The sequence below is a fragment of the Talpa europaea genome, assembly GCF_964194135.1.
Source record: "Talpa europaea genome assembly, chromosome: 2".
NCBI lineage: Eukaryota > Metazoa > Chordata > Mammalia > Eulipotyphla > Talpidae > Talpa > Talpa europaea.
This window is the reverse complement of record NC_140068.1, coordinates 132,238,652-133,390,897: the sequence shown is the minus strand read 5'-3', so window position 1 is coordinate 133,390,897 and position 1,152,246 is coordinate 132,238,652. Positions and strand designations below refer to the sequence as shown.

Sequence of the window (1,152,246 nt, the reverse complement as noted above, 5' to 3'; positions counted from 1 at the left end):
GGCCTCCCGAATTTCCTGCCTCTGGTAGCCCAGGCGCTCCATACCTTTGATTATGGCCGGGTCCTGGGGGCTGAGGGACGGCTCGCTGAAGGGCAGGAGTCCCTCAGTGTTTTCTGCTAGCCAGGCGTGCTGCCGGATGCTCTCCAGGGTGCTGCGCCTCCAGGGGTCTGGTGCCAGCATTTTGGCCAGTAGGTCCTGGCATTGCTCCGTGAGATAGTCGGGCAGCTGGACCCGCCTGCCCACGACGCGCACCCTGATCGCCCAGAGGTTTGGGCCCCTGAAGGGCAGTGTGCCGGTCACCATTTTATAGAACACGACGCCCAGGCTCCACACGTCCACCTTGGGGCCACTGTAGCGCTGGCCAAGGTAGACCTCGGGGGCCCTGTATTCTGGGCGACAGCAGCACGTGCTCAGCGCCGGTTGAAGGCCTGGACGCTGAGCCCAAAGTCCACCAGCTTGACTTTCCCCTCTCGGGTCAGCAGAATGTTCTCAGGCCTCACATCCCTGTGCGCGATGCCTTTGGCATGGCAGTAGCTGAGGGCCGCGAGGATCTGCCGAAAGAGCGGGCGAGCCTCGCGCTCGCCCAGGCGCCCACGCCTGTCCAGGAAGTCCTGCAGGTCCTCCCCCTGCACGTACTCCATGACGAGCTGCAGCTCCGGCCCAGTGTCCACCACCTGGAAGAGCTCCACGATGTTCGGGTGGTGAAGGGCCTTCATGCACCCCATCTCGCGGGCCAGGAGGCGGAGGTCGGGCACCTCAGACTTGCGGACGCCCCTGATGAGCACCTTCGTGCCCGTGAGCGCATGCAGCGCCAGCGTCACCTTGGCGTGGGAGCCCCGCCCCAGCTCCCCCAGCACCAGGTAGCTTTGCCCTTGCCGTCCCTGGGACATAGCGCCTGTGCGCTTGACTACGCTGACCACCCTCACCAGCCCTGACTATAAGCAAATACAAAAAAAAAACAAAAACAAGGAAAATAAGGTAAAAAACAAAGAAAGAAAAATAAAATAACTAAAATAAATAGCCTAAACAAATAATTAAATAAATAAACCAATAAATAAAACAAAAGAGAACCAAAACAGGCTCTCACTGTCTCTCTCGTCGTCCGGAGTGCACAGGTCACTGTCCAGAGCTTCCCGGCTCCTGAGGACACAGGCGCAGTCCGGGCGGGCCTGATGCAGGCGGTGCCGGTGCCGTCACAAGGGCTCTTTGTGGCGTCAGAGCCACAGGCCACAGCCATTGGCAGAGGGAACCGCCAGCGGTTTCTCAGCCTTAACGAAAAAGCTGCCGCTTAACGACAACCCTTGGAATGCCCGAGAGGCCCTTTCATCGGTCCTGAGCAATCCCGTCCTGGGATTTGGCTTTTCCAGGCGTCCCCATCCTGGCTCTGCCTTGTGCAGATGCTTTACTGTCGCGCTCACACTGTGGGGAGAACAGCAAACAGGGGGCGCAGGCGGTTGGGCGCGCGCTGGGGAGCTGTCCACAGCCTCTGCCAAGCCCGCGAGGGTCCACGTGGCGCGCAGACCCCTCCTGCAGCGCCCGCTGCTCCCCTCAGCAGTGGATTTCAGTCAGTCTGTCTGTTCTGTTCCAGGCTGTCTTTGGGGAATCCTCTCACCCTCCCGCGCATCTGGCCTGCACCCCGGTGCTTGCATAAATAAAATACATCTTTAAGAAAATTAAAAAAAAAATAAAGGCACAGTTACTGCTGTTGCAATGAACTAGTAAGGTTTAAATTCTAAAATTTTCAAGAGGTAATTTCAGGATTCTTTTTCAGCCTGTCTTTCTTTTGGGGGGGGGCTGTAATTGTGTCATGCAGTCAGTTTAGTAGAAAAATAACATTAAATAATAATACTATATGCACAAAAGTTCCTTTGAGAAGGAATATACTAACAAATCCAATAGGTCATAACAGTACCAGTGTGCTTCAAACTAAACAAAAATGTTAGGAAATTCAGAATACTTTGTTTTTTAGGTTGCTTTTAACACTTCAACCAAAATAAAGTGATTTAATAGTGATAAATATCAGGAAGTATAAGTATCATTGGTTTAATTCTATGTATATTACATATATCAATATGTGCACTTACATATATATTAATATCTGAGGAAGGAGATTTAGAGAGGCTAATTCCTTTTTCCAAGGTTACCTATATATGATATTCACTCAAAAGAAACAATGACTAATTATTGAGAAACTACACTGTACTTTTGTAGAATTGATAGTGTTCTAGTGATCAAGATATAGAGAGATTGTTGTGATAAAACTGACTTTTCAGTGGCAGGGAATAAAAGCAATATAAATAAGTTTTAAAATATCCAACAGAGAAATAACAAATGGTGATAGGAACTGTACAAAGGATCGAAACAAACCAATTGAATTTTCAATGCCATTTAGGATAACATCAAAATATGAAACCCATCAGGATATTTTTAATAAAATGTATGTATCTGTAAAGCTATGAAAACATTATTCTTTCATGGAAATGATAAGACTTCAATAAATGACAATATGAACTCTATTTGCAGACCAGGATGCATACAGCAAAGTTTGGGAGAAAGCACAATTGCAGAGGGGAGCACAGAGAGGCAGAAAGGACTGAATCACCCTGCAGTAAGAAAAAGGAGGTCAGTGTTTCATGTGGACAAAGGAGAAGGAATTGTGAGACAAGCTCAAAGATATTCACAGAAACTAGTCACTCAGAACTTCCTAATTCAGGGGGATGGCCTGAACTTCAACTAATTGTGAAAATGGAGAGAGGTGTTGGCGAGTGGAGTGAATTGAATAATTTGTGTTTGAGGAAAATCTCTTTGCATTGGGGAAACTAGATTGTAGGAGAACAAGATGCAACAGGGAAAAAAACGGAGAAACTTGCAGTAGACAAAGAGAGAGGAGTAGGTCAGAGTGGTACTTTGCTTAGGATGTTAGCTAATAGGGCTGATTTGGATGGATATAGAAAGTGAGGGAAAGACAGAAATTAAAGATGCTGCCAAACTTTCTATCTTGAGCAACTTGGTAGATGTAATTGCTATTTGCTTTTTTTTTTTTTAAGATTTATGTATTTATTTATACAAGCCCTGGGTACAGTCAGAAGTGCGGGAGGGTAAGAGAATTCACCAGAACCAGAGCAGAGAACAGAATAGGCAGAGTGACGAAATACACTGCTGAGGGGAGCAGCGGGCACAACAGGAGAGTTCTGTGGTGCCATGTGAGACCCTCGCTGGTGGCCAGGTATTGAACCGGCACTGCAGATTCTGTGGGCAGCTTCGCAACCTAGTACTCAACCCCTGCGCCACTAGGGGAGGCCCATGCTTTTTTTTTTTTTTTTTAAGTTTTATTTTTATTTGCTGAATTCAGAGAACAAAGAGTAGAGGTTTGGGTAGATGGAAGATTGGTGTAGTTGAAGAGGTTAGGTTCCATCTTCTTTTATAAGAAATCACACCACTCTATCTAACAAAGATTATTGATATAGAATGTTGTGGGGAAGAATCAAGGTGGAGGCCCTGTTGCAGGGGTGAAAGAGTTCACCAGAGACAGATGGGAAATACCAGGCGAATTTATTGAAATACACTGCTAAAAGAAGCAGAGGGCGAAACAGGAAGGGTGGACTGCTCAGAGTTTGGGTCCCAAGTCTCTACGCTTTAGAACCATTGACTGGTTAGGTTGACTAGTCTTGGGTGTGTCCTGACTGATGATCTGAATCAGCATAGAGGATCATCAGTTCTGGGCCTCACCAGCTTAAGGTCCATGTTTCCATGGCAGATCCATCCACTCCCTTTATCATTCCAGCCTCCCAAACTTGCCTCTGGCCAAGGAGTGGGGGCTTGGTTTTCAAATTCTTAATGATACCTTGACAGACCAGATGTGCAGGGGTGAAAAATTTCACCAGAGGCAGACTGGAGAACAGAAAAGGCACATTTGTTCGAATACACTGCTAAGAGAAGCAGCTATGGAGACAGGAAAGATCTACAAGTGAAGAAAGATTTTGGGCTCCCTTTTATAAATAGTTTTGTCAGTTTTGCTTTGGGGAGTTAGTTTTGGGCTGGTTAGTACAGGGGTGTCTGATCCTGGGGGCTTGATCATTGACCCAGAATGTGTCCTGGCCTTGCCTCCACATTCCTGGTCAAAGGGATCCATCTTACAGATTGGGACCCAGAGCAGCCTCATCAGTTCTCTCTGTGTTCAAGCCTCCCAAACCTTCCTGCTGGGCAAGGGGTAGGGGCTTAATTTTAACCTTATTTAACACTACCCCACCATTTGGTTTCTGTTTTTCTGCCACAGTGGATAATTTCCTATATGCGATTTACATTCCCTCTTCTTGGTCTTCACCTGTCTGCATCCATTAAATTTGGAAGTCTCTACTGACAGAAACAATTCAAAGCATGCACTTTATGACTTAACACTCTTATATCAATAAGTGTCAAGTAAATTACCAGAAAGGGAACCCCAAATCCCCAAAGGCTAAACACAGAAGCAATTCTACATTTTCTTAAGAGAGAATTTCTGACAATTAAGTTGTAAGTTATGGTACAATCAAAAGAGCAAAAGGGGGTTGAATTGGGTTGCTTTATTTTTTTATTACTCATTCCCTGTCAAAACCATGTTTAATTACCAAATATTAAAACATGAGCCCATCAAATCAGCAAAAATAGTATAAATTCTGGAAAAAGGAAAGAAAATACTGTGATTTCCAGAGAAAGGATTATGTTGTCACTCCTGTAGTATACATCTGGCCCAACACGGGTGTCAGGGTTTCATTTTATAAGGTTAAAAACTAAGCTCTCACTCTTACCCCACAGTCATGTTTGAGAGACTTGAGCAGAGAAGGGCATCAATAAGGCCGCCATGGTAACTGGGCCGCTAGACTGACCACCATGGCAGATAAACCAGCCCAACTCCAGGAATGCAGAGGCAGGGCCTGCACATGTGTCTGTGTCAAGGGTCTGCACCCAAGAGCAGACACCCCAGCCGATAACCTGTGCAAACTGGCTCCCCAAGTAAGAAACCCTATGGAACCCTAGTGTAAAAGTCTCACATCCTTCACACACAGCTGTATAGCTCCCTCTTGCCCCCTGTTCCCTTGCAGGGTATTTCAATAAATCCTCCTTTTCTGTTCTCTACTCCATCTCTGCCGCACTCTTACACCCCCATACCTCACGCCTCCCCCAGCTATGGTTCCACCACAAAGACTGCTTAATAATGTTTGTTCCACTTAATGAACTATCCAATCATCGCTTATATCACTGACCCTGAATTATCATTATTTCTGATATAAATGTTATTAACAGCATTACCAAGCTAATATTGATGCGGCAATTAAAGATAAATTCACTGATTTTCAAACTCTAAAAAGTTCCCTTATTTTCTGTAGATTCAGAGACCTGATAAGGGAAGAAGGACACAGATCTCTTTCTTCACCCTCCCTATGCCATTCAAGCTGTGCTTGAATGTTTACAAATCATGACTGTAGAACAAGGATTGACAAATTTCTCTCTCCTCAAAGAATAAATATTTCAAACTTTATTTACCATATATTGTAGTTCCTTTTGCAACTACTAAAATCTGCACTACAGCAAGGAGATAGCCAAGGACAATTAACAAATGAATGTGGCTGGTTTTTCATTGTATTTACAAGGTTGAATTTAGCCTGAGGTGTCATTTTCTTGTTCTAAGGAAATCATTTCCCTTTTCTCCACAATTTTACATCTTTGGGTTTGCTCCATGAATTTTGAAGTGGCTGGAATTTAGGATGACTTAGGAAATTTGCATCAAAATGTGGGTCTTTGAGCAACCCTCATCCATCTTGGAGATTCTGACTCCCATGTATTATAGCAAAAACTGTAAAGAACACACAGCAATCAGAATAAATGTCCTCTGAAATTAAGACCTTGAAATGTCCCTTCATAGGCCATCAGTTGATTCCATTGTTTTTAAAAATTAACTGCTGAGGGAGAAAAATTTTAAAAAAGGAAAAGTATGAGGATTGCATATAAGAGAGCAAGTCAAAATATCTCAGAATAGCTTTTACTTTTTTACATATATATACAAATGGAGCTTCGGAATTATCACAAATTTCATGAGCTCTAATAAACATCTTTGTGTTTCACTTCATTTTATGTTAATTTTTACTGAAGTTCCACTGGTTTGTACCATTATATAGCGATAGGTTTTGGTGTACATTAAAAATTAACATTTGAAAAAAAAAAAAAATTAACATTTGAATAAACAGTTTCTATTCTTCACCATACAAGAACTCCTTCACCCAAATTCCTCAGCCCCTTTTCCTGTTTCCCTCTGGCAGCAAATATTTTGTTCTTACAGACTAAGATGTTGTTTTTGGTTTGTTTTGTTTGTTCATTTGTTTTGTTTCTCTATCATCCATATAGGAGTGAAATTGTAACAGGGTGGTCCCCAGGAAAGGGGGAGGTTCCAGGTTCCCACCCCACCCAAGGGAGGGTGGAGCTGAGCAGGGAGAGAAGAAGCTGCAGAGGAAACTGAGGAAGGAAGGAAGCAGGATGGAGCCAGAAGGAGACCCAGAGGAGGCACGTAGAGCAGAGAGACGCGTGAAGAAACCACACTTGCCTTTTGGTCGTGGACTGGGTGACACAGATGTGGGCGAGAGACCCGTGGGGAGGTGGCAATGGCGGTTTTTGTCTTGCTTTTGATAATTTACTCTTTTCCTTCCAGACTTGTCTGGTGGTTTCTGATCCTTTTCTATGGCTCCCCACTGGAAGATGCCTTAGACCTGTGGCAGGCTTTGGGACCTTATTCTGGGCCAATCCCTTTTGGATGGACTTTTACCAACAAGGGGACTGGTAACATTGGATAATTTATTTAGAAACTATAGAGACACACTGCAGGGGGAGGGGGTGCGGGGTGGGGGGAGGGAGGGAGGGCAGGGAGAGGAAGACTAGAGTCAAAATAAGGGGGAGGTGCAATTGTATTGGGAATATAACCAAAATGAAAATGCATACATTGTGCCAAGATGAAAAATGATATAAGAATTATATTAAATAAAATATTTAAAAAAAAGAAACTGTAGTCTCTGCCTTTCCTATATTGTTTCCTAATTGTATTGAAGTTCCTTCCCAGTAAAGTCTCATATGTTTGTGGTGATGCGGTGGACGGCAGAACCCATTTAGAGCAGGTAGGTTTGTGGTGTCTGGGCTACCCCTCTCCTTGCCCTGTAACAAAATCATATGGTGCTTTTATTATCCCTCTGACTTATTTTAGATAGCAAAATATAGATACTCTAGGTCAATCCATGTTGTTGCAAACAGCAGGATTTCATCTTCTTTATAGCTGAGTAGTCTCCCACTGTATATATATATGATATATATATCATATATATCACTTTTTTTTTATTTTATCATCTATCAGTGGGCTCTGAGTTTGTTTCTCTGTCTTGAGTGTTGTGAATAATGTTATGATGAACATGGTGTTCCATATATCTCTTTGAATTTAAGTTTGTATATTTTTGTGGTAAAGCTTGACAACAAAAGAGAAGTCAGCTAGCTGGGTCATGTGATATTTCTTTTCTTAATTTTGTTGAGGGATTGCCACACTATTTCCATGATTAGAACAGTTTAAATTTGTAACAACATCTACAAAGAATTTTTTCTCTCCACAACTTTACCATCACTTGTTTCTTGTCTATTTTGATAATAACCCTCTTAACAGATAGGAGATGATCGCTCATTTTGCTTCTGATTTGCTTTCTGAATAGGAGAGGAAGAACACACGTTCATGGGCCTGCTGCCATCTCTGTCTCCTGTGGACAAGGCGCTCTTCAACATCTCTGTCCACTTTTCAATGGGGACATTTGTTCTTTTGGTGATGAGTTTAATGAGTTCTTTATAACATTTCTATATTAAGCCCTTGTCTGACATATATAAGTATTTTCTCCAAATCATTAGCTTTTTTAATGGTGGTTTCTTTCACTCTATAGAAACCTTTTAGTTTAATATTGTCCCATTTGTTTATATTTGCTTTTGTTTCCTTTGCCAATGTAATCCGATTGACAAAAGTCATCTCTAAGGCTGATTAAGGAACTGTGTCATTTTTGTTTTTTGTGATTTCAGAACTTATATCCATGTCTTTACTCCACTGTTGGTGGAAATGAAGACTGTTTCCTTTCCTAGAAAAGTAGGATAGGTATTTCTGAAAACACTAAAAATAGTTCTACCTGATGATCCAGCAATCCCATTCTTAGATATCTCTCTGAAGTATACAAAACCACTAATATGAAGGGATATGTGCACTCCTATGTTCATTGTAATAGTATTTTCAATACCAAAGTGTTAGAAGCAACCTAAGGGTCCAACAATAGATGAGTTGGTTACAAAAATATGGCGCACAACACACAAATACTACTCAGCTACTAAAAAAACCCCACCGGATTAAATCTTCCTCTTTGCAATAATATCGATGGTACCAGAAGAGACTATGACTCACAGAATTAGCTAGAAGAAACATAATACCAGGGAGAGTAAATGGTTTGTCCACAGATCCAAAACTATAGCCTAACTTGAAAATAAAACAAAAATCTCTTACTTAGAGAGACCAATTTTCCATCAACTACTTAAAAATTTATGGGCACAGAATGAACTACATCTATTTCAAACATAATGTTTTTTATTAGACTGTTATTTCATTGCAATCTGGTTCAGTATGCAAACTTGTAACATAAAAAGGTAATGAAGGGCTATTTATTAAAAGAGATGGATAAAAGGGATCTGAAAAGCATTATCCTTCAGGGCTACCATGTGAAACCCTGTCATTTGTTATTTTCCATTTTGTTATAATAAGAACGAAAGGTTAAATATTTTCATATTAGTTTTTACTTTGACATTTACCAAAAAGAGTCTTTTCAATTTCAGAAAAAACTATTCATAGTAACCATGTAGTATGTAGTCCTTACACATGCATACCAATTAATTTAAATCTAAAACTTGCCTGTGACATGATTCATTGATCAGTAAAGACACATTCATTTTATATTAAATTCTATATGGCCAATGGGGCAGTGAGAAATTATTGGGAAAGGGGCCACGCTGTTGGCTTTGAGAGTAAGTCTCAGCTCTATCACTGCTGTGGCCTGAGTTCAATTCCCCACGAGGGAGCTAAGCCACATAGGGTACAGCAGCCTTCTCCTGTCATGCCTGCTGCTCCCTGGAGCAGTGTATTTCAGTACATCTGCCTGTTCTGCTCCCCACTCTCTCTGGTGAATCCTTTCAACCACTGCACCTCTGGTCTACACCCCAGTTCTGTGATGCTTGAAAAACATACATTGGAAAAAGGTGGCAGTCTTTGTTTGGAAAGTCTGCAAAGCAGATCAAGGAGAAAAGACTTTAATGAGAAACTATTTGAGAATAGTACAGAGCAATATGATGAAGGGATTAACATGGTAATTCCAACTAAAGCATAAACTAACTGAAGTATAAACATTTTGAGAATAAAGCAGTCAGCTAATTCTGTTACATTACATTCATTTATCAACTCTTAATCAACTTGCTTCAGCGTACTTCTGCTACATTGTCTGGTCCACAAATCACTATACAACAGAATACAGCTTAAATACATGAAGGGAAACTCCATTATGGAAGTTTGTAGATGGCTCACAGCTATTCCATGCAAACACAGTTCGGGGAACCTCCCCTCAGGAAACCACAGGAAACAAAGTCTGTACAAGGGTGTTGCCACAATATGCCCCCCGTGGGGCAGAGGAGTGTGCATGCATGAGCCACAAATTCATGGTCCTCCTTGGAACCCGGGTCCAGGTTAGTTATTTAGGCTTATGAAACAGGACTTGGGCACTATTCCAAAATGTGCTATGGATCAAACCATGGCAATACAACCCTGCATTTCCATTACATTGTGAGTGCTCCTGCATCAGGAAATAATCTCCTCTTTTCACCACCATAGAGAACACTTGATTTTCATAGGGCTACAAGAATTAAGGAGTGATGTATTACTATCTCATCTATTTCTTTCTCTACCACTGTTCCCTATTGGAATGGCATTAAAATTAGCCAAATCAGACTGGAAAGGAAAGGAAAACAATGAAATAACTGCAGGGGACATAATTTGAGGAACGTTTTCCAGGACATAATTTGAGGAAATTCAAGGATTTTCTATATTACTGATGCAGATGTTGGCTACATAGATCAACTGAGGAGCAAACATTTTCTTACCCATGACCTAGATGTGGTATAAATGGAATTAGAAATTTCCTCCATATCTGAGGATTGGAAAGCTGATAGTATACCAGAGACTATGATTCAACTAAGAGGCCCACATAGTAAGACCTCCGTAATGGATCATGGCTTTTAGCAGTAATGTAAGCAAAACACCCAAAAGCAATAATTAATATATATATGCGTGTGTTACACTAGTTCATAACACTGTATAAATTTTTGGAGTACAGCTTCACACCTATTAAAATGTGTAATTCCACACCACACATACCAACAGAGTTCTAATGAGCCTCCACTAACAGGCTTCCCCAACACCCCCCCCCCTCCAGGATCAGGTCCTCCTGCCAATTTGTGTCTGTGCAAGCATGGACTTCTTTCTTTTCATATGTGTGCGTGTGTGTGTGTGCCCTCACCCCACTGAAAGGAGGACTCTGGTGAAGTTTTTCTTAGAGGTGACCCAAGAACCCCCATCAGTGACCCCAACACCTCTCCCAAGGAAACAAGGAAAGTCTGAGAAACTGTCATCCAGGCAAACTGGATGGGATTATTGGGCATAAAATGGACATTAGCAAAAACGAATTAAAGTATGGCGTTTAGTTATTATGTCAACATTGCTGCATTAGTGGTAAAAAAAAAAAAATCTGTACTCATGTAGGATGTTAACAAAAGGGAAATGGTGTGGGATAAACAAGACGTGTACTGCCTTTGCAACTTTTCTGTAAATCGAACAGTATTCTTTAAATGTTATTTTTTAAAATACTCTCAATATTTAATAGGTTATATAAAGAAAATTTTTTTTTCTTTTCCAGTTTTCCCAGGCATCACCGTCCAGGGACTGGAGAGAGGGGTTCCGGGAGAAAAGATGGAAACCTCACACACAGGGCAGGCTCCGGAGTCTCCTCTCCTCTGAGCCCTGCTGCTCTGACTCCTCACAGAGCATCTCACCCCCAGGTCGCCACCCTCCAGCATCCCCAGCTGTGCCCACCTCAGCCCCCGCCCCGTCCTGGCAGCGCCACCAAATCCAGAGCAGCGCGGCAGCGCCCCCGTGTGGCCACAGGGCTGAGCACAGGAGCCCAGAGCCGCCCTTTCTCCTGCTCAGCCAGGCCCTCCCCAGGCTCCCTGGGCCCCCAGCGGCAGGACAGGGATCTGCTCACAAGGGGGCGCCCAAGTCCAGTGTCAGGTCAGAAGTCCCCAAATTTTCTTAGTCCTATGGACAAAGGACAAAAGCAGGTTTCCAGGTCATTACAGCTGACTCCCAGACTATGGGCTGATCCCCAAATATAGAGGTTCCTTCAGTCTCAGATGGATCCTTGGACTCCAGAGTCTCTGTACTTTGTTTCTGCTTCTGCTTCCAGGTGTGAAATCACCTCCACCTGGGAATTAACATTCAATTCTACCCAGGAGCCCAGGGCCTCGCCCAAGAAAAGGACAAGCTTCCAGGAAAACACCAAGACCCGGGGCCAACCACCATCCACGTCTTGCAGCAGGGGGGAGCAGGAGTGATCAGAGCCGGGGATAGACCCGGGGAGCTGGTGGTGGTGTGTGGTGGATCATTGGTGGAAGGGCCGCACCTAAGAGGAACAATAACTATAGAAAGATGACCCATGCTGTAAGGAAATAAATAAACAAATATACATCTTTTAAAAATTTTCCATCCCTGAATGAGGGGAGGTTGAGGAGAGCCCCCAGGGCATCACTAGGAAGACAGGGAGGCTCCTGGAAATGGAGCAGAGGATGAAAATGGGGACTAGGGCATGGGGCCCAAAAGGAGTGGTGGGGGCACCAGGAAGGGTGGGGCCAGGAAGGGGCAGCATCGGGGACACTGTGAGGGGAAGGTCTGTGTGGGAGATGCGACTCTGGCTGGGGCTGGGAGAGTCTCTGTCTCCCCTGGTGGGACTGCAGAGGGACTGGAGCTGTAACTGATTAGGGAATCACTTAGGTTCTGGGCCTTTCCTGTCCGTGCAGGGCTGGTGTGACTCAAACACGCACACTCAGGCTGATGAAGGAGAGAGAGGAGGAGAGGACAGATGGTTAGGAGGAGGCCCCCATTTCCTGAGCCTCAACATCCTCCCCAACTCCCCAATGCTGGGGTGGCAGGGAGATTCCTGCAATGAAGAGGAGGTGATTCAGGGAATCAAGAGGAGAAAGGCCTGTGCTGCCCTGGAGGGCCATCTGTGGGGAATGATTCTGGGGCTCCAGGGCCCCACTCCCTGCTAGCAGGATAGAGTCAGCCCTGCTCACAGCTCCAGGCTGCTGACAGCCCCTCTGTGCCGTGACCCTGAAGACACCGCTCTGGGGATAGTATAAAGAAAACAAAACAGCAAAATTAAATGGGAATCTGAAAACGGTAGAACTGATTTTTAAAAATCACATATTTTGAAGGACAATTCAGAGGACGTGGAATCCTTGTCTGACAGCTCATTGCAATCAGGACCTTGACTGTCACGTGAGCTACTCTGGCCTCCACTGTTTCTTGTGAGAAAACAGCCACTGATCACTTTATCGCCTGAATATTTTACTGGTTTGTACCAAATCTCTTCCTCCTTTGCACCTAAAACAAAGATCTGGCATCTCCACAGTCTCTGAGGGGGAGGCGGCAGGTGGGGCCTCACTCAGAGGCTCCAGCTCTGGGTTCCACGAGGCTGTGATGGGAACGAGATGTTGGCGACTCTGAATGGCCGTGATCAGCGTGGAAGGACCTGCCTCAGAGCTCCTGCATGTGGCTCCTGGAGAAAACCCTCAGGTCCTTGTCCTGTGGGCGTCCCCTTAGCTGAGGGTCCACCGTGTGCAGGGAGTCACCCCAGAGAGGGGGAGCCCGGGCGGGAAGTCTCAGCCCCTGTGAGCCTGACTCTGTGACGTGGCGCGTCCCTTCTGCTTCATTCTCCTCACGAGGAAGAGCCAGGGAGTCAGACACACTCACGGGGGGAGCTGTCTCCCCTCCTGTGTATCCCAGAACTGGTGGAGAATTGAAAACCAACACAGTAGACCTTCTGGACACTCATTATTTCCATTCTGCCCACATGAAAAATAAGCTTCCTCCCACCCAAGGCCCCTAAAGTCTCTCCCATCACAGAAGCAGCGTGATGTCAGCATCTCATCGCGTGACTCAGGACCACGCAGAGGAGGCGCCTTGACAGCTTCTGTCCAGTGAAACCGTCTGTGCTCAGCTCCTCATGGGCTCAGGCAGTTCCCTGCCCCACAAGCCCTTGATGAGGATACTGTGGAGGACAGACACAGGGCAACATGTAGACCCTATTTGTTATGTTTTTAAAGCAAATTTATTGAGATATAACTTTTTTTAAAAATTATTTATTTATTTATTTATACAAGCACTGGGTACAGTGAGAAGTGCAGGAGGGTGAGAGAATTCACCAGAGCCAGATCAGGTTGCAGAACAGGCAGACTGACGAAGTACACTGCTGAGGGGAGCAGCGGGCAGCAGGAGAGGTCTGCGCGCCATGTGGGACCATCCTCAGGTGGCCGGGGAGCAGCCAGAGATCGAACCGATGCTGCAGAGGCTGCGGGTAGCCTTGCAACCCAGCGCTCAACCGCTGCGCCACCGGGGAGGCCCTACCACACATTTCTTGCCTGGATTTGACTAAAGACAAAAGCACAGTAGAAAGTCATCATGTCATCACCCTTCATGGAAATGAATTGAACTCACCAAAGAGAAAGACACAGAGTGACTGGTTGTACCAAAAAACAAAACCCAATTTTATGCTGTCTCCAGGAGACAGGATCAAAACAGCCCCACTCCGGGAGACAGGTATAGGCCAGGATGCTTGAGGAACTGCCCAGTGTGGACAGTTCACACCCCCACTGCTGCAGAAACCAGGACCAGGATGAGGATCCTGCAGGCGTGATTGTATTTTTTTTTATATTCTTCTTTTTTTTATTTTTTAACTTCACTTTTCACTTGTAAAGACTATTTGTTTTCCACCTACCCCCTCAGGTGTAGTCTCCATAGAGTTTCCTTCTCCAAGGCACCCGTGCACCATCACCTCAGTCCCCTGTGCTCCTCCCTCCCTCCCTCTGGTCCTCTGCACACTGGGGATCAGAGAGAGACTGAGACAGGGACACAGAGGAATGGGGCAGGGACAGAAAGGCCAAGAGGGACAGGGACACACACAGAGAGTGAGATGAGGACAGACCAGGAGGGGGAGAGAGAACATCAGAGGGACATACAGAAAGAGAAAGGGAGAGTCAGCCAGTGAGGACAGGGAAGGAGACAGAAGAGGCCTCGCTGGCATCAGTCACTGTTGGAGTGGACACCCCCTGCCTTGGGTGGCCTCGTCCCCGTCAGAACCCAGTCCCAAGTCAATACAACCTCCAGGCAGGTGGGCAGGTGTGTGAGCAGGTTGGGGGCCCTGAGAAGTCTGTGGCCGGCACGTGTGCACTGTCTGTGGCCCTGGCACCTTGACTGGGCCCGCAAAGCCCTGTAGGGCACGGCCAGAGAGGAGCAGGGCTGACAGGTACACTGGGTGGGAGGACAGGCACCCCGGGTGGGAGATGTCTCTGCCCCCAGCAGGGCTGGCCAGGCCTGGGTGAGGCGTGTGCAGGTGCCCTTCCCCGGGTGGGACCCTCCAAGTGCTGTGAGCCTGACACCAGCCTCCCCTCCAAGGGCAGCAGAGAGGAGTGGCCCACTCCCCAGGGAGAGGCTCCACACTCTGGAGCTCCTCTGGGCCCATGGGAGACAGGAGCCTGGAGTTGCCGATGCTGCAGGGCCTGCTCCCTGGCAGGGAGGATGAGCCAGGTCAGCAGCCAGAGACCTGGGTCCCCAGGTTGTCCCTGGCTGCATGGCTCCATCCAAGGTCTCTGGGAGGCTGTGCTGCTGTCAGTGTTGTGAGATGAGCCTGGTATGGAGGGCCAACAGGAAGTGGCCCAGGTAGCCATGTGGCGGGCTGGGGGGGAGCGGGGGGGGCATCTGTCTGAACAGGAAGTCCAGGGAAGGGGACCCAGGAAGTGACATCACCTCCGCGAGATGACAGGGCACACATGACCTCGGAACCCTGGTCCCCAGGCAGTTGGTTCTGAACCAAACCTGACCCAGCTCACTTGCCTGGTGGGCCTGGACCCGGCCCCACGTTTTCTTGCTGTTTGCCCAGGTCTCCCCGCAGTGGACCCAAAAAAGGTCCCCGAAACTCGTGTCACACTCTGCCGAAAGGCATGAGGAGCCTGTGCGTACCCCTCGGGCCAGCACCAGCACTGCCCCTCAGGTAACTAGGGGGGCCCTGGGGACAGGTCAGACAACGCCAGGACTCTGATGCCCCCACCCCTCCCTTCCCCCTGTGAGTGCGGGTGTGCGTGCAGTGAGAGTGAGTGTGTGCGTGCTCCAGGAAGGAGGGTCTGGCCCACCCAGGAGTCTGCTCATGTCTACACCAGAACCAGCCTGGCTGGTGGTGGGACCCAAACCGTCATGGCTGCTCCCTCTTGCCCCAGCTGGTTGCTACCCAGCAGGTGCGTCTGTTTACTCCCAGGAGGTCTTTTGTGTCCAGGAAGGTGAAGAGATCCAGAGAGTGCAATTCCCCGACTGTCCTCCCACAGCCCAGTGTGGGATCTGTCCCAGCACAGAGCCCAGGTTGAAGTGCACCTGCAACTTTGAGATTGGGGCACATGTCCAAAGGAACTGGCTGCAGTACCCGAAATCCCTGGAGGAGCCGTCCGAGGGTGAGTGGCCCAGGCTGGTGCATGGGCCCGGCTGGGCGGGGTAGGGTCAGGTGGCTCTTGGAGGAGACCACACGGGCTAGATTTGGACCACGAGCAGTCTGACCTGGCATCTGCAACTGCCTCATTTGAGGAACAGAATCCCAAGGGCCCCCTATTTTAGGGTGGTCCCTGCTCAGGGCTCTAGCATGTGGTCTGTTTGAAAAGGCAAGAGGCAATCTGGCGTGTGGCTGATGGCCTGTCCTCTTGCATCTGTAGCCGCTTCTCAAGGAGCACAGTCGGGCTCCCCTGCAGCCCATGGGACAGGCCAGAGCCCAGCCAAGTTGCTGATTGGAGAGAAGCAGACACCGGGGTTGTCTCTGCTTGTGCTGCAGGATCCCTGCAGGGGCTGGTTCCCCAGACAGGGCTGCTGCTGCCTTCGCACCCTCACTTGAACCTGCAGGATGTTGGCCAGAGGTGGCTTCCTCCCACAGGTGTGGTTCGAGCTCAGGACACTCTTGCGTAGGCTGCATTCTCCTGGCCAGGGCCTGGCTGTTCCAGCAGGGGTGGAGTGAGCTCAGCACTGTCCCCATGGGGTGCAGCATCCTGGTCATTGTCTGGTTCCTCCTGCAGCACTCCTCTTATCTCAAAATCCTCAAAGAAGTCTTTGGGATCCTGCGCCAGTCTTGGCTTCCCCAGAAGGGGTGGGGTGTGAACTGCCCACACTGGGCAGCTCCTGAAGCATCCTGGCCTCTACCTGTCTCCCACGGTGGGGCTGGTGTAAACACACCACTGCCAACATGGCCTGCTATGGCCTGGCTAGGGCCTGGCTCCCCACAAACAGTTGGTGTGTGCTTATGTCCAGCAGGTTGTCCCACAGGTTGCAGGTCCTGGACTGGTTTCCCCAGCAGGGCTGGTATTAGCTCAGCAGCCTGGGGACATCCTGCTGGAATCTGGGGAGTTTCAGGCTATGTAGGGGTTTAGTGAGCTCAGAGTGCCCAGGAACAGCTACAGTACCCTGGGCATTGTCTGTCTGACCCAGCAGGCCTGCTGGGCTCTCCTGTTCGTCTGGAACAACATATGCAGAGGGTGCTCACCTGATGCCGTTCCTCCAGGGTCCCATCCCCTGACCCCTGTCCTGCCTGCCCACCTCTGGTGCTGACTAAGCACCGCTGACCCCAAACCTCTCCTCACCCACCTCTCTAGCCACATATCCTTGTTTAACTTCTACTATCCCTCCAACCACTGACACCTGGCCCTCCTCTTGTAATTCAAAAATCTTTCTTTCCTAATTGATTTCAAATTGTTTTCATTTTATTTCCTCCAGGGTTTCTTGTTCATTATAGAAATACTAATAAAGTTTGTTTTGTATCACCCAAATTTTTTCACTCCTTTTGCGTCCAGTTCTGTCATAGTGCTGGCCTCCTTCTTGCTATGGCCTATGCAGAAGATCTACAACTAGTGTAAACCCTTTAGCCAAACCACTCACTGCCCAGGCCCCTCAGGCAGTGATTCCTTCATATGTCTGCTGTCTCTGTTCTGAATTATACCTGGGCGTTTTACAGAGCAGGAACCAAATAAGTGGTGACCTGGGATCTTCCCAAGTACACAATAGAGGTAGTACACATGGTAGGTGTAATGCAAATTTGGTTTGCTGGGCCTCCCTGGTGTCCTAGGGGTGAAGTCTCAGCGCTGTCACCACTGAGGCCTGAATCTAGGCCAGCTCAGGGAGCTGACCCTGCTAGGGCTCAGCAGACTTCTCCTATCTCACCAGATGCTCCCTTAACAGTGTATTTCAGTAAATCTACCTGTTCTGCTTCCCACTCTGTCTCTGCTGAATCCTCTTATCCCTATGCCGAAAGAAAAAAAAAATTGGGGATATTGAATTTTAGTTAAACAGTAGGGTTTTGTAAATGAGCAATATCTATCAAATCAGCCATAGGTCATTACATAAGTATAATCAAGAAATCATTATTAATGTCTATATCAGTCCATTTTAGGGCATCCATTTATAAGAACATATGTTTTAGGAGGAAGATATTAAGATTAGAGATGTAATGGGACATCCAGGGCTACAATTTCATTAAATAGCCTCACCCAGGAGCACCCAATGAGACAGTGAGGATTGGCAAGAGCTGCAGGCAGTGCCCTGATGACTTAATTTGAATGGTGGCAATGTTGACCTCCCTCCGTTACGGCTATAAAATAGACTCCTGGCAGTGGCTTGTGACTTTCTGAATGATTCAGTGCTGAGAAGGAGCAAGATGAGAAGATGAACGTCAAAGGAAATTAGGAAATGAGGCATTTTTGTCCATGGGAGTGGACACAGGGTGTAAGACCTTTGTGTCTCATGTGAGTTCTCACCTCAGAGAGCACCTACCACAGATAATATCCCCTTTGTGTGGATAACACTCAGCCTCTCTCGTTGGTCACCCCAGGGCTTATTCAACAGTCCCTGAAAGTCATAGAAATCGAGATCAAGGGTGATTTGATCATACCTGAGTCCAGTAGCATGAGTTTTTTCTCATCATGGGAGATTCATAAGTCACTGTCACTCACGAATGCCCAGATTTCCAGTCAAAGAAATCACAGTCAAGCTCTTGCTGTGATAACATCACTTAAGTAGACCAGACAGCTACATGGAAACAGGTGGATTTCTTCACTCAGTTTACCCTGTTATGGAGAGTGATGTGTTCTCAAGAATTGACATCCATTCTGGATGTAAGATTCCCTTCCCTGACTGCCAGCATCTCCATTCAAGAGCCAACAGATTGCCTGATTCACCAGCATAGAGCCTATATAACATTGCCTCTGATAAGGGGCACGTTTTATGGTGAAATAAGTATGACATTGGCAGCATGTCTGCAGGAATCACTGATTCTACCACACAGCATGTCACTTGGAAGTTGACAGCATAATTGAAGGAGGAGAGACATTAAAAACTTTTAACATTTTATCTTGGGCAAAACACTCTGAGATGGTGGTAGGCAGCTTTCAACATGTGTTATACACATTGAGTAATGGCCAATATATAATCTGTGTTCCAATATCGAGAAAGCATGGATCCTGCAACTAAGAGGTGAAGAAGGATCAGCCACTCTCACCATTACTCCTAATGATCCACTGGAGGAATTTATCCTTCTCACCCCACGCATTCACCCTATTAGTTTAGAGGCTCTCCAGGGATGTGAGGTGGGAAGTTGGGAGGCATATTTGTACCAGCAAGGTTCTGCTAGATTTGATGTTATATCTACTGCCTAAGCATTTATATTCCTTGAGCCAGTGAGCCATAATGAACTCTATTGTTATTGTTTTCAGAATAATTGACCCTGATTACTATGAGGAGCTAGGGTTGCTGCTGCACAATGTAATAATAAATGTTGATGTGTTGGATAACGTTGATTGATTTTCGGATGTTAAACCATCCTTGTGCCCCTGGAATGAATCCAACTTGGTCGTGGTGAATTATCTTATGGATACATTGTTGGATTCTGATAGCTAAAATTTTATTGAGGATTTTTGCATCAGTGTTCATTAGGGAGATTGGCCTGTAGTTTTCCTTTTTTGTGTTGTCCTTGTTCGGTTTTGGTATTAGTGTAATGTTGGCTTCATAGAACGTGTTTGGTATTGTCCCTTCCTTCTCAATTTTTTGGAAGAGTTTGTGAAGGATAGGCACTAATTCGTCTCTGAATGTTTGGTAGAATTCATTTGTAAATCCATCAGGTCCTGGGCTTTTGTTTTTGGGGAGGTTTTTGATTACCATTTCAATTTCGCTAATTGTAATTGGTCTGTTTAGGTGTTCTATTTCTTCTTTATCTAGTTTTGGGTGATTGTAGAGTTGTAGGAATTTGTCCATCTCCTCTAGATTGTTAAACTTGTTTCCATATAACTGTTCATAGTAGTTACTGATTATTCTTTTGATTTCTGCTGTGTCCGTTGTGATTTCTCCTCTTTCATTGATGATCCTGTTTATTTGTGTTTTCTCCCTTTTTTCCTTTGTGAGCCTGGCTAGGGGTTTGTCTATTTTATTGATTTTTTCAAAGAACCAGCTCTTGGTTTCATTGATCTTTTGGATTGTTTTTTTAGTTTCAATTTCATTTATTTCTGCTTTGGTTTTTATTATTTCTTTTCTTCTACTGGTTTTGGGGTTTTTTTGTTGTTCTTTTTCTAGATCTTTGAGCTTCGAGATTAGGTTGTTTCTTTGCGTTCTTTATTTTATTTGTTTGTTTGTTTTGTTTATACATGCACTGGGTACAGTCAGAAGTGCGGGAGGGTGAGAGAATTCACCAGAGCCAGAGCGGGGAGCAGAGCAGGCAGAAGGATCGAAGTACACTGCTGAGGGGAGCAGCGGGCGGCAGGAGAGGTCTGCGCGCCATGTGGGACCCTCCTCCGGAGCCGGGGAGCAGCCGGGGATCGAACCGGCATCGCAGAGGCTGCGGGCAGCTTCGCAACCCAGTGCTCAACCGCTGCGCCACCGGGGAGGCCCTCTTTCTTGTTTCTTGATGTGAGCTTCTATTGCTATATATTTTCCTCTTATTACTGCTTTTGCTGCATCCCATACATTTAGGATATTGGTATAAAAACCATATGATAATATCAATAGATGCTGAGAAAGCCTTCGACAAAGTGCAACACCCATTCATGATAAAAGCCCTTGAAATTCTTGGGATACAAGGAACATACCTCAACATCATAAAGGCCATCTATGACAAGCCAACAGCCAGTATCATTCTCAATGGTGAAAAGCTGAAAGCAATTCCATTAAGATCTGGAACAAGACAAGGATGTCCACTCTCACCATTGCTTTTCAATATAATACTGGAAGTCCTAGCCAGGGCAATAAGACAAGAGAAAGACATCCAAGGAATCAAAATAGGAAAAGAAGAAGTCAAACTATCACTATTTGCAGACGATATGATATTATACATAGAGAACCCCAAAAACTCCACAGAAAAGCTAATTCAACTCATCAATCAGTTCAGTAAAGTGGCAGGATACAAAATCAACACGCAAAAGTCAGTAGCCTTCCTATACACAAACAATAAATCTGAAGAAGAAGAAATCAAAAAGACCATCCCTTTTGTTATTGAAACAAAAAAAAATCAAATATTTGGGAATAAATCTAACAAAAGAGGTAAAGGACCTATACAAAGAAAACTATAAAACACTGTTAAAAGAAATAGAAGAAGACACAAAGAAATGGAGAGACATCCCCTGCTCATGGATTGGAAGAATAAACATTATTAAAATGGCCATCCTTCCAAAAGCAATATACAGATTCAATGCTATTCCAATCAAAATTTCAATGTCATTCTTCAAAGAAATAGAACAATTATTGATGAAATTCATATGGAATCACAAAAAACCCCGAATAGCCAAAGCTCTCCTGAAAAAAAAAGAAGGGAATGGAGGCATCAGACTCCCAGACTTCAAACTATACTACAAAGCCATAATCATCAAAACTGCATGGTATTGGAACAAGAACAGACATACAGACCAATGGAATCGAATAGAAAATCCAGAAATAAACCCACAGATTTATGGTCAACTAATCTTTGACAAAGGAGCAAAGAATATGCATTGGAGCAAAGAAAGTTTGTTCAATAAATGGTGCTGGGAAAACTGGGTCGCTACATGCAAAAGAATGAAGCTTGACCACCACCTCACACCATACACAAAAATCAACTCAAAATGGATTAAAGAACTAGACATAAGACCTGAAACCATAAAATATATAGAAGGAAATATAGGCAAAACACTACGTGATTTGCACATCAAAGACATCTTTACAGACACATCACCCAAAGCAGTGATAGTGAAGGCAAAGATAAACAGCTGGGACTATATCAAATTAAAGAGCTTTTGCACAGCAAATGAGACAATAACAAAAACAAAGAGAAACCCCACCAACTGGGAGAACATTTTTGCACCCAACACTAATGATAAAGGACTGATCACAAAAATCTGCAAAGAGCTGATGAGACTCAACAACAACAAAGAAAATAATCCAGTCAAAAAATGGGCAGAAGAGCTTAAAAGAAACTTCTCTGAAGAGGAAATGCAAATGGCCAACAGGCATATGAAAAAATGTTCAACATCACTTGTCATCAGGGAAATGCAAATCAAAACTACCATGAGATACCATCTTACACCAGTGAGAATGGCACATATTAAAAAAACTAGCAACAACAAATGTTGGCGAGGGTGTGGAGAAAAAGGAACTCTTCTGCACTGTTGGTGGGAGTGCAAACTGGTCCAACCACTGTGGAAAGCTGTGTGGAGATTTCTGGACCTACTAAACATAGAGCTTCCATATGACCCAGCAATTCCACTCCTAGGTATTTACCCAAAGGACACAGAAACATCAATTCCAAAGAACACCTGCACCCCTATGTTTATAGCAGCACTGTTTACAATAGCTAAGCTTTGGAAACAACCCAAATGCCCAAAAATAGATGACTGGATCAAGAAGATGTGGTACATATATACCATGGAATATTACTCAGCATTCAAAAAAGATAAACACATGCAATTTGCTGCAACATGGATGGCGCTGGAAGGGATCATGCTCAGCGAAATAAGCCAAAAAGAAAAAGAAAAATACCGGATGGTCTCACTCATAGCAGGAATCTAGAAAACTTAAATAAGGGACCAGGAAAATGAATAACTATAAGAAAGTGAAAATCAAAATCAACAAAAAACTATGAACCAGAGACACTTTTAGGGGGGCGGGGGCGGGGGCGGGAGGGGAGGGATTGGGGTCAGAATGGGGGGCTGCAATTGTATGGGGAATATAACAATAAAATTTATAAAAAAAAATAAAATAAAGTTTGAGAAGCACCGATTTAAAAAAAAAAAAAAAAAGAAAGAAATGAGCACGTGCAGAAACTCTGGAGAACTGGGGCTTCTTGCCAAGTAGAAATACAAAGAGGCCATGCAGCAACCATGTCCTGATGGGGGTGAGGGACTCAGCCTCCCACTCTGCAGGGATGAAGAATGTAGGTTTGCTCCAGGGGGAGGGGAATCTGGAATGGCTGTGTGGGAAAGAGACAAAGCACATTAATAATGGTGTTGTGACCACATGCATCTGTGGAGGCTTGGCCCATTAACTGATCTTTTGTAGAGCTTGTCACTGGCCACCACATCAAAGACCCTGTGACTGACTGGACTCCACAGAGCCCATGAAAAGATCTGAGTGGTGTAAGGAGTAGACTGTATTGGACATTTCTCAGACCTCATGTCTTCTATCCCTTCAGTTCACCTTTTTACTGCTATAGTTGATTGTATCATAGTAAGCAGTTTCATGCAGGTATCAACTTCCACCACCTTAGTCCAGTTGCACCTTATTTGTCAGGGAGATTGAACCCCAGTTGCCCATGGCAGTACCCAGGTCAGTAAAGCTCCCTGGTATCAACTTTTCTTCCACTCCCTGCTTTATGTTTCCTGTTCCCATGGTAATGAACCCAAATAAAGTATCCACATGCAAAATCTCAAGTTTTTGTTCTAGCTAAGTTTTTGTTACTTGGGGAAAATGGAGATGGGGATTAAGCTGCTGAGATGGGTGTGGAAAGGTATCCACAGGAAAATTATCATTTATGCTAAATGCTGTTTATTAAAAACACATAGATATGTAAAGAGATGCATGCAAAAATGTCACCAAAATATTAATGTTTATTATTATGGTAAGATGACAAGATATTTTTAATTACATTTTTATATTTCAGAAGTTTCATATTTTATAAATGGTTTGAGTTGTTCACAATGAATGTGTGATATTTACATAATATAATTAGAGAAACACAGTAAAAATGGGAGTACAAATAATGAGACAAGGTGGGATTTCTCACTTTAGACATCTACACATGAAAGCAGACCCAGAAAGCAAACCCTTCCCTATGGAAGTAAATAGAAGTTTTACCTTGTCAAAAGAAGTGTCAAGGCATGAGCAGAGCCCACTAGTTGCATAGCAAGGGCTGGACTTCAATCTGAGCTCCATTGGAACCTCTTGCTCTCCTCACACACCATCCTCCAACCTTGCTGAAATCAGATAACTCCAACTCCCACTTGGAGAAAAAGAAAGAAAAAATGTCCTAAACTCTCAGGCATTTGGTATTGCCACAAAATTCTCACTTATGAGAGATAACAAGAGGAATTAAATTGGCTTATGTGTTCCAAAGGTTGATTTGGGCCCTATGAGGAATGATGCCGTTTATTCAGAATTTTCTTTCCGTCACTATCCCTCCCTCTGATCCACTGTTTCAAGTCTTTCATTTATAATTGTCCTTAATATAGTTTGGTTCGGTTCCTAACCAGACCGTGCAGTGGGAAGGAATTGAGACAGTGTTTTTGAGAGGTGGGGGAAGTGATTGAAGCCCTTTTATGAATTATGATTTGAATTTTGGAAAATATAGGCAACTTTCTATTTCTTTTTAAATATTTATTTATTTATATAAGAACTGGAGTACAGTCAGAGGCTTGGGAGGGTGAAAGAAATCACCAGAGACAGAGTGGGGAGCAGAACAGGCAGACAGACAGAAGACACTCCTGAGGGGAGGAGCGGGAGAGGCAGGAGAGGTCTGCCGTGCCATGTGGGTTTCTCCCTGGGCGGCCGGGAATCGAACGCACACTGTAGAGGCTGCGGACAGCTTCACAGCGCAGTGCTCCACCCGCTGCACCACCAGGGAGGCCCGCAACTTTCTATTTCAAAGAGTCGGTTATCACAGCCCTCACAGAGGAAATCTTCAGGGTGAAGATTCTAAGTATGAAGGATTTTGAAATGTGTACTGGAATGAAGAAGGTTGGGGAAATCCGTTCCAAAATCATCAGGTGACAGCAGCTTCAAATATTAGTAAATTCTGACTTGAGAATTGAAGAAAATTTCCCACTGGGAAAAAAATTGAATAAAAGTTGATACCTGGCACTTGATTCTACAATCCAGAAGTGCCGCGGACCAGCACAGCGATGGACGATGAGGCCGTCTCAGGGTTGAGAGACTGCGCAGGGTGGTCAGGGATTCGATGAATAAATGACACACAGACACACTTCAAGAGAGTGAAAATCTGAGTGCGTCTTTATTAAGCTAGTGGTCAGTATATATATGTTTTTCTAAAAGCATAGGAACAGTGAACATCAAAGAGATCAGTTTGCTCATAGGCTTAGCTTAATTGACAGGGCAGTGATTTATGTCCGAAGTTACATCTGGACCTAGCCTCATTCCTAATTGGACAGGCTATAAATTCTTTCTACTGTTTTATATAATTATTTTCTAGTTGCACTAACTATCATTTTTACTCATAATTAATTGTCATGGGTGAATTTATTTTATAATGCAGTTAATATCAAAGGTACTAAAGTTAAGCACATAATAGAAAGATTATTAAACTAACAATTCTATTATAACACAGTGTTTAGTAATGTTTCATTTGCATTAGCCTAATTATTAAATTATGTATGTTTTTTAATTAGCAATCAATGACCAGAAAAAGGAAAGATTTTAGAAAGACAGTTGTAGCAGAATAAAGTTTGTGGGCCTTGAGAAAGCGAGATAAGGTTCCAGGTGGTCAGCATTTCTTTTAATCATCTTTGTGGCAGCTTCTGGTGGTCATTATTTATTGGCAGGCATTCGGCTTCTCTGCATCTTAGGGAGTTTGCTGTTCTCCCCCTGCGCGCATGGTTCCTTGCCCACGCCGGACCTCAGGGACCATGGCAACAGCCATTAGCCCTGAGGGTCACTGCAGGGGGGGGGTGCAGCACAGAAGAAAGAAAAGGCAAACTTCCTGCAAACATCAGTTTAGGGACTGAAACACACCAGAGGCATCGTTTTCCAACATCACGATGGATGTTTTTACCACCCAGTGGCGATTAAACAAACTTATGAACACTCTTTTAAGTTCAATTATTCTCTATTGAAAACCATAACTTATAAGTCAAACTGTCAGGTCATCCCCAAACGCCGGGTTTTCCTTAAACCTCAGGTTCTCACCATGCCCCATTCCACATGGCTCCTTAGAGGGAGCAAAGAATTAAGTTTTGCCTTACCCTAGGCCTTAGCCTTCCTTTACCTTGTCGGTAAGATGTTCTCAAGGCATGATGCTGTTTTGAGAAGGCAATGGGTGGGGCGTTCTGAGCTCGGGTGCCTGAATGTCTTAGGATGCCTGTCTTTCGGATAAATGCCAGGTTTGGGATGAGCTAGACGCCCAGATGGTGGAGGCTTCGATTTTCGTAATATTTTAATGTTATTTAGATATCCAAGCACTCCAGGAAGCTTCTAGGGAGCAGGCAATGTCCTCTTGGGGAGACAATTAAGACACAGAACCTTACTCTGGATGCGGCTCCCCTTGTGTGCACAGCCCTGTCCCTCTGGGAGCTCCAGGAGAAGCTGGGGAGACCTAATTATATTTCAAGTTCCTTCCCACAAAGGCCCAGGAGCCCTCAGGATCAAGCACTCCCTGTGCTGGGTCCCGAGCTGTCTGCACACGTGCTCAGGGGCTCACTCCCCACAGGATCCCCAGGAGGGAAGACATGGCAGGGCAGGTGTCCCTCCCCCGTGATGTGAGTCCTCTGCTCACTAGAGGAGGCAGCAGAGGCCCCTGAGGAGACACTCGGGGACTCTCCTTGGGCCGGGCTGTGAGGGAAGGGCCTGCATGGACACCACCACCTTTCCCTGACACTTTCCCTCCAGGGAGGAATTTTTTAAATTCGACTTATCAATAGTAGGACTTCCTGGGCTGGTAGTGAGGCAGCTGTCACTAAGATGACCCAACCTCACTCTGGATGTTTCCAGTGGACGTGACCACACTGAGTTCCCAGACTCCTCAGCTCAGAGACCCTTCCTCACTGCAGCTGCCACAGCAGGGGGGCCCTGGGCTGGTCAGAGCCCTGCATCCCGCACTGTGTTTCCTGGGCCGGGGTGTTGAGTCTCACTCCCCACAGACATTAATTGCTCTGGGATCATGATATCTGGCAACTTCCAGGGTGTCATGGGTTAAACTGAATAATCCATGTTTGTCTTATTTTCATTTTTGGCTTTTTTTCCTTTTTTTTTTTTTTTTTTGTTTGCATCATGAAAACTCAAGTCCACACTTTCTCCCTCTCCCAGGTTTTTTTCTGATTGCACAGCACTGTTACAGCAACAACAAAAATAAAAGAGCATTTATAGTAAAAAAATCTTACTTCTAATCACTTGCGAATACAATAATAATACTTAACTTTCTGTGCTCTCCTCCAGTGTGGCCATGAATACAAGGGGATTCATCCTGAACACGATAGTGGGGAGGGAGGTGCGGGATCCAGCCTGGGTTTATCTGAGATCCTCTCCCTGCTACACATGGAGGGGTATATCTGGGGAGATGGAGGAGCCCAGAATGAGAAAGAAACCTAAGTTCACCCACCTAACATTACACCTTCCTCCAGGAGCTGAGGCAGACCCTGCTCCATCTCTCCCTCCCTTCCTGGACTGTGGACAAAGGCTCAGCTCAGTAACTGGGGTGACCTGGGCTAATCCTGCCCCTGGACCAGGCCAGCAGGGCACACACTCCCCCCTCCCCCTGTGCGGCTCCCTCCAGCTCTGGTCTAGAGAGAAAGTAGCTGCAGCCCATGGTTCTCCCTAACTCTGAGGCCAGTGGGTTTTCTATGGTGACTCCAAAGGAGAGAAAAATTGGGGTTTGGGGGAGGGAGCTGTCAGGGTGAAGGTGCCACCATATTGTGGGCGGGGCCTGGAGGGGTTCCTGCCCAGCTCCTTCCACCTCAAGCCAAACATTAGGTATTTCTAAACCTCCTCCTCCTCTTCAGGCCCAATGCTTTTTCAGTCCTGCTCAAAAACTGCTTCTCCGTGGAACTGTATTTACTGAGTTGTTGTTCTGACACTCTCTACTCTGTGTGTGATTTGAATTAATTTATTCTGGAGCTTGATGTTAATTGACTTCCCATCATCTTATGTTGTGTATCCTGTCTCTGCTGTTACACACACACACACACACACACACACACACACACACACACACACACACTCCCCTCTCCTTGGGAACCAGATCCTCGCTCAGCACTGGGGTTACTCTGACCCTCTGTCTCTGGTCCCCTCAGAGCCGCCCTCTCTGCAGTGTCTCTACCCAGCGGTGTCTGAGCAGCCCCAGGAGTCCCTGTACCTCCTGCCTCTGCCCTTGTGGAAAACCAGCCCCTCAGCCTGCATGACAGTGAGGAGGCAAAGGCAAAGTCCTGAGGCCGGTGATTGATGGAGAAGACCAGTTAATTTTTTTCTTTTGCTTAAGAACTTTTCTTTTTTCCCCTCATTGTATTATTCAGTTGAGGTAACACTGGTTTACACACTGCATGTGTGCGAGGCACAGGGTCACCCTCTTCAGATGTTCATTATCACTTCCCACCCACCTAAGGGCCCCCATAGTCCTCCACCACAGTCCATGGGACCCTCTTCCTACCTTGTTTCTTGCTCTCACCCACCCCATAGCTTCAGTTTTGCAGTTACAGTTCTAGAGTTTGTTTTGGTTTAGTTTTACCAGTCCCTGCTTTGTTTCTTTATATTTCACATATGAATAAAATCATCCAGTATTTAACTTTCGCCTCCAAACTTTTTCACTTAGCTGCCGCGGACCAGCACAGCAGTGAACGATGAGGCCGTCTCAGGGTTGAGAGACTGCGCAAAAGGTCACTGCAGGGGGAGGTGCAGCACTTAGCGTCATCCCATCCACATTTATCCATGTTGTTGCAAATTCAATATTTCATCTTTTTCACAGCTGGGTAGTATTCCACTGGGTATAAAGCTTGTGTTCTTTATCCCCTCCTCTGCCGTTGGGCACTTAGGTTGTGTCCATAGCTTGGTTATGGTGGACAGCGCTGCAGTGACCATAGGAGGCGCATATTCCTCGGAATTAGTGTTTTACCTTCTTTGGATAAATACCAAGGAATGGAGTCCCTGACCGGGTGACAGGTCTATTTTGAATATTTTGAGGAACCCTCGTTTGTTCTCCACAGGGGCAGGACTGTACCATGTGCTCTCCATAGAAAAGGGAGGTTCCAGGTGTCCTGCCCCGCCCCAGGAAAGGTGGGGCTGAGCAGGGAGGAGAAGCCAAGGAAGAGGAGGAAGACGTGGAGCACGATGGGGAGAGGAGACTGGAGGAGGCGCATGGAGCAGAGAGACATTCCAAGAAGAAGCCACTCTGGCTCCTCAGGCTTGGACTTGTGCCAAGGAGTTGGGGACATGGAAAGAGACACGTGAAAGAGACAAAGACGTGCATGAGAGACTCAAGGGGAGGCTGACAATGGCTGCTCTTATGTTTTTGTGGATTTTGACTTTTCTCTTTTCCTTCCAGACTTGTCTGGCATTTCCTACCCCTGTCCCATGGGTCTCTACCACTAGATGCCTTCACCTTGTGGCAGGCCTTTGGGCCTCAGCTGGCCTGCTTTGGGCAAGCCTGTTTGGCTGGGCATTTACCCATGAGGGGACGGGTAACTTTGGGTGCTTCACTTGGGAACTATTCTACCTATATTCCTTTTCTTCTCTTTTGCTATTGCACATTAATTCTCTATTGCACACTGATTTGTATTAATTTTCTTTTCTAACGAAGGTGTTATGCATTAGAGTATGTTTTGTCTTTATGCAGCTGATGACATAACTCATGTGGAGTGCACAGGTTTAAGAACCCCTTATTCTGCTGGCTAACAGGACTAGTCTCCATTCTGACCCACCACCAGAATTCCTTTTTCTCCACACACTTCAATGGGTCATTCTCACAGGTGTAAGGTGGTATCTGGGTAACACTGCCTTAATCTGGCATTGAAGGTTAACACCATCAGTGATGAGTCAGGTGGACATGATGAGCACTGACGTGTTGAGTGGACAATGGCCCTGCACCCCTGGGGTCTGCTTCCCTAAACCCAGAGTCCCAGTCCAAAAAAAAAAAAAAACAAAACCCTAAGTTGAAGAACAATAGCCCTGAGCAGTGCTCCTTGATGGAGGCTAAGAGTAGAAAATTTAGGGTGCAGGGGTCACATGACCAGAAACTAGAGGTGGAGGGCCTCCCCAGTGGTGCAGCAGTTGAGCGCTGGGTTATGAAGCTGCCCGCAGCCTCTGTAGCGCTGGTTCGATCCCCGGCTGCTCCCCGGCCACTGGAGGAGGGTCCCACATGGCACACAGACCTCTCCTGCCGCCCGCTGCTCCCCCTCAGCAGTGTACTTCGGTCCTTCTGCCTGTCTGCTCTCTGCTCTGGCTCTGGTGAATTCTCTCACCCTCCCGCACTTCTGACTGTACCCAGTGCTTGCATAAATAAATAAAATAAATCTTTAAAAAAAAAAAAAACTAGAGGTGGAGGTAGAAGTGATTAGCACAGTTATTAAACCAACTATAGAAATAAAAATTGTTTTGGGCCAACTGATATAGCAAGTATCAGATGCTGCAGGAAGTATAAGGAGGCGCAGAGTAGAGGTGGGATACAGGGATGGAGCCTTTGCAGAGACTCGCTGCTCCTGACAAATCAGCCTAGTCACACCATAGAAGTAATTAATTTAATGACAGATGACAATCCCACAAAGGAATGAGCCCTCCCAACCAGAACACTACCTCAGGGCCCTTTCTGCCCTGGGAAGACACAGCTCTGCTCCCAAGGCTCCGCCTGGGGCCTGCAGGCTTCTCCTCACACACCCGCCCACTCCAGGGGCAGTTCCTCCTGCCTGCCGGCATCTGCAGCTGCTTCTTCTTTCCTTTTGTGTGTGTGTGTGTGTGTGTGTGTGTGTGTGTGTGTGTGTGCCCACAAGCCACTGAAAGGAGGACTCTGGTGAAGCTTTTCTTAGAGGTGACCCAAGACTTGTGATCCCAACACCTCTCCCAAACATCACTCTTCACCAGTGTCAATGTTTTAAAAACAAGGAAAGTCTGAGAAACTGTCATCCAGGCAAACTGGATGAGATTATGGAGAATAAAATGGACATTAGCAAAAACTAATGAAAGTATGGCATTTAGTAATTATGTCAACATTGCTGCATTAGTTGTAAAAAAATAAAAGTATTCATGTAGGATGTTAACAAAATGGAAATGGTGTGGGATAAACAATACCTGTACTACCTTTGCAACTTTTCTATAAATCTAACAGTATTCTTTAAATGTTTTTTTTTTAAAGATCAATTTATTTTTTTATGAAGATTTATTTATGCATACAAGAACTGGGGTGCAGGCCAGAAATGTGGAGGTGAGAGGATTAACCAGAGACAGAGTGGGGAGCAGAACAGGCAGACCGACTGAAATACACTGCTGAGGGGAGAAGGGAGCGAGTCAGGAGAGGTCTGCTGCGCCATGTGGGCAGCTTCCTGGCTGGGGAATCAAACTTATGCCGCAGTGGCTGCGGATAGCTGCATAGTGCTGCGTCTTAACCCCTTGAACCGCCAGGGAGGCCCTAAATGTTATTTTTTTGTAATGCCCTCAATATTGAATAGGTTGTAGAAGTGAAAAATTTTCTCTTTTCCAGTTTTCCCAGGCATCATCATCCGGGGCCTGGAGAGAGGGGTTCTGGGAGAAAAGACGGAAACCTCACACACAGGGCAGGCTCCGGAGTCTCCTTTCCTCTGAGCCCTGCTGCTCTGACTCCTCACAGAGCATCTCACCCCCAGGACGCCGCCCTCCAGGACCCCCAACTCTGGCCACCTCAGCCCCCGCCCCGTCCTGGAGGCTCCACCAGAATCCGGAGCAGCGCGGCAGCGCCCCCGTGTGGCCACAGGGCTGAGCACAGGAGCCCAGAGCCGCCCTTTGTCCTGCTCAGCCAGGCCCTCCCCAGGCTCCCTGGGCCCCCAGCGGCAGGACAGGGATCTGCTCACAAGGGGGTGTCCAAGTGCTGTGTCAGATTAAGTGTCCTTTTTAGTCTCCAGTGGTCTTCAGGACATGACAACTGGTTCCTAGGTTCTGGGCAAATCCCCAAATATATAGGTCGCCTCAGTCTCTTGGGATGGAAACTTAGATTCCTGGGTCCCTGAATTTGTTTCTTCCTCTGCTTCCAAGGATGAAAGCCCCTCCTCCTGGGAATCACCTGACATTCTCCATCCTTGGATGAGGGGAGGGGCCTAGGAGAGCCCCCAGGGCACTGGCTAGGAGGATGGGGAGACTCCTGGAAAAGCAGAGGATGGAAATGGGGACTTTAGGGGACAGAGGCGGAAAGGGGTGCAGGGAGAGCCAGAGAGGACCGGGCAGGGAAGGGGCGGCACAGGGGACACTGAGGGGGAAGGTCTGTGTGGGTGACAAGGGCTCTCACTGGGGAGCTGGAGCGTCTCTCTCCCCTAGGGAGATGCAGCAGTGCTGGCCTGTAACTGCCCAGGGAACTGTGCACATCCGGGGCCTTGCCCGTCCTTGCAGGGCTTGTGTCAACCACACACATGTACATGCTGGTGACGGAGAGGACTGTAATGGGGGGGTACCCAGGGGAGGGTCCAGGTTCCTGCCCCATCTAAGGAGGGTGAAGCTGAACAGAAAGAAGCATCTGGAGAGGAGGCTGAGGAGGATGGAAGCAGGATGGAGCCAGAAGGAGACCTGGGGGAGGCACATGGGGCAGAGACACGTGAAGAAGCTGCGCTTGCTTCTTGGCCTTGGACTGGGTTACACAGGTGTGGGTGAGAAATCCATGGGAGGTGACAATGGCAGCTTCTACCTTGATTTTGCTCTTTTCCTTCCAGACTTGTCAGCCCTGTCCCCCCTTTTCTATGGGTCCCCGCCAGGAGGTGCTTTAGACAGTAACAGGCTTTCAGGCCCTGCTTGGGCCAACCCTGTTTGGCTGAACATTTACCCACAAGGGGATGGTGACTTTGGGTGCTTGATTTGGAAACTTTATTCTTTCCTTTGTCTTTGTTGCACACTAACTGTATTAAAGTTCCTTTCCATTAAAGGTCCTACAGGTCTTGTCTTGATGCTGCGGATGGCAGAGAGTTGGGGGAGATTGTTAAGTGGAGGCCAGGCTACATATCCAGAATATCCCCCCTCAGTTCCCGAATGCTGGGGTATCAGAGAGATTCAGGGAGCCAAGAGGAGGGAAGAGCAAGGTCACGGAAGACATTAAAAAATTCTAACAGGAGGGGCGGAGCAACATGGCGGCGAGAAGACGCTGTGAGTAAGATCTCCCATTCAAAAAAGTTAATAGGGAGGAAAAGCGGCAGGTCCCAGTGAGAACTGGGACACGGAAGATAAACGGACGACTCCAGCAAACTACCCGAAGAAGAAAGTGGCCATAAAAGAGGACCAGAAGGGAGGAAAGCACATATGATTGCAGGCTAATTCCCCACTTATACAATCTGACCACTGACCATGCTCTATCAAGAGGGTTTAATTTCCTTTGTAAACGTTCATTCCCGCTCATTTTACTTGAGAGCAAGTAAAATGGTAGTTTAATAAGGAAAGAAATCATTTTTAAAGAGAATATATAAAAGCAAATGCTGTGGATTTTTGTCACAATAATTATACATTTCCCTTTACCATCATCATATTAACATAACTTCATATACCCTTAGTTTTAGTTGTTGCTCTTTTTACCTCTTAGGTGCCATGTGATATTCCGTGTATACTGGAGTAACTGAACTTTCAGCCACTCTTTGCTGTTCTCCATTTCTGTAGCTCCCGGCCAAGAGAGAAGATGGCTGGGTTTCATCTCAGTTGTCAGCAGTTGTCAGCAGCAGTTTCATCTGTTGTCATCTTAGTTGTCCCTGGGGCAGCATCTCCAGTCTCTAAGGCGGCTTCCCCTCTAATGTCACTGACCCTCACGGTCACATGTGGGATCAGGGGTCATGGTAGGACAGAGGCCCCTGTACTTAGTGAGTGAGGCCTTCACAGCATAAACAAGGTCTTAGGGTCCAAGTTAGAATCTGAGCAGTTGCGATCCACTGTAGAGAAGGACCCACACACGTGATGTGGTGGAGACCCTCTGGAAGCTCTGGTATGGGTGTCACCACATTTACCATAAACACACTCAGCGCTTGGTGGACAGCAGAAATAAGAAAGTTAAGTTCCTGTGCAGTATAATTACTAAAATATTACAAAAATCATTGGGTGGGAATTTTTGAGAAACAATCTGCTCAAAACAAAACGGTAGCTAGTAGTCTACCTCGTATCTAATATTCCTAGAAATGTGTTAGGGATGCCATCCATGACTCACACCACACTTCACAGGAGTGTTGTCCCCATTTATTTCATCACCTAGAGTGGGCGGGTGGGAATGGCAGGACAATGCCCTGGCTGGGCAGGTCATCAACAGGAATCTCACACAGAGTGTCTGCATTTTTATGAACTCGTTGAAGTGAAAAAAGCCATCGGATTTATGCGCAAAAAGTAACACTATCATTTGGTGTGTTCATAGACATGCAAAGGATTTGAAGAAGATCTCATTTGGGAAGTGAAGTGCCCCGTGGGTGTGGCTGCTGTCTGGCCTCAACTCCTCTCCGCTGACTGCATCATCCTTTACTTTCCCATCTGTGATGTTCCATACTTGAAAATTTCACACCAAATATTTCATGATGAAATGCAGTTCCAATTGGATATCAGACATTCAGTCACTCTCACTCACCTGGGAGGGGCTGAGTCAGGCTAACCTTGCGTCCAGCCCGGGGGAGTTCCAGGTGGAACCAGGCAAATCTGGAGACCAGCCAGGGGCGGTAGAAGAGGTGGCAGAATCCTGACCTTTGAGCTTCTGGGCTGACAACGGCCTACTGCTCTTTTAAGTGATTGGCCTTTTTATTTTTAGTGCTGATAAGTGACTCTTAACATTAATTCATGATGCTGTTACACTGGTCAATAAACGTTATGGAATATAATGAGAATCCAGTGTGTGTATTGAACAAGAAACTGGATCAGACCATTCTAAACACATACTCTTCACTGCCAACATTTTTGCCAACCTTGTACAACGTAATTAGATATATAAGTTAATAAAACATTAACTGCTTTGAGTTGTATGAATTCAAACATTTAATCACAATTAAAACCATTGATTTCTGATTTTTTTTTCTTACTTGGCGTTACTAAATGATTTATCTCACTATTTCTTTTTATCATGTTAACTTGCTGCTAGCACAGTTGTGGGTATTAAATAACATTTTTATAAATTCTCAATGTGCCAGAAGTCGTACATTCCAACTGTTGATATAGAAGGTCAAGAAATACATTACGAACTTAAATTCACTAGAAAGTATCAAAAGCTAAAAAGGAAGGAAGATAATTATTGACCACAAGAAGCTGGACCGCGGGAAGCAGAACTCGCCTCCTGTTTTCTCGCGCGCGCAGGGGCGTGGGTCACTGTGGAGACCGAAGCTGAAATCGAGCTGGAGCGCCAGGCCACCCCCTCCCCCCACCATGGCTCTGCTGCCCTGGCAGCGCCTGCCACCCACCCACCAGCTCTGCCCCGCCGGCCCCACAGCTGCCGGAAAGGGGGGTTCCCGGCCCCGCCCTTCGAGGGCCGCCCCCGAGCCGGAGCCGAGCAGCTTCCAGGGCTCCCGGCCCTTCCTGGCCCGCGGCAGGGGCAGCTCCGCCGCGGGCAGCGTCCTGGGCTGACCCTGCTGCACCGCGGTTTAGGAAAGGCCCGCACCCCGCGCCGCTCTGCGCGCGCCCCACTTCCCGGACCTTGCTCGTCTGCCCAGGGGCTCAGGCCCCAGAGCCGCCCAGCCGTGCGTCCAGCAGGTGTGGCGCCCCGGCCGGCGTGGACCGGCCATCCCTGGGCGCTGGGCCTGCCCGCGCTCTCGGCCCCTCCAGGGCCCCCCTGGGCCCCCATCCCGCCCTCTCGGGGAGCCGACAGCCGGGCAGGAGCCCAGAGGAGGGAGGATGCGCAGCAGGGAGCCGACACCCCCGCCATCTGGAGTCCGTGTGGTGCAGGAGCCCGGGGCCACACTCGAGGCAGGGGAGGAGCCTCAGGCCGCCGCCCCCGCCAGGCCGGGTACCCCGCGGGAGACCGGTCCGCGTAGACGCCGCCTCCCCTGGTCAGGGCCCGCCCTGGGTTGGGGGGGCAGCGACCCCTGTTCCGTCAGTGAGGGGCGCGGTGGACGCGAGGGATTCCCCGGGGCGGGGAGGTGACTACGGTCTTGGGGGGACGGGGTGACCGCGGCCGGGGAGCTCGGCGCTGACCGCAAGGCTCCCCGCCCCGCTCCCCTCGCCCGGTAAGGCGGCCTTGCCCGTCCCCTGCGCGGGTGTGGGCCGGGGGCTGGGGGGGCGCTTCCGCCCACCGGGCCCGGGTCCGGGCTGGGGACTCCGCGCCCTGCTGGAGTCCCCATGGGACCCGGGACAGCAGCTCGAGCCGGGGACGGCGCAGGTCGGTCTTTCAGGCGAGTCCGGAGCCCTCCTGGTGTCTGTGGTCGCCCCTGGGGTCCCCGGGGTCTCCTCCCATCCTGGGGCACAGCTATCCCGGCCGCGCGGAGGGAGCGCAGGGGAGGCGCGCTGGGGACAGCGGAGCGCGGAGCCCCCCCTTTCCAAACCGCCCCTGTGAGGCCCAGGGCTCATTAGGCGAACTGGGCGCCTCCTCAGCGCCCGCGGCGCGCCCGGGGTCTTCCTGGGCTCCTTGGGGCGCCTGGGGGCACCCGTGACGGAGGGGGGGGCCTGGGGGACTGAGACCCATCGTGGGGCCACGCTCAACTGCGAAACTATGGCCGCGCCCCGCAGGGGAGCCCCAGAGCAGGGCGCGCTGGGGAGGGGGTGATGGGGCGGACCGGGGTGCGCACTCGTTGCTCACCCTGCCAGGGCGCCCGGGTGAGGAGCCGCGGAGGAGGCGCTGGCGCGCGCTGCAGACACCAAAGGGGCCCCTCGGCTCCCTGGCAGCCTCTGTCTGTCCCCTGTGGGGAAGGTCCCGCCAGGAGCTGATGGGGAGGGGGGCGGTGAGGGGAACCAGCTAGCAGAAGGGGGTGTGTCCGGTGAGGACCCAACGTGAGGGGTGAACGGGACGCCCCTGAGACGAGTGTTCTCCGCCCACCGCTTCAGTTCCCAGGCCCAGGCCCCCGCTCCGAGGGGCTCTGGCGCTCCCCGCGCACCACCCCCCTCGCGGGTCACGCGCCCGGAGGACTGGACGCAGGCGGGGTGGGCGCAGCGGGGTCCCCTCCACGCAAGGGGTGGGGGGCTGCAGGGAAAATCAGGAGAAGCAGCGCCAAGGCGGGCGTTAAGGGACGCGCCCCAGAGTCCCCAAGTCCAGCTCCGAGGCGGGAAGCGCCGAGGGCGCGCGGGCCGAGGCTCAGGCGGGCGCCGAGTGGGTCGGCCAGGCGCAGACCCCAGGGGCAGCCGACGCTCCGGCCCCGCCGTCCCGCAGCGGCGCCTCAGCCCATCCGCCCGCTCCGCCCCTCGCTGTCCTGGGGAGTCTCCCCACCGCCACCCCCACCCCTGCCGCTGGCTGCACCCCGGCTCTTGTGCGCATGAATAAATAAATAAATGTCTTTTTTCAAAAACCGCGGGTGCTTCCCGAGGCGCCCCCGCCCCGCAGGTTCAGCTCCTCGGGCCCCTGGGTCCGTCTGCCGCCTGTCCGGCCCGGCCGGCGAGGACCCTCCTCCAGGGCCGCAGAGAAGCCCGAGGGGCGGGCGGGCGCGCGTCCGAGCCTCCGAGAACATCCCGGGCCCGCGGCTCGGCCGGGCTGGCTGCAGAGGACAGGGCAGCGCCCAGGGCGCGTCCGCCCGCCCGGGGGTCAGGCCCGGCTCGCCCCGCGGCCCCCGCCGGCGGAGGAGCGTTCCCGGCGGCTCCGGGGTCGGCGCGCCCAGGGGGAAGCAGCGCCCCTGGCCACCTGGGCTGCGCCCCCCGCCCCGGCCGCGCGGAGCCGGACCTCGCGGGGGACGGGCTCGGGCGACGGGGCTGGTGTCACAGAACTCCGTGCCCCAAAGAGCGGGGGCGGGGGGCTGCGCCCCGGGCGCCCAGGACACGGACCGCGGCGCCAGGGCGGACGCAGGCAACTCGCCAGGCGGAACCGGGCACCGCGCCCGCGCGTCCTCAGGCCTCGGTGCGGGCTCGGCGGGGGCGCCGGGCGCAGGGACGCCCCTCCGCCGAGGACTCGGGCACCCCGGGCGCCCCCGCCGCGCCCCTCGCCCGACCCGCAGCCCGCGCGGGCGCCTTCGCCTTCGCAGCGTTCCTCGCGACCCACGCGTCTCCCGGCCCCGCAGGGCCCCGTGCGTCCCGGCTGCCGCGGGATGGCGCCCCCGGAGCCCCCACGCCCGCCCCTCACCCCCCGCCCAGCAGGTCCACGCAGCCGCCCGCCCCGGCCCCGCGCTCAGTCAAGCCCGAGAAGCCCCGGCCCGGCCCCAGGTTAGCTCAGGGGCGCGTCCTGTTCCCGGGAACCCCGAGGATTTCCGAGCCCCAGCGCCACCCCGACCTGACCCGGGGAAGCCCCGCCTCAGCCCGCAGGTCTCTCTTCGGTCCGCAGGGAGCCCCGCCTGCTCCCCGTACAGCGGGCGCCAGGGCAGGGGGTCAGGGACAGGCCCACAGCGCTGGCCTGGCAGGCCGCTGACCACCGCTGGGCATCGCCGGGCGCGGCGGGTCACCCCTCCCGCTACTCCCCGCAGAGCCTGGCCAAGCCCCGCCCCACGCCCGGCCCCGGCATCCGGGCAGCGGGGCCAGAGCCGACCGGCGCCTCAGCGCCTTTTTATGCAACCTGTGCTTCCCGGCTTGTGGGCTGGCCCAATCAGGTGTGAGCTACCAGCTGACTGGTGCTAAACGGTCCAATCAGCCGCAGGATTGAAAAACAGTCCAATCAGCTGTGTGGGCGGGGCAGCCTGAGAGCAGCTATAAGCAGGGCTGGCGGCGCTCGGATACGGGCGGGGGCGCGGGCTGCAGGCCCCGCCTCTTCTCTGGCGGCCCCCGAAGGCTCCCCGGGGTCTCAGGGCGTTGCTTGCTGCAGGTGTCGCCCCACCACTCACGCAGCTGCGGGCGCCGGTGTCTCTCGCCGAGCGGCCCGCGGCGGCCCCCGTGGCTGGCCGGCGCCCGCGGTGAGCGGCGGGCGGGAAGCGGCGGCCGGGGGGCCCTGGCCGGTCCTGGGCGTCCGCCGCCCCGTGCGCCCTCGCGCTGCCCCTTGGCGGGCCCCGGCCTCGGCCTCTCGGGCCTCTGGGCGGCGGGTCCGCGCCCGCCCGTCCCCCGCCTCCCTCGCGCGCTGCCCTGGTCCACGCTCACCCGGCCCGAAGGCCTCGCCCGGGCCCGACGACGTCCTGGGGGGCGGGCCCGGGGAGGCGGGAGCAGCTCGGCGGCCCGCGCTGGGGCCGGGGCGAGCTGGAGGGCGGCGGGGGCGCCGCGGGCACTGCCGGCCTCCGCTGCAGGCCGGAGACAGACGCCACCGAGGCAGAGACGCCCCAGGCCGCCCCGGCCCCCACGCCGGCGGGGACAGGCACCCGGGGAGGGGCAGGGGCAGCCGGTCAGCAGCAGCGCGTCGACGGCGGGTCCAGAGTCGGCGGGGACGGCAGCTGCACGGGGCGGCCACGCGGGCCACGGCGGCCTGTCCCTCCCCCGCCCCCCCCGCCCCTCCCGCCCTCCCCCTCGGTTCCCTCCTCCCCCCTCCCCCCCCGCCCGTCCATCTCTCGCCTCTGCCCCCTTCACCCGCCCCGCCCTCTCCTCCCGCCGTGACTGCTTTTCCTAAGATTCCATTCAACACACACCCGGGATCTGAGTCTCTGCAGACCAGCCTGGCGTTTGGAAGCGCCCCTGCGCCGCCTGCCGCGGGCCGGGGCGACGCCGGGACACCCCGCGCGGGCCCCCGGGCGGCTTCTGTCCGCGGCCCCACGAGCTCGGGCCGGCCGTGCACGGGGACGGAACGTGCGGAGCCCGCGGCCACACGGCGGGACCCCGGAGGGCAGAGCGAGGACAGCAGGGCCGGCAGGGGCCGCAGCGAGCGGCCGGCGGGCTGGGGGGGGGGCGGGGAGCAGCCCCCACCTGCTGCAGCCCGGGCAGCGCCCGCCGAGGGCCCCACCGCACTGGGCCGCGCCTGGCCCCGCCCACTGGCCGCACCTGAGCGAGAAGCTGCCCTGTGCTCTGAGGCCCCAGACGCGGCCCCTCCTCATCATCACTTTCCTGATGGCCTCTTGGAAGTCTTTGTTCCTCAAATGGTAGATGATGGGTTCAGCAGTGGGGTGACCACGGTGTAGAAGACGGAAATGATCTTGTTGATTTCAGGGGACAGGTGGGCTTTGGGGCGCACGTACATGGAGATCGTGGTCCTGGAGTAGGTGGTGACCACGGCCAGGTGGGAGTCGCCGTGGAGTAGGTCTTCGCGGGCCGGAGGCGGAGGGGATCCTTACGATGGCGGCCACGATGAAGACGTGGGACACGAGGGTGGGGAGGAGGCACACGCGCAGCCGGCGATGGACAGGGCGAAGATGACCATCTCGGTGAGGTAGACGCGGGAGCAGGAGAGCCGCATGGAGGGGCAGGTCGCAGAAGTGGTTGATCCGGTTGGGGCCACAGAAGTCCAGCCTGAAGATCATCAGGCAGGGCAGGACCCCGTGCCCACCCTGGTCACCCAGGAGACGGCCACCAGCTTGGCGCAGGTCTGGGGCGCATCAGGAGGGGGTAGTGCAGGGGGCTGCGGACGGCCAGGTAGCGGTCATAGGCCATCGTGGCCAGGAGGAAGCACTCGGTGGCCCCGAAAAACACAAAGAAGTAGAGCTGGGCCATGCAGGCGGGGAAGGAGATGGCACGGCCCGGGGACAGCAGGCCGGCGAGCAGCGGCGGCACGACGGTGGAGGTGTCCCAGACCTCCAGGAAGGACAGGTGCTTGAGGAACGTGTACATGGGCGTGTGCAGCCGCCGGTCATGGCTCGCCACGGCAATGATGACGACATTCCCCACCACCGTCAGCACGTAGATGAACAGAAAGATGGCAAACAGCAGGGACTGCCACTCGAGAAGGTTCTGGAACCCCAGCAGCTGAAACTCAGTGACAGCAGACACATTTGGGGGCTCCATCGCCTGCGGAGGGGAAGAGACCTTGGAAAGCACTGCGGACAAGGCATGAAAATCCTCGGTGCTATCTGGAACATGAGAGACTGTCTTCGAGCACTCCCGTCTCCACGACAGCTTTCTGGAAGAACGTGCGCGGCTCCACCTGGCTTTTAGACCACTGTGATTTCAACCCATTAGGCGAAAGGGGCGCAAGAGTTGGGGGAGGGCCTCAGCAAGCTCCACTCACCAGGCTCTCTGAGATCTAGAAGTTTCAGGTTCAACACCCCAGGTAAGAAGGGGCTCACTGAGCCAAACACAGGAAATACAATTAATAGCCAGGCCTCCCTGGTGGCGCGAGGGTTAAGTCTCAGCACTGTGAAGCTGTCCCCAGCCACTAAGGCATGAGTTCAATCCCCGGCCAGGGAGTGACCCACAGGGCGAGGCAGACCTCTTCTGTCTCCCCGCTGCTCCCCTCAGCAGCGTGTTTCAGTAGATGCACCTGTTCTGCTCCCCACTCTGTCTCTGGTCTCTGGTAAATCCTCCACCCACCCACCCCCAACCTTTGGCCTGTACCCCAGTTCTTTATGCATAAATAAATAAACCTTTAAAAAATTAATAGCTATGTTTTCCTGGAAAGGGCCTGGGCCCTTTCCTCCCACAGGTGACTCTCATCTGGAAACAGGTCACACCTGGCCCGTCTCCCAGCCCCGGGAGACTGTGTTCTGCCCTCAGTGTTTATGGACACCTCCTCCGGGCACTTGAGCATCTGAGTGTGTCTGTGTGTGTCTGTGTGGCCAGGGCTGAGCCAGCCTGCATCTCCACTGGTACCTTCTCACCCAGGTGGACGCCAGCTTAGTGATCGGACTTTGTGTCCAGTCAATAAGTCACCCCTCCTTTTTTTCAAGGTCTAGCCTAGTTCTGAATGAAGCCAGCATCCACCCGCCATCAGGGGCTTCCCTCATCAAGGACTGAGCGTGATGTCACCTCTGTAATGCCCAGGCCCAGGACTCCAGCCACAGGCCCTTCCACCTCCCTCCCTCTCCCCTAGTGACTATTTCAGGCGCTTCTCCAAAACCTTTCAAGACTTTTTGTGTAGGAAAGTGATGAAGCTGAAGTACCCTGAGGCCCTCCTTCACCGCCCCCCTCTGTCTCCCCGGGAGCCCGATGGGTGGTGCATCACCCCCTTCTCCCCCCCTCTCCGGCAGAGGTTGCACCTGAGCCGGCTGTGGCTTTATTTGGTCTCTTGCCCAAATTAACCGACAAGCCCCCCCCCTCGGAAATGCAGCATCCCCCCAAGGAGCACCGCCCCTCCCACCCTACTGCTCTAGTCTCCCTGCGCCCCAGGCACACCCGTCCTTCCTCCTGGGAAAGTGGACAGAGCAGCTGCCACAGCAGAGGCCTCTGCTAGGCTGGAAACCAGAGCGCAAAGCAGACGATTTGGCCAGGGGCTTGGGCGTGAGGCTGCAGAGAGTGGCCAGTTCAGGGCTCCAGAGCCATGGTCCCTGGAGCTCTGCAGTGAAAAAGGCCCCTGGCTCCACCTGCTGGCTGCGCCCAGGAGCTGGCCCTGCTGCATGGTGTCTGCTCTCTGTGCCTAGGGCCGGCCTGCCCTGCTCCCTCCCAGCTGCTCCCCTTCCTCCTCAGAGGCACCAGACCTCTGGGTCTCTGTTCTGACCCCATCTCAGCTCCTGCGCACAGCACAGACCACAGTCTCTGGCCTTCTCTGCTCACTGCTGTTCCTGGGCCCTGCCCCAGGGCAGGCTGACCCCAGGCCAGTCCAGGAGCCCAGGCTGAGGGGAAGCGTGACCCCACAGGGCAGCGAGTGATGCAATTCACTTTGGAACATGGTCCATTCCTGACATTGCTTCCACTTCCGTGACATGAGCAGTGACTGGACAAAGGCAGAATTTAAATGCCGAGACCACCAGGGCCTGGTTGACGGGGTCAGCATGGGCAACGTGGTTGGGTCACAGGGCATTTGGCCCCATTTCTGAGTCACCTAAAGTCCCCCTCAAACGCAGTCAAAGACGCAAGGGAAAAAGGACCTGCTGGGCCTAGCCCTTTGGGGCAGGACGGGGTGCCGGGGTGACAGGGTGGGGGGTTGGCGGGGGTGGGGGGTGGCAGGGGTGGGGGTGCGAGCAGGTGGTGGGGTGATGGGGGTGGGGGTGCAGACCTGCTTGGGGCTGACATCAAGTCCTGGCTATTCTAGGGACTGGATCACCTGATTTACAATGAGCTCAGCCAACAAGACCCGCCCCGAGACAGAACCTCCCAGGCGCTAGCCCCACATCTCATTTCACAGCTTCCCTGGAGCCTTTATGGAAATAAACAGGCCCCAGTACCACAGACCTCCCGCCATCCAGGGCCACCAGGCGCCTCTGGGCTAGGGCCTCCCTGCTGCTCTCCAGGCACCACAGGGCAGCGATCCCACCTGGACAGAGCATCCGCAGGGCCTGCAGCCTCAGGCTTGCAGCCCCTCACCCACAGGCATGGCCTCTGGCTCCAAACACACCTCTCCTGGTGGCCTTCTGAGCCCTGGGCCTACCTGTCCATCTCCCTGGCACACGGCGCCCACGGTCCTCCCTGCTGCCGGCTCGGTCCTGCTGCCCTCCGCCCTGCACGCTGGCCCTGGCTCCCTTCTGCGAGCTGCGACTGGCCATCTTCTGCGGGTGACGCGGCTGCAACACGCTCCACCTTTCAATAACCCAGGTCTCCTGGGGCCTGGCCTTCGGGGAATCCTCCTCCCAGGTATTCTTCCACGGTTTGCCTACCGAGTTAATAATCAACAAAAGCAAACTTTTGAGACTCCCTGCTGCCCAGGGGGCTCAGGCACGGGGGCACCACTGGGACCTAAGCAGTTCCTTGGAAAACTTTTTTAAAATGTAGCTTAGGATGGCCCCGGAGATGCTGAACTGGACTGACTCAAACAAATGGGTGTTTCTTGAAAATCTAGGGAGCAGGTACCCAGGGGCCCATCCTGAGACAGGTGCCAGCGGCCTTCCGCTTCACACTGCAGTTTCAGTGTGCCCACGAGAGTACATCCACGCACCCACACGGTGAGACCCCCACCCAGGCCAACTTCCAGAGACCAGAGCACCTGCGCCGAGGGCGTCTCCCAACTCCACAAGGAAAACGCAGCATCTCAGCCTGGAAAGGCCTGAGCAGAGCCCTCCACGTAGCCCCGCCCCCCTCTTACCAGCAGGACCAGAGGCTGCTGCATGGGGGGGCACTGTCCCGCGACGCACTTGTGCTTGACTTAATAACTTATTTTCCAAAATAATGTTATCCGTGTGTATATTTTTCAGAAAATTTGCAGACAGAAGACGGCCAGGGCACGGCGCGTGCATGAGTGCCCGCTGTGAACACGCTCAGGGGCACGGGTGGCTGCACACGCACAGGTACATTTTGGGGCACTGGGTGAGGAGCCGCTGCAAGCTCTAGCTGGCACCACCGGGTCTTGGGGTGCCCGCGGCGCCAGGAAACCTGAGTTCATGGGGGTGAGGCTGCGGGGAAGAGTGTCCAGGCTCTTGGATGGGGTCCCAGGCAGGGTCCTGGGCAGGTTGGGGTCCACTACGCTCCACCCGAGTTGGCCCCCTGATGGCCCACCCCCCAGCTCTCCTGTTCCTCGCGGGCAGCACGCGCCCTGCGGCTGAGGCCTTGGCTGGCCTTAGCCCCTCTCCATCACCATCTTTCTCACTGCTAGAGGTGGGGAAGAAAACAAGCTGCACCCCGGCCTGTGGGCAGGCTTCTTCCGTGAGGTCTTCACCCTGGGCCCCCACTCTTCGCCTGGCACGCCGCGGCCAGGGGAGGAGAGCAGTGCAGGCACCCAGGGAACAGGCGAGCAGGCAGGTGGGCAGGTTCCAGTAGGTGAGAGCACAGGGTACAGTGGGACCTGGGGACGCCCAGGCCACCCACCCCATCAGCGCTGCCACGTGAGGGTGGCCGGCAAAGGGCACTGGCATGCAAGCCCCACAAGGTCACCCCAGCACTCACATGCCAGCAGGCGACCAGCCTGAGGCTTGGCCTGAGGAGCCTGGGGGGGCGCCCGGCTCAGGTGTGCTGACATCCGAGGGGCCCCTCGCCCCGGCAGACGTGCGACGGAGGAGAGGCCAGAAAACGTCACCTCCAAGAGGCAGCAGGGCCATGGCAGACACGCGCCCCAGCTGCGTCCCGAGCCGGCCGGCCAGAGCAGGCTTCCCCAGGCTTCCAGGCCCGGCCCTGGGAGCACATGCAGGCCCAGGACTGGCCTCAAGACCTCTCTGCGCCCCAGGCTGTCCTCCCCACTCCCCAGGCCCCAGCCTCCACTGCCTGACCAGCCCCAGGCGCCCGTGCCATCCCCGCAGCACCACTCTGGCACGCGTCCTCACCCTGGCACGCGCCCTCGTCCCCAGCACAACGGCCTGCTCTCACTCAGGCGGGCGCCCCTGGGTGCGGGTGCACCATCGGCTACAAGTCGGCATCTGTGTATCCGTCTCCACCAAGACAAGCTCACAGATACTTTGAGATGTTCAAATCCTCACCCGGAAGTACCTTCCAGAATCCCTCCTTCCTCTTTCCCGCGCAGTCGCTGGGACACTTCCTCACGCCCACGCGGTCAGCCCCTCCATCCCGCACAGGGGTCGGGCAGGGGTGCCGGAAACTGCCATCGGTGGTCACTCTCATGCTGACCAGATGTGCTGAAGTCACCTCAGTCTAGGCAAAGTGACCTGCCCCCTTGGCGCGACGGTGCGTGGTCCCGGCCGGCCATTTCCTGGGGCGGCTGAGTTGGGGCTTTGCTCATCCCATGGCAGGCCCCAGAGCAACGTAGCCGGAGCCCAGGGATTGGGGCATGTGGGGTGCACCAGGCCCAGGGGTGGGAGGGCTGCCCAGGCAGGGGCAGGTCTGTGAGGCAGGGAAGGGGAAGCAGGAGTCCAGGGGGAGCCCTGGCGAGCTGTGGGGGCAGCCACCCCGCGGGCCCAGGCCGGGGTCTGGGGGCCAGGGTGTGTTGTGCTCGCTGGGGACGGGGCAGTCAGCAGAGGAAGCCCGGCCAGGAGCTTTCTCGTGGGGGTACTCCAGGGACTCGGCCGTTACAGGAGGGGTGGAATCTCTACCCGTAAGGGTAGAGGCGCCTCTCCAGACGGGCCTTCAGGAGGAGGTCTTCCGGGTCCATGGAAGGAAATTCTAAGACTCACACTTGAAGCCCCGCACGGAGCATCACTGGGTTCGGTATGAAAAAGGGAATGATTATAAAACTCCTGCGTTTCTTCGGAAGTTTCATAGATGACAGTTATTCATCAGAGCACAGTGTGGACAAAGTCTGGATCCAGCTCCAGCAGTGCAAACCCCGCCTCTGAACAGGGTGAGGGGGTGCCCCAATGATCTGTCTAGACCTGCTCTCAGAACCACTCCCAGACCCACAGGCCCTGGGCGTGGGCTCTGTGCGGGGGAGGGTCCAGTACCCCAGGCCTGCTGGTTACCTCAGATGTGCCTTCCCCAGAGTGCTGAGGGCCCTGGGGGTGAGCCTCAGGGGAGCCAGAGGCCTCTCTGCTCCCTCTCCCTGGGGGATTCTGCAGTTTGGACCCTTCCAGGCCCTTTGAGAGAGACTTCTTTTGTCATTTAAACCCCCTCTGGAATCAATCAAGTGAAGCATGGGCAGATCTTCCAAGGCCACCACATGGAGGTAGCATCATCACCAGCCCCCCGCCAAGTTATTAAGAGGAGAACCTCCTCCTCCCCAGGCTGGGGCCACCCTCCTCCGCAGGCTGGGGCCTCCCTCCTCCCCAGGCTGAGCACCCAGCAGGAGGAGACAGCTCAGAACAATTAGCCCGGGCAGGCAAGTCCCAGGGTACCGCCTTCCTTCCTTCCTTCCTCTGGGGCACAGTGTGTGCGGGGGCGATGGGTTTGCGGGTGATGGGTTTGCGTTTATTCAATGCAGGTCAGATGCCAGACCCCACCATACCACCCAGGCCAGCCCAAGGCCCAGGGCCCACCAGCTGTAGGCGGAGAGAGTGGAGGCTCCCGGGGAAGAGGGGGCGCCAGGGCGAGGAGGGGGTTCGCCAGGGCACAGAGGGGGGTGTGCCAGGACACAGAGGGGGTACCAGGGCACAGAGGGGGTGTGCCTGGGCGAAGAGGGGGTGCCAGGGCGCAGAGGGAGTGCTAGGGCACAGAGGGGGTGCCAGGGAGCAGAGGGGGCGTTAGACCAGGGTCAGAAGGGAGGTCTTGCCTCCAGGTCCTTCACCATCATGCAGGCTTTCGGGGCAACCGCAGGGTGATAGTAGGGTCCCGCTCATAGGGCCACCAAGGAATCGCGCACATAAACGTCGCTGCACATGGGTAGGGCAGGTCGGAGCCTGTCAGCTGAGTTGCGGGCCTAGCAGCCTGCTCACGGGTGGGGTGCACCCTGTGCCGGCCCCACGTCCACCTGGGGGAGCTGCTTTCCATTCATCAGGGTCTCCCCAGGAAAAGTGTGAAACTACCAGGACGTTTGATTCCCATGGCAGGGAAGCTGGGAACCCTACCCAGCAGCCCAATGAGCCACATCCCCAGCCCCCAGAGAGGGCCTGCGAGCCTGGGGCTGCCCAGTGACCGCCCGTGGGTGCCTCCCCCCCAACAGCCCCTGGCAGCGGCCACAGGCCCTGGCCTCGCCTGGAAAGAAAGTCAGAGCAGGGCCGTGCGCCCCGCGCCTGTAATGGTTAGGATTTCACCTTCAATTTCCAAAACAGTATTTTTTGATTTTGCTTTTTAAGGGTCCAGCTCTGATCACATTACTTCTTACAAACTTTGAAAATGGGCTTATTTCTAAGCAAAATAACTGAAGATAAACTTGTACTTTTTTTGAGTGCTTTGCCTCATGCTGATTTCCCTCTTGGAAAACCCTCTTCATAGGCCGCAGCCTCCGCACCAGCTGGCCGGTCGCTCTCCCTTTGTGTCCTGCAGCGGGGAGGGCTTCTCTCTGCACCCCCATGCTCGCCTGCTGGGTCCGGGAGGACCTGGGGTTCCCATTCTCGGTGCTCACTGAGGTGAGCAGGGGCTGTGCCCCGAGGGCCAGGCCGTGGTCCCCACAGGGAGAAGGTGGGGTGCAGGGCAGGGCCTGCGGGCAGGCAGGGTTTGGTGTCTGGGCAGCGCTGGCTGGTGTCCAATACCCAGGTGGGGCTGGCCCCACAGTCCGCGGGGACACGGGCTGTCCCTTAGGACAAGACCTGCAGTGCTGTCCTCTGAAGCCCTGCCGACCCTGGCAGCACGCCGGCCAGAGAGGCCTCTGAATAAAATGTGCACAGGAGACATTCTCGAATCATCGAATCACTTAAAAGAGCAAGGGAGCTGCTCTTGAGGTAAGACAGGTGTCGCCTCACTGCTGGGGTGAGGGACAGGCACCTGACAGCAGAGTGGGGGTGGCCAGAGGGGCGGGCGGGCGGTGCATGGCTCCAGGCGGGAGTGACACGCAGTGCACACCAGGCACCCACTATAGAGTGAACACACCTGACAGGTGTGCGTACCTGGGGCTCCTGGGTGCCCCTGTGGGCAGTGGGCAGGGGCAGGCTGAGGACCAGCTCAGGGTCGCCGGGGTCAGGGTCCCCTCCCACTCCCCAGGAGTGGCTTGCTTCCCTCTGAATCCTGCAGAGGTCAGCAGGGAGGTGCCCTATGTATAGCGCCTATGCACTTGGACTACGCTGACTACACTCACCAGCCCTGACTGTGCTCCCAGCCCTTGCGCTACCTCTGCTGACAACTGACTCTCCTACGATATTAACAAATGTACTATTAATCTAGTATTAATAGTACTCAAAAAGTATTCACTAACCTCACTAAATACTAGCAATGCTAACTTAACTCTACCAACAATACTAACAGAGCAATATGATGAAGGGATAAACATGGTAACTCAAACTAGAGCATAAACTAACTGAAGTATAAACATTTGGAGAATAAATCAATCAGCTAATTCTGTTACACTTTATTCATTTATCCACTCTTAATCAACTTGCTTCAGTGTACTTCTGCTACACTGTCTAGTCCACAAATCACTACACAATAGAATGAAACTTAAATACATGAAGGGAAACTCCATTGTGGAAGTTTGTGGATGGCTCACAGCTATTCCATGCAAACACAGTTTGGGGAACCTCACCTCAGGAAACAGGTCTTGGGCCCAAATCTCTACAAGGGTGGTGCCACAAAATGCCCCCAGTGGGGCAGAGAAGTGTGCATGCATGAGTCACAAGTCCATTGTCCTCCTTGGAACCCAGGTCCCAGGTCAGGTATATAGGCTTATGACACAGGACTCGGGCCCTGTTCCAAAATGTGCTAGGGATCAAACCCAAGGCAATCCAACCCTGCATTTCCATTACACTGTGAGTGCTCCTGCATCGGGAAATCATCTCTTTTCGCCACCACAGAGGACACTTGATTTTCCTAGGGCTACAAGACTCAAGGAGTGATTTATTACTATCTCATCTATTTCTTTCTCTCCCAAAGTTCCCTTTTGGAATGGCATTAAAATTAGCCAAATCAGACTGGAAAGGAAAGGAAAACAATGACATAACTGCAGGGAACATAATTTGAGGAACATTTTCCAGGACATAATTTGAGGAAATTCAAGGATTTTCTATATTATTGATGCAGATATTGGCTACATAGATCAACGGAGGAGTAAACATTTTCTTACCCATGACCTAGCTGTGGTATAAACAGAATTAGAAATTTCCTCCATATCTGAGGATTGGAAAGCTGATAGTATACCAGAGACTATGATTCAACTAAGAGCCCCACATAGTAAGACCTCCGTAATGGATCATGGCTTTTAGCAGTTATGTAAGCAAAATACCCAAAAGCAATAATTAATATATATGTGTGTGTGTGTGTGTGTGTTACACTACTTTATAATACTGTATAAATCTTTGGAGTACAGCTTCACATCTTTTAAAATGTGTAATTCCACACCACACACACTAACAGAGTTCTAATGAGCCTCTACTAACAGGCTTCTCCTCACACACCCACCCTCTCCAGGGGCAGCTCCTCCTGCCTGCTGGTGTCTGCGCAAGCATCATCTTCTTTCCTTGTGTGTGTGTGTGTGTGCCCACACGCTACTGAAAGGAGGACTCTGGTGACGCTTTTCTTAGAGGTAACCCAAGAACCCTCATCTGTGACCCCAACACCTCTCCCAAACATCACTCCTCACCAGTGTCAATGTTATAAAAACAAGGAAAATCTGAGAAACTGTCATCCAGGCGAACTGGATGGGATTATGGAGCATAAAATGGACAGTAGCAAAGATGGCATTTAGTAATTATGTCAACATAGCTGCATTAGTTGTAAAAAAATAAAAGTATTCATGTAGGATGTTAACAACATGGAAATGGTGTGGGATAAACAAGACCTGTACTGCCTTTGCAACTTTTCTATAAATCTGATAGTATTCTTTAAATGTTATTTTTAAGATCAATTTATTTTTTTATAAAGATTTATTTATGCATACAAGAACTGGGGTGCAGGCCAGAAATGTGGAGGTGAGAGGATTCACCAGAGATAGGGTGGGGAGCTGAACAGGCAGATGTACTGAAATGCACTGCTGAGGGGAGGAGCGGGCGAGACAGGAGAGGTCTGACGTGCCATATGGGCAGCTCCCTGGCTGGGGATCAAACTCACGCCGTAGTGGCTGCGGAGAGCTTCATAGTGCTATGTCTTAGCTCCTTGAGCCACCAGGGAGGCCCTAAATATCATTTTTTTTAAATGCCCTCAATATTGAATAGGTTGTAGAAGAAAAAAATTTTCTCTTTTCCGATTCTCCCAGGTATCACTGTCCAGGGACTGGAGAGAGGGGTTCTGGGGAGAAAAGACGGAAACCTCACACCCAGGGCAGGCTCCGGAGTCTCCTCTCCTCTGAGCCCTGCTGCTCTGACTCCTCACAGAGCATCTCACCCCAGGACGCCGCCCTCCAGCACCCCCAACTCTGCCCACCTCAGCCCCCCGCCCCGACCTGGCTGCTCCACCAGAATCCGGAGCAGCGCGGCAGCGCCCCCGTGTGGCCACAGGGCTGAGCACAGGAGCCCAGAGCCGCCCTTTCTCCTGCTCAGCCAGGCCCTCCCCAGGCTCCCTGGGCCCCCAGCGGCAGGACAGGGATCTGCACACAAGGGGGCGCCCAGTCTGTGTCAGTTTCAGTGTCCTTATTTTTAGTCTGCAGTGGTCTCCAGGACATAATTGGTTCCTAGGTTCTGGGCAAATCCCCAAATATATAGATTGCCTCAGTCTCTTTATATGAAAACTTAGATTCCAGGGTCCCTGTAATTTGTTTCTGCCTCTGCTTCCAAGGACGAAAGCCCCTCTTCCTGGGAATCACCTGACATTCTCCATCCTTTGGAGGAGGGGAGGGGCCTAGGAGAGCCCCCAGGGCACTGGCTAGGAAGATGGGGAAGCTCCTGGAAAATAGAGCAGAGGATGGAAATGGGGACTTTAGGGGACAGAGGTGGAAAGGGGTGCAAGGGGAGCCAGAGAGGACCGGGCAGGGAAGGGGCCACACGGGGGACACTGAGGGGGAAGGTCTGTGTGGGTGACATAGGCTCTCACTGGGGAGCTGGAGCGTCTGTCTCCCCTGGGGGATGCAGCAGTGCTGGCCTGTAACTGCCCAGGGAACTGCGCTCATCTGGGGCCTTGCCTGTCCTTGCAGGGCAGGTGTCACCCACACATATGCACATGCTGGTGACAGAGAGGACTGTAACAGGGGGGCCCCCAAGGGAGGATCTGGGTTCGTGCCCCACCCAAGAAGGGTGGAGCTGAGCAGGGAGAGGAAGCTTGAGAGGAGGCTGAGGAGGGAGGAAGCAGGATGGAACCAGAAGGAGACCTGGGGGAGGCGCATGGGGCAGAGACACGTGAAGAAGCTGCACTTGCTTCTTGGCCTTGGACTGGGTGACACAGACATGGGTGAGAAATCCATGGGAGGTGACAATGGCAGCTTCTATCTTGATTTTGCTCTTTTCCTTCCAGACTTGACAGCCCTGTCCCCCCTTTTCTATGGGTCCCGCCAGGAGGTGCTTTAGACTGTGACAGGCTTTCAGGCCCTGCTTGGGCCAACCCTGTTTGGCTGAACATTTACCCACAAGGGATGGTGACTTTGGTGCTTGATTTGGAAACTTTATTCTTTCATTTGTCTTTGTTGCACACTAACTGTATTAAAAATCCTTTCCATGAAAGGTCTTCCATGTTTTGTCTTGATGCTGGAGATGGCAGGGAGATGGGGGAGATAATAGTTAAGGGGAGTCCCCTTCCTCATCCAGAACATCCCCGTTCAGTTCCCCAATGCTGGGGTGTCTGGGAGATTCAGGGAGCCAAGAGGAGGGCAGAGCAAGGCCTGTGCCTCCCTGGAGGACCAGCCCTTGGGACTGATTCTGGGGCTCCAGGGCCCCACTCCCTACAGGTGGGTCAGAGTCAACCCTGCTCACAGCCCCAGGCTGCTGACAGTCCCTCTGTGCCGTGATCCTGCAGACACCGCTCTGAGGATAATGTGAAAAAAAAATGAACAGCAACATTAAATGGAATCTTAAAACACTAGGAATAATTTTTTTAAATCAGGTTTATTTTGAAGGACACTTCAGGGGATGTGGAATCCTTGTCTGACAGCTCATTGCTATCAGGACCTTGACTGTCACGTGACTTATTCAGTCTCCACTATTTCTTGTAAGAAAACAGACACTGATCACTTTATTGCCTTAAATTTTTTAATAGTTTGTACCAATTACTTCATCCTTTGCACATTAAACAAAGATCTGGCAATTCGCACAGTCTCTGAGGGGGAGGCAGCAGGAGGGTCCGTGCTCAGGGGCTCCTGCTCTGGGTCTCAGGAGGCTGCGATGGGGATGAGATGTTGGTGGATCTGAAGGGCTGTGATCAGTGTGGAAGGATCTTCCCTTCCCCAGCCCTGGGCAGCCAGAGCCCACTCTCTGCCTCTGGGGACAGGCCTGGGAACTTCTCTCTAAATACACCCGAGGTGACTCTGATGGCGCAGACTTGCAGTCAGGCATTTGGGGTCCCCAAGCCCAATGCATGCTGTTGCCCAGGAACATACTCCACAGGGTGCTGGGGTCACAGAGAACCACGTGACCCCGCCCTGGAGGTCCTGCAGCCTGGGGTGTGTGAGGAGACAAGGGCTGCAGTAGTTGCCTCGGAGGGGGCCAACACAGAGCCAGGGAGGTTCCTTCCTCAGCAGGAAGGGGACATGGGAGTTGGGTCTCAAAAGCCAGAGGTGGGCACAGGAACAGAAGTGGCTCAGGGTGCTGACTGAAGGCCGGCTACATACCTCAGCAGTTACTTTCTCTGTGTCACCTCGGGGATTCTTCTCCAGCACTCTGTGAATTGGGAATTGATACTATCCTGACACCCCTCCCCCACATTCCCCTTCAGAAACAAGGACATGGAGCCTGAGGGGTTATGGCAGTGTCCAGGTCTGAACCCCAGCTGCCTGGTTAATGTCTGGGCCTCTCGCCTGACACCATCCTGCAATCTGACCGGGGAACCTATGAGGCAGGTTCCCTGGAGCCCTCACCACCCTCTCCAGATACCACACATTTCTGGGCTGGATTTGACTAAAGACAAAAGGGCAGTAGTAAGTCATCATGTCATCATCCTTTATGCAAATGAATTGAACTCACCAAAGAGAAAGACACAGAGTGACTGGTTGTACCAAAAAATAAAACCCAACTTTATGCTGTCTCCAGGAGACTGGATCAAAACAGTTCTTGGGAAAAACACAAGAAAATGGGGCACCCCCAAATTTGCAGGGGCTGCCATATAAGATAAAATAAGCTTCCAGAAAAAAAGGTAACAAGAGACAGAGATGAACATCATACGATTAAGGAATCCTACATCAGGAAGACATAACACTCATCAATACACATGCACCAAGCAAAGGAGCAGCAAAATACATAAGGCAACTATTAACACATCTGAAAACAGATATTGGCAGCAACACAACAGTGGTAAAGAAATTCAACACTCCACTTTCATCAAGGACACATCACCCTACAGAACTCCGGGAAACTATAACTTTAAGTGAGAAATTAGACCATCTGGGCTGAATATTTATACTCCAAAAAGCTAAATAATATTCTTGTCAGGTGCACCTGGAATAGCCTCCAGAATACATCACTTGTTGGGTCATCTAACAAGTGTCATAAATTCATGATGACTGAAATCATACAAGTATCTCTCTGATCACAATGGTATCAAACTCAAATCAACCATAAAAAGAAACCAGGGGGAAAAATAACATGTGAAGATTGAACGACACTCTACCAAATCACTCTTGGGTTAAGAAGGAAAGCAACCAAGAAATTTTAAAATACCTTGAGACAAATGACACAGCACAAGCAGCACTAAGAGGGCAATACAGAGCAATACAGGCCACACCTAGAGTCAAGACAGAGCTCAGGTAAAGAATCTAAACAGCTAGAAAGAACAAATGAAACCAAGAGACAGTAGAAGGAAAAAAATATTAAAGCAGAAATAAATAACAAAGAAATCAAAGAGAGACAAAAAAATCAATGAAACCAAAATATGGTTCTTTGAAAAAAATAAACAAAACAGACAAATATTTTACTACACTTTCAAGGAGGAAAAAAGGAAAAAAAAAACTAATAGAATAAGAAACAAAAGGGGAGAAGTTACAACAGACACATTAGGATACAAAAGATCATAATACCAAATATCTATATGTCATAATTCCAAATACCTATATGTCAATAAATTGAATGACCTCAAATAACCTGGAAGAAAGTGACAAATTCTTAGAAGTATACAAACCTTCTGAGACTGAGTCAGGAAGATTCAGAACAAAGCAACTACAAGCAAAGACACTAAAACATGAATCAAAAGTTTCCTGAAAAACAAAGTCCAGGACCAGACATTTTCAGTGACTTCTACAAACTCTTTAAAGATGAACTAACACCTGACTTCTCAACTCTTCAAAAACACAGAGGAAGAGGGAATGCTGCCATCACATCTCATGAGCCCAACATTCCCTTGATACCAAAAGCAGAGAAGGACATCACACAAAAAGAAAGCTACAGACTAATCCCTGATGAACATAGATGCAAACATCCTCAACAAGACCTTAGCAAACCAAATTCAATCACACATGAAAAAGGATCACACACCATGACAGAGTGAGTTTTATCTCAGCAACACAAGGATGGGTCAACATTTGAAAAAATCAATTAGATTTCTGCTCACACCAGTAAAAATGTCTATTATCAAAAGTCAAGAAATAAATTCTGTGAGGAACAAGGGTTAAAGGACCCTTTGCACTAATGGTTGGATGTAATTGGTACAGCCATTTGGAAAAACAATACGGTGGTTCTCAAGAAAATAAAAAAGAATTGCAATATGATGCAGGATTTCCACCTCTGGATATTGACCTGATGAATAAGAAAACACTTATTCAAAACGAGACAGGGCCCCTATTTTCATTGCAGTGCTATTTACAATAGCCAAAATAGGGAACAACCCAAGTTCTAAAGAACAGATGAAAGGATTAACAAAATGTGATTTACATACATCATACACACACATAATGGAATAGTACTCAGATACTGCAAAAAGATGAAATCTCGCCATTTTCAACAATGTGGATAGAATTTCAGGGAATTATGCTATGTCAAATTGAGAAAGACAGAAAACATAGGATTGTACTTATTTGTGGACTATGAAGGGAAAAAAGCAATCAACAACCACAACAAAATGGCAGTGACCAGAGGAGACGGAGGGTAGAGGGAATATCTTGGTGAAGGATTGTGATTGGACTTTTGCTAATGGGTATGTGTGAAATATACAGTTGCCTGATGAGAAGCTCTACACCTCACATCTATGCAGTGTGTAAATTAATGTTACCTCAATTAAAAAAAGAAGAGGAGGGCCTCCCCGGTGGCGCAGCAGTTGAGCGCTGGGTTGCCAAGCTGCCCACAGCCTCTGCAGCACTGATTTGATCCCCGGCTGCTCCCCGGCCACCGGAGGAGGGTCCCACATGGCATGCAGACCTCTCCTGCTGCCCCCTGCTCCCCTCAGCTGTGTACTTCGTCAGTCTGCCTGCTCTGCTCCCCGCTCTGGCTCTCACCCTCCCGTGCTTTTGACTGTACCCAGTGCTTGTATAAATAAATAAATAAATCTTTAAAAAAAAAAAAGAGAGAGAGAGAAGAAGAAGAAGAAGAAAAAGCTTCACCCAGCCTGCTCCCCAGTCAGGGCCCTTCACCTGATGATGAGGCCTAGGAAGACAGGACAGGACTGTGCTGTCCTTGGGAGCCCCCTGCACCTCCAAAGAGCCACTTCTCACCCAGCTTGACCTGAGCCCCTCCTCTCTCACTTGGAGACACACAGACTAGTCTCTCCTGCCACCTGGGAGCTGAACCAGGCCCTGGTCTGTTCACAGCCTGGCAGGGGCGCCCCAACCCCACAGTCACCCCCATCCTCACAAGGTGGCCCCTTCCCAGGCCTATGACAACCACTCCTGTGTCCCTCCCTTTCCCTCTGCTCTAGCTGATCCTCATCCCCTCTGCCCTTGCACCCCGGGCACCAGCCAGCCCCCCACAGGATGTTCCTTCCATGGGAACCTCACTCCCGAACATCCCCTTCCCAGGGCTTTGCTTCCATCCCACCTTCTGCACTGACCCCCTTGATGGACACAGCTGCCCCCATACCCCCCTTTCTTGCTGCCCCACCTGCTCCCTGCCTGTCCCTCCCCTCAGCCCCTCTACAGGATGGGGTGGGTTTCTTGTCTTTATTATTCACTGTCTCCTGCATGAAAGCAGCTCTCTGAAGTTAGGGAATGTCTCTGTTTTGTACACAGCACCAAGCACATAACATACAAATATTGGTGGAGTTAAATGAATTAGTAACTGACAAGTGTTTCTTTTCTTTTTAATTTTTAATTTTTTTTTATTTTTTACAACATTGTTCATTTTTTAAAAAAAATATTTGCTCCCCCACCCTCAGGTGTAGTCCCCATAGAATTTCCTTCACCGATGTATCCGTGCACCATCACCACAGTCCCCTGTGCTCCTCCCTCCCTCCCTCTGATCCCTCTCCCTCCTCCTCCCCTGTAGGATGTCTCTCATTTATAATTGTCTGTTTTTGCTTTATTGTTTCGTACTGTTATTATTGTTATTGTTTCTTCAGAGAAGTCTGAAGTTAACCTGATTGGTTTTCCCTTATAAGGTGTCTGTTTCTTCCCCCTAAGTTAACTGACAAGTGTTTGATACAAATAAATCAAAAGTAAAAAATGAGGGGATAGGTATGTTCACATTTTTGATAGTTCACTTTTTGAAACATCATAACCCCTGACTGAGCAATGGTCATCCCTCCCCCTCTTGTTGCAGCTCAGAGACTGCTCTTAACTGTGTCATCACAATAGTTTTTGGAGAGCACCCCCATCTTTTATATCTATCTATCTATCTATCTATCTATCTATCTATCTACCACATCATTCTACATTTTTGTGGAATGTATGCTTTCTCCTCTTGTAACGGGGTAGTGCCCACGAAAAGGGGAAGTTCCAGGTTCCCTGCCCCACCCAAGGTAGGGTGGAGCTGAGCAGGGAGGAGCAGAAGCTGGAGGAGGAAACTGGAGAAGGAAGGAAGCAGGACAGAGAGCCAGAAGGAGACCTGGAAGAGGCACATGGAGCAGAGAGAACTGTGAAAAAACTGTGCTTGCCTTTTGGTCGTGGACTGGTTGAAACAGATGTGGGTGAGACTCATGGGGAGGTGACAGTGGTATTTTTTGTCTTGATTTTGATTTTGCTCTTTTCCTTCCAGACTTGTTTGGTTGTTTCTGATCCTTTTCTGTGGGTCCCCACCAGAAGGTGCCTTAGACTTGGGGCAGGCTTTCAGGCCTTGCTCGAGGCCAATCCTGTTTGGATGAACTTTTACCCACGAGGGGACGGGTAGCTTTAGGTGCTTGATTGAGAAATTATAGTCTTTGTCTTTTCTGTATTGTTTACTAATTGTATTAAAGCTCCTTTCCATTAAAGTCTTATATGTTTTGTGTTGATGAGGCAGATGGCAGAACCTATTTAGAGCAGGCAGGTTTGGGGGTTCTGGGGTGCCCCTCTCCCTGCCCTGTAACACTCTCAGGTGTAGTCCCCTTAAAATTCCCACCACCAGTTCACCCACGCACCATCAGCATTGTCCTTTGTGTTCTTCCCTCTTCTGTTTCGATCCCTCTCCCTCCCCTGGGAAGTACCCCAATTTTTCTAGAGCCAGGGTCCCCCCACACAGCCATCATTCCTGAAGGAAGAGCTCCAGACCCCAGGGCCCTACCTACTCGAAAACTATTTTGCCAGGCTAGAAAGGAACAAAGGGCACTCCAAGGACAGGTGGGTACAGGTTTCATTATTATCACACTAGTGGACACCAGACAGGAGAGTCTCCCCCTAAGATCTGGGCCACCAACATACACAAAGATTTCCATTTATACTCAGGAATTTCAGCATTCATTACGCTGATAAATTTGACAGATTTCATTTTTTTTGTAGTGCACAGGCCATTTGGTAGAGCACAGGGCTGTTTAGACAAAGGGGGGGGGGCGGTGGTTAGACAAGGATCTGTGCTATGGGAGGGGGAAGGAGCCAGCCACTTGACTCCTTTCTTTTGGAATGAGGCCCAGTTAAGATAGAGACCAGGGCCTCCCTGGTGGCTCAGGCGGTTGAGCGCAGCGCTGTGAAGTTGTCCGCAGACACTACAGTGCCGCTTTGATCCCCGCCAGCCTTGGAGCAACCCACCTGGCGAGCAGACCTCTCCTGTCTCGCCCCCTGCTCCCCTCAGCAGAGTATTTCGTCAGTCTGCCTGTTCTGTTCCGCGCTCTGTCTCTGGTGAATCCTCTCACCCTCCCGCGCATCTGGCCTGTACCCCAGTTCTTGTATAAATAAAATAAAAATCTTTAAAAAAAAAGAGTCAAGTCATAAATTGCTCAGAGGGGAACTTGCAAATGCTAAGATGGTAAACGTGCTAATTGTGCCAGGCGGGTGTGATGGGCCCTTTTACTGCATCAGTTGTTTCATTGCTTTCCCCTTCACCATCAGTTTCAACATTACTTTGGACAGTTTCCACTTCCACAGAACACGGAGGGACACTGTAGGGTAAATGATTGTCAGGCTTTTCTGCTCTTCCACCATTAGGATTGATGATGGATCCCTGCGGTCCTGAATGCATGTCTGATGGCGGGCACCTGAGAAGGGTGTGGGCATGCGCAGGTGGGTGCACCTGTGCTGAGACGGGGCTTGTAAGGGCGGTGTCGCAGAATGGAAAACGACCAGAAGTGAGAGAACAAGACCATGAGAGAATGCTGGAGCACCCAGAAAGAGTGAAGATTCTTTTTCTTTTTTTTTTTTAAAGATTTATTTATTTATGCATACAAGAGCTGGGGTAAGGCCTGCGATGAGGAAAGGGGTGGGGGGTGAGAGGATCCACCAGAGATCCACCAGAGTGGCAGATTGACTGAAATACACTGCTGTGGGGAGCAAAAAAAAAAAAGTGAAGATTCACCGGGAGCTATGAGGCCTGCCAGCCTCCTGGCCCCCAGGCACATGGCAGGCAGGGGTGTGCCCAGTAAGAGCCTGAAAATCCCAATAAAAGCCTGAAAAAGCCACTGAGGGCTCAAGGACTCCTTCACACTTCTGCATGGGTTCATAGAGATCCTACTCTGAGCCATCATGCCCTTCGGTCATCACACTCACGTTTGGACCCCGGGGAGCAGCTGGAGGAGGAGCAGCAGGGAGGGGAGGAGGCAGAGCTGGGACAAGCCTAATGCTATTGTCCCCAAGGAGCACAGAGCTGGGACAAGAGCAGGCGCCATCTCCTCAGGGCTGGGGAGAAACAGGGCAAGAGGCAGCCAGGGCCACACAGAGGAGCAGGGCAGCCAGGAGCTCTGGGCTCAGGGGGGAGAAGGGCCCAGGGACCCCCACCAGCAGGAGCAGGGCCCTTCTGGTGACTCCTTAGGCCCTGAGACCAAGGACACACCTGGCTACTCTCAGGGCTGCTGAGCCTCTGTGCTGCTAGAGACCAAGAGGTTTATTGGGAAAAAACATCCTCCCTTCCCTTCCCACCCCGTGGAACCCACACCCCAGACCCACTCTGCTCAAAACACTGGACCCCTTCATTCCCAGCACCTGGTCCCGGCTGCAAACTGCTCTTCCCTCCTCCTCATCACCCAGTGACTTCCCAGGTCAGAGGCCCAGACCCAGGCCCCCCATGAAGGACAGGCCAGCACCTGCTTGTGGTCCTATGCCCCTCAGTGTGAGCAGGTGTCATGGAGAAGCATCAGGACACACAATATTGTCCCCAAGGAGTTGGGGTACCCCCCACAGGCCTCTATTCTATTCTGCTCTGTCTGCTCCTTTAGTTTACCTGAAGGTCAGTCCCTCCCCAGCCCTGACCTGCCAGGGCTGAAGACAAGGTCCTGCCTCAAACAGCAGGAACCTGCTCAGATCCCCACTGAGGGCTTATTCCTCCTGGGGGATTCCTGCCTCTGGGTGAGGATCCAGTGGAGGCAGAGCAGCAGAGAAGTGAAATGAGTCCTGATCAGAGAAAACAACCTCAATCAGTTAGGCAGAATGAGGGGCACCCTGGGACACCCAAATCTGTATGCTCCAAATGGCTTTTGCCATCTGCCTCATAAAGGCAGAGCACACTCTGAGTGTGAAAGAACACACCAGAGGAGCGCCAGAGGGGAAGGGAAGATGATGTTACAGGGCAGGGAGACAGGCACCCTGACCCCGCAAACCTGCCTGCTCTATATAGGTTCTGCCATGCGCCCATCAACACAAAACATATGAGATTTTAATGAAATGTAAATTTAATACAATTAGGGAACAGTACAAAAAAGACAAAGAATATAGTTTCTAAATCAAGCAACCAAAGTTATCCATCCCCTCGTGGGTAAAAGTCTACCCAAACGGGATTGGCCCCGAGCAAGGCCCCAAAGCCTGCCCCAAGTCTAAAGCATCCTCCAGTGGGGACCCACAGAAAAGGATCAGAAACAACCAGACAAGTATGGGAGGAAAAGAGCAAAATCAAAATCAAAGATAAAAGCTGCCATTGTCACCTCCCCACGGGTCTCACCCACATCTGTGTCACCCAGTCCACGACCAATAGGCAAGCGCAGTTTCTTCACGTTTCTCTCCGCTCCATGTGCCTCCTCCAGGTCTCCTCTGGCTCCATCCTCTTTCCTCAGTCTCCTCTGCAGCTTTTTCTCTCCCCGCTCAGCTCCACCCTCCTTTTGGGTGGGGCAGGAAACCTGGAACCTCCCCATTTCCTGGAGACCATCCTATTACAGTGGGATAACAGTTTCCCAACAAAACACTGAAAGTTACCCACCCTGTGGGGTAAATGATTGTTAGGCTTCTGCCCTCCCGCCATTAGCATCGCATGCCTGATGGACGCCTGCATTTTGTTACACTGTTATATTCAGTTGTATTGTTTACTTCTGTGGGCTGGGGCTGCAGTATTTATATTGGCAAGAGAAGCAAAGAACACAGGAGAGGGAAAACTGCCAGAGAGCCCAGTAAAGAGTGCCAGCTCCTGGCACCCCAGCACCCCTGTCTGCCGTGTACCTGGTTTCTGCACTACATGTAAAAGATCAATAAAAGCCTGAGAAAGCCACTGAGGGCTCCAGGGCAAACTTTTCTTTACACGTTTGCTCAGATCATAGAGAATCAGCTCTGTGCCTTTCTGGCACTACCATGCCCCCTCTCCCCAGGGTAGATGACCAGCCAGACTTCTTGGGGGGCAGGGCTGCAGCTGCAGGATATAAACCACCCCCACCCCAGCTCTCAGCACAGTACAGCCCCTAAATCCACCCACCTCATGGGGAGGGGAGCAGGAAGTGACTTGGAATCAAAACTGCCCCAGGAGGACACATGTCTCCCCATTAGTGCTTCCTTTTGTTCCAAGTGGAGAGGGAAAAGAGGGGGGTACAGAGCACAGGGCAGGTGTCCCTGGACAACACTAGGGGATCCTGGACACCCTGCAGGAAGGACACTCATCCCCTCACTGCATCTCCCAGCCCTTCAGGGCCTGTTCCTGCTGTTCTGTCAGCCCACACTGTTCCTTGTTCTGTCTTGTCAGATATTAATGGTCCTGATCCAGATGGGTTCATCATTTACTTTCCTCTTTAATGGACATATGCCGCTAATCTTTCAATTGTTTCAAGTGCTTTTGAAATAGTTCCAGGTAAATACCTAAGGTTGCTGAAAGACAATGGAGAACGTAAAATGAATTGTAATTTTAAAATACAACTATGGATGGGAAGAAGTAAACCCCTTTCTCCAACGTGCCATCCAGTGAAGTTTATGTAGACAAGGTTAAGATGAGGGGGTCACAAGGAAAGGCTCTTCGATAAACAGTGCTGGGGACACTGGACAGCCACGTGCAAAAGAATGAAACTAGACCACTGTCTCCCACCTCACACAAAAATCAACTCAAAATGGATAACAGGATGGGACTTAAGACAAGAAACCATAAAATCCATGGAAGACAACAAGGACAGAACACGCCATGACATACCAAAAAAAAAAATAATGTGCTCAGTCTTTGAAAAGTCAGCGTTGAGTCATTTCTCTCTCTCTTTTCTTTTTAAAGATTTATTTATACAAGAAGTAGGGTGCAGGCCAGATGTGGGGGAGGGTGAGAGGATTCAGCAGGGACAGAGTGGGGAACAGAACAGGCAGACTGACTGAAATCCACTGCTGAGGGGAGCAGCGGGCAAGACAGGACAGGTCTGCCGTGCCACTGCAGAGGGTGCGGACTGCTTCACAGCACTGCACTCAACTGCCTGCACCACCAGCGATGCCCTAATTTCTCATTTTTACAACCATTCCCTGCTTGCTGCTGTGCTTTCCTTCGTCACCTTCTTCACATAACTGTGGTCTCTTTCCTTCCAAGGAAGAATGCCCCTCCAATTCTACCCCACAATGTAAATTATTGTCCACAGTTGAAGTCAAAGAGGTGAACGTCTGCATGGTGAGGTGAGCCATTAATAAGTGGCCTTAAGATTTGAAGACATGAATATCACCATCATGAATGGAAACTGAATGGCTTCATCAATACTATCCACAGGGCCTCAGGGATCAAACCCCTGATCCACACTTACCTGCAACCTGAGTGTAGCTTCCTCCTTGTCTTCCTGTGGGAAGAATCATCATGTGAGACAAGGGAGGAGTCAGCCCTTGCAGTCTTTAAGGAATCTTCTAATCCTGGAATACTGTGACTAAAGACCCAGGTCAGGACTGGGAAAAATGAAGAAAGGAGGTGAGGGGGGACTGGACAAAATGCCCTCTGGGCAACACACATGCGTGGATGGTACTTCCCATTAACCAGGCAGGGCAAGTTCTCCCTGGGACATGAAAGCCCCCAGTGGACAAGATTCCCCCACTCCCTTCCCCACCTGAGCGCTTCTTCCTCCACATCACAGCTGCAGCCACTGCAGCTCCAGTGAGCAGAGCTCCAAGGAGAACCAGGCCAGCAGTGATGCCCACAGTGGGGATGGAAGGCTGAGGAGGGGGCACTGGAAGGGAAGGGAAGGGGAGACCCCAGTCCTTAGTCTGACCCTTAGAAGTTCTCAAAGGGCTCCTAATACTCCTGAGAATGGGCTCCGTGCCCAAGTCCCCCTAGTTACCCTATCTCAAGATAAGGGGCTCCAGCAGCCCCTCATGCTGAAGATACACATGTATCTCTGCTCCTCTCCAGAAGGCACCACCACAGCCGCCCACTTCCGGAAGTTTCCATCCGCCAAGCCTGGTCTCCACCAGCTCCATGTACGGGGCCAGGTCAGGGTAGAAGCCCAGGACCCAGAACCTCAGGGTGATGTCATGCTCAGAGATGGGGTACTGGGTCACACATGCCCTTTGGGGGTCTGAGCAGGAAGAATCGGACATTTTATGGTTGCTATTTCCTCTATGGTCACTGAAGCAGCCTCATGGCCATCCTCAGAATGGACAGGAAAACATGCTTGGAGGGAGGTAGCACAAACCCCAGAAACCAGCCTGGTCTGGGAGTCTGGGATAGTAGGTGAGAGCCCAGGGTGGGATGCAGGTCTCTAAACATTTTGTTGCTGACTTGGGTGGAGGGTGAGGACACAGGTAGGAGTGAGATCTCCAAAAATGCTCTCTGACCAAAAAACAAGATCTCAAGAGAGAAACTCATTGTTCCTACGATGGCTGCTGGTGAAAAGGGTCCTGTGCAGGGTGATTTCAGGGGTGGTCTCCCCTCTTTCTCAGGAGAAACTGGATTCCTTAAGTGTCCTTCAGAAACAATAGGACCCTCTGGGCCAGTCTCCATCCCAGAGCTTGAAAACTTGAGAGACAGTTCTCTTTCTGACCAGAAGGGGGCGCTTTTCTGACCATTCAGTTTTCCCTGTAGGGTGTGAGCCTCAGGGAGATCAAAAGCCCTGTAGCCCCTCTTACCACTGAGCTGCAGCGCCTCCTTCCCCATCTCCAGGAGACTTGGGATCCACTCCAAATACCTGCCCTCCGGGTTGTTCATTTCGTGCTTTACCCAAACTCCCTCCTCCACTATGGCAGGTGCCATAGCCTCTGGGAATCACTGCGACCCTGACTAGGGGCAAAGGTCTGGCGAATGGGAGCTGTGACCTGGCCCTGGGCAAGCATTGTTCACTGTCCTAGCTCTGGTTGTAGCAGCCATGCAGGTCCTCCAGGAGCCATTAGGGCAGCTTTGAACCTCTGTGCCTATTGTCTTTGGTTCTGTCTCCTAGTCCAGGTCCTCCTGCCCCACCTGCTCTGCCCTGGGCTGCAGCATCTCCACACTGTGACCTGGAGAGTTGCTGTCAAACCGCCTGAACTGTGCGTGGTCCATGTAGCCCACTGTGATGTACCGGGGCTCCTGGAGGCTGGGCTGGGAGGTCTTTATTTCTAAAAGCCTTAAAGAGTGGGAGCCTGGGGGCAGGAAGGGGTGAAAGTTGGGCTGAACCTCCTCCCTGCACTGGTCCTGAGTCCCAGGGAGATGGGGCATGAGGGGAGAACGTGTTCAGGAAGGGAGGAGGCTCGAGAGCTTGAAAAGGGGCATCAGGTGGAGAAGGAGAGGGACTCAGGGGGACAGAAGAGGGCGCTAGGGTGGGGGGACAGAAAGGGACTAGGATTGAGAGGAACTGTGGGGGGACAGAGGAGCCTAAGCCAACAGCCTCCACCAGAGAAGGCTTTTCCCTCCTCCCTGCTCTCACCAGCCCAGGTTTGGGCCACAGCCCTGGAGAGAAGCAGCAGGAGGAGGGTTGGGGAACCCATGACCAGCACTACTGGGGTCTGGGGAGCTCCTGACTCTAGGCTGGTGGGTGGAGACTTACCCGGGGGCCATGCTGATTGGCTTCCCTGGGAACCATCTAGGCACTGGGGACTGAGAACTGAGGAGGAGTCACAAGTGTCCAGGGCCCAGCACAGGTGGTGGAGACAGAAGGGAGGCTAAGGGGGCAGTGGGGTATCCCCAACAGTAACCTTCCTGCCCTAGACACAGTCCTGGGGCCTGGAACTATGAGAACCAGACTAGGGACCTGGGGCTTTGCTCTGGCCCCTCCTGTCCTCACCCAAAGCTTCCTCACCCTGTCTCCATGACCCAAGCACTGGGTCTGCGATTCTCAGTATTTTCCTTCCGGATCCGTGTCCAGTCTTACAAATTAGGGAGGACGCCAAGCATAATCTTGTTTAGGAGGTATCACTCCCCATACTTACCACACTGGGAATAAAGCGAGTTTGATCATGTAGTTGTTTCATTTAGAATAATAATAATAATCCAATGCCTGTTAATAGATAATCAATAACCAATGCCTGTTAAATAACTTCTTTTAATCAGGGCAATGGGAAGAGTGGATCTTTCACGTGTTTTATGTTTGCAGTTGTCTTTCTTGTCTGTCTCATCGTTTTTTCTTGTCTGTCTCATTAGAAGAGAGTAGGATTTTCATGTTTCCTTCTGCATTTAGCTGTGGTTCTGGTTGAAGTCTATGAAAAAATGTCTACAGCTCAGAATGGAGGTGTTGAAATTGTATGGGGAATATAAAAATAAAATTTATTATTAAAAAAAATGTCTACAGCCTCACACAAATATGTTGAAGTAGTGTTTTCACATTATCGTGAATATTCCACTTGGATACTAAATTAAATCTATACAGCTGGGGCCTCCCCTGTGGCACAGCGGTTGAGCGCTGGGTTGCGAATCTGCTCACGGCCTCTGCGGCGGCAGTTTGATCCCCGGCTGCTCCCCGCCACCGGAGGAGGGTCCCACATGGCACGCAGACCTCTCCTGCCACCCGCTGCTCCCCTCAGCAGTGTACTTCGATCCTTCTGCCTGCTCTGCTCCCCGCTCTGGCTCTGGTGAATTCTCTCACCCTCCCGCGCTTCTGACTGTACCCAGTGCATGTATAAACAAAACAAACAAACAAACAAATAAAAAAAAATCTATACAGCTGGCATTTTCTCCCAGGTTATTTGCAAAGTCAAACCTGAAACAATATCATTAAATATTTCTTATTCAGTTACATTTCCATAGTTCTCTCTTGCATAAAACTAACTGCAGTTAGTTTTAATGTGTGATTTTTTTAAAGTAATATATTGTTCCACAAATTATAAAGCTCTTCAATGTTCATTACACTGGAATCAAATTATTTTAAAAAATTTATTTTATTTTTCACCACAAATCCAAAAAGTAAAAGTAGTACTGGAAGTTGTCAAGTTAGTGATAGGACACAATTTTCCATGATTCTGTTTTTTTTCTGAGCACTTGCATTTGGTCAAGTTGAAGTTAGTCTCAGTTAGCAATTGTCAGTTGATTTTCTCAAAGGAGCACACACTCATTTTCAGGACAATGTCTGCTAATTAACCAGATCAAATAGCCACAGATTTTATCAATCATTCCTTCATGTGAAGATGGTATTGCCTACAAAAAAAGAAAAACAGTCTAATTCATCTCATGCAAATATTTTCCTTGGCACATGGTAGTTGGGGACGCAACAGGAGTGTTGTGTGTGCACTTGCGTGTCATCGCATCAGGTGCTGTAAAATGTGGATTTGAGGATGACAGAATAATGAAGATAATTTTTAATACTTCAACCAAGACACTTTGAAAGACACTGCCTTTGAGTTGTGTTTCTGAGGTAAGAAGTTGTGAAGAATAACTGCAGTTAGTAATATAAGCTCCATTTTTTAAGTTTTACCTCAGCAGATGTCAAAATAGTGAAAAAGCCAATGGTGTCTAAGTGACATTTAGAAAATAGTTTTGACCTCGTGGCTCCTATGACAGGCTCTGGGTGACTTCAAGGATTCCACAACCACACTTTGAGAAATGCTTTTCTCAGTGAACCAGGGAACATCTCCCAAGTGTTCTCTGCCTTTGCCTCCTCTTCACTTCCCAGCATCCCTCTCCCTGGCTGGCTCCTGCCTCCCCAAGCTGCCTCCCCTGCAGACACAATGGCAGCAGAGAGAGGACCCTGGAGACATGGAGCTTGCACTGTCATGAGAGATGGACACTGAGTAAAGGTGACAAAGACACGTGTAAACCTGACCTGAGCCAAGGGCTGGAGCGTGTTTATTATGAAATTAGAGCAGAAGGAGTGCTTCTATTATTTTAAATAATATCAAAAGATGTAAAAAAAAAAAAAAACAGAGCCTCCGTGGGGGCATAAGGTTTAAGTCTGAGTGCTATCACTTCTTACACCTGAGTTTGATTCCTGACCAGGGAGCAACCCACAGGGGCAGCAGACCTCTCCTGTCTCACCCACCACTCCCCTCAGCAGTGGATTTCAGTGGATCGGCCTATTCTGCTCCCTACTCTGTGTCTGGTGAATCCTCTCACCCTCTGTACCTCTGGCCTGTACCCCAGTTCTCGTATGCATAAATAAATTAAAAATGAATCTAAAAACAAAGAAACAAAAAATTACATGCAGCATCAAGTACAAGATCCATCTCAGACCCAGTAAATAGCAGAGGCTGGGGACCCAGTGGTGGTGTAGGTGAAACAAGACAATGGGGCACTCAGTCAGCAGGAGTCAGGCTTTGTCGTCAAATAAGTTTGATGTCAAACTAGAGAGGGTCAGTCCACCATCCAGTGCTGCCAGGCCAGGAAGTCTAGGCTCGTCTGCAGCCCCAGCCAGTAGTCAGGCACCACCTGGGAGACTCAAGGTATAGCTTAATCTAGTCCTTTGTTTAATTTCTCTAAATCCATATCTAAGTGATGTTTTTGTCTTTCTCCTTTGGGCTTATTTCCATTAGCTCCATCCATGTTGCCCCAGATGGCATGAGTTTATATTTCTTGATGAGTAATATTCTATTATCAATGTACGACCCCTTCCACAGCCTGGCTACTGTAAATAGTGCTGCAGTGATCAGGGGGTGCCAATTTCCTTTGAAGTAGTGTAAGGTCCTCTGCTGGTGTGCTGGCACCTGCCACCCTAAAGGGAGCTGGAGTCTCTGAGAGCACCTGCTTACTCTGCACAGGGGATTCCAGGAGGTTAGAAGTTCTGCAAATAGAACTTTTTTCTATTTATATAAGCACTGGGTAAAGTCAGAAGCGGGGGAGGGTGAGAGAATTCACCAGAGCCAGAGCAGGGAGCAGAACAGGTAGAAGGACTGAAGTATATTGCTGAGGGGAGCAGCGGGTGGCAGAAGAGGTCCTTCGCACCATGTGGGACCCTCATCAGCGGCCAGGGATCGAGCCGGTGAACCGGCACTGCAGAGGCTGCGGGCAGCAGAGGCAGCAGCTTCACAGCCCAGCACTCAACTGCTGCACCACCAGCAGAGGCCCTCAAGGTGGTTGTTTCCAGACTGAAGTCTCTTGCAATTGTGCACACGGTTGAGAACCACGGTGATGAGTCCCCTACTGGGCACTATCCTTCCATCGGCTCTAGCCTGTAGGCCCCTATCGTATGGGTACTGTAATGCTCCAGCCCTTGGTTTTAGCTTTGGGGCTTTTGGTGGCTCTCTTGTCTTAGAGCCCGGGCAGGTGGGTGCCACTGCAGCCTATCCTGGCATCCCATCCTCATGCCCCGTGAATACCCATTTCAGTTGGGATCCCAGCCGGTGTCAGAGACACCAAGTGTTAAAAGCTCTTTATGAGTTGCTGGACAACACCAACAACGAACAGCTCTTTCAGACATGAGGCCCGGAGCCTTTGCTCCTTTCCGGTGATGTCAGACTGAGGACTGGAGGCCCAGTCTCTGACAGAGGTCTTCATCCTCTCTTCCTCCCACAGAGGTTGGCTACTGGATGCTGCTTGTCTTCTTTCAGCTTCTGGCCCTCCTTTCTTGAGAGGCCAGGAACAGAGTCTTCCCCTTCTTTCTTTGGAGGTTGGAACAGAGCCCCTCAGCTCCCTCTAACCCTGGCTTATATCACTCTTCAGGGTGTCCCAACATCAAGTCTGGTTGGACTATTTTTCTTTTTTTGTGCAGAAGAACTGGGGTATTGGCCAAAGGTGTAGAGTGAGCAGAACAGGCAGACTGACTGAAACACACTGCTGAGGGGAGCAGCCGGCAAGGCAGGAGAGGTCTGCTGCGCCCTGTGGGTCAGCTCCCGGCCAGGGATCAAACTCAGGCAGTAGTGGTGATGGTGCCGAGACTTAACCTCTAGGCCACCAGGGAGGCCCTGGACCATCTTCATCCTTGGCTGACTGGACCACCTGATTGGTCCTGCCCATAACCCAGGAAGCATGCAGAAAAGGGCAGTTCTGAAGAGCAACTGCTACAACGGACTTGTGGTGGAACAGCAGAGTGGAGACCACCGCTGCTGCTGGCTCCCGCCACCAAGTCATCTCCCAGATCTGCGCCCACAGATGCGGGGGACAGGCACGGACCCCTCTTCCTGAGGCAGGCACTGTGGGACTTTGCCACCTGCCCAGACCCCTTCCCTCACCGAAGCAGAACTGCTTTCTAGTGCACTCTGAAGTGAAGGATGCTGAGGCTCAGCCCTGTTCAGTGAAGCGCAACCCAGAGCCAATTCTGGAACCAGGATGTCTCCACGTCTCCTCGTCTCTCCCCTACTGGCTCATGCCTCCAGCAGGGAGGTGACCTGCAGTCCCGAGGAACCCACCACTCCATGTCAGAGCCTAGGGCACAGGTGGTCACGGACCTGGCAGGATTGCAGGGTCCTCAGTGCCCCCCAGCCCTGAGTTGGAGCCATCTCTGTCCCGGCCTAAGGACCTCCCTCCCGGAGGCCTCCGAGCCCTTCCCAGCTAGCGCAGGCCTTACCAGCTCCTTCAGCTCTGCCAGCTTCTCCCATACCTGGCCGAGTTTCATGGCCAGCTCGCTCTTGGTGTGTTGCTCTGTTTGGAGGGAGCCGGTCACCTCCATACTCTGATGGGCCTGGATAGACAGAAGTAACAATGAGACGCCACCCAATACAGCTGGAGACCCAGAGCTCGGTGTCCCCTCCCACATCAGGAAGAGGTCATCCCCCAGGACAGGGCACCCCAGGCACCTTACCTTCTTGCCAACCACTCTCTGGGCTCCGAATCTGATCATCTCCTGCACCCACCCTCTGCCCGGGACTCCCAGGTCACCCGCTCTCCACGGGGATGAACACTGCCCACCTCTACACATCAGTCTCAAAAGCCACCCCTCCAGCCTCCAGACCCTTCAGAGCCAACTGCTCCCTCAGTTGCCACATCCCACCTTGCCGCCTAGCAAAGTGTCTGCTGCCAAGGGCCCATGGGAGATGGGTAAGTGTCCAGTTGATTTTTAAAAGACAGTGGGGGAGGATGTCCCAGCCACTCATCTCTGGTGAACCTCACGCACATGCAGTTCTGCTACAAAACTCACCTTAGTCCTTGCACCTATAACAAAAGCCCCCTTTCTCCTAAGCCTGCATTTCCCATTCCTAAGCTAAAATGAATTCATCACTTTGGAAAATCAACTGCAGTGTGGACTGTTGGTTGTTGCGGGACATGACCAGAGGGCAAGCCCCGTGTTTGGGGCGGGGGTTTGAGGCTCTCCTAGTAGGACGGGCCCCTGAGCATTCACCCTGGAGGCTTGGAAGGCCCAAATCTCACACTCCTGCTCTGGAAGCTCTTCACAAATGACCTCTCACCCTTCACGGTGTATTGTATCTTCTCCAAGATGATAAAGATGTGCGGGAAGGAAAACAACGATCAACCAAGCAGGTGAAACAGCAGACATGGACACACGGAGGGTTAATGATGGCAACATAAAATCAGCCAGAGGCCAAGTACCTCAACCAGACAAGCCTCGGGCATGCACGCTGGGAGAGGCCAAGCCAGAGAGGGGGTCTCGGCACGGCCTCACCTTCCTCCTGTCCAATGGGGGGAGCGCTACCCCATTGGAGCGGTTAAGGTCGGACACAGCACCGGCAGAATGTCCTGAATCTACAGGAGGTGAAAAGAGAAAAACAAGGGCAAGGGGCGGAAGAGAAAAGCGACTTAGAGAAGACAAGAAGGTCAGAGAAGGAAAGAGAGAGCAGCTCTGGACGATGGATGATGGAGACATGGGTGACGGATCATAACATGGCCTGTGCCTTCTTTCCAAACGGCCACTCACCACCTCGCCCGAGGCAGAAAGCAACATGAACCAAGAGATGATCAAAGCTACCAAATCAGTCTGAAAGACACTGATCTGGCCCAACAACTTCATCTTCCAGTTGAGGAAACTGAGGCCTGAGAAGGACGTGTCTTTCCCTGGGATCACCCAGCAAGCCGGTGGCAAAGATGGACTCCCACCTCAGAGGTCACCTAATCCCAAGCACCTGGGGCTCATCTTTGCCGCCCTAAAGGGAGAGGGTGTCCTCACTGACTGGCTTCCCCTTGAGGCTGGGGATGAGGGAAATTGCCAGAGCAAGAAGTCCATAGCGACGCCCTGTACTGAAGGCTCACTGCGCACCAGGCCCCACGCGAAGGGATGAAAGCACAATCCTCTCACGGATGCTGCCTAGATTTAAGTAGAGCTGTAGCAGCCTGACTCACAGGTGGACAAAGAGCTTAAACAGTGTTGCCCCAAATCAGATCCCCAGCAGTGCTATGGAAAGGCCGCACTCAGACCCAGGGTTCTTACCCACTTCTTTCATGCTCTTCACCTCTCACTGAGCTGCCCCTGGAGCACCCCTCTCCCAGCCTGGCTGAGCAAGACTTACATCTTCAGATGACTTACAACCACTTCCAGTGGTCTCTTGCAGGAGACCCCAAGATGTTTTTCCTTTGGTAGTCTCTCCACTGTGGAGAGGAAAAAGAGAGTTGAGGCTCACGAGAACGGCAAGCCCCTGTACTCACACCCCACTTTACAAGTTAGATTTGCCATCTGACGTCATGCCACCAACATCTCCACCAGGTGCTGTGAGTAGTCCCCCCGTCCCATCCTCCCAATGACAGAAGAAATGGACTGATAACTTGGTTTAAAGAAAAAATGTTTAGGAATTTTCACTCAGTCTTCAGACTCGAACTTCTGGGATGCCATGACTCAGTAGCTGCCAGCAGGCAGCGCTGCTCAAGCTCCTGCACCAGTGGATGCTGATGGCAGGAGGCAGGGAGGGGACAGCCAGGGGCACAGCCAGGCCCATTTCAGAGCAATCTGTTACAATCTCACATATGTCTGCATACGTGCATTAACACAGAAGGCTTTTTTTTCTCAGGAGACTCAAGCAGAATTGATGCTTCAGTCGCCTGTTTATCCTGTGGCGAGCTGAGCAACCCATGTTGAGACGACTGGGGGAAGATTCCCAACTGTGAAGGTCAGTTTGCTGGGATCTGATCCACAGAGGGTAAACAGATCACTCCAAAGAGCACTGATTGGGGGGCACTCTGGCCCCAGGGTCATAAGGAATTAGAATGTGAGATGGAGGAGTCAGACAAAAATTGGAAAGTCTCCGTGGAGAAGTAGAAACCCCGCAGAAAACCAAACTAAACAATTCCTCCCAGTGTCTCCCAGAGCAGTTGCCAGCGTTTCAAGTTTACTAGGGAAGTGTAGGCTTTGTAGGCGCTCAGTGTTTAAAGGTGGGGTACAGTACAGAGCAAGCGAGCCTGAACCCTCTCCCAGGGTCAGGTCTTGGGTCCCCTTCAAGTTGGTAATCTGCAGCCACAAGAGAAACCTGAAAGGGGGTTAGTCCTGGGGGCTGGGGCAACAAATCAAGCACCCAGCTCTTGATGTGACATAAGGATGGTTCCCAGGGATTGTGACGTAGCTACTTTCCACCCCTTGCCCCTCCACGCACATTCGCCGCTCCTCTTTGTCCTGGGCCAGCCCGTTTATGAGAACCCCTTCTCTAGGTGCTGCTCCCTCATTACTGCTCTCTGGTCTGGCAGAGAGCCAAGGGGGTGGCTCAGGCCTGGTTATGAGGGTCTTCTGCAGGGATGCGATAACGTGGGTGGAGAAGGAGTTGGTCAAAGGTGGTAGGAGACATTTCCTGAATGTGAGCCTGTGTGAATTTCAGGAGGCAAGGAGCAAAAAGAAAAAAAAAAAGTAAAGTCATCATTAGTATTGGCCCCAAGAGTGGGAGGAGCCATGACACTATAGGATTTTGAAACCATGTCAGCGGGGAATTGGAGCCCCCAATTTCCCTTTCCATGTCTTTGCGTAGTTTCATGAAGGCTTCCACATTTTGTTCTACAATCTTTGATTCATTGATACAATAACAATATTCTTCCCTGAGGAACAGGCAGGTGCCCCCCTTGTTAGTCGTCAACAGGTCCAGAGCCCGCCGGTTTTGGAGCATGGCCTGTGCCAGGGAGGGGAGCTGTCTTTGTGATGATGCTAAAGACACAGAGGTTTTTTCTAAGGAGGGGTAGATACCTTTAACCGAAATGTTAGAAGTGCAGGAAAGAAAGCCGACAAGGGCATCAGTTGGATAGCAGGGGTAGCTGTGATTGGAGTCCCATAGGGGGACTGAGAGTTGGGGAGTCTGGCAAGCAGCGTCTGTAATCTTGATCATAGTGGTATTGAGATGAATTGGAGCTGCTGCCAGTAGAGGCCTCTGAAGGGAAGCACAGAGGAAACAAGAAAGGTATTAGATCCAAAAGAGTTATGTAGGAATAGTATAGCGTTTTGTATTTTACGAATCCAGGTTGGGGGTGTCTCAGTCTTCTCTGATGATGTTAGCTGATTTTGTAGGACTTGCTCTGAATGGAGGATGTCCTGGGAGGCTTGGACTGTGGCATTTTGTGTCGGGACATAGTCCCTTGAGATGGGAAAATGTTGCCACTGTGTAGGAATGCCAGCCCGTGTACCCTGTGGCTTGGACTCCCTGTACCCAGCGTAGGTCCCAAGGACCTGAAATAGTATAGTTAACTTGATTCGTATTGAAACCCGTATTATGACAGATGGAGAGAACATTCGGCCTTTGTCTGGAAGGTGCACTGCACATGACGGGCAAGGGCACCCCCCATATTCTTTGTAGGTATTCTTGCAATGATCTAAGGTTTGATGGTAAAAGAAAGAAAACATGGTGTTCATAGTGTTGTTCATTGATGAAAGAGTTAGGGTGAGAGTGATGGGTGCTGTGCATCCGGCCTGTGGGCATCCGCAGTACCCACCAAGTGGGTACTCTCCGTGGATCCTGAGACAAAGGTCTCCCTAACTTTGAATTTCCACACATAGGACACTGAGCTAGGGGAGATTTTGACAAGAAATGCGCATCCTAGTAGGACCCAGGTTACAACATACATACTGTTTGTCTTCGGGCGCACGTTTGACCCAAGAGAGATGGTGCCAGCAGGGGTCTCCCAGAGGTGTTACCGCTATAGGCGTGATGAGAATGACTGTGTGCGGACCAGTCCATGGAGGCTGCAGTGGCTTTGGCTGAAGCGGTTTGAGCAGAACTTTGTCTCCTGGATGCAGTGGTGGGGAAGGTCAGTTGAGGAGGTCGAGATTCGGGCAGGACTGGGTAAGTACCGGTCTGCATGTTCCTGGAGCAGTTGCAGAGCTCTCAGGAGAGTTTAGTCAGGTGACCCTTGATTAGCCCATTGGCGCGCTCCACTTTCCCTGAGGATTGCTGGTGGTGGGGAATGTGAAGCTTCCAGGTGATACCCAGAGCTGCGGAGACCTGCTGAGTAATCTTTGAGATAAAAGCTGGACCATTGTCAGATAGGACAGATGTGGGGAGGCCAACGCATGGGATAATGTGGTTAAGAAGGGCCTCGGTTACCCCCTGAGCCGTTTCTCTAGCTGCGGGGAAGGGCTTGACCCAACCTGTTATTGTATCAACCCTTGTGAGCAGATATTTAACTTTTTTGTGAGTAGGGAGGTGAGTAAAATCAACCTGCCAATCCTGTCCGGGTAAGTGTCCACGCAGCTGGTGAGCTGCAGAAGAAGGAGGTTGGCGAATTCCCCCTTGAGGTGATCCACGAGCACCGGTTTGACGATGGGAACACAGCTGCCAGACTTTTGCATTCAAGGAGGGGTGGAAGAGCAGACTCAGGATTTGGCGTTCATTAGGTTCTAAGTCGGAGAGATGGAGGGGACAGATAGAGAGAGAATAGGACCAGGATCTGCAGCAGAGTGAGTGGTGGGAGCCCTTGTTGCTGCATCAGCCTTGTTATTCCCTGTGGTCACGTAAGAATTGTCCGTGTGGTGTCCTTCACAGTGGATAATGGCGACTTCAGTTGGAAGCTGCAAGGCCGCTAGAAGCTTAAGGGCAAGTTTAACGTTCATGATGGGGGACCCCTGGGTGGAGAGGAACCCCCTTTCCTGCCAAATCGCAGCAGGACTGTGAGCCATAAGGAAGGCATATGTTGAATCCGTATAGATGGTGACTTTCTTATGGTTGCTGAGGGTCAGGGCCCCGGTAAGTGCTCTGAATTCTGCCTTTCAGGAGGTGGTTCCCCCGGGCAGCTTTCCTGCCTCGATGACCTGATCGAGGGTAACCATGGCCTAGGCAGCCCTCCGCTGACCTCGCGCACCTTCGCAAGAGCTGCAGTCTACAGACAGAGCCCAGTAGGCAGCTGACAAAGGGGAGTTGGCCAAACCCAGTCTGGAGGTTTGCATTTCGCCCAGGATTTCAGGGCATGAATGAGCGGCAGAAGGGGGGCCAGAGACAGAAGAGGGGCTGGGTTGAGAGAAGTTGACTGAGTGAGACTCGCCAGAGGGTTTTCGATAAAGAGCACGTGGAAGTCCTGTGAGTGGGCAGGAGGGAGAGTGGAGAGCGGGCGGGGAGACAGGAGGGCCTGAAGGCTGTGCGAGGAATGTGCTTGGACAGGTCCTCCCAGAGTAAGTTTGAGGGGTTCCCGGATGAGTAGAGCTGCCGCCGCCAGGGCTCTAAGGCAAGGTTGCCAGCCCCTGACGGTGGGATCCATCTGCTTGGAGAGATAAGCGACAGGACACAGGGCTGGGCCCAGAGGCTGGGAAAGGCCACCTGCCGCCATACCCCTATGTGCGTCTGTGCACAGGAGGAAAGGCTTTTCTGGGTCAGGAAGGCCAAGGACAGGTGCCCTAAGGAGGATATGTGTGAGTAAAAGGAAGGCCCTGCAGACCTCCCCGGGAGATTGGAGACGTCCTTCGAGGGAGGCTTTTGCTGTGTCGTACAGTGGCTTGGCTAGGAAAGCAAAATTAGGGATCCAGTGACGGAAGAATCCGACCAAACCTAGGAAGGAAAGGATTTGTTCTGCCGATTCAGGGGAGGGAAGGTCCCGGATGGCCTGTTTGTGGTCCACCGTCAGCTGTTTGGAGGAAGGAGTTAGTGGAAGACCCAGATAGACGGCTGTGGGAACTGAAAGTTGGGATTTGGACGGGGAGACACGGTATCCTTTTGAGCCCAGGAAGGTGAGGAGTTGTGCAGTGAGTTGCTGAGATTGTGGCAGAGAAGGTCTGCAGAGGAGGAGGCCAGCAACATATTAAAGGAGAGCCCAGAAAGGAGTTGGACTTACCTGCTACCTTGACTGTTACCCTGGGCTCCTTGAAGTTTATCGGGGTCGATGAGTCCGGGCCTCTTCAGTCCTCAGCTGCCAAACCGAAGACCGCCGGTGGCAAGAGTTGCAGGGGCTGGAAGGACTGGTCCACCGCAGCCAGGCATGGAGGGACAGTCACTTTTCCAGTGACCCTGGACGTTGCAGATGGGGCATGGTCCTGGCAGGTGTTGAGGCATTGTCTGGTCCAGTGGCCTTCTCGACCACATTTGAAGCAGGCTCCCAGCGGTGGTCGGTTGGGGGCCATGGGGCCCGTTGTCGTCCTCTGTCGGCCGGCAGGCACTGCGGTGGTTGAAGGAACATGGCCTGGGAGTCTCAAGGCCCTACCAGGGCCTGAGCTTGAAGCCCAGCCTTCTGGAGACTACGGGGTTCCCTCTCTGCCCTGTCCTGTTCCTTCCGGTTTTTAAAAACTGTCAAGGCCATATTCAGCAGATCCTGGATAGGGGTTTGAGGACAGTCCTCAGCCTTCTTTAAAAAAAAAAAAAAGGTTTATTTATTCATTTACACTAGAACAGGGGTCCAGGCCAGATATTTGGGAGGGTGAGAGGATTCACCAGAGACAGAGTGGGGAACAGATCAGGCCGACTGACGAAATACACTGCTGAAGGGAGTAGCGGGCGAGGCAGGAGAGGTCTGCTGTGCCATGTGGGACCCTTGCTGGCAGGCCGGCATGGAACCGGCACTGCAGAGGCCTCGGAGAGACTCACAGCGCGGTGCTTTGCCATCTGCGCCATCAGGGGAGTCCTCTCAAACTTCTTAAGCTTCTATTAATGTCAGGAGCTGACTGAGATATAAAATGGGTAGCCAGAACTGTTGAGCCTCCATTTGAGTCAGGGTCAAGCCTGGTATGGCGCTGGAACGCCTCCGTCAGGCGACTAAGGAAGGCAGCAGGGTTTTCTGAGGCAGACTGGGTGATCTCCCTGAGCTTAGCAAAATTTACACTTTTGTGCACAGCCTCTTGGAGACCAGCTAGGAGACAGGTAATAAAATGGTCTTGGTGAGCCCTGCCCTGGGGGCCCTGCCTGTGTCAGTCTGGAAGCCCCACCCCAGCTCTGGGCTGGGAACTGCTGCAGAGCCTGGGGCCATGGTTGTGTCAGTCACAGGGACCTGATCTGCTTGGTCTTGGGCAGACCTAAAAACCTGCTCCCTTTTGTCAGAGGTCAGGGTGGAAGAGAGGATCACATGTAGTCATGACAAGTAAGGTCACAGGCTTGGGTAAGACAAGGAAACTCTTTGGTGTAGGTGGTGGGATTGTTAGTGAAAGAGCCAAGAAGCTTTTCAGTCTGGGAGAGACCAGACAGAGAGGAAGGACCATGGACCCTAATTCCTCCTTCATTCCCCGCCACTTCCCTGAGAGGACCCAGAAGAGGACCACCCAGAACGGGTGTGGTGGATAGGAGGTGAAAAAAAGAGGGGAGGCCGGATTGGGGAGCTGGAGGAGGTGAAGACTGAGAATTTAGAGGATCAGAAAACGTTGAAGAGGGTCCAGAGAGGGGAAGAGTGAGAGGAGTCTCAAGACTTGGAGAGTGTGGCAGGTTTTCAGGAGGGAGGGGCTGGAGGGGGGCACGGGAGCACAAGAGAAAGCAAGCCTGGCCCTAAGGGATCTCTGACCATTTTCCATTGCGGTGACAGAACTCTTTAGGTCTGTAAGGATGGAAAAGTCAAAAGCGCCATGCTCGGCCCGTGGGAGCCATTGTCCAATTGGTATTGAGGCCACGCAGCGCTGCGGTAAAAGATGAGACGCTTAGGGCACATATCTGGCCTAAGCTCCAAGGGACCGAGGTTTGAGAGAAGGCATCTGCCGCGAGGGTGATAGATAAGCTTCAGTCAGAAGTTGGCTCTCAGAGAGAATTTGATTCCTATATTGGTCACACACACACTTAAGTTCATACAGGCAAGCCAACCCCAGGTTCCCAAAGTACCTCCGACTGAACACAGCCACTGAGACTTGTCTTACCCGGGCCTTCCACCTAGGTGGATGTTCTCTGGCTGTGGAAGTCTCTAGGCTCGAGGACCCGCAGTGCAGATGGTCACGCAGGGTGTTGAGCTGATAGGCCGATTGTGCCGCTGTCAGGGAGCAGGCCATCAGGGAGCCTTCGAAATTCATGCTGGGGGTGCAGCCCCCATCCCCCTATGTGAGTGTGCTGCTGGGGCAGGGCAGCCGCCTTGGGAGCTTTGGAACCGGATCCACCACAGGGCAGAGGAGGTCTAACCCCTCCTCCTTATTGTGGCAACTGAGTCCCTTCAGGAAGGCTCAGGTTGTCTGATGGCTTTGGAAAGCCTGAGGGTCCAAGCCACACCCTCGGCCCGCAGCCACCTTGCAACCAGGCAGGCCACAGAGCGCCTTGCCCTCCGTGCCTGCTGTTGCTGTTCCCGCCAGCACAGGGCCACGGCCGTCCCTGTGCCCCAGGTGAAGCACCGAAGCCCGCCTGCAGGCCCGTGGACCTGGGCCTGTTGTTCCATAGTGTCACCTCTCCTTTTTCAGCCAGGGGACCTCAGTGTCGGCTGACCTGAGCAAGTCGGCTTCTCTGAGTTCTACCCAAGCTGGTCAGTAAAACTCACCCCACAGACCTGCCTGCCCCCGCACCCCTACACTGATGCTTGCTCTTCTGCTTTTCCACACCAGGAAGGGCCCAGCCTCACCACACGACCTGTGGTCCCCCAGCCAGCTGAGGCTCCCCTCTTAGACTTATAAGCCTGTGGCCACTAGCATCTGGCCTCCTGCCCTCCCTGCCTCCCCAGGGTCCATATGGGGAACTACTGTGCTTTCTGCCCACCCCAGGGGGCCCCCGGTGCTCCCTCCAGCCATCCTCTCAGCTCTGCCCTCCCGGGGCCAACAGTGGTATTCCCCTGTCTTTCTCCATCAGAAATGGTGGAGTCTCATGGGGCCCGAGGCCCCCTACTCCTGACACTAAGGGTGACCCTGGGCTGGCGGGTTGAAAGACAGGGGAACAGAGAGGAGGGAGCCGGAGGGGGCCGGTCACATGTCTGGCCCACGGGTGCACTGTCTCGTGTGTGTGAGAGGCCGGCGAGTGAGCAGGGAGAGGCTCCAGCTCCTGCTCCTGCATCCCCCCTCCCTGTCCCCCCTCTCCTCTCATCGAGAACCCCTGCCCACACCCTCCCCTGCTTCGTCTTCCCTCCCCACCTCCCCCCCAGCGCTGCAGCCCAGGCTGCACCTGCCTTCCCAGCTCTCCCCCTTCTCTGCCCTCCCCCGTTTTCTCTCTGCTTCTCTCCAGCTGCCAGCTGATCGGGTCAGGCAAGTCCATCCAACCTGAGAGACCCAGGGCCCCCTTCGGCCTCTAACCAGACCCCTCCTCTTCCTGGGACACCTCTCTTCCCAGGCCTGCCTGGGTGACTGTTCTGTGACTTGGCCCCCATCCCCCAAGCCTCCCCCTTCATCTGTGACTTTAGTCTGTTGTGGTGGTGAGCTGACACCCCAGGCGTGACCTCGGTGACTCTTGTGCCTCCTCGGTGGTATTGCTCCTGCCCTGCTCTATACATGTCTATAAATACACGGGCACACACACACGTGCAAGCGCGCATCTCTGGTGCTGGGAACCGCTGGCTGTGCTGTCCTTCTGAGTCTTGTGGCCCAACTACAAGCAAACACTGTCACCCCAGCCACCCCCGCCAACACGTGCCGCCTCCGACGAGCCTCCCTGCCATTCCCTGCCTGTGCACAGTCAGCCCCCCCAGCCACCTTCCTGCCCCTTCCCCAAGCATGGGGGTGCTGCTCCGGCAGCTTTGTGCTTCTGGCCGCGACCAGTCCTGCTGTCTCTTGGCTGAGAATGAAACCCATTTCTGAACAATGGGGAGCAACGTGTTGTGTGCTGGTTGTGTTCTGTGGCATTCAGGGGGAAGGGAAGGTTTAAGCATGGGGGCGCAGGGGTGCCTGGGAGGCACCAGTTTTTCCCAGGCTGCTCGGGAAAGCACCTGCACTTAGCTGGTCTTCATCTGAACCCTGCTGTGGCCATCAGGGGTAGAGTGCCAGCCTGGAGGACTCATGGGGCCTGGGTGGGAGCCCCAGAAGAACAGGGTGAGAGGAGAAATGCCTAGGCTGGAAGCCAGTACTCTGGCCCTCCCGGGGCGGCACGCAGCCCACAGGCCCTACAGGTCAGAGAGCTGAGGGGGATTAGATGCCCTGACAGGCAGCGCCAATGTGCACCTTGCACCCCGAAGCCTGCCCTCTGCTGGCAGGACCCACACCCAGCGCAGCGCCTGAGCCCAGAACCCAGGGCCCCACCACGTGGTGAGTTCGGTTTATTCAGAAACAAAAGTGAAACACCAGGAACCACTCCCTGGCCTTGCCTCCTTCCTCTGTCCTGGGCGATCTATAAATAAGTTTCCTCGATGTCAACTGATTCATAGAAACCTCCTCTCCCAGGGGCCACCCCAGCCTCCGCTGTGATACAGGGGCCATCTCAGTCCCATGTACACACGTCCCAGCACAGTATGTACACCGCGGGGCGCCCGCGCGCCTTCCGCCTGGCCTCCACCAGCCACCCCGGCCCGGCTTCTGGTCAAGCCCAGTTTTCCACAGGGTTGGGGGAGTGTGTACCCCCAAATTGCCTCAGTAAGCCATGCATCCCCTCTATGGGTACTTTCTGTAAAAGAAGCAGTGAAGGCCACCTCTCTGCAAATCCGGGGTGGTCCCAAGATAATCAGGCACAGAGGCCCACGGGACTTTTGCAAAGACAGCAAGTGGAGGCCACCCCCTTGTGGACTGCGGTGGCCTCATACCTGTGGGGCATTCGAGAGGAGCGACGGGGGAGGCCACCCCTTTGCGGATTGGGGTGGCCTCATGCCTGCAGGACTTATGTGAGGAGGGGGATGGGGGAGTTCTCCCCTTTGTGGATTGGGGTGGCCTCATACTTTTGTGAGGGGGCAAGGGGGAGACCACCCCTTTGTGCACTGGGGTGGCTTCAGGCCTGTGGATCTTTTGTGAGGGGCGGGACGGGAGAGGCCACTCCTCTGCAGATTGGGTGGCCTCATGCCCATGGGACTTTTGTGAGGCGGGAAGGAGTAGGCCACCCCTTTGCACATTGGGGTGGCCTCATGCCCGTGGGACTTTTGTGAGGAGGACAGCAGAAGCCACCCCTTTGTGGATTGGGGTAGCCTCATGCCCGCAGGACTTGAGGGGTGATGGGGGAGGCCACCCCTTTGCAGATTGGGGTGGCCTCATGCCCGCGGGCCTTTTGTGATTGGGACAGGGTAACCTCAAGCTGCAAGACATGTGTAGTGAGCAGAGCCCCCCCTTAACAGGTGGGTTCCCACAAAATAATCGGGCACACAGTCCCATGGGGACTTTTGCTAGGTAGTAGGAGAGGCCTCCCCTTTGCAGATAGGGATCACCTCCAGAATAATTGGGTGCAACAAAAAGTAAAAATAAAAAAAATAAAGAAAAATCAAAACAATTATTGGGTCCAACAAAAAATTAAAAACAAAACAAAACAAAGAAAAACAAAAACAAAATTGGGTGCAAAGGCCCATGGGGAAATTTCAAAAGGGAGCAGGGGAGGCCACCCCTTTGTGGATCTGGGTGGTCTCAAATAAACCACTGCTATCTCTGTGGCTACACTCTAGACAGGTGTTGGTGCCCACCTGCCCCAGCTGGTATCTCTGTCTGTACTTAGCCCCCGTGCTGGGCTTTCAAAGTGCTGCCCCGCTCGACATGGTTGGGGTGAGGTGGGGGGCACGTGGCCCAAAATTGCCTAATATAAACTAGGCCCTCTGCAAGAAGGCCTGGTAAGGATTCAATTGGTCATTCAAGGAGCCCCTATATTGTAGAACGGAGCCCCCTAAATAACTAGCTGGATATTTCTAGCTCCTTGCCTCTGGAAGTATGATTAGTCCAGAGTTAAATGAAGACACAGCCCTAACCTCAGAGGCTAGGGTCTGCACCTATTTCACCCTATTAGATAGGGGAGTTGTTGGACCCCTTTTTTAAGCCGAGGGATGAAAGGACGACTGGGAAGGAGAGCCAAAGGATGGGGGGGGGAAAGCCTGGGGAACAGGGATGGGTTGGTGAGGGCCAGGTGGGGGCAGAGCCTCCGGCCCCATGCCGGTGGCCTAGACCACTATTATCTTCACCTCGTTGTCGTCAGCCTGGTAGAAGAAGGGAAGGCATGGGCTGTTTCCAATGGTGACGCCTTCCTGGGAGTTCTGCATTTCTTGAAGCAGCTGAACAACCTGCTGCGCAGAGGCCTTCTCGAGGGGAGTCAGGCCCAGCTGGGCCTCACCCGGGGTCGGCTGCACATCGTGGACAAGGCTCACCTTACTTGGTTCTTTAGAGAGAGTAAGGGCATGAGCAGGGCACAGCGCAGGTTTTCTGATCCCATGCAGACCGGGTAAAGGAGGAGTCAGAGTCCTCAGTGGTTTTGCAGGTTTGTTATTGGGGTTCACCAGGCATATGGCAGGCAGGGGTGCTGGCTGGGGGGTTGGGAGGCTGGCAGGCCTCCGGCCCCCAGCAAATCTTCACTTTATCTGGGCTCTCTGGTGATCTTGGCTTCTCTACCGGCTTCAGCTTCGGCTTCTACTGCTGCTGCTGGCGTCCCCATCACACCGCCCTTAAAAGCACAGTCTTAGCTCAGCTGAATCCCATCTACCTATGCCCACACCCTACTCCAGGTGCCCGCCATCAGGCATGCATTCAGGACAAGGATCCATCATCTATCCTGATGGCGGAAGGGCAGAAAAGCCTGATATTTTCTTTACCCTACAGAGAGACAGAGACAGGATGCTGTGTGCCTGGCGGAGTGTGCTCTTCCTGACCAGCTGCCCGTTAGGGGCTTTCCTCACCTTGGACGTTGGCGGTGCCAAGCTTCTTGGGGACTAGGCATGCGCTAGTGGGCTCAGCAGCAGGGTTCTGGGTGGGTGCTCAGGGCTTTGCCCGCCATTCGTTGCGTGCCTCCACCAGCCGCAAAACCAACTCTTGCAGCTCTAACAGCTTCACCTGGAAGCAGAGATGCTCAGAAGCCCGCCCCGCCCCCAGCCGCACCACCATGGAGCCAGAGCTCTGACTACCTTCATCTCCTCTTTGTCCTGGGCCAGCTGCCTTATGGACTCCTCCTTCTCTTGGTGCTCCTCCCTCATCACTGCTCTCTGGTTCTGGTAGAGAGCGATGTATTCTCCTAGGGGGAGGGCGCGCAGACAGCTCAGCTGCTGGGGTCTCCCCAGCCTCTGCATAGCACCCCAGCTGCAGGGCACAAGCCTCCCTGCTCACCGATGGTGTCAGTCTCTCCAGACATCTGGATACATCGATGCTCCAGCTCCTCCATCCAGACCTGTAAGCCCACTTTTTCCTGCATGAGCTCGGTAAATCGGCCCTCGGCCAGACAGCGGGCTCAGGGGCTCAGCAGTGCTGGCCTGCCCAGCACCCAGCCCGCCTAGCCCTCTGGAAAACCACACTGTAGGGAAAGATAAAACTATCAGGCTTTTCTGCCCTCCCGCCTTTAGGATAGATGAGGGAACCCTGTGGTCTGAATGCAAGCCTGATGCAGGCACCTGGAGTAGGGTGTGGGCATATGTAGATGGCATTCACCTGGGCTAAGACCGGGCTTTTAAGGGTGGCATTCACAGCAAAAGCAGAGAAACATAAGCAGAACCGAGAGAGCAGAGCAGCAGAGACCACCAGAGAACGCCAGAGAGCCCAGAAAGAGTGAAGACTTGCTGGGGGCTGGGAGGCCTGCCAGCCTCCTGACCCCCTAGCACCCCTACCTGCCATGTATCCAGTAAATCCCAATAAAAGCCTACAAAAGCCACTGAGGCTTCCAGGACACTCTTCTCCTGGACCGAGTCTGCTGGATCAGAAAATCTGCCCCGTGTCCATTCCTTCCTCTCTTACAATTGGTGTAAGTCAGCAAGATGATCCATGTAGACCGGTATGGAGCCCTCCGAAGACCGGGAGGGACTGAGGAGCAGCAGACAGTGTTTGCCTGTGACAGCGCTGGACGTGTCATGGCGGGACAGGGGAAGGGCAAAGTCTGGGAGCTGCGGGATGAGACCTCGCCTGGAGGAGGAGATGCCCGAGAGGACCAGCCAACAATCCCCGCCTAGGCAGCAAGAATCGTCGGGGGAGAAAGGACCACGACTCAGAGCTCCCCAGTGTGGACAAAGGGAAAAGCCGATGAACTTGGACTAATGGACTAACAATCCCGCCAGAAGGGGGAGGACCTTGGCAAGTTTGATATGTTTTGGGGACCCTGAGGAAGGATGGGACTGTACACCCCCAGAGATGGGAGTCTGGTGGTGTCAGTGGGCCTTGGTGGCCAAAGGCAGCCGGTGTACTGCCCAGCGGCTAAGCAGAGGAGAAAAGCCAACTGAGAAGGCAAAAGCTTGTGCTAAGTTCGGGAAGCCCTGAGCGGCTGTTAAGCACTACGTAAGCTAAAGGCCATTGAGTCTTTTAAAATCACCTGTGGGTGATGCCCTGCTCATAGTTGAGTGAGGGTGAGGAGCTGAGGAGCCCATCTTTGGGGGATGGGTAGGGAACGTGGCTTGTGGTGGAGCCCACAGCCAAAGAGGGGACCCAAGAGAGGCCGCATGTGGACTTGTATCCACGGATCCCCGACCCATGTGCTTGTGCAGTGGGTTGGCCTGAGTGCAGGGGCCTGAATGTTGGAGCGTTGGAGCGACCACAGATAGAAAACCCTGAGGGATGGGCGATTACCCCCAAAGAGTACAGAATCGCCAACCCAAGAGTGAGTGCATCCTGGGGGTGGATGCGGTGTGTGGCTTGTGGCCGAGACTGCAGCCGGAGGGGGCCGGGAGGCCTGATGGCTCCCGGCGTGTGACAGCTGATGCCTGAGTGGTTCCCTCCCTCGCATGAGCAGTGCCTTCGGCAGCGGAAGTGGTGGATCATCTACTGGTGCCAATAATTGTCTTTTGCACTAGGTTGATGCCCTGCCTGGACTTATTTGTGTTCTGTTATATTTCATTGTGATATATTTCATTTGCTTTTGTGGGCCATAGCTGCAGTGTTCCTATTCGTCAAGAGAAACGTGTGTATCACTTGTATAGACTGTCTGGCAGAAAACCCTGAGGGGGTGGATTGTAGGGTAAGGTAAAAGTATCAGGCTTTTCTGCTCTCCCGCCCATAGGATGGATGATGGAACCCTGTGGTCCCGAATGCATGCCTGATGCGGGCACCTGGAGTAGGGTGTGGGCATAGGTAGATGGGATTCCCCTGGGCTAAGATGGGCTTTTAAGGGTGGCCTCACGGGGACGCCAGCAGCAGCAGAGAAGCAGAAGCAGAACCGAGAGAGCAGAGCAGCAGAGACCACCAGAGAACGCCAGAGAGCCCAGAAAGAGTGAAGACTTGCTGTGGGCTGGGAGGCCTGTCAGCCTCCTGGCCCCCTAGCACCCCTACCTGCCATGTATCTGGTAAATCCCAATAAAGTCTGCAAAATTCACTGAGGCTTCCAGGACTCACTTCTCCTGTACCTGGTCTGCTGGATCAGAAAACCTGCCCTGTGGCCATTCCTTCCTGCCTTACACACACTCACCTGCAGTTTCTCCATGGCTCCCTGAAGGGCCTGGTGTGTCTCCCCAGGCACACTTTCCCCCCGGGGGCTGGGGCCTCCATCTTCTCAGTCTCCTGGTCCCATGGGGCTACCTGCTGAGCCAGGAGCCACCAGAGCAGCTTTTGCTCATTTAGCTGTCTGTGCAGCCGCGCCTGTTCTTCCTCAGCACTGGCCAAGGCCAAGTTACAAAATGCCACCTGTGGGCCAGAGGTGCAGGGTGCCCCTGTGGGCCCGGCAGGAGGTTGGGAGGCACACCTCTCAGGGCCTCCGTGGGCACACCTGAGATTCGAGGATGGTGTTGGTGTCTACCCACTGGCTCCCAGCAGAGGTGGGTGAAAGCTTAATCAAAGGGAGGGGAACCAAGAAGAAGGGTGTGCTGGTGGGAGGGGGAAGGTGGGGCAGGGAGGGGGCCCCAGGGCCGAGCTCACCATGGCCTCGCAGCTGTCTAGATCGTCCGGGATGCTTAGTTTTGTCAGGGGACCCTTGTCCTCCTCTTCCTCCTCCTCTTCACCGTTCAGTCCATTTACTGTTGGGGGGGCAGCCAGAGGGGCTCAGAGAACCCCTGGGTTCTGAAGCAGCCCTGAAAGCCAGCAAGATCTGCCCCCTCCTCTCTGTGCAACCCCGCGCCAGCAAGTCCCCAAAGGAGAAGGATCCAAGTTGTCCTAAGGGTGGCTTCCATCTCTTTGGAGTGCTCCTTCAGGGGTGTCGGAAACTCTTCAGCAGACTGAGACTAGCACTGGAGACAACACTCCACCAGAGTGTTGATGCTGTGTTGCTGGGCACTGTCCCTTACAGTTCCCTCCCTCTGTATTTACTTAGTTCCAACAGGGAATCAGTTAGTTGGTGATTTTGTTCTGGTCATGAGGTGGCAGAGAGACCTGTCCTTGCTGACCTTTGCTTTTTCCCAGTGGTTCTCGGCTGGCCTTAGGCTATTTGTAGGTCACCGTGGAATCCTTGTCTTCCTCTGATGGCGCCCGGAGCCGCTCGATCACCTCTGTGGTGATTTCTTCACCGTTCTCCACAGTTCCCATTTGTGGGGTGCGGTGCCTGAAATAGTTCCTCTCTACTCAGTGTCCCACTTGATCTGTAGTTCGTTCTTGCAGTTTTTTTTTTTTTCCCCTCCTTTCCGTTGGTCGGAGAGAGCCTACTCAGTGGGTGGGGGAGGGTGGTGAAACTTTTCTCAGACGTGACCCAAGAACCCCAACTGTGAACCCAACACCTCTCCAAAATATCACTCCTCACCAATGTCAACGTTATAAAAACAAGCAAAGTCAGAAACAGTCAGCAAGAGGCACATCGAGGAGAACTGGCTGTAACTGAGTGAGGCAATTTGGATTATGGAACATAAAATGTGCATTAGGAAAAACTGATGAAATTAAGCACGGAGTTTGGTAACTGTGTCAACATTGCTTCATTAGCTGTGAAAAAAAAAGACAACTGTATTCATGTAAGATGTTAACAAAGTGGAAATGGTGTGGGATTAATAAGAACTGTACTATCTTTGCAACTTTTCTGTAAATTTAACAGTATTCATTAAATGTTATGTTTTTTTTTTTTTAAGTCCTCAATACTAAATAGGTTGTAAAAGGAAAAAATGATCTACTTTCCTGTTTCCCAAGGTTTTGTTATCCAGAGGCTGGAGAGAGGGGTCCTGGGGAGAAAAGCTGGAAACCTCACACCCAGGGCATTCCCCCGAGTCTCCTGTCCTCTGAGCCCTGCTTCTCTGACTCCTCACAGAGCATCTCACCACCAGGATGCCGCCCTCCAGGACCCCCAACTCTGCCCATCTCAAATCCGGCCCTGTCCGGGCAGCTCCACCAGAATCCGAAACACTCCACCAGAATCGGGAAACAGTCAGACAACCCTTTTTATACCAGGGCTGCCCTGTAACAGTTTGGCGCAGTAAAGAAAAGGGGAGCCAAGCTAAACTTCCTCAAAGGAAGGGATAATTCATTGCGCCCCCAGGCAAGCGTCATACCCAAGATGGGTGTCCCTGAAATCGTGCCCGTTGTGGGGGGAGATGTCATTTCATAGGGTGAGGAGAGGTTAGGCAGGAAAACTGGGTTGGTAGCGGGGGGGAAACAGGCTTAGGGGGAACTAAGTTGTTTTTTCGTGGAGCCGAGTTGTTTTCTCCTGCTTATGGCTTCAGTTTCGGTTTGATGGAATCAGGGGTACTGGTGTAAGGGCCATCTTGTTGTTTGTATGTGGGCTTCCCCATTCCTGGCCCCTGCATCGACCTTTCATACCAGCCTTTTGTTGAAAAGGGGAAATGGTTCTCTCTTTGGCTACTTCCTGCTGGACAGGGGCAAAGACCAGGGTGGGCGCTCAGGCCTGGTTATGAGACAGTCTTTGCAGCGCGAGGATATGGGTGGAGAAGGAGTTGGTTAAAGGTGGTATGGGACAATTCTTGGATCCGGTGTTGGATGAAATGGACTAAGCATGGGGCAAAAAGAAAAAATGAGGAGATTAGGATAAGAAGCCCCGTGAGTGGTAATACCTGGTCCGAGGCTGTGCTGATCTGGAATTGCTGGGCATAGACAGAAGAACTGGAAGTGGCTTGAAGAGATGGGATTAGAAACAGAGGAAGGAGAGGGGCCTCCCCGGTGGTGCAGCGGTTGACGGTTGAGCGCTGGGTTGTGAAGCTGCCCACAGCCTCTACAGCACTGGTTCAATCCCTGGCCTCAAGGCGAGGGTCCCACATGGCGGGCAGACCTCTCCTGCCGCCCACTGCTCCCCTCAGCAGTGTGCTTCGTCAAGTCTGCCTGTTCTGCTCTTCGCTTTGTCTCTGGTGAGTTCTCTCACCCTCTTGTGTTTCTGACTGTACCCAGTGCTTGCATAAATAAATCTTTAAAGAAAAAAAAAAAAAGAAACAGAGGAAGGAGAATCAGAGGGCCTCTACTCTATAGGCTGAGTGGGATGTGGACCAGGGATGCATTGATGCAAACCCGAGTTGGGCCCATGTGCTTGTATACATACTGCTTGTCCACAGGGACCACTTTGACCCTGGACAGCTGATGCCTTGACAGCCATTGGTGTAGTCAGGATGATCGTGTGTGGACCCATCCACTTTGGCGGAAGTGGTTTTGGAGAGATGGCTTTCAGAAGAACCTGGTCTCCAGGGCACAGCAGGTTGACAGGTGCATCAGGGGACGGAGGCACAGGTTGTGGCAGACAAAGGTCTGCGTGTTCTTGGAGCAGCTGTCTGAGCAAAGAGAAGTATGGAAAATATCCAGCCAACAGTGTAGGTTGGACGCGGAGCTCATGGTTAGTAAGAAGAGGTCTGCCATACATCCGTTCAAGGGGGCTCAGGAACAAGGGGCCATGGGGAGTGGTTCGGAGGTGCACTAAAGCCAGTGGGAGCAGCTCCACCCAGGATTTGTGGGCTCTGTGGAGAGTTTGGCTAGGTGGTCTCTGGTCAGAACCATTTACCCGTTCTACCTTACCAGAGGATTGCAGTCGGCAGGGAATGTGTAGTTCCCAGGTGATGCCCAGGGAGGAGACCTGTGGAGTAATCTTTGAGATAAAGGCAGGTCCACTGTCCGAATGGTGATGGTGTCCCCCGTAGTAAGAAGAGGGTGTTACCTGCGTTAGGGAGTGGAACACCCGTGAAGCCTGGCAGGATGGAGAGTCGAGGATTGGAAGAGGGAGATGAGAGGGTCTTTGACAAAGAGAGTAGAAATCTAACAGACAAGAGGGTGATGGAGGGGAGAGAGCCTGATGAGTGAGCAGGTCCTGGAGCCAATGTGGAGAACTAACATTTACAGGTTGGCCCAGTGTGGGTTTTAAGGCCTTAGGTCTAGTGAGACGAGAAGCTGTCGCAAGTGCACGCAGGCAGGGCTGCCATCCTCTTACAGTGGGATCCATTTGTTTAGAGAAATAAGCAACTGCTCGCTGGACTGGTGTAGGTTGGCCCAGAACCCCTAGAGCAACGCCCTGTTCCTCATCTGTCAATAACAGGAATGGCTTTCCCGGGTCTGGGAGTGCGAAGGCTCATCTCAGAGAGCTTTTCCTGGATAAAGCAGAGAAAATGGGGTGTAGAAACAAATAAAAGCATGATCATGATCACCAGGCCTACTATGGGAAGGATCCATGGCAGTAAGGGAGAGTTGGTCCAAGTTTGGATGTCCTGGCCCCAGCTTCAGCTGACAAAAGGTCAGTCAGAGGGGGCTTTGCTTGTCAGATGAGCAAGCCCAGGAATGTGTTGGAGGAGGGGGAGACACCTGAGTACACACGATTTCTCACCAAAACCTCCCTCTCAGACCTTCAACACTTTCTTTTGCTTGCTTTCATTCTAATGCCATTTCATTTTACCCATCTGGCTTTACATAATCTTAAGGCCCTTCAGAATATCCCTCTTCCATACATTTCTTTTTTCAAACACACATACCTCACCTCACTTGCATTTACCAGACTTAGCAAAACCTTAGTTTTAGAAGGGAATTGAACACCATCTAACCAATGATGAAAAAACACCAATTTAAGGTAGACAGCCCCTGTAGCTTTTCATTCCTGTACCCAGTGATTTAATTGGCAGGGAATGGTGTCCAAAGCCTGCATCTGTTGGGCATATTAATGTTTCCAATTTGGCTAAGGTCACCCTGCAGGGTTTGAATCCAGGGAGGAGGAAGGGTGGGTAGCCCTCTGGAGAGGATTTTTAAAAGGAGAAATTCCAACTGGACTGACACTGTGTAAGAATCCCAAGTTGCAAAATCCCTTCTGCACGTACTCCATGACGAGCTGTAGCTTCAGCCCAGGGGACACTGGACACCTAGGTGTGCTCACTGCGGGACTGAGACTGATCATAGCCTAGGCTTCATGGAGCAGGAAGATGTGCGGATTTTCCAGCTGAGCAGGTCATGGTGGATTAGGGCTGCTCTGTGAATAACCTCTGCCCACCTTGGAGAGTCCCGTTTGGATTCTAATATACTGGTCCCAGAGTCTTTCTTAAGGGGAGCTAGAGAGCCTATCTTTGTGCTCCTTGCAATCTGCACGATTTACCACCCAGGCCCAAGCCTTTGCAAGAGCTCCTGCATCCTCTGCACCATCTGTGTGCCCAGGGGTGAGCAGCAGGTCTCTCCCACCAAGGGGGCAGTACCTAAGATGGGGGAGAGAGGCCTAGGGTTCTTCGCCTGTGGCCCTGGGACCTCTGGAGGCTCTGCCCACACAGCCCCACACCCCTCTCCTGGTCCTGTACCTGCTCAACTCTCCCCAACCCCTTCACACGCCAACCCTCACCCGCTCTGCTCCTCTCCAGATGCTTCACCAGTTTCGTTGCCTGCCTGGTCCTTCACCTGCTCTGCCCCAGGGACATCAGTGCTGCCCAGACTTCTGTGCTGCAGTCCTGTGAGTCTCATGCTGCTCTTGGCCCCTCTGACTGGGCCCAGCCCCGGAGCCTCTCCAGAGCCTCAACCTTCCCTGGTGTACTCCTGTTCACCATGGCCACTGAGTGCTTGTTCTTTGGGGTGGGGGGTCTTCTGCCGGGTATGGTGCTATTTTTAATCTTTGTTGCTCTCCAGTTCCAATGCTGCACAGCAGCAACAAAATTCTAGGATAATTTCTAATACTCTATCTCTGGCCCTGATGATTGCTGAAGGGGCCACTGCACTGGAAGGCCAGTCACATATTGGGGGACGTCTTAGGGTGGTGCTGGAGGGCTGGGGAGCTGGACTGATCCTGTTGGCCCTGCTTTCCTGGTCCCTCTCCAGCTGGGGGCCTGTCTCAGTGGTGCTGCCGTGCTCCCCAGTGTTCTCCAGCTGGAGGACTGACACCGCGGTGCTCCTGTGCTCCCCAGGGTCCTCCTGCTGGGGTCTAGCCACAGAGGTGCTGGTGTCCCCCCAGGCATCCTCCAGCTCTGGGCCTAGCGCAGAGGGACTGCCCTTTGGGGTGTCCTCTAGCAGGGGGCTTGGACCTGCAGCAGTGGTGTGCTGCTGCGCATCCTCCAGCTCAGGGACCTGGTGGAGTTGACCCTGTTGTCCGGGGTGGCATCCTTTCCCCTCTTTTGGATTTCCTGCTTTCGCAGGATTCCTGGCCTTGGGGCATTCCCCAAAACCTCAGGCTGAGGGAGTGGGGTGGGTATCCTTTCCAATCTTCTGCACTGGGTGCTTTCCCAGGATACCCGGCCTTGGGGTATTCCCCGAAACCTCAGGTGCCGGCGGGGTGGGTGTGGGTGGGGAGTCCTTATAATCAGGGTAACCGGGATCCCGGAAGGTGACGCGCTTCGGCACCTGGAAGGTAACGCGCCTGGGCCGCTCCTCGCCCTCCTCCTCATAGTCCTCCTCCCCCGCCTGCTTCCTGGAGCGGAGGATCAGGTAGGTGGCCATGACCTCGCGGTACTTGGTAGTGTCAATGGCCTCCCGAATTTCCTGCCTCTGGTAGCCCAGGCGCTCCATACCTTTGGTTATGGCCAGGTCCTGGGGCAGAGCGACGGCTCGCTGAAGGGCAGGAGTCCCCTGCTCGTTTCTGCTACCCAGGCGTGCTGCTGGATGCTCTCCAGGGTGCTGCGCTTCCAGGGGTCCCGTGCCAGCATTTTGGCCAGCAGGTCCCCGCCCTGGACCATGAAGTAGGTGGTCTGGTGGACGTTCCCACCCAGGACGCACTCCCTGATTGCCCTGAGGCTGGGCCCCCTGAAGGGCAGTGTGCCGGTCACCATTTCGTAGGGCATGATGCCCAGGCTCCACACGTCCACCTTGGGGCCGTTGTACTGCTGGCCAAGGTAGACCTTGGGGGCCCTGTATTCTGGGCGACAGCAGCACGTGCTCAGCGCCTGGGGGAAGCCTTGGACACTGAGCCCGAAGAGGTAAAGGACCTATAGAAAGAAAACTATAACACACTATTAAAAGAAATAGAAGAAGACACAAATAAATGGAAAGACATCCCCTGCTCATGGATTGGTAGAATAAACATTATTAAATGGCCATCCTACCAAAAGCAATATACAGATTCAATGCTATTCCAATCAAAATCTCAATGTCATTCTTCAAAGAACTAGAACAATTATTGATGAAATTCATATGGAATTACAAAAAACTCCGAATAGCCAAGCTCTCCTGAAAAAAAAAAGAAGGGAATGGAGGCATCACACTCCCAGACTTCAAACTCTACTACAAAGCCATAATCATCAAAACTGCATGGTATTGGAAGAAGAACAGACATACAGACCAATGGAATCGAATAGAAAATCCAGAAATAAACCCACAGATTTATGTCAACTAATCTTTGACAAAGGAGCAAAGACTATGCATTGGAGCAAAGAAAGTTTGTTCAATAAATGGTGCTGGGAAAACTGGGTTGCTACATGCAAAAGAATGAAGCTTGACCACTACCTCACACCATACACAAAAATCAACTCAAAATGGATTAAAGAACTAGACATAAGACCTGAAACCATAAAATACATAGAAGGAAATATAGGCGAAACACTACATGATTTGCACATCAAAGACATCTTTACAAACACATCACCCAAAGCAGTGATAGTGAAGGCAAAGATAAACAGCTGGGACTACATCAAATTAAAGAGCTTCTGCACAGCAAAAGAGACAATAACAAAAACAAAGAGAAACCCCACCAACTGGGAGAACATTTTTTTTATTTTTATTTTTTTTTAATTTTGTTTTTTATTTATTTTTTTAATAATAAATTTTATTGTTATATTCCCCATACAATTGCAGTCCCCCCATTCTGACCCCAATCCCTCCCCTCCTGTCCCGCCCCCCTAAAAGTGTCTCTGGTTCATAGTTTTTTGTTGATTTTGATTTTCACTTTCTTATAGTTATTCATTTTCCTGGTCCCTTATTTAAGTTTTCTAGATTCCTGCTATGAGTGAGACCATCCGGTATTTTTCTTTTTCTTTTTGGCTTATTTCGCTGAGCATGATCCCTTCCAGCGCCATCCATGTTGCGGGAGAACATTTTTTTACACAACACTAATGATAAAGAACTGATCACAAAAATCTGCAAAGAGCTGATGAGACTCAACAACAACAAAGAAAATAATCCAGTCAAAAATTGGGCAGAAGAGCTAAAAAGAAACTTCTCTGAAGAGGAAATGCAAATGGCCAACAGACATATGAAAAAATGTTCAACATCACTTGTCATCAGGGAAATGCAAATCAAAACTACCATGAGATACCATCTTACACCAGTGAGAATGGCACATATTAAAACAACTAGCAACAACAAATATTGGCGAGGGTGTGGAGAAAAAGGAACTCTCGGCACTGCTGGTGGGAGTGCAAACTGGTCTAACCACTATGGAGAGCTGTGTGGAGATTTCTGGACCTACTAAACATAGAGCTTCCATATGATCCAGCAATTCCACTCCTAGGTATTTACCCAAAGGACACAGAAACATCAATTCCAAAGAACACCTGCACCCCTACGTTTATAGCAGCACTACTTACAATAGCTAAGCTTTGGAAACAGCCCAAATGCCCAAAAATAGATGACTGGATCAAGAAGATGTGGTACATATATACCATGGAATATTACTCAGCATTCAAAAAAGATAAACACATGCAGTTTGCAGCAACATGGATGGCGCTGGAAGGGATCATGCTCAGCGAAATAAGCCAGAAAGAAAAGCAAAACTACCGGATGGACTCACTCATAGCAGGAATCTAGAAAACTTAAATAAGGGACCAGGAAAATGAGTAACTATATGAAAGTAAAAATCAAAATCAACAAAAAACTTTGAACCAGAGACACTTTTTTGGGGGTGGGTGGCGGGAGGGGAGGGATTGGGGTCAGAATGGGGGGGGGTTTGCAATTGTTGGGGAATATAAAAATAAAATTTATTATTAAAAAAAAAGAATAACTACTTTTTAAAACTAATGCACATGACCAAAGTTTTAAAAAAAAATCAAAAAATCTGTTTGTATCACTATCTAATACCTTAGGAGTATTAGTTATAAATGACAACTATATAAAGTCTAATAAAAAATTCCCAATTTTGAGATCAGGATTTAAGATTTTGGTAATCAAAAACTAGATCAAAACTTAATGGTTGAATTTGTAGCATGCAAGCCTTACAGTTTTCATGTTGAGTATCAATATTTTATGTTGAAATGTCTCTATTTTCAAAAGGAAGCACACAGTATTCAGGAAAAAAAAAAAGAGTAATTGACCTAGTCTACATCAAAAAAGATAAGTTTGCATTTTGATGGTTAGTCCTAAATCTCTTGATAAAATTCTTTTCCAGAAAAATCCCAGATTGACTTCTTTCTTTCCCCTTGTCCTAGCAAAATCTAGCCTCATGGGCAAGTTCCTTAGCAACACTGTGTTCCTCACAGGTATGTAGGAAATGTATATGATATTAAGTCTCTCTTATTTTTCTTGGTTTTCATCAATCTATCTAGTACTTGCCTAAGAAAGAAATTTGGTTTTTGGGATGTTAGAATTTGCAACTCTGAAATTAATTTAAAATTCCTGTCCTAAGAAAAACTAACAGCTACAATTGGTATCTCTCCCTTAAATTTTTTCTTTTATCACTATTTAAATGGTGGCCAAATTTCATATAAAACTAAGGTCTTATTAAGTTTAAGAATGAGAATGTTAAACAATATCACTTTCTCTAAATATTGTTGAGCTTGCAGGTTTATTTTTTTGCTTCTTATTATAAGAAAACTAAAATTTAATGACATCTCACCTAAACAAATTAAGACAGTTAAAATATGTGTTTCTGTATGAGATATCCAAGATAATAGGGTGGTCCCCAGGTAAAGGGGAAGTTCCAGGTTCCCTGCCCAACCCAAAGGAAGAGAGGGAAGGGAGCTGAGAAGGGAGAGAAGAAGCTGCAGTGGAGACTGAGAAGGAAAGAAGCAGGATGGAGCCAGAAGGAGACCTGGAGGAGGCACATGGAGCCGAGAGACACGTGCAGAAACTGCACTTGCCTTTTGGTCGTGGACTGGGTGACAACAGCATGGGCAAGAGACCGGTGGGGAGGTGACAATGGTGGTTTTTGTCTTGATTTTGATTTTGCTGTTTTCCTCCCACACTTGTCTGGTTGTTTCTGATCCTTTTCTGTGGGTCCCCACTGGAAGGCGCTTTAGACTTTGGAGAGGCTTTCAGGCCTTGCTCTAGGCCAATCCTGTTTGGGTGGACTTTTCCCCACAAGGGGATGGGTAACTTTGGATGCTTATTTTAGAAACTATATTCTTTACCTTTCCTGCATTGTTTACTAATTGTATTAACGTTCCTTTTCATTTAAGTCTCATATGTTTTCTGTTGATGCGCGGATGGCAGAACCTATTTAGAGCAGGCAAGTTTGTGGTGTCTGGGCTGCCCTTCTCCCTGACCTCTAACAGATTCTTTGTCTTTTCTGTATTGTTTACTAATTGTGTTAAAGTTCCTTTCCATTAAAGTCTTAAATGTTTTGTGTCCATGCGGCAGATGGCAGAAACTATTTAGAGCAAGCAGCTTTGGGGGTTCTGGGGTGCCCCTCTCCCTGCCCTGTAGTAGACTGACTACTGACACCTCCTGGATGACAAGTGATAGGGCCCAAGGACGTCACCAGGTCCCCAATGTCATGGTCTCTGTGGTTAAGCCTAGAGTAACCCTGGATGTCACAGGTAAGATATTAATTCTCTGATTGCTATAGGAGCCACTTACTCCATACTCACCCAGCATTCGGGACCCAGCTTCCCCTCCTCACAAAATAGGAATACCTTAATAGCAGACAGAATAGAAAGATTGGAAAGGAGGTACCCTGACACCAGAACCTGACTCACAAGGAGGTAGGGATAGAGGCAAATAGCATGACCATTAACTCAGCTGTAGAGGTCATGACCCTTAGGCACCAGGGCCTTATCACAAGGCATGAGACCCAAGCAGGATCAGATGCTCTAGGGAGTGGAGCACAGGCCCGAGGGGAAAGATTTGGAGATTGGGCCCATCCTGGAATCTCCACTCCCCATCCTGGTATCTCCAGTGCCTCTTGGATTCTGCGTGGTTATCCAAAATCAGCAACCAACTGACGGCTCACAAGGAGTGACCCCCCCAAACAGAAGAGGACTGTGTCTGTAAATTCTCTGCACTGGCTCGGGGCAGCACTCCCTCTGCCCACCTGGGACTGTGTAGGTTCCTCTTCTTACCAACTCTCTCCCTCTGCAGGGCAGCAGCTTCCTGCCCGCCTATGACCTGTCAAGGCTGCCAGCCTTCAACCATGCAGGCCTCTCTCAGCAAAACCTGCCCCTTTCCCTTTCCCCAATAAACCTGTTTTTTAAATGTAACTACCGTCTCTGTCTCGTGGAGAAACTCGCCTGGGAAACTCGCCGCGTGCCACTGACAGGGGAGCTCTGCAGATACCTATCCCAGAGTGAAGCCCAGGACCCCGCTGTAACGCAACCAACCCATTCCAGGTGTGTTTATGAACGGTTCTAGCAGCCACATGCTCCTCGCTCTTGTTTGTAGTCGCCGCTCTCCTCCACACACTCCACTGTCCTCCTCCACCCTCGACACCGCACCCCCACCCTACTCCAGGTGCCGCCATCAGGCCTGCGTTCAGGCCCGCAGGGATGCGACATCTCTCCTAATGGCGGGAGAGCAGAAAAGCCTGATACTTTTTACCTTACCCTACAATCCACCCCCTCAGGGTTTTCTGCCAGACCATCTACATATAGACAATTTTGTTTCTTAGCAAACATAAACAACGCAGCCATCGCCCATAAAAGTAAATAGTACACATCACACTATAACAACAAAATACAACAGAACACAAGTTAGTCCAGGCGAGGTACCAACCTAGCGGCAAAAGACATTCATTGGCACCAGCAGATGATCCACCAAATCTGCTGCCGAAGGCACTGCAGCATGCAACGCGGGAACTAGCTTATTGAACTCATGATAATCTACCGTCATGCGCCAAGAGCCATCGGCTTCTTCACTGGCCACACCGGTGAATTGTCGGGGCTGTGGGCAGTACGCACAATGCCCGCTTTCTCCAGTTCTGATATTGTGCCCAATTTCCTTGTAGACTCCGGGCAACTGATATTGGTTGGTATTAGTCACTCGCCTAGGGACTGGCAGTTGTGTGGGCAGATGCTTAGCGTGTCCTCTCACCACTGCCTTTACCACACGCACTCTAAGGTGAAACTCTCCGGCTGTGGTCTCTCGCCATAAGCCACTTAGTACATCCACCCCCAGGATGTACTCCAGGACGGGCGACACATATACTTTATACTCTTTTGGGGGGTAATGGCCCAATCCCCAGAGATAGTCTCACTGATGTCACCTTGACACTCTGGCCTCCATAGCCATCAATACAAGTAGACCTGTGAAATCTTTCTGGATTTCCATAGAGCAGAGTACATTCTGCTCCTGTGTCTGCCAGAGCTAAAACCCTTTGCATGTTAGTTGGGGACCAGTGGATGGCAAGCTCCACATGTGGCCTCCGGTCCCCGCCCGTCCCCTGTGGACGGGTTCCTTGGCCCTCACCCTATTTGAAAGCGATCAGGCCTCACCCGAGGATAGGGTTGGCAGCAAGTGTCTTCTAGGCGCAGGACATGTGCCTGAGGCCTGGAGCTTCCAGGCTCCCTCTGAGCAGCAGTCCTTCTCATGGGCGTGAACCTCTGGTCTTCTTGCAGCTGCTGCCATAATTCCAACAAATATAGATTGGGCTGTGCGTGTATTTTACTGCTATCTACACCTGCTCTCACTAAATCTGTCCACATTTGGTTATGGGTGACTTTAATAAATTCTGTAGTGCCAAGAAGATTCCTTTCCCTCCTTGGCATTCCTTTTGACTTTTCAACAACTACCCATATTCCCTCCTGAGTTTGAGAGCGCCAGTTCTCAACTTCGCCCAAGCTGGCTATCACTGTTGTGACGTCGTGTAGCTGACGACTCACATGGGGTGCTACAACTGCCATTAGGGATCCAAATGAGGATGAGGGGACATTTTAATACCAAGTATCTCATCCCTGCTGTGAAACACTCATCATCAGGACCACGGGAATTCACATTAAACATGGCCTGCCGCATCCCCAATTCCCGAAGGACCTGTACCAGCTCGGCGTACGTCTGCCATCCACTTACTGTGTCCGGCACGTCTCCTGCATCAGCCAGACTGTCCGTATGGCAGCTATTATCCATTCCCGGTATGGTCGCCCTGGCCATACCGCTGGCTGTTCTGTAGCCTCTGTCGCAAGGATGGGTGTAAACCATGGAGGCCAGTCTCTCCATCACTTGTGCCGTGCAAATGATCCCATCCAGCCCCAGGCCCCACAAATGTAGCAGCCAGGCTGCCAAGGGTTCCCCTGGTTTCTGGTGGAAACTGTTTGTCCAAGTCCACCAGTTCCGCCTGGGTGTATGGTTGATAGGAAGTAAATTCTGTCATTTGTGGTGGTCCAGCAGCCTGACCCCCCCCACCCCCCACGCTGGGACCATGGGTGGCTGCTGCTTTATTTCTGAGTCACCACTCGGCGGGCCCGGAGCATGGGACCAGCCTCCACCTCCTCTCCAGAGGAGTCCGGCATCTCAGGGGTCGCAGGTTGGTTTGCCATTGCTGGTTGTGACTCGGGCAAGGGCCAGCCTCCCTCTCCTCCTGTCCTGAGGAGGGGTCTGGCATCTCTGGAGTCATGGGTTGGTTTCCCACCACCAGCTGCGATTCGGGCAAAGGGCCAGCCTCCCTCTCCTTCCTTTCTGAGCTGGAGTCTGGCATCTCCAGAATGGTGGGTTGGTTTCTCTGAACTTCTTCCTCCAGAATCCTCAAACATTGTAGTTTTCGCATCTTTTCCCGCATCTCATCCCATACTCGCTGGACTCTAGATTGCTCTTTCTGCCTGGACTCAAGCAGAGCTGTGAGAAACACCCATCCCACTGCTCCTGCCACCTCGCGGGCACTGCATCTGTAACAGGGTGGTCCCCAGGAAAGGGGGAGGTTCCCTGCCCCACCCAAGGGAGGGTGGAGCTGAGCAGGAAGAGGAGAAGCTGAAGAAGAGACTGAGGAAGGAAGCAGGATGGAGCAAGGAGACCTGGAGGAGGCGCATGGAGCCTAGAGACACGTGAAGAAACTGTGCTTGTCTTTTGGTCGTGGACTGGGTGACACAGATGTGGGTGAGACCCGTGGGGAGGTGACAATGGCAGCTTTTTTCTTAATGTTGATTTTGCTCTTTTCCTTCCGGACTTGTTCAGTTGTTTGTGACCCTTTTCTGTGGGTCCCCACTGGAAGATGCTTTAGACTTGTAGCAGGCTTTGGGGCCTTGTTCTGGGCCAATCCCATTTGGATGGACTTTTACCCACGAGGGGACGGGTAACTCTGGATGCTTCATTTAGAAACTAGACTCTTTGCCTTCCCTGTATTGTTTCCTAGTTTTATTAAAGTTCCTTCCCATTAAAGTCTCCTATGTTTTGTGTTGATGCGGCGGATGGCAGAACCCATGTAGAATAGGCAGGTTTGCGGGGTTTGGGCTGCCCCTCTCCCTGTCCTATAACACATCCACTCAGGGTTTCTTCTATTTCATACAGGGCCTGTTCCAACTGCCCTGGGGATCCATCTACCTCTGGCCATTCCTGGAGAGGTGCCCACAGGGCGAGGAGGTTGGCCACCGAGTACCATGTGCTCGTGGCTGGCCACCTGGCAACCCCTCCCCAGGTTCCAAAGGGTTTCGTCTGCGTAGAGCCGTCCTGCTTTGAACCATCCTGCCGTCTACGCTAGTTGTAGTGCAACCAACCCATCCCGGGTAGGTTTATGAACAGATCTAGCACCCACATGCTCTTCATCGCTGTTTGTAGTCACCGTCCTCCTCGTATGGGGTGGAACTGGGTGATCTCCCGTGCTTGTCAAAATTAACTGCCTTGGAGACAGGCTGCTGCTTGGAGCCTGGCTAAGAGGCAGCGAGCCCTGCCCCTGCGACCCGCATCAGTGTCAGTCTGGGATTCCCAGCCAGGCTCCTGGCGGGGACCTGCTTCAGGGCCTGGGGCATGGTTGTGTCAGTGAAGTGGCCTGATCTGGGTGGCCTTGAGCAGACTGAAAAACAAGTTCTCTTTGATTAGAGGTCAGGGTGGAAGAGAGGATAACGTGTAGTCATGACACCGAAGGTTATAGGTGTAACCTTAGGTGTAACCTTGGGTAAGAGAACGAAATTCTTTGGTGTAGGTAGTGGGGTCCTTAGTGAAACAGCCGAGATGCTTTTCAATCTGGGAGAGATCAGACAGAGGGAAAGGATCGTGGACTCCACCTGCTCCTTTAGTCCCCGCAACCTCCCTAAGGGGACAAAGAGGACGACTGTGAGAGCAGGTGTGGTAGCTGGGAGGTGGAAGCGGGGGCAGGCCTGGGGAGCTGAAGGAGGTGAAGACTGAACATCTAGAGGACAAGAGAACGCAGAAGAGGAGAGGGCGAAGAGGGAGAGGAGAATGGAGACTTGGAAAGTACAACTGGTTTGCAGGAGGGAGAGATGGGAGGGCATGAGAAAGGGACACCTGGACTGGATGGGCTTCCCCAAATCAGAACCAGGAGCAATGGGGGTCGGCTGGTGTAGGCCCGCGGTTTATGGAACAGTCGACCAGGATGGGGGTGAGGAGAGGAGCCAGGTAACCAGGGGTGAGGGCCTCCTAGGAAGGAGGGTCAGGCAGGTGACTCACCCCGAGGATCAAGGCCGGTGGTGGATGTGAGGCGTCTGCCATGGAGAGGAGAGGTCCCAGGGACGGGAAGGCGGCCCCAGCGCCAGGGGACACAGCCTTCCAGGTTTCGGGCACCAAGATGAAAGGTTTGGCGCGGTAAAGAAAAGGGGAGCCAGGCTAAACTTTCTCAAAGGAAGGGACATTCATTGTGCCCCCAGGCGAGCTTTGCTGATTCAAGGTGGGGTGTCCCTGAAGTCACGCCCATCGTGGGGGGAGATGTCATTTCATAGGGTGAGGAGAGGTTAGGCAGGAAAACTGGGTTGGCAGGGGGGAACAGGTTTAGGTGGAACAAAGTTGTTTTTTCGTGGAGCCGAGTTGTTTTCTCCTGCTTATGGCTTCAGTTTCAGTTTGATGGAATCAGGGGTACTGGTGTCAGGGCCATCTTGTTGTTTGTATGTGGGCTTCCCCATTCCTGGCCCCTGCATCGACCTTTCATACCAGCCTTTTGTTGATAGGAAAAGGGGCGACGGTTCTTTCTTTGGCTACTTCCTGCTGGACGGGGGCGAAGACCGGGGTGGGGGCTCAGGCCTGGTTATGAGAAGGTCTTTGCAGGGACAGGAGGACATGGGTGGAGGAGTTGGTTAAAGGTGCTACGGGGCGGATCTTGGATCCCGTGTTGGATGAAATGCAGTAAGCATGGGGCAAAAAGAAAAAAATAAGGTTAGGTTCAGAGGCCCTGTGAGTGTTAATACTTTGCCTGAGGCTGCGCTGATCTGGAATTTCCAGGTATAGACAGAAGAACGGGAAGTGGCTTGAAGTGATGGGATTAGAAACAGTGGGTCTCTGCTCTGTAGGCTGAGTGGAACCTGGACCAGGGGAGCAGTGATGCGTGCCCGAGTTGGGCCCAGCACTTGCATACATACTGCTTGAGTAGGTCCTGGAGCCGATGTGGAGAATTAACATCTACAGATTGGCCCAGTGTGGGTTTTAAGGCCTGTCTAGCGAGACGAGCAGCTGCCGCAAGTGCGTGCAGGCAGGGCTGCCATCCTCTTACAGTGGGATCCCTTTGTTTAGGGAAATAAGTAACTGGTCGCTGGACAGCCCAGGTTGGCCCAGAACCCCTAGAGCAATGCCCTGTTGCTCATCTGTCAATAACAGGAATGGCTTTCCCGGGTCTGGGAGAGCGAAGGCTCATCTCAGAGAGCTTTGCGTGGATAAAGCAGAGAAAACAGGGTGTAGAAACAAAGAAAAGCATCATCATAATCACTGGGCCTACTAGGGGCAGGATCCATGGCAGTAAGGGAGAGCTGGTCCACATTTGGATGTCCTGCCCCAGCTTCGGCTGATGAAGTATCGATCAGAGGGGACTTTGCTGGTCAGATGAGCAAGTCCATGAATGTGTTGGAGGAGGGGGAGACACCTGAGTACACATGATTTCTCACCAAAATCTCTCTCAGACCTTCAACACTTTCTTTTGCTTTCTTTCTTTCTTATGCCATTTCATTTTACCCATCTTGAACACCATATAAACAATGATAAAAAACACAAATTTAAGGTAGACAGCCCCTGTAGCTTTTCGTTCCTGGACCCAGTGATTTACTTGACAGAGACTGGTGTCCAAAGCCCGCATCTGTTGGGCGATATTAACGTTTCCAATTTGGCTAAGGTCACCCTGCAGGGTTTGAATCCAGGGAGGAGGAGGGGTGGGTGGCCTTCTGGAGAGGATTTTTAAAAGGGGAAATACCAGTTGGGCTGACACTGTGTAAGAATCCCAAGCTGCAAAAATTTGAGGTGACAATGCTCACTGTGGGACTGAGTTTGATCACAGCCTAGGGCTTCCTGGTGTAGGAAGATGTGCAGATTTTCCAGCTGAGCAGGTCGTGTGGAGTAAGGTTGGTCTGTGCATAAACTCTGTCCACCTTGAAGAGTCCTGTTTGGATTCTAATATACTGGTCCCCGAGTCTTTCTTAAGGGGAGCTAGAGACCTTCTCTATCTGCTCCTTGCAATCTGCACGTTTTACCATCTGGACCCAAGCCTTTGCAAGAGCTCCTGCATCCTCTATGCCATCCCTGTGCCCAGGATAGAGCAGCAGGTCTCTCCCAGCAAGGGGGCAGTATGGTCCTCAGGGAACTGAGCCTATGATGGGGGAGAGAGGCACAGGGTTTCCTGCCTCTGGACCTGGGGCCACCCACACAGCCTCATACCCCTCCTGGGCCCTGTACCTGCTCAGCTCTCCTCAGCCCCTCCACACCCCACCACTCACCCACTCTGCTCCCCTCCAGGTGTTTCACCAGTTCCGTGGCCCTCCTGGCCCTTCCCCTGCTCTGCTCAGGGACATCAGTTTTGCCCAGATTTCTGTGCTGCAGTCCCATGGGTCTCATGCTGCTCCTGGCTCCTGTGACTGGGCCCAGCCCCTGAGCCTCTCCAGAGCCTCAACCTTCCCTGGTGTACTCCTGTTCACCATGGCCACTTTGTGCTTTGGGGTGGGGAGGCTTTTGTCTGGTGTGGTGCTATTTTTAGTCTTTGTTGCTCTGCAACTCGAATGCTGCACAGCAGCAACAAAATTCTAGGATAATATCTAATACCCTGTCTCTGGCCCTGATGATTGCTGAAGGGGCCACTGCACTGGAAGGCCAGCCACGTCTTGGGGGAGGTGTTAGGGTGGTGCTGGAGGCCTGTGGAGCTGGACAGATCGTGCTGGCCCTGCTTTCCTGGTCCCTCTCCAGCTGGGGGCCTGTCTCAGTGGTGCTGCCGTGCTCCCCAGTGTCCTCCAGCTGGAGGACTGACACCAAGGTGCTACTGTGCTCCCTGGTGTCCTCCTGCTGGGGTCTGGCCACAGAGGTGCTGGTGTCCCCCCAGGCGTCCTCCAGCACCGGGCCTAGCGCAGAGGGTCTGCCCTTCGGGGCATCATCTAACAGGCGGCCTGGCCCTGCGGCGGTGGTGTGCTTCTGGGCGTCCACCAGCTCAGGGACTCCTGCGGAGATGACCCTGGTGCCCGGGGTGGCATCCTTTGCCCTCTTTTGGACTTCCTGCTTTCGCAGGATACCCGGCCTTGGGGTATTCCCCGAAACCTCAGGCTGCGGGAGGCTGTCCTTGGAATAGGGGTCACCGGGCTCCCGGAAGGTGACGAGCTTTGGCACCTGGAAAGTGACGCGCCTGGGCCGCTCCTGGCCCTCCTCCTCATAGTCCTCCTCCCCCGCCTGCTTCCTGGAGCGGAGGATCAGGTAGGTGGCCATGACCTTGTCGTACTTGTTAGCGTCAATGGCCTCCCGAATTTCCTGCCTCTGGTAGCCCAGGCGCTCCATACCTTTGATTATGGCCGGGTCCTGGGGGCTGAGGGACGGCTCGCTGAAGGGCAGGAGTCCCTCAGTCTTTTCTGCTACCCAGGCGTGCTGCCGGATGCTCTCCAGGGTGCTGCGCCTCCAGGGGTCTGGTGCCAGCATTTTGGCCAGTAGGTCCTAGCATTGCTCCGTGAGATAGTCGGGCAGCTGGACCCGCCTGCCCAGGACGCGCACCCTGATCTCCCAGAGGTTTGGGCCCCTGAAGGGCAGTGTGCCGGTCACCATTTTATAGAACACGACGCCCAGGCTCCACACGTCCACCTTGGGGCCATTGTAGCGCTGGCCAAGGTAGACCTCGGGGGCCCTGTATTCTGGGCGACAGCAGCACCTGCTCAGCGCCCGGTTGAAGGCCTGGACGCTGAGCCCAAAGTCCACCAGCTTGACTTTCCCCTCTCGGGTCAGCAGAATGTTCTCAGGCCTCACATCCCTGTGCGCGATGCCTTTGGCATGGCAGTAGCTGAGGGCCGCGAGGATCTGCCGAAAGAGCGGGCGAGCCTCGCGCTCGCCCAGGCGCCCACGCCTGTCCAGGAAGTCCTGCAGGTCCTCCCCCTGCACGTACTCCATGACGAGCTGCAGCTCCGGCCCGGTGTCCACCACCTGGAAGAGCTCCACGATGTTCGGGTGGTGAAGGGCCTTCATGCACCCCATCTCGCGGGCCAGGAGGCGGAGGTCGGGCACCTCGGACTTGTGGACGCCCCTGATGAGCACCTTCGTGCCCGTGAGCGCGTGCAGCGCCAGCGTCACCTTGGCGTGGGAGCCCCGCCCCAGCTCCCGCAGCACCAGGTAGCTTTGCCCTTGCCGTCCCTGGGACATAGCGCCTGTGCGCTTGACTACGCTGACCACCCTCACCAGCCCTGATTATAAGCAAATACAAAAAAAAAAAAAAACCAAAAACAAGGAAAATAAGGTAAAAAACAAAGAAAGAAAAATAAAATAACTAAAATAAATAGCCTAAACAAATAATTAAATAAATAAACCAATAAATAAAACAAAAGAGAACCAAAACAGGCTCTCACTGTCTCTCACGTCGTCCGGAGTGCACAGGTCACTGTCCAGAGCTTCCCGGCTCCTGAGGACACAGGCGCAGTCCGGGCGGGCCTGATGCAGGCGGTGCGGTGCTGTCACAAGGGCTCTTTGTGGCGTCAGAGCCACAGGCCACAGCCATTGGCAGAGGGAACCGCCAGCGGTTTCTCAGCCTTAACGAAAAAGCTGCCGCTTAACGACAACCCTTGGAATGCCCGAGAGGCCCTTTCATCGGTCCTGAGCAATCCCGTCCTGGGTTTTGGCTTTTCCAGGCGTCCCCATCCTGGCCCTGCCTTGTGCAGATGCTTTTCGGTCGCGCTCACACTGTGGGGAGAACAGCAAACAGGGGGCGCAGGCGGTTGGGCGCGCGCTGGGGAGCTGTCCACAGCCTCTGCCGCGCCCGCGAGGGTCCACGTGCCTCGCAGACCCCTCCTGCCCCGCCCGCTGCTCCCCTCAGCAGTGGATTTCAGTCAGTCTGTCTGTTCTGTTCCAGGCTGTCTTTGGGGAATCCTCTCACCCTCCCGCGCATCTGGCCTGCACCCCGGTGCTTGCATAAATAAAATACATCTTTAAGAAAATTAAAAAAAAAAATAAAGGCACAGTTACTGCTGTTGCAATGAACTAGTAAGGTTTAAATTCTAAAATTTTCAAGAGGTAATTTCAGGATTCTTTTTCAGCCTGTCTTTCTTTTTGGGGGGCTGTAATTGTGTCATGCAGTCAGTTTAGTAGAAAAATAACATTAAATAATAATACTATATGCACAAAAGTTCCTTTGAGAAGGAATATACTAACAAATCCAATAGGTCATAACAGTACCAGTGTGCTTAAAACTAAACAAAAATGTTAGGAAATTCAGAATACTTTGTTTTTTAGGTTGCTTTTAACACTTCAACCAAAATAAAGTGATTTAATAGTGATAAATATCAGGAAGTATAAGTATCATTGGTTTCATTCTATGTATATTACATATATCAATATGTGCACTTACATATATATTAATATCTGAGGAAGGAGATTTAGAGAGGCTAATTACTTTTTCCAAGGTTACCTATATATGATATTCACTCAAAAGAAACAATGACTAATTATTGAGAAACTACACTGTACTTTTGTAGAATTGATAGTGTTCTAGTGATCAAGATATAGAGAGATTGTTGTGATAAAACTGACTTTTCAGTGGCAGGGAATAAAAGCAATATAAATAAGTTTTAAAATATCCAACAGAGAAATAACAAATGGTGATAGGAACTGTACAAAGGATCGAAACAAACCAATTGAATTTTCAATGCCATTTAGGATAACATCAAAATATGAAACCCATCAGGATATTTTTAATAAAATGTATGTATCTGTAAAGCTATGAAAACATTATTCTTTCATGGAAATTATAAGACTTCAATAAATGACAATATGAACTCTATTGACAGACCAGGATGCATACAGCAAAGTTTGGGAGAAAGCACAATTGCAGAGGGGAGCACAGAGAGGCAGAAAGGACTGAATCACCCTGCAGTAAGAAAAAGGAGGTCAGTGTTTCATGTGGACAAAGGAGAAGGAATTGTGAGACAAGGTCAAAGATATTCACAGAAACTAGTCACTCAGAACTTCCTAATTCAGGGGGATGGCCTGAACTTCAACTAATTGTGAAAATGGAGAGAGGTGTTGGCGAGTGGAGTGAATTGAATAATTTGTGTTTGAGGAAAATCTCTTTGCATTGGGGAAACTAGATTGTAGGAGAACAAGATGCAACAGGGAAAAAAACGGAGAAACTTGCAGTAGACAAAGAGAGAGGAGTGGGTCAGAGTGGTACTTTGCTTAGGATGTTAGCTAATAGGGCTGATTTGGATAGATATAGAAAGTGAGGGAAAGACAGAAATTAAAGATGCTGCCAAACTTTCTATCTTGAGCAACTTGGTAGATGTAATTGCTATTTGCTTTTTTTTTTTTTTTAAGATTTATGTATTTATTTATACAAGCCCTGGGTACAGTCAGAAGTGCGGGAGGGTAAGAGAATTCACCAGAGCCAGAGCAGAGAACAGAATAGGCAGAGTGACGAAATACACTGCTGAGGGGAGCAGCGGGCACAACAGGAGAGTTCTGTGGTGCCATGTGAGACCCTCGCTGGTGGCCAGGTATTGAACCGGCACTGCAGATTCTGTGGGCAGCTTCGCAACCTAGCACTCAACCCCTGCGCCACTAGGGGAGGCCCATGCTTTTTTTTTTTTTTTAAGTTTTATTTTTATTTGCTGAATTCAGAGAACAAAGAGTAGAGGTTTGGGTAGATGGAAGATTGGTGTAGTTGAAGAGGTTAGGTTCCATCTTCTTTTATAAGAAATCACACCACTCTATCTAACAAAGATTATTGATATAGAATGTTGTGGGGAAGAATCAAGTTGGAGGCCCTGTTGCAGGGGTGAAAGAGTTCACCAGAGACAGATGGGAAATACCAGGTGAATTTATTGAAATACACTGCTAAAAGAAGCAGAGGGCGAAACAGGAAGGGTGGACTGCTCAGAGTTTGGGTCCCAAGTCTCTACGCTTTAGAACCATTGACTGGTTAGGTTGACTAGTCTTGGGTGTGTCCTGACTGATGATCTGAATCAGCATAGAGGATCATCAGTTCTGGGCCTCACCAGCTTAAGGTCCATGTTTCCATGGCAGTTCCATCCACTCCCTTTATCATCCCAGCCTCCCAAACTTGCCTCTGGCCAAGGAGTGGGGGCTTGGTTTTCAAATTCTTAATGATACCTTGACAGACCAGATGTGCAGGGGTGAAAAATTTCACCAGAGGCAGACTGGAGAACAGAAAAGGCACATTTGTTCAAATACACTGCTAAGAGAAGCAGCTAGGGAGACAGGAAAGATCTGCAAGTGAAGAAAGATTTTGGGCTCCCTTTTATAAATAGTTTTGTCAGTTTTGCTTTGGGGAGTTAGTTTTGGGCTGGTTAGTACAGGGGTGTCTGATCCTGGGGGCTTGATCTTTGACCCAGAATGTGTCCTGGCCTTGCCTCCACATTCCTGGTCAAAGGGATCCATCTTACGGATTGGGACCCAGAGCAGCCTCATCAGTTCTCTCTGTGTTCAAGCCTCCCAAACCTTCCTGCTGGGCAAGGGGTAGGGGCTTAATTTTAACCTTATTTAACACTACCCCACCATTTGGTTTCTGTTTTTCTGCCACAGTGGATAATTCCCTATATGCGATTTACATTCCCTCTTCTTGGTCTTCACCTGTCTGCATCCATTAAATTTGGAAGTCTCTACTGACAGAAACAATTCAAAGCATGCACTTTATGACTTAACACTCTTATATCAATAAGTGTCAAGTAAATTACCAAAAAGGGAACACCAAATCCCCAAAGGCTAAACACGGAAGCAATTCTACATTTTCTTAAGAGAGCATTTCTGACAATTAAGTTGTAAGTTATGGTACAATCAAAAGAGCAAAAGGGGGTTGAATTGGGTTGCTTTATTTTTTTATTACTCATTCCCTGTCAAAACCATGTTTAATTACCAAATATTAAAACATGAGCCCATCAAATCAGCAAAAATAGTATAAATTCTGGAAAAAGGAAAGAAAATACTGTGATTTCCAGAGAAAGGATTATGTTGTCACTCCTGCCGTATACATCTGGCCCAACAGGGGTGTCAGGGTTTCATTTCATAAGGTTAAAAACTAAGCTCTCACTCTTACCCCACAGTCATGTTTGAGAGACTTGAGCAGAGAAGGGCATCAATAAGGCTGCCATGGCAACTGGGCCGCTAGACTGACCACCATGGCAGATAAACCAGCCCAACTCCAGGAATGCAGAGGCAGGGCCTGCACATGTGTCTGTGTCAAGGGTCTGCACCCAAGAGCAGACACCCCAGCCGATAACCTGTGCAAACTGGCTCCCCAAGTAAGAAACCCTATGGAACCCTAGTGTAAAAGTCTCAAATCCTTCACACACAGCTGTATAACTCCGTCTTGCCCCCTGTTCCCTTGCAGGGTATTTCAATAAATCCTCCTTTTCTGTTCTCTACTCCATCTCTGCCGCACTCTTACACCCCCATACCTCACGCCTCCCCCAGCTATGGTTCCACCACAAAGACTGCTTAATAATGTTTGTTCCACTTAATGAACTATCCAATCATCGCTTATCTCACTGACCCTGAATTACTATTATTTCTGATATAAATGTTATTAACAGCATTAGCAAGCTAATATTGATGCGGCAATTAAAGATAAATTCACTGATTTTCAAACTCTAAAAAGTTCCCTTATTTTCTGTAGATTCAGAGACCTGATAAGGGAAGAAGGACACAGGCTCAGATCTCTTTCTTCACCCTCCCTATGCCAGAGAAGCTGCGCTTGAATGTTTACAAATCATGACTGTAGAACAAGGATTGACAAATTTCTCTCTCCTCAAAGAATAAATATTTAAAACTTTATTTACCATATATTGTAGTTCCTTTTGCAACTACTAAAATCTGCACTACAGCAAGGAGATAGCCAAGGACAATTAACAAATGAATATGGCTGGTTTTTCATTGTATTTACAAGGTTGAATTTAGCCTGAGGTGTCATTTTCTTGTTCTAAGGAAATCATTTCCCTTTTCTCCACAATTTTACATCTTTGGGTTTGCTCCATGAATTTTGAAGTGGCTGGAATTTAGGATGACTTAGGAAATTTGCATCAAAATGTGGGTCTTTGAGCAACCCTCATCCATCTTGGAGATTCTGACTCCCATGTATTAGAGCAAAAACTGTAAAGAACACACAGCAATCAGAATAAATGTCCTCTGAAATTAAGACCTTTAAATGTCCCTTCATAGGCCATCAGTTGATTCCATTGTTTTTAAAAATTAACTGCTGAGGGAGAAAAAATTTAAAAAAGGAAAAGTATGAGGATTGCATATAAGAGAGCAAGTCAAAATATCTCAGAATAGCTTTTACTTTTTTACATATATATACAAACGGAGCTTCGGAATTATCACAAATTTCATAAGCTCTAATAAACATCTTTGTGTTTCACTTCATTTTCTTTTAATTTTTACTGAAGTTCCACTGGTTTGTACCATTATATAGCGATAGGTTTTGGTGTACATTAAAAATTAACATTTGAATAAACAGTTTCTATTCTTCACCATACAAGAACTCCTTCACCCAAATTCCTCAGCCCCTTTTCCTGTTTCCCTCTGGCAGCAAATATTTTGTTCTTACAGACTAAGATGTTGTTTTTGGTTTGTTTTGTTTGTTCATTTGTTTTGTTTCTCTATCATCCATATAGGAGTGAAATTGTAACAGGGTGGTCCCCAGGAAAGGGGGAGGTTCCAGGTTCCCACCCCACCCAAGGGAGGGTGGAGCTGAGCAGGGAGAGAAGAAGCTGCAGAGGAAACTGAGGAAGGAAGGAAGCAGGATGGAGCCAGAAGGAGACCCAGAGGAGGCACGTAGAGCAGAGAGACGCGTGAAGAAACCACGCTTGCCTTTTGGTCGTGGACTGGGTGACACAGATGTGGGCGAGAGACCCGTGGGGAGGTGGCAATGGCGGTTTTTGTCTTGCTTTTGATAATTTACTCTTTTCCTTCTAGACTTGTCTGGTGGTTTCTGATCCTTTTCTATGGCTCCCCACTGGAAGATGCCTTAGACCTGCGGCAGGCTTTGGGACCTTATTCTGGGCCAATCCCTTTTGGATGGACTTTTACCAACAAGGGGACTGGTAACATTGGATACTTTATTTAGAAACTATAGAGACACACTGCAGGGGGAGGGGGTGCGGGGTGGGGGGAGGGAGGGAGGGCAGGGAGAGGAAGGACTAGAGTCAAAATAAGGGGGAGGTGCAATTGTATTGGGAATATAACCAAACTGAAAATGCATACATTGTGCCAAGATGAAAAATGATGTAAGAATTATATAAAATAAAATATTTAAAAAAAAAGAAACTGTAGTCTCTGCCTTTCCTATATTGTTTTTTTTTTTTATAGAGGCATGCTTTTATTTATTTACTTATTATATTTGTCTGTTCTGTTTACACATGCACTGGGTACAGTCAGAAGCGTGGGAGGGTGGGGTGAGAGAATTCACCAGAGCCAGAGCGGGGAGCAGAGCAGGCAGAAGGACCGAAGCACACTGCTGAGGGGAGCAGCGGGTGGCAGGAGAGGTCTGCGCACCATGCGGGATCCTCCTCCGGTGGCCGGGGAGCAGCCGGGGATCGAACCGGCGCCGCAGAGGCCGCGGGCAGCCTCGCAACCCAGCGCTCAACCGCTGCGCCACCGGGGAGGCCCCCTTTCCTATATTGTTTCCTAATTGTATTGAAGTTCCTTCCCAGTAAAGTCTCATATGTTTGTGGTGATGCGGAGGATGGCAGAACCCATTTAGAGCAGGTAGGTTTGTGGTGTCTGGGCTACCCCTCTCCTTGCCCTGTAACAAAATCATATGGTGCTTTTATTATCCCTCTGACTTATTTTAGATAGCAAAATATAGATACTCTAGGTCAATCCATGTTGTTGCAAACAGCAGGATTTCATCTTCTTTATAGCTGAGTAGTCTCCCACTGTATATATATATATGATATATATATATATCATATATATCACTTTTTTTTTTATTTTATCATCTATCAGTGGGCTCTGAGTTTGTTTCTCTGTCTTGAGTGTTGTGAATAATGTTATGATGAACATGGTGTTCCATATATCTCTTTGAATTTAAGTTTGTATATTTTTGTGGTAAAGCTTGACAACTAAAGAGAAGTCAGCTAGCTGGGTCATGTGATATTTCTTTTCTTAATTTTGTTGAGGGATTGCCACACTATTTCCATGATTAGAAGAGTTTAAATTTGTAACAACATCTACAAAGAATTTTTTCTCTCCACAACTTTACCATCACTTGTTTCTTGTCTATTTTGATAATAACCCTCTTAACAGATAGGAGATGATCGCTCATTTTGCTTCTGATTTGCTTTCTGAATAGGAGAGGAAGAACACACGTTCATGGGCCTGCTGCCATTTCTGTCTCCTGTGGACAAGGCGCTCTTCAACATCTCTGTCCACTTTTCAATGGGGGCATTTGTTCTTTTGGTGATGAGTTTAATGAGTTCTTTATAAAATTTCTATATTAAGCCCTTGTCTGACATATGTAAGTATTTTCTCCAAATCATTAGCTTTTTTAATGGTGGTTTCTTTCACTCTATAGAAACCTTTTAGTTTAATATTGTCCCATTTGTTTATATTTGCTTTTGTTTCCTTTGCCAATGTAATCCGATTGACAAAAGTCATCTCTAAGGCTGATTAAGGAACTGTGTCATTTTTGTTTTTCTGTGTATTTTGTGATTTCAGAACTTATAGCCATGTCTTTACTCCACTGTTGGTGGAAATGAAGACTGTTTCCTTTCCTAGAAAAGTAGTATAGGTATTTCTGAAAACACTAAAAATAGTTCTACCTGATGATCCAGCAATCCCATTCTTAGATATCTCTCTGAAGTATACAAAACCACTAATATGAAGGGATATGTGCACTCCTATGTTCATTGTCATAGTATTTTCAATACCAAAGTGATAGAAGCAACCTAAGGGTCCAACAATAGATGAGTTGGTTACAAAAATATGGCGCACAACACACAAATGCTACTCAGCTACTAAAAAAACCCCACCGGATTAAATCTTCCTCTTTGCAATAATATCGATGGTACCAGAAGAGACTCTGACTCACAGAATTAGCTAGAAGAAAGATAATACCGGGGAGAGTAAATGGTTTGTCCACAGATCCAAAACTATAGCCTAACTTGAAAATAAAACAAAAATCTCTTACTTAGAGAGACCAATTTTCCATCAACTACTTAAAAATTTATGGGCACAGAATGAACTACATCTATTTCAAACATAATGTTTTTTATTAGACTGTTATTTCATTGCAATCTGGTTCAGTATGCAAACTTGTAACATAAAAAGGTAATGAAGGGCTATTTATTAAAAGAGATGGATAAAAGGGATCTGAAAAGCATTATCCTTCAGGGCTACCATGTGAAACCCTGTCATTTGTTATTTTCCATTTTGTTATAATAAGAACGAAAGGTTAAATATTTTCATATTAGTTTTTACTTTGACATTTACCAAAAAGACTCTTTTCAATTTCAGAAAAAACTATTCATAGTAACCATGTAGTATATAGTCCTTACACATGCATACCAATTAATTTAAATCTAAAACTTGCCTGTGACATGATTCATTGATCAGTAAAGACACATTCATTTTATATTAAATTCTATATGTCCAATGGGGCAGTGAGAAATTATTGGGAAAGGGGCCACGCTGTTGGCTTTGAGAGTAAGTCTCAGCTCTATCACTGCTGTGGCCTGAGTTCAATTCCCCACGAGGGAGCTAAGCCACATAAGGTACAGCAGCCTTCTCCTGTCATGCCTGCTGCTCCCTGGAGCAGTGTATTTCAGTACATCTGCCTGTTCTGCTCCCCACTCTCTCTGGTGAATCCTTTCAACCACTGCACCTCTGGTCTACACCCCAGTTCTGTGATGCTTGAGAAACATACATTGGAAAAAGGTGGCAGTCTTTGTTTGGAAAGTCTGCAAAGCAGATCAAGGAGAAAAGACTTTAATGAGAAACTATTTGCGAATAGTACAGAGCAATATGATGAAGGGATTAACATGGTAATTCCAACTAAAGCATAAACTAACTGAAGTATAAACATTTTGAGAATAAAGCAGTCAGCTAATTCTGTTACATTACATTCATTTATCAACTCTTAATCAACTTGCTTCAGTGTACTTCTGCTACATTGTCTGGTCCACAAATCACTATACAACAGAATACAGCTTAAATACATGAAGGGAAACTCCATTATGGAAGTTTGTAGATGGCTCACAGCTATTCCATGCAAACACAGTTCGGGGAACCTCCCCTCAGGAAACCACAGGAAACAAAGTCTCTACAAGGGTGTTGCCACAATATGCCCCCCGTGGGGCAGAGGAGTGTGCACGCATGAGCCACAAATTCATGGTCCTCCTTGGAACCCGGGTCTAGGTTAGTTATTTAGGCTTATGAAACAGGACTTGGGCACTATTCCAAAATGTGCTATGGATCAAACCATGGCAATACAACCCTGCATTTCCATTACATTGTGAGTGCTCCTGCATCAGGAAATAATCTCCTCTTTTCACCACCATAGAGAACACTTGATTTTCATAGGGCTACAAGAATTAAGGAGTGATGTATTACTATCTCATCTATTTCTTTCTCTACCACTGTTCCCTATTGGAATGGCATTAAAATTAGCCAAATCAGACTGGAAAGGAAAGGAAAACAATGAAATAACTGCAGGGGACATAATTTGAGGAACATTTTGCAGGACATAATTTGAGGAAATTCAAGGATTTTCTATATTACTGATGCAGATGTTGGCTACATAGATCAACTGAGGAGCAAACATTTTCTTACCCATGACCTAGATGTGGTATAAATGGAATTAGAAATTTCCTCCATATCTGAGGATTGGAAAGCTGATAGTATACCAGAGACTATGATTCAACTAAGAGGCCCTCATAGTAAGACCTCCGTAATGGATCATGGCTTTTAGCAGTAATGTAAGCAAAACACCCAAAAGCAATAATTAATATATATATGCGTGTGTTACACTAGTTTATAACACTGTATAAATTTTTGGAGTACAGCTTCACACCTATTAAAATGTGTAATTCCACACCACACACCCCAACAGAGTTCTAATGAGCCTCCACTAACAGGCTTCCCCAACACCCCTCCCCCCCCAGGATCAGGTCCTCCTGCCAATTTGTGTCTGTGCAAGCATGGACTTCTTTCTTTTCATATGTGTGCGTGTGTGTGTGTGTGTGTGTGTGCCCTCACCCCACTGAAAGGAGGACTCTGGTGAAGTTTTTCTTAGAGGTGACCCAAGAACCCCCATCTGTGACCCCAACACCTCTCCCAAGGAAACAAGGAAAGTCTGAGAAACTGTCATCCAGGCAAACTGGATGGGATTATTGGGCATAAAATGGACATTAGCAAAAACAAATTAAAGTATGGTGTTTAGTTATTATGTCAACATTGCTGCATTAGTGGTAAAAGAAAAATCTGTACTCATGCAGGATGTTAACAAAATGGAAATGGTGTGGGATAAACAAGACGTGTACTGCCTTTGCAACTTTTCTGTAAATCGAACAGTATTCTTTAAATGTTATTTTTTAAAATACTCTCAATATTTAATAGGTTATATAAAGAAAAATTTTTTTCTTTTCCAGTTTTCCCAGGTATCACCCTCCAGGGACTGGAGAGAGGGGTTCTGGGAGAAAAGCTGGAAACCACACACCCAGGTCAGGCTCCGGAGTCTCCTCTCCTCCGAGCCCTGCTGCTCTGACTCCTCACAGAGCATCTCACCCCCAGGTCGCCACCCTCCAGCATCCCCAGCTGTGCCCACCTCAGCCCCCGCCCGGTCCTGGCGGCGCCACCAGAATCCGGAGCAGCGCGGCAGCGCCCCCGTGTGGCCACAGGGCTGAGCACAGGAGCCCAGAGCCGCCCTTTCTCCTGCTCAGCCAGGCCCTCCCCAGGCTCCCTGGGCCCCCAGCGGCAGGACAGGGATCTGCACACAAGGGGGCGCCCAAGTCCAGTGTCAGGTCAGAAGTCCCCAAATTTTCTTAGTCCTGTGGACAAAGGACAAAAGCAGGTTTCCAGGTCATTACAGCTGATTCCCAGACTATGGGCTGATCTCCAAATATAGAGGTTCCTTCAGTCTCGGATGGATCCTTGGACTCCAGAGTCTCTGTACTTTGTTTCTACTTCTGCTTCCAGGGAATTAACATTCAATTCTACCCAGGAGCCCAGGGCCTCGCCCAAGAAAAGGACAAGGTTCCAGGAAAACACCAAGACCCGGGGCCAACCACCATCCACGTCTTGCAGCAGGGGGGAGCAGGAGTGATCAGAGCCGGGGAGAGACCCGGGGAGCTGGTGGTGGTGTGTGGTGGATCATTGGTGGAAGGGCCACACCTAAGTGGACCAATAACTATAGAAAGATGACCCACGCTGTAAGGAAATAAATAAACAAATATACATCTTTTAAAAATTTTCCATCCCTGAATGAGGGGAGGTTGAGGAGAGCCCCCAGGGCATGACTAGGAAGACAGGGAAGCTCCTGGAAATGGAGCAGAGGATGAAAATGGGGACTAGGGGATGGGGCCCCAAAGGAGTGGTGGGGGCACCAGGAAGGGTGGGGCCAGGAAGGGGCAGCATCAGGGACACTGTGAGAGGAAGGTCTGTGTGGGAGACGCGGCTCTGGCTGGGGATGGGAGAGTCTCTGTCTCCCCTGGTGGGACTGCAGAGGGGCTGGAGGTATAACTGATTAGGGAATCACTTAGGTTCTGGGCCTTTCCTGTCCGTGCAGGGCTGGTGTGACTCAAACACGCACACTCAGGCTGATGAAGGAGAGAGAGGAGGAGAGGACAGATGGTTAGGAGGAGGTCCCCATTTCCTGAGCCTCAACATCCTCCCCAACTCCCCAATGCTGGGGTGGCAGGGAGATTCCTGCAATGAAGAGGAGGTGATTCAGGGAATCAAGAGGGGAAAGGCCTGTGCTGCCCTGGAGCGCCATCTGTGGGGAATGATTCTGGGGCTCCAGGGCCCCACTCCCTGCTAGCAGGTTAGAGTCAGCCCTGCTCACAGCTCCAGGCTGCTGACAGCCCCTCTGTGCCGTGACCCTGAAGACACCGCTGTGGGGATAGTATAAAGAAAACAACACAGCAAAATTAAATGGGAATCTGAAAACGGTAGAACTGATTTTTAAAAATCACATATTTTGAAGGACACTTCAGAGGACGTGGACTCCTTGTCTGACAGCTCATTGCAATCAGGACCTTGACCGTCACGTGAGCTACTCTGGCCTCCACTGTTTCTTGTGAGAAAACAGCCACTGATCACTTTATCGCCTGAATATCTTACTGGTTTGTACCAAATCTCTTCCTCCTTTGCACCTAAAACAAAGATCTGGCGTCTCCACAGTCTCTGAGGGGGAGGCGGCAGGAGGGGCCTCACTCAGATGCTCCAGCTCTGGGTCCCACGAGGCTGCGATGGGGACGAGATGTTGGCGACTCTGAATGGCCGTGATCAGCGTGGAAGGACCTGCCTCAGAGCTCATGCATGTGGCTCCTGGAGAAAACCCTCAGGTCCTTGTCCTGTGGGCGTCCCCTTAGCTGAGGGTCCACCGTGTGCAGGGAGTCACCCCAGAGAGGGACCAGGAGGGGAGCCCGGGCGGGAAGTCTCAGCCCCTGTGAGCCTGACTCTGTGACGTGGCGCGTCCCTTCTGCTTCATTCTCCTCACGAGGAAGAGCCAGGGAGTCAGACACACTCACGGGGGGAGCTGTCTCCGCTCCAGTGTATCCCAGAACTGGTGGAGAATTGAAAAACAACACAGTAGACCTTCTGGACACTCATTATTTCCATTCTGCCCACATGAAAAATAAGCTGCCTCCCACCCAAGGCCCCTAAAGTCTCTCCCATCTCAGAAGCAGCGTGATGTCAGCATCTCATCGCGTGACTCAGGACCACGCAGAGGAGGCGCCTTGACAGCATCTGTCCAGTGAAACCATCTGTGCTCAGCTCCTCATGGGCTCAGGCAGTTCCCTGCCCCACAAGCCCTTGATGAGGATACTGTGGAGGACAGAAACAGGGCAACTTGTAGACCCTATTTGTTATGTTTTTAAAGCAAATTTATTGAGATATAACTTTTTTTAAAAAAATTATTTATTTATTTATTTATTTATACAAGCACTGGGTACATTGAGAAGTGCAGGAGGGTGAGAGAATTCACCAGAGCCAGATCAGGTTGCAGAACAGGCAGACTGACGAAGCACACTGCTGAGGGGAGCAGCGGGCAGCTGGAGAGGTCTGCGCGCCATGTGGGACCCTCCTCCGGTGGCCGGGGAGCAGCCAGAGATCGAATTGATGCTGCAGAGGCTGCGGGCAGCCTTGCAACCCAGCGCTCAACCGCTGCGCCACCGGGGAGGCCCTACCACACATTTCTTGCCTGGATTTGACTAAAGACAAAAGCACAGTAGAAAGTCATCATGTCATCACCCTTCATGGAAATGAATTGAACTCACCAAAGAGAAAGACACAGAGTGACTGGTTGTACCAAAAAACAAAACCCAATTTTATGCTGTCTCCAGGAGACAGGATCAAAACAGCCCCACTGCGGGAGACAGGTATAGGCCAGGATGCTTGAGGAACTGCCCAGTGTGGACAGTTCACACCCCCACTGCTGCAGAAACCAAGACAGGATGAGGATCCTGCAGGCGTGATTGTATTTTTTTTTTATATTCTTCTTTTTTTTATTTTTTAACTTCACTTTTCACTTGTAAAGACTATTTGTTTTCCACCTACCCCCTCAGGTGTAGTCTCCATAGAGTTTCCTTCTCCAAGGCACCCGTGCACCATCACCTCAGTCCCCTGTGCTCCTCCCTCCCTCCCTCTGGTCCTCTGCACACTGGGGATCAGAGAGAGACTGAGACAGGGTCACAGAGGAATGGGGCAGGGACAGAGAGGCCAAGAGGGACAGGGACACACACAGAGAGTGAGATGAGGACAGACCAGGAGGGGGAGAGAGAACATCAGAGGGACATACAGAAAGAGAAAGGGAGAGTCAGCCAGTGAGGACAGGGAAGGAGACAGAAGAGGCCTCGCTGGCATCAGTCACTGTTGGAGTGGACACCCCCTGCCTTGGGTGGCCTCGTCCCAATCAGAACACAGCCCCAAGTCAATACAACCTCCAGGCAGGTGGGCAGGTGTGTGAGTAGGGAGGGGGCCCTGAGAAATCTGTGGCCAGCAGGTGTGCACTGTCTGTGGCCCTGGCACCTTGACTGGGCCCGCAAGGCCCTGTAGGGCACGGTCAGAGAGGAGCAGGGCTGACAGGTACACTGGGTGGGAGGACAGGCACCCCGGGTGGGAGATTTCTCTGCCCCCAGCAGGGCTGGCCAGGCCTGGGTGAGGCGTGTGCAGGTGCCCTTCCCCGGGTGGGACCCTCCAAGTGCTGTGAGCCTGACACCAGCCTCCCCTCCAAGGGCAGCAGAGAGGAGTGGCCCACTCCCCAGGGAGAGGCTCCACACTCTGGAGCTCCTCTGGGCCCATGGGAGACAGGAGCCTGGAGTTGCCGATGCTGCAGGGCCTGCTCCCTGGCAGGGAGGATGAGCCAGGTCAGCAGCCAGAGACCTGGGTCCCCAGGTTGTCCCTGGCTGCATGGCTCCATCCAAGGTCTCTGGGAGGCTGTGCTGCTGTCAGTGTTGTGAGATGAGCCTGGTATGGAGGGCCAACAGGAAGTGGCCCAGGTAGCCATGTGGTAGGCCGGGGAGGGGGGAGCGGGGGGGGCATCTGTCTGAGCAGGAAGTCCAGGGAAGGGGACCCAGGAAGTGACATCACCTCCGCGAGATGACAGGGCACACATGACCTCGGAACCCTGGTCCCCAGGCAGTTGGTTCTGAACCAAACCTGACCCAGCTCACTTGCCTGGTGGGCCTGGACCCGGCCCCACGTTTTCTTGCTGTTTGCCCAGGTCTCCCCACAGTGGACCCAAAAAAGGTCCCCGAAACTCGTGTCACACTCTGCCGAAAGGCATGAGGAGCCTGTGCGTACGCCTCAGGCCAGCACCAGCACTGCCCCTGAGGTAACTAGGGGGGACCTGGGGACAGGTCAGACCACGCCAGGGCTCTGATGCCCCCACTCCTCCCTTCCCCCTGTGAGTGCGGGTGTGCGTGCGGTGACAGTGAGTGTGTGCGTGCTCAAGGAAGGAGGGTCTGGCCCACCCAGGAGTCTGCTCATGTCTACACCAGAACCAGCCTGGCTGGTGGTGGGATCCAAATCGTCTTGGCTGCTCCCTCTTGCCCCAGCTGGTTGCTACCCATCAGGTGTGTCTGTTTATTCCCAGGAGGTCTTTTGTGTCCAGGAAGGTGAAGAGATCCAGAGAGTGCAATTCCCCGACAGTCCTCCCACAGCCCAGTGTGGGATCTGTCCCAGCACAGAGCCCAGGTTGAAGTGCACCTGCAACTTTGAGATTGGGGCACATGTCCAAAGGAACTGGCTGCAGTACCCGAAATCCCTGGAGGAGCCGTCCGAGGGTGAGTGGCCCAGGCTGGTGCATGGGCCCGGCTGGGCGGGGTAGGGTCAGTTGGCCCTTGGAGGAGACCTCACGGGCTAGATTTGGACCACGAGCAGTCTGACCTGGCATCTGCAACTGCCTCATTTGAGGAACAGAATCCCAAGGGCCCCCTATTTTAGGGTGGTCTCTGCTCAGGGCTCTAGCATGTGGTCTGTTTGAAAAGGCAAGTGGCCATCTGGCGTGTGGCTGATGGCCTGTCCTCTCGCATCTCTAGCCGCTTCTCAAGGAGTACATTTGGGCTCCCCTGCAGCCCATGGGAAGGCCAGAGCCCAGCCAAGTCGCTGATTGGAGAGAAGCAGACACCGGGGTTGTCTCTGCTTGTGCTGCAGGATCCCTGCAGGGGCTGGTTCCCCAGGCAGGGCTGCTGCTGCCTTCGCACCCTCACTGGAACCTGCAGAAAGTTGGCCAGAGGTGGCTTCCTCCCACAGGTGTGGTTTGAGCTCAGGAAGCTCTTGCATAGGCTGCATTCTCCTGGCCAGGGCCTGGCTGTCCCATCAGGGGTGGAGTGAGCTCAGCACTGTCCCCATGGGGTGCAGCATCCTGGTCATTGTCTGGTTCCTCCTGCAGCACTCCTCTTATCTCAGAATCCTCAAAGAAGTCTTTGGGATCCTGCGCCAGTCTTGGCTTCCCCAGAAGGGGTGGGGTGTGAACTGCCCACACTGGGCAGCTCCTGAAGCATCCTGGCCTCTACCTGTCTCCCGCGGTGGGGCTGGTGTAAACACACCACTGCCAGCATGCCCTGCTGGGGCCTGGCTAGGGCCTGGCTCCCCACAAACAGGTGGTGTGTGCTTATGCCCAGCAGGTTGTCCCACAGGTTTTAGGTCCTGGACTGGTTTCCCTAGCAGGGCTGGTATTAGCTCAGCAGCCTGGGGACAACCTGCTGGAATCTGGAGAGTTTCAGGCTATGTAGGGGTTTAGTGAGCTCAGAGTGCCCAGGAACAGCTACAGTACCCTGGGCATTGTCTGTCTGACCCAGCAGGCCTGCTGGGCTCTCCTGTTGCTCTGGAACAACATATGCAGAGGGTGCTCACCTGATGCCATTCCTCCAGGGTCCCATCCCCTGACCCCTGTCCTGCCTGCCCACCTCTGGTGCTGACTAAGCACCGCTGACCCCAAACCTCTCCTCACCCACCTCTCTAGCCACATATCCTCGTTTAACTTCTACTATCCCTCCACCCACTGACACCTGGCCCTTCTCTTGTAGTTCAAAAATCTTTGATTCCTAATTGATTTCAGATTGTTTTCATTTTATTTCCTCCAGGGTTTCTTGTTCATTATAGAAATACTAATAAAGTTTGTTTTGTATCACCCAAATTTTTTCACTCCTTTTGCGTCCAGTTCTGTCATAGTGCTGGCCTCCTTCTTGCTATGGCCTATGCAGAAGATCTACAACTAGTGTAAACCCTGTAGCCAAACCACTCACTGCCCAGGCCCCTCAGGCCCTGATTCCTTCACATGTCTGCTGCCTCTGTTCTGAATTCTACCTGGGCGTTTTACAGAGAAGGAACCAAATAAGTGGTGACCTGGGATCTTCCCAAGTACACAATAGAGGTAGTACACATGGTAGGTGTAATGCAAATTTGGTTTGTTGGGCCTCCCTGGTGTCCTAGGGGTGAAGTCTCAGTGCTGCACCACTGAGGCCTGAATCTAGGCCAGCTCAGGGAGCTGACCCTGCTAGGGCTCAGCAGACTTCTCCTATCTCACCAGATGCTCCCCTTAACAGTGTATTTCAGCAAATCTACCTGTTCTGCTTCCCACTCTGTCTCTGCTGAATCCTCTTATCCCTATGCCGAAAGAAAAAAAAAAATTGGGGATATTGAATTTTAGTTAAACAGTAGGGTTTTGTAAATGAGCAATATCTATCAAATCAGCCATATGTCATTACATAAGTATAATCAAGAAATCATTATTAATGTCTATATCAGTCCATGTTAGGACATCCATTTATAAGAACATATGTTTTAGGAGGAAGATATTAAGATTAGAGATGTAATGGGATATCCAGGGCTACAATTTCATTAAATAGCTTCACCCAGGAGCGCCCAATGAGACAGTGAGGAGTGGCAAGAGCTGCAGGCAGTGCCCTGATGACTTAATTTGAATGGTGGCAATGTTGACCTCCCTCCGTTATGGCTATAAAATAGACTCCTGGCAGTGGTTTGTGACTTTCTGAATGATTCAGTGCTGAGAAGGAGCAAGATGAGAAGATGAACGTCAAAGGAAATTAGGAAATGAGGCATTTTTGTCCATGGGAGTGGACACAGGGTTTAAGACCTTTGTGTCTCATGTTAGTTCTCACCTCAGAGAGCACCTACCACAGATCATGTCCCCTTTGTGTGGATAACACTCAGCCTCTCTCGTTGGTCACCCCAGGGCTTATTCAACAGTCCCTGAAAGTCATAGAAATCGAGATCAAGGGTGATTTTGATCATACCTGAGTCCAGTAACATGAGTTTTTTCTCACCATGGGAGATTCACAGGTCACTGTCACTCACGAATGCCCAGATTTCCAGTCAAAGAAATCACAGTCAAGCTCTTGCTGTGATAACATCACTTAAGTAGACCAGACAGCTACATGGTAACAGGTGGATTTCTTCACCCTGTTTACCCTGTTATGGAGAGTGATTTGTTCTCAAGAATTGACATCCATTCTGGATGTAAGATTCCCTTCCCTGACTGCCAGCATCTCCATTTAAGAGCCAACAGATTGCCTGATTCACCAGCATAGAGCCTATATAACATTGCCTTTGATAAGGGGCACATTTTATGGTGAAATAAGTATGACATTGGCAGCATGTCTGCAGGAATCACTGATTCAACCACACAGCATGTCACTTGGAAGTTGACAGCATAATTGAAGGAGGAGAGACATTAAAACTTTTAACATTTTATCTTGGGCAAAACACTCTGTGATGGTGGAAGGCAGCTTTCAACATGTGTTATACACATTGAGTAATGGCCAATATATAATCTGTGTTCCAATATCGAGAAAGCATGGATCCTGCAACTAAGAGGTGAAGAAGGATCAGCCACTCTCACCATTACTCCTAATGATGCACTGGAGGAATTTATACTTCTCACCCCACACCTTCACCCTATTAGATTAGAGGCTCTCCAGGGACATGAGGTGGGAGGTTGGGAGGCCTATTTGTACCAGCAAGGTTCTGCTGGATTTGATGTTATATCTACTGCCTAAGCATTTATATTCCTTGAGCCAGTGAGCCATAATGAACTTTATTGTGATCGTTTTCAGAATAATTCACCCTGATTACTATGAGGAGCAAGTTGCTGCTGCACAATGGAGTAAGAAAGGAGCACGTGTAGAGACTCTGGAGAACTGGGGCTTCTTGCCAAGTAGAAATACAAACAGGCCATGCAGCAACCATGTCCTGATGGGGGTGAGGGACTCAGCCTCCCACTCTGCAGGGATGAAGAATGTAGGTTTGCTCCAGGGAGAGGGGAATCTGGAATGGGTGTGGGGGAAAGAGACAAAGCACATTGATAATGGTGTTGTGACCACATGCATCTGTGGAGGTTTGGTCCATTAACTGAGTCTTTTGTAGAGCTTGTCACTGGCCACCACATCAAAGACCCTGTGACTGACTGGACTCCACAGAGCGCATGAAAAGATCTGAGTGGTGTAAGGAGTAGACTGTATTGGACATTTCTCAGTCCTCATGTCTTCTATCCCGTCAGTTAACCTTTTTACTGCTATAGTTTATTGTTTCATAGTAAGCAGTTTCATGCAGGTATAACCTTCCACCACCTTAGTTCAGTTGCACCTTATTTGTCAGGGAGATTGAACCCCAGTTGCCCATGGCAGTACCCAGGTCAGTAAAGCTCCCTGGTATCAACTTTTTTTCCACTCCCTGCTTTATGCTTCCTGTTCCCAGAGTAATGAACCCAAATAAACTATTCGCATGCAAAATATCAAGGTTTTTTTTTTTTTTTTGGCTAAGATATGTGTGTTACTTGGGGAAAATGGAGATGGGGATAAAGCTGCTGATATGGGTGTAGAAAGGTATCCCAGGAAAATTATCATTTATGCTAAATGCTGTTTATGTAAAAACACATAGATATGTAAAGAGATGCATGCAAAAATGTCACCAAAATATTAATGTTTATTATTATGGTAAGATGACAAGATAATTTTTATTACATTTTTATATTTCAGAAGTTTCATATTTTATAAATGGTTTGAGTTGTTCACAATGAATGTGTGATATTTACATTATATAATTAGAGAAACACAGTAAAAATGGGAGTGCAAATAATGAGACAAGGTAGGATTTCTCACTTTAGACATCTACACATAAAAATCTTTTTTCCTGAAGCCAGAAAGCAAACCCTTCCCTATGGAAGTAAATAGAAGTTTTACCTTGTCAAAAGAAGTGTCAAGGCATGAGCAGAGCCCACTAGTTGCATAGAAAGGGCTGGACTTCAATCTGAGCTCCACTGGAACCTCTTGCTCTCCTCACACACCATCCTCCAACCTTGCTGAAATCACATAACTCCAACTCCCACTTGGAGAAAAAGAAAAAAAAAATATCCTAAACTCTCAGGCATTTGGTATTGCCTCAAAATTCTCACTTAGAGAGATAACAAGAGGAATTAAATTGGCTGATGTGTTCCAAAGGCTGATTTGGGCCCTATGAGGAATGAAGCCGTTTATTCAGAATTTTCTTTCCTCCACTATCCCTCCCTCTGATCCACAGTTTCAAGTCTTTCATTTATAATTGTTCTCAATATAGTTTGGTTCAGTTCCTAACCAGAATGTGCAGTGGGAAGGAATTGGAACAGTGTTTTTGAGAGGTGGGGGAAGTGATTGAAGCATTTTTATGAATTGGGGTTTGAATTTTGGAAAATATAGGCAACTTTCTATTTCTTTTTAAAGATTTATTTATTTATATAAGAACTGGAGTATAGTCAGAGGCTTGGGAGGGTGAAAGAATTTACCAGAGACAGAGTGGGGAGCAGAACAGGCAGACAGACAGAAGACACTGCTGAGGGGAGCAGCGGGAGAGGCAGGAGAGGTCTGCCGTGCCATGTGGGTTTCTCCCTGGGCGGCCGGGAATCGAACCCACACTGCAGAGGCTGCGGACAGCTTCACAGCGCAGAGCTCCACCCGCTGCACCACCAGGGAGGCCCACAACTTTCTATTTCAAAGAGTCGGTTATCACACCCCTAACAGAAGAAATCTTCAGGGTGAAGATTCTAAGTATGAAGGATTTTGAAATGTGTCCTGGAATGAAGAAGGTTGGGGAAATCCGTTCCAAAATCATCAGGTGACAGCAGCTTCAAATATTAGTAAATCCTGACTTGAGAATTGAAGAAAATTTCCCACTGGAAAAAAAAAATGGAATGAAAGTTGATACCTGGCACTTCATTCTACAATCCAGAAGAAAGAAAAGGAAACTTCCTGCAAACATCAGTTTAGGGACTGAAACACAACAGAGGCGTCGTTTTTCAACCTCAGGATGGATGTTTTTACCACCCAGTGGCGATTTCACAATCTTATGAACACCCTTTTAAGTTCAATATTCTTTCCTGAAAACCATAACTTATAAGTCAAACTGTCAGGTCATCCCCAAACGCCGGGTTTTCCTTAAACCTCAGGTTCTCACCATCCCCCATTCCACATGGCTCCTTAGAGGGAGCAAAGAATAAAGTTTCGCCTTACCCTAGGCCTTAGCCTTCCTTTACCTTGTCAGTAAGATGTTCTCAAGGCATGGTGCTGTTTTGAGAAGGCAGTGGGTGGGGCGTTCTGAGCTCGGGTGCCTGAATGTCTTAGGAGGCCTGTCTTCAGGATAATGCCAGGTTTGGGATGAGCTAGCCACCCGGATGGTGGAGGTTTCCATTTTCGTAATATTTTAATGTTATTTAGATATCCAAGCACTCCAGGAAGCTTCTAGGGAGCAGGCAATGTCCTCTTGGGGAGACAATTAAGACACAGAACCTCACTCTGGATGCGGCTCCCCCTTGTGTGCACAGTCCTGTCCCTCTGGGAGCTCCAGGAGAAGCTGGGGAGACCTAATTATGTTTCAAGTTCCTTCAAAGTTCCACAAAGGCCCTAGGAGCCCTCAGGATCAAGCACTCCCTGTGCTGGGTCCCGAGCTGTCTGCACACGTGCTCGGGGGCTCATTCCCCACATGATCCCCAGGAGGGAAGACATGGCAGGGCAGGTCTCCCTCCCCCGTGACATGAGTCCTCTGCTCACTAGAGGAGGCAGCCGAAGCCCCTGAGGAGACACTCGGGGACTCTCCTTGGGCCGGGCTGTGAGGGAAGGGCCTGCATGGACACCACCACCTTTCCCTGACACTTTCCCTCCAGGGAGGAATTTTTTAAATTCGACTTATCAATAGTAGGACTGCCTGGGCTGGTAGTGAGGCAACTGTCACTAGGATGACCCAACCTCACTCACTCTGGATGTTTCCCGTGGATGTGACCACACTGAGTTCCCAGACTCCTCAGCTCAGAGACCCTTCCCCACTGCAGGTGCCACAGCAGGGGGGCCCTGGGCTGGTCAGAGCCCTGCATCCCCTGCTGTGTTTCCTGGGCTCGGCTTTTGAGTCTCACTCCCCACAGTCATGAATTGCTCTGGGATCATGATATCTGGCAACTTCCAGGGTGTCATGGGTTAAACTGAATAATCCATGTTCGTCTTATATTTATTTTTGGCTTTTTTTTCCCTTTTTTTTTTTTTGTTTGCATCATGAAAACTCAATTCCACATTTTCTCCCTCTCCCAGGTTTTTTTTTTTTTTTTCTGATTGTGCAGCACTGTTACAGCAACAACAAAAATAAGGGCATTTATAGTAAAAAATCTTACTTCTAATCACTTGCGAATACAATAATAATACTTACCTTTCTGTGCTCTCCTCCAGTGTAGCCATGAATACAAGGGGATTCATCCTGAACACTATAGTGGGGAGGGAGGTGCGGGATCCAGCCTGGGTTTATCTGAGATCCTCTCCCTGCTGCACATGGAGGGGTACCTGGGGAGATGGGGGAGCCCAGAATGAGAAAGAAACCTAAGTTCACCCACCTAACGTTACACCTTCCCCCAGGAGCTGAGGGAGACCCTGCTCCATCTCTCCCTCCCTTCCTGGACTGTGGACAAAGGCTCAGCTCAGGAACTGGGGTGACCTGGGCTAACCCTGACCCTGGACCAGGCCAGCAGGGCACACACTCCTCCTCCCCCTGTGTGGCTCCCTCCAGCTCTGGTCTAGAGAGAAAGTAGCTGCAGCCCATGGTTCTCCCTGACTCTGAGGCCAGTGGGTTTTCTATGGTGACTCCAAAGGAGAGAAAAATTGGGGTTTGGGGGAGGGAGCTGTCAGGGTGAAGGTGCCACCATATTGTGGGCGGGGCCTGGAGGGGTTCCTGTCCAGCTCCTTCCACCTCAAGCCAAACATTAGGTATTTCTAAACCTCCTCCTCCTCTTCAGGTCCAATGCTTTTTCAGTCCTGCTCAAAAACTGCTTCTCCGTGGAACTGTATTTACTGAGTTGTTGTTCTGACACTCTCTACTCTGTGTGTGATTTGAATTAATTTATTCTGGAGCTTGATGTTAATTGACTTCCCATCATCTTATGTTGTGTATCCTGTCTCTGCTGTTACACACACACACACACACACACACACACACACACACACACACACACACTCCCCTCTCCTTGGGAACCAGATCCTCGCTCAGCACTGGGGTTACTCTGACCCTCTGTCTCTGGTCCCCTCAGAGCCGCCCTCTCTGCAGTGTCTCTACCCAGCAGTGTCTGAGCAGCCCCAGGAGTCCCTGCACCTCCTGCCTCTGACCTTGTGGGAAACCAGCCCCTCAGCCTGCATGACAGTGAGGAGGCGAAGGCAAAGTCCTGAGGCCGGTGATTGATGGAGAAGACAAGTTACTTTTTTTCTTTTGCTTAAGAACTTTTCTTTTTTCCCCTCATTGTATTATGGAGTTGAGGTAACATTGGTTTACACACTGCATGTGTGCAGAGGCCCAGGATCACCCTCTTCAGATGTTCATTATCACTTCCCACCCACCTAAGGGCCCCCATAGTCCCCCACCACAGTCCATTGGGCCCTCTTCCTACCTTGTTTCCTGCTCTCACCCCACCCCATAGCTTCAGTTTTGCAGTTATAGTTCTAGAGTTTGTTTTGGTTTAGTTTTACCAGTCCCTGCTTTGTTTCTTTATATTTTACATATGAATGAAATCATCCAGCATTTAACTTTTGCCTTCAAACCTTTTCACTTAGCTGCCTCGGACCAGCACAGCAGTGAACGATGAGGCCGTCTCAGGGTTGAGAGACTGCACAAAAGGTCACTGCAGGGGGAGGTGCAGCACTTAGCGTCATCCCATCCACATCTGTCCATGTTGTTGCAAATTCAATATTCCATCTTTTTCACAGCTGGGTAGTATTCCACTGGGTATAAAGCTTGTGTTCTTTATCCCCTCCTCTGCCGTTGGGCACTTAGGTTGTGTCCATAGCTTGGTTATGGTGGACAGCGCTGCAGTGACCATAGGAGGCGCGTATTCCTCAGAATTAGTGTTTTACCTTCTTTGGATAAATACCAAGAAATGGAATCCCTGACCAGGGGACAGGTCTATTTTGAATATTTTGAGGAACCTTCGTTTGTTCTCCACAGGGCAGGACTGTACCATGTGCTCTCCATAGAAAAGGGAGGTTCCAGGTGTCCTGCCCCACCCGAGGAAAGGTGGGGCTGAGCAGGGATGAGAAGCTAAGGAAGAGGAGGAAGACGTGGAGCAAGATGGGGAGAGGAGACTGGAGGAGGCACATGGAGCAGAGAGACATTCAAAGAAGAAGCCACTCTTGCTCCTCAGGCTTGGACTTGTGCCAGGGAGTTGGGGACATGGAAAGAGACACGTGAAAGAGACAAAGACGTGCATGAGAGACTCAAGGGGAGGCTGACAATGGCCGCTGTTATCTTGTTGTGGATTTTGACTTTGCTCTTTTCCTTCCAGACTTGCCTGGCCCCTCCTGCGCCTTTCCCATGGGTCTCTACAGTAGGTGCCTTAGCCTTGTGGCAGGCCTCCGGGCCTCAGCGGGCCTGCTTTGGGCAAGCCTGTTTGGCTGGGCCTCACCCATGAGGGGACGGGTTACTTTGGGTGCTTCACTTGGGAACTATTCTAACTATATTCTTTCTCTTCTCTTTTGCTATTGCACACTCATTCTCCATTGCACACTAATTTGTATTCATTTTCTTTTCTAATGAAGGTGTTATGCATTAGAGTATGTTTTGTCTTTATGCAGCTGATCACACAACTCATGTCAAGTGCGCAGGTTTGAGGGGCCAGGGAACCCCTCATTCTGCTGGCTAACAGGACCAGTCTCCATTCTGACCCACCATGTACCAGAGTTCCTTTTCCTCCACACCCTTCAGTGGGTCATTCTCACAAGTGTAAGGTGGTACCTGGGTAACACTGCCTTAGGCTGGCATTGAAGGTTAACACCATCAGTGATGAGTCAGGTGGACATGATGAGCACTGACGTGTTGAGTGGACAATGGCCTGCACCCCTGGGGTCTGCTTCCCTAAACCCAGAGTCCCAATGAAAAAAAAAAAAAAAAAACTAAGTTGAGGGACAATAGTTCTGAGCAGTTTTCCTTGATGGAGGCTAAGAGTAGAAAATTTAGGGTGGAGGGGTCACATGACCAGAAAGTAGAGGTGGGGGTAGAAGTGATTATTAGCACAGTTATTAAACCAACTATAGAAATGAAAATCACTTCGGGTCAACTGCTATAGCAAGTATCAGATGCTACAGGAAGTACAAGGAGGCGCAGACCAGAGCTGGGATGTGGGGATGGAGCCATTGCAGAGACTCGCTGCTCCTGACAAATCAGCGTAGTCACACCATAGAAGTAATTAATTTAAGGACAGATGACAATCCCATAAAGGAATGAGCCCTCCCAACTAGAACACTACCTCAGGGCCCTTTCTGCCCGTGAAGACGCAGCTCTGCTCCCAAGGCTCCGCCTGGGGCCTGCAGGCTTCTCCTCACACACCCGCCCTCTCCAGGGGCAGCTCCTCCTGCCTGCTGGTGTCTGCACAAGCATCTTCTTCTTTCTCTCTGTGTGTGTGTATGTGTGTGTGCCCACATGCCACTGAAAGGAGGACTCTGGTGACGCTTTTCTTAGAGGTGACCCAAGAACCCTCATCTGTGACCCCAACACCTCTCCCAAACATCACTCCTCACCGGTGTCAATGTTACAAAAACAAGGAAAATCTGAGAAACTGTCATCCAGGCAAACTGGATGGGATTATGGAGCATAAGCAAAAATTAATGAAAGTATGGCGTTTAGTAATTATGTCAACATTGCTGCATTAGTTGTAAAAAAATAAAAGTATTCATGTAGGATGTTAACAAAATGGAAATGGTGTGGGATAAACAAGACCTGTACTGCCTTTGCAACTTTTCTATAAATCTAACAGTATTCTTTAAATGTTATTTTTTAAGATCAATTTATTTTTTAATAAAGATTTATTTATGCATACAAGAACTGGGGTGCAGGGCAGAAATGTGGAGGTGAGAGGATTCACCAGAGATAGGGTGGGGAGCAGAACAGGCAGATGTACTGAAATGCACTGCTGAGGGGAGGAGCGGGCAGGACAGGAGAGGTCTGACGTGCCATGTGGGCAGCTCCCTGGCTGGGGATCAAACTCATGCCCTAGTGGCTGCGGAGAGCTTCATACTGCTGTGTCTTAGCTCCTTGAGCCGCCAGGGAGGCCCTAAATATTATTATTTTTTAAATGCCCTCAATATTGAATAGGTTGTAGAAGAAAAAAATTTTCTCTTTTCCTGTTCTCCCAGGTATCACTGTCCAGGGACTGGAGAGAGGAGTTCTGGGGAGAAAAGACGGAAACTTCACACCCAGGGCAGGCTCCGGAGTCTCCTCTCCTCTGAGCCCTGCTGCTCTGACTCCTCACAGAGCATCTCACCCCCAGGACGCCGCCCTCCAGCACCCCCAACTCTGCCCACCTCAGCCCCCGCCCCGTCCTGGCGGCGCCACCAGAATCCGGAGCAGCGCGGCAGCGCCCCCGTGTGGCCACAGGGCTGAGCACAGGAGCCCAGAGCTGCCCTTTCTCCTGCTCAGCCAGGCCCTCCCCAGGCTCCCTGGGCCCCCAGCGGCAGGACAGGGATCTGCACACAAGGGGGCGCCCAAGTCTGTCAGTTTCAGTGTCCTTATTTTTTTTGTCTGCAGTGGTTTCCAGGACATAATTGTTTCCTAGGTTCTGGGCAAATCCCCAAATATATAGATTGCCTCAGTCTCTTGGTATGAAAACTTAGATTCCAGGGTCCTTGTAATTTGTTTCTGCCTCTGCTTCCAAGGACGAAAGCCCCTCCTCCTGGGAATCACCTGACATTCTCCATCCTTTGGAGGAGGGGAGGGCCTAGGAGAGCCCCCAGGGCACTAGTTAGGAGGATGGGGAGGCCCCTGGAAAAGAGAGCAGAGGATGGAAATGGGGACTTTAGGGGACAGAGGTGGAAAGGGGTGCAGGGGGAGCCAGAGAGGACCGGTCAGGGAAGGGGCAACACGGGGGACACTGAGGGGGAAGGTCTGTGTGGGTGACATAGGCTCTCACTGGGGAGCAAGAGCGTCTGTCTCCCTTGGGGGATGCAGCAGTGCTGGCCTGTAACTGCCCAGGGAACTGTGCACATCTGGGCCCTTGCCTGTCCTTGCAGGGCTGGTGTCACCCACACATATGCACATGCTGGTGACTGAGAGGACTGTAACAGGGGTGCCCCCAAGGGAGGATCTGGGTTCGTGCCCCACCCAAGAAGGGTGGAGCTGAGTAGGGAGAGGAAGCTTGAGAGGATGCTGAGGAGGGAGGAAGCAGGATGGAACCAGAAGGAGACCTGGGGGAGGCACATGGGACAGAGACACGTGAAGAAGCTGCTCTTGCTTCTGGGCCTTGGACTGGGTGACACAGACATGGGTGAGAAATCCATGGGGAGGTGACAATGGCAGCTTCTATCTTGATTTTGCTCTTTTCCTTCCAGACTTGTCAGCCCTGTCCCCCCTTTTCTATGGGTCCCGCCAGGAGGTGCTTTAGACTGTGACAGGCTTTCAGGCCCTGCTTGGGCCAACCCTGTTTGGCTGAACATTTACCCATAAGAGGATGGTGACTTTGGTGCTTGATTTGGAAACTTTATTCTTTCATTTGTCTTTGTTGCACACTAACTGTATTAAAAATCCTTTCCATGAAAGGTCTTACATGTTTTGTCTTGATGCTGCGGATGGCAGGGAGATGGGGGAGATAAATAGTTAAGGGGAGTCCCCTTCCTCATCCGGAACATCCCCGTTCAGTTCCCCAATGCTGGGGTGTCTGGGAGATTCAGGGAGCCAAGAGGAGGGCAGAGCAAGGCCTGTGCCTCCCTGGAGGACCAGCCCTTGGGACTGATTCTGGGGCTCCAGGGCCCACTCCCTGCAGGTGGGTCAGAGGCAACCCTGCTCACAGCAGACACCACTCTGTGGATAGTGTGAAAAATAAATGAACAGCAACATTAAATGGAATCTTAAAACACTAGGAATAATTTTTTAAAAGCAGGTTTATTTTGAAGGACACTTCAGGGGACGTGGAATCCTTGTCTGACAGCTCATTGCTATCAGGACCTTGACTGTCACGTGACTTACTCAGTCTCCACTATTTCTTGTAAGAAAACAGACACTGATCACTTTATTGCCTTAATTTTTTTAATAGTTTGTACCAATCACTTCATCCTTTGCACCTTAAACAAAGATCTGGCAACTCGCACAGTCTCTGAGGGGGAGGCAGCAGGAGGGGCCTCGCTCAGGGGCTGCTGCTCTGGGTCTCAGGAGGCTGTGATGGGGATGAGATGTTGGTGGATCTGAAGGGCTGTGATCAGTGTGGAAGGATCTTCCCCTTCCCAGCCCTGGCAGCCAGAGCCCACTCTCTGCCTCTGGGGACAGGCCTGGGAACTTCTCTCTAAATACACCCTAGGTGACTCTGATGGCACAGACTTGCAGTCAGGCATTTGGGATCCCCAAGCCCAATGCATGCTGTTGCCCAGGAACATACTCCACAGGGTGCTGGGGTCACAGAGAACCAAGTGACCCCGCCCTGGAGGTCCTGCAGCCTGGGGTGTGTGAGGAGAGAAGGGCTGCAGTAGCTGCCTCAGAGTGGGCCAAGGCAGAGCCAGAGAGTTTCCTTCCTCAGCAGGAAGGGGACATGGGAGTTGGGTCTCGAAAGTCAGATGTGGGCACAGGAACAGAAGTGGCTCAGGGAGCTGACTGAAGGCAGGCTACATACCTCAGCAGTGACTTTCTCTGTGTCACCTGGGGGATTCCTCCCCAGCACTCTGTGAATTGGGAATTGATACTATCCTGACACCCCTCCCCCACATTCCCCTTCAGAAACAAGGACATGGAGCCTGAGGGGTTATGGCAGTGTCCAGGTCTGAACCCCAGCTGCCTGGCTAATGTTTGGGCCTCTCGCCTGACACCATCCTGCAAACTGACCAGGGGATCTATGAGGCAGGGACCCTGGAGCCCTCACCACCCTCTCCAGATACCACACATTTCTGGGCTGGATTTGACTAAAGACAAAAGGGCAGTAGTAAGTAATCATGTCATCACCCTTTATGTAAATGGATTGAACTCACCAAAGAAAAAGACACAGAGTGACTGGTTGTACCAAAAAATAAAACCCAACTTTATGCTGCCTCCAGGAGACAGGATCAAAACAGTTCTTGGGAAAAACACAAGAAAATGGGGCACCCGAAAAATTGCAAGGGCTGCCATATAAGATAAAATAAGCTTCCAGAGAAAAAGGTAACAAGAGACAGAGATGAACATCATACGATTAAGGAATCCTGCATCAGGAAGACATGACACTCATCAATACACATGCACCAAACAAAGGGGCAGCAAAATACATAAGGCAACTATTAACACATCTGAAAACAGATATTGGCAACAACACAACAGTGGTAAAGAAATTCAACACTCCACTTTCATCAAGGACACATCACCCTACAGAACTCTGGGAAACTATAACTTTAAGTGAGAAATTAGACCATCCAGGCTGAATAGATATTTATAGGGTGCTATACTCCAAAAAGCTAAATAATATTCTTGTCAGGTGCACCTGGAATAGCCTCCAGAATACATCACTTGTTGGGTCATCTAACAGGTGTCATAAATTCATGATGACTGAAATCATACAAGTATCTCTCTGATCACAATAGTATCAAACTCAAATCAACCATAAAAAGAAACCAGGGGGAAAATCAACATGTGAAGATTGAACGACACACTACCAAATCACTCTTGGGTTAAGAAGGAAAGCAACCAAGAAATTTAAAAATACCTTGAGACAAATGACAACCTAGCAGTGGGCACAGCACAAGCAGCAATAAAAGGGGAATATAGAGCAATACAGGCCACACCTAGAGTCAAGACAGAGCTCAGGTAAAGAATCTAAACAGCTAGAATGAACAAATGAAACCAAGAGACAGTAGAAGGAAAAAAATATTAAAGCAGAAATAAATGATGGAGAAATCAAAGACAGACCAAAAAAATCAAAGAAACCAAAATATGGTTCTTTGAAAAAAATAAACAAAACAGCAAATATTTTACTACACTTTCAAGGAGGAATAAAGGAAAAAAAACTAATAGAATAAAAAACAAAGGGGGAGAAGTTACAACAGACACATTAGGATACAAAAGATCATAATACCAAATATCTATATGTCAATAAATTGAATGACCTCAAATGACCTAGAAGAAAGTGACAAATTCCTACAAGTATACAACCTTCTGAGATTGAGTCAGGAAGATTCAGAACAAAGCAACTACAAGCAAAGACACTAAAACATGAATCAAAAGTTTCCTGAAAATAAAAGTCCAGGAGCAGACATTTTCAGTCACTTCTACAAACTCTTTAAAGATGAACTAACACCTGACTTCTCAACTCTTCAAAAACACAGAGGAAGAGGGAATGCTGCCATCACATCTCATGAGCCCAACATTCCCCTGATACCAAAAGCAGAGAAGGACATCACACAAAAAGAAAGCTACAGACCAATCCCTGATGAACATAGATGCAAACATCCTCAACAAGACCTTAGCAAACCAAATTCAATCACACATGAAAAAGGATCACACATCATGACAGAGTGGGGTTTATCTCAGCAACACAAGGATGGGTCAACATTTGAAAAAATCAATTAGATTTCTGCTCACACCAGTAAAAATGTCTATTATCAAAAGTCAAGAAATAAATTCTGTGAGGAACAAGGGTTAAAGGACCCTTGTGCACTATTGGTTGGATGTAACTGGTGCAGCCATTTGGGAGAACAATACGGTGGTTCTCAAAAAAATAAAAAAGAATTGCAATATGACCCAGTATTTCCACCTCTGGATATTGACCTGATGAATAAGAAAACACTTATTCAAAACGAGACAGGGCCCCTATTTTCATTGCAGTGCTATTTACAATTGCCAAAATAGGGAACAACCCAAGTTCTAAAGAACAGATGAATGGATTAACAAAATGTGATTTACATACATCATACACACACATAATGGAATAGTACTCAGATACCGCAAAAAGAAGAAATATCTCCATTTTCAACAATGTGGATAGAATTTCAGGGAATTATGCTATGTCAAATTGAGAAAGACAGATACCATAGGATTGGACTCATTTGTGGACTATAAAGGGAAAAAAGCAATCAACAACCACAACAAAATGGCAGTCACCAGAGGGGACGGAGGGGGGAGGGAATATCTTGGTGAAAGATTGTGATTGGACTTTTGCTAGAGGGTATGTGTGAAATATACAGTTGCCTGCTGAGAAGCTCTACACCTCACATCTATGCAGTGTGTAAATTAATGTTACCTCAATTAAAAAAAGAAGAAAAAGCTTCACCCAGCCTGCTCTCCAGTCAGAGCCCTCCACCTAATGAGGCCTGGGAAGATAGGACAGGACTGTGCTGTCCTCGGGAGCCCCCTGCACCTCCAAGGAGCCACTTCTCACCTGTGCTGCCCCAGCTTGGCCTGAGCCCCTCCTGTCTCACCTGGAGACACAGACTAGAGTCTTCGGCCACCTGGGAGCTGAACCAGGCCCTGGTCTGCTTACAGCATTGAATAATTTCTCTCTCTCTCTCTCTCTTTTTTTTTTTTAAGATTTATTTATACAAGAACCGGGGTGCAGGCCAGATGTGCAGGAGGGTGAGAGGATTCACCAGGGACAGAGTGGGGAACAGAACAGGCAGACTGACTGAAATACACTGCTGAGGGGAGCAGCGGGCAAGACAGGAGAGGTCTGTCGTGCCACTGCAGAGGCTGCGGACAGTTTCACAGCACTGCACTCAACTGCCTGCACCACCAGCGATGCCCTAATTTCTCATTTTTACAACCATTTCCTGCTCGCTGCTGTGCTTTTCTTCTGTCACCTTCTTCACATAACTGTGGTCTCTTTCCTTCAAAGGAAGAATGCCCCTCCAACTCTACCCCACAATGTAAATTATTGTCCACAGTTGAAATCAAAGAAGAGGTGAATGTCTGCTTGGTGAGCTGAGCCATTAATAAGTGGCCTTAAGATTTGAAGACATGAAAATCACCATCATGAATGGAAACTGAATGGCTTCATCAACACTATCCCCAGAGCCTCAGGGATCAACCCTTGATCCACACTTACCTGCAACCTGAGTGTAGCTTCCTCCTTGTCTTCCTGTGGGAAGAGTCATCATGTGAGACAAGGGAGGAGTCAGCCCACGCAGTCTTTAAGGAATCTTCTAATCCTGGAATACTGTGACTAAAGACCCAGGTCAGGACTGGGAAAAATGAAGAAAGGAGGTGAGGGGGGACTGAACCAAATGCCCTCTGGGCAACACACATGCGTGGATGGTACTTCCCATTAACCAGGCAGGGCAAGTTCTCCCTGGGACATGAAAGCCCCCAGTGGACAAGATCCCCCCACTGCCTTCCCTACCTGAGCGCTTCTTCCTCCACATCACAGCTGCAGCCACTGCAGCTCCAGTGAGCACAGCTCCAAGGAGAACCAGGCCAGCAGTGATGCCCGCAGTGGGGATGGAGGGCTGAGGAGGGGGCACTGGAAGGGAAGGGAAGGGGAGACCCCAGTCCTTAGTCTGACCCTTAGAAGTTCTCAGAGGGCTCCTGATTCTCCTGAGAATAGGCTCTGTGGCCAAGTCCCCCTAGTTACCCTATCTCAAGATAAGGGGCTCCAGCAGCCCCTCATGCTGCACATGACACATGTATCTCTGCTCCTCTGCAGAAGGCACCACCACAGCCACCCACTTCCAGTAGGTTCCATCCCTCAAGCATGGTCTCCACCAGCTTCATGTCCTGGGCCAGGTCAGGGTAGTGTTCAAAGGGTAGAAGCCCAGGGCCCAGCACCTCAGGGTGATGTCATGCTCAGAGATGGGGTGCTGGGTCACACGTGCCCTTTGTGTGCCTGAGTGGGAAGAATCAGACATTTTATGGTTTCTATTTCCTCTATGGTCACTGAAGCAGCCTCATGACCATCCTCAGAATGGACAGGAAAACATGCTTGGAGGGAGGAAGCACAAACCCCAGAAACCAGCCTGGTCTGGGAGTCCGGGATAGCAGGTGAGAGCCCAGGGTGGGATGCAGGTCTCTAAGCATTTTGTTGCTGACTTGGGTGGAGGGTGATGACACAGACAGGCGGGAGTGAGATCTCCAAAAATGCTCTCTGACCAAAAAACAAGATCTCAAGAGAGAAACTCATTGTTCCTACGATGGCTGCTGGTGAAAAGGGTCCTGTGCAGGGTGATTTCAGGGATGGCCTTCCCTCTTTCTCAGGAGAAACTGGATTCCTTAACTGTCCTTCAGAAACAATAGGACCCTCAGGGCCAGTCTCTACACAGAGCTTGAAAACTTGAGAGACAGTTCTCTCTCTGACCAGAAGGGGGCGCTTTTCTGACCATTCAGTGTTCCCTGTGGGGTGTGAGCCTCAGGGAGATCAAAGGCCCCACAGCCTCTCTTACCACTGAGCTGCAGCACTTCCTTCCCCATCTCCAGGAGACTTGGGATCCACTCCAAATACCTGCCCTCGGGGTTGTTCATTTCCTGCTTTACCCAAACTTCCTCCTCCACTATGGCAGGTGCCATAGCCTCTGGGAATCACTGAGACCCTCCCTAGGGGCAAAGGTCTCTGGGGAATGGGAGCTGTGACCTGGCCCTGGGCAAGCATTGTTCACTGTCCTAGCTCTGGTTGAAGCAGCCATGCAGGTCCTCTAGGAGCCATTAGGGCAGCTTGAACCTCTGTGTCTATTGTCTTTGGTTCTGTCTCCTTGTCCAGGTCCTCCTGCCCCACCTGCTTCGCCCTGGGCTCCAGCACCTCCACACAGTGACCTGGAGAGTTGCTGTCAAACCGCCTGAACGGTGCGTGGTCCATGCAGCCCACTGCGATGTACAGGGGCTCCTTGAGGCTGGGCTGGGAGGTCTTGATTTCTGAAAGCCTTAAAGAGTGGGAGCCTGGGGGCAGGAAGGGGTGAAAGTCGGCCTGAACCTCCTCCCTGCACTGTTCCTGAGTCCCAGGGAGATGGGGCTTGAGGGGAGAAAGTGTTCAGGAAGGGAGGAGGCTCGAGAGCTTGAAAAGGGGCATCAGGTGGAGAAGGAGTGGGGCTCAGGGGACAGAAGAGGGAGCTAGGGTCGGGGGGACTGAAAGGGACTAGGAGTGAGAGGAACCGTGGGGGGACAGAGGGGCCTAAGGCAACAGCCTCTAACACAGAAGCCTTTTCCCTCCTCCCTGCACTCACCAGCCCAGGTTTGGGCCACAGCCCTGGAGAGGAGAGGCAGAACGTGGGTTGGGGGCCCCATGACCAGAACTACTGGGGTCAGGGGAGTTCCTGACTCTAGGCTGGTGGGTGGAAACTTACCTGGGGGCCATGCTGATTGGCTTCCCTGGGAACCATCCAGGCACTGGGGACTGAGAACGGGGATGAGCATTCACAAGGGTCCAGGGCCCAGCACAGGTGGTGGAGACAGAAGGGAGGCTAAGGGGGCAGTGGGGTGTCCCCAACAGTAACCTTCCTGCCCTAGACACAGCCCTGGGGCCTGGAACTATGAGAACCAGACTAGGGCCCTGGGGCTTTGCTCTGGCCCCTCCTCTCCTCCCCCAAAGCTTCCTCACCCTGTCTCTGTGACCCAAGTGCTGGGTCTGCGATTCTCAGTCATTTTCCTTCCAGTAAATAAGTGAGGACACCAAGTATACTTTTGTGTATGAGATATCGCTCCCCATATTACCACACTGGGAATAAAGCTGTGTTTAATCATGTAACAATTTCATTTGGAATAATATGAATAACCCAATGCATTTTGACAGAAAGTAATCTTTTTTTTTAATAAATTACTTTATTTTATATACTTCTTACATCATTTTTCACTTTTGCATAATGTATGCATTTTCATTTTGGTTATATTCCCCATACAATTCCCAGCCCTTTTTCTGACCATAATCCCTCTTCTTCTCTCCCCGCCCCCCACTGTAGTGTGTCTCTGGTCTATAGTTGCTTTTTGATTTTGATTTTTTACTTTATTGCAGTTAGTCTTTTTCCTGGTCTCTTATTTAGGTTTTCTAAATTCCTGCTGTGAGTGAGACCATCCGGTATTTTTCTTTTTCTTTCTGGCTTATTTCACTGAGCATGATCCCTTCCAGCTCCATCCATGTTGCTGCAAATTGCATGAGTTTATCGTTTTTGAATGCTGAGTAATATTCCACTGTGTATATATTCCACATCTTTTTGATCCAGTCATTTATTTTGGGCATTTGGGTTGTTTCCAAAGCTTAGCTATTGTAAATAGTATTGCTATAAACATAGGGGTGCAGGTGTTCTTTGGAATTGATGTTTCTGTGTCCTTTGGGTAAATACCTAGGAGTGGAATTGCTGGATCATATGGAAGCTCTATGTTTAGTAGGTCCAGAAATCTCCACACAGCTCTCCATAGTGGTTGGACCAGTTTGCACTCCCACCAACAGTGCAGGAGAGTTCCTTTTTCTCCACATCCTCGCCAACATTTGTTGTTGCTAGTTTTTTTCATATGTGCCATTCTCACTGGTGTAAGATGGTATCTCATGGTAGTTTTGATTTGCATTTCCCTGATGACAAGTGATGTTGAACATTTTTTCATATGCCTGTTGGCCATTTGCATTTCCTCTTCAGAGAAGTTTCTTTTTAGCTCTTCTGCCCATTTTTTGACTGGATTATTTTCTTTGTTGTTGTTGAGTCTCATCAGCTCTTTGCAGATTTTTGTGATCAGTCCTTTATCACTAGTGTTGTGTGCAAAAATGTTCTCCCAGTCAGTGGGGTTTCTCTTTGTTTTGGTTATTGTCTCCTTTGCTGTGCAGAAGCTCTTTAATTTGATGTAGTCCCAGCTGTTTATCTTTGCCTTCACTATCACTGCTTTGGGTGATGTGTCTGTAAAGATGTCTTTGAGGTGCATGTCATGTAACATTTCGCCTATATTTCCTTCTATATATTTTATGGTTTCAGGTTTTATGTCTAGTTCTTTAATCCATTTTGAATTGGTTTTTGTGCATGGTGTGAGGTAGTAGTCAGTCTTCATTCTTTTGCATGTAGCGACCCAGTTTTCCCAGCACCATTTATTCAGCAAACTTTCTTTAAATGAGAAAGTATTCTCTTTTTTTTAAAAAAAAAAAAGATTTATTTATTTACTTATACAAGCACTGGGTCCATTCAGAAGCATGGGAGGGTGAGAGAATTCACCGAGCCAGAGCAGGGAACAGAACAGGCAGAGGAACCAAAGTACACTGCTGGGGGGAGCAGCGGGCAGCAGGAGAGGTCTGCGCACCATGTGGGACCCTTGCCCGGCGGCCGGGGATTGAACCGGCACTACAGAGGCTGCAGGCAGCTTCGCAACCCAGTGCTCAATCGCTGTGCCACCAGGGAGGCCCGAGAAAGTATTCTTAACAAAAATTACACATCTGAAAATAATCAGGCCAATGAGAAGTGGACCTTTTGCATTTTTTATTTTTGCAATTGTCTTTCTTGTCTGTCTCATTAGAAGACCTTTGGATTTTCTTCATATTTTCTTCTCCGTTTAGTTTGTTGTTCTGGTTGAAGTCTATGAAAAAATATACACTGCCTTACTATAACTATGCAGACACTGCCTTACACAAATATGTTGAAGTAGTGTTTTTTTAGACAATTTGGAATATTCCACTTTGATACTACATTAAAACTATACAGTTTTAACCTTGGTATTTTCTCCAAGGTTAATTGGAGTAAAACCTGAAACAGTATCATTGAATATTTCTTATTCTGTTATATTTCCATAGTCCTCTTGTTGTAGAAATAAATTCTGGCCTTTTACCCAGGCAGAGGAAGAACAAGGGGTACTTCATAATGGTGAGGTCAGAAGCTTTATTATTCATGCATGAGGTCCCAGACCTGGGTAGCCCTGTAAGTCAGAGCACCAGTTTAAAGACCAAGGTTTCCTTTTATACACAACTGTGTCCATATCTGTTACATTGATAGTGACGTGGTTTTTGTGGAGTCTGTGGGTTTGGAGTACGGGGTCTTTGGGGTCACTCTGGGAAAGGTTTCACCAGAGCTCCCCTTTCAGTGACACGTGGTGGGGTCCCCAGCGAGTTTCTCCAGGAGACAAAGACACTAGTTATATTTAAAAGATAGGTTTATTAGGGAAAGGGACAGAAGAGTAGAAGACACTTGCATAGACATAAGCGGGCAGGAAGAGCTGCCCCGAAAGGGACGGGTTTGCTGAGAGAGGCCTGCGTGGTTGCAGGCGGGCAGTCTTGAGGACAGCGGCCTTTGCTGAAGGAGGTCAGTGCAGAGAAGTCCAGGCATGGTGCAGGTCACGGGCAGGCAGGCAGGCAGGAAGCTGCTGTCCTGCGGAGGGAGAGGGTTGGTAAAAAGAGGCATCTGCATAGACACAGGTGGGCAGTGGGCTTGCTGCCCTGAGCCTGTGCAGAGACTGCACTGATATAGTCCTCTGCTGTTTGGGAGGGGCCGCTCCTTGTGAGCTTTAGGGTTAGTGGCTGATTTTGGATAACTAAGCAGAATCTGAAAGGGACAGCAGATTCCACCATGGGCTCAATCTCCACATCTTTACCTGTGGATGTGAGCTCTGATACCTGCTTGGATGTTGTGTAATCCAGGCATTGGTGCCTGAAGATCTTAGTTTTCACAACTGTGTAGTCTGTGCCTAAGGATCCTAGTTTCCATAACTGTGTTGACGGTTATGCTAATCTCTTCTACCTCCATCTTCTTGTGAGAGCCACTGTTTCTGGTCTTGTGGTGCTTCCTTTTGCAGTTTATTTATTTATTTTTTTCACTCCTGTCCTCCATCAATAGCATCGTTTTTCAGCAGGCACAACCATTTGCTGCAAAGTCCCCCGACAAGGGGGACCAGGCAAGGGGGTGAAGATGCAGGCATTTGGGGATGCCCTTTAAGAGACAGGCCAGCTGGCTAAGTGCCCAACCTTGTAGATAAGAGTGCTGAGGCCCTGGCCATGCATCTTAAAAGGGAAAGAGCTGTGAGGAAGCCAACTTGTTAATTATGCCTGCATGGGAGTGTTCATTGTGTTACAGGACAAGGAGAGGAGCACCCCAGGCCCCACAAACCTGTCTGCTCTAAATAGGCTCTGCCATCCACTGCATCAACACAAAACATGTAAGACTGTAATGGGAAGGAACTTGAATACAATTAGTAAACAATACAGAAAAGACAAAGAATATAGTTTCTAAATCAAGCACCCATGTTACGCATCCCCTTGTGGGTAAAAGACCACACGAATGGTCTTTTGGGCCAGAGCAAGGCCCGAAAGCCTGCCACAAATCTAAAGCATCTTTTAGTGGGAACCCACAGAAAAGGATCAGAAATAACCAGACAAGCTTGGGAGAAAAAGATCAAATTCAAAATCAAGATAAAAGCTGCCATTGTCACCTTCCCACAGGTCTCTCACCAACATCAGTTTCAGCACCAAAAGGTAAGCGCAGTTTCTTCACGTGTCTCTCTGTTCCATGTGCCCCCTCCAGGTCTCCTTATGGCTCCATCCTGCTTCCTTCCTTCCTCAGTCTCCTCTGCAGCTTCTTGTCTTCTCTTTAGCTCCCCCCTCTTTGAGTGGGATAAGGGAACCTGGAACTTCCCCTTTCCCTGGGCAGCAGCCTGTTACAATTGCACCAAGACTGGAAATTCTGCTGGAATCTTTATTATATTCACTTGCTCAATAATATATGTTCTCATCACTCTCTTGCATATTGGTTGGGTCTTGTGCTTATGTGTGATTTTTTTTAAAGTAATATATTGTTCTACTAAGTTATAAAGATCTTCAGTATTCATTACACTGGAATCAAATTATTTAAAAAATTTTTTTTTCACTTAATTTTTCACCACAAATCCCAAAAGTAAAAGTAGTACTGGAAGTTGTGAAGTTAGTGAAAGATGGAGGAGAGCAATGGAAAAAGACTGGAAAGGAGATGGCCCAAGAGCAGAAACCTGGCTCACACAAGGAGCAGGGGGTAGAAGGGATTAACACAGCCATTGACACAGATAGAGAAACCAAGATCCTTAGGCTCCAAAGCCTGGATTACAAAGCAGAAAATCCAAGCAGGTATCAGACTGCTGTCTAGAGCACTGGCCCAAGGGTAAAGATATGGAGATTGAGCCCTTTGTAGACTCTCCTGTCCCTTTCAGATTCTGCATAGTTGTCCAACATCAACAACTAACCAGAAGGCTCAGGAGGAGTGACCCCTCCCAAACAGAAAAAGACTATGTCAGTGCAGTCTCTGCACAGGCTGGGGGCAGCAATCCCTCTGCCCACCTGTGACTATGCAGGTGGATCTTTTCGCCAACTCTCTTCTCTGCAGGGTAGCAGCCTCCTGCCTGCCTGTGACCTGCATCATGCCTGCACTTCTCTTCATTGACCTCCCTCAGTGGAGGCAGCTCTTCTCAAGGCCACCTGCCTGCAACCATGCAGGCCTCTCTCAGCAAACCTGCCCCTTTCGGGAGGCAGATCTTCCTGCCCGCTTGTGTCTATGCAAGTGTCCTTTACTCTTCTGTCCCTTGTCTAATAAATCTGCTCTTTAAATATAACTAATGTCTTGTGGAGAAACTCACCTGGGGAATTCTTCGTGTGTTGCTGAAACAGGAACTCTGGTGAAACCTTTCCCAGAGTGAACCCCAGGACCCCGCACTCCAAACCCACTGACTCCAAAAACTCCATCATTAGCATACCATAGGTTATTAATATTCTTTTTTAAAAAAATTATTTATGCACACAAGAACTGGGGTACAGGCCAGAGGTGTGGCGGGTGAGAGGATTCATCAAAGACAGAGTGGGGAGCAGAACAGGAAGAACTACAGAAATACATTGCTGAGGGGAGCAGCAGGTGAGACAGGGGAGGTCTGCTGTGCCATGTGGGTTGCTCCCTGGCCATGGATTGAACTGGTGCTTCTGCAGCTACAGGTCACTTCATTGTGCTGATGCTTAACCCCTTGCGCCACCAGGGAGGCCCCAGGTTATTTATATTCTAAAGTAAAGAAGCAATAACATCTTTTAAAAAGGTTTTATTCTAGTAAAGAAATTTTTAAAGCTATAACCCACCTAAAAAAAAAATTATACATGGGATCCGTAATAATTTGTGAGACTGAACAGAGTTTCTGAAAGAAAAATGTCTGAGAATTGCGGACCCAGTCCCTGGGCCTGGACTCAGGGACACGGTGTGGCAAAGGTCTCGGAGCAGGAGAGGAGGGGGCGGCAAAGTCCCAGGTCTCGGGGTGTGGCTGTCTGGGTCTCAGTCCCCAGCGCGGGGTGCAGGGCTGGAAGGTGACTGCTGGGGATTCGCCCTCTCCCCTCGGTTCCGCTTCTGGGCTCACAGCCTGGGCGGGTCCTCCTGCCTGGATACTGGTGACTCACCCCAGGGCTCACTCCCCATTGCCTGGAGGGCTCCGGAGCAGCCAATCAGCAGCCCCGCGGCTCCCGTTCCAAAGCCCTCGCCCGCCCGCCTGGACTCCGTCTCCCCAGCCCGGGTGGAGGCGCGTCCTGGGGGATGGGGGGCGCAGCCCTCCTGCTCCTGCTCGCGGGGGCCGCGGCCCCGAGGGAAACCCGGGCGGGTGAGTGCGGGTCGGGAGGGGACAGGGCGCTCCCAGAGGCGGGAGCGAGGGCGCGGGCGGGCGTGGGAAAGGCGCGACCTCGCCGCCGCCCTAGTTGTCCCCCCACCTCGGCCCCGCCCCGTCCTGGCCCCTTTCCGTCCCCCCGATACCCCAGCCTCCTCTGGCCCCCGAGTCCCGGCCATTTTCGTCCCGCAGCCGCTTATCAATCTCACTTTCTGTCTCGTGGGCGCCCCCTGGGACTCGAGCCCCCGAAGGGGAAAAGAATAGGCTGGATCTCCCCTCCCGCCCCCAGGCCCCCACTCCCTGAGGCTTTTCTACACCACGTTGGCCCGGCCCGGCCTCGGGGAGCCCCGCTACATCGCCGTGGGCTACGTGGAAGACACGCAGTTCGGGCGGTTCGACAGCGACTCTCTGGGCCAGAGCGCGGAGCCGCGGGCGCCCTGGGCGGGGCAGGCGGTGCAGGAGGAGCCAGAGGACTGGGACAAGGAGACGAGGCACCAAAGGGACAACACACGGTGGTCCCGAGCGCACCTGGACTCCCTGTGCGGCCTCTACAACCAGAGCGAGACCGGTGAGCTGGCGCGGGTCCGGGCCGGGTCAGCACCCCCATCCCCACGGACAGGGGGTCGCTCAGGGTCTCCCCCTCCAGGCTTCTCTGCATCCTGCCCGGGAACAGCCCGCGGGACTTTCACTCCTTTTCATTCTGTTTAGTTTATTCCCGGCGGGCAGGGGTGCAGGCGGGGTGACGAGGGGTTACACGGGGCAGGGACAGGGTCTCACACCCTCCAGGAGATGTTTGGCTGCGACGTGGGGCCCGACGGGCGCCTCCTCAGTGGGTATGTGCAGTTCGCCTACGAAGGCGCGGATTACCTGGCCCTGAATGAGGACCTGCGCTCCTGGACCGCGGCAGACATGGCCGCTCAGATCACCCGGCGCCAGTGGGAGGCCCGGGGTGAGGCTGAGAAGATCAGGAACTATGCGGAGGGCAGGTGCCTGAGGTGGCTGCTCAGATTCCTGGCGCACAGGAAGGAGATTCTGCAGCGCACGGGTAAGAGGGGCCTGGAGGCCTCCCGGTCCCCCCCTGCCTGGAGTCACTGCGGGAAATGAGTCCTCTCTCTAGTCCCGAGAGGGGGGCTCCCCTGGGTTTCATGTTCTGCACGAGAGAGACTCCCAGAGACTCCGGCTTCTCCTGAAGGACAGTGAAGGGATCCCGTCTCTCCTGAGAAAGACAGACAGTCCCTGACATCACACGTCACCGGGTCCTTTTGACCAGGGGCCTGTTTGGGAACCACGAGTTTCTCTCTCAGTCTTGTATCTGGTCTGAGAACATTTCCAGTTATGTGATTCCTGCTTTTCTGTGTCATTCACCTTCCACCCAGGTCAGGAATAAAAAGTCTGTGTTCCACTCCCTCTGCTTCATCCTACCCTGGGCTTTCCTCCTCATTCTAGAACTTTCTAAGGAATAGGAGAATCTCATAGATTCCCCCAGATTAGCCTGTTTTTTACATTTTATGCTTCTTGCTGCCACACCAGTTGTCTTGTCCATTGTGAGGATGGTCTTATGAGGATTCTTCAGTGTCCATGGAGGAAACACAAGGTGAGTTTTCTGATTTACCACCTCAGATCCCCCAAAGACACACATGACCCACCACCCCTCCAGTGACCATGAGGTCATCCTGAGGTGCTGGGCCCTGGACTTCTACCCTGCGGACATCACCCTGACCTGGCAGCGAGATGGGGAGGACCTGACCCAGGAGATGGAGCTGGTGGATACCAGGCCTGGGGGAGATGGAACCTTCCAGAAGTGGGCAGCGGTGGTGGTGCCTTCTGGAGAGGAGCAGAGATACACGTGTCACGTGCAGCATGAAGGCCTGCTGGAGCCCCAAGTCCTTAGATGGGGTAAGGAGGAGGATGTGGGCACAGAGGCTATTCTCAGGGCCATCGGGGCACTTCTGGAGCCCTTCAGAGGGCCAGGATAAGGTCTGGGGCTCAGGGTATAATCTTCCCTTCCCTTCCAGTGCCTCCTCAGTTCTCCATCCCTACCACAGGCATCTTTGCTGTCCTGGTTCTCCTTGGAGCTGTGCTCACTGGAACTGCGGTGGCTGCAGCTGTAATATGGAGGAAGAAACGCTCAGGTAGGGAAGGGACTGGGGGCTTTCAAGTTCCAGGGAGAACTTGCCCTACCTGGTTAATGGGAAGTACAGTCCACACATATGTGTGGTACCGAGAGGGTATTTGGTCCCCCTCACCTCCTTTCTTCATTTTTCCCAGTCCTGACCTGGGTCTTTACTCACAGTTCTGGAAACTTCCCTGTTCTGCAGGATTAAAAGATTCCTTTAGGTCTCCTGACCTGACCGCACCCTAGTCTCACATGATGTTTCTTCACACAGGAGGTAAACCAGGAAGCTACACTCAGGCTGCAGGTAAGTGTGGTTTGATCCCTGAGCACCTGGGGACAGTGTAAATGGACTCCATGGGAATGTCACCATCATCACTCCCTCCTATGGTCTCATTTCTGACCAGGTTCTGTTTTGTTCTCAACCAGGCAGCAGCAGTGCCCAGGGCTCTGATGTATCTCTCAGCCCCTAAGGATCTTTTACAATGAACCTGTTGAGTCTCCTGTTGTGCACACCCTGGACAGAAGGATGATGGTGTCACTGTTGTTCTAAACTGTGATATTGAGCATTTGATCATATTTTTACTTTTCTATGACTAAAGTTGCTGTTTGTAAGGAAATTTTGTACATTTTTACAGATGAGGTGCCATTCATTTATTACACTATTTTGTCCTTATTAAAATTGGGTTATTTCTTTCTGATCATTGAGTTTTAGGCATTATTTGTAGATACCATTCTTTATCAGATTCGTGATTTGCAAATGTTTCTCCCCACTCTGTGACCTGAACTCCTTTCTGTTGGGAAAACAAACAGTATTGCCCAGACAGGAGCATGGAGATATATATATATATATATATATATATATATATATATATATATATATATATATGAAAAGATAAATTGCTAACTGTTTTTGAGCAGACACTGGCTGCCTGGGGTCTTGGGGGTGGAGCGGAATGACTTATGCGTATCCTTGAGTGTTATTTAAATGTCCTTGTATGAGCATGAAATATGCTTTCTAAAGTAAATTACATTCTATTCCTCGATTTATAAAACTGTTCACACATCATGTCCAAATCATGTGTTAAGAACCAGACTGACACGTGGATTACATGTGATGGACCTGCATGTCACAGTCACAAAGTCATGGTTTCTCTCAGGGTTCCCTCTGGTGTTGTCCATTCTCGGGGTGTTGGACAAATGTATAATGACCTGTGTCCACCATGAGAATATCATGCAGAGTATTTTCACTGTCCATAGTGTCTTCTGTGCTCCAAGGAAGCAAAAGAAAAAAAAACCAATGGAATCACATCAGACTAAAACGCTTCTACATAATGAAGGAAACTATCGTTAAAATGATAAGACAGTATCAAATCGGAGAAACTATTTGCACATCATCAATCCAACAAGGAGTTAATCTCCAAAATCTACAAAGAACTCCAAAAACAAGAAAACAACTCAAAACAGGGGCAGAGGAGCTAAATAGGTACTTTTTCTAAAGAAGACACACATGTGGCCAATAGGTAGATGGATAAATGTTTGCCATGTGCTGTCAGGAAAATGCCAATTGAAATCATAATGAGTTACCACCTCACACTGTGAGAATGACCCATTGAAGGGTGTGGAGGAAAAGGAACTCTGGCACATGGTGGGAATGATGTCTGGTCCTGTTAGTGGGCAGAATGAGGGGTTCCCTGGACCCTCAAAACTGTACACTCTACAAGGGATCTGCCATCAGCTGCATAAAAACAAAACGTACTCTAAAGTGTAAGACCTTCAATAGAAAAGAACTTTAATACAATTAGTATAAAATAGAGAATCAGTGTGCAATAGAGCAAGAGAAGAGAAAGAATATAATTAGAATAGTTCCCAAGTGAAGCACCCAATGTTACCCGTCCCCTCATGGGTAAATGTCCAGCGAAACAGGCTTGGCCCAAAGTAGGCGCACTGGGGCCCAAAAGCCTGCCACAAGGCTAAGGCACCCACTGATAGTGACCCATGGACAGGGGCAGGAGGGGCCAGGCAAGTCTGGAAGGACAAGAGCAAAATCAAAATTCGCATCAAGATAACAGCTGCCATTGTCAGCCGCCCCATGGGTCTCTCATTCACGTTTTTGTCTCTTTCACTTGTCTCTTTCCATGTCCCCAACTCCCTGGAACAAGTCCAAGTGAGAAGCAAGTGTGGTTTCTTCTTCACATGTCTCTCTTCTCCATGTACCTCCTCCAGCCACCTTTCCTCGTCTTACTCCACATCTTCCTCCTCTTCCTTAGCTTCTCATCCCTGATCAGCTCCACCTTTCCTTGGGCGGGGCAGTAACCTGGAACCTCTGTTTTCTATGGATAGCACATTGGTCCTGCCCCTATAGAAAAAAAAAATTAAAATGAAGGTTCCTCAAAATAGACCTGTCACATGGTCAAGCATCCCATTCCTTGGTATTTATACAAAGAAGGTAAAAACACTAATTCCAAGGAATATGCGCCTCCTCTGGTCACTGCAACGCTGTCTACTATAACCAAGTGATGAAGACAACCTAATTGCCCAATGGCAGATGAGGGGATAAAGAACACAAGCTATATACACAATGGAATACTACTCGCCTGTGAAAAAGATGAAATATTGGATTTGCAACAACGTGGATAGTTGTGTATGGGATTGTGCTAAGTGAAATAAGTTTGAAGGGGAAAGTTAAATACTGGATGATTTCATATTTGGAATATAAAGAAACAAAGCAGGGACAGATGAAACTAAACCAAAACATACTCTCTCTATATATGACTGCAGAATGGAAGGCATGGGCTGGGGGTAAGAGTAGGAAACAAAGTCAGAAGAGGGCCCAATGGACTATGGTATGGTTAAGACTGTGGGTGCCCTTAGGGTGGGTGTGATGTGGTAACAAACATCTGAAGAGGTGTGACCCTTGCCTCTGAACACATGCAGTGTTGTAAACCAATGCTAACCTCAGTTGAATAATACAATGAAGGTAAAAAGAAAAAAAAGTAAACTGTCTCCTCCATCAGTCACTGACCTCAGGACTTTGCCTTCACCTCCTCACTGTCATGCAGGCTGAGGGGCTGGTTTCCCACAAGGTCAGAGGCAGGAGGTGCAGGGACTCCTGGGGCTGCTCAGACCCCGCTGAGTAGAGACACTGCAGAGAGGGTGGCTCTGAGGGGACCAGAGACAGAGGGTCAGAGTAACGCCAGTGCTAAATGAGGGTCTGGTTCCCAAGGAGAGGGGAGTGTGTGTGTGTGTGTGTGTGTGTGTTTGCGCATGTGTGTAACAGGAATGACAGGATACACAGCATAAGATGATGGGAAGTCAATTAACATCAAGCCCCAGAATAAATTAATTCAAATCACACACAGAGTAAAGAGTGTCAGAACACCTCAATAAATACAGTTCCATGCAGAAGCAGCTTCTGAGCAGGACTGAAAAAGCATTGGACCTGAAGAAGAGGAGGAGGTTTAGAAATATCTCATGGTTGGCTTGAGGTGTAAAGAGCTGGGCAGGACCCCTCCCCCCACCCTGGCCCCTGCTGGATGTGGTGGCATCTTCACCCCTGACAGCTCCCTCCCCCAAACCCCAACGTTCATCTCCTTTGGAGTCACCTGTATATGTACATATATGTATACGTGTAATCCCAGTTGCTTCTTAATTTCCCACTGTCTGGGGCATTTAGGTTGTTTCCATAGCTTGGTTACTGTAAGTAGTGCTTCAGTAATGACAGGAGTGCAGGTCCCTTTACAGGAGAGTATTTATCCTCTGTGAGGAGATCCTCAGTGTAGAATTTCTGGGTCCAATGGCAGAACCACATTTACTCTTTAAGAAACCTCAGTACTGTTTCCAGAAGGGCTGGCTCAGTCTTTATCCAAACACAATGCAGGACTGTCCCCTTTTTCCACATCCTTGCCAGCACTTGAGTTTCTGGTCTTTTGGATATGGGCCATTCTCACAGGTGTGAAGGTTTAAACCAGGGGATCATAAAGCCACACAATGTGGGCAAAAAGAAACCCTGTAACACTCAGGCCCACACAAGGCTGTCTAATACCCTGAAAGAAAATAATGATGAAGAAATTCAGGTGAATTCCCTCAGTGTTAATAATATCAATGGTCCACTGCATTCTCAAGATGTCCTCCTGAAAGCATCCCCATCACCTAGTCCCAGTCTCTCTGCCACAAACCCCAGCCCCCCAGCAGTCTTCGAGGGTCTCACCTTTAGGGGCTGAGATACATTTCAGAGCACTGGGACTGTGGCTGCCTGGGGGAGAACACAACAAAACTTGGTCAGAGATGAGACCACGGGAGGAACAGATGACAGTGACTCCCCCATGGGCTCCATCTACACTGTCCCCAGGGGCTCAGGGATCCAACCCTTGAACACACTTACTTGCAGCCTGAGTGTAGCTTCCTCCTTGTCCTCCTATGGGAAGAAGCATCATGTCAGGCGAGGGAGGAGTCAGGTCAGAAGCCTAAGGGAATCTTCTAATCCTGGACCACAGGGAAGTTTCCAGAACTGTGAGTGAAAACCCAGGTTTGGACTGGGAAAAATGAAGAAAGGAGGTGAGGGGGGACTGGACCAAATGCCCTCTGGGCACCACACATGTGTGGATGGTACTTCCCATTAACCAGGTAGGGCAACTTCTCCCTGAGACATGAAAGCCCCCAGTGGACAAGATCCCCTCACTCCCTTCCCTACCTGAGCATGTCTTCTAGCCCCACACATGAAGCCATCTTGTGTCCAGTGAGCACACCTCCAAAGAGAACCAAGCCGGAAATGAGGATGACAGCAAGGATGGAGAACTGAGGAGAGGGAACTGGAAGGGAGGAGAAGGCCAGACCCTGAACCTGAGGCCCCAATCTGACCCGCTGAAGGTCTCCAGAAGGGCTTCTGATGACCCTGAGTCAGCCGTGTGCCCACATCCCCCTCCTTACCCCATCTCAGGACTCGGTGTGCTATCAACCCCTCATGCTGCACATGGCACATGTATTTCTTCTCCTCTCCAGAAGGCACCTCCACAGCTGCCCATTTCTGGTAGTTTCCACCCCCCCACCCCCAGCCTGGTGTTCACCATCTCCATTTCCTGGGGTCATGTCCTCCCCATCTAGCCCTTTGTCTAATTTCTCTATATCCATATCTAAGTGATACATTTGTTTTTCTCCATTAGGCTTATTTCAATTAGCTCCATCCGTGTTGTCCCAGATGGCATTAGTTTATGTTCCTTGATGAGCAGTATTCTATTATCTGTGTACCACCCCTTCCAGAGCTTGGCAATTGTAAACAGTGCTGCAGTGATCATGGGAGTGCAGGTTTCCTTTGAAGTAGTGTAACATCCTCTGCAGGTGTGCTGGCACCTGCTGCCCTAAGGGAAGCTGGAGTCTCTGAGAGCACCTGCTTACTCTGCACAGGAGGTTCCAGGAGGTTAGAAGTTCTGCAAGCAGAACTTCTTCCCCAAATGAACTCCTGTTCCCTGAGGACATGCTGACTTGTAGCATGATCCCTACTAATTAGAAAAACTTGTTCCAGCAGTAACTTATTCATGTGTATAAGCATAAACACAATTGCACGCTGTTTCCTTGTCCCTTTGTCCATATCTTTAATAAGAGCCCAGGCTGGGGGAGAGGCAGAGCCACCCTAGAGGACTCTCCCCAGCCTCCCCCTGCTGCTAATTCATTTAGACTTTGAATCCAGTTCATAGCTGAGAACTTCTCATGGGCCGTCTGAGGCAGGGTAGATACCTTGGAATGGGACTGCTGGGTCATATGGCAGATGCTCAGTTAATTTTCTAAGAAACCTGGACACTGTTTCCCATCAGGGATGAGCCAGTCTATATTCCCAAAATCAGTGCAGGACCGTCCCTTGTCTCCATGTCCTACAAGCTCTTGTTAGGTCTGGTCTTTTAGATATGGGCCTTCTCACAGGTGTGAAGTAGTTTCTCATTGTATTTTAAATCAGGGATCTTGAATGGATCAAGAAGATGGGGTACACATCAGTCCCATGAGAATGCCCACATTAAAAATGAAAAAAAAAAAAAAAAAAAACAGAAACAACAAATGCTGGAGAGGATGTGGAGAAAAAGGAACTCTCCTGCACTGCTGGTGGAAATGCACACTGGTCCTACCATTATTCAGAGCTGTGAGGAGGACCCTCAAATTACTATAAATGGATCTATCTAATGATCCAGCAATTCCATTCCTAGGAATCTACCCAAAGGACACAAAAACAGTAATTCAAAAGGAAAACTGCACTGCTATGTTTATTTCAGCAATATTTACAGTAGCCAAGATATGGAAACAAACCCAATGCCCCCAAATCAACAAATGAGTCAAAAGGTTTTGGTATATTTAGGCAATAGAATATTACTAAGTGATGAAAAAAGACAAACGCATCCCATTTGCAGCAACGTGGAAGGAGCTAGAGGAATTAAGCTCAGTGAATTAAGTCAGAAGGAAAAAGAAAAATAACAGGTGGCTTCACATATAGGCGGAATATAGGGGAAATAAATAAGATGTAGGGGAAAAATAATAACGGTACAAAGCACAACAGAGCAAAACAAAACAAAACAAAAAAACCCAGACAATTATAAACCAGAGACATCCTGCAGGGGATCCTGAGGGAGAGGGTTGGTAAGGAGGGAGGGAGGCGCACAGGGGGCTGTGGGGATGGTGCACGGCTGCATTGGTGGAGGACCTTCTATGGGGACTACACCTGAGGAGGAAAAAACAAACATTGTTTAAAAAGGAACAATGATGTAAAATATATATATAAATAAATTAATTTTAAAAATAAAAAAACTTTTACAGTTAAAAAAAAAGTCTGACCTCCAATCCTGGTAACAAACACAGTAACAATGCTTGTCTGTCTGTGCTCCCCTCCAGTGTGGCCATGAATACAAGGAGATTCATCCTGACACTATAGTGGGGAGGGAGGTGGGGAACCAGCCTGGGTTTATCTGAGATCCTCTCCCTGCTGCACACGGAGGGTTATCCTGGGGTAACATTACATCTTCCAAGAGCTGATGGACCCTGCCCCATCTCTCCCTCCCTTCCTGCACCTTCCATGAAGGCTCAGCTCAGTTACTGGTGTGACCTGGGCTAATCCTGTCCCTGGGCCAGGCCAGCAGGGCACACACACTGTGTGACTCCCTCCAGCTCTGGTCTAGAGAGAAAGTAGCTGTAGCCCACGGAGGCAGTGACCCCTGGGAAACAGGGGGTGCCAGGGTAGACCTCCCTGACTCTGAGGCCTGTGTATTTTCTACAGTGACCCCAAAGAAGAAGAGCTTGAAGTGAACATTGGGGGTTGGGGGGGGAGCTGTCAGGTGCAACCACATCCTGGTAGGGTCCTCAAGGGGGTCCTACCCAGCTCCTTCAGCTCAGTCCAACCACAATATATTTCTAAACTTCCTTCTATTCTGAGACCCAGTGCTTCTTCACGTCCTGCTCAAAGACAGCTTCTTCATGGAACTGTACTGATTGAGGTGTTGGGCTGACATTCTCCCTCTCTGTGAGATTTGAATTTATTTATACTGGGACTTGATGTATAATTCTCCCCTATTTTCTTATGTTGTGTGCCCTGTCTCTCCTGTTACACACACACACACACACACACACACACACACACACACACACACACATACACACTCGCCTCCCCTAGAGAACCAGACTCTCACTCAGCACTGGGGTTACTCTGACCCTCTTTCTCTGGTCTCCTGGGAGCCGCCCTCTCTGCAGTGTCTCTACTCAGCCGGATCTGAGCAGCCCCAGGAGTCCCTGCATCTCCTGCCTCTGCCCTTGTGGGAAACCAGGCCCTCACCCTGCATGACAGTGAGGAGGCGAAGGCAATGTCCTGAGGTCAGTGATGGATGGAAAAGACAATTTTTCTTTTGCTCAAGATAGTTTCTCCTCCCAGCCATGAGTGTATTATTTCTACTGAGGTAACATGGGTTTACACACTGTATGTGTGCAGAGGCACAGGGTCACAGGTGTTTGTTAATACATCACACCCACCTAAGGGCCCCCACAGTCTTCACCACCATCACCGGGCCCTCTTGCCATTTTTTTTCCTACATCACACCCACTCCCTCCCCTCCCACATAGCCTCATATTTCTAGAGTGTGCTTTGGTTTAGTCTCGTCTGTCCCTGTTTGGTTTCTTTATATTCCACTAATGAGTGACATCACTCAGTATTTGACTTTCTCATTCTAACTTATTTCACTTAACATAATCCCCTCCTCATCTGTCAATGTTGCTACAAATTCAACTTTTTCACGGCTGAGTAATATTCCATTGCTTCTGTCTACCACCTCTTCTTAACCCACTCATCTGTTGTTGGGCACTGAGGTGTTTCCGTAGTTTGTTATTGTGCACAGGCTGCAGTGAGCACAGGAGGTGCATATCCTTTGGAATTAGTGTTTTTACCTTCTTTGGATATATACCAAGGAATGGAATACTTGACCATATGGAAGGTGTATTTTGGATATTTTGAGAAACCTTCCTTTTTTTTTTATCTTAGTGGCAGGACTATAACAGTGTGATATCCACAGTAAAGGGAGTTTCTGTTACCAGGCAGGGTGAGGGAAACCAGGACTCCCAAACCTGCCCAGGCTAAATGGGTTCTGCCGTCTGCCTCATGAAAACAAAACATACTCTAGTGCATAAGACATTTAATGGGAAGGACTTTAATACAATCACTGTGTAAGAAAGAGAATGAAGGGACAGAATAGAGAATATGTTTCCCAATCAAGCACCCCAATTTACCCATCCCCTTGTGGTTCACCTCAGCCAAACAGTTTGATCCAAAACAGGGACACTGAGGCCCCAAAACCTGTCAAAAGTCTAAGGTACCTTCTTGTGGGGACCTATAGGAAAGGGGCAGAAAGAGCCAGACAAATCTGGACGGAAAAGCACAAAATCAAAATCAAGATAAATGTTGCCACTGTAATCTCCCCACAGGTCTCTCACCCACATCTATTCCCAGTGTCTCCTCCCATGTCCCCCAAGTCTCTGGCACAAGTCCAAGGCTGAGAAGCAATCACAGCTTCTTCACCTGTTCCCAGCTTTGCTGCTGTTAGAGCCTGGGGGAAGGTGAAGACCTGGAACTGGGATTTATTTAATTAATTCATTAATTAATTAATTTACTCTAATGCATAAGGTCTTCAATAGAAGAGGACTTCAATACACTTAGTGTTTAATAAAGAGAACGAAAGACTATAGTTAAAGTAGTTTCTAAATGAAACACCCAAAGTTACCATTCCATTGCATGTAAATGTCCAGCCAAACAGGGTTGGCCCAGAGCAGGACCTCTGAGGCCTGAGAGCTTACAACAAGACTAAGGCACCTTCTGGTGGAGACCCATAGGAGAGGGGCAGAGGCGGCCAGGCAAGTCTGAAAGGAAAAGAGCAAAATAAAAATGATACAGGGCAAAAGAGACACTAAAGCTGGCCAAGGACACTGCCCAGATAGTTTACCAATCTGAGTTCCTCCCCCGTGCACACAATTACAAAACCACTCAGCCTCAGAGGACAACAATAATGGGGTTTATTTAAAAACCAGGGAAAAACAAAGAGTTCCTGAGACCACAAATGGCCGTTTACCTCACCTGAAGCAGTGTCCAGTGTTTTAAAGTCCTAAACACAAATGTTCCCAAGTAGCATCTTCCTGCCACTGAGGGCCTGGAGCACGTGGCCGCCAGACTATAGGCCGGGATCCAACTCACGAAGACAGCAGAAGACACAACAGGAGGTGCTCAACGGAGCTGCCGAGATGCCCCAGCACAGCACCTGACAAGCGACACTCAAAACAGCAGCTGCAGCGGCCGAAAGACCTGACAACTGGCCCAATCAAAGCTTAGAGAGGCGCCTGGCTCCGGGTCTCGCCTTCCCTGCCAGGCTGTGACAGCAGCAAAACTGGGAACAGTTTCAGTCACTCAGCTACTTGCAAAGCCTCCTAACATTTCCTCTCTGAGGTTGGCTGCAGAAAACACAAATAAATGGACATATATACCTTTTCCTTTTAAAAAAGAAAAAAATTGCAAAATTTACAGTACCTCAGTTCAAAATTTACTAAAGCTGCATTAATCGGGACAGTGTGATCCTGGCCTAAGTCCTGACAGGGATCAACAGAACAGATTAGAGTGTCCGGAAATAGATACACTTGGGCAATCACTTAATTTTTAACAAACAGCAAAGTAATGCATTGGGTCAAGGAAAACCTTTTCAATGAAAGGTACGGGAACAATCAGATATTCAACTGGAAAGTTTATTTAAAAGGAACCTGAATATTCTTCAGCATTGCTCTTATCCAGCACCACACTCTGCTCTTACCCTTTTCTAGTGACACATTAGTAATGTATCACTACTGATTCGTGTCAGCAATCAAGAAAGTGTTTCCACTATTCCAGTGCTATTCCTTCTACAGGGATAGCACCTTCTCTTTATTAAAAAAAACTTTTTAAATTATTAAAATAGCAGTAGTCATTAATAACAGTTCCAGTATTAAAGAAAAAGTGCACTGTCCATTATCATACAACTCAGGAATCACTGAAATTGAGATGATGTTTTTAAGCTTCTACAAATGATATCATAAAATTTGTATAATGCCTTTTTTACCTTATACTATTTTGCATGTGCTTCTCTTTTTTGTGATTTCTTGAAATTTTATTATTTTTGTTTGAATGTAATGTGACCATTCCATTTCAACTTATGACATTTGTATGTCATTTTTACGACATTTTGTTTCCCAAAGAAATAAATTTTAACTGCAAGCTATATCCAAATTGCATATCTAATAAACATCTATTTCTAGAGTATCAAACAAACTCATGACTCTTCTATGGAAATTGCCCATTTCACAATCCTCTATCAAAAACGTAATTTGACTGTTGAGCAAGCAAGGAAGCAAGGGTGGAAAAAATTTATTTTTTTGTTATGTTAGACATATTTTGTGTACTTTGTATACTTTGTTATAACACTGACCACTAGGAAATTTAGGGTAGGTTTCAAAACTGAGCATTTCAAAATTATATTCAAGCATCCTGTTACAAGAAAAACCACAGAAGCAGTCTCCAGGCAGTAAAATGGATGACAGGTACGATGGTCCAAGGCCACTGCTGACTGTTGAAGTTCAGGCAATATGAACTAACTGACCAGCTATGGTCTCATCCAGGAATTTCAACATTATGTACAGGAATAAAGTGGGCCACTTCATGTGCCTTCCACTATAGCCCACTTTGTGAAGTGAAGACCAGAAAGAGGCAAACATCAGGGAGAAAGAAGACAGGAGGAAATGCAAAAAGGAGAAGCAGATTTGGACCAAGAGCACTTCCTTCCTAGAATCTATCAGCTTAGTTGGGTTTCACTACCTTCCAGAACTCCAGCGCATTCCTGCCTTTAAACTCTGTGAAACTTCTCAATCATTGCAATACCCAGCTCCCAACCTACTTTATGTCAAATCAAGTTTCTGTTAAAGGGGCCCATATAATACAAAAAGAATATGACTTGTGGGAGATTTTCTCTCATCAGCTACCAACCCTCCTCATGTTTAGCATATTCTTTGACTTTGCCCTTGGAGAGATTTTGTCCTTCAACCTAAGGGTCCCTGTGAGCTATAAACTTAGTGTTTCCAGCTCACATACTGAGATGCTGATAGAATTACCCAGGTCATCTCTGCTTTCCTGAAGTCTCAGTGTCAAATTCGTATGCATATTTTCCTGGCTTGAGAAAATAGCTTATCAGAATGCATAAGATTCAATAATCAGTGACTCCTTCAAGTAGCTTAATTCTAGTCCCTTTCTAATCTTGGAAATGAAATCAAATTTAATTTGCTCTATTATTGTTCCCAATGTAGCCAATAATTGTAATACTCTGAGAAGGAAGCATTTGTTGATTTTTGAATGTCAATCTGTTTTCAAAATTTTTGTTGGGTGAAACATAAATTTACATGGCATATTTTCAGTGACTACATGAAGAATCATATTCACTAACAATGTTAAAATATTTTAGTATTACCAGTGCAATTTTTATTGGTCCATATAGCTGAACGGTATGTCCAGAAAGACAATAAAATCATAAAGATATGTCTAAAATTAACACAACTCTAAAATATCCTGATATGAATTTTTCTCTCATATGACCAAGAAAATTATCTTTTCAATTCATTTGGCAATTCTGTCTACTTTGTATGAGATATTTTTAACTTTAAACAAGTTTATTGATATATTAGATTTTAGACAATTGATTTCTCTATACTTCTGTAAAACACCCACTCTTAAACTATTGTGAACATTTATTAAAAGAAGTAACCCGGGCCTCTCTGATGGTGCAAGGGGTTAAGCACCGCGCTATGAAGCAGTTTGCAGCCTCTGCAGCATGAGTTTATCCCCGCCAGCCAGAGAGCAACCCACATGGCACAGCAGACCTCTCCTGACTTGCCTGCTGCTCCCCTCGGCAGTGTACTTTGGTCAATCTGCCTGTTCTGTTCCCCACTCTGTCTCTGGTTAATCCTCTCACCACCACCGCCCCCGCCCCCCCCCCCTGCGTCTCTGGCCTGTACCCCAGCTCTTATATGCCTAAATAAATGAATCTTTTAAAAAAGAACAAGTAACTCAAGCAAATACTGTTCGTTAAATATTTAGCACTCTTCCAGATGCTGTGAATGATTTAGGGAAAAAAAAAGATAAGATGTGTTCTTTGCCCTCCTTTACCTGGTAAAGTAGCTGGGGAATCTATAAAGCAATAGTGATAAAACAGGACAATATAGAGTGATGTGTGTGCTGATTTTCTTTTTTAAGTTATGAGATGAGGAGACAGAAACAAACTGAAAAAGAAAACAGAAGCGAAGAATAATACATGAAGAAAAGTACACCTTTCACTTCTGGCAACTTTTCTCTTCTTCCCTTTTTGGGGCGCCACTGGAATGAATCCAAGCTGAAGTGGTTAGAGAGAAGGGGTGGGATTTGATTTGGGGACTGAAGGTATACTTAGAACTTGAAGGGAAAAATGACTAAAGGCAAACTAAGTCAACATAATTATGTTGGCCGGTTCCTTATAATACTTGAAAGAAATCATTTACACACACACACACACACACAATCTATAGGACTATTTGTATGGACAACTCTAACACATCTACCCTTTCATTTTTCGCTAAACTGCTATGTACAGTTGGGCATCAGAGCCGCCCTCTTTTCCTCCACTATTTCTGTATCTATCCCATGCTGGGGACAGGGCGGGGCTCTGTGTTTAATGGTCGTTTTCATTAACCTCATGGTTCTCCTGTTCTCAGTCTCCTCTCAGTTCTCTTTTCTGAAACTACATTTCTTCGCTCCTGTTTTAAACTCTTCCTCTGTGCCCAGCATTCTCCCTACACTGTCATCTAAAGAAACATAAGGTGCTGATGGTGCAAGAAAAGCAGCAACTCTCTGGGAACGCGGGTTTTAGGGCATCGTCATCCATCTTCCCGTCACAGGGACCTTCTCATTGGCCATTTCTCTTCTCAGGTCCTGTCTGTCCCCATCATGCTTAACTTCCCTCTATTTTTAAATCTTGCTCCCAATTTCTTCACTCTTACAGGAGCCCCACTTTGCCGACCTGTCTCCCCAAAAGGGTTGGGTGGGCTTCTCTCCACACGCCCAGGGAGGGTCTCCTCCAGGGATGTCACCAGCGTGGAGACCCTGTGCCTAAGGAAGCTGTTACTGTCACTTCAATAGTGCAGAATATTTTAAATTAAGAGTCCTGAGGACTTAGGAGCTTTTTGTCCTTTTCCCTTTTCCTGAGAAAAGACGTAATCATGGTCCCACCTTTTAGATCCCACAAGAATGTTTCAGTAGTTTGGAGGGAACCAAACTGGTCACGTGTACAGTGACCATGTCTGCTCCCCCGAGAATCTCACCTTTACTCTCAGAGAGAAGCTGAGTCACCCCCTTCTTATCTGCCCATCCTGGAACATCTCTCCCCCTCTCTCCAGATGCCTCAGGGCCCTAAACACAAAGTAAACATCACAGGTTCACACCATTATTCTTTAGAATTCATAAGCATGTAATTCCCCACACACATGCTTTTAAATTTCGGTCTGTTCGCCCACGAATCTGTCTGTTGTGGATTTGCTCATCCATTGAGTCTTAGAAGAACCCTGATGGGGTGGGGGGAATTCTCCTTTGCCCCAACACAACTCCATCATCTGGAGAAAGCCTCATTTCTCTTACCTTAGTGGGTAAAAATTTATCTCCTTTGACTAAACCTCTATCATCAAAAGTTATAACTTTAGGGCCTCCCCGGTGGCGCAGCGGCTGAGCGCAGGGTTGTGAAGTTGCCCGCGGCCTCTGCGGCGCAGGTTCGATCCCCGGCTGCTCCCCGGCCAACTGAGGAGGGTCCCGCATGGCGCGCAGACCTCTCCTGCCGCCCGCTGCTCCCCTCAGCAGTGTACTTCGGTCCTTCTGCCTGCTCTGCTCCCCGCTCTGGCTCTGGTGAATTCTCTCACCCTCCCACGCTTCTGACTGTACCCAGTGCATGTATAAACAACAACAAAAAAAAAAACAACCAAAAAAATAAATAAATAAAACATGCCTCTATAAAAAATATATTAAAAAAAAGTTATCACTTTAATTAATAATAAAAAGATGTGAAATTTAATGAGATCGTTTAAATAGGGGTTTTGGCTATTATTTTATAGAGGACCAGTGAGATGACAGTAATTTATTCTAGAGTTTTTAAGATACTCTGTGCCAGGTATGGCCATAGGTGCTAGCGAGAAACCAATGAACAATCAGGCAGTGCCTGCTCCCATGGAGGACAGTGGGAGACCCTAATGTTTGCCTATTGTAAAAACCATTCACCGTTCTCTTTTTTTTATGAAAAGATTTTAATTTTCTTTGGAGTCAATATGCCCATGTTTTTCCAAAGTCACATTTCCCAGTTCCCTCTGTACCTATAACAGACCACATGACATTATTTTTTTTTTAAAGATTTATTTATTTATTTATACAAGCACTGGGTACAGTCAGAAGCGCGGGAGGGTGAGAGAATTCACCAGAGCCAGAGCGGGGAGCAGAGCAGGCAGAAGGAGCGAAGTACACTGCTGAGGGGAGCAGCGGGCGGCAGGAGAGGTCTGCGCGCCATGCGGGACCCTCCTCCATTGGCTGGGGAGAAGCCGGGGATCGAACCGGCGCTGCAGAGGCCACGGGCAGCTTCGCAGCCCAGCGCTCAACCGCTGCGCCACCGGGGAGGCTCACACATGACATTATTTTGACTAATGAAATATAGGTGAAAAATAATATTTTGAGTTAGCATACGTCAATTTTTTTTTTAAGGGGAATTAGTGAGGGGGCAATGAGTGTGGACCTCGGGGCGTGGAGTGTTCCAGACAGAAGATGAGTGATTGCAAGCGTCCTGGGAGGGACCATGTCTGGAGGGCCCCAGGGAGAGCCAGAATGGCGGTGCTGCTGGAATGCAGGTGTCGGGAAAGAAAATAATCTTTGTCCATCCTGGTAAAGATTTATGGGCGCACCATACAATAAAATTATAGAGCAATCAAACAATTCCCTTCTGTTAAATCTTTTGTCACACGCTCCTTCACTGCAAAGTTTAAGAACTGAGCAATTTTCAGTTGCTACCCTTTTGTCTGGAAGAAGGTCATACACATGGAATGATGCAATAGGCAACCTTTTGAGATAGACTTTGTTTCCCCTCTGCATATCACCTTAAGCTCTGTCTGGGTTGTTGAGTGCATCAGTAGGTTTTTATCTATTTACTATTGAGTAGTATTGGATGGTTTGTACATATTTTTCATCCATTTACACATCGAAGGATATTGGGTTGTTTCCAGTTTTTGGTGTTTGTGAATAAATCTACCATAAGCTTTCTATTATCAAGCCCATTCCATGATATTTTAATTTAAGTTATTGCATTTTTTGATGTACATTTAAATATCCTATGTTTTTTAATAGCGGTTTTAGGTTCATACCATCCTATCCCAGCCGCTCATGTACGTGAAGGTGCTCATCCAGGTGGGATATGAGCCTCTGCCTCCAACAATAGGCCGAAATATTTTTGGGCGGCAAGTATGTCAGCTTCCTGGGCTCTTTTGTTATGCTCAGCACATTGCGAGCATCGATGGGAAGCATGGGTTGTTCACAGGCTTAACACCAAGACTGTGTTCAGGAGTCCTTGGAACTGTGGTCCATGGTAAAGTTTTACAGCATTACCAGGAGTGTGATAAGAATGAGGAGTTAGGACCTGGAAATGCACAGAAAGAAGTTTCATTTTGCTTTGACGGAGTTATCAAGGAGACAACTCGAGAGATGATGGCCCGTTCTGCTGCTGCCCTCATCACACACCCTTCCATGTGATCACTCTGAGATCTATGGTACAATTTATTGGCAGAGAATCCAAGTACTGTGGACTTTGTGACTCCATTGCAACCATCTATCGGGAAGAGGGCATCCTAGGATTTTTTGTAGGTCTTATTTCTCGCCTTCTAGGTGACATCATTTCTTTGTGACTCTGTAACTCACTGGCTTACCCCGTCAATACCTATGCACTGGACAATGGGGTTTCCACCCTGAATGAAATGAAAAGTTATTCCCAAGCTGTCACAGGATTTTTTGCCAGTATGTTGACCTATCCCTTTGTGCTTGTCTCTAATCTTATGGCTCTCAACAACTGTGGGCTTGCTGTTCAGTGCCCTCCTTACTCCCCAATATATAATTCTTGGATAGGTTGCTGGTGTATGCTACAAAAAGAGGGAAATATGAGCCGAGGAAATAGCTTGTTTTTCCGGAAAGTCCCCTTTGGGAAGACATTGTTGTGACCTGAGAATGTTAATTTGAAGATGTGGGACAGGACAGTGATGTTACTATAGTCCCAGATGCACAGAATTATGGGAGAGAATGTTGATTTATATACAGTGTGGCGTGCTTTTTTAATAATCATTTAATCTTGGGAAAATGGAGGTGTTTGGTGTCTGCCTTTTGTGTTCTTTATCCCAATGTAGCATAATTTACCACTGGTACTTTCCCTTGGGTCATTCTGAAATGGACATTTTTGCTCCAGACTCTATTTAACTTAAGCGAAAAAAAAAAGTTACGTTTTCCTAAAGGGACAGGCAAATTGTCATATGATTTGAGTCTCATTTTAAAGCTTTGTAAAATGAAGAATACAATCCCAAGAAGAGAAATAATTCTGTAAAATTTAAGAAAATGAATAAAGCAAACTGTGTCGCAGGAAAAAAAAACAAAAAAACAAAAAAACAAAAGTGAACAGAAAGCACAGTGTCTCCACATACTCTGCCCACCAACATGGCAGCCCTCCCTACTCTCAACATCCTGCCCTGGAGTGGAACACTGTCATACAGCCAACCAATGTTACTGTATTTCCAGTTCTAAAATTTTCATTTATAACTTTTTTATATCTTCTATTCTCTCATTAAAATCGTTTGCAGTTACTGGCTTGAGCATTTTCATAAGGGCTGCTTTAAAGTTTTCAGATGATTCCAAATTCCACGTGTAGGGTAAATGAAGTAATCAGGCCATTTTATATCCTCTGGCCTCTGTGGATGCCCAGGGCTGATGGGTGAGGAAGGGGCACGCAAGCCTTTGATTATGGACACCTGGGCCCAGGAGCACAGGACTTGCATGTGTGACCGCAGGCACCTGTGCTGACGGGGCTGTAAGGGCAGCGACACTACAAGCACCACATGGACTGGGGGACCACTTTGAGGTGAGACCACGAGATTACAGGAGACTGAGAATGCCAGAGAACACCAGAGAGAGATCAGAGAAAGAGAGCAAAGATTTGCAAGGAGCTGGAAAGCTTGTCAGCCTCTAGGCAACCCGGGACACCCTGCCTGGCCCATGCCTGCCTCCTTGCATGCCAGCTTCCCTGCCTGGTGTGCCTGTGTACCTGGTTCCCTGAGAGAGCATTAAAACCTGTAAAATCCACTAGGACTTCTGGACTCTTGTGACTCGTCTGCCTGAATCCACAGTGAACCGGCCCTGTACATGTTTGCACTAGACCATCATGCCCTCCTGAGCTGATGCCTGTTGATTGTCTCTCCCATGAGAACTGAAATTATCCTGCCAATTCACATATCCAGTAATTTGGGATGACTATTTAGATTACTTGGCTATTTTGATTAGACTCTGTACCTTGTTTACATTTTATTGAGAATATTGACTTTTTTTTTTTTTAAGTCAGCCGTCGGTGTGGTTAAGTCATAAACACAAGTTCAGACCAGTATTCTGTGGATTATGCTGTCAAAGTCTTTGCAGCACTAGTTGAAGCTATCCCCCATTATTTGCCACTGCTAGTGTCCTGTCTGGTGCTTAGGTGGTGATTTCTTTTAGTCAGCCCGTGCTGCTATAACAAAATTCCATAGACTGGGTGCTTAAACAACAAGTATTTATTTATGACTATTTTGGAGGCCAGGACATCCAAGATCAATTCACATTGGTGAGAGGCATTTTAGCTAGCTACCCTCTCACTATATCCTCACCTGTCAGAGGGCGATCATCTGTGAAAAGTTTCTTCTCATAAGGGCACTAATCCAATTTTTTAAAGACTTAATTATATATGCATACAAAAACTAGGGTATAGGCCAGAGGTGTGAGGGGTAAGAGGATTCACCAGAAACAGAGTGGGGAGCAGAACAGGCAGATTGACTGAAATACACTGCTGAGAAGAGCAGCAGGTCATACAGGAGAGTTCTGCTGCACCATATGTGGGTCAGCTCCCTGGCAGGGTTCCAATTCAGGCCACAGCAGTGATAGTGCTGAGACATAACCCCTAGGGCACCAGAGAAGCCCCCATATGTGTACTTTCATCTCATCATATCAGATATTATTAAAATTTGGCTCTCAGAATGATAAAATAAGGAAGGCAATTTTTATTGCTTCAACCAGGACATTTTGAACTGAAGTCCTCGGGTATTTTTATTCCATAAATAAGTGGTGGTGAAGAATAACTACTACAACAGTACTAACAACAGTAGCAAAACAGTGCCAAGGAGGGGACAGGTCACTAATAATGGGTTGTCATCTGTGTGCACAATTGTATAAGCACTGAGGCTTGGGTCCAACAGCAAGAAGAAGTTTATTTAATTAATCATCACCATGAGTGAAACTGAGCTCAAACTCGATTGGTCCGTTGCCTGATTAGTCCATTTATGACATTGGTGCCAAATTTAAAAGGGAAAAGCCTGGAACCTGCACAGAGGTCAGGGCAGGCTTTTGGGCTGGAGTGGGCACGGTGGGGATGGAGGCGCACCATACCCAGGGACCTTGGATGGGCCAGTTTAACTGCAGCAGGAAGGAATGGGGGTTGGGGGGGTGTAGGGAGGAGGAAATGGCTGCAAAGTGGGCTCTGCTGGGAGCCTGCTATGTTGACCTGGCACTCTGTGGGTCCCTCTGCCTGCAGCTCCAAGGATCAGCAGCACCAGAACTTCCCTAGAGGGGCCCAATGCTCCTCCAAGTCCCCCTGGGCCAGAGGCCATAGGGCTCAGGGCTGCCTCTGGTACCAGAGACCCAGGGCTGTGCCCTCTGGGACAGCAGGACATGGGAACCATGGCCACTGCTGCCTCTGCTGTGAGTGGCTGGGCCCCTGGCCCACAGGCAGCACACGTGGGCAGTGGGCAGGGAAACTCCCTTCTCTGCTGCTGCTTTCAGAGCTGCCTGTGCTGGCTGACCACAAGCTACACAAAAGGGTGGTCCCCAGGAAAGGGGAGGTTCCAGTTTCCCTGCCCAACCCAAGGAAGAGTGAAGCTGAGCAGGGAGGAAGAGAAACTGGAGAGAGACTGGGAGAAAGAAGGAAGATGGAGAGCCAGAAGGAGGCCTGGAGGAGGCACATGGAGCAGAGACATGCGAAGAAGCTGCACTTGCCTTGCTTCTTGGTCTTGTTCTGGTTAAAACACTAGATGTGGGTGAGAGGACCATGGGGAGGTTAACAATGGCAGCTTTTATCTTGATTTTGATTTTGCAGCTTCTGTCCCAGACATGCAGGGCTTCTTCTGCCCTTTCCTATGGGTCCCCCCCAGAAGGTACCTTAGACTTGTGGCAAGTTTCAGGCTTCACTGCACTGGCCTTGTTTTGGCCCAACGTGCTTGACTGGGCATTTACCCATGAAGGGGTGGGTAACTTTGGGTGCTTGATTTGGAAACTGTATTATCTATTCTTTCCCTCCTCTTCTTTTTATTGCTCACTAATGATATCAAAGTTCCTTTCTATTAGAGGTCTTTTGCACTAGAGTATGTGTTGTGTTGATGCGGTGGATGGCAGAAACTATTTAGAGCAGGCAGGTTTGGGGGTTCTAGGCTGTCCCTCACCTTGTTGTGTAACAGGTGTACACTGCAGGGACACTGGCTCTAGCACAGGCAACACACCTGCTTCTTAGGCTGTGGGGGGAGCCTGTTTTGTCCTGTGGCTTGTGCCGTGTGGACCCGTTTCACTACTACTCAGTCGTTACTATAATCTGCATTCTTACTAGCCTCACCTCAGTGTTCGACAGCCAAGATAAAAGAAATTGTGGGCAGTAGGATGAGTTGTCCCAGTCCTATTTGAACAGGTGGACTAAATCACGGACTGGCCAGTCCTGACCAAGCAATTGGGCCCGCTACACTGACGTGAAGCACACTGGGAGATAAAAATTACATCCTGGCACCTTCATGGTGTGGTCCTTCTAGGCTTCTCATTGCTCTGCACATGGACTCTCAGTAATTTTTTTTCTCCTGCACCACACAGTCTAAGGACACAACTAATGATTATCTCCTCATTTCCTGGAGGGAGGAAACTGAGCAACCACACACAGCAGGAACATCATCATGTGCACAGGCACAGGCAGAGCCCAACCCAGAAGCAGCTCCCTCCTCTCTACCTCTGGAACTTACCTTTTTTTTTTTTTGAAAGGTTTATTTATTCATGCATACAGAAACCAGGGTACAGGCCAGATGCGCGAGAGGGTAAGAGGATTCACCAGAGACAGAGCAGGGAACAGAACAGGCAGACTGACGAAATACACTGCTGAGGGGAGCAGCGGGTGAGACAGGAGAGGTCTGCTGCACCATGTGGGAATCTTGCCCGCCACTGGGATCGAACTTATGCCGGCCGGGATCAAACTCGTGCTGCAAAGGGGGTCCTCCACCATAGCCCATTGGGCCCTCTTCCTACCTTGTTTCCTGCTCTTACCCCCACCCCATAGCTTCAGTTCTGCAGTCATATTTCTAGTTTGTTTGTTGATCAAATTCGTGCTGCAAAGGGGGCCCAAACTTACCCTTTAAATAGCTCCTCCTAACTCCCTTAGGAGAACTGGGTCATATTCTGCTTTCCCAAACTGGCTCCCTCATACATGAGTCTAATAAATCCTTACCCGGTTCAACTACCATTAGCACTCTCTGGTGAATTCTTTCCCTAGAGTGCAAAGAACCCACTCTTTTGGGTTGTGGTCCTCTAACAACTGCAAATGGCAAAATAATGAAGAAACAAATGATGTCTGAATAATATTTTGAAAATAGTTTTGACCCATGGATTCCCCGCAAAGTTCCTGGGGACTTCAAGGGTTCCACAGACCACACTTTGAGAAATGCTTTTCTGGTCAACTAGGAGAGTTTTCCAAGTGTTCTTCTATGTCTTTGCCTCCTCTTCATTTCCTAAAATCCCTCTCTTTGGGTTGGATTCCCTGACTTCCAAAGCTTGTTTTAGATCTTTGCCCTGAACTCTTCTACAACTCACCCCTCAGAAACGGGATGCCAGAGAGTGTCCACTGCCTGAGACAGGAGATGGAGGGACGGTGCTTCCCTTTGGGACTGGGAAGTTTGTGCCTGTTTGGGTTTTGTTTTATACCAGCTTAATATGGCATCTCAGCTCAGAGAGAGATCTGACATATTCTTTAAGAGGAATACTACTGGCCCTTTTATTTTTCATGTGTCTAATGCATTTGACTTGATGGCCACAGAGCATGAAGAGCTGTGCTGTCCCACAAGATACTCTGAGACAAGGGATAATTCTATGTGTGCACGGAACACTGTGATGCCTCTAGCTCATTGGTTATTGAGCACTTGAAATGTGAGTTTTTTAGCTGAGAAGTTGAATTTTTTTATTTTTTAAAAGATTTGTTTTTATTTATACAAGAGCTGGGGTACAGGCCAGATGCGTGGGAGGGTGAGAAGATTCACCAAACAGAGCAGGGAGCAGAACAGGCAGATGCCCGAAAACACTGCTGCGGGGAGCAGAGGTTGAGATAGGAGAGGTCTGCTGCACCATGTGGGTAGCTCCCTAGACGGCCGGGAATCGAACCCACACTCTAGAGACTGCAGACAGCTTCACAGCACTGCACTCAACCTGCTGCATCACTGGGAAGGCCCTGAATTTTTTATTTTATTTTATTTTATTTAAACCAAAAATTCCCTATATATGACTACTAGGTACCGTATTGGAAATGCATACCTATGATGTCCTTAGTTTTCAGCATCTGTCTCCTCGAAATACTGTGTGACTCAAAGGAAAATGTGTATTGAAATTATCTTCATATGGCTGTCATGGGTTAGTCTGTGTGGGTCTGAGACACATTGTTAAAATATAACATGCCCAAGGAAATTTAATTAACACTTATTTCAACAACTGGATTGTAGAGATATTGTCCCTGTACCTCCTGCCTCTGACCTTGTGGGAAACCAGCCCCTCAGCCTGCATGACAGTGAGGAGGCGAAGGCAAAGTCCTGAGGTCAGTGGCTGATGGAGGAGATAATTTACTTTTTTTTTTTGCTTAAGAACTTTCCTTTTTGCCCTCATTGTGTTATTCAGTTGAGGCAACACTGGTTTACACACTGTATGTGTTAGAGGCACAGGGTCACACCTCTTCAGTTGTTTGTTACCACTTAACACCCAACATAAGGACCCCACAGTCCTCCACCATAGCCTATTGGGCCCTCTTCCTACCTTGTTTCCTGCTCTTACCCCCACCCCATAGCTTCAATTCTGCAGTCATATTTCTAGTTTGTTTTGGTTTAGTTTCATCAATCCCTGCTTTGTTTCTTTATATTCCACATATGAATGAAATCTAATATTTAACTTCCCCCTTCAAATTTATTTCACTTAGTATAATCCCATCTGTATCTATCCATGTTGCTGCAAATTCAGTATTTCATCTTTTTCACAGCTGAGTAGTATTCCATTGTGTGTATAGCTTGTGTTCTTTATCCCCTCATGTGTCGTTGGGCACTTAAGTTGTCTCCATTGCTTGGTTATGGTAGACAGCACTGCAGTGACCATAAGAGGCACATATTCCTCAGAATTAGTGTTTTACTTCCTTTGGATAAATACCAAGGAATGGACAGGTACCATGGGACAGGTCTATTTTGAATATTTTAAGGAATCTTCATTTGTTCTCCACAGGGCAGGGCTGTACCCATGTGATATCCATAGAAAAGGGAGGTTCCAGGAGTCCTGCCCACCCCCAATCCCCCCCACCCCGCCCCAGGAAAGGTGGAGCTGAGCAGGGATGAGAAGCTAACGAATAGGAGGAAGATATGGAGTAAGATGGGGAAAGAAGACTGGAGGAGGCGCATGGAGCAGAGAGACATGTGAAGAAGAATTCAGGCTTGCTCCTCAGGCTTGGACTTGTGTCAGGGAGTTGGGGACATGGAGACCCTTGAAAGAGACAAAGACGTGGGTGAGGGATCCATGGGGAGGCTGACAATGGCAGCTGTTATCTTGATGCGAATTTTGATTTTGCTCTTGTCCTTCCAGACTTGCCTGGCCCCTCCTGTCCCTGTCCCATGGGTCTCTACCAGTAGGTGCCTTAGCCTTGTGGCAGGCTTTTGGGCCTCAGTGGGCCTGCTTTGGGCCAAGCCTGCTTTGCTGGGCCTTACCCCTGAGGGGACGGGTAACTTTAATTAATTCATGTGGGAACTATTTTAACTATGTTCTTTCTCTTCTCTTTCGCTATTGCACACTTATTCTCTATTGCACACAAATTAAAATTCTTTTCTATTGAAGGCCTTATGCATTAGAGTACGTTTTATCTTTAAGCAGCTGATGACAGAAACCATGTAGAGTGTACAGGTTTGGGAGTCCAGGGAACCTCTCCTGCCTGCTAACAGGACCAGTCTCCATTCCCACCTACCGTGTACCAGAGTTCCTTTTCCTCCACACCCTTCAATGGGTCATTCTCACAGGTGTAAGATGGTAACTCACTGTGGTTTTAATTGGCATTTTCCTGACAGCACATGACAATAAACTTTTATCCATGTACCTTTTGGCCACATGCGTGTCTTCTATAGAAAAGTACCTATTTAGCTCCTCTGCCCCCTGTTTTGATTTGCTTGTTTTATTGTTGTGGAGTTTTTTGTAGATAGTAACTCCTTGCTGGATATATGATGTGCAAATATTTTCTCCAAATTGATATTGTCTTTTCATTTTAATGATTTTTCCTTCACAATGTAGAAGCTTTTTAGTTTGATGTTATCCATTGGTTTCTTTTTGCTTTTGTTTCCTTGGAGCACAGAAGACATTATGGGCAGTGAAAATACTCTGCATGATAATCTAATGATGGACATAGGTCATTGTACATTTGTCCAACACCCACAGAACAGACAACACCAGAGTGAACCTAAAGGAAACCATGACTTTGGCGTCTATGACGTGTGGGTCCATCACTGGTAACACACATACTGGTCTGGTCTTATATGATTTGGATGTGACATATGAAGAGTGTTATAAGTTGAGCAGTGTAGTGTAATTGACTTTTGAAAGCATATTTCATGCACATATCAGAACATTTAAATCACACTCAAGGATACACATAAGTTAAGTATGCGTATTGCCTCCACCCCCAACACCCCAGGCAGCCAGTATCTGCTCAAAACCAGTTAGTGATTTATCATTTCACTTTTCCAATAAAAAGTATATCTATGCTTCTGTATGGACACTAGTGTTTGTTTTCCTGTCAGTAAAGGAGTTCAGGACAGAGTGGGGGAAGCATTTGCATATCATGAATCTGATTAAGGATTGTATCTAGAATTTACAAAATAACACTTAAAACTCAATGAGCAAAAAGAACAAACCAAGTTTAAAAAGGACAAAACAGTGTTGTAAATGAGTGGTGCCTCGTTTGAAAAATGGACAAAAGACTTTAACAGACACGTCACCAAGAAGAGACACAGACGACAAGGAAGAACATGAACAGATGCTCAGCATCACAGGGCACTAGGGAAAGACAAAAAGAACAACAGTGACGCCATCACACCTGGTAGGGGCTGAAAAATGCAAACCCTGCACAGGTGCTGCCCAGGATGTGGACAATGGGAGCCTCATCGTTGCCAGCAAGAGTGCAAAATGGCACGGTCACTGTGGAAGATCTCTGACAGTTTCTTTGAAAACCAGAAAACCTGACATACAGCCCAGTGATCACTGCCCCAGCTGGTTACCAACTAACTTATATTTGCACAGAACCCTGCATGCATGCAAATGTTTATAGCAGAATACCCGTAAGTGTGAGCTGCACATAGTGCTTCCTTCCAAAGACAACAGCATTTAAATAAATGGAACAAAAAGTAGTTTGGCAGGAAGAAATCTAGGAAACACTGCTTTAGCCTGGTGTTGAAGGTTAACACCATCAGTGATCAGTCAGGTGGACATGATGAGCACTGACATGTTGAATGGACAATGACCTGTACCCCTGTGGTCTGCGTCCCCAAACCCACAGTCCCACTGAAAAAAAACAAAAACAAAAAAATACCTAAATTGAGGTACTATGTTCCTGAGCAGTCCTCCTTGATGGAGGCTAAGAATAAAAAATTAGGTTCCTTGGTGGCTCCAGGGGTTAAGACTCCACCTATGAAGCTATACTTAACCTCTGTAGCACAAGTTCGATCCCTGGCCAGGGAGATACCCACATGGCACAGCAGACCTCTCCTGACTCCCCGCTGCTCCCCTCAGCAATGCATTTCAGTCAATCTGTGTGTTCTGCACCCCACACTGTCTCTGGTGAATCATCTCTCCCCCCATACCTCTAGCCTGTGCCCCAATTCTTATATGCATAAATAAATAAATATTTTTAAAAAAAGAGTAGAAAAATTAGGGTGGAGGGGTCACATGACCAGAAACTGTGGGTGGGGGTAGAAGTGATTAACATAGTTACTAAACCAACTATAGAAATGAAAAATGCTTAGGGGCAACTGCTATAGCAAGTATCAGATGCAATAGGACGTATACAGACCAGAGCTGGGATACGCACATGGAGCCACTGCAGAGAATTACTGGTCCTGACAAATCAGCCTAGTCACACCATAGAAGTAATTCATGTAAAGACAGATGACAATTGCGCAAAGGAATGAGCCCTCCCATCTAGAACACCACCTCTGTGCCCTTTCTGCCCTGGGAAGACACAGCTCTGCTCCCAAGGCTGCCACCTGGGGCCTGCAGGCTTCTCCTAACACACCCGCCCTCTCCAGGGGCAGCTCTTCCTACCTGTTGGGGTCTGCACAAGCATCTTCTTCCTTCCTTTTGTGTGTGGGGGTTGGGGGCAGAGTGTGGGGTGTGGACACGCACACCACTGAAGGAGGACTTTGTTTTTGATGAAACTTTTCTTCTCAGAGGTGACCCAAGAACCTCCATCTATGAACCCATGACCTCCCCAAAACATCACTCCTCACCAAAGTCAATGTTTCAAAAATGACGAAAGTCTGAGAAACTGTCATCCAGGCACACTGGATGGGATTATGGAGCATAAAATGGACATTAGCAAAAACTAATGAAAGTATGGCGTTTAGGAATTATGTCAATGTTGCTTCATTAGTTGTAAAAAAAAAAAAAACTTTACTCATGTAGGATGTTAACAAAATAGAAATGCTGTGGTATAAACAAGAACTGTGCTACCTTTGCAACTTTTCTGTAAGTCTCACAGTGTTCTTTAAATGTTATTTTTTAAAAGATTTATTTATTTATGCATACAATAACTGGGGTACAGACCAGAGGTGTCGGGGTGACAGGATTCACCAGAGACAGAGTGGGGAGCAGAACAGGCAAACTGACTGAAACACACTGCTGAGGGGAGCAGCTGGGAGGTCAGGAGAGGTCTGCTGCGCCATGTTGGTAGCTTCCTGGCTGGGGATCGAACTTGTGCTGCAGTGGCTGCAGATAGCTTCATAGGCTGCATCTTAACCCCTTGCACCACCAGGGAGGCCCTAAATGTAATTTTTTTTTTTAATGCCCTCCAAATTTTATAGGTTGTAGAAGGAAAAATCTAATTTCCAATTTTCCTAGGCCTTCTGAGGAGAAAAGATGGAAACCTCACACACAGGGCAGGGCTCTGGAGTCTCCTCTCCTCTGAGCCCTGGTTTTCTTGCTGCACACAGAGCATCTCAGCCCCCAAGACGCCGCCCTCCAGGAGACCCAACTCTGAGAATTCTTTAGAATTCTTTGTGTGCATTAGGTCTTTTCCAGACTCCAGATCAGCGCGGCAGCGCCCCCGTGTGGCCACGTGGCTGAGCACAGGAGACCAGAGCTGCCCTTTCTCCTGCTCAGCCAGGCCCTCCCCAGGCTCCCTGGGCTCCCAGCAGCAGAACAGGGCTCTGCACACAAGGGGGCGCCCAAGTCTGTGTCAGTTTATCCTTATTTTTAGTCTCCAGTTGTCTCCGGGACATAACAACTGGTTCCTAGGTTCTAGGCAAATCCCCAAATAGACAGGCTGCCTCAGTCTCTTGGGATGGAAACTTAGATTCCAGGGTCCCTGTAATTTGTTTCTGCTTCTGCTTCCAAGGATGAAAGCCCCTCCTCCTGGGAATCACCTGACATTCTCCATCCTTGGATGAGGGGCGGGGCCTAGGAGAGCCCCCAGGGCACTTACTAGGAAGATGGGGAGGCTCCTGGAAAAGAGAGCAGAGGATGGAAATGGGGATTTTAGGGGACAAAGGTGGAAAGGGGTGTAGGGGAGCCAGAGAGGACCGGGCAGGGAAGGGGCAGCATAGGGGACCCTGTGAGGGGAAGTACTGTGTGAGTGACATGGGGCTCTCACTGCGGGGCTGGAGTGTCTGTCTCCCCTGGGGGGATGCAGCAGTGCTGGCCTGTAACTGCCCAGGGAACTGCGCACATCCGGGGCCTTGCCCGTCCTTGCAGGGCTGGTGTCACCCACACACACGCACATGCTGGTGAGGGAGAGACTGTAACAGGGGGGCCCCAGGGGAATATCCAAGCTCCCTGACCTACCTAAGCAGGGTTGAGCTGAGCAGGGAGAAGAAGCAGCTGGAGAAGAGACTGGAGAAGGAAGGAAGCAGGATGGAGCCAGAAGGAGACCTGGAGGAGGCACACGGAGCAGAGAGACACGTGAAGAACTTGCACTTCCTTCTTGACCTTGGACTGCGTGACACAGATGTGGGGAGAGACCCGTGGGGAGGTTACAATGTTAGATTCTATCTTGATTTTGCTCTTTTCCTTCCAGACTTGTCAGCTCCATCCACCCCTTTACAATGGGTCCCCGCCAGGAGGTGCTTTAGGTGGCAGGCATTCAAGCCCTGTTTGGGCCAACCCTGTTTGGTTGAACATTTACCCACAAGGGGATGGTGACTTTGAATGTTTGATTTGGAAACTTTATTCTTTCCTTTTTCTTTGTTGCACACTAATTGTATTAAAGTTCCTTTCCATTAAAGGTCTTACATGTTTTGTCTTGATGCAGCAGATGGCAGAGTATGGGGGAGATAGATGGTTAAGGGGTGTCCTTAACCCCTCCTTACCCAGGACATCCCCCTCAGTTCCCCAATGCTGGGGTGTCAAGGAGATTCAGGGGGGCCAAGAGGAGGAGAGCAAGGCCTGAGCCACCCTGGAGGAGTAGCCCTGGGGGCTGATTCTGGGGCTCCAGGACCGCAATCCCTGCAGGCGGGTCAGAGTCAGCCCCACTCACAGCTCCAGGCCACTGACAACTCCTCTGTGCTTTGACCCTGCAGACACCACTTGGGATAGTGTGAAGAAAAAGAAATGAACAGCAAAATTAAATGGAATCTTAAAAACGTAGAAATAATTTTTTAAAATCTGTTTATTTTGAAAGACACTTCATGGGACATGGAATCCTTGTCTGACAGCTCATTGCTATCAGGACCTTGACTGTCACGGAGTTACTCTGGCGCACGTGTATATTGTGAGAAAACAGCCACTTATTTATTGCCTTAATTTATTAATGGTTTGTACAAAATCACTTCCTACTTTGCACCTAAAACAAAGATCTGGCATCTGGCTATGCATTCCACCCACCCGACAACTCTACCTGGTCCCACGAGGGGGTGTGAGAGGTGACCATGCTCTCCTTCAGTCCCTTGGGACGCACTGAACTAGAACCAGGGAACCAAAAATGTTCTGGCAGTTTCCCAGAGAAATCAGAGGGCACTCAGAGAGGTAGAGAGAGAGAGATTTAATTGTCACACCGGTGGGCTCAGTGGGATGGCTCCCCAAAGAGCTGAGCACCCAGGAACAAGAATGGCAAGGTTTTATATAGTTTGTATGAGATACTTGCTATCCCATCTTTCATGGTATAAGTGTTCTTTATTGTTTGGGAAGGAGGTTCAAGGGTGTCATGGCTACCACCTCAGGCAAGCAGTGAGTACACCAGCAACTTCTCCACTCCAGCAAGCAGCAGAACCAAAGCAGCAGATTTGGGAAGGCAACAGAAACTAAGCATCAGACTCCCCCAAGCAGCAGGCTTGGGATATGTCCTGCTTCAGTTATCACTGTGTTTTAAATCAGGGGATCGTGAATATATCAAGAAGGTGTGGTCCATATATATGGTGGAATACTACTCAGTGATCAAAAACAGAAACTCATGCCATTTGGGAAATATGGTTGGGATCGGAAGGGATACTAAGCTTGATAAGTCAGAAGGAAAAAATAAATATCATGGTTTCCCTTATATGTGGGATATACAGAAATCAAACAAAGGGTCAGATTAAAGACAAAACTTGCAGCCTTATCCTAGATCTGAGGCCTACAGCAGGGGAAAGGAGAGAGATGGTTCCAAATAGGGGAGGGAAGAGCACAAGGGACTGTAGTGATGGATCATGGGTGCTATGGTGGTAAGAGAACCATAAGGACTGTAGTCCTGAGAGAGAAATCAAATATTATACAAAAATTAACAGTGATGTAAGGGAACAAATAAATAGATTGAATAAAAACTTTTATATCAATCATGACAGCTAGAAAACAAATAAAATTAAATAAAGCAGAGGATTCTGAAGTTACAAAATGGGGGGGGGAGAAATCCTATAACATTCAGTCCCACATAAGGCAGAGCTCTCATTCTCTGAGGGAAAATAATATTGAAGAAATTCAGATGAATTACATTAAGTGATAACATTTTCAGTAGTCCAGTGCATCCTAAGACTGTCCCACTCACAGCTCCCCACAACCTGGCCCCATCCTCTGGTGTGTCCCAGGGGGTGAGAGTTCCCTCTAAGCTGTCCTCTGGGGCTCAGGACCCAACCCTTAATCCACACATACCTGTAGCCTGACTGTAGTTGACTGCGTGTCCCCCTGTGGGAAGAAACATCATGTGAGACAAGGGAGGAGTCAGCCCATGGAGTCCTAAAGGAATCCCCAAGTCTGGGTCACAGGGAATTTTCTAGAACTGTGACTGAAGACCCAGGTCAGGACTGGGATATATGAAGAATGGATATGAAAGGGAATTGGAGTCTTTCCTTAGCAGGATCCTTCCCTTATGACATTTACTGGGAAACAGATCCCCATCACCACAGTTATAAGGTGAACAATTGGTGATGCATTTTCATAAGTGCTTTACAAAGAGTGAGTGTTCGCAATCAGCTCCAGACTGGGCAACACATGTGTGCGGATCATACTCCCTACTAACCAGGAAGGGCAAGTTCTCCCCGGACATGAAATCCCCCAGTGGACAAGATCCCCCACTCCCTTCCCTACCTGAGCGCTTCTTCCTCCACATCACAGCTACAGCCACCGCAGCTCCAGTGAGCACAGCTCCAAGGAGAACCAGGCCAACAATGTGGCCCATGGTGGAGTCGGTGGAGTCAGTAGGGACAGTGGACTGAGGAAGGGGCACTGGAAGGGACGGGAAGGGGAGACCCTGAGCCCCAGGCCTCAACCTGACCCTCTGAAGGTCTCCAGAAGGGCTCCTGATGCCCCTGAGAAGCTCTGTGCTCACGTTCCCTCCTTAACCCAAGTCAGGACTCGGGACTCCAGCAGCCCCTCATGCTGCACACGGCACATGTATCTCTGGCTCCTCTCCAGAAGCCACCACTACAGCCGCCCACTTTTGGAAGTTTCCATCCCCACCAGGCCTGGTCTCCACCAGCTCTGTGTCCTGGGTCAGGTCCTCCCCATCTTGCTGCCAGGTCAGGGTAATGTTCGAAGGGTAGAAGCCCAGGGCCCAGCACCTCAGGGTGACCTCATGCTCAGAGGTGGGGTGGCGAGTCACATGTGTCTTTGGGGGATCTGAGGAGAACGGACAAAAAGTTCACACTTCAGGTTTTTCCTTCCTGGACACTGAAGCAGCCTCACTGACCATCCTCAGAATGAACATGACAATTGGTTTGGAGGGAGGAAGCACAAAGCCCATAAACCAGCCTAGTCTGAAGAATCTGGGGTAATCTGGTAGGAGCCCAGGGTAGGAGGATTCAGGTCTCTAAGGAGAACACAGACTTTTGCTCCTGACCTGGGTGGAGGGTGAATGACACAGAAAGGCAGGAGTCAGATCCAGAAATGTCCTCAGACCAAAAACAAGGCCTTGAAAGAGAAACTCTTGGTTCCCAGGATGGCTGCTGGGTCAAACGGATCCAGGAAGAGTTATTTCAGGATGGCCTCCTGTGGCAGCTCCTGCCTCCATGGTTGGCAATGCCACTGTTGCCACCATTGCTCGCCAGTAATTGGATGAAATAAAGAGTGGCTGTACTGTGGATGCTCACAAATAGAGTACGTAAGACCCTCTTCCCCTGTGCGCTGGACTGGACAGTCAATGACGGGTAAGATTGGGGGCAGACTAAAGAAGGCACTGGCCAGCCTCATGTCTGTGACTCCTGACGACCTAAGACAGACGCAGTCCCCGAGGGGCTTCATCATAATAAACTTTGGCGTTCAGATCAAACAAGGCCTACAAGCCTATAAGCCCAATCTAGGCAATAAGCCTGCAGTAAAAAACCCCTTCTTTGCTTGAAAACAAGGCTGCTGAGAGCGTTGCCTACAAACAAGCCTGATGGAATTACCTACAAAGCAGTTTAACCATTAACCAGTTAATCATTGTTTCTGAATAAGTAGTAACTTAGCAACTTGTCCATAATTAATTTTCTTACCTGACTTTTTCTATATATGTAAAAATCAGTTTCAGGAAATGTAACCACATATGCTTAGCAACTTGTAAACTATTAGCTAGAAAATTGTATTCTATGCCTAGGTAACAAGAAACATTGTTATGCTGGGAAAATAGATTTTGTGTGACCTAATGCCTTTTGAAAATGTATAAATATGCGTAATGATTAGAGCAAATTACACTCAGATTTTCACTCTCCCTTGAGTGTGTCTGTGTGTCATTCTTTCTTGTCCCCCGCCCTAATTCCTTCGACCACCTTTTGCTCGTTCTCACTCAACCCTGAGACTGTCTCGATCTCCCGCCACCGCTGAGCTGGTCTGTGGCAGCCTCCCCTCCCTCAGGAGAGACTGGATTCCTTAACCGTCCAGAAAAGCGGTGTCTTCTGGGCGAGTCTCTCTAGCACAGAACATGCAACCCAGGGGGACTCTCCCTCTCTGCCCAGAAAGCAGCTGCTGTTCTGCCCATGATTCCATGTTCCCTGTGGGGCGCCAGGAGAGGGGAGATCCGAGGCCTCGTGGCCCCTCTTACCTGCGCGCTGCAGCACCTCCTTCCCCGTCTCCAGGAGTCTGCGGAGCCGCGGGAAGCACCTGCTCTGCACACTGTGCCTGACGCGCTCGGCCCCGCCCGCCGCCTCCCGCGCGCGCTGGGTGATCTGAGCCCCCGAGTCCGTGGGGTCCAGGAGCGCAGGTCCTCGCTCAGGGAGATGGAATCCGCGCCGTCCTAGGCGAACCTTTCATACCCGCCGAGGAGGTTTCCGTGGGGCCCCACTTCACAGCCACACATTTTCTGAGAGTGTGAGACCCTGAGCCCCGCCCAGCGGTCAGCCCCGAGGTCACTCCCTAATCACTCACCCCCTACCCTGAATAAACCTAAACTGAAAACGAATGGGCAGGCAGGAAAGTCCCGCGGGCTCTTCCCGGGGGAGGGTCCTGGCAGATCCACCAGCCTCGAGGGGTCAGTGGACCCTGAGACTCGGGACACCCCGGCCTGATGGTGGGAATGGGGGTGACCTGACCCTGGCCCCGCTCCGCGAAGCTCACCGTCCTCGCTCTGGTTGTAGCGGCCGCGCAGGTCCCTCAGGAGCGCTTTGAACCACTGCGCGTTGTCCCTTTGGTTCTGAGTCTCCTCGTCCAGGTCCTCCTGCCCCACCTGCCCCGCCCAGGGCGCCCGCGGCTCCGCACTCTGGCCCGGAGAGTCGCTGTCGAACCCCCCGAACTGTGTGTCCTCCACGGTGATGTAGCGGGGCTCCCCGAGGCCGGGCCGGGACATCATGGTATAGAAAAGCCTCAGGGAGTGGGAGCCTGGGGGCGGGAGGGGAGACCCGGGCTGACCCTCCTCTCAGCGCAGGCCCAGGGCCCAGGGAGCTGGGCCTGGAGGGGAGAAAGGGGCGGGGCCGTGAGAGTGAAAAGGGGCGGTGGGCCAAGAAGGGCCCAGACTCAGGGGCCCAGAGCACTCAGGGGAGGCGGGAGGGACAGAAGGGGCCAGAACACAAGGGCCTGAAGGGGTACAAGAGGGTGGGGAGATGAGCCTTTCCTGGGGTCCTGCGCCCGCAGGGGGCTCCTTGCTCCTCCCTCCTGGGGCAACAGTGTCCAGCTGGACACGCACTCACCCGCCCGGGTCTCCATCAGGGCCAGGGGCCCCCAGAGCAGCAGCAGGAGGGGGAGGGGCATCACACCCCATCCAGGGGCCTGGGGAGAAGGAGTCCAGGAGGGTCCTTGGAGACTTTGTAACTGGAGCAGGATGATGCTGATTGTCTTCCCTGGACACCCCCCAGGAAATGGGGAGAGAGAATGGGGTGAGTGTGGGGTCATCAAGGCTGCACCACCCCACAGGGCCTGTGAGAGGGAGACATGGTGCTGTGACAGTGTGACATCCACAGACAGGGGAGGCTCCAAATTCCCTTCCCCACCTTCAGAAGGAGTGGATTTGGGCTGGGAGAGGCAGCAGCCTGGAGGAATGAAGAAAGCAATAGTGTTTTCAGATAATTGTGAATATTCCACTTTGACACTGAATTTAAACTACACAGGTGGTACTTTCTAGAAGGGTATCTGCAAAGTGAAACCTGAAATAATATCAGGGAATATTTCCTATTCTGTTACATTTCCATAGGCCTCTGCATATTGGTTGGAACTTGTGCTAATGTATGATTGTTTTAAGGTGATACATTGTTTCACTAAGTTACATGGATATTTAGTGTTAATTACACTAGAATCAAATGATCAAAAAATTGTTTTAGCCAGCTGAGCATTGCTGTGAAGCTGTCCTCAGCCTCTGCAGTGTAGGTTCAATTCCCAGCCCGCCAGGGAAAAACCCACATGGTGCAGCAGACCTCTCCTGCCTCGCCCACTGCCCCCCTCAGCAGTGTCTTTTGTCCTTCTGCCTGTTCTGCTCCTGGCTCTGTCTCTGGTGAATCCTCTCACCCTTCTGCACCTCTGGCCTGTCCCCCAGCTCTTGTACAAAAATAAAGAAATCTTTAAAAAAAGTTTTATTTTTAATCACTAATCGCAAAAGAAAGTTGTCAAGTAGTGATGCACTCAATTTTTCATAATTCTGGTTTTCTCTGAAAGCTTATATTTCATCAGGCAAAATTACTGTCATTTGCCATCATTGATTTTCTTTAAGAAACAGACATTCATTTTGAGGAAAGTGTCTGCTAATTAACCAAATTTAGATAAACTTAGTTTCTGTCATTCATCCCATCAGATAAGAATGGTGTTGCCCACAAATAAAAAGAGTCTAATTCATCTCATACAATATTTTCCTCAGGACACAGGGCTTGGGGATGCCGCAAAAGTGCTCTGAGTGTCCTTCCAGGTCAGCACAAAAGATATTTTAAAATGTGGAGTTGAGGAAGACACAATAATGAAGATAACTTTTAATGCTTTTTCCAGGACAATTTCAAGTGAAATGGGCTTTAATGTTTGTCTCTGCAGGTAAGTGCTGGTGAAGAATCACTGCTTCTGCAGTGGTGCTATAAGCTCCACTCTTACTAAATTTTACCTCAGCAAATGCCAAAATAGTGAAAAGCCAATTGGTGTCTAAGTGATGTTTTGAAAATAGTTTTATCTCATGAATCCCATGAAAGGTTCTGGGTGACTTCAAAAGCTCCACAGACCACACTTTGAGAAATGCTTTTCTCAGTGAACCAGGGAGCATCTCCCAAGTGCTCTCTGTCTTTGCCTCCTCTTCACTTCCCAGCATCCCTCTCCCTGGCTGGCTCCTGCCTCCCCAAGCTGCCTCCCCTGCAGATACAATGGGGAGCAGAGAGAGGACCCTGGAGACGTGGAGCTTGCACTGTCAGGAGAGATGGTCACTGAGTAAAGGTGACAAAGACACGTGTAAACCCAATCTGAGATACATGCTGGGAAGAAGTTTGTGTTTTTTTGTGACAGCAGAGAAGCAGGAGTCCTAACACTATTATCAATAGTATCAAGAGATGTAATAAAAAAATATTAAAAACATATTAAGCACAAGGAAAACAGATTTTATCTCTTCCCACAGCTGTCATTTCCACTCTTGACATGTCGTGCTCTGGCCCCACAGACCAGCCTGTCCCCTCTTCCCTCAGCCCCCATCCACGTCCTGCCCCAAAACTCAGCCACACTGAGGAGGCCTGTAGCCTAATCTACTGCCTGGTCCTGGCCTCATCCTCACCCTCACCTGCTCTTCCCCTCATTTATTATGCGCTGAAGGACAGGCCTCCCCAAGATGTTCAGGAAGGTGTCCCCAAGACAGGCCACTTTGGCATGTGAGTTATTTCCATCTGAGGTTCATCAGGGGTTCATCTTAAGAAACGTTTATCACTTCTGTAACTACCTATATGAAAATCGGTGGTCTTACCCAAAATTAGGGTTATTACCAGAAACAAGGTTTCTATCTGAGAAATTTATCAATATGTCATCACAAACATAATTACGAATATCTGTTTTTTTTCATGTGAGCCACCCTGTCCTTGCCATGTGATCCCTCCTCTCCCCTGGAGGTCCCAGGCCCCATCTCACTCCTTAGCTCAGGAGACACACCCTCGTTTCCCACATGGATTTCAGACACTCATTTACATGTAGATTCCTGTAGGGTAAGGTAAAAAGTATCAGGATTTTCTGCCCTCCCGCCATTAGGATAGATGACAGAACCCTGTGGTCCTGAATGCATGCCCGATGGTGGGCACCTGGAGTAGGGTGTGGGCATATGTAGATGGGATTCACCTGGGCTAAGACTGGGCTTTTAAGGGCGGCATCATGGGGACGCCAGCATAAGTTGAGAGAAGAAGAAGCAGAGAAGCATGAAGAACCACAAGAGCAGCAGAGATCACAGGAGAGCCCAAAAAGAGTGAAGACTTGCTCCCAGCCTTCCAGCACCCCTGCCTACCTTGTACCTGGTAAATCCCAATAAAAGCCTGAAAAACCCACCGAAGTCTCCAAGACTCACTCCTCCTTTACCCGGTCTACTTGGGTCATAGAAATCCTGCTCTGTGTCCCATTCCTGCCTTTACAATTGGCGTTAGTTGGCAAGATGATCCATGCAGACAGGTATGGAGCCCTCCGAAGACCTGAAGGGACTGAGTAGCAGACTGTGTTTGCCTGTGACAATGCTGGAGGCGACATGGTAGCACAGGAGATGTACAAGGATGAAACCTCAGCTGGAGGAGGAGATGCCCGAGAGGACCAGCCAACGACCCCCAAGGCAGAAAGAATCGTCGGGGAAGATTCAGAGGCCCACAGCGTGGACAAAGGGAAAAGTGAATGAACTTGGACTAATGGACTAACAATCCCGCCAGAAGGCAGAGGAACTTTGGCAAATTAATGTTGTTTTGGGGACCCTGGGGAGGATCATTTGTACACCTCAGGAGATGGGAGTCTGGGGGTGGCCAGCGGGCCTTGATGGCCAAGAGCAGCCTGTGTACTGCCCAGCAGCCAGGCAGAGAAAAAGTCAACAGAGAAAACAAAAGCTGGTGCTAAGATTGAGAAGCCCTTAGTGGCTGTTAGTCTTATAAAATCACTTGTGGGTGATGCCCTGGTCATTGTCGAGTGAGGGTGAGAAGCTGAGGAACATGTCCTTGGGGGATGGGTGGGGAACGTGGCTTGGGGTGGAGCCCAAGCCGAAGAGGGGACCCAAGAGAGGCCACATGTGGAGTTTGGATCCCCGACCCATGTGCTTGTGCAGTGGGTTGGCCTGAGTGCAGGGGCCTGCGTGTGACATTGGTGGCTATGAAAGCCAATTGTTGGAGCGACTGCAGACAGAACCCTGAGGGTTGGACAATTACCCCCAACAGTATAGAATTGCCAATCCAGGAGTGAGTGCATCCTGGGGGTGGATGCGGTGTATAGCTTGTGGCTGAGACTACAGCCAGAGAAAGCCAGGAAGCCTGACGGCTCCTGGTGTGTGTCGGCAGATGCTGTGAGTGGTTCCCCTCTCTTGCATGAGCAGTGCCTTCGGCAGCGGAAGTGGTGGATCATCTGCTGGTGCCAATAATTGCCTTTTGCCACTAGGTTGGTGTCCTGCCTGGACTTATTTTGCTCTGCTGTATTTTGTTATATTGTTTTGGTTTTTTTAAAAAGATTTATTTATACAAGCACTGGGGACAGTCAGAAGCGCAGGAGGGTGAGAGAATTCACCAGAGCCAGAGTGGGGAACAGAACAGGCAGACCGACAAAATACACTGCTGAGGGAAGCAGTGGGCATGGCAGGAGAGGTCTGCGCACCATGTGGGACCCTCGCCAGCGGGTGGGGATTGAACCAGCGCTGCAGAGGCTGTGGGCAACTTCTCAGCCCAGCACTCAACCACTGTGCCATATTGTGATGTATACTGCTTTACTTTGGTGGGCCATGGCTGCAGTGTTCATGCCAAGAGAAACGTGTGTATAACTTGTATAGACTGTCTGGCAGAAAACCCTAAGGGGGTGGATTGTAGGGTAAGGTAAAAAGTATCAGGCTTTTCAGTGATAGTGAAGGCAAAGATAAACAGCTGGGACTACATCAAATTAAAGAGCTTCTGCACAGCAAAAGAGACAATAACAAAAACAAAGAGAAACCCCACCAACTGGGAGAACATTTTTGCACCCAACACTAATGATAAAGGACTGATCACAAAAATCTGCAAAGAGCTGATGAGACTCAACAACAACAAAGAAAATAATCCAGTCAAAAAATGGGCAGAAGAGCTAAAAAGAAACTTCTCTGAAGAGGAAATGCAAATGGCCAACAGGCATATGAAAAAATGTTCAACATCACTTGCCATCAGGGAAATGCAAATCAAAACTACCATGAGATACCATCTCACACCAGTGAGAATGGCACATATTAAAAAAACTAGCAACAACAAATGCTGGCGAGGGTGTGGAGAAAAAGGAACTCTTCTACACTGTTGGTGGGAGTGCAAACTGGTCCAACCACTGTGGAAAGCTGTGTGGAGATTTCTGGACCTACTAAACATAGAGCTTCCATATGACCCAGCAATTCCACTCCTAGGTATTTACCCAAAGGACACAGAAACATCAATTCCAAAGAACACCTGCACCCCTATGTTTGTAGCAGCACTGTTTACAATAGCTAAGCTTTGGAAACAACCCAAATGCCCAAAAATAGATGACTGGATCAAGAAGATGTGGTACATATATACCATGGAATATTACTCAGCATTCAAAAAAGATAAACACATGCAATTTGCAGCAACATGGATGGCGCTGGAAGGGATCATGCTCAGCGAAATAAGCCAAAAAGAAAAAGAAAAATACCGGATGGTCTCACTCATAGCAGGAATCTAGAAAACTTAAATAAGGGACCAGGAAAATGAATAACTATAAGAAAGTGAAAATCAAAATGAACAAAAAACTGTGAACCAGAGACACTTTTAGGGGGGCGGGGGCGGGAGGGGAGGGATTGGAGTCAGAATGGGGGGGCTGCAATTGTATGGGGAATATAACAATAAAATTAAAAAAAAATTGACTGCTATTACACAATGGCAGTAAGAAAGAGTAAGTCTGGAAAAAAAAAATATATTTTTACTAAAAAAAAAAAAAAAAAAAGTATCAGGCTTTTCTGCCCTCCTGCCATTAGGAGAGATGACAGAACCCTGTAGTCCTGAATGCATGTCTGATGCGGGCACCTGGAGTAGGGTGTGGGCATGTGTAGATGGGATTCACCCTGTCCTTGCCATGTGATCCCTGGGCTTTTAAGGGCGGCATCACAGGGACGCCAGCAGAAGCCAAGAGAAGAAGCAGAGAAGCATGGAGAACCACAAGAGCAGCAGAGATCACAGGAGAGCCCAGAAAGAGTGAAGACTTGTTGGGGGCTGGCAGGCCTGCCAGCCTCCCAGCCCCTCAGCACCCCTGCCTGCCTTGTACCCGGTAAATCCCAATAAAAGCCTGAAAAACCCACCGAGGTCTCCAGGACTCACTCCTCCTTTACCGGGTCTGCTGGATCAGAAAACCTGCTCCGTGTCATTCCATTCTCTACAGTCATCCTGCCCCTACACAGGACCAAACTGGCTGAAGCCGGTCACATCACTGACCTGGGAGAGGGGGCGCTTCTGTCTATCCCCGGCAGGCACAGGCTGTGCGCCCTGACCAGGAGCTGGCATCCAACGGGGTAAACCCTGTTCCGGAGACTCACCTCAGAGACGCCTGCCGCGAGTCTCCCCACAATCCTAGGTTGTGGGTACGGGGACCTGGGCAGCCGGATCCGCCTGTGCTTTTCGTTCCCGCTTTTCCGAGCCAGCTCTACAGCTGCCCTTTGGCCATTTGCAAGTCACTTCTACTTTAATCTGGTGGCACCCAGTTTGCAATTTCCGGTCCGTTAGCTCACATCCCTGGTGGTTTCCTCAGGGTTGCCACATTTCCTGGCCACGGGGCATGGAGCCTGCAGTAATTCCTTTCTGTCCACCATCCTGCTGGGTCCCTAGTTCTTGTTTTTTTCTCCTTTCTATAGGTCAGATTGAATTGGTTTTATGGGAGGGGGAGGGCCGCAGGGTTTTGCTACTTTCCTCTCTTCTCTTCTGTTATTGCACATTTCCTCTTCGGGCAGTTTTTCAGCATCACCAGTTTCTTTTTTTTTTTTTAAGATTTATTTATTTATTTATACAAGCACTGGGTACAGTCAGAAGCACGGGAGGGTGAGAGAATTCACCACAGCCAGAGCGGGGAGCAGAGCAGGCAGAAGGACTGAGGTACACTGCTGAGGGGAGCAGCGGGCGGCAGGAGAGGTCTGCGCGCCATGCGGGACCCTCCTCCAGTGGCCGGGGAGCACCCGGGGATTGAACCGGCCCCTCAGAGGCTGAGGGCAGCTTCGCAACCCGGCGCTCAACCGCTGCGCCACTGGGGAGGCCCAGCATCACCAGTTTCTTTTGTGTGTCCTGGTTCTCGCAGGAATCTGCCGCTTTTTCTCTTTATTAATTGTTTTTATGGGAGTGCTCACTCGTAGTGTTTCTTTCCCACCGTGTTAATCAGCTGACTGTTCCCAAGATTCAAATGTTTGCTGTACACCCGGCTCTTAGGCGGGGGCAGAAAAGCAAGCAGGTGGATCTTGTGGGCTCAATGGAGCATCCACTCCATGGACCTGGGGAGATCTAAAAAATTAGCAAGTGATGCAGAAAAACACTTTAAAAGTCACAGGGATGCCTGAGACCCCAGAAAATTTGTTCTTCTCAATGTTAGTTCATATCACCATAAATTCTAAAGGCCTTACGGTAATACAGAAATTGCAGGTTTTCAGGCCTGGTCTCCCAGGCAGGAATGGACCGGAAATTGCTGGGACAGCGCTGAGTCCCAGCCACTAGACCCCCATGGGCTTGTGTCTCACGAAGCTGCAGCAGGAACTTCCCTGATGCAACCACAAAAAGAGGCAGATTTGTTTAGAGAAAGAAAAAAGTTTATTAAGTAGAAAAGGAACAAAAATAAAGTGGGACTCTCAGGCTGGTTGAAGCTGGCCAGGGAGGGAGAGCAAGGAAGCCCAAGTGGAGTCAGGCCTCAGGGAATAGAGACCTTCTTTCCTTGATTACGATAAAGCTCCACCTGTCTCTTTGTGATTGGTTAGTTCTCTTTGGTCTCACTGCCTGAATGTCTCTGCCCAGAACTGAGTGTCTGTGTCCCAGCCTTTATCTTTTTCTTTATTGTCCTGGTCCAGGAATGTCCTGTTGCCCCTAGTCCTAGGATGTGTGATTATCCCCTTTGGAATTTGTTGCCCTTATCTCTGGAGGCTTCCTTAACTCTCCTGAAGTCCCTGCATTGCCTTAAGGTTGCCTAATTATCCCTAACTTGCCCTAGGACTCATTCCCCCTCTATGGATGGAGCCCCAAACTGCTGTTGGGACAAAGGATGTCCATCTGATCAATGACTGCTTCCTGCTGAATGTGGGTGAGGTGGGGAGGCAGTCAGGGCTCCACCACAGGGCAATGATCCAAGGGACAGAAGGACAGTGGAGCCTTCATAGTGCCCATATGGCATTTGATGGCCTCCAGGCGAGATGATCCCAAAGAGGGCATGGAGGATGCAGGGCCCAAGCAAGAGAAAAATGGGGGGGGAAGGGGAATGAAAAGGGGAACAGCCAGGACAGGAGGTTTTTTTTTTTTTTTTTTTTAAAGGATTTAAGAGTAAGGAGGGCACAGACTCGTGAGTGAGCCCAGAACTCCATGGTGTTACATAACCACTGAGACTTGGGAATTCAAGGGCCATTGTTGGACTTTGGCTTGAGGGGTGTTGTGGTTCCATCAGGAAGAGAGGAGATTCCTTTAATTGTACCCTAAGAGCGGTGGCAAAGACATTTCATCCTGGCACTGTAGTGTCCCAAACACCTGGAGGGGTTGTAGCCAAAGTGGCAGCATCAGTGAGAATTAGGCTTCCGTGTTATTCCTGTGTTGTGTAGCAGCAGCTGGGAGAGCCAATCGTGGCTGTGGAGGCCGTGAGTTTGGAATTTAGTCCCTAAGTCCTGTCCTAATAGAGGAAACTAGGAAATTGTAGGGTAAAGAAAATGTCAGGCTTTTCTGCCCTCCTGCCATCAGGATAGATGATGGATCCTTGTCCTGAATGCATACCTGATGGCGGGCACCTGGAGTAGGGTGTGGGCATAGGTAGATGGGATTCAGCTGAGCTAAGACTGTGCTTTTTTTTTAAGGGCGGCGTCACGGGGACGCCAGGAGAAGCTGAGAAAGAAGCCGAAAGAGAAGCCGAGAAGCAGCAGAACGAACGCCAGAGAGCCCAGATAGAGTGAAGACTTGCAGGCCTCCCAGCCCCCCAGCCAGCACCCCTGCCTGCCATATGCCTGGTGAACCCCAATAAAAGACCTGCAAAAAACTGCTGAGGACTCTGACTCCTCCTTTACCCAGTCTGCATGGGATCAGAAAACCTGCAATGGTCCAGTCCTGCCCCTTTACAGAAATCAAGATGAAAACATAAACATGTGGCCTGGTAGTGAGCAAGGAAGCAGTGCTGTGCAGGGTCCTGGCTCAGGCTGGCCATCAGTACTAGTGAGGGGGACAATCGACCAGTAGGTCAGTCCAAAGAACTGGAGTAAGGCAGAGTAAGTGGCCCCTTATTTACCAAAAAGGTGTTATTTTTGTCTGCCGCTTCTAGAGTCACCCGAGGCCTATCCATAGAAACAGTAAACAGGGGTGCCTGTCTAACCTCTGGGCTTCTTCAGAGAAGGTCTCCTGTACCAGGTTCTTCAGAGTCAGTGACAGCTGGCAGTCAAGCCTGTCCTCCCATCCTGGCCTGTGGGTTGGGCTGGTCCCTCCCTCTTCGGAGAGTGGGGCAGTCCCTCTTTCAATGCCCTGTGTGATGAGACTGAGGGCATAAACCTTCGGGCAGCTTCCTTGCCCCTGAGGTGTCCAGATTGCTGGCAGTGGAACAAGCTGGCAGCCCATTAAGAGGTTGGGATCTAGATTGCCCTGGAGCGCATGGGTCTGGGGTGAGTCTGAGGTGGCAGGACACTGACAATGGCAACTGCCATATACTGGGCCCTTCTCTCGTCTTTCTCCCTTTCTTTTTTAGTCTAGTGAGTCCCCTCCATGTCAGTGTAGGCCTTGAAGGCCATGTCCAAAAGGGTTAAAAGGATCTTAGGCCTTGATTTAGTCTCTGGAGCCTGCACCTGATATCAGAGCAAGACAGGCTAAGGAAGGAGACCGCTAAAATGCTTATCCTTTTCTGGGTCTAGATTAGCATACCTTTTTATAGCCTCAGCAAATTTAGCCTGAAATGATGTGGAACTTTTGGGTTTTTGAGTAACTTTTCTCAGCCCTTTTACAATTGACTGGCTTATTAGGTTTAAAGAAGTCTTATGTATTTTAGAACAATCTCATTAGTTTACATTTATGTTGAACAGGTGTAACAATCCTATGAGAATCCTTCCTATGAGGTATCAATATACCCAAATTGACTTGTTTGTTTTTCACAATGAAAATCAATTTTATCAGGTGTCTTAGTCCTCTTAAGACAAAAACTTTACAATTTCAGAATGAAATTGTCATAGAACAAACTTACAGATTGTTATAAAACCATTACTCAGAGTGACAAGGATTTTTAAAAGTAAATCTATTTTGGGCCTCCCTGGTGGTGCAAAGGGTTAAGATGCAACCTATGAAGCTATCCATAGCCACTACAGCATGTGCTCGATCCCTGGCTGGTCAGGGATCTACCCGCATGGCACAGCAGACCTCTCCTGACTGTCACTGCTCCCCTCAGCAGTAAATTTCAGTCCATCTTCCTATTATGCTCCCCACTCTGTCTCTGGTGAATTATCTCACCCCCCACACCTCTGGCCTGTACCCCTGTTCTTGTATGCATAAATAAATAAATCTTTTAAAAAAAAGAGAGAGGATCTATTTCTTTGACAAGGTTCAGCAATGCTGACATGAAAAAGTTCTGTTTTTTTTTTTTTTCAGGTAACTTGAGGGCAAAAGAGCACCAGGATTTTTAGATTGCCTGAATAGTCTTTAATTTATTTCAAGAAACTAGTGAAAGCAGTTTTAGAATACCTCAATTTATATATATAAAAAGGACTAAAGCTTGATGCACTACTGATATTTAAGTTAACTAACATATTTTATTGTAAGTTATTTGAGCACACAAAATTTTTTTCTCTAAAATCCCTCTCTCAGACATTCAACACTCCTTTTGCTTTCTTACTGTAAGGTCGAGGCCAGGGCAGAGATGGGATGGTGGTGAGGGGTGGGGACTTGAAATGGCCGCCACCTGTATCCAGGGAGCTGGCTCTGCCCGGTTTGCATGGGCCCTGATAAGCAGTGTTGAAGGAACAACCAGTTCCAAGAGAAAAAAAGTCTTTGAAAAGCAACTTCAACTCTGCATTCTCCACCTCCCTCCAAGGCCAGATGGATAAGTTTGCCCTTATCCCCCAATGGGTGCAACTTGTCCAGCCCCGGTGGGGGTCGGCGAACCTCACCCGTCAGCGCAATAAATTTCTTGCCTGTGAGATACTTAGCTTGTCTCTCCTTTTCTTTACCATGCCAACCATTTCATCTTGGTGCTGAAGTCTGGGAGGGCTGTGTCCCCTGGCGCCGGGGCCGCCTTCCCATCCCCGGGACCTCTCCTCTCATTGCAGACGCCTCACATCCACCACCGGCCTTGATCCTTGTGGTGAGTCACCTGCCTGACCCTCCTTCCTGGGAGGCCCTCGCCTCTGGTTACCAGGCTCCTCTCCTAACTCCCTGTTTTGGTCGGCTGTCCTGTAAACCTTGGGCCCATGTCAGCCGACCCCTTGTTACACCTAGACCTGGATTTGGGCACGCCTGTTCAAACTAGGTGCCCGGTTTAAGGCAACAGGCGAGCAGTGGAGACGTCCCCCTCATCTATCTGTCTCCTGTCCTGTAGGCAACAACCGAGCGGTGGAGACATCCCCCTCACTTGTTTGCCCTCTGCCTGTTCGCCAGAACCTAATCATGGGACACCGCAATCCTGAGCCTGTGCCCCCTGCAGGCCAGGCCAGGCTCCTGGGACACTGTGTCCTGACACTGTGCCCCCTGTTGTTTGGGAAAAGGAGCTGGGTTACCCATGGGGTCTGCAAATTCTAAGCCTGATTTGGCTACTCCATGGGGATGCCATCTTTCAAACGTCAGTCTGCTGGGACTAAGGCCAGATATACACTCTAAGCAACACATTTTTCTCTGCAACACTGCCTGGACTCAATACCAATTGGATAATGGCTCTCAATGGCCGGAATATGATACTTTCAATTTCACGGTCCTTATAGACCTAAAAAATTTCTGTCACCCCTATGTCTAGGCTTGCTTTCTCATGCGCTCCCGCCCCTCCCTCTCATCCCTTCCTCCAAAAAACCTGCCACACTTTCCAAGTACTCCTTGCTTGAGACTCCTCTCACTCCCGACCCTCCCAGAGCTCTGCCTCTGACACTAAAAAAACTGCCTCACAACTGGTCATCAACTTTCTCAGATCCTCTAGATTCTCTTTCTTCACCTCCCTCAGCTCCCCAGGGAGCTCCACCTTACCCAGGACCTGCCTCTAACCACCCTCCATCCATGGCCCTCACACAATCCAGTCCCCTCTTTTACCTTCTAGCTGCCACATCCCCTCTCACTGAGACCGTTTTATTACCTAGCTCGTGGCTGGTCTCCAAGCAACAGCACACAAGGCTGTAAACTTTGATAAGCTTAGGAAAATCTCCCAGTCCCCCTTGGAAAACCCAGCAGCCTTTCGTAGCTGCCTCACTGAGGCTCTCCAGCAATATACCAGGCTTGACCCTCATTCACCTGGAGGAGCCACAGTCCTGGCTACCTATTTTATATCTCAGTCAGCTCCCGATATCCAAGAACTGTTGAACATGGCCTTTAAGATTTTTAACAACTGAGAGGAACAGGACAGGATGGATAGAGAGACCCATAGTTGCCAAAAGGCTGAGCTTCAAGCTCAGGCCCTAGTAGCTGCCTTGAGGCCCTCATGCCCTGCTCCTCCAACGACCGCAGCACCTGCCACCCGACAGAGGACAACAATGGGCCCCACAGCCACTGGGAACTTCCTTCAAGTTCCTTCCTTCAAGTCCAAACATTGCCCCAAACCCCACCTTCTGCCAGGACCATGCCTCATCTGCAGCATCCAGGGTCACTGGAAAAATGACTGTCCCTCCACGCCTGGCCATGGTGGGCCAGTCCTTCCAGCCCCTGAAACTCTTGCCACTGGCGGTCTTGGGTTTGGCGGCAGAGGACTGAAGAGGCCTGGACTCATCGACCCCAATAATCTTTGAGGAGCCCAGGATATCAGTCAAGGTAACACGTAAGTCCATCTCCTTTTTGGTCAACATGGGGCTGCCTTCTCTGTCCTCCCCTCCTACCTGGGTCAGACTTATCCTTCCCAGATCTCGGTTATGGAGTTGACAGCCAACCCTTTCAGCCTCGTGCTACTGGCCCTATCCCTTGCCAAAGGGATTCACTCTTTCTCAGTCATGCCTTCTTGCCTCACACAACCTTCTGACCAAACTCGGGGCTACTCTCTCATGGTTCCAAGACCCTAGCGCTGCTCTCACCCTCCCACTACTCCAAACATCTCCTAATCCTCCTCAGGACTACCCGCTGTCTCCTTCCACTGTCAACTGCATGGTCTGGAATATTTCTACCCTGATTGTGGCCATTCAGCCGCCAAAAACAAAAATATATGTGATATTAAGTCTTCTGCTTTTTCTTGGTTTTTAATCAGTCTATCTAATGCTTAAAAAAATTGTTCATCGGGCCTCCTCTGGTGGTGCAGGCAATTGAGTGCCGCACTGTGAAGCCGTCTGCAGCCTCTGCTTCGCTGGTTCTATCCCAGCCGTTGGCAAGGGTCCCACCCGCTGGCAAGGAGAGGCACTGAGTCCTCTCCTGTCGTGCCCACTGCTCCTCTCAGCAGTGTATTTCATCAGTCTGCCTGTTCTGTTCCCTGCTCTGTCTCTGGTGAATCCTCTCACCCTCCCGTGCACGCGCATCTGGCCTGTACCCTGGTTCTTGTATAAATAAATAAATTTAAAAAAATTGTTCATCATTTACTGAACTTTCATGTATACATTTTGCTCCTTATTGTAAAGGATGTGTTTGTGTAATTGTCTAGTCTAAAAATAATAGTATAACAGCTATTACAATGTCTTACAAATGTAAAAATAAAACTGAAAACTAGAGTGCAGTAACTCCAAATACAAATAAAGTGAGGTTTGTGTGTTTAAAAAAGAAATAAAGAAATGTATTAAAAATGGATATTCTGAAAGTCCTTCAAATGACTAAATGATATGGTAAATGGCTAAAATGATATGATAAAAAGTGAGAACGCAAAAGAAAGTGTTGAAGGTCTGAGAGAGGGATTTTTGGTATGTAGAGTTACTACATCGTAAGTTTTTTTCTTTAAATATAGTTTTTTAAAGATTTATTTATTTATTTATATAAGCACTGAGAACAGTCAGAAGCGCGGGAGGGTGAGAGAATTCACCAGAGCCAGAGCAGGGAGCAGAACAGGCAGAAGGACCAAAGTACAGTGCTGAGGGGAGCATCGGGTGGCAGGGGAGGTCTGTGCGCCATGTGGGACCCTTGCCCGGGGGCCGGGGATTGAACCGGCACTTAGAGTCTGCGGGGAGCTTCACAACCCAGTGCTCAACCACTGCACCACAGGGGAGGCCCTACATCGTAGGTTTTAATCTCCACATTGTAAGTCATTGTAGTAGCTATTATACTACCACCTCTTTAGACAACACAACCTACACAAACACATCCTTCATTTTTTTTTTTCTGAGATTGTTGCAGGGCAACCCCGAAATAAAATGGGTTGCCCTGATTGTGCTTCCTCACCGGAGCCCTTTAAAGGGACTTATTAATACTCAACTGCAGGCACACACAAAAGGTTAATAAAAGATTTATTTCAAGGGAAGGGAAAATGAGGAAATGTACAACTCAGAGAGGAAAGAGGGAGATAAAGTCTTAAATGCGTTCTATCCTTTCCGAGGACCTGGAATCCCAATGGCATGCTGAGGCTGGCAAAGAGACAAGAGGCATGAAGCCAAGAAAAAAGCCCCAAGACCCACGTGTCTGGTTTTATACCCAATCTTGCTGCTTAACTCCACCCTCAGGTCCCAGCAACCCTCCCTTTGGTGGTGATGGGATTTGTCACTCCCAGTGTCTTCATGGCTTTGGTCTGGAGTGGGGGTGGAGTCCACAAAGCCTGCATGGAATTAGCTCAGGACTTCCTTTCCCCTTAACAATATGACATTAAATTTTAGTTTCCTTACAATAAGGAGCAAAATGTAAACCTGAAAATTCAGTAAATGATTAACAAACTTCTATTTCTAAACTTAGAAAAATCTTAGTTTTATAAGAAATTTAGCCACTATCTAAATAACAATGAAAAGAAAAAATTAAGATAGATACCAATTGTAACTTTAGTTTTTCTTAGAACTACAATTTCAAGTAAGTTGCAGAGTTGCCACTAAAACAATTTCATATAGGAAGTTTTTTCTTAGGCAAGCACTAGATTGACAAAAGCAAGAAAAAATCAGAGACCTAATACCATATACCTTTTCTGTGAGAGTCTCAGTAACTTGTACATATGGCTTTAGATGTCACCCTGAATTTGTTTTTAAAGAAGTCAAGACATTTACTGGAAGAAAAGTATTTTTCTCCAAAGGGAGAAGATAAGTGCATCAGTCTTCCTGGAAAGAGACCTTATTAGGAGAACTTTAGATAAAAGCCTAGAAGTAAGTTTGTTAGCTTAGGCCAGGTTAATTATCATTTTCTTTGTATAGCATGAATAAACACATTTAAACAGAGTAAAGTATAAATATCCAACACTAAAACCTTAAGGCATGTATGTTTTAAACCTTTAAATTTTTAGTTAGTTTTTGTTTAGCACAATTTTAGATTGTGATCTCAATAATTATGATTTTTTTTATAAAATATTTCTTAAATTTATGTTTTACATCATTGTTCATTTTTTTAAAATATTTTATTTTATATAATTCTTATGTCATTTTTCATTTTTGCACAATGTGTGCATTTCATTTTGGTTATATTCCCCATACAATTGCACCCCCCTTATTTTGACCCTGGTCTTTCCTCTCCCCACCCCCCAACCCCGGTAGTGTGTCTCTGGTTTATAGTTGCTTGTTGATTTTGATTTTTTCTTTATTATAGTCTTATTCCTGGTCCCATATTTAGGTTTTCTAAATTCCTGCTATGAGTGAGACCATCCAGTATTTTTCTTTTTCTTTCTGGCTTATTTCACTGAGCATGATCTCTTCTAGCTCCATCCATGTTGCTGCAAATTGCATGAGTTTATCTTTTTAGGTTGCTGAGTAATATTCCATTGCATAGATATAACACATCTTCTTGATCCAGTCATCTATTTTTGGGCATTTGGGTTGTTTCCATTGCTTAGCTATTGTAAATAGTGCTGCTGTAAACATAGGGGTTCAGGTGTCCTTTTGAATAAATGTTTCTCTGTCCTTTGGCTAAATACCTAGGAGTGGAATGGCTGAATCATATGGAAGCTCTATCTTTAGTAGGTTGAGGAATCTCCACACAGCTCTCCATAGTCGTTGGAGCATTTTGCACTCTCACCAGCAGTGCAGGAGAGTTCCTTTTTTTCCACATCCTTGCCAACATATGTTGTTGCTAGTTTTTTTAATATGTGCCATTCTCACTGGTGTTAGATGGTATCTCATGGTAGTTTTGATTTGCATTTCCCTGATTACAAGTGATGTTGATCATTTTTTCATATGTCTGTTGGCCATTTGCATTTCCTCTTTGGAGAAGTTTCTTTTTCACTCTTCTGCCCATTTTTTTTTAAGATTTATTTATTTATTTATACAAGCACTGGGTACAGTCAGAAGCATGGGAGGGTGAGAGAATTCACCAGAGCCAGAGGGGAGAGCAGAGCAGGCAGACTGATGAAGTACACTGTTAAGGGGAGCAGCGGGCAGCAGGAGAGGTCTGCGCGCCATGTGGGACCCTCACCAAAGGCCGGGGATCAAACCGGTGCTGCAGAGGCTGAGGGCAGCTTCGCAACCCAGTGTTCAACCCCTGCCTCACCGGGGAGGCCCTCTTCTGCCCATTTTTTGACTGGATTATTTTCTTTGTTTTTGTTGAGTCTCATCAGCTCATTGTAGATTTTTGTGATCAGTCCTTTATCATTAATGTTGTGTGCAAAAATTTTCTTCCAATCTGTGGGGTGTCTCTGTTTTGATTACTGTCTCTTTTGCTGTACAGCATCTCTTTAATTTGATGTAGTCCCAGCTGTGTATCTTTGCCATCACTATCACTTCTTCGGGTAATGTGTCTGTAAAGATGTCTTTGAGGTGCATGTCATGTAGTGTTTCGCCTATATTTCATTATATATATTTTATGGTTTCAGGTATTATGTCTAGTTCTTTAATCCATTTTGAATTGGTTTTTGTGCATGGTGTGAGGTAGTAGTCAAGTTTCATTCTTTTCCATGTAGCCACCCAGTTTTCCCAGCACCATTTATTGAACAAGCTTTCTTTGTTGCGTTGCATATTCTTTGATCCTTTGTCAAAGATCGTTAACCCTAAATCTGTGGGTTTATTTCTAGATTTTCTATCTGTTTCCATTAGCCTGGGTGTCTGTCCTTGTTCCAATACCATGCATTTTTGATTATTATGGCTTTGTAGTGTAGTTTGAAATCTGGGCGTGTGATGCCTCCATTCCCTTTTTTTTTTCAGGAGGGCTTTGGCTGTTTGGGGTTTTTGGTGGCTCCATATGGATTTCATCAATATTTATTCTATTTCTTTGAAGAATGTCATTGAAGTTTTTATTGGAATAACATTGATCTGTAAATTGCTTTTGGTAGGATGGCCATTTTGATAATGTTAATTCTTTCAATCCATGAGCAGGAGATATCTTTGCATTTCTTTCTGTCTTCTTCTATTTCTTTTAACAGTGTTTTATAGTTTTCTTTGTATAGGTCCTTTACCTCTTTTATTAGGTTTATTCTCAAGTATTTGATTTTTTTTTGTTTCAATTATAAAAGGGAGGGTTTTCTTGATTTCTTCTTCTTCAGATTTATTGTTTGTGTATAGGAAGGCTACTGATTTTTGTGTGTTGATTTTGTATCTGGCCACTTTACTGAACTGATTGATTAGTTGAATTAGTTTTTCTGTGGAGTTTTTGGGGTTCTCTATGTATTATTGTCATATCATCTGCAAATAGTGATAGTTTGACTTCTTCCTTGCTTATTTGGATTCCTTGTATGTCTTTCTCTTGTTTTATTGCTTTCGCTAGGACTTCCAGTATTATATTGAAAAGCAGTGGTGAGAGTGGACATCCTTGTCTTATTCCTGATCTTAATGGAAATGCTTTCAGCTTTTCACCATTGAGAATGATATTGGCTGTTGGCTTGTCATATATGGCCTTTATGATATTGAGGTATGTTCCTTGTATCCTGAGAAAAATTTCGGATTTTTTATAGGCACCATTTATAATCAGTCCTCCAGAGGCAAAATTCATGGACAGTCACAGAGAGTTTTTGATTTTCATTAAAAATTTTTGGCCATGTTTATAATTAAGAGATAATTATTTTACCAATATTTGTGAAGACACTGAGTGTGGACTTCTAGTGAGTCCGAACCTGGGACATGACGGGGAGGGAAATCAGACATGGGGGACTGTCATGTCCAGCATGCAGTAAATCTTTATTGTCTTAGTGCTCATTATATACTATTTTAATTGCAGCAGGTGTAACATCAAAGCATACCATATAATGATAACATGTATGAATGATTAGTCTATTTTCTTACTATTATCTATTTACTTCAGGCAGCAGGGTACCAGGTGGTTAGTTCTCACACACATAAACTTATCGCTCCCTAGCCAGAGCCTGGGAAGTTCGCTCATTATTTTTGTTATTCTCAAACTGTGGAGATCTACGCCGGTCACTTCCAGGCTCTCAACACCAAGTCCTGTAACCCAGAGCTTTTCCTCCAAGATGCATGTTTTTTCACATGCCTTAAAGACTTGGGTCAAGGCCCTTCTGCTCACTGCGCAGGGTCTCTCCATTTTGTTATTCTCAGACTGTGGAGATGTAGAAGCCTGACTCCATGCAGGTCACTTTCCAGGCTCTCAACACCAAGTCCTGTCACTCAGAGGTTTTCCTCCGAGACACATGTGTTTTCACATGCCTTAGGGACTCGGGTCAAGGCCCTTCTGCTCACTACGCGGGGTGGCCACCTCCAACAACTGAGAAACTACAATTTAGTAAATTTAAGTCAATTTCACTTCTTCAGTAACAGTTCCTTTAGGTTAAACATGTCTTGATTTTTTTTAGGTGAAATGACATTAAATTTTAGTTTCCTTACAATATGGAGCAAAATGTAAACTTGTAAGTTCAGTTTAAGAGTGGCTCTTCAGAGCCTCCCTGGTGGTGCAGGCGGTTGAACGCCGCACTGTGAAGCTGTCCTCAGCCTCTGCAGCATGGGTTTGATCCCGGCTGGCCAGACGGCCAGCGAGAATCCCACATGGCAAAGCAGAACTCTCCTGTCTCGCCCACTGCTCCCCTCAGCAGTGTACTTTGTCAGCCTGCCTGTTCTGTTCCCCACTCTGTCTCTGGTGAATCCTCTCACCCTCCCACACATCTGGCCTGTACCCTGGTTCTTGTATAAATAAATAAATAAAAATCTTAAAAAAAAAGAGTGACTCTTTGGGGCCTCCCTGGTGGCACAAGGGGTTAAGTAAGGACAGTGCGATAAAGCAATCCATGGCAAAAAATGCCACCTTAAGCCATCTTAATGATCTAGCCCACTGACTAAATCCAACAAATTGGTTTTCTGGTCTCAGTGTCAGAATATGGGTTATGACTGGATTGGGTATATTATGTATTTTGTGTTTTCTTTCAGTGCTAAAGGCCAACTGTCCCTTGTTCCAGCAGGCTGTACAAGCTGAGGCCAGGCTGAGCCTTCTACAACCATCACCATATCAATCCTTTCCTGTGCCTCCTGCTGACTCCTCTCCTGATTCTCAACCATCATAAAACAAAAGGGGAGGAAATGTAGGAGCTTGGATTATTTTTTGCCTTGACTATTTTGTGCTTCTCAGAATATGAGCAGGGAAATTTTGAGATAAGGAACCTCTCAGGGCAAAAGTCCTGAGAGTCCTTTTTCAGCATGTGCTGGTAACAGCAATACATGTTGTGCTTAGAGAAGCAAACCACTGACTCTCCCTCATTTCCCAGCCATGGCTGGGCCACCTGGCTACAAGACTCCCATACACTTGTGCATTTCCCATTTGCCTGCTGCTTCTTTGGTCTTTTTTATTTTCTGTTTGGTTCTAAATAAAAATGAGACTGCCCTGTGAGCTGGGCTAAGCTTTCATGGTGTGGTCCCTCTAGGCTTCTCATTGTTCTGCTCATAGACTCTGAGTCATCCTTTTTCATGCCACCGCCACGTTGTAACAAGACATGCATTCACTGCTCAGTCTGTGGTATTTTATGAATATTTTCAAGCACACAAAAAAAATTGAAATAACAGTGCAGAGCACACTACCTGGACCCCAGTAATAGCATTTGCCACATTTGCTTTATCACTTATCTTTATCCATGGATCCATCTCTCTGTTCATCTTATTTTTCTGATGCATTTCAAAGTTAGTTGCACATGTCAGTACTTCTCATTTCTCAACAATCGAGCATTCCAATTAACAAGTAGAGTGCAAATTGGGTTAAGATTTTTCTTTGAGATAAAACTTTATTTGGAGAAATGCACAAATTTTAAGTATACTATTAGAGGAGTTTTGACCCTTTTCAAGAACATTATGATACATTATTCTTTTCTTCTCTCGGAAACAATGAACATTTAAATAATTTAATGATGTGTCTCACTTAATACAATTTATTGTCCCTCCCTCCTTTTGAGTAACTACCAAAGTCCAATCTGAAGCCTCCCTGGCCCCTCCATTCTCAGCACATTCCTGTGACCACACTCTCCTTGGAACAGAGTATGTGTCTGATTCATCTTCATAGTTAGTTGTTTTTATTATATTTATTCTGATAACTTTGATTTTTCAACCATATATACATTTTTTAGGGGTTATAGATACAAAATTCCAAGATATATGTTATCAACCCATATAAATTTGATTTATCAGTATATGATGTGTTATTCATCTTTGATGTTTCAACAAATAAGTTACTTCTCCTTTTTCCTTTCATCCACAAGACGATTAGTCAATCATAACAGCAGCTTAGCTGTTTTCATGCCTTCACAGCCAATATTACCATATATAGCTACAGTAAACCATATATAGCTGTAATAAATATTTTATTATCAGTTTTATTAGACAAAATTGTATTTACACGCAATGCCTGAAGCATCATTTCATTAGAGCAAGAGATGGTTATTTCTTCTAGAAAAATGAATGTCCAAAGTTAGATGAAAGACATGGAAATAGGGCCTCCCTGGTGGCCATGGGGTTAAAGTCTCAGTGCTATCAAGCTATCACCAGCCACTGAGGCATGAATTGGATCCCGGTCAGGGAACTGACACACATGGTACAGCAGACCGTTCTTGTCTCACCCGCTGCTCCCCTCAGCAGTGTATATTAATAAATGTATCTCTTCTGCTCCCAACTCTATCTCTGGTGAGTCTTGTCACTCCCTACACCTCTGGCCTACAACCCAGTTCTTATATGCATAAATAAATAAAAAATAAATCTTTTTAAAAAGAGAGAAGGAAATAATGATTTCACCTTATTATTATTTTTGTGTTTTTTATTTTAACATATTATTTAAAAAAATTTAAACAGTATTTTCTTACCCCCACCCCTTCAGATTGAGTCCCCATAGAATTTCTTTCCCCAAGGCACCCATGCACCATCACCACAGTCCCCTGTGCTCCTCCCTTCCTCCCTCTAATCCCTCTCCCTCCTACTCCCCTGTAGGATGTCTCTGATTTATAATTGTCTGTTTCTGGTTTGTTGTGTTTTGTACTGTTATTATTTTTTTTTACGCTGATGTCTTATTTGGTTCCCCGATATTCCTGTTGTAAGTGAAACCATCTAATATTTTTCTTTTTCCTTCTGGCTTATTTCACTGAGCATAATCCTTCTAGCTCCAGCCACGTTGCTGCAAATGGCATGAGTTTATCTTTTTTGATTGCTGAATAATATTCCATTGTGAATATATCCCACATCTTCCTGATCCAGTCATCTGTTTTTGGGCATTTGGGTTGTTTCCAGGTTCTACCTATAGTAAATAGTGCTGCAATAAACATAGGTGTACAGGTGTTCTTTTGAATCACTGTTTTTGTGTATTTTGGGTAGATCCTTAGTAGTGGAATTGCGGATCATATGGTAGCTCCATTTTTAATAGACTGAGAAACCAGACAGCTTTCCACAGAGGTTGGAACAGTTTACACTCTCACCAGCAATGTAGGAGAGTTCCTTTTTCACCTGCTTGTTTTTTTTGATATGTGCCATTCTTACTGGTATAAGGTGGTATCTCAGTGTGGTTTTGATTTGCATTTTCCTGATTATAAGGTATGTTAAACATTTTTTCATATGCCTGTTGGCCATCTGCATTTCCTCTTGGAGAAATGTCTTCTAAGTTTTTCTGCCCATTTCTTGACCGGATTATTTATTTTGTTTTTTTTTTTTTTTTGAGCAGTGTGAGTTCTTTGTGTATCTTTGTGATCAGTGCCTTATCAGTTGAATGGAGTGCAAAGATTTTTTCCCAATCATTGGGGTGTCTCTCTGCTTTAGTTAATGTCTCTTTTGCTGTGCAGAAGCTTTTCAGTTTGATGTAATCCCAGGGTTTATCCTTGCCTTCACTGTCACTGCTTTGGGTGATGAGTCTTTAAAGATGTTTCTGAGATGTATGTCTTATAGTGTTTTACCTATATTTTCTTCTATATATTTTATGGTCTCAGGTCTTATGTTCAGTTCTTTTATCCATTTTTAGTTGATTTTTGTGCACTGTGAGAGGTAGTGGTCTAGTTTCATTTTTTTGCATGTGGAGGTCCAATTCTCCCAGCACCATTTATTGAACGAACTGTCCATGTTCCATTGCACATTCTTTGTTCCATTGTCAAAGATTACTTGTTCATATAAGTGTGGCTTTATTTCTGGGCTCTCTATTTGATTCCATTGGTCCGTGTGTCTGTTTTTGTTCCAATACCAAACTGTTTTAATTATTATGACTTTGTAGTATAGCTTGAAGTTTGGAAGGGTGATACTTCCTTTCTCCTTTGTTTTCAGCAGTAGGGCTTTGCCTATTTGTGGTTTGTTGTGGTTCCATGTGAATTTCATCAGTATTTATTCTATTTCTTTGAAGAATGTCATTGGGATTTTTATTGGAATAGCATTGTATCTGTATATTGCTTTTGGGAGGATGGCCATTTTAATAATGTTCATTCTTCGAATCCATGAGCAGGGGATGTCTTTCCATTTCTTTCTTTCTTCTTCAATTTCTTTTAACAGTGTTTTATAATTTTCTTTGTATAGGTTTTTCATCTCTTTTGTTAGGTTTATTACCAAGTATTTGATTTTTTTTTGTTTTATTATGAAAGGGATGGTTTTCTTGATTTCTTCTTCTTCAGATTGATTGTTTGTGTATAGGAAGGCTACTGATTTTTGTGTGTTGATTTTGTATCCTGCTACTTTAATGAACTGGTTGATCATTCTGAGTAGTTTTTCTGTGGAGTTTTTAGGGTTCTCTGTGTATATTATCATATCATCTGTGAATAGTGATAATTTTACTTCTTTCCCTATTTGGATTCCTTGTATGTCTTTCTCTTGACTTATTGCCCAGGCTAGGATCTCCAGTATTATATTGAAGAGCAATGGTGAGAGAGGACATCCTTGTCTTGTTTCTGATCATAAACAAAAGGTCTTCAGCTTTTCGCCATTGAGAATAATATTGGCGGTGGGTTTGTCATATATAGCTTTCATCATGTTAAGGTATGTTCCTTCTATCCCAAGAATTTCAAGGACCTTCACCATAAATGGATGTTGGACTTTGTCAGATGCTTTTTCAACATCTATTGATATGATCATATGTTTTTTTTTTTTCTCTAAACCTTTTTTATTTTATTTATTTATTTATTTTTTTTATAAATTTTATTGTTATATTCCCCATACAATTGCAGCCCCCCATTCTGACCCCAATCCCTCCCCTCCCGCCCCCGCCCCCCTAAAAGTGTCTCTGGTTCATAGTTTTTTGTTGATTTTGATTTTCACTTTCTTATAGTTATTCATTTTCCTGGTCCCTTATTTAAGTTTTCTAGATTCCTGCTATGAGTGAGACCATCCGGTATTTTTCTTTTTCTTTTTGGCTTATTTCGCTGAGCATGATCCCTTCCAGCGCCATCCATGTTGCAGCAAATTGCATGTGTTTATCTTTTTTGAATGCTGAGTAATATTCCATGGTATATATATACCACATCTTCTTGATCCAGTCATCTATTTTTGGGCATTTGGGTTGTTTCCAAAGCTTAGCTATTGTAAACAGTGCTGCTATAAACATAGGGGTGCAGGTGTTCTTTGGAATTGATGTTTCTGTGTCCTTTGGGTAAATACCTAGGAGTGGAATTGCTGGGTCATATGGAAGCTCTATGTTTAGTAGGTCCAGAAATCTCCACACAGCTTTCCACAGTGGTTGGACCAGTTTGCACTCCCACCAACAGTGCAGAAGAGTTCCTTTTTCTCCACACCCTCGCCAACATTTGTTGTTGCTAGTTTTTTTAATATGTGCCATTCTCACTGGTGTAAGATGGTATCTCATGGTAGTTTTGATTTGCATTTCCCTGATGACAAGTGATGTTGAACATTTTTTCATATGCCTGTTGGCCATTTGCATTTCCTCTTCAGAGAAGTTTCTTTTAAGCTCTTCTGCCCATTTTTTGACTGGATTATTTTCTTTGTTGTTGTTGAGTCTCATCAGCTCTTTGCAGATTTTTGTGATCAGTCCTTTATCATTAGTGTTGGGTGCAAAAATGTTCTCCCAGTTGGTGGGGTTTCTCTTTGTTTTTGTTATTGTCTCTTTTGCTGTGCAAAAGCTCTTTAATTTGATATAGTCCCAGCTGTTTATCTTTGCCTTCACTATCACTGCTTTGGGTGATGTGTCTGTAAAGATGTCTTTGATGTGCAAATCACGTAGTGTTTCGCCTATATTTCCTTCTATATATTTTATGGTTTCAGGTCTTATGTCTAGTTCTTTAATCCATTTTGAGTTGATTTTTGTGTATGGTGTGAGGTGGTGGTCAAGCTTCATTCTTTTGCATGTAGCGACCCAGTTTTCCCAGCACCATTTATTGAACAAACTTTCTTTGCTCCAATGCATAGTCTTTGCTCCTTTGTCAAAGATTAGTTGACCATAAATCTGTGGGTTTATTTCTGGATTTTCTATTCGATTCCATTGGTCTGTATGTCTGTTCTTGTTCCAATACCATGCAGTTTTGATGATTATGGCTTTGTAGTATAGTTTGAAGTCTGGGAGTCTGATGCCTCCATTCCCTTCTTTTTTTTTCAGGAGAGCTTTGGCTATTCGGGGTTTTTTGTGATTCCATATGAATTTCATCAATAATTGTTCTATTTCTTTGAAGAATGACATTGAAATTTTGATTGGAATAGCATTGAATCTGTATATTGCTTTTGGAAGGATGGCCATTTTAATAATGTTTATTCTTCCAATCCATGAGCAGGGGATGTCTCTCCATTTCTTTGTGTCTTCTTCTATTTCTTTTAACAGTGTTTTATAGTTTTCTTTGTATAGGTCCTTTACCTCTTTTGTTAGATTTATTCCCAAATATTTGATTTTTTTTGTTTCAATAACAAAAGGGATGGTCTTTTTGCTTTCTTCTTCTTCAGATTTATTGTTTGTGTATAGGAAGGCTACTGACTTTTGCGTGTTGATTTTGTATCCTGCCACTTTACTGAACTGATTGATGAGTTGAATTAGCTTTTCTGTGGAGTTTTTGGGGTTCTCTATGTATAATATCATATCGTCTGCAAATAGTGATAGTTTGACTTCTTCTTTTCCTATTTGGATTCCTTGTATGTCTTTCTCTTGTCTTATTGCCCTGGCTAGGACTTCCAGTATTATATTGAAAAGCAATGGTGAGAGTTCACATCCTTGTCTTGTTCCAGATCTTAATGGAATTGCTTTCAGCTTTTCACCATTGAGAATGATACTGGCTGTTGGCTTGTCATAGATGGCCTTTATGATGTTGAGGTATGTTCCTTGTATCCCAAGAATTTCAAGGGCTTTTATCATGAATGGGTGTTGCACTTTGTCGAAAGCTTTCTCAGCATCTATTGATATTATCATATGGTTTTTATATTTCTTTTTGTTGATGTGTTGGATAACGTTGATTGATTTTCGGATGTTAAACCATCCTTGTGCCCCTGGAATGAATCCAACTTGGTCGTGGTGAATTATCTTATGGATACATTGTTGGATTCTGATAGCTAAAATTTTATTGAGGATTTTTGCATCAGTGTTCATTAGGGAGATTGGCCTGTAGTTTTCCTTTTTTGTGTTGTCCTTGTTCGGTTTTGGTATTAGTGTAATGTTGGCTTCATAGAACGTGTTTGGTATTGTCCCTTCCTTCTCAATTTTTTGGAAGAGTTTGTGAAGGATAGGCACTAATTCGTCTCTGAATGTTTGGTAGAATTCATTTGTAAATCCATCAGGTCCTGGGCTTTTGTTTTTGGGGAGGTTTTTGATTACCATTTCAATTTCGCTAATTGTAATTGGTCTGTTTAGGTGTTCTATTTCTTCTTTATCTAGCTTTGGGTGATTGTAGAGTTGTAGGAATTTGTCCATCTCCTCTAGATTGTTAAACTTGTTTCCATATAACTGTTCATAGTAGTTACTGATTATTCTTTTGATTTCTGCTGTGTCCGTTGTGATTTCTCCTCTTTCATTGATGATCCTGTTTATTTGTGCTTTCTCCCTTTTTTCCTTTGTGAGCCTGGCTAGGGGTTTGTCTATTTTATTGATTTTTTCAAAGAACCAGCTCTTGGTTTCATTGATCTTTTGGATTGTTTTTTTAGTTTCAATTTCATTTATTTCTGCTTTGGTTTTTATTATTTCTTTTCTTCTACTGGTTTTGGGGTTTTTTTGTTGTTCTTTTTCTAGATCTTTGAGCTTCGAGATTAGGTTGTTTCTTTGTGTTCTTTATTGTTTCTTGATGTGAGCTTCTATTGCTATATATTTTCCTCTTATTACTGCTTTTGCTGCATCCCATACATTTAGGATATTGGTGTCCTCCTTGTCGTTCAATTCAAAAAATTTTTTAATTTCTTCTTTGATCTCCTCATTAGTCCAATGGTCTTCCAGTAGTGTGGTTTTTAATCTCCATGAGGTAGGAAAGTTCCTTGCCTTCTTTTTATGGTTTATTTCTAGTTTGATGCCTTCATGGTCAGAAAAGATGGTTGATATGATTTCAATCTTGGTGTATCTGTTGATGTTTGTCTTGTGCCCCAGTATGTGATCGATCCTGGAGAATGATCCGTGTGCGCTTGAGAAAAATGTGTACTCCGTTTTTTTGGGGTTTAGTGTTCTATAGATGTCTGTTAAGCCCAATTGCTCTAGGTCTTTATTTAGAGCTTTGGTTTCTTTACTTATTTTTTGTCTTGTTGATCTATCCATTGTTGATAGTGGTGTGTTGAAGTCTCCCACTACGTATGTGTTTTCTCTGATGTCTGTTTTCAGAGAGGACAACAGTTGTCTGATATATTTTGGTGCTCCTTCGTTTGGTGAGTATATGTTAATGAGTGTTATTTCTTCTTGAAGTATTGTCCCCTTGATCATAATGTAGTGACCATTGGGGTCTCTTTTTATCTTTTTGAGTTTGAAATCTGTTTTATCTGATATAAGTATAGCTGTTCCTGCTTTCTTTTTTGGTCCATTTGCTTGTAGGATTGTTTTCCATCCTTTAACTTTGAGCCTATTTTTATCTTTTGTAGCTAAATGTGTTTCCTGGAGACAGCAAAAGGTTGGGTTTTGTTTCTTAATCCAGGCTGCAACTCTGTGTCTTTTTATTGAAGAGTTTAGTCCATTTACATTTAGAGTTAATATTGATATGTTAACATCTGTATTTGCCATTGTGTTGGTCTTTCCTTTGATTTTATTTATTTATTCTTTTAATAACTTTTTTTTTTTTTGGCCTTCTTTCATTGTTATTCGTCGCTCTGAGGTTCTGGCTTTAGGACTCCTTGTAGTATTTTTTGGAGTGGGGGTTTAGTTGCAATGAAATTCCGGAGTTTCTGTTTGTCTGGGAAGGTCCATATTCTTTCTTCAAAGAGGAAGGAGAGCTTTGCGGGATAGAGTATTCTTGGTTGGCATCTGTTTTCTTGGAGTCTGTTGACTATGTCCCTCCACTCTCTCCTTGCCCGTAGTGTTTCTTCGGAGAAGTCTGATGTCAGCCTGATTGGTTTTCCTTTGAATGTTATCTGTTTCTTCCCTCTTGCCAGCTTCATTATTTTTTCCTTGTCCTGGATTCTTGGGAGCTTTACTATTATGTGTCTTGCTGTATTTTTCCTTTCGTCGTGGAAGTTTGGTGTTCTTCTTGCTTCTTGTATATCAATTTTCAGCTCCTTCTTCACATTTGGGAAGTTCTCTTCAATTACCTCTTTGAATATTTTCTCTGTTCCTACATCTCTCTCCTCTCCTTCTGGTATTCCTATAACTCTTATATTTCCTTTCCTCATGGAGTCAGATAGTTCCCGAAGTCTTTCTTCGTTCTTTTTCCTTCGTACTTCTCTTTCCTTTTCTGTTTTGGTTCTTTTTATTTCTGTGTCTTCAAGATTACTTATTCGTTCTTCCATTTCATCTATTCTGCTTTCATTGCTTTTCCCAGAATTCTTTAGTTCTTCCATTAATTCTTTGATCTCCTGCATTTCTTTTACTTCCCTCTTTAGGGACTCAATTTCTTTCTTCTGACCATTGTTTTCCCTCTCTAGGGACTCAATTGCATTCTTCTGATCGTTGATTATTTTTCCCTTATCATTGTTTTCCTTTATGACTTCTGTCAGTTTTTTAATCACGGCAATTTTAAATTCTCTTTCTGGAAGGCTCAGAAATTCTTCCAAGTTATTGTCGTTGCAATCTGGGGGCTGGCTTTCTTTTTGTGGTGTGCTTTTTCTCTGGAGAGTTGCTAGGTTGCGTGTGGTTCTTCTCCTCCCTGCTGTCTGTTTTCTAATTTGCTGTATGCGTTGGGACACTGTGTTGTTGGGACTTGCCGGCATCTTGGGTGGGCTTCTCTGTTCCCCTCTGGTTCTTCCAGGAGTCATCTGTCAGTTTCAAGCAGCCTTTACTGGAGAAAGGTCCCTGTTCTAAAATGCCCATGTGGGGACACACTCCCCTGTGCGCCTGGTCTGCCCCGGCGGTGGGTTCCTGCTCCCCTCTGGGCTTGGACTGCAGGCCAGAGGGGGTCTGGCGTGGGCGAACTTCCCCCGCTCACCTCTGGCTCCTGAGGAAGCCTTCTGCAGGTAGTCTTTACTGAAGAAATGTCCCTGTTCTAAAATGGTGATGTGGGACACACTCCCTGCGCGTTAGGTCTCAGGCACACTCTTCTGCACGCCTGGTCTGCCCCGGCTGTTGGTGCTCGCTCTCCCTGTGGGCTCAGACTACTTGTTCAGAAGGGGCCCGGTGTGGGCTAACTCCCCAGCTGGCCTCTAGCTCCTTCAGTAGCCTGTGCTGGGGTCAAGTCGCTAGGTGGCACCAGAGATCTCTCCTAGAGCCCTTGGGGAGCTGATTTTCCACCCCGTGGGACAGGGAGCAGAGCGGGGATGGTAGGGTACACCTCATCGGCTTTGGGGTGCTGTGTCTGCCTTGTGCCCCACCGTCGTGGGGAACCCACGCCCCTAATTTCGTGCCCCGGGTCTCAGTTCCAAAGCCCTCAGTTCCAGGACGCGGGCTGTAGCCCAGATCAGTGGCGCGGGAATGGCGCCTTTTGAATCCCGCTCCCCTGCCTGGGCGCCTTGTTCCTGCTCACTCAGGGAGGGCCTCCGCCGTCTCCCCGCAAGCCTAGGTCGCAGGCGCAGGGCCCTGGGCAGCTGCAATCCGAGCGCCGCTTTCGCGCAAGCTTACCTGGCGGCCGGGGCTGTGTGCTGGTGCTGGTCTCCTCCTGGTGGGCGGGGCTCTCTTTAATGGCGCCTGGAGCTCACCTCCGCGGCGGATCCTGCAGGGTTCGCCTCAGCTCCCGTTCACGGGGTGTGGTGGCTGAAATAGTTCCTTTCCACTCACAGTCCCGCTTGTTGCATCCGTTTTTATTGTTGGGCGTTTTGGTTTGTTGTTTCCCTCGTCTCTGCCGGTCGGAGAGTGCCGCCTCTGTGGGCGGGGGAGGGGAGCAGGGTTCTGCGCTTCCCTCCCTTCTCGTCCTCTTTTATGGCAACTTTCTTCTTCGGGCAGTTTGCTGGAGTCGTCCGTTTATCTTCCGTGTCCCAGTTCTCACTGGGACCTGCTGCTTTTCCTCCCTATTAACTTTTTTTAATGGGAGATCTTACTCGCAGCGTCTCCTCGCCGCCATGTTGCTCCGCCCCTCTCTGATCATATGGTTTTTATTTTTCTTTTTCTTGATGTGTTGGATTACACTTATCAATTTTTGTATGTTGAACCATCCTTATGCTCCTGGGATGAATCCCACTTAATTGTAGTGTACTATTCCTTTGATGCATTGTTGGATTCTGTTGGCAAGGATTTTGTTGAGGATTTTTGCAGCAGTGTTCGTTAGGGAGATTGGCCTGTAATTTTCTTTTTTTTGTGCTGTCTTTGTTTGGTTTTGATATTAGTGTAATGTTGGCTTCGTAGAATGTATTTGGTAGTATTCCTTCTTTTTCAATTTTTTGAAAGAGTTTGTGTAGAATAGGCACTAATTCACTGCTGAATGTTTGGTGGAATTCATTTGTGAAGCTGCTTGGGCCTGGGCTTTTGTTTTGGGGGAGTACTTTGATTACTGCCTCAATTTCACTGCTGTAATTGGTCTGTTTAATTGTTCTGTTCCTTCTTTGTCCATCTTTGGATGGTTATATCTTCTAGGAATTTGTCCATCTCTTCTAGGTTGTTGAATTTTTTGCATATAAGTGTTCGTAGTAATCTCTGATTATTCTTTTGATTTCTATTGAGTCTGTTGTGATTTCTCCTCTTTCATTTATAATCCTATTTATATGTGTTTTCTCCCGTTTTTTCTTTGTGAGCCTGCCTAGAGGTTTGTCTATTTTGTTTATTTTTTCAAAGCACCAACTTTTGGTTTCATTGAATTTTTGGATTATTATTTTAATTTCCAATTTGTTTATTTCTGCTTTGATTTTTATTATTTCCTTTCTTCTTTTGGCTTTAGGGTTTTGTTTTGTATGTTCTTTTTCTAGCTCTTTGAGATGTGAGATTAGGTTGTTTCTTTGATTTCTTTCTTGTTTCTTGATGTGAGCCTGGATTGCTATATATTTTCCTCTTATTACTGCTTTTGCTGCATCCCATACATTCTGGAAAGTGGTGTCCTCCTTGTTGTTCAACTCAAAGTATTTTTTAATTTCTTCTTTGATCTTCTCATTAGTCTCACTATGGTGATGGTGCAAGAGAGAATTGGTGGTGGGAATTCTAAGGGGACTACACCTGAGAAAAGAAAGCAAACATTGTACAAAAATGAACAATGATGTAAAAATATATATAAATAAGTAACTTATTAAAAAACAAACATCTTCTCAGTGGTCTTCCAGCATTGCGGATTTCAATGTCCATGTAGTGGTAGGGTTCCTTGGTTCCTTTTCATGATTTATTTCTGGCTTGATGCCTTTATGTTCAGAGAAGATAGATGGAATGATTTTGCTCTTCATGTATCTGTTGATATTTGTCTTGTGGCCCAGTATGTGATTGATTCTGGAGAAAGATCCATGCGCATTTGAGAAAAATGTGCACTCAGATTTTTTTGGGTACAGTGTCCTATAGATGTCTGTTAAACCCATAAGGTCTAGGTCTTTATTTAGGGCTCTAGTATCCTTGTTTATTTTTTGTCTCGCTGATCTGTCCATTGGTGAGAGTGGGGTGTTGAAGTCTCCTACTATATATGCATTTTCTCTAATGCCTGTTTTAGAGTTGATAATAATTGTCTTATGTATGTTGGTGCTCCTTCATTGAGTGAGAATACCTGCACCTTTATGTTTATTGCAGCATTATTTACAATAGGTAAGATTTGGAAAGAATCCAAATGCCCAAATATAGATGACTAGATACAGAAGATGTGGTATATATACACAATAGAACCCTAGTCAGCAATCCAAAAAGATAAACTCATGCCGTTCGCAGCAAAATGGATGAAACCAGAAGGGATTATGCTCAGTGAAATAAATCAGAAGGAAAAAAGAAAATTATTGCATGGTTTTACTTATACAAGGAATATAGGAGAGCCAAATAAGGGATAGGGAAAGAAATAACAAAAAAAATAAAGTAAAATAAATAGGCAACTATAAATCAGAGACATTCTGCAGGGGGAGGAGGAGGGAGTGGGATCAAAACAAGGGTGGAAAGAACACAAGGAACTATGGTGATGGTGCAAGAGAGAATTGGTGGTGGGAATTCTAAGGGGACTAGACCTGAGAAAAGAAAGCAAACATTGTACAAAAATGAACAATGATGTAAAAATATATATATAAATAAGTAACTTATTAAAAAACAAACATTAAGCTTGAGCCTACCTGGTGGTGCAAGGGTTAAATCTCAGCACTATCAAGCTATGGCCAGCCACTGTAGCATGAGTTAGATACCTAGCCAGGGAGCTGACCCCCACACGGTGCAGCAGACTTCTCCTGTCTCGCCCACTGCTCCCCTCAGCAGTGTATATTAGTAGATGTATCTGTTCGGCTCCTCACAGACCTCACCTGTCTCGCCCACTGCTCCCTTTAGGAGTATCTTCGGTCTGTCTGCCTATTCTGCTCCCCACTCTGTCTCTGGTGAATTCTCTCACCCTTCTGCCCCTCTGACCTGTACCCCAGTTCTTTTATAAATAAATAAATATTTTAAAAAATTAAAAGAATTTAAAAGGAAAACAGCCCCAATCTTTGGTTTCTGAGGACACAGGCACAGCTGACCTCGTCTCCAGGAGAGACACAGCTTTCCCACGGTCGCTTATTAGAACCGGCTTGGAACCGGGCATCGTGGTCCTATCATATTAGTCCAATGTTGGCATCAGTAAAGTGACAGGTGTGTCAGCCTCCCCACATCATGAGGATGGAAGGTCTATGTTCCTTGCTTGTCCCGGATCTGCCTACTGATGCCAGGAGGAGCTGTGGCAGGTGCTTCAGGTCCTAATCACCGTCCACTTCTAGCCACAGCCCCCATGCCCAGATCCTGACTGTGCAGGGTTCTTCAAATAAGGAGCCTGGGGCCCCGAGAAGGGCCTATGAGCACCCTGAACCCCCAACAAAATCTGAGTGCATAATGCTGTGCTGGGGAAAGGGACTTCCCTTCTCACAGACCCAAAAACAGATGAAAAACCCTGAGCTCAGGAAAAGGACTAGGCCAGGTCCTGGCTAGGCTAAGGAAGCCACCAGATGCATGTGAGCCAGACTGTCTGAGTCTCAGCTGTCACCAGAGAGCTAGAATTTGGGCTCTCAGCAGAGGCAGCTCAGTGCTGTTTTATGATCTTCTTTCCAATTATATTTCAAGTTCCTTCCTACAAAGGCCCTAGGAGACCTCAGGGTCAAGCACGCCCTGTGCTGGGTCCCCTGCTGTCTGCACATGTGCTCGGGGCCTCACTCCCCACATCATCCCCAGGAGGGAAGACGTGAAGAGCAGGTCTCCCTCCCCCATGACCTGAGTCCTCTGCTCACTAGAGGAGGCAGCAGAGGCCCCTGAGGAGACATTTGGGGACTCTTCTTGGACTGGGCTATGAGGGAAAGTCCTGTATGGACACCACCACCTTTCTCTGACACTTTCCCTCCAGTTCCTGAAGATACAGCAGAAAATAATCCAAATCTAAGCTCCAGATTTTCTCTCTTTTTTTTTTTTTTCCTTAGGGGAGAGTGCAAACGCAGTCCCCCACTACCACAAATTATGCAGTCGAGTTTCCCCACATTGGGGGAAATCTCAGAGGTCAGCACATCTGGAGTGCAATGGATAAGCCTCGCCCTGGGAAAACCACCTTCATGATCATGGTATCTCCCCTGCCAAGTAAGTATTCCAGATTTTCCAAAAACAAAAACACACACTGACAAAGCTTTGTGCTTTCTGGGGCTCTGGGCTGAGCTGAGCTGCTGGAGGCGCAGATGGATCTCCCCTTGGCAGCCAGAGAGCATCTCCCTGAGAAGCCCGTCAAGTCTTAGCAGTCGGGGGTGCACAGAGACCCCCTGGGAATGCTTCACAGGAAGGCAAATTCCTGGACCAGATCTTCCAAACAAGGGACCCCAAGTTCCCCAGGTGCCTCAATCACTGTGTTGTCTGTGGAGACACAGTCTCATTCCTGCCCTTGGCTCCTCACCTTTGAGCACAATCCCCAGACAGACCTCAGTGTTAGGAAGCCCCAGTGACATAAGAGCCCGTGGTGTGAGGATATGAAGCATTTTCATGGGTTGTGGGGTCACTCTGGCAAAGACACACGGGATGTGTTTCAAAGGGGCCCTGCAGGGGTGTCCACACAGTAACTCACCTCAGTGAGCCAACACTCATGAGCCAAGCAGCGTGTATCCAAGTCCTGGAGTTTCACTTCTATTGTCTGAGGCTTAGGGATGCTGTTGCCCCAAGAAATCATGCAGAAATCATTCTTGTCCTTTAAGCTCGTGGTTTCAATAAGATGAAGGGAGCAAAGGTGAGTTTACCGAAGAATAAGACTGAGGACTGGGGCCCGGTGCAGCCTTCAGATGCTCTGGCAAAGCTGTTCAAATTCCAAGCCTCACGATGAGAATTTTATAGAGTCTACAGGGAAAATGTCTTACACTGTCAAGCAGTTTTACAGAGAACAGTCCATAACAGGTGTGTAGTTAATGCACCTATCTGACCTGTCTGTGCACTGGGGAGAACAAGGAGCCTTATCTCTGGGAGTTGGGGTGTGAGCAGGGCCATCTGCTTGGGCTCTGTCTTTACTGGAAGTTACTGATCTGCGGGGAGACAGCTTTTTTGTGTTGCTGATGCGGCTTCTCAGCAAGGTCAGGCCTAATGTGTCTGGGCTCTTGGGCTCATGCTCTTGGATGAGACTAGGCAGATGGACCCTTTCATTGTTGATATTACCTTATAGTCTAAGTTCTTTCCCGCCCCCTGCTCCTTCTTTTTCAAAAGTGCCTTCTTTGTCTGGGTGGCATTGATGACATGATAAACCTCCCTCTCTTTCAGGGGGTTTTCTGGAACCTTGTCTTGCTTGTCTTGTTTGTCTTGCTCTGCCTCTCCCAGTGCTGCAGGGACTGCTCATGTGCGGCCTCCTCTGCTTGTAATTGGCGTGACCGTGAGGATGATGGCAGAGGCTGATGTGATAGATCTTCCCTCCACCATGGTAGTTCTGCTTGGGGCCTCTGTGCCTCCTCTCCCATCTGATGACTCTCAGCAGAAAGCACAGGCCACGAAGGTCTATGGGTAAGGACTGTGGGTGCTTGGGTGAAGGGTGTGGTGTGGGCACCTGCATCTGGGAAGTGTAAGCCTGATCCCTAAGTCATGTACAGGGTCTTAAACCAATGATACCTTAATAATTGGGGCACAGGCAGAGCAAAGAAAGTAAAACACCTCTCCCAAAAGAAACAAAATGTTTACTCATAATTCTCTATCGACCAAAAATGTCCTTCAAGATTGAAGACAAAATAGATTTCAGACAAACAAAAACACAGATTGTGTCCCCAACGGTCCACCCTGTGTGAAATGGTAAAGGACATTCTCCAGGCTGCAGGCAAATTACACAGAATGGACACTCAGAATCTCAGGGAAGAGAAAGGATCAGAAATGCAAATATCTATCACCATTTTTTTGTGTTGTTGTTTCCTTTCTCATTACAGTGGTTTAAAACGGGAATTAAGCAGATCGGGCACACTGGAGAAGGCTTCTGTCTCGGACTTGCCATTTTAGATCAGGGACCTTTCTTCTATAAAGACTGCCTGAAACTGGCAGAAGTCTCCCGGTGGAGCCAGAGGTGAGCTGCTAAGGTTGCCCAAGCCATACCCCTTCTGGCCAGCAGTCCGAGCCCAGAGTGGGAGCAGGCACCCACTGTGGAGGCAGACCAGGCGCACAGGAGAGTGCCATTTTAGAACAGGGACCTTTTTCAATAAAGACTGCTAGAAACCGGCAGAAGGCTTCTGGAGGAGCCAGAAGGAGAAGGTTCCCTGCGCAGTCAGAGGTGAGCCAAGAGCCCCCACAAGCCTGGTCCCACCTGGCAGGAAGTCGGAGCCCAGAGGGGGATCCAGAGATTTGGAACCCAGAGTGCAATCCAGCTGCCCACCTCCAGGGAAGTCTGTGGGACTTCCTTTGTAATTAAACACAGAAGGAGGAGATATTCTGTGACAGTGATCATTAACATTCTCAAAGTACCACTGCCTCACTAGACTTCTAGCATAACATTATTTGACTTGTTTGCACTGCCAGTTTCTGAAATCCCCGAAAGAGCACACCAAAAATGTGCTGACCAGTACCAGCAACACAGTGTACCAACACATAAGGCAAATTAGAAGACAGGCAGCAGAGAAAAGAAAAACTACATGCAACGTAGCAACTCCTCAGGAAAAAGACACACCACAAAAAGAAAACCACCCACCAGCTTGCAACAACAGTGACTTGGAAGAACTTCTGAGCCTTCCAGAAAAAGAATTTATAATTGCCATGATGAAAAAACTGACAGAAGTCATTAAGGAAAACAACGCTCAGAAGAATGAAATTGAGTCCCTAGAGAGGGAAATGAAAGAAATGCAGGAGATCAAAGGATTAACAGAAGTGCTAAAGAATGCTGGGAAAAGCAGTGATAACAGAATAGAGGAAATGGAAGAAAAAATAAGCACTCTCGAAGACACAGAAATAAAAAGAACCAAAACAGAAAAGGAAAGAGAAGTACGAATGAAAAAGACTGAAGAAAGACTTCGGGAACTATCTGACTCCATGAGGAAAGGAAATATAAGAGTTATAGGAATCCCAGAAGGAGAGGAGAGAGACCTAGGAACAGAGAAAATACTCAAGGAAGTAATTGAAGAGAACTTCCCAAACGTGAAGAAGGAGCTGAAGACTGACATACAAGAAGCAAGAAGAACACCAAACTTCCATGATGAAAAGAAAAATACAGCAAGACACATAATAGTAAACCTCCCAAGAATCCAAGACATGGAAAAAATAATGAAGCTAACAAGAGGAAAGAAACAGATAACATACAAAGGAAAACCAATCAGACTGACATCAAACTTCTCCGAAAAAATACTACGGACAAGGAGAGAGTGAAGGACATAGTCAACAGACTCCAAGACAACAGATGCCAACCATGAATACTCTATCCTGCAAAGCTTTCCTTCCTCTATGAAGAAAGAATAAGGACCTTCCCAGACAAACAGAAACTCTGGAATTTCATTATGAATAAACCCCCACTCCAAAAAATACTACAAGGAGTCCTAAATCCAGAACCTCAGAGGGACAAATAAGAATGAAAGAAGGCCAAAAAAAAAGTTATTAAAAGAATACATAAATAAAATCAAAGAAAAGACAAACACAATGGCAAATACAGATGCTAACATATCAATTTTGACTCCAAATGTAAATGGACTAAACTCTTCAATAAAAAGACAGAGTCACAGGATGGATTAAGAAACAAAGCCCAACCTTTTGCTGTCTCCAGGAAACACATTTAGCTACAAAACATAAAAATATACTCAAAGTCAAAGGATGGAAAACAATCCTACAAGCAAATGGACCAAAAAAGAAAGCAGGAACAGCTATACTTATATCAGATAAAACAAATTTCAAACTCAAAAAGGTAAAAAGAGACCCCAATGCTCACTACATTATGATCAAGGGGATAATACTTCAAGAAGAAATAACACTCATTAACATATATTCACCAAACGAAGGAGCACCAAAATATATCAGACAACTATTATCAACTTTGAAAACAGGCATCAGAGAAAACAAATATGTAGTAGGAGGCGTTAGCACACCACTATCAACAATGGATAGATCAACGAGAAAAAAAATAAGTAAAGACACTAAAGCTCTACATAAGGATGTAGAGCGCTTGGGCTTAACAGACATCTATAGAACACTAACCCCCAAAAAATCTGAGTACACATTCTTCTCAAGTGCACACGATCATTCTCCAGGATCGATCACATACTGGGACACAAGACAAACATCAACAGATCCACCAAGATTGAAATCATTCCAACCATCTTTTTTGACCATGAAGGCATCAAACTAGAAATAAACCATAAAAAGAAGGCAAGGAACTCTCCTACCTCATGGAGATTGAAACCCCTACTACTGGAAGACCACTGGACTAATGAGGAGATCAAAGAAGAAATTAAAAAATTCTTTGAATTGAATGACAAGGAGGACACCAATTTCCTAAATATATGGGAAGCAGCAAAAGAAGTAATAAGAGGAATATATATAGCAATAGAGGCTCACATCAAGAAACAAGAAAGAACTCAAAGAAACAACCTAATCTCAAAGCTCAAAGAACTAGAAAAAGAACAACAAAAAAACCCCAAAACCAGTAGAAGAAAAGAAATAATAAAAACCAAAGCAGAAATAAATGAAATCGAAATTAAAAAGACAATCCAAAAGATCAATGAAACCAAAAGCTGGTTCTTTGAAAAAATCAATAAAATAGACAAACCCCTAGCCAGGCTCACAAAGAAAAATGGGAGAAAGCACAAATAAATAGGATCACAAATGAAAGAGGAGAAATCACAACGGACACAGCAGAAATCAAAAGAATAATCAGAAACTACTATGAACAGTTATATGGAAACAAGTTCAATAATCTAGAGGAGATGGACAAATTCCAACAACTCTACAATCACCCAAAGCTAGATAAAAAAGAAATAGAACACCTAAACAGACCAATTACAAGAAGCAAAATTGAAATGGTAATCAAAAAACCTCCGAAAAACAAAAGTCCAGGACCTGATGGATTTACAAATGAATTGACCAAACATTCAGAAACAAATTAGTGCCTATCCTTCACAAACTCTTCCAAAATATTGAGAAGGAAGGGATAATACCAAACACATTCTATGAAGCCAACATTACACTAATAACAAAACCGAACAAGGACAACACAAAAAAAAGAAAACTACAGGCCAATCTCCCTAATGAACACTGATGCAAAAATCCTCAATAAAATTTTAGCTATCAGAATCCAACAATGTATCCATAAGATAATTCACTACGACCAAGTAGGATTCTTTCCAGGGACACGAGGATGGTTCAACATCCAAAAATCAATCAACGTTATCCAACACATGAACAAAAAGAAATATAAAAACTATATGATAATATCAATAGATGCTGAGAAAGCTTTCAACAAAGTGCAACACCCATTCATGATAAAAGCCCTTGAAATTCTTGGTATAAAAGGAACATACCTCAGCATCATAATGGCCATCTATGACAAGCCAACAGCCAGTATCATTCTCAATGATGAAAAGCTGAAAGCATTTCCATTAAGATCTGGAACAAGACAAGGATGCCCACTCTCACCACTGCTTTTCAATACAATACTGGAAGTCCTAGCAAAAGCAATAAGACAAGAGAAAGACATACAAGGAATCCAAATAGGCAAGGAAGAAGTCAAACTATAACTATTTGCAGATGATATGATAATATGCATAGAGAACCCCAAAAACTCCACAGAAAAACTAATTCAACTCATCAATCTGTTCAGTAAAGTGGCAGGATACAAAATCAACACACAAAAATCAGTAGCCTTCCTATACATAAACAATAAATCTGAAGAAGAAGAAATAAAAAAAAATCCCTTTGATTATCAAAACAAAAAAAATCAAATACTTGGGAATAAATCTTAACAGAAGAGTTAAAGGACCTATACAAAGAAAACTATAAAATACTGTTAAAAGAAATAGAAGAAGACACAAAGAAATGGAAAGACATTCCCTGCTCATGGATTGGAAGAATTAACATCATCAAAATGGCCATCCTACCAAAAGCAATTTACAGATTCAATGCTATTCCAATCAAAATTTCAATGACATTCTTCAAAAAAAATAGAACAATTATTGATGAAATTCATATGGAATCACCAAAAACCCCAAATGTCCAAAGCTCTCTTGAAAACAAAAGAAGAGAATGGAGGCATCACACTCCCAGACTTCAAACTATACTACAAAGCCATAATCATCAAAACTGTATAGTATTGGAATAAGAACAGACACACAGGCTAATGGAATCGAATAGAAAATCCACAAATAAACCCACAGATTTATGGTCAACAATCTTTCACAAAGGATCAAAGAAAATGCACTGGAGCAGAGAAAGTTTGCTCAATAAATGGTGCTGGGAAAACTGGGTGGCTACATGCAAAGAATGAAGCTTGACTACTACCTCACACCATGCACAAAAACCAACTCAAAATGGATTAAAGAACTAGACATAAGACCTGAAACCATAAAATACATAGAAGGAAATATAGGCAAAACACTACATGACATGCACCTCAAAGACATCTTTACAGACACATCACCCAAAGCAGTGATAGTGAAGGCAAAGATCAACAGCTGGGACTACATCAAATTAAAGAGCTTTTGCACAGCAAAAGAGACAATAACCAAAACAAAGAGACACCCCACCGACTGGGAGAATATTTTTGCACACAACACTAATGATAAAGGACCGATCACAAAAATCTGCAAAGAGGTGATGAGACTCAACAAAAACAAAGAAAATAATCCAGTCAAAAAATGGGCAGAAGAGCTAAAAAGAAACTTCTCTGAAGAGGAAATGCAAATGGCCAACAGGCATATGAAAAAATGTTCAACATCACTTGTAATCAGGGAAATGCAAATCAAAACTACCATGAGATACCATCTTACACCAGTGAGAATGGCACGTATTAGAAAAAAACTAGCAACAACAAATGTTGGCGAGGTTGTGGAGAAAAAGGAACTCTTCTGCACTGTTGGTGGGAGTGCAAACTGGTCCAACCACTATGGAGAGCTGTGTGGAGATTTCTTGACCTACTAAACATAGAGCTTCCATATGATCCAGCAATTCCACTCCTCGGTATTTACCCAAAGGACACAGAAACAGTAATTCCAAAGGGCACCTGCACCCCTATGTTTATAGCAGCACTGTTTACATTAGCTAAGCTATGGAAACAACCCAAATGTCCAAAAATAGATGACTGGATCAAGAAGATGTGGTACATATACACCATGGAATATTACTCAGCATTCAAAAAAGATAAACACATGCAATTTGCAGCAACATGGATGGCGCTGGAAGGGATCATGCTCAGCGAAATAAGTCAGAAAGAAAAAGAAAAATACTGGATGGTCTCACTCATTGCAGGAATTTAAAAAACCTAAATAAGAGACTAGGAAAAAGATTAATCAATACAAAGTAATAATAAAAATCAACAATCAACTATAAACCAGAGACACACTGGGGAGGAGAGAGGGGAAAGGTGAGGAAGAACTAGAGTTGATTTAAGGGGGGTGTGCAATTGTATGGGGAATATAATCAAAATGAAATGCGTACATTGTGCAAAGATGAAAAATGATGTAAGAATTACATAAAATAAAATATTTTAAAAAACGGGAATTAAAACATTCCTTGGGCTTTGTCACCTATGGAAATATATATCATGTAACACCAACATCATTAAAGATACAGAGTACTGGTGTCTAAGTAGTTGCAAGATTCCTACACTTGTGTAAACCTGTATGTTAGTACTAGGAAATGGACTATATATTCGTAACAGAAAGTTAAGGATGTGTAATTCCGAGGACTATAAAAACAGTTGTGCCTCTTCCTGGGCACTGCCTGCAGGGTCGGCAGGTGTCTCCTACCCATGCCATGGCTGCCTTCAGACCCCTCAGGAAGCCCGGTTTTGTCAAAGGAAACCAAAAAGTTCAGGCTGCACCAGGCAGACTGACAGGTCAAAATAAGGGTAATTGGAAAAAAAAAAAATAAGGGTAATTGGAAGCAAGCCAGGGACATGTAAGGAACCGAATAGATAGACTAGAAATAAGCCACACATAAATGGACAACTAGTCTTTGACAAAGGAGCAAAGAATATGCAATCGAACAAGGATAGTTTATTCAATAAATGGTGCTGGGAAAACTGGACCCCCACATGCCAAAGAATGGAACTAGACCACTACCTCTCACCATGCACAAAAGTCAACTCAAAATGGATAAAGGATCTGGACATGAGGGGCCTCCCCGGTGGCACAGCAGTTGAGCGCTGGGTTGTGAAGCTGCCTGCAGCCTCTGCAGTGCTGGTTCAATCCCCGGCTGCTCCCCAGCCACCGGAGGAGGGTCCCGCATGGCGCGCAGACCTCTCCTACTGCCCACTGCTCCCCTCAGCAGTGTACTTCATCAGTCTGCCTGTTCTGTTCTCCGCTCTGGCTCTGGTGAATTCTCTCATCCTCCCATGCTTCTGACTGTACCCAGTGCTTGTATAAATAAATAAATAAATATTTTTTTAAAAAAGGATCTGGACATAAGACCTGAAACCATAAAATACATGGAATACAGGTAAAACACCACAAGACATACATCTCAGTAACACCTTTAAAGACTCATCACCCAAAGCAAAGAAAGTGAAGGAAACAATAAACACCTGGGATTACATCAAACTGAAAATCTTCTGCACAGCAAAAGAGACATTACCCAAAACAAAGAGACTCCCCATTGATTGGGGAAAAAAATCTTTACCCTCCATACAACTGATAAGGGACTGATCACAAAGATGTATAAGGAACTCACACGACTGAACGAAAACAAAGTAAACAATCCGGTCAAGAAATGGGCAGAAGAACTTAAAGGACTCTGCTCCAAAGGAGAAATGCAAATGGCCAACAGGCATAAGAAAAAAATGTTCAACATCCCTTAAAATCAGAGAAATGAAAATCAAAGTTACAATGAGATACCACCTTACAACAATGAGAATGTCACATATCAAAAAAGTAACAACAACAAATGCTGGCAAGGTTGTGATGAAAAAGGAACTCTCCTACTTTGCTGGTGGGAGTGCAAACTGGCCCAACCACTATGGAAAGCTGTCTGAAGTTTCCTCAGTCTACTAAAAATGGAGCTACCATATGACCCAGCAATCCACTCCTAGGACTCTAACCAAATGACACAAAAACATTGATTCAAAAGAATACCTGTCCCCCTACGATTATTGTAGCAACCACCCAAATGCCCCCAAATAGATGACTGGATCAAGAAGATGTGGTATATATACACAATGGAATACTATTTAGTAATCAAAAAGATAAACTCATGCAATTTCAGTGACGTGAATGGAGCTAGAAGTAATTGTGCTCAGTGAAATAAGTCAGAAGGAAAAAGAAAATTATCGGATGGTTTCATTGACAAGAGGAATATAGGGGAACAAAATTAGACACTGGGGGGAGATAATAATAATACAAAACACACACAAAAATAAAAGAAAAGAAAAACATACATACCAGAGACATTCTGCAGGCAAGGGGGAGGAGAGGGATAGGAAGGAGGGAGGGAGGAGCACAGGGGACTGAGGCGATGGTGCACAGGTGCATTGCTGGAGGAAATTCTATGGGGACTACACCTGGGGGGGGGAGGTGGAAGCAAACATTGTTTAAAAATGGAAAAATGATGTAAAGTATGTATAAATAAATTAATTTTAAAAATAAAAATGAAAGTAACTTTACAGTAAAAAAAAAAAATCTTACCTCCAATCCTGGTAACAAATACAGCAATAACATTTTCTGTCTGTGCTCTCCCAGTGTGTCCATGGCTACAAGGAGATTCATCCTGACACTATAGTGGGGAGGGAGGTGGGGGAACCAGCCTGGGTTTATCGGAGATGCTCTCCCTGCTGCACATGGAGGGTTACCCTGGGGAGGTGGGAGAGCCCCAGAATGAGAAAAACAATAATTTCACCCACTCTAACATTACATCTTCTGAGGTAGAAGGAGCTGAGGTAGACCCTGCTCCATCTCTCCCTCCCTTCCTGGACCTTAGACAAAGGCTCAACTCAGTAACTGGTGTGACCTGGGCTAATCCTGACCCTGGGCCAGGCCAGCAGGGCACACACTCCCTCCTTCCCCTGTGGGACTCCCTCCAGCTCCATTCTAGAGAGAAAGTAGCTACAGCCCACGGAGGAAGTGAAAGAGAGGGGGTGACAGGATGGAGCTCCCTGACTCTGAGGCCAGTAGGTTGTCTACAGTGACTCCAAAGGAGAAGAGCTTGAAATGAACGTTGGAGTCTGGGGGAAGGAAATGTCAGGTGCAACCACATCCCAGCAGGGACCATGAGGGGTCCCCACCAGCTCCTTCAGCTCAGTCCAACAATGACATATTTCTAAACTTCCTTCTATTCTGAGACCCAGTGCTTCTTCACGTCCTGCTCAAAGACAGCTTCTTCATGGAACTGTACTTATTGAGGTGTTGTGCTGACATTCTCCCTCTCTGTGAGATTTGAATTTATTTATGCTGGGACTTGATGTATAATTCTCCCCTATTTTCTTATGTTGTGTGTCCCTTCTCGTCTGTAATAAACACACACACACACACACACACACACACACACACACACACTCCCCTCTCCTTGGGAACCAGACCCTCACTCAGCACTGGGGTTACTCTGACCCTCTGTCTCTGGTTCCCCTCAGAGGCGCCCTCTCTGCAGTGTCTCTACTTAGTGGGGTCCGAGCAGCCCCAGGAGTCCCTGCACCTCCTGCCTCTGACCTTGTGGGAAACCAGCCCCTCAGCCTGCATGACAGTGAGGAGGCGAAGGCAAAGTCCTGAGGTCAGTGAGTGATGGGAAAGACAATTTATCTTTCTTTTGCTGAAGATAGTTTCTTTCCCTGGCCCCCATTATTGTATTATTTCTGTTGCGGTAACATTGGTTTACACATTGTATATGTTAGAGGTCCAGGGTCACACCTCTTCAGGTGTTCGTTACCACTTCACATCCACCCTAAGGGCACCCACAGTCCTCACCACCATCCACCGGGCCCTCTTCCTACTTTGTTTCTTACATCAAACTCGCTCCCTCCCCTCCCACATAGCCTCAGTTCTGCAGTCATATTTCTAGAGTATGTTTGGTTTAGTTTCATCTGTCCCTGCTTTGTTTCTTTATATTCCACTGAGTGACATCACTTGGGATTTGACTTTCTCGTTCTAACTTAATTAACTTAGCACAATCCCTTCCACATCCATCCATGTTGTTGCAAATTCAACTTTTTCACAGCTGAGTAGTATTCCATTGTGTCTGTCTACCACCTCTTCTTAACTCATCTGACATTGGGCACTGAGGTGTTTCCATAGTTGGTTATTGTGCACAGGCTGCAGCAAGCACAGGAGGCGCACATCCTTTGGAATTAGTGTTTTTACCTTCTTTGGATATATACCAAGGAATGGAATACTTGACCATATGGAAGGTTTATTTTCGATATTTTGAGAAACTTTCCTCTTTTTTTGCTTAGGGGCAGGACTGTAACAGTGTGGTATCCACAGTAAAGGGAGGTTCTGTTACCAGGCAGAGTGAGGGAACCCAGGACCCCCAAACCTGCCCACGCTAAATGGGTTCTGCCATCAGCCGCATGAAAACCAAACATACTCTAGTGCATAAGACATTTAATGGAAAAGAACTTTAATGCAATTACTGTGCAGAAAGAGAATGAAGGGAAAGAACAGAGACTATGGTTTTCCCAATCAAGCACCCAAAGTTACCCATCCCCTTGTGGGTCACCTCAGCCATACATTTTGGCCCAAACAGGGACATTGAGGCCCAAAAACCTGTCAAAAGTCTAAGGCACCTTCTGGTGGAGACCCATGGGAAAGGAACAGAAAGAGCGGGACAAGTCAGGAAGGAAAAGAGCAAATTCAAAATCAAGGTAAATGTTGCCGCTGTAATCTCCCCGCAGGTCTCTCACCCACATCTGTTCCCAGTGTCTCCTTCCATGTCCCCCAAGTCTCTGGCACAAGCCCAAGGCTGAGACTCAATCGCAGCTTCTTCACCTGTTCCCAGCTTTGCTGCTGTTAGAGCCTGGAAGGGAAGGTGAAGACCTGGAACTGAGCGCCTCCCTGAGCTGTGTGTGATGTGGGCAGTTTGTCAGGCCATTTGGCTACTGCAGCTGTGGTTTCAATGCTGATTGTCTGGTGCTGTGCTGGCTCCTCTCAGCAGCTCCACTGACCATCTCGTGTTGTGCCTTCTGCTGACTTAGCGAGCTGGATACTGGCCTATTGTCTGGATGCCACAGGCTCCAGGCCGTCAGTGGCAGAAAGATATTCTTTTGGGAGCGATGCCTTTTTTCAGGATAGGTTTGAACATCTTCATGGCAGATGGACGCCATTTCAGATGCCTTTTGTTCAGGACTTCAAAACTCTGGACTCTGCTTGGGGTGAGATAAACCACCCTTCTGGCCTCAGTTATTCTTTGTTTTGCCTTTTTGTTAAATAAATCCCATTATTGTAGTTCCCTGAACATGAGTGCTGTTGCAATTGTGCATGCAGATGAATAGCTCAGAGAGTGACTCTAAATTATTTGGGCAGGGTCCTTGGCCAGTTTTAGTGCCCCTTGCTGTATCATTTTTATTTTGCTCTTTTCCTTCCAGACTTGCCTGGCCCCTTCTGCCCTTCCTATGGGTCTCCACCAGAAGGTGCTTTCAGGCCTCAGGGTTCCTGCTCTGGGCCAGCCCTGTTTGGCTGGGCATTTACACCCGATGGGATGGTGACTTCTGGTGTTTCATTTAGTAACTACTTTAACTATAGTCTTTCTGTTCTCTTTATTGCTCACTAAGTGTATTAAAGTCTTTTTCTTGAAGATCATACACATTAGTGTATATCTTTATGTAATGGGTGGCAGAGCCCATTTAAATGTGCAGGTTTGAAAGTCTGGGGTGTCTCTCATGTAGCCCACTATCATATCTGCTACAGGCAGCAAGGGGCACTAAAACTGGCCAAGGACACTGCCCAAATAGTTTACCAGTCTATCTGAGTTCTTCCCCTGTGCACACAATTACAAGACCACTCGGATTCAGAGGACAACAATAATAGGATTTATTTAAAAACCAGGGGAAAACAAAGAGTTACTGAGACCACAAACGGCTGATTACCTCACTTGAAGCACTGTCCAGATTTTTAAAGTCCTAAACACAAATGTTCCCAAGATGGCATCTTCCTGCCACTGAGGGCCTGGAGCATGTGGCCGCCAGACTGTAGGCTGGGATCCAACTCATGAAGACAGCAGAAGACTCAACAGGAGATGCTCAATGTAGCTGCCAAGATGCTCCAGCACAGCACCAGACAAACAACAATCAAAATAGCAGCTACAGCAGCCAAAAGACCTGACAAATGGCCACACTCAAAGCTTAGAGAGGTGCCCAGCTCCAGGTCCTTGCCTTCCCTGCCAGGCTGTAACAGCAGCCAAACTGGGAACAGTTTTAGTCACTCAGCTACTTGCAAAGCCTCCAAACATTTCCTCTCTGAGGTTGGCTGCAGAAAGCTTCTCCAACATTCTTCAGAGGCCCACAACAGACTTCTGGATGATCAATATGGTGGGGGCAGAAATCGCTGACCCCAGAATCACTGAAGATCCAAAAATGCTGAAATCCCAATTGTTGTCCCGGAACACTGACTGCCCAGGGCTGCTTCTGCAGTCTCTGATGTTCCTCATCAGAGTCTCCACCCCCACCCGTACTGTTCACATTGCGCCTGGGCCACCCATCCTCACCAGCTCCGGTAACAGTCTTGGGCTTCAGCCACGGGTTACAGGACCAGTCTCCATGCCCACCATGATGCATGAGAGTCCTTTTCCCCATGCCCTTGCAATGCCATTTGTTTTTGGTCCTTTTGATACAGGTCATTGTCACAGGTATGACATGGTATCTCACTGTGGATTTAATTGGCATTTTCCTGATGGAGGTAAAGAGTAGAAAGTTTGGAAAGGAGGCATCACAAGACCAGAAACTGGATCACACAGGGCCAATAGCTAGAGGAGTGGGTAAAAGTGATTAACAGAGTCGGTAAACTAGCTATAGAAAATATCCAGAGAACAGACTGGGGGAAGAGATACAAAAATTGAGGGCCACTGTAAAAAAAATCTCTGGTCTTTTTGAATCCACTTAGTGAAGTCAATTAAAGAAATTCTTTAGTTGCAAACTGATAGCCAACTTCAGGCTGCTATAAATCCCAAAGCCATCTGCTTAGCCAAACCAACTGAGGACATTCTCTAAAAGGCCAACTGATAGCAAGTGTCAAACTGCTGTAGTTTCAAAGTCCAGATCAGAGGAGGGGAAAGAGATCAGAGGAGGGGAAGCAGATCAGAGGAGGAGAAACAGATCAGAGGAGGGGAAATGAGGACTGAGAACCATCAGAGAATCTCAGGTTCTTTCAAATTCCTCCTAGTTATTCAAATTTTCAAACATTAACATCTCCACAAAGGAGTGAGCCCTCCCAAAGAGAAGACTAGATCAGTGCAGTCTCTGCACTGGCACAGGCCAGCACTCCCTCTGCCCACCTGTGACTGTGCAGGTGCATCTTTTCAACAACTCTCTCCCTCCCCAGGGCAGCAGCCTCCTGCCTGCCTGTTACCTGCACCTGCCGGGGCTTCTCCTCACTGACCTCCCTCAGCAGGGGCAGCTCTCCTCAAGGCCGCCCGCCTGTGACCACGCAGGCCTCACTCAGCAAATGCCCCTTTCTGGCACCTCCTTCTGCCTGCAAGTGTCTACGCACATGTCCTCTCCTTCCCTTCCCTTTTTGTAATAAACCTGCCCTTTTGAGTAGAACTAAAAATCTCTGCCTCCTGGGGAAACTCCCCGTGTGCCACTGAAAGGGGAGCTCTGATGCAACTTTGCTCAGAGGTAACCCAAGGACCCCACTATCTGAACCCAACACCGCTCCAAACCACATGAGCAGTAAGAAATCTGGGAAACTCCACCTTAGGTAGTGTGGAAGGCCAACACCATCAGTGACCAGTCAGGTGGACATTGTCAGGGTACAGTTTATTAAGGTTCAAAGCTAAGTCCCCACTCCTGGCCTGGCAGGTAGGTGTCGGAGGCGGGAATAGATGAAGGAATGGATAAGGCTGCCTTGGGGACAGGCCATAAAATGGACCTCTAGGACCAGCAATACCAGCCCAGCTCCATCCCAGCAGATAGCTGGTGCAAAGTGGCACCCCAAGTTAAAGAGCCCCTCCCGTCTTGTCCCTGCTCCACTTAGCAGTGAATTTCAATAAATCATCCCTTCTGTTCTCCATTCTGTCTCTGGTGAAACTTTCACCTCAGGGCCTCCAGCCTCACCCTGATTTTCTCCCCACGACAGGCATTATGTGCACTTATGTGTTGAATGGAGACTGTCACTCTCCTCTGCGGTCTTCTTTCCCAATCCCACAGTCCCATTCAAAAAAATCTGAACCTGAGGGACAATATATCTGAGAGTGCTCCTTGATGGAGGCTAAGAGCACAAAATTTAGCACGGAGAGGTCACAAGACCAGAAACTGGAGGTGGGGTAGAAATGATGAACATTCTTGTTAAGGCAGTATAGGAATAAAAAAAAAATCCTTAGGCGTCAACTGCTATAGCAAGAATCAGCACCTTAGGCGTCAACTGCTATAGCAAGAATCAGCACCTACTGCTATAGAAAGTATCTGGAGGCTCAGACCAGAGGTGGGGTTTGGGGGTGGAGGCCACTCAGAAGACTCACCTGTCCTTACAAATGAACCTAATCACTCCCTAGGCTCCCCATGAAAGAACCACATTCCCTAGAAGTAATTAATTTAACAACAGGAATGAGCCCTCCCAACTAGAACAATACCTCAGTGCCCTTTCTGCCCCAGAAAAATGCAGCTCTGCTCCCAAGGTTGCCGCCTGGGCCTGCAGGCTTCTCCTCACACACCTGCCCTCTCCAGGGGCAGCTCCTCCTGCCTGCTGGTGTCTGCACAAGCATCTTCTTTCCTTTCTTTTTTATTTTTTCCATAATAAACCTGTACTTTTGGCTATAACTGAAGTTCTCTGCCTCAGGGGGAAACACGCTATGTGCAACTGAAAGGGGAACTCCATTTAAACTTTTCTCAGAGGTGACCCAACACCCCTGAAACCAACCCCTCTCCACAACAACATGACTCCTCAGCATTGGTGCGGTGCCAGCAAGCACAGAGCTGGTTCTCTATGAGCCGAGTAGATGGGTAAAGGAGAGTCCGGGAGACTTCAGTGCCTTTTTTGGGCTTTTATTGAGTTTTACAGGTAGTGCAGCAACCAGGTACACGACAGGCAGGGGTGGTGGTGGGGGGGGCCGGTGGCTGGCAGGCCCCCCAGCCCCTGGCGAATCTTCACTCCTTACTGGGCTCTCTCCCATTCCCTCCTGGCCTCTGCTTCACTGGTTCCATCCACGATGCCACCACGGCCCGCCCGTTGGCTGAGTGGCAGTGCCGTGGGAGAGCTGAAAGCCTGGTACTTTTTTACTCACCCTACACATGGCGATGGTAAGAAGCGCATCAGCCAGAGAGGTGAGGAGACATGGTGGGAACTGGACAAGCACCCTGCATGGGGTTCATCATAAAATGGACATTGGAAAGAAGTCATGAAATTAAGTATGGAGTTTAGCAATTGTGTCAACATTGCTTCATGACCTGTAAAAAGCAAACATGTTAGTCATGTAAGATGTTAACCAAGTGGAAATGGTGTGGGGGTAACAAGAGTTCTACTACCTTTCCAACATATCTGTAAATCGAACAGTATTCTTTAAATGTTATTTTTTAAAATACTCTCAATATTTAATAGGTTATAGAAGGATTTTTTTTTTTTTTCTTTTCCAGTTTTCCCAGGTATCACCATCCAGGGACTGGAGAGAGGGGTTCTGGGAGAAAAGCTGGAAACCTCACACACAGGGCAGGCTCCGGAGTCTCCTCTCCTCTGAGCCCTGCTGCTCTGACTCCTCACAGAGCATCTCACCCCCAGGACGCCGCCCTCCAGGACCCCCAACTCTGCCCACCTCAGCCCCCGCCCCGACCTGGCGGCTCCACCAGAATCCGGAGCAGCGCGGCAGCGCCCCCGTGTGGCCACAGGGCTGAGCACAGGCGCCCAGAGCCGCCCTTTCTCCTGCTCAGCCAGGCCCTCCCCAGGCTCCCTGGGCCCCCAGCGGCAGGACAGGGATCTGCACACAAGGGGGCGCCCAAGTCTGTGTCAGTTTCAGTGTCTTCATTTTTAGTGACTGGACTCAGGACACAACCAGGTTTCCAGGACATAACAGCTGGTTCCTAGGTTCTGGGCATCCCAGATCCCCAAATGTAAAGGTTCACTCAGCCTCTTGGGATGGAAACTTGGACTCCAACATCCCTGTAATTTGTTTCTTCTTCTGATTCCAGGGATGAAAAAACCTCCTCCTGGGAATCAAACTTAAATTCTCCATGTCTTTTTTTTTTTTTTAATTTATTTATTTATTCATACAAGCACTGGGTACAGTCAGAAGTGCGGGAGGGTGAGAGAATTCACCAGAGTCAGAGCGGAGAGCAGAGCAGGCAGACTGACGAAGTACACTGCTGAGGGGAGCAGCGGGTAGCAGGAGAGGTCTGCGTGCCATGTGGAACCCTCGCCTGGCCGGGCATCGAACCGGCGCTGCAGAGGCTGAGGGCAGCTTCGCAACCCAGTGCTCAACCGCTGCGCCACCGGGGAGGCCCCATGTCTTTTTTTTCTAAGCTTTATTTTATTTATTTAGACATACACTAGCTGAGGGGTAGGCCAGACGTGCTGGGTTTGGGGATGAGAGGATTCACCAGAGACAGAACAGGCAGACTGACTGAAATACACTGCCGAGAGGAGCAGCAGGTGAGACAGGAGAGGTCTGCTGCTCCATGTGGGTTGCTCCCTAGCTGGGGATAGAACTTGTGCTGCAGAGGCTGGGGATAGCTTCATAGTGCTGCAACTTAACCCCTTGTGCCACCAGGGAGGCCCAAATTCTCTATGTCTTGAATGAGGGAAGGGGCCAAGGAGAGTCCCCAGTCTTAGAAGTATACAACCTTGTGAGGCCGAATCAGGAAGAAATAGAAAACCTGAACAGACCAATTACAAGGACATTGAAACAGGAATTAAAAGTTTCCCCAAAAAACAAAGCCAGGGAGCAGACATATTCACTAATGTGTTCTATCCAGACATCATAGATGATCTAATACTTGTTCTTCTCAACTCAAAAAAATGGAGGACGAGGGAATGCTTCCCAACACATTTTATGAGGCCAACACTATCTTGATATCAAAAACAAAAGGACATCACCAAAAAGAAAGCTACAGACCAATATCCCTGATGAACATAAACACAAAGATCCTCAACGATATCTTACAAACCAAATTAAATAATACATGAAAAGGATCACACATCATTATCAAGTGGGATTTACCCCAGCAACACAGGATGGCTCCAAATTTGAAAATCAATCAGTGAGATATCTGCTCATACAAGTTAGAACACCTATTATCAAAAAGTCACAAAATAATAAATGTTGCTGCTGAGGATTAGGGGACAAAGGACCTTTGAACACTATTGGTAAGAATGTAATTGGTGCCACCATTTTGGAAGACAAGATAGCAGGTTCTAAAAAAATAAAATAGAATTACCAGATGATCCAGTAATTCCACATTTGGGTATTTACATGAAAAATATGAAAACAACCCAAGTGCTGGAGGACAGATGAATGGAATAACAAAGTATGAAATAGAGACAGACAGACAGACAGAAAGATAGATAGATATGATGTACATCTACAGATATATATATATATAAACACAAGGAATGATACTCAGAAATTTTTAAAAAGATTAACAAAATGTGATACACACATACCCACAATGGAATAGTACTCAGATTTTTTTTAAAAAAGATGAAATCTTGCCATTTAAACAACATGGATAGAATTTGAGGGAATTATGCTAAGACAAATTGAGAAAGACAAATACCATGTGATTGCACTCATTTGTCCAAAAAATGGCAGTCACTAGAGGGGATGGATGGTGGAGGGAATAGCTTGGTGGGGGATTAGGAATGGGTGTTTGGTAGTGGGTGTCTAGAGAAACTGTACACCTAATATCTATACAGTGTGTAAATTAATGTTTCTTTAATTAAAAAAAAAAGAAGTTTCGGGCCTCCCCGGTGGCGCAGCGGTTGAGCGCTGGGTTGCGAAGCTGCCCGCAGCCTCTGCAGCGCCGGTTCAATCCCAGGCTGCTCCCCGGCCACCGGAGGAGGGTCCCACATGGCGCGCAGACCTCTCCTGTCTCTCCCGCTGCTCCCCTCAGCAGTGTACTTCGGTCCTTCTGCCTGCTCTGCTTCCCGCTCTGGCTCTGGTGAATTCTCTCACCCTCCCGCGCTTCTGACTGTACCCAGTGCTTGTATAAATAAATAAATAAATAAATCTTAAAAAAAAAAAAAAAAAAAAAGAAGTTTCCCCAACCTGTCCCCCAGTCAGAGCCCTTGACCTCAGAGGCCTGGGAAGGACAGGTCAGGACTGTGCTGTCCTCAGGAGCCCCCTACACCTCCAAAGAGCCACTTCTCACCTGTGCTGCCACAGCTTGGCTTGAGCCCCTCCTCTCTCACCTGGAGACACAGAGACTAGTCTCTCCTGCCACCCCCAGTCTGGGCACCTTTCACCTCAGAGCTGAACCAGTTCTTGCTCAGCTCACAGCCTGGCAGGTGCTCCCCAGCCCCACAGGGTGACCCCTTTCCAGGCCTCTGACACCCACTCCTGTGTCCCTCCCTCTCCCTCTGCTCCAGCTGATCCTCACCCCTTCTCTCCTTGCACACCCAGCACCAGTCAGCACCCCATGGGCAGTTCCCTCCATGGGACCCTCACCCCCCCAACACCCCCTCCCTAGGGCTTTGCTCCCATCCCACCATCACACTGACCCCCTTGGTGGACACAGCTGCCCCCACAGCTCTCCGTCCCCTGCTGCCCGACTTCCCTCCCCTGCTCCCTGCCTGTCCCTCCTCTTGTAACAGGGTAGTGTCCAGGAAAAGGGGAAGTTCCAGGTTCCCTATCCCAACCAAAGGAGGGTGGAGATAAAGAAAAGAGAAGAAGCTGCAGAGGAGACTGAGAAAGGAAGGAAGCAGGATGGAGCCAGAAGGAGACCTGGAGGAGGCGCATGGAGCCGAGAGACACGTAAAGAAACTGCGCTTGTCTTTTGGTCGTGGACTGGGTGACACAGATGTGGGTGAGAGACCCGTGGGGAGGTGACAATGGCAGTTTTTGTCTTGATTTTGATTTTACTTGTTTCCTCCCAGACTTGTCTGGTTATTTCTGATCTTTTTCTGTGGGTCCCCACCAGAAGGTGCTTTAGACCCGTGGCAGGCTTTGGGGCCTTGCTCTGGGCCAATCCCATTTGAGTGGATTTTACCCACGAGGGGATGGATAACTTTGGGTGCTTGATTTAGAAATTATATTCTTTGTCTTTTCTGTATTGTTCCCTAATTGTATTAAATTTCCTTTCCATTAAAGTCTTATGTGTTTATGTTGATGCGGCAGATGGCAGAACCTATTTAGAGCAGGCAGGTTTGCGGGGTCTGGGCTGTCCTTCTCCTTGCTCTGTATCAATACCAACATAGTATCAAGCCTGGCTGACCTGTCTTCTCTCAGGGATTCTAAGCCTTTGTGCTTCTAGACCATGAGGTTTATTTATTATTACTGTTATTCTGTAAGTGAAACCATCCGATATTTATCCTTTTCTCTCTGGAGTATTTCAATGAGTATAATTCCTTCTAACTCCATCCATGTTGCTATGAATGGTATTGATGGGGTTCTCGGAGTTTTGAGCGCAGGGTCCTTGCGTTCACTCTGGGAAAAGTTTCACCAGAGCTTCCATTTCAGCGGCACCAGCGAGTTTCCCAGGCGACTTTCTCTATGAGACAGAGACAGTAATTATATTTAAAGAGCAGGTTTATTAGAAAAAGGATAGGACAGTAAAAGACACTTGCATAGACACAAGCAAACAGGATGAGCTGCCCCAAAAAGGACAGGTTTGCTGAGAGAGGCCTGCATGGTTACAAGCAGGCGGCCTTGAGGAGAGCAGTCTTCACTGAGGGAGGTCAGTGAGGAGAAGTCCAGGCAAGTACAGGTCATGGACAGGGAAGAGGCTGCTGCCCTGCAGAGGGAGAGAGTTGGTGAAAGGAAGCATCTGCATAGTCCCAGGTGGGCAGAGGGACTGCTGCCCTGGTGTGGGAGCAGCATTAGGTTTTATCATATTCAGGGAGGGGCTCATCTTTTTGGGGGGATGGTTTGTGTTCCTGACACTCCCCATAGCAGTCTCATAGTTTTTGGGTGTTGTGCCTCCTGATCCAGGTGTTGATGCCTAATGGTCTTGGTTTCTCTAACTGGGTTAATGGCTTACACTAATCCCCTCTACCTGTACCTCCTTGTGAGAGTTGGGTTCTTGACCTTGTATCACAATCTTTTCCTCCATCAGTATGAGTTTATATTTTTGATTGCTGAATAGTATTCCATTGTGAATATATACCACATCTTCTTGATCCAGTTATCTATTTTGAGCTTTTGGGTTGTTTCCATATCTTACCTATTGTAAATAGTGCCACAATAAACATAGGGGTGCACAATAAACGTAGTGCCACAATAAATGTAGGTATTCTTTTGAATTAATGCTTTTGTGTCCTTTTGGATAGATTCCTAGGAGTAAAATTGCTGAGTCATATGGAAGCTCCATTTTTAGTAGACTGAGGAAACTCCACACAGCTTTTTATAGTGGTTGGACCAGTTTGCACTCCCACTAGCAGTGCAGGAGAGTTCCTTTTTCTCCACATCCTTGCCAATATTTGTTGTTGCCTGTTTTTTTAATGCGTGCCATTCTCAGTGGTGTAAAGTGGTATCTCATTGTGGTTTTGATTTGCATTTCCCTGGTTATAAGGGCTATACCTGTTGGCCATTTGCATTTCCTCTTTGAAGTGGCATTGGTAGCTCTTCAGCCCATTTTTTGACTGTTCATTTTTGACTGTTCATTTTTTTTTTAAGATTTATTTATTTATTCATACAAGTACTGGGTACAGTCAGAAGTGTGGGAGGGTGAGAGAATTCACCAGAGCCAGAGCAGGGAACAGAACAGGCAGACTGATGAAATACACTGCTGAGGGGAGCAGCAGGCCCAGCAGGAGAGGTCTGTCGTGCCATGTGGGACCCTCGCTGGCAGCCGGGGATCAAACCGGTGCTGCAAGGGCTGTGGGCAGCTTCACAGCCCAGTGCTCAACCCCTGCGCCACCAGGGGAGGCCCTTTGACTGTTCATTTTTGATTGTTCATATTTGTTGAGACTTGTGAGCTTTTTGTAGATCTTTGTAATCAGTCCCTTATCAGTTGTATTGTGTGCAAAAATTCTCTCCCAATCAGTAGGGTGTCTCTTTGTTTTGGTTGGTGTTGTATCAGTGGTGCCCAGGAAAGGAGGAGGTTCCAGGTTTACTGCCCCACCCAAAGGGAGGGTGGAGCTGAGCAGGGAGAGAAGACGCTGCAGAGGAGAATGAGAAGGAAGGAAGCAGGATGGAGCCAGAAGGAGACCTGGAGGAGGCAGATGGTGCCGAGACACACATGGAGAAACTGCACTTGCCTTTTGGTCATGGACTGGGTGACACAGATGTGGATGAGAGACCAGTGAGGAGGTGACAATGTCAGTTTTTGTCTTGATTTTGGTTTTGCACTTTTCCTCCCACACTTGTCTGGCTGTTTCTGATCCTTTTCTGTGGGTTCTCACTGGAAGAAGCTTTAGACTTGGGGCACGCTTTGGGACCTTGCTCTGGGCCAATCCTGCCTTGGGTGGACTTTTCCCCACGAGGGGACAGGTAACTTGGGGTGCTTGATTTAGAAACTATACTCTTTGCCTTTCCGATATTGTTTACTAATTGTATTAACGTTCTTTTTCATTAAAGGCTCATATAGTTTGTGTTGATGTGGCGGATGGCAGAACCTATTTAGAGCAGGCAGGTTTGCAGGGTCCGGGGTGCCCCTGTCCCTGCCCTGTAACAGTGTCTCTCTTGCTGTACAGAAGCTTTTTAGTTTGTTGTACACCCAGCTGTTAATCTTTTCCTTCACTTTCTTTGCTTTGGGGAATGTGTCTTTAAAGATGTTACTGAGATGGGTGTCATGTATTTTCTTCCATATATTTCATGGTTTCTGGTCTTACAGTCAATTCTTTTATCCATTTTTCTTGCATCAGCAACAATGGAGTAATAAACAAAAGAAAAAGGACTTGTTGAGCAGGCTGTAGGATGCAGGATGCCGCTTGATGCAAGATCCTTGCCTTTTTATTGACAGAAAAGGGTGGGTCAAACTGAACACTGGATTTTGGGCTTTAGGGAGGGTGAGTGTATACCCAACTCTCACCCATGGCTCCAATCTTATTAACAAGGTGTTCCACTGATCAGTTTTTGGGGCACCAATCATGCTTATTGCCCCAAGGTGATCAAGTCTGTACTTGTCTAGATTAAAGGGAGACTTGTAGGCTATACTCACTCATTGAGTTGGTTTTGTGCATGGTGTGAAGCTAGTAGTCTAGCTTCATTTTTTTTTGCATTTAGCAGTCCAATTTTCCCAGCACCGTTTATTGAACTGCCCTGTTCCACTGCATATACTTTGCTCATTTTTCAGAGCTTAGTTGTCCATGACTATGTGGGTTTATTTCTGGGTTTTCTATTCAATTCCATTGGTCTGCATGTCTGTTTTTTTTCCAGTACCATACTGTTTTAATGATGGCTTATAGTATATTTTTGTTACAGGACAACCCTGATATGAAATGGGTTGTCTGACTGTGGGTCCTCACCTGTGCACTTAAAAGGACTTATAAGACTCAACTGCAGGCACACACAAAAAGGTTAATAAATGGTTTATTTACGAAAGAAGGGGAATGAAGAAATGAATGACTCAGGGATAAAAAGAGGGAGATAAATTGGTGAATGCTTCCTACCAGTTCTGCTGAGCTAGAACCCCAATAGCATGCTGAGAGCAAAAAACCAAGAGACCCCAAGGCCCACTTGTCTGGTTTTATACCAAACCTGGCTGCTTAACTCCACCCTCAGTTCCTAGCAATCTTCCCTTAGGTGATGATGACATTATGGGATTTGTAATTCTTGCTGTCTTGGATCTCTCTGATCTGGAGTGGGGGTGGAGTGTGTGGAGTTCATTCAGGTCATCCTTTCCCCCAACATTCCTATGGTGATGAAGGTCAAATGTGTGGATTCTGGGGTACAGCCTCAGATAATAATTTTTCAGGGTTCCAGTTTGAAAGAAAAACTACCGTCAGTCTCCAGGTATTTTCCAGTGTGGCAAACAAAAGTCCTCTATAGTTCATCAGTTCCAGCCAAAAGAAAAATAAAATCTGGACGCATTAGCCAAAACAAAACAGCAAATATATCAAACTCACAAGAAAAAAAATCATAAAACTGGTTCAATTTATCTAAAAACAGATTCTCTCCACCTTGATCACAATTTTATCCAACAGTACAGCAAAATATTTGCAAACTAAATCTACTTCAGACTTTTTTGCTTATTTTTGCATAAAATCACAGGGCAGAATAACCAAGCAGCATTTTTAGCTGGCTTTGTTGGAATACTCCACGTAGGATCAGAATGAACTCTTGACATCCAGTCTGTGTAGGCTTCAGGAACTAGGTGGGTCTCACCAGGCTCCACCTGGGCTTTCCTTTTCTTGAGGTTACCAGGACTTTTTCTTTTTCTGGGTTGTTCAGTCCTGCCATTGGAGGCAGCTTCCTCACCTTCTTTGGAGGTCTCTGGAACCCTACAAACAAAGCAGCGCTTTCTCCTCTTCTGTGTTCAGGTCAAAATCAACTCCCTGGAAGAATTTCAATCAAAGCCATACAATGAAACACGTTTCCAATTCTCCATTTTAAACGACAAAATTCCCTATAGAAATTATACAAAAAGTAGACTGCCACAAATAGTAAATATAACTACTTCCATTTTTAATACTATGTTGGTATTGATACAGGGCAGGGAGAGGGACAGCCTAGGCCCTGCAAACCTGCCTGCTCTGAATAGGTTCTGCCATCTGCCCCATCAACATAAAACATGTAAGACTTTAATGGAAAGGAACTTTAATAAAATTAGGGAACAATACAGAAAAGACAAAGAATATAGTTTCTAAATCAAGCACCCAAAGTTACCCGTCCCCTCGTGGGTAAAAGCCCATCCAAATGGGATTGGCCCAGGGCAAGGCCCCAAAGCCTGCCCCAAGTCTAAAGCACCTTCTGGCGGGAACCCACAGAAAAGGGTCAGAAATAGCCAGACACATCTGGGGGGAGAAGAGCAAAATCAAATTCAAGATAAAAGTTGCCATTGTTAACCTCCCCACAGGTCTCTCACCCGCATCTCTTTCAACTAGTCCACTACCAAAAAAGGCAAGTGCAGTTTCTTCATGTGTCTCTCTGGTCCATGTGCCTCCTCCAGGTGTCCTTCTGGCTCCACCCCTCTTCCTTCCTTCCTCAGTCTCTTCTCCAGCCTTTTCTCCTCTCTGCTCAGCTCCACTCTCCTTTGGGTGAGGCAGGAAACCTGGAACTTCTCCTTTTCCTGGGCTCCACCCTGTTACAGCATCAAGGGGAGAGCAGATGCAAACACAAGTTAGCTCTACTGGGAAAAAAAATGCAACATCTCTGCAGATCCTGGTTATTCAAAACAAGAAAACTTTCTTTTAATCAAAACAAGATGCAAAAAAACCCACTAGTATTATTTGAAACAAAACTTATCAAGAATCAGGTTTATCTCACAGTCTACTCAGTCCTTTGTAGGAAATTTTCACTGTCAGAAGTTCCATCAATTGGGGCCTCCCTGGTGCCACAAGAGGTTAAGACGCAACCTATGGAGCAGTCTGCAGCCACTGCAGCATGATTTTGATGTCCAGCTGGGGAGCTACCCTCATGGCGCAGCAGACCTCTCCTTCTTGCCTGCTGCTCCCCTCAGCAGTGCATTTCAGTCAATCTGCCTGTTCTGTTCCCTACTTTGTCTCTGGTGAATCTTCTCACCCCTGCACACACACACACCTCACCTGTACACCAGCACCCATATGCGTAAATAAATAAATCTTAAAAAAAAAAGTTCCATTAATTGGAATCAGTTGAGGTCTTTTTCTAGAAACAATTTCTGTAGATACAAACCATTGAAGTATATAATATTGTAGGACAACAATTAAAATTAACAATCTGCATGCATATCAGGTACTGAAATACTGTCTACAAGTTTCAGAAAACCAATGTTAAGATTTCTGTACATGCCAAAGTTTTACTTTTTCCCCAAGTGACAATGCTTCCCTTTCAGTTTTACTTCACCAGGTAAACCAAGGAGGACAAATTTATCTAACGCCTTTTGCAGGAGGAAAGGGAGAATGTTTAGGGAGTGCCTCAGGAGCTCTACTGAGGTTCCACAAAATTTCCTTCTATCAACCAAATGACAGACTACCAAATATTACTTCAATTTAAATTTCTGGGCAGCTTTGCCATAAATATCAGAAAACACAGCAGCAACAATATTCACTTTTTGAAAGCTCTGACTCAGTTCAGTTGTACAATGTTGAGAGTCAAACCATAACCTTTCGTTTTTCCTCATAACTGAAGTCTTCTTTTTTCCCAAGAACCTTAAATTTTCCAAACTCCCATTATTTCTGACACTTAAAAATGATTATGTACCCAACATAATTAAGCCAGGCAAGATAAAATTATACAGAAAATACTACCTCATAAGTACATGACTTAAAACAACCCATTAAATTACAAGTTAGTCTCTAGTAACCAAAATTATCCCAGATCATGTTTCTTTAAAACATCTGTACCAGTTTCCATTACATTTTTTTTCACAATGTCTATAGCAATTATACAACCTCTAGAGGCCAAGACAGTTAAACACAAGGAAAGGATATACAGACATACAATATTCAGACACAGAGTTCTTTACTTATCATTTACCATGTGGGAGTATCTCACACAACTGCAGTTTCACTAACAGTCCAAAAAAAATTAACAAAAACTAGCAAAAAAAAAAAGTCAAAGTTAAAAAAACAAAAGTTAAAAGGAAATACTAAAATCAAGATGAAGGCCTTTCTATCAACAAAAAACTATGAACCATAGACACTCTATGGGGGGTAGAGGGCGGGAGGGGAGGGATTGGGGTCAAAATAAGGGGGTTGCAATTGTATGGGGAATATAAAAATAAAATTTATTATTAAAAAAAAAGATGATGACCTTTCTGTATAATGAATTAAATCAGTAAAAAAAAAAAAAAAAAAAAGTACTGCCATTATAATCACATGATGCTAGATGCTATTCCACATCCCCTAAACTTTGAAAGGGAGAAGATGGGTAAGAGCATGTTTGTCCCCTCAGGGTTTTTTTCAGAAAGTGAATCCTGGGGCATCCTGCTGCAGTAGCTGAAAAGAAGAAAATTTAGTAACATTTAAGTTTTTCTCTTTTTTCTTGAATAAATATCACAGGTCCTCAATGGGTTCACAACTTCAATGGGTTTTTAATGTCTGGTCAGTTCCTTCTAGGGCTTTCTTAACTCTGGAATAATGCACCCAGGGCTTCATGCCCACAAGTTTTAAAGAAGTGTTTGTGCTTAGTAAAACGTCATGTGGACCAGTCCATGTTTCTGACAGCTGGTTTTGGGCATCCCCAATCTGCCAACTCTTGAGTAAGACCTGATCTCCAGGTCTGAAGGGATGCAATGGTTGATCAGGAGGCATAGAGATCCTTGAGGCTGCAAAGTTGTGAATTACTGCCAAAACCTCCTGGATGTGTTTCACATATTGTGTGATCCAGCAATCTTGTGCTATTTTTAGAGTGGCTTTCAGAACTGAGGCCTGGAAGGGTCTTCCAAACACAATTTCAAAGGGGCTTAATTGTAGCCCACTTCTATGCGCCGTCCTTATCCAAAGGAGTACAAGGGCTAGTACCTGATCCCAACGTAGTTGTGTTTCTTGGCACAGTTTTGCCAAGGTCTTCTTTAAGGTGTGGTTCATTTTTTCAGTTTGTCCAGAAGACTGTGGTTTCCATGCAGCATGCAATTTCCAGTTGATCTGTAACACACTGCTTACTGCATGAGCAACGTCAGAGACGAATGCTGGCCCATTATCACTCTGGATGGAGTGAGGCAATGTGAGGGATTATTTCCTTTACAGCTGTTTTGCGCTGATGTACCTGCCGGAAGAGCCTTGGCTTCTATGGTGTCCTGGAGCGTCACCACTGCGTATCCCACACATCGACGGCCTTGGTCCATGAAGCTGCTGCCATCTGTAAATATTTCCCACTCTGGATCTGGCAGAGGCTGGTCAGTCAGATCTGGTTGGCTGGATTACACTGTGTCCATGGTTTCTAAGCATTTGTAGATTAAATTTTTATCCTCAGGTCTGTCTACATTGCTTGGAAGCAGTGTGGCGGGATTCAGGGAATTGGAAACACTTAGTTTCACATTAGGATTGTCTAACAGAGCTGCTTGGTATTTTCCCATTTGCCCAGCGGTCAACCAGAGTCCACCCTTCTGCTCCAGCAATGTCAAGACCTGATGTGGCACACACAGTAATGGGCTGACCCAAGGTAAACTTCTCAGCCTCATGTAGATCGCAAGTGGCAGCTACGGCACGCAAACATGGAGGCCATTCCTTAATGCAACGGGTTGCATTTCTGGTCCTAACAATTGGATTAGCACTCCTAGGCCAACCCCCTGTCTCTCATGCAAAGTCTCAATGGTTTCCTGAGATCTGGCAGCCCTAATGTTGTGCCGAGATCAACTTTCCCTTTATTTCATCAAAGGCTCTTTGACATTTTGGAGTCCAAGACAAAGCTTCAGAGTCCAGGCCTTTGAGAGCATCATATAAGGGTTTTGCTATTAATCCAAAGTTAGGAATCCAAATCCTGCAAAATCCAGTCATTCCCAAAAATATGTACAACTGCTTTCGGTTGCTGGGGACATTAAGGGCTGAAATTACCTGTTTTTTTTTCTGTCATCAGGCGTTTTTTGCCTTTCTTAATCTCAAATCCCAAATATGTCGCTGTTTGTTTACATATCTGTGCTTTTTGAGGTGACACCTTGTAGCCACATTCTGCCAGGTGGTTCAGTACCACTATGGTATTTTCCAGGCAAGATTCATAGTCTAGACTTGCGATCAATAAATTGTCTGCATACTGTAATAAGAAGCCCTAGTTTAATTGAATCTTCCTGAGATCCCTGGCTAGTATTTCCCCAAAAATAGCTGGGGAGTTCTTAAAGCCTGTGAAAGCACAGTCCAGCAATACTGGAGAGTGCTCTTAGACTTAGGGTATTGCCATTCAAAGGCAAGAAGCAGTTGATCCTGGACATCTATTGGGATACAGAAAAAGGCATCCTTAATGTCTAATACGGAAAAACACCCAAAATCACCAGGTACGGCAGTTAATAAGGTGTAGGGATTAGGCACAATTGGATGCATGTCTTGGACAATTTCATCAATGGCCCTTAAATCTTGAACAAAATGGTACTCACCTGTGTGGTGTTTCTTTACCAGCAAAATTGGGAGTGTTATACAGTGTGTGGCAGGGCCGAATGAGTCCAGATCAAAGAGACTTTTTATACTGGCTCAATTCCCCTCAAGGCCTCCTCTTTTACGGGGTATTGCTTCCTCCTTGGGGTTTTGCTCCTCTCTATCACCTCTATCTTTACAGGTTCTGCATTTTTCACACATGCTGGGGTCCCACCAGCCCATACCCATTTACTTACTCTTTCAACGATTTCTGAAGGTAAAACTTCATCTTTTGGTGGAACATTCTGAGTAAGTAATATCTGGAACTGCAGAGCATGTTCTGAAGGTACACATAGGTGAAGCCTCTGATTTTGGGGTGAGAACATAATTTGTACATTTAGCTTGCTTAAAAGGTCACGATCAAGTAGAGGGATTGACATTCTTCCATGTACAGAGAGCTGTGCTAGAGCTGTGTGGTGCCCAGCCGGCACTCCAGAGGTTGTAAGAAGGCTTTCTGTTGTGGCCTTCCTGTGATCCCAGTGACTACTGCGGTCTCTTTGCTCTTTAGTCAAAACGGAGTATGTCCCTCCAGTGTCCACCAAGACATCAATCAAATGGTCCCCCACAGTGGGTGCTACCCAGGGTTCTGAGGGGGTTTTCTAATGGTCTTTTTTAGATCTAGTGGAGCCCCTCGGCCCCCCTATTCTTCACCTGAACAGTCTCTCTGTACTATCATTTGTCTCCTTTCCTATATACTTGGCTCTTGATTCTGTCTTCTCTGTATTCCCTCCTATCCTCACCTGAGCCTCTGCTCTGTGCTATCATTTCTCTCCTTTCCTCTCTCCTTGGTTCCAGGTCCCTTGTACTCCATCTATATTCCATCCAGTAACCCCTGCATGAATCATCATGTCGTGGTGTCATTGGCCTTCTTTCCTGCCTTCTGTCATTATTTTCCCGCCTATTTACCTGTGACCTGGGACAACTGTACTTCCAATGTCCCTCTTCCCTGCATAAGCACACTGATCACTCCCTAAGGGTTCAGTTCTCCTGGGTTCATGTCTCTTTCTGTTACTGTTTCCCTGAAGCCCTGTCCTGTGCGCCCTCTGTACAAAAACAGTCACAGAATTTGGTCTCTTGTCATCTCTGTAATTATAAACCCTAAATGCCAAGTCTGCTATCTGGGACACACTCATCTCTGTGATGCCATCCACCTTTGTTAACTTTCTCCCTATGTCTGGGGCACTAAGAGTAATGTACGCCATAGTGATCAGATGGGCATTTTCTGGGGCATCTGGGTTTACATGTTTGCATAATTGGTTCAGGGAACTCTGATGGATCCTCATTAGCCCTCTGTTCAAACTGTAGAATTGTACTGAAATTTCTTTGGGAATTCCCTGCTGCAGTCCTACCAGTAGATACTTTTAATACAGCCCCAACATTTATACTCCCTCACTGCTGGGGTCCCAGTTGGGATATACCATGGACTGGGACAGCCACCTCCTATTCTGGGGATTCTACATCTTGTCAGTAGAGATGATGAGCCTCCTCCCTGGCTTTCCTGAAAACCATTCTCTACTCAACCAAAGTCAATAAAGTTTGTAGCATTGATTGTATATCTAGAAAATAAATAAAATTAAATAAACCAGAAGATCCTGAAGTTACAAAATGGGGGTGAGAGAAATCCTATAACATTCAGTCCCACACAAGGTAGCTCTCTCACTCTATAAAGGAAAATATTTCTTCTTTTTGAAGAAATTCAAGTGAATGACCCTAAGTGTTGACCTTCTCCATAGTCCACCGCATCCTCAGAATGTCCCACCCACAGCTTCTCCATAACCCGGTCCCATCCTCTCTGCCCCAGCCCCTTCCACTGCAGGCCTCCAGGATCTCACCTCAAGGAGCTGAGAGACAACGGAGCCCTGGGCACATCGCTGTTGGAGAAAGAACAAAAGAGAATCTGGTCAGAGCCCAGAGATGAGACCCTCATAGGAACTGACTAGGGTGACTCTCCCTACAGTTCCCTCTATGCTGTCCCCAGGGGCTCAGGGATCCAAGCCCTGATCCACACTTACCTGCACCCTGAGTGTAGCTTCCTCCTTGCCCTCCTGTGGGAACAAACAACATGTGAGACAAGCGAGGAGTCAGCCCATGGAGTCCTGAAGGAATCCCCTAGTTCTGGGCCACAGGGAAGTTTCTAGAACTGTGACTGTAGACCCAGATCAGGACTGGGATATATGAACAATGGATGTAAAGGGAACCGGAGTCTGTCCTCAGCAGGGTCCACCCCCTATGACATTTTCTGGAAAACAGATCCCCATCACCAGAATTACAACATGAACAATGGGTGATTCATTTTCATAAGTGCTTTACAAAAGAGTGAGTGTTAGCAATCAGCTCCAGATTGGGCAACACAAGTGTGTGGATTAAACACTTCCTACTAACCGGGAAGGGCAAGTTCTCCCTGGGATATCAAAGCCCCCAGTGGACAAGATCCCTCACTCCCTTCCCCACCTGAGCACTTCTTCCTCCACATCACAGCTGCAGCCATGGCAGCTCCAGTGAGCACAGCTCCAAGGAGAACCAGGCCAGCAGTGATGCCCGCAGTGGGGATGGAGGACTGAGGAGGGGGCACTGGAAGGGAAGGGAAGGGGAGGCCCTGAGCTCCAGGCCTCATTCTGACTCTCTGAAGGTCTCCAGAAGGGCTCCTGATGGCCCTGAGAAGAAGCTCAGTGGCCACATCCTTCTCCTCACCCCATCTCAGGACTCGGGGATCCAGCAGCCACTCATGCTGCTCATGGCACGTGTATCTCTGCTCCTCTCCAGAAGGCACCACCACAGCCGCCCACTTCTGGAAGGTTCTGTCCTCTCCACGCCTGGTCTCCACCAGCAACATGTCCTGGGTCAGGTCCTCCCCATCTCCCTGCCAGGTCAGGGTGATGTCTGCAGGGTAGAAGCCCAGGGCCCAGCACCTCAGGGTGACCTAATGCTCAGAGGTGGGGTGGTGGGTCATGAGTGTCTTTGGGGGATCTGAAGGGGAACAAATCATAAATATCACACTTTGGGTTTCCTCCATGGACACTGAAACAGCCTCACTGACCATCCTCAGAATGGACATGACAATTGGTTTGGAGAGAGGAAGCACAAAACCCAGAAACCAGCCTAGTCTGGAGAATCTGGGATAATCAGTTGAGAACCCAGGGTAGGAGGATGCAGGTCTCTAAGGAGAACACAGACTTTTGCTCCTGACCTGGGTTGGAGGGTGAATGATACAGAAAGGCAGGAGTCAGATCCAGAAACGTTCTCAGACCAAAAACAAGACCTTGAAAGAGAAACACATGGTTCCCAGGGTGGCTGCCGGGTCAAAAGACCCAGGAAGAGTTATTTCCGGATTGGCCTCCCCTCCCTCAGGAGAAACTGGATTCCTTAACTGTCCAGAAAAGTGGTGTCTTCTGGGCGAGTCTCTCTCTAGCACAGAACATGAAACCCAGGGGGACTCTCCCTCTCTGCCCAGAAAGCAGCTGCTGTTCTGCCCATCATTCCATTTCCCTGTGGGGCGCCAGGAGAGGGGAGGTCCGAGGCCTCGTGGCCCCTCTTACCTGTGGGCTGCAGCACCCCCTTCCCCGTCTCCAGGAGTCTGCGGAGCCGCGGGAAGCACCTGCTCTGCACACTGTGCCTGACGCGCTCGGCCCTGCCCGCCGCCTCCCGCGCGCGCTGGGTGATCTGAGCCCCCCAGTCCGCGGGGGTCCAGGAGCGCAGGTCCTCGCTCAGGGAGATGGAATCCGCGCCGTCGTAGGCGAACTGGTCATACCCACCGAGGAGACTCAGGTCTGGTCCCACCTCACAGCCAAACATCCTCTGGAGGGTGTGAGACCCTGAAACCCGCCCTTGTGGTCAGCTCCAGTCACCCTGCCCTCTCACCCTGAGTAAACCTAAACTGAAAATGAAAGGGCAGGCAGGAGAGTCCCTTGCGGGTGGAGGGGCCTGGCAGATCCAGCAGCCTCGAGGGGTCAGTGGACCCTGAGACTCGGGACACCCAGGCCTTATGGTGGGAATGGGTGTGACCTGACCCTGACACTGCTCCGCGAAGCTCACCGTCCTTGCTCTGGTTGTAGCGGCCGTGCAGGTCCCTCAGGAGCGCTTTGAACCATTGCGCGTTGTCCCTTTGGTTCTGAGTCTCTTCCTCCTTCATGCCTTTTTCATCTGAGAGAGATTTGGTATGATTTCAGTCCTCATTTATTTTTGATGTTTGTGTTGTGACCCCCGGGCGTGGTTCATCCTGGAGAATGATCCACTGGTACTTGATAAAATGTGCATTTAGGCTTTCTTTTGGAGAGGGGTAACAGTGTCCTATAGATGTTTATTAGTTCCATGTGGTCTAGATTTTTCATTTAGGGCTATTGTGCCCTTGCTTATTTTCTGTCTCGTTGCTCTGTCCTGTGGTGAGAGTGCAGTATTGTAGTCGCCTACCACATGTGTTTCCAGAGCTAATAATAACTGTCTAATGTATTTTGGAGGTCCCTCATTGGGTGAGTATATACTGATGAGTGTTATGACTTTCTGGTGTCATGTCACCTTGATTATTGTGTAGTGTCCTTTGCTGTCTCTTGTCACCCTTTTTAATGTGAGGTCTGTTTTATCTGCTATAAGTGTGGCAACCCCCTCCTTCTGGGGCGTTTGTTTGTAGAATTGTTTTCCAACCCTTTACTTTCAATCTATGCTTAATTTTAGAATTTAAATGTGTTTCCTGCAAGCAGCAGTACTTTGGGTTCTGAGTTTGTATCCAGCATGCTACTGGTGAGTTTAGTCCATTAACACTTAGATACATGAAGTCTGTTGTTGCCATTTGGAGATTTTTTCATGATTTTCTTCATAACCTTGTTCAGTTCTTCCTGTTCATTTCTCTGTTGTTTTAGATTTTAAGGCTCCTTGTAATATTTCTTGGTGTGGGGGTTTAATCATAGTGAATTTCTAAGATTGTGTTTTATAAGAAAGTCCTTATTTTTCCCTCATAAAGGAAGGAGAGCTCTGCAGGATAAAGTATTCTTGGCTCTTTTCCACCATGTTGTTGACATCATTCTCCCAAACCTAATAAATTTAAAAGAACATAAATAACATAACACATGTTCACACACAGAGCAGGAAATACAACAGCTAAAAGAAATATGGGAAACTCATATATGTGGAAATGTACTTCTGCATAACCAAAAGATCAAAAAGAAATCAAAATGGAAATTAGAAAATACTTTCAGAATAATGATAATGAAGATACACGATGCAAAATTTATTGGATGTATTAAAGTCTGTAGAGGGAAATTTATAGCTCCAGGTGACTAAATTAATAAAGAAAATTCTATAATTAATTACCAAAAGATCCTCTTTAAACAAAGGAAAAAGAGGAGCAAGCTGAACCCAAAACAAGCAAAGAAAGGAAAAAAAAATAAGTCAGAAATGAATGAAGTGGAGAAAAGAGACACAATACATTAAAATAACTAAGTCAAACGTGGTTTTTTGAAAGGTCAATGCAACTGACATATTTTCAAGTTGACACACTAAAAAAAGGAAAAAAAAAGAATCAAACTTTTCATGTATGTAGTGAAAGAGAGACTTTATGTGAGCATACAAAAACAAAGAGAATTATGAAAGAATGCTATGAATAAGGGTATGCCAAGTATTAGAGAACTTAGATAAAAGACAGATTCATAGAAAAATATCAACTACTAAAGTAGTTCAAGATGAAACAGGCAATCTAAACATACCTATAATAATTACAAGATTGAATCAGTTATTAAAAACTACCCACATATAAAGCTCTGGCCTAAATTTCCAAATATTTCCAAAGTGCAGTGGTGGTAAAACTACCCAATTCATTATATGGGGTGAATATTGTGCAGATACCAGAACAGATCAAGTTGTCACAAGAAAAGAAAATTGCAGGCCAATATCTCTTATAGATATAAACTCAAGAAATAATCAACAAAATATAGTAAATCCAGTCCAGGAACATATAAAAGAAATTATACGGAATAACTAAGTAGCATTTATTCCACTCAATCAAGCCTGAGTTAACATCCAATTCAATTACTGTAATACACCAAACCGATGTAATAAAAAACAAAAGCCTCAAGCTTATCTCAGAATGTGTTATAAATGATTTGACAAGAAGAATCTGGGAAGTTGGCAGCAGAGTGAAGATATGGGGCTCATCTCCTTCTTAAACTCACGCAGAACAAAATCATAACCCCTGAAAGAGAAACAACATCTGCAGCATGCAAGGAGCCAAAATCCAGCAAAACAGGGTGGGAAAATATTTAATTGAACTGCGTGTGCAGTGATACAGGAGATACAACTCATGAGGGGGACCCTCCACAGGGCTTAACAGGTCTCCACAGAGACCCTCCACAGCGGCTTAACCACACTGGGGACTGTGGAGATCAGGCACTGGGGACTTTGGAGGGGTGCCCAGAGTTGGCCTCCAAGACAGAGATGTGCTATTGGGGAACCACAGGGGTAGGGTCAGAGTGATGACTGATGACACTGATGCTCCCAACAGAGAGCAGCTGGAGCCCAAACTGGAGAGAAGTGCCGGTGGATTCACTTGTCTCTCCTAGAAGAGGCTGTTATTTGTAGTGAGAGGTTGTGATATTCTAAACCACAGCCATCACTCAACCTCCTTACTCCCCCTGCCCACCAACTCCCCACCCTCCCATACCCCCACTGTCCACACTCCCTCCCACCTGCCCCAAACAGGGTCAAAACACAACTAAATACAGCCACTAGCTGTTTAATATCAATGGATTTTAACCCCAGGAGAAAGCAACCCGGGAGAAAGCTGTGCAACAGAGAGCTCAGTTTGTGTCCAGTGTTGAATTAAGTTCTCACACTTAGTATAGGGGTTGAGGTTAGCATAAGTCTGTTCAAGATATTTAGGGTGAGGAGTTGACCCAGAGGCAGGGATCACTGTTCATCCCTCCCCACATCTCTGGTACCTACAGCACAGGAGGAAGCTTGAGTCCCTGACACTCACTGGAGCTGATTCTTCAGACCTCCTGCCTTGGGTCCTTCCCCCTATTACTCCTTGTCAGGGACAGTTCTCCTGTCACCCGAACAGTACAAAGGGGGCAGCCTGCAGTTTAGCCCTGGTCCCTGCTATAACACTACAATGAAGAAACAGAAGAACAAATCACAAATGCTGGCGTAAACAACAACCAAAACCCTGAGAGAAGCCTCTTTCCAGCAGACAGTGGCATCTGCCTGAAGAGGAGCTCAAGTGAACAGTTGTAACACCACCACTGAACTTAAACAAAAAAATGCATGATGTAAATCAGGAACAGAATAAAGATTGATAAAATATGATACTGTTACAGTTTGAAGCAGGATTAAAAATTTAACAACAAATTAATAAATACAGGGCTTCAATAACAGGCAAACACAGGTAATGAACTAAATGAATGAACTAAAAAAGTATAATATCACAGAAAACACAAATAAAACAACTAGTGAACAAAATTTTAAATGTAAGCAGTGTAAGACTGGGAGAGTGTAGCCCCGGAACCATTGTTGTTGGAATTCAGGGACCTCACGATTCCCCTCGAGTTGAGAGAGGGTGGGCTCAACAAACTAAGGTGAGAAGGATGTCGTGCATGCTAAGCAAGGCTGCTGCAAGCCCCACATAGTGTTTTGGACTGAGTAGACAGGAGAGATTTGCCATCATGGTCAACTGTGGGCACTGGGAGAGTGCAGCCCCTATGCTAGTGTTGGAAGCCCAGGACACCAAGATCCCTTCTAGAACTGAGTAAATACAGAGGGAGGGGATGTTCAGTGCCCATCAACATATCCACAACATCACTACCCTTGTGGAGTCTGCTGTACCAGTGCTGGACTCGGTCTGGCCACAAGTTCCCAAATCCTAGAAGGAGCACTCAAAAACGACACCTACAGGAATCAGTGGCACAGTGTCCCCATGCATAGAACAAATTAGAAAACAAACAACAGGGAGAAGGGAAAATACAAATAACCAAGCAAGCCCTCCAGGGAAAGATACAGCACAGCAAGAAAATCAGCCACCATAACTCAACAACAATGACATGGAAGAACTTGCCTGGTTGCCAGATAGAGAATTTAAAATTGCCATGATTTAAAAACATAAAAAAGATGAAAAGGAAAAGAATGATATGAGAAATATATTAAATGAATTGAAGAATGAAATTGAGGCCTTCAAGAGGGAAATGAAGGAAGCTCAAGAGATTAAAAAATTAGTGGAGGAGCTAAAGAACTCTGAGAAAAGCAACAAAAACAGAATTGATGAAATGGAAGAACAGATCAGTACTCTTGAGGATACAGAACTAAAAAAGAACCAAAAAAGAAAAGGAAAGAGAAGTACAAAGGAAAAAGAAAGAAGAAACATTTCAAGAACTATCTGACACCATGAGGAAAGGAAATATAAGTGCTATAGATATCCCAGGAGGTGAAGAGAGAGACCAAGGCACCGGAAACTGTTCAAGGAGATAATCGAATAGAACATCTCTAGGATGAAGAAGGAGATGAAAATAGACATACAAGAAGCAAGAACACAAAATTACTACAATGAAACAAAAACTACAGCAAGGCACATAATAGAAAGCTGGCAAGAGTGCAAGACAAGGAAAAAAATAATGAAGCTGACAAGGGGGAAGAAACAGATAACATATAAAGGAAAACCAATCAGGCTGACATCAGAAATCTCTGAAGAAACACAACAGCTAAGAGGAGATTATAGTGACACATTCAACAAACTCCAAGTCAGCAAATACCATCCAAGAATACTTTACCACGTAAAGCTCTCCTTCCTCTATGAAGAAAAAAATAAGGGCCTTCTCAAACAGTATCTCCAGAAATTCATTACCACTAAACCCCCACTACAAAAAATACTACAAGAAGTCCTAAAGCCAAAATCAACAGAGGAATGAAGAAGATGAACCTGATAAGTCAAGGAATACAATCACAAAAACACAAACACAATGGCAAATACAGATGCAGTCATATCTTTATTAACTGTAAATGTAAATGGACAAAACTCTTCAATGAAAAGACACAGAGTAGCAGGCTAAATTAAAAAACAAAATAGAACCTTCTTCTGTCTCAAGGAAACACATTTATCAGTGAACAAAAGATTGAAATTGAAATGCTAAATAAGAAAATAACAGAATTGGAGAAAGCCATGGAAAGGATGATTCTAAGAAAAGTGAGCCAGAAGGATAAAGGGAAATACAGGTTGTGTCACTTGTATGTGGAATCTAGAGACACTAAAGAAAGGATCAGACAAAGTCAAGTAGTAAGTCCTGACCCTAGAAATCAGACCTTAGACCTGACACACAGGAGCAGAAGGGGAAGGAAAGGGGGAGAGTAGGGAATGGGGGGGGCTGGTGGAGGAGGCTGTGTGAGCTCTGGTGGTAGAAAAACTGTATGACCCCAACTGAGGGGAGAAATTCTATATTGTGAAACAATAAACAGGAATGATTAACTAACTAAACAAACAAAAAAATGGCTGTAGAATATGATGCAGCAAACCACATGATCTTGAAGGAAATGCCAAGATTGAATCCTAATTCTGCTCCCTCTTGTGTAGCCTTGAAATGAATGTTACAAATTTTCCAGGCTTAGTTTTAAATAAGGGGCAATAAGTCCTTGAGGACACAGCTATGGGAGTGGAAAATGCACCCCCTCCCACCTGAGGGAAAGAAAGGTCAGTCATCTGGTGACCCCTACTCACCCCTTCTCAGGGCCAGAGGTGCTCAAGCCTGGAAGACCCTCGTGCTGTCATCTAGGACGGGCCTTTGATAATGCAGGTATTTATGTTCACAAATAATTTTTAACAATACAGTCATATTCAAAAAGAGATTCTAGTGTTACCAGCAGTATTGATTTGAGAATGCAGGAGTTTATCTTTCTAGGATAGTGCCTGTTAATCGATAATAGAACAAGCCACCAAGCCTTTCAAATTTAAGTATTCAGAATAATAGTCATACTTTGCCAATCACATAGACCTAGAATCTTTTTTTTTAATTTTATTTTTATATTCCCCATACAATTGCAACCCCCTTATTTTGACACCAATACCTCCTTTCCCCGCCCCCCCCCCATATTGTGTCTCTGGTTCATGGTTATTTTTGATTTTAATTTTTTTCTTTCTTATAGCTATTCTTTTTCCTGGTCCCTTATTTAGGTTTTCTAGATTCCTGTTATGAGTGAGACCATCCGGTATTTTTCTTTTTCTTTCTGACTTATTTCGCTGAGCATGATCCCTTCTAGCTCCATCCATCTTGCTGCAAATTGCATGTTTTTATCTTTTTTGATTGCTGAGTAATATTCCAATGTGTATATGTACCACATCGTCTTGATCCAGTCATCTATTTTTGGGCATTTGGGCTGTTTCCAAAGCTTAGCTATTGTAAATAGCGCTGCTATAAACATAGGGGTGCAGGTGCTCTTTAGAATTAATGTTTCTGTGTCCTTTGGGTAAATGCCTAGGAGTGGAATTGCTGGATCCTATGGAATCTCTATCTTTAGTAGGTTGAGGAATCTTCACACAGCTCTCCATAGTGGTTGGACCAGTTTGGACTCCCACCAGCAGTGCAGGAGAGTTCCTTTTTCTCTACATCCTCACCAACATTTGTTGTTGCTAGTTTTTTTAATATGTGCCATTCTCACTGGTGTGAGATGGTATCTCATTGTAGTTTTGATTTGCATTTCCCTGATGGCAAGTGATGTTGAACATTTTTTCATATGTTTGTTGGCCATTGTATTTCCTCTTTGGAGAAGTTTCTTTTTAGCTCTTCTGCCCATTTTTTGACAGGATTATTTTCTTTGTTTTTGTTGAGTCTCATCAGCTCTTTGTAGATTTTTGCAATCAGTCCTTTATCATTAGTGTTGTGTGCAAAAATTTTCTCCCAGTCAGTGGGGTTTCTCTTTGTTTTGGTTATTGCCTCTTTTGCTGTGCAGAAGCTCTTTAATTTGATGTAGTCCCAGCTGTTTATCTTTGCCTTCACTGTCACTGCTTTGGGTGATGTATCTGTAAAGATGTCTTTGAGGTGCATGTCATGTAGTGTTTCGCCTATATTTCCTTCTATATATTTTATGGTTTCAGGTCTTATGTCTAGTTTTTTAATCCATTTTGAGTTGGTTTTTGTGCATGGTGTGAGGCAGTAGTCAAGCTTCATTCTTTTGCATGTAGTGACCCAGTTTTCCCAGCACCATTTATTGAACAAACTTTCTTTGCTCCAGTGCATATTCTTTGCTCCTTTGTCAAAGATTAGTTGACCATAAATCTGTGGTTTTATTTCCAGGTTTTCTATTCAGTTCCATTGGTCCATGTGTCTGTTCTGGTTCCAATACCATGCAGTTTTGATTATTATAGCTGTGTAGTATAGTTTGAAATCTGGGAGAGTGATGCCTCCATTCCCTTCTTTTTCTTTCAGGAGGGTTTTGGCTATTCAGGGTTTTTGGTGATTCCATATGAAATTCATCAATATTTTTTTCTGTTTCTTTGAAGAATGACATTGAAATTTTAATTGGAATAGCATTGAATGTGTAGATTGCTTTTGGTAGGATGGCCATTTGATAATGTTAATTCTTCCGATCCATGAGCAGGGGATGTCTTTCCATTTCTTTGTGTCTATTTCTATTTCTTTTAACAGTGTTTTATAGTTTTCTTTGTATAGGTCCTTTACTTCTTTTGTTAGGTTTATTCCCAGGTATTTGATTTTTTTTGGTTTTTCAATAGTAAAAGGAATGGTTTTCTTGATTTCTTCTTCTTCAGATTTATTGTTTGTGTATAGGAAAGCTACTGACTTTTGCGTGTTGATTTTGTATCCTGCTATTTACTAAACTGATTAGTTTAATTAGCTTTTCTGTGGAGTTTTTGGGGTTCTCTATGTATAGTATCATATCATCTACAAATAGTGATAGTTTGACTTCTTCTTTGCCTATTTGGATTCCTTGTATGTCTTTCTCTTGTCTTATTGCTCTGGCTAGGACTTCTAGTATTATGTTGAAAAGCAATGGTGAGAGTGGACATCCTTGTCTTGTTCCAGATCTTAATGGGAATGCTTTCAGCTTTTCACCATTGAGAATGATATCGGCTGTCGGCTTGTCATAGATGGCCTTTATGATGTTGAGGTATGTTCCTTGTATCCTGAGAATTTCAAGGGCCTTTATCATAAATGGGTGTTGAACTTTGTCGAAAGCTTTCTCAGCATCTATTGATACTATCATATGGTTTTTACATTTCTTTTTATTGATGTTTTGGATTACACTGATTGATTTTTGTATGTTGAACCATCATTGTGTCCCTGGAATAAACACTACATGGTCGTGGTGAATTAGCTAATGGATGCATTGTTGGATTCAATTGGCAAGGATTTTATTGAGGATTTTTGCAGCAGTGTTCATTAGGGAGGTTGGCCTGTAATTTTCTTTTTTTGTGCCGTGTTTATTGGGTTTTGGTATTAGTGTAATGTTGGCTTCGTAGAACGTATTTGGTAGTATTCCTTCTTTTTCAATTTTTTGAAAGAGTGTGTAGGATAGGCACTAATTCATCTCTGAATGTTTAGCAGAATTCATTTGTGAAGCTATCTGGGCCTGGGCTTTTGCTTTTGGGGAGTGCTTTGATTACTGCTTCAATTTTGCTGCTTGTTATTGGTCTGTTTAGTTGTTCTATTTCTTCTTTGTCCAGCTTTTGATGATTATATCATTCTAGGAATTTGTCCATCTCTTCTAAGTTGTTGAATTTGTTTGCATAAAAGTGTTCATTGTAATCTCCGATTATTCTTTTGATTTCTACTGTATCTGTTATGATTTCTCCTCTTTCATTTATAATCCTATTTATATATATTTTCTCCCATTTTTTCTTTGTGAGCCTTGCTAGAGGTTTGTCTATTTTGTTTATTTTTTCAAGGAACCAACTTTTGGTTTCATTGATCTTTGGGATTGCTTTTTAATTTCTAATTCATTTATTTCTGCTTTGATTTTTATTATTTCCTTTCTTCTACTGGCTTTAGTTTTTTTTTGTTGTTGTTGTTGTTGTTCTTTTTCTAGTTCTTTGAGATGTGAGATTAGGTTGTTTCCTTGAGTTTTTTCTTGTTTGTTGATGTGAGCCTGTATTGTTGTATATTTTCCTCTTATTACTGCTTTTGCTGCATCCCATACATTCTGGAAAGTGGTGTCTTCCTCGTCATTCAACTCAAAGTATTTTTTAATTTCTTCTTTGATCTCCTCATTACTCCAGTGGTCTTCCAGTAATATGGATTTCAATCATCCATGAAGTGGGAAGGTTCCTTGTTTCCTTTTCATGATTTATTTCTAGCTTGATGCCTTTATGATCACAGAAGATAGTTGGAATGATTTTGATTTTCATGTATCTGTTGATGTTTGTCTTGTGGCCCAGTATGTGATCAATTCTGGAGAATGATCCATGCGCACTTGAGAAAAATACGTACTCGGATTTTTTTGGGTGCAGTGTCCTATAGATGTCTGTTAAGTCCATGAGTTCTATGTCTTTATTTAGGGCTCTAGTGTCTTTGTTTATTTTTTCTCTCGTTGATCTGTTCATTGATGAGAGTGGGGTGTTGAATGTATTTGCCACTATATATGTATTTTCTTTAATATCTGTTTTCAGAACTGATAATAATTGTCTAATATATTTTCTTGCTCCTGCATTTGGTGAGTATATGTTGATGAGTGTTAGATCTTCCTGATTATTGTGCCCTTGATCATGATGTAGTGTCCATCTATGTCTCATTTTACTTTTTTTAATTTGAAGTCTATTTCATCTGATATAAGTATGGCTGTTCCTGCCTTCTTTTTTGGTCCATTTTCTTGTAGGATTGCTTTTCAACCTTTTACTTTCAGTCTGTGTTTATCTTTTGTGGTTATATGTGTTTCCTGGAGATAGCAGAAGGTTGGATTTTGTTTTTCATTCCAGCGTGCTACTCTGTGTCTTTTTTGTTGATGAGTTTAATCCATTTACATTTAGAGTTAATACTGATATGTTGGCATCTGTGTTTGCCTTTTTGTTTGTCTTTTTTTTGTGATTTTATTTCTTGCTTTATTCTGTTCTTCTTGTTCAGTCCTCTGTTGGTTTTGGCTTTAGGACTTCTTGTAGAATTTTTTGGAGTGGGGGTTTAGTTATAATGAATTTCTGGAGTTTCTGTTTGTCTGGGAAGGTCCATATTTTTTCTTTGTAGAGGAAGGAGAGCTTGCAGTTTAAAGTATTCTCGGTTGGCATTTGCTGTGTTGAAGTTTGCTGAATATGTTACTCCATTCTCTTCTTGCCCATAATGTTTCTCCCGAGAAGTCAGAAGTTAACCTGATTGGTTTTCCCTCATAAGTTATCTGTTTCTTAAGCCAAAAAGAAAAAGAAAAATACCGGATGGTCTCACTCATAGCAGGAATCTAGAAAACTTAAATAAGGGACCAGGAAAATGAATAACTATAAGAAAGTGAAAATCAAAATCAACAAAAAACTATGAACCAGAGACACTTTTAGGGGGGCGGGGGCGGGAGGGGAGGGATTGGGGTCAGAATGGGGGGGCTGCAATTGTATGGGGAATATAACAATAAAATTTATAAAAAAAATAAATTTAAAAAAAAAAAAGTTATCTGTTTCTTCCCCCTTGCCAGTTTCATTATTTTTTACTTGTCTTGGGTTCTTGCAAGCTTTTCTATCAGGTGTCTTGCCATAGTTTTCTTTTCATTATGGTAATTGGGGATTCTGCTCGCTTCTTGTATGTCTATATTCATCTCATTTTTCATGCTTGGGAAGTTTTCTTCAATTATCTCCTTGAATAATTTCTCAGTTCCTTTGACTCTCTCCTCATCTTCTGGAATGCCTATAACTCTTACATTTCCTCTCTTCATGGAGTCCGATAATTTTCTAAGAGTCTCCTTATACTGCTTCATTTGCACTTCTCTCTCCTTTTCTCTTTTGGCTCTTTTTATTTCTGTATCTTTGATAGTACTGGTCCGTTCTTCCATTTCATCGATTCTGTTTTTATTGCTTTTCCCAGAGTTCTTGATCTCCTCTAGTAATCTTTTTTATCTCCTGCGTTTCTTTTCTTTCCTTTCTTAAGGTCTCAATTTCATTCTTCTGTTCAGTGATTATTTGTCTCAAATCATTTTTTTTTCCTTTTTGTTTTCTTTCTGCTTTTTAATCATGATGATTATTAATTCTTTATCTGATAGGCCGAGCATTTCTTCCATGTCATTGTTGAGCTCTGGTGACTGTATTTCTTTTTGTGGTGTGTCCTCCTCCTGGCTTGCTTGGTTATTAATATTTTTTCTTCTCCCTGTTGTTTGCTTTATAATTAGTTCTATGCAATGGGACATTGTGCCACTGGTGTTGGCAGGCATCTCTTTGGAGTGCTCCTTTAGGGGTGTCGGAAACTGTTTACCAGACTGAGACCAGCACTGGTAGGCCAAAACTCCACCAGGGTGTTGATGCTGTGTCGCTGGGCTCTGTCCCTTACAGTTCCCTCCCTCTGTATTTACTCAGTTTCAACAGGGAATCAGCTAGTTGGTGATTTAGTTCTGGTTACAAGGTGGTGCCAGAGACCTGTACTTGCTGATCTCTGCTTTTTCCCAATGGTTCTCTGAGTAGCAGAGTGGGGGCAGAGGGGAGCAACCCAACAAGGGGCTCTTATTCAAGCCGGGTGCAGTGCCTGCCTGTGTTCACCCACTGTTGTGTACACAGCTGTATGGATCCGACGCCCTGAAGTCTGCACTCTAGGTCTCAGTTCCAGGGCTATCAGATCCAAAATGCTGGCTGTCACCCTGTGCAGTGCCTGCTGCTATGGTGCGTCCCATGCCCCGGATCCTGTGCCTAGCTCTCAGTTCCAGGATGGGGTCTTGCTCCACACCTTATTCCCCCCCTTGCCCCCATTTGCGTGGCCCACCCTCTTTCAGTGCCTGAGGGTGTTTTTGGGATCCCTGGTTTCCAACTATCGGGTGTTGGTGATTTTTTTCTGGTCGCTAGGTGGCGCCAGAGATCTTTCCTAGTGTCCTTCGGGAACTTTTTTTTTTTTTTTTAACCCAGTGGGTCCAGGGGAAGAGAGTGGGAGTGCTGTGGAATGCCCCAATGGCGTGGGGGTGCTGTGTCTGCCCTGTGCCCCACCATGCCCCGAATTTCATGCCCTGGGTCTCAGTTCCAAAGCCCTCAGGTCCAGGACATTGGCTGTAGCCCGGTTAGTGTCCGCAGAAACGGCGCATTTTGCACCCCGCTCCGGTGTCTGGGCACCTGGTTTCTGATTGCTCAGTGAGGGACATTCACCTCAATGAGGGTTCCCGCGTGTCTCCCCGCAAGCCTACAAGTATGCTTTTCAAGGGTTGCTTTTCCTCACAAGCTTACCAGCTGGCCTGGGGCTATTTGTAGGTCTCCTGGGAGTCTTTGTTTTTCTCTAATTGCACCTGGAGCCTTTCATTCCCTCACCTCTGCCTGCACGGTTTTCCACAGCTCCAGGTCACAGGGTGCAGTGACGGAAATAGTTCCTTTCCGCTCACAGTCCCACTTGATGCGTAGTTTGCTCTTGTTGGTTGTTTTAGGTTTTTTTGTTTTGTTTGGGTGAGGGAGGGTAGCAGGGTTCTGAGCTTTCCCCCTTCTAGTCCTCTTTTATGGCAACTTTCTTCTTCAGGCAGTTTGCCAGAGTCACCGGTTTATCTTCGTGTCCCAGTTCTCTCAGGGACCTGCCACTTTTCCTCCCTATTAACTTTATTTTTTATGGGAGGTCTTACTGGCAGCATTTCCTCGCCGCCATGTTGATCTGCCTTCTAGACCTAGAATCTTTGAGGCGACTCCATACTGTTTTCCATAGGGCTGGACCAGTTCCCACAATAGTGTGTGAAGGTTCCTTTCCCCCCACACTCTTGCCAATACTGGTTGTCTCTGGTCTTTTTAATATGAGCCACCTCACAGGTGCGAGGTGGTGTCTCACTGCGGTTCTGATCTGCATCCCCTGATGACGTGTGATGGGAGCATTTTCCATGTGCCCGTGGCCATCTCCATCTTCTTTGGAGAAGTGTCCAAATACCTCCTCTCCCCATTTTTTGATTGGGCTGTATTCTGGGTGTTGAGTTATTACATATCACTCATCTATCTTGGGTGTATGATATGCAAATTATTTCTCCCACCCCATAGAGTGTCTTTACATTTAATGACAGTTTCCTTCCCTGGGCGGAACTTGCAGTTTGATGTGGCTCCATTGGTCTCTCTTTGCGTCTGCTTCCTTGGAGCACAGGAGAAATCCAGGGTGGTGAGTCTACTGTATAGGACACTATATGGTGTCCACATCATTGTACATTTGTCTAAAACCCACAGCATGGACACCGCCAAGAGTGACCCCAACGGGCCATGAGAGATGATGATGAGCAGGTTCATCATGTGGCAGATAGGCCGCTCTGGGCTTAGCATGTGATGCAGTTGAAGGGATTTTAGTAGGATTTAATTTTGAAAGTATTATTTCATGAGCACAGAAGAAAATTTTATACTCAAGAATTTACAAGCTAAATGAATAACATCCATAGTCCTCCAGTGAGCCAGGTCATCTGCTCAAAACCAGTTAGCATTTTATCATTTCTCTTTCCAGAAAAATATATCTATGCCTTTATCTAGTCACTAGTGTATACTATTGCATAAGTACAAGAGTGTAAGACACAGAGTGGGAGAAATGATTGCAAATCATATCATGTATCTGATAAAGGACTTGTATCTTGAATTTGTATTATAAATGAAATCTTACAATTCAACAATAAGAAAAGAAATGATCCAGTGCAAACAATGGACAAAAGAATTCACCAATGAGGGCTACAGATGCCAAATAACTGTGATGCTCAATATCACAGGTTATTAGGGAAAGACAGACTAAAAACAGTGATACCACTACATGCTTATTAGAAGGCAAAAGTCCCCCTAAAATGGGCAACATCAAGTGCTGACTGCAGCACAGGACCCATCATCACTGCTGGCAGGATAGGATGACCCAGTCACCACGGAGGATCTGACATTTCCTTTAAAGCCAAACATAGACCGACCATACAATCCAGTGAGCACTGTCCCAGCTATTTACCCAACTAATCTGAAAACTTATATTTGCAAAACAACAAAGAAAACCAAACCCAAAAACCCTGCATGCAAGTAAATGTTTATACCAGAACCCCTACTAAGTGTGAGCTGCTCATAGTGACTTCCTTCCAAAGACAAAAATAACTAAAGAAAATAAAATAAAAGTGGATATTTATGCACTTGTGTTGATGGAGAACAACCTCAAATGGAGGCCATTGTTCCTGAGCAGCTCTGCTCACAGGTGTCATCAGCAGAGGAAAGATCTGTCAGCCAGAGGCACTAAGGAATTGTGGTTGGAACTTCATGTGGTGTCCTGGGTGGGATGTTGGAGCATGAAAACAGCATTAGGAAAATTAATGAAATCCAAATACAGTGCAGAGTTTAGTGAAAACGCATCAATATTGCTTCCTTAGCTGCTCAAATGCACTGTGGTCATGTGAGATGTTAACAATTTGGAAATGATGTGGGTTATAAAGGAACTCTACTACCTTTGCCACCTTTCTATAAATATAACAGCATTTTTTAAACTATTGTTTGAAATTAAATTTTAGATTAAAATTTTTTTTAAAAATAGCCCTCAACAAAGTCATAGGTTGTAGAAGGAAAATGATGAACTTCCCAGTTTTCCTAGGTATTGCTTTCAAGGACCTGGAGAGAGGAGTTCTGGGGAGAAAAGCTGGAAACCTCATACCCAGGGCAGGCTCCGGAGTCTCCTCTCCTCTGAGCCCTGCTGCTCTGACTCCTCACAGAGCATCTCACCACCAGGACGCCGCCCTCCAGGACCCCCAACTCTGCCCACCTCAGCCCCCGCCCCTTCCTAGTGGCGCCACCAGAATCCGGAGCAGCGCGGCAGCGCCCCCGTGTGGCCACAGGGCTGAGCACAGGCGACCAGAGCCGCCCTTTCTCCTGCTCAGCCAGGCCCTCCCCAGGATCCCTGGGCCCCCAGAGGCAGGACAGGTCCATTGTCACGTTAGGAGTCCTCCAATTGACACCTTGCCGAGTAACTATTGGTACAGGCCTCAGGGAAGAGCCAGGTGTCTAGGTCATAACAGTTGCTCCCCCAATTCTGAGTCCCCAAATTATAGTTTCCCTCAATCTCTTTGGTTGGGAACTTGGACTCCAGAGTCCCTGTTATTTGCTCCTGCTTCCAGGGACAAAAGTGCCTCTTCCTGAGCATCAGCCCCAAATTCTCCATCCCTAGGGGGAGGGGAGGGGCCAAGGAACAGACTCTCAGGCTCTGTTCTAGACCTTCTAAGTCTTCATGAGAGTCCAGGTGACTCCTGTGCTCACTGAAGTGGGGCTCCCTGGGCTCTGTGTCTTCTCCATGTGGGGTCAGACTATGCAGTCTGCTCTGGGGGGTGTCTGCTCAGATTGCTTATCACTTTGAAATCTGGGGTTCAATTCTGCTCCTTTCTCTTGCTTGGTCATCACTCTGGGTGACCCTTACATGCTCCAGACTTTAAATATCATTTATATCACATCACCTCCAGATCTGTTTCTCACCTCAGACATTTCACCTGTGCCCCAGACTTGTCTGTGCAATTGCCATCATCACTTTCAATTCTAATAGATCTGATTCAAGTTTCCTAAAGTGAATGCCTAGGATGCCCACATATGGGTCTTCTGGGGCCTTCCCCAAGTCACTGAGGCTCCACCTCTCTGTCTGCACAGCCTGAAACACTGACTGTGTTTCATCCTTGACCCTTTCTCACAGCCCAGCAGTAGGAAACGCTGTAAATTCTATGTCTACATATGCAGTCCTGGGAACTGCACTGGTTTCCTCCATTTTTCTTCCCACTTCTCACCCTTTGATGCTGCACAGCAGCCAGACTGGGGCTACCAGAGAGAAGTCCCACAGGTGTCTATCTGTTCAGAAGGTCTTGTCATCAAACATCTTCCCAACATCCTCAGGCCTGAATGACCTGGGTGCACACAGATCCCATCTCATTGGTCTCTGCTCAGCCCTTGGCCTCCCTGCTCATGTCAGTCACACAGTCACATTCCTGCTCCAGCATCTGCCCTGGAGATTGTCCTGAATGGACTGAACTTCCCTGCACATCACATCCTTGTGGGCAACGTGTCCATCAAACTTCTTCTCAAAGGTCACTTCAGTGAGACCCACACTGATCACGCTGGGAAGAAAACCATCCTGTCCCCACACACTGACTCTAGTCACCTTCCCACAGCCCTTACCCACTTCTAACCAGACATGCATGGTTTACTGTCTGATCTACTGTCACACAGTCCCCAGTCTTCCCTCCCCACTAGGACACACTCTCCACAGGCCGCAAGTTATGCATGTTTTTAGTTCATTGAGGTTTCCTAGTTGCATAAACAGTCAGTCACACATCTGGTGCAACAATTATCAGTTGTGTTATCAGTATAGAGCACCTCCCTATTCTAGAGACAGTGTCTTTAGTAATGTGGTACATTACACAGGTGTTCTTCTTTTGAAAAGGGGTTCCTAGGTCCTTTTTTAAGGTTTATTTATTTCTTCATAGAAGAACTGGGGTGTAGGACAGCAGCACGGGGGTGGGGTTGATGAGAGGACTCACCAGAGACACAGTGGGGAGCAGAACAGGCAGACTGACTGAAATACACTGCTGAGGGGAGCAGTGGCAAACAGGAAAGATCTGATGGACATATGTGGGTAGTACCCCGGTTGGGGATTGAACTTGGGGTGTAGAGGTGATAGCACTGAGACTTAACCCCTGGGCCACCAGGGAGGCCCAGGTTTCTAGGCATTGGGTCCTGTTTTTCAGCCAACTATGAAGGTAACTGACTCCATCAACACAGGGATCTCAATTAGCGCCAGCACTGGGTTTACTACACTGAAGCATCATATGAGACCAGAGAAGAGTCAGGATATGATGGTCTAAAGGATTCCCAAAGTAGGACCACAGGGGAGAAGTTTCCAGAGCTGCAATGGGGTTACTACACTGAAGCATCTTATGAGACCAGAGAAGAGTCAGGACACAATGTTCTAAAGGAATCCCAGGGGCCTCCCCGGTGGCGCAGCGGTTGAGTGCTGTGTTGTGAAGCTGCCCGCAGCCTCTGCAGCGCCGGTTTGATCCCCGGCTGCTCCCCGGCCACTGGAGGAGGGTCCCACATAGCGCGCAGAACTCTCCTGCCCAGACCCGCTGCTCCCCTCAGCAGTGTACTTTGGTCCTTCTGCCTGCTCTGCTCCCCGCTCTGGCTCTAGTGAATTCTTTCACTCTCCTGTGCTTCTGACTGTACCCAGTGCTTGTATATATAAATAAATACATAAATCTTTAAAAAAAAAATGAAGGAATCCCAAAGTCTGGACCACTGGGGAGAAATTTCCAGAGCTGTGACTGGAAACTTAGGGCAAGACCAGGAAATATGAAGAAAGGAGATGACAGGGGACTAGACCAACAACCTCCTGGGTCTGCCTTCAGCAGGGACCATTCCCTGTGCCAGAATTTTCAAGGTGAACAACTTGTGATTCATTTTCAAAAATGCTTTACAAAGAGTGTTAGCAATCAGCTCCAGACTGGGCAATACAAGTGTGTGGGTGGTGTTTCCCATTACCAGGCAGGGCATGTGCTACCTCTGGCCTGAAAGCCCCCAGTGGACACGATCCCCCCACTCCCTTCCCTACCTGAGTGTTTCTTCCTCCACATCACAGCTGCAGCCACCGCAGCTCCAGTGAGCACAGCTCCAAGGAGAACCAGGCCAGCAATGACGCCCGTAGTGGGGTCGGTGGAGTCAGTAGGGACAGTGGGCTGAGAAGAGGGCACTGGAAGGGAAGGGGAGGAAAGGTGAGACCCTGAGCCCCAGGCCCCCATCTGATGCTCTGAAGGTCTCCAGAAGGGCTCCTGATGCCCCTGAGAAGCACTGTACCCACGTTCCCTCCTTACCCCAAGTCAGGACTTTGGGCTCCAGCAGCCCCTCATGCTGCACATGGCACTTGTATCTCTGCTCCTCTCCAGAAGGCACCACCACAGCCGCCCATTTCTGGAAGGTTCTGTCCCCTCCAGGCCTGGTGTCCACCAGCTCCGTGTCCTGGGTCAGGCCCATCCCATCTCGCTGCCAGGTCAGGGTGATGTCCACAGGGTAGAAGCCCAGGGCCCAGCACCTCAGGGTGACCTTCTGGTCAGAGGTGGGGTGGTGTGTCACATGTGTCTTTGGGGCCTCTGAGGAGAAGAGTGAGAACTGTCACACTTTGGGTATTTCTCTCATGGACCCTGAAAAACCATCCTGTGACCATCCTCAAAATGGACAGGCACTGGGTTTGGAACGAGGAAGCACAACATCTAGAAACCAGCCTGGTCTGGGGAGTCTGGGATAATATCTTATTCCCTAGAAAGTTCTAGAATTAGGGCGACAGCTCTGGATAGGAGGACACAATTCTCTAAGCAGGAGAGCACATAATTTTGCTCCTGACCTGGGGTCTCAGAAAAGCAGAGTGAGATCAGAAAAATGTCCTCAGACCAATCACAAGACCCTGAGGGAAAAACTCAGGGTTCCCAAGAGGGCTGCCTGGTCACAAGGATCCCATGAAGGGTGCCTGATTCCAGGGCTGGTCTCCCCTCAGGCTCAGGAGACACTGGATTCCTTAACTGTTCTGAGGAAAAGTGGGGTCCCCTGGGGAGTCAGGAAACCCAGGGGGCTCCTCCTCCCCTGACCAGAGAGGGGGCGCTGCTGTGACCCTGACTCCACCCTCCCCGCGGTGCCAGCCTGAGAGGGGTTGGGAGACCTCGCGGCCCCTCTTACCTGAGCGCTGCAGCGTCTCCTTCCCGTGCTCCAGGTATCTGCGCAGCGACTCCACGCACAGGCCCTCCAGGTAGTTCCTGACGTGCTCCGCCGCTCCGCTGGCCTCCCACTTGCGCCGGGAGATCTGAGCGGCCGTGTCCGCCGCGGTCCAGGAGCGCAGGTCCGGGTTCAGGGCCAGGTAATCGGCGCCGTCGTAGGCGAACTGACTGTACCCGCGGAGGAGGCGCCCGTCGGGCCCCACGTCGCAGCCAGACATCCTCTGGAGGGTGTGAGAGCCTGTCCCCGCCCGTCACCCCGCGTCACCCCGCGGTCACCCCGCCCGCCCCCGCCGGTAATAAACCGAAACTGACGCGGGAACCCCGCGGGGAACGTCCCGGGGCTCGTCCCGGGTCGAGGGTCCGGCGGGTCCCCCTGCCTCGGGGGACGCTCGGGCCCGGGGTCTGGGGTCTCCGCCCGCCCGCGGGGGTGGGGTCGTGAGCGCCCGGAGCCCGCCCCGCTCACCGGCCGCGCTCTGGTTGTAGTAGCCGCGCAGGGTGAGCAGGTTCAGGCGGAAAGTATGTGCGTTGCCCTTCTCAGCCCGCATCTCCCCCTCCCAGTACTCCGGCCCCTCCCGCCCCGCCCAGGGCGCCCGCGGCTCCATCCTCGGACCCGCCGCGTCGCTGTCGAACCGCGCGAACTGCGTGTCGTCCACGGAGCCCACGGCCATGAAGCGGGGCTCCCCGAGGCCGGGCCTGGACATCGCGGTGGAGAAATACCTCAGGGAGTGGGAGCCTGGGGGCGGGAGGGGAGACCCGGGCTGACCCTCCTCCCCGTGAGAGTCCCCCTGGGGAGACGGGGCGGGAGGGGAGGGGGGCGAGGGGGCTCCTGAGATTGAAATGGGGCAGCAGATGAGAAGGCTGGAGCCTCAGAGGGGCAAGAGGAGGCTGGGAGGGACAGAAAGGGGTGAGGACAGGGTGGGGTTAAGGGGGACAACAGGGTCAGCAGTGGCAGAGAGGAGACTTTACTGGGGTCCTGCGCTCCCTCCCCCTCCTGCCTGAGTTCCTCTAGTCCCCCCTCTTCAGTGGCCTGTCCCTCCTGAGCCTGCACTCACCTGCCCAGGTCTCTGTCAGGGCCAGGGCCCCTGAGAGCAGCAGGAGGGTTGGGGGCCTCATGACATGAACACTTGAGGTCTGGGGAGAATCTGAGTCCAGACTGGTGGCAGCTGTGATGCTCATTGGCTGCGCTGGAGACCTCCAGGCATGGGGGAGGGAGACCTGGGGTGAGTCACCAGTATCCAGGAAGGAGGACCCTAAGCTGGTTGTGAAAGAAGTGAAACTGGGGAGATGAGGGAATTCCCAACAGTCACCTTCCCTGGCCCAGACACAGCCCTGGGTGCTGAGACCCTGAGAACCACACCTGGCACCTGGGACTTTGCTGCTCCCTCCTGTCCTGCTCCAAGGCCTTTGTCACACTGTCGCCTCCTGGAGTCCAGGCCAGGGACTGGGGCAGCGATTTTCAAGAGTTTTTGTTTCAGGATCTCTGCACACCTTTATAAATTAGCGAGGACCCAGTATAATTTTAGGAGGCTCTAGATCTCAGTATTTACTACATGAGGAATAAAAACAATTTAAAGATATTTTAATTAATATAGAATATTACTAATAACCCAATATGTGTTCTAAGTGTTTTAATGAAATACAGATATTTAATGAAAATAATCAGGATCATGTGTGGATCTTTTACAGCTTACATTTTTGCAATTATTTTTCTTCTCTGTCTCACTAGAAGAACCTTGGATTGTCATATTTTCTCCTGCATTTACTCTTTGTTTTGGTTGGCCATAGAAAAGCTATACAGCCTCTCTGTTTTATGTATCAAAGATCCCCAAAGAAAAGTAAGTGGCTGCTAGAAATTGTCAAGTTGATAGTGATGGGACACAGTTTTTCACTATCTGGTTTTCACTTGGAGCTTGTACTTCATCAAGGAAGATAATTACTATCATTTATCAACTGTCAGTTGACTTTCTTTTTTTTTTTTTTTGAAAGTTGCTAAGAGAGTAGTTCTTTTTTTTTATTTATTCATTCATTCATTTATTTATTTACACAAGCACTGGGTATAGTCAGTAGCTCGGGAGGGTGAAAGAATTCACCAGAGCCAGAGCAGGGAGCAGAGCAGGCAGAAGGACTGAAGTACACTGCTGAGGGGAGCAGAGGGCAGCAGGAGAGGTCTGTGCTCCTGTGGGACCCTCCTCCAGTGGCCAGGGAGCAGCAGGGGAGCAGCCAGGATCAAACTGGCACTGCAAAGGCTTCAGGCAGCTTTGCAACCCAGTGCTCAACCTCTGTGCCACCAGGGAGGCCAGGCTGTCAGTTTATTTTCTTAAAGGGACAGCTCACATTCATTTTCTAGAAAGTGTGTACAGGTTAACCAAAATTAATAATGATAGTTTTTGACATTCATGTCTTCAAGTAAAGATGGTAGTACCTCCACCCCAGCAAAAAAAAAAAAAAAAAAAAGGTCTAATTCACCTCATACAAATTAGTTTTCTTGGGACATAGTGCTTTGGATTGTGGCAGAAGTGACTTATATGTGCTCTATGTCATCAGAAACTGGGTTTCCTTTGTCTCCAGATTCTTTCTCTCAGGCTTGAGGAGATGCTCCCTGATTTCCTGAGCCTCCCTGTCCAGGACCCCACAGCTCTTCACACTGGACAGGGTAGTGTCTGTCCATGTCCCTGCTCCCTCCCTCCTGCTCCCTCCTGTGTAGCCCTTCTCCCCTGGGCACAGGTGCTGGACCTGCCTGTGGAAACCTGACAATAATGGGTCATTTCAAAACTTGAAGCCTCATTTCAATGCTTTTCTGTTTCTCATTGTTAACAACAGCTGACAGTGTTTGCCACTACCACCTGGTCTCAAAATGCTTTGTTTGCGAATGGCATTGTTTTATCTTTTTGGATTGCTGAATAATATTCCAAGTGTATATTATATATACCACATCTTCTTGATCCAGTCATCTATTTTGGGGCATTTTGGGTTGTCTCCAGGTTTTACCTGTTGTAAATAGTGCTGCAATAAACATAGGGGTACAGGTGTTCTTTTGAATCAATGTTTTTGTGTCCTTTGGGTAGATCCCTAGGAGTGGAATTGCTGGGTCATATGGTACCTTCATTTTCAGTAGACTGAGGAACCTCCAGACAGCTTTCTATAGTGGTTCGACCAGTCTGCACTCCCACCAGCAATGTAGGAGAGTTCCTACAGTTCCTATACCACATCCTCGCCAACATTTGTTGTTGCTTGTATTTTTTGATATGTGCCATTCTTACTGGTGTAAGGTGGTATCTGAATGTGGTTTTGATTTGCATTTCCCTGATTATAAGGGATGTTGAACACTTTTTCATGTGCCTGTTGGCCATTTGCATTTCCTCTTTGGAGAAATGTCTTTTAAGTTCTTCTGCCCATTTCTTGACTGGATTGTTTATTTTGTTTTTGTTGAGTTGTGTGAGTTGTTTGTATATCTTTGTGATCAGTCCCTTGTCAGTTGAATGGAGTGCAAAGATATTTTCCCAATCATTGGAGTGTCTCTCTGTTTTGGTTAATGTCTCTTTTGCTGTACAGAAGCTTTTCAGTTTGATGTAATCCCAGGTGTTTATCTTTTCCTTGACTGTCTTTGCTTTGGGTGATAAATCTTTAAAGATGTTTCTGTGATGTATGTCTTACAGTGTTTTACCTATATTTTCTTCTATATATTTTATGGTTTCAGGTCTTATGTCCAGTTCTCTTATCCATCTTGAGTTGATTTTTTGTGCGTGGTAAGAGGTATTGGTCTAGTTTCATTTTTTTGCATGTGGTGGTCCCAGCACTATTTATTGAACAAACTGTCTGTGTTCTATTGCATGGTCTTTGCTCCTTTGTCAAAGATCAGTTGTCCATATAAGTATGGTTTTATTTCTGGGCTCTCTATTCAGTTCTATTTGTCTGTGTGTCTGTTTTTGTTCCAATACCAAGCTGTTTAATTATTATGGCTTTGTAGCATAGCTTGAAGTTTGGAAGTGTGATACCTCCTTTCTTCTTTGTTTTCATCAGTAGGGCTTTGGCTATTTGTGGTTTTTTGTAGCTCAGTGTGAATTTAATCAGTATTTGTTCTATTTCTTTGAAGAATGTCATTGAGATTTTTATTGGAATAGCATTGAATCTGTATAATGCTTTTGGGAGGATGGCCATTTTAAAAATGTTAATTCTTCCAATTCATGAGCAGGGGATGTCTTTCTATTTCTTTGTGTCTTCTTCTATTTCTTTTAACAGTGTTTTTTTGTTTTTTTTTTTTTATAGGTCTTTCACCTCTTTTGAATGTGGATAGATCTAGAAGGAATAATGCTCAGTGAAATATGCCAGAAGGAAAAAGAAAAATATTGGATAGCTTTACTTATAGCAGGAATATAGGGGAACCAAATAAGACATCAGTATAAAAAAATAATAATAGTACAAAGCACAACAAAGCAGGGCCTACCCTGGTGGCGCAGGCAGTTGAGCACCATGCTATGAAGCTGTCTGCCACCTCTGCAGCACCAGTTCAATCCTGGCCAGCCGGCGAGGGTCCCACATGGGGCGGCAGACCTCTCCTGTCTCACCTGCTGTTCCCCTCAGCAGTGTATTTCATCAGTCTGCCTGTTCTGTTCCCCATTCTGTCTCTGGTGAATCTTCTCACCCTCCCACGCATCTGGCCTGTACCCTGGTTCTTGTATAAATAAATAAATAAATCTTAAAAAAAAGGCACAACAAAGCAAAAACAGACAATTATAAACAGAGACATACTGCAGGGGAGGAGGCAGAGGAGGGAGTTGGGGAGGGAGGAGCACAGGGGACTGTGGTGATCGTGCACAGGTGCATTGGTGAAGGAAACTCTATGGGGACTACACCTAAGGTAGTAGGGGAAAGCAAATACTGTTTAAAAATCAACAAAGACATAAAAATATTTAAAAAATAATTTAAAAAATAAACAATAATAATAAAAAATGCTTTGTTTGTAACATTTTGTATTTTTATAGCTAACACAGATTATATCCTAAGAACTGCACAATGCATATGTGTGTATACACACACAAATACACACACATCACAGACAGAATAAAGCAGGTCTCCCTAAATTTTGAAAGGGACGGCAGGTGTTGGTCCTCAGGCTCAGCACAGAGCTGAAGGGCTGGGCTCCATATCTGCTCTGGACGGGGCCCTCACAGCCCTTCCTCCCCTCCTCAGGGCTGTTCTCAGTGGGGCCCACGCAGGTTCTCCCCCTTCTCTTCTGGGTGAGGGCATTTATTACTATATTGTCAGTTCTAACGCTTTTAAGAAGATGGTTTTGTGTCCACATGTATCTCATATTTTTAGCTCTTTTTGGTGGGAAGGTGTATCATCCACCCAGCCCACCTGGTCAGGTGGAAATTCTAAGGCAAAATCATTCAATGACAAGATGGCGGGTCTTAGAGTAGAGAGAGGCTCAAAGCCTGAGAACACGTGACTGAGGGGGATCTGCCAAGGGTTTGATAGTGTCAGGGATTGTTGTGTAATTTATTTTTGATAATAAATGATTTTGATACTAATTAATATTTCTTATTCACACACCAGGGGATTCATAAATACTCAAGAACATACACAAATACATAAGTCACATCATCCTCAGTCAACCAAGTCCCTTCTATTGTGAACCCACTGTAGTCAGCAACTTCTCATTTCTCTTCCCAGAAAAGTCTAGGTATGCATTGACGTGAGAGTTAGGTCTGTAAAACAGACCAGGAGAAAATATTTGCAAAATATGACTCTAATATAATACATGTTTTAGAATATGCATGGAATCCTTAAAATTCAACAAGGAACAGATAACTTTTTAAAGTTGAGCAAAACTCTGAACAAATTCCAAGGAAGCTATATTAATGGCAACTAGGCATATGAACAGAAACTCAACATCATACATTGAAAGACATATATAAACGCAAGTGCAAATTAAAGTAACAAGGACATGCTATATACACATATTATATGGCCTAAATCCAAGTTCTAGTAGGGCAGCCCCCCTTTATCCACGTGGGATGTATTCCAAGACCTCCAGTGGATACCAGAACCAACAATAGTAAGGAGACCTCTATACATGAAGATTTCTCTGCACACACATATATGAGATAAATTTATATTATAAAAAATTAGGCGCAGGGGCCTCCCTGGTGGTGCAAGGGGTTAAGACATGGCCTATGAGGCTGTCTGTAGCCTCTTCAGCACGAGTTCTATCCCCTGGCCAGGGAGCTATCCACATGGCTCAGCAGACCTCTCCTGTCTTGCCCGCTGCTCCCCTCAGCATTGTACTTCAGTCAGTCTGCCTATTCTGCTCCTACTCTGTCTCTGGTGAATCCTCTCACCCCCAACATCTCTGGCCTTTACACCAGCTCTTGTATGCATAAATAAATAAATCTTTTAAAGAAAAGTTTTAAAAAAATAGGCACAGTATGATGAATAACAATAACTTTAAAACAGGACAATCAGGCCTGCCTGGTGGCGCAAGGGGTTAAGACGCAACCTAAGAAGTTGAGTTAAATCCACGGACAGGGAAATACCCACATGGTGCAGCAGAACTCTCCTGTCTCGTCCACTGCTCCCCTCAGCAGTGTATTTCAGTCAGTCTGCCTGTTCTGTTCCCCACTCTGTCTCTGGTGAGTCCTCTCACCCTGCACACCTCTGGCCTGTACCCCAGTTCTTGTGTACATAAAATAAATAAATCTTTAAAAAAATAACAAAAAACAGGACAATCAAAATCACAACAATGCACTGTAATAAAAGTTGTGTGACTGTGAGCTCTCTCTAAATATCTTATTATGAAAAAAATGTTGAACCTAGGTTAATTTCAGGAAACTGAAGCTTTGGAAAGTGAAACTTCAGATAAGGGGCAACACTGCGCACTGGTGCTGACCAGGATGGGGAATAAAAGGGACCCCTTTTCACTGCTGGAGGAAATGCAAAATCCCACAGTCACTATGGAAGAGATTTGGCAATTTCAAATCTTACTAAGTGAAATACAGTTTTACCCTAAAACCTGCTTATCACTCTCCTGAGTATTTACCCAACTCACTTGAAAACTTGTGTTTGCACAAAACCTGAACACAAATGTTTGTAGTAGAGCACCCCTTAAGTGTGGGCTCCACATGGTAACTCCTTCCAATGACTGCTGTGTGGAAAGGGACGCAGGAAAGAACGAATCTCCCAGGGAGGAAGTGGACACCCGAAGGGGGAAGGTGACATCACAAGAGGAGCAGGTGCAGGTGACTCTCCAGGGCGCTGGGCTGAGAAGGGCCCTTCATGTTTCTGTTTTTCCCCAACCCCATCACCCCAGTCAACCAAACTCAAGTTGAGGGACTTTCTGCAACACACCTGAGCAGTGCTCCCCTAAATGCTATGACCATCAAAACCAAGGAGAGTCTGAGAGACTGACTCAGCCAGAGGAGCCTCAGGAGACAAGACTGGGACTTAATGTGACATCAGGATGGGAGCCTGGAGAAGTCAAAAGAAATACTAATGACCTGAATCAGGTATGGGGATTATTCATAACATGTGACTATTGCTCCATTGGCTCTGCAGATAAGACAGAGATATCCAGGGCCTACCCGGTGGCGCAGCGGTTGAGCGCTGGGTTGCGAAGCTGCCCGCAGCCTCTGCAGCACCGGTTCCATCCCCGGGCACCATGCGAGGGTCCCACATGGCGCGCAGACCTCTCCTGCTGCCTGCTGCTCCCCTGAGCAGTGTACTTCAGTCCTACTGACTGCTCTGCTCCCTGCTCTGGCTCTGGTGAATTCTCTCACCCTCCTGCGCTTCTGACTATACCCAGTGCTTGTATAAATAAATAAATAAAAACTTAAAAAAAAAGAGACTAATCTGATTACATAATTTAAAAAAATTAAAAAAAAAAAGACAGATATCCAGAGAAAAGTGGTATGGGATACACAGGAATCTTGTACCATTTTTTAAATAGAAAAGGCACAGGGTGTGGAAGAAAAAATCATCTGCTTTGCAGTATCAGGGGTGTTGTCATGAAGGGTCTGCAGAGAAGAGTCTATGGGGAGAGAAGATGGCGCCTCAGACACAGGCAGCTCCAGAGCCTCCTCTCCTCTCCCCCACTCCCCCCACCCAGCCTGGTGCCAGGGCTGCTCACAGGGCATCTCAACCCCCCCCCCCGCCCCGTGATGCTCAGCCCCAGCTCACCCTCTCAGCCTGAGTTACACACACCCAGCCTCTCCCAGCTCCGCAGTGCCCCTGTTCTGCCACGGAGCTGAGGCTAGAGGGCGAGAACCCTGTGATATCCCAGGTCTTCCTGGGGCTCCCAGAGGGACAGGGCTGTGAACACAAGGGGGACCCCCATCAAGCTTCAGGTTCTGTGTCTGACCTGTTTTCTAATACAGGCTGACATGATGGTTCCTGTTAACTAAGCACCACAGACTTTGGTTCAGGCAGGAGCAGATCCCCAGGCCACAACAGGTGGATCTGAAGACCAGGGTGGGCCCCACAAACATACTAGGTGCCCTCAGTCTGCTGGGATGAGACCTTGACTCCAGAGTCCCTGTCACTTGTTCCACTGCTGACTCCCCGGATGGAGGCTCCTTCTCCAGGGAATCAACACTAATCCCTCCATTCCTAGGCTGGGCTGGAAGAGGGGCAGGAGGAGAGACCCCCAGGGTCAGGGGCTAGGAAGAGGGGAGGCTCCTGGAGGAGTCAGAAGAGGGAGAAAATAGGGGCTTTAGGGGAGGGAGGCCGGAAGGAGTGGAGGAGGAGGAGCCTGCGGGTGGGGACGGGGAAGTGTCAGCTTAGTGGACACTGGATGGAGGGGTTGTCTGTGTGGGGAGAGGCCAGGGGCTCTGGCTAGGGCTGGGAGAGTCTCTCTTGTCAGTTGGGCTATAACCACACAGAGGTCTTTCTGTGATCAGCTGGGAAACTGTACTTAAATGTAAGGCCTTCTCCATGCAGAGACATATGGTATAATTCAAACGCACAGGGAAGAAAGGATAAAGAAGACAAAGGGGTAATTTAGGGCTCCCTCATCCAGAGCAAAGCACCCTCATGCTGGGAGAGTCAGGGACGCTAGATAGGGGCTGCACAAGGCCTGTGCTGCCTGCTGCAGGCAGCCCAGGGCCCTGACATGGGGTTCCAGAGCCCCCTCCCTGTGCTGGCTCACAGCCCAGTCTGAGGCCATCTCAGCTCACAGCCCTCAGCCCCTGGACACTATCCAGGCACCAGGAGCCCCTACACCAGGAGGAATGGCCCAGGCCTTGGACTCCATGTTCTGGAGCACAGATAACAGGAATAAGGAAGAGCCTGGGGTCTGAGGTGACCACAAAGAGATCAGCCAGAAGGGGCCATGACTGCTGACTCACTTCTCCCTAAAAGGGAATGTATCTCCCCATCCTCACACTCCAGGGCAGGTGTCCACACTCCATACCCAAGGTGCCCAGGGTGAGACCACCCAGCCTTTGGAGCCCAGAGAGTGGCCCCTTCTCCCTCTCCATACCTGGGAGCCGGAACCTGGTGTCCTCTCTCTTCCTCCGGTTCCTGAGCCAAAGAGATGCCCCCTGGGTCCCTCAGGCCTTGCTCCCTGTGCTCCTGACTCTTAAGTTAAAGGCCTGGTGATCCTGGACCCAAATCAACTTTTTGATTTTCAATATTGACCTGGGGTTAAGGGTCAGGGGAGGAGTTCCCAGGGCCCCATAGGTGGAAGCTGCACCTGGCCTTCCAGCTGGGCAGAATCATTGTATCTGGGCATAAGACTGGGGCCAGAAGGACTTTAATGCCTAACAACCCTACTACCTGGCCAGGGCGCCCTCCCAAATGCAAGAATTTGCAGAGGCTGGAAGTCTGTCTTAGACTGACTCCTTGCACTTTTTTTCTTTTTTTTTTAAAGATTTATTTATTTATTTATACAAGCACTGGGTACAGTCAGAAGGGCGGGAGGGTGAGAGAATTCACCTGAGCCAGAGTGGGGAACAGAACAGGCAGACTGACGAAATTCACTGCTGAGGGGAGCAGCAGGCGGCAGGAGAGGTCTGCTCACCATGTGGGACTCTCCTCTGGTGGCCGGGAAGCAGCCGGGGATCGAATGGGTGCTGCAGAGGCTTTGGGCAGCTTTGCAACCCAGCACTCAATCGCTGCGCCACCAGGGAGGCAAAAATATGGGCCTTTCTCACAGGTGTAAGGTATTATCTTATAGTGGTTTTGATTTCCATTTCTCTGATGAAGTGATGTTGCCCTTTTTTTCTTTTTCCTGTTGGCAATTTGTATTTCTTCTTTGGAGAAGTGTCTTTTTAGCTCTTGTACCCATTCTTTGAATGGGTTGTTTGCTTTGTTTTTGTTGAGTTGTGTGACCTCTTTGTAGATATTTTATATCAGTCCCTTATCAGTTGTAGGATGTGCAAATATCTTGTCCCATTAAATAGTGTGTCTCTTCATTTTAGTGACTGTCTCTTTTGCTGTACAGAAACTTCGTTTGATGTAGTCCCAGCTGTTTCTCTCCTCCTTTGTTTTCCATGCTTCTGGAGAGAAGTCCTCAAAGACGTTTCTGAAGTTTATGGCACAGACTGTTTTGCCAATGTTTCTTCTGTATAGTTTTATGGTTTCAGGTTTTACATTTAAGTCTCATGCATTTTGAGTTGTTTTTGTGTGTGTGGTGTGAGGTAGTAGTGTAATTTCATTCTATTTCATGTGGCAGCCCACTTTTCCCAGCACCGTTTGTTGATGAGGATTTCCTTACTCCAGTGTATATTCTTTGTTCCTTTGTCATAGATTAGTTGACCATATATTGTGGTTATTTCTGGGCTTTCATTTTGATTCCATTAGTGTGTGTGTCTGTTCATGCTTCAATGTTATGCTGCTTTTATTATAACACTTCATAGTATAGTTTCGAGTCTGGGAGTATAATGACTCTATTCTCCTCCCTTCTATCAGGAGAGTGTTCACTCCTTGGTTGTTGGTTTTTTTTTTTTTTTGTTTTTTTTTTTGTGGTTCCATATGAATTTCATCAATATTCATTCCATTTCTTTGAAAAGGTCATTGATATTTTTTATAGGAATTGCATTGAATCTGTAAATTGGTTTTGGTAGAGTGGCCATTTTGATATCTTCCCCTATTTCTTTTAAAAGTGTTTAGTAGTTTTCCTTGTAAAGTCTTTAACCTCCTTTGTTTGTCATAATATGGCTCTTATTATGTTAAGATCTTTCCTTTTTAACACAAGTTTTTTGAGGGCCTTCATCATAGATGTTGGACTTTATCAAATGCTTTCCCAGCATCTATTCATATGATCATAAGGTTTATATTTTTCTTTTTGTTGATGTGGTTTATTAATTACATTAATTGATTTTTGGATATGAATCATCCTTGTGTCTCTTGGGGATAAATCACACTTGGTTGTGATGTATAATCTTTCTGATGCATTGTTGGATTCAGTTTGTTAAGATTTTTTTGAGGATTTTTGTATCTGTGTTCATCAGGGAGATTGGTCTGTAGTTTTCTATGTGTTGTTTTTGTTTGGTTTTGGTATTAGTGTAATATTGAACTCATAAAATGAATTTGGTAGTTACCTTTCTTTCCTGACTTTTTATAGGATAAACATCAATTCATCTTTGAATGTTTGGTAGAACTTATTTCTGGAACCATCTGATCCTGGGCTTTTGTGTTTTGGGAGGGTTTTGATTACTGTTTCAATTTCACTACTTGTAATTGGTTTAAGTTTTCAGTTTCTTCTTTGTTCAGTTGGGTAATAATATAGCCCTAAAACGTTGTCCATCTCATCCAGATTGTTGAATTTATTTGCATATAAATGTCCACAGTAATCTCTTATTATTCTCTGGATTTCTACTGGGCTGTTGTAGTTTCTCCTCTTTCATTTATAATTCTTTGGGTTTTCTTCCTTTTTCCCTTTGTGAACCTTGCTAGGGGTTTGTCTATTTTAGTAATTTACTCATTGGTAACCAGCTTTTGGTTTCACTGATTTTTTGGATTGTCTCTTTTATTTACCTTGCATTTGTTTCTGCTTGAATTTTTTTTATTATTATTATTATTTACTGGCTTTAGGATTTTTTTTTGTTGCTCTTTCTCTAATTCCTCAAAGTGGGAGATTAGGTTGTTTGTTTGGTTTATTTCTTGCTTCTTGATATGGGCCTGTATTCCTATATACTTTCTTCTTTTTATATATAAATTATTTTTTTCTATAATTCTTACATCATTTTTCATTTTTGCACAATGTACGCATTTTCATTTTGGTCATATTCCCCATACAATTCCCACCCCCTTATTCTGACCCTAATCCCTCTTAATACCACTTTTTCTAAATCCATATGTCCTGGTATGTTGTGTGATCTTTGTCATCGGCCTCAAGGTATTTTTTAATTTTTTCTTTGATTTCCTCATTAACCCAATGGTATCTCAGGAGCATGTTGTTCAGTCTCCATGTAGTGCACAGTGTCCTTGCTTTCTTTTTATGGATTATTTCTAGTTTGATGCCTTTATCATCTGAGGAGAGACTTGGCATTATTTCTCTCTTCATGTATTTGTTGATGTTTGTGTTTTTACCCTGTCTGTGGGTTCGTCCTGGAGAATGATCCACTTGTACTTGAGAAAAATGTGTATTTAGGTTTGTTTGTTTGTTTGTTTTTGAGAGCATAGCAGTGTCCTATAGATGTTTATTATTTCCATGTGGTCTAGATTTTCATTTAGGGCTATTGTGCCCTTGCTTATTTTCTGTCTTGTTGCTCTGTCCCTTGGTGAGAGTGCAGTACTAAAGTCTCCTACCACATATGTTTTCAAAGCTGATAGTAATTATCTAATGTATTTTGGTGCTCCCTCATTTGGTGAGTGTATACTGATGAGTGTAATGACTTTCCAGTGTATTGTCCCCTTGATCATTATGTTGTGGCCTTTGGTGTCTCTTGCCACCTTCTTTAGTTTGACATCTGTTTTATCTGCTATAAGTATGACTACCCCTGACTTCTTTCGGGGCCATTTGTTTGTTTGTAGAATTGTTTTCCAACCCTTTATTTTCAATCTACGCTTATCTTTAGAACTTAAGTGTGTTTCCTGGAGGCAGCAGGAGTTTGATTTCTGTTTTTGAATCCAGCAAGCTACTGGTGAGTTTAGTCCATTTACACTTAGGTACATGGAATTCTGTTATTGTCATTTGGTAATTGTGTCGTGATTTTCTTCACTACCTTATTCAGTTCTTCCTGCTCATTCCTCTGTTGGTTGAGATTTTAAGGCTTCTTGTAATATTTCTTGGAGTGGGGGTTTAATCATAGTGAATTTCTCAGATTGTGTTTTTATATGAAGGTCCTTAATTTTCCCTCACAAAGGAAGGAGAGCTCTGCAGGATAAAGTATTCTTGGCTCTTTTCCACCATTGTTGACATCATTCTCCCAAACCTAATAAATTTAAAAGGACATAAATTATATAATGTATATTCACACACAGAGAAGGCAATACAATAACTAAAAGAAATAGGAAACTCACAAATATGTGGAAATGCACTTATGCATAACCAAAGGATCAAAAAGAAGTCAAAACAAATTAGAAAATACTTTCAGAATAATGATAATGAAGAAACAGCATGTCAAGATTTATTGGGTGTATTAAAGCCTATAGAGAGAAGTGTACAGCTGACTGAATTAATAAAGAAAATTCTATAATCAATAACCAAAAGGTGCTCTTTAAATCAAAGGAAAAAGAGCAAGCTGAACCCAAAACAAGCCAAGGAAGGAAAAAAAGTAAATCATTCAAAAATGAATGAAATAAAGGAAAGAGACCCAATACATTAAAATAACTAAGTCAAATGTGTTCTGTTGAAAGTTCAATGAAAATGACACATTTTCAAATAGACACAATAAAAAAGAAAAAAAAAAGAATCAAACTTCTCATGTATGTAGTGAAAGAGGGACTTTATGCAACCATACAAAAATAAAGAGAATTATAAAAGATCTCTATAAAAGATCTCTGCTTCAGCCCTTGGCCTTCTTGCTCATGTCAGTCACACAGACACATTCCTGCTCGAGCATCTGTGCTGGAGGTTGTCCTGCTTGGACTGAACTTCCCTGCACATCACATCCTTGTGGGTAACATGTCCATCAAACTTCTTCTCAAAGGTCACTTCAGTGAGACCCACACTGACCATGCTGGGAAGAAAACCATCCTGTCGCCTTCCCACATCCTTACTCACTTCTAACCAGACACGTGGGTTTACTGTCTAATCTGCTGTCACACAGTCCCCAGTCTCCCCTACCCACTAGGACACACTCTCCACAGGCTGAAAGTTGTGCATGTTTTTAATTCATGGAGGTTTCCTAGTTGCATAAACTGTCAGTCACACCTCTGCTGCAAGAGTTATCAGTTGTGTCATCAGTGTAGAGCACCTCTCTGTTCTAGAGACGGTGTCTTTACTAATGTGGCGCATTACACAGGTGTATTTCTTTTGAAAAGTGTTTCCTAAGTTTTCTTTTTTTAAGATTTATTTATTTTTGCGTAGACAATTTGGGGTATAGGTCAGAAGTTCGTGGGTGGGGTTAGTGAGAAGATTCACCAGAGACAGAATGAGGAGCAGAACAGGTGGGTAAAACAGGAGAGGTCTGCTGCACCATATGCGGGTTAGCTCAGGAAACTACCAAATCCTCCTCTTTAGTAATACCAAAATTTTGTTGGAAATGATGGAAAGAATAATCAAGAAAGTCCTAAATGTGGCCAAAAATCAGATGAGTCTGGAAATTCATCTCACCAGACTCCTGTGTGCAGGGGACACCCTGGGCTTTTTGGGGACAATGACAGATGCCTTCTGCTGCTACATCTACACTGTCCCCAGGGGCTTAGGGACAAACCCCAATCCACACTTATCTGTAGCCTGAAAGCAGCTTCCTCAGGCCTGTGGGAAGCACCATCATATGAGACAAGGAGGAGTCAGGCTATGAAACCTTAACGGAATCCCCAAGCCTAGACCACAGGGAAGTTTCCAGAACTGTGACTGGACACTTAGGGCAAGACCAAGAGATGAGAGGGGACTGGCCAACTGCCTCCTGGGGGTCTGCTCTCAGCAGTGACCTTCCCCTCTGCCATTTTCTGGAATCAGGACTCCATCACCAGTATTAGCAAATTCATAATTATCAATTATGAACACTGTGATTCATTTTCAAAAATGCTTTACAAAAGAGGGTTAGCAATCAGCTCCAGACTGGCCAACACAAGTGTTTGGGTGGTACTTCCCATTAACAGGTAGGGCAAGTGCTATCTGTGGCCTGAAAGCACCCAGTAGACATGATCCCCCACTCCCTTCCCTACCTGAGTGCTTCTTCCTTCACATCACAGCTGCACCACTGCAGTTCCAGTGAGCACAGCTCCAAAGAGAACCAGGCCAGCAATGATGCTCACAGTGGGGTCAGTGGAGTCGGTAGGGACGGTGGGCTGAGCACGTGCCACTGGAAGGGAAGGGAAGGTGAGACCCTGAGCCCAGGCCTTATCCTGACCCTCTGAAAGTCACCAGAAGGGCTCCAGATGCCCCTGAGAAGCACTGTGCCCATGTTCCCTCCTTACCCCAAGTCAGGCCTCGGCCTAGGGGCTCCGGCAGCCCCTCATGCTGCACATGGCATGTGTATCTCTGCTCCTCTCCAGAAGGCACCTCCACAGCCACCCACTTCTGGAAGGTTCCATCCCCCCCAGGCCGGGTCTCCACCAGCTCCATGTCCTGGGTCAGGTCTTTCCCATCTCGCTGCCAGGTCAGGGTAATGTCCGCAGGGTAGAAGCCCAGGGCCCAGCACCTCAGGGTGACCTTCTGGTCAGAGGTGGGGTGGTGGGTCACATGTGTCTTTGGGGCCTCTGAGGAGAAGGGTAAGAACTTTCACACTCTGGGTTTTTCTCTCATGGACCCTGAAAAACCCTTCTGTGACCATCCTCAGAATGGACAGGGCACTGGGTTTGGAACGAGGAAGCACAACATCTAGAAACCAGCCTGGTCTGGGGAGTCTGGGATAATATCTTATTCCCTAGAAAGTTCTAGAATTAGGGCGACAGCTCTGGATAGGAGGACACAATTCTCTAAGCAGGAGAGCACATAATTTTGCTCCTGACCTGGGGTCTCAGAAAAGCAGAGTGAGATCAGAAAAATGTCCTCAGACCAATCACAAGACCCTGAGGGAAAAACTCAGGGTTCCCAAGAGGGATGCCTGGTCACAAGGATCCCATGAAGGGTGCCTGATTCCAGGGCTGGTCTCCCCTCAGGCTCAGGAGACACTGGATTCCTTAACTGTTCTGAGGAAAAGTGGGGTCCCCTGGGGAGTCAGGAAACCCAGGGGGCTCCTCCTCCCCTGACCAGAGAGGGGGCGCTGCTGTGACCCTGACTCCACCCTCCCCGCGGTGCCAGCCTGAGAGGGGTTGGGAGACCTCGCGGCCCCTCTTACCTGAGCGCTGCAGCGTCTCCTTCCCGAGCTCCAGGTACCTGCGCAGCGACTCCACGCACCTGCCCTCCAGGTAGTTCCTCCAGTGCTCTGCTGCTCCGTCTGCCTCCAACTTGCGCCGGGAGATCTGAGCGGCCATGTCCGCCGCGGTCCAGGAGCGCAGGTCCCGGTTCAGGGCCAGGTAATCGGCGCCGTCGTAGGCGGACTGACTGTACCCGCGGAGGAGGCGCCCGTCGGGCCCCACGTCGCAGCCAGACATCCTCTGGAGGGTGTGAGAGCCTGTCCCCGCCCGCGTCACCCCGCGGTCACCCCGCGGTCACCCTGCCCGCCCCCCCCCCCGGGAATAAACCGAAACTGACGCGGGAACCTCGCGGGGAACGTCCCGCCGGCTCGTCCCGGGTCGAGGGTCCGGCGGGTCCCCCTGCCTCGGGGGACGCTCGGGCCGGGGTCTGGGGTCCCCGCCCGCCCGCGGGGGTGGGGTCGTGAGCGCCTCGGGCCCGCCCCGCTCACCGGCCGCGCTCTGGTTGTAGTAGCCGCGCAGGGTGAGCAGGTTCAAGTGGAACACCTGCGCGTGGTCCTTCGCTCTCCGCGTCTCCCTCTCCCAGTACTCTGGTCCCTCCTGCGCCATCCAGGGCGCTCGCGGCTCCATCCTCGGATCCGCCGCGTAGCCGTTGAACCGTACGAACTGCGTGTCGTCCACGTAGCCCACGACGATGAAGCGGGGCTCCCCGAGGCCGGGCCGGGACATCGCGGTGGAGAAAAACCTCAGGGAGTGGGAGCCTGGGGGCGGGAGGGAGACCCGGGCTATTCTTCTCCCCTTTCTGGGGCTTGAGTCCCAGGGGGCGCCCACGAAACAGAAAGTGGGTGAAAGACGAGTTTGAAAAACGGCTGCGGGACAAAAATGGCCGGGACTCGGGGGGCCAGAGGAGGCTGGGGTCTCGGGGGACGGAAAGGGGCCAGGACGGGGCGGGCCGAGGTGGGGGGACAACTAGGGCAGCAGAGAGGTCGCGCCTTTCCCACCCCCGCCCACGCCCTCGCTCCCTCCTCTGGGAGCGCCCTGTCCCCTCCCGACCCGCACTCACCCGCCCGGGTCTCCCTCAGGGCCGCGGCCACCGCGAGCAGGAGCAGGAGGGCTGCGCCCCCCATCCCCCAGGACGCGCCTCCACCCGGGCTGGGGAGACGGAGTCCCGGCCGGCGGGCGAGGGCTTTGGAACGGGAGCCGCGGGGCTGCTGATTGGCTGCTCTGGAGACCTCCAGGCAATGGGGAGTGAGCCCTGGGGTGACTCACCAGTATCCAGGAAGGAGGACCCGATGCAGGTTGTGAAAGAAGTGAAACTGGGGAGATGAGGAAGCCCCAACAGTCACCTTACCTGGCCCAGACACAGCCCTGAGTGCTGAGACCCTGAGAACCACACCTGATAACTGGGACTTTGCTGCTCCCTCCTCTCCTGCTCCAAGGCCTTTGTCACACCGTGTCCCTGAGTCCAGGCCAGTTTTTGTATCAGGAGTTTTTGTATCAGGATCCCTGCTCACTTTTACAAATTAGGGAGGACCCAGTATAATTTTAGGAGGTTATAGTACTACATGAGGAATAAAAACAATTTATTTTGTTTAATTTAAAATAATATTGATAACCCAATGTGTGTCTCGTTGATCTGTCCATTGGTGAGAGTGGGATGTTGAAGTCTCCCACTATATTTGTATTTTCTTTAATATCTGTTTTCAGAGCTGAAGGCCATGTGAATAAGAAGAATCTTTTGATGCTTAGGCTTTAGCTGATAGGAGTGTACTGGCAGCTATTGGCTGTCTTAAGTAATTGTCTAAACTGAAATAATGAATTTTAGTGTAAGGTTTAGATTTTTTATCTATTAACCTTGAAGGTTGCCTTCTTGCAGAAGGCACATGGCAACAAAAAGTCAACAGGAAAAGAATGCACAGATTGTTTCTGCTTTGCTCCTATGCACATGATGATGTCATCTCACTGCTTGTTAAAAATTAATAAAAAAAGACCTGCTGAGCCCCTCAGTAGAAGAGACTTGCACCTCGTCAATTGTCAGTGTCTTCTCACTACCTCATCTACTTCATCCCCTTCCCCTTAGCCATTATGTTTCACAGACGCTGTCTCATCCTTTCAGGGACTCCTGACACTACATTTTGCTGAGGATGGTCTTCGGCGCATGGGGGTGCCAGAGACCCCAGAAAATTTGTTTGCGAACGACGAGGACACAACCTTCCAGAATATATGGGATGCAGCAAAGGCAGTAACAAAAGGAAATATATAGTAATACAGGCTCACATCAACAAACAAGAAAGAACTCAAAGAAACAACCTAATCTCACATCTCAAAGAGCTAGAAAAAGAACAACAAAAAATCCCTAAAGCCAGTAGAAGAAAGGAAATAAAAAAAAAAAATCAAAGCAGAATAAAAGAAATGGAAATTTTAAAAAAAAAACCCAAAAGATCAATGAAACCAAAAGTCAGTTCTTTGAAAAAAATAAACAAAATAGACAAACCTCTAGCCAGGCTCACAAAGAAAAAATGGGAGAAAACACATATAAATAGGGTTATAAATGAAAGAGGAGAAATCACAACAGACTCAATAGAAATCAAAAGAATAATCAGAGATCACTATAAACACTTATATGCAAACAAATTCAACAACCTAGAAGAGATGGACAAATTCCTAGAACGATATAATCATCCAAAGCTGGACAAAGAAGAAATAGAACTAAATAGACCAATTACAAGCAGCGAAATTGAGGCAGCAATCAAAGAACCCCCCAAAACAAAAGCCCAGGCCCAGATGGCTTCACAAATGAATTCTACCAAATGTTCAGCAGTGAATTAGTGCCTATCCTACACAAACTCTTTCAAAAAATTGAAAAAGAAGGAATACTACCAAATACGTTCTACGAAACCAACATTACACTAATAGCAAAACCAAACAAGAACAGAAAAATAAAATTATAGGCCAATCTCCCTAATCAACACTACTGCAAAAATCCTCAACAAAATCCTTGCCAACAGAATCCAACAATGCATCAAAGGGATAGTACACCACAATCAAGTGGGAGTTATCCCAGGGGCACAAGGATGGTTCAATATATGAAAATCGATGTGTAATCCAACACATCAAGAAAAAGAAAAATAAAAACCATATGATCATATCAATAGATGCTGAGAAAACATTCAACAAAGGCCAACATCCATTTATGCTGAAGGCCCTTGAAATTAATGTTTTTTATTTTCTGTTTGATTCTAAATAAAAACGAGACTGCCCTTAGAGTTGGGCTGCCCCTTCCTGATATGGTCCCTCTAGGTTTCTCATTGTTCTGTGCGTGGACTCTGAGTAATCCTTTTTCATCCTGCACCACACATCGTAACAAGACACACATTCATTGCTCAGTCTAGGTATTTTATGGACATTTTCAAGCACACAGAAGAACTGAAATAACAGTGCAGAGCACACTACCTAAATCCCAGCACTAGCATTTGCCACATATGCTTTATCACTTATCTTTATCCACTGATCCATCTCTCTGTTCATCCATTTTATTTCTCTGATGCATTTCTTTTTTTTTTAAACATCTTTTTTTTTGCTTTTTTTTTAAATTTTTTTCAAAGATATATTTCTTTATAGAAGAACTGGGGTACAGGCCAGTAGCACTTGAGGGTGAGAGGACTCACCAGAGACAGAGCAGTGAGCAAACCAGGCTGCCAGACCAAAAACACTACTGTGGGAAGCAGTGGGTGAGACAGGAGAGGTCTGCCACACCATGTGTGTATCTCCCTGGCCAACTGGGAATCAAACTCATGCTGCAGAGGCTGCAGGTTCACAGGGCTGCCCTCAACCCGCTGCACCCCCAGGGAGACCCGGATGCATTTCAAAGTAACTTGCAGAGTTCAGTACCTTTCATTTCTCAACACTTGAGCATTCCAATTAACAACAAACATTCAAATTGGGTTAAGGTTTTTTTTTTTTTTTTTGAGGTAAAACTATCTGGAGAAATGCACAAATCTTAAGTACACTGTTAGAGGAGTTTTGACCCTTGTCAACAACAGTATCCCATATTATTCCTTTCTTTTTTTGGAAAAAGTGAACATTTAAATAATTTAATGATGTGACTGACTTAACAATATAATTTATCAGCCCTCCCTCCTTTTGAGTAACTATCACAGTCCAGTCTGAAGCCTCCCTGGCCCCTCCATTCTCAGCACGTTCCTGTGACCACACTCTCCTCGGAACAGAGTCCATGCCTGACTCATCTTCATAGTTATTTATTTTTATTATATTTATTCTGATAACTTTCAATTTTCAACCATACATATATTTTTTAGTGGTTACAGGTACAAAACTCCAAAATATACCTTATCAACCCATAAAAAATATGACATATCAATATACGATATGTCATTCATCTTTGATCTTTCAACAAATAAGTTTATTTAACTCTCCCTTTTCCTTTTATCCACAAGACTATTAGTCAATCAGCAGCAGCTTAGCTGTTTTCATACCTTCACAGCCATACATTAACCATTTATATCTATGGTAAGTATTTTTATTATCAGTTTTATTAGATAAAACTGTATACAGGAAATGTCTGAAGCATTGTTTCGTTAGAGCAAGAGATGATGATTTCCTCTAGAAAAATGAATGTCTGAAGTTAGATGATAGACAGGGGATAGGGTCTCCCTGGTGGCCCAGGGGTTAAAGTCTCAGCTCTATCAAGCTATCACCAGCCTCTTGGCATGAATTTGATCTCTTCCCAGGGAGCTAACCCACAAGGCACAGTAGATCTCTCCTGTCTTGCCCAGTGCTCCCCTAAGCAGTTCATTTCAGTATATGTACCTGTTCTGCTCTCCACTCTGTCTCTGGGGCATCTTGTCACATCCCCCACATGTCTGGCCTACACCCAAGTTCTTGTATGCATAAATAAATAAAAATAAATCTTTAAAAAAGAAAGAGAAGCAAATAATGATATCACTTTATAATGAAACTGTATGCATCAACCAAATTACTTCAATTCCTTTACGTGAGTACTACTTTAACATTATATAACAAGTTATTAGTAGAAAACACTCAAGCCAGAAACCTTATAGCCCAAAACTTCAAATCAACCATCAACTTTTCTTAGATTTGAAGACATAAAAATATAAATTATTTCATATAACAGCATGCAAACTACATACCTTTGTAAAGTGGTGGGACTGTCAAACTATTTCCTAGGTTTTAGCTGAAATGACCATTAAAAGTATTCAGATTGTTTTGGGGCAGTTTGCCTCCTTGAGCCTAAGCAGAGGACAATATTAAAATACATGAATGTATTCACTGACAATGTGGTGTAAATGGGTCTCAAAGGGAAATGTACACTGAGTGAGCCTGAGCCTCCTTCCACATCATTTCCTGTCATCTGTGCATTTGTTACTACTGCATCTTCTCAGAAAGTAAGTGAATTAACTTTGTCTCCAGATTCTGTCTCTCAGGGACCCCACAGCCCTTTTACTGGACAGGAGGCTGTCCACATCCCTAACTCATGGTCATGGTTTTGCTTCAATAATCTATGACTCTTAAATCTGTCCCAAGCCCTGAGTCCCACCGACTTTCCCCACACACCACTTGGGACAAAACCCTGGAAACTCCCTGTTCCAAGATGGCCCCAGAGTCTGTCCTCACAGATTTTCTGTCACTCCTGGACTGGCCCCTGGATCCCCTCCTTGGTTTCCCTTCTCTTCCATTCAGTCACCACAGATATTGTCCTGGAAGCTGGGAAAGGCTCCTCCTCCATGTCCTGGCTCCTCACCAACCCGGGAGACCCGCCCTCCAGGCAGGTGTTATTAGACAGTTATTATTAACTCTGAAAACAGACATTAGAGAAAATGCATGTATAAAAGATTTCGACACCCCACTCTCACCAATGGACAAATCAAGGAGACAAAAAATAAATGAGGACACGAGAGCCCTAAATTAAGACCTAGACCTCATTTTGTGCATCTCTGACCTGTAGCCAAAAGGGACCCCCTTTGGGTCTTGGAATTGTGGGAGGAAGGTGACCTGCACCCACAAGTTGGAGGGGAGAGATCCCATGGATTAGTTACCCTTACCCATGCCCAGCCATCTCATGTCCTCTGTCAGTACAGGGCTCACACAAGCAGGGGGACCTGGGGTAGTGTTCGCTTCCGCCCAAGGATGAGTCAACAAAATCTGATGGAACAGTAGCCGGATGTTACAAGATCCACGTGAAGCGCATGTGCAGGCCTTTCATATAAATATACGTACCTCTTTTCAATAAAGAGAGTCCTGCTTCCTTCAACTGGGCAGTTTGTGCGTCTTTCATCCCCAGCCCCGCCGCCGTGCTCCTGGACCCCGTTGGCCTGCGGGACAGACCAACAGTCCTCCCCTACTCCTTTCCAGGAGTCTGAACATGCAGTCCAGGAGTCTGATCAGAGTCTGGGTGCAGTGTCCTGTAAATGTCTGTTAAACCAAATGTCTTGGAAAAAAATAATAACAATAGAAAACAAAACAAAAATAAAATAAACAGGCAACTAAATCAGAGACACTCTGCAGGGGAGGGGAGAGAGAGAGATCAAAACAAGGGAGGAAAGAGCACAAGGGACTACGGGGTGATGGTGCACAGGTGAATTGGTGGTGGGAATTCTATGTGGACTACACCTGAGAAAGGAAAGCAAACATTGTACAAAAATAAATAATGATGTAACAAATATATAAATTATCTTTTAAAAAAAACCACGAGGGTGGGGGCCTCCCTGGTGGCAAAAAGGTTAGTCTCAGCACTGTCAAGCTATTGCCAACCACTGCAGCATGAGTTGGATCCCCAGTCAGGGGAGCTGACCCACATGGCACAGCAGACCTCTCCTGACTCACCCACTGCTCCCCTCAGCAGTGTATCTCAGTAGATCCGCCTATTCTGCTCCCTGCTCTGCCTCTGGTGAATCTTCTCAATACCGACATCTGTCCTGTACTCCAGTTCTTGTATGCATAAATAAATTTACAAAAATGAAAACCACTATGGTGACTGTAGACAGAAAAGTCTCAGGGTAGGCTATGTAGTGTAGAGTAGAGACTCCCCAGTCTCTTTTGAGGCAGGAAAGTTGTCTTCTCTTAAACCTCTTTCTCTACACTCTGTTCATCTTTACCACAGGCCCAAGGCTCTGCTACTCCTGACCTCACTCATCCTAGACCTAAGTAAAGTCCTCAAGTCAGTAAAAACTGCTTAAAGTGAAATTAATAAAAGTTCCCCATGTCTTCACAAATAAAAAATAATTCAAAATTTAGTAGTTTAATTTAAAACATATTTGCCTTAAAGTTATAGTGTTGGGAATTAGTACTTGATTCTGTGTTTAAATGTGAGTACTTTAAAAAAATAAAAGCTCATGGTATTCAGTAAAAAAAAAAAAAGGGTAATTAACCTCCTCTATGTCAGCAAAGATAAATTTGCTTTTGATGTTAATACCAAAACATCTCTTTATGAAATTATATTCCAAAACACAAATCCACTTATCATTACTTAAAGTTTTATTGAGTTAAATTACAAAAAAAATGTTAAATATCTAAAATCATTTTATTTAAAATTACTGAACTTTCAGGATTACTGTTTGCTCCTTATTTTAAGGAAGCTGAAATTTTGAAGTCAGGTTACAGAAATGAAAAAATTAAAACGTTTAAATGTAAGACTTCAGTCCAAAGAGATGATAGCATAACAATTGCTTCAATATTTTACAGTCTAGAAAAAAAACTAGGGTCTTATAAATCTGAATACAAGTAAAGTAAAATGCATGTTTTCATTTTTTTTATTTTAAAACAATATTTGCTTCCTCCCACCACCAAAGATTGAGTCCTCATGGACTTATGAGGTGCCTTACCCAAAGCACATATGCACCATCACCACAATCCCCTGTGCTCCTCCCTCCCTCCCTCTGATCCCTCTCCCTCCTGCTCTCCTGCAGTATGTCTCTGATTTGTAATTTCCTGTTTTGGCTTTGTTGTGTTTTGTACTGTTACTATTTTTTTTACACTGATGTCTTATTTGTTTCCCCTATATTCCTGTTACAAGTGAAACCATCCGATATTTTTCTTTTTCCTTCTGGCTTTTTCACTGAGCATAATTCCTTCTAACTCCAACAACATTGCTGCAAATGTCATGAGTTTATCTTTTTTGATTGCTGAATAATATTCCATTGTGTATATGTACCACATTTTCTTGATCCAGTCATCTATTTTTGGGCATTTGGATTGTTTGCAGGTTTTACCTGTTTTACCTATTGTAAATAGTGCTGCAATAAATATAGCTGTACAGATGTTCTTTTGAATCAATGTTTTTGTGTCCTTGGGGTAGATCCCTAGGAGTGGAATTGCTGGGTTGTATGGTAGCTCCGTTTTTAGTAGACTGAGGAACCTCCAGGCAGCTTTCCATAGTGGTTGGAACAGTTTACACTCCCACCAGCAATGTAGGAGAGTTCCTTTCTCATCACATCCTTGCCAACATTTGTTGTTGCTAGTTTTATTGATATGTGTCATTCTTACTGGTGTAAGGTGGTATCTCAATGTGGTTTTGATTTGCATTTCCCTGATGATAGGGGATGTTGAACATTTTTTCATATGCCTGTTAGCCGTTTGCATTTCCTCTTTGGAGAAATGTCTTTTACATCCTTCTGCCCATTTCTTGACTGGATTGTTTGTTTCTGTTGACTGTGTGAGTTCTTTGTATATCTTTGTGATCAGTCCCTTATCAGTTGAATGGAATGCAAAGATTTTTTCCCAATCAGTGGGGTGTCTCTCTGTTTTGGTTAATGTCTCTTTTGCTGTACAGAAGTTTTCATTTTGATGTAATTGCAGGTGTTTATCTTTGCCTTCATTATCACTGCTTTGGGTGATGAGTCTTTAAAGATGTTTCTGACTTATATGTCTTGTAGTGTTTTACCTATATTGTCTTTATATATTTTATGGTTTCAGGTCTTATGTCCAGTTCTTTTATCCATTTTGAGTTAATTTTTGTGCACGGTGAGAGGTAGTGGTCTAGTTTCATTTTTTTTGCATGTGGAGGTCCAGTTTTCCCAGCACCATTTATTGAACTAACTGTCCCTGTTCCATTGCATATTCTTTGCTCCTTTGTCAACGATTAGTTGTTCATGTAAGTGTGGCTTTATTTCTTGGCTCTCTATTCAGTTCCTTTGGTCTGTGTGTCTGTTCTTGTTCCAATATCAAACTGTTTTAATTATTATGGCTTTGTAGGATAGCTTGAAGTTTGGAAGTGTGATACCTCCTTTCTCCTTTGTTTTCATCAGTAGGGCTTTGGCTATTCATGTTTTTTTGTGGTTCCATATGAACTTCATCAGTATTTGTTCTATTTCTTTGAAGAATGTCATTGAGATTTTTATTGGAATAGCATTGAATCTGTATATTGCTTTTGGGAGGATGGCCATTTTAATAATGTTAATTCTTCCAATCCATGAACAGGGGGTGTCTTTCCATTTCTTTGTGTCTTCTATTTCTTTTAAGAGTGTTTTATAATTTCCTTTGTATAGGTCTTTCACCTCTTTTGTTAGGTTTTTTCCCCCCAAGTATTTGATTTTTTTTTTGTTTTGATTATAAAAGGGATTTTTTTTTATTTCTTCTTCAGATTGATTGTTTGTGTATAGGAAGGCTACTGATTTTTGTGTGTTGATTTTGTATCCTGCTACTTAACTGAACTGGTTGATTATTTTGAGTAGTTTTTCTGTGGAGTTTTTAGGATTCTCTATGTATATTATCAAATCATCTGCAAATAGTGATAGTTTTGCTTCTTCTTTCCATATCTGGATTCCTTGTGTGCATTTCTCTTGTCCTATTGCCCTGGATAGGACCTCCAGTATTATACTGAAGAGCAGTGGTGAGAGAGGACATCCTTGTCTTGTTCCTCATCTTAAAGGAAAGACCTTCATCATTTCGCCATTGAGAATAATATTAGCAGTGGGTTTTTCGTATATGGCTTTTATCATGTTAAGGTATGTTCCTTCTATCCAGAGAATTTCAAGGGCCTTCATCATAAATGGATGTTGGCCTTTGTTGAATGCTTTCTCAGCATCTATTGATATGATCCATATGATTTCTATTTTTCTTTTTGTTGATGTGTTGGATTACACATCGATTTTCATATGTTGAACCATCGTTGTGCCCCTGGGATAACTCCCACTTGATAGTGGTGTACTGTCCCTTTGATGCATTGTTGGATTTTGTTGAGGATTTTTGCAGCAGTGTTGATTAGGGAGATTGGCCTATAATTTTATTTTTCTGTTCTTGTTTGGTTTTGCTATTAGTGTAATGTTGGCTTTGCAGAATGTATTTGGTAGTATTCCTTCTTTTTCAAATTTTTGAAAGAGTTTGTGTAGGATAGGCACTAATTCACTGCTGAACATTTGGTGGAATTCGTTTGTGAAGCCATCTGGGCCTGGGCTTTTGTTTTGGGGGGTTCTTTGATTGCTGCCTCAATTTTGCTGCTTGTAATTGGTCTATTTAGTTCTATTTCTTCTTTTTCCAGCTTTGGATGATTATATCGTTCTAGGAATTTGTCCATCTCTTCTAGGTTGTTGAATTTGTTTGCATATGTGTTCATAGTGATCTCTGATTATTCTTTTGATTTCTACTGAGTCTGTTGTGATTTCTCCTCTTTCATTTATAATCCTATTTATATGTGTTTTCTCCCATTTTTTCTTTGTGAGCCTGGCTAGAGGTTTGTCTATTTTGTTTATTTTTTCAAAGAACAAACTTTTGGTTTCATTGATCTTTTTGATTTTTTTTTAATTTCCATTTCGTTTATTTCTGCTTTGATTTTTATTATTTCCTTTCGTCTACTATCATTAGAGTTTTTTGCTGTTCTTTTTCTAGCTCTTTGAGATGTGAGATCAGGTTGTTTCTTTGAGTTCTTTCTTGTTTGTTGATGTGAGCCTGTATTGCTATATATTTTCCTTTTATTACTGTTTTTGCTGCATCCCATACATTCTGGAAAGTGGTGTCCTCCTTGTCGTTCACCTTAAAGTATTTTTTTTTAAGATTTATTTATTTATTTGTACAAGCACTGGGTACAGTCAGAAGCATGGGAGGGTGAGAGAATTCACCAGAGCCAGAGTGGGAGCAGGAGCAGAACAGGCAGAGTGAAGAAGTACACTGCTGAGGGGAGCAGCAGGTGGCAGGAGAGGTCTGTGCCATGTGGGACCCTCACCCAATGGCCAGGGATCTAACCAGCGCTGCAGAGGCTGCAGGCAGCTTCACAACCCAGCGCTCAACCGCTGCACCACTGGGGAGGCCCCTTAAAGTATTTTTTAATTTCTTCTTTGATCTTCTCAGTAGTCCAGTGGTCTTCCAGTAGTGTGGATTTCAGGCTCCATGAAGTGGGAGGGTTCCTTGTTTTCTTTTCATGATTTATTTCTAAATCATGATGCTTTATGATTGGATGAAGATAGTTGGAATGATTTTGATTTTCATATATCTGTTGACATTTGTCTTGTGGCCCAGTATGTGATGGATTCTGGAAAATGATCCATGCGCTCTGGAGAAAAATATTTTCTGATTTTTTTGAGTGCAGTGTCCTATAGGTGTCTGTTAAGTCCATGAGTTCTATGTCTTTATTTAGGGCTCTAGTGTCTTTGTTTATTTTTTCTCTCATTGATCTGTTCATTGGTGAGAGTGGGGTATTGAATGGATTTTCCCACTATATATGTATTTTCTTTAATATCTGTTTTCAGAGCTGACAATAATTGTCTAATATATTTTCTTGCTCCTGCATTTGGTGAGTATATGTTGATGAGTGTTAGATCTTCCTGATTATTGTGCCCTTGATCATGATGTAGTGTCCATCTATGTCTCATTTTACTTTTTTTTTAATTTGAAGTCTATTTCATCTGATATAAGTATGGCTGTTCCTGCCTTCTTTTTTGGTCCATTTGCTTATAGGATTGTTTTTCAACCTTTTAATTTCAGTCTATGTTTATCTTTTGTGGTTAAATGTGTTTCCTGGAGATAGCAGAAGGTTGGATTTGGTTTTTTATTCCAGCGTGCTACTCTGTGTCTTTTTATTGATGAGTTTAATCCATTTACATTTAGAGTTAATATTGATATGCTGGCATCTGCATTTGCCATTTTGTTTGTCTTTTTTATGATTTTATTCCTTGCTTTATTCTGTTCTTCTTCATTCCTCTGTTGTTTTTGGCTTTAGGACTTCTTGTAGAATTTTTTGGAGTGGTGGTTTAGTTGTAATGAATTTCTGGAGTTTCTGTTGTCTGAGAAGGTCCATATTTTTTCTTAGTAGAGGAAGGAGAGCTTTGCTGGGTAAAGTATTCTTGGTTGGCATTTGCTGTGTTGAAGTTTGCTGAATATGTTACTCCATTCTCTTCTTGCCCATAATGTTTCTTCGGTGAAGTCTGAAGTTAACTTGATTGGTTTTCCCTTATAAGTTATCTTTTTCTTCCCCTTGCCAGTTTTATTATTTTTTCCTTGTCTTGGACTCTTGCAAGCTTTACTATTATGTGTCTTGCTGTAGTTTTCTTTTCATTGTGGTAACTGGGAGTTCTTCTTGCCTCTTGTATGCCTATTTTCATCTCCTTTTTCATACTTGGGAAGTTTTCTTCAATTATCTCCTTGAATAATTTCTCAGTTCCTTTGTCTCTCTCCTCACCTTCTGGAATGCCTATAACTCTCACATATCCTCTCTTCATGGAGTCTGATAATTGTCTAAGAGTCTGCTCATACTGCTTCATTTGCACTTCTCTCACCTTTTCTCTTTTGGCTCTTTTTATATCTGTATCTTTTATATTGATCTGTTCATCCATTTCATCGATTCTATTTTCATTGCTTTTCCCAGAGTTCTTTATCTCCTTTAGTAATCTTTTAATCTGAGTTTTAACCTGAGTTTCTTTCCTTTCTTAAGGTCTCAATTTCATTCTTCAGTTGAGTGATTATTTGTCTCAGATCATTTTTTTACTTTTCATTTTCTTTCTGCTTTTAATCATGATGATCATTAATTCTCTACCTGATAGGCCAAGAAGTTCTTCCATGTTATTGTTGAGCTCTGGTGACTGTATTTCTTTTTGTGGTGTGTCCTCCTCCTGCGAGCTTGCTTGGTTATTAATATTTTTTCTTCTCCCTGTTGTTTGCTTTCTAATTAGTTCTATGCGTTGGGACGTTGTGCCACTGGTGTTGTCCAGCATCTCTTTGGAGTGCTCCTTTAGGGGTGTCAGAAACTGTTTACCAGACTGAGACCAGCACTGGTAGGCCAAAACTCTACCAGGGTGTTGATGCTGTGTTGCTGGGCACTGTCCCTTACAGTTCCCTCCTTCTGCATTTATTCAGTTCCAACAGGGAATCAGCTAGTTGGTGATTTTGTTCTGGTCACGAGGTGGCACCTGAGACCTGTACTTGCTGACCCGTGTTTTTTTCCCAGTGGTTCTCTGAGAAATGGAGGGTGGCTAGAGGGGAGCACCTCAACACAGGAGTTCTTATTCAAGCTGGGTGCTATGTCTTCCCCATTTTCATCGGTGCTGTGCCCACAGCTGTATGGATCCCGCACCCTGAATTCTGCACTCTAGGTCTTAGTTTCAGGGCTGTCAGATCCAAAACACTAGCTGTCATCCTGTGCAGTGCCCGCTGCTATGGCACATCCCATGTCCCAGATCCTGTGCCTCGCTGTCAGTTCCAGAATGGGGTCTTGCTCCATGCCTTATTTCCCTCCTTACCCCCGTTTGCATGGCCCATCCTCTCTCAAAGCTTGAGGATGCTTTTGGGATCCCTGGTTTCCATCTATCTGGATGTTGGTGATTTTGTTTTGGTGGCTAGGTGGTGCCAGAGATCTTTCCTAGTGTCCTTCCAGAACTGTTTCCCGCCCCCCCAACGTGGGTCCGGGGAACAGAGTGGGGGTGGCGTGCAGCACCTCAGTGGCGTGGGGGTGCTGTGTCTGCCCTGTGCCCCGCTGGGTGTCAGTTCCAAAGCCCTCAGATACAGCTAATCAGGCTGTAGCCCCGTTCAGTGTCTGCAGAAATGGCACCTTTTGCACCCCACGCTCATATCTGGGCGCCTGGTTTCTAATTACTCAGTGAGGGACATTCACCTCAGTGAGGGCTCTGTGAGTCTCCCTACAAACTTAGGTCTCTTGCGCAGGGTCCTGGGCAGCCACAATCCGCATATGCTTTTCAAGTGCATCGCTTTTCCACACACCTCCGCAGTGATTCCTGCAAGGTTCTCTACAGTTTTCATTCACGGGGTGCAGTGTCTGAATTAGTTCCTTTCTACTCAGTGTCCTACTTGATCAGTATTTTGTTCTTGTTGGTTTCCCAGAAGGGAAAGTCTCTATTTGGAAGTTTCTGATTCAAAACTCATTCACGTGACTTTTGGGGGAAAAGCCTCAGTTCACTGGGACGTGGTTATCTCTGCGAGTATCCACACCATAGAGCGTGTCAGGGGAAAAAAAAAAAAAAAAAAAACTCAGCGCTGTGCCTGGGAGGGGCAAGAAAGCTCTTGTGGGCCCATGTCTAGGGGTACTTAGACCTTTATTTCCTCTATTCTAAAATCCCATCATCCTGCTTTATGACTGGCTCTTTGTCCTCCTCTGGGCAGATGAGCCCATTTTCTCAGCTCTGATCTTAGAGTTTACCTCCCCTGATCCAGGACTTATTCTCTCTAGTTTTACTGTCTATGTTGAGTCATCCTGGACTTTCTGACCTCGTCTCTGGGGTATGTTTGGTCAGTACCTCTTAGAATTTACTGCTCTTATCTCAGAAGCCTCTTTACCATTCCAGAAATCCCTGCCTGCACTGTCCCTGAAGCTGCTTAATTACTTTTCTTTTTTTTTTACTATTAATTTTTAAATTTTTTACATCATTGTTCATTTTTAAATAACATTTGCTTGCCCCCACCCTCTCAGGGTAGTCCCCATAGAATTTCCTTCACCAGTGCACCTGTGCACCATTACCTCAGTCCCCTGTGCTCTTCTCTCCCTCCCTCTGATCCCTCTCCCTCCTCCTCCCCTGCAGGATGACTCTGATTTATAATTGTCTGTTTTTGTTTTGTTGTGTTTTGTACTATTATTATTTTTTACACTGATGTCTTATTTGGTTCCTCTATATTCCTGTTATAAGTGAAACCATCCAGTATTTCTTTTTCCTTTTGACTCATTTCACTGAGCATCATTCCTTCCAGCTCCATCCATGTTGCTACAAATGACATGAGTTTATCTTTTCTGATTGCTGAATAATATTTCATGGTGTATATATACCACATCTTCTTGATCCAGTTATCAATTTTAGGCATTTGGGTTGTTTCCAGATTTTTTTAAAGATTTATTTATTTTTATACAAGAATGGGGTACAGGCTAGAGGTGCTGGAGGGTGAGAGGATTCACCAGAGAAAGAGCGGGGAGCAGAACAGGCAGACAGACCAAAGTACACTGCTGAGGGGAGCAGTGGACGAGACAGGAGAAGTCTGCCCCACCATGTGGGTATATCCTTGGCTGGCCAGGAATTGAACTGGCACTGCAGAGGCTGCAGACAGCTTCACAGCACTGCACTCAACCCGCTGTGCCACCGGGGAGGCCTGTTTCCAGGTTTCACCTTTTATAAATAGTGCTGCAATAAACATAGGGGTACAGGTGCTCTTTTGAATCAGTGTTTTTGTGTCCTTCGGGTAGATCCATCCCTAGGAGTGGAATTGCTTGATCATATGGTATCTCCATTTTTAGTAGACTGAGGAAACTCCAGGCAGCTTTCCATAGTAGTGATGGTTGCACTCCCACCAGTTTGCACTCCCACCAGCAATCTAGGAGAGTTCCTTTTTCACCACCTCCTCGCCATCATTTGTTGTTGCTAGTTTTTTTGATATGTGCCATTCTTGCTGGTGTAAGGTGGTTTCTCAATGTGGTTTTAATTTGCATTTCCCAGATTATAAGGGATGTTGAACATTTTTTCATATGCCTGTTGGCCATTTGCATTTCCTCTTTGGAGAAGCTTCTTTTAAGTTCTTCTACCCACTTCTTGACTGGATTGTTTACTTTGTTTTTGTTAAGTCATGTGAGTTCTTTGTATATCTTTGGGATCAGTCCCTTATAAGTTGTATGGAGTGCAAAGATTTTTTCCCAATCAGTGGGGTGTCTCTTTGTTTTGGTTAACGTCTCGTTTGCTGTACAGAAGCTTTTCAGTTTGATGTAATCCCAGGTGTTTAACTTTTCCTTGACTTTCTTTGCTTTGGGTGATGAGTCTTCAAAGATATTACTGAAATGTATGTCTTGTAGTGTTTTACCTATATTTTCTTTTATATATTTTATGGTTTCAGGTCTTATGTCCAGTTCTTTTATCCATTTTGAGTTTATTTTTGTGCATGGTTAGAGCTAGTGGTCTAGTTTCATGAAGCTGCCTAATTAACCCTAACTTGCCCTAGGACTCAAAAATAATGGACTTTACCTTATGTTTTATCTTTATCAAGCCATTCAGAGTACATGAATTCCCTTATATAAGTATTACTTTAATATTACATAACAAGTTATTAACAGAAAACACACAAAAAACCCTAAAACCTTAAAATTCAAATCAATCATCGACTTTTCTTAGGTTTTTTTAAGACATAAAATTAAAAGTCATTCCAGGTAACTGTGCTCCAACTACATGCATGTTTATAAAGAGATGGGACGATCAGCTGTCAGCATATTATTTTCCAGGTTTCAGCTAAAATGACTCTCTTTAGTATTTCAAGTTTTTACTTGGCTTGCTTGGGGGCAACTTGCCTTTGGGCCTATGCAGAAGATGGTATTAAAGTACATTCAGCTGCACACAGCCCCTGGCCGGCCTGTAAGCTTGCGGGGAAAAGCGGAGCACTTGAAAAGCAAATGTGGATCGGGATTGCGGCTGCCCAGGTCCCCGCGCCTGTGACCTAGGCTTGCAGGGAGATACGCGGGGGCCCTCACTGAGGTGAAAACCCCTCACTGAGTAATCAGGAACCAGGCACCCAGGCACAGGAGCGGGGTGCAAAAGACGCCATTCTTGAGGCCACTGAACTGGGCTACAGCCCGCGTCCTGGTCCTGAGGGCTTTGGAACTGAGACCCGGGGCATGAAATTCGAGGCGTGGGTTCTCCACGATGGTGGGGCACAAGGCAGACACAGCACCCCAAAGCCTTTGAGGTTTACCCTACCATTCCTGCTCTGTTCCCTGTCCCACAGGGTGAAAAAAAAAAAAAAACACAGCTTCCCAAGGGCTCTAGGAGAGCTCTCTGGCACCACTTAGCGACTTGAACCAGCAGAAGGCTCCTGGAGGAGCCAGTGGCCAGCTGGGAAGTTAGCCCACGCCAGTCCCCTTCCGACCAGTAGTCTGAGCCCACAGAGGGAGTGGGCACCCACAGCCGGGGCAGACTGGGCACGCAGAAGAGTGTGCCTGAGACCGGAAGCGCAGGGAGTGTGTCCTGCATCGCCATTTTAGAACAGGGACATTTCTTCAGTAAGGACTGCCTGCAGAAGGCTCCCTCAGGAGCCAGAGGTAAGCGGGGGAAGTTCGCCCATGCCAGGCCCCCTCTGGCCTGCAGTCCAAGCCCAGAGGGGGAGCGGGAACCCACCACCAGGGCAGACCTGGCGCACAGGGGAGTGTGGCCCCACATTGGCATTTTAGAACAGGGACATTTCTTCAGTAAGGACTGCCTGCAGAAGGCTCCCTCAGGAGCCAGAGTAAGCGGGGGAAGTTCACCCATGCCAGGCCCCCTCTGGCCTGCAGTCCAAGCCCAGAGGGGGAGTGGGAACCCACTGCCGGGGCAGACCAGGCGCACAGGGTAGTGTGTCCCCACATCGGCATTTTAGAACAAGGATCTTTCTTCAGTAAAGACTTTTTGAAACTGACAGATGGCTCCCGGAGGAGCAAGAGGGGAGCAGAGAAGTTCACCCAAGATGCCGGCGAGTCCCAGCAACACAGTGTCCCAATGCATACGACAAATTAGAAAACAGACAGTAGGGAGTAGAAGAACCACATGCAACCTAACAACTCCTCAGGAAAAAAGCACACCACAAAAAGAAAACCACCCCCCAGATTGCAACGACAGTAACTTGGAAGAACTTCTGAGCCTTCCAGAAAGAGAATTTAAAATTGCCGTGATTAAAAAAATGACAGAACTCATAAAGGAAAACAATGATCAGAAGAAGGAAATTGAGTCCCTAAAGAGGGAAAACAATGGTCAGAAGAATAAAATGGGGTCCCTAAAGAAGGAAGTAAAAGAAACGCAGGAGATCAAAGAATTAATGGAGGAACTAAAGAACTCTGGGCAAAGCAATGAAAGCAGAATAGATGAAATGGAAGAACGAATAAGTTCTCTTGAAGACACAGAAATTAAAAGAACCAAAACAGAAAAGGAAAGAGAAGTATGATGGAAAAAGAACGAAGAAAGACTTCGGGAACTATCTGACTCCATGAGGAGAAGAAATATAAGAGTTATAGGAATACCAGAAGGAGAGGAGAGGGATGTAGGAACAGAGAAAATATTCCAGGAGATAATTGAAGAGAACTTCGCAAATGTGAAGAAGGAGCTGAAAATTGATATACAAGAAGCAAGAAGAACACCAAACTTCCACGACGAAAGGAAAAATACAGCAAGACACATAATAGTAAAGCTCCCAAGAATCCAGGACAAGGAAAAAATAATGAAGCTGACAAGAGGGAAGAAACAGATAACATTCAAAGGAAAACCAATCCGGCTGACATCAGACTTCTCTGAAGAAACACTACGGGCAAGGAGAGAGTGGAGGGACATAGTCAACAGACTCCAAGAAAACAGATGCCAACCAAGAATACTCTATCCCGCAAAGCTCTCCTTCCTCTATGAAGAAAGAATAAGGACCTTCCCAGACAAACAGAAACTCTGGAATTTCATTACGACTAAACCCCCACTCCAAAAAATACTACAAGGAGTCCTAAAGCCAGAACCTCAGAGGGACGAATAACAATGAAAGAAGGCCAAAAAAAAGTTATTAAAAGAATAAATAAATAAAATCAAAGGAAAGACAAACACAATGGCAAATACAGATGCTAACATATCAATATTAACTCTAAATGTAAATGGACTAAACTCTTCAATAAAAAGACACAAAGTTGCAGCCTGGATTAAGAAATAAAACTCAACCTTTTGCTGTCTCCAGGAAACACATTTAGCTACAAAAGATAAAAATAGGCTCAAAGTTAAAGGATGGAAAACAATCCTACAAGCAAATGGACCAAAAAAGAAAGCAGGAACAGCTATATTTTTATCAGATAAAACAGATTTCAAACTCAAAAAGATAAAAAGAGACCCCAATGCTCACTATATTATGATCAAGGGGACAATACTTCAAGAAGTCATAGCACTCATTAACATATACTCACCAAACAAAGGAGCACCAAAATATATCAGACAACTGTTGTCATCTCTGAAAACAGACATCAGAGAAAACACATACGTAGTGGGAGACTTCAAGACACCACTATCAACAATGGATAGATCAACAAGAGAAAAAATAAGTAAAGAAACTAAAGCTCTAAATAAGGACTAGAGCATTTGGGCTTAACAGACATCTATAGAACAATAAACCCCCAAAAAACGGAGTATACATTTTTCTCAAGCACACATGGATCATTCTCCAGGATCGATCACATACTGGGGCACAAGACAAACATCAACAGATACACCAAGATTGAAATCATACCAACCATCTTTTCTGACCATGAAGGCATCAAACTAGAAATAAACCATAAAAAGAGGCAAGGAACTCTCCTACCTCATGGAGATTAAAAACCATACTACTGGATGACCAGTGGACTAATGAGGAGATCAAAGAAGAAATTAAAAAATTCTTTGAATTGAATGACAAGGAGGACACCGATATCCTAAATGTATGGGATGCAGCAAAAGCAGTAATAAGAGGAAAATATATAGCAATAGAAGCTCACATCAAGAAACAAGAAAGAACACAAAGAAACAACCTAATCTCGAAGCTCAAAGATCTAGAAAAAGAACAACAAAAAAACCCCAAAACCAGTAGACGAAAAGAAATAATAAAAACCAAAGCAGAAATAAAGGAAATTGAAACTAAAAAAACAATCCAAAAGATCAATGAAACCAAGAGCTGGTTCTTCGAAAAAATCAATAAAATAGACAAACCCCTAGCCAGGCTCACAAAGGAAAAAAGGGAGAAAGCACAAATAAACAAGATCATAAATGAAAGAGGAGAAATCACAACGGACACAGCAGAAATCAAAAGAATAATCAGAAACAACTATGAACAGTTATATGGAAACAAGTTCAACAATCTAGAGGAGATGGACAAATTCCTACAACTCTACTATCACCCAAAGCTAGATAAAGAAGAAATAGAACACCTAAACAGACCAATTACAAGCAGCAAAATTGAAATGGTAATCAAAAACCTCCCCAAAAACAAAAGCCCAGGACCTGATGGATTTACAAATGAATACTCCCAAACATTCAGAGACAAATTAGTGCCTATCCTTCACAAACTCTTCGAAAAAGTTGAGAAGGAAGGGACAATACCAAACACGTTCTATGAAGCCAACATTACACTAATACCAAAACCGAACAAGGACAACACAAAAAAGGAAAACTACAGGCCAATCTCCCTAATGAACACTGATGCAAAAATCCTCAATAAAATTTTAGCTATCAGAATCCAACAATGTATCCATAAGATAATTCACCACAATCAAGTAGGATTCATTCCAGGGACACAAGGATGGTTCAACATCCGAAAATCAATCAACGTTATCCAACACATCAACAAAAAGAAATATAAAAACCATGTGATAATATCAATAGATGCTGAGAAAGCTTTTGACAAAGTGCAACACCCATTCATGATAAAAGTCCTTGAAATTCTTGGGATACAAGGAACATACCTCAACATCATAAAGGCCATCTATGATAAGCCAACAGCCAGTATCATTCTCAATGGTGAAAAGCTGAAAGCAATTCCATTAAGATCTGGAACAAGACAAGGATGTCCACTCTCACCACTGCTTTTCAATATAATACTGGAAGTCCTAGCCAGAGCAATAAGACAAGAGAAAGACATACAAGGAATCCAAATAGGAAAAGAAGAAGTCAAACTATCACTATTTGTAGATGATATGATAATATACATAGAGAACCCCAAAAACTCCACAGAAAAACTAATTCAACTCATCAATCAGTTCAGTAAAGTGGCAGGATACAAAATCAACACGCAAAAGTCAGTAGCCTTCCTATACACAAACAATAAATCTGAAGAAGAAGAAATTAAAAAAAATCCCTTTTATTATCAAAACAAAAAAAAAATCAAATATTTGGGAATAAATCTAACAAAAGAGGTAAAGGACCTATACAAAGAAAACTATAAAACACTGTTAAAAGAAATAGAAGAAGACACTAAGAAATGGAAAGACACCCCCTGCTCATGGATTGGAAGAATAAACATTATTAAAGTGGCCATCCTACCAAAAGCAATCTACAGATTCAATGCTAGTCCAATCAAAATTTCAATGACATTCTTCAAAGAAATAGAACAATTATTGATGAAATGCATATGGAATCACCAAAAACCCCAAATAGCCAAAGCTCTCCTAAAAAAAAAAATAATAAGAGAATGGAGGCATCACTCTCTCAGACTTCAAACTATACTACAAAGCCATAATCATCAAAACTGCATGGTATTGGAACAAGAACAGACATACAGACCAATGGAATCGAATAGAATATCCAGAAATAAATCCACAGATTTATGGTCAACAAATCTTTGACAAAGGAGCAAAGACTATGTGTTGGAGCAAAGAAAGTTTGTTCAATAAATGGTGCTGGGAAAACTGGGTTGCTACATGCAAAAGAATGAAGCTTGACCACTACCTCACACCATGCACAAAAATCAACTCAAAATGGATTAAAGAACTAGACATAAGACCTGAAACCATAAAATACATAGAAGGAAATATAGGCGAAACACTACGTGATATTCACATCAAAGACATCTTTACAGACACATCACCCAAAGCAGTGATAGTGAAGGCAAAGATCAACAGCTAGAACTACATCAATTAAAGAGCTTCTGCACAGCAAAAGAGACAATAACAAAAACAAAGAGAAACCCCACCAACTGGGAGAACATTTTTGCACACAACACTAATGATAAAGGACTGATCACAAAAATCTGCAAAGTGCTGATGAGATTCAACAACAACAAAGAAAATAATCCAGTCAAAAAATGGGCAGAAGAGCTAAAAAGAAACTTCTCTCAAGAGGTAATGCAAATGGCCAACAGGCATATGAGAAAATGTTCAACATCACTTGTAATCAGGGAAATGCAAATCAAAACTACCATGAGATACCATCTCACACCAGTGAGAATGGCACATATTAAAAAAAACTAGCAATAACAAATGTTGGCGAGGGTGTGGAGAAAAAGGAACTCTTCTGCACTGTTGGTGGGAGTGCAAACTGGTCCAACCACTATGGAGAGCTGTGTGGAGATTTCTTCACCTACTAAACATAGAGCTTCCATAGGATCCAGCAATTCCACTCCTAGGTATTTACCCAAAGGACACAGAAACATCCATTCCAAAGAGCACCTGCACCCCTATGTTTATAGCAGCACTGTTTACAATAGCTAAGCTTTGGAAACAGCCCAAATGCCCAAAAATAGATGACTGGATCAAGAAGATGTGGTACATATACACCATGGAACATTACTCAGCATTCAAAAAAGATAAACACATGCAATTTGTAGCAACATGGATGGCGCTGGAAGGGATCATGCTCAGCGAAATAAGCCAGAAAGAAAAAGAAAAATACCGGATGGTCTCACTTATAGCAGGAATCTAGAAAACTTAAATAAGGGACCAGGAAAATGAATAACTATAAGAAAGTGAAAATCAAAATCAACAAAAATCTGTGAACCAGAGACACTCTATGGGGGGGTAGAGGGCGGGAGGGGAGCGATTGGGGTCAAAATAAGGGGGTTGCAATTGTATGGGGAATATAAAAATAAAATTTATTATAAAAAATAAAGTACATTCATGATATTTTCTGAAAATGTGCTGTAAGTGGGTGTCTAGATGTTTAAGGCCATGGGTGGAAACAACAAACCCCTTGAACCAAGATGTTCACAGTTTCACTGTTACTTTGACCTGGTCTGAGATCAAAGTCTGTGGTTTGTGTTTCCTGCAGCTTCTAGAAGAGAAATAGGTTTACTTTTACATGCAAAAGCATCTGAAGAGCTTGAGGAGATGCTTTCCAGCTTTCCAGAGCCTCCCTGTCCAGGACCCCACAGCTCTTCATACTGGACAGGCTAGTCTCTGACCCCGTTCCTGCTCCCCCATGTGCAACCCTTTTCCTCTGGGCTCAGGTGCTGGCCCTGCCTGTGAAAGGTTGACAATGACGCATTATCACCAAACTTGCGACCTCATTCCAGTCAACACTTTGCTGTTTCTCATCATCAACAGCTGAAAATGGCCTGGTCTGAAAATGTTTTCCTTCTCTGGCTCCTGAGATGTCATACCAGTTTTTTTCAAATGATGGGACAATTTTGTAGAAATTAAATCACAAGATATTTATAAAAAAAAAAAAACTGCACTGTGCACTGAGCTATTCAAAATTATAATGTTATTATATTGGGAGGGTGAGGTTGTGTGAAAGATTAGTCAGTTCACTAAAGATGAAGCATAAAACTCAACAAAGAGTCCTGGTAGATGGTGTTTGGAGACACAGAAACAACAAGTAGAGAATCAGATAAAAGAAGTAAAACAGGATGTGTCTGAGATAGAATAAATGAGGAGATGGAAGCCTGGGGACCTGTCTTCACAACAAGCTTTGCTCAAGTATTAGACTTCTAAAACTATGTACATATACCTATTTGAAAAAAAAAAAAGGACAATTATAACAATATACTTCATAAAAGTTACGTGAATGTGATCTCCTCCAAATATCTCATTAGACATTAAAGTTTTGACTCAGTTGATTGCCTAAACTGAGACCTTGGAAAATGAAACCACAGATAAAGGGGGGACACTGTACACCAGATAGTGACCAGATGTGGAGCAAAGGAACCCCCATTCACTGATGCAAGAAATGCAAAATGGCACAGTCACTATGGAGGGTATTTGGCAGTTTCTTATAAAGCTAAACACAGATTTAACCTAAAGTCTGCCAATCATTCTTTTGGGTATTTACCCAACTCATTGGAGAACATGTTTACACAAAACCTGCACAAAAATGCTTATAGCAAAAGAGCCTTAAGTGTGGGCAGCACATGGTGATCTTTCCAAAGATACCATGTGGGAAGGGACATAGGAAAGAAAGAACTTCACAGGGAGGAAGTGGAGACCCGACATCAGCCAGGTAAGGAAGGTGACATTATCAGTGAGAATCAAGTGCAGATTATTTTATTTTATTTATTTATGCATACAAGAGCTGGGGTACAGGCCAGAGATGTGTGGTGAGGGGGTGAGAGGACTCACCAGAGACAGAGCAGAGAACAGAACAGACAGACTGACTGAAATTCATTCACTGCTGAGGGCAACAGCGGGCGAGACAGGAGAGGTCTGCTGCACCATGTGGGTTGCTCCCTGGCCGGCCAAGGATCAAACTCGTGATGCAGAGGCTGCGGATTCGCTTCATAGTGTGGTGCCCAACCCCTTGCACCACCAGCGAGACCTTTGATTATTAACCCAACTATCAATATGTTCTTGAGAATGACACCCCATCTCTGTAGTCTTCCAAACCCATCACCCCCGTCAGCCAAAATCAATTTCAGGGACCTTCTACAATTTGCCTGAGCAGGACTCCCCTAAATGTCCAGGTCATCAAAACCAAGGGATCTGAGACTGACTGTAGAGTAAATGAGTTAAAGATAAGGCTTTTTTCCACCCTTCCGCTGTTAGGGAGGAGGCCCAGCCCGAAGCATGCACGGGCCCATGTTCATGGACACCTGGGCCAGGGAGCAGGGGCGCCTGTAGAAGTGTGGGCAGCTTTGCTGAGAGGCCAGAGATAAAGGGCAGAGTCAAGCTGAGGCAACACGACAGCTATGAGCGACCCCTCTGGGGCAAGACAACATAAGACAGACTCCAGAGACAGGACACAGAGAAACACTGGGAGAGAAAGCTGGCCTGTCCCTGATGCAGCATAAAGGCTGGTGTACATCTACCAATGGCTCCAAAATCATCTTTTCTTCTGCGAGAACCAACAATGAACCTGCCCGGCCTGGGCTGGTTGCAAAACACTGACTCAGCCAGAGCAGCCTTAGGAAACATGCTGGGTTTTACTTACTGTGGTGTCAGGATGGGGTCCTGGGTCAAAAAGAAGAAAAACTAATGACATACAAATAAGCATGGAGTTTATGAATAACATATCAATATTGCCTCACTAGCTGTGCGGTAAAATAATGATATAAGATGTTAACAACAGGGGAAATGTGTGTAGGAACGAGAGGAACTCTGTGCCAAATTTACAAGTTTCCCATGAATTACAAACAATCCCAAAATAATCATGTTTATTTAAAAAAAATCACCTGGTGGGAGCCTTCTGCCCTAAAGGGAGCTAGAGTATTTGGATAGCACCTGTTTACTCTGCACACGGAGCTCCAGGATGTTAGAAGTTCTGCAAACAACTTCTTCCCAGAACTGACTCCTGTTCTCTGAGGACAGGCTGGTGTGTACATGTTCCCCGCTAAAGAGGGCAACTTGTTCCAGCAGTAACTTACTCATCTGTATAAGCAAAACCACAATTGCATCCTATTTTCTGGTTCCTTTGTTCATATCTTCAATAAAAGCTAGTGCTGGAAAGTGAAAGGCAGAGCTGTTCTCGATGGTTCTCCCCAGCCTCCCCCCATTGTAAATTCATTTAGACTCTGAGTCTTCATTAATGGCAGAGAACTTCATGGGCTGTCCTGTCCCCAGCAATCACCCACATGAATGTGGACTGTTCTAGACCCTGTGAAAAATAATGTTGAGGTTTCTCAAAACAATAAAAGTGATATACCATGTAACCCAGCCATTCCACACTTTTGGTATCCAAAGTGCACAAAAGTACTACCTTGCAAGGAGATGCACATCCTGTGCTCACTTTAGCTCCCTGTACAGTAGCCGAGGCACAGAATCAACCTAAGTGCCCAGTAGCAAAGGAGTGGGGTAAGAAGATGTACATGTATACTCAATGGGATATTACTCACTATAAAAAGAGATGAAAGCTTGCCATTTGCAGCACCATGGGTGGACCTTGAGAGGATTAAACTAAGTGAAATGAGTCAGAAGGGAAAAGATCTATCAGACAATTTTGCTCATTTGCAGAATATAGAGAAACCAAAAAAAAAGGTCAGGTGAAAAAAAAACAAACCCTAGATTCATGACTGCGGAAATGAGGCTACTAGAGGGGGCGGGAGGGTGAGAGCAGAGTGTGGGGGGCACAATGGCTCTGGTGAAGGACTCTGGGTGCTGGGGGGGTGGGGGGTGTGGTCACGACCTCTGAAGAGATGGGAGCCTGTTCCCTACATGAATTGTAAATCACCGTGGCTGCAATTTGAAAAACAGCCCTCAGCAAAGGGACAGGGAGTGGAAGAGAAAATTACCTGCTTTGGTAACACAGATCCGAAGAGATGTGAGATTATTCCCCTAAATCACACACAGTGCCATAAATCAGTGTTGCTTCAATTAAAAAAATTAAAATTAAAATTGCCCTCAGGAAAGGCACAGGAGTGGAAGGGAAAAGCATCTGCTTTGCGGTCTCCAAGGTGTGGTCATCAAGGGGCTTCAGAGAGAGGCTATGGGGAGAGAAGATGGCTCCTCAGACACGGGGCAGCTCCAGAGCCTCCTCTCCTCTCCCCCACTCCCCCCACCCCAGCCTGGTGCCAGGGCTGCTCACAGGGCATCTCACCCCCTCCCCCAGCGATGCTCAGCCCCAGCTCACCCTCTCAGCCTGAGGCACACACAGGCAGCCTCTCCCCTGGCTGCCAGACTAGGACAGCGCCGAAGCGCCCCCATGTGGCCACGGGGCTGAGGGCAGAGGGTGAGAACCCTCTGGTCTCAGGTCTTCCTGGGGCGCCCAGAGGGACAGAACTGTGCGCACAAGGGGGAGCCTCCATCCAGAGTCAGGTTCTGTGTCTGAACTGTTTCCCCAAACACACGCTGACATGCTGGTCCCTCTCCACTAATAACCATAGACTTTGTTTCAGGGAGGAGCAGGTCCCCAGGCCATAACAGCTGGTTGCAAGGACCAGGGTGAGCCCCACAAACATACCAGGTTCTTCAGTCTCCTGGGATGAGACCTTGACCCAGGGTCGCTTGTTTCCCTGCTGACTCCAGGGTTTAAGCTCCTTCCCGGGGAATCAACTCTAACCTCTTTACCTGTAGGAAGGGCTGGAGGAAGGAAGAGGTCATGGACTAGAAAGCTGGGAGGCTCCTGGAGGAGTGAGGAGAGGGAGGAAATAGGGGCTTTAGGGGCTGGAGACCAGAAGGAGGGGAGGAGGCCCAGAGAGGATGGAGGCAGGGAAGGGTCAGCTCAGGGGACACTGGGTGGGAGGGGTGGTCTGTGTGGGGGAGGCCCAGAGGCTCTGGCTGTAGAGTCTGTGTTATCATCCAGCAGTGACCCCCTAGGGGAAGTGAGTGTGGGGGTGCAGGATCTGCTGGTTCTGTGCTGACAGCTCTGTAGCTGACCGGAAACTGTACTGAAGTTAAAGGCATCTCTGCACTGCAGGTGTGGGGCGACTCACATTCAAGGTGAAGACAGGAAATGAAGACAGGAGTGATTATGTAGGGATTCCCTTCTTCCAGAGCAGGCCCCTCTTATGCTGGGGTGGCAGGGAGAAGCAAGAACCCCAGAGAGGAGGAGCACAGGCCTATGCCACTTGGAGTGTCAGCCCTGGGCCCTGACCCCGGATTCCGGAACCCCTCCCTGTGCTGGGACCTCACAGCCCAGTTTGAGTCCATCTCGGCTCACAGCCCTCAGGCCCTGGCTACTGTCCAGGCACCAGGAGCCCCTGCACCAGGAGGAGTGGCCCAGGCCTTGGACTCCATGTTCTGGAGCACAGAGGGCAGGGGTGGGAGGAGTCTGGAGTCTGAGGTAGCCACAAGTGATCAGCCAGGAGTAGATCCTAGGTCACTGAATAACTTCTCCCCAGAAATGAATGTGTCTCCCATCCCCATGCTCAAGGTCAGGAGTCTGCATTGCATACCCAAGATGCCAAGGATGGACCCTTCTGCCCAGGGTGAACCACCCACCTTTGGAGGCTAGAGGGTGGCTTTTCCCCCCTCCCTAGCCCTGGGAGCCCAGTCTCTTCTCCCTCCTGGACAAAGAGTTAGGGACCTGCTGTCCCTTTAGGCCTCGCTCCTGCCACCTTCTGCAATGAAAGTGAAGGCTTGTGGTTCTACTTTCTATTTCCTTGGCATATCCTTTCACCCTTTAACTTTTAACCTATTTTTGTTTGTGTTGAAGTCTTTCAAGCACACATAGACTACAAGTCTCCTTGATATTATCCAGTCTGAGAATCTCAGGCTTTTGATTGGAATTTTAGTTAATTTATTTTTAACATGATTTTTGATATGGTTGTTACAGGGCAACCCCGCTCTAAAACGGGTTGCCTCACTGTGGGCCCTCACCTGTGTGTTTAAAAGGGAGTTATACTGCAGGCACACACTAAAAGTTAACAAAGGTTTATTTATAAGGGAAAGGGGAATGAGGAAATACACAACTCAGAGTGAAAAGAGGGGGATAAAGTCTTAAATGTGTCCTACCCATCCCTCTGACCTGGAATCCCATGTGACCCCCCGAGACCAAACCTGCCTGGCCAAGAGCACAAGCCAAGTGAGCCCCTGACCCCACTAACATGGCTGTTTTTTTTTTTTAAGATTTATTGATTAATTGATTGAATGATTGATTGATTGATTTATACATACAAGCACTGGGTATAGTCAGAAGCATGGGAGGGTGAGAGAATTCACCAGAGCCATAGCAGGGAGCAGAGCAGGCAGAAGGACCGAAGTACACTGCTGAGGGGAGCAGCAGGCGGCAGGAGAGGTCTGTGCGCCATGTGGGACCCTCCTCCAGGGTAGCAGCTGGGGATTGAACCAGCGCTGCAGAGGCTGTGGGCAGCTTCGCAACCCAGCGCTCAACCGCTGCACCACCTGGGAGGCCCCATGGCTGGTTTTTATTTACAAACAAAGAAAATGGCTGCTTAACTCGGCCCTTAGGTCCTCGCAACTTTCCTTTGTGGATCTTGGGATTTGTAGTTCCCCATGTCTTGATGGAGTGGGGATGGCATCCACAAAGCCTGTATGAAATTTGCTCCGGACATCCTTGCCCCCTAACATGATCAAATTTGAGTCTGTTATTCTGGTATTTATGTTTTAATTGTCTCACATCTTTTTTATTGCATTTCATCTTTTTCTACCTTTCTTTGATTCAAGCAAATATTATTCCTGTGAAATTAATTCTTCATGTGACTTTAGATATATTTATTTCAGTACTTTTTATTGTTGTAAGTATAGAAATGTATATTTTTAATTTTTCAAAATCTATGTATTTGAACTATATCCCATTAACATACAGAAAATTTACAGCAATATAGTTCTATTTAGCCACCTTAATGTTATTATTGTAATATATATATTAAACCAAAATACATTTTAGCCAAATAAAACTTTATAATAAAAAATAAGTAATCATATCTGTTCAATAAGTTAAGACAAGCTTCAGAGAAAGCATATGATGTGTGTCTCTGTTGTTAGTTATTGCTATAAATGTATGAGTTATTATCTCGTGTCATTGCCCTCGACCTGGAAGAATTCCATTTAAATACCTTAGGACAGAACTTCAAGCAATGAATTCTCTGTTTTTAATTACTATAGCATATTTACTTTGTCTTCTTCTTTTTTTAAAAGATTTATTTATTTATGCATACAAGAACTGGGGTACAGGACATAGGTCTGGGGGTGGGTGGATGAGAGTCACCAGAGACAGAGCGGGGAGTAGAACAGGCAGAGAGACCAAAGACACTGCTGAGGGGAGCAACTGGCGAGGGAGGAGAGGTCTGCTGCACCATGTGGGTAGCTCCCTGGCCAGACTGGAATTGAACCCCAACCCATGGTGCAGAGGCTGTGGACAGCTCTCTGCGTCACAGCGCAGAGCTCAACTCACTGTGCCACCGGTGATGCCCAGAAATGAATAATTTTTTAAATCAACTTTACTTTGAAGGACAATTTTGGTGGCTATAGAATTTTTATTTGGCCCCTTTTTCCTACAAGACCTTGACTATTTCACTGCAGGTTTTTCTGCCCTCAGCTGCTTCTAAAAGAAACCAGCCATTGAGCAAATTGTTGCCCCCTGTGCATTAGTCATCTACATGTTTATAACAATTACTTTAAAAGCAGGCAGCTTAAAACAACAAAGATTGGTATTTCATACATTTTCTGTGGGTGAGGGACCCAGAACATTTCAGTTTGGTGGCTCCAGCTCGGGGTCTCACGAGGCTGCAATGGCTGTGTCAGGCTAAAGAAAAGGCTTGAGGGACATGGAAGGATCTACATAAAGGCTCATGCACGTGGCTGCTGGAAAAAAGCCTCAGTTCCTCACCATGTGAGTCTGGGGGGTGGGTGGTGTTCTACCCTTGAATGACAGACTCATCCTGGTGCAATCTGTGAGTCTGCACCTATAACTGATGTCTCCTTATCTCATTGCCCACCCAGTGGGGCAAGTGTCTTCCCCAGAGAGTGAGCAGGAGATATCAAGCAGGAGATCGTGGAGCCTTTTGAGCCTCACTGTGAAGTGGTGCAGGCGCCCCAGCCTCCTCCATGAGCAGGGAACCAGCAAGTCCAGGGACTCACAGGAGGGACACTGGTCTTGACCTCTTGAGTATTGAAAAAAAACCTGGACATTTGGGAAACTTCATCTGGCCACTAAATATTATATCCTTTTGTCAAAGAAAGAGAATTATGCGATACCTTGTAGAGAGTGGTCAGGCTTTATTCAAACAAGCAACATGGAGAAATCACATTTAATTCCAAATACATGAAAGATATAAGATTTAGCACATCTGGAATCTATTTTATTTTTCCGGGAATTCCTCTTCTTCCCCACTGAAGTTGGACATTTGCCAGAACCAGGCTAAATCTGCCCCTGCAGTGTGCACAGCTGGGCCCCTGCTCTGTTGCTTCGGTCTCCACTTGCTGCATTTTCATCCTGGGTCTTGAAGTGCTTGACTTGTCTCCATGAGATTCAATGATCAACCAAGGTTTTGGACAGTGTCTACCCAGATCTTGGCATTCACTCATTTGTTGGTTACCTTGTTCCTGACATACCCAAATACCCAAATGCTGCCCCCAAATCTGATGTTTGATTCCTCAAGTCAGTAAGATTTTTCTTCTGGTTCTCTCAGCTTGTGTGGATTGGGGAAGTCATCAGTCATAGATGCAGACTCACAGATTGCACCAGAATGAGTCTGTCACTCAAGGGTAGAACGCCCTCTAAGTTCTCTCTGGTTTTCCAGCAGCTTCTCTTGAGTGTCTCACACCTCAGCACAGTTTAGTGGTCAGCCAGGGATTTGACAAGAGTTTGTATTTAGATTTGGGATCTCATCCCTCCATCTCTTGTTAAAATACATGTTAATTAAACTCTGTGCGTGCTGTATTTTAAAGATACCCCTAAAAAACACTTGAGAAATCCATGACTTCCATATGAATATAATTTTATTATACATCAATCTATGCATTACATAATATTGGGGGGCAGATAATGAAAGTTAAAAACATTCTACAAATGTCCTGTCCAATATGGCAGCTACTAGCCACATATGGCTTTTTAATTTTAAATGATATATAACAAAATAAGCAACATCTCAGCTCATGAGCCACATGTGAAGGGTTAAATAGTTAGAGGCACCATATTGTCAGTGCGTATACTCTATTCTTTCTCCCACAACATTATGTTGGGCAGCACAGCTCTTCATGCTTTGAGAGCATCAAATCAAATATGTTAAACAAGGGACCAATGTAAAATCAAGGGACCAATATTATCTCTCTCAAAGAATAGGTTAGGTCACTGTCTGTATGGAAATACATATTAAGCAGGTATAAAACAAAACCAAAAATTATTATGAGTGGGTCTGGTGCCTCCACACACAAACTCTTCCCAGTTCCAAAGGGAAACACCTGTTCCTCCACTGAGCACTCTCTCTCATCATCTCTGAGGAATTAATTCTCTTCTAGGTGAGTCCAAGGGCAAAACTCTAAGAAAAGATTTGGGGGCTGGAAATCCAAACCAAGGAGAGGAATTCTGGGAAATGAATAAGAGGCAAAGGCAGAAGACACTTGGGAGACTCTCCTTGGCTCACTGAAGAAAACACTGCCAAAGTGTGATCTGTGGAGCCCTTGAGAACACCAAGAACCTTTCAAAGGATCCAGGAGGTCAAAACTATTTTTATGACATCACTTAGACACCATTGACCTTTTCACTATTTTGAGATTTGCTAAGGAAAACTTGGTGAGAATGGAAATTACAGTACCAACTGCTGTAGTAGTTACTTTATACCACCACTTTCTTGCAGAGAAAAAAAAATCCGAACCGGTTTCATTTCAAAATGTCCTGGTTAAGTCATGAAAGCATCATTTCTATTTTATCATGCAGAAATCCACATTTTCGTAAAGATATGAAACAATGACATGGAACTGCACATAAGACCGATCTGCTACAGTCCAAAGGGCCGTGTCCCAGGGGGGAAAATTGTATGAAGTGAATTAGCCTCTTCTTTTAGGCAATCCCATTTTTAATTGAAGGAATGAATGGCTACCACTATGGTTACTTAGACTAGTTGAAATGGCAAACACTTTCCTACAAATGAATGTGAGTCTGTCCCTTTTAAAAATCAACTGACTGTTGACAACTGACAGTACTTGTTGCCTTAAATAAATGTCAACTCCCAGAGAAATCCAGAATAATGGAAAATTGAGTCCTATCACTATAAACCCGACAACTTCTGGAATGGACTAATTTTCTTTTGGGATCTGTGATAAAAAATAAAACAGACATGATATTTTGATAACTTGATCTCAGTGTAATTACACTGAATATCTATATAAAACCTGGTAAAACAATAGATAATTTTTTAAAGAAAATTCATACATTCGTACAAGATCTATTTATATTCTTTATATGCAAGAGAGGCCTATGGAATTAATATAACAGAATAGGTAATATTCAGTGACATTGTTTCGGGTTTCACTTTGCAAATAACCTTTGAGAAATTATTACTTATATAGTTATAATTTAGTAACAAAGGTGAATATTCACACTTATCTGAAAAGGTTATTATTTGGGTTTTTTTGTTGTTGTTGTTTTGTTTTTAAAGATTTATTTATTTATTTATACAAGCACTGAGTATAGTCAGAAGCTGGGGAGAGTGAGAGAACTCACTCTCAGGAGAGTGAGGTATGTTCGGGGAACAGAACAGGGAGACCGACGAAATACACTGCTGAGGGGAGCAGCGGGCATGGCAGGAGAGGTCTGCTGCGCCATGTGGGACCCACGCCTGGCGGCCAGGGATCGAACCAGCGCTGCAGAGGCTGCGGGCAGCTTCGCAGCCCAGCGCTCAACCGCAGCGCCGCCGGGGTACTATTCCTACATATTTCCATGAGGTTGTATTTTTTTTCATAGACTTCAAACAAAACAGTAAACAATGAAAATTAAAAGATCTTCTAATGAGACAGACAAGAAAGACACGTCTAATTATTATTATTTACACAAAGTTATTTTTCTTAAAATGCAATGTTAGCTCAGAATAGGTTATTAATTTTCTAAAGTAAAGAAGTAATAACATCTTTTTTTAATAAATTTTATTTTTATATCCCCCATACAATTGCAACCCCCTTATTTTGACCCCAATCCCTCCCCCCTCCCCGCCCCTCATAGAGTGTCTCTGGTTCCTAGATTTTTGTTGATTTTGATTTTCACTTTCTTACAGTTATTCATTTTCCTGGTGCCTTATTTAAGTTTTCTAGATTCCTGCTATGAGTGAGACCATCCAGTATTTTTCTTTTTCTTTCTGGCTTATTTTGCTGAGCAGAAGATTCACCAGAGAGAGTGGGGAACAGAACAGGTAGATATACCAAAACACACTGCTGAGGGGAGCAGCGGGCGAGTCAAGAGAGGTCTGCTGCACCATGTGGGTTGCTCCCTGGCCGGCCAGGGATCAAACACGCCACAAAGGCCTAGGACAGCCTCACAGCTCTGCGCTCAACCCCCTGCGCCACCAGCGAGGCCCTTTTGTTCTTATCTTTAATAAAACCTTGTGCTGGGACAGAGAGAGTCTCTCAATGGCCCTCTCCCTGGCCTCTCCCTGCTACAAATTTATTTAGACTCTGAGTCTTCATTAATAGCTGAGAACTTCTCACCAGCTGTCCGCAGCCCTTCCCATCACCACTTGTGACTTCAAGATCCCCTAGATAGGGGCCTCCCTGGTGGTGCAAAGGATTAAGACACAACCTATGAAGCTATCCGCAGCCACTGCAGCATGAGTTTGATCCCTGGCCAGGGAGCTACCCACATGGTGCAGCAGACCTCCCCTGACTCCCCACTCTGTCTCTGGTGAATACTCTCACCCCCCACACCTCTGGCCTACACCCCAGTTCTTGTATGCATAAATAAATAAATATTTTTTAAAAATCCCCTGGATTAATCCACAATTAATCCACAATCACCTTACACCTGTGAGAATGGCCCATAACAAAAAGACCAGAAACAAGATGTGGAGAAAAAGGGAAAAGTTCTACACTGTGGTGGGAATGCACACTGGTCCAGCCCCCATGGAAAATTAAATAGTGGTTTCTCAAAAGATTTAAACTGGGGTATCCCTGTTGGCCCAGGGGTTAAGTCTCAGTGCTATCACTGCTATGGCTTGAGTTCAATCCATGGACAGGGAATAAAACCACATATGATGCAGCAGACCTCTCCTGTCTTGCCCATTGCTCCCCTCACCAGTGTATTTCAGTAGATCTGCCTATTCTGCTCCCCACTCTGTCTCTGGTGAATCCTCTCACCCCCTGCACCTCTGACCTATGCCCCAATTCTTCTATGCAAAAAAAAAATTTTTTTAAAGTTTAAAAAAAGATTAAAAATGGATCTGCCGTGTGATTCAGCAATTCTGCTCCTTAGCATGTACTAGAGGAATTAAAAAGACTAATTCAAAAAGAAGCCTGCACTCCCATGTTGATTGCAGCACTATTTTCAGTAGCTAAGTTATGGAAACAACTCAAATTCCCAAGAACAGATGATTATATCAAGGAGATATGGTCTGTCTACACTGTGAAATAGTACTCAGCATTTGTTTTGGTTTCATTTCATCTGTCCCTGCTTTTTTTCTTTATATTCCACAAATCATCCAGTATTTAACATTCTCCTTCAAACTTATTTCACTTAGCATAATCCCATCTATATCTATCATGTTGTTGCAAATTCAATATTTTGTATTTTTCACAGCCGAGTAGTATTCCATGGTGTTTACAGCTTGTGTTCTTTATCCCCTCATCTGTCATTGGACACTTAGATTGTCTCCATCACTTGGTTATGGTAAGCAGTGCTACAATGAACATAGGAGGCACATATTCCTTGGAATTAGTGTTTTACCTTTAGATAAATGCCAAAGAATGTAATGCTTGACCATGTGACAGGTCTATTTTGAATATTTTGAGGAACCTTGATTGTTTTCCATAGGAGCAGGAGAGTACCCATGTGCTATCCATAGAAAAGGGAGGTTCCAGGTTTCCTGCCCGAGGAAAGGTGGAGCTGAGCAGGGATGAGAAGCTAAAGAAGAGGAGGAAGAAGTGGAGCAAGATGGAGAAAGAAGAAGACTAGAGGCACATGGAGCAGAAAGACATGTAAAGAAGAAGCCAGGTTTGCTCCTCAGGCTAGGATTTGTGCCAGGGAGTTGGGGGACATAGAAAGAGACACTTGAAAGTGACAATGACATGGGTGAGGGACCCATGGGGAGGCTGACAATGGCAGCTGTTATCTTGACTTTGATTTTGCTCTTTTTCTTCCAGACTTGTTTGGCCCCTTCTGACCCTTTCCCATGGATCTCTACCAGTAGGTGCCTTAGACTTGTGACAGGTCTCCAGGCCTCAGTGGGCTTTCTGTGAGCCAACTCTGTTTGGCTGGGCATTTACCCATGAGGGGATGGGTGACTTTAGGTACTTAATTGGGAACTATTTATCTCTATTCTTTCTCTTCTCTTTCACTATTGCATACTAATGCTCTATTGCACAATAATTCTTTATTGCACACTAATTGTATTAAAGTTCTTTTCTAATGAAGGTCTTACACCTTAGAGTATGTTTTGTCTTTATGCAGCTAATGACAGCTTGCATGTGGAGTGTGCAGGTTTGAGGATCCAGGGAACCCCTCATTCAGCCCGCTAACAGGAGCTCTCCATTCCCACCCACCATGTACCAGAGTTCATTTTCCTCCTCACCCTTCAATGGGTCATTCTCACAGGTGTAAGGTGGTAACTCATTGTGGTTTTAACTGGCATTTTCCTGACAGCACATGATGATAAACATTTATCCATGTACCTACTGGCCATCTTTGTGTCTTCTTTAGAAAAGTACCTATTTAGCTCCTCTGCCCCTGTTTTGATTGAGTTGTTTTCTTGTTTTGGAGTTCTTTGTAGATGTTGGATATTAACTCCTTGTTGGAAGTATGAGATGCAAATATTTTCTTTGACTTAATATTGTCTATCATTTTAATGATAGTTTCCTTCACTATGTAGAAGCTTTTTAGTATGATAGGATTCCATTGGTTTCTTTTTGCTTTTGTTTCCTTGGAGCACAGAAGACATTAGGGGCAATGAAAATACTCTGCATGATATTATAATGATGGAACAGGTCATTATACGTTTGTCCAACACCCACATATCGGACAACGCCAGAGTGACCCCAAAGGAAGCCATGACTTTAGCGACTATGACGTGCGGGTCCATCACTTGTAACACATGTGCCAGTCTGGTCTTAACATGTGATTTGGATGTGATGTGTGAAGAGTGTTATAAGTTGATTACAATGTAGTGTAATTTACGTTTGAAAGCATATTTCATGCACATACCAGGACAGTTAAATAACACTCAAGGATACACATAGTAAGTCATTCCCCTCCACCCCCAACACCCCAGTCAGCCAGGACATCTGCTCAAAGCCAGTTAGTAATTATAATTTCTCTCCTCAAAAAAAAAAAAAAAATATGTCAATGTTTCTGTCTGGATAATAATATTTGTTTTCCTGTGAGTACTGGAGTTCAGGACACAGAGTGGGGAAAACATTTGCAAATCATGAATCTGATAAAGGACTGTATCTAGAATTTACAAAATAATGCTTAAAACTCAATGAGCAGAGGGCCTCCCCGGTGGCACAGCAGTTGAGCACTGGGCTGCAAAGCTGCCCGCAGACTCTGTAGCACCAGTTCGATCCCCGGCCGTAGGCAAGGGTCCCACGTGGCATGCAAACCTCTCCTACTGTGCCCACTGCTCCCCTCAGCAGTGTACTTCGTCAGTCTGCCTGTTCTGCTCCTCTCTCTGGCTCTGGTGAATTCTCTCACCCTCCCGGCTTCTGACTGTACCCAGTGCTTGTATAAATAAATGAATAAACTAAAAAAAAAAAAAAAAACAAAAAAAAACAAAAAAGACCTCAATGAACAGAAAGAAATAACCCAATTTTAAAAGGGACAATAACAATGTTGTAAATGAATGTTGCTTCATTTGAAAAATGGGCAAAAGACTTTAACAGACAAGTCACCAAGAAGAGACACAGACGACAAGGAAGAACATGAACAGATGCTCAGCATCACAGGGCACTAGGGAAAGACAAAAAGAACAACAGTGATGCCATCACACCTGAAAAATGCAAACCCTGCATAGGTGCTGCCCAGGATGTGGGCAACAGGAGCCCCATCACTGCCCCCAGGAACGCAAAATGGCACGTTCACTATGAGAGATCTTTGACAGTTTCTTTGAAAACCCAAAAACCTGACCATACAGCCCAGAGATCACTCTCCAAGCTAGTGACCCAACTAATTTGAAAACTTGTATTTGTAATATAAGTTACAAATAATAAAAGTTACAGCACACCCTTAAGTGTGAGCTGCCCACAGTGACTTCCTTCCTAAAACAACAGCATCTAAATAAATGGAAAAAACAGCTTTCAGGAAGAAATCTGGGAAATTCTGCCTTAGCCTGGTGTTGCAGGTTAACACCATCACTCAGGTGGACATGATGAGCACTGCTGTGTTGAGTGGACAATGGCCCTGCACCCATGGGGTCCGTTTCCCCAAACCCACAGTCCTAGTTAAAAACAAACAACAACAACAACAAAAACCCCACCCTAAATTGAGGGACAATATTCCTGAGCAGGACTATTTGATGGAGGCTAAGAGTAGAAAATTTAGGGTGGAGGGGTCACATAGCCAGAAACTGGAGGTGGGGTAGAAGTGATTAACATAGTCATTAAACTCTCTATAGAAATGAAAAGCGCTTAGGGGCCAGCTGTGATAGCAAGTATCTGATTCCCTAGAAAGTATCCAGAGATGCAGACCAGAGGTGGATTATGGGGATGGAGGCCATTGCAGGGAATCACGGGTCCTAAAAATTGAAACTTGTCAAACCATAAAAGTAATTAATTTAAGGATAGATAATCCCACAAAGGAATGAGCCCTCCCAACAAGGACACTACCTCAGTGCCCTTTCTGCCCCAGGAAGATGCAGATCTGCTCCCAAGGCTGCTGCCTGAGGCCTGCAGGTTTCTCCTCACACATCTGCCCTCTCCAGGGGCAACATTCCTGCCAATTGTGTCTGTGCAAGCACCTTCTTCTTTCCGTGTGTGTGTGTGTGTGTGTGTGTGTGTGTGTATGTGCACGCGCGCGCGCACGCCTGCCACTGAAAGGAAGACCCTGGTGAACCTTTTCTCAGAGGTGACCCAAGAACCCCCATCCATGACCCCAACACCTCTCCAAACATCACTTCTCACCAGTGTCAATGTTATAAAAACAAGCAAAGTCTGAGAAACTGCCATCCAGGCAAACTGGATGGGATTATGGGGCATAAAATGGACATTAGCAAAAACTAATGAAAGTATGGCGTTTAGTAATTATGTCAACACTGCTTCATTAGTTGTAAAAAAATACCTGTACTCATAGAGGATGTTAACAAAGTGGAAATGGTGTGGGAATAAACAAAACCTGTACTACCTTTGCAACTTTTCTGTAAACCGAACAGTATTCTTTAAATGTTATTTTTTTAAATGCTCTCAATATTTAATAGGTTATAGAAGGAAAAATTTTTTTCTTTTCCAGTTTTCCCAGGTATCACCATCCAGGGACTGGAGAGAGGGGTTCTGGGAGAAAAGCTGGAAACCTCACACACAGGCCAGGCTCCAGAGTCTCCTCTCCTCTGAGCCCTGCTGCTCTGACTCCTCACAGAGCATCTCACCCCAGGACGCCGCCCTCCAGGACCCCCAACTCTGCCCACCTCAGCCCCCGCCCCGACCTGGCAGCTCCACCAGAATCCGGAGCAGCGCGGCAGCGCCCCCGTGTGGCCACAGGGCTGAGCACAGGAGCCCAGAGCCGCCCTTTCTCCTGCTCAGCCAGGCCCTCCCCAGGCTCCCTGGGCCCCCAGCGGCAGGACAGGGATCTGCACACAAGGGGCGCCCAAGTCCAGTGTCAGGTCAGAAGTCCCCAAATTTTCTTAGTCCTATGGACAAAGGACAAAAGCAGGTTTCCAGGTCATAACAGCTGATTCCCAGATTATGGGCAGATCCCCAAAGGTAGAGGGTCCTTCAGTCTTGGAATGGAATCTTGGACCCCAGAGTCTCTGTAATTTGTTTCTGCTTCTGCTTCCAGGGGTGAAAGCACCTCCTGGGAATTAACATTAAATACTACCCAGGAGCCCAGGTCCTCACCAAAGAAAAGGACAAGATTCCAGGAAAAAGACAAGGCCTGAGGGCGACCATCCATCCATATCATGCAGGGGGCAGGGGGAGTGATCAGAGTGAGGGTGAGACACCAGTTGCTGGGTGGTGTTATGTGCAGGATGTTATTGGTGAGAGGGTCACATCTAAGGAGAGCAATAACTATAGAAAGATGACCCACAATGTAAGAAAATAAATAAATTAATTAATATATTTTAAAAATTTTCCATCCTTGATGGGCATCCCTGGTGGCACAAGGTGTTAAACACAGCACTGTGAAGCTATCCACAACCTTGCAGCACAAGTTTGATCTCCAGCAGGCCAGGAAGCTACCCACATGGTGCAACAGATCTCTCCCGTCTTGCCCACTGCTCCCCTCAGCAGTGTATTTCAGTAGATCTACCTGTTCTGTGTCCCACTCTGTCTCTGGTGAATCCTCTCATTCCCCACACCTCTGGCCTGTACCCCAGTTCTTGTAGGCATAAATAAATAAACCTTTAACAAAAAACTTTATCCTTGAGTGAGGGGAGGGGCCAAGGAGAGCCCCCAGGTCCTGGCTAGGAAGAGGGGGAGGCTCCTGGAAATGGAGCAGAGGATGAAAATGGGAACCAGGTGATGGGGCCCAAAAGGAGTGGTGGGGGCACCAGAGAGGGTGGGGCCAGGAAGGGGCAGCATTGGGGACACTGTGAGAGGAAGTTCTGTGTGGGTGACGCGGCTCTGGCTGGGGCTGGGAGAGTCTCTGTCTCCCCTGGTGGGACTGCAGAGGGGCTGGTGCTGTAAGTATCCAGGGAACTACTGAAGTTCTGGGCCTTTCCTCTCATTGCAGGCCTGGTGTGACTCAAACACACACACTCAGGCTGATGAAGGAGAGAGATGAGGAGAGGACAGATGGTTAAGAGGAGTCCCCCATTGCCTGAGCCAGAATATCCCCCCTCAGTTGCTGGGGTGTCAGGGAGATTCGGGGAGCCAAGAGGAGGGCAGAGCAAGGCCTGTGTCGACCTGGAGGACCAGCCCTGGGGGCTGATTCGGGGCCTCCAGGGCCCCGCTCCCTGGAGGCGGGTCAGAGTCAGGCCTGCTCATAGCTCCAGGCTGCTGGACAGACTCTGTGCCGTGACCCTGCAGACACGCTCTAGGGATAGTATAAAGAAACAAAACAGCAAAATTAAATGGGAATGTAAAAACAGCAGAAATACTTTTTTAATTTATTATTATTTTTTTTTATTTATTTGTAGAAGCACTGGGTACAGTCAGTAGCGCAGGAGGGTGAGAGAATTCACCAGAGCCAGAGCGGGGAGCAGAGAAGGCAGAAGGACCGAAGTACACTGCTGAGGGGAGCAGCGGGCGGCAGGAGAGGTCTGTGCGCCATGTAGGAGCCTCCTCCGGTGGCCGGGGAGCAGCCTGGGATCGAACCGGCTCTGCAGAGGCCCCGGGCAGCTTCACAACCCAGCGCTCAACCGCTGCACCACCGGGGAGACCCTAGAAATATTTTTTTTAAATCATGTATATATTTTTTTAAAGATTTATTTATTTATTTATTTATACAAGCACTGGGTACAGTCAGAAGCACGGGAGGGTGAGAGAATTCACCAGAGCCAGAGCGGGGAGCAGAGCAGGCAGAAGGACTGAAGTACACTGCTGAGGGGAGCAGCGGGCGGCAGGAGAGGTCTGCGCGCCATGCGGGACCCTCCTCCGGTGGCCGGGGAGCAGCCGGGGGTTGAACCGGCGCTGCAGAGGCTGCGGGCAGCTTCGCAACCCAGCGCTCAACCGCTGCGCCACCGGGGAGGCACCTAAATCATGTATTTTGAAGGACACTTCAGGGGAAGTGGAATCCTTGTCTGACAGCTCATTGCAATCAGGACCTTGGCTGTCACGTGAGCTACTCTGGCCTCCACTGTTTCTTGCGAGAAAACAGCCACTGATCACTTTATCGCCTGAATATTTTACTGGTTTGTACCAAATCACTTCCTACTTTGCACCTAAAACAAAGATCTGGCGTCTCCACGGTCTCTGAGGGGGAGGCGGCAGGAGGGGCCTCCCTCAGAGGCTCCAGCTCTGGGTCCCACGAGGCTGCGATGGGGACGAGATGTTGGCGGATCTGAATGGCCGTGATCAGCGTGGAAGGACCTGCCTCAGAGCTCCTGCATGTGGCTCCTGGAGAAAACCCTCAGGTCCTGTGGGCGTCCCCTTAGCTGAGGGTCCACCGTGTGCAGGGAGTCACCCCAGAGAGGGACGGGGGGCGGGGGAGCCCGGGAGGAAGTCTCAGCCCCTGTGAGCCTGACTCTGTGACGTGGCGCGTCCCTTCTGCTTCATTCTCCTCACGAGGAAGAGCCAGCGAGTCAGACACACTCACGGGGCGGTGGGGGGTGGGGGGGAACTCTCCCCCCTCCTATGTATGAGAGAATTTGTGGAAAATTGAAAACCAACACAGCCTACCTTCTGGACACTAATTATTTCCATTCTGCCCATATGAAAAATAAACTCCCTCCCACCCAAGGCCCCTAAAAGTCTCTCCCATCACAGAAGCAGCGTGACGTCAGCATCTCATCACGTGACTCAGGACCATGCAGAGGAGGCGCCTTGAGAGCATCTGTGCAGTGAAGCTGTCTGTGCTCATCTCCTCATCGGCTGAGGCAGTTTCCTGCCCCACAAGCCCTGGATGTGGATTCAGTGGCGGACAGACACAGGGCAACTTGTAGCCCATTTTTTCATATGTTTCTAAAGCAAATTTATTGAGATATAACTTTTGACCATCAAGTCACTTGTTGAAGGCTCACCTCTCATGTCCTTTTGGTAAGTACAGAGCAGGGCAATCATCCCATACTCTACCTTGAGAACATCTCCATCACCACAACAGGAACATGCTCCACTGGATACTGGGGTCACAGAGAACCCCGTGACCCTGCCATGGAGGCCCTGCAGCCTGGGGTGTGTGAGGAGAGAAGGGCTGCAGTAGCTGCTTCAGAGGGGGTCAAGGGCAGAGTCAGGGAAGTTCCTTCCTCAGCAGGAAGGGGACATGGGAGCTGGGTCTTGAAAGCCAGATGTGGGCACAGGAACAGAAGTGGCTCAGGGAGCTGATGGAAGGCTGACTACGTGACCTCAGCAGCTACTTTCTCTGTGTGACTCTGGAGATCCCTTCCCAGCACTCTGTGAACTGGGTATTGATACTGTCCTGACGCCCCTCCTCCACTCCCCTTCAGAAACAAGGACATGAAGACTTGGGGTATGGCAATGCCCAGGTCTGAACCCCAGCCACCTGGCTAATGTCTGGGCCTCCCGCCCAACACCATTCTGCAAACTGACCAGGGGACCAAGGAGGCAGTGACCCTGTAGCCCTCACCACCCGCTCCAGATACCACACATTTCTTGGCTGGATTTGACTAAAGACAAAGGCACAGTAGTAAGTCATCATGTCATCACCCTTATGGAAATGAATTGAACTCACTAAAGAAAAAGACACAGAGTGACTGGTTGCACCAAAAAACAAAACCTAACTTTATGCTGCCTCCAGGAGACAGGATCAAAACAGTTCTTGGGAAAAAAACACAAGAAAATGGGTCACGGGCCTCCCGGGTGGCGCAGCGGTTGAGCGCTGGGTTGCCAAGCTGCCCGTAGCCTCAGCAGAGCCGGTTTGATCCCCGGCTGCCAGGTGAGGGTCCCACATGGCGCACAGACCTCTCCTGCCACCTGCTGCTCCCCTCAGCAGTGTATTTCATCAGTCTGCATGTTCTGCTCTCCCCTCTGGCAATCGTGAATTCTCTCATTCTCCCGCGTTTCTGACTGTACCCAGTGCTTGTATAAATAAATAAATACATCTTTAAAAAAATAAAAGAAAAGAAAAGAAAATGGGGCACCCCAAAATGCCATATAAGATAAAATAAACTTCCAGCTAAAAAAAGGTAACAGGAGACAGGGATGAACATCATCTGATTAAGGAATCCTACATCAGGAAGACATAGCACTCATCAATACACATGCACCAAACAAAGGAGCAGGAAAATATATAAGGCAACTATTAACAGATCTGAAAACAGATATTGGCAGCAACATAATGGTGGTAAAGGAATTCAACACCTCACTTTCATCAAGGACACATCACCTGACAGAAAATCAACAAGGAAACTGTTGCTCTAAGTGAGGCGTTAGACCCCAAGGGCTAAATAGATATCTCCAGGGCACTCCATTCCACAATCTTCTCAAGTGCACAGGGAATAGTCTCCAGAACAAACCACTTGTTGGGTCACAGAACAAGTGTCAGTAAATCCATAATGACTGAGCACACTACCACATGACTATTGGGTTAAGGAGGAAATCAAAGAAGAAAATTAAAAATACCTTGAGACAAATGACAACCTATCAGTGGACACAGCACACACAGCACTAAGAGGGGAATATAGAGCAATACAAGCCACACCTACAGTCAAGACAGAGCTCAAGGAAAGAATCTAACCTTTCACCTAAAAGAACTAGAAAGAACAAATGAAACCAAGAGACAGTAGAAGGAACAATATTAAAGCAGAAATAAATGAAGCAGAAATCAAAAACAGACCAAAAAAATCAATGAAACCAAAAACTAGTTCATGAAAAAAAAATAAACAAAATAGACAAAACTTCTGCTGAACTTTCAAGGAGGAAAAAAGGGTGGGGGGAAACTCTAATAAATAGAATAAGAAACAAAAGTGGAGAAGCTACAACAGACATGTTAGGAATAGAGAGGATCATAGGACAATACTAAATATCTATATGCTGATAAATTGAATAACCTCAAATAACCTGGAAGAAACTGGCAAATTCTTGGAAGTACAAAGCCTTCTGAGACTGAATTAGGAAGATTCAGAACGAAGCAACTACAAGCAAATACACTGAAATAGTAATCAAAAAGTTTCCCAAACAAAGCCCAGGACCACACATTTTCAGTGACTTCTACAAAATCTTTAAAGATGAACTAATACCAGACTTCTCAACTCTTAAAAAAAAAAAAAAAAAAAAAAAAAAACACAGAGGAAGAGGGAACGCTGCCATCACATCTCATGAGGCCAACATTCCCTTGATACCAAAAGCAGAGAAGGACACACCTGGCTCTTCTCAGGGCTGCTGAGCCTCTGTGCTGCTGGAGACCATGAGGTTTATTGGAGAGGAAAACATCCTCCCTTCCCTTTCTACCCTCCCCCCCCACCGAACACACACCCCAGATCCATTCTTCCACTCTGCTCAGAGCACCAGGCCCCTCCATTCCCAGCACCTGGGCCTGGGGTACAAACTGCCCTCCCCTCCCCAGCATCACACCCAGTGACTCCCCAGGACAGAGGCCCAGACCCAGGTCCCCATGAAGGACAGGCCAGAGCCTGCTTGTGGTCCTGTCCCCTCAGTGTGAGCAGGTGTCCCTGAGAAGCACCAGGACACACAACATTGTCCCCAAGGAGTCGGTGCACCCCCACAGGCCCCTGTCCTGCTTTATGTGCTTGTTCAGTCTCCTGAAGGTCAGTCCCTCCCCAGCCCTGACCTGCCAGGGACAAGGACAAGGTCCTGCCACAAACACAGCAGAAGCCCGGTCAGATTCACACTGAGGGCTTCCTCCTCCTCTCTAAGTCTGTGGGGGATTCCTGCCCCAGTGTGAGGGACCCAGTGGGACAGAGCAGCTGAGAAGGGAAATGAGTCCTGATCAGAGAAAACATCCTCAATCAGTTAGCAGGCAGAATGAGGGGAACCCCAGGAATCCCAAACCTGTATGCTCTAAATGGCTTTTACCAGCTGCCACATAAAGGCAGAGCACACTCTGAGTGTGAAAGAACACAGTTGAGCAGCTGCCATAGAGAGGAAGGGAAGATGGGGTAACAGTTTCCCAAGAAAACACTGAAAGTTACCCACCCCCCCACTTCCTGGGGCAGGGGCTACAGCCCAAGAGAGGCCCCAACCCTACCCCAGATCTCAGCCCAGCTCAGCCCCCCAGCTCCACCCACCCCAGGGGGAGGAGAGAAGGAGGGGAAACTTGGACTCAAAACTGCCCCAGGAGGACACACTCAGAAACCTCATCTCCCCCCAGTGCTGCCCTTGGGTCCATGTGAGGAGGAAAAGGGGGGCTGGGAGTACAGAGCACAGAGCAGGTGACCCTGGACAACCCTGGGGACCCTGGACACCCTGCAGGAAGGACACTGACCCCCCCCACCCTCCCTCACTTCCTCTCCAGTGCCTCATGGTCTGTTTTTGCTGCTTTGTCAACACACACTCTTCACTGTTGACTGAATGTCTTGTCAGATACAAATTGTCCTGATCCTGATGGGATAACCATCTCCTTCCCTCTTTCATGGGCATGTACCTCTAACTGTTTTAATTGTTTCAAGTGCTTTTGAAATAGTTAAGGTTACCAAAAGACAGTGGAGAGTGTAAAATGAATTGTGAATTGAAAATACAACTACTGATGGGAAGAATAAACCCCTTTCTCCAACGTGCCATCCAGTGAAGTTTATGTAGACAAGGTTAAGATGAGGGGTCACAAGGAAAGGCTCTTCGATAAACGGTGCTGGGGACACTGGACAGCCACGTGCAAAAGAATGAAACTAGACCACTGTCTCCCACCTCACACAAAACTCAACTCAAAATGGATAACAGGCTGGGATGTAAGACCAGAAGCCATAAAATCCATGGAAGACAACAAGGACAGAACGTGCCATGACACACACGTCAGGGACATCTCTGTGGCCCCGTCCCCTGCAGCGAGGAGAACAACAGGGAATGTGACCCAGGGGCTCCCGCACACTCAGCAGCTGCTGCACAGGAAGGCACCATAGCGCAGAGAGCCCTGCGGAGAGGGAGGAAGCACGTGCACACCACACCCCTGACAGCACAGACAGCATATATCCACAACTGTTGGTGGGATAGGCCTAGGCGCTGAGTCCCAGCCACTAGACCCCCACGGGCTTGTGTCTCACGAAGCTGCAGCAGGAACTTCCCTGATGCAACCACAGAAAGAGGCAGATTTGTTTAGAGAAAGAAAAAAGTTTATTAAGTAGAAAAGGAACAAAAATAAAGTGGGACTCTCAGGCTGGTTGAAGCTGGCCAGGGAAAGCAAGGAAGCCCAAGTGGAGTCGGGCCTCAGGGAATAGAGACCTTCTTTCCTTGATTACGCTAAAGCTCCACCTGTCTCTTTGTGATTGGTTAGTTCTCTTTGGTCTCACTGCCTGAATGTCTCTGCCCAGAACTGAGTGTCTGTGTCCCAGCCCTTATCTTTTTTCCTTTATTGTCCTGGTCCAGGAATGTCCTGTTGCCCTTAGTCCTAGGGTGTGTGATTACCCCCTTTGGAATTTGTTGCCCTTATCTCTGGAGGCTTCCTTAACTCTCCTGAAGTCCCTGCACTGCCTTGAGGTTGCCTAATTATCCCTAACTTGCCCTAGGACTCATTCCCCCTCTATGGATGGAGCCCCAAACTGCTTTTGGGACAAAGGATGTCCATCTGATCAATGACTGCTTCCTGCTGAATGTGGGTGAGGTGGGGAGGCAGTCAGGGCTCCACCACAGGGCAATGATCCAAGGGACAGAAGGACAGTGGAGCCTTCATAGTGCCCATATGGAGTTCGATGGCCTCCAGGCGAGATGATCCCAATGATGCCATGGAGGATGCAGGGCCCAAGCAAGAGAAAAATGGAGGGGGAAGGAGAATGAAAAGGGGAACAGCCAGGACAGGAGGTTTTTTTTTTTTTTTTTTTTTAAAGGATTTAAGAGTAAGGAGGGCACAGACTCGTGAGTGAGCCCAGAACTCCATGGTGTTACATAACCACTGAGACTTGGGAATTCAAGGGGCATTGTTGGACTTTGGCTTGAGGGGTGTTGTGGTTCCATCAGGAAGATAGGAGATTCCTTTAATTGTACCCTAAGAGCGGTGGCAAAGACACCTCATCCTGGCACTGTAGTGTCCCAAACACCTGGAGGGGTTGCAGCCAAAGTGGCAGCATCAGTGAGAATTAGGGCTTCCGTGTTATTCCTGTGTTGTGTAGCAGCAGCTGGGAGAGCCAATCGTGGCTGTGGAGGCTGTGAGTTTGGAATTTAGTCCCCAAGTCCTGTCCTAATAGAGGAAGCTAGGAAATCAAGATGAAAACATAAACATGTGGCCTGGTAGCGAGCAAGGAAGCAGTGCTGTGCAGGGTCCTGGCTCAGGCTGGCCATCAGTACTAGTGAGGGGGACAATTGACCAGTAGGTCAGTTCAAAGAACTGGAGTAAGGCAGAGGAAGTGGCCCCTTATTTACCAAAAAGGTGATATTTTTGTCTGCCGCTTCTAGAGTCACCCGAGGCCTATCCATAGAAATAGTAAACAGGGGCGCCCGTCTAACCTCGGGGCTTCAGAGAAGGTCTCCTGTACCAGGTTCTTCAGAGTCAGTGACAGCTGGCAGTCAAGTCTGTCCTCCCATCCTGGCCTGTGGGTTGGGCTGGCCCCTCCCTCTCCGGAGAGTGGGGCAGTCCCTCTTTCAATGCCCTGTGTGATGAGACTGAGGGCATAAACCTTTGGGCAGCTTCCTTGCCCCTGAGGTGTCCAGATTGCTGGCACTGGAACAAGCTGGCAGCCCATTAAGAGGTTGAGATCTCAGTTGCCCTGGAGCGCATGGGTCTGGGGTGAGTCTGAGGTGGCAGGACACTGACAATGGCAACTGCCATATACTGGGCCCTTCTCTCGTCTTTCTCCCTTTCTTTTTTAGTCTAGCAAGTCCCCTCCATGTCAGTGTAGGCCTTGAAGGCCATGTCCAAAAGGGTTAAAAGGATCTTAGGCCCTTGATTTAATCTCTGGAGCCTGCACCTGATATCAGAGCAAGACAGGCTAAGGAAGGAGACCGCTAAAATGCTTGTCCTTTTCTGGGTCTAGATTAGCATACCTTTTTGTAGCCTCAGCAAATTTAGCCTGAAATGATGTGGAACTTTTGGGTTTTTGAGTAACTTTTCTCAGCCCTTTTACAATTGGCTGGCTTATTAGGTTTAAAGAAGTCTTATGTATTTTAGAACAATCTCATTAGTTTACATTTATGTTGAACAGGTGTAACAATCCTATGAGAATCCTTCCTATGAGGTATCAATATACCCAAATTGACTTGTTTGTTTTTCACAATGAAAATCAATTTTATCAGGTGTCTTAGTCCTCTTAAGATAAAAACTTTACAATTTCAGAATGAAATTGTCATAGAACAAACTTACAGATTGTTATAAAACCATTACTCAGAGTGACAAGGATTTTTAAGAGTAGATCTATTTCGGGCCTCCCTGGTGGTGCAAAGGGTTAAGATGCAACCTATGAAGCTATCTATAGCCACTACAGCATGTGCTCGATCCCTGGCTGGCCAGGGATCTACCCGCATGGCACAGCGGACCTCTCCTGACTGTCACTGCTCCCCTCAGCAGTATATTTCAATCCATCTTCCTATTATGCTCCCCACTCTGTCTCTGGTGAATTATCTCACCCCCCACACCTCTGGCCTGTACCCCTGTTCTTGTATGCATAAATAAATAAATCTTTAAAAAAAGAGAGAGAGGATCTATTTCTTTGACAAGGCTCAGCAATGCTGACATGAAAAAGTATTTTTTTTTTTTTTCAGGTAACTTGAGGGCAAAAGAGCACCAGGATTTTTAGATTGCCTGAATAGTCTTTAATTTATTACAAGAAACTAGTGAAAGCAGTTTTAGAATACCTTAATTTTTATATATAAAAAGGACTAAAGCTTGATGCACTACTGGTATTTAAGTTAACTAACATATTTTATTGTAAGTTATTTGAGCACACAAATTTTTTTTCTCTAAAATCCCTCTCTCAGACCTTCAACACTTCTTTTGCTTTCTTACTGTAAGGTCGAGGCCAGGGCAGAGATGGGGTAGTGGTGGTGGGGGGCGGGGACTTGAAACGGCTGCCACCTGTATCCAGGGAGCCGGCTCTGCCCGGTTTGCATGGGCCCTGATAAGCAGTGTTGAAAGGATAACCAGTTCCAAGAGAAAAAAAGTCTTTGAAAAGCAACTTCAACTCTGCATTCTCCACCTCCCTCCAAGGCCAGATGGGTAAGTTTGCCCTTATCCCCCAATGGGTGCAACTTCTCCAGCCCCGGTGGGGGTCGGCGAACCTCACCCGTCAGCGCAATAAATTTCTTGCCTGTGAGATACTTAGCTTGTCTCTCCTTTTCTTTACCATGCAAACCATTTCATCTTGGTGCTGAAGTCTGGGAGGGCTGTGTCCCCTGGCGCCGGGGCCGCCTTCCCATCCCTGGGACCTCTCCTCTCCATTGCAGACCCTCACAGCCACCACCGGCCTTGATCCTTGGGGTGAGTCACCTGCCTGACCCTCCTTCCTGGGAGGCCCTCACCTCTGGTTACCCAGCTCCTCTCCTAACTCCCTGTTTTGTTTGGCTGTCCTGTAAACCGTGGGCCCATGTCAGCCGACCCCTTGTTACACTTAGACCTGGATTGGGGCACGCCTGTCCAGACTAGGTGCCCGGTTTAAGGCAACAGGCGAGCAGTGGAGACGTCCCCCTCATCTGTCTGTCTCCTGTCCTGTAGGCAACAACCGAGCGGTGGAGACATCCCCCTCACTTGTTTGCCCCCTGCCTGTTAGCCAGAACCTAATCATGGGACACCGCAATCCTGAGTCTGTGCCCCCTGTAGGCCAGGCCAGGCTCGTGGGACACTGTGTCCTGACACTGTGCCCCCTGTTGGTTGGGAAAAGGAGCTGGGTTAGCCATGGGGTCTGCAAATTCTAAGCCTGATTTGGCTACTCCATGGGGATGCCATCTTTCAAACCTCGGTCTGCTGGGACTAAGGCCAGATATACACTCTAAGCGACACATTTTTCTCTGCAACACTGCCTGGACTCAATACCAATTGGATAATGGCTCTCAATGGCCGGAATATGATACTTTCAATTTCACGGTCCTTATAGACCTAAAAAATTTCTATCACCCCTATGTCTAGGCTTGCTTTCTCATGCGCTCCCACCCCTCCTTCTCATCCCTTCCTCCAAAAAACCTGCCACACTTTCCAAGTACTCCTTGCTTGAGACTCCTCTCACTCCCCACCCTCCCAGAGCTCTGCCTCTGACACTAAAAAAACTGCCTCACAACTGGTCATCAGCTTTCTCAGATCCTCTAGATTCTCATTCTTCACCTCCCTCAGCTCCCCAGGGAGCTCCACCTTACCCAGGACCTGCCTCCAACCACCCTCCATCCATGGCCCTCACACAATCCAGTCCCCTCTTTTACCTTCTAGCCGCCACATCCCCTCTCACTGAGACCGTTTTATTACCTACCTCGTGGCTGGTCTCCAAGCAACAGCACACAAGGCTGTAAACTTTGATAAGCTTAGGAAAATCTCCCAGTCCCCCTTGGAAAACCCAGCAGCCTTTCGTAGCTGCCTCACTGAGGCTCTCCAGCAGTATACCAGGCTTGACCCTCATTCACCTGGAGGAGCCACAGTCCTGGCTACCTATTTTATATCTCAGTCAGCTCCCAATATCCAAGAACTGTTGAACATGGCCTTTAAGATTTTTAACAACTGAGAGGAACAGGACAGGATGGATAGAGAGACCCATAGTTGCCAAAAGGCTGAGCTTCAAGCTCAGGCCCTAGTAGCTGCCTTGAGGCCCTCATGCCCTGCTCCTCCAACGACCGCAGCACCTGCCACCCGACAGAGGACAACAGTGGGCCCCACAGCCACTGGGAACTTCCTTCAAGTTCCTTCCTTCAAGTCCAAACATTGCCCCAAACCCCACCTTCTGCCAGGACCGTGCCTCATTTGCAGCATCCAGGGTCACTGGAAAAATGACTGTCCCTCCGCGCCTGGCCATGGTGGGCCAGTCCTTCCAGCCCCTGAAACTCTTGCCACTGGCGGTCTTGGGTTTGGCGGCAGAGGACTGAAGAGGCCTGGACTCATCGACCCCAATAATCTTTGAGGAGCCCAGGATATCAGTCAAGGTAACACGTAAGTCCATCTCCTTTTTGGTCGACATGGGGCTGCCTTCTCTGTCCTCCCCTCCTACCTGGGTCAGACTTATCCTTCCCAGATCTCAGTTATGGAGTTGACAGCCAACGCTCTCAGCCTCGTGCTACTGGCCCTATCCCTTGCCAAAGGGATTCACTCTTTCTCAGTCATGCCTTCTTGCCTCACACAACCTTCTGACCAAACTCGGGGCTACTATCTCATGGTTCCAAGACCCTAGCGCTGCTCTCACCCTCCCACTGCTCCAAACATCTCCTAATCCTCCTCAGGACTACCTGCTGTCTCCTTCCACTGTCAACTGCATGGTCTGGAATATCTCTACCCTGATTGTGGCCACTCAGCCACCAAAACCAAAAATATATGTGATATTAAGTCTTCTGCTTTTTCTTGGCTTTTAATCAGTCTATCTAATGCTTAAAAAAATTGTTCATCGGGCCTCCTCTGGTGGTGCAGGCAATTGAGTGCCACATTGTGAAGCTGTCTGCAGCCTCTGCTTCTCTGGTTCTATCCCAGCCGGCAGGCAAGGGTCCCACATGGCACTGCAGACCTCTCCTGTCGTACCCTCTGCTCCTCTCAGCAGTGTATTTCGTCAGTCTGCCTGTTCTGTTGCCTGCTCTGTCTCTGGTGAATCCTCTCACCCTCCCGTGCACGCGCATCTGGCCTGTACCCTGGTTCTTGTATAAATAAATAAATATAAAAAAATTGTTCATCATTTACTGAACTTTCATGTATACATTTTGCTCCTTATTGTAAAGGATGTGTTTGTGTAATTGTCTAGTCTAAAAATAATAGTATAACAGCTATTACAATGTCTTACAAATGTAAAAAAAAAAAAAACTGAAAACTAGAGTGCAGTAACTCCAAATACAAATAAAGTGAGGATTGTTTGTTTAAAAAAGAAAGAAAGAAATGTATTAAAAATGGATATTCTGAAAGTCTTTCAAATGATTAAATGATATGGTAAATGACTAAAATGATATGATAAAAAGTGAGAATGCAAAAGAAAGTGTTGAAGGTCTGAGAGAGGGATTTTTGGTATGTAGAGTTACTACATCGTAAGTTTTTTTCTTTAAATATAGTTTTTTAAAGATTTATTTATTTATTTATATAAGCACTGAGAACAGTCAGAAGCGCGGGAGGGTGAGAGAATTCACCAGAGCCAGAGCAGGGAGCAAAACAGGCAGAAGGACCAAAGTACAGTGCTGAGGGGAGCATCGGGTGGCAGGGGAGGTCTGTGCGCCATGTGGGACCCTTGCCCGGGGGCCGGGGATTGAACCGGCACTTAGAGGCTGCTGGGAGCTTCGCAACCCAGTGCTCAACCGCTGCGCCACCGGGGAGGCCCTACATCGTAGGTTTTAATCTCCACATTGTAAGACATTGTAGTAGCTATTATACTACCACCTCTTTAGACTACACAACTTACACAAACACATCCTTCAATTATTTTTTTTCTGAGATTGTGGCAGGGCAACCCCGAAATAAAATGGGTTGCCCTGATTGTGCTTCCTCACCGGAGCCCTTTAAAGGGGCTTATTAATACTCAACTGCAGGCACACACAAAAGGTTAATAAAAGATTTATTTCAAGGGAAGGGAAAATGAGGAAATGTACAACTCACAGAGGAAAGAGGGAGATAAAGTCTTAAATGCGTTCTACCCTTTCCGAGGACCTGGAATCCCAATGTCATGCTGAGGCTGGCAAAGAGACAAGAGCCATGAAGCCAAGAAAAAAGCCCCAAGGCCCACGAGTCTGGTTTTATACCCAGTCTGGCTGCTTAACTCCACCCTCAGGTCCCAGCCACCTTCCCTTTGGTGATGATGGGATTTGTCACTCCCAGTGTCTTCATGGCTTTGGTCTGGAGTGGGGGTGGAGTCCACAAAGCCTGCATGGAATTAGCTCAGGACATCCTTTCCCCTTAACAAGATGACATTAAATTTTAGTTTCCTTACAATAAGGAGCAAAATGTAAACCTGAAAATTCAGTAAATGATTAACAAACTTCTATTTCTAAACTTAGCAAAATCTTAGTTTTATAAGAAATTTAGCCACTATCTAAATAACAATGAAAAGAAAAAATTAAGATAGATACCAATTGTAACTTTAGTTTTTCTTAGAACTACAATTTCAAGTAAGTTGCAGAGTTGCCACTAAAACAATTTCATATAGGAAGTTTTTTCTTAGGCAAGCACTAGATTGACAAAAGCAAGAAAAAATCAGAGACCTAATACCATATCCTTTTCTGTGAGAGTCTCAGTAACTTGTACATATGGCTTTATATGTCACCCCAAATTTGTTTTTAAAGAAGTCATTTACTGGAAGAAAAGTATTTTTTTCCAAAGGGAGAAGATAAGTGCATCAGTCTTCCTGGAAAGAGACCTCATCAGGAGAAGTTTAGATAAAAGCCTAGAAGTAAGTTTGTTAGCTTAGGCCAGGTTAATTATCATTTTCTTTGTATAGCATGAATAAACACATTTAAACAGAGTAAAGTATAAATATCCAACACTAAAACCTTAAGGCATGTATGTTTTAAACCTTTAAATTTTTAGTTAGTTTTTGTTTAGCACAATTTTAGATTGTGATCTCAATAATTATGATTTTTTTTATAAAATATTTCTTAAATTTATGTTTTACATCATTGTTCATTTTTTAAAAATATTTTATTTTATATAATTCTTATGTCATTTTTCATTTTTGCACAATGTGTGCATTTCATTTTGGTTATATTCCCCATACAATTGCACCCCCCTTATTTTGACCCTGGTCTTTCCTCTCCCCACCCTCCAACCCCCGTAGTGTGTCTCTGGTTTATAGTTGCTTGTTGATTTTGATTTTTTCTTTATTATAGTCTTATTCCTGGTCCCATATTTAGATTTTCTAAATTCCTGCTATGAGTGAGACCATCTGGTATTTTTCTTTTTCTTTCTGGCTTATTTCACTGAGCATGATCTCTTCTAGCTCCATCCATATTGCTGCAAATTGCATGAGTTTATCTTTTTAGGTTGCTGAGTAATATTCCATTGTGTAGATGTACCACATCTTCTTGATCCAGTCATCTATTTTAGGGCATTTGAGTTGTTTCCATTGCTTAGCTATTGTAAACAGTGCTGCTATAAACATAGGGGTTCAGGTATCCTTTTGAATAAATGTTTCTCTGTCCTTTGGCTAAATACCTAGGAGTGGAATGGCTGAATCATACGGAAGCTCTATCTTTAGTAGGTTGAGGAATATCCACACAGCTCTCCATAGTGGTTGGAGCATTTTGCACTCTCACCAGCAGTGCAGGAGAGTTCCTTTTTTTCCACATCCTCGCCAACATTTGTTGTTGCTAGTTTTTTTAATATGTGCCATTCTCACTGGTGTAAGATGGTATCTCATGGTAGTTTTGATTTGCATTTCCCTGATTACAAGTGATGTTGAACATTTTCTCATATGCCTGTTGGCCATTTGCATTTCCTCTTTGGAGAACTTTCTTTTTCACTCTTCTGCCCATTTTTTTTTTAAAGATTTATTTATTTATTTTTACAAGCACTGGGTACAGTCAGAAGTGTGGGAGGGTGAGAGAATTCACCAGAGCCAGAGGGGAGAGCAGAGCAAGCAGACTGATGAAGTACACTGTTGAGGGGAGCAGCGGGCAGCAGGAGAGGTCTGCGCGCCATGTGGGACCCTCACCAAAGGCCGGGGATCAAACCGGCTCTGCAGAGGCTGAGGGCAGCTTCACAACCCAGTGCTCAACCCCTGCCTCACCGGGGAGGCCCTCTTCTGCCCATTTTTTGACGGGATTATTTTCTTTGTTTTTGTTGAGTCTCATCAGCTCATTGTAGATTTTTGTGATCAGTCCTTTATCATTAATGTTGTGTGCCAAAATTTTCTTCCAATCTGTGGGGTGTCTCTGTTTTGATTACTGTCTCTTTTGCTGTGCAGCAGCTCTTTAATTTGATGTAGTCCCAGCTGTGTATCTTTGCCATCACTATCACTTCTTCGGGTAATGTGTCTGTAAAGATGTCTTTGAGGTGCATGTCATGTAGTGTTTTGCCTATATTTCATTCTATATATTTTATGGTTTCAGGTATTATGTCTAGTTCTTTAATCCTTTTTGAGTTGGTTTTTGTGCATGGTGTGAGGTAGTAGTCAAGTTTCATTCTTTTCCATGTAGCCACCCAGTTTTCCCAGCACCATTTATTGAACAAGCTTTCTTTGTTGTGTTGCATATTCTTCGATCCTTTGTCAAAGATCGTTAACCCTAAATCTGTGGGTTTATTTCTAGATTTTCTATTTGTTTCTTCTAGAAAAATGAATGTCCAAAGTTAGATGAAAGACATGGAAATAGGGCCTCCCTGGTGGCCATGGGGTTAAAGTCTCAGTGCTATCAAGCTATCACCAGCCACTGAGGCATGAATTGGATCCCGGTCAGGAAACTGACACACATGGTACAGCAGACCGTTCTTGTCTCACCCGCTGCTCCCCTCAGCAGTGTATATTAATAAATGTATCTCTTCTGCTCCCAACTCTATCTCTGGTGAGTCTTGTCACTCCCTACACCTCTGGCCTACAACCCAGTTCTTATATGCATAAATAAATAAAAATAAATCTTTTTTAAAAAGAGAGAAGGAAATAATGATTTCACCTTATTATTATTTTTGTGTTTTTTATTTTAACATATTATTTAAAAAAATTTAAACAGTATTTTCTTACCCCCACCCCTTAAGATTGAGTTCCCATAGAATTTCTTTCCCCAAGGCACCCATGCACCATCACCACAGTCCCCTGTGCTCCTCCCTTCCTCCCTCTGATCCCTCTCCCTCCTACTCCCCTGTAGGATGTCTCTGATTTATAATTGTCTGTTTCTGGTTTGTTGTGTTTTGTACTGTTATTATTTTTTTTTTACGCTGATGTCTTATTTGGTTCCCCGATATTCCTGTTGTAAGTGAAACCATCTAATATTTTTCTTTTTCCTTCTGGCTTATTTCACTGAGCATAATCCTTCTAGCTCCAGCCACGTTGCTGCAAATGGCATGAGTTTATCTTTTTTGATTGCTGAATAATATTCCATTGTGAATATATCCCACATCTTCCTGATCCAGTCATCTGTTTTTGGGCATTTGGGTTGTTTCTAGGTTCTACCTATAGTAAATAGTGCTGCAATAAACATAGGTGTACAGGTGTTCTTTTGAATCACTGTTTTTGTGTATTTTGGGTAGATCCCTAGTAGTGGAATTGCGGATCATAAGGTAGCTCCATTTTTAATAGACTGAGAAACCAGACAGCTTTCCACAGAGCTTGGAACAGTTTACACTCTCACCAGCAATGTAGGAGAGTTCCTTTTTCACCACATCCTCTCCAACATTTGTTGTTGCTTGTTTTTTTTGATATGTGCCATTGTTACTGGTGTAAGGTGGTATCTCAGTGTGGTTTTGATTTGCATTTTCCTGATTATAAGGGATGTTAAACATTTTTTCATATGCCTGTTGGCCATCTGCATTTCCTCTTGGAGAAATGTCTTCTAAGTTTTTCTGCCCATTTCTTGACCGGATTATTTATTTTGTTTTTGTTTTTGTTTTTTTTTTTTGAGCAGTGTGAGTTCTTTGTGTATCTTTGTGATCAGTGCTTTATCAGTTGAATGGAGTGCAAAGATTTTTTCCCAATCATTGGGGTGTCTCTCTGCTTTAGTTAATGTCTCTTTTGCTGTGCAGAAGCTTTTCAGTTTGATGTAATCCCAGGGTTTATCTTTGCCTTCACTGTCACTGCTTTGGGTGATGAGTCTTTAAAGATGTTTCTGAGATGTATGTCTTATAGTGTTTTACCTATATTTTCTTCTATATATTTTATGGTCTCAGGTCTTATGTTCAGTTCTTTTATCCATTTTTAGTTGATTTTTGTGCACTGTGAGAGGTAGTGGTCTAGTTTCATTTTTTTGCATGTGGAGGTCCAATTCTCCCAGCACCATTTATTGAACAAACTGTCCATGTTCCATTGCACATTCTTTGTTCCGTTGTCAAAGATTACTTGTTCATATAAGTGTGGCTTTATTTCTGGGCTCTCTATTTGATTCCATTGGTCCGTGTGTCTGTTTTTGTTCCAATACCAAACTGTTTTAATTATTATGACTTTGTAGTATAGCTTGAAGTTTGGAAGGGTGATACTTCCTTTCTCCTTTGTTTTCAGCAGTAGGGCTTTGCCTATTTGTGGTTTGTTGTGGTTCCATGTGAATTTCATCAGTATTTATTCTATTTCTTTGAAGAATGTCATTGGGATTTTTATTGGAATAGCATTGTATCTGTATATTGCTTTTGGGAGGATGGCCATTTTAATAATGTTCATTCTTCGAATCCATGAGCAGGGGATGTCCTTCCATTTCTTTCTTTCTTCTTCAATTTCTTTTAACAGTGTTTTATAATTTTCTTTGTATAGGTTTTTCATCTCTTTTGTTAGGTTTATTACCAAGTATTTGATTTTTTTTGTTTCAATTATGAAAGGGATGGTTTTCTTGATTTCTTCTTCTTCAGATTGATTGTTTGTGTATAGGAAGGCTACTGATTTTTGTGTGTTGATTTTGTATCCTGCTACTTTAATGAACTGGTTGATCATTTTGAGCAGTTTTTCTGTGGAGTTTTTAGGGTTCTCTGTGTATATTATCATATCAACTGTGAATAGTGATAATTTTACTTCTTCTTTCCCTATTTGGATTCCTTGTATGTTTTTCTCTTGACTTATTGCCCAGGCTAGGATCTCCAGTATTATATTGAAGAGCAGTGGTGAGAGAGGACATCCTTCCTTGTCTTGTTCCTGATCATAAACAAAAGGTCTTCAGCTTTTTGCCATTGAGAATAATATTGGCGGTGGCTTTGTCATATATGGCTTTCATCATGTTAAGGTATGTTCCTTCTATCCCAAGAATTTCAAGGACCTTCACCATAAATGGATGTTGGACTTTGTCAGATGCTTTTTCAACATCTATTGATATGATCATATGGTTTTTATTTTTCTTTTTCTTGATGTGTTGGATTACGCTTATCGATTTTTGTATGTTGAACCATCCTTATGCCTCTGGGATGAATCCCACTTAATTGTAGTGTACTATTCCTTTGATGCATTGTTGGATTCTGTTGGGAAGGATTTTGTTGAGGATTTTTGCAGCAGTGTTCGTTAGGGAGATTGGCCTGTAATTTTCTTTTTTTGTGCTGTGTTTGTTGGGTTTTGATATTAGTGTAATGTTGGCTTCGTAGAATGTATTTGGTAGTATTCCTTCTTTTTCAATTTTTTGAAAGAGTTTGTGTAGAATAGGCACTAATTCACTGCTGAATGTTTGGTAGAATTCATTTGTGAAGCTGCTTGGGCCCGGGCTTTTGTTTTGGGGGAGTACTTTGATTACTGCCTCAATTTCACTGCTTGTAATTGGTCTGTTTAATTGTTCTTTTTTTTCTTTGTCCATCTTTGGATGGTTATATCTTCTAGGAATTTGTCCATCTCTTCTAGGTTGTTGAATTTGTTTGCATATAAGTGTTCGTAGTGATCTCTGATTATTCTTTTGATTTCTATTGAGTCTGTTCTGATTTCTCCTCTTTCATTTATAATCCTATTTATATGTGTTTTCTCCCGTTTTTTCTTTGTGAGCCTGCCTAGAGGTTTGTCTATTTTGTTTATTTTTTCAAAGCACCAACTTTTGATTTCATTGATCTTTTGGATTATTATTTTAATTTCCAATTTGTTTATTTCTGCTTTGATTTTTATTTTTCCTTTCTTCTTTTGGCTTTAGGGTTTTTTTTTATGTTCTTTTTCTAGCTCTTTGAGATGTGAGATTAGGTTGTTTCTTTGAATTCTTTCTTGTTTCTTGAGGTGAGCATGGATTGCTATATATTTTCCTCTTATTACTGCTTTTGCTGCATCCCATACATTCTGGAAAGTGGTGTCCTCCTTGTCGTTCAACTCAAAGTATTTTTTAATTTTTTCTTTGATCTTCTCATTAGTCCAGTGGTCTTCCAGCATTGCGGATTTCAATCTCCATGTAGTGGTAGGGTTCCTTGGTTTCTTTTCATGATTTATTTCTGGCTTGATGCCTTTATGTTCAGAGAAGATAGATGGAATGATTTTGCTCTTCATGTATCTGTTGATATTTGTCTTGTGGCCCAGTATGTGATTGATTCTGGAGAAAGATCCATGCGCATTTGAGAAAAATGTGCACTCAGATTTTTTTGGGTACAGTGTCCTATAGATATCTGTTAAACCCATAAGGTCTAGGTCTTTATTTAGGGCTCTAGTATCCTTGTTTATTTTTTGTCTCGCTGATCTGTCCATTGGTGAGAGTGGGGTGTTGAAGTCTCCTACTATATATGGCATTTTCTCTAATGTATGTTTCAGAGTTGATTATAATTGTCTTATGTATGTTGGTGCTCCTTCATTTAGTGAGAATACCTGCACCTTTATGTTTATTGCAGCATTATTTACAATAGGTAAGATTTGGAAAGAATCCAAATGCCCAAATACAGATGACTAGATACAGAAGATGTGGTATATATACACAATAGAACCCTAGTCAGCAATCCAAAAAGATAAACTCATGCCGTTCGCAGCAAAATGGATGAAACCAGAAGGGATTATGCTCAGTGAAATAAATTAGAAGGAAAAAAGAAAATTATTGCATGGTTTTACTTATACAAGGAATATAGGAGAGCCAAATAAGGGATAGGGAAAGAAATAACAAAAAAATACAGTAAAATAAATAGGCAACTATAAATCAGAGACATTCTGCAGGGGGAGGAGGAGGGAATGGGATCAAAACAAGGGCGGAAAGAGCACAAGGAACTATGGTGATGGTGCAAGAGAGAATTGGTGGTGGGAATTCTAAGGGGACTAGACCTGAGAAAAGAAAACAAACATTGTACAAAAATGAACAATGATGTAAAAATATATGTAAATAAGTAACTTCATAAAAAAACAAACATTAAGCTTGAGCCTACCTGGTGGTGCAAGGGTTAAATCTCAGCACTATCAAACTATGGCCAGCCACTGTAGCATGAGTTAGATACCTGGCCAGGGAGCTGACACCCACATGGTGCAGCAGACTTCTCCTGTCTCGCCCACTGCTCCCCTCAGCAGTGTATATTAATAGATGAATCTGTTCTGCTCCCCACAGACCTCACCTGTCTCGCCCACTGCTCCCCTTAGGAGTATCTTTGGTCTGTCTGCCTGTTCTGCTCCCCACTCTGTCTCTGGCGAATTCTCTCACCCTCCTGCCCCTTTGACCTGTACCCCGGTTCTTTTATAAATAAATAAATCTTTAAAAAAAATTAAAAAGAATTTAAAGGGAAAACAGCCCCAATCTTTGGCTTCTGAGGACACAGGCACAGCTGACCTCGTCTCCAGGAGAGACACAGTTTTCCCACGGTCGCTCATTAGGAGCCTTATCTCTGGGAGTTGGGGTGTGAGCAGGGCCATCTGCTTGGGCTCTGTCTTTACTGGAAGTTACTGATCTGCGGGGAGACAGCTTTTCTGTGTTGCTGATGCGGCTTCTCACCAAGGCCAGGCCTAATGTGTCTGGGCTCTTGGGCTCATGCTCTTGGATGAGACTAGGCAGATGGACCCTTTCATTGTTGATATGACGTTATAGTCTAAGTTCTTTCCCGCCCCCTGCTCCTTCTTTTTCAAAAGTGCCTTCTTTGTCTGGGTGGCACTGATGACTTGATAAACCTCCCTCTCTTTCAGGGGGTTTTCTGGAACCTTGTCTTGCTTGTCTTGTTTGTCTCGCTCTGCCTCTCCCAGTGCTGCAGGGACTGCTCATGCGCGGCCTCCGCTGCTTGTAATTGGCGTGACCGTGAGGATGATGGCAGAGGTTGATGTGATAGATCTTCCCTCCACCATGGTAGTTCTGCTTGGGGCCTCTGTGCCTCCTCTCCCATCTGATGACTCTCAGCAGAAAGCACAGGCCATGAAGGTCCATGGGTAAGGACTGTGGGTGCTTGGGTGAAGGGTGTGGGGTGGGCACCTGCATCTGGGAAGTGTGAGCCTGAGACCTAAGTCATATACAGGGTCTTAAACCAATGATACCTTAATAATTGGGGTACGGGCAGAGCAAAGAAAGTAAAACACCTCTCCCAAAAGAAACAAAATGTTTACTCATAATTCTCTATTGACCAAAAATGTCCTTCAAGATTGAACACAAAATAGGTTTCAGACAAACAAAAACACAGGTTGTTTCCCCAACGGTCCACCCTATGTGAAATGGTAAAGGACATTCTCCAGGCTGCAGGCAAATTACACAGAATGGACTCAGAATCTCAGGGAAGAGAAAGGATCAGAAATGCAAATATCTACACCATATTTTTGTGTTGTTGTTTCCTTTCTCATTACAATGGTTTAAAACGGGAATTAAGCAGATCGGGCGCACGGGAGAGGGCTTCAGTCTCGGACTCGTCATTTTAGATCAGGGACCTTTCTTCTATAAAGACTGCCTGAAACTGGCAGAAGTCTCCCGGAGGAGCCAGAGGTGAGCTGCGAAGGTTGCCCAAGCCAGACCCCTTCTGGCCAGCAGTCTGAGCCCAGAGTGGGAGCAGGCACCCACTGCGGAGGCAGACCAGGCGCACAGGAGAGTGAGTCTGTCTCCGACTTGCCATTTTAGAACAGGGACCTTTCTTCAATAAAGACTGTTTGAAACCGGCAGAAGGCTTCCGGAGGAGCCAGAAGGAGAAGGTTCCCTGCGCAGTCAGAGGTGAGCCGAGAGCCCCCACAAGCCTGGTCCCACCTGGCAGGAAGTCGGAGCCCAGAGGGGGATCCAGAGATTTGGAACCCAGAGTGCAATCCAGCTGCCCCACCTCCAGGGAAGTCTGTGGGACTTCATTTGTAATTAAACACAGAAGGAGGAGATATTCTGTGACAGTGATCACTAACATTCTCAAAGTACCACTGCCTCACTAGACTTCTAGCATAACAGTATTTGACTTGTTTGGACTGCCAGTTTTTGAAATCCCTGAAAGAGCACACCAAAAATGTGCTGACCAGTACCAGTGACACAGTGTACCAACGCATAAGGCAAATTAGAAGACAGGCAGCAGGGAAAAGAAAAACTACATGCAATGTAGCAACTCCTCAGGAAAAAGATACACCACAAAAAGAAAACCACCCACCAGCTTGCAACAACAGTGACTTGGAAGAACTTCTGAGCCTTCCAGAAAAAGAATTTATAATTGCCATGATGAAAACACTGACGGAAGTCATTAAGGAAAACAACGCTCAGAAGAATGAAATTGAGTCCCTAGAGAGGGAAATGAAGGAAATGCAGGAGATCAAAGGATTAACAGAAGTGCTAAAGAATGCAGGAAAAAGCAGTGATAACAGAATAGAGGAAATGGAAGAAAAAATAAGCACTCTCGAAGACACAGAAATAAAAAGAACCAAAACAGAAAAGGAAAGAGAAGTATAAATGAAAAAGACTGAAGAAAGACTTCGGGAGCTATCTGACTCCATGATGAAAGGAAATATAAGAGTTATAGGAATCCTAGAAGGAGAGGAGAGAGACCTAGGAACAGAGAAAATACTCAAGGAAATAATTGAAGAGAACTTCCCAAACGTGAAGAAGGAGCTGAAAATTGACATACAAGAAGCAATAAGAACACCAAACTTCCATGATGAAAGAAAAAATACAGCAAGACACATAATAGTAAAGCTCCCAAGAATCCAAGACAAGGAAAAAATAATGAAGCTGACAAGAGGAAAGAAACAGATAACATACAAAGGAAAACCAATCAGACTGATATCAGACTTCTCCGAAGAAACACTACAGACAAGGAGAGAGTGAAGGGCGTAGTCAACAGACTCCAAGACAACAGATGCCAACCAAGAATACTCTATCCTGCAAAGCATTCCTTCCTCTGTAAAGAAAGCATAAGGACCTTCCCAGACAAACAGAAACTCTGGAATTTCATTATGAATAAACCCCCACTCCAAAAAATACTACAAGGAGTCCTAAATCCAGAACCTCAGAGGGACAAATAACAATGAAAGAAGGCCAAAAAAAGTTATTAAAAGAATACATAAATAAAATCAAAGGAAAGACAAACACAATGGCAAATATATATGCTAACATATCAATTTTAACTCTAAATGTAAATGGACTAAACTCTTCAATAAAAAGACAGTCACAGGATGGATTAAGAAACAAAGCCCAACCTTTTGCTGTCTCCAGGAAACACATTTAGCTACAAAAGATAAAAATAGACTCAAAGTCAAAGGATGGAAAACAATCCTACAAGCAAATGGACGGAAAAAGAAAGCAGGAACAGCTATGCTTATATCAGATAAAACAGATTTCAAACTCAAAAAGGTAAAAAGAGACCCCAATGGTCACTACATTGTGATCAAGGGGACAATACTTCAAGAAGAAATAACACTCATTAACATATACTCACCAAACGAAGGAGCACTAACATATATCAGACAACTATTATCAACTTTGAAAACAGGCATCAGAGAAAACAAATATGTAGTAGGAGGCTTTAACACACCACTATCAACAATGGATAGATCAACGAGAAAAAAAATAAGTAAAGACACTAAAGCTCTAAATAAGGATGTAGAGCGCTTGGGCTTAACAGACATCTATAGAACACCAACCCCCCAAAAATCTGAGTACACATTCTTCTCAAGTGCACACGATCATTCTCCAGGATCGATCACATACTGGGACACAAGACAAACATCAACAGATCCACCAAGACTGAAATCATTCCAACCATCTTTTTTGACCATGAAGGCATCAAACTAGAAATAAACCATAAAAAGAAGGCAAGGAACTCTCCTACCTCATGGAGATTGAAACCCATACTACTGGAAGACCACTGGACTAATGAGGAGATCAAAGAAGAAATTAAATAATTCTTTGAATTGAATGACAAGGAAGACACCAATTTCCTAAATATATGGGATGCAGCAAAAGAAGTAATAAGAGGAATATATATAGCAATAGAGGCTCACATCAAGAAACAAGAAAGAACTCAAAGAAACAACCTAATCTCGAAGCTCAAAAAACTAGTAAAAGAACAACAAAAAAACCCAAAACCAGTAGAAGAAAAGAAATAATAAAAACCAAAGCAGAAATAAATGAAATCGAAACTAAAAAAACAATCCAAAAGATCAATGAAACCAAAAGCTGGTTCTTTGAAAAAATAAATAAAGTAGACAAACCCCTAGCCAGGCTCACAAAGGAAAAATGGGAGAAAGCACAAATAAATAGTATCACAAATGAAAGAGGAGAAATCAGAACGGACACAGCAGAAATCAAAAGAATAATCAGAAACTACTATGAACAGTTGCCGCGGACCAGCACAGCAGTAGGCAATGAGGCCGTCTCAGGGTTGAGAGACTGCGCAGGGTGGTCAGGGATTCGGTTAAAGAAATGACAAACAGACACACTTCAAGAGAGAGTGTAAATCTGAGTGCGTCTTTATTAAGCTAGTGGTCAGTATATATATGTTTTTCTAAAAGCATCAAAGAGATCAGTTTGCTCATAAATTTAGCTTAATTGACAGGGCAGTGATTTATGTCCGAAGTTACATCTAGCCTCATTCCTAATTGGACAGGCTATAAATTCTTTTTACTGTTCTATATAATTATTTTCTAGTTGCACTAACTATCATAATTAATTGTCATGGGTGAATTTATTTTATAATGCAGTTAATATCAAAGGTACTAAAGTTAAGCACATAATAGAAAGATTATTAAACTAACAATTCTATTATAACACAGTGTTTAGTAATGTTTCATTTGCATTAACCTAATTATTAAATTAGGTATGTTTTTTAATTAGCAATCAATGACCAGAAAAAGGAAAGATTTTAGAGAGACAGTTGTAGCAGAATAAAGTTTATGGGCCTGAGAAAGCGAGATAAGGTTCCAGGTGGTCAGCATTTCTTTTAATCATCTTTGTGGCAGCTTCTGGTGGTCGTTATCTCTTGGCAGGCATTCGGCTTCTCTGCATCTTAGGGAGTTTGCTGTTCTCCCCCTGCGCGCATGGTTCCTTGCCCACGCCGGACCTCAGGGACCATGGCAACAGCCATTAGCCCTGAGGGTCACTGCAGGGGGGGGTGCAGCAAACAGTTATATGGAAACACGTTCAATAATCTAGAGGAGGGCCTCCCCGGTGGCACAGCGGTTGAGCGCTGGGTTGCGAAGCTGCCCGCGGCTTCTGCGGCGCCGGTTCGATCCCCGGCTGCTCCCCGGCCACCGGAGGAGGGTCCCACATGGCGCGCAGACCTCTCCTGCCGCCCGCTGCTCCCCTCAGCAGTGTACTTCGGTCCTTCTGCCTGCTCTGCTCCCCGCTCTGGCTCTGGTGAGTTCTCTCACCCTCCCGCGCTTCTGACTGTACCCAGTGCATGTATAAACAAAAACAAACATATAAAGAAAGAAAGAAAGAAAACAAGCCTCTATATAAAAAAAAATAATAATCTAGAGGAGATGGACAAATTCCGACAACTCTACAATCACCCAAAGCTAGATAAAGAAGAAATAGAACACTTAACCAGACCAATTACAAGAAGCAAAATTGAAATGCTAATCAAAAAACCTCCCAAAAACAAAAGTCCAGGACCTGATGGATTTACAAATGAATTCTACCAAACATTCAGAAACAAATTAGTGCCTATCCTTCACAAACTCTTCCAAAAAATTGAGAAGGAAGGGATAATACCAAACACGTTCTATGAAGCCAACATTACACTAATAACAAAACCGAACAAGGACAACACAAAAAAGGAAAACTACAGGCCAATCTCCCTAATGAACACTGATGCAAAAATCCTCAATAAAATTTTAGCATCAGAATCCAACAATGTATCCATAAGATAATTCACTACGACCAAGTAGGATTCTTTCCAGGGACACGAGGATGGTTCAACATCCAAAAATCAATCAATGTTATCCAACACATGAACAAAAAGAAATATAAAAACTATATGATAATATCAATAGATGCTGAGAAAGCTTTCGAAAAAATGCAACACCCATTCATGATAAAAGCCCTTGAAATTCTTGGTATACAAGGAACATACCTCAACATCATAATGGCCATATATGACAAGCCAACAGCCAGTATCATTCTCAATGGTGAAAAGCTGAAAGCATTTCCATTAAGATCTGGAACAAGACAAGGATGTCCACTCTCACCACTGCTTTTCAATATAATACTGGAAGTCCTAGCCAGAGCAATAAGACAAGAGAAAGACATACAAGAAATCCAAATAGGCAAGGAAGAAGTCAAACTATCACTATTTGCAGATGACATGATAATATGCATAGAGAACCCCAAAAACTCCACAGAAAAACTAATTCAACTCATCAATCAGTTCAGTAAAGTGGCAGGATACAAAATCAACACACAAAAATCAGTAGCCTTCCTATACACAAACAATAAATCTGAAGAAGAAGAAATAAAAAAAAAATCCCTTTGATTATCAAAACAAAAAAAATCAAATACTTGGGAACAAATCTTAACAGAAGAATTAAAGGACCTATACAAAAAAAACTATAAAACACTGTTAAAAGAAATAGAAGAAGACACAAAGAAATGGAAAGACATCCCCTGCTCATGGATTGGAAGAATTAACATTATCAAAATGGCCATCCTACCAAAAGCAATTCGCAGATTCAATGCTATTCCAATCAAAATTTCAATGACATTCTTCAAAAAAATAGAACAATTATTGATGAAATTCATATGGAATCACAAAAAACCCCAAATGTCCAAAGCTCTCTTGAAAACAAAAGAAGGGAATGGAGGCATCACACTCCCAGACTTCAAACTATACTACAAAGCCATAATCATCAAAACTGCATGGTATTGGAATAAGAACAGACACACAGACCAATGGAATCAAATAGAAAATCCACAAATAAACCCACAGATTTATGGTCAACAAGCTTTGACAAAGGAGCAAAGAAAATGCACTGGAGCAGAGAAATTTTGTTCAATAAATGGTGCTGGGATAACTGGGTGGCTACATGCAAAAGAATGAAGCTTGACTACTACCTCACACCATGCACAAAAACCAGCTCAAAATGGATTAAAGAACTAGACGTGAGACCTGAAACCATAAAATACATAGAAAGAAATATAGGCAAAACATTACATGACATGCACCTCAAAGACATCTTTACAGACACATCACCCAAAGCAGTGATAGTGAAGGCAAAGATAAACAGCTGGGACTACATCAAATTAAAGAGCTTTTGCACAGCAAAAGAGACAATAACCAAAACAAAGAGAAACCCCACCGACTGGGAGAACATTTTTGCACACAACACTAATGATAAAGGACCGATCACAAAAATCTGCAAAGAGGTGATGAGACTCAATAAAAACAAAGAAAATAACCCAGTCAAAAAATGGGCAGAAGAGCTAAAAAGAAACTTCTCTGAAGAGGAAATGCAAATGGCCAACAGGCATATGAAAAAATGTTCAACATCAGTTGTAATCAGGGAAATGCAATTCAAAACTACAATGTGATACCATCTTACACCAGTGAGAATGGCACATATTAAAAAAAAAAAATAAAACAAAACTAGCAACAACAAACGTTGGCAAGGTTGTGGAGAAAAAGGAACTCTCCTGCACTGCTGGTGGGAGTGCAAACTGGTCCAACCACTATGGAGAGCTGTGTGGAGATTTCTTGACCTACTAAACATAGAGCTTCCATATGATCCAGCAATTCCACTCCTAGGTATTTACCCAAAGGACATAGAAACAGTAATTCCAAAGTGCACCTGCACCCCTATGTTTATAGCAGCACTGTTTACAATAGCTAAGCTATGGAAACAACCCAAATGTCCAAAAATAGATGACTGGATCAAGAAGATGTGGTACATATACACAATGGAATATTGCTCAGCAATCAAAAAAAATAAACACATGCAGTTTGCAGCAACATGGATGGAGCTAGAAGGGATCATGCTCAGCGAAATAAGTCAGAAAGAAAAAGAAAAATATCCAGATGGTCTCACTCATAGCAGGAATTTAAAAAACCTAAATAAGTGACCAGGAAAAAGATTAATCAATACAAAGTAATAATAAAAATCAACAATCAACTATAAACCAGAGACACACTGGGGAGGAGAGAGGGGAAAGGTGAGGAAGAACTAGAGTTGATTTAAGGGGGGTGTGCAATTGTATGGGGAATATAATCAAAATGAAAATGCATACATTGTGCAAAGATGAAAAATGATGTAAAAATTACATAAAATAAAATATTTTAAAAAACGGGAATTAAAACATTCCTTGGGCTTTGTCACCTATGGAAATATATAACATGTAAGACCAACATCATTAAAGATACAGAGTACAGGTGTCTAAATAGTTGCAAGATTCCTACACTTGTGTAAACCTATATGTTAGTACTAGGAAATGGACTATATATTCATAACAGAAAGTTAAGGATGTGTAATTCCGAGGACTATAAAAACAGTTGTGCCTCTTCCTGGGCACTGCCTGCAGGGTCAGCAGGTGTCTCCTACCCACGCCATGGCTGCCTTCAGACCCGTCAGGAAGCCCGGTTTTGTCAAAGGAAACCAAAAAGTTCAGGCTGCACCAGGCAGACTGACAGGTCAAAATAAGGGTAATTGGAAAAAAAAAAATAAGGGTAATTGGAAGCAAGCCAGGGGCATGTATGGAACCGAATAGATAGCCTAGAAATAAGCCACACATAAATGGACAACTAGTCTTTGACAAAGGAGCAAAGAATATGCAATCGAACAAGGACAGTTTATTCAATAAATGGTGCTGGGAAAACTGGACCCCCACATGCCAAAGAATGGAACTAGACCACTACCTATCACCATGCACAAAAGTCAACTCAAAATGGATAAAGGATCTGGACATGAGGGGCCTCCCCGGTGGCACAGCAGTTGAGCGCTGGGTTGTGAAGCTGCCTGCAGCCTCTGCAGTGCTGGTTCAATCCCCGGCTGCTCCCCAGCCACTGGAGGAGGGTCCCGCATGGCGCACACACCTCTCCTGCCGCCCGCTGCTCCCCTCAGCAGTGTACTTCATCAGTCTGCCTGTTCTGTTCTCCGCTCTGGCTCTGGTGAATTCTCTCATCCTCCCATGCTTCTGACTGTACCCAGTGCTTGTATAAATAAATAAATAAATATTTTTTAAAAAAAGGATCTGGACATAAGACCTGAAACCATAAAATACATGGAATACAGGTAAAACACCACAAGACATACATCTCAGTAACAACTTTAAAGACTCATCACCCAAAGCAAAGAAAGTGAAGGAAACAATAAACACCTGGGATTACATCAAACTGAAAATCTTCTGCACAGCAAAAGAGACATTACCCAAAACAAAGAGACTCCCCATTGATTGAGGAAAAAAATCTTTGCCCTCCATACAACTGATAAGGGACTGATCACAAAGATGTATAAGGAACTCACACGACTGAACGAAAACAAAGTAAACAATCCGGTCAAGAAATGGGCAGAAGAACTTAAAGGACTCTGCTCCAAAGGAGAAATGCAAATGGCCAAGAGGCATAAGAAAAAATGTTCAACATCCCTTAAAATCAGAGAAATGAAAATCAAAGTTACAATGAGATACCACCTTACAACAATGAGAATGTCACATATCAAAAAAGTAACAACAACAAATGCTGGCAAGGTTGTGATGAAAAAGGAACTCTCCTACTTTGCTGGTGGGAGTGCAAACTGGCTCAACCACTATGGAAAGCTGTCTGGAGTTTCCTCAGTCTACTAAAAATGGAGCTACCATATGACCCAGCAATCCACTCCTAGGACTCTAACCAAATGACACAAAAACATTGATTCAAAAGAATACCTGTCCCCCTACGATTATTGTAGCAACCACCCAAATGCCCCCAAATAGATGACTGGATCAAGAAGATGTGGTATATATACACAATGGAATACTATTCAGTAATCAAAAAGATAAACTCATGCCATTTCAGCAACGTGGATGGAGCTAGAAGTAATTGTGCTCAGTGAAATAAGTCAGAAGGAAAAAGAAAATTATCGGATGGTTTCATTTACAAGAGGAATATAGGGGAACAAAATTAGACACTGGGGGGAGATAATAATAATACAAAACACACACAAAAATAAAACAAAAGAAAAACATACATACCAGAGACATTCTGCAGGCAAGGGGGAGGAGAGGGATCGGAAGGAGGGAGGGAGGAGCACAGGGAACTGAGGTGATGGTGCACAGGTGCATTGCTGGAGGAAATTCTATGGGGACTACACATGGGAGGGGGGGTGGAAGCAAACATTGTTTAAAAATGGAAAAATGATGTAAAGTATGTATAAATCAATTAATTTTTAAAAATAAAAATGAAAGTAACTTTAAAGTAAAAAAAAAAATCTTACCTCCAATCCTGGTAACAAATACAGCAATAACATTATCTGTCTGTGCTCTCCCAGTGTGTCCATGGCTACAAGGAGATTCATCCTGACACTATAGTGGGGAGGGAGGTGGGGGGACCAGCCTGGGTTTATCAGAGATGCTCTCCCTGCTGCACATGGAGGGTTACCCTGGGGAGGTGGGAGAGCCCCAGAATGAGAAAAACAATCATTTTACCCACTCTAACATTACATCTTCTGAGGTAGAAGGAGCTGAGGTAGACCCTGCTCCATCTCTCCCTCCCTTCCTGGACCTTAGACAAAGGCTCAACTCAGTAACTGGTGTGACCTGGGCTAATCCTGACCCTGGGCCAGGCCAGCAGGGCACACACTCCCTCCTTCGCCTGTGTGGCTCTCTCCAGCTCCATTCTAGAGAGAAAGTAGCTACAGCTCACGGAGGAAGTGAAAGAGAGGGGGTGCCAGGATGGAGCTCCCTGACTCTGAGGCCAGTAGGTTGTCTACAGTGACTCCAAAGGAGAAGAGCTTGAAATGAACGTTGGAGCCTGGGGGAAGGAAATGTCAGGTGCAACCACATCCCAGCAGGGACCATGAGGGGTCCCCACCAGCTCCTTCAGCTCAGTCCAACAATGACATATTTCTAAACTTCCTTCTATTCTGAGACCCAGTGCTTCTTCACGTCCTGCTCAAAGACAGCTTCTTCATGGAACTGTACTTATTGAGGTGTTGTGCTGACATTCTCCCTCTCTGTGAGATTTGAATTTATTTATGTTGGGACTTGATGTATAATTCTCCCCTATTTTCTTATGTTGTGTGTCCCTTCTCGTCTGTAATAAACACACACACACACACACACACACACACACTCCCCTCTCCTTGGGAACCAGACCCTCACTCAGCACTGGGGTTACTCTGACCCTCTGTCTCTGGTTCCCCTCAGAGGCGCCCTCTCTGCAGTGTCTCTACTTAGTGGGGTCCGAGCAGCCCCAGGAGTCCCTGCACCTCCTGCCTCTGACCTTGTGGGAAACCAGCCCCTCAGCCTGCATGACAGTGAGGAGGCGAAGGCAAAGTCCTGAGGTCAGTGAGTGATGGGAAAGACAATTTATCTTTCTTTTGCTGAAGATAGTTTCTTTCCCTGGCCCCCATTATTGTATTATTTCTGTTGAGGTAACATTGGTTTACACATTGTATATGTTAGAGGTCCAGGGTCACACCTCTTCAGGTGTTCGTTACCACTTCACATCCACCCTAAGGGCACCCACAGTCCTCACCACCATCTACCGGGCCCTCTTCCTACTTTGTTTCTTACATCAAACTCGCTCCCTCCCCTCCCACATAGCCTCAGTTCTGCAGTCATATTTCTAGAGTATGTTTGGTTTAGTTTCATCTGTCCCTGCTTTGTTTCTTTATATTCCACTGAGTGACATCACTCAGGATTTGACTTTCTCGTTCTAACTTAATTAACTTAGCACAATCCCCTCCACATCTATCCATGTTGTTGCAAATTCGACTTTTTCACAGCTGAGTAGTATTCCATTGGGTCTGTCTACCACCTCTTCTTAACTCATCTGACATTGGGCACTGAGGTGTTTCCATAGTTGGTTATTGTGCACAGGCTGCAGGGAGCACAGGAGGTGTATATCCTTTAGAATTAGTATTTTTACCTCCTTTGGATAAATACCAAGGAATGGAATGAATGCTTGACCATATGGAAGGTGTATTTTGGATATTTTGAGAAACCTTCATTTTTTTTTTTCTTAGGGGCAGGACTGTAACAGTGTGATATCCACAGTGAAGAGAGGTTCTGTTACCAGGCAGAGTGAGGGAACCCAGGACTCCCAAACCTGCCCACGCTAAATGGGTTCTGCCATCAGCCGCATAAAAACCAAACATACTCTAGTGCATAAGAAATTTAATGGAAAAGAACTTTAATGCAATTACTGTGCAGAAAGAGAATGAAGGGAAAGAACAGAGACTATGGTTTTCCCAATCAAGCACCCAAAGTTACCCATCCCCTTGTGCGTCACCTCAGCCATACATTTTGGCCCAAAACAGGGACATTGAGGCCCAAAAACCTGTCAAAAGTCTAATGCACCTTCTGGTGGAGACCCATGGGAAAGGAACAGAAAGAGAGGGACAAGTCAGGAAGGAAAAGAGCAAATTCAAAATCAAGATAAATGTTGCCACTGTAATCTCCCCACAGGTCTCTCACCCACATCTGTTCCCAGTGTCTCCTTCCATGTCCCCTAAGTCTCTGGCACAAGCCCAAGGCTGAGACTCAATCGCAGCTTCTTCACCTGTTCCCAGCTTTGCTGCTTTTAGAGCCTGGAAGGGAAGGTGAAGACCTGGAACTGAGCGCCTCCCTGAGCTGTGTGTGATGTGGGAAGTTTGTCAGGCCATTTGGCTACTGCAGCTGTGGTTTCAATGCTGATTGTCTGGTGCTGTGCTGGCTCCTCTCAGCAGCTCCACTGAGCATCTCGTGTTGTGCCTTCTGCTGACTTAGCGAGCTGGATACTGGCCTATTGTCTGGATGCCACAGGCTCCAGGCCGTCAGTGGCAGGAAGATATTCTTTTGGGAGCGATGCCTTTTTTCAGGATAGGTTTGAACATCTTCATGGCAGATGGACGCCATTTCAGATGCCTTTTGTTCAGGATTTCAAATCTCTGGACACTGCTTGGGGTGAGATAAACCACCCTTCTGGCCTCAGTTATTCTTTGTTTTGCCTTTTTGTTAAATAAATCCCATTATTGCAGTTCCCTGAACATGAGTGCTGTTGCAATTGTGCATGCAGATGAAGAGCTCAGAGAGTGACTCTAAATTATTTGGGCAGGGTCCTTGGCCAGTTTTAGTGCCCCTTGCTGTATCATTTTTATTTTGCTCTTTTCCTTCCAGACTTGCCTGGCCCCTTCTGCCCTTCCTATGGGTCTCCACCAGAAGGTGCTTTCAGGCCTCAGGGGTCCTGCTCTGGGCCAGCCCTGTTTGGCTGGGCATTTACACCCGATGGGATGGTGACTTCTGGTGTTTCATTTAGTAACTACTTTAACTATAGTCTTTCTGTTATCTTTATGCTCACTAAGTGTATTAAAGTCTTTTTCTTGAAGATCATACACATTAGTGTATATCTTTATGTAATGGGTGGTAGAGCCCATTTAAATGTGCAGGGTTGAAAGTCTGGGGTGTCTCTCATGTAGCCCACTATCATATCTGCTACAGGCAGCAAGGGGCACTAAAGCTGGCCAAGGACACTGCGCAAATAGTTTACCAGTCTATCTGAGTTCTTCCCCCGTGCACACAATTACAAGACCACTTGGATTCAAAGGACAATAATAATAGTATTTATTTAAAAACCAGGGAAAAACAAACAGTTACTGAGACCACAAATGGCTGATTACCTCACTTGAAGCACTGTCCAGATTTTTAAAGTCCTAAACACAAATGTTCCCAAGATGGCATCTTCCTGCCACTGAGGGCCTGGAGCATGTGGCCGCCAGACTGTAGGCTGGGATCCAACTCATGAAGACAGCAGAAGACTCATCAGGAGATGCTCAATGTTGCTGCCAAGATGCCCCAGCACAGCACCAGACAAGCGACAATCAAAACAGCAGCTACAGCAGCCAAAAGACCTGACAAATGGCCACACTCAAAGCTTAGAGAGGTGCCCAGCTCCAGGTCCTTGCCTTCCCTGCCAGGCTGTAACAGCAGCCAAACTGGGAACAGTTTTAGTCACTCAGCTACTTGCAAAGCCTCCAAACATTTCCTCTCTGAGGTTGGCTGCAGAAAGCTTCTCCAACATTCTTCAGAGGCCCACAACAGACTTCTGGATGATCAACATGGTGGGGGCAGAAATCGCTGACCCCAGAATCACTGAAGATCCAAAAATGCTGAAATCCCTATTGTTGTCCCGGAACACTGACTGCCCAGGGCTGCTTCTGCAGTCCCTGATGTTCCTCATCAGAGTCTCCACCCCCACCCATACTGTTCACTTTGCGCCTGGGCCACCCATCCTCACCAGCTCCGGTAACAGTCTTGGGCTTCAGCCACGGGTTACAGGACCAGTCTCCATGCCCACCATGATGCATGAGAGTCTTTTTCCCCATGCCCTTGCAATGCCATTTGTTTTTGGTCCTTTTGATACAGGTCATTGTCACAGGTATGACATGGTATCTCACTGTGGATTTAATTGGCATTTTCCTGATGGAGGTAAAGAGTAGAAAGTTTGGAAAGGAGGCATCACAAGACCAGAAACTGGATCACACAGGGCCAATAGCTAGAGGAGGGGGTAAAAGTGATTAACAGAGTCGGTAAACTAGCTATAGAAAATATCCAGAGAACAGACTGGGGGAAGAGATACAAAAATTGAGGGCCACTGTAAAAAAAATCTCTGGTCTTTTTGAATCCACTTAGTGAAGTCAATTAAAGAAATTCTTTAGTTGCAAACTGATAGCCAACTTCAGGCTGCTATAAATCCCAAAGCCATCTGCTTAGCCAAACCAACTGAGGACATTCTCTAAAACGCCAACTGATAGCAAGTGTCAAACTGCTGTAATTTCAAAGCCCAGATCAGAGGAGGGGAAACAGATCAGAGGAGGGGAAATGAGGACTGAGAACCATCAGAGAATCTCAGGTTCTTTCAAATTCCTCCTAGTTATTCAAATTTTCAAACATTAACATCTCCACAAAGGAGTGAGCCCTCCCAAAGAGAAGACTAGATCAGTGCAGTCTCTGCACTGGCACAGGCCAGCACTCCCTCTGCCCACCTGTGACTGTGCAGGTGCATCTTTTCAACAACTCTCTCCCTCCCCAGGGCAGCAGCCTCCTGCCTGCCTGTTACCTGCACCTGCCGGGGCTTCTCCTCACTGACCTCCCTCAGCAGGGGCAGCTCTCCTCAAGGCCGCCCGCCTGTGACCACGCAGGCCTCACTCAGCAAATGCCCCTTTCTGGCACCTCCTTCTGCCTGCAAGTGTCTACGCACATGTCCTCTCCTTCCCTTCCCTTTTTGTAATAAACCCGCCCTTTTGAGTAGAACTAAAAATCTCTGCCTCCTGGGGAAACTCCCCGTGTGCCACTGAAAGGGGAGCTCTGATGCAACTTTGCTCAGAGGTAACCCAAGGACCCCACTATCTGAACCCAACACCGCTCCAAACCACATGAGCAGTAAGAAATCTGGGAAACTCCACCTTAGGTAGTGTGGAAGGCCAACACCATCAGTGACCAGTCAGGTGGACATTGTCAGGGTACAGTTTATTAAGGTTCAAAGGTAAGTCCCCACTCCTGGCCTAGCAGGTAGGTGTTGGAGGCGGGAATAGATGAGGGAATGGATAAGGCTGCCTTGGGGACAGACCATAAAATGGACCTCTAGGACCAGCAATACCAGCCCAGCTCCATCCCAGCAGACAGCTGGTCCAAAGTGGCACCCCAAGTTAAAGAACCCCTCCCGTCTTGTCCCTGCTCTCCTTAGCAGTGAATTTCAATAAATCCCCCTGTCTGTTCTCCACTCTGTCTCTGGTGAAACTTTCACCTCAGGGCCTCCAGCCTCACCCTGATTTTCTCCCCACAACAGGCATTATGTGTGCTTATGTGTTGAATGGAGACTGTCACTCTCCTCTGCGGTCTTCTTTCCCAATCCCACAGTCCCATTCAAAAAAATCTGAACCTGAGGGACAATATATCTGAGAGTACTCCTTGATGGAGGCTAAGAGCACAAAACTTAGCATGGAGAGGTCACAAGACCAGAAACTGGAGGTGGGGTAGAAATGATGAACATTCTTGTTAAGGCAGTATAGGAATAAAAAAAAAAAAAATCCTTAGGCGTCAACTGCTATAGCAAGAATCAGCACCTTAGGCGTCAACTGCTATAGCAAGAATCAGCACCTACTGCTATAGAAAGTATCTGGAGTCTCAGACCAAAGGTGGGGTTTGGGGGTGGAGGCCACTCAGAAGAAGACTCACCTGTCCTTACAAATGAAACTAATCACTCCCTAGGCTCCCCATGAAAGAACCACATTCCCTAGAAGTAATTAATTTAACAACAGGAATGAGCCCTCCCAACTAGAACAATACCTCAGTGCTCTTTCTGCCCCAGAAAAATGCAGCTCTGCTCCCAAGGTTGCCGCCTGGGCCTGCAGGCTTCTCCTCACACACCTGCCCTCTCCAGGGGCAGCTCCTCCTGCCTGCTGGTGTCTGCACAAGCATCTTCTTTTCTTTCTTTTTTTATTTTTTCCATAATAAACCTGTACTTTTGGCTATAACTGAAGTTCTCTGCCTCAGGGGGAAACACGCTATGTGCAACTGAAAGGGGAACTCTAGTTAAACTTTTCTCAGAGGTGACCCAACACCCCTGAAACCAACCTCTCTCCACAACAACATGACTCCTCAGCATTGGTGCAGTGCCAGCAAGCACAGAGCTGGTTCTCTATGAGCCGAGTAGATGGGTAAAGGAGAGTCCGGGAGACTTCAGTGCCTTTTTTGGGCTTTTATTGAGTTTTACAGGTAGTGCAGCAACCAGGTACACGACAGGCAGGGGTGGGGGGGGGCAGGTGGCTGGCAGGCCACCCAGCCCCTGGCGAATCTTCACTCCTTACTGGGCTCTCTCCCATTCCCTCCTGGCCTCTGCTTCACTGGTTCCATCCACGATGCCACCACGGCCCGCCCGTTGGCTGAGTGGCAGGTGCCGTGGGAGAGCTGAAAGCCTGGTACTTTTTTACTCACTCTACACATGGCGATGGTAAGAAGCGCATCAGCCAGAGAGGTGAGGAGACATGGTGGGAACTGGACAAGCACCCTGCATGGGGTTCATCATAAAATGGACATTGGAAAGAAGTCATGAAATTAAGTATGGAGTTTAGCAATTGTGTCAACATTGCTTCATGACCTGTAAAAAGCAAACATGTTAGTCATGTAAGATGTTAACCAAGTGGAAATGGTGTGGGGGTAACAAGAGTTCTACTACCTTTCCAACATATCTGTAAATCGAACAGTATTCTTTAAATGTTTTTTTTTTAAATACTCTCAATATTTAATAGGTTATAGAAGGAATTTTTTTTTTTCTTTTCCAGTTTCCCCAGGTATCACCATCCAGGGACTGGAGACAGTGGTTCTGGGAGAAAAGCTGGAAACCTCACACCCAGGGCAGGCTCCGGAGTCTCCTCTCCTCTGAGCCCTGCTGCTCTGACTCCTCACAGAGCATCTCACCCCCAGGTCGCCACCCTCCAGCGTCCCCAGCTGTGCCCACCTCAGCCCCAGCCCCGTCCTGGTGGCGCCACCAGAATCCGGAGCAGCGCGGCAGCGCCCCCGTGTGGCCACAGGGCTGAGCACAGGAGCCCAGAGCCGCCCTTTCTCCTGCTCAGCCAGGCCCTCCCCAGGCTCCCTGGGCCCCCAGCGGCAGGACAGGGATCTGCACACAAGGGGGCGCGCAAGTCTGTGTCAGTTTCAGTGTCTTCATTTTTAGTTTCCGTTGAGTGACTGGACTCAGGACACAACCAGGTTTCCAGGACATAACAGCTGGTTCCTAGGTTCTGGGCATCCCAGATCCCCAAATGTAAAGGTTCACTCAGCCTCTTGGGGTGGAAACTTGGACTCCAACATCCCTGTAATTTGTTTCTTCTTCTGTTTCCAGGGATGAAAAAGCCTCCTCCTGGGAATCAACCTTAAATTCTCCATGTCTTTTTTTTTTTTTTAAGATTTATTTATTTATTCATACAAGCACTGGGTACAGTCAGAAGTGCGGGAGGGTGAGAGAATTCACCAGAGTCAGAGCGGAGAGCAGAGCAGGCAGAATGACGAAGTACACTGCTGAGGGGAGCAGCGGGTAGCAGGAGAGGTCTGCGTGCCATGTGGAACCCTCGCCTGGCGGGGCATTGAACCGGCGCTGCAGAGGCTAAGGGCAGCTTCGCAAGCCAGTGCTCAACCACTGCGCCACCGGGGAGGCCCCATGTCTTTTTTTCTAAGCTTTATTTTATTTATTTATACATACACTAACTGAGGTGTAGGCCAGACGTGCTGGGTTTGGGTATGAGAGGATTTACCAGAGACAGAACAGGCAGACTGACTGAAATACACTGCCGAGAGGAGCAGCAGGTGAGACAGGAGAGGTCTGCTGCTCCATGTGGGTTGCTCCCTGGCTGGGGATAGAACTTGTGCTGCAGAGGCTGGGGATAGCTTCATAGTGCTGCGACTTAACACTTTGTGCCACCAGGGAGGCCCAAATTCTCTATGTCTTGAATGAGGGAAGGGGCCAAGGAGAGTCCCCAGTCTTAGAAGTATACAACCTTGTGAGGCCGAATCAGGAAGAAATAGAAAACCTGAACAGACCAATTACAAGGACATTGAAACAGTAATTAAAAGTTTCCCCAAAAAACAAAGCCCAGGAGCAGACATTTTCACTAGTGAGTCTATCCACACATCATAGATGATCTAATACTTGTTCTTCTCAACTCTTAAAAACATGGAGGACAAGGGAATGCTTCCCAACACATTTTATGAGGCCAACACTATCTTGATACCAAAAACAAAAGGACATCACCAAAAAGAAAGCTACAGACCAATATCCCTGATGAACATAAACACAAAGATCCTCAACGATATCTTACAAACCAAATTAAATAATACATGAAAAGGATCACATATCATTATTAAGTGGGATTTACCCCAGCAACACAGGATGGCTCCAAATTTAAAAATCAATCAATGAGATTTCTGCGCATACAAGTTAGAACATCTGTTATCAAAAAGTCACAAAATAATAAATGTTGCTGCTGATGATTAGGGGATAAAGGACCTTTGTTCAAAGGTGAGAATGTAATTGGTGCCACCATTTTGGAAAACAAGATAGCGGGTTCTAAAAAAATAAAATAGAATTACCAGATGATCCAGTAATTCCACATTTGGGTATTTACATGAAGAATATGAAAACAACCCAAGTTGTTTTCATAGATAGATATGATGGACATATAGATATGATGTACATATAGATGTGATATGCATATGATGCATATCACATCTATCTATAGATATATATATATAAACAAGGAATGATACTCAGAAATTTTTAAAAAGATTAACAAAAAGTGATACACACATACACACAATGGAATAGTACTCAGATTTTTTAAAAAAAGATGAAATCTTGCCATTTTAAACAACATGGAAAGAATTTGAGGGAATTATGCTAAGTCAAATTGTGAAAGACAAATACCATGTGATTGCACTCATTTGTTCAAAAAATGGCAGTCACAAGAGGGGATGGATGGTGGAGGAATAGCTTGGTGGGGGATTATGAATGGGTTTTTGGTAGCAGGTGTCTGGAGAATCTGTACACCTAACATCTCTTCACTGTGTAAATTAATGTTCCTTTAATTAAAAAACAAGTTTCCCCAACCTGTCCCCCAGTCAGAGCCCTTGACTGCAGAGGCCTAGGAAAGACAGGACAAGACTGTGCTATCCTCAGGAGCCCCCTACACTTCCAAAGAGCCGCTTCTCACCTGTGCTGCCACAGCTTGGCCTGAGCCCCTCCTCTCTCACCTGGAGACACACAGACTAGTCTCTCCTGCCACCCCCAGTCTGGGTCCCTTTCACCTGGGAGCTGAACCAGTTCTTGCTCAGCTCACAGCCCTGCAGGGCTCCCCAGCCCCACAGTCACCCCCAGCCCCACAGGGTGACCCCTTTCCAGGCCTCTGACACCCACTCCTGTGTCCCTCCCTCTCCCTCTGCTCCAGCTGATCCTCACCCCCTCTGTCCTTGCACACCCGGCACCAGCCAGCACTCCATGGGCAGTTCCCTCCATGGGACCCTCACCCCCCAAAACCCCCTACCCATGACTTTGCTCCCATCCCATCATCACACTGACCCCCTTGATGGACACAGCTGCCCCCACACCACTCCTTCCCCTGCTGCCCGAATTCCCTCCCCTGCTCCCTTCCTGTCCCTCCTCTTGTAACAGGGTGATGACCAGGAAAAGGAGAAGTTCCAGGCTCCCTGCCCCACCCAAAGGAGGGTGGAGCTGAAGAGAAGAGAAGAAGCTGCAGAGGAGACTGAGGAAGGAAGGAAGCAAGATGGAGCCAGGAGGAGACCTGGAAGAGGCACATGGACCAGAGAGACACATGAAGAAACTGCGCTTGCCTCTTGGTTGTGGACTGGGTGACACAGATGTGAGTGAGAGACCCATGGGGAGGTGACAATGGCGGATTTTGTCTTGATTTTGATTTTACTCTTTTCCTCCCAGACTTGTCTGGTTGTTTCTGATCTTTTTCTGTGTGTCCCCGCCAGAAGGTGCTTTAGACCTGTGGTAAGCTTTGGGGTCTTGCTCTGGGCCAATCCCATTTGGGTGGATTTTACCCATGAGGGGATGGGTGACTTTGGGTGCTTGATTTAGAAACTATATTCGTTGTCTTTTCTGTATTGTTCCCTAATTGTATTAAATTTCCTTTCCATTAAAGTCTTATTGTTTATGTTGATGCGGCAGATGGCAGAACCTATTTAGAGCAGGCAGGTTTGTGGGGTCTGGGCTGCCCCTCTCCCTGCTCTGTATCAATACCAACATAGTATTAAGCCTGGCTGACCTGTCTTCTCTCAAGGATTCTGAGCCTTTGTGCTTCTAGACCATGAGGTTTATTTATTATTACGGTTATTCTGTAAGTGAAACCGTCCGATATTTATCCTTTTCTCTCTGGCCTATTTCAATGAGTATAATTCCTTCTAGCTCCATCCATGTTGCTATGAATGGTATTGATGGGGTTCTTGGAGTTTTGAGTGCAGGGTCCTTGCGTTCACTCTGGGAAAAGTTTCACCAGAGCTTCAGTTTCAGCGGCACCAGCGAGTTTCCCAGGCGACTTTCTCTATGAGACAGAGACAGTAATTATATTTAAAGAGCAGGTTTATTAGAAAAAGGATAGGACAGTAAAAGACACTTGCGTAGACACAAACAAACAGGATGAGCTGCCCCAAAAAGGACAGGTTTGCTGAGAGAGGCCTGCATGGTTACAAGCAGGCAGCCTTGAGGAGAGCAGTCTTCACTGAGGGAGGTCAGTGAAGAGAAGTCCAGGCAGGTACAGGTCATGGGCAGGCAAGAGGCTGCTGCCCTGCGGAGGGAGAGAGTTGGTGAAAGGAAGCACCTGCATAATCACAGGTGGGCAGAGGGACTACTGCCCTGGTGTGGGGGCAGCATTAGGTTTTATCATCTTCAGGGAGGGGCTCATCTTTGTGGGGGGATGGTTTGTGCTCCTGACACTCCCCATAGCAGTCTCATAGTTTTTGGGTGTTGTGCCTCCTGATCCAGGTGTTGATGCCTAAGGGTCTTGGTTTCTATAACTGGGTTAATGGCTTACACTAATCCCCTCTACCTCTAGCTCCTTGTGTGAGTTGGGTTCTTGGCCTTGTATCACAATCTTTTCCTCCATCATTATGACGTTTATATTTTTGATTGCTGAATAGTATTCCATTGTGAATATATACCACATCTTCTTGATCCAGTCATCTATTTTGAGCTTTTGGGTTGTTTCCATATCTTACCTATTGTAAATAGTGCCACAATAAACATAGGGGTGCACAATAAACGTAGTGCAACAATAAATGTAGGTATTCTTTTGAATTAATGCTTTTGTGTCCTTTTGGATAGATTCCTAGGAGTAAAATTGCTGAGTCATGTGGAAGCTCCATTTTTAGTAGACTGAGGAAACTCCACACAGCTTTCCATAGTGGTTGGACCAGTTTGCACTCCCACCAGCAGTGCAGGAGAGTTCCTTTTTCTCCACATCCTCGCCAATGTTTGCTGTTGCCTGTTTTTTTAATGCGTGCCATTCTCAGTGGTGTAAAATGGTATCTCATTGTGGTTTTGATGTGCATTTCCCTGGTTATAAGGGCTATACCTGTTGGCCATTTGCATTTCCTCTTTGAAGTGGCACTGGTAGCTCTTCTGCCCATTTTTTGACTGTTCATTTTTGACTGTTTATTTTTTTTTTAAGATTTATTTATTTATTCATACAAGCACTGGGTACAGTCAGAAGGGTGTGCGGGAGGGTGAGAGAATTCACCAGAGCAAGAGTGGGGAACAGAACAGCCAGACTGATGAAATACACTGCTGAGGGGAGCAGCGGGCCCAGCAGGAGAGGTCTGTCGTGCCACATGGGACACTCGCTGGGGGCCAGGGATCAAATCGGTGCTGCAGAGGCTGCAGACAGCTTCTCAGCCCAGCGCTCAACCGCTGCGCCACCAGGGGAGGTCCTTTGACTGTTCATTTTTGATTGTTCATTTTTGTTGAGTCATGTGAGCTCTTTGTAGATCTTTTTAATCAGTCCTTTATCAGTTATATTGTGTGCAAAAATTCACTCCCAATCAGTAGGATGTCTCTTTGTTTTGGTTAGTGTTGTAACAGTGGTGCCCAGGAAAGGAGGAGGTTCCAGGCTTCCAGCCTCACCCAAAAGGAGGGTGGAGCTGAACAGGGAGAGAAGAAGCTGCAGAGGAGAATGAGAAAGAAGGAAGAAGAATGGAGCCAGAAGGAGACCTGGAGGAGGCAGATGGTGCCGAGACACACATGGAGAAACTGCGCTTGCCTTTTAGTCGTGGACTGGGTGACACAGATGTGGGTGAGAGACCGGTGAGGAGGTGACAATGTCAATTTTTGTCTTCATTTTGATTTTGCTCTTTTCCCTCCAGACTTGTCTGGTTATTTCTGATCCTTTTCTGTGGGTCCCACTGGAAGATGCTTAAGACTTGTGGCAGGCTTTGGGGCCTTGCTCTGGGCCAATCATGCTTGGGTGGACTTTTACCCACGAGGGGACGGGTAACTTCAGGTGCTTGATTTAGAAACTATATTCTTTGCCTTTCCTGTATTGTTTACTAATTGTATTAAGGTTTGTTTTCATTAAAGGCTCATATATTTTGTGTTGATGTGGCGGATGGCAGAACCTATTTAGAGCAGGCCGGTTTGTGGGGTTTGGGGTGCCCCTTTCCCTGCCTTGTAACAGTGTCTCTCTTGCTGTACAGAAGCCTTTTTAGTTTGATGTACTCCCAGATGTTCATCTTTTCCTTCACTTTGTTTGCTTTGGGGGATGTGTCTTTAAAGATGTTACTAAGATGTATGTCATGTATTTTTTTCCATATATTTTATGATTTCTGGTCTTACAGTCAATTCTTTTATCCATTTTTCTTGCATCAGCAACAATGGAGTAATAAAGAAAAGAAACAGGACTTGTTGAGCAGGCTGTAGGATGCAGGATGCTCCTTGATGCAAGATCCTTGCCTTTTTATTGACAGAAAAGGGTGGGTCAAACTGAACACTGGATTTTGGGCTTTAGGGAGGGTGAGTATATACCCAACTATCACCTATTGCTCCAATCTTATTAACAAGGCGTTCCACTGATCAGTCTTTGGGGCACCAGTCATGCTTATTGCCCCAGGGCAATCAAGTCTGCACTTGTCTAGCTTGAAAGGAGACTTGTAGGCTATACTCACTCATTGAGTTGGTTTTATGCATGGTGTGAGGCAGTAGTCTAGCTTCATTTTTTGCATTTAGCAGTCCAGTTTTCCCAGCACCATTTATTGAACTGCCCTTGTTCCACTGCATATACTTTGCTCATTTTTCAGAGATTAGTTGTCCATGACTATGTGAGTTTATTTCTGGGTTTTCTATTCAATTCCATTGGTCTGCACATCTGTTTTTTTTTTTCCCAGTACCATACTGTTTTAATTATGGGTTTATAGTATAGTTTTGTTACAGGACAACCCTGATATGAAATGGGTTGTCTGTCTGTGGGTCCTCACCTGTGCACTTAAAAGGACTTATAAGACTCAACTGCAGGCACACACAAAAGGTTAATAAATGGTTTATTTACAAAAGAAGGGGAAATGAAGAAATGAATGACTCAGGGAGAACGAGAGGGAGATAAATTGGTGAATGCTTCCTACCAGTTCTGCTGAGCTAGAACCCCAATAGCATGCTGAGAGCCAGGAAAAAACCAAGAGACCCCAAGGCCCACATGTCTGGTTTTATCCAAACCTGGCTGCTTAACTCCACCCTCAGTTCCTAGCAATCCTCCCTTAGGTGATAATGACATTATGGGATTTGTAATTCTTGCTGTCCTGGATCTCTCTGATCTGGAGTGGGGGTGGAGTGTGTGGAGTTCATTCAGGTCATCCTTTCCCCCAATATTCTTATGGTGAGGAAGGTCAAATGTGTGGATTCTGGGGTACAGCCTCAGATAATAATTTTTCAGGGTTCCAGTTTGAAAGAAAAACTACAGTCAGTCTCCAGGTATTGTCCACTGTGGCAAACAAAAGTCCTCCATTCCTGGAGAATAGTTCATCAGTTCCAGCCAAAAGAAAAATAAAATCTGGAGGCATTAGCCAAAACAAAACAGCAAATATATCAAACTCACAAGAAGAAAAATCATAAAACTGGTTCAACTTATCTAAAAACAGATTCTCAGGGGCGGAGCAACATGGCGGTGAGGAGACGCTGCGAGTAAGATCTCCCATTAAAAAAAGTTAATAGGGAGGAAAAGTGGCAGGTCCCAGTGAGAAGTGGGACACGGAAGATAAATGGGTGACTCCAGCAAACTGCCCAAAGAAGAAAGTTGCCATAAAAGAGGACTAGAAGGGAGGAAAGCGCAGAACCCTTCTCTCCTCCCCCGCCCACAAAGTCAGCACTCTCCGACCAGCAGAGAGGAGGAAAAAAACAAACTAAAACGACCAACAAGAACAAACTAAGCAGCAAGCAGAACTGGGAGTGGAAAGGAACTATTGCAGCCACCACACCCCGTGAACAGGAGCTGTGGAGAACCCTGCAGGATTCACCGCGGCGGTGAGCGAACGGCTCCCAGCACCATTAGAGAACAAAGAGACTCTGGAGGAGACCTGTACACAGCCCCGGGCCGGCCGGTAAGCTTGCGCAGAAAAGCAGCGCACTTGGCGCACTTGAAAAGCAAACGCGATCGGGATCACGGCTGCCCAGATCCCCGCACCTGCGACCTAGGCTTGCTTGCTGGGAGACGCGCGGAGGCCCTCACTGAGGTGAAAGTCCCTCACTGAGTAAGCAGGAACCAGGTGCCCAGGCACGGGAGCGGGGTGCAAAAGGCGCCATTCCCGCGCCACTGAACTGGGCTACAGCCCGCATCCTGGACCTGAGGGCTTTGGAACTGAGACCCGGGGCATGAAATTCGGGGCGTGGGTTCTCCACGACGGTGGGGCACAAGGCAGACACAGCACCCCAAAGCTGTTGAGGTTTACCCTACCATTCCTGCGATGTTCTCTGTCCCACGGAGGGGGGGCGTCGAAAAGCAGCCCCCAAGGACAATAGGAGAGATCTCTGGCGCCACCTAGCGACCAGAAAAAAAGTCACTAACACCCCATAGAACAGGGAAATTTCTTAAGAAAAGACTTCTTGAAAAGAGCAGAAGGCTTCTGGAGGACCCAGTGGCCAGCTGGGAAGTTAGCCCAAGCCAGGACCCTTCCAACCAGCAGTCTGAACCCACAGAGGGAGAAGGCACCCACGTCCGGGGCAGACCGGGCATGCAGAAGAGTGTGCCTGAGACCGGATGCACAGGGACTGCGTCCCGCTTTGCCATTTTAGATCAGGGACATTTTTTCAGTAAAGACTACCTAAAACCAGCAGAAAGCTCCCCCAGAAGCCAGAGATGGCTCCTGGAGGAGCCAGAGGGGAGCAGAGAAGCTCACCCAAGATGCCAGCCAGTCCGAGCAACACAGTGTCCCAATGCACACGACAAATTAGAAAACAGACAGTAGGGAGTAGAAGAACCACACGCAACCTAACAACTCCTCAGGAAAGAAGCACACGACAAAAAAGAAAACCAACCCCCAGATTGCAACGACAGTAACTTGGAAGAACTTCTGAGCCTTCCAGAAAGAGAATTTAAAATTGCCATGATTAAAAAAGTGACAGAAGTCATAAAGGAAAACAATGATCAGAAGAAGGAAATTGAGTCCCTAAAGAGGGAAAGCAACGGTCAGAAGAATGAAATTGAGTCCCTAAAGAGGGAAGTAAAAGAAATGCAGGAGATCAAAGAATTAATGGAGGAACTAAAGAACTCTGGGAAAAGCAATGAAAGCAGAATAGATGAAATGGAAGAACAAATAAGTACTCTTGAAGACACAGAAATAAAAAGAAACAAAATAGAAAAGGAAAGAGAAGTATGAAGGAAAAAGAACGAAGAAAGACTTTGGGAACTATCTGACTCCATGAGGAAAGGAAATATAAGAGTTATAGGAATTCCAGAAGGAGAGGAGAGAGATGTAGGAACAGAGAAAATATTCCAGGAGATAATGGAAGAGAACTTCCCAAATGCGAAGAAGGAGCTGAAAATTGATATACAAGAAGCAAGAAGAACACCAAACTTCCACGACAAAAGGAAAATACAGCAAGACACATAATAGTAAAGCTCCCAAGAATCCAGGACAAGGAAAAAATAATGAAGCTGACAAGAGGGAAGAAACAGATAACATACAAAGGAAAACCAATCAGGCTGACATCAGACTTCTCTGAAGAAACTCTACGGGCAAGGAGAGAGTGGAGGGACATAGTCAACAGACTCCAAGAAAACAGATGTCAACCAAGAATACTCTATCCCGCAAAGCTCGCCTTCCTTTATGAAGAAAGAATAAGGACCTTCCCAGACAAACAGAAACTCCGGAATTTCATTACGACTAAACCCCCACTCCAAAAAATACTACAAGGAATCCTAAAGTCAGAACCTCAGAGGGACGAATAACAACGGAAAAAGACCAAAAAAAAGTTATTAAAAGAATAAATAAATATAAACAAAGGAAAGACAAACACAATGGCAAATACAGATGCTAACATATCAATCTTAATTCTAAATGTAAATGGACTAAACTCTTCAATAAAAAGACACAGAGTTGCAGCCTGGATTAAGAAACAAAACCCAACCTTTCGCTGCCTCCAGGAAACACATTGAGCTACAAAAGATAAAAATAGGCTCAAAGTTAAAGGATGGAAAACAATCTTACAAGCGAATGGACCAAAAAGAAAGCAGGAACAGCTATACTTATATTAGATAAAACAGACTTCAAACTCAAAAAAATAAAAAGAGACCCCAGTGGTCACTACATTATGATCGAGGGGACTATACTTCAAGAAGAAATAACACTCATTAACATATACTCACCAAACGAAGGAGCACCAAAATATATCAGACAACTGTTGTCCTCTCTGAAAACAGACATCAGAGAAAACACATACGTAGTGGGAGACTTCAACACACCACTATCAACAATGGATAGATCAACAAGACAAAAAATAAGTAAAGAAACTAAAGCACTAAATAAGGACCTAGAGCATTTGGGCTTAACAGACATCTATAGAACACTAAACCCCCAAAAATGGAGTACACATTTTTCTCAAGCGCACATGGATCATTCTCCAGGATTGATCACATACTGGGGCACAAGACAAACATCAACAGATACACCAAGATTGAAATCATACCAACCATCTTTTCTGACCATGAAGGCATCAAACTAGAAATAAACCATAAAAAGAAGGCAAGGAACTCTCCTACCTCCTGGAGATTAAAAACCACACTACTGGAAGACCACTGGACTAACGAGGAGATCAAAGAAGAAATTAAAAAATTCTTTGAATTGAATGAAAAGGAGAAGACCAATATCCTAAATGTATGGGATGCAGCAAAAGCAGTAATAAGAGGAAAATATATAGCAATAGAAACTCATATCAACAAACAAGAAAGAACTCAAAGAAACAACCTAATCTCGAAGCTCAGAGATCTAGAAAAAGAACAACAAAAAAAAACCCCAAAACCAATAGAAGAAAAGAAATAATAAAAACCAAAGCAGAAATAAATGAAATTGAAACTAAAAAAAAACAATCCAAAAGATCAATGAAACCAAGGGCTGGTTCTTCAAAAAAATCAATAAAATAGACAAACCCCTAGCCAGGCTCACAAAGGAAAAAAGGGAGAAAGCACAAATAAACAGGATCATAAATGAAAGAGGAGAAATCACAACGGACACAGCAGAGATCAAAAGAATAATCAGTAACTACTATGAACAGTTATATGGAAAAAAGTTCAACAATCTAGAGGAGATCGACAAATTCCTACAACTCTACAATCACCCAAAGCTAGATAAAGAAGAAATAGATCACCTAAACAGACCAATTACAATTAGCGAAATTGAAATGGTAATCAAAAACCTCCCCAAAAACAAAAGCCCAGGACCTGATGGATTTACAAATGAATTCTACCAACGATTCAGAGATGAATTAGTGCCTATCCTTCACAAACTCTTCCAAAAAATTGAGAAGGAAGGGACAATACCAAACACGTTCTATGAAGCCAACATTACACTAATACCAAAACCGAATAAGGACAACACAAAAAAGGAAAACTACAGGCCAATCTCCCTAATGAACACTGATGCAAAAATCCTCAATAAAATTTTAGCTATCAGAATCCAACAATGTATCCATCAGATAATTCACCACGACCAAGTAGGATTCATTCCAGGGACACAAGGATGGTTCAACATCCAAAAATCAATCAACGTTATCCAACACATCAACAAAAAGAAATATAAAAACCATATGATAATATCAATAGATGCTGAGAAAGCTTTCGACAAAGTGCAACACCCATTCATGATAAAAGCCCTTGAAATACTTGGGATACAAGGAACATACCTCAACATCATAAAGGCCATCTATGACAAGCCAACAGCCAGTATCATTCACAATGGTGAAAAGCTGAAAGCAATTCCATTAAGATCTGGAACAAGACAAGGATGTCCACTCTCACCACTGCTTTACTATAATACTGGAAGTCCTAGCCAGAGCAATAAGACAAGAGAAAGACATATAAGGAATCCAAATAGGAAAAGAAGAAGTCAAACTATCACTATTTGCAGATGATATGATAATATACATAGAGAACCCCAAAAACTCCACAGAAAAAATAATTCAACTCATCAATCAATTCAGTAAAGTGGCAGGATACAAAATCAACATGCAAAAGTCAGTAGCGTTCCTATACATAAACAATAAATCTGAAGAAGAAGAAATAAAAAAAAAAATCCCTTTTAGTATCGAAACAAAAAAAATCAAATATTTGGGAATAAATCTAAAAAAAGAGGTAAAGGACCTATACAAAGAAAACTATAAAACACTGTTAAAAGAAATAGAAGACACAAAGAAATGGAAAGACATCCCTGCTCATGGATTGGAAGAATAAACATTATTAAAATGTCCATCCTACCAAAAGCAATATACTGATTCAATGCTATTCCAATCAAAATTTCAATGTCATTCTTCAAAGAAATAGAACAATTATTGATGAAATTCATATGGAATCACAAAAAACCCCGAATAGCCAAAGCTCTACTGAAAAAAAAAAAAGAAGGAAATGGAGGCATCACACTCCCAGACTTCAAACTATACTACAAAGCCATACTCATCAAAACTGCATGGTATTGGAACAAGACAGACATACAGACCAATGGAATTGAATAGAAAATCCAGAAATAAACCCACAGATTTACAGTCAACTAATCTTTGACAAAGGAGCAAAGACTATGCAATGGAGCAAATAAATAAATAAATAAATAAATGGTGCTGGGAGAACTGGGTTGCTACATGCAACAGAATGAAGCTTGACCACTACCTCACACCATACACAAAAATCAACTCAAAATGCATTAAAGAACTAGACATAAGACTTGAAACCATAAAATACATAGAAGGAAATATAGGCGAAACACTACGGGATTTGCATCAAAGACATCCTTACAGACACATCACCCAAAGCAGTGATAGTGAAGGCAAAGATAAACAGCTGGGACTACATCAAATTAAAGAGCTTCTGCACAGCAAAAGAGACAATAACAAAAACAAAGAGAAACCCCACCAACTGGGAGAACATTTTTGCACCCAACACTAATGATAAAGGACTGATCACAAAAATCTGCACAGAGCTGATGAGACTCAGCAACAACAAAGAAAATAATCTAGTCAAAAAATGGGCAGAGGAGCTAAAAAGAAACTTCTCTGAAGAGGAAATGCAAATGGCCAACAGACATATGAAAAAATGTTCAACATCACTTGTAATCAGGGAAATGCAAATCAAAACTACCAGGAGATACCATCTTACACCAGTGAGAATGGCACATATTAAAAAAACTAGCAACAGCAAATGCTAGCGAGGTTGTGGAGAAAAAGGAACTCTTCTGCACTGTTGGTGGGAGTGCAAACTGGTCCAACCACTATGGAGAGCTGTGTGGAGATTTCTGGACCTACTAAACATAGAGCTTCCATATGATCCAGCAATTCCACTCCCTAGGTATTTACCCAAAGGACACAAAAACATCAACTCCAAAGAGCACCTGCACCCCTATGTTTATAGCAGCACTGTTTACAATAGCTAAGCTTTGGAAACAGCCCAAATGCCCAAAAATAGATGATTGGATCAAGAAGATGTGGTACATATATACCATGGAATATTACTCAGCATTCAAAAAAGATAAACACATGCAATTTGCAGCAACATGGATGGCGCTGGAAGGGATCATGCTCAGCGAAATAAGCCAGAAAGAAAAATAAAAATACCGGAGGGTCTCACTCATAGCAGGAATCTAGAAAACTTAAATAAGGGACCAGGAAAATGAATAACTATAAGAAAGTGAAAATCAAAATCAACAAAAAACTATGAACCTGAGACACTTTTTGGGGGTTGGGGGGCGGGAGGGGAGGGATTGGGGTCAGAATGGGGGGGTTGCAATTTTATGGGGGAATATAAAAATAAAATTTATTATTTAAAAAAAATAAAAAATAAAAACAGATTCTCTCCACCTTGATCATAATTTTATCCAATAGTACAGCAAAATATTTGCAAACTAAATCTACTTCAGACTTTTTTGCTTATTTTTGCATAAAATCACAGTGCAGAATAACCAAGCAGCATTTTTAGCTGGCTTTGTTGGAATACTCCACATAGATCAGAGTGAACTCTTGACATTCAGTCTGTGCAGGCTTCAGGAACTAGGTGGGTCTCACCAGGCTCCACCTGGGCTTTCCTTTTCTTGAGGTTACCAGGACTTTTTCTTTTTCTAGGTTGTTCAGTCCTGCCATTGGAGGCAGCTTCCTCACCTTCTTTGGAGTTCTCTGGAACCCTAAAAACAAAGCAGTACTTTCTCCTTCTTTGTTCAGGTCAAAATCAACTCCGGAAGAATTTCAATCAAAGCCATACAATGAAACACATTTCCAATTCTCCATTTTAAGCGACAAAATTCCCTATTGAAATTATACAAAAAGTAGACTACCACAAATAGTAAATATAACTACCTCCATTTTTAATATTATGTTGGTATTGATACAGGGCAGGGAGAGGAGCTGCCCAGACCCTGCAAACCTGCCTGCTCTAAATAGGTTCTGCCATCTGCCGCATCAACATAAACAATAAGACTTTAATGGAAAGGAACTTTAATGGAAAGGAACAATTAGAGAACAATACAGAAAAGACAAAGAATATAGTTTCTAAATCAAGCACACAAAGTTACCCATCCCCTTGTGGGTAAAAGTCCACCCAAACGGGATTGACCCAGCGCAAGGCCCCAAAGCCTGCCCCAAGTCTAAAGCACCTTCCGGCGGGGACCCACAGAAAAAGGTCAGAAATAGCCAGACACATCTGGGGGGAGAAGAGCAAAATCAAATTCAAGATAAAAGCTGCCATTGTTAACCTCTCCATGGGTCTCTCACCCACATCTCTTTCAACCAGTCCACTACCAAAAAAGGCAAGCTTAGTTTCTTCATGTGTCTCTCTGGTCCATGTGCCTCCTCCAGGTGTCCTTCTGGCTCCATCCTGCTTCCTTCCTTCCTCAGTCTCTTCTCCTTTTCTCCTCTTTGCTCAGCTCCACTCTCCTTTGGTTGGCGCAAGAAACCTGGAACTTCCCCTTTTTCTGGGCTCCACCCTGTTACAGTATCAAGGGGACAGCAAATGCAAACACAAGTTAGCTCTACTGGGAAAAAAAAATGCAACATCTCTGCAGGTCCTGGTTATTCAAAACAAGAAAACTTTCTTTGAATCAAAACAAGATGCAAAAAAACCCACTAGTATTATTTGAAACAAAACTTATCAAGAATCAGGTTTATCTCACAGTCTACTTAGTCCTTTGTAGGAAATTTTCACTGTCAGAATTTCCATCAATTGGGGCCTCCCTGGTGCCACAAGGGGTTAAGACGCAACCTATGGAGCAGTCCGCAGCCTCTGCAGCATGATTTCGATGCCCAGTTGGGGAGCTACCCACATGGTGCAGCAGACCTTTCCTGACTTGCCTGCTGCTCCCCTCAGTAGTGCATTTCAGTCAATCTGCCTGTTCTGTTCCCCACTCTGTCTCTGGTGAATCTTCTCACCCCTGCACACATACACCTCTCGCCTGTACCCCAGCATCCATATGTGTAAATAAATAAATCTTAAAAAAAAAAAGTTCCATTAACTGGAATCAGTTGAGGTCTTTTTCTAGAAACAATTTCTGTAGATACAAACCACTGAAGTATATAATATTGTAGGACAACAATTAAAATTAACAATCTGCATACATATCAGGTACTGAAATGTTTTCTACAAGTTTCAGAAAACCAATGTTAACATTTCTGTACATGCCAAAGTTTTACTTTTTCCCCAAGTGACAATGCTTCCCTTTCAGTTTTACTTCATCAGGTAAACCAAAGAGGACAAATTTATCTAACGCCTTATGCAGGAGGAAAGGGAGAACTTTTAGGGAGTGTCTCACGAGCCCTACTGAGGTTCCACAAAATTTCCTTCTATCAACCAACCAAATGACAGACTACAAATTTTACTTCAATTTAAATTCCTGGGGAGCTTTGTCATAAATATCAGAAAACACAGCAGCAACAATATTCCCTTTTTAAAGCTCTGGCTCAGTTCAGCTGTACAATGTTGAGAGTCAAACCATAACCTTTCATTTTTCTTCATAACTGAAGTCTTCTTTTTTCCCAAGAACCTTAAATTTTCCAAACTCCCATTATTTCCGACACTTAAAAATGATTATGTACCCAACATAGTTAACCCAGGCAAGATAAAATTATACAGAAAATACAACCTTATACTTAATACTAAAATCAAGATGAAGGCCTTTCTGTATAATGAATTAAATTAGTAAAAAAAAAAAAATGTACTGCCAGTATAATTGCATGATGCTAGATGTTATTCAACATCCCCTAAACTTTGAAAGGGAGAAGATGGGTTAGAGCATGTTTGTCCCCTCAGGGTTTTTTTTTTAGAAAGTAAATCCCGGGTCATCCTGCTGCAGTAGCTGAAAAGAAGAAAATTCAGTAACATTTAAGTTTTTCTCTTTTTTCTTGAATAAATATCTCAGGTCCTCAATGGTTTCACAACTCCAATGGGTTTTTGATGTCTGGGTCAGTTCCTTCTAGGGCTTTCTTAACTCTGGAATGATGTACCCAGGGCTTCATGCCCGCAAGTTTTAAAGAAGTGTTTGTGCTTAGTAAAACGTCATGTGGACCAGTCCATTTTACTGATAGCTGGTTTTGGGCATCCCCACTCTGCCAACTCTTGAGTAATACCTGATCTCCAGGTCTGAAGGGATGCAATGGTTGATCAGGAGGCATAGAGATCCTTGAGGTTGCAAAGTTGTGAATTACTGCCAGAACCTCTTGGATATGTTTCACATATTGTGTGATCTGGCAATCTTGTGCTATTTCTGGAGTGGCTTTCAGAACTGAGGCCTGGAAGGGTCTTCCAAACACAATTTCAAAGGGGCTTAATCGTAGCCCACTTCTACGCACCGCCCTTATCCAAAGGAGTACAAGGGCTAGTACCTGGTCCCAACATAGGTGTGTTTCTTGGCACAGTTTTGACAAGGTCTTCTTTAAGGTTTGGTTCATTTTTTCAGTTTTTCCAGAAGACTGTGGTCTCCATGCAGCATGCAATTTCCACTTGATCTGTAACGCACTGCTTACTGCATGAGTAACGTCAGAGACGAATGCCGGCCCATTATCACTCTGGATGGAGTCAGGCAATGCGAGGATTATTTCCTTTACAGTTGTTTTGCAACCTCTGATGCTTTTTCTGTCCTGGTGGGGAATGCTTCCACCCATCTTGAGAATGTATCCACAAAACCAGTGGTATTTGAACCAGTGGTATTTGAAAACCAAAAACCAGTAGGTATTTGAAATTGTCTGTTGTTCTAGGCATTTATGTAAAGTCCACATGCCAGTCCTCAAAAGGGCACTTGCCCCAATATTGAACCCCAATGGCGTTAGGGTGTGAGTCAGTCTTGGGGTTATTCCTGGCACATAGTAGACAACCCCGGGTGATCCATTGTGCTATTTTATGTAAATATGGGCTCTTCAAATATGGGTGCACTGTTTCTAATAAGGCATTGCTCCCACAGTGGGATCTTTCATGCAGATGTTTTAGTACCGGATATACCAGGGCCTCTGGGAGGAATATCATCCCATGGGAATTTACTCTCCCAGTGGAGCTGGGGTCAAACTCAGTGAATCCCCATGCACGAGCTCTCTCCTCATCCTGCTCGGTGTATTCAGGAACATACTGAGTCAGGTCCACAAGAGGGATGAGTGCACCCTGGAGGGCAGAACAGGCAGCGGCCTTAGCCACCGATCAGCTGTCCTGTTACACTTTGCCATGTCAGACCCACCCTTTTGGTGGCCAGGGCAATGCATCACAGCAACAGCTGATGGTAAAGCTACTGCCTTTAGCAAGGCCAGGATTTCTAATGGGTGTTTGACATCCTTGTTACTGGCAGTAAGGAGTCCTTGCTCTTTCCTCTTTCCAAATGGCCCCATGAGTGTAGAGAAAGAAAAAAGAGTACTTTGAGTCAGTAAATACATAGACTCTCTTCCTTTTAGAGAATTCCAAGGTGCGGGTCAGGGCTATTCAGATTTCTGCGCTGATATAACTGCTGGAAGAGCCTTTGCTTCTATGGTGTCCTGGAGCGTCACCACTGCGTATCCCACACATCGACAGCCTTGCTCCATGAAGCTGCTGCCATCTGTAAATAGCTCCCACTCTGGATCTGGCAGAGGCTGGTCAGTCAGATCTGGTTGGCTGGATTACACTGTGTCAATGGTTTCTAAGCATTTGTGGATTAAATTTTTATCCTCAGGTTCGTCTACATTGCTTGGAAGCAGTGTGGCGGGATTCAGGGAATTGGAAACTTTTAGTTTCACATTAGGATTGTCTAACAGAGCTGCTTGGTATTTTCCAATTTGCCCAGCAGTCAACCAGAGTCCACCCTTCTGCTCCAGCAATGTCAAGACCTGATGTGGCACACACAGTAATGGGCTGACCCAAGGTAAACTTCTCAGTCTCATGTAGATCACAAGTGGCAGCTACAGCATGCAAACATGGAGGCCATTCCTTAATGCAATGGGTTGCATTTCTGGTCCTAACAATTGGATTAGCACTCCTAGGCCAACCCCCTGTCTCTCATGCAAATTCTCAATGGCTTCCTGAGATCTGGCAGCCCTAATGCTGTGCCGAGATCAACTTTCCCTTTATTTCATCAAAGGCTTTTTGACATTTTGGAGTCCAAGACAAAGCTTCAGAGTCCAGGCCTTTGAGAGCACCATATAAGGGTTATGCTATTAATCCAAAGTTAGGAATCCAAATCCTGCAAAATCCAGTCATTCCCAAAAATATGCGCAATTGCTTTCGGTTGCTGGGGATTTTAAGGGCTGAAATTACCTGTTTTCTTTCTGTCATCAGGCTTTGTTTGCCTTTCTTAATCTCAAATCCCAAATATGTCGCCGTTTGTTTACATATCTGTGCTTTTTTTTTAATATTAAATTTTATTTTTATATTCCCCCATACAATTGCAAACACCCCATTCTGACCCCAATCCTTCCCCTCCCGCCCCCCACCCCCAAAAAAGTGTCTCTGGTTCATAGTTTTTTGTTGATTTTGATTTTCACTTTCTTATAGTTATTCATTTTCCTGGTCCCTTATTTAAGTTTTCTAGATTCCTGCTATGAGTGAGACCCTCCGGTATTTTTATTTTTCTTTCTGGCTTATTTCGCTGAGCATGATCCCTTCCAGCGCCATCCATGTTGCTGCAAATTGCATGCGTTTATCTTTTTTGAATGCTGAGTAATATTCCATGGTATATATGTACCACATCTTCTTGATCCAATCATCTATTTTTGGGCATTTGGGCTGTTTCCAAAGCTTAGCTATTGTAAACAGTGCTGCTATAAACATAGGGGTGCAGGTGCTCTTTGGAATTGATGTTTCTGTGTCCTTTGGGTAAACACCTAGGAGTGGAATTGCTGGATCATGTGGAAGCTCTATGTTTAGTAGGTCCAGAAATCTCCACACAGCTCTCCATAGTGGTTGGACCAGTTTGCACTCCCACCAACAGTGCAGAAGAGTACCTTTTTCTCCACACCCTCGCCAACATTTGTTATTGCTAGTTTTTTTAATATGTGCCATTCTCACTGGTGTGAGATGGTATCTCATGGTAGTTTTGATTTGCATTTCCCTGATTACAAGTGATGTTGAACATTTTTTCATATGTCTGTTGGCCATTTGCATTTCCTCTTCAGAGAAGTTTCTTTTTAGCTCTTCTGCCCATTTTTTGACTGGATTATTTTCTTTGTTGTTGCTGAGTCTCATCAGCTCTTTGCAGATTTTTGTGATCAGTCCTTTATCATTAGTGTTGGGTGCAAAAATGTTCTCCCAGTTGGTGGGGTTTCTCTTTGTTTTTGTTATTGTCTCTTTTGCTGTGCAGAAGCTCTTTAATTTGATGTAGTCCCAGCTGTTTATCTTTGTCTTCACTATCACTGCTTTGGGTGATGTGTCTGTAAGGATGTCTTTGATGTGCAAATCCCGTAGTGTTTCGCCTATATTTCCTTCTATGTATTTTATGGTTTCAGGTCTTATGTCTAGTTCTTTAATCCATTTTGAGTTGATTTTTGTGTATGGTGTGAGGTAGTGGTCAAGCTTCATTCTTTTGCATGTAGCGACCCAGTTTTCCCAGCACCATTTATTGAACAAACTTTCTTTGCTCCAATGCATAGTCTTTGCTCCTTTGTCAAAGATTAGTTGACCATAAATCTGTGGGTTTATTTCTGGATTTTCTATTCGATTCCATTGGACTATATGTCTGTTCTTGTTCCAATACCAGGCAGTTTTGATGATTATGGCTTTGTAGTATAGTGCGAAATCTGGGAGTGTGATGCCTCCATTCCCATCTTTTTTTTTTTTTTTTTCAGGAGAGCTTTGGCTATTTGGGTTTTATGGTGCTTCCATATGAATTTCATCAATAATTGTTCTATTTCTTTGAAGAATGTCATTGAATTTTTTATTGGAATAGCATTGTATCTGTAAATTGCTTTTGGTAGGATGGCCATTTTAATAATGTTAATTCTTCCAATCAATGAGCAAGGGATGTGTTTCCACTTCTTTGTGTATACTTCTATTTCTTTTAACAGTGTTTTATAGTTTTCTTTGTATAGGTCCTTTACCTCTTTTGTTAGGTTTATTCCCAAGTATTTGATTTTTTTTGTTTCAATAGTAAAAGGGATTATTTTTTATTTCTTCTTCTTCAGATTTATTGTTTGTGTATAGGAAGGCTGCTGATTTTTGCTTGTTGATTTTGTATCCTGCCACTCCACTAAACTGATTGATTAGTTGAATAAGTTTTTCTGTGGAGTTTTTGGGGTTCTCTATGTATATTATCATATCATCTGCAAATAGTGATAGTTTAACTTCTTCCTTCCTTATTTGGATTTCTTGTATGTCTTTCTCTTGTCTTATTTCTCTGGCTAGGACTTCCAGTATTATATTGAAAAGCAGTGGTGAGAGTGGACATCCTTTTCTTGTTCCAGATCTTAATGGAATTGCTTTCAGCTTTTCACCATTGAGAATGATACTGGCTGTTGGCTTGTCATAGATGGCCTTTATGATGTTGAGGTATGTTCCTTGTATCCCAAGAATTTCAAGGGCTTTTATCATGAATGGGTGTTGCACTTTGTCGAAAGCTTTCTCAGCATCTATTGATATTATCCTATGGTTTTTATATTTCTTTTTGTTGATGTGTTGGATAACGTTGATTGATTTTCTGATGTTAAACCATCCTTGTGCCCCTGGAATGAATCCAACTTGGTCGTGGTGAATTATCTGATGGATACATTGTTGGATTCTGATAGCTAAAATTTAATTGAGGATTTTTGCATCAGTGTTCATTAGGGAGATTGGCCTGTAGTTTTCCTTTTTTGTGTTGTCCTTATTCGGTTTTGGTATTAGTGTAATGTTGGCTTCATAGAACGTGTTTGGTATTGTCCCTTCCTTCTCAATTTTTTGGAAGAGTTTGTGAAGGATAGGCACTAATTCATCTCTGAATCGTTGGTAGAATTCATTTGTAAATCCATCAGGTCCTGGGCTTTTGTTTTTGGGGAGGTTTTTGATTACCATTTCAATTTCGCTGCTTGTAATTGGTCTGTTTAGGTGTTCTATTTCTTCTTTATCTAGCTTTGGGTGATTGTAGAGTTGTAGGAATTTGTCCATCTCCTCTAGATTGTTGAACTTGTTTCCATATAACTGTTCATAGTAGTTACTGATTATTCTTTTGATTTCTGCTGTGTCCGTTGTGATTTCTCCTCTTTCATTTATGATCCTGTGTATTTGTGCTTTCTCCCTTTTTTCCTTTGTGAGCCTGGCTAGGGGTTTGTCTATTTTATTTATTTTTTCAAAGAAACAGCTCTTGGTTTCATTGATCTTTTGGATTGTTTTTTTAGTTTCAATTTCATTTATTTCTGCTTTGGTTTTTATTATTTCTTTTCTTCTACTGGTTTTGGGGTTTTTTTGTTGTTCTTTTTCTAGATCTTTGAGCTTCAAGATTAGGTTGCTTCTTTGAGTTCTTTCTTGTTTTTTGATGTGAGCTTCTATCGCTATATATTTTCCTCTTATTACTGCTTTTGCTGCATCCCATACATTTAGGATATTGGTGTCCTCCTTGTCATTCAATTCAAAGAATTTTTTAATTTCTTCTTTGATCTCCTCGTTAGTCCAGTGGTCTTCCAGTAGTGTGGCTTTTAATCTCCATGAGGTAGGATAGTTCCTTGCCTTCTTTTTATGATTTATTTCTAGTTTGATTCCTTCGTGGTCAGAAAAGATGGTTGGTATGATTTCAATCTTGGTGTATCTGTTGATGTTTGTCTTGTGCCCCAGTATGTGATCGATCCTGGAGAATGATCCGTGTGCGCTTGAGAAAAATGTGTACTCCGTTTTTTTTTGGGTTTAGTGTTCTATAGATGTCTGTTAAGCCCAAATGCTCTAGGTCCTTATTTAGAGCTTTAGTTTCTTTACTTATTTTTTGTCTTGTTGTTCTATCCATTGTTGATAGTGGTGTGTTGAAGTCTCCCACTACGTATGTGTTTTCTCTGATGTCTGTTTTCAGAGAGGACAACAGTTGTCTGATATATTTTGGTGCTCTTTCGTTTGGTGAGTATATGTTAATGAGTGTTATTTCTTCTTGAAGTATTGTCCCCTTAATCATAATGTAGTGACCATTGGGGTCTCTTTTTATTTTTTTGAGTTTGAAGTCTGTTTTATCTGATATAAGTATAGCTGTTCCTGCTTTCTTTTTTGGCCCATTTGTTTGTAGGATTGTTTTCCATCCTTTGACTTTGAGCCTATTTTTATCTTTTGTAGCTAAATGTGTTTCCTGGAGACAGCAAAAGGTTGGGTTTTGTTTCTTAATCCAGGCTGCAACTCTGTGTCTTTTTATTGAAGAGTTTAGTCCATTTACATTTAGAGTTAATATTGATATGTTAGCATCTGTATTTGCCATTATGTTTGTCTTTCCTTTGATTTTATTCATTCTTTTAATAACTTTTTTTTTTTTTTTGGTCTTCATTCGTTGTTATTCGTCCCTCTGAGGTTCTGGCTTTAGGATTCCTTGTAGTATTTTTTGGAGTGGGGGTTTATTCGTAATGAAATTCCGGAGTTTCTCTTTGTTTGGGAAGGTCCATATTCTGTCTTCATGGAGGAAAGAGAGCTTTGCGGGATAGAGTATTCTTGGTTGGCATCTGTTTTCTTGGAGTCTGTTGACTATGTCCCTCCACTCTCTCCTTGCCCGTAGTGTTTCTTCAAAGAAGTCTGATGTCAGCATGATTGGTTTTCCTTTGAATGTTATCTGTTTCTTCCCTCTTGTCAGCTTCATTATTTTTTCCTTGTCCTGGATTCTTGGGAGCCTTACTATTATGTGTCTTGCTGTATTTTCCTTTTGTCGTGGAAGTTTGGTGTTCTTCTTGCTTCTTGTATATCAATTTTCAGCTCCTTCTTCGCATTTGGGAAGTTCTCTTCAATTATCTCCTGGAATATTTTCTCTGTTCCTACATCTCTCTCCTCTCCTTCTGGAATTCCTATAACTCTTATATTTCCTTTCCTCATGGAATCAGATAGTTCCCGAAGTCTTTCTTCATTCTTTTTCCTTCGTACTTCTCTTTCCTTTTCTGTTTTGGTTCTTTTTATTTCTGTGTCTTCTAGAGAACTTATTCGTTCTTCCATTTCATCTATTCTGCTTTCCTTGCTTTTCCCAGAGTTCTTTAGTTCCTCCATTAATTCTTTGATCTCCTGCATTTCTTTTACTTCCCTCTTTTGGGACTCAATTTCATTCTTCTGACCGTTGTTTTCCCTCTTTAGGGACTCAATTTCCTTCTTCTGATCTATCACTTTTTTAATCATGGCAATTTTAAATTCTCTTTCTGGAAGGCCCAGAAGTTCTTCCAAGTTGCTGTCGTTGCAATCTGGGGAGTGGTTTTCTTTTTGTGGTGTGCTTCTTTCCTGAGGAGTTGTTAGGTTGCGTGTGGTTCTTCTACTCCCTATTGTCTGTTTTCTAATTTGTCGTATGCGTTGGGACAGTGTGTTGCTCGGACTGACTGGCATCTTGGGTGAACTTCTCCGCTCCCCTCTGGCTCTTCCAGGAGCCATCTCTGTCTTCTGGGGGAGATTTCTGCTGGTTTTAGGCAGTTTTTACTGAAGAAATGTCCCTGTTCTCAAATGGCGAAGCGGGATGCAGTCCCTGCGCCTCCGGTTTCAGGCACACTGTTCTGCGCACCCGGTCTGCCCCAGACGTTGGTGCCTGCTCCCTCTGTGGGCTCAGACTGCTGGTCGAAAGGGGCCTGGAGTGGAATAACTTCCCGGCTGGCCACTGGGTCCTCCAGAAGCCTTCTGCCCTTTTCAAGCAGTCTTAAGAAATTTCCTGTTCTATGGGGTGTTAGTGACTTTTTTTTTCCTGGTCACTAGGTGGCGCCAGAGATCTCTCCTATTGTCCTTGGGGGGCTGTTTTTCGCCTCCCCCCACCCCGTGGGACAGGGAACAGAGCGGGAATGGTAGGGTACACCTCAACAGCTTTGGGGTGCTGTGTCTGCCTTGTGCCCCACCGTCGTGGAGAACCCACGCCCTGAATTTTCGTGCCCCCGGTCTCAGTTCCAGGACGCAGGCTGTAGCCCAGTTCAGTGGCGCGGGAATGGCGCCTTTTGCACCGCTCCCGTGCCTGGGTGCCTGGTTTCTGCTTACTCAGGGAGGGACCTTCACCTCAGTGAGGACCTCTGCGCGTCTCCCTGCAAGCCTAGGTCGTCTCCCCGCAAGCCTAGGTCGCAGGCGCGGGGACCTGGGCAGCCGCGATCTGCACTTGCTTTTCAAGTGCGCCGAGCGCGCTGCTTTTCCGCGCAAGCTTACCGGCAGCCCGGGCTGTGTGCGCGTCTCCCAGGGTCTTTGTTCTTCTCTAATGGCGCCCGGAGCCGTTCGCTCACCGCCACGGCGAATCCTGCAGGGTTCGCCTCAGCTCCCGTTCACAGGGTGTGGTGGCTGCAATAGTTCCTTTCCACTCACAGTCCTGCTTGCTGCGTAGTTTGTTCTTGTGGGCCGTTTTGGTTTGTTGTTTCCCTCCTCTCTGCAGGTCGGAGAGTGCCGCCTCTGTGGGCGGGGGAGGGGAGCAGGGTTCTGCGCTTCCCTCCCTTCTAGTCCTCTTTTATGGCCACTTTCTTCTTCGGGTAGTTTGCTGGAGTCACCCGTTTATCTTCCGTGTCCCAGTTCTCACTGGGACCTGCCGCTTTTCCTCCCTATTAACTTTTTTTAATGGGAGATCTTACTCGCAGTGTCTCCTCACCGCCATGTTGCTCCGCCCCCTCTTACATATCTGTGCTTTTTGAGGTGACACCTTGTAGCCACATTCTGCCAGGTGGTTCAATACCACTATGGTATTTTCCAGGCAAGATTCATAGCCTAGACTTGCAATCAATAAATTGTCTGCATACTGTAATAAGATGCCCTAGTTTAACTGAATCTTCCTGAGATCCCTGGCTAGCATTTCCCCAAAAATAGTTGGGGAGTTCTTAAAGCCTTTTGGAAGCACAGTCCAGCAATACTGGAGAGTGCTCTTGGACTTAGGGTGTTGCCATTCAAAGGCAAGAAGCAGTTGATCCTGGACATCTATTGGGATACAGAAAAAGGCATCCTTAATGTCTAATACGGAAAACCACCCAAAGTCACCAGGTATGGCAGTTAATAAGGTGTAGGGATTAGGCACAATTGGATGCATGTCTTGGACAATTTCATTAATAGCCCTTAAATCTAGAACAAAATGGTACTCACCTGTATGGGGTTTTTTACTGGCAAAATTGGGAGTGTTGTATGGTGAGCGGCAGGGCCGAATGAGTCCAGATCAAAGGGACTTTTTATACTGGCTCAATTCCCCTCAAGGCCTCCTCTTTTAGGGGGTATTGCTTCCTCCTTGGGGTTTTGCTCCTCTCTATCACCTCTATCTTTACAGGTTCTGCTTTTTTCACACATGCTGGGATCCCATTACCTCATATGCATTTACTTACTCTTTTAATGATTTCTGAAGGTAAAACTTCATCTTTTGGTGGAACATTCTGAGTAAGGAATATCTGGAACTGCAGAGCATGTTCTGAAGGTACATGTAGGTGAATCCTCTGATTTTGGGGTGAGAACGTAATCTGTACCTTTAGCTTGCTTAAAAGGACACAACCAAGTAGAGGGATTGGACACTCTTCCATGTACAGGAAGCTGTGCTGAAGCTGTGTGGTGCCCAGCCGGCACTCCAGAGGTTGTAAGAAGGCTTTCTGTTGTGGCCTTCCTGGGATCCCAGTGACTACTGCGGTCTCTTTGCTCTTTAGTCAAAATGGAGTATGTCCCTCCAGTGTCCACCAAGACATCAATCAAATGGTCCCCCACAGTGGATGCTACCCGGGGTTCTGAGGGGGTTTTCTAATGGTCTTTTTTAGATCTACTGGAGCCCCTCGGCCCCCATATTCTTCATCTGAACAGTCTGTCTGTACTATCATTATTTCTCCTTTCCTATGTACTTGACTCTTGATTCCATCTTCTCTGTTCATATTCCCTCCTATCCTCACCTGAGCCTCTGCTCTGTGCTATCATTTCTCTCCTTTCCTCTATCCTTGGTTCCAGGTCCCTTGTACTCCATCTATATTCCGTCCAGTAACCCCTGCGTGAATCATCATGTCATGGTGTCGTTGCCTTCTTTCCTGCCTTCTGTCATTGTTTTCCCGCCTATTTACCTGTGACCTGGGACAACTGTACTTCCAATGTCCCTCTTCCCTGCATAAGCACACTGATCACTCCCTAAGGGTTCGCTTCTCCTGGGTTCATGTCTCTTTCTATTACTGTTTCTGTCCTATGCTCCCTCTGTACAAAAACAGTCACAGGATTTAGTCTCCTGTCATCTATGTAATTATAAACCCTAAATGCCAAGTCTGCTACCTGAGACACACTCATCTCTGTGATGCCGTCCACCTTTGTTAACTTTCTCCCTATGTTTGGGGCACTAAGAGTAATGCATGCCATAGTGATCAGATGGGCATTTTCTGGGGCATCTGGATTTATATGTTTGCATAATTGGTTCAGGGAACTCTGATGGATCCTCATTAGCCCTCTGTTCAAACTGTAGAGTTTTATTGAAATTTCTTTGGGAATTCCCTGCTGCAGTCCGACCAGTAGATACTTTTTTTACAGCTCCAACATATATATTTCCTCACTGCTGGGGTCCCAGTTGGGATATACCACTGACTGGGACAGCCACCTCCTGTTCTAGGGATTCTGTTGGTAGAGATGATGAGCCTCCTCCCTGACTTTCCTGAAAACCATTCTCTGCTCAACCAAAGTCAATAAAGTTTGTAGCATTGATTGTATATCTAGAAAATAAATAAAATTAAATAAACCAGAAGATCCTGAAGTTACAAAATGGGGGCGAGAGAAATCCTATAACACTCAGTCCCACACAAGGTAGCTCTCTCACTCTATGAAGGAAAATAATATTGAAGAAATTCAAGTGAATGACCCTAAGTGTTTACCTTCTCCATAGTCCACTGCATCCTCAGAATGTCCCACCCACAGCTTCTCCATAACCCGGTCCCATCCTCTCTGTCCCAGCCCCTTCCACTGCAGGCCTCCAGGGTCTCACCTCAAGGAGCTGAGAGACACAAAGCAGCCCTGGGCACATCGCTGTCGGAGGAAGAACAAAAGAGAACCTGGTCAGAGCCCAGAGATGAGACCCTCATAGGAACTGATTAGGGTGACTCTCCCTACAGTTCCCTCTATGCTGTCCTCAGGGGCTCAGGGATCCAACCCCTGATCCAAACTTACCCGCACCCTGAATGTAGCTCCCTCCTTGTCCTCCTGTGGGAAGAAACAACATGTGAGACAAGCGAGGAGTCAGCCCATGGAATCCTAAAGGAATCCCCTAGTTCAGGGCCACAGGGAAGTTTCTAGAACTGTGACTGTAGACCCAGATCAGGACTGGGATATATGAACAATGGATGTAAAGAGAACTGGAGTCTGTCCTCAGCAGGGTCCATCCCCTATGACATTTTCTGGAAAACAGATACCCATCATCAGAATTACAACATGAACAATGGGTGATTCATTTTCATAAGTGCTTTACAAAAGAGTGAGTGTTAGCAATCAGCTCCAGACTGGGCAACACAAATGTGTGGATTAAACACTTCCTACTATCCAGGAAGGGCAAGTTCTCCCTGGGATATCAAAGCCCCCAGTGGACAAGATCCCCCACTCCCTTCCCTACCTAAGTGCTTCTTCCTCCATGTCACAGCTGCAGCCACCGCAGCTCCAGTGAGCACAGCTCCAAGGAGAACCAGGCCAGCAATGATGCCCGTGGTGAGGATGGAGGACTGAGGAGGGGGTACTGGAAGGGAAGGGAAGGGGAGACCCTGAGCCCCAGGCTTCATCCTAACTCTTTGAAGTTCTCCAGAAGGGCTCCTGATTCCCCTGTGAAGAAGCTCAGTGCCCACATCCTCCTCATTACCCCATCTCAGGACTCAGGGCTCCAGCAGCCCCTCATGCTGCACATGGCACGTGTTTCTCTACTCCTCTCCAGAAGGCACTACCACAGCTGCCCACTTCTGGAAGGTTCCATCTCCCCCAGGCCTGGTCTCCACCAGCTCCATCTCCTGGGTCAGGTGCTCCCCATCTCGCTGCCAGGTCAGGGTGATGTCCACAGGGTAGAAGCCCAGGGCCCAGCACCTCAGGGTGACCTTATGCTCAGAGGTGGGGTGGTGCGTCATGAGTGTCTTTGGGGTATCTGAAGGGGAACAAATCATAAGTATCACACTTCGAGTTTCCTCCATTGACACTGAAGCAGGCTCACTGACCATCCTCAGAATGGACATGACAATAGGTTTGGAGGGAGGAAGCACAAAACCCAGAAACCAGCCTGGTCTGGAGAATCTGGGATAATCAGGTGAGAGTCCAGGGTAGGAGGGTGCAGGTCTCTGAGAACACAGACTTTTGCTCCTGACCTGGGTGAATGACACAGAAATGCAGGAGTCAGATCCAGAAATGTTCTCAGACCAAAAACAAGACCTTGAAAGAGAAACTCATGGTTCCCAGGGTGACTGCCGGGTCAAAAGACCCAGGAAGAGTTATTTCCGGATTGGCCTCCCCTCCCTCAGGAGAAACTGGATTCCTTAACTGTCCAGAAAAGTGGTGTCTTCTGGGCGAGTCTCTCTAGCACAGAACATGAAACCCAGGGGGACTCTCCCTCTGCCCAGAAAGCAGCTGCTGTTCTGCCCATTATTCCATTTCCCTGTGGGGGCCAGGAGAGGGGAGGTCCGAGGCCTTGTGGCCCCTCTTACCTGTGCGCTGCAGCACCTCCTTCCCCGTCTCCAGGAGTCTGCGGAGCCGCGGGAAGCACCTGCTCTGCACACTGTGCCTGACGCGCTCGGCCCTGACCGCCACCTCCCATGCGCGCTGGGTGATCTGAGCCCCCGAGTCCGCGGGGTCCAGGAGCGCAGGTCCTCGCTCAGGGAGATGGAATCCGCGCCGTCCTAGGCGAACTTTTCATAACAGCCAAGGAGGGTCCCGTGATGCCCCAGTTCACAGCCACACATTTTCTGGAGGGTGTAAGACCCTGAGCCCTGCCTGCCCTGCGGTCCGCCCAGAGGTCACTACAAAATCACCCCGCCCTCTCACCCTGAATAAACCTAAACTGAAAATGAAAGGGCAGGCGGGAGAGTCCCTTGCGGATGGAGGGTCCTGGCAGATCCACCAGCCTCGAGGGGTCAGTGGACCCTGAGACTCGGGATACCCCGGCCTTAGGGTGGGAATGGGGGTGACCTGACCCTGGCACCACTCCTCGAAGCTCACCGTCCTCTCTCGGTTGTAGAGGCTGCGCAGGTCCCTCAGGAGCGCTTTGAACCACTGCGCGTTGTCCCTTTGGTTCTGAGTCTCTTCCTCCTTCATGCCTTTTTCATCTGAGAGAGACTTGGTATGATTTCAGTCCTCATTTATTTTTGATGTTTGTGTTGTGACCCCTGGGCATGGTTCATCCTGGAGAATGATCCACTGGTACTTGATAAAATGTATATTTAGGTTTTCTTTTTTGGGGGGGTAACAGTGTCCTATAGATGTTTATTAGTTCCATGTGGTCTAGATTTTCATTTAGGGCTATTGTGCCCTTGCTTATTTTCTGTCTTGCTGCTCTGTCCTGTGGTGAGAGTGCAGTATTGAAGTCTCCTACCACATGTGTTTCCAGAGCTGATAGTAATTGTCTAATGTATTTTGGAGCTCCCTTATTGGGTGAGTATATACTGATGAGTGTTATGACTTTCTGGTGTATTGTCACCTTGATTATTATGTAGTGTCCTTTGGTGTCTCTTGTCACCCTTTTTAGTGTGAAGTCTGTTTTATTTGCTATAAGAGTGGCTACCCCCGCCTTCTTCTGGGGTGTTTGTTTGTTTGTAGAATTGTTTTCCAACACTTTAGTTTCAATCTATGCTTAATTTTAGAACTTAAATGTGTTTCCTGGAAGCAACAGGAATTTGGATTCTGTGTTTGAATCCAGCATGCTACTGGTGAGTTTAGTCCATTAACACTTAGATACATGGAGTCTGTTGTTGCCATTTGGAGATTTTTTTCATGATTTTCTTCATTACCTTGTTCAGTTCTTCCTGTTCATTTCTCTGTTGGTTTAGATTTTAAGGCTCCTTGTAATATTTCTTGGAGTGGGGGTTTAATCATAGTAAATTTCTAAGATTGTGTTTTATAAGAAAGTGCTTATTTTTCCCTCATAAAGGAAGGAGAGCTCTTCAGGATAAAGTATTCTTGGCTCTTTTCCACCATGTTGTTGACATCATTCTCCCAAACCTAATAAATTTAAAAGAACATAAATAATATAACACATGTTCACACACAGGGCAGGAAATGCAACAGCTAAAAGAAATATGGGAAACTCACATATATGTGGAAATGTACTTCTACATAACCAAAATATCAAAAAGAAATCAAAATGGAAATTAAAAAATACTTTCAGAATAATGATAATGAAGAAACATGATGTCAAAATTTATTGGATGTATTAAAGTCTGTAGAGGGAAATTTATAGCTCCAGGTGACTAAATTAATAAAGCAGAAAGCAACCCGGGAGAAAGCTGTGCAACAGAGAACTCAGTTTGTGTCCAGTGTTGAATTAAGTTCTCACACTTAGCATAGGGGTTGAGGTTAGCATAAGTCTATTCAAGATATTTAGGGTGAGGAGTTGACCTAGAGGCAGGGATTACTGTTCACCCCTCCCCACATCTCTGGTACCTACAGCACAGGAGGAAGCTTGAGTCCCTGACTCTCACTGGAGCTGATTCTTCAGGCTTCCTGCCCTGGGTCCTTTCCACTAATACTCCTTGTCAGTGACAGCTCTCCAGTCACCCGAACAGTACAAAGGGGGCAGTCTGCAGTTTAGCCCTGGTACCTGCTATAAACACTACAATGAAGAAACAGAAGAACAAATCACAAATGCTGGCTCAAGCAACAACCAAAACCCTGAGAGAAGCCTCAGTCCAGCAGAACTGCGACATCTGCCTGAAGAGGAGCTCAAGTGAACAGTTGTAACACCACCACTGAACTTAAACAAAAAAATGCATGATGTAAATCAGGAACAGAATAAAGACTGAGTAAATATGATACTATTACAGTTTGAAGCAGGATTAAAAAAATAACAACAAATTAAAAATACAGGGCTAAAATAACAGGCAAACACAAGTAATGGAGAAAATGAATGAACTAAAAAAGGATAATATCACAGAAAACACAAATAGAACAACTAGTGAACAAAATTTTAAATGTAAACAGTGTAAGACTGGTAGAGTGTAGCCCCGGAACCATTGTTGTTGGAAGTCAGGGACCTCATGATTCCCCTTGAGTTGAGAGAGGGTGGGCTCAACAAACAAAGGTGAGAAGGATGCTCTGCATGCTGAGCAAGGCTGCTGCAAGCCCCACATAGTGTTTTGGACTGAGTAGACTGGAAAGATCAGCCATCATGGTCAACTGTGGGTACTTGGAAAGTGCAGCCCCTGCGCTAGTGTTGGAAGCCTGGGACCCCCAAGATCCCTTCTAGAACTGAGTAAATACAGAGGCAGGGGATGTTCAGTGCTCATCAACATGTCCACATCACTACCCTTGTGGAGTCTGCTGTACCAGTGCTGGACTCGGTCTGGCCACAAGTTCCCAAATCCTAGAAGGAGCACCCAAAAATGACACCTACCGGAATCAGTGGCACAGTCTCCCCATGCATAGAACAAATTAGAAAACAAACAACAGGGAGAAGGGAAAATACAAATAACCAAGCAAGCCCTCAGGGGAAAGACACAGCACAGCAAGAAAATCAGCCACCATAACTCAACAACAATGACATGGAAGAACTTGCCTGCTTGCCAGATAGAGAATTTAAAATTGCCATGATTTAAAAACATAAAAAAGATGAAAAGGAAAAGAATGATATGAGAAATATATTAAATGAATTGAAGAATGAAATTGAGGCCTTCAAGAGGGAAATGAAGGAAGCTCAAGAGATTAAAAAGTTAGTGGAGGAGCTAAAGAACTCTGAGAAAAGCAACAAAACCAGAATTGATAAAATGGAAGAACAGATCAGTACTCTTGAAGATACAGAACTAAAAAAGAACTAAAAAAGAAAAGGAAAGAGAAGTACAAAGGAAAAAGAAAGAAGAAACACTTCAAGAACTATCTGACACCATGAGGAAAGGAAATATAAGTACTATAGATATCCCAGAAGGTGAAGAGAGAGACCAAGGCACCTGAAACTATTCAAGGATATAATTGAATAGAACATCCCTAGGATGAAGAAGGAGATGAAAATAGACATACAAGAAGCAAGAACACAAAATTGCCAAAATGAAATAAAAACTACAGCAAGGCACATGACAGAAAGCTGGCAAGAGTGCAAGACAAGGAAAAAAATAATGAAGCTGACAAGGGGGAAGAAACGGGTAACATATAAAGGAAAACCAATCAGGCTGACATCAGAAATCTCTGAAGAAACACTACAGGTAAGAGGACACTGTAGTGACACATTCAACAAACTCCAAGTCAGCAAATACCATCCAAAAATACTTTACCACGCAAAGCTCTCCTTCCTCTATGAAGAAAAAATAAGGGCCTTCTCAGACAAATAGTTTCTCCAGAAATTAATTACTACTAAACTCCCACTACAAAAAATACTACAAGAAGTCCTAAAGCCAAAATCAACAGAGGAATGAAGAAGATGAACCTGATAAGTCAAGGAATACAATCACAAAAACACAAACAAAATGACAAATACAGATGCAGGCCTATCTTTATTAACTCTAAATGTAAATGAACAAAACTCTTCAATGAAAAGACACAGAGTAGCTGGCTGGATTAAAAACCAAAATCCTACCTTCTGCTGTCTCAAGGAAGGATTAAGGGAAATACAGATTGTGTCACTTGTATGTGGAATCTAGGGAAACTAAAGAAAGGATCAGACAAAATCAAGTAGTAAGTCCTGACCCTAGAAATCAGACCTTAGATATGACCCACAGGAGCAGAAGGGGAAGGAAAGGGTGAGAGTAAGGAATGGGGGGCATGGTGGAGGAGGCTGTGTAAGCTCTGGTAGTGGAAAAACTGTATGACCCCAACTGAGGGGAGAAATTCTATATCATGAAAAAATAAGCAAGAATGATTAACTAACTAAACAAACAAAAAAATGGCTGGAGAATATGATGCAGCATAGCACATGATCTTAAAAGAAGTGCCAAGATTGAATCCTAATTCTGCTCCCTCTTGTGTAGACTTGAAATGAGTGTTAGAATTTTTCCAGGCTTAGTTTTAAATAAGGGGCAATAAGTCCTTGAGGACACAGCTATGGGAGTGGAAAATGCAACCCCTTCCACCTGACGGAAAGAAAGGTCAGTCATCTGGTGACCCCAACTCACCCCGTCTCAGGGCCAGAGGTCCTCAAGCCTGGGAGACCCTCCTGCTGTCATCTAGGAGGGGCCTTTGATAATGCAGGTATTTATGTTCACAAATAATTTTTAACAATACAATCAGATCAAAGAGATTCTAGTGTTTCCAGCAGTATTGATTTGAGAATGCAGCAGTTTATCTTTCTAGGATAGTGCCTGTTAATCAATAATAGAACATAATAATATTTTTTTTATTACTACTAATAAAGAATAAATAAAGGCCTGCTGAGTCTCTCGGCAGAAGATACTAGCACCTCACCAAGTGTCAGTGTCTCCTCATTCTACCTCATCCCCTTCCCCTCAGCCCTTTCGTTTTCGCGACGCCGTCTCATCCTTTCAGGAACCCCTGACATGACATTTTGCTGGAGGCTGGTCCCCGGCAAGTAGTATAGTTTGAAGTCTGGGAGAGTGATACCTCCATTCCCTTCTTTTTTTTTTTCAGGAGAATTTTGGCTATTTGGGGGTTTTGGTGGCTCCATATGAATTTCATCAATATTTTTTTCTATTTTATTGAAGAATGACATTGAAATTTTTTTTTTTTTTTTTTTTTTAAATTTTATTGTTATATTCCCCATACAATTGCAGCCCCCCATTCTGACCCCAATCCCTCCCCTCCCGCCCCCGCCCCCCTAAAAGTGTCTCTGGTTCATAGTTTTTTGTTGATTTTGATTTTCACTTTCTTATAGTTATTCATTTTCCTGGTCCCTTATTTAAGTTTTCTAGATTCCTGCTATGAGTGAGACCATCCGGTATTTTTCTTTTTCTTTTTGGCTTATTTCGCTGAGCATGATCCCTTCCAGCGCCATCCATGTTGCTGCAAATTGCATGTGTTTATCTTTTTTGAATGCTGAGTAATATTCCATGGTATATATGTACCACATCTTCTTGATCCAGTCATCTATTTTTGGGCATTTGGGTTGTTTCCAAAGCTTAGCTATTGTAAACAGTGCTGCTATAAACATAGGGGTGCAGGTGTTCTTTGGAATTGATGTTTCTGTGTCCTTTGGGTAAATACCTAGGAGTGGAATTGCTGGGTCATATGGAAGCTCTATGTTTAGTAGGTCCAGAAATCTCCACACAGCTTTCCACAGTGGTTGGACCAGTTTGCACTCCCACCAACAGTGCAGAAGAGTTCCTTTTTCTCCACACCCTCGCCAACATTTGTTGTTGCTAGTTTTTTTAATATGTGCCATTCTCACTGGTGTAAGATGGTATCTCATGGTAGTTTTGATTTGCATTTCCCTGATGACAAGTGATGTTGAACATTTTTTCATATGCCTGTTGGCCATTTGCATTTCCTCTTCAGAGAAGTTTCTTTTAAGCTCTTCTGCCCATTTTTTGACTGGATTATTTTCTTTGTTGTTGTTGAGACTCATCAGCTCTTTGCAGATTTTTGTGATCAGTCCTTTATCATTAGTGTTGGGTGCAAAAATGTTCTCCCAGTTGGTGGGGTTTCTCTTTGTTTTTGTTATTGTCTCTTTTGCTGTGCAAAAGCTCTTTAATTTGATATAGTCCCAGCTGTTTATCTTTGCCTTCACTATCACAGCTTTGGGTGATGTGTCTGTAAAGATGTCTTTGATGTGCAAATCACGTAGTGTTTCGCCTATATTTCCTTCTATATATTTTATGGTTTCAGGTCTTATGACATTGAAATTTTAATTGGAATAGCATTGAATCTGTGAATTGCTTTTGGTAGGATGGCCATTTTGATAATGTTAATTCTTCCGATCCATGAGCAGGGGATGTCTTTCCATTTCTTTGTGTCTACTTCTATTTAACAGTGTTTTATAGTTTCCTTTGTATAGTTCCTTTACTTCTTTTGTTAGGTTTATTCCCAGGTATTTGATTTTCTTTTGCCTCAATTAATAAAAGGAATGGTGTTCTTGATTTCTTCTTCTTCAGATGTATTGTTTGTGTATAGGAAGGCTACTGATTTTTGTACATTGATTTTGTATCCTGCCACTTTACCGAACTGATTGATTACTTTAATTAGTTTTTCTGTGGAGTTTTTGGGGTTCTCTATGTATAGTATCATATCGTCCACAAATAGTGATAGTTTGACTTCTTCCTTGCCTATTTGGATTCCTTCTATATCTTTCTCTTGTCTTATTGCTCTGGCTAGGACTTCCAGTATTATGTTGAAAAGCAGTGGTGAGAGTGGACACCTTGTCTTGTTCCAGATCTTAATGGGAATGCTGTCAGCTTTTCACCATTGAGAATGATATTGGCTGTGGGCTTGTCATAGGTGGCCTTTATGATGTTGAGGTATGTTCCTTGTGTCCCGAGAATTTCAAGGGCCTTTATCATAAATGGGTGTTGTACTTTTTCGAAAGCTTTCTCAGCATCTATTGATATTATCATATGGTTTTTATATATGTTTTTGTTGATGTGTTGGATTACATTGATTGATTTTCAGATGTTGAACCATCCTTGTGTCCCTGGAATAAATCCAACTTGGTCGTGGTGAATTAACTTATGGATGCATTGTTGGATTCTGTTGGCAAGGATTTTGTTGAGGATTTTTGCATCAGTGTTCATTAGGGAGATTAGCCTGTAATTTTCTTTTTTTTTTGTGCGTCTTTGTTGAGTTTTGGTATTAGTGTAATGTTGGTTTTGTAGAACGTATTGGGTAGTATTCCTTCTTTTTCAATTTTTTGAAAGAGTTTGTGTAGGATAGGCACTAATTCACTGCTGAACGTTTGGTAGAATTCATTTGTGAAGCCGTCTGGGCCTGGGCTTTTGTTTTTGGGGAGTGCTTTGATTATTGCTTCAATTTCACTGCTTGTAATTGGTCTGTTTAGTTGTTCTTTTTTTCTTTGTCCAGCTTTAGATGATTATATCGTTCTAGGAATTTGTCCATCTCTTCTAGGTTGTTGAATTTATTTGCATATAAGTGTTCATAGTAATCTCTGATTATTCTTTTGATTTCTACTGAATCTGTTGTGATTTCTCCTCTTTCATTTATAATCCTATTTATATGTGTTTTCTCCCATTTTTTTCTTTGTGAGCCTTGCTAGAGGTTTGTCTATTTTGTTTATTTTTTCCAAGAACCAACTTTTGGTTTCATTGATCCTTTGGATTGCTTTTTAATTTCTAATTCATTTATTTCTGCTTTGATTTTTATTATTTCGTTTCTTCTACTGGCTTTAGGTTTTTTTGTTCTTCTTTTTCTAGTTCTTTGATATGTGAAATTAGGTTGTTTCTTTGAGTTCTCTCATTTGTTCCTGTGAACCTGTATTGCTATATATTTTCCTCGTATTACTGTTTTTGCTGCATCCCATACATTCTGGAAAGCGGTGTCTTCCTTGTCATTCAACTCAAAGTATTTTTTAATTTCTTCTTTGATCTCCACATTAGTCCAGTGGTCTTCCAGTAGTGTGGATTTCAATCTCCATTAAGTAGGAGGGTTCCTTGTTTCCTTTTCATGATTTATTTCTAGCTTGATATCTTTATGATCAGAGAAGATAGTTGGAATGATTTTGATTTTCATGTATCTGTTGATGTTTGTCTTGTGACAAAACAAGACCTAACACTAAAACTTATTATTTCAGCTAGACATTTATTTAAAACAGTGGATAGCCGCCAGTGCATCCCTATCAGCTAAAGCCTAAGCATCAAAAGACTATTTTATTCACATGGCCTTCAGCCGGAGACCAGCTGCTGCTCAGCTATCAGAACTTTTTCTACCTACAAACTTCTTAACACAGTTAACTTTATTTAAAAACTTTCCTAAGAAACTTCTAAATTAAAAGGAAACTTCTAAAAAACGAAACAAGGATATACTATAATTGTTATGCTGGATTGCTTGTCAGATATATACAATAAATTGTCTCCCATTGTGAATTGGGCCGAATTGTGTAGTAACTAATTTCTAAACAGGTAATTTTCTGTGCCAATTGCTTGCAGTCTGCTGATACATATAATTCATAGCCTAATGTACTTTTTGGGAAATTTTTCTCCTTTTATGACCAAGAACAAAAAGTGAAGGAATGTTGGATCTTCAGCCCCACAGTGTGAGGCACAAGGAATCTTCAGCCCCACGGTGTGAGGCTCTTTACCTTCGGCCCCACGGTGTGAGGCCCTTTAGCTTCGCTGCTTGCCAGTGTCTTATCTGGCTGGGGCATCAAGGCCTCCTGCAGCAACTACTAAGTCATAATAATCAAAACTGCGTGGTATTGGAACCAGAACAGACACAAGGACCAATGGAACCAAATAGAAAACCCAGAAATAAACCCACAGATTTATGGTCAACTAATCTTTGACAAAGGAGCAAAGAATATGCACTGAAGCAAAGAAAGTTTGTTCAATAAATGGTGCTGGGAAAACTGGGTGGCTACATGCAAAAGAATGAAGCTTGACTACTACCTCACACCATGCACAAAAACCAACTCAAAATGGATTAAAGAACTAGACATAAGACCTGAAACCATAAAATACATAGAAGGAAATATTGGCAAAACACTACAAGACATGCACCTCAAAGACATCTTTACAGACACATCACCCAAAGCAGTGATAGTGAAGGCAAAGATAAACAGCTGGGATTACATCAAATTAAAGAGCTTCGGCACAGAAAAAGAGACAGTAACAAAAACAAAGAGAAACCCCACTGACTGCTTTTGCTGCATCCCATACATTTAGGATATTGGTGTCCTCCTTGTCATTCAACTCAAAGTATTTTTTAATTTCTTCTTTGATCTCCACATTAGTCCAGTGGTCTTCCAGTAGTGTGGATTTCAATCTCCATTAAGTAGGAGGGTTCCTTGTTTCCTTTTCATGATTTATTTCTAGCTTGATACCTTTATGATCAGAGAAGACAGTTGGAATGATTTTGATTTTCATGTATCTGTTGATGTTTGTCTTGTGGCCCAGTATGTGATTGATTCTGGAGAATGATCCATGCACACTTGAGAAAAATGTGTACTCAGATTTTTTTGGGTGCAGTGTCCTATAGATGTCTGGTAAGTCCATGAGTTCTATGTCTTTATTTAAGGCTCTAGTGTCTTTATTTTTTGTCTCATTGATCTGTCCATTGGTGTGAGTGGGGTGTTAAAGTCTCTCACTATATATGTATTTTCTTTAATATCTGTTTTCAGAGCTGATAATAATTGTCTATTATATTTTGGTGCCCCTTCATTTGGTGAGTATATATTGATGAGTGTTATATCTTCCTGATGTATTGTCCCCTTGATCATAATGAAGTGTCCATCTACGTACCTTTATACTTTTTTAATTTGAAGTCTCTTTCATCTGATATAAGTATGGCTGTTCCTACCATCTTTTTTGGTCCATTTGCTGGTTGGATTGTTTTTCAACCTTTTACGTTCAGTCTATGTTTATCTTTTGTGGTTAAATGTGTTTCCTGGAGACAGCAGAAGGTTGGATTTTTTTTTTTAATCCAGCCTTCTACTCTGTGTCTTTTTATTGATGAGTTTAATCCATTTACATTTAGAGTTTCTGTTTGTCTGAGAAGGTCCATATTTTTTCTTCGTAGAGGAAGGAGAGCTTTGCAGGGTAAAGTATTCTTGGTTTGCATTTTCTGTCTCAAAGTTTGCTGAATATGTTACTCCATTCTCTTCTTGCCCGTAATGTTTCTTCGGAGATGTCAGAAGTTAACCTGATTGGTTTTCCCTTATAAGTTATCTGTTTCATCCCCCTTGCCAGTTTCATTATTTTTCCTTGTCTTGGACTCTTTTTTTTGTTTGTTTGTTTGTTTGTTTTTTTAATAGAGGCATGTTTTATTTATTTATTTGTTTGTTTGTTTTGTTTATACATGCACTGGGTATAATCAGAAGCACAGGAGGGTGAGAGAATTCACCAGAGCCAGAGCGGGGAGCAGAGCAGGCAGAAGGACCGAAGTACACTGCTGAGGGGAGCAGCGGGCGGCAGGAGAGGTCTGCGCGCCATGTGGGACCCTCCTCCAGTGGCCGGGGAGAAGCCGGGGATAGAACCGGCGCTGCAGAGGCTGAGGGCAGCTTTGCAACCCAGCGCTCAACCGCTGCGCCACCGGGGAGGCCCTGTCTTGGACTCTTGCAAGCTTTTCTATTAGGTGTCTTGCCATAGCTTTCTTTTCATTATGGTAATTGGGAGTTCTTCTCACTTCCTGTATGTCTATATTCATCTCCTTTATCATGCTTGGCAAGTTTTCTTCAATTATCTCCTTGAATAATTTCTCAGTTCCTTTGTCTCTCTCCTCACCTTCTGGAATGCCTATAACTCTTAGATATCCTCTCTTCATTGAGTCTGATAATTGTCTAAGAGTCTCCTCATACTGCTTTATTTGCACTTCTTTCTCCTTTTTTCTTTTGGCTCTTTTTATTTCTGTATCTTCGATAGTACTGATCCGTTCTTCCATTTCATCAATCCTGTTTTTATTGCTTTTCCCAGAGTTCTTTATCTCCTCTAGTAATCTTTTTTATCTCCTGTGTTTCTTTTCTTTCCTTTCTTAAGGTCTCAATTTCATTCTTCTGTTCAGTGATTTGTCTCAAATCATTTTTTTCCTTTTTGTTTTCTTTCTGCTTTTTAATCAGGATGATAATTAATTCTCTATCTGATAGGCCGAGAAGTTCTTCCATGTCATTGTTGAGCTCTGGTGACTGTATTTGTTTTCGTGGTGTGTCCTCCTGCTTGCTTGCTTGATTATTTATATTTTTTCTTCTCCCTGTTGTTTGCTTTCTAATTAGTTCTATGTGTTGGGACGTTGTGCCACTGGTGTTGGCAGACATCTCTTTGGAGTGCTCCTTTAGGGGTGTTGGAAACTGTTTACCAGACTGAGACCAGCACTGGTAAGCCAAAACTCCACCAGGGTGTTAATGCTGTGTTGCTAGGCTCTGTCCCTTATAGTTCCCTCCCTCTGTATTTACTCAGTTCCAACAGGGAATCAGCTAGTTGGTGATTTAGTTCTGTTCACAAGTTGGTGCCAGAGACCCGTACTTGCTGATCTGTGCTTTTTCCCAGTGGTTCTCTGAGTAGCGGAGAGGGGGCAGAGGGGAGCAACTCAACAAGGGGCTCTTATTCAAGCCGGGTGCAGTGCCTGCCTGTGTTCACCCACTGTTGTGTACACAGCTGTATGGATCCGACGCCCTGAAGTCTGCACTCTAGGTCTCAGTTCCAGGGCTATCAGATCCAAAATGCTGGCTGTCACCCTGTGCAGTGCCTGCTGCTATGGTGCGTCCCATGCCCCGGATCCTGTGCCTAGCTCTCAGTTCCAGGATGGGGTCTTGCTCCACACCTTATTTCCCCCCATACCCCCATTTGCATGGCCCACCCTCTCTCAGCACCTGAGGGTGTTTTTGGGATCCCTGGTTTCCAACTATAGGGTGTTGGTGATTTTTTTCTGGTCGCTAGGTGACTCCAGAGATCTTTCCTATTGTCCTTCGCGAACTGTGTTTTTTTTTTTTTTTTTTAACCCAGTGGGTCCGGGGGAAGAGAGTGGGAGTGGCATAGAGCACCCCAACAGCGTGGGGGTGCTGTGTCTGCCCTGTGCCCCACCGTCGAGGGGATCTCACTCCCCAAATTTTGTGCCCTGGGTCTCAGTTCCAAAGCCCTACGGTCCAGGACATTGACTGTAGTCTGGTTAGTGTCCACAGAAATGGCACCTTTTGCACCCAGCTCCTGTGTCCGGATGCCTGGTTTCTGATTACTCAGTGAGGGACATTCTCCTAAATGAGGTCTCCAGTGCGTCTCCCTGCAAGCCTAGGTCGCAGGCGCGGGGACCTGGGCAGCCGCCATCAGTGTATGCTTTTCAAGCGCTGCTTTTCCTCACAAGCTTACCGGCTGGCCTTGGGCTATTTGTAGGTCTCCTGGGAGTCTTTTTTTTTTTTTTCTCTAATGGCACCTGGAGCCGTTTGTTCCCTCACCTCCGCGGTGATTCCTGCAGGGTTCTCCACAGTTCCAGTTCACAGGGTGCGGTGACGGAAATAGTTCCTTTCCACTCACAGTCCCGCAAGCGTAGTTTGTTCTTGTTGGTTGTTTTAAGGTGTTTTTTTTTGTTGTTTCTTTTTTCCTCCTTTCTATTGGTCGGAGAGTGTCAACTTTGTGGGTGGGGGAGGGTAGCAGGGTTCTGAGCTTTCCTCCCTTCTAGTCTTCTTTTATGGCTACTTTCTTCTTCAGGCAGTTTGCCAGAGTCGCCTGTTTATCTTCGTGTCCCAGTTCTCGCAGGGACCTGCCGCTTTTCCTCCCTATTAACTTTATTTTTTATGGGAGGTCTTATACGCAACTTTTCCTCGCCACCATGTTGATTTGCCTTCTAGACCTAGAATCTTTGAGGAGACTCCATACTGTTTTCCATAGGGGCTGGACCAGTTCCCACAATAGTGTGTGAAGGTTCCTTTGCCCCCACACCTTGCCAACACTGGTTGTCTCTAGTCTTTTTAATATGAGCCCCTCACAGGTGCGAGGTGGTGTCTCATTGTGGTTCTGATCTGCATCCCCTGATGACGTGTGATGGGGGCATTTTCCATGTGCCTGTGGCCATCTCCATCTTCTTTGGAGAAGTGTCCACTTAGCTCCTCTCCCCATTTTTGATTGGGCTGTATTCTGGGTGCTGAGTTATTACATATAACTCATCTATCTTGGGTGTATGATATGCAAATTAGTTCTCCCACCCCATAGGGTGTCTTTACATTTAATGACAGTTTCCTTCCCTGCGTGGAACTTGAAGTTTGATGTGGCTCCACTGGTCTCTCTTTGCATCTGCTTCCTTGGAGCACAGAAGACATCGAGGGCGGTGAGTCTACTATGTAGGACACAATATGGTGTTCATATCATTGTACATTTGTCTAAAACTCACAGCATGGATACCACCAAGAGTGACCCCAACGGGCCATGAGAGATGATGATGAGCAGGTTCATCATGTGGCAGACGGGCCGCTCTGGGCTTAGCATGTGATGCAGTTGAAGGGATTTTAGTAGGATTTAATTTTGAAAGTATTATTTCATGAGCACAGAAGAAAATTTTATACTCAAGAATTTATGAGCTAAATGAATAACACCCATAGTCCTCCAGTGAGCCAGGTCATCTGCTCAAAACCAGTTAGCAGTTTATCATTTCTCTTTCCAGAAAAATACATCTAGGTCTGTATCTAGTCACTAGTGTATACTATTGTATAAGTACAAGAGTGTAAGACACAGAGTGGGAGAAATGATTGCAAATCAGATCATGTATCTGATAAAGGACTTGTATCTTGAATTTGTATTATAAATGAAATCTTCCAATTCAACAATAAGAAAAGAAATGATCCAATGCAAACAATGGACAAAAGAATTCACCAATGAAGGATACAGATGCCAAATAACTGTGATGCTCAATATCACAGGTTATTAGGGAAAGACAGACTAAAAACAGTGATACCACTACATGCTTATTAGAAGGCAAAAGTCCCCCTAGAATGGGCAACACCAAGTGCTGACTGCAGCACAGGACCCCTCATCACTGCTGCCAGGATAGGATGACCCAGTCACCAGGGAGGATCTGACATTTCCTTTAAAGCCAGACATAGACCGACCATACAATCCAGTGAGCACTGTCCCAGCTATTTACCCAACTAATCTGAAAACTTATATTTGCAAAACAACAAAGAAAACCAAACCCGAAAACCCTGCATGCAAGTAAATGTTTATAGCAGAACCCCCACTAAATGTGAGCTGCCCATAGTGACTTCCTTCCAAAGACAAAAATAACTAAAGAAAATAAAATAAAAGTGGATATTTAGGCACTTGTTGTGTTGATGGAGAACGACCTCAAAGAGAGGCCATTGTGCCTGAGCAGCTCTGCTCACAGGTGTCATCAGCAGAGGAAAGAACTGTCAGCCAGAGGCACAAAGGAATTATGGTTGGAACTTCATGTGGTGTCCTGGGTGGGATGTTGGAGCATGAAAACAGCAATAGGAAAATTAATGAAATCCAAATACAGTGCAGAGTTTAGTGAAAATGAATCAATATTGCTTCCTTAGCTGCTCAAATGCACTGTGGTCATGTGAGATGTTAACAATTTGGAAATGATGTGGGTTATAAAGGAACTCTACTACCTTTGCCACCTTTCTATAAATATAACAGCATTTTTTAAAATATTGTTTGAAATTAAATTTTAGATTAAAAATTTAAAAAAATAGCCCTCAACAAAGTCATAGGTTGTAGAAGGAAAATGATGAACTTCCCAGTTTTCCCAGGTATTGCTTTCAAGGAACTGGAGAGAGGGGTTCTGGGGAGAAAAGCTGGAAACCTCACACCCAGGGCAGGCTCCAGAGTCTCCTCTCCTCTGAGCCCTCCTTCTCTGACTCCTCACAGAGCATCTCACCCCAAGGACGCCACCCTCCAGGACCCCCAACTCTGCTCACCTCAGCCCCCCCACCAACTGGTGGCTCCACCAGAATCCGTAACAGCGCGGCAGCGCCCCCATGTGGCCACAGGGCTGAGCACAGGAGACCAGAACTGCCCTTTCTCCTGCTGGGCCAGGTCCCCCACCAGGGCTCCCTGGGGTCCCAGCAGCAGGACAGGTCCATTGTCACATTAGGAGTCCTCCAATTGACACCGTGCTGAGTAACTATTGGTACAGGCCTCAGGGAAGAGCCAGGTATCTAGGTCATAACAGTTGCTCCCCCAGTTCTGAGTCCCCAAATTATAGTTTCCCTCAATCTCTTTGGATGGGAACTTGGACTCCAGAGTCCCTGTTATTTGTTCCTGTTTTCAGGGATGAAGGTGCCTCTTCCTTAGCATCAGCCCCACATTCTCCATCTCTAGGGTGGGGAAGGGGCCAAGTAACAGACTCTCAGGCTCTGTTCTAGACCTTCTGAGTCTTCGTGAGTGTCCAGGTGACTCCTGTGCTCACTGAAGTGGGGCTCCCTGGGCTCTGTGTCTTCCCCATGTAGGGTCAGACTGTGCAGTCTGCTCTGGGGGGTGTCTGCTCAGATTTCTCATCACTGTGGAATGTGGGGTTCAATTCTGCTCCTTTCTCTTGCTTTGTCATCACTCTGGGTGACCCTTACATGCTCCATGCTTTAAATATCATTTATATCACATCACCTCCCAGATATGTTTCTCACCTCAGACATTTCACCTGGGTCCCAGACTTGTCTGTCCAATTGCCATCATCACTTTCAATTCTAATAGATCTGATTCAAGTTTCCTAAAGTGAATGCCTAGGATGCCCACATATGGGTCTTCTGGGGCCTTCCTCAAGTCACTGAGGCTCCACCTCTCTGCCTGCACAGCCTGAAACACTGACTGTGTTTCATCCTTGACCCCTTTCTCACAGCCCAGCAGTAGGAAATGCTGTAAATACCATGTCTACATATGCACAGTCCTGGGACCTGCACTGGTTTCCTCCATTTCTCTTCCCACTTCTCACCCTTCGATGCTGCACAGCAGCCAGACTGGGGCTACCAGAGAGAAGTCCCACAGGTGTCTATCTGTTCAGAAGGTCTTATCATCAAACATCCTCCCAACATCCTCAGGCCTGAATGACCTGGGTGCACACAGATCCCATCTCCTTGCCTCCTTGCTCATGTCAGTCATATAGTCACATTCCTGCTCAGGCATCTGCCCTGGAGATTGTCCTGAATGGACTAAAGTTCCCTGCACATCACATCCTTGTGGGCAACATGTCCATCAAACTTCTTCTCAAAGGACACTTCAGTGAGACACACACTGATCATGCTGGGAAGAAAACCATCCTGTCCCCACACACTGACTCTGGTCACCTTCCTACATCCGTTACCCACTTCTAACCAGACACGCGTGGTTTACTATCTGATCCACTGTCACACAGTCCCCAGCCTCCCTTCCCTACTAGGACACACTCTCCACAGGCTGCAAGTTGTGCATGTTTTTAGTTCATTGAGGTTTCCTAGTTGCATAAACAGTCAGTCACACATCTGGTGCAACAATTATCAGTTGTGTCATCAGTGTAGAGCACCTCCCTATTCTAGAGACAGTGTCTTTAGTAATGTGGTACATTACACAGGTGTTCTTCTTTTGAAAAGGGGTTCCTAGGTCCTTTTTTAAGGTTTATTTATTACTGCATAGAAGAACTGGGGTGTAGGTCAGCAGCACGGGGGTGGAGTTGATGAGAGGACTCACCAGAGACACAGTGGAGAGCAGAACAGGCGGACCGACTGAAATACACTGCTAAGGGGAGCATCGGGCCAACAGGAAAGGTCTGATGGACATATGTGGGTAGTACCCTGGTTGGAGATTGAACTTGGGTTGTAGAGGTGATAGCACTGAGACTTAACCCCTGGACCACCAGGGAGGCCCAGGTTTTTAGGCTATGCGTCCTGTTTTTCAGCCAACTGTGAAGGTAACTGACTCCATCAACACAGGGGTCTCAATTAGCACCAGCACTGGGGTTACTACACTGAAGCATCTTATGAGACCAGAGAAGAGTCAGGACACGATATTCTAAAGGAATCCCAGGGGCCTCCCCGGTGGCGCAGCGGTTGAGCGCTGGGTTGTGAAGCTGCCTGCAGCCTCTGCAGCGCTGGTTCGATCCCCGGATGCTCCCCGGCCACCGGAGGAGGGTCTCACATAGCGCGCAGACCTCAAATGTCCAGACCTGCTGCTCCCCTCAGCAGTGTACTTTGGTCCTTCTGCCTGCTCTGCTCCCCGCTCTGGCTCTAGTGAATTCTTTCACTCTCCCGTGCTTCTGACTGTACCCAGTGCTTGTATAAATAAATAAAAAAATAAATCTTTTAAAAAAAAATGAAGGAATCCCAAAGTCTGGACCACTGGGGAGAAGTTTCCAGAGCTGTGACTGGAAACTTAGGGCAAGACCAGGAAATATGAAGAAAGGAGATGACAGGGGACTAGACCAACAACCTCCTGGGTCTGCCTTCAGCAGGGACCATTCCCTGTGCCAGAATTATCAAGGTGAACAACTTGTGATTCATTTTCAAAAATGCTTTACAAAGAGTGTTAGCAATCAACTCCAGACTGGGCAATACAAGTGTGTGGGTGGTGTTTCCCATTACCAGGCAGGGCATGTGCTACCTCTGGCCTGAAAGCCCCCAGTGGACACGATCCCCCCACTCCCTTCCCTACCTGAGTGTTTCTTCCTCCACATCACAGCTGCAGCCACCGCAGCTCCAGTGAGCACAGCTCCAAGGAGAACCAGGCCAGCAATGACACCTGTGGTGGGGTCGGTGGAGTCAGTAGGGACGGTGGGCTGAGGAGGGGGCACTGGAAGGGAAGGGAAGGAAAGGTGAGACCCTGAGCCCCAGGCCCCCATCTGATGCTCTGAAGGTCTCCAGAAGGGCTCCTGATGCCCCTGAGAGGCATTGTACCCACGTTCCCTCCTTACCCCAAGTCAGGACTTTGGGCTCCAGCAGCCCCTCATGCTGCACATGACACGTGTATCTCTGCTCCTCTCCAGAAGGTACCTCCACAGCCGCCCATTTCTGGAAGGTTCTGTCCCCTCCAGGCCTGGTGTCCACCAGCTCCGTGTCCTGGGTCAGGCCCATTCCATCTCGCTGCCAGGTCAGGGTGATGTCCGCAGGGTAGAAGCCCAGGGCCCAGCACCTCAGGGTGACCTTCTGGTCAGAGGTGGGGTGGTGGGTCACATGCGTCTTTGGGGCCTCTGAGGAGAGGGTAAAAACTTTCACAGTCAGGGTTTTTCTCTCATGGACCCTGAATAACCCTCCTGTGACCATCCACAGAATGGAGAGGGCACTGGGTTTGGAAAGAGGAAGCACAAAATCTAGAAACCAGCCTGGTCTGGGGAGTCTGGGATAATCTCTATTCCCTAGAAAGTTCTAGAATTAGGGCGACAGCTCTGGATAGGAGGACACTGTTCTCTAAGCAGGAGAGCACCTAAATTTGCTCCTGACCTGGGGACTCAGAAAAGCAGAGTGACATCAGAAAAATGTCATGCGACCAATCACAAGACCCTGAAGGAAAAACTCAGGGTTCCCAAGAGGGCTGCCTCCTCACAAGGATCCCATGAAGGGTGCCTGATTCCAGGGCTGGTCTCCCCTCAGGCTCAGAAGACACTGGATTCCTTAACTGTTCTGAGGAAAAGTGGGGTCCTCTGGGGAGTCAGGAAACCCAGGAGGCTCCTCCTCCCCTGACCAGAGAGGGGGCGCTGCTGTGACCCTGACTCCACCCTCCCCGCGGTGCTGGCCTGAGGGGTTTGGAGACGTCGCGGCCCCTCTTACCTGAGCGCTGCAGAGTCTCCTTCCCGATCTCCAGGTACCTGCGCAGCGACTCCATGCACGTGTCCTCCAGGTAGTTCCTGACGCGCTCAGCAGCTCCAGTCACCTCCAACTTGCGCCGGGAGATCTGAGCGGCCGTGTCCGCCGCGGTCCAGGAGCGCAGGTCCCCGTTCAGGGCCAGGTAATCGGCGCCGTCGTAGGCGGACTGACTGTACCCGCGGAGGAGGCGCCCGTCGGGCCCCACGTCGCAGCCAAACATATTCTGGAAGGTGTGAGACCCTGTCCCCGCCCCGTCACCCCGCGTCACCCCGCGGTCACCCCGCCCGCCCCCGCCGGGAATAAACCGAAACTGACGCGGGAACCCCGCGGGGAACGTCCCGGGGCTCGTCCCGGGTCGAGGGTCCGGCGGGTCCCCCTGCCTCGGGGGACGCTCGGGCCCGGGGTCTGGGGTCCCCGCCCGCCCGCGGGGGTGGGGTCGTGAGCGCCCCGGGCCCGCCCCGCTCACCGGCCGCGCTCTGGTTGTAGTAGCCGCGCAGGGTGAGCAGGTTGAGGCGGAACGTCTGCGCGTTGGCCTTCGCGGTCCGTGTCTCCTCCTCCCAGTACCCCGGCCCCTCCTGCTCCATCCAGGGCGCCCGCGGCTCCATCCTCGGCTCCGCCGCGTCGCTGTCGAAGCGCGCGAACTGCGTGTCGTCCACGGAGCCCACGGCGATGAAGCGGGGCTCCCCGAGGCCGGGCCGGGACATCGCGGTGAAGAAATACCTCAGGGAGTGGGGGCCTGGGGGCGGGAGGGAGACCCGGGCTGACCCTTCTCCCCGCGGGTCCCATGGAGTTGGGGCAGGAGGGCAGGAGGCGAGGGGGCTCCTGAGATTGAAATGGGGCAGCGGAGGAGAAGGCTGGAGACTCAGAGGGGCAAGAGGAGGCTGGAGGCTGGGAGAGACAGAAAAGGGTCAGGACAGGGTGGGGTTAAGGGGGACAACAGAGTCAGCAGTGGCAGAGAGGAGGCTTTCCAGGGGTCCTGCGCCCCCTCCCTCTCCTGCCTGAGTTCCTCTAGTCCCTCCTCCTCAGTGGCCTGTCCCTCCTGAGCCTGCACTCACCTGCCCAGGTCTCTGTCAGGGCCAGGGTCCCTGAGAGCAGCAGGAGGGTTGGGGGCCTCATGACGGGGTGCTCCTGAGGTCTGGGGAGCCTCTGAGTCCACACTGGTGGCAGCTGTGAGATTGACTGGCTGCTCTGGAGACCTCCAGGCATGGGGAAGTGAGAACTGCGGTGAGTCACCAGTATCCAGGAAGGAGGACCCAACACAGGTTGTGAAAGAGAGAAGTGAAAGTGGGGAGATGGGGGAAGCCCCAACAGTCACCTTCCCTGGCCCAGACACAGCCTTGGCTGCTGACACCCTGAGAACCACACCTGGCACCTGGGACTTTGCTGCCCCCTCCTCTCCTGCTCCAAGGCCTTTGTCACACTTGCCTCCCGGAGTCCAGGCCGGGGACTGGGGCAGCGATTTTCAAGAGTTTTTGTTTCAGGATCTCTGCACACTTTTACAAACTAGTGAGGACCCAGTATAGTTTTAGGAGGCTATAGCTCTCAGTATTTACTACATGAGGAATAAAAACAACTTAAAGATATTTTAACTAATATAGAATATTATTGATAACCCAATGTGTGTTCTAAGTGTCTTAATGAAATAAAGATATTTAATGAAAATAATCAGGATCATGTGTGAATCTTTTACAGCTTACATTTTTGCTTACAAATTATTTTTCTTCTCTGTCTCGCTAGAAAAATGTTGGATTGTCCTATTTTCTCCTGCATTTACTCTTTGTTTTCATTGGCCAAAGAAAAGCTATACAGCCTCTCTGTTTTATGTATCAAAGATCCCCAAAGGTAAGTAAGTGGAAGTTGTCAAGCTTATAGCAATGGGACACAATTTTTCACTTTCTGGTTTTCACTTGGAGCTTGTACTTTATCAAGGCAGATAATTACTATCATTTATCAACTGTCAGTTGATTTTCTTAAAGGGACAGCTCACATTCATTTTCTAGAAAGTGTGTACAGGTTAACAAAAATTAATAATGATAGTTTTTGTCATTCATTTCAAGTAAAGCTGGTAGTACCCCCGCCCCAGCAAAAAATAAAGGTCTAATTCACCTCATGCAAATTAGTTTCCTTGGGACATAGCACTTTGGATTGTGGCAGAAGTGACTGACATGTGCTCTGTGTCATCAGAAACTGAGTTTACTTTGTGTCCAGATTCTTTCTCTCAGGCTTGAGGAGATGCTCCCTGATTTCCTGAGCCTCCCTGACCAGGACCCCACAGCTCTTCACACTGGACAGGGTGGTCTCTGTCCATGTCCCTGCTCCCTCCCTCTTGCTCCCTCCTGTGCAGCCCTTCTCCTCTGGGCTCAGGTGCTGGACCTGCCTGTGGAACCCTGACAATGATGGGTCATTTCAAAACTTGAAGCCTCATTTCAGTGCTTTTCTGTTCCTCATTGTTAACAACAGCTGACAGTGTTTGTCAATATCATCTGGTCTCAAAAATCTTTGTTTGCGAATGGCGTTATTTTATCTTTTTGGATTGCTGAACAATATTCCAAGTGTATATTATATATATCACACCTTCTGATCCAGTCATCTATTTTTGGGCATTTTGGGTTGTCTCCAGGTTTTACCTGTTGTAAATAGTGCTGCAATAAACATAGGGGTACAGGTGTTCTTTTGAATCAATGTTTCTGTGTCCTTTGGGTAGATCCCTAGGAGTGGAATTGCCAGGTCATATGGTACCTTCATTTTCAGTAGACTGACGAACCTCCAGACAGCTTTCTATAGTGGTTCGACCAGTCTGCACTCCCACCAGCAATGTAGGAGAGTTCATACAGTTCTTATACCACATCCTCACCAACATTTGTTGTTGCTTGTTTTTTTTGATATGTGCCATTCTTACTGGTGTAAGGTGGTATCTGAATGTGGTTTTGATTTGCACTTCCCTGATTATAAGGGATGTTGAACATTTTTTCATGTGCCTGTTGGCCATTTGCATTTCCTCTTTGGGGAAATGTCTTAAGTTCTTCTGCCCATTTCTTGACTGGATTGTTTATTTTGTTTTTGTTGAGTCTTTGTGTGAGTTCTTTGTATATCTTTGTGATCAGCCCCTTGTCAGTTGAATAGAGTGCAAAGATATTTTCCCAATCAGTGGAATGCCTCTCTGTTTTGGTTAATGTCTCTTTTGCTATACAGAAGCTTTCAGTTTGATTAATCCCAGGTGTTTATCTTTTCCTTGACTATCTTTGCTTTGGGTGATGAATCTTTAAAGATGTTTCTGAGATATATGTCTTGTAGTGTTTTACCTATATTTTCTTCTATATATTTTATGGTTTCAGGTCTTATGTCCAGTTCTCTTATCGATCTTGAGTTAATTTTTGTGCCTGGTGAGAGGTAGTGGTCTAGTTTCATTTTTTTGCATGTGGTGGTCCCAGCACTTTTTATTAAATAAACTGTATATGTTCTATTGCATGGTCTTTGCTCCTTTGTCAAAGATCAGTTGTCCATATAAGTGTGATTTTATTTTTGGGCTCTCTATTCAGTTCTATTCGTCTGTGTGTCTGTTTTTGTTCCAATACCAAACTGTTTTAATTATTATGGCTTTGTAGCATACCTTGAAGTTTGGAAGTGTGATACCTCCTTTCTCCTTTGTTTTCATCAGTAGGTCTTTGGTTATTTGTGGTTTTTTGTTGCTCAGTGTGAATTTAATCAGTATTTGTTCTATTTCTTTGAAGAATGTCATTGAGATTTTTATTGGAATAGATTTGAATCTGTATATTGCTTTTGGGAGGATGGCCATTTAAAAATGTTAATTCTTCCAATTCATGAGCAGAGGATGTCTTTGTATTTCTTTGTGTCTTCTTCTATTTCTTTTAACAGTGGGTTTTTTTTTTTTTTGTATAGGTCTTTCACCTCTTTTGAATGTGGATGGAGCTAGAAGGAATAATGCTCAGTGAAATAAGCCAGAAGGAAAAAGAAAAATATTGGATAGTTTCACTTATAGCAGGAATATAGGGGAACCAAATAAGACATCAGTACAAAAAAATAATAACAGTACAAAACACAACAAAGGAGGGCCTCCCCTGGTGGTGCAGGTAGTTGAGCGCCATGCTATGAAGTTGTCTGCAGCCTCTGCCACACCAGTTCAATCCTGGCCAGTTGGTGAGGGTCCCACATGGAGCGACAGACCTCTCCTGTCTCACCCGCTGCTCCCCTCAGCAGTGTATTTCATCAGTCTTCCTGTTTTGTTCCCCACTCTTTTTCTGGTGAATCCTCTCACCCTCCCTCATATCTGGCCTGTACCCGGTTCTTGTATAAATAAATAAATAAATCTTAAAAAAAAAAAACCACAACAAAGCAAAGACAGACAATTATAAATCAGAGACATACTTCAGGGGAGGAGGCAGAGGAGGGAGTTGGGGAGGGAGGAGCGCAGGGGACTGTGGTGATCGTGCACAGGTACATTGGTGAAGGAAACTCTATGGGGACTACACCTAAGGTAGTAGGGGGAAGCAAATACCGTTTAAAAATCAACAAAGACATAAAAATATTTAAAAAATAATTAAAAATCAAAAAAATAATAAAATATGCTTTGTAACATTTTGTATTTTTATAGTGAACACAGATTATATCCTAAGAACTGCACAATACATATGTGTGTATACACACACAAACACACACACATCACAGACAGAATAAAGCAGGTCTCCCTAAATTTTGAAAGGGATGGCAGGTGTTTGTCCTCAGACTCAGCACAGAGCTGAAGGGCTGGGCTCCATATCTGCTCTGGACGGGTCCCTCACAGCCCTTACTCCCTCTTCAGGGCTGTTCTCATGGGGTCCACACAGAGTGTCCTCCTTCTCTTCTGGGTGAAGGCATTTATTACTATATTGTCAGTTCTAATGCTTTTAAGAAGATGGTTTTGTGTCCACACGTATCTCATATTTTTAGCTCTTTTTGGTGGTAAGGTGTATCATCCACCCAGCCCACCTGGTCAGGTGGAAATTCTAAGGCAAAATCATTCAATGACAAGATGGCGGGTCTTAGAGTAGAGAGAGGCTCAGAGCCTGAGAACACGTGACTGAGGGGGATCTGCCAAGGGTTTGATAGTGTCAGGGATAGTTGTGTAATTTATTTTTGATAATAAATGATTTTGATAATAACTAATATTTCTTATTCACACACACAGGGGATTCATAAATACTCAAGAACATACACAAATACGTAAGTCACATCATCCTTAGTCAACTAAGTCCCCTCTACTGTGAACCCACTGCAGTCAGCAACTTCTCATTTCTCTTCCCAGAAAAGTCTATGTATGCATTGATGTGAGTGTTAGGTCTGTAAAACAGACCAGGAGAAAATATTTGCAAAATATGACTCTAATATAATACATGCTTTAGAATATGCATAGAACCCTTAAAATTCAACAAGGAACAGATAACTTTTTAAAATTGAGCAAAACTGAACAAATTCCAAGGAAGCTATATTAATGGCAACTAGGCATATGTACAGAAACTCAACATCATATGTTGAAAGACATATATAAACACAAGTGCAAATTAAAGTAACAAGGACATGCTATATACACATATTATATGGCCTAAATCCAAATTCTAGTAGAGCAGCCCCTATTTATCCATGTGGGATGTATTCTAAGACCCCCAGTGGATACCAGAACCACCAATAGTATGGAGACCTCTATACACGAAGATTTCTCTGCACATACATATATATGATAAATTTATTTTATAAAAAATTAGGCACAGGAGCCTCCCTGTTGGTGCAAGGTGTTAAGACGTGGCCTATGAGGCTGTCCGCACGAGTTCTATCCCCCTGGCCAGGGAGCTATCCACATGGCGCAGCAGACCTCTCCTGTCTCTTCCGCTGCTCCCCTCAGCAGTATTCTTCAATCAGTCTGCCTATTCTGCTCCCCGCTCTGTCTCTGGTGAATCCTCTCACCCCCAACACCTCTGGCCTTTAGCCCAGCTCTTGTATACATAAATATGATGAATAACACAGTATGATGAATAACAATAACTTTAAAACAGGATTTAATAACTTTAAATCAGGCCTGCCTGGTGGTGCAAGGGGTTAAGACGCAACCTAAGAAGTTGAGTTCGATCCACAGCCAGGGAGATACACACATGGTGCAGCAGAACTCTCCTGTCTCATCCACTGCTCCCCTCAGCAGTGTGTTTCAGTCAATCTGCCTGTTCTGTTCCCAACTCTGTCTCTGGTGAGTCCTTTCACCCTCCACACCTCTGGCCTATACCCCGGTTCTTGTGTACATAAAATAAATAAATCTTTAAAAAAATAACAAAAAACAGGACAATCAAAATCACAACAATGTACTGTAATAAAATTTGCGTGACTGTGATCTCTCTCTAAATATCTTATTATGAAAAAATGTTGAACCTAATTAATTTCAGAAAATTAATTTCAGGAAACTGAAGCTTTGGAAAGTGAAACTTCAGATAAGGGGCAACACTGCGCACTGGTGCTGACCAGGATGGGGAATAAAAGGGACCCTTTTTCACTGCTGAAGGAAATGCAAAATCCCACAGTCACTATGGAAGAGATTTGGCAATTTCAAATCTTACTAAGTGAAATACAGTTTTACCCTAAAACCTGCTTATCACTCTCCTGGGTATTTACCCAACTCATTTGAAAACTTGTGTTTGCACAAAACCTGAACACAAATGTTTGTAGCAGAGCACCCCTTAAGTGTGGGCTCCACATGGTGACTCCTTCCAGTGACTGCTGTGTGGAAAGGGACGCAGGAAAGAACGAACCTCCCAGGGAGGAAGTGGACACCCGAAGGGGGAAGGTGACATCACAAGAAGAGCAGGTGTAGGTGACTCTCCAGGGCGCTGGGCTGAGAAGGGCCCTCATGTTTCTGTTTTTCCCCAACCCCATCACCCCAGTCAACCAAACTCAACTTGAGGGACTTTCTGCAACACACCTGAGCAGTGCTCCCCTAAATGCTAAGACCATCAAAACCAAGGAGAGTCTGAGAGACTGACTCAGCCAGAGGAGCCTCAGGAGACAAGACTGGGACTTAATGTGACATCAGGATGGGAGCCTGGAGAAGTCAAAAGAAATACTAATGACCCAAATCGGGTATGGGGATTATTCATAACGTGACTATTGCTCCATTGGCTGTGCAGATAAGACAGAGATATTCAGAGAAAAGGGGTGTGGGATATACAAGAATCCTGTACCATTTTTTACATAAATTATTTTAAAATAAAAACAGTAAAATGTAGCCCTCAGAAAAGGCACAGGGTGTGCAAGAAAAAATCATCTGCTTTGTAGTCTCCGGGGTGTTGTCATCAAGGGGCGCAGAGAGAGGCTGTGGGGAGAGAAGATGGTGCCTCAGACACAGGCATCTCCAGAGCCTCCTCTCCTCTCCCCCACGCCCCCCACCCCGGCCTGGTGCCAGGGCTGCTCACAGGGCACCATCACCCCCTCCCCCAGGGATGCTCAGCCCCAGCTCACCCTCTCAGCCTGAGTCACACACACCCAGCCTCTCCCCTGGCTGCCAGACTAGGACAGCGCCGCAGCGCCCCCGTGTGGCCACGGGCTGAGGACAGAGGGCGAGAACCCTCTGGTCTCCCAAGTCTTCCTGGGGCTCCCAGAAGGACAGGGCTGTGCATACTAAGGGGAGTCTCATTCAGCTTCAGGTTCTGTGTCTGACCTGTTTCCTAATACACGCTGACATGATGGTCCCTGTTAACTAATCACCACAGACTTTGGTTCAGGCAGGAGCAGATCCCCAGGCCACAACAGCTGGATCTAAAGACCAGGATGGGCCCCACAAACATACTAGGTACCCTCAGTCTCCTGGGATGAGACCTTGACCCAGAGTCCCTGTCACTTGTTCCACTGCTGACTCCAGGGATGGAGGCTCCTTCTCCAGGTAATCAACACTAATCCCTCCATTCCTAGGATGGGCTGGAAGAGGGGCAGGAGGAGAGACCCCCAGGGTCAGGGGCTAGGAAGAGGGGAGGATCCTGGAGGAGTCAGAAGAGGGAGGAAATAGGGGCTTTAGGGGAGGGAGGCAAGAAGAAGTGGAGGGGGAGGAGCCTGCGGGTGGGGGCAGGGAAGTGTCAGCTTAGTGGACACTGGGGAGAGGTCCAGGGGCTCTGGCTAGGGCTGGGAGAGTCTCTGTTGTCAGTTGGGCTATAACCACACAGAGGTCTTTCTGTGATCAGCTGGGAAACTGTACTTAAATGTAAGGCCTTCTCCATGCAGAGACATATGGTATAATTCAAACGCGCAGGGAAGAAAAGGTAAAGAAGAAAAAGGGGGTAATTTAGGGCTCCCTCATCCAGAGCAAAGCACCCTCATGCTGGGAGAGTCAAGAACCCTAGACAGAGGGTGCACAAGGCTTGTGCTGCCTTCTGGAGGCAGCCCAGGGCCCTGACATGGGGTTCCAGAGCCCCCTCCCTGTGCTGGGACCTCACAGCCCAATCTGAGTCCATCTCAGCTCACAGCCCTCAGCCTCTGGACACTATCCAGGCACCAGGAGCCCCTGCACGAGGAGGAATGGCCCAGGCCTTGGACTCCATGTTCTGGAGCACAGAAAACAGGAATAAGGAAGAGCCTGGGGTCTGATGTGGCCACAAAGAGATCAGCCAGAGAAGGGGCTGTGACTGCTGACTCACTTCTCCCTAAAAGGGAATGTGTCTCCCCATCCTCACGCTCCAGGGCAGGCGTCCACACCCCATACCTAAGGTGCCCAGGGTGAGACCACCCAGCCTTTGGAGCCCAGAGAGTGGTCCCTTCTCCCTCTCCATACCTGGGAGCCAGAACCTGGTGTCCTCTCTCTTCGTCCCGTTCCTGGGCCAAAGAGATGCCCTCTGGATCCCTCAGTCCTTGCTCCCTATGCTCTTGACTCTTAAGTTAAAGGCCTGGAGATCCTGGGCCCAAATCAACTTTTTGATCTTCAATATTGACCTGGGGTTAAGGGTCAGGGGAGGAGTTCCCAGGGCCCCATAGGTGGAAGCTGCACCGGGCCTATCAGCTGGGCGGAATCATCATATCTGGGCATAAGACTGGGGCCAGAAGGACTTTATTTATTTTTTTTTAATATTCCCCATATAATTGCAATCCCCTTATTTTGACCCCAATCCCTCCTTTCTCCGCCCCCCACCCCCCATATATATCTCTGGTTCATAGTTGTTTGTTGATTTTGATTTTTTCTTTCTTATATTCTTTTTCCTAGTTCCTTATTTAGGTTTTCTAGATTCCTGCAATGAGTGAGACCATCCAGTATTTTTCTTTTTTTTTCCTGGCTTATTTCGCTGAGCATGATCCCTTCCAGCGCCATCCATGTTGCTGCAAATTGCATGTGTTTATCTTTGTTGAATGATGAGTAATATTCCATGGTATATATGTACCACATCTTCTTGATCCAGTCATCTATTTTTGGGCATTTGGGTTGTTTCCAAAGCTTAGCTATTGTGAATAGTGCTGCTATAAACATAGGGGTGCAGGTGCTCTTTGGAATTGATGTTTCTGTGTCCTTCGGGTAAATAGCGAGGAGTGGAATTGCTGGATCTTATGGGAACTCTATCTTTCAGTAGGTTGAGGAATCTCCACACAGCTCTCCATAGTGGTTGGACCAGTTTGCACTCCCACCAACAGTGCAGAGAGTTCCTTTTTCTCTACACCCTCGCCAACATTTGTTGTTGCTAGTTTTTTTAATATGTGCCATTCTCACTGGTGTAAGATGGTATCTCATGGTAGTTTTGATTTGCGTTTCCCTGATTACAAGTGATGTTGAACATTGTTTCATATGTCTGTTGGCCATTTGCATTTCCTCTTCAGAGAAGTTTCTTTTTAGCTCTTCTGCCCATTTTTGGACTGGATTATTTTCTTTGTTGTTGTTGAGTCTCATCAGCTCTTTGCAGATTTTTGTGATCAGTCCTTTATCATAAGTGTTGGGTGCAAAAATGTTCTCCAGGTGGTGGGGTTTCTCTTTGTTTTTGTTATTGTCTCTTTTGCTGTGCAGAAGCTCTTTAATTTGATGTAGTCCCAGCTGTTTATCTTTGCCTTCACTATCACTGCTTTGGGTGATGTGTCTGTAAAGATGTCTTTGATGTGCAAATCACATAGTGTTTCGCCTATATTTCCTTCTATGTATTTTATGGTTTCAGGTCTTATGTCTAGTTCTTTAATCCATTTTGAGTTGATTTTTGTGTATGGTGTGAGGTAGTGGTCAAACTTCATTCTTTTGCATGTAGCGACCCAGTTTTCCCAGCACCATTTATTGAACAAACTTTCTTTGCTCAAATGCATAGTATTTGCTCCTTTGTCAAAGACCATAAATCTGTGGGTTTATTTCTGGATTTTCTATTCGATTCCATTGGTCTGTATGTCTGTTCTTGTTCCAATATCATGCAGTTTTGATGATTATGGCTTTGTAGTATAGTTTGAAGTCTGGGAGTGTGATGCCTCCATTCCCTTCTTTTTTTTTTTCAGGAGAGCTTTGGCTATTCGGGGTTTTTTGTGATTCCATATGAATTTCATCAATGATTGTTCTATTTTTTTGAAGAATGACATTGAAATTTTGATTGAAATAGCATTGAATCTGTATATTGCTTTTGGTAGGATGGCCATTTTAATAATGTTAATTCTTCCAATCCATGAGCAGGGGATGTCTTTCCATTTCTTTGTGTCTTCTATTTCTTTTAACAGTGTTTTATAGTTTTCTTTGTATAGGTCCTTTACCTCTTTTGTTAGATTTATTTCCAAATATTTGATTTTTTTTGTTTCAATAATAAAAAGGATGGTTTTTTTGATTTCTTCTCCTTCAGATTTATTGTTTGTGTATAGGAAAGCTACTGACTTTTGCGTGTTGATTTTGTATCCTGCCACTTTACTGAATTGATTGATGAGTTGAATTAGTTTTTCTGTGGAGTTTTTGGGGTTCTCTATGTATATTATCATATCATCTGCAAATAGTGATAGTTTGACTTCTTCTTTTCCTATTTGGATTCCTTGGATGTCTTTCTCTTGTCTTATTGCTCTGGCTAGGACTTCCAGTATTATATTGAAAAGCAGTGATGAGAGTGGACATCCTTGTCTTGTACCAGATCTTAATGGAATTGCTTTCAGCTTTTCACCGTTGAGAGTGATACTGGCTGTTGGCTTGTCATAGATGGCCTTTATGATGCTGAGGTATGTTCCTTGTATCCCAAGAATTTCAAGGGCTTTTATCATGAATGGGTGTTGCACTTTGTCAAAAGCTTTCTCAGCATCTATTGATATTATCATATGGTTTTTATATTTCTTTTTGTTGATGTGTTGGATAACGTTGATTGATTTTCGGATTTTAAACCATCCTTGTGTCCCTGGAATGAATCCTACTTGGTCGTGGTGAATTATCTGATGGATACATTGTTGGATTCTGATAGCTAAATTTTTATTGAGGATTTTTGCATCAGTGTTCGTTAGGGAGATTGGCCTGTAGTTTTCCTTTTTTGTGTTGTCCTTGTTCGGTTTTGGTATTAGTGTAATGTTGGCTTCATAGAACATGTTTGGTATTGTCCCTTCCTTCTCAATTTTTTGGAAGAGTTTGTGAAGGATAGGCAATAATTCGTCTCTGAATGTTTGGTAGAATTCATTTGTAAATCCATCAGGTCCTGGGCTTTTGTTTTTGGGGAGGTTTTTGATTACCATTTCAATTTCGCTAGTAGTAATTGGTCTCTTTAGGTGTTCTATTTCTTCTTTATCTAGCTTTGGGTGATTGTAGAGTTGTAGGAATTTGTCCATCTCCTCTAGGTTGTTGAACTTGTTTCCATATAGCTGTTCATAGTAGTTACTGATTATTCTTTTGATTTCTGCTGTGTCTGTTGTGATTTCTCCTCTTTCATTAATGATCCTGTTTATGTGTGCTTTCTCCCTTTTTTCCTTTGTGAGCCTGGCTAGGGTTTTGTCTATTTTATTGATTTTTTTTTTTGAAGAACCAGCTCTTGGTTTCATTGATCTTTTGGATTGTTTTTTTAGTTTCGATTTCATTTATTTCTGTTTTGGTTTTTATTATTTCTTTTCTTCTGCTGGTTTTGGGGTTTTTTTGTTGTTCTTTTTCTAGATCTTTGAGCTTCAAGATTAGTTTGTTTCTTTGAGTTCTTTCTTGTTTCTTGATGTGAGCTTCTATTGCTATATATTTTCCTCTTATTACTGCTTTTGCTGCATCCCATACATTTAGGATATTGGTGTCCTCCTTGTCATTCAATTCAAAGAATTTTTTAATTTCTTCTTTGATCTCCTCATTAGTCCAGTGGTCTTCCAGTAGTGTGGTTTTTAATCTCCATGAGGTAGTAAAGTTCCTTGCCTTCTTTTTATGGTTTATTTCTAGTTTGATGCCTTCATGGTCAGAAAAGATGGTTGGTATGATTTCAATCTTGGCGTATCTGTTGATATTTGTCTTGTGCCCCAGTATGTGATCGATCCTGGAGAATGATCCGTGTGTGCTTGAGAAAAATGTGTACTCCGTTTTTTTGGGGTTTAGTGTTCTATAGATGTCTGTTAAGCCCAAATGCTCTAGGTCCTTATTTAGAGCTTTGGTTTCTTTACTTACTTTTTGTCTTGTTGATCTATCCATTGTTGATAGTGTTGTGTTGAAGTCTCCCACTACGTATGTGTTTTCTCTGATGTCTGTTTTCAGAGAGGACAACAGTTGTCTGATATATTTTGGTGCTCCTTCGTTTGGTGAGTATATGTTAATGAGTGTTATTTCTTCTTGAAGTATTGTCCCCTTGATCATAATGTAGTGACCATTGGGGTCTCTTTTTATCTTCTTGAGTTTGAAATCTGTTTTATCTGATATAAGTATAGCTGTTCCTGCTTTCTTTTTTGGTCCATTTGCTTGTAGGATTGTTTTCCATCCTTTAACTTTGAGCCTATTTTTATCTTTTGTAGCTAAATGTGTTTCCTGGAGACAGCAAAAGGTTGGGTTTTGTTTCTTAATCCAGGCTGCAACTCTGTGTCTTTTTATTGAAGAGTTTAGTCCATTTACATTTAGAGTTAATATTGATATGTTAGCATCTGTATTTGCCATTGTGTTTGTCTTTCCTTTGATTTTATTTATTTATTTATTCTTTTAATAACTTTTTTTTTTTGGCCTTCTTTCGTTGTTATTCGTCCCTCTGAGGTTCTGGCTTTAGGACTTCTTGTAGTATTTTTTGGAGTGGGGGTTTAGTTGTAATGAAATTCCGGAGTTTCTGTTTGTCTGGGAAGGTCCTTATTCTTCCTTCATAGAGGAAGGAGAGCTTTGCGGGATAGAGTATTCTTGGTTGGCATCTGTTTTCTTGGAGTCTGTTGACTATGTCCTTCCACTCTCTCCTTGCCCGTAGTGTTTCTTCGGAGAAGTCTGATGTCAGCCTGATTGGCTTTCCTTTGAATGTTATCTGTTTCTTCCCTCTTGCCAGCTTCATTATTTTTTCCTTGTCCTGGATTCTTAGGAGCTTTACTATTATTTGTCTTGCTGTATTTTTCCTTTCGTCGTGGAAGTTTGGTGTTCTTCTTGCTTCTTGTATATCAATTTTCAGCTCCTTCTTCACATTTGGGAAGTTCTCTTCGATTATCTCTTTGAATATTTTCTCTGTTCCTACATCTCTCTCCTCTCCTTCTGGTATTCCTATAACTCATATTTCCTTTCCTCATGGAGTCAGATAGTTCCCGAAGTCTTTCTTCGTTCTTTTTCCTTCGTACTTCTCTTTCCTTTTCTGTTTTGGTTCTTTTTATTTCTGTGTCTTCTAGAGAACTTATTCGTTCTTCCATTTCATCTATTCTGCTTTCATTGCTTTTCCCAAAATTCTTTAGTTCTTCCATTAATTCTTTGATCTCCTGCATTTCTTTTACTTCCCTCTTTAAGGACTCAATTTCATTCTTCTGATCGTTGATTATTTTTCCCTTATCATTGTTTTCCTTTATGACTTCTGTCAGTTTTTTAATCACGGCAATTTTAAATTCTCTTTCTGGAAGGCTCAGAAGTTCTTCCAAGTTACTGTCGTTGCAGTCTGGGGGCTGGTTTTCTTTTTGTGGTGTGCTTTCTCCCTGAGGAGTTGCTAGGTTGCGTGTGGTTCTTCTACTCCCTACTGTCTGTTTTCTAATTTGCCGTATGCATTGGGACACTGTGTTGCTGGGACTGGCCGGCATCTTGGGTGAGCTTCTCTGCTCCCCTCTGGCTCCTCCAGGAGCCATCTGTCAGTTTCAAGCAGTCTTTACTGGAGAAAGGTCCCTGTTCTAAAATGCCGATGTGGGCACACACTCCCCTGTGCGCCTGGTCTGCCCTGGCGGTGGGTTCCTGCTCCCCCTCTGGGCTTGGAATGCAGGCCAGAGGGGGTCTGGCGTGGGCGAACTTCTCCCGCTCACCTCTGGCTCCTGAGGGAGCCTTCTGCAGGTAGTCTTTACTGAAGAAATGTCCCTGTTCTAGAATGGCGATGCGGGACACACTCCCTGCGCGTTAGGTCTCAGGCACACTCTTCTGCGCGCCTGGTCTGCCCCGGCTGTGGGTACTCACTCCCCCTGTGGGCTCAGACTACTGGTCGGAAGGGGCCCGGCGTGGGCTAACTCCCCAGCTGGCCACTGGTTCCTCCAGGAGCCTCTGCTGGTTTCAAGTCGCTAAGTGGCGCCAGAGATCTCTCCTAGAGCCCTTGGGGAGCTGATTTTTCCACCCCGTGGGACAGGGAACAGAGCGGGGATGGTAGGGTAAACCTCAACGGCTTTGGGGTGCTGTGTCTGCCTTGTGCCCCACTGTCGTGGAGAACCCACGCCCCGAATTTCGTGCCCTGGTCTCAGTTCCAAAGCCCTCAGGTCCAGGACGTGGGCTGTAGCCCAGTTCAGTGTCCACAGAATGGAGTCTTTTGCACCCCGCTCCCATGCCTGGGTGCCTGTTTCCTGTTTACTCAGTGAGGGACTTTCACCTCAGTGATATTCTTTCGCGCGCGTCTCCCCGCACGCCTAGGTCGCAGGCGCGGGGACCTGGGCAGCCGCGATCCCGATCTGCGTCTGCTTTTCAACTGCACTGCTTTTCCACGCGATCCTGATCCGGATCCGCGTTTGCTTTTCCAGCGCGCCGCTTTTCCGTGCAAGCTTACTGGGCGGCCCAGGGCTGTGTGCTGGTGCTGGTCTCCTCCTGGGGGGGGGGGGCGGTCTCTGTTTAATGGCACCCGGAGCTCACCTCCACGGCGAATCCTGCAGGGTTCTCCGCAGCTCCCGTTCACGGGGTGTGGTGGCTGAAATAGTTCCTTTCCACTCACAGCCCCGCTTGCTGCGTAATTTGTTCTTGTTGGTCGTTTTAGTTTGTTGTTTTCCTCCTCTCTGCTGGTCGGAGAGTGCCGACTCTGTGGGTGGGGGAGGGGAGCAGGGTTCTGCGCTTTCCTCCCTTCTGGTCCTCTTTTATCAATTTGGGTTTTTTATTAGAATTTATATAGGCTTTGTTTATAGTTAGTCCTCCGGAGGTAGCGATCTCTTGATTTTTGTTTAAAAATTTGGTCATGTGTATTATTAAGAAGTAGTTATTTTATATTTGTGAAGACACTGAGAAACTTTAATTGATTAAATTTTAGTGTTTTTTTTGTTTTGTTTTTTGTAATTCCTAGGTAAAACATGTCTTAAATTTTACCTTTAAGAGTGACTCTTTGGCTTTAGGTTGCTTTGGTTTTATTTCACTGAGACCAAGCACATTTTTAAGACAAAAAAAAAACCACTTTCTCCTGAGGGTAGGAGAAGAGGCAGATTAAGTTTTTTTTTTTTTTTTAATGGTTTGTCCATTTCTAGACCTTTATTAAAATATGAGGTTTGGAATATAGCTCAAAAAAGTTGTATTTTTACTTTATATTTTTTACCAAGTTAAGTATTTTTAACAAGAAACTCAACTTTTTACAGGCCCAATGGGCAATTTAAAAGTTTTTGTTTAACCAATAAGCATGTTGTAGGAAACACAGGGAAATATAATTTTTTACCTATAGAGCAGACTAGAACAGTTTCTCAAGGTGGACAAAAGCAGAGTCTAGTTTCCCACAGTAGGAAGGCAGCAGAGACCTGCTGATGATCTCAACACTGGAGCAAAAGGTCCAGGCAGCTGCTTATTGAGACCAGAGGCAGCCCTCCACCAGCCAGGTGCAGTTGGTTGGTACTGTTTTGATAAGAACCTCACAGTCCCTTTGTAGGGTAAATGGTTTTCAGACTTTTCTGCCCTCCCACCATTAGAATTGCCCTGCCTGATGGGGCACCTGCAGTAGTTATATTGTTGTAAGTTGTCTTCTTTATTTCCGAGGGCCATGGGAGGAGTATTGAGATAGTCATCAAGAGAAGCAGAAGCAGGAGAAAGGCAGGAAAGAGAAGGGAAGAAAGAAGGCCTGAGAAGCCCAGAGTGAAGATTTGGAGGCCTCCTGGCCTCCTGGACCCCCAGCACCCCTGCCTGCCACGTACCTGTTTGCCACACTACATGTAAAGCTCAATTAAAGCCTGAGAAACCCACCGAGGGCTCCAAGACTCTCCTTTACCCCATCTGCTGGATCAGAAAACCTGCTCAGAAGCCATTCTGCCACTACACCCTTGAAGTCATATTATACCCATTTTTTATAACTTCCAACAATTTTTTGTAAATGAATTTTGATTACCATTTTTGGAATTTTTTTTTTTAATTCCTTAAAAACAACAAATGGCAAACTCCTCAGCTGAACCCACACTATGGTGGTGGTGCAGGAGAGGGAGGAGGACCAGCACTGAATGAGTTATGGCATGGCTCTTTTTATGGCCTTTTTAAAGCTTTTTTTTTTTTTTAACTAAGGTTAGTTGACAAGGATCTTGAGAAATCCGTGGGTTGGAATTAGTTGTAAGGGACTGAATTGTTTTAAGAATTTGTTGAAATTTATCAAGATTTGGCTTCCCTGGTGGCACAGTGGGTTGAGCGCCATGCTGTGAAGCTGTCAGCAGACTCTGCAGCATGGGTTCGATTCCCAGCCAGCCAGGGAGAAACCCACATGGCACAGCAGACGTCTCCTGTCTTGCCCAGGGCTCCCCTCAGCAGTGTCTTTGGTCCATCAGCCTGTTTTGTTCCCCACTCTGTCTCTGGTGTCTCTCACCCTCTGGTGCTTCTGACCTGTACCCCGGGTCTTGTATAAATAAATAAAATCTTAAAAAAAAAAAAAGAAAAAGAAATTTATCAGAGATTTTAGTGGAGGATGCCATAGCACCCTCTACTTGATTAAAAAATTCCCCAACACTATTCTCCGGAGAGGGGTCGTGATCAGGGTCAGACTCAGAAGAGTCCAGTAAAGTTTTAACCAAAAAAGTCACAGAATCTGGGTCTGTGGGCATATTACTAGGCTGATTTTGAAGAAAAAGAAGATAGGAAAGATACGACTGAAAATCCTTCCTACTGCTTTGTCGCATACTCTGGGTCTGTGAAGCCTTTTGGCCAGGCTTGATGGGATGCCCGATTCCCTTCTCCCGGCTTTGAGAAGCAGGGTGCGGTATCACTGTTTGGGCTCCATTTCTTGCATCAAGCAACACCACACTGACAAAGACATGGGAGTCAAGGAGCAGGCTACATAATGCAGGAAGCTGCTTGAGAGAAAGATCCTGGCCATTTTTATTGATAAAATAATCATACAGCATCAGCTACGTGCATTAGGATGACAAAGAGTGAGTGAAACTCAGGAATGTCATCTAGGGCTTGGGGGCACATGAGGCTGCTGACCCTGTTTTCAGCTTGATGACCAAGTATTGTAATTGAAACTGGAGTCCAGACCCCTGGCCACCGTCTTAATCTTATTAACAAGGCAGTCTGCTGGTCAGCTTCTGAGGTCCCTTTTCATATATCAGTTCTTGCCCCCCTCCCCGGGCATTCCCAGTCATACCTCATGATGTATGAGTCGGAAGCAAGTTTATGCATCTGTCCTTGGCCCCCTGGGTGTTCCCGGTCATACCTCTTGATGCAGACCCTTCCCAGAGTGATCAAGCTTTCTGCTCTTGATTGATATGAAAGGCACCTTGTAAGGTTTGGCTCCTATGGCTGATTGACCAGTTCTGACGGGCAGTTCTGACCTTGTGTAGGAATGAAGAACTGCAGGTAACCATAACGGGCAGCGGAACAGGCACTTAAGTTTAGTAGACCACAGTAGGGAAGGAACATAGGGAAACAGAACAAAAGCTTAGGAATGACAAAACAGGGAAGGGGGTGGCTACAGAGGTCAAAACAGGGGAGGGAAGAGCATGAGACACTGTAGTGATAGATCAAGGGTGCCATGGTGTTGGGAAAACTACGGTGACTATAGTTGAGGGGAAAAATAAAATATTGTACAAAATGAACAATGTTGGGGTCCAGGGAAAGGAGGGATTGGAATCAAAATAAGGGGGTTGTAATTGTATGGGGAATATAAAAATAAATAAATTAAATAAATAAATAAAACAATGTTATGAAAATTTTAAAAAGATATTAATAATAAAAAATAACCTTTTCAGATAATTGTGAATATTCAACTTTGATATTCAATTTTGATACTAAGTTAAAACATTACAAGTGGCAGTTTCTCAAAGGTTATTTGAAAGAAAAAAAAAAGGTTATTTGCAAAGTGAAACCTAAAACGGTATCATTGAATATTTCCTGGTCTGTTACGTTTCATAGTCCTTTCTTATAGATTGAGTGGATCTTCTACTAATGTATGATTTTTTAATGAATGCATTTTTCACTAAGTTATATTAATCTTCAGTGTTTATTACACTGGAATCAAAATTTTAAAAACTCATCCATTTATTTTTTACCACAAATATTGAAAGAAAAATTAGTACTGGAAGTTGTCAGTTTAGTGATGGGACACAATCTTCCATATAGTTTTCTGAGAGTGAAGTGAATTTTATCAAGGTAAAACTACTGTGAGTTGTCATTTTTCAGCTGATTTTCTTAAAGGGACAGACATTCATTTTGAGGAAAATGTCTGCCAATTAACCAAATCTAAATATCCATAGTTTCTGTCATTCATCCCTTCAGGTAAAGATGGTATTGCCTTAAAAAAAAAACAAAAAAAAAAAACAAGGAGCCAAATTGATCTCATACAAACATTTTCCTTGGGACACAGTGCTTAGGAATGCAGCAGCAGTGCTCTGTGTGTACTACCGGGTCAGCACATCAGATATTTTTCTAATATGGATTTGAGGATGTTACAGTAGTGAAGATAATGTCTAATGCTTCACCAGGACATTTTCAAGTGAAACTGCCTTGGATTTTGTTTTTGCAGGTAAATGGTATTGAAGAGCAACTACTACTGCAGTTGGTACTATAATCTCCATTCTTACTAAGTTTTACCACAGCAAATGTCACAATAGTGACAAGACAAATGGTGTCCAGGTGATGTTATCAAAAAAGAATAGTTTTGAGCTCATGGATCCTTTGACAGGTTCTGGGTGACTTCAAGGGTTCCACAAACCACACTTTTTCTCAGTGACCCAGGGGGTGTCTCCCATATGTTCTCTGCCTTTGCCTCCTCTTCACTTCCCAGCATCCCTCTCCCTGGCTGGCTCCTGCCTCCCCAATCTGCCTCCCCTGCAGATACAATGGGGAGCAGAGAGAGGACCCTGGAGATGTGGAGCTTGCACTGTCATGAGAGATGGACACTTAGTAAAGGACAAAGACGGCAGCCTCCCTGGTGGCCTAGGGGTTAAGTCTCAGAGCTACCACCTCAACAGCCTGAGTTCAATCCCCAGCCAGGGAGCTGACCCATATGGTGCAGCCTGTCTTGCCCACTGTTTCCAGAGTATTTCAGTAGACCCACCGGTTCTTTTCCCCACTCTGTCACTGGTGAATCCTCTCACCCCCACCCTTGCACCTTTGGCCTATACCCCCTGCAAAATAAAAGAAATAAAAATCTTTGAAAATATAAAAAAAAAAATAAGATGACAAAGACACATGTAAAGCCCACCTAAGCCAAGTGCTGGAAGGAGTGAGTTTATTGTGAAAGTAGGTAAGCTGGTACCCTAATAGGTCCTGACCATTATTATCAATAATATCAAAAGAAGTAAAAATGTAAAAAACAAAATAAATATAAGAAAAAAATGTTTTATAAAATTATATCTACTCATAAAATAAGACAGAGCTCTTGGAAATTAGAGATTTGGTGACAGAAATGAATAATTCAGCAGATGAACTAGAATATTAGTCTCAATCCCTCTGAATAATGTAAATGGAAAAGAAATGACAAGCAGAGAGAAGATCTACAAGAATATTCTGTCAATCAAGAGATTCCAACAATTCAATGATACAAGTGTCTAAAAAATGAGAGTGGAAATGATAAAAAAAATCAAGAAAATTTCTGAAGATTTATAGATAAATTGCACACGTTGAGTGTCTGTAGTGGCCGGAAGACACAGAGCAGGATCTATGATACTATGCAGATGTGTGAATGAGGAGAGTTCTGGAGCCCTCTGTGGCTTTTGCAGGCTTTGGAAGCTGGCAGTATAGGTCTCCTGTTAACACTTAAATGTTTAATAGATTTCCTAGTGAAGCCATCTGAACTGGAGTTTTCTTTGGAGAATATTTTTAAATGAATTTAATATCTTTAGATTATTTGGGGTTCCTATTTCTCTTAATTCCATTAGGTAATATATGTCTTTAAAGGAAATGTCCATTTCATATTGGCTCACAAATTTATATGCTCTTGTTTATCATCGTCTCTGTCCATCCACCTTAATGTTCTCAATTTCCCTGTATCTCTACTTCTACATCCCACAAATTCTGTTTATATTATCATAAAAGTGGAAAGCATCCATTTTCCTTGTGGTTTTGTCTTCATTATTTTTTTCTCACCACCATCCTTTCTATCCCTATGTTCATCTCCTTCAGCCCTCCCTCTCAGCCTCAGAGCCTTCAGGGTGTTTGTTAATGTCCACTAGTTTTTGTAAATCACTTTATCAAATCATCTGCTGTTAAATGTCCATTATTTTTTTATCATTCTCACTTGCCTTGTTACACATATTTCTCTCAAGCTCCCCATTTTCCTGAAAATGGTTTATTTCCTCTTTGCTTATGCTAAATAGTATTCCGTAATATGGACATACCACCCTTCCTGATGCAATCCTACATAGGTGGCTTCAGTGTCCTTAGCTATGAAGATTGTAGAACATTAGTTTTTTGCATTGATGGTTTTATATATTTGGGTAGATGCCTGAGAGTGAATTTGCTGTGTATACATTTTCATTTTTAAAGATAAATCCAGACTGTTTTCCATGCTAGCTGCCCTAGTTTACATTGCCAACTGTAGTGTTAAAGAGCTCCTTTTGACCCACAACCTCTCAGCACCAGGTGTTGGAGGGCTATTTAATATGTGTCATTTTTATGAGTGTGGATGGCATCTCACTGTGATATTGACCTGAATCTTTCTTATTGGAAACAGCTATGAACATTTTTTATGTCTATTGACCTTCTTGATACTCTCTTTGGTGAACTTTCTATTCAAGTTTGCTGCCCATTTATTAAGTGGCCATTGTTTTTTTGTTTTTTTCTTGTTGAATTTGTTTAAGATTTTTTAATAAACAATGGGTTAGCTGGGTATTGACTACTTCCCTAATATTTGGAGATTTTCCATATATCTTTATGTTATGGATATCGGATTTAGTGTCACTATGGTAGAGAATAGACTCTATAACTTCAATCCCTTTAAACTTATTGATACTTTTGTTAGGACCGGTATATGGTCTATTATTGTGAATATTCTGCTTATACTTGAATAAGTTGCTTATTCTGCTCTTGTTGGATGTGGTACTCACTACATGGCCATTAGGTCAAGGTGGATCATCATTTGGTTCAATCTTCTTTTTCCATATTTATTTTATGTTTTTCTGTTCTGTTGGTGAGAAGGAAGTACTGATCTATCAACAATATAATAGTTAATTTGTATATTTATTTCTTTTTGGCCACTTTATGCTTCATCTATTATGGAGCTCTGTAATTAGGCATTTATATATTTGTTTCTTTTGTCTTTTTATAATATTTATCTATTATCATTATAAAAAGCCCTTTTGGGGGCTTCCCTGGTGGCACAAGGGTTAAAGACACACTGCTGTCAAGCTATCGCCAGCCACTGCAGCACGAGTTCAATCCCCGACCTGCCAGGGAGCTACTCACATCTACCCACATGGTGCAGCAGACCTCTCCTGCCTAGCCCGCTGCTCCCCTCAGCAGTGTATTTCAGTAGATCTGCCTGTTCTGTTCCCCACTCTCTGGTGAATCCTCTCACCCCCCACACCTTTGGCCTACACCCCAGGTCTTGTATGCATAATAAATAAATCTTTAAAAAAACTAAAAATAAATCAAATGCCCTTTTTGTCTCTAGCAACACTTCTTGTCCTAAAGTCTATTTTGTGTCATAGTAATACAGGCTCTCCAGTTTCATAATTTCTATTTACTTGGGATAGTCATTCACCCTTTAACTTTTTTTAAGATTTATTTTTATTTATTACATACAAGAAAGAACTGGGGTGTTGGTCAGAGGTGTGGGCATGTGAGAGGATTCACCAGAGACAGAGCAAAACAGGTGGATCTACTGAAATACACTGCTGAGGGCCTGAAGGAGTAGCAAGGGAGACAGTAGAGGTCTGCTGCACGGTGTGGGCCAGCTCCCTGGCTGGGCATCAAACTCATGCTATTGTGGCTGGCACTGAGACTTTAATTCCTGCACCACCAGGGACTCCCCCCACTTCTTTTATTTCTTAAGATCTTTACATGAAATAACATACACCAATTTTAGATGGACAGTTAGAGGAATAGCAATAATTATTTAGGATGAGGGGACTCCTCCTATAATGAATATACAATGCAGCCCCCTCCTCCTAAAATGTCTCCTCCTGCAACTTTAAACTTCAGCCTGTCTCCCTACCCCCACCCAGGCACTATGATCTCCTTTCTGTCTGTAATTATGAACTTTCTCATTCTACTAGGTTTCATCGTCATGAGGGGTCATGCTTTACCTCTGGCAATGGATACCATTTTGAAGACTTTTCTTACTGTTATTAATATTTTTATGGCAATTTCCCAGGGGAATCAGAGAGGTGGAGAGAGATTAAACACTGGCGGGCTCAGTGGATAGCTCCCAAAAGCCTGATCCCTGAATTGCAGGAATGATAAGGCTTTATACAGTTTGTATGAGGAAACTTGTTACACCATCCATCATAGACTTCCATTATTGTTTGGGAAGGGGGTCAAGCTAACCATGGCTACGACTGTGGGTGAGCAGCACACCCGGGAACTTTCCACTCCAGCAAGCAGCAGTCTCCAAGCAACAGACTCAGCAACTTCATGCTTTAATATAGCCACTCTAAATCTCATTACAGTTTCTGTTTTCATATCATATCATTTTCCATCAATTTACTTTTTGTGTATCTTTATTTTTTAAAAAATGTTTATTTATTTATTTATTTACACAAGCACTGGGTACAGTCAGAAGTGCGAGAGGGTGAGAGAATTTACCAGAGCCAGAGTGGGGAGCAGAACAGAGTGATGAAGTACACTGCTGAGGGGAGCAGCGGGCGGCAGGAGAGGTCTGCGCGCCATGTGGGACCCTCGCTGGTGGCCGGGGGGATCGAACTGGCGCTGCAGAGGCTGCGGGCAGCTTCGCAAACCAGAGCTCAACTGCCGCCACCAGGAGAGACCCTGTGTATCCTTATATTGAAAGCTGATCTCTTGTAAACGGTATATAGTTGGGTTTTTTTCTTAAACTATTTTTTCAATATCTGTCTTTTATTTTAATTAAAAAATTTGTAACCTCATTAATTATATAATGCTGTAAGTTAAAGCTATTAACTTTGCTTAATCTGTTGTAGAGCAACCCCGATACAAAACAGGGTGCCTGACTGTGGGTCCTCACCCGCGCGCTTAAAAGGACTTATCAATGCTCTACTGCAGGCACACGTGAAAGGTTAATAAAAGGTTCATTTACAAGGGAAGGGGAAATGAGGAAATGTACAGCTCTGGGAGAAAAGCGGGAGACAAAGTTTTAAATGCGTCCTACCCGATCCGCCTATCAGGAATCCCAAAATGGCACTCTGAGAGCTGGCCTCAAGCCAGGAGCTGTGTAGCCAGGAGGCAAGCGACAGCGAGCCAGTCCAAGGCCACATGTTTTGTCTTTATACCCAACCTGGCTGCTTAACTCCACCCTCAGGTCCCAGCCACCCTCCCTTTGGTGGTGATGGGATTTATCTTTCCCAATGTCTTGATGGCTTTAGTCTGGAGTGGGGGTGGGGTCCACAAAGCCTGTATGGGATTAGCTCAGGACATCATTTCCCCCTAACAAATCCTTCTAATAACTGTGTGTGAAAGATAAGTGAGACTATTTAACCCCATTTTACAAGTGAGAGTAGAAACATTCCCATATTTAATATAAGACAGATCTGGGGCATAAATCCTTGGCTTCCACACTCATAACTGTTCATTCCCCATGACTTTTAGATAAATCACTTTTATCTGATTTCACAATGCTTTACAGTAGGTAGAAGAGAAACATCTATAACATTTATTCCTGACAATGCTTGAGCCAACTAACCTAATTAGTTACCTCATAACCTGACCTATTTTAAGGCACTGTTAAACCTCTAGCTCAAACACACAGCTGTGTCTGAGGGATCTGAGTCTAACCTATAGCAAAGCTGACCTTAAAGAGCAGGGACACAAGGGTCAAGCATGTCTTCAAGTCTTAACCTGGGTCTGGCATACTCCCCCCACGCCCCTACTGCTTAGATGGCAAATTGAAGGGATTTCATGACCGGAGCAAAGGAAGAAACTTGTAGCAGGGACACTGAAGATAAACACAGGCAGGGCACAGGATAAGAAAGAGGCTATTTCAGGAAAGGCCACCTTTCCTGGGGGCAATAGGAGAGGTCTCTCAGGCCTATCACCATGTTAATGTAGCCAGGCCCTTTTAAACTCATTAAGATTATGTTCCTAGCAGGGATTAAAACTGCAATTAAGTTGGTTATTAACTGTTTTTTTTTGTTTGTTTGTTTGTTTGACAACTAAATGCAAACTATTTTATTTATAAGCTTCTGAATTTGAAAATATGACAGGCTATGCTAAATAACATCATCTTCCAAAGCTCAGCATGCTTATTTGGACCTCAGTTTTTCTGCTTAAAGTAGATAAACAACTTCCAAAAATTCCTACACAGGAACACTGCTGTTTAGATGACCTGTAAATAAATGAACTCATCAATCTCCATTGGTAACATCCCCTTTGTCCCTTGGGAGTGTAGCTGAATTCATGGTTCTGTTCTCTTGGTGGGTGTCTGAGCCGAATCAAAGACACAGCCAAGACAGACTGCACAAGGACAGTATTTATTATTTTGTGGCAAGAAGTGTAAACAGTAAAGTGGGGTTAAGTTAAAGAATATTGTGTAGTGGGGAGGAGGTCTTCAGGACAAGCTCTGTTCTGGGTGCTGGTCTACACTCCACCCTCATCAGTCCTTATGTTATGAGAGCAGATGCTCGTGGGTCCGGTGTGTTGCCAATTCAGGAACAACAGCCACCACATCACATGTGAGAGCAGCAAGTGTGCGTTTGTTGCAGCAAGAGGCAAGAACTCCTGACAGCAGGAGGGTCCAGGGACGACGCCCATTTACTCCAGCCTGTCTGTGACTACAGGCCATCAGATGCCTGTTGTCCAAATGTAACAGGGTGGTGCCCAGGAAATGGGGAGGTTCCCTGCCCCACCCAAGGGAGGTTGGAGCTGAGCAGGGAGAGAAGAAGCTGCAGAGGAGACAGGAAGGAAGCAGGATGGAGCCAGGAGACCTGGAGGTGAATGGAGCCTAGAGACACGTGAAGAAACTGTGCTTATCTTTTGGTTGTGGACTTGTTATAGGACAGGGAGAGGGGCAGCCCAAAACCCGCAAACCTGCCTATTCTATGTAGGGTTCTGCCATCCGCCGCATCAACACAAAACATATGAGACTTTAATGGGAAGGAACTTTAATACAATTTGGAAACAATACAGGAAAGGCAAAGAATATAGTTTCTAAATCAAGCACCCAAAGTTACCCGTCCCCTCATGGGTAAAACTCCATCCAAATGGGATTGGCCCAGAGCAAGGCCCCAAAGCCTGCCACAAGCCTAAGGCATCTTCCAGTGGGGACCCACAGAAAAGGGTCAGAAACAACCAGACAAGCCCGGAAGGAAAAGAACAAAACCAAAATCAAGATAAAAGCTGCCATTGTCACCTCTCCATGGGTCTCACCCACATCTGTGTCACCTAGTCCACGACCAAAAGACAAGCGCAGTTTCTTCACGTGTCTCTAGGCTCCATGTGCCTCCTCCAGGTCTCCTGGCTCCATCCTGCTTCCTTCCTCAGTCTCTTCTGCTGCTTCTCCTCGTCCTGCTCAGCTCCACCCTCCCTTGGGTGGGGCAGAGAACTTGGAACTTCCCCCTTTCCTGGGGACCACCATGTTACAGACTGGGTGACACAGAAGTGGGTGAGACCCGTGGGGAGGTGACAATGGCAGCTTTTATCTTGCTGATTTTGCTCTTTTCTTTTCCAGGCTTGTCTGGTTGTTTCTGACCCTTTTCTGTGGGTCCCCATTGGAAGATGCTTTAGACTTGTGGCAGGCTTTGGGGCCTTGTTCTGGGCCAATCCCATTTGGATGGAGTTTTACCCACGAGGGGATGGGTAACTTTCGGTGCTTGATTTAGAAACTATATTCTTTGCCTTTCCTGTATTGTTTCCTAATTGTATTAAAGTTCCTTCCTATTAAAGTCTCGTATCTTTTGTGTTGATGAGGCGGATGGTAGAACCCATTTAGAATAGGAAGGTTTGCGGGGTTTGGGCTGCCCCTCTCCCTGTCCTATAACAGATTTGGCGCCCAATGTGATTTAGGACAGAGCCATCTGTGGTTAGTCAGCCCCATGGGGAAATTGGGCTTCCCTATGGCACTGGCTACCATAAGTGCAAATGTGATTTTTGGTTTCTCCAGTGTGTTTGTTTCATATGTCGATTTGCTGTTGAAAAACTGGCTTGGGTTTTGTGAAGATTCCGCGTGTTTGTGTGTAATTTGTTTGTAGTGACTGGCTAAGAGATTTTAATTTGTGGAAATTGTTCTGTGCCAGTGTTACTCAAAAGATTAGGTAGTACATTGGACCATGTGGCCAGATCAAAGATGGCATCTGAGGCTACTTGGTAAGCTCTTGTAAAATTCAGAGGTTCTTGTTGCTAGGACTTTGGAACTTTTTTTTTTCTTTCTTTTTGTAATCTCTGCTGTCTCATTAGCATTTCTAAAGGAAATAATGGTTCTTCAGTGGTATGTTGCTTTGTCTTTGGCTACTTCCTACTCTCTGCCTGAGGGGGTTTGCAAGCCAATTGTGGAGCAGTGGTGTTTAAATTAGCAAATGTATGCCTGGGTGTTAAAGGAAAGAGTAGCCTTAAGCAGTAACTGGTAATTGCTGGTAGCCTTGATGGATTCTTGGAGATAACTTGAATTTTTGCAAAGTCTCCATCAGGAAAATTAACAAGATTTAGTCTGAGTTTGAAAGGATTTGCTGCTGTGAATTTTGTCTATGCAATTTGTTTTGGGCATGTTTGCCATTTTAAATACTGGATTTGTTCAATTGCTGGTGTAAGACAAGATTCTAAGTTTCTGCTTCCTACTGAGGAAGGTCTGTTATGGAAAGCACTCTTTAGGGTGCATCATGTAACTAACTGTACCAGGTTTTCATACCTGTGTCGTTGTTGTCCCTCCCTAGTGTGGGGGAGGTATAATCTGTGTTTAGATGTTGAATCTGCGCTTTCAGGTTATGTCCCAGAGTGGCTAACGGAAGTAAGGAGATGACTCCTTTTAATTGAAAGTTAATTACTGATATTTTGATTTTGCTTTTTCAGATTCTGTTCCAGGAAACCCAAGGAGTGCCTGCTTGGTGGCTAACAAGAGATGACTCCTTTTGCTTAAAAGTTAACTGTTACTTTTGCTCTTTCAGATGCTGTACAGGATACCCCAGGATTGGCTTCTACTAAAGAGGCTTGAACACTAAAAACCCTAAAGTAATAAACAGGGTCATGTAACTCTTGTGATTGATAAAACTTTTCCTTCCTATTTCCAAAGTCTTAGGTTTGTAGGATGACAACTGGAAATTTTTCTGCCAGCAACACTCCACAATTTTTTTGGACTTTGACATTTTTTTTCTGAGCCTATGAAGTAAAACTGCAGTTACATAACATATTCTATGTGGCATAACTAAAAAAAAAAAAACTGTCTTTGTCTATATGTTGTATGTCTGTATGTCCTTCTGTCTGTCTTGACCTCCAGTGATTGACAAATTGGTACACATGGTGCCCATAGACGTTGGAAAAAAAAAGTCTCCAGTTATGAAAAAAACTAAAGGTTATGGTTTGATTGTCAACATTGTGCAACTGAACTAAGCTGGTGCCTTCATAGAGATTGAATATTGTTGTTTCTGTTAATTTTCTGATATTTATGGCAAAGCTTCCCAGAAATCTAAATTCAAGTATAAATTTGGTAGCCTGTCATTTGGCTGATGCAAGGAAATTTTGTGGAACCTCAGTAGAGCTCCTGAGACACTCCACAAAGTTTCTCCCTTTCCTTCTGGGAAGGCATTGGATGAATTTGTTCTATTTGGCTTTTACCTAATAAAGTAAAACTGGAAGGGAAGCATTGTGACTTGGGAAAATGGTAAAACTTTGGTATGTACAGAAATGTTAACAGTGGTTTTCTAAAATGTGTATAAAAAACCTCTCAGTATCTGGTATGTATGTAAATTGTCAATGGTGATTGTCACCTTGTAACATTGTATAATTCAGTTGTTTAATATCTACAGAAATTGTTCCTGGAAATATAGGGAGAAAAGGTCTCAACAGATTCCTATTGATGGAACTGTTGAGAGTAAAAAACTTTCCTACAAAGGACTGAATAGAGCTGGAAATATACCTGACATTTACTAAGTTTTCTTTGACATAATACTGGCAAATTTTTTATGCATTTTGTCCTGAATCCACAAAGTATTGTTTTGTTTTGTTTTGTTTTGTTTTGAATAGCCAGGATCTACAGCAAGGTTGCAATTTTTTTTTTTCCAGCAAAGCTAACTTGTCACATTTTCTCTCCCCTTGATACCAACACAACATACAAATAGTGGTAGTAATTTTTGCTACTTATCTCAGAGTCTTTTTTTGCATAACTTCCATAGAGATTTTGTCTGCGTAAACAGAAAATTGGACGTGAGTTTGATTGTGTGGCTTTGTGTGGAGTTCTTCCAGAAAGTTGAAAAAGAGCTGAACCAAGAAGAGGAGAACCTGTTTGCCTTGTTTGTAGGGTTCCAGAGACCTCCAAAGAAGGTGAGGAAGCTTGCCTCCATTGGCAGGACTGGACAACCCGGCCAACGAAAAAGCCCTCGTACCCTCTAGAAGAGGAAAGCCCAGGTAGTGTCTGATGAGACCAACTTTGTACCTGAAGCCTTCATCGACCAGATGCCACCGGTTCGCTCTGATCCTATATCGAGTATTTCAACAAAGCCAGCTAAAAATTGCTGGTAGTTATTTCTGCCCTGTAATTTTATGCAAAAATAGGAAAAATGGTTTAAAAGTAGATTTAATTTGCACACTTTTGCTATGTCCTTAAAAGTTTGGGATCAAGGTTGAGAAAATTTGTGTTTTACATCAGTTGAACCATTTTAAGATTTTTTTTCCCTGTGATTTAATATATTTGCTGTCTTTTTTTGGCCAATGCTCCAGATTTTTTTTCTTTTGGCTTGGATAATGGACTATATTCAAGTAATGGAAAACTGTCATACTGGACATTCATGGACAATGCTGCTGACTAATTGTTGCTTCTCTTACACACACTGTAACCCTGAAAAAAAGACTGTCTCCTAAGATTACACCATGAGATCTGTGCCACCATAGATATGGTGGAATAAAAATTAAAAGGGGGGATTGTAACAGAGTGGTCCCCAGGAAAGGGGGAGGTTCCCTGCCCCACCCAAGGGAGGTTGGAGCTGAGCAGGGAGAGAAGAAGCTGCAGAGGAGACTGAGGAAGGAAGCAGGGTGGAGCCAGAAGGAGACCTGGAGGAGGTGAATGGAGCCTAGAGACACGTGAAGAAACTGTGCTTATCTTTTGGTTGTGGACTGGGTGACACGGATGTGGGTGAGACCCGTGGGGAGGTGACAATGGCAGCTTTTATCTTGATGCTGATTTTGCTCTTTTCTTTCCGGGCTTGTCTGGTTGTTTCTGACCCTTTTCTGTGGGTCCCCACAGGAAGATGCTTTAGACTTGTGGCAGGCTTTGGGGCCTTGTTCTGGGCCAATCCCATTTGGACAGAGTTTTACCCAAGAGGGGGACGGGTAACTTTGGGTGCTTGATTTAGAAACTATATTCTTTGCCTTTCCTGTATTGTTTCCTAATTGTATTAAAGTTCCTTCCTATTAAAGTCTCGTATCTTTTGTGTTGATGTGGCGGATGGCAGAACCCATTTAGAATAGGCAGGCTTGCGGGGTTTGGGCTGCCCCTCTCCCTGTCCTATAACTCAACGTGCCAGACTATTGATTAGGCACTAGGTGGTCAGGAAGTTTTGTGGTGGTTGTGTTGCAGAGTCTCCCCCTAGACACAGACCAGAATCTGAATCAGATTTTAAAAAAGTCTTTATTAGCCAGTGGGTGACTGTCCCTCTCGTAGGGAGCATCCCCGAGCAGGGGATGATAGGGTTTTTGTGTTTTTATTTTTAATTTTTTAAACAATATTTGCTTCCCCTCAGGTTGAGTCCCCAAAGAATTTCCTTCCCCAAGGCACCCGTGCACCATCACCACAGTCACGTGTTCTCCTACTTCCCTCTCTCTGATCCCTCTCCCCCTTCTTCCCCTGCTGTATGTATATGATTTGTAATTGTCTGTTTTTGCTTTGTTGTGTTTTATACTATTATTATTATTTTTTTACACTGAGGTCTTATTTGGTTCCCCTATATTCCTACTATAAGTGAAACCATCCGATATATTTCTTTTTCCTTCTGGCTTATTTCACTGAACATAATTCCTTCTAGCTCCATTCACATTGCTGTGAAACCTGATCACAAAGATATACAAAGAACTCATATGGCCAACAAAAACAAAATAAACAATCTGGTCAAGAGACAGTCAGAAGAACTTAAAAGACATTTCTGCAGAGGAAATACAAATGGCCAACAGGCACATGAAAAAATGTTCAACATCCCTTATAATCAGGGAAATGCAAATCAAAACCACACTGAGAGACCACCTTACACCAGTAATAATGGCACATATCAAAAAAAAAAAAAACTAGCAACAACAAATGTTGGCGAAGATGTGGTGAAAAATGAACTCTCCTACATTGCTGGTGGGAGTGCAAACTCATCCAACCACTATGGAAAGCTGTCCGGAGGTTCCTTGGTCTACTAAAAATGGGTGATAAGGGTTTTTAAAGCCTAAAACCCACACCCAGGAGTTTGCAGTTGCCACAGCAAGTGAGGATACAGAAGCCAAACTGTGCTGTTACAAGTAGCAGAGTGTTTCACTACATCCCAGGTCCCAGGTACAAAGGGTACATACATCTTATTTTTGATGGGACCCTGACCTCTATTGTTTTAGCCTGGAATTTTCCCACAGCCCTAACTTGTCCTCCTGAGATGGCTCAAGATTAAGCCTTACCAGCAGTCCGAGCCCAGAAGAGGAGTGGGCATCCACACCTGGCCAGAACGCACGCACAGGAAAGTGTGTCTCCCACTTGCCATTTTAGAACAGGGAACTTTCTTCAATAAAGAATTCTTGAAATGAGGAGAAGGCTCCCAGAGCAGCCAGAGGTGAGGTGGGAAGCACCCCCATGCCAGGTCCCATCTGGCCAGTTGTCCGAGCCCAGAGGGGGAGTGGGCATCCACAGCCAAGGCAGAATGCACGCGCAGGAAAGTGCATCTCCCATTCGCCATTTTAGAATAGGGACCGTCCTTCAATAAAGACTGCTTGAAACTGGGAGAAGCTCCCTGCACTACCAGAGGTGAGCTGAAGGCCCCACAAGCCTGGCAGGGAGTTGGACCCCAGAGGGGTATCCAGTGATTTGGAGCCCAGAGTGCAATCCAGCCGCCCCACCTCCAGGGAAGTCTGTGGGACTTCAAGACACACCTTTGGAATTAAACAAACACAGAAGGAGGAGATATTCTGTGACAGCGACCATTAACATACTCAAAGTAACACCACCTCATTGGACTTCTGGCATAACAGTATTTGATTAGATTGGACCGCCAGTTTCCAAAATCCCAGAAAAAGCACACCAAAATGCTGCCAGCCAGTAAGAGTGAAACAGTGTCCCAATGCATTGGGCAAATTAGAAAAGAGGCAGCAGAGAGAAGAAAAACTACATGCAACCTAGCAACTCCTCAGGAAAAAACCACCCACCAGATTGCAACAATAGTGACTTGGAAGAACTTCTGAGCCTTCCAGAAAGAGAACTTAAAATTGCCATGATGAAAAAACTGACAGAAGTCATAAAGGAAAACAATGCTCAGAAGAATTAAATTGAGTCCCTAAAGAGGGAAATAAAGGAAATGCAGGAGATCAAAGGATTAACAGAAGAGCTAAAGAATGCTGGGAAAAGCAGTGATAACAGAATAGATGAAATGGAAGAATGAATAAACAGTCTTGAAGACACAGAAATAAAAAGAACCAAATCAGAAAAGGAAAGAGAAGTACAAATGAAAAAAACTAAAGAAAGACTTTGGGAACTATCTGACTCCATGAGGAAAGGAACTATAAGAGTTATAGGAATCCCAGAAGGAGAGAGAGACCTAGGAACAGAGAACATATTCAAGGAAATGATTGAAAAGACTTCCCAAATGTGAAGAAGGAGCTGAAAATAGACATACAAGAAGCAAGAAGAATACCAAATTTCCATGATGAAAGGAAAAATACAGCAAGACACATAATAGTAAAGCTCCCAAGAATCCAAGGCAAGGAAAAAAATAATGAAGCTGAAAGAGGGAAGAAACAGATAACATACAAAGGATAACCAATCAGACTGACATCAGACTTCTCCAAAGAAACACTATGGGGAAGGAGGGAGTGGACGGACATAGTCAACAGGCTCCAAGACAACAAATTCCAACCAAAAATACTCTATCCTGCAAAGCTTTCCTTCCTCTCTGAAGAAAGAATAACACAAACTGTTTGTTTCCCAGACAAACAGAAACTCTGGAATTTCATAATGACCAAACCACCACTCCAAAAAATACTACAGGGAGTCCTGAAGCCAGAATGAACAGAGGGAGGAATAACAATGAAAGAGGGCCAAAAAAAGTTATTAAAAGAATAAATAAATAAAATCAGAGGAAAGACAAACACAATGGCAATTACAGATGCTAACATGTCAATATTAACTCTAAATGTAAATGGACTAAACTCTTCAATAAAAAGACACAGGGTCACAGGCTGGATTAAGAAACAAAACCCAACCTTTTGCTGTCTCTAGGAAACACATTTAACTGCAAAAGATAAAAATAGACTCAAAGTTAAAAGATGGAAAACAATCCTACAAGCAAATGGACCAACAAAGAAGGCAGCAACAGCTATACTTATATCAGATAAAACAGATTTCAAACTCAAAAAGATAAAAACAGACCCCAGCAGTCACTACACTATGATCAAGGGGACAGTACTTCAAGAAGAAATAACACTCATTAACATACACTCACCAAATGAGGGAGCACCAAAATAGATCAGACAACTATTATCATGTCTGCAAACAGACATCAGAGAAAACACATATGTAGTAGGAGACTTCAACACACCACTATCAACAATGGATAGATCAATGAGACAAAAAATAAGTAAGGATACTAAAGCTTTAAATAAGGATCTAGACCTCATGGGCTTAACAGACATATATAGAACACTAAACCCAAAAAAAACGGAGTTCACATTTTTCTCAAGCACGCACGAATCAATCACATACTGGGACACAAGACAAACATCAACAGATACACCAAGATTGAAATCATACCAACCATCTTCTCTGACCATGAAGGCATCAAACTAGAAATAAACCATAAAAAGAAGGCAAGGAACTCTTCTACGTCATGGAGATTTAAACCCACACCACTGGAAGACCACTGTAAAAGTGAGGAGATTAGAGAAAAAATTTAAAAAATACTTTGAATTGAATGACAAAGAAGACACCAATTTCCTAAATGTATGGGATGCAGCAAAAGCAGTATTAAGAGGAAAATATACAGCAATAGAAGCTCACATCAAGAAACGAGAAAGAACTCAAAGAAACAACCTAATCTCAAAGCTCAAAGATCTAGAAAAAGAACAACAAAAAAACCCCAAAACCAGTAGAAGAAAAGAAATAATAAAAACCAAAGCAGAAATAAATGAAATTGAAACTAAAAAAAAAAAAATCCAAAACATTAAGGAAACCAAGAGATGGTTCTTTGAAAAAAATCAATAAAATAGACAAACTACTAGCCAGGCTAACAAAGGGAAAAGGGAGAAAGCACAAATAAACAGGATCATAAATGAAAGAGGAGAAATCACAACAGACACAGCAGAAATCAAAAGAATAAAGAGTAACTACTATGAACAGCTATATGGAAACAATTTCAACAATCTAGAGGAGATGGACAAATTCCTACAACTCTACAATCACCCAAAGCTAGATAAAGAAGAAATAGAACACCTAAACAGACCAATTACAAGCAGTGAAATTGAAATGGTAATCAAAAAGCTCCCCCAAAACAAAAGCCCAGGACCTGATGGATTTACAAATGAATTCTACCAAACATTCAGAGATGAATTAGTGCCTATGCTTCACAAACTCTTCCAAAAAAATGAGAAGGAAGGAACAATACAAAACATGTTCTATGAAGCCAACGTTACACTAATACCAAAACCGAATAAGGACAACACAAAAAAGGAAAACTACAGGCCAATCTCCCTAAGGAACACTGATGCAAAAATCCTCAACAAAATTTTAGCTATCAGAATCCAACAATGCATCCATAAGATAATTCATCACGACCAAGTAGGATTCATTCCAGGGACACAAGGATGGTTTAAAATCCGAAAATCAATCAACGTTATCCAACACATCAACAAAAAGAAATATAAAAACCATATGATAATATCAATAGATGCTGAGAAAGCTTTTGACAAAGTGCAACACCCATTCATGATAAAAGCCCTTGAAATTCTTGGGATACAAGGAACATACCTCAACATCATAAAGGCCATCTATGACAAGCCAACAGCCAGTATCACTCTCAACGGTGAAAAGCTGAAAGCAATTCCATTAAGATCTGGAACAAGACAAGGATGTCCACTCTCACCACTGCTTTTCAATATAATACTGGAAGTCCTAGCCAGAGCAATAAGACAAGAGAAGGACATACAAGGAATCCAAATAGAAAAAGAAGAAGTCAAACTATCACTATTTGCAGATTATATGATAATATACATAGAGAACCCCAAAAACTCCACAGAAAAACTGATTCAACTCAACAATCAGTTCAGTAAAGTGGCAGGATACAAAATCAACACGCAAAAGTCAGTAGCCTTCCTATACACAAACAATAAATCTGAAGAAGTAGAAATAAAAAAAAATCCCTTTTATTATCAAAACAAAAAAAAATCAAATATTTGGGCATAAATCTAACAAAGAGGTAAAGGACCTATACAAAGAAAACTATAAAACACTGTTAAAAGAAATAGAAGAGGACACAAAGAAATGGAAAGACATCCCCTGCTCACGGATTGGAAGAATAAACATTATTAAAATGGCCATCCTACCAAAAGCAATATACAGATTCAATGCTATTCCAATCAAAATTTCAATGTCATTCTTCAAAGAAATAGAACAATTATTGATGAAAGTCATATGGAATCACAAAAAACCCCAAATAGCCAAAGCTCTCCTGAAAAAAAAAAAGAAGGGAATGGAGGCATCACACTCCCAGAATTTAAACTATACTACAAAGCCATAATCATCAAAACTGCATGGTATTGGAACAAGAACAGACATACAGACCAATGGAACTGAATAGAAAATCCAGAAATAAACCCACAGATTTATGGTCAACTAATCTTTGACAAAGGAGCAAAGACTATGCATTTGAGCAAAGAAAGTTTGTTCAATAAATGGTGCTGGGAATACTGGGTCGCTACATGCAAAAGAATGAAGTTTGAGCACTACCTCATACCATACACAAAAATCAACTCAAAATGGATTAAAGAACTAGACATAAGACCTGAAACCATAAAATACATAGAAGGAAATATAGGCGAAACACTACGTGATTTGCACATCAAAGACATCTTTACAGACACATCACCTAAAGCAGTGATAGTGAAGGCAAAGATAAACAGCTGGGACTACATCAAATTAAAGAGCTTCTGCACAGCAAAAGAGACAATAACCAAAACAAAGAGAAATCCCACCAACTGGGAGAAAATTTTTGCACACAACACTAATGATAAAGGACTGATCGCAAAAATCTGCAAAGAGCTGATGAGACTCAACAACAACAAAGAAAATAATCCAGTCCAAAAATGGGCAGAAGAGCTAAAAAGAAACTTCTCTGAAGAGGAAATGCAAATGGCCAACAGGCATATGAAAAAATGTTCAACATCACGTGCAATCAGGGAAATAAATGCAAATCAAAACTACCATGAGATACCATCTTACACAAGTGAGAATGGCACATATTAAAAAAAACTAGCAACAACAAATGTTGGCGAGGTTGTGGAGAAAAAGGAACTCTCCTGCACTGTTGGTGGGAGTGCAAACTGGTCCAACCACTATGGAGAGCTGTGTGGAGATTTCTGGACCTACTAAACATAGAGCTTCCATATGATCCAGCAATTCCACTCCTAGGTATTTACCCAAAGGACACAGAAACATCAATTCCAAAGAGCACCTGCACCCCTAGGTTTATCGCAGCACTATTTACAATAGCTAAGCTTTGGAAACAGCCCAAATGCCCAAAAATAGATGACTGGATCAAGAAGATGTGGTACATACACACTATGGTATATTACTCAGCATTCAAAAAAGATAAACACATGCAATTTGCAGCAACATGGATGGCGCTGGAAGGGATCATGCTCAGCAAAATAAGCCAGAAAGAAAAAGAAAAATACCGGATGGTCTCACTCATTGCAGGAATCTAGAAAACTTAAATAAGGGACCAGGAAAATGAATAACTATAAGAAAGTGAAAATCAAAATCAACAAAAAACTATGAACCAGAGACACTTTATGGGGGGTGGGGGGCGGGAGGGGAGGGATTGGGGTCAGAATGGGGGGTTGAAATTGTATGGGGTATCTAAAAATAAAATTTATTATTTAAAAAAATAAAATAAAACAAAAAAGAATGAAGTTTGATTACTACCTCACACCATGCACAAAAACCAACTCAAAATGGATTAAAGAACTAGACATAAGACCTGAAACTGTAAAATACATAGAAGGAAATATAGGGGAAACTCTACATGACATGCACCTCAAAGACATTTTTACAGACATATCATCAAAGCAGTGATAGTGAAGGCAAAGTAAACAGCTGGGATTACATCAAATTAAAGAGCTTCTGCACAGCAAAAGAGACAATAACCAAAACAAAGAGAAACCTCACCTACTGGGAGAAAATTTTTACACAAAACACTAATGATAAAGGACTGATGTCCAAAAATTTATAAAGAGCTGATGAGACTCAACAAAAACAAAGAAAATAATCCAGTCAAAAAATGGGCAGAAGAGCTAAAAAGAAACTTCTCCAAAGAGGAAATGCAAATGGCCTACAGGCGTATGAAAAAATGTTTAACATCACTTGTAATCAGGGAAATGCAAATCAAAACGGTAATGATGGAAGTGCAAACTAGTCCAAACACTATGGAAAGCTGTGTGGAGATTTCTTGACCTACTAAACATAGAGCAGTTTGATATGATCCAGCAGTTCCATATGATCCATCAATTCCACTCCTAGGTATTATCCAAATGACACAGAAACATTAACTGCAAGGGGCACCTGCACCCCTATGTTTATAGCAACACTATTTATAATAGCTAAGCTATGGAAACAACCCAAATGCCCCCAAAATAGATGACTGGATCAAGAAAATGTGGTCCATATACATAATGGAATATTACTCAGCAATCAAAAAGATAAACACATGCAGTTTGTAGCAACGTGGATGGAACTAGAAGGGATCATGCTCAGTGAAATAAGTCAGAAAGAAAAAGAAAAGTATCGGATGGTCTCACTTATAGCAGGAAATTAGAAAACCTAAATAAGGGACCAGGAAAAAGACTAATACAAAGTGAAAATCAAAATCACAAGAAACTATGAGGCAGAGACACACTGCGGGTGGAGGGGGGAATGGGTGGGGAGAGGAAGGATTAGTGTCAAAATAAGGGGGGGTGCAATTGTATGGGGAATATAACCAAAATGAAAATGCATATATTGTGCAAAAATGAAAAATGATGTAATAATTATATAAAATAAAATATTAAAAAAAAGATTAGGCCTTGTGTGGTCTGCTACATTACACATTGCCCCCATTTCACAGTTGTTTTTCTTTTCCCTATTTGTCCTCTAACTGGGTCTTACTCTAGGTAGTGGCCAGGTCAGCAACATGTCAGCAAAGCACTTGTATTTTCCTGGGAGCTGTTTCGTTTCTTCTGTTCCTATATTGATTAAAATCACTGTCGTGTGTCTTAGGCTTTCCCAATCAGCTGGGAAAGTTCTCCTGGTCTCAGCTCCTCTCACCTATCTTCAGCATGTATGGAAAACATACCTTCAAGGAAAATGTGAAAGCTTGCCATAGACATGACTTTTTATCTCTTCTAGGTTTTATTGATGGACAAAAGAGCAGTGTACAATGTGATATATGCCTGGATGACGTGGACTAACGGGAAAAAAATTTCTGACCTCTTAATCACTCTGTGCTTAGTAAGGGATTTAAGAATTCAAGAGCAGATAGTTTCTGATCTTACACTGACAAATTCAGCCCAAGTGTCTTCTGAGAGGTATAACCCTCCATAGGCATATGCCATCTGCCTCCTCCTCACTTCAATATATTCGAGAAATGGGTGTGGACCCTCCACGCTGTGTCCATTCCTTAGCAGGAAGGAGGCTTGATTAGTGTTGAGTGGTAAGTACCTTCTCGTTATCTTGATGCATTCACTCATGATTATGTTAGCAGGAACAAGGAACTTGAATTTTTCTGGGACAGGAAGCTGCTTCTCACTGTGAATTTGTGTGTTCTCCTCACTGGGATCTTGGTAGCATGCTGCTCTCTGATGAAATCCACCTTCTACTCTTTGTTCTAAAGTGCACCTCTGCATGAAGGTCTTCTCTGAAGCATGGCGTTGAGGGGCAGGGGCTTCAGAGGTACCAGAAGGCAGCAGTGCTAACATTATTTTTATGAGCTATTCACATCTAAGCAGTGTGCATATTTTATTGAGACATTATTTTTTAATATTTTATATTTTTATATCATTTTTCATTTTTGCACAATCTATACATTTTCATCTTGGTTATATTCTCCATACAATTCCCACCCCCCCTATTTTGACTCTAATCCCTCCTCCCCTCCTACTCCCCGCCCCTCCCGTAGTGTGTCTCTGGTTTATAGTTGCTTGTTGATTTTGATTTTTACTTTATTAAAATTTGTCTTTTCCTGGTCCCTTATTTAGGTTTTCTAAATTCCTGCTATGAGTGAGAACATTCAGTATTTTTCTTTTTCTTTCTGACTTATTTCACTGAGCATGATCCCTTCCAGCTCCATCCATGTTGCCACAAATTGCATGTGTTTATCTTTTTTGAATGCTGAGTAATATTCCATGGTGTATATGTACCACATCTTCTTGATCCAGTCATCTATTTTTGGGCATTTGGGTTGAGACATTATTTTTTTAAGCAGATTAATCTAAAGAGGTGATTACTTCTTAAGCAGTACCACAGACTCTTTTAAATACCAAATGTAAAAAGTACTCTGCTACACTAGTTCTCAAAGATATATAAAGCAATATATTAAATTTGAGAGTTCTCTAGAATTCTTTGTGTGCGTAATGTCTTTATGTATGTCCTCACCCCTGCTTCTCCAGACCTTTGCTGTCTCTCTCACTTTCCAGCCTTTCTTCTCCCCTTAGTCTCTACCACCCCCTCACTCCTGAATTTTGGCTCTAGCTACACCCCCTCCCTGCCACCCAAGGACTATTCTTTCCACTGGGGTCAGCAACCCTGCTAATGTGAGTCAGGACGTGCCATTGCGTCCCTCAAAATGCTCCAGTGGATCCACCTCACTCCTGGGGAGCCTCTAGAATTGTAAGGCACCTGAGCACAGGGACCTTGGGCTACTGAGGTCAAAGTTGCATGCCCAGCATAAAAAGTCATAAAAAGTTCATAAAAGTGTACAGTAAGCATTAAGTTGATTTATGTATTACATAAAAATCATAAAGTGAACACCACTAAAAAGTGTTAAGAAAGATTTTATCTCACACAACTAGTATACAAATTGTTGTGTCAGGCAATACCACACTGACAAAGAAATGTGAGTTGTGGAGCAAACTGTTCTGGCAGAATGCTGCCAAAGGCAAAACCTGGCCTTTTTCTTTAGTGAGTGATTTTACAGAGTCAATTACTCATGGCAGGAGGACAAAGAGAAAAAGGTTAGGAGGAAGGAATGTTGTTGGGAGCCTGCTTCCCTAAAGGGAGCTGGAGTTTTTGGTGAGCACCTGTTTTCTCTGCACACGGAGTTCCAGGACATTAGAAGTTCTGCAAATGGAACTTCTTTCCAGAACTGTCTCCTGTTCTCTGAGGATGTGCTGGCTTCTGTGCATGATCCCCGCTAACCAGGAAAGCTTGTTTTCAGCAGTAACTTATTCATCTGTATAAGCACAAACACAATTGTGTGTTATTTCCTTGTTCCTTTGTTCATATTTACAATAAGAGCTTTGGCTGGGACAGTGAAAGGCAGAGCTGCTATTGATGGCTCTCCCCAGCCTCCTCTCATTGCAAATTCACTTAGACTCTGAGTCTTCATTAATGGCAGAGAACTTCATTGGCTGTCCTGTCTGCTGCAGAATGTATGTTTTAGGTTATCTAGACTTTTGGGGACAGGAGTATGCAAATCCATATTACTTGTAGCCCAGTTTTATGGTCCAGTGTTTGAAGGTAGAAATCAAGCTTCTGACCCTCATGTTCCTGGCACCAGTCTTTTTAACAAGGCAATTCGCTGATGTGTCTCTGGATGCAAAGTTATATATCAGTCAATGGCTCCCCAGGTATTCCCGGTCATGTCTCATGATGTATACTCATTGTCCCAGAATATTAAGCACCTTGCTCTTTGTTTAACTTAAGAGACACATCTGCAGGGTCAATAGTCAGAATGATAGGGCCAAATGGTCTTTGTAAAACAGAGAAGGCTGAATTGCATAGCCAGAATGGGGGCTTAAGCAGCATTTTAATTCTAGCAGACCCACAACAAATCAGCTCTAAATTCATTCCAGTGGGAAAAATACCACCTGCTTGTCTGTTGTGCAGTTGTGTCTGTGTATGCGTCCATCACTGCATAATAAGTCGCCACGACTTTGTGGCTCAAAACAACAACCATTTATTTACTTGCAGTTCCTTAGTCAGATATCCAGGCCTAGTGTGGGTGGGGTCTCTGCTCAGGTTTCACAAGGTTGTGTTCTCATCCTGAGCTCAGGATCCTCCTTCCAGCTTATAAAGAGATTGTTGGGAGAATTCAGTTCTTGTAGTTGTAGGACCAAGGTCTCTGATTCCCTACCAGCTGTCAGTGTGGAGCCAGGGGAGGCTGCTCCCAACTCCTGGTGGCCACAGCATTCTTTGCTGGGTTGACCCTTCATTCTCAAAATCCACAATGGAGAAAATCCCACATTAAGTCCCTCTCACACTTTGAACCACGTTGCTCAGGAAAAACCCAGTCCTTTCAAGGGCTCACCTTGATACAGGGCAGCAGGGGGCACTAAAGCTGGCCAAGGACACTGCCCAGATAGTTTACTGGTCACTGTCTGAGTTCTTCACTAGCGTGCACAATTGCAAGACTACTCAAGCTCAAAGAACAACAATAATGGGATTTATTTAACAAACCAGGGAAAAACAAAGAGTTACTGAGGCCAAAAATGGCTGTTTACCTCACCCGAAGCAGTGCCCAGTGTTTTTCAGTCCTAAGCAAAAGTAGCAAAAATGGCATCTTCCCACCACTGAGGACAAGGAGTTCCTCTCCTGAACAATAGGCCACGTGTCCAAGATGGCATCTTCCTGACTTTGCCGAGCACGCGGTATGTGGTAGCCAGATTATAGGCCAGGTTCCAACTCATGCAGACAGCAGAAGACATGACAGTAGAATCTCCTTGAGCTTCCAAGAAGCCCCAGCGCAGCAACAGACAAGCGACACTCAAGACAGCAGCTGCAGCGACCGAATGACCTAACAAATGGCCACACTCATGCAGCTCAGCAAGGTGCCAGGCTCCAGGTCTTGGCTTTCTCCATTAGGCTGTAACAGCAGCAATTAGTGGCTTGGCTAATTGCAAAGCCCCTGAACTTTTTCTCTCCAAGGTTGGCTGCTGAGGGCCTCCACCTTCAGAGGCCCGTAACAGCCTTCTGGCAGATCAGCACGGTGGGGGCCAAAATTCACTAACCCCAAACTCTGAAGATCCAAAAACGGCTGAAATCCTGAAGACTAAACTAATCTGCCCCATTCTGCAGTCCCTTATATGTCTTAGTGGTCAACCCACTCCAAAATACGATACATTTTAGCATTTTCCCTGGGGCTATCTATCCTCACCAGCAATCCCCTCCAAGCGGCACCCCCTATAACAGTCTATTGGCTTCAGCCACCAGTTACAACCTGATCAGGACAGTTCAAATCAGGTTATTCCCATGTCAATGTCTAAAAAATTCTGCAACAACAAAAAAATCTTTGGTAATGACTTGATCCAGGGCCTTGCAGGTTTGTTCTCATCTTCCCGCCCAAGGCCTCTCCCAAAACCACGCTCCACCAGACCCTCAGTCGGCCAAGGAAGCATCCTGGCTTGACCTCCCTGTCTGTGTTTACTAGGGCCAGAGGTGCTGGAGTAGTGCTGCGTGTCATGCTTCTGCCTTTGGTCAATCCAGACTTCAGGTGGGACAGAAAAAAAATAGCCTAGACCCTGGAACAAAATGGGGTTCCAGTGATCAATACAAGTTCCACCCAGGAGTATAGATGACAGCAATCTGAAGAAAGAAGGCCCAGACTCTAAATGAATATTTCACTATAAAGCTACTTAAGAGGAAATTTGTCCAAAGCCATCTGCACAATTTTCCAGGAGATTTTAACCAGAAGATACTTCACTTCAAGTGAACAAAATCATGTTGGTGTTTTCTGTTGGGGGTTACACTGATTAATAAATACCTGAATCTTGCATGGGGGGGATCTGTTTATACTGCAAAAATCCCCTCACAGCAACGTCCACACTGGTGTTGAATTGAATAAATGGGAATTAGGTAATAACTGGGTGGTATCATGAATCAGCCTACTATGGTCTAGTTGGTCCTTTGTGTTTGATTGAGTCACAGTTGGAAATTGAAGTTCAAGTAAGTATTGTTGTGAGTGGCAAGAAAGTATATACTACCTATTAGCCTTGGAAATTCTTCTTAAATCTTAAAACCAGGGCCTCCCTGGTGGCTCAAGGGGTTAGGATACAACCTACAAATCTATCTGCAGCCACTGCAGCATGAGTTCAATCCCCAGCCAGGGAGCTACCCACATGGTGCAGCAGACCTCTCCTGTCTCACCCGCTACTCCCCTCAGCAGTGTCAACCCACCTGTTCTTTTCCCCACTCTGTCTCTGATGAATCCTCTCACCCCCCACACCTCTGACCTGTACCCTAATTCTTGTATGCATAAATAAATAAATCTTTTAAAAAATTAAAACCAAATGACATGTTTAACTTTTTTAAGATTTATTTTATTTACTTATGTATACAAGAACTGAGGTGTAGGCCAGAGGTGAGGGGATGTTGAGAGGATTCACCAGAGACAGAGTTGGGAGCAGAACAGATGGATCTACTGAAATGCACTGCTGAAGGGAGCTGTGGGTGAGAAAGGAGAGGTCTGCTGTGCTATGTGAGTAGCTCTCTGGTCAGGGAACCAACTCATGCTGCTGTGGCTGGCAATAGCTTGATAGTGCTGAGACTTTAATCCCTGAGCCACCAGGGAGGCCCATCTTTAAAATTTATGATTACCTTAGATCAAATGAAAATTAAAGTAATATAATACATTCTTTGGTTAGATGCTGTGTTTGTTACATGTTATATATATATCACACAAAATTTAGCAGCAGCTCAAAACAAATGTGTATTACCTTCCACAGTTTCCCAGGGTCAAAAATCAAGGACAGGTATAGTGCCAGGAAGCACAGAGCTGGTTCTCTATGATCCAAGCAGATGGGTAAAGGAGAGTCCTGGAGCCCTCGGCACCCCTGCCTGCTGTGTACCTGGTAAATTCAATAAAAGCCTGAAAAAGCCACCGAGGGCTCCAGGACTCTCCTCCTTTACCCATCTGTCCAATCATAGAGATCCAGTTCTGTGCCCTTCCCAGCACTGCAACAGGTATACCTGAGGGCTTCTGACTCAGGGTCTCTCTCAAGGTTGCACTCAAGTTGTAGCCACAGTTGTATCATCCAATGGCTTGACTGGGGCTGTGGGACTGTGAACCATGGCTAACTTGTGTGGCTGTTGGGAAAGTCTCAGTTGCTTCCTGAATGTTCCCAAGAGGCTCAATTCCTAGCCATGTGCAATTTTCCATAAGGCAATAATTACTGAAGTGACTAATTTCCCTCAGTGAGTGGAGACAGAGAGAGATGCGGAGGGAGTAGGTTGTGGAACCAAGGTGGGAATTTGCGGCAGCCTCTGCCGCTGCGGCAGTCTCTGCCAATGAACACATGTGAACACTGGAAAAAGGGAGGCTTTTACTCAGATATAACATAAGCCAGAGTAAATAAGACCCCCTTCCCCTGTGAGCTGGACTGGACAGTCAATGACTGGTAAGATCAGAGGCAGACGAGAAATGGCATTGCCCGGCCACATATCTTTGACTCCTGACGACCTAAGACAGGCGCATTCCCCGAGGGGCATTATTATGAAAATATTCTGGTAAGGCAAATGCCTGTTGGCTTGCAGTTAAGAAACCCCTAGTTCAGCATGGTCAGTATGCGAGGGGAACATACTGCACTTTTCCCCAAACACATTGTTGCAAGATGACGATATTAAACTATAAGAAGATTGATTGCTATGAAGACAATGCACCTGCTGTTCCTGCCATGGCAACAACTTCTCCATATGTTTCAGTATAACTTTTTGTTGACCTGTCTAGTTATAAATGTTTTTCTTTCCTGCATTACTTTAATCTTCCTAGCTACAGTATAATGGTGCACAGAGTCAAATGTCACTGATTAAAATATAACTATATAAATTTGGCTATCTGAAATCCAGTAAGCAACCAAGGTGACAAAAACATGCAAAAACTTCCTCCATCCGTCAAAACATACTTTATAAGAATCAGAAATAAATAGGCATAGATTAACAGTCCCTTTAAAATATAAAAGAATTAAGCTTGCAAGCTTTTAATTAAAACTAATCACCCTAATTAAAATATCAACCAACAAATAGTATAACTAATACAGTTAGCTTCTAAATAATAACAATAAATGTACTAGGTTATACATATAACTAGTAAAACAGGTTTAGGCAGGAAATGTATTAGCAACTTGTAATCATTAGCTAGAAAAGTTCATTCTATGCCTAGGTAACAAGAAGCATTGTTATGTCAATCAATTTTTGCTGGGAAAATAGATTTTGTGTGACCTAATGCTTTTTGAAAATGTATAAAAATGCATAATGATTTGAGCACATTACATTCAGATCTTCACTCTTGAAGTATGTCTGTCTGTCATTCTGCACCGAATCCTTGACCACCCTGTTCAGTCTCTCATCCCTGAGTCGGCCTTGCTAGTCTACCACTGCGCTGGTCCGCAGCAGGAATTGCAGAGAGTTTTATGACCTAGACCCACAAGCACACACAGACATCAGCCTCATTCTGTCAGAAGTGATTTGTTAAGTATAGCGCACACTCAACAGGAGGGAATTAAGCTCCACCTCTGGAGGGGAGGATTATCAAAGAATTTGTATACATATTAAAACCAAACTTAAAATTAAATATTGTTTCAGGACGTTTTTGTATGCAGAAGAACTGGGGTGTAGGCTAGAGATGCGGGGGTGAGAAGATTCACCAGAGACAGAGTGAGGAGTAGAATAGGGGGGTCTACTGAAATACACTGCTGAGGGGAGCAATGAGTGAGACAGGAGAGGTCTGTTGCACCATGTGGGTCAGCTCCCTGGCTGGGGATTGAACTCAGGCCATAGTAATACTAACACTGAGACTTAACCCCTAATCCTCCAGGGAAGCCCTGTTTCAGGATATTTATTTATTTATTTGTTTGTTTGTTTATTTTAAATTGGTCCTTTTTTTTAAGATTTATTTATTTAAACAAGATCCAGGATACAGGCCAGATGTGTGGAAGGGTGAGACGATTCACCAGAGACAAAGGGGGAACAGAATGCAGACTGATGAAATACACTGCTGAGGGGAGGGCACGACAGGAGTGGTCTGCCACGTCATGTGGGACCCTCGCTGGCCAGCTGGGATCGAACCAGCACTGCAGAGGCTGTGGACAGCTTCACAGCGCTGCACTCAACTGCCTGTGCCATCAGGGGAGGGCCTTTTTCAGGATTTTTAAATCAATGTTTCTTTTATGGAAGTATTTGTCTTTCATATTTAAAATTTCACTTTTAGAAAGTAATGAATTAAAGTTTTGAGACAGAGCAAGGAAATACAATAATATTTGTAAGTTTTCTTACAGTTGCCTTCTCTAACACTTCCTACAAATAATTGCCACAAAGTTGAGAACATATTTTAGCTACATCAAATAGTTTCAAGACATGGATGTCATAACCATTATGCCTTAAAATAATATTGTTTTTCTTATTTAAGTTTCAAATTTTTTTAAAGATTTTATTTATTTATGCATACAAGAGCTGGGGTGCAGACCAGAGGTAAGGTAAGGGGTTGTGAGAGGATTCACCAAAGACAGAGTAGGGTGCAGAACAGGCAGATCCACTGAAATACACTGCTGAGGGGAGCAGTGGGCAAGTCAGGAGAGGTCTGCTGCACCATATGGCTCCATGGCCAGGGATCAAACTCATGCTGCAGTGGCTGCTGTTAGCTTCATAGTGCTGAGACTTAACCCTGTGCCACGAGGGATGCCCTTAAGTTTCAAATTTAAGTCAACAAGTGAATGGCAGTTACCAGATGGTTTTGTTCATATGCAGAATATAAATAACCAAAGCAAACAAACTGACAAAACAATAAAATGAACACTTACATTCTGGAGAAATGGTGATTATCAGAGATTGAGAAGGGGTGGGAGCAGAGGTAGAGGTGGGTGAATTGATATTGTTAAGCACTGGGGCTTCAGTGGTGGGTGAGTGAAGAAAATACATATATTTCGAGGTGTGAAACTGTGCTCCTGAAATTGTATCTAGTTTTGTAAAGGAATGGTAACTGAATAAAACATGATTAAAAATAGATGTTCCGGGGCCTCCCTGGTGGCCTGGCAGTTAAGTCTCAGTGCTGTCACCCCTAAGTCCTGAATTTGATCCCCTGCCAAGGAGCTAACCCACAAGACACCGCAGACCACTTCTCTCTCGCCCACTGCTCACCACAGTAGTGTATTTCAGTAAATCCACCTGTTCTGTTCCCCACTCTGTCTCTGGTAAAATCCTCTCACCCCCTTTGCATCTCTGGCCTACACCTCATTCTTCTACATAAAAATAAATAAATAAAATCTTTTTGAAAAATAAATAATTAAATGTTAGTTTGTTAAGATTGTGAACAATATTGACTAAAATGCCAATTGTTTTACCCTTTTGATTTTATTGATTTTTTAAAAGATTTATTTATTTATTTATACAAGCACTGGGCACAGTCAGAAGCGCGGGAGGGTGAGAGAATCCACCAGAGCCAGAGCAGGGAACAGAACAGGCAAACTGATGAAATACACTGCTGAGGGGAGCAGCGGGCGGCAGGAGAGTTCTGCTGCGCCATTTGGGACGCTTGTCGGCAGCCGGGATCGAACCTGCACTGCAGAGGCTGCGGGCAGCTTCGCAGCCCACCGCTCAACCTCTGCGCCACCAGGGGAGGCCCTGAATTTATTGTTTTTTTTTAACTCAAAAAAGTTTTTTCTTTCTTTTCTTTTTTTTTTTTTTTTTTTTTTTTAGCTTTCTGATACTGTGTTGTGCCTGTTTGACTTTCACAGTGATCCTCTGCTTCTCAGAAGGGGAGCACGGGTGTCCCGTCCAGACACAATCACACAGCACAGCCCCTAGAATAGGCCCGGCTGACATGTTCTCTCACTTTTCACTTTTCACTTTTCGTAAGAACTTGAGCCTCACAGGGGAACCTCTGCAGTCCGCCTGGGCACACAGCAATTGTGCTTTTGGGTGCTTTCTAAACTTTCTGGATATAAGATGAGCAGTTCTGATTTCCAGGGATTTGGGACAGCCCATTTCAGGGTATATTGAAGGCTCACCAAAGTCAGTAGATCAAATGCTGGTGCATCTGAATAGCTGTAGACATGTCCCAAGAAAAAGAAAGCTCTGTGAGTTCAATGGGCAAATATTATCACACAGGCCAGGACGTTAACTCTGAATGCTGAAATGCTATTTCTTATTCCTCGTCATCTTCAAAAATATTTGCCTAATAGCATTGCTTTCAGTTTCAGAATAGTGCGAGCCTCCTTACTCACTCTATACACCTAATTTACCATCAAGACAACAATTTTGGCGTGATCCAGACGGAAATGTTTAATTCTAATCTAGGAACTAAGCTTTTCAAGAACGGACTCTATTCAGTTAGCATTCTATAAAAAAAATATAACATCTTTCCTGTGGTTTTAAATGCCACTGTGGAGACAGTGAGGTGCACCACAAGCTGGAAATGTGGAGGAAAGCGGGGAATGGCTGGGGGTCCAGAGAACAGCAGCAGAGAGGGTGGCGGGGCCTGATCTGAGGACACCTTAGGGGGTGTGAGGGAGAAAGGCCTGAAGACAGTGATGAGCAAAGACCCCACCCACCTGCCAGCCCCTACCCACCCCCCCAGGGTACAACGTTGGTGGGAGATGAAGCACCTGGGGGAAGGACCTTGCAGGGAGCCCTATCCTCAGGAGACCAGGTTTCTATCAGAGCTGCGAGGTGAAGGCACATCCTGAGGGAGGGCTTTGATGATTTTACTGATCCTGGGCTGAGAACTCCAGGGACCACAGTGGGAAGATTTCAGGGGTTCAGGAGATGTGTGAGAGGAGACAGAAAAGGGGTGTGCAGACACACTTATCTCTGGTAGAGATAAGAGTGAAGGCTATGTGGTGACAGATGCAAACAGGAAAAGGACATGGAGAGATTAGGCAGGCAGGTGGTGGAGGTGAGTCAGAGATGAAGATGGGAGGGGAGGGGTTGGGCGCCTCCCTTGGGCTCTGTCAATGGAGATGAGGAGGTGTGGGGTGGCCGGGTGTCAGGTCTAGGCTGTGGACCCTTTCTTGGCCCCGATCCTTGGCAGAGTGCCTGACAGAGGACGGGGTCTCAGAGACAGGCGTGAATCCACTCCAGCCCTGGGGGCGGGGAGACGCTCACACCTGCTCTCCGGTCGGCCTGCCCCTGCTGTTGGAGGTGACATCAGGGCACCAGATGTGAGCCCTGGCACTGGGCCCCTCTTCCTCCCTGCTGAGGGAACAGAAAGCCTAGGGAGGGCACCGGGGAACCTGTGCTCTTAGTCCCAGTAGTCCGTGTGCAGACCCACACCTCGGAGTGTTGTGTCAACAGTGAGATGTTCTTTCCACCTCCATGTGATGTTATTCAAAAATTGAGTTTCAGGGCCTTCCTGGTGGTGCAGGGGTTAAAGTCTCAGCACTGTGAAGTTCTCGGCAGCCATTGCGGCCTGAGTTCAATCCCGAGCCAGGGAGCTACCCACATGACACAGCCGACCTCTCCTGTCTCCCCTGCGGCTCCCCTCAGCAGTGTATCTCAGTAGATCTGCCTTTTCTGCTCCCCACTCTGTCTCTGGTGAATCCTTTCACCTCCCACATTTCTAGCCTGCACCCCAGTTCTTGTATGCATAAATAAATAAAATATATTTTTTTAAAAAAACTGAGTTTAAAAAAACTGAGAAATAGGAAATAGAAGAAATGTTTTTAATTTTCTAGGGTGTTGCCATCAAAGAACTAGAGAGAGGTGGTGGGGCTGGAAAGAACACAGAACCCTCAGAGATGGCACAAGGGCTTCTGAGCCCTCTTCTCCTTCAGTCCCTGCCCCACCCCTCACTCTGACACAAGCAGTTCAAAACTCCCCAGAATCCTCATATGGGGTGCACCCTCCCACCAAGCACGGCCCAGGTCCTTCTACCTGGTCAACCAGAATCTGAGAGCAGTGCAGCAGCGCCCCCGTGTGGCCACAGGGCTGAGACAGGAGACCAGAGCTGCCCTTTCTCCTGCTCAGCCAGGCCCTCCCCAGGCTCCCTGGGCTCCCAGCAGCACAAAAAGGGCTTTGAACACAAGAGGAGCCCCCACTCCATGTCAGGTATGAAGTATAAAGTGGTTTACAAAACCCCACACTTACATCAGTGTTTCCTCCCCGCTGAGTCACCATGGACTGCCTTGGGGCTGTAGGCTCTCCTATCATTACAGCAGGTCCCAGGTGGGGAACCCCATAAACAAACGGGGTGCCCTCAGTCACCTGGGATGGAACATAAGACACCTGAGTCCCTGTTCCTTTTTCTTGCTGCTGCCTCGAGTTGGACTCAGTCTAGTTTGTCTCTAACCATGGGATGGGGAGGGGAGGAGCTGCCTGGGGTGTTAGGTCCTGGGGCAACCTGGGGACACCCTGGGGAAGTAGGATAGAATAGAAATAAGGACGTGAAAGGAGAAGAGGTTATAGGAGGGGAGAGGAGGAGCCAGAGAAGAGAACTGCCCGGCCTGGGAGACAGCTGTGGGCAGTCTGGAGAGGGTCTCCAGGTTCTGGCCCAAGGGAGCAAAGGGGAGATGCTGTGCCACCCCTGTAGGCACCAGCCCCGGCCCCAAATTCCAGGGGTCTCCAGGCTTCCACCAGCTGTGGATGACCTCCCCAGTAACTGGTTGTCATGGTCTCAGTTGTCCCTTCCTCCCCTGTGACAACCAGGCCAGGGACCCGAGGGCCTGTGCTGACCTGCAGCAGATGCTGATCCCACTGAGGCTACAGGCATCAGCGATGGCCCCACAGATGCCGGCAGGCGCCCCACAGTCACTTCCCAGCAGCAGCTCCGACACCCTCTGCAGCTGCAGCTCAAGGGGTTCCCTCTCATTTGGGGATCTATACCCAGACCCATAAGCTGGGTCCTCAGGCCTGACTCTTTGCTAACTCCAACCCATGAGCTTACGGGCTCTGCAGCCCCACCCCAATGTCTTTTCTACCTTGATGAGCGACCCAGGGCTTGGGGGGTGCAGAATAAGTGTGTTTCATCCAAATTCTTAAGTTGAATTCTTATCCCCATTGTGATGGTATTTGGATATGGGGCCTTGGGGGATGATTAGGTGATGAGCTAGGGCCTCATGAATGGGATTATGTCCCTGGGAGACAGTCCAGAGAGCTCCTCACCACATCTACCATGTGAGGGCACAGTGGGAGGGCAGCCGGCTATGAATAGGGAAGAGAGCACTGGAATTTGCTGGCATCTTGATCTTGGACCTCTCAGACTCTAGGACTGTGAGAAATAAATTTGTGGTGTGCATATGTCAGTTTATGATGTTCTGTTATCATAGCCCAAATGGACAAGTGTTCAAAAGCCAGAAGATTGTTCCCCAGAGTCCCATGTGTTGCAGTGTCCCTTCAGCTGCCATCAAGGTGACAGTGTTGTAACCCCCAACTGGATGGACACACTTCCTGGACCAAGAAACATCAGAGGCAGTTGGTGGCTGGCACCACCTGTCTTCCCTGCTGTGTGGTGAGAGGCTAAGGAAACTGAAATGAAATGATAGTAGCAAGCACACACAAATCTCAAGAACTGCCCATTTTGAACAGCTGTGTCCCCCAAAATTCATATATTGAAGTCCTATCCCTCAATATGATTGTACGTAGAGATACAGCCTTTGAAAATATAACTAAGGTTAAATGAGGTCATAAGCCTGGGGCCCTAATCTGACAGGACTGGTGGTTATGAGAAATATCAGAAATCTCTCTCTCTCCAACTTGTGTGCACACACACATGCACACACACACAGAGGAAACACCACGTGAGGCCATGTTGTGAATTCCCAGCTACAAATCAGGAAGAGAACCCTCATCAGAAACCAGCTTTCTAGCACTTTGATCTTTGACTTCTAGCCTCCAACTGCTAGAAAACATATTTCTGTTCAACCCTCTATTGTGTGTATTTGGTGACCCAGCCTGAGCAGGCCCAGAAATAAATTTTTTGTGAGGATCAGGGGATAAAGGACCGTTGGGCACTATTGGTTGGATGTAATTGGTGCAGCCTGCAGCCATTTTGGAAAATATGGCAGGTTCTCAAAAAAAAAAAAAAAAATATATATATATAGAATTGCAATATGATCCAGTATTTGCACTTCTGGCTTTGTCATCAAATGAGTTTGATGCCAAACCAGATAGGGTCAGTCCACCATCCAGCACTACCAGGCCAGGAAGCCTGGGCTGGTCTGTAGCCCTAGTCAGCAACAAGTACATCCTGGTGGGGTTCAAGGGTTAGTTTTTAAGTTTGCCTTAATATAGCCCTTTGTTAGACTTCTCTATACCATATATTAGACATGTTTGTCTTAGTCCTTTGGACTTATTTCAGTTAGCTCCATCTATGTTGCCCCAGATGGCATGAGTTTGTTTTTCTGATAAGTAGTATTCTATTACCTATACACCACTTCTTGATTTCTCATCTGTTTTCAGGCATTTTGGTTCTCTCCATAGCTTGGATATTGTAAGTAGTGCTGCAGTGATCATGGATGTGCAAAATGTGCTTCATAGTAGTATATTTGTGTTCTGTGGGTAGATACCTAGGAGTGGGACTGCTGGGCCCCATGGCAGATACTGTTTTTTTTAATATATATATATAAAACATATATTACATGTATAATATACTGTTCATTTTTGTACAATGTATGCTTGTATGCTTTCTCCTTTCAGGTGTATTCCCCATAAATGTCCCCCCACCAGTTCACCCATGAACCATCACCATAGTCCCCTGTGCTTTTCTCTCCCCAATTTTGCCCCAGTTTAGTAAATTAGCAGGATAGAAAATCAACACACAAAAATCAGTACCCTTCCTATACACAAACAATCATCTGAAGAAGAAGAAATCCAGAAAAACATCCCTTTCAAAATTGAAATAAAAAAAAATCAAATACTGGGAATAAACCTAACAAAAGAGGTGAAGGACCTATACAAAGAAAATTATAAAACACTGTTAAAAGAAATAGAAGAAGACACAAAGAAATGGAAAGACATCCCCTGCTCATGGATCGGAAGAATTAACATTATTAAAATGGCCATCCTCCCAAAAGCAATATACAGATTCAACACTATTCCAATAAAAATCTCAATGATATTCTTCAAAGAAATAGAGCAAATACTGATGAAATTCATATGGAACCACAAAAAAACACAAATAGCCAAAGCCCTACTGATGAAAACAATAGAGAATGGAGGTATTACACTTCCAAACTTCAAGCTATATTATAAAGCCATAATAATAAAAACAGTTTGGTATTGGAACAAAAACAGACCTACAGACCAATGGAACTGAATTGAGAACCCAGAAATAAAGCCGCACTTATACGAACAACTGATCTGTGACAAAGGAGCAAAGAATATGCAATGGAACATGGGCAGTTTGTTCAATAAATGGTGCTGGGAAAACTGGACCACCACATGCAAAAATATGAAACTAGACCACTACTTCTCACCATGCATAAAAATCAACTCAAAATGGATAAAAGAACTGAACATAAGACCTGAAACCATAAAATATATAGAGGAAAATATAGGTAAAACACTACAAGACATACATCTCAGAAACAGCTTTAAAGACTCATCACCCAAAGCAGTGATAGTGAAGGCAAAGATAAACACCTGGGATTACATCAAACTGAAAAACTTCTGTACAGCACAAGAGACATTAACCAAAACAAAGAGACACCCCACTAATTGGAAAAAAAATTTTGCACTCCATACAACTGATAAGGGACTGATCACAAAGATATACAAAGAACTCACATGACTCAACAAAAAGAAAATAAATTATCCAGTCAAGAAATGGGCAGAAGGGCCTCCCTGGTGGCGCAAGGGTTAAGACATAACCTACCAGGCAATCTGCTGGAGACCAGCTCCAGCTAGAAGTCATGTCAGGGATCTAAAGGAGAGGACAGAGTCGGTGAAGTTTTTTCTCTTTCTCGGAGGGCTGAGGGGAAGTGGAGTGAGGTAGGAGTGAGGAAGACACAGACACCTTATTTCGTGCGAGTATCTCCAGCTGAGGGTCTCAGTGGGTCTTTATTTATACCTTAAGGCGAGAGGTGGGATTACATCAGTGTAAGCATTGAGGCAGAACAGAAACAATCAATACATATTTTTTCATGAACATGCAAAGACTCCCTAGGTCTCACACCTAAAGGGCATTTCTCTGGTAAACTTAAGAACAATTAGTTTCCTAGGTGCAGCTCATTTACTAACATGATCAATCATACAGGACAGCACAACATTTGGCAACAATTAAACTTTCCCAGTTACAAAGTGGGTGTAAAATTCCTATTCTATATTCAGTTACTAAAATCAATCTATCTCCTAGCACTCAATTAACTCGGTTAATATACTGATTACTTCAAAGTGGTCTGAAACAACTCATCAAATTTAAATAAGTTCTACTGAAGTCTAACTCCTAACTAGAAATTCCTAACCTCCACAGGGCCTGTGAACTATTGACCTTTTGCAAAGGCCAGCAAAGGTACTGCTGGTGCAAACGTGCACCCCCGTGTCAGGCTATGGCTTCCAAGCACAGTTGGTTCAGAGCAGCTTGTTCTCCATAGTTCTTATGGCCAGAACATTTCTTTCCTAGCTATACCTTTTGCATTATTTACTTTCTTTGATACTAATTCAGGTGTAGGTCCAATTGGGTTTTCATATACCAATTAATGACTAACTAACTTCTGCATTAACCAAGAACAAAGAGGAGAGCTTTAGCAGGCTTTGCCATGGAGACTCCCTAGTTCAGATCTTCTTTGGGAAGTGCAAGAACTCCCCACTTCTGGGAAGTACAACTTTCCCTCTTCAGGGGGAGCACAGGAACTCCCGCTTCTCAGGAGTCTCCCCCAATGCCCAGACCATGTCAAGAAACAGCATGGGAGGCACAGCCTGCCGCAACAATCCACAGCCACTGCAGCTTGAGTTCAATTCCCCGCCAGCCAGAGAACAACCCACATGGCGCAGCAGACCTCTCCTGACTTGCCTGCTGCTCCCCTCAGCAGTGTACTTCAATCAGTCTGCCTGTTCTGTTCCCCATTATGTCTCTCACCCCCCCGCCTCTGGCCTACGGTACCCCAGCTCTTGTATGCATAAATAAATGAATCTTTAGGAAAAAAAATAAAGAAAGAAATGGGTAGAAGTTAAAGGATATTTCTCCAATGAGGAAATGAAAATGGCCAACAGGCACATGAAAAAATGTTCGACATCCCTTATCATCAGGGAAATGCAAATCAAAACCACATTTAGATACCACCTTACACCAGTGAGAATGGCATATATTAAAAAAAAAAAAAAGGGAACAACAAATGTTGGCGAGGATGTGGTGAAAAGGTACTCTCCTACACTGCTGGTGGGAGTGCGAACTGGTCCAACTATTATGGATAGCTGTCTGGAGGTTTCTCAGTCTACTAAAAATGGAGCTATCATATGACCCGGCAATTCCACTACTGGGGAATCTACCCAAAGGACACAAAAACATTGATTCAAAAGAACACCTGTACCCCTATGTTTATTGCAGCACTATTTACAATAGGTAAAACCTGGAAACCACCCAAATGCCCAAAAATAGATGACTGGATGAAGAAGATGTGGGGTATATATATACACAATGGAATATGATTCAGCAATCAAAAAAGATAAACTCATGCCATTTGCAGCAACATGGATGGAGCTAGAAGGAATTATGCTCAGTGAAATAAGCCAGAAGGAAAAAGAAAAACATGGGATGGTTTCACTTATAGCAGGAATATAGGGAAACCAAATAAGACATCAGTGTAAAAAAATAATAACAGTACAAACACAGCAAAGCAAAAACCGACAATTATAAATCAGAGATCCTGCGGAGGAGGAGGGAGAGGGATTAGAAGGAGGGAGGGAGGAGCACAGGGGACTGAGGTGATGGTGCACAGTTGCATTGGGGAAGGAAACTCTATAGGGACTACACCTGGGAGGGGGAAATCAAATATTGTTTAAAAATGATCAATGATGTAAAAAAATATATATAATTTTAAAAAAAGCTGCCACTGCCACCTCCCCACGGGTCTCTCACCCACATCTGTGTCACCCAGTCCACGACCAAAAGGCAAGCGCAGTTTCTTCACATGTCTCTAGGCTCCATGTGCCTCCTCCAGGTCTCCTTCTGGCTCAATCCTGCTTCCTTCCTTCCTCAGTCTCCTCTCCAGCTTTTTTTTCTTCTCTTTAGCTCCACCCTCCTTTGCTGGGGCAGGGAACCTGGAACTTCCCCTTTTCCTGGGCACCACCCTGTTACATAAGGACTACACCTGAGAGAGGAATCAAATATTATGCAAAAATCAACAGTGATGTAAGAAAACAAATACATTTAATAAAAAAAATTATATCAATCACTGACAGCTAGAAAACAAATAAAATTAAATAAACCAGAGGATACTGAAGTTACAAAATGGGAGGAGAGAAATCCTGTAACATTTAGTCCCACACAAGGCAGAGTCTCATTCTATGATGAAAAATAATATTGAAGAAATTCGGGTGAATTATGTTAAGTGATAACATTTTCAATAGTCCACTGCATCCTAAGACTGTTCCACTCACAGCTCCCACAGCCTGGCCCCATCCTCTGGTGTGTCTCAAGGGGTGAGAGACATCCCAGAGTCCTGAGTCCTGTTGCTGCCTGAAGAAGCACAAAAGTGAACCTGGTCAGAGCCAAGATACGAGACCCTCAGAGAAACTGGTGAGGGTGACTCTCCCTAGAGTTCCCTCTACGCTGTCGTCAGGGGCTCAGGGATCCAACCCCTGATCCACATTTACCTGCAGCCTGACTGTAGCTGATTGCATGTTCCCCTGTGGGAAGAAGCATCATGTGAGACAAGGGAGGAGTCAGGCCATGAAGTCCTAAAGGAGTCCCCAAGTCTGGGTCACAGGGAAGTCTCTACAACTGTGACTGAAGACCCAGGTCAAGATTGAGATATATAAAGAATGGATATGAAAGGTAAATGGAGTTTTTCCAGAATGGGCTCCTTCCCCTATGACATTTACAAGGAAACAGATCCCCCTCACCACAATTATAAGGAAACAATTAGTGATTCATTTCATAAGTTCTTTACAAAAGAGAGTGTTAGCAGTCAGCTCCAAACTGGGTCACACACGTGTGTGGATTATTCTTCCTACTAATCAGGCAGGGCAAGTTCTCCCTGGGACTTGAAAGCCCCCAGTGGACAAGATCCCCCACTCCCTTCCCTACCTGAGCGCTTCTTCCTCCACATCACAGCTGCAGCCACCGCAGCTCCAGTGAGCACAGCTCCAAGGAGAACTAAGCCAGCAGTGATGCCCGCAGTGGGGATGGAGGGCTGAGGAGGGGGCACTGGACAGGGAAGGGGAGACCCTGAGCCCCAGGAAAATCCTGACCCTCTGAAGGGCTCCAGAAGGGCTCCTGATTCCTCTGAGAAGAAGCTCAGTGTCCACGTTCCCTCCTTACCCCAAGTCAGGACTTGGGGCTCCAGCAGCCCCTCATGCTGCACATGGCACGTGTGTCTCTGCTCCTCTCCAGAAGGCACCTCCACAGCCGCCCACTTCTGGAAGGTTCCATCCGCCCCCCCAGGCCGGGTGTCCACCAGCTCCATCTCCTGGGTTAGGTCCTCCCCATCTCGCTGCCAGGTCAGGGTGATGTCCGCAGGGTAGAAGCCCAGGGCCCAGCACCTCAGGGTGACCTCATGGTCAGAGGTAGGGTGGTGGGTCACATGTGTCTTTGGGGGATCTGAGAAGGGTCAAAAAATTCACACTTTGGGTTTTTCCTTCCTGGACACTGAAGCAGCCTCACGACCATCCTCGGAATGGACATGACAATTGGTTTGGAGGGAGGAAGCACAAAACCCAGAGATCAGCCTAGTCTGGAAAATCTGTGATAATCAGGTAAGAGCCCAGGGTAGGAGGATGCAGGTCTCTAAGGAGAACACAGACTTTTGCTCCTGACCTGGGTGGAGGGTGAATGACACAGAAAGGCAGGAGTCAGATCCAGAAATGTTCTCAGACCAAAAACAAGAAAGAGAAACTAATCCTGGTTAGAGTTATCTCAGGATGGCTTCCCCTCCCTCGGGAGAGACGGATCCCTTAACTGTCCAGAAAAGTGGTGTCTTCTGGGCGAGTCTCTCTCTAGCACAGAACATGAAACCCAGGGGGACTCTCCCTCTCTGCCCAGAAAGCAGCTGCTGTTCTGCCCATGATTCCATTTCCCTGTGGGGCGCCAGGAGAGGGGAGGTCCGAGGCCTCGTGGCCCCTCTTACCTGCGCGCTGCAGCACCTCCTTCCCCGTCTCCAGGAGTCTGCGGAGCCGCGGGAAGCACCTGCTCTGCACACTGTGCCTGACGCGCTCGGCCCTGCCCGCCGCCTCCCGCGCGCGCTGGGTGATCTGAGCCCCCGAGTCCGCGGGGTCCAGGAGCGCAGGTCCTCGCTCAGGGAGATGGAATCCGCGCCTTCGTAGGCGAACTGGTCATACCCGCCGAGGAGGCTCAGGTCTGGCCCCACTTCACAGCCACACATCCTCTGGAGGGTGTGAGACCCTGAGCCCCGCCCAGCGGTCAGACAGGAGGTCACCATGAAGTCACCCCGCCTTTCATCCTGAATAAACCTAAACTGAAAAAGAAAGGGCAGACAGGAACATCCCCCCCACCCCCGCCCCGGCTCTTCCCGGTGGAGGGTCCTGGCAGATCCACCCGCCTCGAGGGGTCAGTGGACCCTGAGACTCGGGACACCCCGGCCTCATGATGGGAATGGGGGTGACCTGACCCTGGCCCCGCTCCGCGAAGCTCACCGTCCTCGCTCTGGTTGTAGCGGCCGCGCAGGTCCCTCAGGAGCGCTTTGAACCACTGCGCGTTGTCCCTTTGGTTCTGAGTCTCCTCGTCCAGGTCCTCCTGCCCCACCTGCCCCGCCCAGGGCGCCCGCGGCTCCGCACTCTGGCCCGGGGAGTCGCTGTCGAACCCCCCGAACTGCGTGTCGTCCACGTAGCCCAAGGCGATGTAGCGGGGCTCCCCGAGGCCGGGCCGGGACATGGCGGTGTAGAAACGCCTCAGGGAGTGGGGGCCTGGGGGCGGGAGGGGAGACCCGGGCTGACCTTCTTCTCAGCGCCGGCCCAGGGCCCAGGGAGATGGGCCTGGAGGGGAGAAAGGGGCGGGGCCGTGAGAGTGAAAAGGGGGGGTGGGCCAAGAAGGGCCCAGACTCAGGGGCCCAGAGCACTCAGGGGAGGCGGGAGGGACAGAAGGGGCCAGAACACAAGGGACCTGAAGGGGCTACAAGAGGTTGGGAGGAGATGAGCAGTTCCTGGGGTCCTGCACCCGCAGGGGGCTCCGGGCTCCTCCCTCCTGGAGCAACAGTGTCCAGCTGGACACGCACTCACCCGCCCGGGTCTCCATCAGGGCCAGGGGCCCCCAGAGCAGCAGCAGGAGGGGGAGGGGCATCACACCCCATCCAGGGGTCTGGGGAGAAGGAGTCCAGGAGGGTCCTTGGAGACTGTGTAACTGGAGCAGGATGATGCTGATTGTCTTCCCTGGACACCCCAGGAAATGGGGAGAGAGAATGGGGTGAGTGTGGGGTCATCAAGGCTGCACCACCCCACAAAGCCTGTGAGAGGGAGACATGATGCTGTGACAGTGTGACATCCACAGACAGGGGAGGCTCCAAATTCCCTTCCCCACCTAAAGGTGGAGTGGATTTGAGCTGGGAGAAGCAGTAGCCTGGAGGATTAAACAAAGCAGTAGTATTTTAGATAATTGTGACTATTTATTTTTATTAATTTTATTTTTTTTTAAAGTTTTTTTTTTTTATTTATACATGAACTGAGGTACAGGTCAGAGGTGCGGGAGGGTGAGAAAATTCACTAGAGACAGAGCACGGTGCAGAACAGGCAGACAGACAGAAAGCACTGCTGAGGGGAGTCGCAGGTGAGACAGGAGAGGTCTACTCTCCACGTAGGTATCTCCCTGGCTGGCCGGGAATCAAACTCGCGCTGCAGAGACTGCGGACAGCTTCACAGTGCTGAACTCAACCCGCTGCATCACTGGGGAGGCCCAATAATTGTGAATATAGATACTAAATTAAAACTATATATGTGGGGGCCTCCCCGGTGGCGCAGCGGTTGAGCGCTGTGTTGCGAAGCTGCCCGCAGCCTCTGCAGCGCCGGTTGGATCCCCAGCTGCTCCCTGGCCACCGGAGGAGGGTCCCACATGGCGCGCAGACCTCTCCTGCCGCCCGCTGCTCCCCTCAGCAGTGTACTTCGGTCCTTCTGCCTGCTCTGCTCCCCGCTCTGGCTCTGGTGAATTCTCTCACCCTCCCGCGCTTCTGACTGTACCCAGTGCTTGTATAAATAACAAATAAATAAATCTTCAAAAAAAAAAAACAAAAAACTATATGGGTGGTAGATGCTAGAAGATTATTGCAAAGTGAAACATGAAATAATATCAGGGAATATATCCTATTTTGTTACATTTCCATAGGTCTCTCTTGCGTAGTGGTTGGAACTTGTGCTAATGTATGATTTTTTTTTTTAAAGATTTATTTATTTATTTATTTATACAAGCGGGGGAGGGTAAGAGAATTCACCAGAGCCAGAGCTGGGAACACAACAGGCAGACTGACGAAATACACTGCTATGGGGAGCAGTGGGCGCGGCAGGAGAGGTTGGTTGCACCATGTGGGACCCTCGCCAATGGCCGGGGATCAAACCTGCGCTGCAGAGGCTCCCGCCGGCAGCTTCGTAGCCCAGTGCTCAACCACTGCATCACCAGGGGAGGCCCTAATGTATGATTTTTTAAAAGGTGATAGATTGTTTCACTAAGTTACATAGATCTTTAGTGTTAATTACACTGGAATCAAATAATAAAAAAAGTTTTATGTTTTAATCACAAACTCAAAAGAAAAATTCGTACTGTAAGTCGTCAAGTAATGATGGCACTCAATGTTTCATAATCCTGGTTTTCACTGAGAGCTTATATTTTATCAGGCAAAATTACTGTCATTTGTCAATTGTTGATTTTCTTCAAGAAGCAGACATTGATTTTGAGGAAAGTGTCTGCTAATTAACCAAATTTAAATAACCTTAGTTTTTGTCATTCATCCCTTCAGGTAAGATTGATATTACCCACAAATAAAAGTCTAATTCATCTCATACAAATATTTTCCTCGGGATTCAGTGCTTGGGATGCCGCAGAAGTGCTGTGTGTGTCCTTCCAGGTCAGCACACCAGATATTTTAAAATGTGGAGTTGAGGATGACACAGTAATGAAGATAATTTTTAATGCTTTTTCCAGGACAATTTCAAGTGAAACTGGCTTTAATTTTTGTTTCTGCAGGTAATTTTTGTTTCTGCAGGTAAGTGCAGGTAAGAAGAATTTCTACTTCTGCAGTGGCACTGTAATCTCCACTCTTACTAAATTTTACCGCAGCAAATGCCAAAATAGTGAAAAGACCAATGGTGTCTATGTGATGTTTTAAAGATAGTTTTTTTTTTTTAATTTTTTAAAAAGATTTTATTTATTCATGCACACGAGAATCGGGGCACAGGTCAGATGTGCGGGAATGTGAGAGTATTAACCAGAGACAGAGCGGGGAGCAGAACAGGCAGACTGACTGAAATACACTGCTAAAGGGAGCAGCAGGCAAGACAGGAGAGGTCTGCTGTGCCATGTGGGTATCTCCCCAGCCAACAGGGCTCGAACCTGCACTGCAGAGACTGCAGACAACTTCACAGCTCTGTGCTCAACCCCCTGTGCCACCAGGGAGGCCCCTGTTTTGAAAATAGTTTTACCTCATGCATCCTATGAAAGGTTCTGGGTGATTTCAAGGGCTCTACAGATCACAATTTCAGAAATGCTTGCCTCAGTGAACCAGGGAGCATCTCCCAAGTGTTCTCTGCCTTTGCCTCCTCTTAACTTCCCAGAATCTCCCTTCCTGGCTGGCTCCGGCCTCCCCAAGCTGCCTCCCCTGCAGATACAATGGAGAGCAGAGAGAGGATCCTGGAAACTTGCACTGTCATGAGAGATGGACACTTAGTAAAGGTGACAAAGAAACGTGCAAACCTGATCTGAGTCCCGTGCTGGGAGGAAGGAGCATGTTTATTGTGAAAGCAGAGAAGCAGGAGCCACTATTATCAATAGTCAAGGGATGAAAAAAATTATTAAAAACAAGTTAAGCATAAGGAAAACAGATTTTCTCTCTTCCTATAGCTGTCACTTCTGCCCCTGACACATCATGCTCTGGCCCCATAGAACCAGCCTGTCCCCTCTTCCCTCAAGCCCCCTCCACGTCCTGCCCCAGGACCCAACCACATTGAGGAGGCCTGTAGCCTAATGTGCCTCCTGGTCCTGGCCCCATCTTCACCCTCATCTGCTCCTTCCCTCATTTATTATGCTCTGAAGGACAGGCCTCCCCATGATGTTCAGAAAGGTGTCCCCTGCCGGGGACCAGCCTCTGGCAAAATGTCATGTCAGGGGTTCCTGAAAGGATGAGACGGCCTCGGCGAAAACGATTGATCTGAAACTTAGGGGCTGAGGGGAAGGGAATGAGGAGACACAGACACTTGGTGAGGTGTTAGTATCTTCTGCTGAGAGGCTCAGCAGGTTTTTTTATTTATACATTTTTTGCAAGCATTGAGATTACATTATCATGTGCATAGAAACAAAGCAGAAACAAACAGTGCATCTCTTTTTCTATGGGCTTTTAGCCACTACGTGCTCTCAGTAAGAAGGCAACCTTCAAGGGCAATAAAAAACTAAGTCTTACACTAAAATGCATTGTTTCAGCTAAACAATAACCTAAGACAGTTGATAGCCGCCAGTACATCCTGATCAGCTAAAGCCTAAGCAAAAAAAAAGACTTTTCTTATTCTCAATGACCTTCACAGCAGGGGCTGGCTGCTACTCAGCTATCAGAACTTCCTCTACCTAGAAACTCCTTAACTCAAATAGCTTCATTTAAAAACTTTCCCAAGAAACTTCAAGAGAAGGCAAAAGAAGGACCCACTACAATTGTTGTGATGGATTGCTTGTCAGGCATGCGCAACAAATCATCTCCCATTGTCAAGTGGGCCAAACTGCCCAACAACTAATTTTTAAACAAACAATTTTTGTGCTATTTACTTACAGTATGCTGATACATATAATTTATCGCCTAATATACTTTCTGATAATTTTTTTTTTATGACCATGAACAAAAAGCAAAGGATGCCAGATCTTCAGCCCCATGGTGTGAGGCCCTTTCTCTTAGCTGCTTGTCAGTATCCTATCTGGCTGGAGCAACAAGGCCTCCTGCAGCAGTCCCCAAGACAGGCCACTTTGGCATGTGAATTATTTCCATCTGCAGTTCATCAGGGGTTCATCTTAAGAAACGTTTACCACTTCTGTAACTACCTAGTATGAAAATTGCTGGTCTTACCCAAAATTAGGGTTATTACCAGAAACGAACTTTGCACCTGAGAAACCTTCCTATAAGTCAGGGCAAACATAATTGTAAAACTTCTGGTCTTCATCATAAGAGCCGCCTTCTCCTTGCCATGTGACCCCTCCTCTCTCCTGGAGGTCCCAGGCCCCATTTCACTCCTTAGCTCAGGAGACACACCCTTGTTTCCCCCAAGGATTTCAGACACTCATTTAGATGTAGATTCCCTATGCATATATAGGGAAATTGGGTTATTTTCTAGTACTAAAAAAAAAAGAAAAAATGATTTTATAAAATTTTATGTGCTCAGAATAAGAGTTATTGAAAATTAGAGATTTGATCATAGAAATGTATAAATCAGTAGATGAACTGGAATATTAAAGCCTCACTCCCACTAAATTATGTAAATGGAAAAGAAATGATAAGCAGAGAGAAGACCTACAAGAAATTGAGTCTATCCACCAGGAGATTCCAACTAGCTAATAACATAAGTGTCTAAAAGAATGGCGAATAGAAATAAAAAAAAATTCAAGAAAATCCCTGAGCACTCACAGATAAAATGTGCATGCTGAGTGTCCTACCCAGTTCCTCCTACAGAGGATGAGCAGCCCCACACCATGACCCGCCCCAGGGACTTTCAGAAAGAGGCTGGAGAAGGACAGACCTTGGGGCCCTCAAGTGACAATTCAAGCTTGGAGGCCAGACGACCCTGGAGCCAGACCTGCCCAGTCCTCAGGGGAATCCAGCCCAGACTCCATGTCAGGCCCAGGTGAGGGAGGAGCTGGGGGCACAGAAATTCACTTTAGCTATTCGTGGTCTCAGGGATTACTGACTACGTCCCTCCTCTAGTGGGCAAAGGACACTGGTGGGCAAAGGGGAAACAAAGATGATGGACACAGAGAACAGGGCACAGGAAAATCAACCACAGGGGACCGGGGACAGGAGAGAGGCCAAGGGTGAGGTGATGGATCCAGGCTGTCAGCCCCACCCAGGTGAGAAGGCCCCAGGCCCTGGGGAGGCAGGACTGAGGCTCTGAGACAGGGGTCTTCCCAGGATGAAGGGGGCAGAATACCTGGTGTGTGTGATATGTCCCTGGAGATTCTGACCCTCGGGTGGTCTTGGGGGTGAATAGGAATAAGCACAACAGGAACTAAGCTAGTGAGGGAACAGGATAATTATAACTCCAGGGCCAATAAAAAAAAAATCAATCCAAGAAGGAAAAGCATCCTTGTCTACCCTGGTCTACTCACTGCTCAGCTGTGACTGGCTCTCACAAGGTCATAATGATATAAACCCTGGATCCTGGGGTGTTTCTCAACAACCTTTCACAGGGGCCTGGGGGGGGTGCAAATTCCTTTGCTGTGCATCTGAGGGGCCACCTCTGAGGCCTCCCTGACACTCAGCCAGCTCTCAAGGCCTGGGCAAGAAGCCTGGGCGGTGTGGGCAGGGACTTCTCCAAGATGCATACAAAAAACTTTAATGTGAAGGAGTAGAGAGCAGGGTCTCAGGGGACCCTAGAAAGGTTGCCAAAAGACAGTGACAATCCTCCCTCACTCTTAAAAATACAAATTTGAGATATGTTCATCTAAAGAAATTGGTAAAAACAGCGCTTATAAATTTAATAAATAAAAATGTCTCAGTGTTTTCACAGATAGAATAACTATTTCTTGGGGCTCCCTGGTGGTACAAGGGTTAAAGGCAGCACTGTCAATGGCCAGCCTCTGCAGCACAAGTTCAATCCCCAGCTGGCCAGGGAGGAACCCACATGGTGCAGTGGACCTCTCCTGCCTTGCCTCTGCTCCCCTCAGCAGTGTGTTTCAGTAGATCTGCCCGTTCTGCTCTCCACTCTCTCTGGTGAATCCTCTCACCTCTCGCACCTATGTCCTGTACCCCAGCTCTTGGATGCATAAATAAATAAATCTTAAAAAAAAAAAAAACATAAAAGAACCTACTTCTTAAAAACTAACACATATGGCCAAAGTTTAAAAATGAGATTCAGTTCCTCCCTGGTGATGCAAGGGGTTAAGCCACAACCTATGAAGTTTTCTGCAGCCACTGCAGCACGAGTTCTATCCCCGGCCAGCCAGGGAGCAACCCACATGGCGCAGCAGACCTCTCCTGACTCACCCGTTGCTCCCCTCAGCAGTGTACTTCAGTCAATCCACCTGTTCTGTTCTCCACTCTGTCTCTGGTGAATCATCTCACCCACCACACCTCTGGCCTGTACCTCAGATCTTGTATGCATAAGTAAATCTTTTTAAAAAATAATAAAATGAGAATCTAAAAATCTCTGTGTCTGTCACTGCCTCCGGAGGATTAATTATAAATGGCGCCTATATAAAATCTAATAAAAAGTCCTCAATTTTGAGATGGTGATCTAAAATTTTTGTAATCAAAAACTAGTTCAAAACTTAATGGTTGAATTTGAAGCATGCATGTCTTACGGTTATAATATTGGGTATCAATACTTTATGTTTCAATGTCTTTATTTTAAAAAGGAAGCACACAGTATTCAGAAAAAAAAAAGAGTAATCGACCTAGACTACATCAAAAGACAAGTTTGCATTTTGATAATTGTACCTAAACTTCTCTTGATAAGATGCTTTTCCAGGAAAAGCCCCAAGTGATTTCTTTCTTTTCCCTTGTCCTAGCAAAAATTTCAAGATGACGTCTATAGCCTCATGGGCAAGTTACTTAGCAGTACTGAGTTCCTCACAGGTATGTAGGAAATGTATATGATGTTAAGTTTCTCTGATTTTTCTTGGTTTTCATCAATCTATCTAGTGCTTGCCTAAGAAAGAAACTTGGTTTATGGGATTATTACAATTATCAACTCTGGAATTAATTTAAAATTCCAGTCCTAAGAAAAGCTAACAGCTATAATTGGTATCTCTTTCTTAAATTTGTTCTTTTATCATTATTTAAATGGTGGCCAAATTTCACATAAACCTAAGGTTTTGCTAAGTTTAACAATGAGAATTTGTTAAATAATTAAAATTACTTTCTCTAAAATCATTGAGCTTGCAGGTTTACTTTTTGCTTATTATAAGAAAACTAAAATTTAATGTCCTCGCAACTAAAAAAATTAAACCAATTAAAATGTGTGTTTCTGTATGAGTTATCCAGGGTAACAGAGTGGTCCCCTGGAAAAGGGGAAGTTCCAGGTTCCCAGCCTGACCCAAGGGAGGGAGGAGCTGAGCAGGGAGGAAAAAAACCTCCAGAGGAGACTGGAGAAGGAAGGAAGTAGGATGGAGCCAGAAGGAGACCTGGAGGAGGCACATGGAGTCGAGAGACACATGAAGAAACTGTGCTTGCCTTTTGGTCGTGGACTGGGTGACACAGATGTGGGTGAGAGACCCATGGGGAGGTGACAATGGCAGCTTTTACCTTCATTTTGTTCTTTTCCTCCCAGACTTGTCTGGCTTTTTCTGATCTTTTTCTGTGGGTCCCTGCTGAAAGGTGTTTTAGACTTGGGGCAAATTTTCGGGCCTTGCTTTCAGCCAATCCCATTTGGGTGGACTTTAACCCATGAGGGGACAGATAACTGTGGGTGCTTGACTTAGAAACTATATTCTTTGTCTTTTCTGTATAGTTCTTTAATTGTATTAAAGTTATTTTTCATTAAAGGTCTTCTATGTTTTGTCTTGATGCGGTGGATGGCAGAACCTATTTAGAGCAGGAAGGTTTAGGGGTTCTGGGATGCCCCTCTCCCTGCCCTGTAACACCAGTACAAAGGAATGATAGCATAACAGCTCTTACAAAGTCTTACAATCTAAAAATTAAAAACTACGATGTCATAACTAAAAGCAAATAAAGAGAGTTGTGTTAAGGAATGTATTTGAAATGGATATGGTGAAGGTATTGGGAAAAACTGAGTGTCAAAATAAAATGGCTATTTTTAAAAAGAAATGCTATAAAAATAGGAAAGCAAAAGTGTTGAAGATCTGAGAGAGGGCAGGGTGATGGGCACCCTAGAACCCCCAAACCTGCCCGCTCTAAATAGGTCTGCCATCTGCCACATCAACATAAAACATGGCACTTTAATGAAAAGGAACTTTAATACAATTAGGAAACAATACAGGAAAGGCAAAGAATATAGTTTCTAAATCAAGCACCCAAAGTTACCTGTCCCCTCGTGGGTAAAATTCCACCCAAGCAGGACTGGCCCAAAGCAAGACCCCAAAACCTGCCACAAGTCTAAAGCACCTTCCAGTGGGGACCCACAGAAAAGGATCAGAAACAACCAGACATGATGGGAAGAAAAGAGCAAAATCAAAATCAAGACAAAAACCGCCATTGCCACCTCCCCACGGGACTCTCGCCCACATCTGTGTCACCCAGTCCATGACCAAAAGCAAGCGCAGTTTCTTCACATGTCTCTCCGCTCCATGTGCCTCCTCCCAGTCTCTTCTGGCTCCATCCTCCTTCCTCAGTCTCCTCTGCAGCTTCTTCTCTCCCTGCTCAGCTCCTCCCTCCCTTGCATGGGGCAGGGAATCTGGAACTTCCCCTTTCCTGGGGACCACCCTGTCACAGTATCTGAAAAAAGTTATGTGCTCAAATGACTTGCTATAGAAATATTTAAGTTTAGTATCAGTAGCGCACTTATGTAAAACCAAACTAATTTTCAACTGTAATAAGGACTCAAGTATCCTTAAACTGCTCTCATTAGTTTTGGGGACAAATTAAGGATTTTCATGTAATCTAAAATCTTGGTGCTTTTTCACCCTCAGTTTATATGAGAAAAAAATCTTTTCCTAACAGCATTGCTGAGCCTCGTTAAAGAAATAGCTCTATTCCTAAAAATTCTTATCACTCTGAGTAACGAACTATTTTACAAAAATCTGTAAATTTGTTAATACTTTGACAACTCCCTTGATACCAAAAAATCTAAAATATTAAAGTCTTTGTCCCAAAAGGATTCCTAAGACAGCTAATGAAAGTGTTTTCCTTATAAAAACAAATTGGGTCAATCTGGGTGTATTGATAAAAATGTGAAACACATTAAATTTTAGTCTTCCTGAGTATTTCCTCTACGGGGACAGGACATCATAATCAAATTCCAAACTAACAGCCCATTGACTCTTCTAGCCACTGCTACAAAAGGTAGAAATAATACAGAAGCCCAAGGTCTCAAATGTAATGATATTTGACAAATAGACCTTACATTCATGTCTCTAAATGCACCTATTCTGCATAAATTCAAGCCTGAGCCCAAACAGGGTAAACTGTCAAATATGTTAAAAAAAAAAACACAAAACATGATTCATTATCAATTTTCATTTGTGATGGGATTCCCATCGCTGCAATGGCAGATAAAAAGTATTTTTTAACTGCTAATGTAGGGCCTCCATGGTGGCCCAAGGGGTTAAGAAGCAACCTATGAAACTATCTGCAGCCACTGCAGCACCGGTTTGATCCCAGCCAGGGAGCTACACACATGGCGCAGCAGACCTCTCCTGTCTCGACCGCTGCTCCCCTCAGCAGTGTGCTTCAGTCATTTTGCCTGTTCATTTCCCCACTCTGTCTCTGGTGAATCTTATCACCCCCACACCTCTGACCTGTACCCCAGTTCTTCTATGCATAAATAAATAAATCTTAAAAAAAATGATAATGGACCTGTTTACATCTCCAAAGCCTTTAATGCTTTCCTGCTAGTTTGGAATATTCAGCAAGTGCCTGGCGTCCCTTGTAGCCCTGCAGGACAAACTATAGTTAAAAGAGCAAACAGGCTCCTTAAAACACAACTTATAAGACAAAATAGGGGAATGGAGAAAACAAGTTGCCCCCACGGGAACAAATATATAAAGCTCTATTTACTTTAAACTTCCTAAATTGCAACCCCACGGCCCTAATGATGCCAGCGTGTGTAACAACTGCTGCCGCTTTACCACGAGTTCTTGTCTCACGAAACCATAGAAAGGAATTCACAGACTTTTTGGAGTAAGTAAGCAGAGAGAGACAAATCCTGTCTTTGAAAGAAAAGTTTATTTAGGAAGAAAAGAGACAAAGAAGAAAGACTCCCAGGTATAAGGTACCTGGGAGGGGCCGAGATGAGCCGGTATGGGATATTACTTTAGGAATATATACTTTCTCTCTCTCATTATGTTAAAATTTCAGTCTCTCTTCCTGATTGGCTAACTCCCAGAGGGTACTAAGTGGGGGAATTTCACATTCCTTATCTAAAAGTTTTTTTTTTCTTTCCCCATTTGTTATGCTTATCGCTTTATCTTTATGGTCTAGTCCTCCAGATGAGCATCTCTACACTTTATCTTATCACCTGAAGAAAACCAGGACCATCCTTAACAATATTGTCCGTGGTCCTAGGATGTTTGTTTTCCCCCTATTGTTAACAATGGTCCTAGGATGTTTGTTTTTTTCCCCTATTGTTAACAATGGTTCTAGGATGTTTGTTTTTTTCTCCTATTGTTAACAATGGTCCTGGGATGTTTGTTTTTCCCAGTGGAATTGGTTACATTCCCTTGGTTGTCCTTATCTCTGAAGCCTCCCTAAATTCTTCAGAGGTCCCTCCTGCACTGTCCCTAAAACTGCCTAACAATCCTAGCTTGCCCTGTGTCTCACTAACAGCTGTGCAGGCATCTCACTCCTGCTGAGTCTGCACGAAACCTGCGGTTTGCACCGACCCCGCCTCCAGGACCAGACTGGCCGGGCCTGTCCCATCCCTGACCCGGAAAGGGGCGCTGCTGTCTGTTCCCGCAGGCACGGGCTGTGCGCCCTGACCGGGAGTTGGGTCCACCAGGGGTGAACCCGCTCCGGAGACTCACCCCAGCGCCGGCTCCGCGTCTCCCCACAGCCCCAGGGCGCGGGCGGGGACCTGGGCAGCCGCACCCGCCGGTGCTTCCCGCGCTCCCCGCTGCCCTTGGCTGTTTGCGGGTCTCCGCGGGGTCCCCGCCTTGCTCTGGGGGCGCCCAGTCTGTTATTACCCAATGCCCCACCCTCGCCATCTAGGCAGTTTGGGAGTGGTTCCCCACAGTTCCTGGGCGCGGGACCTGGGTCCCTAGTTTGTTTTTTTTTTTCCCCCTTTCTGCAGGGAGCCGGCTTTGTGGGTGGGGGAGGCTGCAGGGTTCTGCTGCTTTCCGCTCTCCTGCTCTGTTACCACAACTTTCCTCTCTGGGCAATTTGTTGGCATCAAGCTGCCACAGGAGGGGGTCCCTGAGGCGAAATGATTATTTTGTTTCATTTTTGCCTTTTTGTCCTGATTTTATTGTTTGCTGGTGTTAACATTTACTCCCTTCCCCACAATTTTCTATTTTACAGCATTATTTTTTTTAATAGAGGCATGTTTATTTATTTGTTTGTTTGTTTGTTTGTTTGTTTTGTTTATACATGCACTGGGTACAGTCAGAAGTGCGGGAGGGTGAGAGAATTCACCAGAGCCAGAGCCGGGAGCAGAGCAGGCAGAAGGACTGGACCGAAGTACACTGCTGAGGGGAGCAGCGGGCGGCAGGAGAGGTCTGCGCACCACGTGGGACCCTCCTCCCGTGGCCGGGGAGCAGCCGGGGATCGAACTGGCGCCGCAGAGGCCGTGGGCAGCTTCGCAACCCAGCATTCAACCGCTGCGCCACCTGGGAGGCCCTATTTTACAGCATTATAACCACAAAAAATAATAGAACTTTTACAGTAAAAAAGAAAACACTTACCTCCAATCCTGGTGGCTAATGTGGTAACAGCACGCTTTCTGCATCCTCTCCCAGTAGGGACCAGGACAGTCACCCTGAGCACAGCAGTGAGGAATGGGGGCAGGCAGGTGGGGGAACCAGCCTGGGTTTATCTGAGATCCTCTCCCTGCTGCACACGGAGGTGACTGTGGGTTGTGGGCAAGCTCCAGAAATGAAAAACAATAATTTCACCCACATTACCCACACCTCCCCCCCTTCCTTCCCTCACTTCCTAGACTGTAGACAAAAGCTCAGCTCAGGAGCTGGGGTGACCTGGGCTAATCCTGCCCCTGGGCCAGGCCAGCAGGACACACATTCCTCCCTCCCCTGTGGGACTCCCTCCTGCTCTGGTTTAGAGAGAGAGTAGCTGCAGCCCATGGAGGCAGTGAGCCCCTGGAGCTGGAGCTCCCTGACTCCAAAGGAGATGAGCCTGGAGTGAGCATTAGAGGAGGAGAGAGGGAGCTGTCAGGAGGAGCTGCCCCCACATGCCAGCAGGTCCCACCCAGGCTCCTTTACATCTAACAGGAGAATAGTCCCAACCTCCTCCTGTCTCCAGATCCTCTGCTGCCTCAAGTCCTGCTCCAAACCTTCTGCTCCACGGAACTGTACTTATTGGGGTGTTGCCTGACACTCTTCACTCTGTGGGATTTGAATTCATTTATGCTGGAGCTTGATGTGCATTTGTCCTTCCATTGCCTTATGTTGTGTGCCCTGTCTCTACACACACACACACATACACACACACACACACTCCCCTCTCCTTGGGAGCCAGATCCTCACTCAGCACTGGGGTTTACTCTGACCCTCTGTCTCTGGTCCCCTCAGAGCCGCCCTCTCTGCAGTGTCTCTACTCAGCAGTGTCTGAGCAGCCCCAGGAGTCCCTGCACCTCCTGCCTCTGACTTTGTGGGAAACCAGCCCCTCACCCTGCATGACAGTGAGGAGGCGAAGGCAAAGTCCTGAGGTCTGTGATTGATGAAGAAGACAAGTTATTTTTTTTTTTCTTGGTTTGAAAGTTTTTTTTTTTTTTACTGTATTTTTTTAAAGTAACACTCATTTACACAATGCACATGACTCAAATTAGGAGACTCACCTCTTCAGATGCAGGTTCCCTCATCCCGCACCACCAGTGTACCCAGAGTCTTCCTCTGTGTTCCTCTGGGCCTTCCTACTCCTTTTGCTTCCACTCTCAAACCCCTCTGATAGCCTCAGTTCTGCAGCCAGACTCCCATGGCAGGTTAGGTTTTATCTATTCCTTTGCTTGGTTTCCATATATTACACATAGGAATCATATTGTGAGGGTGAAAGGATGTCCTGAGCAAACTCCATACAGGCTTTGTGGACTCCACCCCCACTCCATCATGACACTTGGGAACTACAAATCCTGTGACCACCAAGGGAAAGTTGTGAGGATCTGAGGGTGGAGTAAAGCAACTACATTCTTTGTTTGAGCAGTTAACCTGCCATGTGGCCAGGGGTCGTTCTCTTGGCCACACTGTGTGCTCTGTTTTTCACCAGCTCGGTGGGTCATTGGGATTCGAGGTCAGCGGAACAGGGAGGACACATTTACAAATTTATCTCCCTCTTTTTCTCCTTGAGTTATTCATTTCCCATTTCCCCTTCCCTTGTAAATAAACCTTTTATCAACCTTTTGTGTACATCTATAGTTTAGCATTCATGAGTCCCCTTTAAGTGCATGGGCGAGGACCCAGAATCACACAACCTGTTTCATATCAGGGTTGCTCTGTAACAATATCATCTGGTATTTGTGGTTCTCTTGATTTATGTCACTTAGCATACTTTTACTAATTTCCATCCATGTTGTTGTAAATTCAAGATTTCAAGTACCTGCCACAATAGTTCCAATCATCTATTTCATGCACATAGATTGTGTCCATAATTTGGCAATTGTAAATATTGTTGCAGTGAATAGAAGAGTGCACATATCCCTTGAAATTTTGCATTCTTTGGATAAATCCCAAGAAGTGGAGTGCAATTTACCATTTTAGCAACTTATCATTTCTCTTTCCAGGAAAATATATTGATGCCTGTATCTAGTCACTAGTGTATACTATTGTATAAGTACAAGAGTGTAAGACACAGAGTGGGAGAAATGATTGAAAATGATATCATGTATATGATAAAGGACTTGTATCTAGAATTGATATTATAAATGAAGTCTTACAACTCAACAATAAGAAAACAAATGATCCAATGCAAACAATGGACGAAAAGACTTCACCAATGAAGGATACAGATGCCAAATAACTGCAATGCTCAATACACAGGTCATTAGGGAAAGACAGACTAAAACAATAGTGATACCACTACATGCTTATTAGAAGGCAAAAGTCCCCCTACAATGGGCAACACCAAGTGCTGACTGCAGCATGGGACCCCTCATACTGCTGGCAGGATAGGATGACCCTGTCACCAGGGAGGATCTGACTTTTTATTTAAAGCCAGACACAGAATAACCGTACAGTGAGCACTGCCCCTGTTATTTACCCCACTAATGCGAAAACTTATATTTGCAAAGCAACAAAAAAAACCAAACCAAAAAATCCTATATGGATTAAATGTTTATAGCAGAACCTGCACTAAGTGTGAGCTACCCATAGTGACTTCCTTCCGAAGACAATAACTAAAGAAAGGAAAAATAAAAGTGGATATTTGTACACTTGATGTGCTGATGGAGAACGGCCTCAAATGGAGGCCATTGTGCCTGAGCAGCTCTGTTCACAGGTGTCATCAGCAGAGGAAAGTTTGAGAAACTGTCAGCCAGAGAAACTAAGGAACTGTGGTTGGAACTTCATGTGGTGTCCTGGCTGGGATTTCAGGGCATGAAAAGAGCATTAGGAAAATTAATGATCCAAATAGAGTGCAGAGTTTAGTGAAAGTGTTATAGAGCAACCCCGATATTAAACGGGTTCCTGGCTGTGGGTCCTCACCCGCGCGCTTTAAAGGGACTTATGAATACTCTAATACAGACACACACAAAAGGGTTAATAAAAGGTTTATTTACAAGAGGAAAAGAAATAAGGAAAATGTACAACTCAGGGAGAAAATAGAGGTTGTCCTGCCTGGACTGAACTTCCCTGCACATTACATCTTTGTGGGGCAACATGTCCATCAAACTTCTTCTCAAAGGTCAATTCAGTGAGACCCACACTGACCATGCTGGGAAGAAAACCATCCTGTCGCCTTCCCACACCCCTTACCCACCTCTAACCAGACATGTGTGGTTTACTGTCGATCTACTGTCACACAATCCCCAGTCTCCCCTCCCCACTAGGACACGCCCTCCACAGGCCACAACTTGTGCATGTTTTTAGTTCATTGAGTTTGCCTAGAAGCATAAACCTTGAGTCACACATCTGGTGCAACAGTTATCAGTTGTGTCATCAGTGTAGAGCACCTCCCTGTTCTAGAGACAGTGCTTTACTAATAATGTGGCACATTACACAGGTATATTTCTTTTGAAAGGGGTTCCTAGGGTTTGTTTTTTTAAGATTTTTTTTTTTGTGTGTAGAAGAACTGGGGTGTAGGTCAGAAGTACATGTGTGGGCTTGGTGAGAGGATTCACCAGACACAGAGTAGGGAGCAGAACATGCAGACTGACTGAAATACACTGCTAAGGGGAGTGGCAGGTGAAACAGGAGAGGTCTGCTGAGTCATATGTGGGTTAGCTCCCCTGCTGGGGATTGAACTCGGGGTACAGAGGTGATAGCACTGAGACTTAACCCCTGGGCCACCAGGGAGGTCCGGGTTCTTAGGCTTATGGGTCCTATTTTTCAGCCAACTATGAAGATAACTGACTCCATCAACCCATAGGTCTCGATTAGCACCAGCACTGGGGTTACTACTTTTAAGGGCAGGGCTACAAGGAGACGCTGTAGAGAAAAACATAAATCTATCAGGAACGTATCTAAATCCATCAGGAAATTATCAAATCCACCTCTCTAATAAGACCAGGATTTTGTTGGATGAGATGGAAAGATAATCCAGAAAAAAGTCCTAAATGAGGCCAAAAATCAAATGAGTCTCGAAATTCATATCACCAGACTCCTCCTATGTGCAGGGGACACCCTGGGCCTTGCGGGGACAATGACATATGCTCCTGCTGCTGTCAGAGAAGGGACCCAGAGGACATGAAGCCTGGTCTCTACACATCAAGGAGAACAGGCGTAAAGCAAAAAACCAAAGCAGCAAATAGGAATCCATAGAAAGGCTAGACCCTGCGCTGAGCCTGGGCTGACCCAGCCACACAAGCACTCCCTGCCCAGACATGACAGCACAAGGCCAGGTGGGATCTGACCCTGTGATCACAGGCCCTGCTGGGACAGGTGCTCCTAAAGGACAAGGACAAAGGAGCAGAGAGATGACCCCTGGGAAGTGACCACGTCAAAGTCCACGATGCACTGAGCACCGACTGGACACAGTTCCGGACCCCTCGGCCCCTCCCAGCCTCTCCTGCCACCACCTGCACAAACCTCAACTGTCACTGAAACCTTGTGGGGGAACGTCCCGTAGGGTCGTCCCGGGTCGAGGGTCCAGCGGGTCCACCTGCCTCGGGGGAAGCTCAGATCCGGGGCCTGGGGCTCCCCACCCGCCCGTGGGGTTGGGGGTCGTGAGAGCCCCGGGCCAGCCCTGCTCACCAGCCTGGGTCTGGTTGTAGTAGCTGCGCAGGGTGTGCAGGTTCTCTCTGAATGTCTGTGCATTGGCCTTTGCTGTCCTAGTCTCCAGCTCGATAGTCAATGAAAATAATCAGGGTCATGAGTGGATCTTCTACAGCTTCTATTTGTGCAATTACTTTTCTTCTCTGTCTCACTGGAGGGATGTTGGATTGTCATATTTTCTCCTGCATTTACTCTTTGATTTGGTTCAGCCTTTCTGAAATAGGTGAAAATTGCCTTTTAACTACCTTTCAGATAATTGTGAATATTCAATTTGTTCCACTTCTACAATAAATTGAAACTATACAAGTGGTGGTTTCTCAAATGTTATTTGCAAAGTGAGTGGTAGAACAGCATCATTGAATGTTTTCTATTCTGTTACATTAATTCCATAGGCCTCCATTGATAATCTTGAACCAATACATGATTTTGAAAAGTGACGCATTGTTTTACCAGGTTAGATGATCTTTATGTTAATTATTCAAGAATCAAATTTTGAAAATCATACGTGTTTTACATTCCAAAGATCTCCAAAGAAAAGTAAGTGGCTACTGGAAGTTGCCAAGTTTACTGTGATGGGACACAATTTTTCAGTATCTGGTCTTCACTTGGAGCTTGTACTTTATCAAGGCAGTTAATTACTATCATTTATCAATTGTCAGTTGATTTTTTTAAAGGGACAGCCTAAGTACTGATAGTTTGTCATTCATCTCTTCTAGTAAAATTAGTAGGGGCCTCCCCTCACTCCCCTCCCCCAAAAAAATAGGTCTAATTCACCTGATACCAATTGGTTTCCTTGGGACACAGCACTTTGGATCGTGGCAGAAGTGACTTATATGTGCTCTATGTCATCAGAAACTGGGTTTACTTTGTGTCCAGATTCTTTCTCTCAGGCTTGAGGAGATGCTCCCTGATTTCCTGAGCCTCCCTGGCCAGGGCCCCACAGCTCTTCGCACTGGACAGGGTGGTCTCTGTCCATGTTCTGCTTCCTCCCTCCTGCTCCCTCCTGGGCAGCCCGTCTCCTCTGGGCTCAGAGCTGGCCCTGCCTGTGGGAGGCTGACAGTGACGGTCATCTCCAAACTTGAGGCCTCATTTCAATGCTTTTCTGTTCTCATTATTAACAACAGCTGACAGTGTTTTTTACTCCCTCCTGGTCTGAAAATGCTTTGCTTGTAACATTTTGCATTTTTTATAGTGGACACAGATTATATCCTAAGGACCATACTATATACATATAGTATACACACATCATAGGCACAATAAATCAGGTCTTCCTAAATTTTGAAAGTTGGTGAGGGTGGCAAGGGGGGTGTTGGTCCTTAGGCTCAGTGCAGAGGTGAAGGGTTGGGTTTCCTGTCTGCCCTGGGCGGGGCCCTCACAGCCCTTCCTCCCTCCTCAGGGTGTTGCTCTCTGTGGGGCCCACACAGGGTCTCGCCCTTCTCTTGGGTTTGGTTGTTTATGACTATATTGTGAGTTCTAGCACTTTTAGGAAGATGGTTTTGTATCTCACACGAATCTCACATTTTTAGCTGTTTTCAGTGGGAAGGTGTGTCCATCCATCCAGCCCACCTCGGTCAGGTGGAAATTCTAAGGCAAAATCATTCAGTGACAAGATGGTGGGTCCTAGAGTAGAGGGTCAGAGCCTGAGAACATGTGACTGAGGGGGATCTGCCAAGTGTTTCATAGTGTCAGGGATTCTTGTGTAATTTATTTTTGATAACAAATGATTTTGATAATAACTAATATTTGTTATTCACCCTCACACAGACGTTTCATAAATATTCAAGAACATACACAAATACATATGTCACCTCATCCTCAGTCTACCAAGTCTTCTCTACTCTGAACCCACTGCAGTCAGCACCTTCTCATTTCTCTTCCCAGAAAAGACTATGTATGCATTGATGTGAGTGTTAGGTCTGTGAAAGAGCTTGTGTGACAGACCAGCAGAAAATATTTGCAAAATATAATGCATATTGTAGAATATGCATGAAACTCTTAAAATTCAACAAGGAACACATAATTTTTTAAAATTGAGCAAAACTCTGAACCGTTTCCAAGGAAGCTATATTGATGGCAAGTAGGAATATGAACAGAAACTCAGCCTCATATGTTGAAAGACATATATAAATGCAAGTGCCAAATAAAGCAACAAGGACACGTAACACTTACCTATTATATGGCCTAAATCCAAATCTTAGTACAGCAGCCCCCCTTGTATCCATGTGGGATGTATTCCAAGACTCCCAGTGGATACCAGAACCACCAATAGTATGGAGCCTTCCATATGTGAAGATTTCCCTGCACAGACATACATATGATATGTTTACTTTATAAATTAGGCACAGTGTGATTAATAACAATAACTTTAAAACAAGACAATCAAAATCACAACAATGTGCTGTAATAAAAGTTATGTAAATTTGATCTCTCTGTATATGTTTTATTGTGAAAAATTTTGAACCTAAATTAATTTCGGGAAACTGAAGCCTTGGAAAGTGACACCTCAGATAAAGGGGGACACTGTGCATAGGTGCTGACCAGGATGGGGAGCAACAGGGACCCTCATTCACTGCCAGAGGAAATGCAAAATCACACAGTCACTATGGACAAGATTTGGCAATTTCAAATTCTTATTAAGTGAAACACAGATTTACCCTAAAACCTTCTCATCACTTTGCTGGGTATTTACCCAACTCATGAGAAAAATTTTGCTTACATAAAACCTGCACACAAAGGTTTATAGCAGAGCACCCCTTAAGTGTGGGCTCCACATGGTGACTCCTTCCAACAGCTGCTGTGCAGAAAGGGACACAGGAAAGAAAGAACCTCCCAGGGAGGAAGTGGAGACCCGACTTGAGCCAGGGGAGGAAGGTGACATCACCAGTGAGGAGCAGGTGCAGGTGACTCTCCAGGGCGCTGTGCTGAAAAGGACCCTTTATGTTTCTGACTTTTTCCCCAACCCCATCACCCCACTCAACCAAACTCAAATTGAGGGCCCTTCTACAATACACCTGAGCAGAGCAGTGTACCCCTAAATGTCAAGATCATCAAAACCAAGGCGAGTCTGAGAGACTGACTCAGCCAGAGGAGCCTCAGGCGACAGGACTGGGACTTAATGTGGTATCAGGATGGGAGCCTGGAAAAGTTGAAAGAAATACTAATGACACCCAAGTCAAGTATGGGGATTATTCATAACATGTGACTATTGCTCCATTGGCTGTACAGATAAGACAGAGATATCCATGCTAACAGAGAAAAGGTGTGTGGGATATACAGGAATCTTGTGCCAATTTTTATATAAATTAAATTATTTAAAAATAAAAAACATTAAACGTAGCCCTCAGGAAAGGCACAGGGCGTGGAAGGGAAAAGCATCTGCTTTGCAGTCTCCAGGGTGTGGTCATCAAGGGGCTGCAGAGAGAGGCTGTGGGGAGAGAAGATGGCGCCTCAGACACGGGGCAGCTCCAGAGCCTCCTCTCCTCTCCCCCACTCCCCCCACCCCAGCCTGGTGCCAGGGCTGCTCACAGGGCATCTCACCCCCTCCCCCAGTGAAGCTGAGCCCCAGCTCACCCTCTCAGCCTGAGTCGCACACACCCAGCCTCTCCCCTGGCTGCCAGGCTAGGACAGCGCCGCAGCGCCCCCGTGTGGCCACGGGGCTGAGGCCAGAGGGCAAGAACCCAGTGATCTCCCAAGTCTTCCCCATAAAGCTTCAGGTTCTGTGTCTGACCTGTTTCCTAATACACGCTGACATAGTGGTCCCTATCAACTAATCACCACAGACTTTGGTTCAGGCAGGAGCAGATCCCCAGGCCATAATGGCTAGATGCAAGGACCAGGGTGGCCCCACAAACATACCAGGTGCCCTAAGTCTCCTGGGATGAGACCTTGACACCAGAGTCCCTGTCACTTGTTCCAGCTGCTGACTCCAGGGATGGAGCCTCCTTCTGCAGAGAATCAACACTAATCCCTCCACCCCAGCATGGGCTGGAAGAAGGCCAGGAGGAGAGACCCCCAGGGTCATGGGCTAGGAAGAGGGGAGGCTCCTGGAGGTGTGAGGAGAGGAGGAAATAGGGGCTTTAGAGGAGGGAGGCCAACAGGAGGGAGGGGGAGGAGCCACAAGGTGGGGGCAGGGAAGGGTCAGCTTAGGGGACACTGGGTGAGAGGGATGGTCTGTGTGGGGAGAGCCCAGGGGCTCTGACTGGGGCTGGGAGAGTCTCTGCTGTCAGTTGGGCTGTCACCACACAGAGGTTGCTCTGTGATCAGCTGGGAAACTGTACTTAAGTGTAAGGCCTTCTCCATGCACAGACATATGGTATAATTCAAACACACAGGGAAGAAAGGGAAAAGAAGATAAAGGGGTCATTTAGGGCTCCCTCATCTGGAGCAAAGCTCCCTTGTGCTGGGATTGTTAAGGACACCATACAGGGAGTGCACAAAGCCTGTGCTGTCTGCTGGAGGCAGCCCAGGGCCCTGACCCAGGGTTCCAGAGCCCCTCCCTGTGCTGAGACCTCACAGCCCAGTCTGAGTCCATCTCAGTTCACAGCCCTCAGCCCCTGGACACTGTCCAGGCACCAGGAGCCCCTGCACCATGAGGAGTGGCCCAGGCTTTGGACTCCATGTTCTGGAGCACAGAGAATAGGAAGAATGAAGAGCCTGGGGTCTGAAGTGGCCACAAGGAGATCAGCCAGGAGAAGGGGCCGTGACTGCTAACACTTCTCCCTAAAAGTGAATGTGTCTCCCCATCCCTATGCTCCAGGGCAGGTGTCCACACTCCATACCCAAGGTGCCCAGGGTGAGACACCCAGCCTTTGGAGCCCAGAGAGTGTCCCCTTCCCCCCCTCTTCATACCTGGGAGCCAGAACCTGGTGTCCTCTCTCTTCCTTCCCTTCCTGTGCCAAAGAGATGCCCTCTGGGTCCCTCAGGCCTCACTCCCTGTGCTCTTGACTCTTAAGTTAAAGGCCTGGAGATCCTGGGCCCAAATCAACTTTTTGATCTTCAATATTGACTTGGGGTTAAGGGTCAGCAGAGGAATTCCCAGGGCCCCATAGGTGGCAGCTGTACCAGGCCTTCCAGCTGGGCAGAATCATCGTATCTGGACAAAAGACTGGGGCCAGAAGGACTTCAATGCCTAACAACCCTACTTCCTGGCCAGGTTGCCCTCCCAAATGCAAGAATCTGTAGAGGCTGGTGGCCGGCTATAGAGTGACTCCTTGCAGTTTTTTTTTTTTAATATTAAATATTTATTTATTTTCTTACACCATTAATTTTTGTATAGTATTTGATTTTTCCTCCCAGGCGTAGTCCCCATAGTTTCCCCACCACTGTGATCCATCATCACAGTGTTCTTGCTTCCCCTGTTTAGACCCTTTCCCTACCTCCCCTGCTGAGTGCCTTAGATTTCTGGCAGCCTGACCCTTTGTTCCATTTCTTTGTATTCCACATATATGAAGCCAAAGGATATTTATCTTTTTTCCTTCTGACTTATTTTGCCCAGCATAATCCCTTCTAGCTCCATTTTCATTGCCACAAATGACATGAGTTTATCTTGTTTGATTGTTGAGTAGTATTCCATTGTATACATATACCATAACTTTTTGATCCATTCCTCTGTTTTGGGGCATTTGGGGAATTTTCACATCTCAGCTATTGTAAATAGTGCTGCAGTAAATATAGGAATGCAGGCTTCCTTTTGTTTTTTTATTAAACATTTTATTTTATATAATTTTTACATAATTTTTCATCTTTGCACAATGTACGCACTTTCATTTTGGTTATATTCCCCATACAATTGCACCTCCTCCCTTATTTTGACTCCAGTCCTTCCTCTCCCCACCCCTTCCTTTTGAATTAGTATTTTTGTGTTTTGGTTAGATTCATAGGAGTGGAATTGCTGGGTCCTATGGTATATCCATTTTTTATAATTTGAGGAAACTCTACACAGCTTTCAAAAGTGGTTGGACCAGTTTATATTCCCACCAGCAGAGTAAGAATGTGTGTTTTTTCCCACATCCTCAGCACCATTTTTTGTTTACAGTTTATTTTAAAAATATGGGCCTTTCTCACAGGTGTGAGGTGGTATCTCATAATGGCTTTAATTTCCATTTCTCTGATTAAATGATGCTGAACTTTTTTTTTCTTATTCCTGCTGGCCATTTGTATTTACTCTTTGGAGAAGTGTCTTTTTAGCTCTTATGCCCATTTTTTGAATGGGTTGTTTGCTTTGTTTTGCTTGAGTTGTGTGAGTTCTTTGTAGATATTTTATATCAGTCCCTTATCAGTTGTAGGATGTGCAAATGTCTTCTCCCATTAAATAGGGTGTCTCTTCATTTTGTGACTGTCTCTTTTGCTGTACAGAAACTTTTTGCTTGATGTATTCCCACCATATTTCTGAAGAGAAGTCCTCAAAGATGTTTCTGAAGTTCATGTCACAGTGTTTTGCCAGTGTTTCTTCTGTATAGTTTTATGGCTTCAGGTCTTATATTCAAGTCTTATGCATTTTAGTTGTTTTTTGTTGTTGTTGTTGTGTGTGTGGTGTGAGGTAGTAGTGTAATTTCATTCTATGTCATGTGGCAGCCCAGTTTTCCCAGGACCATTTGTTGATGAGGTTTTCCTCACTCCAGTGTGTATTCTTTGTTCCTTTGTTATAGATTAGTTGAAGATATATTGTGGTTTTATTACTGGGTTTTCATTTTGATGCCATTGGTGTGTATGCGTTTGTTCTTGTTTCAGTACTATGCTGCTTTTGTTAAAACACTTTGAGTATAGCTTCAAGCTGGGAGTGTGATGCCTCCATTCTCCTCCCTTCTATCAGGAGAGCTTTCACTACTTGGGTTTTTTTTATTTCTTGTGTACGTGGTTCCATATGAATTTCATCAATATTCATTCCATTTCTTTGAAGAATGTCATTGAGATTTTTTATAGGAATTGCATTGAATCTGTAAATTGGTTTTAGTAGAGTGGTCATTTTGATGTCTTCCCCTACTTCTTTTAAAAGTGTTTTGTAGTTTTTCTTGTAAAGTCTTTAACCTCCTTTGTTTGTCATAATATGGCTTTTATTATGTTAAGATCTTTCCCTTTTAACAAAGATTTTTGAGGACCTTCATCATAAATAGATATTGGACTTTATCAAATGCTTTCTCAGCATCTATTGATACGATCATATGGTTTCTATTTTTCTTTTTGTTGATGTGGTGTATTAATTACATTAATTGATTTCTGGATGTGAATCATCCTTGTGTCTCTGGGATAAATCCCACTTGGTTGTGATATATAATCCTTTTGATGCATTGTTGGATTCAGTTTGCTAAGATTTTTTTGAGGATTTTTGTATCTGTGTTCATCAGGGAGACTGGTCTGTAGTTTTCTATGTGTTGTTTTTGTTTGGTTTGGGTATTAGCATAATGTTGAACTCGTAAAATGAATTTGGTAGTTATCTTTCTCTCCTGACTTTTTATAGGATAAACATTAATTTATCTTAGAATGTTTGGTAGAACTTGTTTGTGAAGCCATCTGATCCTGGGCTTTTGTATTTTGGAAGGGTTTTCATTACTGTTTCAATTTCACTACTTGTAATTCGTTTAAGTTTTCAGTTTCTTCTTTGTTCAGTTGGGTAATTGTATAGTCCCAAGAAGTTGTCCACCTCATCCAGCTTGTTGAACTTGTTTGCATATAAGTGTCCATAGTAATCTCTTATTATTCTCTTGATTTCTACTGTGCTGTTGTCGTTTCTCCTCTTTCGTTTATAATCCTTTGGGTTTTCTTCCTTTTTTCCTTTGTGAACCTTGCTAGGGGTTTGTCTATTTTAGTAATTTACTCATTGAAAACCAGCTTTTGGTTTCACTGATCTTTTGGATTGTCTCTTTTATTTATCTTGCATTTATTTCTGCTTGAATTATTATTATTATTATTATTTTTAACTGGCTTTGGGATTTTTTTTTTTTGTTGCTTTTTCTCTAATTCCTCAAAGTGGGAGATTAGGTTGTTTCTTTGGATTATTTCTTGTTTCTTGATATGGGCCTGTATTGCTATATACTTTCTTCTTTTTTTTTTAAGATTTATTTATTTACTTATTTATACAAGCACTGGTACAGTCAGAAGCGCGGGAGGGTGAGAGAATTCACCGGAGCCAGAGCAGAGACCAGAGCAGGCAGACTGACTGATGAAGTACACTGCTGAGGGGAGCAGCAGGCGGCAGGAGAGGTCTGCACGCCATGCGGGTCCCTCCTCCGGTGGTCAGGGAGCAGCTGGGGATCAAACCGGCGCTGCAGAGGCTGCGGGCAGCTTTGCAACCCAGCGCTCAACCTCTGCGCCACCAGGGAGGCCCTATATACTTTCTTCTTAATACCACTTTTTCTGAATACATACATCCTGGAATGTTGTGTGATCTTTGTCATTGGCCTCACAGTATTTTTTTAATTTTTTCTTTGATTTACTCATTAACCCAATGGTCTCTCAGTAGTATGTTGTTCAGTCTCCATGTAGTACACAATGTCCTTGCTTTCTTTTCATGATTTATTTCTAGTCTGATGCCTTTATCATTTGAGGAAAGACTTGCTCTTGATTTCTGTCTTCATGTATTTGTTGATGTTTGTGTTTTTACCCTGTGTGTGGTTGATCCTGGAGAATGAGAATGATCCACTTGTACTTAAGAGAAATGTATATTTTTTTTTTGAGGGGGCAGCAGTGTCCTATAGACATTTATTGTTTCCATGTGATCTAGATTTTCATTTAGAGCTATGTGTCCTTGCTTATTTTCTGTCTTGTTGCTTTGTCCCTTGGCGACCGTGCAGTAGTGAAGTCTACTACCACATGTATTTCCAGAGCTGACAGTAATTATCTAATGTATTTTGGGGCTCCCTCATTGGGTGAGTATATACTGATGAGTGTTATGACAGTCTGGTGTACTGTACCCTTGATCATTATGTAGTGTCCTTTGGTGTTTCTTGCCAACTTTTTTTTTCAAAGTCTGTTTTATCTGCTATAAGTATGGCAACCCCTGCCTTATTTTGGGGGCATCTGTTTGTTTATAGAATTGTTTTCCAATCCTTTACTTTCAATCTATGTTTATCTTTAGAACTTATGTGTGTTTCCTGGAGGCAGCAGAAGTTTGGTTTCTGTGTTTGAATCCAGCGTGCTACTGGTGAGTTTAGTCCATTAACACTTAGATAGATGGAGTCTGTTATTGTCATTTGATAATTGTGTCGTGATTTTCTTCACCACCTTATTCAGTTCTTCCTGTTCATTCCTCTGTTGGTTGAGATTTTAAGGCTTCTTGTAATATTTCTTGAAGTGGGGGTTTAATCGTAGTGAATTTCTAAGATTGTGTTTTTATAAGAAGTTCCTGAATTTTCCCTCATAAAGGAAGTAGAACTCTGCAGGATAAAGTATTCGTGGCCCTTTTCCACCATGTTGTTGACATCATTCTCCCCAACCTAATAAATTTAAAAGGATATAAATAATATAATGTATGTTCACACACAGGGCAGGTGATACTATAACTAAAAGAAATATGGGAAACTCACAAATATGTGGAAATTCACTTCTACATAACCAAAGGATCAAAAAGAAATCAAAATGGAAATTAGAAAAATACTTTCAGAGGGCCTCCCCTGGTGGCGCAGCGGTTGAGCGCTGGGCTGCGAGGCTGCCCACAGCCTCTGCAGAGCTGGTTCGTTCCCCGGCCGCCGGCGAGGGTCCCACAAAAAAAAAAAAAAAGAAAAAAGAAAAGAAAGAAAGAAACAAAGAAAATTGTAGGGTAAGTTAAAAGGTATTAGGCTTTTCTGCCCTCCCGCCATCAGCATAGATGAGGGAACCCTTTGATTCTGAATGCATGCCTGATGGCGGGCACCTGAAGTGGGTACACCTGCGCTAAGACTGTGCTTTTTAAGAGTAGCGTCACAGGGACGCCAGAAGCCGAGAAAGCACAGCAGAAGCCGAAGAGAAGCTGAGATCACCAGAGAGCCCAGATAGAGTGAGGATTTGCTGGGGGCTGGGAGGCCTACCAGCCTCCCGCCCCCCCCAGCATCCCTGCTGCCATATGCCTGATGAACCCCAATAAAAGACCTGCAAAAAGCCACTGAGGACTCTGACTCCTCCTTTACCCGGTCTGCATGGGATCAGAAAACCTGCACTGTGGCCTGTCCTGCCTTTACAAAAATACTTTCAGAATAATGGCAATGAAGAAAGAGCATGTCAAAATGTATTGGATGTATTAAAGCCTCTAGAAAGAAGTGTATAGCTGTAACTAAATTAATAAAGAAAATTCTATAATCAATTACCAAAGGTCCTCTTTAAGTCAAAGGAAAAAGAAAAAGGAAAAGAAAAAGTCAAAGGAAAAGCTAAACTCAACATAAGCCAAGGAAGGTGTAGGGTAAGGTAAAAAGGTATCAAGCTTTTCTGGCCTCCCACCATTAGGATAGATGATGGATCCTTGTGGTCCTGAATGCATGCCTGATGGTGGGCACCTGGAACAGGGTGTGGGCATATGGAGATGGGATTCACCTGGGCTAAGACAGGGCTTTTAAGGGAGGCATCACAAGGACACCAGAGGAGAGAAGCAGAACCAAGAGGAGCAGAGAAGCAGAGAGAACTCGAGAAAAGGCCGGAGAGCCCAGAAAGGGTGAAGACTTGCTGGGGGCTGGGAGGCCTGCCTGCCTCCCAAACCCCAGCACCCCTGCCTACTGTGTACCTGGTAAATCCCAACAAAAGCCTGAAAAGCCACTGAGGGCTCCAGGACTCTCTCCTCCTTTACCCCATTTGCTCGAATCATAGAAAACCTGCACTGTGCCGATTCCAGCCCCTTACAGAAAGGAAAAATGTAAATAATTCAAAAGTGAATGAACTAGAGAAAAGAGACACAGCACATTAAAATAACTAAGTCAAATGTGTTCCTTTGAAAGTTCAATGAAACTGACATATTTTCTTTTTTTTCAACATATAAATGTGCAAATTTATTTTTAATAATAAATTTTATTTTTATATTCCCCATACAATTGCAACTCCCTTATTTTAACCCCAGTCCCTCCCCTCCCGCCCTCTACCCCCCATAAAGTGTCTCTGGTTCATAGTTATTTGTTGATTTTGATTTTCACTTTCTCATAGTTATTCATTTTCCTGGTCCCTTATTTAAGTTTTCTAGATTCCTGCTATAAGTGAGTCCATCCGGTATTTTTCTTTTTCTTTCTGGCTTACTTTGCTGAGCATGATCCCTTCCAGCGCCATCCATGTTGCTGCAAATTGCATGTGTTTCTCTTTTTTGAATGCTGAGTAATATTCCATGGTATATATGTACCACATCTTCTTGATCCAATCATCTATTTTTGGGCATTTGGGTTGTTTCCAAAGCTTAGCTATTGTAAACAGTGCTGCTATAAACCTAGGGGTGCAGTTGCTCTTTGGAATTGATGTTTCTGTGTCCTTTGGGTAAATACCTAGGAGTGGAATTGCTGGATCATATGGAAGCTCTATGTTTAGTAGGTCCAGAAATCTCCACACAGCTCTCCATAGTGGTTGGACCAGTTTGCACTCCCACCAACAGTGCAGAAGAGTTCCTTTTTCTCCACACCCTTGCCAACATTTGTTGTTGCTAGTTTTTTTAAAATGTGCCATTCTCACTGGTGTGAGATGGTATCTCATGGTAGTTTTGATTTTCATTTCCCTGATGACAAGTGATGTTGAACATTTTTTCATATGCCTGTTGGCCATTTGCATTTCTTCTTCGGAGAAGTTTCTTTTTAGCTCTTCTGACCATTTTTTGACTGTTTTATTTTCTTTGTTGTTGTTGAGTCTCATCAGCTCTTTGCAGATTTTTGTGATCAGTCCTTTATCATTAGTGTTGTGTGCAAAAATGTTCTCCCAGTTGGTGGGATTTCTCTTTGTTTTTGTTATTGTCTCTTTTGCTGTGCAGCTCTTTAATTTGATGTAGTCCCAGCTGTTTATCTTTGCCTTCATTATCACTGCTTTGGGTGATGTGTCTGTAAGGATGTCTTTGATGTGCATATCACATAGTGTTTCACCTATATTTCCTTCTATGTATTTTATGGTTTCAGGTCATGTCTAGTTCTTTAATCCATTTTGAGTTGATTTTTGTGCATGGTGTGAGGTAGTGGTCAAGCTTCATTCTTTTGCATGTAGCGACCCAGTTTTCCCAGCACCATTTATTGAACAAACTTTCTTTGATCCAATGCATAGTCTTTGCTCCTTTGTCAAAGATTAGTTGACCATAAATCTGTGGGTTTATTTGTGGATTTTCTCTTCGATTCCATTGGTCTGTATGTCTGTTTTTGTTCCAATACCATGCAGTTTTGATGATTTTGGCTTTGTAGTATAGTTTGAAGTCTGGGTGTGTGATGCCTCCATTCCCTTCTTTTTTTTTTCAGGAGAGCTTTGGCTATTCGGGGTTTTTTGTGATTCCATATGAATTTCATCAATAATTGTTCTATTTCTTTGAAGAGTGACATTGAAATTTTGATTGGAATAGCATTGAATCTGTATATTGCTTTTGGTAGGATGGCCATTTTAATAATGTTTATTCTTCCAATCCATGAGCAGGGGATGTCTGTCCATTTCTTTGTGTCTTCTTCTATTTCTTTTAACAGTGTTTTATAGTTTTATTTGTATAGGTCCTTTACCTCTTTTGTTAGATTTATTCCCAAATATTTGATTTTTTTTGTTTCGATAATCAAAGGGATGCTTTTTTTTTTTATTTCTTCTTCTTCAGATTTATTGTTTGTATATAGGAAGACTACTGACTTTTGCATGTTGATTTTATATCCTGCCACTTTACTGAACTGATTGATGAGTTGAATTAGTTTTTCTGTGGAGTTTTTGGGGTTCTCTATGTATATTATCATATCATCTGCAAATAGTGATAGTTTGACTTCTTCTTTTCCTATTTGGATTCCTTGGATGTCTTTCTCTTGTCTTATTGCTCTGGCTAGGACTTCCAGTATTATATTGAAAAGCAGTGGTGAGAGTGGACATCCTTTTCTTGTTCCAGATCTTAATGGAAATGCTTTCAGCTTTTCACCATTGAGAATGATACTGGCTGTTGGCTTGTCATAGATGGCCTTTATGATGTTGAGGTATGTTCCTTGTATCCCAAGAATTTCAAGGGCTTTTATCATGAATGTGTGTTGCACTTTGTCGAAAGCTTTCTCAGCATCTATTGATATTATCATATGGTTTTTATATTTCTTTTTGTTGATGTTGGATAACGTTGATTGATTTTCGGATGTTGAACCATCCTTGTGTCCCTGGAATGAATCCTACTTGGTCGTGGTGAATTATCTTAAGGATACATTGTTGGATTCTGATAGCTAAAATTTTATTGAGGATTTTTGCATCAGTGTTCATTAGGGAGATTGGCCTGTAGTTTTCCTTTTTTGTGTTGTCCTTTTTTGGTTTTGGTATTAGTGTAATGTGGCTTCATAGAACGTGTTTGGCATTGTCTCTTCCTTCTCAAATTTTTGGAAGAGTTTGTGAAGGATAGGCACTAATTCTTCTCTGAATGTTTGGTAGAATTCATTTGTAAATCCATCAGGTCCTGGGTTTTTGTTTTTGGGGAGGTTTTTGATTACCATTTCAATTTCGCTGCTTGTAATTGGTCTGTTTAGGTGTTCTATTTCTTCTTTATCTAGCTTTGGGTGATTGTAGAGTTGTAGGAATTTGTCCATCTCCTCTAGGTTGTTGAACTTGTTTCCATATAACTGTTCATAGTAGTTACTGATTATTCTTTTGATTTCTACTGTGTCCGTTGTGATTTCTCCTCTTTCATTAATGATCCTGTTTATGTGTGCTTTCTCCCTTTTTTCCTTTGTGAGCCTGGCTAGGGTTTTGTCTATTTTATTGATTTTTTTTTGAAGAACCAGCTCTTGGTTTCATTGATCTTTTGGATTGTTTTTTAGTTTCAATTTCATTTATTTCTGTTTTGGTTTTTATTATTTCTTTTCTTCTACTGGTTTTGGGGTTTTTTTTTGTTGTTGTTCTTTTCCTAGATCTTTGAGCTTCGAGATTAGGTTGTTTCTTTGAGTTCTTTCTTGTTTCTTGATGTGAGCTTCTATTGCTATATATTTTCCTCTTATTACTGCTTTTGCTGCATCCCATACATTTAGGATATCGGTGTCCTCCTTGTCATTCAATTCAAAGAATTTTTTAATTTCTTCTTTGATCTCCTCATTAGTCCAGTGGTCTTCCAGTAGTGTGGTTTTTAATCTCCACGAGGTAGGAGAGTTCCTTGCCTTCTTTTTATGGTTTGTTTCTAGTTTGATGCCTTCATGGTCAGAAAAGATCGTTGGTATGATTTCAATCTTGGTGTATCTGTTGATGTTTGTCTTGTGCCCCAGTATGTGATCGATCCTGGAGAATGATATGTGTGCGCTTGAGAAAAATGTGTACTCCATTTTTTTGGGGTTTAGTGTTCTATAGATGTCTGTTAAGCCCAAATGCTCTAGGTCCTTATTTAGAGCTTTAGGTTCTTTACTTATTTTTTGTCTTGTTGATCTATCCATTGTTGATAGTGGAGTGTTGAAGTCTCCCACTATGTATGTGTTTTCTCTGATGTCTGTTTTCAGAGATGACAACAGTTGTCTGATATATTTTGGTGCTTCTTTGTTTGGTGAGTATATGTTAATGAGTGTTTTTTCTTCTTGAAGTATTGTCCCCTTGATCATAATGTAGTCACCATTGGGGTCTCTTTTTATCTTTTTGAGTTTGAAATTTGATTTATCTGATATAAGTATAGCTGTTCCTGCTTTCTTTTTTGGTCCATTTGCTTGTAGGATTGTTTTCCATCCTTTAACTTTCAGTCTATTTTTATATTTTACAGCTAAATGTGTTTCCTGGAGACAGCAAAAGGTTGGGTTTTGTTTCTTAATCCAGGCTGCAACTCTTTGTCTTTTTATTGAAGAGTTTAGTCCATTTACATTTAGAGTTAATATTGATATGTTAGCATCTGTATTTGCCATTGTGTTTGTCTTTCCTTTGATTTTTATTTATTCTTTTAATGACTTTTTTTTTTTGCCTTCTTTCATTGTTATTCGTCCCTCTGAGGTTCTGGCTTTAGGATTCCTTGTAGTATTTTTTGGAGTGGGGGTTTAGTTGTAATGAAATTCCGGAGTTTCTGTTTTTCTGGGAAGGTCCTTATTCTTTCTTCATACAGGAAGGAGAGCTTTGAGGGATAGAGTATTCTTGGTTGGCATCTGTTTTCTTGGAGTCTGTTGACTATGTCTGACCACTCTCTCCTTGCCCGTAGTGTTTCTTCAGAGAAGTCTGATGTCAGCCTGATTGGCTTTCCTTTGAATGTTATCTGTTTCTTCTCTCTGCCGCAGACTAGCACAGCGGTAGAACTGCAGGACTGTCTCAGGATTGAGAAGCTGTGAGGATGCTCAAGGAATCGGCACATAAATGACAGACAGACACACTTCAAGAGTGAAGATCTGAATGTAATTTGTTCAGAATTATCATATACTTTTATACCTTTTTTAACAATAGATGATTTCATACAATTTAATTATTTCGCAGCATAAAATACTTTGTAAGGCATAAGACATTTACTTTGTTATTCATGATCATGTGATCGATGTTCCATGGCACGGCACATTAAACAATCTCAAGGTACTGAATCTACACAATCGATTTTGTTTATTAGAACAGCATTTTTTAAGCTAGCTTTTCTTTTTTTTTTTTAATAGAGGCATGTTTATTTATTTATTTGTTTGTTTGTTTGTTTATACAAGCACTGGGTACAGTCAGAAGCGCGGGAGGGTGAGAGAACTCACCAGAGCCAGAGCGGGGAGCAGAGCAGGCAGAAGGACCGAAGTACACTGCTGAGGGGAGCAGCGGGCGGCAGGAGAGGTCTGCGCGCCATGTGGGACCCTCCTCCGGTGGCCGGGGAGCAGCCGGGGATCGAACTGGTGCTGCAGAGGCTGCGGGCAGCTTTGCAACCCAGTGCTCAACCGCTGCGCCACCGGGGAAGCCCGAAGCTAGCTTTTCTTGATTCGTATCCCATAACCATAATGATCAAAAAGCATTGATATTTACCTACTGGCACCTTTTATTTTTAGTGATCATGAGCAATATATTCTCTATGTAAGCATTTTGATTTTTATGGTGTTGTCTCATGTGAGAAGTATTATGATTATTTTAAAACTACTATTGCCACACACTATTTTCTTTATCATGCATTTCCTGAAAACTGATTGTACACATATAAAGAAAAAGCAGAGTAAGTGAAAAATAAGTATGATTATAGACAGGTTGTTAAGTTGTTACTATTTCTGAAACAATGACTATCTGGTTAATGGTTAAACTGCTTTGTAGGTAATTCCATCAGGCTTGTTTGTAGGTGACGCTCTTAGCAGCCTTGTTTCCATCAAAGGAGGGGTTAATTATTGCGGGCTTGTTGCCTAAATTAGGCTTATAGGCATGTGGGCCTTGTTTGATCTGAACGCCAAAGTTTATCATGATGAAGCCCCTCGGGGACTGAGCCTGTCTTAGGTCGTCAGGAGTCACAGACATGAGGCTGGCCAGTGCCTTCTTTAGTCTGCCCCTGATCTTACCCGTCATTGATTGTCCAGTCCAGCGCACAGGGGAAGGGGGTCTTACTCACTCTGATGTGTCTGAGTGAAAGCCTCCCTCTTTCCAGTAAGTTCACTGGCATTCAGTGGCAGAGGCTGCCGTATCCCTCTTATCAGCTTCATTATTTTTTCCTTGTCCTGTATTCTTGGGAGCTTTACTATTATGTGTCTTGCTGTATTTTTCCTTTCGTCGTGGAAGTCTGGTGTTCTTCTTGCTTCTTGTATATCAATTTTCATCTCCTTCTTCACATTTGGGAAGTTCTCTTCAATTATCTCTTTGAATATTTTCTCTGTTCCTACATCTCTCTCCTCTCCTTCTGGTATTCCTATAATTCTTATATTTCCTTTCCTCATGGAGTCAGATAGTTCCCGAAGTCTTTCTTCGGTCTTTTTCCTTCGTACTTCTCTTTCCTTTTCTGTTTTGGTTCTTTTTATTTCTGTGTCTTCAAGAGTACTTATTCGTTCTTCCATTTCATCTATTCTGCTTTCATTGCTTTCCCCAGAGTTCTTTAGTTCCTCCATTAATTCTTTGATCTCTTGCGTTTCTTTTGCTTCCCCCTTTAAAGACTCAATTTCATTCTTCTGCTCGTTGATTATTTTTCTCATATCATTGTTTTCCTTTATGAGTTCTGTCACTTTTTTAATCATGGCAATTTTAAATTATCTTTCTGGAAGGCTCAGTAGTTCTTCCAAGTTACTGTCGTTGCAATCTGGGTTGTTTTCTTTTTGTGGTATGCTTTTTTCCTGAGGAGTTGTTAGGTTGCATGTGGTTCTTCTACTCCCTACTGTCTGTTTTCTCATTCGTCGTATGCATTGGGACACTGTGTTGCTGGGACTGGCCGGCATCTTGGGTGAACTTCTCTGCTCCCCTCTGGCTCCTCCGGGAGCCATCTGTCAGAAACTGACATATTTTCAAGTAGACATACTAAAGAAAAAAATCATACTTTTCATGTATGTAGTGAAAGAGAAACTTTATGCAACCATACAAAATAAAGAGAATTATAAATGAACTCTATGATAAAGGATATGCCAAGTATTTGAGAACTTAGATAAAAGACAGATTCATAGAAAAATATCAACTACTAAAGCAGTTCAAGGTGAAGCAGGCAATCTAAGGTGAATCTTCAAGGTGAATCTTCAAGGTGAAGCAGGCAATCTAAGCATACCTATAATAATTACAAGATTGAATTAGTTATTAAAAACTACCCACATATAAAGCTCTGGCCCAAATGAACAAATACCTCCAAAGTGTAGAGGCAGTAAATTCATCATATAAGGCCTATATTGTTCAGATACCAGAACAGATCAAGTTGACACAAGAAAATAGTGACCTTCACCTCATCAAAAACTGCTTGAAACTGGGAGAGAACTGACCCCACAGCTAGTGGTGCGCTGAAGGTCCCCACAAGCCAGGTCCTGCCTGGCAGGGAGTTGGAGCCAGACGGGGATCCAGCAGTTTGGAGCCCAGCAAGCAATCCACCCACCCTACCTCCAGGGCAGTCTGTGGGACTTCAAAACACACCTTTGGAATTAAACAAATACAGAAGGAGGAGATATTCTGTGACAGCAACCATCAACATATTCATAGTACCACTGCCCTATGGGACTTCTGGCATAACAGTATTTGACTTGATTGGGCCACCAGTTTCTGACATCCCACAAAGAGCACACCAGAAAGATGCTCGCCAGTACCAGCAACACAGTGTCCCAACGCATAGGACAAATTAGACGACAAGCAGCAGGGAGGAGAAAAACTACAAGTAACCAATCAAGTCCTCAGGGAGAAGACACACCACAAAATAAAAATCACCCATTGGATTGCAACAACAGTGACTTGAAAGAACTACTGAGAATTCCTGACAGAGAATTTAAAATTGCTGTGATTAAAAAACTGACAGAAGTTATTAAGGAAAACGATGATAAGGGAAAAATAATCAAGGATCAGAAGAATGAAATTGAGTCCCTAAAGAGGGAAATGAAAGAAATGCAGGAGATCAAAGGATTAATGGAAGAGATAAAGAACTCTGGGAAAAGCAGTGCTAGCAGAACAGATGAAATTGAAGAATGAATAAGTACTCTCGAAGACACAGAAATAAAAACAACCAAAACAGAAAAGGAAAGAGAAGTACGAATGAAAAAGAATGAAGAAAGACTTCCGGGAACTATCTGACTTCATGAAGAAAGGAAATATAAGAGTTACAGGAATCCCAGAAGGAGAGGAGAGAGACATAGGAACAGAGAAAATATTCAAGGAAATAAATGAGGAGAACTTCCCAAACGTGAAAAGGAGCTGAAAATAGACATACAAGAAGCAAGAACACCAAACTTCCATGATGAAAGGAAAAATACAGCAAGACACATAATAGTCAAGCTCCAACCCAAGATAAGGAAAAAATAATGAAGATGGCAAGAGGGAAGACACAGATAACATACAAAAGAAAACCAACCAGGCTGACATCAGACTTCTTTGACGAAACACTACGGGCAAGGAGAGAGAGGAGGGATATAGTCAACAGACTACATGACAACAAATGCCTACCAAGAATACTCTATCCCGCAAAGCTTTCCTTCCTCTATGAAGAAAGAATCAGGATCTTACCAGACAAACAGCAACTTCGGAATTTAATTATGACTAAACCCCCATTCCAAAAAATATTACAAGGGGTCCTAAAGCCAGAACTAACAGAGGGATGAATAAGAACGAATCAAGACCAAAAAAAAATTAAAAAAATAAATAAAACCAGAGAAAAGTCAAACAAAATGGCAAATACAGACGCTAACATATCAATATTAACTCTAAATGTAAACGAACTAAATGCTTCAATAAAAAGACACAGAGTCGCAGGCTGGATTAAGAAACAAAACTCAACCTCTTGCTATCTCCAGAAATCTCACTTAACTACAAAAGATAAAAATAGACTGAAAGTTAAAGGATGGAAAACAATCCTACAAGCAAATGGACCAGAAAAGAAGGCAGGGCCAGCTATATTTATATCAGATAAAACAGATTTCAAAGTCAAAAAGGTAAAAAGAAACCCCGACAGTCACTACATTATGATCAAGGGGACAATACTTCAAGAAGAAATAATACTCATTAACATATACTCACCAAATGAAGGAGCACTAAAATATATCAGACAACTATTACCATCTCTGAAAACAGACATCAGAGGAACACATATGTAGCAGGAGACTTCAACACACCACTATCCACAATGGATAGATCAACAAGACAAAAAATAAGTAAGGACACTAAAGCTCTAAATAAGAATCTAAAGCTCATGGGCTTAACAGACATCTACAGAACAATAAATCCAAAAAAAAAAAATCTGAGTATACATTTTTCTCAAGCACACACAGATCATTCTCCAGGATCGATCACATACTGGGACACAAGACAAACATCAACAGATACACCAAGATTGAAATCATACCAACCATCCTCTCTGACATAAAGTCATCAAACTAGAAATGAACCATAAAAAGAAGGCAAGGAACCCTACTACCTTATGGAGATTGAAACCCACACTACTGGAAGACCATTGGACTAATGAGGAGATCAAAGAAGAAATTAAAAAATACTTTGAATTGAATGACAAGGAGGACACCAATTTCCTAAATGTATGAGAAGCAGCAAAAAGCAGTAATAAGAGGAAAATATATAGCAATAGAACCTCACATCAAGAAACAAGAAAGATCTCAAAGAAACAAACTAATCTCGAAGCTCAAAGAACTAGAAAAAGAACAACAAAATCCCAAAACCAGTAGAAGAAAAGAAATAATAAAAATAAAAGCAGAAATAAATGAAATAGAAACTAAAAAAAAAATCCAAAAGATCAACAAAACCAAAAGTTGGTTCTTTGAAAAAATAAAAAAAAAATAGACAAACCCCTAGCCAGGCTCACCAAGGAAAAACAGGAGAAAGCACAAATAAATAGGATCACAAATGATAAAGGAGAAATCACAACAGACACAGCAGATTTCAAAAGAATAATCAGAAACTACTATGAACAGTTATATGCAAACAAGCTCAATAACCTAGAAGAGATGGACAAATTCCTACAACTCTATAATTACCCAAAGCTAGATAAAGAAGATACATAATACCTAAACAGACTAATTACAAGCAGTGAGATTGAAATGGTAATCAAAACTCTTCTCAAAAACAAAAGCCCAGAACCAGATGGATTTACTAATGAATTCTACCAAACATTCAGAAATGAATTAGTGCCTATCCTTCATACACTTTCAAAAAATTGAGAAGGAAGGGATAATACGAAACACATTATATGAGGCCAACATTACACTAATACCAAAACCAAACAAGGACAACACAAAAAAAGAAAACTACAGGCAAATAACTCTAATGAACACATTTTAAAAAATCCTCAATAAAATTTTAGCTATCAGAATCCAACGATGTATCCATAAGACAATTCACCACAACAAAGTAGGATTTATTCCAGGGACACAAGAATGGTTCAACATCCAAAAATCAATCAATGGAATCCAACACATCAACAAAAAGAGATATAAAAACCATATGATAATATCAACAGATGCTGAGAAAGTTTTCAACAAAGTACAACACCCATTTATGATAAAGGCCCTTGAAATTCCTGGGATACAAGGAACATATCTCAACATCATAAAGGCGCTATATGGCAAGCCCATAGCCAATATCACTGTAAATGGTGAAAAGCTGAAAGCATTTCCATTAAGATCTGGAACAAGACAAGGATGTCCACTCTCACCATTGCTTTTCAATATAATACTGGAAGTCCTAGCCAGAGCAATAAGACAAGAGAAAGACATACAAGGAATCCAGATAGGCAGGGAAGAAGTCAAACTATCACTATTCACAGATGATATGATAATATACATAGAGAACGCCAAAAACTCCACAGAAAAAACTAATTCAACTAATCAGTCAGTTTAGTAAAGTGGCAGGATATAAAATCAAAAATCAGGATAAACACAAAAAATCAGTAGCCTTCCTACACACAAACAATAAATCTGAAGAAGAAGAAATCAAGAAAACCATCCCTTTCCTTATTGAAATAAAAAAAATCAAATACGTGGGAATAAACCTAACAAAAGAGGTAACGGTCCTATACAAAGAAAACTATAAAACGCTGTTAAAAGAAATTGAAGATGACACAAAGAAATGGAAAGTCATCCCCTGTTCATGGATTGGAAGAATTAACATTATCAAAATGGCCATTTACCAAAAGCAATAAAAATTTCAATGACATTCTTCAAAGAAATAGAACAAATATTGATGTAATTCATATGGAGCCACGAAAAACCCCAAATAGCCAAAGCCCTTCTGAAAAAAAAAAAAGAAAGGAAAGGAACGGAGGCATCACATGCCCAGATTTCAAACTATACCACAAAGCCATAATAATCAAAACTGCATGGTACTGGAACAAGAACAGACACACGGACCAATGGAACTGAATAGAAAACCCAGAAATAAACCCACAGATTTATGGCCAACTAATCTTTGACAAAGGAGCAAAGAATATGCACTGGAGAAAAGAAAGTTTGTTCAATAAATGGTGCTGGGAAAACTGGGTCGCTACATGCAAAAGAATGAAACTTGACTACTACCTCACACCATGCACAAAAACCAACTCAAAATGGATTAAAGAACTAGACATGACCTGAAACCATAAAATATATAGAAGGAAATTAAGGCAAAACACTACATGACATGCACCTCAAAGACATCTTTACAGATGTAAAGATAGTGATAGTGAAAGCAAAGATAAGCAGCTGGGAGTACATAAAATTAAAGAGCTTCTGCAAAGCAAAAGAGACAATAAGCAAACAAAGAGAAACCCCAAGGACTGGGAGAAAATTTTTGCACACAACACTAATGATGAAGGACTGGTCACAAAAATTTACAAAGAGCTGATGAGACACAAAAATAATAATAATAATAATAATAATTTAGTCAAAAAATGGGCAGAAGAGCTAAAAAGAAACTTCTCCAAAGAGGAAATGCAAATGGCCAACAGGCATATGAAAGAATATTCAACTTTACTTGTAATCAGGGAAATGCAAATCAAAACTACAATGAGATACCATCTTACACCAGTGAGAATGGCACATTAAAAAAACTAGCAATAGCAAATGTTGGCGAGGGTGTGGAGAAAAAGGAACTCTACTGCACTGCTGGTGGGAGGGCAAACTGGTCAACCACTATGGAGAGCTGTGTGGAGATTCCTCAACCTACTAAAGATAGAGCTTCCATATGATCCAGCAATTCCACTCCTAGGTATTTACCCGAAGGACACAGAAACATCAATTCCAAAGAGCACCTGCACTCCTATGTTTATAGTAGCACCATTTACAATAGCTAAGCTATGGAAACAACACAAATGCCCAAAAATAGATGACTGGATCAAGAAGATGTGGTACATATATACCATGGAATATTACTCAGCAATCAAAAAAAGATAAACTCATGCCATTTGCAGCAACATGGATGGAGCTAGAAGGGATCATGCTCAGCGAATTAAGCCAGAAAGAAAAAGAAAATACCGGATGGTCTCACTCAAAGCAGGAATTTAGAAAACCTAAATAAGGGACTAGGAAAAAGACTAATTATAATAAAGTAAAAATCAAAATCAACAAGCAACTGTAAACCAGAGACACACTACGTGAGTGGTAGGAGGGGAGGGAGAGGAAGGACGAAGGTCAAAATGAGGGAGAGTGCAATTGTATGGAGAATATAACCAAAATGAAAATGCATACATTGTGCAAAAATGAAAAATGATGTAAGAATTATATAAAATAAAATATTAATTAAAAAAGAGCTCACATCACTTTGTTAAAAAAAAAAAAAGAAAATTGCAGGCCAATATCTCTTATGGATAGAAGCGCAAGAAATACTCAACAAAATATAGTAAATCCAATCCAGCAACATATAAAAAGAACTATGTGAATAACGAAGTAGAATTTATTCTAATAAATCAAGCCTGAGTTAACATCCAATTCAATCACTGTAATATACCAAACTAATGTAATAAAAAACAAAACCTCAAGTTTGTCTCAGAAAGTGTTGTAAAGGATTTGACAAGAAGAGCCTGGCAAGTTGGCAGCAGAGTGAAGATACCAGGCTCACCTCCTTCTAATATTCACACTCAGTTACAGCAGAACAAAATCATATCCCCTGAAAAATAAACCGACATCTGCAGCATGTGACAGGAGCAAGTGTCCGGCAGAACGGGGTGGGGAAATCTTTAATTGAACTGCGTATGCAGTGATACAGGGGATACAAATCATGAGGGGGATCCTCCACAGGGCTCAACAGGTCTCCACAGAGACCCTGCACAGGGGCTTAACTACACTGGGTGCTTGGAGTTCCAGCACTGGGAACTTTGGAGGGGATGCACTGAGTTGGCCTCCAGGACAGGGGTGCACCACAGGGACAGGGTGAGGAGTGATGACTGATGACACTGATGCTCCCAATACAGAACAGCTGGAGCCCATTCTAGAGGGAAGTGCCAGATGGAATCATCTGTCTCTCCTATAAGAGACTGTAATTTGTAGTGAGAGGTTGTGATGTTCTAAACAAAAGTCATCACTCAACCTCCTTACTCCCCCTATACACCAACTCACACCCTCCCATACCCCCACTGTCCACATCCCCTCCCACCTGCCCCAAACAGAGTCAAAACACAACTAAATACAGCCACCAGCTGGTATTTAATATCAAATGGATTTTAACCCAAGGAGAAAGCAACCCAGAAGAAAGCGGTGCAACAGAAAGCTCAGTTTGTGTCCAGTGCTGCATAAAGTTCTCAAACTTTGCTTTGAGGTTAGCATAAGGGGGTTGAGGTTAGTACAAGGCTATTCAAGATATTTAGGGTGAGGAGTTCACCTAGAGGAGGGTATCACTGTGGATCCCTCCCCACAACTGTGGTACCTACAGCACAGGAGGAAGCTTGAGTCCCTGACACTCACTGGAGCTGATTCTTCAGGCCCTGGGTCCTTCCCCCTACCACTCCTTGTCAGTGACAGTTCTCCTGTCACCCAAACAGTACAAAGGGGGCAGTCTACAATTTAGCCCTGGTCCCTGCTATAAACACTACAAAGATACAGAAAAACAAATCACAAATGCTGGTGCAAACAACAACCAAAACCCTGAGAGAAGTCTCAACCCAGCAGACTGTGGCATCTGCCTGAAGAGGAGCTCAAGTGAACAGTTATCACACCACTGAACTTAAACAAACAAACAAAAAAATGCATGATGTAAATCAGGAACAGAATAAAGACTGAGAAAATATGATGCTCTTACAGTTAGAACCAGGATCAAAAATATTAACAACAAATTAAAAAATTCAGGGCTTCAATAACAGACAAACACAGGTAATGGAGAAAATTAACCCTTTCTCCTACTCTCAGCCAGGACTCCCTGGGGTCCCAGCAGCAGGACAGGTACAATGTCATGTAAGGGGTCCTCAAATTGAAACCCTAGTGGGTAACTATGGGTACAGGCCTCAGGGAAGACCCAGGTGCCTAGGTCATAACAGTTGCTCCCCCAGTTCTGGGTCCCCAAATTATATAGATTCCCTCAATCTCTTTGGATGGGAACTTGGACTCCAGAGTCCCTGTTATCTGTTCCTGTCCCAGGAATGAAAGTGCCTCTTTCTGAGCATCAGCCCCAAATTCTCCATCCCTAGGGTGAGGGGAGGGGCCAGGTAACAGACTCTCAGGCTCTGTTCTAGACCTTCTGAGTCTTCACGAGCATCCAGGTGACTCCTATGCTCACTCAAGTGGGGGCTCCCTGGGATCCATGTCTTCTCCATGTGGGGTCAGACTGTGCAGTTGGCTCTGTGGGACATCTGCTCAGATTGCTCACCACTGTGGAATTTGGGGTTCAATTTGGCTCCTTTCTCTTGCTTGATCATCACTTTCTGGGTGACACTTACATGCTCAAGACTTTAAATATCATTTACATCACATCACCTCCAAGATGTTTCTTACCTCAGACATTTCGCCTGTGCCCCAGACTTGTCTGTCCAACTGCCAACATCACTTTCAATTCTAATAGATCTGATTCAACATTTCTAAAGTGAATGCCTGGGATGCCACAAATGATTCTTCTGGAGTCTTCCCCATGTCACTGAGGCTCCGCCTCTCTGCCTGCACAGTCTGAGACACTGAGTGTCATCCTTGACCCCTTTCTCACAGCCCAGCAGTAGGAAACACTGTAAAGTCCATGTCTACATATTCACAGTCCTATCACTTCCTATTATTTCCCTGCTCACCCCCAACGAGTCACCAACCTCTCCGTCCTAGGGCCTGCACTGGTTTCTTACATTTCTCTTCCCACCTCTCACCCTTCCATGCTGCACAGCAGCCAGACTGAGCTACCAGAGAGAAGTCCCACAGGTGTCTGTTCAGAAGGTCTTGTCACCCACATCTTACTTAGAGAGTCAAATCCTCCCAACATCCTACGGCCTGAATGACCTGGGTGCACACATACCCCATCTCAATTGGCCTCTGCTCATCCCTTGGCCTCCTTGCTCATGTCAGTCCTACAGACACATTCCTGCTCAGCATCTGCACTGGAGATTGTTCTGCCAGGACTGAACTTCCCTGCACATCACATCCTCATGGGCAACGTGTCCATCAAACTTTTCCTTGAAGGTCACTTCAGTGATACCAACACTGACCACACTGGGAAGAAAACCATCTTGTCCTCACACACTGACTCTGGTCACCTTCCCACATCCCATACCCACTTCTTACCAGACACGCGTGGTTTACTGTCTGATCTACTGTCACACAGTCCCCAGTCTCCCCTCCCCACTAGGACACACTCCACAGACTGCAAGTTGTACATGTTTTTAGTTCATGGAGGTTTCCTAGTTGCATAAACAGTCTGTCACACACCTGGTGCAACAGTTATCAGTTGTGCCATCAGTGTAGAGCACCTCCCTGTTTTAGAGACAGTGTCTTTACTAATGTGGCACATTACACAGGTCTATTTCTTTTGAAAAGTGGTTCCGAAGTGTTTTTTTTTTTTTTAAGATTTATTTATTTTTGCGTAGATGAAGTGGGGTGTAGGTCAGAAGTGCGTGGGTGGGGTTAGTGAGAGGATTCACCAGAGACAAAGTGGGGAGTAGAACAGATGGATTTACTGAAACACACTGCTAAGGGGAGCAGCAGGCAAAACAGGAGAGGTCTGTTGTGCCATATGTGGGTTAGCTCAGGAAACTATCAAATCCTCCTCTCTAGTAATACCAGAATTTTGTTGGAAAAGATGGAAAGAATCATCAAGAAAGTCCTAAATGTGGCCAAAAATCAGATGAGTCTGGAAATTCATCTCACCAGACTCCTGTGTGCAGGGGACACCCTGGGCCTTGTGGGGACAATGACAGATGCCTTCTGCTGCTACATCTACACTGTCCACAGGGGTTCAGGGACAAAACCCCTGATCCACACTTATCTGTAGCTTGAATGTAGCTTCCTCAAGCCTAAGGGAAGAAGCATCATGTGAGACCAGGGAGCAGTCAGGCTATGAAGCCCTAATGGAATCCCTAAGTGTGGACCACAGGGAAGTTTCCAGAATTGTGACTGGGCACTTATGGTAAGACCAAGAAATATGAAGAAAGAGATGAGAGGGGACTGGTCAACTGCCTCCTGGGGTCTTCCCTTAGCAGGGACCTTCCCCTCTGCCATTTGCTGGAATCAGGGCTCCATCACCAGAATTAGCAAATTCATTGTTATCAATTATGAACAATGTGATTCATTTTCAAAAATGCTTTACAAAAGAGGGTTAGCAATAAGCTCCAGACTGGGCAACACAAGTGTGTGGGTAATAGGTTATACTTCCTATTAGGTAATAGTTAATACTTCCTATTACCAGGTATGGCAAATATTACCTGTGTCCTGAAAGGCTCCCAGTAGACATGATCCCCCCAACTCCCTCCCCTACCTGAGCACTTCTTCCTCCACATCACAGCTGCACCACAGCAACTCCAGTGAGCACGGCTCCAAGGACAACCAGGCCAGCAGTGACACCCCCGGTGGGGTTTGTGGAGTCACTAGGGACGGTGGGCTGAGGAGGTAGCACTGGAAGGGAAGGTGAGACCCTGAGCTCCAGGCCTCCATCTTGACCCTCTGAAAGTCTCCAGAAGGGCTGCTGATGCCCCTGAGACGCTCTTGCCCACGTTCCCTCCTTACCCCAACTCAGGACTTGGGGCTCCAGCAGCCCCTCATGCTGCACATGGCACGTGTATCTCTGCTCCTCTCCAGAAGTCACCGCCACAGCCACCCATTTCTGGAAGTTTCCGTCCCCCCCAGGCCTGGTCTCCACCAGGTCAGTATCCTGGGTCAGGTCCTCCCCATCTCGCTGCCAGGTCAGGGTGATGTCCGCAGGGTAGAAGCCCAGGGCCCAGCACCTCAGAGTGACCTTTTGGTCAGAGGTGGGGTGGTGGGTCACGTGTATCTTTGGGGCATCTGAGGAGAAGGGTGAGAACTTTCACACTCTGGGTTTTTCTCACATGGACCCTGAAAAACCTTCATGTCCCATCCTCAGAATGGGTTTGGAAAGAGGAAGCACAAAATCTAGAACCCAGCCTGGTCTGGGGAGTCTGGGATAATCTGTTATTCATTAGAAAGTTCTAGAATTAGGGTGACAGCTCTGGAGAGGACCAGTTTTATAAACAGGAGAGCACATAATTTTGCTCCTAACCTGGGGTCTCAGAAAAGCAGTCAGATCAGAAAAATGTCCTCAGACCAATCACAAGACCCTGAGAGAAAAACTGATGGTTCCCAAGAGGGCTGCAGGGTCAAAAGGATCCCATTAAGGGCGATATCAGTGCTGGTCTCCCCTCAGGCTCAGCAGAGACTGGATTCCTTACCTGCTCTGAGGAAAAGTGGGGTCTTCTGGGGAGTCAGGAAACCCACGGGGGCTCCTCCTCCCCTGACCAGGAGAGGGCGCTGCTGTGACCCTGACTCCACCCTCCCCGCGGTGCCGGCCTGAGAGGGGTTGGGAGACCTCGCGGCCCCTCTTACCTGAGCGCTGCAGCGTCTCCTTCCCGTGCTCCAGGTACCTGCGCAGCCACTCCACGCACGTGTCCTCCAGGTAGTTCCTGAAGCGCTCTGCCACTTTCTCAGCATCCAACTTGCGCCAGGAGATCTGAGCGGCCGTGTCCGCCGCGGTCCAGGAGCGCAGGTCCCCGTTCAGGGCCAGGTAATCGGAGCCATCGTAGGCGAACTGATAGTACCCGCGGAGGAGGCGGCCGTCGGGCCCCACGTCGCAGCCAGACATCCTCTGGAGGGTGTGAGAGCCTGTCCCCGCGGTCACCCCGCCCGCCCCCCGGGAATAAACCGAAACTGATGCTGGAACCTCGCTGGGAACGTCCCGCGGGCTCGTCCCGGGTCGAGGGTCCGGCGGGTCCCCCTGCCTCGGGGGACGCTCAGGCCGGGGTCTGGGGTCCCGCCCGCCCGCGGGGGTGGGGTCGTGAGCGCCCCGGGCCCGCCCCGCTCACCGGCCGCGCTCTGGTTGTAGTAGCCGCGCAGGGTGAGCAGGTTCTCTTGGAACGTCTTCGCCTTGCCCCTCGCTCTCCGCGTCTCCCCCTCCCAGTACCCCGGGCCCTCCTGCTCCATCCAGGGCGCCCGCGGCTCCATCCTCGGCCCCGCCGCGGCGCTGTCGAACCGCGCGAACTGCGTGTCGTCCACGGAGCCCACGGCGATGAAGCGGGGCTGCCCGGGGCCGGGCCGGGACATCGCGGTGTAGAAATACCTCAGGGAGTGGGGGCCTGGGGGCGGGAGGGAGACCCGGGCTGACCCTTCTCCCCGCGGGTCCCATGGAGTTGGGGCAGGAGGGCAGGAGGCGAGGGGGCTCCTGAGATTGAAATGGGGCAAGGGAGGAGAGGGCTGGAGACTCAGAGGGGCAAGAGAAGGTGGCAGGCTGGAAGGGACAGAAAGGGGTCAGGGCAGGATGGGGTCACGGGGGACAACAGGGTCAGGGACGGGGGAGACATGCCTTTTCCAGGGTCCTGTGCCCCCCCAGGGTTCCTCAGCTCCCCCTCCTCAGTGGCCTTTTCCCTCCCAAGCCAGCACTTACCTGCCCAGGTCTCTGCCAGGGCCAGGGCCAGCAAAAGCAGCAGCAGGAGAGCTGGTGGCATCACCTGGGCCCTAGAGGGAGCTGAGCATTTGAATCTTGGCGGGTCTAGTGGAGACATTTGTAAGGTGGAACCAGGGTGATGCTGATTGGCTGCTCTGGAGACCTGCAGTCAATGGGGAGTGAGACCTGGGGTGAGTCACCAGTATCCAGGAAGGAGGACCCGCCCAGGCTGTGAGAGAGAAGGGAAACTGGGGAGATGGGGAATCCCCAACAGTGACCTTCCCTGCCCCAGACACAGCCGCCCTGGATGCTGAGACCCTGAGAACCAAACCAGGGGACCTGGGACTTTGCCGCCCTCTCCGCTCCTGCTCCAAGGCCATTGTCACACTGTTGCCTCCCTGAGGCCAGGCCAGGGACTGGGACAGCGATTTTCAAGAGTTTTTGTTTCAGGATCTCTGCACACTTTTACAAATTACCGTGGACCCCAGTATAATTTTAGGAGGTTATAGCTCTCAGTATTTACTACCTGAGGAATAAAATCAATTTAAAGATGTTTTTGTTTAATTTAGAATAATATTAATTACCCAATGTGTGTTCAAAGTATCTTAAAGGAATATAGATATTTAATGAAAATAATCAGGGTCATGTGTGGATCTTTCACAGCTTACATTTTTGCGATTATCTTTCTTCTCTGTCTCACTAGAGGAATGTTGGATTGCCCTATTTTCTCCTGCATTTACTCTGATTTGGTTGGCCAATGAAAAACTATACGGCCTCTCTGAAATAGGTGACAATAGTATTTTAAGTACCTTTCAGATAATTGTGAACATTCAACTTTGTTCCACTTCAACAATAAATAAACTATACAAGTGGTGGTTTCTCAAATGTTATTTGCAAAGTGAGTGGTAGAACAATATCATTGATGTTCTTTATTCTGTTACATTAATTCCATAGATCTCTATTGATTATTAATCTTGAACTAATACATGATTTTAAAAAGTGATGCATTGTTTTACCAGGCTATATGACCTTTATGTTAATTATTCTAGAATCAGATTTTGAAAATCATACATGTTTTACATTCCAAAGATCCCCAAAGAAAAGTAAGTGGCTACTGGAAGTTGCCAAGTTTACTGTGATGGGACACAATTTTTCAGTATCTGGTCTTCACTTGGAGCTTGTACTTTATCAAGGCAGTTAATTACTATCATTTGTCAACTTTCCATTGATTTTCTTAAAGGGACAGCTCACATTCACTGCAGCTGCTCCAGGTTCTGTGCATGCCCATCCCTGGACCTGCACCTCTGTCTCCTCAGGGTTACTCACCCCCTGTCACCTCCTGCCCCTCTGGGGCTCAGGTCACCTGTTACCACCTCAGAAAGGAAGCCCAGCAGCTCCCAGGTCAGGGGCCCCTTGCTCTCTGCTCCCCGGCCTGTCTCCAGCTGGACTCTGAGTTATAGACACACAGAGTCCTGGGACAGCTCACTCTGCATCCCAGTGCCTGGAGGGTGGCACCCCAATATATGTCATTTGAGTTAAGAAATTAATACAGTTATGCAAAAAGCACCTCGGGAGGACTCTTGTTTCTGGTAATGGCATGTTAGGACTCTCACACCAACCAACATACTGCAAACAACCATGTATTTTGTTGGGATTTGCCCTGCTTATGCACACAGAGATTTCAGACATTTCAAGGGCTATGATGTAACAAAGTGTCCTTATTCTGTTTGAGCAGAGGTCAGAAATTGCTCATTCTGTAGAAGGTCTGCAGTCCAGCCTCTGTCATCACCTCCCCTCTCTCCCCACGCATCTCCTTCCACCACAAGAGCAACATTAGGAGGAATTTTTAAGTTCAACTTAATCACATATGGCTGTCTGGGCAGGTAGTGGGCGCCCATCACTGAGGACCCAACCCTGACTCTGGATGTTGTCCAGTGGATTGTGATGATGAGAAAATGAGAAAGAAACACTAATTTCACCCACTCTAACGTTACACCTTCCTTCAGGAGCTGGGGTAGATCCTGCTCCATCGCTCCACTCCCATCCTGTAGTTTAGACAAGGGCTCAGCCCAGTAACTGGTATAACATGTGCTAATCCTGACCCTGGGCCAGGCCAGCAGGGCACACACTCTGCCCTCCCCCTGTGTGACTCTCACCAGCTCTGGTCTAGAGAGAATGTAGCTGCAGTGACCACGGAGGCAGTGACCCCCTGGGAAACAGAGGGGCTGCCAGGCTGATGCCCCCTGTCTTTGAGGCCAGTGGGTTTTCTATAGTGACCCCAAAGAAGATGAGCTTGGAGTGAATGTTGGGGACTGGGGGAGGGAGGCGTCCGGGGTGGGGGTGCCACCAAAACTCAGCAGGAGGCCTTGAGAGGGGTCCCACCCTGCCTCCTTACATTCTAACCACGAGAACAGTTCTAACTGTTCTAACTGGAGTTCTGCTTTTTCAAGTCCTGCTCAAAAACTGCTTCTTCATTGAACTGTACCTGTTGGGGTGTTGTACTCACTTTCTTTGCTGTTTGTGGGATTTGAATTCATTTATGCTGAGCTTTGTGTGTAATTGTTCTCCCACTGCCTATGTTGTGTGCCCTATCTCTTCTGTCACACACACACACACACACACACACACACACACACACACACTCCCCTCTGCTTGGGAACCAGATCCTCACTCAGCACTGGGAGTTACTCTGACCCTCTGTCTCTGGTTCCCCTCAGAGCCGCCCTCTCTGCAGTATCTCTGCTCAGCGGGGTCTGAGCAGCCCCAGGAGTCCCTACACCTCCTGCCTCTGACCTTGTGGGGAACCAGCTCCTCACCCTGCATGATAGTGAGGAGGCAAAGGCAAAGTCCTAAGGTCAGTGAAGGATGAAGGAGACAATATACTTTTTTTTGTACTTTCTTTTTTCCCTCATTACTGTATTATTTCTATTGAGGCAACATCAGTTTATATACTGTATGTGTTCAGAGGCACAGGGTCACCCTCTCAGATGTTTATTACCACATCACACCCACCTAAGTCTACCCATAGTCCTCCACCATAGTCCATGAGGCCCTCTTCCCTCTTTGTGACCTGCTCTCACCCTCCCTCACCCATAGGCTCAATTCTCCAGTCATAGTTCTTTTTTTTAAAAGATTTATTTATTTATTTATTTATTTGTGCAAGCACTGGGTACAGTCAGAAGCGCGGGAGGGTGAGAGGATTCACCAGAGCCAGAGCTGGGAACGGAACAGGCAGACTGACAAAATACACTGCTGAAGGGAGCAGCGAGGGGGTAGGAGAGGTCTGTTGCGCCATATGGGACCCTTGCTGGTGGCCAGGGATCGAATTGGCACTGCAGAGGCTGTGGGGAGCTTACAGCCCAGAGCTCAACCGCTGCGCCACCAGAGGAGGCCCTCCAGTCATATTTCTAGAGTATGTTTTGGTTTAGTTTCATCTATCCCAGCTTTGTTTCTTTATATTCTACATATGAATGAAACCATCTAGTATTTGACTTTCTCCTTCAAACATATTTCACTTAGCATCATCCTTTCCACATCTATACATGTTTTGCAAATTCAAGATTTTATCTTTTTCACAGCTGAGTAGTATTCCATTGTGTCTATCTACCGCCTCTTCTTTGTCCATTCATATGTCGTTGGGCACTTAGGTTGTTTCCATAGTTGGTTATTGTGCACAGTGCTGCAGTGAATATAGCAGGCACATATTCTTTGGAATTAGTGTTCTTACCTCCTTTGGATAAATACCCAGAAATGGCATGCTTGACCACGTGGAAGGTGTATTTTGAATATTTTGAGGAACCTTCATTCTGTTCTTCACAGGGACAGGACTGTGACAGTGTGGTGTCCATAGAAAAGGAAGGTTCCAATTCTCCTGCCCCACCCCAGGAAGGATGGAGCCCACCAGGAATTGGAAGTTAAAGAGGAGGCAGAAGCAACGAGATGGGGAAAGGAAACTAAAGGAGGCACATGGAACAGAGGAACATGTGAAGAAGAAACTACACTTGCTTCTGAGCTTTGGGCTGGTACCGGGGACCTGGGGGACATGGAAAGAGACACTTGAAGAGACAAAGATGTGGGTGAGAAACCCAGTGGAGGCTGACAATGGCAGCCTTTATCTTGATGTAGATTTTGATTTTGCTCTTGTCCATCCAGACTTGCCTGGCCCCTCCTGCCCCTCTCCTGGGAGTCCCCACCAGAGGTGCCTTAGACTGTGGCAGGCCTTTGGGCCTCAGCAGTGCTGCTTTGGGCCAACCCTGTTTGGCTGGGCATTTCCCATGAGGGGACGGGTAACTTTGGGTGTTTCATTTGGAAACTATTTTAACTATATTATTTCTCTTCTCTTTCTCACACTAATTCTCACACTAAATGCACACTAATTCTCTATTGCACAATAATTATATTATCATTCTTTTCTATTAAAGGTCTTACACACCATAGTATGTTTTATCTTATGCAACCGATGGCAGTACCCACTTAGATTTATCAGGTTTGAGGATCTGGGGAGCCCCTCATTCAACCTGCTAACTGGAGCAGTCTCCATCCCCACCCACCATGTACCAGAGTTCCTTTTCCTCCTCACCCTACAATAGTCATTGTCACAGGTGTGAGGTGGTATCTCATTGTGGTTTTAATTGGCATTTTCCTGACAGCACATGATGACAAACATTTATCCATGTACGTATTGGCCACATGTGTGTCTCCTTTAGAGAAGTGCCTAATTAGCTCTTGTTTTGATTGGGTTGTTTGTTTTCTTGTTTTGGAGTCATTTGTACATCTTAGATATTAACCCCATGTTGGATATAGGATGCACAAATATTTTCTCCCACTTGATACTGTTTTTTTTATTTTAATGATACTTCCCTTCACTGTGTAGAAGCGTTTTAGTCTGATGTGTTTCCATTGGTGATTTTATTTTTTTGCTTTTGTTTCCTTGGAGTACAGAAGACTTTATGAGCAGTGAGAATACTCTACATGATATTCTCATGATGGACACAGGTCATTATACATTTGTCCAACACCCCGAGAACAGACAATACCAGAGTGAACCCAAAGGGAAACCATTGACTCTGAAAAGGGGATGACGTGTGGGTCCCTCACTTGTAATACAAGTGCCACTCTGGTGTTACCACGTGATTTGGACGTGATCTGTGAAGTGTTGTATAAGCTGAGGAATTTAGCATAATTTACTTTTGAAAACGATATTTCTAGTGCATGCAAGAACATTCAAATAACACTCAAGGATATGCATAGTAAATCATTTCCCCTCACCCCCAGCACCTCAATCAGCCAGTATCTGCTCAAAACTAGTTCATAAGTTATTGTTTTCTTCTCAAAAATATATATCCATGCTTCTGTCTGGACAATAGTGTTTGTTTTCCTGTCACTACTGGAGTTCAGGATGCAAAGTGGGAGAAAACATTGCAAATCATGAATCTGATAAAGGACTATATGTAGAATTTATAAAATAGCCCTTAAAACTCAGTATCAGAAAGAAAGAACCCAATTTAAAAAAGACACAAACAGTGGAGTCATCAATGGTGCCTCAGTAAAAATGTGGACAAAAGGCCGTAACAGACACGTTACCAAGAAGAGACACAGATGACAAGGAAGATCATGAGCAGATGCTCAGCATACAGAGCACCAGGGAAAGACAGTTAAGAACAACAGTGATGCCATCACACCTAGGAGAGGCTGAAAACACAAATCCTGCACAATTCCAGGTGCTGCCCAGGATGTGGACAACAGCAGCCTCATCACTGCTGGCAGGAATGCAAAATGGCGCGGTCACTGTCAAAGATACTTGACAATTTCTTTGAAAGCTGAAAAAATCTGACCATACAACCCAGTGATCACTGCCCAGCTAGTTACCCAACTAATTTTAAACTTATATTTGCACAAAAACCCTGCATGCATGTAACTGTTTATAGCAGAACACCCATAAGTATGAGCTGCCCACAGTGGCTAACTTCAAAAGACAACAGTAACTAAAAAAAATGAAACAAAAAGAAGCTTTGCAGGAAGAAAGTTGGGAAACTCTACCTTAGCCTGGTGTTGAAGGTTAACACCCCCAGTGATCAGTCGGGGGTGGGGGGCCATGACTGCGTGGTGACTGACATGACTTGACATGTTGAGTGGACAATGGCCTGCACCTCTGTGGTCTGCTTTCCCAAGAAAAAAATAAACCCACTAAAACAAGGGACAATGTTCCTGAGCAGTGCTCCTTGATAGAGGCTAAGAGTAGAAAATTGAGGATGGAGGGGCCACAAGACCAGAAAGTAGAGCTGGGGGTAGAAGTGATTAACATAGTTATTAAACAAACCCGCAATGGAAATGAACAGTGCTTAGGGCAGCTACTCTAGGGAGCACCAACTGCTCTAGAAAGGACCCAGAGGTGCAGACCAGAGCTGGGATACTGGGATGTAGCCATTGCAGAGACTCGTTTCTCCTGACAAATCAGCCCAGTCACACCATAGAAGTAATTAATTTAACGATAGATAACAGTTCCACAAAGAATGAACCCCTCCCAATTAGAACACTACTTTCTGCCCCGGGAAGATGCAGCTTTGCTCCCAAGGCTCCGCCTGGGGCCTGCAGGCTTCTCCTCACATACCTGCCCTCTCTAGGGGCAGTTCCTCCTGCCTGCTGGTGTCTGCACAAGCACCTTCTTCTTATTTCCCCCCTATTTTTTTAATATAATAAACCATCTCTTTGGTAGAGACTAAAAGTCTCTGTCTTGTGGGGAAACTCACTGTGCATGTGAAAGGAGGACTCTGGTGAATCTTTTCGCAGAGGTGCCCTAAGAACTCCAGTCTGTGAACCCAGCACCTCTCCAAAACAAAGTCACTCCTCACCAACATCAATCTTATAAAAACAAGGAAAGTCAGGGCCTCCCTGGTGGCACAAGGGTTTAAGATGCAACTTATGAAGCTATCTGTAGCCACTGCACATGAATTTAATCCCAGACAGGGAGCTACCCACATGGTGCAGCAGACCTCTCCTAGCTTGCCTGCTGCTCCCCTCAGCAGTGTATTTCACTCAATCCCCGTGTCTGTTTCCCACTCTGTCTCTGGTGAATCCTCTCACCACCCCCACACCTCTGGCCTGTACACCAATTCCTGTGTGTATAAATAAATAAATCTTCAAAGAAAAAAATGAAAACAAAATAACTTAAAAAAAAAAAAAAAAAAAACAAGGGAAGTCAGAGAAACTGTCAGCCAGAGGCACATCAAGGAAACCTGGCTGTAACTGAATGAGGCAAACTAGATGGGATTCTGGAACATAAAATGGACATTAGAAAAACTAATGAAATTAAGCGTGGAGTTTGGTGATTGTGTCAACATTGCTTCATAAGCTGTCAAAAATATAATAATATAATATAATATAAAAATATATAATATATAACATATAATATATATAATAAATATATATAATATAAAAATAAAATATAGTAATAAAAAATATAATAATAACATCATGTAAGATGTTAACAAAGTGGAAAGACCTGTAGTACCTTTGCAACTTTTCTGTAAGTCTAACAGTATTCTTTAAATGTTATTTTTGTAATGTCCTCAATACTAAACAGGTTGTAGAAGGAAAAAATGATCTACCTTCCTGTATTCTAAGGTTTTGTTATCCAGGGACTGGAGAGAGAGGTCCTGGGGAGAAAAGCTGGAAACCTCACACCCAGGGCATTCCCCCGAGTCTCCTCTCCTCTGAGCCCTGCTGCTCTGACTCCTCACAGAGCATCTCAGCCCCAGGATGCTGCCCTTCAGGACCCCCAACTCTGCCCACCTCAGCCCCCGCCCCGTCCTGGTGGCTCCACCAGAATCCAGAACAGCAGGAATCCAAAGGACACTGTCCCCAAGGAGTCAGGGCCCCTGTCCTGCTCTATTTGCTTTTTCAGGTCACCTGAAGGTCAGTCCTTCCCCAACCCTGACCTGCCAGGGCCAAGGACAAGGTCCTGCCCCAAACACACCAGGAGCCAGATCAGATCCCCATTGAGGGCTTCGTCCTTGTCCTCTTTAAGTCTGGGAGGGGGGGATTCCTGCCTCGGGGTGAGGGACCCAGTGGGACAGAGCAGCAGAGAAGGGGAAATGGGTCCTGGTCAGAGAAAGCACCCCCAGTCTCTTCGCAGACAGAATGACTGACATGCCGGGACCCCAAACCTGCATGCTCTATCTGGGTTACCTTCTTTACCCTCCTGACAGACCCTTTATCCCCCCAAACAGGTGCCAGATTATTGTTTCCTGTTGGCTCTGAGATCAGTCTGGTTTCTGAAAACACAACATTCCAGACAAAGCCTTGGTAAAATACCCGTATTTCCAATTGTCTATTTAAGGGAGGAGGGGAAAGAAACTTACTGGATCTACACAGACAAACAATTTGACATGAGAAATCAGAACTTAGTAAAAATTTTACATTTTGGGGGGAGACAGAGAAAAGCAGTTGTTTCAGCTTGCTCATAGAAAGATGCAGGATTTATGAGTCAAGTTCTGCACTTTTCTTTAGTTTCACGACAAACCTGTATTTGTATTTCTTAGTATGAAAGAACTTTATTTTTTTTTTATTTTATAGAGGCATGTTTTATTTATTTATTTTATTTGTTTTGTTTTGTTTTTTGTTTATACAAGCACTGGGTACAGTCAGAAGCGCGGGAGGGTGAGAGAACTCACCAGAGCCAGAGCGGGGAGCAGAGCAGGCAGAAGGACCGAAGCACACTGCTGAGGGGAGCAGCGGGCCGCAGGAGAGGTCTGCACACCATGTGGGACCCTCCTCCGGTGGCCAGGGAGCAGCCAGGGATCGAACCGGCGCTGCCGAGGCCGCAGGCAGCTTCGCAACCCAACGCTCAACCGCTGCACCACTTGGGAGGCCCCCAAGAACTTTATTATTTTTTTTCAAGATTTTTATTTATACAAGAACTGGGGTACAGGCCAGAGGTGCAGAAAAGTGACAGGATTCACCAGAGACAGAGCAGGTGCAGAACAGGTAGACTGACCAAAAGCACTGCTGAGGGGAGCAGCAGGTGAGACAGGAGAGATCTGCTGCACCATGTGGGTAGCTCCCTGGCCATCCAGGGATCAGTCTCTTGTTACAGAGGCTGCAAATAGCTTCACAGTGCTGTGCTTAATCCCTTGCACCACCGGGGAAGCCCAACGTTTCTTTAACAAACAGGATAATAGGGAAATAAAAAGTTTCTAAGGCCTCAGTGGCTGGCTGTGTCACCCCAAATAGTCCCTGCAGTGTCTAATAGCCCCAAATTAATGCTGTTGTGTAAAGTGGTACAGTCCTATCAGGGAGGGCCTGGAGCTGGTGGCACAGCTGCAAGCACTGGGCCAGGATGCAACTCACAGTGGCAGCTGGAGATTCTCCCAGGGGGTGCTCTCCTCTGAGGAGTCAACCCAGCAGGCACAGTCACAGTCTGAAAGCCGAGCTGGACAGGAAGGAGGCAACAGCACCGGGAGGTGGTGCAGAATAGTCAGCAGCAATGACAGGTCTCAAAGGGGACCTTGCTGCTGTACCCCGTGGGCTGCATGTCCTGGGGTGGTATGGGGCGACAGAGAACCTCTGCTGCCAGATTGGCTGCTGCCTTTGTCCATGACACTGATGGTGGCTGGTGGTAAAGTGCCCACCCACTGTCACCCACTGCCACTCCCGCTGCTGGTTGCAGTGGGCACAGCTGTCAGGGTGGCCTCGACCACTGCAAAATGTTTCTGAGATACATGTCCTGGGGTGTTGTTCCTGTGTTTCCTTCTGTGTAGTGTGTGGTTTCGGGTCTTACATTCAGGTCTGTTATCATTTTGAGTTGATCTTTGTGCGTGGTGTGAGGTAGTCATCCAGTTTCATTTTTCTGCATGTAGAAGTCCAGTTTTCCCAGCATAATTTACTAAAGAGACATTCCTTGTCCCAGGGCATAGTGTTTGCTCTTTTGTAATAGATTGGTTTCCATATATGTGTGGCTTTATGCCTGGGTTTTCAATTTTATCATGAAGATGATTTTTAATGTTTCAACCAATATATGTTGACATGACACCGGCTTGGGTTTTTGCCACTCTTACTAAGTTCTACCTCAGAGGAAATGTCAAAATAGTGGAAAGGCAAAATTTCTACTGATGTTATCAAAATAGTTTTGACCTCATGGGTCCCATGGCAGTTTCTGGGTGACTTCAAGGGTTGCACACAGGACACTTTGAGAAATGCCTTTCTTAGTGAACCAAGGAGCACCTCCCAAGAATTCTTGGCCTTTGTCTCACCTTCATTTCTGGAATCCACCTCCCTGGCTGGCTCCTGCCTCCCAAAGCTGCCTCCCCTGAAGATACAATGAAGAGTAGAGCAAGGACCCTGGAGACGTGGAGCTTGCACTGTCACGAGAGATGGACACTGAGTAAATGTGACAAAGACATTTGTGAATCCTCACTTCTCAAGTAGGCAAAGAACACTAGTAAGCAAAGAGGCAAACAAAAAAGTATGGAAACAGAGAACAGGACACAGAAAACCAACCACGTGGGGTGGGGACAGAAGAGAGGCCAAGCATGAGGTGAAGGATCCGGGCCTTCAGCCCTGCCCAGGTGAGCAGGACCCAGGCCCCAGGAGGCAGGACTGAGGCTGTGGGACAGGGGTCTGCCCAGGATGAAGTGGGAAGAATAGCTGGTGTGTGTGATATGTTCATGGAGATTCTGACCACAGGGGACAGTTTGGGGATGATTAAGAATGAGCAAAACAGGAAATAAGCTCATGAGGAACAAGATAATTGTAACTCCTGAGAAGAAAAATTATCCTGATCTACTCCCTACTCAGTTGTGACTGGCTCTCACAAGGTCATAACAATGCAAACCCTGGATCCCATGTATCTCAACAACCTGAGCAGGGGGTGTGTGTGTGCGGGGGGAACATGTCTTTTTTTATTTTTAAAGATTTATTTATTTATACATGAACCAGGGTGCAGGCTAGATGTGTGGGAGGGTGAGAGGATTCACCAGAGACAGAGTGGGGAACAGAACAGGCAGACTGATGAAATACACTTCTGCGGGGAGCAGCAGGTGAGACAGGAGAGGTCTGCCACTCCATATGCAATTCTCGCCAGCCTGCCAGGAGCTGCGGACAACTTCACAGTGTGGCACACAACCGCCTGTGCCACCAGGGTGGCCCCAGGGCAGGGACATGTCTTTAAGCATGTTACGGAGATATAGATCATGTAATGTTTTCCCGGTATTTTCTTCTACATATTTTATGCTTTCAGGTCTTATGTTCAATTTTTTCATCCGTTTTTAGTTGATTTTGTGCAAGGAATGAGGTAGTGGTCTAGTTTCATTCTTTTGCATGTGGTGGTGCAGTTTTCTCAGTACCATTTATTGAACAAATTATCCTTGTTCCATTGAATATTCTTTGCTCCTTTGTCAAAGATTAGTTGTCCTTAATCTTTGATTCATTGTCCATAAATGTGTGGTCTTATTTCTGGGCTTTCTATTTCATTCCATTGGTCTGTGTGTCTGTTTTTTGTTCCATTACCATACTTTTAATTATTATGTGGCTTTGTAGTATATTTTGAAGTCTGGGCATGTGGTACCTCTATTCTCCTTTGTTTTAGTCAGGAGAGCTTTGACTATTAGAGATTTTTTGTGGCTCCATATGGATTTCATCAATATTTATTCTATTTTTTTGAAGAATGTCATTGGGATTTTTATTGGAATAGCATTGTATCAGTAAATTGATTTTGGTAGGATGGCCATTTTGATCATGTTAATTCTTCCAATCCATGAGCAGAGAATATCTTTCCATTTTTTGTGTGTCTTCTTTTGTTTTGTTTTTTATTGTTTTATAATTCTCTTTTAACAATATTTCATCTTTTTTTTTTTTTTGTAGAGGTCCTTCATCTCTTTTGTTAGATTTATCCAAGTATTTGATTTTCTTTGTTTCAATGATGGAAGAGATGGTTTTCTTGATTTCTTCTTCAGATTGATTTCTTGCATATAGGAAGGCTACTGATTTTTGTGTGTTGATTTTGTATCCTGCCACTTTAATAAACTGGTTCATCATTTTGATTAGATTCTCTATGGCCTTCTCTTTGGGCTTTGGGCTAGTTTCTCTTTGGGTTTCTCTATGTATATTATCATATTGTCTGCAAATAGTGATAGTTTTACTTCTTCTTTCTCTATTTGGATTCCTTGTATGTCTTTCTCTTGTCTTATAGCTCTGGCTAGCACTACAGTATTATATAGAAAAGCAGTGGTGAAAATCAATATCCTTGTCTTGTTCCTGATCTTAAAGGAAAGGTTTCCACCTTTACGTCATTGAGAAAAATATTGACTGCGGGTTTGTCATCCTTGTGCCTCTGAAATAAATCCCACTTTATTTTGGTGTATTATCATTTGATGCATTGTTGGATTCTGTTGGTGAAGATTTTATTGAGGATTTTTGCATCAGTGTTGAATAAGGAGATAGACCTATAGTTTTCTTTTTGTGTGTTGTCTTTGATTGGTTTTGGTATGAGTGTAATGTGGCTTCATAGAATGTATTTGGTAGTATTCCCTTTTTCTCAATTTTTTGAAAGAGTTTGTGTAGGATAGGCACTAATCCATTTCTTTTTTTTAAATTTTATTTTTATATTCCCCATACAATTGCAATCCCCTTATTTTGACCCCAATCCCTTCTTTCTCCACCCCCCAACACCCCGCCGCCATAGTGTGTCTCTGTTTCATAGTTGTTTGTTGATTTTGATTTTTTCTTTCTTATAGCTATTCTTTTTCCTGGTCCCTTATTTAGGTTTTCTAGATCCCTGCTATAAGTGAGACCATCCGGTATTTTTCTTTTTCTTTCTGGCTTATTTCACTGAGCATGATCCCTTCCAGCTCCATCCATGTTGCTGCAAATTGCATGTGTTTATCTTTTTTGAATGCTGAATAATATTCCATGGTGTATATGTACCACATCTTCTTGATCCAGTCATCTATTTTTGGGCATTTGGGTTGTTTCCAAAGCTTAGCTATTGTAAACAGTGCTGCTATAAACATAGGGGTGCAGGTGCTCTTTGGAATTGATGTTTCTGTGTCCTTTGGGTAAATACCTAGGAGTGGAATTGCTGGATCATATGGAAGTTCTATCTTTCAGTAGGTTGAGGAATCTCCACATAGCTTTCCACAGTGGTTGGTCCAGTTTGCACACCCACCAGCAGGCACTAATTCATTTCTGAACATTTGGTAGAATTCATTTGTGAAGCCGTCTGGTCCTGGGCTTTTGTATTTGGGGAGTGTTATGATTACTGTTTTAATTTCACTGCTTGTATTTGTCTGCTTAAATGTTCTATTTCTTCTTTGCCTAGCTTTGGATGATTATATCATTCTAGGAATTTGTCCACCTCTTCTAGATTGTTGAACTTGTTTGCATATAAATGTGCAAGTAATCTTTGATGATTATTTTGATTTCTACTGAGTCTGTTGTAATGTCTCCTCTTTTGTTTATCGTCTTAATTTCCTTGTGTTTTCTCCTGTTTTTTCTTCATGAGCCTGGCTAGAGGTTTGTCTGTTTTGTTTATTTTTTTCAAAGAATCCACTTCTAGTTTTGTTGATCTTTTGGATTTTTAAAAATTTTTATTTTATTTATTTCTGCTTTGATTTTTACTATTCCTTTCTTTTACCTGTTTTGGTTTTTGCTTGTTTGTTTGTTGTTGTTCTTTTCTACTTCTTTGAGATGGGAGATTAGGTTGTTTCTTTGAGTTCTTTCTTATTTCTTCTGTATTGCTAGATACTTTCCTCTTCTAACTGCTTTACTGTGCCCCATGCATTGTCATTTAACTCAAAACATTTTTTTAAAGATTTATTTATTCATGTATACAAGAACCAGGGTACAGACCATATGTGTGGGAGGGAAAGAGGATTCACCAGAGACAGAGCAGGGAACAGAACAGGCAGACGGACTGAAACACTCTGCTGAGGGGAGCAGTGGGTGAGATAGGAGAGGTCTGCCATGCCATGTGGGTATCTCCCCAGCCAGCAGGAATTGAACCTGTGCTGCAGAGGCCACGGGCAGTGTTACAACACTTCACTCAACTGCCTGTGCCACAAGAGAGGCCCTCAAAGTATTTTTTAATTTCTTCTTTTATCAGTGGTCTTCCTGTAGTGTGGATTTCAATCTTCATGAAGTGGTATGGTTCTTTTTTTTTTTTGATGATTTATTTCTAGTTTGATGCCTTTATAATAAGAGAAGATAGTTGGAATGATTTTGATCATAATGTATCTGTTGATATTTGTCATGTGGCCCAGTATGTGATCAATTCTGGAGAATGATCCATGTGTGCACGCTTGAGAAAAACGTGTACTCATATTTTAGGGGATGCAGTGTCCTATAAATATCTGTTAATCTCATGAAGTCTAGATCTTTAGTTAGGGCTCTAGTATCCTTTTTCATTTTTTGTCTCACTGATTTGTCCATTGGTGTGAGTGGGGTGTTGAAGTCTCCTACTATATGTGCATTTTCTCTAATGTCTGTTTTCAGAGGTGATAATAATTATCTTATATATTTTAGTGCTCCTTCATTTTGTGAGTATATGGTAATGGATGTTACATCTTCCTGATTATAATTATAATCAGGAATTATAATGCAGTGTCCTTAATTATAATGCAGAGTCCGTCTCTGTCTCTGTCTCTTTTTACCTTTTTTAATTTGAAGTCTATTTCATCTGATATAAGTATAGCTGTTCTTGCCTTCTTTTTGGTCCATTTGCTTGTAGGATTATTTTCCAACCTTTTATTTCTATGTTTCTCTTTTATATTACATGTGTTTCCTGGAGATAGCAGTAGGTAGGATTTTGTTTTTTAATCCAGTTTTCTACTATGTGTCTTTTTATTGATAAGTTTAGTTTATTTACATTTAGGGTTAATATTGATACCTTGGCATCTGTATTTTCCATTTTGTTCCAGAAGGGGATGGTGGAGCCCCTGGCTTCTAACAGCCCCACAGGCAGGCCCACAGTTTCCTGGGACCCACAGTTCACCTTGATAATAGAGCCCTTCCTCTCTACTTAGTACTGAAAGTGGGGTGCAGGGCCTCCAGCAGCCTTGCTCAGGTACATGCTTTCCTGCTCACCCTTTTTTGGTCTCTCCCTCTCTCTACTCAGTTCCAGAAGGCATCCTGGGGTCCCTGGCTTCCAAAAATCATGCAGGGACTGCACTTTCCCAGTGCCTGCAGTTCACCTTGATGGCAGAGCCCTCCCTGTCTCTATTCAATTACAAAATGGGGGTTGTAGGGCTTCCAGAAGCCTTTCTTGGTTGTAGCTTTCCTGCTTGCCTTGTTTGTGGAGCCCTCCCTCTCTATTCTCAGTTGCACAAGGGGATTGTGGTTCCCTGGCTTCCAACAATGGTGCTGGGGCTGCACTTTCCCGGTGTCCAGAGTTCACCTTGATGGCGGAGCCTTCCCTGTCTCTACCAAATTAGCCTCTTCTTTTAGGCAATCCCATTTTTTTTAAAGATTTATTTTTATTTATTTATACAAGCACTGGGTACAGTCAGAAGCTCAGGAAGGTGAGAGAATTCACCAGAGCCAGAGTGGGGAGCAGAGCAGGCAGAAGGACTGAAGTACACTGCTGAGGGGAGCTGCGGGTGGCAGGAGAGGTCTGCGCGCCATGTGGGACCCTCCTCCAGTGGCCCGGGAGCAGCTGGAGATCGAACCCCCAGGTTCCAGGGTACCAGGGCTACAGAGGCTGCGGGCAGCTTCGCAACCCAGCGCTCAACCGCTGCACCGCCACCGGGGAGGCCCCGCAATCCCATTTTAATTGAAGAAGTGAATGGCCAAAACTATGGTTACTTAGACTAGTTAAATTGGCAGACATTTTCCTGCAAATGAATGTGAGTCTGTCCCTATTGTACATCAACTGAACATTGACAGCTGACAGTATTTGCTGTGTAATTAAAATGTAAACTTCAGATAAAATGTAAAATCCAGAATTATGGAAAATTGAGTCCCATCACTATAAACTTGACAACTTTCAGTATGGACTAATTTTTCTTTTGGGATCTGTGGTTAAAAAAAAAAACATAATTTTTTGATAATTTTATTCAGGTGTAATAAACACTGAAGACCTACATAAAACCTGGTGAAACACTGCATTACTTTAAAAAATAATATCATACACTAATACAAGATCCAAAATATGCAAAAGAGGCTAATGGAATTAATGTAACAAAATAGGAAATATTCAATGGTATTGTTTTAGGTTTCACTTTGCAAATAACCTTTGAGAAATTTAGTATCAAAGTTGAATTTTCACAATTATTTGAAAAGGTCATTAAAATAGTGTTGCTACAATATTATCATGAGGCTGTATATTTTTTTCATAGACTTAAATTGAAACAACAGATTACATGTAGAAGAAAATATGCAAATTCAAAGATCTCCTGGGCCTCCCTGGTGGTACAGCGGTTGAGCGCTGGGTTGCGAAGCTGCCCACAGCCTCTGCAGCGCCGGTTTGATCCCTGGCCACCTGGCGAGGGTCCCACATGTTGTGCAGACCTCTCCTGCCACCCGCTGCTCCCCTCAGCAGTGTATTTCATCAGTCTGTCTGTTCAGTTCCCCGTTCTGGCTCTGGTGAATTCTCCCAGCCTCCTGTGCTTCTGACTGTACCCAGTGCTTGTATAAATAAATAAATAAATAAATCTTAAAAAAAAAAAAACAAAAAACAAAGATCTCCTAATGAGCAGACTAGAAAGACACAAAACTAACAACTTTTCTCATTATCCTGATTCTTTTCAGCAAGTTAATTTTCCTCAAAAAATAACTGCAATAGATTATTAATGTTATTCTAAGTGAAATAATAACATTTTAAAACAGTTTCATTTCTTGTGTGATGAATATTGATAGCTATAACCTCATGAACAGAATTTTACTTGAGGTCCTCACAATTTGTGAGCCTGTGCAGAGATCCTGAAAGGAAATGTCCCTGGGCCTGGCCTCGGGGACAGGGTGACAGCACTTGGAGCAGGGGAGGAGGGCAAAGCAATGACCTGGTGTCCAGGGGTGGCTCAGTCCCCAGGGCAGGTCTGGGGCTTCTGTTGGGGATTCCCCACCTCCCCTCAGTATCACTTGCTCTCAGCACCTGTGCCAGGCCCTCCTGCCTGGATACTGGTCAGTCACCCCAGTTCTCACTGGCCATTGCCTGGAGGGTGTCCAGAGAAGCCAATCAGCATCAATGTGGCTCCCACCTGCCCTTCTGCCCCAGTCTCCCCTGTCCCAGGGAAGCCCCAGCCTCCTACCGCTGCTCTGGGGCCCTGGTCTGGACGGGCATCTGGCTTGTGAGGACAGGATCAGGCGTGAAATGGCAGCTGCAGGCTGGAGGAAGAGCAGGGGACCCCCCGGGAGGTCACAGGACCTGGGAAATGCCTTCTCTGCCTGCAGATGGTCCCATGGTTCCCCCTCGGCTCCCCCTGTCCTCGTCCCTTTCTGTCCCACTCCCCCAACCCCAGCCTGCCCTGAGTCCTCTTCCCTTGAGTTTCGGGCCTTCTCATCCGCTGCCCCATGTCCATCTCACTTGTCCATCTTCCATCGCTGTCTCTGGGTATCTTGTGGGTGTCAGCCTGGGCCCGGGGACCCACAGGGGAGGAGGTTCTGCCCTGGGCCCACTGCTCCCTCCCGCCTCCGGGGGTCCCACTCCCTGAGGCTTTTCTACACCACGCTGTCCGCTGGCCTCGGGGAGCCCCTCTCCATCGTGGGGGGCTACGTGGACAACACACCGTTCGGGCGGTTTGAAGCGACTCTCCAGGCCAGCGTGTGGAGCCGCGGGGGTCTGGGCTGCAGCAGGTGGGGCAGGAGGATCTGGACCAGGAGACGTGGGTCCAAGGGAACAAGCACAGAGGTTCCGAGCGCAACTGAAACCCTGCGCGGCCACGACAACCCGAGTGAGACCTGTGAGCTGAGGCAGGTGCCAGTCAGGTCATCACCCCCTCCCCACGGACGGGCGGGGTCGTGCCCTGGCCCCAGGGACCAAGGGGCACCTCCAGGCTGCTTCGAGATCCGCCTGACCCCAGACCCCTGAAGAGCACGGGGCTTTTGCCTGTTCCGTTCTCAGTTTAGGATTATTCAGGGCAGAGGGCTGGGTGCAGGGAGACCGCGGGGTGACGCGGGCGGGGACAGGCTCTCACACCTTCCAGGAGATGTCTGGCTGCGAAGTGGGGCCCGACGGGCGCCTCCTCCGCGGGTGCAGTTTGCATACGATGGCGCCGAGTACCTGGCCCTGAACACGACCTGTGCTCCTGGACCACAGCGGACCTGGAGGCTCAGCTCACCTGGCAGGAGCAGGCAGAACTCAGTGTGGCTGTGCCCTTCAGCAGCTAGGCCAAGGGCAGGTGCACGGAGGGGCTGCTAAGACTCCAGGGATGCGGGAAGGAGATGCTACAGCAGGCACCTCACAAAAAATAGCTCAATCCAACCATGACTTATTTCTAAACTTCCTCTATTCTTGAAGCCCAGTGCTTCTTCATGTCCTGCTCAAGGACAGCTTCTTCATAGAACCGTACTTACTGAGGTGTTGTACTGACATTCTCCCTCTCTGTGAGATTTGAATTTATTTATGCTGGGGCTGGATGAATAATTCTCCCCCATTTTCTTATGTTGTGTGTCCCTTCTCTCCTGTTACACACACACACACACACACACACACACACACACACACACACACTCCCTCTCCTTGGGAACCAGACCCTCACTCATCACTGGGGTTACTCTGACCCTCTGTCTCTGGTCCCCTCAGAGCCGCCCTCTCTGCAGTGTCTCTACTCAGCGGTGTCTGAGCAGCCCCAGGAGTCCCTGCACCTCCTGCCTCTGACCTTGTGGGAAACCAGCCCCTCATCCTGCATGACAGTGAGGAGGCGAAGGCAAAGTCCTGGGGTCAGTGATGGATGGAGGGGATAATTTACATTTCTTTTGCTGAAGATAGTTTCTTTTCCCGGCTCCCTTTATTGTATTATTTCTATTGAAGTAACATCAGTTTACACACTGTATGTGTGCAGAGGCACAGGGTCACACCTCTTCAGGTGTTTGTTACAACATCACACCCACCTAAGGGCACCCACAGTCCTCACCACCATCACCGGGCCCTCTTCCCACTTTGTTTCCTACATCACACCCACTCCCTCCCCTCCCACATAGCCTCAGTTCTGCAGTCATATTTCTAGAATATGTTTTGGTTTGGTTTCATCTGTCCCTGCTTTGTTTTTTTATATTCCACTAATGAGTGAAATCACTCAGGATTTGACTTTCTCATTCTAGCTTATTTCACTTAGCATAATCCCCTCCACATCTATCCATGTGTTTCAAATTCAACTTTTTTATGGCTGAGTAGTATTCCATTGTGTCTGTCTACCACCTCTTCTTAACCCACTCAGCTGTTGTTGGGCACTGAGGTGTTTCCACAGTTGGTTATTGTGCACAGGCTGCAGTAAGCACAGGAGGCACATATCCTTTGGAATTAGTGTTTTTACCTTCTTTGGATAAATACCAAGCAATCGAATGCTTGACAATGTGGAAGGTGTATTTTGGATATTTTGAGAAACTTTTTTTTGTTGTTTGCTTAGGGGCAGGACTGTAACAGTGTGATATCCATAGTAAAGGGACGTTCTGTTACCAGGCAGGGTGAGGGAACCCAGGACTCCCAAACCTGCCCACGCTAAATGGGTTCTGCTATCTGCCGCATGAAAACAAAACATACTCTAGTGCATAAGACATTTAATGGGAAGGAACTTTAATACAATCACTGTGCAAGAAAGAGAATGAAGGGAAATAATAGAGAATATGGTTTCCCAATCAAGCACCCAAAGTTACCCATCCCCTTGTGGGTCACCTCAGCCAAACAGTTAGGCCCAAAACAGGGACACTGAGACCCAAAAACCTGTCAAAAGTCTAAGGCACAGGGCCTTCCCCATGGCGCAGCGGTTGAGCTCCAAGCTGTGAAGCTGTCTGCAGCCTCTGCATGCTGGTTAGATTCCCTGCCAGCCAGGGAAATCCCCGCATGGCACAGCTGACCTCTCCTGCCTTGCCTGGTGCTCCCCTCAGCAGTGTCTGTGGTCCGTCTGCCTGTTCTTTTCCCCAGGTTCAGACTCTGGTGAATTCTCTCACCCTCCTGCGTTTCTGACCTGTATCCCAGTTCTTGTATAAAAAAAAAATCTAAGACACATACTGGTGGGGACCCATATGAAATGGGCAGAAAAACCAGACAAGTCTGGAAGGAAAAGAGCAAAATCAAAATCAAGATAAACGTTGCCACTGTAATCTCCCCACAGGTCTCTCACCCACATCTGTTCCCAGTGTCTCCTTCCATGTTCCCCAAGTCTCTGGCACAAGTCCAAGGCTGAGAAGCAATCACAGCTTCTTCACCTGTTCCCAGCTTTGCTGCCGTTAGAGCCTGGAAGGAAAGGTGACGACCTGGAACTGGGCGCCTCCCTGAGCTGTGTGCGATGTGGGCAGTTTGTCAGGCCATTTGGCGACTGCAGCTGCGGTTTCAATGCTGATTGTCTGGTGCTGTGCTGGCCCCTTTCAGCAGCTCCACTGAGCATCTCCTGTTGTGTCTTCTGCTGGCTTTGTGAGCTGGATACGGGCCTATTGTCTGGATGCCACAGGCTCCAGGCCATCCATGGCAGGAAGATGTCCTTTTGGAAACGATGTCCTTTTTCGGGATAGGTTTGAACATCTCTAGTGGCAGGTGGACGCCATGCCTTTTGTTTAGGACTTCAAAACACTGGACACTGCTTGGGATGAGATGAATAGCCCTTGTGGCCATAGTGATTCTTTGTTTTGCCTGTTTGTTAAATAAATTCCATTATTGTTGTTCTCTGAACATGCGTGGTCTTGCAACTGTGCGTGTGGGTGAAGAACTCAGTGACTTGTAACCTATTTGGGAACTGTCTTTGGCCAGTTTTAGTTCCCCTTGCTGCCCAGTATCATTTTTATTTTGCTCTTTTCCTTCCATACTTGCCTGGCCCCTTCTGCCCTTTCCTATGGGTCTCCACCAGAAGGTGCTTTCAGGTCTCGGGGGTCCTGCTCTGGACCAACCCTGTTTGGCTGGACATTTATACCCGATGGGATGGTGACTTTGGGTGTTTTATTTAGTAACTACTTAAACTATAGTCTTTCTGTTCTCTTTATTGCACACTAAGTGTATTAAAGTTCTTTTCTTGAAAATCTTATGCATTAGAGTATGTTTTGTCTTTATGCAATGGGTGGCAGGACCCATTTAAATGTACAGGTTTGAAGGTCTGGGGTGCCTCGTGATCCACTGTCAGGACTGATACAGGGCAGCAAGGGGCACTAAAGCTGGCCAAGGACACTTGGCCAGTCTATCTGAGTATTCCCCCGTACACACAATTTCAAGACCACTCAGGTTCAGAGGACAGCAATTATGGGGTTTATTTAAAAACCAGGGAAAAAGAGTTACTGAGACCACAAGTGGCTGTTTACCTCACCTGAAGCAGTGTCCAGATTTTTAAAGCCCTAAACATAAATGTTCCCAAGATGGCATCTTCCTGCCACTGAGGGCCTGGAGCACGTGGCTGCCAGACTCTAGGCCAGGATCCAAGTCATGAAGACAGCAGAAGACACAACAGGAGATGTTCAACGGAGCTACCTAGATGCCCCAGCACAGCACCAGACAAGCAACACTCAAAACAGCAGCTGCAGCAGCTAAAAGACCTGAAAATATCCACACTCAAAGCTCATAGAGGTGCCTGGCTCCAGGTCTTCGCCTTTCCTGCCAGGCTGTAACTGCAGCAAAACCGAGAAGTTTCATTCACTCAGCTGCTTGCAAAACTCCGAACAGTTCCTCTCTGAGGTTGGCTGAAGAAAGCTTCTCCAACATTCTTCAGAGGCCCACAACAGATTCCTGGATGATCATATGGTGGGGGCAGAAATAACTGACCCTAGAATCTCTGAAGACCTGAAAATGCTAAAATCCCAATTGTTGTCCTGGACCATTGCATGCTCAGGGCTGCTTCTGCAGTCCCTTATGCTTCTTATCAGAGTCTCCACCCCCACCCATACGTGGTTCTCATTGCACCTGGGGCCGCCCATCCTCACCAGCCCCTATAACTATCTTCGGCTTCAGCCATGGGTTAGAGGACCAGTCTCCGTTCCCAGCATAATGTAGCAGAGGTCCTTTTCCCACACCCTTGCAACGCCTTTTGTTTCTGGTTTTTTGATACAGGTCATTGCCATGGGTATGACATGGTATCTCATTGTGGATTTATTTTTTTTTAAAGATTTATTTATTTATTTATATAAAAACTGGGATATAGGCCAGATTCGCGGGAGTGTGAGATGATTCACCAGAGACAGAGCGGGGAACAGAACAGGCAGGCTGACGAAATACACCACTGAGGGGAGCAGCAGGCACAACAGGAGAGGTCTGCTGCGCCATGTGGGATTCTTGCAGGCTGGCCAGGATGGAACCAGTGCTGCAGAGACTGTGGACAGCTTCACAGCGTGGCGCTCAACTGCCTGTGCCATCAGGGAGGTCCCTCATTGTGGATTTAATTGGCATTTTCCTCATGATACATGATGATAATGAGGGAGGTTAAGAGTAGAAAATTTGGAAAGGAGGCATCACAAGACCAGAAACTGTATCACACAGGTGGGGGTAAAAGCTACAGGTGGGGGTAAAAGTGATCAACAGAGTCGGCAAACTAGCTATAGAAAATATCCAGAGCAGATTGGGAGAAGGGATATAAAAATTGAGGGCCATTGTGAAAAATTCACTGGTCTTTTCCAATCCACTCAGTAAAGCCAATTAAAGAAATTCTTTAGTTGCCAACTGATAGCCAACTCCAGACTGCTATAAATCCCAAAGCCACCCGCTTAGCCAAAACAACTGAAGAGAGTCTCTAAAGCTCCAACTGATAGCAAGTGTCAAACAGCTACAATTTCAAAGCCTAGATCAGAGGAGGGGAAACAGATCAGTGGAGGGGCAACAGATCAGAGGAGGGGAAACAGATTGGAGCAGGGGAAATGGGACTGAGAACCATTAGAGAATCTCAGGTTCTTTCAAATTCCTCCTAGTTATTCCAGTTTTAAAAAGTTAACATGTCCACAAAGGAGTGAGCCCTCCCAAAAAGAAGACTAGAAAGTGCAGTCTCTGCACGGGACAAGGGCAGCACTCCCCCTGCCCTCCTGTGCCTATGCAGGTGTGTCTTTTCACCCACTGTCTACCTTTGCAGGGCAGCAGCCTCCTGCCTGCCTGTGACCTGTACTATGCAGGAACTTCTCCTCACTGACCTCTCCTCAAGGCCGCCCGCCTGTGACCCCGCAGGCCTCTCTCAGCAAATGTCCCTTGCAGGGCATCTCCTCATCCACGAGTGTCTGTGCAGTGTCCTCTCCTTCCCTTCCCTTCTGTAATAAACCTGCCCTTTTGAATAGAACCAAATGTCCCTCCCTCCTGGGATAACTCCTCATGTACCACTGAAAGGGGAGCTCTGAGGAAACTTTGCTCAGAGGTAACCCAAGGACCCCACTATCTGAACCCAACAGCTCTCCAAACCGATGTGAGCAGTAAAAAATCAGGGAAACTCCACCTTAGGTAGTGGAAGGCCAACACCATCAGTGATCAGTCAGGTGGACATTGTTGGGTACAGTTCAGTAAGGTTAAAAGCCAAGTCCCCACTCCTGGCCCAGCAGGGAGGTGTTGGAGGTAGGAATAGATGAGGGAATGGATAAGGCTGCCTTGGGGACAGCCCATAAAATGACCACCATGACCAGAAATATCAGCCCAAATCCAGGAAGGCAAACACAGCCAGGATTCATTCTGTGTCAAAGATGAGTGGCCAACCCAGACAACCCAGCAGACAACAGGTACAAAGTGGCACCCCAGTTTGAAAGCCCATGCAAACAGGTTATAAAAGAGAGTCTCAAATCCTCCTTCACATGCAGACCTCTCCTGTCTCACCTGCTGCTTCCATTAGCAGTGAATTTCAATAAAACCCCCTTTTGTGTTCTCCACTCTGTCTCTGGTGAATTCTTTCACCTTGGCATCTATAGGTTCACCCTGATTTTCTCAGTGACTAGTCTTAACTGTGTCATCACAATAGTGGTTGGGGAACACGCTAGTCTTTCTAGAGCCAGGCCCCCCCCCAAAGCCATCCTTCCCAAAGGAAGAGCTCCCAGAGCCCCTGGGCCACCCCCACCCAAGGGATACACAGGATAGGGAGAACACACTCACCTGAGGACCCCCGGGGGGCAGCTGGTGGAGGAGCAGCAGGGAGGGGCTAGGCAGAGCACAGAGCTGGGGCAAGAGCAGGCACCATCTCCTCAGAGCTGGGGAGAGACAGAGCAGGAGGCAGCCAGGCCCACACAGAGGAGCAGGACAGCCAGGAGCTCCGGGCTCAGCGGGGAGAGCTGGGTTCAGGGACCCCCCCCCACCAGCAGAAGCAGGGCCCTTCCTGGTGACCCCTTAGGCCCTGAGACCAAGAAGGACAGACCTGGCTCCTCTCAGGGATTCTGAACCTCTGTGCTTCTAGAGACCATGAGGTTTATTGGAGAAAAACATCCTCCCTTCCCTTCCCACCCCGTGAAACCCACACCCCAGACCCACTCTGCTCAGAGCACCAGGCCCCTCCATTCCCAGCAACTGGGCCTGGGGTACAAACTGCCCTCCCTAACCCTCCCCATCATCACACCCAGTGACTCCCCAGGACAGAGCCCCAGACCCAGGCCCCCGTGAAGGACTGGCCAGCGCCTGCTTGTGGCCCTGCCCCCCCTCAGGTGAGCAGGTGTCCCTGAGAAGACTTGGGACACACAACACTATGCCCAAGGAGTTGGGGTCTCCCACAGGCCCCTGTCCTGCTCTGTCTGCTTGTTCAGTTCACCTGAAGGTCAGTCCCTCCCCAGCCCTGACCTGCCAGGGACAAGGACAAGGTCCTGCCCCAAACACAGCAGGAGCCAGGTCAGATCCCAACTGAGGGCTTGTCCTTCTCCTCTCTAACTCTGTGAGTGATTCCTGCCTCAGGGTGAGAGACCCAGTGGGACAGAGCAGCAGAGAAGGGGAAATGAGTCTTGGTCAGAGAAAACACCCCCAGTCCATTAACAGGCAGAATGAGGGGCACCCCAATACCCCCAAGCCTGCATACTCTAAATTGGCTTCTGCCATCTGCCGCATAAAGACAGAGCACACTCTGAGTGTGAAAGGACACAGGAGAGTCATGGAAAACAAGAGGAAGGGAAGAGAAGAGAATAATTTCTCAGTAACATATCTGTTACTATCCCCTTGTGGGTAAATACTTAACCAAACTGGGTTTCCCCAAAGTGGGGCCACTGCAGCCTGAAATTTGCCACAATTCTCAGGCACCTTCTGGTGGGGACCCACAGAAGCTGATGACAGGAATCAGGCCGGTTTGTGACAAAAGGAGCAAAATGAAAGCACAAATCATGGTCAAGGCTGGTGTCCCCAAGGGTCTCTCCCAAGTGTCTCCTTCCACGTCCTCCTTTCCCTGGGGCGAGCCCAGTGGTGAGAAACAAGGGGGGCTTCTCCACACGCCCTCTCCTGTGTCATCCCCATGTCTCTCCAGGTGCTCTCTCCCCCACACGCCTGTGTCTTATGGCGGATGCTCCTAAAGGGCGCTGACATGGGTGGTCTCTGTCCAGAGGGGCCGTGTAACCCCACATCTTACTCAGAGAAAAGGCAAAACCCTTCCAACATCTTCAACGTCTGCATGATGTGGGTGCACAGGTCCCGTCTCAGTGACCCCTGCCCCACCCGCAGCCTGAGATGAGGTTCATGGATTCCCTTATCTATAAGTCTATGGTGAAGGCCTCTGAATCCAGTAGATCAGCATGTTGGTGTGAAGAGGAAGGACCATACAGGAACAATGAGTTGAATCCAGTTATTTGAAACTCTCCTGTGGTGTCATGTAATTTGCTGCATCCTCTCAGCTCCACAGAAACAGTGAAATGGTGGGAATTCTTAATCCATGGTAATGACCTAACAGTAAACATGAGTCTCAATAGACTTGATTCTATAAATATTGTGGGTGGTTCATTAGGGAATGACTATAGACAAACTAACAGCATATTGTCTCAAAGAGAAAATAAATGTTTCTTATAACCTGGAGAATGAGTTTGTTGGAAGATGTCATACTCTGGCCCTGTGGTTAGAGGTAGAAGTGGTATAAAAACTAATTATCTGCAGCATTGAGTATAAGATCTATCTTAGCTCTAGCAAATAGAGGAGGCTGGGGACCCAGTGGTGGTGCAGGTGCAACAAGACACAATGGGGGACTCAGTCAGCAGGAGTCAAGCTTTGTCATCAAATGAGTTTGATGCCAAGCTAGAGAGCTTCAATCCACCATCAAGCTCAGCCTGGGCTGATCTGCAGCCCTGGTCAGCAATAGGCACAGTTTCAAGGGTTAGTTTTTAAGTTTGCCTTAATATATACCTTTGTCAGACTTGTCTATACCACATATGAGTGACATATTTGTCTTTCTCCTTTGGACTTCTTTCAATTAGCAAAATCCATCCACATTGCCCCAGATGGCATGTATTTATGTTTTTCTGATAAGTAATATTCTATTATCTATATACCACTTCTTGATTTCTCATCTGTTCTTGGGCATTTTGGTTGTTTCCATAGCTTGGATATTGTAAATAGTGCTGCAGTGATCATGGATGTGCAAGGTACGCTTCATAGCAGTGTATTTGTGTTCTGTGGGTACATACCTAGGAATGGGACTGCTGGGCCTTATGGCAGATCCAGTTTTAATTTTCTAAGAAACCTCAATACTGTTATATATATATATATATATATATATGTATAATGTCATTGTTCATTTTTGTACACTGTATGCTTGTATGCTTTCTCCTTTCAGGTGTATTCCTGGTAAAATTTCCAGCACCAGTTTACCCATGAACCATCACCATAGTCCCCTGTGCTCTTCTCTTCCCTCTTTTGCTCCCTCTACCTCCCCCTCCCTTGCAAAATATCTGATTTATAGTTGCCTCCTAATTTTGGTTTTTTACTAATACTGTTATTTTTTTTCCTGATCCCTTGATTCCCCTGTATTCCTCCTATAAGTGAAACCAACCAGTATTTTTCTTCAACTTTCTGGATTATTTCACTGAACATAATCCCTTCTAGCTCCAGCCATGTTGAGAATGGCATGAACATATTATCATTTTTGATTGCTGAATAGTATTCCACTGTGTATATACCACATCCTCTCAATCCAGTCATCTATTTTTGAGCATTTGGGTTGTTTTCACATCTTACCAATCATAAATAGTGCTGCAATACACACAGGGGGGCAGGTATCCTTTTGAATTAATGCTTTTGTATCCTTTGGGGAGATTCCTAGTAGTGGAATTGCTGGGTCATATGATATCTCCATTTTTAGTAGTTTGAGGAAACTCCACACAGTTTTCCATAATGGTTGGACCAGTTTGCATTCCCACCAGCAGTGTAGGAGAGTTCCTTTTTCTCCACATCCTTCCTAACATTTGTTGTTGCCTCTTTTTTTTTTTTTAATATGTGACATTCTCCCTGGTGTAAAGTGGTTTTGATTTGCATTTCCCTGATTTAAGTGATGTTGAACATTTTTCCATATACCTATTGACCATTTGCATTTCCTCTTTGGAGCAGTCTTATTAGCTCTTCTGCCCATTTTTTAACTGGATTGTTTAATTTTGTTGAGTCATCTGAGCTCTTTGTAGATCTTTGTGATAAGTCCCTTATCAGTTGCATTGTGTACAAAAATTTTCTCCCAATCAGAAGGGTGTCTCTTTGTTTTGGTTAATGTCTCTTTTGCTGTACAACAGCTTTTTAGCTTGATGTCATCCCAGTTGTTTATCTTTTCCTTCTTTTTATTTGCTTTGGGGGATGTGTCTTTAAAGATGTTACTGAGATATATGTCATATAGTGTTTTGCCTATATTTTCTTCAATATATTTTATTGGTTTAGGTCTTATGTTGAATTCACTCATCCATTTTGAGTTGTTTTTTGTGTATGGTGTGAGGTAGTAGGCATCTTCATTTTTTGCATGTAGCAGTTCAGTTTTCCCAGCACCATTTATGGAACAAACTGTCCTTGTTCCATTGCCTATACTTTGCTCCTTTGTCAAAGACGAGTTGTCCACAAATATTTGGGTTTATTTCTGGGTTTTCTATTCAATGTCATTGGTATGTGTGTCTGTTTTTGTTACAGTATCATACTGTTTTCATTATTGTGGCTTTGTAGTATAGTTTGAAGTCTGGGAGTATGATACCTCCATTCTCCTTCATTTTACTCAGGAGAGCTTTGGCTATTTGTGGAAACCTTGATACTGTTTCCATCCAAACCAAAATAGTCTACATTCCCCAAAACAATGTAGGACAGTTTCCTATTTTCCATGTCCTCACCAGCACTTACTATCTGGTCTTTCTGATAAAGGCCATTCTCACAGACATTAAGTAGTTTTGTTACAGCAATTTCCCAGAGAAATCAGACAGCACTCAGAGAGGTGGAGAGAGTATTGTCACACCAGTGGGCTCAATGGGATCGCTCCCCAAAGGGTTGAGCACCCAAGAACAAAAATGGCAAGGTTTTATACAGTTTATATGAGGAAACATGCCATCCCATTCATCATAGTGTAAGCATTCTTTATTGTTCAGGAAGGGGTAATCATGGTTAACACCGTGGACAAGCAGAGCAGTGCATCCAGCAACTTCTTCGCTTCAGCAAGCAGCAGAATCAAAGTGTAGTCTCCCCTAAACAACAGGCTAGGGAAAGGAGCAGAAACTAAGCAACAGACTCCCCTAAGCCGCAGGCTTGGGAAACTTTCTGCTTCATTTCCCCCCTTTTGATGCTCCTACTATGTGCTAGGGAGTATCAAGTTATACACTCATAGCAAGCAGCACGAAAGGAGCCTGAGGGCTCATACTGTCTAACATTTGGAGTCTAGTAGCCTCCAAACGGGACTGGATAAACCATGTGGATAGATTAAAAGATTTGGCCCAAGCACAAGCATCACAAGAACAGAGATCAGTGGACCCGGACAGGCATGAGCCAAGGCACAGTGCAGTGATGCTGTCCCACCAAGAGAAAGAAGAGAAACAGCCAACACTGAGTCCAACCCAGCAGCCCATAAGCATTCCACCTGTGATGCTCCTCGAGCTTCCACCGTGTGCAGGCCAACCAGCTTCCGGGCTGTGGTTGGAGCAGGGCTGCAGCAGGTCATGGTGTTTGGTCGAAGTTTCTCCGCAGGGTCAGTCTGAGTTGCTTTGCAGGGTCTGGGCTGGCTGTCCACTTTTCCGATGTCTGGGGCAAGCTGAATTAACTCAGGAGCAGTGTTCCCTTGGAGTAGCACCTGCAACTTTGACAGCAGTAGGGTAGTAAAGGTGACAGTACAGGATCCCACCCAGATAGGTTTGAGTGGCTCTTTTTCCAATCCTTTACCCAGACTCCGTCCCCAGGATTGTGAGGATGAACTGAGTATCCCAGAGGAGCGGGGTATCCCAGAGGAGCGGGGGCCTCTGGATGACAGTTTCATTAATCTTGTGTAGGACATTACTAAGGAGCTGCAGCTGCTGATTTAGTTTCAGTTTGCCAGTTTGTCTAAGGTCTCCCCTCACCATACATACAACAGGGGAGCCGGCCAAACAAAATCTGAAAGGGGGACCTCCCCTGGTGGCTCAGGCAGTTGAGCACAGCACTGTGAATCTGTCCTCTCCTCTGCAGTGCTGGTTCGATCCCAGCCGGCCGGCGAGGATCCCACATGGCACGGCAGACCTCTCCTGTCACGACCGCTGCTCCCCTCAGCAGTGTATTTCATCAGTCTGCCTGTTCTGTTCCCCCTCTGTCTCTGGTGAATCCTCTCACCCTACCGCGCATCTGGCCTGTACCCCGGTTCTTGTGTAAATAAATAAATACATCTTTTTTAAAAAGTCTCAAAGAGGGTGTAGCCACTGGCGCCAGGAGTGCACCAAATTCTGAGAAGCACTAAGGGGAGAAGGTCCACTCAGGGCAAAACTGTTTCCTGGCAAAACTTTCCCAGAGTGGTTTTAATGGATCAGTTGACACTCTACTTTCCCTGAACTCTGTGGCTGATAGGCGTGTGAAGATTCCATTTAATGTGAAGTAAGGAGTCAGTTGAGTGGTGGTTTCAGCAGCAAAGGCTGAGCCAGTGTCACTGCCAATAGTCAAAGGGACCCCATATCTAGGAATTATTTCTCTTATAAGAGCTTTGGTGACTTCTCGGGTCTTCTCTGTTCTGGTGGGGAAGCCAGTACCCACCCAGAGAAGGTGCAGATCAGAACAAGTAAATATCTGTAGCCTCTGCAAGCCTTGATTTTTGTGAAGTCCACCTACAGGTCCTTAAAAGGGGAGGAATCCATGTGTCGTACACAAATCTGGCAGCTGAAGAAGTAAACCGAAAGAACAAAAGTTTATCTGTCTGGTGTTTTCTCTACTTTTTTTTTTTTTAATTTGATTTTTTTAAACTTTTTTATTATTTTTTAACTATTTATTTTTACATCATTGTTCATTTTTAAACAATATTGGCTTCCTCACTCCCCTCAGGTGTAGTTCCCATAAAATTTCTATCACCAATGCACCTGTGCACTATCACCTCAGTCCCTTGTGCTCCACTCTCCTCCCTTTGATCCCTCTCCCTCCTCCTCCCCTGCAATATATCTCTGATTTATAATGGTCTGTTTTTGCTTTGTTGTGTTTTATACTGTTATTATTTTTTTACATTGATGTCTTATTTTGTTCCTCTATATTACTCCTATAAGTGAAACCATGCAATATTTTTCTTTTTCCTCCTGGCTTATTTCACTGAGCAAAAATCCTTCTAGCTCCAGCCACGTTGCTGCAAATAGCATGAGTTTATCTTTTTGCTTGCTGAGTAATATTAAGAATGTCACATATCAAAAAAACTAGCAACAACAAATATTGGCGAGGATGTGGTGAAAAAGGAACTGCTGATGGGAATGCAAACTGGTCCAACCACTATGTAAAGCTGTCTGGAGGTTCTTCAGTCTACTGAAAATGGAGCTACCATATGATGCAGCAATTTCACTCCTAGGGATCTACCCAAAGGTCACAAAAACATGTATTCAAAAGAATACCTGAGCAGTTGGAGCCCAGAGGGGGAGAGGGGACCCATGGCTGGGGCAGACCAGGAGCACAGGAGAGGGCATCTCCAACTCGCCATTTTAGAACAGGGACCTTCCGTCAATAAAGACTGTTTGAAACTGGCATAAGGCTCCCCACAGAGCCAGAGGTGAGCTGAAGGCCCCCACAAGCCTGGTCCCCCTGGCAGGGAGTGGAGCCCAGAGGGGGATCCAGAGATTTGGAGCCCAGGGTGTAATCCAGCCGCCCCACCTCCAGGGAAGTCTGTGGGACTTCAAGACACACCTTTGAAATTAAACAAATACAGAAGGAGAAGATAGTCTGTGACAGTGACCATTAACACACTCAAAGTACCCCTGCCTCACTCGACTTCTGGCATAACAGTATTTGACTCGTTTGGACTATTGTTTCCAAAATCCCAGAAAGAGCACACCAAAAAGATGCGGCCAGTACCAGTGACACAGTGTCCCAACGCATAGGGCAAATTAGAAAACAGGCAGCAAGAAGAAAAACTACATGCAACCTAGCAACTCCTCAGGAAAAAGACACACCACCAAAAGAAAACCACCCACCAGATTGCAATGACAGTGACTTGAAAGAACTTCTGAGCCTTCCAGAAAGAGAATTTAAAATTGCCATGATTAAAAAACTGAAAGAAGTCAAAAATGATATGAGAAAAATAATCAGTGATGAGAAGAATAAAATTGAGTCCCTAAAGAGGGAAGTAAAAGAAAAGCAGGATATCAAAGAATTAATGGAAGAGCTAAAGAACTCTGGGAAAAGTAGTGAAAGCAGAATAGATGAAATGGAAGAACGAATAAGTACTCTTGAAGACATGGAAATAAAAAGAACCAAAACAGAAAAGGAAAGAGAAGTACAAAGGAAAAAGACTGAAGAAAGACTTCGAGAACTATCTGACTCCATGAGGAAAGGAAATATAAGTGTTATAGGAATCCCAGAAAGAGAGGAGAGAGATGTAGAAACAGAGAAAATATTCAAGGAAATAATTGAAGAGAACTTCTCAAATGTGAAGGAGCTGAAAATAGACATACAAGAAGGAAGAAGAACACCAAACTTCCATGACGAAAGGAAAATACAGCAAGACACATAATAGTAGAGCTCCCAAGAATCCAAGACAAGGAAAAAATAATGAAGCTGACAAGAGGGAAGAAACAGATAACATTCAAAGGAAAACCAATCAGACTGACATCAGACTTCTCCAAAGAAATACTATGGGCAAGGAGAGAGTAGAGGGACATAGTCAACAGACTCCAAGACAACAGATGCCAACTAAGAATACTCTATCCTGCAAAGTTTTCCTTCCTCTATGAAGAAAGAATAAGGACCTTCCCAGACAAGCAGAAAATCTGGAATTTCATTACGACTGAACCCCCACTCCAAAAAATACTACAAGGAGTCCTAATGGCAGAATTAACAGAGGGATGAATAACAATGAAAGAAGGCAAAAAAAAAAGTTATTAAAGGAATAAATAAATAAATAAAATCAGAGGAAAGACAAACACAATGGCAAATATATATGCTAACATATCAATATTAACTCTAAATGTAAATGGACTAAACTCTTCAATAAAAAGACACAGAGTCGCAGGCTGGATTAAGCCACAAAATACAACCTTTTGCTGTCTCCAGGAAACACATTTAACTACAAAAGATAAATATAGACTCAAAGTTAAAGGATGGAAAAGAATCCTACAAGCAAATGGACCAAAAAGGAAGGCAGGAATAGCTATACTTATATCAGATAAAACAGATTTCAAACTCAAAAAGGTAAAAAGAGACCCCAGCGGTCACTACATTATGATCAAGGGTACAATACTTCAAGAAGAAATAACACTCATTAACATATACACACCATATGAAGGAGCACCAAAATAGATCAGACAACTATTATCATCTCTGAAAACAGACATCAGAGAAAACACATATGTAGTAGGAGACTTCAACACACCACTATCAACAATGGATAGATCAATGAGACAAAATAATAAGTAAGAACACTGAAGCTCTAAATAAGGATCTAGAGCTCATGGGCTTAACAGACATCTGTAGAACAATAAACCCCCCAAAAATCTGAGTACACATTTTTCTCAAGTGCACATGGATCATTCTTCAGGATCGATCACATACTGGGACACAAGACAAACATCAACAGATACACCAAGATTGAAACCATACCAACCATCTTCTCTGACCATGAAGGCATCAAACTAGAAATAAATCATAAAAAGAAGGCAAGGAGCTCTACTACTTCATGGAGATTGAAACCCACACTACTGGAAGACCACTGGACTAAAGAGGAGATCAAAGAAGAAATTAAAAAAATACTTTGAGTTGAACGACAAGGAGGACACCAATTACCTAAATGTATGGGAAACAGCAAAAAGCAGTAATAAGAGGAAAATATATAGCAATAGAACCTCACATCAAGAAACAAGAAAGATCTCAAAGAAACAACCTAATCTCAAAGCTCAAAGAACTAGAAAAAGAACAACAACAAAAAAAAAAAAACCCAAGAAGAAAAGAAATAATAAAAATCAAAGCAGAAATAAATGAAATTGAAACTAAAAAAACAATCCAAAAGATCAATGAAACCAAGACCTGGTTCTTCGAAAAAATAATGTAGACAAACTCTTAGCCAGGCTCACAAAGGAAAAAAGGGAGAAAGCACAAGTAAACAGGATCACAAATGAAAGAGGAGAAATCACAACAGACACAGCAGAAATCAAAAGAATAATCAGAAACTACTATGAACAGTTATATGCAAAAAGCTCAAAAATCTAGAAGAGATGGACAATTTCCTATACCTCTACAATCACCCAAAGCTAGATAAAAAAAAAAAAATTGAACACCTAAACAGAACAATTACAAGCAGTGAGATTGAAATGGTAATCAAAAACCTCCCCAATAACAAAAGTCCAGGACCTTATGGATTTACCAGTGAATTCTACCGAACATTCAGAAACGAATTAGTGCCTATCCTTCATAAACTCTTCCAAAAAATTGAGAAGGGATAATACCAAACACGTTCTATGAAGCCAACATTACACTAATAACAAAACCAAACAAGGACAACACAAAAAAAGAAAATGACAGGCCAATCTCTCTAATGAACATGGATGCAAAAATCCTCAATAAAATTTTAGCTATCAGAATCCAACAATGTATCCATAAGATAATTTACCAAGACCAAGTAAGATTTATTCCAGGGACACAAGGATGGTTTAACATCTGAAAATCAATCAATGTTATCCAACACATCAACAAAAAGAAATATAAAAATCATATGATAATATCAATAGATGCTGAGAAAGCTTTGGATAAAGTACAATACCCAAGCGACATACCTCAACATCATAAAGGCCATATATGACAAGCCTATAGCCAGTATCATTCTCAATGGCGAAAAGCTGAAAGCATTTCCATTAAGATCCGTCTGGAACAAGACAAGGATGTCCACTTTCACCACTGCTTTTCAATATAATACTGGAAGTCCTAGCCAGAGAAATAAGACAAGAGAAACACATACAAGGAATCCAAATAGGGAAGGAAGAAGTTAAACTATTACTATTTGCAGATGATATGATAATATACATAGAGAACCCCAAAAACTCCACAGAAAAACTTATTCAACTAATCAATCAGTTTAGTAAAGTGGTAGAATACAAAATCAACACGCAAAAATCAGCAGCCTTCCTATACACAAACAATAAATCTGAAGAAGAAGAAATAAAAAAAAAGCCCTTTTACTATTGAAACAAACAAAAAATCAAACACTTGGGAATAAACCTAACAAAAGAGGTAAAGGACCTATACAAAGAGAACTATAAAACACTGTTAAAAGAAATAGAAGAAGACACAAAGAAATGGAAACACATCCCCTGCTCATGGATTGGAAGAATTAACATTATTAAAATGACCATCCTACCAAAAGCAATTTACAGATTCAGTGCTATTCCAATAAAAAATTCAATGACATTCTTCAAAGAAATAGAAAAATTATTGATGAAATTCATATGGAAGCACCATAAATCCCGAATAGCCAAAGCTCCCCAGAAAAATAAAAAGAAGGGAATGGAGGCATCACACTCCCAGACTTCAAACTATACTACAAAGCCATAATCATCAAAACTGCATGGTATTGGAACAAGAACAGACATACAGACCAATGGAATCAGATAGAAAATCCAGAAATAAACCCACAGATTTATGATCTGCTAATCTTTGACAAGGAGCAAAGAGTATACACTGGACCAAAGAAAGTCTGTTCAATAAATGGTGCTGGGAAAACTGGGTCGCTACATGCAAAAGAATGAAGCTTGACTACTACCTCACACCAGGCACAAAAACCAACTCAAAATGGATTAAAGAACTAGACATAAGACCTGAAACCATAAAATACATAGAAGAAAATATAGGTGAAACACTACATGACATGCATCTCAAATACATCTTTACAGACACATCGCCCAAGGCAGTGATAGTGAAGGCAAAGATAAACAGCTGGGACTACATCAAATTAAAGAGCTTCTGCACAGCAAAAGAGACAATAACAAAAAGAAAGAGAAACCCCACTGACTGGGAGAACATTTTTGCACACAACACTAATGATAAAGGACTGATCACAAAAATCTACAAAGAGCTGATGAGATGCAATAAAAGCAAATAATCCAGTCAAAAAATGGGCAGAAGAGCTAAAAAGAAACTTCTCTGAAGAAGAAATGCAAATGGCCAACAGGCATATGAAAAAATGTTCAACATCACTTGTAATCAGGGAAATGCAAATCAAAACTACCATGAGATACCATCTTACACCAGTGAGAATGGCACATAAAAAAGCTAGCAAGAACAAATATTGGCGAGGTTGTGGAGAAAAAGGAACTCTCCTGCACTGCTGGTGGGAGTGCAAACTGGTCCAACCACTATGGAGAGCTGTGTGGAGATTTCTGGACCTACTAAACATAGAGCTTCCATATGATCCAGCAATTCCACTTCTAGGTATTTACCCAAAGGACACAGAAACATCAATTTCAAAGAGCACCTGCACCCCTATGTTTATAGCAGCACTATTTACAATAGCTAAGCTTTGGAAACAACCCAAATGCCCAAAAATAGATGACTGGATCAAGAAGATGTGGTACATATACACAATGGAATATCACTCAGCATTCAAAAAAGATAAACAAATGCAGTTTGCAGCAACATGGATGGCGCTGGAAGGGATCATGCTCAGCGAAATAAGTCAGAAAGAAAAAGAAAGATCTGGATGGTCTCACTCATAGCAGGAATTTAGAAAACTTAAATAAGAGACCAGGAAAAAGACTAATCAATACAAAGTAAGAATCAAAATCAACAAGCAACTATAAACCAGAGACACACTATGGAGTGGGTAGGGAGGGACGGGGAGAGGAAGGACTAGAGTCAAAATAAGGGGAGAGCGCAATTGTATGGGGAATATAACCATAATGAAAATGCATACATTGTGCAAAGATGAAAAATGATGTAAGAATTATATAAAATAAAATATTAGAAAAATACCTGTACCCTTACGTTTATTGCAGCACTATTTACTATAGGCAAAACCTGGAAACCACCCAAATGCCCAAAAATAGATGACTGGATCAAGAAGATGTGGTACATATACACCATGGAATATTCTCCTTTATTTTTGACGCAAGCAGTCTTTTGTCTTATTTCGGCTGTAGCTGCTGCCTGCAGAGCCAGAGCCTGAGCACTGGGGTCTCCAGGACGCGTTGGCGGCAGGGGATGTCTCGGCTGAGCCACCATGGGTGCCCGAGGTGGGCACTGTGGAGGAGCTGATGGGGGAGGGGATGGTAGTACTGGGTGAGGAGGAGGTGGTGTGGCGCCTGCAGGAGGAGAAGGTGGTGCACCTGGCTGCTCTGGTGCAGTGAGGCCACCTCATCTAGGAGGTGAGTCAGCAGCTGCAGGGCCACCTAGATCTGTGAGTCATGCAATTTAACAGGTACCTGCAGGCTGAGAACTGCAGGCTGCACGACCTCTGCTGCTTTATGTGCAGGCATCACACTGTGTGCCAAGGGCAGCTCCTAGGGGCCCCAGCACCCCAGGTGGTATGGACCTTGGCGGTTGTTAGCAGAAGCTGAGCCAGATGGAGGGCTGCCAGGAGGAGGGGCTCTGCCTGGCATTGGGTGAAAAGTGGGCACCATGCTGTGGTCCTGTTGGCGTGGGATGGGGGGCTCTCCCACCAGGCTGGCACCCAAGTTTGTCTTGCCCCCGTGCTGGCTCCACGACCTGGACTAAAGATGCAGTTTTCTTTGTACTGACACCTGCCTGAATTGCTCCCCAAACGCCAGAATTGTGTTGGGGCTGTAGATGTGGACACCGCCCCAGCCCAGGGGCCGCTGGCTTTGGAGGGTCCTGTCCTGCCAATCTACTGCCAGCCTGGCTTTCAGGTCTGTCAGCTGGCTAATGAATAACCACCATTTTACTGGACTCCAGACTTTCTCTAGCAGTCGAAGGAGTTCCTTTTTGATGTCCCTCACAGTAAATGACTGCTATTTTGGCTGGACACCAGGTTGCTTCTAGCAACTGGAGGATTTTAGCATCTAAAATGTCCCATGCATGTGGATGGTGGCAAACACATAGCGAGAATCTCTAACTGACAGATCTTTTGCCTTGAAAGGTGCAGGTGAAGGCCCAGGGTTTTGCAGCAAGGACTACCTACACAGAGAGTTGTGTTTTTTGGTTTTTTTTTTTTTTTTTTAACTGAGGCAGCATTTTCAAGCTTAACTGAGTCTTTTGATGTGTCCAGGGGCTCTCCCATTGGAAGCAAAAAGGCTGACTCATGACTGTGATGCAGAGACAAAAGATGTGGGGGTGGGGGCAGGCAAGTGGAGAGTGCAGGACAGTATCTGGCCTCTCCCTGCATTTTGACTGGCAGGAGTGGAGTGTCCCAGGGAGACTGACACTCCATCAGGATGCCTGCAGCCTTAAGCCTGTTGATGTGCTCCTGAATGCCAAGTCTAGTCTCTAGAGGGATCAGCTGGACAGGGACTGTGCTGGCCTTGAATGACTGAGCCTGTTCTGTCCTAGTCTCAGGCCAAGACTGCCATCCCGATGAGGGAGCTTTTATCCTTGAAGGGCTCTTATTGATATTTCCCCCCTTTTGGTGGTCCCTCATGGCGCTGCTGAGCTGCTATTTCAGGACACTTATTTTTCCAGTGGGCCATTTGTTTGCAATAGGCTTACTGGTGTGGCTTCAGGGGAACCGGCTGTCGGCCCCACCAGGGAGGACCCTTCTTATAAGTCAGGTCGGGCTTGTTCAGGACGGCAGCCAAGAGGGAGGCCTTTCTTTCAAGGTGGCTGTCTGTCTCACGGCAGGTCTCACAGTCATGGTTGACAAAGGCTTTATTGGCAACCTCCAGTAACTGAGCTGTGCTCATGCCAGCAAAGCCCTCTAGCTTTTGGAGTCTGCAGCGGATGTCATTGCTGCTTGAGCCATGGAGGCTTCATTAACTATTCAGTGGTTGTCTAGTGACTCTGGATCAAAAGGTGTGTAAATGTGGAAAGTCTCACACAAGCGCTCACAGAAATCACCCTGGGATTCATCAGGTTTCTGACTGACAGAAGCAGTCTTAGACATGTTAGTTGGCTGAACGCTGTGGTGGCCACGTACGACGAGGACCTGACACCCTCCCTGGCCTAAACTACAACTACAGACCCAAGTAGGTTGGAGCTGAGTGACTGTCAACCATGAATCAATATAAGGAAACTGGTTAGGGTGGTCTGGGGAGCCTATCACAACTTTCCACACTGCCTGGACTATGGGGATGTCAAGAATTCCTTCTGGCGGCCATTTCCCATGGAAACGAGGGCATTCTACCTGGCACAGGGTCCAAAATTTCTTAGGGGTCAAGACAACCCCATAATCTTCATGGAACCCCTTCTTAAAAGTTTTGATCATGCAGTCAAGAAAAGAGGGTTTACTCTGAGCCCCTCCCCTCCCATTGTGTTCGATGTCGCAACAAATGGAGAGGGGAACACTCATGATCTTGCCTGGCCGCACTTCTCCCGAAGTTTTAATATGTGTCTTGGCTTCCGGTGAGCCCAAATAACTCCTGGACTACTGCCTTGAAAAGGTCGCCTATAGGCCTTATGATGTCATCATGGAACTGCAGGACAAGACCACTCAGATCTTGTAACTGAAGTCGTGGGACTGTTACATACACTCACACACGCACACAGAGGCTATGCATTCCACCCATCAGACAACTCTACCTGGCCCCATAAGGGGGCGAGAGAGGTGATAAGCAAATCTTCTGTCCCATGGAGCAGGCTGAACTAGAACCAGGGCCCCAGGACATTACCTTATCCAGAAGTCTACAGGGATCTGTCTGTCCACCTCTCTTTGCGAGTCCTGGTAAGGTATGAAAGTGGTATCCCAGCTCTTCTCACCTCAGGAAGGGGGATCTGACAAAAAAATGGGTGGTGGCACCTTGTTTACTGAATCACTGGGCACAGCCCCAACTCCAGACCGGTGGCCAAAGCAACCAGTGCGGCTGGCTTCCCAATCAGGGAACCAAAAATATTACAGCAATTTTCCAGAGAAATCCAATGGCACTCAGAAAGGTGGAGAGGGAGACATTTAATTATCACATCAGTGGGCTCAGTGGGATCACTACCCAAAGGGCTGAGCTCCCAGGAACAAGAATGGCAAGTGCCATTTATACAGTTTGTATGAGGAAACGTGCTACCCCATGCATCATAGCATAAACATTCTTTGTTGTTCGGGAAGGGGGTTCAAGGGAGTCATGGCTACCACCTCAGACAAGCAGTGCAGTACACCCAGCAACTTCTCTCCAGCAAGCAGCAGGCTTGGGAAAGCAACAGAAACTAAGCATCAGACTCCCCCAAGGCTTGGGAAACATCCTGCTTCTGGTTACCATTGTGTTTTAATAAGGGGATCATGAATGGATCAAGAAGTTGTGGTACATTTATATAGTGGAATACTACTCAGTGATCAAAAACAGAAACTCAGGCCATCTGGGGAATATGGATGGGGTAGGAAGGGATACTGAGCTTGATAAGTCAGAAGAAAAAAATAAATATCAGATGGTTTCCTTATATGTGGGATATACAGAAATCAAACAAAGGGTCAGACTAAAGACAAAACTTGCAACCAGATCATAGATCTGAGGCACACAGCAGGGGGAAGGGAGAGAGATAGGACTGTAGTGATGAATCATGGGTGCTGTGATGGTGAGAGAACTATAAGGACTACACCTGAGAGAGAAATCAAATATTATACAAAAATTAACAATGATGTAAGGGAACAAATATATTTAATACAAATGTTATATCAATCACTGACAGCTAAAAAACAAATAAAATGAAATAAACCAGAGGATACTGAGGTTGCAAAATGGGGGTGAGAGAAATCCTATAACATTCAGTCCCACACAAGGCAGAGCTCTCTTTCTATGATAGAAAATAATATTGAAGAAATTCAGGTGAATTACATTAAGTGATAACATTCTCAATAGTCCACTACATCCTAAGATGTCCCACTCACAGCTCCTCACAACCTGGCCCCATCCTCTGGTGTGTCCCAGGGAATGAGAGACATCCCAGAGTCCTGGGAACTGTTGCTGCCTGAGGAAGCACAGAAGAGATCTGGTCAGAGTTCAGAGATGAGACCCTCAGAGGAACTAATGAGGGTGAATCTCCCTAGAGCTCCCTCTACACTGTCCTTAGGGGCTCAGGAGCCAACCCCTGATCCACACTTACCTGTACCCTGAGTGTAGCTTCCTCCTTGTCCCCCTGTGGAAGATACCTCATGTGAGACAGGGGAGGAGTCAGGCCATGGAGTCCTAAAGGAATCTCCAAGTCTTGGTCACAGGGAAATTTCAAGAACTGTGACTGAGGACCCAGGTCAGGACTGGGATATATGAAGAACGGATATGAAAGGGGATTGGAGTCTTTCCTCAGCAGGGTCCTCCCCCGATGACATTTACAAGGAAACAGATCCCATCACCACATTTATAAGGTGAACAATTGGTGATTCATTTTCATAAGTGCTTTACAAAAGAGTGAGTGTTAGCAATCAGCTCCAGACTGGGCAACACATGTGTGTGGATCATACTCCCTACTAACCAGGAAGGGCAAGTTCTGCCTGGGACATGAAAGCCCCCAGTGGACAAGATCTCCCACTCCCTTCCCTACCTGAGCGCTTCTTCCTCCACATCACAGCTGCAGCCACCGCAGCTCCAGTGAGCACAGCTCCAAGGAGAACCAGGCCAGCAATGATGCCCGCAGTGGGGATGGAAGCCTGAAGAGGGGGCACTGGAAGGGAAGGGAAGGGAAGACCCTGAGCCCCAGGAACATCCTGACTCTCTGAAGATCTCCAGAAGGGCTCCTGATTCCCCCAGGAGGCTCTGTGCCCATGTCCCCCTCCTTACCCCATCTCAGGACTAGGGGCTTCAGCAGCCCTTCATGCTGCACATGGCACATGTATCTCTGCTCCTCTCCAGAAGGCACCACCATAGCCACCCACTCTTCTGGAAGTTTCTGTCATCCCCAGGCCTGGTCTCCACCATCTCTTTGTCCTGGGTCAGGTCCTCCCCATCTTGCTGACAGGTCAGGGTGATGTCCGCAGGGTAGAAGTCCAGGGCCCAGCACCTCAGAGTGACCTCATGCTCAAAGGTGGGGTGGAGGGTCACCTGTGTCTTTGGGGGATCTGAGGAGAAGGGTCAAAAAATTCACAATTTCAGTTTTTCCTTCCTGGACACTGAAGCATCCTCACTGATCATCCTCAGAACTAACATGACAATTGATTTGGAGGGAGGAGGCACAAAACCCAGAAACCAGCCTAGTTTGGAGAATATGTGATAATACAGGGGTAGTTTCTCAAAGGTTATTTGCAAAGTGAAACCTGAAATAGTATCAGGGAATATTTCCTATTCTGTTACATTTCCATAGGCTTCCTTGCATACTGGTTGGAACTTGTGCTAATGTATGATTTTTTTAAGGTGATACATTGTTTCACTAAGTTACATAGATCTTTAGTGTTAATTACACTGGAATCAAATTATTAGAAAACAGGCCTCCCTGGTGGCAAAGGCGGTTGAGCGCCACACTGTGAAGCTGTCCACAGCCTCTCCAGTGCTGTTTCGATCCCCACTGGCCTCGGAGCAACCCACATGACAAGCAGACCTCTCCTGTCTCACCCGCTGCTCCCCTCAGCAGTGTACCTCGGTCGATCTGCCTCTTCTGTCCCCGGCTCTGTCTATGGTGATTCCTCTCACCCTCTCACGCATTTGGCCTGTACCCCAGCTCTTGTATAAATAAAATACAATCTTAAATAAATAAATAATCTTTTATTTTTTAATTGCAAATCCCTAAAGAAAAATTAGTACTGTACGTTGTCAAGTAGTGATGGCACTCAATTTTCCATAATTCTGGTTTTCTCTGAGAATAATATTTTATCAGGCAAAATTACTGTCATTTGTCAATTGTCTGTTGATTTTCCTCAAAAAAACAACATTCATTTTGAGGAAAGTGAATGCTAATTACCCAAATTTAAATAACCTCAGTTTTTGTCATCTATCACTTCAGGTAAGATTGACATTGCCACAAATAAAAGAGTCTAATAAATATTTTTCCTGGGCCACAGAAGTGCTCTGTGTGTCCTTCCAGGTCATCACACCAGATATTTTAAAATGTGGATTTGAAGATGATGCAATAATGAAGATCACTTTTAGTGCCTCCCTGGTGGCGCAACATGTTGAACGCAGTGCTGTGAGGCTGTCCACAGCCTCTGCAGTGCGGGTTAGATTCCTGCCCTGCCAGGGAGATACCCACATGGCACAGCAGACCTCTTCTGCCTCACCTGCTGCTCCCGTTTTGGTGGTTCTGCCTGTTCTGCTCCCCACTCTGTCTCTGGTGAATTCTCTCACCTTCCTGTGCTTCTGGCCTGTACCCCAGTTCTTATAAGATAAACAAATCTTTTTTTTTTTTTAAAGAAGATACCTTTTAATGCTTTTTCAATGACATTTTCAAGTGAAATTGGCTTTAATGTTTGTCTCTGCAGGTAAGTGCTGGTAAGGAATCACTACTTCTGCAGTGGTACTATGAGCTCCACTCTTACTAAATTTTACCTCAGCAAAAGCCAAAATAGTGAAATGACAAATGGTGTCTAAGTGATGTTTTGAAAACAGTTTTACCTTATGGATCCCATGAAAGGTTCTGGGTGACTTCAAGGGTTCCACAGACCACACTTTGAGAAATGCTTTTCTCGGGAAACCAGGGAGCATCTCCCAAGTATTCTCTGCCTTTGCCTCCTCTTCACTTCCCAGCATCCCTCTCCCTGGCTGGCTCCTGCCTCCCCAAGCTGCCTCCCCTGCAGATACAATGAAGAGCAGAGAGAGGACCCTGGAGACGTGGAGCTTGCACTGTCATGAGAGACGGACACTGCGTAAAGGTGACAAAGATACGTGTAAACCCGACATGAGCCAAGGGCTGGGAGGAAGGAGCATGTTTTTTGTGAAAGCAGAGAAGCAGGAGCCCTAACAATATTATCAATAGTATCAAGAGATTTAAAATATATATATATATATTAAAAACAAATTAAGCATAAGGAAAACAGATTTTATTTCTTCCCACAGCTGTCACTCCCACCCCTGACACAGGTGCTCTGGCCCCACAGACCAGCCTGTCCCCTCTGCCCTCAGCCCCCCTCCACATCCTGCCCCAGGACCAACCACATTAAGGAGGCCTATAGCCTAATCTTCTCTTGGTCCTGTTAGGGGGAAAGGATGTCCTGAGCAAACTCCATACTGCCTTTGTGGACTCCACCCCACTCCATCAAGACACTGGGAATTACAAATCCCATGATCCCCAAAGGGAGGTTGTGAGGACCTGAGGGTGGAGTTAAGCAGCCATGCTTGGGTATATAACCAGCCATGTGGGGTTGGGTCAGCGTCTTGGCTTTTTGCCAGCTCTCCACGGGTCATTGGGATTCCAGGTCAGCAGAACGAGTAGGACACATTTATGAATTTATCTCCCTCTTTTTCTCCCTGAGTTATTCATTTTCCATTTCACCTTCCCTTGTAAATAAACCTTTTATTAAACTTGTGTGTGCCTGCAGTTGAGCATTAATAAGTCCCTTTTAAGCATGTGGGTGAAGACCCACAGTCAGACAACCCGTTTCATATCGGGGTTGTCCTGTAACAAACAGCTCTGCCCCAGCCTTACCCTCATCTTCTCTTCCCCTCATTTACTATGCTCTGAAGGACAGGCCTTCCCAAGATGTTCAGGTTTATAAGGGGCTCATCTAAGAAACCACTTCTATAACTACCTAGTATGAAATTAGTAGTCATACCCCAAATTACAGTTATTTCAACAAACAAGGTTTCAATGTGAGAAACCATCCTACATTACAGAACAAGTGGTCTTCATCATATGAGTCACACTTTCCTTTCCATATGAGTCACCTCCTCTCTCCTGGAGGCCCCAGGCCCATCTCTCTCACTGAGACACTCATTTAGGTACAGATCCCTACTCATATATGCACATATATATGTATAAAATTTGGTTATTTTCTAGTACTAAAAAAGAAAGAAAGAAAGATTTTATAAATTTCATGTGCTCAGAATAAGAGTTCTTAAAAATTAGACATTTGATCATAGAAATGAATAAATTGGTGAACTGAAATATTAAAATCTCACTCCCACTAAATAATGTAAATATAAAATAAATGACAAGCAGAGAGAAGACTTACAAGAAATTGACTCTGTCAATCAGGAGATACCAAGAAGTTACTACAAGTTTCTGAAAGAATGGACAGTGGAAATGAAAAAAATTCAAGAAAGTTCCTGAGCATTCATAGATAAAATGTTCACGCTTTGTTTCCTACCCGGTTCCTCCTATAGAGGATGAGCAGCCCCACACCATGACCCACCACCAGGAACTTTCAGAAAGAGGCTGGAGAAGGACAGACCTTGGGGCCCTCAAGAGACAACTCAGGCCTGGAGGCCAGAAGACCCTGGAGCCAGGCCTGCCCAGTCCTCAGGGGAATCCAGCCCAGACTCCATGTCAGGCCCAGGCAAGGGGAGGCGCTGGGGGCACAGAAATTCACTTCAGCTGTGCGTAGTCTCAGGGGTTACTTTCCACGTCCCTCCTCTAGTGGGCAAAGGACACTAGTGGGCAAAGGGGAAACAAAAATGATGGACACAGGGAACAGGACACAGGAAAATCAGCCACAGGGGAGCGGGGACAGGAGAGTCCAAGGGTGAGGTGAGGGATCTGGGCCTTCAGCCCTGCCCAGGTGAGCAGGCCCCAGGCCCCTGGAGGCAGGACTGAGGCTGTGGGACAGGGGTCTGCCCAGGATGAAGTGGGCAGAATAGCTGGTGTGTGTGTGATATGTCCATGGAGATTCTGTCCCTGGAGTGGTCTTGGGGGTGATTAGGAATGAGCACAACAGGAACTAAGCAAAAGAAGGAACAAGATAATTATAACCCCAAGGCCAATAAAAAAATCACTTCAAGAAGGAAAGGTGTCCTGGTCTACTCACTGCTCAGCTCTGACTTGCTCTCACATGGTCGTAACCATGCAAACCCTGGATCCTGGTGTGTATCTCAACAACCTGCTAGAGGGGACTTAGGGGGCAAATGCCTGTGCTGTGGATCTGAGGGCCCACCTCCCAGGCTTCCCTGACACTCAGAGCCAGCTCTCGAGGCCTGGGCAAGAGGCCTGGGTGGTGTGGGCAGGGACGTCTCCAAGCTCCTGACGGAAATTTACCATGTGAAGGAGCAAAGAGAAGAGCAACCTTCAGGGGCCCTAGAAAGGCTGCCAGGAAGTGACAAGGCCACTCTGGGGAGGTGCTGTTGGAGGTTTTGAAGAATAGGCTGGAAGCCTTGACCTGCCCACAGACTGTGGCCACATTCACTGCTCAGACGTGTTTTGTTTTTTTTTTCCTCATTTTTTTTAAACACTAATCCTAATCTTAACCTTAACCCTCAGTGTTGTATTTTATGAACATTTTCAAGCACACAGAAAAATTGAAATAACAGGGCATCCCCTGGTGGAGCAGCAGTTGAGCCCTTGTGCTGCGAAACTGCCCGCAGCCTCTGCAGTGCCGGTTCCATCCCCAGCCCACTGGCGAGGGTCCCACATGGCGCGCAGACCTCTCCTGACGCCCGCTGCTCCCCTCAGCAGTGTACTTCGGTCCTTCTGCCTGCTCTGCTCCCCGCTCTGGCTCTGGTGAATTCTCTCACCCTCTCGCGCTTCTGACTGTACCCAGTGCTTGTGTAAATAAATAAATAAGTCTTTAGAAAAAAAATGAAATAACAGTGCAGAGCTCACCACCTAGATTCCAGCATTAGCATTCGCCACATTTGCTTTATCTTTATCTTTATCCATGGATCCATCTCTCTGTTCATTTATCTTATTTTTTTGATGCATTTCAAGTTAGTTGCAGATATCAGGGAGTACATTTCATTTCTCAATACTTGAGCATTCCAATTAATAAGCAGAGTTCAAATCAGGTTTGAGATAAAATTTCATTGGAAAAATGCACAAATCTTAAGTTTACTGCTAGAGGAGTTTTGACCCTTGTCAAGAACATTATGTATATTATTCTTTTCTTCTCTTGGAAACAATGAACATTTAAACAATTTAGTGGGGTGTTACATTTAACAATATACTTTATTGGTCCCTCCACCTTTTGAGTAACTACCATAGTCCAATCTCAAGCCTCCCTGGCCCCTCCATTCTCAGCACGTTCCTGTGACCACACTCTCCTTGGAACAGAGTCCATGCCTGAGTCATCTTCATAGTTATTTATTTTATTATATTTATCCTAATAACATTGATTTCCAAACCCTATGTATATATATATTATATGTGTGTGTGTGTGTGTATTTAGGGATTATAGTTACAAAACTCCAAAATACATGTTATTGCCCCATATAAATGTGATATATCAATAAATCTTTCAACAAATAAGTTTATCTAACTCTCCCTTTTCCTTTCATCCACAGGCTATTAGTCAACCATAAGCGGCAGCTTAGCTGTTTTCATACCTTCACAGCCATACATGACCATTTATATCTACGGTAAATATTGTAATTATCAGTTTTATTAGAACAACTTGTCCTAGCCAGCCCCAGAATCTGTCCTCACAGATTTTCTGTCCCCCCTGGACTGGCTGCTGGGTCCCCTCCTTGGTTTCCCTGCTCCTCCATTCAGTCACCACAAATATTGTCCTGGGAGCTGGGAAAGGCTCCCCCTCTGTGTCCTGGCATCTCACAAGCCCCTGAGACCCGCCCTCCAGGCAGGTGCCCGACTGTGTGTTCAGACCCATGGAAAGGAGTAGGGGCAGGACGAGAGATGCTGGGCGTGGGTAAGGGTGACTAAGCCACGGGATCTCTCCCCTCCCACTTGTGGGTGCAGGTCACCTTTCCCCACAATTATGTGACCCAAAAGGGGTGCCTTTTGGCTACAGGTCAGAGATGACAAAAAAGGGGGGGCTTTTCCTGTCATTTTCTTCCAGGTGGATAATGAGGCCTCCATTGCCTGCTCATCCCTGGACTGTGTCCTCAGATCTTCTTTTGAACTCCTGCCTGGCCAGCTCATAAACTAGAGAACAAAGAAATCCTAGGGGAAGTTGGGAGTATAAATTCCAATTCTTACACCACAACTGAGGCAGGAGGTAAAATGCTGGAGACTAAAGTGAGAGACTCACAGCAGCTGACGGGAAAGCTGCCTTTGTTTTCAGTGACACCAAATGAAAAACAAGGACTTTGGGAAACTAATGTAAATCTTTTGTCTCAGTTTAAAGCCAAAAAACAATTATTTCTTATAAATGCAAACTTAAAATACATGTTTTCTTATTAAAGAATATTACAAGGACCCCCAAATTACCAGGGACTGTGGGCCAGTTAAAATCCATTAGGGTGTCCCATACATTCTGGAAAGGTTTGTCCCCGTTGTCATTTGACTCAAAGTACTTTTTAATTACTTCTTGATCTCCTCTTTAATCCAGTGATCTTCCAGTAGGGTGTGGGTTTCAATCTCCATGAAGTGGGAGGTTCTTGCTTTCTTTTCATGGTTTATTTCTGGCTTGATGCCTTTATAATCAGAGAGGTTAGTTGGAATGATTTTGATCTTAATGTATCTGTTGATGTTTGTCTTGTGACCCAATATGTGATCAATTCTGGAGAATGATTTGTGTGCACTTGAGAAAAATGTGTACTCAAATTTTTTGGGGTGCAGTGTCCCGTAGATGTCTGTTAAACCCATGAGGTGTAGATCTTTATTTAGGGTTCTAATGTCCTTGTTTATTTTATGTCTCATTGATCTGTCCATTGGTGACAGTGGGGTGTTGAAGTCTCTTACTTTCTATATATTTTCTCTAATGTCTGTTTTCAGAGTGATAATAATTGCCATATATATGTTGGTGCTCCTTCATTTGGTGAGTATATCTTCACCCACATGTTTATTGCAGCACTACTTACAATAGGTAAGATTTGGAAACAACCCCAAATGTCCAAAAATAGATGACTGGATCAAGAAGATGTGGTACATATATACCATGGAATATTACTCAGCATTCAAAAAAGATAAACACATGCAATTTGCAGCAACATGGATGGCGCTGGAAGGGATCATGCTCAGCGAAATAAGCCAGAAAGAAAACGAAAAATACCAGATGGTCTCACTCATAGCAGGAATCTAGAAAACTTAAATAAGGGACCAGGAAAATGAATAACTATAAGAAAGTGAAAATCAAAATCAACAAAAAACTATGAACCAGAGACACTCTATGGGGGGTAGGGGGCAGGAGGGGAGGGATTGGGGTCAAAATAAGGGGGTTACAATTGTATGGGGAATATAAAAATAATATTTATTATAAAAAATAAAAAAAATAAAATCTTTAAAAAGTAATTATAATAATGGCATACCCTGGGTGCCAGAGGAGAAACTGAGCCACAGATCACTGACATGAATGACCTGCTCTGAGTCTATCCAGGGGTAGGCCTAGGGCTCCTTTTTCCATCAGTGATACTATGACCTCAGTCTCGTCTCTAGCAGGGGGAGAGGTCCTGGAGGGACACACATCTCTGGAAGCTCTGGGTCCCCACAGATGGGAACTGTGGGAGTCTCTCTACTGAGTCATGTGCTCCTCCCGAGAGAGTGGACAGCAGGCTCCTGTGCTGGGGGAGAGGCTGCTCCTCAGACATGCCACTGATGGTGACATTGTCTTACAGGGACACTGCACCCTGGGGTGGCTGGAGAGTCCTTGAGTGAAAGGGACAACTTTCCCTCTGCAGGAGGAGGGCGTCTGGGCTATGAGGATCACCAGGGGCCAGTTCTGTGCTCTTACATCCCAGAAACCAAAATGACCCTGCAGAAAAATCCTAAATTTACAAGTAACCTTGGATTTCATTTCTGCACCATCACTAGTGCAGAAAAACAGGTCATTATAATTTTTCTTTTAATAAATTTTATTTTATTTTTTTTAAATAATAAATTTTATTTTTATATTCCCCATACAATTGCAGCCCCCCCATTCTGACCCCAATCCCTCCCCTCCTGCCCCCGCCCCCCAAAAAGTGTCTCTGGTTCATAGATTTTTGTTGATTCTGATTTTCACTTTCTTAGTTATTCATTTTCCTGGTCCCTTATTTAAGTTTTCTAGATTCCTGCTATGAGTGAGACCATCCGGTATTTTTCTTTTTCTTTAAGTCTTTTAATAAATTTTAAAGAGAAACAGCCCCAATCTTTGATTTCTGAGGACATGGGCAGACCTACACTTGTCTCCAGAGACACAGCTTTCCCACGGTCACTCATTAGAACCAGCTTGGAATTGGGCATCAGGGGTCCTATCATATTAGTCAAATGAGGCATCGGTGAAGGGACAAGTGTGTCAGCCTCCCCGCATCACATCATGTGGGTCATGAGGATGGAAGGTCTGTGTTCCCCGCATGTCCCCGGATCTGCCCACTGATGACAGGACCAGCCATGGCAGGTGCTCCAGGTCCTAATCACCGTCCATTTCCAAACACAGCACCCCCACCCCCGCCCAGATTCTGACCATGCAGGGTGTCCTCACATATGGAGCCTGGGTCTCTGGGAAGGGGCTATGAGCACCCTGAACCCCCAAACAAAAACCTGAGTGCGTGAGGCTGTGCTGCGGAAATGGACTTCCCTCCTCACAAATCCAAGAACAGATGAAAACCCTGAGCTCAGAAAAAGGACTAGGCCAAGGCCCGGGAAGCCGGGCTAAGGAAGCCGCCAGATGCATGTGAGCCAGCCCGTCTGAGTCTCGGCTATCACTGGAGCTAGAACTTGGGCTCTCAGCAGAGGCAGCTCAGTGATATATTATGTTCTTTGTTCCAATTATATTTCAAGTTCCTTCCCGTAAATGCCCTAGGAACCCTCAGTTTCAAGTGTGCCCTGTGCTGGGTCCCGTGCTGTCTGCACACGTGCTCGAGGCCCCACATTCATCCCCAGGAGGGAAGACGTGACAGGGCAGGTCTCTCTCCCCTGTGACGTGATTCCTCTGCTCACTAGAGGAGGCAGCAGAGGCCCCTGAGGAGACACTCGGGGACTCTCCTGGGCAGGGCTGTGAGGGAAGGGCCTGCATGGACACCACCGCCTTCCTCTGACACTTTCCCTCTAGTTCCTGAAGATACAGAAGAAAATAATCGAAATCTCAGTTACAAATTTTCCAGAAACAAAAACACATTCTGACAAAGCTTTATGCTTTCCAGGGCTCTGCACTGAGCTGAGTGCTGGAGGCGCTGGTAGTCGCTGCTGGAGACCAGCTCTAGCTAGAAGTCGTGTCAGGGATCTCAGAAAGGAGAGGACGGCGTCGGTGAAATTTTTTTCAAAGGGCTGAGGGGAAGTGGAGCGAGGTAGGAGTGAGGTAGACACAGATGCTCTCTTTGGTGCAAGTATCTCCTCCTGAGGGTCTCAGCAGGTCTTTATTTATACCTTAAGGTGAGCAGTGAGATTACTTCAGCATAAGCATCAAAACAGAATAGAGGGCCTCCCCGGTGGCGGTGGCGCAGCGGTTGAGCGCTGGGTTGCGAAGCTGCCCGCGGCCTCTGCATCGCCGGTTCAATCCCCGGCTGCTCCCCGGCCACCGGAGGAGGGTCCCACATGGCGCGCAGACCTCTCCTGCCGCCCGCTGCTCCCCTCAGCAGTGTACTTCGGTCCTTCTGCCTGCTCTGCTCCCCGTTCTGGCTCTCGTGAATTCTCTCACCCTCCCGCTCTTCTGACCATACCCAGTGCTTGTATACATAAACAAACAAACAAACAAACAAACAAATAAATAAATAAAAATATTTGGCTCTTTAAAACAAAAAACAAAAAACAGAATAGAGACAATCATTACATATTTTCTCATGAACATACAAAGACCCTCTTGATCTCATATTACAAAAGGACACTTCTTTAATCTGATTAAGAAAAGCAACAGGGGCAATTACTCTCCTTGGTACAACTCATTTTCTAGCATAATCAATTGTCTAAGACAGTACCATGTTCAGTAACAATAAATCATCCTGTCAAGCCTTCCTAATTTTGGGGTGGACATGAAAGTCCACTGTTATGCTGTATTACTAAAATCAGCCCATTCCCTAGCACTCAATTCATCTAGCCTATTATCAGTTATTTCAAAGTGATCTAAAGTAACTCATCAATACTATTTCAGTTCTACAGAAATCTAACTTTTAACTAGAAATACCTAACCTCCTCACAACCTGCGAATTGTTGGCCTTTCACATACACCAGGAATGTACTATTGCCACAAACATGTACCCCCCCAGGTTAGGCTATGGTTTCCAAGCACAGCTGGTTCAGGGCAGCGTGTTCTCCATAGTTCTCAGGACCAAAACATTTCTATCCTAACTATATCTTTAACAATTTTTACTTCTTTTGTGACAGTTCATGCGTAAGAACAATAAGCCAATTGTCACCTGGGTCCGAATTAGGGTTTCATAAGCCAATTTATAACTAACTTACATTTGCATTAACCAAGAACAAAGAGGAGAGCATTAGCAGGCATTGCCATGGAGACTCCCTAGTTCAGATCTTCTTTGGGAAGTGCAAGAACTCCCCTCTTCTGGGAAGTACAACTTTCCCTTTTCGGGGGAGCACAGGAATTCCCCTCTTCTCGGGAGTCGCCCCCAATGCCCGGACCATGTCAAGAGACAGCATGGGAGGCGCAGCCTGCTGCAGGTTGCCCCCTCAGCAGCCAGGCAGCATCCCCTAAGGAAGCCCCTCAACTCTTAGCAGTAGGGGTGCATGGAGGCCCCCTGGGAATGCTTCACAGGAAGGCAAATTCCTGGATGAGATCTTCCAAACAAGGGACCCCAAGTTCCCCAGGTGCCTCAGTCACTGTGTTGTCTGTGGGGACACAGTCTCATTCCTGCCCTTGGCTCCTCACCTTTGAGGACGATCCCCAGACAGACCTCAGTGTCAGGAAGCCCCAGTGACATAAGAGCCCACGGTGTGAGGAGATGAAGCACATTCATGGGTTGGGGGGTCACTCTGACAAAGACACATGGGGATGTGTTTCAACAGGGCCCTGTGGGGGTGTCCACACAGTAACTCACCCCAGTGAGCCTTTGGATGTGAACAACATGAGCCAAGCAGCGTGTATCCAAGTCCTGGGGTTTCGCCTTCTCTTGTCTGAGGCTTGGGGACGCTTTTGCCCCCAGAAATCATGCAGATATCATCCTTGTCCTTTAAGTCCGTGGTGTCAATAAGAGGAAGGGAGCAAAGGTGAGTTTACTGAAGAATAAGTCTCAGGACTGGAACCCGGTGCTCCAGATGTCTTGGCAAAGCTGTTCAAATTCTAATATTCATGATGAGAATTTTATACAGCTACTAGGAAAACATCTTACACTTCCAAGGATTTTTACAGAGAACAGCCCGTAACAAATGAAGACTGATGTGCCACCTGATAGTGAAGCTGATTCATGTTGGGACAGCTTACTGGTTCCACCCCAGCAAATCCAAGCAGCCCGGCAGCCGCCTGACCTAATGGGAACCTGCCCACAGTCTACTTATAAATTTTCTTTTGTTGAATCTCCTAGTTTGACTTTGTTCTCACTTATTTTTTAATTTTATTTATTTATTTATTTTTAAGATTTATTTATTTATACAAGCACTGGGTACATTCAGAAGTGCAGGAGGGTGAGAGAACTCACCAGAGCCAGAGTGGGGAGCAGAACAGGCAGACCGATGAAACACACTGCTGAGAGGAGCAGCAGGCGATACAGGAGAGGTCTGTCGCGCCATGTGGGACCCTTGCCACCGGTCGGGGATCAAACTGACGCTGCAGAGGCTGCAGGCAGCTTCGCAGCCCAGCACTCAACTGCTGTGCCACAAGGGGAGGCCCTTGATCTCACTTATTATACTTAGAAATGGCCTAGACCTGGTTATTGTCAAGTATTTCTTTGTGGGTTTACCAGGTGGGAATTCCACATCTTACGGTTGAAGAACACTGGAACAGTTTTCAGGTAGAGAAGGAGATCAGTGACAAGACAAACTTACAATTCTCTAATCTTACAAAAGTTTTTTTTTTTTTTTTAAAGATTTATTTATTTATTTATACAAGCACTGGGTACAGTCAGAAGTGCGGTAGGGTGAGAGGATTCACCAGAGACAGAGCGGGGAGCAGAACAGGCAGACTGACAAAATGCACTGCTGAGGGGAGCAGCGGACGAGACAGGAGAGGTCTGTCGCGCTATATGGGACCCTCCCTGGTGTCCGGGGATCGAACCGATGCTGCAGAGGCTGTGGGCAGCTTCGCAGCCCAGTACTCAACCACTGCGCCACCGGGGGAGGCCCCAAAAGTTTTTTTTTTTATATATAATTAAAATCCACAGAAGTAGTCACGATGCCTTTTTCTCAAGACCTATAGGTTATCTCGCTGTAGATGCTGAGAACAACTCTCAGGGACGCTCGGAAACTTGTGGATCCTCTGTGGGGATCCCAGCACCAGAACCTTCCACAGAGTGGGGAGGTAGCTGCTGGCCAGCTCCCCAGTGCCCATCACTCAGAGGGAGGAGAAGCCTCCTCAGGCTATGGCCTGCTTGTGACTTACTCTCTTTAGCTCACCAGGGGCTTCACCTCGGGGTCCTGGTGCTTGTTGCTGCTGCTGAAACTGCTCCCGGATTTTCCTGGTGTTGCTCTCAGTCAAAGGACGTGGTCTCTGGAAGAAGAAATGGAGGGTTGGTCACCGCGGAGGGAAATTCACTTAAAAGAGGGAGAAGGGGCAGAAACCTGCATGGAGTGACTCTGCCGTTGGGTGAACCTATTAAGGGAAAGTTTTTTTCAGTAGGTTCATAAGCTCACCCAGATTCTGTTGTTTTTGTCAGATCACTGTGAAAAGCTGGAGAACAGATGCAGTAAAGAACAGGATCTCAAATGAAGGAAAACTGAGTTTGAATCCTGACTCTGCTCTCAACAGTGCCACCTTATCACATCATAAGTGTTATAACTTCTCTAATCAGTTTTATCACAAGTACCATGAAGGGTAATAAGTCATGTGAGCATCTTGAGGACACAGCTATGGGCCTGGAAACTACACCCCCTTCCACCTAAGGAAAAGAAAGGTCAGTAATTTGGTGACTCCACACACTCCCTCCCAGGGTCAGAGGAAACCCAAACTTAGAGACCCTCCTGCTGGCACCTGTGAGCAGCCTCTGATGAACAGACCCTTCTCCCTGACAAGCTGAGGAAACAGGATGAGGGACACGGAGGACCCAGGATCATTTCTGGAAGTGACTGGGCAGACCAGTTTGCAGTCACACCATCCGTGGAAGAGGCTCCATTCCCACAGCATCCTCACCAGCACGTGTTGCTTCTGTTTGTTTGTTTGTTTGTTTTTAATATGGGCCATTCTCAATGCTTTGGTGTCTCATTGTGGTTTTTTTTTTTTTTTTTTTTTTTTTTATAGAGGCATTTTTTTTTTTATTTGTTTGTTTGTTTGTTTTTTGTTTATACATGCACTGGGTACAGTCAGAAGCGCGGGAGGGTGAGAGAATTCACAGAGCCAGAGCGGGGAGCAGAGCAGGCAGAAGGACCGAAGTACACTGCTGAGGGGAGCAGCGGGCGGCAGGAGAGGTCTGCACGCCATGTGGGACCCTCCTCCGGTGGCCGGGGAGCAGCCGGGGATCGAACCGGCGCCGCAGAGGCCGCGGGCAGCTTCGCAACCCAGCGCTCAACCGCTGTGCCACCGGGGAGGCCCTCATTGTGGTTTTGATTTGCACAGATGAGTAGGTCAGGAGATGTGCTATAGACACAATGGGATACTACTCAGAGAGCAAAAAAGATAAACTCTCATCATTTGCAGCAACAATGGAAGGACCTGGAAGGGATTATGCTAAGTGAAACTAGTCAGAAGGAAAAAGATAGGGCTTCTCTGGTATGGCAAGACGCTGCACTGTGTAGCTATCTGCAGCCACTACAGCATGAGATCAATCCCCGGCCAGGGAACTGCCCACATGGCGCAGCAGACTTCTCCTGCCTCATCTGCTGCTCCCCTCAGCAGTGTATTTCAGTCAGTCCGCCTGTTCTGCTCCATACTCTGTCTCTGGTGAATCTCTCACCCCCCACAAGTTTGGTCTGTACCATAGTTCTTAAAAAAAAAAAAAAAAAAAGGAAAAAGATAAATATCAGATGGTTTCACTTATAGGGAGGATATAGAGAAATGAACTAAAATCAGGAAGAAGATAAACCTCCCAAGCTGTTGTAGATCTGATGCACACAACAGAGCAGGGGAGGGGTAGGAGTCACACAGGGGAGGGAGGAGCACAACGCACTGTGGTGACGGATCACAGATATCAGCGTCGGGGAGACCCATGGCCACTACACCTGAGGGGAGAAATCAAATACTGCCTAAAAGTTAATAATAACATAAGAAAATAAATATAAAAAATAAAAATATTTCAGATGTGGAGAAAAAATGCAGGACTTTGTCTTTCTAGAATGGTGTGAGTTAATCCATAATGGGGCAAGTCACCAAAGATTTGTCACAAAATCTGAATGACAGTAATAGACTTCACCTTATAAGACCTAGAAATTCCCCTTCTGCAGCACTGGTGACCGTTGTGGTTAGGATCGTTGTAAACCACATCCTTCTGGTCCTCAGAAATACAAAATTCCCCTTTCCCCGGGCTGCTCACAAAACCTCATTCCTGTGCTGTTTTCTCTCCTCTGGGCTCCAGGGATGGGGCCAGAGCACAAACTGACCAGGAGACAGTGGGACTGCTGTTCCCTCTGGGGTGCTCCTGGCAGTGTGGACAGCACGTACTCCTCTGTGGGTCTGAGAGTGAGTTGGCTGTTTGCTTGGTGCCAGTTGAGCTCCAATGAGATTAGTCCATTTAGAGCTGTCAATGGTCTCAAAAACCCTGAAAGCACCTGTGAGAGCTTGAATCTGCTGGGTCCATTTACATTTCTGGCACTGTATTCATAAATGAAACACCTGCCAGTGTGTCCAGATGCCTGAGTCAGGTAGTCTCACACAGGAGCATAGGCTGCTGTCATTCAGAGCCCATCTGATAGGCCCAGAGGCTACCCACAGTAAGGTCCCCTCTCCCCACAGCATCAGGGATCACAGTGGGAGTGGGCTTCAGCAGGGCCAGATGCTCACCTGAGTATCCAGAGCCGGCACCCCTCTATCACAGGCCACCAGGCCAGTCTACCACCTGCCGCAGCACAGCCCAGGTCAAGGCTGCAAAGCTCTGGGATGCCCATGGGCTGGCTGCACGCTGAGCTTGGGGCCTGGCACACCATGGACCTCTCATTCTGTGGCATGTATCAAACCTTGCTGCTGAAGCAACCTCCGCAAAGCCGATCAAACCCCACTGATGCCATTGGGTAAACCTATTAATGCAGCTACTGGAAAATGACCACTGGCCAATTCTGACCCCAGCGGACAATCTGCCCCCACATCCACTGGGGCTACTGTTCCCTCTTGGGTGGCTCCTGGCAGCGTGGACAGCCCATGCCCCTCGGTGGGTCTGAGAGTAACTCGGCTGTGACAGGCCTGGCAGAAGCTGTGGCCACAGCAGGTGCTCCCTGGGCCCCTGTCTCCAGGCAGACGCTGCAGGTCCCCTCTGCCAGGAGGGTCCAGTCGTGGCCCCGAGGTCATGACTGTCCAGCAAGGTGGGTGAGGAAGGGGAACAAAGGGAGGGCAGAGGAGACACTCGGGGAGGAGGTTACCACACCTGCCCTGGTCAGGCTGCAGGAGCCGCCTCCCTGCCCCGCACACTCTCACCCTCTCCAGTCTCTGCTCCCCACGGCGCCCCAGGCCTTTCTCAACATGGACCCTCACCTGCCTTCTCTGCTCCCCACACCAGGCAGGGAGGGCTCACAGGACCTGGCATCACCTCCACTTTCTCTTCCACCCCCTTTCCTGCAGCCAGGAGAGCAGACAGGGGCTGAGCGTCCCCTATGTGCCAGGCCCTGAGCTGAGACTCACAGGCATCAAGTCACCATCCTCACCGCATCCCTAACCTCACTACACACAGGTGAGGACACTGAGGCTTTGGGGGGGAGTCCCTGTGCAGGTCCCACCCACATGCTGGGGGGACGGCCTGGAGTCCAGGTCCAGGGTGAGGCCCACGCCCCTCAACACCGGCTGCAACAGCTCCAGCTCCTGCCAGTGCCCAGCTCTGGACCCGCCCCGCTCCCAACACCCAGGGCCCTCACACTGTCTCCTTGGGATGACTCACCTCCCTGTCACCTCCTGCTCCCCCGGGGCACAGGTCACCTGTCACCTCCTCAGGGAGGAGGCCCAGCAGCTCCCAGGTCAGGGGCCCCTCGCTCTGTGCTCCCCGGGGCTGTCTCCAGCTGCACTCTGAGTTACAGACACACTGAGTCCCTGGACAGCTCACTCTGTGCCCCAGTGCCTGGCAGGTGGCACCCCAATATATGTCATTTGAATTAAGAAATTAATAGTTATGCCAAAAGCAGCTCAGGAGGACTCTTGTTTCTAGTAATGGTGGGTTAGGACTTTCACACCAACCAACATACTGAAAACAACCATGTATTGTGTTGGGACTTGCCCTGCTTATGCACACAGAGGTCTCAGACATTTCCAGGGCTATGATGTGAAAAAGTGTCCTTATTCTATTTGAACAGAGGTCAGAAATTGATTATTCTGTAGAAGTTTGGGGGCCCAGCCACTGTCATCACCTCCCCTCTCTCCCCACACATCTCCCTCGACCACAAGAGCAACATCAGGAGGAAATTTTTTATAAGACTTCACAATAAAAGGGCTGCCTAGGCAGGTAGTGGGCGCCCATCACTGAGAGGACCCAACCCTCACTCTGGATGTTGTCCAGTGATTGTGATGATGAGAAAATGAGAAAGAAACAATAATTTCACCCCCTCTAATGTTACACCTTCCTCCAGGAGCTAAGGTAGACCCTGCTCCATCTCCCCTCCCTTCCTGGACTGTGGACAAAGGCTCAGCTCAGGAACTGGGGTGACCTGGGCTAACCCTGACCCTGGGCCAGGCCAGCAGGACACACACTTCTCCCTCCCCCTGTGGGACTCCCTCCAGCTCTGCTCTACAGAGAAAGTAGCTGCAGCCCATGGAGGAAGTGACCCCTGGGAAACATAGGGGCTGCCAGGCTGGAGCTCCCTGACTCTGAGGCCAGTGGGTTTTCTATAGTGACCCCAAAGGAGGTGAACTTGAAGTGTACATTGGGTACTGGAGGAGGGAGGTTTCAGAGGTGGGGGTGCTACCACATCCTAGCAGGGGTCCTGGAGTGGGGTGCTACCCAGCTCCTTCCAGCTCAGTCCAACCAAGACATATTTCTAAACTTTCTCCTCTTCTTCATACCCATTGCTTTCTCAGACCTGCTCAAAATAGCTTCTCGATGGAACTTTTGCCATCGAGGTGTTGTCCTGACATTCATTGCTCTTTGTGGAATTTGAATTCATTCATGCTGGGCTTGATGTGTAATTGTCCTCCCACTGTCTATGCTGTGTGCCGTGTCTCTCCTGTCACACACACACACACACACACACACACTCCCCTCTCCTTGGGAACCAGATCCTCACTCAGCACTGGGGTTACTCTGACCCTCTGTCTCTGGTCCCCTCAGAGCCACCTTCTCTGCGGTGTCTTTACTCAGCGGTGTCTGAGCAGCCCCAGGAGTCCCTGCACCTCCTGCCTCTGACCTCGTGGGAAACCAGCCCCTCAGCCTGCATGACAGTGAGGAGGCGAAGGCAAAGTCCGAGGTCAGTGATGGATGGAGGAGACAATTTACTCTTTTCTTGTATTTTCTTTTTTCCCTCATCACTGTATTATTTCTATGGAGGCAACATCAGCTTACACACTGTATGTGTTCAGAGGCACAGGGTCACCCTCCTCAGATGTTTGTTCCCACATCACACCCACCTAAGGGCACCACAGTCCTCCACCATAGTCCATGAGGCCCTTTTCTCTCTTTGTGTCCTGCTCTCACCCTCCCTCACCCATAGGTTCAATTCTCCAGTCATAGTTCTAGAGTTTGTTATGATTTATTTCATCTGTCCTTGCTTTGTTTCTTTCTATTTCACATATGAATGAAATCATCTAGTATTTGACTTTCTCCTTCAAACTTATTTCACTTAGCATCATCCCCTCCACATCTATCCATGTTTTGCAAATTTAAGGCTTTATCTTTTTCACAGCTGAGTAGTATTCCATTGTGTATATCTACCACCTCTTCTTTGTCCACTCATCTGTCACTGAGCACTTAGGTTGTTTCTACATTTGGTTATTGTGCACAGTGAACATAGCAGGCACATATCCTTTGGAATTAGTGTTTTTACCTCCTTTGGATAAATACCAAGGAATTGAATACTTGACCATGTGGAAGGTGGTATTTTGAATATTTTGAGGAACTTTCATTCTGTTCTCCACAGGGGAGGGACTGTAACAGTGGGGTATCCATAGGAAAGGAAGGTTCCAGTTCTCCTGCCCCACCTCAGGAAGGGTGGAGCCCACCAGGGATGAAAAACTAAAGAGGAGGCAGAAGAAATGAGGTGGGGAAGGAAAATGGAGGAGGCACATGGAGCAGAGGGACATATGAAGAAGAAACCACACTTGCTTCTGAGCTTTGGGCTGGTGCCAAGGACCAGGGGGGACATGAAAGAGACACTTAAAAGAGACAAAGACGTGGGTGAGAGATCCAGGGAAGCCTGATGATGGCAGTGCTGCCCCTTTTCTGTGAGTCCCCACCAGAGGTGCCTTAGACTGTGGCAGGCTTTCGGGCCTCAGCAGTCCTGCTTTGGGCCAACCCTGTTTGGCTGGGCATTAGCCAAGAGGGGACGAGAACTTTGGGTGTTTCATTTGGAAACTATTTTAACTATATTCTTTCTCTTCTCTTTCTCTATTACACACTAATTCTCTATTGCACATGAATTGTATTATCATACTTTTCTATTAAAGGTCTTACACACTGTTCTATGCTTTGTCTATGCAACCGATGACAGTACCCACTTAGATTCATCAGGTTTGAGGGTCCAGGGAACCCCTCATTCAGCACATTAACAGGAGCAGTCTCCATCCCCACCCATAGTGTACCAGAGTTCCTTTTCCTCCCCACCCTACACTGGGTCATGCTCACAGGTGTGAGGGGGCATCTCATTGTGGTTTTAATTGGCTTTTTCCTGACAGCACATGATGACAAACATTTATTCATGTACATATTGGCCACACGTATGTCTTCTTTAGAGAAGTGCCTGTTTAGCTCTTGTTTTGATTGGGTTGTTCGTTTTCTTGTTTTGGGGTCCTTGGTGGGATTTGCTGCCCTTGGTGTCTTGGATCTCTTTGGTCTGGGGTGGGGGGGCCATAAAACCTGTTTGTGGAGTTTGTTCAGGACATCCTCTCCCCCTAACAGAACCTACTACATTTGCAACTTTTCTGTAAATGTAACAGTATTCTTTATTTTTTTTTAAACAACCCTCAACACTTAATAAGTTGTGGAAGGAAAAAATTATCTACTTTCCTGTTTTCCTAAGTTTTGTTATCCAGGAGCTGGAGAGAGAAAAAAAAGAACTGGGAAGAAAAGCTGGACTCCTCACACTCAGGGCGGTCTCCGAGTCTCCTCTCCTCTGAGCCCTGCTGCTCTGACTCCTCACAGGGCATCTCACCCCCATGACGCCGCCCTCCAGGGCCCCCAACTCTGCCCACCTCAGCCCCCGCCCCGTCCTGGCGGCTCCACCAGAATCCGGAGCAGCGCGGCAGCGCCCCCGTGTGGCCACAGGGCTGAGCACAGGAGCCCAGAGCGGCCCTTTTTCCTGCTCAGCCAGGCCCTCCCCAGGCTCCCTGGGCCCCCAGCGGCAGGACAGGGATCTGCACACAAGGGGGCGCCCAAGTGCTGCATCAGTTTTTTTGCTTTCATTTTCAAAATTTATTTATTTATATATATTTTACGTCATTGCTAGTTTTTTACATGATTTATTTATTTATGCATACAAGAGCTGGGGTACAGGCCAGAGGTGCGTGGGCTGAGAAGATTCACCAGCGACAGAATGGGGAACAGAACAGGCAGATAAACTGAAATACACTGCTGAGGGGAGCAGTGGTCGGGTCAGGAGAGGTCTGCTGTGCCATGTGGGTAGCTCCCTGGTCGGGGATCGAACTCATGGTGCAGAGGCTCCGGATAGCTTCATAGGTTGCGTCTTAACCCCTTGTGCCATCAGGGAGGCGGACTTCTGCCCATTTCTTGACTGAATTGTTTACTTTGTGTTTGTTGAGTCTCATCAACTCTTTGTATATCTTTGTGATCAGTCCCTTATGAGCTGCATGTAATGCCAACATTTTTTTCCCAATCAGTGGGGTGTCTCTTTGTTTTGGTTAATGTCTCTTTTGCTGTACAGAAGCTTTTCGGTTTGATGTAATCCTAGGTGTTTCTCTTTTACTTCACTTTCTTTGCTTTGGGTGATAAGACTTTAAAGATGTCACTGAGATATGTATCTTGGAGTGTTTTCCCTAAATTCTATATATTTTATGGTTTCGGGTCTTATATCCATATCTTTTATCAATTTTGAGTTGATTTTTGTGCCTGGTGGGAGGTAGTGGTCTAGTTTCATTCTTTTGCATGTGGTGGTCCAGTTTTCCCAGTCCCACTTATTGAACAAACTGTCCTTGTTCCATTGTGTCAGTTTAAGTGTCATATTTTCTAGCCAGTTGGTGACTTTGGACTTAGGAGATAACCAGGTCTCCAGGACATAACAACTGGCCCTTAGGTTCTGGGCAAATCCCCAAATATATAGGCTGCTTCAGTCTCTTGGGATGGAAACTTGGCTTCAGAGTTTTTGTACTTTGTTTCTGCTTCTGCTTGCAAGGAAGAAAGCCCTTCCTCCTGGGAATCACCTTACATTCTCCATCCTTTGGATGAGGAGAGGGCCTAGGAGAGCCCCAGGGCACTGGCTAGGAAAATGGGGAGGCTCCTGGAAAAGAGAGCAGAGGATGGAAATGGGGACTTTAGGGAACAGAGGTGGAAAGGGGTACAATAGGGAGCCAGAGAGGACCAGGCGAGAGGAAGGGTCAGCATGGGGCACACAGTGAGGAGGAGGTCTGTGTGGGTGACACGGGCTCTCACTGGGGGCTGGAAGTGTCTCTGTCTCCCCTGCGGGGATGCAGCAGTGCTGGCCTGTAACTGCCCAGGGAACTGCGCACATCTGGGGCCTTGCCCGTCCTTGTAGGGCCGGTGTAACCCACACACACTCACATGCTGGTGACGGAGAGACGTGTAACAGGGTGATGTCCAGGGGAAGATCCAGGTTCCCTGTCCTACCCAAGGGAGGGTGGAATTGAGCAGGGAGAGGAAGCTGGAGAGGAGACTGGAGAAAGGAAAGAGCAAAAAGGAGACCTGGAGGAGGCACGTGGAACAGAGAGACACTTGAAGAAGCTGCACGTGCTTCTTGATCCTGGACTGAGTGAAACAGACGTGGGTGAGAGATCACAGGGAGGTGACAACAGCTTTTATCTTGGTTTTTCTCTTTTCCTTCCAGACTTGCCTGTCTCTGACTCTTTTCTATGGGTCCCCGCGGGAAGGTGCTTTAGACTGTGACAGGCCTTCCGGCCCTGCTCTGGGCCAACCCTGTTTGGCTGAACATTTACCCACGAGGGGATGGTGACTTTGGATGCTTGATTTGGAAACTTTATTCTTTCCTTTTTCTTTGCTGCACACTAACTGTGTTAAAGATCCTTTCCATGAAAGGTCTTACATGTTTTGTCTTGATGAGGCGGATGGCAGAGAGACGGGGGGAGACAATGGCTAAGGGGAGGCCACCCTCCTGTTCCAGAACATTCCCCTCAGCTCCTCAATGCTGGGGTGTCAGGGAGATTCAGGGAGCCAAGAGGAGGGCAGAGCAAGACCTGTGCCGCCCTGGAAGACCAGCCCTGGGGGCTGATTCTGGGGCTCCAGGGCCCCACTCCCTGCAGGCGGGTCAGAGTCAGCCCCGCTCACAGCTCCAGGCTGCTGGACAGCCCCTCTGTGCCGTGACCCTGCAGACACCACTCTGGACATAGTGTGAAGAAAAAAAAAAAGAACAGCAAAATTAAATGGAATCTAAAAACAGTAAAAAATAATTTTTTAATCACTGTATTTTGAAGAACACTTCCAGGGGACATAGAATTCTTGTTTGACACCTTATTTCTATCAGGACCTTGGCTGTCACTCCAGCTGCTCTGGCCTCCACTGTTTCTTGTGAGAAAACAGCCACTGATCACTTTATTGCCAGAATTTTCTAGTGGTTTTGAAGCAGGGGCAGAGAGGGCCACAAAGAGGCCACAGGGTAGGAGGCCAGATGGAAGGAACGGCCAACCCTGCTCAGGCTCTCAGACCAGGGAGCCAACAAAGCGCCAAAAGGCTAAAAGGCCAAAAACCAAAACCAAGAGCTACAGACCAACAAAGGACAGTGTCCTGTAAGAGGACAGGTCACTGTGGGTCTCACCTGCGAGCACAATTGCAAGAGACCTCAGGCTCCAGGAACAACAACTGAAGTAGGAAGTTTCTCAAATCTGCTGCTTGGAGGAGTCTGCCGCTTGGATTCTGCTGCTTGCTGGAGCAGAGGAGTTGCTGGGTGTGCTGCACTGCTTGTTCACAGGGGTAGCCATGAATCCCTTAAACCCCCTTCCTGAACAATAAAGAACCCTTATGCTATGATGGGTGGGATAGCAAGTTTCCTCATACAAACTCTATAAAACCCTGCCATTTTTTACTCCTGGGTGCTCCACCCTTTGGGAGTGATCCCACTGAGCCCGCCGGTGTGACAATGAAATCTCTCTCTCCACCTCTCTGAGTGCTGTCTGACCTCTGGGAAATTGCCATAACACAGCCATGGGGTTTAGTTTACAAACGGGAAACAAAGAGTTCACTGCATCCACAAGTGGTGGCTGCTCACCCAGGGCATCAGTGATGGTCACCACCAGCCCCCAGGGGCACTGGACAGCACTGGACAGTAGTGATGGCCATGACGGGTCCCGCAGAGGCGGTGTCAGAGACACCCAGTGTAAAGGCTCTTTGTGAGCAGTTGGGTTACACCAGCAACACATAGCTCTTTGAGACGCCAGGCCCAGGGACAGGTCTGAGGCCCAGCCCGTGACAGAGTCCTTCGGCTTCTCTCCCTCCTCGGAGGGTGGCTGCTGGTGTTGCTTTTCCTCTTTCTTTGGAGGCTGGAAACATCTTCTTTTCTTCAGGGGCTGGCACAGTCTCTCCTTCTTCTTCAGTGCTCTCTTGTCTGCTTTTCTACTTTTCTCAGGGCTGGTGTCCTCGTCTCCTTTCTTGGCGGGGCGGGGTGGGGGGCTCCTCAGCTCCCTCCAACCCTGGTTTTTATCCTCTGTCACCCACAAGTCTGATGGGACCATTTAGCACCAACCAGTTCACACCTGATTGGCCCATTACAAACGGCAGTGACTGGGCTCTGAGGAGCAACTGCCACAACTGCCTGTGGTGGAGAAGCAGGTGGAAAACACCATTGTCCTGCCACTCCCACTGCTGAGATGCTGGTTCCAGTAACAGTTCTTACCAAATTACTTCAGACTCAGCAGCTAAACCACAAAGCTGGCACAGTCTCTGGGGGAGGGTGGCAGGAGGGGCCTCACTCAGAGGCTCCAGCTCTGGGTCCCACGAGGCTGCGATGGGGACGAGATGTTGGCGGCTCTGAACGGCCGTGATCAGCGTGGAAGGACCTGCCTCAGAGCTCCTGCATGTGGCTCCTGGAGAAAACCCTCAGGTCCTTGTCCTGTGGGCGTCCCCTTAGCTGAGTGTCCACCATGTGCAGGGAGTCACCCCAGAGAGGGATCAGGAGGGGAGCCCGGACGGGAAGTCTCAGCCCCTGGGAGCCTGACTGTGACGTGGCGCGTCCCTTCTGCTTCATTCTCCTCAAAAGGAAGAGCCAGCAAGTCAGACACACTCATGGGGGGGAACTGTCTCCCCTCTTGTATTCACCAATTCTCCCCACAGAATTGGTGAAAAACTGCAAACCAACACAATAGACCTTCTGGACACTAATTATTTCTATTCTGCCCACGTGAAAAATAAATTGCCTCCCACCTAAGGCTCCTAAAAGTCTCTTCCATCACAGAAGCAGCGTGACGTCCAACATCTCATCATGTGACTCAGGACCACGCAGAGGAGGCTCCTTGAGTGCATCTGTGCAGTGAAGCCGTCTGTGCTCAGCTTCTCATGGGCTGAGGCAGTTTCCTGCCTCACAAGCCCTGGATGCGGATACAGTGGAGGACAGACACAGGGCAACTTGTACACCCAATTTTTAATATGTTTCTAAAGCAATTTAATTGAGATATAACTTATAACCTTTAAGTCACTTGTTGAAGGCTCACCTCTCATGTCCTTTTGGTAAGCACAGAGCAGGGCAACCATCCCATACTCTATCTTAAGAACATTTCCGTCACCATAACATTGTTTCCTGGGCCTGGGCCCATGGGCACCACCCCCACCTTCCCCTCCCCAGCCCTGGGCAGCCAGAGCCCACTCTCTGCCTCTGGGGACAGGCTGGGGACTTCTCTCTAAACACATTCCAGGTGACTCTGCTGACACAGACCTGCAGTGGGGTTCCCTAGCGCAACATATACCAGTGCCCAGTAACATGCTCCACTGGGTGCTGGGGTCACAGAGAACTACGTGACCCTGCCCTGGAGGACCTGCAGCCTGGGGTGTGTGAGGAGAGAAGGGCTGCAGTAGCTGCCTCAGAGGGGGCCAAGGGCAGAGCCAGGGAGGTTCCTTCATCAGCAGGAAGGGGACATGGGAGCTGGGTCTTGAAAGCCAGATGTGGGCACAGGAGCAGAAGTGGTTCAGGGAACTGATGGAAGGCCGACTACGTGACCTCAGCAGTTACTTTCTCTCTGTGACCTCTGGGATTCCTCCCCACCACTCTGTGAATTGGGCCTTGACACTGTCCTGACACCCTTCCCCCATTCCCTTTCAGAAACAAGGACATGGAGATTGGGGCATTATGGTAGTGCCCAGGTCTAATCCCAGCCACCTGGCTAAAGTCTGGGCCTGCTGCCCGACACAGTCCTGAAAACTGACCAGGGGACCCATGAGGCAGTGACCCTGGAGCCATCACCACCCTCTCCAGATACCACACATTTCTTGGAGCTGCATTTGACTAAAGACAAAAGGACAGTAGTAAGTCATCATGTACATCATGCTTTATGTACATGAATTGAACTCACCAAACAAAAAGACACAGAGTGACTGGTTGCACCACAAACAGAACCCAACTTTATGCTGTCTCCAGGAGACAGGATCAAGAAAGTTCTTGGGAAAAAACACAAGAAAATGGGGCGCCCCCAAAATTGCAGGGGCTGCCACATAAAATAAAATAAACTTCCAGCTAAAAAAGGTAACAAGGGATAAACATCATATGATTAAGGAATCCTACATCAGGAAGACATAACACTCATCAATATGCATGCACCCAAGGAGCAGCAAAATATATAAGGCAACTATTAACAAATCTAAAAATAGATATTGGCAGCAACACAATAGTGGTAAAGAAATTCAACAACCCAATTTCATCAAGGACACATCCACCTGACAGAACTCAGGGAAACTATAGCTTTAAGTGAGGAATTAGACCATGTGAGCTGAATAGATATTATAGGGTGCTACACTCCAAAAAAAGCTAAATACATATTCTTGTCAAGTGCACATGGAATAGTCTCCAGAATACACCACTTGTTGGGTCACACAACAAAAGTCAATAAATTCATGATGACTGAAATCATGTAAGTATCTTTCTGTTCACAATGGTATCAAACTAGAATCAGCCATAAAAATAAATCACGGTGGGGGAAATAATATGTAGAGACTGAACAACACACTACCAAATGACTCTTGGATTAAGGAGGAAAGCAACCAAGAAATTTAAGAAATTTAAAAATACCTTGAGACAAATGACAACCTATCAGTGGGCAAAGCACACGCAGCACTAAGAGGGGAATATAGTGAAATACAGGCCACAGAGCTCAAGTAAAGAATCTAACCTTACACCTAAAAGAACTAGAAAGAATAAATGAAACCAAGATACAGTAGAAGGCAAAAAATTAAAGCAGAAATAAATGACACAGAAAATCAAAGACCAAAAAAAATCAAGGAAACCAAAATCTGGTTCTTGGAAAAAAAAATAAACAAAATAGACCAATATTTTACTACACTTTCAAAGAGGAAAAAAGGAAAACAAAACTCTAATAAATAGAATAAGAAACAAAAGTGGAGAAGTTACAGCAGACTCCTTAGGAATAGAGAGGATCGTAAGGCAACACTAAATATCTATCAATAAATGGAAAAACTCAAATAACCTAGAAGAAACTGACACATTCTTAGAAGTATACAACCTTCTGAGACTGATTCAGGAAGATTCAGAACAAAGCAACTACAAGCAAAGGCACTGAAACATGAATCAAAAGTTTCCCAAAAAACAAAGCCCGGGACCAGACATTTTCAGTGACTTCTACAAAATCTTTCAAGATGAACTAATACCTGACTTCTCAACTCTTCAAAAAACAGAGGAAGAGGTAATGCTGAAGAACACATTTCACGAGGCCAACATTCCCTTGATACCAAAAGCAGAGAAGGACATCACGCAAAAAGAAAGCTACCGACCAATCCCTGATGAACATAGATGCAAACATCCTCAACAAGACCTTAGCAACCAAATTCAATTATACATGAAAAAAGATCACACATCATGACTGAGTGGGGTTTATCTCAGCAACACAAGGATGGGTCAACATTTGAAAAAATCCTTTAGATTTCTGCTCACACCAATAAGAATGTCTACTATCAAAAGTCAAGAAATAAATTTTGTGAGGATCAGGGGATAAGGGACCCCTGTGCACTATTGGTTGGATGTAATTGGTGCAGCCATTTTGGAAAACAATGTGGCAGATTCTAAAAAAAATCATAGCATTACAATATGATCCAGTATTTCCACTTCTAGATATCTACCTGAAGAATATGAAAACACATTCAAACCAGACATTGCAGCACTATTTACAGAAGCCAAAATATGGAAAACACAAGTGCTGGAGAACAGATGAATAGACTAAGAAACTGTGATATATATCTCACATTTATATATATCATACACACACACACTCATTCATGCACATACACACACACAATGGAATAGTACTCAGATATTTAAAAAGATGAGATCTTGTCATTTTCAACAATATGGACAGAATTTGAGGGAATTATGCTAAGTCAAATGGAGAAAGACAAATACCGTGTGATTTGTGGAATATAAAGAGGAAAAAAGCAATCAACAAACACAACAAAATGGCAGTCATCAGAGGAGAAGGAGGGTGGAGGGAATATCTTGGTGGAGGATTGTGATTGGACTTTTGCTAATGGGTATGAGAATGCGTACACGTCACTTCTATGCAGTGTGTAAATTAATGTTACCTCAGTAAAAGAAAAAAATAGAAGAAATAGTATCCTGCAGCCTGCTCTCTAGTCAGTGTCCTTGACCTGAGGAGGCCTGGGAAGGACAAAACTGTGCTGTCCTCAGTAGTCCCCTACACCTCCAAAGAGCCACTTCTCACCTGTGCTGCCCCAGCATGGCCTGACACCCTCCTCTCTCACCTGGAGACACACAGTCTAGGCTCTCCTGCCACCCCCAGTCTGAGCCCCTTTCACCTGGGAGCTAAACCAGGTCCTGCTCAGCTCACAGGTTGGCAGGGTTTCCCCAGGCCCACAGTCACCCCCAGTCCCACAGGGTCACCCCTTCCCAGGCTTCTATCACCCACTCCTCTATCCCTTCCTCTCCCTCTGCTTCAGCTGATCCTCACCTTTCACCCCTCCCACTCCCAACCCCCCATCCTTGCACACCTGGCACCAGCCAGCTCCCCACAGGCTGTTTCCTCCATGGAACCCTCACCCCCAATACCCCCTCCCCAGGGCGTTGCTCCAATCCTACCATCTACACTGACCCCCTTGATGGACACAGCTGCCCCCACACCCCTCCCTCCTGCTGCCTGACCTGCTCCCTGCCTGTCCCTTCTCTCAGCCCCTCTACAGGTGGAGGTGGGGTAGGTTTCTTGTCTTTATTATTCACTGCATGAAAGCAGCTCTCTGAATACAGTGAATCTGCCTGTTCTATATATAGCACATAATATACAAATATTGGTGGAGTGAAATGAATTAATAACTTACAAGTGTTTCCAATACAAATAAATCAAAAGCAAAAAATGAGGAGAAAGGTATTTTCACATTTTTGATAGTTGACTTTTTAAAACACCATGAATCCCTGACTGAGCAATTGTTATCCCTGCCCCTCATGTTACAGCTCAGTGATTGCTCTTAACTGTGTCATCATATGAGTGGTTGGGGAGCACCCCAATCTTTTTTTTTACATCATTCTTCATTTTTGTACAATGTATGCTTTCTCCTCATGTTACAGGGCAACGCCAGATATAAAATGGGTTGCCTGATTGTGGGTCCTCACCCGTGTACTTAAAGGAGACTTAAACTGCAGGCCCACACAAAAAGCTAATCAAAGGTTTATTTACAAGGGAAGGAGAAATGAGGACATGAACAACCCAGGGAGAAAAGAGGGAGATAATTTAATTTAAATGTGTCCTACCCATTCCGCTGACCTGGAATCCCAAATGACCCGCCAAGACCAAGTGCTGCCTGGCCAGGAGAGTGAGCCGAGAGAGACCCCCCCACTCACATGGCTGGTTATAAACACCAGCTGAGAAAATGGCTGCTTAACTCTGCCCTTAGGTCCTTGCAATCTGCCTTTGGGGATCATGGGATTTGTAGTTCCCAGTGTGTTGATGGAGTGGGGGTGGAGTCCACAAAGCCTGTATGGAGTTTGTGCAGGACATCCTTTCCCCCTAACAATTCCCCCCTTTCACTTTTTGCCACCATTTCCATGGCGATGAAGATCAAATGTATGGATGCTGGGGTACAGTTTAGATGAAAAGTTTTCAGGTTTCCAGTTTGAAAGAAACCAGTATCTCCAGGTATTGTCCATTGTGGAAAGCAAAAGTCCTCCACTCCTGGAGAAGAGTTCATCAGTGCAAGCCAAAGGGGGGGGGGTGGGAATCTGGAGGCATTAGCCAAAACAAGACAGCAAATACATCAAATCACAGGGGAAAAAATCTTAAAATTGGTTCAACTTGTGTAAAAACAAGTTCTCTGCACCTTGATCCCAAATTGTTTCAGCAGCATGGCAAAAATTTGCAAACTAAATCTACTTTTAAACTGTTTTACCCATTTTTGCATAAAATCACAGGGCAGAATAACTAAGCAGCCATTTTAGCTGGCTTTGTTGGAATACTCCATATAGGATCAGAGTGAACTCTTGACATCCGGTCCATGCAGGCTTCAAGAACAAAATTGGTCTCACCAGACTCCACCTGGGCTTTCGTCTGGTCGAGGGTACCAGGGCTTTTTCGTTTTCTGGGTTGTCCAATCCTGCCAATGAAGGCAGCTTCCTCACCTTCTTTGGAGGTCTCTGGAAGCCAAGGAACAAAGCAGCAGGTTCTCCTCTTCTTGGTTTGGCTCTGTTTCAACTTCCTGGAAGAACTCCACTCAAAGCCACACAATGAAACTCATGTCCTTTTTTTTTTTTTTTTTTTTTTTTTTTAAGTTTAAGCAGACACAATCCCTATGGAAGTTATGCCATAAAGGCAGAGCATGCTCTGAGTGTGAAAGAACACAGTAGAGGCGCTCCATAGAGAGGAAGAGAAGATGGGATACCAGTTTCCCAACAAAACACTGCAAGTTACCTGCCCCCTCAGGGTAGAGAACCAGCCAGATTTCCTGGGGGAGGGGCTGCAGCTGCAGGATGTGCCCCACCCCCACCCCAGCTCTCAGTACAGCCCATCCCCCAACTCCACCCCACCCAGGGGAGGGGAGCAGGAGGAAAACTTGGACTCAAAGCTGCCCCCAGAGAACACGCCCGAAACATCATCATCCCCCACAACCCCCATGCTACCCTTGGGGAGGAAAAAGATGGGGCGGGGCTACAGAGTACAGTATGGTAGGTGTCCCTGGACAACCCTGGGGGACACTGGACACCCTGCAAGAAGGACTCTGACCGCCCCTCCTGACTGCCTCTCCAGCCCCTCAGGGACTGTTCCTACTGCTTTATCAGAGCACACTGTTCACTGTTCCCTGTTCTATCTTCTCGGATACAAATTGTCCTGATGCTGGTGGGTTAATCATTTCCTTCCCTCTTTAATGGACAGACACCCCTAACTTTTTTAATTGTTTCAAGTGCTTTTGAAATAGTTTCAGGTAAATACCTAAGGTTGCCAAAAGACAGTGGAGAATGAATTGAAAATACAGCTACTGATGGGAAGAAGTAAGCCCATTTCTCTGACGTGCAATCCAGTAAAGTTTACATTGACAAGGTTAAGATGAGGGGGTCACAAGGAAAGCCTCTTCCATAAATGGTGCTGGGGACACTGGACAGCCTCGTGCAAAAGAATGAAACTAGACCACTGTCTCCCACTTCACACAAAAACCAACTTAAAATGGATAACAGGCTGGGATGTAAGACCAGAAGCCATAAAATACATGGAAGAAAACAAGGACAGAACACGCCATGACACACATGTCAGAGCTATCTTTGTGGCTCCGTCCCCTGCAGCAAGGAGAACAAAAGGGAATGTGAGAGCCCCTAGGGGCTCCCGCACACTCAACAGCTTCTGTATGAAGGAGGACATAACACATAGAGCCCTGACAGGGCAGACAGCAAATATCTACAACTGTTAGAGGAATAGGCCTGGGTGCTGCTGCCCGACACTACCAGAAAGCCATAAGCAGAGCCAGGAATGGAATCTACAGGAACTTTCACTTTTCAGATCACTGCCCATTGATCTGAGAGAATGGGGGGCATCGCACCCTGAAGGGCCCGTTCCCCCATCTCATCTCCAGCTGGTCTTGTTATAATCAGTTACACACAGACAGTCACAGCAAACAGTCGTCAGAACAACCCATCACAGTTGCTGCTCCTGGTATCCAGCACTTTCACTCCCGAACTCATTATCAGCCCCTGGCTTCACCCAGACATTACACTACCATAGTGAGTTTGCATGAATTAAGCAAGAACAGAAATTATTAAGCAGACTTTAATTTTGCTTTGTTGGAATTTCATACAGGAACCCTCAGACTGAGAGCTCCTAAAAGCCACGAGTCAGGGTTCAGGACCATGCCAAGTTCTCACCATCAGACGTGGCCTGCGGCACCTTTATCTTTGGGAAAATCCCTCTCGAGGCTCCCAAGACATTTGGGGTTTCTGGGCCTGTCAAGGGCCTTCTTATCCTCATGACAGACCCTTTGTACCCGTAAAACAGGTGCCAGGATATTGTTTCCTTGTAGGCTCTGAGATCAGTCTGGTTTCTGAAAACACAACATTCCAGACCAAGCCTTGGCAAAATCCCTGTATTTCCAGCTATCTATTAAAGGGGGGTGGGGGGAAGGAGGGGAGAGAACATTACTGGATTTGTTCAAACACACATTTTGAAACCAGAAATGAGAACATTTAGTAAAAATTTTACATTTTGGGGGGAGAGAGAGAAAAGCAACTGTTTCAGCTTGCTCATAAAAAGATACAAGATTTATGAGTCAAATTTTGCAGTTTTCTTTAGTTTCATGACACACCTGTATTTTTTTTCTTAGTGTGAAAGAATTCTTTAAAAGAATTAATGTGCATGGAGAGAAAAGAGAAGAAAAATCCAGACAATTATAAACCAGAGACATCCTGCAGGGGAGGAGGAGGGAAAGGGATCAGAGGGACAGAGAGAGGAGCACAGAGGACTGTGGTGATGGTGCACGGGTGCCTTGGGGAAGGAAATTCTATGGGGATTCAATTGAGGGGGTGGGAGAAGCAAATATTGTTTAAAAATATAAAAAATGATAAATGTTAAAATAAAAAAAATAAATTAAAGAAAAGAAAAGAGAAGAAAGAACACAGGGAATAAAACACCCAAAGTTCCCCATCCCCTCGTGGGTAAAGACCCAACCACGCACCCTTAGCCCAAAGCAGGGCCACTGCGGCCTGAAAGGTCCCCCGAGTCTCAGGGGCCTTCAAGTGTGAACCTGGGAAGTGGATGGAAGGAGCCATGGGTGTCTTCCAGGCATCTCCTTCCAGGTCTTTAAGTTCCTGGTTCAAGACCAAAGCCAAGAGGCAAGGCAGCTTCTCCACACTTCTCTCTCCTGTGTGTCCTCCCCGTGCTCTCTGCGCTGACAAACACTTATGTTCTTAGCAAATTGTCCGTCAGAACAGCCAGTAACAGCTGACACTCCTGGCATCCGTCGTGATCAGCCCCAGAACTTGCCGTCAGCCTCCCAGTTATCCTGCCCCTGGTATGTCAGAGGGCATCAGTGTCCGGCACTCTTTGGGGCATCATCAGGGCAGGATCTCAGTTTAAAACAAGAGCTTTAGCTCAAAGAAAACAGATCATGAGTCATGTAGAGTGTACATGCATCGTGTGTGTGTGCAGATTCCTGTTCTAGGTATTGGCCCTTCCTTCCTGGCCCCCTCTCAGAAGGACAGAGCTGAGGTAGAGCACAGGGCACTGCTTGTGGTTCTCACCTGTGTGCTCAGTTGCAAGCACTCAGGCTCAGGGAACAGCAATGAAGTTTCTTTAACTAACAGGAGAGCAGGGAAATAAAGAGTCTCTAAGGCCTCAGAGGCCGGCTGTGTCACCCCAGATAGTGTCTGCAGTGTCCAACAGAGCCAAATTAAGGCTGCCTGTGTAAGGTGGTACAGTCCTGTCAGGGAGGGCCTGGAACTGGGGGCATGGCCACAAGCACTGGGCCAGGGTCCAAGTCACAGTGGCAGCTGGAGGTGCTCCCAGGGGGTTCTCCCCTCTGAGGAGACACCCCAACAGGCACAGCCACAGTCTGAATGCCGGGCTAGACAGGAAGGAGGCCACAGCACCAGGAGGTGGGTCCGGACACTCAGCAGCAACGACAGGTGTCAAAGGTGACCTTACTGCTGTAGCCCCATCTGATTCCTGTATTTGTGTTTCCTTGTTTGGCGCTGAGCCTTGGCATTATTAAACAAAGTGAGATTTTCTTAATGAATGTGGTGGGTTAAAGCAAAAGGATATAACCTGGTCCCCCCAATCATTTACTTTCTCTCCATCTTTTTAAAAATTATGGTTCAGACAATATGAGTTACAGATTCACTGGCTGGAAAGACACAGTCACCTCTTAGGTCACCCCTGGTGTTTACGCAGGAGGTTGGTTTCTCTTGGTCTCTCAGTATGACCATCCCTCAGCAGGGCCCTCAATGCAGAGTTTCAAATGCTACCATTGCTATGTCTCCTGGCTGGGTGTAGATTATTTTCCCTCATTAAAAATATTTAATAATTGGGCAATAATCTGCTCAGTCTTTGTAAACTCTCCATGGAATAACTTTCAATTTTTACCATTTCCAGCCGGCGGCTGTGCTTTTCTTCTGTCACCTTCTTTCACAAAACTGCAGCATCAAGTACAAGATCCATCTCAGACCCAGCAAACAGCAGAGGCTGGGGACCCCGTGGTGGTGCAGGTACAACAAGACACAATGGGGGACTCAGTCAGCAGGAGTCAGGATTTGTGGTCAAATGAGCCTGACACCAAGCTAGAGAGGGTCCGTCCACCATTTAGCGCTGCCCGGCCAGGAAGCCTGGGCTGGTCTGCAGCCCTGGTCAGCCCAGCCTGGGGCAGCTCCACATTTACTTTTGAAGTTTGGCTTAATCCGGCCCTTCATTTGGTTTCTGTACATCCATACATAGGTGATATCATCAGGTGCTGTCTTTTTCCTTCTAACTTTTCCCTCTTCCATCCATGTTGCCGCAGGGGCATGAGTTATGTTTTCTGACCGTGGATAATATTTCATTACACAGGACACACATCACCTGTACATGTACATACATGTATACATGTAATCTCGGATTCTTCTTGATTTGTCACCTGTCTGGGGCATTCAGGTGGTTCCCATAGCTTGGCTACTGTAAATAGTGCTGCAGTGGTGACGAGAGTGCAAGTCCCTTCACAGGAGAGTATTTATCCTCTGTGAGGAGATCCTCAGTGTAGAATTGCTGGGTCCAAGGGCAGAACCATATTTACTCTTTTAAGAAACCTCAATACTGTTTCCATAAGGGCTAGCTCAGTCTGTATTCAAAAACAATCTAGGACTGTTCCCTTTTTCCATGTCCTTGCCAGCACTTGTTGTTTCTGGTCTTTTGGAATGGGCCGTTCTTGCAGGTCTGGAGTAGTTTAAACCGGGGTATCATAAAGCCATAAAATGTGGGCAAAAATACATCCTGTAACATTCAGGCCAACACAAGGCTGTCTCACACCGTGAAAGAAAATAATCATGAAGAAATTCAGGTGAATTACCTGAGTGTTAACATTAGCAATAGTCCACTGCATTCTCAAGATGTCCTCCTGAAAGTGTCCCCCTCACCAAGGGCCAGCCTCGCTGCTTCAACCCCCACCCCCACTGCAGGCCACCAGGGTCTCACCTTTAGGGGCTGAGATACACTTCTGAGCCCTGGGACTCTGCTGCCCAGGGGAGAACACAACAAAACTTGGTCGCGATGAGACCACAGGAGGAACTGATGTGGGTGACTCCCCCATGGGCTCCATCTACACTGTCCCCAGGGGCTCAGGGATCCAACCCCTGACCCACACTTACTGCAGCCTGAGTGTAGCTTCCTCCTGCCCACCTGTGGGAAGAAACATCATGTGAGACCAAGGAGCAGCCAGGTCAGAAGTCCTAAAGGAATCTTCTAAATCCTGTACCACAGGGAAATTTTCAGAAGTGAAACTAAAAACCCAGGTCAGGATTGGGAAAAATAAAGAAAGGAGGTGAGGGGGGGCTAGACCAAATGCCCTCTGGGCAACACACATGTGTGGATGGTACTTCCTATTAGCCAGGTATGGCAAGTTCTCCCTGGGACTTGAAAGACCCCAGTAGACAAATTCCCCCAGTCCCTTCCCTACCTGAGTACTTCTATCTCCTTACACATGAAGCCACCTTGCATCCATGGCTCAAACTCACAAGAAAACCGAACCAGCCAAAAGGACCATGGTGAGGATGGAAAACTTAAAAGGTGGCACTGGAACGATAGCGAAAGTCAGACTCTGACCCTGAAGCCTCAGCCTGACCCTCTAAAGGTCTCCAGAGGGGCTCCCGGTGGCCCTGAGCAGAGCCTCTGTGCCCACACTCCCCTCCTTAGCCCATCTCAGGACTTGGAGCTCCAGCAGGCCCTCATGTTGCACATGGCATGTGTATCTCTTCTCTCCAGAAGTCACCTCCACAGCCGCCCACTTCTGGAAAGTTCCATACCCCCAGGCCTAGTGTCCACCAGCTCCATGTCCTGGGGCAGGTCCTTCCCATCTCGCTGCCAGGTCAGGGTGATGTCTGCAGGGTAGAAGCCCAGGGCCCAGCACCTCAGGGTGACCTCATGGTCAGAGACGGGGTGGCGGGTCACATATGCCCTTTGGGGGCCTGAGTGGGAAGAGTCAGAAATTTCATGCTTTGTGTTTCCTCCATGGACACTGAAGCAGCCTCATGTGACCATCCTCCAGTGGACAGAACAGTATGTTTGGAGGGAGGAAGCACAAACCCCAGAAACCAGCCTGGTCTGGGAGTCTGGGATAGCAGGTGGGAGCCCAGGGTGGGATGCAGGTCTCTAAGCATTTTGCTGCTGACTTGGGTGGAGGGTGATGACACAGACAGGCAGGAGTGAGATCTCCAAAAACGCTCTCTGACCAAAAAAAAAGATCTCGAGAGAGAAACTCATTGTTCCTGCGATGGCTGCTGGTCAAAAGGATCCTGTGAAGGGTGATTTCAGGGGTAGTGTCCCCTCTTTCTCAGGAGAAACTGGATTCCTTAACTGTCCTTCAGAAAAAGTAGGAGCCTCCAGGCCAGTCTCCATGCCAGAGGTTGAAAACGTGGCCGACTGCTCCCTCTCTGGCCAGAAGGGGGCGCTTTCTCGCCATGATTCCAGTTCCCTGCGGGGTGCGCGCCTCAGGGAGATCGAAGGCCCCCGCAGCCCTCTCACCTCTGAGCTGCGGCGCCTCCTTCCACGTCCCCAGGAGTCTGGGGGCCCCTCCCCGCACCCGCCCCCCAGGCTGCTCCCGTCCTGCTCTGCCCGACCTTCCCCCTCCCCCTCGCGCCGGGGAGCTGAGCCGCGGGCCCGCCGGGTCCAGGCGCGCAGGTCCCCGCCCAGGGCGCGTCCCCGGCGCCGTCGTGGGGAACTGGTCGTGCCCGCGGGGGAGGCGCCGTCGGGCCCCGCGGCGCAGCCCAGAGTCCTCTGGATCGTGGGAGACCCTGAGCCCGCCCTGAGGTCACCCCGTGGTCTCCTGCCCGCACCCGATCTCGATCTCCCGCCCTGAATAATCCTAAACTTAAATAAAACCTAAAGGGTGAAAGTCCCGCGGGCTCTTCCCTGTTCAAGGGGCCTGGCAGGGCCCATGGCCTCGGGGGTCACGGGGTCCCGAGACTCGGGGCGGGGGGTGGGGGCGGGAGTGGTGACCTGCCCAGGCCAGCGCTGCTCCCCGGCCCGGCTCTGGCTGCGGCGGCCGCGCGGGGCCTCCGGGAGCGCTTGGAGCCTCCGCGCCGAGTGTCTGCGGAGCCGCGCTCCTCGCCCGACCCTCCCGCCCCGCCCGCCCGCCCAGGGGCCCGCGGCTCCGCGCTCTGGCCCGGGGAGTCGACGTCGAACCCCCGAACTGCGGGTCGTCCACGTAGTCCCCGCGATGCACCGGGGGTCCCCGAGGCCGGGCCCAGACATCACCATTTCTAAAAGCCTCAGAGAGGGGGAGCCTGGGGGCGGGGAGGGGTGAGAGCCGGGCGGACCTTCCTCCCGGGGCGGGTCCTGAGTCCCGGGGAGATGGGGCTGGGGAGAAAGTGTCCAGGAGGGAGGGAGCTCAAGAGACTGAACATGGGCAGCGGGTCCAGAAGGGGCAAGACTCAGGGGACAAAAGGAGGAGGCAGGGTGGGGGGGACAGAAAGGGACCAGGACTGAGGGGGCCACGGGGGTGACAGAGGGGCCTAAGGCAGCAGCTTCCTCTGCAGAAGCCTTTTCCCTCCACCCTGCACTCACCAGCCCAGGTGTCTGTCTGGGCCAGAGCCCTGGAGAGAAGCAGCAGGAGGAGGGTTGGGGGCCCCATGACCAGCACTGCTGGGGTCTGGGGAGCTTCTGACCCTAGGCTGGTGGGTGGAGAGTTACCTGGGCAGGCAGTGATGCTGACTGGTTCTCTGGGAACCTCCAGGCACTGGGGACTGAGAACTAGGGAGGAGTCACAAGTGCCCAAGGCCCAGCACAGGTGGTGGAGACAGAAGTGAGGCTAAGGGGGCAGTGGGATATCCCCAACAGGAACCTTCCTGCCTTAGACACAGCCCTGGGGCCTGGAACTATGAGAACCAGACTAGGGACCTGGGGCTTTGCTCTGGCCCCTCCTCTCCTCACCCAAAGTTTCCTCACCCTGTCTCTGTGACCCAAGCACTGGGTCTGCGATTCTCAGTCATTTTCCTTCCCGGATCCGTGTCCAGTCTGACAAATTAGGGAGGACGCCAAGTATAATCTTGTTTAGGAGGTATCGCTCCCCATGTTTACCACCCTGGGAATAAAGCTGAGTTTGATCATGTAGCTGTTTTATTTAGAATAATAGTAATAATCCAATGCCTGTTGATAGATAATCAATAATCAATGCCTGTTAAATAACTTCTTTCTGAAAATAATCAGGGCAATGGGAAGAGTGGATCTTTCACGTGTTTTATGTTTGCAGTTGTCTTTCTTGTTTGTCTCATTGTTTTTCTTGTCTGTCTCATTAGAAGACAGTAGGATTTTCATGTTTCCTTCTGCATTTAGCTGTGGTTCTGGTTGAAATCTATGAAAAAATGTCTACAGCCTCACACAAATGTGTTGGAGTAGTGTTTTCACATTATTGTGAATATTCCACTTTGATACTAAATTAAATCTATACAGGTGGTATTTTCTCTCAGGTTATTTGCAAAGTGAAACATAAAACAATATCATTGAATATTTCTTATTCGGTTACATGTCCATAGCCCTCTCTTGCATAAAACTAACTGCAGTTAATTTTAATGTGTGATTTTTTAAAAGTAATATATCGTTCCACAAGTTATAAAGCTCTTCAATGTTCATTACACTGGATTCAATTTATTTTTAAAAATTCATTTTATTTTTCACCACAAATCCAAAATGTAAAAGTAGTACTGGAAGTTGTCAAGTTAGAATCAAGTTCCATGATTCTGGTTTTTTCTGAGCACTTATATTTGATCAAGGTGAAGTTACTGACAGTTATCAATTGTCAGTTGATTTTCTTAAAGGAACACACACTCATTTTCAGGACAATGTCTGCTAATTAACCAAATCAAATAGCCACAGATTTTGTCATTTATTCCTTCATGTGAAGATGGTATTGCCTACAAAAAAGAAAAATAGTCTAATTCATCTCGTGCAAATATTTTTCTTGGCACATAATAGCTGGGAACGCAGCAGGAGTGTTGTGTGTGCACTTGCGTATCATCGCATCAGGTGCTGTAAAATGTGGATTTGAGGATGACAGAATAATGAAGATATTTTTAATGCTTCAACCAAGACACTTTGAAATGAAACTGGCTTGGAGTTGTGTTTCTGAGGTAAGTAGTTGTGAAGAATAATTGCAGTTAGTAATATAATCTCCATTTTTAGTAAGTTTTACCTCAGCAGATGTCAAAATAGTGAAAAAGTCAATGGTGTCTAAGTTATGTTTTGAAAATAGTTTTGACCTCGTGGATCCTGTGACAGGCTCTGGGTGACTTCAAGGATTCCACAACCACACTTTGAGGAATGCTTTTCTCAGTGAACCAGGGAGCATCTCCCAAGTGTTCTCTGCCTTTGCCTCCTCTTCACTTCCCAGCATCCCTCTCCCTGGCTGGCTCCTGCCTCCCCAAGCTGCCTCCCCTGCAGACACAATGGGGAGCAGAGAGAGGACCCTGGAGACTTGGAGCTTGCTCTGTCATGAGAGATGGACACTGAGTAAAGGTGACAAAGACACATGTAAACCCGACCTGAGCCAAGGGCTGGGGGGAAGGAACATGTTTATTATGAAAGTAGAGCAGTAGGAGTGCTTCTATTATTTTAAATAATATCAAAAGTTGTTAAAAAATATATAAAAAACAGGGCCTCCCTGGTGGCATAAGGTTTAAGTCTGAGTGCTATCACTGCTTAGGTCTGAGTTTGATCCCTGGCCAGGGAGCAACCCACAGGGGGCAGCAGACCTCTCCTGTCTCTCCCACCCCTCCCCTCAGCAGTGGATTTCAGTGGATTGGTGCCACGGACCAGCGCAGCGGTAGACTAGCAAGGCGGACTCAGGGATGAGAAACTGTGTTGGATGGTCAAGGATTCGGCGCATAAATGACAGACAGACACACTTCAGGAGTGAATATCTGACTGTCATTTATGTGCCGAATTCTTGACCATCCAACACAGTTTCTCATCCCTGAGTCGGCCTTGCTAGTCTACCGCTTCGCTGGTCCGCGGCAGGTGGCGCCCAACGTGGGGCCCGACTCGCCTCAGCATTAAAAAATTGCACCTGAAAGAAGGTGAGTAAAGAAGGAACTGTGTTGGATAAGCTCTTTTTTCTTTTTATTCATAATTCTCTCATTCAAGTCAAGGATAGGATCCTCGCCAGAGCACTGCAAGCTCGCTGATAAAGGCTCATCAGTTTGAGAAGGCGAGAAGATTCAATGTGAAAAGGTTTAAAATTGTGTGAATGAGCGTGTGGATGTGATTGTTGGCTCCACGGCTTCGGCTATGGAACCTGAGTGAGCTGCACCCGGATTCTCGTGGGACGTCATACGGCATAACGGTCATCTGTTCTTTGGAACAGCCTGGTCCGGGGTTTATATGGACAGACCTTAGCTAAGACGTCCCAAAGTTCCCTCGAGGCACGCGAGTCGGACAGCAACAGTGAGTGACCCAATTTGTCCATTTTCAGAATCATGGGACAGTCCCAGACAAAGAATAGAGATCTTTTTCTCTCAATATTAGGTCAGACTTTCAGCCCCACGGTGTGAGGCCCTTTCTCTTTGCTGCTTGTCAGTATCCTATCTGGCTGGGGCAGCAAGACCCCCTGCAGCACTTTTGGATGACAATGATGACAGTGACTTGGAGGAAGCTGCGGCTAGATATCAGTTGGATGAATTTCGGGATCATCATCCCATATCATCTAACTTAGGGCAGGAGGAGAAGACTTCTCCAGTAGCTTTCCCTGCAAAGGGTTGCGTGGCTTTTCCCGCAACATTCCACAAAAAGAAGCCACCACGCCCTCGTTCACTGTGGCCACCCATTCCACCGGGGCGGTGGGGGGGGCTTACTCGGTGCGGTTAGTGAGGCAAGAAGACAGGGAGATTTTTCTTTTTCCTGTCCGGCTATTACTTTTGATAATGCTGCCCCGCAATGGGAGCCACTGCCCTTGAAAACTTTGAAAGAATTACAGGAAGCAGTAAAATCCACAGGACCAAATTCTCCTTGTACTCAACAAATTGTGGATATGTTGGGAGCTATGTGGTTAACTCCCTTTGATTGGCATCAAACTGCTAAATCAGTTCTTTCCCCAGGGGCATATGTCCTTTGGAGAACTGAGTATGAAGATAAAGCACAGGATTATGTCAGAAGAATCTTGTTAAAAAAAGGACCTAAGCCTACAATTCCTATGTTATTAGGAAAAGGGGATTATGCTGCTATTGATAAACAAATGGCTATACCTCAGGATATTTTGTCTGAGATTACCAACATAGCTATAGCAGCGTGGAAGAGTCTTCCTTCTCCGGAAGGACAGACTACTGTATTGGCAGGCATCCACCAGAGACAGGATGAGCCTTATCAGGACTTTATTGCCAGGTTAGAGGAAGCCTTAGGCAGAATGCTTCCTCAATCTGAAGCCAGGGAAATGTTGTTGAAACAATTGGCCTGGGAAAATGCAAATTCGCTGTGTAAAGAATATATACGGCCAATTAGAAAATCTGGAACTGTGCAAGATTTTATAAAGGCTTGCCTGGATGCATCCCCAGCTGTTGTTCAAGGTATAGCATATGCTGCAACAATGAAAGTGCAACCATTTTCAACATTTGTTCAGTCTTTACCTAAAGGAAAAAGAGGAAACAATCAGCCTGTTTGCTTTAATTGTAATCAACCAGGCCATTTTAGTAAAGATTGTATAAATGGAAATCAAAAATCTAATAATCGATCAAATGCTGCTCCTGGACCTTATCCTAGATGCGCTAAAGGTAATCATTGGGCCAATGAATGTCGATCTAAATGGCATAAGGATGGTCACAAATTAACTCCTGCTGTTCAACAGAAGGAGGTTCCAAAAAACATGCAGAGGGGCGAGCCTTCAGCCCTGTAAAAGAAGGAGGGATGCTGCCACCCAGTGATGAAAAGGGGGATAAACAGGCTGAAGAAACTAGTTGATATTCATGCTTTACCCAGAGCCACTCCTAGAAGTGCTGGTTTAGATTTAGCCGCTTCCAAGGATGCCATACTTTCTTCCATCGATGGTGTGCAATTAGTGGACACCTATTTACAAGGACCACTGCTGCAAGGCACTGTGGGACTAATAATTGGACGAAGTTCAAATTTTAAGAAAAACTTTGAAGTTTTACCTGGAGTAATTGATGCAGATTATATGGGTAAAGTTAAAGTTATGATTAGACCTCTAAAAGAAACAGTTCAGATTCATAAAGATCAACGTGTAGCTCAGATTCTGGTTATGACTTATGTTAACTTGCCTAATCCGGTCTTGAAAGAAACTCGAGGTGCAGAAGGTTTTGGTTCCATCAATGTGATAGCCTGGGCTCAGCCTATTACTAGAGAAAGGCCATTGCAGAAAATTTTAATTAATGGACACCCAATTATGGATCTGTTAGATACTAGAGCTGATCGATCCTGTATTGCAGGAAAAGATTGGCCTTCAGCATGGCCTGTTACTAATACTTCTTCCACATTGATAGGTTTGGGCATGGCTAATAAGGTAGCACAGAGCTCTCAATTACTTAATTGGCAGATGGGAGACAAAACAGGGCGTTTTCAACCATATGTGGTTGCTGCTCTGCCATTTTCTTTATGGGGTCGTGACATCATGGAATCAATGGAGGTAATGTTGGTCACCCCTGACTCAATAGATGAACAGGCTTTTTCATAGGGGCCATTGAGGAACATTTACACGCTGATAAAATTGCTTGGAAAACTGAAGATCCTGTCTGGATCAATCAATGGCCCCTGACTACAGAAAAGATCCAGGCTATACAAACTATAGTACAAGAACAAATGCAAAAAGGACATTTGGAGCCATCCAATAGTCCGTGGAATACTCCAGTTTTTGTAATAAAGAAAAAATCAGGAAAATGGAGATTACTCCAAGATTTAAGGGTAGTAAATGCCACAAAGCAGGATATGGGAGCTCTACAGCCTGGGCTGCCCTCTCCTGTTGCTGTTCCTAAAGGCAATTATGTTATCATTATAGATCTACAGGATTGTTTCTTTACAATAAAATTACATCCAGAGGATTGCCCAAAATTTGCATTTAGTGTTCCATCTAGCAATTTTCAAAGGCCATGGCAAAGATATCAATGGAAAGTTTTGCCTCAAGGGATGAAAAATTCACCTACTTTGTGTCAGAAATTTGTGGATAAAGCACTACAAGCCACCAGAATTATGTTTCCAGAAGCTTATATCATTCATTATAGGGATGATATTTTGTTAAGTCATAAAACAAAGCCAGAAATAGATTTAATACTACAGCATCTGATTAAACAATTGACTGCCTTTGGGCTAGTTATAGCCCCAGATAAGATTCAAAGAAACCGCCCATTGAATTATTTAGGAAAGGTCATTTATGATGATTTTATTATGACACAGAATATGCAAATCCAGGTTGATAAGCTAAAAACATTAAATGATTTTCAAAAATTACTGGGCAATATTAATTGGATTAGACCTTATCTGAAAATAACCACAGGAGATTTACACCCTCTGTTTACAATATTACAGGGTGATCCTAATCCCAAGTCTTCACGTTCCTTAACACCGGAAGCGTTAAAGAGCCTTAATTTAGTTGAACAAAAAATTTCTGAGGCTAAAGTGGTGCAAATTGATTATGCTTCCACTTGGGCTTTGCTAATTATACAAACGGTGTATACTCCTACTGCTTGTTTGTGGCAAGATGAAATCTTAGAATGGATATATCTTGCACACGCTCAAACTTGAGTTGTTACAGCTTATCCATCAATGAATTTTACGGTCTCGAGAACTTTTTGGTAAAGACCCTGCTAACATTATTGTCCCATACACTAGAATTCAATTTGAGTATCTACTTCAAAATGATGATGATTGGGGAGTTTCTTTGCAAAATTTTACAGGTCAAATTAGGTTTCATCTCCCTCAGCACCCACTGTTAAAATTTTTGGAAGAAACGGCTGTAATTTTTCCTTCCATAATTAGTAAGGAACCCTTGGATAATGCATTGTTCGTTTTTACTGACGGCTCCTCTTCAGGAGTCTGCAGTTTACAGTCCTGATAAGGCGCCTTTGCAAAAGTTAACACCTGATGTTTCTGCTCAACAAGCAGAAATCATTGCAGTTATTTTGGCTTTAGAAAATTATCAGCAACCATTAAATTTATATTCTGATTCAAAATACGTGGCCTCCTTATTTTCGGCCTTGGAGACAGCACTCCTGTCCGGATCGTCTCATATCCTTCCTTTGCTGTTAAAACTGCAAACTTTAGTTCAGCAAAGGTCGGAGAAACTGTTTGTGGGACATGTCCGAGGACATAGTAATTTGCCTGGCCCATTAGCTCATGGAAATCACATGGCTGATTTACTTACTAAGGAAATTTTTATTGGATCTGTTGAACAAACACAAAAAAGTCATCAACTTCATCATCAAAATGCTAATGCCCTCAGACAGGCATTTAAAATTACTTGAGAACAAGCTCGAGCTATTGTTAAAACTGTTCTCATTGTCCGGATACCCATCATCCTTTATAGTTGGGAGTCAATCCTAGAGGATTGAAGCCTCAAGTTCTTTGGCAAATGGATGTTACTCACATCCCTTCTTTTGGAAAACTGGCCTTTGTTCATGTGGTTGTGGATACTTTCTCACATTCTGTCTATTGCAACTGCAAGTCCAGGAGAAGTAGTTAAAGATGTCATTCAACATCTCATAGTTTCTTTTGCTGTACTAGGCAAACCTTTAAAGTTGAAACTGACAACGCTCCAGCCTATACTTCTAAAGCATTTCAGACTTTTTGTCAACAATGGAATATTGTTCATGTAACTGGCATTCCCTATAACCTTCAGGGTCAAGCCATTATTGAAAGAACTCATCAAAATTTGAAAATTCAGTTGGAGCGCCTGCGCTCTGTGACTCATTTTTATTCTTCTCATCAATAGGTACAACATGCTCTTTTTATTTTAAATCATTTGAATTCTGATGATAAGGGCTTCACGCCTATGATGAGGCATTGGGGTTCTTTACAAAATACCCCCTTTCCTCTTGTAAAATGGAAAGATCTTCTTACCTGGTCCTGGAAAGGGCCTGATGTGTTAAACTTCGGGCCAAGGATATGCTTGTGTTTTTCCTCAGGATGCCGAAAGTCCCATCTGGATCCCCGACTGATTCATCAGACACTGTTCGCCGCTCCAAGAACCGGCGTCAGCGTCAACGGATGGCCAAGATGCGCAAGCGCTTCCATTCACTTCGCCTGAAAGACACCACGACAACCGCGCATCTCCAAACCTGGGGTCAGATCAAGAAACTGACGCGAACCGCTGAAGATCTTGTGCGTGCCTAAGGACAACCGCTTACTTTATCCTCTCTGTTCTTGGCCCTTTTGGCTGTTCTCTGTAATCATTCTGCCTCTGTGCAGGCAGAATTTTATTGGGCCTATGTCCCTGAGCCACCTCTGTTGCATCCTGTAGGCTGGGGAGAACAATCTGTTATTAAGGTATTTGTTAACAATACTGTCATTCTAGGAGGAATGGTAGACTTTCATACTAAGCAAGAATTGTCTCAATCTTCTGATTATGAAGGCTTGTCTGATGACTCACCCATTTGTGTCTCCTTATCAGGACAATCCCTTACTGGGTGCCTTCCTCTCAACTATCAAATTATGCTCACAGATGCACCTAATCGCTCTAGTACAAATAAGAGACTTACGTGGGAATTGTCATTAAAGACACTTGGACACTCCATTTATAATGAAACTTTTGTAACTTCACCCATCCCGATGCCTTTTCCTAATTGTCTTCAGAAATATTTTGATCATGATCAATTCTGGAACTCTTTTGTGAACTATCCAGTATGGTTGGAAGGCTGTGGATTTTCCCGTCCTTCTGTGTTTTCTCCATATCAATCGAGTGATAAGATTTACGATTTTTCCTTTGGCCGCCCTGATGCAAAGAATAATGATTTCTTTAAGAAGGATTCTCATTTTGGCACTTAAGCACCTCCTTCCAAGGAGCCTGTGCGGAGGTGGTTTACTCCAGGCTGGGTTCCACTTCTTTACGTGACTCAGTCCTCCTCTAATACAACCACATTGCAACCTGAGCTTTTTCATTTGTTTGCTGCAGCTAATAGTGTAAACATGGCATCTATGCAAATGGATGCTTTCGTTCGCTCATACTTTGCAATTCGTGCTTGCGTAGCATATCCCTATGCTCTCCTTTTTGGTACGCCTGACTCTTTAATAATTTCCCGTCATGGTACCTCTTATTCTGTCCATTGTTCCCAATGTGTTCTTTCTAATTGCCTGTCACCTGCTATGAATAAGAAATTTTCTGTTATGATGATACTTAAGAGACCTTCTTATGTTATGTTGCCTGTTGATTTAAAAGATACTCCTAATTCTGCTCTTCAGATATTTAAAAAGGTTCATGCATTGATAAGACCTAAGCATTTTATAGCTTCACTCATTTTAGGTGTTGCTGCTCTAATTGCTATTGTCACCTCTCTTACTGTATCCTCGGTTGCTTTAGTATAGGAAGTTCATACTGCTCATCATGTTAATGACCTTACTAGAAATGTTTCCTTAGCTTTAGCTACCCAACGTGATATAGATCAAAAAATTGAACAGAAGATAAACACCTTAGAAGAAACGGTCTTGGCTCTTGGAGAGGAAGTACAGCTTTTGAAAAGACAAATGTCTATTCGCTGTCATGTTCAGTTTCATTTTATTTGTGTGACCCCAAAAGTCTACAGTTCCTCTCTTAGTTGGAACCTCACTAAAAATCACTTATTGGGCATTTGGCAAAACAATGACCTCTCTCATGAATTTCTACTCTCCAATCTGAGATTTCTGCTATTGGTCACTCTCACCTCTCTGACTTTACTACTTCTTCCTTTGCTCAATCTTTTTCGGACTCTCTTCAATCTCTTACTCCATTTCATTGGCTTCATTTCTTGATTTCTTTTGCTGTTCTTACCCTGATGGTTCTTGTTCTTTGTGCCCTACTCCCTGTATTTTCTCGACTTTTTATGAAGACCATTTTTGGACTGAAACGTGACATCTACGCCATGCAGCTTAAAACAAAAAACAAAGGGGGAGCTTCGGTGCCCCCTCCTGTGGCAGAACTCAAGTGATTACAATCTAGTCCTAGATGTTCGGCACGGTCAAGGCACCGAGCACACAGGAGGAACACCTTGTACCCTGAGAAGATGGCTGCTGATCGTCGTCATCACAAAGTTTGCTTTCTTTGTTGAGTAGCACAAAAGTTACTCATTTACTGTTTAGGTTTTGATTATGAAGAATCTGCTTAGCTACAGTGGTGTAATTTGATTGTTTTTCTGCCTAATACTGTTTCTAACTCTTTTGCTTATCATAATCTTTCTTGGTTTCATAGTAAATGCCTGAGAAAGGGCTCAGAAAGTTAATAATTATATACAAGCATAAGAAATAGCCAAAGGACTTCCCCCAACAGTCAAGACCTTAATTAAACATATTCTATGTTATTGAATAGTATCCATGGCAACCACTTTAATCATAAACTGAAACCTGGGTTGTTATGGAGTGCATATTTGTTATTCTGTCAGATAAACTGAGGCACTAGGAACAGAACAAGTAAAATGAGTTTAGAGGACAATCTAAGGACCATGTTTGTTTTGCTGAACTGACTAATCATATATACTTAGCTTTTTGTAATCATTACCTAAAGAATTGTTTTTTGTACTTTACCATGGAACACTGATCACAGCTGTTATGAGAAATAGGATAATATCTTATGTATTAGTAATCATCTCTTGCTGAGAAAAAATTAACTTTCATGTAATCATGCATTGTTGAAAAAATGTATAAAAATGCATGATGATTTTGAGCACATTACAGTCAGATATTCACTCCTGAAGTGTGTCTGTCTGTCATTTATGCGCCGAATCCTTGACCATCCAACACAGTTTCTCATCCCTGAGTCCGCCTTGCTAGTCTACCGCTGCGCTGGTCCGCAGCAGATTGGCCTGTTCTGCTCCCTACTCTGTGTCTGGTGAATCCTCTCCCCCTCTGCACCTCTGGCCTATGCCCCAGTTCTTGTATGAATAAATAAATAAAAAATGAATCTTAAAAACAAATAAACAAAAAATTACATGCAGCATGAAGTACAAGATCCATTCAGACCAGGCAAAGAGCAGAGGCTGGGGACCCAGTGGTGGTTTAGGTGAAACAAGACACAATGGGGGATTCAATCAGCTGGAGTCAAGCTTTGTCATCAAATATGTTTGATGTCAAATTAGAGAGGGTCAGTCTACCATCCAGCGCTGCCAGGCCAGGAAGTCTGGGCTGATCTGCAGCCCCAGCCAGCAGTCAGGCACCACCTGGGAGACTCAAGAGATAGCTTAATATAGCCCTTGGTTTAATTTTTTCTATATCCATATTGAAGTGACATATTTGTCTTTCTCCTTTGGGTTTATTTCCATTTGCTCTATCCATGTTGCCTCAGATGGTGTGAGTTTATGTTTCTTGATGAGTAGTATTCTATTATCTATGTACAACCCCTTCCATAGCTTGGCTACTGTAAATAGTGCTGCACGGATCGGGGGGTGCAGGTTTCCTTTGAAGTAGTGTAACATCCTCTGTGGGTGTGCTGGCACCTGCCACACTAAAGGGAGCCGGAGTGTCTGAGAGCACCTGCTTACTCTGCACAGGGGGTTCCAGGAGGTTAGAAGTTCTGTTTGCAGACTTCTTTGCAGAAGTCTGCAAACAGAACTTCTTCCCCTAATTAACTCCTGTTCCCTGAGGTCATGCTGACTTGTGGCATGATCCCTACTACTTAGAAAAACTTGTTCCAGCAGTAACTTATTCATTTGTATAAGCATAAACGCAATTGCATGCTATTTCCTTATCCCTTTGTTCATATCTTTAATAAGAGCTTGGGCTGGGAGAATGAGAGGTAGAGCTGCTCTGGACGCCTCTCCCCAGCCTCCCCCTGCAACTAATTCGTTTAGATGCTGAGTCTTCATAGCTGAGAATTTCTCATGGGCTGTCTGAGGCAGGGTAGATACCTTGGAATGGGACTGCTGGGTCCTATGGCAGATCCACAGTTCATTTTCTAAGAAACCTGGATACTGTTTCCATCAGGAATGAACCAGTCTACATTCCCCAAAATAGAGCAGGGCTGTTCCCTTTTCTCCACGTCCTGCCAGCTCTTGTTATGTCTGGTCTTTTTGATATGGGCCCTTCTCACAGGTGTAAGTGGTTTCTGATTGTGTTTTGAATCAGGGGATTTTGAATGGATCAAGAAGATGGGGTACACTTCACTCCAGTGAGAATGCCCACATTGAAAAATCAGAAACAACAAATGCTGGAGAGGATGTGGAGATAAAGGAAGCCACTTGCACTGTTGGTGAGAATGTGAACTGGTCCAGCCACTATGGAAGTCTGTGTGGAGTTTCCTCAGAATACTGAAAATGGACCTACGATGATCCAGGGATTCCACACCTAGGAATCTACCCAAAGGACACAAAAACATCGATTAAAAAGGATATCTGCACCCCTATGTTTATTGCAGCACTATTTACAATAGGTAAGATATGGAAACAACTAAATCCCAAAAATAGATGACTGAATCGAGAAGATGTGGTACACATACACAATGGAATACTATTCAGCAACCATTAAGATCATCCTCAAATCCACATTCTAAAATACCTGCTGTGCTGACCTGGAAGGACAAAGGGAGCTCTTCTGCATTCCCAAGCACTGTGTCCTGGCAATGGGGTGGTCCCCAGGAAAGGGGGTTTCAGGTTTCCTGACCCTCCCAAGAGAGGTTGGAGCTGAGCTGGGAGATGAAGAAGATGCTGCAGAAAGGATGGAGAAAGGAAGGAAGCAGGATGGAGCCAGAAGGAGACCAGGAGGAGGCAAGAGGAGCCGGGAGACATGTGGAGAAACTGTGCTTGCCTTTTGGTCGTGGACTGGGTGACACAGATGTGGGTGAGAGACCTGTGGGGAGGTGACAATGGTGGTTTTTGTCTTGCTTTTGATTTTGTTCTTTTCCCTCCAGACTTGTCTGGTTGTTTCTGATCCTTTCCTGTGGGTCCCCACTGAAAGGTGCTCTGGACTTGGGGCAGGTTTTGGGCCTTGCTCTGGGCCAATTCCATTTGGGTGGACTTTGGGTGCTTAAGATCATCCTCAAATCCACATTCTAAAATATCTGGTGTGCAGGGAGAGGGGCATCCCAGACCCCGCAAACCTGCCTGCTCTAAATAGGTTCTGCCATCCGCTGCATCAACACAAAACATATGAGATTTTAATGGAAAGGGACTTTATTTTCTTTATTTTTTATTTTTTTATTTATGCAAGAACCGGGGTACAGGCCAGATGCGCAGGAGGGTGAGAGGATTCACCAGAGACAGAGTGGGGAACAGAACAGGCAGACTGATGAAATATACTGCTGAAGGGAGTAGCAGGCGAGACAGGAGAAGTCTGCTCACCATGTGGGTTGTTCTGAGGCTGGTAGGGATCGAACTGGCACTGCAGAGGCTGCAGACAGCTTCACAACACTGCGCTCAACCACCTGTGCCACCAATAAGGCCCTGCCACCAATACAATTATTAAACAATACAGTGTCGCTAGAGTGATAGATAAGCTTCAGTTAGAAGTGGGCTCTCAAAGGGAATTTGATTCCTATATTGGTCACACACACACTTAAGTTCATATAGGCAAGCCAACCCCAAGTTCCCAAAGTACATTTGACTGAAGACAGTCACCACGAAGTGTCCTAGCCGGGCCTTCCACCTAGGTGGAAGTCCTTAGGTGGTGGAAGTCTCTAAGCTCAAGGGCCCGCAGTGCAGATGGTTGTTCAGGGTATTGAGCTGATAGGCCCCTTGTGCTGCTGTCAGGGAGCAGGCCACAGGGGTCACAGGGAGCAGAGCCTGGAAGTGCAGATTTCCTGGTGTGCCAAACCCAGGAGCAAGCTAGGAGCAGGAGCAAGGAAGGTTTCGCTGGAGAGCGAGTCTGAGTCCAAAGGGAGGCAGCGAGCTGGACTCCAGAAGAGTAGGCTCCAGCGAGTCTTTTGCTCCGAGCCAGTTGTTAGGACTGCTCTGAGTCTGCTTCAGGGAGCTGCCCCTTTTATACCTTCTTATCAGGTTTAGGCTCAGACACCGTCTGCTTTATCAGTCTTTACTGCTCAGTATGTGGCCTCAGCTACTTTCACTCACAGCGCTCGCAGGCACCTTAATATTGTCAATTTTACTTGTACATTTTATATGTTTGTTATACCGACTAATGGGGACACAAAGTCAGGAATGCAGTGTCCCACGAACCTAATCTGGCCATCAGAGGGCGCAGGCCCTGAATCATGGCATCCCGTAATTCGGTCCTGGCCTTCTGTATGGGGCAAACAAGTGAGAGGGACATCTCCACTACTCCTTTGTTGCCAAGGATTTGGGCACCTAGTATGGATGGGAGTCCCCAGACCCAGGGTTTAGGTGTAACCGGAGTCGGGCCCACCGGTTTATGGAACCCACCACGGTTTATGGAACAGTCAACAGAGGGAGGGGGTTAGGTGAGGAGCTGAATGCCCAGAGGCAAGGGCCTCCTAGGAAGGCAGGTCAGGCATGTGACTTACCCCAAGGGTAAGGTGGTGGTGGATGTGAGGCTTCTGCAATGGAGAGGAGAGGTCCCAGGGTAAGGAAGGAGGCCCCAGCACCAGGGGACACAGCTTTCCCGGGTTTCAGGCACCAAGATGAAAGCTTCTGCGTGGTAAAGAAAGGAGCCAGGCCAAGCTTTCTCAATTGCGCCCCAGACGAAATTCACGGACCCAAGGTGGGGACCCCTGTGTAGAGTTGCACTCATTGACAGGAGGAGGCAGGATTTTACAGGGTGAGGAGAGGTCAGGTGGGAAACCGGGTTTGCAAGAGCAGGAAAAGATTCTAGGGCAGGAAGGGGTTCATTGTCTGAATTTTCTAGGCAGGCTTCTGCATTCTTGCCCCAGGTGGGCTTCCAGGTGGACTTTTGCATTCTGCCTCCTGCATGGGCCTTTCAGGCTCCATTCTAAACTCATTCAATCCTAATTTGCTGCATGGGGAGTGGGGAGGAAGGACGGGGATCCGAGCTCCTGCCTTTTTACACTACTTTCCGGCAGATTCTGCTACCCAGCCACATGGAGAACCTCTGTACTAAACAGATGATTCGTAAGCACCCATCAAATTTGAAAGGTCTGGAGGGAACCAGAGTTACTAGGGCAAAAAGGCATCTGGTAGGAAGTCACATAAGGGCCAGAATGAGGAAGCTCTCTTAGGGGCGAGAATGAGGACCTGCTGATACCATCAGAAAACAACTGTTCCTCGATACCTGCAAGCCCAGTTTCCCTCTCCCCATCCTATAAAATCCCACCTTCCCCTGACAACAGGCGCGGCTTCACCGACCCCCACCTTGGGTCCCTGAAGTTTGCCCAGGAACAGAATAAAGCCCCTTTTAAACTTATTCTGTCTTCCTCGTCTTTCCTTCCTCGTCTTTCCCTACTGAACCTTTCAAAATTAGAACATCCCACTGGAAATTAAACTTTGACATCAGAGACCATGTCCTACTGTGTCAGCAGCACATGGGATTTCGCCTGATACGTTATATATGCTCCATAAATGCTTGCTGAGGTGTGAATGGAACAGCCTAGCATTCTCTAGCTTTGCTCCTATTAAAAATGGTGATATTAAGCGCTCACTAGGCACTCCTTTTGGCTGCTCACTGTGCTGTTTTGTATGCGTGATGTTGTTGAGCTTGCACATTAACCCCACAGGACACTGAAGAAGTTGGAAATGCAAAGAGGTTGGCACAAGGTCACCTAGATAATCATTGCACCTGGGTTCAACCCAACACTGATGCCAAAGCCTGTATTTGTTGATAGAGATGTGATATTCTGATTTACAAACCCTTTAGCACACTGCTAGCCAGAGCCACCTTAGGCCAGGTAACTTATGTGGGATCATACCCTCCATCTGTTCCAATTTCTTTACTTTCAGACATGGTTGCAGTTCTAGGGGAGACCAATGGACTCCGTGCCCTGAAGCTCCTCAGAGACCAGATGAGAAGGGATCCAGAGAGTGCCCAGATCCTGCAGTAGGTGCCAGCCCTGTCTGGGATTTGGGGGCATTCTCTGGGGATCCTGCTCTCTCTGGAGTCATATTGTATCAGACTGTTTCCTCTGGGGAGCTCATCCTGATACTTTGGTCATGGTGCTGCACAGGCTGGGCACTGCCCAATTCCGCTGGTGCCATTCACGTAGACAGCATGACCATCCCTGGGAAGTGCCATGCGGTGGCCTCCACAGAGCTCTGTGCCTTCACTGAGCTCCTATAACATCTACTAGCTTTACCCCCCAACCCCATGGCAGTGCCCTCTGACTACCCTGCCCACATGCCCTGCAAGCAGGAGCCATGTCCTTGGCTTGTGCTCTTCTGCTCAGTTCCTGCTGCCTGCCTGCCAGTAACAGGCGTCCCATTAGGGCTTGCGGCTCCCTTGCTGCTCTGTCACCTCTCGCGGCCTTGCTCTAGCTGGACCTTTCGCCTGCTTCTTCTGCCCCCTCCCAATACCCAAGTGCCGCCTTCTGCCTGCAGGGAACGTCCCCGGATCTCACTGTCCATCCTCAACCTCGGCAAGCTCCAGAGCTGGCCTCAGAGCTCCCTGGGCTGTGAGCATCTCCGTTTCCTGCACGAGAGTGTGAGTTTCCAGCTTCTGCACATCTGGCGATCACCAGGAAGGGCAGAGCGGAGTCTGGACTGCCACCGGGACAGAAGTGCTTGTCAGGCTCTGTGCCAAGGCTTTGTCATTTTCTCTCTGACAGGCAGATGGGCTGTGAGCATCGGTTCTATCAAATATATTGGCCAGCATTTATTCACCTCTTACTGCATGCCAGATGCCCCAGCAATGCTATCAAGTCTGTTCTATTCTTATCCCCTTTCCATGGAGGAGAAGGCAGACTCCGCGCAGTTAAGCAACTTGCTGCTTTCACACAGCTAGTGTTCATGGAGGCAAACCCAGATCATGTTCTTAACTGCCCGTGCACTGTGTCCCCCTATTCCGGGGACAATGTTTCTCTCCCTTGGCGATGGCAAAACTGACTCTCCAGCCCGAAGCAGGAAGGATAGTGGCTGGGATAGGGAACCCCAACTCCTGAGGAGCTCCTTTTGTCAAGCACCTGCCCCATGCTGGCTGTTGTTGCAGGTGCTGGGGAACTAGAAAACCAGCCAAATAGCTCCTGCCCTCACGGTGCTCATTCTGTAGTCGGGGAGGCAGACAAGAAAGCTGTAAAATAAGAAAATTCACATAAGGATTCAGGCGGATACTAGAAGTAATGAAAACATACCAGAACGGTTGATACACAGGGAATGAAACCAGCGAAGAGCCTGCCCATGTGGAGCGTCCATCGAGCAGATGGTGAGGCCGGCCAGCATGATCAGGAAAAGGGCGGGGTGGGAGCTTGGCCACCTCTCACCGGGGGGTCAGGAGAGGCCCCACTGAGGATACTCAGGAGAAGAGAGGAGCCCGCCCTGAGGAGAGCAAGGAGGAACATTCCCGCCAGTGCCAGGCTGTGCTTAAGGACAACAGGCCTAGAGGTGTGCGCTGGGGGAGGCAGGCAGTGGGCTGGAAGGTCAGCCAGGCCAGGGCCTGCAGTCACGGAAGGGGGTTTGGATTTTGTCCGAGGAGCACAGGGAGACCCAGGAGGGTTCCAAGCAGGACAGTAATTGATCTAATTTATTAAAGTATTTGGGGTACAGCTGGACCCCTTCCCACTCCCCGCACATACACACCTGGCAGAGCACCTCTGGCAAGCAGCGGCCCAGCCCAGCTGCAGGAGCCACCCAGGCTGGAGGAAGTGAAGGATGCATGGAGGTTGCTTTAGAAAAGGGTTTTTCAACTTTGACACCGATGACGTTTGGGGCCAGATAATGCTCAGTTGTGGGAGCTGTTCTGTGCCCTGTAGGACGTTGGGCAGCTTCCCTGGCCCCTACCTACCCAGCTTGGCCAGTAGGTTGAGGAGCACTCAGCCGCTAAGCTGTGGCCACCTCAGATGTCCCCAGGCTTTGCAAATGCTCCCTGGTGAACAACTGAGAACCACCGTTCTAGAAGCTACTGTCCCTGAGACACTCTGGCCCCCACGCTGTCCTGACGCCGGCCCCCCGGCCCTTTCACACCCTCTCCCTCAGACTTCATGAGGACCAAGTTGGTGATCTGCCCCAAGTGCCACCAAGGGAGGGACAGGCTCCTCAAGTTCCCCTCAACCCTTTATCCTGCGGCTGTGGAGGGGAAGGGACAACCAGCGCCTCCCTGGCACCTTGCCCAGTCACAGCCCTTTTCGCGGTGACAGCCCTGAGATGATGCTACTTCTGGGGCCCGGAACCCAGCAGCCCACAGGATGTGAAGGACACGTTTGTCCCAGCAGAGATTCACATCGAGCCTCAAAGTGAGGGCACCCTCCCCAAGGCTGGCACGGCAGGGGTAGTCCCCCTGTGGCATCAAGATTACAGCAGGACTAGAGTTCAGAGCGGCCTGCTGCTCTTCCCTGCTTTATGGCCCTGGGGGAATCATAACACCCCTCTGCACCCAGATCCCTTATCTGAGGGCAGGGGACCTAAGGGTTATCTTCCGCAGCGTTTCTGGGGTTTGGCAATGATGGACGTCAGGCCACTGGCTTGGGAATGCAGCGGACTTTGTTTCAAATACTGACTCTGCCATCTGATCAGCAGTGGCTCTGGGACGAGCTACTTCCTCTCTCTGAGCAGCGATTTTCTTATCTGTATCAGAGGCTCCTGGCAGGATCCCCCCAGACAGTCATGAGGATGCCCCCCAGAGGTCGACGAGAACATAGGCAAGGGATATCATGGGGTGCTGGCACTGGGAGGGACTCAGTTAACACACTGCCAACCCTCTGATCCCCTTGGGCTTTGTGCAGCAGGTGGGGCGCTGCTGATGAAAGCTGGCCTGGGGCCCGGTGAGGCTGCAGACCCAAGCCCAATCCCCCAACCGTGAGGACACCCCATCTCTCTAACTCTAGCAGCCTGTGACTGTACTTTGGGGACAGGAAGACCAGGCTGTACTCACCCATGGGCACGACTGAGGACTCAGAGAGGCAGTGGGTGGGACTGGCCTTAGCCCCTCTGCATTCAGAGGTCACTCACCAGACCCTGCTGGGGAAGCCAGGCCAGGACCTGCAACCTGCAGGAACCTGGTGGGCATAAGTTCACATCACCTGTTTGCGGGGAGCCAGGCCCTAGCCAGGCCCTAGCAGGGCATGCTGGCAGTGGTGTGTTCACACCAGCCCCACTGCAGGAGACAGGTATAGGCCAGGATGCTTCAGGAGCTGCCCAGTGTGGGCATTTCACACCCCCACTGCTGGAGAAGCCAAGACAGGGGGAGGATCTTGCAGGCTTGATTGTATTTTTTTTATAGTATTCTTTTTTCACTTTTTACTTCACTTTTCACTTGTAAACACTATTTGCTTTCCCCTACCCTATCAGGTATAGTCTCCTAGAGTTTCCTTCTGAAAGGCACCCGTGCACCATCACCTCAGTCTCCTGTGCTCCTCCCTCCTTCCTTCTGGTCCTTCTACTGAACCTCCCCTGCAGGTGTCTCTGATTAAGGCCTCTGACTTAAGATCCCGCATACTTCTTTGAGGATTCTGAGCAAAGAGGAGTGCTGCCGGAGGAACCAGACAATGACCAAGATGCTGCACCCCATGAGGATGGCACTGAACTCACCCCACCCTCTCTGGGAGAGCAAGGCCGTGCCCCAGAGAATGCAGCCTGTGCAGGCGATCCTGAGCTCACACCAGGCCTGCGGGAGGATGCAGCCCTGGGCAACTTTCTGCAGGTTAAAGTGAGGGAGCTAAGGCAACAGCAGCTCTGCCTGGGGAAGCAGGCCCTGCAGGGATCCATAGCACAAGCCGAGGGTGCTCACTTGACACCACCCCTCCAAGGACCCAGCACCTCATCCCTGTCTGTCCTGCCTGTCCACATCAGAGACAGCTGACCATTTAGCACTGCTGCACCCCCAACTTCTCCTCCCCAACTTCCCTAGCCACATGCCCTCGTTTAACTTCTATAAGGCCTCTACCCACAGACACCTGGCCCTTCTCTTGTAGTTCCAAATCTTGGTCTCCTAATTCATTTTAAGTTATTTTCATGTATTTCCTCCAAGGTTTCTTGTTCGCTGTACTCATGCTAATAAAGTTGTTCTTTATTCACCCAAGTTGTCTACTCCTTTGATGTCCATTCCCTTCACAGGGCTGACCTCCTCCTCACTGTGGTCTTACAGACGACCAACTCCTCAGTGGGAGCCATTTAGCCAAACCACTACTGCCCAGCCCTCTCAGGCCATGATGCCCTCACCTGCCTGCCACCTCTGTTCCCATTGCTGCCTGGGGATTCCCAGGGAAGGAACCAAATAAATGATGACTTTGGGATCTTCCCAACCACACATTAGAGGTAGCATACATGGAATCTGTCCATTTGGGTTGGTTGGACCTCTGTGGTGGCCTAAGGGTAAAGTCTCAGCACTGTCACAGCTGAGTCCTGAGTTGAGCCCAGGCCAGGGAGCAAATCCATCTATGGTGCAGCAGACACCTCATGTCTTGCCCACTGTTACCCTCAGCGGAGTAATTCAGTCAATCTGCCTGTTGTGAACCACACTTTATCTCTGCTGAATCCTGAAATCCCTCCACACTTCTGGCCTACACCCCTGTTCTTCCATACCCAAAGAAAAATGATTATTTGCAGTCTCTTGAATTTTTAGGTAAACAGTAGAGTAGGGTAAATGACTAATAGGTAATCAAATCAGATTTATATCACTATATCAGTGTAATCAGGACAGTATTACTATTGTATCCAACAGTCCATGTTCTGAACATGTGTCTATAGAAGAATGTAGTTTAGGAAGAGGGTGTCATCCAGAGTGGAGCTGTAATGGGATATCCAACTTTACAATTTCATTGAATAGATTGTTGTCTATTATGGAATTATAATTATTGGGACACAAATGATCATTGTTGAATTATAGATGTCTTGATGCCAGGTTGTATGTCATTAGGTAAACCTTGTGACTTGTAGATCGCAGCCCATATTGCCGGATTTAATCTGCAGATCCAGAAACATCCAGAGGTTAATATTTGAAGATTACTTGCCTCTTGGGCCATGTTTCTGCTGAACCCTGTTGTCAAGCCCTCCAAACAGTGGCTCCACCTGGCCAGAGTTGTATCAGCAGCCCTCAGGGCTGGTGCCTGGACTGTGGCCAGAACAGCCAGAGCACAGAGCTGTCCCATGCCTCCCAAGCAGGCCCTCTGTTCAGGTTCTGTGCTTCATGATAGCTCAACCCACGTCTTTAGATGGAGGTTCCATCGGGGCCTCCCCGATGGCACAGTGGTTGAGCGCTGGGTTGCGAATCTACCCGCAGCCTCTGCAGCAACAGTTCGATCCCCGGCCGCCAGGACAGGGTCCCAAATCCCTCTCCGACCACCTGCTGCTCCTCTCAGCAGTGTACTTCATCAGTCTGCCTGTTCTGCTCTCTGCTCTGACTCTGGTGAATTCTCCCACCCTCCCGTGCCCCTGACTGTACCCCAGTGCTTGGATAAATAAACAAACAAACAAACAAATAAATAAATAAATAAATCTAAAAAAAAAAAATAGAGCTCCCATCAATAAAACCTTATATCAGACTCCAGGGCCAAATTCAGGGTCTCCTCCCAGTGCCCTATTTGTTCACATACAACATGGATTGTGGCCGTCCAGGTCATTTTCATCAACATTCAGGCAACCTGGAGCCAGGAAGGGCCTCTGTCCCCATGGGGTGCACCCATTCCCTCACTCACTCTCACTGCCCTCACTGGAGAGCACAGGGCACACCCAGTCCTCCCCTCCCAGCAACCCTGCCCCATAGCACCTCAGCTGTATAACTCTGCCCGACCGGCAGAAGAACCCTGGCATCTCCAACTTGTTCTCACGGGGTGCCGCAGGGCCTGGGGACTGTCTGATCACCTAGGGGAGCTGAGCTAGAGTCAGCAGCACTTGGGGAACCCAGAGAGAAACAGAGGGGGACACAGTACAGTGGGGCAGAAACGGGCATGAAGAGAAGGACTGGGTCAAACAGAGAGAAGGAGCTGAGGACAGACCAAAAAGGCAGAGAGAAAATCAGAGTCAGAGGAACACAGAGACAGAAGAAAGGGAGATTCAGCTAGCGTGGATAGGACAGCAAGGAGCTAATCACTGTAGGAGTGGACACCCCATGCCTCAGGCCTCATCATCCAACCGTAACCCAGCCCTAAGGAAATAACACTGCCGGGCAGGGTCAGCAGACATCTGCGAGCAAGGAGGGCACCCTGAGAACACTGTGACTGGCACACGCAGGATGTGTGTGGCCCTGGCACTTTGATTAGGGCCCACAAGACCCCTGTAGGGCACGGCCAGAGAGGAGCAAGGCTGAGTTTGGGTGAATTTCACCTCGGGGGAGAACAGGCACCCCGGGTGGGATGACTCTGCCCCCAGCAGGGCTGGCAGGCCTGGGTGAGGCGTGTGCAGTTGCCCTCTCCCGGGTGGGACATTCCAAGTGCTGTGAGCCTGAGACCAGTCTCCCCTCCAAGGGCATCAGAGAGGAGTGGCCGACTCCCCAGGACCGCCCCAGGGAGAGGCTCCACACTGGGGCTCCTCTGGGCCCATGGGAGATGGGAGCCTAGAGTTGCCGATGCTGCAGGGCCTGCTCCCTGGTAGGGAGGATGAACCAGGTCAGCAGACAGAGACCAGAGTGCCCAGCAGGGGCCCTGGCTATGTCTTGCCAACCAAGGGCTCGGGAGGTTGTGCTGCAGTCAGTGTTGTGGACTGGGCCTGGCATGGAGGGAGAATAGGAAGTGGCCCAGGTAGCCATGGGGTGGGGAGGCTCTGTCTGAGCAGGAAATCCAGGGAAGGGGACCTAGGAAGTGACATCACCTCTGCGAGATGCCACGGCACAGAACTCGGAACCCTGGTCCCCAGGCAGCTGGGTTCTGCACACAAAGCCAACCCAGCTCATGTGCCTGGTGGTCCTGGACCAGGCACCATGTTTTCTTGCTGTTTGCCCAGGTCCCCCTACAGTGGCCCAAAAAGAGGTCCCAAAATGCATGTCACACTCTGCTGAAAGGAATGAGGAGCCTGTGTTGACGTCTCAGGCCAACAGCCAGCACTCCCCTGAGTTAACTGGGGGGGCCCTGATGACCCCACCCCTCCCTTTCCCCCATAAGTGTGAGTGTGAGAGCTGTGAGAGTGAGTGTGTGTGTGCTCAAGGAAGGAGGTTCTGGCCCACCCAGGACATGTGTGATGTCTACACCAGGACAAGCCTGGATGGTGGTGGGACCCGAGAGTCATGGCTGCTCCCTCTTGCCCCAATTCGGTGCTACCCCAGGTGTGTCTGTTTGCTCCCAGAAGATGCAAGCACAGTTTTCTGTGTCCAGGAAACTGAGGAGGCCCAGGCAGTGCATTTCAGCGACAGGCCTCCCTCAGCCCAGTGTGGGATCCCACCCAGCACAGAGCCCAGTTTGAAGCGCACCCGCAAAATTGAGCTTGCTGCACATGTCCATAGGAACTGGCTGGAGTCCATAAAGCCCATGGATGAGCCGCCCAAGGTTGAGTGGCCTAGGCTGGTGCCCTAGCTTGACTGGGAGTGGTAGGGTCAGCTGCCATGGGAGGAGACCACACGGGCTGGATTTGGACCCTAAGCAATATGACCTGGTGAACATGGCGGCGAGGAGACGCTGTGAGTAAGATCTCCCATTAAAAAAAAAAAAGTTAATAGGGAGGAAAAGTGGCAGGTCCCAGTGAGAACTGGGACACGGAAGATAGGGACACGGAAGATAAACAGACGACTCCAGCAAACTACCCGAAGAAGAAAGTTGCCATAAAAGAGGACTAGAAGGGAGGAAAGCACAGAACCCTGCTCCCCTCCCCCACCCACAGAGTCGGCACTCTCGACCAACAGAAAGGAGGAAAAAAACAAACTAAAACGACTAACAAGAACAAACTACGCATCAAGCGGGACTGTGAGTGGAAAGGAACTATTTCAGCCACCACACCCCATGAACTGGAGCTGTGGAGAACCCTGCAGGATTCGCCGCGGCGGTGAGCAAATGGCTCCGGGCGCCAATAGAGAACAACAGAGACTCTGGAGACCTGCACACAGCCCCGGGCTGGCCAGTAAGCTTGCACGGAAAAGCGGTGTGCTGGAAAAGCAAACGCGGATCGGGATAGCGGCTGCCCAGGTCCCAGCGCCTGCGACTTAGGCTTGCAGGGAGACACACTGGGACCCTCACTGAGGTGAAAGTCCCTCACTGAGTAATCAGAAACCAGGCGCCTGGACACGGGAGCGGGGAGCAAAAGGCGCCATTGCTGTGGCTACTGAACTGGGCTACAGCCCGCGTCCTGGACCTGAGGGCTTTGGAACTGAAACCCGGGGCACTAAATTCGGGGGGTGGGTCCTCCACGTCTGCGGGGCACAAGGCAGACACAGCACCCCAAAGCCATTGAGGTTTTCCCTACCATTCCCACTCTGTTCCCTGTCCCATGGGGTGAAAAACACAGCTCTCAAAGGGCTCTAGGAGAGATCTCTGGCGCCACCTAGAGACCAGAAAAAAAGTCACTAACACCTTTCTTCAGAAAAGACTGCTTGACACCAGCAGAAGGCTTCTGGAGGAGCCCGTGGCCAGCTGGGAAGTTAGCCCACCCCAGGCCCCTTCAGACCAGCAGTCTGAGCCCACAGGGGGAGCAGGCACACATGGCCAGGGCAGACCGGGTGCGCAGAAGAGTGTGCCTGAGACTGGACTTGCAGGGAGTGCGTCCCGCATCGCCATTTTAGAACAGGGACATTTCTTCAGTAAAGACTGCCTGCAGAAGGCTCCCTCAGGAGCCATAGGTGAGCGGGGAAGCTCGCCCATGCCAGGCCCCTTCTGGCCTGCAGTCAAAACCAAGAGGGGGAGCAGGAACCCACCGCCGGGGCAGACCAAGCGCACAGGGGAGTGTGTCCCCACATTGGCATTTTAGAACAGGGACTTTTCTTCAGTAAAGACTGCTTGAAACCGACAGATGGCTCCTGGAGGAGCCAGAGGGGAGTAGAGAAGCTCACCCAAGATGCCGGCGAGTCCCAGCAACACAGTGTCCCAATGCATGTGACAAATTAGAAAAAAGTAGGGAGTAGAAAAACCACACGCAACCTAACAACCCCTCAGGAAAAAAGCACACCACAAAAAGAAAACCACCCCCCAGATTGCAACGACAGTAACTTGGAAGAACTTCTGAGCCTTCCAGAAAGAGAATTTAAAATTGCCATAATTAAAAAAATGACAGAACTCATAAAGGAAAACAATGATCAGAACAAGGAAATTGAGTCACTAAAGAGGGAAAACAATGGTCAAAAGAATGAAATTGAGTCCCTAAACAGGGAAGCAAAAGAAACGCAGGAGATCAAAGAATTAATGGAGGAACTAAAGAACTCTGGGGAAAGCAATGAAAGCAGAATAGATAAAATGGAAGAACGAATAAGTACTCTTGAAGACACAGAAATAAAAAGAACCAAAACAGAAAAGGAAAGAGAAGTATGAAGGAAAAAGAACCAAGAAAGACTTCAGGAACTATCTGACTCCATGAGGAAAGGAAATATAAGAGTTATAGGAATACCAGAAGGAGAGGAGAGAGATGTAGGAACAGAGAAAATATTCACAGAGATAATTGAAGAGAACTTCCCAAATGTGAAGAAGGAGCTGAAAATTGATATACAAGAAGCAAGAAGAACACCAAACTTTCACGACGAAAGGAAAAATACAGCAAGACACATAATAGTAAAGCTCCCAAGAATCCGAGACAAGGAAAAAATAATGAAGCTGACAAGAGGGAAGAAACAGATAATATTCAAAGGAAAATCAATCAGGCTGACATCAGACTTCTCTGAAGAAACACTACGGGCAAGGAGAGAGTGGAGGGACATAGTCAACAGACTCCAAGAAAACAGATGCCAACCAAGAATACTCTATCCCGCAAAGCTCTCCTTCCTCTATGAAGAAAGAATAAGGACCTTCCCAGACAAACAGAAAGTCTGGAATTTCATTACCACTAAACCCCCACTCCAAAAAATACTACAAGGAATCCTAAAGCCAGAAACTCAGAGGGATGAATAACAACGAAAGAAGGCCAAAAAAAAAAAAAAGTTATTAAAAGCATAAATAAATAAAGTCAAAGGAAAGACAAACACAATGGCAAATACAGATGCTAACATGTCAATATTAACTCTAAATGTAAATGGACTAAACTCTTCAAAAAAAAGACACAGAGTTGCAGCCTGGATTAAGAAACAAAACCCAACCTTTTGCTGTCTCCAGGAAACACATTTAGCTACAAAAGATAAAAATAGACTCAAAGTTAAAGGATGGAAAACAATCCTACAAGCAAATGGACCAAAAAAGAAAGCAGGAACAGCTATACTTATATCAGATAAAACAGATTTCAAACTCAAAAAAATAAAAAGAGACCCCAACGGTCACTACATTATGATCAAGGGGACAATACTTCAAGAAGAAATAATACTCATTAACATATACTCACCAAACGAAGGAGCACCAAAATATATCAGACAACTGTTGTCATCTCTGAAAACAGACATCAGAGAAAACACATATGTAGTGGGAGACTTCAACACACCACTATCAACAATGGATAGATCAACAAGACAAAAAATAAGTAAAGAAACTAAAGCTCTAAATAAGGACCTAGAGCATTTGGGCTTAACAGACATCTATAGAACACTAAATCCCAAAAAAACAGAGTACACATTTTTCTCTAGAGCACACGGATCATTCTCCAGGATCGATCACATACTGGGGCACAAGACAAACATCAACAGATACACCAAGATTGAAATCATACCAACCATCTTTTCTGACCATGAAGGCATCAAACTAGAAATAAACCATAAAAAGAAGGCAAGGAACTTTCCTACCTCATGGAGACTAAAAACCACACTACTGGAAGACAACTGGACTAATGAAGAGATCAAAGAGGAAATTAAAAAATTCTTTGAATTGAATGACAAGGAGGACACCAATATCCTAAATGTATGGGATGCAGCAAAAGCAGTAATAAGAGGAAAATATATAGCAATAGAAGCTCAAATCAAGAAACAAGAAAGAACTCAAAGAAACAACCTAATCTCGAAACTCAAAGATTTAGAAAAAGAATAACAAAAAAACCCCAAGACCAGTTGAAGAAAAGAAACAATAAAAACCAAAGCAGAAATAAATGAAATTGAAACTAAAAAAACAATCCAAAAGATCAATGAAACCAAGAGCTGGTTCTTTGAAAAAATCAATAAAATAGACAAACCCCTAGACAGGCTCACAAAGGAAAAAAGGGAGAAAGCACAAATAAACAGGATCATCGATGAAAGGAGAAATCACAACGGACACAGCAGAAATCAAAAGAATAATCAGTAACTACTATGAACAGTTATATGGAAACAAGTTCAACAATCTAGAGGAGATGGACAAATTCCTACAACTCTACAATCACCCAAAGCTAAATAAAGAAGAAATAGAACACCTAAACAGACCAATTACAAACAGCGAAATTGAAATGGTAATCAAAAACCTCCCCAAAAACAAAAGCCCAGGACCTGATGGATTTACAAATGAATTCTACCAAACATTCAGAGACGAATTAGTGCCTATTCTTCACAAACTCTTCCAAAAAATTGAGAAGGAAGGGACAATACCAAACACGTTCTATGAAGCCAACATTACACTAATACCAAAACCGAATAAGGACAACACAAAAAAGGAAAACTACAGGCCAATCTCCCTAATGAACACTGATGCAAAAATCCTCAATAAAATTTTAGCTATTAGAATCCAACAATGTATCCATAAGATAATTCACCAAGACCAAGTTGGATTCATTCCAGGGACACAAGGATGGTTTAACATCCGAAAATCAATCAATGTTATCCAACACATCAACAAAAAGAAATATAAAAACCATATGATAATATCAATAGATGCTGAGAAACCTTTTGACAAAGTGCAACACCCATTCATGATAAAAGCCCTTGAAATTCTTGGGATACAAGTAACATACCTCAACATCATAAAGGCCATCTATGACAAGCCAACAGCCAGTATCATTCTCAATGGTGAAAAGCTGAAAGCAATTCCATTAAGATCTGGAACAACAAAAGGATGTCCACTCTCACCATTGCTTTGCAATATAATACTGGAAGTCCTAGCCAGAGCAATAAGACAAGAGAAAGACATATAAGGAATCCAAATAGGAAAAGAAGAAGTCAAACTATCACTATTTAAAGATGATATGATAATAATATACATAGAGAACCCCAAAAACTCCACAGAAAAACTAATTCAACTCATCAATCAGTTCAGTAAATTGGCAGGATACAAAATCAACACGCAAAAGTCAGTAGCCTTCCTATACACAAACAATAAATCTGAAGAAGAAGAAATCAAAAAAAACATCCCTTTTATTATTGAAACAAAAAAAATCAAATATTTGGAATAAATCTAGCAAAGGAGGTAAAGGACCTATACAAAGAAAACTATAAAACACTGTTAAAAGAAATAGAAGAAGACACAAAGAAATGGAAAGACATCCCCTGCTCATGGATTGGAAGAATAAATATTATTAAAATGGCCATCCTACCAAAAACAATCTACAGATTCAATGCTATTCCAATCAAAATCTCAATGTCATTCTTCAAAAAAATAGAACAATTATTGATGAAATTCATATGGAATCACCAAAAACCCTGAATAGCCAAAGCTCTCCTGAAAAAAAAGAAGGGAATGGAGGCATCACACTCCCAGACTTCAAACTCTACTACAAAGCCATAATCATCAAAACTGCATGGTATTGGAACAAGAACAGACACACAGACCAATGGACTCGAATAGAAAATCCAGAAATAAACCCACAGATTTATGGTCAACTAATCTTTGACAAATGAGCAAGACTATGCATTGGAGCAAAGAAAGTTTGTTCAATAAATGGTGCTGGGAAAACTGGGTCGCTACATGCAAAAGAATGAAGCTTGACCACTACCTCACACCATACACAAAAATCAGCTCACAATGGATTAAAGAACTAGACATAAGACCTGAAACCATAAAATACATAGAAGGAAATATAGGCGAAACACTACGTGATTTGCACATCAAAGACATCTTTACAGACACATCACCCAAAGCAGTGATAGTGAAGGCAAAGATAAACAGCTGGGACTACATCAATTAAAGAGCTTCTGCACAGCAAAAGAGACAATAACAAAAACAAAGAGAAACCCCACCAACTGGGAGAACATTTTTGCATACAACACTAATGATAAAGGACTGATCACAAAAATCTGCAAAGAGCTGATGAGACTCAACAACAACAAAGAAAATAATCCAGTCAAAAAATGGGCAGAAGAGCTAAAAAGAAACTTCTCTGAAGAGGAAATGCAAATGGCCAATAGGCATATGAAAAAATGTTCAACATCACTTGTAATCAGGGAAATGCAAATCAAAACTACCATGAGATACCATCTTACACCAGTAAGAATGGCACATATTAAAAAAACTAGCTACAATAAATGTTGGTGAGGGTGTGGAGAAAAAGGAACTCTTCTGCACTGTTGGTGGGAGTGCAAACTGGTCCAACCACTATGGAGAGCTGTGTGGAGATTTCTTGACCTACTAAACATAGAGCTTCCATATGATCCAGCAATTCCACTCCTAGGTATTAACCCAAAGGACACAGAAACATCAATTCCAAACTGCACCTGCACCCCTATGTTTATAGCAGCACTATTTACAATAGCTAAGCTTTGGAAACAACCCAAATGCCCAAAAATAGATGACTGGATCAAGAAGATGTGGTACATATATACCAAGGAATATTACTCAGCATTCAAAAAAGATAAACACATGCAATTTGCAGCAACATGGATGGCGCTGGAAGGGATCATGCTCAGCGAAATAAGCCAGAAAGACAAAGAAAAATACCAGATGGTCTCACTCATAGCAGGAATCTAGAAAACTTAAATAAGGGACCAGGAAAATGAATAACTATAAGAAAGTGAAAATGAAAATCAACAAAAAACTATGAACCAGAGACACTTTTTGGGGGGTGGGGGGCGGGAGGGGAGGGATTGGGGTCAGAATGGGGGGATTGAAATTGTATGGGGAATATAAAAATAAAATTTATTATTTAAAAAAAAACAAAAACAATATGACCTGGGCCTTGTAGTTGCCAAATGTAGGGAACGAGACCCCCAAGGACCCACTCTCCTGGGCTGGTCTCCTCTCAGGCTCTAGCTTGTGGTCTGTTGCAAATTCTGGTGTGTGGCTGATTGCCCTCTTGCATCTCGATCACCTTCTCCAGGAGTACAGTGGGGCTCCCCTGTAGCCCAGGGGACAGGTCTGGAGCCCGACCAATTTGCTGATTGAATGCCAATAGTCACCCAGGGGTCCTGAAGGGAAAGGAGAAACTGCTTCTGTATATATGCTTCCAGAGCATCAGGAGAGCCCAGTAGGCCTGCTGGGTAATGCAGAAAATGCCCAGGATGATCAGGGGTTCTGGGGTCACCAAACACATAAAGCCCATGGAAGAGCTGCCAAATGTAGGAACAAGACCCCCAAGGCCCCACTATCCTGGGCTGGTCTCCTCAGGCTCTAGCATGTGGTCTGTTGCCAATGTGGCCTGTGGCTGATTGTCCTCTTGCATCTCTAGTGCCTTCTCCAGGAGTACAGCAGGGTTCCCCTGTAGCCCAAGGGATAGGCCAGGAGCCCAGCCAAGTTGCTGGTTGGAAGCCACCAGTCACCACGGGTCCTGAAGGGACAGGAGAAACTGCTCCTGCATGTGCGGTTCCAGAGCAACAGGAGGGCCCATCAGGCCTGCTGAGTCAGGCAGAAAATGCCCAGGGTGATCCTGGCGGCTCTGGGGTCACCGAATACATAAAGCCCATAGAGGAGCTGCCCAAGGGTGAGGGACCTAGGCTGGTGCCCTGGCTTGACTGGGAGGGGTAGGGTCAGTTGCCATGGGAGGAGACCACACAGGCTGGATTTGGACCCTAAGCAGTATGACCTGGGACTTGTAGTTGCCAAATGTAGGGAACGAGACTCCCAAGGGCCCAATATCCTGGCCTGGTCTCCTCTCAGCCTCTAGCATGTGGACTGTTGCAAAGTCTGGTGTGTGTATTTTTTATCATTATTTAAATGGTGGCCAAATTTCATATGAAACTAAGGTTTTATTAAGTTTAAGAATGAGAATTTGTTAAATAATTATTATCACTATCTCTAAAAATCATTGAGCTTGCAGGTTTACTTTTTGCTTCTCGTTATAAGAAAACTAAAATTTAATTACATCTCACCTAAAAAAAATTAAGACAATTAAAATATTTGTTTCTGTATGAGTTATCCAGGATAATAGGGTGGTCCCTAGGAAAAGGGGAAGTTCTAGTTTCCCTGCCCCACCCAAGGGAGGGTGGAGCTGAGCAGGGTGAGAAGAAGCTGCAGAGGAGACTGAGGAAGGAGGAAGCAGGATGGAGCCAGAGGAGACCCGGAGGAGGCCCGTGGTGCTGAGAGACACGTGAAGAAACTGTGCTTGCCTTTTGGTCATGGACTGGGTGACACAGATGTGGGCGAGAGACCGGTGGGGAGGTGACAATGGTGGTTTTTGTCTTTATTTTGATTTTGTTCTTTTCCTCCCAGACTTGTCTGGTTGTTTCTGATCCTTTTCTGTGGGTCCCCACTGGAAGGTACTTTAGACTTGGGACAGGCTTTCAGGCCTTGCTCTGGGCCAGTCCTGTTTGGGTGGATTTTACCCACGAGGGGACAGGTAACTTTGGGTGCTTGATTTAGAAACTATATTCCTTGACTTTCCTGTACTGTTTACTAATTGTAGTGATGTTCCTTTTCATTAAAATCTCAAATGTTTTGTGTTGATGCGGCGGATGGCAGAACCTATTTAGAGCAGGCAGGTTTGTGGTGTCTGGGTTGCCCCTCTCCCTGCTCTGTAACAGGTTCTTTGTCTTTTCTGTATTGTTTATTAATTGTGTTAAAGTTCCTTTCCATTAAAATCTTAAATGTTTTGTGTTGATGTGGCAGATGACAGAACCTATTTAGAGCAAGCAGCTTTGGGGGTTCTGGGGTGCCCCTCTCCCTATCCTGTAACAGACACTACTGACACCTCCTGGATGACTAGTGACAGGGCCCAAGGAGGTGGCCAGCTCCCCAGTGACATGGTCTCTGTGGTTAAGCCTAGGGTAACCCTGGATGTCACAGGTAAGATACCACTTTCCTGATTGCTACGGGAGCCACTTACTCTGTACTCACCCAGCATTCGGGACCCACCTTCCCCTCCTCACAAAATATAATAGGAACGGCCTTGATGGCAGACAGAATAGAAAGACTGGAACGGAGGTGCCCTAAGACCATAGCTGACTCACAAGGAGGTAGGGATAGAGGGAAATAGCATGACCATTAACTCAGCTGTAGAGGTCGTGACCCTTAGGCACCAGGGCCTTATCACAAGGCATGAGACCCAAGCAGGATCAGATGCTCTAGGGAGTGGAGCACAGACCTGAGGGGAAAGATACAGAGATTGGGCCCATCCTGGAATCTCCACTCCCCATTTGGTATCTCCGGTCCCTCTTGGATGCTGCGTGGTTATCCAAAATCAGCAACCAACTGACGGCTCACAAGGAGTGACCGCCGCAAACAGAAGAGGACTGTGTCTGTAAAGTCTCTGCACTGGCTCGGGGCAGCACTCCCTCTGCCCACCTGGGACTGTGCAGGTGCCTCTTCTTACCAACTCCCTCCATCTGCAGGGCAGCAGCTACCTGCCCACCCGTGACCTGTCAAGGCTGCCCGCCTGCTGTGAAACACTCGACGTCAGGACCACGGGTAATCACATTAAACATGGCCTGCAGTATCCCCGATTCTTGAAGTACCTGTACCAACTCTGCTTATGTCTGTCATCTGCTTACTGTGTCCGGCACATCTCCCGCATCAGCCCATACTGTCCATATGGCGGCCATTATCCATTCCAGGAGGGTTTGGTCGCCCTGGCAATACCGACAAGTGTTCTACAGCCTCTGTCCCAAGGATGGGTATAAAGTCACGGAGGCCAGTCTCTCCATCTCTTGTGCCGTGCAAATAATCCCATCCAGCCCCAGGCCCCATAAACATCGATAGGTAGTAAATTCTGTCATTTGTTGTGGTCCAGCAGCCTGACCCCCTGGGGCCATGGGTCACTGCCGCTTCATTTTCTGTCACCACCGGGTGGGCCCGGAGCATGGGACCAGCCTCCTCCTACTCTCCAGAGGAGTCCGGCATCTCTGGGGTCACAGGTTGGTTTGCCATCGCCAGTTGGGACTCGGGCAAAGGGCCAGCCTCCCTCTCCTCCTGTCCTGAGGAGGGGTCTGGCATCTCTGGAGTCGCAGGTTGGTTTGCCACCACTGGCTGTGATTTGGGCAACAGGCCAGCCTCCCTCTCCTTCCGTTCTGAGCTGGAGTTTGGCATCTCCGGAATGGTGGGTTGGTTTCTCCGAACTTCATCCTCCAGAATCCTCAAACGTTGTTGCAGTATCTGCATCTCTTCCTCCATCTCATCCCGTACTTGCTGGACTCTAGATTGCTCTTTCTGCCTGGACTCCTGAAGAGCTGTGAGAAACACCCATCTCATGGCTCCTGCGGCCTCGCGGGTACTGCATGCGTTCAGGGTTTCTTCTATTTCATACAGGGCCTGTTCCAACTGCCCCGGGGATCCATCTACCTCTGGCCATTCCTAGGGAGGTGCCCACAGGGCGAGGAGGTCGGCCACCGGGTACCATCTGCTTGTGGCCGGCCACCCAGCAATCCCTCCCCAGGTTCCAAAGGGTTTCGTCTGCGTAGAGCCGTCCTGCTTTGAACCGTCCTGCCATCTACGCCAGTTGTAATGCAACCAACCCATTCCGGGTAGGTTTATGATTGGATCTAGCAGCCACATGCTCCTCTATACATGGCAGAGTCAGACCCTGGTGATGTGACACTGTCACAGTAAGAGAGGGACAGTTAGCAGAAATGACAAAGGTAAATGTAAAGCATGACTGAGCTAGTGCTCTGAAGTCAGAGTTCATGATCTCCTGAAAGCAGTTAAACAGAGGACCTACCAGACCCTCTACTACTATTGTCAATAATAGCTAAGAGATACAAAATATATTGGACATGAATCATAAATGGGATTATCTGCAGTTGTATACAATTACAGAACAAGAAAGTTTTAGAAATTAAAAATATCAGAGATATGATTACTTCAACAGATTAATTGAAAGATTTAAGTCACAAATGGAAGAGTGAAGGGGGCAAGAGGGAGGAGCTGTAGAGTATTTGTCTATCAATCAATGGTTCCAAAGCATTAATAATTTTTTTTTAAATGCAGCGTAGGAAATAATTTAAATATTTCAAAAAATGTCTCAGCATTTACAGATAAAATTTTACATATTGACTGCCCTAACCAAATTTCTCCTACAATGGACCATACCAAGATAGATCAGAATGAAATTTCAGGAAAAGAGTGGGGAAGAAGACCTTGAAAGCTCCCACATGCCACAAACACAGGCCTGGAGCCAGAGACACTAAAGGCAGCCTTACCAATGCTGGAAAAATATATTTCAAAACAGAGCACAGTACAGAGCCCCACACAAAGTCAGGACCCACCTGCCGCCTGTGAGCTAAGATCCTCAATGCTGAGAATGTCAGCGTCTTCCTTCTCATGGCCCTTCATGGTGACCCCAGCGGACAAAGTGCTTCCAAGCTGAGGGGCAGCCTCAGACACCACCTGAGCCTCCCTCCTCACTGCTTGAAGTCGTAGGGGACATGTGGGATGTGGAGGTGGCAGGGGCTGATGACGCAGTTCTCACCTGAGTCTTGTTTTTGATTCTGAGGAATAAAGGAAATGAACTCATCACCCCTGAGTGGCGAGTGGGGAGGAGTTGAAGGGACTGAACAGAGGCATCTTACACCAAGTCAGGATAAGAGTGAGAAGTGGCCTTTCAAGAGGGGTGGAGGTGAGTTGACCTGGGCAATGGCATCTGGAGGTGGCAGGGCTGAAGCCACTGGGCTCTGTGCTGAGAGAGAGAAAGAGAGAGAGAGGGAGAGAGAGAGGAGAGAGAAAAGAGGAGAGAGGAGAGAGAGAGAAAAAAACAGCAGTAAGATATGCAATAGAAAATGCAACAAGAGGGCCTCCCCAGGTGGTGCAGGCGGTTGAGTGCCACGCTGTGAGGCTGTCTGCAGTCTCTGCAGTGCTGATTCGATCCTAGCCGGCCGGTGAGGGTCCCACAGGGCACTGTAGACCTTCCTGTCATGCCCGCTGCTCCCCTCAGCAGTGTATTTCATCACTCTGCCTGTTCTGTTCCCTGCTCTGTATCTGGTGAATCCTCTCACTTTCCCGTACATGCTGCCTGTACCCGGTTCTTGTATAAATAAATAAATAAATCTTAAATAAAAAATGCAACAAGTATGTGGATTAGTTTTTATATATTATTTATCTATCGTAACACATTTTATTGTCGTGAACACACATATAAATTATACATTATACATATACATAATAATCAGTAAGGCAGGTCTTTCTAAATTTTGAATGGGAAAGCGGGTGGTGGTCCTCAGGCTCAGCAGAGCTGAAGGGCTGGGCTCCATGTCTGCTCTGGGCAGGGCCCTCATAGCCCTTCCTCCCTCCTCAGGAGCCTGCTCTCTGGGGGGCCCACGTAGGGTCTCCCCCTTCGTCGGGGGGGCAATTTATTAACAGCTTTTCTGTTCTGTTGACTTGAAAGTGATGGCTTTGTAATTTCCAGGATTTTTTTTAAAAAAATTATTTATTTATGCATACAAGAACTGGGGTATAGGCCAGAGGTGTGGGGGGGTGAGAGAATTCACCAGAGACAGAGTGGGGAACAGAACAGGCAGACTGACAGAAATACACTGCTGAGGGGAGCAGCAGTTGAGACAGGAGAGGTCTGCTGTGTCATGTGGGTAGCTCCCTGGTTGAGGATCGAACTCGTGCTGCAGTGGCTGTGTCTCAACCCCTTGCACCACCAGGGAGGCCCCTGTAATTTACAGGATATTTTTAGTTAATTTCAGTAGAAATATTTGTTCATTCAAATTAGCTAGGCTATTACAGAAATGGGAATTCTTGTTTATTAATTAAATTACTTATATTGAGGTAATGTTGGTTTACAACACTGTATATGTTTTAGGACTATAGGGACATACCTTCTCAATGAATGTTATCACATCACACTCAGTATCAAAGGAGAAATGGAAATTTTAAGGTAAATATTTCAGCTCAAAGATGATGGGCCCCAGAGTAGAGGATCAGAATCTAAGTATCAATATATTATCTGAGTGAGATATGTGAAGTGTTTAACAATTGTTATGTAATTTAATTTTGTAAATACTCATGTGCACAAGAGAATCGAAAAGATCAGAAATATGCAAAAATCAATGTCACATTGTCCCTTCTCACCCCCTCTACTTAGAAAACTCATTTAGTAATTGCCCTTTACTTTTTCCAGGAAAATATAGCTATGATTCTAACTGGGCTTTAATGTATCATTTTATGCCTGTAAAACAGTTTGAGTCACAGACTGGGGGATGTATTTGCAATTCATGTATGTGATATGGGATTCGTTTTAGAATTTACATAGATTCCTCAAAAATCAACAATAAGAAAACAAATAACTCAATTAAAAATAAGCCAATCTGAACAGGCACCTCACCAAAGAAGATGTGCCAATGGCAAATAAGTTTCTGCAAAGATTCTCAACATCCTATGTGTAGGGGCATGATGGTCACTGAGCAGGTTTTCTGATCCAGCAGACAGGTAAAGGAGGAGTCCTGGAGCCCTCAGTGGGTTTCTCAGGCTTTTATTGAGCTTTACATGCATTTCAGCAACCAGGTACATGGCAGGCTGGGGTGTCTGGGAGCCAGGAGGCCAACAGGCCTCCAGACCCCAGGCAAGTCTTCACTCTAGGCTTCTCAGGCTTCTTTTTTTTTTTTTTTTAAACTGACCTGGCAGCTTTTTTTTTTTTTCCCTTTAGATTTATTTATTTATTTATACAAGCACTGGGCACAGTCAGAAGCGCAGGAGGGTGAGAGAATTCACCAGAGCCAGAGCGGGGAGCAGAGCAGGCAGAAGGACCGACGTACACTGCTGAGGGGAGCAGCGGGCGGCAGGAGAGGTCTGCGCGCCATGTGGGACCCTCCTCCGGTGGCCGGGGAGCAGCCACGGATCGAACCGGCGCCCGCAGAGGCGCTCAACCGCATCGCGAGCCAGCGCTCAACCGCTGCACCACCGGGGAGGCCCTCAGGCTTCTTTTTGCCCCTTCTCTCTCTTGCTTCTGCTTCTGCTTTTCTCAGTGACTAACTCAATACTCCTCCCATAGCCCATAGAAGTAAACAAGATAGTTTGCAACAATGTAACAACTGAGGGTGCCCCATCAGGTAGGGCAATCCTAATGGTGGGAGGGCAGAAAAGCCTGAAAAACCATTTACCCTACACTATGTCACTGGAAAAATGAAAATGAGAATAGCAATGACATATCATCAAATACCTATCAGAATGGCTGGAATGAAAAAAACAACTGGTGCCTGTAATACCTAGTGCAGATCAGGACCTCACCCAGGTAGGAAACAAAATAAACCCGTCACTAGGAAAAATATTCAAGTTTCTTACAAAGACTCAACTTGCAATCTACTGACCACTCTCTAAATATGACCCAACTCATTGGAAAAACTATATTTGCACAGAAACCCACACACAATGTATAGAGTAGATCACCCTTCACTCTGGGCTGTGCAGAGTGACTACTTGAAAGACTGCAGTGTGGACAGGGCAAAGAACTTCACAGGAAGCAGCTGGGAAATAGCCCTCAGCTGGGTGGAGAGGGTGAACACCGTGAGCGACAGGCACGTGATTGTCTGCCCTGGTGTGTGGGGCTGAGAATGATCCCTGGGTGTGGTCTTCCCTAAACCCCCGTCCCAGTCAACTAAGCTCAAAGTGAAACATTCTACAACACACCTGAGAAACACTTCTTAAAAAATGTCCAGGTCCTCAAGAACAAGGGAAGTCTGGACCCTGGAGCAGAAAAACGAGCGAAATCTAAATAACGTGTGAGTTCAGTTGCCGTGTGTTCCTGCTGGTTCACAAGCTGTACAGATACACGACAGTGCCATGTTGGCAGTGAGAAACTGAGCGTGGGATAATTTAAAGGAATTCTAATAAATTTGCGACTTTTTGTTATTTTAAATATTCTAAAATTAAAAAATTGATTTGAAGAAATAGTCCCCAGGAAAGCAGTAGGGAATGGTGGAATAAATTAACCATTTTGCAGTTTCCTGAGTTTTGACAGCAAGGCGCTGGAGAGAAAGACTGAGGAAAAGAAGATGGCATCTCAGGCACTCAGCAGCCTCCAGAGCTCTCTCGTCCAATCCCGCCCAGCGCCCACCCCAGGTGCCCACCCCCAGGGCGCCCTGGTCCCAGCACTGAGGCTCAGCCTCCAGGTCCGCCTGCTCTGTCTAGTCACAGCCTCTCCCCGGGCTGCGCAGAAGCTGGGGGGGGCGCAGCGCCCCCGTGTGGCCGCGGGCTGAGGACAGCGGCTCTGACCCTCTTCCAGGTTCTTCCGGGCTCCCAGCAGCAAGACAAGACTGTGCACACGAGGAGGGGCCCCCACCCAGGTCAGCTTCTGGATCTGAATTGCTCCCCAAAATACATACTGACATTGGGAGGGACTGAGACCAGGGGGACCGGGGAACGGGAAAGGCTGAGACACGAGACAGTGATTATAAACAATATAGGAACAGAAGGAACAAAACAGCTCCCAGGAAAACAGAAGTGTTTTGCTGAAAGGCTTCTGAGCCGGCCACCGCCTAGATAAGATCCTGCTACAGGATAATGAGGGAACAGAAAAACAACCACCAGGAAACTCCCTGGCCACCCAGTGCCTGATCAATAGTCACGCTGGACAACAGGAGTCTGACGTCTGTAGTCACAGGCAGGCTGGAGGGAACGGCTTCCTCCCTGGGCCCTCCTGCTGTCAGGAGCTCTTGCCTCTTGCTGCAGTAACCTACACTTGCTGCTCTCACGTGTGGTGTGGCGGCTGTTATTCCTCAACTGGAGACACACCCAGGCCCACGAGCACCCACTCTCCTAACAACATGTACAGACTTTGACTTCGGGGAGCCTAGATCTACAACTAGATTCCCCCATCATTAACAACTGACTCCCAGGACCAGGGTGGGCCCCACAAACATACCAGGTGCACTTGGTCTCCTAGGATGAGACCTTGATCCCAGAGTCCCTGTCACTTGTTCCAGTTGCTGACTCCAGGGATGAGGCTCCTTCTCCAGGGAATCAACACTAATCCCTCCATCCCCAGGATGGGATGGAAGAGGATCAGGGGAGAGACCCCCAGGGTCATGGACTAGGAAGAGGGGAGGCTCCTGGAGGAGGGAGGAGAGGGAGGAAATAGGAGCTTTAGGGGAGGGAGGCCAACAGGGGGGGGGAGGAGCCAGAGGGTGGGGGCAGGGAAGGGTCAGCTTAGGGGACACTGGGTGGGAGGGATGATGGTGTTGGGGGAGCCCAGGGGCTTCTGGCTGGGCCTGGGAGAGTCTCTTTTCACCTGAGTGGTGATCACACAGGCATTGTTTCTAGGAAAGTTTAGCAAACTCTACTCAAGTTTTAGGCATTTTTCTGGACTGCAGTGTGGTGTGATTCAAATATATGGTGGAATGGGGGAAAATGGAGCTGGGGAATGTTTAAGGGGGTTCCCCTTTTCCAAGAACTCCCCCTCACCTTATGCTGGGATGACAAGGAGAATCTAGGAGCCCGGAGTAGGGGAGGAGGAGAGCAAGGTCCTGAGAGGTGTAGGTATTGAATATTTAAAATGCCTTTTCTTTTTTCTTTTATGTTTTAAGTTTTTTTCTTTAAGATTTATTTATTTAAGATTTATTTATTTATACCAGAGCTGAGGTACAGGCCAGAGGTGCAGGAGGGTGAGAGGATTCACCAGAGGCAGAGCAGGGAACAGAACAGGCAGAGGGACTGAAAACACTGCTGAGAGGAGCAGTGGGCGAGGCAGGAGAGGTCTGCCAAGCCATGTGGGTATCTCCTTGGCTGGCAGGGATCGAACCAGCACTGCAGAGGCTGCGGACAGCTTCACAGCGCTGCGCTCAACCCATTGCACCACCGGGGAGGCCCTGAAATGCCTTTTCTACATGCAGATGATCCTAAGGGTATTTTTGATTCTATAAATATGATACATTAGATTGATTTCGCTAGATCCATCCAAACTTGCATCCTGACATAAAATTTATTTGGTAATAATGTGTTGGATTTGATTTTCTGACATTTCCTTAGGTATTACTGAGAGACAATGGTCTGAAGTTACCTTTTGAGGACTTATCTGGTTTGGTATCAGTGAACCACCACAAGCCTCATGAAATGAAAAGAAAGTGTTTCCTCCTCCTCTATTTTCTCCAAAAGTTTGGCAGGACTGTTGGTAATACTTACTGATGTCCTCAATAGATCTGCCAGTGAAGCTATCTGAGCCTGGAGTGTCCTTTGTGGAATATTTTTAAATTATGAATTTAATTTATTTAATTCATCCAGGATCATTTTGGATTCCTATTTCTTGTTTCATTGTAGGATTTGTGTCTTAAGGGAATTTGTCCATTTCATATCAGTTAACAAATTTATTTGCTTAAGTTGGTCATCATATTTTCTTTTTATCCATTTAATATTGTAAATTTTCCTTAAACACTGTGTTTGCTGCAGATTACAGGTTTTGATTATATTTGTATGTTTTAATTACATTTCCACAGCTTTTGACAACTATTAATATGTGGTTTAAGGTACATCATCATTTTCCAAATATTTGGGGGTTTTCCAGATAGCTTCCAGTTACAGAATTTTAATATAATGTCATTGTGGTCAGAGAATATAGTCTATAATTTCAATCCTTTCAATCACTGAGATATGAGAACAACTTAAATCCCAAGTACCTATGATTGGTTTAACAAGACGTGGTATATATACTCATGGAATATTATTCAGCGATCAAAAAAAAAAGATAAACTCGGGCCTCCCAGGTGGCGCAGTGGTTGAGCGCTGGGTTGCGAAGCTGCCCGCGGCCTCTGCGGCACTGGTTCAATCCCTGGCTGCTCCGCGGTCACTGGAGGAGGGTCCCACATGGCGCGCAGACCTCTCCTGCAGCCCGCTGCTCCCCTCAGCAGTGTACTTCGGTCCTTCTGCCTGCTCTGCTCCCCGCTCTGGCTCCGGTAAATTCTCTCACCCTCCCATGCTTCGACTGTACCCAGTGCATGTATAAACAAAACAAACAAACAAACAAATAAATAAATAAATAAATAAAACATGCCTCTATAAAAAAAAAAAAAAGATAAACTCATGCCATTTGCAGCAACATGGATGGAGCTGGAAGGGATGATTCTAAGACAAGTGAGCCAGAAGGATAAAGGGAAATACAGGTTGTGTCACTTAGATGTGGATTCTAGAGAAACGAAACAAAGGTTGAGACAAAGATGAACAGTAAGTCCTGACCCTAAAATCAGATCTTAGACCTGACACACAGGAGCGGAAGGGGAAGAAAAAGGGGAGAGTGGGGGGAGAGGGGAGGGTGGTGGAAAGGGCTGTGGAAACTTTGGTGGTGGAAAAAATACATGAGCCCAACTGAGGGGAGAATTCCTATATTGTGAAAAAAAAATGTAAGAATGATTAGCTAACTAACTAAAAAAATAGAAAAAAACAAAAACAGGCTATAGAGTATGATGCAACAAAGCATATGATTTCAAATGAAGGAAATGTCAAGACTGAATCCTAATTCTGCTCCCTGTTGTGTAGCCTTGAAATAAGTGTTATAATTTTTCCAGGTTCAGTTTTAAATAAGGGGCAGTATGTCATTGAGGACACAGCTATGGGAGTGGAAACTGCACCCCCTTCCACCTGAGGAAAAGGTCAAAAAGCTGGTGACCCCTACTTACTCCTTCTCAGAGACAGGGGTCCTCAAGCCTGAGAGATCCTCCTGCTGTCATCTAGGAGGGGCCTTTGACAATGCAGATATTTCTGTTCACAAGTAATTTTTAAGAATATAATCCAGATTCAAAGAGATCCCATTGTTGCCAGCAGTATTGATTTGAGAATGTAGGAGTTTATCTCTCTAGGATAGTGCCTGTTAATCGATAATAGAACAAGCCACCAAGACTTTCAAATTTAAAAATTCAGAATAATAGTCCTAGAGTTTACCAATCACATAAGACCTAGAACCTTCCCCTTCTGCAGCACGGGGTGACATTTGTGTTTGAGGTCTTTGCAAACCACAACCTCTTGGCCTGCTGGACATGGAAATTGTCCTCTTCCAGAGGAAGAGCCCGTTCCTGTTTGGGTTCTCTCCCCTGAGCTCCAGAGCTGGGGCCAGAGCACAGACTGGCCAGAACCCAGCGAGGCTGCTGTCCCCTCTTGGGTGGCTCCTGGCAAAGTGGACAGCACGTGACCCCTCAGTGGGTCTGAGAGTGACTCGGCTGTGACAGGCCTGACAGAAGCTGTGGCCACAGGAGGTGCTCCCCGGGCCCCTGTCTCCAGGCAGACGCTGCAGATCCCCTCTGCCAGGAGGGTCCAGTCGTGGCCCCAAGGTCATGACTATCCCTCAAGGTGGGTGAGGAAGGGGAATAAACGGAGGGCAGAGGAGATGGTCAGGGAGGAGGTGACCACACATGCCCTGGTCAGGCCACAGGACCCTCCTCCCTGCCCTGTACACTCTCACCCTCTCCAGTCTCTGCTCCCCAAGGCGGCCCAGGTCTTTCCCAACATGGACCCTCACCTGCCTTCTCTGCTCTCCACACCAGGCAGGGAGGGCTCAGGGTCCTGTCATCACCTCCACTTTCTCTCCCACCCCCTTTCCCTGCAGCCAGGAGAGCAGACAGGGGCTGAGCACCCATGATGTGCCAGGCCCTGAGCTGAGACTCACAAGCATCAGCTCAGGCCTCACCTTGTCCCTAACCTCACCATACACAGGTGAGGAAACTGAGGCTCTGGGGGTGAGTCCCTGTGCAGATCCCACCCACGTGCTGGAGTATGGGGGGACGGGCTAGAGTCCAGGCCCAGGGCAAGACCCATGCCCCTCAGCACCTGCGGCTCCAGCGCCTGCCTGAGCTCAGCCCTGGACCTTCCCGCGTGCAACACCCAGGACCCTCACTTTGTCTCCTGGGGTTACTCTCCTTCCTGTCACCTCCTGCTCCCCCTGGGGCTTAGGTCACCTTTCCCTTCCTCAAGTAGGATGGCCCAGTGGCTCCCAAGCCCATCTCCAGCTGGACTTTGAGTTACAGACACAGAGTCCTGGGACTGCTCACTCTGAGCCCCAGTGCCTGGCAGAGGGCCCCTGAATGTATGTCATTTAGGAAATCAACAGAGTTACACAAAAAGCAGTTCTGGGGTCTTCCCCATGTCACTGAGGCTCCACCTCTCTGCCTGCACAGTCTGAGACACTGAGTGTCATCCTTGACCCCTTTCTCAAAGCCTAGCTGTAGGAAATGCTGTAAATTCCATATCTAAATATGCACGGTCCTATCAATTCCTATTATTGCTTTTTTTTTCAAGATTATTTATATAAGAACTGGGGTACAGGCCAGAGGCGTGGGAGGGTGAGAGGATTCACCAGAGACAGAGCAGGGAACAGAACAGGCAGACAGACAGAAAACACTGCTGATGGGAGCTACGGGTGAGACAGGAGAGGTCTGCCAGACCATGTGTGTATCTCCCTGGCAGGCCGGGAATTGAACCCACACTGCAGAGGCTGCAGACAGCTTCACAGCGATGTGCTCAAACCATTGTGCCACCCAGTCCTCCCCACTAGGACACATTCTCCACAGACCACAAGTTGTGCATGTTTTTAGTTCATTGAGGCTTCCAAAATGCAAAAACAGCCTGTCACACATCTGGTGCAACAGTTATCAGTTGTGTCATCAGTATAGAGCAACTCTCTGCTCTACAGACAGTGTCTTTACTAATGTGTCACATTTCACAGGTGTATTTCTTTTGAAAAGAAGGTTCCTAGATAGATTTTTTTTAAAGATTTATTTTGGTGAAGAACTGGGGTGTAGGCCACAGGTGTGGGGAGGGGTATAAGAGCATTCACCAGAGAGAGTGGGAGGCAAAACTGGCAGATTTACCAAAATACACTGCTAAGGGGAGCAGCGGGAGAGGGAGGAGAGTTCTGCCGCACCATGTGGGTCACCTCCCTGGCCAGGGATCGAACTCAGGGCATAGAGGTGATAGCGCTGAGACTTAACCCTGTAGAAAGATAAAGTGTTAATGTCGTTTTGCCGGGAACATTGGAGGACAAGCGACCAGCTTTTGGCCCCCGGGTCCAGGAGCCTGGCCAGCACCCCGACCGGGAGCCAAAAGATGGGGCTGGTTATGTAACTGTTCGCAATGTCCGGGACCACCAAGAAATGGGTTGGTTATGCAAGTCTGGGGCATCGTGCGCAGAAACGTGACCAGCCCACCATAAATCCCTGGGTTTGGATACTGGCCATATCCGACCTTGGGAGATAAAAACACAGTGGTCTCCTAGCTGCTGCTGCTCGCAGCTGCTGGACTTAAATATGTCTCCCGTGCTGTTCCCCGGAGTGCTGCCTCTTTGCCTCCGTGGTGTCATTCTCCGGAGTGCTGCCTTTTTTGCCTCTGTGATGCTGTTTCCGGAGTGCTGACTCTGCCTCCGTGATGCTGATTTCTGAGGAAACTGTACAGTATGTATGCATGATTATCAGTTTGGTCGGGTTTGGGCCACTGTTTATAATAATTTTGCTTGTGCATAGCCTATGTTGCTCACAATAAATCCTTTTTCCTTTTTAATACGGTGTGGTCATTGAATTCCACGGAATCGAGCCTCCCTCAAACACCTGTGCACAGGGCTAGCAATTACATTTTATTGCTAGTTACATAATTGGCATAGTCGGCAGGATTCCGTGTGACGATAAGGACCATACCTTTCTTTGCTAAACACTTGCCTCAGGTCGCTGTTGCTGCCCAGGATGTTCCTGGGTGGGAAGATCCACGTTTTGCTGCTTTGGCTAAAGAATGGGAGGCGGGGAGCGGCGTCAGTGAATCTTGGGACAGATTGCTCCAAGATGCCGCCCTGCTGCAATTAATCCGGGCCCTTCAGAAGGTCCCGGTTGAGAAGGGGAAAGAACCGGGAGCAATATCCCGGCGGGGCTGGTTGTTGTTATCTGCTTATCGCCGCTTATGCCACAGATTGGATAATTTGATTAATGAGAAATGTGAATTAGAACGTGAAAATTCAGATCTAAACAGTAGCCTTGCCATGTTGCAATGTCAAAATTATATTTTAGGTGAGCAAGCTCAAGCTCATAAATATCAGGCCGTAGCAGAAAAGGCTGCCGTGACGGTAGCACAGGTTAAATACAAAAAACGTAAAGGGAAGGTTAATAAACAAAAGGTTTATGCTGTGTTGGCACAGGCCACCACAGACTGGGACCCAGATAAATGGGATGGTGATATTTAGGATGATACTGATGAGGAGGTGGACTGGGGGTCCTTGGAGGAAGAGGCTGCTCATTACCAGAATGAGGGAGACCACCCCCCTAGAGGTCGCATATTCCCTCACACAGTGCAAGCAAAGCCAGCAATGTGTCGCCAAGAAAAGTGGCCTGTAAACGGCCGGGTAACAGGGGTGACTATTATTGAAGATATTTCACAGCCGGAAGTAAATGATATCCTAGAACGTTTTTCACAGAGAAAAGGAGAACCCCTTCTAGATTGGATGGTCCGTCTGGTGGACACAGGGGGGAATGGCATTCAGGTGGACTCCCAGGATGCTTCAAAATTTAAGCCTTATCACCAAATCCCCAAGTTCAGGCTGCCTTTAGGGAAATTGAAGCTGATGGACAGACTCACTTACTGTTGGCTATTGCAGCAATTGGTTGTGGTAGACTGTATACCACTGACTCGTCCTGGCCAACTAACAACCAACAGTGGTTTACCTTAAAGGATGCCATAGGACGTTTAAAAAAAGGAGGTGATGAAATCTGCTATTATGGTGGGGGAGGCCGATACATATTTACGATGCCCAATGGCCCCCCACCATAGGAATGCCATAGTGAGAACTGCCCCTCCTGCGTATAGGCAGATAATGATGACTCTTTTGCTTAATGAGACTGGACAGTCTGTAGAGAGTATTATCACTAAAATGTCAGAAGTAGCTGGAATGGCTGACTGGGAACTGAATAACCTGACTAATACCCATCCCCCCTTTGACAATAACTCGCAGCCAAACAGAGTTTCACGAAAAGACATGTTCACTGTCTTACTAAAGGCAGGGATCCCGATTGAGAAATTAGATGGAGTCCCTACTAAAGATCTGTGGCAAATGTACCAAGTCAAGGTGAAAAAGGCAGGGATCAGAAAGGCTGAGACTGTGACTCCCAGTGCTCCAGTAAAACCTTTATATCCTGACCTGGGAAATCTGCTGAAAATACAAGATTAGGGAACAGGTAAAGCTTCTGTGATGTTGGCTTCCATTGGTCAGCGTCCCCATGTACCTATGCAAATTTTTTTGAAAAACGGTTCAAGTACACAAGCAAAAGCCCTGGTAGACACGGGAGCGGAGGCTACCCTAGTTTATGGAAACCCTAAAAAATTTAAAGGAACGGCTATCACCATACAGGGTCTGGGAGGAAAAGAGATTCAAGCTACCCAGACCACCATACGCATGAGTATTGGCGGGTTACCCTCAAAATCCTATTCAGTAGTAATCATTCCAATTCCAGAATATATCATAAGGATTGACATCCTAAAAGGAATGCCATTACACTTGAAAGACAGGGATTATCATTTTGCAATTAGAACTTTAAAAATACATAATGTAGTGGTGGGAAAGTTAAACCAGCCTCCTGTTGATTTTCCGGCCCCCTCCCGGTTGATAACTGCTAAACAATATCGAATTCCGGGTGGGCAGGACGAGATTGAACAGACTATTAAAGATTATGTCAATGCTGGAGTGCTGATAACCACCACCACTGCTTGGGAATAATCCAATTTGGCCAGTCCGAAAATCTGACGGATCGTGACGAATGACAGTGGATTATAGGCAATTAAATCAGGCAACTCCACCGTTAACTGCCGCAGTCCCTGATACTGTTACCCTTATTGAAAATATTCAAGGACACCCAGGACTGTGGTACGCAGTGCTAGACTTAGCCAATGCCTTTTTCACCATCCCAATCTCACAAGACAGGTGGGAGCAGTTTGCTTTTACATGGAAAGGCCGACAATACATGTTCACCCGGTTGCCACAAGGATATAAACATAGCCCCACTATTTGCCACCAGATAGTGGCTGAACATTTAGATCAATATCAAGCCCTGCCAGGGATTCAAACTGCCCATTACATAAATGATGTATTAATTCAGGGCCCAGATCCAGACAGTGTGGAGCAGTCTCCAAAAAGTGCTGACCTTGTTAAAGAGTAAAGAATGGAAAATTAACCCCAATAAAATACAAGGACCCAGCCAACAGGTAAAATTTTTGGGAATATTATGGGACGCTGGGCATAGGGAGATACTTCCAAAAGCTAGACAGAAAATCCTAGATTTTTCAGTGCCCCGGTCAAAAAAGGAAGCACAGAAATTTATTGGCCTATTCGGGTACTGGAGGCAACATATATCACATCTTTCACAAATTTTGCAACCCTTGTACAAAGTGACCAGGAAAAAATATAAATTTAAATGGGGTCCAGAACAGTTGGAAGCTTTCCAGAAAGCGAAAGCGGCCATTACAACAGCTTTAAAATTGTGGCCTCTTCAACCTGGGGAGGTAGAATTAGTTGTCACTGTAGACCCACTATATACTAATTGGAGTCTTTGGCAAAAACAAAAAGGGAAACGGGTGCCTCTTGGCTTCTGGACAAGAAAATTGCCAGAAGCTGACAACGATATACTCCTTTTAAACAACAATTATTAGCAGCCTATTGGGCCTTAACTGAAACCGAACACCTTACGCTAAACCATTCAGTACTCCTTAGGCCAGGAATTCCCATTATGTCCTGGATTCTTTCAGACCCAGCGTCACACAAGATAGGACATGCTCAAAAATCTAGTATTATTAAATGGAAGTTGTATTTACAAAATAGAGCCAAGGCTGGCCCTAGCGGAGTACCATTCCTTCATGAACAAATAGCAATGATTCCAGGAGATGGAGATACACCTGTTGAAATAACTCTGAACACCGGACCGCCTAGCCCACTGCAGGAAGGACACGCTTATGATACCCTGACCTCTACACAACAAAAGCACGCATGGTTTACAGATGGGTCTGCCCGGTATGTAGGGTCCGAGCAATGGTGAAAAGCTGTCGCCCACAACCCAGCGACTGGGCAGACTCTAAAACAACAAGGCAGAGGTCAAAGTAGCCAGTATGCTGAGTTGATGGCTGTGTTTTTAGCTTTGCAACAGGAGACAGGAGCTGAATGCCACTTATATACAAATTCCTGGGCCATCTATAAAGGTCTTTTAACATGGATTACTACCTGGGAAAAGCAACATTGGCAAATACATAAAAAAAAAATTATGGGGAGCTGACCTCTGGCAAAAAATGTGGGAAATCATACAGGTAACTAATGTATCTGTTTTTCATGTAGATGCCCATTCCACTGGGACTGCTGAATGTGAGTATAACAACCAAGTGGATCAATTAGCCCAGATCAAAACAGTAACGCAAGTAACCCCGTTAGCTGGATGGGTCCATCACGTTACTGGACATGGGTCGGCTACTGCTATGTACAGGTGGGCACAAGGGAGGGGCATTAGTATTTCCCTTGATGTTTGCAAAACTATAGTTGATCAATGTATGGTTTGCCAATTAGAACGACAAAAAATAATGCCAAAAATAGTAACAGGAGAACTTCTCCGAGGCAAACAGCCTGCTGAGATTTGGCAAGTAAGTTATATTGGCCCATTGCCCCTATCAAGAGGATGTCAGTATATTTGTACCTGTGTTGATACCTACTCTGCAGTGCTAGTTGCCTGTACATACCGGTGAGCCACCCAAGCCAATACTATTAAAACTCTTAATCTGTTGACCTTATACTATGGAACCCCATCCCAAATTCAAAGCGATAATGGCTCCCATTTAAGGGTAAGAAAACTGAGAACTAATGTTTAAAAAACAATATAGAATGGATCTACCATATTCCCTACTGTCCCCAAGCTGCTGGATTGATACAATGAATAAATGGGTTGCTGAAAGAAAAGCTCCAAAAGATGGGAAACAATTCTTATACCAATTGAAAAGATCATTTAATTTTTGCTGTACAGCAATTGAATAACCGTGTCCTAGGAAATGGCACTACCCCATTGTCTAGAATAATGACTCCTCACATTCGCATTACCAAGGCTCAAGTATTTCCTACCATGAAATGGTGGGCTATCCATCCATCAGCTCAACCTCCTTATGGAGGCACTGAGCATTCAGCAAAATATGATCTGCATTGTGTTACTGAAGTCTGGATAGATCCTAATTACACTGTGACAGTCCCCACGGGACTTGGTATGGAAATTCCAGTGGGCTATTATGGACAGGTAGCACCTCGCTCTAGTCTGGCTCTACATGGAATACAAGTGATGACTGGGGTCATTGATTCGAATTATAAAGAAGAAATTAAGGTAGTCCTACATAATGTTTCAAAAGAATCACGTCACTACCTGGCCGGTACCCATATAGCCCAGCTTCTTTCGTTACCCCACTTACAAATTAAAAAATGGGAAAAAGTTAATATTCTCCCACCTATGCCCACCCAAGTTGGAGGTTTTGAGTCCATCAACTTCCCAGCTGGAGCTAAAGTGTGGGTAAAAACTCCTTCGAAGCCTCCTAGGGCCGGAGAGGTGGTGGCACAAGGACAAAATAATGTAGTAGCAGTAATGTTTCCCATACAAAATTATCCCAAAATGCATCCCACTAACCATTTGCTTTTTCGCAATTGATAGCTGTGTCTAAGTCTCGCCTGGACACCAGGGCTCCCGGTACGGCCCTGGGAAAAGGAATGTTTCCTACAAATGGGTTGGAAAAATGCATCACTGCTGCGGCAACAAGATAGCTTTACCTGTGAGGCAAACCAACCCTGCACCATCGCCAACATGAGTATAATCCCTGAGGACAATGTAACGTATTGGGTGGGAGAAGTAACCCACTACCTTGCTTTGTTATATCAAATCCTATCATATCAAAAGGAGGTAAATATAGTTATAAAATCCAAGGTTAATATCACCTGTTGCCGGTATCATGATTTATCTCCTTGGCACTTGCTACGCAATGTACGTCGCTTATTTCCCTCTTGCAATGAGACCTATCATAATTGGTATATCAATGAAACCATTATGTGGTTTTTTTGTGTCTTAACTTTTGTGTCTTAACTCCACCCCAATTATAAATCAAACTCAGTGGGGTGAAGTAATCTGGCTGCTTCCCAGAAAAAACCCACAACCTACCTTCTCTCAAATAGTACGCTTACCGCGAGCCTGTATTAATGCTTCAATAGGTGATAATCAAGTTACTATACATTTTAATATCTCCTTCCCGATGCTGCCTCATTGCCGCTTCAAGTGCGCTTGGTATGATACTTTATTAGGAGGAACTGCCACCGGCCTGGGCTTCGTTAATGCCATGGATCTAAAAACTCTAGCGTCCAAACTGAGTAGTGCCGGAGCAGACACAGCCCAGGCCATCAAAGTCCATGCACAGTGGCTACCCTCCACTATACTCCCTCATCAACAGCAATTAGATTTCAATAGTCATTTTATGCAAATTTTTAACTCTACTTCTTTACGACTACAAGGTATATCACAAAATGTTACTGCTTTATTTGATTGGACTAAATGCTCTTTGCAAATGCTGTATATCATGATACAAAAAACTAATGCACAGACTAAATTACAGAAGGGGGCCGGCCCATTATGGCGGCAATTGTTGCCGGACACCACCGTATTTCTAATACTCACAATATACTTTGTTCACCCAGCTTCTGCACTGGCCAAATAGTCGCCTATAAAACCTCCTTTAACATAACGCTCTGCCACTACCATGTACTCCCTTTAATATCAAATAGCTCTTTATATTATATACTCCCACAGCTGCATGGACATTATATATCTCATGATAATATTACTTATAATGTTGATAATAGTGACAATACCGACTATGGTCCCTCTTGTAATGCCCTTCAACCTGCTGTTGACCCCTGCTTGCTACAACATGCAGTAAATTTATGCCCTTTAACCTTTCTACCTGTAATAAATTTTAGTGTTTTATATGAAGTTGCTCCACAACATATTTGTTTTGTATCAAATAATTATAACGATCTGGCAGTGATGAATATTACTTTAATCCCGTTTGTCGGGTGTCTGCAGCACCTGAGTCATTTACGCAGGAACGGTGAAAATTTTTTCCTAGCCAGAGACAAACATCAAAGTACATTGTTTGATTGGACTACAACCCCATTGCCAATACCATATATTGAAACTATGCTCCCATTACGACAAATACTAACAAATTCAGCTATCCTCCAAAAACATCTCCGGTATGTTCAGCGGACACTCACGGACCACCAAGCAATGGCAGTAATACATGCAAATCAATTAATTGACTTGTCACATACACTAGTGGATGATACCAATCACCACTGGTATGATGCCTTTTTTAAAAGCCCTAAAATAAAAATTGTGTTGTCCTCTACAGCTCTTGGTTTATTAGTTCTTCTCTGCGCCATCACTCTTTTTACCTGTTGTAACCTATATTTGTTTTTCTGCATTCGCCGACTCTATCACCTGCTTGCCCATAATTTTTGGTATCAAAATCAGCCCTATGTTCCCTACGAACGGTAGGGCCAAAATATAAAAAAATAAAGTGTTAATGTCGTTTTGCCGGGAACATTGAAGGATGAATGACCAGCTTTTGGCCCCCGGGTCCGGGAGCCTGGCCAGCGCCCGGACCGGGAGCCAAAAGATGGGGCTGGTTATGTAACTGTTCGCGATGTCCGGGACCGCCAAGAAATGGGTTGGTTATGCAAGTCTGGGGCATCGTGCGCAGAAACGTGACCAGCCCGCCATAAATCCCTGGGTTTGGATACTGGCCATATCCGACCTTGGGAGATAAAAACACAGTGGTCTCCTAGCTGCTGCTGCTCGCCACTGCTGGACTTAAATATGTCTCGCGTGCTGTTCCCCGGAGTGCTACTTCTTTGGCTCCGTGGTGTTGTTCTCCGGAGTGCTGACTCTTTGCCTCCGTAATGCAGATTTCTGAGGAAACTGTACAGTATGTATGCATAATTATCAGTTTGGTCGGGTTTTGGACACTGTTTATAATTTTGCTTGTACATCGTCTGTGTTGCTCACAATAAATCCTTTTTCCTTTTTAATACGGTGTGGTCATTAAATCCCACAAAATCGAGCCTCCCTCAAACATCTGGGCACAGGGCCAGCAATTATATTTTATTACTAGTTAAAATCCCTAGGCCACCAGGGAGGCCCAGGTTCCTAGGTTTATGGTCTTATTTTTCAGCCAACTATGAAGGTAACTGACTCCATCAACCCATGGGACTCCATTAGCACCAGCACTGGGGTTACTACATTTAAGGACAGGGTTACAGGGAGAAGCTGTAGAGAAAAATAGAAATCTATCAGGAACTTATCTAAATCCACCAGGAAATTATCAAATCCCCCTCTTTAGTAATAACAGAATTTTGTTCTTTAAAAAAGAGTTGGAAAAGATGGAAATAATAATCCAGAAAAGTCTTAACTAAAATGAGGCCAAAAATTAGATGAGTCTGGAAATTCATCTCTAACCAGACTCCTGTGGGAAAAGGACACCCTTTTTCTGGTAGAGACAATGACAGGTGCTCCTGCTGCTGTCAGAGACAGCATGTCAGAGACATGAGGCCTGATCTCTAAACATGAAAAAGAATAGGTATAAAGCAATAAAAACCAAAGAAGCAAAATATAAATACACAGAAATTTGAGGGCAGAAGGCTAGACCCTGAGCTGAACATGGGCGGACATGGCCACACAAGCACTTACTGCCCAGACATGACAACACAGGTGGTGTATGAGTCCCTGTGATCACAGGCCCTGCTGGGACAGGTGCTCCTGAAGAACAAGGACAAAGGAGCAGAGAGATGACCCCTGAGGAGTGACCACGTCAAAGCCCTTGATGCACTGAGCACTGACTGGACAAAGGCACCGTCCCCCTTGGCCCCTCACAGCCTCTCCGGCCTCCACCTGCACAGACTCAGCATAGCAAACACGTGCTTCTGGAAGGTTTCCCACTTATTTCAACTCAAATTTTAGGAATCATTTTTATTAGCCCCCCAACCCATCAGGCAAGCTTACAAACAGTAATTTCAGAACTCAATTATTATTTTAAGAGGGAAGTAGTTACTGTTCTTTTTTTTAAAGATTTATTTATTTTATTTATACAAGCACTGGGTACAGTCAGAAACGCGGGAGGGTGAGAGAATTCACCAGAGCCAGAGCGGGGAACAGAACAGGCAAACGGACAAAATACACTGCTGAGGGGAGCAACAGGCACAGCAGGAGAGGTCTGTGCCATGTGGGACCCCTCGCCTGTGGCCAGGGATCGAACCAGCGCTTCGAACCAGTGCTGCAGAGGCTGCAGGCAGCTTCGCAGCCCAGCGCTCAACCGCTGCGCCACCAGGGGAGGCCCAGCAGTTACTATTCTTGAGGAAAACACAAAAACAGGAGTAGACTCAAACTAAGCTGCCTCTGCTGGAGCAGGAAAGTCATCACGGAGAGACACAGGTCAGTGTGGGGACAGGCCTGGAAGGCAGGGATGGGCCAGTCTCCCCACCTCCTCACATTATCTGTTAAGAACAGAGACACATCCCAATGCCTTTTGCAGCGAAGGAAACCAGAGGATCTTGAAGTCACAAAGTGGGGGTGAGAAGATGTCCGGACCTGCGGGGCAAATCAACGCAGTACCCGGGGGAGGAAGCAGGGGCTAGGTAGGACAGGGGTACGCAAGGAGTGGAGACAAAGCCATGATCATTGCTAGTCTCGTTTATTCAAGAATGTGTACAGTGTTATATGGGTTCAGAAGAGGAGGTCTCTAGTTATCTCCAACAGGGAGAGACCACCAATACAAACGAGCCACAATGAGCAGGCAGGGGGCAGGGTTTAATCGTCACAATAGGAAACTTGAAACTTAACTCAGGCTAACATTCAGCATCTGCTTCAGGCAAGAACCCGGATGTTCAGGCCTGGGCCTCTACAAGAAGAAATCCTGCATCACTCAGTTCCCACAAGGCAGCTGGTTCACACAGTGAAGGAAAAGGATCATAAAAAATTCAAAGAAACACGTTAGTATTGACATTCTCAATAGTCTACCCCATCCTCAGAATGTCTCCCTCACAGCTTCGCCATAACTTGGTCCCACCCTCTCTGCTCCAGCCCCTCCCACCACAGGACTCCAGGATCTCACCTTTAGGGGCTGAGAGACTCATCAGAGCCCTGGGAACTGTCGCTGCCTGGGGGAGAACACAACAGAACCAGGTCAGAGCCACAGAGAGATAAGACCACAGGAGGGACTGATGAGGGTGACTCCCCCATGAGCCCTATCTACACTGTTCCCAGGGTCAGGGATCCAACCTCTGATCCATACTTACCTGAAGTCTGAGTGTTGCTTCCTCCTTGTCTCCCTGCAGGAAGAGACACCATGTGAGACCAGGGAGGAGTCAGCCCATGAAGTCATGAAGGAATCCCTTAGTCCTGGACCACAGGGAAGTTTCCTGAACTGTTACTGAAGATTCAGGGCAGGACTCGGAAAATGAAGAAAGGAGGGAAGACTTGAGCAACCACCTCCTGGAGTCTGTCCTCAGCAGGGACCTTCCCCACTGCCATTTGCTGGGATCAGGGCCACATCACCAGAATTATCAAGGTGAACAAGCTGTGATTCATTTTCAAAAATGCTTTACAAAAGAGAGTTAGCAATCAGCTCCAGACTGGGCAACACAGTATGTAGATGGTACTTCCAATTAACCAGGTAGGGCAAGTTCTCCCTGGGACATGAAAGCCCCCAGGGGACAAGATCCCCCACTCCCTTCCCTACCTGAGCGCATCTTCCTCCACATCACAACTACAAATGTAATCAGCACAGCTACAGTGAGCATAGGTCCAAAGAGGCCAGTAATGATGCCCACGGTGGTGACGGAGGACTGAGGAGCGGGCACTGGAAGGGAAGCGAAGGTAAGTCCCTGAGCCCCAGGCCTCATCCTGACCCTCTGAAGGTCTCCAGAAGGGTTCCTGATGCTCTGAGAAGAGCCTCTGTGCCTACATTCCCCTCCTCACCCCATCTCAGGACTGTGGGCTCCAGTAGCCCCTCATGTTGCACATGGAACATGTATCTCAGCTCCTCTCCAGAGGGCACCACCCAGTTCTGGAAGGTTTCATCCTCCTAAGACCTGGCTGGTCTCCACCAGCTGTGTGTGCTGGGTCAGGTTCTCACCATTAGGCTGCCTGGTCAGGATGTTCTCAGGGTGGAAGCCCAGGGTGTCCCCCTTCAGGATGACTGCATGCACAGCGATGGGGGCATGGATCTTCAGTTCTGAGGAGAAGGGTCAGAACATTCACAATTTGGGTTTTTCCTCATGGAGACTAAAGCAGCCTCACTGGCTAGCCTCAGAATGGACAAGGCAGTGGGTTTGGAAAGAAGCACAAAACCTAGAAAAGAGCTGGTCTGGGAAGTTTGGGATAATCTATTCCTTAGAAAGTTCTAGAATTAGGTCAGGAGCTCAGGCTATTAGGATGCAGTTCTCTAAGGAGGAGAGCACAGACTTTTGTTCTTGACCTGGGGACTCAGAAAATCAGGAGTCAAGTCAGAAAAATGTCCTCCAACCAATAACAAGACCTTGAGAGAAACTGGAGGTTCCCAACATGGCTGCTGGGTCAAAAGGATCCGGTGAAGGGCTATTTTTCAGAGGTGGCCTCCCTTCCAGCCCAGCAGAGCTGGGATTCCTTAAGTGTTCCTGGGGATAAGTAGGGCCCTCTGGGCGAGTGTCTCTCCAGTGAGAACATGACACCCAGGGGCCTCCTCTCCCTGGGACTAGAAGCAGGTGCTGCTCTGACAAGCATTCCATCCTCCCCGCGGGGTGCGGGCCTGAGGGAGGTTGAGAGACTGGGGGAGGGGGGGAGCTTTACCTGGGCGCTGCTGCATCTCCTTCAAGTGCTTCACTTCTGTGAATAGCCTGTCCAAGTTTCTGAGTAGCAATTTTTTTTTTCCCGTGGTGACTTCTTTTCGAGTAGCGAGATCAGTGTGGGTGGTGACTTCGCTTTTCTGATTAGCGACTTACGTTCTCTGAGTACCGACCCCACTTCTGCGAGTAGAGACTCCACCCGTTTGAGTTGCTCCAAGGACAGGTCCTCCGTGCTGCTCAGGAGCTGCTTACAAATTTCCAACTTCCGCGCGATCCAGGAATGCCGAGCCGCGTTGTCCGCGGCGGTCTGAGGGCGCAGGCCCCGGGTTTCGTCTTCCTCCTCCTTGCCATCCTTGTTTTGTGAGAACTGGCAATACCCGCAGGGGACGCGCCCGTCGGGCCCCACGTCGCAGCCAGACACCCCCTGGACGGTGTGAGAGCCTGTCCCCGCCCCGTCACCCCGCCTGCTCCCCGGGAATAAACCGAAGCTGACGCGGGAACCTCGCGCGGAAAGTCCCGGGGCTCGTCCCGGGTCGAGGGTCCGGTGGGTCCACCTGCCTTGAGGGTCTGGGGTCCCCGCCCGCCCGCGGGGGTGGGGTCGTGAGCGCCCCGGGCCGCCCCGCTCACCGGCCGCGCTCTGGTTGTAGTACTCACTGTAGCAGCGTAAATATCGTCATTGTTAATATCTGTCTCCCTCCATCCTCCTGCTCCATTCCCGCCGCCCGAGGCTCCATCCTCGGACTCGCCGCGTCGCGGTCCCATCTCGCTAACAGCTTGATCCGAACTTTCCGCTGCATCCCGCCCGGCCTCGACTTGGCGCTGTGGGAGCCTGGGGGCGGAGGGGAGACCCGGGCTGACCCTCCTCCTGCGGGTCCCCGCGAGACGGGGCGGGAGGGGAGGGGGCGAGGGGGCTTCTGAGATTGACATTGGGCGGCGGAACGAGAGGGGCCGAGACTTGGGGGGCAAGAGGCGGCGGAGGGTGGCCGGGACAGAAGGGGGCCAGGGCAGGGCGAGGTCTAGGAGGACAACCCGGCGGGCTGCGGGTGAGACGAGCCTTTCCGGGGCTTCTGCGCCCGCAACGGACGTCTTCTTGCTGCTCCCGCCCCAAAGGCCTTTTCCCTCCAGAGTCCCGCTCACCTGCACATGCCTCCAACAGCTCCAGGGCCCGGAGGGCAGCGCTGAAGGTGTGGGGGATCTTCGGACCGTGCTCTTGGCAGCGTCGGGGACAAAGAGTCCAGGTAGGTCGGTGGAGACTGTAACACTGGACGGTGGTGATGCTGATTGGCTTCTCTGGAAACCCTCCAGGCAATGGGGAGTGAGAAGTGGCTGGTGAGAAGTGAAACTGTGGAAACAGGAATACCTTCCGGCTGGAGACACCAACTCAGAAAACCTCACAGCTACACCCTGGGAGCTGGCCTTTGCCCAGGACCTTCACCTCCAGATCTTTGTCACACCTTCTCCCTGAGTCCAGGCCCAGGGATTGAGTCAGCGATTCTCAAACATGTTCTTTTCTGGATCGCTGCACAGTCTTATACAGTAAATTAGCTGGGACCCTGAGCATAATTTAAGGAGGTTATAACTCTCAATATTTTCCATGCAATGAATAAAAACAATTTAAAGATGTTTTTATTTCATTTAGAATACTATTAACAACTCATTGCATGTTAACAATGTGTCTTAAAGAAATATTTATGAAAATAATCAGGGTAGTGAGTGGATCTTTTACAGCGTATATTTTTGCAATTGTCTTTCTTCTCTGTCTCACTAGAAGAATGTTAGATCGTCTTATTCTTTCCCGCATATACTCTTGTGATGGTTTGTCAGTGAGAAACTATACAGCCTCATAGAAATTTGTAGGAATAGCATTTTAATTACCATTCAGATAATTGTGAGTATTCACCTTTGTTATACTTTGATAATAAATTGAAGCTATGCAAGTGGTGGTATTTCAAATATTATTTGCAAAGTGAATGGTGAAACAGTATCATTGAATATTTTTATTAATTCGATAAACCTCTCTTGCATATTAATCGATCTTGAATAATGCATTGTTCCACTAGGTTATATGATCTTATGTTAATTATTCTAGAATCAAATTTTAAAAATCATATTTATTTTATGTTCCGAAGATCCCAAAAGACGAGTAAGTGGCTACTGGAAGTTGTTGAATTTAAGTAGTTGATGGGACACAATTTTCCAATATCTGGTTTTCACTTGGAGTTTGCACTTTATCAAGGCAATTAATTACTATCAGTTATCAACTGTCAGTTGATTTTATTAAAAGGAAAGACTCACATTAGTTTTCTAAAAGTGTGTACAGGCTAACCAAATCTAAATTATCATAGCTTTTGTCATTCATCCCTTCAAGTAAAGATGGAATTGCCAAAAAAAAAAAAAAAGACATCTAATTCACTTCAGACAAATGATTTTCTTTGGCTTATAGTACTTTGGATTGCAGCAGAAGTGACTCATATGTACACAGTGTCATCAGAAACTAGGTTTACTTTGTCTCTACATTCTTTCTCTCAGGCTTAAGGCGATTTTTCCCTGCTTTCCTGAGCCTCTCTGGCCAGGACCCCACAGCTCTTCATACTGGACAGGGTGTTCCTGCTGCTGCTGAAACTGCTCTAAGATTTTCCTGGTGTTTCTCCAAGTTAACGGACGTGGCCTTTGGGAGAAGAAACAGAGGGATGGTCACCCCAGAGAGAGATTCACTTAAAAGAGGGAGAAGCCTGCCTCCAGTGACCATGCCTTTAGGTGACCCTATTATAGCAGCTTCCTCCTCACCAGGTTCATGTGTGTACTGATTTTATTGTCTTTTGAGATCACTTTGAAAAGCTGTAGTGTGTGATGCAGCAAAGAGCATGATCTCAAATGAAGGAAAACTGGGTTGGAATCCTCACTCTGCACCTCATTGTACAACTTTGAATAAATCACATACTTTCTCTAAGTTCAGTTCTATCACAAGCACCATGAAGGGTAATAAGGCATGTGAGCATATTGAGGACACAGCTGTGGACTGCAAACTGTACCCCCTTCCATCTGAGGGAAAGAATGATCAGTCAGCTAGTGACCCATACACACCCCATCTTAGGGTTAGGGTCCCCAAGCCTGAGAGACCCTCCTGCTTTCATCTGGTAGGGGCCTTTGATGAACAGACCCTTTGCCCTGACAAGCTGAGGAAATAGGTTGAGGGAGACAGGAGACCCAGGATCATTTCTAGAACTGACAGCTGGACACTGAGTCCAGGGCTGACAGCAGAGCCAAGTACATTTTTGCTACTGACCCAGAACCAGCCCTCATCAGGGCTCTGCTGGCCCAGGACAGTCCTCCCTGAACAGACTGGTCCTGACATCCAGTGGGAGCAGCGGGGGCTTGGGCTCTATACAAGGGCACCTGCACCCCTGTTTTGCCTTTGGTTTGTTCACTAAGTCAGTGAATCCCCACTTTGACAAGATTGAGTTAGATTTCACCATTTTTATTTTTACTATTATTTTTTACCTTATAACTCAAGCCATCTACAGCATAATTCCTTGATAGGAACATTACTTTAATATCATATAACAAGTTATTAACGGAAAACACACAAGTCAGAAATCTTATGTCCTTAACCTTCAAGTCAATCATTAACTTTTTTTAGATTTTTGAAGACATGAAAATAAAAATTAATTTCAAATAACAGCACTCAAACACCATGCATGTTTTTAGGAGGAGCAACATCCTATTTTCCAGGTTTTACCTAAAAACCTTAAGCTAGTACTTTTGAATTTTATCACTCTTTGGGGGTGAGGGTGTAATTTGACTTCTTGGCCTAAACAAGGTACAATATTAAAATAGATTAGTGATCTCTACTGAGAATGTGGCATAATTGGGATTCTAACTCTTTAGGACTGTGAGTGGAAAAACGAGGTGCCCCTCGTCCTCCCCGAGCAGGACCGTTTCACACAATCACTTTTTCTCTGAGGTCAAAGTCTGTGGCTTCATCTTCCTAACAGCTTCCAGGACAGAATCTGGGTTTACTTTGTCTCCAAATTCTTCTTCTTGGTGCTCAAGGAGAATGCCTGCTTTCCTGATCCCACCACAAAAATGCCACCAAGGATGAAGTCTTCCCCTTGCAGGTTTCCAGAGAAGCCGCCACTCTGAACCTGGAAGAAATTATACCAGACACCTGGAAGGACAAATCCCATAAACATCATCTTCAGCCTTTGAGGACCCTAGAACTTTTTCTATTCATCCAGGAAGATTTCTCCTTTGCAATAAGGCTGGAGATCCTTGACTTCAAACTTGATCTACTCCTTCACCACTGCATAGATGGGGATACCCAGCTCATCCAACTTGGGATTCAGGGAGGGCTGGTCTGCAGCCTTTTCCCGACGGAGGGAACAGCTTGGCCTCCGCACAGCCATGATCACGGCTCCACTCTTTGCCCAGAGTTCCTTTCTTTGAAAGTCCCTGGTACTTCTCCAGTGTTTTCAGGTCTCTGTCTCCCAAATACTCCAGCGTTGCTTTCTGCGACTTGGACAGAAACACGTCCATGTTGGCCAGGAGTAGAGCCAAGGCAGCAGCGCCCAGGGCCCCCTCACCAGTGACCACATCCCCAAGGGGAAGGAATTTGGATCCTGTGGTGGCGGTTTCCTCTTTCACGGTCCTTTCTTGCCTCACAGAGCACTAAGCTTACCCTCTCTCCTGCCTCCTCTCCAGACATTTGCAGCCTGGGGAATGATGGACTTAATTAAGCCTCCCGGAACCCAAGGGTCGCAGGAGTGGACCCTGCACCTCGATTTTGCCATGTTTAACCAAAAAATACCTGATGACTATCGCAAGGACAGACATTTTCTAGAAACAACACAATCGTTTACTTGCCCACATAGCCCAGCTCACATCAAGCCCAATCTCATCAGGGGCATTGTGTCCTTTCCCTTATCTGTCCTTCACCCCAGAAATCTCATGAGCATGTGGGGTGTGTGTGTGATATCTTAGAGCAACGCGGAAGCTCTTCTCTCCTGTTCGTGGAGCAATTGTGATGCCTTCTGCTGTTGAGAGTTTTAGCAGGGAAGTCCTGCATTCCTGAGTCAATTTCAACATCATAATCCAGGAGCAACAGAGGTGCTAGTGTTACATGCAGTAAAATACAGGAATTTATCTTTCTGGAACAATGCTGATTAGTCCATATTACAGCAAGCCACCAAAGATTTTCCTGTATTTATATGCAAATATGGTAAATACAGGATGTAAAGAGTTTACCTACCTCATGAGGCCTAGAACCTTTAATTTCTTCACCATGAGGTGATATTTGTGTGTGAGATCTTTGCAAACCACATCCTTCTGTTCCTTCTGGAAATAGAAAATATCCTTTTCCCGTGCTGCTCTCAGAACTGCATTTCCTGTCTGGGATCTCGCCTGTGCTCCAGTGCTGGGGCCAAAGCACTGACCAGGACCCAGCGGGGCTGCTGTCCCCTCTGGGGTGGCTCCTGGCAGTGTGGACAGCACGTGGCCCTCGGTGGGTCTGAGAGTGACTCGGCTGTGACAGGCCTGGCAGAAGCTGTGGCCACAGGGGGTGCTCCCTGGGCCCCTGTCTCCAGGCAGACACTGCAGGTCCCCTCTGCCAGGAGGGTCCACTCGTAGCCTCGAGGTCATGACTGTCCCCCAAGGTCGGTGAGGATGGGGGAATAAATGGAGGGCAGAGGAGACGCTCAGGGAGGAGATGACCACACCTGCCATCCTCAAGCTGCAGGAGCCTCCCATTCTCACCCTCTCCCGTCTCTGCTCCCCCACCCCCTTTCCCTGCAGCCAGGAGAGCAGACAGGGGCTGAGTGTCCACCATGTGCCAGGCCCTGTGCTGAGACTCACAGGCATCAGCTCCCTACCCTCACCACGTCTCTAACCTCACCACACACAGGTGAGGAAACTGAGGCTCTGGGGATGAGTCCCTATGCGGGTCCCACCCCCATGCTGGGGGGATGGGCTGCAGTCTAGGCCCAGGATGAGGCCCACGCCCCTTAGCACCTGCTGCAGTGGCTCCAGCTCCTGCTGTGCCCAACCTTGGAGCCGCCCCTGCCCAATACCCAGGACCCTCACTCTGTCTCCTCGCAGTTACTCACCTTCCTGTCACCTCCTGCTCCCACTGGGGCTCAGGTCACCTGTCACCTCCTCAGGGAGGAGGCCCAGTGGCTCCCAGGTCAGGGACCCCTCGCTCTGTGCTTCCCGGGCCTGTCTCCAGCTGGACTCTGAGTTATAGACACACAGGGTTCTGGGACTGCTCACTCTGCACCCCAGTGCCTGGTGGGGGGCACCCCAAATACAGGTAATTTGAGTTAAGAAATTAATACAGTTATGCAAAAAGTAGCTCTTGTTTCTGGTAATGGCGGGCTAGGACTTTCACACCAAACAACATAATGAAAACAACTACGTATTTTGTTGGGATTTGCCCTGCTTATGCACGCAGAGATTTCAGATATTTCAAGGGCTATGATGTAAAAAAGTGTCCTTATTCTCTTTGAACAGAGGTGAGAAATTGGTCATTCTGTAGAAGTTTGGGGCCTAGCCTCTGTCATCACCTCCCCTCTCTCCCCACGCATCTCCTCCACCACAAGAGCAACATCAGGAGGAAGTTTTTATAAGACTTCACAATAAAAGGGCTACCTGGGCAGGAAGTAGGTGCCCATCACTAAGAGGACCCATCCCTCACTCTGGATGTTGTCCAGTGGATTGTGATGTTGATAAAATGAGAAAGAAACAATAATTTCACCCCCTCTAACATTACACCTTCCTCCAGGAGCTGAGCAGGAGACCCTGCTCCATCTCTCCCTCCCTTCCTGGACTGTAGACAAAGGCTCAGCTCAGGAACTGGGGTGACCTGGGCTAATCCTGCCCCTGGGCCAGGCCAGCAGGGCACACAGGAGGCCCCTGGGCCTCCCCCTGTGTGGCTCCCTCCAGCTCTGGTCTAGAGAGAAAGTAGCTGCAGCCCACAGAGGAAGTGACCCCTGGGAAACTGAGGGGCTGCCAGGCTGGAGCTCCCTGACTCCAAAGGAGATGATCTTGGAGTGAGCATTAGAAGAGGAGAGAGCGAGCTGCCCCCATAGCCCAGCAGGGCCCCACCCAGGCTCCTTACATCTAACCATGGGAATAGTCCCAACCCCCTCCTGTCTCCAGATCCTCTGCTGCCTCAAGTCCTGCTCCAAACCTGCTTCTCCATGGAACTGTACTTATTGGGGTGTTGCCTGACACTCTTCACTCTGGGATTTGGATTCATTTATGCTGGAGGTTAATGTGCGATTGTCCTCCCATTGCCTTATGTTGTGCCTGTCTCTCCACACACACACACACACACACACACACACACACACACACACTTACACACTCCCCTCTCCTTGGGAACCAGACCCTCACTCAGCACTGGGGTTACTCTGACCCTCTGTCTCTGGTCCCCTCAGACCCCCCCTCTCTGCAGTGTCTCTACTCAGCGGTGTCTGAGCAGCCCCCAGAGTCCCTGCACCTCCTGCCTCTGACCTTGTGGGAAACCAGCCCCTCAGCCTGCATGACAGTGAGGAGGCGAAGGCAAAGTCCTAAGGTCAGTGACTCATGGAGAAGCCAAGTTATTTATTTTTTTAAGGTAACATTCGTTTACACACTGTACATGAGTCAGAGGTAGAGGTTCATTCTCTTCAGATACGTTATCTCATCATCCCCTCCCCTGAGGCACCCATATCACCCTCCTAGTCCTTTGGACCCTGTTACTCCTTTGCCCTCCACCCTCACCCCTCTCTGGTAGCCTCAGTTCTGTAGCAAGACTCCAAGAATTTGGTTTAGTTTTATCTATTCCTTTGCTTTGTTTCTTCATATCACACATGTGAATGAAATCACCTGGTATTTGTCTTTCTCCTGATTTATTTCATTTAGCATAATTTTATCCATTTCCCTACATGTTGTAAATTGAAGGTTTCATCTTTTTTTTTTCAACTTGACAGCTGAGTAGTACTCCATTGTGCATATATACACCACAGCAGTTCCACTCATCTATTTTATCCACATAGATTGTTTCCATAGTTTGGCTACAGTAAATATGATTGTGATGAAAACAAGAGCACATATATCTCTTGAAATGAGTTCTTGCATTCTTTGGATAACTCCCAAGGCGTGGAAAGCTGTATCATCTGGCAGATCCATTTTTAATATTCTGAGAAACCTCCATACTGTTCTCCGCAGGGGCTGGACCAGTTCCCACAATAGTGTATGAAGGTTCCTTTTCCCCACACACTTGCCAATACTGTTCTTTCTTGTCTTTAGCAAGAGCCATCTCACAGGTGTGAGGTGGTATCTCTCACTGTGGTTCTGATCTGCATCCCCTAATGATGTGTGATAAACATTTTTCCATGTGACTGTGGCCATCTGTATCTTTTCTGGAGAAGTGGTGAGCCAGGTCAATTTAGCTCCTCTCCCCATGTTTTGAGCGGGCTAATTGTTTCTTCTTGTTGCATGATATGTGCTATTTGTATATCGTGGATCTATGATGTGCAAATATTTTCTCCCACTCCATACTGTGTCTTTACATTTAATGATAATTTCTTTCACTGTGCAAGAGCTTTTCAGTTTGATGTGGTTCCACTGGTCTGCTTTTGCTTCTGTTTCTTTGAAGGATAGAAGCTATTTAGGGTAGTGAAAATACTCTGTATGATACAATTTGGTGTCCAAGTCATTGTACATTTGTCTAAAGCCCACAGAATGGATAACACCAAGAGTGAGCCCTAAGGGAACCCAAAGGCTGTGAGAGATTATTATGATGTGCAAGTTCATCACTTGTAATAAATGTGTCATTCAGGTTCTCAGGTTCTCTGACTCCTCATAGAGCATCTCAGCCCCAAGACACCGCCCTCCAGGATCCTCAACTCTACCCAACTCAGACCCCACCCAGTCCCGGCAGTCCAACCAGAATCACAAATAGCGAGGCAGCGCCCTCATATGCACAGGGCTGACTACTCATGATCTGTGAAGAGTTATACAGTTGAAAGAATTTTAGCATGATTTAGTTTTGAAAGAGTTTTTCATGCACACAGAAGAAAATTTTATGCTCAAGAATTTACATAGATAAATAATAACTCCCTCCCCCAAAAGCCCTCCAGTGAGCCAGGTCATCTGCTCAAAACCAGTTAACAATTTATTATTTTTCTTTGAAGAAAAACATTTCTATAATTATATGCAGCCCTTATTGTATGTTGTCATGTAAGTATAAGAGTTTAAGACACAGAGTAGAATAAAATATCTATTGTGTTAGGCTACTATCAGTAGCAGGAGTAATCAGGGTGCACTGTAGTTATTTGCTTCTGTCAGCTTCTCTCTGGTGCTTTTATGAGGGGTCAGGGTGCTCTCATCATCAAAGCCCTGTTCCCTGGCACTGCCTGAGGGAGAACAAAACAGAGCCCGGGCCTTCCTAGTGGCACAGGCAGTTGAGTGCTGCACTGTGAAGCTGTCCACAGACTCTGCAGCGTGGGTTCAATCCCGGCTGGCTAGCAAGAATCCCACATGGTGCGAGAGATCTCTCCTGTCTAGCCTGCCACTCCCCTCAGCAGTGTATTTCATCACTCTGTTCCCAGCTCTGTCTCTGGTGAATCCTCTCACCCTCCTGCACATCTGGCCTGTACCCCAGTTTTTATATAAATTAATCTAAAAAAAAAAAAACAGAACCTGGTCAGAACCATGAGAGATGAGACCCCAGGAAGAACTGCTGTGAGTGACACACCCATGGGCTCCATCTATCCTGTCCCCAGGGGCTCAGGGATCAAACCCCTTATCCACACTTACCTATAGTAGGAGTGTAGCTTCCTCCTTATTCACCTGCAATGGAAGAAACGTCATGAGAGACCAGGATGGAGTCAGCCTATGAAGTCCTAAAGGAATTCCCTAATCCTGGACCACAGGGAAGTTTCCTGAACTGTCACTGAAGATCCAGGGTAGGACTGGGAAATATGAAGAAAGGACATGAGGGGAGAGTGGCCCTACTGCTTCCTGGGTCTGTCCTCAGCAGGGACCTTCCACTCTGACATTTGCTGGGAATCAGGCCCCATCACCAGAATTATCAAGATGAACAATTGGTGACTCATTTTCAAAAATGCTTTATGAAAGAGTGAGTGTTAGCCATCAGCTTCAGACTGGGCAACATAAGTGTGTGGATGGTACATGTCATTACCCTGGTAGGGAAAGTTGTACCTGGAGATTGAAAATCCCCAAGTGGACAAGATCCCCCATCCCCACTCTCCCTTCCCTACCTGAGCACTTATTCCACCAATTCACAGCTACAGTCACCAAAAGTAGAAAGAGAAGCACGCCAGCAACTATGCTCATGATGGGGTTGGTGGGCTGAGAAGGTGGCACTGGAAGGGAAGGGAGGTGAGACCCTGAGCCCCAGGTCTCCATCCTGACCCACGGAAAGTCTCTGGAGGTGTTCCTGCTGCCCCTGAGAAGAACGTCTTTGCCTACATCCCCCTCCTCATCCCATTTCAGGATTCGAGGCTCCAGCAGCCCCTCATGCAAACGACACGTGTATCTCTGCTCCTTTCCAGAAGGCACTACCACTGTTGCCCACTTCTGGAAGTTTCCATCACCCTCAAGCTGAGTCTCCACCAGCTCCATGTCCTGGGTCAGGCACTCCCCATCTGGCTGCCAGGTCAGGGTGATGTCTTCTGGGTAGAAGGCCAGGGCCCAGCACTTCAGGTTGTTCCCATGCTCAGAGATGGGGTAGTAGGTCACCCATGTCTCTGGGGATTTTGAGGAGAAGGGTCAGAACATTAATAATTTGGGTTTTTCCTTATGGAGACTAAAGCAGCCTCACTGACCATCCTCAGAATGAACAAGGCAATGGGTTTGAAAAGAAGAAGCACAAAACCTAGAAAGGAGCCTGGGAAGTTTGGGATAATCTATTCCTTAGAAAGTTCTAGAATTAGGGTGGGAGCTCAGGATAGGAGGCTCCAGGGTTCTAAGGTGGAGAACACAGCCTTTTATTCTGACCTGGGGACTTAGAAAATCAGGAGTCAGATCAGAAAAATGTCCTCTGACCCAAAACAAGACCTGGAAAGAGAAACTGAAGGTAACCAACATGGCTGGTGGGTCAAAAAGATGTAGTGAAGGGCTATTTTTCAGAGATGGTCTCCCCTCCAGCTCAGCAGAGACTGGATTCCTTAACTGTTCTAGAGGAAAAGTAGCACCCTCTGGGCGAGTGTCTCTCCAGTGAGAACATGAAACTAAGTGGGATTCCTCCCTCTGGAACTAGAAGCAGATGCTGTTCTGACCAGCATTCTATTGTCCTTGTGGGGTGCCATCCTGAGTGAGGGAGGTTGGGAGACTTTGTGGCTTCTTTAGCTGCAGCTTCTCCTTACCCTTCTCAGGGTGTTCGAGCTGCACTGCCTGGTGCTTCCCCTTCAGTGAATTCTTACCCTGCTCTGCAGGAGAGGCCGCCTCTGACTTTGACTGGGTGAGCTCAACTGCTGTGTCTGCCAAGGCCCAGGGGGCGCTGGTCCTAGGGTCCTAGTTCAGAGCAATGTAATCGGAGTCATCTGAGGACTGACAATGCCCACAGAGGAAGCGCCCATTGCACCTCACTAGCTGCCAAAAGCCCTCTGGAGGGTGTGAGACCCTGTCTCTAGTCCACGGTCTCACCGCGGTCTCCCTGCCCACACCTAGACCTCTTGCCCAGAATAAACCTAAACTGAACCTGAAATCTCACAGGTGACAAAATCACCCATGACGGGTTCTTGTCAGGTTGAGGGTTCTGGCGGGTCCATCTGCCTCAGGATGCTGGCTTGGACCCAGAATTTGGGGTTACCTGCCTGTAGTGCCAGGGAGGGCTCTGAACAGGAGCTCTATGATCTAGCAGACAGGTAAAGGAGAGTCCTGGAGCCCTCAGTGGCTTTTCTCAGGTTTTATTGAACTTTGACATGTAATGCAGCAACCAGGTACATGGCAGATAGGGATGCTAGGGAGCCAGGAGGCCAGCAGGCCACCCAGCCCCCCGCAAGTACTCTTGCTCCTTCCACTTTACTGGGCTTGTTAGGGGGAAAGGATGTCCTGAGCAAACTCCATACAGGCTTTGTGGACTCCACCCCCACTCCATCAAGACCCTGGGAACTACAAATCCCATGATCACCAAAGGGAGGGTTGCGAGGATCTGAGGGCCGAGTTAAGCAGCCATGTTCTCTGTTTGGGCATTTAACCAACCATGTGAGCGAGGGTCAGCCTCTTGATTATGTGGCGCTTGGTCAAGGTGGGTCATTGGGATTCCAGGTCAGCCAAATGGGTAGGACACATTTAAGAATTCATCTCCCTCTTCTTCTCCCTGAGTTATTCATTTCATTTACCCTTCCCTTGTAAATAAATCTTTTATTAACCTTTTTGTGTGTGCCTGCAGTTTAGCACTAATAAATCCCTTTTAAGCTCTGGTGAGGACCCACAGTCAAGCAACCCATTTCATATAGGGGTTGCTCTGTAACAGCTTGGCACCCAATGTGGTTGTTCAAGTTACACCTGTGGTTGACCAGCCCAGAGTAACTTTCCTTGCATTGGTTACCATAAGCAAACTCAGTCTGTAGGACACGTGGTGAAAATCTTTGTCTCAGGTCTTGAAAAGTTTGGTTTTTTTTTTTTCCTTGTGTACAACTCTCTCTTGTAGGTGTGTTTCAACCATGAACTTAAACAGTTTTATCACTAGCTTGAATTCTTTCAGTTTTTTTCCTGGCCTTGACTTTAAGTAGCCTTTTTCCATTAAATATTACCACCAGTTTTTAAATGTAAATAATTTAATAAAACCTAGTATATGGCACATGATTTTCTTTCTGTATACATACAATGGTGGTTTACAAGCCATCCCTGCTTTAGAATCTGTGCTTCTAGGTGTTTTTTGGGTAGTGTGTGTAAGTGCCATTTGCTACATTATTGCTTCTACGAGAGCTAGATGTTGTACTTCACCCATTGAGAATATGCAACAACAAATTCAGGCTCTTAATTTGGATCTGCAGAGTATGAGTGATGAAAATGGTACTGTTTTTGAGTCAGCTTTTAAAATGGTACTGTTTTTGAGTCAGCTTTTAAAAGTATGCAGGACCAGATACAGGCCGCCCTCCATAAATGGATATGACGATGCTCGGCTAATGGCACAGAGAAGGGATAAACCTTCCCCTTCCCATGAGGACTGCAAGAGGGTGGAGTTAGAAAAGGAGGATTATCATTTGTTACACTCCTTAAACACATCAGGACAGAATCCTTCTCAGTGTGACAAGGCCCCTCCTGCGCAGACTCCTGAGGCTCCAAAGCCCCACTGCCATCCAGGGAAGAAACAAAAATGGCATCTCCTCCCCACACTAGTCACAGCACCCACTTTGGCAGGAAGGGTCACCCTGAGGCAGGACAGTTTCCTCTCCGTCAGGGGCAACCTGCTGGGTATGTTTGGTGGCACCATCCTTTTAGCACCACGGACCTCCTAAATTGGAGGAGCTCTATCCCCTCGTACTAGCAGGCTCCTAAAAGGATGGCGAACTTGTTTGCCTCTATCTTCCTCTCCCAACGCCCTAAATGGGCAGATATACAGTCCATGCTACAAACTTTGCTGACTCTGGATGAGCAGAGAATGGTTTTCAGGAAAGCCAGGAAGGAGGCTGACCGTCTCCACCAACAGGATGGAGAATCCTCAGAGCCAGAGGTGGTTGTTCCAGTGGTAAATCCCAAATGGGACCCCAACAATGGGCAATGGAGATGTTAGAACTGTATAAAAAATGTTTACTGGTTGGACTGAAGCAGGGAATCCCCCCCCCAAAAAAAAAATTAATAAAATCTTACAGCTCCATCGAAGTTCCTTGAAAGAATTATACAGACATATACCAACCGCACACATATAAACCCAGATGCCCCAGAAAATGCTCGTCTAATCACTATGGGGTTCATCACACATAGTGCCCCAGACATAAAGAAAAGTTAGCTAAGGTAGACGGCGTCACAGAGATGAGTCTGTCCCAGGTAGTGAATTAGCATTTTGGGTTTATAACAACAACAGAGAGGAAAAGAGACCGAAGCCTGCAAATGTTTTTGTACAGAGAGCACAGGACAGGGCTTCAGGGAAATAGTAACAGAATGGGGAGAGGACCCAGGAGAAGTGAACCCAGGGTAAGTGTGGGAGAAATCAGTGTGCTCACTGCAGGAAAGAGGGACTTTGGAAGTGCAGTTGTCCCAGATTACAGGTGAGCAGTAGACGAAATAATGACAGAAGACAGGACAGAAGACTGAGGACACCACGACATGATGATTCACGCAGGGGTGACTGGACGGAATATAGACAGAGCACACAGAACCCAGAACCATGGAGAGAGGAAAGGAGAGAAATGGTAGTACAGAATAGAGGGTCAGATGAAGATAAGAGGAAAGACAGACAGACTAGAAGGAATCAAGAGCCAAGTACAGTGGAAAGGAGACAAATGATAGCACATGGAAAAGTTTCAGATGAAGAATAGAGGTGCCCGGAGGCTCCATTAGATCTAAAGAAGCCCATTAGAATAACCCCCTCGGAGCCCCCGGTAACACTCACTGTGGGGGATCGTATGACTGATTTCTTGGTGGACGTTGGAGCGACATACTCTGTTTTGAATTCTGAATTGACTAAAGTGAGCAAAGAGATCCCCAACAGTCACTGGGATCACAGGAAGGTGGCAACAGAAAGCCTTACAACCTCTGGAGTGCAGGCAGGGCACCACACAGCTCCAGCACAGCTTCCTGTACGTGGAAGAGTGTCCAATCCCTCTAATTGGTCATGACATTTTAAGCAAGCTAAATGCACAAATTACATTCTCACCCCAGAATTAGAGGCTTCACCTACAGATACCTCCAGAGCATGCTCTGTGGTTCCAGATGTTTCTTACTAAAGATGTTCCATCAAAAGGTGAAGTTTTACCTTCAGAAATCGTTGAAAGACTAAGTAGATGGGTATGGGCTGATGGGACCGTAGTATATGTGAAAAATGCAGAGCCTGTAAAGATAGAAGTGATAGAGGGGAGCAAAACCCCGAGGAGCAAGCAATACCCCTTAAAAGAGGCCTCCTTGAGAGAAATTGAGCCAGTATTAAAAGTTTCCTTCAATCTGGACTCATTCGGCCCTGCCACTCACCGTACAACAACCAATTTTGCCAGTGAGGAAACCCCATACAGGCTAGTACCATTTTGTTCAAGATTTAAGGGTCATTAATGACATTGTTCAGGATTTACATCCCATTGCACCTAATCCCTACACCTTATTAACTGCTATATCTGGTAACTTTGGGTGGTTTTCAGTAGTAGACCTTAAGGATGCCTTTTTCTGCATCCCAATAGATGTCCAGGATCAACAGCTTTTTGCCTTTAAATGGAAAGACCCGAGGTCCAAGAGCACTCTCCAGGATTGCTGACTGTGCTTCCACAGGGGTTTAAGAACTCCCCAACTATTTTTGGGGAAATACTAGTCAGGGATTTCAGGAAAGTTCAATTAAATCAGGGCATGTTATTACAATATGTAGATGATTTATTGATCTCAAGTCCAGACTATGAATATTGTCTGGAAAATACCATAGTGGTACTGAACAACCTGGCAGAATGTGGCTACAAGGTGTCACCTAACAAGGCACAGATACATAAACAAACGGTGACATATTTGGGGTTTGAAATTAAGAAAGGCAGATGCAGCCTTATGATGGAAAGAAAACAAGTAATTTCAGCCCTTCAAGTCCCCAGCAACCAGCGAGAGTTGCACGGATTTTTTGGGTTTGTCTGGGTTTTGCTGGATTTGGATTCCTAACTTTGGACTAATAGCAAAACCCTCATATGATGCTCTCAAAGGCCTGGACTCTAAACCTTTGTCTTGGACTCCAGAATGTCAAAAAGACTTTGATGAAATAAAAGTAAAGTTGATCTCAGTATCAGCATTAGGGCTTCCAGATCTTAGGAAGCCATTCAGACTTTATGTACATGAGAGACAGGGGGTTGTCCTAGGAGTGCTAGTCCAATTGTTGGGACCAGAAATGCAGCCCGTTGCATATCTGTCCAAACAATTGGACCACACCACTAAGGGATGGTTTCCATGTTTGCGTGCTGTGGCTGCCACTTGTGACCTCCTACATGAGGCAGAGAAGTTTACATTGGGTCAGCCCATCACTGTGTGTGTGCCACATCAGGTAATGACAGTGCTGGAGCAGAAGGGTGGACTTTGGTTGACAGCTGGGTGCATGGGAAAATATCAAGCAGCTCTTTTAGACAATCCTAATGTGAAACTGCAGTTTTCCAATTCCCTGATTCCTGCCACACTGCTTCCAAGCAATGTCAACGGACATGCAAATGAAAATTTACTTTATAACTGTTTAGAAACCATTGACACAGTGTATGCCAGATGACTGAATCTGACTAATCAGCCTCTGCCAGATCCAGAGTGGGAACTATTTACAGATGGCAGCAGCTTCATGGAGCAAGGCCGTTGATGTGCGGGATACGCAATGATGATGCTCCAGAACACCGTGGAAGCCAAGGCTCTTTTGGCAGGTACATCAGCACAGAAAGCCGAATTAATAGCCCTGACTTGTGCCTTGGAACTCTCAAAAGGTAAAAGATTCCATATACTTACTGACTCAAAGTACTCTTTCATGATCTCCACATGTACGGGGCCATTTGGAAGGAGCAAGGACTCCTTACCGCCAGTAACAAAGATATCAAACACCCATTAGAAATCCTGGCCTTGCTAAAGGCAGTAGTTTTACCATCAGCTGTTGCCATGATGCATTGTCCTGGACACCAAAAGGGTGGGTCTGACCTGGCAAAGGGCAACAGGGCAACTGAGTGGGTGGCTAAGGCCGCTGCCCGTTCTGCCCTCCAGGGTGCACTCATCCCTCTTGTGGACCTGACTTGGTATGTTCATGAGTACACTGAGTGGGATGAGAAGCGAGCTCGTGCATGGGGATTTACTGAGTTTGACCCCAGCTTTACATGGAAAGTAAACTCCCATGGGATGATACTCCTCCCAGAGGCCCTGGTATATCCAGTGTTAAGACATCTTCATGAAGGGTCGCACTATGGGAGAGAGGCCTTATAAGAAACAGTGCGCTCATATGTGAAGGGCCCATGTTTACATAAAATAGCACAACGATTCACGTGAGGTTGTCAACTATGTGCCAGGAATAACCCCAAGACTGACTCATACCCGAAAGCCATTGGGGTTCAATATCGGGGCAAGTGCCTTTCTGAGGACTGGCAGGTAGACTTTACTCAAATGCCTAGAACAACAGGCAATTTCAAATACCTACTGGTTTTTGTGGACACGTTCTCAGGATGGATGGAACCATTCCCCACCAAGATGAGAAAAGCTTCCATGGTTGCAAAACAGCTGCTGAAGGAGATGATCCCTTGCTTTGGGTTTCCCAACTCCATCCAGAGTGATAATGGGCTGGCATTCATCTCTGACATTACTCATGCAGTAAGCAGTGCACTACAGATCAACTGGAAATTGCATGCTGCATGGAGACCGCAGTCTTCTGGACAAACTGAAAAAATGAACCACACCTTAAAGAAAACCTTGGCAAAGCTGTGCCAAGAAACACAACTTCATTGGGACCAGGTACTATCCCTTGCCCTCCTCCGGATAAGAGTGGCACCTAGAAGTGGGCTACAATTAAGCCCCTTTGAGATTGTGTTCAGAAAACCCTTCCAGGCCTCAGTTCTGAAAGCCAGTCCAGAAATAGCACAAGATTGCTGGATCACACAATATGTGAAACACATCCATGGGGTTCTGGCAGTAATTCACAACTTTGCAACCTCGAGGATCTCTATGCCTCCTGATCAACCATTGCATCCCTTCAGACCTGGCGATCAGGTCTTACTGAAGACCTGCAGAGTGGGGATGCCCAAAACCAACAGTCAGAAAAATGGACTGGTCCATATGACGTTTTGCTGAGCACACATACTTCTTTAAAACTTGCAGGCATAAAACCCTGTGTACGTTATTCCAGAGTTAAGAAAACCCGAGCAGGAACTGACCCAGAGATGAAATTCCATTGGTCTTATGAACCTATAGAGGATCTGAGATATGTATTTAAACAAAAGACAAAAACCTAAATGTTACTGACTTCTTTTCCAACTGTTGTTGCAGGATACGCAAGGACTCACTTTTCTGAAGAAACCCTGAGATGACTAACATGCTCTAACCAATCTCTCCTTTCAAAGTTTAGGAGACATGAAATAACCTCTAGAATCATATATATGATGGCAGTTTTTTTTTAATAATTTAAATTTTAATTATGCAAAATGACTTTCAATCTTGATTTTGGTATTTCCTTTTAACTTCAGTATTTTTCTTTCTGCTAGTTTTTGTTATTTTGGCCTATGAGTGAAACTGCAGTTGTATAAGATATCCCATGCATGATGCATGATAACTAAAGAGCTCTCTGGGTCTATATGTTATATGTCTGTATGTTCTTTCCTTGTTTCCTGTCTTGGCCTCTAGAGGTTGAAAAAATGGTATACATGATGCCTATAGACATTGAAAAACAAAGAAAGTTATGAGAAAAGCACAAAAGATTATGGTTTGATTGTCAACATTGTACTACTGAACTGAGCCGGTGTTTTCATAGAGACTGAATATTGTTGTTGCTGCTGTTTTCTAATACTTATGGCAAAGCTTCCCAGAAATATAAATTGAAGTAAAATTTGGTAGCCTGTCACTTGGTTGATTGAATGAAGTTTTGTGGAACCTCAGTAGAGCTCCTGAGACACTCCACAAAGTTTCTCCCTTTCCTCCTGGGAAAGGCATTAGATGAATTTGTCCTATTGGGCTCACCTAGTAAAGTAAAACTAGAAGGGAAGCATTGTCACTTGGGAAAATGGGGAAACTTTGACATGTACAGAAATGTTAACATTGGTTTTCTAAAACATGTATAAAACCTCTCAGTACCTGATATGGATGTAAATTGCCCATGGTGATTGTCGCCTTGCAATATTGTATACTTCAATGGTTTGATATCTACAGAAATTGTTTCTGGAGAAAATAGGGGGAAAAGGTCTCAACAGATTCCTATTGATGGAACTTATGATGGCACAAATTTCCTACAAAGGGCTGAATAGACTGTTGGAGATACGCCTGATTTTTACAAGTTTTATTTGACATGACACTGGTAAATTTTTTGCATTTCCTTTTGATTCAAAGAAATTTTTCTTGTTTTAACTGACCAGGACCTGCAGCAATGTTGCATGTTTTTTTCAGCAGAGCTAACTTGTGTTTGCATTTTCTTTCCCCTTGATACCAACACAGCATGAAAATAGTGCCAGTAATTTTTTTACTACTCATGTCAGTGTCTATTTTTGCATAACCTCCATAGGAATTTTGTCTTCTTAAACCAAAAAATTGGAAATGAGTTTCATTGTGTGGCTTTGAATGGAATTCTTTCAGGAAGTTGAAACGTTGCTGAACCGAGAAGAGGAGAACCCGCTGCTTTGTTTGTAGGGTTCCAGAGACCTCCAAAGAAGGTGAGGAAGCTTGCCTCCATTGGCAGGACTGGATAACCCAGCCAACGAAAAGTCCCTGGTACCCTCGAGAAGAGGAAAGCCCAGGTGGAGTTGGCAAGACCAATTTTGTTCCTGAAGTCTACATTGACCGGATGTCAAGTGTTCGCTCCTATCCTATATCCAAAGCCAGCTAAAATTGTTGTTTGGTTATTCTGCCCTGTGATTTTATGCAAAAATAGGTAAAACAGTTTAACCGTAGATTTAGTTTGCAAATTTTTGCTATGCTGTTGAAAAAAAATTTGGGATCAAGGTGGAGAGAACTTGTTTTTTAAATAAGTTTTATCAATTTTAAGATGTTTTTTCTTCCTGTGATTTTGATATATTTGCTATTTTGTTTTGGCTAATGCCTTCAGATGTTTTTTTCTTTTAGCTTGAACAGATAAAGAATTTTCCAGGAGTAGAGGACTTTTGTTTTCCACAATGGACAATACCTCGAGAGACTGGTTTTCTTTCAGACTGGAACCCTGAAAAATTTTCATCTGATGCTGCACCCCAGCATTCATGCATTTGCTCTTTATCCCATGGAAATGGTGGCAAAAAGTGAAAGGGGGGAATTGTTAGGGGGAAAGGTTGTCCTGAGCAAACTCCATACAGGCCTTGTGGATTCCACCCCCACTCCAGACCACAGCCATCAAGACACTGGGAACTACAAATCCCATGATCACCAAAGGGAGGGTTGCTGGGACCTAAGGGTGGAGTTAAGCAGCCAGGTTTGATATATAACCAGCTATGTGGGTTGGGGTCACCCACTTGGCCTCACAGATCTTGGCTTTTTGCCAGCTCTCATTGGGTCATGGGATTCCAGGTCAGCGGAATGGTAGGTTGCATTCACAAATTTATCTCCCTCTTTTTCTCCCTGAGTTACTCAATTCTTCATTTCCCCTTTTTTGTAAATAAATATTTATTAACCTTTTGTGTGTGCCTGCAGTTGGGCATTAATATGTCCCTTTTTAAGTATGCGGGTGAAGACCCAAAGTGTCGCAACTCGTTTCATATCAGGATTCCCCTGTAACAGAAGGAGGCAGGTGGAGCAGAGACACAGGAGGAGTCCAGCTTGCTTTCTGGTTTTGCATGTGCAGCAGGGACTTGGGGACTTGGAGGGAGACACGTGGGGTTGAGACATGTAGAGACACTTGGAAAAGACATGTGAAGACCTGTAGGGAGGTGTCAATGGCAGCCATTTCCTTGATTTGTACTTTGATTCTACTCTTTAGTCCCAGATTTGCCTGACCTGTTTTTCCTCTCTCCTCTGGGTCCCTACCAGAAGGAGCCTTACACTTGTGCCAGGCGCTTGGGCCTCGGTGGCCCTGCTTTGGGCCAACCTTGTTTTGCTGGGCTTTTACCCATGAGGGGATGGATAACTTTGGTGTTTTATTGTGAAACTCCTGCCCTCCCCCTCCCCACTCTTCCCCTACTCTCTCTTCTCCTTTTCCATGCTATTCTATTGACATGCTCTCACACTGAGTGTATTTTGTCTTTTTTTTTTAAGATTTTTTATTTATGCATAAAAGAACTGGGGTGTAGGCCAGAGGTGTGGGGAGTGAGAAGGTTTACCAGAGACAGAGTGGAGAGCAGAACAGGCAGACTGACTGAAATACACTGCTGAGGGGAACAGTGGGCGGGACAGGAGAGGTCTGCTGCGCCTTGCAGGTCATCTACCTGGCAGGGGATTGAACTGGTGCTACAGTGGCTGGTGATAGCTTGATAGAACTGTCTTTAACCCCTGTACCACCAGGGAGGTCCCTGTGCTTTGTTTTTAGGTGGCAGAGGCAGAACCCACATAGAGCATACAGACATAGGGGTCCTGGGTACCCCTTATTATACCTGATAACAAACTGAGGGTGTTTTCTCTGACCAGGACTCATTTCTCCTTCTCTGCTGCTCTGTCTCCACTGTGTCCCTCACCCTGAGACAAAACTGCCCTCCAGAGTTAGAGAGGACTAGGAGGAAGCCTTCAGTGGGGATCTGGCACCTGCTGTGTTTGGGGGCAGGACCTTGTCTTTGTCCCTGGCAGGTCAGGGCTGGGGAGGGTCTGACCTTCAGGTGAACTGAACAAGAAGACAGAGCAGGACAGGGGCCTGTAGGGGGACCCCGACTGCTTGGTGACAATGTCATGTGTCCTGATGATTCTCAGGGACACCTGCTCACACTGAGGGGGCAGGACCACAAGCAGACACTGGCCTGTCCTTCATGGGGGCCTGGGTCTTGGCCTCTGTCCTGGAGAGTCCCTGGGTGTGATGATGGGGAGGGGAGGGCAGTTTGCACCCCAAGCCCAAGTGCTGGGAATGGAGGGGTCTGGTATTCTGAGCAGATGGGCCCTGGGTTGTGGGTTCCACAGGGTGGGAAGGGAAGGATGTTTTTCTCCAATCTCATGGTCTGTAGCATCACAGAGGCTTCCAGAAGCCCTGAGAGAGCCAGGTCTGTCCTTCTTGGTCTCAGAAAGGGGTCCTGAGGGGCCCTGCCCCTGCTTGTAGGGGGTCCCTGGGCCCTGCTCCCACCTGAGCCCAAAGCTCCTGGTTGCCCTGCTCCTCTGTGAGGGCCTGGCTGCCTCCTGCCCTGTCTCTCTACAGCCCTGAGGAGATGGTGCCTGCTCCTGCCCCAGCTCTGTGCTCTGCCTCCTCCCCTCCCTGCTGCTCCTCCTCCTGCTGACACCTGGGGATCCCCAGGTGAGTGTGTCCCTCACTGTCCTGTGTCTCCCTCGAGTGGGTGGGGACCAAGGGCTCTGGGAGCTCTACCTTCAGGAAAGATGGCTGAGTGAGGGGCCCTGGCTCTAGAAAAATGGAGGTGCTCCCAACCACTCATGTGATGACACAGTTAAGAGTAGTCTCTGAGCTGGAACATGAGGGGGAGGGATGACAATTGCTCAGTCAGGGGTTTATGGTGTTTCAAAAAGTCAACTGTCAGAAATGTGAAAATATCCATTTGTTTTTGATTTTATGTGTATTCCAAACACTTGTTAGTCATTAATTCATTTCTTTCCGACTATATTTATGGGGTATCAGCCACTTGCTCAATGTTGTGTACAAAACAAACAGATTCCCTATCTCCACAGAGCTTGCCTGGTTTCAGGAAACAGTGAACAATAAATATAAGAAACCCATCAAGCCCCACCTGGTAGAGGACATGAGAGGAGGAAGAAGCAAGGAGGCAGGCTAGTGCAGCCCTTCTCTCCTCACACATCCCCAGCTTGCAGGTCCTCCAGGTCATGGTCATTTGGTATGTTCCTAGGCAACAGCATGCATTGAGATAGGGAACCCCAAGTGCCCAACTGCAGGTCTGGGTCAGCAGAGCCATTTGGGGTGTATTTAGAGAGAACTTCCCTGGCCTGTCTCCAGAGGCAGAGAGTGGGCTCCAGCTGCCCAGGGCTGGGGAGGGGAAGGTGGGGGTGGTGCCCATGGGCCCAGGCCCAGGAAACAAGGTTGTTGTGGTGATGGAGATGTTCTCAAGGTAGAGTATGGGATGGTTGCCCCGCTCTGTGCTTACCAAAAGGACATGAGAGGTGAGCCTTCAACAAGTGACTGAATGGTCATAAGTTATATCTGAATAAATTTGCTTTAGAACCATATTAAAAAATGGGTCTACAAGTTTCCCTGTGTCTGTCCTCCACTGTATCCACATCCAGGGCTTGTGGGGCAGGAAACTGCCTCAGCCCATGAGGAGTTGAGCACAGATGGCTTCACTGCACAGATGCGCTCAAGGAGCCTCCTCTGTGTGGTCTTGAGTCACGTGATGAGATGCTGACGTCACGCTGCTTCTGTGATGCGAGAGAATTTTAGGGGCCTTGGGTGGGAGGCAGCTTATTTTTCATGTGGGCAGAATGGAAATAACAAGTGTCCAGAAGGTGGACTGTGTTGGTTTTCAATTTTCCACCAGTTCTGTGATACACAGGAGGGGAGACAGCTCCCCCCGTGAGTGTGTCTGACTTGCTGGCTCTTCCTCGTGAGGAGAATGAAGCAGAAGGGACGCGCCACGTCACAGAGTCAGGCTCACAGGGGCTGAGACTTCCCGCCCGGGCTCCCCTCCTGGTCCCTCTCTGGGGTGACTCCCTGCACACGGTGGACCCTCAGCTAAGGGGACGCCCACAGGACAAGGACCTGAGGGTTTTCTCCAGGAGCCACACACATGAGCTCTGAGGCAGGTCCTTCCACACTGATCATGGCCGTTCAGATCCGCCAACATCCCCATCACAGCCTCATGGGACCCAGAGCTGAAGCCTCTGAGTGAGGCCCCTCCTGCTGCCTCCCCCTCAGAGACTGTGCCAGATGCTAGATCTTTGTGGTTTAGCTGCTAAGTTTGAAGTGATTTGGTACAAACTGTTACCGGAATGCAGCCGTCTCAGCGGTGGGAACGGCAGGACAGTGGTGTTTTCAACCTGCTGCTCCACCACAGGCAGATGTGGCAGTTGCTCCTCAGAGCTCAGTAACTGCCATTTGTAATGGGCCATCAGGTGCGAGCTGTGAGCTGATTTTGCTAAATGGTCCAACCAGACTTGTGGGTGAAAGAGGATAAAAGCCAGGGTTGGAGGGAACTGAGGAGTCCCCCCACCCCAAGTAAGGATCAAGAACCCCAGCCCTGAGAGAAGAGGACAAGGGAGCCCTGAAGAAGAAGGAGAGATGACGCCAGCCCCTGATGAAAAGAGGACGGTTCCAGCCTCCATAAAAAGAAGAAAAGAAGCATCAGCAGCCGCCCTCCGAGGAGGGAGAGAGGCTGAAGGACCCTGTCACGGATTAGGCCTCGGTCCTGTCCCTGACGTCACAGAGCCCAAAGGCCTTGGGCCTGGCGTCTCAAAGAGCTGTTTGGTGCTGGTGTAATCCAACCACTCACAAAGAGCCTTTACCACTGGGCGTCTCTGACACTGCCTCTGAGGGACCTGTCGTGGCCATCACTACTGGCCGGTGCTGTCCAGCGCCCCTGGGGGCCAGTGGCGACCATCACTAATGCTGCCTAGTGAGGCAGCCGCCACTTGTGGATACAGTGAGCTCTTTGTTTCCCCTGTTTGTAAAATAAACACCATAGTTGTGCTATGGTAATTTCCAGAGAAATCACATGGCACTCAGAGAAGTGGAGAGAGAGAGATTTAATTGTCATACTGGCGGGCTCCATGGGATCGCTCCCCAAAGGGCTGAGCACCCAAGAACAAAAATGGCAGGGTTGTATACAGTTCGTATGAGAAAACGTGCTATCCCATCCATCATAGTATGAGCATTCTTTATTGTTCAGGAAGGGGGTTCAAGGTAGTCAAGACTACCACCACGGACAAGCAGTGCAGTGCACCCAGCAACTCCTTTGCTTCAGCAAGCAGCAGAATCAAAGCATTAGACTCCCCCAAGCAGCAGGCTTGGGAAACTTCCTGCTTCATTTCCCTCCTTTTGATACCCCTACTATTTGCTAGGGAGTATCAACGTATGGACTCATAGAAAGCAGCAGGAAAGGAGTCTAAGGGCTCATATTGTCTAACATTTGAAGGTTAATAGCCTCCAAATGGGACTGGATAAACCATGTGGCCGGATTAAAAGACCCGGCCCAAGGGCGTGCATCACAAGAATGGAGACCAGCGGACCCAGGACAGGCGTGAGCAAGGCACAGTGTGGTGATGCTGTCCCACCAAGAGAAACAAGAGTAGCAGCCACCACTGGGGTCCAACCCAGCAGCCCATAAGCATTCCGCCTGTGATGCTCCTCGAGCTTCCGCCGCACGCAGGCCAACCCACTTCAAGGCTGTGGTTGGAGCAGGGCTGCAGCAGGTCATGGTGTTTGGTTGGGTCTCTCCGCAGGGTCGGTCTGAGTTGGTTTGCAGGGTCTGGGCAGGCCGTCAACCATTCTGACGTCTCTGGCAAGCTGGATTAACTCAGGAGTGGTGTTTCCTCCGAGTAACATCTGCAACTTTGACAGCAGTAGGAGTAGTAAGTGTAGGGTCCCACCCAGACAGTTTTGAGTGGCTCTTTTTCCAGTCTTTTACCCAGACTCAGTCCCCAGGTTTGTGGGGATGAACTGGGTATCCCAGCGGATTGGGGGCCTCTGGGTGACAGTTTCATTAATCTTGTGTAGAACATTACTAGGGAGCTGCTGCTGCCAATTTAGTCCCAGTTCACCAGTGTGTCTAAGGTCTCCCCTCACCACAGACACAATAGGGGGAGGCCGGACAAACAAAATCTCAAAGCTGCCAGTGGCAGCCCTCTCTCCCAGTAGCCATTGTCACTGGGAGTGCACAGAATTGTGAGAAGCACTAAGGGGAGAAGGTCCACCCAGGGCAAACCTGTTTCCTGGCAAAACTTTCCCAGAGTCATTTTAATGGTTCGGGTGACACGCTCTACTGTCCCTGAACTCTGTGGCCAATAGGCGGGAAGAATTCCATTTAATGTGAAGTAAGCGAGTCAGGTGAGTGGTGATTTCAGCAGCAAAGGCTGGGCCAGTATCTCTGCCAGTAGTCACAGGGACCCCATATCTAGGAATTATTTCCCTTACAAGAGCTTTGGTGACTTCTTGGGCCTTCTCTGTTCTGGAGGGGACGCCTCCTCCCACCCAGAGAAGGTGCAGATCAGAACAAGTAAGTATTTGTAGCCTCTGCAAGGCTTGATTTTTGTGAATTCCACTACAGGGCCTTAAAAGGGGAGGAGCCCATGTGCTGTACAAAAATCTGGCACCTGAAGGTGACCTGAAGGAACAAAAGTTTATCCGTCTGGTAGGAGCCATCACTCCTCTAAAGGTGTTTTCTCCTTTATTTTTGACACAAGTCATCTTTCGCCTCAGTTCGGCTATAGCTGCCTCCCGCAGAGCCAGAGCCTGAGCACTGGGGGCTCCAGGCTGCAGTGGCGGCAGGTGATGTCTCAGCTAAGCCACCATGGGGGCCCGAGGCGGGCACTGTGGAGGAGCAGAGGGACGAGGGGGTGGCAGCTCTGGGTAAGGAGGAGCTGGTGTGGTGCCTGCAGCAGGAGGAAGCAGCACGCCTGGCCACTCTGGTGCAGCAAGGCCACCTCATCTAGGAGGTGAGTTGGCAGTTGCAGGGCCACCTAGGTGAGATCTGCGAACTCAAGCTATTTAAGCGGCACCTGCAGGCTGAGAACCGCGAGCCATGTGGCCTCTGCTGCTTTTTGCGCAGGCCTCACACTGTGTGCCAGTGGCAGCTCTCAGGGACCCAGGCATCCCAAGTGGTAAGGACCTGGGCGGTTGTTAGCAGAAGCTGGCCGAGCTAGAAGGCTGCCAGGAGGAGGAGCTCTGCCTGGCGCTGGGTGAGAAGTGGGCACCACACGGTGGTCCTGGTGGCGTGGGGGAGGTGGGGCCTCTGGTACCAGGCTGGCACCTGAGTTTTGTTTTGCCCTGGTGCAGGCTCCATGACCTGGACTAAGGATGCAGTTTTCTTCGTACTGACACCAGCCAGAACTGCTCCCCAAACACCAGGATTGTGGTGGCCCTGTAGATATGGACGCGGCCTCAGCCCAGGGGCCACTGGCTTTGGAAGGTCCTGTCTGGCTGATCTGCTGCCAGCCTGGCTTTCTGGTTGGCCATACAGCTAATGAATAACCACTACTTTAACAAGATTCCAGACTTTCTCTCTAGCAGTTGAAGGATTTCCTTTTTGATGTCCCTGGCAGTGAATGACTGCTACTTTGGGGGGACAGCAGGCTACTTCTAGCAACTGGACAGTTTTAACTCTTTCCCCCTGCATCTAAAATGATGCCCTGTGCATGTGGATGGTGGCAAACACATAGCGAGACTCTGTAACTGATAGATTTTTTGCCAGCTGAAAGGTGCAGGTGAGGGGCCAGAGTTTTGCAACATGGGCTACCCGAACCGAGAGTTTTTCTTTGATTTTTTTTTTAACCCGAGGCAGCCTTGTCAAGCTTAACTGAGTCTTTTGATGTGTCTAGGGGCTCTCCCATTGGAGGCAAAAAGAGGCTGACTCATGACTGTGATGCAGAGACGAATGATGTGGGGGTGGGGAGAGCAGGTGGAGAGTGCAGGACAGTATCTGGCCTCTCCCTGCATTTTGACTGGCAGGAGTGGAGCGTCCCAGGGAGACTGACACTCCATCAGGATGCCAGCATCCTTAAGTCTGTTGATGTGCTCCTGAATGCCAAGTCCAGCCTTTGAGAGATCGGATACTGTTGCAGCCGAACAGGGACTGCGCCAGGCTTGAGTGACTGAGCCTGTTCTGTCTGAGTCCAACACCGCCAATCTGATGAGGGAGTTTTTATCCTTGAAGGGCTCCTATTGATATGCCCCCCCCCCTTTTGGCGGTCCAACACAACACTCCTGGGCTGCTATTTCAGGACACTTATTTTTCCAGTGGGCCATCTGTTTGCAATAGGCACACTGGTGTGGCTTCTGGGGAACCCGCTGTCTGCCCCACCAGGGAGGGCCCTTCTTACAAGTCAGGTCGGGCTTGTTCAGGACAGCAGCCAAGAGGGAGGACTTTCTTTCAAGGCAGCAGTCTGTCTCATGGCGGGTCTCACAGTCACGGTTGACAAAGACTTTATTGGTAACCTCCAGTAACTGAGTTGTGTTCATGCCAGCCAAGCCCTCTAGATTTCGGAGCTCGCGGCAGAAGTCAAGTGCTGCTTGAGCCACGGAGGCTGCATTAACCATTCATTGGTTGTCTAGTGACTCTGGATCAAAAGGTGTGTAAATGCAGAAAGTCTCACACAAGTGCTCATAGAAATCACCTGGGGATTCATAAGGTATCTGAATGACAGAAGCAGTCTTAGGCATGTTGGTTGGCTGAACGCTGCGGTGGCCACATATAACAAGGACCTGACACCCTCCCTGGCCTAAACTACAAGTACGGACGCAAGTGGGTCAGAGCAGAGCGACTGTCAAACATGAATCAATATAAGGAAACTGGTCAGGGTGGCCTGGGGAGCCTGTCACAACTTTCCACACAGTTGGGGCTGTGGGGATGTCAGGAATTCCTTCTGGAGGCCATTTCACCTGGAAACGAGGCCATTCTACCTGGCACAGGGTATGAAGTTTCTTAGGGGTCAAGACAACCCCATGATCTTCATGGAACCCCTTCTTAAAGTTTTTGATCATGCAGTCAAGGAAAGTGGATTTACTCTGAGCCTCCCCCACATTGTGTTTGACGTCGCAACAAAAGGAGAGGGGAACACCCACGTTCTTGCCTGGCTGTACTTCTCTCAAAGTTTTAAGACGCATCTTGGCTTCTGGCCAAATAACCCCTGGGCCAGTGCCTTGAAAAGGCCACCTATAGGCCTTATGATGTTGTCATGGAACCGCAGGACAAGACCACTCAGATCCCGTAACTGAAGTTGTTGGACCATTACTATACTCACAAACGCACACAAAGGCTATGCATTCCACCCACCAGACCACTCTACCTGGCCCCACAAGGGGGCGTGAGAGGTGATCAGGCTTTCCTTCAGTCCCATGGGACTGGCTGAACTAGAACCAGGGTCCCGGGGCCTTACCTTATCCAAAAGTCTAGATGGGGTCTGTCTGTCCATCTAGAGTCCGGGCAATGTATGAAGGTGGTGTCCCAGCTCTGCTCACCTCAGGAAGGAGGACCCGACAAAAAGCAGGTGGCGCTACCTCGTTCACTCAAGGGAGAATCACCAGGCAGGGCCCCAAACACCAGACTTGCATTAGGTTCTCCCCATCTTGCTCCCAGGTCAGGATAATCTCTGCAGGGGTAGAAGCCCAGAGCCCAGCACTTCATGGTGACCTCATGGTCAGAGGGGAGTAGGAGGTCACATGTGTCTTAGGGAGATCTTAGGAGAAGGGGCAAAAAAATTCACACGAGGATGTTCCTTCCTGGACACTGAAACTGCCCCACTGACCATCCTCAGAATGGACATGACAATTGGTTTGGAGGGAGGAAGCACAAACCCAGAAACCAGCCTAGTCTGGGATAATCAGGTGAGAGCCCAGGGTTGGAGGATGAAGGTCTCTAAGGAGAACACAGACTTTTGCTCCTGACCTGGGTGGAGGGTGAATGACACAGAAAGGCAGAAATCAGGTCCAGAAATGTTCTCAGAACAAAAACAAGGCCTTGAAAGAGAAACTCATGGTTCCCAGGATGGCTGCAGGGTCAAAATATCCAGGAAGACTTATTTCAGGATGGCCTCTGCTCCATCAGGAGAGACCGGATTCCTTAACTGTCCAGAAAAGTGGTGTCTTCTGGGCGAGTCTCTCTAGCACAGAACATGAAACCCAGGGGGACTCTCCTTCTCTGCCCAGAAAGCAGCTGCTGTTCTGCCCATTATTCCATTTTCCCTGTGGCGCCAGGAGAGGGGAGGTCCGAGGCCTCGTGGCCCCTCTTACCTGTGCGCTGCAGCACCTCCTTCCCCATCTCCAGGAGTCTGCGGAGCCGCGGGAAGCACCTGCTCTGCACACTGTGCCTGACGCGCTCGGCCCTGCCCGCCGCCTCCCACGCGCGCTGGGTGATCTGAGCCCCCGAGTCCGCGGGGTCCAGGAGCGCAGGTCCTCGCTCAGGGAGATGGAATCCGCGCCGTCGTAGGCGAACTGGTCACACCCGCCGAGGAGGCTCAGGTCTGGCCCCACTTCACAGCCACACATTTTCTGGAGGGTGTGAGACCCTGCGCCCCGCCCAGCGGTCAGCCCGGAGGTCACTCCTCAATCACACACACCCCCCCACTCTGAATAAACCTAAACTGAAAAAGAAACTGCAGGCAGAAAAGTCCCGCGGGCTCTTCCTGGTGGAGGGACCTGGCAGATCCACCCGCCGAGGGGTCAGTGGACCCTGAGACTCGGGACACCCCGGCCTGATGGTGGGAATGGGGGGTGACCTGACCCTGGCCCCGCTCCGCGAAGCTCACCGTCCTCGCTCTGGTTGTAGCGGCCGCGCAGGTCCCTCAGGAGCGCTTTGAACCACTGCGCGTTGTCCCTTTGGTTCTGAGTCTCCTCGTCCAGGGCCTCCTGCCCCACCTGCCCCGCCCAGGGCGCCCGCGGCTCCGCGCTCTGGCCCGGAGAGTCGCTGTCGAACCGCCCGAACTCCGTGTTGTCCACGTAGCCCACGGAGATGAAGCGGGGCTCCCCGAGGCCGGGCCGGGACATCGAGGTATAGAAAATCCTCAGGAAGTGGGAACCGTGGGGCGGGGAGGTTGAGACCCGGGCTGACCCTCCTCTCAGCGCGGGCCCAGGTCCCAGGGAAATGGGCCTGGAGGGGAGAGAGGTGTGGGGGGCGTGAGATTGAAAAGGGGGATGGGCCAAGAAGGGCCCAGACTCAGGGGCCCAGAGCACTCAGGGGAGGCGGGAGGGACAGAAGGGGCCAGAACACAAGGGGCCTGAAGGGGGTACAAGAGGTTGGGGAGATGAGCCTTTCCTGGGGTCCTGCACCCGCAGGGGGCTCCTGGCTCCTCCCTCCTGGAGCAACAGTGTCCAGCTGGACACGCACTCACCCGCCCGGGTCTCCATCAGGGCCAGGGGCCCCCAGAGCAGCAGCAGGAGGGTGAGGGGCATCACACCCCATCCAGGGGTCTGGGGAGAAGGAGTCCAGGAGGGTCCTTGGAGACTGTGTAACTGGAGCAGGATGATGCTGATTGTCTTCCCTGGACACCCCAGGAAATGGGGAGAGAGAATGGGGTGAGTGTGGGGTCATCAAGGCTGCACCACCCCACAGAGCCTGTGAGAGGGAGACATGATGCTGTGACAGTGTGACATCCACAGAAAGGGGAGGCTCCAAATTCCCTTCCCCACCTTAGGGAGGAGTGGATTTGGGCTGGGAGAAGATGCAGCCTGGAGGAATGAAGAAACTAGAAGTATTTTCAAATAATTGTTAATATTCCACTTTGATACTGAATTAAAAGTACACAGGGGGTAGTTTCTCAAACGTTATTTGCAAAGTGAAACCTGAAATAATATCAGGGAATATTTCTTATTCTGTTACATTCCCATAGGCCTCTCTTGCATAGTGGTTGGAACTTGTGCTAATGTGTGATTTTTTTAAGGCGATACATTGTTTCACTAAGTTACATGGATCTTCAGTGTTAATTACACTGGAATCAAATAATCAAAAACATTTTATTTTTTAATCACAAATCCCAAAAGAAAAATTTGTACTGTAAGTTGTCAAGAATTGATGGCACTCAATTTTTCATAATCCTGGTTTTCTCTGAGAGCTTCTATTTTATGAGGCAAAATTACTGCCATTTAATAATTGTCTGTTGATTTTCTTCAAGAAATAGACATCATTTTGAGGAAAGTGTCTGCTAATTAACCAAATTTAAATAACATTAGTTTTTGTCCTTCATCCCTTCAGGGAAGGATAGTGTTGCCCACAAATAAAAAGAGCCTAATTCATCTCAAACAAATATTTTCCTCGGCACTCAGTGCTTGGGAATACCGCAGAAGCACTCTGTGTGTCCTTACAGTTCAGCACACCACATATTTTAAAATGTGGATTTGAGCTTGATGCAAAAATGAAGATAATTTTTAATGCTTTTTCCACTCTTACTAAATTTTACCTCAGCAAGTGCCAAAATAGTGAAAAGACAAATGGTGTCTAAGTGATGTTTTGAAAACAATTTCACCTCATGGATCCCAGGAAAGGTTCTGGGTGATTTCTCGCCATTTTCAACAGCATGGATAGAATTTCAGGGAATTATGCTATGTCAAATTGAGAAAGAAAGTTATCATAGGATTGTACTCATTTGTGGACTATGAAGGGAAAAAAGCAATCAACAACCACAACAAAATGGCAATCACAAGAGGGGATGGAGGGTAGAGGGAATATCTTGGTGAAGGATTGTGATTGGACTTTTGCTGGTGGGTATGTGTGAAATATACAGTTGCCTGCTGAGAAGCTCTACACCTCACATCTGTGCAGTGTGTAAATTAATGTTACCTCAATTGAAAAAAAGAAGAGAAAGCTTCACCCAGCCTGCTCCCCAGTCAGAGCCCTCCATCTGATGAGGCCTGGGAAGACAGGACAGGACTGTACTGTCCTCGGGAGCCCCCTGCACCTCCAAAGAGCCACTTTTCACCTGTGCTGCCCCAGCGTGGCCTGAGCCCCTCCTGTCTCACCTGGAGACACATAGACTAGTCTCTTCTGCCACCTGGGAGCTGAACCAGGCCCTGGTCTGCTCACAGCCTGGCAGGGGCTCCCCATCCCCACAGTTACCCCCAGCCTCACAGAGTGGCCCCTTCCCAGGCCTCTGACACCCACTCCTGAGTCCCTCCCTCTCCCTCTGCTCTAGCTGATCCTCACCCCCTCTGCCCTTGCACCCCTGGCACCAGTCAACCCACCACAGGCTGTTCCCTCCATGGGAACCTCACTCCCGAACATCCCCTTCCCAGGGCTTTGCTTCCATCCCACCATCTGCACTGACCCCCCTTGATGGACACAGCTGCCCCCACACCCCCCTTTCTTGCTGCCCCACCTGCTCCCTGCCTGTCCCTCCTCTCAGCCCCTCTACAGGATGGGGTGGGTTTCTTGTCTTTATTATTCACTGTCTCCTGCATGAAAGCAGCTCTCTGAAGTTAGGAATGTCTCTGTTTTATACACAGCACCAAGCACATAACATACAAATATTGGTGGAGTTAAATGAATTAGAACTGACAAGTGTTTCTTTTTTTTTAATTTTTAAAAATTTTTATTTTTTACATCATTGTTCATTTTTAAACAATATTTGCTCCCCCACCCTCAGGTGTAGTCCCCATAGAATTTCCGTCACCAATGAATCCGTGCACCAGCACCACAGACCCCTGTGCTCCTCCCTCCCTCCCTCTGATCCCTCTCCCTCTTCCTCCCCTGCAGCATGTCTCTCATTTATAATTGTCTGTTTTTGCTTTATTGTGTTTTGTACTGTTGTTATTGTTTCTTCAGAGAAGTCTGAAGTTAACCTGATTGGTTTTCCCTTGTAAGGTATCTGTTTCTTCCCCCTAAGTTAACTGACAAGTGTTTGATACAAATAAATCAAAAGTAAAAAATGAGGGGATAGGTATTTTCACATTTTTGATAGTTCACTTTTTGAAACATCATAACCCCTGACTGAGCAATTGTCATCCCTCCCCCTCTTGTTACAGCTCAGAGACTGCTCTTAACTGTGTCATCACAATAGTTTTTGGGGAGCACCCCCATCTTTATATCTATCTATCTATCTATCTATCTATCTATCTATCTATCTATCTATCTATCACATCATTCTTCATTTTTGTGGAATGTATGTTTTCTCCTCTTGTAACAGGGTAGTGCCCAGGAAAAGGGGAAGTTCCAGGGTCCCTGCCCCACCCAAGGTAGGGTATTGCTGATCAGGGAGGAGCAGAAGCTGGAGGAGGAAACTGGAGAAGGAAGGAAGCAGGACAGAGAGCCAGGAGACCTGGAAGGGGCACATGGAGCTGAGAGAACTGTGAAAAAACTGTGCTTGCCTTTTGGTCGTGGACTGGTTGAAACAGATATGGGTGACTCATGGGGAGGTGACAATGGTGTTTTTTGTCTTGATTTGATTTTGCTCTTTTCCTCCCAGACTTGTTTGGTTGTTTCTGGTCCTTTTCTGTGGGTCCCCACCAGAAGGTGCTTTAGACTTGGGGCAGGCTTTCAGGCCTTGCTCGAGGCCAATCCTGTTTGGGTAAACTTTTACCCACGAGGGGACGGGTAGCTTTAGGTGCTTGATTTAGAAACTATAGTCTTTGTCTTTTCTGTATTGTTTAGTAATTGTATTAAAGTTTCTTTCCATTAAAGTCTTATATGTTTTGTGTTGATGAGGCAGATGGCGGAACCTATTTAGAGCAGGCAGGTTTGGGGGTTCTGGGGAGCCCCTCGCCCTGCCCTGTAACACTCTCAGGTGTAGTCCCCTTAAAATTCCCACCACCAGTTCACCCACGCACCATCAGCATTGTCCTTTGTGTTCTTCCCTCTTCTGTTTCGATCCCTCTCCCTCCCCTGGGAAGTACCCCAATTTTTCTAGAGCCAGGGTCCCCCCACACAGCCATCCTTCCTGAAGGACGAGCTCCAGACCCCAGGGCCCTACCTACTCGAAAACTATTTTGCCAGGTTAGAAAGGACCAAAGGGCACTCCAAGGACAAGTGAGTACAGGTTTCATTATTATCACACTAGTGGGCACCAGACAGGAGAGTCTCCCTCTAAGATCTGGGCCACCAACATACACAAAGATTTCCATTTATACTCAGAAATTTCAGCATTCGTTATGCTGATAAATTTGACAGATTTCATTTTTTTTGTAGTGCACAGGCCATTTAGTAGAGCTCAGGGCTGTTTAGACAAAGGCGGGGGAGGGGTGGTTAGACTAGGATCTGTGCTATGGGAGGGGAAGGAGCCAGCCACTTGACTCCTTTCTTTTGGAATGAGGCCCAGTTAAGATAGAGACCAGGGCCTCCCTGGTGGCGCAGGCAGTTGAGCGCAGCACTGTGAAGCTGTCCACAGCCTCTGCAGTGCCGGTTTGATCCCCGCCGGCCTTGGAGCAACCCACCTGGCGAGCAGACCTCTCCTGTCTCACCCCCTGCTCCCCTCAGAAGTGTATTTCGTCAGTCTGCCTGTTCTGTTCCGCGCTCTGTCTCTGGTGAATCCTCTCACCCTCCTGCACATCTGGGCTGTACCCCAGTTCTTGTATAAATAAAATAAAAATCTTTAAAAAAAAAAAGAGTCAAGTCATAAATTTCTCAGAGGGGAACTTGCAAATGCTAAGATGGTAAACGTGCTAATTGTGCCAGGCAGGTGTGATGGGCCCTTTTACTGCATCAGTTGTTTCATTGCTTTCCCCGTCACCATCAGTTTCAACATTACTTTGGACAGTTTCCACTTCCACAGAACAGGGAGGGACACTGTAGGGTAAATGATTGTCAGGCTTTTCTGCTCTTCCGCCATTAGGATTGATGATGGATCCCTGCGGTCCTGAATGCACGTCTGATGGCGGGCACCTGAGAAGGGTGTGGGCATGCGCAGGTGGGTGCACCTGGGCTGAGGGGGCTTGTAAGGGCGGTGTCGCAGAATGGAAAACAACCAGAAGTGAGAGAACAAGACCATGAGAGAATGCTGGAACACCCAGAAAGAGTGAAGATTCTTTTTCTTTTTTTTTTAAAGATTTATTTATTTATGCATACAAGAGCTGGGGTAAGGCCTGCAATGAGGGAAGCGGTGGGGGGTGAGAGGATCCACCAGAGACAGAGTGGCAGATTGACTGAAATACACTGCTGAGGGGAGCAAAAAAAAAAAAAAAAAGTGAAGATTCACGGGGGGCTAGGAGACCTGCCAGCCTCCTGGCCCCCAGGCACATGGCAGGCAGGGGTGTGCCCAATAAGAGCCTGAAAATCCCAATAAAAGCCTGAAAAAGCCACTGAGGGCTCGAGGACTCCTTCACACTTCTGCATGGGTTCATAGAGATCCTACTCTGAGCCATCATGCCCTTCGGTCATCACACTCACGTTTGGACCCCGGGGAGCAGCTGGAGGAGGAGCAGCAGGGAGGGGAGGAGGCAGAGCACAGAGCTGGGACAAGAACAGGAGCCATCTCCTCAGGGCTGGGGAGAGAGAGGGAAAGAGGCAGCCAGGCCCACACAGAGGAGCAGGGCTGCCAGGAACTCTGGGCTCAGGGGGGAGAAGGGCCCAGGGACCCCCACCAGCAGGAGCAGGGCCCTTCCTGGTGACTCTTTAGGCCCTGAGACCAAGGACAGACCTAGCTCCTCTCAGGGCTGCTGAGCCTCTGTGCTGCTACAGACCAAGAGGTTTTTTGGAAAAAACATCCTCCCTTCCCTTCCCACCCCGTGGAACCCACACCCCAGAACCACTCTGCTTAAAACACTGGACCCCTCCATTCCCAGCACCTGGTCCCGGCTGCAAATTGCTCTTCCCTCCTCCTCATCACCCAGTGACTTCCCAGGTCAGAGGCACAGACCCAGGCCCCCCATGAAGGACAGGCCAGCACCTGCTTGTGGTCCTATCCCCCTCAGTGTGAGCAGGTGTCATGGAGAAGCATCAGGACACACAATATTGTCCCCAAGGAGTTGGGGTCCCCCCCACAGGCCCCTATTCTATTCTGCTCTGTCTGCTTCTTTAGTTTACCTGAAGGTCAGTCCCTCCCCAGCCCTGACCTGCCAGGGCTGAAGACAAGGTCCTGCCTCAAACAGCAGGAACCTGGTCAGATCCCCACTGAGGGCTTAGTCCTCCTCCTGGGGGATTCCTGCCTCTGGGTGAGGATCCAGTGGAGACAGAGCAATAGAGAAGGGAAATGAGTCCTGATCAGAGAAAACACCCTCAATCAGCAGGCAGAATGAGGGGCACCCTGGGACACCCAAATCTGTATGCTCCAAATGGCTTCTGCCATCTGCCTCATAAAGGCAGAGCACACTCTGAGTGTGAAAGAACATACCAGAGGAGCGCCAGAGGGGAAGGGAAGATGGTGTTACAGGGCAGGGAGACGGGCACCCTGACCCCGCTAACCTGCCTGCTCTATATAGGTTCTGCCATCTGCCCCATCAACACAAAACATATGAGACTTTAATGAAAAGTAAATTTAATACAATTAGGGAACAGTACAAAAAAGACAAAGAATATAGTTTCTAAATCAAGCAACCAAAGTTATCCATCCCCTCGTGGGTAAAAGTCTACCCAAACGGGATTGGCCCCGAGCAAGGCCCCAAAGCCTGCCACAAGTCTAAAGCATCCTCCAGTGGGGACCCACAGAAAAGGATCAGAAACAACCAGACAAGTATGGGAGGAAAAGAGCAAAATCCAAATCAAAGATAAAAGCTGCCATTGTCACCTCCCCACGGGTCTCAACCACATCTGTGTCACCCAGTCCACGACCAATAGGCAAGCGCAGTTTCTTCACGTTTCTCTCCGCTCCATGTGCCTCCTCCAGGTCTCCTCTGGCTCCATCCTCTTTCCTCAGTCTCCTCTGCAGCTTCTTCTCTCCCCGCTCAGCTCCACCCTCCTTTTGGGTGGGGCAGGAAACCTGGAAGCTCCCCCTTTCCTGGAGACCATCCTGTTACAATGGGATAACAGTTTCCCAACAAAACACTGAAAGTTACCCACCCTGTGGGGTAAATGATTGTCAGGCTTTTCTGCCCTCCCGCCATTAGCATCGCATGCCTGATGGAAGCCTGCATTTTGTTACATTGTTATATTCAGTTGTATTGTTTACTTCTGTGGGCCAGGGCTGCAGTATTTATATTGGCAAGAGAAGCAAAGAACACAGGAGAGGGACAACTGCCAGAGAGCCCAGTAAAGAGTGCCAGCTCCTGGCACCCCAGCACCCCTTTCTGCCGTGCACCTGGTTGCTGCACTACATGTAAAAGATCAATAAAAGCCTGAGAAAGCCACCGAGGGCTCCAGGGCTTTTCTTTACACATTTGCTCAGATCATGGAGAATCAGCTCTGTGCCTTTCTGGCACTACCAAGCCCCCTCTCCCCAGGGTAGATGACCAGCCAGACTTCCTGGGGGGCGGGGCTGCAGCTGCAGGATGTCAACCACCCCCACCCCAGCTCTCAACACAGTGCAGCCCCTAAATCCACCCACCTTATGGGGAGGGGAGCAGGAAGTGACTTGAACTCAAAACTGCCCCAGGAGGACACATGTCTCCCCATTAGTGCTTCCTTTTGTTCCAAGTGGAGAGGGAAAAGAGGGGGGTACAGAGCACAGGGCAGGTGTCCCTGGACAACACTAGGGGATCCTGGACACCCTGCAGGAAGGACACTCACCCCCTCACTGCCTCTCCCAGCCCTTCAGGGCCTGTTCCTGCTGCTCTGTCAGCCCACACTGTTCCCTGTTCTGTCTTGTCAGATATTAATGGTCCTGATCCAGATGGGTTCATCATTTACTTTCCTCTTTAATGGACATATGCCGCTAATCTTTCAATTGTTTCAAGTGCTTTTGAAATAGTTGCAGGTAAATACCTAAGGTTGCTGAAAGACAATGGAGAACGTAAAATGAATTGTAATTTTAAAATACAACTATGGATGGGAAGAAGTAAACCCCTTTCTCCAACGTGCCATCCAGTGAAGTTTATGTAGACAAGGTTAAGATGAGGGGGTCACAAGGAAAGGCTCTTCGATAAACGGTGCTGGGGACACTGGACAGCCACGTGCAAAAGAATGAAACTAGACCACTGTCTCCCACCTCACACAACAATCAACTCAAAATGGATAACAGGCTGGGACTTAAGACCAGAAACCATAAAATATATTGAAGAAAACAAGGAAAGAACGCGCCATGACATACCAAAAAAAAATAATGTGCTCAGTCTTTGCAAAGTCAGCGTTGAGTCATTTCTCTCTCTCTCTCTCTCTTTTCTTTTTAAAGATTTATTTATCCAAGAACTGGGGTGCAGGCCAGATGTGCGGGAGGGTGAGAGGATTCACCAGGAACAGAGTGGGGAACAGAACAGGCAGACTGATGAAATACACTGCTGAGGGGAGCAGGGGACGAGACAGGAGAGGTCTGCCGTGCCACTGCAGAGGGTGCGGACTGCTTCAAAGCACTGCACTCAACTACCTGCACCACCAGCGATGCCCTAATTTCTCATTTTTACAACCATTTCCTGCTCGCTGCTGTGCTTTTCTTCTGTCACCTTCTTCACATAACTGTGGTCTCTTTCCTTCAAAGGAAGAATGCCCCTCCAATTCTACCCCACAATGTAAATTATTTTCCACAGTTGAAGTCAAAGAGGTGAACGTCTGCATGGTGAGCTGAGCCATTAATAAGTGGCCTTAAGATTTGAAGACATGAAAATCACCATCATGAATGGAAACTGAATGGCTTCATCAACACTATCCCCAGGGCCTCAGGGATCAAACCCCTGATCCACACTTACCTGCAACCTGAGTGTCGCTTCCTCCTTGTCTTCCTGTGGGAAGAATCATCATGTGAGACAAGGGAGGAGTCAGCCCACGCAGTCTTTAAGGAATCTTCTAATCCTGGAATACTGTGACTAAAGACCCAGGTCAGGACTGGGAAAAATGAAGAAAGGAGGTGAGGGGGGACTGAACCAAATGCCCTCTGGGCAACACACATGTGTGGATGGTACTTCCCATTAACCAGGCAGAGCAAGTTCTCCCTGGGACATGAAAGCCCCCAGTGGACAAGATTCCCCCACTCCCTTCCCTACCTAAGCGCTTCTTCCTCCACATCACAGGTGCAGCCACCGTAGCGCCAGTGAGCACAGCTCCAAGGAGAGCCAGGCCAGCAGTGATGGCCGCAGTGGGGATGGAGGGCTGAGGAGGGGGCACTGGAAGGGAAGGGAAGGGGAGACCCCAGTCCTTAGTCTGACCCTTAGAAGTTCTCAAAGGGCTCCTCATTCTCCTGAGAATGGGCTCCGTGCCCAAGTCCCCCTAGTTACCCTATCTCAAGATAAGGGGCTCCAGCAGCCCCTCATGCTGAAGATACACATGTATCTCTGCTCCTCTCCAGAAGGCACCACCACAGCCGCCCACTTCCGGAAGTTTCCATCCGCCAAGCCTGGTCTCCACCAGCTCCTTGTACGGGGCCAGGTCAGGGTAGAAGCCCAGGACCCAGAACCTCAGGGTGATGTCATGCTCAGAGATGGGGTGCTGGGTCACACATGCCCTTTGGGGGCCTGACCGGGAAGAATCGGACATTTTATGGTTGCTATTTCCTCTATGGTCACTGAAGCAGCCTCATGACCATCCTCAGAATGGACAGGAAAACATGCTTGGAGGGAGGAAGCACAAACCCCAGAAACCAGCCTGGTCTGGGAGTCTGGGATAGTAGGTGAGAGCCCAGCGTGGGATGCAGGTCTCTAAACATTTTGTTGCTGACTTGGGTGGAGGGTGATGACACAGACAGGCAGGAGTGAGATCTCCAAAAATGCTCTCTGACCAAAAAACAAGATCTCAAGAGAGAAACTCATTGTTCCTAAGATGGCTGCTGGTGAAAAGGGTCCTGTGCAGGGTGATTTCAGGGATGGTCTCCCCTCTTTCTCAGGAGAAACTGGATTCCTTAACTGTCCTTCATATACAATAGGACCCTCTGGGCCAGTCTCTATACAGAGCTTGAAAACTTGAGAGACAGTTCTCTCTCTGACCAGAAGGGGGCGCTTTGCTGACCATTCAGTTTTCCCTGTGGGGTGTGAGCCTCAGGAAGATCAAAGGCCCTGTAGCGCCTCTTACCTCTGAGCTGCCGGGCCTCCTTCCCCATCTCCAGGAGACTTGGGATCCACTCCAAATACCTGCCCTCCAGGTTATTCATTTTGTGCTTTACCCAAACTCCCTCCTCCACTATGGCAGGTGCCATAGCCTCTGGGAATCACTGCGACCCTGACTAGGGGCAAAGGTCTCTGGGGAATGGGAGCTGTGACCTGGCCCTGGGCAAGCATTGTTCACTGTCCTAGCTCTGGTTGTAGCAGCCATGCAGGTCCTCCAGGAGCCATTAGGGCAGCTTGAACCTCTGTGCCTATTGTCTTTGGTTCTGTCTCCTTGTCCAGGTCCTCCTGCCCCACCTGCTCCACCCTGGGCTCCAGCATCTCCGCACTGACCTGGAGAGTTGCTGTCAAACCGCCTGAACTGTGCGTGGTCCATGTAGCCCACTGAGATGTACCGGGGCTCCTTGAGGCTGGGCTGGGAGGTCTTGATTTCTAAAAGCCTTAAAGAGTGGGAGCCTGGGGGCAGGAAGGGGTGGAAGTTGGGCTGAACCTCCTCCCTGCACTGGTCCTGAGTCCCAGGGAGATGGGGCATGAGGGGAGAAAGTGTTCAGGAAGGGAGGAGGCTCCAGAGCTTGAAAAGGGGCATCAGGTCGAGAAGGAGAGGGACTCAGGGGGACAGAAGAGGGCGCTAGGGTGGGGGGGGACAGAAAGGGACTAGGATTGAGAGGAACCCTGGGAGGACAGAGGACCCTAAAGCAACAGCCTCTATCAGAGAGGCCTTTTCCCTCCTCCCTGCACTCACCAGCCCAGGTTTGGGCCACAGCCCTGGAGAGAAGCAGCAGGAGGAGGGTTGGGGGCCCCATGACCAGCACTACTGAGGTCTGGGGAGCTTCTGACTCTAGGCTGGTGGGTGGAGACATACCTGGGCAGGCAGTGATGCTGATTGGCTTCCCTGGGAACCATCTAGGCACTGGGGAATGAGAACTGGGGATGAGCATTCACAAGTGTCCAGGGCCCAGCACAGGTGGTGGAGACAGAAGTGAGGCTAAGGGGGCAGAGGGGTATCCCCAAAAGTAACCTTCCTGCCCTAGACACAGCCCTGGGGCCTGGAACCATGAGAACCAGACTAGGGGACCTGGGGCTTTGCTCTGCCCCCTCCTCTCCTCACCCAAAGCTTCCTCACCCTGTCTCCATGACCCAAGCGCTGGGTCTGCGATTCTCAGTCATTTTCCTTTCAGTAAATAAGTGAGGACACCAAGCATACTTTTGTTTATGAGATATCGCTCCCCATATTTACCACACTGGGAATAAAGCTGTGTTTAATCATGTAACGATTTCATTTGGAATAATATGAATAACCCAATGCATGTTAACAGAAAGTGTTCTTTTTTTTTAGTAAATTATTTTATATACTTCTTACATCATTTTGCATTTTTGCATAATGTATGCATTTTTTTTTGCTTATATTCCCCATACAATTCCCAGTCCTTTTTCTGACCTTAATCCCTCTTCTCCTCGCCCTGCCCCCCACTGTAGTGTGTCTCTGGTCTATAGTTGCTTGTTGATTTTGATTTTTTACTTTATTGCAATTAGTCTTTTTCCTGGTCTCTTATTTAGGTTTTCTAAATTTCTGCTATGAGTGAGACCATCCGGTATTTTTCTTTTTCTTTCTGGCTTATTTCGCTGAGCATGATCCCTTCCAGCTCCATCCACGTTGCTGCAAATTGCATGAGTTTATTGTTTTTGATTGCTGAGTAATATTCCATTGTGTATATATTCCACATCTTTTTGATCCAGTCATGTATTTTGGGCATTTGGTTTCTTTCCAAAGCTTAGCTATTGCAAATAGTGCTGAATTAATGTTTCTGTGTCCATTGGGTAAATACCTAGGAGTGGAATTGCTGGATCATATGGAAGCTCTATGTTTAGTAGGTCCAGAAATCTCCACACAGCTCTCCATAGTGGTTGGACGAGTTTGCACTCCCACCAGCCGTGCAGGAGAGTTCCTTTTTCTCCACACCCTCGCCAACATTTGTTGTTGCTAGTTTTTTTAATATGTGCCATTCTCACTGGTGTAAGATGGTATCTCATGGTAGTTTTGATTTGCATTTCCCTGTTTACAAGTGATGTTGAACATTTTTTCATATGCCTGGTGGCAATTTGCGTTTCCTCTTTGGAGAAGTTTCTTTTTAGCTCTCTGCCCATTTTTTGAATGGGTTATTTTCTTTGTTGTTGTTGAGTTTCATCAGCTCTTTGCAGATTTTTGTGATCAGTCCTTTATCATTAGTGTTGTGTGCAAAAAATGTTCTCCCAGTCGGTGGGATTTCTCTTTGTTTTGGTTATTGTCTCCTTTGCTGTGCAGAAGCTCTTTAATTTGATGTAGTCCCAGCTGTTTATCTTTGCCTACAAGATCACTGCTTTGGGTGATGTGTCTGTAAAGATGTCTTTGAGGTGCATGTCATGTAACGTTTCGCCTATAATTCCTTCTATATATTTTATGGTTTCAGGTCTTATGTCTAGTTCTTTAATTCATTTTGAATTGGTTCTTGTGCATGGTGTGAGGTACTAATCAAACTTCATTCTTTTACATGTAGCGACCCAGTTTTCCCAGCACCATTTATTCAGCAAACTTTCTTTAAATGAGAAAGTATTCTCTTTTTTTTTAAAGATTTATTTATTTACTTATACAAGCACTGGGTCCAGTCAGAAGCATGGGAGGGTGTGCCAGAGCAGAGCCAGAGCAGAGAACAGAACAGGCAGAGGGACTGAAGTACACTGCTGAGGGGAGTAGCGGGCGGCAGGAGAGGTCTGTGCACCACGTGGGACCCTCGCCAGTGGCCCGGGGATCAAACCTGCGCGGAAGAGGCTGTGGGCAGCTTCGCAACCCAGTGCTCAACCACTGTACCACCAGGGAGGCCCGAGAAAGTATTCTTAACAAAAATAACATTTCTGAAAATAATCAGGCCAATGAGAAGAGTAGATCTTTTGTATTTTTTATTTTTGCAATTGTCTTTCTTGTCTGTCTCATTAGAAGACCTTTGGATTTTCTTCATATTTTCTACTCCGTTTAGTCTGTTGTTGTGGTTGAAGTCTATGAAAAAATATACACTGCCTTACTATAACTATGCAGACACTGCCTTACACAAATATGTTGAAGTAGTGTTTTCAGACAATTTGGAATATTCCACTTTGATACTACATTAAAACTATAAAGTTTTAACCTTGATATTTTCTCCAAGGTTAATTGGAGTGAAACCTGAAACAATATCATTGAATATTTCTTATTCTGTTACATTGCCATAGTCCTCTTGTTGTAGAAATAAATTCTGGCCTTTTACCCAGGCAGAGGAAGAACAAGGGGTACTTCATAATGGTGAGGTCAGAAGCTTTATTATTCATGCATGAGGTCCCAGACCTGGGTAGCCCCGTAAGTCAGAGCACCAGTTTAAAGACCAAGGGTTCCTTTTATACACAACTGTGTCCATATCTGTTACATTGATAGTGATGTGGTTTTTGTGGACTCTGTGGGTTTGGAGTACGGGGTCTTTGGGGTCACTCTGGGAAAGGTTTCACTAGAGCTCCCCTTTCAGCGACACGTGGTGAGGTCCCCAGTGAGTTTCTCCAGGAGACAAAGACACTAGTTATATTTAAAGGACAGGTTTATTAGGGAAAGGGACAGAAGAGTAAAAGACACTTGCATAGACACAGTGGGCAGGAAGAGCTGCCCTGAAAGGGACAGGTTTGCTGAGAGAGGCCTGAGTGGTTGCAGGCGGGCAGCCTTGAGGAGAGTGGCCTTCGCTGAAGGAGGTCAGTGCAGAGATGTGCAGGCATGGTGCAGGTCACAGGCAGGCCGGCAGGAAGCTGCTGTCCTGCGGAGGGAGAGGGTTGGTAAAAAGAGGCATCTGCATAGACACAGGTGGGCAGTGGGATTGCTGCCCTGAGCCTGTGCAGAGACTGCACTGATATAGTCCTCTGCTGTTTGGGAGGGGCCGCTCCTTGTGAGCTTTAGGGTTAGTGGCTGATTTTGGATAACTAAGCAGAATCTGAAAGGGACAGCAGATTCCACCATGGGCTCAATCTCCACATCATTACCTGTGGATGTGCGCTCTGATACCTGCTTGGATGTTATGTAATCCAGGCATTGGTGCCTAAAGATCTTAGTTTTCACAAGGTGAAGTCTGTGCCTAAGGATCCTAGTTTACATAACTGTGTTGATGGTTATGCTAATCTCTTCTACCCCCATCTTTTTGTGAGAGGCACATTTCTGGTCCTGTGGTGCTTCCTTTTGCAGTTTATTTATTTATTTTTTTCATTCCTGTCTTCCATCAATAGCATCATTTTTCAGCAGGCACAACCATTTGCTGCAAAGTCCCCCAGAAAGGGGGGCCAGGCAAGGGGGTAAAGATGCAGGCATTTGGGGATGCCCTTTAACAGATAGGGCAGCTGATTGACTGCCCAACCTTGTAGATAAGAGTGCTGAGGCCCTGGCCATGCACCTTGAAAGGGAAAGAGCAGTGAGTAAGCAAACTTGTTAATTATGCCTGTATGGGAGTGTTCATTGTGTTACAGGGCAGGAAGAGGAGCACCCCTGGCCCCGCAAACCTGCCTGCTCTAAATGGGCTCTGCCATCCACTGCATCCACACAGAACATGTAAGACTGTAATGGGAAGGAACTTGAAAACAATTAGTAAACAATACAGAAAAGACAAAGAATATAGTTTCTAAATCAAGCACCCATGTTACCCATCCCCTTGTGGGTAAAAGACCACCTGAATGGTCTTTAGGGCCAGAGCAAGGCCTGAAAGCCTGCCACAAATCTAAAGCATCTTTTAGCGGGGACCCACAGAAAAGGATCAGAAATAACCAGACAAGCTTGGGAGGAAAAGAGCAAATTCAAAATCAAGATAAAAGCTGCCATTGTCACCTCCCCACGGGTCTCTCACCCACATCAGTTTCAGCACCAAAAGGTAAGCATAGTTTCTTCACATATCTCTCTGTTCCATGTGCCCCCTCCAGGGCTCCGTATGGCTCCATCCTGCTTCCTTCCTTCCTCAGTCTCCTCTGCAGCTTCTTGTCTTCTCTTTAGCTCCACCCTCCTTTGAGTGGGGCAAGGGAACCTGGACCTTCCCCTTTCCCTGGGCAGCAGCCTGTTACAACTGCACCAAGACTGGAAATTCTGCTGGAATCTTTATTATATTCATTTGCTCAATAATATATGTTCTCATCACTCTCCTGCATATTGGTTAGGTCTTGTGCTAACGTGTGATTTTTTTAAAGTAATATAGTGTTCCACTAAGTTATAAAGGTCTTCAGTATTCATTACACTGGAATCAAATTATTTTAAAAAAAATTTTCACTTTATTTTCCACCACAAATCCCAAAAGTAAAAGTAGTACTGGAAGTTGTCAAGTTAGTGAAAGATGGAGGAGAGCAATGGAAAAAGACTGGAAAGGAGATGCCCCAAGACCAGAAATCTGGCTCACACAGGAGCAGGGGGTAGAAGGGATTAACACAGCCATTGACACAGATCTAGAAACCAAGATCCTTAGGCTCCAAAGCCTAGATTACAAAGCAGAAAATCCAAGCGGGTATCAGACTGCTGTCTAGAGCACAGACCCAAGGGTAAAGATACGGAGATTGAGCTGTAGAATCTCCTGTCCCTTTCAGATTCTGCATAGTTATCCAACATCAACAACTAACCAGAAGGCTCACAAGGAGTGACCCCTCCCAAACAGAAGAAGTTTATGGCAGTACAGTCTCTGCACAGGCTGGGGGCAGCAATCCCTCTGCCCACCTGTGACTATGCAGGTGCATCTTTTCACCAATTCTCTTCTCTGCAGGGCAGCAGCCTCCTGCCTGGCCATTATCTGCATCATGCCTGCACTTCTCTTCATTGACCTCCCTCAGTGGAAGCAGCTCTCCTCAAGGCTGCCTGCCTGCAACCATGAAGGTCTCTCTCAGCAAACCTGCCCCTTTCGGGAGGCAGCTCTTCCTTCCCGCTTGTGTCTATGCAAGTGTCCTGTGCTCTTCCATTCCTTGTCTAATAAATCTGCTCTTTAAATATAACTAATGTCTCTGTCTTGTGGAGTAACTCGCCTGGGGAAGTGTGTGAAACCTTTCCCAGAGTGAACCCAAGAACCCCTCACTCCAAACCCACTGACTCCAAAAACTCCATCATTAGCATACCATAGGTTATTAATATTCTTTTTTTTAAAAAAATATTTATTTATTTATGCATACAAGAACTGCGGTAGAGGCCAGAGGTGTGGTGGGTGAGGGGATTCACCAAAGACAGAGTGGGGAGCAGAACAGGCAGATCTACAGAAATACATTGCTGAGGGAAGCAGCAGGTGAGACAGGGGAGGTCTGCTGTGCCATGTGGGTTGCTCCCTGGCCATGGATTGAACTGGTGCTGCTGCAGCTACAGGTCACTTCACAGTGCTGATGCTTAACCCCTTGCACCACCAGGGAGGCCCCAGGTTATTTATATTCTAAAGTAAAGAAGCAATAACATCTTTTAAAAAGGTTTATTCTAGTCAAGTGAATATTTAAAGCTGTAACCCACATAACAAAATTATGCATGGGATCGGTAATAATTTGTGAGACTGGACAGAGTTTCTGAAAGAAAAATGTTTGAGACTTGTGGACCCAGTCCCTGGGCCTGGACTCAGGGACACGGTGTGACAAAGGTCTCGGAGCAGGAGACGACCGGAAGGCAAAGTCCCAGGTGTCAGGGTGTGGCTGTCTGGGTCTCAGTCCCCAGCCTGGGGTGCAGGGCTGGAAGGTGACTGCTGGGGATTCGCCCTCTCCCCTTGGTTCCACTTCTGGGCTCACAGCCTGGGCGGGTCCTCCTGCCTGGATGCTGGTGACTCACCCCAGGGCTCACTCCCCATTGCCTGGCCCTTTCCAGAGAAGGTTTCCAATCAGCACCTGGGCGGCTCCTGTTCCAAAGTCCTCACCCACCCGCCGGGACTCCGTCTCCCCAGTCTTGGAAGAGGCCAGTCCTGGGGGATGACGGGGCGCAGCCCTCCTGCTCCTGCTCGCGGTGGCCGTGGCCCCGAGGGAGACCCAGGCGGGTGAGTGCGGGTCAGGAGGGGACAGGGCGCTCCCAGAGGCGGGAGCAAGGGCGAGGGCGGGCGTGGGAAAGGCGCGACCTCGCCGCTGCCGCCCTAGTTGTCCCCCCACCTCGGCCCCGCCCTGTCCTGGCCCCTTTCCATCCCCAGGAGACCCCAGCCTCCTCTGGCCCCCCGAGTCCCGGCCATTTTCGTCTCGCAGCTGCTTTTCACTCTCATTCGTCTTTCACCCACTTTCTGTCTCGTGGGCGCCCCCTGGGACTCGAGCCCCAGAAGGGGAGAAGAATAGGCCGGGTCTCCCCTCCCGCCCCCAGGCCCCCACTCCCTGAGGTTTTTCCACACCTCGATGACCCGGCCCGGCCTCGGGGAGCCCCGCTTCATCTCAGTGGGCTCCGTGGACAACACGCAGTTCGACTGCTTTGACAGAGACTCTCCAGGCCAGAGCTTGGAGCCGCATGCGCCCCAGGGGGAGAAGCTGGGGAAGATGGAGCCTGAGGAGCTGGAGGAGTGGGACAGGGAGATACAGATCCTAAGGGAGCGCTTACAGCAGTGCCAAGTGAAGCTGGAAGCCCTGCGCCACCACCGCCACCTCTCCAAGAAGAGAAAGACCAAGACAGGTGAGCTGGCGCGGGTCCAGGCCGGGTCAGCACCCCCATCCCCACGGACAGGGGGGTCGCTCTGGGTCTCCCCCTCCAGGCTTCTCTGCAACCTGCCCGGGAACAGCCCGCGGGACTTTCACCCCCTTTCATTCTGTTTAGTTTATTCCAGACGGGAGGGGGCGGGCTGGGTGACCATGGGGTGACCAGCAGGGATAGGCTCTCACACCTTCCAGAGGATGTCTGGCTGCAACATAGGGCCCTAGGGGCGCCTCCTCCTCGCCTACAGTCAGTTCTCCTAAGATGGCTCCGATTACCTGGCCCTGAACTGGGACCTGCGCTCCTGGAACGCTGCGGACACGGCCGCTCAGATCACCAGGAGCGACTGGGAGGCCCAGGGTGAGGCAGAGAGATTCAGAAACTATGTGGAGGGCAAGTGCTTGAGGTGGCTGCCCAGATTCCTGGAGTCCGGGAAGGAGACTCTGCAGCCCACGGGTAAGAGGGACCTGGAGGCCTCCCGGTTCCCCCCTGCCTGAAGTCACTGCGGGAAATGAGTCCTCTCTCTAGTCCCGAGAGGGGGACTCCCCTGGGTTTCATGTTCTGCACTAGAGAGACTCCCAGAGACTCCGGCTTCTCCTGAAGGACAGTGAAGGGATCCCGTCTCTCCTGAGAAAGACAGACAGTCCCTGACATCACACGTCACCGGGTCCTTTTGACCAGGGGCCTGTTTGAGAACCACGAGTTTCTCTCTCAGTCTTGTTTCTGGTCTGAGAACATTTTCAGTTATGTGATTCCTGCTTTTCTGTGTCATTCACCTCTCCCCTCCCCCCTCATGGGAAATAAAGTCTGTGTTCCACTCCTTAGAGACCTGCATCATCCTTGCCTGGGCTTTTATCCTGATTCTAGAACTTTCTAACGAATGAGGGAATCTCATAGATTCCACTCCCCCTCGCCCCCCACTACCCTGCTTTCTACATTTTATGTTTCTTTCTTCCAAACCAGTTGTCCTGTCCATTCCGAGGATGGTCACATGAGGATACTTCAGTGTCCATGGAGGAAACCTAAAATGTGAATTTTCTGATTTACCCCCTCAGATCCCCCAAAGACACACGTGACCCACCACCCCACCTCTGAGCATGAGGTCACCCTGAGATGCAGGGCCCTGGACGTCTACCCTGCGGACATCACCCTGACCCAGCAGCGAGATGGGGAGGACATGACCCGTGACACAGAGCTGGTGGAGGCCTTCCAGAAGTGGGTGGCTGTGAAGGTGACTTCTGGAGCAGAGCAGAGATACACATGCCATGTGCAGCATGAGGGGCTCCTGGGATGGGGTAAGGAGGGAACATGGGCACTGAGCGTCTGCTTGGAGGAATCAGGACCCCTTCTGGGAAACCTCTACTGGCTCAGGATGGTGGACCTGGGGCTCAGGGTCTCACTCTCCCTTCCCTTCCAGTGCCCCCTCCTCAGCCCTCCATCCCCACCGCGGGCATCATTGCTGGCCTGGTTCTCCTTGGAGCTCTGCTCACTGGAGCTTTGGTGGCTGTAGCTGTGATGTGGAGGAAGAAGCGCTCAGGTGGGGAAGGGAGTGGGGGATCTTGCCCACTGGGGGCTTTCATGTCCCAGGGAGAACTTGCCCTGCCTGGTTAATGGGAAGTACCATCCACACACGGGTGTTGCCCAGGGGGCATTTGGTCCAGTCCCCCCTCATCTCCTTTCTTCATTTTTCCCAGTCCTGACCTGCGTCTTTACTCACAGTTCTGGAAATTTCCTTGTGGTGCAGGATTAGAAGATTCCTTTAGGCTTCTGACCTGACTCCTCCCTGGTCTCACATGATGTCTCTTCCCACAGGTGGAAAAGGAGGAATCTACACTCAGGCTACAGGTCAGTGTGGATCAGGAGTTGGATCCCTGAGCCCCTGGGGACAGTATAGGTGGATTTAATGGGAGAGTCACCCCCATCAGTCCCTCCTGTGATCTCCTCTCTGACCAGGTTCTGTTTTGTTCTCCCCCAGGCAATGGCAGTACCCAGTGCTCTGATGTGTGTCTCAGCCCATAAAGTGTCCTTCAAAATAAATCTGATTGAATAAAATAATTCCTATTGTTTTCAGATTCCATTTAATTTTGCTGTTTGCTTTTATTTTTTTCACACTATCTCCAGAGCAGTGTGTGCAGGGTCACGGCACAGAGAGGCTGTCCAGCAGCCTGGAGGTGTGAGCAGGCCTGACTCTGACACGCCTACAGGGAGTGGGGCCCTGGGGCCCCAGAATCAGTCCCCAGGGCAGCACAGGCCTTGCTCTGCCCTCCTCTTGGCGCCTAGCATTGGTGGAGTTGAGGATGATGTTCTGTCTCAGGAAATGGGGGCCTCCTCCAAACATCTGTCTTCTCTTCATCTCTCTCCTTCATCAGCCTCAGTATGTGTGTTTGAGTCACACCAGCCCTGCATGGACAGGAAAAGGCCCAAAACGAGTAATTTACTGGTCAGTTATAGAGTCAACCCCTCTGCAGTTCTACCAGGAGAAAACAGAGACTCTCCCAGCCCCCAGCCAGAGCCCGTGTCACCCACACAGACTTTCTCCCGGAAGTGTCCCCGATGCTGCCCATCCTGGCCCCATCCTCTCTGGTGTCCCCAACACTCCTTTTGGGCCCCATCCCCTAGTCCCCATTTTCATCCTCTGCTCCATTTCCAGGAGCCTCCCCATCTTTCTAGCCATGCCCTGGGAACTCTCTTTGTCCGTCCCTCATTCAAGGATGGTGAACTTTAAAATACATATATTTATTTATTTTCTTATATCGTGGGTCATCTTTCTATAGTTATTGTTACCCTTAGGTGCGGTGCTCAACCAATAATCCACCCACATACCATCTCCAGCTCTTCCCTAGTTGGATCATTTCCGCTGCCCCCTGCTGCAGGACATGGCTCGATGGCCAGCTCACGGGCCTTGTCTTTTCTAGAAAACTTGTCCTTTACCTGGGTGAGGTCCTGGGCTCCTGGGGAAATTGAAGTTTGATTGCCAGGAGGAGGTGCTTTCACCCCTGGAAGCAGAAACAAATTACAGAGACTCTGGAGTCAAAGGCTCCATTCCAAGACTCAAGGAATGTTTGGAGGATCTGCCCATAATCTGGGAATCAGCTGTTAAAACCTGGAAACCTGGTTCTATCCTTAGTCCATAGGACTCAGGAGGAAGAAAATTTGAGGACTTCTGACCTGACACTGGACTTGCGCGCCCCCTTGTGTGCAGATCCGTGTCCTGCCGCTGGGGGCCCAGGGAGCCTGGGGAGGGCCTGGCTGAGCAGGAGAAAGGGCGGCTCTGGGCTCCTGTGCTCAGCCCTGTGGCCACACGGGGGCGCTGCCGCGCTGCTCTGGATTTGGTGGCGCCGCCAGGACGGGGCGGGGGCTGAGGTGGGCACAGCTGGGGATGCTGGAGGGCGGCGACCTGGGGGTGAGATGCTCTGTGAGGAGTCAGAGCAGCAGGGCTCAGAGGAGAGGAGACTCCGGAGCCTGCCCTGGGTGTGTGGTTTCCAATTCCCCCTCCCCCCCAGAATCCCTACTCCAGTCCCAGGATAAGGATATCTGGGAAAACTGGAAAGTACAAAAACTTTTCCTTCTCCAACCTATTAAATATTGAGGGTATTTAAAAAATAACATTTAAAGAATACTGTTAGACTTACAAGAAAAGTTGCATAGGTAGTACAGGTTTTGTTTATCCCACACAGGTCTAGTTTATCCCATTTTCAGTGTTAACATCCTACATGAGTAAAATTTTTATTTTTACAACTAATGCAGCAATGTGGACATAATTACAAAACGCCATGCTTTCATTAGCAAAAGCTAATGTGCATTTTATGCTCCATAATCCCATCCAGTTTGCCTAGAAGGCAGTTTCTCAGGCTTTCCTTGTTTTTATAACATTGACATTGGTGAGGAGTGATACTCTGGAGAGGTGTTGGGGTCACTTCTGAGAAAAGTTTCTCTAGAGTCCCCCGTTAAGTGGCTCGGTCGTGCGTGTGTGCGCGCACATACACACACACACACACACACACACACTCACGGAAAGAAGATGTTTGTGCAGGCACAAGCAGGCAGGAAGAGCTGCACCTGGAGAGGGCGGGTGTGGTAGCGGAAGCCTGCAGGTCCCAGGTGGCTGCCTGTGGAGCAGAGCTGAGTCTTCCCACAGTGCCCTGGTTTAGTGTTCTAGTTGGGAGGGCTTCATTCCTTTGTGCAATTGTTATCTCTCTTTAATCACTTCTGTGGTGTGACTAGGCTGATTTGTCAGGAGCAGTGATTCTCTGCAATGGCTCCATCAAATATATCATAGCTCTGGTCTGCGCCTCCTTATACTTCCTATAGTGTCTGATACTTGCGATAGATAGCAGTTGGCCCAAAGTGTTTTTTCATTTCTATAGTGGGTTTAATGACGATGTTAATCACTTCTGTCCCCTCCTCCAGTGTCTGGTCATGCGACTCCTCCATCCTGAATTTTCTACTCTTAGCCTCCATCACAGAGTCCTGCTCAGGAATATTGTCCCTTAATTTAGGGTTTTTTTTTTTTTTCTTTCTTAGTGAGACTGTGGGTTTGGGGACGTAGACCACAGGGATGCAGCGTCATTCACCACTCAACACAAAAAGGGCACATCGTGTCCATCTGACTCATCACTGATGGTGTTAACCTTCAACACCAGGCTAAGGCAGTTTCCCAGCTTTCTTCCTGCAAAACTTCTCTTTTTTCCATTTCTTTAGATATTGCAGTCTTTGGAGGGGTCTCAGTGTGGCCCTCAAACATACGTGTCATTTCCAATGGGAATTTTTTTGCACATTTCCTAATTATTAGATTCTGGCTCACAGAAGACCCTGTGGGATGAGAAGTCACATCTACTTCTTTGGTGTGATAATTGGTATTGTTTAGGGTTTGATAACAGCAATGCAGGTACATTTTGGGAATTATTTTCTAGAATTTAGATTTGTATCATTTTCTGCTGTATCTTAAGGAACTGGAGGGAACATGTCAGAGGAAGGCGGTGGTGTCTGTGCAGGCCCTGCCCTCACAGCTCGGCCCAAGGAGAGTCCCTGAGTGTCTCCTCAGGGGCCTCTGCTGCCTCCTCTGTCACATCTTCCCTCCTGGGGATGAATGTGGGGAGTGGGCCCCCAAGCATGTGCGCATGTGTGCAGAGCCCCCAAGCATGTGTGCAGGGGGTTCCCAGGACCCTTTTTGGCGGAAAGGACTTGATGAATAGCTAGAAGAGCACCAGAGCAGTATCTGCTCCTCTGCTGTGAGTCCAAGGGCTAAGCTCCAGGGACAGCTGTGGGGTCTCTCTCAGACGGGGCTGGTTCTAAGTGACTCACCTGGTGGCTTCCTTCGCCCAGCCTGGGCCTGCCTTAGGCCTTGTCCCTCGCTCAAGATGTTCACCTATTCTTGGATCTATGAGCAGGAAAGGCCCCTGTAGGGAAAGTGATTATCAGGCTTTTCTCCCCTCCAACCACTAGGTTTGATGATGGACCCTGCGGTCCTGAATTGCATGCCTGATGGCGGCCCCTGGAGTGGGGGGTGGGCACGCGTAGGGACACCTGGGCTGAGACTGGCTTATAAGGGTGGTGTCACGGGGACACCAGCAGAACAGCAAAGGAGAAAAGAACACAAAGGAAATGAGAACGAGTAGAACAAGAGCAGAAGAGAGAAAGAGAAGCAGAAGAGAGAGAACGAGACCACGAGAGAACGCCGGAAAGTCCAGGAATAGTGAAGATTCACCAGGGGCTGGGAGGCCTGCCTGCTCCCTGCCCCCCACCACACCTGCCTGCCGTGTACCTGGGTAGACGGGTAGATAGGGTAGATCCCAGTAAAAGCCTGAGAAAGCCACTGAGGGCTCCAGGACTCTCCTTTACCCATCTGCACAGGGTCTTAGAGATCCTGCTCTGTGCCTTCCTGCCGCTACAGCCCCTTTCCCTGCACAACATGCGCACACGCCCATTTTCACTTGGGGGTTCAGGGGCCCATAGACCCTCTCAGCACCCGGCTCCTTCTGTGAAGACATCCTGTCCAGGCTCCTTCTGTGAAGACGTCCTGGGCTGTGGCTGGAAATGGGAGATGATTAGGACCTGGAGCACCTGCCGGGGCTCCTACTGACAGATCTGGGGACACGTGGGGAACACAGACCTCCCACACTGACTGTGCCATCCTCCCTGTCCCTGCACCCTGACTCTGGGCCACCTCCCCACATCCTTACCCACTTCTAACCAGACACGCCCCTTATTTACTGTCACAGTCTCCAGTCTCCACTTCCCACCAGGACACGCGCTTCACAGGCCAGCAAGTTGGGCTGTATTTAGTTCATTGAGGTTTCCTAGGTGCAAAAACAGCCTGTCACACATCTGATGCAACAATTAATTTAGAATGATCAGGGATCAGGGTAAAGCACCTCTCCATTGCAGAGACAGTGTCTTTACTAAGATAGCCTCAGACCACATTCTACACACACCTCCACTCTCAGAGACGTCAGTGTCCCCTCTATTTTTATCACAAATGCTGCTCCTTCCCCCCTGCCCCCATCTTTTTCTCCCACACCAAACCTGCACACCACAGCACACAAGAATATTTCTCCCTTTAGAAAAGAAGATCCTGGGCCTCCCTGGTGGCACAGGGGTTAAAGACACAGCACTATCAAGCTATTGACAGCCACTGCAGCATAAGTTCGATCCCCACAATGAGGTGACCCACATGGCGCCCCAGACCTCTCCTGTCTTGCCCGCTGCTCCCCTCAGCAGTGTATGTCAGTCAGTCTGCCTGTTCTGTTCCCCACTCTATCTCTGGAGAATCCTCTCACCGACCCCCCACCTTTGGCCTACACCCCAGTTTTTGCACGCATAAATAAATAAATCTTTAAAAAAAAAACTATTAAAAAAAAAAGAAAAGAAGATCCTAGGTTTATGGGTATTATTGTTAACCAGCAGTGAACATAGCTTAGATCTGGGATATCAGACCTGAGGGTGGGGAGAGGGGGCAGCTGCAGAGAAGACAGAAACCCAACAGGGACTGATCTAAGAAGAGGAATTATCTGATCCTCCTCTCTACTAATACCCAAATTGTGTCCTTTTAAATGGTGGGGGAAAAGATGGAAATCTTTTCAAAAAGAGTCCCAAAACGGGGCCTCCCTGGTGGCACAGCGGTAAAAGACAGTGCTATCAAGCTATCGCCAGCCACTGAAGCACAAGTTCAATCCCCAGCCGGCCAGGGAGCAAACCACATGGCACAGCAGAGCTCTCCTGTCTCGCCCACTCTCCCCTCAGTGTGTATTTCAGTAGATCCTCCTGTTCTGCTCCCCACTCTTTCTGGTGAATCCTCTCACCCCTCCCCCCCCACACACACACCACTGGCTTATACCCCAGTAATTGTATTCATAAATAATTAAATCTTAAAAAAAAAAAAACAAAACAGTCCCAAAACTATTTGAGTCTGGAAATTAATTTCTAACACCAGATACTCCTGTGAGCAGGGGCCGCCCTGAGCCATATGGGGATAATGACAGATGCTCCTGCTGCTGTCAGAGACAGGGATGCCCAGAGGACATAAGCCCTGGTCTGTAAACATGAAAAAGAACAGGCATAAAGCAATAAAACCCAGGAAGTAAAATCATAAACACAGAGTATGAGGACTAGGGAACGAACTCTGACCCGAGCCTAGGCTGACTAAGCCTCATGCAAACTCCACCCACATTACGGGAGACAGGACAGGCCCGGGTGATGTCAGAGTCCCTGTGATCACAGGCCCTGCTGGGACAGGTGCTCCTGAAGGACAAGGAGAAAGGAGCAGAGAGATGACCCCTGAGGAGTGACCACATCGAAGCCCACGGCACACTGAGCACCAACTGGACACAGGCCCCGTCCCCCTCAGCTCCTCACAGCCTCTCCCGCCCCCACCTGCACAGAGTCAGCACAGCAAATATGCAGCTGTGTCTGGTCCTCAGGACTCTTTATTTTCTCTCAAATCTTTCTAATTAACCCATCAACCCCACATGATAAGGTAAAAAAATAATTTCATATGTGGATGGTTATTCTCAACAGGGAAGTAGACATTATTCTCAGGAAAACACAAAGTCCAGGCAGAGGTGGAGTCAGCCCCGCCTCTGCTGGAGCAGGAAAGTCATCAGGGAGAGACACAGGTCCGTGTGGGGAGGGGCCTGGCGGGCAGGACTGGGCCAGTCTCCCCACCTCCTCACGTTATGCTGATATGAGCACAGGCACATGCAGATGCCCTTTGCAGCCAGAGAACCCAGAAGATCTGATTTATATACATATATACATATACTATATATATATATATATATATATATATATATATATATAAAGTAATGTTGGTTTACATCATTGTTGGAAGTGTTAGATGAGCCCCTTCAGGTGTTTTTAAGACACCACACCCACCACCCAATCCCCCATAATCCACCACTGTGCTCCTCCACACTTTGTTTTTGCTCTTCCCACTTCCCCTCTGGTAGCTGCAGTTCTAGTCAGATTTCAAGGGTTAGTTTTTTAGTTTGACTTTGTCTGAGCTTTTGTGTGGTTTCTCTATATTCCACATAGAAGTGATACAAGTAGTTTTTGTTTTTCTCCCTCAGACTTAGTTTGCTTAGCATAATCCCTTCCAGCTCCATGTTTGGCCTGAAGAAAATACACTGCTGAGGGGAGCAGCAGGCAAGACAGGAGATGTCTGCTGCGCCATGTGGGTTGCTCCATTGCCGGCCAGAGATCAAATTTGTGCTGCAGAGGCTGTGGATTGCTTCATAGTGCGGTGCTTAACACCTTGTGCCACCATGGAGGCCCTGAGTTTATCTTCTTTGAACACTGAATAGTATTCCACAGTGTAGACAGACCATATCTCCTTGATATATTATCTGTTTTGGGGAATTTGAGTTGTTTCCACAAACTTGGCTACTGAAAATAGTGCTGCAATCAACATGGGAGTGCATGTCTCCCTCTAAATTAGTCTTTTTATATTCTGGAAGTAGATGCTAAGGAGTAGAATTGCTGGATCACATGGCAGATCCATTTTTTAATCTTTTTTTTAAACCTTTTAAATTTAATTTTTTCTTTACATAGAAGAACTGGGGTGCAGGTCAGGGGTGCAGGGGTGAGATGCTTCACCAGAGAGAGTGGGGAGCAGAACAGGTGGATCTACTGAAATACACTGCTGAGGGGAGCAGTGGGCGAGACAGGAGAGGTCTGCGGCATGTCGGTTATCTCCCTGGCCAGGGATTGAACTCAGGCCACAGCAGTGATAGCACCGAAACTTAACCCCTAGGTCAACAGGGAGGCCCCATTTTTTAATATTTGAGAAAGCACTATTTCCTTTTCCATCGGAGCTGGACCAGTGTGCATTCCCACCAACAGCGTAGAGCTTTCCCCCTTTTCTCCACATCCTGTTTCTGGTCTTTTTGTTATGGGCCATTCTCACAGGTATGAGGTTGTATCTCATTGTGGATTAACTAGGGGATACTAAAGTCACAAAATGGGGATCAGAAGAAATCTGCATCTCTTAGTCCATGCAAGGTAGCTATGTCACACTGTAAAGGAAAAATTATCAGGAACACATTCAGGTGACGCACAAAAGTGTTGACATTCTCAATAGTCCACTACATCCTCAGAAAGTTCCCCTCACAGCTTCCCCATAACCTGGCCCCATCCTCTTTGCTCCAGCCCCTCCCACTGCAGGCCTCCAGAGTCTCACCTATGCTATGAGGCACAACAGGGCCCTGGGCACTGTCATGCCTGAGGTATAACAAAACAGAACCAGGTCAGGGTCCATAGGAGATGAGAATGAAGGAGGAACTGACGGGTCAGCTTATCCTGTGAGCTCCATCTACACTATCCCAAGGGTCTGAGTAATCATAAACCTGATCCATTTACCTCCAGTCTGGGAGTAGCTTCCTTCTTTCCAACCTGTGGGTATAAAATATCATGTGAGACCATGGAGGGGTCAGGCCTTGAAGTCTTAAAGGAATCCCCTAATCTGGACCACAGGGACATTTCCAGAACTGTGAATGAAGACCCAGGTCAGGACTGGGAAATATGACAAAAGGAGATCAAGGGAGACTGGGCTTACTGCCTCCTGGAGTCTGTCCCAGGCAGGAAACTTGCCCTCTAATATTTTCTGGGAATCAGGTCCCTATAACAAGAACTAGCAATGAGAACAAGTTGATTCACTTTCACATGTGCTTTACAAAGACTAAGTGTTAGCAATCAGCTCCAGATTGGGCAACAGGTGTATGGATGGTATTTCCATTAACCAGGCAGGGCAAGTACTCCGTGGGACTTGAAAGTGGATAAGATCCCCCACTCCCTTCCCTACCTGAGCGCTTCTTCCTCCACGTAACAGCTGCAGCCACTGTAGCTCCAGTGAGCACAGCTCCAAGGAGAACCAGGCCAGCAATGATGCCTGCAGTGGGGATGGAGGACTCAGGGGGCACGGGAAGGGAAGGGAAGGGAAGAGAAGGGAAGGGAAGGGGAGACACTGAACTCCAGGCCTCAGTCTGACCCTTTGAAAGTCTCCAGAAGGGCTCCTGGTTCCCTTGAGAACAGGCTCTGTGCCCATGTCCCCCCTCTCACCCCATCTCAAGAGTCGGGGGTGCAGCAGCCCCTCATGCTGCACATGACATGTGTATCTCTGCTCCTTCTAGAAGGCACCCCCACAGCCGCCCACTTCTGGAAGGTTCCGCTCCTGCCCCCACTCAACCTGGCCCCAGGCCTGGTCTCCACCAGCTCTGTATCCTGGGCCAGGTCCTCCCCATCTCACTGCCAGGTCAGGTTTATGTCCGCTGGGTAGAAGCCTAGGGACCAGCACCTCAGGGTGACCTCATGCTCAGAGATGGGGTGGTGGGTCACCTGTCCCCTTTGGGAGCCTGAGTGGGAAGAATCGTAAAATTCATGCTTTTTGTTTCCTCATGGACACTGAAGCAGCCTCATGACCATCCTCAGAATGGACAGGAAAACATGCTTGGAGGGAGGAAGCACAAACCCCAGAAACCAGCCTGGTCTGGGAGTCTGGGATAGTAGGTGAGAGCCCAGCGTGGGATGCAGGTCTCTAAACATTTTGTTGCTGACTTGGGTGGAGGGTGATAACACAGACAGGCAGGAGTGAGATCTCCAAAAATGCTCTCTGACCAAAAAACAAGATCTCGAGAGAGAAACTCATTGCTCCTAAGACGGCTGCCGGTCAAAAGGATCCCGCGAAGGGTGATTTCAGGGATGGTCTCCCCTCTTTCTCAGGAGGAACTGGATTCCTTAACTGTCCTTCAGAAAAAGTAGGAGCCTCCAGGCCAGTCTCCCTCCCAGAGCTGGAAAACGTGGCCGACAGCTCCCTCTCTGGCCAGAAGGGGGCGCTTTCTCACCATGATTCCATTTCCTTGCGGGGTGCGCGCCTCAGGGAGATCAAAGGCCCCTCAGTCCTCTCACTTCTGAGCTGCGGCGCCTCCTTCCCCATCCCCAGGAGTCTGGGGGCCCCTCCACGCACCCGCCCCCCAGGCTGCTCCCATCCTGCTCTGCCCGACCTTCCCCCTCCCCCTCGCGCCGGGGAGCTGAGCCGCGGGCCCGCCGGGTCCAGGCGCGCAGGTCCCCGCCCAGGGCGCGTCCCCGGCGCCGTCGTGGGGAGCTGGTCGTGCCCGCGGGGGAGGCGCCGTCGGCCCCGCGGCGCAGCCCAGAGTCCTCTGGATCGTGGGAGACCCTGAGCCCGCCCTTCAGTCACCCCGTGGTCTCCCGCCCGCACCCGATCTCCCGCCCTGAATAAACCCAAACTTAAATAAAACCTAAACAGTGAAAGTTCCGCGGGCTCTTCCCTGGTCAAGGGGCCTGGCAGGGGCCACGGCCTCGGGGGTCACGGGGCCCCGAGACTCGGGGCGGGGGGTGGGGCGGGAGCGGTGACCCGCCCCGGCCCGCGCTGCTCCCCGGCCCGGCTCTGGCTGCGGCGGCCGCGCGGGGCCTCCAGGAGCGCTTGGAGCCTCCGCGCCGAGTGTCTGCGGAGCCGCGTCTCCTCGCCCGACCCGCCCGCCCGCCCGCCCGCCCAGGGGCCCGCGGCTCCGCGCTCTGGCCCGGGGAGTCGCCGTCGAACCCCCGAACTGCGTGTCGTCCACGTAGCCCCCGCGATGCACCGGGGCTCCCCGAGGCCAGGCGGGACATCACCATTTCTAAAAGCCTCAGAGAGGGGGAGCCTGGGGGTTGGGGAGGGGTAAAAGCCGGGCTGGTGGACCCTTCTCCCTGGGCAGGTCCTGAGTCCCCGGGAGATGGGGCAGGGGAGAAAGTGTCCAGGAGGGAGGGAGCTCCAGAGACTGAACATGGGCAGCGGGTCCAGAAGGGGCAAGACTCAGGGGACAAAAGGAGGAGGCAGGTGGGGGGACAGAAAGGGACCAGGACTGAGGGGGACACGGGGGTGACAGAGGGGCCTAAGGCAGCAGCTTCCTCTGCAGAAGCCTTTTCCCTCCACCCTGCACTCACCAGCCCAGGTGTCTGTCTGGGCCAGAGCACTGGAGAGAAGCAGCAGGAGGAGGGTTGGGGGCCCCATGACCAGCACTGCTGGGGTCTGGGGAGCTTCTGTCTCCAGGCTGGTGGGTGGAGACTTACCTGGGCAGGCAGTGATGCTGACTGGTTCTCTGGGAACCTCCAGGCACTGGGCACTGAGAACTGGGGAGGAGTCACAAGTGTCCAGGGATCAGCACAGGTGGTGGAGACAGAAGGGAGGCTAAGGGGACAGTGGGGTATCCCCAACAGTCACCTTCCTGCCCTAGACACAGCCCTGGGGCCTGGAACTATGAGAACCAGACTAGGGCCCTGGGGCTTTGCTCTGGCCCCTCCTCTCCTCACCCAAAGCTTCCTCACCCTGTCTCCATGACCCAACCGCTGGGTCTGCAATTCTCAGTCATTTTCCTTCCCAGATCCATGTCCAGTCTTACAAATTAGGGAGGATGCCAAGTATAATCTTGTTTAGGAGGTATCGCTCCCCATATTGACCACACTGGGAATAAAGCTGAGTTTGATCATGTAGCTGTTTCATTTAGAATAATAGTAATAATCCAATGCCTGTTAATAGACAGTGTTCTTGAGAAAAATAACTTCTTTCTGAAAATAATCAGGGCAATGAGGAGAGTGGATCTTTCACGTGTTTTATGTTTGCAGTTGTCTTTCTTGTCTGTCTCATTAGAAGAAAGTAGGATTTTCATGTTTCCTTCTGCATTTAGCTGTGGTTCTGGTTGAAGTCTATAAAAAAATGTCTACAGCCTCACACAAATATGTTGGAGTAGTATTTTCACATTATTATTGTGAATATTCCACTTTGATACTAAATTAAATCTATACAGGTGGTATTTTCTCCCAGGTTATTTGCAAAGTGAAACCTGAGACAATATCATTGAATATTTCTTTTTCTGTTACATTTCCATAGCCCTCTCTTGCATAAAACTAACTGCAGTTAGTTTTAATGTGTAATTTTTTAAAAGTAATATATTGTTCCACAAGTTATAAAGCTTTTCAATGTTTATTACACTGGAATCAAATAATTTTTAAAAATTCATTTTGTTTTTCACCACAAATCCAAAAAGTAAAAGTAGTACCGGAAGTTGTCGAGTTAGTGATAGGACACAATTTTCCATGATTCTGTTTTTTTCTGAGCACTTATATTTGGTCAATGTGAAGTTACTCTCAGTTATAAATTGTCAATTGATTTTCTTTTTTTTTTAATATTTATTTATTTATTTACACATGCACTGGGTACAGTCAGAGGCGTGGGAGGGTGAGAGAATTCACCAGAGCCAGAGTGGGGAGCAGAACAGGCAGAACAAGGAAATACACTGCTGAGGGGAGCAGTGGGCAGCAGGAGAGGTCTGCAGGCCATGTGGGACCCTGGCTGGTGGCCAGGGATCACAGCCCAGTGATTAACAGCTGTGCACCAAGGGAGGCCCTTGTCAGTTGATTTTCTTAAAGGAGCACACACTCATTTTCAGGACAATGTCTGCCAATTAACCAAATCAAATAGCCACAGATTTTGTCATTCATTCCTTCATGTGAAGATGGTATTGCCTACAAACAAATAAAAATAGTCTAATTTATCTCATACAAATATTTTCTTGGCACATAATGGCTGGGAACGCAGCAGGAGTGTTGAGTGTGCACTTGCATGTCATCGCATCAGGTGCTGTAAAATGTGGATTTGAGGATGATAGAATAATGAAGATAATTTTTAATGCTTCAGCCAAAACACTTTGAAGTGAAAGTGGCTTGGAGTTGTGTTTCTGAGTTAAGTAGTTGTGAAGAATAACTGCAGTTAGTAATATAAGCTCCATTTTTAGTAAGTTTTACCTCAGCAGATGTCAAAATAGTGAAAAAGCCAATGGTGTCTAAGTGACATTTTGAAAATAGTTTTGACCTCGTGGATCCTGTAACAGGTCCTGGGTGACTTCAAGGATTCCACAATCACACTTTGAGAAAATGCTTTTCTCAGTGAACCAGGGAGCATCTCCCAAGTGTTCTCTGCCTTTGCCTCCTCCTCACTTCCCAGCATCCCTCTCCCTGGCTGGCTCCTGCCTCCCCAAGCTGCCTCCCCTGCAGATACAATGGGGAGCAGAGAGAGGACCCTGGAGACGTGGAGCTTGCACTGTCATGAGAGATGGACACTGAGTAAAGGTGACAAAGACACGTGTAAACCCAACCTGAGCCAAGGGCTGGGAGGAAGGAGCGTGTTTATTATGAAAGTAGAGCAGTAGGAGTGCTTCTATTATTTTAAATAATATCAAAAGATGTAAAAAATATATAAAAGAGGGCCTCCCTGGTGGCATAAGGTTTAAGGCTGAGTGCTATCACTGCTTAGACCTGAGTTTGATCCCTGCCTAGGGAGCAATCCACAGGGGGCAGCAGACCTCTCCTGTCTCACCCACCACTCCCCTCAGCAGTGGATTTCAGTGGATTGGCCTATTCTGCTCCCTACTCTGTGTCTGGTGAATCCTCTCACCCTCTGCACCTCTGGCCTATGCCCCAGTTCTTGTATGCATAAATAAATAAAAAATGAATCTTGGGCCTCCCCTGGTGGTGCAGCAGTTGAGCGCTGGGCTGTGAAGCTGCCTGCAGCCTCTGCAGTGCTGGTTCTTTCCCCGGCCGCTGGGCGAGGATCCCACATGTCGCCCAGACCTCTCTTGCCACCCACCCGCTGCTCCCCTCAGCAGTGTACCTCGGTCCTTCTACCTGCTCTGCTACCCGCTCTGGCTCTGGTGAATTCTCTTACCCTCCCGCACTTATGACTGTACCCAGTGCTTGTATAAATAAATAAATAAATCTTAAAAAAAAAAAAATCTTAAAAACAAAGAAACAAAAAATTACGAGCAGCATCAAGTACAAGATCTGTCTCAGACCCAGCAAACAGCAGAGGCTGGGAACTTAGTGGTGGTGTAGGTGAAACAAGACACAATGGGGGATCCAGTCAGCTGGAGTCAGGCTTTGTCATCAAATGAGTTTGATGTCAAACTAGAGAGGGTCAGTCCACCATGCAGAGCTGCCAGGCCAGAAAGTCTGGGCTGGTCTGCAGCCCCAGCCAGTAGTCAGGCACCACCTGGGAGACTCAAGGGATAGCTTAAACTAGCCCTTTGTTTAATTTTTCTATATCTGTATCTAAGTGACGTATTTGTCTTTCTCCTTTGGACTTATTTCCATTAGCTCCATCCATGTTGCCCCAGATGGCATGAGTTTATGTTTCTTGATGAGTAGTATCCTATTATCTATGTACAACCCCTTCCACAGCTCGGCTACTGTAAATAGTGCTGCAGTGATCAGGGGGGTGCCGGTTTCCTTTGAAGTAGTATAAGGCCCTCTGCGGGTATGCTGGCACCTGCTGCCCTAAAGGGAGCCGGAGTCTCTGAGAGCACCTGCTTACTCTGCACAGGGGGTTCCAGGAGGTTAGAAGTTCTGCAAACAGAACTTCTTTTTTTTTATATATATATTTTATTTATACAAGCACTGGGTACAGTCAGAAGTGCAGGAGGGTGAGAGAATTCACCAGAGCCAGAGCAGGGAGCAGAACATGCAGAAAAACCGAAGTACATTGCTGAGGGGAGCAGCAGGCAGCAGGAGAGGACTGTCGAGCCATGTGGGACCCTCGCCAGTGGCCAGGGATTGAACCGGCGCTGCAGAGGCTGCGGGCAGCAGAGGCTTTAAGCAGCTTCGCAGCCCAACACTCAACCACTGCGCCACCAGGGGAGGCCCCAAAGTTGGTTGTTTCCAGAGCCTGAAGTCTCTTGCAATTGTGCACATGGTTGAGAACCACAGTGATGAGTCCCCTAGTGGGCACTATCCTTCCATTGGCTCCAGCCTGTAGGCCCCTATCGTATGGGTACTGTATGGCTCCAGCCTTTGGTTTTGGCTTTGGGGCTTTTTGGCAACTCTCTTGTCTTAAAGCCCGGGCAGGTGGGTGCCACTGTGGCCTATCCTGGCATCCCATCCTCATGCCCTGTGACTACCCTTTTCAGTTGGGATCCCAGCCTGTGTCAGAGACATCAAGAGTTAATAGCTCTTTGTGAGTTGCTGGACAACACCAACAACAAACAGCTCTTTCAGACATGAGGCCCAGAGCCCTTGGTGCTCCTATCAGGTGATGTCAGACACAGGACTGGAGGCCCAGTCTCTGACAGAGGTCTTCATCCTCTCTTCCTCCCGCAGAGGTTGGCTACTGGATGCTGCTTGTCTTCTTTCAGCTTCTGGTCCTCCTTTCTTGAGAGGCCAGGAACAGAGTCTTCCCCTTCTTTCTTTGGAGGTTGGAACAGAGCCCCTCAGCTCCCTCTAACCCTGGCTTATATCACTATTCAGGGTGTCCCAACCTCAAGTCTGGTTGGACCAATTTTCTTTTTTTGTGCAGAAGAACTGGGGTATTGGCCAGAGGTGTAGAGTGAGCAAAACAGGCAGACTGACTGAAACACACTGCTGAGGGGAGCAGCCAGCAAGGCAGGAGAGGTCTGCTGTGCCCGGTGTGTCAGCTCCCGGCCAGGGATCAAACTCAGGCAGTAGTGGTGATGGTGCCGAGACTTAACCCCTAGGCCACCAGGGAGGCCCTGGACCATTTTTCATCCTTGACTGACTGGGCCACTTAGCACCAATCAGCTCATAGCTTCCACCTGATTGGTCCTGTCCATAACCCAGGAAGCATGCAGAAAAGGGCAGTTCTGAGGAGCAACTGCCTCAACGGACTAGTGGTGGAGCAGCAGAGTGGAGACCACCGCTGCTGCTGGCTCCTGCCACCGAGGCACCTCCCAGATCTGTGCCCACAGGTGCTGGGGACAGGCACGGACCCCTCTTCCTGAGGCAGGCACTGTGGGACTTTGCCACCTGCCCAGGCCCCTTCCTTCACCACAGCAGAACTGCTTTCTAGTGCTCTCTGAAGTGAAGGATGCTGAGGCTCAGCCCTGTTCACTGAAGCGCGACCCAGAGCCAAGTCTGAAACCAGGATGTCTCCACGTCTCCTCGTCTCTCCCCTACTGGCTCATGCCTCCAGCAGGGAGGTGACCTGCAGTCCCAAGGAACCCACCACTCCATGTCAGAGCCTAGGTCACGGACCTAGCAGGTCTGCAGGGTTATCAGTGCCCCCCAGCCCTGAGTTGGAGCTATCTCTGTCCTGGCCTAAGGACCTCCCTCCCGGAGGCCTCCAAGCCCTTCCAAGCTGGCGCAGGCCTTACCAGCTCCTTCAGCTCTGCCAGCTTCTCCCGCAGTTGGCCTAGTTTCGTGGCCAGCTCGCTGTTGGTGTGCTGCTCTGTTTGGAGTGAGCCAGTCACCTCTATGTTCTGATGGACCTGGATAGACAGAAGAAACAATGAGACACCACCCAATGCAGTTGGAGACACAGAACTCGGTGTCCCCTCCCACATCAGGAAGAGGTCATCTCCCAGCCCTGGGCACCCCAGGCACCTTACCTTCTTGCCAAGCGCTCTCTGGGCTCCGAACCCTGATCATCTCCTGCACCCACCCTCTGCCTGGGACTCCCACATCACCCGCTCTCCACGGGGATGAACACTGCCCACCTCCCACAAATCAGTCTCAAAGGCCACCCCTCCAGCCTCCTGACTCTTCAGAACCAACTCCTCCTTCAGTTGCCACATCCCACCTTGCCGCCTAGCAAAGTGTCTGCTTCCAAGGGCCCATGGGAGAAGGGTATATGTCCAGTTGATTTTTAAAAGACAACGGGGGAGAATGTCCCAGTCACTCATCTCTGGTTAACCTCAGGTACTTTGCAGTTCTGCTACAAAACTCCCCTTAATCCTTGCACCTGTAACAAAAGCCCCCTTTCTCCTAAGCCTGCATTTCCCACTCCCAAGCTAAAATGAATTCATCACTTTGAAAAACCAACTGCAGTGTGGACTGTTGGTCTTTGCGGGACATGCCCAGAGGGCAAGCCTTGTGTTTGGGGCAGGGGTTTATTGATGCTCTCCCAGTAGGACGGGCCCCTGAGCATTCACCCTGTAGGCTTGTAAGGCCCAAATCTCTCACACTGCTCTGGAAGCTCTTCCCAAATGATCTTTCACCCTTCACGGTGTATTGTATCTTCTCCAAGATGATAAAGATGTGCGGGAAGGGAAGGAAAACAACAACCAACCAAGCATTTGAAATAGCAGACATGGACAGACCTAGGGTTAATGATGGCAACATAAAATCAGCCAGAGGCCAAGTACCCCAACCAGCCAAGCCTCGGGCATGCCCACTGCGAGAGGCCAAGCCAGAGAGGGGGTCTTGGCACGGCCTCACCTTCGTCCTGTCCAATGTGGGGAGCGCTACCCCATTGGAGCGGTTAAGGTCGGATACCAGCACCTGCAGAATTTCCTGAATCTACAGGAGATGAAAAGGGAAAAACAAGGGCAAGGAGAGGAAGAGAAAAGTGACTTAGAGAAGAAAAGAAGGTCAGAGAAAGAAAAAGAGCATCTCTGGACAATGGATGCCGGAGACAAGGGTGACGGATCCATACACGGCCTGTGCCATCTTTCCAAATGGCCACTCTCCGCCTCGCCTGAGACAGAAAGCAACGTGAACCAAGAGATGGATCAAAGCTACCAGATCAGTCTGGAAGACACTGATCTGGCTCAACAATATCATCTTCCAGGTGAGGAACCTGAGAGCCAGAAAGGATGTGATTTTCCCTGTGATCATCTAGCAAGCAGGTGGCAAAGACGGACTCCCACCTTAGAGGTTGCCTAATCCCAAGCACCCGGGGCTCATCTGTGTTGCCCTAAAGGGAGAGGGTGTCCTCACTGACTGGCTTCCCCTTGAGGCTGGGGATGAGGGAAATTGCCAGAGCAAGAAGTCCATAGCGACACCCTGTACTGAAGGCTCACTGCGCACCAGGCCCCGCACGAAGGGATGAACGCACAATCATCTCATGGATGCTGCCGAGATTTAAGTAGAGCTGTAGCACCCTGACTCACAGGTGGACAAAGAACTTAAACAGTGTTGTCCCAAATCAGATCCCCAGCAGAGCTACGGAGAGGCCGCACTCAGACCCAGAATTCTTACCCACTTCTTTCATTCACTCAACCGCTCACTCAGCTGCCCTGGAGCACCCCCCCCCCCCCCCAGGAAGCCTGGCAGAGCAAGACTTACATCTTTCTATGACTCACAAGCACCAGAAGCGGTTGTCTCTGGCCTACTGCCATGTGTCTTCTTTTTTTTCTTAACTCCTGCAGGAGACCCCAAGCTGTTTTCCTTTGGTAGTCTCTCAACTGCAGAGTATCTCAACTCTCAAAGAGAGTTGAGGCTCACAAGAACTGCAAGCCCCTGTACTCACACCCCACTTTACACGTTAGATTTGCCACCTGACTTCATGCCACCAGAACTCTACCAGGTGCTGTGAGTAGTACCACGCCCCCACAATGACGAAGAAATGGACTGATAACATGGTTTAAAGAAAAAATGTTTAGGAATTTACACTCAGTCTTCAGACTTGAACTTTCAGGATGCCATGAATCAGTAGCTGCCAGTGGGCAAAGCCAGCGCAGGGTGGAAAAGCAAACATGTGAGTACTCAGACCTCAGGGCCCTTTCTTGTACATGTTACCCATTAACAGCGCTGCTCAAGCTCCTGCACCAGTGGATGCTGATGGCAGGAGGCAGTGAGGGGACAGCCAGGGGCACAGCCAGGCCCATTTCAGAGCAATCTGTTACAATCTCACATATGTCTGCATACGTGCATTAACACAGAGGCTTTTTTTCCTCAGGAGACTCAAGCAGAATTGATGCTTCAGTCGCCTGTTTATCCTGTGGTGAGCGGAGCAACCCATGTTGAGACGACTGGGGGAAGATTCCCAACTGGGAAGGTCAGTTTGCTGGGGTCGGATCCACAGAGGGTAAACAGATCACTCCAAAGAGCACTGATTGGGGGGCACTCTGGCCCCAGGGTCATAAGGAATTAGAATGTGAGATGGAGGAGTCAGACAAAAATTGGAAAGTCTCTGTGCAGAAGTAGAAACCCCGCAGAAAACCAAACTAAACAATTCTTCCCAGTGTCTCCCAGAGCAGTTGTCAATGCTTCAAGTTTACTAGGGAAGCGTAGGCTTTGCAGGCGCTCAGTGTTTAAAGGTGGGGTACAGTACAGAGCAAGCGAGCCTGAACCCTCTCCCGGGGTCGGGTCCCATGGTCTTGAGTCCCCTTCAAGTTGGTAATCTGAGGCCACAAGGGAAACCTGAAAGGGGGTTAGTCCTGGGGGGCTGGGGCAACAAATCAAGCACCCAGCTCTTGATGTGACATAAGGATGGTTCCCAGGGATTGTGACGTAACTACATTCTACCCCTTGCCCCGCCACGCACATTCGCCGCTCCTCTTTGTCCTGGGCCAGCCCGTTTATGAGAACCCCTTCGCTTGGTGCTCCTCCCTCATCACTGCTCTCTGGTTCTGGCAGGAGCTAAGGGGGTGGCTCAGGCCTGGTTATGTGGGTCTTCTGCAGGGATGCGAGAATACGGGTGGAGAAGGGGTTGGTTAAAGGTGGTAGGAGACATTTCCTGAATGTGAGCCTGTATGAATTTCAGGAGGCAAGGAGCAAAAAGAAAAAAATAAGGTTATCATTAGTATTGGTCCTAAGAGTGGGAGGAGCCATGACACTATAGGATTTTGAAACCATGTCAGCGGGGAATTGGAGCCCCTGCTTTCCCTTTCCAAGTCTTTGCGTAGTTTCATTAAGGCTTCCACATTTTTTTCTGCAATCTCTGATTCATTGATATAATAACAACATTCTTCCCTGACGAACATGCAGGTGCCCCCTTATCAGCTGTTAACAGGTCCAGAGCCCGCTGATTTTGGAGTGACCTGTGCCAGGGAGGGGAGCTGTCTTTGTAATGATGCTAAAGACACAGAGGTTTTTTCTAAGGAGGTGTCTATTCATTAACTAAAATGTTAGAAGTGCAGGAATGAAAGCCAACAAGGGTGTCAGTTTGCTAGCAGGGGTAGCTGTGATTGGAGTCCCATAGGGGGACTGAGAGTTGGGGAGTCTGGCAAGCAGCGTCCGTTATCTTGGTCGTAGTGGTATTGAGATTAATTGGAGCTGCCGCCAGAAGAGGTCTCTGAAGGGAAGTGCAGAGGAAAGGAGAGGAGGGATTAGTCCCAAAAGAGTCAGTCAAGAAGGGTAGAGTGTTTTGGATTATATGAACCCAGGTTGAGGGTGTCTCGGTCTTTTCTGATGATGTTAGCTGATTTTGTAGGACTTGCTCTGAATGGAGGATGTCCTGGGAGACTTGGACTGTGGCATTTTGTGTCGGGACATATTCCCTTGAGACGGACAATGTTGCCACTGGATAGGAATGCCAGCCAGTGTACCCTGTGGCTTGGACTCCCTGTACCCAGCATAGGTCCCAAGGATCTAAAAAAGATAGTTAACTTGATTCGTATTGAAACCCGTATTATGACAGACCAGAGAGAACATTTGGCTTTTGTCTGGAAAGTGCACTGTACATGACGAATCAGGGCACCCCCCCCCCATATTCTTTGTAGGAATTCTTACAGTGAGCTAAGGTTTGATGGTAAAAGAAAGAAAACATGGTGTTCATAGTGTTGTTAATCGATGAAAGAGTTAGGGTGAGAGTGATAGGTGCTGTGCATCCGGCCTGTGGGCACTCTGTGGTACCCACCAAGTGGGTAGTCTCTGTGGATCCTGAGACAAAGGTCTCCCTAACTTTGAATTTCCACACACAGGATACTGGGCTCAGGGAGATTTTGACAAGAAATGCGCATCCTAGTAGGACCCAGGTTACGACATGCATACTGTTTGTCTTCGGGGGCACGTTTGACCCAAGAGAGATGGTGCCAGGAGGGGTGTCCCAGAAGTGTTACTGCTGCAGGCATGGTGAGAATGACCGTGTGTGGACCGGTCCACGGAGGCTGCAGTGGCTTTGGCTGAAGCAATTTGAGCAGAACTTGGTCTCCCGGATGCAGTGGTGGGGAAGGTCAGTTGAGGAGGTCAGGATTCAAGGCAGGACTAGGTAAGTGCAGGTCTTCGTGTTCCCGGAGCAGTTGCAGAGCTCTCAGGAGAGTTTAGTCAGGTGACCCTTGATTGGCCCATTGGCGCGCTCCACCTTCCCTGAGGATTGCAGGTGGTGAGGAATTTGAAGCTTCCAGGTGATACCCAGAGCTGCGGAGACCTGCTGAGTAATCTTTGAGATAAAAGCTGGACCATTGTCAGATAGGATAGAGCTGGGGAGGCCAAAGCATGGGATTATGTGGTTAAGAAGGGTCTCGGTTACCACCTGAGCCCTTTCTCTAGCTGCAGGGAAGGGCTCCACCCAATCTGTCACTGTATCAACGATTGACAGCAGATATTTAACCTTTTTGTGAGTAGGGAGGTGAGTAAAATCAACCTGCCAATCCTGTCCCGGTAAGTGTCCACGCAGCTGGTGAGCTGCAAAAGAAGAAGGTGGGTGAACTCCCCCTAGAGGTGATCCACCAGCACAGGTTTGACAATGGGAACACAGCTGCCAGAATTTGCACTCAAGGAGGGGTGGAAGAGCTGACTCAGGAATTGGCGTTCATTTGGCTCCTAAGTCAGAGTGATGGAGGGGACAGATAGAGAATAGGGGCAGGGTCTGCAGCAGAGTCAGTGGTGGGAGCCCTTGTTGCTGCATCAGACTTGTTATTCCCTGTGGTCACGTAAGAATTGGCAGTTTGATGTCCTTTACAGTGGATAATAGCAACTTCAGTTAGAAGCTGCAAGGCCACTAGAAGCTTAAGGATAAGTTTAGCGTAAATGATGGGGGACCCCTTGGTGGAAAGGAACCCACTTTCTTGCCAAATCGCAGCAGGACTGTGAGCCATAAGGAAGGCATATGTTGAATCCGTATAGATGGTGACTTTCTTATGGTGGTTGAGGGTCAGGGCCCCGGTAAGTGCTCTGAGTTCTGCCTTTCGGGAGGTGGTTCCTCCGGGCGACTTTCCTGCCTCGATGACCTGATCGAGGGTAACCATGGCCTAGGCAGCCCTCCGCTGACCTCGCGCACCTTCACAAGAGCTGCCGTCTACAGACAGAGCCCAGTAGGCATCTGACAAAGGGGAGTCGGCCAAACACAGTCTGGTGGTTTGCATTTCGCCCAGGATTTCAGGGCATGAATGAGCGGCAGAAGGGGGGCCAGAGACAGAAGAGTGGCTGGGTTGAAAGAATTTGACTGAGCTAGACTCACCAGAGGGTTTTTGATAAAGAGCACGTGGAAGTCCTGTGAGCGGGCAGGAGTGAGTGGAGAGCGGGTGGGGAGACAGGAGGGCCTGAAGGTGGTGCGAGGAATGTGCTTGGACAGGTCTTCCCAGAGTAAATTTGAGGGGTTCCCGGGTGAGTAGAGCTGCCGCCGCCAGGGCTCTAAGGCGAGGTTGCCAGCCCCTGACAGTGGGATCCATCTGCTTGGAGAGATAAGCGACAGGACACAGGACACAGGACAGCCCAGAGGCTGGGAAAGGCCACCTGCCGCCATACCCCGACGTGCGTCTGTGCACAGGAGGAAAGGCTTTTCTGGATGAGGAAGGCCAAGGGCAGGTGACTTCATTCTCTAGACTGAGAATCTAGAGGATCAGAGAACGTTGAAGAGGGTCCAGAGAGGGGAAGAGTGAGATAAGGAGGATATGTGTGAGTAAAAGGAAGGCCCTGGGGGACCTCCCCGGGGGATTGGAGACGTCCTTCAGGGGAGGCTTTTGCTGTGTCGTACAGTGGCTTGGCTGGGAAAGCAAAATTAGGGATCTAAGATGGAAGAATCTGACCAAACCTAGGAAGGAAAGGATTTGTTCTGCCGATTCAGGGGAGGGAAGGTCCCGGATGGCCTGTTTGTGGTCCACCGTCAGCTGTTTGGAGGAAGGAGTTAGTCAAAGACCCAGACAGACGGCTGTGGAAACTGAGAGTTGGGCTTTGGATGGGGAGACGCAGTTTCCTTTTGAGCACAGGAAGGTGAGGAGTTGTGCAGTGTGTTGCTGAGATTGTGGCGGAGAAGGACTGCAGAGGAGGAGGCCAGCGACATCCTGGAGGAGAGTCCAGAAAGGAGATGGACTTACCTGCTACCTTGACTGTTATCCTGGGCTCCTTGAAGGTTATTGGGGTTGATGAGTCCGGGCCTCTTCAGTCCTCAGCTGCCAAACCCAAGACCACCAGTGGCAAGAGTTGCAGGGGCTGGAAGGACTGGCCCACCACAGCCAGGCGTGGAGGGACAGTCACTTGTCCAGTTGCCCTGGACGTTGCAGATGGGGCACGGTCCTGGGAGGGGTTGGGGCATTATCTGGACCAGTGGCCTTCTCGGCCACATTTGAAGCAGGCTCCCAGAGGCGGTCGGTTGGGGGGTAGGGGGCCCGTTGTCGTCCTCTGTCAGGTGGCAGGTGCTGTGGTGGTTGGAGGAGCAGGGCCTGGACGTCTCAAGGCAGCTACCAGGGCCTGAGCTTGAAGCCCAGCCTTCTGGTGACTACGGAGTTCCCTCTCTGCCTGTCCTGTTCCTCCCGGTTTTTAAAAACTGTCAAGGCCATATTCAGCAGATCCCAGATAGGGGTTTGAGGACTATCCTCAGCCTTTTTATTTATTCATTTACACAAGAACCGGGGTACAGGCCAGATACGTGGGAGGGTGAGAGGATTCACCAGAGACAGAGTGGGGAACAGAACAGGCAGACTGAAGAAATATGCTGCTGAGGGGAGGAGTGGGCACAACAGGAGAGGTCTGCTGTGCCATGTGGGATCCTCGCTGGCCGGCTGACGGGGATCAAACTGGCGCAAGAGCCTCACAGCGCGGCGCTTAACCACTGCGCCACCAGGGGAGGCCCCTCAACCTTCTTAAGCTTCTATCTAATGTCAGGAACTGACTGGAATATAAAATGGGTAGCCAGAACTGTTGCGCCTCCATTTGAGTCAGGGTCAAGCCTGGTATGGCGCTGGAGCGTCTCCGTCAGGCGGCTAAGGAAGGCAGCAGGGTTTTCTGAGGCAGACTGGGTGATCTCCCTGAGCTTAGCAAAATTTACACTTTTGTGCACAGCTGCTTGGAGACAGCTAGGAGACAGGTAATAAAATGGTCTTGGTGAGTCCTGCCCCGGGGGCCCTGCCTGTGTCAGTCTGGTAGCACCACCCCGGCTCTGGGCTGGGAACTGCTGCAGAGCCTGGGGCCATGGTTGTGTCAGTCACAGGGACCTGATCTGCTTGGTCTTGGGCAGACCTAAAAACCTGCTCCCTTTTGTCAGAGGTCAGGGCGGAAGAGAAGATCACATGTAATCATGACAAGTAAGGTCACAGGCTTGGGTAAGATAAGGAAACTCTTTGGTGTAGGTGGTGGGATTGTTAGTGAAAGAGCCAAGAAGCTTTTCAGTCTGGGAGAGACCAGAGGGAGAAGAAGGACCATGGACCCTAATTCCTCCTTCAGTCCCCGCCACTTCCCTGAGGGACCCAGAAGAGGACAACCCAGAGCGGGTGTGGTGGCTAGGAGGTAAGAAAAGGGGGGAGGCTGGATTGGGGAGCTGGAGGAGGTGAAGACTGAGAATCTAGAGGATCAGAGAACGTTGAAGAGGGTCCAGAGAGGGGGAGAGTGAGAGGAGTCTCAAGACTTGGAGAGTGTGGCAGGTTTTCAGGAGGGAGGGGCTGGAGGGGGCACGGGAGCACAAGAGAAAGCCAGCCTGGCCCTAAGGGATCTCTGACCATTTTCCATTGCGGTGACAGAACTCTTTAGGTCTGCAAGGATGGAGAAGTCAAAAGCGCCATGCTCGGCCCGTGGGAGCCATTGTCCAATTGGTATTGAGGCCACGCAGCGCTGCAGTAAAAGATGAGACGCTTAGGGCACATATCTGGCCTAAGCTCCAAGGGACCGAGGTTTGAGAGAAGGCATCTGCCGCGAGGGTGATAGATAAGCTTCAGTCAGAAGTTGGCTCTCAGAGACAATTTTATTCCTATATTGGTCACACACACACTTAGGTTCATACAGGCAAGCCAACCCCAAGTTCCCAAAGTACCTTTGACTGAAGACAGCGGCTGCTACGTGTCTCAGCCGGGCCTTCCACCTAGGTGGAGGTCCGCTGGCTGTGGAAGTCTCTAGGCTCGAGGGCCCACAGTGCAGATGGTCATGCAGGGTGTTGAGCTGATAGGCCGCTTGTGCCGCTGTCAGGGAGCAGGCTGTCAGGGAGCCTTCGAAATTCATCCTGGGGGTGCAGCCCCCATCCCCCTATGTGAGTGTGCTGCTGGGGCAGGGCAGCCGCCTTGGGAGCTTTGGAACCGGATCCACCACAGGGCAGAGGAGGTCAGACCCCTCCTCCTTATTGTGGCAACTGAGTCGCCTTCAGGAAGGCTCAGGTTGTCTGATGGCTTTGGAAAGCCTGAGGGTCCAAGCCACACCTCGGCCCAGAGCCACCTTGCAACCAGGCAGGTCACAGAGCACCTTGCCCTATGTGCCAGTGTTGCTGTGCCCCAGGTAAAGCACCAAGGTCCACCTGTGGGCCTGTGGACCTGGGCCTGTTGCTCCTTAGGGTCACCTCCCCTTTTCAGCCAGGGGACCTCAGTGTCTGCTGACTCGGGCAAGTTGGCTTCTCTGAGTTCTGCTCCAGCTGGGCAGTAAAACTCGCCCCACAGACCTGCCTGCCCCCGCATCCCTCCACTGATGCTTGCTCTTCTGCTTTTCCACACCAGGAAGGGCCCAGCCTCACCTACTCAACCTGCGGTCCCCCAGCCAGCTGAGGCTCCCCTCTTAGACTTATAAGCCTGTGTCCATGGGCATCCGGCCTCCTGTCCTCCCTGCCTCCCCAGGGTCCTTGTGGAGGACTCCTGGGCTTTCTGCCCACCCCAGGGAGCCCCCGGTGCTCCCTCCAGCCATCCTCTCAGCTCTGCCCTCCCGGGGCAAACAGTGGTATTCTGCCTGTCTTTCTCCATCAGAAATGGTGGTGTCGCGTGGGGCCCGAGGCCCCCTACTCCTGACACTAAGGGTGACCCTGGGCCGGTGGGTTGAAAGACAGGGGAGCAGAGAGGAGGGAGCCGAGGGGGCCTATCACATGTCTGGCACACGGGTGCACTGTCTCGTGTGTGTGAGAGGCTGGCGAGTGAGCAGGGAGAGGCTCCAGCTCCTGCTCCTGCATCCCCCCTCCCTTTCCCTCCTCTGCTCTCATCCAGAACCCCTGGCCACACCCTCCCCTGCTTTGTCTTCCCTCCCCACCTCCCCCCAGTGCTGCAGTCCAGGCTGCACCTGCCTTCCCAGCTCACTCCCTTCTCTGCCCTCCCCCATTTTCTCTCTGCTTCTCTCCAGCTGCCAGCTGATCGGGTCAGGCAAGTCCATCCAACCTGAGAGCCCCAGGGCCCCCTTCAGCCTCTAACCAGACCCCTCTTCTTCTTGGGACACCTCTCTTCCCAGGCCTGCCTGGGTGGCTGTTTTGTGACTTGGCCCCCAGCCCCCAAGCTTCCCCCTTCATCTGTGACTTTAGTCTGTTGTGGTGGTGAGCTGACACCCCAGGCGTGACCTCGGTGACTCTTGTGCCCCCTTGGTGGTATTGCTCCTGCCCTGCTCTATGCATGTCTATAAATACACGGGCACACACACACACGTGCAAGCGCGCATTTCTGGTGCTGGGAACCGCCGGCTGTGCTGTCCTTCTGAGTGTTGTGGCCCAACTACAAGCAAACGCTGTCACCCCAGCCGCCCCAGCCAAAACGTGCCACCTCCGACGAGCCTCCCTGCCATTCCTGGCCTGTGCCTATTCAGCACCCCTGCCACCTTCCTGCCCCTTCCCCGAGCATGTGGGTGCTGTCCTGGCAGCTGTGTGCTTCTGGCCGCGACCAGTCCTGCTGTCTCTTGGCTGAGAATGAAACCCATTTCTGAACAATGGGGAGCAATGTGTTGTGTGCTGGTTGTGTTCTGTGGCGCTCAGGGGGAGGGGAAGTCTTAAGCATGGGGGCGCAGGAGTGCCTGGGATGCCCCAGTCCTTCCTGGGCTGCCCTGGAAAGCACCTGGACTTAGCTGGTCTTCATCTGAACCCTGCTGTGGATACCAGAGGTAGAGTGCCAGCCTGGAGGACTCATGGGGTCTGGGTGCGGGCCCCAGAGGAACAGGGTGAGAGGAGAAATGCGTAGGCTAGAAGCCAGTACTCTGGGGTGCTGGCACCCTGCTTTCCTCCCACAGAAGTAGACCAGGTTTCCCAGTCTTGGTCATCAGAGCAGGACCTGGCCCTCCCGGGGTGGCACACAGTGGGTGGCACCTGTGGGGCCTGAGAGCTGAGCAGGGTTGGATGCCCTGACAGGCAGCCACAGTGCGCACCTCGCACCCCAAAGCCTGCCCTCTGCTGGCAGGACCCACACCCAGCGCAGCACCTGAGCCCAGGTCCCAGGTCCCGACCACGTGGTGAGTTCGGTTTATTCAGAAACAAAAGTGAAACACCAGGAACCACTCCCTGGCCTTGCCTCCTTCCTCTGTCCTGGGCGATCTATAAATAAGTTTCCTCGATGTCAACTGATTCATAGAAACCTCCTCTCCCAGGGGCCACCGCAGCCTCCACTGTGATACAGGGGCCGTCTCAGCCCCATGAACACACGTCCCAGCACAGTATGTACACCGCGGGGCGCCCACACATCTTCCGCCTGGCCTCCACCAGCCACCCCGGCCCGGCTTCTGGCCAAGCCCAGTTTTCCACAGGGTTGGGGGAGTAAGTGTGTACCCCCAAATTGCCTGAGTAAGCCATACATCCCCTCTATGGGGACTTTTTATTAAAGAAGCAGTGAAGGCCACCTCTGTGCAAATCCGGGGTGGCCCCAAGATAATCAGGCACAGAGGCCCACGGGACTTTTTTAAAGACAGCAAGTGGAGGCCACCCCCTTGTGGACTGCGGTGGCTTCATACCTGCAGGACATTTGAGAGGAGGGAAGGGGAGGCCACCCTTTTGCGGATCGGGGTGGCCTCATGCCCGCGGGACTTTTGGGAGGGGGGACAGGGTACACCACCCCTTTGAGGATTGGGTTGGCATCATGCCCGTGTGTCTTTTGTGAGGGGCGGGACGGGAGAGGCCACTCCTCTGTGGATTGGGGTGGCCTCATGTCCATGGGCCTTTTGTGAGGGTAGAAGGAGGAGGCCATCCCTTTGCACATTGGGGTGGCCTCATGCCCACGGGACTTTTGTGAGGGGGCACAGGGGAGGCCACCCCTTTGCACATTGGGGTGACCTCATGCCCGCAGGCCTTTTATGAGCCGGGACAGGGGAGGACACCCCTTTGAGGACTGTGGTTCCCTCATGCCCGAGGGACTTTTGTGAGGGGGACAGGGTAACCTCAAGCCGTAAGACTTGTGTAGTGAGCAGAGCTCCCCCCCTTAAAAGGTGGGTGCCTACAAAATAATCGGGCACACATTCCCATGGGGACTTTTGCTAGGTAGTAGGAGAGGCCTCCCCTCTGCAGATAGGGATCACCTCCAAAATAATTGGGTGCAACAAAAAGTAAAAAGAAAAAAAATAAAGAAAAATCAAAACAATTATTGAGTCCAACAAAAAATTGGAAAAAAAAAATTGGGTGCAAAGGCCCGTGGGGAAATTTCAAAAGGGAGCAGGGGAGGCCACCCCTTTGTGGATCTGGGTGGTCTCACTGCTATCTCTTCTCTACACTCTAGACAGGTGTAGGTGCCCATCTGCACCAGCTGGTATCTCTGTCTGGACTTAGCCCCCATGCCGGGCCTTCAAAATGCTGCCCCACTCCACAAGGTTGGGGTAGCATGGGGGGGCACGTGGCCCCAAATTGCCTGATATAACCTAGGCCCTCTGCAGGAAGGCCTGGTAAGGATTCAATTGGTCATTCAAGGAGCCCCTATATTGTAGAACGGAGCCCCCTAAATAACTAGCTGGATATTTCTAGCTCCTTGCCTCTGGAAGTATGATTAGTCCAGAGTTAAATGAAGACACAGCCCTAACCTCAGAGGCTAGGGTCTGCACCAATTTCACCCTATTAGATAGGGGAGTTGTACCCCTTTCTTAAGCCGAGGGATGAAAGGACGACTGGGAAGGAGAGCCAAAGGATGGGGGGGAAAGCCTGGAGAACAGGGATGGGTTGGTGAGGGCCAGGTGGGGGCAGAGCCTCCGGCCCCATGCCGGTGGCCTAGACCACCATTATCTTCACCTCGTTGTCGTCAGCCTGGTAGAAGAAGGGAAGGCATGGGCTGTTTCCAATGGTGACGCCTTCCTGGGAGTTCTGCATTTCTTGAAGCAGCTGAATGACCTGCTGTGCAGAGGCGTTCTCGAGGGGAGTCAGGCCCAGCTGGGCCTCGCCCTGGGTCGGCTGCACATTGTGGACAAGGCTCACCTTACTTGGTTCTTTAGAGAGTGTAAGGGCAGGAGCAGGGCACAGCGCAGGTTTTCTGATCCCATGCAGACCGGGTAAAGGAGGAGTCAGAGTCCTCAGTGGTTTTGCAGGTTTTTTATTGGGGTTCACCAGGCATATGGCAGGCAGGGGTGCTGGCTGGGGGGCTGGGAGGCTGGCAGGCCTCCCAGCCCCCAGCAAATCTTCACTTTATCTGGGCTCTCTGTGATCTCGGCTTCTCTTCCGGCTTCAGCTTCGGCTTCTACTGCTGCTGCTGGCGTCCCCGTGACGCCGCCCTTAAAAGCACAGTCTTAGCTCAGCTGAATCCCATCTACCTATGCCCACACCCTACTCCAGGTGCCCGCCATCAGGCATGCATTCAGGACAAGGATCCATCATCTATCCTGATGGCGGAAGGGCAGAAAAGCCTGATATTTTCTTTACCCTACAGAGAGACAGAGACAGGATGCTGTGTGCCTGGCAGAGTGTGCTCTTCCTGACCAGCTGCCTGTTAGGGGCTTTCCTCACCTTGGACATTGGCGGTGCCAAGCTCCTTGGGGGCTAGTCATGCGCTAGTGGGCTCAGCAGCAGGGTTCTGGGCAGGTGCTCGGAACTTCACCTGCCATTCGTTGGGCACTTCCACCAGCCACAAAACCAGCTCTTGCAGCTCTAACAGCTTCACCTGGAAGCAGAGACACTCAGAAGCCCGCCCCGCCCCCAGCTGCACCACCATGGAGCCAGAGCTCTGAACTACCTTCGTCTCCTCTTTGTTCTGGGCCAGCTGCCTTTTTGACTCCTCCTTCTCTCAGTGCTCCTTCCTTATCACTGCTTTCTGGGTCTGGTAGAGAGTGATGTATTGTCCTGGGGGAGGGTGCATAAACAGCTCAGCTGCTGGGGTCTCCCTAGCCTCTTCATAACACCCCAGCTGCAGGGCACAGGCCTCCCCACTCACTGATGATGTCAGTCTCTCCAGACATCTAGATACATCGATACTCCAGCTCCTCCATCCAGTCCTGTAAGCCCACTTTCTCCTGCATGAGCTTGGTAAAGTGACCCCGCAACCAGACAGCGGGCTCAGGGACTCAGCAGTGCTGGCCTGCCCAGCACCCAGCCCGCCCAGCCCTCTGGAGAACCACACTGTAGGGTAAGAAAAAACTATTAGGTTTTCTGCCCTCCCGCCATTTGGATAGAAGACGGAACCCTGCAGTCTGAATGCATGCCTGATGCAGGCACCTGGAGTAGTGTGTGGGCATATGTAGATGGGATTCACCTGGGCTAAGATGGGTTTTAAGGGTGGCATCACGGGGACGCCAGCAGAAGCAAAGAAGCGGAAGCAAAACAGCAGAGACCACCAGAGAACACCGGAGAGACCAGAAAGAGTCAAGTGTCAGCCTCCTGGCCCCCCAGCACCCCTACTTGCCATGTACCTGGTAAATCCCAATAAAAGTCTGCAAAAGCCACTGAGGCTTCCAGGACTCTCTTCTCTTGGACCCGGTCTGCTGGATCAGAAAACCTGCCCCGTGTCCATTCCTTTCTGCCTTACAATTGGCGTAAGTCGGCAAGGTGATCCATGCAGACGGGTACGGAGCCCTCCGAAAACCAGGAGGGACAGAGGAGCAGCAGACTGTGTTTTCCTGTGACAGAGCTGGATGTGTCATGGCAGCACAGGAGATGGAAAAGGTCCGGAAGCTGCGGGATGAGACCTCGCCTAGAGGAGGAGACGCCCGAGAGGACCAGCCAATGATCCCCGAGGCACCAAGACTTGTCGGGGAAGAAAGGACCACGATTCAGAGCTCCCCAGTGTGGACAAAGGGAAAAGCCGATGAACTTGGACTAATGGACTAACAATCCCACCAAAAGGTGGAGGACCTTGGCAAGTTTGGTATGTTTTGGGGGCCCTGGGGGAAGATGGGATTGTACAACCCCAGAGATGGGAGTCTGGGGGTGGCCAGTGGGTTTTGGTGGCCAAAAGCAGCCAGTGTATTGCCCAGCAGCCAGGCAGAGGAGAAAAAGCCAACTGAGAAGTCAAAAGCTGGTGCTAAGTTCGGGAAGCCCTGAGTGGCTGTTAAGCACTGTGTAAGCTAAAGAAGGCCAGTGAGTCTCTTAAAATCACCTGTGGGTGTTGCCCTGTTCATTGCTGAGTGAGGGTGAGGAGCTGAGGAGCCCGTCCTTGGGGGACGGGCAGGGAACGTGGCTTGCAGTGGAGCCCACAGCCAAAGAGAAGACCCAAGAGAGGCCGCATGTGGAGCTTGCATCCACGGATCCCGACCCATGTGCTTGTGCAGTGGGCTGACCTGAGTGCAGGGGCCTGCGTGTCGCATTGGTGGCTATGAAAGCCGAGTGTTGGAGTGACTGCAGACAGAAACCCTGAGGGTTGGGTGATTACCCCCAAAGAGTACAGAATCGCCAACCCAAGAGTGAGTGCATCCTGGGGGTGGATGCGGTGTGTGGCTTGCGGCCGAGACCCCAGCTGGAGGGGGCCGGGAGGACTGAGGGCTCCTGGCCTGTAACGGCAGATGCCTGAGTGTTTCCCTCTCTCGCATGAGCAGTGCCTTTGGCAGCTGAAGTGGTGGATCACGTACTGGTGCCAATAGTCTTTTGCCCCTAGGTCGGTGCCCTGCCTGGACTTATTTGTGTTCTGTTATATTACATTGTGATATATTTCATTTGCTTTTGTGGGCCATGGCTGCAGTGTTCATATTCGCCAAGAGAAACGTGTGTATAACTCGTATAGACTGTCTGGCAGGTAAAAGTATCAGGCATTTCTGCCCTCCCGCCATTAGGATGGATGACGGAGCACTGTGGTCCCGAAGGCATGCCTGATGCGGGCACCTGGAGTAGGGTGTGGGCATAGGTACATGGGATTCACCTGGGCTAAGACTGGGCTTTTATTTATTTATTTATTTTTAAAATGAACTTTGTGAAGTCAGTCTCTCTTTTAAAGATTTATTTATTTATTCAAACACTGGGTACAGTCAGAAGCGTGGGAGGGTGAGAGAATTCACCAGAGCCAGAGCGGGGAGCAGAGCAACAGAAGGACCGAAGTACACTGCTGAGGGGAGCAGCGGGTAGCAGGAGAGGTCTGTGCCCCATGCGGGACCCTCCTGCGGTGACCCGGGAGCAGCTGGGGATCGAACCGGCGCCGTGGAGGCTGCGGGCAGCTTCGCAACCCAGTGCTCAACTGCTGCACCACTGGGGAGGCCCAAGACTGGGCTTTTAAGGGCAGTGTCACGGGGATGCCAGAAGCAGCAGAGAAGCAGAAGCAGAACAGAGACAGCAGAGCAGCAGAGACCACCAGAGAACACCGGAGAGCCCAGAAAGAGTGAAGACTTGCTGGGGGCTGGGAGGCCTGTCTGCCTCCTGACCCCCCCAGTACCCCTGCCTGCCATGTACCCGGTAAATCCCAATAAAAGCCTGCAAAAGTCACTGAGGCTTCCAGGACTCACTTCTCCTGTACCTGGTCTGCTGGATCAGAAAACCTGCCCTGTGGCCATTCCTTCCTGCCTTACACACACTCACCTGCAGTTTCTCCATGGCTCCCTGAAGGGCCTGGTGGGTCTCCCCAGGCACACTCTCCCCAGCATGGCCTCGCGGCTGTCTAGGTCGTCAGGGATGCTTAGCTTTGGCAGGGGGCCCTTGTTCTCTTCCTCCTCCTCCTCACTGCTCAGTCCATTTACTGTTGGGGGGCAGCCAGAGGGGCTCAAAGAACACCTGGGTTCTGAAGCAGCCCTGAAAGCCAATGAGCTCTGCCCCCTCCTCTCTGTGCAACCCTGTGCCAGCAAGTCCCCAAAGGAGAAGGATCCAAGTTGTCCTAAGGGTGGCTTCCACTCTTGCAAACCCCTCCTCTGCTGAAGTCCCACTCACTTTCTCCAGTCCGAGCCAGGAGGTTCAGTGGGGCCGACAGGAAAGAATGATAAGGGATGCTGCTCACAGCTCTTCCTGCTCTAGCGGCCACAGGGTGTCTGGCACTCCAACTGCCCCACTTGTGTTTCCAGCAGCTCTTGGTGGGCCAACACGACCTCCATCTTGCCCTGCTCTTCTTCGTGCTGCATCCAGTTGCCAAGCTGGGTGTTAAGCAGCACCGGCTTCTGCAGGACGTCCTTCTCGTTGGCCAGCTGCTGGTAGGCGGCCATGTACTGCTGAAGGTGACTAAGGTAGTGGTCCTGCTGATGCTGCAGCTCCTGAGCCTCTTGATATTTCTCCTCCACCTGCAGGACATGGGGGGGTGAGGGCAGGTGGCAGTTGGCCTCCAAATTGTCACTGGAACCCAGCTGCCTCTGCTAGACGCTACCTCAGGGAGACCAGTAGTGACCATCACTACTGACCAGTGCTGCTCAGCACTCCTGGTGACAGGGGATTGGAACCCTACTTGTACTTCTGGTGGACAGTACCTGGCTGAGGTAGACACCACTTGTGGCTACAGTAAGCTCCGTTTCCCGTTTGTAAAATAAACTGGAAGGTGGTTTTTTACAGAGGCTGAAGTCTCTTGCAATTGTGCACATGGTTGAGAACCACAGTGATGAGTCCCCTACCGGGCACTATCCTTCCATTGGCTCTAACCTGTAGGCCCCTATCGTATGGGGTCTGTATTGCTCCAGCCTTTGGTTTTGACTTTGGGGCTTTTTGGCAACTCTCTTGTCTTAGAGCCTGGGCAGGTGGGTGCCACCGTGGCCTATCCTGCATCCCATTCATGCCCTGTGACTACCCTTTTCAGTTGGGATCCCAGCTGATGTCAGAGACACAAAGTGTTAAAACTTTCTTTGTGAGTTGCTGGACAACACCAACAACAAACAGCTCTTTCAGACACGAGGCTCGGAGCCTTTGGTGCTCCTTTCCGGTGATGTCAGACACAGGACTGGAGGCCCAGTCTCTGACAGAGGTCTTCATCCTCTCTTCTTCCCACAGAGGTTGGCTACTGGATGCTGCTTGTCTTCTTTCAGCTTCTGGCCCTCCTTTCTTCAGAGGCCAGGAACAGAGTCTTCCCCTTCTTTCTTTGGAGGTTGGAACGGAGCCCCTCAGCTCCCTCTAACCCTGGCTTATATCACTCTTCAGGGTGTCCCAACATCAAGTCTTAATGGACCATTTTTCTTTTTTTGTGAAGAAGAGCTGGGGTATTGGCCAGAGGTGTAGAGTGAGCAGAACAGACAGACTGACTGAAACACACCGGGGAGGGGAGCAGCTGGCAAGGCAGGAGAGGTCTGCTGTGCCCTGTGGGTCAGATCCCAGCCAGGGATCAAACTCAGGCAGTAGTGATGATGGGTGCCGAGACTTAACCCCTAGGCCACCAGGGAGGCCCTGGACCATTTTCATCCTTAGCTGACTGGACCACTTAGCACCAATCAGCTCATAGCTTCCACCTGATTGGTCCTGCCCATAACCCAGGAAGTGTGCAGAAAAGGGCAGTTCTGAGGAGCAACTGCCTCAACAGACTTGTGGTGGAGCAACAGAGTGGAGACCACCGAGGCAACTCCCAGATCTGCACCCACAAAGGGGAGGGGACAGGCACTGTGGGACTTTGCCACCTGCCCAGGCCCCTTCCTTCAACTGCAGCAGAACTGCTTTCTAGTGCTCTCTGAAGTGAAGGATGCTGAGGCTCAACCCTGTTCAGTGAAGCACAACCCCGGAGCCAAGTCTGGAACCAGGATGTCTCCACGTCTCCTCGTCTCTCCCCTAGTGGCTCAACCTCCAGCAGGGCAGGTGACCTGCAGTCCTGGGGAACCCACCACTCCATGTCAGACCCTGGGCACAGGTGGTCACGGACTTGGCAGGACTGCAGGGTCACCAGTGCCCCCCAGCCCTAAGTTGGAGCTACCTATGTCCTGGCCTAAGGACCTTCCTCCCGGAGGCCTCCGAGCCCTTCCCAGCTGGCACAGGACTTACCATCTCCTTCAGCTCTGCCAGCTTCTCCTGCAGCTGGCTGAGTTTCGAGGCCAGCTCCAGCCTCCAGACCTTTCAGAGCCAACTGCTCCCTCAGTTGCCACATCCCACCTTGCCACCTAGCAAAGTGTCTGCTGCCAAGGGCCCATGGGAGATGGGTAAGTGTCCAGTTGATCTGCTTCCCCCCATCCCTTCAGTTTGAGTCTCCACAGAATTTCCTTCCCCAAGGCACCTGTGCACCATCACCACAGTCCCCTGTGCACCTCCCTCCTTCCCTCTGATGCCTCTTCCTTCTCCTCTCCTGCAGTATGTCTCTGATTTATAATTGTCTGTTTTTGTTTTGTTGTCCTTTGTATTGCTATTATTTTTTTACACTGATGTCTTATTAGGCTCCCCTATATTCCTGTTATAAGTAAAATCATCCTATATTTTTCTTTTTCCTTCTGTCTTATTTCACTGAGCATAATTCCTTCTAGCTCCATCCACATTGCTGCAAATGGCATGAGTTTATCTTTTTTGATTGCTGAATAATATTCCATTTTATATATATACCACATCTTCTTGATCCAGTCATCTGTTTTTGGGCATTTGGGTTGTTTCTGGTTTTACCCATTGTAAATAGTGCTGCAATAAACATAGGTGTACAGGTGTTCTTTTGAATCAATGTTTTTGTTTCCTTTGGGTAGATTCCCTGGTAGTGGAATTTCCAGGTTGTATGGTAGCTCCATTTTTAGTAGGCTGAGGAAGCTCCAGACAGCTTTCCATAGTGGTTGGACCAGTTTGCACTCCCACCAGCAGTGTAGGAGGGTTCCTTTTTCACCACATCCTCGCCAACATATGTTGTTGCTTGTTTTTTGATATGTGCCATTCTTACTGGTGTAAGGTGGTATCTCAGTGTGGTTTTGATTTGCATTTCCCTGATTATAAGGGATGTTGAACATTTTTTCATGTGCCTGTTGGTTGGCCATTTGCATTTCCTCTTTGCAGAAATGTCTTTTAAGTTCTTCTGCCTGTTTCTTGACCGGATTGTTTATTTTGTTTTTGTTGAGCCGGGTCAGTTCTTTGTATAAATTTGTGATCAGTCCCTTATCAGTTGAATGGAGTGCAAAGATGTTTTCCCAATCACTGGGGTGTCTCCCTATTTTGGTTAATGTCTCTTTGGCTGTACAGAAGCTTTTCAGTTTGATGTAATCCCAGGTGTTTATCTTTGTCTTCACTATCACTGCTTTGAGTGATGTCTTTAAAGATATTTCTGAGATATATGTCTTGCAGTGTTTTACCTATATTTTCTTCTATATATTTTATGATTTCAGATCTTATGTCCAGTTCTTTTATCCATTTTGAGTTGATTTTTGTGCAGAGTGAGAGGTAGTGGTTTAGTTTCATTGTTTTACATGTGGAGGTCCAGTTTTCCCAGCACCGTTTATTGAACAAACTGTCCGTGTTCCATTGCATATTCTTTACTCCTTTGTCAAAGATTAGTTGTTCATAAAAGCATGGCTTTATTTCTGGGCTCTCTATTTGGTTCCATTGGTCTGTGTGTCTGTTTTTGTTCCAATACCAAACTGTTTTAATTATTATGGCTTTGTAGTATAGCTTGAAGTTTGGAAGGGCGATACCTCCTTTCTCCTTTGTTTTCATCAGTAGGGCTTTGGCTATTTGAGGTTTTTTGTGGTTCCATATAAATTTCATCAGTATTTGTTCTATTTCTTTGAAGAATGTCATTGATATTTTTGTTGGAATAGCATGGAATCTTTATATTGCTTTTGGGAGGATGGCCATTTTAATAATGTTATTTCTTCTAATCCATGAGCAGAGACTGTCTTTCCATTTCTTTGTGTCCTCTTCAATTTCTTTTAACAGTGTTTTATAATTTTCTTTGTATAGGTCTTTCACCTCTTTTGTTAGGTTTATTCCCAAGTATTTGATTTTTTTTTGTTTCAATTATAAAAGGGATGGTGTTCTTGATTTCCCTTCAGATTGATTGTTTATAGGAAGGCTACTGATGCTTCTGTGTTGATTTTGTATCCTGCTACTTTACTGAACTGGTTGAGTATTTTGAGTAGTTTTTCTGTGGAGTTTTTAGGGTTCTCTATGTATGGTATCATATTGTCTGCAAATAGTGATAGTTTTACTTCTTCTTTCCCTATTTGAATTCCTTGTATGTCTTTCTCTTGTCTTATTGCCCTGGCTAGGACCTCCAGTATTATATTGAAGAGCAGTGGTGAGAGAGGACATCCTTGTCTTGTTTCTGATCTTAAAGGAAAGGCCTCCAGCTTTTCACCATTGTGAATAATATTGACTGTTTGTTGTATATGGCTTTTATCATGTTAAGGTATGTTCCTTCTATCCCGAGAATTTCAAGGGCCTTCATCATAAATGGATGTTGGACTTTGTCAAATGCTTTCTCAGCATCTATTGATATGATCATATGGGTTTTCTTTTTCTTTTTCTTGATGTGTTGGATTACACTTACCAATTTTCATATGTTGAACCATCCTTGTGTCCCTGGGATGAATCCCACTTGATTGTGGGGTATTATTTCTTTGATGTATTGTTGGATTCTGTTGGCAAGGATTTTCTTTTTTTGTGCTGTCTTTGTTTGGTTTTGGTATTATTTTAATGTTGGCTTTGCAGAACGTATTTGGTAGTATTCCTTCTTTTTCAATTTCTTGAAAGAGTTTGTGTAAGATAGGTACTAATTCACTGCTTATTTTTTGGTGGAATTCATTTGTGAAACCGTCTGGGCCTGGGCTTTTGTTTTGGGGGAGTGCTTTGATCACTGCCTCAATTTCACTGCTTATAATTGGTCTGTTTAGTTGTTCTATTTCTTCTTTGTCCAGCTTTGGATGATTATATCATTCAAGGAATTTGTCCATCTCTTCTAGGTTGTTGAATTTGTTTGCATGTAAGTGTTCACTGTAATCTCTGATTACTCTTTTGATTTCTACTGAGTCTGTTGAGATTTCTCCTATTTCATTTATAATCATATTTATATGTGTTTCTCCCATTTTTTCTTTGTGAGCCTGGCTAGAGGTTTGTCTATTTTGTTTATTTTTGCAAAGAACCAACTTTAGGTTTCATTGATCTTTTGGATAATTTTTTTTAAATTTCCAATTTGCTTATTTCTGCTTTGATTTTTATTATTTCCTTTCTTCTACTGGCTTTAGGGTTTTTTTGTTGTTCTTTTCTACCTCTTTAAGATGTGAGATTAGGTTGTTTCTTTGAATTCTTTCTTGTTTCTTGATGTGAGCCTGGATTGCTATATATTTTCCTCTTATTACTGCTTTTGCTGCATCCCATACATTCTGAAAAGTGATGTCCTCCTTGTCGTTCAACTCAAAGTATTTTTTTAATTTCTTCTTTGATCCCCTCATTAGTCCAGTGGTCTTCCAATAGTATGGATTTCAATCTCCATGAAGTGGGAATGTTCCTTGTTTTCTTTTCATGATTTATTTCTAGCTTGATGTCTTTATGATCAGAGAAGATAGTTGGAATGATTTTGATCTTTGTGTATCTGTAGATGTTTGTCTTGTGGCCCAGTATGTGATCAATTCTGGAGAATGTTCCATGCACACTTGAGAAAATTGTGTACTCAGATTTCTTTGGGTGCAGTGTCCTATAAGTGTCTGTCAAGTCCATGAGTTCTATGTCTTTATTTAGGGTTATAGTCTTTGTTTTTGTCTCAATGATCTGTCCATTGGTGAGAGTGGGGTGTTGAAGTATCCCATTGTATATGTATTTTCTTTCATGTCTGTTTTCAGAACTGATAATCATTGTCTAATATATTTTGGTGCCCCTTCATTTGGTGAGTACATTTTGATGAGTGTTATATCTTCCTGATGTATTATCCCCTTGATCATAATTTAGTGTCCGTCTATGCATCTTTTTACCTTTTTTAATTTGAAGTCAATTTCAACTGATATAAGTATGGCTGTTCCTGCCTTCTTTTTTGGTCCATTTGCTTGTAGGATTGTTTTCCAACCTTTTACTTTCAGTCTATGTTTATCTTTTGTGGTTAAAATGTGTTTCCTTGAGACAGCAAAAGGTTGGATTTATTTTTTTAATCCAGCCTGCTACTCTGTCTTTTTATTGATGAGTTTAATCCATTTACATTTAGAGTTAATATTGATATGTTGGCATCTGTATTTGCCATTTTGTTTGTCTTTTTTTGTGATTTTATTCCTTGGTTTGTTCTGTTCTTCTTGTTCCTTCCTCTGTTGGTTGTGGCTTTAGGACTTGTAGAATTTTTTTGGAGTGGTGGTTTAATTGTAATGAATTTCTGGAGTTTCTGTTTGTCTGAGAAGGCCCATATCTTTTCTTTGTAGAGGAAGGAGAGCTTTGCAGGGTAAAGTATTCTTGGTTGGCATTTGCTGTGTTGAAGTTTGCTGAATATGTTACTCTATTCTCTTCTTGTCCGTAATGTTTCTTTGGGGAATTCTGAAGTTAACCTGATTGGTTTTCCCTTTAAAGTTATCTTTTTCTTCCCCTTGCCTGTTTTATTTTTTCCTTGTCTTGGACTCTTGCAAGCTTTACTATTTGGTGTCTTGCTGTAGTTTTCCTTTCATTGTGGTAATTGGTAGTTCTTCTAGCTTCTTGTATGTCTATGTTCGTCTCCTTTTTCATACTAGGGAAATTTTCTTCAATTGTCTCCTTGAATAATTTCTCTGTTCCTTTGTCTCCTCACCTTCTGGAATGCCTATAACTCTTATGTTTCCTCTCTTCATGGAGTCTGATAATTGTCTAAGAGTATCTTCATACTTCTTTATTTGTTCTTCTATCTCTTTTCTTTTGACTCTTTTTATTTCTGTACCTGAGATAGTACTGATCCATTTTTCCATTTCATCAATTCTGTTTTCATTGCTTTTCCCAGAGTTGTTTATCTCCTCTAGTAATCTTTTAATCTCCTGTGTTTCTTTTCTTTCCTTTCTTAAGATCTCAATTTCATTCTTCAGTGATTATTTGTCTCAAATCATTTTTTCCTTTTTGTTTTCTTTGTTTTTGATCATGATGAGCATTAATTCTCTATCTGATAGGCCGAGAAGTTCTTCCATGTCATTGTTGAGCTCTGGTGACTGTATTTCTTTTTGTGGTGTGTCCTTCCCCTGCAGGCTTGCTTGGTTATTTATGTTTTCTTCTCCCTGTTGTTTGCTTTCAATTTAGTTCTATTCAATGGGACATGTGCCACTGGTGTTGGCGAGCATCTCTTTGGAGTGCTCCTTTAGGGGTGTCGGAAACTGTTCACCAGACTGAGATTAGCACTGGTAGACCAAAACTCCACCAGAGTGTTGATGCTGTGTTGCTGGGCACTGTCCCTTACAGTTCCCTCCCTCTGTATTTACTTAGTTCCAACAGGGAATCAGTTAGTTGGTGATTTTGTTCTGGTCATGAGGTGGCACCAGAGACCTGTCCTTGCTGACCTTTGCTTTTTCCCAGTGGTTCTCGGCTGGCCTTAGACTATTTGTAGGTCACCGTGGAATCCTTGTCTTCCTCTGATTGCTTCCGGAGCCGCTAGATCACTTCTGTGGTGATTTCTTCACCGTTCTCCACAGTTCCCATTTGTGGGGTGTGGTGCCTGAAATAGTTCCTCTCTACTCAGTTTCCCACTTGATCTGCAGTTTGTTCTTGCTGTTTTTTTTTTTTTTTCCCCTCCTTTCCGTTGGTCGGAGAGAGCCTACTCAGTGGGTGGAGGAGGGTAGCAGAGTTCTGACTCTTTCCCTTTTTTTAAAAAAAAAAGAAATAATAAAACTTCTCTTTGGCAGAGACTAAAAGTCTCTGTCTTGTGGGGAAACTCACTGTGTATGTGAATGGGGGAATCTGGTCAAAGTTTTCTCGGACATGACCCAAGAACCCCAACTGTGAACCCAACACCTCTCCAAAATATCACTCCTCACCAATGTCAACGTTATAAAAACAAGCAAAGTCAGAGAAACAGTCAGCAAGAGGCACATCGAAGAGAACTGGCTCTAACTGAATGAGGCAATTTGGATTATCGAACATAAAATGTATATTAGGAAGAAGTAATGAAATTAAGCACAGAGTTTGGTAATTGTGTCAATATTGCTTCATTAGCTGTAAAAAAAAATACAAAAAAAATTCATGTAAGATGTTAACAAAGTGGAAATGGTGTGGAATAAATAAAAACTGTACTATCTTTGCAACTTTTCTATAAATTTAACAGTTTTCATTAAATGTTATATATTTTTTTAATGTCCTCAATACTAAATAGGTTGTAAAAGGAAAAAATGATCTACTTTCCTGTTTCCCCAGGTTTTGTTATCCAGAGGCTGGAGAGAGGGTCCTGGGGAGAAAAGCTGGAAACCTCACACCCAGGGCATTCCCCCAAGTCTCCTCTTCTCTGAGCCCTGCTTCTCTGACTCCTCACAGAGCATCTCACCACCAGGATGCCGCCCTCCAGGACCCCCAACTCTGCCCATCTCAGAACCAGCCCTGTCCTGGCAGCTCCACCAGAATCTGAAACACTCTACCAGAATCAGGAAACAGTCAGACAACACTTTTTATACCAGGGTTGCCCTGTAACAGTTTGGTGCAGTAAAGAAAAGGGGAGCCAGGCTAAACTTTCTCAAAGGAAGGGAAAATTCATTGCGCCCCGGGCGATCTTCGTGGACCCAAGGTGGGGGTCCCTGAAGTCATGCCCGTTGTGGGGGGAGAGGTCATTTTATAGGGTGAGGAGAGGTTAGGCAGGAAAACTGGGTTTGCAGGGGTGGGGGAAACAGGTTTAGGTGGAACAAAGTTGTTTTTTCATGGAGCCGAGTAGTTTTCTCCTGCTTATGGCTTCAGTTTTGGTTTGATGGAATCAGGGGTACTGGTGTCAGGACCATCTTGTTTGTATGTGGGCTTCCCCATTCCTGGCCCCTGCATCAACCTTTCATACCAGCCTTTTGTTGAAAAGGGAAAATGGTTCTCTCTTTGGCTACTTCCTGCTGGACAGGGGCGAAGACCATGGTGGGCACTCAGGCCTGGTTATGAGACAGTATTTGCAGCGCGAGGATATGGGTGGAGAAGGAGTTGGTTAAAGGTGGTATGGGACAGTTCTTGGATCTGGTGTTGGATGAAATGGAGTAAGCATGGGGCAAAAAGAAAAAATGAGGAGATTAGGATAAGAAGCCCTATGAGTGGTAATACCTGGTCCGAGGCTGTGCTGATCTGGAATTGCTGGGCATAGACAGAAGAATGGGAAGTGGCTTGAAGAGATGGGATTAGAAACAGAGGAAGGAGAGGGGCCTCCCCGGTGGTGCAGTGGTTGACAGTTGAGCGCTGGGTTGTGAAGCTGCCCGCAGGTTCTACAGCACCGGTTCAATCCCTGGCCTCAAGGCGAGAGTCCCACATGGCGGGCAGACCTCTCCTGCCACCCACTGCTCCCCTCAGCAGTGTGCTTCGTCAAGTCTGCCTGTTCTGCTCTTCGCTTTGTCTCTGGTGAGTTCTCTCCCCCTCCTGTGCTTCTGACTGTACCCAGTGCTTGCATAAATAAATCTTTAAAAAAAAAAAAAAAGAAAGAAAAGAAACAGAGGAAGGAGAATCAGAGCGCCTCTACTCTTTAGGCTGAGTGGGATGTGGACCAGGGAAGCATTGATGCATACCCGAGTTGGGCCCAGCACTCGCATACATACTGCTTGTCCACAGGGACCGGTTTGACAGCTGATGCCAGAACATGTTGCCCAAGACCTTGACAGCCATTGGTGTAGTCAGGATGATCGTGTGTGGACCCATCCACTTTGGCGGAAGTGGTTTTGGAGAGATGGCTTTAGGAAGAACCTGGTCTCCAGGACACAGCAAGTTGACAGGTGCATCAGGGGATGGAGGCACAGGTTGTGGCAGACAAGTCTGCGTGTTCTTGGAGCAGCTGTCTGAGCAAAGAGAAGTATGGAAAATATCCAGCCAATGGTGTAGGTTGGACGGGGAGCTCATGGTTAGTAAGAGGAGGTCTGCCATACATCCTTTCAAGGGGGCTCTGGAACAAGGGGCCACAGAGAGTGGCTCGGAGGTGCATTAAAGCCAGTGGGAGCAGCTCCACCCAGGATTTGCGGGCTCAGTGGAGAGTTTGGCTAGGTGGTCTCTGGTCAGACCATTTACCCATTCTACCTTACCAGAGGGTTGTGGTCGGGAGGGAATGTGTAGTTTCCAGGTGATGCCCAGAGAGGAGACCTGTGGAGTAATCTTTGAGATAAAGGCAGGTCCATTGTCCGACTGGTGATGGTGTCCACCGTAGTAAGAAGAGGGTGTTATCTGCGTTAGGGAGTGGAACACCCGTGAGGCCTAGCAGGATGGAGAGTCGAGGATTGGGAGAGGGAGATGAGAGGGTCTTTGACAAAGAGAGTAGAAATCTAACAGACAAGAGGGTGATTTAGGGGAGAGAGCCTGGTGAATGAGCAGGTCCTGGAGCCGATGTGGAGAACTAACATTTACAGGTTGGCCCAGTGTGGGTTTTAAGGCCTGTCTAGCGAGACGAGCAGCTGTCGCAAGTGCACGCAGGCAGGGCTGCCATCCTCTTACTGTGGGTTTCATTTGTTTAGAGAAATAAACAACTGGTCACTGGACTGGCCCAGGTTGGCCCAGAACCCCTAGAGCAATGCCCTGTTGCTCATCTGTCAATAACAGGAATGGCTTTCCCGGGTCTGGGAGAGTGAAGGCTCATCTCAGAGAGCTTTTTCTGGATAAAGCAGAGCAAACAGGGTGTAGAAACAAAGAAAAGCATGATCATGATCACTGGGCCTACTATGGGAAGGATCCATGGCAGTAAGGGAGAGCTGGTCCAAGTTTGGATGTCCTGGCCCCAGCTTCGGCTGACGAGGTGTCAGTCAGAGGGGCCTTTGCTGGTCAGATGAGCAAGCCCATGAATGTGTTGGAGGGCGGGGGAGACACCTGAGTACACACGATTTCTCACCAAAATCTCTCTCAGACTGTCAACACTTTCTTTTGCTTGCTTTCTTTCTAATGCCATTTCATTTTACCCATCCTGCTTTACATTATCTTAAGGCCCTTCAGAATATCCCTCTTCCATACATTTCTTTTTTCAAACACACATACCTCACCTCACTTGCATTTACCAGACTTAGCAAAACCTTAGTTTTATAAGGGAATTGAACACCGTCTAAACAATGATGAAAAAAGGTAGATAGCCACTGTAGCTTTTCATTCCTGTATCCAGTGATTTAATTGGCAGTGAATTTTGTCCAAAGCCTGCATCTGTGAGGTGATATTAATGTTTCCAATTTGGCTAAGGTCACACTGCGGGGTTTGAATCCAGGGAGGATGAGGGGTGGGTAGCCGTCTGGAGAGGATTTTTAAAAGGAGAAATTCCAGCTGGACTGACACTGTAAAAATCCCAAGCTGCAAAATCCCTCCTGCACGTACTCCACGACGAGTTGCAGCTTCGGTCCAGGGGACAATGGACACCTAGTTGTGCTCGCTGCGGGACTGAGATTGATCATAGCCTAGGCTTCATGGAGCAGGAAGATGTGCGGATTTTCCAGCTGAGCAGGTCGCAGTGGATTAGGGCTGCTCTGTAAATAACCTCTGCCCACCTTGGAGAGTCCCATTTGGATTCTAATATACTGGTCCCCGAGTCTTTCTTAAGGGGAGCTAGAGAGCCTCTCTATCTGCTCTTTGCAATCTGCACGTATTACTACCTGGACCTAAGCTTTTGCAAGAGCTCCTGCATCCTCTGCACCATCCATGTGCCCAGGAGTGAGCAGCAGGTCTCTCCCACCAAGGGGGCAGAACCTAAGATGGGGGAGAGTGGTCCAGGGTTCCACGCCTCTGGCCCTGGGGCCTCTGGAGGCTCTGCCCACACAGCCCCACACCCCTCTTCTGGTCCTGTACCTGCTCAGCTCTCCCCAACCCCTCCACACCCCACCCCTCACCCACTCTGCTCCCCTCCAGGTGCTTCACCAGTTTCGTTGCCTGCCTGGCCCTTCACCTGCTCTGCTCCAGGGACATCTGTGCTCCAAGGACATCTGTGCTGCCCAGACTTCTGTGCTGCAGTCCTGTGAGTCTCATGCTACTCCTGGCCCCTCTGACTGGGCCCAGCCCCTGAGCCTCTCCAGAGCCTCAACCTTCCCTGGTGTACTCCTGTTCCCCATGGCCACTGAGTGGTTGTGCTTTGGGGGTGGAGGTCTTCTGCCGGGTATGGCGCTATTTTCAATCTTTGTTGCTCTCCAGTTCCAATGCTGCACAGCAGCAACAAAATTCCAGGATAAATTCTAATACCCTATCTCTGGCCCTGATGATTGCTGAAGGGGCCACTGCACTGAAAGGCCAGCCACGTCTTGGGGGAGGTATTAGGGTGGTGCTGGAGGGCTGGGGAGCTGGACAGATTGTGTTGGCCCTGCTTTCCTGGTCCCTCTCCAGCTGGGGGCCTGTCTCAGTGGTGCTGCCATGCTCCCCAGCGTCCTCCAGCTGGAGGACTGACACCGAGGTGCTGCTGTGCTCCCTGGTGTCCTCCTGCTGTGGTCCGACCACAGAGGTGCTGGTATCCCCCCAGGCATCCTCCAGCTCTGGGCCTAGCGCGGTGGGTCTGCCCTTTGGGGTGTCCTCTAGCAGGGCACTAGGACCTGCAGCAGTGGTGTGCTCCTGGGCGTCCTCCAGCTCAGGTGCCTGGCGGAGATGACCCTGTTGCCCGGGGTGGCGTCCTTTCCCCTCTTTCGGACTTCCTGCTTTCGCAGGATACCTGGCCTTCGGGTATTCCCCAAAACCTCAGGCTGCAGGAGGTGGGGTGGGGGCATCCTTTCCGCTCTTTTCAACTGGGTACTTTCGCAGGATAACTGGCTTGGGGTATTCCCCGAAACCTCAGGTTGTGGGGGGTGTGGGGGCAGTCCTTGGAATCGGGGTCACCAGGCTCCCGGAAGGTGATGTGCCTCGGCCGCTCCTCCCCCTCTTCTTTGTGGTCCTCCTCCCCCTCCTGCTTCCTGGAGCGGAGGATCAGGTAGGTGGCCATGACCTCGTCGTACTTGTTAGCGTCAATGGCCTCCCAAATTTCCTGCCTCTGGTAGCCCAGGCACTCCATAGCTTTGATTATGGCTGAGTCCTGGGGTCTGAGCAATGGCTCGCTGAAGGGCAGGAGTCCCTCGCTCTTTCTGCTACCCAGGCATGCTGTTGGATGCTCTCCAGGGGGCGGCGCCTCCAGGGGTCCTGTGCCAGCATTTTGGCCAGCAGGTCCCCGCCCTGGACTGTGAGTTAGGAGGTCAGGTGGATGTTCCCGCCCAGAACGCGCTCCCTGATCGCCCTGAGGCTTGGCACCCTGAAGGGCAGTATGCCGGTCACAATATGCCCAGGCTCCACACGTCCACCTTGGGGCCGTTGTACCACTGGCCAAGGTAGACCTCGGGGGCCCTGTGTTCTGGGTGACAGCAGCACGTGCTCAGTGCCTGGGGGAAGCCTTGGACGCTGAGCCAGAAGTCTGCCAGCTTGACTTTTCCTTCTCAGATCAGCACAACTTTCTCGGGGCCTCACATCCCGGTGTGCAATGCCCTTGGCTTGGTAGTATCTGAGGGCCACGAGGATCTACTGAAAGAGCTGGCAGGCCACGCTCTCCTCCAGGTGCCCACGCTAGCTCAGAAAGTCCTGCAGGTCTTCCCCCTGCACGTACTCCATGACGAGGTGTAGCTTCGGCCCAGTGTCCACCACCTGGAAGAGCTCCACGATGTTCGGGTGATAAAGGGCCTTCATGCACCCCATCTCGCGGTCCAGGAGGCGGAGGTCGGGCAGCTCGGACTTGCGGACTTCCCTGATGAGCACCTTCATGCCCGTGAGCACGTGCAGCGCCAGCATAACCTTGGTGTGGGTGCCCCGCCCCAGCGCCCGCAGCGCCTGGTAGCTTTTTACTTTATGTCCCTGGGGACTGAGGCGATTGCACATAGCGCCTATGCACTTGGACTACGCCGACTACCCTCACCAGCCCTGACTGTGCTCACAGCCCTTGCGCTCCCTCCGCTGACAGCTGACTCTCCTACGATATTAACAAATGGACTAGTATTAACAGTACTCAAAAAGTATTCACTAAACCTCACTAAATACTAACAATGCTAACTTAACTCAACCCGCAATACTAACTTCACTAACCTTACTAGCAATACTAACTACACTACAAATAAATAAAAATACACTCAAAAAAATTACAAATGAGACAAAAATGTAAAAATATGATAACAATAAACCAATTACAAACTAACCACTAAATTGAAGAATAAAACAGAACAACAAAGACCAATAGAATAAACAACAGAACAAACCACAATTAGAAACTAAAAACTGGAAAAAACAAACAAACAAAAAACCAGAGAAACGACAAAGGGGAAGAAAGAACAAGCAATGAAACAAGAACAGAAGGGAAAATGGGGGAAATCATTTGAAAAATAAAACTAAAAACTGACATAAAAAAGAAAAAAAAAAGCCAATAACAAAATAAAGGAAAATAAAAAACAAGGAAATAAAAGGAAAAAGAAAAAAATAGAAAAAAGTATAAGCAAATACAAAAAAAAAAAAAATCAAGGAAAATAATGTAAAAAACAAAGAAAGAAAAGTAAAATAACTAAAATAAATAGCCTAAACAAATAACTAAATAAGTAAAGCAATAAATAATCCCAAAGAAAACCAAATACCCCAAAACAGGCTCTCACGGTCTCTCTCGTCGTCCGGAGTGCACAGGTCACTGTCCAAAGCTTCCCGGCTCCTGAGGACACAGGCGCAGTCCGGGCGGGCCTGATGCAGGCAGTGCCGGTGCCGTCACAAGGGCTCTTTGTGGCGTCAGAGCCACAGGCCACAGCCATTGGCAGAGGGAACCGCCAGCGGTTTCTCAGCCTTAAGGAAGAAGCTGCCGCTTAACGACAACCCTTGGAATGCCCGAGAGGCCCTTTCATTTGTCCCGAGCAATCCCGGCCTGGGTTTTGGCTTTTCCAGGCGTCCCCATCCTGGCCCTGCCTTGTGCAGATGCTTTACTGTCGCGCTCACACTGTGGGGAGAACAGCAAACAGGGGGCGCAGGCGGTTGGGCGCGCGCTGGGGAGCTGTCCACAGCCTCTGCCGCGCCGCGAGGGCCCACGTGGCGCGCAGACCCCTCCTGCAGCGCCCGCTGCTCCCCTCAGCAGTGGATTTCAGTCAGTCTGCCTGTTCTGTTCCAGGCTGTCTCTGGGGAATCCTCTCACCCTCCCGCGAATTTGGCTTTTACCACAGTTTTTGTATAAATAAAATAAATCTTAAAAAAAATTTTTTTTTAAAAAAAAGGAGGCACAGTTACTACTGTAGGAGTTAACTAGTAAGGTTTAAATTCCAAAATTTTCAAGAGGTAATTTCAGATTTCTTTTTCAGCATGTCTTTCTTTTGGGGGGCTATAATTGTGTCATGGAGTCTAGTTTAGTAGAAAAATAACATTAAATAATAACACTATATACACAATATTTCCTTTGAGAAGGAACAAACTACAAACACAATAGGTCATAACAATACCAATGTGCTTAAATACTAAACAAAAATGTTAGGAAATTCAGAATACTTCGTTTTTTACGATGCTTTTAACACTTACCAAAATTGATTTAATAGTGATAAATATCAGGAAGTGTAAGTATCATTGTTTTAATTCTATGTATATTACATATATCAATATGTGCACTTACAAATACATTAATAAGTATCTGAGGAAGGAGATTTTGAGAAGAGAGGTCAATCATTTTTTCCAAGATTACCTATATATGATATTCACTCAAAAGAAACAATGACTAATTATTGAGAAACTACACTGTACTTTTGTAGAATTGATAGTGTTCTAGTGATTAAAATATAGAGAGAATGTGATAAAAATGACTTTTCAGTGACAAGGAAAAAAAAAGCAATATAAATAAGTTTTAAAATAATCCAACAGAGAAATACCAAATGGTTATAGGATCTGTAAAAAGGATCGAAACAAACCAGCTGAATTTTCAATACCATTCAGGATAACATCAAAATATGAAACCCTTAAGGAATTTTTAATAAAATGTATGTATCTGTAAAGCTATGAACACATTATTCTTTAATGGAAATTATAAGACTTCAATAAATGACAATATGAATTCTATTTACAGACCAGGATGCATACAGCAAAGTTTGGGAGAAAGCAAAATTGCAGAGGGGAGCACAGAGAGGCAGAAATGACTGAATCACCCTGCAGTAAGAAAAAGGAGGTCAGTGTTTCATGTGGACAAAGAAGAAAGAATTGTGAGATAAGGTCAAAGATATTCACAGAAACTAGTCACTCAGAACTTCATGCTAATTGTGAAAATGGAGAGAGGTGTTGGAGAGTGGAGTGAATTGAATAATTTGTGTTTGAGGAAAATCTCTTTGCATTGGGGAAACCAGATTGTAGGAGAGCAAGAATGCAACAGGAAAACAACCAAGAAACTTGCAGTAGACAAAGAGAGAGGAGTGGGTCAGAGTGGTGTATTGCATAGGTTGTTAGCTAATAGGACTGATGTGGATGGGTATAGAAAGTGAGGGAAAGACAGAAATTAAAGATGCTGCCAAAGTTCCTATCCTGAGCAACTTGGTAGATATAATTGCTATTTGCTTTTTTTTTTTTTTGTTTCATTTCTATTTGCTGAATTCAGAGAAAAAGAGTAGATGTTTAGGTAAATAGAAGATTGGTGTAGTTGAAGAGGTTAAATTCCATCTTCTTTTATAAGAAATCACACCACTCTATCTAACAAAGATTATTGATATATAATGTTGTGGGGAAGAATCAAGGTGGAGGCCCTGTTGCAGGGGTGAAAGAGTTCACCAGAGACAGATGGGAAATACCAGGTGAATTTATTGAAATACACTGCTAAAAGAAGCAGAGGGCGAACCAGGAAGGGTGGACTGCTCAGAGTTTGGGTCCCAAGTCTCTATACTTTAGAATCATTGACTGGTTAGGGTAACTAGTCTTGGGTGTGTCCTGACTGATGATCCGAATCAGCATAGAGGGTCATCAGTTCCGGGCTTCACCAGCTTAAGGACCATGTTTCCATGGCAGTCCCATCCACTCCCTTTATCATTCCAGCCTTCCCTACTTGCCTGCTGGGTAAGGAGTGGGAGCTTGGTTTTCAAATTCTTAATGATACTTTGACAGGCCAGAGGTGCAGGGGTGAAAAATTTCACCAGAGGCAGCCTGGAGAACAGAAAAGGCACATTTGTTCAAATACACTGCTAATGAAGCAGCTGGGGAGACAGGAAAGATCTGCAAGTAAAGAAAGATTTGGGGGCTCCCTTTTATAACTGGTTTTGTCATTTTTGCTTTGGGGAGTAAGTTTTGGGCTGGTTAGTGCAGGGGAGTCTGATCCTGGGGGGTTGATCTTTGACCCAGAATGTGTCCTGGCCTTGCCTCCACATTCCTGGTCAAAGGGATCCATCTTACGGATTGGGACCCAGAGCAGCCTCATCAGTTCTCTCTGTGTTCAAGCCTCCCAAACCTTCCTGCTGGGCAAGGGGTAGGGGCTTAATTTTAACCTATTTAACAATACCCCACCAGATACTATTTGGTTTCTGTTTTCCTGCCACAGTGGATACTTTCCTATATGCGATTTACATTCCCTCTTCCTGGTCTTCACCTGTCTGCATCTGTTAAATTCGGAAGTCTCTATTGACAGAAACAATTCAAAGCATGCACTTTATGACTTAACACTCTTATATCAATAAGTGTCACATAAATTACCAAAAAGAGAAGCCCAAATCCCCAAAGGCTAAACACGGAAGCTACATTTTCTTAAGAGAATTTCTGACAATTAAATTGTAAGTTATGGTGAAATCTAAAGCAGCAAAAGGTGTTGAATAGGGTTGCTTAATGTTTTATTGCTAATTCCCTGTCAAAGCCATATGCTTAATTACCAAATATTAAAACATGTGCCCATCAAAGTGTTAGGGGGAAAGGAAGTCCTGAGCTAATTCCATACAGGCTTTGTGGACTCCACCCCCACTCCAGACCAAAGCCGTCAGGACACTGGGAAAGACAAATTCCATCACCACCAAAAGAGGGTTGCTGGGACCTGAGGGTGGAGTTAAGCAGCCAGGTTTGGTATAAAACCAGACACATGGGTCTTGGGGGCCCCCTTCTTGGCTTCACGGCTCTTGGCTCGTGGCCAGATCTCAGAGTACCATTGGGTTTCCAGGTCGGCGGAACGGGTAGGACGCATTTAAGACTTGATCTCCCTATTTTCTCCCTGAGTTGTACATTCCCTCATTTCCCCTTTCCTCAGGGTGCACTCATCCCTCTTGTGGACCTGACTCAGTATGCTCCTGACTACACTGAGCGGGATGAGGAGAGAGCTTGTGCATGGGGATTTACTGAGTTTGACCCCAGCTCCACTTGGAGAGTAAACTCCCATGGGATGATACTCCTCCCTGAGGCCCTGGTATATCCGATGCTAAAACAACTTCACGAAGGATCTCACTATGGGAGAGATGCCTTATTAGAAACAGTGCGCCCATATTTGAAGGACCCATATTTACATAAAATAGCACACCTGGGGCTGTCAACTATGTGCCAGGAATAACCCCAAGACTGACTTCCACCCTAAAGCCATTTGGGTTCAATATCGGGGCAAGTGCCCTTTTGAGGACTGGCAGGTGGACTTTACACAAATACTTAGAAAAACAGGCAGTTTCAAATACCTACTGGATTTTGTGGACACGTTCTCCGGATGGGTGGAAGCTTCTCCCACAAAGACGAAGAAAGCTTCCAAGGTGGCAAAAGAGCTGCTGAAGCAGATAATCCCTCGCTTTGGGTTGCCCAGCTCCATCCAGAGTGATAATAGGCCAACATTCATCTCTGACTTTACTCATGCAGTAAGCAATGTGTTACAGATCAGCTGGAAATTGCATGCTGCATGGTGACCACAGTCTTCTGGAAAAAATGAACCACACCTTAAAGAAAACCTTGCCAAAACTGTGCCAAGAAACACACCTTCGTTGGGACCAAGTACTATTCCTTGCCCTCCTCCAGATAAGAGTAGCACCTAGAAGTGGGCTACAATTAAACCCCTTTGAAACTGTGTTTGGAAGACCTTTCCAGGCCTCAGTTCGGAAAGGCGGTCCAGAAATAGCACAAGATTGCCGGATCATACAATATGCGAAACATAGCCAGGAGGTTCTGGCACAACTTTGCAACCTCAAGGATCTCTATGCCTCCTGATCAACCATTGTATCCCTTCCGACCTGGAGAGCAGATCTTACTCAAGACTTGGCAGAGTGGGCATGCCAAAAACCAGCTGTCAGAAAAATGCACTGGTCCACATGACGTTTTGCTAGCATACATACTTCTTTGAAACTGGCAGGCATAAAACCCTGGGTACATCATTCCAGAGTTAAGCAAGCACCAGAAGGAACTGACCCAGAGACGAAGTCCCACTGGTCTTGTGAACTCATTGAGGACTTGAGATGTATATTTAAGAAAAAGACAAAAACTTGAATGTTACTGACTTCTTTTCCAGTTATTGTTGCAGGATGTCCAAAGATTCACTTTTCTGGATTTTTTTTTTAAGATTTATTTATTTATTTATACAAGCACTGGGTACAGTCAGAAGTGCGGGAGGGTGAGAGAATTCACCAGAGCCAGAGCGGGGAACAGAACAGGCAGAATGACGAAATACACTGCTGAGGGGAGCAGCGGGGTGAGGCTGGAGAGGTCTGTCATGCCATGTGGGACCCTCGCCAGTGGCCGGGGATTGAACCGGCACTGCAGAGGCTGCGGGCAGCCCCACAGTCCAGCGCTCAACCACTGTGCCACCAGGGGAGGCCCGGATTCACTTTTCTGAAGAAACCCTAAGATGACTAACATGATCAAACCAATCTTCTTCCTTTCAAAATTTAAGAGATGTGAAATAACATCTAGAATCATGCATATGCTGGCAGTATTTTTTTTTTTTTTTACACACAAAGGCTTTCAATCTTGATTTTGGTATTTCCTTTTAACTTTTTGCTTTTTTTTTTTAACTTCAAGGTTGATTTTCTGCTTGTTTTTGTTACTTTGGTCTATGAGTGAAACTGCAATTGTATAAGATACCCCACGCGTGAAAAATCGTTACTAAAGAGCTCTTTGTGTCTATACGTTGTATGTCTGTATGTCCTTTCCTTGTGTCCTTGTCTTGGCCTCTAGTGGTTGACAAATTGGTATGCATAGTTCCTATAGACATTGAAAAAAAAAAAGTCTTCAGTTATGAGGAAAAGCTAAAGGTTATGGTTTGATTGTCAACATTATAAAACTGAACTAAGCCAGTGCCTTCATAAGATTGAATATTGTTGTTTCTGCTGTTTTCTGATATTTATGGCAAAGCTTCCCAGAAATCTAAATTCAAGTACAAATTTGGTAGCCTGTCATTGGCCGATGCAAGGAAATTTTGTGGAACCTCAGTAGAGCTCCTGAGACACTCCACATTTCCTCCCTTTCCTCCTGGGAAAGGTATTAGATGAATTTGTCATATTTAGCTTACCTAGTAGAGAAAACTAGAAGGGAAGCATTGTCACTTGGGAAAGCGGGTAACACCTTGACCTGATTATGTATGTAAATTGCCAATGGTGATTGTCGCCTTGTAATATTGTACACTTCAATTGTTTATCAACAGAAATTGTTTCTGGAGAAAATAGGGGTAAAAGGCCTCAACAGATTCCTATTGATGGAATTGTTGAGAGTAAAAATTTCCTACAAAGGAGTGAATTGATCTGGAGATACACCTGATTTTTACTAAGTTTTGACATAATATTGGCAAATTTTTTTTTGCCTTTTGTTCTGAATCCACAAAAATTTTGTTTTGACTGACCAGGATGTGCAGCGATGTTGAATTTTTTCTTTTTTCAGCAGAGCTAACTTGTGTTCACATTTTCTCTCCCCTTGATACCAACACAGCATAAAAATAGTGGTAGTAATTTTTTTTTACTACTTATCTCAGAGACTGTTTTTGCATAACTTCTGTAGGGATTTTGTCTGCTTAAACTAAAAAAATTGGACATGAGTTTCATTGTGTGGCTTTGAGTGGAGTTCTTCCAGGAAGTTGAAGCAGAGCTGAACCAAGAAGAGGAGAACCTGTTGCTTTGTTCGTAGGGTTCCAGAGACCTCCAAAGAAGATGAGGAAGCTTGCCTCCATTGGCAGGACTGGACAACCTGGCAAATGAAAAAGTCCTGGTACCCTCGAGAAGAGGAAAACCCAGGTGGAGTCTGATGAGACCAACTTTGTTCCTGAAGGCTACATGGACCAAATGTCAAGAGTTCACTCTGATCCTATATGGAGTATTCCAAAAGCCAGCTAAAATTGCTGTTTAGTTATTCTGCCCTATGATTTTATGCAAAAATAGGTAATATGGCTTACAAGTAGATTTAGTTTGCAAACTTTTGCTGTGCCGTCAAAAGAATTTGGGCTCAAGGTTGAGAGAACATGGTTTTTACATAATTTGAACCAATTTTAAGCTTTTTTCTTGTGATTTTGACATGTTTGCTGTCTTGTTTTGGCTAATGCCTCCAGATTTTTTTTGTTTTTGTTTTTTGTTTTGGCTTGCACTGATGAACTCTTTTTCCAGGAATGGAGGAATTTTGCTTTCCACAATGGACTATACCTGGAAAGACTGGTTTTCTTTCACACTGGAACCCTAAAAAATTCTCATCTGAGACTGTATCCCAGCATCCATATAATTGATCTTCATCACCATGTAAATGGTGGCAAAAAGTGAAAGGGGGGAATTGCTGGGGGGAAAGGATGTCCTGAGCTAATTCCATCAGGCTTTGTGGACTCCACCCCGACTCCAGTCAACGCTGTGAAGATACTGGGAACTACAAATCCCATCATCCCACAAGGGAGGGTTGCTGGGACCTGAGGGTGGAGTTAAGCAGCCAGGTTTGGTATAAAACCTTGCGGGGGGTGGGGGATCCTTGTCTTCATGGCTCTTAGCTCACCGCCAGGTCTCAGTGTGCCATTGGGATTCCAGGTCAGCGAACACGGGTAGGATGCATTTAAGACTTTATCTCCCTCTTTTCTCCCAAGTTGTACATTTCCTCATGTCCCCTTCCCTTGTAAATAAACCTTTTATTAACCTTTGTGTGTGCCTGCAGTGGAGTATTAATAAGTCCCTTTTAAGTGCGCGGGTGAGGCCCCACAGTCAGGCACCCCGTTTTATATCGGGGCTGCCCTGTAACACTTTCAATTCTCAGATTACAGGCCATTGATCTGAGAAAATGGGGGCATCGCACCCTGAAGGACCTGTTTCCCCATCTCATCTCCAGCTGGCCTCGTTATAATCAGTTACACACAGACAGTCACAGCAAACAGCCGTCAGAACAGCCCGTCACAGCTGGTGCTCCTGGTATCCATTACGTTCAGCCTCCAGTACTGGTTATCAGCCCCCGGACTCACCCAGACACTACACTGCCACAGTCAGTTTGCATGAATTCATCAGGAACAGAAATTATTATGCAGACTTTTTAATCTTGCTTTGTCAGACCTTTATACAGGAACCCTCAGACTGAGAGCTCCTAAGAGCCAGGAGTCAGGGCTCAGGACCACGCCAAGTTCTCACCACCAGAATTGGCCTGCAGTACCTGTATCATTGGGAAAATTCCTCATGAGGCTCCCATGACATTTGGGGTTTCTGGACCTACCAAGGAGTTGCCTTCTTTACCCTCATGACAGACCCTTGTACCCGTTAAATAGGTGCCAGTTTACTGTTGTCTTGCAGCCTCTGAGATCAGTCTGGTTTCTGGAAACACAACATTCCAGACAAAGCCTTGGTAAAATATCCGTATTTCCAATTGTCTATTAAAGAGAAGGGGAAAAAGAACTTTACTGGATTTATGCAAACTTTTTTTAAACTATTTATTTATGCATAGAAGAGCTGGGGTATAGGCCAGAGGTGGTGGGGAGGCTGGTGAGGAGATTCACCAGAGACAGAGTGGGAAACATAACAGGCAGATCTACTGAAACACACTGCTGAGGGGAGCAGCGGGCAAGTAGGGAGAGGTCTGCTGCACCATGTGGGCAGCTCCCTGGCAGGGGATCCATCTCAGGCCATCACGGTGTCTCTTCCAGGTGTTTCCTTCCACATCTCTAAGTTCTTGGTTCAAGTCCAAAGCCAAGAAGCAAGGGGTCTTCTCCACATGTCTCTCTCCTGTGCGTCTCCGGGTGCTCTCTGCACTGATAATCCTTCATGTTCTGAGCAAACAGCCCACCAGAACAGCCCATCACAGCTGACACTCCTGGTGTCCGTCCTGTTCAGCCCCAGAACTTGCCATCAGCCTCCTGGGTATCCTGCCCCTGGTACATCAGAGGGCGTCAGTGTCCGGCACTCTTTGGGTCATCAGCAGGGCAGGATCTCAGTTTAAAACAAGAGCTTTAGTTCAAAGAAAACAGATCATGAGTCATGTAGCGTGTGCGTGCAGCCTGTGTGTTTGCAGGTTCCTGTACTAGGTATGGGCCCTTCCTCCCTGGCACACTCTCAAAAGGACAGAGCTGAGGTTGAGGACAGGGCACTATCTGTGGTTCTCACCCATGTGCTCAATTGCAACCACTCAGGCTCAGGGAACAGCAATGAGGTTTCTTTAACAAATAGGAGAGCAGGGAAATAAAGAGTTTCTAAGGGCTCAGTGGCAGCTGTTCACCCCAGATAGTGTCCGCAGTGTCCAACAGTCCCAAATTAAGGCTGCCGTGCAAGGTGGTACAATCCCGTCAGGGAGGGCTTGGAGGTGGGGCACAGCCACAAGCACTGGGCCAGGATCCAACTCACAGTGGCATCGGGAGGTGCTCGCAGTGGGTGCTCCCCTCTGAGGTGACACCCCAAAAGGCACAGCCACAGTCTGAATGCCAGGCTGGACTGGAAGGAGGCAACAGCACTGGGAGGTGGTGCCACACAGACAACAGCATGACAGGTCGGTCTCAAAGGGGAACTTGCTGCTGTAGCCCCAGTGGGCTGCATGCCCTGGGTTGGTGTGGGGTGGACAGAGATCCCCTACTGCCAGATTGGCTGCGGCCTTTGTCCATGACACTAACGGGGGCTGGTGGTGAAGTGCCCACCTACTGTCACCCTCTGCCATTCCCTCTGCTGGTTGCAGTGGACACAGCTGTCAGGGTGGTGTGGGCCCTGTTCTCAAGCTGCGGCCTCCTGGAGCCTGCCAGGGCGGGTGGGGTCCATTCAAATCCAGCTGAAACCCCCATAGCTATCATCCCTAGCCCACAAGGTGGCCTCAGTGAAGCTGTCCTATGGCACCCACTGCAGGGCGGCCTTGGTGCTGCCCAGAAACAGCTCCTGTGGGGGCAGGGGAGGGGGAGCCTAAGCCCTAGGGACTCCTGTGCTTAACCCTGGCTTGCTCTGGGGGAGGGGCCGTCTGAAGACTGCCTGCCACTGGCAGGAAACCCCCCTCTGCCACCACCTCTAGAGCTGTGCCCACCATCTCCCACCCATACACATAGGGTACCAGGGCAGGAAACCCCCACTGCTGCTGCCAGCCCTTTCAGCCTCCTGCTCCCACTGGCCTCTGGCTATGCCCACTGGGGCAGCCCCACGAACAAAGCCCGCATGTCCCACCACTCAGGGGGCAGGACAGAGCTGGGTAAGGCCCAGGGGTCTGGAGTCAGTGTCACACACTATACTATTATATACAAACATACACACATTCACACATATCTATTAATGCCTTTAATAAATTTTACTTGAAAAAATTGCATCATAAATTTGTATCAAATGAGTGAGAAATCCATCTAGGGATGGTAGCAGGCCCTCCGCATCTCTCCTTCACATGCTTCACAGTCTGAAATGTTGGATGGCATCCCCACCCCTTTCTTACAACCCAAATGTTACATTAGGATATGCTGTAAAGTCCACCTCTAAATATATCCAGATCAAACGATTTCCTGTTATTTTCCTGATCACACCCCATAAAGCTACCAAATTTTTCCATCCTAGAATCTGTGCTAGTTTCCTACATGTATCTTCCCACCTCTCACCTTCACCTCTTGATTCTGCACAGCAGCCAGACGGAGGCTTCTAAAGAGAAGTTGCATCATGTCGCTCTCTGTCCAGAAAGGACTGTTAATCCCACATCTTACTCAGAGAAAAGATGATGAATTCCAAACCAATCTTCAGTGACAAGCCCAAATATTTGGCAATTATTTCCTTTTATAGAAAATTGTAGGTTTTTCACCTTGAAACATAGCAAAATCCCAGTGTATCAGTTTAGTGAAAAATCCAGCAGCCAAATATACTACGTGGCCATCAAGTTTCCCTTTGAAAATATATTTAGATTCACATAATTTTAAGCTTATTACATAAAGGTTTTAAATATAAACCATCAAAATCTTTAGCTATATAATCCCACATCTGGACTGAATCACGGTCGTATGGATATTTTTTAAAATTCCAGTTTATTTATTGATCAGTAACATGTAACATTTGACAATGATCAGAGAAGAAGCTTCCTGTGTGTAGGGAGATGACAGTGTCATCACACCTGCTAGGAAGTGGGTCACTTGCACAGTCACTACTGGATTCTATCAGACCTGCTGTCATGCTGAGGCTTCCCTGTGAGCAAAGTATGACAAGTGGTCACTGCCGGGCCAGCACGGAAGATGGAGCTCACTCCTGACACCAGGCACCACCTGAATCATGTGTTTGTGTTTCCTTGTTATGGCGCTGAGCCTTGGTGTTATTAAACACAATGAGATTTTCTTAATGAACGTGGTGGGTTAACAGAAAAGGACATAACCTGGTCCCCTTAATCATTTACTTTCTCTCCACCTTTTTAAAAATTAGTTTTGAGACAATATGAGTTACAGATTCACTGGCTGGAAAGACACAGTCACCTCTTAGGTCACCCCTGGTGTTTATGCAGGAGGTTGGTTTCTCTTGGTCTCTCAGCATGACCATCTCTCAGCAGGGCCCTCAATGCGGAGTTTCAAATGCTACCAAATCTCCCGGCTGGATGTAGATTATTTTCTCTCATTAAAAATATTTAATAGGGCCTCCCCGGTGGCACAGCGGTTGAGCGCTGGGCTGCGAAGGTGCCTGCAGCCTCTACAGTGCCGGTTCAATCCCTGGCTACCGGGTGAGGGTCCCACAAGGCGCACAGACCTCTCCTGCTGTACCCGCTGCTCCCCTCAGCAGTGTACTTCATCAGTCTGCCTGTTCTGCTCCTTGCTCTGGCTCTGGTGGACTCTCTTACCCTCCCGCGCTTCTGACTGTACCCAGTGCTTGTATAAATCAATAAGTAAATCTTTTAAAAAAAAAAACAAAAAACGCTGGTGTTACACTTTCCAGTCCCGAAACAGTAATGACATACATGTGAGTCAGGGAGAAGATCATGGGCTCTCTGAGGGGCCATTTCCTGCTCAGTTTAGCTCTCACTGGACGTGGTGGTCAGCAGTGGAGTCTGACCACTGGGGGACATGCATCTGGCTCTGTCATCAGGGCTGCTGTCGTCTCATAGGTTCTAATGTCCTACAAGGATGCACCCCGTCTCATGTCATTGGTGCAAAAAAGATTTAAGTCATTCAAGACTTTTACGTCTCTGACTAGAATTCATCCCACGTTGTTTTGTTGTTTCAGTACAATGTGACCCGTTGGGTCCTCTAATAATTATAACCATTTCATGTCACAGCTTCCCCTGACCCACCCACCAGCACCTACTGTCGCTCTCCATGTTCCATCAAGCAGAGAGCTCGAGAACAACATTCGAGGGTCAAACCGTAAAGAGAGAGCAGGAATGTCACATAGCACAGGATTAACACCTCCCTCACTTACATGTGGGCGATACTGACAGAACCTGCATACGGGGGGGCCCTGGTCCCTGTGACCGGCAGGGACAGCCACACACACAGACCATCTGGCTCAGCCCCAGAGCAGTCTCCTTCCTGCACAGATGTGCATGAGTCTGAGGGGGACAGAGGGGCCAGGGAAGGACCCGGGGGTGGACGAGCCCATAATGCAGGAGGGTCGTGTGGGTGTGACCCAGGAGGAGACTCTGCAAGAAAAAGTTGTTAAGGCATCAGAGATGGGAGGAAGGTTGTTTGAATGGCAAAATAACAAAGTGAATTACTTAGTGTCCAGGGGGGTCCAGCAATCTCAGCTCAGGGAGTGTGGAATTGTAGGGACTCCAGTGCCCAGAGAAGCGTGACAGGGATCTGGACATTAAGACAAGTCATTTCAGGAGAGGCTGTGTGCTGCAAATGAGGAAGACACAGCTACATAAATCTCTCTTGAAATTTTGGATGTTAGAGTTTCTCTAAATTGAAGCTTTGAGGATACTCAGTAAATGAAAGATTTGGGGGAAGAGACCGAGGGTTCTGTGATAGCTCACGGTCCCTAAGGCTTGTTGACAGTTTAGCTTCTTGGACATTGTGCTGACCTCGGCTGTTTGAAGATGGGAGAGAATATGGGGACAGGAAGATCGGGGCACAATGTTGCAGTGGTGGTCGCCCCGTCATTTTATTGAAAGAACTGGGAAGGCTATGCTAAGATTCTGATGGGGTGGGTTGAAACTTCATAGCCTTCAGTGCCTTTCGCAGACTACACTGGACAAGCAACAGTGCATAGCTCAGCAGAGCACCACTCAGGTGATGAAAGGTGCTGAGGCTCAAGGGAAGGAAGGAATGATGAGTGGTGAATGGATGGTGAGGTTATCACATAGACATGCATACTTAGGTCCAACATGGGGAGACTGGAAGGTGGCATTTTATTCCTCTTTGTTTACACAGATGATGGCTCCAGTGGTGCCAAATCTCACGGCTGTGACAGAATTCGTCCTTTTGGGGTTCCCCACCCAGGGGACCATGGGCTTCTTGTACCCAATCCTCTTCTCCCTGGTCTACCTGTGTACCCTGCTGGGGAACGGGCTCATCGTCCTCATCAGCACCCTGGACCGGCACCTCCACACCCCCATGTACTTCTTCCTGAGGAGTCTGTCCTTCACAGACCTCTGCCTCATCTCAGCCACGGTCCCCAAGTCCATTGCCAACTCTCTGAGGCACAGCAGCTCCATCTCGTTCCTGGGCTGTGTCCTCCAGGTCTTCATGCTGGTTATTTCAGCAACTGCGGAGCTTCACCTGCTCACGGTGATGAGCCTTGACCGCAATGCTGCCATCTGCCACCCCCTGCACTATGACATCATCATGAGCAGGGACAGGTGTGTGCAGCTGACAGCTGTGTCCTGGCTGGGTGGGGGTCTTTATGCTGTGATGCACACAGCTGGAACCTTCTCCTTGTCCTACTCTGGGTCCAACGTCATCCACCAGTTCTTCTGTGACATCCCCCAGTTATTGGCTTTTTCCTTTCAGGAGATTTAATTAACAAACTTCTCCCCATTCTCATTAGTGTGATATTGGATATGGGTTGTTTCATTTTCATCATCATTTCCTATGTCCATATCTTCTCTGCTGTCAGGAAGATCCCATCCACAGAAGGTAAGGCCAAAGTCTACTCCACCTGCTTCCCCACCTGCTGGTTGTGGTGCTGTTTGTCTCCACTGGACTCTTTGCTTATCTGAAGCCGACCTCAGGGACCCCGTCCATGTCTGACCTGGTCATTTCTATGTTCTACACGATGGTGCCCCCCACCTTTAATCCTGCCATATACAGTCTGAGGAACCAAGCCTTGAAGACAGCCGTGAGGACTCTGATGAAGAGGAGACTCACCTATATGTAATAGAGATGTTGACTTCATGAGTCCATTATGAGACACATATTTTAAGTTTTCACATTATATGCCTCTTCATATTTTTTTTAGATTTTTTTCTTTATACAAGAGCTGGGGTACAGGCCAGAGGCATGGGACGGTGAGAGGGTTTACTGGAGACAGAACTGGGAGCAGAACAGACAGACAGATAGACCGACGACACTGCTGAGGGGAGCAGTGGGGAGACTGGAGAGGTCTGCCTCGCCATGTGGGACTCTCCCTGGCCGGCCAGGAATGGAACCCACACGGCAGAGGCTGTGGACAGCTTCAGAGTGCTGCGCTCAACCCACTCTGCTACCTGGGAGGCACACGCCCCTTTATATTCTTATAATTATATGTAATTCCATTGAATAATTTAAAATATATGCTCGTTTTTAAAATATGTAGTAAGATAACTTCATATGGTCTTGGTTTCAGTCGTTGCTTTAGTTGTTCCTGTTGTTAACTCTTTGCTGCTCTTCGACAGTCTGTGGCGGGAGGGCACTGAGCTTCAGCCTTGTCTGCTGTTCTCCATTCTGTGCTCGGCCGAGAGAGGCGACAGTGGGGTGTCCTCTCAGGGGTCCGCAGAAGTTCCCTCACCGGCAGCCTCCCGGCCTCTGAGGCACTTCCCTCTGATGTCGCGACCCCCGCGGTCACGGTAGGACCAGGGCCGGGGAGGCCAGAGGCCCTGCAGGTGGTGAGTGGGGCCCTCCCAGCATGAGAGGGGCTGAGGGTCAAGCTGGCATCTGCGCGGTCACGGCCTCTGTGGACAAGGACCACCCGCGAGGGCAGCCGCCCTGGAGCTCCGGGGCTGGGCCGCGGGCATTGCGGGGAACAAGCTCGGGGGCGAGAGGCTGGACGGGGCGCGGGGCTGGGCGCCCGGAGCCCAAGGGGCGCCTCTGCGCACCGGGGAGCTCATCCCTGGGCGTCCCCCTCCTTCCTGGTGGCTAGGAGCTCCCGCTGCGGCCAGCACGCGCTCCGAGCCGCCGGCCTCAGCTCCGGCTCCCGCGGCCACCGCCCCGGCCTCCTCGCCCGTCCAGCGCGTGGTCATGTCCTCTCCCCGCTGAATCTCGGTTTTCAGGGGCTCGCGGCTGCAGGACACGTCCTGGCGGGCGCCTGCGGCCAGCGGGGTCCCCCAGGGCTGTCCACCGGAGCAGCGCGCAGGCCCCACGTGCCCGCGGGCAGCGGCTGGACACGCCCCGCGCTCTGTCCGCGTCGAGGCGGGGCCTGGGCCGCTCCGTGAGACCCAGTGAGGCCCGCGGGCCCTGAGCCTGGTGGACACTGTGGCTGGAGCCCCACGGCGCGGAGGTCGCTCAGGTGCGCTCAGACACACAGGACCCCCCCGCCCCCGCACCCCGACAGGAGGCCCCACGGGCGCACACAGCACAGCCCCGGGAAGAGTGTCCCCCAGAGGATGAAGCCTGGCGTGGGCCCCCGAGGGCATGGGGCGCGCGGGAGCTCCCCCCACACCCCTGCCTCAAGCCACCCCTGGACCTTTGTTGCCTCTCCCTGGGAAGCGTCACCCCGGCGCGCCCCTTTTATTCATGCTGTGGGGAAGCGCGGCCTGGACCCGACTCCAGGTTCGGGAATATAAACCCTCGTCTAAGTGACCAAAATATCATTTAAGTATATTTAAGTATAGTAAGTATATTTAGGCAATATGTCTGTTTTTAGCAGATTAATCTCTTGATGCAATAACATTTCTGCACTCTCAGGGACTTAAGGGAATTATTACATCTCAAGAAAAAGTACCATATTGAACATAAATACAGTTTCTTTGTTGATTTTAAGAAAATAGCTAAAAATCATTAAATAAAAGAAGTATTATCCATCAGCAAAATGAAACTGCAACTGATCAAATAGGGGAAGGTATTTGCAAATTATATATTTCATAAGACATAATTTCCAAAAATATTAACAACTCATACACCCAGTAGCAAAGCCTCAACAATCAGACTAAAAAACAGGCAGAAGCTCTGAATAGACATGGCCAACAGGCCCTTGAGAAAGTACTTGACATCTCTCATCCCCAGGGAACACAGTCAAATCATAAGGCCACCTCAGGTCATCTGGGAGTCAAGGGATGTGGGGAGAAGGGAGCGCCTGGACACTGCTGGTGAGGGTACAGATCAGTGCCCTCATGTGGAAAGCTGTGGAGGTTTCTTTTAAAAATTAAGAACATAAATGTTACATGACCCAGTAATTCCACTCTACAGATATACACATATTGAACAATAAAGAGACGCAACTCCCTGTGTCAGTACAACAAATAAATGAAATAGATAGTAGAAAAAAAAATCCACAAAAAATGAGACCTTTTCTTTGAAAGATAAGATAGGCAAGCCCTTAGTGAGACCAGAGGGAAAAAGACAGGAGCTGAATAAAATAAAAAATAAAAGGGGGATTGCAACTGTTACCACAGAAATAAAAAAAGAGAAGAATGGCTGATTGTGAACAATTATGTATCGTGTAACCTGGCAGGAATGCCTGAGTCCCCAAAGCATGCTTTGTGCCAACATTGAAAAATGGAAAAATGGACCAGACAAGCCAATTAAGAGAACATGAGATTGAAGCACTAATTAGAAAGTTCCCCAAGAGGAATGAAAACCAAGTGCAATTAAGGGAAACAGTTCTCAAAATGACAGAGGTGGCAGCAGAAAGCAGCCTTGGAGACACCAGGCTTTGCAAAGTGGCAGCAGGTGTGGGTTATCCACAATAGAGGTCTTCATTGAAAAGAGACTCTATCTTGAAGCCCTTGGTTGCATCTCAAGATCTTTTACAAAATTCAAATGAGCAGCTTTATATTAAATTGGTATAATAATGGGTGGAGGTCCTTTTTGGAAAAAATTGACTCCTTTAAAAATGAGTATTCGAGACCTTTTAAAGCCTCTGCATTCCTTCCCAAGGAAGCTCAGCTGTGCACCAGCTCTGCCCATGACACAGACTCCCCTGCCAACGTCCCACCTCCAGTTATGAACTGAGAGACTAGGGTTGTACAGGGAGTGTGTGAAGCTTCTGATTTGAAAGTAAAGGGAAATGTAACTTGATATTAACTGACAGAAGAAACCCAGTGGAAACAATGTGTTGCAGTGAACAGAAGAAAAAAGGCTTAGAAAAGTGTATTCATATTCCTTGTCACATCAAAGTGGGGAATTTAGCTTTTCCCTGCTGAGTTGTCGAGATCCTTCTACACTTATATATTAATCATTTTTCAAATATATGGTTTGCAACCTTTTCTCCCACTCCCTGGAAGCCTTCACATTCTGCTGATGCTGCTCCCTTTGCCATGCAGAAACTTTGTACTTTCATGTAGCCTGCAGTGTTTATTTTGTTCTTGCGGAGTGTGCTTTTGGTAGCACTTTCCAGAGATCATTCTCAACACCAGTGTAAAGATTGCTTTCCCATGTTTCCTCTAGGATTGTTACAATTCCACCTCTTATGTTTAGTGTTTAATTCATTTGAGATGACTTTTATGTACAGTTTGAGATTAGAGTCCAATATATTCTATTGATCGTGGATGTTGCATTGTGCAACACCACACTGATAAAGAAGGGCAGTCGTGGAGCAGGCTGCACAAGGCAGGATGCTGCTGAGAGCAAAATCCTGGCCATTTTTATTGATAGAATAATCTTAGAACATCAGCTACGTGTGTTAGGAGGACAAGGAGAAAAGGGTGGTTGAAACTCAGGAATGTTATCTAGAGTTTGGGGGGACACGAGTCTGCTGAACATGTCATCAGCTCGATGAGCAGGTGTTATAATCGAGATTAGACCCCAGACCTGCGACCATGATCCTAATCGTATCAACAAGGCATTCCACTGATCAGTTTCTGGGATCCCTTGTTATGCATTGGTCCTCGGCTCCCTGGGCATTCCTGGTCATACCTCATGATGTATTAGTTAGGAGTAAGTTTATGCATCTGTCCTCAGCCCCCTGGGTGTTCCTGTCATACCTCTTGATGCACACACTTCCCAGAGTGATCTAGCTTTCTGCTCTTGATTGATATGAAATGCACCTTGTAAGTTTTGGCTCATATGACTGTGACTGGACAGTTCTGACTTTTGTATAGGAATGCAGAACTGCAGGTAACCATAATGGTTGCTGAGCAGGCCGCTTAAGTCAAGCAAACCCTCATGTCCCCCTTTTTTATTTTATTTAAAGAGAGGAAAGACAAGCAGAGGGGGAGTAGGAGGGACTTCCAGGTGGATGATAGGCCAGGCAAAGCATCCTCATTGCTTGTTCTTGTCTTTTGACTTGTATCCGGCAATAGCAGGAGCATCCTATTAAAAAGAGGATAACAGCAAGAAAAATAATGAGCATCAATTGAATAAGTGATTTCAGGGATAGGCTGGTCAGCCAAGTGTTTGGATTTGCAAGGGACGAAAAAGCCAAAAGGCCATCAATGGTTTCTTGAGATGTTTGCCTTTTAAACTGGTCCAACTGGATTGACAATCATTCTTGTAGATCATCAACAGAGGAAGCCAGTGGAGAGCTGAAAGCTTGTAACAAATCCTTTTCATGAATATCCCAGGAATATGAAGCTAAATTTTTAGCAGTATAATTAGTGACACATAATCAGGTAAATCCGGAATCACATCTCAGAAGAGAATGAGTCCATAAGGCTTGTTGATGTTCACCAAGCCATAGCACTGCTGATGCAAGAGCATCTAATCTAGTTCCAATCTGCTGGTCAATGTGCGCCTGTTCCAGCAAGTCCTGAGTAGTATTGATGTACCTCACTGGCAGTTTGTAATGATTTGGCCAATGCAGTAAATGCCATTGCTGCAGTAGCAGCCAAGGAGACTAAGAACATGATCCCAGCAGTCAATGTGCCTAAAAAGTGTCGCACACAGCAGACTAGGTCTAAAGCCTGAACTAAGAGATTTAAAGGGGAGCCACCGTCCCATGGACGGGTCAGATTGACTGGAATCCCTGCATGTTTATGTTGTTTAATAAAGAAAATTGAATGTTTAGATAAAACCGAAGAATCAATACATGAGGTGACTGTAGTATCTTTTGGAAAAGAAATATTATCCTGTGAGCATAAGGGCAGAGGGGGAGATAAGCAAACAAATAGGGGCGGGAGGTGCAAACTTTAGCAAAGTTGCATTTGACATCTCCCCATTAGGGCCGGAGAATCAGGATTTTTGCGCTTCCTTTTTGAAGACTGGTTCTCCATCGATGGAAAGGTGAGTCTCAGGTTCTGCATGTTTGGGATCAGATTGTTCATGGGGTTGCGCCGAATCATGGTAGGGTTTAATGCACCAGGCAGGAATCCACTGGACACCCTGTGGAGACATAACCGCTGCATACCCTCTCCCCAGGAGAGTAAAGGAGCTGGGCCTAACCAGTGAGGATTAGGCAACTGTTTGTATAACTCTAAAGGTTTATGATCATTTTTATTATGTGTGGAGAAATGGAGTGTAACTGGAGTGACTAGGTTCCGATCTGTGCCTCTATACTGTAGATGATTTAATGTGAATAGAGCTTTCAAAAGTTGAGCATGAGGGAAGGATAATTCCCCCTTTTGTTTTGTAAGGAAAAGTTTAAGAAGTCCATTAGCTCGTTCCACAATAGCTTGACCTGTGGGGTTATAAGGAATCCCGGCAGTGTGGTGAACGTGCCACTGAGATAAAAGGGTAGTAAGAGATTTAGAAGTATAAACTGGGCCATTATCAGTTTGAATACGGGGAAGCCGACCCATTACTGCAAATGCCAAGTAGAGATGACGAATAACATGAGAAGAACGTTCGCTGGGTTGAGCCGTGGCCCATAGAAATCCTGAAAAAGTATCTACTGTGGCATGGAGACAAGATAAGTGACCAAAAGAAGGGAAGGGGGTGACATCCACCTGCCGTAACTCCGTGGTTTGAGGGGCCCGCGGGTTAACAGCCGAGGGAAAAGTAGGGCCGGGGCGCTGACCAACAGGCGAGCTCCAACAATGTCCCGTGCCTGTACCGAGGGATGTTCCATGTTTTGCTCGACTGCGAGCTCCTTGGTGACAGAAGGAATGGCAAGGTATAGGCTCTGCAAACACGTTTCACACCTCAGGGCTGCATCAGCCCTGTCATCACCCCAGACAGGGGCCTTGGAGGCCGGAATGATGCGAATGTGAGCAATAAGAAGGGGATGGACACAGTGACGAAGCAAAGTTTGTAAAGAGATAAAAGCCCATAACGGGGCTTCATCAATGTCAGTGTTAAGCAGAGCAGAGGGGCGTCTAGTACTGGGAGGTTATATAGGTGAGGAGTCCAAAATGATACTAAGTGACTGTGAAGGAAATGAAGAAAGAGCCAAAATAGCAGCTGCTCGTTTAGCACGTGGGGCCGAAGGGGAAGGCGCGAGGCAGGCAGTCGGCCGCGGGGCAGCAGCCTGGGCGCCGGACCCTGACCAGGCGGCCTGGGGCGGAGGCGCCGTCCACGAGGGTCAGGAGAGCCTGGGGATGGGAGAACTGACCACGGCATTGAAGGAATGACGAGGGAGAAGCTGTGGGGATTGAATGCGTTTATCGGGTGGGGTGGAAGAGAAGCATGAGCCGACATAATCCTGGACAACAATCTGAAATTGCTCTGACTGAGCGAGGAGCCATTCTGTGTCCTGCTCGCAGAGGCCTGTGTTAATAGAGCCAGGATCGCAGCCGGATAAGGACAGACAAGGGAAATGGCCTTCTTGTAATAAGGAACATCTTTGAGAAAAATAAGTAGATAGATGATTTTTTGGCTGGGAGGGAAGGAAAAGCCATTCAATAATGTGAAAAGGTGAGGTCACAGTTTTTCCACTTATTGAAGAGACTGTTATTTCCCCATGGTGTATCTTACTGGAAGGCCAATAAGGCAAGAAAAAAATAAATAAAAGGAATTCAACATCAGAAAAGAAGAATTAAAATTGTGTCTCTTTGGAGACAGAACAGCCTTCTATAGACTTCCCAAGAAACTCCCTCCAAAGACAATCACAACTGATAAACTCAGGAAGGTTACGGGATACAAAACCAACTTACAAAAAATAATTATGTTTCTATACTAATGATCCAAAAAGAAAGAAAGCAATTCCATTTAGACAAACTTCAAAAAGAGTACATATTGAGGGAGATGTTTAACCAAAGGGATAGAAAATCTACATGCTAAAAACTATAGACACCAACAAAAAATTGAAGAAGATACACTACATGGAAAGAGACCCCAAGTTTATGAATCAGAAGAAGAAAGTGTCAAAAGGCCAAGAGCCATCTACCAATTCACGGCACACCCTGTGAGAATTCTGAGCCCTTTCACAGATCCAGAATAAATAATTTGAAAATGTCAAGGCAATCCTGAGACAGGATGAAGCTGGAGGCACCAACTTCTCGTCTTCAAATCCAAAGCTGACGTCATCCAGGAGGCAGTCATTGGGGTGCAGGGGTCACCCATCACCGGCCGTGCCCTCCTGCTGGGCCACCTCTGAGTCTCCCACCATTCTGTCCCGCCCCCTGGTCTCGGCCTCTGGTGACCTCACAACCCCATTTCGGACACAGGACACTGTAAGTTTTGCGAGGCGGTGCCACGGGAGGGTCTGGCCTCAACAGGGGATGAATGAAACAGCGGAAACTGGGGCGCACTGCAGACCTGCCTGCAGGAAAGAGCGCAGCGGTGATAGGAAGCTGGGAAGGCTCCGCACGTCAACCACTCACTGAGATTTACTGCAGGCGGCTGCCACTGAGCAGCCCACGGGCGCAAGGGGCACCATCCTGAGGAGCAGGTCACGTGGTCACTGAGGGCCGTTCCAGAAAGTGTTCAGGGTCGAAGGGAGCAGCAGGAGGGTGAAGTAGCGAGCGCTGCAGGCCCTGTGTCTGTCTGTCTGTCTGGGTGTCAGAGAAGCCAGAATTTTGAAAATCAAGAGTTTTCAGAGGAATCAAGCACGTCCCTGCACTGGAACGTCTTAGGGCCCCGCACATTTCACACTCAGCGCCCTCTCGGGGTGCCACGCTCTGTGGGTTTAGACAACCCCACTTGGCCTTAGTCGGCATCCTAATATTACAGGAGGCCCACGGAGCTCTCCGCTCCCCATTTCTCCCCCATCTCCCAACCCAGCCTTTTGATTGTCTTGGTAATTTTGCTGTTGCAGGATGTCACGGAGTGGGAAGAGTTGGACACACGACCGTCCCGGCCTCTGAGCCTCCCTAGCTCCTCTGCCCCCGCTGCTGACAGCTGTCTCCTCCCACGCCGAGCGGCCCCATGGTCTGCCTGGCCTCAGGCCTGTCCTCTGGGACCTGGGCCCTTTGCATGCAAGCTCGTCTCCATGGAGACGCCTCTGCCTCCCCTGCCCACCGCAGCAGGGTTCTCCAGCCCAGACACGAACACCCTCCCTGCGTGGGCTCAGAGTCCTGTTGCCAGTTCTTTGTTTTCCCATGTACCTCAGTCTTTAGTTTGCATTTTAACTCATATGAAGTCACTAGCTTTGCACCCAGATATCTTCTCATTCCACTTGGATTAAAACATTCCGCTAAATAAATCCTTTCCCAAACTAAATGAGCACATATGACACTTGCAGAATTATTTTGCAAGAGAACCCAATATTTTACAAATTCATTAATATTCAGCTGTGGCCTTAACGCACAGTGCACGTGTGCTCACTCTCAGGAGAGGTTCTGAGGTCACGGGGGCTCCGGTGTCACTGGGGTTCTGGGGTCACTGGAGTCCAGGGGTCACTGGGTTCAGGGGTCATTGGAGTGCAGGGGTCACTGGGGTTGTGATGTCACTGGGGCTCAGGTGCCACTGGGGTTCCGGGGTCACTGGGTTTCTGGGGTCTTTGGAGTGCAGAAGTCACTGGGGTTCAGAGGTTGGGGCTGCAGTGGTCCCTATGGCTCAGGGCTCACTGGGGTTCAGGACCCACCCCTGACAAGGTCCTTTCTTACTGGCCCTCGGCGACCACGCAGGACGCGGTGCCGATGGTCACGACACCACCCCGGGGCCTGTCACCATCCAGGCCAACAAGTATCTCCAGTGTCTGGATAACTCCTGGGCGTGTCCCACGGCGGGAACCACAAATAAGCCCCATCCAGATGCACGCAGGACCCGACGTGACACCAACCCAGGGAGAGCCCAGCGACGGCCACCCTGGGGCCTACATGCAGGCTGCGCTGGCCAAGGGGAGACACACCCATCAGGCACAGCTTGACTCAAGCTCTGGTGGCGCTGAGGCAGCAGCACGAGGGTGACACAGGGTTTCTACAGTGACAGGAACATTCCCCGTCCCAGGTGTCAGCTCCATCCTGATGCCCTCCGGTTCTGCTGCCCTTCCTGTTTCTCCCCAGCGTGCTCCTTCCTTCCTGTCTATTCCCTCCTCCTGCCCCCCTCCCAGGACCCCAGGAGGATGCACAGGGGGTGGCGGTGACTTTCCAGCTCCCTGTGGACGAGGCTCATCGGTGGCTCTAACGGGGCCACACCCAGATCCCCACAGTGATCAGGGGAGGCTGATGGGACTGAGAGGGGACCAGGTCCTGCTCACGGAGTCCCCTCGGACCCCCTGATGGCGCCACTGACTCAGGAGGCTCATTATCGGGGTCACTGCCGAGAAGTCCACGGGGACAAGGGACACCCGGGCCCCTCGGGTGAGGTCCCTGAGGAAGGGGAGCTGGGGACGGTGTCAGGGCCTGGGGGGTTTGCAGGGGGGATGGAGAGAGAGAGCCCTGCAGCCTGTCTGTGGAGTCAGTGAGCCGGAGGCCTGGACCCCGGATGTCAGAGGCCAGCACCGCAGAGGGCAGCGGGTGACGGGGCCATCGAGAGAGGTTTGCGTTTCCTCCCGTCTCTTTGAGGGCGAGTTTTGTGGGAAGCCACTTCTGGGCCCGCAGGCACGTCACGGCAGGCTGGACGCATCTGTCAAATAAGGTGGAGAAGTTCCCCTTATAATTAAATGTTTTATATTCAGTATAAATATATATTCCATTGAACTGCATTTCAAAGTGTTAGCATTTCAATATGAACAACTGACCTTATTTTTTTGTCCTACAAAAGGGAATTTTATTTTTTCTCTTTTGAGGTAATGTGTTTTACAACCCAGTATCATCTCACAATGCATTTTGCATTTCAGAGACTCAGTAGTTAAAATATTCATCTTATAAATGAAAGCTAATATTAAAACTGTACAGTTCAATTTCACAGTGCCATATTTTCTGGGATGAATTTCAAAGAAGGAAAATATTTTTTACTTTTCTTCAACTAAAGGAGTTCTGCAGCTTAGGTTTTTAATATATTTGTGGTCATATAATATTTTAATTATGGTATATCTGACAATTATTGTTCATAGCCATGATATTTCGGCATTGAGAACATTGAGATGAAAGTGCATTACATGTTGAATATCACACGTACGAGAGCTATTTAGGAACAGTGAGGAAAAATCTTAAGAAGAAGTTAAAATTCACACTAGTTTAAAAGGGAAAGCTTCACATGTTCATCCCCAGAATACAACACAATCATGAGTCACAGAAATTCATAAACTTTTGAGGCGATAAATATTGATCTTTTTTTCCTTCACACTGAAGTGAAGGTCACATGTAGAAATCAGGATATCATGGATGTGAACATTTTACGTGACTCCACACAGCAACACAGCTATATAAAAAATAGTATTATCAATATAAATATTATTTTAAGTCACTGAAAAGGTTTTGGCAGAGGGCACAAAACAGCAGGTTCTGAATTTATTTTCTTGTTTCCATTACAATAGCAAAAATTGTTCCTCTAGTCTCATACAATAATTATATATCACCACATTCCCCTAAAAATCCTGCCTCACCAGGGCCTCCCATCCATCATTGCCGGGGACCAGCCTCAGGCAAAATGTCCTGTCAGGGGTTCCTGAAAGGCGAATACGAATGATCTGAAACTTAGGGGCTGAGGGGAAGGGGATGAGGTAGAATGAGGAGACACTGACACTTGGTGAGGTGCTAGTATCTTCTGCCGAGAGACTCAGCAGGTCTTTTTTTATTCATTATTAGTAATAATAATAAGGAAATACATTATCATGTGTAAAGCAAAAACAATTAGTATATTATGTTTCCCATAGACTACTGGCCCCTACAGGTCTCAGCTAGATGGCAGCTTTCAAGGTTAATAGATAATAAACCAGACCTAACATTAAAGCTACTTATTTTTTCATTTAGACAATTATTTAAAACAGTGAGTAACCGCCAGTGCATCCCTATCAGCTAAAGCCTAAGCATCAAAGGACTATTTTATTCACATGACCTTCAGCCGGAGACCAGCTGTTGCTTAGCTATCAGAACTTTTTCTACCTAGAAATTCCTTAACTCAAATAGCTTTATATTAAAAACTTTTCCAAGAAACTTCAAGAGAAAACAAAATAGAAGGACCTATTATAATTATTGTATTGTAATGCTTGTCAGGCATGTTTAATAAACCATCTCCCATTGTCAAGTGGGCCAAACTGCCCAACAACTAATTTCTAAACAAACAATTTTTCATGCTATTTACTTACAATATGCTGATACATATAATTTATTGCCTAATATACTTTTTGATAAATTTTTCTCTCTCTATGACCAAGAACAAAAAGCAAAGGGATGCCAGATCTTCAGCCCCACGGTGTGAGGCCCTTTCTCTTTGCTGCTTGTCAGTATCCTATCTGGCTAGAGCAACAAGGCCTCCTGCAGCACGTCATCCCATGGGGGCATGGGGGAGGATGAGATTGAGGGGAGGAGAGTGGGCAGGGCTGCCCTATGTCCAGACGTCCCCACTCACGCACGGGCCTGGGGTGAGGAACAAACCTGCACCCGGGGGACCCAGGTCCCTGGGACTGGCAGGGACAGCCACACGCACAGACCGTCTGGCTCAGCGCCGGAGTGGCCTCCTCCCTGCACAGATGTGCATGAGTCTGAGGGGGACAGAGGGGCCGGGGAGGGACCTGGGGGTGGACGAGCCCATCCTGCAGGAGGGACGTGTGGGTGTGACCCAGGAGGAGACTGTGGGAAACGTGGTCTCTGAGTCCTCAGATGTGGGGAGTCAGGGGCAGGGAGATGAGGAGATGAGGGGATGGACCAGGAGTCAGCAATGAGGCCACAGGGGCAGGAATCTGACAGAGGAGGTGTCAGGACACGCTGCACGGGGACGCTGAGCCCAGATAATTCAGTTCCGGGACAGTGTCGGGTCCTGGGGAACAGGAAAACAGAAACCCCGCACACCCCATCTCCCTGCACACCCGTCATTGTGGGGCCTCCCCAGACCAGGGTTGTTCTAGAGGAGCAGGTACAGGCTCTCTAGGGTGGGGAGGGGCTGGGCATGGTCACGTGTCCTCTGGGACTGTTCCTTGGACAACCTCTGGGAGGTGTGCTGGGCTGAGACGCTGGGGCCTGGGCAGGAGGTGGGAGAGCAAGATTGGGGCAGTGGGGAGGGGCTGTCTGTCAGGCTATGAGATCAACTAGAGCAGAATCCCATGAGGAGCCTCTCCACTCCACACCCTGAGAGTGACTGCTGGGACATGCCTGTGACTGTCCTTGTCGGTGTCATCTAGACTCAGACTGGAAGGCTTCACTCATGTTGTATTCTGCTGCAGGAGGCCTTGATGCCCCAGCCAGATAAGACACTGGCAAGCAACGAAGCCCAAAGGGCCTCACACCGTGGGGCCGAAGCTAAAGGGCCTCACACCGTGGGGCCGAAGCTAAAGGGCCTCACACCGTGGGGCTGAAGATTCCTTGTGCCTCACACCGTGAGGATGAAGATTTAACATTCTTTTACTTTTTGTTCTTGGTCATAAATAAGAAAAAATTTCCCAAAAAAGTATATTAGGCACTATATTATATGCATCAGTATATTGCAAATAAATGGCATGGAAAATTAAAAACTAATTATTAAACAATTTGGCCTACTTGACAATGGAAGACAACTTATTAAATATGCCTGACAAGCATTACAATACAATAATCATAGCAGGTCCTTCTATTTTGTTTTCTCTTGAAGTTTCTTGGGAAAGTTTTTAATATAAAGCTATTTGAGTTAAGGAGTTTCTAGGTAGAAAAAGTTCTGATAGCTGAACTGTAGCTGGTCTCCGGCTGAAGGTCATGTGAATAGAATAGTCCTTTGATGCTTAGGCTTTAGCTGATAGGGATGCACTGGCGGTTATTCACTATTTTCAATAATTGTCTAAATGAAAAAATAAGTAGCTTTAATGTTAGGTTTGGTTTATTATCTGTTAACCTTGAGAGCTGCCGTCTAGCTGAGACCTGTAGGGGCCAGTAGTCTATGGGAAACATAATATACTAATTGTTTTTGCTTTACACATGATAATGTATTTCCTTATTATTATTACTAATAATAAATAAATAAAGACCTGCTGAGTCTCTCGGCAGAAGATACTAGCACCTCACCAAGTGTCAGTGTCTCCTCATTCTACCTCATTCCCCTTCCCCTCAGCCCTTAAGTTTTCAGTTCTTTCGTTTTCGCCTAGGCCGTCTCATCCTTTCAGGAACCCCTGACAAGACGTTTTGTCGGAGGCTGGTCCCCGGCAAGTGGCGCCCGGAGCAGGGACTTGAAAGGTAAGATTTCTTTCCCGTGCGGGGACGGCTAGGATCTGCTCCATAGGGTAGGGCGCATACCCGCCTGTAGAGAAAGCAGGTTTGAGGGGAGCAGTAAGTCAGAACCGTAATAAGGCGAGTGAGTGTCTTATTACGTGATAAGGCGAGTGAGTGTCTTATCGTTGAGAAGCAATGGGCCATACTGAGTCTAAGGAAAGAGGACTCTTTATTGATATAATTAAGTATACTCTTGCAAAGAGAGGCCTTAAAACCTCTCATGCACAATTGGCTAGTTTCCTAAGTTTTGTTGAAATGTGTTGTCCTTGGTTTCCTAGGGACGGTACTCTGGATGCAAAAACTTGGGCCAAAGTAGGAGAGGAAATGACATCCTATTATACTCTCCATGGACCAGAGAAGGTCCCCATTGATGCCTTTTCATTGTGGGGTCTGTTGCAAGACATGCTAGATCAAGGGACTGAATTGGAAAAGATCGATAAAAAGCTCAGGGAATTACGGCTACCTGAGCCTACTGCTTCCTTATCCTTGGAGGACATTAAAGGGTCCTTGGCTGACAGCCCGTCATTAACAAAACAATTGCCTGAACAAATAGATTGCTTTAGCCAAGCTGGAGGCAAAGCAAAAAATGCAAAACCAAAAGTAAAACAGAAATTGGCCAGCTGCATTAAAGAAAGTGATTCGGATTCTTCGGATGATGAAATTGTTTTTCAAAAGTCAAAAATTGATTCTAGAGCCAAAGTTGACCTCTCTACTGAAGCGTCGGCTCCTTCTCATGAATCTATTCCTAAATCTGATTTAATTTCCAGCCCGGACTTGGCTAAGATTGTTAAAAGATACATCAGTGATTTGGCTAGAGCTAAGACTGATCTCAAGCCTTGTTCTGCAAATATTCAATCAGACCCCTTTGAAAATGCAGAGCCTGTGTCCAGGTCAATGCCACAAATGTTGTCTGGTGATTTGATTTGTATGTCTAGAGCTGGTTTTGCTGGTGCAGTGAGACAAGCAGAAGAAAAAGGTGATTTTACCTTTCGATGTTTTCCTGTGCTCAATGTAGACAATGACCATGAGCAGCCTCAATGGGAACCCCTTCCCTTTGAGTTTTTAAAGGAATTGAAAAGAGCAACTGCCGATTACGGGGCTACATCTCCTTATACCTTGCAACTCATAGAATCAGTGGCCAGTCGCTTCCTCACACCCCTTGATTGGCAGACGACGGCTAGGTCTAGTTTGTCTGGTGGAGATTATTTGTTGTGGAAGGCAAATTTTGAGGAGGAAGCACGGAGGATGGTAAAAAAATATAATGATAGAAAAATGAAAATGAAAAATGATAAAATTCTGCTTGAAATGGTTTTGGGTCAAGATGATTGGTGTGAAAACAATGTGCAGATTCGTATGCCACCTCCGGTCTTTCGTCTCGTGCGTGAAGCTGCAGTTGCTGCATGGAGCCGGTTGCCGGCTGGTGAAGTGAAAACCTCTGGCCTTGCTAACATTAAACAAGGGCCTGAGGAATCTTATCAAAACTTTTTATCACGGTTAATGGATGCTGTCCAAAAAACAATACCTAATGCTGAGGCGGCTCACATTATAACTAAACAGCTGGCTTTTGAAAATGCTTCACCACCGTGTCAGGCATTGTTAAGACCCATTGTACGAACGGGCGACATTAATGAATATGTTCGAACCTGTTCGGAGGTGACACCCTCGTACCTTCATGGTGTGGCCATTGAGGCTGCCTTAAAGGGACAGACCAGCAGCCAATGGTTCGCCTCCCTTGATCAACAGAAGGAAAGGAGAATAAACAAAAATTTTGGAAATTGTTTTTCTTGCGGACAGCCAGGGCATTATAGTAGAAATTGCCCAAACAAAGTAATCTCTATGCCGCCTCCAGCCTTGCCTCAACAGTCTGACATGCCTGTTGCAACAAATAATAGTAAAATTCCTTCTCAAATGATACTTCCAAAAACTATCTGCCCGCGTTGTAATAAAGGATTTCATTGAATGAAGGACTGTCGGTCTAAATATCATAGAAATGGCACATTGTTGCCACCAAATGAAAAGTTTACTGCGGACACCAATCCTACTGTTTTTTCAAAAAACATCTCACAGTCAAAAAACTGGGTAAGGGGCCCGACCCAGGCCCCTCAAATAATTGGGAACCTAAACGACCAGAGCGGCGAACAATTTCTGATCTCGTCCGCAGGGCCACAGGCGGAGCGGGCTTGGACTTGCATTCCACCTCCGCCGCAATATTAACTTCTGATCAATCTTACACCATGTTGACAACTGGGGTGTATGGGCCCCCCCCTCCGGGTACAATGGGACTTGTTTTTGGCCGAGGTTCTGCGTCTTTGCAAGGCATAAAAGTAATACCGGTTGTTGTTAATTCTGATTTTACTGGTGAAATAAAAGTTATGCTGGAGCCTCCAATACAAACTATACAAATTCATCCAGGACAAAAAATTGCTCAATTACTTTTACTGCCTCTGGTGTCAGTTGGCGATAAAATTGCATCCAATGAACCACAAAGTAATTCCAGTTTTGAATCCAGTGACATGGCTTTTTGGGTCCAACAAATTAAAGGCAATAGACCGACCAAAGTTATAAAAATTCAAAAAAAAGCAATTAAAGGATTGTTAAACACTGGTGCTGATGTTACTTGCATAGCAGGGCGTGATTGGCCTAATGCCTGGCCCACAAAGGCTACGCCTTCTACTTTGGTCGGATTGGGATCAGCACAAAATGTGGCAAAAAGTTCTCAAATTTTAAATTGAAATAATGGAGAGGTGTCCGGGACTTTTCAACCTTATGTTGTCCCATCTCTTCCTATGACATTGTGGGGAAGAGACATACTCTCTCAAATGGGAGTACTCCTATTTAGCCCCAATGATAAGGTAACCGCTCAAATGTTACAAATGGGCTTTGACCCAAATCAAGGTTTAGGAAAAAGGTTGGAGGGCCGAGTATTTCCCATTGAGGTTGCTCAGAGAGAGCCACGACAAGGCCTGGGATATGGATCAAATTTATAAAGAGGGCCATTGCGGAGGTTACAGCCGACCCAATTGTGTGGAAAAATGATGACCCAGTATGGGTAGAGCAATGGCCCCTGACAGAGGATAAAATCCAGACTGTAACAACTTTGGTTCAAGAACAACTGATGAAAGGGCACATTCGCCCTACTACCAGCCCATGAAATACTCCCATATTTGTAATAAAAAAAAAAATCAGAAAAATGGAAATTGTTACAGGACTTAAGAACAATAAATGTCACTATGCAAAATATGGGATGCTTGCAACCAGGTTTGCCATCACCTGTGGCCATCCCTAAAGATGAACATGTTATTGTTATTGATTTACAAGATTGCTTTTTTACCATTCCTTTACATCCCCAAGACTGCAAAAGATTTACATTTAGTGTCCCATCAGTAAATTTAAAAAGGCCATTTCAACGGTATGAATGGAAAGTTCTTCCTCAGGGCATGAAAAACAGTCCTACTTTATGTCAAAAATTTGTGGATATGGTTTTGTCATCCTTTAGGGATGAGTACCCTTCCATTTACTGTGTTCATTATATGGATAATATTTTAATAAGTAATGCTCAAGTGGACTTGTTAAATCAGGCCTTGGCCCGTCTGGTAAATTTGCTGCAAAGTTATGGACTTGTGGTGGCACCAGAAAAAATTCAAACTTCTCCGCCAATTAATTATTTAGGAAGGATTGTTCGTTCTTTAACTGTGACACCACAAAAACTGCAGCTACGAACAGACTCTTTACAGACATTAAATGATTTTCAAAAACTACTTGGAGACATAAATTAAATAAGAGCTCATCTGCAGCTAACCACTGCTGATTTACGTCCACTGTTTGATGTATTAAAAGGTGATTCTAATCCTAACTCCCCTAGACAATTAACACCTGAGGCTACACTAGCCTTACAAAAGGTCAATGATGCACTCAACAATCAACAACTATTGCGGCTAGATTATACTAAGCCTTGGGAGTTCATAATCTTGGCCACCCCACACACACCAACAGGTGTTTTGTGGCAAAAGGGGCCACTGGAATGGTTACATTTACCAGTTACTGCAAAAAAGGTTGTTTGTCCCTATGCTTCCCAAGTGGCTGCATTAATTGTTAAAGGGAGGCATAGGAGCGTTGAGCTTTTTGGCCGAGAATTTCCTGTTCTTGTTTTACCTTACAAAAAAGAACAACTTAATGACTTACTTAGTTTAAGTGATGACTGACAAATAGCCCTGCAATCTTTTTCGGGTAAAATAAAGTTTCATTTGCCTCCCGATCCTGTGCTTCATTTCTTTAAGAAACAGGCTTTTATTTTTCCAACCATTGTTAGTGCTGTGCCTTTGCCAGAACCTGCTGCACTTGTGTTTACGGATGGCTCCTCCAACGGTAGAGCTGCTTTCGTTATCAATGACAAACCAGAGTCCATCCAGACAACAAAAACCTCAGCCCAAAAAACTGAATTATTTGCAGTTCTCACAGTATTTAAAATTTTACAAAATCAGCCATTTAACCTTTTTACTGATTCCCAATATGTAACCAGATTATTTCCTGATATTGAGACTGCTATAATTGCTGATGCTAAAACTACCATTGCTCCACAGCTATTGGAGCTGCAAATTTTAATAAGATCTAGGACATCCAAAGTGTATGTTGGCCATATTTGTGGTCATTCTAAATTACCAGGTCCTCTAGCTCGTGGGAATGAACTGGCCGATTTGTTGACTCGAGCAGCAGTATTCACAGTACAGGAGGCAATTAATAATCATGCCCTTCCTCACCAAAATGCCGCTTCATTGCGAAAACAATTTCATCTAACTCAAAAAACAGCCCGAAAAATTGTTCGCAAATGCTCGGTTTGCCCCACCACTCACCCTTCACTTCCGATGGGGGTGAACCCACGAGGCCTCAGACCAAATAATCTCTGGCAAATGGATGTCACTCATGTTACTAGTTTTGGGAGACTCAGTTTTGTCCATGTTTCCATAGATACATTTTCTCATGTTATTATGGCTACTGCCCGGACAGGAGAAACTTTTAAAAATGTCTCTCAACATCTAATATTTTGTTTTGCCTACACAGGCAAACCTCGTACTATTAAAACTAACAATACTCCTGTATATACATCCTCTGCCTTTAAAAAATTTTGTGCTTCATTTCAAATTGCTCATTCTACAAAAATTCCTTATAATCCACAAGGGCAAGCTATTGTTAAAAGAGCCCACCAGACTTTAAAGTCTCAAATATATAAACTACAACAATCTAATTTTAAACATAGTTCGGCTCATCATATTTTAACTCATACAATGTTTGTCATCAATTATTTAAATTATAATTCTCAAGAAATGTCACCAATTAATAGACATTGAAATCCTGACCAACTGGCCCCTAAACCTCAAATTATGTAAAAAAATCTCCTTTCCGGAACATGAAAAGGCCCTGATGTGTTATTAGCAAATGAGAGAGGCTATGCTTGTATCTTTCCACAGGATTCGGACAGCCCAGTTTGGATTCCTGACAGACTGATCCGACATCATGTCTCAAAAGCCTTCACCGACACGCCCCCCGTCAGACAACCGACGCTCCAAGATACGTAGGTACAGCCCTCTGGGACACCACCCACCTCCTCCAAGATGTCATCGCTCCAGATCCCCTATTGGAAGATTGTCCTCTTCCCTGCACCACCTTCGGGTTCGTAAGACGTCTCATCATGACAATTGAAATTTGCTCAAAAATCTAGCCTCTAATTCTAAACAGCTACTTATGCAACAAAATACACGCATCACCCCAAAGATTATGTTCCTTGCCGTGCTAATCTTCTCATATAGCATATCACCAACTTCTCCTGCTTCTCTCATGCCTTCTGTTTCCTATTGGGCTTACATCCCAAATCCCCCCTTTTTCCATCCCACTCCTTGGGGATTTCCCTCGCCCCGTGTGTTCACTAATTATTCTGATTTACTAGGTGGAGATTCAGACTCTTTTGTTTTATTTAAAAGCACTAATAACTTTTCTTTTCAGGGACACATGGATTCGCCTCCTATGTGTTTTACATCCAATCCTATCTATATAAAGTCTCAACTACCTGGCTGCCTACCTATTAACGATAAATATTTTTTGACAGCAACTTCAAAGCCTTCCTCCTCCGGACTTAACCATAATTTATGGGTACTACTTTTATCTCTCCTTGGTCCTCACAGCACTAATGAAAACATAGCTCGAGTTTCAGTATCCTCCACTCTCCCAGCCTGTTCAATTTATAACTCAAATAATTCCCAAAATATTATTAACACAAATCACAAATTTCCCACCTGGCATAATTGTAGGTTTCCCTCTGCAGGAATTCGTTACCAGCCTTACCAGACTAATCTTTCTATTTATGATTTTTCAGTTTTTGGAGCAGTTACATCTGCCACTAATGTCCCCAAGGATTATAGGTTTCTTCTGCAGGATGCACTCATCTACAACCGGTCAAATCGCCTCATCCCACCCCTTAAACCTATCACTCAATGGTATTCAGCGGGATGGATTACTCCCACCTGGCGACCACGAAGGTGCTGCAGGAGGCCTTGATGCCCCAGCCAGATAAGACACTGGCAAGCAGCGAAGCCCAAAGGGCCTCACACCGTGGGGCCGAAGCTAAAGGGCCTCACACCGTGGGGCTGAAGATTCCTTGTGCCTCACACCGTGAGGATGAAGATTTAACATTCTTTTACTTTTTGTTCTTGGTCATAAATAAGAAAAAATTTCCCAAAAAAGTATATTAGGCACTATATTATATGCATCAGTATATTGCAAATAAATGGCATGGAAAATTAAAAACTAATTATTAAACAATTTGGCCTACTTGACAATGGAAGACAACTTATTAAATATGCCTGACAAGCATTACAATACAATAATCATAGCAGGTCCTTCTATTTTGTTTTCTCTTGAAGTTTCTTGGGAAAGTTTTTAATATAAAGCTATTTGAGTTAAGGAGTTTCTAGGTAGAAAAAGTTCTGATAGCTGAACTGCAGCTGGTCTCCGGCTGAAGGTCATGTGAATAGAATAGTCCTTTGATGCTTAGGCTTTAGCTGATAGGGATGCACTGGCGGTTATTCACTATTTTCAATAATTGTCTAAATGAAAAAATAAGTAGCTTTAATGTTAGGTCTGGTTTATTATCTATTAACCTTGAAAGCTGCCGTCTAGCTGAGACCTGTAGGGGCCAGTAGTCTATGGGAAACATAATATACTAATTGTTTTTGCTTTACACATGATAATGTATTTCCTTATTATTATTACTAATAATAAATAAATAAAGACCTGCTGAGTCTCTCGGCAGAAGATACTAGCACCTCACCAAGTGTCAGTGTCTCCTCATTCTACCTCATTCCCCTTCCCCTCAGCCCTTAAGTTTTCAGTTCTTTCGTTTTCGCCTAGGCCGTCTCATCCTTTCAGGAACCCCTGACAAGACGTTTTGACGGAGGCTGGTCCCCGGCAGTATTCTGCTCGATAATTTTATGCAGATGATGACTCAAGGGGTGACCAATCTCAAGGCCGTGACAGAATTCGTCCTCTTGGGGTTCCCCACCCAGGGGACCATGAGCTTCTTGCACCCGCTGGTCTTCTCCCTGGTCTACCTGTACGCCCTGCTGGGGAACGGGCTCATCGTCCTCATCACCACCCTGGGTACGGGCTCATCGTCCTCATCACCACCCTGGACCGGCACCTCCACACCCCCATGTACTTCTTCCTGAGGATTCTGTCCATCTCTGCCTCATCTCAGCCACGGTCCCCAAGTCCATTGCCAACTCTCTGAGGCACAGCAGCTCCATCTCCTTCCCGGGCTGTGTCCTCCAGGTCTTCACGGTGGTTATGTCAGCAGGTGCAGAGATGAGCCTCCTCACAGTGATGAGCCTTGACCGCTATGCTGCAATCTGCCACCCCCTGCACTGTGACATCATCATGAGCAGGGACAGGTGCGTGCAGCTGACAGCTGTGTCCTGGCTGGGTGGGGGTGTCATCTCTTTGATGTGCACAGCTGGAACCTTCTCCTTGTCCTACTGTGGGTCCAACGTGGTCCACCAGTTCTTCTGTGACGTCCCCCAGTTATTGGCTATTTCCTGCTCAGGAAATTTAATGAACAAACTTGTCCCCATTCTCATTAGTGTGGTCTGGAGTATCTGCTGCTTTATTTTCATTGTCATTTCCTATGTCCACATCTTCTCTGCTGTCAGGAAGATCCCATCCACAGAAGGTAAGGCCAAAGTCTACTCCACCTGCTTTGCCCACCTGCTGGTTGTGATGTAATTTCTCTGTACTGGATTCTTTGTTTATCTGAAGCCGATTTCAGACACTCCATCCATGTCTGACCTGGTCATTTCTATGTTCTACACGATGGTGCCCCCCACCTTTAATCCCGTCATATACAGTCTGAGGAGCCAAGCCTTGAAGACGGCTGTGGGGAGACTGATGAAAGGCCAATACTCCAAGATGTGAGATACCACAACCTAAATTTATAGCCCCTCATTAATTCAGGTTTTCCCCCCTAACTCTTACATGTCATCATTTATTAGCATAGATTTCTTGCATTAGGATTATTCCCTTGTCACAAATTCATATTCTCATAACCCTCACTATACTCCTGTTTCCTAAATACTGCAATCCTTCCCCTAAGCCCTCCCTGTGTGATGTTCATAAACTGAATCCATCTCGTGGTTAAAAACTTGTATTTGGTGTAGAAAGAATGTTCTAGAACTCACATTCACCAACATTTACATAACATGAAGCAGTGGTAAAGGGGTCTGTCCTCAGGACCACACAGCCACGGGACCCCAGTCCTGGGGCTCGGTTCCCACAGCCTGTGTATGTCTCCACCAAGGGCCTTGTCCTCGTTGATGGCAGGGGAGAGAGAGAGTGAGGCCCCCCATCCTTCACAGTTCCTCACGGGGCATCTTCCTCTAGGAGAAGTTCCTGTTCCTGCTCAAAGGACAAGGGAAACCAAACTTTACTCTGCCAGAGGTGGAAGGATGGAAGCTTCCTTGGTTAGTAGGAATCTATGACTGAAAACTGGAATTGAGGGAATATTAATTTCTGTGATGCCTGTTTTGATGCCAATGTGACTGCACAATCTCGATGTGGTGTTTTCTTTTTTTTTTTTTTTTAAATTTTTTTTTTTTTTATAGAGTCATGCTTTATTTATTTGTTTGCTGGTTTGTTTGTTTGTTTTGTTTATACATGCACTGGGTACAGTCAGAAGTGCGGGAGGGTGAGAGAATTCACCAGAGCCAGAGCGGGGAGCAGAGCAGGCAGAAGGACCGAAGTACACTGCTGAGGGGAGCAGCGGGCGGCAGGAGAGGTCTGCACGCCATGTGGGACCCTCCTCCGGTGGCCGGGGAGCAGCCGGGGATCGAACCGGCGCCGCAGAGGCCGCGCGCAGTTTCGCAACCCAGCGCTCAACCGCTGCGCCACCTGGGAGGCCCTCGATGTGGTGTTTTCAAAAGTAAAGTTATATGAATTATCTTTGAAGAACTACACTTCTAGTTAAAAATTTATAATTTTTAATTTGCTGTGTTCATTTTTAGGTTCCTTAGTTTTCCAATTTCTATCTTAATTCTATACAAGGTATTCATCTCCAACTTCTTGTAGATTAAACTAAAGTGCACTTTTATTCTACTTGGGAACTATATTATTATTTTATTATGTAAACTAAAGTATGGCATATTTGCAATTTTTTTTTATAATTCTACACGTCTGTACTGTATGTCGGAAGATATCACTCTTGTCATCCTAACACTGAGAACGTGAGCTGGGGGTGACGTTCCTCCTCTCCGGGAGCAGGTCACTGTGTCTCCAAACTCTCCTGACCGATGAGCACATTTTATCCATGAAACTATTTATGATAATAAAATGTAGTTAATCACAAGATATGACTCGTCCATTCAAATTTCAGAATGAAACCTGCACTAGAAAGTCACTCAAAGTAATACTCATTTCAATGATAGTATGAGGTCACAGTCCCCATCCCCTCAGGATATGACGTCATTCCCTGGTCAGATTCCTGTGGATGTATTTTCTATTTTTCCTTGAATAAATCCAGTAAGTGTCTATTGAGAAGGGATGTTTACCATGAGTGTTTCATCCCAGATTCACCTTAATTTGTTATTTGTTCTTATCAAAGGAGAAGACTCATTTAGACTTTTTACTGTTTTCACTGTGGGCCACTTTTCACTCTCCCACATGCACCAGTGTCCACTCAGAATCTACTAAATGCCCTGCAGTGCCCGGCCCCTCCGTCCACACTCCTACTCTCCTCCCCTGTTCTGTCTGGTAAAGAGCAAATTTTTGCACTCAGTCCAACTTTTGCTTTTGCTGTTTGCCCTGACCCCAGGCCCCACCACACACCAAGCTCCGTGGCACCCACGGCGTGTCAGGGAAGTGAGGGTCGCCATCCGCAGCCCCTCAGCGTGGCCTGCACAGACCCGGGTGGGCCTTGCCCCTGCCCCTGTCTCCTCAGAGCAGCTGACAGATTGTTCCTCTGTCACACAAACAACAAATGAGACAAAATGGAAAAAGTTTTTGCTTTATCTTGTATGAAAAGAGACTGCGGGGTGTATTTAAGAGCATAAAGGAGATGATTTCAAAGGCAGAACATGTGGAACCCTAAACTGCATTTCCCCACACTTTCACGTCCATCAAGGAGAAACTTGCTCACACTCGAGCAGACAACGTTAATATTTTCTTCCTCCCAAGCGCAGTGGGCCTGGCCTCTCTCCCTGGACGGCTGTTCGCTCGGGCCTGGCCCCGGGGTCCTGAGACGGAGGCTTGGCCGAGACCAGGGTGAGGTCTCCAGCTCCTGGACCCCGAGGTGCCTTACCCAGGGCAGAGGGACTTGTTCCAGCACCCTGTCAGGAGTCGATGTGTTTGTTCCCAAAGGTGCCAGCTGATGTCCATGACTCAGAGTGCATGCGGTGCCTGGGAAAAGTGAAGACAGAAGCACCAGGGCCGAGACAGGTGCCCAGCAGGATGGTGACGCCACAGTGACCATCCTCAGACCAAACCTCAGCTGGGATTGGAGAATGAGCCGCAGAGGTCGCCGTCCCCCAGTGGCCAGTGCAGTCCCCATGGTGCCCACTCACAGTGCCGGTCGCCCGGTCAAGGACACAACAGAGGGGGTGGCGGGCGATGTCCTCAGGGAACGAACTCAAAACAACCGGCCACTGCGGAGGAGGCAGGGAGAGTGATGCGTCCGTGCCCACCGGGAGTGCCCAGCGAGGGGGACACTGTCCGTTCCACACTGAAGGGTGGAGGAAGAGAAAGTGACGAGGCCTCAGCTGGGGGCAGGTGGACTCCCAGACACGTGCAGTGCAGGAGGACAGTGACCTGCACCTCAGGGACAGCACCGTGGGCAGAAGCAGGAGGAAGCAGATCTGGCAGAAGACAAAGGGCAAAGCTCTGTGCCTCCTGCTGCTGGAGGGGGTCCCCCGAGGTCACGCCACCAACAGACCTCAGAGCTGGCCTTGAGTAACTAGAGTCTCCTCAGCCTCCGTGAGTCCTCAGTGTCCCTCTGCCCAGTCTCAGTGTTCCAGGGGCCTTGCCCACAGGAGGAGCCCAGGGAATGTAGGCTTGGCTGGGGCACTAGCCCTGGGGCTGAAGTGCAGCTGTACCCAGCCTGGCATGAGCCACAGGAGAGCAGGCCCAGGGCACTCCCTGTCATCATGGTGCCTCCGAACCCAGACGCAGCTGCTGGACCCATGTCTCAGCTCGGCAGTGAGGCCCCTGCATCCGGCCCAGATACCCTGAAGTGCTCAGGGCAGGCAGCGTCAGGCCCACTGAAACTGGCTCTGGCCACGCCTCCCCTGAGCAAATGGCCCAAGAGCCTGCCCCGAGCTCAGGGCAGTTTGGGTCTGGGCAGGGGCTGGGGTTTCACTTGGGAACAAGGTGCCAGGATTGTAAATGAACCCAATGGGCAGTGCCCTCCAGAACCCACAGGGCTGAGCTCTCACCAGCTGCATGCAGGGCTGGAACCCCTGAGCACTGAACATGGAGCATCCAATGGGTGCTTCACCACCAACAACAAAGGCGAGCGAGGACTGGAAATGATCCATCAGGCTTGAAGGCAGGACCATGAGAGGATATAAGCCGTGCAGGCACCAGCTCGGACAGATAAATTGGCTTCAGAAGAGGATGCACGTGGCAGCTTCAGAAGAGAAGCAAGAGCTGATGGCTGCACACCCTCCCCAGAGTTGTCATGGCTTCAGGACCTCTATAGACTTGAAGACCCCCGGAGACCTCCACAGAGACCCTGCTCCTGCACCTGCCTCAGGCCCTGCCTCTGGCATCTCCTGCAAAGAGCGCCTGGGCTTCAGCCCGGTCTCTGCCAACTGTTTGCAGTTGGCGGGCGCGAACACCCCAAGAGCTGGAACACTGGTGTTGCTGTCACCGCCTGCGGGGCCGGGTGCTCACCTACCTATTTCCTGGTGGCTGGCGCCTGTGTCTGGCCTCCTTGAGAACTCTCGATGGTCAGCCATGTCTGGCCCGGCATCTGGTGCTGTCCAGCCTGGTCTGCGGACTATTGCTGTGGGCTCTGCCCACGTGGGCTACCTCCAGGGACATGGGGATTTGATCTTGATTCCTGGGTTCCCCCGTGCTGACCCCGCCCTGTCCTCTGCCCATGCACGAGAACCCCTGGGTGTTCCAAGCCACAGCCCACGAGCCCACGTGATGGGTATCACCTGTGTCCCTGAGGTGCAGGACACCAGAGCCCGAACGGGACCGGGGCCAGTGGACATGAATCCCTGGCAGGGCCGTGTGCCGGCCAGAATAGAGGGGCAGGGGCATCTGTTTCCATTGACAGGGCCTGTGGGGGTGAGGCCCTCCCCTCATTGTCTGCAAGAAACTCCAGAATCACCATCAGTTTGTGGGGCTGCAGCTTCTGGGACTGCTCATCAGGCGGGTCCCTCACGCTCGCTCCGGCCTCCGCCTTCCCTCCTGCGCGTGCAGGGGACGAGTCCCCAGCGTGCCCGCCCATGAGCTCATTTGTTGTCTGTGACCCAGACCTGGGGGGCCTGTGAGGACTCGGGGAGACCCACACCTGGGAGAGGGTCCCCTACTCTGCTGTGTTAGAGCCCAAGACACATCCACCCCGAGGACATGCCGGACAGCGCCGCCGCGGGCCTGACCCCCATTGTAAGGTCAACACCAGCCTCCATCAGACACGACAGTTCAAATGTTGTTACATTTCCGGGCGCTGAGATAATCAGCCTTTTTAAATAAAATAATTCTGAGAGACACGAACAAATTCCCATGTCAGAAGACCCAGCTGCTTCCCCCTCTCGCTCCTGGGGGATTTCTTGGTTGCCCTCCCTCCCCTCCTTCCCACATCCCTCCACCTGCCAGGCCCAGGGTGTGCCTGGGGGTGGCGGCGACTTTCCCGCTCCCTGTGGTCGGGGCTTGTCCTGGCTCTCAAGCCGGGGCCACCCCATCCCTGCGGGGTCAGGGGGGTGATGGGGCTGAGGGGGGACCAGGTCCTACCCGCGGAGCCTCCCAGGCCCTGATGCGCCTGACCTGGGGGGCTCATTACCGGGGCTGCCGAGAAGCCCATGGGGACAGGACAGCGGCCCGGGGAGGCCCCTGAGCAGCGGGAGAGGACGCGTCAGGCCAGGGCGCAGGAGGGGGATGTCGCAGACCCCGCGGCAGGTCTGTCTGGTGGGGACCAGGCGAGAGTCGCCGCTTGGGAGCCCCGAGCGTGTGGCTGTCACCATAGGGTGGACCGTCCCTCCTGCCCTGTCCGCCGCCACGCCTGAGCCCTGCGGGAAGTAGCTGCAGGAGAAACCACCTCAGCTCCTCGGGTGAGGGGAGGGGCAGGACAATGACCGGGAGGGCAGCAGCGGGAGGTCAACTTCTCAGCGCCTACGAGCAGGGGTGAAGGCCAGACAGTCATCAGACGGCGACACGAGGCGGGGACAACCCACCCACTGCCCTAATGAGTGAGGTAGGCACCAACCAGGAACAGACTCGGGGCCATCAGTGTCCACTTGGTCCAAAACGTGTGCCTGGAGCTGCAACTGGCCAGTGTTTTGCAGGGACTGGGCGTTGGAACCCCACAGGCTAGATTTGGGGCATCCTTGACAGTTCGTGTTCCTGGGAGTTCTTGGAGGTCCCGCACTTGAAAGGTATATGGACTGGGGCTTGCAGTCGGCAGAAGATGGACCGGGCTCAGGGTTTCAGGGGTGCCCTTGCACGGGACATGGTGAGATGTGAGGAGACTGCTCAGGGAGCTGTGGTCAGTTGAACTCTCTGCACTTCGGCATCTCCCACAGGCGGCGTGTACAGTGGCACCTGCGGGTCACAAGCTTGAGAGGCCAAGCAGAGCAGGAGCTGAGATCCCTGCCGGGAGACGCTGGACAGAGCATGGAGAGTGGTCAGTGGGGAAGGACAGCACTGGTCATCCGCAGAGAGACACCGTGGGCCAGGCACTGGCGGATGGTCCTGGAGTTTTATTCCTCTAGACTTTCATGCAGTGATGGCTCCAGGGGGGATGAATCTCACCATCATGACAGAATTCATCCTCCTGGGGTTCCCCACCCAGGGGACCATGGGCTTCTTGCACCCGCTGCTCTTCTCCCTGGTCTGCCTGTATGCCCTGCTGGGGAACGGGCTCATCGTCCTCATCACCACCTGGACCGGCACCTCCACACCTCCATGTAATTCTTCCTGAGGAGTCTGTTCTTCTCAAACCTCTGCCTCATCACAGCCATGGTCCCCAAGTCCATTGCCAACTCTCTGAGGCACAGCAGCTCCATCTCCTTCCCGGGCTGTGTCCTCCATTTCTTCATGATGGTTATTTCAGCAGGTGCAGAGATGACCCTCCTCACAGTGATGAGCCTTGACTGCTATGCTGCCATCTGCCACTCCCCACACTATGACATCATCATGAGCAGGGACAGGTGTGTGCAGCTGACAGCTGTGTCCTGGCTGTGTGGGGGTCTCTATGCTGTGATGAACACAGCTGGAACCTTCTCCTTGTCCTACTGCAGGTCCAACGTGGTCCACCAGTTCTTCTGTGACATCCCCCAACTTTTGGCTATTTCCTGCTCAGGAAAGTTAATGAACGAACTTGTCTCCATTCTCATTAATGCAGTGATGGATTCCTGCTTTTTACTTTCATCATTATTTCCTATGTTCACATCATCTCTGCTGTCAGGAAGATCCCATCCACAGAAGGTAAGGCCAAAGTCTACTCCACCTGCCTTCCCCACCTGCTGGTTGTGGTGCTGTTTGTCTGTACTGGATGCTTTGCTTATCTGAAGCCGACCTCAGAGACCCCGTCCATGTCTGACCTGGTCATTTCTATGTTCTACACGCTGGTGCCCCCCACCTTTAATCTCGTCATTTACAGTCTGAGGAACCAAGCCAGGAAGTCAGCTTTGGGGAGACTGATGCAGGGGAGACGCACCTAAATGTAATAGGGAAGATGACTTCATGACTCTATGACAAGACATTTATTTTAAGTTATTGAAATATACTCCTTTCATATTTGTCTAATTACATATAATTCCATTGCACAATTTAAAAATATATGCACATTTTAAAATTATATTTACAGTGACTTCATATAGTCTGCTGCTCGTAGACTCTATTTGCATTGATTGCTCCTCTTTGTTACACTTAGATGCTTTTTTATATTCTCTGTACAATGCAGGTCACTGAACTTCCAGACACTCTTTGCTAGTCTCCATTTCTGTGCTCCTGGCAAGAGAGGCGATGGTTGGGTTTCATCGCAGTCATGAGCAGAAGTTCTTTCACGGGGGCAGCATCTCCAGTCTCTAAGGCAGCTTCCCCTTTAATGTTTTCTTGATCATAGGTGGGATCAGGGGCTACGGGCAGGACAGAGATCCCTTTACTTAGTAGGTGGGGCCTTCATAGCATAAATAAGGCCTGAGGATCTGAAGTTAGAATCTGAGTAGTCAAGACCTTTGTCGATAAGGACAGACACATGACGTGGTGGAGACAACCTGGAAGCTCTGGTGTGGGCGCCACCCGCATTTGCCAAAATCACACTCACCCATGGTGGACACCAGAAATAAGAAAGTTAGGTTCATGTGCAGTATAATTACAAAAATAATTCCAAAATGCACTGGATAGGAATTTTTGAGATACAATAAGAGAATTTAACAAGTTATGATGGTCAAAACAAAATGATAGCTAGTAGCCTGCCTCGTATCTAGTATTTCCAGATATGTGTTAGGAATGCCATCCATGACCTCACACCACAATTTACAGAAGTGTTATCCCATTTATTTCATCCCCTAGAGTGAGCGGGATGGCAGGACAATGCCCTGGCTGGGCAGGTCATCAAGAGAAATCTTACCTAGAATATCTGCATTTTTTACAAGCACGTTGAAATGAAAAAAACTCATCAGATTTACATACAATGAAATGATACTATCATTTAGTATACTTGTAAAGACATGTAAGGAATTGAAGGAGATTTAAATTTGAGAAGTGAAATGCCCCCATGATTGTCACTTGCTGTCTGGCCTCAGCTCCTCTCTGCTGACTGCATCCACTTTTGCTTTCCCGTCTGTGATGGCCAATATTTGGAAATTTCACAGCAAAATATTTCATGACAAAAATATAGTTCCAACTGGATATCAGACATTTAAATCATTATCAAACAGTTCACCTTGCAAGGAGGCTGACCTTGCTCAGGTGAGATCCATGTGGCACAAAGTAAATATGGAGGCTGCCAGGAAAGGTTAGAAAATGGCAACATCTGGATATTTGAAATCTGGGATGACAACTTGGTGCTGTTCTTATAAGTGAATGGTATTTTTAACTTTTCTCTGATAAATTAATTTCTTAATATCAATTCTTGATACTGTTATAGTTCACTGGTGGGACATAATGAGAATTTAATATGTGTATTAATAACCTGAATCAGAGCATTATACACATTTATTAGAATATTCATTTCCAACTTTGTTATTATTAAAATATTTAAGTAATAAATATTAAATGTCTCAAGATTCTATGAATTTAAAAATGTAAGCACAATGAAAATTGTTGTGGGCTCCAAGGTAATACACATTGCGAACTCTAAAGACTCCACTGAAAAACAAATTAAATTAAATAAGCCACTTCAGTATACTTGAAAAGTACAAAATTGAACATGGCAGCGAGGAAATGCTGCTAGTAAGACCTCCCATAAAAAATAAAGTTAATAGGGAGGAAAAGCAGCAGGTCCCTGCAAGAACTGGGACACGAAGATAAACGGGCAACTCTGGCAAACTGCCCGAAAAAGAAAGTAGCCATAAAAGAGGACTAAAAGGGAGGATCGCTCAGACCCTTGCTACCCTCCCCCCCACAAAAAGTCGGCACTCTCCCATCAACAGAAAGGAGGGAAAAAAACTAAAACAACCAACAAGAACAAACTATGCATCAAGGGGGACTGTGAGTGGAAAGGAACTGTTTCAGGCACTGCACCCTGTGAACTGGACCTGTGGAGAATGGTGCAGTAATTGCTATGGAGGTGAGCGAACGGCTCCAGGTGCCATTAGAGGAAAACAAGGACTCCATGGTGACCTACAAATAACCCAAGGCCAGCTGGTATGCTTGTGCGGAAAAGCAGTGCTCAAAGAGCATATGCAGATTGGGAATCCTGGCTGCCCAGGTCGTGGTGCCTGCGACCTAGGCCTGCTGGGAGACATGCGGGGACCCTCATTGAGGTGAATGTCCCTCACTGAGTAATCAGAAACCAGGTGCCCGACATGGGAGCGGGGTGCAAAAGGCGCCATTTCTGCGGACACTGAACTGGGCTACAGCCCATGTCCTGGACCTGAGGGCTTTGGAACTGAGACCCAGGGCACAAAATTCGGGGCATGGGATCCCCACGACGGTGGGGCACAGGGCAGACACAGCACCCCCACGCCATTGAGGCTCTCCACGCCACTCCCATTCTGTTCCCCGGGACCCATGGGGTAAAAAACAGTTACCGAAGGACACCAGGAAAGAGTTCTGGCGCCATCTAGTGACCACAAAAAAAAATCACCAACACCTTATAGTTGGAAACCAGGGACCCCAAAACACCCTCAGGCCCTGAGAGAGGGTGGGCCAAGCAAACGGGGGTAAGGGAGGAAATAAGGCATGGAGCAAGATCCCATTCTGGTACTGAGAACTAGGCACAGGATCTGGAACATGGGCCGCACCATCCGTAGTGGGCACTGCACAGGGTGACAGCTGGCATTTTGGATCTGATAGCCTTGGAACTGAGACCTAGAGTGCAAACTTTAGGGCATGGGATCCATACAGCTGTGGGCACAACACAGGGTGAACATAGGCAGACACAGCACCTGGCTGGAATAAGAGCCCCTGTGTTGAGGTGCTCCCCCCCCCACCCCCGCCGTAACTCAGAGAACCACTGGGAAAAAGCACATATCAGCAAGTACAGGCCTCTGGTGCCACCCTGTGACCAGAACTAAATCATCAACTAGCTGATTCCATGTTGGAACTGAGTAAATACAGAGGGAGGGAACTGTAAGGGACAGAGCCCAGCAACACAGCATCAACACCCTGCTGGAATTTTTGCCTACCAGTGCTGGTCTCAGTCTGGTAAACAGTTTCTGATACCCCTAAAGGAGCATTCCAAAGAGATGCCCTCCAACACCAGTGGCACAACATCCCAACGCATAGAACTAATTAGAAAGCAAACAACAGGAGAAGAAAAAATATAAATAACCAAGCAAGCCAGCAGGAGGACATACCACAAAAAGAAATACAATTACCAAAGCTCAAAAATGACAAGGAAGAACTTTTTGGCCTATCAGATAGAGAATTGATAATCATCATCATTAAAAGGCAGAAAGAAAATGAAAAGGAAAAAAAATGATTTGAGACAAATAATCACTGAACTGAAGAATGAAATTGAGACCTTAAGAAAGGAAAGAAAAGAAACACAGGAGATTAAAATATTACTAGAGGAGATAAAGAACTCTGGAAAATCAATGAAAACAGAATCAATGAAATGGAAGAACGGATCAGTACTATTGAAGATACAGAAATAAAAAGAGCCAAAAGAGAAAGGGAGAGAAGTGAAAATGAAGCAGTATGAGGAGACTCTTAGACAATTATCTGACTCCATGAAGAGAGGAAATGTAAGAGTTATAGGCATTCCAGAAGGTGAGGAGAGAGACAAAGGAACTGAGAAATTATTCAAGGAGATAATTGAAGGAAACTTCCCAAGCATGAAAAAAGATGAATATAGACATATAAGAAGCGAGAAGAACCCCCAATCACCATAACGAAAAGAAAACTGCAGCAAGACACCGAATAGTAAAGCTTGCAAGAGTCCAAGACAAGGAAAAAATAATGAAACTGGCAAGGGGGAAGAAACAGAGAACTTATAAGGGAAAACCAATCAGGTTAACTTCAGACTTCTCCAAAGAAACATTACGGGGAAGAAGAGAGTGGAGTAACATATTTAGTAAACTTCATGACAGCAAATGCCAACCAAGAATACTTTACCCTGCAAAGCTCTCCTTCCTCTATGAAGAAAAAATATGGCCCTTCCCAGACAAACAGAAACCCCAGAAATTCATCACAACTAAACCCCCACTCCAAAAAATTCTACAAGAAGTCCTAAAGCCAAAGCCAACAGAGGAATGAACAATAAGAACAGAATAAAGCAAGGAATAAAATCACAAAAAAAAAGACAAACAAAATGGCAAACACAGATGCCAAAATATCAATATTAACTCTAAATGTAAATGGATTAAACTCATCAATAAAAAGACACACAGTAGCAGGCTGCATTAAAAAACAAAATCCAACCTTCTGCTGTCTCCAGGAAACACATTTAACCACAAAAGATAAACACAGACTGAAAGTAAAAGGTTGGAAAACAATCCTACAAACAAATGGACCAAAAAAGAAGGCAGGAACAGAAGTCTATAGACTTCAAATTAAAAAAAGTAAAAATAGACATAGATGGACACTACATTATGATCAAGGGTACAATACATCAGGAAGATATAATTCTCATCAACATACACTCACTAAATGAAGGGGCACCAAAATATATTAGACAATTATTATCAGCTCTGAAAGCAGATATTAAAGAAAATACATATATAGTGGGAGATTTCAACACCCCAGTCTCACCAATGGACATATCAACGAGACAAAAAATAAACAAAGACACTAGAGCCCTAAATAAAGACATAGAACTCATGGACTTAACAGACATCTATAGGACACTGGCACCCAAAAAAATCCGAGTACACATTTTTCTCACGTGCACATGGATCATTCTCTAGAATCAATCACATACTGGGCCACAAGACAAACATCAACAAATACATGAAAATCAAAATCACTCCAACTATCTTCTCCAATCATGAAGGCATCGAGCTAGAAATAAATCATAAAAAGAAAACAAGGAACCCTCCCACTTCATGGAGATGGAAATCCACACTACTGGAAGACCACTGGACTAATGAGGGGATCAAAGAAGAAATTAAAAAATACTTTGAGTTGAATGACAAGGAGGACACCACTTTCCAGAATGTATGGGATGCAGCAAAAGCAGTTATAAGAGGAAAATACATAGCAATACAGGCTCACATCAACAAACAAGAAAGAACTCAAAGAAACAACCTCATCTCACATCTCAAAGAACTAGAAAAAGAACAACAAAAAAAAAAAACCTAAAGCCAGTAGAAGAAAGGAAATAATAAAAATCAAAGCAGAAATAAATGAATTCGAAATTAAAAAAAAAATCCAAAAGATCAATGAAACCAAAAGTTGGTTCTTTGAAAAAATAAACAAAATAGACAAACTCTACCAAGGCTCACAAAGGAAAAAACACATATAAATAGGATTACAAGTGAAAGAGGAGAAATTACAACAGATTCAGTAGAAATCAAAAGAAAAATCAGAGATTACTATGAAGACTAATATGCAAACAAATTCGGCAACCAAGAAGAGATGGACAAATTCCTAGAACGATATAATCATCCAAAGCTAGACAAAGAAGAAATAGAACAAGTAAATAGACCAATTATGAGCAGCAAAATTGAAGCAGTAATCCAAGCACTCCCCAAAAAACGAAAGCCCAGGCCCAGACAGCAGTGACTTACTGCTTATCCTACACAAACTCCCTCAAAAAATTGAAAAAGAAGGAATACTACAAAGCCAATATTACATTAATACCAAAACCCAACAAAGACAGGCATATGAAAAAATGTTCAACATCACTTGTAATCAGGAAATGTAAATCAAAACTCCCATGAGATACCATCTTACACCAGTGAGAATGGCACATATTAAAAAAAACTAGCAACAACAAATGTTGGCGAGGTTGTGGAGAAAAAGGAACTCTCCTGCACTGCTGGTGGGAGTGCAAACTGGTCCAACCACTATGGAGAGCTGTGTGGAGATTTCTGGACCTACTAAACATAGAGCTTCCATAGGATCCAGAAATTCCACTCCTAGGTATTTACCCAAAGGACACAGAAACATCAATTCCAAAGAGCACCTGCACCCCTATGTTTATAGCAGCGCTATTTACAATAGCTAAGCTTTGGAAACTACCCAAATGCCCAAAAATAGATGACTGGATCAAGAAGATGTGGTACATATACACCATGGACTATTAACTTGGCATTCAAAAAAGATAAACACATGTAATTTGTAGCAACATGGATGGCGCTGGAAGGGATCATGCTCAGCGAAATAAGCCAGAAAGAAAAAGAAAAATACCAGATGGTCTCACTCAGAGCAGGAATCTAGAAAACTTAAATAAGGGACCAGGAAAAAGAATAACTATAAGAAAGAAAATATCAAAATCAACAAACAACTATGAACAAGGGGGGTTGCAATTGTATGGGGAATATAAAAGTAAAATTTCAAAAAAGAGAGAAGTACAAAATCAACACATGAACATCAATTGCCTTCCTATGTGCAAAAAATGAATCAGAAGAGAAGAAATTTGAAGGCAATCCTGATGAGGGACAGTGACTCTACGACAGAGGAGCCAGAGCAGGCACTGGAGGAGGGAAAGTGGGGAAATAGTGCTGGGAAAAGCAGACAGACACACGCAGCAGAGTGAAGCAGGTCCTGCCCCACACCCTACAGAAGAATAGACTCAAAGAGATAAACGCCTGTTTCCATGTGTGACGTCACCATCGTCACGCAGCAAACCTAAGTATATGACACCATGAGCAGGTGTCATTTCCTAAACATTAAATTTCCTAAAGATTAAAAGCAAATTATCTCAGCAAAAGGACAATTCTAATGTAAGTGCAATGACAGGTGCTGGGGTGGAAAAGATCCGCAGGAGACACAATTTCAGTAAAGTTTCTCTTCCCGAAGGGCTGGTGATCCCCGTGGTCACTCACTTCTGCTGGACGTCCATTGTCTTTCCTCCCCACTCCCCTCCCTTGGCTCCCTCCTGCCTCTCTCCTTGTCCCTTCCCTCCCACCTCAGGCCTTCCCGCATCCCCCTCACGCCCATCCCCAGGGCCTCTCTGTGAAGGGCAACGGTGGGTGATGGGCGACTCTCCAGCTGTCTAGACAGGGACTCGGGGCATTGTTATGACTGATGGTGCCCACCACGGCGGACACGACAGGTGGGGAATGGAACCTGGAAATGAGGATTTGTCTATTCACTTCCATAGAGGCGTGAGCCAGACACAAAATCACATCTACACACCGAGTGTGATAATTACTCCCCGAGAAGCACTGCAGGACGCTCCAATTAACACAGTCAAGTAAACACGCACTTTCCCTCTGGAGGAAGGTCCCTGAGGGCTGGAATCTGGACAGTGTCCAACACGCGGACACCAGCTCCACAGCTCAAATAGCCCAGCCCTGAGGCCCTGCTCTCTCCATGAGGCGGCAGCAGGACAGGGTGGAACATCCTGTGAGTGCTCAGAGGCGTCCCCAAGAGCCCCGACCATGGAATGAGAGGCCGGGTCACCCTCTGTCCATGCCATGGAGACAACCTCAGGACACAGATGGACACAGCAGCGGGAACTTTCCCCCGCAATTTGCAGGTATTCGGTTCTTAGGCAGTTTTCAGAATGGAAATCACTCTGACTTGAAAGTTGTTAGAATTCAAGCTTCATTTTAGATGTGAGAAAGTACATTAATTAAAATACTCATTTTATAAATCATGAAAACTAATAAATTCTGAAGGTGCACAAGGTTCTCAGTGCCCCACTGCCTTATCATGCTGGATGAGTCTCAACGAGAAGAAATATACTCTCCTTTAAAGGGTTCAAAGGATTGTGATGCATCGTATATGTGACAATGAATGCTTCATAACTGGCATTTGAGCATTCAGCACACTGAGTTGTTTTGGGCACTATGTAAAAGCACAACAATTAATGGAATTACATCGTGATGAAGAAATTCCAGGAGAAAGTTAATATAATATTTATTGTCAGAATGTTGTGCCTTTTGCCTACATATTATGACAGACCTAAGAGTCAAATAAATTATCTCACTTCTACACAACATTGTTCACCATTTCAGGCTCTGGCACTAGAGAGAAGAAGGGTGTGGACACCTGTCTTTTTATAGACATGGACTTGGGGTTTTTCCCAACTACACCACTCAGGGATCGTGAATGATACGGCACAGGAAGAGAATACTTTACAGCTTCTGTCATCATTACCAGTATGTTTCATATCAGTCACAAGATGTCTGCATCTTGGACCACCTCATATTCTGATTTATTTTCCTGTTTTTATTAAATTATTAGGAAGATGCCACCAATGTGTTGCAATTATTTTATGTTACTATGTGACCCTGCCTCCCCAGGGCCTGCCCCTCCGTCACCCCACAGAGGGGCGAGAGGTAAGATTGGGGGGAGGAGAGAGGGCAGGGTTGCCCCGTGTCCAGACTTCCCCACTCACGCACAGGCCTGGGGTGAGGAACAAACCTGCACCCGGGGGACCTGGGTCCCTGGGACCGGCAGGGACAACCAAATGCACAGACCGTCCGGCTCAGCTCCGGAGCGGCCTCCTCCCTGTACAGATGTGCATGAGTCTGAGGGGGACAGAGGGGCCAGGGAGAGACCCGGGGGTGGACGAGCCCATCCTGCAGGAGGGACATGTGGGTGTGACCCAGGAGGAGACTCTGTGGGAAACATGGTCTCTGAGTCCTCAGATGTTGGGAGTAAGGCACAGGAAGATGAGGAGACGAGAGGACAGACCAGCAGTCAGGAGTGAGGCCACAGGGGCAGGAATCTGACAGAGGACATGCTGCACAGGTATGCTGAGCCCAGATCATTCAGTTCCAGGACAGTGTCGGGTGCTGGGGAGCAGGAAAATAGAGACTCACACACCTCATCTCCCTGCACACCTGTCACTGTGGGGCCTCCCCAGACCAGGTCTGTGCTGGAGGAGTAGGGACAAGGTCTTTGGGGTGGGGAGGGGCTGGGCATGGTCACCTGTCCTCTGGGACTGTGCCCTGGACAACCTCTGGGAGGTGTGCTGGGCGGAGGTGCTGGGGCCCGGGCAGGAGAGGGAGCCGCAGGCCTGGGAATGACTGGGCACTGGTGTTCTGTCGATTCAGTTCACTGAGAGACCTGATATGCAGGTTTTATCATGGTCATTTAAAATTTTCATTTCTTCATGAATTTATGGACACATGTTTGGACAATACATCAATAGCACATTCACATGAGATAAAATATGAATTACTCAGATAACAATAAAGCATAGATTGCATGATGATTATGTGTTAATAACCCATTTTGTGTTCAATATTGGAAGATATGACAATGTTTTTTTTCCTCTTTTTCATTTATACAGATGACGGCTCCAGGGGGGATGAATCTCACAGCCGTGACAGAATTCGTCCTCCTGGGGTTCCCCACTCAGGGGACCATGGGCTTCTTGCACCCGCTGCTCTTCTCCCTGGTCTACCTGTGTGCCCTGCTGGGAAACGGGCTCATCGTCCTCATCACCACCCTGGACCGGCACCTCCACACCCCCATGTACTTCTTCCTGAGGAGTCTGTCCTTCACGGACCTCTGCCTCATCTCAGCCACGGTCCCCAAGTCCATTACCAACGCTCTGAGGCACAGCAGCTCCATCTCCTTCCCGGGCTGTGTCCTCCAGGTCTTTATGCTGGATTTGTCAGCAGGTGCAGAGCTGACCCTGCTCACGGTGATGAGCCTTGACTGCTATGCTGCCATCTGCCACCCCTTGCACTATGATGTCATCATGAGCAGGGACAGGTGTGTGCAGCTGACAGCTGTGTCCTTGCTGGATGGCTGTCTATTGGCTGTGATGAACACAGCTGGAACCTTCTCTTTGTCCTACTGTGGGTCCAACGTGGTCCACCAGTTCTTCTGTGACATCCCTCAACTTATGGCTATTTCCTGCTCAGGAAATTTAATGAACGAACTTGTCCCCATGTTCATTAGTGCGGTGATGGATTCCTCTTGTTTTATTTTCATCGTAATTTCCTATGTCCACATCTTCTCTGCTGTCAAGAAGATCCCATCCACAGAAGGTAAGGCCAAAGTCTACTCCACCTGCCTTCCCCACCTGCTGGTTGTGGTGCTGTTTGTCTGTACTGCATTCTTTGCTTATCTGAAGCCTACCTCAGAGACCCCATCCATGTTTGACCTGGTCATTTCTATGTTCTACACGGTGATGCCCCCCACCTTTAATCCCGTCATATACAGTCTGAGGAACCAAGCCATGAAGTCGGCGGTGGGCAGACTGATGAAGGGGAGACTCACCAAAATGTAATAGAGAAGATGACTTCATAACTCCATTATGAGACACATATTTTAAAATTTCACATAATACTGGCCTTTATGTTTTTCTAAGTTCATATAATTCCATCGTAAAATTTAAAAATATATGCTCTTTTTTAAAATACATTTACGATGACTTCATATATTCTGCTGCTCATATAGTCTTATTAGCATTGATTGTTCCTCTTTTTAACTTAGTTCCACTTTGATATTCTCTGTATGATGGAGATCACTGAGCTTCAGCCACTGCCTGCTGTTCTCCATTCTGTGCTCCGGGCCAAGAGAGGCGATGGTTGGGCTTCATCTCAGTGGTCAGCAGATCTCTCACTTGGGCAGCATTTCCAGTCTCTAAGGCGGCTTCTCCTTTCATGTCACTGACCCTCGTGGTCACGGGTAGGATCAGGGGCCATGGGTAGGACAGAGGCCCCTGTACTTATGCCCCTTCACAGCATAAATAAGGCCTTTGGTCCAAGTTGGAATCTCAGTAGTCACGAACTTATGTGAACAAAGACCCACACACATGATTGGGTAGAGACCCCCCCGGAGGCTCTGGCGTGGGTGCCACTGGCATTTACCATAAACTCACTCAGTGCATGGTGGACACCAGAAATAAGACAGTGGCTGTGAAAGCTATTACTTTCATGTGCAGTATAATTACCAAAAATTTACTAAAATACATTGGGTAGGGTTTTTCAAGAAACAATAAAGGAACTTAGGAAGCTATAATGGTAAAAACAAAATAATAGCTAGTGGACTGAACCATGTTCTAGTATTTGAAGAGATAGTTGAGGAAGGGCACCCGCAACAGCACGCCACACTTTCCTCATGTGTTTATCCCCATTTATTTAATTTCCTAGAATTTCTGGGAATTTGAGGACAATGTCCTTTTGGCCACATTATTATGGGATTTCAGAGTGTTTGTGATTCCACGGGGAGTAGTTCAAAAGAGAAAACTCATCAGATTTACATATCATAAATAACACTATCATTTAGTGTAGATGCAAAGACATAAAGAAATTGAAGGAGATTTAAATTTGGGAAGTGAAGTGGCCCCATGATTGTCACTTGCTGTCTGGCCTCAGCTCCTCTCTGCTGACAGCATCCACCTTTGCTGTCCCATCTGTGATGTCCAATGTTTGAAAATTTCACACCAGAATATTTCATGATAAAATGTAGCACCCATTGGATATCAGACATTTAACTCATTCTCAGACATTCACCCTCTGAGGGTGCTACTCAGGCTGACCCTTGCCTTCAGCCCAGGTGAGGCCCATGTGGGCACAATGTCAGTTTGGAGGCAGCCAGGAATGGTTAAAACTGGCAGCATCTCCATCTTTCAATATTTGGGTTAACAACCTGTTGCTGTTCTTTTAAATCATTGGCATTGTAGTTTTTCTGATGATAAATAACTTTCTTAATATTAATTCTTGATACTCTCATAGTTTACTGTCAATAAAATTTATGGGATATCAAGAGAAGAAAGTTATAAATGAATGAAGAAGCTGAATCAGACTATTATTAACATATACTGAGACTATTCATTGCTTACAATTTGTCAGTTTTGTGTAACATAATTAAAATTTTAAAATAATAAAACATTAACTGTCTCTCGGTTGTATGGATTTAAACATTTAAGCACAATTAAAACTGTTGTAGACAACATAATATACACTAAGAAAACAAGAGATTCCACTGGAAAAATAAAACAATAAGCCACTTCAGTGTGGTTGGAAGCTTAAAAAATCAACATACAAAAATCAATTGCCTTCTTATATGCAAAAATTGAGCCAAAAGAGAAGTTAAGAAAACAATCCCACTCATAATCACAAGACTAAGTACCCCAGAGTAGACATAACAAAGGAGGTGAAGATACAAGAAAAGAGTAAGGCATTGTCCAAAGAAATAGAAAGTACAGAGAAATGGAAAGAAATTCCCTGCCCTTGGTTTGGAAGAATCAACATTACCAAATGCCCATCTGACCCAAAGCAGTTTACAGATTCAATGCAATGCCAATAAGAACTTCAGTGGCATTCTCCAAGGATATAAAAAAAAAAAATACTGAAATGTAAAAGACCCCGAACACCCAAAACAACACTGACAAAAAGAGGAAGAATGGGGGCAGCTCACTCCAGACTCCAGTCCATACAATAAGGCTCTAAAAGTTAAAGCAGCATGACACTGGGACAAAAACAGACAGACAGGCCACAGGAATATAATGAGGCCCAGGGATCCTCCCTCGTCAGGATGGACAGTGACTCTAGGACAGAGGAGCCAGAGCAGGCACTGGAGCAGGGAAATGGGGAAATGGTGCTGGGAGAAGCAGACAGACACACGCAGCAGAGTGAAGCAGTCACTGCCCCACACCCTACAGAAGAATAGACTCAAACAGATAAACACCTGTTTCCATGTGTGACGGACGTCACCATCGTCACGCAGCAAACCAAAGTATATAACACCATGAGCAGAAACCCTAAAATACTATTTCCTAAAGATTAAAAGCAAATTATCCCAACAAAAGGACAATTCTAATGTAAGTGCAGTGACAGGTGCTGGGGTGGAAAAGATCTGCAGGAGACACAATTTCAGAGACGAGTAAAGTTTCTCTTCCTGAAGGGCTGGTGATCCCCGTGGTCACTCACTTCTGCTGGACGTCCATTGTCTTTCGGCCCACTCCCCTCCCTTGGCTCCCTCCTGCCTCTCTCCTTGTCCCTTCCCTCCCACCTCAGGCCTTTCCGCGTCCCCCTCACGCCCATCCCCAGGGCCTCTCTGTGAAGGGCAACAGTGGGTGACGGGCGACTCTCCAGCTGTCTAGATAGGGACTCAGGGCACTGTTATGACTGATGGTGCCCACCATGGTGGACACGACAGGTGGGGAATGGAACCTGGAAGTGAGGATTTGTCTATTCACTTCCATAGAGGCATGAGCCAGACACAAAATCACATCTACACACCAAGTGTGATAATTACTCCCCGAGAAGCACTGCAGGACGCTCCAATTAACACAGTCAAGTAAACACACACTTTCCCTCTGGAGGAAGGTCCCTGAGGGCTGGAATCTGGACAGTGTCCAACACGCGGACACCAGCTCCACAGCTCAAATAGCCCAGCCCTGAGGCCCTGCTCTCTCCATGAGGCAGCAGCAGGACGTGGTGGTACATCCTGTGAGTGCTCAGAGGCGTCCCCAGGAGCCCCGACCATGGAGTGAGAGGCCAGAACGCCCTCTGTCCGCACCACGGGGACAACCTCAGGACACAGATGGACACAGCAGCGGGAACTTTCCTCCACAATTTGCAAGTATTCAGTCTTAGGCAGTTTTCAGAATGGAAATCATTCAGACTTGAATGTTTTTAGAATGCAAGCTTCATTTTAGATGTGAGAAAGCAAGGTAATTAAAATACTCATTTTATAAATCATGAAAACTAATAAATTCTGAAGATGCACAAGCTTCTCAGTGCCCCACTGCCTTATCATGCTGGATGAGTCTCAATCAGAGGAAATATTCTCTCCTTGAGTTTAAAGTGTTCAAAAGATTGACTTGTAGTACCTTTATATATTAGAAGATTTATTGTATGTGACAATTAATGCTTCGTAACTGGCATTTGAGCATTCAGCACACTGAGTTGTTTTGGGCACGGTATAAAAGACAACAGCTAATAGAAATACATTGTGATGAAGAAATTCCGGGGGAAATTTAATGTAATACTTATTGTTAAAAATCAGAATGTTATGCCTTTTGCCTACATATTATGACAGACCTAAGAGTCAAATATAAATTCTGCAAATTTTACAGCAACATGGTTGATTATTTCATGGCTCTGGCATTAAAGAGAAGTTGGGTGTGGACTCAGGTCTCTTTACAGACATGAACTTGGGTATTTTTCCCCAACTCTACGACTCAGGGATTATCACTGATACTGCACAGGAAGAGAAAATGTCGAGCTTCTGTTATCAATAAATATATGTTTCATAATACTCGAAAGATGTCGACAACTTGGATCACCTCATATCATGATTTATTTCCTTGTTTTTATGATATTACTGGGAAGATTTCTACCAATGTGTTGCAATTGTTTTACATTACCATGTGACCTTAAAAGTCCTGCCCTCCCCAGGGGCTGCCCCTCCGTCATCCCACAGAGGGGGGAGAGGATGAGATGGGGAGGAGGGGAGAGGGCAGGGCTGCCCCATGTCCAGACGTCACCACTCACGCACAGGCCTGGGGTGAGGAACAAACCTGCACCCAGGGGAACCAGGTCCCTGGGACTGGCGGGACAACCACACGCACAGACCGTCCGGCTCAGCGCTGGAGCGGCCTCCTCCCTGTACAGATGTGCATGAGTCTGAGGGGGACAGAGGGGCCGGGGAGAGACCCGGGGGTGGACGAGCCCATCCTGCAGGAGGGACGTGTGGGTGTGACCCAGGAGGAGACTCTGTGGGAAACATGGTCTCTGAGTCCTCAGATGTGGGGAGTCAGGTGCAGGGAGATGAGGAGACGAGGGGACAGACCAGGAGTCAGGAGTGAGGCCACAGGGGTAGGAATCTGACAGAGGAGGCGTCAGGACACGCCGCACGGGGACACTGAGCCCAGATCATTCAGTTCCAGGACAGTGTCGGGTCCTGGGAAGCAGGAAAATAGGGACCCGCACACCCCATCTCCCTGCACACCTGTCACTGTGGGGCCTCCCCAGACCATGGCTGTGCTGGAGGAGCAGAGACAGGCTCTCTAGGGTGGGGGGTGCTGGGCATGGTCACGTGTCCTCTGGGACTGTGCCCTGGACGACCTCTGGGAGGTCGCTGGGCAGAGGTGCTGGGGCCTGGCAGTAGGCCGGAGCAGAGAGATTGGAGCAGTAGGGAGGGGCTGTCAGTAGGGTTTGTTGAGAGATATGAGATTTTAATTTATGCAAGATTTGTAGGGGATAATGGAAATTTTCACCAATTTTCAGGTCCTCTGTAAAAAGTTATCATGCACATTCACATGAAGTGGAAATAAATGGGCTGAATAATGAAGTTTATATAGATGATGATTTTTGACTCAATAGGACCTAGAAGGAATAATTATGTAGAATATACATTGAATCATTACTCTATTATGATAACACACATGCTCCACATTGGAAGTTAGACATTTTCTTTCCTTCTCCTTTCCCAGTACAGATGATGTCTCCAGAGGTGACCAATCTCACGGCCGTGACAGAATTCGTCCTCCTGGGGTTCCCCACTCAGGGGACCATGGGCTTCTTGCACCCGCTGCTCTTCTCCCTGGTCTACCTGTGCGCCCTGCTGGGGAACGGACTCATCGTCCTCATCACCACCCTGGACCGGCACCTCCACACCCCCATGTACTTCTTCCTGAGGAGTCTGTCCTTCTCGGACCTCTGCCTCATCACAACCACGGTGCCCAAGTCCATTGCCAACTCTCTGAGGCACAGCAGCTCCATCTCCTTCCCTGGCTGTGTCGTCCAGGTCTTCATGATGGTTTTTTCGGCAGGTGCAGAGATGACCCTGCTCACGGTGATGAGCCTTGACCGCTAAGCTGCAATCTGCCAACCCCTGCACTATGATGTCATCATGAGCAGGGACAGGTGTGTGCAGCTGACAGCTGTGTCCTGGCTGGGTGGGGGTCTCTATGCTGTGATGAACACAGCTGAAACCTTCTCCTTGTCCTACTGTGGGTCCAACGTGGTCCACCAGTTCTTCTGTGACGTCCCCCAGTTATTGGCTATTTCCTGCTCAGGAAATTTAATGAACAAACTTGTCCCCATTCTCATTAGTGTGGTGTTGAGTACCTGCTATTTCATTTTCATCATCATTTCCTATGTCCACATCTTCTCTGCTGTCAGGAAGATCCCATCCACAGAAGGTAAGGCCAAAGTCTACTCCACCTGCCTGCCCCACCTTCTGGTTGTGGTGCTGTTTGTCTCCACTGGATTCTTTGCTTATCTGAAGCCGACCTCAGAGACCCCGTCCATGTCTGACCTGGTCATTTCTATGTTCTACACGATGGTACCCCCCACCTTTAATCCGGTCATATACAGTCTGAGAAACCAAGCCATGAAGTCGGCTGTTGGGAGACTGATGAAGGGGAGACTCACCAAAATGTAATAGAGAAGATGACTTCATGACTCCATTATGAGACACATATTTTAAATCTTCACATCATTCCCCCCTTTATATTTGTATAGTTACATGTAATCCCATTGTATAATTAAAGATATATTCTTATTTTTAAGTTATATTTAAGATAACTCCATATACCCCTATAGCTTTAATTGTTTCTCTTGTTAACACTTAGATGTTCTTTGATGTTCTGTGTGTACTGGTGTTTGAATTTCTAGCCACTCTTTGCTGTTCTCCATTTCTGTGCTCCCGGCCGATAGGGGCAATGGTTGGGTTTCATCTCGGTCGTCAGCAGAAGTTTTCTCACTGGGGCAGCATCTCCAGTCTTTCTAAGGCAGCTTCCCCTCTAATGTCACTGACCCGCATGGTCACTTGTGGGATCAGGGGACTCGGGTAGGATAGAGGCCCCTTCAGTTGGTGAGTGAGGCCTTCACAGCATAAATAAGGCCCAAAGATTCATAGTGAATCGAGTAGTCATGACCTTCTGTCGATAAGGACCACACGTGACGTGGTGGAGCCCCTCCTGGAAGCTCTGGTGTGGGTGCCTCCATCATTTACCATAAACACGCCAAGCACAGTGGACACCAGAAATAAGACAGGGACTTGAAAGCTGTTAATTTCAGGTGCAGTATAATGACTAAAAACTGACAATATATAGTGGGTAGGGTTTTTTAAGAAATAGTAATAGGGGAGTCCCTGGTGGTACAGTGGGTACAGCACAGTGCTGTAAAGCTGTCCGCAGCCTCTGCACCACGGGTTGAGTTCCCAGACAGCCAGGGAGCTACCCACATGGCGCTGCAGACCTCTCCTGCCTCACCCACTGCTTCCCTCAGCAGTGTATTTCGGTCAGTCTGGCTCTCACCCCCCACACCTCTCATGCCAGCTCTCACCCCCCACACCTCTGTCCTGTACCCCAGCTCTTGTATAAATAAATAAAATCTTTTTTTAAAAAAAGAAACAATAAAGGAACTTAGGAAACTATAATGGTAAAATCAAAATAATAGCTCGTGGACTGCACAATATTCTAATATTTCCAGGAAGAGTTGAGGAACGGCACTCACATCACACCGCACTTTACACGTGTGATTATCCACATTTATTTAATTACCTAGAATGCCTTAGAATTTGATGACAGTGTCCTTCTGGGCACGTTATTACAGGGATCTCACCCAGAGTGTTTGCGTTTCCATATGGAGTTCTTCAAACAAGAATACTCGTCAGATTTACATATCATGAATGATATTATCATTTAGTGTAGACGGAAAGACATAAAGAATTTGAGGGTTTAAATTGGGGAAGTGAAAAGCCCCTGAGTGCCTTTGCTGTCTGGCCTCAGCTCCTCTCTGCTGACTGCATCCACCTTTGGTTTCCCGTTGTGATTTCCAAGGTTTGAAAATTTCACACCAAAATATTTCAATATAAAATGTAGTCTCAATTGGAAATCAGGCCCTTTAACTGTTTCTCAAACAGGTCACCCTCTGAGGGAATCAGGCTGACCTTGCCTTCAGCCCAGGCGAGTCCCGTAAGGCACATGGCAAATTTGGAGGCAGCCAGCAATGGTTAAAAGATGACATCATCTTGATACATAAATATCTGGGTTGACAACTTGCTACTGTTATTTTAAATCATTGGCATTTTTATTTATCTGATGATAAATAACTTTGTTAAAATTAATTCTTGATAAAAAAATTAATTCTTGATACTGTCATAGTTTACTGGTCAATAAAATTTATGGGGCATAATGACAATAAAGTTACGAGATATAAGGAGAATTCAATACATGTATTGAATTAAGTACCTGAATCAGGGTATTATAAACATATGCTGAGACTATTCATTGCCTACATTTTGCCACTAGTGTATAAAATAAATAAAAATTTAAAATAATAAAATATTAACTGCCTCAAGATCACATGAATTTAAACATTTAAGCACATTTTAAACAGTTGTACAACATAATATCCACTAAGAACACTAAAGACTCCACTGAAAACAACAAATTAAGTCAATGAGCCACATCAGTGTAGTTGGAAGCTGACAAAATCAACACACGAAAATCAATTGCCTTCTATATGCACATAATGAACTAGAAGAGAAGTTAAGAAAACAAACCCACTTATAATCACGAGACTAAGTACCACGGAGTAGACATAACAAAGGAGGTGAAGATACAAGAAAAGAGAAAGACATTGTCAAAAGAAATAGAAAAGACAGAGAAATGGAAAGATATTCCCTGCCCTTGGCTTGGAAGAATCAACATTACCAAATGCCCATCTGACCCAAAGCAATTTACAGATTCAACTTAATCCCAATAAGACCTTCAATGACATTCTCCAAGGATATAAAAAAAAAATACTGAAATGTATGTAGAACCATAAAAGGCCCCGAACACCCAAAACAACACTGACAAAAAAAGGAAGAATGGAGGCAGCTCACTCCAGACTTCAGTCCATACAATAAAGCTCTAATAATTAAAGCAGCATGGTACTGGGACCAAAACAGACAGACAGAACTCTGGAATATAATGAGGACCCAGGAACCCACCCTCATCAGGACAGCCAGTGACTCTACGACAGAGGAGCCAGAGCAGGCACTGGAGAGGGAAAGTGGGGAAATGGTGCTGGGAGAAGCAGACAGACACACGCAGCAGAATGAAGCAGGTCACTGCCCCACACCCTACAGAATAGACTCAAAAAGATAAACGCCTCTTAGCAAATGTGTCACGATAGTCATGCTGCAAACCTAAGTACATGACATCATGTGCAGAAACCCTAATATTCTACTCCATTTTGTTAAGGTTAAAAGTAAAATTATTCAAACCTAATAACAGTTCTAATGTAAGTGCAGTGACAGGTGCTGGGGTGGAAAAGAACCGCAGGATACATAATTTCAGAGATGAGTAAAGTTTCCCTTCCCGAAGGGCTGGTGACCCCCGTGGTCACTCACTTCTGCTGGATGTCCATTGTCTTTCCTCCCCACTCCCCTCCCTTGGCTCCCTCCTGCCTCTCTCCTTGTCCCTTCCCTCCCGCCTCTGGCCATTCTGCATCCCCCTCACGCCCATCCCCAGGGCCTCTCTGTGAAGGGCAAGGGTGGGTGATGGGCGACTCTCCAGCTGTCTAGACAGGGACTCGGGGCACTGTCATGACTGATGGTGCCCACCACGGTGGACACGACAGGTGGGGAATGGAACCTGGAAATGAGGATTTGTCTATTCACTTCCATAGAGGCGTGAGCCAGACACAAATCACATCTACACACCGAGTGTGATATTTACTCCCCGAGAAGCACTGCAGGACGCTCCAATTAACACAGTCAAGTAAACACGCACTTTCCCTCTGGAGGAGGGTCCCTGAGGCCTGGAATCTGGACAGTGTCCAATACGTGGACACCAGCTCCAGAGCTCAAATAGCCCAGCCCTGAGGCCCTGCTCTGTCCATGAGGCGGCGCAGGATGGGGTGGAACACCCTGTGAGTGCTCAGAGGTGTCCCCAGGAGCCCCGCCATGGAGTGAGAGGCCGGGATGCCATCTATCTTGCCATGGGGACAACCTCAGGACAGAGACTCGACACGGCAGTGGGAACTTCCCCCCCCCCCCCCAGACTGCAGGTATTCTGTTCTTAAACAGTTTTCGAATGGAAATCATTCAGATTTGACTGTTTTTAGATTTCAAGCTTCATTTTCGATCTGAGAAAGCACAGTAAATAAAATATTTGTTTTATAAATCATGAAAACTATTAAATTCTGAAGGTGTACAAGTTTCTCAGTGCCCCACTGCCTTATCATGCTGGATGAGTCTCAGCGAGAGGAAATATACTCTCCTGGAATTTAAAGTGTTCAAAGGATTGAACAGAACGTTGTGGTGCATCGTATATGTGACAACTAATGCTTCATAACTGGATTTGAGCATTCAGCACACTGAGTTGTTCTGGGCACTACATAAAAGACAACAATTAATGGAATTACTTTGTGATGAAGAATGTCTCTTTACAGACATGGACTTGAGTTTTTTTTTTCCCAATTCCACCACTCAGGAGTCTTTAGTGATATTGCACAGGAAGAGAATATGCGAGAGCTTCTGTCATCATTACCGATATCAGTCCAAAGGTATCTACATCTTGGACCATCTCATTACATGATTTATTTTCCTGTTTTTATTAAATTATTAGGAAGATTCCACCAATGTGTTATAATTATTTTATGTTACTATGTGACCTTAAAAATCCTGGCTCCCCAGGGCCTTCCACTCCGTCACCCCACAGAGGGGGGAGAGGATGACATTGGGGAGGGGAAGTGGAGTGGGCAGGGCTGCCCCATGTCCAGACATCCACACTCACCCACGGGCCTGGGTGAGGAACAAACCTGCACCCAGGGGACCCGGGTCCCTGGGACCGGCAGGGTCAGCCACATGCACAGATCGTCCGGCTCAGCCCCAGAGCAGCCTCCTCCCTGCACAGATGTGCATGAGTCTGTGGGGGACAGAGGGGCCAGGGAGGGACCCGGGGTGGATGAGCCCATCCTTCAGGAGGGACGTGTGGGTGTGACCCAGGAGGAGACTCTGTGGGAAACATGGTCTCTGAGTCCTCAGATGTGGGTAGTCCGGTGCAGGGAGATGAGGAGACGAGGGGACAGACCAGGAGTCAGGAGTGAGGCCACAGGGGTAGGAATCTGACAGAGGAGGCGTCAGGACACGCCGCACGGGGATGCTGTGCTCAGATCATTCAGTTACAGGACAGTGTTGGGTCCTGGGGAGCAGGAAAACAGGGACCCGCACACCCCATCTCCCTGCACACCTGTCACTGACCAGCGCTGTGCTGGAGGAGCAGGGACAGGCTCTCTAGGGTGGGGGGTACTGGGCATGGTCACGTGTCCTCTGGGACTGTGCCCTGGACAACCTCTGGGAGGTGTGCTGGGCGGAGATGCTGGGGCCTGGGCAGTAGGTGGGAGCAGCAAAAGTGGGGCAGTCGGGAGGTACAGTCAGTCGGGTTTGTTGAGAGGTTTGAGACTGTAATTCTTAAAGTTCTGTAGGGTCAATGGAAATCTTCAAGCCGTCACCAATTTCCAGGACATGTTTGGACAGTGTGATAATGTTCCCTTCACATGAGATGGAAATGAAAGTTTGAACACAGCAGCACACCCAGATGAGGATACTAGATGCCATGAGACCTAGAAGGAGTAACTACCTGGTAGATAGACTGAATCATTATCCTATGCTGACGACCCACTTATGTTCAATATTAGAAGATTTAACAATGTTTTCTTCCTCTTTATTTTTTTTTATACAGATGATGGCTCCGGGGGGATGAATCTCACAACTATGAGAGAATTCGTCCTCCTGGGGTTCCCCACCCAGGTGACCATGCGCTTCTTGCACACGCTGCTCTTCTCCCTGGTCTACCTGTGCACCCTGCTGGGGAACAGGGTCATTGTCCTCGTCACCACCCTGGACCGGCACCTCCACACCCCCATGTACTTCTTCCTGAGGAGTCTGTCCTTCACAGACCTCTGCCTCATCTCAGCCATGGTCCCCAAGTCCATTGCTAACTCTCTGAGGCACAGCAGCTCCATCTTGTTCACATGCTGTGTCCTCCAGGTCTTCATGATGGTTTTTACAACAACCACAGAGTTGCACCTGCTCACGGTGATGAGCCTTGACCACTATGCTGCCATCTGCCACCCCCTGCACTATGACGTCATCATGAGCAGGGACAGGTGTGTGCAGCTGACAGCTGTGTCCTGGCTGGGTGGGGGTCTCCATGCTGTGATACACACAGCTGGAACCTTCTCCTTGTCCTATGTGAGTCCAACGTGGTCCACCAGTTCTTCTGTGACATCCCCCAGTTAATGGCTATTTCCTGCTCAGGGAATTTAATCAATGAACTTGTCCCCATTCTCACTACTTCGCTGTTGAGTATCTGCTCTTTTATTTTCATCATCGTTTCCTATGTCCACATCTTCTCTGCTGTCAGGAAGATTGCATCCACTGAAGATAAGGTCAAGGTCTACTCCACGTGCCTTCCCCACCTGCTGGTTGTGGTGCTGTTTCTCTCCACTGGATGCTTTGCTTATCTGAAGCCGACCACAGGAACCCCATCCATGTCTGACCTGGTCATTTCTATGTTCTACATGGTGGTGACCCCCACTTTTACTCCCATCATATACAGTCTGAGGAGCCAAGCCATGAAGTCGGCTGTGGGGAGACTAATGAAGGGGAGACTCACCAAAATATAATAGGGAAGATGAGTTCATTAATCTTTACAAGACAATTATTTTAAATTTTCACATTATACTACTCTATATAATTATAATTACAAAATATATATTAATAATGTAATAAATAATAAAATAAATATTAAATAAAATTAATAATTATATATATATTAAGATAACTTCATATACCCTTAGTTTTAGTTGTTGCTCTTTTTACCTCTTAGGTGCCATGTGATATTCCGTGTATACTGGAGTAACTGAACTTCCAGCCCCTCTTTGCTGTTCTCCATTTCTGTAGCTCCCGGCCAAGAGAGGAGATTGTTGGGTTTCATCTCAGTTGTCAGCAGTTGTCAGCAGCAGTTTCATCTGTTGTCATCTTAGTTGTCCCTGGGGCAGCATCTCCAGTCTCTAAGGCGGCTCCCCCTCTAATGTTACTGACCCTCGCGGTCACATGTGGGATCAGGGGTCATGGTAGGACAGAGGCCCCTGTACTTAGTGAGTGAGGCCTTCACAGCATAAACAAGGTCTTAGGGTCCAAGTTAGAATCTGAGCAGTTGCGATCCACTGTAGAGAAGGACCCACACACGTGATGTGGTGGTGACCCTCTGGAAGCTCTGGTGTGGGTGCCACCACATTTACCATAAACACACTCAGCGCTTGGTGCCCGAGCCCGCGGACTGGTCAATGAGGTTCTCGAGGGGAGAGCAGCGACCTGAAGAACAGGGGTACACCACGGAGGGAGACACGCACACTCTTGGTTCAGCTATGGCAGGTCTCCTTTACTTTCGGTTTCGGCGGGGCTTTATAGCTGGGGACTGGAAGTGGAAGAAGCAGGCCAACACTGCCTAGCCAATGATTAAACACATAACCTTATTTGGTGCACACTGGGCCAAAAGAAGCACAGCCAATCACGAAGGGGGAAGTATCCTGATGCCACGAGGTAAGGCGCCAACAGCTTGGTGGACAGCAGAAATAAGAAAGTTAAGTTCCTGTGAAGTATAATTACTAAAATATTACAAAAATCATTGGGTGGGAATTTTTGAGAAACAATCTGCTCAAAACAAAACGGTAGCTAGTAGTCTACCTCGTATCTAATATTCCTAGAAATGTGTTAGGGATGCCATCCATGACTCACACCACACTTCACAGGAGTGTTGTCCCCATTTATTTCATCACCTACAGTGGGCAGGTGGGAATGGCAGGACAATGCCCTGGCTGGGCAGGTCATCAACAGGAATCTCACACAGAGTGTCTGCATTTTTATGAACTCGTTGAATTGAAAAAAAGCCCTCGGATTTACGTGCAAAAAGTAACACTATCATTTGGTGTGTTCATAGACATGCAAAGGATTTGAAGAAGATCTCATTTGGGAAGTGAAGTGCCCCGTGGGTGTGGCTGCTGTCTGGCCTCAGCTCCTCTCCGCTGACGGCATCATCCTTTGCTTTCCCATCTGTGATGTTCCATATTTGAAAATTTCACACCAAATATTTCATGATGAAATGCAGTTCCAATTGGATATCAGACATTCAGTCACTCTCAAACACTCACCTGGGAGGGGCTGAGTCAGGCTGACCTTGCGTCCAGCCCGGGGGAGTTCCAGGTGGAACCAGGCAATTCTGGAGACCAGCCAGGGGCGGTAGAAGAGGTGGCAGAATCCTGACATTTGAACTTCTGGGCTGACAACGGCCTACTGCTCTTTTAAGTGATTGGCCTTTTTATTTTTAGTGCCGATAAGTGACTCTGTTAATATTAATTCATGATGCTGTTACACTGGTCAATAAACGTTATGGAATATAATGAGAATCCAGTGTGTGCATTGAACAAGAAACTGGATCAGACCATTCTAAACACATACTCTTCACTGCCAACATTTTTGCCAACCTTGTACAACATAATTAGATATATGAGTTAATAAAACATTAATTGCTCTAAGTTGTATGAATTCAAACATTTAATCACAATTAAAACCGTTGATTTCTGATTTTTTTTCTTACTTGGCGTTACTAAATGATTTATATCACTATTTCCTTTTATCATGGTAACTTGCTGCTAGCACAGTTGTGGGTATTAAATAACAACATTTTATAAATTCTCAATGTGCCAGAAGTCATACATTCCAACTGTTGATCTAGAAGGTCAAGAAATATATTACGAACTTAAATTCACTAGAAAGTATCAAAAGCCAAAAAGGAAGGAAGATAATTATTGACCACAAGAAGCTGGACCGCGGGAAGCAGAACTTGCCTCCTGTTTTCTCGCGCGCGCAGGGGCGCGGGTCACTGTGGATACTGAAGCTGAAATCGAGCTGGAGCGCCAGGCCACCCCCTCCCCCCAACACGGCTCCGAAGCCCTGGCAGCGCCCGCCACCCGCCCACCAGCTCTGCCCCGCTGGCCCCACCGCTGCCGGGAAGGGGGGGTCCCGGCCCCGCCCCTCGAGGGCCGCCCCCGAGCCGGAGCCGAGCCGCTTCCAGGGCTCCTGGCCCTTCCTGGCCCGCGACAGGGGCAGCTCCGCTGCGGGCAGCGACCCGGGCTGATCCTGCTGCACCGCGGTTTAGGAAAGGCCCGCACCCCGCGCCGCTCTGCGCGCGCCCCACTTCCCGGACCTTGCTCACCCGCCCAGGGGCTCAGGCCCCAGAGCCGCCCAGCCGTGCATCCAGCAGGTGTGGCGCCCCGGCCGGCGTGGACCGGCCATCCCTGGGCGCTGGGCCGCCCGCGCTCTCGGCCCCTCCAGGGCCCCCCTGGGCCCCCATCCCGCCCTCTCGGAGAGCCGAGGCCAGGCAGGAGCCCAGAGGAGGGAGGATGCGCAGCAGGGTGCCGACACTCCCGCCGTCTGGGTTCCCTGTGGCACAGGAGCCCGGGGCCACACTCGAGGCAGGGGAGGAGCCTCAGGCCGCCGCACCCGCCAGGCCGGGTACCCCGCGGGAGAAGGGTCCGCGTAGACGCCGCTCCCCCGGGTCAGGGCCCGCGCTGGGTTGGGGGGGCAGCGACCCCTGTCCCATCAGTGAGGGGCGCGGTGGACGCGAGGGATCCCCCGGGACGGGGAGGTGACTACGGTCTTGGGGGGACGGAGTGACCGCGGCCGGGGAGCTCGGCGCTGACCGCAAGGCGGGAGCCGAGCCCGGGCAGCAGCGGGGGCTCCCCGGGACCGTCCCCCAGGGGCCCGCGGGCGGCCGGGCGCGCAGAGCTTGCTCCTCCGCCCCGTTCCCCTCGCCCGGTAAGGCGGCCTTGCCCGTCCCCTGCGCGGGTGGGGGCCGGGGGCTGGGGGGGGGGCGCTGCCGCCCACCTGGCCCGAGTCTGGGCTGGGGACTCCGCGCCCTGCTGGAGGCCCCCTGGGACCCGGGACAGCAGCTCGAGCCGGGGACGGCGCAGGTCGGTCTTTCAGGCGCGCCCGGAGCCCTCCTGGTGTCTATGGGCGCCCCTGGGGTCCCCAGGGTCTTCTCCCATCCTGGGGCACAGCTACCCTGGCCGCGCGGAGGGAGCGCAGGGGAGGCGCGCTGGGGACAGCAAGGCGCGGAGCCCCCCCCTTTCCAAACCGCCCCTGTGAGGCCCGGGGCTCATTAGGCGAACTGGGCGCCTCCTCAGCGCCCGCGGCGCGCCCGGGGTCTTCCTGGGCTCCTCGGGGCGCCTGGGGGCACCCGTGACGGAGGGGGGAGCCTGGGGGACTGAGACCCATCGTGGGGCCACGCTCAACTGCGAAACTATGGCCGCGCCCCGCAGGGGAGCCCCAGAGCAGGGCGCGCTGGGGAGGGGGTGATGGGGCGGGCGGGGGTGCGCGCTCCTTGCTCACCCCGCCAGGGCGCCCGGGTGAGGAGCCGCGGAGGAGGCGCTGGCGCGCGCTGCAGACACCAAAAGGGCCCCTGGGCTCCCTGGCAGCCTCTGTCTGTCCCCTGTGGGGACGGTCCCGCCAGGAGCTGGTGGGGAGGGGGGCGGTGAGGGGAACCAGCTAGCAGAAGGGGGTGTGTCCGGTGAGGACCCAACGTGAGGGGTGAACGGGACGCCCCTGAGACGCGTGTCCTCCGCCCGCCGCTTCAGTTCCCAGGCCCAGGCCCCCGCTCCGAGGGGCTCTGGCGCTCCCCGCGCACACCCCCCCGCGCGGGTCACGCGCCAGGAGGACTGGACGCAGGCAGGGTGGGCGCGGCGGGGCCCCCTCCGCACAAGGGGTGGGGGGCTGCAGGGAAAATCAGGAGAAGCAGCGCCAAGGCGGGCGTTAAGGGACGCGCCCCAGAGTCCCCAGGTCCGGCTCCGAGGCGGGAAGCGCCGAGGGCGCGCGGGCTGAGGCTCAGGCGGGCGCCCAGTGGGTCGGCCAGGCGCAGACCCCAGCGGCAGCCGATGCTCTGGCCACGCCGCCCCGCAGCGGCGCCTCAGCCCATCCTCCCGCTCCGCCCCTCGCTGTCCTGGGGAGTCTCCCCACCGCCACCCCCGCCCCGCCGCTGGCTGCACCCCGGCTCTTGTGCGCATGAATAAATAAATACATGTCTTTTTTTCAAAAACCGCGGGTGCTTCCCGAGGCGCCCCCGCCCCGCAGGTTTGGCTCCTCGGGCCCCTCGGTCCATCTGCTGCCTGTCCGGCCCGGCCGGCGAGGACCCTCCTCCAGGGCCGCAGAGAAGCCCGAGGGGGGGGCGGGCGCGCGTCCGAGCCTCCGAGGACATCCCAGGTCCGCGGCTCGGCCGGGCCGGCTGCAGAGGACAGGGCAGAGCCAGGGGCGCGTCCGCCCGCCCGGGGGTCAGGCCCGGCTAGCCCCGCGGGCCCCGCCGGCCGAGGGGCGTTCCCGGCGGCTCCGGGGTCGACGCGCCTGGGGGGAAGCAGCGCCCCTGGCCACCTGGGCTGCGCCCCCCGCCCCGGCAGCGCGGAGCCGGACCTCGCGAGGGACGGGCTCGGGCGACGAGGCTGGTGTCACAGAACTCCGTGCCCCAAAGAGCGGGGGCGGGCGGGCGCGCGTCCGAGCCTCCGAGGACATCCCGGGCCCGCGGCTCAGCCGGGCCGGCTGCAGAGGATGGGGCAGAGCCAGGGGCGCGTCCGCCCGCCCGGGCACCGTGTCCGCAAGTCCTCAGGCCTCGGTGCGGGCTCGGCGGGGGCGCCGGGCGCAGGGACGCCCCTCCGCCGAGGACTCGGGCACCCCGGGCGCCCCCGCCGCGCCCCTCGCCCGACCCGCAGCCCGCGCGGGCGCCTTCGCCTTCGCGCCGTTCCTCGGGACCCACGCGTCTCCCGGCCCCGCAGGGCCCCGTGCGTCCCGGCTGCCGCGGGATGGCGCCCCCGGAGCCCCCACGCAGCCCCCCACCCCCCGCCCAGCAGGTCCACGCAGCCGCCCGCCCCGGCCCCGCGCTCAGTCAAGCCCGAGAGGCCCCGGCCCGGCCCCAGGTTAGCTCAGGGGCGCGTCCTGTTCCCGGGAACCCCGAGGATTTCCGAGCCCCAGCGCCACCCCGACCCGGGGAAGCCCCGCCTCAGCCCGCAGGTCTCTCTTCGGTCCGCAGGGAGCCCCGCCTGCTCCCCGTACAGCGGGCGCCAGGGCAGGGGGTCAGGGACAGGCCCACAGCGCCGGCCTGGCAGGCCGCTGACCACCGCTGGGCATCGCCGGGCGCGGCGGGTCACCCCTCCCGCTACTCCCCGCAGAGCCTGGCCAAGCCCCGCCCCACGCCCGGCCCCAGCATCCGGGCAGCGGGGCCAGAGCCGACCGGCGCCTCAGCGCCTTTTTATGCAACCTGTGCTTCCCGGCTTGTGGGCTGGCCCAATCAGGTGTGAGCTACCAGCTGACTGGTGCTAAACGGTCCAATCAGCATCAGGATTGAAAAACGGTCCAATCAGCTGTGTGGGCGGGGCAGCCTGAGAGCGGCTATAAGCAGGGCTGGCGGCGCTCAGACACGGGCGGGGGCGCGGGCTGCAGGCCCCGCCTCTTCTCTGGGGCCCCCGAGGGCGCCCCGGGGCCCGGAGTCTCAGGGCGTCCCTTGCTGCAGGTGTCGTCCCGCCACTCACGCAGCTGCGGGCGCCGGTGTCTCTCGCCGAGCGGCCCGCGGCGGCCCCCGTGGCTGGCCGGCGCCCGCGGTGAGCGGCGGGCGGGAAGCGGCGGCCGGGGGGCCCTGGCCGGTCCTGGGCGTCCGCCGCCCCGTGCGCCCTCGCGCTGCCCCTTGGCGGGCCCGGCCTCGGCCTCCCGGGCCTCTGGGCGGCGGGTCCGCGCCGGCCCGTCCCCCGCCTCCCTCGCGCGCTGCCCTGGTCCACGCTCACCCGGCCCGAAGGCCTCGCCCGGGCCCGACGACGTCCTGGGGGGGGGCCGGGGAGGCGGGAGCTGCTCCGCGGCCCGCGCTGGGGCCGGGGCCGAGCTGGAGGGCGGCGGGCGGAGCCCCGAGCCGGGCGGGGGCGGGGGCGCCGCGGGCACTGCCGGCCTCCGCTGCAGGCCGGAGACAGACGCCACCGAGGCAGAGACGCCCCAGGCCGCCCCGGCCCCCACGCCGGCGGGGACAGGCACCCGGGGAGGGGCAGGGGCAGCCGGTCAGCAGCGGCGCGTCGACGGCGGGTCCAGAGTCGGCGGGGACGGCAGCTGCACGGGGCGGCCACGCGGGCCACGGCGGCCTGTCCCTCCCCCGCCCCTCCCGCCCTCCCCCTCGGTTCCCTCCTCCCCCCGCCCGTCCGTCTCTTGCCTCTGCCCCCTTCACCCGCCCCGCCCTCTCCTCCCGCCGCGACTGCTTTTCCTAAGATTCCATTCAACACACCCCGGGATCTGAGTCTCTGCAGACCAGCCTGGCGTTTGGAAGCGCCCCTGGGCCGCCTGCCGCGGGCCGGGGCGACGCCGGGACACCCCGCGCGGGCCCCCGGGCGGCTTCTGTCCACGGCCCCACGAGCTCGGGCCGGCCGTGCACGGGGACGGGACGTGCGGAGCCCGCGGCCACAGGGCGGGACCCCGGAGGGCAGAGCGAGGACAGCAGGGCCGGCAGGGGCCCAGCGAGCGGCCGGCGGGCGGGGGGGGGGCGGGGAGCAGCCCCCACCTGCGGCAGCCGGGGCAGCGCCCACCGAGGGCCCCACCGCACTGGGCCGCGCCTGGCCCCACCCACTGGCCGCACCTGAGCGAGAAGCTGCCCTGCGCTCTGAGGCCGCAGACGCGGCCCCTCCTCGTCATCACTTTCCTCGCGGCCTCTTGGAAGTCTTTGTTCCTCAAACCATAGATGGTAGATGCCGGGGTTCGGCAGTGGGGGGACCACGGGGTAGAAGATGGAAATGATCTTGTTGATTTCAGGGGACAGATGGGCATTGGGGCGCACGTACATGGAGATCGTGGTCCCGGAGTAGGTGGTGACCACGGCCAGGTGGGAGCCGCCGTGGAGAAGGTCTTCGCGGGCCGGAGGCGGAGGGGATGCTTACGATGGCGGCCACGATGAAGACGTGGGACACGAGGGTGGGGAGGAGGCACACGCGCAGCCGGCGATGGACAGGGTGAAGACGACCATCTCGGTGAGGTAGACGCGGGAGCAGGAGAGCCGCATGGAGGGGCAGGTCGCAGAAGAAGTGGTTGATCCGGTTGGAGCCACAGAAGTCCAGCCTGAAGATCATCAGGCAGGGCAGGACCCCGTGCCCACCCTGGTCACCCAGGAGACGGCCACCAGCTTGGCGCAGGTCTCGGGGCGCATCAGGAGGGGGTAGTGCAGGGGGCTGCAGACGGCCAGGTAGCGGTCATAGGCCATCGTGGCCAGGAGGAAGCACTCGGTGGCCCCGAAAAACACAAAGAAGTAGAGCTGGGCCATGCAGGCGGGGAAGGAGATGGCACGGCCCGGGGACAGCAGGCCGGCGAGCAGCGGCGGCACGACGGTGGAGGTGTCCCAGACCTCCAGGAAGGACAGGTGCTTGAGGAACGTGTACATGGGCGTGTGCAGCCGCCGGTCATGGCTCGCCACGGCAATGATGACGACGTTCCCCACCACCGTGAGCACGTAGATGAACAGAAAGATGGCAAACAGCAGGGACTGCCACTCGAGAAGGTTCTGGAACCCCAGCAGCTGAAACTCAGTGACAGCAGACACATTTGGGGGCTCCATCGCCTGCGGAGGGGAAGAGACCTTGGAAAGCACTGCGGACAAGGCATGAAAATCCTCGGTGCTATCTGGAACATGAGAGACTGTCTTCGAGCACTCCCGTCTCCCCTACAGCTTTCTGGAAGAACGTGCGCGGCTCCCCCTGGCTTTTAGACCACTGTAGTTTCAACCCATTAGGCAAAAGGGGCCCAAGAGTTGGGGGAGGGCCTCAGCAAGCTCCACTCACCAGGCTCTCTGAGATCTAGAAGTTTCAGGTTCAACACCACAGGTGAGAAGGGGCTCACTGAGCCAAACACAGGAAATACAATTAATAGCCGGGCCTCCCTGGTGGCGCGAGGGTTAAGTCTCAGCACTGTGAAGCTGTCGCCAGCCACTAAGGCATGAGTTCAATCCCCGGCCAGGGAGTGACCCACAAGGCGAGACAGACCTCTTCTGTCTCCCCGCTGCTCCCCTCAGCAGCGTGTTTCAGTAGATCTGCCTGTTCTACTCCCCACTCTGTCTCTGGTCTCTGGTAAATCCTCTCCCCCCCCCCAACCTTTGGCCTGTACCCCAGTTCTTTATGCATAAATAAATAAACCTTTAAAAAATTAATAGCTATGTTTTCCTGGAAAGGGCCTGGGCCCTTTCCTCCCACAGGTGACCCTCATCTGGAAACAGGTCACACCTGGCCCGTCGCCCAGCCCCGGGAGACTGTGTTCTGCCCTCAGTGTTTATGGACACCTCCTCCGGGCACTTGAGCATCTGAGTGTGTCTGTGTGTGTCTGTGTGGCCAGGGCTGAGCCAGCCTGCATCTCCACTGGTACCTTCTCACCCAGGTGGACACCAGCTTAGTGATCGGACTTTGTGTCCAGTCAACAAGTCACCCCTCCTTTTTTTCAAGGTCTAGCCTAGTTCTGGATGAAGCCAGCATCCGCCTGCCATCAGGGGCTTCCCTCATCAAGGACTGAGCGTGATGTCACCTCTGTAATGCCCAGGCCCAGGACTCCAGCCGCAGGCCCTTCCACCTCCCTCCCTCCCCCTAGAGACTATTTCAGGCGCTTCTCCAAAACCTTCCAAGACTTTTTGTGTAGAAAAGTGATGAAGTTGAAGTACCCGGAGGCCCTCCTTCACCGCCCCCCTCTGTCTCCCAGGGAGCCTGATGGGTGGTGCATCACCCCGTCCTCCCCCCCTCTCCCGCAGAGGCTGCACCTGAGCCGGCTGTGGCTTTATTTGGTCTCTTGCCCAAATTAACCGACACCCCCCTGGAAATGCCGCATCCCCCCAAGGAGCGCCGCCCCTCCCACCCGACTGCTCCAGTCTCCCTGCGCCCCAGGCACACCCGTCCTTCCTCCTGGGAAAGTGGACAGAGCAGCTGCCACAGCAGAGGCCTCTGCTAGGCTGGAAACCAGAGCGCAAAGCAAATGCTTTGGCGAGGGGCTTGGGCGTGAGGCTGCAGGGAGTGGCCAGTTCAGGGCTAAGGAGCCATGGTCTCTGGAGCTCTGCAGTGAAAAAGGCCCCTGGCTCCACCTGCTGGCTGTGCCCAGGAGCTGGCCCTGCTGTGTGGTGTCTGCTCTCTGTGCCTAGGGCCAGCCTGCCCTGCTCCCTCCCAGCTGCTCCCCACCCTCCTCAGAGGCACCAGACCTCTGGGTCTCTGTTCTGACCCCATCTTAGCTCCTGCGCACAGCACAGACCACAGTCTCTGGCCTTCTCTGCTCACTACTGTTCCTGGGCCCTGCCCCAGGGCAGGCTGACCCCAGGCCAGTCCAGGAGCCCAGGCTGAGGGGAAGCGTGACCCCACAGGGCAGCGAGTGATGCAATTCACTTTGGAACATGGTCCTTTCCTGCCATTGCTCCCACTTCCATGACATGAGCAGTGACCGGACAAAGGCAGAATTTAAATGCCGAGACCACCAGGACCTGGTTGACGGGGTCAGCATGGGCAACGTGGTTGGGTCACAGGGCATTTGGCCCCATTTCTGAGTCACCTAAAGTCCCCCTCAAACGCAGTCAAGGACACAAGGGAAAAAGGACCTGCTGGGCCTAGCCCTTTGCGGCAGGACGGGGTGCCAGGGTGACAGGGTGGGGGGTTGGCAGGGGTGGGGGGTGGCAGGGGTGGAGGTGCGAGCAGGTGGTGGGGTGATGGGGGTGGGGGTGCAGACCTGCTTGGGGCTGACATCAAGTCCTGGCTATTCCAGGGTCTGGATCACCTGATTTACAATGAGCTCAGCCAACAAGACCCGCCCCGAGACAGAACCTCCCAGGCGCCAGCCCCACATCTCATTTCACAGCTTCCCTGGAGCCTTTATGGAAATAAACAGGCCCCAGTACCACAGACCTCCCGCCATCCAGGGCCACCAGGCGCCTCTGGGCTAGGGCCTCCCTGCTGCTCTCCAGGCACCACAGGGCCGGCGATCCCACCTGGACAGAGCATCCGCAGGGCCTGCAGCCTCAGGCTCGCAGCCCCTCACCCACAGGCATGGCCTCTGGCTCCAAACACACCTCTCCTGGTGGCCTTCTGAGCCCTGGGCCTACCTGTCCATCTCCCCGGCACATGGTGCCCACAGTCCTCCCTGCTGCCAGCTCGGCCCTGCTGCCCTCCACCCCGCACACCGGCCCTGGCTCCCTCCTGTGAGCTGCGACTGGCCATCTTCTGCGGGTGACGTGACTGGAACACGCTCCACCTTTCAGCAACCCAGGTCTCCTGGGGACTGGCCTTCGGGGAATCCTCCTCCCAGGTATTCTTCCACGATTTGCCAACCGAGTTAATAAGCAGCAAAAGCAAACTTTTGAGACTCCCCGCTGCCCAGGGGGCTCAGGCACGGGCAGCACCCCTGGGACCCAAGCAGTTCTTTGGAAAACTTTTTTAAAACGTAGCTTAGGATGGCCCCGGAGATGCTGAACTGGACTGACTCAAACAAACGGGTGTTTCTTGAAAATCTAGGGAGCAGGTACCCAGGAGCCCATCCTGAGGACAGACGGGTGCCAGCGGCCTTCCGCTTCACACTGCAGTTTCAGGTGTGCCCACGAGAGCACATCCACGCACCCATGCGGTGAGACCCCCACCTAGGCCAACTTCCAGCGACCAGAGCACCTGCGCCGAGGGCGTCTCCCAACTCAAGGAAAACGCAGCATCTCAGCCTGGAAAGGCCTGAGCGGAGCCCTCCACGTGCCCCCGCCCCCCTCTTACCAGCAGGACCAGAGGCCGCTGCATGGGGGGGCACTGCCTCACAACGCACTTGTGCTTGACTTAATAACTTATTTTCCAAAATAATGTTATCCGTGTGTATATTTTTCAGAAAACTTGCAGACAGAAGACGGCCAGGGCACGGCGCGTGCATGAGTGCCCGCTGTGAACACGCTCAGGGGCACGGGCGGTTGCACACACACAGGTGCATTTTGGGGCACTGGGTGAGGAGCCGCTGCAAGCTCTAGCTGGCACCACCGGGTCTTGGAGTGCCCGCGGCACCAGGAAACCTGAGTTCATGGGGGCGAGGCTGCGGGGAAGAGTGTCCAGGCTCCTGGATGGGGTCCCGGGCAGGGTCCTGGGCAGGGTGGAGTCCACTACGCTCCACCCGAGTTGGCCCCCTGATGGCCCACCCCCCAGCTCTCCTGTTCCTCGCGGGCAGCACGCGCCCTGCGGCTGCGGCCTTGGCTGGCCTTAGCCCCTCTCCATCACCGTCTTTCTCACTGCTAGAGGTGGGGAAGAAAACAAGCTGCACCCCGGCCTGTGGGCAGGCTTCTTCCATGAGGTCTTCACACTGGGCCCCCACTCTTTGCCTGGCATGCTGCAGCCAGGGGTGGAGAGCAGTGCAGGCACCCAGGGAGCAGGCGAGCAGGCAGGTGGGCGGGTTCCAGCAGGTGAGAGCACAGGGTACAGTGGGACCTGGGGACGCCCAGGCCACCCACCCCATCAGCGCTGCCATGTGAGGGTGGCCGGCAAAGGGCGCTGGCACGCAAGCCTCACAAGGTCACCCCAGCACTCACGTGCCAGCAGGCGACCAGCCTGAGGCTTGGCCTGAGGAGCCTGGGGGGGGCGCCCGGCTCAGGTGTGCTGACATCCGAGGGGCCCCTCGCCCCGGCAGACGTGCGACGGAGGAGAGGCTGGAAAACGTCACCTCCAAGAGGCAGCACGGCCATGGCAGACGTGCGCCCCAGCTGCATCCCGAGCCGGCCGGCCAGAGCAGGCTTCCCCAGGCTTCCAGACCCGGCCCTGGGAGCACATGCAGGCCCAGGACTGGCCTCAAGACCTCTCTGCGCCCCAGGCTGTCCTCCCCACTCCCCAGACCCCAGCCTCCACTGCCCGACCAGCCCCAGGCGCCCGTGCCATCCCCGCAGCACCACTCTGGCCCGCGTCCTCACCCTGGCACGCGCCCTCGTCCCCAGCACAACGGCCTGCTCTCACTCAGGCGGGCGCCCCTGGGTGCGGGTGCACCATCAGCTACAAGTCGGCATCTGTGTATCCGTCTCCACCAAGACAAGCTCACAGATACTTTGAGATGTTCAAATCCTCACCCGGAAGTACCTTCCAGAATCCCTCCTTCCTCTTTCCCACGCGGTCGCTGGGACACTTCCTCACGCCCACGCGGTCAGCCCCTTCATCCCGCACAGGGGTCGGGCAGGGGTGCCGGAAACTGTCATCGGTGGTCACTCTCACGCTGACCAGATGTGCTGAAGTCACCTCAGTCTAGGCAAAGTGACCTGCCCCCTTGGCATGGTGGTGCATGGTCCCGGCCGGCCATTTCCTGGGGCGGCTGAGTTGGGGCTCTGCTCATTCCATGGCGGGCCCCAGCACAACGTGGCCGGAGCCCAGGGATTGGGGCATGTGGGGTGCACCAGGCCCAGGGGTGGGAGGGCCGCCCAGGCAGGGGCAGGTCTGTGAGGCAGGGAAGGGGAAGCAGGAGTCCAGGGGGAGCCCTGGCGAGCTGTGGGGGCTGCCACCCCGCGGGCCAAGGCCGGGGTCTGGGGGCCAGGGTGTGTTGTGCTCGCTGGGGACGGGGCAGTCAGCAGAGGAAGCCCAGCCAGGAGCTTTCTCGTGGGGGTACTCCAGGGACTCGGCAGTTACAGGAGGGGTGGAATCTCTACCTGTAAGGGTAGAGGCGCCGCTCCAGACGGGCCTTCAGGAGGAGGTCTTCCGGGTCCATGGAAGGAAATTCTAAGACTCACACTTGAAGCCCCGCACGGAGCATCACTGGGTTCGGTATGAAAAAGGGAATGATTATAAAACTCCTGTGTTTCTTCAGAAGTTTCATAGATGACAGTTATTCATCAGAGCACAGTGTGGACAAAGTCTGGATCCAGCTCCAGCAGTGCAAACCCCGTCTCTGAACAGGGTGAGGGGATGCCCGATGGTCTGTTTAGACCTGCTCTCAGAACCACTCCCAGACCCACGGGCCCTGGGCGTGGGCTCCGTGCAGGGGAGGGTCCAGTACCCCAGGCCTGCTGGTTACCTCAGATGTGCCTTCCCCAGAGTGCTGAGGGCCCTGGGGGTGGGCCTCAGGGGAGCCAGAGGCCTCTCTGCTCCCTCTCCCTGGGGGATTCTACAGTTTGGACCCTTAGAGGCCCTGCGAGAGAGACTTCTTTTATCATTTAAACCCCCTCTGGAATCAAGCGAGTGTAGCGTGGGCACAACTTCCAAGGCCACCACATGGAGGTAGCATCTTCACCAGCCCCCCCCCCCCCCCCCCCCGCCAAGTTATTAAGAGGAGAACCTCCTCCTCCCCAGGCTGGGGCCACCCTCCTCCCCAGGCTGAGCACCCAGTGGGAGGAGCCAGCTCAGAACAATTAGCCCTGGCAGGCAAGTCCCAGGGTACCGCCTTCCTTCCTTACTTCCTCTGGGGCACAGTGTGTGCGGGGGTGATGGGTTTGCGTTTATTCAATGCAGGTCAGATGCCAGACCCTGCCATACCACTCAGGCCAGCCCAAGGCCCAGGGCCCACCTGCTGCAGGCGGAGAGAGTGGAGGCTCCCGGGGAAGAGGGGGCGCCAGGGCGCGGAGGGGGTTCGCCAGGGCACAGAGGGGGGTGTGCCAGGACACAGAGGGGGTACCAGGGCACAGAGGGGGTGTGCCTGGGCGAAGGGAGGGTGCCAGGGCGCAGAGGGAGTGCTAGGGCACAGAGGGAGTGCCAGGGAGCAGAGGGGGCGTTAGACCAGGTCAGAAGGGAGGTCTTGCCTCCAGGTCCTTCACCATCATGCAGGCTTTCGGGGCAACTGCAGGGTGATAGTAGGGTTCCGCTCATAGGGCCACCCAGGAATCGCGCACATAAACGTCGCTGCACATGGGTAGGGCAGGTCGGAGCCTGTCAGCTGAGTTGCGGCCTAACAGCCTGCTCACGGGTGGGGTGCACCCTGTGCCGGCCCCACGTCCACCTGGGGTTGCTGCTTTCCATTCATCAGGGTCTCCCCAGGAAAAGCGTGAAACTACCAGGACGTTTGATTCCCACAGCAGGGAAGCTGGGAACCCTACCCAGCAGCCCAACGAGCCACATCCCCAGCCCCCAGAGAGGGCCTGCGAGCCCGGGGCTGCCCAGTGACCGCCCGTGGGCGCCTCCCCGCCCAACAGCCCCTGGCGGCGGCCACAGGCCCTGGCCTCGCCTGGAAAGAAAGTCAGAGCAGGGCCGTGCGCCCCGCGCCTGTAATGGTTAGGATTTCACCTTCAATTTCCAAAACAGTATTTTTTGATTTTGCTTTTTAAGGGTCCAGCTCTGATCACATTACTTCTTACAAACTTTGAAAATGTGCTTATTTCTAAGCAAAATAACTGAAGATAAACTTGTACTTTTTTTGAGTGCTTTGCCTCATGCTGATTTCCCTCTTGGAAAACCCTCTTCATAGGCCGCCGCCTCCGCACCAGCTGGCCGGTCGCTCTCCCTTTGTGTCCTGCAGCGGGGAGGGCTTCTCTCTGCACCCCCATGCTCACCTGCTGGGTCCGGGAGGACCTGGGGTTCCCATTCTCGGTGCTCACTGAGGTGAGCAGGGGCTGTGCCCCGAGGGCCAGGCCGTGGTCCCCACAGGGAGAAGGTGGGGTGCAGGGCAGGGCCTGCGGGCAGGCAGGGTTTGGTGTCTGGGCAGCGCTGGCTGGTGTCCAATACCCAGGTGGGGCTGGCCCCACAGTCCGCGGGGACACGGGCTGTCCCTCAGGACAAGACCTGCAGTGCTGTCCTCTGAAGCCCTGCCGACCCTGGCAGCACGCCGGCCGGAGAGGCCTCTGAATAAAATGTGCACAGGAGACATTCTCGAATCATCGAATCACTTAAAAGAGCAAGGGAGCTGCTCTTGAGGTAAGACAGGTGTCGCCTCACTGCTGGGGTGAGGGACAGGCACCTGACAGCAGAGTGGGGGTGGCCAGAGGGGCGGGCGGGCGGTGCATGGCTCCAGGCGGGAGTGACACGCAGTGCACACCAGGCACCCACTATAGAGTGAACACACCTGACAGGTGTGCGTACCTGGGGCTCCTGGGTGCCCCTGTGGGCAGTGGGCAGGGGCAGGCTGAGGACCAGCTCAGGGTCGCCGGGGTCAGGGTCCCCTCCCACTCCCCAGGAGTGGCTTGCTTCCCTCTGAATCCTGCAGAGGTCAGCAGGGAGGTGCCCTATGTATAGCGCCTATGCACTTGGACTACGCTGACTACACTCACCAGCCCTGACTGTGCTCCCAGCCCTTGCGCTACCTCTGCTGACAGCTGACTCTCCTACGATATTAACAAATGTACTATTAATCTAGCATTAATAGTACTCAAAAAGTATTCACTAACCTCACTAAATACTAGCAGTGCTAACTTAACTCTACCAACAATACTAACAGAGCAATATGATGAAGGGATAAACATGGTAACTCAAACTAGAGCATAAACTAACTGAAGTATAAACATTTTGAGAATAAATCAATCAGCTAATTCTGTTACACTTTATTAATTTATCCACTCTTAATCAACTTGCTTCAGTGTACTTCTGCTACACTGTCTAGTCCACAAATCACTACATAATACAATGAAACTTAAATACATGAAGGGAAACTCCATTGTGGAAGTTTGTGGATGGCTCACAGCTATTCCATGCACACACAGTTTGGGGAACCTCACCTCAGGAAACAGGTCTTGGGCCCAAATCTCTACAAGGGTGGTGCCACAAAATGCCCCCGGTGGGGCAGAGAAGTGTGCATGCATGAGTCACAAGTCCATTGTCCTCCTTGGAACCCAGGTCCCAGGTCAGTTATATAGGCTTATGACACAGGACTCGGGCCCTGTTCCAAAATGTGCTAGGGATCAAACCCAAGGCAATCCAACCCTGCATTTCCATTACACTGTGAGTGCTCCTGCATCGGGAAATAATCTCTTTTCGCCACCACAGAGGACACTTGATTTTCCTAGGGCTACAAGACTCAAGGAGTGATTTATTACTATCTCATCTATTTCTTTCTCTCCCAAAGTTCCCTTTTGGAATGGCATTAAAATTAGCCAAATCAGACTGGAAAGGAAAGGAAAACAATGACATAACTGCAGGGAACATAATTTGAGGAACATTTTCCAGGACATAATTTGAGGAAATTCAAGGATTTTCTATATTATTGATGCAGATATTGGCTACATAGATCAACGGAGGAGTAAACATTTTCTTACCCATGACCTAGCTGTGGTATAAACAGAATTAGAAATTTCCTCCATATCTGAGGATTGGAAAGCTGATAGTATACCAGAGACTATGATTCAACTAAGAGCCCCACATAGTAAGACCTCCGTAATGGATCATGGCTTTTAGCAGTTATGTAAGCAAAATACCCAAAAGCAATAATTAATATATATGTGTGTGTGTGTGTGTGTGTTACACTACTTTATAACACTGTATAAATCTTTGGAGTACAGCTTCACATCTATTAAAATGTGTAATTCCACACCACACACACTAACAGAGTTCTAATGAGCCTCTACTAACAGGCTTCTCCTCACACACCCACCCTCTCCAGGGGCAGCTCCTCCTGCCTGCTGGTGTCTGCGCAAGCATCATCTTCTTTCCTTGTGTGTGTGTGTGTGTGTGTGTGTGCCCACACGCTACTGAAAGGAGGACTTTGGTGACGCTTTTCTTAGAGGTGACCCAAGAACCCTCATCTGTGACCCCAACACTTCTCCCAAACATCACTCCTCACCAGTGTCAATGTTATAAAAACAAGGAAAATCTGAGAAACTGTCATCCAGGCGAACTGGATGGGATTATGGAGCATAAAATGGACAGTAGCAAAGATGGCATTTAGTAATTATGTCAACATAGCTGCATTAGTTGTAAAAAAATAAAAGTATTCATGTAGGATGTTAACAAAATGGAAATGGTGTGGGATAAACAAGACCTGTACTGCCTTTGCAACTTTTCTATAAATCTGATAGTATTCTTTAAATGTTATTTTTTAAGATCAATTTATTTTTTTATAAAGATTTATTTATGCATACAAGAACTGGGGTGCAGGCCAGAAATGTGGAGGTGAGAGGATTCACCAGAGATAGGGTGGGGAGCTGAACAGGCAGATGTCCTGAAATGCACTGCTGAGGGGAGGAGCGGGCGAGATAGGAGAGGCCTGACGTGCCGTATGGGCAGCTCCCTGGCTGGGGATCAAACTCACGCCGTAGTGGCTGCGGAGAGCTTCATAGTGCTATGTCTTAGCTCCTTGAGCCGCCAGGGAGGCCCTAAATATTATTTTTTTAAAAATGCCCTCAATATTGAATAGGTTGTAGAAGAAAAAAATTTTCTCTTTTCCGATTCTCCCAGGTATCACTTTCCAGGGACTGGAGAGAGGAGTTCTGGGGAGAAAAGACGGAAACCTCACACACAGGGCAGGCTCCGGAGTCTCCTCTCTTCTGAGCCCTGCTTCTCTGACTCCTCACAGAGCATCTCATCCCAGAACGCCTCCCTCCAGCACCCCCAACTCTGCCCACCTCAGCCCCCGCCCCGTCCTGGCAGCTCCACCAGAATCCGGAGCAGCGCGGCAGCGCCCCCGTGTGGCCACAGGGCTGAGCACAGGAGCCCAGAGCCGCCCTTTCTCCTGCTCAGCCAGGCCCTCCCCAGGCTCCCTGGGCCCCCAGCGGCAGGACAGGGATCTGCACACAAGGGGGCGCCCAGTCTGTGTCAGTTTCAGTGTCCTTATTTTTAGTCTGCAGTGGTCTCCAGGACATAATTGGTTCCTAGGTTCTGGGCAAATCCCCAAATATATAGATTGCCTCAGTCTCTTTATATGAAAACTTAGATTCCAGGGTCCCTGTCATTTGTTTCTACCTCTGCTTCCAAGGACGAACGTCCCTCCTCCTGGGAATCACCTTACATTCTCCATCCTTTGAAGGAGGGGAGGGGCCTAGGAGAGCCCCCAGGACACTGGCTAGGAAGATGGGGAAGCTCCTGGAAAATAGAGCAGAGGATGGAAATGGGGACTTTAGGGGACAGAGGTGGAAAGGGGTGCAGGGAGAGCCAGAGAGGACCGGGCAGGGAAGGGGCCACAGGGGGGACACTGAGGGGGAAGGTCTGCGTGGGTGACATAGGCTCTCACTGGGGAGCTGGAGCGTCTGTCTCCCCTGGGGGATGCAGCAGTGCTGGCCTGTAACTGCCCAGGGAACTGCGCACATCTGGGGCCTTGCCTGTCCTTGCAGGGCAGGTGTCACCCACACATATGCACATGCTGGTGACGGAGAGGACTGTAACAGGGGGGCCCCCAAGGAGGATCTGGGTTCGTGCCCCACCCAAGAAGGGTGGAGCTGAGCAGGGAGAGGAAGCTTGAGAGGAGGCTGAGGAGGGAGGAAGCAGGACGGAACCAGAAGGAGACCTGGGGGAGGCGCATGGGGCAGAGACACGTGAAGAAGCTGCACTTGCTTCTTGGCCTTGGACTGGGTGACACAGACATGGGTGAGAAATCCATGGGAGGTGACAATGGCAGCTTCTATCTTGATTTTGCTCTTTTCCTTCCAGACTTGACAGCCCTGTCCCCCCTTTTCTATGGGTCCCGCCAGGAGGTGCTTTAGACTGTGACAGGCTTTCAGGCCCTGCTTGGGCCAACCCTGTTTGGCTGAACATTTACCCACAAGGGATGGTGACTTTGGTGCTTGATTTGGAAACTTTATTCTTTCATTTGTCTTTGTTGCACACTAACTGTATTAAAAATCCTTTCCATGAAAGGTCTTCCATGTTTTGTCTTGATGCTGCAGATGGCAGGGAGATGGGGGAGATAATAGTTAAGGGGAGTCCCCTTCCTCATCCGGAACATCCCCGTTCAGTTCCCCAATGCTGGGGTGTCTGGGAGATTCAGGGATCCAAGAGGAAGGCAGAGCAAGGCCTGTGCCTCCCTGGAGGACCAGCCCTTGGGACTGATTCTGGGGCTCCAGGGCCCCACTCCCTACAGGTGGGTCAGAGTCAACCCTGCTCACAGCCCCAGGCTGCTGACAGTCCCTCTGTGCCGTGATCCTGCAGACACCGCTCTGAGGATAATGTGAAAAAAAATGAACAGCAACATTAAATGGAATCTTAAAACACTAGGAATAATTTTTTTAAATCAGGTTTATTTTGAAAGACACTTCAGGGGATGTGGAATCCTTGTCTGACAGCTCATTGCTATCAGGACCTTGACTGTCACGTGACTTATTCAGTCTCCACTATTTCTTGTAAGAAAACAGACACTGATCACTTTATTGCCTTAATTTTTTTAATAGTTTGTACCAATCACTTCATCCTTTGCACATTAAACAAAGATCTGGCAATTCGCACAGTCTCTGAGGGGGAGGCAGCAGGATGGTCCGTGCTCAGGGGCTCCTGCTCTGGGTCTCAGGAGGCTGCGATGGGGATGAGATGTTGGTGGATCTGAAGGGCTGTGATCAGTGTGGAAGGATCTTCCCTTCCCCAGCCCTGGGCAGCCAGAGCCCACTCTCTGCCTCTGGGGACAGGCCTGGGAACTTCTCTCTAAATACACCCCAGGTGACTCTGATGGCGCAGACTTGCAGTCAGGCATTTGGGGTCCCCAAGCCCAATGCATGCTGTTGCCCAGGAACATACTCCACAGGGTGCTGGGGTCACAGAGAACCACGTGACCCCGCCCTGGTCCTGCAGCCTGGGGTGTGTGAGGAGACAAGGGCTGCAGTAGTTGCCTCGGAGGGGGCCAACACAGAGCCAGGGAGGTTCCTTCCTCAGCAGGAAGGGGGCATGGGAGTTGGGTCTCAAAAGCCAGAGGTGGGCACAGGAACAGAAGTGGCTCAGGGTGCTGACTGAAGGCCGGCTACATACCTCAGCAGTTACTTTCTCTGTGTCACCTCGGGGATTCTTCCCCAGCACTCTGTGAATTGGGAATTGATACTATCCCTCCCCCACATTCCCCTTCAGAAACAAGGACATGGAGCCTGAGGGGTTATGGCAGTGTCCAGGTCTGAACCCCAGCTGCCTGGTTAATGTCTGGGCCTCTCGCCTGACACCATCCTGCAATCTAACCGGGGAACCTATGAGGCAGGTTCCCTGGAGCCCTCACCAACCTCTCCAGATACCACACATTTCTGGGCTGGATTTGACTAAAGACAAAAGGGCAGTAGTAAGTCATCATGTCATCACCCTTTATGCAAATGAATTGAACTCACCAAAGAGAAAGACACAGAGTGACTGGTTGTACCAAAAAATAAAACCCAACTTTATGCTGTCTCCAGGAGACTGGATCAAAACAGTTCTTGGGAAAAACACAAGAAAATGGGGCACCCCCAAAATTGCAGGGGCTGCCATATAAGATAAAATAAGCTTCCAGAAAAAAAGGTAACAAGAGACAGAGATGAACATCATACGATTAAGGAATCCTACATCAGGAAGACATAACACTCATCAACACACATGCACCAAACAAAGGAGCAGCAAAATGCATAAGGCAAATATTAACACATCTGAAAACAGATATTGGCAGCAACACAACAGTGGTAAAGAAATTCAACACTCCACTTTCATCAAGGACACATCACCCTACAGAACTCCGGGAAACTATAACTTTAAGTGAGAAATTAGACCATCTGGGCTGAATAGATATTTATAGGGCGCTATACTCCAAAAAGCTAAATAATATTCTTGTCAGGTGCACATGGAATAGCCTCCAGAATACATCACTTGTTGGGTCATCTAACAAGTGTCATAAATTCATGATGACTGAAATCATACAATTATCTCTCTGATAACAATGGTATCAAACTCGAATCAACCATAAAAAGAAACCAGGGGGAAAAATAACATGTGAATATTGAACGACACACTACCAAATCACTCTTGGGTTAAGAAGGAAAACAACCAAGAAATTTAAAAATACCTTGAGACAAATGACACAGCACAAGCAGCACTAAGAGGGCAATACAGAGCAATACAGGCCACACCTAGAGTCAAGACAGAGCTCAGGTAAAGAATCTAAACAGCTAGAAAGAACAATTGAAACCAAGAGACAGTATAAGGAAAAAAATATTAAAGCAGAAATAAATGACAAAGAAATCAAAGAGAGACAAAAAAATCAATGAAACCAAAATATGGTTCTTTGAAAAAAATAAACAAAACAGACAAATATTTTACTACACTTTCAAGGAGGAAAAAAGGAAAAAAAAAACTAATAGAATAAGAAACAAAAGGGGAGAAGTTACAACAGACACATTAGGATACAAAAGATCATAATACCAAATATCTATATGTCAATAAGTTGAATGACCTCAAATAACCTGGAAAAAAGTGACAAATTCTTAGAAGTATACAAACCTTCTGAGACTGAGTCAGGAAGATTCAGAACAAAGCAACTACAAGCAAAGACACTAAAACATGAATCAAAAGTTTCCTGAAAAACAAAGTCCAGGACCAGACATTTTCAGTCACTTCTACAAACTCTTTAAAGATGAACTAACACCTGACTTCTCAACTCTTCAAAAACACAGAGGAAGAGGGAATGCTGCCATCACATCTCATGAGCCCAACATTCCCTTGATACCAAAAGCAGAGAAGGACATCACACAAAAAGAAAGCTACAGACTAATCCCTGATGAACATAGATGCAAACATCCTCAACAAGACCTTAGCAAACCAAATTCAACCACACATGAAAAAGGATCACACATCATGACAGAGTGGGGTTTATCTCAGCAACACAAGGATGGGTCAACATTTGAAAAAATCAATTAGATTTCTGCTCACACCAGTAAAAATGTCTATTATCAAAAGTCAAGAAATAAATTCTGTGAGGAACAAGGGTTAAAGGACCCTTTGCACTAATGGTTGGATGTAATTGGTACAGCCATTTGGAAAAACAATACAGTGGTTCTCAAGAAAATAAAAAAGAATTGCAATATGATACAGGATTTCCACCTCTGGATATTGACCTAATGAATAAGAAAACACTTATTCAAAACGAGACAGGGCCCCTATTTTCATTGCAGTGCTATTTACAATAGCCAAAATAGGGAACAACCCAAGTTCTAAAGAACAGATGAAAGGATTAACAAAATGTGATTTACATACATCATACACACACATAATGGAATAGTACTCAGATACTGCAAAAAGAAGAAATCTCGCCATTTTCAGCAATGTGGATAGAATTTCAGGGAATTAAGCTTTGTCAAATTGAGAAAGACAGAAAACATAGGATTGTACTTATTTGTGGACTATGAAGGGAAAAAAGCAATCAACGACCACAACAAAATGGCAGTGACCAGAGAAGACGGAGGGTAGAGGGAATATCTTGGTGAAGGATTGTGATTGGACTTTTGCTAATGGGTATGTGTGAAATATACAGTTGCCTGATGAGAAGCTCTACACCTCACATCTATGCAGTGTGTAAATTAATGTTACCTCAATTAAAAAAAGAAGAGGAGGGCCTCCCCGGTGGCGCAGCGGTTGAGCGCTGGGTTGCCAAGCTGCCCACAGCCTCTGCAGCACTGATTTGATCCCCGGCTGCTCCCCGGGCACCGGAGGAGGGTCCCACATGGCGCGCAGACCTCTCCTGCTGCCCGCTGCTCCCATCAGCAGTGTACTTCATCAGTCTGCCTGTTCTGCAACCTGATCTGGCTCTGGTGAATTCTCTCACCCTCCTGCACTTCTCACTGTACCCAGTGCTTGTATAAATAAATAAATAAATCTTTAAAAAAAAAGAGAGAGAGAAGAAGAAGAAGAAGAAAAAGCTTCACCCAGCCTGCTCCCCAGTCAGGGCCCTTCACCTGATGAGGCCTAGGAAGACAGGACAGGACTGTGCTGTCCTTGGGAGCCCCCTGCACCTTCAAAGAGCCACTTCTCACCTGTGCTGCCCCAGCTTGGCCTGAGCCCCTCCTCTCTCACCTGGAGACACACAGACTAGTCTCTCCTGCCACCTGGGAGCTGAACCAGGCCCTGGTCTGTTCACAGCCTGGCAGGGGCTCCCCATCCCCACAGTCACCCCCATCCTCACAGGGTGGCCCCTTCCCAGGCCTATGACACCCACTCCTGTGTCCCTCCCTTTCCCTCTGCTCTAGCTGATCCTCATCCCCTCTGCCCTTGCACCCCGGGCACCAGCCAGCACCCCACAGGATGTTCCTTCCATGGGAACCTCACTCCCGAACATCCCCTTCCCAGGGCTTTGCTTCCATCCCACCTTCTGCACTGACCCCCTTGATGGACACAGCTGCCCCCACACCCTCCTTTCTTGCTGCCCCACCTGCTCCCTGTCTGTCCCTCCTCTCAGCCCCTCTACAGGATGGGGTGGGTTTCTTGTCTTTATTATTCACTGTCTCCTGCATGAAAGCAGCTCTCTGAAGTTAGGGAATGTCTCTGTTTTGTACACAGCACCAAGCACATAACATACAAATATTGGTGGAGTTAAATGAATTAGCAACTGACAAGTGTTTCTTTTCTTTTTAATTTTTTAATTTTTTTTTATTTTTTACAACATTGTTCATTTTTAAAAAAATATTTGCTCCCCCACCCTCAGGTGTAGTCCCCATAGAATTTCTTTCACCAATGTATCCGTCCACCATCACCACAGAAACCTGTGTTCCTCCCTTCCTCCCTCTGATCCCTCTCCCTCCTCCTCCCCTGCAGGATGTCTCTCATTTATAATTGTCTGTTTTTGCTTTATTGTTTTGTACTGTTATTATTGTTATTGTTTCTTCAGAGAAGTCTGAAGTTAACCTTATTGGTTTTCCCTTATAAGGTGTCTGTTTCTTCCCCCTAAGTTAACTGACAAGTGTTTGATACAAATAAATCAAAATTAAAAAATGAGGGGATAGGTATTTTCACATTTTTGATAGTTCACTTTTTGAAACATCATATCCCCTGACTGAGCAATGGTCATCCCTCCCCCTCTTGTTGCAGCTTTGAGACTGCTCTTAACTATGTCATCACAATAGTTTTTGGAGAGCACCCCCATCTTTTATATCTATCTATCTATCTATCTATCTATCTATCTATCTATCTACCACATCATTCTACATTTTTGTGGAATGTATGCTTTCTCCTCTTATAACAGGGTAGTGCCCACAAAAAGGGGAAGTTCCAGGTTCCCTGCCCCACCCAAGGTAGGGTGGAGCTGAGCAGGGAGGAGCAGAAGCTGGAGGAGGAAACTGGAGAAGGAAGGAAGCAGGACAGAGAGCCAGAAGGAGACCTGGAAGAGGCACATGGAGCAGAGAGAACTGTGAAAAAACTGTGCTTGCCTTTTGGTCGTGGACTGGTTGAAACAGATGTGGGTGACTCATGGGGAGGTGACAAAGGTGTTTTTTGTCTTGATTTTGATTTTGGTCTTTTCCTTCCAGACTTGTTTGGTTGTTTCTGATCCTTTTCTGTGGGTCCCCACCAGAAGGTGCCTTAGACTTGGGGCAGGCTTTCAGGCCTTGCTCGAGGCCAATCCTGTTTGGGTGAACTTTTACCCACGAGGGCACGGGTAGCTTTAGGTGCTTGATTGAGAAATTATAGTCTTTGTCTTTTCTGTATTGTTTACTAATTGTATTAAAGCTCCTTTCCATTAAAGTCTTATATGTTTTGTGTTGATGAGGCAGATGGCGGAACCTATTTAGAGCAGGCAGGTTTGGGGGTTCTGGGGTGCCCCTCTCCCTGCCCTGTAACACTCTCAGGTGTAGTCCCCTTAAAATTCCCACCACCAGTTCACCCACGCACCATCAGCATTATCCTTTGTGTTCTTCCCTCTTCTGTTTTGATCCCTCTCCCTCCCCTGGGAAGTACCCCAATTTTTCTAGAGCCAGGGTCCCCCCACACAGCCATCCTTCCTGAAGGAAGAGCTCCAGACCCCAGGGCCCTACCTACTTGAAAACTATTTTGCCAGGCTAGAAAGGAACAAAGGGCACTCCAAGGACAAGTGGGTACAGGTTTCATTATTATCACACTAGTGGGCACCAGACAGGAGAGTCTCCCCCTAAGATCTGGGCCACCAACATATACAAAGATTTCCATTTATACTCAGGAATTTCAGCATTCGTTACACTGATAAATTTGACAGATTTCATTTTTTTTTTGTAGTGCACAGGCCATTTGGTAGAGCACAGGGCTGTTTAGACAAAGGCGGGGGTGGGGGGTGGTTAGACAAGGATCTGTGCTATGGGAGGGGAAAGGAGCCAGACACTTGACTCCTTTCTTTTGGAATGAGGCCCAGTTAAGATAGAGACCAGGGCCTCCCTGGTGGCTCAGGCGGTTGAGCGCAGCGCTGTGAAGCTGTCCACAGCCTCTGCAGTGCCGGTTTGATCCCCGCCAGCCTTGGAGCAACCCACCTGGCGAGCAGACCTCTCCTGTCTCGCCCCCTGCTCCCCTCAGCAGAGTATTTCGTCAGTCTGCCTGTTCTGTTCCGCGCTCTGTCTCTGGTGAATCCTCTCACCCTCCCGCACATCTGGCCTGTACCCCAGTTCTTGTATAAATAAAATAAAAATCTTAAAAAAAAAAAAAGAGTCAAGTCATAAATTGCTCAGAGAGGAACTTGCAAATGCTAAGATGGTAAACGTGCTAATTGTGCCAGGCGGGTGTGATGGGCCCTTTTACTGCATCAGTTGTTTCATTGCTTTCCCCTTCACCATCAGTTTCAACATTACTTTGGACAGTTTCCACTTCCACAGAACAGGGAGGGACAGTGTAGGTTAAATGATTGTCAGGCTTTTCTGCTCTTTCGCCATTAGGATTGATGATGGATCCCTGTGGTCCTGAATGCATGTCTCATGGCGGGCACCTGAGAAGGGTGTGGGCATGCGCAGGTGGGTGCACCTGGGCTGAGACGGGGCTTGTAAGGGCGGTGTCGCAGAATGGAAAACGACCAGAAGTGAGAGAACAAGACCATGAGAGAATGCTGGAGCACCCAGAAAGAGTGAAGATTCTTTTTCTTTTTTTTTTTTAAAGATTTATTTATTTATGCATACAAGAGCTGGGGTAAGGCCTGCGATGAGGAAAGGGGTGGGGGGTGAGAGGATCCACCAGAGATCCACCAGAGTGTCAGATTGACTGAAATACACTGCTGCGGGGAGCAAAAAAAAAAAAGTGAAGATTCACCGGGAGCTATGAGGCCTGCCAGCCTCCTGGCCCCCAGGCATATGGCAGGCAGGGGTGTGCCCAATAAGAGCCTGAAAATCCCAATAAAAGCCTGAAAAAGCCATTGAGGGCTCAAGGACTCCTTCACACTTCTGCATGGGTTCATACAGATCCTACTCTGAGCCATCATGCCCTTCGGTCATCACACTTACATTTGGACCCCGGGGAGCAGCTGGAGGAGGAGCAGCAGGGAGGGGAGGAGGCAGAGCTGGGACAAGGCTGATGCTATTGTCCCCAAGGAGCACAGAGCTGGGACAAGAGCAGGCGCCATCTCCTCAGGGCTGGGGAGAAACAGGGCAAGAGGCAGCCAGGCCCACACAGAGGAGCAGGGCAGCCAGGAGCTCTGGGCTCAGGGGGGAGAAGGGCCCAGGGACCCCCACCAGCAGGAGCAGGGCCCTTCCTGGTGACTCCTTAGGCCCTGAGACCAAGGACAGACCTGGCTCCTCTCAGGGCTGCTGAGCCTCTGTGCTGCTAGAGACCAAGAGGTTTATTGGAAAAAAACATCCTCCCTTCCCTTCCCACCCCGTGAAACCCACACCCCAGACCCACTCTGCTCAAAACACTGGACCCCTCCATTCCCAGCACCTGGTCCCGGGTGCAAACTGCTCTTCCCTCCTCCTCATCACCCAGTGACTTCCCAGGTCAGACCCCCCAGACCCAGGCCCCCCATGAAGGACAGGCCAGCACCTGCTTATGGTCCTATGCCCCTCAATGTGAGCAGGTGTCATGGAGAAGCATCAGGACACACAATATTGTCCCCAAGGAGTTGGGGTCCCCCCCCACAGGCCCCTATTCTAGTCTGCTCTGTCTGCTCCTTTAGTTTACCTGAAGGTCAGTCCCTCCCCAGCCCTGACCTGCCAGGGCTGAAGACAAGGTCCTGCCTCAAACAGCAGGAACCTGGTCAGATCCCCACTGAGGGCTTAGTCCTCCTCCTGGGGGATTCCTGTCTCTGGGTGAGGATCCAGTGGAGGCAGAGCAATAGAGAAGGGAAATGAGTCATGATCAGAGAAAACACCCTCAATCGGTTAGGCAGAATGAGGGGCACCCGGGACACCCAAATCTGTATGCTCCAAATGGCTTTTGCCATCTGCCTCATAAAGGCAGAGCACACTCTGAGTGTGAAAGAACACACCAGAGGAGCGCCAGAGGGGAAGGGAAGATGGTGTTACAGGGCAGGGAGACGGGCACCCTGACCCCGCAAACCTGCCTGCTCTATATAGGTTCTGCCATGCGCCCATCAACACAAAACATATGAGACTTTAATGAAAAGTAAATTTAATACAATTAGGGAACAGTACAAAAAAGACAAAGAATATAGTTTCTAAATCAAGCACCCAAAGTTATCCATCCCCTCGTGGGTAAAAGTCTACCCAAACGGGATTGGCCCCGAGCAAGGCCCCAAAGCCTGCCCCAAGTCTAAAGCATCCTCCAGTGGGGACCCACAGAAAAGGATCAGAAACAACCAGACAAGTATGGGAGGAAAAGAGCAAAATCAAAATCAAAGATAAAAGCTGCCATTGTCACCTCCCCACGGGTCTCACCCACATCTGTGTCACCCAGTCCACGACCAATAGGCAAGCGCAGTTTCTTCACGTTTCTCTCCGCTCCATGTGCCTCCTCCAGGTCTCCTCTGGCTCCATCCTCCTTCCTCAGTCTCCTCTGCAGCTTTTTCTCTCCCAGCTCAGCTCCACCCTCCTTTTGGGTGGGGCAGGAAACCTGGAACCTCCCCATTTCCTGGAGACCATCCTATTACAGTGGGATAACAGTTTCCCAACAAAACACTGAAAGTTACCCACCCTGTGGGGTAAATGATTGTCAGGCTTTTCTGCTCTCCCGCCATTAGCATCGCATGCCTGATGGAAGCCTGCATTTTGTTACACTGTTATATTCAGTTGTATTGTTTACTTCTGTGGGCCAGGGCTGCAGTATTTATATTGGCAAGAGAAGCAAAGAACACAGGAGAGGGACAACTGCCAGAGAGCCCAGTAAAGAGTGCCAGCTCCTGGCACCCCAGCACCCCTGTCTGCTGTGTACCTGGTTGCTGCACTACATGTAAAAGATCAATAAAAGCCTGAGAAAGCCCCCGAGGGCTCCAGAGCTTTTCTTTACACGTTTGCTCAGATCATAGAGAATCAGCTCTGTGCCTTTCTGGCACTACCACGCCCCCTCTCCCCAGGGTAGATGACCAGCCAGACTTCCTGGGGGGTGGGGCTGCAGCTGCAGGATATAAACCACCCTGACCCCAGCTCTCAGCACAGTCCAGCCCCTAAATCCACCCACCTCATGGGGAGGGGAGCAGGAAGTGACTTGGACTCAAAACTGCCCCAGGAGGACACATGTCTCCCCATTAGTGCTTCCTTTTGTTCCAAGTGGAGAGGGAAAAGAGGGGGGTACAGAGCACAGGGCAGGTGTCCCTGGACAACACTAGGGGATCCTGGACACCCTGCAGGAAGGACACTCACCCCCTCACTGCCTCTCCCAGCCCTTCAGGGCCTGTTCCTGCTGCTCTGTCAGCCCACACTGTTCCCTGTTCTGTCTTGTCAGATATTAATGGTCCTGATCCAGATGGGTTCATCATTTACTTTCCTCTTTAATGGACATATGCCTCTAATCTTTCAATTGTTTCAAGTGCTTTTGAAATAGTTCCAGGTAAATACCTAAGGTTGCTGAAAGACAATGGAGAACGTAAAATGAATTGTAATTTTAAAATACAACTACTGATGGGAAGAAGTAAACCCCTTTCTCCAACGTGCCATCCAGTGAAGTTTATGTAGGCAAGGTTAAGATGAGGGGGTCACAAGGAAAGGCTCTTCGATAAACGGTGCTGGGGACACTGGACAGCCACGTGCAAAAGAATGAAACTAGACCACTGTCTCCCACCTCACACAAAAATCAACTCAAAATGGATAACAGGCTGGGACTTAAGACCAGAAACCATAAAATCCATGGAAGACAACAAGGATAGAACGCGCCATGACGTACCAAAAAAAAATAATGTGCTCAGTCTTTGTAAAGTCAGCGTTGAGTCATTTCTCTCTCTCTCTCTCTTTTCTTTTTAAAGATTTATTTATACAAGAACTAGGGTGCAGGCCAGATGTGCGGTAGGGTGAGAGGATTCACCAGGGACAGAGTGGGGAACAGAACAGGCAGATCTACTGAAATACACTGCTGAGGGGATTGAAATAAACTGCTGAGGGGAGCAGCGGGTGAGACAGGACAGGTCTGCCGTGCCACTGCAGAGGGTGCGGACTGCTTCACAGCACTGCACTCAACTACCTGCACCACCAGCGATGCCCTAATTTCTCATTTTTACAACCATTTCCTGCTTGCTGCTGTGCTTTCCTTCGTCACCTTCTTCACATAACTGTGGTCTCTTTCCTTCAAAGGAAGAATGCCCCTCCAATTCTACCCCACAATGTAAATTATTGTCCACAGTTGAAGTCAAAGAGGTGAATGTCTGTATGGTGAGCTGAGCCATTAATAAGTGGCCTTAAGATCTGAAGACATGAAAATCGCCATCATGAATGGAAACTGAATGGCTTCATCAACACTATCCCCAGGGCCTCAGGGATCAAACCCCTGATCCACACTTACCTGCAACCTGAGTGTAGCTTCCTCCTTGTCTTCCTGTGGGAAGAATCATCATGTGAGACAAGGGAGGAGTCAGCCCACGCAGTCTTTAAGGAATCTTCTAATCCTGGAATACTGTGATTAAAGACCGAGGTCAGGACTGGGAAAAATGCAGAAAGGAGGTGAGGGGGGACTGAACCAAATGCCCTCTGGGCAACACACATGCATGGATGGTACTTCCCATTAACCAGGCAGGGCAAGTTCTCCCTGGGACATGGAAGCCCCCAGTGGACAAGATTCCCCCACTCCCTTCCCCACCTGAGCGCTTCTTCCTCCACATCACAGCTGCAGCCACTGCAGCTCCAGTGAGCACAGCTCCAAGGAGAACCAGGCCAGCAGTGATGCCCGCAGTGGGGATGGAGGGCTGAGGAGGGGGCACTGGAAGGGAAGGGAAGGGGAGACCCCAGTCCTTAGTCTGACCCTTAGAAGTTCTCAAAGGGCTCCTGATTCTCCTGAGAATGGGCTCCGTGCCCAAGTCCCCCTAGTTACCCTATCTCAAGATAAGGGGCTCCAGCAGCCCCTCATGCTGAAGATACACATGTATCTCTGCTCCTCTCCAGAAGGCACCACCACAGCCGCCCACTTCCGGAAGTTTCCATCCGCCAAGCCTGGTCTCCACCAGCTCCATGTACAGGGCCAGGTCAGGGCAGAAGCCCAGGGCCCAGAACCTCAGGGTGATGTCATGCTCAGAGATGGGGTGCTGGGTCACACATGCCCTTTGGGGGCCTGAGCGGGAAGAATCGGACATTTTATGGTTGCTATTTCCTCTATGGTCACTGAAGCAGCCTCATGACCATCCTCAGAATGGACAGGAAAACATGCTTGGAGGGAGGAAGCACAAACCCCAGAAACCAGCCTGGTCTGGGAGTCTGGGATAGTAGGTGAGAGCCCAGCGTGGGATGCAGGTCTCTAAACATTTTGTTGCTGTCTTGGGTGGAGGGTGATAACACAGACAGGCAGGAGTGAGATCTCCAAAAATGCTCTCTGACCAAAAAACAAGATCTCAAGAGAGAAACTCATTGTTCCTACGATGGCTGCTGGTGAAAAGGGTCCTGTGCAGGGTGATTTCAGGGGTGGTCTCCCCTCTTTCTCAGGAGAAACTGGATTCCTTAACTGTCCTTCAGAAACAATAGGACCCTCTGGGCCAGTCTCCATCCCAGAGCTTGAAAACTTGAGAGACAGTTCTCTCTCTAACCAGAAGGGGGCGCTTTTCTGACCATTCAGTTTTCCCTGTAGGGTGTGAGCCTCAGGGAGATCTAAGGCCCTGTAGCCCCTCTTACCTCTGAGCTGCAGCGCCTCCTTCCCCATCTCCAGGAGACTTGGGATCCACTCCAAGTACCTGCCCTACAGGTTGTTCATTTCGTGCTTTACCCAAACTCCCTCCTCCACTATGGCAGGTGCCATAGCCTCTGGGAATCACTGCGACCCTGGCTAGGGGCAAAGGTCTCTGGGGAATGGGAGCATGACCTGGCCCTGGGCAAGCATTGTTCACTGTCCTAGCTCTGGTTGTAGCAGACATGCAGGTCCTCCAGGAGCCATTAGGGCAGCTTGAACCTCTGTGCCTATTGTCTTTGGTTCTGTCTCCTTGTCCAGGTCCTCCTGCCCCACCTGCTCCGCCCTGGGCTCCAGCATCTCCACACTGACCTGGAGAGTTGCTGTCAAACCTCCTGAACTGTGCGTGGTCCATGTAGCCCACTGCCATGTACCGGGGCTCCTTGAGGCTGGGCTGGGAGGTCTTGATTTCTAAAAGCCTTAAAGAGTGGGAGCCTGGGGGCAGGAAGGGGTGAAAGTTGGGCTGAACCTCCTCCCTGCACTGGTCCTGAGTCCCAGGGAGATGGGGCATGAGGGGAGAACGTGTTCAGGAAGGGAGGAGGCTCGAGAGCTTGAAAAGGGGCATCAGGTGGAGAAGGAGTGGGACTCAGGGGGACAGAAGAGGGCGCTAGGGTGGGGGGACAGAAAGGGACTAGGATTGAGAGGAACTGTGGGGGGACAGAGGAGCCTAAGCCAACAGCCTCCACCAGAGAAGCCTTTTCCCTCCTCCCTGCTCTCACCAGCCCAGGTTTGGGCCACAGCCCTGGAGAGAAGCAGCAGGAGGAGGGTTGGGGACCCCATGACCAGCACTACTGGGGTCTGGGGAGCTCCTGACTCCAGGCTGGTGGGTGGAGACTTACCTGGGGGCCATGCTGATTGGCTTCCCTGGGAGCCTCCTGGCACTGGGGACTGAGAACTGGGGAGGAGTCACAAGTGTCCAGGGCCCAGCACAGGTGGTGGAGACAGAAGGGAGGCTAAGGGGACAGTGGGGTATCCCCAACAGTAACCTTCCTGCCCTAGACACAGCCCTGGGGCCTGGAACTATGAGAACCAAACTGGGGACCTGAGGCTTTGCTCTGGCCCCTCCTGTCCTCACCCAAAGCTTCCTCACCCTGTCTCCATGACCCAAGCACTGGGTCTGTGATTCTCAGTATTTTCCTTCCGGATCCGTGTCCAGTCTTACAAATTAGGGAATACGCCAAGTATAACCTTGTTTAGGAGGTATCGCTCCCCATACTTACCACACTGGGAATAAAGCGAGTTTGATCATGTAGTTGTTTCATTTAGAATAATAACAATAATCCAATGCCTGTTAATAGATAATCAATAACCAATGCCTGTTAAATAACTTCCTTTAATCAGGGCAATGGGAAGAGTGGATCTTTCATGTGTTTTATGTTTACAGTTGTCTTTCTTGTCTGTCTCATCGTTTTTTCTTGTCTGTCTCATTAGAAGACAGTAGGATTTTCATGTTTCCTTCTGCATTTAGCTGTGGTTCTGGTTGAAGTCTATGAAAAAATGTCTACAGCTCAGAATGGAGGTGTTGAAATTGTATGGGGAATATAAAAATAAAATTCATTATTAAAAAAAATGTCTACAGCCTCACACAAATATGTTGAAGTAGTGTTTTCACATTATCGTGAATATTCCACTTGGATACTAAATTAAATCTATACAGGTGGTATTTTCTCCAAGGTTATTTGCAAAGAGAAACCTCAAACAATATCATTAAATATTTCTTATTCAGTTACATTTCCATAGTTCTCTCTTGCATAAAACTAACTGCAGATAGTTTTAATGTGTGATTTTTTTAAAGTAATATATTGTTCCACAAATTATAAAGCTCTTCAATGTTCATTACACTGGAATCAAATTATTTTAAAAAATTTATTTTATTTTTCACCACAAATCCAAAAAGTAAAAGTAGTACTGGAAGTTGTCAAGTTAGGGATAGGACACAATTTTCCATGATTCTGGTTTTTTCTGAGCACTTATATTTGGTCAAGGTGAAGTTACTCTCAGTCAGCAATTGTCAGTTGAATTTCTCAAAGGAGCACACACTCATTTTCAGGACAATGTCTGCTAATTAACCAGATCAAATAGCCACAGATTTTGTCATTCTTTCCTTCATGTGAAGATGGTATTGACTACAAAAAAAGAAAAACAGTCTAATTCATCTCATGCAAATATTTTCCTTGTCACATGGTAGTTGGGGACGCAGCAGGAGTGTTGTGTGTGCACTTGCGTGTCATCGCATCAGGTGCTGTAAAATGTGGATTTGAGGATGACAGAATAATGAAGATAATTTTTAATGCTTCAACCAAGACACTTTGAAAGACACTGCCTTTGAGTTGTGTTTCTGAGGTAAGTAGTTGTGAAGAATAACTGCAGTTAGTAATATAAGCTCCATTTTTAGTAAGTTTTGCCTCAGCAGATGTCAAAATAGTGAAAAAGCCAATGGTGTCTTAGTGACGTTTATAAAATAGTTTTGACCTCGTGAATCCTGTGACAGGCTCTGGGTGACTTCAAGGATTCCACAACCACACTTTGAGAAATGCTTTTCTCAGTGAACCAGGAAGCATCTCCCAAGTGTTCTCTGCCTTTGCCTCCTCTTCACTTGCCAGCATCCCTCTCCCTGGCTGGCTCCTGCCTCCCCAAGCTGCCTCCCCTGCAGATACAATGGCAGCAGAGAGAGGACCCTGGAGACATGGAGCTTGCACTGTCGTGAGAGATGGACACTGAGTAAAGGTGACAAAGACACGTGTAAACCTGACCTGAGCCAAGGGCTGGAGCGTGTTTATTATGAAAGTAGAGCAGTAGGAGTGCTTCTATTATTTTAAATAATATCAAAAGATGTAAAAAAAAAAAAAAAAAAACAGGGCCTCCGTGGGGGCATAAGGTTTAAGTCTGAGTGCTATCACTTCTTAGACCTGAGTTTGATTCCTGACCAGGGAGCAACCCACAGGGGGCAGCAGACCTCTCCTGTCTCACCCACTACTCCCCTCAGCAGTGGATTTCAGTGGATTGGCCTATTCTGCTCCCTACTCTGTGACTGGCCTGAATCCTCTCACCCTGTGCCCCTCTGGCCTGTACCCCAGTTCTCGTATGCATAAATAAATTAAAAATGAATCTAAAAACAAAGAAACAAAAAATTACATGCATCAAGTACAAGACCCATCTCAGACCCAGTAAACAGCAGAGGCTGGGGACCCAGTGGTGGTGTAAGTGAAACAAGACAATGGGGCACTCAGTCAGCAGGAGTCAGGCTTTGTCGTCAAATAAGTTTGATGTCAAACTAGAGAGGGTCAGTCCACCATCCAGTGCTGCCAGGCCAGGATGTCTAGGCTGGTCTGCAGCCCCAGCCAGTAGTCAGGCACCACCTGGGAGACTCAAGGTATAGCTCAATCTGGCCCTTTGTTTAATTTCTCTATATCCATATCTAAGTGATGTTTTTGTCTTTCTCCTTTGGGCTTATTTCCATTAGCTCCATCCATGTTGCCCCAGATGGCATGAGTTTATATTTCTTGATGAGTAATATTCTATTATCAATGTACAACCCCTTCCACAGCCTGGCTACTGTAAATAGTGCTGCAGTGATCAGGGGGTGCCAATTTCCTTTGAAGTAGTGTAAGGTCCTCTGCTGGTGTGCTGGCACCTGCCACCCTAAAGGGAGCTGGAGTCTCTGAGAGCACCTGCTTACTCTGCACAGGGATTCCAGGAGGTTAGAAGTTCTGCAAATAGAACTTTTTTCTATTTATATAAGCACTGGGTAAAGTCAGAAGCACGGGAGGGTGAGAGAATTCACCAGAGCCAGAGCAGGGAGCAGAACAGGTAGAAGGACCGAAGTACATTGCTGAGGGGAGCTGCGGGTGGCAGGAGATGTCCTTCGTGCCATGTGGGAACCTCACCAGCGGCCAGGGATCGAGCCGGCGAACCGGCACTGCAGAGGCTGCGGGCAGCAGAGGCAGCAGCTTCACAGCCCAGCACTCAACTGCTGCACCACCAGCAGAGGCCCCCAAGGCGGTTGTTTCCAGACTGAAGTCTCTTGCAATTGTGCACACGGTTGAGAACCACAGTGATGAGTCCCCTACCAGGCACTATCCTTCCATCGGCTCTAGCCTGTAGGCCCCTATCGTATGGGTACTGTAATGCTCCAGCCCTTGGTTTTGGCTTTGGGGCTTTTGGCGGCTCTCTTGTCTTAGAGCCCGGGCAGGTGGATGCCACTGCAGCCTATCCTGGCATCCCATCCTCATGCCCCGTGAATACCCATTTCAGTTGGGATCCCAGCCGGTGTCAGAGACACCAAGTGTTAAAAGCTCTTTATGAGTTGCTGGACAACACCAACAACAAACAGCTCTTTCAGACATGAGGCCCGGAGCCTTTGCTCCTTTCCGGTGATGTCAGACTGAGGACTGGAGGCCCAGTCTCTGACAGAGGTCTTCATCCTCTCTTCCTCCCACAGAGGTTGGCTACTGGATGCTGCTTGTCTTCTTTCAGCTTCTGGCCCTCCTTTCTTCGGAGGCCAGGAACAGAGTCTTCCCCTTCTTTCTTTGGAGGTTGGAACAGAGCCCCTCAGCTCCCTCTAACCCTGGCTTATATCACTCTTCAGGGTGTCCCAACATCAAGTCTGGTTGGACTATTTTTCTTTTTTTGTGCAGAAGAACTGGGGTATTGGCCAAAGGTGTAGAGTGAGCAGAACAGGCAGACTGACTGAAACACACTGCTGAGGGGAGCAGCTGGCAAGGCAGGAGAGGTCTGCTGCGCCCTGTGGGTCAGCTCCCGGCCAGGGATCAAACTCAGGCAGCAGTGGTGATGGTGCCGAGACTTAACCTCTAGGCCACCAGGGAGGCCCTGGACCATCTTCATCCTTGGCTGACTGGACCACCTGATTGGTCCTGCCCATAACCCAGGAAGCATGCAGAAAAGGGCAGTTCTGAAGAGCAACTGCTACAACGGACTTGTGGTGGAGCAGCAGAGTGGAGACCACCGCTGCTGCTGGCTCCCGCCACCAAGTCATCTCCCAGATCTGCGCCCACAGATGCCGGGGACAGGCACAGGGCCCTCTTCCTGAGGCAGGCACTGTGGGACTTTGCCACCTGCCCAGGCCCCTTCCCTCACCGAAGCAGAACTGCTTTCTAGTGCTCTCTGAAGTGAAGGATGCTGAGGCTCAGCCCTGTTCAGTGAAGCGCGACCCAGAGCCAAGTCTGGAACCAGGATGTCTCCACGTCCCCTCGTCTCTCCCCTACTGGCTCATGCCTCCAGCAGGGAGGTGACCTGCAGTCCCGAGGAACCCACCACTTCATGTCAGAGCCTAGGGCACAGGTGGTCACGGACCTGGCAGGACTGCAGGGTCCTCAGTGCCCCCCAGCCCTGAGTTGGAGCCATCTCTGTCCCGGCCTAAGGACCTCCCTCCCGGAGGCCTCCGAGCCCTTCCCAGCTAGCGCAGGCCTTACCAGCTCCTTCAGCTCCGCCAGCTTCTCCCGTACCTGGCCGAGTTTCATGGCCAGCTCGCTCTTGGTGTGATGCTCTGTTTGGAGGGAGCCGGTCATCTCCATACTCTGATGGGCCAGGACAGACAGAAGTAACAATGAGACGCCACCCAATACAGCTGGAGACCCAGAGCTCGGTGTCCCCTCCCACATCAGGAAGAGGTCATCCCCCAGCCCAGGGCACCCCAGGCACCTTAGCTTCTTGCCAAGCGCTCTCTGGGCTCCGAATCTGATCATCTCCTGCACCCACCCTCTGCCCGGGACTCCCACGTCACCCGCTCTCCACGGGGATGAACACTGCCCACCTCTACACATCAGTCTCAAAAGCCACCCCTCCAGCCTCCAGACCCTTCAGAGCCAACTGCTCCCTCAGTTACCACATCCCACCTTGCTGCCTAGCAAAGTGTCTGCTGCCAAGGGCCCATGGGAGATGGGTAAGTGTCCAGTTGATTTTTAAAAGACAGTGGGGGAGGATGTCCCAGTCACTCATCTCTGGTGAAACTCACGTACTTGCAGTTCTGCTACAAAACTCACCTTAGTCCTTGCACCTACAACAAAAGCCCCCTTTCTCCTAAGCCTGCATTTCCCACTCCTAAGCTAAAATGAATTCATCACTTTGGAAAATCAACTGCAGTGTGGACTGCTGGTCTTTGCGGGACATGCCCAGAGGGCAAGCCCCGTGTTTGAGGCTCTCCTAGTAGGACGGGCCCCTGAGCATTCACCCTGGAGGCTTGGAAGGCCCAAATCTCACACCGCTGCTCTGGAAGCTCTTCCCAAATGACCTCTCACCCTTCACGGTGTATTGTATCTTCTCCAGGATGATAAAGATGTGCAGGAAGGAAACAACGATCAACCAAGCAGGTGAAATAGCAGACGTGGACACACCGAGGGTTAATGATGGCAACATAAAATCAGCCAGAGGCCAAGTACCCCAAGCAGACAAGCCTCGGGCATGCACGCTGGGAGAGGCCAAGCCAGAGAGGGGGTCTCGGCACGGCCTCACCTTCCTCCTGTCTAATGGGGGGAGCGCCACCCCATTGGAGCGGTTAAGGTTGGACACCAGCACCTGCAGAATGTCCTGCATCTACAGGAGGTGAAAAGAGAAAAACAAGGGCAAGGGGAGGAAGAGAAAAATGGCTTAGAGAAGACAAGAAGGTCAGAGAAGGAAAGAGAGAGCAGCTCTGGACGATGGATGCTGGAGACATGGTCGAGGGATCATACCACGGCCTGTGCCTTCTTTCCAAGCGGCCACTCACCACAAGAGATGATCAAAGCTACCAAATCAGTCTGGAAGACACTGATCTGACCCAACAACTTCGTCTTCCAGTTGAGGAAACTGAGGCCTGAGAAGGACGTGACTTTCCCTGGGATCACTCAGCAAGCCGGTGGCAAAGACGGACTCCCACCTCAGAGGTCACCTAATCCCGAGCACTCAGGGCTCATCTGTGCCGCCCTAAAGGGAGAGGGTGTCCTCACTGACTGGCTTCCCCTTGAGGCTGGAGATGAGGGAAATTGCCAGAGCAAGAAGTCCATAGCGACGCCCTGTACTGAAGGCTCACTGCGCACCAGGCCCCGCACGAAGGGATGAATGCACAATCCTCTCACGGATGCTGCCTAGATTTAAGTAGAGCTGTAGCACCCTGACTCACAGGTGGACAAAGAGCTTAAACAGTGTTTCCTGTTTCCCCAAATCAAATCCCCAGCAGAGCTATGGAGAGGCCGCACTCAGACCCAGGGTTCTTACCCACTTCTTTCATGCTCTTCACCTCTCACTGAGCTGCCCCTGGAGCACCCCTCTCCCAGCCTGGCTGAGCAAGACTTACATCTTCAGATGACTTACAACCACTTCCAGTGGTCTCTTGCAGGGGACCCCAAGATGTTTTTCCTTTGGTAGTCTCTCAACTGCAGAGAGGAAAAAGAGAGTTGAGGCTCACGAGATCTGCAAGCCTCTGTACTCACACCCCACTTTACAAGTTAGATTTGCCATCTGACGTCATGCCACCAACATCTCCACCAGGTGCTGTGAGTAGTCCCCCCATCCCATTCTCCCAATGACAGAAGAAATGAACTGATAACTTGGTTTAAAGAAAAAATGTTTAGGAATTTTCACTCAGTCTTCAGACTCGCACTTCTGGGATGCCATGACTCAGTAGCTGCCAGCAGGCAGCGCTGCTCAAGCTCCTGCACCAGTGGATGCTCATGGCAGGAGGCAGTGAGAGGACAGCCAGGGGCACAGCCAGGCCCATTTCAGAGCAATCTGTTACAATCTCACATATGTCTGCATACGTACATTAACACAGAAGGCTTTTTTTTCTCAGGAGACTCAAGCAGAATGGATGCTTCAGTCGCCTGTTTATCCTGTGGCGTGCTGAGCAACCCATGTTGAGACGACTGGGGGAAGATTCCCAACTGGGAGGTCAGTTTGCTGGGGTCTGATCCACAGAGGATAAACAGATCACTCCAAAGAGCACTGATTGGGGGGCACTCTGGCCCCAGGGTCATAAGGAATTAGAATGTGAGATGGAGAAGTCAGACAAAAATTGGAAAGTCTCCGTGGAGAAGTAGAAACCCCGCAAAAAACCAAACTAAACAATTCTTCCCAGTGTCTCCCAGAGCAGTTGCCAACGTTTCAAGTTTACTAGGGAAGCGTAGGCTTTGTAGGCGCTCAGTGTTTAAAGGTGGGGTACAGTACAGAGCAAGCGAGCCTGAACCCTCTCCCAGGGTCGGGTCCCATGGTCTTGGGTCCCCTTCAAGTTGGTAATCTGCAGCCACAAGAGAAACCTGAAAGGGGGTTAGTCCTGGGGGGCTGGGGCAACAAATCAAGCACCCAGCTCTTGATGTGACATAAGGCTGGTTCCCAGGGATTGTGAGGGAACTACCTTCCACCCCTTGCCCCTCCACGCACATTCGCTGCTCCTCTTTGTCCTGGGCCAGCCCGTTTATGAGAACCCCTTCTCTAGGTGCTGCTCCCTCATTACTGCTCTCTGTTCTGGCAGAGAGCCAAGGGGGTGGCTCAGGCCTGGTTATGAGGGTCTTCTGCAGGGATGCGATAACGTGGGTGGAGAAGGAGTTGGTCAAAGGTGGTAGGAGATATTTCCTGAATGTGAGCCTGTGTGAATTTCAGGAGGGAAGGAGCAAAAAGAAAAAAAAAAGTAAAGTCATCATTAGTATTGGCCCCAAGAGTGGGAGGAGCCATGACACTATAGGATTTTGAAACCATGTCAGCGGGGAATTGGAGCCCCCACTTTCCCTTTCCATGTCTTTGCGTAGTTTCATGAAGGCTTCCACATTTTGTTCTACAATCTTTGATTCATTGATACAATAACAACATTCTTCCCTGAGGAACAGGCAGGTGCCCCCCTTGTTAGCCATTAACAGGTCCAGAGCCCGCCGGTTTTGGAGCATGGCCTGTGCCAGCGAGGGGAGCTGTCTTTGTGATGATGCTAAAGACACAGAGGTTTTTTTCTAAGGAGGGGTAGATACCTTTAACCGAAATGTTAGAAGTGCAGGAATGAAAGCCGACAAGGGCATCAGTTGGATAGCAGGGGTAGCTGTGATTGGAGTCCCATAGGGGGACTGAGAGTTGGGGAGTCTGGCAAGCAGCGTCTGTTATCTTGGTCATAGTGGTATTGAGATTAATTGGAGCTGCCGCCAGTAGAGGCCTCTGAAGGGAAGCACAGAGGAAACAAGAGGAGGTATTAGCCCCAAAAGAGTCGTTTAGGAAGGGTATAGCATTTTGGATTATATGAATCCAGGTTGGGGGTGTCTCGGTCTTTTCTGATGATGTTAGCTGATTTTGTAGGACTTGCTCTGAATGGAGGATGTCCTGGGAGACTTGGACTGTGGCATTTTGTGTCAGGACATATTCCCTTGAGACGGACAATGTTGCCACTGGGTAGGAATGCCAGCCAGTGTACCCTGTGGCTTGGACTCCCTGTACCCAGCGTAGGTCCCAAGGACCTGAAATAGTATAGTTAATTTGATTCGTATTGAAACCCGTATTATGACAGATGGAGAGAACATTCGGCCTTTGTCTGGAAGGTGCACTGTACATGACGGGCAAGGGCACCCCCCATATTCTTTGTAGGTATTCTTGCAATGATCTAAGGTTTGATGGTAAAATAAAGAAAACATGGTGTTCATAGTGTTGTTAATTGATGAAAGAGTTAGGGTGAGAGTGATGGGTGCTGTGCATCCGGCCTGTGGGCACTCTACAGTACCCACCAAGTGGGTAGTCTCCGTGGATCCTGAGACAAAGGTCTCCCTATCTTTGAATTTCCATACATAGGACACTGAGCTAGGGGAGATTTTGACAAGAAATGCGCATCCTAGTAGGACCCAGGTTACAACATACATACTGTTTGTCTTCCGGGGCACGTTTGACCCAAGAGAGATGGTGCCAGGAGGGGTCTCCCAGAGGTGTTACCACTATAGGCGTGGTGAGAATGACTGTGTGCGGACCAGTCCATGGAGGCTGCAGTGGCTTTGGCTGAAGCCATTTGAGCAGAACTTGGTCTCCTGGATGCAGCGGTGGGGAAGGTCAGTTGAGGAGGTCAAGATTCGGGCAGGACGGGGTAAGTACTGGTCTGCGTGTTCCCGGAGCAGTTGCAGAGCTCTCAGGAGAGTTTAGTCAGGTGACCCTTGGCGCGCTCCACCTCCCCTGAGGATTGCGGGTGGTGGGGAATGTGAAGCTTCCAGGTGATACCCAGAGCCGCGGAGACCTGCTGAGTAATCTTTGAGATAAAAGCTGGACCATTGTCAGATAGGACAGATGTGGGGAGGCCAACGCATGGGATAATGTGGTTAAGAAGGGCCTCAGTTACCCCCTGAGACGTTTCTCTAGCTGCGGGGAAGGGCTTGACCCAACCTGTTATTGTATCAACCGTTGTGAGCAGATATTTTACTTTTTTGTGAGTAGGGAGGTGAGTAAAATCAACCTGCCAATCCTGTCCGGGTAAGTGTCCACGCAGCTGGTGAGCTGCAGAAGAAGGAGGTTGGTGAATTCCCCCTTGAGGTGATCCAGGAGCACCGGTTTGACGATGGGAACACAGCTGCCAGACTTTTGCATTCAAGGAGGGGTGGAAGAGCAGACTCAGGATTTGGCGTTCATTAGGTTCTAAGTCGGAGTGATGGAGGGGACAGATAGAGAGAGAATAGGACCAGGATCTGCAGCAGAGTGAGTGGTGGGAGCCCTTGGTGCTGCATCAGCCTTGTTATTCCCTGTGGTCACATAAGAACTGTCCGTGTGGTGTCCTTCACAGTGGATCATGGCGACTTCAGCTGGAAGCTGCAAGGCCGCTAAAAGCTTAAGGATAAGTTTAACGTTCATGATGGGGGACCCCTTGGTGGAAAAGAACCCCCTTTCCTGCCAAATCGCAGCAGGACTGTGAGCCATAAGGAAGGCATATGTTGAATCCGTATAGATGGTGACTTTCTTATGGTTGCTGAGGGTCAGGGCCCCGGTAAGTGCTCTGAGTTCTGCCTTTCGGGAGGTGGTTCCCCGGGCGGCTTTCCTGCCTCGATGACCTGATCGAGGGTAACCATGGCCTAGGCAGCCCTCCGCTGACCTCGCGCACCTTCGCAAGAGCTGCAGTCTACAGACAGAGCCCAGTAGGCAGCTGACAAAGGGGAGTCGGCCAAACCCAGTCTGGAGGTTTGCATTTCGCCCAGGATTTCAGGGCATGAATGAGCGGCAGAAGGGGGGCCAGAGACAGAAGAGGGGCTGGGTTGAGAGAAGTTGACTGAGTGAGACTCGCCAGAGGGTTTGCGATAAAGGGCACGTGGAAGTCCTGTGAGCGGGCAGGAGTGAGAGTGGAGAGCGGGCCGGGAGACAGGAGGGCCTGAAGGCGGTGCGGGGAATGTGCTTGGACAGGTCTTCCCAGAGTAAGTTTGAGGGGTTCCCGGGTGAGTAGAGCTGCCGCCGCCAGGGCTCTAAGGTAAGGTTGCCAGCCCCTGACGGTGGGATCCATCTGCTTGGAGAGAGAAGCGACAGGACGCAGGGCTGGGCCCAGAGGCCGGGAAAGGCCGCCTGCTGCAATGCCCCGACGTTCGTCTGTGCACAGGAGGAAAGGCTTTTCTGGATGAGGAAGGGCAAGGGCAGGTGCCCCAAGGACGATATGTGTGAGTAAAAGGAAGGCCCTGCAGACCTCCCCGGGAGATTGGAGATGTCCTTCGGGGGAGGCTTTCGCTGTGTTGTACAGTGGCTTGGCTAGGAAAGTAAAATTAGGGATCCAGTGACGGAAGAATCCAACCAAACATAGGAAGGAAAAGGATTTGTTCTACTGATTCAGGGTAGGGAAGGTCCCGGATGGCCTGTTTGTGGTCCACCGTCAGCTGTTTGGAGGAAGGAGTTAGTGGAAGACCCAGATAGACGGCTGTGGGAACTGAAAGTGGGCTTTGTACGGGGAGACACGGTATCCTTTTGAGCCCAGGAAGGTGAGGAGTTGTGCAGTGTGTTGCTGAGATTGTGGCAGAGAAGTTCTGCGGAAGAGGATGTCAGCAACATATTAAAGGAGAGTCCAGAAAGGAGTTGGACTTACCTGCTACCTTGACTGTTACCCTGGGCTCCTTGAAGTTTATCGGGGTCGATGAGTCCGGGCCTCTTGAGTCCTCAGCTGCCAAACCGAAGACCGCCGGTGGCAAGAGTTGCATGAGGCTAGAAGGACTGGACCACCACAGCCAGGCATGGAGGGACAGTCACTTTTCCAGTGACCCTGGACATTGCAGATGGGGCATGGTCCTGGCAGGGGTTGGGGCATTGTCTGGACCAGTGGCCTTCTCGACCACATTTGAAGCAGGCTCCCAGCGGTGGTCGGTTGGGGGCCATGGGGCCCGTTGTCGTCCTCTGTCGGGCGGCAGGCACTGCGGTGGTTGGAGGAACATGGCCTGGCGGTCTCAAGGCCCTACCAGGGCCTGAGCTTGAAGCCCAGCCTTCTTGAGACTACGGGGTTCCCTCTCTGCTCTGTCCTGTTCCTTCCGGTTTTTAAAAACTGTCAAGGCCATATTCAGCAGATCCTGGATAGGGGTTTGAGGACAGTCCTCAGCCTTCTTTAAAAAAAAAAAAAGATTTATTTATTCATTTACACTAGAACCGGGGTCCAGGCCAGATACGAGGGAGGGTGAGAGGATTCACTAGAGACACAGTGGAGAACAGAACAGGCAGACTGACGAAATACATGGCTGAAGGGAGTAGCGGGCGAGGCAGGAGAGGTCTGCTGTGCCATGTGGGACCCTCGCTGGCCGGCCGGCATGGAACCGGCACTGCAGAGGCCTCGGAGAGACTCACAGCGCGGCGCTTTGCCATCTGCGCCATCAGGGGAGTCCTCTCAAACTTCTTAAGCTTCTATTAATGTCAGGAGCTGACTGAGATATAAAATGGGTAGCCAGAACTGTTGCGCCTCCATTTGAGTCAGGGTCAAGCCTGGTATGGCGCTGGAACGCCTCCGTCAGGCGACTAAGGAAGGCAGCAGGGTTTTCTGAGGCAGACTGGGTGATCTCCCTGAGCTTAGCAAAATTTACACTTTTGTGCACAGCTGCTTGGAGACCAGCTAGGAGACAGGTAATAAAATGGTCTTGGTGACCCCTGCCCTGGGGGCCCTGCCTGTGTCAGTCTGGAAGCCCCACCCCAGCTCTGGGCTGGGAACTGCTGCAGAGCCTGGGGCCATGGTTGTGTCAGTCACAGGGACCTGATCTGCATGGTCTTGGGCAGACCTAAAAACATGCTCCCTTTTGTCAGAGGTCAGGGTGGAAGAGAGGATCACATGTAATCATGACAAGTAAGGTCACAGGCTTGGGTAAGATAAGGAAACTCTTTGGTGTAGGTGGTGGGATTGTTAGTGAAAGAGCCAAGAAGCTTTTCAGTCTGGGAGAGACCAGACAGAGAGAAAAGACCATGGACCCTAATTCCTCCTTCAGTCCAAGCCACTTCCCTGAGGGGACCCAGAAGAGGACCACCCAGAACGGGTGTGGCGGCTAGGAGGTGAAAAAAAGAGGGGAGGCCGGATTGGGGAGCTGGAGGAGATGAAGACTGAGAATCTAGAGGATCAGAAAACGTTGAAGAGGGTCCAGAGAGGGGAGAGTGAGAGGAGTCTCAAGACTTGGAGAGTGTGGCAAGTTTTCAGGAGGGAGGGGCTGGAGGGGGGCACGGGAGCACAAGAGAAAGCAATCCTGGCCCTAAGGGATCTCTGACCATTTTCCATGGCGGTGACAGAACTCTTTAGGTCTGTAAGGATCGAGAAGTCAAAAGCGCCATGCTCGGCCCGTGGGAGCCATTGTCCAATTGGTATTGAGGCCACGCAGCGCTGCAGTAAAAGATGAGGCGCTTAGGGCACATATCTGGCCTAAGCTCCAAGGGACCGAGGTTTGAGAGAAGGCATCTGCCGCGAGGGTGATAGATAAGCTTCAGTCAGAAGTTGGCTCTCAGAGAGAATGTGATTCCTATATTGGTCACACACACACTTAAGTTCATACAGGCAAGCCAACCCCAGGTTCCCAAAGTACCTCCGACTGAAGACAGCCACTGAGACTTGTCTTACCCGGGCCTTCCACCTAGGTGGATGTTCTCTGGCTGTGGAAGTCTCTAGGCTCGAGGACCTGCAGTGCAGATGGTCACGCAGGGTGTTGAGCTGATAGGCCGCTTGTGCCGCTGTCAGGGAGCAGGCCGTCAGGGAGCCTTCGAAATTCATGCTGGGGGTGCAGCCCCCATCCCCCTATGTGAGTGTGCTGCTGGGGCAGGGCAGCCACCTTGGGAGCTTTGGATCCGGATCCACCACAGGGCAGAGGAGGTCTGACCCCTCCTCCTTATTGTGGCAACTGAGTGGCCTTCAGGAAGGCTCAGGTTGTCTGATGGCTTTGGAAAGCCTGAGGGTCCAAGCCACACCCTCGGCCCGCAGCCACCTTGCAACCAGGCAGGCCACAGAGCGCCTTGCCCTCCGTGCCTGCTGTTGCTGTTCCCGCCAGCACAGGGCCACGGCAGTCCCTGTGCCCCAGGTGAAGCACCGAAGCCTGCCTGCAGCCCGTGGACCTGGGCCTGTTGTTCATAGTGTCACCTCTCCTTTTTCAGCCAGGGGACCTCAGTGTCGGCTGACCTGGGCAAGTCGGCTTCTCTGAGTTCTACCCAAGCTGGTCAGTAAAACTCACCCCACAGACCTGCCTGCCCCCGCACCCCTACACTGATGCTTGCTCTTCTGCTTTCCCACACCAGGAAGGGCCCAGCCTCACCTACACGACCTGTGGTCCCCAGCCTGCTGAGGCTCCCCTCTTAGACTTATAAGCCTGTGGCCACTAGCATCTGGCCTCCTGCCCTCCCTGCCTCCCCAGGGTCCATATGGGGAACTACTGTGCTTTCTGCCCACCCCAGGGGGCCCCCGGTGCTCCCTCCAGCCATCCTCTCAGCTCTGCCCTCCCGGGGCAAACAGTGGTATTCCCCTGTCTTTCTCCATCAGAAATGGTGGAGTCACGTGGGGCCCGAGGCCGCCTACTCCTGACACTAAGGGTGACCCTGGGCTGGCGGGTTGAAAGACAGGGGAACAGAGAGGAGGGAGCCGGAGGGGGCCGGTCACATGTCTGGCCCACGGGTGCACTGTCTCGTGTGTGTGAGAGGCCGGCGAGTGAGCAGGGAGAGGCTCCAGCTCCTGCTCCTGCATCCCCCATCCCTGTCCCCCTCCCCTCTCATCCAGAACCCCTGCCCACACCCTCCCCTGCTTCGTCTTCCCTCCCCACCTCCCCCCCAGCGCTGCAGCCCAGGCTGCACCTGCCTTCCCAGCTCTCCCCCTTCTCTGCCCTCCCCCGTTTTCTCTCTGCTTCTCTCCAGCTGCCAGCTGATCGGGTCAGGCAAGTCCATCCAACCTGAGAGACCCAGGGCCCCCTTCGGCCTCTAACCAGACCCCTCCTCTTCCTGGGACACCTCTCTTCCCAGGCCTGCCTGGGTGACTGTTCTGTGACTTGGCCCCCAGCCCCCAAGCCTCCCCCTTCATCTGTGACTTTAGTCTGTTGTGGTGGTGAGCTGACACCCCAGGCGTGACCTCGGTGACTCTTGTGCCTCCTCGGTGGTATTGCTCCTGCCCTGCTCTATGCATGTCTATAAATACAAGGGCACACACACACGTGCAAGCGCGCATCTCTGGTGCTGGGAACCGCTGGCTGTGCTGTCCTTCTGAGTCTTGTGGCCCAACTACAAGCAAACACTGTCACCCCAGCCACCCCCGCCAACACGTGCCGCCTCCGACGAGCCTCCCTGCCATTCCCTGCCTGTGCACAGTCAGCCCCCCCAGCCACCTTCCTGCCCCTTCCCCGAGCATGGGGGTGCTGCTCCGGCAGCTTTGTGCTTCTGGCCGCGACCAGTCCTGCTGTCTCTTGGCTGAGAATGAAACCCATTTCTGAACAATGGGGAGCAACGTGTTGTGTGCTGGTTGTGTTCTGTGGCGTTCAGGGGGAAGGGAAGGTTTAAGCATGGGGGCGCAGGGGTGCCTGGGAGGCACCAGTTTTTCCCAGGCTGCTCGGGAAAGCACCTGCACTTAGCTGGTCTTCATCTGAACCCTGCTGTGGCCATCAGGGGTAGAGTGCCAGCCTGGAGGACTCATGGGGCCTGGGTGGGAGCCCCAGAAGAACAGGGTGAGAGGAGAAATGCCTAGGCTGGAAGCCAGTACTCTGGCCCTCCCGGGGCAGCAAGCAGCCCACAGGCCCTACAGGTCAGAGAGCTGAGGGGGATTAGATGCCCTGACAGGCAGCGCCAATGCGCACCTTGCACCCCGAAGCCTGCCCTCTGCTGGCAGGACCCACACCCAGCGCAGCGCCTGAGCCCAGAACCCAGGGCCCCACCACGTGGTGAGTTCGGTTTATTCAGAAACAAAAGTGAAACACCAGGAACCACTCCCTGGCCTTGCCTCCTTCCTCTGTCCTGGGCGATCTATAAATAAGTTTCCTCGATGTCAACTGATTCATAGAAACCTCCTCTCCCAGGGGCCACCCCAGCCTCCGCTGTGATACAGGGGCCATCTCAGTCCCATGTACACATGTCCCAGCACAGTATGTACACCGCGGGGCGCCCGCGCGCCTTCCGCCTGGCCTCCACCAGCCACCCCGGCCCGGCTTCTGGTCAAGCCCAGTTTTCCACAGGGTTGGGGGAGTGTGTACCCCCAAATTGCATCAGTAAGCCATGCATCCCCTCTATGGGTACTTTCTGTAAAAGAAGCAGTGAAGGCCACCTCTCTGCAAATCCGGGGTGGTCCCAAGATAATCAGGCACAGAGGCCCACGGGACTTTTGCAAAGACAGCAAGTGGAGGCCACCCCCTTGTGGACTGCGGTGGCCTCATACCTGTGGGGCATTCGAGAGGAGCGACGGGGGAGGCCACCCCTTTGCGGATTGGGGTGGCCTCATGCCTGCAGGACTTATGTGAGGAGGGGGATGGGGGAGTTCTCCCCTTTGTGGATTGGGGTGGCCTCATACTTTTGTGAGGGGGCAAGGGGGAGACCACCCCTTTGTGCACTGGGTTGGCTTCAGGCCTGTGGATCTTTTGTGAGGGGCGGGACGGGAGAGGCCACTCCTCTGCAGATTGGGTGGCCTCATGCCCATGGGACTTTTGTGAGGCGGGAAGGAGTAGGCCACCCCTTTGCACATTGGGGTGGCCTCATGCCCGTGGGACTTTTGTGAGGAGGACAGCAGAAGCCACCCCTTTGTGGATTGGGGTAGCCTCATGCCCGCAGGACTTGAGGGGTGATGGGGGAGGCCACCCCTTTGCAGATTGGGGTGGCCTCATGCCCGCGGGCCTTTTGTGAGTGGGACAGGTTAACCTCAAGCTGCAAGACATGTGTAGTGAGCAGAGCCCCCCCTTAACAGGTGGGTTCCCACAAAATAATCGGGCACACAGTCCCATGGGGACTTTTGCTAGGTAGTAGGAGAGGCCTCCCCTTTGCAGATAGGGATCACCTCCAGAATAATTGGGTGCAACAAAAAGTAAAAATAAAAAAAATAAAGAAAAATCAAAACAATTATTGGGTCCAACAAAAAATTAAAAACAAAACAAAACAAAGAAAAACAAAAACAAAATTGGGTGCAAAGGCCCATGGGGAAATTTCAAAAGGGAGCAGGGGAGGCCACCCCTTTGTGGATCTGGGTGGTCTCAAATAAACCACTGCTATCTCTGTGGCTACACTCTAGACAGGTGTTGGTGCCCACCTGCCCCAGCTGGTATCTCTGTCTGTACTTAGCCCCCGTGCTGGGCTTTCAAAGTGCTGCCCCGCTCGACATGGTTGGGGTGAGGTGGGGGGCACGTGGCCCAAAATTGCCTAATATAACCTAGGCCCTCTGCAAGAAGGCCTGGTAAGGATTCAATTGGTCATTCAAGGAGCCCCTATATTGTAGAACGGAGCCCCCTAAATAACTAGCTGGATATTTCTAGCTCCTTGCCTCTGGAAGTATGATTAGTCCAGAGTTAAATGAAGACACAGCCCTAACCTCAGAGGCTAGGGTCTGCACCAATTTCACCCTATTAGATAGGGGAGTTGTTGTACCCCTTTTTTAAGCCGAGGGATGAAAGGACGACTGGGAAGGAGAGCCAAAGGATGGGGGGGGGAAAGCCTGGGGAACAGGGATGGGTTGGTGAGGGCCAGGTGGGGGCAGAGCCTCCGGCCCCATGCCGGTGGCCTAGACCACCATTATCTTCACCTCGTTGTCGTCAGCCTGGTAGAAGAAGGGAAGGCATGGGCTGTTTCCAATGGTGACGCCTTCCTGGGAGTTCTGCATTTCTTGAAGCAGCTGAACGACCTGCTGCGCAGAGGCGTTCTCGAGGGGAGTCAGGCCCAGCTGGGCCTCACCCGGGGTCGGCTGCACATCGTGGACAAGGCTCACCTTACTTGGTTCTTTAGAGAGAGTAAGGGCATGAGCAGGGCACAGCGCAAGTTTTCTGATCCCATGCAGACCGGGTAAAGGAGGAGTCAGAGTCCTCAGTGGTTTTGCAGGTTTGTTATTGGGGTTCACCAGGCATATGACAGGCAGGGGTGCTGGCTGGGGGGTTGGGAGGCTGGCAGGCCTCTGGCCCCCAGCAAATCTTCACTTTATCTGGGCTCTCTGGTGATCTCGGCTTCTCTACCGGCTTCAGCTTCGGCTTCTACTGCTGCTGCTGGCGTCCCCATGACACCGCCCTTAAAAGCACAGTCTTAGCTCAGCTGAATCCCATCTACCTATGCCCACACCCTACTCCAGGTGCCCGCCATCAGGCATGCATTCAGGACAAGGATCCATCATCTATCCTGATGGCAGAAGGGCAGAAAAGCCTGATATTTTCTTTACCCTACAGAGAGACAGAGACAGGATGCTGTGTGCCTGGCGGAGTGTGCTCTTCCTGACCAGCTGCCCGTTAGGGGCTTTCCTCACCTTGGACGTTGGCGGTGCCAAGCTTCTTGGGGACTAGGCATGCGCTAGTGGGCTCAGCAGCAGGGTTCTGGGTGGGTGCTCAGGGCTTTGCCCGCCATTCGTTGCGTGCCTCCACCAGCCGCAAAACCAACTCTTGCAGCTCTAACAGCTTCACCTGGAAGCAGAGATGCTCAGAAGCCCGCCCCGCCCCCAGCCGCACCACCATGGAGCCAGAGCTCTGACTACCTTCATCTCCTCTTTGTCCTGGGCCAGCTGGCTTATGGACTCCTCCTTCTCTTGGTGCTCCTCCCTCATCACTGCTCTCTGGTTCTGGTAGAGAGCGATGTATTCTCCTAGGGGGAGGGCGCGCAGACAGCTCAGCTGCTGGGGTCTCCCCAGCCTCTGCATAGCACCCCAGCTGCAGGGCACAAGCCTCCCTGCTCACCGATGGTGTCAGTCTCTCCAGACATCTGGATACATCGATGCTCCAGCTCCTCCATCCAGTCCTGTAAGCCCACTTTTTCCTGCATGAGCTCGGTAAATCGGCCCTCGGCCAGACAGCGGGCTCAGGGGCTCAGCAGTGCTGGCCTGCCCAGCACCCAGCCCGCCTAGCCCTCTGGAAAACCACACTGTAGGGAAAGATAAAACTATCAGGCTTTTCTGCCCTCCCGCCTTTAGGATAGATGAGGGAACCCTGTGGTCTGAATGCAAGCCTGATGCAGGCACCTGGAGTAGGGTGTGGGCATATGTAGATGGCATTCACCTGGGCTAAGACCGGGCTTTTAAGGGTGGCATTCACAGAAAAAGCAGAGAAACATAAGCAGAACCGAGAGAGCAGAGCAGCAGAGACCACCAGAGAACGCCAGAGAGCCCAGAAAGAGTGAAGACTTGCTGGGGGCTGGGAGGCCTGCCAGCCTCCTGACCCCCTAGCACCCCTACCTGCCATGTATCCAGTAAATCCCAATAAAAGCCTACAAAAGCCACTGAGGCTTCCAGGACACTCTTCTCCAAGACCGAGTCTGCTGGATCAGAAAACCTGCCCCGTGTCCATTCCTTCCTCTCTTACAATTGGTGTAAGTCAGCAAGATGATCCATGTAGACCGGTATGGAGCCCTCCGAAGACCGGGAGGGACTGAGGAGCAGCAGACAGTGTTTGCCTGTGACAGCGCTGGACGTGTCATGGCGGGACAGGGGAAGGGAAAGGTGCGGGACCTGCGGGATGAGACCTCGCCTGGAGGAGGAGATGCCCGAGAGGACCAGCCAACAATCCCCGCCTAGGCAGCAAGAATCGTCGGGGGAGAAAGGACCACGACTCAGAGCTCCCCAGTGTGGACAAAGGGAAAAGACGATGAACTTGGACTAATGGACTAACAATCCCGCCAGAAGGGGGAGGACCTTGGCAAGTTTGATATGTTTTGGGGACCCTGAGGAAGGATGGGATTGTACACCCCCAGAGATGGGAGTCTGGGGGTGTCAGTGGGCCTTGGTGGCCAAAGGCAGCCGGTGTACTGCCCAGCAGCTAAGCAGAGGAGAAAAGCCAACTGAGAAGGCAAAAGCTGGTGCTAAGTTCGGGAAGCCCTGAGCGGCTGTTAAGCACTACGTAAGCTAAAGGCCAGTGAGTCTTTTAAAATCACCTGTGGGTGATGCCCTGCTCATAGTTGAGTGAGGGTGAGGAGCTGAGGAGCCCATCTTTGGGGGATGGGTAGGGAACGTGGCTTGTGGTGGAGCCCACAGCCAAAGAGGGGACCCAAGAGAGGCCGCATGTGGACTTGTATCCACGGATCCCCGACCCATGTGCTTGTGCAGTGGGTTGGCCTGAGTGCAGGGGCCTGAATGTTGGAGCGTTGGAGCGACCACAGATAGAAAACCCTGAGGGATGGGCGATTACCCCCAAAGAGTACAGAATCACCAACCCAAGAGTGAGTGCATCCTGGGGGTGGATGCGGTGTGTGGCTTGTGGCCGAGACTGCAGCCGGAGGGGGCCGGGAGGCCTGATGGCTCCCGGCGTGTGACAGCTGATGCCTGAGTGGTTCCCTCCCTCGCATGAGCAGTGCCTTCGGCAGCGGAAGTGGTGGATCATCTACTGGTGCCAATAATTGTCTTTTGCACTAGGTTGATGCCCTGCCTGGACTTATTTGTGTTCTGTTATATTTCATTGTGATATATTTCATTTGCTTTTGTGGGCCATGGCTGCAGTGTTCATATTCGTCAAGAGGAACGTGTGTATCACTTGTATAGACTGTCTGGCAGAAAACCCTGAGGGGGTGGATTGTAGGGTAAGGTAAAAGTATCAGGCTTTTCTGCTCTCCCGCCCATAGGATGGATGATGGAACCCTGTGGTCCCGAATGCATGCCTGATGCGGGCACCTGGAGTAGGGTGTGGGCATAGGTAGATGGGATTCACCTGGGCTAAGATGGGCTTTTAAGGGTGGCGTCACGGGGACGCCAGCAGAAGCAGAGAAGCAGAAGCAGAACCGAGAGAGCAGAGCAGCAGAGACCACCAGAGAACGCCAGAGAGCCCAGAAAGAGTGAAGACTTGCTGTGGGCTGGGAGGCCTGTCAGCCTCCTGGCCCCCTAGCACCCCTACCTGCCATGTATCTGGTAAATCCCAATAAAGTCTGCAAAATTCACTGAGGCTTCCAGGACTCACTTCTCCTGTACCTGGTCTGCTGGATCAGAAAACCTGCCCTGTGGCCATTCCTTCCTGCCTTACACACACTCACCTGCAGTTTCTCCATGGCTCCCTGAAGGGCCTGGTGTGTCTCCCCAGGCACACTTTCCCCCCGGGGGCTGGGGCCTCCATCTTCTCAGTCTCCTGGTCCCATGGGGCTACCTGCTGAGCCAGGAGCCACCAGAGCAGCTTTTGCTCATTTAGCTGTCTGTGCAGCCGCGCCTGTTCTTCCTCAGCACTGGCCAAGGCCAAGTTACAAAATGCCACCTGTGGGCCAGAGGTGCAGGGTGCCCCTGTGGGCCCGGCAGGAGGTTGGGAGGCACACCTCTCAGGGCCTCCGTGGGCACACCTGAGATTCGAGGATGGTGTTGGTGTCTACCCACTGGCTCCCAGCAGAGGTGGGTGAAAGCTTAATCAAAGGGAGGGGAACCAAGAAGAAGGGTGTGCTGGTGGGAGGGGGAAGGTGGGGCAGGGAGGGGGCCCCAGGGCCGAGCTCACCATGGCCTCGCAGCTGTCTAGATCGTCCGGGATGCTTAGTTTTGTCAGGGGACCCTTGTCCTCCTCTTCCTCCTCCTCTTCACCGTTCAGTCCATTTACTGTTGGGGGGGGCAGCCAGAGGGGCTCAGAGAACCCTTGGGTTCTGAAGCAGCCCTGAAAGCCAGCAAGATCTGCCCCCTCCTCTCTGTGCAACCCCGCGCCAGCAAGTCCCCAAAGGAGAAGGATCCAAGTTGTCCTAAGGGTGGCTTCCATCTCTTTGGAGTGCTCCTTCAGGGGTGTCGGAAACTCTTCAGCAGACTGAGACTAGCACTGGAGACAACACTCCACCAGAGTGTTGATGCTGTGTTGCTGGGCACTGTCCCTTACAGTTCCCTCCCTCTGTATTTACTTAGTTCCAACAGGGAATCAGTTAGTTGGTGATTTTGTTCTGGTCATGAGGTGGCAGAGAGACCTGTCCTTGCTGACCTTTGCTTTTTCCCAGTGGTTCTCGGCTGGCCTTAGGCTATTTGTAGGTCACCGTGGAATCCTTGTCTTCGTCTGATGGCGCCCGGAGCCGCTCGATCACCTCTGTGGTGATTTCTTCACCGTTCTCCACAGTTCCCATTTGTGGGGTGCGGTGCCTGAAATAGTTCCTCTCTACTCAGTGTCCCACTTGATCTGTAGTTCGTTCTTGCAGTTTTTTTTTTTTCCCTCCTTTCCGTTGGTCGGAGAGAGCCTACTCAGTGGGTGGGGGAGGGTGGTGAAACTTTTCTCAGACGTGACCCAAGAACCCCAACTGTGAACCCAACACCTCTCCAAAATATCACTCCTCACCAATGTCAACGTTATAAAAATAAGCAAAGTCAGAGAAACAGTCAGCCAGAGGCACATCGAGGAGAACTGGCTGTAACTGAGTGAGGCAATTTGGATTATGGAACATAAAATGTGCATTAGGAAAAACTGATGAAATTAAGCACGGAGTTTGGTAACTGTGTCAACATTGCTTCATTAGCTGTGAAAAAAAAAGACAACTGTATTCATGTAAGATGTTAACAAAGTGGAAATGGTGTGGGATTAATAAGAACTGTACTATCTTTGCAACTTTTCTGTAAATTTAACAGTATTCATTAAATGTTATGTTTTTTTTTTTTAAGTCCTCAATACTAAATAGGTTGTAAAAGGAAAAAATGATCTACTTTCCTGTTTCCCAAGGTTTTGTTATCCAGAGGCTGGAGAGAGGGGTCCTGGGGAGAAAAGCTGGAAACCTCACACCCAGGGCATTCCCCCGAGTCTCCTGTCCTCTGAGCCCTGCTTCTCTGACTCCTCACAGAGCATCTCACCACCAGGATGCCGCCCTCCAGGACCCCCAACTCTGCCCATCTCAAATCCGGCCCTGTCCGGGCAGCTCCACCAGAATCCGAAACACTCCACCAGAATCGGGAAACAGTCAGACAACCCTTTTTATACCAGGGCTGCCCTGTAACAGTTTGGCGCAGTAAAGAAAAGGGGAGCCAAGCTAAACTTCCTCAAAGGAAGGGACAATTCATTGCGCCCCCAGGCAAGCGTCGTACCCAAGATGGGTGTCCCTGAAATCGTGCCCGTTGTGGGGGGAGATGTCATTTCATAGGGTGAGGAGAGGTTAGGCAGGAAAACTGGGTTGGTAGCGGGGGGGAAACAGGCTTAGGGGGAACTAAGTTGTTTTTTCGTGGAGCCGAGTTGTTTTCTCCTGCTTATCGCTTCAGTTTCGGTTTGATGGAATCAGGGGTACTGGTGTCAGGGCCATCCTGTTGTTTGTATGTGGGCTTCCCCATTCCTGGCCCCTGCATCGACCTTTCATACCAGCCTTTTGTTGAAAAGGGGCAATGGTTCTCTCTTTGGCTACTTCCTGCTGGACAGGGGCAAAGACCAGGGTGGGCGCTCAGGCCTGGTTATGAGACAGTCTTTGCAGCGCGAGGATATGGGTGGAGAAAGAGTTGGTTAAAGGTGGTATGGGACAATTCTTGGATCCGGTGTTGGATGAAATGGACTAAGCATGGGGCAAAAAGAAAAAATGAGGAGATTAGGATAAGAAGCCCTGTGAGTGGTAATACCTGGTCCGAGGCTGTGCTGATCTGGAATTGCTGGGCATAGACAGAAGAACTGGAAGTGGCTTGAAGAGATGGGATTAGAAACAGAGGAAGGAGAGGGGCCTCCCCGGTGGTGCAGCAGTTGACGGTTGAGCGCTGGGTTGTGAAGCTGCCCACAGCCTCTACAGCACTGGTTCAATCCCTGGCCTCAAGGCGAGGGTCCCACATGGCGGGCAGACCTCTCCTGCCGCCCACTGCTCCCCTCAGCAGTGTGCTTCATCAAGTCTGCCTGTTCTGCTCTTCGCTTTGTCTCTGGTGAGTTCTCTCACCCTCTTGTGTTTCTGACTGTACCCAGTGCTTGCATAAATAAATCTTTAAAGAAAAAAAAAAAAAGAAACAGAGGAAGGAGAATCAGAGGGCCTCTACTCTATAGGCTGAGTGGGATGTGGACCAGGGATGCATTGATGCAAACCCGAGTTGGGCCCATGTGCTTGTACACATACTGCTTGTCCACAGGGACCACTTTGACCCTGGACAGCTGATGCCTTGACAGCCATTGGTGTAGTCAGGATGATCGTGTGTGGACCCATCCACTTTGGCGGAAGTGGTTTTGGAGAGATGGCTTTCAGAAGAACCTGGTCTCCAGGGCACAGCAGGTTGACAGGTGCATCAGGGGACAGAGGCACAGGTTGTGGCAGACAAAGGTCTGCGTGTTCTTGGAGCAGCTGTCTGAGCAAAGAGAAGTATGGAAAATATCCAGCCAACAGTGTAGGTTGGACGCGGAGCTCATGGTTAGTAAGAAGAGGTCTGCCATACATCCGTTCAAGGGGGCTCAGGAACAAGGGGCCATGGGGAGTGGTTCGGAGGTGCACTAAAGCCAGTGGGAGCAGCTCCACCCAGGATTTGTGGGCTCTGTGGAGAGTTTGGCTAGGTGGTCTCTGGTCAGACCATTTACCCGTTCTACCTTACCAGAGGATTGCAGTCGGGAGGGAATGTGTAGTTCCCAGGTGATGCCCAGGGAGGAGACCTGTGGAGTAATCTTTGAGATAAAGGCAGGTCCACTGTCCGAATGGTGATGGTGTCCCCCGTAGTAAGAAGAGGGTGTTACCTGCGTTAGGGAGTGGAACACCCGTGAAGCCTGGCAGGATGGAGAGTCGAGGATTGGGAGAGGGAGATGAGAGGGTCTTTGACAAAGAGAGTAGAAATCTAACAGACAAGAGGGTGATGGAGGGGAGAGAGCCTGATGAGCGAGCAGGTCCTGGACCCAATGTGGAGAACTAACATTTACAGGTTGGCCCAGTGTGGGTTTTAAGGCCTTAGGTCTAGCGAGACGAGCAGCTACCGCAAGGGCACGCAGGCAGGGCTGCCATCCTCTTACAGTGGGATCCATTTGTTTAGAGAAATAAGCAACTGCTCGCTGGACTGGCGTAGGTTGGCCCAGAACCCCTAGAGCAACGCCCTTTTGCTCATCTGTCAATAACAGGAATGGCTTTCCCGGGTCTGGGAGTGTGAAGGCTCATCTCAGAGAGCTTTTCCTGGATAAAGCAGAGAAAATGGGGTGTAGAAACAAATAAAAGCATGATCATGATCACCAGGCCTACGATGGGAAGGAACCATGGCAGTAAGGGAGAGTTGGTCCAAGTTTGGATGTCCTGGCCCCAGCTTCAGCTGACAAAAGGTCAGTCTCAGGGGGCTTTGCTGGTCAGATGAGCAAGCCCATGAATGTGTTGGAGGAGGGGGAGACACCTGAGTACACACGATTTCTCACCAAAACCTCCCTGTCAGACCTTCAACACTTTCTTTTGCTTGCTTTCATTCTAATGCCATTTCATTTTACCCATCCGGCTTTACATTATCTTAAGGCCCTTCAGAATATCCCTCTTCCATACATTTCTTTTTTCAAACACACATACCTCACCTCACTTGCATTTACCAGACTTAGCAAAACCTTAGTTTTAGAAGGGAATTGAACACCATCTAACCAATGATGAAAAAACACCAATTTAAGGTAGACAGCCCCTGTAGTTTTTCATTCCTGTACCCAGTGATTTAATTGGCAGGGAATGGTGTCCAAAGCCTGCATCTGTTGGGCATATTAATGTTTCCAATTTGGCTAAGGTCACCCTGCAGGGTTTGAATCCAGGGAGGAGGAAGGGTGGGTAGCCCTCTGGAGAGGATTTTTAAAAGGAGAAATTCCAACTGGACTGACACTGTGTAAGAATCCCAAGTTGCAAAATCCCTTCTGCACGTACTCCATGATGAGCTGCAGCTTCAGCCCAGGGGACACTGGACACCTAGGTGTGCTCACTGCGGGACTGAGACTGATCATAGCCTAGGCTTCGTGGAGCAGGAAGATGTGCGGATTTTCCAGCTGAGCAGGTCATGGTGGATTAGGGCTGCTCTGTGAATAACCTCTGCCCACCTTGGAGAGTCCCGTTTGGATTCTAATATACTGGTCCCAGTGTCTTTCTTAAGGGGAGCTAGAGAGCCTATCTTTGTGCTCCTTGCAATCTGCACGATTTACCACCCAGGCCCAAGCCTTTGCAAGAGCTCCTGCATCCTCTGCACCATCTGTGTGCCCAGGGGTGAGCAGCAGGTCTCTCCCACCAAGGGGGCAGTACCTAAGATGGGGGAGAGAGGCCTAGGGTTCTTTGCCTGTGGCCCTGGGACCTCTGGAGGCTCTGCCCACACAGCCCCACACCCCTCTCCTGGTCCTGTACCTGCTCAACTCTCCCCAACCCCTTCACACGCCAACCCTCACCCGCTCTGCTCCTCTCCAGATGCTTCACCAGTTTCGTTGCCTGCCTGGTCCTTCACCTGCTCTGCTCCAGGGACATCAGTGCTGCCCAGACTTCTGTGATGCAGTCCTGTGAGTCTCATGCTGCTCCTGGCCCCTCTGACTGGGCCCAGCCCCGGAGCCTCTCCAGAGCCTCAACCTTCCCTGGTGTACTCCTGTTCACCATGGCCACTGAGTGCTTGTTCTTTGGGGGTGGGGGGTCTTCTGCCGGGTATGGTGCTATTTTTAATCTTTGTTGCTCTCCAGTTCCAATGCTGCACAGCAGCAACAAAATTCTAGGATCATTTCTAATACTCTATCTCTGGCCCTGATGATTGCTGAAGGGGCCACTGCACTGGAAGGCCAGTCACATATTGGGGGACGTCTTAGGGTGGTGCTGGAGGGCTGGGGAGCTGGACTGATCCTGTTGGCCCTGCTTTCCTGGTCCCTCTCCAGCTGGGGGCCTGTCTCAGTGGTGCTGCCGTGCTCCCCAGTGTTCTCCAGCTGGAGGACTGACACCGCGGTGCTTCTGTGCTCCCCAGGGTCCTCCTGCTGGGGTCTAGCCACAGAGGTGCTGGTGTCCCCCCAGGCATCCTCCAGCTCTGGGCCTAGCGCAGAGGGACTGCCCTTTGGGGTGTCCTCTAGCAGGGGGCTTGGACCTGCAGCAGTGGTGTGCTGCTGCGCATCCTCCAGCTCAGGGACCTGGTGGAGTTGACCCTGTTGTCCGGGGTGGCATCCTTTCCCCTCTTTTGGATTTCCTGCTTTCGCAGGATTCCTGGCCTGGGGCATTCCCCAAAACCTCAGGTTGAGGGAGTGGGGTGGGTATCCTTTCCAATCTTCTGCACTGGGTGCTTTCCCAGGATACCCGGCCTTGGGGTATTCCCCGAAACCTCAGGTGCCGGCGGGGTGGGTGTGGGTGGGGAGTCCTTGTAATCAGGGTAACCGGGATCCCGGAAGGTGACGCGCTTCGGCACCTGGAAGGTAACGCGCCTGGGCCGCTCCTCGCCCTCCTCCTCATAGTCCTCCTCCCCCGCCTGCTTCCTGGAGCGGAGGATCAGGTAGGTGGCCATGACCTCGCTGTACTTGTTAGTGTCAATGGCCTCCCGAATTTCCTGCCTCTGGTAGCCCAGGCGCTCCATACCTTTGGTTATGGCCAGGTCCTGGGGCAGAGCGACGGCTCGCTGAAGGGCAGGAGTCCCCTGCTCGTTTCTGCTACCCAGGCGTGCTGCTGGATGCTCTCCAGGGTGCTGCGCTTCCAGGGGTCCCGTGCCAGCATTTTGGCCAGCAGGTCCCCGCCCTGGACCATGAAGTAGGTGGTCTGGTGGACGTTCCCACCCAGGACGCACTCCCTGATTGCCCTGAGGCTGGGCCCCCTGAAGGGCAGTGTGCCGGTCACCATTTCGTAGGGCATGATGCCCAGGCTCCACACGTCCACCTTGGGGCCGTTGTACTGCTGGCCAAGGTAGACCTTGGGGGCCCTGTATTCTGGGCGACAGCAGCACGTGCTCAGCGCCTGGGGGAAGCCTTGGACACTGAGCCCGAAGAGGTAAAGGACCTATAGAAAGAAAACTATAACACACTATTAAAAGAAATAGAAGAAGACACAAATAAATGGAAAGACATCCCCTGCTCATGGATTGGTAGAATAAACATTATTAAATGGCCATCCTACCAAAAGCAATATACAGATTCAATGCTATTCCAATCAAAATCTCAATGTCATTCTTCAAAGAACTAGAACAATTATTGATGAAATTCATATGGAATTACAAAAAACTCCGAATAGCCAAGCTCTCCTGAAAAAAAAAAGAAGGGAATGGAGGCATCACACTCCCAGACTTCAAACTCTACTACAAAGCCATAATCATCAAAACTGCATGGTATTGGAAGAAGAACAGACACACAGACCAATGGAATCGAATAGAAAATCCAGAAATAAACCCACAGATTTATGTCAACTAATCTTTGACAAAGGAGCAAAGACTATGCATTGGAGCAAAGAAAGTTTGTTCAATAAATGGTGCTGGGAAAACTGGGTTGCCACATGCAAAAGAATGAAGCTTGACCACTACCTCACACCATACACAAAAATCAACTCAAAATGGATTAAAGAACTAGACATAAGACCTGAAACCATAAAATACATAGAAGGAAATATAGGCGAAACACTACATGATTTGCACATCAAAGACATCTTTACAAACACATCACCCAAAGCAGTGATAGTGAAGGCAAAGATAAACAGCTGGGACTACATCAAATTAAAGAGCTCCTGCACAGCAAAAGAGACAATAACAAAAACAAAGAGAAACCCCACCAACTGGGAGAACATTTTTTTTTATTTTTATTTTTTTTTAATTTTGTTTTTTATTTATTTTTTTAATAATAAATTTTATTGTTATATTCCCCATACAATTGCAGTCCCCCCATTCTGACCCCAATCCCTCCCCTCCCGCCCCGCCCCCCTAAAAGTGTCTCTGGTTCATAGTTTTTTGTTGATTTTGATTTTCACTTTCTTATAGTTATTCATTTTCCTGGTCCCTTATTTAAGTTTTCTAGATTCCTGCTATGAGTGAGACCATCCGGTATTTTTCTTTTTCTTTTTGGCTTATTTCGCTGAGCATGATCCCTTCCAGCGCCATCCATGTTGCGGGAGAACATTTTTTTACACAACACTAATGATAAAGAACTGATCACAAAAATCTGCAAAGAGCTGATGAGACTCAACAACAACAAAGAAAATAATCCAGTCAAAAATTGGGCAGAAGAGCTAAAAAGAAACTTCTCTGAAGAGGAAATGCAAATGGCCAACAGACATATGAAAAAATGTTCAACATCACTTGTCATCAGGGAAATGCAAATCAAAACTACCATGAGATACCATCTTACACCAGTGAGAATGGCACATATTAAAAAAACTAGCAACAACAAATATTGGCGAAGGTGTGGAGAAAAAGGAACTCTCTGCACTGCTTGTGGGAGTGCAAACTGGTCTAACCACTATGGAGAGCTGTGTGGAGATTTCTGGACCTACTAAACATAGAGCTTCCATATGATCCAGCAATTCCACTCCTAGGTATTTACCCAAAGGACACAGAAACATCAATTCCAAAGAACACCTGCACCCCTACGTTTATAGCAGCACTACTTACAATAGCTAAGCTTTGGAAACAGCCCAAATGCCCAAAAATAGATGACTGGATCAAGAAGATGTGGTACATATATACCATGGAATATTACTCAGCATTCAAAAAAGATAAACACATGCAGTTTGCAGCAACATGGATGGCGCTGGAAGGGATCATGCTCAGCGAAATAAGCCAGAAAGAAAAGCAAAACTACCGGATGGACTCACTCATAGCAGGAATCTAGAAAACTTAAATAAGGGACCAGGAAAATGAGTAACTATATGAAAGTAAAAATCAAAATCAACAAAAAACTTTGAACCAGAGACACTTTTTGGGGGTGGGTGGCGGGAGGGGAGGGATTGGGGTCAGAATGGGGGGGGGGTTTGCAATTGTTGGGGAATATAAAAATAAAATTTATTATTAAAAAAAATGAATAACTACTTTTTAAAACTAATGCACATGACCAAAGTTTTAAAAAAAAAATCAAAAAATCTGTTTGTATCACTATCTAATGCCTTAGGAGTATTAGTTATAAATGACAACTATATAAAGTCTAATAAAAAATTCCCAATTTTGAGATCAGGATTTAAGATTTTGGTAATCAAAAACTAGATCAAAACTTAATGGTTGAATTTGTAGCATTCAAGCCTTACAGTTTTCATGTTGAGTATCAATATTTTATGTTGAAATGTCTCTATTTTCAAAAGGAAGCACATAGTATTCAGGAAAAAAAAAAGAGTAATTGACCTAGTCTACATCAAAAAAGATAAGTTTGCATTTTGATGGTTTGTCCTAAATCTCTTGATAAAATTCTTTTCCAGAAAAATCCCAGATTGACTTCTTTCTTTCCCCTTGTCCTAGCAAAATCTAGCCTCATGGGCAAGTTCCTTAGCAACACTGTGTTCCTCACAGGTATGTAGGAAATGTATATGATATTAAGTCTCTCTTATTTTTCTTGGTTTTCATCAATCTATCTAGTACTTGCCTAAGAAAGAAATTTGGTTTTTGGGATGTTAGAATTTGCAACTCTGAAATTAATTTAAAATTCCTGTCCTAAGAAAAACTAACAGCTACAATTGGTATCTCTCCCTTAAATTTTTCTTTTATCACTATTTAAATGGTGGCCAAATTTCATATAAAACTAAGGTCTTATTAAGTTTAAGAATGAGAATGTTAAACAATATCACTTTCTCTAAATATTGTTGAGCTTGCAGGTTTATTTTTTTGCTTCTTATTATAAGAAAACTAAAATTTAATGACATCTCACCTAAACAAATTAAGACAGTTAAAATATGTGTCTCTGTATGAGATATCCAAGATAATAGGGTGGTCCCCAGGTAAAGGGGAAGTTCCAGGTTCCCTGCCCAACCCAAAGGAAGAGAGGGAAGGGAGCTGAGAAGGGAGAGAAGAAGCTGCAGTGGAGACTGAGAAGGAAAGAAGCAGGATGGAGCCAGAAGGAGACCTGGAGGAGGCACATGGAGCCGAGAGACACGTGCAGAAACTGCACTTGCCTTTTGGTCGTGGACTGGGTGACAACAGCATGGGCAAGAGACCGGTGGGGAGGTGACAATGGTGGTTTTTGTCTTGATTTTGATTTTGCTGTTTTCCTCCCACACTTGTCTGGTTGTTTCTGATCCTTTTCTGTGGGTCCCCACTGGAAGGCGCTTTAGACTTTGGAGAGGCTTTCAGGACTTGCTCTAGGCCAATCCTGTTTGGGTGGACTTTTCCCCACAAGGGGATGGGTAACTTTGGATGCTTATTTTAGAAACTATATTCTTTACCTTTCCTGCATTGTTTACTAATTGTATTAACGTTCCTTTTCATTTAAGTCTCATATGTTTTCTGTTGATGCGGCGGATGGCAGAACCTATTTAGAGCAGGCAAGTTTGTGGTGTCTGGGCTGCCCTTCTCCCTGACCTCTAACAGATTCTTTGTCTTTTCTGTATTGTTTACTAATTGTGTTAAAGTTCCTTTCCATTAAAGTCTTAAATGTTTTGTGTCCATGCGGCAGATGGCAGAAACTATTTAGAGCAAGCAGCTTTGGGGGTTCTGGGGTGCCCCTCTCCCTGCCCTGTAGTAGACTGACTACTGACACCTCCTGGATGACAAGTGATAGGGCCCAAGGACGTCACCAGGTCCCCAATGTCATGGTCTCTGTGGTTAAGCCTAGAGTAACCCTGGATGTCACAGGTAAGATATTAATTCTCTGATTGCTGTAGGAGCCACTTACTCCATACTCACCCAGCATTCGGGACCCAGCTTCCCCTCCTCACAAAATAGGAATACCTTAATAGCAGACAGAATAGAAAGATTGGAAAGGAGGTACCCTGACACCAGAACCTGACTCACAAGGAGGTAGGGATAGAGGGAAATAGCATGACCATTAACTCAGCGGTAGAGGTCATGACCCTTAGGCACCAGGGCCTTATCACAAGGCATGAGACCCAAGCAGGATCAGATGCTCTAGGGAGTGGAGCACAGGCCTGAGGGGAAAGATTTGGAGATTGGGCCCATCCTGGAATCTCCACTCCCCATCCTGGTATCTCCAGTGCCTCTTGGATTCTGCGTGGTTATCCAAAATCAGCAACCAACTGACGGCTCACAAGGAGTGACCCCCCCAAACAGAAGAGGACTGTGTCTGTAAAGTCTCTGCACTGGCTCGGGGCAGCACTCCCTCTGCCCACCTGGGACTGTGTAGGTTCCTCTTCTTACCAACTCTCTCCCTCTGCAGGGCAGCAGCTTCCTGCCCGCCTATGACCTGTCAAGGCTGCCAGCCTTCAACCATGCAGGCCTCTCTCAGCAAAACCTGCCCCTTTCCCTTTCCCCAATAAACCTGTTTTTTAAATGTAACTACCGTCTCTGTCTCGTGGAGAAACTCGCCTGGGAAACTCGCCGCGTGCCACTGACAGGGGAGCTCTGCAGATACCTATCCCAGAGTGAAGCCCAGGACCCCGCTGTAACGCAACCAACCCATTCCAGGTGTGTTTATGAACGGTTCTAGCAGCCACATGCTCCTCGCTCTTGTTTGTAGTCGCCGCTCTCCTCCACACACTCCACTGTCCTCCTCCACCCTCGACACCGCACCCCCACCCTACTCCAGGTGCCGCCATCAGGCCTGCGTTCAGGCCCGCACGGATGCGTCATCTCTCCTAATGGCGGGAGAGCAGAAAAGCCTGATACTTTTTACCTTACCCTACAATCCACCCCCTCAGGGTTTTCTGCCAGACCATCTACATATAGACAATTTTGTTTCTTAGCAAACATAAACAACGCAGCCATGTCCCATAAAAGTAAATAGTACACATCACACTATAACAACAAAATACAACAGAACACAAGTTAGTCCAGGCGAGGTACCAACCTAGTGGCAAAAGACATTCATTGGCACCAGCAGATGATCCACCAAATCTGCTGCCGAAGGCACTGCAGCATGCAAAGTGGGAACTAGCTTATTTAACTCATGATAATCTACTGTCATGCGCCAAGAGCCATCGGCTTCTTCACTGGCCACACCGGTGAATTGTCGGGGCTGTGGGCAGTACGCACAATGCCCGCTTTCTCCAGTTCTGATATTGTGCCCAATTTCCTTGTAGACTCCGGGCAACTGATATTGGTTGGTATTAGTCACTCGCCTAGGGACTGGTAGTTGTGTGGGCAGATGCTTAGCGTGTCCTCTCACCACTGCCTTTACCACACGCACTCTAAGGTGAAACTCTCCGGCTGTGGTCTCTAGCCATAAGCCACTTAGTACATCCACCCCCAGGATGTACTCCAGGACGGGCAACACATATACTTTATACTCTTTTGGGGGGTAATGGCCCAATCCCCAGAGATAGTCTCACTGCTGTCACCTTGACACTCTGGCCTCCATAGCCATCAATACAAGTAGACCTGTGAAATCTTTCTGGATTTCCATAGAGCAGAGTACATTCTGCTCCTGTGTCTACCAGAGCTAAAACCCTTTGCATGTTAGTTGGGGACCAGTGGATGGCAAGCTCCACATGTGGCCTCCGGTCCCCGCCCGTCCCCTGTGGACGGGTTCCTTGGCCCTCACCCTATTTGAAAGCGATCAGGCCTCACCCGAGGATAGGGTTGACAGCAAGTGTCTTCCAGGCGCAGGACATGTGCCTGAGGCCTGGAGCTTCCAGGCTCCCTCTGAGCAGCAGTCCTTCTCATGGGCGTGAACCTCTGGTCTTCTTGCAGCTGCTGCCATAATTCCAACAAATATAGATTGGGCTGTGCGTGTATTTTAGTGCTATCTACACCTGCTCTCACTAAATCTGTCCACATTTGGTTATGGGTGACTTGAATAAGTTCTGTGATGCCAGAGGCTTCCTTTCCCTCCTTGGCATTCCTTTTGACTTTTCAACAACTACCCATATTCCCTTCTGACTTTGAGAGCACCGGCTCTCAACTTCGCCCAAGCTGGCTATCACTGTTGTGACGTCGTGTAGCTGACGACTCACATGGGGTGCTACAACTGCCATTAGGGATCCAAATGAGGATGAGGGGACATTTTTTAATACCAAGTCTCTCATCCCTGCTGTGAAATGCTCATCATCAGGACCACGGGAATTCACATTAAACATGGCCTGCCGCATCCCCAATTCCCGAAGGACCTGTACCAGCTCGGCGTACGTCTGCCATCCACTTACTGTGTCCGGCACGTCTCCTGCATCAGCCAGACTGTCCGTATGGCACCTATTATCCATTCCCGGAGGGTGTGGTCGCCCTGGCCATACTGCTGGCTGTTCTGTAGCCTCTGTCGCAAGGATGGGTGTAAACCATGGAGGCCAGTCTCTCCATCACTTGTGCCGTGCAAATGATCCCATCCAGCCCCAGGCCCCACAAATGTAGCAGCCAGGCTGCCAAGGGTTCCCCTGGTTTCTGGTGGAAACTGTTTGTCCAAGTCCACCAGTTCCGCCTGGGTGTATGGTTGATAGGAAGTAAATTCTGTCATTTGTGGTGGTCCAGCAGCCTGACCACCCACCTGGGGCCATGGGTGGCTGCCGCTTTATTTCTGAGTCACCACTCCGCGGGCCCAGAGCATGGGACCAGCCTCCACCTCCTCTCCAGAGGAGTCCGGCATCTCAGGGGTCGCAGGTTGGTTTGCCATTGCTGGTTGTGACTCGGGCAAAGGGGCAGCCTCCCTCTCCTCCTGTCCTGAGGAGGGGTCTGGCATCTCTGGAGTCATGGGTTGATTTCCCACCACCAGCTGCGATTCGGGCAAAGGGCCAGCCTCCCTCTCCTTCCTTTCTGAGCTGGAGTCTGGCATCTCCAGAATGGTGGGTTGGTTTCTCTGAACTTCTTCCTCCAGAATCCTCAAACATTGTAGTTTTCGCATCTTTTCCCGCATCTCATCCCATACTCGCTGGACTCTAGATTGCTCTTTCTGCCTGGACTCAAGCAGAGCTGTGAGAAACACCCATCCCACTGCTCCTGCCACCTCGCGGGAACTGCATCTGTAACAGGGTGGTCCCCAGGAAAGGGGGAGGTTCCCTGCCCCACCCAAGGGAGGGTGGAGCTGAGCAGGAAGAGGAGAAGCTGAAGAAGAGACTGAGGAAGGAAGCAGGATGGAGCAAGGAGACCTGGAGGAGGCGCATGGAGCCTAGAGACATGTGTAGAAACTGTGCTTGTCTTTTGGTCGTGGACTGGGTAACACAGATGTGGGTGAGACCCGTGGGGAGGTGACAATGGCAGCTTTTATCTTGATGTTGATTTTGCTCTTTTCCTTCCGGGCTTGTTCAGTTGTTTGTGACCCTTTTCTGTGGGTCCCCACTGGAAGATGCTTTAGACTTGTAGCAGGCTTTGGGGCCTTGTTCTGGGCCAATCCCATTTGGATGGACTTTTACCCACGAGGGGACGGGTAACTCTGGATGTTTCATTTAGAAACTAGACTCTTTGCCTTCCCTGTATTGTTTCCTAGTTTTATTAAAGTTCCTTCCCATTAAAGTCTCCTATGTTTTGTGTTGATGCGGCGGATGGCAGAACCCATGTAGAATAGGCAGGTTTGCGGGGTTTGGGCTGCCCCTCTCCCTGTCCTATAACACATCCACTCAGGGTTTCTTCTATTTCATACAGGGCCTGTTCCAATTGCCCTGGGGATCCATCTACCTCTGGCCATTCCTGGAGAGGTGCCCACAGGGCGAGGAGGTTGGCCACCGAGTACCATCTGCTCGTGGCTGGCCACCTGGCAACCCCTCCCCAGGTTCCAAAGGGTTTCGTCTGCGTAGAGCCGTCCTGCTTTGAACCATCCTGCCGTCTACGCTAGTTGTAGTGCAACCAACCCATCCCGGGTAGGTTTATGAACAGATCTAGCACCCACATGCTCTTCATCGCTGTTTGTAGTCACCGTCCTCCTCGTATGGGGTGGAACTGGGTGATCTCCCGTGCTTGTCAAAATTAACTGCCTTGGAGACAGGCTGCTGCTTGGAGCCTGGCTAAGAGGCAGCGAGCCCTGCCCCTGCGACCCGCATCAGTGTCAGTCTGGGATTCCCAGCCAGGCTCCGGGCGGGGACCTGCTTCAGGGCCTGGGGCATGGTTGTGTCAGTGAAGTGGCCTGATCTGGGTGGCCTTGAGCAGACTGAAAAACAAGTTCTCTTTGATTAGAGGTCAGGGTGGAAGAGAGGATAACGTGTAGTCATGACACCGAAGGTTATAGGTGTAACCTTAGGTGTAACCTTGGGTAAGATAACGAAATTCTTTGGTGTAGGTAGTGGGGTCCTTAGTGAAACAGCCGAGATGCTTTTCAATCTGGGAGAGATCAGACAGAGGGAAAGGATCGTGGACTCCACCTGCTCCTTCAGTCCCCGCAACCTCCCTAAGGGGACAAAGAGGACGACTGTGAGAGCAGGTGTGGTAGCTGGGAGGTGGAAGCGGGGGCAGGCCTGGGGAGCTGAAGGAGGTGAAGACTGAACATCTAGAGGACAAGAGAACGCAGAAGAGGAGAGGGCGAAGAGGGAGAGGCGACTGGAGACTTGGAAAGTACAACTGGTTTGCAGGAGGGAGAGATGGGAGGGCATGAGAAAGGGACACCTGGACTGGATGGGCTTCCCCAAATCAGAACCAGGAGCAATGGGGGTCGGCTGGTGTAGGCCCGCGGTTTATGGAACAGTCGACCAGGATGGGGGTGAGGAGAGGAGCCAGGTAACCAGGGGTGAGGGCCTCCTAGGAAGGAGGGTCAGGCAGGTGACTCACCCCAAGGATCAAGGCCGGTGGTGGATGTGAGGCGTCTGCCATGGAGAGGAGAGTCCCAGGGACGGGAAGGCGGCCCCAGCGCCAGGGGACACAGCCTTCCAGGTTTCGGGCACCAAGATGAAAGGTTTGGCGCGGTAAAGAAAAGGGGAGCCAGGCTAAACTTTCTCAAAGGAAGGGACATTCATTGTGCCCCCAGGCGAGCTTTGCTGATTCAAGGTGGGGTGTCCCTGAAGTCACGCCCGTCGTGGGGGGAGATGTCATTTCATAGGGTGAGGAGAGGTTAGGCAGGAAAACTGGGTTGGCAGGGGGGAACAGGTTTAGGTGGAACAAAGTTGTTTTTTCGTGGAGCCGAGTTGTTTTCCCCTGCTTATGGCTTCAGTTTCAGTTTGATGGAATCAGGGGTACTGGTGTCAGGGCCATCTTGTTGTTTGTATGTGGGCTTCCCCATTCCTGGCCCCTGCATCGACCTTTCATACCAGCCTTTTGTTGATAGGAAAAGGGGCGACGGTTCTTTCTTTGGCTACTTCCTGCTGGACGGGGGCGAAGACCGGGGTGGGGGCTCAGGCCTGGTTATGAGAAGGTCTTTGCAGGGACAGGAGGACATGGGTGGAGGAGTTGGTTAAAGGTGCTACGGGGCGGATCTTGGATCCCGTGTTGGATGAAATGCAGTAAGCATGGGGCAAAAAGAAAAAAATAAGGTTAGGTTCAGAGGCCCTGTGAGTGCTAATACTTTGCCTGAGGCTGCGCTGATCTGGAATTTCCAGGTATAGACAGAAGAACGGGAAGTGGCTTGAAGTGATGGGATTAGAAACAGTGGGTCTCTGCTCTGTAGGCTGAGTGGAACCTGGACCAGGGGAGCAGTGATGCGTGCCCGAGTTGGGCCCAGCAGTTGCATACATACTGCTTGAGTAGGTCCTGGAGCCGATGTGGAGAATTAACATCTACAGATTGGCCCAGTGTGGGTTTTAAGGCCTGTCTAGCGAGACGAGCAGCTGCCGCAAGTGCGTGCAGGCAGGGCTGCCATCCTCTTACAGTGGGATCCCTTTGTTTAGGGAAATAAGTAACTGGTCGCTGGACAGCCCAGGTTGGCCCAGAACCCCTAGAGCAATGCCCTGTTGCTCATCTGTCAATAACAGGAATGGCTTTCCCGGGTCTGGGAGAGCGAAGGCTCATCTCAGAGAGCTTTGCGTGGATAAAGCAGAGAAAACAGGGTGTAGAAACAAAGAAAAGCATCATCATAATCACTGGGCCTACTAGGGGCAGGATCCATGGCAGTAAGGGAGAGCTGGTCCACATTTGGATGTCCTGGCCCCAGCTTCGGCTGACGAAGTATCGATCAGAGGGGACTTGGCTGGTCAGATGAGCAAGTCCATGAAAGTGTTGGAGGAGGGGGAGACACCTGAGTACACATGATTTCTCACCAAAATCTCTCTCAGACCTTCAACACTTTCTTTTGCTTTCTTTCTTTCTTATGCCATTTCATTTTACCCATCTTGAACACCATCTAAACAATGATGAAAAACACAATTTTAAGGCAGACAGCCCCTGTAGCTTTTCGTTCCTGGACCCAGTGATTTACTTGACAGAGACTGGTGTCCAAAGCCCGCATCTGTTGGGCGATATTAACGTTTCCAATTTGGCTAAGGTCACCCTGCAGGGTTTGAATCCAGGGAGGAGGAGGGGTGGGTGGCCTTCTGGAGAGGATTTTTAAAAGGGGAAATACCAGCTGGGCTGACACTGTGTAAGAATCCCAAGCTGCAAAAATTTGAGGTGACAATGCTCACTGTGGGACTGAGTTTGGTCACAGCCTAGGGCTTCCTGGTGTAGGAAGATGTGCAGATTTTCCAGCTGAGCAGGTCGTGTGGAGTAAGGTTGGTCTGTGCATAAACTCTGTCCACCTTGAAGAGTCCTGTTTGGATTCTAATATACTGGTCCCCGAGTCTTTCTTAAGGGGAGCTAGAGACCTCCTCTATCTGCTCCTTGCAATCTGCACGTTTTACCACCTGGACCCAAGCCTTTGCAAGAGCTCCTGCATCCTCTATGCCATCCCTGTGCCCAGGATAGAGCAGCAGGTCTCTCCCAGCAAGGGGGCAGTATGGTCCTCAGGGAACTGAGCCTATGATGGGGGAGAGAGGCCCAGGGTTTCCTGCCTCTGGCCCTGGGGCCACCCACACAGCCTCATACCCCTCCTGGGCCCTGTACCTGCTCAGCTCTCCCCAGCCCCTCCACACCCCACCACTCACCCACTCTGCTCCCCTCCAGGTGTTTCACCAGTTCCGTGGCCCTCCTGGCCCTTCACCTGCTCTGCTCAGGGACATCAGTTTTGCCCAGATTTCTGTGCTGCAGTCCCATGGGTCTCATGCTGCTCCTGGCTCCTGTGACTGGGCCCAATCCCTGAGCCTCTCCAGAGCCTCAACCTTCCCTGGTGTACTCCTGCTCCCCATGGCCACTTTGTGCTTTGGGGTGGGGAGGCTTTTGTCTGGTGTGGTGCTATTTTTAGTCTTTGTTGCTCTGCAATTCGAATGTTGCACAGCAGCAACAAAATTCTAGGATAATATCTAATACCCTGTCTCTGGCCCTGATGATTGCTGAAGGGGCCACTGCACTGGAAGGCCAGCCACGTCTTGGGGGAGATCTTAGGGGCGTGCTAGAGGCCTGTGGAGCTGGACAGATCGTGCTGGCCCTGCTTTCCTGGTCCCTCTCCAGCTGGGGGCCTGTCTCAGTGGTGCTGCCGTGCTCCCCAGTGTCCTCCAGCTGGAGGACTGACACCAAGGTGCTACTGTGCTCCCTGGTGTCCTCCTGCTGGGGTCTGGCCACAGAGGTGCTGGTGTCCCCCCAGGCGTCCTCCAGTACCGGGCCTAGCGCAGAGGGTCTGCCCTTCGGGGCATCATCTAACAGGCGGCCTGGCCCTGCGGCGGTGGTGTGTTTCTGGGCGTCCTCCAGCTCAGGGACTCCTGCGGAGATGACCCTGGTGCCCGGGGTGGCATCCTTTGCCCTCTTTTGGACTTCCTGCTTTCGCAGGATACCCGGCCTTGGGGTATTCCCCGAAACCTCAGGCTGCGGGAGGCTGTCCTTGGAATCGGGGTCACCGGGCTCCCGGAAGGTGACGAGCTTTGGCACCTGGAAAGTGACGCGCCTGGGCCGCTCCTGGCCCTCCTCCTCATAGTCCTCCTCCCCCGCCTGCTTCCTGGAGCGGAGGATCAGGTAGGTGGCCATGACCTTGTCGTACTTGTTAGCGTCAATGGCCTCCCGAATTTCCTGCCTCTGGTAGCCCAGGCGCTCCATACCTTTGATTATGGCCGGGTCCTGGGGGCTGAGGGACGGCTCGCTGAAGGGCAGGAGTCCCTCAGTGTTTTCTGCTAGCCAGGCGTGCTGCCGGATGCTCTCCAGGGTGCTGCGCCTCCAGGGGTCTGGTGCCAGCATTTTGGCCAGTAGGTCCTGGCATTGCTCCGTGAGATAGTCGGGCAGCTGGACCCGCCTGCCCACGACGCGCACCCTGATCGCCCAGAGGTTTGGGCCCCTGAAGGGCAGTGTGCCGGTCACCATTTTATAGAACACGACGCCCAGGCTCCACACGTCCACCTTGGGGCCATTGTAGCGCTGGCCAAGGTAGACCTCGGGGGCCCTGTATTCTGGGCGACAGCAGCACCTGCTCAGCGCCCGGTTGAAGGCCTGGACGCTGAGCCCAAAGTCCACCAGCTTGACTTTCCCCTCTCGGGTCAGCAGAATGTTCTCAGGCCTCACATCCCTGTGCGCGATGCCTTTGGCATGGCAGTAGCTGAGGGCCGCGAGGATCTGCCGAAAGAGCGGCCGGGCCTCGCGCTCGCCCAGGCGCCCACGCCTGTCCAGGAAGTCCTGCAGGTCCTCCCCCTGCACGTACTCCATGACCAGCTGCAGCTCCGGCCCGGTGTCCACCACCTGGAAGAGCTCCACGATGTTCGGGTGGTGAAGGGCCTTCATGCACCCCATCTCGCGGGCCAGGAGGCGGAGGTCGGGCACCTCGGACTTGCGGACGCCCCTGATGAGCACCTTCGTGCCCGTGAGCGCGTGCAGCGCCAGCATCACCTTGGCGTGGGAGCCCCGCCCCAGCTCCCGCAGCGCCAGGTAGCTTTGCCCTTGACGTCCCTGGGACATAGCGCCTGTGCGCTTGACTACGCTGACCACCCTCACCAGCCCTGAGTATAAGCAAATACAAAAAAAAAAAAAAAAAACAAGGAAAATAAGGTAAAAAACAAAGAAAGAAAAATAAAATAACTAAAATAAATAGCCTAAACAAATAATTAAATAAATAAACCGATAAATAAAACAAAAGAGAACCAAAACAGGCTCTCACTGTCTCTCACGTCGTCCGGAGTGCACAGGTCACTGTCCAAAGCTTCCCGGCTCCTGAGGACACAGGCGCAGTCCGGGCGGGCCTGATGCAGGCGGTGCCGGTGCCGTCACAAGGGCTCTTTGTGGCGTCAGAGCCACAGGCCACAGCCATTGGCAGAGGGAACCACCAGCGGTTTCTCAGCCTTAACGAAAAAGCTGCCGCTTAACGACAACCCTTGGAATGCCCGGGAGGCCCTTTCATCTGTCCTGAGCAATCCCGGCCTGGGTTTTGGCTTTTCCAGGCGTCCCCATCCTGGCCCTGCCTTGTGCAGATGCTTTACTGTCGCGCTCACACTGTGGGGAGAACAGCAAACAGGGGCGCAGGCGGTTGGGCGCGCGCTGGGGAGCTGTCCACAGCTTCTGCCGCGCCCGCGAGGGTCCATGTGGCGCGCAGACCCCTCCTGCCCCGCCCACTGCTCCCCTCAGCAGTGGATTTCAGTCAGTCTGTCTGTTCTGTTCCAGGCTGTCTTTGGGGAATCCTCTCACCCTCCCGCGCATCTGGCCTGCACCCCGGTGCTTGCATAAATAAAATACATCTTTAAGAAAATTAAAAAAAAAAAAAATAAAGGCACAGTTACTGCTGTTGCAATGAACTAGTAAGGTTTAAATTCTAAAATTTTCAAGAGGTAATTTCAGGATTCTTTTTCAGCCTGCCTTTCTTTTTGGGGGGCTGTAATTGTGTCATGCAGTCAGTTTAGTAGAAAAATAACATTAAATAATAATACTATATGCACAAAAGTTCCTTTGAGAAGGAATATACTAACAAATCCAATAGGTCATAACAGTACCAGTGTGCTTCAAACTAAACAAAAATGTTAGGAAATTCAGAATACTTTGTTTTTTAGGTTGCTTTTAACACTTCAACCAAAATAAAGTGATTTAATAGTGATAAATATCAGGAAGTATAAGTATCATTGGTTTAATTCTATGTATATTACATATATCAATATGTGCACTTACATATATATTAATATCTGAGGAAGGAGATTTAGAGAGGCTAATTACTTTTTCCAAGGTTACCTATATATGATATTCACTCAAAAGAAACAATGACTAATTATTGAGAAACTACACTGTACTTTTGTAGAATTGATAGTGTTCTAGTGATCAAGATATAGAGAGATTGTTGTGATAAAACTGACTTTTCAGTGGCAGGGAATAAAAGCAATATAAATAAGTTTTAAAATATCCAACAGAGAAATAACAAATGGTGATAGGATCTGTACAAAGGATCGAAACAAACCAATTGAATTTTCAATGCCATTTAGGATAACATCAAAATATGAAACCCATCAAGATATTTTTAATAAAATGTATGTATCTGTAAAGCTATGAAAACATTATTCTTTCATGGAAATTATAAGACTTCAATAAATGACAATATGAACACTATTTACAGACCAGGATGCATACAGCAAAGTTTGGGAGAAAGCACAATTGCAGAGGGGAGCACAGAGAGGCAGAAAGGACTGAATCACCCTGCAGTAAGAAAAAGGAGGTCAGTGTTTCATGTGGACAAAGGAGAAGGAATTGTGAGACAAGGTCAAAGATATTCACAGAAACTAGTCACTCAGAACTTCCTAATTCAGGGGGATGGCCTGAACTTCATGCTAATTGTGAAAATGGAGAGAGGTGTTGGCGAGTGGAGTGAATTGAATAATTTGTGTTTGAGGAAAATCTCTTTGCATTGGGGAAACTAGATTGTAGGAGAACAAGATGCAACAGGGAAAACAACAGAGAAACTTGCAGTAGACAAAGAGAGAGGTGTGGGTCAGAATGGTACTTTGCTTAGGATGTTAGCTAATAGGGCTGCTTTGGATGGATATAGAAAGTGAGGGAAAGACAGAAATTAAAGATGCTGCCAAACTTTCTATCCTGAGCAACTTGGTAGATGTAATTGCTATTTGCTTTTTTTTTTTTTTTTAAAGATTTATGTATTTATTTATACAAGACCTGGGTACAGTCAGAAGTGGGGGAGGGTAAGAGAATTCACCAGAGCCAGAGCAGAGAACAGAATAGGCAGAGTGACAAAATACACTGCTGAGGGGAGCAGCGGGCACAACAGGAGAGTTCTGTGGTGCCATGTGAGACTCTCGCTGGTGGCCAGGGATCGAACCGGCACTGCAGAGTCTGCGGGCAGCTTCGCAACCTAGCACTCAACCGCTGCGCCACCAGGGGAGGCCCATGCTTTTTTCTTTTTAAGTTTTATTTTTATTTGCTGAATTCAGAGAACAAAGAGTAGAGGTTTGGGTAGATGGAAGATTGGTGTAGTTGAAGAGGTTAGGTTCCATCTTCTTTTATAAGAAATCACACCACTCTATCTAACAAAGATTATTGATATAGAATGTTGTGGGGAAGAATCAAGGTGGAGGCCCTGTTGCAGGGTGAAAGAGTTCACCAGATACAGATGGGAAATACCAGGTGAATTTATTGAAATACACTGCTAAAAGAAGCAGAGGGCGAAACAGGAAGGGTGGACTGCTCAGAGTTTGGGTCCCAAGTCTCTACGCTTTAGAACCATTGACTGGTTAGGGTGACTAGTCTTGGGTGTGTCCTGACTGATGATCTGAATCAGCATAGAGGATCATCAGTTCTGGGCCTCACTAGCTTAATGTCCATGTTTCCATGGCAGTTCCATCCACTCCCTTTATCATTCCAGCCTCCCAAACTTGCCTCTGGCCAAGGAGTGGGGGCTTGGTTTTCAAATTCTTAACGATACCTTGACAGACCAGAGGTGCAGGGGTGAAAAATTTCACCAGAGGCAGACTGGAGAACAGAAAAGGCACATTTGTTCAAATACACTGCTAAGAGAAGCAGCTAGGGAGACAGGAAAGATCTGCAAGTGAAGAAAGATTTTGGGCTCCCTTTTATAAATAGTTTTGTCAGTTTTGCTTTGGGGAGTTAGTTTTGGGCTGGTTAGTACAGGGGTGTCTGATCCTGGGGGCTTGATCTTTGACCCAGAATGTGTCCTGGCCTTGCCTCCACATTCCTGGTCAAAGGGATCCATCTTACAGATTGGGACCCAGAGCAGCCTTATCCATTCTCTCTGTGTTCAAGCCTCCCAAACCTTCCTGCTGGGCAAGGGGTAGGGGCTTAATTTTAACCTTATTTAACACTACCCCACCATTTGGTTTCTGTTTTTCTGCCACAGTGGATAATTTCCTATATGCGATTTACATTCCATCTTCTTGGTCTTCACCTGTCTGCATCCATTAAATTTGGAAGTCTCTACTGACAGAAACAATCCAAAGCATGCACTTTATGACTTAACACTCTTATATCAATGAATGTCAAGTAAATTACCAAAAAGGGAACCCCAAATCCCCAAAGGCTAAACACGGAAGCAATTCTACATTTTCTTAAGAGAGAATTTCTGACAATTAAGTTGTAAGTTATGGTACAATCAAAAGAGCAAAAGGGGGTTGTATTGGGTTGCTTTATTTTTTTATTACTCATTCCCTGTCAAAACCATGTTTAATTACCAAATATTAAAACATGAGCCCATCAAATCAGCAAAAATAGTATAAATTCTGGAAAAAGGAAAGAAAATACTGTGATTTCCAGAGAAAGGATCATGTTGTCACTCCTGCAGTATACATCTGGCCCAACACGGGTGTCAGGTTGTCATTCCATAAGGTTAAAAACTAAGCTCTCACTCTTACCCCACAGTCATGTTTGAGAGACTTGAGCAGAGAAGGGCATCAATAAGGCTGCCACGGGAACTGGGCCGCTAGACTGACCACCATGGCAGATAAACCAGCCCAACTCCAGGAATGCAGAGGCAGGGCCTGCACATGTGTCTGTGTCAAGGGTCTGCACCCAAGAGCAGACACCCCAGCCGATAACCCGTGCAAACTGGCTCCCCAAGTAAGAAACCCTATGGAACCCTAGTGTAAAAGTCTCAAATCCTTCACACACAGCTGTATAGATCCCTCTTGCCCCCTGTTCCCTTGCAGGGTATTTCAATAAATCCTCCTTTTCTGTTCTCTACTCCATCTCTGCCGCACTCTTACACCCCCATACCTCACGCCTCCCCCAGCTATGGTTCCACCACAAAGACTGCTTAATAATGTTTGTTCCACTTAATGAACTATCCAATCATCGCTTATATCACTGACCCTGAATTATTATTATTTCTGATATAAATGTTATTAACAGCATTAGCAAGCTAATATTGATGGGGCAATCAAAGATAAATTCACTGATTTTCAAACTCTAAAAAGTTCCTTTATTTTCTGTAGATTCAGAGACCTGCTAAGGGAAGAAGAACACAGGCTCAGATCTCTTTCTTCACCCTCCCTATGCCAGAGAAGCTGCGCGTGAATGTTTACAAATCATGACTGTAGAACAAGGATTGACAAATTTCTCTCTCCTCAAAGAATAAATATTTCAAACTTTATTTACCATATATTGTAGTTCCTTTTGCAACTACTAAAATCTGCACTACAGCAAGGAGATAGCCAAGGACAATTAACAAATGAATGTGGCTGGTTTTTCATTGTATTTACAAGGTTGAATTTAGCCTGAGGTGTCATTTTCTTGTTCTAAGGAAATCATTTCCCTTTTCTCCACAATTTTACATCTTTGGGTTTGCTCCATGAATTTTGAAGTGGCTGGAATTTAGGATGACTTAGGAAATTTGCATCAAAATGTGAGTCTTTGAGCAACCCTCATCCATCTTGGAGATTCTGACTCCCATGTATTATAGCAAAAACTGTAAAGAACACACAGCAATCAGAATAAATGTCCTCTGAAATTAAGACCTTGAAATGTCCCTTCATAGGCCATCAGTTGATTCCATTGTTTTTAAAAATTAACTGCTGAGGGAGAAAAAATTTAAAAAAGGAAAAGTATGAGGATTGCATCTAAGAGAGCAAGTCAAAATATCTCAGAATAGCTTTTACTTTTTTACATATATATACAAATGGAGCTTCGGAATTATCACAAATTTCATGAGCTCTAATAAACATCTTTGTGTTTCACTTCATTTTCTTTTAATTTTTACTGAAGTTCCACTGGTTTGTACCATTATATAGGGATAGGTTTTGGTGTACATTAAAAATTAACATTTGAATAAACAGTTTCTATTCTTCACCATACAAGAACTCCTTTACCCAAATTCCTCAGCCCCTTTTCCTGTTTCCCTCTGGCAGCAAATATTTGGTTCTTACAAACTAAGATGTTGTTTTTGGTTTGTTTTGTTTGTTCTTTTGTTTTGTTTCTTTATCATCTATATAGGAGTGAAATTGTTACAGGGTGGTCCCCAGGAAAGGGGAGGTTCCAGGTTCCCACCCCACCCAAGGGAGGGTGGAGCTGAGCAGGGAGAGAAGAAGCTGCGGAGGAAACTGAGGAAGGAAGCAGGATGGAGCCAGAAGGAGACCCAGAGGAGGCACATGGAGCAGAGAGACGCGTGAAGAAACCACGCTTGCCTTTTGGTCGTGGACTGGGTGACACAGATGTGGGCGAGAGACCCATGGGGAGGTGGCAATGGCGGTTTTTGTCTTGCTTTTGATAATTTACTCTTTTCCTTCCAGACTTGTCTGGTGGTTTCTGATCCTTTTCTATGGGTCCCCACTGGAAGATGCCTTAGACCTGTTGCAGGCTTTGGGACCTTATTCTGGGCCAATCCCTTTTGGATGGACTTTTACCAACAAGGGGACTGGTAACATTGGATACTTTATTTAGAAACTATAGAGACACACTGCAGGGGGAGGGGTTGCGGGGTGGGGGGAGGGAGGGAGGGCAGGGAGAGGAAGGACTAGAGTCAAAATAAGGGGGGGGTGCAATTGTATTGGGAATATAACCAAAATGAAAATGCATACATTGTGCCAAGAGGAAAAATGATGTAAGAATTATATAAAATAAAATATTTAAAAAAAAAGAAACTGTAGTCTCTGCCTTTCCTGTATTGTTTCCTAATTGTATTGAAGTTCCTTCCCAGTAAAGTCTCATATGTTTGTGGTGATGCGGTGGACGGCAGAACCCATTTAGAACAGGTAGGTTTGTGGTGTCTGGGCTGCTCCTCTCATTGCCCTGTAACAAAATGATATGGTGCTTTTATTATCCCTCTGACTTATTTTAGATAGCAAAATATAAATACTCTAGGTCAATCCATGTTGTTGCAAACGGCAGGATTTCATCTTCTTTATAGCTGAGTAGTCTCCCACTGTATATATATATGATATATATATATCATATATGTCACTTTTTTTTATTTTATCATCTATCAGTGGGCTCTGAGTTTGTTTCTCTGTCTTGAGTGTTGTGAATAATGTTATGATGAACATGGTGTTCCATATATCTCTTTGAATTTAAGTTTGTATATTTTTGTGGTAAAGCTTGACAACTAAAGAGAAGTCAGCTAGCTGGGTCATGTGATATTTATTTTCTTAATTTTGTTGAGGGATTGCTACACTATTTCCATGATTAGAACAGTTTAAATTTGTAACAACAATCTACAAAGAATTTTTTCTCTCCACAACTTTACCATCACTTGTTTCTTGTCTATTTTGATAATAACCCTCTTAACAGATAGGAGATGATCGCTCATTTTGCTTCTGATTTGCTTTCTGAATAGGAGAGGAGGAACCACGTTCATGTGCCTGCTGCCATCTCTGTCTCCTGTGGACAAGGCTCTCTTCAACATCTCTGTCCACTTTTCAATGGGGACATTTGTTCTTTTGGTGATGAGTTTAATGAGTTCTTTATAAAATTTCTATATTAAGCCCTTGTCTCACATATGTAAGTATTTTCTCCAAATCATTAGCTTTTTTAATGGTAGTTTCTTTCACTCTATAGAAACCTTTTAGTTTAATATTGTCCCATTTGTTTATATTTGCTTTTGTTTCCTTTGCCAATGTAATCCGATTGACAAAAGTCATCTCTAAGGCTGATTAAGGAACTGTGTCATTTTTGTTTTTCTGTGTATTTTGTGATTTCAGAACTTATATCCATGTCTTTACTCCACTGTTGGTGGAAATGAAGACTGTTTCCTTTCCTAGAAAAGTAGGATAGGTATTTCTGAAAACACTAAAAATAGTTCTACCTGATGATCCAGCAAACCCATTCTTAGATATCTCTCTGAAGTATACAAAAACACTAATATGAAGGGATATGTGCACTCCTATGTTCATTGTAATAGTATTTTCAATACCAAAGTGTTAGAAGCAACCTAAGGGTCCAACAATAGATGAGTTGGTTACAAAAATATGGCGCACAATACACAAATACTACTCAGCTACTAAAAAAACCCCACCGGATTAAATCTTCCTCTTTGCAATAATATCGATGGTACCAGAAGAGACTATGACTCACAGAATTAGCTAGAAGAAAGATAATACCAGGGAGAGTAAATGGTTTGTCCACAGATCCAAAACTATAGCCTAACTTGAAAATAAAACAAAAATCTCTTACTTAGAGAGACCAATTTTCCATCAACTACTTAAAAATTTATGGGCACACAAAAATAGATGACTGGATCAAGAAGATGTGGTACATATATACCATGGAATATTACTCAGCATTCAAAAAAGATAAACACATGCAATTTGCAGCAACATGGATGGCGCTGGAAGGGATCATGCTCAGCGAAATAAGCCAAAAAGAAAAAGAAAAATACCGGATGGTCTCACTCATAGCAGGAATCTAGAAAACTTAAATAAGGGACCAGGAAAATGAATATAAGAAAGTGAAAATCAAAATCAACAAAAAACTATGAACCAGAGACACTTTTAGGGGGGCGGGGGCGGGAGGGGAGGGATTGGGGTCAGAATGGGGGGGCTGCAATTGTATGGGGAATATAACAATAAAATTTATTAAAAAAATAAATAAATAGATAAAATGCAAACAGTCCTCAGGGAAAAAAAAAATTTATGGGCACAGAATGACCTGCATCTATTTCAAACATAGTGTTTTTCATTAGGCTGTTCTTTCATTGCAATCTGGTTCAGTATGCAAACTTGAAACATAAAAAGGTAATGAAGGGCTATTTATTAAAAGAGATGGATAAAAGAGATCTGAAAAGCTTTATCCTTCAGGGCTACCATGTGAAACCCTGTCATTTGTTATTTTCCATTTTGTTATAATAAGAAGGAAAGGTTAAATATTTTCATATTAGTTTTTACTTTGACATTTTCCAAAAAGACTCTTCAATTTCAGAGTCACTTAAAAACCAGAAAAACTGTTCATATCAACCATGTAGTATATAGTCCTTACACATGCATACCAATTAATTTAAATCTAAAACTTGCCTGTGACATGATTCCTTGATCAGTAAAGATATATTCATTTTATAGTAAATTCTATATGGCCAATACTGCAGTGAGAAATTATTGGGAAAGGGGCCTCGCTGGTGGATTAGGGAGTAAGTCTCAGCTCTGTCACTGCTGTGGCCTGAGTTCAATTCCCCACGAGGGAGCTAAGCCACATAGGGTGCAGCAGCCTTCTCCTGCCATGCCTGCTGCTCCCTTGAGCAGTGTATTTCAGTACATCTGCCTGTTCTGCTCCCCACTCTCTCTGGTGAATCCTCTCAACCACTGCACCTCTGGTCTACTCCCCAGTTCTTCTATGCTTAAAAAAAATACATTGGAAAAAGGTGGCAGTCTTTGTTTGGAAAGTCTGCAAAGCAGATCAAGGAGAAAACGCTTTAATGAGAAACTATTTGAGAATAGTACAGAGCAATATGATGAAGGGATTAACATGGTAATTCAAACTAAAGCATAAACTAACTGAAGTATAAACATTTTGAGAATAAAGCAGTCAGCTAATTCTGTTACATTACATTCATTTATCAACTCTTAATCAACTTGCTTCAGTGTACTTCTGCTACATTGTCTAGTCCACAAATCACTATACAACAGAATACAACTTAAATATATGAAGGGAAACTCCATTATGGAAGTTTGTAGATGGCTCACAGCTATTCCATGCAAACACAGTTTGGGGAACCTCCCCTCAGGAAACCACAGAAAACAGGTCTTGGGCCCAAAGTCTCTACAAGGTTGGTGCCACAATATGCCCCCAGTGGGGCAGAGAAGTGTGCACCCGTGAGCCACAAATCCATGGTCCTCCTTGGAACCCAGGTCCAGGTTAGTTATTTAGGCTTGTGAAACAGGACTTGGGCCCTATTCCAAAATATGCAAGGGATCAAAACCATGGCAATACAACCATGCATTTCCATTACATTGTGAGTGCTCCTATATCAGGAAATAATCTCCTCTTTCCACCACCATAGAGAACACTTGATTTTCCTAGGGCTACAAGAATTAAGGAGTGATGTTTTACTATCTCGTCTATTTCTTTCTCTACCACTGTTCCCTATTGGAATGGCATTAAAATTAGCCAAATCAGACTGGAAAGGAAGGAAAACAATGAAATAACTGCAGGGGACAAAATTTGAGGAACATTTTCCAGGACATAATTTGAGGAAATTCAAGGATTTTCTATATTATTGATGCAGATGTTGGCTACATAGATCAACTGAGGAGCAAACATTTTCTTACCCATGACCTAGATGTGGTATAAACGGAATTAGGAATTTCCTCCATATCTGAGGATTGGAAAGCTGATAGTATACCAGAGACTATGATTCAACTAAGAGGCCCACATAGTAAGACCTCCGTAATGGATCATGGCTTTTAGCAGTAATGTAAGCAAAACACCCAAAAGCAATAATTAATATATATATATGCGTGTGTTACACTAGTTTATAACACTGTATAAATTTTTGGAGTGCATCTTCACACCTATTAAGATGTGTAATTCCACACCACACACACCAACAGAGTTCTAATGAGCCTCCACTAACAGGCTTCCCCTAACACACCCCAACCCTCCAGGATCAGGTCCTCCTGCCAATTTGTGTCTGTGCAAGCATGGACTTCTTTCTTTTCATATGTGTGCGTGTGTGTGTGTGTGCCCTCACCCCACTAAAAGGAGGACTCTGGTGAAGTTTTTCTTAGAGGTGACCCAAGAACCCCCATCTGTGACCCCAACACCTCTCCCAAGGAAACAAGGAAAGTCTGAGAAACTGTCATCCAGGCAAACTGGATGGGATTATTGGGCATAAAATGGACATTAGCAAAACCGAATTAAAGTATGTTGTTTAGTTATTATGTCAACATTGCTGCATTAGTGGTAAAAAAAAAAAAATCTGTACTCATGTAGGATGTTAACAAAATGGAAGTGGTGGGGGATAAACAAGACCTGTACTGCATTTGCAACTTTTCTGTGAATAGAACGGTATTCTTTAAATGTTATTTTTTAAAATACTCTCAATATTTAATAGGTTATAGAAGGAAATTTTTTTTTTTCCAGTTTTCCCAGGTATCAACATCCAGGGACTGGAGAGAGGGGTTCTAGGAGAAAAGCTGGAAACCTCACACACAGGGCAGGCTCCGGAGTCACCTCTCCTCTGAGCCCTGCTGCTCAGACTCCTCACAGAGCATCTCACCCCAGGACACCGCCCTCCAGGACCCCCAACTCTGCCCACCTCAGCCCCCGCCCCGTCCTGGCGGCTCCACCAGAATCCGGAGCAGCGCGGCAGCGCCCCCGTGTGGCCACAGGGCTGAGCACAGGAGCCCAGAGCTGCCCTTTCTCCTGCTCAGCCAGGCCCTCCCCAGGCTCTCTGCGCCCCCGGCGGCAGGACAGGGATCTGCTCACAAGGGGGCGCCCAAGTCCAGTGTCAGGTCAGAAGTCCCCAAATTTTCTTAGTCCTATGGACAAAGGACAAAAGCAGGTTTCCAGGTCATAACAGCTGATTCCCAGATTATGGGCTGATCCCCAAATATAGAGGTTCCTTCAGTCTCGGATGGATCCTTGGACTCCAGAGTCTCTGTACTTTGTTTCTGCTTCTGCTTCCAGGGAATTAACATTCAATTCTACCCAGGAGTCCAGGTCATCGCCCAAGAAAAGGACAAGGTTCCAGGATAACACCAAGACCCGTGGGCCGACCATCCATCCACGTCTTGCAGCAGGGGGAGCAGGAGTGATCAGAGCCGGGGAGAGACCCGGGGAGCTGGTGGTGGTATGTGGTGGATCATTGGTGGAAGGGCCGCACGTAAGAGGAACAATAACTATAGAAAGATGACCCACGCTGTAAGGAAATAAATAAATAAATATACATCTTTTAAAAATTCTCCATCTCTGAATGAGGGGAGGTTGAGGAGATCCCCCGGGCATGACTAGGAAGACGGGAGGATCCTGGAAATGGAGCAGAGGATGAAAATGGGGACTAGGGGATGGGGCCCAAAAGGAGTGGTGGGGGCACCTGGAAGGGTGGGGCTAGGAAGGGGCAGCATCGGGGACACTGTGAGGGGAAGGTCTGTGTGGGTGACAAGGCTCTGGCTGGGGCTGGGAGAGTCTCTGTCTCCCCTGGTGGGACTGCAGAGGGGCTGGTGCTGTAACTGACCAGGGAATCACTTAAGTTCTGGGCCTTTCCTGTCCGTGCAGGGCTGGTGTGACTCAAATATGCACACTCAGGCTGATGAAGGAGAGAGAGGAGGAGAGGACAGATGGTTAGGAGGAGGCCCCCATTTCCTGAGCCACAACATCCTCCCCAACTCCCCAATGCTGGGATGCCAGGGAGATTCCTGGAATCAAGAGGAGGTGATTCAGGGAATCAAGAGGAGAAAGGCCTGTGCTGCCCTGGAGGGCCAGCCCTGGGGGCTGATTCTGGGGCTCCAAGGCCCCACTCCCAGCTAGCAGGTTAGAGTCAGCCTGGCTCACAGCTCCAGGCTGCTGACAGCCCCTCTGTGCTGTGACCCTGAAGACACCACTCTGGGGATAGTATACAGAAAACAAAACAGCAAAATTAAATGGGAATCTAAAAACGGTAGAACTGATTTTTAAAAATCACATATTTTGAAGGACACTTCAGAGGACGTGGAATCCTTGTCTGACAGCTCATTGCAATCAGGACCTTGACCGTCACGTGAGCTACTCTGGCCTCCACTGTTTCTTGTGAGAAAACAGCCACTGATCACTTTATCGCCTGAATATTTTACTGGTTTGTACCAAATCTCTTCCTCCTTTGCACCTAAACCAAAGATCTGGCGTCTCCACAGTCTCTGAGGGGGAGGCAGCAGGAGGGGCCTCACTCAGAGGCTCCAGCTCTGGGTCCCACGAGGCTGCGATGGGGACGAGATGTTGGTGGATCTGAACGGCCGTGATCAGCGTGGAAGGACCTGCCTCAGAGCTCATGCATGTGGCTCCTGGAGAAAACCCTCAGGTCCTTGTCCTGTGGGCGTCCCCTTAGCTGAGGGTCCACCGTGTGCAGGGAGTCACCCCAGAGAGGGACCAGGAAGGGAGCCCAGGCGGGAAGTCTCAGCCACTGTGAGCCTGACTCTGTGACGTGGCACGTCCCTTCTGCTTCATTCTCCTCACGAGGAAGAGCCAGGGAGTCAGACACACTCACGGGGGGAACTGTCTCCCCTCCTGTGTATCCCAGAACTGGTGGAAATTTGAAAACCAACACAGTAGACCTTCTGGACACTCATTATTTCCATTCTGTCCACATAAAAAATAAGCTGCCTCCCACCCAAGGCCCCTAAAGTCTCTCCCATCACAGAAGCAGCGTGACGTCAGCATCTCATTGCAGGACCCAGGACCACGCAGAGGAGGCGCCTTGAAAGCATCTGTGCAGTGAAGCCGTCTGTGCTCAGCAACTCGTGGGCTGAGACAGTTTCCTGCCCCACAAGCCCTCTATCAGTATACTGTGGAGGACAGACACAGGGCAACTTGTAGACCCATTTTTTCATGTTTTAAAAGCAAATTTATTGAGATATAACTTTTGGCCATTGAGTCATTTGTTGAAGGCTCAACTGTCATTTCCTTTTGGTAAGTGCAGAGCAGAGCAATCATCCCATACTCTACCTTGAGAACATCTCCATCACCACAACAACCTTGTTTCCTGAGCCTGGGCCCATGGGCACCACCCCCACCCTCCCCTCCCCAGCCCTGGGCAGCCAGAGCCCACTCTCTGCCTCTGGGGATGGGCCAAGGATCTTCTCTCTAAACACATCCCAGGCGACTCAGCTGACACAGACCTGCAGTGGACATTTGGGGTACCCTAACCCAATGCATGCTGGTGCCCAGGAACATACTCCACAGGGTGTTAAGGTCACAGAGAACCACATGACCCCACCCAGGAGGCCCTGCAGCCTGGGGTGTGAGGAAAGAAGGGCTGCAATAGCTGCCTCAGAGGGGGCCAAGGCAGAGCCAGGGAGGTTCCTTCCTCAGCAGGAAGGGAACATGGGAGCTGGGTCTTGAAAGCCAGATGTGGGCACAGGAACAGAAGTGGCTCAGGGAGCTGATGAAAGGCCGACTACATGACCTCAGCAGTGACTTTCTCCATGTGACCTTGGAGATTCCTCCCCAGCACTCTGTGAGCTGGGAAGTGATACTGTCCTGACACCCCTCCCCCACACCCTCTCAGAAACAAGGACATGGAGACTGAGGGGTTATGGCAGTGCCCAGCTCAGAACCCCAGCCACCTGGCTAATTTCTGGGCCTCTGGACCGACAGCATCCTCCAAACTGACCAGGGGACCAAGGAGGCTGTGAGCCTGGAGCCCTCACCACCAGCTCCAGACACCACACATTTCTTGGCTGGATTTGACTAAGGACAAAAGCGCAGTAGTAAGTCATCATGTCATCACCCTTCATGGATAGGAATTGAACACACCAAAGAACAAGACACAGAGTGACTGGTTGTACCAAAAACAAAACCCAACTTGATGCTGCCTCCAGGAGACAGGATCAAAACAGCCCCACTGCGGGAGACAGGAATAGGCCAGGATGCTTCAGGAGCTGCCCAGGGTGGGCAGTTCACACCCCCACTGCTGGAGAAGCCAAGACAGGATGAGGATCCTGCAGGCGTGACTGTATTATTTTTGATACTCTTCTTTTTTTATTTTTTAACTTCACTTTTCACTTGTAAAGACTATTTGCTTTCCCCCACCCCCTCAGGTGTAGTCCCCATAGAGTTTCCTTCTCCAAGGCACCCGTGCACCATCACCTCAGTCCCCTGTGCTCCCCCCACCCTCCCTCTGGTCCTCCGCACACTGGGGATCAGAGAGAGACTGAGACAGGGACACAGAGGAATGGGGCAGGGACAGAGAGGCCAAGAGGGACAGGGACACACACAGAGAGTGAGATGAGGACAGACCAAGAGGGGGAGAGAGAACATCAGAGGGACATACAGAAAGAGAAAGGGAGAGTCAGCCAGTGAGGACAGGGAAGGAGACAGAAGAGGCTTCGTTGGCATCACTCCCTGTTGGAGTGGACATCCCATGCCCTGGGTGGCCTCGTCCTAGTCAGAACCCAGTCCCAAGTCGATACAACCTCCAGGCAAGTGGGCAGGTGTGTGAGCAGGCAGGGTGCCCTGAGAAATCTGTGGCCGGCAGGTGTGCACTGTCTATGGCCCTGGCACCTTGACTGGGCCCGCAAGGCCCTGTAGGGCACAGCCAGAGAGGAGCAGGGCTGACAGGCACACTGGGTGGGAGGACAGGCACCCCGGGTAGGAGATGTCTCAGCCCCCAGCAGGGCTGGCCAGGCCTGGGTGAGGCATATGCAGGTGCCCTTCCCCGGGTGGGACCCTCCAAGTGCAGTGAGCCTGACACCAGCCTCCCCTCCAAGGGCAGCAGACAGGAGTGACCCACTCCCCAGGACCGCCCTGGGAAAGGCTCCACACTCTGGAGCTCCTCTGGGCCCTTGGGAGATGGGAGCCTGGAGTTGCCGATGCTGCAGGGCCTGCTCCCTGGCAGGGAGGATGAGCCAGGTCAGCAGCCAGAGACCAGAGTGCCCGGCAGGGGCCCTGGCTACGTCTCGCCATGTCTCGCCATCCAAGGGCTCAGGGAGGCTGTGCTGCTGTCAGTGTTGTGGGCTGGGCCTGGCATGGAGGGTGAACAGGAAGTGGCCCAGGCAGCCATGGGATGGGGGGCATCTGTCTGAGCAGGAAGTCCAGGGAAGGGGACCCAGGAAGTGACATCACCTCCAAAAGATGACAGGGCACACATCACCTCGGAACCCTGGTCCCCAGGCAGTTGGTTCTGAACCAAACCTGACCCACCTCACTTGCCTGGTGGGCCTGGACCCGGCACCATATTTTGTTGCTGTTTGCCCAGGTCTCCCTGCAGTGGACCCAAAAAAGGTCCCCGAAACTCGTGTCGCACTCTGCTGAAAGGCATGAGGAGCCTGTGTCGACGTCTCTGGCCAGCACCAGCACTGCCCCTGAGGAAACTAGGGGGGCCCTGGGGACAGGTCAGACCATGCCAGGGCTCTGATTCCCCCAGCCCTCCCTTCAACCTGTGAGTGTGGGTGTGCGAGCGGTGAGAGTGAGTGTGTGCGTGCTCAAGGAAGGAGGGTCTGGCCCACCCAGGAGGTGGGTCATGTCTACACCAGAACCAGCCTAGCTGGTGTTGGGACCCAGAGAGTCATGGCTGCTCCCTCTTGCCCCAGCTGGTTGCTACCCAGGAGGTATGTCTGTTTGCTCCCAGAAGGTGTTCTGTGTCCAGGAAGGTGAAGAGATCCAGAGAGTGCATTTCCCCGACTGTCCTCCCACAGCCCAGTGTGGGATCTGTCCCCTCACAGAGCCCTGGTTGAAGTGTACCCGCAATTTGAGATTGGGGCGCATGTCCAAAGGAACTGGCTGGAGTACACAAAGGCCCTTGAGGAGCTGTCCGAGGGTAAGTGGCACAGTCTGGTGCATGGGCCCGACTGGGCAGGGTAGGGTCAGGTGGCCCTTGGAGGAGACCACACGGGCTAGATTCGGACCACGAGCAGTATGACCTGGCATCTGTAGCTGCCGAATTTGGGGAACAGAATCCCAGGGGCCCCCTATCTTGGGCTGGTCTCTGCTCAGGGCTCTAGCATGTGGTCTGTTTACAAAGGCAAGTGGCAATCTGGCATGTGGCTGATGGCCTGTCCTCTTGCATCTCTAGCCCCTTCTCAAGGAGCACAGCCAGGCTTCCCTGCTGCCCATGGGACAGGCCAGGAGACCAGCCAAGTTGCTGATTGGAGACAAGCAGACACTAGGGGTCCTGAAGGGACAGGAGAAGCCGCTCCTGCATATGCTGTTCCAGAGCAACAGGAGAGCCCAGCAGGCCTGCTGGGTCAGACAGACAATGCCCAGGATGCTGTAGGCGTCCTGGGCACTCTGAGCTTTGTGACCCCTGAATAGTCAGCCTGAAACTCCCCAGATTCCAGCAGGATGTCCCCAGGCTGCTAAGCTAATACCAGCCCTGCTGGGGAAACCAGGCCAGGACCTGCAACCTGTGGGACAGCCTGCTGGGCACAAGCAAACACCACCTGTTTGCAGGGAGCCAGGCCCTAGCCAGGCCCCAGCAGGGCAGCTGACAGTGGTGTGTTTACACCAGCCCCACTGTGGGAGACAGGTATAGGCCAGGATGCTTCAGGAGCTGCCCAGTGTGGGCAGTTCACACCCCTCCTTTCTGGGGAAGCCAAGACTGGTGCAGGATCCCCAAGACTTCTTTGAGGATTCTGAGATAAGAGGAGTGCTGTGGGAGGAACCAGACAATGACCAGGATACTGAACCCTATGGGGTCAGTGCTGAGCTCACTCCACCCCTGCGGGACAGCCAGGCCCTGGTCAGGAGAATGCTGCCTATGCAAGAGCGTCCTGAGCTCAAACCACGCCTGTGGGAGGAAGCCACTTCTGGCCAACATCCTGCAGGTTCAAGTGAGGGTGCTAAGCCACAGCAGCCCTGCCTGGAGAACCAGCCCCTGCAGGGATCCTGCAGCACAAGCAGAGGGTGCTCACCTGATACCATTCCTCCAGGGTCCCATGCCTGACCCCTGTCCTGCCTGTCCACCTCTGGTGCAGACTAAGCACCGCTGACCCCAAACCTCTCCTCACCCACCTCCCTAGCCACATGTCCTCATTTAATTTCTACTAACCCTGCACCCACAGACACCTGGCCGTCCTCTTGTAGTTCAAATCTTTGTTTCCTAATTAATTTCAAGTTGTTTTCGTTTTATTTCCTCCAAGGTTTCTTGTTCATTATGGAAATACTAATAAAGTTTGTTTTGTATCACCCAAGTTTTTTTACTCCTTTTGAGTCCAGTTCTGTCATAGTGCTGGCCTCCTTCTTGCTATGGCCTTGCAGAAGATCTACAACTAGTGTAAACCCTTTAGTCAAACCACTCACTGCCCAGGCCCCTCAGGCCCTGATTCCCTCACATGCCTGTTGCCTCTATTCTGAATTCTACCTGGGCGTTTTACAGAGAAGGAACCAAATCAGTGGTGACCTGGGATCTTCCCAAGTACACAATAGATGTAGTACACATGGTAGGTGTAATGCAAATTTGGTTTGTTGGGCCTCCCTGGTGTCCCAGGGGTGAAGTCTCAGCACTGTTACCACTGAGGCCTGAGTCTAGCCCAGGCCAGGGAGCTGACCCTCCTAGGGCTCAGCAGACTTTTCCTATCTCACCAGATGCTCCCCTTAGCAGTGTCTTTCAGTAAATCTACCTGTTCTGCTTCCTACTCTGTCTCCGGTGAATCCTCTCATTCCGGTGTAGCTTCAAGTCTACACTCTAGTTCTCTGCAGAAAGAAAAAAAAAATGGGGATGCTCAATTTAAGTTAATTGGTAGAGTTTTACAAATGAGCAATATCTATCAAATCAGCCATATGTCATTACATAAGTATAATCAAGAAATCATTATTAATGTCTACATCAGTCCATGTTAAGACATCCATTTATAAGAACATATGTTTTAGGAGGAAGATATTAAGATTAGAGATGTAATGGGATATCCAGGGCTACAATTTCATTAAATAGCCTCACCCAGGAGCGCCCAATGAGACAGTGAGGAGTGGCAAGAGTTGCAGGCAGTGCCCTGATGACTTAATTTGAATGGTGGCAATGTTGACCTCCCTCCGTCATGGCTATAAAATAGACTCCTGGCAGTGGTTTGTGACTTTCTGAATGATTCAGTGCTGAGAAGGAGCAAGATGAGAAGGTGAACGTCAAAGGAAGTTAGGAATTGAGGCATTTTTGTCCATGGGAGTGGACACAGGGTGTAAGACCTTTGTGTCTCATGTGAGTCCTCACCTCAGAGAGCACCTCCACAGAGAATGTTCCCTTTGTGTGGACAACAGTGAACTTGTCTCCTTGGTCACCCTAGGGCTGATTCAACAGTCCCTAAAAAAGTCATAAAATTGAGATCAAGAGTGATTTGATCATACCTGAGTCCAGAGGCATGAGTTTCTTCTCATCATGGGTGATTCATCAGTCACTGCCACTCATGAATGCCCAGATTTCCAGTCAAAGAAATCACAGTCAAGCTCTTGCTGTGATTACATCACTTAGTAGACCAGACAGCTACATGGTAACAGGTGCATTTCTTCACCCAGTTTACCCTGTTATGGAGAGTGATTTGTTCTCAAGAATTGACATCCATTCTGGATGTAAGTTTCCCTTCCCTGACTGCCAGCATCTCTATTCAAGAGCCAACAGATTGCCTAATTTACCAGCATAGAGCCTATATAACATTGCCTCTGATATATAACATGTGCCTCTGGGCACATTTTATGGTGAAATAAGTATGACATTGGCAGCATGTCTGCAGGAATCACTGATTCTACCATACAGCATGTCACCTGGGAAGTTGACAGCATAATTGAAGGAGGAGAGACATTAAAAACTTTTAACATTTTATCTTGGGCAAAACACTCTGTGATGGTGGAAGGCAGCTTTCAACATGTGTTATACACATTGAAGTAATGGCCAATATATAATCTGTGTTCTAATATCGAGAAAGCATGGATCCTGCAACTTAGAGGTGAAAGAAGGACCAGCTGCTCTCACCATTACTCCTAATGATCCACTGGAGGAATTTATCCTTCCCACCCTACGCCTTTCACCCTATTAGATTAGAGGTTTCCCAGGGACGTGAGGTGGGAGGTTGGGAGGCATACTTGTACCAGCAAGGTTCTTCAGGATTTGATGTTATATCTACTGCCTACGCATTTATATTCCTTGAGCCAGTGAGCCACAATGAACTCTATTGTGATCGTTTTCAGGATAATTGACCCTGATTACTATGAGGAGCTAGGGTTGCTGCTGCACAATGGAGTAAGAAAGGAGCACACGTAGAAACTCTGGAGATCTGGGGCTTCTTGCCAAGTTGAAATACAAACAGCCCATGCAGAAACCATGTCTTGATGGGGGTGAGGGACTCAGCCTCCAAATCCACAGGGATGAAGAATATAGGTTCGCTTCAGGGAGAGGGGAATCTGGAATGGGTGTGGGGGAAAGAGACGAAGCACATTGATAATGGTGTTGTGACCACATGCATTTGTGTAGGCTTGGCCCATTAACTGAGTTTTTTGTAGAGCTTGTCACTGACCACCACATCAAAGACCCTCTGACTGACTGGACTCCGCAGAGGGCGTGAGAACATTTGAGTGGTGTAAGGAGTAGACTGTATGGGACATTTCTCAGGCCTCATGTCTTCTATCCCTTCAGTTCACCTTTTTACTGCTATAGTTTATTGTTTCATAGTGAGCAGTTTCATGCAGGTATAATAACCTTTCACCACCTTAGTCCAGTTGCACCTTATGTGTCACTTTGTGCCTCAGGTCCTTTCTGAAGCCATTCTGTGAGATGAGTGCTGCACCGGTCTGGCACCTGCTCACTCATGTGCAACCTAGGAGAGGGAATTAATAGCCCCTGTGGCGACCCTCGATCTATGGGAGATAGAAATCAGCGAGTAAATAGGTCCCTCCATCTTTCCTTCCATCGGTGGACAATTCTGAGGTGTATTCCACATAGCTCCTTAGAGGGCCCCATGGAGATTGAACCCCAGTTGCCCATGGCAGTACCCAGGTCAGTAAAGCACCCTGGTATCAACTTTTCTTCCACTCCCTGCTTTATGTTTCCTGTTCCCATGGTAATGAACCCAAATAAACTATTTGCATGCAAAACCTCAGGTTTTTTTCTGGCTAAGATACGTGTGTTACTTGGGTAAAATTGAGATGGGGATAAAGCTACTGATATGGGTGTGGAAAGGTATCCCAGGAAAATTATCATTTATGCTAAATGCTGTTTATGTAAAAACAAATAGATATGCAAAGAGATGCATGCAAAAATGTCACCAAAATATTAATGCTTATTATTATGGTAAGATGACAAGATAATTTTTATTATATTTTTATATTTCAAAAGTTTCATATTTTATAAATGGTTTGAGTTGTTCACAATGAATGTGTGATATTTACATAATATAATCAGAGAAATGCAGTAAAAATGGGAGTACAAATAATGAGACAATAAATAGATCTTTGGGCCAAGGTGGTATTTCTCACTTTAGACATCTACACATAAAAATCTTTTTTTCCTGAAGCCAGAAAGCAAACCCTTCTCTATAGAAGTAAATAGAAGTTTTACCTTGTCAAAACAAGTGTCAAGGCCTGAGCAGAGCCCACTAGTTGCATAGCAAGGGCTGGACTTCAATCCGACCTCCACTGGAACCTCTTGCTCTCCTCACACACCATCCTCCAACCTTGCTGAAATCACATAACTCCAACTCCCACTTGGAGAAAAAGGAAAAAAATGTCCTAAACTCTTAGCCATTTGGTATTTCCTCAAAATTCTTACTTATGAGCAATAACAAGAGTAATTAAATTGGCTTATTTGTTCCAAAGGCTGATTTGGGCCCTGTGAGGAATGATGCCATCTATTTACAATTTTCTTTCCTCCGCTGTCCCTCCCTCTGATCCACAGTTTCAAGTCTTTTATTTATAATTGTCCTTAATATAGCTTGGTTCAGTTCCTAACTAGAACGTGCACTGGGAAGGAATTGAGACAGTATTTTTGAGAGGTGGGGAAAGTGATTGAACTCCTTTTATGAACTAGGATTTGAATTTTGGAAAATATAGGCAACTTTCTATTTCTTTTTAAAATTTTTTTATTTATATAAGAACTGGAGTATAGTCAGAGGCATGGGAGGGTGAAAGAATTCACCAGAGACAGAGCAGGGAGAAGAACAGGCAGACAGACAGAAGACACTGCTGAGGGGAGCAGCGGGAGAGGCAGGAGAGGTCTGTCGTGCCATGTGGGTTTCTCCCTGGGCGGCTGGGAATCGAACCCACACTGCAGAGGCTGCGGACAGCTTCACAGTACAGTGCTCCACCCGCTGCACCACCAGGGAGGCCCACAACTTTCTATTTCACATCCCTCACAGAGGAAATCTTCAGGGTGAAGATTCTAAGTATGAAGGATTTTGAAATGTGTACTGGAATGAAGAAGGTTGGGGAAATCCGTTCCAAAATCATCAGGTGACAGCAGCTTCAAATATTAGTAAATCCTGACTTGAGAATTGAAGAAAATTTCCCACTGGGGAAAAAAAATGGAATGAAATTTGATACTTGGCACTTGATTCTACAATCCAGAAGAAAGAAAAGGCAAACTTCCTGCAAACATCAGTTTAGAGACTTAAGCACACCAGAAGCATCTTTTTTTAACTTCAAGATGGATGCTTCTACCACCCCGTGGCGATTAAACAAACTTATGAACACTCTTTTAAGTTCAATGTTCTCTATTGAAAACCATAACTTATAAGACAAACTATCAGGTCATCCCCAAAAGCCGGGTTTTCCTTAAACCTCAGGTTCTCACCATCCCCTGCTGCTGGGGGCTTTGTTGGCCCAGTCAGATAAGGTACTAGCAAGCAGCTAAGAAAAAGGGTCTCACACCGTGGGGCTAAAGATTTAACATCCCTTTGCTTGTTGTTCTTGGTCATAAAAAGAGAAAAATTTATCAGAAAGTATATTAGGCAATAAATTACACGTATCAGCATATTGTAAGTAAATAGCACGGAAAATTATCTGTTTAGAAATTAGTTATTAAACAATTTGGCCCACTTGACAATGGGAGACAATTTATTGTACATGCCTGACAAGCAATCCAGCACAACTATTATAGTAGGTCCTTCTATTGCCTTCTCTTGAAGCTTCTTGGGAAAGTTTTTTAATGAAGCTATTTGAGTTAAGGAGTTTCTAGGTAGAAAAAGTTCTGATAGTTGAGTAGCAGCTGGTCCCCGGCTGAAGGCCATGCGAATAAGAAAAGTCTTTTCTTGCTTAGGCTTTGGCTGATAGGGGTGTCCTGGCAGCTATCTACTGTCTTAGGTTATTGTTTAACTGAAACAATGAGTTTTAGTGTAAGGCTTAGTTTTTTATGAACCTTGAAGGTTGCCTTCTTGCTGAGAGCACGTAGTGGCCAGAAGTCTATGGAAAAAAAAGGATGCACTGATTGTTTCTGCTTTGTTTCTATGCACATGATATTCTAATCTCATGGCTTGCTGAAAAAGTATAAACAACCTGCTGAGTCTTTTGGCAGAAGATACTTGCACCTCATCCAGTGTCAGTGTCTCCTCACTACCTCATCCCCTTCCCCTCGGTCCTTTTCGCCGCACCTAGACCGTCTTTTCCTTTCAAGGACTTCAGACCTGACATTTTGCTGAAAGCTGGTCTGTGGCAATCCCCCATTCCACATAGCTCCTTAGAGGGAGCAAAGAATAAAGTTTTGCCTTACCCTAGGCCTTAGCCTTCCTTTACCTTGTCAATAAGATGTTCTCAAGGCATGGTGCTGTTTTGAGAAGGCAGTGGGTGGGGCGTTCTGAGCTCGGGTGCCTGAATGTCTTAGGAGGCCTGTCTTCAGGATAATTCCAGGTTTGGGATGAGCTAGCCACCCGGATGGTGGAGGTTTCCATTTTCGTAATATTTTAATGTTTAGATATCCAAGCACTCCAGGAAGCTTCTAGGGAGCAGGCAATGTCCTCTTGGTCTTGGTCAGCGGGGCAGTGGTTATCAGGTTTATAAAAAGTAAAAACCAATTTTCATGCACTTGATTATAAATAAGATATATTTCAGTTTAAAAAGTTATTAAAAACATATACCTTTACAATGTTCAGTGCCAGGGATAAAACCTCACACTGTTCTCCTCATGACTTTGGACTGTCACTGCAAAAACATTGACTTCTCCTAAGAGAAAATTAGAACTTAGAGAAGAAATGGATATTTAATTGCAAGATATTTTGATAGGAGACAGTTATTTCCATTGAGGTGATTTGTTTCTTTTCCTTTTTAACATCACATTTGATTTATAGTTGATAGCACCTTTGAATGCTATTTAGTTATAAAACTGGAAATGCTTAATTCTTGCTTTCTGGCTCCTTTCTTAGGACGTGACTTCCATGACCGTCCTTGGACAACCTGCTGACCATGCTGCAGGCAACACTTGGCTGGAGCCTGCAGCCTGCATGGGGCAGTCCCGATGCCAGTGCAGATGGCGGGGAGTCTAGTGGCAGCTGGCTTTTGCTCTCCTCCCCACCCATGCACCCTGGGCTCTTGAAACAGAAGAGGATGTTCTCCAGACCACGGACCAGGTATATATTTCCAGTTTGGAATTGTTTGCTTTTGTCAAATCAGTCACTCTTTGGCCGACCGCAAAAGCTGTTTTCTTCTCAGGGTTTCTGTTTTTGTTCACCTATGAAATGAAGGAGCTGGTCTGACTTAAATCACCTGGGGTGATATAACCCAAACAGGAAAACAGGTGCTGTAGCAGACAGTGTTCAGGGCTCTGGTCTAAAGAATGCCCGTCCCTTGGCTTTTTCATAGAGAGCATGTTTTTCAAAAGCACATGACTGGTGCAACAAGTTTCATCACCTCTACCTCACTGAGTGGCACTCAAAATACACTAGCTTTGCAATGAGGTGCTGTGAGTATGCTCTGTATCTTGCGCATCCCTCCCCCATCCCTCAAGTCATCCACTCTTTGTGAGAATAAATGAAACCATTGAGAGTTATTATTATTATTATCAAATGTTTATGAAATAATTTTGACCACAAAATATTGCTAAAAAATACATATATAACATATATATAAATGTGTACATATAAATATATGTGTATAAATATATACAAATGTGTGTGTGTGTGCATATACAGAAATTTCCTATTTCTCCTTCACACTGCTTTCCCCAATGACATCAATCTTTGTGGAACCATCATTTCATAACATGATTACCCCTTCCCCACTCTTATCCCCCAGCCAGTCTTGGAATCTGAAAAAATCCTACTCTCAAATGGCAGCATATTTGCAGCACAAGAATGAGAAACTGAGAATAAGAATCCTTTCCTGGTTCTTGATCCACAGCTTATTGTCTTTATGCGATATGGCTTCTCAAGGACATAAAAAAAATTCCCTCAAACAAAAACCAATGGTTTATTTGTGTAAAGTAGAGGCAATGAACTCATGAATGCATGCATTAGCTTATTATTCTTCCTCGCAGAGGAGATGGATGGATGAATCTATTTATCTCTCTGTCTACACATCTCTCTCTCTCCATATGCAAAGAAAAGTGGTTTAAGTTGGGGAAGTCAGTGAGGAATGATAGGAGGATTTGGTTGAGATGTGGGAAACTGAAGACTTTGTCCCAGTCCTGCTTATAGAATGAACTTGGCAAGTCATTATCTGAGACTTCATTTCCTCTACAATGAGGGAGGAAGGCTGGGGGGACGTGCAGTCAGAGGCTCAAACTCTACAATTCTATGGAGTGATCTTGACAGTTTGGGCTTTCTCAGAAGCTAACTCCATGAAGGGGCTTAGCAGGAAGGATGCTTATTCAGGAGGAACTGAGGAGCATCACTGACTCTGGTATATAGCTTTAGGCAATTTGAGGCAATTTTTCCTGGTGATGCTTTCCAACTCTGGCCAATAGGTCTTCACTGAAGTGTTACAGGGCAAGAGAGGGACACCGCAGAACCCCCAAACCTGCCCATTCTAAATACGTTCTGCCGTCTGCCACACCAAGACAAAACATACAAGACCTTTAATGGAAAGTAACTTTAATACAATTAGTGTGCAGTACAGAAAAGACAAAGAATATAGTTTTGAAATCAAGCACCTAAAGTTACCCATGCCCTCATGGATGAATGCCCAGCCAAACAGGGTTGAACCAAAGCAGGGCCACTGAGGCCCAAAAGTCTGCCACAAGTCTAAAGCACCTTCTGGTGGGGACCCATAGAAAAGGGTCAGAAACAGCCAGCCAAGTCTGGAGGAAAAGTGCAAAATCAAAATCAAGATCAATGCTGCCATTGGTCTCTCACCCACATCTGTTTCAGTCCGTCTAGGACCAAACATCAAGTACAGCTTCTTCACATGTCTCTTCACTCCATGTGCCTCCTCTAGGTCTCCTTCTGGCTCTCTATCCTGCTTCCTTCCTTCTCCAGTCTCCTCTTCAGCTTCTTCTCTTCCCTGCTCAGCTATACCCTCCCTTGGGTGGGGCAGGGAATCTGGCACCTCCCCTTTTCGTGGGAAGCTCCCTGTTACAGAAGGACCATCTGGGAGGCCCATCACCATGTCCACCACAATGTGAAAGCATAAGGTTGCTGTTAGTAAAATAATAGGATCTTAACATCATGCGGATATTGGAGATTATGCCACTCTACCTCTCTGTTGAACAGTGGAGGAAAATGTGGGGTTCAGTGACTTGCCCATGATCACTCAGCAAGATTACAGCAAAATAAGTCTGTTCTTTCCAGAACAAGACTGTTCACATGGTATACACCTGATGGAGGACAGGAATAGCAAAACTGCAAAGGCGGCCCGACAAGACCAGCAACCTGGCTCACACAGGAGGTGGGGGTAGAAGAGATTAGCATAGCTGTTGACACAGCTATGGAAACCAAGATCCTTAGGTGCCAAAGCCCAGATTACAAAGCATAAGATCCGAGCAGGTATCAAGCTGCTGTAGGGAGTGTCCAGAGCAAAGGTTCAAGGGTAAAGATATGGAGATCAAGTCCATTGTGGAATCTCCTGTCCTTTTCAGATTCTACATAGTTATCCAAAATAAGCAATTGGGCCTCCCTGGTGGCACAAGGGGTTAAGATGCAACCTATGAAGCTATCCGCAGCCACTGCAGGACGAGTTCCATCCCCAGCCAGGGAGCAACCCACATGGCGCAGTAGACCTCTCCTGACTCGCCCGCTGCTCCCCTCAGCAGTGTATTTCAGTCAGTCTGCCTGTTCTGCTCCCCACTCTGTTCCTGGTGAATCCTCTCACCCCCCACACCTCTGGCCTGTACCCCAGCTCTTGTATGCATAAATAAATAGATCTTAAAAAAAAAAATAAGCAACTAATCTAAGGCTCACAAGGAGTGAGCCCCTCCCAAACAAGAGAAGAGTATATCAGTGCAGTGTCTGCACAGGCTCAGGGAGCAATCTCTCTGCCCACCTGTGCCTATGCAGGTGCTTCTTTTTACCAACTCTCTCCCTCTTCAGGGCAGCAGCTCCCTACCTGCCCGTGACCTGTACTTCCCCTCATTGACCTCCTTCAGCGGAGGCCGCTCTCCTCAAGGCCACCTGCCTGCAAACATGCAGGCCTCTCTTAGCAAACCTTCCCTTTCAGGGCAGCTCTTCCTGCCTGCTTGTGTCTATGCAAGTGTCCTTTATTCCTCTGTCCCTTTCCCTAACAAACCTGCTTTTTAAATATAACCAATGTCTCTGTCTCGTGGAGAAACTTGCCTGGGAAACTCACCGCGTGTTGCTGAAACGGGAGCTCTGGTGAAACCTTTCCCAGAGTGAGCCCAAGGACCCCGCACTCCAAACCCACTAACTCCAAAAAAATCCCATCACACCTGCTGAACTCTCCACAGGAGCATAAAGAGGCAGGTCACAAGTGTCCTGAGGGTGCCACACTGGCCTTGGCCTCGGTCACAGCCCAGGGGGTCTGGAGCTCTAGCCTGCATTTTATGACAACTCTTCTACTCTCAGTGCCTCAGCCTTTCAAAGAAAGTGGCATTCATGCGTCTTGCTTCCTTGGTGCCTGTTCAGGGAATTTTTTCAAGTTGATCTTTTCTCCTTGGCACCTGGTTAAAAAAGGGGAAGTTAAAAATGCATTAGGATTAAGCCCAGTGGTGATGGTGCCTTGGTGCCTTTGGCCATATGGGAAATTCTTCAATTCATCATGCAAAGCTGGATTGACAGAAAACAGGGCCAAGCCTGAGAGGATCAGGAACTGGCATTCTCCCCCCCCCCCATTTGCACAATTCACCAGCAAGTGTCTCTGGGGCTTGAGCTGAAGAGGCCCCAGGAGTTTGTGTTCAGAACCAGTCTCTGTGCCTGGCAGCACTTGGGGTGGGGGTTAGGAGGCAGGAATCAGAGGTAAAACTGCCAGAAGTGGTTACATTTTGTAAGTAATGTGTCTTATCTTGTTCCATTCAGAGAGGAAAAGAAAACATCAGCCTCAGAGCCAAACCTATTTCTGGGGTTAATCCATCTCTGTACAGCTGCTCCCTGTAAATCTCTCTTGCATTAGGTTCCAGGTGCTTTAGACTAATTAATGCACACACTGTGTTTCTGGGAAATTTAATAAGAGCTGGCTGTGTCTCTTGTAATTCGTGTTTCTGTGTCTTACCTCCACATCATGCGTTCATATGGAAATGAATTTAGTGCTCATCAGATAGCAGAGTGAATGGTCAAGGTGTGGGTTTCTCTTAAGCATTGTTGAAAGTCCTTCCCCCACCCTCCTGCAGGTGAATACTTAATATTATCCAAACAGGGAGAAACTACCTTGCTGCCAATACACAGGAATGATTTTAGAGCTGAAGGTGTAACAAGGCAATCCCCAGGAAAGGGGAGTTTCCAGGTTCCTTGTGATACCGGAATTGTCAGGCCTAGTCTTCCAGCCTGGAACAGATCCCAGGCTGCAGGTGCAGCGCTGAGTCCCAGCCACTAGACCCCCACGGGATGGTGTCTCTGAAGCCGCAGCAGGAACTTCGCAGACTCTCAGGCAAGCAAGCAAAAAGACGCAGGTTTGTTTTGAGAAAGAAGAAGTTTGTTGAGGAGAAAATCCCTAAATTCTTCAGAAGTCCCCTCCTGCACTGTCCCTAAAACTGCCTAATTTCTAGCTTGCCCTGTGTCTCACTTGCCCCGTCATGGAAGTGTGGAGCTGAGCAGGGACGGGGAGCAAGAGAAGGCAGGAGAAAGAAGGAAGGGGATACCAAGACCAGCACCTGGAGGAGACAGTGGAGCAGAGAGACATGTGAAGAAGCTGTACTTACTTGTTCCTTGGCCTGGGGCTTGTGTCAGGAACTTGGGGGATATGGAGGGAGACAATTGAAAGAGACAGAGATGTGGGGAAGAGACCTGTGGGGAGGCTGACACTGGCAGCCTTTATACTGATTTGGGTTTTGATTTTGATTTTGCTTGTTTCTTTTTATTTATTTAGTTAGTTCGTTTTTTATTTTATTTTTATGCAAGATCTGGGGTACAGGCCAGGTGCAGGGGAGGGTGAGAGAATTCACCAGAGACAGAGTGGGGAGCAGAACAGGCAGACGGACCAAAGACACTGCTGAGGGGAGCAGCGGGCGATGAAGGAGAAGTCTGCCGCGCCATGTGGGTATCTCCCTGGCCTGCCAGAATGGAACCCACACTGCAGAGGCTGCAGACAGTTTCACAGCCCTGCACTCAACCCGCTGCACCACGGGGAGGCCCTGATTTTGCTCTTTTCCTTCTACACTTTCCTGGCCCCTTTTGCCCCTTTCCTATGGGCCCCCACCAGGAAATGCCTTAGACTCGGGTCCTGTTTTGAGCTAACTCTGTTTGGCTGGGCATTTACCCACAAGCGCATGGGTAGTAGTTTTTGGTGCTTGATTTGGAAACTGTATTCTTCCTGTTTTTCTTCTCTTTATTGCACACTAATTGTATTAAAGTTGTTTTCCATTGAAACTTTCATGCACTGGGGCATGTTTTGTCTTGATGTGCTGGGTGGCAGAACCTATTTAGAGCAGACAGGTTTGGAGGTCCTGGGGTACCCCTCGTCCTCCTGTAACAAAGGGATTCCTTCACTTTTCACATCTGGACTTGACCTGGCCCTCCATGGCCAGTGTGTTCCCATCACGCCCTGCCATGCCCTACCTGGGAACCCTCTAATTTAGCTGACCTCTAGATGCTTCCTAAATGTTCATTCTTTTCCAGGCCTTCTCGTCCCTTAGTATATGCTGGTCCCTTTGCCTGGACCATCTTTCTCTGCCTTCTTCACTAGAGAAACATCTGCTTCTCCTTTGAAGGCTCCTAAAATGTCGTTCCTCTGAAGGATTGGAGTTGGGATTCCTCAATAATGAAGGTGTCATAGGGTTGCTGGTGGGAGACAAGCCTGCATGAGGAAACCCCAGGTAGCTGAGAAACTGATTCATTGTTCTCCCTCCCTGGAAAGATTCTTACAAGGGTCCTGCTCTTGCTTATTTGCTGCAGGGGGTCTTGTTGCCCCAGCCAGATAGGATACTGACAAGCAGCAAAGAGAAAGGGCCTCACACCATGGGGCTGAGATCTGGCATCCCTCGCTTTTTGTTCTTGGTCATAGAGAGAGAAAAAATTTATTAGAGAGTATATTGGGCAGTGGATTGTACGTGTCAGCAGACTGTGGGTGGATGGCATGGAAAATTGTTTAGAAATTAGTTATTAAACAATTTGACCCACTTGACAATGGGAGACAATTTATTGTACATACCTGACAAGCAAATCAGCACAACTATTATAGTAAGTCCTTCTTTCGCTTTTTTAGAAGTTCCTTTTTATTTAGATTTTTCTTAGGAAAGTTTTTAATTGAAGTTAACTGTGTTAAGACGTTTCTAGTTAGAAAAAGTTCTGATAGCTGAGTAGCAGCCGGTCCCGGCTGAAGGCCATGCGAATAAGAAAAGTCTTTTCTTGCTTAAGCTTTAGCTGATAGGGATGTACTGGCGGCTATCCACTGTCTTAGGTAATTGTCTAGCTGAAATCATAAGTTTTAGTGTTAGGTTTGGTTTTTTATCTATTAACCTTGAAGGCTACCGTCTAGCTGAAACCTGTAGGAGCCAGTAGTCCATGGGAATAGAATACTCTGATTGTCTCTGCTTTACACATGATAATGCATTTTTTTTCTGATTACTAAAACTGAATAAAGAAAGACCTGCTGAGTCTCTCAGCAGAAGATACTTGCACCTCATCCAGTGTCAGTGTCTCCTCACTGCCTCATCCCCTTCCCCTCAGTCCTATACACCACACCTAGGCCGTCTTTTCCGTTCAAGGACTTCTGACCCAATATTTTGCCGAAAGCTGGTCTGCAGCACTTATTCAAGTAGGCCATCTGGGACTGCCTGCACTGTTTTCATTTGGCATTACTGGGCGCATTGTCAATAATTCCTTATGGAGACCTGCTTTACCCTTGTTGGCTACCAGAGCTTAGCAGGCCTGGAAAAGCAGTGGGGGTGGGGGGGACGATGAGAAAGAAGGCGGGAAGACAGGGGGTGGCTAATGAGTCTCCTCAGTGAGCACACAAAACAGTGAAGGGATGAAATATAAGCAGGAAGTGAATTTGCTTCCAAGGGAAAATTGGTGGAAAATTATTTTTCCTCTGCTTTGGATTTCATTTTTAAAAAATGCCTTTCTCATGGGCCTCCCCTGGTGGCACAGCAGTTGAGCGCTGGGCTGCGAAGCTGCCTGCAGGCTCTGCAGCACCAGTTCGATCCCAGCCACTGGTGAAGGTCCCACGTGGCGCACAGACCTCTCCTGCCGCCCGCTGCTCCCCTCAGCCGTGTATTTCGTCAGTCTGCCTGTTCTGTTCTCCGCTCTGGCTGTGGTGAATTCTCTCACCCTCCCACACTTCTGACTGTACCCAGTGCTTCTATAAATAAATAAATAAATCTTTAAAAAAATGCCTTTCTCTTTAGTGGAGAAAAAAAAAATTAAAGGTAAACCCACGATGAGGCACCACTTCATGCCCAAGTGAAAAGCCCATCTTGAAATAAAAAAAGACATCCCCTGCTCATGGATTGGAAGAATTAACATTATTAAAATGGCCATCCTACCAAAAGCAATTTACAGATTCAATGCTATTCCAATAAAAATTTCAATGACATTCTTCAAAGAAATAGAACAATTATTGATGAAATTCATATGGAATCACCAGAAACCCCAAATAGCCAAAGCTCGCTTGAAATAAAAAGAAGGGAATGGAGGCATCACACTCTCAGTCTTCAAACTATACTAACAAGCCATAATCATCAGAACTGCATAGTATTGGACCAAGAACAGACAAATGGACCAATGGAACCGAATAGAAAATCCAGAAATAAGCCCACAGATTTATGGTCAGCTAATCTTTGACAAAGGAGCAAAGAATATGCATTGGAGCAAAGAAAGTTTGTTCAATAAATGGTGCTGGGAAAACTGGGTCGCTACATGCAAAAGAATGAAGCTTGACTACTACCTCACACCATGCACAAAAACCAACTCAAAATGGATTAAAGAACTAGACATAAGACCTGAAAATACATAGAAGGAAATACAGGCGAAAGACTACATGACATGCACCTCAAAGACATCTTTACAGACACGTCACCCAAAGCAGTGAGAGTGAAAGCAAAGATTAACAGCTGGGAGCCTCCCCAGTGGTGCAGCAGTTGAGCGCTGGGTTGCGAAGCTGCCCGCGGCCTCTGCGGCGCAGGTTCGATCCCCGGCTGCTCCCCGGCCACAGGAGGTGGGTCCCACATGGCGCGCAGACCTACCTGCTGCCCGCTGCTCCCCTCAGCAGTGTACTTTGGTCCTTCTGCTTGCTCTGCTCCCTGCTCTGGCTCTGGTGAATTCTCTCACCCTCCCGTGCTTCCGACTGTACCCAGTGCATGTATAAAACAAACAAACAAACAAATAAATAAATAAAAATTAAATAAAATAAAGTGCCTCTATAAAAAAAAAAGAGAATTAAAAAAAAAAAGATGAGCAGCTGTGACGACATCAAATTAAAGAGCTTCTGCACAGCAAAAGAGGCAATAACCAAAACAAAGAGAAATCCCACCAACTGGAAGAAAATTTTTGCACACGACACTAATGATAAAGGACTGATCACAAAAATCTACAAAGAGCTGATGAGACTCAACAAAAACAAAGAAAATAATCCAGTGACAAAATGGGCAGAAGAGCTAAAAAAAACTTCTTCAAAGAGGAAATGCAAATGGCCAACGGGCATATGAAAAAATGTTCAACATCACTTGTAATCAGGAAAATACAAATCAAAACTACAATGAGATACCATCTTACACCAGTGAGAATGGCACATATTAAAAAACTGGCAACAACAAATGTTGGTAAGGTTGTGGAGAAAAAGGAACTCTCCTGCATTGCTGGTGGGAGTGCAAACTGGTCCAACCACTATGGAGAGCTGTATGGAGGTTACTTGACCTACTAAAGATAGAGCTTCCATATGATCCAGCAATTCCACTCCTAGGTATTTACCCAAATGACACAGAAACAGTCATTCCAAAGGGCACCTGCACGCCTTTGTTTATAGCAACACTATTTACAATAGCTAAGCTATGGCAACAACCCAAATGCCCAAAAATAGATGACTGGATCAAGGAGATGTGGTACATATACACAATGGAATATTACTCAGCAATCAAAAAAGATAAGCACATGCAGTTTGCAGCAACATGGATGGAGCTAGAAGGGATCATGCTCAGCGAAATAAGTCAGAAAGAAAAAGAAAAATACCACATGGCCTCACTCAAAGCAGGAATTTAAAAACCTAAGTAAGGGACCAGGAAAAAGACTAATTAATACAAAGTAAAAATCAAAATCAACAAGCAACTATAAACCAGAGACACACTATGGGGGGCGGACAGGGAAAGGAAGGACTGGGTCAAAACAAGGGGGGGTGCAATTGTATGGGGAATATAACCAATATGAAAATGCAGACATTGTGCAAAAATGAAAAATGATATAAGAATTATATAAAATAAAATATTAATTTAAAAAAAGAAATGCTTTTATTCTTTTGGTGCAGCAGGAACATTGCTCCTCAAATAGTTTTCGCCCGTGGGATGAGGAGATGTTGAGTGTTCTAACCTCAGTGTCTCTGACATTACATCCATGAGCTCCTACAAAGATTCACTTCTAAGACATCGTGGTTGTTTGAATGATTGTACCCAAAAGGTATTGATAAATGGATCCATGTTCACCCCCAAAGAAACTTCTAATGGGCTGCAACAAGGTTCTATCTGTAACTCTCTAAACTTTATCATTCACTCACGAAGATGTGAAAGTCAGACTCTGGATAAGTAGAATACAAAAGCAATGGATATAGGCTGCAAAGGTATTCTGAAGTTCAGTTAGTAAAAACGATGTCACAATCACAAGAATAGAAGAGGACATGAGACTAAACTGAGGTTTAAATATAAATGTTAAAGTAGGTTAAACTAATTGCTATTCAAAAAAAAAAAAGAAAAGAAAACTAAAACAATGTGTTCTCCAGTGAACACTGGCAGGGCTGTCCTTCTAGCACATCTTTTCCAGAAATTAACTCTCTACCTATACAGAATGGTAGCCACATAAGCACTTAAGGTACAATGTGGCGTAGGTGATAAGACCAGAAGTGGACACTTGAACAAGAAAGAGAATCTATTTCGGAGGATTCCAAAATCAGATCGGAGAATGGTAAGACAGTCCCTTTTAGGAAGTCTGGTGTCTAAGAGGTAAAACCTTGGGTTGGGTGGTAGCCATATCTCCACTATGGGGGCAACACAGGGATCTGATCTGTATAGTCAGGAACAGGAGAGACTTCTTTCTATTTTTAGTTTCCTTTGGTCAGTTGCTTCTGTGGCTGAGGTGCATCTTTATCTCTTAGTGCCATTCTACTGTAATAACCTGACAGAATCTAGTAAATTCCCTTTTAACTCAAGCTAATTAAGTTTCTGTCATTTGCAACACAAAATGTCAGTAATAATATTTAAACTTGACCTCCAACATAGTGTCTAGAATAAGGGTGGAATAATAATAAAGTATTAAATCTCTAGGTAGAACTAATAAAGTATTAAATCTAAGCTCTGCCCTGATTATACTGTGGTGGACTACAGTGGTCATTTCCAGGTTCAGTTTTCTAAAGATGACTGTCAAGGGGTAGGTCTGAAGGAAGAGGATGTAGCTGTACAGAAATGTTTGAAGAGTTGTCATGTGGAAAACAGGGAAGCTGGTCTGTGTTGTCCAATGAACAAAATTTACAGCAAAAGTTGAAGGCTGGAATGTAATATACAAGTTTCCTTTCTCAGCATTAGAGCTATCCAATAATGGATGGATTATCTAGTGGAAGATCAAGGCCATCATCAATGGGAAGATTGCATCACAATTCGTATATTTACTTATTTGGTAATTTGAAATAGGTAGCAATTAATTGTTAGTTTATAATTTATTGAAGATTTTCCATACGAGAACTGTTGTGTTTGACATATGCTTTATATGAATTTAATCATGTAAACTTCATAATGATCATATGAAATAAGGATTGCCATATCCATTAAAATTATTTATCAACTATTGTGACAAAGGATAATACTGTGGCAATTTTTAAAATGCAAAAGCTAATTTATGGAATGATGCTACTGTTAGTTTCAATTGTCATAAGTACTTGTAATTTTACCATTACATGGAATATTTTAGGTTAATAGATAGTTCTCAATTTTGACTCAATTCTATAGCAAATTGTAACCTTTCAGATTTTTAATAAATATAAGCTATAGCACTTTCATTTCCATTATGATTAAGTTAGTTATAATTACTCAATTAACTCCCTGTTGTGCTTTCAGGAAGTGGTGAATAATGTGGTGAATAATGTCCTTTCATTTTTTTACATAGTAGGAAAACTGACTCTTGTCTTAATATTTCAGAGTTGTGAAATTCAATTATTTCATCTTTCATAGGTAGGTAAGACATGGAGTTATACTTATTTACTTTACTACGGATCAAATTCCCAAATCTTTAAATTTATCTGCTCCATAAAGATTCCAAAACAAACTACTAAGTGGTCTGCTTAACATCAGATTGAATGTGGAGGGAAGAAAACCCAAAGTAGATAACTAGCCCAACTTACCATATTCTTTATAAAATAACAAAATACTATCTATCACACTAACTTCTAACATACATTTTTTAGAGACTACAGAAATAAACCCATACTTATATGGACAATTAATCTATGACAAAGGAGCCAAAAGTATAGATTAGAGAAAGGAAACTTTCTTCAACAAATGGTACTAGGAAAACTGGACAGTCACATGCAGAAAAATGAAATTAGACCACTGTCTCATACCACATACAAAAGTTAACTCAAAATGGAATAGAGATGTGGATGTAAGATCTGAAATCGTAAAAAATACACCGAAGAAAACATAAGCAGAACACTCTACTACATTGACTTCAGTGATGTATTTGGGGAATTGACTCCAACAGCAAGGTAAACAGAAGCAAAAATAAACAAATGGGATGACACCCAACTGAAAAGTTTTGCACAGTGAAATAAACTATCATTAAAATAAAAAGATGCCCCACTGAGTGGAAGAAAATATTTGTATTTTCTAATATCCAAGGGGACTAATATCAAAGATCTACAAAATTCAGCAACAAAAATTATCCAATAAAATAGACACTTCTCCGGGCCCCCCTTGGTGGCGCAGTGGTTGAGCCCTGGGCTGCGAAGATGCCCGCAGCCTCTGCAGTGCCGGTTCGATCCCCGGCCACCTGCGAGGGTCCCATATGGCGCGCAGACCTCCCCTGCCGCCCGCTGCTCCCCTCAAAGCAGTGTATTTCGTCAGTCTGCCTGTTCTGTTTCCCGCTCTGGCTCTGGTGAGTTCTCTCACCCTCCCGCACTTCTGACTGTACCCAGTGCTTGTATAAATAAATAAACAAACAAATAAATAAATAAATCTTAAATAAAAAAAAAGGAAAAAAAAAATAAAATAGACACTTCTCCAAAGAAAACATATAGATGACCAGCAGGAACATGAAAAAATGTTCATCATCACTTTTCATCATATGTAAATCAAAACCACAGTGGGTTACCACCTTACATTGTGAGAATGACCCATATTGATAAGACCAGAACAAGTGTTGGGGAGGATGTTGGTGGGATGCAGACAGGGCTAGCCCTTATAGAAAACAGTATGGAGTTTGCTCAAAATATTAAAAACAGATCTGATGGTTGATGCAACATTCCTAGGTATCTATCTGAAGTTACTTAGGTATGCACTAGAAGAATTACAAAAAGACTAATTCAAAGGGATATTTGCACTCCTATGTTCGCTAAAGCACTATTTGCATTGGTTATAGAAATAACCTCAGTGCCCAAGGATAGATGAGTGGGTAAAGAAGTTGTGGCATACATGTACAATGAATATTACTCAGTTTAAAAATAGATGAAAATTTGCCAGAACAACATGCATAGAACTGGAGGGGATTATGCTAAGGAACTAAGAAGAAGAAAGACAAATACTGGATGATTTGATTCATATATGAAATACAGAGAAATAAACAAAAGGAACAGACAAAACTAATAAAAACAAACTACAGAAATATGGCTGCAGAATAGAGGCTAGAGAGGGGATGAGTGGGAAGGAGGCTCAGTGGTCTATGGCAGAGGATTCTGGGTATACATTTGTGGTAGCAAGGTGTGGAAACATATAGCTTATGAGGTGTGAACCTATATCCCTAAATTATATACAGTGTTGTAAATCAATGTTCCCTCAAAAAGTTATAGAAACATTAAAAATATATTTTAGCTTAGAGAAACTGTAATTATCAATTTAATTTTAAACCCAATTTTTTTACCAGACACTATAAAAATTCTGCTACAGTACAAGATTTTTGCTTAATTTCCTCATTCTCTTTTCCTAGTTTGTCCTACATTTTTTTTTTCTTTTTAAAATGTCTGCTTAAAAGACTATACATAAATATACAAAGATCATAGCTAAAACAGATGCAGAGAGACTAACAGTTAATGACAAATGCTGGAGATTCTTTTCCAGTTAAATATTCAGGACCAGACGGCTGAGTAGGCCTAACAAAAGAACACATGCTAAAGAGGGTTACAAAGATGGAGTAAGAAGAACTGTTCTCATTTGGATAAAATTAAGTTATTTAATGAAAGCATGTAAGAAGGATTTGAAATCAAAGTAAAAGTGAAATTAAGTTAAATCATTTATTCACTCCTATACAAAAGGGAAATGTTTTTGCAATTTGTAAAATTTCTTTTCAAAATTAATGCTTAGGACAAATGCTAGTATTTGGTGCCTTACAGCTGCATGTAGTAAATGAACTGTCCATGTAGTTTGACTTCACCCAGAAGCTAAGGACCTCAGAATCAGTTTAAGATGTTTGTGAAACACAAATGAAGTGAGTTATCAGAGATATGCTGCAATATGTGTTTGAGATACATGCTCATACATGTGGATAATATTTGTTCTCAAGCAGATGACTATTGCTGTTGCCAAAGTGGTCACTATTTAAAAAGTAATCAAATGAAGACAAGATAACTACTTTTGCTAGGCAAGGTAGCACTGTTTTGTCTTAAATTTATTTCATAAAAATTCCTTTTATAAGTATACAATAGAAGGTACTGATAAAATAGTGTCTCAAAAATGTTTTAGAAATATTTATAGTCTCAAATTATTTAGACTTGCTCTAGGATTTTGTTAGTGGGTATGGTGAGGCATCTTCATATCAAGGTGTGGAAAATTGTTCAAAAAATCTATATGGTATTGTAATCCAATGATAATTCCAAGAACTTTTTATTATAGTTTTGATTTGCATTTTCCTGATGATAAGAGACAATGAATATTCTTTTCCTTTGATGTCTTCTTTTGCTATCTCATATTTTTGTATTTTCACTGAATGAGAACAAAAACCAATGTTTAGTTTTCTACTGAGATAACATTGGTTCACAACACTGTCTATGATTCAGAGGTATAGGTTTACACCTCTTTAGGTATATTTTACCACACCACACCCACCACTAGGCACCCTCACTCCTCCACATTTTTCCCCTGTGTCTGTTCGCCATCTGTATGTCTTAATTGGAGAAGTGTCTATTTTGTTCTCCTGCCCATTTTTTGATTAGGTTATTTGCATTCTTTTTGCTAAATTGCATGAGTTCTTTGTAGATTTTGTGTAGATTTTGGTAATCAGTCCTTTGTAGAATGTGTGATGTACAAATACTTTCTCCCTCTCAGTAGATATCTTTTATTTTAATGATAGTTTATTTTAATAAAATTTATTTCACTGTGCAGAAGCTTTTAGTTTGATATAATGCCATTTGTTTATTTTGCTTTTGTTTACCTTGCCTTTGGAGTCAAGTCCCCCAAAACATCCTTGAAGCCAATGTTGTGGAGTGTTTTGCCTATGTTTTTCTTCTATGTATTTTATGACTTAAGGTCTTACCTTCATGTCTTTAATACATTTTGAGTTTACTTTTGTGTATGGTGTGAAACAGTGGTCTAGTTTAATTTCTCTGCATTTGGTTGTCCACTTTTCCCAGTGTCATTTATTGAAGGGGCTTTCCTTTTCCCAATGTATAGTCTTGGCTCTTTTGTTGAAGATTACTTGTCTGTATAAGCATGGGTTTATTTCTGGGTGTTTAATTGTATTCCAGTGGTCTACTTGTCTGTTTTATTCAATTACTATTTTTATTACTATAGTTTTGTTGAATAGTCTGAAGTCTAGTAGTGTAATTCTTCTGTTCTTTTTGGTTTGGATTGATTTGGCGAGATATCACCCACCTCACACCTGTGAGAATGGCCCATAACAAAAATATCAGAAACAACAATATTGGTGAGGAGAAAAAGAAACCCTCATATACTGTTGGTGGGACTGTACACTGGTTCAGCCTTTACGGAAACAGTATGGAGGTTTCTCAAAAAAGTAAAATATATTTTCCATATGGTCTGGCAATTCTATTCCTAACTATACATTTCCCAAAATGCAAAAACACTAACTTAAAGAGATAGATGAATTCCTATGCTAAATCCAGCACTATTTATAACAGCTGAGTTGTGGAAGTAGTCTAAGTTCCCGAGGACTGATGGGTGAATAAAGAATTTATGGTAAATTTACACAATGAAATACTGTTCAACTACACAAAAAAATGCAGTCATGCCATTTGCAACAACATGGAGGGAACTGATGGAACTGGAGGGGATTACACTAAGTGAAGTAAGTTGGAGAAAGACAAATACTGGATGATTATACTCATATACGGAACATCAAAACCAAGGAACGGACACAATTAAATCAAACCCTAGAAATCCTACCATAGAATTGAGGTTACCCGAGGGGGTGTTGGGGGAGAAAAAGGGGGGAACCACAATGGACAGGTGGAGGGTTGTGGGTGCTTTGGTGGTTGGTGTGGAAAGACAAGATGCATCTGAAGGGGTGTGGGGGTAAGCAGGCGGCTTTGCCGCCCTCCCACTGTACATGCGCACTTGGCCAAACGGCGTGGCGCAGCGTGCGTGGCGCGGCGTGCATGGCATGGCATGGCGGGCATGGCGTGGCGGGCGTGGCGTGGCGTGCGTGGCGTGGCGTGCGTGGCGTGGCGCAGCGCAGCGCAGTGTGGTGCGTAGCCGAGGCCGGAGGAGGGGCTGGAATGGCCGAGCAGACAGAGCGCGGCGACTCCTGAGCGCGGAGAGCGTGACGACACCGACGGGGCTGCTGGAGCCGGTAATGAACCTCCCCGGGGCGGCGGGTTGCCCAGTTCTTGCGTGAATAAATAAATCTTTAGAAAGAAAACATTTGCCCCAACAGGAGGTGTCCTTGGGGGACATCACACGTTCTCTCAGAGAAAACCCCTGTTCCCGTCTCTGCGTGACGCGCCCGCGCTGGTGCTCGTGACCGTCTTCGCGGTCACCCGGCGGCGGGTCGCGGCTCCTCGTGGTTCTCGCGTCCCCGCCCCGCCCAGCGCGAGTCCCCGGGCCTGGGCCCGAGACAGACGGGGACGCGCGAGGCCGGACACTCCCCGCGGGGATGCGGGTGACTGGACGGGCGTGTCCACTTCTGGTGCAGAGACTCCCTGGGTCCTGCTCCCTGGTGAGCTTGGCGGGTCCTCGAGGTCACTTTCCAGGGTGAATATGAAGTTAGAGAGAGAGAGAGAGAGAAGGGGGGGGTAAATTTGAGAACTGTCCCTTCTTGTGTAACTGTGCAGACTTAGGCAAATCATTTTATTTCTCTGAACCTCAGATTCTTCAGTAACACTTTTCTTAAAATACCAGCCCCCCAGGAGGAGTGTGAGGAAGAAATGGAATGATGCGTGTGAAGAAGTGAGTGCAGTGTTTGTCAGGAGATGGTTCCACCATTCTCCTTCCTAATCCCACAGGAAAGAAGGGAATCCTGGTGATGATAATGCAGTGCACTTTGTAGTCATGTAGACATTACAAAGGAAATGTGTCACTTTCATAGTTCTTAAACTAGAGTTTGAAAATAACTTTAAAATTACCTTGCTTTTGTTTGTATCTTTTTTTTTAAACTGAGGTCAAGTGACCTTATGCAAAGTATCCACAGTCACCCAACTAGGTAATGGCGAGATAATAATTCAAACATGGGTGATATTTTGTTCCTAAATATGCTTTTTTGGATATCTTATCTTTATTAAGTTTGTCTTAAAGTAATAGCACTTTATAATCACAAACCAATGCAAGATTTTCTCATCTAATTCCTACAAAAATATCTAGGTAGGTAGCATTATTTTCCCCATTAAGAAATCAGAATGGAGGTTCAGAGAAGTTAGGTAATATCTACAAGTCTGCAAATTATGAAGTATCCTCTGAGAACTGCTTTATGTGTATTCCATGAAATTTGACATCGTGTTTTTTATTATGAGTTTGTTCAAAATATTTTCTAGTTTTGCTTGTGATTTGTTTGACCCAAGAAAATGTGGTTTTGTGTATTAAGTGTATTAAAAATGTGTCTTTTAAATTTCTGAATATTTGGAGATTTAATGGATCTGAACTGTCCAATATGATATTCATTGGTCAGTTGTGGATATTTAATTTATTTAAATGAATTTAAATTAAAATTCAGGGCCTCCCAGGTGGCGCAGTGGTTGAGTGCTGAGTTGCCCTCTGCAGCGCCGGTTCGATCCCCGGCTGCTCCCCGGCCGCAGGAGGAGGGTCCCACATGGCGCACAGACCCCTCCTGCTGCCCACTGCTCCCCTCAGCAGTGTACTTTGGTCCTTCTGCCTGCTCTGCTCCCTGCCCTGGCTCTGGTGAATTCTCTCACCCTCCTGCTCTTCTGACTGTACCCAGTGCTTGTATAAATAAATAAATAAATCTTTAAAACAAACAAACAAAAAAGAGCAATTATAAAAAAAAAAGACTGAAGTGTCTTTTAGAAAAAAAAATAAAATTCAGTGGCTAAGGCATTCTAGCCAAATTTTAATTGCTTGAAAGTCATATATGGATAATGGGTACCATATTTGGGTGGTACAGATATAGAACCTTTTCATCATTACAGAAAATTCTATTGTAATATTTTGTTAATGATTTCTAATCTAATACTGTTACAGCCTAAGAACATGCTTTGTTTGTATGATTTTGACTTTTGACATTTATTGAGACTTGTTTTATGTCTCAGAGTATAGTCTACCTTGGTGAATTATTCAAGTGCACATGAGAAGATTATACAATTCTTTTCGGTTCTTGGGTGTAGTGTTCTATAACTTTCAACTAAGTTGATTTATATCTCCGATGTCTTTGTTAAATTTTTGTCTTGTTATCAACTGCTGAGATATAGGTGCTAAAATCTGCAACAATAATTTGGATCTGTCTATACTTTTTATTAGTTCATAACAGAACTAGTAATATGACAGCTTTAAAATTTTTAAGATTTCTTGATGACTTAACCCTTTTATCATTATGAAATGCCTATCTTGGTAATACTCTTTGAAATCTACTTCTATTATAAAAAATACGGTAATGGACGATGTGTTATGATTAGTATTTCAATGCTGTGTATTTTCCATTCTTTCATTTTCAATTTTCCTGTTGTCTTTTTTTTTAAGATTTATTTATTTATGCACACAAGAACTGGGGTGTAGACCAGAGGTGCGGGGGGTGGGGGAGGGTGAGAGAATTCACCAGAGACAGTGGGGAGCAGAACAGGAAGATCTACTGAAATATACTGCTGAGGGGAGAAGTGGGCAAGACAAGGAGAGGTCTGCTGTGCCATGTGGGTTGCGCCCTGGCTGGCTGAGGGTAGAACTCATGCTGCAGTGGTTGGGGAGAGCTTGATAGTGCGTGTATTTAACCCCTGCGCCACCAGGGAGGCCCCCTTTTCTGTTGTCGCTATGTTTAAAGAGTGTTACTTGTCAAAACATCTACTTTGATGTTGCATTCTTTAGCCAGTCTGAGTCTGCATCTTTTAATTTCTTTTTTTAGTTATTATTAGTTATTATTAGTATATGTGGGTTTTAAACTACAATGCTGATATTAGATTTTTATTGTTGCATTTGCTCTTTCTTTGTTCCTCCCTTTTTATTGTTAATTAAGTATTTTTAGGTCTTTACTTTTATTTTCATTTTCTATGTTAGGTATTATCTTTAGTTTTATCATTTTATGTTATGTTCTTAGTGGTTGATTTAAAGATTACATTATATATCTCTAACTTGTCATATGTATATAATAACAAAATTCTGCTACTTTACAATGTAAGGATATTAAAATAGCATATTTTAATGATCACTCTCTCTTCCCCTGTGCTCTGTCTTGCCACACATTTTTTTATTTCTAAATATGGTACAACCTAACATTACGTTGTTACTGTTTTTACCTTATAAGATTAATAGTCTTTAAAATGTATGTATTTGTGTGTGTATGTGTTTGTTACTTATATCTACTGATATGTCTTTTCTCTTTCCAGTGTTCTTCACACCTTCCCAAATAACTGGGTCTCTACTTGGTATTTTTCTTTTTGAACTAAAAACTAATACATTTTAGTATTCCTTATTGAAGTCTATTTAAGACAATTTCTTTCACCTTTTCCTTGGGGAAATATCTTTATTTTTGAAAGATAATTTAACTAGTTCTAGAATTCTAGACTAATATGTTTTTCTGTTTAACACTTTAAAGTTGTCATGGCTGTGTCTTCTGGTCTCTATTGATTCCAATGAGGAGATATAATTTCTATTGTTTTTCTCCTTTCTGGAATGTGTTTTGTTTTCTCTTGTGGCTTTTAAGATTTTTCTTTTCATGTTTGATTTTAAGCAGTTAGACGGTGATGTATAATTTTGGTATTTCTTTGTATTTATTCTTCTTTAGGTTTCTGAGTCTATTGAATCTTGGGTCAATGGCTTTCATATGTTCTGGGCCATTAAAGTATTTCTCCTGGAAATCAAGTTATGTATTTATTAGCATGTTTATCCTGAACGCAAATATGTTTTAAAATCACATTGTCTGTTTTCAATGACACTGATTCCTTCTTCTGCTGTATACAACATAATAAACTCATTGACAGTATTATTTATCTGTAATATATCTTTCATTTCTAGCATTTGCATTTGACTCTGAAATTATCCAAACATGTTCACTTATTCTATTTCTTTCATCTTAAATATTTATAAGCATTATTTTAAAGTGTCTGCCTTATAATTCCAACAACAATTTTATTCTGTAGGGAAGGTTTCATTTACTGTTTTCTCTTTGAGGACATATTAGTTTTCTTACTTTTTCTATGTGTTTTATAATTTGATTTTGATAAAGATTAAATTCAGATATCATCAATTATAAAGAAATAGTAGCGTCTGAAGAAAACAGCAATCATCTCTAGAGAAAGGGCTGACTTTTGTTATCTGGCTCACCATTAGTGAGACGATTTGAGACAATCTAGTCAGTAGTGGAGCTAGGCCTGTAAGGTTTTGTGGCTTTAGTTATTTAGTTCATTATAGGTTTCATGTTACATGGTAGAGGAGTCACAACTTCCTGTAGGGGAAGAGAGGAAGTTTCTCCCTACCCCTTTGGGTTCTTTTAGACTGACTGAACAACAAAGTAATGTCAGATACATCAATAGGACAAAAAAAAACAAATTGAGTTACATACATATGGAGAATTTTTTTAAAAGATTTATTATTTATTTATACAAGTACTGGGTACAGTCAGAAGAGCAGGAGGGTGAGAGAATTCACCAGAGCCAGAGGAGAGAGCAGAGCAGGCAGAAGGACCGAAGTACACTGCTGAGGGGAGCAGCGGGCGGCAGGAGAGGTCTGCGCGCCATGTGGGACCCTCGCCCTGCGGCCGGGAATCGAACTGGTGCTGCAGAGGCTGCGGGCAGCTTAGCAACCCAGCACTCAGCCGCTGAGCCACTGGGGAGGCCCACATATGGAGAATTTAAGTGGATGTGAATTCCAGGGTCAGTGGGGGCAAATGAGGGTCTATGTCCTTAGCTAAGGAATAAGATAGAGGCCAGGGCCTTCAAGGAGAGAGGAAGGGATCTCACATTATGAGGACTGGGTGACTCATATGACAAAGACCAGATTTTTGAATTAGATGTTTGCCCTGCCTTGTAGATAGGTTTCTACCATCGAAGGGTTCTTTCTGGTAAAAAGCCTAATTCTGAGTAATAGTCTCAATTTTCATTTTTCAAGATAGTTAAGGGAGTGGTAAAGGTTTCTCCTATGAGAACCTGCAGGGTCTTTATTAACCTTAGTTTGAAATAATCCACATGCCAAATTGACACATCTCCATCAAGCCTCTTCTAAAACACTTACAGAGGCCTATCCTCCACTTCCCTTTAGCAGGAACTGGGATGTGAACACCTGGGAGTATTTAATCACTTCTTTTTTTTTTTTCAAGATTCATTTATTTATGCATACAAGAACTGGGGTACAGGTCAGAGTTGTGGGGGGTGTGAGGATTCACCAGAGACAGAGCCGGGCACAGAACAGGCAGACTGACTGAAATGCATTGCTGAGGGGAACAGCAGGCGAGTCAGGAGAGGTCTGCTGTGCGATGTAGGTTGCTCCCTGGCTCCGGATCAAACTCATGCTGCAGTGGCTGTGGGCAGCGTCATAGGTTACGTCTTCACCCCTGCGCCACCAGGGAGGCCAATCACTTCTTTCATACCTTCATTTTTAACAAGATCTGTTTGCTTTTGCTTTATTCCTCTGTGGTAGTAGTCTCTTGAAAAGGGTTCACATAGACTTTTTCTAAGATATCTAGATTCCCGCCCCCCCCCATATATGTTATCTTGATATGTAGAACTAGGATCAATTGAGATCCTCAACTGAAACTGTTACTACTTCTTCAAGAATGATTACCTAGATTTACTAAATTTAGGATATTTCCAGAAACAACCTTTTTTTTTTTTTTTTTCCTTTTTAAAATCAGAGGACCCTACCTTAAGGCAGGGCAAACATCCAGAGGGAAGATTTTGTCATATGAAGTTGTTCCCTCCTCGTCATGTGAAATGACCTCCAACCACCTTATACTTTCGATCCCTTCACACAGAATATAAACCCCAGACTTGCATCATTTATTTTAGAATTTATAATGTAAATTCTCCATATATCTGTTATTAAATTTGCTATTTTCTCCTACTTATCTGTTTGATATAAATGTATTTGTCTAGTGTCAGAAGAACCCAGGGGGGTGGGGAAAAATTTCCCCCTGTATCCTAACACAGGTATCCACGCTCCTGCCCTCTACCAACTGTACATGGTCCCTTCCTAGTACTCAGTGCAAGGTCTGGGGTTTCTCTCCATATCCCTGTTCTGCCCTTAGTCTTCAGGAGGTCTTTTGTAGTTGTGTTTGGGGTGAGCTGTCTACCTCAACTTCCTGGTCCTTCCCTCAGTGGGGAGAAGAACCTAACCCAGGGTAAGGCCCATGTGTATCTCTGGGATGACTCTGAGTTCTCCTGGAATCACTCTCAGTTTTCCTTAGACTCCCATCTGTACCTGGGGGCAGAGAGTAGATGTTTTTCTCAGTTCTGCAGCTCCTCACCCAGACGTACATGCTGCTCATCAGCAGCACCATGATGTGGGTGTTGGGGACTTCCCCTAGTTCTTCCTCTCTGACTTCAGCAGGATTTCCATGCCTGAGTTCAGGGTCTCTCAGTTTTCTCCCTGCCCCCTCAAGCTGTCCTGTGAAGGTCCATGGAAAAGGGCCAAAGTATAGGTGCAGGGCCCCTGTGTCTGAGCTCTTGAGGATTCTAAACCCTTTAAAATTGCCTTGAAGGCTCAGCTGCTTTTTTTTTTCAGCTTCCTTTTCCATTGGATTTGCTGCCCAGGATAAAAGCCGCTCTCCTAGGAGGTGGTTGTCACTTTTTGGATCCGGTTCATTAGGCTTTTTTTACAACCTGAATTCTCTTCAGGCTTAAAAAAACATGATTTTTGTAGATTATCTGGGTTGCTCTTCTTAAGGTAGGAGCAGTGTTCTCTTGTGGATGTGAAAGTCAAGATAGCTTTTTTTATCATGTTTTATGTTGAAATGATTACAAGTGAACCCTAATTGACTTTTTAATGCATTCTCTTGAAATTCTCATCATCACCGTTAAAAACAGTTTTGCACATAGGTGATAACACTTTGAAACCATTATTTCACAGCCTATTCAAACACTTGCAAGGGTAAATTTATATTTAAAGACTTCAATAGTTTTTCCTTTTCCTTGTTGACAAATGATATGTTAAATTTTAGCTTACAATAATGCAATCAGAGTTCAAAAACTGTATTTTACATATCAAGTATTTGAAAGTAACAATGAAACTCTAATTTACAGAACATGAATACAGTCATCTGAGAAGCTTGCTAGATTGCCAGTAAGAGCACATGGGCCACAAAGCAACATTTATCCAATATATGTGAAAGAGATTTGGAGTTATATTGTGTGGGCCCATACCTGAAAGATGTCCTGACCACCTTCACCCCGACAACTTGCACCTTGGGCTGTGAGACCTGCTCTTCGAGCATTTGGAATACAAACTTGAAGGTGCATGGGTCTCCTTGTCCATGATGGGCAGTGGCATGCTTTGCAGCTGGCTGCCGATGTAGATGGAACTATTCTGAAAGTCATCCGAGAGAATGTTGGGCCCCCTTTAGACCTCATCATGCTTGGGTCACCCTTCAAGGAGTCCTGGAAAGAACTTGTGTTTCTACCACTTCTGACTTCCTTAACTGTGCAGGGGGCTGAGGGAACCAGTACTTCTCCATCTTGTTAAACCATCAGCACACACCACTTGAGAAGCTCAGAGACAGAGCTTAATGTCCCACTGCTTCCAGGTCGCTTAGCTTCCATCTCTACTTTTACTCAATCCTGTGTTCTGAGCTCTGTTTCCAGTTATCAAGTTGCCAGATAAAATGCATATAAAAATTTTTACATCAACAATGCATGTGAAATCTTACTGTAAGCATGTCTCAAGTAGTGTACTAGACATATACTAAAACCACTAGTCATTCTTTATCTGACATTCTTTTTTGTTCTACTATTCAACTAGCCTAGAGTTAATCAAACCTGATAATTTAGACTATTCAAAGATTTTTATTCTTATTTTTATTTTTTTAATCGTAGATTCCTGTATTTTTATTCATTAAATTTGGACACTCTTCTCGCTAGGATAGAGATAGTAAAAAGGTAAACCCCTGACTATTTTAGTCCTTGATGAGTGATGTTGAGTTAGCCAGCACATTCAAACTTTTGTATCCTTCAAACTTTTTGTATCCAGTGGACTTCTCAGTCCACTGACAGGGTTGGGTGAGACTCTAGGAGATAATAAATGTGAATGATGTTGGTGTAAAATAAGTTGCTCTACAGAGGTAAAAGTCAGCATGATGTTTACAGAAAATGACAGAATCTAATTAATGTGCCTGAGTCTTTAAACAGTCCTTTTGCACTGCTTTCCTTTTAGGCAGTTTAGCTGTCATTGGGGGAGGCAGAAGAGTGTCCTGGGGGATTTCTAAACCTGAGTCCTCGATTTGAATCATGACTGCCACTTAATGTGGTGGGACACTGTCCAAACTATTTGCCATTTCTATACCTCAGCCTCTCTCTTTGTAAAATTGAGGTACTGTTAGCACAGCTGGCACTCAGTATAGCACCGCAGGTATCCAGTTCTCAACGCCCTAGCAGATCACTACTGTTTCACTAAAAGGTAACTTTGTGTTCCTTCCATCACATCAAAGAGGAGATTGTCTCCTGGACCTTTTTATAAACATTTCCTTAAGATATCACTGGATGTGCTGTGAAAAAGTTTCTATCATCAGAAGTTTGGAAAATGTTGCATATCACATGCTCTTTTGAAGCTTTACAGCACATATTTGCACATCAAAGCTTCTATATGCTCCATTATAAACAACTTCTACTTATTTACCCAGAATTTCTTAAACTCATTTATACATGAAACACCATTCTTTATGACCCATCTATTAATATTCTGTGTAAGTATTTTCATCTGTCATCATTCCTATTAAGTCCTTTTAAGGCAAGAGAGAAAGTCAAGAGGTACTATTGTACAGATAATCCAACACTATATAAAAGGGGGATATCATTTACCATTGCAAAATTAATCAAGAGAGGAAGTACAAATAGTGATAAAAAGCTACTGGTGTCAGGAAATATTTCTCAAATAAGCTCACAAAGCAAGAGTGACATAAATACATTATCTGTAGGTAGCATAGAATATATCCAAAATACTGAAACCGGTCAGGGGAGAGCACAAGACAGGCTGCTGTTTTTCATTGTTTGATTAACTGTAGGCTAGTTGAATACCAAAACAAAAAAGAGTGTCAGATAAAAAATGAATAGTGTTTTTAGTATACCTCTAGTACACTACTTGAGACATGAGAATTCATGTCTACTTGAGAATTCCTTATAAAACCTGATTTTAAAAAAAATGTTAATATACTAGCTGGATAAAAATTGCAAATACAAAAAAAAAAAAAAAAACCCTTTGAATACGGAAAAGTGTTCAGACTAGGTGAACACTAGATTCAACCAACCCTAGAACCATTGAAAAAGGAATATTTGGGGACATTCCTTTACCCTCCAAGCCTCCGGAATTCTAATAGCAAACGGAGCAGTGATGAATCGCTGCTAGCCAGCTGGAACTTCATGCACTGCTTTTACTTGCTCCCTTTCTATTTTGTGTTTGACTTAATAGTCTTCTCCCCCTTTTCCCTTCTCACATTTCACGCCACCCTGCAATTCTTCATTGCAGTGTAAGATTAAAAAGAAATTAGTAAGCCCAAGGCAACTGGCTGATCATTGAATTCAACTACTGTGCCATCTAGACAATAGTATGACTACTTTTCCTCCCAGCAACACCACATATGCCTGCTCTTTTATGGCATTTTTTTAGCAAAAAGTTCCTGAAAATCACTAGTAATCCTAAGATAACAAGAATTTCAAGATTCAATAAGCTTTCAAAATGGGATCCAGATGTATTCTTTAAGCCCTTTTAAATCACAAAGCAAGGCAAGGTGGCCTGACTGACTGATTAAATGATTATTTCTGCCTGGATTTAATTTTTGGCTCTTTTGGGAATTCATCTGTGGTCTAGAGTAAAGCATTAGTCTTTTACTCAGAAATCTGAATTTGGCTTCTCTTAGGTTTACATGTGTAGCACTCATTAGAGATGAATTCTTGTCTATTAAAACTCAGCTCAGAAATCACCTCCTTTCTGAACCCAATTTTCTCCTCTCCTTCCTCAGACACTTTTACACAAAATTGCTCAAGTTCACATACACACCTTTGTGCCTACACCTCCTAGGTTGAACTACAATCTGTGTCACAGTCTATACCCATTCTACTTACTACAGGGTTCATTTTTAGACGCACAAAGGGTGTGTATAATCCTCTTCCTTTGCATATGGACAGGACTTGCGCTTAAAGAGGGTTATTGTCACATGGATCAGGTTACTTTATATGACAAAGATGAGGGAATAATATGTTCTATAAGATTTTCAGAGCAGGTGGCAGGGACACTGCGCTACAGGGGTTCTTGATTTTGGTCCACTGTGATTGATTTTGAACTTCTGATCTCCAGAACAATAAAATAACAACAAAATAACAGATTTTTGTTATTTTAAGCCACTGGCTGTGTGGTAATTTATTTCCATAGCAATAGAGATTTCAACCCCTGCCCCATTCTACATGATTTTGGTGACTATTAATCATGTACTTTTCCACTCTTTCTTCTTCTTCAAAGAAAAGACATAACCCACATTTTCTAGACCAAGATCAGAATGGAAGACAGTTGGATCAAAATCATGCCAGTGCACCCCCCAGGATATCTTAAATGAATTTCAACACTTGAGACCCCTGTATGTCTATCCTTCCCAATGTTGACTGGTTACCTCTGAGCCAGTTAGAATGCTAGTAAATTCCATTTGGTGTGGGCTTGGGGGTTTAAACCAGTCAAATGCAATTTCTTTTGCCTACAATCAAAATACCCTACCAGCTATCATTTAGTGAGAACTTATTTTCTTCTCCCCCAAATATTCTCTTCAGTTTGACTTTGCATTTGAGGTATTATGCTTTGTCTGTAATTAGGTTTTAACTCTATGATAAATCTTTATATTTCAACTCTTTACAACAACTCTTACAATCATTCTAGAATTATTTATTTTTAGTACCATTTCACTGAAGGGAAACAGACACAAAGTGTTAATGTGCCCAATGTCACATGGCTATTTTGTGGATCTTGTTCTTACAAGTCCACACACCCAGTGACCAAGTTATATTGTTTTCAGATAGGTGATGTCTGCCAAAGAAAGATGGAAGAGGCATTTCTCACAGAGGGAAGGAAGACCCCAAAGTTAAGGGCAAGGAGGAGGCTATGCATATAACCGTTACAGAGATAAAAGCTAAAGGAGGAGAGTATTTTCAGAGGGGAGGAAAATTGCTGACTAGAGGAACTAATCAATCAACTAGTGTTGGTTGTTCCTTCCAATTACTGTGTTTTGTGCTGTGATGTTTGGACAAATATCCAGCGAAAGAATTAAGAGAACAAAAGACATGGTTCCTGTTCCCGTGGTCTTAGTAATCTAGCTCTGATGATAAGATCAGTGACCAATGGGCTCTTTGGAGGATTACAAGAGATAATACAAAGAAATCTCTTAGTAAGGTGTTTGGAAATAATGAGGCTAAGTAAATATTTAGTCTAATTCCAGTTTTTTTTTTTTTTAGGATTTATTTATTTACTTACTTAGTTACTTATACAAGCACTGGGTACAGTCAGAAGCGCGGGAGGGTGAGAGAATTCACCAGAGCCAGAGCGGGGAGCAGAGCAGGCAGAAGGACCAAAGTACACTGCTGAGGGGAGCAGCGGGCGGCAGAAGAGGTGTACGCGCCATGCAGGTCCCTCCTCTGGTGGCCGGGGAGCAGCCGGGGATTGAACCAGCGCTGCAGAGGCTGCGGGCAGCTTTGCAACCCAGCGCTCAACCGCTGCGCCACCGGGGAGGCCCCTAATTCCAGTTTTGATCAGCCCTTCATCAGGGATAAATTCTTTGCTTAGACATGGTAATGCCTCCACCTGAGATTTACCTTCCTCCTCTGCTTCCAGCACTAGTGCGTTTCCTGTACACCTGTCTGAAGGTAATCTTACTTTCCTCCTCCTTCAGTTTCTTGGAGGGCTTTCACTTTGGGTTCCAACATATCACCAGTAATGCTTGTTGGATAATGTGGCAGGATGGAGTTTTCTCCTCCTACCTCATCCTCATTCCCTGGTCAGAAGTCCATTTTTGATGAGAAGGAACAACTATGGGCATAATAATGCATGAGCTGTATATTTAGCAATATTAGCCTATGAAAGGTTGACTATTCTCAGTGTTTCCTTTTGAGGTTGGATTATTTCAACCTAATGTCCTCCAGATGGAAGGAAGGGTCTAAAACCCTCCCCTCCAGGATCATCTAGGAAAAGTCACTATTCTGGGGCAGGAGCCTAAGGGAGGAGATGAGGTCTGGGGAAGGGACAGAGATAGAAAAATCAGAAGAGATACAGGGGAGAACTGACAGTGGATTAGGATGTGAACCAAGAAGTAATGAGAGAGGAGCCAGTACATTTCTTCATTACTTTAATGGATATTTCTAGCCATTCACTACATTTGAGGAAATGTGTTCATGGGACAATTCTCCTGACTTCAAGGATCTCAAATGACAGTGAAAACATGGACAATGCACTAGTGAATGGTGGAACAACTAGAAAATGTTGGAGAGTAGTAAGTCATAAAACAGAGAGAAAAGAGGGTGATACACTGGAGAGCACCTGGGGGTGAATGAGACAGGGATTCATCACAGGACACCAACACAACCTGGAGCTGGGACCTTCCATTTAACTAGTATGGCTGTCCTAGACACTGGAATCCAGGTTTAGCTGGGCCTTTATTTAGAATCATATCACTCTCCAATGTGTCCCTTCAGAAAGCGTTCTTGGTGCATTGCCTTAACCTCCCCCTCCTCCAGTGATCCGTTAAGGATCTTATTAAGGTTAAACACCTTGTATGGACCAGTGATGATACTGCAGCTCAAGTCATCATCTGTACTTCTAGACCCTTTTTTTAAAAAGATTTATTTATTCATGCATACAAGAACCGGGGTTCAGGCCAGATGTGCGGGAGAGTGAGAGGATTCACCAGAGACAGAGCAGGGGACAGAATAGGTGGACTGACGAAATACACTGCTGAGGGGAGCAGCGGGCGAGACAGGAGACCTTCATCATGTCAGCGTGTATTAGGAAACAGGTCAGACTGAGAACCTGAAGCTGTGTGGGGCTCCCCCTCCTGTGCACAGCCCTGTCCTTCTGGGAGCTCCATGAGAACCTGGAGAGACCTAAGGGTTCTCGCCCCTTGTCCTCTGCCCCGTGGCCACACGGGGGCGCTGCGGCACTGTCCTAGACTGGCAGCCAGGGGAGAGGCTGGGTGTGTGTGACTCAGGCTGAGAGGGTGAGCTGGGGCTGAGCATCACTAGGGGAGCGGGTGAGATGCCCTGTGAGCAACCCTGGCACCAGGCTGGGGTGGGGGCAGTGAGGAGAGGAGGCTCTGGAGCTGCCATCTTCTCTCCCCACAGCCTCTCTCTGCAGCCCCTTGATGACAACACCCTGGAGACTGCAAAGCAGATGCTTTTCCCTTCAACTCCCTGTTACTTTCATGAGGCCTATTTTTTTTTTTTTAATTGAAGCAACACTGATTTACAGTACTGTGTGTGATTTAGGGGAATAATTTCACATCTCTTCGATGTGAAATTACCAAAGCAGATACGTTTCTCTTCCACTCCCTGTCCCTTTGCTGAGGGCTGTTTTTCAAATTGCAGTAACATTGATTTACAATTCCTGTAGGGAACAGGCTCCCATCTCTTCAGAGGTAGTGACCACACCACCCCTCCACCCCAGTGCCCAGAGTCCTTTTCCAGATCCACTGTGCCCCCCACACTCTGCTCTCACCCTCCCTCCTGGACAGAGAGGCAGGGACCTGCTGTCTGGGTCCCTCAGGCCTCGCTCCTGCCACCTTCTGCAATGACAGTAAAGGTTTGTGGTTCTACTTTCTATTTCCTTGGCATATCCTTTCACCCTTTCACTTTTAAACTACATTTGTTTGTATAGAAAGTCTTTCTAACACACACAGAATACAAATCTCCTTGATATTATCCAATCTGAGAATTGCAGGCTTTTTTTGAATTTTATATAATTCTTACATCATTTTTCATTTTTGCATAGTGTATGCATTTTTATTTTGGTTATATTCCCACACAATTCCCACCCCCCTTATTCTGACCCTAATCCCTCTTCTCCTCCACCCGCCCCCCACTGTAGTGTGTCTCTGGTCTAGAGGGGCTTATTGATTTTGATTTTTACTTTATTGCAATTAGTCTTTTTCCTGGTCCCTTATTTTGGTTTTCTAAATTCCTGCTATGAGTGAGACCATCCGGTATTTTTCTTTTTCTTTTTCTTTCTGGCTTATTTCGCTGAGCATGATCCCTTCTAGCTCTATCCATGTTGCTGCAAATGGCATGAGTTTATCCTTTCTGATTGCTGAGTAATATTCCGTGGTGTATATGTACCACACCTCCAGTCTTCTTTCCTCATCTCAATCCACGTCTTCCTCCTGTTCCTTAGCTTCTCATCCCTGCTCAGCCCCACATTTCCTTGGGTGGGGCGGTAACCTGGAACCTCTCTTTTCTACGGATAGCACATTGGTCCTGCCCCTATGGAAAACAAATGAAGTTTCCTCAAAATATTCAAAATAGACCTGTCCCATGGTCAAGCATTCCATTCCTTGGTATTTATCCAAAGAACGTAAAATGCTAATTCCGAGGAGTATGCGCCTCCTATGGTCAATGCAGCACTCTCTGCCATAACCAAGCAATGGAGACTACCTAAGTGCCCAACGGCAGGTGAGGGGATAAAGAACACAAACCGTATACACAATGGAATACTACTCAGTCATGAAAAAGAAAAATACTGACTTTGCAACAAGGATAGATATGGATGGGATTATGCTAAGTAAAATAAGTTTGAAGGAGAAAGTTAAATACTGGATGATTTCATTCATATGTGGAATATAAAGAAACAAAACAGGCACAGGTGAAACTAAACCAAAACAAACTCTAGAAATATGACTGTGGAATTGAAGGTATGGAGTGGGGTAAGAGCAGGAAACAAGGTAGGAAGAGGGCCCAGTGAACTATGGTGAAGACTGTGGGTGCCCTTATGGTAGGCGTGATGTGGTAACAAACATCTGAAGAGGGGTGACCCTGGGCCTCTGAACACATACGGTGTGTAAAGCAATGTTACCTCAACTGAGTAGTACAATGAGGGGAAAAAGAAACGAAAAAAGCAAATTGTCTCCTCCAGCAGTCACTGACCTCAGGACTTTGCCTTCGCCTCCTCACTGTCACGCAGGCTTAGGGGCTGGTTTCCCACAAGGTCAGAGGCAGGAGGTGCAGGGACTCCTGGGGCTGCTCAGACCCTGCTGAGTAGAGACACTGCAGAGAGGGCGGCTCTGAGGGGACCAGAGACAGAGGGTCAGAGTAACCCCAGTGCTGAGTGAGGGTCTGGTCCCCAAGGAGAGGGGAGTGTGTGTGTGTGTGTGTGTGTGTGTGTGTGTGTAACAAGAATGACAGGATATACAACACAAGATGATGGGAAGACAATTAACATCAAGCCCCAGAATAAATGAATTGAAATCGCACACAGAGTAAAGAGTGTGAGAACAACAGTGTGGAGAAGCAGTTTCCAAGCAGGACTGAAAAGGCATTGGACCTGAAGAGGCTGAGGTTTAGAAATATCTCATGGTTGGCTTGAGGTGTAAGGAGCTGGGCAGGACCCCTACTCCAGGCCCCTGCTAGGATGTGGTGGTAACTTCACCCCTGACAGCTCCCTCCCCCAGACGCCAATGTTCCTCTTCAGTCCCCGACGTTCATCTTCTTTGGACTCACCATAGAAAACCCACGGGCCTCAAAATGAGGTTGTTCCATGCGCTTCAGCTACTTTCTCTCTAAACCAGAACTGGAGGGAGCCACACAGGGGGAGGGAGGAATGTGTGTCCCCCACTGGCCTGGCCCAGGGGCAGGATTAGCCTGAGTCACCCCAGTTCCTGAGCTGAGCCTTTGTCCACAGTCCAGGAATGGAGGGGAGATGGAGCAGGGTCTGTTGCGTCGGGCAACACCACACTGATAAAGAAACGGGCGTCGTGGAGCAGGCTACATGATGCAGGATGCTGCGGAAGAGGAAGATCCGGGCCGTTTTTATTGCTAGAATAATCATACAGCGTCAGTTACGTGGGGTAGGAGGACGAGGAGGAAAGGATGGGTGAAATAAGGAAGGTCATCTTGGGCTTTGGGGGCACAGGAGTCTGCTGACCAGATAATTCTTATCTGCTTGATGATCACGTGTTGGAATCGAAACCAGACCCCAGACCCTGGACCATGGGCCTAATCTTATCAACAAGGCGGTCCCCTGGTCAGCTTCTGGGCTCCCTTGTCCCACCTCGTGATGCATCGCCTTCCAGGGAGATCAAGCTTTCTCTCTGGAAAGATTTGCAAGGCACCTTGTAAGGCTTGGCTCCCGTGACTGAGTGACCGGGCAGCTCTGACCTTGTGCAGGAATGCAGAACTGCAGGTCACACAAATGGCGCCTGAACAGGCTGCTCAAGTTTAGAGGACCCGCCAGGGTCTCCCTCAGCTCTTAGGGGAAGATGTAATGTTAGAGGAGCCAACTGACGTTTCTTTCTCATTCTGGGGCTCTCCCGTCTCCCCAGCATAACCCTCCACGTGCAGCAGGGAGAGGATGTCAGGTCAAACCCAGGCTGCTTCCCCCACGCCTCTCCCCACTAGTGTTCAGGATGCATCTGCTTGTCCGCATGGCCACGCTGGAGGAGAGCACGGAAAGGTAAGTATCATTATGGTATTTGCTACTGGGATTGGAGGGAAGTTTTTTTTTTTTTTAACAATAAAAGTTCTTTTATTTGGGTTGTTGCTGTAACAAGGCTGTGCAATTAGAAAAACACCTGGGAGAAGGAGAAAGTGTTGAACTGAGTTTTCATAATACAACCAAAAAAAAAGAAAAAAAGTCAACAGTGAAAATAAGAGAAACATTTGCATGAATTATTCAGTTAACCCACGACACCCTGTGAGTTGTCAGATACCATGATCCCAGGGTAACTCATGACTGTGGGGAATGAGACTCAGAAGCTCAGCCCAGGCCGCACATTGGGTGACCCGGGGTTCTGACCACCCAGGCCCCCCTGCTGTGGCAGCTGCAGTGAGGAAGGGTCTCCGAGCTGAGTAGGCTGAGGCCTCAGTGTGGTCACATCCACTGGAAACATCCAGAGTGAGGGTTGGGTCCTCTTAGTGATGGGCACCCACTACCTGCCCAGGCGCCCTTCTACTGACAAGTCAAATTAAAAAACATTCCTCCTGATGTTGCTCTGGTCCTGGAGGCAGGTGAGGTGGGAGAGAAAGTGGAGGTGATGCCAGGACCTGTGAGCCCTCCCTGCCTGGTGTGGGGAGCAGAGAAGGCAGCTGAGGGTCCAGTTTGAGAAAGGCCTGGGGCGCCGTGGGGAGGAGAGACTGGAGAGGGTGAGAGTGTGCGGGGCAGGGAGGAGGCTCCTGCGGTCTGACCAGGGCAGGTGTGGTCACCTCCTCCCTGAGCGTCTCCTCTGCCCTCCCTTGTTCAACTTCCTCACCCACCTTGCAGGACAGTCATGGCCTTGGGGTCCCTACTGGACCCCTCCTGGAAGAAGTGACCTGCAGCATCTGCCTGGAGACAGGAGGCCCCTGGGAGCATCTCCTGTGGCCACAGCTTCTGCCAGGCCTGCTCTCAGCTGAGTGACTCTCTGACCCGCCGAGGTCACTGTGTGCTGTCCATGCTGCCAGGAGCCACCACAAGAGGGAACAGCAGGTTCAGTTTTATTCTGGTCAGTTTGTCCTCTGGGAGCAGACTTGCCCAGGGGTCATTTTCCTGCTTTTACATTTAATCTGGATCCCTGCAGCCTGGTGCAAGTGGTGGGGTATGACCATCTTTGCTGAGGCCCGCTTCAGTAGCAAGCCTTGACAGAGGCCATGGGGAGAGAGGCCCATGGCATTCTAGGCCCAAACTCAGCATGCGGACTGTGGGCCTCCCTGAGCTCTGGCAGCGTTGGCCTGGGCTGTGCTGTGGCAGGTGGGAGACCGGCCTGGTGGCCTGTGATAGAGGGGTGCCTGCTCTGGATGCTCAGGTGAGCATCTGGCCCTGCTGAAGCCCACACCCACTGTGATCCCTGATGCTGGGGGGAGAGGGGACCTTACTGCGTGCAGCCTATGGGCCTGTTTGATGCCATCTGAGTGACAGCAGCCCGCACTCCAGGGTGAGACTATCTGACCTCAGGCATCTGGACACACTGGCATGTGTTTCATTTGAGAACACAGTGCCAGAATTGTAATGGACCAAACAGATTCTGGCTCTGACAGGTGTCATTCAAGATATTTTTTGTTTTGTTTGTTTGTTTTAAAAGAGATTTTTATTTTTACTTATGTATGCACACAAGAATGGGGGTTTAGGCCAGAGGTGTCAGGGGTAAGAGGATTCACCAGAGTCAGAGTAGGGAGCAGAACAGGAGGATCTACTGAAATACATTGCTAAGGGGAGCATCGGGCTAGACAGGAGAGGCCTGCTGTGCCACGTGGATTGGCTCCCTGGCCAGGGATCGAACTCATGTTGTAGTGGCTGGCAATAGCTTGATTGTGCTGTGTCTTTAACCCCTGCACCACCAGGGAGCACCCCACTATTCAAGGTTTTTGAGACCATCCAGGCCTCTAAATGGACCAATCTGATTGGAGCTCCACTGGCACCAACCAAACAGCTGGCATTATAAAGGGGCCAATCAAGCTTGAAAGGTGGCACCCTGAAGAGGATACAAGCCAGAGCCGCAGCCAGCCTGAGCCACTTGATAGACAGCTCCTGGTCAGATTTGTCGGTACTCCTAGAAAGATCTTTGCCAAGCCCTCTGCAGAGTGTGAGACCTTTCCAGACACCTTTCTGAGACCTGATGGCTACACCTGCCTCTGGCCCTGGCTCTAACACCGCCTGCAGAGAACATCGTCAGGCTGTCCCTGGGGTTTCTAAAGGGGCTGTTTGCTGGTGGCTTATGTCCAGCCTCTCTAAGGCTGTTTGCTGTTGGTACAATGGCGTCTTGATTAAGATGTAAACTGGCATCTCTGGCATCATTGCCTGCTGGACCAGTGCTGACCAGCACTGCTGACCTGTATCCGGCCTCCTCTGAGAGCTGTCCACCACTTCTCATTCTTTGGCACTATCTCCTGGTGCTGTTGCATTTGACAGTGTCCAGTCCAGGGTCTGGTGCAGTTCGCCTGGCCTTTGGACAGCTGTTGCTGGCTGCTGCAGCATCACCTGAGCAGCCCCACCTGGGATCACCTCCTGCTGCCACCGGGAGTTGGATCCTGCTCCATTGCTTACCTGTTGTCACCAGCTCCAGGCTGTCATAGCACAGCTTGTGTGAGTAGCCTTTGTTTTGGACCACTGGACACTGAGGACACTGTCTGAGGTAGGACGGATGGCCATTTCTGGGCTTAGACACTCCTTCCTTGTTTGCAGTCTCCCCTTTTTAATAAACCCTGTTGCTTTTACATCCTGAGCCTGAGTGTTGTCTTGCAAGTGTGAGCACATGGATGAGGACCCAGAGACAGTGACTGTCCCCGACATTGCCCTGTTTTAACATAACCTGAGAGTGGAACTGGTGACTGTCCCGCTGCAGGGTGTGGTGTCCTGCGCCCACCTGACCCCCCCCTTCTCTGTTCTGTCTTGAGAAAGTGACAAGTGAAGCTGCAAAAATTCATGCCTCGTCCTCCCTGGTGGCATAAGGGGTTAAGCACAGCACTGTGAAGCTATCCACAGACTCTGAAGCATGAGTTAGATCCCAGGCCAGGGAGCAACCCACATAGTGCAGCAGACCTCGCCTGTCTCACCCACTGTTCCCCTCAGCAGTGGATTTCAGTCAGTCTGCCTGTCCTGCTCCCCACTGCCTCTGGTGAATCCTCTTACCCCCCACACCTCTGCCCTGTATCCCAGTTCTTATAAGCATGAATAAATAAATCTTGGGCCTCCCAGTGGCACAAGGGCTTAAGATGCAACCTATGAAGCTGTCCGCAGTCTCTGCAGCACGAGTTCAATCCCTGGCCATGGAGATACCCACATGGCACAGCAGACCTCTCCTGACTTGCCCACTGCTCCCCTCAGCAATGTATTTCAGTCACTCTGCCTGTTCTGTTCCCGCTGTCTCTGGTGAACCCTCTCACCCCCACCTCTGGTCTGTCCCCCAGTTTTTGTATGCATAAACACATAAATTTAAAAATAATTAAATAAATCTTAAAAACAAAATCCATGCCTGCCAGAGTGTTAGGATTTGAGCTAAAAAGAACTTCAAATTCATTTTTATTTTCTAGATGAGGGTAAATAATGAAAAGAGCATCAGGCCAGTGATGGCAGAACCTAGACACAGCAGGTACCCCGACTCCCTGTCCTTGCTCATGCCCTGACGCCTGAGGGAGGACAGAGGCTGAGGGTTCCGGAGAGGAGCTGGACACTCCCCTCCTCCTGCTCGGCCCTCATGGAAAAAGCAGGAGCCAAATGGTGAGAAAAGTTCAGGCCACGGGAAGCTGTAAGTCTGTCTCCACAGCCCGGGGAGGGCTGTGCGCTAGGAGATGTGACCATAAGGCCGTGAGCCCTGATGACAACATCATCTAGGAGGGGGACCATGCAGCAGAGGGTTCCTGTTTCTCCCCAAACACTTCAAACCTTCTCACTGAAAGGATGTTGATACAGAGGGAAAATGAGGAATCAAGTTTAAAGCAAAAGGATACTTCTGAGTCCGGGGTACTGAGGCGATACAATACATCATTATTGAAGTGACATGGAGGATTTCAGGACAGACGCCCTGTGGACACGCACAGGTGCAAGAGGAAGTTCTGCAGGTGAGGCCTGTGAGCACACGTGTGAGGACCTATGTAGGGTCAGAGACATGTGAAAGAGACAGAGATGTGGGTGAGAGACCCAGGGGAGCCTGACAATGGCAGCTGTTATCTTGATGTGGATTTGACATTGCTCTTGTCCTTCCAGACTTGCCTGGCCCCTCCTGCCCCTGTCCCATGGGTCACCAGTAGGTGCCATAGATTGTGGCAGGCTTTTGGGCCTCAGTGGTTCTGCTTTGAGCCAAGCCTGTTTGGCTGGACATTTACCCATGAGGGGACAGGTAGCTTTGGGTGCTTAATTGGGAATTATTTATCTATGTTCTTTCTCTTCTCTTTCCCTATTACACACTAATTCTCTATTGCACACTCATTGTGTTCAAGTTCTTTTCTAACAAAAATGTTATGTGTTAGATTTTGTCTTTAGGCAGCTGATGCAGATCCCATGTAGAGTGTACAGGTTTGAGGGCCCTGGGAACCCCTCATTCAGCCCGCTAACAGGACCAGACTTCATCCTCATGTGCCAGAGTTCCTTTCCCTCCACACCCTTCAACGGGTCATTCTCACACGTGTGAGGTGGTAACTCATTGTGGTTTTAATTGGCATTTTCCTGACAGCACATGATGATAAACATGTATCCATGTACCTGTTGGCCACATGTGTGTCTTCTTTAGAAAAGTACCTATTTAGCTTCTCTGCCCCTGTTGTGATTGGGTTGTTTCCTTGTTTTGGAGTTCTTTGTAGATCTTGGATAGTAACTCCTTATTGGATTGATGATGTGCAAATATTTTCTCTGACTCAATATTGTCTTTTCATTTTAATGATAGTTTCCTTCACTATGTAGAAGCTTTTTAGTCTCATGTGATTCCATTGGGTTTTTGTTTTTTTTTTTGCTTTTGTTTCATTGGAGCACAGAAGACAGTATGGGCAGTGAAAATACTCTGATGGACACAGGTCATTGTACATTTGTCCAACAACACCCACAGAATGGACAACACCAGAGTGAACCCAAAGGGAAACCATGAGTTTGGCGACTATGACGTGCGGGTCCATCACTGGTAAACACGTGCCAGTCTGGTCTTAACACGTGATTTGGTCGTGATGTGTGAGGAGTGTTATAAATTGAGTAATGTAGTGTAATTTACTTTTGAAAGCATATTTCATGCACATACAAGAACATTTAAATAACACTCAAGGACACACATAGGTAAGTCACCCCCCCCAACACCCCAGTCAGCTAGGACATCTGCTCAAAGCCAGTTAGTGATTTATCATTTCTCTTCTTAAAAAAAAAAAAAATATATATATATATATATATATATCCATGCTTCTATCTGGACAACAATGCTTGTTTTCCTGTCAGTACAGGAGTTCAGGACACAGAGTGGGGGAAACATTTGCAAATAATGAATCTGATCAAGGACTGTATCTAGTATTTACAAAATAACGCTTAAAACTCAATGAGTAGAGAGAAATAACACAATTTTAAAAGGGACAAAAACAGTGTTGTAAATGAGTGGTGCCTCATTTGAAAAATGGACAAAAGACTTTAACAGACACGTCACCAAGAAGAGACACAGACGACAAGGAAGAACATGAACAGATGCTCAGCATCACAGGGCACTAGGGAAAGGCAAAGGGAACAACAGTGACACCATCACACCTGGTAGGGGCTGAAAAATGCAAACCCTGCACAGGTACTGCCCAGGATGTGGACAACAGGAGCCTCAACACTGCCTGCAGGAATGCGAAAGGGTGCGGTCACTGTGAAAAATCTTTGACAGTTTCTTTGAAAAGCCAAAAACCTGACATACAGCCCAGCGCTCACTGCCCCAGCTAGTTACCCAAATAATTTGAAAACATATTTGGGGGCCTCCCTGGAGGCACAAGGGGTTAAGACGCAACCTATGAAGCTGTGTGCAGTTGGGGAGGTGACCCACATGGCGCAGCAGACCTCTCTTGACTTGTCCACTTCTCCCCCAAGCAGTGTATTTCAGTTAGCTGCCTGTTCTGCCCCCCACTCTGTCTCTGGTGAATCCTCTCAACCCCTGCATCCCTGGCCTGTATCCCAGTTCTTGTATGCATAAATAATCTTTAAAAAAATGAAAACTTATATTAAAAAACTCTGCATGCATGTAAATTTTTTTTACTTTATTTTTTAATTAAGATTTATTTTTTTTATATTCCCCATATAATTGCATTCCCCTCATTTTGACCCCAATCCCTCTTCTCCCCTCCCCCCCATAGTGTGTGTGTCTCTGGTTTATAGTTGCTTTTTGATTTTGATTTTTACTTTGTATTGTTTAGTCTTTTTCCTGGTCCCTTATTTAGGTTTTCTAAATTCCTGCTATGAGTGAGAACGTCCAGTATTTTTCTTTTTCTTTCTGACTTATTTCGCTGAGCATGATCCCTTCCAGCGCCATCCATGTTGCTGCAAATTGCATGTGTTTATCTTTTTCGATTGCTGAGTAATATTCCATTGTGTCTATATAACACATTTTCTTGATCCAGTCATCTATTTTTGGGCATTTGGATTGTTTCCATAACTTAACTATTGTAAATAGTGCTGCTATAAACATAGGGGTGCAGGTGCCCTTGAAATTAATGTTTCTGTGTCATTTGGGTCAATACCTAGGAGTAGATTCATGCATGTAAATGTTTATAGCAGCACACCCGTAAGTGTGAGCTGCTCATAGTGACTTCCTTCCAAAGACAACAGCCTCTAAATAAATGGGAAAAAGAGAGGCTTTTCAGGAAGAAATCTGGGAAAGTGTGCCTTAGCCAGGTGTTGAAGGTTAACACCATCAGTGATGGGTCAGGTGGACATAATGAGCACTGCCGTGATGAGTGGACAATGTCCCTGCGCCCCTGGAGTCTGCTTCCCCAAACCCACAGTCCCAGTTAAAACAAAAAACCTAAATTGAGGGACAATAATCCTGAGCAGTGCTCCTTGACGGAGGCTAAGAGTAGGAAATTTAGGGTGGAGGGGTCACAAGACCTGAAACTGGAGGTGGGGGTAGAAGGGATTAACATAGTCATTGAATCAATTATGGAAATGAAAATCGCTGTGGGCCAACTGCTATAGCAAATATCAGATGCTACAGGAAGTATAAGGAGGTGCAGACCAGAGGTGGGATATAGGGATGGAGCCACTGCAGAGACTCGCTGCTCCTGACAAATCAGCCCAGTCACACCATAGAAGTAATTAATTTAACAACAGATGACAATTCCACAAAGGAATGAGCCCTCCCAACTAGAACACTACCTCAGTGCCTTTTCTGCCCCAGGAAGACACAGCTCTGCTCCCAAGGCTCCGCCTGGGGCCTGCAGGCTTCTGCTCACACACCCACTCTCTCCAAGGGCAGCTCCTCCTGCCTGCTGGTGTCTGCACAAGCATCGTCTTCTTTCCTTTTGTGTGTGTGTGTGTGTGTGTGTGTGTGCCCTCACGCCACTGAAAGGAGTACTCTGGTGAAGCTTTTCTTACAGGTGACCCAAGAACCTCCATCTGTGACCCCAACACCTCTCCCAAACATCACTCCTCACCAGTGTCAATGTTATAAAAACAAGGAAAGTCTGAGGAACTGCCATCCAGGCAAACTGGATGGGATTATGGAGCATCAAATGGACATTAGCAAAAACTGAAATGAAAGTATGGCGTTTAGTTATTATGTCAACATTGCTGCAGTAGTTGTTAAAAAAAAAAAACTGTGCTCGTGTAGGATGTTAACATGGAAATGGTGTGGGATAAACAAGACCTGTACTGCCTTTGCAACTTTTCTGTAAATCGAATCGTATTCTTTAAATGCTATTTTTTAAAAAATACTCTCAATATTTAATAGGTTATAGAAGGAATTTTTCTTTTTTCCAGTTATCCCAGGTATCACCGTCCAGGGACTGGAGAGAGGGGTTCTGGGAGAAAAGATGGAAACCTCACACACAGGGCAGGCTCCAGAGACTCCTCTCCTCTGAGCCCTGCTTCTCTGACTCCTCACAGAGCATGTTACCCCCAGGACGCCGCCCTCCAGCACCCCCAACTCTGCCCACCTCAGCCCCCTTCCCGTCCTGGCGGCTCCACCAGAATCCGGAGCAGCGCGGCAGCGCCCCCGTGTGGCCACAGGGCTGAGCACAGGCGCCCAGAGCCGCCCTTTCTCCTGCTCAGCCAGGCCCTCCCCAGGCTCCCTGGGCCCCCGGCGGCAGGACAGGGATCTGCACACAAGGGGGCGCCCAAGTCCAGTGTCAGGTCTGAAGTCCTCAAATTTTCTTGGTCCTATGGCCAAAGGACAAAGCAGGTTTCCAGGTCATAATAGCTGATTCCCAGATTATGGGCTGATCTCCCAAATACAGAGTTTCCTTTAGTCTTGGATGGATCCTTGGACTGCAGAGTCTCTGTACTTTGTTTCTGCTTCTGCTTCCAGGGGTGAAATCACCTCCACCTGGGAATTAACATTCAATTCTACCCAGGAGCCCAGGTCCTCGCCCAGGAAAAGGACAAGGTTCCAGGAAAACGCCAAGACCCGTGGGCCAACCACCCATCCACGTCTTGCAGCAGGGGGGAGCAGGAGTGATCAGAGCCGGGGAGAGACACGAGGAGCTGGTGGTGGTGTGTGGTGGATCATTGGTGAAAGGGCCGCACCTAAGAGAAACAATAACTATAGAAAGATGACCCACGCTGTCAGAAAATAGAAATAAATATACATATTTTAAAAATTTTCCATCCCTGAATGAGGGGAGGGTCGAGGAGAGCCCCCAGGGAATGACCAGGAAAATGGGGAGGCTCCTGGAAATGGAGCATAGGATAAAAATGGGGACTAGGGGATGGGGCCCAAAAGGAGTGGTGGGGGCACCAGGGAGGGTGGGGCCAGGAAGGGCAGCATCGGGAACACTGTGAGGGGAAAGTCTGTGTGGGTGACAAGGCTCTGGCTGGGGCTGGGAGAGTCTCTGTCTCCCCTGGTGGGACTGCAGAGGGGCTGGTGCTGTAACTGACCAGGGAATCACTTAAGTTCTGGGCCTTTCCTGTCTGTGCAGGGCTGGTGTGACTCAAACACACACACTCAGGCTGATGAAGGAGAGAGAGGAAGAGAGGACAGATGGTTAGGAGGAGGCCCCCATTTCCTGAGCCACAACATCCTCCCCAACTCCCCAATGCTGGGTGGCAGGGAGATTCCTGGAATCAAGAGGAGGTGATTCAGGGAATCAAGAGGAGAAAGGCCTGCGCTGCTCTGGAGGGCCAGCCCTGGGGGCTGATTCTGGGGCTCCAGGGCCCCACTCCCTGCAGGCGGGTCAGAGTCACCCTGGCTCACAGCTCCAGGCTGCTGACAGCCCCTCTGTGCCATGACCCTGCAGACACCGCTCTGGGGATAGTATAAAGAAACAAAACAGCAAAATTAAATGGGAATCTAAAAACGGTATAAATGATTCTTTAAAATCACATATTTTGAAGGACACTTCAGAGGACGTGGAATCCTTGTCTGACAGCTCATTGCAATCAGGACCTTGACTGTCACGTGAGCTAATCTGGCCTCCACTGTTTCTTGTGAGAAAACAGCCACTGATCACTTTATCGCCTGAATATTTTATTGGTTTGTACCAAATCACTTCCTGCTTTGCACCTAAAACAAAGATCTGGCGTCTCCGCAGTCTCTGAGGGGGAGGTAGCAGGAGAGGCCTCACTCAGAGGCTCCAGCTCTGGGTCCCACGAGGCTGCGATGGGGACGAGATGTTGGCGGATCTGAATGGCCGTGATCAGCGTGGAAGGACCTGCCTCAGAGCTCCTGCATGTGGCTCCTGGAGAAAACCCTCAGGTCCTTGTCCTGTGGGTGTCCCCTTAGCTGAGGGTCCACCGTGTGGAGGGAGTCACCCCAGAGAGGGCCCAGGAGGGGAGCCTGGGTGGGAAGTCTCAGCCCCTGTGAGCCTGACTCTGCACGTCCCTTCTGCTTCATTCTCCTCACAAGGAAGAGCCAGCGAGTCAGACACACTCACGGGGGGGAGTTGTCTCCCCTCATGTTTATCACAGAATTGATGGAAAATCAAAAATCAACACAGAAGACCTTCTGGGCACAAATTATTTCCATTCTGCCCACATGAAAAATAAGCTGCCTCCCACCCAAGGCCCCCAAAAGTCTCTCCCATCACAGAGGCAGCGTGACATCAGCATCTTATCACGTGACTCAGGGCCACACAGAAGAGGCTCCTTGAGAGCATCTGTGCAGTGAAGCCGTCTGTGCTCAGCTCCTCGTGGGCTGAGGCAGTTTCCTGCCCCACAAGCCCTGGATGTGGATACAGTGGAGGACAGACACAGGGCAACTTGTAGACCCATTTCTTAATATGGTTCTAAAGCCACTTAATTGAGATATAACTTACGACCATCAAGTCACTAGTTGAGGCTCACCTCTCATGTCCTTCCTGTAAGTAATGAGCAGGGCGACCCCCTCTGTCCTTGCTCACCGGGCACCAGCCAGCCCCCCACAGGCTGTTCCCTCCATGGGACCCTCACCCCCATCACTCCTCCCCAGGGCTTTGCTCCCATCCCACCATCTACACTGACCCCCTTAATGGACACAGGAACCCCCACACCCTTCTTTCCCCTGCTGCCCGGCCTGCTCCCTGCCTGTCCCTCCTCTCAGCCCCTCTACAGGTGGGGGTATTACAGTAACAAATGAGCAGTCTCTTAGACAGGCATTAACAAGGTTGTCTTTCCCCTATGTCCCTACAGGTTTGTCTTTGATGGGCATTAACAGGACTAAGAGTTTGTCTTCCCCCCATTTGTTGCAATTTCCCCCTTGTTTGAGAGATTTATCTTTATAACTCATCTCCCAGATGAGCATTCCTGCATTTCTTTCTTTTTCCATTTTATTATTATTATTTTTTATTATTTTCCTTTTTTTTTTAAAGATTTCTTTATTAATGCATACCAGAACTGGGGTATAGGCCAGAGGTACGGGGAAGGGGGTGGTGAGAGGATTCACCAGAGACAGAGAGGGGAACAGAACAGGCAGACTGGCAAAATACACCGCTGAGGGGAGCAGCAGGTGAGACAGGAGAGGTCTGCTCACCATGAGGGTATCTCCCTGGCAGGGCTGGGATCGAACTGGTGCTTCAGAGGCTGTGGACAGCTTCACAGCTTAACCCCTTGCGCCACCATAGAGGCCCCATTCCTGTATTTCAAGGAAGAGAAAGTGAAACATCTGCTATTGAAGAAAAACAAGCTGGTGCCCGCCTATCTCCATGCTCACCCCTTCCCCCTTCCCTTTGCAGATCCTTGCCAGTCTTCCCCTTTTTTCCCTTTGTATAAATACCCCTGCCCTCTGCCAAAGAGCAGGACGGTGGTCTTTCAGACATGAGTCGGCTGCCCTCCTCATTTTGTAACAGGGTGGTCCCCAGGAAAGGGGGAGGTTCCCTGACCCACCCAAGGGAGGGTGGAGCTGAGCAGGGAGAGAAGAAGCAGCAGAAGAGACAGAGGAAGGAAGCAGAATGGAGCCAGGAGACCTGGAGGAGGTGCATGGAGCCTAGAGACACGTGAAGAAACTGCTCTTGTCTTTTGGTCGTGGACTGGGTGACACAGATGAGGGTGAGACCCATGGGGAGGTGACATTGGCAGCTTTTATCTTGATGTTGATTTTGCTCTTTTCCTTCCGGGCTTGTCTGGTTGTTTCTGGCCCTTTTTTGTGGGTCCCCACTGGAAGATGCTTTAGACTTGTGGCAGGCTTTGGGGCCTTGTTCTGGGCCGATCCCATATGGATGGACTTTTACCCACGAGGGGACGGGTAACTTTGGTTGCTTCATTTAGAAACTAGACTCTTCGCCTTACCTATATTGAAGTTATTAAAGTTATTAAAGTTTATTAAAGTTCCTTCCCATTAAAGTCTCCTATGTTTTGTGTTGATGCGGCGGATGGCAGAACCCAATTAGAATAGGCAGTTTTGCGGGGTTTGGGCTGCCCCTCTTCCTGTCCTATAACAGATTTGTCAACAAATTAAACCGCTTTCCTTTTCCTCAAACTCTGTTTCCTTTTATTGGCTGAGGGAAACTGAGGCCGGTGTTCGGTATGGGGGGGATGGGTTTCTTGTCTTTATTATGCACTGACTCCTCCAAGAAAGCAGCTCTGTGAATACAGCGAATCTGTTTGTTTTATGCACAGCACATGGCACATAATATATAGATATTGGTGGAGTGAAATGAATTAATAACTGACAAGTGTTTCTGATACAAATAAATCAAAAGCAAAAAAATGAGGTGAAAGGTATTTTCACATTTTAGACAGCTGATTTTTTAAAATCCATAAATCCCTGACTGAGTAATGTCATCCCTGCCCCCATGTTCCAGCTGAGAGACTGCTCTGAACTGTGTCGTCACATGAGTGGTTGGGGAGCACCCCCAACTTTCGAGAGCCAGGGCCCCCACAGGGCTGTCCTTCCTGAAGGAAGAGCTCCCAGAGCCCCTGGGCCCCACCCACTGAGGGAGACCAGGAGGGACACACTCACCTGGGGACCCCCCTGGGGCAGCTGGAGGAGGAGAAACAGGGAGGGAGGAGGCAGAGCACAGAGCTGGGGCAGGAGCAGGCTCCATGTCCTCAGGGCTGGGGAGAGACAGGGCAGGAGGCAGCCAGGCCCACACAGAGGATCAGGCAGCCAGGAGCTCTAGGCTCAGGGGGGAGCAGGGCCCAGGGACCCCCCCCCCCCCACCAGCAGAAGCAGGGCCCTTCCTAGTGACCCCTAGGCCTTGAGACCAAGAAGTACAGACGTAGCTCTTCTGAAGGCTGCTGAGCCTCTGTGGTGCTAGAACATGAGGTTTATTGGAGAAAAACATCCTCCCTTCCCTTCCCACCCTGTGGAACAACACCCCAGACCCACACTGCTCAGAATACCAGGCCCTCCTTTCCCTGCACCTGGGCCTGGGGTGCAAACTGCCCTCCCGTCCCCATCATCACACCTGGTGACTCCCCAAGACAGAGGCCCAGACCCAGGCCCCCATGAAGGACAGGCAGCGCCTGCTTGTGGTCCTGTCCCCCTCAGTGTGAGCAGGTGTCCCTGAGAAGCATCAGGACACAGGACGTTATCCCCCAGGAGTCGGTCCCCCCAGGGTCCCTCTACAGACCCCTGTCCTGCTCTGTCTGCTTGTTCAGTTCACCTGAAGGTCAGTCCCTCCCCAGCCCTGACCTGCCAGGGACAAGGAGGAGGCCTTGCCCCAAACACAGCAGGAGCCGGGTCAGATCTCCACTGAGGGCTTCTGGGCGCCCTCCTTTTCCTTGTCCTTGCTAACCCGGGGGTGGGGGGGCAGATTTCTGCCCCAGGGTCAGGGACCTGCTGGGACAGAGCAGCAGAGAAGGGGAAATGAGTCCTGATCAGAGAAAACACACTCAGCCTGTTAGCAGGGAGAATGAGGGGCACCCCTGGGCCCCAAGCCTGCATGCTCCTTCTGGGTTCTGCCATGGGCCGCATAAAGGCAGAGCACACTCCTAGCGTGAGCTCCCAGTAGAGTCCCGTGCGGGGAAAGATGGGATAACAGTTTCCCAACCAACACTGAAAGTTACCCCCCCACCCCACCCCAGGGTAGAGGACCAGCCAGACTCCCTGGGGAGAGGCCCAAACTGCAGGATGTGCCCCCCTCACCCCAGCTCTCAGCCCAGTCCAGCCCCCAGCTCCAACCACCCCAGGGGGAGGGGAGCAGGAGGGAAACTTGGACTCAAAACTGCCCCAGGAGGACACACCCAGAAACCTCATCTCCCCCCTGTGCTGTCCTTGGGCCCATGTGGGGAGGAAAAAGAGGGGGAGAAAGTATAGAGTACAGGGCAGGTGACCCTGGACAACCCTGGAGGACACTGGACACCCTGCAGGAAGGACACTCACCCCCTTCACTGCCTCTCCAGCTCCTCAGAGTCTGTACCTGCTGCTTTCTCAACACACCCTGTTCCCTGTTCTGTCTTGTCAGATACAAATTGTCCTGATGCTGATGGGTTAATCATTTATTTCCCTCTTTAATGGACATATGCCTCTAACTTTTTTAATTGTTTCAAGTCTTTTGAAATAGTTTCAGATAAATACAAATACAGTGGAGAAGATAAAATGAATTGTGAATTGAAAATACAACTACTCATGGGAAGAATAAACCCCTTTCTCCAACGTGCCATCCAGTGAACTTCATGTTGACAAGGTTAGGATGAGGGGTTCGCAGGGAAAGCCTCTTCCATAAACGGTGCTGGGGACACTGGACAGCCACGTGCAAAAGAATGAAACTGGACCACTGTCTCCCACCTCACACAAAAATCAACTCAAAATGGATAACAGGCTGGGACTTAAGACCAGAAGCCATAAAATCCATGGAAGACAACAAGGACAGAACGCGCCATGACATACATTTCAGATATCTTTGTGGCTCCAGCCCCTGCAGCAAGGAAAAGAAAAGGGAATATAAAACAAAAGGGACAGATAGCAAATATCTACAAGTGTTAGAGGAATAGGCCTGGGTCTGCTGCCCGTCACCACCAGAAAGCCACAAGCAGAGTCAAGAATTGAATCTATAAGCACTTTCACTTCTCAGATCCAGGCCATTGATCTGAGAGAATGGGGGGACATCGCACCGTTCCCCCATTTCATCTCCAGCTGGCCTTGTTATAATCAGTTACATAAAGACAGTCACAGCAAACAGCCGTCAGAATAGCCCGTCACAGTTGCTGCTCCTGGTCTCCAGCACGTTCAACTCTAGAACTTGCTATCAGCACCTGACCTCACCCAGGTACTACACTACCACAGTCGTTTGCACGAACTCAACAGGAACAGAAATTATTATGCAGACCTTTTAATTTTGCTTTGTTGGAACTTCACATAGGATCCCTCAGACTGAGAGCTCCTAAACACCAGGAGTCAGGGCTCAGGACCACGCCAAGATCTCACCATCAGACATGGCCTGCGGCACCTGTATCTTTGGGGAAAACCTTCTCGAGGCGCCCAAGACATCTGGGGTTTCTGGACCTGTCAAGGCGTTGCCTTCTTTACCATCATGACAGACCTTGTACCCCTAAAACAGGTGCGAATTTACTGTTTTCTTGTAGGCTCTGAGATCAGTCTGGTTTCTGAAAACACAACATTCCAGACAAAGCCTTGGTAAAATACCCATATTTCCAATTGTCTATTAAAGAGAAAGGGAAGAAGAACTTTATTGGATTTATGCAAACAAACATTTTTTTTTTTTAAGATTTATTTATGTGCAGAAGAGCTGGGGTGTAGGCCAGAGGTAGGCGAGGGAGGGGAGTGAGAGGATTCATCAGAGACAGAGGTGGGAACAAAACAGGCAGATCTACTGAAATGCCATGCTGAGGGGAGCATCGGGCAAGAAAGGGGAGGTCTGCTGCACCATGTGGGTAGCTCCCTGGGCAGGGATCCAAGTCAGGCCATCACGGTGTCACTTCCATGTCTCTACATTCCTGGTTCAAGTCCAAAGCCAAGAAGCAAGGCAGCCTTCTCTACATACCTCTCTCCTGTGTGTCTCCCGGTGCTCTCTGCGCTGACAAACCTTTATGTTCTGAGCAAATCGTCCATCAGAACAGCCCATCACAGCTGACACTCCTGGTGTCCGTCATGATCAGCCCCAGAACTTGCCTTTAGCCTCCCGGTTATCCTGCCCCTGGTACATCAGAGGCGTCAGTGTCTGGCATTCTTTGGGGCATCAGCAGGGCAGGATCTCAGTTTAAACAAGAGCTTTAGTTCAAAGAAAACAAATCATGAGTCATGTAGCGTGTGTGTGCAGCCTGCATGTGTGCAGGTTCCTGTCCTAAGTATGGGCCCTTCCTCCCTGGGCCCCTCTCAGAAGGACAGAGCTAAGGCAGAGCACAGGGCACTGTCTGTGGTTCTCACCCGTGCGCTCAATTGCAACCACTCAGGCTCAGGGAACAGCAGTGAGGTTTTTCTAATGAACAGGAGAGCAGGGAAATAAAGAGTTTCTAAGGCCTCCGTGGCCAGCTGTGTCACCCCAGATAGTGTCCACAGTGTCCGATAGTCCTAAATTAAGGCTGCCCATGTGAGGTGGTACAGTCCCATCAGGGAGGGTGGCACAGCCATAAGCACTGGGCCAGGATCCAACTCACAGTGGCAGCTGGAGGTGCTCCCAGGGGGTGCTCACCTCTGAGGAGACAGCCCAGCAGGCACAGCCACAGTCTGATGGCCTGGCTGGATGGGAAGGAAGCAATAGCACCGGGAGGTGGTGTCGGACAGTCAGCAGCAATGACAGGTCTCAAAGGGGACCTTGCTGCTGTAGCCCCAGTGGACTGCATGCCCTGGGGTGGTATGTGGGGGGACAGAGAGCCTCTGCTGCCAGATTGGCTGCCGCATTTGTCCATGACACTGATGGTGACTGGTGGTAAAGTGCCCACCTACTGTCACCCACTGCCACTCCCGCTGCTGGTTGCAGTGGGCACAGCTGTCAGGGTAGCCTGGGCCCTGTCCTCAAGCAGCACCTTCTGGAGCCTGCCAGGGTGGGTGGGCACCATTCAAACCCATTTGTGTCCCCAGCTCTCATCCTTAGCCCAGCGAGGTGGCCTCAGCGAAGCTGTCTTGTGGCACCCACTGCAGGGCGGTAGCACTGCCCAGAAGCAGCTCCTTTGGGGGGCACGGGGGGAGCCTAAGCTCTAGGGGCTCCTGTGCTTAACCCTAGCTTGCTCTGGGGGAGGGGCCCTCTGAAGGCTGCCTGCCCCCTGACAGGAAACACCCCCTCTGCCACCACCTCTAGAGCTGTGCCCACCAGCTCCCACCTGCACATGCAGGTGCCAGGGCAGGAAACCACCACTGCTGTTGCCAGCCCTTTCAGACTCCTGCTCCCATTGTTGTCTGGCTATGCCCCCTGAGGCAGCCGCTCCAACAAAGCCCGCATGTCCCACCACTCAGGGGGCAGGAAAGAGCTGTGTAAGCCACAGGGGTCTGGAGTCAGTGTTACACACTATACTATTATATACAGGCATATACACATTCACATGTATCTATTATTGCCTTTAGTAAATTTTACTTGGACAATTTGTGTTGTGAAATTGTATCAAATGAGTGAGAAATCCAGGGATAGTGACAGGCCCTGCACATCTCTACTTCACAGTCTGAAATGTTGGGTGGCCTCCTGACCCCTCTTTCTCATAGCCCAGATGTCACATTAGGAAATGCTATAAAGTCCATCTCTAAAAATATCCAGCTCCAATGACTTCCTATTATTTTTGTGATCAGACCCCATAAAGCTACCAAATTTCCATCCTAGAATCTGTGCTAGTTTCCTACTTTATCTTCCCACCTCTTACCCTGCACTGTTGATTCTGCACAGCAGCCAGACTGGGGCTTCTAAAGAGAAGTTGCACCATGTCAATCTCTGTCCAGAAAGGTCCATTGATAACACATCTTACTCAGAGAAAAGATCATGAATTCCAAACCAATGTTCAGTGTCAAGCCTAAATATTTGGCAATTTTTCCTTTTATAGAAAAGTATAGTTTTTTTCACTTTGAAACATAGCAAAAGCACAGTGTATCAGTTTAGTGAAAAATCCAGTAGCCAAATATACAACTTAGGCATGAAGTTTCCCTTTGTAAATACATTTAGAATCACATAATTCTATGCTTACTACATAATGGTTTTACATAATAACCATCAAAATCGTTAGTGAAATAATGTCATATCTGGATTGAATCATGGTAGCATGGATATTTTTTAGAAATTCCAGCTTATTTCTTGATGAGTAACATGTAACATTTGACAATGTCCCCAGAGAAGAAGCTTCCTGTGTGTGGGGAGATGACAGTGTCATCCTACCTGCTAGGAAGTGGGTCACTTGCGCAGTCACTACTAGATTCTATCAGACCTGCTGTCATGCTGAGGCTTCCCCATGAGCAAAGTATGACAAGTAGTCACTGCTGGACCCACATGGAAGACCGAGCTCACTCCTGACACCAGGCACCACCTGAATCCTGTATTTGTGTTTCCTTGTTATGGCGCTGAGCCTTGGTGTTATTAAGCACAATGAGTTTTCCTTAATGAATGTGGTAAGTTAAAGCAAAAGGATATAACCTGGTCCCCTCAATCATTTACTTTCGCTCCACCTTTTTAAAAATTATTGTTGAGGCAATATAAGTTACATATTCACTGGCTGGAAAGACACAGTCACCTCTTAGGTCACCCCTGGTGTTTACACAGGAGGTTGGTTCCTCTTGGTCTCTCAGCATGTCCATCCCTCAGCAGGGCCCTCAATGCAGAGTTTCAGATGCTACCATTGCTATGACTCCTGGTTGGATGTAGATTATTTTTCCTCATTAGAAATATTTAATAATTGGGCGATAATCTGCTCAGCCTTTGTAACTTCTCCCTGGAATAACTTTCCATTTTTTACCATTTCCTGCTGGCTGCTGTACTTTTTTTCTGTCTCCTTCTTCACATAACTGTGGTCCTTTTCCTTCAAAAGAGGAAGAATTTTTGAATGAGGCCCCAATTCTATCCCACAATGTAAAATATTGTCCACAGTTGTAGTCAAAGAAGAGGTGAAGGTATGTATGGGGAGCTGAGCCATTAATAAATGGCCTTAAGATTTGAAGATATGAAAATCACCATCATGAATGGAAACTGTCCAGTAGTTGACCAAGATGTACAACCTAATAAGCCAGCTTGCGGGATGAAACATCATGTGAGACCAGGGAGGAGTCAGGTCAGAAGTCCTAAAGGAATTTCTAACCCTGCACCACAGGGAAGTTTCCAGAACTGTGACTAAAGACCCAGGTCTGGGCTGGGAAAAATGAAGAAAGGAGGTGAAGGGGGACTAGTCCAAAGGCCCTCTGGGTAATACACATGTGTGGATGGTACTTCCCATTAACCAGGCAGGGCAAGTTCTCCCTGGGACATGAAAGCCCCCAGTGGACAAGATCCCCCCATTCCCTTCCCTACCTGAGTGCTTCTTCCTCCCCATTACAGCTGCAGCAACTGCAGCTCCAGTGAGCACAGCTCCAAGGAGAACCAGGCCAGCAGTGATGCCCACGGTAGAGTCGGTGGAGTTGGTAGGGATGGTGGGCTGAGGAGGTGGCACTGGAAGGGAAGGGAAGGTGAGACACTGAGTCCCAAGCCTCATTCTGACCCTCTGAATGTCTCCAGAAGGGCTCCTGTTTCCTCTGAGAAGAAGCTCAGTGCCCATGTCCCTCTCCTCATCCCATCTCAGGACTCGGGGTTCCAGCAGGCCCTCATGCTGCACATGGCATGTGTAGCTCTGCTCCTCTCCAGAAGGCACCTCCACAGCCTCCTACTTCTGGAAGTTTCCATCCCCCTCAGGCCCCAGGCTTGGTGTCCACCAGCTGTTGTCCTGGGTCAAGTTATCCCCATCTCGCTGCCAGGTCAGGGTGATGTCTGCAGGGTAGAAGCCCAGGGCCCAGCACCTCAGGGTGACCTCATGCTCAGAGGAGAGGTGGAGGGTCACATGTGCCTTTGGGGGATCTGAGGAGAAGGGACAAAAAATTCACACTTTGGGTTTTTCCTTCCTGGACACTGAAGCAGCCTCACTGACCATCCTCAGAATGGACATGACTTTTGGTTTGGAGGGAGGAAGCACAAAACCCAGAAACCAGCCTAGTCTGGAGAATCTGGGATAATCAGGTGAGAGCCCAGGGTAGGAGGATGCAGGTCCCTAAGGAGAACAGACTTTTGCTCCTGACCTGGGTGGAGAGTGAATGACACGGAAAGGTAGGAGAACATTCCAGAAATGTTCTTAGACCAAAAACAAGACCATGAAAGAGAAACTCATGGTTCCCAAGAGGGCTGTTGGGTCAAACCGATCCAGGAAGAGTTATTTCAGGACGGCCTCCCCTCCCTCGGGAAAGACTGGATTCCTTAACTGTCCAGAAAAGTGGTGTCTTCTGGGCGAGTCTCTCTCTAGCACAGAACATGACACCCAGGAGGACTCTCCCTCTTTGCCCAGAAAGCAGCTGCTGTTCTGCCCATTATTCCATTTCCCTGTGGGGGCCAGGAGAGGGGAGGTCCGAGGCCTCGTGGCCCCTCTTACCTGCGCGCTGCAGCACCTCCTTCCCCATCTCCAGGAGTCTGCGGAGCCACGGGAAGCACCTGCTCTGCACACTGTGCCTGACCCGCTCGGCCCTGCCCGCCGCCTCCCACGCGCGCTGGGTGATCTGAGCCCCCGAGTCCGCGGGGTCCAGGCGCGCAGGTCCTCGCTCAGGGAGATGGAATCCGCGCCGTCGTAGGCGAACTGGTCACACCCGCGGAGGAGGCTCAGGTCTGGCCCCACTTCACAGCCAAACACCCTCTGGAGGGTGTGAGACCCTGAAACCCACCCCTGTGTTTAGCCCCGAGGTCACCCCGCGGTCACCCCGCCTCTCACCCTGAATAAACCAAAAACTGAAAATGAAAAGGCAGGCGGGAAAGTCTCCCCGGCTCTTCCCGGTGGAGGGGCTTGGCAGAGCCACCATCCTCGAGGGGTCAGTCGACCTTGAGACTCGCGACACCCCAGCCTTATGGTGGGAATAGGGTTTTGATCTGATCCTGGAACCGCTACCCGAAACTCACCGTCCTGGCTCTGGTTGCCAATATTTGTCGGCCGGGAATCTAACCCGCGCTGCAGAGGCTGCGGACAGCTTCACAGCGCTGCGCTCAACCCGCTGTGACCCGGGGGAGCCCCAACACATTGATGTCTTATTTGGTTCCCCTATATTCCTGCTATAAGTGAAACCATCTGATATTTTTCTTTATTCTTCAGGCTTATTTCACTGAACACACACAATTCCTTCTAGCTCCATCCACGTTGCTGCAAGTGGCATGAGTTTATCTTTTTTGATTGCTGAATAATATTCCATTGTGTATATATACCACACCATCTTGATCTAGTCATCTATTTATGGGCATTTCCGTTGTTTCCAGGTTTTGCCTATTGTAAATAGTGCTGCAATAAACACAGGGGTACAGGTGTTCTTTTGAATCAACCCGGTGTCAAATATTTGAAAAAGTCTCTGACGAGGCTGATTGGCAGCCATGAGGAAATCCTGGCCTATGATCTTGCTAAAGTGACCAGAAGCGCTGGCACCATACTTGTTAGAAACACAGACACCCACACTCTACTTGAGACCATCTGAAATTTAAGAAGATATCCACATGGTTTCTGGGCACAGAAAGGCTTGGGGCTCCCTGTTATACACGCCCTCCAGGTGCGGTGTCAGGATGGCACAGGCTCCTGGTGTGCCATGTGGCCATGCCCCTCCTCAATGGAAGTCCAGGGTTCACTCCTTGTTACTTGATTTCATTTATCCTCAAGACTTTAAACATTATTTTTACCCTATCACCTCCAAGTGCATTTCTCCAATCCACACATTTCTCCCAAACTCCAGACTCACCTGCTTAAGTGCCAACACAACTTTCTCATTTGCTTCTCTAATAAATATTTCAACTTCAACAGATCCTAAACTGCTCTCTCCTCAAATATACTCCTTCCGGAAACTTCTCTATCCTATTAAAGGCAAACCATATCTTAGTTTGGACAATTTGAAGAACTTTTTGGTGTTCTCTCTGACTCTTTTTTTTTTTTTTCACTCTGCATGTTCTATCCATTAGGAAATGCTGCAAAAAGTCCATCATTGAAATAAATCAAGACTCTAACCACTCCTACTATTTTTGTTGCCTACATCCCAGGCCAAGCAATCAATATCTCTAATCTAGAACACTGAAGTGGTTTCCTGCAGTTCTCCCTACTATATCATTGGCCTAAAAGCACTAGATTTTGTTTCCAATTAAACAGCCAAAATGATCCTTTTATTTATTTTTTAAAGATTTATTTATTTATTTATTTATACAAGAACCAGGGTACAGGCCAGATTCACGGGAGGGTGAGAGGATTCACCAGAGACAGAGCGGGGAACAGAGCAGGCAGACTGATGACATACACTGCTGAGGGGAGTAGCAGGCGAGGCAGGAGAGGTCTGCCTCGCCATGTGGGACCCTTGCCAGCCAGCAGAGATCAGATCGAATAGCCTCACAACGCTGCGCTCGCTGCCTGTGCCACCAGGGGAAGCCCCAAAGTGATCCTTTAAAAAGAAAAGTTATACTATGTCTCTTTTCTCAAAACTCTTTTGTAATCACCTGTCTCAGTTAATGAAAGGACAAAATCCTGCTCACAGCCTACCTGGTCTGACTGTGATCCTGTCTTGATGACTCTCTGCTCCAGCCACACTGGCCTCCTTACTGCTCCCAGAACACATGGCTGCTTTATTCTAGTGCATTTGCACTGTGGTTCCTCTGCCTGGAAAGAACTTGCCACAAGCATCTTCATGGATAACTCCTGGTGTTCTTGAGGCCTTTCCTCAAATATCACCTTTTCAATGATACCTACATGAGTAAAATAGCCATCTTCTCTCTTCCCACACACTCCCTCCGCATGGCCTTCCCCACTGTATACTTTCCACGACACTTAACACATTCTCACATGAGCACATCATTGACTGTGTTTACTAGACTGGTTAATGGTCTTCAAAGATGTCCACATCCTGGCCTCCAGGAAGTATTGTATATTATATGTGTAAAAGGATTTTATATGTGGTTGAACTTATGATCTTGATATGGGAAGATTATCCTGGATTAGCTGGGCGTGCCCAATGATATAGTCAAAAGAGAAAGAAGATTGAGAAAGAAGATGAGGTTAGAAGCAGAGTTCGGACAGAAGATTCCAAGTTTTTGACATTGAAGATGAAGGAAAGGACACAGGCTAAGAAAATGAAGGTGTTGTCTTAAAGTTGAAAATTAAGGGAATTAACGTCCCCCAGAGCTTCCAGAAGAAACACAACTTGGGCCTCCCCGATGGCGCAGTGGTTGAGCGCTGGGTTGAGAAGCTGCCTGCAGCTTCTGCAGCGCCGGTTCTATCCCTGGCAGCCATGCGAGGGTCCCACATGGCACGCAGACCTCTCCTGCCGCCCGCTGGTCCCCTCAGCAGTGTACTTCGGTCTTTCTGACTGCTCTGCTCTCCCCTCTGGCTCTGGTGAATTCTCTCACCCTCCCACGCTTGACTGTACCCAGTGCTTGTATAAATAAATAAATCTTTAAAAAAAAAAAAAAGTTGAACTGGCTTAGTTTTTTTTTTAAAAAAAAAAAAAGAAACACAACTTATGGACACATCTTAGTCTTCTGACCTTCAAAACTCTAAGATAATAATTTTTTTTTTACTTTAATCTACCAAGATAGTTTTTTTTAAAGATTTATTTATTTATGCATACAAGAACTGGGGTACAGGCCAGAGATGTCGGGGTGTGAGAGGATTCATCAGAGACAGAGTCTGGAACAGAACAGGCAGATCAACTGAAATACACTGCTGAGGGGAGCAGTGGGCGAGTCAGGAGAGGTCTGCTGTGCTATATGTGTTGCTCCCTGGCTGGGGATAGAACTCGTGCTGTAGTGGCTGCAGTGAACTTCATAGGTTGTGTTTTAACCCCTTGCGCCACAAGGGAGGCCCCACTGTGAGAGTTTTTTACAGCAGAAAACTAAGACATTATGCTGGAAAAAAAAATACTCTGTCTCTCCTCAATTGGACATATACTGTACAAGGCCAGCAAATTTTGTCTGTTTTTAGTTCACTGATATTCCTAATGCAAAAATACTGTGTGCCAAATATCTGACATTTGGTAAATGTTATTTGAATAGTCCTCCTTAGTCTAGAGACATTATCTTTGTAAATTTAGCTTCAAATCATATGCAGTTTTGTGGCCACTCTAGCTCATCACCTTCTATTTTTCTTGTAAGTGCTGCTCTTCTCTCCCTCCTCTCCTCCCACAGCAACTCCCTTGACACTACAGCACACAATTTCATTTCCCCTTTTAGAAAAGAAGGGTTCTAGGTTTATGGGCCCCATATTCCAAACAGCTGCAAATTTTGAACTTTATTTATAAATCCATGTTCAGTTGTTCCCAGCACTAGGATTACTACAGCTCAAGGCAGGAAGAGAGGACAAGTGAACAGAGAAGATGGAAACATAATAGGAATTAATCTGAGAAAAATGCAAAATTATGGGATCTGCTAATTGCAGAATCTGGCATTAAGAAGGTTGGAGAGAAGATGGAAGGAATAATCCAGGGAACTGCCAGGGAGCAAGAGCTAGACCAGACTAAACATCTGCTCCCAACACCACAGACTCCCGTGTGTAGGTGCCACGCCGGGCCTTGTGGGGACAATGACAGGATAAACACCTCTTGCTGTTGGAGATGGGGGCACCCAGAGGAGAAGATCAGCACTGAACACAAAACAAGCATAATTCCTGATAAATATAAAGACAGAAACAAATACCCAGAAGATGGCAGCTGAGGGCCTGAGCCTAGGCTGATTCAGCCACCTGAAGTCCTTGCTACCCAGGGTCCTGGAGACAGGACAGGCCCAGGTGGTGTCTGAGTCCCTGTGATCACAGGCCCTGCTGGGACAGGTGCTCCTGAAGGACAAGGACAAAGGGGCAGAGAGATGACCCCTGAGGAGTGACCACGTCAAAGCCCACGACACACTGAACACCAACTGGACACAGGTCCCGTCCCCCTCGACTCCTCACAGCCTCTCCTGCACAGACCTAGCACAGGAAACATTCAGATCCTGGACGGTTCTCAGTGCTTCCTTTCATTTCTCTAAAAATTTAATATTCTCTTCTTTAACCCAAGAACCCACCTTGTGACAATGATTAGAAGAAACAAACTTATGTACACATTTTTTAATTGTTGTGATTTTCCTTTTTATTTATTTATTTATTTATTCATTCATTTATTTGAAGATTTATTTATTTATTTATACAAGCACTGCGTACAGTCAGAAGCATGGGTTGGTGAGAGAATTCACCAGAGCCAGAGTGCAGAGCAGAGCAGGCAGAATGAAGAAGTACACCGCTAGGGGAGCAGCGGGTGGCAGGAGAGGTCTGTGCGCCACGTGGGACCGTCGCCCGGTGGCTGGGGATTGAACTGGCACTGCAGAGGCTGTGGGCAGCCTCGCAACCCAGTGCTCAACCGCTGCACCACTGGGGAGGCCCTGATTTTCCTTTTAATTGAAGATCCCTTGCTGGTCCTGCCTCCATGAGTGGCCACGACCAGGGGAGTGGGGAGGGGAACCAGGCAGTGTGGGGAGTAGGTCATCTCTACATCCCGTTTCTACACAGAACCAAACAGACAGCACAGGGTCACTATTGCAGTTGAAAGGTGGCAGCACAGAAGGGGAGGAACAGTGAGGGCTTAGGGTATGATTAAAAAAACTATACCCCAATATACCTCTTGCTGTTGGAGATGGGGGCACCCAGAGGAGGAGATCAGAACTGAACACAAAACAGTCATAATTCCCTTCTGGGGGGAACATGGTCTGCTTAAACCCAAGAGGGATGAGAAGATCAAAAGTGGTTTGGGAAGGCCAGATCTGTCAGGGATGGAGGTAGGAAGAAGGTCTGGGGGTGGGGGAGCTTTTGGCAACTAGGCGGAGGCACTATCCTCCCCCTTCTGGGATTCCCTAGCCCCTCTGGTCTGGCAGGAAGGGGGCAGCCTGCAACCCCTATGGGCAGGTCTGGGGCAGCCAGATGCTTTAGGCAGGGGGGTGGAGGGGGCTTGCCCTCCAGGGAAATGACACACTACCCCCAGCTTCTCTGCCAGGGTAGAGTTCGTTTTTTGTTTTTTTTTTTAATTATGCATGCAAGAACTAGGGTGCAGGCCAGAGGTGCGGGGTGGGGAGTGAGAGGATTCACCAGAGACAGAGTGGGGAACAGAACAGGCAGACTGACTGAAATACACTGCTGAGGGGAGCAGCGGGCGAGACAGGAGAGGACTGCTGTGCATGTGGGTAGCTCCCTGGCGGGGGATTGAACTTGTGCTACATAGGCTGCGACAAGCTTTATAGGTTGCATCTTTTTTTTTTAAGATTTATTTATTTTATTTATACAAGCACTGGGTACAGTCAGAAGTACGGGAGGGTGAGAGAATTCATCAGCGCCAGAGCGGAGAGCAGAACAGGCAGAATGACGAAGTACACTGCTGAGGGGAGCAGCGGGCAGCAGGAGAGGTCTGTGCGCCATGTGGGACTCTCACCCAGCAGCCGGGGATCGAACCAGCGCTGCAGAGGCTGCAGGCAGCCTTGCAACCCAGCGCTCAACCGCTGCGCCACCGGGGAGGCCCCTATAGGTTGCATCTTAAACCCTTGCACCACCAGGGAGGCCCCAGCGTTTTACTTTAAGAGCTGGTTGGGGCAAAACCAGAAAACAAAACCTGGTTAGAGTGCCCAGAAGATGAGTCTAAAGGAACATTTATGGGGTGGGTGAGCTCCTGCATAGACTCCATCTGCACTTTTCTTTTTTTTTTTTTTAAAGTTTTATTCATTTATGCACACAGGAGCTGGGGTACAGGACAGAGGTGCAGAGGGTGAGAGGATTCACCCGAGATAGAGTGGGAAACAGAACAGGCAGACTGACTGAAATACACTGCTGAGGAGAGCAGTAGGCCAGATAGGAAAGGTCTGCCTCGTCATGTGGGTTGCTCCCTGGCTGCCCAGGGACTGAACCTGTGCTGCAGAGGCAGTGGACCACCCCAAAGTGCCATGCCCAGCCCCCTGTGCCACCAGGGAGGCCCGCCATCTACACTTTTCTAAGGGCCTTCTTACCCCACTTATATCCAGACTTAGTATTTCTCTCCTTCTCTACCTGTAGGAAGAAAACATTTTGTGAGAGGCCAGGGAGGAGGCAGGTCCTGAGAAACTGGCCTGTCCTGGGCTCCAGGACAGGATTGGTGCCGAGGACCAGCCTCCGGCAAAATGTCGTGTCAGGGGTTCCTGAAAGGATGAGACGGCCTCGGCGAAAACGAATGATCTGAAACTTAGGAACTGAGGGGAAGGGAATGAGGAGACACCGACACTTGGTGAGGTGTTAGTATCTTCTGCCGAGAGGCTCAGCAGTTTCTTTATTTATACATTTTTTGCAAGCATTGAGATTACATTATCAAGTGCATAAAAACAAAGCAGAAACAATTAGTGCATCTCCTTTTCCGTGCTCTCAGCAAGAAGGCAAACTTCAAGGTTAATAAAAAACTAAGTCTTACACTAAAATTCATTGTTTCAGCTAAACAATAACCTAAGACAGTTGATAGCCTCCAGGACATCCCTATCAGCTAAAGCCTAAGCAAGAAAAGACTTTTCTTATTCACATGGCCTTCACAGCAGGGGCTGGCTGCTACTCAGCTATCAGAACTTCCTCTACCTAGAAACTCCTTAACTCAAATAGCTCCATTTAAGAACTTTCCCAAGAAACTTCAAGGGAAGGCAAAAGAAGGACTTAAAATAATAGTCGTATTGTAATGCTTGTCAGGCATGTTCAATAACTTGTCTCCCATTGTCAAGTGGGCCAAATTGTTTAATAATTAGTTTTTTTTTTTTATAGAGGCATGTTTTCTTTCTTTGTTTATTTGTTTGTTTGTTTGTTTGTTTTTTTGTTTTATACATGCACTGGGTACAGTCAGAAGCGCGGGAGGGTGAGAGAATTCACCAGAGCCAGAGTGGGGAGCAGAGCAGGCAGAAGGACCGAAGTACACTGCTGAGGGGAGCAGCGGGCGGCAGGAGAGGTCTGCGCGCCATGCGGGACCCTCCTCCGGTGGCTGGGAAGCAGCCGGGGATCGAACCAGCGCCACAGAGGACTCGGGCAGCTTCGTAACCCAGCGCTCAACCGCTGCGCCACCGGGGAGGCCCTAATAATTAGTTTTTAAGAGATAATTTTCTGTGCCGTTTATTTGCAGTATGTATATAATGTAGTGCCTGATGTACTTTTTTGGGAAATTTTTCTCCTTTTATGACCAGGAACAAAAAGTGAAGGGATGTTAGATCTTCAGCCCCACGGTGTGAGGCACAAGGAATCTTCGGCCCCACGGTGTGAGGCCCTTTGAGCTTCGCTGCTTGCCAGTATTTTATCTGGCGGGGCTACAAGGCCTCCTGCTGCAGATTGGGGAACATGAGGAGAAAGCACGTGTGGGAGCTGCGCCAGCCTCCTCCGTCCTTAGCAGGGACATTTCCTTTTTACCTGCAGCTACTCAAGTGAGGTCCCCACGACCAAAATCATCAAGTTGAAATATTTGTCCTTCATTTTTCATACAAAGGAGTTTCACATGCTTTACAAAAAAAGTGTCAGCAAACCCGGCTCTCAGCTGAGAAAGCACATGTGTGTGGGAACATCCCTCAGTATCAAGCAGACGTTAGACAAGAAATCTCAGACCTCATACGAGGTTTTCTCTATCTGAGTGCTTCTTCCTCCAAATCACAGCTTCAGTGAGCACAGCCCCAAGGAAAAGCAGGACAGCCCCAAGGGGAACCAGGACGTCTGCAATGTTGCCCACGGTGGGGATGGAGGACTGAGGAGGTGGCTCTGGAAGGGAAAAGGTGAGACTGACTTTCAGGCCTCAGGCCCCATCCTGCTGGAGGGCTCCAGAAGGGCTCCTGATGCCCCTGAGAAGCTCTGTGCCCATGACCCCCTCCTTACCCCATCTCAGGACTCGGGGCTCCAGCAGCCCCTCATGCTGCACATGGCACGTGTATCTATGCTCCTCTCCAGAAGGCACCTCCACAGCTGCCCACTTCTGGAAGGTTCCATTGCCCCCAGGCCGGGTCTCCACCAGCTCCATGTCCTGGGTCATGTCCTCCCCATCTCGCTGCCAGGTCAGGGTGATGTCCGCAGGGTAGAAGTCCAGGGCCCAGCACCTCAGGGTGACCTCATGGTCAGAGGTGGGGTGGTGGGTCACGAGTGTTTTGGGGAGTTCTGAAAATTTGTACTTTGGGTTATTTTCACAGGCCACTGAAGCAGCCTCATATGACCATCCTGAGGGTGGACAGAGTGCAAAACTGGAACACCAGCCTGGCCTTGGAGACTGGGATAATCTCCTAATCCTTGGAAAGTTCTAGAATCAGGGTGCAGGGTGCAGGGTGGCAGGCTGCAGGGCTCTGAGGGAGAGACTAGAGACTTCTCGTCTTGACCTGGATAGAGGCCCAAGTGACTCAGGAATGTTCGAGTCTGAACTAAAACCTCTGAGAACCAGATGTGAGCAAGATATACCTGGCTCACCAGAACACTGCCAGGATCAGAGAGATCAGTTATTTGAGGACTGTTCCTCACCTGGAGAGAGCGCCTTCCTTAATTGTCCCCACGAAGGGCTGGCACTCTAGGGGTCACTTTCGAGGATCTGGACACCCAGGCAGACTCCTCACCTTCTGGGGCCATAGGCGGGTGGTATCTGGCCTTGAGCCCACTCTCCTTCCCTGTGCTGGACCCAGCCTTGGCCCTACGGGAGGCCCGAGGCAACTCTTACTTGCACGCAGTGTCCGGTTCCCTTTCTTCAGGTGTCCTTGGAGCCACTGCCCACACTTGTGTTCCAGGCGCGGAGTGTGGAATTCCGAGGCGAGGACCTCCTCCCACTCACCCTCCCAGGTCTCATCCTCCCAGGTCTGCGCCTCCATGCCCGCTTTGGTCCTGGCGCGCAGCTCCTCCATCAGGGTGAGGGAATCAACGCCGTCGTAGGCGAATTGATTGAAGCGGCTTAGGCTACCGTCCAGGCCCACTTCACAGCCATCCCTCACCTGCAAGGTGTGAGACCCTGGCCGCCCCCGCCATGTCAGCCGCGCCCACTTAGCACCACCCCCACTTAGCACCACCCCCATCCCCAGGCAAGCACAGCTGTTGGGGATTTGTAATAAACTAACACAGAAACAGGGTAAAAGTTCCAAGGCCTCGAGGGGAAGCTCGGACCCAGAGACTGGAGGGAACCCCTGTCCGTAGGCGGGGATCACACACCTGTTCCGCTCTGGTTGTAGTACATCTGCAGGTTGTTCAGTCGGAGCCTGGACAGGTGTAAGTGGCCCTCGACAATCCGCTTTTGGCTCTCCCAATACTCCGACCCCTCTAGCTCCGTCCACGGCACTGTTGCCTCCATTTTCGGACTCGGGTCGTTGTTGTCAAACCGCAGGAGCTGCGTGTCGTCCACGTAGCCCACGCAGATGAAGCGGGGCTCCCCCGAACCCGGCCGGGACATCGCGGTGTGCAAGAATATTACGGAGTGGGAGCCTGGGGGAGGGGAGGGGTTGAGACCCCAACTCTCCTCGGGGCACCAGTGTCTGGGTCCGAGGATGAAGGGGCCGGGCAGGGAGAGAGAGCAAGGGCACTCGTGAGACTGAAAAAGGGTGGCAGGAGAAGGTCAGGGCACAGGGTGGGTGGAAAGAAGGAGCAGGATACCCCTGCCGGCAGAGGTGTGGGGTTTGATGTGGGTTGAGGAGAGGGCCGTTGGGGGACCCTTCTCGGGTCCTGGCCGCTGCAGGGCGGTCCTCTCACTCCTCCCAGGTCAAAGCCATCCCCTCCAAACTTTGTACTCACCTGCCCAGGTCTCAGTCAGGACCAGGGCCCCAAACAGCAGCAGGAGGAAAGTTGAGGGTGGCATAATCTGGATCCTCCGGGTCTGAGAAGAATCTAAAACCCAGTGCAGACTTTACATCCCAAAAGGCTTGACGCTGATGGACTTGTTCCGACAGTCATGTATTGGAATTAGAACTGGGCGTGTACAGGATGAAGGACTTGGTGCAGCCTGTGATAGAACAAAGTGGAGATGAATATTCCCTGCGCTTGGCTCCCCACCCAAACACTGTCCTGAGAACCACACCTGAGAGCTGGGACTGTGCCCGACCCTCCTGCAGGTGGCTCTTGGCTCTGGTGTCTTTGCTTCTGCATTGAGGAGCCTTTCTCACACCAGTCTCTCTGTACCAGGGTCTGTTTAAATCAGCGGTTCTCAAAATTTTGGTCTTTATGATCTGAATACACTCTCACAGATGAATGAGGATCCATGATAATTTTGTTGGTTATATCCATCAATATTTGCCATGCTAGAGATCAAAAATTAAAAGAAATACTTATTCATTTAGAATGATATTAACAACCCTACATGTTAAAAGAAATAAAATATTTTTATGAAAATATTTTCCAAAACAAAAAGTATAGTGACAATATTAGGGGGAAAGGATTTCCTGAGCAAGCTCCACACAGGCTTTGTGGACTCCACCCCCACTCCAGACCAAAGCCATCAGGACACTGGGAATGACAAATCCCTTTGTCACCAAAGGGAGGGTTGCTGGGACCTGAGGGCGGAGTTTAGCAGCCAGGTTTGTGGGCTTGTGTTGCTCTCTTGGCCTCATGGCTCTTGGCTCTTCGCCAGCTCTCAGCGTGCCCTTGGGATTTCAGGTCAGCTGAACTGGTAGGACAGATTCACAAAATTTTCCCTCTTTTTCTCCCTGAGTTATTCATTTCTTTATTTCCCCTTCTTTTGTAAATAAACCTTTTATTAACCTTTTGTGTGTGCCTGCAGTCAAGCATTAATAAGTCCCTTTTAAGCGTGCAGGTGAGGACCCACAGTCACACAACCCGTTTCATATGGGGGTTGCCCTGTAACAGTTTGGCACAACATGGTTGACCAAGTTACATCCATGGTTGACCAGCCCAAAGTAACCTTCCTTGCAATGGTCACCTTATGTGCACTAGGTCTGCAGGACACGTGGTGTAATCTTTGTCTCAGGTCTTGAAAAGTCTGCTTTTTCCCCCCCTGTGTACAGCTTTCTCTTGTGTGTGTGTTTTTGACCAAAACATGGATGGCCTCAACCGTGAGCGTAAGCAGTTTTATCCCTAGCTTGAGTTCTTTCAGTTTTTTTTTTCCGGCCTTGAGTTTAAGTAGCCTTTTTCCATTAAATATTATCACCAGTTTTATAAATGTAAATAATTTGATAAAACCTGGTATATGGCACATGATTTTACTTCTCTACATATGTGGGTGGTTTACAAGCCATCCAAGCCATCCCTACTTTACAATCTGTGCTTCTGGGTTTTTTCTTTTTTTTTTTTTGTAATGTGTGTAAGCGCCATTTGCTACATTCTTGGTTCAATGAAAGGTAGATGTTCTACTTCACATACTGAGAATATGCAACAACAAATTCAGGCTCTTAACTTAGCTATGCAACAACAAATTCAGGTTCTTGATTAAACTATTAAGAGTATGAGGGATGAAAACCATACTGTTTTTGAGCCAGCTTTTAAAAGCATGCAGGACCAGTTACAGGCCGCCCTCCATAAATTGGATATGGCCAAATCTTGGCTGATGGCACAGAGAAGGGATAAACCTTCCCCTTCCCATGAGGACTGCAAGAGGGCAGAGTTAGAAGAGGAAAATTATCATTTGTTAAACACTTTAAACACATCAGGACAAAATCCTTTTCAGTGTGACAATGCCACCCCCCTCCACCCCCTGCAGACTCCGGAGGCACCACAGCCTTCACTGCCCTCTGGGGAAGAAACTAAAATGGCGTCTCCCCCTACACGAGATGGGGCATCCACTTTGGCAGAAAGAGTCACCCTGAAGCAGGACAGTTTCCTCTTTGCCAGATGCCAATGGGTGGTATGAATGAACATGGGCGACCTGCTGGGTATTTCTGGTTGCACCATCCTTTTAGCACCACAGACCGGCTACATTGGAGGAGTTCTGTCCCTTCATATGGGCAGGCTCCTAAGAAGATGGCGAACTTGTTTGCGTCTCTCTTCCTCTCCTACTGCCCTAACTGGGCAGATATACAGTCCATGCTACAAACTTAACTGACTGTGGATGAGCAGAGGAAAGCCAGGAAGGAGGCTGGCCACCTCCACCAACAGGATGGAGAATCCCCAGAGCCAGAGATGGTTGTCCCGGTGGTGGATCCTGAATGGGAACCCAACAATGGAGGAATGGCGATGTTAGAGCTCTATAAAAAATGTTTACTGGTAGGACTGCAGCAGGGAATCCCCAAACAAAAAAATTACAATAAAATCTTACAGATCGAATAGGGAGCTAATGAGGATCCACGGAGTTTCTTGAAAGAATTATCCAGACATATACTGACCACACAGATATAAATCTAGAAGCCCCAGATAACACTCTGATCACTATGGTATTCATTACACATAATGCCCCAGACATAAGGAAAAAGTTAACAAAGGTGGAGGGCTTCCCTGGTGGCGCAGGTGGTTGAGCGCCGCACTGTGAAGCTGTCTGCAGCCTCTGCAGCGGGGGTTCAATCCCAGCCAGCTGGCAAGAATCCCACAGCAGACCTCTCCTGTCTTGCCCGCTGCTCCCCTCAGCAGTGTATTTCAACAGTCTGCCTGTTCTGTTCCCCGCTCTGTCTCTGGTGAATCCTCTCACTCTCCCGCACATCTGGCCTGTACCCCAGTACTTGTAAAAATAAATAAATCTTAAAAAAAAAAAGTTAATAAAGGTGGATGGTGTCACAGAGATGAGTCTGTCCTTGGTAATGGACTTGGCATTTTGGGCTTATAACAACAGAGAGGACAGGAGACCAAAACCTGCAACTGTTTTTGTACAAAGGGAGCACAGGACAGGATTTCAGGGAAACAGTAATGGACTGACATGTGAACCCAGGAGAAGTGAATCCCTAGGGAGAAATCAATGTGCTTACTGCAGGGAGGGTTCAATTAAACCAGGGCGTCTTATTACAATATGCAGATGATTTATTGATTGCAAGTCCAGACTATGAATCTTGTCTGAAAATACCATAGTGGTACTGAATCACCTGGCAGAATGTGGCTGTAAGGTGTCACCTAACAAGGCACAGATATGTAAACAAACAGTGACATATTTGGGGTTTGAAATTAAGGAAGGCAAATGGAGCCTGATGATGGAAAGAAAATAGGTAATTTCAGCCCTTAAAATCTCTAGCAACCGGTGACAGTTGCGTGGATTTTTGGGTATGGCTGGGTTTTGCAGGATTTGGATTCCTAACTTTGGACTAATAGCAAAACCCTTATATGATGCTCTCAAAATCTTGGACTCTGAACCTTTGTCTTGGACCCCAGAATGTCAAAAGGCCTTTGATAAAATAAAACTAAAGTTGATCTCAGCACCAGCATTAGGGCTTCCAGATCTTAGGAAGCCATTCAGACTTTATGTACATGAGAGACAGGGGATTGGCCTAAGAGTGCTAATCCAATTGTTGGGGCCAGAAATGCAGCCCATTGTGTATCTGTCAAAAAAATTGGACCACACCACTAAGGGATGGCCTCCATGTTGCATGCTGTGGCTACCATTTGTGACCTCCTACACAAGGCAGAAAAGTTTACCTTGGGTCACCCCATCACTGTGTGTATGCCACATCAGGTCTTGACGTTGTGGAACAGACGGGTGGACTTTGGTTGACCGCTGGGTGAATGGGAAAATATCAAGCATCTCTGTTAGACAATCCTAATGTGAAAATGCAGGTTTCCAATTCCCTGAATCCTGCCACACTGCTTCCAAGCAATGCAGATGGATCTGAGGATGACACTTAAATCCATAACTGTTTAGAAACCATAGACACAGTGTTTGCCAGCCAACTGGATCTAACTGACCAGCCTCTGCCGGATCCAGAATGGGAGCTATTTACAGATGGCAGCAGCTTCAAGGCCGTCAATGTGCAGGATACGCAGTGGTGACGCTCAAGAACACCGTGGAAGCCAAGGCTCTTCTGGCAGGTCCATCAGCGCAGAAAGCAAAATTAATAGCCCTGACCCGTGCCTTGGAACTCTCAAAAGGTAAAAGAGTCAATATATTCACTGACTCAAAATATTCTTTCATAATTCTCCACATGCATGGGGCCATTTTGAAGGAGCGGTGACGCCTTACTTCCAGTAACAAGGATGTCAAACACCCATTAGAAATCCTGGCCCTGTTAAAGGCAGTAGCTTTACCATCAGCTGTTGCCGTGATGCATTGTCCTGGCCACCAAAAGGGTGGGTCTGACATGGCAAAGGGCAACAGGGCAGCTGATTGGGTGGCTAAGGCCACTGCCCATTCTTCTCTCCAGGGTGCACTCATCCCTCTTGTGGACCTAACTTGGTATGTCCCTGACTACACTGAGTGGGATGAGGAGAGAGCTTGTGTATGGGGATTTACTGAGTTTGACCCCAGCTCCACTTGGAGAGTAAAGTCCCATGGGATGATACTCCTCCTGGAGGCCCTGGTATATATGGTGTTAAAACATCTTCACGAAGGATCTCACTATGGAAAATATGCCTTATTAGAAACAGTGTGCCCATATTTGAAGGGACCATATTTACATAAAATAGCACAACTGATCACCCAAGGTTATCAATATGTGCCAGAAATAACCCCAAGACTCTAAAGTCACTGGGGTTCAATATTGGGGCAAGTGCCCTTTTGAGGACTGGAAAGTGGACTTTACACAAATGCCTAGAACAACAGGCAACTTCAAATACCTACTGGTTTTTGTGGACATGCTCTCGGGATTAGGGGAAGCATTTCCCACCAAGACAGAAAAAGCTTCCGAGGTTGCAAAACCACTGCTAAAGGAGATAATCCCTCACTTTGGGTTGCCCAGCTCCATCCATAGTGATAATGGGCCAGCATTCATCTCTGATGTCACTCATGCAGTAAGCAGGGCATTACAGATCAAATGGAAATCACATGCTGCATGGAGACCACAGTCTTCTAGACAAACTGAAACAATGACCCACACCTTAAAGAAAACCTTGGCAAAATTGTGCCAAGAAACAAACCTTCATTGGGACCAGGTACTATCCCTTGCCCTCTTTCAGATAAGAGTGGCACCTAGAAGTGGACTACAATTGAGCCCCCTTGAAATTGCATTTGGAAGACCCTTCCAGGTCTCAGTTCTGAAAGCCAGTCCAGAAATAGCCAGATCACACAATATGTGAAACATATCCAGGAGGTTCTGTCAGTAAACCACAACTTTGTAACCTCGAGGATCTCTATGTCTCCTGGTCAACCATTACATCCCTTCAGACCTGGAGATCAGGTCTTACTGAAGACTTGGCAGAGTGGGGATGCCCAAAACAGCTGTAAGAAAAACAGACTGGTCCATATGACATTTTGCTAAGCACACATACTTCTTTAAAATTTTCAGGCATAAAACCATGGATACATCATTCCAGAGTTAAGAAAGCCCCAGAGGGAACTGACCCAGGGACGAAAACCCATTGGTCTTGTGAACCCATGGAGGACCTGAGGTATTTATTTAAGAAAAAGACGAAAACTTAAATGTTGTTGACTTCTTTTTTTCCCGCTATTGTTGCAGGATACTCAAGATTTCACTATTCTGAAGAAACCCAGAGATGATTAACACACTCTAACCAATCTCTTTCCTTTCAAATTTAGGAGACATGAAAGAATATCTAAAATCATGCAATTATGCTGGCAGTATTTTTTTAAAATGATTTAATTTTATTACAACGAAAGGCCTTCAATTTTGATTTTGGTGTATCCTTTTAACTTTTGGGTTTTTTTTTTTTTTTAATTTCAAGGGTTTTTTTTCCTGCTTGTTTTTGTTATTTTGGTCCATGAGTGAAACTGCAGTTGTGTAAGATATCCCACGCGTGATAAATGCCACCTAAAGAGCTCTCTGTGTCTAAATGTTGGATGTCTGTATGTCCTTTCTTTGTGTCCTTGTCTTGTTTTCTAGAGGTTGTAAGATTAGTATAAATGGTGCCTATTGACATTGGGGAAAAAAAGTTATGAAGTAAAAACTGAAGGTTATGGTTGATTGTCAACATTGCACTACAGAACTGAGCTGGTGCTTTCATAGAGATTGAATATTGTTGTTGTTGTTGTTTTATAATATTTATGGAAAGCTTCCCAGAAATCTAAATTGAAGTAAAATTTGGTACCCTGTCATTTGCTTGATAGAAGGAAATTTGTGGAACCTCAGTAGAGCTCATGAGACACTCCACAAAATTTCTCCCTTTCCTCCTGGGAAAGTCATTAGATGAATTAGTCCTATTTGGTTTACCTAGTAAAGTAAAACTAGAAGGGAAACATTGTCCCTTGGGAAAATGGTAAAACTTTGGCATGTGCAGAAATGTTAACATTGGTTTTCTAAAATGTGTATAAAATTTTTCAGTATCTTGGGCCTCCCCGGTGGCGCAGCGGTTGAGCGCTGGGTTGTGAAGCTGCCCGCAGCCTCTGCAGCACTGGTTTGATCCCCAGCTGCTCCCCGGCCACCAGAGGAGGGTCCCACATGGCGACCTCTCCTGCCGCCCGCTGCTCCCCTCAGCAGTGTCTTCGGTCCATGTGCCTGCTCTGCTCCCCGCTCTGGCTCTGGTGAATTCTCTCACCCTCCCGCGCTTCTGACTGTACCCAGTGCTTGCATAAATAAATAAATAAATAAATAAATCTTAAAAAAAAAATTCAGTATCTGATATGTATGTAAATTGTCAATGTTGACAGTTGCCTTGCAATATTGTATACTTCTATGGTTTGATATCTGCAGAAATTGTTTCTGGAGAAAATAAAGGGAAGAAGGCCTCAATGGATTCCAATTGATGGAACTTTTAGTGGAAATTCCCTACAAAGGACTGAATGGTTTTTTACTGTTTTGTTTGACATAATACTGTTTTGTTTGACATAATACTGGTAATTTTTTTATTTTTGTTTTGATTCAAAGAAAGTTTTCTTGTTTTGACTGACCAGGATCTGCGGCAACATTCCATTTTTTTTTTTTTTTCAGGAGAGCTAACTTGTGTTTGCATTTTCTCTCCCCTTGATACCAACACGGCATGAAGACAGTGGTAGTAATTTTTCACTACTCATTTCAGTGTCTATTTTTGCATAACTTCCATAGGGATTTTGTCTGCTTAAACTAGTAAATTGGAAACGAGTTTCATTGTGTGGCTTGGAGTGGAGTTCTTCCAGGAAGTTGAAATAGCACTGAACCAAGAAGAGGAGAACACTCTGCTTTGTCTGTAGGGCTCCAGAGACCTCCAAAGAAGGTGAAGAAGCTGCCTCCATGGGCAGGACTGGACAACCCAGAAAAAGGAAAAGCCCTGGTACCTAGAGAAGAGGAAAGCCCAGGTGGAGGCTGGCGAGAGCAACTTTGATCCTGAAGCCTACATGGACCAGACGTCAGGAGTTCACTCTGATTCTACATGGTGTATTCCAACGAAGCCAGCTAAAATTGCTGTTTGGTTATTCTGCCTTGTGGTTTTATGCAAAAATAGGTATAATGGTTTAAAAGTAGATTTAGTTTGCAAATTTTTTGCTATGCTGTTGAAAAAATTGTGATCGAGGTGGAGAGAACTTATTTTTAGATAAGTTGGACCAGTTTTAAGATTTTTTTTCTTCCTGTGATTTTGATATATTTGCTGTCTTGTTTTGCTAATGCTTCCAGATATATTTTTTTTTCCTTTGGCTTGGACTGATGAACTATTTTCCAGGAAAGGAGGTCTTTTGTTTTCCACAACGGACAATACCTAGAGAGACCGACTCGTTTTTCTTTCAAACTGGAACCCTGAAAAGTTTTCACCTGAGACTGTATCCCAGCATCCATACATTTGATCTTCATCACCATGGAAATGGTGGCAAAAAGTGAAAGGGGGGAATTGTTAGGGGGAAAGGATGTCCTGAGCTAATCCCATACAGGCTTTGTGGACTCCACCCCACTCTAGAGCAAACCATCAAGACACTGGAAATGACAAATCCCTTCATCACCACAGAGAGGGTTGCTGGGACCTGAGGGTGGAGTTAAGCAGCCAGGTTTGGTATAAAACCAGACACGTGGGCCTTGGGTCCCTCACTGGGTTGCTCTCTTGGCCTCATGACTCTTGGCTTTTTGCCAGCTCTCAGTGTGCCATTGGGATTCCAGGTCAGTGGAACTGGTAGGATGCATTCACAAATCTATCTCCCTGTTTTTCTCCCTGAGATGTTCACTTCCCTTTGTTTTGTAAATAAACCCTTTATTAACCTTTTGTGAGTGCCTGCAGTTGAGTATTAGTAAGTCCCTTTTAAGTGCGCGGTTGAGGACCCACAGTCAGGCAACACATTTCATATTGGGGTTGCCTGTAACAAACCCACTGACTCCAAAAAACCCCATCATATGGCACCCAACATGTGCTGCTTCATGACATGGGTAAGATTTCTCCACTTTCTCTATCTTTGTATTCTCATGAGCTCTGTCTCTCTGAAAGGAGTTGGCGTCCTACATGGACTGAGGGGCTCAGGCCAAGGCTACTCTTTGGCAGGTCCCAAAATGTGAGGGAACAGCCTTCCTAGGCCTGACCAGGTAAATGCCTCATGCCTCTCTTTTTGCCTCACGCCTCTCTCTTTGCCTCACTACCATGATAATCTCAGTCAAGCCGCCATTCCCTCTCTACTTTGGGAAAAGAGCTGGATCCTGAGTTCTGTCTTCAAACTAGGTCTCGTACTCGCCACAAAAAGTAGTGGGCATGGTTAAGCCATGTAAGAGGCCACTAGGGTTGGCTGCCACTTTCTAGAAGACTCCTAAGAAAGGATAAGTTGGTGTGCACCCCAGGTTACCTCTGGTCCCACCAACCACAAGACAAAGGGTACAGCAACACTGGAACTCGCGATAAGCACCACATGTCCCACCCTGCAGCTCTCCACCTTTTAGGACTGTAGAAATGAGACCTGGACCTGCTTTTTACAACCTATTATCTACTGCTCTTCCCTAACTCAAAGCACAAACTTCCACTGCTTCCTTTTCATCGTACTTAACTCCAAGTCAACAAACTGTAAGTAGCCAGTAACCCATCCAGCCTTTTTCTTGCTCAGGTGGAGCTCCCCCTCTCAGAGCTCCCCCTCGAATTCTTGTCTTTTAAGTGCCTTCCTGTGTCACCTGTAATTTGATAGTCTCCTTCTGTAATGAACATATAAAGACTACAAGTAAAACTAAAAATATTAAAGTCCCTGCAAGCAACATGAATGAAAGTAGCTGCATCCACATCCTGAGTGTTAAAGACTGATAAAGCAGAAAGAATGGAGGAGCTTCAATGGCCCCGTGCTACAGGTGCAACAAGTCTGGGCAATGGAGCAGGAATTGCACACAACCCAGAAATCCACCTGGGCCAGGCCCCAGGTGCAAGAAGGAAGGTCACTGGAAAAGGGATTGTCCCCTTCTCTGAAGGGAGGATGGACCAGACCCTCAGCTGATGCTTCCTGGATGACAAGTGAGAGGGCCCAAGGACGTCATCAGCTTCCCAGCTGACCATCTCCATGGCTCAGTCTGGGGTAACCCTAGAAGTCGCAGGTAAGAATATTAATTTTCTGATTGCATCGGGAGCCACTTACTCTGTACTCACCCAGCATTCTGGATCCGCCTTCCCTTCCTTACAAAATAGAATAGGAATGATGCAATTACAAATGACTGGTCTCTCAGATAAGAATTAAGAAGTTTGTCTTCCCCCATCTCTTGCAAATTCCCCTTTATTTGACAAGTTTGCCTTCTTTATGACCGGTCTCCGAGATAAGCATGAACAAGTTTGTCTTTCCTGTATTTCTTGCAATTACCCCCTTGTTTGACAGGTTTGTCTTCTTGCATTCTAAGGAAAAGGAAGGCTATCCCTAAGAAGATAATAATAAGTTAAACATCTATGGAAGTTAAACATCAGGTGTTAACAAAGCAAGCTGGCGCCCACCTGAAATCTCCCTATGCCTGCATCAAGAGGACATACCGACCCTGTCCATCTCCCTTTTGTTTTACTCCTCTGTATAAATCCCCCTGACCTCTGCCAAAGAGCAGGACGGTGGTCTTTCAGGCATGAGTCTGCTGCCCTCCTCATTTGTCCACGAATAAAACCACTTTCTTTTTCCTCAAACTTTGTGTCCTTTTATTGGCTGAGGGAAACTGAGGCTGGTGCTCGGTATCAATTTGGTGAGCCAGCCAGGAGATGGATGCCACTTTGGCTCTCCCAACCCCAACTCTGACTTGCAAGGGATGGAGCAGTTGGCCGCTGCAGCACACCAAGGCTTTCCCATCCACGCTATTGGAGAGGGGCCTGGGTGACTCAGTTCGCATCCTGACCCTCCTGCTTGGAGGGAGCACCCTCTCTCCAGGAGGATGAGGGAGAGTCCCAGCAGCTGCTGGAGTTTTTCCTCTGGGGAACTTCCCAAGTCCTCCTCAGGAGAGGCACAGATCTTCTCTGCACCCGGCATTCACCTTTGAGGAGATGGAAATGGATGGAAAACCACAGTCCCCTGGCATTTGGTGTAAGTTCCCCTGGCATGCATGCCCAGACCCTTGCCTTCACACATTTGGGAGGAATCGGAATCCCCTTGTGGAGGGAGTCCAGTTCCCCTCAGTTTGTGAGGGAGCCTATTATTGAAAGTTCAATGCACGGGACAGGAATGTGGAAGCCCACCTAGATAAAATCAGACAATAGGGCCTCCCCTGGTGGCGCAGCGGTTGAGCGCTGGGGGCTGCGAAGCTGTCTCAGCCTCTGCAGCGCCGGTTTGATCCCTGACTGCCGGCGAGGGTCCCACATGGCGTGCAGACCTCTCCTGCTGCCCGCTGCTCCCCTCAGCAGTGTACTTCGGTCCTTCTGCCACTCTGTTCCCCGCTCTGGCTCTGGTGAATCCTCTCACCCTCCCGGGCTTCTGACTGTACCCAGTGCTTGTATAAATAAATAAATAAGTCTTTAAAAAAAAATCAGACAATAAACCTTTTCCCACCCTGCAAACCCTGTTTCCCATCTGACCTCTCCTCATCCTATCAAAGCCTGCCTCCCCCTGGCAACGGGCACAACTGACTGACTCCCACCTTGGGTTCATGTACCTTGCCCCGGGGCACAATAAAGTTTTCTGCCTGTGAGAAACTTGGCCTGGCTCTCCTTTTCTTTACTGGGCTGATCCTTTCATCTTAGTGCAGAAACCCGGAAGGCTGTGTCCCCTGGCGCTGGGGCCGCCTTCCCGTCCCTGGGACCTCTCCTCTCCATTGCAGACGTCTCACATCCACCACCGGCCTTGATCCTTGGGGTAAGTCATCTATCTGACCCTCCTTTCTGGGAGGCCCTCACCCCTGGTTACCTGGCTCCTCTCCTAACCCCCTATCCTGGTCGACTGTTCCATAAACCATGAGCCTACATTAGTTGACCCCCATTGCACCTGGTTCTGGATTTGGGGATGCCCGTCTAGACCAGATGTCCCATACAGGTGACAACTGAGTGGTGGATACGTCCCTCTCGCTTGTCTGCCCCCATTTCCAAAGGCCAGGACCAGGTCATGGGATGCTGCGATTCCGGGTCTGTACCCCTATAGGTCAGATCAGGTCTTGGGATGCTGCGTTTCTGACTCTGTACCCCCATTAGTTCGGTAGAGAAGCCAACTTAGCCATGGGGTCCACAAATTCTATGCCGAGCCCAGCCACCTGACTATGATGCCTTCTCTCAAAACTTGATCTGTTGGGACTAAGGCCAGTTATACGCCCTAAGTGCCTTATTTTTTATTACAACACTGCATGGATAATGGCTCTCACTGGCCGGAACATGGCCTTTCGATTTCACGGTCCATGCAGACTTAAACAATTCTGTCATCACAATGGAAAATGGTCAGAGATCCCTTATGTCCAGGCTTTATTTCTCCTGTGCTCCCATCCCTCCCTCTTGAAAACCATACTTTCCAAGACTCAAGACTGCTCTCACTCTTTGCCCTCTCCAGACCCCTCTTCGGCATTCTCTGATCCTCTGATTTTCTGTCTTCACCTCCTTCAGCTCCCCAATCCAACCTCCTTTTTTCACCTCCAAGCCACCACACCCACTCTCATGATTGTCCTCTTCTCTGTCCCCTTAGGGAAGTGGCAGGGACAAAGGGAGTAGTTAGAGTCCACATTCCTTTCTCTCTGTCTGATCTCTCCCAAATTGAAAAGCATCTCAGTTTTTTCACTAATGATCCCATTACCTACACCAAAGAATTTTGTTATCTTACCAAGCCTATGACCTTATGCATCATGATTTACATACTATTTTCTTCCACCCTCGCCCCTAATAAAAGGGAATGTGTTTTTTTTAAAGGTTTATCTATGCACACAATAGCTGGGGTATAGACCAGAGGCATGGGGGTGGTGTTGAGAAGATTCACTGGAGACAAATCGGGGAACAGAATAGGCAGATTGACCAAAGTACCCTGCTGAAGAGAGCAGCGGGCAAGATAGGTCTGCTGCACCATTTGGGTTGCTCTATGGCTGGCTGGGTTGCGTCTTAACACCTTGCACCACCAGGGAGGTCCCTGAAAGGGAATGTGTTTTTTGGTCTGCTCAAGATCATGTAGATCAGGTCCACTTAACTGATGCAGTCACGCCCCAGGCTCTGAAAGAGTTCCCCACCAACAGCTGGGGTGGGTCTACCAGACTGACACTGATGCAGGCCACCGGGAGGGCTCACTGAGACCGCTTCATCACCTGCCTCTTAGTCAATCTCCGAGCAGCAGCCCATAAGGCAGTTAATTTTGACAAGCTTCTAGAGACCACCAAATTCTCCTCAAAAAATCTGGCCACTTTCCTGAGCTCCCTCACTGAGGCACTCTGGCGCTATACCAGGCTTGACCCTGACTTGCCTGGAGGCACCATAGTTCTGGCTCCCATTTCATATCCTAGTCACCCCCTGACATTGACAAAGGCTTAGGAAGGCTACGGACGGTCCTCAAACCCCTATCCGGGATCTGCTGAATATGGCCTTTAAAGTATTTAATAACTGGGAGGAACAGGACAGGATGGATAGAGAGACCTGTAGTTGCCAGAAGGCTGAGCTTCAAGCTCAGGCCCTAGTAGCTGCCTTGAGGCTGTCATGCCCTGCTCCTCCAATGAACGCAGCGCCCGCTGCTTGACAGAGGTCAACAATGGACCCCATGGGCCCCAATCAACCACCCCAGGAGCCTGCTTCAAGTGTGGCCTGGAGGCTGGAGGGTCACTGGTCCAGACAATGCCCCAGCACCCATCCTCCATCAGAACCGTACCCCATCTGTGACATCCAGTGTCACTGGAAAAGTGATTGACCCTTTGCACATGGCCATGGTGGGCCAGTTCTTCCAGCCCCTGCAACCCTGCCACCAGCAATCTTGGATTTGGTGGCTGAGGATTGAAGAGGCCTGGACTCATTGACCCTGATAAACTTTGAGGAGCCCAGGGTAATGAACAATGTAGCAGGTAAGTCCATCTCCTTTTTGGTCAACACGGGGGCTACCTTCTCTGTCCTCCCCTCCTATTCTGATCAAACTTACCCTTCTCAGGTCTCAGTCACAGGTGTTGATGGCCTTCCTTCTCAGCCCAGGACCACTGGATCCCTTCAATGTCAGCTTAATTACAAACCACTAGTCCACTCTTTCCTAGTCATGCCCACATGCCCCACCCCTTTATTAGGACGGGATCTGCTGGCAAATTGGGAGCCGCGATCTCATGGTCTCCTGACCCGGCAAAAGCTTTCATCCTCCCCTTGCTACCTGACTGTGATCCCCAAACCCAGGACACCCCTCTACCACCAGACCTAGTTAACCCGCAAGTATGGGATGTCTCTACCCCAACTGTTGCCACCATCATACCCCAGTCCTCATTCACCTCAAGGATCCCTCTTCTTTTCCCTCTCGCCCCAGTTTTCAATTTTTCTCACCGTCAGGGCCTCAAAACTATCATCCAACGACTCCCAGGAAGGGGACTCCTTACTCCTATCAACCCGCCCTGTAATACTCCCATTCTCTCCGTTAAAAAGCCTGACAGTTCTTATCGCCTAGTTCAAGACCTTTGCCTCATCAGTGAGGCAGTGGTGCTTATCCATCCCGGAGTGCCAAACCCCTACACCCTCCTATCTCATATACCATCTTCTACCACACGCGTCTCTGTCCCTGACCTCAAAGATGCCTTTTTACCATCCCTCTGGATCCTCAAGGTTACTTCTTATTTGCTTTTACTTGGGAAGATCCGGACACACACACCTCCCAGCAACTGGCCTGGACAGTCCTGCCTCAGGGGTTCCGGGACAGCCCTCATCTGTTTGGTTAGGCATGAGCTAGTGATCTCTCGTCATGTCATACTCCACCCCGCACTCTCCTCCAGGATGTCGCTGGCCTCCTCCTCTGCAGTCCTTCTCCGCCACAATCTCAGCAACACACTGCACAAATCCTCACCTTCCTGTGCTCAAAAGGATACCATGTCTCCCCGTCCAAAGCCCAACTTTCAGTTCTCACAGCCGTCTATCTGGGCCTTCAACTAACTCCTTCCTCCAAACAGCTGATGGTGGGCCACAAACAGGCCATCAGGGGCCTTCCCTCCCGTGAATCGGCAGAACAAACCCTTTCCTTCCTAAGTTTAGTCGGATTTTTCCGTCATTGGATCCCTAATTTTGCTTTCCTAGCCAAGCCACTGTACGGGGCGGTAAAAGCTGCCCCGAAGGACGTCTCCAATCCCCCGGGGAGGTCGGCAGGGCCTTCCTTGTACTCACACATATCCTCCTTAGGGCACCTGCCCTTGCCCTTCCTGGCAACCTCGCCTTAGAGCCCTGGTGGCAGCTCTACTCACCTGGGAACCCCTCAAACTTACTCTGGGAAGATCTGTCCAAGCACATTCCTCGCACTGCCTTCAGGCCCTCCTGTCTCCCCACCCGCTCTCCACTCTCACTCCTGCCCGCTCACAGGACTTCCATGTGCTCTTTATCGCAAACCCTCTGGTGAGTCTCACTCAGTTAAATTCTCTCAACCCAGCCCCTCTTCTGTCTCTGGCCCCCCTTCTGCCGCTCATTTGTGTCCTGAAATCCTGGGCGAAATGCAAACCTCCAGACTGGGTTTGGCCGACTCCCCTTGGTCAGATGCCTACTGGACTCTGTCTGTAGACGGCAGCTCTTGCGAAGGTGCGCGAGGTCAGCGGAGGGCTGCCTAGGCCATGGTTACCCTCGATCAGGTCATCGAGGCATGAAAGTCGCCCGGGGGAACCACCTCCCGAAAGGCAGAACTCAGAGCACTTCCCGGGGCCCTGACCCTCAGCAACCATAAGAAAGTCACCATCTATACGGATTCAAGATATGCCTTCCTTATGGCTCACAGTCATGCTGCGATTTGGCAGGAAAGGGGGTTCCTCTCCACCCAGGGGTCCCCCATCATGAACGCTAAACTTATCCTTAAGCTTCTAGCGGCCCTGCAGCTTCCAACTGAAGTTGCCATGATCCTCTGTGAAGGACACCACACAGACAATTCTTACGTGACCACAGGGAATAACAAGGCTGATGAAGCAGCACGGGCTCCCACCACGGGCTGCAGACCCTGGTCCTATTCTCTCTTTATCTATCCCCTCCATCACTCGGACTTAGGAGCCTAATGAACGCCTCATGACAAAAGGAGGAACTGAAATAGCCCAGGGCTGGATTATGGCAAATAACAAACTGATCCTACCTGCCAAACAGGCGGACTTGGTCATTCAACAAGTCCACAGTACCCTCCACATCGGGCCGTGCCCACTTACCCAATTCCTGAGTCCGCTCTTCTTCTACCCCTCCTTGAGTGCAAAATTCTGGCAGCTATGTTCCCATTGTCAAACCTGTGTTCACATGTCACCTCATGGGGGAGTTCGCCCACCTTCTTCTTTTGCAGCTCACCAGCTGCGTGGACACTTACCCGGACAGGATTGGCAGGTTGATTTTACTCACCTCCCAACTCACAAAAAGGTTAAATATCTGCTAACAATGGTTGATACGGTGACAGGTCGGGTCGAGCCCTTCCCTGCAGCTAGAGAAACGGCTCAGGTTAGGCTCAGGTGGTAACCGAGGCCCTTCTTAGCCACATTATCCCACGCTTTGGCCTCCCCACCTCTCTCCAATCTGACAATGGTCCAGCTTTTATCTCAAAGATTACTCAGCAGGTCTCCGTGGCTCTGGGTATCACCTGGAAGCTTCACATTCCCCACCACCCACAATCCTCAGGGAAAGTGGAGCGCGCCAATGGGCTAATCAAGGATCGCCTGACTAAACTCTCGTTAGAGCTCCGTAAGTCTTGGGTTCAACTTCTCCCACTGGCTCTCACTAGGACACGAGTCACTCAGAGGGGACCTCGTTTCATCAGCCCCTTTGAATTGATGTACGGCCGCCCCTTTCGCCTTAACCATGACCTACCCATCCAACCCTCTCCACTTTATTGGTTGTCTCCCTTACCTCTCCCTACTCAGGCGACTGCTCCGGGAACAGGCAGCACTTTTGTCCTGGCACAAAATGCTACTTTCCAGGTCTCCCAAGATATCCTTCACTCAGAACAAGTCCTACAAAACCAGCTGACATCACCAGAAAAGACCAAACACCCTTAACCTGGATCCATATAATCCAAAACCCTACAACCTTCCTAATTGACTCTTTCAGGACTAATACCTCCTTTTGTTTCCTCTGCACTTTCCTTCAGAGGCCTCTACTGGCAGCGGTTCCAATTACTCTCAATACCACTACAGCCAAGATAACAGATGCTGCTTGCCAGACTCCCCAACTCTCAGTCCCCCTCGGACTCCAATCACAGCTACTCCTGCTAGCAAAGTGACACCCTTGTTGGTTTTCATTCCTGCACTTCTAACATTTCCGTTACTTCTGTGCTCCAAATAAGGGGAAACTTTTTCTAGTGCAATGGCTCTCGCTCTCAGTGTATTAATTCTTCCACTCCAGGCCCATCTATCCAAGTTCTGGCGGTCCCACAGTTAACTCTGTACGGACAGTCTGAGCTGGGTGGTTACTCTCACCTCACTGGACTAAGCGGGTGAACTTTCTTCCAATCATGGTTGGAATCAGCCTGGTATCATCCGTTGTAGCTGCAGGTGTGGCAGGTGGGACCCTGGGACACAGTCTTATTTCTGCCCAGGATTTTTATGAATGAGTAGATATCTCCTTAAAAAAAAACCTCTGTGTCTTTAGCATCACTACAAAGACAGCTCACTTCACTTGCACAAGCCACTCTCCAAAACCGGTGGGCTCTGAACTTGTTAATGGCGGGTACCTGCCTGTTCCTCAGGGAAGAATGTTGTTACAATATCAGTGAGTCAGGGATTGTAGAACAAAATGTGGAAGCCTTCATGGAACTACGCAAAGACGTGGAAAGGCAAAGCGGGGGCTCTGACTCTCCACTGACATGGTTTCAAAATCCTATAGTCTCATGGCTCCTCCCACTCTTGGGGCCAATATTAATAATAACCTTGTTGTTTTTTTTTTTTCTCCTTGCCTCTTAAAATTCATACAGGCTTGCATTTGGGAAATGTCCCGTACCACCTTTAACCAACTCCTTCTCCACCCATATTCTCACGTCCCTGAAGAAGACCTTCATAATTAGGCTTGAGTTCCCTCCCCCCCCCGCCCCACCCTGCACCCAGTCTTCTCGAAGTAGCCAAAGAAAGAACTATCACCCCTTTTCCTATCAACAAAAGGCTGGTATGAAAGGTCGATGCAGGGGCCAGGACTGGGGAAGCCCACATACAAACAACAAGATGGCCCTGACCCCAGTACCCCTGATTCCATCAAACCGAAACTGAAGCCATAAGCAGGAGAAAAACAACTCGGCTCACAAAAAACAACTTTGTTCTGTCTAAACCCGTTTCCCGCCCAGCCAACCCAGTTTTCGCGCCTAACCTCTCCTCACCCTATAAGAACAACCCTCCCCCGGCTGAGGGCGGGGCTTCCCTCACCCCCACGCTGGGTCCGTGAACCTCGCCCAGGAACACAGTCAAGTTTCTGCCTGTTAGAAACTGGACCTGCTCTCCTGCTCTTTACCTCCGATCTTTCACGGATTAGTTTACACTTCTGTTGAAAGGAGTAATAATCCTCTGAGGATACTTCCAGTGAGGTATCAATGTACCCAAATTGACTCAAGTTTGTTTTTCACAATGAAAAACAACTTTATCCGGTTTCTTAAGAGTCCTCTTAAGGAGAGATGGATCAACCGGGCAGCGGGGAAATGCCGTGAGTAAGACCTCCCGTTAAAAAACAAGTTACTAGGGGGGAAAAGCAGCAGGTCCCTGTGAGAACCGGGACACGGAAGATAAAGGGGGACTCTGGCAACTGGCGAAGAGGAAAGTTGCCATAGAAGAGGGTGAGAAGAGAGGAAATCTCGGAACCCTGCTACCCTCCCTCACCCACAAAGTCGGCGGACCCCGACCAACAGAAAGGAGGAAAGAAAAAAAAAAAAATCAACGAGAACAAACTACAGATCAAGCGGGACAGCGAGTGGAAAGGAACTACTGCAGGCACCGCACCCGGGAGCGCGGACTGTGGAGAACCGCGCGCTAATTGCTGCAGAGGTGATCCAACGGCTCCGGGCGCCATTAGAGGAAGACAAGGACTGGGGGAGACCTGCAAATAGCCCCGGGCCAGCCGGTAAGTTTGTGCGGAGAAGTGCGCGCGCTCGGGAAGCACACGCGGATCGTGGCTGCCCAGGTCCCCGCGCCCGCGACCCAGGTTCGTGGGGAGACGTGCGGGAACCTTCACTGAGGTGAATGTCCCTCACTGAGAAATCAAAAACCAGGCGCCCCGTACGGGAGTGGAGGGCAAAAGGCACCATTTCTGCCAGCGTTTTGGATCTGAGAGCCCTGGAGCTGAGACCTAGAGCGCAGAATGCAGGGCGCGGGATCCATACAGCTGCGGGCACACACCGGGTGAACACGGGGCAGACACAGCACCCACCTTGAGCAAGAGCCCCTGGGTTGAGGTGCTTCCCTCCCCTCCTCGGTTTCTCAGAGAACCACTGGGAAAAAGCACAGGCAGGCAAGTATGGGTCTCTGGCGCCACCTAGTGACCAGAACAAAATCACTAACTAGCTGATTCCCTGCTGGAACTGGGTGAATACAGAGGGAGGGAGCTGTCAGGGACAGCACCCAGCAACACAGCATCAACACCCTGGTGCAGTTTTGGCGGAGAAATGAATCAGTAACACTGGAAGAGAGGGAAGAATGGGGAGGAGAGAGAGAGAAAGGGAGCAAGGGAAGATAAGGGGAGCCTTTTAAATAATCCTGATGGGGATCTGAAGCTAGAGTGGGGTTCTGTGTCGGATCCTGTGTGGTGCTTCGTGAGGAATGACCAATGTCACATTGGGATCATCCATCCTCTACTGGGTCTCAGCAACTCCTCCACTGCTGAGGGCGGGGCACGATGGCCAGAGCTGCTGGGAGAGCAGCCCTTGTGCAGCTGCTGCACGGCTTCTAGATGATGTATGTGCCCAGCTTTTCGGAGACTGTAGTCCCTCATATGACAACGATGACCACCAGACTTATTTTTCCAACTGGCACATGGGCTAGTCCCCTTATGTGGTCTGGTCACCAGTTTATCCTTCTGTTACAGGGCAAGGATAGGGACACGCCAGAACCCCCAAACCTGCCTGCTCTAAATAGGTTCTGCTATCTGCCGCATCAAGACAAAACATAGAAGACCTTTAATGGAAAGGAACTTTAATAACACTAGTAAACAATACAGAAAAGACAAAGAATACAGTTTCCAAATCAAGTACCCACGGTTTCCTGTCCCCTCGTGGGTAAAAGTCCACCCAAAAGGGATTGGCCCAGAGCAAGGCCCAAAAGCCTGACACAAGTCTAAGGCCACCCTGTTATAGAACAGGGAGTTGTGCCCCAGGGAATACAGACCTTCTTTCTCTGATTACTCTAAAGCTCCTTTAGTCTCTTTGTTACTGGTTAGTTCTCAGTGTGTCAGTCACTGCCTGAATGTCTCTGTGCCCAGAACTGTCTGTGTCCCAACCCTTATCTTTTTTTCCTTTATCGTCCTTTTCCAGGAATGTCCTGTTTCTCCTAGTCCTGGGGTGTGTGATTATCCCCTTTGGAATTTGTTGCCCTTATCTCTGGAGCCTCCTTAACTCTCCTGAAATCCCTGCACTGCCCTTGAGGCTGCCTGATTATCCCTAACTTGCCCTAGGACTCAGTAACAGGCTGCTCTTGCTCTCAGGACTATTATGTTCCATTCCATCTGCTGTAATTTTGTAACAGGGTGGTCCCCAGGAAAAGGGGAAGTTCCAGGTTCCCTGCCAACTCAAAGGAGGGTAGAGCTGAGCAGGGAGGAGAAGAAGCTGCAGAAGAGATTGAGAAGGAAAGAAGCAGGATGGAGCCAGAAGGAGACCTGGAGGAGGCACGTGGAGCAGAGAGACACGTGAAGAAACTGCGCTTGCCTTTTGGTCGTGGACTGGGTGACACAGATGTGGGCAAGAGACCCGTGGGGAGGTTGCAATGGCAGCTTTTGTCTTGGTTTTTCTCTTTTTCTTCCAGACTTGCCTGTGTCTGACCCTATTCTATGGGTCCCCGTGGGAAGGTGCTTTAGACTGTGACAAGCCTTTGGGCCCTGCTTTGGGCCAACCCTGTTTAGCTGAACATTTACCCACGAGGGGATGGTGACTTTGGGTGCTTGGTTTGGAAACTTTATTCTTTCCCTTATCTTTGTTGCACACTAATTGTATTTAAGTTCCTTTCCATTAAAGGTCTTACATGTTTTGTCTTGATGTGGGGGATGGCAGAGAGATGGGGGAGACAGATTGTTAAGGGGAGTCCCCCTCCTTATTCAGAACATCCCCCCTCAGTTCCCCAATGCTGGGGTGTCAGGGAGGTGCAGGGACCAAAGATGAGAGCAGAGCAAGGCCTGTGCCACCCTGGAGGACCATCCCTGGGGACTGATCTGGTGTTCCAGGGCCTCCCTGCCTGCAGATGGGCCAGAGTCAGCCCTGCTCACAGCTCCAGGACAGCTGTGGATGGCAGAGAGATGGGGGAAGACCTAGTTAAGGGGAGTCCCCCTCCTGTTGTGATGCCTATGTGCATTACTCCTGTTCCTTTTACCACCACTTCCTCTTGGGAAGACGTCCAATGGCGCCTTCATGGTCCCTTCCACGATCGTCTGGCATGAGATATTCTATTTTGTTTTTAAGATTTATTTATGCATACAAGAGCTGGGGTACAGGCCAGAGGTGTGGTGGGTGAGAGGACTCACCAGAGACAGAGTGGGGAACAGAACAGGCAGACTAACTGTTCTGTAAGGGAGCAGCGGGTGAGACAAGAGAGGTCTGCTGTGTCATGTGGGTTTCTTTCTGGCTGGTGATTGAACTCTTGCTGCAGAGGCTGCGGATTGCTTCATAGTGCAGTGCTTAACCCCTTACACCACCAGGGAGGCCCAAGCAGGAGATATTCTAGATCTCAGAAACAAACTTCAGCAACAAATGGCTTGACTCCAACAGGAGGCAAAAAAATGCCACCTTCAGCCATCTAAATGATGTAGCCCACTGGCTAAATCCAACAAATTGATTTTCAGGTCTCAATATCAGAATATGGGTCATGACTGGATTGGCTATATTATGTATTTCGTGTTTTCTTTCAGTGCTAAAGGCCCACTGTCCCTTGTTCCGGGGACCAGACAAGCTGAGGCCAGGCTGACCCTTGTGCAACCATTACAGTATCAACCCCTTCCTGTGCCTCCTGCTGACTCCACTCCTGATTCCGACCCGCCATAAAACAACAGGGGAGGAAATGTGGGAGATGGATTATTCTTTCCCTTGACTATTTTGTGCCTCTCAGAATATGAACACGGAGAGTTTGAGATAAGGAACCTCTCAGGGCAAAAGTTCCTGAGAGTCCTGTTTCAGCATGTGCTGGAAACAGCAATAGATGTTGCGCTTAGAGAAGCAAACCACTGACTCTCCCTCATTTCCCAGCCTTGACTGGGCCAGCTGGTTACGAGTCCCCCCACACTTGTGCATTCCCCCTTTGCCTGCTGTTTCTTTGATATTTTTTATTTTCTGTTTCATTCTAAATAAAAATGAGACTGCCCTTAGAGCTGGGCTGCCCCTTCGTGGTGTGGTCCCTCTAGGTTTCTCAGTGTTCTGCACATGGACTCTGAGTTATCCTTTTTCATGCCACCGCCACACATCGTATCGAGACATGAATTCTTTTATGAATATTTTCAAGCACAAAGAAAAATGGAAATAACAGTACAGAGCACACCACCTGGATCCCAGCATTAGCATTCGCCACATTTGCTTTATCACTTATCTTTATCCACAGATACGTCTCTCTGTTCATCCGTCTTATTTTTCTGATGCATTTCAAAGTTAGTTGCACATATTAGCACCTTTCATTTCTCAACAATAGAGCATTCCAATTAACAACTAGAGCTCAAATTGGGTTAAGAATTTTCTTTGAGATAAAATTTTATTTGGAGAAATGCACAAACCTTAAGTATAATGTTAGAGGAGTTTTGACACTTGTCAAGAACTTTTTGGACATTATTCTTTTCTTCTCTTGGAAACAATGAGCATTTGAATAATTTAATGATGTGTTACACTTAATAATATAATTTATCGGTCCCCCCATCTTTTGAGTAACTGCCACGGTCCAATCTGAATCCTCCCCGGCCCCTCCATTCTCAGCACGTCCCAGTGACCACACTCCTTGGAACAGAGTCCATGCCTGATTCATCTTCATAGTTATTTATTCTTATTCTATTTATTTGGATAACTTTGATTTTTCAACCATATATACATTTTTTAGGGGTTAGAAAACTCCACAATACATGTCATCACCCCATATAAATTGATATATCAATATATGATATGTTATTCATCTTTGATCTTTCAACAAATAAGTTGATCTAATTCTCCTTTTTCCTTTCATCCATAAGTCAATCATAAGAGCAGTTTAGCTGTTTTCATAATTTCACAGCCAAATATTACCATATATATCTATGGTAAGTATTTTTTATTATCATTTTTATTATTTTATTATCAGTTTTATTATAAATCTTGTATTTACAAGCAATACCTGAAGCATAATTTCATCAGAGCAAGAGATGGTCATTTCTTCTAGAAAAACAAATGTCTGAAGTTAGATGAAGACAAGGAAATAGGGCCTCCGTGGTGGCCAGGGGTTAAAGTGTCAGCGCTATCAAGCTATCATCAGCCACTGTGGCATGAATTGGATCCCTGGCCAGGGAGCTGACCCACATGGAGCAGCAGACCTCTTCTGTCTCACCCACTGCTCCCCTCAGCAGTGTATATTAATAGATGTACCTGTTTTGTTCCCCACGCTGTCTCTGGTGAATCTTGCCACCTCCCTTATCCCCACGCACACCTCTGTCTTACACCCCACTTCTTGTATACATAAATAAACAAAAATTAATCTTTTTAAAAAGAGAAGGAAATAATAATTTTCATTTTATAATTATCCTGTATGTAGTCACCCAAGTCACATCAATTCCTTTATGAGTGCTACTTTAACAAGTTATTAACATCAAATAAGCCAGAATCCTTATAGCCTTAAATTTCAAATCAATCATCAACTTTTCTTAGTTATTTGAAGACATAAAAATAAAAATAATTTCATATAATAGCATGCAAACTACATACCTTTGTAAAGTGATGGAATAGTCAAACTATTTCCTAGGTTTTAGCTGAAATGACCATCAAGAGTGCTCAGATTGTATCCAGCTTGTTTTTGGGTAATTTGCCTCCTTGAGCCTAAGCAGAGGACAATATTAAAATCCAAAAATGATCTTCGCTGACACTCTTTAGGCTTCAAATGGAAACAAAAACACCCCCTATACAAAAAACTGGGCGGTGGTTTCCATGTCATTTCCTGTGGTCTGTGGTTTGTTACTGCACATTCTAGAAAAACAAGTGTGTTTACTTTGTCTCGAGATTCTTTCTCCCAGGTTTAGGAGATGCTCCCTGCTTTCCTGAGCCTCCCCGTCCAGGACCCCACAGCTCTTCACACTGGACAGAGTGGTCTCTGTCCACATCCGTGACTCGGGTCATGGTTTTGCATCAATAATCTCTGGCTCTTAAATCTGTCCCAAGTCCAGAGATCCACCCACCTTTCCCCAAACACTACTTGGAACATAACCCTGGAAACTCCCTGGTCCCAGCCGGCCTCAGAGTCTGTCCTCAAAGATTTTCTGTCCTCCCTGGACTGGCCCCTGGATCCCCTCCTTGGTTTCCCTGCTTCTCCATTCAGTCACCACAGATATTGTCCTGGAAGCTGGGAAAGTCTCCTCCATGTCCTGGAGTCTCACCAGCCCCTGAGACCTGCCCTCCAGGCAGGTGCCTGACTGCGTGTTCAGACTCCTGGAAAGGAGTAGGGGCAGGAGGAGAGGCTGCTGGGCGTGGGTAGGGGTGACCAATCCATGGGATCGCTCCCCTCCCACTTGTGGGTGCAGGTCACCTTCCCCCCAAAATTCTGTGACCCAAAAGGGATGCCTTTTGGCTACAGGTCAGAGATGACAAAAAAGGGGGTGCTTTTCCTCTCATTCTCTTCCAGGAGGATAATGAGGCCTTCACTACCTGCTCATCCCTCGGCTGTGTCCTCAGATCTGAGCTCCTGCCTGGCCAGCTCATAAACTAGAGAACAAAGAAATCCTGGCCAAAATTGGGAGTATAGATTTCAGTTCTTTTTTTTTTTTTTTAAGATTTACTTATTTATTTATGCAAGCCCTGGGTACAGTCAGAAGCACAGGAGGGTGAGAGGGTTCACCAGAGCCAGAGCAGGGAGCAGAACAGACAGATTGTCAAAATATACTGCTGAGGGGAGCAGCGGGCATGGCAGGAGAAGTCTGTCGCGCCATGTGGTACCCTCGCTGGCAGCCGGGCATAGAACTGGCACTGCAGAGGCTGCAGGCAGCTCCGCAGCCCAGCGCTCAACCGCTGTACCACCGGGGATGCCCATAAATTTCAATTCTTACGCCACAACTGAGGCAGTAGAGAAAATGCTGGAGACTAAAGTGAGAGACTCACAGCAGCTGATGGGGAAGCTGCCTCTGTTCTCATGAGACCAAGTGAAAAGCAAGGACTTTGGGAAACTAATGTAAATCTTCTGTCTTGGTTTAAAGCCAAAAACAAGTATTTGTTATAAATGCAAACTTAAAGCAAATGTTTTCTTGTTAAAGAAAATTACCAGGACCCCAAAATTACCAGGGCCCTGTGGGCCACTTAAAAACCATTAGGGTGTCCCATACATTCTGAAAAGTTGTGTCCTCATTGTTCAACTCAAAGTATTTTTTAATTTCTTTTTTTATCTCCTCTTTAATCCATCTTCCCGTAGTGTGGGTTTCAATCTCCATGAAATGGGAGGTTCCTTGCTTTCTTTTCATGGTTTATTTCGAGTTTGATCTCTTTATTATCAGAGAAGATAGGTGGAATGATTTTGATCTGAATGTATCTGTCGATCTTTGTCTTGTGACCTAAAATGTGATCGATTCTGGAGAATAATTTGTGCGCACTTGAGAAAAATGTGTACTTGGATTTTTTTTTTGGCGCAGTGTCCTGTGAATGTCTATTAAACCCATGAGTTCCAGATCTTTATTTAGGACTCTAGCGTCCTTGTTCATTTTTGGTTTCATTGGTCTGTCCATTGGTGAGAGTGCAGTGTTGAAGTCTCCTACTCTGTATGCATTTTCTCTAAGCAAAAGAAAAAATTTTTTTGCATAAGATAATATTTAAAGTTAAAGGCATCTTAAAAAATTTTATGTGGTCTTCTAACTCACTATAATAGCATTTAAATAAACTTTAATATTTCTAGTGTGCTTATATGATACCAAACTTAAATTTCTGATTTGCAAGAAGAACTACAGTACTCTTGGACTGTCTTCACTAACTTTCAATAATCCCGTCAGCATTGCTAAGCCTTGTCAGAAAAATAAGATCTGCTCTGAAAAATCTTTGTCACTCTGGGTAATTAAGTATTTTAAAAAAATCTGGGGCCTCCCCAGTGGCGCAGCGGTTGAGCGCTGGGTTGCGAAGCTGCCTGCAGCCTCTGCAGTGCCGGTTCCATCCCCGGCTGCTCCCCGGCCACCGGAGGAGGGTCCCACATGGCGCGCAGACCTCTCCTGCCGCCCACTGCTCCCCTCAGCAGTGTGCTTCGGTCCTTCTGCCTGCTCTGCTCCCCGCTCTGGCTCTGGTGAATTCTCTCACCCTCCTGCGCTTCTGACTGTACCCAGTGCATGTATAAACGAAACAAACAAACAAACAAATAAATAAATAAAAAGCATGCCTCTATAAAAAGAAAAAAAAAGAAAATAGAGTCCCTTCCTTAGTTTGGAAGGGAGCCATTGCCTTATTTAAAAAAAAAAAAAAATCTGTACATTGCTTAATCCTATGCAAGCTTCCATTATAAAAAATATTCTAAAATAGTAAAGATTTTACTTTGAAAGTCTTGAAAGGACTCCTAAGACATCTGATAAAGTTTTTCTTGTAAAAAACAAATTGGGTCAGTTTGAGTGTATTAAAACCAGTCAAGAAACATTTTTTGTCATTAAAAATATGATTACACCTTTTCAGCATAAAAATAAATTAATAGGAGTGATTCTAAAATTTGTGAGTTCTTGAAACGTCATACATTCTGGTGGGCAGTCCCTAGTACAGGCCTTAAAGCAGCACCTATGTGATCACCTGCTTCCTTCAGGGCACACAAAAAACAACTAAAACACACTGAGGAACATTACACAGGAGCCCGATAAAAATCCTGCATTATTTCAGTCTAGACTTGCAGAGACCATAAAATATATATACTAATCTGGACCCAGGGACAGTAAAAAATGAATCTCTTCTAGTAGCTCCTTCACTAGCCAGTCTGCCCTGGATCAAGAGCCTCAAACCGCTTTCTCACAATTTTGGGTATGACCTTCAAGGTTAACAGTGACAGGGAGACCAGCCTGACTAAAAGAGAGGGGAAGAAAGACCCTGTATATTGGCAGCCATTGGCAGTGCCCCCATCTTAGATACCCGAGACCCTATGTGTGCCCAGGGTGTTGGGACCTAAGCTGCACAAAGGGCCTGAAGCAACTGGGACATTTCAGCCGCAAGTGTCCAAAGAGCCCACACCAGGGCAATGTCTTCTGTGCCATCACACAGGGCGTTGGAAGAGGGACTGTCCACTAAGAGAGGGGCAGCCCGAACTACAGGCCAGACTGGAGGATAAATGGACTATAGGATGCCTCTGCCTGTGAAGACCCCAGTGCAGAGGAAAAGACCTCTAAAGGAGCCTAGAGGTGAGTCAGTCTCCCCAACGTACTGTCTCTATGGACAAGCCTCGGCTTGACTCCAATGAGCCCCGTGGAGAAATCAGGTTTAATTCCAGATACATGAAAGATAAAAGATTTAGCACATCTGGAATCTATGTTGCTTTCCTGGGGGTTCATTTCCCTCCCCGCCTCCAAGGACCATTGCCTGGACCCTAGGGAAGCCTGCAGTGTGCGCAGTTGCTGTGCTCTCTTCTCCAGCGTCCACATGCTGCGTTTTCATCCTGGGCTTGAAGGATTTACCCTGCATCTGTGAGATTTAAAGGTCAGCCAAGGTTTGGGTAGTTTCTACTCCAATTTTGTCGATCCCCCTCTTAGTGGTTGCCTTGCTCCTGGCTTTTACCCCAAATTTCCACATGTCTGTCCAGACACAACGTCCCATCCTCAATATTTCAATCCAGTAAGATTTTTGTGTTTGACAGCCTGAGCTTTGCATGAAATGGACAAGTCATCAGTGAAAGGTGGAGACTCACGATTTCAGCAGGATCAGTCTGTCTCTTTCAAGGGGAAAAATACCTCTAGGTCCTTGTGGCTTTTCTAGCTGTTTTCTTGAGTGCCCCACACCTGGGCACAGTTTGTATTCAGATTTGGTTTCAACCCTGCTGCTCTCTCAGGTTTACATTTCCCCTGGAATGTCCGGCTGCTCTGCTCTGCCCCTGAGACACTGGGCTGCAGGGTCTGTGGGGGTGGAGAGCACCCTCGGGTGAGAAGGCTGCGCATTGCAGTTTCCACTCATTAGAGGAGCTCTTCAAGATGAAATATCCTCCCACATTTTTGCTGCCTTGGTTTATTTTTCTGGTTACTTTAAATATTTATTTTTATACTTTTGTTCAATTGTTGTAATTACCTTCTGCCAAAGACTTGCTCAAACTATTGCTTTGTACTTTCACTTTTTGCTTTCAATTTTTTAAATTTATTTTTATATATTGTTCATTTTTGTGCAGCTTCTCCCCTCATGTATTCCCCGTAGCTCCCCCACTACCACAGCACCTGGGAGAACTCACCATAGCTATGTACTCTTTCTCCCCCTGTTTTGAACCCCCTCCCTCCCCTCTTCTGCTGTATGACTCTGATGTATAGTCAGCTTGCAACTTTTGTCTTGTTCTTGACATTTTGTCCAGTTTCTCTGTATGTCTCATATAAGTGAAGCCATCCTATGTTTATTTTTGTCCTTTCCACTTATTTTGCCTAGCACAATCCCTTCCAGTGTCATCCTTCTTGCCTCAAATGACATGAGTATATCAATTTTGATAGCTGAGCAGTATTCCATTGTGCACATATACCACACCTTTTTGATCATTCATCTGCTTGGGCCATTTGGATTGTTTCCATATCTTGGCCATTTTAAATAGTGATGCAATAAACATAGGGGTACAGATTTCCTATCAAATTAGTGTGTCCTAGGTATTAGGGTAAATTCCTAAGAGTGGAATTGCTGGATCATATGGCAGATCCATTTTTAGTGTTTGGAGGAAACTCCCCACAGCCTCCATAGTGGCTGCACCAGTTTACATTCCCACACTTGCTGAACCTCTCCACCCGGCCATCAACAGTCCCACCTGACAGAGGATTTGGGGGAGAAGGCCACAGCCCATGATTTGATTGTGAGAGACTAATGTGCATCCAGGCACCAGGATCTTCCCTACTTGGGTTCTCAAACTGACATGAGACTAGACTGGGGTCTGGAAAGCACAGAACCCCCTCAGGAAACACTGAACATGCACAGTCAGCATGACAATGGAGGATGGTCCCGCTGGCTTCATTGTAGTTTGGGGAGAGCAACTACAGACTGCGGATGCCCCTGCATTATCTACGTCACCAGAAAACAGTCAAGTTTGAAAGAAGCCCTTGAAGTGGTTAGTTCAAATCTGAAACAGTCTCTGTGTTTGTCCTCATCCTCATGAACCACACAGATGTGATGCAGGAAGGATGACACTGTAGGATGTCCCTACACTGATACCAACATGGGGCGAACGTGATAGGAGCCCTGAGCTGGTAGTTAATTAACTCTGAGCAGGTTCTCATGAGAGGCCGTGGGAATGCCGTGTCCTTGCCGGCATCACAGGGTCAGCTGTGTCCTGGTCCACAGAGGCCAAGGAATGGGACTGTTTTCCCTGTGAAAGATCCTGAAAAGCAAAAATGATGGCCTGTTCTTCCTGCTCTAGTGATGGTCACCTGTCCTTTTTGAATCCAAGGTCACCTCTGTCATTGGGGATTTTCATACAGGATCAGTGTGGTTTCTGGGGTGTGAGAGCCCAGACCTGTCCCCGGTGACCCTCACAGCCCAGATGCCCTCCTCCTGCAGAGGGAGAGTCGGCCCTTTATTCTCAATGATTCTCCAGCCACCCCAGCTGCAGTGTCCTCACATGACAGTGTCACTACAGCAGTGGGTCCCTGGCAGGGAGGGGCCCTCACACCCAGCACTAGGGCTGGTGTCCTGTCTCTGAGGATGAGCACGGGCCCAGGCAGAGAGACTGTCTCAGTGACATGTAACCCATCCTTGGACAGCAGGCGCTCCAGGTGAGCGTGTCCTGGGCCAGGACCACTTCCTGCCACAAAGAGACTGAGGGTCAGGGTCACAGATGAAAAGAGGACCATGAAAAGAGGACATCCAATGGAACTGGGGATTTCCTTATTATTAATGCCTATTATAAAAACAGCTTGAATTTAATATCACCTTACAGTATACAAAGAGCAATTTCACTGTTCACGGTGACTCTGGAAGCAAAGGCGGATGAGTTGCTTCTTCACAGGAGAGAAATGAGTCTCAAAAGAAAGGGGTCTACTAATGGGAGCCTCGCTACTCATGTCATCTGACAAAAGTCCGGGCATGGGGCAGATTTCTGAAAAACCAGGAATCTCGTTAGCTGACTCCAAGATTCTCCTCATTTGTTTATGGCTAGTTTCTACCATTGCTAAAAATATGCATTTAAAAGTAAAACTGCAAATACTGATCAATTACTGAATAACCAATTTGATGGCAAATGGCACTGCATAATACAATTATTACAAAATTAGTCTTTCTCTGCCAAAAGGCAGTCAACATTTGGCCTTACATTAACAAGTGAAAAAACTTCTGGGAACAAAAGACTATAAACATCCCTTGGCCAAGTCTTTAATATGGAGATGTGGTCTTTTAAGGCAAGGGCTAATTGGAGAAGGAAATTCTATTACTTTAAAGATAGCAATTGGTTGGCAGACGTGATCCATGCTTCAAGTGTAAGAAAATTCCTGATGAGCCAGGAGGCACCATAGCTGACTCCTGCTAAATTCTTCCTGTTTGTTTAGGGCTGATTCCCCTGGAGGTGACAATTGGTATGGTAGCTGTTAGAGTATGCATTCAAGAATTAGTCTACAGCAATTTTATGACTGGTCCAGCTAAAACAATATAGATAATAATTTCTAAATAAAAGCCTTCTGTTTTTTGCTTTAATCATTTGGCTATATGTTAGTCTAAACTTTGTAGGTTAGTTAGAAAAAATCCCTTTGTCTCCCTTCCCCCAGGTAACTTCCTGCCCTTTGTTTCCCCAGCCCTTGTTAATCCTTCACTATGGCAAACATAGAAATGCTAGTTACAGTAGTAGAGTAAGTTTTTTGCTAGTAATAAAATGATTGTTTGGTTGTTTAAGGTAAATGACTACTCTAAGAACACTTCTGTTGAGCAAATCAAAAAATAATAAATGTCATGATCTCTGCAGTTGGGCAAATAGACACTTGACTGTTTTTGAGAATGATGTGATGATTGTTCTCTCCCTGCCTTAATGCATATGCTTATGCACTCAGGGTTTGCTTGAAATGTATAAATAAAGGACTGCTGAGACCCTCAGCAGGATGATGTCTGCACCCTGATAAAGTGTCTGCCTCTCCTCATTCCCCTTCCCCTTTGAAAGGTTAGGCGCCTTAAAGAAAAGGAGAGCCAGGCTAAATTTCTCAAAGGGAGGGAAAGTTTATTGCACCCTGGGTGGACCTCACAGACACAAGGCGGGGGTCAGTGGAGTCGCGCAAGTTGTTAGGGGGAAGCAGGGTGAGGAGAGGTCAGGTGGGTAGTTGGGCTCCTATGGCAGGAAAAGTTTGTAGGGCAGGTAGAGGTTCTTTGTCTGAGAGGAGACTCCTAGGGGGAGGGGGGAGGCTCATTGCCTGAATCCTCCAGGCAGGTATCCACATTCCTGCCCCCCAGGTGGGCTTCCTGGTTGGCTCCTGCATTCTGGCCTCCTGCATGGACCTTTCACCTGCAGTAGAGTATTGATAAGTCCTTTTAAGCGCTCGGGTGAGGACCCACAGTCAGGCACCCTGTTTTGTATCCGGGCTGCCCTATAACAAGACGACAGGAGTAGCATGGCTCCCAGCATAATAACATCTTTTGAAAGGTTTTATTCTAGTAAAGTAAATATTTAAAGCTATAACCCACATGAAAAAATTATACATGGGATCCGGAGTGATTTATGAGACTGTAGAGACATCCTGAAAGAAAAATGTTTGAGAATCACTGACCCAATTCCTGGGCCTGGATTCAGGGAGGCAATAGTGTGACAAAGGTCTTGGTGCAGGAGAGGAGGGTCTCGGGGTGTGGCTCTCAAGGTCTCAGTCCCCAGGGCGCTGTCTGGGGCTGGAAGGTGACTGTTGGGGCTTCCCCGACTCCCCAGTTTCACTTCTCACAACCTGGGCGGGTCCTCCTGCCTGGATACTGGTGACTCACCCCAGGGCTCACTCCCCATTGCCTGGAGGTCTCCAGAGCAGCCAATCAGCAGCCCCGCGGCTCCCGTTCCAAAGTCCTCGCCCGCCCGCCGGGACTCCGTCTCCCCAGCCCGGGTGGAGGCGCGTCCTGGGGGATGGGGGGCGCCGCCCTCCTGCTCCTGCTCGCGGGGGCCGCGGCCCCGAGGGAGACCCGGGCGGGTGAGTGCGGGTCGGGAGGGGACAGGGCGCTCCCAGAGGCAGGAGCGAGGGCGCGGGCGGGCGTGGGAAAGGCGCGACCTCGCCGCCGCCCTAGTTGTCCCCCCACCTCGGCCCCGCCCCGTCCTGGCCCCTTTCCGTCCCCCGAGACCCCAGCCTCCTCTGGCCCCCCGAGTCCCGGCCATTTTCGTCCCGCAGCCGCTTTTCACTCTCACTCGTCTTTCACCCACTTTCTGTCTCGTGGGCGCCCCTGGGACTCGAGCCCCCGAAGGGGAGAAGAATAGCCCGGGTCTCCCCTCCCGCCCCCAGGCCCCCACTCCATGAGGGTTTTCCACACCGCGATGTCCCGGCCCGGCCTCGGGGAGCCCCGCTACATCGCCGTGGGCTACGTGGACGACACGCAGTTCTGGCGGTTCGACAGCGACTCTCCGGGTCAGAGCGCGGAGCCGCGGGCGCCCTGGGCGGGGCAGCTGGGGCAGGAGGAGCGGGACGAGGAGACGCGGATCCTAAGGGACAACACACTGTGGTACCGCGCGCAGCTGCACACCCTGCGCGGCCTCTACAACCAGAGCGAGACCGGTGAGCTGGCGCGGGTCCGGGCCGGGTCAGCACCCCCCATCCCCACGGACGGGGGTCCCTCGGAGTCTCCCCCTCCAGGCTTCTCTGCATCCTGCCCGGGAACAGCCCGCGGGACTTTCACCCCGTTTCATTCTGTTTAGTTTATTCCCGGCGGGGGGCGGGAGGTCGGGTGACCGCGGGGTGATCACGGGGTGACACGGGCCTGGGACAGGCTCTCACACCCTCCAGGGGATGTTTGGCTGAGAAGTGGGGCCCGATGGGCGCATCCTCCGCGGGTACAATCAGCTCTATTACAAAGGCGCCCATTACCTGGCCCTGAACGGGGACCTGCGCTCCTGGACCGCGGTGGACACGGCCGCTCAGATCTCCCGGCGCGAGTGGGAGGCCCAGGGTGAGACAGAGAGATTCAGGAACAATTTGGAGGGTAGGTGCTTGAGGTGGCTGCCCAGATTCCTGGAGTCCGGGAAGGAGACTCTGCAGCACACGGGTAAGAGGGGCCTGGAGGCCTCCTGGTCCCCCCCTGCCTGGAGTCACTGCGGGAAATGAGTCCTCTCTCTAGTCCCGAGAGGGGGACTCCCCTGGGCTTCATGTTCTGCACTAGAGAGACTCCCAGAGACTCCGGCTTCTCCTGAAGGACAGTGAAGGGATCCCGTCTCTCCTGAGAAAGACAGACAGTCCCTGACACCACACGTCACCGGGTCCTTTTGACCAGGGGCCTGTTTGAGAACCACGAGTTTCTCTCTCAGTCTTGTTTCTGGTCTGAGAACATTTTCAGTTATGTGATTCCTGCTTTTCTGTGTCATTCACCTCCCCCCACCCCCTCGTTGGGAGTGAAGTCTGTGTTCCACTCCTTAGAGACCTGCATCATCCTAGCCTGGGCTTTTATCCTGGTTCTAGAACTTTCTAAGGAATAAGAATCTCATAGATCCCTGCCACTACCCTGCTTTTTACATTTTATGTTTCTTCCTTCTAAACTAGTTGTCCTGTCCATTCCGAGGATGGTCACATGAGGATACCTCATTGTCCATGGAGGAAACCCAAAATGTGAATTTTCTGATTTACCACCTCAGATACCCCAAAGACACACGTGACCCACCACCCCACCTCTGAGCATGAGGTCACCCTGAGGTGCTGGGCCCTGGACTTCTACCCTGGAGACATCACCCTGACCTGGCAGTGAGAAGGGGAGGACCTGACTCAGGAGATGGAGCTGGTGGAGAACAGGCCTGGGGGGAGATGGGAACCTTCCAGAAGTGGGCAGCTGTGGTGGTGCCTTCTGGAGAGGAGCAGAGATACACATGCCATGTGCAGCATGAGGGGCTGCTGGAGCCCAGAGTCCTGAGATGGGGTAAGGAGGGAACATGGGCACAGAGCTTCTGCTTGGAGGAAACAGGACCCCTTCTGGAAAACCTCTAATGGCTCAGGATGAGACCAGGGGCTCAGGGTCTCACTCTCCCTTCCCTTCCAGTGCCCCCTCCTCAGTCCTCCATCCCCACCGTGGGCATCATTGCTGGCTCTCCTTGGAGCTGTGCTCACTGGAGCTGCCGTGGCTGCAGCTGTGATGTGGAGGAAGAAGCACTCAGATAGGGAAGGGAGTGGGGGATCTTGTCCACTGGGGGCTTTCAAGTCCCAGGGAGAACTTGCCCTGCCTGGTTAATGGGATGTACCATCCACACACGTGTGTTGTCCAGAGGGCATTTGGTCCAGACCCCCCTCACCTCCTTTCTCCATTTTTCCCAGTCCTGACCTGGGTCTTTACTCACAGTTCTGGAAACTTCCTTGCGGTGCAGGATTAGAAGATTCCTTTAGGCTTCTGACCTGACTCCTCCCTGGTCTCACATGATGTCTCTTCCCACAGGTGGAAAAGAAGGAATCTACACTCAGGCTGCAGGTCAGTGTGGATCAGGGATTGGATCCCTGAGCCCCTGGGGACAGTGTAGATGGATTTAATGGGAGAGTCACCCCCATCAGTCCCTCCTGTGATCTCCTCTCTGACCAGTTTCTGTTTTTGTTCTCCCCCAGGCAATGACAGTACCCAGGGCTCTGATGTGTCTCTCAGCCCCTAAAGTGTCCTTCAAAATAAATCTGATGCAATAAAATTATTCCTATTGTTTTCAGATTCCATTTAATTTTGCTGTTTGCTTTTATTTTTTTCACACTATCTCCAGAGCAGTGTCTGCAGGGTCACGGCACAGTGGGGCTGTCAGCAGCCTGGAGGTGTGAGCAGGCCTGACTCTGACACGCCTACAGGGAGTGGGGCCCTGGAGCCCCAGAATCAGCCCCCAGGGCTGGTCCTCCAGGGCAGCACAGGCCTTGCTCTGCCCTCCTCTTGGCTCCTAACATTGGGGAGTTGAGGATGATGTTCTGGCTCAGGAAATGGGGGCCTCCTCCAAACATCTTTCCTTCATCAGCTTGAGTATGTGTGTTTGAGTCACACCAGCCCTGCACGGACAGGAAAAGGCCCAAAACGAGTAATTTACTTGTCAGTTATAGAGTCAACCCCTCTGCAGTTCTACCAGGAGAAAACAGAGACTCTCCCAGCCCCCAGCCAGAGACCGTGTCACCCACACAGACCTTCTCCTGGCAGTGTCCCCAATGCTGCCCTGTCCTGGCCCCATCCTCTCTGGTACCCCCACCACTCCTTTTGGGCCCCATCCCCTAGTCCCCATTTTCATCCTCTGCTCCATTTCCAGGAGCCTCCCCGTCTTCCTAGCCATGCCCTGGGGGCTCTTCTCAACCCTCCTCTCCTTGTCCGTCCCTCATTCAAGGATGGTGAACTTTAAAATATATATTTATTTATTTTCTTACATAGTGGGTCATCTTTCTATAGATATTATTACCCTTAGGTGTGGTGCTCCCATCAATAATCCACCCACATACCACCTCCAGCTCTTCCCCATTTGGATCATTTCCACTGCCTCCTGCTGCAAGACATGGCTCAATGGTCAGCTCACGGGCCTTGTCTTTTTCTAGAAAACTTGTCCTTTACCTGGGTGAGGGCCTAGGCTCCTGGGGAAATTGAAGTTTGATTCCCAGGAGGAGGTGCTTTCACCCCTGGAAGCAGAAACAAATTACAGACTCTGGAGTCAAAGGCTCCATTCCAAGACTCAAGGAATATTTGGAGGATCTTCCTATAATCTGGGAATCAGCTGGAAACCTGGTTCTATCCTTAGTCCATAGGACTCACTAGGAAGAAAGTTTGAGGCCTTCTGACCTGACCCTGGACTTGGGCGCCCCCTTGTGTGCAGATCCCTGTCCTGCCGCTGGGGGCCCAGGGAGCCTGGGGAGGGCCTGGCTGAGCAGGAGAAAGGGCGGCTCTGGGCTCCTGTGCTCAGCCCTGTGGCCACACGGGGGCGCTGCCGCGCTGCTCCGGATTCTGGTGGAGCCGCCAGGACGGGGCGGGGGCTGAGGTGGGCAGAGTTGGGGGTGCTGGAGGGCGGCGTCCTGGGGTGAGATGCTCTGTGAGGAGTCTGAGCAGCAGGGCTCAGAGGAGAGGAGACTCCGGAGCCTGCCCTGGCTGTGATGTTTCCAATTTCCCCCCACCCCCACCCCAGAATCCCTACTCCAGTCCCAGGATAACGATAGCTGGGAAAACTGGAAAGTAGAAAAAAATTTCCTTCTCCAACCTATTAAATATTGAGAGCATTTAAAAAATAACATTTAAAGAATACTGTTAGACTTACAGAAAAGTTGCATAGGTAGTACAGGTCTTGTTTATCCCACACAGGTCTTGTTTATCCCATTTTCAGTGTTAACATCCTACATGAGTAAATTTTTTTTTTTTTACAACTAATATAGCAATGTGGACATAATTACTAAACACCATGCTTTCATTAGTTTTTGCTAATGTGCATTTTATGCTCCCTAATCCCATCCAGTTTGCCTAGAAGGCAGTTTCTCAGACTTTCCTTGTTTTTATAACATTGACACTGGTGAGGAGTGATGTTTTGGAGAGGTGTTGGGGTCACAGATGGGGGTTCTTGGGTCACCTCTGAGAAGTTTCTCTAGAGTCCCCCTTTAAGTGGCTCGTGTGTGTATGCACACACACACAAACACACACGGAAAGAAGATGCTTGTGCAGACACAAGCAGGCAGGATGAGCTGCACCTGGAGTGGGCAGGTGTGTTAGCAGAAGCCTGCAGGTCCCAGGCGGCTGCCTTGGGAGCAGAGCTGAGTCTTCCCACAGTGCACTGGTTTAGTGTTCTAGTTGGGAGGTCTTCATTCCTTTGTGCAATTGTTATCTATCTTTAATCACTTCTATGGTGTGACTAGGCTGATTTGTCAGGTCAATGATTCTCTGCAATGGCTCCATCCCCATATCCCAGCTCTGGTCTGTGCCTCCTTATACTTCCTATAGTGTCTGATACTTGCTATAGCAGTTGGCCCAAAGCGTTTGGCCCAAAGCATCACCTCCCCACATTTCTATAGTGGGTTTAAGGACGATGTTAATCACTTCTATCCCCTCCTCCAGTTTCTGGTCATGTGACCCCTCCATCCTGCATTTTCTACTCTTAGCCTCCATCACAGAGTCCTGCTCAGGAATATTGTCCCTTAATTTAGGTTAGTTTTTTTTTTTTTTCTTTCTTAGTGAGACTGTAGAACAGCAAAGGAGAAAAGAATAGAAAGGAAATGAGAATGAGTAGAAGCACAAGAGCAGAAGAGCGAAAGAGAAGCAGAAGAGAGAGAACGAGACCACGATAGAATGCCAGAAAGTCCAGGAAAAGTGAAGATTCACCAGGGGCTGGGAAGCCTGCCAGCTCCCTGCCCCCCACCACACCTGCCTGCCCTGTACCTGGTAAATCCCAATAAAAGCCTGAAAAAGTCACCAAGGGCTCCAGGACTCTCCTTTACCCATCTGTACAGGGTCTTAGAGATCCTGCTCTGTGCTTTCCTGCTGCTACAGCCCCTTTCCCTGCACAACATGCTCACACGCCCGTTTTCACTTGGGAGTTCGGGTGCCCATAGACCCTCTCAGCACCCAGGCTGCTTCTGTGAGGACGTCCTGCACCATCGGGATCTGGGCTGTGGCTGGAAATGGGAGATGATTAGGACCTGGAGCACCTGCCGGGGCTCCTACTGGCAGATCTGGGGACACGTGGAGAACCCAGACCTCCCACACTGACTGTGCCATCCTCCCTGTCCCTGCACCATGACTCTGGGCCACCTCCCCACATCCTTACCCACTTCTAACCAGACATGCCCCTTATTTACTGCCACAGTCTCCAGCCTCCCCTTCATAACACAGAGACTGTCACAGTCTCCAGCCTCCCCTTCATAATCATAAACACAGAGTATGACACACGCTCCACAGGACACACGCTCCACAGACCAGCAAGTTGGGCTGTATTTAGTTCATTGAGGTTTCCTAGATGCAAAAACAGCCTGTCACACATCTGATGCAACAATTAATTTATGAATGATCAGGGATCAGGTTAAAGCACCTCCCCATTGCAGAGACAGTGTCTTTACTAAGATAGCCTCAGACCACATTCTACACACACCTCCACTCTCAGAGACGTCAGTGTCCCCTCTATTTTATCACAAATACTGCTCCTTCCCCCCCGTCCCCATCATTTTCTCCCATACCAAACCTGCACACCACAGCTCACAAGAATATTTCTCCCTTTAGAAAAGAAGATCCTGGGCCTCCCTGGTGGCACAGGGGTTAAAGACACAGCACTATCAAGCTATCCACAGCCACTGCAGCACAAGTTCGATCCCCACCATGAGTTGACCCACATGGCGCCCCAGACCTCTCCTGTCTCACCCGCTGCTCCCCCACCTCTGGCCTACACCCCAGTTCTTGTATGCATAAATAAATAAATCTTTAAAAAAAACTTATAAAAAAAAAAAGAAAAGAAGATCCTAAGTTTATGGGTCTTATTGTTAACCAGCAGTGAACATAGCTTACATCTGGGATATCAGACCTGAGGGTGGGGAGAGGGGGCAGCTGCAGAGAAGACAGAAACCCAACAGGGACTCATCTAAGAAGAGGAATTATCTGATCCTCCTCTCTACTAATACCCAAATTGGGTCCTTTTAAATGGTGGGGAAAAAGATGGAAATCTTTTCAAAAAGTGTTCCAAAACGGGGCCTCCCTGGTGGCAAAGGGGTTAAAGACAGTGCTATCAAGCTATTGCCAGCCACTGGAGCACAAGTTCAATCCCCAGCGGGCCAGGGAGCAAACCACATGGCGCAGCAGAGCTCTCCTATCTTGCCCACTCTCCCCTCAGCAGTGTATTTCAGTAGATCCTCCTGTTCTGCTCCCTACTCTTTCTGGTGAATCCTCTCACCCCCCACACCACTGGCTTATACCCCAGTAATTGTATTCATAAATAAATAAATTTTAAAAAAACAGTCCCAAAGCTATTTGAGTCTGGACATTAATTTCTAACACCAGATACTCCTGTGATCAGGGGCCGCCCTGTGCCATATGGGGACAATGACAGATGCTCCTGCTACTGTCAGAGACAGGGATGCCCAGAGGACATAAGCCCTGGTCTGTAAACATGAAAAAGAACAGGCATAAAGCAATAAAACCCAGGAAGTAAAAATCATAAACACAGAGTATGAGGACTAGGGAACGAACTCTCACCTGAGTCTAGGCTGACTAGGCCCCATGCAACCTCCACCCACATTACTGGAGACAGGACAGGCCCAGGTGGGGTCTGAGTCTCTGTGATCACAGGCCCTGCTGGGACAGGTGCTGCTGAAGGACAAGGACAAAGGAGCAGAGAGATGACCGCTGAGGAGTGACCACATCGAAGCCCACGACACACTGAGCACTGACTGGACACAGGCCCTGTCCCCCTCGGCTCCTCACAGCCTCTCCCGCCCCCACCTGCACAGACTCAGCACAGCAAACCTGCAGCTGTGGCTGGTCCTCAGGACTCTTTATTTCCTCTCAAATCTTTCTAATTAACCCATCAACCTCACATGATAAGGTAAAAAAATAATTTCATATGTGGATGGTTATTTTCAACAGGGAAGTAGACATTATTCTCAGGAAAACACAAAGTACAGGCAGGGATGGAGACAGCCCCGCCTTTGCTGGAGCAGGAAGGTCATCAGGGAGACACACAGGTCAGTATGGGGAGGGGTCTGGTGGGCAGGGCTGGGCCAGTCTCCCCACCTCCTCACATTACGCTGATATGAGCACAGGCACATACAGATGCTCTTTGCAGCCAGAGAACCCAGAAGATCTGTTTTATATATATATATATATATATATATATATATATATATATATATATGTATATATATGAAGTAATGTTTGTTTACATCATTGTTGGAAGTGTAAGATGAGCCCCTTCAGGTGTTTTTAATACACCGCACCCACCACCCAAACCCCCATAATCCACCACTGTGCTCCTCCACACTTTGTTTTTGCTCTTCCCATTCCCCTCTGGTAGCTGCAGTTCTAGTCAGATTTCAAGGGTTAGTTTTTTAGTTTGACTTTATCTGAGCTTTTGTTTGGTTTCTCTACATTCCCCATAGAAGTGACACAAGTAGTATTTGTCTTTCTCCCTCAGACTTAGTTTGCTTAGCATAATCCCTTCCAGCTCCATGTTTGGCCTGAAGAAAATACACTGCTGAGGGGAGCAACGGGCAAGACAGGAGATGTCTGCCGTGCCAAGTGGGTTGCTCCATTGCCGGCCAGAGATCAAACTCGTGCTGCAGAGGCTGTGGGTTGATTCATAGTGCGGTGCTTAACACCTTATGCCACCAGGGAGGTCCTGAGTTTATCTTCTGTGAACACTGAGTAGTATTCTACAGTGTAGACAGACCATATCTGTTTTGGGGAATTTGAGTTATTTCCACAACTTGGCTACTGAAAATAGTGCTGTAATCAACATGGGAGTGCATGTCTCCCTTTAAATTAGTCTTTTTATATTCTGGAAGTAGATGCTAAGGAGTGGAATTGCTGGATCACATGGCAGATCCATTTTTAATCTTTTTTAAAAACTTTTTAAATTTAATTTTTTCTTTACGTAGAAGAACTGGGGTGCAGGTCAGGGGTGCAGGGGTGAGATGCTTCACCAGAGAGAGTGGGGAGCAGAACAGGTGGATCTACTGAAATACACTGCTGAGGGGAGCAATGGGCGAGACAGGAGAGGTCTGCGCCATGTCGGTTATCTCCCTGGCCAGGGATTGAACTCAGGCCACAGCAGTGATAGCACTGAGACTTAACCCCTAGATCAACAGGGAGGTCCCATTTTTAATATTTGAGAAACCACCATTTCCTTTTCCATCGGAGCTGGACCTGTGTGCATTCCCACCAACAGCTTAGAACTTTTCCCTTTTTCTCCACATCCTGTTTCTGGTCTTTTTGTTATGGGCCATTCTCACAGGTATGAGGTTGTATCTCATTGTGGATTAACTAGGGGATACTGAGGTCACAAAATGGGGATCAGAAGAAATCTGCATCTCTTAGTCCATGCAAAGTAGCTATGTCACACTGTAAAGGAAAAATTATCAGGAACACATTCAGGTGAGGCAAAAAGTGTTGACATTCTCTCTCTCTCTTTTTTTTTAAAGATTTATTTATTCATACAAGCACTGGGTACAGTTAGAAGCATGGGAGGGTGAGAGAATTCACCAGAGCCAGAGCGGGGAGCAGAGCAGGCAGAAGGACCGAAGTATACTGCTGAGGGGAGCAGCGGGCACAGCAGGAGAAGTCTGTTGTGCCATGTGGGATCCTTGCCAGTGGCCGGGGATCGAACCGGTGCTGCAGAGGCTGCGGGCAGCTTCGTAGCCCAGCGCTCAACCGCTGCGCCACCAGGGGAGGCCCATGTTGACACTCTCAATAGTCCATCCTATGGGCTCCATCTACACTATCCCAAGGGTCTGAGTAATCATAAACCTGATCCATTTACGTCCAGTCTGGGAGTAGCTTCCTCCTTTCCAACCTGTAGGAATAAAACATCATGTGAGACCATGGAGGGGTCAGGTCTTGAAGTCTTAAAGGAATCCCCTAATCTGGACCACAGGGACATTTCCAGAACTGTGAATGAAGACCCAGGTCAGGACTGGGAAATATGACAAAAGAAGTTCAAGGAGACTGGGCTTACTGCCTCCTGGAGTCTGTCCCAGGCAGGAAACTTGCCCTCTGATATTTTCTGGGATTCAGGTCCCTATAACAAGAACTAGCAAAGAGAACAAGTTGATTCACTTTCACGTGTGCTTTACAAAGACTAAGTGTTAGCAATCAGCTCCAGATTGGGCAATAGGTGTGTGGATGGTATTTCCATTAACCACATAGGGCAAGTTCTATGTGGGACTTGAAAGGTCCCAGTGGACAAGATCCCCCACGCCCTTCCCTACCTGAGCGCTTCTTCCTCCACATCACAACTGCAGCCACCGCAGCTCCAGTGAGCACAGCTCCAAGGAGAACCAGGCCAGCAATGATGCCCACGGTGGAGATCTGAGGAGGGGCCACTGGAAGGGAAGGGAATGTAATGGGAGACCCCGAACTCCAGGCCTTGGTCTGACCCTTTGAAAGTCTCTAGAAGGGCTCCTGGTTCCTTTGAGAACAGGCTCTGTGCCCATGTCCCCCCTCTCACCCCATCTCAGGACTCGGGGCTCCAGCAGCCCCTCATGCTGGACATGACATGTGTATCTCTGCTCCTCTCCAGAAGGCACCTCCACAGCTGCCCACTTCTGAAAGTTTCCACTCCCCCCTGCCTCAACCCGGCCCCAGGCCTGGTCTCCACCAGCTCTGTGTCCTGGGTCAGGTCCTCCCCATCTCACTGCCAGGTCAGGGTGATGTCCGCTGGGTAGAAGCCCAGAGACCAGCACCTCAGGGTGACCTCATACTCAGAGATGGGGTGGTGGGTCACCTGTGCCCTTTGGAGGCCTGAGTGGGAAGAATTGGAAATTTCATGCTTTTTGTTTCCTCCATGGACACTGAATCAGCCAGATGACCATCCTCAGACTGCACAGGACAACATGCTTGGAGGGAGGAAGCACAAACCCTAGAAACCAGCCTGGTCTGGGAGTCCGGGATAGCAGGTGAGAGCCCAGGGTGGGATGCAGGTCTCTGAGCATTTTGTTGCTGACCTGGGTGGAGGGTGATGACACAGACAGGCAGGAGTGAGATCTCCAAAAAATGCTCTCTGACCAAAAAACAAGATCTCGAGAGAGAAACTCATTGTTCCTATGATGGCTGCCGGTCAAAAGGACCCAGTAATGGGTGATTTCAGGGATTGTTTCCCCTTTATCTCAGGACAAACTGGATTCCTTAACTGTCCTTCAGAAAAAAGTAGGAGCCTCAGGGCCAGTCTCCATCCCAGAGCTGGAAAACGAGGCCAACAGCTCCCTCTCTGGCCAGAAGGGGGCGCTTTCTCACCATGATTCCATTTCCCTGCGGGGTGCGCGCCTCAGGGAGATCCAAGGCCCCGCAGCCCTCTCACCTCTGAGCTGCGGCGCCCCCTTCCCCATCCCCAGGAGTCTGGGGGCCCCTCCACGCCCCGACCCCAGGCTGCTCCCGTCCTGCTCTGCCCGACCTTCCCCCTCCCCCTCGCGCCGGGGAGCTGAGCCGCGGGCCCGCCGGGTCCAGGCGCGCAGGTCCCCGCCCAGGGCGCGTCCCCGGCGCCGTCGTGGGGAGCTGGTCGTGCCCGCGGGGGAGGCGCCGTCGGCCCCGCGTCGCAGCTCAGAGTCCTCTGGACCGTGGGAGACCCTGAGCCCGCCCTGCAGTCACCCCGTGGTCTCCGCCCGCACCCGATCTCCCGCCCTGAATAATCCCAAACTTAAATGAAACCTAAAGGGGGAAAGTCCCGCGGGCTCTTCCCTGGTCCAGGGGCCTGGCAGGGGCCACGGCCTCGGGGGTCACGGGGCCCCGAGACTCGGGGCGGGGGGTGGGGCGGGAGCGGTGACCCGCCCCGGCCCGCGCTGCTCCCCGGCCCGGCTCTGGCTGCGGCGGCCGCGCGGGGCCTCCAGGAGCGCTTGGAGCCTCCGCGCCGAGTGTCTGCGGAGCCGCGTCTCCTCGCCCGACCCTCCCGCCCCGCCCGCCCGCCCAGGGGCCCGCGGCTCCGCGCTCTGGCCCGGGGAGTCGCCGTCGAACCCCCGAACTGCGTGTCGTCCACATAGCCCCCGCGATGCACCGGGGCTCCCCGAGGCCGGGCGGGACATCACCATTTCTAACACCCTCAGAGAGGGGGAGCCTGGGGGCGGGGAGGGGTGAAGCCGGGCGGACCCTCCTCCCCGGGCGGGTCCTGAGTCCCAGGGAGATGGGGCAGGGGAGAAAGTGTCCAGGAGGGAGGGAGCTCCAGAGACTGAACATGGGCAGCGGGTCCAGAAGGGGCAAGACTCAGGGGACAAAAGGAGGAGGCAGGTGGGGGGAGAGAAAGGGACCAGGACTGAGGGGCGCCACGGGGGTGACAGAGGGGCCTAAGGCAGCAGCTTCCTCTGCAGAAGCCTTTTCCCTCCACCCTGCACTCACCAGCCCAGGGGTCTGTCTGGGCCAGAGCCCTGGAGAGAAGCAGCAGGAGGAGGTTGGGGGCCCCATGCCCAGCACTGCTGGGGTCTGGGGAGCTTCTGACCCTAGGCTGGTGGGTGGAGACTTACCTGGGCAGGCAGTGATGCTGACTGGTTCTCTGGGAACCTCCAGGCACTGGGGACTGAGAACTGGGGAGGAATCACAAGTGTCCAGGGCCCAGCACAGGTGGTGGAGACAGAAGTGAGGCTAAGGGGCCAGTGGGGTATCCCCAACAGTAACCTTCCTGCCCTAGACACAGCCCTGGGGCCTGGAACTATGAGAACCAGACTAGGGCCCTGGGGCTTTGCTCTGGCCCCTCCTCTCCTCACCCAAAGCTTCCTCACCCTGTCTCCATGACCCAGGCACTGGTTCTGTGATTCTCAGTCATTTTCCTTCCCGGATCCGTGTCCAGTCTTACAGATTAGGGAGGACGCCAAGTATAATCTTGTTTAGGAGGTATCGCTCCCCATATTTACCACACTGGGAATAAAGCTGAGTTTGATCATGCAGCTGTTTCATTTAGAATAATAGTAATAATCCAATGCCTGTTGATAGATAATCAATAACCAATGCCTGTTAAATAACTTCTTTCTGAAAATAATCAGGGCAATGAGGAGAGTGGATCTTTCACGTGTTTTATGTTTGCAGTTGTTTTTCTTGTCTGTCTCATTGGTTTTCTTGTCTGTCTCATTAGAAGACAGTAGGATTTTCATGTTTCCTTCTGCATTTAGCTGTGGTTCTGGTTGAAGTCTATGAAAAAAAATGTCTACAGCCTTACACAAATATGTTGGAGTAGTGTTTTCACATTATTGCGAATATTCCACTTTGATACTAAATTAAATCTATACAGGTGGTATTTTCTCCCAGGTTATTTGCAAAGTGAAACCTGAAACAATATCATTGAATATTTCTTATTCTGTTACATTTTATAGTCCTCTCTTGAATAAAACTAACTGCAGTGAGTTTTAATGTGTGATTTTTTTAAAGTAATATATTGTTCCACAAGTTATAAAGCTCTTCAATGTTCATTACACCAGAATCAAATTATTTTTAAAAATTCATTTTATTTTTCACCACAAATCCAAAAAGTAAAAGTAGTACTGGAAGTTGTCAAGTTAGTGATAGGACACAATTTTCCATGATTCTGGTTTTTTCTGAGCACTTACATTTGGTCAAGGTGAAGTGACTGTCAGTTATCAATTGTCAGTTGATTTTCTTAAAGGAGCACACACTCATGTTCAGGACAATGTCTGCTAATTAACCAAATCAAATAGCCACAGATTTTGTCATTCATTCCTTCATGTGAAGATGGTATTGCCTACAAAAAAGAAAAATATTCCAATTCATCTCATGTAAATACTTTTCTTGGCACATAATAGGTGGGAACGCAGCAGGAGTGTTCTGTGTGCACTTTTGTGTCCTCGCATCAGGTGCTGTAAAATGTGGATTTGAGGATGATAGAATAGTGAAGATAATTTTTAATGCTTCAACCAAGAAACTTTGAAATGAAACTGGCTTGGAGTTGTGTTTCTGAGGTAAGTAGTTGTGAAGAATAACTACTACTGCAGCTAGTAATATAAGCTCCATTTTTAGTAAGTTTTACCTCAGCAGATGGCGAAATAGTGAAAAAGCCAATGGTGTCTAAGTGACGTTTTGAAAATAGTTTTTACCTCGTGGATCCTGTGACAGGCTATGGGTGACTTCAAGGATTCCACAACCACACTTTGAGAAATGCTTTTCTCAGGGAACCAGGGAGCATCTCCCAAATGTTCGTAGCCTTTGCCTCCTCTTCACTTCCCAGCATCCCTTTCCCTGGCTGGCTCCTGCCTCCCCAAGCTGCCTCCCCTGCAGACACAATGGGGAGCAGAGAGAGGACCCTGGAGACCTGGAGCTTGCTCTGTCATGAGAGATGGACACTGAGTAAAGGTGACAAAGACACATGTAAACCCAACCTGAGCCAAGGGCTGGGAGGAAGGAGCGTGATTATTATGAAAGTAGTGCAGTAGGAGTGCTTCTATTATTTTAAATAATATCAAAAGATGTAAAAAATATATTTAAAACAGGGCCTCCCTGGTGGCATAAGGTTTAAGTCTGAGTGCTATCACTGCTTAGATCTGAGTTTGATCTCTGGCCAGGGAGCAAACCACAGGGGGCAGCAGACCTCTCCTGTCTCACCCACCACTCCCCTCAGCAGTGGATTTCAGTGGATCAGCCTGTTCTGCTCCTTACTCTGTGTCTGGTGAATCCTCTCACCCTCTGCCCCTCTGGCCTATGCTCCAGTTCTTGTATGCATAAATAAATAAAAAATGAATCTTAAAAACAAACAAAAAAATCACATGCAGCATCAAGTACAAGATCCATCTCAGACCCAGCAAACAGCAGAGGCTGGGGACCCAGTGGTGGTGTAGGTGAAACAAGACACAATGGGGGATTCAGACAGCTGGAGTCAGGCTTTGTGGTCAAGTGAGTTTGATGGCAAACTAGAGAGGGTAAGTCTACCATCCAGCGCTGCCAGACCAGGAAGTCTGGGCTGGTCTGCTGCCCCAGCCAGTAGTCAGGCACCACCTGGGAGACTCAAGGGATAGCTTTTAAGTTTGGCTTAATCTAGCCCTTTGTTTAATTTCTCTATATCCATATCTAAGTGACATATTTGTCTTTCTCCTTTGGGCTTATTTCCATTAACTCCATCCATGTTGCCCCAGAGGGCATTAGTTTATGTTTCTTGATGAGTAGTATTCTATTATCTATGTACCACCCCTTCCATAGCTTGGCTACTGTAAATAGTGCTGCATGATCAGGGGGGGTGCAGGTTTCCTTTGAAGTAGTGTAATGTCCTCTGCGGGTTGTTGGCGCCTGCTGCCCTAAAGGGAGCCAGAGTCTCTGAGAGCACCTGCTTAATCTGCACAGGGGGTTCCAGGGGAACTTGATGCCCAGCCAGATAAGACACTGGCAAGCAGTTAAGCTAAAGGGCCTCACACTGTGGGGCGGAAGCTAAAGGGACTCACACTGTGGGGCCAAAAATTCCTTGTGCTTCACACCGTGGGGCTGGGGCTGAAGATTTAACATCCCTTTGCTTTTTGTTCTTGGTCATAAAGAGAGAAAAAATTTCTCAAAAAGTACATTAGACAATAAATTATATGTATAGCATACTGCAAGCAAATGGCACGGAAAATTATCTGTTTAGAAATTAGTTATTAAACAATTTGGCCCACTTGACAATGGAGGACAATTTATTGTACATGCCTGCACAACAATTATTTTTTTGCTTTTTTACAAATTTCCTTTTTTAAAGACGTTTCTTAGGAACGTTTTTAAATGAAGTTAACTGTGTTAAGGAGTTTCTAGGTAGAAAAAATTCTGATAGCTAAGAAGCAGCTGGTCTCTGGCTGAAGGCCATAAAAATAGAAGAGTCATTGGATGCTTAGGCTTTAGCTGTTAGGAGTGTACTGGCGGCTATCCACTGTCTTAGGTAATGGTCTAGCTGAAATAATAAGTTTTAGTGTTAGGTTTGGTTTTTTTATCTATTAACCTTGAAGGCTACCGTCTAGCTGAGACCCGTAGGAGTCAGGAGTCCATGGGAATAAAATACGCTAATTGTCTCTGCTTTGCACATGATGATGTAATTTCTCTGCTTGCTAAAAATGAATAAATAAAGACCTGCTGAGTCTCTCGGCAGAAGATACTTGCACCTCATCCAGTGTCAGTATCTCCTCACTACCTCATCCCCCTCCTCTTAGCCCTTAAGTTTTCACAAATGCCATCTCATCCTTTCAGGAACCCCTGACACGACATTTTGCCAAGGCTGGTCCCCGGCACTTCCCCAAATGAACTCCTGTTCCCTGAGGACATGCTGACTTGTGGCACAATCCCTACTAACTAGAAAAACTTGTTCCAGCAGTAACTTATTCATGTGTATAAGCATAAACACAATTACACACTATTTCCTTATCTCTTTGTTCATTTCTTTAATAAGAGCTTGGCCTGGAAGAGTGAGAGGCAGAGCCTCTCTAGAGGGTTCTCCCCAGCCTCCCCCTGCAGCTAATTCATTTAGACTCTGAGTCTTCCTTCATAGCTGAGAACTTCTCATGGGCTGCCTGAGACAGGGTAGATACCTTGGAATGGGACTGCTGGGTCCTAGGGCAGATCCACAATTAATTTTCTAGGAAACCTGGATACTGTTTTCCATCATGGCTGAACCAGTCTACACTCCCCAAAACAGTGCAGGACTGTTCCCTTTTCTCCATGTCCTGCCAGCTGTTGTATGTCTGGTCTTTTTTTTTTTTTTTTTTTAACCTACTAATGTTTTTTTTTTTAAGATTTATTTATTTATTTATTATTTATACAAGCATTGGGTATAGTCAGAAGCGCGGGAGGGTGAGAGAATTCACCAGAGCCAGAGCGGGGAGCAGAGCAGGCAGAAGGACCGAAGTACACTGCTGAGGGGAGCAGCGGGCGGCAGGAGAGGTCTGCGCGCCATGTGGGACCCTCCTTCGGTGGCCGGGGAGCAGCCGGGGATCGAACTGGCGCTGCAGAGGCCGCAGGCAGCTTCGCAACTCAGCGCTCAACCACTGCGCCACTGGGGAGGCCCATGTCTGGTCTTTTAGATATGGGCCCTTCTCACAGGTGTAAAGTGGTTTCTGATTGTGTTTTGAATCAGGGGATCTTGAATGGATCAAGAAGATGGGGTACACTTCACTCCAGTGAGAATGCCCACATTAAAAAACCAGAAACAACAAATACTGGAGAGGATGTGGAGATAAAGGAAGCCTCTTGCACTGTTGGTGAGAATGTGAACTGGTCTAACCACGGAGGAAGGCTGTGTGGAGATTCCTCAGAATACTGAAAATGGACCTACGATGATCCAGGGATTCCACTCCTAGAAATCTACCCAAAGGACACAAAAACAGGGAAAGTTCATTGTGCCCCAGGCGAAATTCACAGACCCAAGACAGGGACCCCTGTGTGGAGTCGCACACATTGCCAGGGGGAAGCAGGCTTTTACAGGGTGAGGAGAGGTCAGGTGGGAGACTGGGTTTGTTATAGGACAGGGAGAGGGGCAGCCCAAACCCCGCAAACCTGCCTATTCTACATGGGTTCTGCCATCCGCCGCATCAACAGAAAACATAGGAGACTTTAAGGGGAAGGAACTTTAATAAAACTAGGAAACAATACAGGAAAGGCAAATAATCTAGTTTCTAAATCAAGCACCCAAAGTTACCCGTCCCCTCGTGGGTAAAAGTCCATCCAAATGGGATTGGCCCAGAGCAAGGCCCCAAAGCCTGCCACAAGTCTAAAGCATCTTCCAGTGGGGACCCACAGAAAAGGGCCAGAAACAACCAGACAAGTCCGGAAGGAAAAGAGCAAAATCAATATCAAGATAAAAGCTGCCATTGTCACCTCCCCATGGGTCTCACCCACATCTGTGTCACCCAGTCCACGACCAAAAGACAAGCACAGTTTCTTCACGTGTCTCTAGGCTCCATGCGCCTCCTCCAGGTCTCCTGGCTCCATCCTGCTTCCTTCCTCAGTCTCTTCTGAAGCTTATCCTCTTCCTGCTCAGCTCCACCCTCCCATGGGTGGGGCAGGGAACCTCCCCCTTTCCTGGGGACCACCCTGTTACAATCCCCCCTTTTAATTTTTATTCCACCATATCTATGGTGGCACAGATCTCATGGTGTAATCTTAGGAGACAGTCTTTTTTCAGGGTTACAATGTGTGTAAGAGAAGCAACAATTAGTCAGCAGCATTGTCCATGAATGTGCAGTATGACAGTTTCATTACTTACTTTTTGCTTTCCACAATTATCGAATACCTGGAGGGACTGGTTTTCTTTCACACTGGAACCTGGTAAAAAAATGTTCATCTGAGACTGCATCCCAACATCCATATATTCGCTCTTCATCACCATGGAAATGGTGGAAAAAAGTGAAAGGGGGGAATTGTTAGGGGGAAAAGGATGTCCTAAAGCTAATTCCATACAGGCTTTGTGGACTCCACCCCCACCCCAGGTCAAAGCCAAAGACACTGGGAACTCCAAATCCCATCACCACCAAAGGGAAGATAGCTGGGACCTGAGGGTGGGGTTAAGCAGCCAAGTTGATATAAAAGGCAGACACGTGGGCTTTGGGGGTCCCCCCATTTTGGCTCTCCACCAGCTAGCAGCGTCTGGCCAGCTCTGAGAGTGACTTTGGGTTTCCAGGTCATCGGATCGGATAGGACGCATTAAAGACTTTATTTCCCTATTTTCTCCCTGAGTTGTACATTTTCCTTATTTCCTTTTCCCTTGTAAATAAACCTTTTATTAACCTTTTGCTGCACCTCCCCCTGCAGTGACCTTTAGGGCTAACCGTCCCTAGGTCCGGCTGGGCAACCAGCGCGCAGGGGGAGAACAGCAAAACCCTACCTGCTGCACCTCTCCCCGCAGTGATCTTTAGGAATGGCTTTCGCCACGGTCCCTAGATCCCGCTGGTGCCCAGCGCGTGGGGAGAGAACAGCCTGAAGCAGAGGAAGTGCAGCAGAAGTTCCCTGAAAAGGCAGAAGCTTATCAAAAGACAAGGACCACCAAGAACCACTACAAGAATGCTAAAAATCTTGTCCCTCTTTCTAGAACTACAAACTTTAATCCCTTATTTGTCTTTCTAAACTTCCTTCCTTCTTCTATAATGGTCATTGCTTGTTATGTAGATCACCTCCCTGATAGTGATAGACTGAGCCAGCAAGCAAGCTAATTTCTTTGATATTCATTCCTGTGCTTTTAGAAAACATATATATACTAGTCACAAACTTAAAGAAAATTACACTCAGATTTTCACTCTTGAAGTGTGTCTGTTTGTCATTTCTTTCGCCGACTCCCTGACCACCCTGCACACTTCTCTCAACCCTGAGGTGGCCTCATCGTCTACTGCTGTGCTGGTCTGCGGCAGGTGGCGCCCAAACGTGGGGCCCCGACATTTCATTTCATTTCATTGTGTCTTCCACCCAAAGAAGAGGTGAGTAACGGAGAGATCGTGTTGGGTAAGCTATCTCCTTTCTTGTGTGTGTGAGTGTGAATGTGATTCCCTTAAAATACCCTCTTTTAAACAGTCAGGGATAGGATCCTCACTGGAGCGTCCGGAGCTCGCTGATAAAGGATGATCAGTTCAAGATAGTGAGAAGTTTTTCTAAGAGTGAATGCTCGTGGTGCTGTGTGTGTGTGCGAGTGCATGAATACGGCTCCACGGCCTCGTGGCTACGGAGTCTGAGTGGGCTGCACCCGCGATTCCCGTGGAGGACGTCATAAGGCATAACGGTCATCTGCTCTTCGGAGTAGCCTGGTCCGGGACTTATACAGACAGACCTTAGCTAAGACGCCTCCGCAAGTTCCCGCGAGGGACACGGGCCGGACAGCACAGTTGAAAGAAATCTTTGCTTGAGTGAACAAAAGCACCACGAGACCAAAAACAAAAATCTTTTTCTATCTATATTAAAAAATATGATTGAAACACGAGGTATTAAAGAAAATAAGAAAGCTCTACTGTAACTTTATAAATTTATATTACGGGTATGCCCGTGGTTTCCAGAAGAAGGTAGTTTGTCACTGGAAACTTGGAAGAAAGTAGGAAAAGAAGTGAAAGAGTTTTATGCCCTTCGTGGACCATCTCAGGTTCCGAGACAGGTTTTATCCTTGTGGGTACAAATTAGAGATTTGTTGATTGATGCCACTGAGGCAGAATTGTGGGAAGGCCAACAGAATGAAGTTCAGGATAATCCTAAAAACAATAATGATCTAAACACGTCATTATTCACTCAAGCCTCTGCTCCCGTATCAAAAGAATCCCTTTCCCAGTCAGAGAATGAGTTTAATGATCATGAATATACTGAAATGCTAGATAAATTAACTTTCAAAAATGATAAACCCTCCCGCCCACCCGCTAACCTTTTTCCAGTTGTTACCAAACCTAAAATTGCATTACATAATAATCCTAAGCATATCAAAGCCCATCAAGGGCCCCTAGGTGGCATTTTAGGATCAGCAAGAAAGGCCAGTAAGGAGATTTTTCATTTACTTTTCCCGTTGCCGGACCTCCGGCTTTGTCTCGCGCTGATTAAGGCCCTGCATGGGAGGCCATCCCCATAAAAACTCTTAAAAAATTACAGTTAGCTCTTCAGACAACAGGTCATAACTCCCCTTATATTTATCAAATTATTGACATGTTATCAGCCACCTGGATGACCCCTTATGACTGGCATAATCTTGCCAAGGCTGTTCTTCCTTCAGCAATGTATGTATTATTTCACATGGAATATGAGGACCAAGTACATGCCTTCCTTAAGAATCATGATGAGGTTAGGGATGAGAAAATTTCCCTTTCTATGTTCATGGGAACAGACAAATATGCTTGAAAGGTCCATGCAGCAGGCTGGAATGCAGGAGCCAACCAGGAAGCCCACCTGGGGGGCAGGAATGCGGATACCTGCCTGGAGGACTCAGACAATGAGCCTCCCCCCTCCCACTACGAGTCTCATCTCAGAAAAAGAACCTCTACCTGCCCTACAAACTTTTCCCTCCTTAGGAGCCCAACTACCCACCTGACCTCTCCTCACCCTACAAAACCCTGCTTCCCCCTAACAACGGGCGCGGCTTCACTAACCCCCACCTTGGGTCTGTGAGGTCCGCCCGGGGCGCAATAAACTTTCCCTCCCTTTGAGAAATGTAGCCTGGCTCTCCTTGTCTTTACCGCGCCGAACCTTTCAATGCTGAGGTACGCAGACAAGCTGCCCTTCCAAAAGACGTCCTAGTTGAAATTAATAAACTATCAGTTGCCTCATGGAAAAATCTTCCTTCACCTGAGTACAAACCCACTAATCTCACTGATATACACCAACGCCAGGATGAAATGTACCAGGATTTTGTGGCTAGATTAGAAACTGCTCTGGATAAGTTTCTTCCATCCTCCCGGAGCACGAGATTTATTGTTTAACAACTTGCATGTAAAATACTAATTCCCTCTGTAAAGAACTAATTAGACCTATAAGAAAAACTGGTATGATTCAACATTACATTAAAGTTTGCTTAAATGCTTCCCCTGCGGCACTAGATCAAGGGTCTGTAAAAAATAAATAAATAAATAAATAAATAAATAAACAAACAAACAAATAAATAAATTAAAAACTCAAAAATTTATGGCTGTCTGTATCCCTAAATAACATCAAAGAGGACTCATCTGACAGCCCCATGTTAATAAAACAATTGCCTAAACAGATAGGTCGTTTTTGCCTGGCTGGAGGCAAAATGAAATATGCAAAACAAAAGGTAAAATAAAAAATAGCCTGCAGTATTACAGAAAGTGATCAGGATTCTTGGGATAGTAAAATTGTTTTTCAAAAGCCAAAAGTTGATTCTAGAGCCAATGCTGACCTCTTTGCAGAGGCATCGGTTCCCAATTATGAGACCATTCCAAAATCCAGCCCAAATTTCCAGCTCGGACTTGGCTAAAATTGTTGATAAAAATAAAAACTCAAAAACAAATAAAAGATAATGTGTCATAATCTTAAATAAAACAAAACAAAACAAAAATGCTCCAATCTTTTCCTGTTAATTATTTGGGGAAGAGACTAGGTTCCCCCCAGTGAAGTTTTTTGCCATTTGTTTCTTTTAAAATAAATAAATAAATAAAGCATTTTTAAATAATAGTATTCAAAGTTAATTCACAATTGTTAAAGTTTATTATAAAAAATGGTTAAATATGAATGTATAAGACTATATGACTATAAATAAAAGGTTTTTATTAAAATAGTATGAACCTGTTAGGGGGAAATAACAAACCCACTGCAGTGGGCTGGTGGGGGCTGCCCTTGATCTCAACAAGCAGCTGCCTGGACTTTTTCTCCAGTGTTGGGATCACTGACAGGTCTCTACTACCTAACTGCTGTGGAGGACTGAACCTTTCTATTATCCACCTTAAATAACTATTTTGGTTCATTCTACAAAAAAAAAAAAAAAAAAAAAAAAATTCCATTTCCCTGTGTTTCTCTGATTTTAAAGTCTAAACTGTCTTAGGCAAAAACTGTTGAGTTACTTTTGACCTGCTAACAACCTATACAAAATGCTTATTGGTTGAATAAAAGCTTTTAATTTTACTTATTGGACCTGTAAAAGATTAAGTTTCTTGTTAAAACAAACTAACCTGGTAAAACATAAAGTGATGGTACACACATTTTTTAGCTAAATTCTAAACCTCAAATTTTACAGGCAGACTGTAAAAAATTTACCTCTTCTCCTGTTCTCAAGATAACAGTGTACTTTTATGTTTTAAAATATGACCGTTCCCAGTGAGATAATATGTTAACAACCTAAAGCCATATAATCATTTCTTAAAAATGTAAACTCCAAAAATATTTTCTTTTTTTTCAATAAATGGTTTATTAAAGATAACAATGAATTTGTAATAAATATTTTTTCACAATTATACTTTTGATTTTGTTAAATTTGTAAATATAGCACTTTCCATTTATTCTTTTTTTTTTAATTTCTAATATATTTTAATTTCTTATAAAAAAAATAATAGTAAAAACTGCCGTGACTACTGTGGTCTCGAGCCCAAGGTCTTTGGTAATAATTAAGATTAGACACTTATTCTGTGTACAGATTTTAGCTGTTAACTCATTAAAAACCTCAGTATCTTCACACATTGCTAAAATAACTTTCAAACTATATACATGGCCAGAATTTTAAATGTTATCAAGAGATCTCTGTATCTGTTTGTCTGTCTTTGTGTTTGTTTTGTTTTTTACCTCCGGAGGACTAATTATAAATGGCGCCTTTAAATTATCATAAAACAAATCTTAAGATCTTAAACAATTTTTTAATAAACAAAAACTAGTTTAAATTTTATAATATAATTCAAACCATATATGCCTTAAAGTTACAAATACTTTGTTTAAATGTGTTTCAAAAAGAAATTTCTGGTATAAAAAGTACTTTTCTCCTTCCTACTGAGTCACATGTATGTGAAATATGTACATAGTATCTGTATGGTGCTCTGATTTTTTTTTGTTTTTATTAATTTGCCTAATTGCTTCTTTATTAGCTAGCCTACAAAAACCTAGGTATGTGCCATTATATTATTAACAGCCATGCAAAATGGAATTCCAGTCATAACAAACTAAAACTACAACTAAACTTTCAGGTTTACTTTTTGCACCTATTTGTGAAACCTAAAAATTCTAATGTCATATTACCTTGTGTGTTCACATTTAAGTCATCTAGTACAAACAGATAACAGTATTATAATGCCTTACTGCTAATGAAAGATGTGACAATCCTAAATGGATGTAATGTGAAATGTGTGTTTACAAAGAAAAACATGTATTAAAAATAGATATTTTAATGGTCCTAAAAGTAAAGTGATAAGTGTTAAAGCAAATATTGAAGGTCTAAAATAATTAAAAAGTAACAAGGCTAAGGAAAGTGTTAAATCTCAAAAAGAAATTTTACAAAAACAAATTTTGTATACTCAAATGATTTATATTTTAGTATTTTGGGAACACATTAGCTAAATAATTTTTGGTTAATAATAACTGAGTTTTAATCTAATGGGTTGTTTCAAAACATGTACTTATACACTAACATTGGGTATAATCTTGGCCCTTGTCTAGGTTAATGATTTTGGGTACATAATGTCTTCTAGTGTCTGAAAAACTAAGATTTTTGAGATGCAATTAAAGGTTATGATTTGATTGTCAATATTATACTCAGGGCTAGAATTTTTATAAAAATTAAATATGGTTGTTTTTGCTGCTTTCTAAGTATTTATGACACAGCATCCCAAAAATCTAAATTAAAGTAAAATTTGGTAGCCTGTCATTTAATCAATTAAAGGAAATTTTGTGAAACCTCAGCAGAGCTTTAGAGATACTCCACAAACTTTCTCCTTTTCCTCCTGGGAAGGACATTAGATAAATTTATCCTATCTGGTTTACCTGGTAAAGTTACACTACAAGGAAACCATGTCACTTCAAAAAATGGTGAAACTCTAATATGTACAAAAATGTTAACATTGGTTTTCTAAAACAAAATCTTTCAATACCTGATATATGTAAATTGTCAATGATTATTGTTGCCTTGCAATATTATACTTCAATGATTTAATGTCTGCAGCACTTGTTTCTACACAATATAAGAAGAAAAGGCCTCAATTGATTCAAAATGATAAACTTTTGAGAGTAAAAATCTTTCTACAAAGGACTGTATAGACTGTTGGATATAAACCTGATTTTTACTGTTTTGTTTGGCATAACATTGAAAATGTTTTTACATTTTGCCTTAATTCAACAAAGTTTTCTTGTTTTGACTGACCACACTCTACACCAATGTTATGTATGTATATTTTTCTTTTTCTAGCAGAGCTAACCTTTTGTGTGGCTTTGAGTACAATTCTTCCAGGGAGTTGACATAGAGCTAAACTAAAATGTGGAGAAACTGCTGCTTTGTTCGTAGGGTTCCAGACACCTCTGAAAATGATGAGAAAGTTTGCCTCCATTGGCAGGACTGAATAACCCGGTTCCCTGAACAGAAACCTCTGTCATAAAGCCTGAACTCTTTCGTCTTTTCGCTGCCTTTGATGTACACTTCAAACAACCTGGACAGGACACCACTAAGATCCCAGTGCGTGCCTACGTTGGATACCCCTTCGCTATACTTCTGGGGAATGCCTCAGCTACACGCATTCAATCGCATGGGACTTCTTACTCCATTCATTGTTCCAGTTGCATTGTTACTAATTGTATTATCCCCTCTCTTGTTCGTCTATATCCTGTGGTGGTCTTGCTCAAAAGACCCTCCTATGTTATGTTACCTGTTGATTTACATGACATGCCTTGGTATGATAACATTGCCATGCAAGTTTTAGATGAGGTACATGCTCTTCTTCGTCCTAAACGTTTTACCCTTATTTTAGGCATTGCGGCCCTGATTTCCCTGGTTACTTCATTAGCTGCTTCCTCTGTTGCTTTAATTCAGGAAGCTAAGACAGCTTCTTTTGTAAATGACCTTACCAAAAACGTGTCCATGGCGCTCGCAATACAGCGGGACATTGATTATAAGTTAGAAAGAAAGTTAAATGCTCTAGAAAAAATTGTTATTGCTATTGGCAATGAGGTTCAACTTCTCAAACAACAACTGTCTACTCGTTGCCATGTTCAGTTTCGTTTCATTTGTGTTACGCCTTTACATTATAACTCTTCCTTACATTGGAATCTTACCAAACATCACCTATTAGACATCTGCAAGACAGTGACCTTTCTCATGACCTTTTGTCTCTCCAAGCTGAAATTTCTGCTGTCACTAAGTCTCATCTGTACACTTCACTCTCTTCCTTTGCTCATTCTCTAGCTTCCACTCTCCAATCTTTGACTCCTACTCACTGGTATCATCTCATTCTCTCTTTTATTGTTCTTTCCCTACTCGTCCTGTTGTTTACTCCTTCCCCTCTGTGCCCGCTTACTTCACAGGTCCATTCATCATCTTCAACGAGATATGTACACCTTCCAGCTCCGTTCTAAAAACAAAGGGGGACCTGCTGCACCTCCCCCTGCAGTGACCTTTAGGGCTAACCGTCCCTAGGTCCGGCTGGGCAACCAGCGCGCAGGGGGAGAACAGCAAAACCCTACCTGCTGCACCTCTCCCCGCAGTGATCTTTAGGAATGGCTTTCGCCACGGTCCCTAGATCCGGCTGGGCCCAGCGCGCGGGGAGAGAACAGCCTGAAGCAGAGGAAGTGCAGCAGAAGTTCCCTGAAAAGGCAGAAGCTTATCAAAAGACAAGGACCACCAAGAACCACTACAAGAATGCTAAAAATCTTGTCCCTCTTTCTAGAACTACAAACTTTAATCCCTTATTTGTCTTTCTAAACTTCCTTCCTTCTTCTATAATGGTCATTGCTTGTTATGTAGATCACCTCCCTGATAGTGATAGACTGAGCCAGCAAGCAAGCTAATTTCTTTGATATTCATTCCTGTGCTTTTAGAAAACATATATATACTAGTCACAAACTTAAAGAAAATTACACTCAGATTTTCACTCTTGAAGTGTGTCTGTTTGTCATTTCTTTCGCCGACTCCCTGACCACCCTGCACACTTCTCTCAACCCTGAGGTGGCCTCATCGTCTACTGCTGTGCTGGTCTGCGGCAACCTTTTGTGTGTGCCTGTAGTGGAGTATTCATAAGTCCCTTTTAAGCGCGCTGGTGAGGACCCACAGCCAGGAACCCGTTCAATATCGGGGGCTGCTCTATAACAGGTTTGCAAGGGCCGGAAAAGATTCTAGAGCAGGGAGGGGTTCATTGTCTGAATTTTCTAGGCTGACTTCTGCATTCTTGCCCCAGGGGGCTTCCTGGTGGGCTTTTGCATTCCAGCCTCTTTCATGGACCTTTCAGGCTCCATTCTAAACTCACTCAATCGGAATTTGCCAGTGTGGGGGAGCGGGGAGGAAGGACCTTGGATCTGAGCTCCTGCCTTTTACACTACTTTCCAGCAGGAAAACTTTTTAAACTACTTTTCTGCTGCCCAGCCACATGGAGAACCTCTGTACTAAACAGATGATTCGTAAGCACCCATCAAATTTGAAAGGTCTGGCGGGAACCAGAGTAACTAGGACAAAAAGGCATCGGGTAGGAAGCCACCTAAGGCTGAGAATGAGGACCTGCTGATACCATCAGAAAACAACTGTTCCTCGTTACCTGCAAGCCCAGTTTCCCTCTCCCCATCCTATAAACACCTGCCTTCCCCTGACAATAGGCGCGACTTCACCGACCCCCACCTTGGGTCTGTGAAGTTTGCCCGGGGAACGCAACAAAGCCCCCCTTTAAACTTATTCTGTCGTCCTCGTCTTTCCCTCCTCATCTTCCCCTGCTGAACCTTTCAAAATTAGAATATCCTACTGGAAATTAAACTTTGACGTCAGAGACATGTCCTATTGTGTCAGTGGCACAGGGGATTTTGCCTGATACGTTATATATGCTCCATAAATGCTTGCTGAGGTATGAATGGAACATTCTCTAGCTTTGCTCCTATTAAAAATGGTGATATTAAGAGCTCACTAAGCACTCCTTTTGGCTGCTCACTGAGCTGTTTTGTATACATGATGTTGTTGAGCTTGCACATTAACCCCAAAGGACACTGAAGACATTGGAAATGCGGAGAGGTTGGCACAAGGTCACCTAGATAATGATTGCACCTGGGCTCAACCCAACACTGATGCCTAAGCCTGTACTTGTTGATAGAGATGTGATATTCTGATTTACAAACCCTTTGGCACACTGCTAGCCAGAGTCACCTTATCCAGAGAGAGCAGCAGTAATAATAACTATGATTATATTGTGCCCTGGGAGCTCTGATTTGCTATGTGTGTGGTGTGAATCCTCATAGTGCAGGTGGACATTATCTCTGTTTCGTCAGGTGGGAAACTAAGGCTCAGAACAGTCCACGTAACTTATGTGGCATCATACCCTCCATCTGTCCCCACTTCTCTCCTTTCAGACATGGTTGCAGTTCTAGGAGAGACCACTGGACTCCGTGCATTGAAGGTCCTCAGAGACCCGATGAGGAGGGATCCAGAGGGTGCCCAGATCTTACAGTAGGTAACAGCCCTGTCTGGAGCTTGGGGGCATTCTCTGGGGATCCTGCTCTCTCTGGAGTCATATTGTATCAAACTGTTTCCTCTGGGAAGCTCATCCTGATACTTCGGTCATGGTGCTGCACAGGCTGGGCACTGCCCGACTCCACTGGTGCCATTCTTGTAGACAGCATGACAACCCCTGGTTAGTGCCATGCGGTGGAATCCACGGAGCTCTGTGCCTTCACTGAGCTCCTATAACATGTACTAGCTGTACCCCCCACCCCCATAGCAGTGCCCTCTGACTACCCTGCCTACATGCCCTGCAATCAGGAGCCATGTATTTGGCTCGTGCTCCTCTGCTCAGTTTCTGCCGCCGGCCTGCCAGTAACAGGTGTCCCATTAGGGCTTGAGGCTCCCTTGCTGCTCCGTCACCTCTCGTGGCCTTGCTCTAGCTGAACCATTTGCCTGCTTCATCTGTCCCCTCCCAAAACCTGAGTGCCCCCTTCGGCCTACAGGGAACGTCCCCAGATCTTACTGTCCACCCTCGACCTAGGCAAGCTCCAGAGCCGGCCTCAGAGCTCCCTGGGCTACAAGTATCTCTGTTTCCTGTGTGAGAATGTGAGTTTCCAGCTTCTGCACATCTGGCGGTCACCAGGAAGGGCAGAGCAGAGTCTGGACTGCCACCGGGGACAGGAGTGCTTGTCAGGCTCTGTGCCAAGGCTTTGTCATTTTCTCTGGGGCAGGCAGATGGGCTGTGAGCATCGCTTCTATCAAATATATTGGCCAGCATTTATTCACCTCTTACTGCATGCCAGATGCCCCCAGCAATGCTATCAAGTCTGTTCTATTCTTATCCCCTTTCCATGGAGGAGAAGGCAGACTCCGCACAGTTAAGCCACTTGCTGCCTTCACACAGCCAGTGTTCATGGAGGCAAACCCAGATCATGTTCTTAACTGCCGGTGCACTGTGTCCCCCTGTTTCGGGAGGACAGTGCTTCTCTCCCTTGGCGATGGCAAAACTGGCACTCCCAGCCCGAGGCAGGAAGGATAGTGGCTGGGGTGGGAACCCCAACTCCTGAGGAACTCCTTTTGTCGAGCACCTGCCCCTTGCTGGCTGTTGTTCCAGGTGCTGGGGAACTAGACAACCAGCCAGGTAGCTCCTGCCCTCACGGTGCTCATTCTGTAGTTGGGGAGGCAGACAGGAAAGCTGTAAAATAAGAAAATTCACATAAGGATTCAGGCGGATACTAGCAGTAATGAAAACATGACAGAACGGTTGGTATGTGGGGAACGAAACCAGCGAAGAGCCTGCCCGTGTGGAGCGTCCATCGAGCAGATGGTGAGGCCGGCCAGTGTGATGGGGACAAGGGCGGGGTGGGAGCTTGGCCGCCTCTCACAGTGGGCTCAGAAGAGGCCCCACTGAGGAAATACGGGAGAAGAGAGGAGCCCGCCCTGAGGAGAGCAAGGAGGAACATTCCCGCCAGTGCCAGGCTGTGCTTAAGGACAACAGGCCTCGAGGTGTGCGCTGGGGGAGGCAGGCAGTGGGCTGGAAGGTCAGCCGGGCCAGGGCCTGCAGCCACGGAAAGGGGTCTGAATTATGTCAGAGGAGCACTGGGAGACCCAGGAGGGTTCCAAGCAGGATAGTAATGTGATCTAATTTATTAAAGAATTTGGGGTACAGCTGGACCCCTTCCCAATCCCCACACATACCACCTGGCAGAGCACCTCTGGCAAGCGGCGGCCCAGCCCAGCTACAGGGGCAACCCAGGCTGGAGGAGGCGAAGGATGTGTGGAGGTTGCTTTAGAAAGGGTTTTTCAACTTTGATACTGATGACATTTGGGGCCAGATGATGCTCAATTGTGGGAGCTGTTCTGTGCCCTGTAGGATGTTGGGCAGCTTCCCTGGCCCCTACCTACCCAGCCTGGCCAGTAGGTTGAGGAGCACTCAGCTGCTAAGCTGTGGCCACCTCAGATGTCCCCAGACTTTGCAAATGCTCCCTGGTGAACAATTGAGAACCACCGTTCTAGAAGCTACTGTCGCTGAGACACTCTGTCCCCCAAGCTGTCCTGACGCCGGCCCCCGGCCCCTTTCACACCCTTTCCCTCAGACTTCATGAGGACCAAGTTGTTTCATCAAGTTGGGGTGATCTGCCCCAAGTGCCACCCAGGGAGGGACAGGCTCCTCAAGTTCCCCTGAACCCCTTATCCTGTGGCTGTGGAGGGGAAGGGACGACCAGCTCCTCCCTGGCACCTTGCCTAGTCACAGCCCTTTTTGCGGTGACAGCCCTGAGACAATGCTACTTCTGGTGCCCGGATCCCAGCAGCCCACAGAATGTGAAGGACACGTTTGTCCCAGCAGAGATTCATATCGAGGCTCAAAGTGAGGGCACCCTCCCCAAAGCTGGCACGGCAGGGGTAGTCCCCCTGTGGCATCAAGATTACCGCAGGACGAGAGTTCAGCCTGCTTTATGGCCCTGGGTGAATCATAACACCCCTCTGCACCCAGATCCCTTATCTGAGGGCAGGGGACCTAAGGGTTATCTTCCGCAGCGTTTCTGGGGTTTGGCAATGATGGACGTCAGGCCACTGGCTTGGGAATGCAGCGGACTTTGTTTCAAATGCTGACTCGGCCATCTGATCAGCAGTGGCTCTGGGATGAGGTGCTCCCTCTCTCTGAGCCACGATTTTCTTATCTGTATCAGAGGCTCCTGGCAGGATCCCACCAGAAGATCATGAGGATCCCCCCAGAGGTCAATGAGAACATAGGCAAGGGATGTCGTGGGATGCCGGCACCAGGAGGGACTCAGCTAACACACTGCCAAACCTCTGATCCCCTTGGGCTTTGTGCACCAGGTGGGGCGGTGCTGATGAAAGCTGGCCTGGGGCCCGGTGAGGCTGCAGACCCAAGCCCAGCCCCCGACCTTGAGGACACCCCATCCCTCTACCTCTTGCAGACTATGGCTGTACTTTGGGGACAGGAATACCAGGCTGTACCCACCCAGGTGAAACTGGGGACTCAGAGAGGTAGTGGGTGGGACTGGCCTTAGCCCCCCTGCGTTCAGGGGTCACTCACCAGACCCTGCTGGGGAAGCCAAGCCAGGCCTGCAACCTGCAGGACAACCTGGTGGGCACAAGCTCACACCACCTGTTTGCGGGGAGCCAGGCCCTAGCCAGACCCTAGCCAGGCCCCAGCAGTGCATGCTGGCAGTGGTGTGTTCACACCAGCCCCACTGCAGGAGACAGATATAGGCCAGGATGCTTCAGGAGCTGCCCAGTGTGGGCATTTCACATCAACACTGCTGGAGAAGCCAAGACAGGGGGAGGATCCTGCAGGCTTGATTGTATTTTTTTTTATATTCTTTTTTTTTTATTTTTTAACTTCACTTTTCACTTGTAAACACTATTTGCTTCCTCCCACCCCATCAGGTACAGTCCCCTAGAGTTTCCTTCTGCAAGGCACCCGTGCACCATCACCTCAGTCCCCTGTGCTCCTCCCTCCTTCCTTCTGGTCCTTCTTCTACCTCCTCCCCTGCAGGTGTCTCTGATTAAGGCCTCTGACTTAGGATCCCGCACACTTCTTTGAGGACTCTGAGGCAAGAAGAGTGCTGCTGGAGGAACCAGACAATGACCAGGATGCTGCAGCCCATGAGGATGGCGCTGAGCTCACCCCACCCTCGCTGGGAGAGCAAGGCCGTGCCCCAGAGAATGCAGCCTGTGCAGGCGATCCTGAGCTCACACCAGACCTGCTGGAGGATCAGCCCTGGCCAGCTTCCTGCAGGTTAAAGTGAGGGAGCTAAAGGAAGAGCAGTTCTGCCTACGGAAGCAGGCCCTGCAGGGATTCATAGCACAAGCTGAGGGTGCTCACCTGACACCACCCCTCCAGGGACCCAGCCCCTCACCATGTATTGTCTGTCCTCATCAGGGACAACTGACCATTCAGCACTGCTCCACCCCCAACTTCTCCTCCTCCACCTCCCTAGCCACATGTCTTTCTTTAACTTCTACAAGGCCTCTACCCACAGACAGCTGGCCCTTCTCTTGTAGTTCCAAATCTTGGTCTCCTAATTCATTTCAAGTTATTTTCATGTATTTCCTCCAAGATTTCTTGTTCACTGTACAAATGCTAATAAACTTGTTCTCTCTTCACCCAAGATGTCCACTCCTTTGATGTCCATTCCCTTCACAGGGCTGGCCTCCTCCTCACTGTGGCCTTGCAGACGACCAACTCCTCAGTGGGAGCCATTTAGCCAAACCACTACTGCCCAGCCCTCTCAGGCCATGATGCCCTCACCTGCCTGCCACCTCTGTTCCCGTTGCTGCCTGGGGATTCCCAGGGAAGGAACCAAATAAATGGTGACTTTGGGATCATCCCAACCACACATTAGATAGCATACATGGTATCTGTCTATTTGGGTTGGTTGGACTTCCGTGGTGGCCTAGGGGTAAAGTCTCAGCACTGCCATGGCTGAATCCTGAGTCAAACCCAGGCCAGGGAGCAAACCCATCTATGGTGCAGCAGACCCCGCATGTCTTGCCCACAGTTCCCCTCAGCGGTGTAATTCAGTCAGTCTGCCTGTTGTGAATCACACTCTGTCTCTGCTGAATCCTGAAATCCCTCCACACCTCTGGCCTGCACCCCAGTTCTTCTACACCCAAAGAAAAATGATTATTTTCCATCTCTTGAATTTTAGGTATACAGTAGAGTAGGGTAAATGACTAATAGCTAGTCAAATCAGATTTATATCACGACATCAGTGTAATCAGGATAGTATTACTATTGTATCCAACAGTCCATGTTATGAACATGTGTCCATAGAAGAATGTAGTTTAGGAAGAGGGTGTCATCCAGAGTGGAGCTGTAATGGGATATCCAACTTAAAATTTCATTGAATAGATTGTTGCCTATTATGGAATTATAATTATTAGGACACAAATGATCATTGTTGAATTATAGATGTCTTGATGCCAGGTTGTAGGTCATTAGGTAAAGCTTGTGACGTGTAGATGGCAGCATATAGTGCCGGATTTTGTCTGCAGATCCGGAAATATCCAGTGGTTAATATTTGAAGATAACTCGCCTCTTGGGCCATGTTTCTGCTGAACCCTGTTGTCAAGCCCTGCAAACAGTGGCTCCGCATGGCCAGAGATGGATCAGCAGCCCTCAGGGCTGGTGCCTGGATAGTGGCCAGAACAGCCAGAGCACAGAGCTGTCCTGTGCCTCCCAGCAGGCCCTCTGTTCAGGTTCTGTGCTTCGTGATAGCTCATCCCACGTGTTTAGACAGAGGTTCCATCGATAAAACCTTGCATTAGACTCCAGGGCCAAATTCAGGGCCTCCTCCCAGGGCCCAGTTTGTTTACACGCAACATGGATTGTGGCCATCAAGGTCATTTTCATCAACATTCAGGCACCCTGGAGCCAGGAAGGGCCTCTGTCCCCATGGGGTGCACCCATCCCCTCACTCACTCTCACTGCCCTCACTGGAGAGCACAGGGCACACCCAGTCCTCAGCTCCCAGCAACCCTGCCCCACAGCCCCTCAGCTGTATGAACTCTGCCCGACTGGCAGAAGAACCCTGGCATCTCCAACTTATTCTCACGGGGTGCTCCAGGGCCTGGGGACTGTCTGATCACCTAAGGGGAGCTGAGCTACAGTCAGCACCACTCGGGGAACCCGGAGAGAAACAGAGGGGGACACAGAACACTGGGGCAGAAACGGGCATGAAGAGAAGGACCGGGACAAACAGAGAAGGAGCTGAGGACGGACCAAAAAGGCAGAGAGAAAATCAGAGTCAGAGGAACACAGAGACAGAAGAAAGGGAGAGTCAGCTGGCGTGGACAGGACAGCAAGGAGCTAATCACTGTAGGAGTGGACACCCCAAGCCTCGGGCCTCAACATCCAACCGTAACCCAGCCCTCAGTAAATAACACTGCCGGGCAGGGTCAGCAGACATCTGCGAGCAAGGAGGGCGCCCTGAGAACACTGTGGCCGGCACACGCGGGATATTGTGGCTCTGGCCCTTTGATTCGGGCCCACAAGACCCCTGTAGGGCACGGCCAGAGAGGAGCAGGGCTGAGTTTGGGTGGATTCCACCTCTCAGGAGAACAGGCACACCGGGTGGGAGGTGACTCTGCCCCCAGCAGGGCTGGCCGAGCCTGGGTGAGGCGTGTGCAGGTGCCCTCCCCAAGGGGGAACCCTCCAAGTGCTGTAGCCTGACACCAACCTCCCTCCAAGGGCAGCAGAGAGGAGTGGCCCACTCCCCAGGACTGCCCCAGGGAGAGGCTCCATACTCTGGAGCTCCTCCAGGCCCATGGAAGACAGAAGCTTGGAGTTGCTGATACTGCCGGGGCTGCTCCCTGGCAGGGAGGATGAGCCAGGTCAGCAGCCAGAGGCCAGAGTACCCAGCAGGGGCCCTGGCTAAGACTCGCCATCCAAGAGCTCGGGGAGGCTGTGCTGCTGTATGTGTTGTGGACTGGGCCTGGCATGGAGGGTGAACAGGAAGGGCCCAGGTAGCCATAGGGATGGGGGGGGGGCATCTGTCTGAGCAGGAAGTCCAGAGAAGGGGACCCAGGAAGTGACATCACCTCCATGAGATGACACGGCACAGAACTCAGAACGCTGGTCCCCAGGCAGCTGGGTTCTGAACACAAACTCTACCTGGCTCACGTGACTGGTATTCCTGGTCCAGGCACCATGCTTTCTTGCTGTATGCCCAGGTCCCCCCACAGTGACCCAAAAAGAGGTCCCTGAAACGCATGTCACCCTCTGCTGAAAGGCATGAGGAGCCTGTGACGACGTCTCAGGCCAGCAGGCGGCACTGACCCTAAGGAAATCAGGGGGGCCCTGGGGACAGGTCAGGCCACACCAGGGCTCTGATGACCCCACCCCTCCCTTTCCCCCATGAGTGCGGGTGTGCGAGCTGTGAGAGTGAGTATGTGCGTGCTCAAGGAAGGAGGATCTGGCCCACACAGGAGGTGCGTGATGTCTACACTAGGACCAGCCTGGATGGTGGTGGACCCTGAGAGTCATGGCCGCTCCCTCTTGCCCCAGCTCGGTGCTACCCAGCAGGTGTGTCTGCTTGCTCCCAGAAGGTGCTCTGTGTCCAGGAAACTGAGGAGGCCCAGGGAGTGCATTTCAGCGACAGGCCTCCCTCAGCCTAGTGTGGGATCCCACCCAGAGCAGACCCCAGTTTGAATCGCACCCCCAACATTGAGCTTGCTGCACATGTCCTTAGGAACTGTCTGGAGTCCATAAAGCCCATGCAGGAGCAGCCCAAGTGTGAGTGGCCTAGGCTGGTGCCCTGGCTTGACTGGGAGGGGTAGGGTCAGGTGCCATGGGAGGAGACCACACGGGCTGGATTTGGACCCTAAGCAGTATGACCTGGGACTTGCAGTTGCCAAATGTAGGGAACGAGACCCCCAAGGGCCCACTATCCTGGCGGGTTGGACGCCAATAGTCACAAGGGGTCCTGAAGGGACAGGAGAATCTGTTTCTGCATATGCGGTTCCAGAGCAACAGGAGAGCCCAAGCAGGCCTACTGAGTCAGGCAGAAAATGCCCAGGATGATCCCGGTGCCTCCGAGGTCACTAAACCCCTGTACAGTCAGCCTGAAACTCCCCAGAGTTCCCCAGGAGGTCTCCAAGATGCTGAACTAATACCAGCCCTGTTGGGGAAGCCAGGCCAGGACCTACAAACTGCAGGACAACCTGGTGGGCACAAACTCACACCACCAGTTTGTGGGGAGCCAGGCCCTAGCCAGGCCCCAGCAGGGCATGCTGGCATTGGTGTGTTCATACCAGCCCCACTGCGGGAGACAGGTATAGGCCAGGATGCTTCAGGAGCTGCCCAGTGTGGGCAGTTCACACCCCCACTGCTGGGGCAGCCAAGACAGGAGCAGGAGCCTGCAGGCTTGATTGTATTGTTTTTGATATTCTTCTTGGGGTCAGCACTGCTGACCCCAAACCTGTCCTCGCCCTCCTCCCTAGCCACATGCCTTGTTTAGCTTCTACCGTGTCCCCACCCAAGACAACTGGGTCTTGTCTTGTTGTTCAAAATCTTTTGGTTTTAATTGTTTCAAGTTGAGGTTTCATTTTCTTTCCATTCAGGTTTCTGGTTCATTGTGGAAATACTAATAAAGTTTGTTTCATTTCACCCAAGTTTTTTCATTTTTCACTTGCAAACACTCTTTGCTTCCCCCTCACCCCATCAGATACAGTCCCCTAGAGTTTCCTTCTGCAAGGCACCCGTGCTCCATCACCACAGTCCCCTGTGCTCCTCCCTCCCTCCCTCTGGTCCTTCTTCTGCCTCCTCCCCTGCAGGATGTCTCTGATTAAGGCCTCTGACTTGGGATCCTGCACACTTCTTTGAGGATTCTGAGGCAACAGGAGTATTGCAGGAGGAACCAGAGAATGACCAGCCACCTCTGGCCAACATCCTGAAGGTTCAAGAGAGGGTTCTAAGCCAGCAGCAGCCCTGCCTGGGGAACCAGCCCCTGCAGGGATCCTGCAGCAAAATAGAGGGTGCTCACCTGACACCACCCCTCCAAGGACACAGCCTATGGCCCTGGACCTGCCTGTCCACATCCAATGCAATTGGTGCCTCCACTCAGCACTGCTGACCCCAAACCTGTCCTCGCCCTCCTCCCTAGCCACATGCCTTGTTTAGCTTCTACCGTGTCCCCACCCAAGACAACTGGGTCTTGTCTTGTTGTTCAAAATCTTTTGGTTTTAATTGTTTCAAGTTGAGGTTTCATTTTCTTTCCATTCAGGTTTCTGGTTCATTGTGGAAATACTAATAAAGTTTGTTTCATTTCACCCAAGTTGTCTAATGCTTTGAAGTCCAGTCTCTTCATAGGCCTGGCCTTCTTTTACTTGCAGAAAATCATCTCCCCAGTGGAAACACTTTAGCCAAACCATTCACTTCCCTGGCCCTTCAATTCCCGATGCCCTCACCTGCCTGCTGCCTCTGTTGCTAATCCTGCGGGGGGATTCCCAGCGAAGGAACCAAATAAGTGGTCATTTTAGGAATTTCCCAAATACACAATAGAGGTGGTATACATGGAACATGTAAATTTGGGGTTGTTGGGCCTTCATGGTAGCCTAGGGGGAAAGTCATGAGGAAAGTCATGAGGAGCCTGTGTCGACATCTCAGGCTAGCAGGCAGCACTGCTCCTAAGGTAACTAGGGGGACCCTGGGGACAGGTGAGGCCGGGCCAGAGCTCTGATGCCCCCCACCCCGCCCTTTCCCCCTGTGAGTGTGGGTTGCAAGCTGTGAGAGTGAGTGTGTGCGTGCTCAACGAAGGAGGGTCTGGCCCACCCAGGAGGTGTGTGATGTCTACACCAGGGTCAGCCTGGATGGTGGTGGGACCCTGAGAGTCATGGTGCTCCCTCTTGCCCCAGCTCGGTGCTACCCAGCAGGTGTGTCTGTTTGCTCCCAGAAGGTGCTCTGTGTCCAGGAAACTGAGGAGGCCCAGTGAGTGCATTTCAGCTGCTGGCCTCCCGTAGCCCGTCCCATTACCCTCCCATAGCCCTCCCATCCCTGTGGGATCCCACCCAGAGCAGAGCCCAGTTTGAAGTGCACCCGCAACATTGAGCTTGTCGCACATGTCCATAGGAACTGGCTAGAATACATAAAGCCCATGGAGGAGCTACCTGAGGGTGAGTGCCTAGGCTGGTGTCCTGGCTTGACTGGGAGGGGTAGGGTCAGGAGCCATGGGAGGAGACCACACGGGCTGGATTTGGACCCTAAGCAGTATGACCTGGGACTTGCAGTTGCCAAATGCAGGGAACAAGACCCCCAAGGGCCCACTATCCTGGGCTGGTCTCCTCTCAGGCTCTAGCATGTGCAACATGTCTGTTGCAAAGTCTGGTGTGCGGCTGATTGTCCTCTTGCATCTCCAGCGCCTTCTCCAGGAGTTAACAGGGCTCCCCTGAAGCCCAGGGGACAGGCCAAGAACCCAGCCAATTTGCTGATTGGAAGCCAACAGTCACCAGGGGACCTGAAGGGACACTAGAATCTGCTCCTGCATGTGTGGTTCCAGAGCAACAGGAGAGCCCAGCAGGCCTGCTGGGTCAGACAGAAAATGCCCATGGTGATCCTGTGGGCTCTGGGGTCACCAAATACATCAAGCCCATGGAGGAGCAGCCTGAGGGTGAGTGACCCAGGCTGGTGCCCTGTCTGGACTGGGAGTGGTAGGGTCAGGTGCTATGGGTAGAGACCACACGGGCTGGATTTGGACCATAAGCAGTATGAGCTGGGACTTGTAATTGCCAAATGTAGGGAACTAGATCCCCCAAGGGCTCAATATCCTGGCCTGGTCGCCTCTCAGGGTCTAGCATGTGGTCTGTTGCAAAGTCTGGTGTGTGTATTTTTTTATCATTATTTAAATGGTGACCAAATTTCATATAAAACTAAGGTTTTATTAAGTTTAAGAATGAGAATTTGTTAAATAATTAATATCACTTTCTCTAAAAATCATTGAGCTTGCAGGTTTACTTTTTGCTTCTAATTATAAGAAAACTAAAATTTAATGACATCTCACCTAAAAAAATTAAGACAATTAAAATATGTGTTTCTGTATGAGTTATCCAGGATAATAGGGTGGTCCCCAGGCAAAGGGGAAGTTCCAGGTTCCCTGCCCTACCCGAAGGAGGGTGGAGCTAAGCAGGGAGAGAAGAAGTTGCAGAGGAGACTGAGGAAGGAAGCCGGATGGAGCCAGAAGGAGACCTGGAGGAGGCGCATGGAGCCAAGAAACACATGAAGAAACTATCCTTGCCTTTTGGTCGTGGACTGGGTGACACAGATGTGGGTGAGAGACCCATGGGGAGGTGACAATGGCGGTTTTTGTCTTGATTTTCGTTTTACTCTTTTCCTCCCAAACTTGTCTGGTTGTTTCTGATCCTTTTCTGTGGGTCCCCTTGGAAGGTGCTTTAGACTTGGGACAGGCTTTGGGCCTTGCTCTGGGCCTATCCTGTTTGGGTGGAATTTTACCCACGAGGGGACAGGTAACTTTGGGTGCTTGATTTAGAAACTATATTCTTTACCTTCCCTGTACTGTTTACTAACTGTATTAACGTTCCTTTTCATTAAAATCTCATGTTTTATGTTGATGCGGCGGATGGCAGAACCCATTTAGAGCAGGCAGGTTTGTGGTGTCTGGGCTGCCCTTCTCCCTGACCTCCAATAGATTCTTTGTCTTTTCTGTATTGTTTACTAATTGTGTTAAAGTTCCTTTCCATTAAAATCTTACATGTTTTGTGTTGATGTGGCAGATGGCAGAACCTATTTAGAGCAAGCAGCTTTGGGGGTTCTGGGGTGATCTTCTCCGGCCCTGTAACAGACTGACTGCTGACACCTCCTGGAAGACAAGTGACAGGGCCCAAGGATGTCGTCAGCTCCCCAGTGACGAGGTCTTTGTGGTTGAGCCTGGGGTAATCCTGGATGTCACTGGCAAGATATGAATTTCCTGATTGCTACGAGAGCCGCATACTCTGTACTCACCCAGCATTCTAGACCCACCTTCCCCTCCTCACAAAATATAATAGGAATGGCCTTGATGGCGGACAGAATAGAAAGGCTGGAATGGAGGTGCCCTAAGACCATAGCTGACTCACAAGGAGGTGGGGATAGAGGGTAATAGCATGACCATTAACCCAGCTGTAGAGGTCGTGACCCTTAGGCACCAGGGCCTTCTCACAAGGCATGAGACCCAAGCAGGATCAGATGCTCTAGGGAGTGGAGCACAGACCAGAGGGAAAAGATACAGAGATTGGGCCCATCCTGGAATCTCCACTCCCCATCCTGGTATCTCCAGTGCCTCTTGGATTCTGCGTGGTTATCCAAAATCAGCAGCCAACTGAGGGCTCACAAGGAGTGACCCCCCCCAAACAGAAGAGGACTGTGTCTGTAAAGTCTCTGCACTGGCTCAGGGCAGCACTCCCTCTGCCCACCTGGGACTGTGCAGGTGCCTCTTCTTACCAACTCCCTCCCTCCTCAGGGCAGCAGCTTCCTGCCCGCCTGTGACCTGTCAAGGTTGCCCGCCAGCAACCATGCAGGCCTTGCTTAGCAAAACCTGCCCCTTTCCCTAATAAACCTGGTCTTTAAATGTAACTACCGTCTCTGTCTCGTGGAGAAACTCGCCCTGAAAACTCGCCGTGTGCCACTGACAGGGGAGCTCTGCAGACACCTTTCCCAGAGTGAACCCCAGGACCACGCTGTAACGCAGCCTACCCATTCCGGGTGGGTTTATGAACGGTTCTAGCAGCCACATGCTCCTCGCCCTTGTTTGTAGTCGCCGCTCTCCTCCGCACACTCCACTGCCCTCCTCCACCCTCCACACCGCACCCCCACCCTACTCCAGGTGCTGCCATCAGGCCTGCATTCAGGCCCGCAGGGATCCGTCATCTCTCTTAATGGCGGGAGGGCAGAAAAGCCTGATACTTTTTTTTTTTTTTTTTAATTTTCTAGAGGCATGTCTTATTTATTTATTTATTTATTATTTGTTTGTTTGTTTGGTTTATACATGCACTGGGTACAGTCAGAAGCGCGGGAGGGTGAGAGAATTCACCAGAGCCAGAGCGGGGAGCAGAGCAGGCAGAAGGACTGAAGTACACTGCTGAGGGGACCGAAGTACACTGCTGAGGGGAGCAGCGGGCGGCAGGAGAGGTCTGCGCGCCATGTGGGACCCTCCTCCGGTGGCCGGGGAGCAGCCGGGGATCGAACCGGCGCCGCAGAGGCCGCTGGCAGCTTCGCAACCCAGCGCTCAACCGCTGTGCCACCGGGGAGGCCCAAAGCCTGATATTTTTTACCTTACCCTACAATCCACCCCCTCAGGGTTTTCTGCCAGACCATCTACATATAGACAATTTTGTTTCTTAGCAAACATAAACAACGCAGCCATGGCGCACAAAAGTAAATAGTACACATCACACTATAACAACAAAATACAACAGAACACAAGTTAGTCCAGGTGAGGTACCAACCTAGCGGCAAAAGACATTTATTGGCACCAGCAGATGATCCACCAAATCTGCTGTCGAAGGCACTGCAGCATGCAAGGCGGGAACTAGCTTATTGAACTCATGATAATCTACTGTCACGCGCCAAGAGCCATCGGCTTCTTCACCTGCCACACCGCCGAATTGTAGGGGCTGTGGGCAGTACGCACAATGCCCGCTTTCTCCAGTTCTGATATTGTGCCCGTAATTTCCTTGTTCCCTCTGGACAACTGATATTGCTTGGTATGAGTCACTCGCCTAGGGACTGGCAGTTGTATGGTTGGATGCTTAGCATGTCCTCTGACCACTACCTTTACCACACGCACTCTAAGGCGAAACACTCCGGCTGTGGTCTCTAGCCATAAGCCACATAGTACATCCACCCCCAGGATGTACTCCGGGATGGGCGATACATATACTTTATACTCTTTCCGGGGTAATCGCCCAATACCCAGAGATAGTCTCACTGTTGTCACCTTGACACTCTGGCCTCCATAGCCATCAATACAACAAATAGACCAATGATATCTTCCTGGATTTCCATAGAGCAGAGTACATTCTGCTCCTGTGTCTACCAGAGCTAAAACGCTTTGCACGTTAGTTGGGGACCAGTGGATGGCAAGCTCCACATGTGGCCTCCAGTCCCCGCCCGTCCCTGTGGATGGGTTCCTTGGCCCTCACCCTACTGAAGGTGATCAGGCCATTACCCGAGGATGAGGTTGGCAGCAAATGGTCTTCCAGGCGCAGGGCGCACTCCTGAGGCCTGGAGCTTCCAGGCTGCACTTGACCAGCAGTCCTTCTCATGGGCGTGACCCTCTGGTCTTCTTGCAGCTGCTGCCATAATTCCAACAAATATGCATTGGGCTGTGCGTGTATTTTAGTGCTATCTGCACCTGCTCTCACTAAATCTGTCCACATTTGGTTACGGGTGACTTTAATAGGTTCTTTGATGCCAAGAGGTTTCCTTTCCCTCCTTGGCATTCCTTTTGACTTTTCAACAAGTACCCATTTTCCCTTCTGAGTTTGAGAGTGCCGGCTCTCTACTTCGCCCAAGCTGGCTATCATTCTTGTGACGTCGTGTATCTGACGTCCCACATAGGGTGCCAGAACTGCCAGGGATCCAAATGAGGATGAGGGGGCATTCTTTAATACCAAGTCTCTCATCCCTGCTGTGAAACATTCGTCGTCAGGACCACAGGTATTCACATAAAACATGGCCTGCCACATGCCCAATTCCCGAAGGACCTGTACCAGCTCCGCGTACGTCTGCCATCCGCTTACTGTGTCCGGCACGTGTCCCGCATCAGCCCATACTGTCCGTATGGCAGCCATTATCCATTCCAGGAGGGTGTGGTTGCCCTGGCAACACCATCGGCTGTTCTGCAGCCTCTGTTGCAAGGATGGGTGTAAAGTCAGTCAAGTATGTCCATCTCTTGTGCTGTGCAAATAATCCCATCCACCCCCAGTCCCCTAAACATAGCAGCCAGGCTGCCAAGGGTTTCCCCTGGTTTCTGGTGGAAATGTTTGCCCAGGTCCACCAGTTCTGCCTGGGTGTATGGTCGATAGGTAGTAAATTCTGTCATTTGTGGTGGTCCAGCAGCCTGACCCCTTGGGGCCATAGATCACTGCTGCTTCATTTTCAGAGTCACCACCAGGCGGACCCAGAGCATGGGACCAGCCTCCTCCTCCTCTCCATAGGAATCTGGCATCTCCAGCATTGCAGGTTGGTTTGCCATTAACGGCTGAGATTGGGGCAAAGGACCAGCCTCCCTCTCCTTCCTTTCTTTCTGAGTCTGGCATCTCCGGAATGGTGGGTTGGTTTCTCAGAACTTCTTCCTCCAGAATCCTCAAATGTTGTTGCAGTTTCTGCATCTCTTTCCGCATCTCATCTCATACTTGCTGGACTCTAGATTGCTCTTTCTGCCTGGACTCAAGCAGAGCTGTGAGAAACACCCATCCCATGGCTCCTGCCGCCTCGCGGGCACTGCATGCATTCAAGGTTTCTTCTATTTCATACAGGGCCTGTTCCAACTGCCCCGCCGATCCATCTACCTCTGGCCATTCCTGGGGAGGTGCCCACTTGGCGAGGAGGTTGGCCACGGAGTACCATCTGCTCTTAGCCAGCCACCCGGCAATCCCTCCAGAGGTTCCAAAGGGTTTCGTCTGCGTAGAGCCGTCCTGCTTTGAACTGTCCCTCTGTCTACGCCAGTTGTAACGCAACCAACGCATCCTGGGTAGGTTTATGAAAAGTTCCAGCAGCCATATGCTCTTCGCCATTGTTTGTAGTCACGGTCCTCCTCTGTACGGGGTGGAACTGGGTGATCTCTCGCAGCTTGTCAAAACTAACCGCCTTGGAGACGGGCTGCTGCTTGGAGCCCAGCTAAGAGGCAGGGGATGAAGCGTCTCAGCGAGCCCTGCCCCCGCGACCCGCGTCAGTGTCAGTCTGGGATTCCCAGCCAGGCTCCTGGCGGGGACCTGCTTCAGGGCCTGGGGCATGGTTGTGTCAGTGAAGTGGCCTGATCTGTGTGGCCTCGATCAGACTGAAAAACACGTTCTCTTTGATTAGAGGTCAGGTTGGAAGAGAAGATAACATGTAGTCATGACACCGAAGGTTATAGGTGTAACCTTAGGTGTAACCTTGGGTAAGATAACGAAATTCTTTGGTGTAGGTAGTGGGGTCGTTAGTGAAACAGCCGAGACGCTTTTCCATCTGGGAGAGATCAGACAGAGGGAAAGGATCGTGGACTCCACCTGCTCCTTCAGTCCCCGCAACCTCCCTAAGGGGACAAAGAGGATGATTGTGAGAGCAGGTGTGCTGGCTGGGAGGTGGAAGCGGGGGCTGGACTGGGGAGCTGAAAGAGGTGAAGACTAAACATCTAGAGGATCAGAGAACGCAGAAGAGGGGTCCGGAGAGGGCGAGGAGTGAGAAGAGTCTCTTGGCCCCTGCATCGACCTTTCATACCAGCCTTTTGTTGATAGGAAAAGGGGCGACGGTTCTTTCTTTGGCTACTTCCTGCTGGACGGGGGTGAAGACCGGGGTGGGGGCTCAGGCCTGGTTATGAGAAGGTCTTTGCAGGGACGCGAGGATATGGGTGGAGGAGTTGGTTAAAGGTGCTGCGGGTCTTGGATCCAGCGTTGGATGAAATACAGTAAGCGTTGGATGAAATGGGGCAAAAAAGAAAAAATAAGATCAGGATCAGAGGCCCTGTGAGTGCTAATACCTTGCCTGAGGCTGTGCTGGTCTGGAATCTCCAGGTATAGACACAAGAACAGGAAGTGGCTTGAAGTCATGGGATTAGAAACAGAGGAGGAGAGTCAGAGGGCCTCTGCTCTGTAGGCTGAGTGGAACCTGAACCAGGGGCGCAGTGATGCGTGCCCGAGTTGGGCCCATGTGCTTGCATACATACTGCTTGTCCACAGGGACCAGTTTGACCCTGCAAAGCTGATGCCAGGACGTGTTGCCCAAGACCTTGACAGCTGTTGGTGTAGTCAGGATGATCGTGTGTGGACCCGTCCACTTTGGCGGAAGTGGTTTTGGAGAGATGGCTTTCAGAAGAACCTGGTCTCCAGGGCACAGCAGGTTGACAGGTGCATCAGGGGACGAGGCACAGGTTGTGGCAGACAACGGTCTGTGTGTTCTTGGAGCAGCTGTCTGAGCAGAGAAGTATGAAAAATATCCAGCCAACAGTTTAAGTTTGACGGGGAGCTCATGGTTAGTAAGAGGAGGTCTGCCATACATCCATACAAGGGGGCTCGGGAACAAGGGGCCACAGGGTGTGGCTCAGAGTTGCATTAAAGCCAGTGGGAGCAGCTCCACCCAGGATTTGTGCAGCTCAGTGGTTAGGTGGTCTCTGGTCAGACCATTTACCCGTTCTCCCTTACCAGAGGATTGCGGTCGGGAGGGAATGTGTAGTTCCCGGGTGAGGCCCAGGGAGGAGACCTGTGGAGTAATCTTTGAGATAAAGGCAGGTCCATTGTCCGACTGGTGATGGTGTCCACCATAGTAAGAAGAGGGTGTTATCTGCGTTAGGGAGTGGAACACCCGTGAGACCTAGCAGGATGGAGAGTCGAGGATTGGGAGAGGGAAATGAGAGGGTCTTTGACACTAGGGCTTTGCTCTAGGGGTTCTGGGCCAACCTGGGCCAGTCCAGTGACCAGTTGCTTATGTCTCTATACAAATGAATCCCACAGTAGGAAGATGACAGCCCTGCCTGCGTGCACTTGCGACAGCTTCTCGTCTCGCTAGACAGGCCTTAAAACCCACACTGGGCCAACCTGTAAATGTTAGTTCTCCACATCGTTCCAAGACCTGCTCTCAGCCTGGTGAATGAGCCTGAGAAGGTCCTGGAGCCGATGTGGAGAACTAAATAAATAAATAATTCTTTAAAAAATAAATAAAACCACAGTGAGTTCCCACCTCACATCTGTGAGAATGACCCATTGAAAGGTGTGGAGGAAAAGGAATTCTGGCACATGGTGGGTGGGAATGATGTCTTGTCCTGTCAGTGGGCAGAATGAGGGGTTCCCTGGACCCTCAAAACTGCACACTCTACATGGGATCTGCCATCAGCTGCATAAAGACAAAATATACACTAAAGCGTAAGACCTTCAATAGAAAAGAACTTTAATACAATTACTATAAAACAGAGAATCAGTGTGCAATAGAGAGAAGAAGAGAAAGAATATAGTTAGAATAGTTCCCAAGTGAAGCACCCACAGTTACCCACCCCTCAAGGGTAAATGCCCAGCCAAACAGGCTGGGCCCAAAGCAGGCCCACTGGGGCCCGAAAGCCTGCCACAAGGCTAAGGCACCTACTGGTAGAGAGCCATGGGAAAGGGGCAGGAGGGGCCAGGCAAGTCTGGAAGGAAAAGAACAAAATCAAAATCCACAACAAGATAACAGCGGTCATTGTCAGCATCCCCATGAGTCTCTCACCCATGTTTTTAATCTCTTTCACATGACTCTTTCCATGTCCCCAACTCCGTGGCACAAGTCCAAGTGAGAAGCAAGGCGTGGTTTCTTCTTCACATGTCTCTCTGCTCCATGCACCTCCTCCAGCCTCCTTTCCCCATCTTGCTCCACGTCTTCCTCCTCTTCCTTAGCTTTTCATCCCTGCTTAGCTCCTCCTTTCCTTAGGCAGGGCAGTAACTTGGTACCTCTGTTTTCTATGGATAGCACATTGGTCCTGCCCCTATGGAAAAAAAAAATGAAGGTTCCTCAAAATAGACCTGTCACATGGTCAAGCATCCCATTCCATGGTATTTATCCAAAGAAGGTAAAAACACTAATTCCGAGGAATGTGCGCCTCCTACGGTCACTGCAGCGCTGTCTACCATAACCAAGCGATGGAGACAAACTAAGTGCCCAACGGCAGATGAGGGGATAAAGAACACAAGCTATACACACTATGGAATACTACTCAGCCATGAAAAAGATGAAATAATTGAATTTGCAACAACATGGATAGATGTGGATGGGATTATGCTAAGTGAAATAAATTTGAAGGAAAAAGTTACATACAGATGATTTCATTCATATTTGGAATATAAAGAAACAAAGTTGGGACAGATGAAACTCAACCAAAACATATTCTATATATATATGACTGCAGAACTGAAGCTATGGCTGGGGGTAAGAGTAGGAAACAAAGTACGGAGAGGGCCCAACGGACTATAGTGAAGACTATGGGTGCCCTTAGGGTGGGTGTGATGTGGTAACAAACATCTGAAGAGATGTGACCCTTGCCTCTGAACACATGCAGTGTGTAAACCAATGCTAACCTCAATTGAATAATACAATGAGGGGGAAAAGAAAAGAAAAAGGTAAATTGTCTCCTCCATTGGTCACTGACCTCAGGACTTGGCCTTCACCTCCTCACTGTCATGCAGGGTGAGGGGCTGGTTGCCCACAAGGGCAGAGGCAGGAGGTGCAGGGACTCCTGGGGCTGCTCAGACACCGCTGAGTAGAGACACTGCAGAGAGGGCGGCTCTGAGGGGACCAGAGACAGAGAGTCAGAGTAACCTCAGTGCTGAGTGAGGGTCTGGTTCCCAAGGAGAGGGGAATGTGCGTGTGTGTGTGTGTGTGTGTGTGTGTAACAAGAATGACAGGGTACACAATATAAAATGATGGGAAGTCAGTTAACATCAAGCCCCAGAATAAAGTAATTCAAATCTCACACAGTGTAAAGAGTGTCAGAACAACACCCCAATAAATACAATTCCATGGAGAAGAAGCTTCTGAGTGGGACTGAAAAAGCACTGGACCTGCAGAAGAGGAGGAGGTTTAGAAATACCTCATGGTTGGCTTGAGGTGTAAGGAGCTGGGCGGGACCCCTCCGCCTGTCCTGGCCCCTGCTAGGATGTGGTGGCATCTTCACCCCTGACAGCTCACTCATTACCTGAGTGTTAACATTATCAATGGTCCACTGCATTCCCAAGATGTCCTCCTGAAAGCATCCCCATTGCATAGTCCCAGCCTCTCTGCCTCAATCCCCACCCCCACTGCAATTCTCCAGGGTCTCACCTATAGGGGCGGAGATACACTTCAGAGCACAGGGACTGTGGCTGCCTGGGGGAGAACACAACAAAACTTGGTGAGAGATGAGACCACAGGAGAAACTGATGAGAGTGACTCCCCCATGGGCTCCATCTACACTGTTCCCAGGGCTCAGGGATCCAACCCTTGAACACACCTACTTGCAGCCTGAGTGTAGCTTCCTCCTTGTCCTCCTGTGGGAAGAAGCGTCAGGTGAGACCAGGGAGTAGTCAGGTCAGAAGCCTAACTAAAGGAATCTTCTAATCCTGCACCACAGGGAAGTTTCCAGAACTGTGAGTAAAGTCCCAGGTCAGGACTGGGAAAAATGAGGAAAGGAGATGAAGGGGGACTGGACCAAATGCCCTCTGGGCAACACCCGTGTGTGTGGATGGTACTTCCCATTAACCAGGCAGGGCAAGTTCTCCCTGGCACATGAAAGCCCCCAGTGGACAAGATCCCCCACTCCCTTCCCTACCTGAGCACTTCTTCTACCCCCTCACATATGAACCACCTTGTGTGCAATGAGCACACCAACAAAGAAAACAGAGCCGGAATTGAGGACCACAGCAAGGATGGAGAACTGAGGAGGTGGCACTGGAAGGGAAGGGAAGGTCAGACCCTGAGCCTGAGGCCTCGGTCTGACTCTCTGAAGGTCTCCAGAAGGGCTTCTGATGGCCCCGAGTCAGCCTCTGTGCCCACATTTCCCTTCATACCCCATCTCAGGACTAGGGGTGCTATCAGGCCTTCATGCTGCACATGACATGTGTATCTCTGCTCCTCTCCAGAAGGCACCTCCACAGCCGCCCACTTCTGGTAGTTTCCATTCCCCCCCTACTCCCAGCCTGGTGTTCAAAGCTCCATTTCTTGGGGCCATGTCCTCCCCAACTCGCTGCCAGGTCAGGGTGATGTCCACAGGGTAGAAGCCCAAGGCCCAGCACCTCAGGGTGACCTCATGCTCAGAGATGGGGTGATGGGTCACGTATGGCGATTGGGGGGCCTGAGTAGGAAGAAATGGAAATTTAATGCTTTTTGTTCCCTCCATGGACACTGAAGCAGCCTCATGTGACCATCCTGCAGTGGACAGAACAGTATGCTTGGAGGGAGGGGCACAAACCCAGAAACCAGCCTGCTCTGGGAGTCTGGGATAGCAGGTGGGAGCCCAGGGAGGGATGCAGGTCTCTATAAGCATTTTGTTGCTGACTTGGGTGGAGGGCGATGACACAGACAGGCAGGAGTGAGATCTCCAAAAATGCTCTCTGACCAAAAAACAAGATCTCGAGAGAGAAACTCATTGTTCCTACAATGGCTGCTGGTCAAAAAGATCCAGCGAAGGGTGACTTCAGGGATGGTCTCCCCTCTTTCTCAGGAGAATTTCTATTCTTAAACTGTCCTTCAGAAAAAGTAGAACCCCCTGGACCAGTCTCCATCCCAGAGCTGGAAAACGTGGCCGACAGCTCCCTCTCTGGCCAGAAGGGGGCGCTTCCTCACCATGATTCCATTTCCCTGCGGGGTGCGCGCCTCAGGGAGAGCAAAGGCCCCGCAGCCCTCTCACCTCTGAGCTGCGGCGCCTCCTTCCCCATCCCCAGGAGTCTGGGGGCCCCTCCCCGCACCCGCCCCCAGGCTGCTCCCGTCCTGCTCTGCCCGACCTTCCCCCTCCCCCTCGCGCCGGGGAGCTGAGCCGCGGGCCCGCCGGGTCCAGGCGCGCAGGTCCCCGCCCAGGGCGCGTCCCCGGCGCGCCGTCGTGGGGAGCTGGTCGTGCCCGTGGGGGAGGCGCCCTCGGGCCCCGCGGCGCAGCCCAGAGTCCTCTGGATCGTGGGAGACCCTGAGCCCGCCCTCCAGTCACCCCGTGGTCTCCTGCCCGCACCCGATCTATCTCTCGCCCTGAATAATCCCAAACTTAAATGAAACCTAAAGGGTGAAAGTCCCGCGGGGTCTTCCCTGGTCAAGGGGCCTGGCAGGGGCCATGGCCTCAGGGGTCACGGGGCCCCGAGACTAGGGGTGGGGGGTGGGGGCGGGAGCGGTGACCACACCCCCCCACACCCCCCAACCCCCACCCCCACCCCTGGCCAGCACTACTCCCTGGCCTGGCTCTGGCTTGGACACTTTGAGCCTCTGGCCTAGTGTCTGCTGAGCCGTGTCTCCTCGCCAGACCCTCCTGTGGTTCTGGTTGAAGTCTATGAAATAAATGTCTACAGCCTCACACAAATATGTTGGAGTAGTGTTTTCACATTACTGTGAATATTCCATTTTGATACTAAATTAAATCTATACAGGTGGTATTTTCTCCAAGGTAATTTGCAAAGTCCTCTCTTGCATAAAACTAACTGCAGTTAGTTTTAATGTGTGATTTTTTTAAAGTAATATATTGTTCCACAAGTTATAAAGCTCTTCAATGTTCATTACACCAGAATCAAATTATTTTAAAAAATTCGTTTTATTTTTCACCACAAATCCAAAAAGTAAAAGTAGTACTGGAAGTTGTCAAGTTAGTGGTAGGACACAATTTTCCATGATTCTAGTTTTTTTCTGAGCACTTATATTTGGTCAAGGTGAAGTTACTGTCAGTTAGCAATTGTCAGTTGATTTTCTCAAAGGAGCACACACTCATTTTCAGGACAATGCCTGCTAATTAACCAGATCAAATAGCCACAGATTTTGTCATTCATTCCTTCATGTGAAGATGGTATTGCCTACAAAAAAAGAAAAATAGTCCAATTCATCTCATGTAAATATTTTCCTTGGCACATGGTAGTTGGGGACGCAGCAGGAGTGTTGTGTGTGCACTTGCGTGTCCTCGCACCAGGTGCTGTAAAATGTGGATTTGAGGATGACAGAATAATGAAGATAATTTTTAATGCTTCAACCAAGACACTTTGAAAGACACTGCCTTTGAGTTGTGTTTCTGAGGTAAGTAGTTGTGAAGAATAACTGCAGTTAGTAATATAAGCTCCATTTTTAGTAAGTTTTACCTCAGCAGATGTCAAAATAGTGAAAAAGCCAATGGTGTCTTAGTGACGTTTAGAAAATAGTTTTGACCTCGTGGCTCCTGTGACAGGCTCTGGGTGACTTCAAGGATTCCACAACCACACTTTGAGAAATGCTTTTCTCAGTGAACCAGGGAGCATCTCCCAAGTGTTCTCTGCCTTTGCCTCCTCTTCACTGCCCAGCATCCCTCTCCCTGGCTGGCTCCTGCCTCCCCAATCTGCCTCCCCTGCAGATGCAATGGGGAGCAGAGAGAGGACCCAGGAGACGTGGAGCTTGCTTTGTCATGAGAGATGGACAAGGAGTAAAGGTGACAAAGACACGTGTAAACCCAACCTGAGCCAAAGGCTGGGAGGAAGGAGCGTGTTTATTATGAAAGTAGAGCAGTAGGAGCACTTCTATTATTGTAAATAATATCAAAAGATGTAAAAAATATATTAAAAACAGGGCCTCACTGGTGACATAAGGTTTAAGTCTGAGTGCTATCACTGCTTAGAACTGAGTTTGATCCCTGGCCAGGGAGCAACCCACATGGGGCAGCAGACCTCTCCTGTCTCACCCACCACTCCCCTCAGCAGTGGATTTCAGTGGAATTGGCCTATTCTGCTCCCTACTCTGTGTCTGGTGAATCCTCTCACCCTCTGCACCTCTGGCCTATACCCCAGTTTTTCTATGCATAAATAAATAAAAATGAATCTTAAAAACAAACAAAAAATTACATGCAGCATCAAGTACAAGATCCAGCAAACAGCAGAGGCTGGAGACCCAGTGGTGGTGCAGGTGCAACAAGACACAAGGTGGGATTCAGTCAGCTGGAGTCAGGCTTTGTCATCAAATGAGTTTGATGTCAAATTAGAGAGGGTCAGCCCACCATCCAGCTGTCAGGCCAGAAAGTCTGGGCTGGTCTGCAGCCCCAGCCAGTAGTCAGGCACCACCTGGGAGACTCAAGGGATAGCTTAAACTAGCCCTTTGTTTAATTTTTCTATATCTATATCTAAGTGACATATTTGTCTTTCTTCTTTGGGCTTATTTCCATTAGCTCCATCCACGTTGCCCCAGATGGCATGAGTTTATGTTTCTTGATGAGTAGTATCCTATTATCTATGTACCATCCCTTCCACAGCTCGGCTACTGTAAATAGTGCTGCAGTGATCAGGGGGGTGCCGGTTTCCTTTGAAGTAGTGTAAGGTCCTCTGTGGGTGTGCTGGCACCTGCCGCCCTAAAGGGAGCCAGAGTCTCTGAGAGCAACTGCTTATTCTGCGCAGGGGGTTCCAGGAGGTTAGAAGTTCTGCAAAGAGAACTTTTTTTTTTTTTTAATTTTATTTATACAAGCACTGGGTACAGTCAGAAGCGCGGGATGCTGAGAGAATTCACCAGAGCCAGAGCAGGGAGCAGAACAGGCAGAGGGATCGAAGTACATTGTTGAGGGGAGCAACGAGTGTCAGGAAAGGACTGTCTCACCATGTGGGACCCTCACCTGTGGCCAGGGATCGAACCGGCGCTGCAGAGGCTGCGGGCAGTAGAGGCTGCAAGCAGCTTCGCAGCCCAACACTCAACAACTGTGCCGCCAGGGGAGGCCCCCAAGGTTGTTGTTTCCAGAGCCTGAAGTCTCTTGCAATTGTGCACACGATTGAGAACCACAGTGATGAGTCCCCTTCTGGGCACTATCCTTCCATCGGCTCTAGCCTGTAGGCCCCTATCGTATGGGTACTGTATTGCTCGAGCCCATGGTTTTGGCTTTGGGTCTTTTTGGCAGCCCTCTTGTCTTATAGCCTGTGCAGGTGGGTGCCACTGCGGCCTATCCTGGCATCCCATCCTCATGCCCTGTGAATACCCTTTTCAGTTGGGATCCCAGCCGGTGTCAGAGACACCAAGGGTTAAAAGCTCTTTATGAGTTGCTGGACACCACCAGCAACAAACAGCTCTTTCAGACATGAGGTCCAGAGCCTTTGGTGCTCCTATCAGGTGATGTCAGACACCGACTGGAGGCCCCATCTCTGACAGAGGTCTTCATCCTCTCTTCCTCCCACAGAGGTTGGCTACTGGATGCTGCTTGTCTTCTTTCAGCTTCTGGCCCTCCTTTCTTCGGAGGCCAGGAACAGAGTCTTCCCCTTCTTTCTTTGGAGGTTGGAACAGAGCCCCTCAGCTCCCTCTAACCCTGGCTTATATCACCCTTCAGGGTGTCCCAGCATCAAGTCTGGTTGGACTATTTTTCTTTTTTTGTGCAGAAGAACTGGGGTATTGGCCAAAGCTGTAGAGTGAGCAGAACAGGCAGACTGACTGAAACACACTGCTGAGGGGAGCAGCCGGCAAGGCAGGAGAGGTCTGCTGCGCCCTGTGGGTCAGCTCCCGGCCAGGGATCAAACTCAGGCAGCAGTGGTGATGGTGCCGAGACTTAACCTCTAGGCCACCAGGGAGGCCCTGGACCATCTTCATCCTTGGCTGACTGGACCACCTGATTGGTCCTGCCCATAACCCAGGAAGCATGCAGAAAAGGGCAGTTCTGAAGAGCAACTGCTACAACGGACTTGTGGTGGAGCAGCAGAGTGGAGACCACCGCTGCTGCTGGCTCCCGCCACCAAGTCATCTCCCAGATCTGTGCCCACAGATGCCGGGGACAGGCACAGGCCCCTCTTCCTGAGGCAGGCACTGTGGGACTTTGCCACCTGCCCAGGCCCCTTCCCTCACCGAAGCAGAACTGCTTTCTAGTGCTCTCTGAAGTGAAGGATGCTGAGGCTCAGCCCTGTTCAGTGAAGCACGACCCAGAGCCAAGTCTGGAACCAGGATGACTCCACGTCTCCTCGTCTCTCCGCTACTGGCTCATGCCTCCAGCAGGGAGGTGACCTGCAGTCCCGAGGAACCCACCACTTCAAGTCAGAGCCTAGGGTACAGGTGGTCACAGACCTGGCAGGACTGCAGGGTCCTCAGTGCTCCCAAGCTCTGAGTTGGAGCCATCTCTGTCCCGGCCTAAGGACCTCCCTCCCGGAGGCCTCCGAGCCCTTCCCAGCTAGCGCAGGCCTTACCAGCTCCTTCAGCTCTGCCAGCTTCTCCCGTACCTGGCCAAGTTTCATGGCCAGCTCGCTCTTGGTGTGTTGCTCTGTTTGGAGGGAGCCGGTCATCTCCATACTCTGATGGGCCAGGACAGACAGAAGAAACAATGAGACGCCACCCAATACAGCTGGAGACCCAGAGCTCGGTGTCCCCTCCCACATCAGGAAGAGGTCATCCCCCATCCCAGGGCACCCCAGGCACCTTACCTTCTTGCCAAGCGCTCTCTGGGCTCCGAATCTGATCATCTCCTGCACCCACCCTCTGCCCGGGACTCCCACGTCACCCGCTCTCCACGGGGATGAACACTGCCCACCTCTACACATCAGTGTCAAAAGCCACCCCTCCAGCCTCCAGACCCTTCAGAGCCAACTGCTCCCTCAGTTGCCACATCCCACCTTGCCGCCTAGCAAAGTGTCTGCTGCCAAGGGCCCATGGGAGATGGGTAAGTGTCCAGTTGATTTTTAAAAGACAACGGGCAAAATGTCCCAGTCACTCATCTCTGGTGAACCTCACGCACTTGCAGTTCTGCTACAAAACTCACCTTAGTCCTTGCACCTATAACAAAAGCCCCCTTTCTCCTAAGCCTGCATTTCCCACTCCTAAGCTAAAATGAATTCATCACTTTGGAAAATCAACTGCAGTGTGGACTGCTGGTCTTTGCGGGACATGCCCAGAGGACAAGCCCCGTGTTTGGGTCGGGGGTTTGAGGCTCTCCTAGTAGGACGGGCCCCTGAGCATTCACCCTGGAGGCTTGGAAGGCCCAAATCTCACACCCCTGCTCTGGAAGCTCTTCCCAAATGACCCCTCACCCTTCACGGTGTATTGTATCTTCTCCAAGATGATAAAGATGTGCGGGAAGGAAAACAACGATCAACCAAGCAGGTGAAATCGCAGACGTGGACACACCGAGGGTTAACGATGGCAACATAAAATCAGCCAGAGGCCAAGTACCCCAAGCAGACAAGCCTCGGGCATGCACGCTGGGAGAGGCCAAGCCAGAGAGGGGGTCTCGGCACGGCCTCACCTTCCTCCTGTCCAATGTGGGGAGCGCTACCCCATTGGAGCGGTTAAGGTCGGACACCAGCACCTGCAGAATGTCCTGAATCTACAGGAGGTGAAAAGAGAAAAACAAGGGCAAGGGGAGGAAGAGAAAAGCGGCTTAGAGAAGACAAGAAGGTCAGAGAAGGAAAGAGAGAGCAGCTCTGGACGATGGATGCTGGAGACAAGGGTGACGGATCATACCATGGCCTGCGCCTTCTTTCCAAACGGCCACTCACCACCTCGCCCGAGGCAGGAAGCAACATGAACCAAGAGATGATCAAAGCTACCAAATCAGTCTGGAAGACACTGTTCTGGCCCAACAACTTCATCTTCCAGTTGAGGAAATTGAGGCCTGAGAAGGACGTGACTTTCCCTGGGATCACCCAGCAAGCCGGTGGCAAAGACGGACTCCCACCTCAGAGGTCACCTAATCCCAAGCACCTGGGGCTCATCTGTGCCGCCCTAAAGGGAGAGGGTGTCCTCATTGACTGGCTTCCCCTTGAGGCTGGGGATGAGGGAAATTGCCAGAGCAAGAAGTCCATAGCGACGCCCTGTACTGAAGGCTCACTGCACACCAGGCCCCGCACGAAGGGATGAACGCACAATCCTCTCACGGATGCTGCCTAGATTTAAGTAGAGCTGTAGCAGCCTGACTCACAGGTGGACAAAGAGCTTAAACAGTGTCGCCCCAAATCAGATCCCCAGCAGAGCTACAGAGAGGCCACACTCAGACCCAGGGTTCTTACCCACTTCTTCCATGCTCTTCACCTCTCACTGAGCTGCCCCTGGAGCACCCCTCTCCCAGCCTGGCTGAGCAAGACTTACATCTTCAGATGACTTACAACCACTTCCAGTGGTCTCTTGCAGGAGACCCCAAGATGTTTTTCCTTTGGTAGTCTCTCAACTGCAGAGAGGAAAAAGAGAGTTGAGGCTCACGAGAATGGCAAGCCCCTGTACTCACACCCCACTTTACAAGTTAGATTTGCCATCTGACGTCATGCCACCAACATCTCCACCAGGTGCTGTGATTATTCCCCCGTCCCATCCTCCCAATGACAGAAGAAATGGACTGATAACTTGGTTTAAAGAAAAAATGTTTAGGAATTTTCACTCAGTCTTCAGACTCGAACTTCCGGGATGCCATGACTCAGTAGCTGCCAGCAGGCAGCGCTGCTCAAGCTCCTGCACCAGTGGATGCTCATGGCAGGAGGCAGTGAGGGGACAGCCAGGGGCACAGCCAGGCACATTTCAGAGCAATCTGTTACAATCTCACATATGTCTGCATACGTGCATTAACACAGAGGCTTTTTTTTCTCAGGAGACTCAAGCAGAATTGATGCTTCAGTCGCCTGTTTATCCTGTGGCGAGCAGAGCAACCCATGTTGAGATGACTGGGGGAAGATTCCCAACTGGGAAGGTCAGTTTGCTGAGATCTGATCCACAGAGGGTAAACAGATCACTCCAAAGAGCACTGATTGGGGTCATAAGGAATTAGAATGTGAGATGGAGGAGTCAGACAAAAATTGGAAAGTCTCTGCGGAGAAGTAGAAACCCCGCAGAAAACCAAACTAAACAATTCTTCCCAGTGTCTCCCAGAGCAGTTGCCAGCGTTTCAAGTTTACTAGGGAAGCGTAGGCTTTGTAGGCGCTCAGTGTTTAAAGGTGGGGTACAGTACAGAGCAAGCGAGCCTGAACCCTCTCCCAGGGTCGGGTCCCATGGTCTTGGGTCCCCTTCAAGTTGGTAATCTGCAGCCACAAGAGAAACCTGAAAGGGGGTTAGTCCTGGGGGCTGGGGCAACAAATCAAGCACCTAGCTCTTGATGTGACATAAGGATGGTTCCCAGGGATTGTGACGTAGCTACTTTCCACCCCTTGCCCCTCCATGCACATTCGCCGCTCCTCTTTGTCCTGGGCCAGCCCATTTATGAGAACCCCTTCTCTAGGTGCTGCTCCCTCATTACTGCTCTCTGGTCTGGCAGAGAGCCAAGGGGGTGGCTCAGGCCTGGTTATGAGGGTCTTCTGCAGGGATGCGATAACGTGGGTGGAGAAGGAGTTGGTCAAAGGTGGTAGGAGACATTTCCTGAATGTGAGCCTGTGTGAATTTCAGGAGGCAAGGAGCAAAAAGAAAAAAAAAAGTAAAGTCATCATTAGTATTGGCCCCAAGAGTGGGAGGAGCCATGACACTATAGGATTTTGAAACCATGTCAGCGGGGAATTGGAGCCCCCAATTTCCCTTTCCATGTCTTTGCGTAGTTTCATGAAGGCTTCCACATTTTGTTCTACAATCTTTGATTCATTGATACAATAACAACATTCTTCCCTGAGGAACAGGCAGGTGCCCCCCTTGTTAGTCGTCAACAGGTCCAGAGCCCGCCGGTTTTGGAGCATGGCCTGTGCCAGGGAGGGGAGCTGTCTTTGTGATGATGCTAAAGACACAGAGGTTTTTTCTAAGGAGGGGTAGATACCTTTAACCGAAATGTTAGAAGTGCAGGAAAGAAAGCCGACAAGGGCATCAGTTGGATAGCAGGGGTAGCTGTGATTGGAGTCCCATAGGGGGACTGAGAGTTGGGGAGTCTGGCAAGCAGCGTCTGTAATCTTGATCATAGTGGTATTGAGATGAATTGGAGCTGCTGCCAGTAGAGGCCTCTGAAGGGAAGCACAGAGGAAACAAGAAAGGTATTAGATCCAAAAGAGTTATGTAGGAATAGTATAGCGTTTTGTATTTTACGAATCCAGGTTGGGGGTGTCTCAGTCTTTTCTGATGATGTTAGCTGATTTTGTAGGACTTGCTCTGAATGGAGGATGTCCTGGGAGACTTGGACTGTGGCATTTTGTGTCGGGACATAGTCCCTTGAGATGGGAAAATGTTGCCACTGTGTAGGAATGCCAGCCCGTGTACCCTGTGGCTTGGACTCCCTGTACCCAGCGTAGGTCCCAAGGACCTGAAATAGTATAGTTAACTTGATTCGTATTGAAACCCGTATTATGACAGATGGAGAGAACATTCGGGCTTTGTCTGGAAGGTGCACTGTACATGACGGGCAAGGGCACCCCCCATATTCTTTGTAGGTATTCTTGCAATGATCTAAGGTTTGATGGTAAAAGAAAGAAAACATGGTGTTCATAGTGTTGTTCATTGATGAAAGAGTTAGGGTGAGAGTGATGGGTGCTGTGCATCCGGCCTGTGGGCATCCGCAGTACCCACCAAGTGGGTACTCTCCGTGGATCCTGAGACAAAGGTCTCCCTAACTTTGAATTTCCACACATAGGACACTGAGCTAGGGGAGATTTTGACAAGAAATGCGCATCCTAGTAGGACCCAGGTTACAACATACATACTGTTTGTCTTCGGGCGCACGTTTGACCCGAGAGAGATGGTGCCAGGAGGGGTCTCCCAGAGGTGTTACCGCTATAGGCGTGATGAGAATGACTGTGTGCGGACCAGTCCATGGAGGCTGCAGTGGCTTTGGCTGAAGCGGTTTGAGCAGAACTTGGTCTCCTGGATGCAGTGGTGGGGAAGGTCAGTTGAGGAGGTCGAGATTCGGGCAGGACTGGGTAAGTACCGGTCTGCATGTTCCTGGAGCAGTTGCAGAGCTCTCAGGAGAGTTTAGTCAGGTGACCCTTGATTAGCCCATTGGCGCGCTCCACCTTCCCTGAGGATTGCTGGTGGTGTGGAATGTGAAGCTTCCAGGTGATACCCAGAGCCGTGGAGACCTGCTGCGTAATCTTTGAGATAAAAGCTGGACCATTGTCAGATAGGACAGATGTGGGGAGGCCAACGCATGGGATAATGTGGTTAAGAAGGGCCTCGGTTACCCCCTGAGCCGTTTCTCTAGCTGCGGGGAAGGGCTTGACCCAACCTGTTATTGTATCAACCGTTGTGAGCAGATATTTAACTTTTTTGTGAGTAGGGAGGTGAGTAAAATCAACCTGCCTATCCTGTCCGGGTAAGTGTCCACGCAGCTGGTGAGCTGCAGAAGAAGGAGGTTGGTGAATTCCCCCTTGAGGTGATCCAGGAGCACCGGTTTGACGATGGGAACACAGCTGCCAGACTTTTGCATTCAAGGAGGGGTGGAAGAGCAGACTCAGGATTTGGCGTTCATTAGGTTCCTAAGTCAGAGTGATGGAGGGGACAGATAGAGAGAGAATAGGACCAGGATCTGCAGCAGAGTGAGTGGTGGGAGCCCTTGTTGCTGCATCAGCCTTGTTATTCCCTGTGGTCACGTAAGAATTGTCCGTGTGGTGTCCTTCACAGTGGATCATGGCGACTTCAGTTGGAAGCTGCAAGGCTGCTAGAAGCTTAAGGGCAAGTTTAACGTTCATGATGGGGGACCCCTGGGTGGAGAGGAACCCCCTTTCCTGCCAAATCGCAGCAGGACTGTGAGCCATAAGGAAGGCATATGTTGAATCCGTATAGATGGTGACTTTCTTATGGTTGCTGAGGGTCAGGGCCCCGGTAAGTGCTCTGAATTCTGCCTTTCAGGAGGTGGTTCCCCCGGGCAGCTTTCCTGCCTCGATGACCTGATCGAGGGTAACCATGGCCTAGGCAGCCCTCCGCTGACCTCGCGCACCTTCGCAAGAGCTGCAGTCTACAGACAGAGCCCAGTAGGCATCTGACAAAGGGGAGTCGGCCAAACCCAGTCTGGAGGTTTGCATTTCGCCCAGGATTTCAGGGCATGAATGAGCGGCAGAAGGGGGGCCAGAGACAGAAGAGGGGCTGGGTTGAGAGAAGTTGACTGAGTGAGACTCGCCAGAGGGTTTTCGATAAAGAGCACGTGGAAGTCCTGTGAGTGGGCAGGAGGGAGAGTGGAGAGCGGGCGGGGAGACAGGAGGGCCTGAAGGTGGTGTGAGGAATGTGCTTGGACAGGTCCTCCCACAGTAAGTTTGAGGGGTTCCCGGATGAGTAGAGCTGCCGCCTCCAGGGCTCTAAGGCAAGGTTGCCAGCCCCTGACGGTGGGATCCATCTGCTTGGAGAGATAAGCGACAGGACACAGGGCTGGGCCCAGAGGCTGGGAAAGGCCACCTGCCGCCATACCCCTATGTGCGTCTGTGCACAGGAGGAAAGGCTTTTCTGGGTCAGGAAGGCCAAGGACAGGTGCCCTAAGGAGGATATGTGTGAGTAAAAGGAAGGCCCTGCAGACCTCCCCGGGGGATTGGAGAAGTTCTTCGAGGGAGGCTTTTGCTGTGTCATACAGTGGCTTGGCTAGGAAAGCAAAATTAGGGATCCAGTGACGGAAGAATCCGACCAAACCTAGGAAGGAAAGGATTTGTTCTGCCGATTCAGGGGAGGGAAGGTCCCGGATGGCCTGTTTGTGGTCCACCGTCAGCTGTTTGGAGGAAGGAGTTAGTGGAAGACCCAGATAGACGACTGTGGGAACTGAAAGTTGGGATTTGGACGGGGAGACACGGTATCCTTTTGAGCCCAGGAAGGTGAGGAGTTGTGCAGTGAGTTGCTGAGATTGTGGCAGAGAAGGTCTGCAGAGAAGGAGGCCAGCAACATATTAAAGGAGAGCCCAGAAAGGAGTTGGACTTACCTGCTACCTTGACTGTTACCCTGGGCTCCTTGAAGTTTATCGGGGTCGATGAGTCCGGGCCTCTTTAGTCCAGCTGATCAGGTCAGGCAAGTCCATCCAACCTGAGAGCCCCAGGGCCCCCTTCGACCTCTAACCAGACCCCCCCTCCTCTTCCTGGGACACCTCTCTTCCCAGGCCTGCCTGGGTGACTGTTCTGTGACTTGGCCCCCAGCCCCCAAGCCTCCCCCTTCATCTGTGACTTTAGTCTGTTGTGGTGGTGAGCTGACACCCCAGGCGTGACCTCGGTGACTCTTGTGCCTCCTCGGTGGTATTGCTCCTGCCCTGCTCTATGCATGTCTATAAATACACGGGCACACACACACGTGCAAGCGCGCATCTCTGGTGCTGGGAACCGCTGGCTGTGCTGTCCTTCTGAGTCTTGTGGCCCAACTACAAGCAAACACTGTCACCCCAGCCACCCCCGCCAACACGTGCCGCCTCCGACGAGCCTCCCTGCCATTCCCTGCCTGTGCACAGTCAGCCCCCCCAGCCACCTTCCTGCCCCTTCCCCGAGCATGGGGGTGCTGCTCCGGCAGCTTTGTGCTTCTGGCCGCGACCAGTCCTGCTGTCTCTTGGCTGAGAATGAAACCCATTTCTGAACAATGGGGAGCAACGTGTTGTGTGCTGGTTGTGTCCTGTGGCGTTCAGGGGGAAGGGAAGGTTTAAGCATGGGGGCGCAGGGGTGCCTGGGAGGCACCAGTTTTTCCCAGGCTGCTCGGGAAAGCACCTGCACTTAGCTGGTCTTCATCTGAACCCTGCTGTGGCCATCAGGGGTAGAGTGCCAGCCTGGAGGACTCATGGGGCCTGGGTGGGAGCCCCAGAAGAACAGGGTGAGAGGAGAAATGCCTAGGCTGGAAGCCAGTACTCTGGCCCTCCCGGGGCAGCAAGCAGCCCACAGGCCCTACAGGTCAGAGAGCTGAGGGGGATTAGATGCCCTGACAGGCAGCGCCAATGCGCACCTTGCACCCCGAAGCCTGCCCTCTGCTGGCAGGACCCACACCCAGCGCAGCGCCTGAGCCCAGAACCCAGGGCCCCACCACGTGGTGAGTTCGGTTTATTCAGAAACAAAAGTGAAACACCAGGAACCACTCCCTGGCCTTGCCTCCTTCCTCTGTCCTGGGCGATCTATAAATAAGTTTCCTCGATGTCAACTGATTCATAGAAACCTCCTCTCCCAGGGGCCACCGCAGCCTCCGCTGTGATACAGGGGCCGTCTCAGCCCCATGTACACATGTCCCAGCACAGTATGTACACCGCGGGGCGCCCGCGCGCCTTCCGCCTGGCCTCCACCAGCCACCCCGGCCCGGCTTCTGGTCAAGCCCAGTTTTCCACAGGGTTGGGGGAGTGTGTACCCCCAAATTGCCTCAGTAAGCCATGCATCCCCTCTATGGGGACTTTCTGTAAAAGAAGCAGTGAAGGCCACCTCTCTGCAAATCCGGGGTGGTCCCAAGATAATCAGGCACAGAGGCCCACGGGAATTTTGCAAAGACAGCAAGTGGAGGCCACCCCCTTGTGGACTGCGGTGGCCTCATACCTGTGGGGCATTCGAGAGGAGCGACGGGGGAGGCCACCCCTTTGCGGATTGGGGTGGCCTCATGCCTGCAGGACTTATGTGAGGAGGGGGATGGGGGAGTTCTCCCCTTTGTGGATTGGGGTGGCCTCATACTTTTGTGAGGGGGCAAGGGGGAGACCACCCCTTTGTGCACTGGGGTGGCTTCATGCCTGTGGATCTTTTGTGAGGGGCGGGACGGGAGAGGCCACTCCTCTGCAGATTGGGTGGCCTCATGCCCATGGGACTTTTGTGAGGCGGGAAGGAGTAGGCCACCCCTTTGCACATTGGGGTGGCCTCATGCCCGTGGGACTTTTGTGAGGAGGACAGCAGAAGCCACCCCTTTGTGGATTGGGGTAGCCTCATGCCCGCAGGACTTGAGGGGTAATGGGGGAGGCCACCCCTTTGCAGATTGGGGTGGCCTCATGCCCGCGGGCCTTTTGTGAGTGGGACAGGTTAACCTCAAGCTGCAAGACATGTGTAGTGAGCAGAGCCCCCCCTTAACAGGTGGGTTCCCACAAAATAATCGGGCACACAGTCCCATGGGGACTTTTGCTAGGTAGTAGGAGAGGCCTCCCCTTTGCAGATAGGGATCACCTCCAGAATAATTGGGTGCAACAAAAAGTAAAAATAAAAAAAATAAAGAAAAATCAAAACAATTATTGGGTCCAACAAAAAATTAAAAACAAAACAAAACAAAGAAAAACAAAAACAAAATTGGGTGCAAAGGACCATGGGGAAATTTCAAAAGGGAGCAGGGGAGGCCACCCCTTTGTGGATCTGGGTGGTCTCAAATAAACCACTGCTATCTCTGTGGCTACACTCTAGACAGGTGTTGGTGCCCACCTGCCCCAGCTGGTATCTCTGTCTGCACTTAGCCCCCGTGCTGGGCTTTCAAAGTGCTGCCCCGCTCGACATGGTTGGGGTGAGGTGGGGGGCACGTGGCCCAGAATTGCCTAATATAACCTAGGCCCTCTGCAAGAAGGCCTGGTAAGGATTCAATTGGTCATTCAAGGAGCCCCTATATTGTAGAACGGAGCCCCCTAAATAACTAGCTGGATATTTCTAGCTCCTTGCCTCTGGAAGTATGATTAGTCCAGAGTTAAATGAAGACACAGCCCTAACCTCAGAGGCTAGGGTCTGCACCTATTTCACCCTATTAGATAGGGGAGTTGTTGTACCCCTTTTTTAAGACGAGGGATGAAAGGACGACTGGGAAGGAGAGCCAAAGGATGGGGGGAAAGCCTGGGGAACAGGGATGGGTTGGTGAGGGCCAGGTGGGGGCAGAGCCTCCGGCCCCATGCCGGTGGCCTAGACCACCATTATCTTCACCTCGTTGTCGTCAGCCTGGTAGAAGAAGGGAAGGCATGGGCTGTTTCCAATGGTGACGCCTTCCTGGGAGTTCTGCATTTCTTGAAGCAGCTGAACGACCTGCTGCACAGAGGCGTTCTCGAGGGGAGTCAGGCCCAGCTGGGCCTCACCCGGGGTCGGCTGCACATCGTGGACAAGGCTCACCTTACTTGGTTCTTTAGAGAGAGTAAGGGCATGAGCAGGGCACAGCGCAGGTTTTCTGATCCCATGCAGACCGGGTAAAGGAGGAGTCAGAGTCCTCAGTGGTTTTGCAGGTTTGTTATTGGGGTTCACCAGGCATATGGCAGGCAGGGGTGCTGGCTGGGGGGTTGGGAGGCTGGCAGGCCTCCGGCCCCCAGCAAATCTTCACTTTATCTGGGCTCTCTGGTGATCTTGGCTTCTCTACCGGCTTCAGCTTCGGCTTCTACTGCTGCTGCTGGCGTCCCCGTCACACCGCCCTTAAAAGCACAGTCTTAGCTCAGCTGAATCCCATCTACCTATGCCCACACCCTACTCCAGGTGCCCGCCATCAGGCATGCATTCAGGACAAGGATCCATCATCTATCCTGATGGCGGAAGGGCAGAAAAGCCTGATATTTTCTTTACCCTACAGAGAGACAGAGACAGGATGCTGTGTGCCTGGCGGAGTGTGCTCTTCCTGAACAGCCCCCCGTTAGGGGCTTTCCTCACCTTGGACGTTGGCGGTGCCAAGCTTCTTGGGGACTAGGCATGCGCTAGTGGGCTCAGCAGCAGGGTTCTGGGCGGGTGCTCAGGGCTTTGCCCGCCATTCGTTGCGTGCCTCCACCAGCCGCAAAACCAACTCTTGCAGCTCTAACAGCTTCACCTGGAAGCAGAGATGCTCAGAAGCCCGCCCCGCCCCCAGCCGCACCACCATGGAGCCAGAGCTCTGACTACCTTCATCTCCTCTTTGTCCTGGGCCAGCTGCCTTATGGACTCCTCCTTCTCTTGGTGCTCCTCCCTCATCACTGCTCTCTGGTTCTGGTAGAGAGCGATGTATTCTCCTAGGGGGAGGGCGCGCAGACAGCTCAGCTGCTGGGGTCTCCCCAGCCTCTGCATAGCACCCCAACTGCAGGGCACAAGCCTCCCTGCTCACCGATGGTGTCAGTCTCTCCAGACATCTGGATACATCGATGCTCCAGCTCCTCCATCCAGTCCTGTAAGCCCACTTTTTCCTGCATGAGCTCGGTAAATCGGCCCTCGGCCAGACAGCGGGCTCAGGGGCTCAGCAGTGCTGGCCTGCCCAGCACCCAGCCCGCCTAGCCCTCTGGAAAACCACACTGTAGGGAAAGATAAAACTATCAGGCTTTTCTGCCCTCCCGCCTTTAGGATAGATGAGGGAACACTGTGGTCTGAATGCAAGCCTGATGCAGGCACCTGGAGTAGGGTGTGGGCATATGTAGATGGCATTCACCTGGGCTAAGACCGGGCTTTTAAGGGTGGCATTCACAGCAAAAGCAGAGAAACATAAGCAGAACCGAGAGAGCAGAGCAGCAGAGACCACCAGAGAACGCCAGAGAGCCCAGAAAGAGTGAAGACTTGCTGGGGGCTGGGAGGCCTGCCAGCCTCCTGACCCCCTAGCACCCCTACCTGCCATGTATCCAGTAAATCCCAATAAAAGCCTACAAAAGCCACTGAGGCTTCCAGGACACTCTTCTCCTGGACCCAGTCTGCTGGATCAGAAAATCTGCCCCGTGTCCATTCCTTCCTCTCTTACAATTGGTGTAAGTCAGCAAGATGATCCATGTAGACCGGTATGGAGCCCTCCGAAGACCGGGAGGGACTGAGGAGCAGCAGACAGTGTTTGCCTGTGACAGCGCTGGACGTGTCATGGCGGGACAGGGGAAGGGAAAGGTGCGGGACCTGCGGGATGAGACCTCGCCTGGAGGAGGAGATGCCCGAGAGGACCAGCCAACAATCCCCGCCTAGGCAGCAAGAATCGTCGGGGGAGAAAGGACCACGACTCAGAGCTCCCCAGTGTGGACAAAGGGAAAAGACGATGAACTTGGACTAATGGACTAACAATCCCGCCAGAAGGGGGAGGACCTTGGCAAGTTTGATATGTTTTGGGGACCCTGAGGGGGTGGATTGTAGGGTAAGGTAAAAGTATCAGGCTTTCTGCTCTCCCGCCCATAGGATGGATGATGGAACCCTGTGGTCCCGAATGCATGCCTGATGCGGGCACCTGGAGTAGGGTGTGGGCATAGGTAGATGGGATTCACCTGGGCTAAGATGGGCTTTTAAGGGTGGTGTCACGGGGACGCCAGCAGAAGCAGAGAAGCAGAAGCAGAACCGAGAGAGCAGAGCAGCAGAGACCACCAGAGAACGCCAGAGAGCCCAGAAAGAGTGAAGACTTGCTGTGGGCTGGGAGGCCTGTCAGCCTCCTGGCCCCCTAGCACCCCTACCTGCCATGTATCTGGTAAATCCCAATAAAGCCTGCAAAATTCACTGAGGCTTCCAGGACTCACTTCTCCTGTACCTGGTCTGCTGGATCAGAAAACCTGCCCTGTGGCCATTCCTTCCTGTCTGGATAAAGCAGAGAAAATGGGGTGTAGAAACAAATAAAAGCATGATCATGATCACCAGGCCTACTATGGGAAGGATCCATGGCAGTAAGGGAGAGTTGGTCCAAGTTTGGATGTCCTGGCCCCAGCTTCAGCTGACAAAAGGTCAGTCAGAGGGGGCTTTGCTTGTCAGATGAGCAAGCCCAGGAATGTGTTGGAGGAGGGGGAGACACCTGAGTACACACGATTTCTCACCAAAACCTCCCTCTCAGACCTTCAACACTTTCTTTTGCTTGCTTTCATTCTAATGCCATTTCATTTTACCCATCTGGCTTTACATAATCTTAAGGCCCTTCAGAATATCCCTCTTCCATACATTTCTTTTTTCAAACACACATACCTCACCTCACTTGCATTTACCAGACTTAGCAAAACCTTAGTTTTAGAAGGGAATTGAACACCATCTAACCAATGATGAAAAAACACCAATTTAAGGTAGACAGCCCCTGTAGTTTTTCATTCCTGTACCCAGTGATTTAATTGGCAGGGAATGGTGTCCAAAGCCTGCATCTGTTGGGCATATTAATGTTTCCAATTTGGCTAAGGTCACCCTGCAGGGTTTGAATCCAGGGAGGAGGAAGGGTGGGTAGCCCTCTGGAGAGGATTTTTAAAAGGAGAAATTCCAACTGGACTGACACTGTGTAAGAATCCCAAGTTGCAAAATCCCTTCTGCACGTACTCCATGACGAGCTGCAGCTTCAGCCCAGGGGACACTGGACACCTAGGTGTGCTCACTGCGGGACTGAGACTGATCATAGCCTAGGCTTCGTGGAGCAGGAAGATGTGCGGATTTTCCAGCTGAGCAGGTCATGGTGGATTAGGGCTGCTCTGTGAATAACCTCTGCCCACCTTGGAGAGTCCCGTTTGGATTCTAATATACTGGTCCCAGAGTCTTTCTTAAGGGGAACTAGAGAGCCTATCTTTGTGCTCCTTGCAATCTGCACGATTTACCACCCAGGCCCAAGCCTTTGCAAGAGCTCCTGCATCCTCTGCACCATCTGTGTGCCCAGGGGTGAGCAGCAGGTCTCTCCCACCAAGGGGGCAGTACCTAAGATGGGGGAGAGAGGCCTAGGGTTCTTCGCCTGTGGCCCTGGGACCTCTGGAGGCTCTGCCCACACAGCCCCACACCCCTCTCCTGGTCCTGTACCTGCTCAACTCTCCCCAACCCCTTCACACGCCAACCCTCACCCGCTCTGCTCCTCTCCAGATGCTTCACCAGTTTCGTTGCCTGCCTGGTCCTTCACCTGCTCTGCCCCAGGGACATCAGTGCTGCCCAGACTTCTGTGCTGCAGTCCTGTGAGTCTCATGCTGCTCTTGGCCCCTCTGACTGGGCCCAGCCCCGGAGCCTCTCCAGAACCTCAACCTTCCCTGGTGTACTCCTGTTCACCATGGCCACTGAGTGCTTGTTCTTTGGGGGTGGGGGGTCTTCTGCCGGGTATGGCGCTATTTTTAATCTTTGTTGCTCTCCAGTTCCAATGCTGCACAGCAGCAACAAAATTCTAGGATAATTTCTAATACTCTATCTCTGGCCCTGATGATTGCTGAAGGGGCCACTGCACTGGAAGGCCAGTCACATATTGGGGGACGTCTTAGGGTGGTGCTGGAGGGCTGGGGAGCTGGACTGATCGTGTTGGCCCTGCTTTCCTGGTCCCTCTCCAGCTGGGGGCCTGTCTCAGTGGTGCTGCCGTGCTCCCCAGTGTTCTCCAGCTGGAGGACTGACACCGCGGTGCTCCTGTGCTCCCCAGGGTCCTCCTGCTGGGGTCTAGCCACAGAGGTGCTGGTGTCCCCCCAGGCATCCTCCAGCTCTGGGCCTAGCGCAGAGGGACTGCCCTTTGGGGTGTCCTCTAGCAGGGGGCTTGGACCTGCAGCAGTGGTGTGCTGCTGCGCATCCTCCAGCTCAGGGACCTGGTGGAGTTGACCCTGTTGTCCGGGGTGGCATCCTTTCCCCTCTTTTGGATTTCCTGCTTTCGCAGGATTCCTGGCCTTGGGGCATTCCCCAAAACCTCAGGCTGAGGGAGTGGGGTGGGTATCCTTTCCAATCTTCTGCACTGGGTGCTTTCCCAGGATACCCGGCCTTGGGGTATTCCCCGAAACCTCAGGTGCCGGCGGGGTGGGTGTGGGTGGGGAGTCCTTGTAATCAGGGTAACCGGGATCCCGGAAGGTGACGCGCTTCGGCACCTGGAAGGTAACGCGCCTGGGCCGCTCCTCGCCCTCCTCCTCATAGTCCTCCTCCCCCGCCTGCTTCCTGGAGCGGAGGATCAGGTAGGTGGCCATGACCTCGCGGTACTTGTTAGTGTCAATGGCCTCCCGAATTTCCTGCCTCTGGTAGCCCAGGCGCTCCATACCTTTGGTTATGGCCAGGTCCTGGGGCAGAGCGACGGCTCGCTGAAGGGCAGGAGTCCCCTGCTCGTTTCTGCTACCCAGGCGTGCTGCTGGATGCTCTCCAGGGTGCTGCGCTTCCAGGGGTCCCGTGCCAGCATTTTGGCCAGCAGGTCCCCGCCCTGGACCATGAAGTAGGTGGTCTGGTGGACGTTCCCACCCAGGACGCACTCCCTGATTGCCCTGAGGCTGGGCCCCCTGAAGGGCAGTGTGCCGGTCACCATTTCGTAGGGCATGATGCCCAGGCTCCACACGTCCACCTTGGGGCCGTTGTACTGCCGGCCAAGGTAGACCTTGGGGGCCCTGTATTCTGGGCGACAGCAGCACGTGCTCAGCGCCTGGGGGAAGCCTTGGACACTGAGCCCGAAGAGGTAAAGGACCTATAGAAAGAAAACTATAACACACTATTAAAAGAAATAGAAGAAGACACAAATAAATGGAAAGACATCCCCTGCTCATGGATTGGTAGAATAAACATTATTAAATGGCCATCCTACCAAAAGCAATATACAGATTCAATGCTATTCCAATCAAAATCTCAATGTCATTCTTCAAAGAACTAGAACAATTATTGATGAAATTCATATGGAATTACAAAAAACTCCGAATAGCCAAGCTCTCCTGAAAAAAAAAAGAAGGGAATGGAGGCATCACACTCCCAGACTTCAAACTCTACTACAAAGCCATAATCATCAAAACTGCATGGTATTGGAAGAAGAACAGACACACAGACCAATGGAATCGAATAGAAAATCCAGAAATAAACCCACAGATTTATGTCAACTAATCTTTGACAAAGGAGCAAAGACTATGCATTGGAGCAAAGAAAGTTTGTTCAATAAATGGTGCTGGGAAAACTGTTTTGCCACATGCAAAAGAATGAAGCTTGACCACTACCTCACACCATACACAAAAATCAACTCAAAATGGATTAAAGAACTAGACATAAGACCTGAAACCACAAAATACATAGAAGGAAATATAGGCAAAACACTACATGATTTGCACATCAAAGACATCTTTACAAACACATCACCCAAAGCAGTGATAGTGAAGGCAAAGATAAACAGCTGGGACTACATCAAATTAAAGAGCTTCTGCACAGCAAAAGAGACAATAACAAAAACAAAGAGAAACCCCACCAACTGGGAGAACATTTATTTTTATTTTTATTTTTTTTTTAATTTTGTTTTTTATTTATTTTTTTAATAATAAATTTTATTGTTATATTCCCCATACAATTGCAGTCCCCCCATTCTGACCCCAATCCCTCCCCTCCCGCCCCACCCCCCTAAAAGTGTCTCTGGTTCATAGTTTTTTGTTGATTTTGATTTTCACTTTCTTATAGTTATTCATTTTCCTGGTCCCTTATTTAAGTTTTCTAGATTCCTGCTATGAGTGAGACCATCCGGTATTTTTCTTTTTCTTTTTGGCTTATTTCGCTGAGCATGATCCCTTCCAGCGCCATCCATGTTGCGGGAGAACATTTTTTTACACAACACTAATGATAAAGAACTGATCACAAAAATCTGCAAAGAGCTGATGAGACTCAACAACAACAAAGAAAATAATCCAGTCAAAAATTGGGCAGAAGAGCTAAAAAGAAACTTCTCTGAAGAGGAAATGCAAATGGCCAACAGACATATGAAAAAATGTTCAACATCACTTGTAATCAGGGAAATGCAAATCAAAACTACCATGAGATACCATCTTACACCAGTGAGAATGGCATATATTAAAAAAACTAGCAACAACAAATATTGGCGAGGGTGTGGAGAAAAAGGAACTCTCTGCACTGTTGGTGGGAGTGCAAACTGGTCTAACCACTATGGAGAGCTGTGTGGAGATTTCTGGACCTACTAAACATAGAGCTTCCATATGATCCAGCAATTCCACTCCTAGGTATTTACCCAAAGGACACAGAAACATCAATTCCAAAGAACACCTGCACCCCTACGTTTATAGCAGCACTACTTACAATAGCTAAGCTTTGGAAACAGCCCAAATGCCCAAAAATAGATGACTGGATCAAGAAGATGTGGTACATATATACCATGGAATATTACTCAGCATTCAAAAAAGATAAACACATGCAGTTTGCAGCAACATGGATGGCGCTGGAAGGGATCATGCTCAGCGAAATAAGCCAGAAAGAAAAGCAAAACTACCGGATGGACTCACTCATAGCAGGAATCTAGAAAACTTAAATAAGGGACCAGGAAAATGAGTAACTATATGAAAGTAAAAATCAAAATCAACAAAAAACTTTGAACCAGTGACACTTTTTTGGGGGTGGGTGGCGGGAGGGGAGGGATTGGGGTCAGAATGGGGGGGGGTTTGCAATTGTTGGGGAATATAAAAATAAAATTTATTATTAAAAAAAAGAATAACTACTTTTTAAAACTAATGCACATGACCAAAGTTTTAAAAAAAAAATCAAAAAATCTGTTTGTATCACTATCTAATGCCTTAGGAGTATTAGTTATAAATGACAACTATATAAAGTCTAATAAAAAATTCCCAATTTTGAGATCAGGATTTAAGATTTTGGTAATCAAAAACTAGATCAAAACTTAATGGTTGAATTTGTAGCATGCAAGCCTTACAGTTTTCATGTTGAGTATCAATATTTTATGTTGAAATGTCTCTATTTTCAAAAGGAAGCACACAGTATTCAGGAAAAAAAAAAAGAGTAATTGACCTAGTCTACATCAAAAAAGATAAGTTTGCATTTTGATGGTTAGTCCTAAATCTCTTGATAAAATTCTTTTCCAGAAAAATCCCAGATTGACTTCTTTCTTTCCCCTTGTCCTAGCAAAATCTAGCCTCATGGGCAAGTTCCTTAGCAACACTGTGTTCCTCACAGGTATGTAGGAAATGTACATGATATTAAGTCTCTCTTATTTTTCTTGGTTTTCATCAATCTATCTAGTACTTGCCTAAGAAAGAAATTTGGTTTTTGGGATGTTAGAATTTGCAACTCTGAAATTAATTTAAAATTCCTGTCCTAAGAAAAACTAACAGCTACAATTGGTATCTCTCCCTTAAATTTTTTCTTTTATCACTATTTAAATGGTGGCCAAATTTCATATAAAACTAAGGTCTTATTAAGTTTAAGAATGAGAATGTTAAACAATATCACTTTCTCTAAATATTGTTGAGCTTGCAGGTTTATTTTTTTGCTTCTTATTATAAGAAAACTAAAATTTAATGACATCTCACCTAAACAAATTAAGACAGTTAAAATATGTGTTTCTGTATGAGATATCCAAGATAATAGGGTGGTCCCCAGGTAAAGGGGAAGTTCCAGGTTCCCTGCCCAACCCAAAGGAAGAGAGGGAAGGGAGCTGAGAAGGGAGAGAAGAAGCTGCAGTGGAGACTGAGAAGGAAAGAAGCAGGATGGAGCCAGAAGGAGACCTGGAGGAGGCACATGGAGCCGAGAGACACGTGCAGAAACTGCACTTGCCTTTTGGTCGTGGACTGGGTGACAACAGCATGGGCAAGAGACCGGTGGGGAGGTGACAATGGTGGTTTTTGTCTTGATTTTGATTTTGCTGTTTTCCTCCCACACTTGTCTGGTTGTTTCTGATCCTTTTCTGTGGGTCCCCACTGGAAGGCGCTTTAGACTTTGGAGAGGCTTTCAGGACTTGCTCTAGGCCAATCCTGTTTGGGTGGACTTTTCCCCACAAGGGGATGGGTAACTTTGGATGCTTATTTTAGAAACTATATTCTTTACCTTTCCTGCATTGTTTACTAATTGTATTAACGTTCCTTTTCATTTAAGTCTCATATGTTTTCTGTTGATGCGGCGGATGGCAGAACCTATTTAGAGCAGGCAAGTTTGTGGTGTCTGGGCTGCCCTTCTCCCTGACCTCTAACAGATTCTTTGTCTTTTCTGTATTGTTTACTAATTGTGTTAAAGTTCCTTTCCATTAAAGTCTTAAATGTTTTGTGTCCATGCGGCAGATGGCAGAAACTATTTAGAGCAAGCAGCTTTGGGGGTTCTGGGGTGCCCCTCTCCCTGCCCTGTAGTAGACTGACTACTGACACCTCCCGGATGACAAGTGATAGGGCCCAAGGACGTCACCAGGTCCCCAATGTCATGGTCTCTGTGGTTAAGCCTAGAGTAACCCTGGATGTCACAGGTAAGATATTAATTCTCTGATTGCTATAGGAGCCACTTACTCCATACTCACCCAGCATTCGGGACCCAGCTTCCCCTCCTCACAAAATAGGAATACCTTAATAGCAGACAGAATAGAAAGATTGGAAAGGAGGTACCCTGACACCAGAACCTGACTCACAAGGAGGTAGGGATAGAGGGAAATAGCATGACCATTAACTCAGCGGTAGAGGTCGTGACCCTTAGGCACCAGGGCCTTATCACAAGGCATGAGACCCAAGCAGGATCAGATGCTCTAGGGAGTGGAGCACAGGCCTGAGGGGAAAGATTTGGAGATTGGGCCCATCCTGGAATCTCCACTCCCCATCCTGGTATCTCCAGTGCCTCTTGGATTCTGCGTGGTTATCCAAAATCAGCAACCAACTGACGGCTCACAAGGAGTGACCCCCCCAAACAGAAGAGGACTGTGTCTGTAAAGTCTCTGCACTGGCTCAGGGCAGCACTCCCTCTGCCCACCTGGGACTGTGTAGGTTCCTCTTCTTACCAACTCTCTCCCACTGCAGGGCAGCAGCTTCCTGCCCGCCTATGACCTGTCAAGGCTGCCAGCCTTCAACCATGCAGGCCTCTCTCAGCAAAACCTGCCCCTTTCCCTTTCCCCAATAAACCTGTTTTTTAAATGTAACTACCGTCTCTGTCTCGTGGAGAAACTCGCCTGGGAAACTCGCCGCGTGCCACTGACAGGGGAGCTCTGCAGATACCTATCCCAGAGTGAAGCCCAGGACCCCGCTGTAACGCAACCAACCCATTCCAGGTGTGTTTATGAACGGTTCTAGCAGCCACATGCTCCTCGCTCTTGTTTGTAGTCGCCGCTCTCCTCCACACACTCCACTGTCCTCCTCCACCCTCGACACCGCACCCCCACCCTACTCCAGGTGCCGCCATCAGGCCTGCGTTCAGGCCCGCACGGATGCGTCATCTCTCCTAATGGCGGGAGAGCAGAAAAGCCTGATGCTTTTTACCTTACCCTACAATCCACCCCCTCAGGGTTTTCTGCCAGACCATCTACATATAGACAATTTTGTTTCTTAGCAAACATAAACAACGCAGCCATGTCCCATAAAAGTAAATAGTACACATCACACTATAACAACAAAATACAACAGAACACAAGTTAGTCCAGGCGAGGTACCAACCTAGTGGCAAAAGACATTCATTGGCACCAGCAGATGATCCCCAAATCTGCTGCCGAAGGCACTGCAGCATGCAAAGTGGGAACTAGCTTATTTAACTCATGATAATCTACCGTCATGCGCCAAGAGCCATCGGCTTCTTCACTGGCCACACCGGTGAATTGTCGGGGCTGTGGGCAGTACGCACAATGCCCGCTTTCTCCAGTTCTGATATTGTGCCCAATTTCCTTGTAGACTCCGGGCAACTGATATTGGTTGGTATTAGTCACTCGCCTAGGGACTGGCAGTTGTGTGGGCAGATGCTTAGCGTGTCCTCTCACCACTGCCTTTACCACACGCACTCTAAGGTGAAACTCTCCGGCTGTGGTCTCTCGCCATAAGCCACATAGTACATCCACCCCCAGGATGTACTCCAGGACGGGCAACACATATACTTTATACTCTTTTGGGGGGTAATGGCCCAATCCCCAGAGATAGTCTCACTGCTGTCACCTTGACACTCTGGCCTCCAGAGCCATCAATACAAGTAGACCTGTGAAATCTTTCTGGATTTCCATAGAGCAGAGTACATTCTGCTCCTGTGTCTGCCAGAGCTAAAACCCTTTGCATGTTAGTTGGGGACCAGTGGATGGCAAGCTCCACATGTGGCCTCCGGTCCCCGCCCGTCCCCTGTGGACGGGTTCCTTGGCCCTCACCCTATTTGAAAGCGATCAGGCCTCACCCGAGGATAGGGTTGGCAGCAAGTGTCTTCCAGGCGCAGGACATGTGCCTGAGGCCTGGAGCTTCCAGGCTCCCTCTGAGCAGCAGTCCTTCTCATGGGCGTGAACCTCTGGTCTTCTTGCAGCTGCTGCCATAATTCCAACAAATATAGATTGGGCTGTGCGTGTATTTTACTGCTATCTACACCTGCTCTCACTAAATCTGTCCACATTTGGTTATGGGTGACTTTAATAAATTCTGTGGTGCCAAGAAGATTCCTTTCCCTCCTTGGCATTCCTTTTGACTTTTCAACAACTACCCATATTCCCTCCTGAGTTTGAGAGCGCCAGTTCTCAACTTCGCCCAAGCTGGCTATCACTGTTGTGACGTCGTGTAGCTGACGACTCACATGGGGTGCTACAACTGCCATGAGGGATCCAAATGAGGATGAGGGGACATTTTTTAATACCAAGTCTCTCATCCCTGCTGTGAAACGCTCATCATCAGGACCACGGGAATTCACATTAAACATGGCCTGCTGCATCCCCAATTCCCGAAGGACCTGTACCAGCTCGGCGTACGTCTGCCATCCACTTACTGTGTCCGGCACGTCTCCTGCATCAGCCAGACTGTCCGTATGGCAGCCATTATCCATTCCCGGAGGGTGTGGTCGCCCTGGCCATACTGCTGTCTGTTCTGTAGCCTCTGTCACAAGGATGGGTGTAAACCATGGAGGCCAGTCTCTCCATCACTTGTGCCGTGCAAATGATCCCATCCAGCCCCAGGCCCCACAAATGTAGCAGCCAGGCTGCCAAGGGTTCCCCTGGTTTCTGGTGGAAACTGTTTGTCCAAGTCCACCAGTTCCGCCTGGGTGTATGGTTGATAGGAAGTAAATTCTGTCATTTGTGGTGGTCCAGCAGCCTGACCACCCACCTGGGGCCATGGGTGGCTGCCGCTTTATTTCTGAGTCACCACTCGGCGGGCCCGGAGCATGGGACCAGCCTCCACCTCCTCTCCAGAGGAGTCCGGCATCTCAGGGGTCGCAGGTTGGTTTGCCATTGCTGGTTGTGACTCGGGCAAAGGGGCAGCCTCCCTCTCCTCCTGTCCTGAGGAGGGGTCTGGCATCTCTGGAGTCATGGGTTGGTTTCCCACCACCCGCTGCGATTCGGGCAAAGGGCCAGCCTCCCTCTCCTTCCTTTCTGAGCTGGAGTCTGGCATCTCCAGAATGGTGGGTTGGTTTCTCTGAACTTCTTCCTCCAGAATCCTCAAACATTGTAGTTTTCGCATCTTTTCCCGCATCTCATCCCATACTCGCTGGACTCTAGATTGCTCTTTCTGCCTGGACTCAAGCAGAGCTGTGAGAAACACCCATCCCACTGCTCCTGCCACCTCGCGGGAACTGCATCTGTAACAGGGTGGTCCCCAGGAAAGGGGGAGGTTCCCTGCCCCACCCAAGGGAGGGTGGAGCTGAGCAGGAAGAGGAGAAGCTGAAGAAGAGACTGAGGAAGGAAGCAGGATGGAGCAAGGAGACCTGGAGGAGGCGCATGGAGCCTAGAGACATGTGTAGAAACTGTGCTTGTCTTTTGGTCGTGGACTGGGTAACACAGATGTGGGTGAGACCCGTGGGGAGGTGACAATGGCAGCTTTTATCTTGATGTTGATTTTGCTCTTTTCCTTCCGGGCTTGTTCAGTTGTTTGTGACCCTTTTCTGTGGGTCCCCACTGGAAGATGCTTTAGACTTGTAGCAGGCTTTGGGGCCTTGTTCTGGGCCAATCCCATTTGGATGGACTTTTACCCACGAGGGGACGGGTAACTCTGGATGTTTCATTTAGAAACTAGACTCTTTGCCTTCCCTGTATTGTTTCCTAGTTTTATTAAAGTTCCTTCCCATTAAAGTCTCCTATGTTTTGTGTTGATGCGGCGGATGGCAGAACCCATGTAGAATAGGCAGGTTTGCGGGGTTTGGGCTGCCCCTCTCCCTGTCCTATAACACATCCACTCAGGGTTTCTTCTATTTCATACAGGGCCTGTTCCAACTGCCCTGGGGATCCATCTACCTCTGGCCATTCCTGGAGAGGTGCCCACAGGGCGAGGAGGTTGGCCACCGAGTACCATCTGCTCGTGGCTGGCCACCTGGCAACCCCTCCCCAGGTTCCAAAGGGTTTCGTCTGCGTAGAGCCGTCCTGCTTTGAACCGTCCTGCCGTCTACGCTAGTTGTAGTGCAACCAACCCATCCCGGGTAGGTTTATGAACAGATCTAGCACCCACATGCTGTTCATCGCTGTTTGTAGTCACCGTCCTCCTCGTATGGGGTGGAACTGGGTGATCTCCCGTGCTTGTCAAAATTAACTGCCTTGGAGACAAGCTGCTGCTTGGAGCCTGGCTAAGAGGCAGCGAACCCTGCCCCTGCGACCCGCGTCAGTGTCAGTCTGGGATTCCCAGCCAGGCTCCTGGCGGGGACCGGCTTCAGGGCCTGGGGCATGGTTGTGTCAGTGAAGTGGCCTGATCTGCGTGGCCTCGAGCAGACTGAAAAACACGTTCTCTTTGATTAGAGGTCAGGGTGGAAGAGAGGATAACGTGTAGTCATGACACCGAAGGTTATAGGTGTAACCTTAGGTGTAACCTTGGGTAAGATAACGAAATTCTTTGGTGTAGGTAGTGGGGTCCTTAGTGAAACAGCCGAGATGCTTTTCAATCTGGGAGAGATCAGACAGAGGGAAAGGATCGTGGACTCCACCTGCTCCTTCAGTCCCCGCAACCTCCCTAAGGGGACAAAGAGGACGACTGTGAGAGCAGGTGTGGTAGCTGGGAGGTGGAAGCGGGGGCAGGCCTGGGGAGCTGAAGGAGGTGAAGACTGAACATCTAGAGGATCAGAGAACGCAGAAGAGGAGAGGGCGAAGAGGGAGAGGAGACTGGAGACTTGGAAAGTACAACTGGTTTGCAGGATGGAGAGATGGGAGGGCATGAGAAAGGGACACCTGGACTGGATGGGCTTCCCCAAATCAGAACCAGGAGCAATGGGGGTCGGCTGGCGTAGGCCCGCGGTTTATGGAACAGTCGACCAGGATGGGAGTGAGGAGAGGAGCCAGGTAACCAGGGGTGAGGGCCTCCTAGGAAGGAGGGTCAGGCAGGTGACTCACCCCAAGGATCAAGGCCGGTGGTGGATGTGAGGCGTCTGCCATGGAGAGGAGAGGTCCCAGGGACGGGAAGGCGGCCCCAGCGCCAGGGGACACAGCCTTCCAGGTTTCGGGCACCAAGATGAAAGGTTTGGCGCGGTAAAGAAAAGGGGAGCCAGGCTAAACTTTCTCAAAGGAAGGGAACATTCATTGTGCCCCCAGGCGAGCTTTGCTGATTCAAGGTGGGGTGTCCCTGAAGTCTCGCCTGTTGTGGGGGGAGATGTCATTTCATAGGGTGAGGAGAGGTTAGGCAGGAAAACTGGGTTGGCAGGGGGGAACAGGTTTAGGTGGAACAAAGTTGTTTTTTCGTGGAGCCCAGTTGTTTTCCCCTGCTTATGGCTTCAGTTTCGGTTTGATGGAATCAGGGGTACTGGTGTCAGGGCCATCTTGTTGTTTGTATGTGGGCTTCCCCATTCCTGGCCCCTGCATAGACCTTTCATACCAGCCTTTTGTTGATAGGAAAAGGGGCGACGGTTCTTTCTTTGGCTACTTCCTGCTGGACGGGGGCGAAGACCGGGGTGGGGGCTCAGGCCTGGTTATGAGAAGGTCTTTGCAGGGACACGAGGATATGGGTGGAGGAGTTGGTTAAAGGTGCTACGGGGTGGGTCTTGGATCCGGTGTTGGATGAAATGCAGTAAGCATGGGGCAAAAAGAAAAAAATAAGGTTAGGATCAGAGGCCCTGTGAGTGCTAATACCTTGCCTGAGGCTGCGCTGATCTGGAATTTCCAGGTATAGACAGAAGAACGGGAAGTGGCTTGAAGTGATGGGATTAGAAACAGTGGGTCTCTGCTCTGTAGGCTGAGTGGAACCTGGACCAGGGGAGCAGTGATGCGTGCCCGAGTTGGGCCCAGCACTTGCATACATACTGCTTGAGTAGGTCCTGGAGCCGATGTGGAGAATTAACATCTACAGATTGGCCCAGTGTGGGTTTTAAGGCCTGTCTAGCGAGACGAGCAGCTGCCGCAAGTGCGTGCAGGCAGGGCTGCCATCCTCTTACAGTGGGATCCGTGTGTTTAGGGAAATAAGCAACTGGTCGCTGGACAGCCCAGGTTGGCCCAGAACCCCTAGAGCAATGCCCTGTTGCTCATCTGTCAATAACAGGAATGGCTTTCCCGGGTCTGGGAGAGCGAAGGCTCATCTCAGAGAGCTTTGCGTGGATAAAGCAGAGAAAACAGGGTGTAGAAACAAAGAAAAGCATCATCATAATCACTGGGCCTACTAGGGGCAGGATCCATGGCAGTAAGTGAGAGCTGGTCCACATTTGGATGTCCTGGCCCCAGCTTCGGCTGACGAAGTATCGATCAGAGGGGACTTTGCTGGTCAGATGAGCAAGTCCATGAATGTGTTGGAGGAGGGGGAGACACCTGAGTACACATGATTTCTCACCAAAATCTCTCTCAGACCTTCAACACTTTCTTTTGCTTTCTTTCTTTCTTATGCCATTTCATTTTACCCATCTTGAACACCATCTAAACAATGATGAAAAACACCAATTTAAGGTAGACAGCCCCTGTAGCTTTTCGTTCCTGGACCCAGTGATTTACTTGGCAGAGACTGGTGTCCAAAGCCTGCATCTGTTGGGCGATATTAACGTTTCCAATTTGGCTAAGGTCACCCTGCAGGGTTTGAATCCAGGGAGGAGGAGGGGTGGGTGGCCGTCTGGAGAGGATTTTTAAAAGGGGAAATACCAGTTGGGCTGACACTGTGTAAGAATCCCAAGCTGCAAAAATTTGAGGTGACAATGCTCACTGTGGGACTGAGTTTGATCACAGCCTAGGGCTTCCTGGTGTAGGAAGATGTGCAGATTTTCCAGCTGAGCAGGTCGTGTGGAGTAAGGTTGGTCTGTGCATAAACTCTGTCCACCTTGAAGAGTCCTGTTTGGATTCTAATATACTGGTCCCCGAGTCTTTCTTAAGGGGAGCTAGAGACCTTCTCTATCTGCTCCTTGCAATCTGCACGTTTTACCACCTGGACCCAAGCCTTTGCAAGAGCTCCTGCATCCTCTATGCCATCCCTGTGCCCAGGATAGAGCAGCAGGTCTCTCCCAGCAAGGGGGCAGTATGGTCCTCAGGGAACTGAGCCTATGATGGGGGAGAGAGGCCCAGGGTTTCCTGCCTCTGGCCCTGGGGCCACCCACACAGCCTCATACCCCTCCTGGGCCCTGTACCTGCTCAGCTCTCCCCAGCCCCTCCACACCCCACCACTCACCCACTCTGCTCCCCTCCAGGTGTTTCACCAGTTCCGTGGCCCTCCTGGCCCTTCACCTGCTCTGCTCAGGGACATCAGTTTTGCCCAGATTTCTGTGCTGCAGTCCCATGTGTCTCATGCTGCTCCTGGCTCCTGTGACTGGGCCCAACCCCTGAGCCTCTCCAGAGCCTCAACCTTCCCTGGTGTACTCCTGTTCCCCATGGCCACTTTGTGCTTTGGGGTGGAGAGGCTTTTGTCTGGTGTGGTGCTATTTTTCGTCTTTGTTGCTCTGCAACTCGAATGCTGCACAGCAGCAACAAAATTCTAGGATAATATCTAATAACCTGTCTCTGGCCCTGATGATTGCTGAAGGGGCCACTGCACTGGAAGGCCAGCCACGTCTTGGGGGTGGTCTTAGGGGGGTGCTGGAGGCCTGTGGAGCTGGACAGATCGTGCTGGCCCTACTTTCCTGTTCCCTCTCCAGCTGGGGGCCTGTCTCAGTGGTGCTGCCGTGCTCCCCAGTGTCCTCCAGCTGGAGGACCGACACCAAGGTGCTACTGTGCTCCCTGGTGTCCTCCTGCTGGGGTCTGGCCACAGAGGTGCTGGTGTCCCCCCAGGCGTCCTCAAGCACCGGGCCTAGCGCAGAGGGTCTGCCCTTCGGGGCGTCCTCTAACAGGCGGCCTGGCCCTGCAGCGGTGGTGTGCTTCTGGGCGTCCTCCAGCTCAGGGACTCCTGCGGAGATGACCCTGGTGCCTGGGGTGGCATCCTTTGCCCTCTTTTGGACTTCCTGCTTTCGCAGGATACCCGGCCTTGGGGTATTCCCCGAAACCTCAGGCTGCGGGAGGCTGTCCTTGGAATCGGGGTCACCGGGCTCCCGGAAGGTGACGAGCTTTGGCACCTGGAAAGTGACGCGCCTGGGCCGCTCCTGGCCCTCCTCCTCATAGTCCTCCTCCCCCGCCTGCTTCCTGGAGCGGAGGATCAGGTAGGTGGCCATGACCTTGTCGTACTTGTTAGCGTCAATGGCCTCCCGAATTTCCTGCCTCTGGTAGCCCAGGCGCTCCATACCTTTGATTATGGCCGGGTCCTGGGGGCTGAGGGACGGCTCGCTGAAGGGCAGGAGTCCCTCAGTGTTTTCTGCTAGCCAGGCGTGCTGCCGGATGCTCTCCAGGGTGCTGCGCCTCCAGGGGTCTGGTGCCAGCATTTTGGCCAGTAGGTCCTGGCATTGCTCCGTGAGATAGTCGGGCAGCTGGACCCGCCTGCCCAGGACGCGCACCCTGATCGCCCAGAGGTTTGGGCCCCTGAAGGGCAGTGTGCCGGTCACCATTTTATAGAACACGACGCCCAGGCTCCACACGTCCACCTTGGGGCCATTGTAGCGCTGGCCAAGGTAGACCTCGGGGGCCCTGTATTCTGGGCGACAGCAGCACCTGCTCAGCGCCCGGTTGAAGGCCTGGACGCTGAGCCCAAAGTCCACCAGCTTGACTTTCCCCTCTCGGGTCAGCAGAATGTTCTCAGGCCTCACATCCCTGTGCGCGATGCCTTTGGCATGGCAGTAGCTGAGGGCCGCGAGGATCTGCCGAAAGAGCGGGCGAGCCTCGCGCTCGCCCAGGCGCCCACGCCTGTCCAGGAAGTCCTGCAGGTCCTCCCCCTGCACGTACTCCATGACGAGCTGCAGCTCCGGCCCTGTGTCCACCACCTGGAAGAGCTCCACGATGTTCGGGTGGTGAAGGGCCTTCATGCACCCCATCTCGCGGGCCAGGAGGCGGAGGTCGGGCACCTCGGACTTGCGGACGCCCCTGATGAGCACCTTCGTGCCCGTGAGCGCGTGCACCGCCAGCGTCACCTTGGCGTGGGAGCCCCGCCCCAGCTCCCGCAGCACCAGGTAGCTTTGCCCTTGCCATCCCTGGGACATAGCGCCTGTGCGCTTGACTACGCTGACCACCCTCACCAGCCCTGAGTATAAGCAAATACAAAAAAAAAAAAAAAAACAAAAACAAGGAAAATAAGGTAAAAAACAAAGAAAGAAAAATAAAATAACTAAAATAAATAGCCTAAACAAATAATTAAATAAATAAACCGATAAATAAAACAAAAGAGAACCAAAACAGGCTCTCACTGTCTCTCACGTCGTCCGGAGTGCACAGGTCACTGTCCAGAGCTTCCCGGCTCCTGAGGACACAGGCGCAGTCCGGGCGGGCCTGATGCAGGCGGTGCCGGTGCCGTCACAAGGGCTCTTTGTGGCGTCAGAGCCACAGGCCACAGCCATTGGCAGAGGGAACCGCCAGCGGTTTCTCAGCCTTAACGAAAAAGCTGCCGCTTAACGACAACCCTTGGAATGCCCGGGAGGCCCTTTCATCTGTCCTGAGCAATCCCGGCCTGGGTTTTGGCTTTTCCAGGCGTCCCCATCCTGGCCCTGCCTTGTGCAGATGCTTTACTGTCGCGCTCACACTGTGGGGAGAACAGCAAACAGGGGGCGCAGGCGGTTGGGCGCGCGCTGGGGAGCTGTCCACAGCCTCTGCCGCGCCCGCGAGGGCCCACGTGGCGCGCAGACCCCTCCTGCCCCGCCCGCTGCTCCCCTCAGCAGTGGATTTCAGTCAGTCTGTCTGTTCTGTTCCAGGCTGTCTTTGGGGAATCCTCTCACCCTCCCGCGCATCTGGCCTGCACCCCGGTGCTTGCATAAATAAAATACATCTTTAAGAAAATTAAGAAAAAAAAAAAAAGGCACAGTTACTGCTGTTGCAATGAACTAGTAAGGTTTAAATTCTAAAATTTTCAAGAGGTAATTTCAGGATTCTTTTTCAGCCTGTCTTTCTTTTTGGGGGGCTGCAATTGTGTCATGCAGTCAGTTTAGTAGAAAAATAACATTAAATAATAATACTATATGCACAAAAGTTCCTTTGAGAAGGAATATACTAACAAATCCAATAGGTCATAACAGTACCAGTGTGCTTAAAACTAAACAAAAATGTTAGGAAATTCAGAATACTTTGTTTTTTAGGTTGCTTTTAACACTTCAACCAAAATAAAGTGATTTAATAGTGATAAATATCAGGAAGTATAAGTATCATTGGTTTAATTCTATGTATATTACATATATCAATATGTGCACTTACATATATATTAATATCTGAGGAAGGAGATTTAGAGAGGCTAATTACTTTTTCCAAGGTTACCTATATATGATATTCACTCAAAAGAAACAATGACTAATTATTGAGAAACTACACTGTACTTTTGTAGAATTGATAGTGTTCTAGTGATCAAGATATAGAGAGATTGTTGTGATAAAACTGACTTTTCAGTGGCAGGGAATAAAAGCAATATAAATAAGTTTTAAAATATCCAACAGAGAAATAACAAATGGTGATAGGAACTGTACAAAGGATCGAAACAAACCAATTGAATTTTCAATGCCATTTAGGATAACATCAAAATATGAAACCCACCAGGATATTTTTAATAAAATGTATGTATCTGTAAAGCTATGAAAACATTATTCTTTCATGGAAATTATAAGACTTCAATAAATGACAATATGAACTCTATTGACAGACCAGGATGCATACAGCAAAGTTTGGGAGAAAGCACAATTGCAGAGGGGAGCACAGAGAGGCAGAAAGGACTGAATCACCCTGCAGTAAGAAAAAGGAGGTCAGTGTTTCATGTGGACAAAGGAGAAGGAATTGTGAGACAAGGTCAAAGATATTCACAGAAACTAGTCACTCAGAACTTCCTAATTCAGGGGGATGGTCTGAACTTCAACTAATTGTGAAAATGGAGAGAGGTGTTGGCGAGTGGAGTGAATTGAATAATTTGTGTTTGAGGAAAATCTCTTTGCATTGGGGAAACTAGATTGTAGGAGAACAAGATGCAACAGGGAAAAAAACGGAGAAACTTGCAGTAGACAAAGAGAGAGGAGTGGGTCAGAGTGGTACTTTGCTTAGGATGTTAGCTAATAGGGCTGATTTGGATGGATATAGAAATTGAGGGAAAGACAGAAATTAAAGATGCTGCCAAACTTTCTATCTTGAGCAACTTGGTAGATGTAATTGCTATTTGCTTTTTTTTTTTTTTAAAGATGTATTTATTTATACAAGCCCTGGGTACAGTCAGAAGTGCGGGTAGGTAAGAGAATTCACCAGAGCCAGAGCAGAGAACAGAATAGGCAGAGTGACGAAATACACTGCTGAGGGGAGCAGTGGGCACAACAGGAGAGTTCTGTGGTGCCATGTGAGACCCTCGCTGGTGGCCAGGGATTGAACCCGCACTGCAGATTCTGTGGGCAGCTTCGCAACCTAGTACTCAACCCCTGCGCCACTAGGGGAGGCCCATGCTTTTTTTTTTTTAAGTTTTATTTTTATTTGCTGAATTCAGAGAACAAAGAGTAGAGGTTTGGGTAGATGGAAGATTGGTGTAGTTGAAGAGGTTAGGTTCCATCTTCTTTTATAAGAAATCACACCACTCTATCTAACAAAGATTATTGATATAGAATGTTGTGGGGAAGAATCAAGGTGGAGGCCCTGTTGCAGGGGTGAAAGAGTTCACCAGAGACAGATGGGAAATACCAGGCGAATTTATTGAAATACACTGCTAAAAGAAGCAGAGGGCGAAACAGGAAGGGTGGACTGCTCAGAGTTTGGGTCCCAAGTCTCTACGCTTTAGAACCATTGACTGGTTAGGGTGACTAGTCTTGGGTGTGTCCTGACTGATGATCTGAATCAGCATAGAGGATCATCAGTTCTGGGCCTCACCAGCTTAAGGTCCATGTTTCCATGGCAGTTCCATCCACTCCCTTTATCATTCCAGCCTCCCAAACTTGCCTCTGGCCAAGGAGTGGGGGCTTGGTTTTCAAATTCTTAATGATACCTTGACAGACCAGATGTGCAGGGGTGAAAAATTTCACCAGAGGCAGACTGGAGAACAGAAAAGTCACATTTGTTCAAATACACTGCTAAGAGAAGCAGCTAGGGAGACAGGAAAGATCTGCAAGTGAAGAAAGATTTTGGGCTCCCTTTTATAAATAGTTTTGTCAGTTTTGCTTTGGGGAGTTAGTTTTGGGCTGGTTAGTACAGGGGTGTCTGATCCTGGGGGCTTGATCTTTGACCCAGAATGTGTCCTGGCCTTGCCTCCACATTCCTGGTCAAAGGGATCCATCTTACGGATTGGGACCCAGAGCAGCCTCATCAGTTCTCTCTGTGTTCAAGCCTCCCAAACCTTCCTGCTGGGCAAGGGGTAGGGGCTTAATTTTAACCTTATTTAACACTACCCCACCATTTGGTTTCTGTTTTTCTGCCACAGTGGATAATTTCCTATATGCGATTTACATTCCCTCTTCTTGGTCTTCACCTGTCTGCGTCCATTAAATTTGGAAGTCTCTACTGACAGAAACAATTCAAAGCATGCACTTTATGACTTAACACTCTTATATCAATAAGTGTCAAGTAAATTACCAAAAAGGGAACCCCAAATCCCCAAAGGCTAAACACGGAAGCAATTCTACATTTTCTTAAGAGAGAATTTCTGACAATTAAGTTGTAAGTTATGGTACAATCAAAAGAGCAAAAGGGGGTTGAATTGGGTTGCTTTATTTTTTTATTACTCATTCCCTGTCAAAACCATGTTTAATTACCAAATATTAAAACATGAGCCCATCAAATCAGCAAAAATAGTATAAATTCTGGAAAAAGGAAAGAAAATACTGTGATTTCCAGAGAAAGGATTATGTTGTCACTCCTGAAGTATACATCTGGCCCAACACGGGTGTCAGGGTTTCATTTCATAAGATTAAAAACTAAGCTCTCACTCTTACCCCACAGTCATGTTTGAGAGACTTGAGCAGAGAAGGGCATCAATAAGGCTGCCATGGGAACTGGGCCGCTAGACTGACCACCATGGCAGATAAACCAGCCCAACTCCAGGAATGCAGAGGCAGGGCCTGCACATGTGTCTGTGTCAAGGGTCTGCACCCAAGAGCAGACACCCCAGCCGATAACCCGTGCAAACTGGCTCCCCAAGTAAGAAACCCTATGGAACCCTAGTGTAAAAGTCTCAAATCCTTCACACACAGCTGTATAGCTCCCTCTTGCCCCCTGTTCCCTTGCAGGGTATTTCAATAAATCCTCCTTTTCTGTTCTCTACTCCATCTCTGCTGCACTCTTACACCCCCATACCCCACGCCTCCCCCAGCTATGGTTCCACCACAAAGACTGCTTAATAATGTTTGTTCCACTTAACGAACTAGCCAATCATCGCTTATATCACTGACCCTGAATTATTATTATTTCTGATATAAATGTTATTAACAGCATTAGCAAGCTAATATTGATGCGGCAATTAAAGATAAATTCACTGATTTTCAAACTCTAAAAAGTTCCCTTATTTTCTGTAGATTCAGAGACCTGATAAGGGAAGAAGAACACAGGCTCAGATCTCTTTCTTCACCCTCCCTATGCCAGAGAAGCTGCGCTTGAATGTTTACAAATCATGACTGTAGAACAAGGATTGACAAATTTCTCTCTCCTCAAAGAAAGAAATGACACCTCAAAGGTGTCATTTTCTTGTTCTAAGGAAATCATTTCCCTTTTCTCCACAATTTTACATCTTTGGGTTTGCTCCATGAATTTTGAAGTGGCTGGAATTTAGGATGACTTAGGAAATTTGCATCAAAATGTGGGTCTTTGAGCAACCCTCATCCATCTTGAGATTCTGACTCCCATGTATTATAGCAAAAACTGTAAAGAACACACAGCAATCAGAATAAATGTCCTCTGAAATTAAGACCTTGAAATGTCCCTTCATAGGCCATCAGTTGATTCCATTGTTTTTAAAAATTAACTGCTGAGGGAGAAAAAATTTAAAAAAGGAAAAGTATGAGGATTGCATATAAGAGAGCAAGTCAAAATATCTCAGAATAGCTTTTACTTTTTTACATATATATACAAACGGAGCTTCGGAATTATCACAAATTTCATGAGCTCTAATAAACATCTTTGTGTTTCACTTCATTTTCTTTTAATTTTTACTGAAGTTCCACTGGTTTGTACCATTATATAGGGATAGGTTTTGGTGTACATTAAAAATTAACATTTGAATAAACAGTTTCTATTCTTCACCATATAAGAACTCCTTCACCCAAATTCCTCAGCCCCTTTTCCTGTTTCCCTCTGGCAGCAAATATTTTGTTCTTACAGACTAAGATGTTGTTTTTGGTTTGTTTTGTTTGTTCATTTGTTTTGTTTCTCTATCATCCATATAGGAGTGAAATTGTAACAGGGTGGTCCCCAGGAAAGGGGGAGGTTCCAGGTTCCCACCCCACCCAAGGGAGGGTGGAGCTGAGCAGGGAGAGAAGAAGCTGCAGAGGAAACTGAGGAAGGAAGGAAGCAGGATGGAGCCAGAAGGAGACCCAGAGGAGGCACATGGAGCAGAGAGACGCGTGAAGAAACCACGCTTGCCTTTTGGTCGTGGACTGGGTGACACAGATGTGGGCGAGAGACCCGTGGGGAGGTGGTAATGGTGGTTTTTGTCTTGCTTTTGATAATTTACTCTTTTCCTTCCAGACTTGTCTGGTGGTTTCTGATCCTTTTCTATGGGTCCCCACTGGAAGATGCCTTAGACCTGTGGCAGGCTTTGGGACCTTATTCTGGGCCAATCCCTTTTGGATGGACTTTTACCAACAAGGGGACTGGTAACATTGGATACTTTATTTAGAAACTATAGAGACACCCTGCAGGGGGAGGGGCTGCGGGGTGGGGGGAGGGAGGGAGGGCAGGGAGAGGAAGGACTAGAGTCAAAATAAGGGGGAGGTGCAATTGTATTGGGAATATAACCAAAATGAAAATGCATACATTGTGCCAAGATGAAAAATGATGTAAGAATTATATAAAATAAAATATTAAAAAAAAAAAGAAACTGTAGTCTCTGCCTTTCCTATATTGTTTCCTAATTGTATTGAAGTTCCTTCCCAGTAAAGTCTCATATGTTTGTGGTGATGCGGTGGACGGCAGAACCCATTTAGAGCAGGTAGGTTTGTGGTGTCTGGGCTGCTCCTCTCCTTGCCCTGTAACAAAATCATATGGTGCTTTTATTATCCCTCTGACTTATTTTAGATAGCAAAATATAGATACTCTAGGTCAATCCATGTTGTTGCAAACAGCAGGATTTCATCTTCTTTATAGCTGAGTAGTCTCCCACTGTATATATATATGATATATATATATCATATATATCACTTTTTTTTTATTTTATCATCTATCAGTGGGCTCTGAGTTTGTTTCTCTGTCTTGAGTGTTGTGAATAATGTTATGATGAACATGGTGTTCCATATATCTCTTTGAATTTAAGTTTGTATATTTTTGTGATAAAGCTTGACAACTAAAGAGAAGTCAGCTACCTGGGTCATGTGATATTTATTTTCTTAATTTTGTTGAGGGATTGCCACACTATTTCCATGATTAGAACAGTTGAAATTTGTAACAACAATGTACAAAGAATTTTTTCTCTCAACAACTTTACCATCACTTGTTTCTTGTCTATTTTGATAATAACCCTCTTAACAGATAGCAGATGATCGCTCATTTTGCTTCTGATTTGCTTTCTGAATAGGAGAGGAGGAACACACGTTCATGGGCCTGCTGCCATCTCTGTCTCCTGTGGACAAGGCGCCCTTCAACATCTCTGTCCATTTTTCAATGGGGACATTTGTTCTTTTGGTGATGAGTTTAATGAGTTCTTTATAAAATTTCTATATTAAGCCCTTGTCTGACATATGTAAGTATTTTCTCCAAATCATTAGCTTTTTTAATGATGGTTTCTTTCACTCTATAGAAACCTTTTAGTTTAATATTGTCCCATTTGTTTATATTTGCTTTTGTTTCCTTTGCCAATGTAATCCGATTGACAAAAGTCATCTCTAAGGCTGATTAAGGAACTGTGTCATTTTTGTTTTTCTGTGTATTTTGTGATTTCAGAACTTATATCCATGTCTTTACTCCACTGTTGGTGGAAATGAAGACTGTTTCCTTTCCTAGAAAAGTAGGATAGATATTTCTGAAAATACTAAAAATAGTTCTACCTGATGATTCAGCAATCCCATTCTTAGATATCTCTCTGAAGTATACAAAACCACTAATATGAAGGGATATGTGCACTCCTATGTTCATTGTAATAGTATTTTCAATACCAAAGTGATGGAAGCAACCTAAGGGTCCAACAATAGATGAGTTGGTTACGAAAATATGGGGCACAACACACAAATACTACTCACCTACTAAAAAACCCCACCGGATAAAATCTTCCTCTTTGCGATAATATCGATGGTACCAGAAGAGACTATGACTCACAGAATTAGCTAGAAGAAAGATAATACCAGGGAGAGTAAATGGTTTGTCCACAGATCCAAAACTATAGCCTAACTTGAAAATAAAACAAAAATCTCTTACTTAGACCAATTTTCCATCAACTACTTAAAAATTTATGGGCACAGAATGACCTACATCTATTTCAAACATAGTGTTTTTCATTAGGCTGTTCTTTCATTGCAATCTGGTTCAGTATGCAAACTTGTAACATAAAAAGGTAAAGAAGGGCTATTTATTAAAAGAGATGGATAAAAGGGATCTGAAAAGCATTATCCTTCAGGGCTACCATGTGAAACCCTGTCATTTGTTATTTTCCATTTTGTTATAATAAGAACGAAAGGTTAAATATTTTCATATTAGTTTTTACTTTGACATTTACCAAAAAGAGTCTTTTCAATTTCAGAAAAAACTATTCATAGTAACCATGTAGTATATAGTCCTTACACATGCATACCAATTAATTTAAATCTAAAACTTGCCTGTGACATGATTCATTGATCAGTAAAGACACATTCATTTTATATTAAATTCTATATGGCCAATGGTGCAGTGAGAAATTATTGGGAAAGGGGCCTCGCTGTTGGCTTTGAGAGTAAGTCTCAGCTCCATCATTGCTGTGGCCTGAGTTCAATTCCCCACGAGGGAGCTAAGCCACATAGGGTGCAGCAGCCTTCTCCTGTCATGCCTGCTGCTCCCTTGAGTAGTGTATTTCAGTACATCTGTCTGTTCTGCTCCCCACTCTCTCTGGTGAATCCTTTCAACCACTGCACCTCTGGTCTACACCCCAGTTCTGTGATGCTTGAAAAACATACATTGGAAAAAGGTGGCAGTCTTTGTTTGGAAAGTCTGCAAAGCAGATCAAGGAGAAAAGACTTTAATGAGAAACTATTTGAGAATAGTACAGAGCAATATGATGAAGGGATTAACATGGTAATTCCAACTAAAGCATAAACTAACTGAAGTATAAACATTTTGAGAATAAATCAGTCAGCTAATTCTGTTACATTACATTCATTTATCAACTCTTAATCAACTTGCTTCAGTGTACTTCTGCTACATTGTCTAGTCCACAAATCACTACAGAACAGAATACAACTTAAATATATGAAGGGAAACTCCATTATGGAAGTTTGTAGATGGCTCACAGCTATTCCATGCAAACACAGTTCGGGGAACCTCCCCTCAGGAAACCACAGGAAACAAAATCTCTACAAGGGTGTTGCCACAATATGCCCCCCGTGGGGCAGAGGAGTGTGCACGCATGAGCCACAAATTCATGGTCCTCCTTGGAACCCGGGTCCAGGTTAGTTATTTAGGCTTATGAAACAGGACTTGGGCACTATTCCAAAATGTGCTATGGATCAAACCATGGCAATACAACCCTGCATTTCCATTACATTGTGAGTGCTCCTGCATCAGGAAATAATCTCCTCTTTTCACCACCATAGAGAACACTTGATTTTCCTAGGGCTACAAGAATCAAGGAGTGATGTATTACTATCTCATCTATTTCTTTCTCTACCACTGCTCCCTATTGGAATGGCATTAAAATTAGCCAAATCAGACTGGAAAGGAAAGGAAAACAATGAAATAACTGCAGGGGACATAATTTGAGGAACATTTTCCAGGACATAATTTGAGGAAATTCAAGGATTTTCTATATTACTGAAGCAGATGTTGGCTACATAGATCAACTGAGGAGCAAACATTTTCTTACCCATGACCTAGATGTGGTATAAATGGAATTAGGAATTTCCTCCATATCTGAGGATTGGAAAGCTGATAGTATACCAAAGACTATGATTCAACTAAGAGGCCCACATAGTAAGACCTCCGTAATGGATCATGGCTTTTAGCAGTAATGTAAGCAAAACACCCAAAAGCAATAATTAATATATATATGCGTGTGTTACACTAGTTTATAACACTGTATAAATTTTTGGAGTACAGCTTCACACCTATTAAAATGTGTAATTCCACACCACACACACCAACAGATTTCTAATGAGCCTCCACTAACAGGCTTCCCCTAACACACCCCCCCGGCCCCTCCCCCTCCAGGATCAGGTCCTCCTGCCAATTTGTGTCTGTGCAAGCATCGACTTCTTTCTTTGTGTGTGTGTGTGTGTGTGTGTGTGTGTGTGCCTTCACCCCACTGATAGGAGGACTCTGGTGAAGTTTTTCTTAGAGGTGACCCAAGAACCCCCCATCTGTGACCCCAACATCTCTCCCAAGGAAACAAGGAAAGTCTGAGAAACTGTCATCCATGCAAACTGGATGGGATTATTGGGCATAAAATGGACATTAGCAAAAACGAATTAAAGTATGGCGTTTAGTTATTATGTCAACATTGCTGCATTAGTGGTAAAAGAAAAATCTGTACTCATGTAGGATGTTAACAAAATGGAAATGGTGTGGGATAAACAAGACGTGTACTGCCTTTGCAACTTTTCTGTAAATCCAACAGTATTCTTTAAATGTTATTTTTTAAAATACTCGCAATATTTAGTAGGTTATATAAAGAAAAATTTTTTTCTTTTCCAGTTTTCCAGGTATCACCGTCCAGGGACTGGAGAGAGGGGTTCTGGGAGAAAAGCTGGAAACCTCACACACAGGGCAGGCTCCGGAGTCTCCTCTCCTCTGAGCCCTGCTGCTCTGACTCCTCACAGAGCATCTCACCCCCAGGTCGCCACCCTCCAGCATCCCCAGCTGTGCCCACCTCAGCCCCCGCCCTGTCCTGGCAGCTCCACCAGAATCCGGAGCAGCGCGGCAGCGCCCCCGTGTGGCCACAGGGCTGAGCACAGGAGCCCAGAGCCGCCCTTTCTCCTGCTCAGCCAGGCCCTCCCCAGGCTCCCTGGGCCCCCAGCGGCAGGACAGGGATCTGCTCACAAGGGGGCGCCCAAGTCCAGTGTCAGGTCAGAAGTCCCCAAATTTTCTTAGTCCTATGGACAAAGGACAAAAGCAGGTTTCCAGGTCATAACAGCTGATTCCCTGATTATGGGCTGATCCCCAAATATAGAGGTTCCTTCAGTCTCGGATGGATCCTTGGACTCCAGAGTCTCTGTACTTTGTTTCTGCTTCTGCTTCCAGGGAATTAACGTTCAATTCTACCCAGGAGCCCAGGGCTTCGCCCAGGAAAAGGACAAGATTCCAGGAAAACTCCAAGACCCAGGGCCAACCACCCATCCACGTCTTACCGCAGGGGGGGAGCAGGAGTGATCAGAGCCCGGGAGAGACCCGGGGAGCTGGTGGTGGTGTGTGGTGGATCATTGGTGAAAGGGCCGCACCTAAGAGAAACAATAACTATAGAAAGATGACCCACGCTGTAAGGAAATAAATAAACAAATACACATCTTTTAAAAATTTTCCATCCCTGAATGAGGGGAGGTTGAGGAGAGCCCCCAGGGCATGACTAGGAAGACGGGGAGGCTCCTGGAAATGGAGCAGAGGATGAAAATGGGGACTAGGGGATGGGGCCCAAAAGGAGTGGTGGGGGCACCAGGAAGGGTGGGGCCAGGAAGGGGCAGCATCGGGGACACTGTGAGGGGAAGGTCTGTGTGGGAGATGCGACTCTGGCTGGGGCTGGGAGAGACTCTGTCTCCCCTGGTGGGACTGCAGAGGGGCTGGCGCTGTAACTGATTAGGGAATCACTTAGGTTCTGGGCCTTTCCTGTCCGTGCAGGGCTGGTGTGACTCAAACACGCACACTCAGGCTGATGAAGGAGAGAGACCAGGAGAGGACAATTGGTTAGGAGGACACCCCCATTTCCTGAGCCACAACATCCTCCCCAACTCCCCAATGCTGGGGTGGCAGGGAGATTCCTGCAATGAAGAGGAGGTGATTCAGGGAATCAAGAGGAGAAAGGCCTGTGCTGCCCTGGAGGGCCATCTGTGGGGAATGATTCTGGGGCTCCAAGGCCCCCTCCCTGCTAGCAGGATAGAGTCAGCCCTGCTCACAGCTCCAGGCTGCTGACAGCCCCTCTGTGCCGTGACCCTGCAGACACCGCTCTGGGGATAGTATAAAGAAAACAAAACAGCAAAATTAAATGGGAATCTGAAAACGGTAGAACTGATTTTTAAAAATCACATATTTTGAAGGACACTTCAGGGGATGTGGATTCCTTGTCTGACAGCTCATTGCAATCAGGACCTTGACCGTCACGTGAGCTACTCTGGCCTCCACTGTTTCTTGTGAGAAAACAGCCACTGATCACTTTATCGCCTTAATATTTTACTGGTTTGTACCAAATCACTTCCTCCTTTGCACCTAAAACAAAGATGTGGCGTCTCCACAGTCTCTGAGGGGGAGGCGGCAGGAGGGGCCTCACTCAGAGGCTCCAGCTCTGGGTCCCACCAGGCTGCGATGGGGACGAGATGTTGGCGGATCTGAATGGCCGTGATCAGCATGGAAGGACCTGCCTCAGAGCTCCTGCATGTGGCTCCTGGAGAAAACCCTCAGGTCCTTGTCCTGTGGGGTCCCCTTAGCTGAGGGTCCCAGAGAGGGACCGGGGGGGGGGGGAGCCTGGGCGGGAAGTCTCAGCCCCTGTGAGCCTGACTCTGTGACGTGGCACGTCCCTTCTGCTTCATTCTCCTCAAGAGGAAGAGCCAGGGAGTCAGACACACTCCCGGGGGGAGCTGTCTCCCCTCCTGTGTATCCCAGAACTGGTGGAGAATTGAAAACCAACACAGTAGACCTTCTGGACACTCATTATTTCTATTCTGCCCACATGAAAAATAAGCTGCCTCCCACCCAAGGCCCCTAAAGTCTCTCCCATCACAGAAGAAGCGTGATGTAAGCATCTCATCGCGTGACTCAGGACCACGCAAAGGAGGCGCCTTGACGGCTTCTGTCCAGTGAAACCGTCTGTGCTCAGCTCCTCGTGGGCTCAGGCAGTTTCCTGCCCCACAAGCCCTTGATGAGGATACTGTGGAGGACAGACACAGGGCAACTTGTAGACCCTATTTGTTATGTTTTTAAAGCAAATTTATTGAGATACAACTTTTTTTTTTTAAAGATTTGTTTATTTATTTATTTATACAAGCACTGGGTACAGTGAGAAGAGCAGGAGGGTGAGAGAATTCACCAGAGCCAGATCAGGTTGCAGAACAGGCAGACTGATGAAGTACACTGCTGATGGGAGCAGCGGGCAGCAGGAGAGGTCTGCACGCCATGTGGGACCCTCCTCCGGTGGCCAGGGAGCAGCCAGAGATCGAACCGATGCTGCAGAGGCTGCGGGCAGCCTTGCAACCCAGTGCTCAACCGCTGCGCCACCGGGGAGGCCCTACCACACATTTCTTGCCTGGATTTGACTAAAGACAAAAGCGCAGTAGTAAGTCATCATGTCATCACCCTTCATGGAAATGAATTGAATTCACCAAACAGAAAGACACAGAGTGACTGGTTGTACCAAAAACAAAACCCAATTTTATGCTGCCTCCAGGAGACAGGATCAAAACAGCCCCATTGCGGGAGACAGGAATAGGCCAGGATGCTTGAGGAACTGCCCAGTGTGGACAGTTCACACCCCCACTGCTGGGGAAGCCAAGACAGGATGAGGATCCTGCAGGCGTGATTGTATTTTTTTTTATATTCTTCTTTTTTTTATTTTTTAACTTCACTTTTCACTTGTAAAGACTATTTGTTTTCCACCTACCCCCTCAGGTGTAGTCCCCATAGAGTTTCCTTCTCCAAGGCACCCGTGCACCATCACCTCAGTCCCCTGTGCTCCTCCCTCCCTCCCTCTGGTCCTCTGCACACTGGGGATCAGAGAGAGACTGAGACAGGGACACAGAGGAATGGGGCAGGGACAGAGAAGCAGAGAAGGACAGGGACAGACACAGAGAGTGAGATGAGGACAGACCAAGATGGGGAGAGAGAACATCAGAGGGACATACAGAAAGAGAAAGGGAGAGTCAGCCAGTGAGGACAGGGAAGGAGACAGAAGAGGCCTCGCTGGCATCAGTCACTGTTGGAGTGGACACCCCCTGCCTTGGGTGGCCTTGTCCCAGTCAGAACCCAGCCCCAAGTCGATACAACCTCCAGGCAGGTGGGCAGGTGTGTGAGCAGGCAGGGGGCGCTGAGAAGTCTGTGGCCGGCAGGTGTGCACTGTCTGTGGCCCTGGCACCATGTCTGGGCCCACAGGGCCCTGTAGGGCACGGCCAGAGAGGAGCAGGGCTGACAGGCACACTGGGTGGGAGGACAGGCACCCCGGGTGGGAGATGTCTCTGCCCCCAGCAGGGCTGGCCAGGCCTGGGTGAGGCGTGTGCAGGTGCCCTCCCCCGGGTGGGACCCTCCGAGTGCTGTGAGACTGACACCAGCCTCCCCTCCAAGGGCAGCAGAGAGGAGTGGCCCACTCCCCAGGACCGCCCCAGGGAGAGGCTCCACACTCTGGAGCTCCTCTGGGCCCATGGGAGACAGGAGCCTGGAGTTGCCGATGCTGCAGGGCCTGCTCCCTGGCAGGGAGGATGAGCCAGGTCAGCAGCCAGAGACCTGGGTCCCCAGGTTGTCCCTGGCTGCATGGCTCCATCCAAGGTCTCTGGGAGGCTGTGCTGCTGTCAGTGTTGTGAGATGAGCCTGGTATGGAGGGCCAACAGGAAGTGGCCCAGGTAGCCATGTGGCAGGCCGGGGGGGGCGGAGCGGGTTGGGCATCTGTCTGAGCAGGAAGTCCAGGGAAGGGGACCCAGGAAGTGACATCACCTCCGCGAGATGACAGGGCACACATGACCTCGGAACCCTGGTCCCCAGGCAGTTGGTTCTGAACCAAACCTGACCCAGCTCACTTGCCTGGTGGGCCTGACCCGCCCCAAGTTTTCTTGCTGTTTGCCCAGGTCTCCCCACAGTGGACCCAAAAAAGGTCCCCGAAACTCGTGTCACACTCTGCCGAAAGGCATGAGGAGCCTGTGCGTACGCCTCAGGCCAGCGCCAGCACTGCCCCTGAGGTAACTAGGGGGGCCCTGGGGACAGGTCAGACCACTCCAGGGCTCTGATGCCCCCACTCCTCCCTTCACCCTGTGAGTGCGGGTGTGCGTGCGGTGAGAGTGAGTGTGTGCGTGCTCCAGGAAGGAGGGTCTGGCCCACCCAGGAGTCTGCTCATGTCTACACCAGAACCAGCCTGGCTGGTGGTGGGACCCAAACCGTCATGGCTGCTCCCTCTTGCCCCAGCTGGTTGCTACCCAGCAGGTGCGTCTGTTTACTCCCAGGAGGTCTTTTGTGTCCAGGAAGGTGAAGAGATCCAGAGAGTGCAATTCCCTGACTGTCCTCCCACAGCCCAGTGTGGGATCTGTCCCAGCACAGAGCCCAGGTTGAAGTGCACCTGCAACTTTGAGATTGGGGCACATGTCCAAAGGAACTGGCTGCAGTACCCGAAATCCCGGGAGGAGCCGTCCGAGGGTGAGTGGCCCAGGCTGGTGCATGGGCCCGGCTGGGCGGGGTAGGGTCAGGTGGCCCTTGGAGGAGACCACACGGGCTAGATTTGGACCACGAGCAGTCTGACCTGGCATCTGCAACTGCCTCATTTGAGGAACAGAATACCAAGGGCCCCCTATTTTAGGGTGGTCCCTGCTCAGGGCTCTAGCATGTGGTCTGTTTGAAAAGGCAAGTGGCAATCTGGCATGTGGCTGATGGCCTGTCCAATCGCATCTCTAGCTGCTTCTCAAGGAGCACAGTCAGGCTCCCCTGCAGCCCATGGGACAGGCCAGAGCCCAGCCAAGTTGCTGACTGGAGAGAAGCAGACACCGGGGTTGTCTCTGCTTGTGCTGCAGGATCCCTGCAGGGGCTGGTTCCCCAGGGCTGCTGCTGCCTTCGCACCCTCACTTGAACCTGCAGGATTTTGGCCAGAAGTGGCTTCCTCCCACAGGTGTGGTTCGAGCTCAGGACGCTCTTGCATAGGCTGCATTCTCCTGGCCAGGGCCTGGCTGTTCCAGCAGGGGTGGAGTGAGCTCAGCACTGTCCCCATGGGGTGCAGCATCCTGGTCATTGTCTGGTTCCTCCTGCAGCACTCCTCTTATCTCAAAATCCTCAAAGAAGTCTTTGGGATCCTGCGCCAGTCTTGGCTTCCCCAGAAGGGGTGGGTGTGAACTGCCCACACTGGGCAGCTCCTGAAGCATCCTGGCCTCTACCTGTCTCCCGCGGTGGGGCTGGTGTAAACACACCACTGCCAGCATGCCCTGCTGGGGCCTGGCTAGGGCCTGCCTCCCCACAAACAGGTGGTGTGTGCTTATGTCCAGCAGGTTGTCCCACAGGTTGCAGGTCCTGGACTAGTTTCCCCAGCAGGGCTGGTATTAGCTCAGCAGCCTGGGGACATCCTGCTGGAATCTGGGGAGTTTTAGGCTATGTAGGGGTTTAGTGAGCTCAGAGTGCCCAGGAACAGCTACAGTACCCTGGGCATTGTCTGTCTGACCCAGCAGGCCTGCTGGGCTCTCCTGTTCGTCTGGAACAACATATGCAGAGGGTGCTCACCTGATGCCGTTCCTCCAGGGTCCCATCCCCTGACCCCTGTCCTGCCTGCCCACCTCTGGTGCTGACTAAGCACCGCTGACCCCAAACCTCTCCTCACCCACCTCTCTAGCCACATATCCTTGTTTAACTTCTACTATCCCTCCAACCACTGACACCTGGCCCTCCTCTTGTAATTCAAAAATCTTTGTTTGCTAATTGATTTCAAATTGTTTTCATTTTATTTCCTCCAGGGTTTCTTGTTCATTATAGAAATACTAATAAAGTTTGTTTCGTATCACCCAAATTTTTTCACTCCTTTTGCGTCCAGTTCTGTCATAGTGCTGCCTCCTTCTTGCTATGGCCTATGCAGAAGATCTACAACTAGTGTAAACACTTTAGCCAAACCACACACTGCCCAGGCCCCTCAGGCACTGATTCCTTCATATGTCTGCTGCCTCTGTTCTGAATTCTACCTGGGCGTTTTACAGAGAAGGAACCAAATAAGTGGTGACCTGGGATCTTCCCAAGTACACAATAGAGGTAGTACACATGGTAGGTGTAATGCAAATTTGGTTTGCTGGGCCTCCCTGGTGTCCTAGGGGTGAAGTCTCAGCGCTGTCACCACTGAGGCCTGAATCTAGGCCAGCTCAGGGAGCTGACCCTGCTAGGGCTCAGCAGACTTCTCCTATCTCACCAGATGCTCCCTTAACAGTGTATTTCAGTAAATCTACCTGTCTGTCTCTGCTGAATCCTCTTATCCCTATGCCTAAAGAAAAAAAAAATTGGGGATATTGAATTTTAGTTAAACAGTAGGGTTTTGTAAATGAGCAATATCTATCAAATCAGCCATAGGTCATTACATAAGTATAATCAAGAAATCATTATTAATGTCTATATCAGTCCATGTTAGGACATCCATTTATAAGAACATATGTTTTAGGAGGAAGATATTCAGATTAGAGATGTAATGGGATATCCAGGGCTACAATTTCATTAAATAGCCTCACCCAGGAGCACCCAATGAGACAGTGAGGATTGGCAAGAGCTGCAGGCAGTGCCCTGATGACTTAATTTGAATGGTGGCAATGTTGACCTCCCTCCGTTACGGCTATAAAATAGACTCCTGGCAGTGGCTTGTGACTTTCTGAATGATTCAGTGCTGAGAAGGAGCAAGATGAGAAGATGAACGTCAAAGGAAATTAGGAAATGAGGCATTTTTGTCCATGGGAGTGGACACAGGTTGTAAGACCTTTGTGTCTCATGTGAGTTCTCACCTCAGAGAGCACCTACCACAGATAATATCCCCTTTGTGTGGATAGCACTCAGCCTCTCTCGTTGGTCACCCCAGGGCTTATTCAACAGTCCCTGAAAGTCATAGAAATCGAGATCAAGGGCAATTTGATCATACCTGAGTCCAGTAGCATGAGTTTTTTCTCATCATGGGAGATTCATAAGTCACTGTCACTCACGAATGCCCAGATTTCCAGTCAAAGAAATCACAGTCAAGCTCTTGCTATGATAACATCACTTAAGTAGACCAGACAGCTACATGGAAACAGGTGGATTTCTTCACTCAGTTTACCCTGTTATGGAGAGTGATGTGTTCTCAAGAATTACATCCATTCTGGATGTAAGATTCCCTTCCCTGACTGCCAGCATCTCCATTCAAGAGCCAACAGATTGCCTGATTCACCAGCATAGAGCCTATATAACATTGCCTCTGATAAGGGGCACGTTTTATGGTGAAATAAGTATGACATTGGCAGCATGTCTGCAGGAATCACTGATTCTACCACACAGCATGTCACTTGGAAGTTGACAGCATAATTGAAGGAGGAGAGACATTAAAAACTTTTAACATTTTATCTTGGGCAAAACACTCTGAGATGGTGGTAGGCAGCTTTCAACATGTGTTATACACATTGAGTAATGGCCAATATATAATCTGTGTTCCAATATCGAGAAAGCATGGATCCTGCAACTAAGAGGTGAAGAAGGATCAGCCACTCTCACCATTACTCCTAATGATCCACTGGAGGAATTTATCCTTCTCACCCCACGCCTTCACCCTATTAGTTTAGAGGCTCTCCAGGGACGTGAGGTGGGACGTTGGGAGGCATATTTGTACCAGCAAGGTTCTGCTAGATTTGATGTTATATCTACTGCCTAAGCATTTATATTCCTTGAGCCAGTGAGCCATAATGAACTCTATTGTTATTGTTTTCAGAATAATTGACCCTGATTACTATGAGGAGCTAGGGTTGCTGCTGCACAATGTAATAAGAAATGAGCACGTGCAGAAACTCTGGAGAACTGGGGCTTCTTGCCAAGTAGAAATACAAAGAGGCCATGTCCTGATGGGGGTGAGGGACTCAGCCTCCCACTCTGCAGGGATGAAGAATGTAGGTTTGCTCCAGGGGGAGGGGAATCTGGAATGGCTGTGTGGGAAAGAGACAAGCACATTAATAATGGTGTTGTGACCACATGCATCTGTGGAGGCTTGGCCCATTAACTGATCTTTTGTAGAGCTTGTCACTGGCCACCACATCAAAGACCCTGTGACTGACTGGACTCCACAGAGCCCATGAAAAGATCTGAGTGGTGTAAGGAGTAGACTGTATTGGACATTTCTCAGACCTCATGTCTTCTATCCCTTCAGTTCACCTTTTTACTGCTATAGTTTATTGTATCATAGTAAGCAGTTTCATGCAGGTATCAACTTCCACCACCTTAGTCCAGTTGCACCTTATTTGTCAGGGAGATTGAACCCCAGTTGCCCATGGCAGTACCCAGGTCAGTAAAGCTCCCTGGTATCAACTTTTCTTCCACTCCCTGCTTTATGTTTCCTGTTCCCATGGTAATGAACCCAAATAAACTATTCCCATGCAAAATCTCAAGTTTTTGTTCTAGCTAAGTTTTTGTTACTTGGGGAAAATGGAGATGGGGATTAAGCTGCTGAGATGGGTGTGGAAAGGTATCCACAGGAAAATTATCATTTATGCTAAATGCTGTTTATTAAAAACACATAGATATGTAAAGAGATGCATGCAAAAATGTCACCAAAATATTAATGTTTATTATTATGGTAAGATGACAAGATATTTTTAATTACATTTTTATATTTCAGAAGTTTCATATTTTATAAATGGTTTGAGTTGTTCACAATGAATGTGTGATATTTACATAATATAATTAGAGAAACACAGTAAAAATGGGAGTACAAATAATGAGACAAGGTGGGATTTCTCACTTTAGACATCTACACATGAAAGCAGACCCAGAAAGCAAACCCTTCCCTATGGAAGTAAATAGAAGTTTTACCTTGTCAAAAGAAGTGTCAAGGCATGAGCAAAGCCCACTAGTTGCATAGCAAGGGCTGGACTTCAATCTGAGCTCCACTGGAACCTCTTGCTCTCCTCACACACCATCCTCCAACCTTGCTGAAATCACATAACTCCAACTCCCACTTGGAGAAAAAGAAAAAAAAAATGTCCTACTCTCAGGCATTTGGTATTGCCACAAAATTCTCACTTATGAGAGATAACAAGAGGAATTAAATTGGCTTATGTGTTCCAAAGGCTGATTTGGGCCCTATGAGGAATGATGCCGTTTATTCAGAATTTTCTTTCCGTCACTATCCCTCCCTCTGATCCACTGTTTCAAGTCTTTCATTTATAATTGTCCTTAATATAGTTTGGTTCAGTTCCTAACCAGACCGTGCAGTGGGAAGGAATTGAGACAGTGTTTTTGAGAGGTGGGGGAAGTGATTGAAGCCCTTTTATGAATTATGATTTGAATTTTGGAAAATATAGGCAACTTTCTATTTCTTTTTAAATATTTATTTATTTATATAAGAACTGGAGTATAGTCAGAGGCTTGGGAGGGTGAAAGAAATCACCAGAGACAAAGTGGGGAGCAGAACAGGCAGACAGACAGAAGACACTCCTGAGGGGAGCAGCGGGAGAGGCAGGAGAGGTCTGCCGTGCCATGTGGGTTTCTCCCTGGGCGGCCAGGAATCGAACCCACACTGTAGAGGCTGCGGACAGCTTCACAGCGCAGTGCTCCACCCGCTGCACCACCAGGGAGGCCCGCAACTTTCTATTTCAAAGAGTCGGTTATCACAGCCCTCACGGAGGAAATCTTCAGGGTGAAGATTCTAAGTATGAAGGAGTTTGAAATGTGTACTGGAATGAAGAAGGTTGGTGAAATCCGTTCCAAAATCATCAGGTGACAGCAGCTTCAAATATTAGTAAATTCTGACTTGAGAATTGAAGAAAATTTCCCACTGGGAAAAAAATTGAATAAAAGTTGATACCTGGCACTTGATTCTACAATCCAGAAGAAAGAAAAGGCAAACTTCCTGCAAACATCAGTTTAGGGACTGAAACACACCAGAGGCATCGTTTTCCAACATCACGATGGATGTTTTAACCACCCAGTGGCGATTAAACAAACTTATGAACACTCTTTTAAGTTCAATTATTCTCTATTGAAAACCATAACTTATAAGTCAAACTGTCAGGTCATCCCCAAACGCCGGGTTTTCCTTAAACCTCAGGTTCTCACCATGCCCCATTCCACATGGCTCCTTAGAGGGAGCAAAGAATTAAGTTTTGCCTTACCCTAGGCCTTAGCCTTCCTTTACCTTGTCGGTAAGATGTTCTCAAGGCATGATGCTGTTTTGAGAAGGCAATGGGTGGGGCGTTCTGAGCTCGGGTGCCTGAATGTCTTAGGATGCCTGTCTTTAGGATAAATGCCAGGTTTGGGATGAGCTAGACGCCCAGATGGTGGAGGCTTCGATTTTCGTAATATTTTAATGTTATTTAGATATCCAAGCACTCCAGGAAGCTTCTAGGGAGCAGGCAATGTCCTCTTGGGGAGACAATTAAGACACAGAACCTTACTCTGGATGCGGCTCCCCTTGTGTGCACAGCCCTGTCCCTCTGGGAGCTCCAGGAGAAGCTGGGGAGACCTAATTATATTTCAAGTTCCTTCCCACAAAGGCCCAGGAGCCCTCAGGATCAAGCACTCCCTGTGCTGGGTTCCGAGCTGTCTGCACACGTGCTCAGGGGCTCACTCCCCACAGGATCCCCAGGAGGGAAGACATGGCAAGGCATGTCCCCAGTGATGTGAGTCCTCTGCTCACTAGAGGAGGCAGCAGAGGCCCCTGAGGAGACACTCGGGGACTCTCCTTGGGCCGGGCTGTGAGGGAAGGGCCTGCATGGACACCACCACCTTTCCCTGACACTTTCCCTCCAGGGAGGAATTTTTTAAATTTGACTTATCAATAGTAGGACGGCCTGGGCTGGTAGTGAGGCAGCTGTCACTAGGATGACCCAACCTCACTCTGGATGTTTCCAGTGGATGTGACCACACTGAGTTCCCAGACTCCTCAGCTCGGAGACCCTTCCTCACTGCAGCTGCCACAGCAGGGGGGCCCTGGGCTGGTCAGAGCCCTGCATCCCTGGCTGTGTTTCCTGGGCTAGGCTTTTGAGTCTCACTCCCCACAGACATTAATTGCTCTGGGATCATGATATCTGGCAACTTCCAGGGTGTCATGGGTTAAACTGAATAATCCATGTTTGTCTTATTTTCATTTTTGGCTTTTTTTCCTTTTTTTTTTTTTTGTTTGCATCATGAAAACTCAAGTCCACACTTTCTCCCTCTCCCAGGTTTTTTTTTCTGATTGCACAGCACTGTTACAGCAACAACAAAAATAAAAGAGCATTTATAGTAAAAAATCTTCCTTCTAATCACTTGCGAATACAATAATAATACTTACCTTTCTGTGCTCTCCTCCAGTGTGGCCATGAATACAAGGGTATTCATCCTGAACACTATAGTGGGAAGGGAGGTGCGGGATCCAGCCTGGGTTTCTCTGAGATCCTCTCCCTGCTGCACATGGAGGGGTACCTGGGGAGATGGGGGAGCCCAGAATGAGAAAGAAACCTAAGTTCACCCACCTGATGTTACACCTTCCTCCAGGAGCTGAGGCAGACCCTGCTCCATCTCTCCCTCCCTTCCTGGACTGTGGACAAAGGCTCAGCTCGGTAACTGGGGTGACCTGGGCTAATCCTGCCCCTGGACCAGGCCAGCAGGGCACACACTCCCCCCTCCCCCTGTGTGGCTCCCTCCAGCTCTGGTCTAGAGAGAAAGTAGCTGCAGCCCATGGTTCTCCCTAACTCTGAGGCCAGTGGGTTTTCTATGGTGACTCCAAAGGAGAGAAAAATTGGGGTTTGGGGGAGGGAGCTGTCAGGGTGAAGGTGCCACCATATTGTGGGCGGGACTGGAGGGGTTCCTGCCCAGCTCCTTCCACCTCAAGCCAAACATTAGGTATTTCTAAACCTCCTCCTCTTCAGGTCCAATGCTTTTTCAGTCCTGCTCAAAAACTGCTTCTCCGTGGAACTGTATTTACTGAGTTGTTGTTCTGACACTCTCTACTCTGTGTGTGATTTGAATTAATTTATTCTGGAGCTTGATGTTAATTGACTTCCCATCATCTTATGTTGTGTATCCTGTCTCTGCTGTTACACACACACACACACACACACACACACACACACACACATACACACACTCCCCTCTCCTTGGGAACCAGATCCTCGCTCAGCACTGGGGTTACTCTGACCCTCTGTCTCTGGTCCCCTCAGAGCCGCCCTCTCTGCACTGTCTCTACCCAGCGGTGTCTGAGCAGCCCCAGGAGTCCCTGCACCTCCTGCCTCTGCCCTTGTGGGAAACCAGCCCCTCAGCCTGCATGACAGTGAGGAGGCAAAGGCAAAGTCCTGAGGCCGGTGATTGATGGAGAAGACCAGTTAATTTTTTTCTTTTGCTTAAGAACTTTTCTTTTTTCCCCTCATTGTATTATTCAGTTGAGGTAACACTGGTTTACACACTGCATGTGTGCGAGGCACAGGGTCACCCTCTTTAGATGTTCATTATCACTTCCCACCCACCTAAGGGCCCCCATAGTCCTCCACCACAGTCCATGGGACCCTCTTCCTACCTTGTTTCCTGCTCTCACCCCACCCCATAGCTTCAGTTTTGCAGTTACAGTTCTAGAGTTTGTTTTGGTTTAGTTTTACCAGTCCCTGCTTTGTTTCTTTATATTTCACATATGAATAAAATCATCCAGTATTTAACTTTCGCCTCCAAACTTTTTCACTTAGCTGCCGCGGACCAGCACAGCAGTGAACGATGAGGCCGTCTCAGGGTTGAGAGACTGCGCAAAAGGTCACTGCAGGGGGAGGTGCAGCACTTAGCGTCATCCCATCCACATTTATCCATGTTGTTGCAAATTCAATATTTCATCTTTTTCACAGCTGGGTAGTATTCCACTGGGTATAAAGCTTGTGTTCTTTATCCCCTCCTCTGCCGTTGGGCACTTAGGTTGTGTCCATAGCTTGGTTATGGTGGACAGCGCTGCAGTGACCATAGGAGGCGCATATTCCTCGGAATTAGTGTTTTACCTTCTTTGGATAAATACCAAGGAATGGAGTCCCTGACCGGGTGACAGGTCTATTTTGAATATTTTGAGGAACCCTCGTTTGTTCTCCACAGGGGCAGGACTGTACCATGTGCTCTCCATAGAAAAGGGAGGTTCCAGGTGTCCTGCCCCGCCCCAGGAAAGGTGGGGCTGAGCAGGGAGGAGAAGCCAAGGAAGAGGAGGAAGACGTGGAGCACGATGGGGAGAGGAGACTGGAGGAGGCGCATGGAGCAGAGAGACATTCCAAGAAGAAGCCACTCTCGCTCCTCAGGCTTGGACTTGTGCCAAGGAGTTGGGGACATGGAAAGAGACACGTGAAAGAGACAAAGACGTGCATGAGAGACTCAAGGGGAGGCTGACAATGGCTGCTCTTATGTTTTTGTGGATTTTGACTTTTCTCTTTTCCTTCCAGACTTGCCTGACCTTTCCTACCCCTGTCCCATGGGTCTCTACCAGTAGATGCCTTCACCTTGTGGCAGGCCTTTGGGCCTCAGCTGGCCTGCTTTGGGCAAGCCTGTTTGGCTGGGCATTTACCCATGAGGGGACGGGTAACTTTGGGTGCTTCACTTGGGAACTATTCTACCTATATTCCTTTTCTTCTCTTTTGCTATTGCACATTAATTCTCTATTGCACACTGATTTGTATTCATTTTCTTTTCTAACGAAGGTGTTATGCATTAGAGTATGTTTTGTCTTTATGCAGCTGATGACATAACTCATGTGAAGTGCACAGGTTTAAGAACCCCTTATTCTGCTGGCTAACAGGACTAGTCTCCATTCTGACCCACCACCAGAATTCCTTTTTCTCCACACACTTCAATGGGTCATTCTCACAGGTGTAAGGTGGTATCTGGGTAACACTGCCTTAATCTGGCATTGAAGGTTAACACCTTCAGTGATGAGTCAGGTGGACATGATGAGCACTGACGTGTTGAGTGGACAATGGCCCTGCACCCCTGGGGTCTGCTTCCCTAAACCCAGAGTCCCAGTCAAAAAAAAAAAAAAAAAAAAACCCTAAGTTGAAGAACAATAGTCCTGAGCAGTGCTCCTTGATGGAGGCTAAGAGTAGAAAATTTAGGGTGCAGGGGTCACATGACCAGAAACTAGAGGTGGAGGGCCTCCCCAGTGGTGCAGCAGTTGAGCGCTGGGTTATGAAGCTGCCCGCAGCCTCTGTAGCGCTGGTTCGATCCCCGGCTGCTCCCCGGCCACTGGAGGAGGGTCCCACATGGCACACAGACCTCTCCTGCCGCCCGCTGCTCCCCCTCAGCAGTGTACTTCGGTCCTTCTGCCTGTCTGCTCTCTGCTCTGGCTCTGGTGAATTCTCTCACCCTCCCGCACTTCTGACTGTACCCAGTGCTTGCATAAATAAATAAAATAAATCTTTAAAAAAAAAAAAAAACTAGAGGTGGAGGTAGAAGTGATTAGCATAGTTATTAAACCAACTATAGAAATGAAAATTGTTTTGGGCCAACTGATATAGCAAGTATCAGATGCTGCAGGAAGTATAAGGAGGCGCAGAGTAGAGGTGGGATACAGGGATGGAGCCTTTGCAGAGACTCGCTGCTCCTGACAAATCAGCCTCGTCACACCATAGAAGTAATTAATTTAATGACAGATGACAATCCCACAAAGGAATGAGACCTCCCAACTAGAACACGACCTCAGTGCCTTTTCTGCCCTGGGAAGACGCAGCTCTGCTCCCAAGGCTCCGCCTGGGGCCTGCAGGCTTCTCCTAACACACCCACCTTCTACAGGGGCAGTTCCTCCTACCTGCCGGCATCTGCGCAAGCAGCTGCTTCTTCTTTCCTTTTGTGTGTGTGTGTGTGTGTGTGTGTGCCCACAAGCCACTGAAAGGAGGACTCTGGTGAAGCTTTTCACAGAGGTGACCCAAGACTTGTGATCCCAACACCTCTCCCAAACATCACTCTTCACCAGTGTCAATGTTTTAAAAACAAGGAAAGTCTGAGAAACTGTCATCCAGGCGAACTGGATGAGATTATGGAGAATAAAATGGACATTAGCAAAAACTAATGAAAGTATGGCATTTAGTAATTATGTCAACATTGCTGCATTAGTTGTAAAAAAATAAAAGTATTCATGTAGAATGTTAACAAAATGGAAATGGTGTGGGATAAACAAGACCTGTACTGCCTTTGCAACTTTTCTATAAATCTAACAGTATTCTTTAAATGTTTTTTTTTAAAGATCAATTTATTTTTTTATGAGGATTTATTTATGCATACAAGAACTGGGGTGCAGGCCAGAAATGTGGAGGTGAGAGGATTAACCAGAGACAGAGTGGGGAGCAGAACGGGCAGACCGACTGAAATACACTGCTGAGGGGAGAAGGGAGCGAGTCAGGAGAGGTCTGCTGCGCCATGTGGGCAGCTTCCTGGCTGGGGAATCAAACTTATGCCGCCGTGGCTGCGGATAGATGCATAGTGCTGCGTCTTAACCCCTTGAACCGCCAGGGAGGCCCTAAATGTTATTTTTTTGTAATGCCCTCAATATTGAATAGGTTGTAGAAGTGAAAAATTTTCTCTTTTCCAATTTTCCCAGGCATCATCATCCGGGACTGTTGAGGGGGGTTCTGGGAGAAAAGCTGGAAACCTCACACACAGGGCAGGCTCTGGAGTCTCCTTTCCTCTGAGCCCTGCTGCTCTGACTCCTCACAGAGCATCTCACCCCCAGGACGCCGCCCTCCAGGACCCCCAACTCTGGCCACCTCAGCCCCGCCCCGTCCTGGCAGCTCCACCAGAATCCGGAGCAGCGCGGCAGCGCCCCCGTGTGGCCACAGGGCTGAGCACAGGAGCCCAGAGCCGCCCTTTCTCCTGCTCAGCCAGGCCCTCCCCAGGCTCCCTGGGCTCCCAGCGGCAGGACAGGGATCTGCACACAAGGGGGTGTCCAAGTGCTGTGTCAGATTAAGTGTCCTTTTTAGTCTCCAGTGGTCTCCAGGACATGACAACTGGTTCCTAGGTTCTGGGCAAATCCCCAAATATATAGGTCGCCTCAGTCTCTTGGGATGGAAACTTAGATTCCTGGGTCCCTGAATTTGTTTCTGCTTCTGCTTCCAATGATGAAAGCCCCTCCTCCTGGGAATCACCTGACATTCTCCATCCTTGGATGAGGGGAGGGGCCTAGGAGAGCCCCCAGGGCACTGTCTAGGAGGATGGGGAGACTCCTGGAAAAGCAAAGGATGGAAATGGGGACTTTAGGAGACAGAGGCGGAAAGGGGTGCAGGGAGAGCCAGAGAGGACCGGGCAGGGAAGGGGCGGCACAGGGGACACTGAGGGGGAAGGTCTGTGTGGGTGACACGGGCTCTCACTGGGGAGCTGGAGCGTCTCTCTCCCCTAGGGGGATGCAGCAGTGCTGGCCTGTAACTGCCCAGGGAACTGTGCACATCCGGGGCCTTGCCCGTCCTTGCAGGGCTGGTGTCAACCACACACATGTACATGCTGGTGACGGAGAGGACTGTAATGGGGGGTTACCCAGGGGAGGGTCCAGGTTCCTGCCCCATCTGAGGAGGGTGAAGCTGAACAGAAAGAAGCATCTGGAGAGGAGGCTGAGGAGGAAGGAAGCAGGATGGAGCCAGAAGGAGACCTGGGGGAGGCACATGGGGCAGAGACAAGTGAAGAAGCTGCGCTTGCTTCTTGGCCTTGGACCAAGGTGTGGGTGAGAAATCCATGGGAGGTGACAATGGCAGCTTCTACCTTGATTTTGCTCTTTTCCTTCCAGACTTGTCAGCCCTGTCCCCCCTTTTCTATGGGTCCCCGCCAGGAGGTGCTTTAGACAGTAACAGGCTTTCAGGCCCTGCTTGGGCCAACCCTGTTTGGCTGAACATTTACCCACAAGGGGATGGTGACTTTGGGTGCTTGATTTGGAAACTTTATTCTTTCCTTTGTCTTTGTTGCACACTAACTGTGTTAAAGTTCCTTTCCATTAAAGGTCCTACAGGTCTTGTCTTGATGCTGCGGATGGCAGAGAGTTGGGGGAGATTGTTAAGTGGAGGCCAGGCTACATATCCAGAATATCCCCCCTCAGTTCCCGAATGCTGGGGTATCAGAGAGATTCAGGGAGCCAAGAGGAGGGAAGAGCAAGGTCACAGAAGACATTAAAAAATTCTAACAGGAGGGGCAGAGCAACATGGCAGCGAGAAGACGCTGTGAGTAAGATCTCCCATTCAAAAAAGTTAATAGGGAGGAAAAGCGGCAGGTCCCAGTGAGAACTGGGACACAGAAGATAAACGGACGACTCCAGCAAACTACCCGAAGAAGAAAATGGCCATAAAAGAGGACCAGAAGGGAGGAAAGCACATATGATTGCAGGCTAATTCCCCACTTATACAATCTGACCACTGACCATGCTCTATCAAGAGGGTTTAATTTCCTTTGTAAATGTTCATTCCCGCTCATTTTACTTGAGAGCAAGTAAAATGGTAGTTTAATAAGGAAAGAAATCATTTTTAAAGATTTTTAAAGAGAATATATAAAAGCAAATGCTGTGGATTTTTGTCACAATAATTATACATTTCCCTTTACCATCATCATATTAAGATAACTTCATATACCCTTAGTTTTAGTTGTTGCTCTTTTTACCTCTTAGGTGCCATGTGATATTCCGTGTATACTGGAGTAACTGAACTTTCAGCCACTCTTTGCTGTTCTCCATTTCTGTAGCTCCCGGCCAAGAGAGAAGATGGCTGGGTTTCATCTCAGTTGTCAGCAGTTGTCAGCAGCAGTTTCATCTGTTGTCATCTTAGTTGTCCCTGGGGCAGCATCTCCAGTCTCTAAGGCGGCTTCCCCTCTAATGTCACTGACCCTCACGGTCACATGTGGGATCAGGGGTCATGGTAGGACAGAGGCCCCTGTACTTAGTGAGTGAGGCCTTCACAGCATAAACAAGGTCTTAGGGTCCAAGTTAGAATCTGAGCAGTTGCGATCCACTGTAGAGAAGGACCCACACACGTGATGTGGTGGAGACCCTCTGGAAGCTCTGGTATGGGTGTCACCACATTTACCATAAACACACTCAGCGCTTGGTGGACAGCAGAAATAAGAAAGTTAAGTCCCTGTGCAGTATAATTACTAAAATATTACAAAAATCATTGGGTGGGAATTTTTGAGAAACAATCTGCTCAAAACAAAACGGTAGCTAGTAGTCTACCTCGTATCTAATATTCCTAGAAATGTGTTAGGGATGCCATCCATGACTCACACCACACTTCACAGGAGTGTTGTCCCCATTTATTTCATCACCTAGAGTGGGCGGGTGGGAATGGCAGGACAATGCCCTGGCTGGGCAGGTCATCAACAGGAATCTCACACAGAGTGTCTGCATTTTTATGAACTCGTTAAAGTGAAAAAAGCCATCGGATTTACGTGCAAAAAGTAACACTATCATTTGGTGTGTTCATAGACATGCAAAGGATTTGAAGAAGATCTCATTTGGGAAGTGAAGTGCCCCGTGGGTGTGGCTGCTGTCTGGCCTCAGCTCCTCTCCGCTGACTGCATCATCCTTTACTTTCCCATCTGTGATGTTCCATACTTGAAAATTTCACACCAAATATTTCATGATGAAATGCAGTTCCAATTGGATATCAGACATTCAGTCACTCTCAAACACTCACCTGGGAGGGGCTGAGTCAGGCTAACCTTGAGTCCAGCCCGGGGGAGTTCCAGGTGGAACCAGGCAAATCTGGAGACCAGCCAGGGGCGGTAGAAGAGGTGGCAGAATCCTGACCTTTGAGCTTCTGGGCTGACAACGGCCTACTGCTCTTTTAAGTGATTGGCCTTTTTATTTTTAGTGCCGATAAGTGACTCTGTTAACATTAATTCATGATGCTGTTACACTGGTCAATAAACGTTATGGAATATAATGAGAATCCAGTGTGTGCATTGAACAAGAAACTGGATCAGACCATTCTAAACACATACTCTTCACTGCCAACATTTTTTGCCAACCTTGTACAACGTAATTAGATATATAAGTTAATAAAACATTAACTGCTTTGAGTTGTATGAATTCAAACATTTAATCACAATTAAAACCATTGATTTCTGATTTTTTTTTCTTACTTGGCGTTACTAAATGATTTATCTCACTATTTCTTTTTATCATGTTAACTTGCTGCTAGCACAGTTGTGGGTATTAAATAACATTTTTATAAATTCTCAATGTGCCAGAAGTCGTACATTCCAACTGTTGATATAGAAGGTCAAGAAATACATTACGAACTTAAATTCACTAGAAAGTATCAAAAGCTAAAAAGGAAGGAAGATAATTATTGACCACAAGAAGCTGGACCGCGGGAAGCAGAACTCGCCTCCTGTTTTCTCGCGCGCGCAGGGGCGCGGGTCACTGTGGAGACTGAAGCTGAAATCTAGCTGGAGCGCCAGGCCACCCCCTCCCCCCAACAGGGCTCCGCTGCCCTGGCAGCGCCCGCCACCCGCCCACCAGCTCTGCCCCGCCGGCCCCACCGCTGCCGGGAAGGGGGGGTCCCGGCCCCGCCCTTCGAGGGCCGCCCCAGAGCTGGAGCCGAGCCGCTTCCAGGGCTCCTGGCCCTTCCTGGCCCGCGGCAGGGGCAGCTCCGCGGCGGGCAGCGACCCGGGCTGATCCTGCTGCACCGCGGTTTAGGAAAGGCCCGCACCCCACCACCCCACGCCGTTCTGCGCGCGCCCCACTTCCCGGACCTTGCTCACCCGCCCAGGGGCTCAGGCCCCAGAGCCGCCCAGCCGTGCGTCCAGCAGGTGTGGCGCCCCGGCCGGCGTGGACCGGCCATCCCTGGGCGCTGGGCCGCCCGCGCTCTCGGCCCCTCCAGGGCCCCCCTGGGCCCCCATCCCGCCCTCTCGGAGAGCCGAGGCCAGGCAGGAGCCCAGAGGAGGGAGGATGCGCAGCAGGGTGCCGACACTCCCGCCATCTGGGTTCCCTGTGGCACAGGAGCCAGGGGCCACACTCGAGGCAGGGGAGGAGCCTCAGGCCGCCGCACCCGCCAGGCCGGGTACCCCGCGGGAGACGGGTCCGCGTAGACGCCGCTCCCCCGGGTCAGGGCCCGCGCTGGGTTGGGGGGGCAGCGACCCCTGTCCCATCAGTGAGGGGCGCGGTGGACGCGAGGGATCCCCCGGGACGGGGAGGTGACTACGGTCTTGGGGGGACGGAGTGACCGCGGCCGGGGAGCTCGGCGCTGACCGCAAGGCGGGAGCCGAGCCCGGGCAGCAGCGGGGGCTCCCTGGGACCGTCCCCCAGGGGCCCGCGGGCAGCCGGGCGCGCAGAGCTTGCTCCCCCGCCCCGTTCCCCTCGCCCGGTAAGGCGGCCTTGCCCGTCCCCTGCGCGGGTGGGGGCCGGGGGCTGGGGGGGGGCGCTGCCGCCCACCTGGCCCGAGTCTGGGCTGGGGACTCCGCGCCCTGCTGGAGGCCCCCTGGGACCCGGGACAGCAGCTCGAGCCGGGGACGGCGCAGGTCGGTCTTTCAGGCGCGCCCGGAGCCCTCCTGGTGTCTATGGGCGCCCCTGGGGTCCCCAGGGTCTTCTCCCATCCTGGGGCACAGCTACCCTGGCCGCGCGGAGGGAGCGCAGGGGAGGCGCGCTGGGGAAAGCAAGGCGCGGAGCCCCCCCCTTTCCAAACCGCCCCTGTGAGGCCCGGGGCTCATTAGGCGAACTGGGCGCCTCCTCAGCGCCCGCGGCGCGCCCGGGGTCTTCCTGGGCTCCTCGGGGCGCCTGGGGGCACCCGTGACGGAGGGGGGAGCCTGGGGGACTGAGACCCATCGTGGGGCCACGCTCAACTGCGAAACTATGGCCGCGCCCCGCAGGGGAGCCCCAGAGCAGGGCGCGCTGGGGAGGGGGTGATGGGGCGGGCGGGGGTGCGCGCTCGTTGCTCACCCCGCCAGGGCGCCCGGGTGAGGAGCCGCGGAGGAGGCGCTGGCGCGCGCTGCAGACACCAAAGGGGCCCCTGGGCTCCCTGGCAGCCTCTGTCTGTCCCCTGTGGGGACGGTCCCGCCAGGAGCTGGTGGGGAGGGGGGCGGTGAGGGGAACCAGCTAGCAGAAGGGGGTGTGTCCGGTGAGGACCCAACGTGAGGGATGAACGGGACGCCCCTGAGACGCGTGTCCTCCGCCCGCCGCTTCAGTTCCCAGGCCCAGGCCCCCGCTCCGAGGGGCTCTGGCGCTCCCCGCGCAACCCCCCCCCCCGCGCGGGTCACGCGCCCGGAGGACTGGACGCAGGCAGGGTGGGCGCGGCGGGGCCCCCTCCGCACAAGGGGTGGGGGGCTGCAGGGAAAATCAGGAGAAGCAGCGCCAAGGCTGGCGTTAAGGGACGCGCCCCAGAGTCCCCAAGTCTGGCTCCGAGGCGGGGAGCGCCGAGGGCGCGCGGGCCGAGGCTCAGGCGGGCGCCGAGTGGGTCAGCCAGGCGCAGACCCCAGGGGCAGCCAATGCTCTGGCCACGCCGCCCCGCAGCGGCGCCTCAGCCCATCCTCCCGCTCCGCCCCTCGCTGTCCTGGGGAGTCTCCCCACCGCCACCCCCGCCCCGCCGCTGGCTGCACCCCGGCTCTTGTGCGCATGAATAAATAAATACATGTCTTTTTTTCAAAAACCGCGGGTGCTTCCCGAGGCGCCCCCGCCCCGCAGGTTTGGCTCCTCGGGCCCCTAGGTCCATCTGCTGCCTGTCCGGCCCGGCCGGCGAGGACCCTCCTCCAGGGCCGCAGAGAAGCCCGAGGGGGGGGCGGGCGCGCGTCCGAGCCTCCGAGGACATCCCGGGCCCGCGGCTCGGCCGGGCTGGCTGCAGAGGACAGGGCAGAGCCAGGGGCGCGTCCGCCCGCCCGGGGGTCAGGCCCGGCTAGCCCCGCGGGCCCCGCCGGCCGAGGGGCGTTCCCGGCGGCTCCGGGGTCGACGCGCCTGGGGGGAAGCAGCGCCCCTGGCCACCTGGGCTGCGCCCCCCGCCCCGGCAGCGCGGAGCCGGACCTCGCGAGGGAAAGGCTCGGGCGACGAGGCTGGTGTCACAGAACTCCGTGCCCCAAAGAGCGGGGGCGGGCGGGCGCGCGTCCGAGCCTCCGAGGACATCCCAGGTCCGCGGCTCGGCCAGGCCGGCTGCAGAGGATGGGGCAGAGCCAGGGGCGCGTCCGCCCGCCCAGGCACCGCGTCCGCAAGTCCTCAGGCCTCGGTGCGGGCTCGGCGGGGGCGCCGGGCGCAGGGACGCCCCTCCGCCGAGGACTCGGGCACCCCGGGAGCCCCCGCCGCGCCCCTCGCCCGACCCGCAGCCCGCGCGGGCGCCTTCGCCTTCGCCTTCGCGCCGTTCCTCGGGACCCACGCGTCTCCCGGCCGCGCAGGGCCCCGTGCGTCCCGGCTGCCTCAGGATGGCGCCCCCGGAGCCCCCACGCAGCCCCCCACCCCCCGCCCAGCAGGTCCACGCAGCCGCCCGCCCCGGCCCCGCGCTCAGTCAAGCCCGAGAGGCCCCTGCCCGGCCCCAGGTTAGCTCAGGGGCGCGTCCTGTTCCCGGGAACCCCGAGGATTTCCGAGCCCCAGCGCCACCCCGACCCGGGGAAGCCCCGCCTCAGCCCGCAGGTCTCTCTTAGGTCCGCAGGGAGCCCCGCCTGCTCCCCGTACAGCGGGCGCCAGGGCAGGGGGTCAGGGACAGGCCCACAGCGCTGGCCTGGCAGGCCGCTGACCACCGCTGGGCATCGCCGGGCGCGGCGGGTCACCCCTCCCGCTACTCCCCGCAGAGCCTGGCCAAGCCCCGCCCCACGCCCGGCCCCTGCATCCGGGCAGCGGGGCCAGAGCCGACCGGCTCCTCAGCGCCTTTTTATGCAACCTGTGCTTCCCGGCTTGTGGGCTGGCCCAATCAGGTGTGAGCTACCAGCTGACTGGTGCTAAACGGTCCAATCAGCCTCAGGATTGAAAAACGGTCCAATCAGCTGTGTGGGCGGGGCAACCTGAGAGCGGCTATAAGCAGGGCTGGCGGCGCTCAGACACGGGCGGGGGCGCGGGCTGCAGGCCCCGCCTCTTCTGTGGCGGCCCCCGAAGGCGCCCCGGGGCCCGGGGTCTCAGGGCGTCGCTTGCTGCAGGTGTCGCCCCACCACTCACGCAGCTGCGGGCGCCGGTGTCTCTCGCCGAGCGGCCCGCGGCGGCCCCCGTGGCTGGCCGGCGCCCGCGGTGAGCGGCGGGCGGGAAGCGGCGGCCGGGGGCCCTGGCCGGTCCTGGGCGTCCGCCGCCCCGTGCGCCCTCGCGCTGCCCCTTGGCGGGCCCCGGCCTCGGCCTCCCGGGCCTCTGGGCGGCGGGTCCGCGCCCGCCCGTCCCCCGCCTCCCTCGCGCGCTGCCCTGGTCCACGCTCACCCGGCCCGAAGGCCTCGCCCGGGCCCGACGACGTCCTGGGGGGCGGGCCCGGGAAGGCGGGAGCAGCTCCACGGCCCGTGCTGGGGCCGGGGCGAGCTGGAGGGCGGCGGGCAGAGCCAGGAGCCGGGCGGGGGCGGGAGCGGGGGCGCCGCGGGCACTGCCGGCCTCCGCTGCAGGCCGGAGACAGACGCCACCGAGGCAGAGACGCCCCAGGCCGCCCCGGCCCCCACGCCGGCGGGGACAGGCACCCGGGGAGGGGCAGGGGCAGCCGGTCAGCAGCGGCGCGTCGACGGCGGGTCCAGAGTCGGCGGGGACGGCAGCTGCACGGGGCGGCCACGAGGGCCATGGCGGCCTGTCCCTCCCCCGCCCCCCCGCCCCCCGCCCCCCTCCCGCCCCCCGCCCCCCTCCCTCCCCCCGCCCCCCTCCCTCCCCCCGCCCCCCTCCCCCTGCCCCCCTCCCCCTCGGTTCCCTCCTCCCCCCGCCCGTCCATCTCTCGCCTCTGCCCCCTTCACCCGCCCCGCCCTCTCCTCCCGCCGTGACTGCTTTTCCTAAGATTCCATTCAATGCACACCCGGGATCTGAGTCTCTGCAGACCAGCCTGGCGTTTGGAAGCGCCCCTGGGCCGCCTGCCGCGAGCCGGGGCGACGCCGGGACACCCCGCGCGGGCCCCCGGGCGGCTTCTGTCCGCGGCCCCACGAGCTAGGGCCGGCCGTGCACGGGGACGGGACGTGCGGAGCCCGCGGCCACATGGCGGGACCCCGGAGGGCAGAGCGAGGACAGCAGGGCCGGCAGGGGCCCAGCGAGCGGCCGGCGGGCTGGGGGGTGGGGCGGGGAAGCAGCCCCCACCTGTGGCAGCCGGGGCAGCGCCCGCCAAGGGCCCCACCGCACTGGGCTGCGCCTGGCCCCACCCACTGGCCACACCTGAGCGAGAAGCTGCCCTGCGCTCTGAGGCCTCAGACGAGGCCCCTCCTCGTCATAACTTTCCTCGTGGCCTCTTGGAAGTCTTTGTTCCTCAAATGGTAGATGATGGGTTCAGCAGTGGGGTGACCAGGGTGTAGAAGACGGAAATGATCTTGTTGATTTCAGGGGACAGGTGGGCTTTGGGGCGCACGTACATGGAGATCGTGGTCCCGGAGTAGGTGGTGACCACTGCCAGGTGGGAGCCGCCGTGGAGAAGGTCTTCGCGGGCCGGAGGCGGAGGGGATGCTTACGATGGCGGCCACGATGAAGACGTGGGACACGAGGGTGGGGAGGAGGCACACGCGCAGGCGGCGATGGACAGGGCGAAGACGACCATCTCGGTGAGGTAGACGCGGGAGCAGGAGAGCCGCATGGAGGGGCAGGTCGCAGAAGAAGTGGTTGATCCGGTTGGGGCCACAGAAGTCCAGCCTGAAGATCATCAGGCAGGGCAGGACCCCGTGCCCACCCTGGTCACCCAGGAGACGGCCACCAGCTTGGCGCAGGTCTGGGGCGCATCAGGAGGGGGTAGCTCAGGGGGCTGCAGACGGCCAGGTAGCGGTCATAGGCCATCGTGGCCAGGAGGAAGCACTCGGTGGCCCCGAAAAACACAAAGAAGTAGAGCTGGGCCATGCAGGCGGGGAAGGAGATGGCACGGCACGGGGACAGCAGGCCGGCGAGCAGCGGCGGCACGACGGTGGAGGTGTCCCAGACCTCCACGAAGGACAGGTGCTTGAGGAACGTGTACATGGGCGTGTGCAGCCGCCAGTCATGGCTCGCCACGGCAATGATGACGACGTTCCCCACCACCGTCAGCACGTAGGTAGATGAACAGAAAGATGGCAAACAGCAGGGACTGCCACTCGAGAAGGTTCTGGAACCCCAGTAGCTGAAACTCAGTGACAGCAGACACATTTGGGGGCTCCATCGCCTGCGGAGGGGAAAAGACCTTGGAAAGCACTGCGGACAAGGCATGAAAATCCTCGGTGCTATCTGGACCATGAGAGACTGTCTTCGAGCACTCCCGTCTCCACGACAGCTTTCTGGAAGAACGTGCGCAGCTCCACCTGGCTTTTAGACCACTGTGGTTTCAACCCATTAGGCGAAAGGGGCGCAAGAGTTGGGGAGGGCCTCAGCAAGCTCCACTCACCAGGCTCTCTGAGATCTAGAAGTTTCAGGTTCAACACCCCAGGTAAGAAGGGGCTCACTGAGCCAAACACAGGAAATACAATTAATAGCCGGGCCTCCCTGGTGGCGCGAGGGTTAAGTCTCAGCACTGTGAAGCTGTCCCCAGCCACTAAGGCATGAGTTCAATCCCCGGCCAGGGAGTGACCCACAGGGCGAGGCAGACCTCTTCTGTCTCCCCGCTGCTCCCCTCAGCAGCGTGTTTCAGTAGATGCACCTGTTCTGCTCCCCACTCTGTCTCTGGTCTCTGGTAAATCCTCTCACCCACCCACCCCCAACCTTTGGCCTGTACCCCAGTTCTTTATGCATAAATAAATAAACCCTTAAAAAATTAATAGCTATGTTTTCCTGGAAAGGGCCTGGGCCCTTTCCTCCCACAGGTGACCCTCATCTGGAAACAGGTCACACCTGGCCCATCTCCCAGCCCCGGGAGACTGTGTTCTGCCCTCAGTGTTTATGGACACCTCCTCCAGGTACTTGAGCATCTGAGTGTGTCTGTGTGTGTCTGTGTGGCCAGGGCTGAGCCAGCCTGCATCTCCACTGGTACCTTCTCACCCAGGTGGACACCAGCTTAGTGATCGGATTTTGTGTCCAGTCAACAAGTCACCCCTCCTTTTTTTCAAGGTCTAGCCTAGTTCTGGATGAAGCCAGCATCCACCCGCCATCAGGGGCTTCCCTCACCAAGGACTGAGCGTGATGTCACCTCTGTAATGCCCAGGCCCAGGACTCCAGCCGCAGGCCCTTCCACGTCCCTCCTTCTCCCCTAGTGACTATTTCAGGCGCTTCTCCAAAACCTTCCAAGACTTTTTGTGTAGGAAAGTGATGAAGCTGAAGTACCCGGAGGCCCTCCTTCACTGCCCCCCTCTGTCTCCCCGGGAGCCCGATGGGTGGTGCATCACCCCCTTCTCCCCCCCTCTCCCCCAGAGGTTGCACCTGAGCTGGCTGTGGCTTTATTTGGTCTCTTGCCCAAATTAACCGACAACCCCCCCCTCGGAAATGCCGCATCCCCCCAAGGAGCACCACCCCTCCCACCCGACTGCTGTAGTCTCCCTGCGCCCCAGGCACACCCGTCCTTCCTCCTGGGAAAGTGGACAGAGCAGCTGCCACAGCAGAGGCCTCTGCTAGGGTGGAAACCAGAGCGCGCAAAGCAGACGATTTGGCGAGGGGCTTGGGCATGAGGCTGCAGAGAGTGGCCAGTTCAGGGCTCCGGAGCCATGGTCCCTGGAGCTCTACAGTGAAAAAGGCCCCTGGCTCCACCTGCTGGCTGCGCCCAGGAGCTGGCCCTGCTGCGTGGTGTCTGCTCTCTGTGCCTAGGGCCAGCCTGCCCTGCTCCCTCCCAGCCGCTCCCCTTCCTCCTCAGAGGCACCAGACCTCTGGGTCTCTGTTCTGACCCCATCTTAGCTCCTGCGCACAGCACAGACCACAGTCTCTGGCCTTCTCTGCTCACTGCTGTTCCTGGGCCCTGCCCCGGGGCAGGCTGACCCCAGGCCAGTCCAGGAGCCCAGGCTGAGGGGAAGCGTGACCCCACAGGGCAGCGAGTGATGCAATTCACTTTGGAACATGGTCCTTTCCTGACATTGCTTCCACTTCCGTGACATGAGCAGTGACCGGAAAAAGGCAGAATTTAAATGCCGAGACCACCAGGGCCTGGTTGACGGGGTCAGCATGGGCAACGTGGTTGGGTCACAGGGCATTTGGCCCCATTTCTGAGTCACCTAAAGTCCCCCTCAAACGCAGTCAAAGACACAAGGGAAAAAGGACCTGCTAGGCCTAGCCCTTTGGGGCAGGACGGGGTGCCGGGGTGACAGGGTAGGGGGTTGGCAGGGGTGGGGGGTGGCAGGGGTGGGGGTGCGAGCAGGTGGTGGGGTGATGGGGGTGGGGGTGCAGACCTGCTTGGGGCTGACATCAAGTCCTGGCTATCCCAGGGACTGGATCACCTGATTTACAATGAGCTCAGCCAACAAGACCCGCCCCGAGACAGAACCTCCCAGGCGCCAGCCCCACATCTCATTTCACAGCTTCCCTGGAGCCTTTATGGAAATAAACAGGCCCCAGTACCACAGACCTCCCGCCATCCAGGGCCACCAGGCGCCTCTGGGCTAGGGCCTCCCTGCTGCTCTCCAGGCACCACAGGGCGGGGGATCCCACCTGGACAGAGCATCTGCAGGCCCTGTAGCCTCAGGCTCGCAGCCCCTCGCCCACAGGCATGGCCTCTGGCTCCAAACACACCTCTCCTGGTGGCCTTCTGAGCCCTGGGCCTACCTGTCCATCTCCCCGGCACATGGTGCCCACGGTCCTCCCTGCTGCCAGCTCGGCCCTGCTGCCCTCCGCCCCGCACACCGGCCCTGGCTCCCTCCTGTGAGCTGCGACTGGCCATCTTCTGCGGGTGACGTGACTGGAACACGCTCCACCTTTCAGCAACCCAGGTCTCCTGGGGCCTGGCCTTCGGGGAATCCTCCTCCCAGGTATTCTTCCACGATTTGCCAACCGAGTTAATAAGCAGCAAAAGCAAACTTTTGAGACTCCCCGTTGCCCAGGGGGCTCAGGCACGGGCAGCACCCCTGGGACCCAAGCAGTTCTTTGGAAAACTTTTTTAAAACATAGCTTAGGATGGCCCCGGAGATGCTGAACTGGACTGACTCAAACAAATGGGTGTTTCTTGAAAATCTAGGGAGCAGGTACCCAGGAGCCCATCCTGAGGACAGACGGGTGCCAGCGGCCTTCCGCTTCACACTGCAGTTTCAGGTGTGCCCACGAGAGCACATCCACGCACCCACGCGGTGAGACCCCCACCCAGGCCAACTTCCAGCGACCAGAGCACCTGCGCCGAGGGCGTCTCCCAACTCAAGGAAAACGCAGCATCTCAGCCTGGAAAGGCCTGAGCGGAGCCCTCCACATGCCCCCGCCCCCCTCTTACCAGCAGGACCAGAGGCCGCTGCATGGGGGGGCACTGCCTCACAACGCACTTGTGCTTGACTTAATAACTTATTTTCCAAAATAATGTTATCCGTGTGTATATTTTTCAGAAAACTTGCAGACAGAAGATGGCCAGGGCACGGCGCGTGCATGAGTGCCCGCTGTGAACACGCTCAGGGGCACGGGCGGTTGCACACACACAGGTGCATTTTGGGGCACTGGGTGAGGAGCCGCTGCAAGCTCTAGCTGGCACCACCGGGTCTTGGGGTGCCCGCGGCACCAGGAAACCTGAGTTCATGGGGGCGAGGCTGCGGGGAAGAGTGTCCAGGCTCCTGGATGGGGTCCCGGGCAGGGTCCTGGGCAGGGTGGAGTCCACTACGCTCCACCCGAGTTGGCCCCCTGATGGCCTACCCCCCAGCTCTCCTGTTCCTCGCGGGCAGCATGCACCCTGCGGCTGCGGCTGGCCTTAGCCCCGCTCCATCACCGTCTTTCTCACTGCTAGAGGTGGGGAAGATAACAAGCTGCACCCTGGCCTGTGGGCAGGCTTCTTCCATGAGGTCTTCACACTGGGCCCCCACTCTTTGCCTGGCACGCCGCAGCCAGGAGTGGAGAGCAGTGCAGGCACCCAGGGAGCAGGCGAGCAGGCAGGTGGGCGGGTTCCAGCAGGTGAGAGCACAGGGTACAGTGGGACCTGGGGACGCCCAGGCCACCCACCCCATCAGCACTGCCATGTGAGGGTGGCCAGCAAAGGGCGCTGGCACGCAAGCCTCACAAGGTCACCCCAGCACTCACTTGCCAGCAGGCGACCAGCCTGAGGTTTGGCCTGAGGAGCCTGGGGGGGGCGCCCGGCTCAGGTGTGCTGACATCCGAGGGGCCCTCGCCCCGGCAGACGTGCGACGGAGGAGAGGCCGGAAAACGTCACCTCCAAGAGGCAGCAGGGCCATGGCAGACACGCGCCCCAGCTGCATCCCGAGCCGGCCGGCCAGAGCAGGCTTCCCCAGGCTTCCAGTCCCGGCCCTGGGAGCACATGCAGGCCCAGGACTGGCCTCAAGACCGCTCTGCACCCCAGGCTGTCCTCCCCACTCCCCAGACCCCAGCCTCCACTGCCCGACCAGCCCCAGGCGCCCGTGCCATCCCCGCAGCACCACTCCGGCACGCGTCCTCACCCTGGCACGCGCCCTCGTCCCCAGCACAACGGCCTGCTCTCACTCAGGCGGGCGCCCCTGGGTGCAGGTGCACCATCGGCTACAAGTCGGCATCTGTGTATCCGTCTCCACCAAGACAAGCTCACAGATACTTTGAGATGTTCAAATCCTCACCCGGAAGTACCTTCCAGAATCCCTCCTTCCTCTTTCCCACGCGGTCGCTGGGACACTTCCTCACGCCCACGCGGTCAGCCCCTCCATCCTGCACAGGGGCCGGGCAGGGGTGCCGGAAACTGCCATCGGTGGTCACTCTCACGCTGACCAGATGTGCTGAAGTCACCTCAGTCTAGGCAAAGTGACCTACCCCTTGGCGCGGCGGTGCGTGGTCCCGGCCGGCCATTTCCTGGGGCGGCTGAGTTGGGGCTTTGCTCATCCCATGGCGGGCCCCAGAGCAACGTGGCCGGCGCCCAGGGATTGGGGCATGTGGGGTGCACCAGGCCCAGGGGTGGGAGGGCCGCCCAGGCAGGGGCAGGTCTGTGAGGCAGGGAAGGGGAAGCAGGAGTCCAGGGGGAGCCCTGGCGAGCTGTGGGGGCAGCCACCCCGCGGGCCCAGGCCGGGGTCTGGGGGCCAGGGTGTGTTGTGCTCACTGGGGACGGGGCAGTCAGCAGAGGAAACCCGGCCAGGAGCTTTCTCGTGGGGTCACTCCAGGGACTCGGCCGTTACAGGAGGGGTGGAATCTCTACCCGTAAGGGTAGAGGCGCCGCTCCAGACGGGCCTTCAGGAGGAGGTCTTCCGGGTCCATGGAAGGAAATTCTAAGACTCACACTTGAAGCCCCGCACGGAGCATCACTGGGTTCGGTATGAAAAAGGGAATGATTATAAAACTCCTGCGTTTCTTCGGAAGTTTCATAGATGACAGTTATTCATCAGAGCACAGTGTGGACAAAGTCTGGATCCAGCTCCAGCAGTGCAAACCCCGCCTCTGAACAGGGTGAGGGGGTGCCCCGATGGTCTGTCTAGACCTGCTCTCAGAACCACTCCCAGACCCACGGGCCCTGGGCGTGGGCTCGGTGCAGGGGAGGGTCCAGTACCCCAGGCCTGCTGGTTACCTCAGATGTGCCTTCCCCAGAGTGCTGAGGGCCCTGGGGTGGGCCTCAGGGGAGCCAGAGACCTCTCTGCTCCCTCTCCCTGGGGGATTCTGCAGTTTGGACCCTTAGAGGCCCAGCGAGAGAGACTTCTTTTATCATTTAAACCCCCTCTGGAATCAAGCGAGTGAAGCGTGGGCACAACTTCCAAGGCCACCACATGGAGGTAGCATCTTCACCAGCCCCCCCCCCCCCACCAAGTTATTAAGAGGAGAACCTCCTCCTCCCCAGGCTGGGGCCTCCCTCCTCCCCAGATTGAGCACCCAGCGGGAGGAGCCAGCTCAGAACAATTAGCCCGGGCAGGCAAGTCCCAGGGTACCGCCTTCCTTCCTTCCTTCCTTCCTCTGGGGCACAGTGTGTGCGGGGGTGATGGGTTTGCATTTATTCAATGCAGGTCAGATGCCAGACCCCGCCATACCACCCAGGCCAGCCCAAGGCCCAGGGCCCACCAGCTGCAGACGGAGAGAGTTGAGGCTCCCAGGGAAGAGGGGGCGCCAGGGCGCGGAGGGGGTTCGCCAGGGCACAGAGGGGGGTGTGCCAGGACACAGAGGGGGTACCAGGGCACAGAGGGGGTGTGCCTGGGCGAAGAGGGGGTGCCAGGGCGCAGAGGGAGTGCTAGGGCACAGAGGGGGTGCCAGGGAGCAGAGGGGGCGTTAGACCAGGGTCAGAAGGGAGGTCTTGCCTCCAGGTCCTTCACCATCATGCAGGCTTTCGGGGCAACTGCTGGGTGATAGTAGGGTCCCGCTCATAGAGCCACCAAGGAATCGCGCACATAAACGTCGCTGCACATGGGTAGGGCAGGTCGGAGCCTGTCAGCTGAGTTGCGGGCCTAGCAGCCTGCTCACGGGTGGGGTGCACCCTGTGCCGGCCCCATGTCCACCTAGGGGAGCAGCTTTGCATTCATTAGGGTCTCCCCAGGAAAGGCGTGAAACTACCAGGACGTTTGATTCCCACGGCAGGGAAGCTGGGAACCCTACCCAGCAGCCCAACGAGCCACATCCCCAGCCCCCAGAGAGGGCCTGCGAGCCCGGGGCTGCCCAGTGACCGCCCATGGGTGCCTCCCCGCCCAACAGCCCCTGGCGGTGGCCACAGGCCCTGGCCTCGCCTGGAAAGAAAGTCAGAGCAGGGCCGTGCGCCCCGCGCCTGTAATGGTTAGGATTTCACCTTCAATTTCCAAAACAGTATTTTTTGATTTTGCTTTTTAAGGGTCCAGCTCTGATCACATTACTTCTTACAAACTTTGAAAATGTGCTTATTTCTAAGCAAAATAACTGAAGATAAACTTGTACTTTTTTTGAGTGCTTTGCCTCATGCTGATTTCCCTCTTGGAAAACCCTCTTCATAGGCCGCCGCCTCCGCACCAGCTGGCCGGTCGCTCTCCCTTTGTGTCCTGCAGCAGGGAGGGCTTCTCTCTGCACCCCCATGCTCGCCTGCTGGGTCCGGGAGGACCTGGGGTTCCCATTCTCGGTGCTCACTGAGGTGAGCAGGGGCTGTGCCCCGAGGGCCAGGCCGTGGTCCCCACAGGGAGAAGGTGGGGTGCAGGGCAGGGCCTGCGGGCAGGCAGGGTTTGGTGTCTGGGCAGCGCTGGCTGGTGTCCAATACCCAGGTGGGGCTGGCCCCACAGTCCGCGGGGACACGGGCTGTCCCTTAGGACAAGACCTGCAGTGCTGTCCTCTGAAGCCCTGCCGACCCTGGCAGCACGCCGGCCAGAGAGGCCTCTGAATAAAATGTGCACAGGAGACATTCTCGAATCATCGAATCACTTAAAAGAGCAAGGGAGCTGCTCTTGAGGTCAGACAGGTGTCGCCTCACTGCTGGGGTGAGGGACAGGCACCTGACAGCAGAGTGGGGGTGGCCAGAGGGGCGGGCGGGCGGTGCATGGCTCCAGGCGGGAGTGACACGCAGTGCACACCAGGCACCCACTATAGAGTGAACACACCTGACAGGTGTGCGTACCTGGGGCTCCTGGGTGCCCCTGTGGGCAGTGGGCAGGGGCAGGCTGAGGACCAGCTCAGGGTCGCCGGGGTCAGGGTCCCCTCCCACTCCCCAGGAGTGGCTTGCTTCCCTCTGAATCCTGCAGAGGTCAGCAGGGAGGTGCCCTATGTATAGCGCCTATGCACTTGGACTACGCTGACTACACTCACTAGCTCTGACTGTGCTCCCAGCCCTTGCGCTACCTCTGCTGACAACTGACTCTCCTACGATATTAACAAATGTACTATTAATCTAGCATTAATAGTACTCAAAAAGTATTCACTAACCTCACTAAATACTAGCAGTGCTAACTTAACTCTACCAACAATACTAACAGAGCAATATGATGAAGGGATAAACATGGTAACTCAAACTAGAGCATAAACTAACTGAAGTATAAACATTTGGAGAATAAATCAATCAGCTAATTCTGTTACACTTTATTCATTTATCCACTCTTAATCAACTTGCTTCAGTGTACTTCTGCTACACTGTCTAGTCCACAAATCACTACACAATAGAATGAAACTTAAATACATGAAGGGAAACTCCATTGTGGAAGTTTGTGGATGGCTCACAGCTATTCCATGCAAACACAGTTTGGGGAACCTCACCTCAGGAAACAGGTCTTGGGCCCAAATCTCTACAAGGGTGGTGCCACAAAATGCCCCCAGTGGGGCAGAGAAGTGTGCATGCATGAGTCACAAGTCCATTGTCCTCCTTGGAACCCAGGTCCCAGGTCAGTTATATAGGCTTATGACACAGGACTCGGGCCCTGTTCCAAAATGTGCTAGGGATCAAACCCAAGGCAATCCAACCCTGCATTTCCATTACACTGTGAGTGCTCCTGCATCGGGAAATCATCTCTTTTCGCCACCACAGAGGACACTTGATTTTCCTAGGGCTACAAGACTCAAGGAGTGATTTATTACTATCTCATCTATTTCTTTCTCTCCCACAGTTCCCTATTGGAATGGCATTAAAATTAGCCAAATCAGACTGGAAAGGAAAGGAAAACAATGACATAACTGCAGGGAACATAATTTGAGGAACATTTTCCAGGACATAATTTGAGGAAATTCAAGGATTTTCTATATTATTGATGCAGATGTTGGCTACATAGATCAACTGAGGAGTAAGCATTTTCTTTCCCATGACCTAGATGTGGTATAAACGAATTAGAAATTTCCTCCATAGCTGAGGATTGGAAAGCTGATAGTATATCAGAGACTATGATTCAACTAAGAGGCCCACATAGTAAGACCTCCGTAATGGATCATGGCTTTTAGCAGTTATGTAAGCAAAATACCCAAAAGCAATAATTAATATATATATGTGTGTGTGTGTGTGTGTGTGTTACACTACTTTATAACACTGTATAAATCTTTGGAGTACAGCTTCACATCTATTAAAATGTGTAATTCCACACCACACACACTAACAGAGTTCTAATGAGCCTCCACTAACAGGCTTCTCCTCACACACCCACCCTCTCCAGGGGCAGCTCCTCCTGCCTGCTGGTGTCTGCGCAAGCATCATCTTCTTTCCTTTTGTGTGTGTGTGTGTGTGTGTGTGCGCACACGCTACTGAAAGGAGGACTCTGGTGACGCTTTTCTTAGAGGTGACCCAAGAACCCTCATCTGTGACCCCAACACCTCTCCCAAACATCACTCCTCACCAGTGTCAATGTTATAAAAACAAGGAAAATCTGAGAAACTGTCATCCAGGCGAACTGGATGGGATTATGGAGCATAAAATGGACAGTAGCAAAGATGGCATTTAGTAATTATGTCAACATAGCTGCATTAGTTGTAAAAAAATAAAAGTATTCATGTAGGATGTTAACAAAATGGAAATGGTGTGGGATAAGCAAGACCTGTACTGCCTTTGCAACTTTTCTATAAATCTGATAGTATTCTTTAAATGTTATTTTTTAAGATCAATTTATTTTTTTATAAAGATTTATTTATGCATACAAGAACTGGGGTGCAGGCCAGAAATGTGGATGTGAGAGGATTCACCAGAGATAGGGTGGGGAGCAGAACAGGCAGATGTACTGAAATGCACTGCTGAGGGGAGGAGCGGGCGAGACAGGGGAGGTCTGACGTGCCATATGGGCAGCTCCCTGGCTGGGGATCAAACTCATGCCGTAGTGGCTGCGGAGAGCTTCATACTGCTGTGTCTTAGCTCCTTGAGCCGCCAGGGAGGCCCTAAATATTATTTTTTTTAAAAATGCCCTCAATATTGAATAGATTGTAGAAGAAAAAAATTTTCTCTTTTCCGATTCTCCCAGGTATCACTGTCCAGGGACTGGAGAGAGGAGTTCTGGGGAGAAAAGACGGAAACCTCACACACAGGGCAGGCTCCGGAGTCTCCTCTCCTCTGAGCCCTGCTTCTCTGACTCCTCACAGAGCATCTCATCCCAGAACGCCGCCCTCCAGGACCCCCAACTCTGCCCACCTCAGCCCCTGCCCCGTCCTGGCAGCTCCACCAGAATCCGGAGCAGCGCGGCAGCGCCCCCGTGTGGCCACAGGGCTGAGTACAGGAGCCCAGAGCCGCCCTTTCTCCTGCTCAGCCAGGCCCTCCCCAGGCTCCCTGGGCCCCCAGCGGCAGGACAGGGATCTGCACACAAGGGGGCGCCCAAGTCTGCGTCAGTTTCAGTGTCCTTATTTTTAGTCTGCAGTGGTCTCCAGGAGATAATTGGTTCCTAGGTTCTGGGCAAATCCCCAAATATATAGATTGCCTCAGTCTCTTTATATGAAAACTTAGATTCCAGGGTCCCTGTAATTTGTTTCTGCCTCTGCTATCAAGGACGAAAGCCCCTCCTCCTGGGAATCACCTTACATTCTCCATCCTTTGGAGGAGGGGAGGGGCCTAGGAGAGCCCCCAGGGCACCGGCTAGGAAGATGGGGAGGCTCCTGGAAAATAGAGCAGAGGATGGAAATGGGGACTTTAGGGGACAGAGGTGGAAAGGGGTGCAGGGGGAGCCAGAGAGGACCGGGCAGGGAAGGGGCAACACGGGGGACACTGAGGGGGAAGGTCTGTGTGGGTGACATAGGCTCTCACTGGGGAGCTGGAGCGTCTGTCTCCCCTGGGGGATGCAGCAGTGCTGGCCTGTAACTGCCCAGGGAACTGCGCACATCTGGGGCCTTGCCTGTCCTTGCAGGGCAGGTGTCACCCACACATATGCACATGCTGGTGACGGAGAGGACTGTAACAGGGGGGCCCCCAAGGGAGGATCTGGGTTCGTGCCCCACCCAAGAAGGGTGGAGCTGAGCAGGGAGAGGAAGCTTGAGAGGAGGCTGAGGAGGGAGGAAGCAGGATGGAACCAGAAGGAGACCTGGGGGAGGCACATGGGACAGAGACACGTGAAGAAGCTGTACTTGCTTCTTGGCCTTGGACTGGGTGACACAGACATGGGTGAGAAATCCATGAGGAGGTGACAATGGCAGCTTCTATCTTGATTTTGCTCTTTTCCTTCCAGACTTGACAGCCCTGTCCCCCCTTTTCTATCGGTCCCTCCAGGAGGTGCTTTAGACTGATAGGCTTTCAGGCCCTGCTTGGGCCAACCCTGTTTGGCTGAACATTTACCCACAAGGGGAATGGTGACTTTGGTGCTTGATTTGGAAACTTTATTCTTTCATTTGTCTTTCTTGCACACTAACTGTATTAAAAATCCTTTCCATGAAAGGTCTTCCATGTTTTGTCTTGATGCTGCGGATGGCAGGGAGATGGGGGAGATAATAGTTAAGGGGAGTCCCCTTCCTCATCCGGAACATCCCCGTTCAGTTCCCCAATGCTGGGGTGTCTGGGAGATTCAGGGAGCCAAGAGGAGGGCAGAGCAAGGCCTGTGCCTCCCTGGAGGACCAGCCCTTGGGACTGATTCTGGGGCTCCAGGGCCCCACTCCCTACAGGTGGGTCAGAGTCAACCTTGCTCACAGCCCCAGGCTGCTGACAGTCCCTCTGTGCCGTGATCCTGCAGACACCACTCTGAGGATAATGTGAAAAAAAAAATGAACAGCAACATTAAATGGAATTTTAAAACACTAGGAATAATTTTTTTAAATCAGGTTTATTTTGAAGGACACTTCAGGGGACGTGGAATCCTTGTCTGACAGCTCATTGCTATCAGGACCTTGACTGTCACGTGACTTATTCAGACTCCACTATTTCTTGTAAGAAAACAGACACTGATCACTTTATTGCCTTAATTTTTTTAATAGTTTGTACCAATCACTTCATCCTTTGCACATTAAACAAAGATCTGGCAATCCGCACAGTCTCTGAGGGGGAGGCAGCAGGAGGGGCCTTGCTCAGGGGCTCCTGCTCTGGGTCTCAGGAGGCTGCGATGGGGATGAGATGTTGGTGGATCTGAAGGGCTGTGATCAGTGTGGAAGGATCTTCCCTTCCCCAGCCCTGGGCAGCCAGAGCCCACTCTCTGCCTCTGGGGACAGGCCTGGGAACTTCTCTCTAAATACACCCCTGGTGACTCTTATGGCACAGACTTGCAGTCAGGCATTTGGGGTCCCCAAGCCCAATGCATGCTGTTGCCCAGGAACATACTCCACAGGGTGCTGGGGTCACAGAGAACCACGTGACCCCGCCCTGGAGGTCCTGCAGCCTGGGGTGTGTGAGGAGACAAGGGCTGCAGTAGTTGCATCAGAGGGGGCCAACACAGAGCCAGGGAGGTTCCTTCCTCAGCAGGAAGGGGACATGGGAGTTGGGTCTCAAAAGCCAGAGGTGGGCACAGGAACAGAAGTGGCTCAGGGTGCTGACTGAAGGCCGGCTACCTACCTCAGCAGTTACTTTCTCTGTGTCACCTCGGGGATTCTTCCCAGCACTCTGTGAATTGGGAATTGATACTATCCTGACACCCCTCCCCCACATTCCCCTTCAGAAACAAGGACATGCAGCCTGAGGGGTTATGGCAGTGTCCAGGTCTGAACCCCAGCTGCCTGGCTAATGTCTGGGCCTCTCGCCTGACACCATCCTGCAAACTGACCAGGGGACCTATGAGGCAGGGACCCTGGAGCCCTCACCACCCTCTCCAGATACCACACATTTCTTGGATGGATTTGACTAAAGACAAAAGGGCAGTATTAAGTCATCATGTCATCACCCTTTATGCAAATGAATTGAACTCACCAAAGAGAAAGACACAGAGTGACTGGTTGTACCAAAAAATAAAACCCAACTTTATGCTGTCTCCAGGAGACTGGATCAAAACAGTTCTTGGGAAAAACACAAGAAAATGGGGCAGCCCCAAAATTTCAGGGGCTGCCATATAAGATCAAATAAGCTTCCAGAAAAAAAGGTAACAAGAGACAGAGATGAACATCATACGATTAAGGAATCCTACATCAGGAAGACATAACACTCATCAACACACATGCACCAAACAAAGGAGCAGCAAAATGCATAAGGCAACTATTAACACATCTGAAAACAGATATTGGCAGCAACACAACAGTGGTAAAGAAATTCAACACTCCACTTTCATCAAGGACACATCACCCTACAGAACTCCGGGAAAATATAACTTTAAGTGAGAAATTAGACCATCTGGGCTGAATAGATATTTATAGGGTGCTATTCTCCAAAAAGCTAAATAATATTCTAGTCAGGTGGGCCTGGAATAGCCTCCAGAATACATCACTTGTTGGGTCATCTAACAAGTGTCATAAATTCATGATGACTGAAATCATACAAGTATCTCTCTGATCACAATGGTATCAAACTCGAAGAAATATAAAAAGAAACCAGGGGGAAAAATAACATGTGAAGATTGTACGACACTCTACCAAATCACTCTTGGGTTAAGAAGGAAAACAACCAAGAAATTTAAAAATACCTTGAGACAAATGACACAGCACAAGCAGCACTAAGAGGGCAATACAGAGCAATACAGGCCACACCTAGAGTCAAGACAGAGCACAGGTAAAGAATCTAAACAGCTAGAAAGAACAAATGAAACCAAGAGACAGTAGAAGGAAAAAAATATTAAAGCAGAAATAAATGACAAAGAAATCAAAGAGAGACAAAAAAATCAATGAAACCAAAAATATGGTTCTTTGAAAAAAATAAACAAAACAGACAAATATTTTACTACACTTTCAAGGAGGAAAAAAGGAAAAAAAAACTAATAGAATAAGAAACAAAAGGGGAGAAGTTACAACAGACACATTAGGATACAAAAGATCATAATACCAAATATCTATATGTCATAATACCAAATATCTATATGTCAATAAATTGAATGACCTCAAATAACCTGGAAGAAAGTGACAAATTCTTAGAAGTATACAAACCTTCTGAGACTGAGTCAGGAAGATTCAGAACAAAGTAACTACAAGCAAAGAAACACTAATCAAAAGTTTCCCGAACAACAAAGCCCAGGACCAGACATTTTCAGTGACTTCTATAAAATCTTTAAAGATGAACTAATACCTGACTTCTCAACTATTAAAAATAAATAGAGGAAGAGGGAATGCTATCAAAAACATCTCATGAGCCAACATTCCCTTTATACCAAAAGCAGAGAAGGACATCACACAAAAAAAGAAATCTACAGACCAATATCCCTGATGAACATACACACAAACATCCTCAACAAGACCTTAGCAAACTAAATTCAATCACACATGAAAAAGGATCACACATCATGACAGAGTGGGGTTTATCTCAGCAACACAGGATGGGTCAACATTTGAAAAAATCAATTAGATTTCTGCTCACACCAGTAAAAATGTCTATTATCAAAAGTCAAGAAATAAATTCTGTGAGGAACAAGGGTTAAAGGACCCTTTGCACTAATGGTTGGATGTAATTGGTACAGCCATTTGGAAAAACAATACGGTGGTTCTCAAGAAAATAAAAAAGAATTGCAATATGATACAGGATTTCCACCTCTGGATATTGACCTGATGAATAAGAAAACACTTATTCAAAACGAGACAGGGCCCCTATTTTCATTGCAGTGCTATTTACAATAGCCAAAATAGGGAACCACCCAAGTTCTAAAGAACAGATGAAAGGATTAACAAAATGTGATTTACATACATCATACACACACATAATGGAATAGTACTCAGATACTGCAAAAAGATGAAATCTCGCCATTTTCAGCAATGTGGATAGAATTTCAGGGAATTATGCTATGTCAAATTGAGAAAGACAGATACCATAGGATTGTACTCATTTGTGGAATATGAAGGGAAAAAAGCAATCAACAACCATAACAAAATGGCAGTGACCAGAGGAGCCGGAGGGTAGAGGGAATATCTTGGTGAAGGATTGTCATTGGACTTTTGCTAATGGGTATGTGTGAAATATACAGTTGCCTGCTAAGAAGCTCTACACCTCACATCTATGCAGTGTGTAAATTAATGTTACCTCAATTAAAAAAAGAAGAGGAGGGCCTCCCCGGTGGCGCAGCGGTTGAGCGCTGGGTTGCCAAGCTGCCCACAGCCTCTGCAGCACCGATTTGATCCCCGGCTGCTCCCCGGCCACCGGAGGAGGGTCCCACATGGCATGCAGACCTCTCCTGCTGCCCGCTGCTCCCCTCAGCTGTGTACTTCGTCAGTCTGCCTGCTCTGCTCCCCGCTCTGGCTCTCACCCTCCCGTGCTTTTGACTGTACCCAGTGCTTGTATAAATAAATAAATCTTTAAAAAAAAAAAGAGAGAAGAAGAAGAAGAAGAAAAAGCTTCACCCAGCCTGCTCCCCAGTCAGGGCCCTTCACCTGATGAGGCCTAGGAAGACAGGACAGGACTGTGCTGTCCTTGGGAGCCCCTTGCACCTCCAAAGAGCCACTTCTCACCCAGCTTGACCTGAGCCCCTCCTCTCTCACCTGGAGACACACAGACTAGTCTCTCCTGCCACCTGGGAGCTGAACCAGGCCCTGGTCTGTTCACAGCCTGGCAGGGGCTCCCCATCCCCGCAGTCACCCCCATCCTCACAGGGTGGCAAATTCCCAGGCCTATGACACCCACTCCTGTGTCCCTCCCTTTCCCTCTGCTCTAGCTGATCCTCATCCCCTCTGCCCTTGCACCCCGGGCACCAGCCAGCCCCCCACAGGATGTTCCTTCCATGGGAACCTCACTCCCAAACATCCCCTTCCCAGGGCTTTGCTTCCATCCCACCTTCTGCACTGACCCCCTTGATGGACACAGCTGCCCCCACACCTCCCTTTCTTGCTGCCCCACCTGCTCCCTGCCTGTCCCTCCTCTCAGCCCCTCTACAGGATGGGGTGGGTTTCTTGTCTTTATTATTCACTGTCTCCTGCATGAAAGCAGCTCTCTGAAGTTAGGGAATGTCTCTGTTTTGTACACAGCACCAAGCACATAACATACAAATATTGGTGGAGTTAAATGAATTAGTAACTGACAAGTGTTTTTTTTTCTTTTTAATTTTTTAATTTTTTTTTTATTTTTTACAACATTGTTCATTTTTAAAAAAATATTTGCTCCCCCACCCTCAGGTGTAGTCCCCATAGAATTTCCTTCACCAATGTATCCGTCCACCATCACCACAGACCCCTGTGTTCCTCCCATCCTCCCTCTGATCCCTCTCCCTCCTCCTCCCCTGCAGGATGTCTCTCATTTATAATTGTCTGTTTTTGCTTTATTGTTTCGTACTGTTATTATTGTTATTGTTTCTTCAGAGAAGTCTGAAGTTAACCTGATTGGTTTTCCCTTATAAGGTATCTGTTTCTTCCCCCTAAGTTAACTGACAAGTGTTTGATACAAATAAATCAAAAGTAAAAAATGAGGGGATAGGTATTTTCACTTTTTTGATAGGTCACTTTTTGAAACATCATAACCCCTGACTGAGCAATGGTCATCCCTCCCCCTCTTGTTGCAGCTCAGAGACTGCTCTTAACTGTGTCATCACAATAGTTTTTGGAGAGCACCCCCATCTTTTATATCTATCTATCTATCTATCTATCTATCTATCTATCTATCTATCTACCACATCATTCTACATTTTTGTGGAATGTATGCTTTCTTCTCTTGTAACAGGGTAGTGCCCACGAAAAGGAGAAGTTCCAGGTTCCCTGGCCCACCCAAGGAAGGGTGGAGCTGAGCAGGGAGGAGCAGAAGCTGGAAGAGGAAACTGGAGAAGGAAGGAAGCAGGACAGAGAGCCAGAAGGAGACCTGGAAGAGGCATATGGAGCATAGAGAACTGTGAAAAAACTGTGCTTGCCTTTTGGTCGTGGACTGGTTGAAACAGATGTGGGTGACTCATGGGGAGGTGACAACGGTGTTTTTTGTCTTAATTTTGATTTTGCTCTTTTCCTTCCAGACTTGTTTGGTTGTTTCTGATCCTTTTCTGTGGGTCCCCACCAGAAGGTGCCTTAGACTTGGGGCAGGCTTTCAGGCCTTGCTCGAGGCCAATCCTGTTTGGGTGAACTTTTACCCACGAGAGGACGGGTAGCTTTAGGTGCTTGATTTAGAAACTATAGTCTTTGTCTTTTCTGTATTGTTTACTAATTGTATTAAAGCTCCTTTCCATTAAAGTCTTATATGTTTTGTGTTGATGAGGCAGATGGCGGAACCTATTTAGAGCAGGCAGGTTTGGGGGTTCTGAGGTGCCCCTCTCCCTGCCCTGTAACACTCTCAGTTGTAGTACCCTTAAAATTCCCACCACCAGTTCACCCACGCACCATCAGCATTGTCCTTTGTGTTCTTCCCTCTTCTGTTTCGATCCCTCTCCCTCCCCTGGGAAGTACCCCAATTTTTCTAGAGCCAGGGTCCCCCCACACAGCCATCATTCCTGAAGGAAGAGCTCCAGACCCCAGGGCCCTACCTACTCGAAAACTATTTTGCCAGGCTAGAAAGGAACAAAGGGCACTCCAAGGACAAGTGGGTACAGGTTTCATTATTATCACACTAGTGGGCACCAGACAGGAGAGTCTCCCCCTAAGATCTGGGCCACCAACATACACAAAGATTTCCATTTATACTCAGGAATTTCAGCATTCGTTACGCTGATAAATTTGACAGATTTCATTTTTTTTTGTAGTGCACAGGCCATTTGGTAGAGCACAGGGCTGTTTAGACAAAGGCGGGGGAGGGGTGGTTAGACAAAGATCTGTGCTATGGGAGGGGGAAGGAGCCAGACACTCGACTCCTTTCTTTTGGAATAAGGCACAGTTAAGATAGAGACCAGGGCCTCCCTGGTGGCTCAGGCGGTTGAGCGCAGCGCTGTGAAGCTGTCCACAGCCTCTGCAGTGCCGGTTTGATCCCCGCCAGCCTTGCAGCAACCCACCTGGCAAGCAGACCTCTCCTGTCTCGCCCCCTGCTCCCCTCAGCAGTGTATTTCGTCAGGCTGACTGTTCTGTTCCGCGCTCTGTCTCTGGTGAATCCTCTCACCCTCCCGCGCATCTGGCCTGTACCCCAGTTCTTGTATAAATAAAATAAAAATCTTTAAAAAAAAAAAGAGTCAAGCCATAAATTGCTCAGAGGGGAACTTGCAAATGCTAAGATGGTAAACGTGCTAATTGTGCCAGGCGGGTGTGATGGGCCCTTTTACTGCATCAGTTGTTTCATTGCTTTCCCCGTCACCATCAGTTTCAACATTACTTTGGACAGTTTCCACTTCCACAGAACACGGAGGGACACTGTAGGGTAAATGATTGTCAGGCTTTTCTGCTCTTCCGCCATTAGGATTGATGATGGATCCATGCGGTCCTGAATGCATGTCTGATGGCGGGCACCTGAGAAGGGTGTGGGCATGCGCAGGTGGGTGCACCTGTGCTGAGACGGGGCTTGTAAGGGCGGTGTCACAGAATGGAATATGACCAGAAGTGAGAGAACAAGACCATGAGAGAATCTGGAGCTCCCAGAAAGAGTGAAGATTCTTTTTCTTTTTTTTTTTTAAAGATTTATTTATTTATACATACAAGAGCTGGGGTAAGGCCTGCGATGAGGGAAGGGGTGGGGGTGAGAGGATCCACCAGAGATCCACCAGAGTGGCAGATTGACTGAAATACACTGCTGTGGGGAGCAAAAAAAAAAAAAAAAAAAGTGAAGATTCACCGGGAGCTATGAGGCCTGCCAGCCTCCTGGCCCCCAGGCACATGGCAGGCAGGGGTGTGCCCAATAAGAGCCTGAAAATCCCAATAAAAGCCTGAAAAAGCCACTGAGGGCTCGAGGACTGCTTCACACTTCTGCATGGGTTCATAGAAATCCTACTCTGAGCCATCATGCCCTTCGGTCATCACACTCACGTTTGGACCCCGGGGAGCAGCTGGAGGAGGAGCAGCAGGGAGGGGAGGAGGCAGAGCTGGGACAAGGCTGATGCTATTGTCCTCAAGGAGCACAGAGCTGGGACAAGAGCAGGCGCCATCTCCTCAGGGCTGGGGAGAGACAGGGCAAGAGGCAGCCAGGCCCACACAGAGGAGCAGGGCAGCCAGGAGCTCTGGGCTCAGGGGGGAGAAGGGCCCAGGGACCCCCACCAGCAGGAGCAGGGCCCTTCCTGGTGACTCCTTAGGCCCTGAGACCAAGGACAGACCTGGCTCCTCTCAGGGCTGCTGAGCCTCTGTGCTGCTAGAGACCAAGAGGTTTATTAGAAAAAAACATCCTCCCTTCCCTTCCCACCCCGTGGAACCCACACCCCAGACCCACTCTGCTCAAAACACTGGACCCCTCCATTCCCAGCACCTGGTCCCGGCTGCAAACTGCTCTAACCTCCTCCTCATCACCCAGTGACTTCCCAGGTCAGAGGCCCAGACCCAGGCCCCCCATGAAGGACAGGCCAGCACCTGCTTGTGGTCCTATGCCCCTCAGTGTGAGCAGGTGTCATGGAGAAGCATCAGGACAAACAATATTGTCCCCAAGGAGTTGGGGTCCCCCCCACAGGCCCCTATTCTATTCTGCTCTGTCTGCTCCTTTAGTTTACCTGAAGGTCAGTCCCTCCCCAGCCCTGACCTGCCAGGGCTGAAGACAAGGTCCTGCCTCAAACAGCAGGAACCTGGTCAGATCCCCACTGAGGTCCTCCTCCTGGGGGATTCCTGTCTCTGGGTGAGGATCCAGTGGAGGCAGAGCAGTAGAGAAGGGAAATGAATCCTGATCAGAGAAAACACCCTCAATCAGTTAGGCAGAATGAGGGGCACCCTGGGACACCCAAATCTGTATGCTCCAAATGGCTTTTGCCATCTGCCTCATAAAGGCAGAGCACACTCTGAGTGTGAAAGAACACACCAGAGGAGCGCCAGAGGGGAAGGGAAGATGATGTTACAGGGCAGGGAGACGGGCACCCTGACCCCGCTAACCTGCCTGCTCTATATAGGTTCTGCCATGCGCCCATCAACACAAAACATACAAGACTTTAATGAAATGTAAATTTAATACAATTAGGGAACACTACAAAAAAGACAAAGAATATAGTTTATAAATCAAGCACCCAAAGTTATCCATCCCCTCGTGGGTAAAAGTCTACCCAAACGGGATTGGCCCCGAGCAAGGCCCCAAAGCCTGCCCCAAGTCTAAAGCATCCTCAAGTGGGGACCCACAGAAAAGGATCAGAAACAACCAGACAAGTATGGGAGGAAAAGAGCAAAATCAAAATCAAAGATAAAAGCTGCCATTGTCACCTCCCCACGGGTCTCACCCACATCTATGTCACCCAGTCCACGACCAATAGGCAAGCGCAGTTTCTTCACGTTTCTCTCCGCTCCATGTGCCTCCTCCAGGTCTCCTCTGGCTCCATCCTCTTTCCTCAGTCTCCTCTGCAGCTTCCTCTCTCCCTGCTCAGCTCCACCCTCCTTTTGGGTGGGGCAGGAAACCTGGAACCTCCCCCTTTCCTGGAGACCATCCTGTTACAGCGGGATAACAGTTTCCCAACAAAACACTGAAAGTTACGCACCCTGCAGGGTAAATGATTGTCAGGCTTTTCTGCCCTCCCGCCATTAGCATCGCATGCCTGATGGACGCCTGCATTTTGTTACATTGTTATATTCAGTTGTATTGTTTACTTCTGTGGGCCAGGGCTGCAGTATTTATATTGGCAAGAGAAGCAAAGAACACAGGAGAGGGACAACTGCCAGAGAGCCCAGGAAAGAGTGCCAGCTCCTGGCACCCCAGCACCCCTGTCTGCTGTGTACCTGGTTGCTGCACTACATGTAAAAGATCAATAAAAGCCCGAGAAAGCCACCGAGGGCTCCAGGGCGTTTCTTTACACGTTTGCTCAGCTCATAGAGAATCAGCTCTGTGCCTTTCTGGCACTACCAAGCGCCCTCTCCCCAGGGTAGATGACCAGCCAGACTTCCTGGGGGGTGGGGCTGCAGCTGCAGGATGTACCCCACCCCCACCCCAGCTCTCAGCACAGTGCAGCCCCTAAATCCACCCACCTCATGGGGAGGGGAGCAGGAAGTGACTTGGACACAAAACTGCCACAGGAGGACACATGTCTCCCCATTAGTGCTTCATTTTGTTCCAAGTGGAGAGGGAAAAGAGGGGGGGTACAGAGCACAGGGCAGGTGTCCCTGGACAACACTAGGGGATCCTGCACACCCTGCAGGAAGGACACTCACCCCCTCACTGCCTCTCCCAGCCCTTCAGGGCCTGTTCCTGCTGCTCTGTCAGCCCACACTGTTCCTTGTTCTGTCTTGTCAGATATTAATGGTCCTGATCCAGATGGGTTCATCATTTACTTTCCTCTTTAATGGACATATGCCTCTAATCTTTCGATTGTTTCAAGTGCTTTTGAAATAGTTCCAGGTAAATACCTAAGGTTGCTGAAATACAATGGAGAACGTAAAATGAATTGTAATTTTAAAATACAACTACTGATGGGAAGAAGTAAACCCCTTTCTCCAACGTGCCATCCAGTGAAGTTTATGTAGACAAGGTTAAGATGAGGGGTCACAAGGAAAGGCTCTTCGATAAACGGTGCTGGGGACACTGGACAGCCACGTGCAAAAGAATGAAACTAGACCACTGTCTCCCACCTCACACAAAAATCAACTCAAAATGGATAACAGGCTGGGACTTAAGACCAGAAACCATAAAATCCATGGAAGACAACAAGGACAGAACGCGCCATGACATACCAAAAAAAAAATAATGTGCTCAGTCTTTGTAAAGTCAGCGTTGAGTCATTTCTCTCTCTCTCTCTTTTCTTTTTAAAGATTTATTTATACAAGAACTAGGGTGCAGGCCAGATGTGCGGGAGGGTGAGAGGATTCACCAGGGACAGAGTGGGGAACAGAACAGGCAGACTGATGAAATAAACTGCTGAGGGGAGCAGCGGGCAAGACAGGACAGGTCTGCTGTGCCACTGCAGAGGGTGTGGACTGCTTCACAGCACTGCACTCAACTACCTGCACCACCAACGATGCCCTAATTTCTCATTTTTACAACCATTCCCTGCTTGCTGCTGTGCTTTCCTTCGTCACCTTCTTCACATAACTGTGGTCTCTTTCCTCAAAGGAAGAATGCCCCTCCAATTCTACCCCACAATGTAAATTATTGTCCACAGTTGAAGTCAAAGAGGTGAATGTCTGCATGGTGAGCTGAGCCATTAATAAGTGGCCTTAAGCTTTGAAGACATGAAAATCACCATCATGAATGGAAACTGAATGGCTTCATCAACACTATCCTCAGGGCCTCAGGGATCAAACCCCTGATCCACACTTACCTGCAACCTGAGTGTAGCTTCCTCCTTGTCTTCCTGTGGGAAGAATGATCATGTGAGACAAGGGAGGAGTCAGCCCACGCAGTCTTTAAGGAATCTTCTAATCCTGGAATACTGTGACTAAAGACCCAGGTCAGGACTGGGAAAAATGCAGAAAGGAGGTGAGGGGGGACTGAACCAAATGCCTTCTGGGCAACACACATGCGTGGATGGTACTTCCCATTAACCAGGCAGGGCAAGTTCTCCCTGGGACATGGAAGCCCCCAGTGGACAAGATTCCCCCACTCCCTTCCCCACCTGAGCGCTTCTTCCTCCACATCACAGCTGCAGCCACTGCAGCTCCAGTGAGCACAGCTCCAAGGAGAACCAGGCCAGCAGTGATGCCCGCAGTGGGGATGGAGGGCTGAGGAGGGGGCACTGGAAGGGAAGGGAAGGGGAGACCCCAGTCCTTAGTCTGACCCTTAGAAGTTCTCAAAGGGTTCCTGATTCTCCTGAGAATGGGCTCCGTGCCCATGTCCCCCTAGTTACCCTATCTCAAGATAAGGGGCTCCAGCAGCCCCTCATGCTGAAGATACACATGTATCTCTGCTCCTCTCCAGAAGGCACCACCACAGCCGCCCACTTCCGGAAGTTTCCATCCGCCAAGCCTGGTCTCCACCAGCTCCATGTACAGGACCAGGTCAGGGCAGAAGCCCAGGGCCCAGAACCTCAGAGTGATGTCATGCTCAGAGATGGGTTGCTGGGTCACACATGCCCTTTGGGGGCCTGAGCGGGAAGAATCGGACATTTTATGGTTGCTATTTCCTCTATGGTCACTGAAGCAGCCTCATGACCATCCTCAGAATGGACAGGAAAACATGCTTGGAGGGAGGTAGCACAAACCCCAGAAACCAGCCTGGTCTGGGAGTCTGGGATAGTAGGTGAGAGCCCAGCGTGGGATGCAGGTCTCTAAACATTTTGTTGCTGTCTTGGGTGGAGGGTGATAACACAGACAGGCAGGAGTGAGATCTCCAAAAATGCTCTCTGACCAAAAAACAAGATCTCAAGAGAGAAACTCATTGTTCTTACGATGGCTGCTGTAGAAAAGGGTCCTGTGCAGGGTGATTTCAGGGATGGTCTCCCCTCTTTCTGAGGAGAAACTGGATTCCTTAACTGTCCTTCAGAAACAATAGGACCCTCTGGGCCAGTCTCCATCCCAGAGCTTGAAAACTTGAGAGACAGTTCTCTTTCTAACCAGAAAGGGGCGCTTTTCTGACCATTCAGTTTTCCCTCTGGGTGTGAGCCTCAGGGAGATCAAAGGCCCTGTAGCCCCTCTTACCTCTGAGCTGCAGCGCCTCCTTCCCCATCTCCAGGAGACTTGGGATCCACTCCATGTACCTGCCCTACAGGTTGTTCATTTCGTGCTTTACCCAAACTCCCTCCTCCACTATGGCAGGTGCCATAGCCTCTGGGAATCACTGCGACCCTGGCTAGGGGCAAAGGTCTCTGGGGAATGGGAGCATGACCTGGCCCTGGGCAAGCATTGTTCACTGTCCTAGCTCTGGTTGAAGCAGCCATGCAGGTCCTCCAGGAGCCATTAGGGCAGCTTTGAACCTCTGTGCCTATTGTCTTTGGTTCTCTCTCCTTGTCCAGGTCCTCCTGCCCCACCTGCTCCGCCCTGGGCTCCAGCATCTCCACACTGACCTGGAGAGTTGCTGTCAAACCTCCTGAACTGTGCGTGGTCCATGTAGCCCACTGTGATGTACCGGGGCTCCTGGAGGCTGGGCTGGGAGGTCTTGAATTCTAAAAGCCTTAAAGAGTGGGAGCCTGGGGGCAGGAAGGGGTGAAAGTTGGGCTGAACCTCCTCCCTGCACTGGTCCTGAGTCCCAGGGAGATGGGGCATGAGGGGAGAAAGTGTTCAGGAAGGGAGGAGGCTCGAGAGCTTGAAAAGGGGCATCAGGTGGAGAAGGAGTGGGACTCAGGGGGACAGAAGAGGGAACTAGGGTGGGGGGACAGAAAGGGACTAGGATTGAGAGGAAGCGTGGGGGGACAGAGGAGCCTAAGGCAACAGCCTCCACCAGAGAAGCCTTTTCCCTCCTCCCTGCTCTCACCAGCCCAGGTTTGGGCCACAGCCCTGGAGAGAAGCAGCAGGAGGAGGGTTGGGGACCCCATGACCAGCACTACTGGGGTCTGGGGAGCTCCTGACTCCAGGCTGGTGGGTGGAGACTTACCTGGGGGCCATGCTGATTGGCTTCCCTGGGAGCCTCCAGGCACTGGGGACTGAGAACTGGGAGGAGTCACAAGTGTCCAGGGCCCAGCACAGGTGGTGGAGACAGAAGGGAGGCTAAGGGGACAGTGGGGTATCCCCAACAGTAACCTTCCTGCCCTAGACACAGCCCTGGGGCCTGGAACTATGAGAAACAGACTGGGGACCTGAGGCTTTGCTCTGGCCCCTCCTGTCCTCACCCAAAGCTTTCTCACCCTGTCTCCATGACCCAAGCACTGGGTCTGCGATTCTCAGTATTTTCCTTCCGGATCCGTGTCCAGTCTGACAAATTAGGGAGGACGCCAAGTATAATCTTGTTTAGGAGGTATCACTCCCCATACTTACCACACTGGGAATAAAGCGAGTTTGATCCTGTAGTTGTTTCATTTAGAATAATAATAATAATCCAATGCCTGTTAATAGATAATCAATAACCATTGCCTGTTAAAATAACTTCCTTTAATCAGGGCAATGGGAAGAGTGGATCTTTCATGTGTTTTATGTTTGCAGTTGTCTTTCTTGTCTGTCTCATTGTTTTTTCTTGTCTGTCTCATTAGAAGACAGTAGGATTTTCATGTTTCCTTCTGCATTTAGCTGTGGTTCTGGTTGAAGTCTATGAAAAAATGTCTACAGCTCAGAATGGAGGTGTTGAAATTGTATGGGGAATATAAAAATAAAATTTATTATTAAAAAAAATGTCTACAGCCTTACACAAATATGTTGAAGTAGTGTTTTCACATTATCGTGAATATTCCACTTGGATACTAAATTAAATCTATACAGCTGGCATTTTCTCCCAGGTTATTTGCAAAGTGAAACCTGAAACAATATCATTAAATATTTCTTATTCAGTTACATTTCCATAGTTCTCTCTTGCATAAAACTAACTGCAGTTAGTTTTAATGTGTGATTTTTTTTAAAGTAATATATTGTTCCACAAATTATAAAGCTCTTCAATGTTCATTACACTGGAATCAAATTATTTTAAAAAATTTATTTTATTTTTCACCACAAATCCAAAAAGTAAAAGTAGTACTGGAAGTTGTCAAGTTAGTGATAGGACACAATTTTCCATGATTCTGGTTTTTTCTGAGCACTTATATTTGGTCAAGGTGAAGTTACTCTCAGTTAGCAATTGTCAGTTGATTTTCTTAAAGGAGCACACACTCATTTTCAGGACAATGTCTGCTCATTAACCAGATCAAATAGCCACAGATTTTATGATTCATTCCTTCATGTGAAGATGGTATTGCCTACAAAAAAAGAAAAACAGCCTAATTCATCTCATGCAAATATTTTCCTTGGCACATGGTAGTTGGGGACGCAACAGGAGTGTTGTGTGTGCACTTGCGTGTCCTCGCATCAGGTGCTGTAAAATGTGGATTTGAGGATGACAGAATAATGAAGATAATTTTTAATGCTTCAACCAAGACACTTTGAAAGACACTACCTTTGAGTTGTGTTTCTGAGGTAAGCAGTTGTGAAGAATAACTACAGTTAGTAATATAAGCTCCATTTTTAGTAAGTTTTACCTCAGCAGATGTCAAAATAGTGAAAAATCCAATGGTGTCTTAGTGACGTTTAGAAAATAGTTTTGACCTCATGGCTCCTGTGACAGGCTCTGGGTGACTTCAAGGATTCCACAACCACACTTTGAGAAATCTTTTCTCAGGGAACCAGGGAGCATCTCCCAAGTGTTCTCTGCCTTTGCCTCTTCTTCACTTGCCAGCATCCCTCTCCCTGGCTGGCTCCTGCCTCCCCAAGCTGCCTCCCCTGCAGATACAATGGCAGCAGAGAGAGGACCCTGGAGACTTGGAGCTTGCACTGTTGTGAGAGATGGACACTGAGTAAAGGTGACAAAGACACGTGTAAACCTGACCTGAGCCAAGGGCTGGAGCGTGTTTATTATGAAAGTAGAGCAGTAGGAGTGCTTCTATTATTTTAAATAATATCAAAAGATGTAAAAAAAACCGTGGGGGCATAAGGTTTAAGTCTGAGTGCTATCACTTCTTAGACCTGAGTTTGATTCCTGACCAGGGAGCAACCCACATGGGGCAGCAGACCTCTCCTGTCTCACCCACTACTCCCCTCAGCAGGTGATTTCAGTGGATTGGCCTATTCTGCTCCCTATTCTGTGTCTAGTGAATCCTCTCACCCTCTGCACCTCTGGCCTGTACCCCAGTTCTCGTATGCATAAATAAATTAAAAATGAATCTAAAAACAAGGGAACAAAAAATTACATGCAGCATCAAGTACAAGATCCATCTCAGACCCAGTAAATAGCAGAGGCTGGGTACCCAGTGGTGGTGTAAGTGAAACAAGACAATGGGGCACTCAGTCAGCAGGAGTCAGGCTTTGTCGTCAAATAAGTTTGATGTCAAACTAGAGAGGGTCAGTCCACCATCCAGTGCTGCCAGGCCAGGATGTCTAGGCTGGTCTACAGCCCCAGCCAGTAGTCAGGCACCACCTGGGAGACTCAAGGGATAGCTTAATCTAGCCCTTTGTTTAATTTCTCTATATCCATATCTAAGTGATGTTTTTGTCTTTCTCCTTTGGGCTTATTTCCATTAGCTCCATCCATGTTGCCCCAGATGGCATGAGTTTATATTTCTTGATGAGTAATATTCTATTATCAATGTACAACCCCTTCCACAGCTTGGCTACTGTAAATAGTGCTGCAATGATCAGGGGGTGCCAATTTCCTTTGAAGTAGTGTAAGGTCCTCTGCTGGTGTGCTGGCACCTGCCACCCTAAAGGGAGCTGGAGTCTCTGAGAGCACCTGCTTACTCTGCACAGGGGATTCCAGGAGGTTAGAAGTTCTGCAAATAGAACTTTTTTCTATTTATATAAGCACTGGGTAAAGTCAGAAGCGCGAGAGGTGAGAGAATTCACCAGAGCCAGAGCAGGGAGCAGAACAGGTAGAAGGACCGAAGTATATTGCTGAGGGGAGCAGCGGGTGGCAGGAGAGGTCCTTCGCGCCATGTGGGACCCTTACCAGCGGCCAGGGATCGAGCCGGTGAACCGGCACTACAGAGGCTGCGGGCAGCAGAGGCAGCAGCTTCACAGCCCAGCACTCAACTGCTGCACCACCAGCAGAGGCCCCCAAGGTGGTTGTTTCCAGACTGAAGACTCTTGCAATTGTGCACACGGTTGAGAACCACAGTGATGAGTCCCCTACCAGGCACTATCCTTCCATCGGCTCTAGCCTGTAGGCCCCTATCGTATGGGTACTGTAATGCTCCAGCCCTTGGTTTTGGCTTTGGGGCTTTTGGTGGCTCTCTTGTCTTAGAGCCTGGGCAGGTAGGTGCCACTGCAGCCTATCCTGGCATCCCATCCTCATGCCCCGTGAATACCCATTTCAGTTGGGATCCCAGCTGGTGTCAGACACACCAAGTGTTAAAAGCTCTTTATGAGTTGCTGGACAACACCAACAACAAACAGCTCTTTCATACATGAGGCCCGGAGCCTTTGCTCCTTTCCGGTGATGTCAGACTGAGGACTGGAGGCCCAGTCTCTGACAGAGGTCTTCATCCTCTCTTCCTCCCACAGAGGTTGGCTCCTGGATGCTGCTTGTCTTCTTTCAGCTTCTGGCCCTCCTTTCTTGAGAGGCCAGGAACAGAGTCTTCTCCTTCTTTCTTTGGAGGTTGGAACAGAGCCCCTCAGCTCCCTCTAACCCTGGCTTATATCACTCTTCAGGGTGTCCCAACATCAAGTCTGGTTGGACTATTTTTCTTTTTTTGTGCAGAAGAACTGGGGTATTGGCCAAAGGTGTAGAGTGAGCAGAACAGGCAGACTGACTGAAACACACTGCTGAGGGTAGCAGCTGGCAAGGCAGGAGAGGTCTGCTGCGCCCTGTGGGTCAGCTCCCGGCCAGGGATCAAACTCAGGCAGCAGTGGTGATGGTGCCGAGACTTAACCTCTAGGCCACCAGGGAGGGCCTGGACCATCTTCATCCTTGGCTGACTGGACCACCTGGTTGGTCCTGCCCATAACCCAGGAAGCATGCAGAAAAGGGCAGTTCTGAAGAGCAACTGCTACAACGGACTTGTGGTGGAGCAGCAGAGTGGAGACCACTGCTGCTGCTGGCTCCCGCCACCAAGTCATCTCCCAGATCTGTGCCCACAGATGCGGGGGACAGGCACAGGCCCCTCTTCCTGAGGCAGGCACTGTGGGACTTTGCCACCTGCCCACACCCCTTCCCTCACCGAAGCAAACTGCTTTCTAGTGCTCTCTGAAGTGAAGGATGCTGAGGCTCAGGGAGCCGGTCATCTCCATACTCTGATGGGCCAGGACAGACAGAAGAAACAATGAGATGCCACCCAATACAGCTGGAGAACCAGAGCTCGGTGTCCCCTCCCACATCCGGAAGAGGTCATCCCCCAGCCCAGGGCACCCCAGGCACCTTACCTTCTTGCCAACCGCTCTCTGGGCTCCAAATCTGATCATCTCCTGCACCCACCCTCTGCCCAGGACTCCCACGTCACCCGCTCTCCACGGGGATGAACACTGCCCACCTCTACACATCAGTCTCAAAGTCCACCCCCTCCAGCCTCCAGACCCTTCAGAGCCAACTGCTCCCTCAGTTGCCACATCCCACCTTGCCGCCTAGCAAATGGTCTGCTGCCAAGGGCCCATGGGAGATGGGTAAGAGTCCAGTTGATTTTTAAAAGACAGTGGGGGAGGATGTCCCAGTCACTCATCTCTGGTGAACCTCACACACTTGCAGTTCTGCTACAAAACTCACCTTAGTCCTTGCACCTGTAACAAAAGCCCCCTTTCTCCTAAGCCTGCATTTCCCACTCCTAAGCTAAAATGAATTCATCACTTTGGAAAATCAACTGCAGTGTGGACTGTTGGTCTTTGCGGGACATGCCCAGAGGGCAAGCCCCGTGTTTGGGGCGGGGGTTTGAGGCTCTCCTAGTAGGATGGGCCCCTGAGCATTCACCCTGGAGGCTTGGAAGGCCCAAATCTCACACCCTGCTCTGGAAGCTCTTCCCAAATGACCTCTCACCCTTCACGGTGTATTGTATCTTCTCCAAGATGATAAAGATGTGCGGGAAGGAAAACAACGATCAACCAAGCAGGTGAAATAGCAGACGTGGACACACCGAGGGTTAATGATGGCAACATAAAATCAGCCAGAGGCCAAGCACCCCAAGCAGACAAGCCTCGGGCATGCACGCTGGGAGAGGCCCAGCCAGAGAGGTGGTCTCGGCACGGCCTCACCTTCCTCCTGTCCAATGGGGGGAGCGCTACC

At 47.5% G+C, this 1,152,246-nt stretch overlaps 4 protein-coding genes, 1 long non-coding RNA gene and 5 pseudogenes across 10 annotated transcripts in view; 3 read left to right on the top strand and 7 right to left on the bottom strand.

Annotated features, from left to right (window-relative positions):
* Positions 1-35,362, top strand: part of LOC311167681 (lathosterol oxidase-like) — an 89,695-nt pseudogene extending 54,333 nt beyond the window's left edge. Inside the window, exon 4 of the transcript in view lies at positions 35,186-35,362. The product of the transcript in view is annotated as a lathosterol oxidase-like (transcript). The remainder of the gene's footprint in view (positions 1-35,185) is intronic.
* The window catches only part of LOC311167677 (popy Class I histocompatibility antigen, A-1 alpha chain-like), a gene marked incomplete at both ends in the record, with an annotated part of 424,513 nt that extends 12,707 nt beyond the window's left edge, over positions 1-411,806 (bottom strand). Inside the window, 4 exons of the mRNA XM_084228734.1 lie at positions 409,802-410,077; positions 410,655-410,930; positions 411,157-411,426; positions 411,746-411,806. Coding sequence (XP_084084860.1) covers positions 409,802-410,077; positions 410,655-410,930; positions 411,157-411,426; positions 411,746-411,806 — 883 coding nt within the window. The remainder of the gene's footprint in view (positions 1-409,801; positions 410,078-410,654; positions 410,931-411,156; positions 411,427-411,745) is intronic.
* LOC311167680 (olfactory receptor 11L1-like) lies at positions 38,685-40,723 on the bottom strand (annotated as a pseudogene). Its single transcript has 2 exons — positions 39,767-40,723; positions 38,685-38,973 (listed from the first exon to the last, which is right to left on the bottom strand). The product of its transcript is annotated as an olfactory receptor 11L1-like (transcript).
* LOC311167678 (HLA class I histocompatibility antigen, alpha chain G-like) lies at positions 38,685-285,567 on the bottom strand (the record flags this gene model as incomplete). The annotated part of the gene is made up of 8 exons (XM_084228735.1): positions 38,685-38,973; positions 39,418-39,662; positions 39,961-40,307; positions 63,098-63,217; positions 283,562-283,843; positions 284,425-284,700; positions 284,932-285,201; positions 285,504-285,567. 8 exons carry the CDS (start codon positions 285,565-285,567, stop codon positions 38,685-38,687), a joined length of 1,893 nt encoding a protein of 630 aa, XP_084084861.1.
* LOC311167494 (mitochondrial carrier homolog 2-like) lies at positions 164,650-165,177 on the top strand (annotated as a pseudogene). Its single transcript has one exon. The product of its transcript is annotated as a mitochondrial carrier homolog 2-like (transcript).
* Positions 263,902-269,149, bottom strand: LOC311167679 (popy Class I histocompatibility antigen, A-1 alpha chain-like; the record flags this gene model as incomplete). Its single annotated transcript, XM_084228736.1, has 6 exons — positions 263,902-263,909; positions 266,884-267,021; positions 267,143-267,418; positions 267,999-268,274; positions 268,500-268,769; positions 269,089-269,149. The coding sequence occupies 6 exons, from the start codon at positions 269,147-269,149 to the stop codon at positions 263,902-263,904; spliced, it is 1,029 nt and encodes a 342-aa protein (XP_084084862.1).
* Positions 411,807-468,435: 56,629 nt separating the features above from the next.
* Positions 468,436-973,862, bottom strand: LOC311188342 (HLA class I histocompatibility antigen, alpha chain G-like; the record flags this gene model as incomplete). Its single annotated transcript, XM_084259447.1, has 5 exons — positions 468,436-468,629; positions 468,744-469,022; positions 515,654-515,929; positions 516,130-516,399; positions 973,799-973,862. 5 exons carry the CDS (start codon positions 973,860-973,862, stop codon positions 468,436-468,438), a joined length of 1,083 nt encoding a protein of 360 aa, XP_084115573.1.
* Positions 655,033-655,679, bottom strand: LOC311167495 (peroxiredoxin-like 2A; annotated as a pseudogene). Its single transcript has one exon. The product of its transcript is annotated as a peroxiredoxin-like 2A (transcript).
* Positions 973,863-1,007,847: 33,985 nt separating the features above from the next.
* On the top strand, positions 1,007,848-1,011,437 carry LOC311188488. The gene is made up of 3 exons (XR_014617114.1): positions 1,007,848-1,008,068; positions 1,008,579-1,008,611; positions 1,011,309-1,011,437. It is a non-coding gene; the product is annotated as an uncharacterized lncRNA (long non-coding RNA).
* A 110,303-nt stretch (positions 1,011,438-1,121,740) lies between these two features.
* On the bottom strand, positions 1,121,741-1,122,672 carry LOC311188341 (olfactory receptor 11L1-like; annotated as a pseudogene). The gene has a single exon. The product of its transcript is annotated as an olfactory receptor 11L1-like (transcript).
* Between the last annotated feature and the right edge of the window lie 29,574 nt (positions 1,122,673-1,152,246).